At 44.4% G+C, this 1114709-nt stretch overlaps 100 protein-coding genes, 7 long non-coding RNA genes, 5 other non-coding genes and 1 pseudogene across 190 annotated transcripts; 64 read left to right on the top strand and 49 right to left on the bottom strand.

Moving 5' to 3' along the window:
• Positions 1–3257: 3257 nt before the first annotated feature.
• cacna1ha (calcium channel, voltage-dependent, T type, alpha 1H subunit a) lies at positions 3258–81741 on the bottom strand. 4 transcript variants are annotated; one of them, XM_078797195.1, is made up of 39 exons: positions 81663–81741; positions 60744–61101; positions 59643–60087; positions 33410–33522; positions 33189–33322; positions 32327–32424; positions 29564–29723; positions 29051–29375; positions 28210–28302; positions 26817–27055; positions 26084–26727; positions 25158–25324; positions 24377–24571; positions 23477–23628; positions 22501–22686; positions 22286–22403; positions 20868–21023; positions 20367–20454; positions 20028–20305; positions 19077–19448; positions 18254–18357; positions 18037–18160; positions 16653–16721; positions 16389–16573; positions 16041–16167; positions 15696–15821; positions 15477–15566; positions 13990–14203; positions 11808–11959; positions 11578–11687; positions 11374–11507; positions 10632–10702; positions 9897–9975; positions 9583–9704; positions 8473–8631; positions 8196–8336; positions 7097–7265; positions 5382–5527; positions 3258–5322 (listed from the first exon to the last, which is right to left on the bottom strand). In XM_078797195.1, the coding sequence occupies exons 3-39, from the start codon at positions 60061–60063 to the stop codon at positions 4027–4029; spliced, it is 7557 nt and encodes a 2518-aa protein (XP_078653321.1). In that variant the 5' UTR covers positions 60064–60087; positions 60744–61101; positions 81663–81741; the 3' UTR covers positions 3258–4026. The 4 variants fall into 4 exon arrangements, with proteins under 4 accessions (XP_078653321.1, XP_078653323.1, XP_078653320.1 ...); XM_078797197.1 differs by lacking the exon at positions 81663–81741 and having other exon boundaries at positions 26084–26341; positions 26414–26727; positions 60744–61168; XM_078797194.1 differs by lacking the exon at positions 81663–81741 and having other exon boundaries at positions 60744–61168.
• Positions 81742–83142: 1401 nt separating this feature from the next.
• Positions 83143–86784, top strand: b9d1 (B9 protein domain 1). The gene is made up of 7 exons (XM_058050108.2): positions 83143–83351; positions 83515–83583; positions 83803–83914; positions 84018–84114; positions 84194–84256; positions 84346–84413; positions 84490–86784. The coding sequence occupies exons 1-7, from the start codon at positions 83289–83291 to the stop codon at positions 84639–84641; spliced, it is 624 nt and encodes a 207-aa protein (XP_057906091.1). The 5' UTR covers positions 83143–83288; the 3' UTR covers positions 84642–86784.
• epn2 (epsin 2) lies at positions 84911–97459 on the bottom strand. Of its 5 annotated transcripts, none has more exons than XM_058050037.2 (10): positions 97019–97459; positions 93031–93736; positions 92108–92262; positions 91048–91160; positions 90604–90708; positions 90174–90279; positions 89582–89734; positions 89281–89373; positions 87759–87986; positions 84911–87541 (listed from the first exon to the last, which is right to left on the bottom strand). In XM_058050037.2, exons 2-10 carry the CDS (start codon positions 93459–93461, stop codon positions 87192–87194), a joined length of 1734 nt encoding a protein of 577 aa, XP_057906020.2. In that variant the 5' UTR covers positions 93462–93736; positions 97019–97459; the 3' UTR covers positions 84911–87191. The 5 variants fall into 5 exon arrangements, with proteins under 5 accessions (XP_057906020.2, XP_057906024.2, XP_057906021.2 ...); XM_058050041.2 differs by having other exon boundaries at positions 89344–89373; XM_058050038.2 differs by lacking the exon at positions 97019–97459 and adding an exon at positions 95905–96076.
• Positions 97460–100698: 3239 nt separating this feature from the next.
• Positions 100699–116130, top strand: grapa (GRB2 related adaptor protein a). Its single transcript, XM_058050092.2, has 5 exons — positions 100699–100972; positions 104196–104293; positions 105636–105755; positions 109699–109867; positions 114236–116130. Exons 1-5 carry the CDS (start codon positions 100895–100897, stop codon positions 114419–114421), a joined length of 651 nt encoding a protein of 216 aa, XP_057906075.1. The 5' UTR covers positions 100699–100894; the 3' UTR covers positions 114422–116130.
• Positions 116131–119475: 3345 nt separating this feature from the next.
• Positions 119476–129980, top strand: LOC131103600 (uncharacterized). Its single transcript, XM_058049999.2, has 5 exons — positions 119476–120017; positions 121410–121577; positions 124363–124487; positions 124708–127111; positions 127603–129980. Exons 1-5 carry the CDS (start codon positions 119565–119567, stop codon positions 127738–127740), a joined length of 3288 nt encoding a protein of 1095 aa, XP_057905982.2. The 5' UTR covers positions 119476–119564; the 3' UTR covers positions 127741–129980.
• LOC144901879 (uncharacterized) lies at positions 124362–133488 on the bottom strand. Its single transcript, XR_013630018.1, has 3 exons — positions 133428–133488; positions 130724–130895; positions 124362–124496 (listed from the first exon to the last, which is right to left on the bottom strand). It is a non-coding gene; the product is annotated as an uncharacterized LOC144901879 (long non-coding RNA).
• Positions 133489–134394: 906 nt separating this feature from the next.
• sphk1 (sphingosine kinase 1) lies at positions 134395–148301 on the bottom strand. Of its 2 annotated transcripts, none has more exons than XM_058050043.2 (6): positions 148169–148301; positions 146687–147246; positions 142439–142588; positions 139836–139930; positions 139625–139740; positions 134395–137822 (listed from the first exon to the last, which is right to left on the bottom strand). In XM_058050043.2, exons 2-6 carry the CDS (start codon positions 147111–147113, stop codon positions 136949–136951), a joined length of 1662 nt encoding a protein of 553 aa, XP_057906026.2. In that variant the 5' UTR covers positions 147114–147246; positions 148169–148301; the 3' UTR covers positions 134395–136948. The 2 variants fall into 2 exon arrangements, with proteins under 2 accessions (XP_057906026.2, XP_078653270.1); XM_078797144.1 differs by having other exon boundaries at positions 146687–147227; positions 148169–148294.
• Positions 148302–148325: 24 nt separating this feature from the next.
• LOC131103868 (small nucleolar RNA SNORD49) lies at positions 148326–148400 on the top strand. Its single transcript, XR_009119704.1, has one exon. It is a non-coding gene; the product is annotated as a small nucleolar RNA SNORD49 (small nucleolar RNA).
• fbf1 (Fas binding factor 1) lies at positions 148393–156909 on the bottom strand. Its single transcript, XM_058049998.2, has 27 exons — positions 156870–156909; positions 156758–156803; positions 156504–156573; positions 156248–156338; positions 155959–156030; positions 154377–154538; positions 154161–154284; positions 153891–154024; positions 153712–153805; positions 153177–153632; positions 153041–153115; positions 152902–152972; positions 152587–152639; positions 152459–152506; positions 151951–152076; positions 151746–151846; positions 151475–151681; positions 151220–151327; positions 150932–151071; positions 150732–150850; positions 150225–150347; positions 149977–150153; positions 149714–149890; positions 149457–149594; positions 149301–149382; positions 149111–149235; positions 148393–148851 (listed from the first exon to the last, which is right to left on the bottom strand). The coding sequence occupies exons 3-27, from the start codon at positions 156543–156545 to the stop codon at positions 148756–148758; spliced, it is 3141 nt and encodes a 1046-aa protein (XP_057905981.2). The 5' UTR covers positions 156546–156573; positions 156758–156803; positions 156870–156909; the 3' UTR covers positions 148393–148755.
• LOC131103867 (small nucleolar RNA R38) lies at positions 148534–148603 on the top strand. The gene has a single exon (XR_009119703.1). It is a non-coding gene; the product is annotated as a small nucleolar RNA R38 (small nucleolar RNA).
• A 6725-nt stretch (positions 156910–163634) lies between the features above and the next one.
• Positions 163635–169070, bottom strand: LOC131103656 (cytoglobin-1-like). The gene is made up of 5 exons (XM_058050112.2): positions 169046–169070; positions 167782–167886; positions 167564–167706; positions 165099–165330; positions 163635–164304 (listed from the first exon to the last, which is right to left on the bottom strand). The coding sequence occupies exons 3-5, from the start codon at positions 167704–167706 to the stop codon at positions 164140–164142; spliced, it is 540 nt and encodes a 179-aa protein (XP_057906095.2). The 5' UTR covers positions 167782–167886; positions 169046–169070; the 3' UTR covers positions 163635–164139.
• Positions 169071–169354: 284 nt separating this feature from the next.
• Positions 169355–179217, top strand: LOC131103634 (phosphoribosyl pyrophosphate synthase-associated protein 1). Of its 3 annotated transcripts, none has more exons than XM_058050078.2 (11): positions 169355–169856; positions 170055–170107; positions 170191–170257; positions 170800–170972; positions 171223–171338; positions 171408–171463; positions 172108–172253; positions 173590–173628; positions 175949–176019; positions 177010–177156; positions 177349–179217. In XM_058050078.2, the coding sequence occupies exons 1-11, from the start codon at positions 169774–169776 to the stop codon at positions 177505–177507; spliced, it is 1110 nt and encodes a 369-aa protein (XP_057906061.1). In that variant the 5' UTR covers positions 169355–169773; the 3' UTR covers positions 177508–179217. The 3 variants fall into 3 exon arrangements, with proteins under 3 accessions (XP_057906061.1, XP_057906060.1, XP_057906062.1); XM_058050077.2 differs by having other exon boundaries at positions 169356–169856; positions 173587–173628; XM_058050079.2 differs by lacking the exon at positions 173590–173628 and having other exon boundaries at positions 169360–169856.
• A 1242-nt stretch (positions 179218–180459) lies between these two features.
• LOC131103651 (ras-related protein Rap-2a-like) lies at positions 180460–181539 on the bottom strand. Its single transcript, XM_058050105.2, has one exon. The coding sequence runs from the start codon at positions 181469–181471 to the stop codon at positions 180824–180826; it is 648 nt and encodes a 215-aa protein (XP_057906088.2). The 5' UTR covers positions 181472–181539; the 3' UTR covers positions 180460–180823.
• Positions 181540–188055: 6516 nt separating this feature from the next.
• On the bottom strand, positions 188056–189908 carry LOC144901855 (uncharacterized). The gene is made up of 3 exons (XM_078797174.1): positions 189736–189908; positions 188842–189147; positions 188056–188754 (listed from the first exon to the last, which is right to left on the bottom strand). Exons 1-3 carry the CDS (start codon positions 189764–189766, stop codon positions 188663–188665), a joined length of 429 nt encoding a protein of 142 aa, XP_078653300.1. The 5' UTR covers positions 189767–189908; the 3' UTR covers positions 188056–188662.
• A 1461-nt stretch (positions 189909–191369) lies between these two features.
• Positions 191370–233984, top strand: mgat5b (alpha-1,6-mannosylglycoprotein 6-beta-N-acetylglucosaminyltransferase B). Its single transcript, XM_078797175.1, has 18 exons — positions 191370–191932; positions 192208–192630; positions 193632–193744; positions 201117–201261; positions 206753–206862; positions 208764–208837; positions 209143–209310; positions 211292–211459; positions 213246–213415; positions 222906–223037; positions 223863–223996; positions 224206–224342; positions 227426–227581; positions 227666–227812; positions 227886–228002; positions 229891–229965; positions 232193–232464; positions 233315–233984. The coding sequence occupies exons 2-18, from the start codon at positions 192572–192574 to the stop codon at positions 233511–233513; spliced, it is 2376 nt and encodes a 791-aa protein (XP_078653301.1). The 5' UTR covers positions 191370–191932; positions 192208–192571; the 3' UTR covers positions 233514–233984.
• Positions 233985–243379: 9395 nt separating this feature from the next.
• LOC131103610 (SEC14-like protein 1) lies at positions 243380–250826 on the top strand (annotated as a pseudogene). The gene is made up of 17 exons (XR_013629965.1): positions 243380–243781; positions 244500–244675; positions 244766–244847; positions 245168–245317; positions 245396–245527; positions 245626–245754; positions 246045–246222; positions 246788–246954; positions 247102–247291; positions 247438–247526; positions 248077–248147; positions 248228–248399; positions 248510–248644; positions 248725–248859; positions 250032–250280; positions 250364–250503; positions 250631–250826. The product of XR_013629965.1 is annotated as an SEC14-like protein 1 (transcript).
• Positions 250827–272984: 22158 nt separating this feature from the next.
• Positions 272985–278092, bottom strand: nptx1l (neuronal pentraxin 1 like). Its single transcript, XM_058050060.2, has 5 exons — positions 277525–278092; positions 276824–277031; positions 275327–275571; positions 275067–275246; positions 272985–274255 (listed from the first exon to the last, which is right to left on the bottom strand). Exons 1-5 carry the CDS (start codon positions 277966–277968, stop codon positions 274034–274036), a joined length of 1299 nt encoding a protein of 432 aa, XP_057906043.1. The 5' UTR covers positions 277969–278092; the 3' UTR covers positions 272985–274033.
• Positions 276768–292831, top strand: LOC144901851 (uncharacterized). 2 transcript variants are annotated; one of them, XR_013629964.1, is made up of 4 exons: positions 276768–277058; positions 288726–288859; positions 289970–290014; positions 292624–292831. XR_013629964.1 is itself a non-coding variant. In XM_078797148.1 (4 exons), exons 1-4 carry the CDS (start codon positions 287447–287449, stop codon positions 292665–292667), a joined length of 306 nt encoding a protein of 101 aa, XP_078653274.1. In that variant the 5' UTR covers positions 287419–287446; the 3' UTR covers positions 292668–292831. The 2 variants fall into 2 exon arrangements, 1 of the variants encoding a protein (XP_078653274.1); XM_078797148.1 differs by lacking the exon at positions 276768–277058 and adding an exon at positions 287419–287529.
• A 7074-nt stretch (positions 292832–299905) lies between these two features.
• LOC144901874 (uncharacterized) lies at positions 299906–325800 on the top strand. Its single transcript, XR_013630015.1, has 4 exons — positions 299906–300079; positions 320802–320879; positions 321051–321137; positions 324371–325800. It is a non-coding gene; the product is annotated as an uncharacterized LOC144901874 (long non-coding RNA).
• A 3415-nt stretch (positions 325801–329215) lies between these two features.
• ppp1r27a (protein phosphatase 1, regulatory subunit 27a) lies at positions 329216–335602 on the top strand. Its single transcript, XM_058050099.2, has 3 exons — positions 329216–334400; positions 334492–334642; positions 334992–335602. Exons 1-3 carry the CDS (start codon positions 333995–333997, stop codon positions 335110–335112), a joined length of 678 nt encoding a protein of 225 aa, XP_057906082.2. The 5' UTR covers positions 329216–333994; the 3' UTR covers positions 335113–335602.
• A 287-nt stretch (positions 335603–335889) lies between these two features.
• On the top strand, positions 335890–338003 carry mcrip1 (MAPK regulated corepressor interacting protein 1). Of its 2 annotated transcripts, none has more exons than XM_058050117.2 (5): positions 335890–335945; positions 336530–336623; positions 336733–336851; positions 337086–337190; positions 337270–338003. In XM_058050117.2, exons 2-5 carry the CDS (start codon positions 336616–336618, stop codon positions 337332–337334), a joined length of 297 nt encoding a protein of 98 aa, XP_057906100.1. In that variant the 5' UTR covers positions 335890–335945; positions 336530–336615; the 3' UTR covers positions 337335–338003. The 2 variants fall into 2 exon arrangements, with proteins under 2 accessions (XP_057906100.1, XP_057906103.1); XM_058050120.2 differs by having other exon boundaries at positions 335891–335945; positions 336748–336851.
• Positions 338004–338603: 600 nt separating this feature from the next.
• alyref (Aly/REF export factor) lies at positions 338604–341398 on the top strand. Its single transcript, XM_058050094.2, has 6 exons — positions 338604–338990; positions 340247–340402; positions 340481–340628; positions 340702–340765; positions 340839–341025; positions 341113–341398. The coding sequence occupies exons 1-6, from the start codon at positions 338751–338753 to the stop codon at positions 341125–341127; spliced, it is 810 nt and encodes a 269-aa protein (XP_057906077.1). The 5' UTR covers positions 338604–338750; the 3' UTR covers positions 341128–341398.
• Positions 341399–341997: 599 nt separating this feature from the next.
• Positions 341998–355311, top strand: LOC131103654 (rho GDP-dissociation inhibitor 1). The gene is made up of 6 exons (XM_058050109.2): positions 341998–342164; positions 348576–348771; positions 348866–348949; positions 353878–353954; positions 354011–354074; positions 354145–355311. Exons 1-6 carry the CDS (start codon positions 342030–342032, stop codon positions 354345–354347), a joined length of 759 nt encoding a protein of 252 aa, XP_057906092.2. The 5' UTR covers positions 341998–342029; the 3' UTR covers positions 354348–355311.
• Positions 353780–359346, bottom strand: cdr2l (cerebellar degeneration-related protein 2-like). The gene is made up of 5 exons (XM_078796977.1): positions 359198–359346; positions 357725–357837; positions 357504–357652; positions 356810–356974; positions 353780–356442 (listed from the first exon to the last, which is right to left on the bottom strand). Exons 1-5 carry the CDS (start codon positions 359274–359276, stop codon positions 355560–355562), a joined length of 1389 nt encoding a protein of 462 aa, XP_078653103.1. The 5' UTR covers positions 359277–359346; the 3' UTR covers positions 353780–355559.
• Positions 359347–360892: 1546 nt separating this feature from the next.
• Positions 360893–371362, bottom strand: recql5 (RecQ helicase-like 5). The gene is made up of 19 exons (XM_058050002.2): positions 371224–371362; positions 370910–371031; positions 370307–370828; positions 369886–369982; positions 369697–369808; positions 369467–369629; positions 369319–369401; positions 364146–364364; positions 363985–364075; positions 363730–363766; positions 363595–363653; positions 363172–363242; positions 362996–363086; positions 362788–362916; positions 362115–362671; positions 361527–361572; positions 361248–361463; positions 361108–361180; positions 360893–361040 (listed from the first exon to the last, which is right to left on the bottom strand). Exons 1-19 carry the CDS (start codon positions 371333–371335, stop codon positions 360916–360918), a joined length of 2925 nt encoding a protein of 974 aa, XP_057905985.2. The 5' UTR covers positions 371336–371362; the 3' UTR covers positions 360893–360915.
• Positions 365192–369277, top strand: LOC131103662 (uncharacterized). The gene is made up of 3 exons (XR_009119639.2): positions 365192–365632; positions 368103–368221; positions 368296–369277. It is a non-coding gene; the product is annotated as an uncharacterized LOC131103662 (long non-coding RNA).
• A 383-nt stretch (positions 371363–371745) lies between the features above and the next one.
• Positions 371746–376480, bottom strand: LOC131103414 (E3 ubiquitin-protein ligase TRIM39). Of its 2 annotated transcripts, XM_058049692.2 has the most exons (10): positions 376338–376480; positions 375973–376102; positions 375406–375501; positions 374255–374356; positions 374047–374181; positions 373823–373960; positions 373701–373749; positions 373601–373627; positions 372790–372816; positions 371746–372696 (listed from the first exon to the last, which is right to left on the bottom strand). In XM_058049692.2, the coding sequence occupies exons 2-10, from the start codon at positions 376030–376032 to the stop codon at positions 372137–372139; spliced, it is 1194 nt and encodes a 397-aa protein (XP_057905675.2). In that variant the 5' UTR covers positions 376033–376102; positions 376338–376480; the 3' UTR covers positions 371746–372136. The 2 variants fall into 2 exon arrangements, with proteins under 2 accessions (XP_057905675.2, XP_078653523.1); XM_078797397.1 differs by lacking the exon at positions 372790–372816.
• Positions 376481–377902: 1422 nt separating this feature from the next.
• Positions 377903–384632, bottom strand: LOC131103650 (uncharacterized). Its single transcript, XM_058050104.2, has 5 exons — positions 384236–384632; positions 383778–383887; positions 381146–381238; positions 379842–380012; positions 377903–378082 (listed from the first exon to the last, which is right to left on the bottom strand). Exons 1-5 carry the CDS (start codon positions 384384–384386, stop codon positions 377915–377917), a joined length of 693 nt encoding a protein of 230 aa, XP_057906087.2. The 5' UTR covers positions 384387–384632; the 3' UTR covers positions 377903–377914.
• A 322-nt stretch (positions 384633–384954) lies between these two features.
• Positions 384955–394084, top strand: xylt2 (xylosyltransferase II). Its single transcript, XM_058050003.2, has 11 exons — positions 384955–385320; positions 388765–389299; positions 389409–389584; positions 390343–390545; positions 391191–391271; positions 391390–391606; positions 391949–392125; positions 392208–392464; positions 392557–392752; positions 393144–393477; positions 393762–394084. The coding sequence occupies exons 1-11, from the start codon at positions 385150–385152 to the stop codon at positions 394082–394084; spliced, it is 2670 nt and encodes an 889-aa protein (XP_057905986.2). The 5' UTR covers positions 384955–385149.
• Positions 394085–396027: 1943 nt separating this feature from the next.
• On the top strand, positions 396028–409283 carry LOC131103646 (ras-related protein Rab-37). 2 transcript variants are annotated; one of them, XM_078797134.1, is made up of 10 exons: positions 396028–396054; positions 397444–397544; positions 401542–401652; positions 404338–404379; positions 405394–405460; positions 405601–405653; positions 405771–405836; positions 406427–406483; positions 406706–406782; positions 408172–409282. In XM_078797134.1, the coding sequence occupies exons 3-10, from the start codon at positions 401545–401547 to the stop codon at positions 408275–408277; spliced, it is 576 nt and encodes a 191-aa protein (XP_078653260.1). In that variant the 5' UTR covers positions 396028–396054; positions 397444–397544; positions 401542–401544; the 3' UTR covers positions 408278–409282. The 2 variants fall into 2 exon arrangements, with proteins under 2 accessions (XP_078653260.1, XP_057906079.1); XM_058050096.2 differs by lacking the exons at positions 396028–396054; positions 397444–397544 and adding an exon at positions 399559–400054 and having other exon boundaries at positions 408172–409283.
• A 612-nt stretch (positions 409284–409895) lies between these two features.
• nherf1b (NHERF family PDZ scaffold protein 1b) lies at positions 409896–429566 on the top strand. The gene is made up of 6 exons (XM_058050070.2): positions 409896–410865; positions 423800–423970; positions 425746–425899; positions 427030–427073; positions 428433–428543; positions 428624–429566. Exons 1-6 carry the CDS (start codon positions 410290–410292, stop codon positions 428759–428761), a joined length of 1194 nt encoding a protein of 397 aa, XP_057906053.2. The 5' UTR covers positions 409896–410289; the 3' UTR covers positions 428762–429566.
• A 2510-nt stretch (positions 429567–432076) lies between these two features.
• Positions 432077–450075, top strand: atp2a1 (ATPase sarcoplasmic/endoplasmic reticulum Ca2+ transporting 1). 2 transcript variants are annotated; one of them, XM_078797409.1, is made up of 25 exons: positions 432077–432164; positions 438600–438736; positions 439503–439520; positions 439699–439781; positions 441605–441709; positions 442417–442555; positions 442765–442845; positions 442921–443006; positions 443600–443755; positions 443837–443978; positions 444563–444729; positions 444795–444883; positions 444957–445059; positions 445135–445266; positions 445342–445467; positions 445554–445772; positions 445885–445996; positions 446069–446292; positions 446368–446588; positions 446681–446883; positions 447064–447149; positions 447230–447363; positions 447754–447871; positions 447997–448114; positions 449796–450075. In XM_078797409.1, the coding sequence occupies exons 2-25, from the start codon at positions 438619–438621 to the stop codon at positions 449804–449806; spliced, it is 2991 nt and encodes a 996-aa protein (XP_078653535.1). In that variant the 5' UTR covers positions 432077–432164; positions 438600–438618; the 3' UTR covers positions 449807–450075. The 2 variants fall into 2 exon arrangements, with proteins under 2 accessions (XP_078653535.1, XP_057905983.2); XM_058050000.2 differs by lacking the exon at positions 432077–432164 and adding an exon at positions 438364–438523.
• A 619-nt stretch (positions 450076–450694) lies between these two features.
• rabep2 (rabaptin, RAB GTPase binding effector protein 2) lies at positions 450695–459290 on the top strand. 3 transcript variants are annotated; one of them, XR_013629996.1, is made up of 13 exons: positions 450695–450913; positions 452177–452332; positions 452774–452844; positions 452931–453263; positions 453370–453465; positions 453549–453647; positions 453728–453841; positions 453909–453987; positions 454102–454113; positions 454230–454384; positions 454855–454971; positions 455218–455374; positions 458597–459290. XR_013629996.1 is itself a non-coding variant. In XM_058050058.2 (12 exons), exons 1-12 carry the CDS (start codon positions 450868–450870, stop codon positions 455320–455322), a joined length of 1383 nt encoding a protein of 460 aa, XP_057906041.2. In that variant the 5' UTR covers positions 450695–450867; the 3' UTR covers positions 455323–455681. The 3 variants fall into 3 exon arrangements, 1 of the variants encoding a protein (XP_057906041.2); XR_013629997.1 differs by lacking the exon at positions 458597–459290 and adding an exon at positions 458276–458441; XM_058050058.2 differs by lacking the exon at positions 458597–459290 and having other exon boundaries at positions 455218–455681.
• LOC131103625 (uncharacterized) lies at positions 456319–461055 on the bottom strand. The gene is made up of 12 exons (XM_058050059.2): positions 460767–461055; positions 460037–460148; positions 459780–459873; positions 459628–459682; positions 459059–459199; positions 458741–458901; positions 458527–458625; positions 458315–458460; positions 458048–458219; positions 457863–457975; positions 457589–457673; positions 456319–457508 (listed from the first exon to the last, which is right to left on the bottom strand). The coding sequence occupies exons 1-12, from the start codon at positions 460882–460884 to the stop codon at positions 457452–457454; spliced, it is 1353 nt and encodes a 450-aa protein (XP_057906042.2). The 5' UTR covers positions 460885–461055; the 3' UTR covers positions 456319–457451.
• A 1144-nt stretch (positions 461056–462199) lies between these two features.
• Positions 462200–464354, bottom strand: nudt9 (nudix (nucleoside diphosphate linked moiety X)-type motif 9). Its single transcript, XM_058050082.2, has 8 exons — positions 464198–464354; positions 463833–464120; positions 463669–463758; positions 463343–463429; positions 462921–463032; positions 462699–462845; positions 462533–462617; positions 462200–462445 (listed from the first exon to the last, which is right to left on the bottom strand). Exons 1-8 carry the CDS (start codon positions 464281–464283, stop codon positions 462300–462302), a joined length of 1041 nt encoding a protein of 346 aa, XP_057906065.2. The 5' UTR covers positions 464284–464354; the 3' UTR covers positions 462200–462299.
• A 662-nt stretch (positions 464355–465016) lies between these two features.
• mapk3 (mitogen-activated protein kinase 3) lies at positions 465017–472357 on the top strand. Its single transcript, XM_058050071.2, has 9 exons — positions 465017–465462; positions 467396–467578; positions 468975–469164; positions 470326–470442; positions 470550–470664; positions 470807–470938; positions 471321–471430; positions 471637–471763; positions 472228–472357. Exons 1-8 carry the CDS (start codon positions 465254–465256, stop codon positions 471754–471756), a joined length of 1176 nt encoding a protein of 391 aa, XP_057906054.2. The 5' UTR covers positions 465017–465253; the 3' UTR covers positions 471757–471763; positions 472228–472357.
• Positions 472358–475685: 3328 nt separating this feature from the next.
• Positions 475686–481413, top strand: gdpd3a (glycerophosphodiester phosphodiesterase domain containing 3a). The gene is made up of 10 exons (XM_058050069.2): positions 475686–476097; positions 476197–476239; positions 477456–477591; positions 478311–478356; positions 478452–478570; positions 478846–478935; positions 479018–479151; positions 479242–479301; positions 479999–480050; positions 481158–481413. Exons 1-10 carry the CDS (start codon positions 475959–475961, stop codon positions 481284–481286), a joined length of 948 nt encoding a protein of 315 aa, XP_057906052.2. The 5' UTR covers positions 475686–475958; the 3' UTR covers positions 481287–481413.
• A 565-nt stretch (positions 481414–481978) lies between these two features.
• ypel3 (yippee-like 3) lies at positions 481979–486392 on the top strand. Its single transcript, XM_058050116.2, has 5 exons — positions 481979–482414; positions 483122–483240; positions 483812–483855; positions 484247–484355; positions 485283–486392. Exons 2-5 carry the CDS (start codon positions 483124–483126, stop codon positions 485370–485372), a joined length of 360 nt encoding a protein of 119 aa, XP_057906099.1. The 5' UTR covers positions 481979–482414; positions 483122–483123; the 3' UTR covers positions 485373–486392.
• Positions 486393–487012: 620 nt separating this feature from the next.
• Positions 487013–491360, top strand: atp6v0ca (ATPase H+ transporting V0 subunit ca). The gene is made up of 3 exons (XM_058050114.2): positions 487013–487246; positions 488595–488778; positions 490255–491360. The coding sequence occupies exons 1-3, from the start codon at positions 487171–487173 to the stop codon at positions 490457–490459; spliced, it is 465 nt and encodes a 154-aa protein (XP_057906097.1). The 5' UTR covers positions 487013–487170; the 3' UTR covers positions 490460–491360.
• Positions 491361–492017: 657 nt separating this feature from the next.
• Positions 492018–495604, top strand: spsb3a (splA/ryanodine receptor domain and SOCS box containing 3a). Its single transcript, XM_058050080.2, has 7 exons — positions 492018–492163; positions 492683–492884; positions 493001–493175; positions 493418–493605; positions 493676–493778; positions 493857–493982; positions 494114–495604. Exons 2-7 carry the CDS (start codon positions 492762–492764, stop codon positions 494503–494505), a joined length of 1107 nt encoding a protein of 368 aa, XP_057906063.2. The 5' UTR covers positions 492018–492163; positions 492683–492761; the 3' UTR covers positions 494506–495604.
• Positions 495605–495989: 385 nt separating this feature from the next.
• mrps34 (mitochondrial ribosomal protein S34) lies at positions 495990–497254 on the top strand. The gene is made up of 4 exons (XM_058049476.2): positions 495990–496129; positions 496280–496633; positions 496728–496770; positions 496847–497254. Exons 2-4 carry the CDS (start codon positions 496316–496318, stop codon positions 497143–497145), a joined length of 660 nt encoding a protein of 219 aa, XP_057905459.2. The 5' UTR covers positions 495990–496129; positions 496280–496315; the 3' UTR covers positions 497146–497254.
• Positions 497255–497963: 709 nt separating this feature from the next.
• nme3 (NME/NM23 nucleoside diphosphate kinase 3) lies at positions 497964–505714 on the top strand. The gene is made up of 5 exons (XM_058048347.2): positions 497964–498094; positions 498794–498924; positions 504280–504381; positions 504503–504615; positions 504975–505714. Exons 1-5 carry the CDS (start codon positions 498049–498051, stop codon positions 505087–505089), a joined length of 507 nt encoding a protein of 168 aa, XP_057904330.2. The 5' UTR covers positions 497964–498048; the 3' UTR covers positions 505090–505714.
• Positions 505715–505737: 23 nt separating this feature from the next.
• mapk8ip3 (mitogen-activated protein kinase 8 interacting protein 3) lies at positions 505738–524173 on the bottom strand. 18 transcript variants are annotated; one of them, XM_058048331.2, is made up of 34 exons: positions 523304–524173; positions 521127–521247; positions 520893–520963; positions 520338–520429; positions 518760–518783; positions 517589–517739; positions 516047–516281; positions 515858–515960; positions 515493–515611; positions 515156–515167; positions 514837–514854; positions 514243–514300; positions 513900–514052; positions 513298–513355; positions 513008–513159; positions 512875–512931; positions 512631–512801; positions 512261–512387; positions 511902–511952; positions 511455–511544; positions 510950–511105; positions 510725–510890; positions 510462–510659; positions 510171–510354; positions 509983–510102; positions 509442–509522; positions 509197–509264; positions 508904–509052; positions 508652–508823; positions 508471–508584; positions 508149–508187; positions 507534–507698; positions 507227–507373; positions 505738–506473 (listed from the first exon to the last, which is right to left on the bottom strand). In XM_058048331.2, exons 1-34 carry the CDS (start codon positions 523607–523609, stop codon positions 506349–506351), a joined length of 4053 nt encoding a protein of 1350 aa, XP_057904314.2. In that variant the 5' UTR covers positions 523610–524173; the 3' UTR covers positions 505738–506348. The 18 variants fall into 18 exon arrangements, with proteins under 18 accessions (XP_057904314.2, XP_057904319.2, XP_057904308.2 ...); XM_058048336.2 differs by having other exon boundaries at positions 510567–510659; positions 512261–512420; positions 523304–524170; XM_058048325.2 differs by having other exon boundaries at positions 512261–512420; positions 523304–524167.
• Positions 524174–525903: 1730 nt separating this feature from the next.
• Positions 525904–529809, bottom strand: jpt2 (Jupiter microtubule associated homolog 2). The gene is made up of 5 exons (XM_058048346.2): positions 529626–529809; positions 528791–528942; positions 528135–528286; positions 527772–527808; positions 525904–527039 (listed from the first exon to the last, which is right to left on the bottom strand). The coding sequence occupies exons 1-5, from the start codon at positions 529679–529681 to the stop codon at positions 526771–526773; spliced, it is 666 nt and encodes a 221-aa protein (XP_057904329.2). The 5' UTR covers positions 529682–529809; the 3' UTR covers positions 525904–526770.
• Positions 529810–530416: 607 nt separating this feature from the next.
• Positions 530417–541995, top strand: cramp1 (cramped chromatin regulator 1). Of its 3 annotated transcripts, XM_058048341.2 has the most exons (20): positions 531404–531759; positions 532141–532490; positions 533260–533459; positions 533540–533693; positions 534331–534414; positions 534545–534593; positions 535398–535483; positions 535971–536094; positions 536655–536736; positions 536851–537738; positions 537956–538133; positions 538260–538435; positions 538512–538586; positions 538667–538748; positions 538854–538964; positions 539234–539361; positions 539472–539658; positions 539734–539901; positions 540019–540164; positions 540688–541994. In XM_058048341.2, the coding sequence occupies exons 1-20, from the start codon at positions 531710–531712 to the stop codon at positions 540799–540801; spliced, it is 3432 nt and encodes a 1143-aa protein (XP_057904324.2). In that variant the 5' UTR covers positions 531404–531709; the 3' UTR covers positions 540802–541994. The 3 variants fall into 3 exon arrangements, with proteins under 3 accessions (XP_078653435.1, XP_078653434.1, XP_057904324.2); XM_078797309.1 differs by lacking the exon at positions 531404–531759 and adding an exon at positions 530417–530552 and having other exon boundaries at positions 539472–539901; positions 540688–541995; XM_078797308.1 differs by having other exon boundaries at positions 531386–531759; positions 539472–539901; positions 540688–541995.
• On the bottom strand, positions 536382–539381 carry LOC144901881 (uncharacterized). The gene is made up of 3 exons (XR_013630020.1): positions 539199–539381; positions 537925–539074; positions 536382–536700 (listed from the first exon to the last, which is right to left on the bottom strand). It is a non-coding gene; the product is annotated as an uncharacterized LOC144901881 (long non-coding RNA).
• dhrs7b (dehydrogenase/reductase (SDR family) member 7B) lies at positions 539989–545230 on the bottom strand. Of its 3 annotated transcripts, none has more exons than XM_078797310.1 (7): positions 545124–545230; positions 544618–544803; positions 544407–544525; positions 544087–544300; positions 543920–544012; positions 543691–543843; positions 539989–540150 (listed from the first exon to the last, which is right to left on the bottom strand). In XM_078797310.1, exons 2-7 carry the CDS (start codon positions 544772–544774, stop codon positions 540134–540136), a joined length of 753 nt encoding a protein of 250 aa, XP_078653436.1. In that variant the 5' UTR covers positions 544775–544803; positions 545124–545230; the 3' UTR covers positions 539989–540133. The 3 variants fall into 3 exon arrangements, with proteins under 3 accessions (XP_078653436.1, XP_057904326.2, XP_057904328.2); XM_058048343.2 differs by lacking the exon at positions 539989–540150 and adding an exon at positions 542143–542783; XM_058048345.2 differs by lacking the exon at positions 539989–540150 and adding an exon at positions 542143–542783 and having other exon boundaries at positions 544087–544297.
• Positions 545231–546174: 944 nt separating this feature from the next.
• tmem11 (transmembrane protein 11) lies at positions 546175–548230 on the bottom strand. The gene is made up of 2 exons (XM_058049447.2): positions 548104–548230; positions 546175–547114 (listed from the first exon to the last, which is right to left on the bottom strand). Exons 1-2 carry the CDS (start codon positions 548148–548150, stop codon positions 546598–546600), a joined length of 564 nt encoding a protein of 187 aa, XP_057905430.1. The 5' UTR covers positions 548151–548230; the 3' UTR covers positions 546175–546597.
• A 1023-nt stretch (positions 548231–549253) lies between these two features.
• natd1 (protein NATD1) lies at positions 549254–551448 on the bottom strand. Its single transcript, XM_058049274.2, has 3 exons — positions 551218–551448; positions 550163–550281; positions 549254–550084 (listed from the first exon to the last, which is right to left on the bottom strand). Exons 1-3 carry the CDS (start codon positions 551315–551317, stop codon positions 549968–549970), a joined length of 336 nt encoding a protein of 111 aa, XP_057905257.1. The 5' UTR covers positions 551318–551448; the 3' UTR covers positions 549254–549967.
• An 824-nt stretch (positions 551449–552272) lies between these two features.
• Positions 552273–561903, top strand: LOC131103200 (uncharacterized). Of its 4 annotated transcripts, none has more exons than XM_078797051.1 (18): positions 552273–552580; positions 552988–553036; positions 554088–554376; positions 554434–554518; positions 554591–554726; positions 555010–555095; positions 555180–555430; positions 555711–555817; positions 555886–555963; positions 556034–558751; positions 558815–558884; positions 558950–559055; positions 559126–559261; positions 559409–559468; positions 559662–559754; positions 559824–559965; positions 560609–560688; positions 560831–561903. In XM_078797051.1, exons 1-18 carry the CDS (start codon positions 552561–552563, stop codon positions 560879–560881), a joined length of 4557 nt encoding a protein of 1518 aa, XP_078653177.1. In that variant the 5' UTR covers positions 552273–552560; the 3' UTR covers positions 560882–561903. The 4 variants fall into 4 exon arrangements, with proteins under 4 accessions (XP_078653177.1, XP_078653176.1, XP_078653179.1 ...); XM_078797050.1 differs by having other exon boundaries at positions 552275–552580; positions 560804–561901; XM_078797053.1 differs by having other exon boundaries at positions 552276–552580; positions 554120–554376; positions 560804–561899.
• LOC131103203 (uncharacterized) lies at positions 559623–572849 on the bottom strand. Its single transcript, XR_013629937.1, has 5 exons — positions 572726–572849; positions 566827–566920; positions 562348–562481; positions 559857–559962; positions 559623–559774 (listed from the first exon to the last, which is right to left on the bottom strand). It is a non-coding gene; the product is annotated as an uncharacterized LOC131103203 (long non-coding RNA).
• kcnj12b (potassium inwardly rectifying channel subfamily J member 12b) lies at positions 566455–571567 on the top strand. Its single transcript, XM_058049273.2, has 2 exons — positions 566455–566974; positions 570023–571567. Exon 2 carries the CDS (start codon positions 570101–570103, stop codon positions 571382–571384), a length of 1284 nt encoding a protein of 427 aa, XP_057905256.2. The 5' UTR covers positions 566455–566974; positions 570023–570100; the 3' UTR covers positions 571385–571567.
• A 5169-nt stretch (positions 572850–578018) lies between the features above and the next one.
• Positions 578019–582177, bottom strand: tufm (Tu translation elongation factor, mitochondrial). The gene is made up of 10 exons (XM_058049975.2): positions 582065–582177; positions 581374–581420; positions 581156–581294; positions 580410–580576; positions 580068–580337; positions 579873–580005; positions 579571–579675; positions 579314–579465; positions 578693–578812; positions 578019–578432 (listed from the first exon to the last, which is right to left on the bottom strand). Exons 1-10 carry the CDS (start codon positions 582099–582101, stop codon positions 578268–578270), a joined length of 1335 nt encoding a protein of 444 aa, XP_057905958.2. The 5' UTR covers positions 582102–582177; the 3' UTR covers positions 578019–578267.
• Positions 582178–582569: 392 nt separating this feature from the next.
• On the top strand, positions 582570–585267 carry hspbp1 (HSPA (heat shock 70kDa) binding protein, cytoplasmic cochaperone 1). The gene is made up of 8 exons (XM_058049976.2): positions 582570–582737; positions 582844–582973; positions 583117–583318; positions 583388–583612; positions 583697–583852; positions 583964–584060; positions 584472–584583; positions 584742–585267. Exons 2-8 carry the CDS (start codon positions 582854–582856, stop codon positions 584820–584822), a joined length of 993 nt encoding a protein of 330 aa, XP_057905959.2. The 5' UTR covers positions 582570–582737; positions 582844–582853; the 3' UTR covers positions 584823–585267.
• A 460-nt stretch (positions 585268–585727) lies between these two features.
• Positions 585728–588028, bottom strand: tmem86b (transmembrane protein 86B). Its single transcript, XM_058049693.2, has 3 exons — positions 587696–588028; positions 587392–587629; positions 585728–586763 (listed from the first exon to the last, which is right to left on the bottom strand). Exons 1-3 carry the CDS (start codon positions 587744–587746, stop codon positions 586312–586314), a joined length of 741 nt encoding a protein of 246 aa, XP_057905676.2. The 5' UTR covers positions 587747–588028; the 3' UTR covers positions 585728–586311.
• Positions 588029–589484: 1456 nt separating this feature from the next.
• On the top strand, positions 589485–591526 carry aspdh (aspartate dehydrogenase domain containing). Its single transcript, XM_058050145.2, has 8 exons — positions 589485–589628; positions 589709–589771; positions 589849–589993; positions 590059–590143; positions 590615–590764; positions 590840–591063; positions 591135–591274; positions 591358–591526. Exons 2-8 carry the CDS (start codon positions 589717–589719, stop codon positions 591393–591395), a joined length of 837 nt encoding a protein of 278 aa, XP_057906128.2. The 5' UTR covers positions 589485–589628; positions 589709–589716; the 3' UTR covers positions 591396–591526.
• Positions 591441–600229, bottom strand: gys1 (glycogen synthase 1 (muscle)). The gene is made up of 16 exons (XM_058050144.2): positions 600110–600229; positions 597641–597759; positions 597358–597539; positions 596219–596410; positions 595957–596142; positions 595407–595551; positions 595180–595297; positions 594944–595064; positions 594744–594850; positions 594140–594199; positions 593773–593965; positions 593407–593533; positions 593239–593334; positions 593006–593169; positions 592661–592741; positions 591441–592550 (listed from the first exon to the last, which is right to left on the bottom strand). Exons 2-16 carry the CDS (start codon positions 597756–597758, stop codon positions 592293–592295), a joined length of 2148 nt encoding a protein of 715 aa, XP_057906127.2. The 5' UTR covers position 597759; positions 600110–600229; the 3' UTR covers positions 591441–592292.
• Positions 600230–601586: 1357 nt separating this feature from the next.
• pold1 (polymerase (DNA directed), delta 1, catalytic subunit) lies at positions 601587–610081 on the top strand. The gene is made up of 27 exons (XM_058050196.2): positions 601587–601741; positions 602189–602386; positions 602556–602669; positions 602757–602897; positions 603046–603171; positions 603245–603413; positions 603625–603739; positions 603821–603950; positions 604026–604192; positions 604262–604366; positions 604442–604582; positions 604658–604768; positions 604844–605035; positions 605123–605211; positions 605500–605616; positions 605690–605803; positions 605882–606029; positions 606372–606467; positions 606547–606684; positions 607459–607634; positions 607719–607871; positions 607943–608045; positions 608513–608645; positions 608760–608873; positions 608998–609050; positions 609453–609550; positions 609623–610081. The coding sequence occupies exons 2-27, from the start codon at positions 602197–602199 to the stop codon at positions 609708–609710; spliced, it is 3321 nt and encodes a 1106-aa protein (XP_057906179.2). The 5' UTR covers positions 601587–601741; positions 602189–602196; the 3' UTR covers positions 609711–610081.
• An 833-nt stretch (positions 610082–610914) lies between these two features.
• ep300b (EP300 lysine acetyltransferase b) lies at positions 610915–632879 on the bottom strand. 6 transcript variants are annotated; one of them, XM_058048857.2, is made up of 30 exons: positions 631089–632879; positions 628881–629479; positions 628031–628210; positions 626222–626540; positions 625974–626087; positions 625638–625880; positions 625455–625554; positions 625245–625370; positions 624487–624604; positions 624232–624418; positions 623883–623960; positions 623590–623675; positions 623252–623404; positions 622664–623128; positions 622327–622578; positions 622076–622259; positions 621773–621924; positions 620079–620318; positions 619900–619988; positions 618883–618993; positions 618642–618698; positions 618375–618452; positions 617438–617505; positions 617145–617295; positions 616724–616984; positions 616475–616640; positions 616162–616329; positions 615913–616074; positions 615521–615802; positions 610915–615439 (listed from the first exon to the last, which is right to left on the bottom strand). In XM_058048857.2, the coding sequence occupies exons 1-30, from the start codon at positions 631180–631182 to the stop codon at positions 612206–612208; spliced, it is 8517 nt and encodes a 2838-aa protein (XP_057904840.2). In that variant the 5' UTR covers positions 631183–632879; the 3' UTR covers positions 610915–612205. The 6 variants fall into 6 exon arrangements, with proteins under 6 accessions (XP_057904840.2, XP_057904842.2, XP_057904843.2 ...); XM_058048859.2 differs by having other exon boundaries at positions 618883–618963; XM_058048860.2 differs by having other exon boundaries at positions 621806–621924.
• Positions 632880–633044: 165 nt separating this feature from the next.
• On the bottom strand, positions 633045–638119 carry xpnpep3 (X-prolyl aminopeptidase 3, mitochondrial). 2 transcript variants are annotated; one of them, XM_058048864.2, is made up of 12 exons: positions 637965–638119; positions 637717–637837; positions 637060–637182; positions 636642–636829; positions 636345–636564; positions 635832–636016; positions 635654–635716; positions 635435–635548; positions 634987–635072; positions 634725–634908; positions 634467–634587; positions 633045–634173 (listed from the first exon to the last, which is right to left on the bottom strand). In XM_058048864.2, exons 2-12 carry the CDS (start codon positions 637787–637789, stop codon positions 634007–634009), a joined length of 1524 nt encoding a protein of 507 aa, XP_057904847.2. In that variant the 5' UTR covers positions 637790–637837; positions 637965–638119; the 3' UTR covers positions 633045–634006. The 2 variants fall into 2 exon arrangements, with proteins under 2 accessions (XP_057904847.2, XP_078653559.1); XM_078797433.1 differs by having other exon boundaries at positions 637717–638009.
• A 131-nt stretch (positions 638120–638250) lies between these two features.
• Positions 638251–643603, top strand: st13 (ST13 Hsp70 interacting protein). Its single transcript, XM_058048867.2, has 13 exons — positions 638251–638417; positions 638779–638911; positions 639489–639537; positions 640301–640394; positions 640465–640538; positions 640608–640674; positions 641131–641215; positions 641302–641412; positions 641579–641681; positions 642295–642411; positions 642542–642578; positions 642653–642762; positions 643046–643603. The coding sequence occupies exons 2-13, from the start codon at positions 638802–638804 to the stop codon at positions 643181–643183; spliced, it is 1095 nt and encodes a 364-aa protein (XP_057904850.2). The 5' UTR covers positions 638251–638417; positions 638779–638801; the 3' UTR covers positions 643184–643603.
• A 916-nt stretch (positions 643604–644519) lies between these two features.
• Positions 644520–646768, bottom strand: rbx1 (ring-box 1, E3 ubiquitin protein ligase). The gene is made up of 5 exons (XM_058049388.2): positions 646603–646768; positions 645605–645683; positions 645342–645412; positions 645134–645219; positions 644520–645034 (listed from the first exon to the last, which is right to left on the bottom strand). The coding sequence occupies exons 1-5, from the start codon at positions 646678–646680 to the stop codon at positions 645022–645024; spliced, it is 327 nt and encodes a 108-aa protein (XP_057905371.1). The 5' UTR covers positions 646681–646768; the 3' UTR covers positions 644520–645021.
• A 247-nt stretch (positions 646769–647015) lies between these two features.
• Positions 647016–647087, bottom strand: trnaq-cug (transfer RNA glutamine (anticodon CUG)). The gene has a single exon. It is a non-coding gene; the product is annotated as a tRNA-Gln (tRNA).
• Positions 647088–647270: 183 nt separating this feature from the next.
• Positions 647271–651250, bottom strand: chadla (chondroadherin-like a). The gene is made up of 10 exons (XM_058049694.2): positions 651092–651250; positions 650284–650478; positions 650060–650215; positions 649803–649948; positions 649371–649609; positions 649018–649295; positions 648379–648715; positions 647945–648297; positions 647672–647838; positions 647271–647577 (listed from the first exon to the last, which is right to left on the bottom strand). The coding sequence occupies exons 1-10, from the start codon at positions 651248–651250 to the stop codon at positions 647271–647273; spliced, it is 2337 nt and encodes a 778-aa protein (XP_057905677.2).
• An 857-nt stretch (positions 651251–652107) lies between these two features.
• On the bottom strand, positions 652108–658944 carry LOC131103015 (ran GTPase-activating protein 1). Of its 2 annotated transcripts, none has more exons than XM_058048838.2 (16): positions 658716–658944; positions 657635–657754; positions 657367–657494; positions 657220–657279; positions 656946–657125; positions 656495–656626; positions 656211–656369; positions 655965–656078; positions 655094–655193; positions 654905–654989; positions 654660–654819; positions 654454–654570; positions 653740–653845; positions 653498–653586; positions 653276–653397; positions 652108–652691 (listed from the first exon to the last, which is right to left on the bottom strand). In XM_058048838.2, the coding sequence occupies exons 2-16, from the start codon at positions 657744–657746 to the stop codon at positions 652610–652612; spliced, it is 1746 nt and encodes a 581-aa protein (XP_057904821.2). In that variant the 5' UTR covers positions 657747–657754; positions 658716–658944; the 3' UTR covers positions 652108–652609. The 2 variants fall into 2 exon arrangements, with proteins under 2 accessions (XP_057904821.2, XP_057904822.2); XM_058048839.2 differs by having other exon boundaries at positions 653233–653397; positions 658716–658942.
• A 196-nt stretch (positions 658945–659140) lies between these two features.
• Positions 659141–667952, top strand: LOC131103014 (zinc finger CCCH domain-containing protein 7B-like). 3 transcript variants are annotated; one of them, XM_078797557.1, is made up of 22 exons: positions 659141–659375; positions 659574–659633; positions 659705–659741; positions 660571–660768; positions 662029–662187; positions 662279–662347; positions 662432–662483; positions 662565–662734; positions 663026–663563; positions 663853–663914; positions 663993–664080; positions 664217–664378; positions 664691–664908; positions 665051–665151; positions 665222–665403; positions 665715–665800; positions 665996–666144; positions 666204–666312; positions 666492–666600; positions 666747–666883; positions 667023–667192; positions 667512–667952. In XM_078797557.1, exons 2-22 carry the CDS (start codon positions 659575–659577, stop codon positions 667696–667698), a joined length of 3042 nt encoding a protein of 1013 aa, XP_078653683.1. In that variant the 5' UTR covers positions 659141–659375; position 659574; the 3' UTR covers positions 667699–667952. The 3 variants fall into 3 exon arrangements, with proteins under 3 accessions (XP_078653683.1, XP_078653684.1, XP_078653682.1); XM_078797558.1 differs by having other exon boundaries at positions 659560–659633; positions 663996–664080; XM_078797556.1 differs by having other exon boundaries at positions 659560–659633; positions 667512–667951.
• Positions 667953–668486: 534 nt separating this feature from the next.
• Positions 668487–675840, top strand: tefb (TEF transcription factor, PAR bZIP family member b). 2 transcript variants are annotated; one of them, XM_058048842.2, is made up of 4 exons: positions 668487–668718; positions 671106–671636; positions 672623–672840; positions 672930–675840. In XM_058048842.2, the coding sequence occupies exons 1-4, from the start codon at positions 668616–668618 to the stop codon at positions 673143–673145; spliced, it is 1068 nt and encodes a 355-aa protein (XP_057904825.2). In that variant the 5' UTR covers positions 668487–668615; the 3' UTR covers positions 673146–675840. The 2 variants fall into 2 exon arrangements, with proteins under 2 accessions (XP_057904825.2, XP_057904824.2); XM_058048841.2 differs by lacking the exon at positions 668487–668718 and adding an exon at positions 670114–670754.
• Positions 675841–676587: 747 nt separating this feature from the next.
• tob2 (transducer of ERBB2, 2) lies at positions 676588–682817 on the bottom strand. The gene is made up of 2 exons (XM_058048840.2): positions 682645–682817; positions 676588–679996 (listed from the first exon to the last, which is right to left on the bottom strand). Exon 2 carries the CDS (start codon positions 679787–679789, stop codon positions 678590–678592), a length of 1200 nt encoding a protein of 399 aa, XP_057904823.2. The 5' UTR covers positions 679790–679996; positions 682645–682817; the 3' UTR covers positions 676588–678589.
• An 856-nt stretch (positions 682818–683673) lies between these two features.
• Positions 683674–691918, top strand: LOC131103692 (aconitate hydratase, mitochondrial-like). The gene is made up of 18 exons (XM_058050158.2): positions 683674–683753; positions 684713–684855; positions 684936–685194; positions 685960–686052; positions 686143–686301; positions 686377–686527; positions 686604–686708; positions 686791–686882; positions 687132–687237; positions 687506–687663; positions 687744–687817; positions 687902–688013; positions 688827–689009; positions 689119–689214; positions 689383–689574; positions 689663–689795; positions 689922–690043; positions 690322–691918. Exons 1-18 carry the CDS (start codon positions 683718–683720, stop codon positions 690451–690453), a joined length of 2346 nt encoding a protein of 781 aa, XP_057906141.2. The 5' UTR covers positions 683674–683717; the 3' UTR covers positions 690454–691918.
• Positions 691919–692435: 517 nt separating this feature from the next.
• On the top strand, positions 692436–694932 carry polr3h (polymerase (RNA) III (DNA directed) polypeptide H). Its single transcript, XM_058049323.2, has 6 exons — positions 692436–692734; positions 692855–692951; positions 693085–693171; positions 693343–693406; positions 693481–693718; positions 693852–694932. Exons 1-6 carry the CDS (start codon positions 692624–692626, stop codon positions 693900–693902), a joined length of 648 nt encoding a protein of 215 aa, XP_057905306.2. The 5' UTR covers positions 692436–692623; the 3' UTR covers positions 693903–694932.
• A 118-nt stretch (positions 694933–695050) lies between these two features.
• Positions 695051–699561, top strand: csdc2b (cold shock domain containing C2, RNA binding b). 2 transcript variants are annotated; one of them, XM_058049325.2, is made up of 4 exons: positions 695051–695366; positions 696396–696696; positions 697312–697434; positions 698014–699561. In XM_058049325.2, exons 2-4 carry the CDS (start codon positions 696515–696517, stop codon positions 698174–698176), a joined length of 468 nt encoding a protein of 155 aa, XP_057905308.1. In that variant the 5' UTR covers positions 695051–695366; positions 696396–696514; the 3' UTR covers positions 698177–699561. The 2 variants fall into 2 exon arrangements, with proteins under 2 accessions (XP_057905308.1, XP_057905307.1); XM_058049324.2 differs by having other exon boundaries at positions 695052–695366; positions 696379–696696.
• Positions 699562–699777: 216 nt separating this feature from the next.
• pmm1 (phosphomannomutase 1) lies at positions 699778–706473 on the bottom strand. Of its 2 annotated transcripts, none has more exons than XM_078797117.1 (8): positions 706093–706473; positions 704998–705115; positions 704725–704801; positions 703897–703988; positions 703562–703661; positions 703199–703274; positions 701689–701774; positions 699778–701180 (listed from the first exon to the last, which is right to left on the bottom strand). In XM_078797117.1, exons 1-8 carry the CDS (start codon positions 706168–706170, stop codon positions 701058–701060), a joined length of 750 nt encoding a protein of 249 aa, XP_078653243.1. In that variant the 5' UTR covers positions 706171–706473; the 3' UTR covers positions 699778–701057. The 2 variants fall into 2 exon arrangements, with proteins under 2 accessions (XP_078653243.1, XP_057905303.2); XM_058049320.2 differs by having other exon boundaries at positions 701689–701804; positions 706093–706470.
• gucy2ca (guanylate cyclase 2Ca) lies at positions 704190–720248 on the top strand. Of its 3 annotated transcripts, XM_058049316.2 has the most exons (28): positions 704190–704311; positions 710864–710979; positions 711498–711610; positions 712427–712494; positions 712566–712787; positions 712872–712990; positions 713954–714053; positions 714143–714254; positions 714328–714481; positions 714870–714955; positions 715109–715226; positions 715376–715457; positions 715538–715631; positions 715727–715789; positions 715855–715926; positions 716094–716198; positions 716598–716684; positions 717045–717177; positions 717255–717392; positions 717505–717593; positions 717667–717758; positions 717851–718009; positions 718075–718267; positions 718330–718504; positions 718627–718725; positions 718803–718897; positions 718989–719065; positions 719333–720248. In XM_058049316.2, the coding sequence occupies exons 1-28, from the start codon at positions 704205–704207 to the stop codon at positions 719538–719540; spliced, it is 3276 nt and encodes a 1091-aa protein (XP_057905299.2). In that variant the 5' UTR covers positions 704190–704204; the 3' UTR covers positions 719541–720248. The 3 variants fall into 3 exon arrangements, with proteins under 3 accessions (XP_057905299.2, XP_057905300.2, XP_057905302.2); XM_058049317.2 differs by lacking the exon at positions 704190–704311 and having other exon boundaries at positions 710510–710979; XM_058049319.2 differs by lacking the exons at positions 704190–704311; positions 710864–710979; positions 711498–711610 and adding an exon at positions 711827–711906.
• Positions 720249–720816: 568 nt separating this feature from the next.
• On the bottom strand, positions 720817–722944 carry LOC131103216 (uncharacterized). Its single transcript, XM_058049306.2, has 3 exons — positions 722757–722944; positions 722509–722685; positions 720817–721576 (listed from the first exon to the last, which is right to left on the bottom strand). Exons 1-3 carry the CDS (start codon positions 722911–722913, stop codon positions 721299–721301), a joined length of 612 nt encoding a protein of 203 aa, XP_057905289.2. The 5' UTR covers positions 722914–722944; the 3' UTR covers positions 720817–721298.
• Positions 722945–724394: 1450 nt separating this feature from the next.
• plbd1a (phospholipase B domain containing 1a) lies at positions 724395–730494 on the bottom strand. The gene is made up of 11 exons (XM_078796999.1): positions 730325–730494; positions 728733–728955; positions 728561–728644; positions 728340–728481; positions 726349–726489; positions 726028–726172; positions 725762–725962; positions 725114–725254; positions 724845–725030; positions 724668–724774; positions 724395–724597 (listed from the first exon to the last, which is right to left on the bottom strand). The coding sequence occupies exons 1-11, from the start codon at positions 730380–730382 to the stop codon at positions 724421–724423; spliced, it is 1605 nt and encodes a 534-aa protein (XP_078653125.1). The 5' UTR covers positions 730383–730494; the 3' UTR covers positions 724395–724420.
• Positions 730495–730644: 150 nt separating this feature from the next.
• trnar-ccu (transfer RNA arginine (anticodon CCU)) lies at positions 730645–730717 on the bottom strand. Its single transcript has one exon. It is a non-coding gene; the product is annotated as a tRNA-Arg (tRNA).
• Positions 730718–730769: 52 nt separating this feature from the next.
• Positions 730770–735080, bottom strand: pick1 (protein interacting with prkca 1). The gene is made up of 13 exons (XM_058049302.2): positions 734909–735080; positions 734497–734569; positions 734303–734414; positions 734102–734230; positions 733578–733644; positions 733405–733494; positions 733281–733334; positions 733119–733181; positions 732894–733027; positions 732658–732750; positions 732529–732579; positions 732309–732453; positions 730770–731949 (listed from the first exon to the last, which is right to left on the bottom strand). The coding sequence occupies exons 2-13, from the start codon at positions 734535–734537 to the stop codon at positions 731687–731689; spliced, it is 1242 nt and encodes a 413-aa protein (XP_057905285.2). The 5' UTR covers positions 734538–734569; positions 734909–735080; the 3' UTR covers positions 730770–731686.
• LOC131103217 (galectin-1-like) lies at positions 732396–736738 on the top strand. Of its 2 annotated transcripts, none has more exons than XM_078797001.1 (6): positions 732396–732511; positions 733829–733995; positions 735587–735617; positions 735700–735779; positions 735850–736021; positions 736099–736738. In XM_078797001.1, the coding sequence occupies exons 3-6, from the start codon at positions 735609–735611 to the stop codon at positions 736243–736245; spliced, it is 408 nt and encodes a 135-aa protein (XP_078653127.1). In that variant the 5' UTR covers positions 732396–732511; positions 733829–733995; positions 735587–735608; the 3' UTR covers positions 736246–736738. The 2 variants fall into 2 exon arrangements, with proteins under 2 accessions (XP_078653127.1, XP_057905291.2); XM_058049308.2 differs by having other exon boundaries at positions 732398–732511; positions 735561–735617; positions 736099–736734.
• On the bottom strand, positions 736327–748518 carry cdc42ep1b (CDC42 effector protein (Rho GTPase binding) 1b). Its single transcript, XM_078797000.1, has 6 exons — positions 748399–748518; positions 746192–746311; positions 745401–745519; positions 741723–741935; positions 740708–741255; positions 736327–738371 (listed from the first exon to the last, which is right to left on the bottom strand). Exons 5-6 carry the CDS (start codon positions 741159–741161, stop codon positions 737743–737745), a joined length of 1083 nt encoding a protein of 360 aa, XP_078653126.1. The 5' UTR covers positions 741162–741255; positions 741723–741935; positions 745401–745519; positions 746192–746311; positions 748399–748518; the 3' UTR covers positions 736327–737742.
• On the top strand, positions 739380–762297 carry LOC131103211 (caspase recruitment domain-containing protein 10). Of its 3 annotated transcripts, XM_058049296.2 has the most exons (25): positions 739380–739585; positions 751732–751914; positions 753489–753731; positions 753879–754016; positions 754096–754282; positions 754934–755072; positions 755350–755565; positions 755691–755810; positions 755886–756011; positions 756091–756261; positions 756466–756570; positions 756846–756882; positions 756982–757019; positions 757758–757846; positions 757913–757959; positions 758045–758183; positions 758815–758992; positions 759060–759183; positions 759256–759496; positions 759628–759694; positions 759774–759876; positions 759950–760108; positions 760601–760713; positions 760825–760940; positions 761257–762296. In XM_058049296.2, exons 2-25 carry the CDS (start codon positions 751908–751910, stop codon positions 761462–761464), a joined length of 3111 nt encoding a protein of 1036 aa, XP_057905279.2. In that variant the 5' UTR covers positions 739380–739585; positions 751732–751907; the 3' UTR covers positions 761465–762296. The 3 variants fall into 3 exon arrangements, with proteins under 3 accessions (XP_057905279.2, XP_057905283.2, XP_057905282.2); XM_058049300.2 differs by lacking the exons at positions 739380–739585; positions 751732–751914 and adding an exon at positions 752514–752586 and having other exon boundaries at positions 761257–762297; XM_058049299.2 differs by lacking the exons at positions 739380–739585; positions 751732–751914 and adding an exon at positions 752645–752787 and having other exon boundaries at positions 761257–762297.
• Positions 762298–762619: 322 nt separating this feature from the next.
• LOC131103473 (trinucleotide repeat-containing gene 6B protein-like) lies at positions 762620–775911 on the top strand. The gene is made up of 21 exons (XM_058049777.2): positions 762620–762957; positions 764355–764442; positions 764562–764583; positions 764705–765136; positions 765218–767881; positions 767968–768120; positions 768431–768615; positions 768776–768838; positions 769050–769208; positions 769345–769482; positions 769702–769881; positions 770186–770299; positions 770586–770778; positions 771149–771304; positions 771485–771559; positions 772136–772282; positions 772682–772774; positions 772981–773196; positions 773273–773343; positions 773534–773673; positions 774230–775911. The coding sequence occupies exons 2-21, from the start codon at positions 764386–764388 to the stop codon at positions 774783–774785; spliced, it is 5814 nt and encodes a 1937-aa protein (XP_057905760.2). The 5' UTR covers positions 762620–762957; positions 764355–764385; the 3' UTR covers positions 774786–775911.
• Positions 775912–777055: 1144 nt separating this feature from the next.
• LOC131103429 (casein kinase I) lies at positions 777056–788937 on the top strand. Its single transcript, XM_058049717.2, has 11 exons — positions 777056–777319; positions 782142–782232; positions 782319–782429; positions 782501–782649; positions 783549–783777; positions 785050–785220; positions 785314–785462; positions 785529–785724; positions 785802–785941; positions 787211–787278; positions 787359–788937. The coding sequence occupies exons 2-10, from the start codon at positions 782157–782159 to the stop codon at positions 787241–787243; spliced, it is 1254 nt and encodes a 417-aa protein (XP_057905700.1). The 5' UTR covers positions 777056–777319; positions 782142–782156; the 3' UTR covers positions 787244–787278; positions 787359–788937.
• A 143-nt stretch (positions 788938–789080) lies between these two features.
• Positions 789081–795735, top strand: LOC131103147 (transmembrane protein 184B-like). Of its 2 annotated transcripts, XM_058049159.2 has the most exons (10): positions 789081–789513; positions 790784–791014; positions 791862–792027; positions 793449–793539; positions 793602–793677; positions 793760–793851; positions 794056–794225; positions 794303–794497; positions 794660–794686; positions 795498–795735. In XM_058049159.2, exons 2-10 carry the CDS (start codon positions 790784–790786, stop codon positions 795725–795727), a joined length of 1278 nt encoding a protein of 425 aa, XP_057905142.2. In that variant the 5' UTR covers positions 789081–789513; the 3' UTR covers positions 795728–795735. The 2 variants fall into 2 exon arrangements, with proteins under 2 accessions (XP_057905142.2, XP_057905143.2); XM_058049160.2 differs by lacking the exon at positions 794660–794686 and having other exon boundaries at positions 789082–789513.
• Positions 795736–798069: 2334 nt separating this feature from the next.
• Positions 798070–805532, top strand: ddx17 (DEAD-box helicase 17). 2 transcript variants are annotated; one of them, XM_078797441.1, is made up of 13 exons: positions 798070–798442; positions 798528–798684; positions 798754–798850; positions 798918–799051; positions 799155–799220; positions 799735–799876; positions 799965–800125; positions 800195–800367; positions 800445–800555; positions 800632–800693; positions 800773–800832; positions 803981–804223; positions 804306–805532. In XM_078797441.1, the coding sequence occupies exons 1-13, from the start codon at positions 798393–798395 to the stop codon at positions 804776–804778; spliced, it is 1929 nt and encodes a 642-aa protein (XP_078653567.1). In that variant the 5' UTR covers positions 798070–798392; the 3' UTR covers positions 804779–805532. The 2 variants fall into 2 exon arrangements, with proteins under 2 accessions (XP_078653567.1, XP_057904815.2); XM_058048832.2 differs by having other exon boundaries at positions 798071–798442; positions 798525–798684; positions 804306–805531.
• Positions 805533–805918: 386 nt separating this feature from the next.
• LOC131103012 (leukocyte cell-derived chemotaxin-2-like) lies at positions 805919–806801 on the top strand. The gene is made up of 4 exons (XM_058048833.2): positions 805919–806010; positions 806100–806211; positions 806299–806450; positions 806527–806801. Exons 1-4 carry the CDS (start codon positions 805965–805967, stop codon positions 806691–806693), a joined length of 477 nt encoding a protein of 158 aa, XP_057904816.2. The 5' UTR covers positions 805919–805964; the 3' UTR covers positions 806694–806801.
• A 1871-nt stretch (positions 806802–808672) lies between these two features.
• LOC131103010 (ADP-ribosylation factor-binding protein GGA1-like) lies at positions 808673–815026 on the bottom strand. 2 transcript variants are annotated; one of them, XM_078797440.1, is made up of 17 exons: positions 814703–815026; positions 813976–814060; positions 813827–813902; positions 813198–813296; positions 812987–813110; positions 812606–812706; positions 812397–812477; positions 812142–812279; positions 811719–811800; positions 811526–811638; positions 811299–811455; positions 811068–811141; positions 810804–810985; positions 810223–810452; positions 809991–810160; positions 809771–809881; positions 808673–809582 (listed from the first exon to the last, which is right to left on the bottom strand). In XM_078797440.1, exons 1-17 carry the CDS (start codon positions 814743–814745, stop codon positions 809472–809474), a joined length of 1977 nt encoding a protein of 658 aa, XP_078653566.1. In that variant the 5' UTR covers positions 814746–815026; the 3' UTR covers positions 808673–809471. The 2 variants fall into 2 exon arrangements, with proteins under 2 accessions (XP_078653566.1, XP_057904812.2); XM_058048829.2 differs by having other exon boundaries at positions 811299–811451; positions 811525–811638; positions 814703–815025.
• Positions 814322–822606, top strand: LOC131103009 (MICAL-like protein 1). The gene is made up of 15 exons (XM_078797361.1): positions 814322–816178; positions 816408–816456; positions 816560–816701; positions 817707–817753; positions 817839–817981; positions 818077–818558; positions 819404–819449; positions 819574–819955; positions 820856–820978; positions 821052–821178; positions 821254–821344; positions 821681–821754; positions 821819–821933; positions 822011–822057; positions 822114–822606. The coding sequence occupies exons 1-15, from the start codon at positions 816009–816011 to the stop codon at positions 822236–822238; spliced, it is 2163 nt and encodes a 720-aa protein (XP_078653487.1). The 5' UTR covers positions 814322–816008; the 3' UTR covers positions 822239–822606.
• A 202-nt stretch (positions 822607–822808) lies between these two features.
• polr2f (RNA polymerase II, I and III subunit F) lies at positions 822809–824950 on the top strand. The gene is made up of 5 exons (XM_058049144.2): positions 822809–822964; positions 823140–823209; positions 823288–823418; positions 823568–823639; positions 824529–824950. The coding sequence occupies exons 1-5, from the start codon at positions 822945–822947 to the stop codon at positions 824617–824619; spliced, it is 384 nt and encodes a 127-aa protein (XP_057905127.1). The 5' UTR covers positions 822809–822944; the 3' UTR covers positions 824620–824950.
• Positions 824951–829536: 4586 nt separating this feature from the next.
• sox10 (SRY-box transcription factor 10) lies at positions 829537–836448 on the bottom strand. Of its 5 annotated transcripts, none has more exons than XM_078797056.1 (5): positions 836308–836448; positions 833003–833811; positions 832603–832871; positions 832339–832515; positions 829537–832251 (listed from the first exon to the last, which is right to left on the bottom strand). In XM_078797056.1, exons 2-5 carry the CDS (start codon positions 833428–833430, stop codon positions 831740–831742), a joined length of 1386 nt encoding a protein of 461 aa, XP_078653182.1. In that variant the 5' UTR covers positions 833431–833811; positions 836308–836448; the 3' UTR covers positions 829537–831739. The 5 variants fall into 5 exon arrangements, with proteins under 5 accessions (XP_078653182.1, XP_078653183.1, XP_057905123.2 ...); XM_078797057.1 differs by having other exon boundaries at positions 832378–832515; XM_058049140.2 differs by having other exon boundaries at positions 829537–832515; positions 836308–836434.
• Positions 836449–844166: 7718 nt separating this feature from the next.
• On the top strand, positions 844167–847738 carry LOC144901886 (uncharacterized). 2 transcript variants are annotated; one of them, XR_013630024.1, is made up of 4 exons: positions 844167–844879; positions 844994–845912; positions 845998–847450; positions 847518–847738. It is a non-coding gene; the product is annotated as an uncharacterized LOC144901886 (long non-coding RNA). The 2 variants fall into 2 exon arrangements; XR_013630023.1 differs by having other exon boundaries at positions 845998–847738.
• kcnj4 (potassium inwardly rectifying channel subfamily J member 4) lies at positions 845189–850952 on the bottom strand. 3 transcript variants are annotated; one of them, XM_058049901.2, is made up of 3 exons: positions 850651–850952; positions 848745–848875; positions 845189–847757 (listed from the first exon to the last, which is right to left on the bottom strand). In XM_058049901.2, exons 2-3 carry the CDS (start codon positions 848765–848767, stop codon positions 846149–846151), a joined length of 1632 nt encoding a protein of 543 aa, XP_057905884.2. In that variant the 5' UTR covers positions 848768–848875; positions 850651–850952; the 3' UTR covers positions 845189–846148. The 3 variants fall into 3 exon arrangements, with proteins under 3 accessions (XP_057905884.2, XP_057905883.2, XP_078653474.1); XM_058049900.2 differs by having other exon boundaries at positions 848758–848875; positions 850651–850951; XM_078797348.1 differs by lacking the exon at positions 850651–850952 and adding an exon at positions 848042–848220 and having other exon boundaries at positions 848745–848852.
• On the top strand, positions 848078–856789 carry kdelr3 (KDEL endoplasmic reticulum protein retention receptor 3). Of its 3 annotated transcripts, XM_078797353.1 has the most exons (6): positions 848078–848188; positions 850682–850765; positions 854040–854140; positions 854463–854621; positions 855214–855466; positions 855567–856789. In XM_078797353.1, the coding sequence occupies exons 2-6, from the start codon at positions 850747–850749 to the stop codon at positions 855608–855610; spliced, it is 576 nt and encodes a 191-aa protein (XP_078653479.1). In that variant the 5' UTR covers positions 848078–848188; positions 850682–850746; the 3' UTR covers positions 855611–856789. The 3 variants fall into 3 exon arrangements, with proteins under 3 accessions (XP_078653479.1, XP_057905902.2, XP_057905897.1); XM_058049919.2 differs by lacking the exon at positions 848078–848188 and having other exon boundaries at positions 850675–850765; XM_058049914.2 differs by lacking the exons at positions 848078–848188; positions 850682–850765 and adding an exon at positions 852683–853280.
• On the bottom strand, positions 855646–859121 carry LOC131103555 (GTPase IMAP family member 7). Its single transcript, XM_058049911.2, has 2 exons — positions 858879–859121; positions 855646–858373 (listed from the first exon to the last, which is right to left on the bottom strand). The coding sequence occupies exons 1-2, from the start codon at positions 858952–858954 to the stop codon at positions 857409–857411; spliced, it is 1041 nt and encodes a 346-aa protein (XP_057905894.2). The 5' UTR covers positions 858955–859121; the 3' UTR covers positions 855646–857408.
• Positions 859122–859132: 11 nt separating this feature from the next.
• LOC131103551 (ankyrin repeat and fibronectin type-III domain-containing protein 1) lies at positions 859133–875203 on the bottom strand. Its single transcript, XM_058049896.2, has 19 exons — positions 875057–875203; positions 872421–872752; positions 872019–872298; positions 871730–871930; positions 870502–870615; positions 869050–869147; positions 868772–868862; positions 868184–868291; positions 867052–867151; positions 866199–866328; positions 864825–864944; positions 864551–864657; positions 864027–864141; positions 863182–863348; positions 862920–863097; positions 861817–861979; positions 861415–861581; positions 860832–861036; positions 859133–860729 (listed from the first exon to the last, which is right to left on the bottom strand). Exons 2-19 carry the CDS (start codon positions 872580–872582, stop codon positions 860029–860031), a joined length of 3207 nt encoding a protein of 1068 aa, XP_057905879.2. The 5' UTR covers positions 872583–872752; positions 875057–875203; the 3' UTR covers positions 859133–860028.
• Positions 861778–907184, top strand: mei1 (meiotic double-stranded break formation protein 1). The gene is given in 36 exon segments (XM_078797360.1): positions 861778–861956; positions 864021–864165; positions 871884–872614; positions 876208–876719; positions 876900–877069; positions 877179–877302; positions 877796–877846; positions 878985–879058; positions 880268–880373; positions 885199–885408; positions 886004–886170; positions 886726–886840; positions 886945–887064; positions 887957–888056; positions 888780–888914; positions 889073–889187; positions 889693–889784; positions 889942–890089; positions 890327–890438; positions 891337–891397; positions 892264–892361; positions 893591–893771; positions 895231–895381; positions 895961–896214; positions 896216–896330; positions 896574–896757; positions 897125–897235; positions 898588–898698; positions 899215–899393; positions 899651–899735; positions 900485–900669; positions 901937–902018; positions 903154–903260; positions 903437–903568; positions 905397–905518; positions 905906–907184. Coding segments are annotated over 32 exon segments (4026 nt in total). The 5' UTR covers positions 861778–861956; positions 864021–864165; positions 871884–872614; positions 876208–876719; positions 876900–876925; the 3' UTR covers positions 905961–907184.
• An 85-nt stretch (positions 907185–907269) lies between these two features.
• ccdc134 (coiled-coil domain containing 134) lies at positions 907270–913394 on the top strand. 2 transcript variants are annotated; one of them, XM_078797352.1, is made up of 8 exons: positions 907270–907557; positions 908236–908308; positions 910746–910884; positions 910961–911082; positions 911892–911976; positions 912089–912270; positions 912376–912447; positions 913186–913394. In XM_078797352.1, exons 3-8 carry the CDS (start codon positions 910782–910784, stop codon positions 913309–913311), a joined length of 690 nt encoding a protein of 229 aa, XP_078653478.1. In that variant the 5' UTR covers positions 907270–907557; positions 908236–908308; positions 910746–910781; the 3' UTR covers positions 913312–913394. The 2 variants fall into 2 exon arrangements, with proteins under 2 accessions (XP_078653478.1, XP_078653477.1); XM_078797351.1 differs by having other exon boundaries at positions 912376–912451.
• A 1247-nt stretch (positions 913395–914641) lies between these two features.
• LOC144894391 (uncharacterized) lies at positions 914642–918791 on the top strand. Of its 3 annotated transcripts, none has more exons than XM_078797349.1 (2): positions 914642–914785; positions 916902–918791. In XM_078797349.1, the coding sequence occupies exons 1-2, from the start codon at positions 914676–914678 to the stop codon at positions 918289–918291; spliced, it is 1500 nt and encodes a 499-aa protein (XP_078653475.1). In that variant the 5' UTR covers positions 914642–914675; the 3' UTR covers positions 918292–918791. The 3 variants fall into 3 exon arrangements, with proteins under 3 accessions (XP_078653475.1, XP_057905886.2, XP_078653476.1); XM_058049903.2 differs by lacking the exon at positions 914642–914785 and adding an exon at positions 916296–916363 and having other exon boundaries at positions 916902–918790; XM_078797350.1 differs by lacking the exon at positions 914642–914785 and adding an exon at positions 916383–916564 and having other exon boundaries at positions 916902–918790.
• A 104-nt stretch (positions 918792–918895) lies between these two features.
• Positions 918896–933131, top strand: srebf2 (sterol regulatory element binding transcription factor 2). Of its 2 annotated transcripts, none has more exons than XM_078797362.1 (19): positions 918896–919336; positions 922301–922641; positions 923585–923759; positions 923837–923997; positions 924082–924501; positions 924580–924694; positions 924748–924911; positions 925086–925290; positions 925393–925568; positions 926035–926284; positions 927264–927433; positions 927514–927688; positions 927804–927909; positions 928001–928110; positions 929391–929523; positions 929774–929945; positions 930268–930444; positions 931410–931521; positions 931628–933131. In XM_078797362.1, the coding sequence occupies exons 1-19, from the start codon at positions 919243–919245 to the stop codon at positions 931828–931830; spliced, it is 3459 nt and encodes a 1152-aa protein (XP_078653488.1). In that variant the 5' UTR covers positions 918896–919242; the 3' UTR covers positions 931831–933131. The 2 variants fall into 2 exon arrangements, with proteins under 2 accessions (XP_078653488.1, XP_057905878.2); XM_058049895.2 differs by having other exon boundaries at positions 918899–919336; positions 924766–924911.
• A 384-nt stretch (positions 933132–933515) lies between these two features.
• nol12 (nucleolar protein 12) lies at positions 933516–936106 on the top strand. Its single transcript, XM_058049360.2, has 6 exons — positions 933516–933716; positions 934075–934180; positions 934252–934300; positions 934379–934524; positions 934648–934742; positions 935485–936106. Exons 1-6 carry the CDS (start codon positions 933607–933609, stop codon positions 935684–935686), a joined length of 708 nt encoding a protein of 235 aa, XP_057905343.2. The 5' UTR covers positions 933516–933606; the 3' UTR covers positions 935687–936106.
• Positions 936107–937301: 1195 nt separating this feature from the next.
• Positions 937302–943444, top strand: LOC131103252 (uncharacterized). Its single transcript, XM_078797321.1, has 6 exons — positions 937302–937646; positions 938461–938606; positions 940336–940499; positions 940803–942729; positions 942814–942934; positions 943136–943444. The coding sequence occupies exons 1-6, from the start codon at positions 937422–937424 to the stop codon at positions 943241–943243; spliced, it is 2691 nt and encodes an 896-aa protein (XP_078653447.1). The 5' UTR covers positions 937302–937421; the 3' UTR covers positions 943244–943444.
• A 1334-nt stretch (positions 943445–944778) lies between these two features.
• triobpb (TRIO and F-actin binding protein b) lies at positions 944779–952163 on the top strand. The gene is made up of 12 exons (XM_058049466.2): positions 944779–945170; positions 945971–946027; positions 947050–947118; positions 947225–947314; positions 947410–947519; positions 947893–948307; positions 948632–948869; positions 948970–949081; positions 949470–949629; positions 949737–949838; positions 951216–951302; positions 951683–952163. Exons 1-12 carry the CDS (start codon positions 945165–945167, stop codon positions 951842–951844), a joined length of 1608 nt encoding a protein of 535 aa, XP_057905449.2. The 5' UTR covers positions 944779–945164; the 3' UTR covers positions 951845–952163.
• Positions 952164–952953: 790 nt separating this feature from the next.
• Positions 952954–953806, top strand: ndufa6 (NADH:ubiquinone oxidoreductase subunit A6). Its single transcript, XM_058049469.2, has 3 exons — positions 952954–953139; positions 953451–953566; positions 953632–953806. Exons 1-3 carry the CDS (start codon positions 953001–953003, stop codon positions 953761–953763), a joined length of 387 nt encoding a protein of 128 aa, XP_057905452.2. The 5' UTR covers positions 952954–953000; the 3' UTR covers positions 953764–953806.
• smdt1a (single-pass membrane protein with aspartate-rich tail 1a) lies at positions 953427–955072 on the bottom strand. Its single transcript, XM_058049470.2, has 3 exons — positions 954885–955072; positions 954567–954727; positions 953427–954430 (listed from the first exon to the last, which is right to left on the bottom strand). Exons 1-2 carry the CDS (start codon positions 955026–955028, stop codon positions 954590–954592), a joined length of 282 nt encoding a protein of 93 aa, XP_057905453.2. The 5' UTR covers positions 955029–955072; the 3' UTR covers positions 953427–954430; positions 954567–954589.
• LOC144901865 (uncharacterized) lies at positions 954757–960635 on the top strand. The gene is made up of 3 exons (XR_013629989.1): positions 954757–955119; positions 959153–959249; positions 959338–960635. It is a non-coding gene; the product is annotated as an uncharacterized LOC144901865 (long non-coding RNA).
• fam234b (family with sequence similarity 234 member B) lies at positions 955275–960956 on the bottom strand. 2 transcript variants are annotated; one of them, XM_058049464.2, is made up of 13 exons: positions 960843–960956; positions 959761–960276; positions 959582–959695; positions 959347–959514; positions 959142–959257; positions 958555–958705; positions 958333–958474; positions 957957–958151; positions 957809–957887; positions 957569–957736; positions 956232–956352; positions 955942–956153; positions 955275–955836 (listed from the first exon to the last, which is right to left on the bottom strand). In XM_058049464.2, the coding sequence occupies exons 1-13, from the start codon at positions 960877–960879 to the stop codon at positions 955834–955836; spliced, it is 2022 nt and encodes a 673-aa protein (XP_057905447.2). In that variant the 5' UTR covers positions 960880–960956; the 3' UTR covers positions 955275–955833. The 2 variants fall into 2 exon arrangements, with proteins under 2 accessions (XP_057905447.2, XP_057905446.2); XM_058049463.2 differs by lacking the exon at positions 955275–955836 and having other exon boundaries at positions 955878–956153.
• Positions 960957–961187: 231 nt separating this feature from the next.
• LOC131103877 (U12 minor spliceosomal RNA) lies at positions 961188–961341 on the bottom strand. The gene has a single exon (XR_009119713.1). It is a non-coding gene; the product is annotated as a U12 minor spliceosomal RNA (small nuclear RNA).
• Positions 961342–961747: 406 nt separating this feature from the next.
• Positions 961748–965329, top strand: poldip3 (polymerase (DNA-directed), delta interacting protein 3). The gene is made up of 10 exons (XM_058049468.2): positions 961748–961876; positions 962547–962647; positions 962721–963142; positions 963240–963284; positions 963392–963469; positions 963749–963967; positions 964122–964199; positions 964281–964410; positions 964527–964593; positions 964666–965329. The coding sequence occupies exons 1-10, from the start codon at positions 961782–961784 to the stop codon at positions 964877–964879; spliced, it is 1449 nt and encodes a 482-aa protein (XP_057905451.2). The 5' UTR covers positions 961748–961781; the 3' UTR covers positions 964880–965329.
• Positions 965330–966113: 784 nt separating this feature from the next.
• rrp7a (ribosomal RNA processing 7 homolog A) lies at positions 966114–968767 on the top strand. Its single transcript, XM_058049390.2, has 7 exons — positions 966114–966242; positions 966438–966580; positions 966711–966833; positions 966919–967042; positions 967121–967218; positions 967302–967509; positions 968430–968767. The coding sequence occupies exons 1-7, from the start codon at positions 966179–966181 to the stop codon at positions 968513–968515; spliced, it is 846 nt and encodes a 281-aa protein (XP_057905373.2). The 5' UTR covers positions 966114–966178; the 3' UTR covers positions 968516–968767.
• On the bottom strand, positions 968250–973442 carry LOC131103270 (zona pellucida sperm-binding protein 4-like). The gene is made up of 12 exons (XM_078797118.1): positions 973091–973442; positions 972898–973022; positions 972673–972790; positions 972414–972548; positions 972176–972348; positions 971002–971084; positions 970800–970933; positions 970541–970724; positions 970336–970474; positions 970186–970255; positions 969114–969245; positions 968250–969047 (listed from the first exon to the last, which is right to left on the bottom strand). The coding sequence occupies exons 1-12, from the start codon at positions 973281–973283 to the stop codon at positions 968905–968907; spliced, it is 1629 nt and encodes a 542-aa protein (XP_078653244.1). The 5' UTR covers positions 973284–973442; the 3' UTR covers positions 968250–968904.
• A 279-nt stretch (positions 973443–973721) lies between these two features.
• On the top strand, positions 973722–977813 carry wbp2nl (WBP2 N-terminal like). Its single transcript, XM_058050311.2, has 8 exons — positions 973722–973878; positions 974983–975091; positions 975174–975312; positions 975391–975483; positions 975568–975765; positions 975838–975945; positions 976638–976720; positions 976833–977813. Exons 1-8 carry the CDS (start codon positions 973820–973822, stop codon positions 976887–976889), a joined length of 846 nt encoding a protein of 281 aa, XP_057906294.2. The 5' UTR covers positions 973722–973819; the 3' UTR covers positions 976890–977813.
• Positions 977814–978104: 291 nt separating this feature from the next.
• On the bottom strand, positions 978105–982972 carry LOC131103781 (heme-binding protein 1-like). The gene is made up of 4 exons (XM_058050312.2): positions 982682–982972; positions 979753–979891; positions 979390–979570; positions 978105–979073 (listed from the first exon to the last, which is right to left on the bottom strand). The coding sequence occupies exons 1-4, from the start codon at positions 982757–982759 to the stop codon at positions 978896–978898; spliced, it is 576 nt and encodes a 191-aa protein (XP_057906295.1). The 5' UTR covers positions 982760–982972; the 3' UTR covers positions 978105–978895.
• Positions 982973–985597: 2625 nt separating this feature from the next.
• On the bottom strand, positions 985598–987145 carry fmc1 (formation of mitochondrial complex V assembly factor 1). Its single transcript, XM_058050313.2, has 2 exons — positions 986973–987145; positions 985598–986063 (listed from the first exon to the last, which is right to left on the bottom strand). The coding sequence occupies exons 1-2, from the start codon at positions 987099–987101 to the stop codon at positions 985860–985862; spliced, it is 333 nt and encodes a 110-aa protein (XP_057906296.2). The 5' UTR covers positions 987102–987145; the 3' UTR covers positions 985598–985859.
• grin2ba (glutamate receptor, ionotropic, N-methyl D-aspartate 2B, genome duplicate a) lies at positions 987051–1114432 on the top strand. Of its 3 annotated transcripts, none has more exons than XM_058050306.2 (17): positions 987051–987292; positions 999252–999382; positions 1002345–1002452; positions 1032256–1032879; positions 1061193–1061336; positions 1061728–1061998; positions 1067619–1067811; positions 1080718–1080832; positions 1084245–1084453; positions 1084534–1084705; positions 1091030–1091183; positions 1092213–1092338; positions 1096076–1096305; positions 1096384–1096544; positions 1098200–1098387; positions 1103318–1103556; positions 1109788–1114432. In XM_058050306.2, the coding sequence occupies exons 3-17, from the start codon at positions 1002426–1002428 to the stop codon at positions 1112035–1112037; spliced, it is 5103 nt and encodes a 1700-aa protein (XP_057906289.2). In that variant the 5' UTR covers positions 987051–987292; positions 999252–999382; positions 1002345–1002425; the 3' UTR covers positions 1112038–1114432. The 3 variants fall into 3 exon arrangements, with proteins under 3 accessions (XP_057906289.2, XP_057906288.2, XP_057906290.2); XM_058050305.2 differs by lacking the exon at positions 987051–987292 and adding an exon at positions 989167–989863; XM_058050307.2 differs by lacking the exon at positions 987051–987292 and adding an exon at positions 990397–991094.
• The last annotated feature ends 277 nt before the right edge of the window (positions 1114433–1114709 follow it).

Here is a 1114709-nt window from a genome sequence, read left to right as displayed (position 1 = left end):
TTGCGTCGGACAATAAAGAACGGGTCTTTTTAATCAGTATCGCTGCACATACCAATTAATCAGAGCCCAGTGCAATTAGGTAGTCAATCTACAAATGGAAACAGTTGAAAATGCAAATATTAAAATCTCTAAAACATCCACATATTTCTTTCCCCAAAGTCATTTCCCCCTAAATGAGAACATGCAAGAGTCCAAAAGCGCTTCCTCCAAAACAGGAGTTGAAAGATCCAAAGATCCGTAAATGAACAACAATGATGAGTCGCTCTAAAAGGTCAACTAAAAGGTCGCTAATGACAAAAAATGTAGAGGGGGCTGCATTGCACCGAGCCCACAAAAACCGGACAGGCTTTAGCGGATCGACCCCCCCCCCCCCCCACAGCACAACCTGTGTAAGGAGAAGACATGGAAACCAAAGGAAAGACGGGTCCGTACAAAGAATCCATCAGAGGCAGCATCAGCATCTTTTCCAACTCCATTTCTGATCCGCTTTAGAAATAAGTGAGTGTTAGGAAAAAGAGCTGGGGGGGGGGGGTTCAAACATCATCATCTCCTCATAAATGCATGGAAAAACAAGCGAAACGGATTGTCGCTAAATGGTCTACCTTTGGAAAGCCCGTGTATTTCCACGTTGGTAAGGAAGGTCCATTTGTGCAACGAGCCACATGACAGATGATGAAAATCCAAATTGTTGTTGTCTCTGTCACGTGTTTTTATACCGACTCGCCCCCCTTTACCGGACCCGATTGTGTCTTGTGAATTTTCGCTAAGTAGGATTCCTAATTCACAAATGGGATATTTTTCATTCATTCATTTTCTACCGCTTTTTCCTCACGAGGGGCACAGGGGGTGCTGGAGCCTATCCCAGCTGTCTTTGGCCGAGAGGCGGGGTCCACCCTGGACTGGTGGCCAGCCAATCCCAGGGCACATATAGACAAACAACCATTCACACTCACATTCATACCTATGGACAATTTGGAGTGGCCAATTAACCTAGCATGTTTTTGGAATGTGGGAGGAAACCGGAGTACCCGGAGAAACCCCACGCATGCAAACTCCACACAGAGATGGCCGAGGGTGGAGTTCAACCTTGGTCTCCTAGCCGTGAGGTCTGCGCGCTAACCACTCCACCAACGTGCCGCCCGGGATATTTTTCAGTTAAAGCATAAAAAACATGACCATCTAATCACCGCTTTTTAACACAATTAGAGCCCTCTAGACATGAAGTAACACCCCTATAGTCCCCTATGCGTTACTCTGGCAGTACCCAGTATGGTAGAATTTTCCATTTTCTGAATCTTAGATTTGCATTTGAGCTCAGTTAGTCATGTTTATGCTTGGAATGCTTTATTCAGGCCACAAATACTCGTATAAAAAAAAAACTAATAATAGGCCGCAAAATTTGAATCACAACGTGGCGACTGTAAAGAGCAAACGCGCAACAAAACACTTTGAATGCGTACGCTGGAGGAAGTGAATGTGTTGGAAACTCCCTGCCTTGTTCCTATAAAAGGCAATCCCGATGCTGTGATATGGACAACATCCGCCCACAGCCGTGTGGATCAGACGATGACTTGAATGATGAATCGGGTGGCCCGCCAGCAGGCCTCACCCCCGACCCGCCTGTCATGCACCTTGTGGGGTGGGCAGCCTGACTGTTTGAGAAGCACTGCTCATGGCACAAATGAACCTTTCTTCCACTTGGGCTACGATGGAAAAGTCAAGCAAAAGGGCCAGAGATTACCATCGTTGTTACAATATTTCAACAATGGAAATGGCCAGAAACGGGAGCTCGGATGAAGGTCCAACGGAGTGGCTCTCTGCTGACAACAAACCAAGGAGCCACCAGCCATGCAGGAGTCGTCTATCAAAACAGGTCCATCCTTGTTTATGTTTCAGCTCCTACAGCATAGATGAACATAAGAGGATGCTTGTAGCGTGGAATACTATAATTTCCACATGTACATACTGTAGTAATATTATTGCACTCTGGCTACACATATGGAGTAAGTAAGCTAGTTGGCTTGTCTTTAGACGTACACAAACACTAAGAGGCGTCCCGGCCAACCCAGCAGAGGCTCAGTGATGCACACACCAAATGTTCTTACGCAGGACGGAAGATTGGACAAAATACTCACACAGGACTTCCCTGCCACAAAAACATAGTTCCTGCAGTACTACAGCCCACAAAGACATGTTATTATTCAGTAGTATCTGCATATGTTGCTTATGTTTTTAAAGGCTACTTTAAAATAGCCAGATAGGACCACGTTCACCATTTGTACATAGAACTCTACATAAGACGGTCAGAGTACTTGGAAAAATATACAGGACCCGTTTCTACAGGTTCTACAAAAATGTAGGATTATTATTTTGGTCTGAATCACAATCATTTGGGGGTGTTTATCTACTTTACTTATGATGGAGATTGATTTCTTATATGACACAATAAAATATTATAATATAATGGTCATTTGCCTTTTTTGACATCGGCTTTTCCAGTCTATGGAAGGACGGCAGTGACAAGCACCTTCCAGCTCACGCATGCCTTCACCCTTCAGGAAGAAGCTGGTACTGCAAGCAACTCTACGTATGCAGTTCTGAGTATTAGACTGGTCCATTAGCAAGAATAACGATGTCACATTTACAGTAAAGGTATGTATTGTAATATATTGTAATGGTAATTATATTATGTTGACAAACAGAAACTGGGGGTGGGGGGGGGGGGGCACGATCCATCGTGGGCTCATCTTTGGTTGCTGCCCTGTATTTGCTCAGGAAATGTGCAAATTCGGCGCGCAGAAAATACATTTATAATACAGTTAGATGAAGAAATATACACAATTATTTTATATTTTTAAAAACATCAGTACAATTTAAGGAGAGTATACGATTTTTGGTCTAACTTCTTTTTACACTTGTATGCTATTTAACAACGCCTGCACGCTTATGAACCTAAAGCTGATTATTTCTATTTTCGTTACTTCCTGTGGGGAAACGGACTCTAAATCCAAACACTGGACGAGCGTCCCAGAACGCATTGCTTTCCACCTTAGAGGTTCCACCGCATTAGTGGAGCATGTGGACCTCCACGTGGACGCGATCATCATCATCATCATCACGTACGATGATTGGGTTAGCATCACTGAGCCCCCTCCTGCCCAGAGGAACAAGACACCAAATACGTGAGACAACAGCACAGCGACACAACCATCACACACATCGCTTTCTTTCGTCTTCCCCATAAAAAAATAAAAGCACTCCTCCACTTGGTGTGTCGGAGAGCTGATCTCCTTCACTCCTCCGCCTGTCCGGGCTTGGAAGGGAAGTGGACATTCCCAGGAGGACAACCCAGGAGAAACAAGCTGAAATTGACATTTGTGTGCAAAAAACATTTTTTAGGTGTATAAAAATATGTGCATATGGATAGAGCTATTTTCATCTGAGCAAATAAAGTACTTCCTTTATTTACACGGCACAGACACACACAGAAACACAGACTACAGCCCCGCCCCCCCCTCGCCGTCACCGCAGGCGTAAGAAAACATGGCCGACAGACAACAACGGCAGACGTAGGAAAACGTAGAAACGCTCATTCGTTCACGCACGCAAACCTGCTGGGATCAATGTGATCGAGGAGCAGGAGGGGGGAGGGGGGAGGGGGACGGGGGGTTGGGGGGCGAGCGGAACTTCTGTAGAAAACCTGAAGTTGCATATCCCACGGTCCCGCCCCACGCTTGCACGCCATAAACCGCTTCCTGGGAAGGTCAGAGGTTGGCAGCCAGACGCTGCTTCCTGATTGGCTGGCGGGGGTGCAGACGTGTCAAAAAACCTTTGGCTACAGAGTTAGGTGGCTTTAGTCCTGGTGAGTCCCAAACCGGCGTGGGCACCCGGATCCACCGCCACGGGGGCTTGGACCGTACCGATGTCTGTCTGGGGTCAGCAGTCCTCCTCTACCAGACAGGTCAGCACTCCTGAGTCCAGTCTGGGAGACTTTGGGAGCCTAAATTCACTTCCTGGTCCTGATGCTCACTGGGCGGTTCTCCGGTTCTTGGCGCTGAATCCGGCCCCGCTTCCCAGTCTGCTGTCAAACGGAGAAGCGCACGTTGCCGGATCATTGTCTGATAGGAATCTGGACTGGGGCTGGTCGAAGGTGAACTGGGGGAGGGGGATGCATTCCCTCGGGAGGGGGGCGTGCCTTGCGGCTGGCGACAGGGGGCGTGTCTGCGAGAAGGGCGTGGGGAGGAGGGGCGCGTGTGGCTGGATGAAGATGTTCGGGCTGATCGGGACGGGCGGGTGCGTGGGTGTTGCCGGGTATGGGGGGGTGTACGTGCGTGTGGGGGGGGATGCCGGAGGGGGCGTCTGTAGCGGGACGAGCGCCCTGTGCGCCGGCGAGTGCGTGCGCGCGTCCGCGCCGCCCTCCTGTGTGTGCGCGCTCAAGTCATAAGATGGCGTCCTCCGCCTCAGCATCATGCTGCAGTTGGCCAGTTTGGGGGGGGAGGGCGGGCGCTCCCTCTCGGAAGGGGGGTGGATGGATATGCAGGGGGGGCTGGTCTTCTTCTTCCGGTGTCCGCCCCCCACTGACTGCACCCTCATGGGGAAACCGCCCTTCTCTTTAAAGTGTGTGTCGTCGCCGCTGCGGCCATCTTGGGGGAGGCACACCTCGATGGAGTGGCGCCGATGCTCGTCCGAGTAACCGGCAGACAGCAGGGACGGCTTGAGCTGGGGGTCCACGCTGAAGCCCTTCCTAAAGTCCCGGTCCTTCAGCTCGGCCCCGAGCAGGCTCCTCGAGGAGGACCTGAGCGATATTGGAGGAGGCGGCGAAGAGGCGGAGTCACCGTAAGGGGAAAGGGAGTGGCTACGGAGCGCCTGCCCTCTGGCGTCCTCTCTCTCTCCCGCTCGGCCACACTGGCGGTGGCGGGCCAAGCTGGTGATGTGACACACCTCCTCATCTGTGGGGTCAAAGAGGGAGGCGGAGGAGGGTGGTCTCGGCCTGTGGAGGCTGCCGGTGCGCAAGAGGTGGCGCGGGGAGCGAGGCGGCGGCAGAAGGAGCGAGGGTGAGGGTGAGGGTGAGGGTGAGGGAGGCGGGAGGGAAACAGGGGAGGAGTGTAAAGAAGGGAGAGGAGCGGGAGAGAGGGGAGGGAGTGGAAACGGACAAGGGGAGCAGGGCGGGAGGGAGCGGGCCGAGGGGGAGGCGGGGGAGGGAAGAGGCAGGGAGGAAGGGGAGGGGTTTAGAGCAGGAAGTGAGGAAGGGGATGGCGGAGGTAGATGAGCAGGCCTCTCCTGTTGCTCGCAACTTTGGACTTCCACGGAATCCGCTTTGGCCTGCAAGACGGAATTCAGACTCAGACGTGAAAACGCCAACGCATGTGGGCGTCGCTCACCTGTCGACGCGGGGCCCGAGGAGAGGGGCCGGGTGTGGGCGGGGCGATGCGGGGCAGGTTGACGGACGGATGAACGGGGGAAGCGTCGGGGACCCGCAGCAGAGCACGACTCTCGCACGGCTGGGAGCGGACGGACGTCAGCGAGCCTGGAGGAGCAGATGCGGCATGCTGGGATGTCACATGTCATAAACGCCAGAAACGCTAGCAGTAGCATCATGCGCATGCCGGAAAGCCTGTTAGCTTAGATCATCGGGAGGACGAAGCTATTTGAACAGATATCTGGATTGTAGCGATGATGTCATCAAATACTCCTTCAAAATAAAGTGTTCTCAATGCGGACAGGAAACGCTGAAGGAGCCTTCTTCCGTTTCAATGCGGCTCCAACTTGTGGCATCAGACAGGTACAATATGGCCTCCAATCAGTAGCGGCGTTACTGACCGTATCGCTGCTAGCGTTAGATCCTGGTTACACCGGCACTTTCATGTCAACAAAATGTGGGTCCGGTCAATAAAAGTGAAAGTAAAAGTAAAAGTCACAGGCCGCAACAGTAGGAACTCCACACGTTATGATAAAAAAGAGGAAAAAATAAAATGAAAATATTATATAATATAATAACAATATTATAATAAAATAAAATAATCGCCATTTGAGCTTTTATTGACACATTTTGACACATGACTTAGAAGCACTTTTTGATTGTTTTGACTGGGAGATGCAAATGCAAAAAGCCTCTTCTAACTTCAATCTACCACAATAAAGGTGACTATAGGGGTGTTATTTCATGCCTAGAGGGCTCTAATTATGTTAAAAACTTTATTCAGTCATAAACAGGTTTTCAATGCGCTAACTCAGAAAATATTCCATTTATAAATAAGGACTCTAACTTATCACAGTCGCGTCTGGAACCAATTAACCAGGAAAAACGAGACAATGAGACGCTGTGGGGGCGGGGTGATATTGTTAAAAAATACCAATAAAAATGATTTATTTACAGACTCGTTATCTTATTATCTGTAGCCAGCGGTCCAAACTTGGATACCAAGTAAACCGTACGGCACCACTTGGTTTTGTAACTAATAGCTTTAATTATGCCCTGTCCCTAATGTAGTGGCCTGTGAGCACATACGCAACCAGAGACCAGACGAAGGCTCTCGTGTAACCAGGGTCACCCTAGTAAGTCTCCAAGATCATACGCATGTCACGTTTTGGTCCAAGCTGTGAAGCCACTTGATCTCCAATCCAATAAGTTTGCATAGAAATGCAGATTTTTGGTCCATCATCATCAACGTGTGCGGTTTAGTGACTTTGCAGCTTGGCTACGAGTCCATCTAGTAGAGACGTTGGTCATTCCACAGCTGAGCAGATGAGCCTGCGTGAAGATTGCACACATTCACATGGAGCAGCTCATCTCCTGCAGCGAGTACCTTGGGGCAGAGCCGGGCCTGCCCTCAGCCCTCAGCCCGGCGCCCGGCCCAACAAGCCTTTAGAGTCTGACTGCAGATACATACGGTACGTGTCAGTGTCAAAGCCAGTGATGATGCAACTGGACTAAAAAACATTCATGTTACGTCCTAGAAATGTGGAACATCTAATGGCAGGAGATGCATGGATTCATTTTAATCAGGGCGGCATCAGGGAGACAGATGAGATGAAACCAGAACACCGGCATATATAAATATACGTATATATAAATATATATTAAATATTATATTACCTGAATGCTGGTCCTGAGTGCTAACGTCTTCCTCCAGGGGGTAAGGAGCGCTGGCGGGCCGCACAGGTCGGAACATGTAGCTGTCATTGGGCAGGGAGTGCATCCTGGATACGGACATCTTCTCAGATGCCTGCTGGGCGTCCTCCTCGCTGCACTGCACCATTTCCTCCTCCAGAGGGCGACAGAGACCACACGCTCACTAGGGTCAGGTTCGAGTTCAACTGCCTTCACTAGACTATTAGTTCCACTTGCTGGAGCCTAACCTGGCTTCTTTTAGACAACAATATGGCAGCAGATGTTTTAGCAGCACGGTGGATAAGTGGTGAACATGTAGCTTAAAAGTATGCACATTAGCCAAAGTAGTGGTTTTAAAATGACCGGAGGTTTAGGGTTTAAGTGTGTCCTGAATGGGCCTGGCGACCAGCCCGCCTCGAACAAAAGGAATACTGGGATAGGCTCCAGCACCGTCATGACGCTGAACAAGGGAAACTGATTTCTAAACCTCGAGGCCGCGTACTGGAGAATGGAAGGATGCAAGCATGGAGACATGGTAAGATGTTCCATGCCGAACATGAAAGAAAAAACACCTGCATCACAACTTTGTGATAGAGCTGGAAAAAGCGTGGTATTGCCCCCATTTTTGTTGTTAATATTTAATTTAACATTTTTTTTTCATTTTTTCAAAATATTATGACTTTATTCCCACAATATTTTGTCTTTATTATTTAGCATAATATTATAATATATAATACTTTAATGTATTTTTTCTTTAATTGTTCACAAAAAAATTACTGTTACTAACTGCGAAATAATTTTAAAATAACATACATAATAATATAACAATTAATTAATTAAATAGTAACTATTCATTAAAATAATTTTCCTCATAATTTAATATTTTGACTTTATTCTTGCTGTTTTTTCTACTTCTGCTATTGGTATTTTTGAAACTTTTTTGTCACTTTTCTTCTGCTAAGTACGCCTTTATTCCCATAACACAAACGCACATTTAATGACGTCTTCATGCGTCTTTTTGGAGACCAGATTCCGGTGATGCCAAATACCCGGCAGACAGTGATGGATAAGAAATGGACCCCACCTGGACAGGTGATTGTGGACATGGCCCAACAAAGGTCCCCGCCCCGGAGCTGTTACTGGAAGTGGTGCTCAATCTCCGTTGCTTCTCCATTGCCATCTCCATGGCAATTTCCGCATCCATTTCCGCATCCTCTTTGGCCTCCTGAAAAAGCAAAGATCTTCAGTGATGGATAACTTGGTGGGACCCAAAAAGCCCCACCCCGTCAATCCCAGGGGTGACAAAGTCACGGCGAAGGAGCATCCATGTGTCGGTGTAATGTGTTTGGGTCTTGGCGTACCTTGTTGCTCTCCTCCAGATGTTTCATCAGCACGGCCACCACCACGTTGACCAGAACAAACTGGGCCATGAGCACGAAGGTGACAAAGTAAATCGGAGAGACCCAAGGCAGGTAGGAGAGGCAGAGGCGGTCCTCTGGGCGACACTCTCGCAGGGTGTCCTGAGGAATTCCATGCAGACGAACGTGAAGGGATGCTCCTCTTGGAACAAAAAGGTTTTTTTTCACTTTTTGGTATCTCGGTGTCACCAAGCCTGCGAGTGATTTTAGATCCCAGCTGGGCTTTATTTGTTTATCCTATAAGCTAGACTTAAGACCTGGCAGGCGTGACGCGTCTTTGAAATGTCTCCTGATTGGCTGAAGTATTCCATTACCTTGGACCACAATTCTTCTGAGAGGTTTGGACAAAAAGCATTTGAATTTGTGGAAAAGCGACAGAAAGAGATGAAATTAATATTTTTCAACATTGCCTGTTTTTGGCAGATGTCTACCGTTTCTGGGCTTTGCTTTAGCAATACAGTCTTAGCACAGCCTCATTCTACCACCAAATTATTACTGTCACAAAGAATCCCGTTTGTGGTGGAATATGGCCCATTATTCGAAAAAATGTATATCTAAACATATTTGACCTTTTTTGTCTATATTGCAGTTTTAGGCCTACAAAAGGCTAAATGAAGAAAGAAACTACAAATATTCAGAAGACACTTTGAAAGATGCGATGACATGTAGTACTCGATGTGTGCGTGTGCATGGCTGCTGATGTTTGTTCATCTTGTGTGTATTCTTAAGAATGTTGATGTGAATGTGGATCTCCATGCACCAAAAGACTGTAGAATGTTCTTCTCCTATCGACTTCTTCTCCAGCTCATTTGAGGAAAAGGTTGACGTCGTTGTCCAGGTCGTCCTTGCCTTTACTAGCCTTGTTTTTATTCGCTTGGTCTGGGATGATAGCATCCTCAATGACTACTTTTCTAACCTAAAAGTCAAGATGTGAAAGTGCTCGTCTTGCTTGGTTCTTTATTGCTCCATAATTGCTTTTGGAGGTCATTTCTATCCTGCGCGTGTGTGTGTGTGTGTGTGTGTGCGTGTGTGTGCGTTTCTGTGTGTTCATACTTTCATAATCCCATTCCAGTTGTCTCCAGTGGACACTCGAAACAGTGTCAGGAAGGCCATCCCGAAATTCTCAAAGGTAGCGTGACGACTCAGGCCCTCACAGGGGTTGCTGTCATTGCACTCTAATCAACACACAAGGGACATTTGTTAATAGGAAACAAGGTGAAGGAAAGGAAACAAGGCGAGAAACAAGTGAAGAACATACGCCATACACACTACATAGACAGTAGCAGCATCTGGGTTCGAATCTCCACTAGTAAGCATGATTGGTATCGGAAAAGACAGAAGCGTTTCCTGTCGCGGGTTTGACATACCCAGCTTGCCAAAGAGCTCCACTCCCAGGGCGGCGTAGATGAAAAAGAGCAGCATGAAGAGGAGACCAAGATTTCCCACCTGGATGTTGAAGGAAACCAAAAGAGGTCTCGGGATGATTCATAATGATATTTACATTTACATACAGCATATCCATCATTACAGCTGTCAAAAGTGGAATATGAAGTACTACATTGAAGTACTTGACATTTTAGCCATTGTAGCAAGGCAGCAGGGCTGGAATAAATAAATAAATGTGCAAATCTTCTCTATGAATATAAAATAAAAGCAGACACAAGCCTTGGTTATTTCATGCAAATATTGACTGATTATTGTCATATTAACACCTTATCAATCTGTAACATCAACCTTTGATGGCAAATGGATAGTACTTTTCTACCTTCACGGTACTCAAAGCACTTCGACACTGTCTTGCCTATCTTGCCCGAGGATAAGGAGGATGGAATCAGCAACCTTGGGGTTGGGAGACAACCACTGGACCACCCGAGGCATCCCCCCCCAAGCCAAAGCTTGCAAGAGAAACTAAAGAAAACTTTGCAACCACTTTCAATCAGAAGATGATTAAAAGCATCGCCTGTATGTCGGACAGTGGAGATGATCTTCAGCTGCAGCTCATGGATTATTGATCACCTTTGAGCAGCTGTTTGAGATCCTCCTGGATGGTTACAAATATAACGATATATACATATCATAAAACATAACGAGTCCGTGTTTACCTGTGGCAGCGCCTGCATGACCGTGTCCAGCAGAGATCTCATGCCCGTGGCCATCTTCAGGAGCTTCAGTACTGCGGAGAGGAGGCAAGGACCGGCATTGGACAGTGCTCGTCATGCATCCAGGGCAGTGTTGCCTTTGGGCCAATTGGCTTGGTCGTCTTGTTGGTCCAATCATCCAAAATAATATTTGTGCTGTCATGGTCTCTTGTGTTGGACCCGAGAGTAACACATGGAAATGGCTATAGAGTGTTAAGTGGAACTTTGGTTAGTGTACGTCCTGGTTAGCATCTGTTTTGGTTAAGGTAAAAAATTTACGGCAAAATTATGCTTTGCTTTGGGGAACAATTTTTAGCACATATCTTAATTGTGTTCTTAGTACACGGTCTGAGTACAACTGTACTTAATGTTTTTTCATCACAAAACATCCAGCTTGCTACTACATGGAAACAGGAACAGGAAGTCAGCTTTCGATGCTCGTCTATGATGTCATCAGCGATCGACTCTTCGCTAACTAAGTCTCAAGAATTGTCACCAAAGCACAGACGTGAGTTGAGAGACAGGATTGTTGGTCTCGCTGCCGCATCCTGTATGGTTTCAATGTGTTTATATGAATTTTGAATACTTTTTGTATTTCAATTGTAAAACTAAAACATTTCCGGAACCAATTGATAGGAATAACGTTATTACTGACGGAGAAGCCGAGGGATGACTGACGCTAACCAAGGTTCCGCCGTGTGCCTACCTCGCGCAATCCTGAGGACTCTCATAATCCGGATGATGGTGGGATTTATGGGAAGAGCCGCACTCATTTTCAGCTCCTCCAGGATGATGCCCATGATGGACAACGCCACAATAGCGATATCCAGCTGGTTCCACCTGGGAAAAGGGAATAACAAGAACTTATCTCCAGAGGTGGTCAGAAGCGGTGGCTGCATTTCAACGTTACCTGTCTTTGAAGAAGCGCTGAATCCCGAACGCCACAAGTTTAAGCAGGGCCTCGATGACGAAGATGAAGGTAAACACGTAGTTACAGTACTTCAGAACCTCCTCCAAATACTGGACACACGCAAACACTCATGGTAGCGACACGTTATCAATACACCATGTATTTATTTATGAGGACCACGCAGGAAGCTATGGATTGAGATGATTCAGGCAGGAGCTGCAATGCCTCACCTGCGGCTGGTTGTAGTGTTCGATGCTCATGGTGAAGACGTTGATGCAGATGATGAAGGTGATGAAGAGGTCCAGGTAGTGGCTGGTGCACAGTGTGTGGATGGTCAGACGCGGGGCGGAGTAGTCGGCATAGTAGGGCCTCTGTTTGGCCTCTGGAGCGGAGACAGGTGAAAAGCCGCAGAGAAAGGCAGTGTCAGCGGTTTGAGTCCCAGTGGGGGCCGGCGGTGCGCGCAGACGGCTGCCAGGGGAAAGGATGGCAACCACCACGGACCCCCTCATCTACCGTTTGACCCCCAACTCCTACTTTTCTCATGAAGACTCCTATAGGTTGGCTCTGACTTATCCAACAGGGCCAGTTTTAAGCCACCACGGCTTTTCCAAGGCCTGAAAGTGGATTTAATAAACGCCCCCAAGGATAAGAGTTTCCAGTGACAGGCCATCGTACCCCCAAAGGCAACCCGTGCGCACCACTGCTTGTGTAGAATGCTAAGCAGGACAAGCTCCACTTGGTTTTGGCGTCATGGTCATGGCGTTTTATATGAAGATGTATGGGTTAGTTCCATGTATCCAAAACATCATTATCAGATATCAGATATCAGATATCAGATATCATATATCTGCTCCAGACCGTCTTCACTTTTCATCTACACTCCGAGGACACTTTAAACGGGGGTGTCAAACTCATTTTCATTGAGGGCCGGTTCAGAACTACCCTCAGAGGGCCGCTTGTCAATGTGCTGTATATGAATATGAATGTATAATCGCCTCTTGACATTATTATTATTATATTATATATAGTACAGTGGAACCTTGGTTAGCATCGCTCATCCGGCCCAGAAGGTTGGACTCTAACCAAACCAACCAAAGACATTGTACACTGTACACTCTACATCAGGGGTCCCCAACCGCCGGGCCGGGGACCGGAACCGGTCCGTGGCGCATTTGTTACCGGGCCGCACAGAAGTAATAAATAATTTTATTTATTAATAATTAATTTTTCTGCCACACATTGCCGGTCCGTGAAAAAAAAGCTAACACAAAACATTGCATAATATAGTTGCATAATATATTTTTGTAGGATTTAATGATATTACATTTGAAGTAGAAGTTTGACACCTGTGTATTATTAGGTCAACTTACACAATAAGTAGTACGAGCTGATTTACCAAGATACTAATGTCCAGTTCTGACTGTTTATTCCAAAATACGTGTAATATTGTGGTTGAGTTGGCAGGTTGTAGAACTGCACTGCGTCACATAAAGATGTACTTGTACTGTAAGTGTATGTAAGATACTGCGTTTCCATGCGCGTGTGTTCCTTTAAGAATCCCGACAGAAACAACAATAAACACTCCAAAATATTAAAACCTAGCTCAACCTGGAACTGCTTTGATGATCATTGGATGTCCCGTGAGTGCGTGCAGAATGCATGTGGGTATGAATGCCATGGCATGTGTGTCTTCATGCGTACATGCTTCATGTGTACTACCAAAGGCTACCATGCTAAGTGTGTGTTCCAATATTACTATGAAGACTAGATTAAGATTAGAAACCCCTGCAGCCACAGAACCGACACTGGATGGAAATCCCTAGCATGTACTGCTATAACATATAGATACGTATATATAGTATATAAATATACTACAGTGCGGCAGTGACTGAAACAGCGTAGCGTGGTCCTGCTTGTCAGCAGTAGGTGTTGTGTTGCTGTGCCAGCTTTTCCGCTAAGTTTCTGAGTCTGCCAGTCAAAGCGTGTTCAGAGGAAGCGTCGTCCACCCACAGGAGGAGATACGTCAGGACTTCCAACCAGAATGTCTAACCAGCAAAGCGGGTACCCAAATGGGTATACCAGGCAGGGAGAGGCCCTTTTATTGTGAAAGGAAGAAGGAAGCCAGGTACGTTTTATATGTGGTATGGCTTTTAGTCGTGTGTATGATCCAACTGCTGTCATTTAGCATGCGGCGTTCAGGGAAGGTTGGCAGCAGTCATGCAGTGGCATGCAACAGAGTGGCGCGGCCCACGCCTTCCGCCAGCGTCAATCACTGTCCGTGTGAGCTCGCCAGTCTGTAAAAGTCTCCCCGTTCCAATCAACGGACGTCTGCTATTTGCTTCTACGTTCTGTCATTCCGTCTGTTTTTCAGGCTCTGAAAGCAGGCAGTGCTCAGAAAGATAGACTACCGACCAGCCCCTCCGTTGGCCTTACTCCTGCGCTTTTTTTCGATGATTTTCAGCCTCTTCTCCTCCCGCAGACGAGCCTCCTCCTCCTCCTGGTCCTGTCGGCACTTGTGGAAGTTCTCCACCACCACGCCGACGAACATGTTGAGGACGAAGAAGCTGACGATGAGCAGAAAGGAGATGAAGTAGAGCAACATCCAAGGATTGTGGTTCCTCACGGGCTGGAAAAAGACAAGAAAGTTGCTGGTTCAAAACCAGACCCCTTCATCTGTCCTGCGGATTAAAGCTGCATTCCAGGAGATGTCAAAGGGAACCTCCGGAGGTGCCATCCAAAGTGACAATACACTTGTTCCATGTTTGGAATGTCGCAGCCTTCCTAGACCTGACTGTGATAAAAGAATAAGTAGGAGTCCTTACTTAGAAATGGAATATTTTAGTAGTTGGAGCATAAAAAAACCTGTTTATGACCATCTAAATACGGTTTTTAACATTATTAAAGCCTTCTGGACATGAAATTACAACCTTATAGCCACTTTAATACCCATGTAGAGCATAAAAACCTGTTTATGACCATCTAAATACGGTTTTTAACATTATTAGAGCCTTCTTGACATAAAATAACAACCTTATAGCCACTTCAGTACCCATAAAGAGCACATAAACCTGTTTACAGCCATCTAAATATGGTTTTTAACATTATTAGAGCCCTCTAGACATGATGTAACAACCTTATGGTCTGTTTACTACCATCTAAATATGGTTTTTAACATTATTAGAGCCCTCTAGACATGATATGACAACCTTATGGTCTGTTTACGACCATCTACATATGGTTTTTAACACTATTAGAGCCTTCTAAACATAAAATAACAACCTTATAGTCACTTTAGTACCCATAAAGAGCACATAAACCTGTTTACAGCCATCTAAATATGTTTTTTAACATTATTAGAGCCCTCTAGACATGATGTAACAACCTTATGGTCTGTTTACGACCATCTAAATATGGTTTTTAACATTATTAGAGCCCTCTAGACATGAAATAACAACCTCATAGTCACTTTAATACCCATATAGAGCATAAAAAAACCTGTTTATGACCATCTAAATATGGTTTCTAACATTATTAGAGCCCTCTAGACATGAAATAACAACCTTATAGTCACTTTAATACCCATATAGAGCATAAAAAAACCTGTTTATGACCATCTAAATATGGTTTTTAACATTATTAGAGCCCTCTAGACATGAAATAACAACCTTATAGTCACTTTAATACCCATATAGAGCATAAAAAACCTGTTTATGACCATCTAAATATGGTTTTTAACATTATTAGAGCCTTCTAGACATAAAATAACAACCTTATAGTCACTTTAATACCCATACAGAGCATAAAAAACCATCTAAATACGGTAGTAAAAGTGTCCCTCGTGTTAAAATCAGCATCATTTTGCCACAGAATAAAGGTTTACGGTTGCGGAGGTTTATTACCTGTTGGTCCACCCCCACGGCATCCAGGCCGTCGTACATGATATTGACCCACCCATCCTTGCAGGACAGCACAAACAAAGACATCAGTGCCTGAATGGGAAACAAGATGAAGGTCAACACGCAGAAGCCTGCCTTTCATCCACGTCTGAGTTCCATGACGTTCCCTTGGTAGTCTGGCTTTACGTTCGTCTTACTGCACCAATCTAGCTGGGCTCGTACCTGAATGAGGTTGTCAAAGTTGTACTTCCTTCGGATCCAACCGTAGTTGGCCTGCAGGCAGTCGGACCTATTGGTGATGTTTTTGGTGTCCAGGCCTTCACAGTGGTAGAATTTCCCTTTGAATAGCTAGGAAAGGCAAGAGAAATGGCTGGGTGGCGTTTAGCTCACATCTGATGGCGCAGACTGATTCCAAAAAGTTTAGTTTCTCCCTCCCCAGCTATTTATTCCAGGAAGGAAAGAATGTCGTTAGCAAGGTTTGCAGAGTCACGCTGTCCTACTTCTTACTGAACACATTTCCCGTCGCCATGGCGTCATGCAGACCGCAGAGCGTGCAGGGTGACCTACCTGCACCCCCAAGATCCCAAACACGATGAAGAAAGCGCAGCAGATGAGGACAATGTTGCCGATGGGTCGAAGGGACGTGATGAGAGTCTCCACTACCAACTTCAATCCCGGCGCTCGACTGATCACCCTGGAAGACACAAACATAGCAAAGTTCACGCTGGAGCTGGGACTTCGCTTTTGGACTTTTGGACCTTTGAACCTTCCATTGTCGCCAAAGGTGCACCAAGTCCATGGCCCACAGGAAGAGGCCAGTCAGCAAGACGCTGCATGTTGCGTAATCGCAGTGCGATGCTGACTTCCACTATGACTGACACACTATGTACCGATATACGATATGATATACGGTACCTGAGGGGGCGCAGCGTGCGCAGCAGTCGCAAGACCCTGAGGATGCCCAGGATCCGGTTGCCACCGGAATAAGCCAGCGAGACGAGGATGTCCACCAGGGACACAAACACCAACACACCATCCAGAACGTTCCAGCTGGACTGGAGATAGCTCTGCTTCCCGAAGCAGAACCCGAGTGCAACCACCTGGCGTGGGATCACACGGGAAAGACAGAAAGGACGTCAAGCGAGTGACAGCGAGGCCGACCGAAAACGTTCCAATCACCTTGATGGCCATCTCCGCCAGGAAGATCACAGTGAACACGTAGTTGGACACTCGGAGAAACACTCGCTCCTGGAGGTCAACGCAGATGAATGTTACTCCACCGTTAGCATAACAAGGTCAAGTCATGACAGTCCTTCACAGGGATGATGCACAAGGGGAATACAAAGGGGAATGCAAAGGGGAATACAAAGGGGAATACAAATGGGAATACAAAGGGGAATACAAAGGGGAATACAAAGGGGAATACTAAGGGGAATGTAATGAATGCATACAATGAAATCAAACAGGAAGGATTCCGGTCCTGGTCCTTGTATACATTCTATAGTTAGAAAAAGGCGAGAAAATAATACTATAATAATAATAATAATAATAAAACAATAAAATAATACTGCATAACAAGCATGCGCTTTTGGATTGGATTGTTTCTATTCTTCACTTAGGCCGCTTAGAAAAAGTGCCATAAAAATCCTAAAAAAGAAAATGCCATGTTCAAATCTTCAATATTTGAACATATATTTTAATTTAGCTCTAAATACTATATATATTTTTTCTATTAATTTTGCTATATATAGCAAAAACGCTAAATATAAATGATGCAGAGTGGAAGCTATTCCAGCCTTTTATATGTCAACATTGAATTTGATGTCGTGGTATTTTCACGCAGTACTACCGTGATATCAAAGACTCCCACATGGACCTTCAGGACCCAGAGAGGTCCCCCCAGGACACATAAATTACATAAATTCCTATTTTTTCCACTTTCAAAAGTTGTATCTTTAATTCAGCCCTAATCAATAAAGCTATCCATTATTTGTGGAATATTGATTTTCCTTTTCACACTTTTTGGTTGAATACCACCTTACTAGTAAACAAATATGCATACTTAAGTCAATTTGACATATTTATTTATGTTACATTTGAAAATGGATAAATGAATAAGAATACTAATTTGAGGCATTCAATGTTATCTCGTTAGTCAATATGATGATTATGTGTTAAAAGGCGTATTTGATGTCTACTACATTGAGTAATATTAGTATCAAGGGGACCACGGGGTGTGTTGTCATGTTTAGAGGGCTCTAATAATGTTAAACACCGGATTTAGAAGGCCATAAAGAGGTTTCCTAGGCTCTATTCCATCTCTAATTAAGGAATCCCGCTTCATTGAAGTGGACTTATCACAGATTTGGAACCAATTAACGGCTATAAAAGGGATTATGAATATGCAAAACATTGGCTTGGAAGTCCATGAATGTGACCTCATGGGGTCTAATGTGGGAGTGGGAACGTCCGCTTTAGGAAGATTCCCTGTTATTAGCATGTCGGAAGGTAAGGAATATTTGAGGAACAGATTGTATCCATGTGGAATCCGTGTGTGGATTACCGTGCTGTTGGGTTGGATATTGGGTCTTTCCAGAGCGATGGTGATGCAGTTGAGGAAGATGAAAACCAAGACCACGTGGTCGAACATTTTGTGGGAGCTGACACTTTGGCACCACACGCGGAATCTGCCAGCAAGCAAAGGCGATCCATGAACGACGTCTCCGCATCCTCACTTTTCCAATAAAGGAATGGCACGGAAAAAAAGGTGTCAAACTTACGGGTTGCCTGGAGAGAACAGGTACAAGGTCCAGTCTTCGTGCTCCTTGCACCAGCGAGGCTTCATGCTGCACAGCTCCTTCTTGATCACGTAGCAAACAGAACTCTGCAGGGGGTCAGACGCCGCAGGTCAGCATAGCAAAGGATCCTCTTCCTGTTTCCTGTTTCCTGTTTCCATAGCGATCTAGCACAGACTCCATCAACAGTCCACTCCACTTGGACTCATTTGCTGGTTTTCTATGCCGCTTGACCTCATGAGCGTATATGCTGGAGCCTATCCCAGCTTTGTTACTTGTTAGCTGCGTGAGCTAAAACCCAAGACGGTTTTGGAGCTGATTAGACCATGAAAAGCTGTAAACTAGAAACTTCCAGGAAGCTAATTCCGGTTTCAGATTTTCAAAATAAAACGGTACAGAGGTTCCGTGCCTTAGGATTCTAATTAAAAGGTCTTTTATTTTGGCAAAGCGCCACTCCGGCGTTGTACTCCAACTGGCTAAGTGACAGAACCTGCTGCTCAGATAGCCACAAACATTTAGCAAGGACATCCCTGGCTAATTGATGCATACGCTAGCAACGTGCACGCCGCCATGTGCATGAAGGGGGGGGGGGGGGGGGGTCAGTGCCAGCGGGAGGGATTTTACAGCTTATGCAAATCAATTGGAGGCGATAAAAAGATCCACCTGTCCACACAGAGGTCATCCACCACCACGGAGGAGTGTGACCTCTGACCTTTGCCCCCAGACGACCCTGCATGGGATGCATATAATGGAGCAAACAGGAAGTGACGGGAGTTCCACTTTAAAGTAGGAACTCCCGGTGACTTACGTCGTCATCCATGTCGTCTTCGGGTAGGGAATCATCCTTGGAGTCAGCGTTCACGTTGGCCTCGTAGGTCAAGCTCCGCCCATTGCAGTCACCGTGTTGAACCATGAGGGAGGGGCAGAGGGTGGATGCCTGCAGCAGCTCCAAGGATCCCGGTCGGAGTCTGTTGTCGTAACCTCCGCCGTCCCGTCTGTCGTCCTCGCCGTCCTCGTCCTCGCCTCGCTCCCCGGACAGCAGGCTCTCCCTTTCGCCGGTGGTGTCTCGTCTTTTCAGGCTCGGTGCTCGGCTCAGACTATTCCAGCTGGAGCGCCGGCTTCCCCACGAGCTGGATCCACGGGGAGGGAGGGGGGAACGGCGGCCGGGACTGGAATAGCTCTGGAGTAAAAAGCATATAAGGCGTGGCCGACCACCACGTTCATAATATTTCATCAACTTACAGGTTGACAAAAACGATATGAATCCTAGTCGTTCCTCGCCACGGCACCATTTTAATTTTACGGCTTCACTCCGCCATGGTTTTGAAAAATATATTAATAACGCCTGCTGTTTCGTGTTGGTCAAAACATATCAATAAAATAAAGTACAGGCTGACGAGCCACTAGGTGTCACTAATGTTATTGTAATATTTGGTGAGACACACAAGCACCAGACCTGGTCGCTGGAACAACAAACAATAGTCCCGCCCCCAAAACTCAACTCTGAACCCCCGATGTCACTTCCTGTCCGCCATTCACTCTGCTCCCCTCGAGAATAGATTCATAGCAACACACAAGCACGCGTATTTGCTGTCAATATGTCTGCCATGTTGGGTAAACTATAGGGCTGCTAGATTATGTCTAGAGGACTCTGATTTAGAAGGTCGTAAAGGTCGTTTCCTATGCTCTATCCATTTAGAAATAAGGAATCCTACTTTGCACACGTTCGATGCTAAGGAGTGGTCACTTTGGCGCTTACCAGAGATCGCTGGTCACACGCTAACGCATCCATGGAGGCGGAGCTCCCACGGCGAGAATCCACAAGAACGGTCCCTGCCTCGGAAAGTCCAACATCTCCATCATGCAGCGCCCCCTCCCTGGCCACGACCTCGTCCCCCAGGTAGGACTCCGGGCCCAGGGAGCTCTTGGGCGTGGGCATGGGTGTGGCTGCCGTCCGCATGATTATGGGAGGAGCCATGGAAGCACGAGGGTCGACGTGACCGTTGGCCGTCATCATCAGGGTGTACATCTTCAGCTCTGTGGGAGGGATGGCGGACGTCATATTCGATGCGCCGTCATCGGTCAAGCGTTCACCTACCGCTGTCTCGGAGCTGTTCCACCTTGTCGTCCTCCTCGAAGTTGTCCGACTTCTTCTCATCGTCTGACTCAGAACGATTTGCGTCACCCTAGCACACAATCCAAACTAATTAGCTAATTAGCATGTTTGCCCAGTACGAGTACATCACAGGTACTATTACTTTGGTATTACCCAACCATTAAGGAATAACAACAAATAGCAACATCGGGATTGGAGAAGGACAAATGGCGAAGAACTCTTGTAATAATTGGATTCATCTCCACCACGCTCCCCTTCTCTCTTCAACTACCACTGTTTGCTCGTGACAATCAAGCTTAAAATAGTTTAGCCTTTGGTTTTATCTTTTAAAAAGTCCAAAAATGGGAGTGGAAACCAAGTGCTGACTGCTGTAAACATCTTCTGTGCTGGACTTGATGAATACACGTTCTTGACGTTCTTAGTGTCCAATCAACAACAATGAACCTCGCTATTCCACGTATAAAAAGCATTTCCTGTTCTCACCTCAGCCTGGAAGCCCTCCACCAAGATGGCCACCAGCAAGTTGAAGAGCACGTAGTTTCCGAAGGTCATCAGGGCCACAAAGTAGAGCGCCGCCCACGGGGAGGTGGACGCCATGCCGTTGTACAAGACCACGTTCCAGTCCTCCTGGGTTAGAATCTGCACGTTGAACACAGCACAAATATTCCCACATGAAGTCGCAACTTTTCCGTGGTGCCTGTGGAGAACGCTAGCGGGCCACTTTGCTCGCCGTCATGCAGTACTTCCACTTCTTCCACAAGGGATTACTATAAGATGACAAGCAAGGTCTAAGTGTGTGTGTGTGTGTGTGTGTGTGTGTGTGTGTGTGTGTGAGTGTGTGTGTGTAATTGTGCGCTAGCTTGCAAAGCAATGGCAGAGATGAAAGCGTTCCAAAGTAGGACAGCGTTGGTGATGCGGCATGAAAGCTCCCTGCCCACTCAAAGCCCGTGGCAGGGAGGCATTTCACCGGGATGCTAGCTCGGACGCATCGGCTTGTGTGTTTATGTTAGCGTGTGTGCGTGTATCATCCGCCATCCGCCATCCGCCATCCGCCATCCGCCATCCGCCATCTTCAGCAAGTCTACTTTTTGCCGCAGCACGCCAGCTGCATCCCCACACAGGTTAGAAAATAGAATGGAAGCGGGCTGCAGGAGAAGCGTTTATTTGACATCGTTGGACTAATGAGCGCTGTTTGGCGGGGAAGCCTGGCACGGAAGGTCGGAGCTCCAACATGGAAGTTTGGCATTTGGATTTTGGATGGCCGTGGAGCACATCTTGGCTTCAGCGGGATGCAAAATGAGTTACGGCCTTTCTTTGTAACGAGCGCTTTAAAAATGTCACGGCGCTCAAAGCACCTTAAATGGTTCCAGATACAGAACCGGCATGGAGAATGTTTGGAAGCCGAGCTGTGGAGATGCTGTATCCAAACTCTGCGGCTCCAGCGTGAAGCACATCCAATCCAAGACAGATGTAGCAACCCGTCTGCCTTCCCAGGAAGATGATGCAACCCTTGAGTCACACTTTTATTTCATAGCTTGGCTGCTTCTGCCACTTCTAGTCCCATTGGTGGAGACCATGCGTCTGCAAGTAGCATGCTACTAGCATGATGTGATCTTGATATTGGGGTGCTATATTAGACAGCAGTCAACCGGCGTCTGCGGTGACGTCAGCCCCTGTGGTGAAGACGGAGCTGAGCCGAAAGGCAAAGCTCTTGATTTATCAGCCCATGTTCCTCAACTACGGTCATGAGCTTTGGATGGTGACTGGAAGGACAAGGTCGTGGTGTCCAGGAGGCATCGGGACCAGATGCCCGAGCCATCTTCATACAGGGTATATATCGTGTAATGTAGGGTATATTTCCTTATACCCTAAATTCACTTCTTGGTTATTCATCTACTCACCTGAAATACGGTGACGATGGCCCACAGAAGAGTGTCAAAGTTCTTGCGGTCAGAAATGGTGTCTCCATTATCCGTCTGAATACTGAACTTACACCCGAAGAGATGCATGCCCAGTATGCTGTGGCGATGGAGAGCAGAATAATACGTTAATTACGTTAAATACGTTACGTCGGCAAGTGGAGAAAGCTTTGGACTATCCTTCCATGAAGGCACACCTGAACGTGAAGATGAAAAGCATCAGAAGCATGCAGAAGGTGGCCACGTTGTCCATCGTCTTCATCAGTACCACAAGCTGTCTCCGCAGCGCGGGAAGGAAGCGCACCAACTTCAGAACCCGAAGAAGACGGAACGTACGCAGCACGGACAAGCCGCCATCAGCTTGACCGATGATCTCCCACACGCTGAGGAACGGACATTCAACCCAAACAAACATTAAAGTCTGGTTCCTGTCTGGAAACGATAGCTGGGTCTTGCTTCTGTTCCAGTCTCCTGGTGCACGAAGCAAGGTCCATCAAGTCAGGTTTGGTTGAATCTGGGGTGGAAGACCCTGACTGGGCCCCAGACCCTCTTGCTCCACCAGGACAGATGAATAATAAATATTAGCATCTTCTCAGTAGGATTTCTAATCTGGAAGGGTGTGAAAAGGGTCCAATGTGTCCCAATACTTTTGCCCATATGGTGTAAGTGGCTCATCATTCCGGTCTCAATCACTTCCCGGAAAGGAATTACAGTTGTTAACGTGATTAGCAGTTCTCTACATTTAGTCCACATCCATAAGCATTGCATTGAGCATTAGATTACATTAGATTACATTACATTACATTACATTAGATTACATTACATTAGATTACATTACATCAGATTACATTACATTAGATTACATTACATTACATTAGATTACATTACATTAGATTACATTACATTAGATTACATTACATTAGATTACATTAGATTACATTAGATTACATTACATTAGATTACATTAGATTACATTAGATTAGATTACATGAGCAACAACGATTTGTAGGTCCTTTTACGCATCATGGAACACTTCTGGACTGATGCATGATGAAGGTGTCTCCAAATAACGACGGACATGGCGGCTCAGGGGCGCTAATGGCCGACTAGCTTAAGAGAATTGTTGCAGCGGTGACCTTGGCGTCCAAAGTATTGGGTCAGGATGCTGATTACCTGATTATGACGATGATGCTGTCAAAGATGTTGTACGGGTTCCTGATGTACCCAAACAGGCCGAAAGCCAGCAGCATGAAGCCCATCTCCAAAACGAACATGCTGGTGAAGACGATGTTGCTGATCTCCAGCACATCGGTCAGCTCCTCCGGCTGCACGGATGAGAACATCCATTTCAGGTTAGGGACTGAGGCGGAACAAGTCAAATCCCAAATCCCAACAGAAGAAGTCGGCTGATGGTTCCACTCGATTGCTCCGAAGGTGGGAAGCCCTTTGGAGTGTGTAACCTAAATCCAGCTATTATCAATCACAGCGGGTCCAGGAATCTGGGTTCAGGTCCAGAGCGCCAAGTCGGGTCCAATCCATCAAACGGAGCCGAAAGCTGTGACCTATCAGCGCTGATCTGTTCCACTTAACTTAACTTAAGAGTAAGACGCCCAATTCAGATGTTTTGTGGAAAAAGGCATCCGGGAAGTGACGCACAAACACGGACTTCTGTGTACTTACTGAAGTACTCCCTTGTTAGTATTCTGTGTGGGTTATATTCCACATATAAACTCATCAATATGATCCTTTGCAAATGTTTTACTTTTATATTTCCAGCGAGCATCCGCCTGCCTCGCTCTTTGTTTAGGTCTCATGTCTCCGTCTTTGCACCCACAAACATCACGTCTGGTCTGCAACGTTTCCTTCACCTGTTCTCACCTCAGCACACGAGTGTACGCTCGTAAAAGGCCGGTGGGTAAATCCCCAACCGGGAGGAACTCTTACGCAACGCCTGCTTTCTATGACCAGAACGGGCGACTGGACACAGACTTTATTTCTTATTGGCAGATTGAATTTTGGTAAACTGACATAACAACAATCTCATGAAGTATGTATTTCTTCTGCCCATCTCACCTGCTCGTGGTACTCTATGCCCATGCTGAGAGTGTTGACCAGGATGGCGATCATGATGCCTCTGTTGAAGTATTTACTCTCCACTATCCTCTTCAGTTTTTCACGAAACTTCGTCCATGCCTGAAGTGCCCCGGTCTTGTACTCCACACCCCCTCGCCGCCTGCCACGGCCTCGCCCGCATCTCAGGTCCACCCCCTAAAAAGGACACGGGCAAATGGGGGCACCAAAGCACACAGGCGCTATGTTAGCTTAGCCACCCAAATGGAGGCCGGCTAACAATGGCTAACAATCACTGACATCTTTAAGACGCAATACAAAATATATCATATTTCTTAGATCAGGGTACGTTATTACTTGTTTTCTTTGTTTCTCATAATATTACTACTTTTTAAAAATAGTCTTTTCATTTTAATATTTCACCAAAATGATATGATTCCTCATAGTATGATGATAGCATGATACGTTATTCACATAAAGTTATGACACTTCTTCGTTAGATTGCAACTTTTGTCTCTGAATATTTTGACTTTATTCTAATAAAATGAATGCAAATTTTCTTGTTTTTGCTTTTGAGTTATATTTTAGTGCGATTTGGATTCTGCTTCATATAAACAATATAAACGTTTGAATCAAATCTAAGCCACTTTCTTCACGCTGCTGTTTACATTGGTCCATAGGGTCTAGAAGACCACCCGTTCTTTTTTCAACTGTGAATCTGGTCACTAAAATCCATATCTAAGTCACATTCGCCCCCCCCCTTGTGTTTGCCATCCACAGTGACCTGGGGGAAGTCATGCAGTCCATCTGCGTCTCCCTTGCCGCCCTCCAGATCGCCCAAGTCCAGCTCCAAGGTCTCCAGGCTGCGGGCACAGAGAGGGCAGCTCAGCAGTTCCAGGAGCAGAGGACTGGGCACCACGCCCGCCAGCTGGTACAGCACACTCTGGTGACCTGCCAGGGGCATGATGGGAAAGGGTCAGACCTTGTATGACGACGCCTCCTATTGCTCCTCTGGTACTCGGAACAGTTGTCTAATTATTATGTACTGTGTACTCTATGTACTGTATGTACTATGTACTGTACTGTACTGTACGTGTCTATGTTACATGAATATGAATGTCCCTTTGTATGGTCCACGTGATTGAAGCTGTGTTTGCAGCACGGTCAGATCATGATAGCATAATCACGGCTGCGTGCTTGTATCTGTCGTTCCCAGCTTCAGTACCACGGCCAGTGTCTCCAAACCATTCCTAGCACGTAGCATCCTGGATGAATACACGCAGCAGTCACAGTGCCAAAGTACAGCGCTAAGGTGGCCGCGGTGATGAATAAATACACTTCCAGCCAGCCGGGGTCTCACAGCCGGAGCGTGACAACCATCGCTGGACGCTTCGGGAAGGAAATTGCTGTCTGGAGCTGCAGACCACCGTCTGACGTCTGCTGATAACGATGTGTATGATTAGTTCTTTTACTTTTTAAACTGTCTTCATCGGGGAGTCGTTCATCTGATGCCCTTTGTTCCTTCATCCTTCAATTAGACTCCTTCATCATCACTTACGACGTGCGTTAGCAGTCTGGGGTGGGTTTTGGTCCTTTCATCAAGGTATACGTCACCGACGCGGAGCAAGGACGGGAAACGATGGAATTAAAGATGTCTGCCTCTGACTTGTGATAGAAATTGTAAAAGTACTACAAATTGTGTTTTCTTACTGTGCTGTCCTACGAGCTGGTACAGCTTGTTCAATTTGTCGCTGTGCTCCGACATCGGGTGGTGTGGCGGATGCTGATCTGGACTGCCGCCCCCCTGCTGAGAGTGAGGCGGCGGCGTCTTGCTGCTGTAGCTGCACACGAACGACGGCAGGATGGTGGGGTAGTTCATCCCCCCGTTCAGTCTCCGGAGCAGGGCCCCCATGCCTTGGGTGACCCCCATGCCTTGGGTGACCCCCATGCCTTGGGTGACCCCCATGCCTTGGGTGACCCCCATGCCTTGGGTGACCCCCATGCCTTGGGTGACCCCCATGCCTTGGGTGACCCCCATGCCTTGGGTGACAGCTGACTGGCCGCTACTCCCATTCGGACTTCTTTTGGCCACAGGAAGCGACTTCATCTCCAGTTCCACGCCTCCTCCTCCGCCGCCACCGCCGTCCAAGTGCTCCGTGCTGGTCACGGCGATGGCGTGCTGGCCCCCGTTGGTGAGCTTGCAGTGGTGGTGCTGATGATGTTGCAAGAGGTTGTGGATCGGTCTCAACCACAAAGCGCTACCCGGGCCTCTGCTGGAGCCGTGGCCGTGTCCGTTACCTCCGCCGTTACTTCCTGCACCGCCGCCGTTGGGGTTCACTTTTTTACGACGTTTACTGGGGAGAGAACAACACAGAAATGTTCCAAAATGGCGTCGCTGACGCACAGTTCACCGACTTTTATTGATGCTTAGAAAATTTGCCACCTGTGCCATCCGGAGTACATCCTCTGCAGCCTGCGGGAGAACTTGCGGTAAAGATGGCTGATGTAGCGTAGCATCTCCTCGTAGCACGAGCCCGGCTCGCTGTAGCTGGCCAGCGTGGAATCGTTGGACATGTAGCGGGCACGCTGCTCCCTCATGAGGGCGTTCTCACGTTGCTTGGTCTCTGAGAACTGGGTGGCGATGACCACCAGGCACAAGTTGATCATGAAGAAAGAGCCCACCTGGGGGGGGCGCAAGGGCAAGAAGAAGCAGGCCCTTAAGATGGGCCTTCAGATGTTGGCAACGTGCTGAGGAAATGATATTTACTCATCGTTCAAGTACTAAGTCAATGATTATATTATAATATCATTGTTATAAATATATTAGTATTACTACATGTTACGTATATCATTTGATTCATTTATTGTGTGTTAGGCCCGCCTCCCACTTGGACCACCCACTGACCTTCTGTGGAAGCTGTAAGACATCAGTCACCTTGTTAGCGTGTTGTTAGCATGATGTTAGCGTTACCATTACCAACCTTCAAGGTCATAAAGGTGTCATAAAGGTCTTATAAGAGCCCCGTTTAATTATGATACAAGCTATTTAGCTAGAGGATGATACCAATAAAACACATCTTGCTGTTGGAACCATCATGTCAGGACCGGGTTTGAATCCTTGGATACGTCGTCATCTGTTTTCTCTGATTCTCTTATTCCCTCTAATTCATCATAGCTCCACCCCCGTGTCCTTAAAACCGCCGCATTCCGCTCCCCAATTTCTGCCCCTCTATCCCCCAAATGCATAATAAGCACTTTTACATCAAACGACAGGAAGTCGGCTCGTGGAGCACGGCAAAATATAGCTTAAGCTGGGATTTTTGAGAACCTACACAAAAGCACGATAAGGGCTGAATTACACGGCGTGGCAGCCGACATGCTACAGCAGGAGCGGGCTGTGCTGGCAGCGCCGTCTAGAAAGGTTATTTGGGGTTTGCAACAGACGCACGCAAGTACACGAGCATCTCTTCTCATAGCAACATAATAATATATATGAATATATGCAAATTAGCGCAGAATTCATACCCAACACAGCACAGCTACACGGAGCCCAGAGGAATAGCATTAGCAACAGTGTTGACTTCAATGTTTGTTTACAGCACAAAAGACTAAAGGCTCTGTCACCAACCACCGGGTTGGGGGCCCCGGATGTCACGGCCTTTAACTGCAACTCAACGAATGAAATATTTAGGAACGGTTGGAAGAAATGGGTATAGGTGTCCAATAACATCATTTTTTCTGACCTCTCGCCTGTAACCTATGACCTCTAACCTACGACCTCTAACCTATAGCATTTGTGGGCACGTTGGTGAAAGGAAACAAGGGTAGTTACTTACAATGATGAGCAGTATAAAATATATAAAATTGTAGAATGAATGAGCATCCATGACATAGTACATGATATCCACCCATCCTTCCAGTGTGATGACCTGGTTGAGCGAGAGAGCGAGAGAGAGAGAGAGAGAGAGAGAGAGAGAGAGAGAGGTTTAAAAACTTTGGTTAAAAGTTGCACTGTCATACCTAAATTATGCAATTAGTATTAATTGGAAAGTCCTTCTGTCTGTTGCATTGGTGGTCCTGGAGAGAAACCGGCCCCCGTCTTCATGGTGGGATGTAACCCAAAATGAATGCCGGCCAAGTGGGTCATGATTGTAGAAATTGCTAAATATTAATTGTATGCACATTGCTAATAGCTAATAGCTGTTAGCAATGCTAATAGAGGACCGAAGGGTACACGGTTTACCAAAAAAAAGTAGCCTACCAGGACAGTAGCCAAGGTGGTACGTTTAACACGGCACCCCGAGGCAGACGTACAATTTTGATTTTGATTTTTTTAGTTTTATTCAGGTTTTTTATTTTACTGATTCTGACTGAATAAACGAGGAGACGTGGCGAACCAGCATCTCATTTCGGCACAAATCGGCCGCCTCTCTCCTCACTTTGGATCCATGTCAGTCAATTGTTCATCCCAAAATAGGATAGGCTCCAGCAGGCCCACGGCCCTCGTTAGGAGAAGCACTATAAACAATACATGATATAATTCCATGATTAGAAATAGTGAATGATAATCTAAGTTTTTGCTAAAAGCACGCTGACGAGGCGTTCGAACGAACCTCCTGGTTGCATCCTGACAGATCCTTTGATGTGAACGAATCCGTGCTCTTTGGTCTTGCTTACCTGGAAAATAGCAATCCACGCATATCCGATGTTGTCGAAATTGACAGCTCCTTTGTGAGGGTTGAGCTCCCCGGGGCGACACTCATTGTAGTACTGGTTCCAATTAACACATCCGTTACCGCCGGCCCCTCCCACCGCAGGGGCGGCTGCGGGGACGGGCCAACTTTGCTGAGGTGCTGGCAACGAGCACTCGGTCTTGGCCTCGGTGGAGGGCGGGACGTTGTGACATCGCAACATCCCGTTCTCACGAGCTGCCGAGCAGATGAAGGGGCTGTCCTCACCGTCCTCCGACATGTAGTACGGACTGATGGACAAGTTGTAGATCCTGGAGACAAATACAATGGACGGACACCCAATGGAGGTTTAATAATAGCCATCAATAGCCATTAATAAGCTATGTGATGCTAATAGTGATGCTAATACTAAATACTTCATCTGCTTAGCGATGGCCATTGGACCTTCACCCAATCTAAAGATCAAGTGTCTTTAGGACTTTAGGACTTTAGGACTTACTTTCTGATGTCCTCCCCTAGAAAGCAGCGGTTTCTCAGAAGCCCCGCCCACAGCTGGACTCCCACAATCCCGAAGATGAAAAAGACAAAGAAGCAGAGAAGGAGGACGTTTCCCAGCATAGGAAGGGTGTCCAGTAGGAGTGTCACCAAAATCCTCATACCTAAAAAGGGAAAAAAAACTAAACGTCAATACCCCACTCTAAGACGCGTGCTTAGCATGTGAACCTGAATGCACCACGGATAAAACTGCGGCTTATGTGCCCCAAATGACTGCAAGTACACAGCTTTACGACACGTATCGATCCAGCCAGCCTGACCCCCCGCTTGGTGCCTTCAGCCAAAACGATTCCCAGCGATGACAATCCTGGAAGTGACAGTTTGACATCATTCCGTCCTCAGGGCCTCGTACTCACACGCTCCCCGTGGCGGCTGTTACCTAACCGCATGTGCTCAACATCCATCTCCACTTGTCACATGTGCTTACCATCATCGCTGGTACCGAGACGTCCATGATGTTCTCACTACATCAGCCGCCCTCCTCGTGCATGATCAGGACTTGGTCAGGACTTGGGGGGGGGCAGAGTGGGGCAACCATTCATGTTGGGGGTGGGCAGATTGGGTGTCAGATCCCAACAATTGGAGATGAATCGGAAGTGTGTCGTTCCAATGCTAACCTCGGTGATGGGATTTAGTTTCTGGCTGCACGGTGGACAAGTGGTTAGTATATAAGACCTGGGTTTGATTCTCTGTGTGGAGTCTGCATGTTCTTTCTGTGCATGCGTGGCTTTTGGTTGTTATGGTTGTTTGTCTATATGTGCCCTGGGATTGGCTGGCCACCAGTCCAGGGTGGACCCCGCCTCTATCCCAAAGTCAGCTGGGATAGGCTCCAGCATACCCCCACCCTAGTGAGGATAAGCGGCATAGAAAATGGATGGATGGGTTTTAGTTTCTTTTTAATAGTTTAGATGGTCCTCCAGCTTTTATTCACTTTTAGTACAAATATGAATTACTACTATTTACTACTATTACTACTACACTACTTGGCAGAAAGGTACTTATGACGGACGCGTCTGGAAGCAATAAACGGCTGATGAAATGTAAATATTACAGTATAAATCACATTTGTGAATAATTATTTTTGTAAAGCAGGAAACCCGTCCAACAAAGAATACGTTCTGACATCGGGACGGGAATGTGTACGTGCACGTACATCCAGGGCGCATGCCAGGGAGGGAATCAGCGGAAGCCTGATAAACATTCCGAACACAGCGTGCCCTGCTGAGTGTAACCAAGCTCCAGAGGGAAACACATGAGCATCCGTCTAACAATAGGGAGTCGTTATCCACTTAGGCAAAGGCAACAGAGACAGAGTGGCAGCTCAATGCTTGCTGACAAACAGAGACGCTGCGTGCACGTGAGGGGCGGCCGAGGGGTTAAATACTTGTAGGAGGAACAACGACACGGACTGTGAAACGTACACGGCGAGGTGGTGAACATCTGCAGGGCGTCTCTGCTTGCATGCACCATGGAGGAAACAAGCCTTGGGTCTTTTTGGGGGGGTGGGGGGGTGCATCTCCAGCCCCTCTGACCTTGGCTATTCCCCCCAAGCAAAGATCCACAGCTAGCCTCCTCTTCCTTCAGGCGGCCACACCAAGCGCGCTCCAATCGTCTCCAGTAAATTGGACTTCGTATTGTCTGTGCCTGCTGGAAAGATTGGCCCCCCCAGGCCACTGTTGGCTTAGTGATAAGGCTGCAGGTAACACGTTGGTCCACGAGCGTGAGGCTGATAGATGATACTGATAGCTACAAACAAACACACCATCCGCCAAGCTTTATGGCGAGGTTTGGGTTATCAGCAGCTCTCAAAGGGCTCACCTAGCGAGTACGCACGTATACAGTAAATGAAACGCCACGTATCAACACATTCAACCCCTCCAGTAGCGTTTTAGAGGATTTATTTATGTATTCATTATCTTAATGTATTTGGATGACAACGTGTCCTTCATGCAGCCCGTGAGCTTGCTGAGGGAAACCAACCAGAAGTCAAGTCCATCGCTGTCTTTCCCAACATTTTAGTCTCAAAACATGTTTGGTGCTTCGACAATATGAAAGGGATAAATAAATAAATGAAAAACATTTCAAGTAACTTGACTGAAGATGGTGCCAAAGACAACATGGCAGCCAGATCAACACAGACATTTGTAGAATTCAACAGCGTTTCTCACCTTCTTTATCAAATGCTGGCACTTGCAGCTTTTTGGGCTCCGTTTTGGATTCTTTTTTTTTGCAGCCGCAATCAAAGAAAAGCAGAGAAACAGCAAAACACCAAGGTGGTGTGTGTTGCTCTCGCTACCACATTGCGTCTTTGGCAACAGTCTCCTCTTCCATCAAGGTAAAAGGAAACATTAAATGTTCATTTAACCTTTTCATCTGTCGTTTCTATCCGTCTATAGTCGTCCTTCACCATATGGCGGTTCGACCGTCACAAATTCATCTTTTAGAATTTACATTTCCTGGATGACTGTGGTGTATTATTAGTCCAAAATCTAAATCCATCCATCCATTTATTTACTTTACACAGTGCTACACATGGAGCAGTGGAGATACTAATTTCCCTGGGGGAAAATTAATCATTAATTATTAATGACTAATTAATATTCTGTTTGACAGTCACTGACTTCTCCTCCCATTCAGTGTGGAAGTGGTATGCTCTTTATGCTGCTAATGATGCAAATGAAGCCATGCAAAGTTCAAACATACTTACTTGGTACTCTGTTGATGGCCCGCAAAGGCCTGAGGACTCGAACAGTACGGATGGCCGAGAAACTGGCATTCTGTCCATCCAGAGAGTACTCCAACACCCTAAAGAGGGACAGGTTTTTTTTTTAATAGACACAAAGATACACCTTCAGAGTCTAATGAGATTTCATGAGAGTTGCTCTTGCTAAGATGCTAATCCTTTTATCCACGAGTAGTTTATGAAGATAATTACCGATATGACACAACATATGTCATCCTTAACACGTTGTGTTTTATGTCCTTGAGTTTTGCTTGTGTTGATCTTCCCCTGACAAGAGATGCATGTCTCAAGGCGCCCCAGGCCTGCAGTACTTGTTTATTCACTTGTGGTACTTGATAGAATGTCCTTAGCTCACTCTGTTGGCATCCATGGCACCAAAAGGAGTTCTGTACTTAGCAAGAAACCGCCGTTCTGTATGACTGTGCTGGCTGTTTATTTTATGATCAACTGGGTTGGATACAAGAAATTATCAGTGACTGACACGTAATTTACTCTTCGGACCGTTCGGCTGCAGCGTTTTTGTATCCTTGTTAAAACATATTGCTTATGCAGTCATATTTCCTGGTGAACTAGTTTGCTAGTGACCATTAACCACAACAGGAAATGGCATGAAGGAGATTGATTGACAATCTAAAGCAAATCAGGACGCAGGCCACAATGGCCTTCCTTCCTGAGGAAGGGCATCCAATGGCCCCCAGGCCGCATTTTGTACACGCCTGCCTACAGGATTTCCACGCCTGTGTGCACGTTTCGCCCGGCATGGAGACGAGGCCTGATCCGGTATTTACAGTGGACAGTTTAAAAACAGAGATTGTGGGATACAAACCCCGCCATGACGATGACAAAGTCCAGCTGGTTCCACTTGTCGCCAAGGTAACAGTTGCTGCCAAAAATCCCCAGGGCCACCATCTTGATGATCATTTCCACCGCAAAGAAGGCAAATATACAGTCATCCAAAACCTGAGCAGAAACCAGGAAGAACACGACATTTGATGAATGAATGGAATGGATTAGTGGAGCAGATGAGATGAATCGTCTTCCACTAACCTGGAGAATGCGACACCACTCCGACAGGCAGTTGACGTCCTCACACGGCTGGAACATCCCCAGGGTGACGCAGTTGAGGAGGATCACCAGCATGGACACGTGCTCGAACCACGTACAGGAAGCAGTTAAGGTTCAAAGCTGGGGAACAATGGTCTACCTTCTAGTCTCAACACCGTCACCGTAGTAAGCTGTGGAGATCCACCCTGGACTGGTCAGCCAGGACACATCTCAACTTCCTGTGGAAAGCCTCGGTACCCCGGGGGTGCAATACCACACTTCTCGCCCGACTTCTGAGCAAGGTGAGCCCTTCAATGGATGGAGTGACCTCAAACCCCCCCGCTTTCCTCCTCAGGGAAAAACTACACACAAGATGCAGAGCCTTCACGGAGATGTTTGATGGGGAAAGTAAAAGCAAACGGAACATGACCACAGCGACAACAACCAGGTCTAGGAGCTGGACTTCTCCGGACAGGACCAACGCCACAGATGGAACCTGCCCGGTTCAGCCCGCCCCGCACCGTCTGGGACTGGAATCAAGGCCCTCAAGTCGCCAACCCGACGTTCAGGGAGATCTTCTCCAACGTAGCGACGCCCAACCACAGCGGCTGGCATCCGACAGACCAAAGTCTCCCACCTTCAGCAACTGAGATAACACTTGCATTGGCTAAGTGTAAACACGTGCACGCACACATGCGCACCCTGCCGAGCCTTGTGGTACAATGAAACGTAATCAATACATTAGATGCTATACATTATGCTATACATTATGCTATACATTAGATGCTATACATTATGCTATACATTAGATGCTATACATTATGCTATACATTATGCTATACATTAGATGCTATACATTATGCTATACATTATGCTATACATTAGATGCTATACATTATGCTATACATTATGCTATACATTATGCTATACATTATGCTATACATTATGCTATACATTAGATGCTATACATTATGCTATACATTATGCTATACATTAGATGCTATACATTATGCTATACATTATGCTATACGTTAGATGCTATACATTATGCTATACATTATGCTATACATTATGCTATACATTATGCTATACATTATGCTATACATTAGATGCTATACATTATGCTATACATTATGCTATACATTATGCTATACATTATGCTATACATTAGATGCTATACATTAGATGCTATACATTATGCTATACATTATGCTATACATTAGATGCTATACATTATGCTATACATTATGCTATACATTAGATGCTATACATTATGCTATACATTATGCTATACATTAGATGCTATACATTAGATGCTATACATTATGCTATACATTATGCTATACATTATGCTATACATTATGCTATACATTATGCTATACATTAGATGCTATACATTAGATGCTATACATTAGATGCTATACATTATGCTATACATTATGCTATACATTAGATGCTATACATTAGATGCTATACATTATGCTATACATTATGCTATACATTATGCTATACATTAGATGCTATACATTATGCTATACATTATGCTATACATTATGCTATACATTATGCTATACATTAGATGCTATACATTATGCTATACATTATGCTATACATTAGATGCTATACATTATGCTATACATTATGCTATACATTAGATGCTATACATTATGCTATACATTATGCTATACATTAGATGCTATACATTATGCTATACATTATGCTATACATTAGCACAATCATAACGCAACGTTTTTATTACGGCTGGCAGAAATGTATTCACAGAACTCAATCATTTGGACAATATTTCATACATCATGGATTCAAAATCACAAATAATGCGATTGATTGTGATCTTAACAAGGTCAGGTCTTAACAAGTCCACAGGCCTTAACTAGTCCACAGGCCTTAACGAGTCCACAGGTCTTAACTAGTCCACAGGCCTTAACAAGTCAACAGGCCTTAACGAGTCAACAGGTCTTAACAAGTCCACAGGCCTTAACAAGTCAACAGGCCTTAACGAGTCAACAGGTCTTAACAAGTCCACAGGCCTTAACTAGTCAACAGGCCTTAACTAGTCCACAGGTCTTAACTAGTCAACAGGCCTTAACTAGTCAACAGGCCTTAACGAGTCAACAGGTCTTAACAAGTCCACAGGCCTTAACTAGTCAACAGGCCTTAACTAGTCCACAGGTCTTAACTAGTCCACAGGCCTTAACTAGTCAACAGGCCTTAACTAGTCCACAGGTCTTAATGAGTCCACAGGCCTTAACTAGTCAACAGGCCTTAACGAGTCCACAGGTTTTAACTAGTCCACAGGCCTTAACTAGTCAACAGGCCTTAACGAGTCCACAGGTCTTAATGAGTCCACAGGCCTTAACTAGTCAACAGGTCTTAACTAGTCCACAGGTCTTAACTAGTTAACAGGCCTTAACTAGTCCACAGGTCTTAACGAGTCCACAGGTCTTAACAAGAAAACAAGATGAACGAGATTCTCCCTCCTCTCTCCTTTACTCGACTTCCACCTTTAACCCTCGTCGCTCGTTCCGTTATCGACCTCTCCTCTCCATGGCGGCCTTTCACCTCTTGCCTTGGGTCAGCCTGCTCTGTAATCTATTTCAATGCACCCCCACACTGGCTGTGACCCCCCCCCCCCTTTCCATCAGCGGATAGCAGACTCAATGGCATTAGATGTAATAGCCTAGTTGACCTACTGGGATCCATCAGAGTGGAGTGCAATCGACTGGGAGGTGTGGCCACTCGTCCACTCTCTATGCCGCTTACCCTCACCAGGGTGGGGGATGCTGGAGCCTATCCCAGCTGTCTTGGGGGAGAGGCGGGGTCCACCCTGGACTGGTGGCCAGCCAATCCCAGGGCACATATAGACAAACAACCATTCACACTCACATTCATACCTATGGACAATTTGGAGTGACCAATGAAGCTAACATGCTAGCATGTTTTTGGAACGGGCGCAGAACTCGGAGAAAAGCCACGCATACACGAGGAGAACATGCAAACTCCACAAGCGGAGATTCCAACCCAGGTCTTCCCACCTCCTGGCTGTCTGGCCTAAATGCTACATGCTACATGCTAACCACCCTAGGTGTGTCTAATATTTCGGTTCTCTAGCTCCACAAAAAGGCCATCACACTATAAACACCTTTGAGTATGATGCATTGCCAACGAGAATTGTTATTACATATCATATTATTGTTCCATTATTGTTACGTAAATAAAAGCTTTTGGGCTTGAACTAGCGAAATAAATGAGCCGGGACGCGTATCAAAACACAAGCGTTTTCTGACAAGCTCCGTCTCAGAGGAATACGTTGGTGATTCATCCGACAAGCAGCAGCTGGCGTCGGACCGTGTGAGGTTGCTTGTCCTCCTTCTGGCGCTAATGAGCCTGGGATGTTCTCCCTCTGCCGTCCTTACTTCCCTTCCCTTCTTTTCCCTTCCCTTCCCTTCCCTTCCCTTTCACTTCCCTTCCCTTCCTTTCCCTTCCCTTCTCTTCCCTTCCCTTCCCTTCCCTTCTCTTCCCTTCCCTTCCCTTCTCTTCCCTTCCCTTCCCTTCCCTTCTTTTCCCTTCCCTTCCCTTCCTCGCCTGGTCTTTCTTCGGCACGTCAACAACTCTGCTCTTGTTCTCTGTGTGGTGATGTCTCACTCTGTCCGTGGAGTCTTTCCAGTCCACTGTGTGTGTGTGTGTGTGTGTGTGTGTGTGAGATGTGGACTGTGGTTGGTTGACATCAACCATCTGGAGGAGAGAAGACGTCAACACAAAAACAGAGACTCTACTTGCTGTGATCGTTGCTACTTCAGGATTTCACCAACAGAACCCCAGCATGCTTTGCTACAGGAGTCGTGTGTATTGTGTGTGTATTGTGTGTATATTGTGTGTTGTGTAATGTGTGTGTGTGTGTGCTCCAGATCGGCTCATCTCAGAGTAGAAATCTCCAAAGATGGCAAGAAACAGAACCTCATAAATCAGCCTGTCCCTGAACTCGCTCTTCTCTCCCTCGTCACCTCCCTGGCTCTTTTCATCTGCCCCCCCGCGCCTCCCCACCCCCGCTGCCGACACCCCCGAGAGGAGAGCAGAGGAGAGGAGAGGAGAGGAGAGGAGGCCGAGGCGGGCGTGACGCACTTACACCAGGATTCCCTTTCTTTCCCTCCTCTCTCTCTCTGCTGCAAACTCGTCCCTCTGGCGCGCTTTTGTTTCGCTCTCTTTGCGCTTTTAATCATTTATGGAAATAAAAATCTACGTTCTGGTGAACATCAGCAACCACAAATGGCTTTCTTTTCTTCACACTCAAAAGTGGCAAATATTGTGCAGCGTTTCCTCCCAGAACAAACTGAAAATGCTTTTTCTTGTTGCTAGGCAGAAGATGAAACCACAGAACACCTGGAAAAGACATCCCAAGGTGAGATGCGGCGTCCTGTGGCAAAAGTCCCATCACATGATCACATGTGTGCGTGTGCGTGTGTGCGTGTGTGTGTGTGCGTGTCGTAGGTGTCAAAGAGGATAAAAGGGAGGACAGAAAGAGTGAAGAAGCCCGAAATAGAGCAGCTGCATCTGGTGGGGCCTGGCCTTAAACTTCAACTGTCAAACACATGCACACACGCACACACACACACACGCACATACATGCACACGCACACGCACTGGAGAACATACCTGAGATACTACTCAGCTCGACCTTCAGCTGTTGGCTCAACACAAAGCAACACACAAGCACCAGAGTCCAACCAGCTCATTTGGATCCAGAAGGTTAGTTCAGGGAGCGCCGTGCAGTGACGTTCATGGCTGATACGGCACTCGGTCAGTCGGAGGTTTTTTTTTTAAATAAATCCAAGTTGCTAGACTCGTCACAAAAACACATTTTGATGGTCGATAACTGAGCTACAAATTATTTTTGTATTAATTGAATTGTCAAGAGAGGAGTAATTCCCTTTTGAACCACTAGATGGTACTGGAGTATATGTTGGGTCGACCTGTGACTGGGTGTCCAATGTGTGGCCCCAAGGCCAACTGTGGCCCCTGGCTGGTTTTTGATGGGCCTATGGGACACTCTAAAAACATAATGAAACACAAAAAAAAATCTGCAGATATTTTATAATTTTATAAGAATGAAGTCAAAATATTAAGAAAAAACTATTATAATCCAACAAGGAAAGTCATAAATTTATGAAAATAACATCATATACAAAATAACATCACCTGAGTTGAAATATGAAAAAAAAATTCAAAATGAGAATAATAACAATATAAGAAAAAGAGAAACAAAACAAAACAATAAAGTTGTAATAAAGTTGAAGATTAGACGGAGGGAATAGAGAATAATTTCAAATAAAGAATACATGACTAAACTCATAATATGCAGAAAACATAATTTTAGTGAAATATTAAATGCTATTTTCTTAAAGTCATAATTTTATAGGAAACATAATAAAATAATAATTTGCTGAGAAAAGTTATAATATTATGTAAATAAAGTCAAAATATTACAAAGCAAGTTTTAAAAAAATCATGACATATTTTAACATATAATTTATTATGTGTTGGTTTCCAAAATATCCATCCATCCTTCCATTGCTCAGCATGAGGCCCTCGGTGGGAAACGTTTGGACACCCCCGACGTAACCCCAAGACGTGCTGGTGACTTAAAGACGTCCCAGTAATTAGCACGAGCACGTGTGTAAATGAGGATGGATCGTCATGGTGACAACATGGCTGCCGAGGGAGACTGTCAGACGTAAACATGGTGACTGATTATAGCGATTAGGGGGGGCACTTTGATTGTGTTGTGTTCTCTCTCCGTCTGACACACTTTCCACAGGATTGTGGTTGCTAAGCAACCGGCCGCAGTCCGAAATGTCCACGCACAGCGAGAGAGGGAGAGAGAGGAGAGTTGAGGACAGGAAGGAAGAGTTTTTGAAGTGTTTTGCGGCATTTTTTTCCTTCTACAGTGCTTGAATTTTCCTGCCTTTTATTCTCTTGCCTTAATGTTCCTCCCCTGTTCCTCCCCTGTTCCTCCCCTGTTCCTCCCCTCCTCCGCTTCCAAAATCATTTTCTCTCCCACTATTGCCGAGGGATGGGGTGGGAAAAGATGCCACCCCTCCCCTTTCCCGTCTATTTGTCTCCTTCCCCTCCTTCTCTGTACACTAGCATCCTTACATTGTATCCTTGGTAGCCCGTTAGATCATGAATGTCAACTATGGATATGATGTCATGAATGTCAACTATGGATATGATGTCATGAATGTCAACTATGGATATGATGTCATGAATGTCAACTATGGATATGATGTCATGAATGCCAACTATGGATATGATGTCATGAATGTCAACTATGGATATGATGTCATGAATGCCAACTATGGATATGATGTCATGAATGTCAACTATGGATATGATGTCATGAATGCCAACTATGGATATGATGTCATGAATGTCAACTATGGATATGATGTCATGAATGTCAACTATGGATATGATGTCATGAATGTCAACTATGGATATGATGTCATGAATGTCAACTATGGATATGATGTCATGAATGTCAACTATGGATATGATGTCATGAATGCCAACTATGGATATGATGTCATGAATGTCAACTATGGATATGATGTCATGAATGCCAACTATGGATATGATGTCATGAATGTCAACTATGGATATGATGTCATGAATGTCAACTATGGATATGATGTCATGAATGTCAACTATGGATATGATGTCATGAATGTCAACTATGGATATGATGTCATGAATGTCAACTATGGATATGATGTCATGAATGTCAACTATGGATATGATGTCATGAATGTCAACTATGGATATGATGTCATGAATGTCAACTATGGATATGATGTCATGAATGCCAACTATGGATATGATGTCATGAATGTCAACTATGGATATGATGTCATGAATGCCAACTATGGATATGATGTCATGAATGTCAACTATGGATATGGTTATCATGCAGAGCATGCAGAAGGTCAACGTCTAATGCTCGTGTTTCTGGGCTGCGACCATATGCTCACATGTCCTGCACCGCCTGGCACCATATGGACGTTTGGACCCAGACCCGGCGACATACACTTAACAAGCGTAACCATCACACACAGCACCTTTCCACGCCACCGGGACCAGCTGTGGGAAATGTCTTTTTACCCGAGTCCCGTGTTGCAATCTGTCGGGATGGGATGGGATGGGGCACAACGCTGATGTCCATCCATGCAAAGCCGCCATTTGCATTACCGTGTGGATTTAACTGTGTGTATTTGGGGGGGGATTCATCCTGGTATAGGATCAACCTGGTATAGGATCATCCTGGTATAGGATCAACCTGGTATAGGATCATCCTGGTATAGGATCAACCTGGTATAGGATCAACCTGGTATAGGATCACCCTGGTATAGGATCACCCTGGTATAGGATCACCCTGGTATAGGATCATCCTGGTATAGGATCAACCTGGTATAGGATCAACCTGGTATAGGATCACCCTGGTATAGGATCACCCTGGTATAGGATCATCCTGGTATAGGATCATCCTGGTATAGGATCATCCTGGTCTATGATCATCCTGGTCTATGATCATCCTGGTATAGGATCACCCTGGTATAGGATCATCCTGGTCTATGATCATCCTGGTCTATGATCATCCTGGTATAGCATCATCCTGGTATAGGATCATCCTGGTATAGGATCATCCTGGTATAGCATCATCCTGGTATAGGATCATCCTGGTATAGGATCATCCTGGTATAGGATCATCCTGGTATAGGATCATCCTGGTATAGGATCATCCTGGTATAGCATCATCCTGGTATAGGATCATCCTGGTCTATGATCATCCTGGTCTAGGATCATCCTGGTATAGGATCATCCTGGTATAGGATCACCCTGGTATAGGATCATCCTGGTCTATGATCATCCTGGTCTATGATCATCCTGGTCTATGATCATCCTGGTCTAGGATCATCCTGGTATAGGATCATCCTGGTATAGGATCATCCTGGTATAGGATCATCCTGGTCTATGATCATCCTGGTCTATGATCATCCTGGTCTATGATCATCCTGGTATAGGATCATCCTGGTATAGGATCATCCTGGTATAGGATCATCCTGGTATACGACCATCCTGAGACTGAATGCTGATGCTACCCCCCCATGTGACCCCTCCCAAGGTCCCGGGTTTAACGAGCCAAGCATGGCGTCAGTCATGAAACGATGAAAGCTGCCCCGAGAAAAGACAAGCCAGATTGTAAGGAAGAAATCTGAGACGTTTGACGCCGGCAGGCTGTTGAAGGTTTGACTCCCACAAACACCTTCCTCTCCTAAAGTCTTATTGACTTATTTCCACCCCCCCCAACCCCCACTCACACAGGGGCAGCCCAAATCTGACATGTGCCAGATTAGCGCTAATGTGCTTCTGAGACTACTTCCTGTTCCTAATCACCTGGCCGCCACCGAGCTCGGCGTTGAACGCAGGAGGCGGGGCGTTTGAAATATGGGCCGGAGAAAAGCAGATATCCACAAACGGGGATGATTGAATTGTACATATTTTCAGCTTGTGTTACCATAGAAACCACATACTGGCAGCGCATACACACGGCGCCGCACATGGCGCCACACACGCAAACACTCCGTCCTCTGTGGGTTCCTCCCCAAACCAGCAGGGGTTGATTAGCATGGGCAGCCCGTGCTCTAATTGCTATTAATTACACGGAATTATCTGAATGGAATAAAGAGCATGCCGGCTCTGAAGGTGACATGTATGGACTGGGAAGGGATGACGGATGATTGCTATTCCGACAAAGACATCCGTGATCAAGCACGCAAGATAACGCAGACCGAGACGTCTTCGTTCCAGACGTGAGGATGACTTACGTACGTGAAGTCGTGCAAAGGCTCCATCCTGCCGATTATATCATCATATCATATCATATCATATCATATCATATCATATCAGGGATTATCTTGAATTAGCCACATACCCTATGCAGGTATGATAAGAGGTTTAGCCACATACAGTATGAATATACATACATGCTCAGAAATTATACATAATTCAAGACAAAAATACATCTCAGCCTCATGATATATTAGTAGAATATAATTGTAATATTTTTGTATATTTTAGCCTGTTTTAGTCTTTAATTTGCTTTTTTCAATATTATGACTACATTCTCCTAATATTTCCCTCATATCCACAGAATTACAACTTTTTCCCTGACATCATTTTAAAAAATGTGAACTTTATTTTGTTTGTTTCTTATGAAAATAGATATTTTCTTTAATTTTTAAAAATATTGTTTTAACTAAAATGCTTTGCTATTAAGCATTTAAAGAAATGATCAATTTATAGTTTATCCTCCTAAAATAAAATTCTCTCATTGTAAAAAAATAAATAAATAATAACAGATAAAAAATTATAAATTTAAATAAATAATAATTAATAAATTGTTTTTTTATTGTAAATTTATAGCTGTAATTTTCCAACTACTTAGCTTTCTTCCTGGAAATATGACTTGATTACCACACCCTCATTTTCCCAAAATGTATTCATGTATTCTACAATGTCGTTTTCCACTTTCATAATTCAACTTTTTTACTAAAATGCTCAGATTTTTCCTCATTTTTTTCTCTTCATACTTTGACTTTATGTTTATTATTTTTAATTTTCTTGTTAAATTCAATTTCCAGGCTATGCCGGGCCGTTGGGGGCTGCAAATGGCCCCCAGGCCGCACTGTGGACACCCTTGGATGAGAGGGACAGACTGCAGACTCAGTGAAGAAGTACGTAGTAAAGAATGACGCAATGATCTCTCATTGCTGGCCTGTCCACGGCGTTAAGTAAACAAAGGCGGACTGTACAGGAAGTAGAAAGGTTACCTGATACCAGACTGTACACTATAAAGTATATGTCTGAATATTTGTAGTTGAGTATGAAACCCTCTGTAACCAAGTATGGGATGCCATCATTGAGCTACGTAGAAGTCCAGGATGCTGCATCCCTTCTTCCTTCCCTCTCATCATCGGAGCCAAACGAGGAACGTTAGATTTCCTCCCAAGAGAGCAGACCGAGGTGAGGCTCTAAGGATGGCAAATAGGAAGTGACAATCCATTCATTAGTGATGGTCGCTCGGCGTCCCCACGCTCGCCAGCGTACACGGCCCGTGACCAAGGCATCGCCGTCCTCGCTCGTTCAAAATCAGCGGAATTTAACGTTGAATCACGGATAAAACAGCAACGCAAATAAGCGTCTCTCTAACACAAACACAGGAAAAGGAATGCACCAATGGACACACGCCTCCTTGGTGGGAAGAATGAAGGATCCATCAATGCTACATGTTTCATCTTTACAGAAGAGCTGTCATCTAAAGATTTACGAAGCGTGTCCCAGGTTGGGGTTTCCATAGAAACAGATTGTGTAGCCACTGGTGGTTGTCGGGACCAGACAGTCTCCGACGCGTCGCTGCGTGCTGCGAGCTGACGCACCAGGCCGGCAGTCCGATAGTCATCTGTAGTGACACCTTGTCATCACAGGAAGCCCACACTGCAAGAACCGTCTTCACGCCGCTTTCCAGGACAGGAACGCCGCCTCACGTCAGGGAATATTTGGAGGTGCGTGCAGGACGGCCGTGGAGATAAAAGCACACTGGAACTCGACAAGTGTAGTTTTGGAGACTGGGCACAATACTACTGCAATACTCTTGCAGTACTACTCCCAGCCATTACTACATGTGACTACCAAGTTGGAGCTGCGCTTCATTGAGGAAATGGATGCCATCATGTGCTGTGACATTGTGGAGCACAGCGGGAGCCCCCCAATACCCCCCCCCTTCCCACCCCACGGGAGCGGTTGCCGGATGGACGTTTTCCAACATGGTAGCAAGATCATAAACACGCTCGGATGATGAATGCTTTGCTGGGAGAGCTGAAGGTTTTGGGGCTGTGGACAGGTCTCAGACTTGAACCTGCATCAGCACACCTGCAGGGCATCCTGAAGTGGATTCGTGCAGCGCTGCTGAAGGACGAAGGCGGTGCTCGATAACATCAGCGATTCCAATAGAGAGTTGTCCTCACATCTGGAGATATACTCCACCGCTCCATCACCTTTCTCACGTTGGAAAGCCACCTTAGCGTGTCACACCACACGTTGGAATGAAGGTATTGATAAACCGTAGCTCACCAGTGCAGGCAGCACTCATGCAACCATAGACAATGACGCTACCACCACAGATTTTGCCTAAATGAAGTAAAATATAAAATCTAAGGCGTTCAAAAAACGCATTGATGAAGTGTAGTACCCTACACTGGCCACTAGATGTCAGCATTCTTACTGTCCAAGTTTGACCTTGTAACAGAATACAGAGCAGACCATGTTATTTACACATCTATCTCTTTCTGTATCAGGACGTCATACCATACACATTTCCCGTATGCCCATGAGCCACAGCTGTAATCGTAAAGCGAACAAACAGCCAAAGACGACCTTTTAACAGGAAATTCACTCAATGAAGTAAAGGTAATTTATGCTGAGACGCACGAAGAATAAAATCTCAGCTTTATTTTCTTGCTCAGTTCAATTCCTTTAGACAACGATGCTGAGAAGAAACCTTCCTGCTTCACTAGACTTCCACCAGGGCTTTTTTACGCTGGTGTCGCCATGGCGATTTATGCAGATCAAGATAGAGTTTAGCCCTCAGGGAAGCTAACTGACCATAAAAGCTCTCCTTGACTCAGGCTGTGACATCCTCGCTGGATGCGTATTTGTCCTCGCTGGATGGGATGGAATATCTCAACATCAACTCATCCTCATCCTCATCTTCATCCTCCACGTTCTGCTTCAAATGTCACCGCTTCACTTTATCACAGTTTTATTTATACATATATATATACATATGTATATAGCTTCCAATGCTAACATGCGTGAGTCTATATTATCCAGTGGCTTTTAGGGGCCAACTTGGAGGTCCACCAGCCCCCACCCTATCACTGAGAGTACAATATTATGCAAACCCCCACCATCGGGAAGGTCAATGAAACGGAGGAATTGACTGATGTTTTGGCTTATTTGGTTACTTTGCTTTCTGTCGGTGCTGCTGTTCTACATGTGACTGGTTTTTGGAATCCTGCAGTACCAAAATATTTTATTGTACTATGTTTAAAAATATTACACCTATGTTTAACTCTTTGTAATATTGCCTTACTAAATTATTTGATATAAGCGGACACAGGAATGATGGCCATAGAGTTACAGATACAAATTATGCCCCCCCCCCCCCCCCCCACACTCTATGGTATAAAAGGATAAGGCCGGGATTGGTACTGATGCTGCCCATTCAGGCTTCCAGACCCATTAGGCTGTTATCTCCACTCGCTGGTTCCTCCTTGTTGCTCCTAATGTAATCAACCTGCCTTCACCCCCCCCCCCCCCCCACTGCTTTTATAGCGGGGGGTGGAGCTCCTAACCTAACATTTCCAATATCATTGAGTATACAAATATTACTCTCCAATGAAAAACATCAGCCCTATTCCAAACAGCGTTATCAAAGTAGGACTCCTTATTTAAAAATGGAAGCCAAGAAAACCCGTTTGCAACCGTGAAAGTACAGTTTTAGCATGTTAGAGCCCTCTTCACAGGAACTAACACCCCTATAGTCCCTTTTGCACCCATACAAAGCCACACAGCAGACATCCTAAAAGAAAAGGCATACGAGGAATAACAGTGTTGGGGGAGCTGAGTCACGTGGGTGGACAGGAAGTGGCATGGGGGGGTTTAGGGGTTCAGGGTTCCATGGTAGGGATTATTGTGGCTGTTATGGTATCGTTATAATGTAATAATAATATCATAATATCAAGATAAACATAACTAGGGTTAGCATCACATTTTCCTCTTCTAAAGCAGGGGTCCCCAACCTGTCGATCGCGAGCCCCCAGTCCATCCTTGGGACTTTAAGACTAGAATAGAAAATGCCTTCTTACATTAGCGCCCCCCCCCCAGAGAGTGACGAACAGGCACCCCACAAAGTCCCTCTGCTGTAACCCAGGACCCAAGACCGCGTCCAAGCAGCAGCGTTGGGAATTGGTGATCAGGGACTCTTCCAGTCCGGCTGATATGAATCATTGAGAAAAGGACAAGATGCCATAAAGCAAACGCACACGTTCTCTTTCACACGTGAGCGGGAGCACAAGCAGCGCAGAGCTCAGGATGTCAGTTACCAAATTAGGAAATGACATGCCAGGGTTCCCAAACATCCACAATCCCCCGCACGCACCCACGCTCAACAGGCAAATACGGGAGCTGGGAGCTTCCAGGACGGTTGGAATATTTAGACAGTTTGATGCCTTGCTCCGTTTGGAAAAGAAAAATATCTTGGTGCTGCACAGGGAAGCGAGGAAGAAGACAAATGTCCAAAATGTCTGTGCTCCAACCGGAATGCTTCGATGAGGGTCAGCCATCTCAGCCCGGTTCAACTGGGTCTAACTGGGTTCAACTGGGTCCAACTGGGTTCAACTGGGTCTAACTGGGTTCAACTGGGTTCAAATGGGTTCAACTGGGTCTAACTGGGTCTAACTGGGTCTAACTGGGTCTAACTGGGTCTAACTGGGTCTAACTGGGTTCAACTGGGGTTCTACACCAGGGCAGGCAGCAGGTTTTCTAAGCTCAAACTATGAAAATATTCCATTTGTAAATAAGAATCCTACTTTGCTGAAGTTCACTTATCACAGTGGTGATTAACCGCAATAAAGGAGGGATTCCTGCTTCCTGAAGTCGACCATGGTTGACCATGACTTTATCACGGCCACCACCGGCCACCACCGGCCACCACCGGCCACCACCGGCCACCACCGGCCACCACCGGCCACCACCGGCCACCACCGGCCACCACCGGCCACCACCGGCCACCACCGGCCACCACCGCTCCAAAGTCTGGCAGTTGAAGATGAGGAAACCTGGTCCAGTGTACCAAGTTAGCATGGAACTAGAGACCTGAGGTTCTAAAACCGAGAGCTGCCTTTGAACTATCTGTGAGACGGTTTCTTTGCATCATCACGAGGCTGCAGGCATCGATGGCTGACTTCTCCATTTTGATTGGGTTACCACTGGTGGGTGTGTCACCGAGTTCCCCACAACAAATCAAAGTAACGCTAAGTATGATGGCCCGCTATTAAAGTCCCGGATGAAGATCAGACCCCTTTATAGGCCTCATGTCCTGATCTTGGACCTGACATATAGCCACCATGGGACACGTGACAAATACCAGCACACATCCTGCGGCTTTGACTCCAAAAATGAACCCAGAGAGTCCTGATGTGCTTCTGGAAGAGAATCCTATCCGACTGCAACTGGTCCAAAGGAGGGCCTGTGCAAAATCAAGCTAAAGGCACGTCTGTGAACCGGAGCGAACTGGATCAGAGCTCAGTGCGGGGGAGGTTCTGTCACTCACACTTATGTTAGCTGTGTTATGTTAGCGCTCCCCTGCTTGCGGAGGCTACTGTATGACACGTATATCACCAGGGCGTACTCGCATCTCAAGTACTGCACTTTTGGCAAGCGCGAGCGCAACGGCAAACTTTGCTACGGTGTGGCCGGGGGGGCGTGGCCAACCTAGCGGCCTTTTCTAGTCTGGGGGTCAATCTTGACAAACAGAACATTAGTTCAGCCTAAGCGTCATGTCCGCTTGGATGCGTTTCACTGCAGCACACAACTCTCCGCACCAGAGAGCTGCCTATTTTGTGGAGGAGGTGTCAATAAAAGCTTTTCCGCGGTAAATGCGGTCGCTGCCGGTCAGGTTTTCTCACTACGTAGACTTTGACATCAATTCCGAGGCGTGATTCAGCACATGAATGTTAATATTGGAAGCTTGTGTAGCGGCACGAGTGGGCGTGTAAACCAAGGAGTCCAGAGTTAAAACAGGATGGCCAATCGGCATCCGCTTCCTTATTATGCCCTGCGTGGGCTTGGCCGCCATGACGGTGAGCAGAATCCAGAAACGATGCACTGCAAACTGCTCAGCTATGAAATACTCGAATAGACGCTGGCTCTCGTCACTCTGGTCATCAAAACATCAACAAGGTAGACGTTCCACGCTGATGAGTTTCCCGAAAGATTCCCAAATAACAATTGCTAAAAATGACAACACAGTCGACAAACAGAATGAAAAGAAAATGTGACAAAAGGCCAAATTCTCAAAGCAATTCAAGTTCTAGGTTATTAATAATATGGATATATTTGCTGACTGCACACAATCCTATGAAAGTCATTGGAGTGTTCATTGTGACATCGCATGTCGGGCGGCACCAACGCCGTCTAGTGCGGCGTACCACCATGGCGCACACACGCCGTCAGGGAATGACAGGCGCTGCTGATTGCATCTTTACGTTTGAATCCTGCTGAGTTAAGCGCAGGTTGAAGCAATGAATGAATCGTGCAAACCATCCATTGAGCAGCTTCGCCGAAGCGCTGCGTTCTGCAATTCGGTTAGGATACATTACTTCTTTAGGAATTTTGGCATTTTCCATGTAGACTACGCCACCAGCAACAAGTACGTGTCGTTAATGTTAGAAGTAACGAATCAACACAACTGAAAACCCAAAGTTACTTTTTATGCACAGACAAAATCTGTCATGATGTCTTGAGCCTCGCTGGCGTTGTGTCAAGCACGAGACCGATGCGTGGCAAGGAATTTCAACCCGACGCGGCGGTTCCGCTGCTGTTTGATGGCTTCATTTCCCACAGGCTGAAATGAAACGCTGCTTTATTGCTGACGTTGTTGCACCTCTTGGTGCCACCGACTACTGACCGTCATCCTTTTTCACTAAAGAGTGAAGCAGCGCTCAACAAAAAGGTGATTGCACTTTCGCTGCTGTGATGGCGCCAAAAGGCCCACAGGAAGTCTTCAAGTCACGTGAGCACGAAGTTACTTAATATTACACTAAAATGTATTTTGGATTTTTACATTTTTATTTTATTTGTCACTGTTTTACTTGTGTGCCGACTCCTGCCACCTTTCTCCTCCGATTCAAACAAATCCCATGTCGAAATGTTGTGTGACTATTATAATTATATTTCATAATTATAATAAATTTATCAATTTGGTTACCTACTGGTGGAAAATACTTGAAGCGTCAACATGTTCAATATTCTACACATGGAGAAGATTTGGCTGCTTGCTGCTTCCATCTCTGCTTAGACGCTGTTTTTGTTCTGTGATGTGGACCTGACCTGCTACACACACACACACACGCATGCACACACACACACACACACACACACACACACACACATAACAAATGGCAATGCTGATCCACTTCAGCTAAAGTCAGGCTTTTTAAACACACCCTGCACCCAAAACACTCCAGCTGGGTCAGCTGCTTCAGGACACTCCTTAATCTCACTCAAGTGTGTATTTGTGTGTGTGTTTATGTGTGTGTGTTTATGTGTGTGTGTGTTCCAGCGCATGTGTGTGCTTAACTGTGATAATAGAGGTCCATTAGAAAACAGACGGGGGTCCACCGAGAGCAGCGTTTCTTCATTAAAAGCTAATTGACATTTAAAAGGACTTGGATACGCACACATACGCGTACGCGTTCGAGTACGCATGCTAGCATAACACAGCAGATTGGATGTAATTACCAGGCCTTAAACTAAACTAACGTTCATCACTCCTGTGACTATTAGAAGAATCCATCCAGGGAACGATGGGTCACTTGCAAGAGGAACACTATCGGTGTGTACTTTGGAGCAGGAGACCCCCCACTGTGGACGAGAGTGTCCCCAATGTCAGGGATCGGTACCCGGATGAGCATCAATGTGATGGAAAAACACAAACATCCCATCCTAACATCCGGAATGTCGGCAGCACCACCTTGCCGAGCGGTAAAACAGACCATCGTGTTTTTGTGGCTTCATCGTTACTTCGGTTCGGTGCGGGTTCCGCCCCCCAACGCATGTGAAGTCAGCCAGTCTTGGAGGATGAAGGAAGTGCTCCAGTTTTTTGCTCGATACTGGATGTTAGTTTTATACTACGTAGGTACGTCTGTATGGAAGATGTATCTTACATAGTCATCTCCGCTGGATTAGTATCACCTTCCAGCATCCAGCAAAAGCTACAAGCAAAGCCATCTTCACGTATTTCCTACACTCCAACGTCCATAGGCAGGATCTGGATGTCAGGGTCCCAGACTTGTATCTTGGCGTGGTTTACAGCCACAACAGTAACACGTGTTCGGGATTATTGTGTCTAATGTGAGATCACTCAAACCTGCAATAAAGGCCTGATGTTCTGGCAATCCGGTCTGGTGCTTGTGTGTCTCGCTGTGCTTTCACGACGAACATGATTTATTGATGATATTTTGGAAAAACTGTGCTAGCGTGACGTGGAGAGGGACTCGTGTATTGGAGTTCACGGGTGAAAAAGCTGGTCAGTCTACATAACCCTCCACCAGCACTTTGCAACCATGCGGAGCAGCGCTACTCTGTTGCCTAGTAACCAGGTAGAGTTTCTAGTAGAGCCGAGATAAACCCAACGTCCTAGACTTCTCTCTCTTGCTCTTTGCCCACACACACACACACACACACACACACACACACACGCACACACACACACGCCGTTTGAAGTAGTTTCAATGAATTGTGGGCTTGAATTCACCTGCCGCTCTTCTTCACCATCAATAGCTACGCTTTTGTCAAACTAGGTTGCGCTAAGTCGTTCTCTGTTGCTCTATTTTGCACAAGGCTACATAACCCAAGCTGCGTCTCTCGCCGCACACACACACACACACACACACACACACACACACACACTGTGCACTGCATACAGTCACTCCCGCGCACGTCGGCCCATTTTGTAGACAAAGCAGGGACACGTGCTGCGGGGAAGCTGCGGTTTCCAGAACTCCCAGGAGCTCCAGGTAAGGATGCAGCGGCGTGCATCCTTGGCGCATCGGAAAAGCCTCCTAACACTTTCAGTCATGCAGAAGCTTTTACAGCCACGTCAACAAAAATACATTGAACGTACATATAAATAAAGCTTCTTCAAGGGGGACGCGGGCGTATGCGTGACTGGCATCAGGTACCTTGGACAGCGCCAAGCATAATTGAAAGATCCATGATGGTCTTTGTTGGATGGTGAAGGTCCTGGGTGGAGTTCAAGGAGGAGACGCAAGTTGAAGCGTTGCAACGATACGATCTCAAGCTCTCCTTCTCTCCGACACGCACACACTAAGCTGTGCGGTCCGCATCGCCATGACAACATAGTGCTGGATGCTGATGGCTTTCCCAGATCTTTTATTTATTCATCCATCTCCGCATTACTTACTTTCAAGCCGACACACACACACACACACAGATGTAGCTCCTCACACACGTGTTCATCCTTCACCCACTCCCACACGTGGCCCCATCTAAGAGCTGGTTTGAACATCGGAGCTGACGCCACACCAGGAATCAGCAGAGGAGATAAGAAGACTTATGACCTCATATGTATTCTACATATTATGTACATGTTATTATTATTATGTATTATTATGTATTATTGCACCACCGATTGGGAGTGTACCGTATCACATGATTTATTTCTGTCTTCTATTTTCATCATTCCCGATACGGGATCCATACTTCCCATCACTGCAGCCATCTTTCAGACAGTCATGTGATGAGCGGCGTGGCCAGGGCTGTTGTGTTATTCATGACTGCAGGGAAACATCTGAGAACATCTGAGAACGCCAGGAAGACGCCGACGGATGCATCCGCACTTCCCAAAAAGGCTCATTAAGGCCGGCAAACACGACAAGGAAATGTGGCCTGAAAACATAACTGAATATTAAACAAGCGTCTTCACATCAAAGATGGGCGAGGAGAGGAAGGAGTTTGATGACCTCTGACCCTGATGTAGTCCGTGACCTTTTGAAGCCATATTCTAATATTGGCGGGAGAACGGATCCACTGAAATAGGAAAGAATCCACAAGTGCAGTCAAGACTGGCGCTGCAACCAAGAACAAAGACATGAGAGGAGCAAAAAGACCCAACAAAGCGAGCGCCTGTTAGTAACTTGCAGGGGGTGGGGGGGGGGTTGAGGGAGAAGGGATACTCTTCCTGAAGCAGGTAACAGAGATACCTTTCCGTGCCAGTGGCGTTCATATAAGAAGGAAAGGCTGAAATCAATCACAAAGGAAAAAGGCTGGACTTTGGAACTTGGCATTAAAATGTCCTACCCTGGAATCCTACCCTGAAGGCAACACAGCGAGTGTAGAGTGTGGCTGCTTGACTACGAGACGGCCAAGTCCAAAGTGCATCTCACATCTCACACAGTCGTCTGGCGTAGGAATAAAATGGCGAACCCGTGCTAGCAAGCAGCAAATATACCTGATGTTGGAATCACAAGCAAACCATGCAACGCGTCAACCTGACACTTGTCAACCAGCATCTTCAAGATGTGTCGCCATGACAACAACCGCAGCAAGTGCTGGCTTTCTTTTGTTCAGCTGTCATTTTTTATGTTTTTTTCCTGGGAATATGGGCGGAGTTCACCAGAGAATGAACTCAAAATGGTGACGCTGACATGGAGGGGCGGGGAGGGGCGGGGCGGCTCCGCAGGTGACACGCGTGTCTCGCAGGCGTCACGTCTGCTACGGCTGTCCTCACAGCCGCCGCTCATTCAGGGTAAAATAAATACAGGGTAAATACAAGAAATAGAGGATATATACAAGGTAAATATGGGGTAAATAGAGGGTAAATACGGGTAAATACAGGGTAAACACAGGGTAAATACGGGGTAAATACAGGGTAAATACGAGAAATAGAGAGTAAATACAGGGTAAATACGGGTAAATACAGGGTAAACACAGGGTAAATACGGGGTAAATACGAGGTAAATAGAGGGTAAATACAAAGTAAATATGGGGTAAATATAGGTAAATACAGGGTAAACACAGGGTAAATACAAGAAATAGAGAGTAAATAGAGGGTAAATACGGGTAAATAGAGGGTAAATACAAGGTAAATACGGGGTAAATACAGGGCAAATACGGGAAATAGAGGGTAAATACGGGTAAATACAAGGTAAATACAGGATAAATACAGGGGTAAATACAGGGTAAATACAGGATAAATACAGGGGTGAATACAAGATAAATAGAGGGTAAATACAGGGGTAAATACGGAGTAAATACAGGGATAAATACAGGGGTAAATACGGGATAACTATGGGGTAGAAACAGGGTAAATCCGAGGTAAATGCCAACCCCCCCCCCCCCAAGGTGTATTTCTCAGTGATGCTAATATTCCAGAGTGACTTCCAGTCCAAAAACGAGTTGTGAAAAGAGCAGAAGCACCAAAGGCTGACTGGCAGGCGGGCAGCCATTGTTTGTATGTGTCGTGGTTTAACGATGGCGCTTTTAGGCGGCACAAGGAGGGTCGGAGAACTCGATGGTGGCAGATTAACCCCTGACCCCGACGGCAGCGCCAACCTCCAATATCACTGACTCATGCGTCCTCTGATGAACTGCAGCCGGGCTAAGTGGCTTTGGAACGAGCTGACCGCACGCTTTCCTCCACGCCGCCTCGCCACGTCCGCCAGAATTTACAGCCTTCCCTCGCCGATGACGGTCGTAAGTCACGTTAACCTGACCTCACCTGATGGGGGGGGGGGGGGGCTTGCGCTGTTTCTGCTTGGTGCCATTTGCCAATTTCACAGGCGGTGGTTCCACGCTGAGATGTTTTGTGGACGGTTAGCAATTGATTTTCAAACTAATGAAACTTGGCCACTTTTATCTGGTGGGTCTGTGATATCCACTCAGGACCAATCAGAACATGACATCGTTAGAAAATGATGTCATCCACCCACTTCCCCGGCAACCCAACACCACAGATAGATTGCAGTCGCTAATCAGGCATGTGGCTACTAATGGAATTCAAAGTGAACTACACAACTGCTAACTGATGCCTTCATTAGGAAAACGATATAACGTTATCTCGATGTGACGCACGATGTCTGCGTGTATATTTAACGTCCTCAAAGAACAGAACCGATCACATGACGGCCCCCTAATTACAGCTTCTACATGAAGCGGTATTGCTCATTACAAGCATTACAAGACTCCAGCTCGGCCAAACTAGCCAGCGGCTAATCAGCTTCTCACAAAGACACAAGAAGCAAAACTCCTGAAAGGGAATAAGGGAGATGAAAGTTTCCTCAGATAGCAGACCAGCAGCTCAGGCGGCGTATTGGAGTTCGACAATCACACGTCCTGAGAAGCTTAGCGTGTGCCAGCACTTAATACGTCAGAGAGACGAGATCGCTTGGTCTCTGCTGCGATGCACACCTCATGACCTCCAATCTGCTGTTAGCACAAGCGCTAGCCAAATATCATGAGTCATCAAACACAAACACAGCTCGCTAGGCACAGATAAACGCTCCAAATACGGCCGAACCGGCGCCGATGCACGGGACTGTGCAAACACAGCCCAAACCAGAAGGTCAACCTGCTGGCTTCAAGGTCAACTCAATTCATCCCTCACAAATGTTGCTTTCAGGCGCACCCAAAATGGCACAAAAACGGCGACAAAATGCTTCAATGGCGGTCCGATGTGTCTCGTGCCGCCTCACACGGACGCCAGAGTCCCATCAGCGTTTTTTTTAACGTGACGGATAGCAAAGAGCCAAAAACACGATGAAAGTTGAACGTATCCTTTCATCAGTTATGGACTACGATTGTCTGGACCTTCCAATCGGAACAGCCTGAGTCATCCTGTGATTCCGGTTCAATGATTTCTCAGGTGGATTCAAATTTGCTGCTAAGAATTTGCTTGTAAACATCAAATGATGGCACAGCTAATTATTCACTGATAAGCGGGGTTGAAGGCGCCTCAAAACGGACATATTTCTATAGACGACTTCTATGGACTATTTCTATGGACTATTTCTATGGACTATTCTTATGGACTATTTCTATGGACTATTTCTATGGACTATTCCTATAGACTATTCCTATGGACTATTCCTATGGACTATTCCTATGGACTATTCCTATGGACTATTCCTATGGACTATTCCTATGGACTATTCCTATGGACTATTCCTATGGACTATTCCTATGGACTATTCCTATGGACTATTCCTATGGACTATTCCTATGGACTATTCCTATGGACTATTCCTATGGACTATTCCTATGGACTATTTGTATAGATTATTCCTATGGACTATTTCTATGGACTATTTGTATAGATTATTCCTATGGACTATTTCTATGGACTATTCCTATGGACTATTTCTATAGATTATTCCTATGGACTATTCCTATGGACTATTCCTATGGACTATTTCTATAGATTATTCCTATGGACTATTCCTATGGACTATTCCTATGGACTATTTCTATAGACTATTTCTATGGACTATTCCTATGGACTATTTGTATAGATTATTCCTATGGACTATTCCTATGGACTATTTCTATAGACTATTCCTATGGACTATTCCTATGGACTATTCCTATGGACTATTTGTATAGATTATCCTATGGACTATTTCTATGTGGTGTGCACGATCCTGCGAACTAACTAACTGACACAACAACTGTGATCCTGAGACATAAAAATGCAAATATGTCTCATTTGGTTGTTTTTCCCGTAGTTGAGAAATCAAAGCATCCGTTTCGGAGGCGAGAAAGTTGAAATAAACAAAATCTCCTGACTTGCTCTCCATGTAAGACTTTCTTCTGCAAATACTTGGAGATATTTTAATTTGACGGTTTGTAGTTTATTGAAAGAATGACCAAAAAAAAAAATCACCCCTGATGAAAGTCTCTTGACCGGTGGCGAGTCAAGAGTCCATCACGTGAATAACTTTAACGGGCCAGTGATTGCAGCTTGAACTGGGACCCGCATCACCTCCGATGTTGCGTAGGAGAGCACGGCCCTCCATCAGGGCTGCTGAGCATCATAAACATGATGAATGAGAAGAGGCTGCACGGGTTCTCCTAATGCCGCCTATAACTGGTTCTCCACACCTGGTCACCCGGCTTTGGAATACCAACCCATCACTGGATACACTAAGCTGGGCTCCATCTGGTTGTCGATTTTCAAGTTAAGTCTGGCGCCTTGACTAGTTCTCTCGTATGTCACCATGCACAGAAAGTATGTGGCAGATAGATTTGACAAAGTGTCACGACACCTGCTGCAAACAAAGAACAGGATGATGGAACCTGCCTTCCGTCTAAAACAACTCATCATGCAAGTCTCAGTGGTTAGCCATTCCATGCTAGCACAACAAAACAAACAAAACCACTGACTGCACATCCAGCATGTAGCCTGGATGCATGCGTCACGCCCGCTACTGTATTAGCTGACCCTTGCTCCGTGTTCATGATATCGAATTACTTCCAGGCTTTCTCCCTGATCCCCGCTGTATAGTCCACACACACGCACACGCACACACACACACACACGCACAAGCCGCATTGTGTCGAAAAGGGACTTGCAACTACGAAATAGAAGAAGTAGACTTGGGAAGGTGCCAATAGGATGGCAAGTATAAGCTTAAGTATGAGCTCCAAATGTCCTGGTGGGTCAGCCAAATGGCCCCACTCACCGTAAGACGCCGCTTTAGAATCCACTACAGGGCAGTGATGTATCAGTCACGCCCCGAACGGCTGTTCAGTAAGTGAGCTGGACATGTCTTCCTGTAATGGATGGCTCATTTGGCACCCAAAGTCCACATGAAACTCCAATATTCATCTCAGGAGGTCTGCAGTCTCTCCTGCCGGCAAGCCCCCGCTGACGCCACCCGATTATGTGGCCGTGTTGACCTGATGTGTCTCGGAAGAGCTGGCGGGGAGCCATTACATCCGTATAGCCGACTGGGGAGCGCACATTCAGATGGTTCATCTTTTCTGCTTCCTGCCACGACCGGACTACAAATCATTTCATGCAATACTTCAGTGGGGTTGGGATTGGGGTGCGTACGCCACACTGGGGGCACTGGAAGGTGTCTACTTAGGCCAGTAGAACCAGTAGGAACCTCAATTAGGCAGGTTAACGACATTTCGTACAGCGACCGTTGGCACATTGCTCCAAATGTTTTGAACCCCCAAAATACAAGAAGACACATCTAGCTAGCGTATGTTTAAAAAAACTGGGGTACAAAAAATGTCTCCGCCGATTATTTTTCCGAAATTAAAAAAAAACAAAAGTGATTATTTAATCAAAAAACTCTTTTTTTAAATTTAATTTAATTTTATTTTTTAATTAAAAAACTCTTTACGTTCCAATTACAATATTAAATTGTCTTGGGAAATATAAATGTATTGCATTTGACATGGTTTGCTCGCATTATAATGCCATATATTATCATTACATTCATGACAATATGGTCTCAAAATAATATCAATAATAATAATATCATTTCTCAGCAATAATTCGTACGACCAATATTGTGGCGTGCCCATTTATGACTTAAATGCCTTATTTGAACTTGTTATGTCTACTGTAGTCAGTAGTGAGTGTAAAAGTGGCAACTTTTATTTTTATTTCATGTTTAGAGGGCTCTTATCATGTTAAAAATCATATTTAGAAGGTTGTAAGCAGGTTATCTATGCTCTACTAAGAAATATAAATATTCCACTTATGAATAAGGACTCCCACTTTGTGGAAAATCACTTATCACAGTGGAGTCTGGAACCAGTTAACCAGGATAAACGAGGGAAGGCGAGTATTTGTCCCCCAGTTGCTCAACCTGCTGAATAAGATAAGCCAACATGTCCAACATCCAACCAACCACCAGCTAGCATCCACAACACAAAAACAAGCACAGGACGGCCATGATGGCATCCAACTGCCGTGGATCTACGAGGTCCAAGGACGTCACCGTCCAGTAGGTTAAATGTCATGTCAATGTCAGGACGGTTTCCCGTCCCACGGAAGGGCCAGCCAGCCGCCAACCGCTGGGCAAGGCCGGTCCCGCAAGCTGAAGGCACCGCCACACGGAGCCCAAAACAGTTACACAACGCAGCATCATGAATCATGCAGTCAAAGCGAGGATGCGGCGACCATCGTGGAGTGCTGCTCCGGCGTTCCCGCAACACGACAACGCAAACGGGAATACATCTGTCACATCAGATGAGCTTCCAGGTACAAATGAGCGCCACACGCATCCCGATTGTGTTTTTACTCCACCAAGATTGAATCCATGTGATTCCTCGTCAACTTCTTTTCCTGATGCTTGGATTTGGATGCACATCATGTTCTATTCTGTCTCCGATCCAGCCAGCTCAAACAACCCACGGATGGCGGATGTTCACTTGACGCTAATAAAAGATACCAAATTGGACACGAGCGGCTTCAAATGAGTTTTGCATTGCAACCAAATATGAAAATGAGTTTCAGTTTTAAGGCCAAAACTGCTTCCTGGCGCAGGTTTGCGGGGGGGGGGGGGGGGGGGGGCATGAAAGATAAATGAGGGATGAGTGCGTTTGGCCTGCGGTGAGAACGCAATCATGCTGTAAAACACATAGCGTCCGCTCGCTTTTGACATCGTGTGGAAGGATGTCAAATGTCAATCAAAGGATGTCAATCAGCACACGACAAAGTACGACAAAACAAGCAGCGATGTTTCGATGATGCAATCACGTGAAAGCCAGCCAGTGTTTGGCTTCCCTGGCGACCCGGCTCCGGCTCCGGCTCCGGCTTTAGCTTTTGCTTACATTTGCCCCACTCCGGCTTGTTCTTGGGAGATTCACTTCATGTACTGTAATTAGAGGGTGGCAGACATTCGGGGGGCCGGGGGGGCGGAAGATATGTTCAGCACAAGACGTCTGACATGAAGGGTTACAAGCCGCTAAGTCGAGTCTGGCTCTAGAAGTTTATACAGCAGAAGCTCGGTTAGCGTATGTCTTGGTTTAAGTACTTTTTTGGTTAACAACAGCAACATTTTGCCTCGGTTTGCGTACGTTTTCCAGTTGAAGGCAACTACGTTCCTTGTTAGCGGCCTATTAGCTCGCCATGACCCAGAAACAGGAGTTAGGGTTAGGCCAAACACAGTTGACGGGGGCCCTGGGGTGGGTGGTCCCACTGGACGACGCACAATCTGTCAAATTTCTAAACGAGGAGGATCTCAGAGAGAGAAGGCTTGGCAAAGCCAACAACGTCACAAGTAGGGACAAAGCGGGTCTTACCGGCGTCAGGCCCCCTCGGGTCCCCCGGTGAAAGGATATGGGTTGCACACGACGCGGAGACACCAGTTGCGAGGCCGTGTGGTCTGCTTCAAGCAGAAGAAGGCCACGGGGGCCAGGGCCGGGTACGGCTGCTGCTCCGACTCCTCAGAGACACAGTCCGGATCACGTATGGGAGCCACGATGCGAACCCCCAGAGTCGGTCCAATATCCACTTCCAGCTCGGCTTCCTGCACTTCCTGTTGAACTTCATCCTCCCCCAGTTCGCCGTCCCTCCTCCTCCTCCTTCTCCTACCCAGGCGCTCCTCATCACCGAGGGCTCCCGGGTCTCCATCCAGGCCCGGGGCGTCGTTCTGGTAGGACTTGAGTATAGCCAGCCTCACCTCCTCCAGGACCTCCTCCTGCTCCTGCCCCTCCAGGCTATCTGCATACTGAAGGTGCGCTCTCCCCTCGCCATCAGTCATGATAGAGCATCAGGCCGAGCCACTCTGGGGGGGGGGGGTCAAACGAGAGAGAGGTTAGGGGGAGGTGGAAAGTGGGCGGGGTTGCAAACAAGACTTCCTGTGCCCAAGGTTGATGCTCGTCGTGCCACCTACATCGGTAAACAAACACCACGGAATAAACGTAACGAGGAGGTCAGCCGGGAATGGCGGCCATTCCATGTCTTCCTGTCGGGATTACTGAGGGCGACGGGGGCCACAGATCCCAAAGTGACGGCCATGGTGTGATTTCTCTCTCCCTTCCTGTTGCTACGTGATGAACAGATGGACGGCGCCGTGTCTCGGTTTGGTGGAGCTTTTGGAGCCCACTCCATGGAATGGTGGCCAGGAAGTACGGATAAACGGGAGTGGGGAGGACCGCCACTCCAACCTGATTACTCCTATTATTTGACTAAATGCCACTAAGTGTCTTTGTAGGAGATTAAAGAAGAACACATCAACTGAAGAACCCTTCCAGGATTATTATCAGAGAGAAGCAACGTTCATGTTCATATATTCGTGTGGGAAACGCCAGTATTAAGGAAGATGGAGCGTCCATGTTCTTCTTTCATCTTGTTAAAAGTAGACTAATTGACTTAAGGCGTATTCGGATGCAGTAAAAGTACACCTGGATGGGAAATAAAGTTGATGAGTGAAAAATATACCTGAAGGAGACGGAAGAGGAAGTTCCCATGAGCATGATCCGCGACTTTGCTTCTTCCCAGCGCGCCCAGCCTTCCCCCAGCCCAGCAACGCGGTGCTGTGGCGGTTCTGCTGTGGTTCTGCTGTGGTTCTGCTGCCCACTCGGTCCACTAACGTCCTGCTTCTGCTGCCGGGAGATGGAAGCTCATCTCACAACGCGAGCACACAAAGAAGCGCTTGGAGCGGTCTTCCTGTGGTGGAACATCTACGCGCATCCCTCCATCCGTGCGTCCATCCTCTCTTGGGTGTGTTGGCGCAGCGTGGAGCGGAGACGCGCGCAGACTGCGTGGGCTGCTCTGCTGCTAGAGCGCCGTGGAGGATCTGAAATGGGGAGAGAGAGAGGGAGGGAGAGAGAGACAAAGAGAGAGAGAAAGAGAGAGAGAGAGAGAGAGAGAGGGAGGGAGGGAGGGAGGGAGGGAAGAAAACAACTCGGTCTGACCGGGAACCCTGACATGTGACGTGATGACCAGCTATGGAGATGCCGTGGAGGAGATGCCGTGGAGGAGATGCCGTGGAGGAGATGCCGTGGAGGAGACACGCACAACCGAAAACAACAACCAGCAGCAGCGTGAGGTGGCAGCGTGGGCGCGCAAATCAGGCACGGTTTCGTGCACCAGCATGCAGTCAAGTGTGCACCGGAATCAAGTGTATGTATTATTGCTGAGAGAACCTATATCTATATCTATATCTATATCTATATCTATATCTATATCTATATCTATATCTATACTGTAATGACGTTTTCATTAGCATCATTATGTCATTTAACACCATTTCTTGTTTATTATTATTGTTGACATTTGCGTTAGTTCCTCCTCGGCTCCACACTTTTCTTCCCAACAAACCAAGAGTGGCTGAAAAGACTGAAAGAATCACATTGACCGAGCGTCGGCAACCTGTGGCTCCGGGGCCGATCCTGGCTCTTCAGCCTCCTTGTTTGCGGCTCCCACGGCAAAAGCTCTGTGACTTTTTTCTGAACTAGCAAGTCACCTCTAGTCCGTGATTGCATCCACACTGCGTTCCGACTGCTGATTGGATGAGCAAGTGAAAGGGGGCGGGGCATCCATTTGGTCAGGGCAGTGCGCTAACCCCGCGGTAAGCTAGCTGAAATTGGTGAACTGAAAAGTAGAAGTATCCTAGAAAGGTGTTGAAATTCCTTGAGCGGCTGAGGATGGAACCAGCAACCACCAGGTTGGGAGATGACCTTGTGCACAGGGTAAGCAGACTGTTCAAGGTCATTCCCGATGGGAAAAATGTCACAGAAATGATTGAATTTCGGAAAACGTGCTGGTACACGGCGATCGAACCAGCAACCATCAGGTAGGGAGACCAATCTACCACCTGACCCACGTCAGCCTGTGGAAAAAGTGCAATGGAAATATCCAGTACTTCACCAGTAGGGGGCGCCGTTAATTTGTCCATTCTTTCTTCACAGACGACAAATGGTGGAATTTGAAATGTTGCTTTTCATAAGAACTGGGCCGGAATGTCTTCCATTAAAATCCTGGAACCGGGAAGTCCAACGCATGGTACGGATCATGCCCATTCAGCCCAAGAACACAAGGTTCTGTGTGCCTTGAAAAATCAGCCCAAATGATCCAAAATGTCTGGGATGGAATGACTTGAAGGACATGAGCGGTATTCCCAGAAGAACGCTGTTCCAAGAAAACGTGTCTACTTTGGTCAAATACTACATACAGATTCCACAATCGGCCATTCCACACTCCAGTCCAGCAGGGGGCAGTAATGCTGTTTGTGATTGCGCCACTTTGTCATTTTCCAGTGTTTGTGTGTTCCGGTTGACTCCTGCGTTTGGAGCGATGCCGCGTATTTTCCCCAGTGGGCCACCGTGGCATCGTCTCCGAATCCGCCGGCATGTGTAACTACAAGCTGACAAGCGATTATGATGGCGTTTTCCTCGGCGTACGGTCCCACTTCATTGATTGTTCAGTCGGGCAACTGCTTCTGTGATGACTCTCATTTCTTGGCAATTAAAAGTAGATCATTGACCCAAGGAAGGATCCCAAATAAATAGACCCCATTTAATGACGCTTGGGTGCTCTGGAGGCAACGGACTGAAGCATCAAGAGCAGAAGGAAAAGGACAGAAACAGTTGGGCTAGCTCGTGCGCCACATTTGCGTCCTTAAACAGGCCTGCTGTCGGAAGCCGGTCTGGCAGGCCACGCCTGAATCAACACGACGTAAAGAAGCCGCCAGACGCCGTAGTGTCACGACTGCAGCTGCCCACAGCATTCAAGTCTGACCCGCCATGAATGGGGTCCTTCCTGTCCTTCCATGTCCTTCCATGTCCTTCCTGTCCTTCCTGTCCTTCCTGTGCTCAGGTATGATTAGATATCAATTCCAACATACATAAAAGCGTACTTACAGTCTCGGAACAGAAACCGTTGATAACCCGAGGACAGCCTGTAATAGAAACCACAGCATATATAGTACGGGGGCCCTGCCCCCCATTAGTTCCAGGGTCCTGGGCCTGAAAATGTCAGCCCAAATCAGTGACCTCTGACCTCACAAATGGTCTTTTGGAGAAAAAACCATCAATAGGGTTCATCCTGAATCAGCCAGGCGCCATGGATGCATGGAAAAGGAAAAACAGCCAGGGTGTGTGACCCCCCCGCCCCCCCAATCATCCCGCTGGCGTAAAACAGGAGGATTAGCAGAAAGGTGGTGAAAAGGTCTGAGAGGAAAACGGTGTAAAAATGATTAAGCCAACGAAAGAGTTACCTTTGGTGACGGAGAAGCTGTGGAAGAAGATCACACGTCCATGGTGGTGGAAGTGGCCTCCTCAATGTGTGATTAGTCCACACGTCAGTCGCTGATTAAAATACATTTGAGGGGAGCCTGAAGCACCAATGAGTCACCCTTTTGCTGCCGCTGCCGAGTGGATGCTCCACGGGAATATCAATCAAAAGCCCTTTGGAGAGGAAAATGCTGGGGTGGGGGTGCAGGAGCTCATTCTCAGCTGTGAGCCCACGCAGACGGGCAGGGTGCTGACAGATGAAACCTCCATCCACACGCCCAGCCAACACCTGTCTCACTACCCACACCTGTCCGCCTCCCGTCTCCCGGGATTCAATGTACGTACACATGGCCGCAATTCCATACTTGCTCTCTTAGTCGCTCCAAATGTGGACCAACATCATATGGAAGTAGGGCCACTGCTAGGGTGGTAGGATGAATGGTAGGGTGCTAGGGTATTAGGGCGACTGGTAGGGTAGTAGGGTGACTGGTAGAGTAGTTGTGTAGTAGGGTGACTGTAGGGTAGTAGGGTAGTAGGGTGACTGGTAGGGTGGTAGGGTAGTAGGGTGACTGGTAGGGTGGTAGGGTAGTAGGGTGACTGTAGGATAGTAGGGTGACTGGTAGGGTGGTAGGGTAGTAGGGTGACTGGTAGGGTGGTAGGGTAGTAGGGTGACTGTAGGATAGTAGGGTGACTGGTAGGGTGGTAGGGTAGTAGGGTGACTGGTAGGGTGGTAGGGTAGTAGGGTGACTGTAGGATAGTAGGGTGACTGGTAGGGTGGTAGGGTAGTAGGGTGACTGTAGGATAGTAGGGTGACTGGTAGGGTAGTTGTGTAGTAAGGTGACTGTAGGGCAGTCGGGTGACTGGTAGGGTAGTAGAGTGACTGGTAGGGTAGTAGAGTGACTGGTAGAGTGACTGGTAGGGTGACTGGTAGGGATCTGGACCGTGTTTTTGGGTGTCTGTCCTGGTTCTTGCTTTATTGAGCCCAACTGATAGAAAAGGCAAGGTACTACTGTGGATGTGGCCATAGATATATGCACCATAGACCCGTACTACATAGACATGTACTACATAGACATGTACTACATAGACATGTACTACATAGACATGTAGTACACATGCAGCTCATTGAGTCATTATAGCAGACACGTAGTAGTCACCTTTAAGAGAAAATATCTCCTCACGTACCGTGTTTAATTCCTTGTACGTATGGCCACCCGTCTAAATCAAGTGGAATCCTACAGATGATCAATACTCTTCTGTCGGGCCTCCGTCTTGGACTGCCCGGCTGTCCCAACCACTTCCCGATCTCACGCCCCCTCCCCCAACATCCCGTCATCCAGTATCCTGCCTTCCACTCGGACTCCCACGCTTTCATCATCCAGCCTTTCTTCCTGCTTTTCTCATCTCCGGGTCTCATCTGTGGCCATCACGGCAGGCAATGGAGGGAGAAGGAATCGGACAAAAAGCTTTCTGCTTCAAACCATAAAACAGGAGAAGAAAAAACACCAAAGACACTTTTAAAGCGGTGGGACCACAACGTGTCCTCATTGTCCTGGTCTACGGACCAACCACTTTGGATGGGTCGCATGTTTAATGACGCAATCAAGTAAATACATCCCATAATAGTGGAAGGGAGGGTACAGCCAAAAGGGCTTCCATGGCATCAGAGCAAGGTCGTTGGTCATCTCTGGAGACGCCAACCATGTCTTTAACACCCTGACCAAAAACACCACTTAAGGAATAGTACCTCATAGTACCTTATAGTCCCTCATAGTGCTTCATAGTGCTTCATAGTACCTCATAGTACCTCATAGCGCATCCTTATCCTTCACCCTCAAACATCACCTTGATCTCCCAGCAACTCCTTGTGATGGAAATCCATCTTTTGCTCATAACTCCTCCGTTCTTCCTCCATCCTGGTCTCCGGGGACCCGAGGTTTCCCATTAGGACCTTTGACGTATGTGAGGAGGGGGAGACGGCACGCATCGGCTCTGAGGGCTTCCCCCCTGGCAGCAGCAGCAGTTTTAACGTACATACAGTACATACGCCCAAACGTGTGGTTTGTTTGCACAGAGGCTGAAATATGCATACGATGAATCCATTATTGAGAGCTAGCTATGAAAAGTACACGCACGCCGATGCCGATGCGAGAGAGGAGAAGGAGAAGAAAGGAGGGAGGCTTATTTTCTTTCCGTCCTTCTGACTGGCGACATAGCAATGTAATCATTCTAATTATGGAGGGGGGGGGAATATCTGAGCAATCATAAACACAACAGGAACAGAGGAAGCCGTTGCGTAATCCCACACGCTCACACAGCCTGCACGGCTTTAGGAGGCAATCTGGCATCCTACACAAGGAACTTTGGCCCACGTTGACCCGTGGAAGACACCTGTATGTACCTGTATGGACCCGTGGAAGACACCTGTATGTACCCGTGGAAGACACCTGTATGTACCTGTATGTACCCGTGGAAGACACCTGTATGTACCTGTATGTACCCGTGGAAGACACCTGTATGTACCTGTATGTACCCGTGGAAGACACCTGTATGTACCTGTATGTACCCGTGGAAGACACCTGTATGTACCTGTATGTACCCGTGGAAGACACCTGTATGTACCTGTATGTACCCGTGGAAGACACCTGTATGTACCTGTATGTACCCGTGGAAGACACCTGTATGTACCTGTATGTACCCGTGGAAGACACCCGTATGTACCTGTATGTACCCGTGGAAGACACCCGTATGTACCTGTATGTACCCGTGGAAGACACCTGTATGTACCTGTATGTACCCGTGGAAGACACCTGTATGTACCTGTATGTACCCGTGGAAGACACCTGTATGTACCTGTATGTACCCGTGGAAGACACCTGTATGTACCTGTATGTACCCGTGGAAGACACCTGTATGTACCTGTATGTACCCGTGGAAGACACCTGTATGTACCTGTATGTACCCGTGGAAGACACCCGTATGTACCTGTATGTACCCGTGGAAGACACCCGTATGTACCTGTATGTACCCGTGGAAGACACCCGTATGTACCTGTATGTACCCGTGGAAGACACCTGTATGTACCTGTATGTACCCGTGGAAGACACCTGTATGTACTTGTATGTACCCGTGGAAGACACCTGTATGTACCCGTGGAAGACACCTGTATGTACCTGTATGTACCCGTGGAAGACACCTGTATGTACCTGTATGTACCCGTGGAAGACACCTGTATGTACCTGTATGTACCCGTGGAAGACACCCGTATGTACCTGTATGTACCCGTGGAAGACACCTGTATGTACCTGTATGTACCCGTGGAAGACACCTGTATGTACCTGTATGTACCCGTGGAAGACACCTGTATGTACCTGTATGTACCCGTGGAAGACACCCGTATGTACCTGTATGTACCCGTGGAAGACACCTGTATGTACCTGTATGTACCCGTGGAAGACACCTGTATGTACCTGTATGTACCCGTGGAAGACACCTGTATGTACCTGTATGTACCCGTGGAAGACACCTGTATGTACCTGTATGTACCCGTGGAAGACACCTGTATGTACGGATGCACGCTTGGAGCACGGCTGGGCTCTGGTCTTCAACCCCTGGTCCCACCAACATGGGACAGCCTGTAAAAGGCGTCCTATTTCAAACCATACAGGAGTGGGTGTGGTCTGTTTGACAACGTGCTAGCCATCGTTGGCAAGTCTGTGCTCACCTTTTGGCGTCGCCATGATGAATGACTCCAATGCTAATGCGTTACGTCTGCCGCGAGCACCGTGTCCCTCCTATTGGTAGAAGTTGGAATTAAACTGCATACATAATTGGTGGGTGATTGAAAGTCAGCGGGGAACAAAATAAAACTTGATTAGCTCGGCAGATTTATCCTTTAGAAGACTTTTTTCCCCCGACAGCACAATGTGTTGCCTTTCCGCCCCGTCGGGGACCAATTACCTTGATACCGTCTGTCTCGTAGAGCAGAAACATATTGGAAAGGCTCGTTTAGATTGTCTACGCCGTCTTTAGCTATGGACGCCTCCTTGATGCCATCTTGGTAAAACACTTAGCTTGAAATGTCCACAAGGAGTTGACTTGACTGGTGGCGGTACCCCACCACACGCTCCGGGAATTGGATTTACAACTTTATTTTGGTTTTTGAACACATTCGGGAACTAGTTACGGCGGTACAGGTTGCCTCAGTATCCTTGAGTATGTTCAAGGATCTGCTCCCGTGAAAGCGAAAGTAATAACTAAGCAGTCTGGTGCTAAAATGATCATTTATTTGATTGTATTTTATGTTTTTATTACAGTATTTTATGACTTCTCGGAACCAGAGTGCCAACTGTATTTATCTCTCAGAGAGTTTAAAGTATTTTGCATTGATTTTATTTATCTGGAACATCCAGAATATATTTAAAAGTGCAAAAATACAACATGCAATCCAGTATATAATAAAATGTGGTATTACTAAGAGTATTACTGTCACGATGTGGACGTCACCCTCTCGTGACAGCTCCTTTAGTTTCCTTCTTTGCCTCTGTTCCGGTTTTCATGCCCTTATTTTGGTAACTACTTCCTTTCTTGTTCCCTTCCGTTTGCTCTCTGACTCATTTCACACACGTGTGTCTAATTTCCACACTCCCTATTTAGTTCAGGTGTGCTCTTTCATTGGTGGCTTCATGGCTCCCTGGTACTTTTACCACTACCATGGTAGTATTGCGACCACGTAGGAATGTCTGCTTGGGAATGTATTGCATGTATTTTATTGTGCGGCTGCATGGAATTGTGTCTGCTTCCAGGCCACTTTCATGTGCACGAATAAAAAGGCGTACACAAAGGGGGAGTTGGGGGGAGTGGAGGGGAGGGGGGGGCGGCCTGCTGGCCCCCTTGGAAAAACATCAAACTCATTTTCAGTACAAAGACCTGCAGGTTGCAGGGCAGCCTCTCCCCACATGACAACCCCCCCGACCCCCATCCCACTGGCAGACTTCAAACCAGCCCAGTCATAGGGACACAGGGAGGCTGGGTCCAGACATGCTGGGGGAGAAGGTCTGGCTGGATGGTTTGAGTACGCAGTATGCATATAGAATACAGTACATACAGTATCAGTATATATAGTATATATAGTATATATAGTATATATAGTATATATAGTATATATAGTATATATAGTATATATAGTATATATAGTATATATAGTATCATGGAGAAAGATGGCAACAGAAGGCTACTGGCATATTTGTAGGGAACATGATGTGTCCCAGCAGCATGAATGATAACCATGGACTACGTTGGATCTCCTCACATTGTTGCTGTTGAGGAGTACCTCCAAAATAAAAGTATCATAAAGTCAACTCAACCAAGGGTCCATCATTCCTATGGAACCTTAGTCTGGTTTGGCTCCAAAGGATACCGACGTAAGTCCAGCTCAATTGGAGGTGGTGAAGGGGGTGAGACCTCCAGCTCATCTCCACATGGTGATCAAACATCAACTTCCTGTTTACACATTCCAATCAGTCTCTCCGGGTTGAGCCCATTTTAGTTGGCTTCTCTACTTTCATTTTCCAAGTCTGATGTTGGAATATCAATTAGCCGTCATGGTGGGCCTCTACTGGGACGCACCCAAGTATTGGGTCACCTGGCTATCACACCTATAGAAAGTAAACGGGGGGTTCAAGTACACACGTCCAGGTATTTTACAGGAAGTTTAAAAGGTGTTTTCTCCAAGGTACTCTTGTAACTAAAAAAAAAAAGAAAAAGTAAAAAAATATATATTATTCTTATGATTATCATGATCTGGACCCAAATACTGGGGTACGGACCATATTGTGGGCTCCCAGTAGCGTTGCACCCACCCTTACTATTTACATGGACAGTATTGCTTATTTTGGGTTTCATTGTGTTACAGCATGCTAATAAATGCGAGGCTAAAGCAGACGGAAACCATAAACGATAAATAAAAACAATCGTACGATGAAGCGCCCACACGCTGCTGAGTCATGTCCCCTTTGAAGCCTTCCCAAGCTTCCTGAAAGACGTCTGTGGATTCCTGGCATACTCAGCTGTGCGACAACACGTGTGTGCAGGCGGGGTCGTGTGCACCGGTGCAGCTGTGCATTCCAATCAAAGAGCATTAACCCTGGTGGCCCCCCCCCAGGAGCCACCCAGGCCCCACCCGCCAGCACGGCCATCACATTATCCACTAATACCCGCTTGCTTTCCCACCATCTGGACCAGTCCGCACCAGCAGGCAAGACATGCGTCTGGCTGCTCAAAGCTGGACTCCACCAGGAAGTAGCTGCTCTGGGATCGTCTCCTCTCCTCGCCTCCTCCCATGGCCTCCTCCCATGGCCTCCTCCCATGGCCTCCTCCCATCTCGTTCACACGATCAGAAAACCATGGAACCTGGTCCATCATCGTGACGTCATGAAGCATGCATTGCCAAAATGAAGTATTAATTACCTTAGTTACCTTAGCTTCGGAATAGGTTATTAGAGTCCTCTAGACATGAAATAACACCCCTAGAGTCCTATTACCCAATCTAGTACACACAGAAATCTAATTCCTGCTTGTGTGTTGATGTAAAAGGGGGAGCTGAGTTGAGGGCGGACAGAAAGTGACGTTGCCGTGGGTTACCACCGCAGCAGTATCCTGTTTTCGGGATTATTGTGACTGTGACATCCTTCAAATCTGCAATAAAAGCTGTTGTTCTGGTGCTTGTGTGTCTGTAGAGGTGACTACTACACATCATGACAACATCTCCAACTACGATATTCCGGGTGTGAGAAAAGGCACACGCGAGCCCGCCCACTAAGGACCCATCCCTGACCTGCTAGGGTGCACGTCGGCCAAACGTGTCCAAGAAGTGTTGTGGTCTTCGTGTTAATCTCCTCCCCTGCGGTACAAAGATCCTAATCCCTTTCTTTCAGCGGCCATCTTGAAAAGAAGAAGTCTTGTTTTATGATGTTTGATCACGATGGAAGGTTTTGGACTCATGCAGCCTTTAACGTGTGGGATTAAAACATATGTTCATCAAAGAGGGATTACGACGCAGTAGCCGGTGCTGGTAATCTGAATGCGCCAACATGTTGGCTTACTTATACCAACACGTTGGCTTACTCGGACACGGAGTGACACGCCCACGCAGGGCTGACCTACACAGGGTGGAAGGGCGGCACCGCTGGGTCACCCACCCCGCCTCCAATAATCTATACGCCCCATCAGAGAGTCGCTTCTGGGAACAGCTGGAATGAAGTCGCTAATCCGGGGCCTTGACTTGGTCTTCGTACATACTACTACATAGTACTACTACATAGTACACACAGCATGACTTTCAACAGTAATCAAGTCACTCCTACGTTACCATGAACCGAGAGGGTGGCTCTAAGCTAGCAACGCCAAGGATGAGGGGTTAAATGGCTTCATGATGTGGAATGAGATCGGGAGCTTGGTGAACTTCCTTACGGGTAACTTGCTTATTGGACTTAATGAAACCATAAACCTGCAAATGGTTTAATGCTAATCTAAACCTAAATGGTCTAATGCTAATCTAAACCTAAGTGGTTTAATGCTAATCTAATCCTAAATGGTTTAATGCTAATCTAAACCTAAATGGTTTAATGCTAATCTAAACCTAAGTGGTTTAATGCTAATCTAAACCTCCATGGTTTAATGCTAATCTAAACCTAAATGGTTTAATGCTAATCTAAACCCAAATGGTTTAATGCTAATCTAAACCCAAATGGTTTAATGCTAATCTAAACCTAAATGGTCTAATGCTAATCTAAACCTAAATGGTTTAATGCTAATCTAAACCCAAATGGTTTAATGCTAATCTAAACCTAAATGGTCTAATGCTAATCTAAACCTAAATGGTTTAATGCTAATCTAAACCTAAATGGTGTAATGCTAATCTAAACTTAAATGGTTTAATGCTAATCTAAACCTAAATGGTGTAATGCTAATCTAAACCTAAATGGTGTAATGCTAATCTAAACCTAAATGATTTAATGCTAATCTAAACCTAAATGGTTTAATGCTAATCTAAACCTAAATGGTTTAATGCTAATCTAAACCTAAATGGTGTAATGCTAATCTAAACCTAAATGATTTAATGCTAATCTAAACCTCCATGGTTTAATGCTAATCTAAACCTCCATGGTTTAATGCTAATCTAAACCTCAGGGCATGCAAGCACATCGCCGGTTCGCAGTCTCACCATCTCGCCCAAGGAGAATGTGATAATGGCCCCCATCCCCCCCACCTGGGCCGTAGTGGACTTAAGTGGGGAAGGTTAAAATAATCCTGGTAACAAATCCGGCAGACAACGCTGTTTTTAAACCGGAGCCAGGCTGAAATTGTCCTTGACTTCTCGTGGCCTTAAAGGGTTATTTATACTGTCTTCACCTACAAAGCCAAGCCAAGTGGATACCCCCCCCCCCCCCCCCACAACGTGGTGCATTCCTAAGAGCTCTTTAACCAATGTTTGTGTGTGTGTGGCCGTGCAAATTGTGGCTGTCAGCCAATTTATGGGCTGGTGTGCAGCGACACGATGCAGCTGTCATATCCCACATCAAACCGGATCCCAAAAGGCCGCAACCAGGAAGGGAGGCGGCCAGGAGCTCACCGGGGGTCGGCGGGGCACTTAGGAGCACTTCATGAAGATGCATCCCTTCTGTCGGCCGCCGTCAATGGTTGAACTTTGGAGGACGTTTCAGCTCCATGAGATGGGATGAGATTAGATCTGATCAGTCCGCAACCCCAACACGCTCTCAGGAGCCACGAGTCCGAAGACCAGCACGGCTCAGCGTGGAAGCAACGAAGAAAGGATTAGCGCTTAAAGCAGGACAACACATGCAATCAATGAGGACAACAAACACGCGTGGCTTCCACTCCTTTGCAGGAGAAGTCATGGACTCCATTTCTGACTACAAAAAACATACATAACTTGCATTTTTTGCCCAGTTTTTGACCAAAACAGACATTACGTCATCTTGGAAGGCAAGTTCTATCATTAATAAAAGAATGGAGAACAGGCTGAATAGGCTATGCTAAGATATGCTAACAAAATAAACAAACAGAAAAGGTGTCCAGTGTTTATGTAACATAAACACTTTTTTCATTTATAAGTCGCTCTGGAGTATAAGTGGCAGGAACAGCCAACCTATGAAAAAAAGTCTTATAGTCCTGAAAATACGGTATATTCTTGAACAAATCGTTCAAAAAACATTTCCCTTAAAATTGTCCCTTCTTACCCCGCCGTCCCTTATTACCCCGTTTTAGGGCACTGCAGAAAAGCACGTTGAAGTTGCTAATAATGTGGTGTAATAAAGTTGTTTCAGCCTCCCAATCATTTGATCTCCACAAGGATGCTGCCGCTCACGCAGGCCTTGGGATCCAACTGGTGCGTCGGTCGCTAATTCTGCCAGAGAGCAGACGTCGATCCAGATGGCGTCAAAATCACTAGGGGGGGCACTGGGGGGTGCATTGTTCAAATGCGCCCATTTGTTGTTAAACGGCCCTTCATCATGAGGTGAAACAGCTGGCGCCGTGGACAATTAATAAACGTTTATGTAGCCAAATGGAAATCCGAGTTAGCGATATACACTAATCAGACCTTTCCAACGCAAGATTATGATATCATATAATTTGAGCAGCATAAATTGGCACACATGCAGATACTAAGTCACATTCATAACCGACGCTGAATCGACTTCATGACCACGTCAGGACGGGAATTTGAGGCCTAAATGTTGTCCGTTGGGATTGAAGAAGCTGTGCCGTTATTATCATTATTTATTATTTATTATTATTATTATTATTAGAGGATATTCCTAGTTGAGCCCGCCCTCTCACGCCGGCTCTCGCTGGCCGACTCCCTGGCTGCATTTCTATCCTCCTATAAAATGTCAAATAAAGTCAGACTTGACTTTCCTGGCTGAGTGGTCCTCCCTTTGGAGGCCACACGCTAATATAAAAGCACGCACGCACCAACAGTACGATGCCTTCAGGGCTTCCCGGCAACCCGGCACTGAAGCCTTCCGCCTCTGGTTAGGATATCAGTCTGGAAAGACGCGGTCACGCCGCTGTCAATAAGGAATGAGCAGTAAATAATGCTCTTTACAGGATGGGTCATTACATCACAGCTCCATTGTGTGTGGTGGTGGTGGGGGGGGGGGCAGGGGGGGGGCAGGGGGGGCGTGTGTAAAAAGTGTCCTCTGCACGGACGGACAATAAGATCTAGCAGAAACGAACTAACGAAACGGTGTCCAACTAAATCCTTGGTCCACTTGGTCCGGAACCAAATCCCACCAAACGAGAAGAGACCGGAATCTGGGAATGGCCTTTTATTATTTGTCCAAGTGATGTCATGGCAAGGTCAGAGGTGGAGGTCGGGTCCGTGCATGGATTATTGATGAAGTGATCGGCCTCCATCTTGGGAGAAGGTGGCGTTGCGGTGACGGTGATTTACACCATGTCAGTTTTTCAAGGAAAGGAGGTCTTTGATTGGACCCTTGATGAATGAATCGCTAATTGCTGTTGGTCAGAAGAGTATTTAAACCTTTTAGTGGTTAGGAAATTAGAACTTCCAGTAGGAGAAAGCGTGGGATATGGAAAAGATGCGTCAACAATCTCCGTGGTGCAGGTGCTGACCCATCGTGGATGATACTGCTGACTCGGGAACAGCGGCATGACAGAAAGCGAAGACGGCGTGGGGGGGGTGGGGGGTGGTTGTTATTATCTGCTTATTGTCATGTGACGCGTCGCTACGAGGAGCTTCTGACTTGCACATGAGCCAACTGACGAAGCACGCCGGAGAAGAATGGTATTCAGCATCCATAAGAACCAAGGTTTCCGTGTTGGTTGTACTCTCCTGGAGCCGCTAGTTCGTTTGTCAGCGGGTCAACCAACGGTCCACTTTTGATATTTCACTGTCAGGAGACCAGGAAATCTGTTCTTTGTTCTTCCTGCCGTCTGTGACACTTATGTAACCCGGCCTTTCCTTACGTAAGCATCATTAGTCAGCTGTAAAATTCTAACTGTGTACTCATGTACTGTAGCTACCAGTGGTCTACATATACACACTTTTACTGTATACATATACGTATATATACTTATACATACGTATATATACACATTCCGTCTTATAGGGACTTGGCTGCCCTATATGTCGTTAAGTCTTACAAAGGACTACTAGGGCCACACCGAAAACAAACAAACAAAAAAACCATATAAAACAAATAATTTTGTTAAAAGAAAAATGTATACATGTAATAATTTTGACGTCAGAATGAACAAAAATGTAAATACTTCTGAATTCTAAAAGGATTTACTTGTTTTGGTTGACATAAAATGAATAAGAATGTAAAAAGCCAATATTTATGTCATTTAAGGCCTTTTCAATACAAGTTTAACTTTATTAGAGCCCTCTAGACATGGAATAGCACCCCTATAGTCACCTTTACCCAATATAGTCCATATAATAATCGGGAAAATAAGCAATTTTAAACATAAGACTTGATGTAAATGTGTTCTGGTCCGATGGGAGCTGAGTGCAGGGCGGACAGGAAGTGACGTTGGGGGTTCAGAGTTGAGTTTTAGCTTGCAACAGTAGCCCGTTTCAAGGGTTGTTGTGCTTAGCTTTACTGTGAGATCATTCCAACCTACTTGTGCATACTCGGAATGCTTGGTGCCAGGAAGGAGCGTCTGACGTTGGAAATCATATCGTCCTTGCCTGCTCGCCAAGGTCACGGCGGAGTCTGTGCAGACGCTAGCCCACGGAAAGCACGGACAAATGTAGCTGGCTTTTTCCTCGAGATGTAATCACAGGAGTCCGGCAGGCCGGGATATTGCTCCCAGTATGAAGACTCGGTGATAATCATATTTCCAATGAGCGGAGACAAGATCTACCGTGTCTCTTCCTCGTTCATTTAAGCCCAATTGCATTTTTATTGACATGCTGGCAACTAAATATTTCTGTGAGGGAATCAAACGGTGCGGGTTGGCAGTTTTAACTTTTGATGTTGATTACAGTCCATAAGCACTTGGAATATACGAGGATGTGGATGCTTTATATCCCCGGTCAAAGCACATGGTATTCCAAAGCCATTATGGTTCCTTATGATTGGACTTAAACCAAGACGGCTTTAGACTGATGGAGGAATTAAAAAGGAGTGAAGGAAGTGTGGAATGGCAGTTCCAAAAGCTTAACACGTCCTTGCTAATTTCATTGGCCGCCGAATATCAATGACTTTAAGTGGTTAATTCCCATTACCCTGGCTAACACCCCGGCTAACACCCCGGCTAACACCCCAGCTAACGCTAGCCGCACATCAACGTTATGTTTCATTCATGAAGCGCCATCACGTCTCCGCATTAGGCGGCCTCTGATGAATATGGATCACATTGTGCACGCACAGACGCGACAGGAAGGAAGTCAGGAAGTCAGGAAGTGCAGGTATTGGGAAGTGAAGAGATGCTAACGGCGCCACCGAGCCGTCTCTTCAACCTGCTGGGTGTTTCCATTATGGCTACTGTATTAATACGGGCGTAACGGTGACTATAGGGGTGTTATTATATGTCCCGAGGGCTCTAATAACATTGAATGTTGTATTTAGAAGGTATTAAATATATCGTATATAAATATCGTCCTGGACCATCCTGGTTAAGTCTTCATGTCTAAGTTGATGAAGTGAAGCTAACGTCACTGCTAGGTCACTGCTAGCATCTCCAGACAATAAAAGTGGCCACTGTGGTTGTGTTTCACGGCAGCGCCTGAACGCGACAGGAAGCTAATCATGCTGTCCAGGTGCGCGACCCCTCCACCTCCTCTTTTTTACATCTTTCTCCTCCTTGGGTTCACCCCCGCCCACCCGGCCAAACCCCCCACAGGTTGGAGGTGTCATGTTGGAGTCACGGATGAAAGGAGGCGCTTGATGTGAGTCACGCTGCAAGAGCAAGACGTGAACGAGCGCATCAAGCGGGAGCAAACAGCCTTCCTGGTTGCCCCCCCCCACCCCACCCCGGAAAGGATGCACCCAACCCGGCGGCTGTGTCACGAGTCAGTAAACACCAACTAGCCCTTTTGAACAATTCCGGCTTTAACAATTCTGTCCCAAAAGAGACGAGGCGTCCAGGCTGCTCGTCACCGCCATCGATCATTGGCGGATTGAAGCGGCGGTGTGACGCGGCGGGAGGCCATCACAGCCCGTCAGATTGATGCCAAATGAGTTGTGCCTCATCTGTTAGCATTGCTAATTCCCTACGCCGTGACTGGAGCTGCAGGGGTGAAACAGGAAGTGGTGTGTGTTTCTCTAACTAGGCCGCAGGGGACCACGCACTGGCTTGGGTGAAAGCGTGATTGTGAGGATATCTAACCTGGTTTGGGAGATGGGGGTGGGGGTGGGGGTGGGGGGGGTATGCATAAAGGCATAGCTAACAGCGACTGCTGATGTTTGGGGAAAAAAGCATCAATACTCCAGCGCAGAACGAAGCTGATGTGGCGGCTTTTGGTGTCACATGACCGCCACAGACACGCGTGTCGTGATGTCATCCCACCAAGGTGGCGAGCTGGTTTGCAAGTCGGACTTGACTTGAGACGATGACACGGCGGAGAGGAAGGCAAGAGGAGGGATGTGAGAGAGGGGTGACTTTGTTGCTATGCGACCAGACGAGCAGAAGCGTGCTCTTTGCGAGGAGCGGATGCTTGGATTTCTTTCCTCGTGCGGACCCTGCGAGAACAGCAGCTACACGCCCGACTGTCTGTTTGGCGAGGACCCCTGCCATGTGACCCACACCGGCACCAAATATGGAAAAGCTTTGTTCTCGTCGTAGAAATCCATTTGACTGTGTCTATTTGCATCGCTCTCTCCCAGGAAGGGAGCATCTGAGCATCCTTCCTACATCTCCTCATAAATCCATAGCGGTCCCCTGCGTGCTGCGTACGAGAAGAAATACGTCACGAAGACGGCCATAGCTGGACGCATCACTCCTTCGCCGGCTCTGCCGCTTCTTTAATTTACACGGCTCATCAACGGACGGAACATCTAACAACAACATCATTAGAGCCCTCTAGACATGCAATAGCACCCCTATAGTCACTCCTACTACCTAATATCATTTCATAATAAATATAAAAATAAGAAAAGCCTGTCTGGTGCTGGTCATGATGTGTTGGACTGGAAGGGGGTTCCTAATCAAGTGGCTGTGCAGGCCCGTTATAATGGATCACTCATCCATCCGTCTTCTAGAAGCCTAGACTTTGGTCTCACGTCACCGTGAGGTACACGAAAATACCATAGCTACCGAGAAAGTACTGACGAGGGCACGCCCATTTAGAGTGGTTATTGAAGAACTACTCATGAGCTAATGAGTAGTGGTTAGTGTTAGCTAGCGTCGTTCCTCATTACTCTAATTTGGGTTATTAATTCAGTCCCTCCAGGCGGATCCTGAGGGGGTCCCAGGTCTGTGGACTAGGTCTCCTAAAGGTCAGCCGTGCCCTGAACGCCTCACCCAGGGAAGTTCCAATATGACAGTTATTGCATATTTAATACGTTGAAAAATGCTTTACAATGTTTACAATGATTGCCTTTGCTTGTGTGATCTTTCATAAACGTTATTATGTTATGCTATTATGTTACGTTCCCCAACAAGAGTCAGGGGAGTATTTGGGACAACGAGACCAAGTCATTGAAGCAAAGAGCAGATAAGGGAGTCCTAACTTCCATTTCATTTCTTCTCTCATTTCCACGGGTCTGATGCCAAGCTTCCCGTGGAGTCGCCTCAGTGGCCGTAAAACGTACGACTGCTGACTATTATTATTATTATAATAATCGTTACTTTGTCGTGCTGTTCATAAATGTGGCGATGGCCCTGGTAGTATTCCCCAACATCTTCCCTCCCCATCCGAGGCTTGCATTCACCCCCCCCCCCCCCAAACCCCCTCATCCACACGCTTCACCCTCGGTATCGGTCTTCAAAGCAGCAAGCCCAAGTCTGCAGCGGCTTCCAGTTCTTGAAATAAAGATTTTATTGCCCCTGAGACCTTCCTGCTGTTCCCGAACACAAACACGTAGGAGGAGCCATGCTGCTGCATCCACGCCGCCATCGCACGGATACGCACACACCTCCTCGACCGCGTGCTGAAAGACGTATGGTATGACTTAAGGAAGAGACATGAACTCGTGGTGTCATCTACTTCCTGTTGCCAAGCCTCGCCTCATTAGCATGTATGGTGCAAGCAGCCGGGCTAAGAAGCCAAATCATTCCCAGTCGATATTCCTCAACTTGTCAACAAACTAATTGGCGGTACGGGAATTTCATCCTGACAAAAACACACAAATCAATTGATGGGGGCGACGTGTTCATGAAGGCTGACAAAGACATCTCGACAAGAACGTGACGTAAGGTTGATATATTAGCACAAGGCTACAGTCTGTATTCCATAAGTATGTAAGGTGTATTCAGGACTTAAACCCGGACTGTGTCCGAGTCAACAGGAAAGAAAAACCAGGCTTCCGGAGATGAAGTTATCAAACATTTGGGTTTTAAAAGCCTAAAAGATGGCGGACTTGAACCATAATGACATTCATTGACAATGATTGTCCACCATATATCATATATTTATGGGTTCTCCACGATGATGCATCCCTCTCCTCCCCACTTTGCGTTCCACCACAAGCCATTTGAGTCAAGTTACAGTAAAGGCAAACAAGATCATCAAAACATCTTGCGTCGCTAATGGAGGAGAAAATCTCATCAAGCGGATGAAAACAGGCCAAATAACTCGAACGCTAACTGGAAGGAAGTCACAAGGGAAGACTCTCTCTCTCATTCGCAGCCACTTCCTTGCTGGCTCACCCACTCATTTGGGTTTTCTTTCATTCCCCACCACTCCTTACGTTATTGATCGCTCCAAAAACCTCGCCCTGCCCGAGCCGAGCATGTCTGCATTTGTGGAAGAGCCTCATCTTCAGCCAAGTGGGACTCGGGGACCTATTTTCTACTGTACATTGACATCTGCGGCCGCCGTCTTCAGAAATGGTGACCCCGTTGTCCGGGCGACCGCCATTATGTTGTCATGGAAGCACTCACGCTAATGGCGCTGGAGCCGTATTAATGATAATGCTCCGCACCCCGCCCCTATCTTTTGTCACACATACGTACGCACATATGCAAACATTACTAATGAGGCGCCATAACAAATTGCATCTGCCGACGCCAGCCAGAAATCCATATTTTTACCTGGCCTGCTTTGCCGTTTGCCGCCACAATCGGACAGATTTGTGCTGAGTCACCAGGACGGTGCTTACCTGAGTCATTTCATTGAATTAATTAATTAATTCCAGTTTTATGGAGGATATTTACTGTCTTTTACTGGACGCACACACACGCGCGATCATCAGTAGTCATGACACGCTTTCTCTCCAAGCGTCAAGGATGGATTCTAAAACGCTCACCACGGTTGTGGGATGTAATGGGAACGTCGTTATCCATTGTGGTCCAATAGTCGGAGGCCTAAGACATCCCGCTCTCAAGATGGAAATTGTGGCTTGAAGAAGTCTTTAGTCTTTAGTACTTTGGTACTTTAGTACAAGTACTTCACAAGGAACTGCATGTGGCGAAACACACCTATAGAAGCTATTCGCCGTGTCTGGATCCAAGATGGCGTCCACGGGCGCATGACACGTGGAAGATATGAGATGTCAGTTTCCCTTCCAGTGAGAAGAAGCCTGGAAAACATGTTGTCTTATATTCAGGGGCTACAGCAGAGGTGTCCAAAGTGCGGCTTGGGGACCATTTGCGGCACATTCGAAAAATATAACTTACAAAAATAAAACTACAAACAGCAGGAAAGGAAAAATACTAGTAAGTACTAGTAAAGAAAGAGGAAAAAAAATTAATTTCATGAAATTAATTTAATATTCAGAGGAAACCATTATTTTTTGTATTATTAGAAACAACAAAGAAAATCATGTAAGTTTTATTGCATATAATTATAATTTTAATCATATGAGAAGCAAGCAAAACATCTGTAGCATTCATTTGTGGTGCTGCAATGATGTCAGCCCCCCTTTGGACTCAAATGGCGCACTCTAGTGGACAGAGGTAGAATTGCAGCACCATCCATCCATTATTTGATGCCACTTGTCCACCAAAGAAATGCTTTTCTCAGATGCAAAGCATTGTGGGAAAACATTTTAAACTTGTATTGGTACTTGTTTGTATACTTATTAGGTATACATTTGTGTATACCAAATATATTATAATGCCTTCTTATTATATAATATATAATATAATTTCCAATGGGTTGACAAGCTTGGCGTTAGGTTTTCCTAGCGCATGATTGGCTCCTGTCAAGTCCTCATGGACTTGTTCTTGCTACGATAGGCCATTTTCTTATAGTCCAGTGTACTCATGTAGATACATATGTACACATAGTGTCCTCTAAATAAATCTCATGTAACTGCAACCTGATAGCCTGACAGTCTAAAAGGAAGATAGAGTATATTTCCCAATATCATATTAGTCCATCACCAGGGAGCTCGGTGGTCCAGGCTGACCTTAGAGATAGACTTTGGTGATGAATATATGAATAATATCACCTCTCCATCCATCTCTTCCCTCCAAAGTCCTCCTCCTTAATGACACTTACACCACATGCATTTTTAAACCAACGCTTCAATCCTTATTTGTGTCCCTAGAACTTCCCTTTGCAGGCCCGACCCCCTCGCCCCCTCTCTTGGCTGAAGGACGAGTGAGCCTGGGGAACAGCCAGATGACACCCTGTGGTCCCCCAAGGGTCCCCCAAGGGTCCCACGTGCTTGCCAGCACGTTGCAGAGTCTTTGCATGCTCCCGTGATTCTTATTCATCCGACTGGATTTGTTCTCTAGCTTGATGCTCACCTTCTAGCTTGATGTTCTAACGGCTTAACCTTCCCTTTCCAAGTGTGGGGACCCAGTTCCAAAAGATGGTTGCCCATAAAAGACATTCCGGGGGTACGCTCCTTTTTTAACCCCAAATCCCACAACCACTCGTTGAATTACGGCGCTTTATCTTTGTCACTGCAAACCTGCCGTGTGTTTGATTCCCTCCCAATTGTAGAGGAGTCTCACTCACCTGGAGGATCTGTGAAGGGCACTCGAGCGCGGTCATTTCTCCACAAGCAGCTTCAGGCGGCCTCGGGTCATGACATCACGTGTGCTCTGTGACATTCAAAAATACAGTGAGGAGAACGTAAGGAACGTGTACGGTCACGTACGAAAGGAACGTGTACGGTCACTTTCAGCGCTGCAGGGACGCATGAAGGCCACAGCTGAACCCTTCACATCGGGAGGGGGGGGGGGGTAGACAGGAATCATTTGGATGGTCTATGACTCCCTAGTACTGTATGTTCTGGGTCAATACTAAAAACAGGAGTACTTGCAGCCTCTGTCTGTCAGCTAGTTGCTGTACTGTACTGCTGTACTGTACTATATCTACATGTGTTTACACATACCATCGTATAGCTAGGAGGCTAATAGCAGCATTACAATTGGACCACAAGGGACACATTATGTTGGCGCCATGAACACAATGTTCTCCGGTCCAGCTGAAGGATCTCATCAGCAGCTGCTGGGTGTGTATGAAGGTGTGTATTAAGTGTACCTGCTCATACCTTACACCGGATCTAAAAAATACATCATATCATGGTACGGGAGGGGTTTTTGTGGTGAATACTGCATTTGGCACATCTGATGGAAGGCATTCTATTCCATGAGGGAAGGAAGGAAGTACTTTCCTCAAGTCTGAGATGACCTTTCATGTGCCCGCATGTTGCTTTGGGTTGCTCTTGATTGCCTGCAAATTTCATGTCAACAGTCATTTGGTTTGAACCAATATATACAGTATATATATATATATATATATATATATATTGTTTGTAGGCATTTGCGTGAGGCATGGCTGAAGTCCGTTTCTCGTAGACGGTCGGCGGTAAGGTGTTTGGGCAGCAGTAAAAGGTCAGAGACCCACAAGCAGGGGGGTGCACGCCGCTATCTGACAGTTGGGTGTAAGGAGACAAAGGGATGGAAAATGACAGCAGGCTAAGTCGGTGTATGAATTCCAAATGATACCTTATTACCTTTAGAAGGGAAGCTGATAGAGACATGGAGATGGAGTGGAAATGATCAAATGAGGATCATCATCATTATATCTTTTGTAGAACAGTAGAAAAGCAAGCTTAGGTAACTTGATGCATAGAATGGTTTAATCTAAAATGCATGTTTTGCTTAAAAAAACGACATTTCCTTCTTTCAAATACAGATCATGTAAGGAAGGTATAACTGCACAAATGCCAAAGGTGATAATGCTAATTCACAACGTGGTGCATTATCAAGTGCATTTCATCGTTGTTAGCAAGATTGCTATCTATTGTTTCTGAATCAAAAAACACGGTTTAAAGCTTGTGCTTATTGATTTTCGACAAGTACTCACCAATGTTTGCTGTTCATCGGAAGTCCTCCTGTTGGTCACTTTTCTGCTTTCTTCATTCGGCACGCTACCGCCATCTTGTGGATACTGTGAGCAATAACCGTTCACGCTGCTTGTAGTCCGTTTGTCCCTCGTGGGGACTCGTAACAAGCGTCTCCCTAGCAACAGCAGTCAGGCGTTTAGCTAGCTCAACAAGCAAGCTAAATGTATCTTCGAAAACGGGAGCCGCTTCAGACATCTTGTGACATTTAAATTGCAATAACTGAAACTGGAATGGCCACCGGTAACCCATCGGTGTTTCTTCTGTCGGTGAACGGACAGATTGAGGGAGCTAATGTGAGGAGTTTTATTTTTCCTCGTGTTTAGCCTAGCGGCTAACTAGCTAGCACGAGCAACGCTTGTAGTCCGTGTTTGGCTCTGTAGTGTTAAAGTTTGACATACAGCAGCTTCACTTCACTAGTTCCTCAAATTGACATTATGTGTTTTTTTTGTATTTTAGTTTCCATGTTATGACAACTTATACTGCAAATACTGCTACGTTTATGGCCAAGACTGGATTCCTACCACCGTGAGTACCTGACATCTAAATGATCCCCTCATACCTAACCTTTGTTAAGCTAGCGCATACAAATAAAGTTGTATATAATCTGTATTTAAAAAAAACAGCGTTGTATGATTGGACTGCTAAAGTACTGCATTTTTAAATCGATAATGGTATTAGTGAATATTACGTTTCTATGCTGTGTATGATGATGGTGTGTTCTTGTCTGTCGATGCCGCTTTATAGGGTTTGGAGGAGGGTATCACCCAAATAACATGTAAAGGCAGCCAGGCGTCACACAGATTGATATGGAACTTCCCATTGGACATCACCTTTAAGAGCACAAACCCCTCAGGATGTGAGTAGCACACACTTCCATGCAGTAGCCATGTTTTTTTCTCCACTTCTCGGATTCATGTAAAGAACTGTCATGAGTAATGTATATGTGCTTTCAACTGCAGGGCCTCAGCTGGTGCTGAGTGTGTATGGACCAGACGTGTTTGGGAATGATGTGGTCAGAGGCTACGGGGCAACGCACATCCCGCTTGCATCCGGACAGTCAGTACTGCCCTCACATTTTGGACTATTTGAGCACCAAATGTACGTTTTAGTGGATTGTTTCTCTGTGTGCATCCAGACATGCACGGACCATTCCCATGTTTGTTCCTGAACCCACATGGAGACTTCAGAAGTTCACCAGGTGAGGTGATTTACCTTTACACGCCCATCGAAAAGAGTCGTATGAACCTCACGTATCATCAGTCACTTGGGCCTCTGTCTCCTCTTTAGCTGGCTGATGGGACGTCGACCCGAGTACACCGACCCTAAAGTGGTAGCCCAAGGTGAAGGGAGAGAAGGTACGTGTGCATGAAGAGCAAGGTAGGTCACGCTAACATTGGGTTATGTTTACCCGTTGTGTCGTTTGTGTTGCAGTGACGCGGGTTTGCTCCCAAGGGTTTGTGACGGTGTGCTTTAACATCATGATGAAAGACTTGAGGAAACTTGGCTACGACTCCGGACCGTCAAACCCACAATCTCACAGCGCCACATCCAGCTGGTCCACAGAGAAGCCGCCAAATTCATGATCATATTTTCTAGAGCATGTTCACTGCAATGCCAGGGAAGAACATAGTTGATGTCTTATATTTTATGCCGCAGATGTTTTTTAAACCATTTTTTATATTTTTACATTAAGTTTGACCTTCTTTTGGGTGTCACACATTGTTCCGTTCATGATCGGTCATTTTTAATATATTTTGATTTAAGAAGTGATTTTAAGAGCATGAAACGCTGGTATTGATATTTCATCAAGCCGCACATCACTTTATTAAAAAAAAAAAGCCAGGGACAAGGGTTAGAGAGCTGAAGTGATATACATTTTATTTTGAACCAATGCAGCTACGCTCGTCCTCATCCAACATGGTGCGGCCTGCTGCCTCCTTTGTTTTAAATGCTGTTAAATTCCACGGTGACCTTTCCTACAAAAAGCCATGACACTGAAAAGTAAGGTCAACAGAAGAACGGTATGTTACAATAGTACACATGATAAATTATATTATACAGTTATAATGCCGACAGATTGAGCACGTATCCGACAAAAGCAGCCTGCCCCAGAACTACAGAAGGTAACTAGACGAGACACGAAGACAAAAAGGTGGCTATTAATGCATATAAAGACAAGAGCGTCTGCAGGGTGGGTTAGTCCTCTTGATAAAAAGCATAGTAAATACATAGTGAGGAGCTCGCCACACTCGGGCCACATTCTTCACTGCCCTGCTGCGAGCCTGTCAGAAAAAGTGGTCATTTGCAGTGTCATTCTTTAAATCCACCCCCGCCCCTCCCACACACACTTTCATATTTCCCAACTCAGGCGGCAGTGAAACCAAGGCGAGTCAGAAAGCATCACTAGTAGCAGTACGATAATGACTATCAGCAAATCTAACTTTGCCAAACACATCAGGCGTTATCTATTTTTTGTTTGCATATATTTTAGTTTTGTTTGTACGTATTGCATTCATCCATTCTCAACCAAGCGGTTTTAAAAAAGAAATCACCCAATCTGCCTCATCCGCTTCATATACTATTGAAGCTGCCCCTCCTTTGGCCTGAGCGAAATAAAGGTCTGCAATTAAATGAACGATGAAGGGTCCTCGCACAGCAAAACAGACTGGGGGGCAGGGGGGGCCGTAAAAACATTGGCAGTGATAGACAAGTAAAGAGACAAGACAAATTCATCTCTTACTAGACACTCAGCTTTTCTACAGACTGCAAGTAATCCTCCGATAGTAACACTTTCAAATAGCTGGGGACTACGTAGAAAAAAGTAACAATGGGGGTGCGCCTCGGCTAACACAAAACAAAACACATGAGCAGTGAAGATCCTCGGAGATGGCAATCGCTATGACTTTGGTAACAGTTGTGCTTCTAAGAGAGGGCTAATCCGTTAGTGTAACGCTAGACGGCTAGTACACGCCTCTACACGCCTCCATGGTGCAGAACCACCGCGCCTCTTCTTCCTCTCTGGCTTCTGCTGCAGGATCCTCCGTGCTATCAGAAGACCAGCACTAGCGTGTATTTGTGTTTGCATGGGTGTGCGCGCGCCAGTCACTGGGGACGGTTAAGTCACAGTAAATCCACTCTTCACGTTGCCGAGTGGACAACGGTGCAGCTCGACACCCACGGCGGAGCCAAACTACACCCAAATGGGAGCGCACGTGGCGGCTGATCATCTCTCGTGCACACACACACACACACACACACACACCCTCTTCCCTTTGACCCTAGAAAGAAATCAAAACAGTGCCTCAACACTGCTGAATACTGACGCTATCAGTTCATACATGTATGCCAAAACACACCAACATGGAGCAGGTCCTGTCAATCATTCCCACCACCCAGACGAGGAGTAGTTCTCCTTGGAGAAAGTCAGATGAGACCGGAGTGTGTACTGTACACAGTAAGTCAAAAGCGTGAGCAGTCTTGTTGTTTTTGCAGCTAGCCCCCCCCCCCCCCTTCCCTAAGCTAAGGTGTAATGGTGAGCCCAACAGTCGCCAAAATAAACTGTTAAAAAAAACTAAACAAAAATGTGCAAAATCCCTGCTTAGTAACACGCTCTCATCCACAGAGTATAAACACATCGCAGTGTCTCTAGCATTCTATCTCCAGTAAGTGACGGAAAAGCCCACTGGAAGATACACAGTGTAAAAGCACTAATATGTGCAACCACATATACACTCCCCCTCACACGCGCACACACACACACACACATCTGCTGACAGGGCTTATAAAAGATTAGCTCTGGAGACGAGATAAGATCCTGGCGTTAGTATAGTCAGGCTTCTGTCACTCCACAGAAGAAAGGAGCAGTCCTACAGGAAGGGAGGTGGGTGAGAGACAAGTGGACCCGCCCACCCGTAAACACCCCTGCTACTCTGGTCAGTGTCGGATGGAAATGGACCCCACGGGACTAGGCAGCTTGTAGCACAGATAAAAAAGAGGAAGTGTGGTAATGTTAAAAGGATGTCACATGTCATCTACGACCTCGCTGGAAGTTGCTTAGAAAAGGGCTAAATGGGACGAGACATCTTGTTCAGGAAGGGGGGAGAAGAAGACGGTGTGGGGGTTAGATGCCCCCCTCACAAGAGGAACGGGTTGGTGGCTCCGGTGGGCTGCGCCCCAGTCTGGGGCGGCATGCTTATCAGGGGTTGAGGCATGGACATGGAGGCGGGAATCCCTGCGCTTGTGCCCATGCCACCCATGGCGCCGATCCCCATTCCGGGCAACGGGTGGCCCACAGGGGCCATGCCCGCCAACGGGACCATGGTGACGGGTTGGGTGGGTAAGGAGGACATGGCCAAAGAATCGCCCATGCCGGCAGCGAACCCGGAAGGCATGGGGCTGACACGCATCTGGTTGAGGGTCGGGGGGGCGGGCTGGCTCACTTGGAAGGGATTGGCATGGGCAGCCGATGCCGGAGCGGCGCCACCTGGATACAGAGAACAAGAACATGAGTTATCATGCTTTATTATTAATGACCACCATTTGTATGAAAATACCAAAGACGTATTTATGGCTACAGGCGAAAAGGGGCGATGACCCAAGTACACAATACTGGTATGGCTCTTTCCATGTATTCATGTTCTCCACAGTACAGTACAGTACAGTACAGAGGCTTGCAATTGTTGTCCTTGTCCTCATCCTACCTGTTGAAGCCAGGAATGGGTTGAATGCTGGTGCGGGTTGGGTTGGCTTGGTCACCAGAGAATCCAAATTGACCAGGGCAGCGTTGGGTCCCAGGAAGGACTCCGGAGTCTTCCTGGTGGCATTTGTGGTGGTGGAAATAGAGGTGGGAAGGGGGTCGAAGATGTCCAGACTGCCGCTGCTAGCAAGGCTGGCTTGGGATGGAATAGAAGATGCTATTCCACCATCACCTAAGGAAGAGAAGTTGCATTTATAGGATTTTGCTGATGGCAATCTCATGATGGCACACTACATGAAGCATGATATCGGTTTGTCTAAGTGTGTCCAGAGCGTCCATCTGCACTCTGAAATAAAGTTGTGGGAGTGAATTGATCAGAAGATGCTACTACGGGAGGACATCAGAGGCAGACAGCCTTTTTTTGCAGCAGTGAACAAAGTCATGGAGACGCATCAAGCCCAGCGAGCCATCTGCTAGAAATGCACGTGACTGTCATGAGGGCAAACTCACCTCAGAATAGAAACTCACATAAGGGCAATAATTGCACAGGCCTAATGAGCACCGACTCCCCAAGGAATTTGTCAAATTTTGGGCAAAGTCACTTCAGACGTCTACTGCTTTAAAAGGGGAACTGCACTTTTTTTGGAATTTTACCAATCATTCCCAATCTTTATGCAATGCATGAACACATATTTCTTTCCCTTTTCTGTGCATTATAACAGAGTTAAAATGAGCTAGCTAACAATGTTTGTCATCGGGAGCCCTAACAAAAAACTTTGGGAAAAACACAACAATGTTTATATATCAGTGATATGGTTATTGTAGCAGCTAACACAAAATACCAGATTTCTGGCGGAATAACACACAACCTTGCTAAAGGTGTTGTGATGTCTCAGTGTCACTCACAATGTGCTATTCCATGCATTGTTAGCTAGCTCATTAACACACAGAAAATAATGCACAGAAGTATGTGCTCATGTTTCACATAAGGATTATTAAAATTCAAAACTTCTAAATTCCCCCAAAAGTGGAGTTCCCCTTTAACAGAGCCCAGCTATATTCCCCCCACACAGGCGTTTGTTTCTGGGAGAAAGCTTGTGTTTATGTGATGATTATGTGATGATTGTCCCAGATAGATCAGCAAAGAGTGCCACACAAAGAGTGCCCAAAGAGTAACTCACAAGAAAACACAAAGTTTTTTTGGAACCGTCCCACAGACCTGAATTGGAAACATTTGAGTTTTAAAAAAATTAAAATGGGGTTTACAAAAAATGGGATGGCTTAGGTCCAATGTTTACAAAAGTGATACAAGACCAGACCAGAGTAATCAGATGATTTGTCATGTTGTGGTGTCTTATTGCTCTAGTCTGGTGAGATATATATATAAATATATATATATATAAACACACATTCACACAAAGACAAGACGCGTGTCTGTGCCCTGCAGAAATGTCAGCCATCTGAGGACACAGAGGAAGAAGAACACAGAGTGTGTGTCAATAGAGAGACGAGGACAGGGTGAGTACCAGCAGGGACAGAGGAGGAGGAGCGCAGGCTGTCAAACTCTGAGAAGTCCTCTTTGGACGTACCATTGGATTCACTGAACAGGTCAAAGCTACCTGGAAGGGGACAACATACACGCATGAAGCAAACACGCACACATGGGCAGATGATAACAGACAAAAATAATATGAATGCGTATGGTTATCCTTGTGGATCACATGAGGCATGCATACAAAAAGGGAAGTGGTACAGGCAGGACAATGTTGCATAACTCCCCATCTCATTCATAATTCATAAAAGAGGTGGCGCTTCCATGAGTGTTACCTGTGTTGGAAGCCTTGGCCCGGGTCGGTGCTGATCCCCAGGGATCAGATGCAGGAGTGGAGTTTGGTGCCCAGGGATCACTGCTCTTCATGGGTGGAACGGAGGTAGGCGCCCCCCAAGGGTCCACCGAGGCTGCCACCTTAGGCGTAGAACCTTGGGAGAAAGAACAAACCATCAGTGTTCTATTTCATAGTAGCATCACATGTGAATGTACAACGATTTGCATAAGAAATGGGTCACAACAAAGTGAAAATCAGCAACCGCTGAGATTCTTCCTGTTGATGTTAAATGATTGATATTGTTTACACAGAGGTCCTGGGCAGATATGTTCCAGTTTTTCACAGAAATAGGCATTTATTTCCCCCCCCCAAAATGAAGAAATTTCTGCGGGGTGAACTTGTGCATTGGAAAACCTCCCCCTCTATTCTGTGCTGAATGTCACCGGGCCTGCAGAGCAGCATTCCAACTTGACAAAGAATTACAGGTGGAAGTAGAGGTAGAGGTGGTGTGCATTTTCACACGGAAAACATCCTCCGGCTTAATCCTCCCATAACAAAATCAAGCTGGTTAGCAAACATGGATGTGTGAATACCGTAAGGCTTCCAGGGGTCTCCTTTGGCTGTAGCTCCCGCCCCCCATGGGTCGGCAGTAGCACCTGGCTCGGGGACATCCATCAAATCCATCAGAGACGACTGTGGCTAAAAAAAAGCAACGATATTCATTTGAAAAATAGCGACAGTAAAGCACTGCACATTTTATATAAACCTGCTAAAGCATATTTGAAATCGTCATATCATATTCAAAAAATGACGGAAGTCATGCAAGTCCAACTCTGCACAGTCAAGCACTCGGGTCAGCCGCTTAAACGGTGAGCTAACTAGACAGTCTTCTGCTAGATTATATATTCACTGTTGCTGGGGGGGGGGGGTCTCAGTTCAGGCAGAATAAGTGGGAGAGGATGAGATTAAGATAATGGGAGGGCTGAGTCACGCCTGCCCACGCTCTCAGTCAGGGTAACTTACTTCTTTTTTCTTTCTGGCCAGTTTGCCCGAGCCTGGACCCTCTTTCTTGCTCTCCTCTAAGGCCATCTGTAGTCTCAAATCATCTCCCCTGCGTATGCGCTCCTCCTGGAAATAGGCCACAGCACCAGTGAGGACAAACTGCAGCCCCAAGCATTTAATAGTATGCTATATAAGTTAGCTCTGCAATTCAATATATAACGCAGGGAACTGAATATGTATACACATGTATATTCAATAAGTATATTTTTCATCAAGTTGAAGTAAAAGGAAAATTATGAGTAATATGGAAGCTTATGTTGGATCTCTACAAGTTCTGGTTGCCCCCCAGTCAGACATTCTGTCCAATCTTAATCTAGAAAGACCAACCCCAGCTTTTCATCCATCATGAGTAAAAACAGCAAGATGTATGCTCGTGTAGACTCATGGACTCCCGTGTTTAACTACCTGCTCTGCTGCCTCTCTGCTCATGGCCAGAGCGAGTTGCAACTGTAGCTCCTCCTCCCCGCTGGTCTGAGGCCGAGCCTGCTCCAATTCTGAGCCCGCATTGGGAGATGTGGCTAATGGACAAAAAGCGAGAAGGCATTCGTTGGCATCATATTTGTAGAGCATAGACAATGCAAGGCAAGGCTTTGTGTGCGTCTTCAGTGGTCCACTGATTCCTTCTTACTGACTGGATGATATCATATGGAAGGAAAGATGTATTTTTTACATACAGTACATACAGTACATTACGCAAACAGATTTCTGCCCTATTTTTGAGTGCAGCCTTTGCGAATAGGCGCTGATGACAGGTCACCTCTACGGTCGCATTGTGTTAAATTACACACTACCAATGCATAATACCCCGGAGCTCCAACTGGAATCTGAAAAATCCCTCCTAGCAACACCCACAGCAACGCGTCAGTCTTATTCCTATTGGCCAGACACCATTTCCCTGTTTTCATGTGATGACTCAGCTGTCGGACCTTCCGCCTGGGAGCCACATACTGCAGATTACTTGCATGAAGGAATGTGGGCCACACACAAAGCTTGATGGTACACTACATGCAACACGCATGATCTTTTGCGGGCCCGCGTGTTCTTCAGCTCTGCTGTGTACAAAAAGCTGCGTGTCAGAAGGTGAAAGGAAAACAGGCCAAGGTTCATGCTTTCATTGCAAATTCTCTTGTGTTTCCATCAGTTCCTCTGTGTGTTAGCCCATTTCCTGACACTGTATCCTTTTAACTGTCTTGGTTTCATTCATTCCTAACTGAGTAGCAGCGACACCAGAATTAAAAAGCAATCACCATCATGGAAGCATATGGTGTATTTTTCACTAACAGTGAAACTCATTGCCGAGCATCTTCACTCATGCAAGTTAAGTTAAAACGCTAGGGTAAGTAAGTGCGGGAGTACGTCTGGGTTGGAGAGTAAAGAGTTAAATAAGAGGGGCGCTCGCCTACAACAGACACTTTGGTAATAAATAACATATGGGGGGTGCACAGTGTGCTTTAATGGTACTCACAGCCATGGTAGGAGGCAGGCGAGCCCTCTGACCTGCCATACTCTTCGCTGTATGAAGTGGAGAGGTTGGGCTGGGACGAGCCTCGACCGAAGCCCATCTGACTACTCCCGGTGGACACCTGGGCCATGCGCTCTTTGGTCTTCAAAGCCTGAGACCTTATAGAACAAAACACAGGTCTTTATATACGGTACAGCATGATTAGAATGCTACCAATGTAGGAAGTGCACCTAGGCTACAGTCCTAGTACATTACAAAGGAAACTAGGATGGTTAAAACAGGTGTAAGAGTGTAAACAGATGTGATGCTGCTCTGTCCTCATTTTTACTGGATGATTTTTATAATCCTATAAGATAATTGACTGGTTTAGACGAACAACTTTAGCAACTAGCATGACCAGAGCAGACCATAGTTTCTGCAAATGTTTGGATCTTCCACTTCCATATCCTTCCTGTGACCGTGCGTGGCGATGTTGGTGTCACTGGATGGTGGTTTAGTAGCCTGAGATGATTCATCAGAACGTCTCACACTTCCTGATATCTTTTGCAGCCAGTCCTTGCTCGCTCGACGGTTAAGTCATTCATCCTTTTTCCCTGTTGCTCCATGATGGTGCACAACAGGATTAAGGTAGTTAACTCCAGTCTACAGAGTTGAACTGCCCCCCCCCCCATCTCTTCTAAAGAAGTCGATGTCAGCAAACTGCAGTAAGAGGGCGTAATTGCACCACAATTAATTTGGCTCTGCAGGAACGGATGCGGTCTGTACTTTAGGACATATCCTATTATGCACAATAAGCGGCTAAATTAGCAAGTACGTACATTGTACTACTCCTAATCAATTATTGATGACAGCTTAATTTATTTGTTCAAGTCATTACCTCTCCGACACACATCTGCTAGGATCACGTCCAAATGCGACTATCTTACCTCTCTCCTTTGAGACGGTCTTCATCCTTGAGGAGGACCACTAGCTGCTTGCTCTTCTCCCTCACATTGATGCCCTGGTCCTTACCATCTCGGTCAACGTACTGGAAGTCCTTCAGGGTCTGGATGGCAAAGATGTTCTCCTTGCATTGCAAGGCTACTCGCTCTGAGCCAGTCTTGATCAGGTAGTCGAGGAGAGTGAGTGCTTTGTAGACATGGCGCCAGTTCTTTCCATGGTCGTTGAGCCGTCTCCAGATCATGCTCATGATCTCGCTGAAGGCCACCACATTGTAGGTTAAGTCGGCAATTTCAGACATGAGCGAAGAGGAGGGGCCCCAGGGATCGTTGGAGGTGGCCTCTCGGACTTTCTTCTCGGCATCGGAGTAGTTGTTCACCATGTTCTTCATCTGCCGACGGATGGTGGAGCTTGGCATTGTGGCGGTCGAGATGGGACAGGCAGACGATAAAAAACGGAGGAGCTTTCACGCCAAAAATACTCTGTGTATTCAAGCTACAGGTGAAAAGTCTGTGTCCTTTCTCACAGCATGTAGGAGTAAGAGTCTCCTCGTCTTAAAAAAAGTGTGTGCTGGATAAAGAGTTTATGAGGCTTCTCCAGGCCAGTGCAGCGTTCCCGAGTCCTCCAGAACGATGTCTGTTAAAAGCATCTCCACACACCAAACGCTGGCAATACCTTTGACCATGCCATTTCCTAGGATGCACAAAAGAAAGGTTAATGACTGAACACACACGACAGACACATTAGAATTGTGACCAGAAAGATCAGAAAGCCTAAGAACAGGCTGGGTGCCAGGCATGGGGTTTAGAATATGTGCAAGTTTAGAAGGTTACAGTAACATGACTGACACCTACTGACCAAGGGATCATTCACAGCCTCTTTGAAGGAGTTTTCAGTTCATTTAGCCATTTTTATGCTTAGAAATGCTTCACTGACAGGATTGTGACACCCAAAGCCTGCTTTTTACTGCTTCCTAAGCCGTGTGGTGGACCAATTAGATGACAGGATCGACAGCCAGTCAAGAGTTTTACCACTTCTAACATTCAAGACGGCATATTATGACATGTCCTAGTCAGTAATAGCAACCCATACGATAAACGTGTGCCGGCATGCCCCGCACCCTACTGATGGCGCCAACAGTGTAGGTAGAGTGAGGTGTGAGGTGCAGTTTTAGACTTGGAAAAAAACACTACTTGGATGTTGGATTCAGGAGGGCTTCCGGCTTAGCCGTGCCATGGAGGGACAGCTGGAGAGGAAACCAGGAATGCTTTGGGAATACGAAAACAACTTGGCGCATCCCGTAAATTCACTTAATGCCAGTGAAATGTGATTCCTGTGGCGCAACCCCCCCCCCACCCCCACACCCCAAACTTTCCCTCATCACCCTGCATCCCCATGAATACCTAATTACACATCTGCTGCAATAATCACCTATTCACTGGCTGCAGACAGGAGGAAGAGAAGAGAGTCTGTCTTGTCCATCGCAACCCCCCCTCCCCTTTACGCCCCGGAACAACCCCCACCACAAAACACAGCCGGACCCGTTTCCTTCAGTCCTCCTTGTGCCGAGCTGACTCCGGCCACAAGCCCTGGAAGAGAGGTGCGTTGTGTCATTAGACGTGCATCAACCCTGAGCTCCCCAGCAGACGCCACAGCAGCCGTTTCAGCAGTTGACCACAAGACAAAAATGCACAAAAGTCCAATATATGTGGATATGGAGATCAATATATAGATACGGCCCTGCATCCATTCACACTCAGCAAGACTCCTTCTCTCTGGTGTTTTCCCATGCACGCTGATTTTATACAGGCTTTTCCGGCTACTTTTCTTGTGATGAGATTTGGGGTTTTATCAACAACGTAGTGGACGCTGGGAATAATTAGCAAGGTTCAAGATGCTCAATTAAGATTTTAAACCTGACGTTACTCACAACCAACAGAGGCTGGCTGTTTTCTGTTGGAGCTAATGACTTTAAAGGGGACCTTTTAAGCTTTTCCCACTTTTAAGTGAGCCCTGAAAGAAAAGTTGTGGTAAAACTGCCCCTTTATGATGACACAGAGGGGCGGCCTTTCTTATATGGTTCATAGTTAGGAAGCACAGAGGTGGGCCGTGGGTGGAATAAATTAAAACAGACAGAGGCACAAATCAAAGGAAATACAGCTGGAATAGGTGCAGATTATGGAAAATCTAAAAAGTTTTCTGTGCAGGTTATTGTGTGTGGCTGCTCTATAGGAGACCACAACGCAAATGAAGATGAAGCTGTGTTGACTTGGACAGAATGTACGTACAGTCACGTAAATAACAGATAACCATCCATCATCTTCCATTAAGGCCGAGGGGGGTATGCTGGAGCCTATCCCAGCTCACTTTGGGCGGGAGAGGCAGGGTACAGGCCTGGACTGGTGGCCAGCCAATCACAGGGTACATACAGACAAACACACAGGGTGAACATGCCAAATCCACAGAGATGCCCAAGCGGAGATACAAACCCAAGTCTTCCCAATCTCTTCCTGGTCTCCTGACTGTGTGGCCAACACGCTAACCACTTGGCCACCACGGCCATCAGAAATCTGACCTAAAGTTGTGGTACTTTCAACCAACCTGGGAAACTACCAGGGCTTCTCCTTGGCAGTACACTGAAAACAGGTCTACCTTGACAGAGAGCCACAGGGAAGCTGATAGGGGGCTAGATGGCTTGCAGAACCCTAGTCTGCTCTTTTCGGACTGAACCTGACAGGGAATATTTGTCTTTCCTGGGAGTGGGGAGCTCATACACACATACACCAACAGTTCCTTGAGCAACAACGTCTGGTTATATTCATAACTGGGCGTATCAATCCTCATGAATAATTCCAACATACCATGTTTGTTGATGGTGGTAAAGATCTAAAAAGAGAAAGGCCACCTCCTGATTGGTCCAGCCTTTGTCCCGTCCCCCGGTACGCAAGCCAGGCCGTGCAAGTGATGACAACAACGATGATGTTTCTGCCACCTCTCTCTATGACCACATATACAACACACACAAAAAGCCCACAGCCACAACAATATTACACATCCGATAGCAGCAACGTTGAGTCATGCCGTACGAGTGCCTGCCTACTAAACCAGCCAGGACAGACGGCGCCCAGGAAGCCTACGTGATTAAAATGATGCAAAATAGAAGAGCCGCAGGGACATCGAATGTTACTACAGGAAACTAAAAGGTTTCTAGTTCTAGGAAACGACATGAAATCGCATAGCATTAGAAAATAAACACACAAATCACAGCGTTTCCTTGAACCGTCGTGATTGCTAAGCCGCAGACGTTTGCTTTACTATGAACACACAGCTACCCCTCCCGTCACACGTCAACATATTTCCATTGCAGATTCAATAAAATAAAAAGACACAAACGCATAAAGTATACCGTGGGTTTAGTCACAGACATGATGGAAATCGCCTAAATGCTAGCTGGAGGTTAGCACTCATGTTAGCCAGCAAACTTGTGATCAAACTTGCTGCTGCTAACTTTATCCGTCGTGTACCCTCCCGCATCATCATCAATGATCTGGATTTTATTTGGTTTTTCTCATCTCAGATAAACATCCCTGTAGCCGAGTGACGTTTTATTCACGCCGAGTGTTGGGACACTTCGAGGGAAGAAAAAAAAAGTTGGGACAGAAGCTAGCCATCCGGAGCGTCTTTCTCTCCCGTCGGGGGTCGCTTTAACACAGCCAAATGTCACCAACTGGGCGTCTAAACCTACGCTTTATGTCACGTTTGGTGGATTCGTAGCGACCCCGGCGCTTGTATGTTTAGTTTTAGTCCTAAAGTGTGCTAAAATCATCAAACTGCCATGCTAACCCTGGATAGCAATTCTTCGACTGGGAGCTAAGACGGGTGCTCGGTGGAGACATCACCACCGAAAACAGGATTAATGGTCTGGGGGAAACATCTAAATCATTCTATCCGTATTTAAAGCAAATGATAACTCACCGTAAATCCCGACCTGGGTTTGATTTAAATAATAGTCCAGGGCCGTAGACCCACAAATCCCGTCCTGTAGTTCAGGGGGAATCAAGACAGTGTACTTATTGCGGCGTTCAAATAGCTTGTTGCGCCTCCGCCTTGCTAAAGTGGTGCTAATGCTAAGCTAGCGGCAGGCTAAAGGGATCCCCTCCTCCAGAACATGGCGGGCGGTGTGGGAGGGGGAGAGCCGGGGATGGGTGTGACCGAGGCGGCTTGACTCACACACGGGGCCCTTCCTACCGCACTCGCCCGGCATGATTGACGCAAAAGAGCGGCTTTTTAAAGTGGGCAAACACAGGATTAGCCCTGTTCGAAGGAACTACTTTATATTTGGTAAGGAGAGTAAGATAGTCCATTGGTAAATTATGGCAATTACAGTATTTAATTGGTAAATGACACTTCCTGGTTTGCTTTGTTTGACCTGTTTGACCGGGAAAACTCGGCGTCTTTCCGCTTTGGGAGATTTTCTTTGTTGTCATTTGGGTCAAGGGTTAGCTGGAGCCTATCCCAGCACCAGGGTGCATCCAATATGAAATTAGTGTTGGTATGGGATGGATATTTTTTATCTTGTTTTCACAAATATATATGTAAGTTTTAGATAAGAAGCAGAGTTATGACGCCATCTACTGTACCAAGTTGGAACGCCACGCTACATTCACAGACAGTCCCATCATAATGTGTTCCTGAGCAAGGACCACGGGGTTGCACCCAATCTATTTATAATAAACGAACGTACGGTGTTCCGGGCGCGTCACGGCAAGGCTGCTAAACACTGCAGGGCAGCATTCCATCCCTCCATCTTTTTTTTCCACTGGCTGTGTCTAATCATGTCTGAACATCAGGCCTGCATTCGTCACATGGTTGAGACGCGCACATAATAGTTGACTTAAATCAGGTTCTATGAATAAGCATGAGCTGGGCCTGCTATGAATCCACACCTTAAGGCTTAAGAATGTGGCAGGCGTGGAGTTGAGTTATTTGAGTTGTTTTGTCGTCACCGCCAACGTTTTGAATACTGTTGTGAATGTGTTACAGCTTTTTATAGAGTGTGACATATGTGGTTGTGTATGACTTAAATTGATATACATTTGATATCGTCATCTTAAAAATGCCACGTGATTCACATAAGCATTTAAAAAGCGGCCATAGCATGTTTCATCCAAGTATTTACTGATCACACGATAGCAAGGATATACAAAGTGCATACATTTTCATTTTTGAAAACTATTTTAAAGTTGTATATATATATTATTACTATATATGATATTTTTTGTTTTTGTTTCATTTAATTTCCACATATACACCCTTGTACTGTATTTTCTGTGTTGTACTTGAAGTAAACCTTTCAAATCACCTTCTGCGGATGGAGGTCTGTAATCCTGCAGGTCCGCTTTTCACCACTAGAGGTCAGGCGTGTTCTGCTTTTGATTTAAACCAGGTTGAGTGATGATATGACTGCTTCATGACGTGGAATAATCATACTTAGTGTACTAGTAACTAGAATAAGTCTTTATCTCTCAGGGGTGCAATCATTACTAATGATTATTATCATCATTAAAGCTAGCACTAGCGGTGTAATGGTACCTGCTGCTGCCATTCCTGCAGATGATGTGGGTTGGATTGGTGGCTACCAACCAACCATTCCCACCCGCATTCATACCTACGGACAATTTGGAGTGGCCAATGAAGCTAGCATGTTTTTGGAATGAAAACCACACACGCACGGGTAGAACATGCAAACCCCACACAGAGATGCCCAATTGGAGATTCAAACCCAGGTGGAGTCATGAAAAGTGACCTTCACTGAGGCAAGTGAGGCCTGCAGTTTTTTGGGTTGTTGGTTGTTGGTTGTTGTGGGTTCTTTTGCGACCTCTTGGATGAGTGCCAGCTGCGCTCCAGGGGTCATTTTGGTTCACCAGGTTACTAAAGGTTACTAAAAGCACTTTTAAATGGTGTCAATTCCAGCATCGAGTTGAGACTTTGGCAACACGCTTCTAATACACCATTGGAGCCTCTGAAGCGTCTTTAACGTTGACGTGTTTATTTGATTGAAATATAACATGGGGCCTTTGGTGACTGTTGCCACCTGAGAAGGGAAGCATGATGTGATGTTTGGTACTGAAACTATCATGATTGATTTGAATCAATTAAAAATATCAGTAAAATGTAGGAGAATTTAAAATGCAGGACCCACAATGACCAGTTCATTCCAACATAAAATGATGAAGTGTACAAGATGAGTGATGTGTTTTTGGACCTTGAATGCTTGCTTCACCCTTTCAGCGCCCCATGAAGGGCCTCTCATGGATGACTCAGGCAATCAGCTGCTGTGGGACTTCCTGGACACATCTTCTGTGTCTTACAATCCACAAACAAGATCACGCCAATTGTTGTGCTTTCCCAGACATGAAAAACAACAACAAAACTAGACCCCCTCCCCTTTAAGAACCGCCTGCTGTCATAAGAAGTAGAATAAATACAGTAAATATCAAAGGTGAAATGAATTGGACTGCCTAACATCGACGTAGACGCCCTTTATGTCTGCACCACGAGTCCAATAACGTTCCTATTGACGGATGAAGGACCCTTCCCGAACGCTTCCCGAACATTTGCTCTGACATCCTTTAAAAACGCCTGTGAGAATACTATGCATTGTTTGGCCGGGATCTTGAGAAACGTCCCTTCAAATATTTAAAGTGCACTTCCGTAACAACTCCCGGGGTCTTCGTGCACGAGTATATTTAGCCCTGAAAGCCAGGCGTGCTGCGATCGACCATCAGTACGACTCACACGTGCATGCAGTACATCTCACTTATTGACAGTACGCCACACGCGGCCTGTACATCGCTCGCTCTCTACCGCTATGAAATATTCAGGAGTATTCAATCGTTTTGGTGGAGCGGCCCATCGCGGGCTACGTTATCTCCGGGCACTTACTTAGGCAGCAAATGAAGTACCGTGCACCTTAAGGATGATGCATGAGCGGCACTTTAACCACATCGGCCAAGGAAACGGCCGACTTTGTCTTCCATCCAATTCATCTTCCTGGATGGCTTGTATTGTTTTCACTTTGTGGCGCATCCGACTGGAAAATGGCAACGCATTAAATTACGGTGTAAATATGATTATTACGTATTTTGGAACCCCTTCCACCCACCCCAGAATGCTAATGGCTGATGTCAAGAACCAGGAAGTAACCCTCACTAGGCTGGAGCCTATCCCAGCTGTCTTTTGGTGAGAGGCGGGGTCTGGTCGGGGGACTGGTGGCCAGCCAATCACAGGACGCATATACACAAACAACCATTCCCACTCCCATTGAACGCCACACAGGGCGTGGAACCCAGGTCTCCCCGTCTCCAGACTGGGTGGCCACCATGCTAACCATTCGGCCACCCCTTGTTTCTTTTCGTCACAGCGGAATCGATCCCCTGACCTAGAATCTAAAGTGCTAGGACATACGTAAGGCGCTGATTCAGGACTCATCATCAAACTATTAATTATTCAATTACTTGCACCCCCCCTAAAAGTTTGCTTTCCACCACGATGAGACTAACGCTCGCACACAGGAAGTGCCTCCCACTCTCTCGCTCTCTCGCTCTCTCGCTCTCTCGCTCTCTCGCTCTCTCGGTTACTCATGGCAGTGTGTTGCCGAGCAGCAGCCAGTTGTGGTTTTCCTCTCTGAGCTCACACTCCTCTCTCATCATCTTCTTTCCATCTTCCACATCATCCTCTTCAACTTTCTCTTTTCAAGTCCTCAACATTAGTGGACGTACCTGAGTGTGTGTGTGCGTGTGTGTATGTGTGTGTGTGTGAGTGTGTAAGTGTGCTTGGGGGGGTTTCAGCATGGAAGCGGTGGCACTGTACACGTTTCGTGCCACTGAGGGTGATGAACTGAGCTTCAACAAAGGAGACTTACTGAAGGTAAGGCACAAGCGGCCCCTTTCATACAGTACTTGCTTGCATGGGGACTGGATGCTTGACCGGGGCAAGTCCGGCATTTCTGTTGTAAAAGAGGACAAACGTCAGCGCGTTTCCTGCACAGCTGGGGGTTATTGTGGCAGAAAATTGCTCCTCAAAGTCATGAGCTGTAAACATCCCAACGCCGAGCGCTTCTTTGGAGACGTCATGTTACTGACATGTTTCCAGCTGCTCGGGGTGCCCACGTTCTGGACTCGGTGGCAGGAGAGGGGACACGTGGCGACCCACGGAGGCCACACATTGTATCGTGTGTATTGGTGTCAGTAAACCACTCACACGCCGCTTCATTAGGTATCACCCGACATTGGAACGACCCCCCGTTCTCAAGCGCTGCCTGCCTGCCTCCATGAAGACAACGCAGGTGGTCCTCCGTTTAAGACGTTTGGATGGTCACCAATGCGGTCCGTCAATTATTAACGATACAGCACAGCAGGAAAGAGCCAGCAAGTTTTTAACTTTTGACCGATACATCCTGTCTCCGTGGTGGCGGTGCGTAAAAGAAAAGGAAAGTGAAAGGGACAAGAACGTAGACATCATCAACAAATCAAGTTCGGCTGCAAGACTCTAAACGACAAAGACCCGATCTTGGAACATGTGATAGGATCCATTCAATGACAAAACAGCATAACGTCTCCAAAGCCCGTCTCTCCCTCATTTGCAACACCCCTTTTAATGTGTGCATGACAAGCACAGGGAAAATGATGGTTTTAATGATTGTATTTCATCTTTTTATCACCGCACTTCAACGTCGTCTGGTGTGACTTGGAGTTCATTTCACTTACCGAAAAAACAGTCGCAGAGAAGAAGCAGCTGCCGTGCTCACTTCCTCATGCTGGCTTGTGGTTTGCAGTAAATATATTTTCAAAAGTACTTTCTACTGCTGATCACTGAACGGAAAAAGGTAGAAACAAAGGTTATTTCCTGATGAAAGGTGGGAGTCGAACCTTTCTTTTGGCATGGACCGTGTCTCCAGAGCTGAAGAACACAATGTCCAATGTCCAAATCATCCAAAATGGCGGCTACCGAGAGGGACGGCTTGTAAACAACAACTGGGATCGAACGAGGTCATAAGGAATCCTCGCTAACGAAAATTTGCTTCTAACGATCGGGTCCGGAACCAATTAACTGTGATGAACAGGGATGGGACCCCTATGTAGCGCTATGAAAACTATGATTAAATTATTATTTATATTATATATTATAATATGTGAAGAAAAAACTAAGCTTATATTATTGTTATATTGCATGTCATTAGTACTTCCTGAGTGGGCACCCTGGCGTGGTCCCGCCAACAAAATGCTAGCAGCATTATGATTATGCCATATCAATTCATATCTACACCGTTATTAGGGTATGCTGGAGTCTACCCCAGCTGGTGCACCCTGGACTGGTGTCCCACCGTGTAATAATAATAATAATAATAATAATAATAATAATAATAATAATAATAATAATAATAATAATAATAATAATAATAATAATAATAATACCTGTGTATTGCAGTTAAAGGGGAGATATAGTACTAACATTAGAGCGACTGTTATCCATCAAAAGCCATCCATCCATTTTTTGTCAGGGTAATTATTATGTAATCATATGATGAGAGCGCTATCACGCTCAGAAGTGGCCGTCTGAGGATGACCACAACTACGATGGTTCCCACGCCGCTGCCTTAGATGAACGCCAAATGATCCAAATGGTTATTCCACATTTATGTTCTATATTTGTTATTAATTTAGCTTTTATTTATGTCGCTAGGCTGCTGCACTTGCTGCCACTGTCCTTTGTTGTCCTTGTACTATGTCCAAGTGGGTTTTGCAGCCGAGTCCGAGTCCTGGTGAGCAGTGTGGCAATGCATTAGTCAGGTAGCCATGGAGTGGAGTCGGATTTAAAAATAGCTATCTTCAGGAGAAAACAGCCAAGTCGGACACAAAGGTCCACGTTGCTCCAAACGTGTGGTAGATGTCTGGCAGCAGGTCCAATAAAATCCCTGCTGGAGATGATCATTTGCTTCCATCAGTGTAAAAACAAATGCGGCTATTATTAACTGACCCAGTTTCCCGACACCTAAAATAATCTTATCTTTGAATCATTTCCATATGATCTTGGAAGACCGAGTCCGGGGTCGTTTATTTTGGGCTGAAACGATTGGCAAGTAGAGATGCTCAATACCGACGTGTATACTTCAGTCCAGTCACCCATATCAATAATAAAGTACTATATGATCAGTACACTGTCTTCCTAATGTATTTTTGTAATGGTAAAACATCCTTGCTAGCAGTCGTTAGCTTGCTAATACAAGGAAACAGGAACAGGATGTCAGCTCCGTCGCCTGTCTATGATGTCATCGACAGGGGACGCTGTAGTTCTTTGCTAACTAACACAGTTACGCCAAAAATGACATTTTGACGTGCATAAACGTATACTTTCACTGAAGACCTGATTGTTGCCAAAGACACAATATGGCAGTGAGATGAAGACGGATACCACCTTCTTGTTTTGCCATGAGTTATTTTGTGTGCTTTAAAGTGTTTTATCATCGGCTTGTTCACACAAAATTGTAGCTTCTGTCGAGGGGGGGGGGCTGCTGTTGGCTCCAAAGCAGACCAGAAACAAGGGGAATATTTGGGAATAAGGACCGCCGCCATTGCATCAAAATTTCATGCATGAAGACGAATCGATACGACCTGAGCGGACAGCTTCTAGAGGAAGTATCTGAATATTCATGCTGAAAGGGTGTGGGGGGGGGGTGATCTCCTGCGAGTTGCGAAACTGAGACGATGAAGGGAAGGTTCACATGCCCAGACACCCACACCAGGGTTTTTCAGTCAGGTGATAAGCAAGTGGAGGACATTGCGGATAATCAGTGGATGATTTTGGCCAATATTTGTCAATAATCATATTTTAACATGATAATGCAGGTACAAAGGAAGCCCCCGGCTGTGATATGTTTACATATGTAATCCATTCATTGAGGATATACGATAGCAAGGATCTTATCGCAAACATGACCCCCGTATTGTTGGATAGCAACATACCAGCTGATGCTGAAACCGATGTGAAGGCCAACGCCACTAATTTCCATGTGCTAACGAAGTGTACGAGAAGCCGGATCATCTCATAGATGCCACAAGGACGGGCCCGTACTTCATCTGTGTCTGTCTAGATCACCAACATGGAGGATGATCCCAACTGGTACACAGCTGAGCTCCACAACAGAAAAGGCTTTGTGCCCAAAAACTACATCAACCTGCGGCCACATGCGTGAGTACACACACACATGTACACACACACATGAACACACACACATGTACACACACATGCATCAGTAAAGCAGCTAAAGAGATTTCACACATCCAGCAGTAGTCCATCTCAACAGCTCATCATTGTGTGTGCGTGCGTGTGCAGCTCCAGGCATCTTCTGCTCTGGTTTGGACATCTGCACCCCAGCAGCCTCGTCCTACTCGTACGCTGCCTTACGTAAGCGCTAGCGGCCGTATTGCTGGTAGACGCTGCCGTTCCATCACTTGGTGGTGCAGCAGCTGGGCTCCCGTGTTTAGCACGGCCAGATGCTAATCTGGCAGATGTGACCACGCTACGGCCGCTCCGTCATGTTGAAGAACATCCCTGGGGGGGGTTGGGAGAAGGCCCGCCCGGTCGTGATGTCCGCTTTGCTTTGTCAAATGTAGTCGCAGGTAGGAAGCGGCAGCGCTCTGTGCTGTCGGGGAGGGCTTAGGTTAGGCAAAGGGTGTCCAAACTGGGGGGCACGTTGGTGTTTTGTAATGCAACACATTTTGTGATATCAATAAAAAGCATTTTGTTACTATGAATTTCAGCTTTATTGCTAAATAATCTTCATAAATGTTCTTTTCGTGATATGACTTCATCTCCATAATATTTGGACTTTATTCCCATAATATTTCAGCTTTCGCCCAACCTCTTATTTATTTTTCCTCATACTACGACGACATATTTTTTCTTTCATATTTCAGCTCTATGCTACTAAAATGACATTATTTTCTCCCATAATATTGGGAATTTATTCTGGTAAAATGCATTTCATTCTCAGTAGAGTACAACCTTTTTCTTGTAATATTTACTCTATTTTTATATTTAGACTCTAATTTTCTTCTTGGAAATTTTCTTCCCACAATTATGACTTTATCACCATATTATTTTGACTTTATTCTCATAAGATAACGTTTTCTGCTAACTTGATTTTTTCCAAAACTTACAAACGTAAATTTTTTTTTTTTCCAAATGTCTGATACTAAAATGTTATTTTTATTCTCACAAAATTACTGCTGATTTTTCAGTTGTTGCTGTTGTTATTTTAAATTATTATTCTTGTTAAATGATATTTTGAGAAGGTGCCACGGGCCAATTAAAAAACAAAACAAAACAGCTGTGTGCCAAAATGGCCCCCAGCCACCCTTTGGCCACCCTTTGGCCAACCTCGCCCGGTGCTAGGGTCGTTAAGGTCGGGTTTGAAACGAGCACAGCCTTCCTCGTCACGGCTCCAACAACCTCGCCAATAAGCATCCATTCTATGAATCTTCAATGATCTTCATCTTCTCCTCTATCTGCTCTCCTCCAAACCCTCCAGGTGGTTTGCTGGTCGTATTTCTCGCGGCGTGTCGGAGAGTCGACTGAGACACAGGGAATGTGGAGCGTTCCTGGTCCGAGAGAGTGAGAGCGCTCCTGGGGAGTTTTCCATGTCGGTCAGGTAAGGAGGAACTTCATATTACTTTGAGCTGAAGATGGACCAATTGTCTTCATTTTCCAACGTACGCTCACCAATCACCAGTAGAGATCTTTTTGGTTTGTGGGACCTCCAGAAGGCTCCCAGACGCCTTAGCGTCAGTCGGGACACGACTCGCTGAACGTGACCTCGCATATCGCTGACTGGGGGTCCTGCAGGCTGCTTGGCTTTGCGAGTCCCTGTCATCAGTCATCACGAGTGTCTGTTGGGGTTTCGAGGGGAACGGCCTCTTAAGGCGATGCTTATGTTGGAGCTACATAAGCTTGGCTGGGTTTCAAGTAGCGCATGATGGATGAAGCCTTCCATGAATGTCAGCAGCCGGGGGGGCCAATTTCACTGTCATTGACTCTTGATAACCCTCCAATAAAAGTGCTGTTGGACAATTACTTTTTATCGTTTCTACCGCCGAACCTTTTAATCGCAGTACTACTTGATACAGCGTGTACTATGGGGACTACAATGTGACATTTGTAGTGTGGGCTCATAAATACACTGAATAGGAGAGCCGTAAGCCGCTGCATCTGAGTGTGCCGCCATCTTGGAAAAAAAAAAAAATTACATAAAATAAATTAAAAATAATAAAATAAAATAAAGAAATAAATAAATTATTTTAAAAAATGAAAAAATAAATAAATTTAAAAAATAAAAATTTTCATTCTACTATATGTAAAATGACAAAGGGCATTCTGATTCTGATGGCTCATAAATAAAAGCCGTGCGAGACCCAAGTGCGATGAGCGGCAATCGCTACCAATTCGGAAGCAGAAGGTGAGATCGGAGGACACGCTCGGCTGAACGAGAAAGGAAGTGAGAGCAGATTGAGGGAGGAAGTGGAAGGAAAGACGAGCAGAGTGACCTTCATGCATCTTGAATTATGCTGGCGTCGGGTAAAAGTTGCAAAAATAACTTGGTTGTCCGTCTCGCCGTCTTCTATCTCCTCATCGCCCATCGACGGTGACGGCGACGTCGACGGCGACGGCGATGGCGATGGCGACTATCCTTCCTATCTTTCCTCTCTACAGCCAACAACGGCATCGTCTCCTCAGCGCTCTGGGCCTTAATTAGACTGGATCAAGAAAACAGATGAGTGCAAGTGTGTGTGTGTGTGTGTTGATAGGCCCGAGTGTGTCAGCTGACCTGCGGGCTGGTCGTAATGACGACTGATGCGTAATGACGGTTAACGCCTCTTAATACGATGGAAAGTGCTCGCAGGAAATGACTCTATTATACCGCGTAGGAAGAGTTCATGTCGTGATTCTTTGTTTGCCCCCCCCCCTCGCTGGTATGCAAAACACGCCACTTTGATTCTTTGATGCCGTGGAAGCGCTAGCCGTCTAGCAATATGTGTAGTATTGCATTTGGAGTTGGCATCACACAAGGAATGGTTTCCAATATTTCAGTGGCTTTCTGATAGCAGACATCCTCAGACAGGAAATAAAGGGGGGCCAAAGTGTGGCCCGGGGGCCATTTGTGGCCGTAGCACATATGGAATAATATTTCAGTTCTATTGGATGGGAGAATATGGAATAATATTTCAGTTCTACTGGATGATGGAATATGGAATAATATTTCAGTTCTACTGGATGGTGGAATATGGAATAATATTTCATTTCTATTGGATGATGGAATATGGAATAATATTTCAGTTCTATTGGATGATGGAATATGGAATAATATTCCTTTCCTGTCTACAGCATCGGTACATAAAAACTGCTTTTTCGCTACAACGCTTGATGGCCACGCCACTACCAAGCCCCGCCATTAGGGGGCAGCAGAGGGCGGAAGACGTCAGATGGGCCATAATGGTTTCTTCCATACTGGAGTTGCTCTTCTGGTTCTACCGTCTTCTTCTTCTAGAGTGATGCCGACTCTACACAAGCAGCATTTGGGCCGTTGTGTGTAGTAGTGGAGTGCGGTATTAAAGGAGGAAGGGGTGATGTTGAACGGGGGAGGGAGTTAAGCGGGGCCAAACGGGGCCAAGCGGGGCCAAGCGGAGGCCTGCTGTAGCTGAATGCCATCCCGTCACCAGGGAGTCGCTTCTGCTGGTTGACGAAGCTTCACGTCTGAGTAGAGAAGGAATTGAGCTTGAAACAAAGCGACCATCAGGACTTTGCGGTCCCGTCAGACCTGCGACCTCAGACTTCACACGCCAGCGTTTGCTCACGCGTGACAAATGTCTCTACTCTCCGAGGAAGCGTTATCTCTCCTCCAAAACAGATTTCTTTGAGGGGTTATCCAATGAACATCACGTTCTCCTTCTCTGCCAACAGTTGGAGAAATACGGGGGTGTCGTGTCGACTTCCGCTGTACGTTACATGCGCTTACATAACCATGATGATCCTGGTGAGATCTTCACATTTCTAAAGATAAACCGCCAAGTTACTTAGCAACTGCCACCCAGCCGGACAGGAAGCAGGTAGGAAGCCCTGCTGGGGGGGGGGGGGGGGACGCTGCTCATTGCAACAAGACGCGTCTCCACCACGAGGTTTCTTACTGGGATCTTTAAAGCAACCTGAAGAGGAAAGGATAGCCATGTTTCTTTTAACGGGACATATGTGATACAACATGCGGCTCTGGGGATTTACGCCACGTGTTGAAGAACGACCGGGACCGTGCACATGGAGAAAAACCATGATCCATAAAATAGCAGCGCCAAGTCAAGTCGCTATGGACTGGAGATGCCTGCTGGTTGTTGACGTACAGTCATCGCTACGCTAGACACCAGCTTTTAATGGCTGATGGAACCTCATCACGATGCCGTTACCAGTCCGTTATTCCATCATCCTTTGTTTCCGTACGGAATTACTTAGGAATTAGTTACGGTGTCAGTTGGTCAGACACACAAAGATACAAAATTACAAATGAAAACAATTAAAAAAACATCATCAATAATAATCCAAGCATGGTTATGTTTTATGAACAAACTAATGTACTAATAATGTTCTAATAATGTACCAATAATGTACCAATAATGTTGTAATAAGATACTAATAATGTACCAATAATGTTCTAATAACATACTAATAATGTACCAATAATGTTCTCATAATGTACAAATAATGTACCAATAATGTACCAATAATGTACCAATAATGTTCTAATAATGTACAAATAATATACCAATAATGTACCAATAATATACTAATAATGTTCTAATAATATACTAATAATGTACCAATAATGTACCAATAATGTTCTAATAATGTTCTAATAATGTTCTAATAATGTACCAATAATGTACCAATAATGTACAATAATGTACCAATAATGTACCAATAATGTACAATAATGTACTAATAATGTACCAATGTACCAATAATGTTCTAATAATGTACTAATAATGTACCAATAATGTACCAATAATGTACCAATAATGTACAAATAATGTACTAATAATGTTCTAATAATGTACCAATAATGTACCAATAATGTACCAATAATGTACAATAATGTACTAATAATGTACCAATAATGTACAATAATGTACAATAATGTACCAATAAGTACCAATAATGTACAATAATGTACCAATAATGTACCAATAATGTTCTAATAATGTACTAATAATGTACCAATAATGTACCAATAATGTACAATAATGTACTAATAATGTACCAATAATGTTCTAATAATGTACTAATAATGTACCAATAATGTACTAATAATGTACCAATAATGTACAAATAATGTACTAATAATGTACCAAGAATGTTCGAATAATGTACCAATAATGTACCAATAATGTACCAATAATGTACCAATAACGTACCGATAACGTACTAACCTTGCCCATCATCAGCGCCTGTCTGCGTTGACTAAAATGTCCTCCCCTGCCATTGGAGGACATGTGGTCCTGCAAGGAAGACCAGTCCCCAATCTGCCCAATCTGTGGTGTGTTGTGTTCCAGTTACGGGGACCACGTCCAGCACTTCAAGGTTCTCCAGGATCGCTGCAGTCAGTACTACGTGTGGGACGAGCTCTTCTCCTCCCTGAACGAGCTGGTGGAGTTCTACCATAGCAACAGCATCGCCAAGGAGAGGACCGTCTTTCTGCGAGACCCAGAACACTTTGCAAGAGTGAGCACATGACCCCCCCCCCCCCCCCATCGCCTCCCCTTTTTTATATTCATATAGAATAAACCAATCATGTTGGGTTTTAATCATTGTGTTACTATATGTTCTATATGTTCTATATGTTCTATATGTTCTATATGTTCTATATGTTCTATTCGTCCTATATGTTCCATATGTTCCATGTCCTTCTGTCCTTCCATGGAAGTTAGGGTTAGGGTTAGAATTAGGTGTCAGGTCAGACCACTAAAACTTTCTCCTATTCTCCGGTGAAGGCTGGCATCCAGCAGGTCCAAACCCATTTTTCAGCTTTCGGGTTTCAGGCTCTGCAACGTTTGATCAGCTGATGATCAGCCGATGATCAGCTCTACTTCTGACCTCCTAAAGATCCTCCCCATAAGTGGCCCCATTTCAAATAAAACATGTCTCCCTTTCATTTTCCCACGGCGATGCCCTCACGAGAGATGCTGCGGTCCAATCATCATTCAGACATGTCAGACGTTCCAGGGCGTGGCGGGGAAGCCACGCTAGCCATTCACCAGGAAGCGCTTCCTTCTGCGTAACCTCAGACATGACGGCATGTTGATTGAGGTTAATAAAGTTAATGGCCGTAATGGGAATGGTTATCACGCCACCCAAACGGAATGTTTGTGTCATTCATCTGGGAGCGCAACTGCTTCATTTAGCCGGGATTACAGTGCTAGAGTACTAAATATATAAGAATTTGTCTTTAAAAAAAAAAAAAATCATTCCTAAACATTCCAAAAATGACGTCTTATATTGTAAACAGTGGAACCTTGGTTAGCCCATTTGGCCTGTTTTTCGGGTAATGTTGAAATTTTACTCAAAATGTTCCCTCTGTGTTTATTTCCCTGTTAGCGTACAATATGGTGCATATCTGCTTATGCAGTTCATGGATTTTATCACAACGTGTCCGTGTATCCACTGTATAGTATTTTAGTATTTCATAAAAATATGTATTGTATTTTGTATTGTAGTATTGGCCTTTAACAAACTCATAATATCTGGACTGCAGAAAGTCTTTCACAGGTCAGCGGCTCCGTAGGTTCAATTCCTTGGAAACAGTATTGATTTCGGGTTTGGCGTAAAGGCATACTGCGTAGTCCGACTGCTGTCATGTAGAATCCTTTTTTAGAGCAGACGGCGCCATATTTGTTTAGATGGGAGCCGTACTCGGCTGGGCGGGGTGGCGTTTGAACGCCGCTCATACGTACAACTATCCGGACTGACGGGTTGGGTCGCTGTGGTTGTGTCTTGTCAATCATCCAGGCAAGGAAGCAGCCTTGTTGACCCAACTTCAGTGCTTCAAAAACACGATACTACTATGATACTACCAATTGAATCCATGCTAACTGCTCAAGTTGGAGGAAATCTGACCAGCGTCAAACATCTTCAATTTGCTCGTCTTTTTTTAGGATGTGGCTCATCGTGCCTCACTTGGTGGCGGGATGATATTTCAATATTCATGGAATCATATGGTACCCTCACAGTAGCCATAATATGGGCAAACAACGTATGTACAGTATATGTATCTGTCCTTCATGTCTGCAGTGGTTGACCATCGGACTTATTTAATATTCTGCTTTTTCGGCAACACAGTAATACAATGCGTTGAGCATAGCGGATGGTTTTTGCTATGGAATACTTACCGTAATACGCCTTTGCCTTGGAGACTATGTGTCTGTAAGTAATGTGCAACTGTAATTACACGATACCTGCGTGTATTAAGCGGTCGCGTTGTTTAATTAGGACACCAAAGATGTCCACTTTGGGGATGTAGCTGCTATGTTAGCCACTAGCTGACTTGGTGGCAAACGGCCCAACACGGCACATCTTGAAATAAGTATTCCCAAAGACTTCCCACTAAGACACCGGTCTATGAGGTGTGCCCATATTCCACACCACTTACAGGAAGTAGGTCCACGTGTATTTCCGTCTCCAATGACTGCGTGTTGTTGCTTTAGATCAGATGTTGACTTGAACTGTGACGACGTAGCCTCTTACATAATAACCAGTTGGGCGGCTTTCAATTAGACAATTTACTTCCCGGTGTCTGCGTGGCGTCTGCCCAACGTCCACGTGAGATTGAACCTTCAGGAACCCAAGTCCTCCAATGTTTGGTCTGTAGCGTATTGCACATCTTTCCTTCCTTTGTCTGCTAGTTGGGTTCAATGCCAACAAGAGTCATGCATCATTCAGTGGCGTAGTGAAAATGCCGTATGATGATGATGATGATGATGATGGTAGCGTGTGGCGGCAGCTTTGTCTCAAGTTATGGGTCAGCTTGGTAACCTAAGACTGGTCTGACAATACTTTTTGTCATGGTCTTTCCAAACCGATTCCACATCAGCTCAGTAGAAGTCCCAAGATCACGTCTTAGCTCCTGGTGCCAGGATGAGAACTCATTCTCACTTTTCGAACCGCTTTTACTCGAAGATCAGCAGAGAGAGAGAAAAAGTGGACTTTGTTCACTTGAAGGCAAAGCAGTAGCACAGCAAAGCCAGGAGGCGCTGCGGTATTTTTAGAGTACAGATGTGTGATCTTATCTCGGCATCACACGCTTCTTTTGTACGTCACTGTAAATTCTGTTTTGTGGTTTATTCCGCGCAGGCTGCTCAGCACCGATGAAAGCGATGTGCTGTCAAGTCAAGAACAAAGCCTTGGCACCTGATTTGAATCCTTTTAGACCAGCAAGACACATTCCCATCCAAAACTGCATAGAATCATACACATGGATCTATTCTGGATCTGCACGTGACCTGACGTCAAGATGAAACTGTCACTTTCTGCCATGACATCTGCTGCCAACCTCCTCGCCTCGCCGCGCCTCGCCGCGCCTCGCCTCCCATTTATTATTCAACACGGGATGCAGGACGAGGCATCAGCTCGCCAAATGTCCTGCAGAAATAGAAAACTCTCCTGTGTATATTTTGCTCCGTCTGATGTATTTTTAAGAGTGGAATCGCCGCGTATGTTAGTCAAACGGGAATGTCACCTGTCCCGTCAACAAACTTCATCGTGTGCAGCTTGTCCAAACGCGTTATGGCCGCCGTACGGACTGATGCTCAGCTAGAATACATCAGCAAGTCCGGAGACGACTTAGTCACCGTGAATGTTTACTTGAACGCATCACGTTTGTTCTGTGCTGCTCCGAGATGCTCACCGTTGTTCAATGGAGGACAAATAAAGAAGTTTCAAGGTCATTTGTAAGGAAATGTCACGGCCCCAGAGAAGCGCTGACATTTTATGCTTAGACTACATTGGATGCATGGACTGGCCCGCATCATCGCATTGTTCACAGTACATCTGCAGCACTTTCACGTTTGTCACGCCGCGCCACAAAGGTAGCGCTTTCCTTTGTGGCGATGACGTTCTTTCCTCACTGACTGAATGTCATCATGGCATGGCATGTCATTCAGGAGGCTGTCATCCAGTTTATTTCAGCTTATTATTAGTATTACAACCTGACAGGTCCATGTGGAGGATCTCACTAAAGTGATGACACTGGTGCCTTGGTTAACAGCCGCCCTGGTTAAAGCCTTTTTTGGTTAACATTCAAAATGTTTTTGAAAATGTTACCTTGGTTAGCGTTCGGCTGCTAGTTTAGCATCCAAAATATTGTCAGCCATCTTGGATGTGATGCCACAATGCATTGTGGGTCACGGGCACATTTTAGGTACTAGACAATACATACTGAGAACACTATTGGTGCCGAGGACGTCACTTTTCATTGCTTTTGTCAAGTGCCGTGGTTGTTATTATTTTTAAAATGGCCAATAATCATACTCCATATATATATATATATATATATAATTTGTACGTTGAGAGGTTCCTTTAAAAGTGACTCTTGTTAAAAATACTTAGCATGCCGATGTTTCAATCGTCTTATGACATCCACTAAGACTAAGCCCGGTAAAAACGTCTTATCCGGCATGTTTAACATGCATAAATATGGAAAATAGAATAAATTATATTTCAGTGTAAACAACCATAATTACAATGCATGATGGGTTCATCCAGAGGATTCAGCTAAATCTTTAAACGGGGAAATAGCATCCATCCAAACACATCTTCCTAGCAAAGGCTCTTGTCTGGTTTTTTTAGGGGTGAAAAAAAATATTTTATTATATATTTTATGGAGCAAAGAAAAGAGAAGAAAAGACATTTTTCACGGTAGCGACTATTTTGGGTGATTTTGACTGACTTTTCAAGATCCAAATCCATGCCTATAGGTGTGTGGAGATAAGAAACTGCAGTTTTCGGAGTGTATAATTACTGACGTCTGCTTCTTTCTCCTTCCCGCCCCCTCCCCTTGCTTACTTCCTGCTCCATCTTTCTCGTGTTGTTTGGCAGCGTCCTCACCACGCCCACGCTCTCTTCGACTTCAACCCTCACCACCCGTCTCAGCTACGCTTCCTGCGGGGTGACGTCATCGAGCTCATTGACTGCTCCGACTCGCTGCGCTGGAGGGGCCGTTGCCATGGACACGTGGGCTACTTCCCGCCGGAGTACGTCCAGCCCGCTTACCACTGCCAGTGAACCCACACCCATCAGCGGGGGCCCCGCCGCTCTTGGCTACCGACTCGTCTCTGGAACAGATGGCTGACATGCTGATTGGCTGATTGACGTGTGATGCAATCCTCGCAAACACGCTGTACTTCTTCTTCCTGTTTACCACTTCCTGAGAAAACCCCGACAGGCCCCTCCATCCCGCATATTTACACGTGTAGAATATTCCAGGTGGAACAATACTTCCATGCTTAAATCCCATCCACGGCAGACTAAGGAAAACGATGATGCAACACACCCAACCTACAGATGAATCAGCCCACCCCCTCGCAAATGTGCCGTGCCAAGTCGACGCGCACAAATGTCATTGTGTGAATATTTGGAGCGGGCGCTCTGAAAATAGGCTGACACGGCAGATTCATCCTCATGGACTCCAGTGTGGGCTTCTGCGTGTGTTTAGGTCCACTAATGACTATTTGGACGCTGCTGTGTGGAAGTGTGGAGTGTGATGGCAACCCTTTACTCTGGGGACCCGCCACGGGGGCCACGGCCTGTTCTCACACATATTTGGCAGGATTTTGTACAAAGACGGAGAATTTGCAGCACGGCTTATCCACCATGGGTCCGGTGGCGCTAAAATCGCTTTTAAAAAATAATATCATTCCTCGTATTTTCTATCTAAATACAGTGGAACCTTGGTTAGCGTACACCCCAACATTGAAAAGTTACACCAAAATGTTACACTCAACTTTGGTCTGTCATTTTATCACAGAATGTCCACATTAGCAGCCTATTAGCTTGCTAATGCACGACTATGGAGTTCTATGCTAGCTAATGCCAAGGTCACAATCACATTTTTGGCCGTACAATTTTTGGCGTTCCCCAAATCGCTGTTGTTTCTGTTCGTGGTGACCATGAAGAACTCGACACGTGCTAACGTGCGCTCGTGCATCGAGTTCCAAATGCAAAGCATGAACATTTAAAGTTAGTGTTACCTTCACTGATTGCTGACAAAGACGCAATATAGCAGCCAGATCCACACGGACGCCATCTTGGTGTTTTGCCATGAGCTATTTCTTGATGAAAACGCCGCCACTTGCCACTTTTTTGGCACCATGATGGGTTATTTTGCAGCTGGGATGAAAAGAAACACAAAACATACAATTCAGGAAATAACTAAATGATCTTGCTAACACATTGTGTCTTTGGCAACGTCTTCAGTGAAGGTGAAAGTAACCTTAAACATCAATTTATCATTTTCACTCATAATTTATAAGCATATATATTCATTTCAAATTGGGTTTCTGCATATTAATCTATAATTGTAGAAATACAAAATATATTTTGTGTGAAAATTTATGGGCTTTATATAATTTCTTATGGGAAAAATTTGGTTAGAGTACATAGAGAAGGGATTAATGATGCTAACCAAGGTTCCACTGTCCTTGCAAGAACAAACTGCATTGTCTTTCAGCTAAAACACGGATAAAAAAAATGTCCACTTTGCTGCACAAACACACAACAATTTTCAACTGTAAACCAGACATTAAAGTCAAGAATATTTAAATGTTTATTTGTATGTCAATTTCTATTTTCTATAAGACGTAGAAAGAGAATAGTGAAGGATACGATGGAGTGTATCAAGGTGTTTTGTTGCAGTAGTTAGAAGGCTGCAGTATTTAAAGACCTGTATTTAGGAGTCATTTCAATAAAGTCAGCAATCTTTCTCTTTTCATTTGGGGTTTGGACATTAGTGCGTGAACCGGAAAAGGGCTGAAAGCAACCAGAAAGCAAGGCAGCACCTTCAGGTTGTGTGTGTGTTACACCACACTATCGTCTTTAGGAATTATGCTAATTATAAATCATCTGCTGACTTTTACTGACTCACTCAAACCACGAGGCCAGACATCTCCTTAAAAAACCTGTTCAAGACCGACATGTGGTTTGTAGCATTATTAGAGCCCTCCAGACATAATATAACAGCCCTATAGTCACCTTTGCCACACCTGATATAGTAGAGCTGGACTTCCTGTTCAGTACACTACTTCCTGCAGTGGCTACCATTTCATCAATGTAATATTACTGACACCTAGTGACCAGTGTAGAATACTACATTTTTCAATGCATTTTCTGAATGCCTTATATTTGTATTGTAAATTAGGTATACAGATATATTTTTTACTAATGATATACTGTATTCAACCACAAACCAGCAAAGAGTTACTACTTAATACATGTTCTTGAAAACCGCGATAGAGCGACGCGGCGCCGTTATTGTCTAGAAAACCTAACCTTGAGGCATTCTGACATACAGCCGCTTGAATAAAGCTAGCATGCCCCGTTAGCTAACACGTCTACTCCTGAATGGCTGCACACCGGAGGGTGAACATTTGTCTAGACATGCACCGCTACTGTGTGTCTATCATTCTGACACCGGGTGGCACCGGTATTAACCCCCCCCCCAGTATGTACATAGGTAACCGAGAGTACGTAACCAACATGAAAACAATAAAACACAGTGACGACACACTGTATGTTTATGGAATAATAAGCAGGGGAAACAATCTAGAAGAACATGGGAGATCATCCACAGGAGACATTTGAAATGAAACCGGGGGGGGGGGGGGGGCAAACACTTCCCAGCCTCTCATGCACCCCAGATTACAGCGAGTCGATGAACGTTACGGATTATCGTAACAAACACCTACGGCACAAGGCGCACGTTATCATCCAAAATGTCTGGAATTCTTCAGGCCAACAAGCTGAACATGTTTTAGGATCACACTCTCTCTCACACACACACACACACACACACACGGCCGCATGCCATTACGGGTGATAGCACCGTTGTCAGTTGACTGGTGCAATGTGAAGAATGTGGCGGCGTTTCTCTCACCAGGATGCTGGTGTTGAACTGGAGGAGGAAATGAGGTCACAGCCTCGCTCAAATTCACATCAACTTCATGTTCTCTCTTTTCTTTCCTCTTCGCTTTTTAAAACAATCCTCCTGACAGTCACGAGGAGCGTGGTGGCGGTCAAAAGGGGGGGGCTAAAAATAGCTCTTATTCGAACAGCTATTGGGATTCTTTTTTCCATTCGCTGAGTCACTTCAAGGCCTGAGCGAGAAAAGCAGCACGCTGCCGTCTGTCATGTTTGTGTCCGACACAAATAAAGTTCTTTGCTGGGGGGGCGGGGGACAGGGGGGCAGGACACATGGCACAACGCCAGGCAGGGCCCAGTTTAATAGGGTCCAGCTAGACAGAGAATAAGGAGGAAGAGAATTGATAAAGGAGGGACTGTGGGGACAGGAAGCTGCAGATCGACGGCGGCAAAGCGAGAGAGGCGGGGGGAGAGGCGGGGCGAGTGGGAAAGTGAGAGCTGAGCAGACGCTGATATTCTTAGGAAGTGAAGCTGAATGCAACCAGAAGTGTTAAACCAGTTTGACTGACTGACAGCCTTGAGCTGTTTAGTGAAAGGAATAACGACAGACGCCCCCCCCACCCCCCACCCCCCACAGACTACAGACACGTCAAAGGTTCTGGCTTGGCGCCACTCAAAATGTCGTCCAAATCTTCATCAGCGAATCCCTGCTGAGACGGGCAGGTAATAAAAGTTATAAAGCAGTTTTAGGGTTGACTTTTTGGGGGGGCGGGCCTCTCGTTTGGCGTTTGGCGAGTCTTCCGTCCCAGTCTCAACCGGATACTCTCAGCGGGAAGGACCGGCGGCTCGACTTGATGACACAAAATCGGACTCAAATCCGACTCTTCCACCCCACCAAGGAACGTTGGAAAGGCGTAGGGTCAGCCCGTTTGTGGGCTAGTCCAGCTAGCCCCACATTCACTAAACATCCAGGAACCGATCCAGGAATCAGGAACTCCAAACACCGGCTGATGGGGATGTGGAACCAAATGGGGCTTTCGCCTCCTGGGGGACATCGCTAACAACGTGAACACAGAAGCAGAGCTTGGGGGAGGGCAGAGAGTGGATCTGGCCTACAGTCACGCCCATATAAGGAAGCCTGCCCATGTGTGACATCACACCGCTCCAGTTTTACCCCACCCTCTGAAAGCGAGTGTTTTCAGCCAGTCCAACTTCTTTCATTGCTCTTTTTTTCTCTCCAACGCTCTCCAGTGTTACATTTCATAGAAAGACGGATGAAGACAGACGTCGTGATGTGACGATCTAGCGAGCTGCACTGATCTTCGCTTTTACGAGCTGCTCCTTTTTACGATGAAGGAGCCGTCTAGTCTTGTGGAGGCTTGTTTTATTGTACTTCGCTTCTTATTGGGGCTTGAACTAAAGCACGGAAGACCTCTGCCAAAGCAAGAATAACATCGTTTGGATGAAAACGCCTCTGCATTGATCTATACTGCTCGTGCACGCTAAAGTCTGAAGATAAATCCAGAGTACCTGCAGCAGAGGGAGAACATGCACACTCCACATCAGTGGAAGAGTTCCAACTGTGACTGAAAGCTGTGAGGCAGACATGCTCACCACTAGGGTACCGTGCTGCCCAAATAATAACAAACATCTCAACATAAGCTGGATGGAGTTTTATGGTGCAAGCAAGTAAACTGCAACAAATTAAAAAAACACACATTGGCAGAGGTAATACTTCACTGTGACAACAACACCTTGTTCCTGTCAATCATAACCCGGCTCAACTATAAGTACTGCTGATTGTTGAATATGTGCTTCATATCAATCCTTTTCAAATCTGAGTCTACTGGCAACAAGAAGGCAAACATGACAGGACAGGTAAAACACGCTGCAGGCCCCCACTAATGGTTTCAGCACCCCCACTAATAGTTTGATGGTTTTTCAAAAGCATGTCTGTTCACTACTTGACATTACATCCGTGTTTTATAGTAGTACTGCAATATTTTAGCCATCTAAAGCACACCCAGAAGGCTGGGAAGTACCGCTAATGACAGGAGGTGGGTGTGTTTTGCTGGCAGGGTCACACCTGCCGGGCGGTGCCTCGACAGGGGGTGTCACCCAAGAGCAAGTCGGCATCATTAAGTCGGCATCTCCGGGCGATGGAGGCTGCTGCTGCAACATGGCTCCACTTTTACACTCCGGTCTTCTATCGTCCACTTGAGGACTTTTCACGGAGTTGACTCGCCCCCCCCCCCCCCCTGCCGGGAGTTTACTCTTTAAAGATTAACTCGTCATGGCTCTGTCCCAGATCCAGTGTCTGGACGACAACCACGTCAACCCGCGGACTAATGAATCCAAACCGGACTTCTTGTACAGCGAGGACCAGAGGCTGGCCCTGGAGGCTCTGCTCCGGGACGGTCGCCAGTCGTTCGTCAAGTTCCTGGAGGAGCGCCACATGCGGGGCTTCCTCTCGGACCTGGAGCAGGAGACCCTGACGGGGACGCTGGAGCCCTACGACCCCGGCTCGGAGCTTTTCCCGGAGGACGCCGAGGAGAACCAACCCCCGCTGTCGCTGCACTACTGGCCGGACTTATCGGACCTGTCCGTCCCGCAGATGGACCTGGGCTGGCCGCATACCGAAGCCTACCGCGGCGTGACGCGCACCTCCGTGTACACGCAGCCCCCCCTGGAGGGGCAGACCCACATCAAGGAGATTGTCAGGAAAATGATCGCGCAGGCGCAGAAGGTGTGGTAACACTTTCAAACATTTGCGTTGACTTTGCACCGTTTTCTCCGAGTAGCAGGATGCCTGTTGGACAGAACTTTAACCATGGAAATGTTATGTCAACAGACCCAACCAGTCAGCTCCGGAAGCGTCTTAACGGTTAGAAAAATCGGTTGGAAATGGATCCATTGGAAAGAAGTGCTAATACCTGAATTGTTAAGCTAGCAAAGCTAAATGACAGGTAGATAGTTCCTCAAATAAATAATACACACTTTGTCCTGTAAGTTCATTAGAAAGCTATTTTGGGCTGGAAAGGTAGTTACCCTGCGGAGCGCCACGACAAGGAGGTGCTCCAAAACAAAAGGTGTTGCTGTCAGCCAGGGCCGGCCCAAGCCGGCACGGGGCCCGAAGCAGAACTCTATTGTGGGGCCCTCACACTTGGAAAACGTAATGAATGACTAGTTCTTTTAGGGGCCCCCTACTGGTCGCGGGGTGCTTAGTTGGCTTATGGCGTGGGCCGGCGGTCTGTCAGCTGAACCACGCCAAAACAACATCAGCAAACTAAACAGGTCAGGACTCGTGTTGGTGTTTGTGTAGAAGGCGAGTGACTAGGAGTAGATATCAGATACAAGATAACGTGAAGATGGGGGCGGGGGGCGGAAAGGTTAGCAACTCTTTAACAGGCCACCGTGTCATGCAAGCGTATTGCTGAGGAAAAACACAATAATAAAGCATGGAGGCTGTGATTTAGGTTGTGTAGCGAAGCCTCTGTGGTTCATTGAGCATCCATAAACGTCCATAAAGTTTCCTATAAAGACATGATAGACTGTTCTCATGTTTGATGTCCAAAAAGAGGCTCAAGGACACGTTACCGGTTTAGCATGGTTAAAGGGGACCTCCACAGAACCAAACCAGAAGCCACAAGAAGAGGCAAGCAGTGTCTTCACTAGCTTTCATTTCCAATTCAACAGAAGCACATTGAGGTCAGAGTCCAGACTGAAGGGACCCGGCGAGACCGTGACGAGCAAAGTGCACCGAGTTTTACCATCAGGGATTGGAAGAAGCGTCTGGCACTTCCTGAGACGGCGCGCTATGCTGGTATTTGCATGTGCACTGTGAAAAGGTGACAAAGACGTTATATACGTCAGCGCCACGGGTGGCGTGTCTGGAACACCCTTTGGGCATTTCTGGCGCTATGCAAATACCAAATGATGTAGACAGCTAGCTGCGAGTGTGGATTCCTTAATTGCTATTTTTTTATTTGAACAGGAAGTGAAACCTGTGGAACGGCTTGAATGATGTTGGTTTTAACCTTGCAAACATGCGGTGCCGAATGCGGACTCCCTGCGTTTCCTGTGTTTCCCCGGGTGCTAACGGCGCATAACCTACTTTCTGGTGTGTTTGCATATTCAGGTCATTGCAGTGGTGATGGATGTCTTCACCGATGTTGACATCTTCAGAGATTTGATCGATGCTGGTTACAAGAGGAAGGTTTCCATTTATATCCTGGTGGAAAGCACGACGTTACCTCATTTCCTGTCCATGTGTCACAGGGCCAACATGCACGCCGGACACCTCAAGGTACGTATCGTTTCAAGATCCAAGCGTACATGAGACGCCCACAATCTGCACAAAAACGCCCATGAAAATAAGCATTTAAAAGTGACTCCAAAAACCTCCCTGTTTCTCTTTGATTGCCATTGTTCACCCGTGATGAAGGAAGGTAAGAAACTACAGGTTTAGCCCTAAAATTAAACACAAAGCACAAAATGGATAGGAAACGGAATACAATCAGAGCCATGGTCTAGCCCAGTGGTTTTCAACTGGTGGGGCGGAACCCAAAAGTGGGCTGTGGATTTATCCTGGGTGGGTCGCGGATGTCTGAATTCTTACATGCTGTACTTTGGGTGAATGAGATGTGTTTTCTATGGAAAAGGATAACTATTTTACAGAGAAAAGTACATTTTCTGGGATTAAAAATCAGCAAATCTGCAGGACTGCTATTGCTTAATATTGCAAATATGCGGAGCGCCACTGTACGTAGGAAAATAAACACAGCTTTAAACCACTTTGACCCACTTTTTCTAGTCAGCAGTTGTTTGGAACACATGCCCAGGCTTGACAAACAATACCGACATTGTAAGACTCCGCCATTCGTGTCATACTAATGATAAACAAAACAGTCAACAGACAGCAGCTCGATTTCTTTTGATCAAATGTAGAAACATCTTTGAGGTTTCAATCAAGTCGTATTATGCGTGAAAGACGCAATCATCCGTTTGCTGATGCACAACTCCGCCAGAACATCACAGGCAGTCCTCCATCCACAACGTGCCCCGCCCTGATACGCTGCCCTTGCTAAGAAATGCCAGACGGTACAGCACTTGGGCCAAACGCAATCTATGGTTGTTGGTCAACCTTCAATTTGGTCTCCAATATTTCTAATATGGAGCGGGCTGCGAATCATTTCCAGTCCAATAATCTGAAGCTGGTTGTTTCAAATAGTCGATAGTATGAAGAAACAGTTGTGAGAATATCTAGTTTGGCCTAAAAAACTAAGATAATAGGTCTGATTTAATGAATGAATGAAAACATATTCACATACGAGAGGCTGAAATCAGAGAAAGCTTACATATTTCAAACAGAAAACAATTAATCCAATACTAAAATAGTTGTCGATTAATTGGATTCAACAATGAATTATTGCATCCCAAAAGCTGTAGCATGTAACAATAACCCCATTATGTCGCTTTATTAAAAATTATAGTCCATTCCTTTTGTATCAATCCCGACCAAATGTCCCGATTCCAACCTTACTTGCTCGCAACGGTAGGAAAATCATCAGAATTGTGTTCCAGTTTGAACATGTGGGAGTGAGTTGTTTGTTGCTGTGGATTGTTTGATTGACAGAGGATACACAGGACCTCAAGCTAGCTGCCAAATCCACAAACGTTTATTGGAGTTGATTTTGACTGGAGGGAGAACACACACCTGGAGTGAAATGATTTCCAGTAGATTTACTAAGCATTTACTTAGAGTTTATTTCCATATGCTTTACTCCCCAAACCCTTCCAATGTGTGACGGAATCTGAAGTGCACATTCTAGCCCAGTTAGTCCAAAGTGTAGACTTGATAGAAATAGACTAGAATAAGGCCACAGGCTGGCGCTTCCAAAAACCGACAAACGACAAAAACAGGCGCGCACACGCTCGACTCCCCTGTGCCAGTTCGTGCCTTGGAGGAAGTGAAGGCAACACAACGGCAGCCCGACACTCTCGGTGCCATCTGCTTCTGGATTATCAGCAACACGGCAGAAAAGGCCACGGTCTCATGCGGCGCCCAGCGCGGCACGGGCAAGGGAGGTTGGCAAGTTGGCTGCGGTTCGGACAGATGTACTTTTGTGGCGTCTGCCTTCACCAACGCTCGGGGTCCTCTCCACACTACTTTAATATTTCAACTTTATGCCATTAAGATGATGTTATTATTCTCTTGAATTTGTTAGATGCCATCTTTTTTCTCTTCATTTTCTAATAAAGCTCGGGAATATGTTTGGATGAACGCATTTGTGTTTAATTGGCCATCACTACAGCTCATTAGCTCAGTCGGTTCTTAGTTGGAGCTGCACCGTGATCAAAGCTCGTAAAGTGCTTCCACTCTGCACCACATTCTTTCTCCAACAGCCAAAGGCTAAGAAAAATGAAATGTGCTGATCTTATCTAATCGCTCAAAAGAATGAAGAAAGGGGAAGAGAAACCTGTGACCATAAAGGGAGGAAGAGAGAACTTCCAACACATGACCCACTCAATCAAGCTCTGCGGACAAGGCCGAGCCTGAACTATGCTGCTCCTTAAATCCACATAGATCGCTTCCAAGATGATTAGGCCCACACTAATTCTCCAATTATTCCAGATCAACAAGTGTGAACAACCAATTCATTATGGAAGGTGGAGGTTTGCTAAGTGTTGAGTCCTCAAACTTGCAGCCAAAAGGCTACTTGTTGCATAACAGGCTGCAACGCAGATGTTCAATGCTCCACTTTGGTCAACATCACTTTCTTTTTCCTATGAGTATGTAAGTAAAATTAATCCACCGGTGTCTTATTTACGTCTTATTTACTCGTATCCTGTCTACTACACTGGGTAATATAAGGGTAAAGTTGACTGTAGGGGTGTTATTTCATGTTTGGGGGGCTCTAGTAATGTTACAAACTGCATTTATAAATCCTACTTCACGGAAATTCACTTATCGTGGCCGGGTCTGGACGCAATAAACCGTGATAAAGGAGGGATTATCGTATATGTGCCAGTATACACATAAATATTACTAACATAAAGCATGATGACCAACCAATGTGTGTGTATTACAGCACCTTCGGGTACGATGCACAGAGGGGTCGGAGTTCTACACGCGGTCCTGCACCAAGGTCAGAGGTCGCCTGGGCCACAGATTCATGTTCATCGATGGAGACAAAGCTGTATCCGGGTCATTCAGGTGATCATGCTGTATAAATGTAAACGGATTATTATCATAAGTCACTGAATACCACGTTCAAATGCTTTCATATGTATGGTAATATTTCTCGCCAGACTTAGTACTTGGTATCTGGCCATTTGGAAACCTGTGACTCAAACTGTCAGCATTTTACTCTCTAGACGTGTCACATTTTATTGTCAGCTAATATATACGTTTATATCTGCTCACGTTTTTATAGTTTCACCTGGATGTCCTCACGACTGGACAAAAATCTGGTCACCGTGGTTACAGGCCAGGCGGTGGAGGCCTTCGATCATCTGTTTCGCCACCTTTACACGACCTCCAGATTTGTAGATCTCCGACAAGTCAGCATAAACCCTGAACCGGAGCCCGAGCCGGTCCAGCAGCCGGTCCCCGTAGTCCTTCCTTCCACGACTCTTGCACGGAAATTGTACAACCCAAAGTACGCTTTACTGATTGGAGATAATGCAAGCACTCCACCCCCTGCAGCTGAAAATAGCCCCAAAGAGTCGCAGACGCCGGAGGTCCCAGATAGCAAAAAGAGGCGACGAGGAAGGGGGAGTCCAGAACCCGCAGAAGAGCTCATCCATCCGGGACTTGTTAATTTAGAGAAGGCTTGCTTGATCTCCTACCTGCCGACGTGGCCAGAGCCCGACCCCCCAAGCGATGTCATCGGGTTCATAAACATCATGGATACCAGCAAACCGACTCAAGTGCATCTGCAGCGCTCCGAGAGGTTTGAAACCAGTCAAGCCATCCGGTTCAGCAGTCCTTTCAGCATGCCGAAGGAAATCCTGCCTGAGGTCGCAAGGCCCAGGGAGTCCACTTTCAGGACAGAGAAGACAAATCCTCCAATCAAAGCTGAAGAACCTGTACATGATCCCCCCGGAACCAAAGCTGAGAACCTGCAAATAGGATCATTTCCATCTGGTGCATTAACTCGTCAAGGTGACGGTCAGCCCAGGAAAAACACAACCTCCCAATCTAGCAACCATGAACACACCAAACAGACTGCCAAGTACAGGACGTACGGAGTGGAATCAAACAAGACAGAAGTCAGTCAACCGGAAAACCGGGATGATTCAAACCCAGCAGCAGACCACAAACAAACTAAAACAGCTACGACGCTGAGGCAGGCTGATCATCCCGAACAAGGTAGCACCACTTCAACTAATAATCCTCACTCTGCATCAGTCAGTTCCACATCCTTCTCTGATAATAATCCCATTCCCACAACGACCAGTATGGCTGCCGATGCTCCTTTGTCAGTAAACAGCTCCTCCTTTGCGCGCCCTACTCTTACCTCCCGCTTTGAAACCGTCCAATCACACTTATCCTCGTCCTCAAGCTCAAATACCGAAAACCCGGCACCTCACACTGTCCATTCGGTTACCAAAAATGGCGACACCAGCAATGGCCCCAGCATGGTAAACACTAGTACTCCTAAGAGGCCTGAGAGCCTGACCACCAAGAAACCAGACGGCTCCAAGTCCACTGGAGAAAGCCAGCAACAGATAGCTGGAATGTGGGGAAAAAGCAACAGAGATATCGGAATACTAAAATATGACAGCAAGCCGGATAAAGAAGCAGTTGGACGACCTGATGGAAAGGCAGGAACCTCATGGGTTTCTGATGAGGTCAACACTACAGACCACGATGGAGATACAAAGCCACGGGCAGACCATGGAGCCACAGGAGAGACTAGCAGAGCTCCAGCAAAACCGATCCCTGGTTCCAAGTCTGCAAACATCCAGAATGAAAACCACTCTGAGAATAAAAGCTACCATGTAAAGGAGAACAAACCTCAAAGGATATCTTATTCTGAAAGACCTACGTTGAGTATGTGGGAGAGGATTCAGGCACAAACCCTTGAGCCATCCAGAACGGATGACACACCACCACAGCTTCCTGATGATGTTTCAAATCCAGAAAAGAACATCATCAGAAGAGCCTCCCAGGAACCATCACTCCCTGTTGCACCTGAGGAACCACCAAACTTGCATCTGCCAGACATCCCATCATTGGAAAGAGAACCGCGGTCAAGCCTGGAGTCACCTACAAAGACTCAAGACTTCCGAAACTCTACGTCGGATATGAGTGATGGCTATCTGTCATCCAATCGATCCACGACGTCTGAAGAGTATTACGAATGCAGTGGCTCTCCAAAGCAGGAAAGGGTGTTTGATCCCGATAACACGCATGCAAATACTCCTCAGGCCGCTAACACCAGTCCGTTGGTTGTGGACTATAGTCCTTATGCTGCTTTGTTTGGCACCAAAGACAAGCATACGACAAGTCATGAAACTCTTGATAAGAACGTGAAAATGAAGGACAAGGACATGACAAATAAAGACATCGCTATCAAAAAGATGGACGGAAAGGGTGAGAAACTGAGGTCAGAACGGGATTCCAAAGGAAAAGAGAAGAGGAATGGCGAAGAGTCGAAGACAGCAGGGGTACCGATGACTGTTGCCAAAGGGAAGGACACCCAAGCTCTAACTCCCGTGAGAAAGCGGGCGTTGAACCCGTCAACCACGGAGACACCAGTACACAAAGTATTGTCAAGAGCTCAGAGGGCGGGACCCAGCGACGGTTCAGGCCGACAGGTTGATGGTCCGAAGGTACGAGCATACAATGAGAACAACGGCAGTTCGAAACCATAGTCGACCATTAGGACACAAATCACATGACTTTTTAGAGTGATGTTTTTTCTTAGCTGTGATGTCACGCAGTGCAGGTATTGCCTGCGATGTACAGAATGCGGCAAGAGGCGCATCACTAATGCGCGACATGACACTTGGTCGTCATTCATTATGCAACAAGGAGACGAGTGTGCAAAAGTGATGTTTAATGAAGCATTCGAGCGCACCCTGATACAATAATAATGAATTTGTTAAAGTTTGATACTTTCACATTTGGCGACATTATGCATCATTTGAACTCGCCGTTGACCTGAGACGCCATACCGGCAGGAATAGCCTGTTCACGCCGAGCTGGTGAAAGCTTGGTATTTCATATGCCATTGGCAACGGTGCTCTTTGGTCTGTTTGCATTTGTATTTGTGGCGGCACGAGAGAAATATAAAGCACAACGTCTCCTCTGCTTTTTGCAGCAGCCGAAATCCACGTCCAAGCCTTCTCGTCCCGCCTCAGCGACCCAAGGAGAGAGGAAAGTGTTCCACAATACTTCACAGGTCTTGGAGTATTTAGCGTCTTTTCGCAAGGCATCGTTGGGACGACCGCCTTCATAGTTGCATCACATCACAAACATCTACCTGTAAAAGCCTGAACTTGCCTCAATTCACAGCGTGCTAAAAAAACAAAAAAAAAAAGCTAGTCAAAGCACGGCAAAAAACACGGACAAGACCAAAGTTCCATTTGTTGTCATCCTTGGCTGGTTGGACAACCGTCAAATGTTGACGTACAAGACAAGCTAGTTATGGAATCACTGGGAACAAGCTCTCAAGCTATCAAGTTGAGGGACCCTCCCTAAAGACCAACAGCTCCACCCCTGGTGACCACCGAGTAGGTTTAGGAGATTAGAGGAGATGAGTCTGTGGCCGTTCCCATGCTCGTACCGTCTCACGGGTTCATCAAGACAGGACAGTGAAGATGCCACGCCTAAGAGTCCCTTTCAATGATGCCAAAACCAAAGTTCATTGTACTGAGCACAATTAGCCAAGAAGGGGAGTTACCTAGCTGCTTCCATCTGGGCAACACCCTCTTGGGAGGTATGGGAACTCGAGTTGAACACGTGTCAGGTGAAAACTATATTTGGGTAGGGGTGATAGTATCCGTGGGCTTAGTTAGACACTTTAGTTGCTGTTGTATCCCAGGCCGTGTTCGCAATTGTGGTCTAGTACTCCGGTCCGGACCAAAGTAAGACAAAGCTACCTGTTGACTGAGAGATGCAGATTTATAAAAGTCGGCAAAAGGCCACAGTCCGACTGGAGCGTCTTTGTGGTCAACTGTCATGGTAAAGATGCTGAGTCATCTATACGGCTGGACGTTTGCATATGTGGCCGGTCCTGGTCCGCTTGCTTGTGTGCCACAGGGTTTGGATGATACAGCTGACCCTGGATGAAACAAACCGCATTACGGTCATCCCTTTGAATATGGCGGCTTCACTCTATCACGGTTTATGAAATAAATGAACTAATAATAATAATCAAATGAAGCATTCAAGCTTTAAAAGGGCTAAATGAAGACAAACAAATATACGGCATCATGTATGTAGTGTAGTAAACGGGGCGTGTGGCGTCAGCTAGCCTGAGTGGACTGTGTTAGCCGAGTGTTAGCGCTGTGGAGAGCCGCATTGTTGGTGGCGCGTACGAGTGACCGGCATGAGTTGCAGTTCCTGTGTGGATGTTACACGTTACATGCATACATGTTCTCCGCTTGTTAATAAAGCCATTGAAGCGCATCGTCAGACTCTCCTTATCCACCAACGGCGATTACGGTTGTACTCTACACTGGTCACTAGGTGGCAGTAATGTTACACTGATAGTAGCTGACAGTAACCATCGTGCTGTCAATGCTAACGTACGAGTCCATCATGTCTTATTTATGTCTTATGTCCACTGCTTTGGGTAATACAAGTAAATGTGGCTACAGGGGTGCTATGTCACATCTACAGGGCTCTAATAATGCTAAAAAACATTTAGAATTATTCCAGTTGGGTCTGGAATTCCAATTATCAGCAAACCCACCACGTTTGTTTTCTACAAACCAAAGATAAGTATGAACAAAGTCTTCATGGAGAGCAGCGGTAAACAAATCAGGTATTTTCTGTAATCTAACCACTAAATTGAAATTAACTTCAATTCAGATGAATTGAAATGAATCTGTGGCGTTCTTTTTGGAGATGATGGTTATGTGACAATGTAAATATGTGCTTATATTTGGTTTTTAAATGTTGGAATTTGCTTTGTGAAAGGTTTTAGTCGCACATGACAAAAGGATCATTCATTCACATTCCATTCAAAATATCACAATATGAATGGGAATTCTGGGAATGTTCTGCTATCATTTTTTTATTTGAATCGATAATATCAAATCGTACAATAATGGTTTTGTCACAATGTCTGACATTAAATCCATCTGCTATCAGACTGTAATATTATATTATTATTATTTTTATACCAAAACATTCATGGACTCAACCAAGACTTTTTTTTTTGTTGTTTTGTTTTTTTTTCTTCCAAGGATTTATTTATTGTCCACTCATACTGCATATATATCGCTCTTTTCCATTCAAAGTATGTTTTGGTAAAATATTGTTACTTTATTATTGTTAAAATATACTATTATTAGCATAATGTACAGGAAGTGACTTTACAATTGAAGTTACTGATTTTCCATGCTTTGTCCAAAATGTTATTATACGTATATCTAGAATGTTGTTGACATGACGATAAAGCATCAGGACGTTGGGCGGGCAAATAAACCCATTAAAGACACCAATGGAATGGCTGAACGGGGGTCCATTAATCAGGAAATGCATTCTCCCACTGAACCCGAAACTGACGCCGCGGTTTTTCCACTCGAGAAAATGAAGCATTTTGTTGTGTGTAATTACCTTGATTATAACATCTGATGATAACGATTACACACGCCACCCCCAGAGCAGACATGGCGTCTGTACAGTTTTTACTCAGATTCTGGAAACAGTCACGCATCCGAAGAGTATTCTCAAGAAGCCCATCCCAATGCGTGATTTGGGCCCATACCGGATCGCATTGCTATCGGCCCATACTGGCCGATATCGGAAGTGAAAAAGTTGCATCAGGACACCCCGAGCTTTTACAGTATCACATTCTTATGACGTATTCTCTGCCTGATTTCTCCACTGAGACAGAAAATATTTTTGACTCCACCAAAAAAAAAGTTGACCTCAATTCTTCGACATTGGCTATGGATCTTAAATCATGGATGGCTTCCTCTTAGCCGCTTTGAAAGAGTCGGAAGACACATGCGAGCCCCCAGGCAGAACAAGCTGGGACGGATTAAATATCTGAGAAGTTTATCTGAAAGTCTTTTTCACACTCAGCCTGTCAAGAAAGTCTTACAAAAAGCCTGCGGTGTTCATGTACAATCCTGTGATGCCATATTTCTATGAAAATATTACATGTACAAATAAGGAATCCTACTTCCGGAACCGTCCGGACTACTGTACACTAACAATATTTTAATTGGATACCAGCACTGCATGGCACAGGTGACCCAATGGCATACCTGACTTTAGGGACTTCCTCAAATATTCAGCGAAGGAGGTACTTCCCAGTAGTTGCACCTTAAAAGTACTGACGATTGTTTTCAGTGTCGCATGCAAGCAAGATTCTTGTCTGGGGTGGAGGATGGAGGCCGGTATGCACGCCAGGTATTTGTTGGGTTGACGATGGACGACCTGAAAGAAAAGAAAGCCGTCTGTCGCTGGCGTGATCGCTAGACAGATAAAAGGTTGGGTCCAACCTGAATGTGCAACACACCGCGAGGCCACGGTCTTGAATAGTGCAACACACACACACACACACACACACACACACACTTCATGGATGTGCTGTGATGTTGGGGTTTTATGCCTGATGGGACCGTATGATAGTGGACATGTCCAGAACAGGATGCAGTACATTTAAATACATCATCCCCTCTCCCTCAGGCCATTTATATGGAGATCAGAGACTTGCCCCCCCCCCCACCCCCCACCCCAGCAGTCTAATATAGGGAAAGTAGCTAACCCTAGCATATTGAATGCAGAGCAGCCAAAGTGTCCACGCAAGGAGACATAGCCACACAGGAAGAGGTGGAATGTTAAAGATTGGGCCACACAAAGATAGGAGGACAATAGTACCCCTTTTTTGGGGGCAGGGGGTGGGGGGTGACACACAGCCACATGCACTCACTGATGGAATACAGTGAACTTGTCTCAGATATAAGGACAGGAGTGGGCTGGAGTGACTGTCCGCCAACGAGAAAGTGGGACCATGACATCCACGTGATGCCGACCCCCTTCTGACACGTAGCATAGCATGAGTCACTCTTTAACGAGCGCGTCCTCCCTCACTCAGTCCCGTGGCTAATTAGCTTTCCAATTAGCCTGCTGATCATATAGTCACACGTGTCAGTTCAAATGTGTCCACAGCGAGGGGTGAGCGGAAAGACCAAGATGTTACAGAATGTTCGATGCCCACGGTCTTCGCTTGGGCACAAAGACCACGTCATTGTCTGGGGGGGGAGTCGGCGGGGTTCCTCCCCCTCAGTGATAAAGATCATGCCCTCTTTTGGAACAGGAAGAACATCCTTTATGTGACTGTCGCAGCCAAACTACAGGAAGCATCTTAGTCACACATTCTAAGATGATACACATACAGTTGGGTGGAAAACTATTATTTATTTCAATTTTTACTTTATTTGTCATATTTAATTGTTTCAGATTTTTAAAAATGCAACCTATTATTATGCCGGCCACCAGTCCTGACAGCAGGTCACCGTTTACAGCGAATATGAAGTGGTGATGCTGCTGGTGTGAATATTTGCCTCCTGGGCCCCCCCAACATGGGTGTCACATCCAGGAACGCCACAACCCAGAAGACTGACAGAATCGTCACGCAAAGAACAGCTTTTACTTGCAGATGGTGCGTTCCAACAGCTGCTTTGAAGACGTGACAGGCCCAAAGAAAGCAGCCAAGCAGCATTAACGCAGTAGAACTCCCCGACTATATTATAATCATATTTGCCACATATAGCTGCAGGGTGCCCTCGATTGTACACTTGTATGGATTTTCATCACTGAGCTTTTCGGTGCCGTTTCCACGGGGTCCTGTAGCGGCGCGGATGCTGCAGGATGCTGACTTCATCCAACACAAATCCCGTTTTTCCAGAGGCCAAACCTGTTTTAAGTTCATGTGGCAGGGTGTCCACTTGACTTATACGGGAAACTTGAACGCGGCATAGGATGACGCATGAGAAATTGATTTTTTTTTCTGGATTGGTCACAGGATGTTGAGTATCAGAGGCATTTGAGCAATTTAGCTGAATTTTAATTACTGCTAATTACATAAGACATATGGACAAGGAAGGAACTCATATATAATCAGGAAACTACTGGCTAAAACGAAAACATCCAAATCTAGTTTGGTTGAACTTCACCAACAGGAAGCGTTTTGCGCACCCCCTCACAAATGGGAGGAGCCATGTTTTGCCAAAATGCAAGACAATGACTTATTATAAAAGCAGCTAAATATCCATTATCCAATAAGTCATATCCAAGGATGACGGGAACGACAGCACCGAGTGTCCTGTGTGGAGTTGGGAGAAGACTTCCACTCACACGGCAGTTAGCTTGTCAACATGCTAATCTTACATCGCACCCCCGTACTAGCCGGTCCCCCTGTGACCTCTTCTGCGGGTCAGACACATTGACAGAGTGGTGTGGAATTTTGGAGACACAGTGCAAAAGGGGGTTTACGTGCACCAACTGCTGAGGTCTGCAGAGAAATAAATACCCGAGACCAAACCTCACCATGGTGGGAATTGCTCTCAGTGCCGCTGTGGCCATTACCACGACAGAAAGTGAAAATGCAAGCAAATACGGAGTTGACCCAGGAGTCCGTTCCATCCCTAAACCATTCATTAACCAAGACACTTCAATCTATGGAGTGTATTTCTATAGCAGAGAAACGGTACAGGACAAAGTGGATACGGTGGCGGGACAGAAAAACAGGTGTGGCCGCCACTTTCCGGAAGGACCCATCTGCACCCGTTCTAGCGACTGCTTGGGGACGCTAAATAAAATATGAGCTTCAGACTTCCCTTTCAAGCACGCCTCACTTCATTATTGCTACGACTTTAACCGTGTGAGAATCAATAGCGTGTCCTGTTTTGGGGTTGATTCCACTTAGGAGCGGAGGGGGAAGGATGTCAAATTCACATGACTGACCTCCCAGAGTCTCTTCCCGAATCCGCTTGGCTCCACGCTGACCCAGGAACAAGATGAACCTAGCAAGGCAAAAGACAAATAAACATCAGGCACACGATGCAAAAATAGAGACAATAACAGAGTTCGCTACACATCTTAAAGTAAAGCTAGGAGCTCTACACGTCCATCATTCAGCGACAGGCCCAAAGCCACTTTGTTTACTTCAGCTAACGCTAACCCAGCCTGGTAGCCTGTTAAAATGTGGCTTCAACGTTAGCTAGCACCCACATGGCTATGCTAGGCCCTCAGGCTTCCTGTGTTATTTCCTGTTAGCAGGTGTTGTTTTCTTTGCTAAATCAAATGTGCTTTCTTGTGTGATTTGGTGTGTTGTACCTTGTTTATTTGACGTAACATCACCTTCAACCGTCTTTTCTGGAACATTTGAAGCCAAAATGGCATCCAGGTGTTGAGAGTTGAAGGTGAATCTGGTTGAATTAACGCTATCTTACCTTTCAGTGAATACTTTACCGAACTTTGAATCGAGTCGCTTTGGCAAAATGTGACTATTTCAGGGCGAGCTTTTGTCGCCACCTAGAGGACAAGGCTGCACATTACAGTACGGCTTAAATGACGTCACTGCACAAGAAAACATCCCGATGAACCACTAGCGCCCTCTATTGGTGGAGGACCACTAGCGCTAGCATGCACTTTCGTACTATATTTGTGGGTTTTATTATTCAATTAAATATTATTTAATTCTATATTAAATTATTAAATTAAATAGTGTTTTATAGTGTGTCCGTCAGCTGAAGATTTTAACATGAGTTTTAAAAAGAATAAAAATAAATGAATGAAACATTTATCTGTGATCAAAACAAATGAAAATGAAAAGCAGATAGTACATATGTGCTTATTTACTATGTAAAAGTTTGCATTAAATATATCATAACTCATCTTAATTTCTCTCAATAAAATGTGCTTTATTGTGTATTAGCAAGGGTGATGTGTAAAAATGTCTAGCATAGGTAGCATAGCAGGTGCACAACATTTCCAGTTGTTTCAAAATTTATTATTTTAACCAACATAAAGCATCATACCAAACAACAGCATACACGCCTCCTGTTCATTTCCCGGTACGTTTGATGACAACGCCAAGCATTTGACCCCCGTGACCTCCTGCGGCGACCGGATGTCTGACTGACGACATGACACAGCAACACAGCATTACAGGCTAACAAACAAGTTCATTGAACTTAGCGTCTTTCTTCCAATCTGGCAGTAACGCTCACTGCATCACGAAGTTTGACCTGGTTTCCGTGCGTCCTCTGTGACAGGATCTCCTACATTATGTATCAAATCTCATGACAAAGACGCTACTCATTCTAATTGTGTTCAAACCAGTAAAATCATGTCAAGTCGTGCAAAAAGCCTGTGCGTTTCTACGAGAGGTTCTTGTAATTATGTAATTGACAATAACATGGTTGTCGGGGGGTGGGGGGGGGTCAAATCCTCATAGAAATATGCTTCATTTTCTAAAGACTTAAGTAAAATAGCCGGAAAGTGTCAGCCCGAGGACAGTGCATTATGTAAGCCCACCAGGCCTGACTTGTACAGCAGTCATCCAGTAGGGGGCGCCCTCGGTCCTCATGTGCCACCATGACCCAGCATTTGCATAGCTGACATCCACACCCTGTTGGAGATCTGCTTCAACACATTTGGTTACTAGCGTGGAGAACATAATGGTGTATTGGAAGCACCTTGCTAGCTTGTTATATTATATTATAGTATATATATATTATATATATATATATATATGATTCAAGTGAGAGCAGGAGAAAAATAATATTTCACTACACGACTGACCAGAGGCTGGGACATGAATGTTAATATTTGGCATTTCAGTTTTGGCATAATTATGTTTGCTTTTTTCATCTGCTGACTCGGGAAAGAAGGTCGGCCAAGACATACTATGTGTGTGTGTGTGTGTGTGTGGTAATCGTGACCTTACATAAACAGATGTGTGTGTGTGTCGATGAGCTGAATGATGATTCCGCTAACATTTACAGCCAAAAGGCTAAACAGCGCCCGGCTCCCCGCAGCACTCGTGCACCACACCAGGTATGTGTCTACAGCCTCACTTCCCGTCCCAATCAGAAGTAGAGCTCGTTAATAAGGACACATTAGGTGCTGATGGCTCGTCAGCGACAAGAGAGCTTCCATCTCCACCCGGTGAAGAAACGATGACGCTACGGAGAACGTTATATGGACGCAGGTGTTGACAGACACCTTTTAATCAATCCATTAATCAATGGAGTGCTGGGCTAGACCTTTTCCAGGGTGTACCCTTAAAAAGTCTTTATAAAAGTTTAAAAATTAGCCATTAAATCAACAATTTACCGGCTGAGTAGTGACTATTGATAGTTTTTAAAATATGCATACTTCAGCAAATTGTACTTAATTATTGCCTAAGTCAAGCAAAAAATAGCTCAATTGAACTAAAATACAAATATAAGGCATTTAGAAGATGTGTTCAAAGACCTAATGATACTGTGTGTAGTATTCTACACTGGTCACTAGGTGTCGGTAATGCTACAGTGATGAGACAATAGCCACCGCAGGAAGTACTGTCCAGAACAGGAAGTATGAGACAATAGCCACCGCAGGAAGTACTGTCCAGAACAGGAAGTAAGAGAATGCTAACGTGTGAGCCTACCTTACGTCTTGTTTGTGTCTTATGGTCTTCTATTATGTGTACCATATCGGGTAATGCAAGCATAAAGGTGACTGTAGGGGTGTTAGTTCATGTCTAGAGGGCTCTAATCATGTTTAAAACCAGGTTGAAGGTTTGCGGAAATTCACTCAAAGGTGGCGGGGATGCTGGAGCCTATCCCAGCTGATTCGGGCGAGAATCACTAACTTGGTGTCCCAATACTTTTGTCCATGTGTGTATGCAAACATGGGAAATTATGTTTAAGTTGGTTCGGTCTGATCGTGACTGTAGACAGGAAATGGAAGGGTTCAAGTCCTCTCCGCCTTAATCCTCCTACAGTATGTTTATGTTTGGTTGTTTCTCCACAAGCGACATCAAAATGAGTCAAATGATTTTCGGGGATGTCTGCCCGCTCCGCCGGAGGCTCGGGCTATTCCCTCCGGAATCTCCCCGGACCGGGAGATGTGCTTCTCTCCATGTGTGTGCGCTGATGAGGGCGGACAGCAGAGTGCACGACGCGCTCGTCTGCCGCTGCTCCTCCTGCGCGGTCGCACACATACATCATTCTAAACGTCCGCCAGGATCTGGCCGCCATGCACACCATCTCTGGAGCCTGGAAGCTGGGACCAGCCAGCAGCGAGGACGACCATCCGTGGCTTTGACCCTGAATCAGACGGGGGGATTCAAAAATAGAAGCATGTTTTCAGTAGAAAAATAGAGGAATTCCCGGAGGCTGATGAAATGTCTTTGGCACTTCTGAAAAAAACAGCAAGTCCAAAGGATCACCAGGGTGGAAAAGGCCAAACCAGAAGAAGATGAACGTAGTCTGCCGTCATCCGTGTATGAGTCTGGCCAGTCCGGGGTGGATTTGAGCCTGAACCGGCCCGTATTCCACCGTCTCTCCGTCCACTGCGATCACGCCCTCCCGAGAGATGGGCTCCAGCCGCAGCGCCCGCACCTTCTCGTAGACCAGGTGGGGGCAGCCGCACGCTAAATGGGCCCCTTTCTCCATGGCCAGGAAGAGGCGCAGGAGCGCCGGTCGGGAGATTCCGGCGGTCACGTAAAAGAGGTGGATGATGCCGTCGTCCGCCAGGGCGCCGGGAACTGCCCACAGGTCCTCGGCCAGGTGAGACTGGTAGATGGCCAGAACCAGGACAAAGTCCTCCTCCTTGACCACGGTCCAGCTCTCTGGGAGCGGTTGGTCCAGGCCCGGGAGCAGAGAATCCGGTGGCTCTCTGGTTCTGCTGCCGCTTGGCATGTCGGGTCTTTTGGTGGTGACGGCGTTGTTGGAGGAGATGCTGATGGTCTTTGGGTTGGACTTGTTGCAAACGTGGTGCGAGTTCTGAGTCGGGGAGGAGGTCGGGATGAGCTGGCAGGGCAGGGAGGAGCACAGGGAGGGGTGCTGGGGCGTGGTGGGGAGGTTGGGCTTCTCCTTCACCGGCAGGTACGCCAGCCTGCCCTGGTACACACGGAGAGTGGCCAAGCGCACCAGCGTGCCCATCAGGAAGCGGATGGCACCGACGTGCCGGTACTTCTCGCTCTCGATGTCCACGTCGGCCACAAAGCCCCACGCCAGGGACAGGAAGGAGAAGAGACGCTGCGTGGAGGCCAAGTGGATGGACACCAGGTCCAAGGAGCCAACCAGGCCCTTGCACAGCATGAAGCCACAACTCAGAAGCAGCTCCTCGTTCCAGGCGGGGGGCGACCTGGGGGACACAAAATGAAGTCAGGAAGGCCAGTCGTACCGTACCGCCGGATTTGGGTTGTTTGCTTGTGTCCTAAGTCTTAAGATATAATATAATATAATATAATATAATATAATATAATATAATATAATATAATATAATATAATATAATATAATATAATATAATATAATATAATATAATATAATATAATATAATATAATATAATATAATATAATATAATATAAAAGATATAAGCACAGTCCTAAGCACAGATATTAAAGTGCAATTCCCAGACTATGTGGATAATCTAGAATGGATGTATGGATGGGTGAATGGATGTATGGATGTATGGATGTATGGATGGATGGATGGATGTATGGATGGATGGATGGATGGATGGGTGGATGGATGGATGGATGGGTGGATGAATGGATGAATGGATGGATGGTTGGTTGGATGGATGGATGGATGGATGGATGGATGGATGGATGGATGGATGGATGTATGGATGGATGGATGGATGGATGGATGGATGGATGGGTGGATGGATGGATGGGTGGATGGATGGATGAGTAGATGGATGGATGAATGGATGAATGGATGAATGGATGGATGGTTGGTTAGATGGATGGATGGATGGATGGATGTATGGATGGATGGATGGATGGATGGATGGATGGATGGATGGATGGATGGATGGATGGGTGGATGGATGGGTGGATGGATGGATGAGTAGATGGATGGATGAATGGATGAATGGATGAATGGATGAATGGATGGATGGTTGGTTGGATGGATGGATAGATGGATGGATGAATGGATGAATGGATGAATGGATGGATGGATGTATGGATGGATGGATGGACGGATGGCTAGATGGATGGATGGATGGATGGATGGATGGATGGATGGATGGATGGATGGGTGAGTGGGTAGATGGATGGATGGATGGATAGTTGGATGGATGGATGAATGGGTGGATGGGTTTATGGATAGATGGAGGGATGGGTGGATGGATGGGTGGATGGATGGATGGATGGATGGATGGGTGGATGGATGGATGGATGGATGGATGGGTGGATGGATGAATGGATGTATGGGTAGATGGATGGATGAATGGATGGATGGATGGTTGGATGGATGGATAGATGGATGGATGGATGGATGGATGGATGGGTGGATGGATGAATGGATGAATGGGTAGATGGATGGATGAATGGATGGATGGATGGATGGTTGGATCGATGGATAGATGGATGGATGGATGGATGGATGGGTAGATGGATGGATGAATGGATGGGTGGGTGAGTGGGTAGATGGATGGATGGATAGTTGGATGGATGGATGAATGGGTGGATGGGTGTATGGATAGATGGAGGGATGGGTGGATGGATGAATGGATGGGTGGGTGGATGGGTGGGTGGATGGGTGTATGGATAGATGGAGGGATGGGTGGATGGATGGGTGGATGGATGAATGGATGGGTGGGTGGCTGGATGGGTGTCTGTGCGGCTCGTTAGAGTCGTTTAGGAGAACTTTGCTGCATATAATTTTAACGATGCATACACCGTCCCCTAAATTCTCCAAGGATTATGTTGACTAAAGACTCTTTGCACTTCCTGTCCCCAGAGGTTCTCCACTTATTACAGCGTTCCTTTGAGGTTATCAGCCACCTAAGACGACCTCCTGCCATTGTCTCCGTGCTCCGTGAGGAACGACGTGCCCAGTCAGCTCGGAGCGTAATTACACAAGAAGGAGATAAAGCACTTTAGCCCATAGTTGGAAATGACGGTGGTCAATGATGGTGAACGGACCGACTCACTGGGAGTAGTGGTGCACGGAGGCAGCCAGGGCGTTGCCGGAGCCACCCGGTAGAATCCCCAGAGGGGTCTGGATGGCCTCTTGCCAGTCGTCACGCTCCATCAGACCATTTATCACCTGATTAGGGAAAGACAGGCTTAGCGTAATATCCATATGACCAGTGCAACGATAAATAGACCGTTATGTCATCACGCCGTTTCTGGTCCAAGCACCTCAAAGAGCAGCCCATCCCCCGACATGATAACCAGAGCGTCCCACTGTGACAGGTCCGCCTTCTTCACCAGCTCCCGTGCGTGATTCTGGTGCTCTGCCGACATCGAAACATGGAAGAAACATGAGAGATGGAAGAGCAGTGAAAACGGCAGGAATAAAAAAGGAGGGCAAGGGCAAAGACGGACAGGCAGGCTTCCATCATGGCCGGGAGATTAACTATTCATCTTCCCCTCGTGAGGCCACACATGCGGCATTAGGCTGACCAGTTGTCCTTAGCGGCTCCGAGGCAGCTTAACTGCTCGGCAAACATCTGTGACCAAAACGTGTGTGTGTGCGTGTGCGTGTGTGTGCGTGTGCGTGTGTGTGTGCACGGTTCCCATTGTCACTGAAAAACAGCAAATATTGTTGATCCGCGGTTGAAAACCTAACCGTGATAAGTCAATTCCTCATTTTTAAATTCATATTTACAGATCTGTTTGTGACTTTTGAGCATTATTAGAGCCCCGTAGACATGAAATAACACCCCTACAGTCACCTTTACACTTGTATTACCCAAAATAGTCAACATAATAACTGTAAATACGCCATTTAAGACATGAATAGTGTCGGGCAAACAGGAAGTGAGGTCAGAGCGTTCAGAGTTTTAGCTTGGCCTGCGTTGGACCGGTAGCCCGTGTTAGAGATTATTGTGCCTGTTGTTCCGGCGATCAAGTCTGGTGCTTGTGTGCTTCACACAACATTACAGGAACATTACCGCCACCTTGTGACCAGTGTGGAATACTACATGCCGGACCATTGCAACGTCTTTCAATGCAATTTAGGAATACCATATATTTCTATTTTAATTCCTTTAGCCTTTTTATAATTGAAAATGACAAATTGGCTTGAATATTATAATATTTTGGACAAATTAGGTCATATTGAAGTACAAAACAGAATGTATTTTTGAAATAAATTTGAAATTGCAGCGTCACGTGGTGAGGGAGCTAAAGGACATCACGTGGTTCCGTTTGCATTTGTTCAAGATGTCGTAGGGGAAAAGGAGGACCAAGCTTCCGTATCTTTTGGAAGATGTAATAAATATGGACGAGCTCATCATCATGGCACAGCAATGTCATGCTGGCAGAATCGAGCTGATTGTTGTTTGCAAGCGTGTGTGTGTGTGTGTGTGTGTGTGTGTGTGTGTGTGTGTAAATGGAAGAGGAGTGCAGAGGACAAAATTGTCAACACAGCAAAAAAAAATCAAAAAGAGAAAGACAGGAGACAGCTAGATTGTCAGGTATGGAGGATGTGCTCCCGCTGTGAAAGTAACCTAGCTAGCTGCAGTATTGATTGAGGGAATAAACACAAATACCTACCCCCCCCCCCCCCTTGTGGGACCGGGGTACGTGTGGTGTGTGTGCACAGCATGCTGTGATGCTGTGTTGACAGACAGAGCGGCAGAAGGAGTAAACGGCACTCAGTAGCCGACTCAGCACTTTGAGGGCTGCCAGCACCCCCCCCCCACCCCCCTCCCCCCTCCCGGGCTGATGCATTACTGTACTTCCTTAGTCAGAGTCCCCGACTTAACACGCTAACCTCCACCTCACTTTCAGAGCTGGAGCCACAGTTGGAATTCCTGCGTAGATTTCTTGGAGGGATGTCTGATCATCGGAATTGGGTTAGGATTGATATTTTCCCGTTTATGTTTATGTTACACATAACGGTATCGGCTGATTTGGGGTGTGTATGTGTTCACATTGCAGGTCGATCCATATAAATAGATATCAGGTCTATGCGTAGATATCAGGTCCATCCATATGGGTCGTTATCAGGTCGATTTATATGGATAGATATCAGGTCTATGCGTAGATATCAGGTCCATCCATATGGGTTGTTATCAGGTCGGTCTACATGGATAGATATCAGGTGGATCCATGTGGATAGTTCCTGTATCAGGTGGATCCATGTGGATAGTTCCTGTATCAGGTGATCCATATGGATGGTTCCTGTATCAGGTGATCCATATGGATGGTTCCTGTATCAGGTGATCCATATGGATGGTTCCTGTATCAGGTGATCCATGTGGATGGTTCCTGTATCAGGTGATCCATGTGGATGGTTCCTGTATCAGGTGATCCATGTGGATGGTTCCTGTATCAGGTGATCCATGTGGATGGTTCCTGTATCAGGTGATCCATGTGGATGGTTCCTGTATCAGGTGATCCATGTGGATGGTTCCTGTATCAGGTGATCCATATGGATAGTTCCTGTATCAGGTGATCCATATGGATAGTTCCTGTATCAGGTGATCCATATGGATAGTTCCTGTATCAGGTGATCCATATGGATAGTTCCTGTATCAGGTGATCCATATGGATAGTTCCTGTATCAGGTGATCCATATGGATAGTTCCTGTATCAGGTCAAGCGACTGATGGATGGTGTTGGAGGCCAACATCCATCCATCCTTCATTTTGTGTCTCCTATCCCAAATCAAGGCAATATCCTGCTTCCCTCTCCTCTGCGTCCACACTCACGTTCCAGCTTTATTTGAAGCGCAGTAGCAATACGGCTGATGTGTTGCCAGACGGCGCGGCCAGCGTATGAGTGCGTGTTGTCACCTGTGATGACGAGCTTGTAGGGGACGCCGGCTTCGCTGAGCATGCCCTGCACGTGGCCGGTGAAGAGCTGCAGAGCCTGGCCCCGCCCACTGTGAGGGTTCACCAGTATCATGACTCTGCAAGGCCGTCGCACCGCCCAAGCCGTGACACCTGAGAGCCGGAGAGTCGGAGAGGGAGATGCTTCATGAATGGACGGACAGGCGGACCGCAACATGACATACGGTAGGAAGATGACGGGATCTTAGCGTGTGTCGTCATCATGCTGTGGGTGCGTGTGTGGACGAGTGTGTATGTGCATGGCGAATACAACATCTTCAAATGGAACAGAAGTACATCAACAACAATAACCAGAGGGGACATTTTACTTTGGGCTGACAAACCATTCAGAACTTAATTAATCACGATTAATCACCATTTGGAACTATAGCAAAATGAAGAGAATAAAGTTGGACATTTTTTGTGAGTTTATTCTTGTAAATGTACGACTTTTTTCCTCGTAAATTTCCAACTTTATTCTCTGAATATTACGACTTTGTTTTTATATAATCTAAAATAATAATAATAACTTTTCTCATAGAATGTCCTAATGATTATGATTGTTTTCAATGTGATGCTAATTCCGGGTGCTAGTGAGCCGATGATGTGTCTGCTATAAATGAACCTCCAAAAGACATATTTCATTTGTAAAGTGAAATAATAAGAAAGTCGCAAATTGACAAGAATAAAGTCATGAATTCACCCAAAAAAAATCGAATAAACATTCCGACTTGATGTGTGGCTGTAGTACGCCGCCAGAGTTGACATGGTCACCACACAGTAACAGGAAAAAGGTTAGCGCCAACATGGATAGCGCAGTCGGCGGGACAGAGGTGTGATTCCGGCAGGAAGAGGGTGGAGGGAGTGTAAAAACAAACAGGCACCAAACTGCGCCTCCATTCAGCCACACACTATGCCATTGTCCTGGACTTGTATCAAAGCACAATGTGGCTTTCAAAGACCGACGTGCGTCTGCACCTCCAGAATAAACCATCAGAGTGTCAGTGAAAACGCTATGGATCCGCTTTGGCACCGCGCAGCCTGGATAACCAAGCCCCCCTTCCATCATTGCCACTTGGAGGAGGAATCTAGTTCATGCCGTGTTATGCGTCTGGATCTCCCTCCTGTCCTGCTTTCCATGTCTATTTACTTTAGGATGCCGCCCCCCCACCCCCGTCTCACGTCACACCTTAAACGGCGGAAATGTCAGCCAGGTACGCCAACCGGACTTTAGCACGTCTGTTCAGGCGACTCGTATGCAGCCATCACTGGACGAACCAAAGAGAAAGATACTCAATGTTCATATTAATGAAATCAACATTTCCCTCTATGACGGCCTTCCACTAATATATGAATAACTCATGCTGCTTCATTCAATATGTGCATATAATATACTGAAAATGTGCATATTTAAGCAAATTCTGCATAATATTTTTTCGTCGCATTCAAAGAGGCTGAAAAAAAGTTATTTATAATATGACTTAGGTTTAATTGTAGCTTTTTATATCATTTTATGAGTTATTTATGATGATTTGATGTAGTTATTTCATATTTATGGTGAACTCCTCAACATCAGGCCGCACGGTGGACGAGTGGTTAGCATGTAGGCCGCACTGTCAGAAGATGGGGAATCTCCGTTGGGGAAATTTGTGCGGAGTTTGCATGTTCTACCCGTGCATGCCCCCCCCCCCCCATTCCAAGAACATGTTAGCATGTTAGCTTCATTGATGAGTCCATAGGTATGAATGTAGGTGATTGGTTGTCTGTGATTGGCTGTCCAGGGCAGAGAACCAGTTACTTGTGATCATGAGGGATTCTACTGGAGTTGGACCAGGATCATTTGGCGTTCCTCAAACAGCAAACACGGGAAGAGCTAAGGGGGGGGTGGGGGTGTACCCTGTTGACATCACCAGGCTGAATGAGAAAAGGGGCGCCATGGGGGAGCAGGTCGGGGGGGGTTGACAGGCCATCAGAGCAGCGTGTCACGGAGACGGAGACCCAAGAAGCCTCATGGGAGTTTGAGATGCTGGATGGGGTTAAAGGTCATCTGGTGACGCGTGTGTGTTTACCGTAGGGCGTGCACACACACACACGCACACACGCACACACTGAAACACACTCAGTCCGACTGACAGACCTTCCTGCTGTAGAAGGACCACCGATCCAGTGGAACAAATGCTTTCATTTAGTTTTTGGCGTCAACAGAAAATCCATATAAAATAATGTTAATCCAATTAACTCAAAATATGAACGTTTCTAGAGAACAATTATAGTTTTTATGCCAAAAACAATGTCAAATACGTTTAACATCAATCCTTTACCACTTCCTCACAAGTGCCACGGTGACTACATAGAGGTCCGAACCGCTGCTGTGTAGATTATTTCCTCAGTTGATTAATCTGAAGCTTGTTGTTTGGATCCATGAATTAATCGGTGAGGCCTTAGACGGCCAATCAACAGGAAGCCTTGGCAGTTGGGCCAAATATTGGCCACAGCTTCCAAGTGATTACAGACTAGCTGCCTCATTTGGGTTCCTCCAATGCAAAGATCATCGCTCGTGCAGAGCATGAATCCATTCTTCTGGAGTTTGCCGTTTTAGTTCTCATTTGGCAACGATCTGACAAAATATTTTCACTTTCAATCCTCCGGCAGCAAAGCAGATGAGGTGAGGTGTAATTAACTTTAGGAGAAATACTCTATAGGGATTAGGGACGCACGCGACTTTCATATGCCCTCTGTGAAGGAGACAGCATCTACTTGGCTTTGAGATGCCAAGCAAGCTTAGAAATGAAAGATCTGTGTGCGGGAAAAATCTGCTTGGTGATATTTAACCCTCTCCGCAGCCGAGATGGAGCTTTTTGGAGGGCGCCTGGAGGACAACGACGGGACGGAGTTAGCTCTCGGGTTCCCACCATCGGCCTTCCTGTGGTCGGCTGGATCTACAATATCTTATTCCATTTATTGGTCTTCCCGCCCCCCCACTGCCCTCTCCAGGAACATACCCAAAATTATAGACAGAAAATTATATATTTTTTTTTAAACTGTAAATATTCTCAGATTTCCTGAGTCATCCATGAAAGCAGACCTATCATCTGAGTGATGGACATTGTTTATCATAATAGAAACAACATCTTTTTCTTGAATATTTCAACTTTATGCTTATAAAAATTACACGCAAGTAAAATGACAACTTTTTTCTCGTAATGTTATGACTTTATTCAACAAAAATTCTACCTAATTTTCCCAAATTTTTTCTTTCTTGACTATTGCAACTTTGTGCTTGTAAAAATGTTATTTCTAATAATATTTTTTCCCCATAATGTGACATTTTATTTTCATAATATTATGACTTCATTGTCTTCATATTTGGACTGCACTTTGGTCACCTCTGTTCTCGACCCTAACCGATGAATCAAAACAAGCTTCAGATTAATGGACTAAGAACACAGTCGTCGTGTTAGCCCTAGCATGAGTCCAGGTCTCCACCCACGACCACAACAATAAACAATAAACAATAAACACTAAAAGCAAAGAATGCTTTCCATATTCCTGAGTCATCATCAGCCCAAACGGCTCTCGTACTCGTATTGTCTCCAGGTTAATTGGCATCCAGGATGAGACGCTAACGAGATTGGAAGACGGCAGCGGCGGTCCCGATGAGGAAGAGACCTCATTAGCGAAGCGGCAGCAAAGGATGATAATCACTTGCGTGTTTTCATGTGATTTTGCACACGTGGACAATAAAGCCGCGCTCTTGTTGACATGTGGAGGCGCTGGCGATGTAAACAGACGGCGTGGACTAAAGTATCGGGACACCCGATGAAGGTTGAACATGATATCAGCTACTGAAACGGGCAGTTTCATGGTTACCTAAATTAACCGCAGCTCACCGGTGATGGCGGCACTCGTGCAGCCCCAGACTAGGCATGACACAATTATCTTGGTGCTCAGTGTTGTCAGGTGTCAGAGACTCAAAGGGGCGTGGTCTACTGTCACCCATGGTTACCAGGTAGAGTCCCAAGCCTCCTATTGTTTTCTAGGTTGAATGGGCGGAACAAGTAGAGCAGGTTTTTGGTAGCCAAAGAATGCAAACTTGTTTTGCCAAAAGGGAGAAGCAAATGTAAGTCAGCTTAGCGATGATTCCTTTGTTGGAATAAAATAACTACTATGAAGGTTCAGTGAAGTTGCAACCGACCGAATAACCTCGCTCACCAGCTTTCCGGGGAGCCTGCTGCACCGAGGCGTCCCTGATGGATCGAGCCCACCTCTCAGCCTCCCGCAGGTTGGTCAGGGCGTCCTGGACCAGCGCCACCCGAAAGCACTGCTCCACTCGCTGGCGGGCCACGCCGGCGCTCATCCAGCGCCGCTTGAACGGGTAGAAATAGGCGGTAAAGTAGGCGCCGACGTCGGCGCCGTCCGCCGCTCGGTACGCCCGGCAGCCGACGCAGTCCGTCAAGTTGAGGACCACCTTAGTTCTACCGGGGGACGACGAGATCCTCTGGACGGTCAGAGCGCTCTCCGTCAAGCTCACGGAGTAGCGGACCTTGTCGTTGAGCGTGTCCGTGAACTCCCCGTAAAGCATGCCCACGAAGCCGTTCCGCTGGCGGGGGGGCTCCGCTTCGGGGCCGTCTTTCTCCATCCCGGCCGGGCCAGTGCGAGGATGGCGGCGCGGTGCCGACTCCCGAGTCCGACTCCGAGTACCCCGCTGCGGGACGCTGTGAGAGGCGGGACACTTCTGGTTCGGAGTCGCCCCCTAACGGTCAAAGGTGTAACTACACAACATGAGCATGAGGTTGAAATAAATAATAACTATTGAGTATTGTTGTTTTCCAACTAATCAAGAGTATCCTCGGATCCAATCGCTCAGTTAAGCAGTCGTCTCTTAAATTTGTTTGTGATGCTACATCGCAGCTTTGTATGCTTTTCATGTACATTTTAGCATTGTTGTGTTCTCCGTTTCAGTAAAATTGACTTAATTTATTTCAATAGACTGTCAATGAAGCTTTTGTTCCCAAACGTGTACAGTATATGCACCATTTTATGAAAAATTATGCCTTTAATGTTTGTTTAGGAATGTTTTACTGTGTTGTATGTTCGGCAAATCTTATGATGTATGTGTACAGAGCATAACTTGAAAAAAACAATAACATAAGATCAATATTATTACTATTTTCGGACATTATAAATAGCTTCTTTTAGAAAATCCCAATTTTTGACGCAGCAGTTTCTTATTCTTTGAGCACCATCTTTAGCCACGCCCACATTAGTACGTAGGTTGTGACGCATCCGCCAAATAAAACCAGATCGCGCGAGACTTCCTGTCTTTACTAACTCCTTGCTGTTGTAGAGTAAGAGTCGAGGTTGCATCGTCCACGTTAGTCTACAGCGGTTTTTATACGTCTATATGCTTTTCTGTTCTTCCATGGCGTTAAGTGAAGCATACGACCCGGCGTGAAAAGCTATGGTTTTGATTCGAACTTTAAATAAGAAACGACGTGGAGTTGTTGCATGGGCTAGCTTGTTAGCTCCAAGCTACAACGCGACCAGCACGTGGTCGGCATGACTTCCGGCCTGCAAGGCTAAAGTCCTGTTTAAAGGTGAGGTTGTCAGCATTGGCTCAATGTTGCTTTGTGGATGTGATGAGTCTTGTTATCCCTGTCTGAAGACAAAGTGTGGAAAACAATGACAACTGACCAGCAGTAGACTTGACCGGTAGAAGCTGGTTCCTGATGTTCCATCACTGACGACATGTCTGGTTTCAGGTTCCCGCTCCAGATGGTCCCATGTGTCCCTGAGGGGGGTGTTGCAGAGGTGTGTACCACAATATTTGCTGTGCCCTGCTTCTGCCCGGTTCTAGGATGATAACTGCTACATAGGAAGTGCCGTCTGATGCGATAACTGACGATGGCTAAAAGCTATTCTGAGAAACAGCCGTAGCGTGACGTTTATTGTGTACAAGGCGAACCCTGGATGACAATGGGATGTTCCTTTTTAACAGATGGAGGATGTGCCTGCATGGGAGGATGTGGCCAGGTAATTGTCGTTAAACTCGTATGTAATCAAGCCATTGATGATACAAGTTATCCCTGTCTGAACTTAAATGTGGAGTCATGGTAACCTGAGGCTTGATGATAAATTAAATGCCACTTGCTGGTTTTAGAAATGCTATTATGATTGTAAGGTTTCTGTTTTGTACCCTTTTTTTTAGGTGGCATTCCTAAGCTGGATAGCGCAACCTGAAGATCCAAGTTCAGATGGGAAACAAAATAAAGTTTGTTGATTCACACTGCCGGAGTCCAGTGTGATTTGTTCTGTCTGTAAGACTTTTTCTTCAAATTGTTGAGGAAGATCTGCTGCTCTTGCAGGTAGTCATGGTCCTGTGGGCGAAAGGAATGGTTGGGTTCAGCAGGGGTATCCCTGCTTTGAGGGCTGACATGGAAAAATGAATGGATGCAGGGGTCTTTTTATATTTTAGAAAATGCTATAGGCCTTTGGGCAGCATGCAGTAGAGCACTTGTAAGATTTCAAATGTTTTTAATGAAGAGATATATAACTTCTGTTAAGAAATCCACATCCACAAAGCAGTCATCGTGCAATACCTCATGTCCCCAAATGGTGCATGTGATTGACCCTTACCTTGCGTGCATTGTACTTCCATATAGCCAGGTGTGCCTGGAGTGCCACAGACTGGGAATTGGGCATTGTCGTAGTGGTGTTGAGGGTCGGTGCCAGCTTGGCGTCTGGTATCACTGAATCTGAGTCTTCGGATGAACAGCACAACTCGGGGTTAGCATGATGCTGTCATTCAAACTGAAGGCATTCTTACCTGGTAAAACGGTGGGATTGCTTTGAGAGCCGTGGGGTGGCGGCTTCTCGGTCGTCTCCTGCTGATTAGACCGTATTCGCTCCTACAATTGAGAATTGATTACAAAAGTTCCCAAAGTAGTTTTTTTTACATGACAAAAACATTTTCGATAAACACCTGAATTGTACGTTGTTCTAGCTGCCTCAACCTCTCTATCTGGGAATGGACGGTTCTTAGCCTTGCCTGGTGCTCGGCCTCCACACGTTTGGCCTCCTCCAAGGCTTGCTGGCCTTCCTCATACTTTTCTGCTGCCATCTGCAAACAATGTAAGGTATTGTTACCAAGGCTGTAAAAGGAGTCGTTTCCAAATGAATGAGTCATGATTATTGGCCATTTGCACTATGTCTGGAGGATATGAAACATGATTGATCTACCTTGCTGAAGGCATCAACCTCCTGTGCTCGGATCTTGAGCCTCAAAGCAGCACTGCTAATTCTTTCTTTTTCTCGATCCAGTTCTCCTCTGAGTTGTTCCAGAGCTTCTTTTTCCTGTGCCACGGTCGTCTCCCTTTGTTTCAGCTCTCCGCTGCGAAGCTTCAGATCAGCTTGCTCCTGCAGTGGCAGAAAGGAGGAGGTTCTATACGCAGCATTTGGGGTTTGGAACCCGGTGGATTTGCTGAGAACCTGTTTGAGATCACCTGTGCGAGACTCATAATGGAGCCCTCCCTCCTGTCCAGAAGAGTACTGACGTCCTGTTCAACTCTTTCCCGCCTCTGTTTCTCCTGGGCATGGAAGATGGTCCACTCCGCTGCCAGTTTCCTTCTCTCCTCTGCACACTGCTGCATCACCGACTTCTGCTCCTCCAGTAACGCACTCTGGCGGGCAGTGAGGAAGGAGTGTCGGGGAACGGAATCTAGAATTTGGGTCTTTGTCAAGACAGCCTCACCTTGGCTTTCTCCAGCTCCTCTCTCTCCATGTTCATCTGCATAGTCAGGGAGCGTCGCTCTTCTTCCAGGCTTTTCACAGAAGACTCCACCTTGGCTTGCTCTGCTGTCACCTTCCAACGCTCCTGAAACACACAGGAATTGTCAGTTTCTCAGCAGACAGAATGGGGGGATCCTTTGGAATATTTATAACAACAGATGACGGACACGAATACAAATACCAGTAATCCTGAACCACTCTCCCCACTTTTGGCATTTTGTGGTTGAATACAGCTTATTCATCTATCCATCCATTTTCTATACCGCTTATCCCCACTAGGGTCACAACGGGGTATGCTGGAGCCTATCCCAGCTTGGGCGAGAGGCGGGGTGCACCCTGGAGTGGTGGCCAGCCAATAGCAGGGCACATTCATATACTATTATCATTTTGTTTTTTGCTTCTGTTAAGACTCAAACATCTTCAGGCTAGTGCCTATTTACAGTATGTACCCTCGCTCATGATGACTAACCTTCTCAAGCTGCCGCTGCTGTTCATTGATCTGCGTGTCCATCCTAGAAATGATCTCCTTAAGGTAAGCCTTCTCCTCAGCCATTGCTTTCTGCTGTTGAGCCAAACGCTCCTGCATGACTGAAACAAACACTTGCCGGTGACCTGATCTGCTTGTGCATTTAGATGATTGTGTGTGTGTGTGTGTGTGCGTCTCCATACTTCGAAGCTGCTCATCTCTGTGCCGCGCCCCCTGCTCCAAGCCTTGGGTTGTGTGCTCATGTCTGCTCTCGACCAGCGTGGAGAGATCGCCCAGACGAGAAGAGAACTGCTCCATCTGCTCGATCACTAATGTCAGAGACCTGGACACAGAAGGCATACTCCTATAACAACACAAATTATTTTGTGCACTCTGTCGTCGTACAATATTGATGCTCTTGTTTCCCTTTCACATGAATTATAAAAAATACACAAACAAGCAAAAACTAGCTAAATAAATAAATAGAGAACCTGGTCTCAGATGTTGCACTTGTTACAGCATCAATCTCCTCCTCTTTTAGCCTCTTCAGTCTATGAACATGGTCTTCGTGGTCCTTCTTCATCTCCATAATGGATTTCCTGGATGGCAAATAGGAATGATGCTTGATGAGTGAACGTGATACAAGAAAGTATTGGCACTGCGCCCAATACAAGCTTCATTTTGGGCGCAGTGCTTCTCTTTGCAATCCAAATCATCATTTGGCATGGAAGCGATATCAGCTTTACCTCTGCAGATCCCGGAGTCGCTCCACATCTCGGTCTTGGTCTTGCTGGAACTGGGCCAGTTTGCGCTGGTAGTGAGCCTGCAGGTCTGAGCGCTCCTTCTCGGCCGCTTGCGTTACTGCGGCCAAGCGTTCAATGAGGTCTTCGCTCTCCTGACGCATCCGTGTCTCCCGCTGGGCTGTGGATTCTTCCAGAAGCTTCACCCGAGTTCTGGGAGAGAAGATGTTGAAAGGTCACACCATTAAACCCAAAGAGTCAAATTAAATTGACACACTTGTGTGCGTTTTCCATCAGTTCCATGTCTTGTTTATGTCGCTGCTGGGCACTCTCCAGCAACAACTGGCTGTGGTCTCGCTCCAGCTGCAGAGTCTTAATCTGGGGAAGGACACACAAGGTTTATGGGTTGTATTCCCATCCAATTACAAATAAATTAGCTCTACAGAAGCGTTCGCCGGTTGTGTCCTACTGTGTTCAAGCACCTGTCCCTCCAGCTGAAGGATGCGGGCCTGTAGATCCTGATCATCCCCAGGTTGCTGCTCACCGAGTCTCTGCAGGCCCCCGATGTCCAAAACACCTCGGAGCCCCAGTAACTGTGACTGCATCATCTTTCAGGCAGAGACAGATGAAACAACTCAGCAATAAGATGTACATATATACAATACAAGGCTTTGGCTGTATTACCACATCAACAATTATTTTCTTCATTTATTTCATAAACGTAATGTTGAATGTCAAACTGGATGTGTACATGAGGATGTGATGAATGCGACATGGTTTGATTGAAATACGACTGAATCCATGAATAGAACTATGTGTAATTATCTCTATTGCCATGTTCAATTCTATGATGAATTATTGACTTTAGGATGATTTTGACTAGGTGCTAACAAAAAACATGGCAGGCAATTTTAATTTCACAAGGCCTGAACATTTCTTTTCTGAAATGACAACATAGCAAACAGCAACACTGAAGTAGAAAGTATTTACCTGCTGTTGTAGTATCAATTGCTGCAGGTTATCAGCTGAAAGTGCCATCTGCTCAGAAGACAAGCAAGGAAATGAAATGCCGTCATCATCTTTCATGTTCGATGTTCCTTCTGGAGAAACAGTAATACCTGTTGATGGGCTGCAGGTGATGGATTGGGGATGGGGTTCTGCTGTGAAAGTACTGAAAAAGCAATATATACTGTATATACTAGTATATGCATACCTTCCAAGCACATCTGAATAAAGAATGGGTTGACTCGTTACATTATCAAGACATGTTGGACAAGTCCATGCTACTAAACCATTTTGTCATAAATATGGGATGACCTACTGTATCACAGAAACCGTGAGCCAGGTCTTCTTTTACCATATTTTGGATGAATGGACCAAATCTCGCCAGAAAGGGCTAAAGAGCAATACTTTCATCGATAAGAGGAAGATACCTTGTTTGGCTCTCTGGTCTTTATCAGGTCCAGACTGTGAAGCGGGGCTAGACTGTCCGCGTGATGAGCTGCTATGTTATGAAAACGAAAGATGAACAAGCACCGTCAGTAAAGCAAGAATTCTACAACCATAACTTACCCAGCATCCTTGGAGGATGATGATTGTTTCCCAATGTTTTCTCCGCCCCTGCGGGTTTGTGAAGTGGCCTCCTTGCTGAGAACAAGATCATAAAACAGTTGGGTCAGGAAAAACAAGATGAATATATCAACATTACCTCACAAGCAACTCCAGGTCCACCTCTTCTCCCAGGCCTAAAAACTGCTCCTGCTTGGAGACTTTGGCATCAGAGTTTGAACCCGAGAAAGACTTCTTCCTGCTAAGAGCCCCCGCTAGCCAGTCGTCATCATCATCCTTTATCTTCCGGCTTCTGGTAACATCAGGCTTTACTACTTTGGTGTCGGTCAAAGACGGGATGTCTCCTTCTGTTTTAGTCGCAGGGACTCTCTGGCTGCCCGTCACAGAGGACTTTCTCTCCAATAATGGTGAGAAGGGAGATTTTGGAGACTCCGGGGAAGTCTTCTTCTCTTTGAGGTCATCTTCAAGGTCGCTCTGGTCATCATTTGCCTTGAGACAGAGCCAGTCGGCCGGATTACGGGGTCGAGGTCGGGAGGTCGTGGCAACGGGCGGCTTCTTTTCTGGGGTGGCAGCACTCACGTCTTCTGCAGAGAATCTTTTTTTAAGGCAAACTAGTATGAAACTAGTACGAAATATTTGATGGTGAGGCTCAAACACGCTGGGGGCACACACACCTGATGGACTGTCTGCGCGACTGGGGCCCTGCAGGGGTGGCTCCCACGGTGGGCTGATAGGATCCAAATATCAGATCATCTTCTAAAAGGGCTTCTGAGCAAAGGATCGATAAATGAATGCTGAATCGTGGATGTGCGGGGATCCACTGTATTCGGACGTGACACATGGCACATCTTACCGTTTAAATTGTAGTTCTGCCGCGACGGGGGGTGGTCCTTCTTGGCACCCGGGGGTGTCCGCTCCACACTACGAGAATTTGAATTCTCTAGAATATCATCCAGCCTTGTTCGGTATCTCTGGGGATGCTCACCACTGAGGTAACACATGAGATACAAGACTAAATATACTTATGGGTATGATAGTAATCGGCCAAAGCAACCCAAGCAGTCATTTGTTTAGGACTTTAGAACTATAAATAAGAACGATCAACAAAAAACAAAGCAGTCACCTTTCCCGGTTGGACCAAAGCACACTGTCTTTTTTCTGTGGATTCTTGTTATCACTATCCAAGCCAAGGTCGTCAATTAAATCATCCTTGTCATCGTCAAATGTGAGTTCACTTAGTTTCTTTGCTGTTTTAAAAAACACAAAAAGAGGAGACTCCAGCATGTAGCTTTGACAAGGGGGGAAATATAGGATTCTGGAATGTAAATATGAGGCTTACTGGTTTCCTTCTTTTGGGAATGAGATGTTGTAGCCGGAGGTACGGCCTTTTCAGGTTTGGTGGCCTGTGAACCGGATATGGCTCGTGTCTTGCTTTTATTCGTGGGTAAGCCATCCAGCAGGTCAACAAAGTTATCCGCCTCATCCAGGTCATCATCAAGATCTGCAGGGGGAAAAAAAAGAGACTCTGCTACGTTCAGATCAGTCCGAAAATGTAAGTGGCCCCTATTCACCAGGTTGGTGTGCTTTAAACCCCCCAGCATGAAAGCTGGTGTTGCACAATAAGAAAACTAATGACTCTTCATGGGTTTTTTCAGTGTCTACATTTGTATATTAAGTCATGCAACATTGGAATATTAGTCATCTAAACATTGGAAATGTGGTGAATCATTGTAATGGTGGAAGAGTAAATTGATAAATATCTTACCGCCCCCCCCCCCCCAAATGCAGCCTCTTTAGTATGATATCTCTATTTATATGATGATACTGCTAAGTTTATACCTGAGAATGAAACACCAGCCCCACCCATTGGTGAGATGCGGGACTGCCCGATGTAGCCTACTTTGTGCTGAAGACAAATACACAAACATCATGTTTATTTGATGTGTTTCACCAAGTTCTGGGCATGAAATGAGCACAATTCCGTCACTTAGATTTACAGCCACGTCATTCATTAAAGCCACGACGTTTTACGGTGCCTGGACGCTAAGCTAGTTGACGGCGGTGCTTTCTTCCGGCAATTCCATGAAAGCATTTGGTTTGGGATCAACTGTATCAATAGCGACTGGGAATGTAGCCAAGTGTAAGTAAGTTGTTTAAGTCCTAGGTGGGTTCAATTCCACCCACATTTGACCTGATTTCCTTGTACCAATGCTAGGTATGTTGGACTATAAACTAGACATAATCAATGGAACTCCGATAAGATTCACCCCGGAAACTGCACAATGTTTGATCATTTAAAATGCTACAAAATTATAGATATTTCTTTGTAAATGTGACCTATACGAACCTAATTTCCTCTTTGCAACCAATAGATTAGACTAGGCTGGTCCTTGTAATGTAGAGTTCAAAACACTGTACTGTAGTCTGATCACTAGGACGATGTAATCTTGTATCATCAATATCATTACATTATTATTCATAATTGGTATTTATGGGTATGATTCCAGAATTCCAAAGTGTTCACCACTTTTGGCTCCACGTATGTATGAAAATGAATACATGCAGAAACGTTGCATTTAGATGCGGTGAAGGTCTAGAACTTTCTTTTGTTAAAGCGGACCTATGATGCTGATTTGTGGCCCTTTGCATTGAGTCAGCTACTCCTATAGAGCAGCTACACACCATAACCCGCACAGGAAGTATTTCCTTGGATTGCCAAAACTGTTGTTTTCTTTTATTCACTCTTTATTACACTCTGAACCCGAGCGTTCTGCGACATCTTAAACCTCTTTCAGGGCTCAAATACTTTGGCATGGTTTAACACCACAACACAACATTCTAACTACTTTTATAGGCCAGAAATGTGGCACAAGCATCATAGGTCCCCTTGAAGTTGCACAATGACCCCGGAGGAGACTCACCAGAAAAGCTGAACTTCTTGGTCCGTGCTGTAGCTGAGGTTATCTTCTTCCCTTCTATGGTAGCGTCATCTGCTTGCAGGAAAATTAGAAATGTAAAAAGTAGTTGTAACTAAAGGTCCAAAACGACGGTTTTTATCTGAGTTTTCCTTCATATACCACAATGGATTGCATTATGGATATTGGATTGGATTTAGGAATAGTTAAGGCATAATGTATTAAGTGTATTAAGGCAAAATCATAAAAAATACTGAACTTTATTGTAGTGTAGGGTCATTTAGTGTAAAAGTACCTGAGTCCCCAGGTTGGATATCATTTGTAACTATTTCTGGCATGAAGCCTTCATTATCAGGTGATGTCTCTGCAGGAGGTGAATTAGCTTCCTGGTCCCAGTCCAGGGATAAACAAATCCATAATCAGTCAGCATGGAGAAAGACAAGAAAAGAACAAATACTTAAATAAACATCAAAACAAGAGTGAAGTGAATATCAATAAACATAAAGCATAAATAATTGACAATAAATGTACATTGATACAGCTGCACGTACCTTAACATCACCTTCAACGGTCCTTACCTCCTCTGCTAGCATTCTGAAGAGGTTATCACCATCAGAGGAGCTGGAGGAAATGTTTTGTTTTGTTATTAGAGATGCTTCATATCCGCTTTCACACTAATAATGTCCAGAAATTCTTCCTCAATGCAGGGGTTGTCAATTATTTTCCGTCGTGAAATCTGGACCGTGCCATCTTCAAACACTATGGAGCTACAGACAGAAGATATGATTGATATCAATCAACTTACCCATGTGGTAATCCACCATGTCCTAATTGTCTTCTTGCCCTGAATTCTGTTGAATGCAAGTATAACAATATGACAATCATACTGTTTCCGTCCCATGATTGATGTCACTTACTGTTATCATCAAATGAGCTGTCAAGGATATCGTCATCTCCGAATGAACCTAACCAGAAGAAAACACTTTTGGTTGAAAAACAGCACTGGAGCATCACTATCTGCATTTATTCTAATTCTTATTTTCCCCATTTAAAAAAAAACAAGTAGCCCCTTGCGTACTATTACCCTCTTGGGAGCAACACAGCAAAACCAAGTCAATTTATATAAATATTAAAGCTCATGCATGCCAATGTATATATGTAAGCTCAACAAGAATAAATCATTCAATGACTAATCATGGTGGCTGGGAAAGAAACATTAAAACCTTTAAAAACATTCCCGAAACGGGAGAAACTTACTTTTAGACGGTCTTCCCTTCGTCTTAGCAGTCTGTATTAAAATATACAATAGTATCAAGTTAAATGATACGAATAACTCCAAATGCCTCATTTAGTTTGTTTACCATCACAGCAGCTAGCTAGCTAGCTAGCTACTTTAGCATCAATCTGATGAGGCGTCTCTCGTCTCCAATGGTGATGAGGCATGTAAAACATCCGTGTCGGGTTAAATCCTAATATCACACGCAGTGCTCACCGCGTCCTCCATTTCAAAAAATGATTAAAACAAGTTTGACAACTGTCGGACGTAAAACGGCGTTCTGAGGTAGTCTGGGCTTTATTTGAGATTTGAATTGGCAGAAGATGTGCATTTCCGGTTTTACGAACCGAGAGGCATTGTGGGTAGTATAGTTCTGTTTTGGTTTCGCTAACAACCGCGCAGACAAAATGCAATTCAAAGACGATTCTTGATACGAAATTATGTTTTGTTATTTGGAATGTTTTGTATGCACTGTAATGTACTGATTTTTATTTTTTAAATAATTTTATCAGTAATATGTTACTGGCGGCATACATGGACTAATCAGCAATATAATGTGTACAATCTGCTATTTATTTGCTAATGTATCACAATGAATATTTTAATTCGAATATATCTGTATGTTCAGTTTTCAATAGTTTTATTACAGTATAGATTTATGTCGACTAAACGCTATTGAACATGTTGGCCGCTAGATGGCGCCAGAACTTGAGAACAGTACCAGAAAAGTCCATGACGTGCATAATTGATACTTTTCCGGACTAATATTTAATTTAGCGAAGGCCTGGGCTTGAGGTCGCACCTCGGTCAGCAAAGTAACCCCTGCTGAGATCACTTCCGCTCTGCAGATCACACATTTAGAAACCCATTGCTCATGTGGCATATAACCCCACTGACCCCCATCTTGCAAGTCTTTCCATATGCAGCCATGACTGTGTCAATACATTTTAGCAGAGCTAAAACCAGCATATTTCACCTCAGCAGCCGACATGTTTCAGCCGTGCACCAAGTAGCAGCGATATAATTCAACATGTGCTCAATGTGATGCAAGAGGGGTTTTTAGTTCAGCCATAAATCCCCCAGACAGATTGCTATAATTTAGTGAGTATCAACGTTGATAGTATGACCTCCAGGAAAGGCCACCTGTGTCTCTGCCTGTCTTTATTTGCCCTAATGGCAAAGACACAAAAATAAGTGCCGTGATGTAATCAAAGAAAATGCAAAGAATGTCGACTACTGTACTTTTAGAGTTCACAATCGATAGTACAGATAACCCCCAACTTGAAATCTCCAAGCTGAGTTCCACTAACTTGATTTCTTCTGATCGAGTCATCAGAACGAATCCACTTTAAAGATTTGCCCATGAATTTAGGTTGCTGTGCAATTAAACAGGAGCATCAAAGCTACGCTGTCCCCACACAAAATTAAAAACAGCCCATCCTATGTACCGAGAGAAAACAAACCCGTAAATCAAAATGTTGTTTTTTACAAGGAGGTACAGTTCTTGTTTCAGGAGTCCTGCCATGAACACTTTTAATCTGTGATGCAACGCTAAATCAAACAACAATGAAAGGTGGTTTTATCAATCTGGCCTACAAACGTAGAACGTGTTATCTCCAAACTGGAGCTGATCCCAAATCGATGTTGCCTCAGTTTCTGGTTGTAGAATATGGAGAGCATCTGCAGTCTGCGGGAAAGACCAAAGTGCCGTGTTGTGTTTCTCCACCGTGTGGTTCTCCTTTACTCCTGGTTGGAATCTTGGCATGAGATGTCATGTGCAGACCAGTACGATCCAGTTCAGTGCCAGAATCAACAAAATATTTCAGGGACTGTCGCTACTGTACGTGATCTCATAATCCTGATGGCCGAAACTCCCAATAAGAGCCTGGGAAAACAGATTTGACACAAAAAAAAGTCAAACTGATTCTCTTGTGAATTTTTGGGGTTATATTTTCTGTACTCACCTGATGCTCACACCTTTGGTCCTCCTACAGCTGAACAAGAGCACAAAATTTGGCAGAATGTGTGAAAAGCGTAAACACAAAAAGAAGTCTACAAACATGCGGCACGACTAACTACGTGAAATGGAACATGGGAATTGAACCGCCTGCTCGAAGCAACTCATTCTGTTGTTGTGGCGTTTGATTGGTGGTCTTGGGTGGCGTGGATCATTGAAGGCTTATGCGCAACTAGGAAAGCGTTCAGACAGAGCAGACCTCCACCAAGAGCCATAGCCCCCTCCCACCCATTATTATCTACATACTTAGATTACGCGACCATGAAAACATACCCTGGAAGGGTTTGAAGAATGTTAACATGCTAACTTTAGCATGCTAACACCTACATAACATGTATAAGTGCCTACCTCTGACAATGCTAAAAATTTTAGTGTGATTATGTTAGCATGCTAACAACTAACATGATAGTATTAAGTGCCTATCATACTAACACGTTAATGTTAGCATGCTAACACCTACCATAACATGTATAAGTGCCTACCTCTGAAAACGCTAAAAGTTTTAGTGTGATTATGTTAGCATGCTAACAACTAACATGATAGTATTAAGTGCCTATCATACTAACACGTTAATGTTAGCATGCTAACACCTAGCATAACATGTATAAGTGCCTACCTCTGAAAACGCTAAAAGTTTTAGTGTGATTATGTTAGCATGCTAACAACTGACATGATAGTATTAAGTGCCTATCATACTAACATGTTAATGTTAGCATGCTAACACCTAGCATAATAATGCTAAATAAGAGTCAGCTAAGTGTTTGCTTTCATACTCGTGAAAATTGCAAAAAATGACACTACGCTAAGATTAGCATAGATGACTTTGGAGATGTTATTTTATGACTAGAGGTCTCTAATAAAGTCATGTATTTAGAAGGGTGTAAACAGGTTTTCTATGTCCTAACTACAAAAATATGAGTTTATAAATAAGTAACCCTACTTTTCACACATTTCTTCTTTCATGGTAATTTACGCAGTTGAATTGATCACTTTGTGTGTTACAGTATCATACTGCTACAGATGTAGGGAGGCTATGTATTTATAATAAGGCTCCAAAGTGATGATGGATTGTTGTTCAGCCTCTGAATCATTTAGCGTTAGTAGAGTTGCAGCCGGTGCTTAAAAGCTAAATGTGGGACAGGCGTCTTTGCAATCTTAGATTTTTATGCATCTGTGCCTCGGTAACATGCTCCACTGCTCCACTTTCCGCCCTGGTCTGGAGCCCCCCCGCAACCCCCACCAAACACACACACACACACACACACACACAACAACAAGCCAATTTCTCTTCCTCGTGTGTCTTCCTGTTTGTTTTACCTCGTCCAAATATTTTCTGTCTATGGATGATTGATTGTTATGATGCTGTCCCCATTGTAATATACAGTATGGTTGAATTCCAGTTCTAGCCCTTACCCAAGGTTTCGCGTGTTCATGAGAATCACGTGGGGTCCCAAGGCGTAGGGGGTGCACAGCCCTCGAAAGCAAGTGTTGTCGGGGACCGGACGTTGCCGTTTAATATGAGCTAGCCAATCGCTCATGTATGTAGCTCATGTCGTCTGTTTGCTGTGCATTCTAGCCACCCCGGTCCACCAATGATTCCCATATGTTTGTTTACTTTATGTACGGATGGTCAGGAAGCCGGCTCAATAAACGATGTAAACAACACGGCCATAGGTGGACGGCACACTGCATTATTCAGGTTGATGCTACTTTTGGAATCTATGGCTAGTACTATGCTACTCTTATTATTGTTATTGTACATACAATGCATACAATAAACATACAATATACATATTACATATAACACAACATTCAAAAGCCCAAATCCCAGTATTGAAAAGGCAAATTCAACAAAATGCTCCTCTGGACTTTCTCACAAAAGAATCTGAGAGAACCACAGGAGGAGACCAAGGTCCAAACGGGGGAGGTTTTGCAGCCTTGAATGAAGAAATGTCTGATAAGGTTTATACATTTGTTGTAGATGAAGTTCGTTATATTGTTATATTTTATTAATATACAATACTCTTGGTTGTTTTGCAGTAAATGTCAGTTTGTAAAACTATGTGCCTTGTGTTGTGATGATGTCTTAAGAATGAACTTTGTCCTATCCTTCTGTCAGCGTCATGCAGCCCAGTTGAACGTGACGCCAACAAAGACGCCATTACTGGTGTCCAAGTGTCACTCCAAAAGGCTGAATTCATGACAGTTATCCAACGTTGACGAGTAGTCCTAATATTGTGACTCGCTGCTTTTAACTGAAATGTAAGCCCCTATGTTCATGTCTATGAGTTATGAATGCTTATGAATACCATTTCCAGTAGTACAGGGTGTAGCCACTAGATCCACCACTCCCTTGGAGGGTAAGCCTTTAATAATAATAATACCTTTAATAATAATGCCTATTTAATAATATGGCCTCATCATCTTCATAAAGCCAGAATTACTCGGACTGCTCGTTGCATTGCTTCCTTACCCGGGAATGCTCACTGTCATTTTTCACTGTCTGCTGCTTGCTTGCTCTTCACGTATGGCACCTCTTCCTCCTTCTGCCTGCAACCATGATAAGGACATCCCGACTCAATGTTCACAGCAACACATCCTTCAACACATGGAATAGAACTGGACAGGTTTAGTGAAAAAGAAATCCACCATGGGCAGGAATTAAGGATGTGAGATTTACAATATGAACCATGAAGTATAAAGCATGTGAACATTCCTCCTTGTTTACTTCAAATACGACTTCCTCCACATGTTGGCAATCAAACAAAAACCAAAGAAAAGGTGAAATATGAATATCCCGTCTCTGAAGAAAGCCTTCTCTGTCCGACCTGTCACACTGCCCGTCTCGCTGCCTCCAGCATCCACTCTGCTTTCTATCCTGGAGCGACTGGGATGTAGTCCCTATGACTATCAGAATGACCCATACGAGACGTAGTCCCTATGACTATCGTAATGACCCATACGAGACGTAGTCCCTATGACTATCGTAATGACCCATACGAGACGTAGTCCCTATGACTATCGTAATGACCCATACGAGACGTAGTCCCTATGACTATCATAATGACCCATACGAGATGTAGTCCCTATGACTATCATAATGACCCATACGAGACGTAGTCCCTATGACTATCGTAATGACCCATACGAGACATAGTCCCTATGACTATCGTAATGACCCATACGAGACGTAGTCCCTATGACTATCGTAATGACCCATACGAGACGTAGTCCCTATGACTATCGTAATGACCCATACGAGACGTAGTCCCTATGACTATCGTAATGACCCATACGAGACGTAGTCCCTATGACTATCATAATGACCCATACGAGACGTAGTCCCTATGACTATAATAATGACCCATACGAGACGTAGTCCCTATGACTATCGTAATGACCCATACGAGACGTAGTCCCTATGACTATCGTAATGACCCATACGAGACGTAGTCCCTATGACTATCATAATGACCCATACGAGACGTAGTCCCTATGACTATCATAATGACCCATACGAGACGTAGTCCCTATGACTATCGTAATGACCCATACGAGACGTAGTCCCTATGACTATCGTAATGACCCATACGAGACGTAGTCCTTATGACTATCGTAATGACCCATACGAGACGTAGTCCCTATGACTATCATAATGACCCATACGAGCCCCGACAATGTCATAGCTGGTTAGCTACAATAACGCTACACACCGCATCCTACGAGCATCACCGGTGTTGGAGATCCAACACCATTTCTTCCTGACAAAGCTTGATGACCACGGATGACTCACGGATTGATTTTACTGGAGAATCTGTGCCGCAGGATGAGGCCGATGCTGGTAAGAACCATCACCGTGGTACACATGGTCCTTCCGATGGTCAGACGGCCGAGACCTCTGCTCCCATCGAAAGCCTCAAATGGGAAAGGCCAAAGTTTGTGGTGTAACGATCGCACTATTCCTGTCTTTCCATTTGGCTCGACTCTCCATTGTGGAGATTAGCTCGGAGGATTAGCTGGGATCAAGGAGGGGTTGGATCTGGCAGGCAGGACCAGGAGGCAAACAGAGCCTGCTGTGGCGTTTTAACCATCATGCCATGCCTACCACGGAAGTGCACACTCGCAGCAAGCTTTTATGAATATACAGTCCAGCTAGGGGAGGGTAAATATAGCCTTGCATGCCAAGTGCAATGGTCTTAGCGCAGGGTGTCTAATGAGAGCGTCGCGGGTTAAATAGGGACTTTGGGTATATTCTTAGTCACTGCTGACTCAAGCGGAGAAAAGGGAGCAGTAGGCCAGCGGGAGAAATGGAAAGGTCTAATTTGGGGCGTAAACGGGGAGAAAGATAAATACAGCAAATGGAATAAGGAATAAGACTCCGAGTCATACGCCTTTTTGTCCCCTTTTTTATTTCAAAATGTTAATATGGATACAAAGGTGAGCCATAATGAGAAAATTTACAATCGTTCCTGTTAAAAATGTAAAAATGTCCTGGTAGTCTTGGTCTATACGGCATGGTGTACACACAAGTGATGGCATAACATCACCAAGGTAAGAAAGATCCATATTTGCACGGCGGTTTGAGGATATACTGTACTGATGTACTCGGTAATCACAAGGCACACAATGTGTCCATTGCTTTCTTTGATTGGTTTGGATTTTTTTAGTGTTACAAGCAATTCCAGATTCCGGGATTCCAGTTTGGTCACATTCCATCTTTAGGTCTAATGCAGCTGCATAAAAGCAGTTTAGAGTAATGAGCGAGAAGAGTACTGTTTGGTATTGGCGTTTACATCACGTGTGACGTATTTCATCACCCTGCCAGGAGGCAGGACGCTCTTTGACCGTCGGAGGTCAAAGAGCGTGTACCCTTCCAGCGAACCCGTAAAAACCTTCACCCTGTTGAGGTTGAGAGCTTCGTCCATCCCAGTTCCTCGTAGACGGATGCGATCCTGGAGCAGATGGTGGCCAAGAGCTTAGTCCACGCCGCCGCCACCTCTGGTGTCACAACGCCTGGAAACACCTCCCCGAGAACCTCCAGGATGACACCGCTGAGGATCTGACGGACACACAAACGTCACGGTCAGGACGAATGTAAAAGAACTCAAGACCATCAAAAGCTGACGTTTGTATAACCAACGGGTCTTTCTGTATGAACATTGTTGTGATTGTAGTTTGTAGAACCGCATCATGCCTAGAGGTGTCCACCCTATTCCATCCATCCATTTTCTATGCCGCTTATCCCCGGTAGGCCCATGGGAGGGCATGCTGGAGCCTATCCCAGCTGACTGTGGGTGAGAAGTGGGGTAGTACACTGTGGCGACTCCGTTACCAGGAAAAAGACGAAAGAAACAAACAAAATCTTGAATATTATAAAATAAAATATTGAAAACGAATTAGTCAATGTTTGAACAACCGTGGTTGACATCGGGAACTCAGCTCTGAACCCTCAATGTCACTTCCTGTCCGGTCACCCGATTATTTCCCTTAGCACTGAAACACAGGAGCACATGTCTTATTTATGTCCTAAATGATTATTATGTCCGCTGTATTGGGTAATACAAGTGTAAAGGTGACTATAGGGGTGTTATTTTATGTCTAAAGCGCTCTAATAAGGTTAAAAAGCATATTTGCAGGCTTTCTAGGCTCTCATTACAAAAATAATCCAAAAATTCACTTATCACAGCCGGGTCTGGAACCAATAAACCGATAAACGATGGATTATGGTACTCACGTTATAGATCCTCTAAGTGGTAAACAGTATTCTGTCTTAAAAGATACTGAAATAAACAGTCTTTTGGCAGTAAGATATGTCTGTGTGTACAGTACGTTCTTTGTACCCGCTCACTTTACCTTAAAATACGCCGGGTCCACCTTGTGTATGCGGGCGTGGGCCTTGCCAACCACCATCAGCACGGAGGCTAACTTGTCCGGGTTGTGCAGGTTCTCCACCAGCGTATTGATGGCGTTCATGACTCTCCGTGCGTGATTCCTGAGCTGGGTGCTCCTCTCCAGCTCCTCTGGCTCCTCCATGTTTTTGAACTGTCTGAAGTATTGCTTGGAGGACGGGAAGTTCACAAATAGTCTGGCCAGAGATGAATGGCAGATATTAGTTCCAGGCTGCGTGGCGAGGCGTTCGTGGAAAATAAAACAAAAAGAGCGCATTGACCTGTATTATAAATTGATTTTCGGTAGCATTTTATTTGCTTTTTACATTTTCTCACGGCGTTTCCCTGATCAAATACGGGGCAGACACCTAAGCTGAAGTTGCCGTGAGCGTCTCCTCTCAGCCTAGTGAACAAGCCCTCGTTATTCTCGCTCATCAGACAGAAATATCATACAGGAGGCGCTTGTGGTACTGGCTTCATCCTGATGCATGCGCTATAAGGTGCTTAGCACTGCCGTCCTTCCATAGAGAGGAAAGGCCAGGGTTTTTGGTTTGTTGACAATGACAGCTGTAGAGCGGCAAATGTATTTCTGGTGAACGACGGGGAAAGTTTTTCTTGTTGTAATGTTAATGAGCAACCTGTATTAAAACAGGATGTTAATTAACATAAAAAAATACCTGGGAGGCTCCAAAAGAGTCGTGCCTCACCAGCCGTGACCCTCATCGCATGGCAGCGCTATTACGCGTCTTTCCACTGAAAAGGATGAAGCGTGAGATGTGCAGCTCCGGTTTGGCTCCCAACTAACCAACGCGCTCGCAACTGCCCACCTGTGATTGCATATAAATAGCCTCATTAGTATTTGCTATGGCCGACGGATGCTTAATCCGTCCTTATCCGTTCTTCAAGATGAACCCAAGAGCTGAACCCACGGAACGTTTTTAATTTCACAGGCAGCGTGGAAGTATGCTCCGTTCGATATGATCTGCGACTGGGGCGGTTTAAAGGCTTAAACGTTTACTGGGAGTTTTGATGGGAAGGGGCTCTCAGTGCCAAACAGGAAATTTTGCAGCAATTTACCGTCTTTGAAATCCGGTCAAAGTATACTGCCGTCATTTTTCATTCATTGTGGTGAATTGGTTCCAGACCTGATCAGGATACGTACATTTCCAAGAATCAGAGAATATTTTTGTACAGTAGAGCCCTCTAGACATGACATAACAACAATAAGAGTACGTAAGCCATTCAAGTTCATTCACTGTGTTTGGGTGTACGGGGAGCAGAGTGGCGGGTAGACAGGAAGTGACGTCGGTAGCCTGTGTTTTCACAAGGGATTATTGTGCTGTTGTGTGATAAATCAAACCTACCAAACCTGGTGCTTGTGTGTCTCACTGAACATTACAGTAACATTACTGACACCTAGTGACCAGTGTAGAGTACTACATGTCATCATAACATCTGTGAATGCGTCTTTTGGATGCCTTGTATTTGTATTTTGGTTCATTTAGTCGTGTTTATGCTTTAGGAAAAAATCTATCATCTTTGCTTAAATATGCATATGTATATTGTTGACTAATAATAGGCCGTATTCAACCATGGAACAGCCTATTCATTTAAAATGGTGATAGAGTGAAGCAGCAAAATCAGTATACAGTATAGACGTCATAAAGTCGCCCAGTGTTATATTTGAACAAATATTCATCAGTACTTGTGCTGAATCTGACCTCTGAGTGTTTTATCAAGGTTGCCCTTCTAAGCCCTAATATCCACTCATCTGTAAATAATTAAGTTGACAGGGAGGAGTTACGTACTTTACATTCCATCCAACGTCCCTCTCAACTTTGACCTCGATAGCAGATACGGCGTCAAGCCGTAAATGATGAACGGGCCAAAGATTCCAAAAAGCTGTAGTGTTTTTTTCCCGATGAAGAAACAACAGCGGCAGCTGTACAGCCTTGGAAAATAAACTCCAGCAGATTGCCTGGTCAACACACTTGGATGATGTTTACATGCCGGCTCAACAACATCCAGCGATGCAGATCGCTGAGAAAACAGTCTCATCCTCCTTCCATGCCAAAGCGACGTGATAAGAGCGCAGCGGCGGCGGGATGCCTGGCATTCAGAGCATAACCGACTCCAAGGGAGGGAGCCCTTTGAGAGCCAAGGGTGTCTGACTGATGGATTATTGTTGATCCCTCTGCCTCCACTGTTTGATGAATAGGATTATGTACACAGGAAAGTGAGAATATGACATAGAAAAATACGAGCGCTAGTGTTTCTCAACTTGAGCGCTCCGAAAGTTCATGTCGGGCTACATACGTTATTTGACCCGACGACCGGAGCGACACAAAAGAGACGCAAATGTGACGATCAAGGAACTGGTTGGTATGCATCTGTGCAGGGAAATACGAGGATGAGATGAAAAGTCAATACCTGATGAGGATGGCCACTCCGACGTCGTCACAGTTCAGGTAGACCTTTGCCCAGGAGTCCTGGATCATCACCCTGTCTTTGTCAGTCAGCGGGCTCGCTCGCTCCAGGTGGTCCACCTCTCCCTCTCCTTGCATCCTCTCCATCTAGGGACACGGCAAGCACATGCAGAAGGCAGGATAAACATGCCCCCTCCCCCAAAGTAAATACTCCATTTCTACCTTGTTTTGGGGCTCTTTCCTGGTGAAAGGGCGAGAGAGGAGGAGAATGCTGCTTCCCTTTGCGCCTTCGCCCAATCACAACGGTTGCTCTCCGCCACTGAGTCTCTGCTGAGCGGTAGTGTGAGTGAAAAACAGGCTGAAAAAACACAAGAAACACACGCAGAGAACAAGGAGGAGCTTCTGTACTCTCTCTTTCACGCTCTCCCTCTCCTCCCCTCCTGTCTACCCACCTCACTTTTTATAAGTGCTGCTTGATGAAAACATGATGAGATAGAAGTTGGAAAAAAAGGGATACAATGTGAGATTACACCTTTTGCTCCCGTGTCCATATTCCTGACAGCTCCAGAGAGGAACCCGGAATCACTGGTGATGCCACCTGAAGCCCCCCGACATAAATGTAAATGCACCCGACGGGTGGACATGACACAACATGACGTCAGTGACAAATGCTTTGTACATTCATTTTGCACAACACAAAAAAAGTGTTTTAAACTGGTGAAATGATGTGTCCTTGCAGCAAGTAAGTTGGTAGACTTACTTGGTAAAAAAATCCAAAATTAAGATTTTTATATATAGAAATAAGCAGGACCTCCAAGCTGAAATGGCTTATGTTCAGGATGAAATAAGCCATAAAAAGTGAGACATGATGAAAAGAAGTGAAAATAAAGTGAAAATGAAGAAGCTGCATCCTGTAACTGGCTGGTCTTAAAAATAAGCCCAAATTAATCTTACCTAAAAAACTCTACTTGCCCAATATTATATATATATGGTTGATATTGGTATCAGATTTTTTCCCTATCATGAAAACCGGTGTTAAAACTATATCGGTATCGGACATTGAAAGTTGGACAATATGGGCATATCGGTTTTCAGTAAAAAAAGCCAATATCTGATAACCCAATTTGATAACACCAACATGTATTTTCTTGACCCAGTATAGCAAGTTGCTCTACTAAATGTGTATTTCAGTCATTATTGATCTGAATTGGTCAAAGATTGTTTATAGCAGGTCATGACTCTTCTGTTGAATGAACTGGATGTTAAAGCAGTTCTTAAAATATTTAAACAATATTTAAATTGTTGGAAAAAACAAAATAACCTATATTGAGAGTTATTTGCTCAATTTTAAAAGCAAAAGGTAATTCCTTATTGCAAAATGTAGGTTTTACTATAAAGTCAATGATCCAATACACCTTAAAATGACCCAACATGTCCAGAAATATTCATTTGAATATTGGCAAGTGAGTAATAACATGCAGTGTACCTTTCATCCTTGATCCGGTTTAAGTTCTACAGCTTGTTTTTGCTGTCACATATGAAGTTGCTCTACAGGTTTCAGTGAGGGTTGGAGAGTCAAGCATTATTCCACACCCACCTGGCGGGAACAAATGTTCAGCATACATCACATTGATTGCGGGGATACAATGCGCGGGCCTGGGGTGGGAACAATGTACAGGTGCCGGTTAACCATTGACTGGGGCGCCATTAATGATGAAGCCGCTGCCGCAGCCAAAAGAACGTCTGAACGGGCGGCTTGACGTCTAAACATCGAGCGACTCTTCATTCCGCCTGGCATTATCTTACATTTTTCACATCCCTTGACGTTTAACGTCAATGGCAACTATATAGTCAACTAAGTTCACCCCTACAGCCAATTTACCCGAAGCGAAAGTGTGTGGATGTGACATCCGGGCTTCCGTAGTTGTATATGACGGCTGCTGTTTGTATCCAGCGCCACCCCACCTGATACCTGATAGTCAGATTCCAGTAGTGTGACCTTCCTAACACATTCTGGGAAATTCAAATCGACCTTCCTCGGTTCTGCAGATATGTCTTCCTAACGTTTGTGCCCACTTTGTTTGAAATCTGTCGTTTTTCGATTGTCGCAGTTTAGCTAGCAGGCCAGTGCACGGCAAGCTAGCACGGTCTGTGTGACCCAAAGTCCACCGTGGGCTTTCTTCCGTGGACACAAATCATCGACAGAACAGCAGAATGAACGTCGCGAAAAGTGGCTATCGTGTCTTCTCGGCGAACTCCTCCGTAGCTTGCACAGAACTGGCGAAGAAGATAACAGAGTAAGCGCTCTGTTTCCGATAAATTAGCATGCTCGTTAGCTAAGCGTCCACACAGCACATTTGGACCGGCTTCATGTTAGCTTAGTCCATGTAACGGAATTAATTACGACCCAGTTACACAATACTTGCATGTTGAATTGTCCTGTGTTGGTTTGTGCAACACTGCAGTTGATCATTTAATGTCCTTTTTCTCTCCAGGCGACTTGGAGTTGAGCTGGGAAAGTCTGTTGTCTTTCAAGAGTCAAATAGTGGTAATGGAAGCATGTTTATGTGCCAGTGCTGCATTTATTTACAGTGGAGTCCTTATGCATTAATTGTGCTTTCTTTTCCGCAGAGACAAGAGTGGATGTGAAAGAATCCGTACGTGGACAGACCATCTTCATAATTCAGACCATACCAAGGTGAGAGTGCAGGGACATCTGTAATCTGTATATGGATTACCATGTCATGGTGTTTCGTCGAAAAATTAAAATCTGTAAAACAAGACAACCCCTTCAGTAGTGGCTGGTTTTCCACGGTTTTGACTGATTGCTGAAGACACATCGATCATTGTGTTCTATGGAACCTACCAAAAGTCCAAAACCCAGTTGCGTCTTCACCTCTTTTTGCCTTTAGTGGCGCAAAAGTCAAGGTACTTATACTAATACTCAGTATCAGGCGCTTGGCATTATAGAAATGTCTAAATAAGTCTTACCGTATCGAAAGAGTGACGGATAAAGATCGTTTTGTCATGTCTGCCCAGATGTAAGGATGACAAGGATGTGATCCGTTTGTTACAAAAACAAGAGGCTACTGTCTGCCGCAATTATGTCAAAATAACATCAGCAAACGTAACTCTCCTGTCCTGTTAGTACCGAATCCTTGAGCATGTTAAAGGATCTGCTCCTATGAAAGCGACAGTAATAACTAAGTTGAAGTTAAATCCACATTTTACTCCACGCAGAGATGTCAACACGGCAATCATGGAGCTGCTGGTCATGGCCTACGCCCTCAAGACCTCCTGCGCTAAGAACATCATCGGGGTTATTCCCTACTTCCCCTACAGCAAGCAGTGCAAGATGAGGAAGAGGGGCTCCATAGTGTGCAAGTTGTTAGCGTCAATGTTGGCTAAAGCAGGTAAAGGGCTCTTCTTTCTCCTTCTTTCATATGGCCTATCTCTGTGTCTAACGTTGGGGTGGGCCAACTTCCACCCAGGACAGAGGTTTTTTAATTCTAATTTTTGTTTCATTTTATTTTTAGAATGTGCCCAGCGCCAATAAAAGGCAGTACTTTGGACACAGCTGCTCAAAGGATGTTAATTTCCAATTGGTGTAAAAAAAGATCTCATTAACGAATGAATCCTCTCCACGTGTCTTTCACCCTGCAGGCCTGACGCACATCATCACCATGGACTTGCATCAGAAGGAGATCCAGGGCTTCTTCTCTTTTCCTGTGGACAACCTGCGAGCCTCCCCGTTCCTCATCCAGTACATCCAAGAGGAGGTGATGATCCCACACAAGTGAAAGTGACGGCAGCCGCATAACGGGATATGTCTTTTCTCACGTCTCTAGATTCCGGATTACAGAAATGCCATTATTGTGGCCAAATCCCCATCGGCAGCAAAGAGGTAAAACATGGCCAAAACGCCACAACTCTTTACCAAAAGCAACATCTTGACAACTTGATTGCTTTACATCTTATGAATGTCAGCTATGAAATGTTGGTGTGTTGCCCTTAAAGAGAACTATAGGAACTACTTGTGCAATACTAGGCTGTCATCAGCATTAAGTATGCAAATACACAAGTGTCAAATTCCAGCCAGTAAGTAAGAAATCTAAGTAAGACCTCAAATTATTTCAGTAAAGTCAGTAAGTGTGTGGGTTGTTTTTTTTATTTCTTATTGCTTGGCGGCCTCTTTCGGTGCTCTAATTGACATATAGAGCAGGTTGTGAAGAATCAGGTCTAACTAATAAATGCAGATACATACGGTTAGCATCAGATTGCTATACACCGGGGTCACCCCGGACTCACATTGCTACCATGGAATGTCAACATTGTGGCCAAACCAAGCAAACTCGTTTACAAATTCCATCCATCTTTTGTCGCTTATTCGAGGTGGGGGTCGTGGGGGGCCGCTACCTAAGCGGATTGGATCTCCAAGCGTCCTGGTGACGCATACAATAGTCATATTAAAACATAACTGAAGTCGCCGACGATGACAATCCGAACACTGGGGATGATTTTGCCTTTTTTTTTCTTGGATCTCTCTAGAGCTCAGTCCTATGCAGAGCGCTTGCGTTTGGGCCTGGCTGTCATCCATGGCGAGGCTCAGTGTTCCGAATCCGACATGGCCGATGGAAGACACTCACCGCCGTGTGTGCGCAACACTACCGGACACACGGGATTGGAGCTGCCCTGTAAGAGAGCCTGTGTTCCGTTGTCTTTTTTTCAATGATTGACATTCGATGTTTGCGGCTTTTCTGCCCCGACTTTATAGGCTGGATGAACAATCTACTAATGGAAATAACATAACGACTGCCTGATGATTCTCACAGTTTTAACTAATTGGTTTACTACACTAGAAGCTAACAAAGATACATATTTGATAGATGTTTTTCCACTCATACCATCAACCATACATTGGAAAATAGACTTTGTGTTATGGCATGCTTTGATTCCTGGAATGGAATCTCCACTACTTATCACATTGCAACCTTCAACTTACTTACAATCACCAAAATACTCCATTGAATTCATTTAATTCAAGGTCCACATCCTCCACTACTTCCAAAAAAAAGTTTTATCAAAAAAGCAAAACAAATACGCCTGCACTTCCTGCTCGTTTCCTCTCAAAGTTACTAAAATGTCTAGTAGTAATGTTCCTTATTTCTAAGTGGAATAGATTTGCAGTTAGATCATAGAGTGCCCGTTTATGACCCTGAAAATAACGGTTTATATCATTATTAGAGCCCTCTAGACATGAAATAACACCCCTATAGTCACCTGTACGCTCGTCTTACCTAGTATAGTAGACATAATAATGTATAAGAATAATGTTCTTTTTTACTTCCTGTTCTGGACGGAACTTCCTGCAGTGGCTATTGTCTAACTAGTGTAGAGTACTACTTTATATTTGCATTTGGGTCCATGTAGCCAGTTGTTATGCTTGAACATCGTTAATTACTTTCCATTGGCTTATGTGCATCGAAGTAGCAAGGGTTTACTGTATAATCTGTCAATGAGGGGCGGCGAGCAGGTCGGGCCAAATTTCCATGTGCTGCCCCGTTTGGGGGAAACACTGACCTAGGTACAGTACATGTTTCACTGCCACACTGCAAACTTCCAAATGTCAAGGAATAATCCAGTAAGAATGACAACAATCTTTGCTCATCACTGCCGTCATGGCTCGACAATCCGTCGGCATCTGTGAGTGAGACATTCCATTTAGAATTGAGTTGGGAATGACGTTGGACGGGCAAAAATATCCAATTGTTGTGTCATTGGCAAATGACTCCCAAAAAGTTGCCATTCTCCCAATATTTCTATTTTGACACATGTTTTTATTCCTACCACCGACTTTAAAAATCCTCCCCTGGAACAATCAAACGTAAGAAGAAACGTGGACGCGATGAGTCCAAACTATTTGTGTGTGATTATCCCGCATAAGAGGATTTTCCAAGTCTTGGCATCATGTGTTTGTGATATATTTGTGCATTTATGTTTAACGTGGTGTTTATTTGTTGGCAATAGCAGGCAAACAACAAGCTCCGTTCCCTGGCATAGAGCTTCCAAGTACGAGCGTAAACCTAAGCTACATCTGACTATCAAATGGTTCCTCTTCAAATGGTTCCTCAGTTGTTGGTGCATGTGCCGACGAAGGGTTTGTGTCGCATTGTGTGAGAACGGGTGGTCTGGATGGAAGAAGGCGTTCCAAGTTCAAATTGGCAACAGAAATGACACGAGCGAGTCCCAATCGATCGCTGCGTCGCTCCTCCGATTCCAGACGGCCGCTTCCACAAGATGCAACCCAACCCTCTTGGTTTTGTTGTGTTCTGATTTTATTTGTCACAAATCAAACCAGAACCACGCCAGACATCTTTTGTTTTCTTTGATTCTTGACTTCAGTATCTGGACTCATCTTGCCAATCAGCACATGTTGCACCCCTGTTCGACCTGCTCTTTCCAAAAATCTGATTAACTTTTTGCTCTCCTCAACTGCATGAGATGTAACAATGGAGCATGCTTCTCTAACTTGTACATCTACTTGCAGGAATAGGGAATGTTACAAATGAATCTGTTTGGTGCATTCCATTTAATGTCCCTAAACTTAGCTTCAGTCGCCTTTTTTTTTTTAAGATCTCGGGTTTTAAAGTATCCCGGCAAGTCATGAGGAACTTGAGAGAAGCGTGATGGCTTCCATGGCTTTCATTGCTTGTGGGTAACAGGAATTCAACCACCGCTGATGCTGTGGGCCTCATGGTATTCAGCGAAGTGATGCACAAGGCATGCTCCTCCTCGCTCTTCTTCCTGATACTTTTCCTCCTGCAATTGGCTTTGCTAGCCGATTGTCTCCTTCAACCCCCTGGATTAACGACCACTTTCACATGCACAGCAATTCTCACAATGTAGCCGCATTTTATTTACTTCTTTTTTTTACGAAAGGCAAACCTGAAGACGATGAATCCATTTTTAACGCAAATATGGCGTCTGCTGAGCTGTGACGGGTGATCCACTAAATAGACAAAAGTATTAAATATTAAGACAATTTATTTAGACAGGAAAAAGTCAAAATAATGTTGTAGTATTGTGAGGAAAATTTAGTAGCATAAAGTTGGAATATTATGGCAAAGAAACAAAACAACAAATTAGGTTTTGGAAAATTTGTTTGCAGAAAAGGTTGTGTGTTATCCACATAAAGTCCAAATATTATGCAGCAGCAGAAATGTAAAAACGGCTTTCATTTTACAAGAATAAAGTGAAAATATAAAGGGGAAAAGAGTCACAATTTAAGAGAACAAACTCAGAATATTACAATGAAATATGTCATTTTAGTAGCATAAAGTTGAACTGTTATAGAACAAAATATGTATTTTTTATTTTGCCAAACACATCTAGCAATGACATGACAAATTTGAATAAAGAAAAAGAATAAAGTCAAATTATTATGGGAACAAAGTAAAAATTATGAGAAGAAAATTGAAAAAAGAAAGGATGAACATGACTTAAGAAGAAAGTTTAAAAAAAAAAAGAGCAAAAGTGTAGGAAAAAGCAAAGGGTAGGTTATTGAAATAAATCCGCTCTAAGATCTTAGCATAGCCACACGTACATATGAAAGTGGCGTTGCATCATTCATGTGTCAGCATGTGGCCCTCGCTGGGAAAAGGTTTGGACACCTCCGCCATGGACCCTTTGCCAAAGACCGGAATATAGTTGGTAACATCACGGCCCAATACTTTTGTCTATCAGTCTGTTGCTTGGTCATACTTAACCTGCACGTCGGCAGATCCAACCCCGTGTGCTTTGGTCGCAGCTCAGCCCTCCTGTGATTGACAGGCAAATGCATTGTGACTATTGTGTGCATGTGTGCAAACGTTGGCTGGGAGCAGCGCTGTCGGACTGACCCATGAGATTGGCAAGCGTGAATGAAGAAACCCTCAGCAGTGATGACCACACACCGTTGTCCTGTGTCGAGTCAGATTCTCCGCTGCATATTTGTTCATATGCACACTGCTGTCACACGCCTGCCACGGGCAGTTAAGACGCTGCCCCGCGATTGGGTATCCTGGGCAGAAAACCCTTTTAATTCCTTGCATGGCATGTGCTGTACGTTTTGGCATTTCAGATCAACTTCCCAGGGGGGTAGGTAGGGTACAATGGGGGGAAGATTTCTTAGCCATTTCACCGGTGGCATCCAATTGCCAATTTGAAGTTAACGCAACGTCGTGTTGTCGACAAAACGCTTCTATTGGTCCATAATGAGCAAGTCATTTGCAAATTGTCCTCAGATGCGAACCATTTTCTCGACCCATTTTACCCAATCTACTGAGACTGACTTGTGATTAGACCAAACGCAGTATTGGCGTTGCTGCTAACACGCTCATTGTCTTTTCAGTAATGATGGCCAAGGAGAAACCTCCCATTACCGTTGTTGGAGATGTGGGCGGACGAATTGCCATCATTGTGGTAAGAGGTTGCTCCGGCGTGTTGTTTCTATTCCACCAGGGGATATACGTATAGGAGTCGTAATACCGTCACAATGTTTTTTAACCACTGGAGATCACAAACTTTGCAATTGCGTTGAAGTTGTTACATGTTTGGTTCGCCCTTTCCAAATGCCATCATGCTGGTGTATTAGTTTGCGTTAGCAGGTACTACATAATGCTATAGCTCCTTGTGTAGCCTCTAAAACGACAAAGGGCGCAAGACAATGTTCTGCTGTGCTTTTGTTGTCCAATTGAAGAACGCATACAGTAAGACCTCGCCGTTTCGTGCGTCACTCTCACAGTTTTTCACAAATATATTCATCAATTGCCGTTTGGTGGTTGACTACAACCTACTATTAGCCCACAAATGTGCACAGAGAAACAAATTGTATGTATTTTTAGCCTATTCAGCATTTTTAAGCATAAACTGAAAAATAATTCAAATATACGGCGTTCAGAAGAGGCATTCAAAAACGTGATGGTATGTAGTATTCTACACCGGTCACTAGGTGTCAGTAATGTGACTGTAATCTTTGGTGAGACGCACGAGCAACAGACTTGATCGCTGTGGAACAGCAGACTTTTATGGCTGGGTTAAATTGGCAACCCTGAACCCAGACGTCACTTCCTGTCCGCTAGCACCGGAACACGTTTGCAGTAGCGCACACGAGCGTGAGTCTTACAGTTGTCTTAAATGTTTCATTTTCTCTTGTGTCTACTATATTGGGTAATACCATTGTAAGGGTGACTATAGGGGTGTTATTTCATGTCCAGAGGGCTCTAATAATGTTAAAAGCATATTTTAAAGGCCTGCTAACTTTCCGCTAACTTTCTATGCTCCCACTCCCAAAATTTTCCATTCATCCATCCATTTTTTGATACCGCTCGTCCTCGCTAGGGTCGTGGGTATGCTGGAGCCTATCCCAGCTGACAAACGAGGGACCAATTGTATGTGTCATTTCTTTTCCAGGACGACATCATAGATGATGTTGGGGACTTTGTCGCAGCCGCTGAGATCCTGAAGGAGAGAGGCGCTTATAAAATCTACATCATGGCCACACACGGATTGCTTTCTGCTGATGCTCCGCGTCTCATAGAGGAGTCTGCCATTGATGAGGTGAGACCACATGCATGTTTAAGTAGATTTCAGTTAGCTAAGTAACGACCCGAATGAAGCTGCAGGAAAGGTCCTATATATTCTGCAATGACCTATGCAGTGCGTCCCCGTCCTACGTGTACCCCAACTATTGATGCCCATTTGGTGGTCGACAATGCATTGGTCCTAATGGATTGTTGCTCTGTGCTCGAGGTGGTGGTGACCAACACGGTGCCCCATGAAGTACAGAAGCTCCAGTGTCCAAAAATCAAGACCGTGGACGTCAGCATGATCCTGGCCGAGGCCATCCGCCGCATCCACAACGGAGAGTCCATGGCTTACTTGTTCCGCAACATCGCAGTGGATGACTAGAAAGTACAGAACGGACCTGGGTTTGAACAAACAAACATCTTCCACGTGTCACGAATCGAAGACATTTTCCACCTCATACGCAGGTAGTTTTTTTTTTTTCCTAACGTCTACCCACACCAGTGATGGCTAAAAAGTACCAGTCCGTATAAAAGCGCATCTACAGTATGTGGATGCCAATGCAACAGAAGAAAGTCACTTCTGGAAAAGGCTACTCTATAGTTTATACTAGTTACACTAGTTTAGACTACTTTATAGACTGATGGAGTGAGACATGTGACATATAAAGTCCGGATAAATGTCAAAATGTGTTCCATTTACAAATACAGTGGTTCCTCTGTTTTTCTTGTTATTCTCTTCCAAACTGTCTGTTGAAAACGAATTGGACGAAATCATGCTACACTTTTTATATGTAGAAAACAATGAGAAATAATAACAGGGGGGGGGGCATTTAACTGCATGACATTGAAAACCGAGGTTCCACTGTATCCTGTACACTCCTTCCAGAATGACTATTTTTGTAGCGGGACCAAAAGAATATGTATTTGGGACTCCTGTACACCTGTAAAGGTACTTCATGCCTACGACTGAGGGGCAGGTAGGTGCAGGTAGTGGCAGGTAGGTGCAGGTAGGTGTCTCTCGATGTCCCATGTGGTCTGGGCTGCCTTGCACTGTGACTAGCCCGCATTTAACAGTGTGGCGTTTGCTCATTGATATGCAAACTTGCAACTTTTTTTTTATGATTAGAATTTTTGGCATGTCACGCAGGTTATCCTCAGTTACTGGGAGAAACTCCGCTGTTTACTTTCACGCCGCTAATGCAATCCCCAAACTCCAACACGTCCAATCCAATGCTCTAGTGACTGTGACATCATGTGTCACATGACCAACACGCATGGCGTGCGTTAGCGGTTAGCTTGGCGTTGCTTTCCGACGAGTATTTTCAGAAGCTTGTTGGGAAGCTCTTGTCAATGTTTTACTGTGGCTTTGACCCAAGTTTGAAGTTGGAGTCGATGCTGTGAAAGCGTGTTTTTAGTGTCTGTGTTTATGACTATTAGATTTAGTAAACAAGACAAAAGAAAATCATCGATACAAACACACATCATGAAGCTCTCATCCCCTTCATCAATCAGTTCGTATTCTCCGTACAAGAAAAAAAAAATTGTCATCAGCTCCACTTTGGACTGGATGAGCATTGCAACTGTTAGCATGCTAAGAGGCTAACAAGAAAATGGTGCATTTCAAGTAGCAAGTAGTAACTGGCTGAAGTTGACCCGGCATGCTTTGTAGACCTTTCTGTAATGAGGATAGACAACCACCAGGTGCCTAGAATTCAGATTAGTGGTTCTGATTTTAATGTTTAATGCTAACATGTCGTTTCCCTCCACCCGTGTATGTTGAGAACATGTGCATCGTCTCACGTCTGAGCAACGCATAAGCGGCGTATTAATGTATTTCTGTGCTTATTCAGCCCTTTGCTCAGGGAAATATACTTAACAAACCAATGCACATTTCCTGTGTTTATGTTCCTGATGGTTAGCATTTCCCATTTAGTCCGTTTCGTCTAAAGCCATGATTTGTCTATAATGTAAAAGCATAATGTAAAGCATGTGCTGATGATGCGCTTGCACAACGTTGATGTAATTTAATGAAGTCTTCCCTTTTTTCTTTGCCTCCTTTTCCCAAAATGAATTAAAAATGTCCTTTATTGTGCCAAGTGGTTATGTGCCTTTCTAGGCATGCACCGAGATCCAACGACAAACACACACGACAGTTGCAGGTTCAAGTACCACCTCATCTATACAGTAAATCCATGTGTATTCTTTGCACAAATTCCACTAATAGTTGGCCACCAGTCAGCATTCTCAGCAACCTGTTCTGTTCCAGTGTCTTTACTGTACACGCTGTAGTAGTGCTGCTGTGGAACCACATTTTAGTCATATCTTGCCCTCTGACCGTGAGCATGTACATCAAGTCGTCTGCCACCCGACCCCAATATATCGTAGTCTGTCCAGTCCTTGTGTTGCGTGCAAATCAGTTGCAAATCAGTTGAAACGGATTCAGCAGCGCCTCTGCTGGTTGCCGCTAAGTACTACATGACATTTTGCTGCTATGGCTATGCGATTGCTATCAAGAGATGAGGATGCCGGGGTTCTCCTTGGGAGTGACCAAGATGGATAGGATCAGGAAGGAGTACATCAGAGGGACATTACATGTTAAAGACCTTGGAGATAAAGTCCTTTAGGCCAGACTGAGATGATTGGGACATGTCTAGAGGAGAGAGAGTCAATATTGGTAGAAGGATGCTGCCAGGTAGGAGGCGTAGAGGAAGACCAGAGAGGAGGTTTATAGAGTTGGTGTGGGAGAGACCGATGCAGAAGACAGGGTTGGATGGAGGAGATTGGTTTGCTGTCGCGACCCCTGAAGGGAAAAGCCTACAGAGAAAGAAGAAGAAGAAGCAATGTGATTTCTTTCATAAACAATCAAGTCCACACAGTAACCAAATTCTTAAGGAACACTTCATTGAATTATGCCCTAAAATTCATTTGGATGTGATTGGACTCGCCAATGTGCTACTCTTACTAAAATCCTAAACGCTGTACTAACTTGCAGTACATATGAATATACAGTACGTGTAGTAGTAGTAGTAGTAGTAGTAGTAGTAGTAGCTATGATGAATTCCTCTGTCAAAAGTATTGTTTTTAAAAATGGGGGTGAAAAACAATGTGCATACCCACTTGCGGTCTGCTGCATTATTAGTATTGACCACTAGATGGCAATGTCGTACACAATTTAGATAAGACATGCGTCTGTACTTACTTACTTATGCATTATGGGATGTAAATAAACAAACCCCTTTACTCCAGCACTTTCAAATGTAGGAAGATGACTTAACTGTCATCCTGAAATATTTTATCATATGAAAAATCCACTCATACTCAAATTGTTTTTACTGTCTTTTTATTGGACAAAGTTATGTTTACAGTATGTAGAAATAAAAAAAGTTCAAGTGAAAAAGAAACATGAATGCATAACAGGTATGTTTTGAGCAAAAGACAAGTTGATAAATATTACACTAACGTCGTACAGACAAGAAGCTGACATTCAAATATGTCTTCTAGTCACATGACTTTATGTTCTGGCACTGTTGAAGTTCAAGCAGTTTTCTCCTGGTCTGGAAAGTTACTTTGGAATGTTTGTGCTTGGTGTCTTTTCCTTTGCACACGGAGGAAAGTCTTCCCTGATCAGGACTACATGGATCCAGTCAGCGAAGAAGCAGTTCATTCTTGAGTCCGCGTCCTCGTGCACCTTCACGTCATTAGGAGATCAGGCAACTGTTGGTCTTGTTCATCGGAGGTATGGTTTTCCTGTCTTTGGGAAAGGTTTCCCGCCTGCGGCACAGCGCCGGACTGAGCCAGCCGGGCAGCTTGGCCTGCTGGAGAAGCTCCCGGAAAGCCTCCAGCACGTTAACGTTGTCTTTGGCCGACGCCTCCACGAAGCTGTTCTTCCAGTCCAGCTCCACCGTGGAGAGCACATCTTCGCTGGACACCTTCCGCTCGTGGTGACAGTCGATCTTGTTACCGATCACCACGATTGGCGTGTACTTGTCCTCCTTGACCTCCAGGATCTCGTCCCTCAGGCTCTTCACCGCCTCCAGGGATGCTGGATCGTTGACGGCGTAGACCAGGGCAAAGGCGTCGCTCTTCTGGATGGAGAGCCTCCGCATGGCCGGGAAGGAGTAGCTGCCGCTGGTGTCCATGATGTTGATGGTCACTTTGACACCCCCTACCTCGTACTCCTCCCTGTGGAGCTCCTCTACCGTCCGCCGGTGCTTGGGCTCGAAGGTGTCCTTTAAGAAGCGTTGGATGAGGGCCGTCTTTCCCACGCCCGCCGCCCCCAAAAACACCAGCCGCACGTTTGTCCTCTGTTTTTCCTCAAGAGACTTGTTGGCTTGGCTGCTGTCCATGTCTCCTCGCCTTTGGCTGGAAGAAGCCCTCTTCTGGTTCTGCTTGATGCTTTGGTCGCGTTAAGCCAGGCGGGCGCTGGCGTCAGGCGCTGAGTGGATGAAGCCGGACAAGCTGCATGCTGCGTTTATGTTCACACGCGCTCCCTGCCCGCCCCTCCCCCTGTCCAATCGGAGGACGGCTGATCCTGTCACTGTCCTATCACGGCGACGGACAGAATTTTAAAGCTGCACTTGACATGGGCTGGTTTCTATCATCTCCATCATCTCTACCATTTCTATCATCTCTGTCATCTCTATCATCTCCATCATTTCTATCATCTCTATCATTTCATACTGCACGAGTGCAGTAGGAACGTTCAAAATGCCTCAAGAACGGCAAACATTGTTCATACCTGTTGGGTGGACATTTCATTAGATTTATTTTTTACATATATTTTAATTATTGGTACATTTTTATTTTATGTTGGGTTAGGTTGATGTTCTCCAATTTGGGAACAAAGTGACTTACAAAGTGAATTACAGTATTAGATTAGAGCCGTGGTGTCCAAAGTGCGGCCTGGGGGCCATTTGCAGCCCGCAGTAAGAAAACAACAAAACCTAAGACAAACAATTGCAGCAAAAATGCTTTACAATAACATCAAAATATTAAGAAAAAAAGTGGTAATTTTATGAGAATAAGTATATAAAGACAAACGTCTCTACTTTGGTTGCGGAAGCATTTTGCTTGTAGACCAGCGTGATGGAAGAACAGATGCAGTTTGGTTGTTTTATTATTACAGCTTTTATTCCAAGCAATAGTGTTTAGCTACGTTTCCTCTCTCCTTTCCAGCATCCTCAAAATAGAGTGGCGATACAATGGCATAAATTCACAGGCAAAGTACGGCCTCATTCTGACAGCAGTGTCAATCACGTGTTCATCATCATATTCATAATGTTGACAGAGGTAAATGAATAGCTGCAGGCAGCGCGGGGCGCTAATGGTAATTTAAATTCAGTATGGCAATCCAAGTGTAAAAATGTGTCACTTGTTGCTATGATACCGCCGTACCATCCACCTGAGCTGCGAGGGATCGGAGGTGTGCACATATGGTGCTGTCACTCATTCCTCACTTCTCACAGCTGTTCTTGCCTTCAATGTTTCACTTATCACGCATCTGTTTGCCTTGTTTTCCTCCTGCGGGGGGACATGGATTCATTTGCAGTACGGTGTGCTACCTTCCCACGTTTATCCTCCATTCAGTCGTCTTGCATGGGCGTTAGTGTTTTTTTGGCAGGATGGGAAATCCTAATTCCTGTGTGAAAGGCTGACCTTTGTACATTTGGATGGATAAACCCAAACTAGAAAGCTCAGAGCCCCTAAGCAATTCCGGCAGCAAGTATTGTAAAGCCCCCCCCCCTCCCCAGAACAACTACATATGCTTGGAGGTTTAATTTAATGGATATGTGAACATGGCGTGTCCAGGAACAAAAGGTTCCTATAGACTTTCTTCTTTGGTGGCCAGACCTCGATGAAATGTAGCCGGACCAGGATTACAACCGCCAACATCATTTTTTAGCCTAGCAACTCTTACTTGAACCGCTGTCTTGACAGACCGTCCTGAAAATAACGTTATCATTTTCCCACAATTGGCTTCCGAGACGTGATGCAACCTCATTGTCATTCCAACCCGGTTGGTGAAACGGCATCAAACATAGCACCTTGATGTGTGTCGTTTCCATGATTGGCTTGTCCTCGCTGAGTCTTGCTAACTGCGAGATGTTTGTGCGTCACGATGACGGAGGGACAGTTTGTACTCTTGGATGATGAGGACATTGGAAAACACACACACACATACGCCGCCGTGACCTTCTGCTCTGTTTGTTTATTTCTATTCATTTATATTCCACTGTCAAACCATAACCATAGCGAAAAATAAACGTACAAATCCAGAGGGAACCCTGGAGGGAGGACACCAACTCGTTGACCCCAAATTTGCTCGTTTTTGTTGAACCTTTTGGTGGAGAAATAGCATTAGGCAACTTTTTATAGCTAAATTGAGATTGTTGTCCGATATCGGCATATCAGACATCCACCTTTTGCTCTGCCAGACTGACAGCTCGGTCAGGATAAAGCTACAGCTAAAGAAGAGCTAAGCAGCAGCCCGCTGTTTGTGTTTACAGTATTAGCAATGAAAAGAGCAAAACTCCTGATGGGAGTTCATGGCATTGGACCATCAGCCATTGTGAGCTCACGTCTGGTCTGTCGTGTCTCCTGGTGTTGCTAGTTGTTTGCTTTTAAAAAGTGAAAGTGGGAAGAATGGTCCATCAGAGGACATTGGCTTCCTTAAGTAATATTCATCCTGTCCTTCCCTTGCTTATTTTCAACTTTCAGTGTCATTCTCTGTCAGTCCACATCAAGCAAATCCCATCAGCGTCTGCCCCTGAAATGTTCTGCTCTCTAATCCAGCCTTTCAAGTCTGTACCTTTGCGGATTCACACATGTAGGTTGCTTACACAAGGAGGGGTTAGACCTCCTGCCGGAGGTTGGCCTTTCTGGGGTAGGACATCCAGTCCTGGGTGTGACGGCTGTGGAACTGCAGACAGTGAGCGACTGGTGTTGCTGTATTTACATCAGGTGTGCTCCTGGTGGTGTGTTCGTGGACCTCGTTGGCCTGATTGTGTTGAGGTTCTTGCTGTGCTTGCATTTCTTTTGTCAGTCGTATGTTCAGATTACCAAAGCGCCTACTGGACATGCTGGAACTGTACTCATGAACATGCTTTTTGGGGGGCATTTATGACTACATGACCGTGGGGGAAACGGGCCTCTTTTCAAATATGCATATGGAATCGGAGTCACTTTAAGGATTGGCAAAGTCCAAAATCTCACATTATCAGTGAAGCATCCATCCATCCATTTTCTTCACTCGGGCAGTGGTATGCTGGAGCCTATCCCAGCTGGGACTTGAGCAAAGACCTTGTATGACTCCACTGGTGGTTCTGGTCATCCAGTGGCTGATGACGGTTTTCCGGACAAGTTAGCCTTAAAATGTGCACGTTTTCCAGTTTAGTTGCAGGATGTATTAGCATGAAGCTAAACGGGCATGCCAAATAGTCCTCATCGCAACCACCACCGGTCCCACAACATGTCTGTTTGGAGAACTATGATGTTGGATAGCCGTAAGTTGGAGACATCTACTATTTTCCCGTAGCTGCATTCCACACCAAACCCTGTTTAAGCCCTTTGACTTGGATTTCCTATGAACAGGAACACATTCCATCAGCATGGAATTAGCATAAAATAAGCCTGTGGGTAACACCATGGAAGCAGAAGAAGAAAAGACGTCTGATGATGTGACATTTAGATAACCTTCTCCCACTGCAGTACTTGGTGTTTGAGCTTTATCACGCCCAAGTATACAAAGCCAATGAAAACATGCAGTATGCGTTGGTGTGGAGATCCATTTGAATCCATTTTCCATCATTTCTAACTTGTGCAGCAAATGTTGAAGAAATCCCTGGAAGGGTTTGTTTTTATCTGTCAGCATCATCTCATGCATTGTTCTCAAAGAGTGGCTGGGCTCTTCAAGGTGACTTCATACAAAGTGGGTTGGAAGTAACCTGGGGCTTTCACCAACCTTCCAGAGATTTCCATCAGCACCAAATGCAGGCAAAGAGAAACAAGCGGCCTCCTTTGTTACCATAATTGTCTGATTGATTTCCAGAGTGACTTGTTTGATACCAGATGAAACCAGCGTCGGGCAGAGTCGGTGTTCCGTGTTTGTCTCCAACATGAGGCTCTTTGTTTGTTTGATTAGTTTGTAGGATTATTCCAAAAAACATATTAGTGACGAATATGACTGGAACATGGAACAGATCTTGATTTTTACCGTTGGGAGTTGGAGTTCTGATTAGTATGTAGTACACTCCATCATAGACTCCAAATGCTATCATCCTGAGTATACACTCCTGATCAAAATCCCAAGACCAGTTAACAAAATGGAAGAATTGACTTTTTGCACTGTTGGATCAGTGTAGCAATTAGTCCTTCCTCCACCAGTCAGGGAGTTCAAGTGTTCAACTTGTGCGTGATGGCGACTTTCCAGCTGCAGACTGCAAACACGGTCGGCACATTTGGCCGGGCAGGGAAATGCGGGAAGAGTCAGAAGCATCGGGAGAGTGCGTAGCGGCTTCTGTGTTTGGGTTCCTCGGCACATGACCCAAGGATTTGTTTGACTGTTCAATGCAGCGAGATAATGGCCGCCCATGAGCTGCTGTGTCCTGCACCGACTGGGAATGAAAGAAGGACCAGCGGAGCAAAGTGCTTGGTACCTGGATCGTGTCCACACACATTGGAAGCATGAAGATGGCGATCTGTTTTATTTTTGGATAGCAGGACTTGCTGGTCGACTTGCTAGTGTTGGGTTTCTTTGCTATTCCGTTCCAAGTACATTCCTGGTAGATTGGGAATTTGAGAGTATTTTATACCACAAATACCAATCTGGCAATCTGATTTGGGAATCCGGGTTTGGAGGTTGCCAGGAGAACGGTACATTTGGGGCTGCATTGTGCCGAGTGTGAAATTTGGTGGAGGAATTCTGGTGTGGGGTTGTTTTTCAGGAATTGGGCTTGCCCCCTTAGTTCCAGTGAAAGGAACTTTGAATGTTCCACGATACCAAAACATTTTGGACAATTCCATGCTCCCAACCTTGTGGGAACAGTTTGGAGCAGCCCCTTCCTCTTCCAACATGACCAGGGCACTAAGCCAGGTCCATAAAGACATGGATGACAGAATCTGGTGTGGATGAACTTGACCAGCTTGCACCGAGTCCTGACCTGAACCTGATAGAACACCTTTGGGATGAACTGGAGCAGAGACTTAGAGCCAGACCTTCTCCACAAACATTAGTGTGTGACCTCACCAATGTGCTTTTGGAAGAACACTCCTCAACCTTGTGGAAGCCTTCCATGAAGATGGACCGACATCATATTGAACCCTATGGGTTCCGAATAGGATGGTACTTAAGTTTCTATGTGGGTCACGGCAGGTGAGCAAATACTTTTGGTCTTATAGTGTACATACCGTTTGCATCAGAATACTGAATACTTGTCCCATAAGAAACCTGAGTGTCTTTCTGGTTTCAATCACCACTTTCAATTTGATACATATTCAATTGATCCCCAGTCATCTCCAGACACGCATTAGATTGTCCTCTCTGCTTGACGAGGATCCCGATTGATGCTTTCACGGAGAGTGCTTTTCAAAGCCAAACATACGCTGTGTCATTATTGCTCTTTTCAACGGCGTGTGCAGCAAAGATAGAAGCGCAACAAAACGAACCACTCGGGATCAATTCACCATGGCAATGGAGTCCTAGGAACATCAGCTTCTGGTGGTTCAGTCCAACCAGGCAACAGTTGATCTAAACTGTCATTGCCGTCACTTTGACACTTTGACGTACCGATTGCTGCCAGAGATGAGGTTTTTCGACAAGGCCCCGTCTCACCTCGACATGGCTTCTGCTCTCTTTTTGCATCGCATGTGCTGTTTTAGTACTTCACGTTTTGAAGTCCTCTTGAACCGGTAGTCAAATACGATGGGGTTGGCTTAGGCAACTTGACCACTTCTATTCTTCCAACTGTTGGAACATCAATTTGAGCCATACGTGTAGACCTCAACATTGCACCTGAACGCAACTCTTTGCTTTTTGGTTCACTTAAAGGATAGCTTAGCAGATGTAAATATAAATGTAAAGACGTTTCGGCTGTTTTTATTGCTATAAAATGTCAAGATGAGTCAAAGTTGACCCAACCAGCACGTAAGGGTTCATCACAGGATTGATGTGACTGTCATTCATCCCCGGCTTGTCGGATGTTGTTGTCGCTCTGCTGGAGCAAAGAAGATAGCTTTATCTGCTCTCAGCTGCGGGTCTCCCCGGGTCATGTTTCAGTAGTTTGATCCCCCAGCAGCGCGTCCACGGGGATGCAGCGGTGGCAGCAACAGGGCCCAAAAGAACATTTTATCCTCTTACAAAGGTTTATCCTTCTTCTCCTTTCTATGCTGTGGTGAAGACCACACGAGAGCCTCTTTTTCTTTGCTTGATGGGTTTATCGACTGCTGATAATGCTGATTTCTGCTGAAGGTCGTTTGGATGATGAAAAAAAACCACCCAAAAAACACAGCTCTCTAAAAAGGTAGCAGTAACCTTGGCTATTTCACAAACCAGAGCAGATGCTAATACATGAATGACAAATGTATCAAAGTATGAAAACTTTCCTCACACAGATTTAGCTTTTATTTTGTCATTTGAATACCCATTCCATAACCAAGATGACATGCGTCTGTAGACAAAGAAAAACTATTAATCTGGCACGTACGGAATATTTTACACCACGTACAACTAAAACACATTTTAACCTCTTATTTCTTTAGTTTTGTTCTAATGATATTGATATGAAATGAAATGAAGCTAACTGAGTGGTTAGCATGCAGGCCACACGGTCAGGAGATGGGAAGACCTGGGTTGGAATCTCCTCTTGGCATCCCTGTGTGGAGTTTGCATGTTCTCCCTGTGCATGCTTGACCCTCCCCCCCCATTCCAAAAACATGCTAGGTTGATTAGCCACTCCAAATTGGCTGACCACCAGTCCAGGGTGGACCCCGCCTCTCCCCCAAAGTCAGCTGGGATAGTAAAAGTGGTAGTAGAAGTAAAATTGAGCAACAAAAACTGTTGTAAGTAAAATATTTATATTTGCAATTTTGATATTTAATTTATATTTATGAATTATTTATGCATGAATTCCTCCAAGATCTACTTTGAGTCATCTTCATGAACTTAATGCAATAATGTCCAAATAAAAGTGGGACATGGCGTAGTGAGGAATGCAAGAAGTGGGTCCTGGGATTAGACCATTTGACCCCCCTCCCCTCCCCTGCTTAAACGTGTCATGCATCACACATGACGGACAAAAAGCTTGTGCAACCTGGATGGTGGGGATGAGAAGATAGGAAGTAAAATAAGTGTGACCAGACTGCCTCCTTGTGGCCATCTAGAGGAACTGCACATATATAACATAACAATAGAACATTGAATTATCTGCCCCCCATAATAAACATAATAAGGCTGTATATGAGCTGATGTGCCCCCCCCCCGTGGAGGCCCGCCTCACACTGACATAATCGCTGACCCCCTACCTAAAAAGGTGCTCGCTGTATCAGTAGATGACAAATGTCATCATCATGACCTGCACCATCACGTGGGTCCACCGCACTTTGTATTTGGAGGAGGTTTGATTCCCCAGGCAGCCTGGAATTAAAGACAAAGAGCATTTAGAAGGATGCAGGAAGGCGTGTGGTACTGTACACGGTACTGTACACAGTACATGTAGCTGACCTAGTACCGTCACAGTAGTGTTGTTGCTCCTCATTCCCTGTTTGGAGCGCAGTTTGCACAAGTACTTCCCTTGGTGGACGGACGTCACATTGGCCAGTTGCAGAGGGAGCTTATAGTTTGAGCTTCTGTTTCCATGAACAGCCTTCCAGTCGCTGCGGTTGGACGGACACGATGCGTTCAGTTCGCTCGGACAGCTCCAGGAAAACGATATCAGATCCAATTTGCTCGGGGAGGTGACCTCACACGTCAGCGTCACGTTATCGCCACAGCGGACCATGGTGTCGGGGGGGGTCTTCATCTCCATATCTGAGCATAATAGAGCATTAAAATCACATCACAGTAATCCCTCATTTATCACGGGTAATTGGTTCTCAGACATGACAGTGATAAGTGAATTTCCACTATGTAGTATTCCTTATACATTGAATATTTTTGTAATTACAGCATAGGACCTACTAAATATGTTTTTAAATATAATTAGAGCCCTCAAAACATTAAGTAGCACCCCTATAGTCACCTTTATTTATTTATATATATATATATATATATATATATATATATATATATACACACACACTAATATACGTTTAGGTCTGGCCATTGTGGGCGTGTGTACAAACTTAAGCCATTTGTGCCCCCCCACCAGTAAAATGAAGTTTCCGTCTTACTAAATAGACCTGTGGTGTTGTTTTCCTCACCAAACATCTAACACCAAATGCAGCCGCTGTTGCCTGCAGCGTCATAAGATAATTACTCCTATTATCTTTTGTTAGGGTGTCACAGTGAAACCCAAAGTGTTGCTTTTTTTCTTCTTCCAAATATAAGGACAACATTCCATAGTGTTTCTTCTTTCCATTCACTTCCAGGACTGTAGTATTTTACAAAACGCCTCACCCAAAGCGGAGACAGCCGTGATGAGGCACATGATGGAAAGGAAGTTGTAAACATGCGGCGCTCTCTTGGCGGGGGCCAAACGGCTCCTTTTCACCTGTGCAGTGGGAACACATGTCACATTCACATCTCTGACAATCCGTACGTTTCAGACGCGTTGCTGGGCCAGACTCACCATGCTGTCCGGGGGAGGCGTCCTGCAGGGTTAAGACGGTCTAGAGACTTGGTTCAGCTTTTCCCAGCAAAACTGGGAAGGAGGGACAAGAGAGGACATGCCCATGGAAGACTCTTGTTCTAGCGTGTTTACAGGAATACTACCTACCTGCATGATCAGGTGATGAGCTGTAATATGCTGCCAAATCATGTCTGAAAACTGATTTTAATATAAAAGCCAATATTGTACAGTGCTGCCAAAAAGGCTGTGTGACATCCCGTCTAAAACCCTTTCACCCTCTGCTTTTAACCAGCCCTGAGTGGCATCTGCATTATCCAATTTCACATAAACACCACAAATGATCAACAGGCTCTAATGGCTCACATGGAAACTGTTTTTATCACGTTGGAGCCATTTGGGGGATAAAAATACACACAAAAGCACACCCAGCCATTTTTATCAGAAAGCAAACACCAAACATTCGGGCAAAGGAGATCAATTCTGTACCTGTCTCTCTCAGGCTCAAAGGCGCTGTCCTCCTTCAGCTTCAAACTACCCTCTTTTACAAACTAAATATCTACATTTTGCTTAACTATGCTGAATTTATGACTAATAATAGGCCCAATGCAAGCACAAAACAGCCATGATTCCTATATTTGGGAAAAACCTCATGTGTTGCATGTGTTACATGGGGCGGAATCCCTGCGCCACCCCTTGCGGCACCCAACCAAGATAGGGCGGCACCTCTTACAGCACCCCTTACGGAACCTAACCAAAATAGGACGGCACCCCTTATTCCACCTAACCAAGACAGACGGCACCCCTTACAGCACTGAACCAAGATAGGACGGCACCCCTTACGGCACCCAAGGAAGATAGGACGGCACCCTTTATGCCACCTAACCAAGACAGACGGCACCCCTTACAGCACTGAACCAAGATAGGACGGCACCCCTTACGGCACCCAAGGAAGATAGGACGGCACCCCTTATGCCACCTAACCAAGACAGACGGCACCCAAGGAAGATAGGACAGCACCCCTTATGGCACCCAAGCAAGATAGGACAGCACCCCTTATGGCACCTAACCAAGACAGACGGCACCCCTTACAGCACCGAACCAAAATAGACGGCAACCCTTTACGGGACCCAACCAAGATAGGCCGGCACCCAAGTAAGATAGGGCAGCACCCCTTACGGCACCCAACCAAGATAGGACGGCACCCCTTATGGCGCCCAACCAAGTAGAAATCCATACGTATGATGTAATAAGCCAGCGGTAGAATGTGTACTGTAATGATAGAGGTGGCCGCCAGGTGTCAGTAAAGTTACATTGATGAGCCTACAGGTGATTCCATACAGGCTTGCCAAGTGTTCTTCATTGATTTCTGCTGACTGGTGCCCCCCCCCCCCCCCCCTGCACTGTTGGGTCAATGCTTTACTCACTGGTGTCGGCATAGGAGCTGGATCCATTAACCATAATGATGATGATGATGATAAGAATGAGACCTTGGCTGGGGTCTTCTGAGAAGGAAGGTTATGGTTATGAGAAGAAGTGTTTGGAGTGTTGGCCAGTGTTGTTTTGAAGTATTGAGGAGTGCATGCATTGATGTATCCCCAAGGATGATTGCCGTATTGACTGCCGTCCTCCATGCGGGTCAATATGTGCTTATTTCCAACTCTTCTCTGCCTGTGTTGTTGACATTGATTTGTTTGTGACAGACAAGCATCTTGTGCCTTCATTGCCTTCATTATCCATGCCCTACATCTGCCATCTTCTCCTCTTTGCTCCAGAGACATGATTACCTGCGCCGTGGCGGCCATCTGAAGTGGGCTTAAGCAAGGCTACTGTAACCTTGGTCCGGGAGTTACTTTACCTTTGGTTGGGGTCATGATGAGGTCACTGAAACAGGCAGTGGAATGGTACTCCAGTGGGGGGGGGGGGGGATTTGATCTCTTTTAGGGGAACCGGTTTCTTCCCTTACCCCGTTGCAGCCCTGGTCCTGATCCAGTCCGACTTGTGGCAAAAAGACCCTGACTGACACCGGTAGGCAATTCAAACTTTATTTGTTTGTTTCTCATATTACAACTGTAAAGTATTTTAAAAATACTTCTACTGCTACTACATTTTCCCTCCTAATATTACAGTTTTATTCTCATAAAATGACAACATTTTGTCATGAGATTACACGTTTCTCTCAATATTTTGACTTTATTCTGCTGATATTTTATATATATATAGATATTATAGTTTTTCTATTTCTATTCTAGTCCATTCTAGTCCATTCTAGTCCATTCTAGTGTATCCTGCCTTGTGTGCAGAGACAGAACTCCTGATCAACTGGAGCCTGTTCCCCTTCCCGTCGCTAGATGGCGCCATCATCAGCCTCCACAGACAGCCAACCTCTCCAGCGCTGTCTTCCCGCGTCCTGGAGGACCAGCACACGGAGTCAGGATGCGGCTCCAACATCCGCCAGCGTGTGTAGTCGCATGAGGCGGTTAAAGCGCCCCCACCCCGGCATCACCCGGCATCGTCCCGGCGTGGACGAGAGCGCGTAAAGGGCGGAAGTTCGGCGCTCGACGATGGCACGCTCCATCACCGGCCGCCACTCGGCTTTAAAGTTGCACGTTCGAGTCCGGAGCTCCCACACTCCCGCGTCACGGTGAATGGACCCGCGCGGCCGCGATGAGCTGCGACCTTTCCACGATGACGAGGAGATGCCTTCTCACTTTCAGGCCGTTCAGGTAAGAACATGCAAGAAGTCCGACATTGTGGACTTTTATTTGGCCTGTTTAGTCACTTATTTTGTTGGTGATGACGTCAGTACACCCAGTGGACGCTTCATTAGGAACACCTAATCAGCAAAATGTCTTCTCCATAGTAATAATATGACATGTTATGTAATATGTACTAATATACGGCATGTATTGGGGGTGTCTAATATTTGGACTCTAACGGTGGTCTGGTTTGCCAAGTTGACGTGTAAAAAGGAGTAGGAAGAAGCAGATCTGATTCAATCCCACACACCATCATCATAACTTTATATGTTGACACCTACAATAATATAATAATTATAATAATAATTCTCCAATGATGATCGACTTTGTACATTAAGAACAACAAAACATCAAATGACATAAAAAGTTGAAGAAATGATGAAATGGGAAAATATGAATAATATGTTGAAATGACTGTGATTGCGTTATGTATGCGTGCCTAACATTCTGGGCGGTGAGCCTGTATTAGCGTGGACAGTGATGGGGGGTTTGGGGGGGGGTCTCCTGTAGCGGAACACGATGATTGATAGAGTCGCCTGTCACATTCCTGATCGCATCTTCCGTTTCCAGTTTTCCCGTTCTGCTCATCGGAATTGCACGGCTGAGTGTCTGTCGGCGTCACTACGGCGAAAGCGCTTTACGGTTCGCCGATGGTCTTCGTGAAATGCTGGGCGCTCTTCATTGATCATCAATCGGACCCGCTTTCCTTCCAGATGGCTTTTTGGGTGTTTGTTGTTTAGCTTGTTGTAGCTTGGGCATACTGGTGTTGTTATGGCAACTGAAAAAGTTGGAATCCATGTGTTTGGAACGGCACACTCAAGGGGGCTCAGCTCGGGGTTATTAGGTAGCGCCTCGTCTCCCCAGTGGACCTCAACTTAAGCAACTTTGACAGGAAGTAATTCCCGGTTTTTCATTTGCATACAGTCTGTTAGTTCAGCTCTAAACTTCCTCTTCCTCTCTGCTTCCAGAATCTTTGTGGTCGGGATCGGCTTCTTCAGCCTGTGCTTTCTAATGACCTCTCTCGGGGGCCAGTTCTCAGCCAAGCGACCCGCCGAGTCCCCCTTCGCCACGCGGGCCGAAGGTAAGCCCCCCCGGCTCCCCAGCGTTGTGATCCGTGCTGGTAATGAACAAGCCGGCAGCGTGCTGAGAGCTGCGTGGCGCTTCCTTGATTGCTGGCGGACCCCCCCGCTCTGTTCATCAGAGTCCATCATGTCTACCTTCTGTCCCGAGACAGGCTTCTATCTGTACCTATGGTGCCTCTCTTTGCATGTAGACTTTGGATGCTTCTCTCTGGATTTGTTTGGACGATCCTTTGGAGCATATTCATCCCAGCCAGGATGACCGCCGTGCTTTCACCCCCCAGCACTGACCTACTGTTTTCCTGATTAGGGAAGTTTTTTCCCCAAGAGTTACTTTGAAAACAAGTTGGCAACTTTATTGACACAAATTCCATGGATGAATTCCATACAGGGGGTCTTTGGTGACGGATGAGTTCTGGACCGCCCTGACTGTCGAGTTTTAGTATGAGCCGGAAGCTATACCTTATATTCCTTATTACTTTGTTAAAGGATGGCTGCACGGTGGTCGAGTGGTTAGCGCACAAACCTCACAGCTAGGAGACCAGGGTTCAATCCCACCCATGTTCTCCCCGTGCATGCGTGGGTTTTCTCCAAGTACTCTGGTTTCCTCCCACATTCCAAAAACATGCTAGGTTAATTGTCGACTCCAAATTCAGTCCATAGGTATGAATGTGAGTGTGAATGGTTGTTTGTCTATATGTGCCCTGTGAATGGCTGGCCACCAGGGTGTAAGACGGCTGGGATAGGCTCCAGCATCCCCTGCGGTAATGAATGAACTTCGTTGAAATCCTTTCCCACTTTTCTTCCCAGGTAGAAGCCGTCATAGCGTCAAGGAGGGCCTTGTGTTTGCCCCCATTTTAACCCCCCACGGGTGCAATAACCATATAACTTAACTCCACATCCCGCCTGACTGCCGCATGTGTACGTTAGCGTACGTATGCGTTGCAATTGATAGCGATCACAAAGGGCGCCGTGTTCTTTATCGCAGTGACGGGTTCCGGCTGGAAGTGGACATTCGGAGTATTACCCGGAGAGAAAGCCGGTTATCTTTCTCAGCACGGTGTCAGTGTTTCCGCTTCGTGGCCGTGCATAGAAACGTCTACAGCAGGGGGGCGGGGGGGGGGGCAGTGTTAGCTTTTGGACCGCCGTTTCACCTTTTATCAGTGTCTGACATGCTGTTGACTCTGCATCTCCGTCTGTCCGTCACAGATCATTTGTTCGTACTTTGTTGATGAAATAATTGCCGGAGCTCCATTATCCGTACGCACTCCGAGCCTTGGGAGTAGTAGAGATAGCAGCCTTGTTGGATGGCTTTGCTTGCTAGGGTGAATAACGGGAGCCAGGGGCGCACGTTTAAGTGTAGTAAACAGGGGACGCTCCAGCGATGTGCGTTGGGTGCCATTACGGGAAACAATTGAAAGGTTGTTGCTCATTAACGAGGCTCTATATGCAGAGTCGGAGGCTCGTAGACGACAGGAGAGCTGTCTGATTCATTTAGCGCTCACACGCTATAGTCAAGGGAAGGCTTGCTCGGCCTTCAGCTCATTAAAATCAGTCTTACTGCGAGCCGCCGAGCATCAATCTATGTAAATCCCCACGCTTATTTGCTGTATATGTGTGGAGGGTACTGTACATAAACATGGCGGACGAAGCTCCTCGCTTGTACGCACGCCACACACCTCCGTGGCTACGTATCCCGCCTGAAGCTCCGGCTGTGCTGAGCCCATGTTATGACTCATGACACACACACACACACACACACACACACACGTAGTCGGGCAGAAAATCATACGGAATACAAATCAAATGAAACCCAGCAGGGAACGCCGTCCATGACAGCGAGTGCAAAAGGTGTTAAGAGAAATCTGTCGTTATTTTCTTCCCAAGCTGCTTCACCGCAGAAGACTTTCCCTGCCGACCCATTCCATTCCTTTCCCGTTTTTGCATAAGCAACATAAACACCAGATGCTGCCTTTTTGCCCTGGTGCAAGGCACTCTTTGCAACGCTGCCTTTCCAACGTGAGCAGTCGTCATTGTGGGCGGACTTCCCGCCCCCGACAGAACGTGAGCTACGGTGGAGCTACCTTAACCCGCACAGAAAACTTTCTAGAACTTCCAAGTTGTAGATGTAGATGTTGATGTAGTTGATGTAGATGTAGATGTAGATGTAGATGTAGATGTAGATGTAGATGTAGTTGATGTTGATGTTGATGTAGATGTTGATGTAGATGTTGATTGAGTGGTCTCCTGGGCGTACCACCGGGAAGGAACAACTTCATTGCAACGGTTCCTGTAAATTAGCTGGAGAACATCGTTATTTGATCGAGTGTTTAGTGCGCAGACCTCACAGCTCAGAGACCAGGGTTCAATTCCACCCTCGGCCATCTCTGTGTGGAGTTTGCATGTTCTCCCCGTGCATGCGTGGGTTTTCTCCGGGTACTCCGGTTTCCTCCCACATTCCAAAAACATGCTAGATTAATTAGCCGCTCCAAATTGTCCATAGGTATGAATGTGAGTGTGAATGGTTGTTTGTCTATATGTGCCCTGTGATTGGCTGGCCACCAGTCCAGGGTGTACCCCGCCTCACGCCCGAAGACAGCTGGGATAGGCTCCAGCACCCCCCACGACCGTCAGATGTTTTGAAGAGCTCAAAGTGGGTCAGGAAGTTCAGTCTCGGTTCAGGTAATGTTGATTTTTCATGCATGCAAGACAGGAAATATGTTTATGCAAATGATCATCATATCGTCCTGGTTTGCCACAATGGAAGCACGCAGCGCATGAAAGAGGATGCAACTCGTAATAAGTCATATCCTCATTGTTTGGCGCGACAGGCTGCGTGCTTTAATAGCCGGAAGCTTTATCAGCCGAGCTCCGTGTTTGGCCGAGCCCGACTTTGGCGTCTGAGGACAGCGATGCATCATCTTCCGAGCAGCCAGCGACAATGAGCTGTGACTGTGGCGTGGATGCTAATAAGACACAGCTAAACAAAGGCGGCGTCTCGCATCTGCGGACGGCGTCGGCTTCTAATTGAAGCCATTAAAATCGTGCGGCGTCTTTCCATTTCCGACATGTCAGCCGTAATAAGAGGCTGGAGTTGAGTGACAGTCGGTCTCTGCTCTGATAGCTTCTGGACCCCCCCCCCTCCACCCCCTCGGTGCTGCCAAAACTCCACCTCAATCAGCCCCCCCCGTAATGAATATTGGAATTAGGAGTGAAAGCGGAAGGAAGACGCTGACTGTGTGCGAGTTCAAATCTTGGTCACACGCGAGAATGAGAATGTGGACCCGAGTGTCTCCAAACAAATAAAATACTGAACGGGACTCCAAAGTAACAGGAAGTGGGCGGGGACAAAGAAAGGCTTTTACCGTGGACGTGGAAGTGGACATCAAGAAACATCATCAGAAGCTCCGAGAGAGGAGACCCACCTGCTGGTCTGACTGGTGACGTCTAATGGCCTTGGTGTATAACTCCTTAGGAGGCCCTTTTGTTTAACTCCTTAGGGGGCCCTGGTGTTTAACTCCTTAGGGGGCCCTGGTGTTTAACTCCTTAGGGGGCCCTGGTGTATAACTCCTTAGGGGGCCCTGGTGTATAACTCCTTAGGGGGCCCTGGTGTTTAACTCCTTAGGGGGCCCTGGTGTTTAACTCCTTAGGAGGCCCTGGTGTTTAACTCCTTAGGGGGCCCTGGTGTTTAACTCCTTAGGAGGCCCTGGTGGGGGGCCCTGGTGAATAATTCCTTAAGGGGCCCTGGTGGGGGGCCCTGGTGAATAATTCCTTAGGGGGCCCTGGTGTATAACTCCTTCGGGGGCCCTGGTGTATAACTCCTTCGGGGGCCCTGGTGTATAACTCCTTCGGGGGCCCTGGTGTATAACTCCTTCGGGGGCCCTGGTGTATAACTCCTTCGGGGGCCCTGGTGTATAACTCCTTCGGGGGCCCTGGTGTATAACTCCTTAGGGGCCCTGGTGTTTAACTCCTTCGGGGGCCCTGATGTTTAACTCCTTCCGGGGCCCTGATGTTTAACTCCTTCCGGGGCCCTGATGTTTAACTCCTTCCGGGGCCCTGGTGTATAACTCCTTCGGGGACCCTGGTGTATAACTCCTTCGGGGACCCTGGTGTATAACTCCTTCGGGGGCCCTGGTGTTTAACTCCTTAGGAGGGCCCTGGTGTTTAACTCCTTAGGAGGGCCCTGATGTTTAACTCCTTCGGGGCCCTGATGTTTAACTCCTTTGGGGCCCTGGTGTTTAACTCCTTAGGGGGGGGCCTGGTGTTTAACTCCTTAGGGGGCCCTGGTGTTTAACTCCTTAGGATGGCAAGGTTTAAGTGTTGAAACCCCACAACTCGCCACCGACAGCCGGTTGTCCTTTCTGCTATAACTCCCAACTTTTGTCGTCCTGTAGGAGTTTCCTGTGTGCCGCTGACGTTGTCTATAAATAGTGTGGAAGGGCTGCACCAACTCTGGTTGTGCTATGTGAGTGTATGTGTGCCAAGCAGGCCTGCCATGATTTGAACCTGTTAAATGTCTGCGTAAAATGCGGCTCTACGCTGTACAGATTTAGCGTTTGGCAGCACGGCCAGGGTTCAGTAACACGGAGATGGAATATAAGAAGAGGTTCGATATTAATGATGCTGTGGCATCACCGTAATGGAGTCGTTAAAGGAGATTAGCTGCAGCCTTTAAGCTCTTTATTAACCAGCAGATGAGGAATCACACAGCCGAGCCTCCACGCCGGCCAGGTATCACCTCAACTCTACTCGGTAACACAAGCGTTCCTACGAGCGAGTAATGGAGGGTTGATTGCACGCGTACGCTATATAAGGCCCGGTGCTAAAAATGTAGTGTGTAGGAAGAAAGGGTGTTTGGTGTCGGTAATGGTGATTTATGAGAAGCATTACTGTGAAGAATTGTGAGTTCTCCTTCCCACACTTAAGCCCAGAGGCTCCCAGATTTACTGCAGCACTGCAGCTCACAGACCAGCCAACTTAGAGCAAACATCGGGGGTCCTTTTCCGGTACCCACAGATTCTTATTAAAAGTACGAGCAGGCAAAGATAGCCTCAAAGTGAAACGTTACCGGCTGGGAAAAAACAGAGTCAAATGTGCCAGAGCAAAGGTGTTTGGTTTGGCTTGAATGTCGGATGTGCTATGCCGCCCTGCGTCCACGGAGGTCGGAGGTGTCAGGAAAGGTACCACAAGGATAACCGTCTTATGGCGGCTAAGCATTCGTAGGAAAGCCACTTTTGAACAGGAGGCTTGACCACGCCTTCATTCTGCTATAGAACCAACACGCCCGGGTGCCGAGACGGATGCCCACACCGAAACGTGTTGTCATCCAGCCTCTTTGGTAGAGAGAGAGTAGAGGATGTCGATATATTGAGCCCGGCAAAATGACCGAGTTTGTTTTAATTGTCATGTGGTTAATTGATTCATTGATTATGGTGACAGGCGTATTTATGAACCGCTGTATGAATAGCTTTCGTTCTTTCTGTTTTATTGTCCTGTTTGGCTTCAATCATTCTTAAGTCTTTGTCAGACTTCCACAACAACGCCGTCTGGAGAAGAATCCATTTTATCTCTTTCTTTCACAGAAGTGAAAAATGGTCCAACTGTTGAATTATTGAGCTTCCGTCGGCCTATTTGACTAGGAAGACATATTTATCTCCAATACGCCAGCCATACTTTTCACTCGTGTACGGAAATTCTCCTGCAACTTTTGGCTGAACCTTGAACTTTAAACCTCAGTGTCGCACAAGTATTCTTGTACACAGTACACAGTACACAGAGAGCAAAGCGCTTTATTTGGCTTCTTTTTCCGAGTACTGGAGATGTAATAAGATTTCCCCGAGGGGAGAGGTGGCTGCAGGAAGGAAGTCTAGCAGTTTGCAAACCAAGGAACGCCAGGCTGAACATTTACTTTCACCTCAGGCAGCCTCAAATCCACTTCAGGGCTACAGAAGCCTGATTACTGTTTTTATTCATTCAGATTATTTTCTCAAGGTCAAGGACGGGTTGGAACCTTTGGCAGCTGACCTTGGTCAAATTCGGTATTTTTGTTCTTAAATTCTTAGCTTTTGGGAAACTGTGACCAGGGTGAAGTCTTCCAAAAAGAAAACTTGATGTGTTTTTAATGGTGCAAATTTAGGGTGTTTAAATTGTACTAACGAATACAACCTTTTAGAAGGTATTGGTATTGGTGGTAAGGTATTGGTGTATTGTATGCAGTAGCAGTACATGGCCGTCCCGACTAGTTGTGTCCACTAATTTCCATCCTAACCTTAGGGCCTTAGGGCCTAAAGATGGGCTTATTTGGTCATATGGGGGTCCAAGGCAAACCCAGTCATTGGGGGCCTCGCTTCCTTGTCCTGACTGGTTTTATTCTCCCCTCAGAACAAGGTCTTTGGTGTGGGTGGTATAAAATGCTGGTTACATGACCATGTTTTTAACACCCTCTCCCAAAAACACTTTTACATATTACTGACTGGTGACGTGTGGGCCAGCACTGCTGATTCTGAAGGCCCTGGGTAGATTACATCAATGTGGCAACACGCAGAAGCTGAAATCTGATTAGACAAAAAAGCATCCACATGCACTCCCGGACGTAGTGCACTAGCACCCCTGGGTTTGGTGGACTGGTCTCAGGGCGGGGGCTAGCAGGGTGCGTGCCTGGAGACTTCTATAAGTCCTACTATTTTCATGACCAACTGGTAAAGTCCCAAAGATGGACTGGTTAATGATGTACGTAAAATGTGTGATTGTCCTCCCTGGTAGCATCGATGGTCCTCCTCCAACTTCCATGCCTGGTGGGATACGTTATGTAGCACCAGGACGCAGGCTTAAGAAAGACTTTAAACCTGAAAGTGTTTTCTTAGTAGCCAGGATTCCCTCCCTGTGCTGACTCTGATGCTACGGTGTGTTAATTAGCGTTCAGAGCTCAGTGCGATGAAAGAAAACACCGCAGGGTTAGGACCTGGACGTGTTGCCATGCAGTCCCTGACCCTGCGGCCCGGTGCTGTAGGCTTAATTGACGCGGTGTTTGCTAACGGCACTAGACCACCGGCCAGGTCATTAATTATTTGAGCCGAGCAAGAAAGCAAAACCAATACTGTCAGAATAAAATGCTGATTGTGCTCCCCCCACCCCCACCACCACCACCCCCGCCCCCTTCCAGCTTCCAGTGAGCTGTTGGTTTAGTAATGAAGGACAGGGAAAAAGTTCAATAAAGTAGCTTTAGCCTTGGTGTGTTTTTGCTGTGTGGAAAAAAGAATTCATATCAGAAGAATAGGATGCATTTTATGTTGCTGTTATTGTTTGTCAAATAAATAAAAATATGAGTTTTATATATGATTATCATGCTGCCTGTCTTATCCCTTTGCTTTTTAGTATTCGGGGGCCAGGAATCCCGCAGCGTGCTAAGGAAGATCAGTGACATGCTGGAGGTCATTCTGAAGAGGATGGACGCTCTGTCCAGGTTGGGTAACTCCACTGAAACCCACAAGCTGGACGAGCTGGCCTCGGTCCTGGACAGGTAAGCCAAGCACGTGTCCTTCGCTGGCTTCTTCTGTGTACTATGGACACGCCAAGTTAGCACAACACCTGATGACTGACCTCCAGCAAGCTCCTTCAACCTAAAAAATGTCCAATAATCGAGAAGCGCCGGCCTTAAGTAATGGTGGGGGCTATATTCATGAGGCGTGGTCAACGGGGTACCGTGTCTGGCCTAGGATCTGGGATCTAGGATCTACCACTCAGTGTCTGTGTCTGTAGAACTCCCAAGTTCTCCAAGCCCCCTCGGAGCATGCCAAGGTGTGGTCAGTTTCTACGTGGTAAACAACCCGATCGGTTAAAAAGACCCTCATCGTCTTTTAGGCTGTCGTTCTCCTTTCTGACTTGAGCTCCGTGTTGGAACCACATCTGCTGCAACTTGACGTTCTTTGTTCTTTGTTGGCTTTCACTTTGTCTTTTAGTCTGACTTTTCTAGTCTGTTCATATCAGCTTCTGCTGTCAGTGACTTTACTCGGCTGTCTGGTATCTGGCTTGCACAGCACATCTCAGTGGCTTTGTCTGGAGTTAGATCTTCCTCTTAGCTGCGTGCCTCGTTAGTAATGCCACACACTATAACGCTAACAGGTTGCTTTTCAGCTCTTGTGAAGAACAAGCGTGTTTTCTCTGGGCTCTCGATCCTGAAAATCCACAATCCATCCAGTCCTCAAACATGAATTATGTTCTTCTCAGTGTCCCTAAACGTGACATGTGATGTACTCTAATGGCTCCTCTCCATGATGGGATGAGGAGTTGGACACTGAATTTTGGATTTCTACAAAAAAGCTCAAAACGCTGAATCCAGCTTCTTCTGAGACCACGTTACATTCATGAGGCATGATGGCCCAGGGTCTTTATGAATGTACTTTAATGGGGTCCGTGCAATCTCGGGATCTAGCAACACAGTTTACGACACCCACGGCCTGTCCTAAACTCTCTTGGGCGTTCCAGACCTGCCTGTGGTCACGGTCCGTAGCGTCCGCCCACCACCTCCACCCTTGCATCCATAACAGCATAAGAGATGCTGAGACCGTTCATCCAATGCACGGCCCCATGGTACACGGATCCGGATCCAAGCCCTCCATGGAACCAATCTGGACATTCTTCCCGGCATCCGAGTTCCAATAGTAGCTTAACTTTTTTAGTATTGATTGTTGTATTGGTTCCAGACCAAGGAAGTGGACCAATGGAAGCGGACCAATGGAAGCGGACCAATGGAAGCGGACCAATGGAAGCGGACCAATGGAAGCGGACCAATGGAAGCGGACCAATGGAAGCGGACCAATGGAAGCGGACCAATGGAAGCGGACCAATGGAAGCGGACCAATGGAAGCGGACCAATGGAAGCGGACCAATGGAAACGGACCAATGGAAGCGGACCAATGGAAACGGACCAATGGAAGCGGACCAATGGAAGCGGACCAATGGAAGCGGACCAATGGAAGCAGACCAACGGAAGCAGACCAAGGAAACAATAAGAGCACTGGTCTTATATGACATGTCGGAGCCGCCAGCCCAGATGAGTGTGGTTACCATAGCAACAGACCTCTCATACTTGAATCTACTCAGAGTTGGAGTAAAGGCGGCCCCCGCCTCTTTATGCGCCGTCCATTCCCATCACTCCTCCACAGCGCTAAGAGGAAGTATCTCCTTTTCACATCACTTACGTGCTCGAACACACGGTAGCGTCATCGCCTGGCGAATACTCTCGGACGCCGCCATCGTACCGTCACGTGTAGTAGTACCAGGCGCTGCTTCAATGTACAATTTGGCCACAAAGTACTGATCACTACACTTTTTTATGTCAGACTACAACCTCAACGCAAAATGTTGCATGTCGTCCTGCGGGGTCGTCGTTCCGGACGTACCAAACGGTGTTTTTTGCCGCTAATGACATCGCCCGCATGAGTGAGACCTCGTCAAAATGCGCCGTGCTCCGCAGAGCAACAAGCTCGGTATGGAACCCTCACCTTCGGGTCGTAAATATACACACCTGCCAACCATGAAGAAATGTTATGTGATTGGTACACATAACACACATACCCCCCCCGCGACACATACCCCCACACTTCACCGCACTGCACTCAGACGAGACGGTCAAGCTCCATGGAAATACCTTAGAGATGGGACTCAAGTGGGAATATTGGAATGCTACAAACGTCCCAATGATGCATTGAATCTGGCACCAATGATTCATGACCTGTGACCCCAGAGACGTAGAGTGTGTGTATATATGTGTGTACGTGTGTGTATGTGTGTGTGTGTGTGTGGACTTCTTCTTCCTAAGTGGCCTTTCGTTTCAATTTCCTGGTCTAAATGATAAAAGAGAAGGGTTTGTCTTCCTGGAAGAATAAGGGAAAAAAAGTTGGAATTTAGGTATGCAAATGAGCTCTCTGGGTTTTGTGGTTTATTGGTGCACACACACACACACACACACACACACACACACACAGAACGCAGAAGCGTCATTCCATTACTTTGAAGAGCTTCTCAGAGAGGAGAAGCGAGCGAGCTCATTAAAAAGGAGGCTTTTTAAGGGTGGGGGGGGTGGAGGGGGGTGATGCTTGGACTGTTTAACGCTAGTTGCAAGTAGCAGGCCCGTGTTGGGAAGTTTGGGAGCTACAAAGGAAGCTGCGGGCCAATTTGATCAAAGCAGGCGTATTTAAGTAAATCCACCGTGGCGAGTTGCCGCCATTGTGACATCAACTCTTGCTCAACATGGCTGTCATTTATATGGCGTTAAAAACTAAACGTGGACAAAATAAATAATGTGACACGTTGACAAGTGAAAAGATAACTGATGTGAAGTTGACATAGAGATACTAGCTAGAGCATAGACAACCTGATTCTGACCTTGGAAATCCGCTTGTCATCATAAGTGCAGCCCTGTGGACGTGAAATAACATATATAACATCATATTGGCCAATATGGTAACGTGGACCAACAAGCCAACTGGACCTGAATGCCTCTGAATGCCTCTGAATGCCTCATACTCGTCTGTAGAGAATGACACATGAACTCATATTTACTTCCCTTTTCTGTGTATTCAAACCTGAGAAAATGCATTAATATGAGCTAGCTAACAACGGACGTCATGGGAAATATCTATTTAGATGCTAAAACAAACAAACAAAAAGACTCATAAGCTACAGCCATATGATTATTATTGTAGCAGCTAGCATGAAAAACTATATTTATCTGGCGGGGTACACCCTGGACTGGTCCAGCTCATCATAAGGATCATATAGATATGAAAATAATAATAATAATATTAAATTATCCACTGCAGAAATTCACTTATCGCGGCGGGGTCTCGAACCAATCGGCCGTGATAGATGAGGGATGGCGACCATGTTCAACTTCCATATGAGCGTGTGAACCGGATAACACCAATCCAAGCTGTTTGGGGACTCATTCCCATAAAACATATATTAGGATATATACATTCCCATAAGATATATGAATATATACACATTCCCATAAGATATACAGTGAAGAAAATAAGTATTTGAACACCCTGCTATTTTGCTATTTCTCCCACTTAGAAATCATGGAGGGGTCTGAAATTTTCATCGTAGGTGCATGTCCACTGTGAGAGAGATAAACTAAAAAGAAAAATCCAGAAATCACAATGCATGATTTTTTAACAATTTATTTGTGTGATACAGCTGCTAATAAGTATTTGAACACCTGAGAAAATGAATGTTAATATTTGGTACAGTAGCCTTTGTTTGCTATTACAGAGGTCAAACGTTTCCTGTAGTTTTTCACCAGGTTTGCACACACTGCAGGAGGGATCTTGGCCCACTCCTCCACACAGATCTTCTCTAGATCAGTCAGGTTTCTGGGCTGTCGCTGAGAAACACGGAGTTTGAGCTCCCTCCAAAGATTTTCGATTGGGTTCAGGTCTGGAGACTGGCTGGGCCATGCTAGAACCTTGATATGCTTCTTACGGAGCCACTCCTTGGTTTTCCTGGCTGTGTGCTTCGGGTCGTTGTCGTGTTGGAAGACCCAGCCACGACCCATCTTCAATGCTCTGACAGAGGGAAGGAGGTTGTTCCCCAAAATCTCACAATACACGGCCCCAGTCATCCTCTCTTTAATGCAGTGCACTCGTCCTGTCCCATGTGCAGAAAAACACCCCCAAAGCATGATGCTACCACCCCCATGCTTCACAGTAGGGATGGTGTTCTTCGGATTGTACTCTTCATTCTTCTTCCTCCAAACACGCTTATTGGAATTATGACCAAAAAGTTCTATTTTGGTCTCATCTGACCATAAAACTTTCTCCCATGACTCCTCTGTATCATCCAAATGGTCATATGCAAACTTAAGACGGGCCTTGACATGTGCTGGTTTAAGCAGGGGAACCTTTCGTGCCATGCATGATTTCACATCATGACGTCTTAGTGTATTACCTACAGTAACCTTGGAAACGGTGGTCCCAGCTCTTTTCAGGTCATTGACCAAGTCCTGTCGTGTAGTTCTGGGCTGATTCCTCACCTTTCTTAGAATCATTGAGACCCCACGAGGTGATATCTTGCATGGGGCTCCACTCCGACTGAGATTGACCGTCATGTTTAGCTTCTTCCATTTTCTAATGATAGCTCCAACAGTGGACCTTTTTTCACCAAGCTGCTTGGTAATTGCTCCGTAGCCCTTTCCAGCCTTGTGGAGGTGTACAATTTTGTCTCTGGTGTCTTTGGACAGCTCTTTGGTCTTCGCCATGTTACAAGTTAAAGTCTTACTGATTGTATGGGGTGGACAGGTGTCTTTATGCAGCTAACGACCTCAAACAGGTGCATCTGATTCAGGATGATACATGGAGTGCAGGTGGACTTCTAATGGGCAGACTAACAGGTCTTTCAGGGTCAGAATTCTAGATGATACACAGGTGTTCAAATACTTATTTGCAGCTGTATCACACAAATCAATTGTTAAAAAATCATGCATTGTGATTTCTGGATTTTTCTTTTTAGTTTATCTCTCTCACAGTGGACATGCAGCTACGATGAAAATTTCAGACCCCTCCATGATTTCTAAGTGGGAGAAATAGCAAAATAGCAGGGTGTTCAAATACTTATTTTCTTCACTGTATATAAAGGTATATACATTCCCATAAGTTACGTATATATGAAGATATATAGTACATTCCCATGAGATATATTAAGATATATACATTCCCATAAGATATATATATATGAAGATATATACATTCCCATAAGTTATATGAAAATATATACATTCCCATAAGATATAGTATATTAAGATACGTATATACATTCCCATAAGATATATATAAATATATACACATTCCCATAAGATATATATGCAGTCTATTTGCAGTACTATTGTAAGTCAGGGAATCTTTTACGTCATTCTTCCAGCTGATCAGTGATGTATGCAAATGAAGATATTCCATGCTAATATAGCGTGTGTGTGCGCGTGGGTGTGCGCGTGCACGTGTGTGTTCCAGGATTCAGCCGATGGGTCTGATGGAGCGGATCCAGGCCATAGCCCAGAACATGTCCGACATGGCAGGGAGGGTGGAGCAGATTCTGCAGCGCAGCGTTGCAAGCAAAAGAGGTGAGATTCGAACACACACACACACACGTGCATGTGAGCGTGCACGTGCACAGCGGGCCCACTCTCTCTGTCACGTTTAGAGTGTCAAATATAGTTGTAGCCTTTCAGGTGGATCTTACCTGTCCAATTGAAATCCATGCAATTTGGGAAAACACTTTGGTTTGTGGCCCACCAGCCCAGCCTGTCAGGTGTGAGCGTACTTGAAGACTCGGATGAACAATTTCGACGTGAATTGCACTTCCTGCTTGAGCTCACAGAACATGACGGACATTATTCACGACGCGTTGCCCATTCAAAGAGCGCAGCCTTCATTTATGTCAGGCTGGAAGCACTCAGGTGCGTCTCACAACACATTCTCGTGTCGGCGAGGATGTTTAAATCATGATGATGAGTGACCTTCTCCACGCTAATGTGATGTGATGGCCACGGCGGCTCTTTCATTAGCCGCCACTTTCAATTTGTGGCGTGGAAACGGAGCAAAAGCATGTTTGAATTCACTTTCCAGTTGTCCCCCCTTTGTCCGCTACACGGCCGGCTGTGACGTGGGGGCTCATTAACGTGTCATGACGTTCGATACCGTTTCATCGGGCCCCATCCACATGCAGCATCAAAGAAAGTGGCGCTATCATGCTAATGAGGCCCTGCCACTGACGAGGTGCTGCGTGGGGGAGGAGCCGCAACCCTGCTCCTCTAATTGGGCTCACTAGTGCTTTGAGGAGAAGGATGGATGGAGACGCGAGGGGGTGCAGATAGATGAGGACAGGGTCAGAACGAAGGGGGGGGGCAATGGATAGTACAAGCCGACGTGGTCATTAAGCATGTGAAGCTAGAAGGCCAATCATTTACTGAAACTGGTCCTCAGTCCAGACATAATGTTAGCTACACCTGCTGGAGGTAGGATGGAGGTAGGAGATCAATGGGAGACCTGGACCAGACCTGGACCAGCAGGAGCCTTATTACCTCCAAAGGATGACCTTGGATGCAGGTCCTCTATTGGCTCTCATTCAATGGGGTGTTAGCGTATGCTATCTCATTCAATGGGGTGTTAGCGTATGCTATCTCATTCAATGGGGTGTTAGCATATGCTATCTCATTCAATGGGGTGTTAGCGTATGCTATCTCATTCAATGGGGTGTTAGCATATGCTATCTCATTCAATGGGGTGTTAGCGTATGCTATCTCATTCAATGGGGTGTTAGCATATGCTATCTCATTCAATGGGGTGTTAGCATATGCTATCTCATTCAATGGGGTGTTAGCGTATGCTATCTCATTCAATGGGGTGTTAGCGTATGCTATCTCATTCAATGGGGTGTTAGCGTATGCTATCTCATTCAATGAGGTGTTAGCATATGCTATCTCATTCAATGGAGTGTTAGCATATGCTATCTCATTCAATGGAGTGTTAGCATATGCTATCTCATTCAATGGAGTGTTAGCGTATGCTAGCTCATTGAATGGGGTCTTAGCATATGTTACGTTAAGAATAGTGTGTTAGCATATGCTACGTCAAGAATGGTGTTAGCGTATGCTATGTCAAGAATGGGGTGTAAGCGGATGTTACGTCAAGAATAGTGTGTTAGCGTATGTTATCTCATTCAATGGGGTGTTAGCATATGTTATGACAAGAATGGTGTGTTAGCGTACATCATGTCAAGAATGGTGTGTTAGCAATTAGCTATTAGCTAGCTATGTGTGCTATGTTAGCAGTTAGCTATTTTCAACCACTGTGTCTTTTCCAGTGTTGTCCCACGAGAAGATCTAATTCATGTGAGGAACTGTACGTTGGCCAAACGGCACACGGTCCTACCCTCCTTTTGGGGTGCTGAAATGAACTCAGTTATCTTGGTCTTGTGTTCCATCTGTGATAACTACCCAGTGCCCATTCTTCTTGTCTGCAGCTAGAGAAGGAACATTCGGCCAGTGTGACATTCCCAAAGACCCTCGTTACCCAGACTGTCCCGGAAAGATGGATGTAAGTCCTCCTCCACTGTAGTCTAGTAGACAACGAAAGGTAAATCAATGACCTGAGACCCACAAATGTAGATATGGTAAGGAGTTAAATCTAGTCCAAGAAAAAAACAAATCTCCATGTTGATAAAGGTGGAAATGTTTAGTGATTAGGAGGAATTTTCAGGTTTTTTTCACCAAATATTGAAACTTTCTTCTTCAATGATTATTTATGTATGTATATAATATGTAAGTCACGCCAGGCCTGACAAACTATGTCAACATGTACATAAGTCAGTGTTAAGTTAGAATCCTGTGCGTGTGTTTCAGTGGATGCGTGCCCGTTGGACCTCGGACCCGTGCTATGCTTTTTACGGCGTCGACGGCTCGGACTGCTCCTTCCTCATCTACCTGAGCGAGGTGGAGTGGTTCTGCCCCGCATTGGCCTGGAGGAACCAAACTGCAACGCCCACCTTCAAGCCCCCACCCAGGAAACAGGTATGACACCCACAATGTAGAACCGCTGCTGAGGTCTTTGTCCTGGAAAGCGGAAGCAGTGAAAACCAGGATGAAGAACATTTCCCAAATGACGAGGAAGGTTTGAGTAGAACAGAACGCCAAACACGAAGCCGCTCCGCTTTGAAGCTCCTGAGGTCAAACGGAGCATTCATCACGTCTCTAATCAATCACGAGCTCCGCTTTACGATCGATGACATCTCGGCAGGCAGAATATACAGCACGCCGTTTTTCCACAGCGCGCTAGCCGTCATTCCCCGGTGAGTTTGCCCTCTTGAGTCATTTTAATCTTCATCCTTACCGGTTACAAATGATGCATTTCCTGTGCAATCATTCCGAAAGGTCTCCCTCCCTGCTTAGCCTCTCCCACCTCCTGCGTGTTTGTCCCGGGAGTACCGTGCAGCCGCCGTAATGAATTCTGATGCGGAGTCATTGTGCAGCCCAGCGTTTGTACACACACTACTGTGTTTTGTGGCTTGTATGCATCCCTCGGGTGCTCTGGATTCGGATGTGCTGTGCACCAGTTGCTCTTCTTACCTGCGTTGGGGGCGTACAGGACGGCTCTGCATACTGATGTGCTCATTGAGGGGATCTGAGGTAGGGGGGGTTCTCAGCGAGACAGTCAAATTGCACTATAACGCCGTCGGACTGAAGAGCTGAATGTAATGCTCAGTACTGAGACGGAAGTATTATACAGTAGCTACAGCGGAGCAGACAGTATTAATAAACACTTGGGAAGGATGGAAAATAGGATGAAAAATCCATTTTCTATATATCCATATAGAAAATGGATGGATGGACGTTTCACCAAAATGTCTGTACAATGATGCCACAACTTAATCAACACTAAAAATAACCATTTTTAAACAGCATGAAGCTGAACTGTGTGTGCGAACCTCCTCGGCACGACACGGCGAGGTGCCTTTCACTTCCTGGTTGTGGAGCATGGATTTCAAAGGGAAAGATGCAGGCTGACACATTTAGGATGTTTTTTTGGCTTAGATCTGCACCGTTCTTTCTTCTATGGTGGAGTTACATCATCATCTCTTTGTGTCTTTTTCGCAAAAAACGTAAAATCTCATCGACTATTCAGCTTCTTAGCTTTCTTTGTCAATGGACAAAAACCGATGTGCCGATATTGTCCAACTCTCAATTTCCAATAATCAGCCGATACCGATATGTGTAACATGACATCATGATGGAATGAACATATGTGTTGTATGCAGCGTTTTTTAATATCGGTTTTCATGATCAGGAAAACAAATCTGATACCGATGTCGACTGATATCACATTTTTACGCTGATATCAAGCCGATAATTATCGGCCATCCCTAGTATTTGGCTTAGATCCGCACCGATCTTTCTTCTATTGTGGAGTTCCATCATCACCTCTTTGTGTCTCTTCCGCAAAAAAACATAAAATCTCATCGACTATTCAGCTTCTTAGCTTTCTTTGTCGCTAACAAACAACGGTAATTAAAGAGAGTAGTGTGTGTGGAACAAATCCATGCCCTGCAACAGTCCTTTTATTGCAAATGTTGACCAGAAATCAAAGGTGAACACAGGAAATAATGTTGTACAAGCCGACCAATCACAGCCCAGTGAGGATGTTTTGTGGGGGGGTGTGAATAAGGCCAGACCTTAACAGGGTTTATGGGGTCTCCTGTTTCAGACGTCCGACCTTCAGCTGGCTGCAAGTAGACTTCACTCCACTTCTGCATTTTATGGCCTTAAAAACCTCTCCTCGCGTCAGGGACATCCGTATGAAAAGAATTTGATGTCCATTTAGTCGCTCGGTTTTGACTACAGCCTCTTTGCTTCCGGCCAAGCGCTAATTCCTGATGTGCAGAATTAATATCTGCTGACAAACTGGCTCAGCATTCGCCTGCAGAAAAGAAACGCTGGCGTGCGAAAGCAGCCCAATCTGAATGAGCAACGGTCCTAAAATGTCTTTGTCCTCCAGGCCGCCTTCCGCTTTGACACGGGGGCTCTGCTGGAGCAGGTGGGCACCGGGAAGGAGTCGCTCAGCTTCATGAGGAGACGCATACGGAGGCTGGCGGCACAGTGGGCTTCGGCCGCCCGACGGCTGGCTGACAAGCTGCGCGGCGGCCACTGGCGGGACGAGAAGCGGGTGAGCGTGGAGCATTTGCACACATAAATATGCATCCGCACACAAGCCGTCTGCGAGAACAGATGACGGGAGACGTCGAGTGCCTCATTTGCTTTCAGGACGTTTTCTTCATGCGGCGTCAACAACCAGTCGGGCAGGCATGGCCGCATGCTGGCTCGTCAATTGCTGTGGCGTTCTGTTGCAATAAAGTTGCACTTCTTTGATTGTGGCAGCTGCTGGGCTGTTGTGCTTTGAGTTCATAGACGAGTTCAGTGTGGCCCCTGGTTGGCGGGGGTGCGACTACCCATTTTCTGCCTGGAGAGCAGTTGAAAATGGTCGTTGTGTTGGGAATCATTGTTTGGAAGTACCCGAGTCACGTTCCAGGTAGAATGAGACTGATTCTGATTGCATTAAAAAACACAGCCAGATGAAACGTCACCTTACGTCATACGCCAAGGACAAAAGGAGCCAAAGTAACTCCTCCGGCGGCCGCTGGTGTGGACGGTGCAGAGGTTCTGAAAAAGCCTCCTGAAACGTCACTCACCAGTCATGCATCACCAGTTCACATCATGTCATGCCGCCAAGGAAAAAAGGAGCCAAGGCACTGTTGACAGTGAAGAGGTGTTGAAGAAGTCTCCTGAAACTTCACTCACCAGTCATGCATTGCCAGCTCACATGTCATGCCACCAAGGAAAAAAGGAGCCAAGGCGCTGTAGACAGTGCAGAGGTGCTGAAACCTAAGAAGTCTCCTGAAACTTCCCTCACAAGTCATGCATCAGCAGTTCACATCACTTCATGCCGCCAAGGAAAAAAGGAGTCAAGGTAACTCCACCGGCGGCCGCTGGCGTGGACAGTGCAGAGGTGCTGAAACCCAAGAAACCTCCTGAAACGTCACTCACCAGTCATCCAGTTCACATCACTTCATGCCACCAAGGAAAAAAGGAGCCAAGGCAGCCCCAGAAGCAACCAAGGCACTGTCTACAGTGCAGAGGTGCTGAAACCCAAGAAGCCTCCTGAAATGTTACTCACCAGTCATCCAGTTCACATCACTTCATGCCGCCAAGGAAAAAAGGAGCCAAGGTAGCTCCAGCGACAGCCACTAGCTTGGACAGTGCAGAGGTGCTGAAACCCAAGAAGTCTCCTGAAACTTCACTCATCTGTCATGCATCACCAGCTCACATCATGTCATGCCACCAAGGAAAAAAGGAGCCAAGGTAACCAAGCAACCAAGGCACTGTCTACAGTGCAGAGGTGCTGAAACCCAAAAAGCCTCCTGAAACGGCACTCACCAGTCATCCAGTTCACATCACTTCATGCCGCCAAGGAAAAAAGGAGCCAAGGTAGCTCCAGTGACAGCCACTAGCCTGGACAGTGCAGAGGTGCTGAAACCCAAGAAGCCTCCTGAAACGTCACCCAGCGGTCATCCATCATCCATCACTTTATGCCACCAAGGAAAAAAGGAGCCAAGTTTATGAATTTCTAATCCCCTCCTGAATGTGGCATGAATTGTGATACTTAGTGAGACGGGGACTCAAATAATAATTTTCCCAACACATTTTTTCCCAGAGAATCCGACAGTAAATAAATGCTGTTTGTGTACGTATGAATTATTCATCTCTTCTTTATCTTCATTTGGCAGTTAACTAGCATGAATTTGCTGCCGCTTGACTAAATGTCATTAGACACATCGTTACATTTCAAATCTGACATTAACGAACGTGAGCATCGGTTCCTCCCCATGGAGAAGTCGCATGTCTCCTAGACGTAAAAACCACTGAAATCCACTCTTTCTTTCCTCGGAACGCAGATTCTTGTCCACGTGGGCTTCCTGACAGAGGAGTCCGGTGACGTGTTCAGCCCCAAGGTCCTGAAAGGAGGCCCTCTGGGGGAGATGGTGCAGTGGGCCGACATCCTCACAGCTCTCTATGTGCTTGGACACGAGCTGAAGATCTCCGTTTCCGTCAAGGAGCTGCATGGGTATGTTGCCATTTCCTTTTCCTTTACACCATCCTGTCCACGCGTTGGGGCGCGCTGCCGCAGGACACCATTGCCCAAAATCAAAGTCGGATGAAGGATTAGCTGATTGACTGAATATGCTGAGTAAAACGCTTTATATATCCACCTGCACACAAAAGCAATGCAGCATGAAATACAGCCAGGTCAAGGTCAAGGTCAAGGTCATTTATTGATATGGTTTATCATTTCCAGCAGTTCAACTGCCCAAAGTGCCTAAAACAGCCAATAAGACACCAAACTACACAACAAAAAAACACAATGATACAACGTCCAGTCAGACATTTTTGCGAGTGTAACCACATCCACGATAAAACTCAACTCTGAACCCATGACATCACTTCCTGTCTGCCCACCGCTCCATGAAACACATTCATAGAAACACACAAGTCTTATTTACGTCCTAAATGGCGTATTTGCTCTGATTCTATCGACTATATTGGGTAATAGGAGTGTAACGGTGACTATAGGGGTGTTATTTCATGTCTACAGCGCTCTAATAATGTTAAAAAACGCATTTAGAAGGTTGCAAACAGGTTTTCTATGCTCTAACTGTAAACATATTTGGTTTATAAATGAGGAATCCTCATCACGGGGGAGTCTAGACTAGAGCCAACCAACCCTGATAATACTGTAGCCAGATGTCCTACATGCACATTACCCTTGAACTCAGCACCCAGGAAGCATCGGGATTGTGTTGTTTCATGGCCGTTGCGTGCTGTAAGGGGCACAAGGCACGAGATGAAACCGACCATTGCAAGTCAATAATGTCTGTCGTTAAATAAGGTTTGAATAGGAAACTTTTTTTTTTAACCATCAATGAGAACAACAAAATGCAAAGGAATAAAGCATTTTTGAAGGAAAGGTGGCTAATTATTGGCTGCCGTGGCAATGTCGGCATATGCCAGTTTACCATCTAAAAGGATTTGGAATGTTATATTCTATATATAATATATACACTATAATGTGTTTTTACCCTGTTGAAATGCGTGTGTCGCTATCCTTTTTAGGGGTGCTGATTCTTTACTTTCTCTTTCATGTATTCCGGCTTTGTTGTCATCACTCGAGGTGAACTGAAAGTAATGAAGCGCCGAATCACGGTGCTGTAGCTTTCATGATCACCTTTGTTGATACGTAGATCCGTAGATACCAGATACCAGATACCGTAGACGCCCTATTCCTGTGTGCGTACTTCCTCCTCCTCCCTGCAGAGAGCATTTTTGCCTGAGGGCTTGACAGCATCACCGCAGTTGGTGCACCTCCTCCCTGCTGCATCTCACTGACTCCAGGGTGATAACAGGCGTGTAGCTTGTCATCGGGCACACTCACGCACACACACTCACACACACACACACACACACACACACACACACGCCACGCTTCTCCCAGCCAGGTTGGCGTTTCATTGCTTTCATCTTAAAATCTAAGCCTATTGATTGTCACATGAGCGAGGTGCAATAAGAAGAACGGAGACAGCCGACAGGTCCGTGATCTTTCAGAAAGTCTCCAGCTCAGGAAAAACACCCGAGTGCGACATTTTGATTTGCAGGCAAGCTGATGATGATGATGATGTCTGCTTGTTAGTGAGCGAAGCATCCACTGGCGTGGAGAAGAGGAAGTGGCTTTAATGACTTAGCGCTGCCCTTTGAGCTTCAATATCAGGCTGGGAGGGAAAGGTGCTTTGATAAGGGCACACTCGGGGGAGGGGCGAGGTGGGAAATGGGCTGCGGCGGGAATGCTGCTCCTATTATTTACCCCGCTAATTGGTGTCACGGTGTATCGATTTAGTGCAGTGTAGCTCCATCAGGAACACCATCACAAGCCCTGAGGTAACCGCGCGGGTTCTGGCGCGTGACCAAAAACTGCAGTACTTCCTGCCCTGACAAATACACACACGGCCATATTTGGTTGTTTTTCACGTTTTCCTGGAGGAAAATGAAAGAATGGTGGGCGTCGACTATTCAAGTATTGACGCTACAATGACGCCGTTCCCTGTGGCTCCGCCTTTTTCATGAGCTTTCAGATATTCTATATTTATGTATTTACTAGGGAGGTCCGATATTGCCTTTTTGGACAAAAACCGATATTGGCCAACTCTCAATTTCCAATAATCAGCCGATACCGATATGTGTAACATGACATCATGATGGAATGAACATATGTAGCATATACTGATACCACCGATACCGATATCGACTGATATCACATTTTTACGCTGATATCAAGCTGATAATTATCAGCCATCCCTAGTATTTGGCTTAGATCCGCACCGATCTTTCTTCTATTGTGGAGTTACATCATCACCTCTTTGTGTCTCTTTCGCAAAAAAACTTTAAATCTCATCGACTATTCAGCTTCTTAGCTTTCTTTGTCGCTAACAAACAACGGTAATTAAAGAGAGTAGTGTGTGTGGAACAAATCCATGCCCTGCAACAGTCCTTTTATTGCAAATGTTGACCAGAAATCAAAGGTAAAGTGGTAAACACACGGGAAATAATGCTGTTCAAGCCGACCAATCACAGCCCTGATGGTCAAGGCTCTTAGCCCAGTGAGGATGTTTTGTGGGGGGGTGTGAATAAGGCCAGACCTTAACAGGGTTTATGGGGTCTCCTGTTTCAGACGTCTGACCTTCAGCTGGCTGCAAGTAGACTTCACTCCACTTCTGCATTTTATGGCCTTAAAAACCTCTCCTCGCGTCAGGGACATCCATCCGTATGAAAAGAATTTGATGTCCATTTAGTCGCTCGGTTTTGACTACAGCCTCTTTGCTTCGCTGATATCAAGCCGATAATTATCGGCCATCTTTAGTATTTACTGTTTTGCTCTATCAAAACTCCTGTCCGACCCGAATCTGATCTGATTTTTTTATGCGTGATCTCCATGATCCTGGAGGGGAGAGAGACCCCCCCCCCCCAAAATATATTTAGACACTTGAATGGTGGCCCATGACCGCCAAAGCAACACACGCCACGGTTTGGTTGCGTCATTCGTAGCTTCTGGATAAGCGCTAATGCTTAGCGATTGCGCATCTCCAGACGCGGCTCCAGAGACCCGCGGTTGCTAGCTTGTTAGTAAATGTACATTTATGGATGCAGGCAGCGTATGATTCCTCCGGAGCTCATATTGGACTCTATTCATCAGGAAATAAAATGTGCAGCCTGAGGGAAAATATAATGGAGGGCTGAAATGGAAGCCAAGTGGATTTATCTGCGTCTGACGCTGTTTTCTCTTTGGGTGGGGGGGGGGTAACAAAACAGAGCCCGTCGTATGCACGCGTATGTCCCGCTTGTATTTATGGCGTTACTAAATTGCCCGGTGATAGGCAACATCTGTAAATCCATTTTGCATGACTATCACTGGCTAAAAGCGTTGTACACGGCCCTCTATTGCGTCTTCTTGGTCGCCCACGTGTTATTAAATTGACTTATGGTTATGTGGGTTGTGCTCCCACAGATTCCCTCAGGCTGCCGTCTATTTACATCTCCCGTTCTTCGCACTCCAACCTTTAGGAAGAGGTTGGCGATGGCTCGGGAGTCTTCAGCACCTCGGAATTGTTGATGTGTACATTTTTCTCCGCGAGGCGGTTTAGCTGGCCTGTTAGCGGTACCGCCGGGGGAGACGAGCTGGTGTAGTCCAGCGTGTTGTTGACACTAATTGGCACCAGTCACGCTCACTGGTTTATGCTAGCAGCCGCCGGTAGCTTCCAGTTAGGATCCCGCACAGGCACATCTTGAACAGCATATGTCCTGCAAGTCCAGCTTTTTTCTACAAATGATGGTACTTTAAATTGGAAGGAATACTTCATCCAGTACCGCATGTATTTCACTCTGAAGACCAAAAGTACAGAATAACAATGGGGAACTTAACTTTGGGGTACGCTGACTTCAGGGGAGAGGCGGGGTCCACCCTGGACTGGTCAATCCCAGGGCACATATAGACAAACAACCATTCACACTCACATTCATACCAAATACAATTTGGAGTGGCTAATCAAGCTAGCATTTTTTTGGAATGGGGGAGGGAAGCGGAGTACTCGGAAAAAACCCCATGCACGGGGAGAACATGCAAACTCCACACAGAGTTGCCAAAGCAGGGAATCGAACCCAGGTCTCCCCATCTCCAGAATTTGTGGCCTACCTGCTAACCACTTCTCCAACGTGCGGCCGGGTGAGCTAACTAAAATACAAATGTAAGGCATTCAGAAGACGCATTCAGAGGCCTTGGGAGGATGGACCAGAGGCGTGGATCTGGGCCGTGGGTTTCTCCACTGCCCACTAGGTGTCAGTGATGTTACATTGATGTCACAGTAACCACTGCAGGAACCAGACGTAAAAAACCAAAACAAACAATTAACTCCCCCAATGCTAACATGTGAGTCTACATTATGTCTACTACATCGGCTAATACAAGCGTAGAGGTTACGTCATAGTTAGAGGGCTCCGATAATGTCGAATATTGTGGAACTTCACTTATCACTTCAATAAGTTCACTTATCACGGTGGAGTCTGGGACCAAAAACCGTGATAATCAAGACAACATTGTAGCAGAAGTGGAATAAAAGCTTCTTCTGTGGAGCCAAGCGTATGTTTCTCAGCTGTGGAAAGGGACTCAGACCGTGACTCAGCGTGGCGGTCGATAGATGGACTCCAATCGGTATTGGTAGGGGGTTAAACGCCTGAGCGGTGTCTACATCTAATGAATCCTCCAAATGTTCCTTTAAGTAGAAGTAGTACCCATAAATATACTGCTTGTGTGTTGATTGGATATTTAATCATCAGCAGAAGGAAGCAGCCAAGCTCTGCCAATAAACACGAATACGAGAGGAAGAGGTCTTTCCATCCACATCTCCCAGTTCTGCCATTAGATGCTGATGGTCTTTGGTCTACGTATTTGTGGTCTATGATCTAGTACACCGGTGGTTTAGCTCATCTTCAGGAGACTCCAAGTGGTTGTCCTGCTCGTGTCCTCGATGCTTGAATAACGTGAAGGATTTCATTGATGAAAACCTGCACCACACACACGGTACCCAACGGAGGACTTTTCTAGACGGGAAGCGAGGCGATGGTGTGCCGTATCACCCCAAGAAAAGGGAAAATGGAAATATGGGGAGAATACAAATAGGCTGCTGACTTTGCACTCCAGTTCTCCACCCGCCTCCTCTCAAAATATGCCCCGAGATGATTTAATATTGATAACTCCCATATACGGAACCTTTGCAGGCTTAACGCCATGACACCTTCATGTAGTCTTACCTGGACGTTCATGAGCACGGATGTTAGCAGAGGTTTGAGCCCGCTGGCTGCTGCGTTCGCTGACCTTTACGCAGGAGGCGTTTTTGTAAATAGTAGAACACGGAGTAGGATTTCACAGAAATACATCTTGTAGAGGTACTGCACCATTGCAGTATCGGCGTCATAGGAAGATTTATAGGGAGCCCGGCAAGGTTTATTTTTGCAGGAACCGACCGCAGCTTCTGATGTGATGTACAGTATATACAGTATATACAGCATGTACAGTATGTATAGTATGTATAGTCAGACAGCACCTATTGCTGACAACCCAATAGTACGTGTGACTTCACACCTCTGACTCAGCATTGCGGACTTTCTTGACACAAAGACGTCACCCTGCCTGTGATCCTTCCTTGGAAGTTGGACCATTGCTTAGTGTCGGTACCCTTTATACACGGCAGGTGTGGATATTACACCTACAGGTACAGTCTAATACATGGTAATGGTAATGGTAATGGTTTTATTTCATTTGAACATGCATCAGATTCCAATTGAATGCATCCCATAATCAGTTCCCAGTTCCACATGTCCAAAAGGAGTAGGAAGAAGCAAAGCTTATTAAATCCTACCCCTCCATCTGGTACTTTTACAATCACTAACTGTTATATTTGTTCACTTTCTGCTTTCCTAATATAATTTAAGTTTTAAAAAAATATTATTTAATGAATTTTTAAATTATTTTTATTTATTTATTTATTCGTGTATTTATTTATTTAAATTTAGCAGGACTTTGAGGTGAAGCAAAGCTTATTCTTAAATCCTACCCCTCCATCTGGTACTTTTACAATCAGTAACTGTTACATTTGTTCACTTCCTGCTTTCCTAACATAATTTAAGTAAAAAAAAAAATTTAATTAATTTTTTAATTATTTTTATTTATGTATTCGTGTATTTATTTATTTAAATTTTAGCGGGACTTTGAGGTGAAGCAAAGCTTATTAAATCCTACCCCTCCATCTGGTACTTTTACAATCACTAACTGTTACATTTGTTCACTTCCTGTTTTCCTAATATAATTTAAGTTTTTAAAAAATATATTTTTTAATTCAATTTTTAATTGTTTTTATATATTTATATATGTATTTATTTGTGTATTTATTTATTTAAATTTAGCGTAACTTTGAGGTGAAGCAAAGCTTATTAACCGCGGTATAGTCCGGCACTTTCTGCTTGAATAGCAATGACTGCGGACCTTCGGACTCAGACAGGAACAACCGTCACACAGAACATCGGCGGAAAACCGCCGGCCTCTGCATGCACACTAAGGAACGATCAACGACAGAGCTGTGATTTCTCCCGGGAGCCAAAGCGTCGGCGTGCAGTCGCGGTGCGCACCCCTGTCTCCAAACTATTTGATGCACTTTAATCCCTTTACTATTAGTTTCCTCACATTTGCATATTTCCAATTAAACCTCCGGCAGCATCTGAGGATCTCTGAGGAGCAATGTCACGTGACGCTTCGCCCTCGGTTGCTGTGATACTGGAGCAGCTTTTACAGCGAGTTAATGCACCACGCCACGAGTGGACACGCTGGGATCATTTCAACGGGTTGATGCTGAAGTCAATGGCTCAAATTGATGCGCTAATACCCACTTTAGAGGCTGCACGGCGGTCGAGTGGGTAGCACGCAGACCTCACAGCTAGGAGAGCAGAGTTCAATCCCACCCTCGGCTATCTCTGTGTGGAGTTTGCGTGTTCTCCGGGTACTCCGGTTTCCTCCCACATTCCAAAAACATGCTAGGTTAATTGGAAACTCCAAATTGTCCATAGGTATGAATGTGAGTGTGAATGGTTGTTTGTCTCTTCTCCAGCAGATGTCTACAGCTGTGTGTCGGTCCCAAGGTACCTTGAGTCCAACGTAAGCTTGACAAAGTCGCCCATAGACATGACCACCGGGCGGCGGTGTAGCAAGGTAGTATAGCTGCAAAGGACTGATTTATCGCCCAAAAACATCCCTATTTGTCCACCAGTATACGCTTTTAATTAATCCTGTTTTTCACAGAGGCCTTGCTTATATGATGTTTTATTGTCTCTCTCGTTCTTCTAGCGATGCTTTGGAAGTGCTTTCCTTTCATGCCGTCTTCATTGTGGAGCAAATCCTTTTGTTGTAAGACTCAAGTTATTTGGTGGAGTGTAGCTCCATGCTTGGAATGCGGCGCATGCTGCAGCGTGCACGTGTCTGATGAAGTACAATTCATGCTATATAAATCATACGCAACCCAAGTGGGTCACGGAGAAATCCAGGTGATGCATCTCTGTCTGGTTCCATATTTAGCATCACGCAGGTGAGTGTGCTAGTTCGCAAAACAGCATACAGGACTATTTTTGTTTTCTTCCTATCTTATGGAAATGATTTATACATTGCAGACTTGATTGGACTCAACCGGGGCCTTACCCTGGGGATGCACCGGAAACACCAACACAAAGTAATAGCACAAGTTTATTGATGTTCATGTCCCGATGGCATCAGTACTCTGTATGAAATATAAAATATGTACCAGAAAGACGGTAAAACAATCTGGTGGATCAGAAAGGTCAGTCTCAAACTCCAGTGTGGAATATTCAGTCCATAATCACATGTCAACCAAGTGACTCTATAATCATCACACTGCAACTTAACTTATAAGGGGATGATAATAAGTAAGAACTATATTGACATATGTTTACAAAGCAAGAACCGCAAAGCATGCTGGGAAGCCGGAAGTACAGAAGTGATGCCGCCTCGCATCATATTTTTTGCTGGGGAATTAATCGTAACAATCTGGCATTACGGCTCTGGGCTGTTGTTTATGAAGTCATTCATGCCGGGTTATTCATGCATTGTAAATGCAAAGTGCAGCTCTCTGGGAGGCAACATTTACGGAATGTGGCAAGCGCCATGAAGGCATCATGGCTAACAGATTCAGCTGCAATAACACTTGAGAGCAGCCATCCCGCTGTTGTGTCAAAGATGTGCGGTTAGCTGTTGCACAGTTGATGATGTGTGTGTGTGGGGGGGGGGGCGCCAAAACAAACCGTGGACAAATTGGGCGGCTCCACTATTGCTCGATGCCGGCCGCTCTTGTGTACGCTTGAACGACCTCGCCATCATCATCCTGAGAGCGCTGACACGCTTCACGACGGAATTGGGCTCTTTTCATTTGAACTGCGCACCTTCATCCCAGACAAAAGGATATGGCTTTGGATCAGCAGATCAACAGGTTTGGCTGAGGGACCCCCCAGCACCCCTTCATGACGAGCGGGAACCAAATTGTTTATTTTTCCACTCAAGTAGCTTTAATGATTGAATACAAAGTCTACATTTGGGGTATACAAAATCTAGGAATAGGAACAATACCACCCGAGTTCTTCAATTCTTTCAACTGGGAAGTAACTAAGTGACTGTAAAATAAAAATTATTATTATTATTTGGAGTGAAGCAAGGGCCGCACGATGGACAAGTGGTTAGCATGTCAGCTAACCCTGCCATTGGCTGGCGACCAGTCCAGGGTGGACCCCGCCTCTCCCCCAAAGACAGCTGGGATAGGCTCCAGCATACCCCCACCCTAGTGAGGATAAGCCATAAAATGTAACCCATCAATACAATAAATAGAAGATGGATGAATGGAATATTAGCAGTTGTAATGCCAGCGCTGGAGAGAACGGTCAGCCACCTCGCCGAGGTCCAGCGATCGGTGATCCGTGAAGTGAAACCGAGTTCTTTTTCCTCATAAGTCTTCATGGAGGCGGTCCCATGATCAGGAAACTGTTTGTTGGTGTATCGGTTTGATCTGGTCTCAACCAGTCTTGGCTGGGTGGCTAGTCACCTCAGCCAGGAGTCAGGAAGGTAACTCATCATGTACTGTAACTGTGTGTATTAATTCATTCCAGAAGGTCCAACTCAAACCAAAACATTAAACATGTTAACCCAATCAGTTTTTCCCGTAAATATGTAAATCCCCTTCCACTGTTTTCTCCTGGTCCGTTGAAGGCCTTCTTGCAATCCAACAACGTTGCGTTTGTCACATCGAAGTGCCGGCGCAGACATCGGCGCGCATCTAATGATGAGATTTCTGTAAGCCTTGCCGCCGTGTGACACTCACACGTACTCGGAAGGCACTGTCGGCAAAGGGCAGATTTGTGGCATCTCGATGTGGAAGAGGCTAATCATATGGTGTCTGCAGGTTTCTGGGCGTCCCTCCTGGGAGAGGAAGCTGCCCCCTGACCGGGCCTCTGCCTTTCGACCTGATCTACACGGACTACCACGGCCTGCAGCAGATGAAGCAGCACATGGGGTTGTCACTGAAGAAGCACAAGTCAGTATCTGTGGATCATCTTCGATCGGAGTCATGGCGTCTAAACGCTAGCTAGCTACCTTTGTGGTGGGATGTGGGTGTCCTTGCTTGGAATCGGTCCTGTGACTTTGCATGCGTCAGCAAGTCTCTCGCTGTGGGTGGGGGTGGGGGTGGGGGTGGGCTGCTTTTATGCTTCTTTACACATTATTGAACCAAATGCAGTTTTCTTGTTTGAGACCGCTCCTTTAGTGTTTTTTTTTTTGCATGTTTGGAAGTACGTTATCATACCAAATACATTTCATACGTCCATATAAATCTTCCATCCATTGATTTTAGGCTTGTCGGTGTGATAATTGCATGTTAAGTGCTGAAGTGCCGAGTCGGCCTGCCCATTTAACAGCAATGCATCGTGGTCCAGCATAAATCACCTACTGTATGTTTCATAACAACGCTAACAGAATAAGAACACGTTCTGTGTACTCCTTAAAAAGGTATGCATCACCTTTATCGGATGGTTGGACGACCATGCAGTACCGACACGACTCCTTTTAATGATCGACTGTACTACTGTATGTACATGTAAAGCCTTATGTACAGTACAGTACAGTACAGCAGCTGCCTGCTATAGAAAGAGGATGGACATGAGCACCGCATGCTTAATAATAATAATAATAATGAAATCCAATACCAAACTGTACTATAGAATAAGATATTCCGCTCAATTATTCATACACTAATTTCTGTCCCATAATTGAGGTATAAATAATTTTGGGCTTCACTGCGCCTATAGATATATATTGAGCTTTGTTGCTATGACGACCTCACTGGGGTCACGTGTCATCCCAGGTGCCGCGTCCGTGTGATCGACACTTTTGGCACGGAGCCGGCGTACAACCACGAGGAGTACGCCACTCTGCACGGCTACCGGACCAACTGGGGCTACTGGAACCTCAACAGCCAACAGTACATGACCATGTTCCGTATGTGGACCTTTTACTTCCTGTCACACCCATGTCTACTTAACAGGGAAAGGGAGTGTAGTATTTCATGTCTGGAGGCCTCTAATACTGTACTAACTATGAAAATATTCATATGTACCTCATGGAAATTTCAGTCAGCGCTACACACTTTTTCACGTTGTTTAACCAACCTAAAACCGGACTTGGATGGTCCGGTTTCTCCCCTGCAGCTCACACCCCGGACAACTCCTTCATGGGTTTTGTGGCCGAGGAGCTGAACGACACGGCCAGAATGAACATCCAAAGGAACAAAGTCCCCAACATGGCGGTCGTCTACGGCAAAGAGGCTAACATGTGGAAGGTTGGTGTTACGCAATACATGTCAACCCGGCACGTTTCAAACTATGTTGGAGTGTTCGTAACAATTATTCATCTGAATGAATAAGTCATTAACTAATTAATAAAAGGCCTTTGGAGCAAACATCCAATCACGGTAATCGATGCAGATGCTTCCTCGTCGGTGTTTGTTGTTGTCAAGTGTGTTTAAGTCTCCATGTCGTTAACTTCAAGTTAGCAGTTTCTTAATTCTTTGCTCCCATTTAACAAGTTTCCATCCCGAAAGTGACTTCCTTGTCCTGGAATGTGACCGGAATGCTAAAGCTGTAAGAACATGTTGTTTCTTTAGAAAGACTCTTTTTCCTGGTGAGGTTTCTCACCGGATCTTTGAAGCAAGCCCCATGATGTCCCCGATGGTTTCCTTTTCACTCTGCTTTGTTGCAACAAGCCTTGGCAGGATTTCACACTTTGGAAAGTTCACATTGTACAGAGTGAAGTAACGCATATTTGCAGAAAATGCACCGCCGCATGCTGCTTGCGAGGGCTGAGAAGGATTGTTGGACAATACTCTGAGAAGAAGCACAACCCTAGCTGTTCTTTTTTGATCGTTCCTTTCGGTCGTTCCTGGTGTCATGGCGGTTAATTGGTTCCACGCCCGACCACAAGTTTCCACAAAGCAGGATTCAATATGAATCCTTAGGTAGAGCATAGACATTGACCTCTTAAATGGGTTTTTGTTACCCTTATTACAGCTCTCTAAACATGAAATAACACCCCTACAGTCACCTTTACACTCATGTTTCCACAAAGCAGGATTCAATATGAATCCTTAGGTAGAGCATGGACATTGACCTTCTAAACATGTTTTTGTTACCCTTATTAGAGCCCTCTAAACATGAACTAACACCCCTATAGTCATGTTTTCATTCGTGTTTCCACAAAGCAGGATTCAATATGAATCCTTAGGTAGAGCATGGACATTGACCTTCTAAACGTGTTTTTGTTACCCTTATTAGAGCCCTCTCAACACAAAATAACACCCCTATAGTCACCTTTACACTCATGTTTCCACAAAGCAGGATTCAATATGAATCCTTACGTAGAGCATAGACATTGCCCTCCTAAACGTGTTTTTTTAGCCTTATTAGAGCTCTCTAAACATGAAATAACACCCCTATAATCACCTTAACACTCATGTTACCAAATATTGTGAACATGATAAGCGATAATAAAACACTCACCGTTAGCGTCGCTGTTGGAGCATCTCGATCGCATGGCATTAAAAAAAAATCCTACCAAGCTAACTGTTAGCCTCAAATTTATTGATTCTGAACTTCAGAATGGGGAAGAAGGACAAAGTAAGAAGTCAATAGTGTACCACTTCCACACTGAATGGGAGGAGGGCTTTCTCTTGTCATGTCAGTCATGCATCCATGGCTGGAAATGAAGGTAATGTGACGTAAGGTAATGTCTCATCAATACGACACATGGCTTATCTTCCAATATTTTGGGCTAATAATAGGCCATAAACGACCACAAAACTGCCATCATTGATTCATTAGTGTTTGCATAACAGCGATGAGTGAGGGAGCGATGTTTGAACCACCATCTAGCGAGGGACGGCTGTCTTACCTTGCTTCTCACCTGTGCTGTCTATCTTTTTTTCTTTCCTACTGACTGGCTCTTCATCCCGTCACGTACCACCGCCGGGTCCAGCTCCACGTAAGTACACCCCCAGCAGCAGTTCACTGCTGTGTGATGAATGTTTTCATCAAGCTCTGAGATCTCACACGTCCTTGAACGCATCGTCCTTCATCCTTGGATTTGAGTGGGTATTGGTACAGGAGCGTTTTTCCAGACCAACTTTCTTTGTAATCTAAGAAGCAGAAGAAGAAACGAATGAATTAGCAACATGCAACAATAGAGCGCTTGCATCACCCTGGGAAAAAGCTTGCTTTGTTGCCGGGAGACATTTCCACTCAAAGTGTGGCTAACAGTCACATGACATTTATAAAAGATTTATGCCTGGAAGACACAGCTTGGGTACATAATTCATAACTTCACTGGGAGTCGTTTTTCCAGGGAAGCCAATTCTGCTCCATATCAGAATGCATTTCAATCCACATTAAAATTCCTCACATCTTTGACGGGAGCCAGACAGCTGTCAGTCAGCCTTTGCCCCACGCTAGAGATCAATACTTTTGCTTTGGGTTTCCTTTTGCTGTGTTCCTTTAGCTTAACGGCTGCTTTATCATCCTTGATGAAAGTTTAACTTCGGAGGATTCGGTCACGATGTTGCAGGTTGAAATCCAGTCAGTATGATGTTTCTCGGTCTGGGAAGGTGTCATGTCATTTGTCAGTTTTCACCACAGCCGTGGGGACTAACACAAGCGTCCATCCATCAAGTGGAGACATTTGGACAATCGGCTACTTTCGGTCCTAACATGACTTTGTCCAGTAGGCGAGGCAAGGTCCCTAAAAGCAAGCTTGGGTGCTGCTGTGGAGTTGAACAAGTCGCACAGAACCCCGACCTCAACCTCGTCAAGCACCTTCAGGATGAACTAGACGTGTTCATTAGAGGCAGGGAGTGGCCTGGGAGGGGCATGATAGAACAGAATTGAGAACCACTGGCCTAACTCCTGGTTAAGTGGTTAGCACGCCGGCCTCACAGCTAGGAGACCCGAGTTCAATTCCACCCTCTGCCATCTTTGTGTGGAGTTTGCATGTTCTCCCCTTGCATCCCTTGACATGCTAGGTTAATTGGCCACTCCAAATTGTCCATAGGCATGAATGTGGGTGGGAATGTGGGCCGGCCTCTCACCTGACGATAGCTGGGATAGGCTCCAGCACCCCCTGTACCCTTGTGAGGATAAGCAGTAGAAAATAAATGAATGAATGAATAGCCTAACTCCATCACAAGCTCAACTTAAACAATCATTGTGGCCACTAGGTGTCGCCAAAACAAGCACTGCCCTACCGCATGTGTTGTTAAACCATAGATATTATTTTAATGTATAGTATAAGTTGGTCATATAGTCCATATAGTCGTGAAAACGCAGTATTCACACTGAGGTTGTAATTATCGCTTGCTGTGTTTTTCCTAAATATCAAAAGGGGAAGGAAACATTCCTATCCATCCTGCATCGCCACATGGAGATCCACGGGACGGTGTACTACGAAACCCAGCGCCCTCCGGAGGTCCCCGCCTTTGTGAAGAACCACGGCCTTCTCCCTCAGCAGGAACTGCAGCAGCTCCTCAGAAGGGCCAAGGTGGTGTCCTCCAGAGGATGCCGTAAATGTGTTCTTTATGGCTTATGGATGTATCATTTTGCTCTTTTTCCTTTCCCTTCCAAGCTGTTCATCGGATTTGGCTTCCCGTACGAAGGCCCCGCCCCTTTGGAGGCCATCGCCAATGGCTGCATATTTCTGCAGCCCAGGTTTAGCCCTCCTCACAGTTCTCTCAATCACGACTTCTTCAGAGGGAAGCCAACGTCCAGGGAGGTAAATTCAGAGGGAGCCCATGAGTACGTTTTGTCGCAGCCGCTAAAGTCTCCTGGTTGCGATCCCCTTCCAGGTGTCCTCTCAGCATCCTTACGCGGAGCAGTACATCGGCAGGCCGCATGTCATCACCATCGACTTCAATAACTCTGATGAGTTTGACGCGGCCGTCCGTGACATCATGAGGACCAACGTATGTTTTCTTGATGATCCTCCTCGGTTGATCCTCCACCCCACACTCCAGCCGGCATGCAGGGGAAGAAAGATTAGCCTTCCTTCATATTTGACCCACTTATGAAGCGTCAGCTCTTCATCACGGCATTAGACAGTACAGGAAAATGCTTTGCTGGCTGCTGCGCCATGCGGCGGTGCTGCAATTAGCAATGCAGAAAGGAGTGGGAACAAGCCCAGCTTATGTGTCTCAGCACTTGCAGGATGTATAGCCTCGTCTAGCATTGTCCTGGCCGGATCACCGGGAGACAAACACTTCCTCATCTTTAATAGATCTTAAGCGGCTTCTTGCAGCCGCAAGTGTTGACTTTGTAACGTCACCAATCGCAGCAAATACATCATGAAGCCTAAAATGGCCACATGTGCCAGGCAGTGTTTGCCTATTAATATAAACGTCTACTAAGATAAATCACACAAATATCATTTTACAGGAAAGTGTAAAGGCTTTTGCTTTAATCTGGTGTTAAATCCGATGCACTTTTCAAGTTAACATGGCTAACTTGTTGCCACAGCGGCCCGTAAACGTAAACTGTGGTGTCCCTGATCCCCCCCCTGGGAAATATGGAGCTCTTTAACAGCTAAATTGCTCCTCAGGCTCCATCCGCTAATTGCTGTGAATAAACATGGCGCTTTGGGACCCGGGAGGGAACCCAAACAACAAGTCCAATGCCCGGACAACCAAATAACATCCCGGACCTCATTAAAAAAGTCTGTAAAGCGGCATGGCGTGTGGGCGTGTCTGGAGGAGTCGTCACCACCGATGACGCTCCTAATCGCTTTGACCTCGATGACGGAGGGGCTTCTTCGGTTTGGAACATGTAAGATTGATTCCCCACCGTGGAATTACTGCTGCTACTAATACTAATAATGCTATTGCAGTAATACCTCATTTATCACTGTTAATTGGTTCCATGATGGCTGAATTCCCACCAAGTCATTTTAAATAGAATATAGTCATAGTTACAGCATAGAATACATTTTTTATTACTAAATATGTTTTTAACACGGCCGGTGCATCTCAAAAGGCCACCGGGCCGCACTTTGGACACCATGCATTTAGAGTATCGTATGCATCTATAGTATAGTATGCATCTATAATTTAGTATGCATATATTGTATAGTGTGCATTTGTAGTATGCATATATAGTATAGTGTGCATTTGTAGTATAGTATGCATTTGTAGTATAGAATGCATATATAGTATAGTTTGCACATATAGTGTGCATATATAGTATACTATGTATATATAGTATAGTGTGCATTTGTAGTATAGTATGCACATTTAGTATAGTGTGCATATATAGTATAGTGTGCATTTGTAGTATATTATACATATATAGTATAGTGTGCATATATAGTATAGCGTGCATTTGTCGTACAGTATTTATTTCCTCCGTCAACAAAGACAACAGTCGGGGGGGGGTGGCTGTCACATCTGAGAAAGCGTTAGCATAAAACCCAAAAGAATAGGACAAGCTATTGATCGGCGGCGTCTGGATGAATTTCAATACGCGGCGTGTCGTCAACAGTCATCCGATGATTGACAGGCTTTAACCGCAGTGTTAATAACAAGCCCCGAAGGACCCGGGACCCCGTCACTTTAATCCCCGTTTCTGACATATTGATGAAGTCGTCACTAAAAATAATGAAATCAATTTTCAAAGCTGTCCCCCGTGATGCATTAGGTCATTGATTTTAATGCGGAACGATATAAGCCTTTCACAATTACGCTAATGAATATGTCAGCCTTGATGAAGTATCGTGCTCGGTGGCAGTAATTACATTGGCTGGCTGGTGTGGAAACACGACGCCCACGGTTCTCTCAGCTGGGCCCACATCTGTCTGTGCAGGTGGAGCCCTTCCTCCCCTACGAGTACACGTGTGAGGGGATGCTGGAGAGGATCAATGCCTACATCCACAACCAGGTGGGTCGGGGTGGAGCGGGAGCTAAAGCATGTCGCTGAAGCTCGCTCCCTGACGTCCGGGTGACGGCTCGGGCTTTTAGCTCGATGGCTAGCGCTCTTGGCTTAGGCGTATCTTCACCTTCCTGTCGTGACGACCGTTTTTTTTCCCGGAGTGTGAGTCACATCAGTGAAAAAATGAATCGTGAAAAGGAAAGACAAATTGTAGCTGAGGGATTTGTAGGACTTCGGGAGGTTTACCACCAGCTGCTTATAATGATCTGCTTTGTGGTTTCCAAAAACTACAATTTCGGCTGCCGTTTGACTTTTCTCATTTCTCAACTTCCAAGGAGATTTCTGCAAATAAGAAAACCTTTTATGTCCAAAGTCTAGACATTCTAGTGGAACGTGCAGACCGGTTGCTAGTACACAGACTGGCCTTCAGGTAGGACTGGTTCCTTGTAGACAGACTGGCTTCCAGATAGAACTGGTTGCTAGTAGACAGGAACTCGTTGCTAGTAGATAGGAACTGGTTGCGAGTAGACAGGAACTGGTTGCGAGTAGACAGACTGGCCTTCAGATAGAACTGGTTGCTAGTAGACAGGAACTGGTTGCCAGTAGACAGACTGGCCTTCAGATAGAACTGGTTGCTAGGAGACAGATTGCGCTTCAGATAGAACTGGTTGCTAGTAGACAGGAACTGGTTGCCAGTAGACAGACTGGCCTTCAGATAGAACTGGTTGCTAGGAGACAGGAACTGGTTCCTTGTAGACAGACTGGCCTTCAGATAGAACTGGTTGCTAGTAGACAGGAACTCGTTGCTAGTAGATAGGAACTGGTTGCGAGTAGACAGACTGGCCTTCAGATAGAACTGGTTGCTAGTAGACAGGACCTGGTTGCCAGTAGACAGACTGGCCTTCAGATAGAACTGGTTGCTAGGAGACAGATTGCGCTTCAGATAGAACTGGTTGCTAGTAGACAGGACCTGGTTGCCAGTAGACAGACTGGCCTTCAGATAGAACTGGTTGCTAGTAGACAGGACCTGGTTGCCAGTAGACAGACTGCGCTTCAGATAGAACTGGTTGCTAGTAGACGGGAACTGGTTCCTTGTAGACAGACTGGCCTTCAGATAGAAGTGGTTGCTAGTAGACGGGAACTGGTTCCTTGTAGACAGACTGGCCTTCAGATAGAACTGGTTGCTAGTAGACAGGAACTGGTTCCTTGTAGACAGACTGGCCTTCAGATAGAAGTGGTTGCTAGTAGACAGGAACTGGTTCCTTGTAGACAGACTGGCCTTCAGATAGAACTGGTTGCTAGTAGACAGGAACTGGTTCCTTGTAGACAGACTGGCCTTCAGATAGAACTGGTTGCTAGTAGACAGGAACTGGTTCCTTGTAGACAGACTGCGCTTCAGATAGAAGTGGTTGCTAGTAGACGGGAACTGGTTCCTTGTAGACAGACTGGCCTTCAGATAGAAGTGGTTGCTTGTGTACCCTGAAAGAAGGGTACTGCTTTTGATCCGGAAGCCTTTTGCTTGTAGACCAGTGTAATCGGGTCTTTACGGTTTCAAGTCTCCGGTCGTGTATTTATTTGTCCTGACGTGTTTTTCTGTCCATCCTATTGATCAACGGCTGCCCCGCCTCTTCCACTTTGCTTTATTGTTTGTTTGCGTCTAACGAACGCAACGTGCAGGTGCTTGATTCCGGTGTTTGCCATGCAATAATAATTCCATTCATTAGCTCTTGAAGGAAGCTGTGCATTTGCATGAAAAGAGTAGCTCATCAAGCCAAACGAGCAGAGCAAACATTGGTTGTTAAAAATAGAAATGTCTGACTTTCAGTTTGAAAGAGGAGGACAGGATATGCAGGCAGACTGGAAGACTAGTTATTGCCTGTGGGCACTGGAGCCGCTTTAATAAACGGCTCTGGGGGCCATGGGGACATGTCGCAAAAATGTTATTACCTGAGTCTTATGAATAGCTCCTGCTGGAGGAGGGAATCTAATCCCAGCTCTCGCCGCCGCCTAATTCTGCTTTCAATTCTCATTGTTGTTGAGCGGAATAACCCAGTTGGTATTATTGCTTGCAAGTTTGACAGGCACCTTTGTGTTCTTTATATTCTGGTGGTTTTGGCTCATTCGGTCCGCACGGACAAGACTCAATTTGTCACCGCTTATTGGTGGACTTTTTACCTGCCGACAGGTCAGCCGTGTTCCTCGGTGACCACTGCTCCTTTCGTGTGTGCGCCCGCAGGACTTTTGTTCTCCCGAAGCTCCGTTTCCTCCAGTCAACTCCTCTCGGATCTGGCAGGGCAGCCCGCTGGCTCCTTTCACGCTCCTGCCCAACTCCAGCATCCTCACGTGGGCCTCCAACGCCACCTCCCACTCGTCCTGGCCGCCCCTCAGCGCCCTGCAGCTCCTGGCTTCGCTGCAGGGCCAGTCCTGTGTGAAGGCCTGCCAGGATGTCGGCTTAATCTGCGAACCCGCCTTGTACCGCTTCATCAACATAAAGGAGGCCTTCAATGCGTAAGATGGGCTTTCGTTTCATTTCTTTCTTTTGCAGGATAAATGCGGCTTGTGCACTTTGTGTCTAACGTCACCATTGTTGCAGCCTTCTAGCAAACATTAAGTCTTATTTCCGGCAACTTCAGCTTCAGTAAAGTTAGCAACAGTACATTCAAAAAAAATCCAAAAACCAAATAAGGAACAAAAACCGGGATATAACTATCCCAATTTTGGACAGATTTAGTAGAGATACTCAATTGTTTTAGGCCACCATTAAATGTACACAAGTACACACAATCTACACTGCAAAACCGCTGCTCAAGTTCTGCAACCATTCAATTGTGATCAATTATATAATTATCATTATTATATTATTAATTAGCCTATTAACCTATTCTTCTGATAATTACTACTACTAGTATTAGCCTGCTTATTGGCTTGCTTATTAGCCTGCTTTTGCTCTATTATATGAAATTTAATTTTAAAAAATGAGATTTTTTTTGTAAAAAAATTTTTTTTAATCAATAAAAAATCTGAAATTATTTAGGTGGGCTTAAAAACATTTTAGGGGGTCTAAAGCCCCCCTAAAATAGGCCTAATGATGTCACTGCTGTTTAGTAATGTTCTCAAACCCTGAAGGTGTCCCGGTGGGAGCAAATGCAACAATTATTAAGCCATATTTTATAACCCAGATGTCATTTTGTGTTCATAATGAATGAAAATAGACTGGAATCCTACATGTGTATTTGAAATGTGGTTGTGGTTAATTTAGGAGGTCCACTGTATCTACTGTATACACATAAACTGTATAAATGTTTATGAATGGAAATGTTTATTCATACTTACACACCCCGTCCTCTTTGCTTCCAAGGCTGGACTTCCAGTGTGCAGGGTTGGAGTCGGAGATGAACCACCTCTTTCCCGCCTTCTCAGCAGAACATGCGGAATGCGGCCTCCAGCAGGACCCGCTGCTGTTCAGCTGCGCGGGCGCCAGTGCCAAATACCAGCGGCTTTGCCCGTGTCGGGACTACCGAGACGGTCAGGTGGCGCTGTGCAGGGACTGCTTATGACCAGGACAGGCCAGGCCCACCCTGTTATCCCGGAAGATCTTCTTTGACGAGGTAGCTTGAAGTCAAACATTTAGTATTGACCTATCTTACCAAAGCAGGTAGGGTTAAAAAAAAAAAAAAAAAAAACATCTCAGGGATTTGCATGATTGTAATTTTCATCCGGTAGGCTTTGAGCCTCTGTCTAAAGGTTTACACGGTTGCTTTGGGACCATATGGGAAGTTACTGATAGATGCTGCGGAATGCTGGACCTGTAAGAATCGGAAGGAATTCCCAAGGAATTGCTTCAAACTCTTCAGTGTGTTGACTTAATATTGTGTGAATTGTTTCAGTTGACATAGTAATTATTTGTACCGGATGCACCCAAAGCAAATGACACCATGTTGAGATGTGCTATTTTCCATGTCTTGTATTTGTACATAAGCATTGGTTTAATAAAATACAGCCAAAAAGTCATCACTTGTGAGTGAAAATAATTAGGAGTCACACGTTTTGGAATCTGGATGAATACTTTGCTAGTTTCTGTCAAAAGCAGCCTTTCCACACTTTTTTCCGACGGTCCTTGAACGCAGCCCACTTTTCTTCTACGTCACAAAATTTACCTAACTTTCTCCGACTCTGCCACAGATGGATGTACATTTCCTTTTCTTTAATCGCCTCAGATTTGCTCCTGAATACAAAAAGGTGAGCTTTGACGTCGTGAAGTCTGCGTTATCTGTTTGTTTGGTACTGCCGTTTACTGTTAGCTAGCTAGCTAGCGCTAGCAGGTGGAATGTACCATTTAGCATTTTTGCAAGGTGGGAGTAGGAGGTCTCAAACCATTCTAATTTGATTACAACAGCCTTATTAAAGACCTTCACAGCGAAATATATTTTCAGACACGAATTTTATAAGTGACATATTCGAATAAAAAAAAAAACCTCTTTAAAACTTGACAAAAAACAAGAAGCCCCCTGTGCTTGGGGCTTTGGTACAACAGTCCTACAACCATAATATTAATAATAACAATAATAAACAGGGATGTATCACTGGATAGTTGTGCCCAGTTGCTGTATAATTTATATGAAATCTGAATTTGTGATGTATTCGCCCACAGTGCTTTGAGATGGTGGAAGGAGTGAACCTGCTGATGTTTGCTTTGCATCAAAAGATGCCTGTGTATCTGGCAACCTCCGTCTGACGCTCATTGTCTGAGGTGATGAAAAGTGCAAGCAGGCTGAATGTGAGCATGGAGCTTCTGGTGCTGCATAACATTGCAGATGTAAACACAGCGCTGGCTTTAAGCATCTGTTCTACACTTTCATCGACATGACCTTATGTCCCCGGTATTGCATTTGGACGTACCCTGAGAGGCAAACGGGCTACAAGTTGAAGAGCCAACCCCTTGCCATTGTTTAAACGGAAAGTGTTCACTGAAGTTTAATGTCCATGTGTTTGGATGAAAAGTGAATATTCAACGTTTGGCACGGTGGCTGCTGTGTCACTTATCCAATGAGCTGCTCATCCGTGGAAGCCTTCTCGCAAGATAAGACGATTTTAATGAGCCTTCCTCTAAAGGCGAGTCAGAGTTCTTCTACTTTCTTTTGATGATGGAGTCTCTTTGATTGATAGCGGCATCTCACAATACGCCAATTTCTTCTCTTCTTGGGTTTAAAGACTCTGGCCAGTATTGGATTTCATCTGGAGCCTCAGAAACCAGAGAGAAAATGATGTGCTGCATGTGTGATGCCGTGGCGGTTACGGAAGGCCTTCAGACTTTAAGCTCTGCCTCCATTTGGGGCGACACTTCTTAAAAAGCTCCCAAGCTCTGCCCCCCCAGTTAAGTACTTTTCTATTGTTAGCGTTCTTCTTCAGTCAGGTCAGGTTGGGTGACTGTCATCTGGGGAATATTGGTGTACTTGGATACCACAAAGCAACTAGTACCAGTATCCATTGACCACTGTGGCCAAGTCCTCAGTGAGGAAAGTGGCTATTGGCTGTCCAGGAATTGTCCTTTAAAATTGGCCACCACTTCATCAAAATAAAACTACTTAATTTAGAGTGTCGTTCCTGAATAATAGTCATCAGAGCAGCCAAATGATGGACTTATAGTCCAGAAAGTACTGCAATCAGACTTCCCGTACAGCCAATACTTGATCATAGTAGCGGCCGACAGAGCTGTGTATTTTACATCCTTCTAATCCTTTCATCCTTTTACTCAATTAGTCCCATGACTCATTAGTATGGGTGACAAATGGCCGACTACTGTCGCCGCCGCCGCTTTCCACAAAGCATGAAATGAATTCTTTCTGTTCTTTTTCTTGCTCTTTGTCATGCAAGCACAGCCACGTCTTTATTCCAATGGCCGCCAGGACACCGTTGGGTACTGTAGCGCTTTACCATGAAGAGCAAGGAGTTTGAGCGGCACGAGGAAGTCAAGCACATGTTTTTAAACAGCTTTGTTTGTAATGTATGTCTGCTGTACTTCCCAATGGACTTGCTCCTGTTTGATGGATCAACGTGCGGAACGCTGTCGTCTTTTCCTGCTAACCACCCTCAGCGACGTCCGACATCAGAGTCAAGACATGCACACAGCAGTCGGAGTGAGTACCCCCTGGCATATAGCAGTTGCCTCCCACAGTCCAGTTCTGGGACGGATGGGATGAGTCCAGGTGATTCAGCCGTCTCATAGACTGCCGTGAATGGACCCCCCCATGGGGGCATATTGTTGGGGTGAGCTTATGTGACCTTTTCAGGACCAGCAGGCCGTGCCTTGCTGTGTCTGCTGCTCTGCAGGGTTCTAATTATCATGTCCTACGTGGCTGAGGCTGGGCTATGTTTCCCTGTAAAACCAGGTATGAATATTTATGGCCATGTGGAACCTGATGAACTATGGCTGCTGATCAACTATCTATTCTGGTGATGATGATGATGATGATGATGATGACGTCTCTATTCAATTAACCAATTAATCACTGAGTGGTCTACAAATAGCAAATAACTGCAGGGGTCTGTGATTAGCACCAAATTAAAAATGTGGTTGTGGCTGTAGGCAACCTTCTGATGACACTAGAGTGACATGTAATTAATAAATCATTGTTTCATGTGTCGCACGGTGCTCGAAAGGTTAGCATGTTGGCCACACATCACGAAGACCCATGTTCGATTCTCTGTGTGGCGTTTGCATGTTCTCCTCGTGCATCCGTGACTTTTCTCCGGGTCCTCCGGTTTCCTCCCACATTCCAAAAACATGTTAGCTTCATTGGCTAGTCAGCTGGGATAGGCTCCAGCATAGAAAATGGATGGATGAATGTTGTTTCATGGTTGATTATGGCTTGTTAATAGTGAAAAATAAGCATTTTAATAATGTTGTATTATAATATTCCACTATTTGATGATTCAATACGGTGGAGTGTGAATATACATTCAATGTCAATGTGGAATTACGTGAAATGTGATGAAGAAGGTTATTATTCGTACTGAATATGTTGTTTATTGACCATTCATAGCAATTGTATGAAGTGTCATAATTGTCTTATTTTGTCTTATTGATGTCTATGCTCAGGTCCACAACATCGGCAAAGGTCACCTCCGTCGAGAAAAGGCGATGACCTGACACCACTTCCTCCCTCCCTTTGTGTCACACATGGTCGGCGCTCCACTGACAATCCTCAGATTCCGGTGGTCTAGTCCAGCATCCCGCATCCAGCATCCCGCATCCAGCATCCAGCATCCAGCGTCACCAGTTCGGATGAAGCCACATGCAAATTCAGCGTTGCATAAGAGACACCTGAGGTAACATGTCACGCTCCATTTGCAGAGCGCTCTGCTGGTGTGCGATAAGGTGAGCCTCATTGAAACACAAGCAAACAGAAGCAGGGGCCTCGCAGGTGGGCAGCGGGGACCCAGGCGCGGTCCAGGCCGAGTAAACGCTGAATCACAAGGGTTAATATTTCAGCTCATCTCGTTGGCACGCACATTCATTCACACACGATAACGCATCAGAACTCTGCTGTTGCTGCGGCGTATGTCAGCGCAGATGGTGTTAAAAGCTGTTTCACGGCTAACTTGCTGGAAATGGCGCCATTAATGCAAAGTCTGTCAGGATTAGCGTAGATAGCGAAGCGCTGCAGCGATGTTATCCATCTGTTTTACGTACATGGATTGCATTTAAAGGAGATGTGTGTCGCGTTGTTTCTTTTCCAGAGCGATGGCTTTTTACGTACAGTACGGTGTAACTATCGAGGCGGCCGATTCGCTCCCCCCTCAGAGGATAACACCATGGAAATGGAACCTGCATAGGCCTAAATTACCTAAATTAACTCCTAAATGACATCAAAGCTGCTCACACTGTGATTGGGGTAGTTTGCTCTTGGGGGGTGTCTGTTTTGGTCAAGTAGTTTATCAAATAATTTACCGGCAAAAAATGCAACTTATACTCCGGTGCGACTTATGTATGTTTATCTTTAACTAATTATGCATTTTTGGTTTTTTGCGACTTATAGTCCAGAAAATATGGTATTTTTTCTACAAAGTTCTCTTGAATCGCAATTCGGAAGCCATGTCAGATTTTTTGTAAACAATGTTGACCGTGTTTGAATGTTTTATGGTGGAATACAGTTTATTGTTAGTCGAAAAATTCTGCATTTTTAAGCAAATATGTTAAGCAAATATTCAGCATTTTTAAGCAAATATGTATTTATTCTAACAAGTTAAGCATCGGCATGCATAAAATGGCTAAATGAACTAAAATACAAATATAAACAGTAAGAAGACACATTCAAAGGTATGGTATGTATGTACTGTAATGTTCGATGAGATACACAAGCACCAGATGTGAACAGGGTATTAGAGAGTTATTACATATTTTCTATGCTCCAACTCTGAAAATATTCCTTTACAAATAAGGAATCCTACTTATCACTAAACCGGTATACAGTAGATACACCAGAAAACTTGTACTACGTGTACGTGGTGAAAGGATTCGTGTTTTCTCGCCTCCCGTTTGCTTTGGGGGGCTGACGCAGGCCGGGCCTTGAGGCAGTATCTTATTCAGCAGGATATCCAACCCTCTCATGTAACCTGTCAAATTTGACTTGAGAACCAACATCATGCTGCTTTTTCACTGCTGCTCGACAGTACCCCCCCTCCCCGAGGTTGGCATTGATTTCTTGGCACATGAAAGAAGTTCTTCATGGGGGGGTTCTGGCAGTCAAAACCAGCATGAAGGTCCAGAGAGCCCTAAATTGGTTGAGGCGTTCCTGCGGTGGAAAAGCACATGAACGGGACCACCGGAGGCGGCTTCGGTCCTTCCCAGTCGTTTAGTCATCTCGCCCACCCGCAGTGCTACATCTGTCACCGCGGTCCCAATGCCACTTTCACGGCGCCCCAAAAGGCCTCTCCGTGTGAGATGCAGTCAGTGGCCGCAGCCTCCCACGGCTTTGATTGACACTCTCTGAGAGGAATGATCTGATTTGAAATGCTGCGGCTGGTGAGTGTGGGAAGCGCATGGTGGAAAATGGAGGCAGGGGCAGCGGTTGGCTTGAAGACAGAGTGACTGGCTGCCCGTCTCTGGCTTCTGACTCTCGGAGCGATGCGGTGACTGCACGCTATCAGTCCTGACAAATCAGGAAGCCCGAGACCGGTGATGAGAGAGAAGCCTGATAGACGGTCCATCTGGCCCACTGACCCTTTTGTCTGAGTGGACTGCCAAGTTGTCATTGAATTGATGGAGTGGGATGTGGGAGAAAAAGAAGTCTGACGAGGAAATGAGTGAATTGAGCGAAAGCGGATGCAGACAAGCGAACGAATGGGACGCCAGAGGTTAGGTTTAGATGGAGCGCTAGCGTGGGAGAGAGATGACAGGGAGGAATTAGCAGCATGTGTGTGACGGCGTGCATCACGGCGATCTGGCTCGTCCAATACAAACATCCAACCGAGGGCGTGCATCCAGTGATAAAACATGTTTTTGCAGTTGTCAAAGTTGTTGCGGATATCGGAATATGCTTCCAGACGGCATGCTGCAACGTCTCATGAGTTATTCAGTGAACTATGGATTGATGCTTTAGGTGGAAAGGCTGCAGATGAGTCAGGCATAGACGCAGCCGACAGCGGCCATGAAATAACACCCCTATAGTCACCTTTACACTTGTTTTACACAAGATTGGACTCATAATAAGAGAATGGAAGCCTTTGAAGACAGAAATCAGACTTGCGCTCCTGTGTTGCCTTTAATGTCTTCTGGTGCTGAGGGAGCCACAAATGCAGGAGTTGACTTTTAGCTTGTGGTGGGTTCCGAACGCAATGGTAAGCAGTGTTCAGGATGATTGTATCTGTTGGGATCTGCAATAAAAGTCTGGTGCTTGTGTGTCTGACAGTAACCTTAACTTGTACAGTAACCTTACTGACCCCTAGTGACCAGTGTAGGATACTACATGTCACCACAACGGCTTTGAATGTGTCTTCTGAATGCCTTGTATTTGGATTTTAGTTCATTTGGTTTCATTTAGTTTAATTTAGTTTTTTTCGAACATAAAAAACATTCAAAATACAACAAATCAACCAAAAGCAAAAGGAAATACATATGTACAGTATATATACATACGCATGTTCAAAACATCGCCCAATCGCCCATTGACTAATCCTCGTCAACACAGAAAAGACAACAACAACATGTAGCCATGTTTGTGCTTAGGAATGATTAATTTAAGTAAGAAAAACCTCAAATGTGCTTAAATATGCATGTTTAAAAAACTAATGAATAGACCGTATTGAACCACACAACAGCATGATTTATTAATGTTTATATTCGATGAAAAACTGGTAGAGGGAAGCCTTGAAATTCAAAGCACGAAGTGGCGAGGCATTACTGTCACACTGACATTTATTTCATAAAATCCAAGACTAAAGCATTTCATCTGCAAAAGCACCCCCCCCCCCCCCCAAAAAAAAAAAAAAAAAACCATATCAGGGATTGGACTAACCTAACAAGCCAGCCAGTCCAACAGGAAGTTATCCGCAAGTTCACCAAGCTCCCGATCTCTTTCCACATCACTGAATCTATTTGATTCTTCATCCTTGGTGTCGCTAGCTTTGAGCGTCCATCTTTAGCCGTCGATGGTAATCTTTGGTATGACTTAATGTTTAAAAAGGCACTAATTCTAAAATGTGGATATACACTATATCCCACCTGACTAAGTCGCAGCCAAACTATGAAAAAAGTGTGACTTCCCGTCCGTAATTACGATAAGTTAAAACCAACAGCCTACTTTCATTCTGACGTACTCACATTTGAAAGGTGAGAAATATCCGACCTGCGTGTTTGCCGCCGTGCCTGAAGTGGCCTTGTGCCAAAACACACATCTGGGTGGTAAATCATTAAGATGCTTTGCTGTGATTAAAGATGCTCTTTATCCCTGAGATGTTTGAGACCAGCCCCAGCGTGTATTTCCAGCTCTCAAAAATCCATGTTTAATAAAAGATTTAACGCCTGACTAATCTAATCCCAAGACTTCCTGGATGCTTCTGCAGATTCCACGATTTGATGAAGGGTTAGCAACCGCCAAGCAACAAAGAAAATAGCAGATGTTAAAGTCGGGCTTTGATGAAACGTGTCAGTAGTAATTCATTACCGCTTTTCCTTCATCCACTAAGTGCCGCGTGCATTCGTCCTAACGCAATGGCATGCTAACACATTAGCAGGGTTTGTCGCCAAAACGGCCCATCCATCGAGGTGAGACGTGGCGTACTGTCACGGCTCCTATCTGTAATCTCCCGTGTAATTGCTCTAATTGGTCTCATTTGCGCTCGGCTGGAGTCTCCCATCTGCACTGATGGACGCAGCTGCCGTGTGACTTTGCCGAGTGTTTAAATGTCATGTCAGCGATTTCATTTGACACGGCGGTAGCACCAGCCAACGCGGCGGCGTCGCATGACAACAGCACGGACTAACGGGCCCCTTCGCGACCTGATCCTTCCTCACAAATGAGTGAAGGAGCTGCAAAAGGAAGCCAACTAACATTCAATAAGTCAATGATAAAGATTATCATTTGCATATGTCAACATGTCATGCGCAGTAATATTCCAATGAATATTTTTTGACTTTTTTATGCAATCCAAATAATGTTTGCATAAGCATAAGATAGCCAATTACACCAGACCCGAGATCCTCACTGACAGGAAGGAGATCCCTTTAGTAGCAACTAAAATACATTTCTAATGGATAATGTGTTAATCATGTAATATGCTTGGAATTGTCAATCAAAGCTAAGAATGAATACTTTTCATCCACAAGGCTCCATTCTTACAGATTAAAAAAAATATTATGTATACTATGGCGTGTAATATCCATCATATGTTAAGATAATAACATTATTATGAATATCTAAAATTACATTACTAATACCATGTATACTTATAAACAAATACGGTGATTTTAGTCATTTCTTCTCGCTGTCAAGCTACCTGCTGCATTCCTAAAATCATCCAGTATGCAAAGGTTAGCATCAAATCCCACCAAAATCATTCTCATCAAGAATAGCAGATTCTACAACCCCTCCCTTTTTGGAGGGGTGTACTTGCCTACTTTGGAGAAGGGTGTACTTCAAAGCAAGCATGCCTCCAGAGAGGGATGTTTTTGGCATAAAAAACAGGCAGTGATAAATGTTGCTGCAAATTCCGAGGTCGGAGGCGTGACATTAAATCTGATGCAAAATAGACTTGGAACGTTGTCTGGGTGTTGGCTCCAAGGCTCAGGTTGCTTCTCCCCGTCTGCAGTGCACATATTGTGGGGTGACGTAAAAAAAAAGAAGAGGGATTTATTTCTGCAAAAGTCCGCAAACTGTGGCTTGCATCAGCACCAGTGGCGGAAGCTCCAGCAGGGTGGAAGGGGGGTCTGGTTAGCGTTTCTCCGGTGATTCTCCAGCCCTCCATCATACAATTCCCAAGTTAAGGACTCACGGCCCACCAGACCCCCGCCCCAGTGGGGGCCACCCTACTGTTTGAGAAGCACTCGTAAGATCCCTTATCTATAAGCGGCATATTTTTGTAGAAAAGCCGACCTTCTAAAGACGAACTTTAAGATGATTAAATACAAATGTCATTATTTTAGCTTTCTGCCAGGCTGCAATATGATCTTTTATCCTAAGACTAAATTTAGGTTTTCCTGTCCTGATTGTTACGTCTTTGATCACGTATGCTCAGCAGTCTCTTTCTTCTGGAAATGGGAAGCCAGGGATTTCATAAATCACATCTCTGATTTGATTCCGTAGGGTGCCGCGCATGCTGCCACTGTTTGATGTCGAGCTTTACGAGGTACATAGGACGGGTTGCATTACCCTGACAGTAGACGTCTGTTCCTGTGCCAAAGTTCAAACAAAGTGTGAGAGAGAGAGAAATGTATGTATTCTATACGCTGCATGACAGACATCACAGGCAATATGATGCTAATAAGGCACATTTTGGTAGGATTAGCACAAAACCCCCACAGTATATCAAGTACATTTGATAAATAAAATGTTCATAAGCATCAAGGCTGTGCAGAAGTACTTTTAGAATGTTTTATGGCCATTTTCACATATTTCCACCAACATAAAAGAATAATGGCTACTTCCTGTCAACCTCCGTGAAACAGGAAGTAGCTACTAACTCCAAACACGCCATAATCAATTGACACAATGGCTGAAAAAAATCTAAAGAAAAGTAATCGTGTAGTGTAGTGTAATTGTGAATTTCTATTAGAGATAAATACAGTATATATAGCATCTCTAGCCAGTTAGTAGAACTTTCTCTGCAAATAAATCTCAATGCTGTTTTTAATTGACATCATCATAACCGACTGAGGACCTCAAGCGGCCATCCGGTGAACTACAGTCTTTAGTCCGGCGCCAAGTATTGTTGTTGTTATCGTAATTCAACCACATTTGTTTGCTGTAAGACATTAGTGTTGTCTGAAAAGATGACATTTGATTGTTTTTCTGTCTTTCTAAAAGACAGTTGGGTTGAACCACTGTGGCGACCGCTAACGAGAAAAAAATAACACTTAAATTAATTAATAGCTTTATTTGTATATTTTTTTATACACGGTTACAAGTAGTGATGACGTCAGACGCCGTTGACGTAAGTGGCTTTAAAAAATAGACTGACTAGACACTTGAAACGTTTGATTAGACGTTTGTTTCCGCACGATGACAGCCTCTGTTGAAAAAAAAACTGCATTAAAAACATGAATCATATCATCGAGGATTGGCAATATGCAAATAAGACGGTTCTACTTCCGGTTTCTTGCTATCAGGTAAGAAGTGTAGTCTCCTACACTTTCACCCTGACAGGGTATGTTTCTAAACTCTAACCTGGTAAAAACATTTGGATGGTGAATTGTGTGATTAGGGACAAAGATGGGATTAATGTGAAGTTAATTCGGTGGAGTCCATGACTGATTCATATCTTTATCATATCTGCTAACTCATGATGTCCACGTGTGTTGCCTTCATGGTAAAAAGTTTCATAGGAAGTTTGAGGAGATTTAAGGGTGCTACTAAAATTAATGTACATTATCTTCCTTTTCTATTTTAGCTGTATTCTTTACAGCTTTTTCCAGTCACCATTTCAACGTTGTGTGTGTCAACTTTGTGCTACTACCGCACGGTGGACGAGTGGTTAGCATGTAGGCCACACAGTCAGGAGATGGGAAGACCTGGGTTTGATTCCCTGCTTGGGCATCTCTGTGCGGAGTTTACATGTTCTTCCTGTTTTCTCCGGGGACTCAGGTTTCCTCCCCCATTTCAAAAACATGCTAGCATGTTAGCTTGATTGGCCACTCCAAATTGTCCATAAGTATGAATGTGGCTGGGAAGGGTTGTTTGTCTATATGTGCCCTGGGATTGGCTGGCCACCAGTCCTGGGTGGACCCCGCCTCTCAGCTGGGATAGGCTCCAGCATGGTAGAAAATGAATGAATGTTCTAAAAGTAAATGTTCCCTCCTACTTCACCCCCTGTCCTCTTCCTACCAGGGTTCCAAGGTAAGGACTTGCACGGCGTGGTTTTCTGAAGTTTCTGAAAGGGGCGGAGTTCACATTCCCCTTTACTATGGCAGCGTGGGGGTGTCATTTGGCAACACACAATGAGGACCGCCAATAACTGACAGTGTGGACACTCCAATGGATCACTAGCTTCTGACGCATCTGCTGTAAGTCACAGGCCACTTTTAGTCGCCACTCTTTCTCATGCGATGACAAATGGGGGGCTGTTGTCGTGACGTCGTCTGATTATTCCACAGGGGTGATTAAACTGCAGCCATGGTGCAGGAATACCACAGTCCTGTTCGAGTCTACAAGCATCCCTTTGAGTTAATCATGGCCGTGAGTAGTGATGTAGATCAATATCCATAACGTTCATCGTCAGTCCTTCTCCGTTGGCATCAGTGAACAGCACAGAAAGTGTTCCTGTTTTTGGGTGGCCTTATTAGCATTATTGTCGTTCACGTGACAGACACTTCCTGTATTTTGGTAGTCACCTCCCATCGTTGGCGCCATTTATTCAAAACATCCAGGAATTACACACCTCATGTACTGCATTTACTTCGCATTACTCCTCTAGCGAGGGCGGACTGTCATAGAGGCGGCTTTAGCGTGTGTCCAGGTCTTTGCTTAGGTGCTGCTATCATTTCTCCCGACGCTAGGCTTACGAGAGGAGGTTCCCAAAGTGTCCGTTGATCCCCGTGTTCATAGACAGCGTGATCGTCAATCAGAGCCAAAGTCAAGACGGAGCCACGCAGGTGATCGAGAGGCGCTGCACGATCGACATTGACGCACCTCGACTCCTCAAACGGGTATTCCTTTTCGACATTCGTCATCATTAAAATGTCCTTTTGTTGACGTGACGACGTGCATGTTGCTTTTCTGCCCAGATCGCTGGTGTAGACTACCTGTACTTCATCCAAAAGAACACTCTGAACCGCAGAGACCGGACACTCCTCATTGAAATCCAAAACGAGACCTTTTCCAACAGGGTCATTGCCCGCGAGTTCTGCAAATACACGGTGAGCTCCATCTGCAAATGAGACAAATCGGGCGGGACGGATCGTCTTATTTGGTTTATTTGGGATCCAGCGTAATCCATTCTGGTCTTGACCCTCAGGTGCATCCTGAGGAAGAAGACTGGACCTGCTATGAACAGACTGCTAGTCTAGATGTTACGTCCTTTTTTGGTTTTGAAGGCATGGCGGAGAAGATAGCAATGAGACAGTATTCCAACAGCATCGAGATGGTTTGTATGCTCATTGATTGGACTGTACGCTAATCCCTCGTTTAGCACGCGTCATAATAATTGTGCTAAAGTACCGAGAGCATAGACAACTGGTGTGGAGCGGCTGGGATGGGAATCGGCACTTCCAAAAAAATAACACTTTATTTCTAAAAACTGTAATCGATTGAAACCAAAGTGAAATTCAAAGTCCAAAATGGCGAGGGATTACTGTACCTGGTCAGCCATATGCTGGTCTCGGCTAATGTTCCGAGTCACATGGAATCATCGTAACGTGTCCTTCCTATGTGTAGGGGAAAGAAATCATCCAGTACCATCTGACCGAGCTGGAGAAAGAGGGGATCACGTATGTGCCTCGCTGGGCTTCACCCGCGCCCACGCAGACGGTCCTGGCAGACTCTGGCCAGGTCATGCTCCCTGGCAACGACCCGGACCATCCGACGCTGCCGCCCTGCCCTCCTGATGCTCAAGGTGATATAGTTCTTCTGAAAGCACGACTATAAAAAGATGGTGCCTTTCTGAAAATACTCTTATGATGTACCATGGTTCGAACAACTACAAAGTGTCACAGACTTTATGACCCACCCATACCACCACGAGGAACGTAGTTCCACTTTAAGCGAAGATGTCAAAACAATATGAGTTCAAAAGAGTAATTCATTTGCGTCATTAAATTGCTGCTTCCAAAAAAACCTCACAAATCGCTCGTTATATTTGTCTGCCGTGAAAGTAATCTAATCTAATGTCATGTAACATTACTGACACCTCGTGGACAGAATACTACATCGTGTATACTGTAGCTAGTTTTTCAATATTTTTGACCAATAATAGTCCATCGTCATATATTTATGGTTTTTGAAAAACCACGATGTAGCGAAGGACAAGTATACATTTTTATATGCATATTGAATTTTCTGCTTGTAGAACCATATTTGGTTAGCGTGCGGTTAGAGCCGGACCTTCTGGAACGGAATCATGACGCTAGCCAAGGTTCCACGGTATTATCATTTCCACTCAGGTTGCAAGGACCTGAGAGTTTGTCTCTGCGGTGTCCAGCGGACTGTGCTAAGCTGACGTGTGTTTTGGCCTGCAGACCAATTGGACGGCGAGTACATCAGACGTTACCTTGGTGATTTAACGCCTTTGCAGGAAAGCTGCCTTATTCGACTGAGGCAGAGTCTCCAGGAAACCCACAAGGGCAAGGTCACTTCCATTTTGTCTGACTCGATCAACTCGCTCTTCTGCACATCAATGTCTTGTGTTTAAGTCATCCCCTGACTCATCGCTTTGTGCTAACGCTTGTTTGCATTGATTGAAGATACATCCATTTATTTAGTCTTTGCTTTGCAGGTTCCCAATGATCAGCATCTGCTGCGCTTTCTGACAGCCAGTAATTTTAACTTTGACAAAGCTCGGGAGGTTCTGTACCGCTCACTCACCTGGAGGAAGCAGAACCAAGTGGACGTCCTGTTGGACTCCTGGCAGCGCCCTCGACTTCTCCAGGACTTCTTCGTCGGAACCTGGCACCACCATGACAGAGGTAGGGCTGCCAAATTAGCGTGCTAAATGCACCATGAGTCACCGCTTACAGTACCATGCCTTTTATACGTGCTAATTCGTATCATCCTAAACGGGATTATAATCATATTCAAAGCTTATCTTTATTCTGTCCGTGTGTTTGTTTAGATGGACGGCCGCTGTACGTCCTGCGTTTGGGTCACATGGACACAAAGGGGCTGATGCAAGCCCTGACGGAGGAGGTGCTGCTGAAACAGGTGAGGGGAGTTGGGTCGATTTTACTCCAGCGGTTCTCAACTGGTTTGGCAGCAGCACCAAATGTGCTAAGATGGATGCTAATTCGCGTGGAAAATGAATTGCTTCCGGATCCGACCGTGATAAGTCAGACTCCTGATTACCTGATCTGGTTGATTGTGTTCAAAATAACGTCAAACGGATTTGGATGACATTTTCAGGAATTATGGGAAATGGGATATGGAACAAGTGTTAACATGTTGTACACATAACACCACAAAAAATGGTCAGAGCAAAAAACATACATAAATACCCGTAGTACCTGGAGGAAAGCCGCGCCCGCACAGGGAGAACATGCAAACTCCTAGAGAAGATTCCACAAAAAGATGTTACAGTAACATTGCTGACACCTAGTGTCCAGTATAGAATACTACATATTATAGTACTACACAATATTTGCCACCCCCTCCATGAAAATCCCACGACATGCCAGCCGCCAGTTGAGAAGTCGTGTTTTGCTCATCTTCACGTCAAGTATTGGAAGACATTCATGCTTTGCGTTGATGGACCCAGATTGTTTCCGTCAACGAAGAGGGATTGAGGCGCTGTGAGGAAAACACCACCGTCTTCGGTCGTCCAATCAGGTGCCGGACTCGCCTTCTCCTGCAACAGTTGGTGTTTGGCTTCAATCTGGCCTCATGCAAACCGGTACTGTGTTCCTCAGTTGCTGGACCTGCCTGGTGGACCTGGAGGGTCTGAACATGCGTCACCTGTGGAGACCTGGACTCAAGTTTCTGCTGAGAATCATCGACATGGTGGAGGCCAACTACCCTGACACGCTGGCCCGCTTGCTCATGCTGAGGGCACCACGAGTGTTCCCTTTGCTCTGGACCATGGTGAGGATAAACGTCTTTACGTAACCAGATGACTTCAGGTGTTCAGAAGAGATCATGGATATGAATTTATTTACGGAGGTTTTTGCATGTTTTCTAACCCTGGCTTGCAGGTCAGCCCTCTGATCAATGAAAACACTCGTAAGAAGTTCATTGTTTATGCCGCAAACGACTTCTGGGGCCCCGAAGGCCTGCTGGACTACATCGACCGGGCTGTCATCCCAGACTTTTTGGGTGGGGACTGCAGGGTGAGCTTCACTGAAGCACCGACGATGTGATGTTTGTTGTTGGCCATTCAGTCATGTTCCTTCTGTTGTCTCCGTCCAAGTGCGCCATCCCTGAAGGGGGTGTAGTGCCCAAGTCCCTGTACAGGACGGGGGAGGAGCTGAGCCGTGAAAACAGCCAATCGTTGACAGACTCCGTGTATGAGAGTGCCAGCGTTTTCCGGGGAGCTCCACATGAGGTACTTTCTACTTTGTATGCCGACATCTTCATCTCGCTGCACAATGATGACTTGACATAATACAGTACGACCGGCGTCTATGATGTCATTCTGTTCAGCATCCAATTGGACGGAAGCACAATCACCAAATGACTTGGCAATACACGGTTAAGTGAACTTCCGCTAACTAGGATTCAATATTAATAAACTGAATATTTTTGTAGTTAGCGCATAGAAAACCTGTTTTATGACTGTCTAAATATCATTAGAGCCCTCTAGACAAGAACTAACACCCCTATAGTCACATTTACACTGATATTACCCGATATAGTGGCTATAATAAGACATAAATAAACTCGTGTTTGTGTGTGTTTCAATAAATGTCTTCCAGACGTGCGGAGAGGAAGTGACGGTGGGGATTCAGAGTTGAGGTTTAGCTGGAGTACGGCCACAAGAGTAGCTCATGTTATTATGACGATGATGATGAGGAGGATGACTACTATTATTATGTTATTTATTGTGCCTGCTGTGAGATAAATAATTCTAAAATAATAAAAGCCCATCTTGGCCATCAAGTCTGGTGTGTGTTACTAGTGACACCTAGTGGCCAGTGTAGTCATCAACGTCTTGTATTGCCTTCAAATTACTATTTTTACTCATTTAGAACTTTGTTTTTATGCTTAAAAGTGCTTAATTTAGACCAAGAATATGAAATGCTGACACATCAAACTATGTAAACACGTACTCTATGTATTTCTGTAGTCCAGACCAGCTTTATGTTGGTTTAAATTTGCCGTCATTACTCTCTAGGCTGAGTTAACACAAAGTGAAGCTAAAATTCAAGCTATCCAAATGGAAGGATCCCATCATCACTCATGTATGTGTAATGCCATTTTGACCAGTAATTACCCATCAAATCGATCAGCCAATTAATATTCAATATTTATGAAGATGAATGTTTCTAATTTTAATTAATTTAATTTTAATTTAGTAAATGACATCAGAAGCAGTCCAGAAAGGGGTCACTTTGGTCAGGGTGATACCATTACTGACGTAGGGGTGCCAATAAGTCCATACCTGACATGTCTTCACGGCCAGCCGTGAAAGGGCGCCGCCTGCTGGCATGAAATAACCACCGGCCTTGTGATTAATAGCATTCTATCTGTGGTCCCATTCTGTTCACATCACTTTAGATTTTAATCCAGATCAAAGAAGAATCCTCCGTCATTACCTGGGACTTTGCCGTGACTAAAGGAGACGTGCTCTTCAGCATCTACCATTCCAAAAGGGCACCGCGGCCCCCACAGAAAGAGGCGGCGGGACACGGTTTTACATCCTCGGGGACTGACACCTCCCAGCTGCTGGACAGGAGCTGGGTGTTGGACCAGGACTACAGCCTCGTGGAGGGTGCGCTCACCTGCAGCGAGGGTGCAAGTGTACAGGTGAGAGGAACCCATGAGGAACCCATCGGGAATATTCCCACGCATCAAAAGCGTCACCCCCCCCCCTTCCCCTTTGCACACAGGGCTCTCACATCACAAGCTGGCCCGGGTACTACATCCTCCAGTGGTCCTCAGTGGATGATATGCTGGCCTCCGTGCAGGTCCCGCCCCCCAGGTGTAAAATCCTGTACTACACCGAGGTCCTGGCATCTCCAAACATCAGGTCAGTTTGTTTGTTCCACCAAAAAAGCCTTCTAGATAGGATCAAACCTTCCTGCAGCCACCAGTGCTGGACTCCAGGACTATGGCTCGGTAAAGTTCTGCACTATACATGTTGTCTGTTTTTGTAGGGGATCATTGACCAGTCTGGCGTCCAATCATAGTGGTTTGTCCCAGCTCAGTTCTTGCACTACTTTTTCTTGCCAATCATCTCCGCAGTCTCAAGATAGCTTCAGATCAGCAGACGACGCTGAGCTCAAAGACACTGGATCGGACACGCCGTGCCGTCCGTAGTCGGATTAGCAAGTAGCCGAATGAAACATTGGACTGTCTGCTGTGATTTGCTGAGTCAGAAAATGATATTTAACATTGACATGGGCAGTCACTGGCATGCTGCAGTTTCCCTGACTGTCCACTAGATGTCAGTGTTCTCTTTGGCAGGAGATGCTCACCCTGGTCTGCTGACTAGTGTTGCTTTTGGCCTTTCTTTATTTACACACGTTACAGCAGCATTTGGGTAGGCTCCCACACACTGTACGGCAGCATTTGGGTAGGCTCCCACACACACTGTACAGCAGCATTTGGGTAGGCTCCCACACAACCTACAGCAGCATTTGGGTAGGCTCCCACACAACCTACAGCAGCATTTGGGTAGGCTCCCACACAATGTACAGCAGCATTTGGGTAGGCTCACACGCAACCTACAGCAACATTTGGGTAGGCTCCCATGCAACCTATGGCAGGATTTTGGTAGGCTCCCACACAACCTACGGCAGCATTTGCGTAGGCTCCCACACAACCTAGAGCAGCATTTGAGTGGGCTCCCTGCACAAAACAAATGTTTCCAAAAGTTGTACTAGTTATTTGTATTGAAATGATCATATGTTTATTATTGCATTACGGTGGTGACGTCCGCCTCATATGAAGATGCAGTAAACTCATTCACCTGCTGCATAATACACCTGGGCTAAATATGGAAATATAATATTCCTACTCTTTTGGACAAAAGCCCATGAAACAAACCCCAAATCAAGAACTATAAGGCATTCAGATGATATGCAGTACTCCACACTGGTCACTAGGTGTCAGTAATGTTACATTGATAAAACTCTACATTGATAACTAGTGCAGAAACAGGAAGTTGGTGATTATTACGGGGGTGTTCTTTCATATCTGCTCTAATATTCCATTTATCGGTAAGGACCATCACTTAGCCCGTGCACGAGCCTGAGTGTGTGCCTGCCATGAACTGCTAATTGTGAAGAATATAGACATTTCTATGTGCAACCTTGTCTCTAAGAGCATTATTGGCAACATGCTAGCTGGTTGTGCTGCTATTATTATATTATATTTAGTTAGCAATATAAAATGTGTCATTTGCAGGAGGGATAGCACCTTTTAAAAGTCAACCACTTGTGCATATCCCCTTAAGAAGTACTGGACAATGTAATATCCCACTCCAAGTGGGTTGCCGTAGGAACAGAGTCCTAAGAATTCATTACAAGGACATCTATTGCTGGGCGTCCGGAGAGCCTTCATACTGAATGTGAAAGGAGGTATGCCTGCAGTGGAGCTGTAATGATACACGCCAATGAATAGAGATGCTGGGAGAGAGCAAAAGGGGGACAAAATATCCGGATTGCTTGTTAACGCTTTATTGGGCAAGTTCTCCATGGACCCGTTGACTCCTGGTGATTTGTACATCATGACGTGATGAAGGATGCTAGAAAAATAGAAAGCTATTGTTGGATGGTTGGTGGGGCCACTTGAGTAGCTTGAGTGTCTGAGCTTGCCAAAACAATATGTCTTCAAAAAAGCCCAAAAATCAGACCTTGTGGTATCGTGTGTGTCACCCACGGAGTTAACGAGAGAGAGTCGTGTCACAGCGGTCTTCATCCGCACGTGTAAACCCTACAAGCTTACATGCAGAGTTAGTAAAAACCCGATTACATAAAAGTCTTATGTTTCCATTTGGACTTGAAAAGGTCTAAAAGCCCCTAAATTGTGTACTCCAAAGATTCCCTGACGTACGTCTGATGTGCTGATGCTATTCGGTTCTAAGCCACTAAGTCACTATTCCTATCTCTGTAAGGTTCTTTTTGGTTTTTGTAAAAGAACATTTTTAGAATGTGCCACAGACCACCAAAAAAGAAAAGCAGCAGGCCGCAAATGACGCTTCTGGTTTAACAGAAGATCTAAAAAAAGAGCGTGCCAAAGGAGTTGCTAAAAGGCACCCTGAGAAGATCCAGACTTTGCTTGTGTGGTGGTCTCAGCCCACGTACGCTGCATGGACACACGAGTGAAAATATGACAAATACCTGATTGGTCTTTCCACAAGATGCTGCGTGTCGTCTCCCACGTCAGATCCAGCCAGATGGAGCTTCATGGTCCTGAAGCTTCGACTGCTCCTGCAAAGATTGGCAATTAGTATGTGTGCATCACGACTTGAACTTCTGTGGCATCGAGGATTCTAAGGGCCACGTTGGAAAAAAACAATCAGGGGTTTCAAGAATAAAGGATGCAATAAATGTACAAGGATGTGCAAGGATGTAGAAGGATGTGCAAGGATGTAGAAGGATGTTCAAGGATGTATAAGGATGTGCAAGGATGTAGAAGGATGTGCAAGGATGTAGAAGGATGTGCAAGGATTTAGAAGGATGTACAAGGATGTAGAAGGATGTACAAGGATGTGCAAGGATGTAGAAGGATGTGCAAGGATGTATAAGGATGTAGAAGGATGTGCAAGGATGTAGAAGGATGTGCAAGGATGTAGAAGGATGTGCAAGGATGTGCAAGGATGTATAAGGATGTATAAGGATAAAGGCGTGGTACATGTCAGAGGGGAAACTTTCCTCCAAAACAAAACAGCAGTTGAGGACAAACATTAGCATGTCTAGCCCTTCTCACTTCCTCCTTCCTTACCCTGACCCCCCCTCCCATGCCCAAGTTCAAAGGTCACACCAGCCCCCCCTTTCATAGCTGCCTCAGGCAATGCCTGTAACATCAAGGTATGAGTGTTTTCTCATAAACTACTGGAAATCTTCATTGTAACAGGCATTGCCTGAGACAGCTATGAAAGGGGAGGAGCGTATGTGACCTTTGACCTCGGGCAAAAGGAATATGACGGCATTTTTTTCTTGTAAATGTAGGTTTTTTTCTCATAAATGTGCGACCTTACTCATGAATGTATGACTTTATTCCCCTAAATCTACGACTTTATTTGATTCCCCCAACATTGGCCCCAATACTCCGTGGTTGCTCCGTTCAAAGTAATTCCCAGGTTCCCCGAGAAGATCAGCCTAATGACAGATCTGTAAACATCCCTCCTCATTCTCCCTAAAACGAAGTTGACAGTAAATTAGCCAAGCAGGAACACTCCAAGTGTCTGGAGTGTTCTGCAAACGTTCATAAATGAAAGATCTCAATCCTGGCTGGAAATATGTTGGTGGTACGTACCGAGTTATCTTCTCTAAGAAGAAATAATAATGAAAGTCAGGCCAGCTTCCCTCGCAAGGCAAAAGAGAGAGAGCTGAAATGATCCCCATTCATCAAAGTTATTTTACACAATTTGATTTGTAGGAAAACAAATCTCATGAAGGTGGTAATACTGCGCAGAGGATCCTCATTAAACACTGCTGGCTTTCAACGTGCTTCTGTTGGACAATGGTGACCTTCTAGCTAATTAAGCTCTTGTGAAGCATTAAAGTCACTTAGGCGTCCGGGCGTACAAAAGCACTGGAAGCCTTTTCAGATAATTGTCTCTTTGCTGCTGTTGTTTGCGCAGACTAAACATATCTTGGGGTGAAACCCTGCGTTGAGCAGCTGAGTTGTTGAGGTGTCCGTTTGGCTAATCTCATATCGGCCTGGGTTGGAGCCTCTTCTCGACACGATGAACAGCAGGCCTGATTAAAACGTCTTGAGAGAAATGCTCATGTCTACTTAACTCTGACGCTTCACACTAAATCTCATATCTTCCACCATTGATTTTCCCCGCAATAAGAGAGCCCATCAATCCAGCCTCAATTGGGGCCGATGCCCGAGAACTGGCCTCATTTGCAACCAAGTCCCAGCATGCAGCTTGTTTTATTGCTTTTCCACCACCAGACCTAGTTTCTTCTTTTCTTAGCTCCTTATGCTGTTGGGTCACTGATATTTTATGCTAACGCGCTTATTTATAGTCTTCATCTTACACGTACTGTCGTCTCCTACTAAAATTGCTCCAATCCAAAAAATGCATGTTTAAGCACATTTTGGGTTTTTTTTTAAAAGCCATTTTCCAAAAAACAACCCCTTCAGTACCAGCCATTGTTGATGATCTGTCAAGGCATATACGTATATACTTTATAAACATATACTTTACCTTACATTACATTACATGAACACTGCATGAAGTCATGAAGCAAGCCGTGATGAGTTCCCTCCCATTCTGTGTGGAAGTGGTGAGTTTTTGGCTGCCCGTCATCCACAATCGTTATGTGAAACATAAGCACATATGTCTTACAGAGACAACAAGGAAATATGAACAATGCAGGCCATTGGGACGTTAAAGCTCAAACAAAAAAAAAGCTACAAAAAACGGCAACAGAGTTCCCTTTACGTAACAGACAGGATATTAACCAAGCTACAGCGCTACCGTTAGTGTAGCAGCTAACATGAGAAACAATATTTATGTGCCGGAGTAACTTGAGGCGTCTCAGCGATACTCACAAACGGAAGAGCAGTTTGGCGATGTGCATTGTTAGCTAGCTCATGCTAACCATGTAGTATATCTTCTTTGGTTATAATGCTCAGAAATATGTGTTCATGTTTCACATAATGATTGTGGAGGATGGGCAACATTTCAATAAGTACAGTTTTACTTTAAGTTTAGAAATGCAGTAACTTTGAGGCTAACTGCTTAGCTCGCTAACTTGCTAGCTAGCGGCCATTTTAAGTCCCTGCAGCATAATCGGAGTGAAAAGGGGATGTTATTTTATGTCTACGGGTTCTCATAATGTTAAAAATCGTAATTCCAAAGTCATAAACAGGTTGTTTATGCTCTAACAACACAAATATTCCCATTTATTGATCCATTTATTGATCCATTTATTGATCCATTTATGGTGGTCGGGTCTGACATGCATTCATCCATCCATTCATTTTCTGGGATAGGCATGCTGGAGCCTATCCCAGCTGTCTTGGGGCAAGAGGCGGGGTCCACCCTGGACTGGTGGCCAGCCAATCACAGGGCACATATAGACAAACAACCATTCACACTCACATTCATACCTATGGACAATTTGGAGTGGCCAATGAAGCTAGCATGTTTTTGGAATGGGGGAGGGAAGCGGAGTACTCGGATGCACGGGGAGAACATGCAAACTCCACACAGGATTGTGTTTTATCTCATGTATTTGGTCTCAATAGGAAGAAATGCAGCAGGATAAGAGCCATTATGTTTCATTGAGCTGTCAGCCTTGAGTTTGTCTCCCACAGGAAATCCTAATGCCGCTAAAGGTGTATTATTTAAAAACACCAGCAAGGCACTATTCAGATGGAAAAGTAAAATGTTGTTATGCTTCCATAAAGCATCAATGTCGCTCTCGGAGGACACAAATGAGATGTTTTTTCACTTAAAGCCAGGATGATTCAGTTTTAGGTCAGGCATGCGTGACGCGCTCACCCACTGGCAGCGGCGCAGTCCAAGGAGGGAAGCATCTTTGGCTGTTGTTCAGGCGGAAGTCGTGACCAACTCGCAGCACAGTCTGCAAGGACACGGACTCAAACGGGGGATAAAACTATCAAACCTATTTGATGACATCACACGGATTGATGTACGATCCCTCGCTTATCGCAGCTACAGGAGTCGGCCGTGATGAATGAATTTCCATGAAATAGGATTTCTTATTTATAAATTCCAAATTGACTCCCTTTTTAATTTTTTTGAACATGATTAGAGCCCTCTAGACAGGAAATAGCACCCCTATAGTCACTTTTACACACATATTACTGAATTTCACACCGGCAATAAAAGCCTGTTGTACTGGCGATCGAGGATGCTGCTTGTGTGCCACATCCAACCACGTGTAGAATACTACACGGCTTCATGTCTTTGAACGCATCTTCAGATTGACTTTTTTATGCTTGAAATGCCTAATTGAATATTTTTTGAGACTATTTCATATGTTTTGGAAAATTTGTGACGGCATCTTGAAACTACAGACTTGAAAAATAAATGCAATCATAGCAGCCCCCCCCCCCCCCCCCAGTGCTGGTAGCCTTCATGTCCCCGCATGAGTTCAAATGGGATGTAATTGCAGGTAGTGCATAGTCGGAAGTCTGCAGTGATTTAAATCTCGATCTGCTGCAGAATAAAAGATGAAGTTGAAGGCATCTGTCTTTTCTCTTACCTGCCAGCGCCCCCCCCTCGGCATCCATCCCTTTTGCTTTTGGCTGGCAGGTGGGAGAAGCCGTGTGGGTGTCTGCAGAATAACGAACAGAGATGTGCACGAGAGCAAAGGCGGCACATAAAGGTGCGAATGTGGGATTAGGGATGAAGAGAGCTCGGCGATCAAGGCGGGTTCAGATTTTGAAAGAGCTGCGGGGCGTCTCGTGGGACCGCATGCCATCTTTGTCTTGCAGTCACTTTTCATCTGTTCAAACTTTCTTGAGGAGTGCTTTACGTGCCCTGGTTGTCGGGCGTCGCCGCCCCCTGCGCCATTCTTACCACATCCTGTCCCAAAGCTCATCCACGTTGTCAATCCCCGGAGGTCTAGGCATTGTTCCTTTAATTGCCTCAAAGTCTGATTGGGGATCAGGAAGAGTCAAGAATGACTAAGCTGTTACATAACTGAATTAGTGTCACTTTACCATGGAAACATTAAGGCCGCCCTACCCGGATAGACTGGATCCCCAAATACTAGTACCATCAAGAGAGTTCGAGAACTATGAAGAGAATCCAAGGTTGAACTGGGTTCTGCTCGGAGCAGACGTGCAGTGACCGTGCAAGAGGTCTTTAGCTCCCCAGAAAACAAACACGTTGCTGCCTTACTTCAGACAATATTCACAATTTTTACATTAGAAAATCATTTCCTGCCAAAAATCAGCACCTCCAAGTCCAGGTCCGTGGGTCTATGAGATCCTGCCCTCGACTTGGCGATCTCGCAGTCCATGGGCGTGGCTTCTGGACCGATGCGGGCTCCGTATCGTTCCGTTGTGGTGGCAAAACTCTCAATTTACCGCTTGATTTACGTTCCTGCCCTCACCACGACCTACTCATGGGCGGTCCTGACCAAAGGGTCAAGGTCATGGGTACAAGCCACCCAAATGAGTTTCTCCCTTAGACACAGACTGAGAAGATCCGGGAGGAGCCAGATGAGGTGTCCTGAATCCTGAAGCAACTTGAGAGAAGGAAGACCGGACTTCTAGTCCTAAGCTGCTACCCCCGCTTTAGCATTGAATGCTTTAGTTGTATGAATGCCATAAGAATGAAGAGAACAGAAAGATGTCTCCAAAGTCGGAACATATTGCCATGAACCTTCATCATATCTGAAGTCTTCGATACTGCAAGTAGTCAATGGCCTTTTGTTGGAAACAGCCATAGGAACCATAGGAACCATACTGTAGCACTCTTTCAAAAAGATCCAAACGGAAACCTTGAACACAAAAGAATGTTCTGGATTGTATTGAAACCAATCATTGAAGCAATTTTTTCCCTCCTTTGGACGATAATTGTTAGTCGCTGTAGAAGAAGGCGATAGAAGATAGACAATATTGTCCCCAGAGATGGCCACAACATTCCTGGAGTGATGATAAAACATTTTCTTACTTCCATAGTTTGTCACTAATCAGTAAAGTCAAGCATGAGTGAAGATGTGTTATCTTCTCCTTAAAAACGTAATAAAGGAAAAACAGACTTTTCAATTGTTGGGATCTGGGAGTGGCTTTCAGAGAGCTGTTCAGAACAGTCCACACTGGACTTTCTACCACGGCGAGTCTTCTCCCGGGACCTTCTATCATGGTCTCACAGCCAAAAACCAAAGCAGAGATGCGGTGTTGTCGGATGCAAAGAGTTCACACGTCATTACGTCATCAGAGGGAATTGGACTGCAGTGGCGGCGGGATGGGAAAGACGGAAACAGGCTGCTCTCAACTGGCCTCTTTAGAGGGGGAGTCTGCATTTGGTGGGATAGTTTGACCCAAACGGGTTACTAAGACCACTAAGAACTGTTTCATCGGTGAAAGGATAATATACGTACAAAAATATAACGTTTGGTTCAGCAGTATGTATTTTGTATTTTTAGTATTTTTTGGAAAAGGCATTCTAATTTATCATGGATGGACACAGTCAGAACGTGAAGATAGTAACAAGTTGTGCAGCCCGTCAAACAAGAAGAGGATGTGAAAAGTGAGGATGACCCGAAGCCCGTCCATTCCCTTTGTCGGAATGACCGCCATTTACAGCCACTCCACATTCCAACGACATCCCATTAAAACGATAATAGCGTTAGGATCACGACCGCTAGTCTTTCTAATACTTCTCAGAACTGGAATGTGACTCATCAGTCTCATCAGAAGATGATGGATGCTTTCTTCTGCCCTCTGCATCCACCTGATGACATGCATCTTTGTCAGCTGCAATTAAGGGGTCGCTGTGTCCCGTCAAACATTGGGGGGGCCTTGAAAGGGTGAACACTGTGATAGATTTGTTCCCAGACCCCGGGGGTCCTTCATCGTGGGCATGATGCCACGTGCCTTGCAGCATCCCGTGACGTTTTTAGAACTTTAAACACCGAGGGTCAAAAGGGGTAGGATGGAACTTTGCCGTAAATATTCAGAAAATGACTTTAATGTGCAGACGCTAGTTAGACGCTAATTACAAGAAGCAATGAAGTCTGTAAAATTAAATAATTGAAAAAAAAATCCAAAAATGTTACACCTATAATGATGAAAATGGTAATATTAATGATGATTATAATGATAGAGATTATAACGATAATATAATAATATTACAATGATAATAATAACAGGGGAAAACAAGACAGGGACATGAACATGATTATATCTTGCAAAAAGGGGTAGGCATTTATAAGCTTTTGCTTCAGCCTACTCCTTTTGGGCTTGTGATCAGATAGCTGAATACAAATGTAAATAATGGAAAGTTATATTTTGATTGATGTGAGAAATGCACTGTAATGTTTCATATATTTGCCCCCCCAAAAAACAAAAAGCTTCAACACAGTCCACACGCATAACCTAGGCAGTCCTTATAGTGTATAGGGGTGTTATTTCAGGTCTGGAGGGCTCTAATACTGTTAAAAAACAGATTTAGGAGATCATAAACAATGTTTCTATGCCAAAATATTTGATTTATAAATGAGGACTTGTCACGAAATGGACTTTCTGGACTTTCCAGTGGTCACAGAGAATTTGGAGTGAGCGGAGTAGATCCTTAAGCACTTGGTCACAGCTCCCTAATGAACATGGAACGACGATATCATTCCATGTAAGGATTTAATGAATATCTATAAAGTCACATCACGAGGAGCAATACCGATGCTTCTTTAATGGTTTGAGGAGTTCCATGACTGGACAATGCTGCCCTAATGGCCGTCTTCATCCCGTAGACATTCACGTTTCGCCTCCTCTCACCTTTTGCACTCTCCATAACACATTAAGAAATATGATCTATCGGGCTTCTAACCGCTCATATCCTTTTGCCATTCTGCACTTATTGGATACGCTGTAATAACATTCAATACAGCGGGTGAGTGCTGATTTCAACCCCCACTCCCCCTCCCCCTCCAGTAGCTGCACCACTTAAGCATCATTTGTGTTTAAGTAGATGAGCCTGAGCCCGGCCCTCATTTGGATTTCTAATACGGCAGCACAGGCATGCTGTTTACCTGCCATACTTCATCATCCGGCGTACGTTTCTGGAGCTGGGAACCACGCTTCATCACGGAGCATGCTGCCTTTGCCGGCCTTTATTATGATATTAGGAAAGGGGAAATTAGCCGCGTGTGAGCGCAACAAAACACGCTCATGAATAATTCAGAAGTCATCTCTGTTTTCAAAACAGAAGTAAATTAGATTAGTGTCCATTATGGTCTATATGGCTGATATTTGCACAAATTGTAAAATGTTCCAACCCAAAGTAAGGCGTTAGATAAAATGGCTGTAAAGAGAAAATAAGAACCGTGTGGCTGTAAGGTGCTGATTACTTTTGTGTAGGGCAAATTAAAGAGAAATGAAATGGAAAGTTGGCATTGTATTGCAATGTACAAGGCCAGCAAAGCTTTCTCTGCTGGCCTATGAGACGCACCGAACCTAAACCACATCAATGAAATTGTATGAATTTATTCCCAAACGTGTATTTTCCCTGCATTGCTTCATGTTTTTGTCCTATCAGACTTCAATGTGTTGCCATGTCAATGTCATCTGCTCAGGGCCTTCACAATCGGTACTGCTGGCCCACCTCACTTTTTTATTCTTTTTTATTCTTTTTCAGCCAATCAGACACCTTTCCCACTGTGACGTCAGCATCTGTCTCTCCTCTGATTGGTTGACGTCTGAAAGCCAGCTGCCACACCACTCGGTTATCCTGGTCCAACACAAAGAAAGGAGGCAGACACGGAGCTGTTCATCGTTCTGTGTGAGTTTGAACAAATATTTTGTATTTGTTGTATATATTACTAAGACCAGACCGGTGAGTGGTGAGTTATGACTTATGGTATTTGATAAATATTGATTCTGATTATTGGCCCATAAAGGATTAACTGGGTTAATTACTTAGCGTTGATGTAGAATTGGGCCATGATAGTGATAGCATTAAGAGGCGGACTGGGTCCCCACTGGATGACCAGGTCATCACTCGCTTCACTCTCTTGCTGTGTTCACGGTCGGTGAATGGGTGCTGATGGTCGACCCTTGACCTTTGACCCCTACTGAGTGTACTTTTCCACGTCAATCCATTTCCAATCAATATCTGGTTCCCGCGTGTCCAAGCTGTGCTGTTTCTTTCTTTAGTCAATGAACCGCTGGACCCCCCCCCCCCTTTTGGTCTTTAGGTTACTGATTCCCAAAGTGTGACCCTCGGGCCCGATTAGGACGTAGATGATTCCACCCGACGTTAAAGTAATCACCACATTCCACTCCACCCACATGATAGTTGGCTGTGATAATAATAACATATATAATAATAATAACCATATTGGTGCGTGTTTTTGTCTAATATCGTACATTTCCTGGTCCTGATGAATTCTACGCACTTCAGCGTTGCAGCAGGTTGTGCTTGACGGCTTCTTTTCTCACACTCCGTGTTGCCGGTGCGCTTGTTACTGATCAATAGCAGGACTAACGAAGTTGGGAAAGAACTGGGACCATTCTCCTTCTTTCATCCATCTAACCGGGATAATTGGACTTGATACAATACCCCGGTATATTTCTTTACAAAGCAGGCATCATTAGCGGCGTGCCATGTGTGCCGTGCCGAGGCCTGCAGGGAGGAACATGAGACAAAGATAAAACGGATGGTTATTAGAAGAAGTCGGAATGCAGCCGAGGATGACAGCATTTGAGAAATGGATGCGGGTTTAAAGCCGAGCGAAGGATGGAGGAGGCTGTGCTCTCTTGCGGCCTGGGCTTTTCCCCGCGTGATCCCGTATAAGCTGGTGCTCTTAGGGCGGGATGTTGTGAGATCCGTGTCGTTAGGGATATTGGATCGTGGAAAACAGTGACGTGTGATTAAACGGAGTCAAGAAAGACAATAAAACGTGTCGTCTTCTTGCTCGTCCTGCTCAGAATGATCCATTGCAGGGGGGTCGGCAACCCGTCAAAGGCTCTGTTAACATGTCATTCCCATTTGTTTTGCTCATACGTGACCTGTATCCGATGTCAGTGTGGACAGTCCAAGTCCCCTCATTCATATGTATGTGTGGGTCCGATATGTGTCAGAACGACTGCAAGTCTGGACAGTCAGGTCCCATGTGACCTATACGTCATCCAAAGACCTGGTTTACCATGCAAGACTTAGCTCTACGCTCCAGACCGGAAAGAATCTACGCTGTACTCCTGCTCTTATGTCTCATTATTAGCGTGTTCTTTTCTGGCGACCAGTTCCAGAGCGTACCCCGAAGTTAGAAGTCTAAAGTTATTAATCATATTTGATGTTTCCTCCCCAACGCTGATGCCTTGGCTCCGGTAAGACGGAATCCACGTGAGCCACGTAGCGCTTTAAAGTTTGCCACTGTCACTCACGGAGAATAATATTGCATCAGACGAAAGAACAATGGCTTCGTGGGAATACGGGTGAATGGCGTGCTGGGCACAAAAGGAAAACGTCAACGTCACCTTGACAATAATTCAAGTTATTCATAGCAATGGCAGCCACTTTGAATGAAACAAGACAGGATGTGCTTCTGGAACCGGAGTTGAAATGGAAGCCTTTGTGACTGTAATTATTGGTATGGATTTTATCATAATCACGTTGATTAGCATGTGTTTGTTGGAAATAGGGAACGCTACATACGTACGACTTTCAGATGATTTATCAGGGGTCTTTTTTCAAGATAATAAAGAACCTTTCAGTCGTCCTCGTATAAATACTTACGTCAAAGAGTGTCATACGGCGGCAAATTGTTGTAAAAACATCATTTTTATCCTGTTGTTGTTGAGCTGCGGGTTGCTGACCCCGGGTCTAGAGGCGTCGGTAAACAATCTGAAAAACATATTTTTTTTAAAGTCCAAAAAGACTCTGAAAAGATCCTCATCTTGTCGGGATAAATAAATAACAAATAAAAAGCCTCATCCAAGACAATCCACCGCATACGGTTGTTAAAACGGTAGGATGGGTCTATGTCAATCAAACAACGACCGTGACCCTTGGACCCGTGACCCTTGGACCCATGACCCTTGGACCCTTGGACCCATGACCCTTCGACCCGTGACCCTTGGACCCATGACCCTTGGACCCATGACCCTTGGACCCATGATCCTTGGACCCATGACCCTTGGACCCATGACCCTTGGACTCAAGTGGAAAAGCTCAATCAGTCGCTAATTATTTCTTTGAGAGGAGATGGCTGTTATCTAGTTTCTGTTGAATGAGAGCAACGCCGCCCTTGCTCCATCCTTCCTCCATCCTTCCTCCATCCTCGCTCTTTACCCAAGGACCCCACGCTGCTCTTTGTGCTCTTTGTGCTCTTTGCCTGAGTGTCTTTCAGCGTGATTGATTGAGCGCCGACGCCCTCTTAACCATTCAGACATTTTGTAAATCTTAATGTCTCTTTGTTATTTGCTCAACAAATAGACTGAAGAGACGATTGAAGTGTTGGACCGTGCTGAAGTCAACATGTCGTTACGTGTGGTGCCGTGGAACATTGCAAGAGGATGTCATCATATTCCGGCTAAAAGACGGGATCTTACTGTCTGACTCCCACTGTGACACCAGCACAGTCCAACCAGATCTGTTGCCAGTATTACACCATTATAAGGATAAAAATATTCAGGTATGACAGGTAGTATTTATTTAACAAAACAGTGGAAAGATTATCATTTTTTCCCCTAAATAATCATGTAAATCCGATGAATCAGTTCCGGAAAGCCAAAGATGTCAACACAAAGCAGGAACAAAGTTACTTTTACCATCATTGGTAAGGACACAATCTGGCAGCGAGACCACCTTCCTGTTTTGCTATGAGTTAATTCTTGAATTCCATCATGTTTCTCACCTCTATAGCCCAAAACGAACCAAAGGAAGTTGCAAGTGCCCGCATTTTAATGAAGAAGGTTCTAGAAACATGACCGGATTCAAGAAGTAGTGGGAAAAAGACTCAATAGCAACTGGTGACACAGGACCTGTGTCGGGTTTCCTTTGGGGTCACTATCACTTTTACTTGCTGATTAGATTGGGATAAAGCTGGAGTGACCCGACGTGGGCTGGCCGAGGGTCATTTAAACCTCAAGTTCCCTTCCCAATAAAGGGTCCCAATCGGGATACTCGGAATGACCCCAATGAGTACCTTAGATTGATAGCTGCTACAACTTAGTCTCGCTTGTGACGTTTCTGACCTCACCAAAAGCTGCGAAGAGAGAGCAGACACTTTGCTTTCTGGTCCCGTTGTCATGGTTACGATAACAAAAGTATGAGTTGTGCTGGCTCCATCCACCTACACAGACACATTACCTTTTTAGATTTCTCGTATTCCTTATTCGCCGCTTTTGGGTGAACGTTGACGAGGATTTCTGGATGAAGTGACGGGTTAAATTACCAGCACCGGGCCAAAAAGTAAGCGTTACATAACACCACAACGGGCTTGATGAGGTGACCTTGGATTAGGACCTGCCTCCTCTGATGTGACCTGGGTGTAGAGCCAGTATCCCGGGATTACGCCTAAACCGTTGCTGTACCAATATCACACACCGGATTATTCACTCATCCCGCGTTTTGCTGGTTTTGCAGGCAGACCTCTAGAACGTCTGACACACTTTTAATATTCACATGAACGGACGCTTTTGCTTTTGTTTTTGGGGACATCACAAGATGATTTTACCATCGGCTAAACTGCTAGCTTGCGGTCGTCTGGAGTCCCTGCAGCTTAAGAGTTGGCCAATGTGATGTAAACAAGGAATAATAGGAGTCCAAAGGTGACCTTGGGGTTTTATTTCATGTCTACAGGCTCTAATTATGTAAAAAAAAACATATTTATAAAGTAACAAGTACAGAAATATTCCATTTATTTACATGGAATCCTTGACATCATTGATGGCGGTCATTGAATAACTGACATACTACGACTAAGCAGTGCGTCATCATTTTTGCTATAAGGACATGGAACATGTTAAACACAGGAAGTGAAGAAATGATCATATTTGTCGTTATAAATATTTGATCATGCAGTAATGCAAAGCAACCTCCGGATATTTCAAATCCACAAAAAGGGACCCGGCCACACCCACATTGGATAACTGGACATTGCATCATACTTTTACCATTCCAGGTGGACCGTTACCATATCGGTGTTAAATTATGTATACTCTATATGAATTGCCGGCCCCCCAGGGTTTCCCCCCATGAACGGCCATAATCTGTGGCTGTTATTTTTATTGCCTGAAATCCAGCAGGGAAATAAAAGTTCCACGGCAGCGCCACTGACAGTGTTACTTTTTGCTAAACTCTCCCACCTTGCACCGAGTGCGTGTAAACAATCCTGACCCCGTTTGACAGCTTGTTTTAGTTAAAGCCGAGAACCCCGAGCCGCTTCCAGTGCCTCTGAGCTCATGGATTATTCATGGCCGACGGAGCTGTCCCGCCGCGCGCCCATCGCCAGCCAGGAGGACAGGCCCAGTTGTGTCAGTTCGATGCCAGAAGTTGTCACGCAGCCTGGCTTTTTGACATTGAATGATCACAGGAGATCGACACTTGCCTGTCATGTCTAATAACCCCCCCCCACCCCCCATACCCCCTCCCGTGGAGCAATGAGCAAGCTTCTTTTGGCCTTGAATCATTTGGATCATCTGAGTTCCGTGCAACTAAATCTGATACCCCTGTGAGTGGCTGGCGACCCCATCTGGGATAGGCCCCAGCGCACCCCCACCCCCCCGACCCTAATGAGGCTAAGCGGCATAGAAAACAGATGGCTAAATTGGATAGCCATTCATGAAATTAATTTCTGATCTTACTTTGATATGACATAAATATGAATGAAGATGGTTTCTCCATGCTGGGTTGAAATGATGAAACAAGATTGTAATATTGGTCTGGGACTCGGCCGCCACCGCGTGAGACACACCGGGCTGGCGTCTTATGGTACGCCGCTCATTAATGGACTCATTATTCCTATTTTATTGAAATATTGATGACAACGGTACCCAATACAGTAGTGTGAAAAACTTCATCAAACTAATTGAAATATTTCTCAATGACAACACAGCTGAACACAAAATGGATTCTTTTTAATGAAACTTTATTCGTAAGGGAGAAACTGACATGGCCTTGTGTGAAAAGGTGATTGATTAGGATTCCTTATTTTCATAGCTGCAGCATAGAAAACTTTTTAAACTGTCTTTAACAGTATTAGAGCCTTTAGACATGAAATAGCACCCCTATAATAACATTTACACCTGTACTACCCAATATATTAGTCATGATAACAGACGTAGGTAAGACTGGTGAAGACGTGTGTTGCAGTAAATGTGTTCCAGTTGTGCGGACGTTGGGGGTTGAGATTTGAGTTTTAGCTTAGCATCGGTGACGGCTAAAAGAGTAGCTCTTATTAGGAATTTGTGTGTAAAAGCTTGTTTTTCTGGTGATCAAGTCTGGTGCTTGTGTGTCCAGTACCATGACCGACACCCGCTGGTCAGTGTAGAGTAGTACGTATCAACGGTGTTTTTGAATGCATCTTCTGAATGCCCTATATGTGTGAATCAGCCCATTTAGCCATTTTGACGTTTAAAAAAGCTAAAATATGGAAGAGTTGCTTAAATATGCATTTCTTTTTAAATAATTGTCGGCCATATTGAAGCACAAAACACTATGATTTATTAGTTTCTATATTTTTGAAGACTGTTTTGAACAAAGTTTTCTTCAGTTACAGGATTTCAACTCCAATGTGGTCGTTTATCAAGGCAAATATTTATGACCCTCGCCATCTCACCTATTTCATCCGAAGCCGGCGCTCCGTATATCCGGATGTATCCGTGATCTGCATGTGTGGAAGCATCCTAATAATAGAGCCTTACCCGCTCTGGCAGGTGAGGCAGCCGATGCCAGAGTTGCTCCTCTTGTTCTCAGCAATGACACACCGAGTGCAGGAGTCCACGCTTCGCTCTAATTGGGGTGCGGGGGGCACAGGAGGCACGGGGGCCTCGGTAACGGCTGTCTGTGACCGACCTGATTATGGAAAGCAGCTCCTCGGCGTCGCTCCCATGGTGGCGTCTTCGTAAAAATATGTAAAAATTGTTCCAGCTTGTGTCACAGGATGCCCGTAGATGAGCCGGCCCTCGGTGGGCGGCCAGGAGAGCACGAGGGAGGAAGACGGGGAGCGGCTATTTTCAGGGCGGGGAGGAGGCCAGAGAATTATGACACGTTTGAGTCACGCAGAGTTACAGTAAATATTATCAGCGCCGGCATCCTACTGCTACTGGTAATCAGAGGATGCGGAAGCATTTTTATTGCTGCAATAATTCTGCCTGCTGAAGGATCTTCAAACCGAGTACTTCCCTCATCGGAAGGCGATGGAAGACTCCCAGTTCACTCCCTATTTGAAGATAATAATAAGATGTTGGGTTTAGTTGGGGACACGGATTGTCTTAAAAGTGGACGTTGCTCTAATTAGGAGCGTATATCTGCTTGCTCAGAGGCACAGGATATCCCAGGATGCTGGATGTGGAAGGGAGCTGAGCTGTTAATGTTTAATCATCTCAGACGGGCGGCTGTAGAACCATATGTGCTTATCATTAGTTTGCCGCCATCACTTCTACTCTAATGGTGGACTTGCTCGTGTTTGCTTCGTCAATCAGTGGTTTTTCGGTAAAGCGACATGACCTTCTTTTTAATAGAAATGTAAATCTGTAGCCTGTTAGTAGGATTTCATAAGTATGGCAGAACACGGATAGACTTTTGGGATAAGTGGCTTTGTTTTAATAGAACTGTGAAAGTTATGCCTTAATAATCAGGTCACATAAATTCAGTTTCCTTCTTTTTTTTTTTTTTTTTACAAGAGTTTAACTTGCGTCTGATGTCGTTTGGGGAAACAGGAAGCGGTGCAGCCGGAATGAGTGTGTGAGATGCCGAGACAGACGCTCGGTTGGACAGCCTCCACAAAAGGATGCGATGACAGCAGACATAATGACTTGGACGTGCCATCACCAAGAGTCCGCCATCTTTGGTCTGTCTTCTGGATTAGTCGAACAGTCCATGTCCGTTAGCTCTCTCAGGAAACGCTTGTTTCTTCTCAAATTTTGTTTTGGATACCGGAATTTTAGTGTACAGCACCCATTACTTTTAGAGAGGAAACGGATTTGTACGAACCGGACGATGGGCCACACTTGTCAAGGTCGTAACATGGAATATTGTGGCACGCACAAGTCTGTTATTCATAATCATGAGATACTAAAAACACTCACAACAAGCGGATGTCAGCCTCTGCCACATTGCCACTACATCTTCACCAACTCTAACGCCTGTACTTGCCATGAAGGAACATGTAGTCACCCATGCCATTCCAACTATATTTATAAGAATATAGTATATAGTTAAATAATATAGTATATAGTATAATATTTATCACGCTCTTGTTTATGATGACATGGGGCAAACGGTGCTCTTATTTTGAAGGATTCGGTTTCTCCAAAAGATATTGAATACTGACTATCATCGGTCCATAAATGTGCACATTGAAATAAAATCTTGTGTATTTTTGCCTAAATTAAGCAATTTTAACGTCAAAATGAAGTAATACACAACATAGGCATCTAGAAGATGCATTCAAAGACGCTGTGATGATATGTAGTATTGTACATTGGCCAGTAGGTGTCAGCAATGTTAACTATATGTCGACTATACTAGTCTAAAGGTGATGTTTTATGTCTATGGGCTGTGATTATGTTAAAAATGTATTTAGAAGGTTGGAAACAGATTGTGTTTGCTCTAACTAGAAAAATAAGCAAAGTCCTGTATCATAGTTTGGGTTGGAAGCAGTTAACCAGGATAACTTGCATTTCCTGAGCAAATAGAAGTTATTCAATGCAGCATGTCCGTCATACTTTTGGAAGTCACTAGAAAAGCGGAGCAGCGTACTGTACTGTACTGTACTGTACTGGATGTACTGTCGGGGATAACGAGGGTAAAGGTCATCCATCCAACAATCCTCGCTAGCGCATCAATGATGTATCCCAAGTGTGCGTTGTGGAGCTGATGTATCGCATCAGTCGGAGTATCAGCAGTCTGTTTTTCTTAGCCAAGTCGTCCGTTAGCCACTGAATTAGCGCAGCGATTTATTGCACTGATTTCTTCCTGCTCTGTTGTGGTCCAACATTTTTGCATATGTTTGGACTGAGGCAGGGTATTGAACGGGTTGGGGAAATTCCCATGTCAAGACGGAATCAATTATTCATTCAGTGGCACAGAGGGCTGAGCGACACCGCTAACGGAGCCGGGAGATTAAGGACAACTTTGAAGGCGTCCCTAATGTATATTTTGTTTCACCCGTGCGAGCCAAATGAGCCTTCTTGTCTGTCTTCCAAGCACATTGAGGCCGTGATGTCACCCGCAGATTTTAAAACGCCATCCCAAAACAGATGCCGCTGCCGATTTATGGCAGGCGCGGATTGTTTGCAGAGCTTTTAGGTGCACGGCAGCGTCTGTCGGGGCTCCGCTGAATGAACAGCGAGATGAGGAAATGCATGGAAAGAAAGACATCATCACTTCTTGGACTTCTTCATCCATAAGAAGTAATCAGAGCGACTGGAAGAACAACAAATAGACGGGATTGAATCGTTTTCAGTTTGAGCCATCAAATCCAATAAAAGCCCGGCGTGGCCGACCCCAGAGATTTAGGATTTCTTCGACTGAGACGCCGTAGCCGCTGTGTCTGTGTCAACAACGTAGAGTATCTCCGCCAGTGGAAAGCTCTTTCTCAACCTCAGCGGGACACTTTCCATACCTCTGAAGCCCACGTGGAGCTCATGTTTGCTTTCCTTCTCCTCATCATGAATTTTTCATGGGGCTCACTGTGACATATTTCATGTGTTTCCGTTATACACGCCACATAAGGACGCTTCTGCGGGGGAATGTTTGCTTCTGCCCGACTGTGACATTTCATTATTATCTGTTTACTCCTGCCGTGTTGGAAAAGACCCATGTCGGATTGGATTATTTCTAATGTATCCATTTTGCCGCTATATTCCACATAGTTCATTTCATATTTATGATATTTTGTTATTTTCATCGCAAATCCATTCATTCGTCCACTTTTTAGCCTAACCCTTATCCATTGTTTGTTTAGCCAACCGTGTATACGTCTTAACAACGTAAACATCCATTTTCGAAAAATCTACTGTGGGGACAAAATATTGCCGGGCTGACACTGTCTGTCATCGTTGAAAAAATGATAATACACAGTGTCCACTTTCCACCCAAAAAAATAACTCTTAACTACCGTATTTTACGGATTATAAATTGCTCTTTTTTCATAGGTTGGCTTTTCCTGCGACTTGTACTCCAGAGCGACTTATAAATGAAAACACTGTAAAATACGGTAGAAAATACGGTATATATGTACCTGGTTTTCAGTTTTGCTCCTAACTTTGAGCATTAATAACGTCTACCGACGATGGCCGCTCCGCCCAACGTAACGACCGTAAGTAGAACGGGACGATGATGAACGGCCAAGACCGCTCCAAACCGCTACACTACAACATCATCGGAAGCAGTTCGGAGAACATGACAAAAACTTTTTTATGAAGTACATCTAGTCACCAGAAATGTCGTAGGTCCCGTGAGGCGAATATGAACTCTGAGAAACAAACAGGCCCCATTTCTAATAGTGTTTAAGTGACAAGGGCCTGCACTCAAGATTCTGAAGGCCCCGGGCAGATTAGATTAACATGGCAGCAAAATGAAGCTGAAATCTAGAGTACCTTTGGCTACACTTTGGATTTCCCCACAAAGAGTCCTTTCCCCCGTCCTTCTTGAAGTCCCAGTCCAATTAGGACCCTGGAAAGCAGAAGGAGGTCAGCAGATGTGACATTTCCAGCTATTGACTGAGCCCAAAATATACCCGACTTAGGTAAGACTTAGGTAGCGTGTCTGTGGCCTGTAGGTCGAGGGGGCCGGGTGGGGGCGGATTAGCAAGGTGTAGTGGAGTTTTAACTAAGCCTCCGGTGGCCACTCAGGACGTGACCCCCCCTGTTTGCGAGCGTACATCAATACCGTCTGTGTGGATGGATTGGGAGAGGTGTCTTCTAACTCTCCGTAGAACCAATCTGTGCTGAAATCCGAACCTGGTAGAGTCACACTAGCTGTTGGTAATGGCTCTGCACTTGGTAGCTTCTGAAAACGCCGCGCCGTCTTGGGAAAAGCCCGTCGATGGGGAGACAACCAAGCGGGGAGCGGAGACCAATTTGTGGGACATCTGACCTGACTGTGGTGGGTCCAGATGACCTCCATAACGCCGCAAGGAAGGCAACCCGAAGGCAAGACGTTCCGACTGTATCATCGACAACCTGTGGTTGGCGAGGAAAGACGACGGTGGTAGCTAACGGTGGTTAGCATTGCTAATCAGTTCCAGAAGGTCATACTCTAACGTCAATGTACTTCATACTTCATACTTCATACATTTGTTATTTCTGACTCAACACAAAACACGTTTTTATGGTTTTCCAATTATAGTTTTATTATAGATTTTTATTATAGTTTTAATGATAAAGGGGGGGTGAAAAAACGATTCCTACTTTACTGTGAGTTAGCGCCTCAATCCAATAGTATTTATCACCTTCTGGCACATGCAACTTTCTTTGCCCCCGCTGTGGGTTATTTTGAAGCCGTGATGAATAAGAAAGGCAATAATTTTCCTCCCCTGTGCATGCTAGGCTAGCCTAATTGGAGATTCTAAACAGTTCATCGGCGTGAATGTGAGTATGTGTGCACGTGCCAACTAGTCCAAGGTGACCCTTGATTCTCCAGCTGGGGTAGACTCCAGCCATCCAGGCCCTGAATGCGTACCGGTGGTATATGAAATGGATAGAATTAGTATCTAAATTAGAGCTGCAATAGTTAATCAATAATTAATCGCTGATACAATTAATCAACTTTTCTGGTCTTGTTTTTTTTATATACACATGTTAATATCTTGGGATTTCAGACTCTCTAATGTGAATATTTTAATATTTCCTTGGTCATCCACGACAGCAGACTGACTATCTTTGTGTTTTGGGCAAAGCAGGACTTTAACCCGCGTCACTTTGGATTGGGATGAACATTTTTGTCTTTTTTCTCACATGTTGCGGACCAAATCACTTATTGTTTGTATTCGTATTGATTAGTCTCGGGCCGCTTAGCCAATTACGAGATTAATCCAAACAACATGCTTCCGATTAATCGACTAAGAAAATAATTTTGAGTTGTCAGCTTGCTTTACTCTCATATTCATATATTCATGACAAATAATGATTACAAAGAATAGATCTTCTGCTTATTGACATGCAAACCCCAGTCCAGCGTATGTTTAAACCCGGCTTCCCCGCCAAAATAAATGTATGACAACTAAGGATTGACCGATACATCAGCCGGCCGATATATCGTGCTGATATTTGTGTTTTTTACTTGAATCGGTAACGGCCGATATGCGCGTGGATTCGCCGATATAACTTGAGACCTGTAATATTTCTTATCGTTGTCATTTTTTCATATAAATTGAGGAAGCAAAAGCAGTATCGGCCCAAGGAAAATCAGCCATCGACTCAGGGTGATGGAAAAAAAATCGGTATCGATATAAAAAAAAAACATCGGTTGATCCCTAATGACGACTAAAAATGTTTGATCGTTAAAAAGTTAGATTTTTATAATTTCTATCATCCGAAATTGACGCGTCTCGTAAGAATAAAAACGCGTCTCCACTTGTTTGAGTCAAGTATCACAATTTATTACAAAAACTAGAAGTTCTTCATCTGTCTGTGCCGCCATGCTTTAAGCATATACGTAACAATGCAGTATAAAATCTCCACCCCAAAGGTCCGATAGGAAAAGCAAAGATCAGAGATGCTGACGCAGCATTTACACACGTTAAGACATGCTGTTACTGTACAGAGAACATTCCCGCTAATGTACAAACATCTGCAAGTCATCATCATCATCATCATCATCTATGGATTGCATTTCAGGACACGTTCGCCTCATGGAAAGTGTCAGGATAAACACCTTTATGTCGCGTTAAATTACAAGAAAACCACCAGGAACGCACACACAGACGCACACACACACACACAGACACACACTCATGAATGTGCTGAGATTCTTTGCAACAGCCCAAGGCACTCAGGCTCGAACGTTGGCAATGGACGTGTCACCCTTCACACAAAGCAGTCAGCAGCAGAGAATGAAAAGAAGGGGAGGAGTAAAATGGCCCACGAGGAACCCATCGTCCAACTTGTCCACTTTGTCCACGTTGTTCAACTTGTCCACTTTATCCACTTTGTCCACCATGTCCATTGTCACAGTGAAAATCCCTGGCAATGAAGAACGGGAAAGGAGCGATGAGAGGAAGTTGTTTTGTTGAGTTGTATGACATCAAAGTTGTGTCGGCCAAGCCTGCGTGAGCTTCTGCATCTCGCCATCTTTCATTTTCATCTCTGAGGTGAGCCAAGTCAGACAAGTGAGACCGTACATAAAGACGTGCATTAAAGCACCACATTTTAATGAGATCTTTCATTGACATTTCTTTGGAGTATGGAGACCAACTCCCATTTCTACCCTCTCAAATATTTGCCTCCGATGCCTCCGATTCCTTTCATCCACTCTGGTGACCGGATTGACTCATCTCTTCTCTCCTGGTGCTTCAGTTGAGGTGGCGGCAGGCTTCGAATGTCCACTTCGAGGCACCTCCGTAAATCTCGAGGCTCGTTTCCAGCCATGCAAAAACATTGCCCACTTGTGCTTTGCTGCTGCACGTGGCCAGATTATAAATCTCTCCCACGGATAGTTTCCGATCCCAGATGTGAAAGTTGGCCAGATCTCCAACGAAAGCTTGCGTGGCGTCGAATCCTCCTCCGTACGTGTCCTGTTGGAAAGGCCGATGAAGTTAGTCCCATAAATGAGCTCAATTCTTCAGTAAAAGTGGCCAATTAAAAAATGATGTGGCCGTAAAATGAAATCAAATTCCAATTTGCTAGCCTGAATGTCATGCTGACGGAGTGCCTACGAGCTAAAGCATAATATTTGTCAAACGGTCATTCTTCAATGTGAGTGGTTTGGACTGCTGCCACATTGCAAGGGGGTCCCTTGTTTGAGTCCAGTTTGGGTCCTTTTGGTCCTAACCAAAGTATTCCACTTGGTCCTCAACCGTTGGTAGTGCAGCAGGTAGAACGCCAATAACTGAATGAACCTTTGCACATACTGCAAATGAAACTACCATAATTGTCGATGTATAAGACGCACTGGCGTTTAAGCCCCACCCACTAAATTTAAAGTGAAAAACAGATTTGTACATACATAAGCCACACCGGACTTTAACCCGCACATTACTCAATATAACAGTCTGACTCAAAGAGCGCTAAAATCATCACACAGCAACTTACCACTCAAAAGCTAGATAAGAAATATACAAGGCAACTAGCAATACAGGTTTAAAATAAAAAGCATTTCATTGGTTATTGCTGCAATGACGTCAGTCTCCCACTCTACTCTGGACTCCTCTGGCTCCCTCTGGTGGACCTAAATAGTATTTTCTCATATAACAACGTTCTGTCCATACAGAGGAGGAATACTTCAAATGTACAGTAATACTTCGTATTGCGGTGAATTGGTTCCAGACTCGACATTCCCAAATGTGTAAAGGCGCTACAGGTTGATGGGCATAAGACGGTATTTACCTGCTCTTGACCCAGGATCAGCAAGCCTTGGGGTTTGATAGGATGGTACGGCGCCAGATTCTCACCGCTCCCCCTTTTGACGCCATCTTGGAAAGCTTCCCAAACCCCATCCCGCGTGGTCCACGTCACGCAGATATGATGCCACTTGCCATCGTTGATCAGGAAGGGCAGTTTAGCGACCTTGAGGGCGGTGCAGACACAGTGTCAGCGCCGGAACGACAGTCGGAATACCATGGGAATAAAACATCTCCTGCAAACACCTTATCATTAATGAGTATCTCCATGGGGTTGTTGCCCCATTCAATGAGGACCAACTCGTTGGCCTGGCCGGGAACGGCGTAGGAGAAAGGCGTGCCCACTCCTGGCGAGGCGTTGGACTTGAGCCACATGCAGACGGTGAGGGCGTACATCTCGGGCAGACTCTTCTTCACCTTGGCGTACATGTAGTTGGTTCTCAGCGGGAAAGTCAGCTGGAATTTATCCAGAGGCCTGTTTTCTCGCTGACCTGGTAAGAGGAAGGAGAAATGTGTTTGCATGGCGTTTATTTTGCACCGCGCGGTATCATCTTGTGGGAGGCTGCATCAGTTTATCAACAGGACAAGCGCTCCCCGAAGCTCCCCAAAGCCATCCCTGTTCCCATTTTGGGAGCGAATGTTGACGGTTATTTTCTAATGTGCGGTGTGAGTGTATGAGTTTCACTTTCTTTTCGCTTTCCAGATCACCTAACCGTGTGAAACTGGCCTGCCTCGTAATGGGAGCCTTATTGTGGGTCCCTCTTGCTCTGTTACAGCCCTGCCTAGTTCCCCTGATCCACCCTTGGCTCAAACGAAGATGTGCAAAATGACGCCCAGACCGTCACCTCCACGTGCAGCCTGACTCCGAAGACGCTAGGAGTGAGCTTTCTGAGCCGTCTAGACCTGGTTCTCAACCAGGTCACGGTACCAACGTTACCCACCCAGTTCAGTCACCTTCACCCTGGGCTACAACTAAGATGTGCAGAGTTGACAGCGCTAGCCATTGAGCTAAAAGACACTAGGGAGTGGGCTATTCTCTTCACCATCGCCAACTGAAATACAAACAAATTGGCAACCAATACTTTGCTTCCAGAACCAACGTAATCGGTGAAATTTCCCTCAGTAGGATTTCTTATTCATAAATGGAATATTTTCAAAGTTCAAACCCATCTACAACATTATTAGAGCCCTCTCGACATGAACTAACACCCCTACAGTCACCTTTACCAATTCGTGGAGGAGCTGAGTGGGTGGGGTGGACAGGAAGTGATATGGTGGATTCAGATTTGAGTTATAGCTCAGCATAGGGATTATTGTGCTTATCATTCAATCCCACATTAATTTCCTGTTGTTTCGGCGTCTTGCTAAACCTTACAGTAAGACTACTGACACCTAGTGGCCATTGTGGAATATTACAGTCTTTGATGTGTCTTCTGAATGCCTTGTATTTGTATTTCCATTTCAATGCTTGAAAATACTTAATATAGGAAGGTAAAATTGGCCGCCCCCCCTTGGGGATTTACATTGGATTTCTACATTACACAACAAATCCACAACCGTGATGCTCCAGATTTGCTTTAATCTCGATTTGATAAATACATCAGAGCAGCGCTGACGTTTTTAACCTTTATCTCGTCATTCATCTCGGCTCTCGCCGCCGCACACAAAGTACTGGTGGCGTCTGCCACGTGGTCATGTGATCTATCCAAAGATATTCCCAATCCGGCTAACGGCCACCCCTACCTTTCTCCAGGTCTGTGATCCTCTGGTGCAGCGACGTGAGGGTGGACTCCACTCTCCCACGCTGCTCCGTCTCATTCCGGAGTCCAGGTTTTCCCTCCTCGATGCTGTTGACTCGGGACAACACCTGCTTCTCCAAGTCGTCGATTTTGCTTTGGAGCAGATCTTTCAGGCTGTTGGCCTGCACCGAGTTGTTACCTCGACTGAATTGCTGACCAAGGGAAGAAAGATCAGGAAGGTCAGGACTACACTCAGCAGCCATGCTAGCAAATAGTGCTAATATTGAATTTAGCTTGCTCTGATTGTCCCTCCCTTTTTTTTTGACGTTTTATTTTCCCACACGTCTACAAAGAGATGGCATTATTACATTCATAATATTTGGAATATCTATAACAGGGGTGGTCACAGTGTGACCAAATTGGATACTCCAGAGACATTGAAGGCAGACTCACATGCCCAGACACTTAAGGCTACTTGAGTACGTGGAGTCTCCATAAAGGACACACTGTAGCATTCTAAAAAACTAATTTACACAAAGCCTAAAAAATAAAAATAAAACAGTAGTAAAGGGGAAAAAAATGACAAAAATCAGCAGTAATTTTACAAGAATAAAGTCAAAATATTAAAAGGATGGATTAAGGATTAAGTGTAATAAGAAATGACCCCAGCTCCCTGACCGAGCATTAGCAAAGGCGTCATCCTACCTCCAGATTCTCCAGCCTCTGCTTGAGCGACTGCAAAGTCTGTGAGAGTTGCGCCAAAGTGTCGGCGGGGCCCCTGGAAACATCCCCCATGGTGTTTTTGGTCCCGGCCTCTTTCCTCCTGCCCCCGGGCCGCCCGTCCCCGGCCTCGGAGCCGCTCTGGCTCTCGCACCGCGCCAACTTTGAGGTCAATTCTCGAATAGTCTCTTTTTGGTTGATGATGGTCTCCTTCTGCTGCAGGACCGTCTCCCTCAGCTGCACCACCGTGCTTCTCAAGTCCTCGCCGGGGACGCTGTTCTGCAAAGTGGCCGCGCATATGTCCACGTCCTTTGGGACCGAGGTGCAAATGAATTGCGTCTGTCCTCCAAAGTCTTGGCATGAACTCTGCAAAAAGAGGCAAGAAAATAGACAAAATCTCCAAAAGCTGCCATTTTCCGTAGCCTGCATATTGCTTGGGAATTTCTGGGTTTGGGATTTGCTTTGTCGGGGAGAAAAGCGGCGCCGCAGTGACTTAGCGCGTGTAGTGTAATCCGTGTGAGGAAGAGGAGCCGTTTTATACGGAGAGCTCGCTTGTGCGCAGAGCAGCTTCACTGCATCACCACCGGAGGGGAGGGAATCTCAGTCCCTCATTAATAAGCACCGGAGGCGGCGTCATTTCCTAAAGAAGACCCCCCCCCCCCACCACCACCACCACCACCACCACCACCTCACCCCCACCCCGTTTTGTTCACGTGGTCTCACGTGTTCAATTTTTTATCACTTCCACTTTGCCTTGTTATTGTGTGTGTGCATGGCGGGAAAACCACCGCAGCCAACAGCTCCTTGCTCACTCGCTCAGCACCAGTTGGGCTTCAGCACCAAGGACAGCTCCATCCAAAGAATTGGCCTTTAATTGTGCTTTTTACTTTTTCTTTTACTTTTTGTTTCCGTTTAACACAAACAGTCGCAGTAGCAAGACGTCTTTACGATCCCAACAGTCAGTTCAGTCCTCCTCAGCAACCCCACAAAAAAGCAATTTATGGCATCCTTAATCCAGGAAGGACGAATTTATGACCCCCCTTTGTCTATTCAGCAGGCATCATTCAGTTAATGCCCAGAATAAAATCAAAACATTCAATCAGCAATAAAATTCTATTGGCGCTTGAAAGTGGATTTATTAGCAAAGACGAACAGGGAGACATAAACGGGACGAGTAACAAACGTCAGCGTGCGCGGCTGTAGGGGACCGCTTGGCTGAAGTTAGACGGTAGATGATTTCTATGCGGCGCACCTTGAAATCTAAACGTCTCATATGCTGGAGGGGTAGCATCTCTTCATCTCTATGCCAGCTTTATATGTCCTACATCATAGAGTAAAAAAAAAAAGACCTCTCCTCCCTTTGCATGTGGAAGTGGTACATTTTTAGCTTCTAACGTTTTCCTTTCATTTGAAACCCTTCAAGGTTACAATAAATAAATCGGATACCCGCGACCCTAGTGAGGATAAGTGGCCTAGAAAATGGATGGCTGGATAAAGTAGTTAGTTTCCTAGCATGCTTTCCTTAAAGAGGCAGACTTTACTTGTGACCATGCCAAGAGTTGCTCAGTGTGGTGTAAACAAGAATAATAGGAGTGTAAACATGGCTATAGGGGTGTTATTTCATGTCTACATGGCTCTAATAATGATATTTTTAAAAACAAACTACACAAATATTCAAAGTATTGATATTTAATCCTACTTCCCACTTAAATTCACTTATCGCAGTCGGGTCTTGAACCAATTAATCACAATGAACGAGGGATGAATTTATTAGCATTGACGACCACGTCATATTACACTTTATTCCTTGAAATTGTAATTATTCCCATATTCCCGTGTTTCCTTTTGGCTTCCGCTGTTGAATTCCGTAATGTTTCAGCTTCCGCTGGAGGTTCCAGTTGTGTCGCGTGGCAAAAGCGGCGGTGGTGCCGGGCCGTGAGTGTTTAGCAGAGGTGTTGCTCTTCCATTTGACGCGTGCGTCTAGATTTTAGCAGGCAATTCCAGCATGCTTGATTTGCTGACATGCCCCCTTTTATTGTGTCACCGGGGGTTAGACAGTCAAAATGGATGCCGCGCGCTTCGCTGAAAGAGCGCCGCAGAAGCAGGCGCCATAACGGTGGCGTAACGCCACCATCGGTCTTGAAATGTTGATTTAGTTTTATGGTTGCGGTGAGATGACGCAATGACCTTTAAGAGGAATGAAAAGATGCATTTGGTTCCTAAAGCCGCTGTTATCCAAATGGGAAGCACGGAAGTAGATGAGAAAAGTCTTTTAGGCTGTTTAGACGAGCAGGAATGTCATAAGAGAAAATGGATTGAGGGTGATGTAAGCGTCTGGGATGGACGTGTGAAGTGATGAAACAAATTGATATCAGCAAGTATTTGATGACATGCTTCGGGTCGAGGGGATAAAGTGTTCAATGGATTCAGTGATGTAGAAAGAGATTGGGAGCTTGGTGAACTTGCTTACTGGTAACATATACATGTTGGACCTGCTGGCTTGTTAAATTAATTTAGCCTTTAATTACGGGTGTACCAATTGGGGCTAGTAGGGGGGCATTTACTGATTTTTATTGGCCTTTGGCATTTTATAAAATTACTATTAAACAGGAAAATACAAAACAACAGCAAAAATGTTTAGATTTTTTAGAGAATTAGGTAGGGAAAAAATTACAATATTATTATTATTATTATTTTATCATTATTACAGCAGCAAAAATGGCTTTTTACACATAACAACAAGAAAATAATTAATTTTTTTACTGCTCAGCGTCGTACACCATCAGCTTGCAAGTTCTAAAGAACAGGAAAAAGTTTCTTTCAAAGCACCAACACCATCTGGAATTGAGTTTTGTAACCGGAGACCTGGAGGCGACATGATTCACGTCGTCCTGTAAAAATGTCTGCATGGGTGTTTTACACTTTTCTAATTATCAGAGAGCACAACAAACAAACACTTCATGCTAACACTTAATAATATGTGTAATATGTGGGAAAGCCAACGTCCAACAATGTCGACATGCCCCCCCCCCCCCCCCTTGTCAAGTCATTATTACGACTTCCCACACGTCAGCAAACGCCACAGCCAGATGCTTCAAGTGGGCACAACTTCACTTGCGTCACACAAAGTGTGTCTTTTCCCCGCAAAGTAATACTAAGAGGTTCCTACCAGCTGTTGAATACGCTCCGTTGGCCTCTGTGAATATGAAATATTCATGGACTTTGATAGAAGTTGTTTTTCAACCCATGACACAAGCCGATGCTAATCTGGTCCGCATTCTTTCCTCCCAATTATAAACACGGCGCCGCTTCTGCGGAGTTGCGCTGTGGGGTCAGCATCCACCGGCTGTGGCGAGCGCCATCTCCTTAATAATGCATTCAAACCGGTGGAAGCGTGTTATGCAACAATCGATAGTCGCAATCTCGCATGTTGCCCAGAGTGCTGTCCGTGGTGCTGAACGGGCAAACAGGTTTGACGGCACACATTCGTCTTGAGCGTCGAGGAGGAAATTGTTTGAGCTGAGTGGAAAATTGAGATCAAAAATAGGAAAGCTGTCCCTGTTTTTTTTTTCCTCTATCCCAGCTGACTTTTGGTGGGGGGGGGGGTACACCCTGGATTGGTGGCCAGCCAATCACAGGGCACATATAGACAAACAATCATTCCTACTCTCATTCATACAGACTCCAATTAACCAATTACTTCCTGTCACATAATTCATGCATAAAAATGCTTAACTTAACTTTTGCGCCTCTTAAAGGTGCGCCTCTAGGACTAATAATGGGCCGTATTCAACCGCCGAACAGCATGATTCATTCATTCATATATTTTTTCAATTGGTGACAGAGTGAGTGTAAGGTCCATACTGCACGTACTGCATTTGGAACAGTTATTATAACAAAAGTTTTATGACGCCGCCATTTCTGCAATCCCACAGGAGGCAAGCGGCCATTTTGGGGTGTAGTCAGCAGAAGATGCGTCGCGGTTGCCAACAATGCGTAAAAATAGCTAATAGAGTCTGATATATTTCATCCGTTGACAGTAATGAGTCATTTCCCTTAAGGTGCGTGATACTGTATGATTCCATTTTTCATGTTTTATTAAAGTTTTGTGATCTTATTAATTTTTCATCTGCATGAGCTGCGACGCCATCGGAAATGGATACAATGCATCACCTAACATCGGGGATCATCCTCCATCATTACGCGACAGCGTGCTGCTTCCACTGCAGATGATGAGCAAATAGATAAACAAGTGCATAGAACCCCCCCCGCCCCCCCCATTCCGAGAGTCAGGCGTGTGAGGAATTCTAAATATACCGTAGTGGGAATCTTTTATGCTCACTCATTCCTGATTGAATTCCTCCCATCTAATGTGCTGCCAAACGCAAGCCAACTGCCAAGCGCTCAACGTATTCATGGAAGCCAATCCCATGTTTGCGTGTGGCGAAGTGGGCCGGCTCTCGTCATCGCTCAGCACTTTCTTCCCCGAGGTGCATGTTTGGGTTTTATACACTTAGCTTTTATGCTCGCCTTCATCTACTTTACACGTGTTGTGTTCAAAAGGGTGTTTTCATTCGGTTACTTAGTAACTTAGAAGATGGAGAAGTACGGCTTCCACAGCAAACCTCATGGAATTGAGCTTTATCATGCAGGTACACAGTTGGTAGTACATGTGCACGTTTCTACGTGTTCACTAAATTAGAGCAGTTTTATGCGGCGAGTCTCTGGTGACTTGCTCTCTTTTATTAAGACTTGGGCTTCACGCTCAGACGGGTTCCTATCCAAACAAGACTTGCTGATTTGACCTCAACGTCACCTTGGTTTTCCTCAGTCGTGATGTCACTACGTTGTGGAGTTTGGAAATCTTCGGAGATTTTCTTATCACTACAGATCTCGACTCAGAGATGGCTAATTAAAGTGAAAGGGAAATATAAATAACATGTGATGTGGTGGTGGTGCTGCATTGGTGATGGCGTTGGTGGTGGTCAACGTTTCTGGTTCTGTAACACCGTGGGGGCGTGTGCACGGTATCACATTATGGGGGCGTGTGCACGGTATTACACTATGGGGGCGTGTGCACGGTATTACACTATGGGGGCATGTGCACGGTATTACACTATGGGGGCGTGTGCACGGTATCACATTATGGGGGCGTGTGCACGGTATTACACTATGGGGGCATGTGCACGGTATTACACTATGGGGGCGTGTGCACGGTATCACATGGGGGTGTGTGCACGGTATCACATGGGGGTGTGTGCACGGTATCACACGGTATCACACCACAGGGCGTGTGCACGATATCACATGGGGGCGTGTACACGATATCACATGGGGGCGTGTGCACGGTATCACACTATGGGGGCATGTGCACGGTATCACACCACAGGGCGTGTGCACGGTATCACATGGGGGTGTGTGCACGGTATCACATGGGGGTGTGTGCACGGTATCACACTATGGGGGCGTGTGCACAGTATCACATGGGGGCGTGTGCACGGTATCACACTATGGGGGCGTGTGCACGGTATCACATGGGGGCGTGTGCACGGTATCACATGGGGGTGTGTGCACGGTATCACACTATGGGGGCGTGTGCACAGTATCACATGGGGGCGTGTGCACGGTATCACACTATGGGGGCGTGTGCACGGTATCACATGGGGGCGTGTGCACGGTATCACATGGGGGCGTATGCACGGTATCACATGGGGGCATGTACACGGTATCACATGGGGGCGTTTGCACGGTATCACACTATGGGGGCGTGTGCACGGTATCACACTATGGGGGCATGTGCACGGTATCACATGGGGGCGTGTGCACGGTATCACATGGGGGTGTGTGCACGGTATCACATGGGGGCGTGTGCACGGTATCACATGGGGGTGTGTGCACGGTATCACACTATGGGGGCGTGTGCATGGTATCACATGGGGGTGTGTGCACGGTATCACACTATGGGGGCGTGTGCGCGGTATCACATGGGGGCGTGTGCACGGTATCACATGGGGGCGTGTGCGCGGTATCACATGGGGGCGTGTGCGCGGTATCACATGGGGGCGTGTGCGCGGTATCACACCACAGGGCGTGTGCACGGTATCACATGGGGGGGGTGCTGTGTGTTTTCCACTCCATTTCGTACGCCCACACGCTACAGTCAGTCGAGGTCTGCTCCTAGCTACTTTGTTAGCGTTGTTGTCGTGACCACATGGGGTCTGCGTGCTGGATCGCACTGAGGGGTGTTCTAATATTTTCTTTCCCTCTTATGGCTGCATGATAAGTGAAGATAACTAATGAATTAAGCTAACTATTGTGAGTATTATATGTGCTACTACGGAAGTGTTTCTTCCATATTTTTGGGAATTTTCCATTGCGCTTCGCTGGATGCTGAGCGCCGGCATCGGCAGGCATCGTGTAGGCGGGAATCTCAACATGTGCACCAACAGCGTGCTGTCAGGGAAGCTGCGGAAGCATGAACCGCTGTCAAGAGGTGCAGTCTAACGAAGGGATGAGCTCTTGCTTAGCAACACAAAGGAAAAAAGCGTCTGAGTCGCTCAAGGTCTGTCTGGCGTCTTCTCTGCAGGAGAGACGGAAGATCCAATCACGCTGGCTCAGGCCTGGCGCCAGAAAAAAAATGGAGGTGGGGAAAAAAGTTGTAGCCGGCCTAACTTGTTTGGATTCCAACTCACCCACACGCTTCTTTGCCGATGGAGGATCCCTGCATGCGTCCGTCCTCGCTCATTGACTAAGTCCAAAACATGATGATGCAATGACTCATTGATGTCGTGTTTTCTTGTTTGATCGTGTGTACAAATGATCAACAACAACCTCCATTATGTGGGTTTTGTTGGCTTCATATCCATAATTTAATACCCCTCCAATTCTATCCATAATAGCCAATTTGGTATGAAATCATATTTGCCATCTCCTTGCATGATATCTAATACACTGCAGCTAATTACCTAGCAAGCAGGCTAGCTAACATTTATAGCGTCATCTCTTACTGTGCATGTGTGTTCAATCCTTGTCATGTGTTACACAGATAGCAAATGTAGTATTTCCTCCAATATGTAGTATTATCTCCTATTTTAACCTCCCCTGCAAGAGCAGTATTTGCTATATCTAGTATTTTATATTAACTATTACTTTGTCATACGCCGGCATGTTTTTACGTCCAGCCAAAAGCTTTTTAAGCTTCGGGATGTCATTTTCATTTGCAACACCTCCGCCCTTGGTTTGGGAACAAAGTCTGACATGGAGCAGCCAGATTGAAAGTGGATGATGTACTTCATTTATCAAAGATGTACTTCATCCAAAGCTATCAGGTCCACTTTGTGTCCTTGCTGAGCTTGTATCGGACCACAGTCATCCTTGACTACGTCACGGTTCAAACATCGCTTTATTAGTCAATAAATGATTACCGTTCCGTGGTTGATTATGGCCTAGGCAAAAAGTCATGTGGCCAAAAATATGTAGAAATATATGTCATATGTAGTATTCTGCTGACTGGCCGTCGGTAATGTTACATTGATGAGACATTACCTCAAATGACATTAATTTCACACTGCATGTAGTCAAAAATGCCATGTCTGACTCCTCCTGTCCAGTGTGGAAGTGGTAACTTTTTGGCTTCTTACTTTGTCCTTATTTCTCACGCCGTTTAAGACACTTTCTTAAGTTTAGTCTACAGGGTAAAAAAGCATATTTAGAAAGTCATGAACAGGTTTGGTTTTCTATGCTCTGTTTATTAAAACTGAATCCTATTAATGGAAATTAGCTGAAAAAGCGGTCATGTCTGGAAATGAGACGACCATACACGGTACTCATCAGTCCGCATCCATGAGTAGTGAGAGTATTAAAAGTGTCTGGCGAGCACGCCGCCATCGAGCCTGCCTGGCCCTGACCTCAGTTAGAGGATCAGGACCAAAGGCATTACATTGATGATGTGTGGGAGACGTAAGCTGAGGTCATGGTCATGTGTCCGTCATACGCAGTGATGGAAGTCAGAAGAGATGAACGTGAGATGAATCGTACTTTTCCCTCAGGAAGTTGGTTCCGTCGGTTCTGTTGTGTAACCCTGCCCACTAAGAAACCAGTCCACCAGATCACTAATCTGTAAAATGGAGTGTTTGCTGCATCTGCTCCATGAGCCATATTGTCTTTGAACTAATTCCGCATGGGAAAGTGCCGAGAATGCTTCTGGAAGCTCGCCCTCTCCGTGGGGAAGGAGGTGAGAGAGTCTTCCCTGTTAGATGTCAACCTTCCTCCTGTTCTGCTGTTTTGTGGGCTCACTGGGAAAAAAAAGTGCTAGAGAAAGTCTTCTGCCGCTAAGGAGTGTCTCGTTCTCTTTTATTGCTCCATTTTGTCTTGTTAATGCGATGAGCGCTCCCCACTGAACGCCACAAGACTCGGCTCTGCTGTCCTCTCAGGCGAGAAACCAGAGCGTCCCCACTCGCACAGCAACATCAATAATAGAAGGGAACCACGCCCCCAGCCACCTCCACTCCACTCCAAAAATAGACCTTCTTTTCTCTTCAATATTTCATCCCTGCTTTCAATCTCTCTATCACTTTTTATCTGGATGTTGACTTCTTAGTCACTGGAAGAGAACTTTTCCACTTCCATGCCATCAAGTATTCGCTTCTGCTGTGGAACTTCAGCCTGGGGGCGGTCCTTGACAGCAACAGGTCCATCGTATTCCGGTTGTTGGGATGATGGAATGGATGAACGGAACAACCTCAAATCAAAGGGAAAAGTGGAGGCTAATCCACGGAAATTCCTTGCGTGGATGGACTCCATCTGCCTGTATGGACTCCATGACAGATGGCTTCCTGAAGGTCCATGATCAATGATGATGATCAATACAAGATTAGATTAAGGTCAGATTGGATTCTGATTGGTTTGAACGTTCGTTTTTTCTCGATCGACAAGCGGATTGGTGCGACATCTACAGTGATGCAGATGCTCCATCGGTTTGTTCTGAGCCGGAATTCAAAGGTCTCAGTTTCTTCTCCGACCATCTCTATGCTTTGGGTGGTGCTGAAGGACAAGACCGTGGCTACCAGCGTCTGAAATGAGGTTCCTGGGTTAGCGATAGGATGAGAACCGTTGATGCCAACGTCATCTGGTTGGGATGCCCCCCTTTGGAGCTGTTCCATCAGACCAGTAGGAGTCCTGGAGGAAAACCTGCAACATGTTGAAGAGACGATGTCTCAACTGACCTTGGAAGTCCTCAGAATCCCCCTGGGAACGGTTCCTGTATGGATGGATGAGTAGAGAGAAGTTCTTTTACTGGGTTGATGTCCTCCATTTATATCTGGCCTGTCTCCTGGTGTCTCCTCCACCCTCTTGACACTGCTAAGAGACACAATGAGCAGTCTGAGCAGGTATCTATGGAAGGATTTGTGGTTAGCATGTTGAGCTGATGTCCTCAAGATGATCTCAGCTCCAGTTATCAGTCTGAAAGCGTTCCTCAGTGGTTTTTTTCCACATGAATGAACTTGCCAAGGCGACTCGAGGAATGAACAAACGCTTCCCGGGAAGACATTTGTTCAGATCATGATCAGTTGTGGGCTCACCACCTCTGAGCAAATGTGATTTGCGTGGAAAGTGATTTCAGCGACAGTGGAGTGCACCTCCTGTGGGTTTCCCTGGGTGGCTTTTAGTTTGAGTTCTTCAGCTGATGTTGCACAAAATGAGTCTCCTGACCTTTCCTTCTGACCGTGAGGAAGGAAGAAGGAGACTCCACAGAGAGATCACTTACTGTTTATTATATAAGGTCTTCTTATGGGGCATGGACCTGCTGATGTTGGATTCCGCTTAACTTAGTTCTTCTCATCCCTGCAAGTTCACTTTTCTGTTGACAACAGGGGGGGGGCTCTGTGACTGATTCGGAAAGCGACGTATGCGTAGCTTCAGGGTGTCATCTTCACCATCACCACCATCACCACCAGCAGAGTTGGGGATTTGTCAGCCCGACCGTCGAAGGTTGGCATCCTGTGGCCCAGGCTAAAAGCTTCGCAGTTTTCCATGGTCCATCTGTCTAGGATCCGTGAATTTAATTTGGGTCCCTTGGGGGCCTTTGTCAAAATAAAACCCCTGATTTTGGTCCAAAACCAAAACATTCAACATGGTTTTGGTTTGTGAACATGGATTCTGGAGACCTTTTCGTAGTTCCGGTCGTGACAGACGCCTCCCCCAAATGCAGTGACGGTCCATGAAATGGTGGCACTAATGAAAGAGTTTTGGGATTTTGTGTTTGGGACCCTTAAATTACACAAATTATCCAACGGGCCCGACGTGCTTTCTAAGTTTTGGTGAATTTACCAATATGTAAGCACCCAAAAGCAGATGTCGTTGGAACGCTATCGTTCAGCGCTTGGGCTCTAATGTCCTCAGAATCCAAATATGCTCATACTGTACATGATCAAGGTCTCACGTTGTTGTTTTGGATATGGATATTGTTTTCATAACATTACATTACCTGCTGTGTACAATAGAGGTAGATCAAGTCAACGACTTCATTTCAAAGTTTTAGACCGCCGGACCGCTTTGTCGACGACTATAACGCTGCCGCTTCAAATGCTTAAACAAGCTCAGTCGTGGAAGCGTAAAGTGCCTGCGTACCCCTCAGACTGATTACCCTTCACGTGTTTTGCCTCAGTACTTTCTTGTAAATAACTGATGAATACACATTGAGGCATAACTCAAGTGTGAAGTCTGTTCAATGAGTCGATCAATGAATTGTATTGTTTTGTAGGCATCTACGTAGAGATGAACAAGAAGTACTTACATGCAACGGCAAGCACAAAACATGCAGACTCTTGAAGGATCCTGATGTTTTATAGCGCCCAACAAAGTCTCACAGATATTTGCTTGAATTCAAAGCCTTTTTAAATGGCATTCACAGCCATCATAAGAATAATAATACCGCTATATTGACAGCATTCATGATGAGCCAATGAAAGAATGATCTATCTGGACGTGTTTGGGAGATTTTTGGTCATAATTTTCTTCTTGGACTGCATCACATTTATATTATTCAAAAGCGTGGCATAACACAACAACATGCCTTTCTGCTCACTTTGTTGCTGTTGTCGCCATGGTAATGTTGTATTCATTTCACACATTCTGTGACAGAATTTTCAGAGTATCAGATCTTGTTCTTTTGCTCTTTGGTCTAGCTTTCCCCGGCATGAGCGAGAGAAAAGTGGACCTTTGACACCGAACAACATGTCAGACACCCGGGAGCGAGCCCACGTTCCACTGATCGATGGAGAAAAGTTTGAATGCGGCGATCAATGGGTGTATGTTAAAGGTAATGTGATACTGTGTGGTCAGCATCACACAACGCCAGGCAACAATCTCTCACTGTAACAACCCAGAGCCGTAATCAATATGATTACGTGTCTCTCCCAAGGACTGTTAGGCCCACACCGAGAAGGAAATCATCGTAAAATCATGTTGTTGTCTTTTCCGCAGACAATATATATTACTGTATTTTCCTCACTAAGTCGCACTTTTTTCAGTTTGGCTGATCCTACGACTTCCAGTCAGGTGCAGTATATATCATGTACATAATATGTACTGTATATCATTCCAGCAGTCACACTTTCCATCTATTGCTTAACATTAGCATGTTAGCATTTGAGCTATTTTATCATACATTGGCATATGCAATTAGCATGCTAACTACTCCCATTGTTTTCAACTGTATACACTTACATAGGCAGTGGGTTCATGTCAGGTATTGGCATGCTAACAGTTTGCATGTTAGCATTGCTAGTATGTTAACATTAGCATGTTAGCATTTGAGCTATTTTATCATATATTGGCACATGCAGTTAGCATGCTAACTACTCCCATTGTTTTCAACTGTATACACTTACATGGGCAGTGTGTTCGTGTCAGGTATTAGCATGCTAACAGTTTGCATGTTAGCATTGCTAGTATGTTAACATTAGCATGTTAGCATTTGAGCTATTTTATCATATATTGGCGCATGCAGTTAGCATGCTAACTACTCCCATTGTTTTCAACTGTATACACTTACATGGGCAGTGTGTTCGTGTCAGGTATTAGCATGCTAACAGTTTGCATGTTAGCATTGCTAGTATGTGAACATTAGCATGTGAGAATTTGAGCTGTTTTATCGTATATTGGCACATGCAGTTAGCATGCTAACTACTCCCACTGTTTTCAACTGTATACACTTACGTACATGGGCAGTGTGTTCGTGTCAGGTATTAGCATGCTAACAGTTATATACAATACATAGTACAGGGTGTCAACTAATTGGTTAGCCGGCTGTTATTGGAACGATCCATCGATGGCAAATATACCAAATTTACATTGGCCGTTGAATAACTTGAACAAGTACAAACTGTAAGTCTCATCCTAACTTTTTGTGCTTTTTCGATCATTTTAGGTGGAGCGCTGCGCCGGGCCTTGATGTTTCTGCGCTTGGACGGCGGTATGTTCAATTACTGCAGCGATGAAACCATGTAAACACATAGATGGCATCGCATTAGCATGCCGCCGACTTCGCCCATGTTGTTCCAGGCGTGCTTTGTACATTTGCTCAACACGAACCTCAATTACATCAGAAGATCAGAGGGAGCCAGGCTAGAAAGTTCCGGCCCGTATGTGTTCTGTCAAATGCTAAAAGCTGCGCCCTCCCAGTGGAGCGTACGTGCGTGGCCATATTCACCAGATGTACATCTTCAAACGCCCTGCGGGGACTTTGCATGCGCATCGCACTACGCCGCTATATTTACTCTTTAAAAGCCCCATTCCTTCTCCATTCAGGACGCTTCTGGAATAGCTCAAACCGTTACATCTTTAACAAAGTGTTTTTTTACAGGCGTGTACCACAAGTATTTGACGTCAAACGGTTTATTATGGTATACTCTGGGACTTCCAGCTCTAAAGGGCCCGTAAAAAGAGAGCTGCATCAATCCTTGTAGCACATTTGTCCACTTTCTTGATGGTTTGACTTCCTGTGGTCCAACATTGAAGGTTACGCTCCAAGTGCCTTGAATGTTACCGTGGAAACAAGCCTGATTAGGATTTGCGGATCGGAATCATACTGTGGTGAACCAGCCCGATGGTTCATGGGTCTGCGTCCTGTTGTAGCATGTTAGCTATTGTAAGCTCAATGGCCGAGTCTGGGGTGTCGTCTTGAAGTTTACGAGTATATAAAAACACCATTCTCTCATTTTGTAGTTGTGGGAGCGAACATTGGCCGGATTGTATGGTTAGCCGTTAGCCTTCTGCAAAAACGCAATTTATTCTATTTCTATATGCTTTCTTTGGCAAAGATCTGCGACTCACTGAAAAAGGGGGTCCACGACCCACCAGTTGAGAATCACCGATGCGAGTGCTGCAAGAATATGGCGTAGCGCCGGCTCCGTGCGAGGCCAGCCATCTATCTCAACATGGCGGGGGCGCTCTCTGAGGCTGGGCCACCTGCCTACGCTGGAGAAACACCTCAGAACTCAGCAACTGTCAATTGAAACTCAATGTGGCTGACGGGTGCCAGCTCCTCTTCGCTTCTTCTAAGCCTTTGCTGCATCGATCAAAGCAAACTGCCTGGCAGGGATTCAAAGTGCAAAACAGCACATTTCTGCAAAGTCAAACTGACCAGTCGCTCAACTTCCTGAAGGTTCAATATTGGGAGAAAGGGGGGAGCTGGCATGGGAAGCCCCCCCAGGAGTGTGCATGAATATAATGAAGGAAACATGTCAGTACACGGTATGTGAGAAATGCTACGTATCGACTGGTCAGAGTACTGCGTTGCAACCCGATGAGCGTGATTTGTGTAAGGTGAAGGTAAATGGTTTGAGAAGCGGCAGCCTTGGATTCCCCAAATCATCTGGGAATTTGATGTACATATTCGCACAGTATATATATTACACGCTAACGATGGATCTGCGCGATTCATCGATAGCGCTGCGCCCGAGATGGATCCATCGTTATCGCACAAATTGATCGATTTCTGCGCTCACGGTAGATATAACTGCCTTGCGCTGGAGACCGATGCTTTGACACTGCGCTGACGATATAATGACAATCGTTGATTTGCTAATTCACAGCCCTACAATGACGGGGTTAGGGGTTAGGGTTGGGGGTTAGGGTTCACACCCCCCCCCCGCCGAGAACGGTAACAAAGTGAACTGCTTGACAATTAATCAAAGATTTGAAATTTGCATCCATCGACTTCTTGTTGATTCTTGTAAGTAACAACGCTCAGCGCTGCCATCTGTTGGCATCTAAATAAACTACACACATCCATCCCCCATCGATCGTGAGATGGATCCATCGTTGGCGCACAAATCGATCGATTTGCGGTAGCCTCCAAGTTATTTCCTTTAAACTTAAAAAGCCAAAAACTTACCACTTCCACACGGATAGGGAGGTTAACTATTAACAGTTATTTAACCTTTAACATGAACATTAATCAAACGTAATATTTTTTTCTGGGTACATGATACCATACAGCATATGCAATGTTTAAATATTAAACTTTCATATCAAGGCGTGGGACTCAAACTAGTGTCGTGCGGGCCACGTGTTTGAGACCCCTGTTTGAGGCCCCTGTTCTAATGAGTACGGCCAAAGTGTAAAGCCTCCAAAGTCCCAGTAAAAAAAGCATCCCTGTTCTCCCTACGGGCGGCTGAGCAGTATTTAACTCCGTGGAAGTGACTCACTTGGATTCCGTGTGGACCTTCATCAGTGTGGACTATCTCAGGCGTTAGACTGGCAGGTCCGGGCCGATGGCGTCTGGCGAAGTGCAGAGGCAGAGGAAGCCCTTATAGACTTTTTCTAGTCTACACTTGCTCGCTCATCTAAATCGTTTTCTCGGTGGCGTCTCACAACTCGAGCTGGAACGGCCGCACAAAGCCAAAGGAAGGCGAAACGGACGCGTGTCGGTGCTGACCGACCCTGACTTCCTGTCTTCCAAGACACTTCTCGCCTCTGTCAACCTATCGATCTGTGTTGCCTTCCTGCTGCTTTGTTTCTTTTCTTTGACCCGGGTCGCGGTGGATGTTTTAAGTCCATCTCTTTCTTCTCTTCTTGCAGGAAATAAACGGAAAGCAGTGATAAATGGACGTTTGGCAGAATGAGATGAATAGAAGACTTTTATCTGTTGATGCCGTCTCATCCGTAAACACGATAGCGTCGGCTTCGTTGGCAACATCGGGAGGGCGGACACGTGTATGACATCTAGAGGTAGACCGCCGTGTTTTATCTTTTCTTTGGAAGTTTTGTGTCATTTCCATACTGAGCACCGAGCGAGATGTAAACATTCTGTCACGTTTTTCTCTGTTTGAAATATTTAGCTCACTTTCTTCAATTTGTAGCTTCTATGCTCGGGTCGAGGGTATGCTGGTGCCTATAGGCAGATAACTATTCATGACTTAATAATGTGAGTATGAAGGTGACTATAGGGGTGCTAGTTCATGTCTGGAGGGCTTAATAATGTAAAACAGTATTTAGAAGGTCGTAGACAGGTTTTCTATTCTTTAACCACGAAGAAGTTTTAAATATATATATATATATTATGAATAATATCCAACCCGTCTACTGAAACGTGTCCCCTCATCTGCTTTGACACTGAATTCCAAGAGTGGAGTCCATAAATATCCCGATTTGGAATGTTTCTTCGCCGGGATCACCGTCAGCTTTGCAAAGCTTCAAATAATGCAGAGGTTTTTACATCCAAGTACGGCACGGCCTCGGAGGCACGACGCGTCAATACGAGCCTGGGCCATGAATGGGGGGGGGCACGTGTGTGCCGAGCGAACTTTCATCCAATCAGGCCCATTAAAAATGTATTCCATTTCATCATTAAACCTACAGAGGATTCACATCTGACAGCCAACCTCCCACAGACAAAATGGTTTGGTCGAGTTCCCGGACAAAAGCCGAAGGAGTCCCCCATCAGCCTCTGGTACGTCCAAGTTAGTGGAGTTTAAATTTGGAAGGTTTCTAGGTTTGTTGAGCACAGTCGTGTGTGGGTGGGGGAGTGTTTATCCTCAGTCGGGCAGCAGCCTTTTAGAACAATGAAATATCATTTATTTTGCCATATACACCATATTGGCTTTTGTTAGCATTTCGGATGATGAATTCTAACGCAGTGGAATCCACCCACAACGCAACTAAAGAGCGCTATATTGTTTTCAGCACTGTTGGCTCCAAAAAAAACACGATTTCCATGAAGTGTGTTGAGCAACAACGTTATGGTGCACAGCAGAATAAACATATGGATACAAATATATATTCTATTCACCTATGTTGCAGCTTCTGCTGTGCATAGTGATCGGGTTTTCCCCCTGGAGGGGGGCAGAGCACCACGGGCCATTTCTTCATGAATAAATGTTTTATGATATGACTTTGTGTATGTTACAACGTTGGTCTTTTACCAGGATTCATTTGTTTCTTAACAATTTTCTCCCCCAAGTTATTATTATGTAGTATTTTTTTACCTTGTTAGTTTAGGATGTTGTCAGGGAGGATTTTGTTCCATTCAGGAGGTCCTGTGTCGATGCTGATGGTCGATGGTGACCCATGCTTCTTCACTCACATGTCCACATAATACGGCTTTCTTCCTGGCTACTACGTATTCTTACGTGTACATATTGTACAACATGAGCACGTAACTAGCGCTGGTGTACTTTTTTTACAGTATGAATAATTCTTGGGAGCGAGCTATAACCAGGATTGCCAGGATTTTTTACTGTTACTATTTTCCTCTGCTAACCTCAGCCCATTTGGCATCAAAGGCCGTTATTTCACCTGCCGCCGTACTTGTCTTGCTTCTCTATTGACATATTGATCACCCATGGTCACCTCCTGGGTTGGCGCATCTTAAGCATTCCCGCTTTGTGGCCATGGAAACCAAAGCCAACATGGATAGAAATGCCAGTTAGGAACGTCGGACACCCCCACATCATTAATAAACGCCGCTGACTTTATTGTAAGTCGTAGAGTTCAAGGTTCAAAGAACCGAAGTCCATTTCTAATCTTCATAATTAAAGCGCCGTTGAAGATAAATGTTAATTAGTTCTATTTCCAATAAGTGCTGCTGCTGTTGGTGTGTGCGTGTATCGCAAGGGAAAGACAGACAAGAGACCTTTGACCCTCATACAAGATGGCGGGGTCACGTAGTCGCATCAAGCTGGTCTACAAACAGCCGACCAGATGCGGCAGTAATGAACCACTCGTTGGACGTCGGTTGGATAGTCCATCCACCTGATATACAAGCTGCATAGCCAACCGCTTATTGAGGATCGTCCCTTGGGAAGAATGAAATGTAGTGACTTCAGCGAGGTGCCGTACTCGGACCAGAAGCTGTCTCTGGGTTTTATGGACTGTTTTTGTATCATTGAAGCTCCTTGCTAATGGGCTTTCCAAGCTAGTCCGGAAAGACTTTCCACTGGTCTAAAATGCCGTTGCATGAATCCCAGGAGAACTAATCAAGCACCGCTGCACTGGCTACTTATAAAAGTTTGCATTGCGCTAAGAATCGGTCTCCTCACATGAAAGCAGTACAAGGCCAGGCACTAGTCTGTCTTCAGGAGCTCCTATAGGACCTTCACAAACTAGCTGAACCCTTTACCCCAGAGCTTACATCTACTCGGCATTGCAGGAGTTACAAAAGTAGGTGGAGTCTTCAGGCTATGCTCCGGTGGAATCTTCTTCCAGGCTTGAAAACACAAAGCCAAGAATGCTAGGCATGGAGCTAAAGGCCCAGACTGGCAACTCCACATCTAGAACATCTGTGTAGGTTCAGGGAGGGAGGTTTCTACCAGCGTACATCTTCACAGCCACATTGGCTGCCGCCCGTTACCCTCACAGCACCAGGTACAACCACCCGGTTCAAGCCCCATGTTCTTGAACTGGGCTTGAACCAGGGTCGCTAAATGAGAGCCGAGGGTGCTAGCTAGCTCAGCCATCCATCCATCTTGTTGTGCTTATCCAAGGAAGCCCAGACATTCCTGTCCCTGGCTCCTTCTAGCAGATCCTGAGGCGTTCTCGGGCAATTTGAGAGACATAGACTCTCCAAGAGGTCCTGGGTCTCCCCCGAGACTGGTAGGAGGCATTTTGAGCAGCAGTTCTACTCCGATTTCCTCCTGGATGACACTACCTTCCAAAGCTCATGACCACAAGTGAGGGGAGGAATGTAGATCGGCTGGCAACTTGACAGCCTTGGCACTAGCCATTGAGCAAAAAACTCAACGTCCAGTGCGTTTTTTTGGTGTAGGTTTTAAAGTTTTTCCCAACATACCATCAGTATTTTAGTACTGCGGGTCCCACGTGAGCCACGTGGCCAATGTCTGACGTCCTGCATCACATATCATCATCATATCATCTCCGTACAAAGCCAGCATTCTTTGTTGCCTGGCACGCTTTCCAAACGCTCCCTGGCACAATCCCACAGCAAGCGTCTGGAGCCGGCGTGGACGATCGCTGACGCATACGCTGACAAAACTGCTGGCGTCACAGAGGACCAAATTGGCGGCAGACATCGTACGTAGATGGCGTCCTGCATCAGCTGAAACCAGTTTGTCGTGGAAAGTCTTCATCATCACAATGCCAGCGCTTTGTTATATAAGTCAACCTGGAAGACGAAGCGCTGACCAAAGGGTGCGCTCAGCTTGGATGCGCGTTAGATGGCTGAACCTGGCTGACCTATTCCGACTCTCCAAGGCCGCACGTCAGATGGGCCGCGTCTGCCGTAGCGAGCAGGCGGCCCACAGCAGGTCTTCGTGTTGACTGCGTGGGCGTCGCCGTGTAACACGCTCGCCTGCCGATGACGAATCTACTTGACTCATCCGTCACACCGCCCTCTTCGCTAGCTGCATTGTTCCGCTAGCGCTCGCTTGACTCCGAGCTTCTCTTACTTTACCAGCCACGTTCCTGTGTGTGTGTGCGTGTGTGTGCGTGTGTGTGTGTGTGTGTGTGTGTGTGTGTGTAGCATCTCAATGATCACAAGCAGCCCCCCCTTGTCTCTGCACGATGTTCATCCACACATGATCCATGCAACCCCCTGGTGTCTCCTCATTATGAAAACAGTTTACAGCTGAGAAGGTTGTTCTTATTACTGTTGACTTTGGTGGAGGAGGTGAGGAGGTGTGGAAATCATCACAAGAGAGAGCAGAGGAGAGAAAATAAAGACGGGATGACAAAAATGACAAGAGGAGGGGGGGGGGGCAGGTGACATTCACAGGCGCGTGGAAAAAAAATCAAATATAGAAATTGATGGGAGGGAGATCCGCCGCCGTGTCAGGTGGAGAGAAGGTCAATAGGATGAAGGTCCGCTACTCCACAAATTACCACTCAGCTCATCGTTGGCGTTTGGCGATAATTTGCAGCTGGAGGGGAGAGGCGGGTCGTTAGTGATTGTAGTGGATATATATGAGATATATATGAGATATATACGAGGTGGGAAATATATTGCCGCGGACGCCAGCCGTAGAGCCGTCAAGAGGGTGCTCATGGGAGAAGGGGCCAGGGTCGGAGCCATCGTCCGACCGTGGTTGGAGTCTGGGAGATGACGGGTCACCTGACACGTTGCGAAGTGGTAGTAAAGCCGTGGGGAATGGTCACGGTTAATGGGACTCGAACATCTCAGCTGAGAAGTCATTTGGAATGAAAGAATGAAATAATATTCCGTTATCATTTCATAGGTGGGAAGGTTACAACTTGTATTTATTTTATTTATTAATTTGCTCGTTTCGTTTACGTTTCCAGGTCATGTGATTGTTGTTAGCAACTGTTTACTAAAATGTTAATGCTAAAGTGTTTATCCCATCTTTTAATCTTGTGATTACTAAAAGACAGGCAAAATTCGTTCAGTGATCTGGAATATTCCAGTCCAAGTGACAGTTCCAATGTCAGTGATACTGGCCCTGTAGTTCCTGGGCATCGGTTCGATACCGCAATTGGTGGTATCACCCACTGCTTATGGGCATTCATTTGAAAACCTCCAGAACATTCCAGCAGCCTCTCAGTGGTATGGACACTTTGACCTCGGCATCTGGAATATTACGTTAAATATTCCATAAAGAAAATGTACTTGGTGGACACACGGACAGTAAGTGAGGTTACCGCCATTTTTAATGAAACATTAGCATCTGCAAACTGCAAAATTGTTATTAGCTGGGATGTTTGTGTAATTAGCATCAACATCAGCAACCATGGCGAAACGAAGTCAAATAGAAATATGAGGCATTCAAAGACGCATCCACACTCGGCATTGGGTATCAGTAATGTTACTCTAAGGCTGTTGTATTTTCTGTGGTACAGAAGTGTTTTTATAGCAAAAACACGTGTCTTATTTAGGTCTCAAATGTATTTTTTGGTCAATAGCAAATGTGACTATAGGGCTGTTAATCCATGTGTGGAGGGCTCTAATCATGTTAAAAGGCTGCATAAAGGCTATTTTATTTAAAACGAATCTCAATAAAGAAGGGATGTAAACGCACCAGAAGCTTTACTTTGAGTTTGCACGGTGTATGCTAGCTACACCGTACGCTGTCCGCCCCTCTCATGGCGAGGGCGTCATTGAGCGTCACATTGAGAGTGACGGGGGGGCCACAGAGAGATGGAGTGTCTATATGCCGAAGTCTATTGAACACACAGACAAGTAATTCATTTCTCTGCCGTCGACACGTTTGTTTGGAAAGGACGGTCGGATGCCTCCAGGCCTCCACAAAGAAATGGATGTCATGTGATATCTAATGTGATATCTAGGTCGACGCTGACGTCTCGCCATTGCGCCAGGTGACACAAATGGGTCAGAGCAAATGTGTTTTTGAGTGTGTTTTGACAGATTGGGTGTTTATGCGCCCGCAAGCCAAAAATCTAATGCACTTAGCAATGAGCTTGGATACGTCAGCTGTGTCATCAAATGGTTGAATGACAGTCGGAGGGATCCGCCTCCGTGGTCTTTGCACTAATTCAGAAGTGGAACGGCACTCATCATGCTGGAGATGCTTATTTTATTATTTTATTTTATTTTGGTCATTTTACCAAACAGAATCACATTATGATTATGATTATTATGATTATATTATATTTCAACTTTATGCTGCTAAGATGATGCTATTTTCCCTCATAGTATTCACGTAAAATTGCGAATTATTTCTCGTTAGAATACAACTTTTAGTACTTTGAAAAATGATGGCTGGCCCCCGGGCTGTACTTTGGCCACCCCTGTTCTACCCACGCTGCTGGACAGTCAAAAGGGCTGCCGCATGGGATACATGGCCACCCCGCCACATAGGATACACGGCCACCCCGCCACATGGGATACACAGCCACCCCACCACGTAGATTACACAGCCACCCCTCCGCATAGGCCACCCCGCCACATAGGATACCCAGCCACTCTGCGACATACAATACACGGCCACCCTGCCACGTAGGATACACAGCCACGTAAGATACGCAGCCACCCCGCGACATACGATACATGGCCACCCCGCCACGTAAGATACGCAGCCACCCCGCGACCTATGATACATGGCCACCCCGCCGCATAGATTACACAGCCACCCTGCCACATAGGCCACCCCGCCACATAGGATACACAACCACCCCGCGACATACAGTACACAGCCACCCCGCCACAAAGACACGTACGCCGTCATCCGCTCGGTCAGCACAGAAAAATTCCGTCTGCGAGCAGACGTCCATGAGGCTGACTGAAGCTCATGGCCACACATGGCCGCTTCCTCTCGGGTGCGCTCATGCTTGTCACCCCCGGCCTGGCTCAACCGCCAGCCGAGTGTTCTCTCTGCCACCCCTGCTTACTGCTCACTAAAGTATTGGGCTCTGATTTCTAGCTTCTTGATACAAATGCTAATGTTTAGCTTGATTGTGTTTACGTCGTTTATTTTCCAACAGACGAAGGATCGTTATCGCACAGCATCTCCGGTGTGTTCAAGTGTGTGGGATTTGTTAGCGCGAGGTTAAGTTTGTTGTGGTTGCGATGCTGTTGCAGCATGTCTTGGCGCAGGCTTGTTGTCGTCTCCCCTCGTTGGCAGGCCCACGTGCTCCTGCAGCAGATGGTGCCGACGGAGAACACGAACGCCGCTCTGGCCTTTTGGCTTGGAGGAGACGTACCGTTATCGCTTTAGTTCCTCTTTTCCTTGCATTTGCTGTCTTTTACTTTTACTACCCGTAGTTCTATACTATTCAATAAAAAATGAAGCGAGAAGCTTTGAAAAATAGCTTTATACCAATACCTTCTAGTTTTCTACTGGCGGGATGTGAACGATTCCTACTTGGTGGCTTCACATCCATGACATGGGTTGAAGTCCTGCATGTTTAATGTCTTTGTCTTGACTTGAACACAACATGTGAAACAAGCTATTTATTCATCTGCAGCAACAACACGGACTGACTGGCGTTTTGCGGACAAGCCATCATCAGACGCCAAGAGATGAAGATGAGGACGAGAACGTTCCACAAAACTTCAGCTGGATTGGCGACACGGATATTTCCCATTACTTCCAGACACGTCTCCAAGGTAGGACTGTTTTAGAAGATATTCCAGAAGTATTCAAACTTTAATCAACTATTACGGCCACTGCGTGTCACAAACCAACCACCCACAGCAGATGAATAAATTAATACAGCATATGTATTTGAATATCCAAGTGCAAATTAATTACCGTGCAATCAATTACCGTTAATTTACTTTTAAAATGCAAACAGCTTCATTAATTCAAATATTGCTGAATTTATTTGTTGGATTATTATATTTATGTTATGTATAAAGTTACTACATTGTGTAATGTGTGGGGGCGCCATTTTGTTGGTAACGCAACCTGATTGATGGAACAGTATTATGAAACATCCTTTCCATGTACAATAACCTGAATGCCAAATGTATTATTTGGTGGGAAGAGCCCGCCCCCCCCGAGAAGCTCCAAGTTTGGTTTAAGCCGCAGCTAAGCCCGTCGTCTGTGGCCAAGCCGATTAGGCCAGCTGGTGTTTAACCACAGCAGCACATGTGGCACAACAACATCCACGTTCCTTCAAGTTGTCGTCGTCGGATTTGTCGGGTTTGTCTTCCCGTACTTTGAAAGACAAACCTATGTCCATATTTTTGTCCAATTGCTCCGTTTTGCGATGCGTGTTCCGTTGATCCAAGGCGAGTGCAGCCATCAATCCCGAGTATCTCCTTATCTCTTTGGAGCCCGCCAATCCATTTAAGAGTATGAAAACTTCCCGGCGTCACTCCGCTCCTGTAAACGTTCCATGTGTGTGTTTACGTGAGGAATCCCAGGCACAAATAATAACAAAACCGTCGCTGAACTGGGACAGAAGGATGGGAATCACCGGGGAGCAAAGTGACGCATCCTAATTTTCCTGCAGAAATAAGATTAGACACGACACTTCACAGGATTGATTTAGTTTGATCAAATTCCACAGCAGCATTAATCTGCGCACCAATTAATCATAGTGCTTTACAACACAATCACTCACGCAGACGGGGAATGCCACGTGAGGTGCCAAAGTCCCCATCATTTGTGGTCCGTCTCAAGGACACCTGACGGGGTCTCTGTAGCTGCCGGGGGTCAAATTAGGACACGTGAAATTTATAGACTTCAAGTCCTCGGTATGGACGGTATTACATCATAAGGTACTGTGTTACACTCTAATGTACTGTAATGTAGCGTGGTCTTCTACAACACGTCTACTGTACTGTACTATACTGTATTGTAATATACATAATAATACACATATTTACTGCAGCCTACTGCCCTGTAATATAATAATACTGCATGGGTCTCAAACGCCTGTTTCCTGACCCCCTTCTGGACATCAAAACTGATTGTGTGGCCTGTGAAACCAAACAAGTAGCACAAATCATGCTAGTAGTCGGCATCAATCCTTTTATTGATCACGGTTAATTGGTTCCATTGACGACTGTGCTTGGTGCGGCCCACATCACCGGGTTCGACCTCCACAGCCCCCAGGTAAATAGAGTTTGAGCCCCCTGCTGTACGGCCATGTATTATGCTTCAGTGTATTTTACCACATGCATTGTAGTGTACTGTATTGGTATTGCGTTATGTGATGCATTTCAACTGTAATACTACTAGTTGTACAGTAGTATTGTAATATTTAGTGCAATACAGTAGAGTGTAGCAGTGGGTTGTACGTAGTGCATAACAGGCATAATGTAACGTTTGTGCTGCACACTGCATTGCATTGTAATCAGCAGTACTGCAGTACAGAACACCAGAGTGTATTTTTGTGGCAGTCAGTGTAAGGTTCTTATCATCCGCATGAATACAGTCCATCCTGAGAAAATGCACGTCAGGGTAAATACGCCCCATGACTGGCAGGGTTTCACCATGATTTATGCAGTTTATCCAAGATGGCCCCCGGCTGTTCACGGGGTGATCAAAAGAGTGGATTGGTGCAATTCGACAGCAGGGATTTCGCTTTTATCTCTGATTTTTGCTCGTGCGCGCGTCCCAAGGGAAGTATTTCACCTGCGAGATGTGGCCGTCCCACACGGAGAGGGAGCGTGTGCGCCTCTCCTGCATATCGATGTCTCGCTGCCCGCTTCGCTTTATTTGCCAACAGCCAGGGAAACGCAGGCGTTCCGGCGTAGCGACATGACAGGGAACCAATGAAACGGACTTTTCAGGATGAAACCAAAACCACATGACATATATATATATATATATATATATATATATATATATATATATATATATATATACTGTAAGTCGCACTTTTTTTCTGGACTATAAGTCACACAAGGCCAAAAATGCATAATTAGGTAGAAAAAAGCATAAGTCACACTTGAGTATAAGTCGCATTTTTTGCGGGTAATTTATTTTCCAAACTACTTGACCAAAACAGACATTACGTCATTGTGGAAGGCAAGTTCTAACAATAATAAAATAATATAGAACAGGCTGAATAGGAGTAAGATATGCTAACACAATGCTTATTCAGCTACACCAAAAATAAACATGAACAGAAAAGGTGTTCATTTATTTATAAGTCGCTCTGGAGTATAAGTCGCAGGAACAGCCAACCTATGAAAAAAGTGCAACTTATAGTCTGGAAAATACGGTAATAATTATGTCTCAATTTTGTGTAAATTTTTTTGTGTGAATTATGTCTGAATTTTAACATTTTCTTTCACAAAAATTGCTGAATTTGCGCCTTTCCTGACCAAATATAGACCAGAAACCTGCGATGAGGCGCCGCTTCTTGTCCTGGCGTCTGCCCGTTTGTCCCAATGATATTTATTCCAAACCACCGCTTTCTGCATCATTGGAGAATAGAATACACAAAGTGTCATACGTGGGGTGCTGAGGTACTCACCTCATTTTGAAGCTTTGTGCCTGGAAGGTGCTTGTCACTGCCGTCCTTCCATAGAGAGGTATTTACCCAAAGAGAATTACTGTCTAATTTATTGAACGAGATCCTATGTCGTTATAAAAAATACCTCGAGTAAAGGCTGGGTCCAGTAACTGTACGTTGCATCGCCGCCATTGCGACTAAACACTCAAGGTCAGCCATGTCCCATCGATGTCCAATCCCATCAATGCACTTTGAAGATAATGACTGTTCTCACACCCCCCCCCCTCCCGTGTTTGATATGAGGATAAAACGGCGTAAACCAGAGCTCCTTGCTATTGTCGGCACATTTTGTGCAACAAACGGGGCTAAAACTGTGCATGAGAGTTTATTTGGTGAAAGGTCGACATCTGCAGAGAGAACAAAGACAGCCGAGGTGGAAACGCAAAGTGCAAGCAGAGGTTGTCTCCTGCTTCCTTGTTACCCAACGCCTGCCTCCTGCCTCCTTCCTCCTGCCTCCTTCCCATTATACATAAGAGAGGAGAGATGTTTATACGGGATGCAGGCACTCCTGCAAGCCTTCACCCTCACTTAGGCTGCAACAACGCTGACAGCGTCGACCCAGTTCATCTGTGAAATGACTCTAAGTGGCTCCTCGGAGAGCTTTGCACTCAATTCCTGAAATGATTCCAAATCCCACCCAAGATAGCACTGGGAGATAATTAATGTTTGAAGGGACGTGAGCATATTACAACAGGATGGAGCACCAGACCCCGTCAAGGTGAGCCAGAGGCTTCGCCCGTTCATTTCATTCCTCCTCCAATCATTGAAGAAGTGATGAACCACCAAGATATGGAATACCAATACTAGCCTAAAATACTCATCAGAACTTTAAAACGTTTGGGGGCTTCTCTTCTGAACAAATAAACTCCCTTCTCGTCTTTACTCTCCGACATTTAAGCGTGCTAAACAAAGATTTCCTGTCTCTGACTTGAACACTCCAGACCCTAGACTTCCCTGCGAACTGATTAGAGAACCCACTGAGGACAGGGAAACGGGAAAACGAGGCGATAAAGGGTTGTTGTTGACAGTGACCGATCGTTTCACGTAATCAGGAGACTAGGGGAAACTTCCTGTCCTCGCCCACCCCTTCCATTCCACCGGGAGGACACCGAGGTCTTTCCTGGGGCATTCTCCAACTGGGCATGCCCAGAAAGCCGACACCAATACCTGCCGGCTCAGCTCAGGCTTCACCCCGTGCTGTAGATGCCGCCCTGATCAGCTTGTTGAGGCTCCAGCCTTCCCGGACTTGTGACCAAGACCCCCAGATACTTGCAGTCCTCCACCTGAGGTGCACTAAATGCTCTGCATACGTTCCCCGCCAGGTGGAAAAAAGGCCGAGCTTCAACAACCTTGCCGGCCTCGCCTCGCCACGGCCCGGGGCTTGTCCCTATTGCTGAAAAGTGCATCTTGACAGGCAAATTCATTCATTTAGCAGAACACAAAATATATTTAATGCATGTGGCTTGCTGCTAAACTGTAGCTGGTGCTGTAAAACCAACCTTGGCTTTTCCTCTCTATGGAAGGACGGCAACGGCAAGTACTTTCCAGTTCCACATATGACATTTCTCTAATTAGCACGAATAATGATGTCACCCTTGTATTCCTTACATTTCACAGGCTGTAGAAAGTCATGCTGGGTAATAAATGTTCCACCAAAATGATATCGGTGACAGAAACGGGCTCGCACCCGCGGCCGGGCAATGACCAGGAAATGGTATTTATTCTCATTTATCTGGACGTGACGCTCGCAAAGAGCAGGGCTGGACGGTAATTTTGAATGTATTATTGATAATATTAATATTATTGATACGTGTGTGATGCAGAGTGAAAGAGTGAAGAAATGCTTTGAAGCCATTGTAGGCAGCACCAGGACGGCCTTGCATGCGTCACAGTAAGACACACCGGGACCCCCGAAGTCAAAACCCAGCCTTTGTTCTCTAGGAAATAAGTGGCTTACCTTGTTCCAGGCCCACAATGTCAACATCATGAAACTTTTACCGACTGTACGGCCGCTCTTCATTAAAAATGTAAAGTCGCCAAGTGAATCATCCAGCTGCGCTTCTTCATATATCGGGACTTTTTTTCCCCCAGTCCGCTCATTAAAGTCAAGCAAAGAGAGTCGAGTTCCGGCCGTGTGGACCAGAAGATAAAATAGGTGGTCATCATGTTTTCTATCATCTCGACCAACTTGTGTGCAAATCCTTGGATCCATGCTTGGATACGGGATTGGGTCTTATGTAACGCTACTTGCTATGTAAATGTTCCACACGCCGAGTAAAGAGACTAATTAAGCAGATGATGGTGTAGTATGTTGTAATGTTGCATAATTTATGATAAGATGCAGCGGTTGTGAAATCCACCTTCATTACTTCATTACAGTAAGACAGTAAATATAATCTTGGACCATGTTCGGTTTTTCCATAATGCCGACATCGACATTCCATCAGTCCTGGTTTGGGTCAGCCATGTCTAAAGTCCTCTTAAAACACTCTTTTTCACCAATTTCCTGGGAGGGATCATCACACCACAGCAAAAGGTGTGATTCAACCCTGGTGACTAAATACTTTGCACTTTCAGTTTTGTTTTTCTGCCTCTTCTCGCTGCCGCCTGTAATGTATTCAGAGGAGAAAGCAAAACACAACATTCTGTTATAGCTCGTCTTCACTAGGTTTGACTTTTTGCTGATTGACATTTCAAAGACTCTTTCTTTAGTGCGACCTGTCAACGTTTGCATTTGGAAAAAAGGGCTTTTTTTTAATGAGGGAAATTCATTTTTTCACCAGAATTCCCAACAGTACCACCTGCAATTTGGTGTGAACCCACACTGCCTCATACTTACAGGCTGTCAAGTACACCAGTCTTAAAGTGACAGAGCAGCGGTTTTCTATTGGTTTGACTGCGGGGGCCCCCACCACACGGGGATGAGCAACAACCCAAATTGGGGAATATTTAGCTCAAACTTATCAAATATCGTATTTTTAAACGCAGTCTTTTCTTTCTGGTGTGCTGTTCTCCAGCTGATATCTGCAGCTGTGTGTCGGACAGACGACATGTTGGATCCCTACTCAATTTCCTTCCCCTCAAAGTCGCTCATAAATACGACACTGACCCTCTGGTGGCATAGCAAGCGAATAGCACAGACTGGAATGCACGGTGTGTTCACGGACATCGGGTTATTATATACAGGGTGACAAAAAACAATTAAAAATACTTGGAATTTGCCTGAAAACGTCCCTTAGAGCCCCAACCCAGCAGTGGATAGAGAAGCACTCGATAAGAAACACATCCAATGATCTGTCAGTGCAGGTCTGCAATCTACATCCACAATAAGAATGGTCAAATATCCTACATGGACGTTGTACAGTGAACGCATCCCTTGGATGTTGTGGCAGGTCTTTGTGCGTGTGCATACACAATGTGCATGCATCGGTATGGATTAAATAAGTAATAAAAAGTAAACATGGCTTTGGCATTTTAGTCAGTCTGTGTGAGCGTTACACAATTCCTTGCTGTTCTCTGGCAGCCAGTTTGAGGTTTACGTAATCTTTGCTTCCCCAGCCATGTTGTCACCGCGACATCTGCCATGGCAACCTGACTGACCGGCTCCTGCTGGGCCGCAAGCAGCTCAAACCTCCACGCCGCATGAGACCATGAGATACTCGCTGAGGAGCAGGTCCTAGCAGGTCCTAGTCCCGCCTGCTTGGGGGGACTTCCAACTGTCAACAAAGGGGGGGTGGGGGGGGGGGGGGGGGGAGGAAAAGATGAGAAATCTGTGATAAAAGATGAAGACCCAAAACATAAAAAGGAATTTTAAAAAGTACATGCGTGTCTTGTCTGTCAGGACTTGGTTGGGATGTTAGGGAGATGTTGGGGGGGTCGTTAGGGATGTTGGGGAGACGTTAGGGGGACATTAAGGGGGGCGTTAGGGGGGCTTTAGGTATGTTAGGGAGATGTTAGGGGGTGTTAGGGATGTTGGGGTGTCATTAGGGGGGCATTAGGGAGACGTTGGGGTGGATTAGGGAGATGTTGGGGTGCATTAGGGAGACGTTGGGGTGCATTAGGGAGACGTTGGGGTGCATTAGGGAGACGTTGGGGTGCATTAGGGAGACGTTGGGGTGCATTAGGGAGACGTTGGGGGACATTAGGGAGACGTTGGGGGACATTAGGAAGACTTTGGGAGGGGCGATAGGGAGAAGGGGCGTTAGGGAGAAGTTAGGGGGAGTTATGGAGACGTAAGGGGGTTGTTAGGGATGTTAGGGGGTAATTAGGGGGGTTGTTAGGGGGGTCGTTAGCGGCAAATTTCAGCAGTTGTTCAGGGACACTTAGTGGTGTTCTTTTGGGGGTTCAATAAAGACTGCCCCACTTCATCCTCCCCTGCATGGTCATTCACCAAGTTGACCTTAGTGGCTAACCCCTGTTAGCATGCAGACATGTAATCTGTTTTATTATCAGTCCGTGCGTGCATTGATATTCTAGTCCATTTTTTAGTCTGATTAGACGGTTGACTAGCGGACTGAAATACATATAAACATCTGGGGCCATTTTACCAATGCGGTGTAGCGTGAGACATGCACACACACACACATACACACACACACACACACACACAAATACACACACACAGTGAGTGATGCCTAAGACTCAGCGGAGATAAGCGGTGGATTAAAACAGCATGAAAATGTATCTGATGTTGGTGACAGACAGTTACGTAACAGTTGTATGTAATGTCCGTCATATGCGGTATTTATCTGATTTACATATTAGATCTATGCTGGCCTTTTTAAACGATACGCTCTTCCCTGGTTTATCGCTGCTAATTGGTTGCAGACCCGATGGTGAAAAATGAAGAAAGTGATTTGAGTGAAATAAGAAAAACAGACTGGAATGAGTCACGATGATGTGGAAGGTGATTTGTATGAAAATAAATGATTCATCCGTTCATATAGTGATATGGATTTGATGTAAATATATAATTTAAGTCTCCTCGCCTGCTTCCTCATGACTCCACCAGCCAGCAGTCACGCAAAGCATTGCTATTTCCATTCAAGGCTACATGAGGCAGCGACTCCTCCGTCTCTTCTCCTCAGTCAAAGGAGTTCCTGAGCGCTGTTGATGCTCCGCTGCAACGCCGCCGCCCACGCACTAGACTTCCTTCACGCTCTTTGCCGCTTTTGATATCGTTTTTATGTTTTACTTTTCCTGAAACCACTTTGGCAGGACAATCTGTGGTCTTGCTGGGGGCCTAAAAGGGGGCTAATCTGGGACATCCAATTAAAGATGAGAATGTACAGTCTATTGCAGGGGTCGGCAACCTTTACTATGAAAAGAGCCATTTTACCCAATGCCCACTGAAGAAAAATAGCCTGGAGCCGCAAAACATATAGTATGTTTAAAACAACATTGGAGGGAATTTGGGGGTATCAAAGTAGTTCAGATAAGAAAAGACGAGTTGGAGTACTCTTGCTAGTTTTGGAGATAAACTTACATAAATGTATGTGTAAACTACTGTAAACGTAAAAACAAGTTCCCATGCCGCTGTTTTTAAATTATCTCGAATTTATTTTTTAGATTTGTAGGTAAGTATTACTTGTTTTTCTTCATGTACTGAACTGGATAGCAGTCAGAACTCACTCAGGATGCATTCATGGTCTCAGACAAAGTTGGATTTTTTAAAACTCATTACAAAAGACGTGCATTTTCCCCACTCGGGTGTTAAAAATATTCAAGCATCGCAAAGGGAGCCACAATAAAGAGTCTGAAGAGCCACATGCGGCTCTGGAGCCGCAGGTTGCTGACCCCTGGTCTATTGGTAACAGAAGCAAAGACGTTGTCCAGCTGACCGATGAGCGAGACCATTGGATGGTCATGATGGACAAGATGGATAACAGCAGACCGATGGATAAGATGGATAAGAAGCATAAGAGACCAAAAAGCAGCAAATCCAACATAAACACATCAGACGTACACTCCTGACTTATGCAGATTATCCCCTCTTTTCCATTCTTAATTTGTTGACATGGAATTGTCCACCAGTCCATCCCGGGGGTTTGCAGGTCACCATCTGGACCAACACGGCCCTCCCTCTCAATCTGGGAGGCTTAAAAGCCATGCAGGAGCTAATAATTACTATGGGACACAGGCACACATGGACACAGGGACATAGGGACATATGGACACAGGGACATATGGACATAGGGACACATTGACATATGGACACAGGGACATATGGACGTAGGGACACATTGACATATGGACACAGGGCCACAGGGACATATGGACACATTGACATATAGATATAGGGACACAGGGACATATGGACATAGGGACACATTGACATATGGACACTGGGACATATGGACACATTGACATATAGACATATGGACACAGGGACATAGGGACATATGAACACAGGGACATATGGACGCAAGGACATAGGGACATATAGACACTTGGACACATGGACATATGGACATACAGACACATTGACATATGGACATAGGGACATATGGACACATTGACATATAGACACAGGGACATATGGACACAGGGACATATGGACACAAGGACATAGGGACACAGGGACATATGGACACGGACATAGGGACATATGGACACATGGACATAGGAACACAGGGACACAGGGACACAGGGACACATGGACACATGGGTTTAAGACCGGAATACAACATTGTAACTCCATGCATAGGTCAGGAAGGTGGAAAAAGCATCATCGGTCCCCTTTAATGCTTAGTTTCTGGTTTTGACGAGGAAAAGAGCATCCGAAGTAGATATGAATATGATATATGATATATGAATATGATATATGTCAGATGAAAGGACAGTGTTATAGTATGAGACGTATGCATCATTGAAAGGCGTATTTGCCGTATAAGAGTTGGCAAAAGGTAAACGTAGGCAAGACTTGTTTTTGTCCTCTGAAAGGCAGCAGCCTCCGAAAGGAAGCCCACATTTCCCACTCATTTCTCCAGCGTGTCCCAGGTCAACCCCGGGGGCTCCACCCTACCGGGCATGCCCCAAACACCCCACCGGGGAGGCGTCCAATAGGCATCTGGACTTGATGTCTGAACCGCCTCTACTGGCTTCTCTCCATGTGAGGAAGCAGCAGCTCTACCGACCTCCTACCGGTACGGGTCGGGTCCAGCCACCCTACGGAGAAGGTGAAGGCAGGAACATAGATTAGATGATGATGAATGGAGAGCTTTGACCTCTGAGTCACCTCCATCTTCCCCCTGATGGTCTGCTGCAGCGGCAGACTACCCAGATCCGCCTGTAAAAACTCATGCGCTTCAACTCCTCTACCTCACTCCCAAACCTGAAGGCAGACCCTGAACACAAGGACTCAGATTTTGGTTTCTGGATCTCTTCCTAGTTTGACGTCTGATGAGGTTTGGACATAGGGACATAGTTTGTTTTTGTTTATCAAGGATGGTTTATCATTGGGAGTCATGGTGGTGGTATCTAGCGGTAGATTGTCCTGCTTGGGTCCCACTGAAGGCTCAGGAACATTAGGCACCGTCCTCAAATTTCCATCTTTTTTTTTGTCATCACCTGTTCCCATTGCCCCGCTTAATCTTGTTGCCCCATTCCCTCACTGTCTCTCTCTCTCATTTCCATGTGCTCATTGTGCACGTTTCCAAGTGCACACATAATCCACTGCACTTTCGGTCTGCTGACCTTGTCCTGATTTCACGTAGCGGCCTCGTAGTCCGGCTGACGCCCCGAACCGGAATCACGTTTTTGCTATTTAACCTTGACTGTCCATATTTTTAGTAGCCACTTTTGGTGATGTCTGTCTTGTACTGATGCCATTGACGGAGAGTCATTCCATATCATATTTTGTCATGTGTCACCGTTTATTGCACCAAGAATCATCAATCAATCATCAATCCTGTGGGTCAAATGTCCTATTTTGAACTTTTACACGCGTCACCCCACCGAGAATTCCGTATCAACTCTAATCCAAATATTGCCAGGTTCAGATGAGTGTTCCATGAGTGGTCCACTAGCTGTTCTTCTCCCCGTGGGACTCCCTCAGCTCCCTCAAACCATCAGTCCAGCCGTGACAGTCATAAGTCTGACAGGAAGTGTGCGCTCTGCTGAGATTTTATTGATCCGACATCCCATTCGCTCGGTGCCATGCACGGAGTAAACCTTTTAATACACTCTGTGCTCAGTGTGCTTTACGGTAATGGTGGAGATCATGCAAGGGGGGGGGGGGGTAGTTCATCAGATTCACGAGGGCGCCATTTTTTTTCTTTACAACCTAAGCATACAGGCCGTGTCGTCGTTTAAAAAGTCAGCTTTTGGAACCTGCCTGATTCTTGACTTGTTATAAGAAAAGAAAGTCTGAGAAAGTCCAGTCATGCTGCAGCAGCACCCCGCTACCCCACCCCCCCCTCCCTCCAAGACTTGTCAAATGATCCCGTGACGCAAATACTGTCCGTCTCCGCTATGAAAAAGACCGCTCGTGTCCTTTGGTGGTTGACTACGGCTGCGTGTCAAGATGGCGGACATAAAACGTGATGGCTAAGCGATGATCACAGCGGCGATGGCCCTTCAGAAGCTGTCTTGACTGCCGCTCGCTTGTGAAACTTGTTCGCCGCCCCCGGGGACAGATGGGAACTATAGAATAAGAGAAAAGGAGACGTGATGCAATAAGATGGAACCTCATTCAACAAGTCGTCTCGGAGCCATTAGCGCCCGCGCACAGACGAGGACGCATGATGAAAAAGAGGGAAATTTAGATTTTTTAGTTTATCACGGTTCCAGACTGTCGCAATAATGTAATTTTAGAGCCCTGTAGACATGATATAGCACCCCTATAGTCGCCTTTACATGCCTATTAGTCTTTGTTTAACATTTGTTTTGGGATGAAAAAGACTAACATCTGTGTTGTGTCATACCTGTCAACATTTGGACAATTCTGGAGAAATTGAACTTTGGATTTTCCACTGGTGGTTTTCTTTTTTCCGCCATCGGTGTTCAGATGCTCCAGCTTCTATGTAGAAAGAATAGACTTGAACTCTGTTCCTCTGCTTTTTGGCCTTCACTGAGTATTTGTGAGAGATGAAGAGAAATTAATTTATACATGATTCAGTGGATGTTTTCACAAAGTATGAAAATAAAATTCCAATAAATCCAACCTTGAGAAGCAGAGGTCAAGCTCTTTTAAAAAACGGGTTAGATTGTTTCTGGCGCTTTGAAAGAAGATTCATAAAGCTGACTGACGATTCACGCCAGGGAAGCCTCGGAGCTGCTGACGTGTTCGACGGTTGCTGACTTTTTCTGGGGGGGGCTCCTGTCCTGTCTTGGTCCCCCTTTGGGGGCCCAATGGGTCCACCGTATCGCCCGTTCTTAAAATGAAAATGCAAAATGAATGGAGTGATTTCATATTTCCAGCCGCTCCTACAAATGTAATATTTGCTGTGGCGTTCAGGCACAATTGGAATAATCACAAGGACCATAAGGACCCCCCCCCCCTCATTAAAGCCTAATTAGTTTTATTCAACAAAGCCTTGTATATTACAAAAGGCGGGGGGTGCGGGTGGGGGGGCACATTGAGGCTGTCATTAAAGGAAGTTCAAATTCCACCAGTTTAATTACCAGAGAAATAATGTACTGTATGTGTACTCTATGTGTACTCTGTGTGTATTGTATTGTACTGTCTGTGTATTCTATGTGTACTGTATGTGTATTGTACTGTTTGTGTACTGTGTGTATTCTATGTGTACTGTATGTGTATTGTGTGTGTACTGTTTGTGTATTCTATGTGTACTGTATGTGTACTGTGTGTGTATTGTATTGTACTGTATGTGTATTCTATGTGTACTGTATGTGTACTGTATGTATACTGTATGGTCTCTGCTGTCTGTCCTTTCCTTCCTTCCTTCCTTCCTTCCTTCCTTTTTTCCTTCCTTCCTTCCTTCCTTTATATTTATTCTTCCTTCCTTCCTACCTTCCTTCCTTCCTACCTTCATTCCTCGTATATATTGTTCCCTCATCTGGCTCCCCAAGGCTTCCTTCCTTCCTTCCTTAGGCTCTTTAAATTGGTGTTCAGGTATGCCATTATCGTATTTCTTTCCTTCCTTCCTTCCTTCCTTCCTTCCTTCCTACCTTTATATTTATTCTTCCTTCCTTCCTACCTTCATTCCTCATATATATTGTACCCTCATCTGGCTCTCCAAAGCTTGCTTTCTTCCTTCCTTCCTTCCTTTCTTCCTTCCTTGTATATATTGTACCCTCATCTGGCCCTCCAGAGCTTGCTTCCTTCCTTCCTTCCTTAGGCTCTTAAATTGGTGTTCAGGTACTCCATTATCTTATTTCCTTCCTTCCTTCCTTCCTTCCTTCCCACGGAGTAAGGATCTTCCACTGTAGCTGTTTAGGCTCCAGCAGTTTGATGACTATGTTTTTATGAAGAGATGGATTGCTAATTAGCAACAGGATGCTAGTTGGCAAGCAGGACCTGCCATGATGAACGCGTTGACAGTCTGACTGGGACGGGGATTGTTTTCTTCCGTGTTCAGATGACGTCTTTCATCCGCCGTCCATTTTGACAGCGTTCAATGAAAGGTACCACGCTACCACGGAGACTCTGAGAGGAATGATGACTTCCACGCTTTTCTGAGACGGCAGGTTGAAATCTGCTCATATTTGCTGTCTCCATCAAAGAGTAGAATGCTTATGTATTATTTTGAAGTTAAAGTACCAAAAACTGTAAAAACTACCAACGCCATGAGAACGAAGGTTGTGTTTTTACTGTCCCAACGCTGTATGAAGCCCCCCCCAGTTGGAGAATGGAATGCGTTATGATGTATTGTATGGTATGGTATGACTTTGTGAATATGGGATTCAACTAGAAATCAACATTTGGCAGCTGTTGCAGGCCAATAATATCATACATTTTTAATCACATATATAACAAGAACGCTAAAAAAAATCAAGACCAGTTTTATGCTGCATAGTCAAAGGAACGCTGTAAAAAATAGTCATCTATAATATAACATTGTCGAGTAACACTAGCATATGATTGATAGGCGTCACTTACACTTTTGCGCAGAACAATTTCCAGTACATGAATTCTTTCTCTCCTCTTTTCATCTCTCGCTGGCCTCGCTTTTCTAGCCCCCCCTACCCCCCCCTTCCCCAGCATCCTGCGAATCATTAATGCAGTGTTTTTCTCTAGGATCCAGCCTGCGTGAGTATTTATTAGGAGCTGTCACATATTGGGGCCATCAATAATTACTCACTGTAAAGCCATTTGGGTCCTAATTACAGGCGGGGTTCACCTCTGGGGTGATCCATCAACGAGTCACATGGATATCGCACATGCAAATCAAGGCGTAGTGTGCGACACCTAGCATTTTTCCTTCTGTGTCTAATGAGACCGTGAGACGATGACGCCGTGAAAAGGTACATGCTAACGGACGCGCCTTGCGAATAAAACCCCGGCATTAGATTCTGAAAGAACCCCCAATTAGAGCAGATTAATTATGAATAATAAATGAGCATAAATGTCTGGAGTTACAGAAATACACAATCTGTTTTTACCCGGATTCAAAGTTTGGATCAGGGTCCACCATCAGATGATGCCAGTTTCTCCAATCATGGATATGGAGAATAAATGGATAAAAAACATGGAAAGATTTTTTAAACTTTTGATTGAAATGTCGTTTTCCAAACCGCGCCGGTAATATGACTAATTAAACAATAGCTTATGAGGAAGGTCATTCCTCTTCAGCATCACAATTGAACAGCCATCATTGTTTCATCACACACTTTGTCAGTCTCGCTCCATTTTTTAATTGTTGCTTTTGGAGTCACTTTTGTCTCCATTTAACGTGACGTATCCTTTTCCATCAAGCTAGTCCAGCTTTTAGAAACCTGTTGGCGGTCCGAGCAGTCCAACCAGGAACTGTAGTAATTATACGCTTGATTAAACTTACTTAAGTAACTAATTTTGGGAGTATAAAACAAGAAAATAGCTGGAGAATGACACTCAACGTATTCTCATATCTGTTGGATTGTCATCAAAGCCCACTTCTGGTCACGTGACGGCGGCAGTTCTGTTGTCCGAGTCCACATGGAAACAGGAAAAAAAAAAAAAGGCCCTCTCCGGGAACTCATCCACCTCACCCACCATGGGGCGAATACTGAACAATGAACGCATCTCAGGGCCACTTGGATGTTTTGTAACCCAAACCTTGGAGATATGCTAAGAAGTAAACGTGGATATATTTCCAGAAAAAACACCGGGACACATTTTATTACCCGGGGGCGCAAGTGGCCCCCATTCAGTAGAAAGGCCCTCATTATCAGCATTGCCAAAATAACGTTTCGCTTTTGACTCGTTTGTCTTTGTCGGGGATTGACATAGTCTGACCCAGATTGATTGCAGACCCATTAAATATTTTGTCTCTTTTTTTGTCAGGCTAATTCCGGCTCAATTGAGTGCAGTTGCAGCAGCTTAAAACGATGATGCGTTTTATTATTATTATTTTTATGAACTCCTGATGCTTCGTTCCATTTTCCCCCCAAAAGCTTAGTTAGTTCACGTTCCCGTCGTCGTGTCACCATTTGAGGGATTACGGGATCAGCGGAAATTAGAACGCTTCAGTCTGGACGTTTAGCTTGCGTTAGGAGGTAAGTGTGTCAGGGCAACCTGAACACCGATGTCATCATTATGGAAATATCGTATCATCTTTCTCACATTTATCACAGAATATGGAAAACAATGTGTCATTGACGAGAGATGGAATGCTTTAAAACAAATCCCAGACATCTTTCATCCTGAAAGAGCCGAGACGTTGCAGGTTTTTGAGCGTGAACATCTCAGTCCGTGTCCTCCATCAAAAGCTCCCGTGTCAATTGGAATCAGAGCCGTGTCATTTGGAGCGGTAACCTTTATCTGAGTGGCCACGGCGCTGGCGGAGCCGAGTCATAAATCACACATGATGCCTGTCACATGGCGTAGAGGTCAGGTGACACCAGCGCAGGGATTTCTGCTGCGGCAGGTCCAGTTCTCATCAAAAACCATTCAGGATGATAATCCCATCAAGGGAATAGAGGAATCTGTTCTCGGACGTGTGCGTGTCACACCCGGGGTCACCATGGGGTCTACACGTTATACGTGCATCTGTAGACCTGCGGTGGGACTGCCTGGCGTTGTAGTCACGCGTCTACTCCATCAACTAATACAGCAGCTAAAACCAAAGCGCTGATGAAGCTTCCGTGCCCCCACTGGGAATACCGTACGTTTCTGTCGGTAGCTCCTGACTAAACTAACAGAAGTTGAAGAAGCCTCTCCAGTTTGGGTGAAAGTGAAAGTGTGAATAAAATCCCCAGGGATTGAGATTTGAGTGGCACGTGTGCAGCAGGATGACAATCTATAATCCATTGAGAAAAGGATCTAGGGATTGAAAAGGAACAAATCCCGATGCAGGCGGAGGAGCACGTGATCGCGGAGCTGTGACTTCCTGTCGTAACATCGGAGAGGGGGTGGGGGTGGGGGGGGTGGACGCAATCTATTTAAAGTGATCAATGGAACCAAGGCGGAGTGGGGCCACGTGCCCCACAGAGCAACAAGATCTGCATTTACAGTATTTGAGTAATACAGATATGGTAATATGAAATAAATGTAAAACGTTTCTTCATGCCTCTTCTCATCCAATACTATTGAGAACTTGGAGTATTTATTTATGTGTACAAACCACTGTATGAGTTGCTGGTACCTGCATGAAGAAATGTAAGTATAATATACTGCAGTATATAGTATACAGTATACTAGGGCTGTCTTGGACTAAGGATTTTCATATCCGGATCTCAGTAGACTTGGTAATGGTAATGGTAATGGTAATGGTAATGGTTTTATTTCGTTTGAACATGCATCAGATTCCAATTGAATGCATCACATAATCAGTTCCCAGTTCCACATCTCCAAAAAGAGTAGGAAGAAGCAAAACTTATTAAATCCTACCCCTCCATCTGGTACTTAATCAGTAACTGTCACATTTGTTCACTTCCTGCTTTCCTAATATAGTTTTTTTTTGTTAATTTTTTTAAAATTTTTATCACGTACCGAAGTACAAGGTGGTATGACCATGCATAATGGGATTTTGACTCCGCATATGACTGATAAAAATACTGGAAAAGGCACACATTCTTGTCACTTTCTCACACAAGCTTAATTTTCACTTTCACACAAACTTTACTTTCACTTTCTAGAGGGGTGAAACAGCTGCTAAGTCGACTTTTCCTCGATCGATTTCTTCCTCATTGACGATAGAGTCCAGCTCTGAAACCAAATATACTGCTGCTGGTTTTCATTTGCAGACCTTCTGTAATCATGGACTACGTCGCCGTTGTCCAAAGAAGACAAGAAGGAATAGCCTTTACAGTGTTCAAACTCAAAGTAGTAGAAACAAGCAAGCAATGACCCCATCTGCCCCCCCCCCCCCCAACCTGGTGGGAGGCCAGAGCGGCGTCCCATCCTCAGCTAAGACGGTGAACACGCTGAGCCTGCAGACACTTCCTTAGCGTGTTTGCTAAATGTCAACCCCTGAGAGAAGTGCTGAGAGGGCTCCCGTGCAGGTAGATCGTTAGTATCTGTAGGTTCTAATTAAAAAGGGACGTCGTATATCACGTGGCGTGCAGGCCGCTTAACAAGGCCCTTAAATCAGTCATTAGTGAAGACGTGCACGGCCATCTTGGTAAGTCACTGCAGGGATCATCATGGTCTTGCCTGCCCTGACTTGGACTCTGAGGAGAAACTCCGGCAGCGTTCTGATGCACTTTTCTCCTCACAAGTAGGAGATACTTCTTCTTCTTGGGGAGATCCATTTAAGGGAGGCTAACCTGATGTGGAATCTTCTTTTGGGGGGGTTGAGTTGTAGTAATAGACAAAAACCTGCTGTAATCATGGTTGGTAGATGGAGGCATTTACTGTTTCTATGCCACTTTACTTTTTGTGGAGACCACTCTGTGGAAAACGGAAGAAATGCCTTAAGTCAAAAGTATGTAAATATGCAAATGTCATATTTCCTCATTGTACATGTTTCGCCGCATAAAAGATGGCCAAGTACGGCACACGCTACACGCAGATATGACCTCTTGTTTCCGTGGAAACCATTCAGAAATCTGTCTATCCTTGAGCAGCTGACGGGGCTTTCAACTTCCCTCTCCGGGGGCCTCCATGATGCATACAAAACCCCCAGGCCCAATCCTCGCTGGCTGAATTCATGAATAATCACAAATTGAAGAAATGGAATCAGATCAGCTCTCTGTCCTTGACCTTCCACGCCAGGCGAGGACAAGGAGCAGAGATGGAAAATCAGATATTATTTTCCGGAGCCTTCCCGTAACGGACCGTTCCACCACAAGTGTGGAGCTGGGTGGATACTTTCACGCAGCACATTGTCAATAAAAAGGGGTTGGGGGGCCCATGAAAGACTTTGGGCCGCCTGGGCCCCATTTGTGGTCACCAGAACCGTAGATAGATAGATAGACTTTCTTTATTGTCATTAACGAGTGATGATGGGAACACCCGAGGGAAGGTAGGATTGCAAGGTTTATAGCGTGTAGTGCGTCATTTACGGTAATAGAAATCAAATATGACAAAGTCGCTCCTCTCATTAGTAATTAATGACAGTTAGCACATTGCAACAAATAAATAACGATAACGTCTCTAAATAAGAGTGGAATATTCCATTGCAATGAGAAAAGGGGCCGAGCACGTGCCTGGCATGGCCTGCCTGGCATGGCCTGCCTGGCATGGCCTGCCCAGCTGACCAGCCTGGTGTGGATTGCAGGTTTGCTATGAAGTGCTTGTTGTTCAGTGTTGTTATTATTATTTATTAGTCATACCAGTTCTGTTTTCTTGAAGAACAAACTCCCATGACGCTCTTTTTTTCTTGACTGTACAGTCATACATGAGGCTCGGTATGAATATTTGTCAGAATTTTGCTGCAGGCGGTGGGGAGGATTTGCATAAAATGGCGATGGTATGCGGAAAGTCTGCTGCAGGCCCTCACACCCACATCCATCATCTCCCTTGAGTGTGTCAAATTAGCAGCAAGCTAAACAGGTGGCCTGCAGAGAGATGCCGGAGCATGAGAGATTGAGGCCATGTTTGTTTCATCGCCCCGCGGGGGGGGGGGCATGGTAAAGGGAATTCAGCTCTTCTTTCGATGCAGGGCAGTTTTTAGGAGTAGTGGTATGTTGTACTGTTAACGGGCTGTAAGGACGACCTGAGATACATTGGCAGGGCCACATCGGACTCATTGGACTCCACTGAGATATGCTAGGAAACCCTATGGAACCCGGCATTGGACTCCACTGAGATATGCTAGGAAACCTTATGGAACCCGGCATTGGACTCCACTGAGATATCAAGGTTGGCAGCAGAGCCTGACCGGGGCTTAATAAATGTGTTCTCTATTGTATAACTCATATTGCAACATGACAGGCAATTAATCTGAACATTGTGCCCAAGCGCTCCGTCACCTAACAAGAAAAACATCTAATAAATCTATTTAATCAACAACGTGATTTCTGTCCAAACAAATCCAAGTGCAAAAAAAGAGGATTCTTAATTGAGTTGTAATCACTTTCAGGTACTATTGATTTAGCTGCCGGGTACTGGAAGCATTAAAAGTACACCACAGAACCTGAACACAAAGCTTGGTGTGTTTTCATGGTTCTCAAACATTCTAAAAAGGAAAAAGGAAAAGACCCTCCAGTCTGCGTATTAATTATAATATAATGATATAATTATTATATAATTATAATTATACATAGAATTATCATTATATTATAATCAATATTATAATCAATCTCAATCTCTCATTCCTATATTATATATAATTATTTTATTATTATTATATTATATTATTAATACATTATAATTCATTAATAAAATATGAAAAATTATAAAAATAATAAATCATATTTAGTATAATTAATAGATTATTATTATTTATTATATATTATAGATTTATTATTATTTAATATATTATTATATAATTATAATCATAATTATATTATAATCAATCTCAATCTCTCACTATTATATGATATAATTATTTATTATTATTATTATTATATTATAATTATATAATAATATAATAATATATATTTTTCCGGCGAGAGGCGGGGGTCCACCCTGGACTGGTGGCCAGCCAAATCCCAGGACACATATAGACAAACAACCATTCACACTCACATTCATACCTATGGACAACTCCTAGCTGTGAGGTCTGCGCGCTAACCACTCGTCCACCGTGCAGCCTATTCCTACATATTGTTATGGTGAAATATGGTTTATAATGGCATTCTGGTGACTGAAAGGATTATTGCCCTTCCTTTTCCCAGCTTGTAAATTGGATTCAGTAATTGCCCGAGGAAGGAAATCATTGATAGTAAACCGAGTGCAAGACAACGCTGGGGTCAAGGTAGTCCACCCACTCATTTCCATCTCGTTGTGTTTTTCTGTGGGCTAGTATTTCCTCATAGTTACAAATACTTTCCTGTACCTTCCCATCTGCCACAAAGTCATAAGGAGGGAACGTTAAAGCTCTTCACGTTGACTTTTATGTGATGCTGTGATTTCCCTTCTAAAGGTACAGCGGGTGGGGGGGGGTTGTCCTTCTCCAGTATTATCTTCTAGAACCTTTTCCAACGCAGGCCACAGTCCAGTGGATCGTATCTGCAGAGACCATCCATGCGTGGGCGTAACGGACATATATTACATATAGTTGGAGTTGGACGGTTCCCATTATGAAACTTTCCAAAATACGTTTCATCCACCTCTTGAAACGCTTTTCCTCTTTTCCACTTCCTTTTAGAATTCACATCAGTTCCTCGGATCCCTCAATTCTATACAGTATCCGCCGGCTCCGGAATGTCATCCTCCCGGAGACACGGTAAGCCCCGCTGCTTTTAAGACCAAGTTTAGGAACTTCTAATCCAACTTTTTGAACTTTGCACCCAAAAAACAAAGAAAAGCAGAAGATGTCATTATAACGCCGTATAAACACACTAAATCAATACGGGAGAAGATGATAACAGTATGCTTTTGGGTGCATGATTGACAGGCGCAGCAAGGCAGGGAAGTGGATGATCTGGCAACATCGTCTTCAGTGGCGCTCGTCTGGATGCAGGTCGTCCTCCACTTATGTTAGGTAGGTTTCGTGAGTTTGGTGACATCTTCCAGAAAATTGAAAATACTGTATCCGACTGATGTCTTCTTGGGATAAACAAATTCAAACTTTTCAGATAGCTAGTACTCTTTACTTTTTGTACACCAATAATAATAAAAAAAGGGATAAATAATAATAAACATGGATTGAAATACAAATATAAGGCATTCAGAAGATGCATTTAAAGACGCTGGGAGGAATTGTAGTATTCCACACTGGTCAGTAGGTGTCACCAGAGTCGATTGTCGTAACAACAGGCTTTTATTGCAGGTTTGGATTACTCCACAACAGGCACAACAACCCTTAGAGAGCGAGATAATAAACATTTAAAGATACAGTATACAGTATTGCACTTTAAAATATCATCCCTGCATGGTGACTGGTGAAGGATGAAGAAAGCTGTGATTATGATTTTGCACGAGTGCGGCAACACGGAGGACCTCCTGATGGGCGCTGATCCTCGTTCTTTAGGAGAAGAGCACTTATTATAAATAATTCAGGACTTGATGCTATCCTTGACTTGCTTTAAACATCACCTTACTCTGACTTCCCCTCCTTTATACTTCCAATAATGGCCATGCATCATGTACATAAACATATGGGGGTTTATTTTCATAGACCAGGCGCAGCGCACCCGCGCCACGCCGTGCCTACGCCTCGCCAGCAGGGTGTAGCCAGAACACTTTCAGAGCAATTTCTGTGAGCGTTTCCTTGGTGACGTGTGTGGGCTATGTGCGCCTGTCAGATAATTTAGCACTTCGCAGGGTGCGCCGGGGTGCGCCACCACGAGAATAAAGCCCGTAGACTCAATTCTCCCGACCGGGTGCGAATGTAATCCCCACAACTATGATATCGCTTCCTTGTTCGGTAATATTAAGGTTTTTGGAATGGTACCTTCACTTCCAACACAACGTTTCCACCCTATTAAGCAATGTGTCATCACAATATGACTGACTTCTGTGAAATAGGGAGAGCATATGAGTTGACAGCAGCTTTTATCCGTCTTACCGTGTTCCTACATCAATCCACAACAATTTTCAATCTCCCAAAGCGCCTTTTCACCCTTGTCATCAAAGCCGCCTTTGCGTCTCGCAGGTGTGTTGTGACGACACGGATACACAATTCCACAATTCCACACACGCTTTCATGTGCAGATGTGGGGTCAGGAAATAAGGGGTCATGAATAAGGGGTCACGTGGAGGCCGTGAAAGCAAAACTAAGTTGCATCCGGTGCCGGTCTGTTCACACTACAGCTTTTTATCCGGAATTACAACCTTGGGTCTCCTGAGTCAGTCAGAATAAATCATAAATTCATTTTCATAAAATGGAGCTTCAGCATTCAGCATTCAAATTTGTAGATGTTTTGGTCCAGAATTTTCCCCGTCCCCTTAAAATAGGGCCCTTGTTTGCCACCCAAAAAACACCATTGACCCCAAGTTAATAATTCATGAGGGAAATGTACAGCTATACTACACTAATACTGCATTTTTGACATATTTATGTTTTTATGTTTCACTGATACCCTTTTTTCTTTGATGGACTTCTTTTACTCTGCAATTTAGCTGCGTGCTGTTTGTATGGCAATAACTACTGGCTACGTATAGTACTAGTAGTATGACAATAACTAGTAGCAAGTATCTAGTAGTTAGTAGTATATCAATAACTAGTGGCTAATATATCTAGTACTAGTAGTATGACAATAACTAGTGGCAAGTATCTAGTAGTTACTAGTAGTATATCAATAACTAGTGGCTAATATATCTAGTACTAGTAGTATGACAATAACTAGTGGCAAGTATCTAGTAGTTACTAGTAGTATATCAATAACTAGTGGCTAATATATCTAGTACTAGTAGTATGACAATAACTAGTGGCAAGTATCTAGTAGTTACTAGTAGTATATCAATAACTAGTGGCTAATATATCTAGTACTAGTAGTATGACAATAACTAGTGGCAAGTATCTAGTAGTTACTAGTAGTATATCAATAACTAGTGGCTAATATATCTAGTACTAGTAGTATGACAATAACTAGTGGCAAGTATCTAGTAGTTACTAGTAGTATATCAATAACTAGTGGCTAGTATCTGGTAGTTAGTAGTAATATATCAATAACTAGTGGCTAGTATCTAGTAGTTACTAGCAGTATGTCAATAACTAGTGGCTAGTATATATAGTAGTATGTCAATAACTACTGGCTAGTATATCTAGTAGTATGTCAATAACTAGTGGCTAGTATCTAGTACTAGTAGTATGTCAATAACTAGTGGCTAGTATATCTAGTACTAGTAGTATGTCAATAACTAGTGGCTAGTATATGTAGTACTAGTAGTATGTCAATAACCAGTGGCTAGTATATCTAGTACTAGTAGTATGTCAATAACTAGTGGCTAGTATATCTAGTACTAGTAGTATGTCAATAACCATTGGTTAGTATATCTAGTAGTTTACTAGTAGTATGTCAATAACCATTGGCTAGTATGTCTAGTAGTTTACTAGTAGTATGTCAATACCCATTGGCTAGTATATCTAGTAGTTTACTAGTAGTATGTCAATAACCATTGGCTAGTATATCTAGTAGTTTACTAGTAGTATGTCAATAACCATTGGCTAGTATATCTAGTAGTTTACTAGTAGTATGTCAATAACCATTGGCTAGTATATCTAGTAGTTTACTAGTAGTATGTCAATAACCAGTGGCTAGTATATCTAGTAGTTTACTAGTAGTATGTCAATAACCAGTGGCTAGTATATCTAGTAGTTTACTAGTAGTATGTCAATAACCAGTGGCTAGTATATCTAGTAGTTTACTAGTAGTATGTCAATAACCATTGGCTAGTATATCTAGTAGTTTACTAGTAGTATGTCAATAACCATTGGCTAGTATATCTAGTAGTTTACTAGTAGTATGTCAATAACCATTGGCTAGTATATCTAGTAGTTTACTAGTAGTATGTCAATAACCATTGGCTAGTATATCTAGTAGTTTACTAGTAGTATGTCAATAACCATTGGCTAGTATATCTAGTAGTTTACTAGTAGTATGTCAATAACCATTGGCTAGTATATCTAGTAGTTTACTAGTAGTATGTCAATAACCATTGGCTAGTATATCTAGTAGTTTACTAGTAGTATGTCAATAACCATTGGCTAGTATATCTAGTAGTTTAATGAGCACGGTGCATGTGTTTTTGTCCGACCATAAACCGCTGCAGCATCAAACCCGGAGCTCGGTCCCGATGCCCAGCAGTAACCCAGAGTCTGGTCCGCAGAGAGATGGCCACGCCTCTCCACTCATCCATCATTGATGCTCCTGAGCGTGTGCCGAGGCGAGGGGCGAAAGACGGAAAGCGAAGGACCAACTTAGCGAGACAAAAGCACGGCGGCGATAAAGTAAGTGAAGTGTGCTTTCAGCGTTTTCCGCCGTCACTCAGGAGGCCAGAGAGGACGGACGGATGAGCGGGAGGAGGCTCTTGGGGGCCGGCCGTCGCTTAGCAACATGCTACCTGCTTCCTGAGAGCTGTTGTGTCATCATGTCACCTCCCAGCAGACTTGTTCCTTACTCCCGTTTATTGAGTCCGCTGAGAAGCTGCGCCACTTTGGGATGACGCAGCAGGCTTTTCCGGGAGCCCAGGCCAGAAAGTGGCTCCTTTACTGCATTACTTTACTACTCTACTACTACTACTGTATTACTCAGGATACAGTACTTTTATTCATTATTCATCATTATATTTATTACTAGAAAACTTACTGTTTTAATTCATTACTATTTATTTTGCTTTTAAAAGTATTAATTAGTAGTAGTAATCATTATTAATAACATCAATGACTGTATTAATCCAGCAGGCATTCATCTATCATTTAATGCAGTTGTTTTTTGGGGCAAATATTGAAGGGAAAGTGGGAGACTGAGATGGTTTATTCTGCAAACCAAAGTTTAAATGTGTCTGCAAGTCAGCTGTGTCTGGTATGTCTGGGTAATCTACTTATTTGGAGGTTATTTAGTACCGTAAGTAACATTACTGTAAGTAATATATGATTGGTGTCTACCATTAATACACCAGATTAGGTCAAAGTTAGGCTTTTTATTTCTTCATCTTTAGCACCCCTCAGTGGAAATTCATGTGTACTACAATATACAGCTAGAAAAGTGATAAGGGATAAAATAAATGAGTTATGGTAATTCTGGCTCTTTTATGGCACAGCTTTATGGCACAGAGCAGGCCTTAGAAAGGGGGGCCGTCTCTTCAGTGTTAAACCAAAGCTCAGACCTGACATTTTGGGACATTTTGTCTCCAAAAATAGTTCTAAAACACATCTCATACAGTCCAAGTTGGTAATAATTGATAAGTACACTTCATTTTGTGGTTAGAGCATATGTTATGACCTTATAAATACATTTTATAACATTAGTAGAGCTCCGTAGACATGAAATAACACCCCTATAGTCACCTTTACACTGGTATTATTTGTTGTTTACAACACATTGCGCAACACTTATGCCACAGGGACTCAAGATGGCCGCTAGCTAGCAAATTAGTGCACTAATTAGTGCACTAACTAACCAAAAATGTACCAATTCCACACGCTTAATCATCTTCAAGGGGGGGCGTGTTTCAATTACTGACGTATTTTGGCCATTCGCTGGGACGGACCCCCCCCCCGTAAAGTTGGGATCTACTGTGTTTGAATCAAAAATGCTGTGTTCTTTTTTTGGTCTTTTCTTTATATTAAGGCCAGTTGGACGCTGGCCTGGGGGGGCCTGGGGGGGCCTGGGGGGGGGGTGTAATCCTGTCTTCATAGCAGCAGTAGTGATGTAATCAGGATGGATACTGCTTATGTGAATATCAGAAGAGCTTAAAAATAGCCTGCTGGGTTATTAATAAACAGTAGCGAGGAATGCATCTAGGGTATACCCGATCTCCACATCAGTGCTTTTATTTTGGAAAGCAGATAAAACACCGATTTTACTTTGAATAAATAAAAAAGGAAGTGATGGCTCTACAGTCTAGATTAGCTGATATCCACTAAGCTACTGTTTTTAAAGGCAAAAGGCTGGCAAAGTTCATGATGGTGTCGTAAGAGGTCATGTCCCTCAGACCTTTAAAGGGCTCCTATTACCAGGAGGAGCCCCCATCGGCCCCCCGTCAGGTGATGCCGTCACCTGATCAGTGCGTCCGGAGCTAAACAAGGAGCGAACGCGGACTATACTCGAACGTCGGGAAGAAAAATAGATATTTTTCCTGCCCCTTTATGTCTGCTGCTTACGTATGCTGCTCATGTCTTGGCCATGAAACCTTAGCCAGATGCCTCCTGTTTCTGGAGCAGCCCTCCTGAAGGACCATTGGATGCTGGGATAAAATTAGCATATGGGCCCCTGTCAAATGCATTCTGCAGATATCTTCTTTTGACTTGGCCTTATGGGGCCGACGCTCCTTCCTGTCTGCAGGCAGCCATGAGGTCACCAAGTAGACACCCCAAATCACCGAGCATCCACCAGTATCCTCATGGGGGGCGGGGCGGGGGGCGGGGGTCCGCCGCTCTTTATTGACCTGTGGCACATTCTAAAAATAGAATCTAGAGGAAAGTTGTACTCTCACAATATAACGAGGGAAAAATAATAGCATTAAGTAGAAACAGGAAATAGTTGGACAATTGAAAAATAATCAGAAATGGAAAAAAAACAGGTGTAATTTTGCAAGAATAAAGCCAAAATATTATGGAAATAAAGTTATAATACAATAAAAAGAAAATTTTATTTTATGAGAATAATTTAAAAATATTATAAGGAAAAATTATCTCATCATATTATGGGAATAAAGCCATAATTACGATAGGAATATTTACAAGGAAATATGAAACCAGCAAAAATGGAAGAAAAAAAGACCAAAGTTAATTCAAATAATACGCTTTTTCTGGTTGGTGTGCAAAATATAAAAATGGCCCTCGCATGCCTCCATTTTTCTTGACATGGCCCCCTGTGCAACACGTTTGGCCCCGCCTGCTGTGGGCGCCACTCGGCCTGTCACGGTACCTTCAAAGACCTTTGTGCTATTGACACTTGGCATTTATAGCTGGGTACATACCTGTACTTTTTTAGTCGTGAAAAAGGTACGCCCATTTACCTTGGAGTCCAGTAGCCCATGGCTGCGGTTGGAATGATGTGTTGATGATGTTGATGATCGATGCCACCCTTTTCCAGGGAGGCTAAAAGCGCTCGTGTGCTAGTTACAGCCCACAAATGGCGGACATAAACAATTGCATCACAGAATAGGAATCGGGCTGCAGCGACTTGCTGCTGCATCTTTAATTAGTTCCCCGTCCGGTCCTGACCATGTGCTTCAAGAACTCCATCATCACCCCAGTTGCCAAGTCCTGTCTTGTCCTGTCTCTATTGTACGTCTTGTCTTCTGAGTATGTTAACGCTGTGTAATGGAATGTACAGCATCATTGCATCATCAGTGCAACGCTAATGTGTAATCTCGCCATCCGCCCACCTCAGGCTGCTGCCATGTTATCGTTCGTGGTTATCGCTCCGAGTGTTTACTGTATGGAGGAGGAAAGGTGGAGTGTGCTTGGGATCAGCTTGGGATCAGCTTGAGATCATCTTGGGATCAGCTTGAGATCAGCTTGGGATCATCTTGGGATCAGCTTGGATCCCCGTACTGCAAACTGACAACCCGAGCAAAGCAAATTGAGCTGAAGGTTCATTTTTCCATCCCCAATTGTTAAAAAATGTCCCCCCAAAGTTGCAGCACATGTTTTTTAATTTAATTTAATTTAATTTTTTAATCACATTGATTATCCAATTAATCAGCAGTTAATTTGTGTTTTAGGTCAACCAAGATATTCGCACAACAAAACACATTTTTACCCCTTGGTGATGGCTACTAAAACTAAAACAATTACTCGATGAATAAAAACAACACGATTCAGATTAATCAACTTTAAGAATAATTAAGTTAATTGCAGCCCTACTCCTGATATTATTTGTGAGTCGATATGATGTCTTATGTATGGCTTATGTGTTAGTTTTTCTTATTTTGTCTATCATGTTGGGTAATGTGAGTGTAAAGGTGACATAGGGGTGTTATTTCATGTGCAGAGGGCTCTAATAATGTTAAAAAAAAGATCTTTATGAGGTCATAAACAGGTTTCTATGCTCTAACTGCAAACGTCTTGTATTTATAAATAAGGAATCCTACTTCGTGGAAACGTACGGTCGGTCTGGAACCAATTAAGCTCGATAAAGGAGGGATTAGTGTACTGTGGTATCACTGACATCCACGCTTGCGTCATATTCCAGTCCTTCATTTGCAAAGGTAAAGCAAAGGTTTGATTTTGGGTGCCACCTGTTTAACGTCATCCGTATTTAATTGTATAAGCTCTCATAGATCCAGCATGGAGTACATGACGACCTTGAGCATCCTGGTCACGGCGGTGTTAGCGCTGATTGATGCTGAGTGAAGCATGTAGGTGGAGTGGAACCCGCGCCCTATTGTGCAACACGCATCAACAGACATTAGACGTATGGGCAAGGTTTCACCCTGGCCTTGTTTTGCAAGGCTGCAAGCTCCGGGCTTTGGTAACCTTATCCCGGGCCGGCCTGGATGCGACTCCCATTCACCACCCTGCTAATTCTCAGCCTTCCCTTTCTGGACAGCTGCTGTATCCGTTTACCGCCGTTAGCGCTTCGCAGGGAGGCTCTCTTCAAACTGGACGGTAACAATGGAGCCCCTCTATCGGGGACCGTCTTACAAAAGTTCCAAAAGAGCGTCGGGCCTTTCCAATGTAGCCGTTGCACCGTTTGTCCTTTTATCGTTGGGTTACATGGGATCACTGGAAGATATGCGAGCGTTTACGAGGAGATGCAGAACATGCTGGGTTCAAAGCCTGCGTCCTATTGTTTGCCAAAAGTCGGTATGGCATTAGCAGCTTTATGTCCCTTGGAACGGAGCACACATTTACACCTGCGTTGTTGCGCATCCAGTCGGCCGTGCTGCGCTGCACCTGTTTCTATTTATTACCGCATTCATCTGCGATATAGCATTTCTGGTGTGGAGGCTTTTTGTTTCCGCGGGCATGCAGGCAGGACATATGACGTCCTTAAAAAGTCAGCTGCTATTATTGCTGTAGCTATGCATTGGAATATGCTGCAATACAAATTTAAGTTGTAATAATTCTTATTGATGTGATTCACAGTATCATGAATTGAATGAATAGCAAATTGGTCTTAGGAAAAGGCTTCACCGTCATTTAACCTGCATAACACAAGTAGATTGATTTAGCCCCCGTTGGTAATTTGGGTCCGATTCTCATGGAAACTATGTGTGCAGGACCAGACCGGGTCAGCGACTTAAGTATCTCCAGGCACGGGAACTACGGCGACTATGAGGACCCTGGTATGTCAAGACCACATGGCAGTCGGGCATATGTTCAACAGCAACCTGCTCAAGTGCTTTGCACCTACACATTATTATTATTATAAACCTGTGAAGACTAAGCCATCCTTGGTCATCTTCATCTTCATGTACATGCCAGGCCAGGATTTGGCGATCCTTCAGAGTACACGATTAATCCATTCCCTCAATGAATTTCCGGTTTCCTGATTCATAAATAGAATATTTTCATAGTAAGAGCATTAAATTCAGCCTTCTAAATACCGGTTTTAACATTATTAGAGCTCTCCAGACCTGAAATAACACCCCTATAGTCCCCGTTATGCAGCTCTATTACTTCATGTTTCTGCACAGTACTTCCTGCCAATGTTCTGCCCCGAGGCAGAATGTTTCCACCTCCTGTCTGACAGCAGAGATGGTGTTGTTGGGGTCATATCCAGGATTTCAGAGTACCCTCATTTTGTTAATCACGATTAATCCGTTCCCTCAGTGAATTTCAGGATTCCTGATTTATAAATTGAATATTTTCATACTTGGAGCATTAAAATCCCATTTTCAGACTTCTAAATATCAGTTTTAACATTATTAGAGCTCTCCAGACCTGAAATAACACCCCTATAGTCCCTGTTATGCTCGTGTTACCCAATGTAGTAGACATAATAACAGAAAACAAGGCCCACACATGGTAGCGTTGGGAGAGTTGCTCGTTGTCTGTGCTTTTTTACTTCCTGTTTCTGCACAGTACTTCCTGCCAATGTCAGAGGTCAGAGGTCAAGACTCGAGTTACAATTTGAATGGCTTTGGAACCGACTTGACAATATCATCAACGACTTGGACTTTGACGTCAGTGAGTCAGGATCTGACTTGGACTGCAGTCTGATCCGTCATTCCCAGCAAGACGGCAAAGTTTCCCACGGAATCCGCCTCATTGAATGCATCTAATAAAGTCCAATCAGGAACAAACAACAAGGATGTGACCTCCATTTCCCCCCCCCCCCAGTCCTGGAGAGTGGCGGTGATTAACACCTTGATGTGTCAACATACTACCCAGGAGAATTTGATTTGCATTCTCAAATTACGAGGTCACGCCATTTTATTTAGTAGCCTTAACGGTGCTTATGACTTGTAAGGATTCGAACGTTTCCAGCCTATGACATCAGACTTGAACTAACCTGCCTTGTCTTGACTTGAGACGCCACTCCAGACTTGGAAGACTTGAGACTTAGGGGAGACTTGTGAGTGTTTTGGGTCCGAGATCCAGACAGGATGTGCTTGTTAGGACACATAGCGGCGGTCCAATCGGTATCCATGTCACTCCATACGTCCACGGGAGCCGACATGTCTACACGCTATACCTGGTTTCAATCTGGCAGGGGTTCCACATTCTTTTTATACTTTGCACCCCCATCGCCTTTAAAAATTGCCCCTAAAACTGAACGTCTTTCTTTATTTTCTTCATCTGTGAATTAGGAATGGGAATTGTCGCTTAAAAAAAACTGTGGAATACTGAGAACATGTTGCTTTCAATGTGTGGGGGCACAGTCGAAAGCAGGGGCGACATGAAGGTGGCATCACCGAGTTGATGACCGCCCACACAAACCTAAAAACCATCCGGTTTCCATCAAGCCGACCTGCCACCACCGTTGTATTTGGCGGCGTTCCGTGCATCCGAATGTCAACTGCAACTTCTTGGTAATTTGCACCCGAAAGAGCAGGTGTGGGGGAGGGCACCCTGAGCCTATGTATAGAAAGCCAATGGAACGTGTGAGACCCCCCCCCCCTCCACTGGCATTCGTCCAAGAGGGGGGCCTATGTGCGGGCCGCAGCAAACAAACATTTTCCAGCAGTCGAGCTTTCTTCTTGAGGCCAAGGTGCTGTTTTAAGGAGCGAGCGAGGCATAGCTCAGGGACGCCCTGGCGCTCCCGCGCTTCCATATAAGACGTGATGCAACCTGAGAGGGGCTCCTCCTCCACATGTGAAAAGTCCAACCTGTATTTGTTGTCGCCATTAGCTTCTGTGTGCTGTTGTGTAAACCCTTTAGCGGGCAATCATTTATTTACTGTATGGCCTCAAATACAACATTTCATATTTTGACAAATTGCAGCTTCATCAGTTTTTCCGAAATATATGAATAAGTTGGGCTGTTTTGTTGTTGAATGCAGTTGACTATAGGACAAATAAAATGCACCTTTAATCACATTTTATGTATTTGATTTCCCGTGTTAAGCATTTTCAAGCATGAAAATGGCTGAATGAAGTGAAATCGAAGGCATTCAGAAGACGTATTTAACGACACTGTGATGATATGTAGTATTCTACACTGGTCACTAGTTCTCAGTAATGTTACTGTAATGTTTGTTGAGACTCACAATCATATATTGGATAATAAATGTGACTATAGGGGTGCTATTTCATGTCTGGAGGACTCTAATGATGTTAAAACCCCATACAGAAGGTTGTAAAGGTTGTTTTCTATGCTAAAACCATGAAAATATTGCATGTGGTATAACTTAAAAACGGTGGAGGAGAGAACCAGTTAACCGTGATAAACGAGGGATTAGTGTACTATTAAAAAAAACCCGACCAATCACAGCTTTGCAGTCCATGCCGAAGTGGACCCAAGGTTACATTTTCTCTGAGGTTCGTGTCCAGCTTTGCGGGAGAATCCGGCAGCGGTGGCGTGTGTGAGGGTGTAGCATGATGAAGACGAGACCACTGATGAACATTTGGAGACCAGTCATGGCCTTCAGCCCCCTGCAACATCTACACATGGCCGATTTTGCCCTTACCTGCTCTCAGAGCTAATCCCCCACAGTTCCATCCAATCTTGTCTTTTCGCCTGACGGAGGTAGCCGTCCCAGCCGGTGTGGCCATGCTAGGGGTGTGTCTGGGGACAGCTGGTGGGACGGCCACCACGTTACTGCATTATTCACACCCAAAGCTTGGGAACATGCTGTTATTCCAAACACACACCGTATACTTCCTGCAGTTTAAGCTGCATTTGGCTAGCTGGGCCGTACGTGCAGCATGCTGTGTTTGCCCTGCACGTCTTGCAGAGCGTGGCAAAAGTTCAGCGTCGCAAATAGCTGCAATTCTGGAAGCCATGTGACTTCTGAGTGACATTTATGGGGAGCCCACCCCCACCCTCACCCCCACCCCGCCATCAGTCATGACCACTCGGATAACCTCCACAGGGGGTGAATTTTACTGTCTGGTTGTGATGCAAAGGTCAAGCACGAGGAGCACGAGAAGAGCATGCGTGAACGCAGCGTAAATATTTGGGTGCACCTGATCGGCTGGAATAGTTTGAGCCCCAATTTCAATGGCGCAGTATTATATTTTATGTACTTTCAATTTCGTCACTGCTTGTCGCTTTCAAAATAAAATACTTAAATCGAACTTAGGAAGCAAAAATTTTTATACAGAGGGTATAATATTGAATATTGACTATATATTCAATATATATATTGGCCACAGGTGTGTGCAGCTTGGTTAGGCCCCATAGAGCAGGGTTGGCAAATTGCGGCCCGCGGGCCATATCACGTTCGCTAAACGTGTTTATGCATTTCCATATTCCTTTTTTTAAACCTTTAGCATGGAAAGTGTAGCTAGCACATGGCTTGCAGTGCTATTGTGGTACGCCAGAGCAGTCAGATGCAATCTGTAAACAACCCAACATGTCAACACTTATGACGCACAAAGTAACCTACAACATCCATGGCACAAAACACCCGTGTATTCCCGCGAGGCGAGTCAAAGAGGTCCCTAGAGGGGCCGAGTGAATATGTTAGAAACACAAACGGGTAGTGGTGCGATCCAAAAAGGCCTAAATGTTGATAACAGGTGGATGGATGACTAAGGAAACTGAAAAGAATATTCACATTTACCATAAAATACCAAATACCCATGTGGAGCCTAACGATACGGCATGTTCTCCATACCTTCAGCATTCATCATGGTGGGTGCGTCTTTTTTCCCGACTCAAAGGAACCATTTTGGCTGTCAACATTTTTACGAGCTCGTATTGGGTGCAGTTTCTTTGGGCACGCAGCTTCACAGTGGGTGGGGTTGGACAAGTGCTTCTCATTTGCACGCTGGAGTCACTGAACGTTAGGCCTGAAAATAGCCCTCCCGAAGCTATATAGGGGTCCTCGTGTGGCTTGCTCCGTTAGACCGCAGTTCTTTTCTGGCTGGAGACCTCCTGCGCCAAACGAAAAGTTAAAATCGAGAGAAAAAGAAGACAACACAAGCTCAAAGACGGGGGACTAAGTAAGGCAACGATTTGAAAGAACTTGACGTCACATGAAAGGATAAAAGCCAAGAAGGAGCAGAAAAGAGACAAAAAGGATATTTTTGGAATTTTCTTGTCCCGTTTGATTTCTCATGTCCCCCCTGCTGGGCTGACGGCATCGGGGGAGGCAGATCCTGACCACTGCAGGGATGAAGTACAACTACCACATACCAGTGTCAACGTACACACGCCATACTCAGTACACGCCAAGCTACCACACGCCTACGCAGTACGTGTCCAGTCAGTACACACCTTCATACTCGTCGGTATCAAAGTACACCCCCAGCCAGTATGGCGGCGCACATCACACCCCGTCGTACTACACGTCCTCCTACAAGTCTGCATCGGCGTACATCCCTTCGCGGTACAGCTCGGCGCGGCACACGCAAGCACGGGACAACCCGGCCCCCGTGGTCCCCGTCCCACCTGCGAAGAGAACTGTGCACTTTCCCAACGACATCATCTTCCAGGATATCGTCAGGCGTGGAGAGCTGGAGCAAATCGGTCGCTTCATCCGAACCAGGAAAGTCCGTGTGGATACGCTCTTCCACTCAGGTGAGTGGCTTGATGATGCATGGATCATATTGATCATGACGCGTTATATTTGGAGCTGAGTGTGAGGGACTCATGGGTGGGGCGATTGCAGGCATGGCGGCGCTACACGAGGCCGTGCTGACGGGAAACCTGGAGGTGGTGAAGCTGTTGGTCAAGCACGGCGCCGACGTCCATCAGAGGGACGAGGACGGCTGGACGCCGCTTCACATGGCCTGCAGTGACAGCTTCCCCGAAATAGCCAGGTATCACAAACGCTGTTTTATGCGTGGATTTGTTTATTATTATGTTTATTATTGCTTTGTTTATTAGTCACTGGAGAACTGGATGGTGTCTTTCCTGTCAATCAAACATGAAAAGCAATGAAGGAAACATCCTTTAGATTATATAATATGAATTTCCGGGTCATTTAGACTATATTATATTATATATATATATATATTATACAAATATATCCACATATATAATACATTTAAATGACTGTTTTCAAGGGCGAGAATTCAAACACAGCCAAAGCATGCCAGCAATTGCAGTAGAAAACTACATTATGTCAAAAGTCCAAATAAATATTGTGCACCTTTTTCCCCGACTCAGCTATCTCCTCTCTATTGGAGCCAGCACGGAAGCCGAAAATGAGAGCGGAGAGAAACCGGCAGACCTCATTGACCCCGACTGCTCGGAGTTGTCCAAACTGTTTGAGGCTGGTTGCATATGATGGGTTACGGCATGGGCCCAGAATGGAGAGAAAGGGGTCAAAGGGCAAGCAAAAGGAAGAAAAAAATACTGCAACATGTTTTCTAAACACTACTGGTGAAGTTGGGATTCTCTTTTCATGTACATGTTATTCTATTTTTGTGCATTTGTGAAGCTGTGGTGAAATCCTTATTTCCTCACTGAATTTATTTTGTTAATTCAATTGCTCTTGAAATTAATTTAAAACACAAAATTTGAGATGCTAGCTCTTGGTAATCCTAACTGCTGGGCAGAAAAGGGATCACTTGAATTCTAAAGTAATACTTCATTGGTCAGGACAAGCTTCATGCTGTTCATCAAGTACATTGCCTAATATTGCAGTATTTTCCCCGACACATTGGTGTTATTTTCTTATTTACGTATGGACTGCGCTGAAGGAAATTATGTCAGCAATGAAAGTCTTATCATTTTCTCCTCAGTAATTATTTTTGTACATTTTCTTAAATAAAACATTTTTTATGTAATACAGCAGACTGTCATTCATATTGATACCAAATTGCCTTATATATTGACGTATCATACTAAATTATGATCATGCAAGAATATAATTTAATTGAATCCGTGAAAAGTAACAGTAAATGTGTGTTAAATTACATTTTGTCACCGTAAGTGGCAATATGTAGCTGATTGGCTTCATAAAATGCAAATAGACGCCGCCGAAGAAGAAAAGGAAGCCGAAGAAGAACACTTCCGTGTCTCTTACCGGAAATGATTGGTTGGCATTGGCAACCCTTTAGCTAAATCTAGCGTCGTGTACGGCATAAAGAAATCAAAAGGAAATATTTAAAATAAAAGGTTTGTAGTCTGTTTCTACTTCATTTCATACATCCGCCCCTTTAATCGCTATTTACGTGGCCTTGCAGTAACATTACGTTGAGTTCTTGTTGATAAACAATTAGCCTTTCTATGCTAACGTTACGTCTACACAATTAACAGCTAGCTAGCGGCTAATGTTAGCTGAATTTATTGTGTCAGCAAATCTCTAGTAAAGTGGCGACTGCCTGTGTTTGGCGCCCATCTTATTTTTGCAAATATTTAGCAAGTGGAAGATGAGAAGATGTGTAGTTTTGGCAGCTCTGCGAGTCAAAGCAACTTAACGGAGGCGAAGCGAGTCCGGACGTAAACAAAGCGCCTGTGTCAGCGAACATACTGTTTTCTTGGTTTTGCTGACGAATGGCGTGCCTTTGCTGCGGGGCTCGGATCAGCAACTCTTGACTCTCTAATGTTGTATTCAGTCGTCATCAATTCAACGATATTGCAGTTTCTGTCGTGCGACGCCCATCTGTTTGTCCCACAAACGCACTTGGTTGCCTACATTTTTTACCACTGGTGTGATTTTCTGAATTTTAGATCAAACTGCCGCTGTTCTTTATTGCTAGACTTCAACCGAGGACTTTGAAAGTGTTGTATTAATCCAAGGCACTCACCAAAGAGGAGTGAGAAGAGAGCAAGACCACGAAACAGAATGACAAGGTCTGAAAAGTTGTTCATAGTTCATGGCATAAATGTTATGTAACAATATTCGTGTGCCTCAGGCTAGTCCTTGTATGCTACTGATGTGGTTGTTTGCACATTTCTCAAGCTCATCTGCTCCCAGGATGGTGAATAGTTACAAACGGACTTCCAGCCCCAGATCACCCACCAACTGGGGCGAGCTCTTCACCCCAGCCCATGAGGAAAACGTGCGCTTTATCCATGATAGTAAGTATTTTATCACAGTATGCATTTTTCTTGATTTCTATAATCAACACTGTACATGGCTCAGAATAAAGAAGTGCCTTCCACCTACCAGATGTTTAGATGGTAAATATTGCAAATATTGCTGTGGAAAAGAGTTTCAGTCACAACTAGGAGCACTGTAAAATGAAAATGAATTTCCCAGGATGGAATAGAAAGCTTAAATTGACCAAGATACTTGTTTTCCTTGTTGTACAGCCTGGCAGTGTGTGCTCAGAGACATCAGATCAACACAAAACAGTGAACGAAATGACCGTGGACCACAGGAATATGTGGAAAAGAATCCAAATCCCAACCTACATTGTATGTTTAACTTGAATCAAATGATCTTTATTGGTTTGAAATGCAACACTGACTCTTTTTTTCTTTTCTGATCTTCCAGCTTTCACACCGGTGGACCTGACCGACCTCAAGAAGCGCAACACACAGGACTCCAAGAAGTCCTAGTCCTCCTTGAGACGGTGTTAAGCACTTTTTATCCACCCACCCTTGAGAACATTTCCTCTGACATCCAAAGTCAGCCCTGTTTTGCCAGTATGAGGCAGAATGCCAAGCGATTTCCTGTGAACGTTGAACCACAGCAAGCCCGTCTGTCTTTACACTCTACAGCTGATGAGGAGGATAGGCTGGATTTCCATAAATTTAAATTAACTCTCACTGTCTGGGTTCATTTCCAAGGCCACGCAATCTTCATATTATGTATGAACGGGACGGATAAACTTCCATCAGTTGTTGCTGGCACCTGATGCTGATTTGCAAACTGTTGACACGCTCCACTTCCTCTTCCAGGACATGGAAGACTCCAGTCTTGACTAGTAATACGACGGCTACTTTGACCTTGGAGAAAAACGAGAAAGGGCTGACTTTATTTTCTGTTGTTTGTTTTGTAGAAAGATAGTGAGATAGCTTGTAGAAGTAAGGAAATTGTCCCATAAAATGCAGACTTCATCAGCGTATTCTGAAAGCCAAATGCAATGCCAGGATTTTGAAACAAATTTGTGTGTTCAGACTAAACCAATACAAAGAATCTTCTCAAAGTACCCTCCCGACCCCCCCAGATTAACACCTCTTCCCAAAGCCTTGAAACAAAATGCTGAATAAAAGACTTTTACACAACTCTGTGTATTGATCCACCATGCATTGACCTGTTTGATGCCCCTCCGGGTCAGAATGCAACCATTTGAATTGGTTTTGTTTTAACATGAAATTGCACTACTTTTTGAAATGGTGAGTGGATGTGTAACTAAAATGAAGACTGTTTTATACCATCTGCTAGTTATGGCACCACCCTGGCAGTCACTGATCCAAATTTTAGCAAGCATAGTTAACTTTGGATGATGGCATTTGCCTTTACAAAACAAACCCCCGTCGTGTTCTGTTCTACGTTACAAAGCGTATTAGTGTTAACATTTCAATGTTTCTCCCAATTTTCCGAGAATATTCCGCTGCGGGCCATTACTACTATGCTCTTTGAACACTCCTGTATTAATGGCGTCGAAGGCATATCATTTGACAAGTTATGAAACGATAAGGATGCGTGTAAATTACACAGCCTGGTTGATCAATTCCGTTTTGTCTATCCAGCAACAAATACAGATGTTATCTCTAGGAATATGAGGAGAGAAGGTAAATACTGGAGAGGCTGATCCCGGTGTTGTATTGGATCAGGGTACTGCGTGTGTGACGTAATGACGTATGTTGCGTGATGACGTAACGTCGGCGAACCTCCTTAAGTCCTTTGTGTTTAAGCGAGAACCAGTTGGCTGCAGTTGTGTGAGGGTAGAACAGCAAGACAAGCGAGTATAGGCCGTGCTTTTTTTAAAGAAATTATTTTGTCAGCAGTTTAATTTTTGGGACAGCATTATGACCGACAAAATGGATATGTCTTTAGACGACATTATCAAACAGAATAGGCAGCAGAGAGGTGGCGGCAGGGGTGGAAGAGGCCGAGGCCGCGGAGGCCTTGGCGGCGGCCGAGGAGGAGGCGCTGGGCGCCTTGGCGTAAGCGGCGGAGGATTTGGAGGCCGAGGCGGAGGATCCGGCCCCATGAGGAGCCGTCAAAACCTGAACCGCGCTCGAGGCAGACCGACGCCATACAGCAGGGTATGAGAATGGGCAGAAAAGGGAAACATCTTCGGCAACTTCAGAATGCCTGGGTATTCTCCAGGCGGCTTGCTAGCTCAACGCCTAGCCAGCTTGCTAATCAACGAGTTGAATGATTGCTTACCGCCACACTGCTCTCGGTGGAGAGCTGTTAACACGAGCGGTTGAGCATTAATGGAAAGTGTTTGCATAATATGTCTGTCCCTCCCTGAAGCAACTTTAAGTTACCTTTTTTGCAAGAAGACGGCCCATTTTTAAGAGCTAATGTGCTAGCCATTTGGCCTGTTAGCTAAAGTTGGATCGTGGAAGGTTCTGTCGTCGCCATTTTGAATCAACGACGACCGATTCAGTTTTTCGCCCACTGCCAATATCTGTGCTTTTGATGCAAAGTTTCTTTATGGCGGCGACTGGAAACGTCCAACACATCAAGAGAGCATCCAGTAATGATTTTTGTCGTCGCAAAAGGAGCAGCGTTTTGTGAGTGACCAGGATGTCCTTTGTCCGGGAGTGGCTGGCGGGCTCCACTCCAAGGCCCCTTTTCGTCTTTTGGCTTTCCAACCGGTGTGGTGGATGGATCCGAGGACTTCAACCCCCCATCGTAGTGTCCCGATAAAGCTAATCCCCACCCCTCGTTTTGTGTGTGTTACTAAACATTGCAGACGAAGCCCCAGTCAAAATGGCGTGTTCTCAAAATGGACGCTCGGCTAAATCGACGCTCTCGTAGACGCCATAGTTGCTCTGGTTGTTTTCTGATCCATCCACATCCATCCACATGCATCATGGACATGTCCCCATCCGATAAAAGCTGCCCCCGGCTTTTAAAGAACTTTTGATCGGGCCTGGAAGCATTGGTCATCGCAGGAGGCAGCTGCTTCAGGAGGAGACTACCCAGAAGACTCATTTCTGTAGAGCATCTGGTGGAGGAAAGAGCGGGCCGCTTAAGTGTAGCATAGAAATGGTGTGTGGCTTTGGGAAGATGTGTATAAAACGCACTTTACCACAAATAGCTAATGCATGTGCTAAAAGTAATGCAGCCCACATGTGTATTGTGTACATCCTCCTGAGTGCACTGACATGCCTGTAGTGATGGGGTGGGCAAGGGGATAATGGCAGGACCCTCTTGGGGGAGCTGAGCACCCTGGCCCTGTTGGAAGTGGAGCCTCTGCTTGCCCCAACACCCAGCGTGTGGACTCAGTGATTGACAGAGACAAGCGGGATTCCTGAAGTCAGCAGGTGCGTTCTCTCATCTGTTGCAGCCCAAACAGCTCCCAGATAAGTGGCAACACGACATGTTTGACAACGGCTTCAGCGGCTTCAACGGCACAGCTGGCAGCGGCGGAGCTGGCGTGGAAACCGGAGGGAAGCTCCTTGTCTCCAACCTTGATTTTGGGGTTTCAGACGCCGATATTCAGGTACACCTGCGTCGAGTTTGTTTTTTGTGTCAAAGAAAAAGAGGCTGGAGGACAGCTGCTGAGGTTGCTTTTCTCCAGGAACTTTTTGCTGAGTTTGGAACGTTGAAAAAGGCAGCGGTCCATTATGATCGTTCGGGAAGAAGCCTCGGAACGGCAGATGTCCACTTTGAAAGAAGGGCAGATGCGCTCAAGGCCATGAAACAGTACAATGGCATCCCGCTGGATGGTAAGGGCTTTCCGCTTTCTCTACACATTTTGTTTCCCTGCGCTGTCATAGTAAATCCTTTTTTATCCCCCAGGGAGGCCCATGAACATACAGCTAGTCACATCACAGATTGATACACAGAGGCGGCCAATGCAGGGGTGAGGTTTTGTTTGTTTTTTGGGATTTATTGTCAAGAAGCCCTGCAGTGTATTAATTTCTTTTCTTCCCCAGCATGAACAGAGGCGGCGGAATGAACAGAACCCGTGGCGGCAACTTTGGCGGCATGCAGAGGGGACGTGCCGGAGGACGGGGCGCCGGCGGATTCAGGGGACGGGGTCGAGGTGGCAGAGGCGCTGGCAGCAAACAGCAGCTCTCCGCAGAAGAACTCGACGCTCAGTTAGATGCCTACAATGCAAGAGTGAGTCCGGCTGTTTGTGCGGCGCATGACGGAACGATTCCGGCGTCTGCAGCTGTCTTAACATTCACTCTGCTTCTTTGTTCTCAGATGGACACGAGCTAAGAAGTCTTGCTGTTGGCCGTCCTTCCCTGTCTGCACAGAAGGATGTCTGTTACAATAGTGCAGATTGTTTTACATACACATGGTTCTCCTGATGTGATTGATCATTGCTCCAGCCTCTTTTAACTGCTCTGAAGTGTTTTATACATTTTTTTTTCTCCTTTTCTGATGAAAATGGTTTTGTCTGTAGGTTGAAAGTTGAAATTTCCAAGTCCATTCCTCAAAACTTGTAGTAAATGACACTTGTAATAAAACCTGCAGTGTATATTAACCATATCCCACTCATTTTGTCTTATTCTTCACATATATCTGTAGTTATGACTTGCATATTCAAGTTGAATACATATTTTAAGTCTTCATTTCACTTTATAAAAAGTGTTAAATGGATTTAATATAGTTGGGTTTGTAAAAATGACACAAGTTATCCCTCGGTAAGAATACCAGTAGTATTCAATGACCAAGCTGTGTATTTGTGCTGTTATGCCACTAGATGTCTCCACACACTAGTGCGCGGAAGTGGAATTCGTCATGTAATTACCCTATGTAATACTTGTATCGTGAAGCTAAAAACTGCTACACACTGATAAGTTCCATGTAGTATTGTTGACTTTAGATTATTGATAACGAGGGAAAGATTGTGCAAAATTGGGCGTATCCTACGACGTACACAAACATGAATCCAATTTATCTTGAATTTGCTTTTCATTGTTCTGCGAACAATGCAATGGTCATGGGTCAGCCCATGACTATGGAAATATAATATATATAAGACTTACGTCATTTTTATGTTCTACCTGCGACTAATAAAACGAACCATATGAAAAAATAAAATATAAAGATTAGTCAGCGTGATATTTCGGCGTGAAGCGTGGCAACTGCAACCTTTAATTTCTCGTCCAAGCAGCATGACTTTTATTGTGAAGCCGATCCGCCGGACGTTGTTGGCCTGTTCACGGGAACGCTCACATTTTCCTGTGTCACTTCACTTCACCCCCTCGCCAGCGTCCACAAGAGCCTTCTTGTCCTTCAGCGGTAAAACGGTAAGATTCAATGAAACATTCGACAAACTCGTGGAAGTCGCTTTGTACTACGACTTTCGGTACACTTAGCGAGGTTTGGACGGAAGCGTTTGCTTTACCCGAGAATCCGAATTAATGACCTGTTTAGTTGGGCAAAGAGCAACTTCCTGCTACGAGTGAATTTGAAAATATTCATTAACATCAAGCTAGATATGTTTAATGTGTTTTCTCGTGGGGTCATTCGCCAAACTTGATGCTATGGCTTCTTGAAGTCATGCTTCGGCAACGTGCATTAAAAAAAACCTTAACTTCGTTTCATTTCCGGGTGTTAGAGACCACTCCAACCATGACCACGGCCTTTTTAGCATGAATGCTCACGGCTATTTGTTACAACAAGTAATTAGTTCACTAAACTTCAACTAAAAAGTTGGCCTTTTTGTGTGATGTGTAATATGGCGGAAGTGGAAGATTCCGTGTAACTTCCTGGATTCGACCTTTTTTTGTTCAACCCACCCAAATCTGAACTTGTGCGAAGGGCCCATTTATTCCTTAGATCAAAACGGTGATTAACCGCCGTTACCACTTAATGGTTACCCTGTTTAAGTGTGCGTATATCACACCTCCTTGGATCAAATGTGCTCCAAGTGATTATGGCTAATGGGTGATTATTCCAAGAGATCAGCCGCCATCACCACAAATCCTCTCACCCCTTCCCGCCTCGCTTTGGCTATAAAAGGCCAACCATCAGCGACACCTGGAATGTAGGTGTGTGGCATGTTGGCTTCTCTTTGTGGATCCTGAATTCAATGGCGTTTCTCAGCATCTTAAACCAGAAAAATACACTAACTGGGGTTCCGCTGTATTTTTAAACATAACCAAAGTTAACCGAGAAAAAGACAGCATTTTCTGTATTTTTCTCAAGCTGCTACACCGTCCCCGGTGGGAAAGGCCTGTGGGAGGCCCGCCTCACATTTTTCAAAGCCCCGATCTATTTAAAAGATTGACAGGGGACCTTTTTGGTCAAAATGTATCCTAAAATATCAAGTGATGAGTGCGGTTGGCATGACATTTTAGAAAGGGTATTTTCAGTTGTCACGGTTAACTGATGATTAATCACTTCTACAGTTAATTGACAACAAATTTGATATTCAATTCATGTTTATTTGTATTTTATTTTACAGCTTTGATGGAATTTTTGCTCACATGGGGCAGACCAAACCATGTTTTTGGTCCTTGAGATATTATGGTACCGTGACAGAGTATTGTTTCCGGGGAGTGGGGTTAAATATTAGATGGTGGGATGACCGGTTGACCAGTCATTTTTCAACAGGTGTGTATCATCTGGCAATGCTTTCTCAACCTATTTGGGGCTCCAAATGTAGTTTTTCTTTTGAATTCTGACATTTATTGATGCAATATGCCATTGGGAAATTCTGCCCAGTATTTCGGAAACAGATGTAGTTTGGTTCATTTGGGATGTCAGCCTCTGCACGCACACAATCCTCAACAAAGCGCAATGCCCGTGCTTGTGGTTATAAGGAAGATGGAGTGTGATACATTTCTTCTGGTCTTGATGGTTAAGACCAGCCGGGTGTCTCTCCTCTTTATTTTACTCGCAACTTGCACAACTTCAGCGGGCATCGTTAAAGGCTCGTTTGCACGAACAAGCGGTAACGCACAACACGCTGTCAACACACTCATACAGCCTGAGAGTCAACATGTTCGGTTGAGGGAGGGGGGCGGGCTAGTGTTTTTGAGCGGTCCGCCAGGGGAAATACTTCCCCACACCAACGTTCCTTCTCCTCACGGTGACTGCATTTCATTCAATTTCGTAAATTCCTGCCAAATTCCACGTTTAACATTAGATTCCGTTTCTACTAGTCAATTCCTTTAACGGGGAATCATGGGGTCCTACAAAGTAGCACGTCACGTCCCTCGTGGAGTGCGTGGATGTCCCCTTCGACACACACAGCCTAGTGTCTGCAGGAAATGATTTGTGTGGTCTTGTTTGTGTCGGAACGCAACCTTCTTTAAGTTCAATTGAATCCTTGGATCCAATCCAAGTGTTGAGCCAACATTGCTGCTTGTAATCCAAGCAGGAATGTACGACGTTCCACCTTGTCAGTGGTTTTAGGCACGGACATGCGGTATATAATACTGGATTGAGTGGAGAACTTTCAGTGGGTACCTTCCCAGCCGCCGGTACCTTCCTATCTCATTCTGTCACCGCTTCCTGCCCCTGCACACAGGGATTTCACCCCAGCTATTTTTAAAGCTTCCTATTTGTTCTGCTTCTTCCTGCTAAAGTCGTCTTTTGTTTCTTTCTGGTTTGCCTCTGCCGATACAGTATGACTATTTCCTTTTGAAAATTGGACTAACTTTTTATGTAATCGGTTCAGACGGGTTCATCACAGCCACTCAAACCTGCTCCCCCCTCTCCTTTGATTGCATTGTGTCTTTTGGACTTCCTCTGCATTGCATTAGTTCTTGAGGAGTTCTTGCTGCACCACTTCCTCATTGCGCCACTATCAGCACTTCGCTCTGAGCTATTTTTGTACGTAGAACAATTTGCTGCTGCCTTCCTTGCTGGCAACCACGAGGAAAGAATCCTGACGGTAAACGAAGGTTACGTGGGATCACAGGTGGAATAGTTGAAATTGTACTTTGACTCTGCTGCCTTTTGCTTTAGCAGTCAAGAGGAAGTGAATCATCAAGCTCTCGCCAGCTCAAGGAAGTTTGCGTAACGTTGAAAAACAAAATGTCCACCTGCATTGTGACATGTTTGTAGTCCCGTTTTTGGTCTCTGACAGAAGTAGAGAAGCAACGATTCAGCGCTACAGAGGATCAAAACGGGTGCAGATGTGTGCGGGGGGGGTTCAGCGGGGGGGGGGTCAGCCGCCATCTAAATGTCACCTGAAAAAGCCTCAAATGTTGGGTGACTGCAGCGTCCCTATAAATGTCAGCTTAGCGTGTAGCCAAGGTATCAATACCCGATGCCTCTGATGTGTTGGCATAGGCTGGCTGTCAAACATTCCCAAATAATCCAACATCATCACACTTTGGGATGACTTGGATCCACGTAACCACCAAGCAAATCATTTAAACCCCTGCGGATTTCGTAAGCGTCCTCCCTTTCGAAGAGGCGGTCCATCATTTTTATGAAATGGGGTCATCACGTGTATCATCTTGCAAGGGAATAGAACCTCCTGGCCTCAGCCAGAACACTGACGTTGGGTCGTAGATAGGTCTTCCAGCATGACAACCATCCAAAACATCCGTGGTGCTTTCAGGTACTTCCCAAGCATGTCGCTCAATGCCTGGTTGGGCATAATCCCATTTACTGTAATCTCACCACAGCGGTGTTGTTGTTTAACCTTTCACTATCGGCCACAGATTGTCTTCTTATGACTTCTTGGCAAAAAAATTCACACTCTGAATCTCAGAATTGGTCAATAAAGACAGAATCTACTGTTAAACAGAGTTTTGCGACAATTGACATAATGTGAATGAAATGCCAACATCGTGAGGTAAAAGAACGTTTGTGTGGGGAAGTATTTTACCGCCGGACCGCTCAATCATTGCGGAATATCTCCCGGCTGTTAACATGTCAAAATGGCAACCTGAACCGCCGTAAAAGTTGTTGAAAAAATTTTGACTCTTCTCTTACGGAGCACGAACGCAAGCTAGTGGGTTAGCTTAGTTTAGCAGAGCATGCTAGTGCATCTGTGTGTGTCCTACTCAAGCTGTTTAACCGCTTATAAAAGCAAGGCACCATTTTATGACGTCATGCAAGTTGTGAGTGAAATGAGAACGAGGCACGTTTACGTCTTGGCTGTCACCACTCAACACGCACACTTCAAAATAAAAGCCACATACTTTCTGTGTAAACAAAATAAGAGTGTCATTAAAAAAAAACTTATATTCATAACACAGGCGTATAATCTTGTCTGAGGCGCGACCAATGACTGGAGCTGGCCGGTCGCCAGTTGAGACACCGTTGTGTTGTTTGTGCAGAGTCAGCCGACAAGAATGTGTGTCATCATGGCAACAATGTTAATGTGGTTAGCGCTAATCCGGTTTACTCCTGCGTTGGCCCTCATTTGCTGATTCACATATTTCATAGTCGGCGTAAAATAAGGTCGTCGCCGACATTCATGGAACGATTCTTCACAACTGTAGCAATTCCAGTACTAACATCTCCTAAATTGTACACGTTTGTACCTTCACTTATTCCTGACAGGATGTGCTTATCTCGGTTAAAAGGGATCTTTGAGGAAAAATCTGTTTTTCAAAGCTACTAAGCTTATTTGAGTTCTGTCTAAGGCAGAATAAACACATTTTGACTTCCTACATTTCAGTGAGTGAGTAAAGAATCTGGGCCAAGCGGCAAATTCCACATACTATGCTCCACAAAATCAGTTTTTCAAGGAGTCGGGGCGGCCCCCCATTCTATTGTATTCTCACAGGGGAGGCTCACCCACTGAAAATCCCTGCTGTAGATAAAGACATGGACTTGGGCTTTGTTGGTAGCCACAAGCCTACCTTTCTTTGGTGTGTATTCATTACTACATGAAGTACTTGGATATTATTCACGTCATTATTTGATGTGTTTGCCAAATCATATTATAAATTGGATCATGTTCTAATCCCAATCGGGGAAGTCAAACCAGAAATGACGTCTGACCCTGGGTGTCACTAGCTAGGTGATGTGGAAGTTTGGAATTAAAGGATGGAGCCACGTTTATTCGTCGGCACGGTCCGTCTCAGTCCATCAGCAAGTCAAGGGACCTTCTCAACCTTCTCACACTTCCAGCCTTCAAAGTCACAACCTGTTAGAAACTCTTAGTAGAGATCTCCATTAAAAAAAAAAAAACAATAAAATGAGCGTAAGTGTGATGAAAAGGTGGTCGCCGCGGTGCTGACCACTACAAAGCCAGTAGGCTTGAGTCTGGATACCAGCGGGTGGAAAACGACCATGTCACTGTTATGTGATGGCTTCTTCCTGTTAGCTCGCTGTAGAGCGGAGAAGAGGAAGTGAGAGAAGCCACCTGTGGGTCCATCAGTATTTTCCGGTCTCTTTGTGTCGCCCTGCTTCCACAAACATGCGCAGTGAAGCGGCCATTGCATGCAACTGGCAGAGAAGGAATGTGTGTGTTTTATGGAAGCACAGAGGCCCCATTAGGAACCGCAGGTCCAATTCCCAGCTGTGCACGGCCGACACGGAGCGACAGCCCGGCGGGTTCTGTTTGCAGTCGTGTGATTTACTGCCGTCAGCGCGATGTAAACACTCGGTGTTGTTTTGGCTGAGATGATCCAGGCCAGCTTTGCATTGTGGATGGTTTGTATGAAGTCAGCCTGAGGTGTTCTTCAGCAATGATCATGGACCAATAAGAGGGGCTGTGATGCTAATTGTCTCAGCATGTCGGCCAAGAGTGTCTTTTTTGGCCCGTGTGGCCCTTTTTAAGTTGAAAAACGTATCGTTTGACTTCTTTCAGCACCGTTTATCAGTCTCCCCTCTGGGCCTCGGAGCCTGTGTCAACATGGTTCATGTCTTGTGTTTCGTCCAAGCACGTCATCTTCTCCACTTCCACTAAGTGGCCTCATGACCGAGTGCTTTGAAATATGGGAAGCTGCAGTACGTTCTTGCCTCATCCAACGGCCGCAGAAGACCAGATATTAGTGGCCGTGGAGTTTAGCTTTTAGCTACCAGAGCCTGAAAGCAAACAACCCAGCAAGTTACACGTTTATCCTGGAGATAACCCGCAGCTTCACCCGTCCGCTGCTGAAGAATGGCACCAAACTGTTAGATGGACCGTGGTGCTATGGCGACGGAGCAAGACATGAACCAGACCGCGTGTAATGAGAAGCAGGCTTCCAGCTGCCTCGGGGTTGCTGCAGGTGTTGATGGTGGCTAATGGTTCCTCTGCACAGCATACGTACGCCTCGTGTCGGCGCTCGGTGACGCGCTTATTTCACTGCATGTTTGCTGGCCGTCTTAGCTTTGATTCTTTAAGGAAGGTCTTGAAGCAAACATGCCTGAATGGGGTACACACCCCCATGCAATTATTCTTGGTTCAACGATGATGATGATGATGAGCTGGTCATCTACGCCATCATTTCCATGATGAAATCACAGATCGCTGTGTTTGCAGCAATAGGAACAAGCCCCGGGTGCACAGCGTTTGGCCACGTGACTTTCCCAAACGTCCCACACGGTTGACGCCATGTTTGTTTAGTTCTGTGGTAAGGGGATGTTACAACAGGCCCTTTGAGGAGTGCTTGATTGGCTCAGGTTTAGATTTCCATCTCGATCATCGTCCAGATGTCTACTCCATGAGCTCAGCCGCCCCCCCCCCCCCCCCTCGCCATGTGCAGGTCAAATCTCATTAAAGACCAAACGAAACGCTCATTACTGCTCACTCTTCCGTTTAGCGAGCCATGGCAGAGCCAGAACCCACACCCGAGCAGCTCGCCGCGATCGCCGCAGCCAACGAGGAGACGGACTGCACGGTCAACTACAAAGCTCCGGCCCAGAAGAGCTTAATGGAGATCCAAGAGATGGACAAAGACGACGAAAGCCTGCGCAAGTACAAGGAGGCGTTACTGGGCAAGGTCCCGGCTTGTACAGGTGAGTCGCCAGGCTGATGTGCGACCAAATCATTCTATTGCGATGCTTTCAAGGAAGTGGTAAATGTCAACTGTGACTCTGACCCACGTTTTAGATCCAAGCACCCCAAACATCCAGGTGACACGGATGACTTTGCTTTGTGACTCGGCGCCCAACACTCTGGTACTTGACCTGCAGGGTGAGCAGCAAACACTGTCCTGTGTGCCAGCAGCATGATGGGAAACATGATTTGTATTATTGATTAGTGTGATTCTCCACACGCACACGATGTACAACGCTCCATGGACCGTGTTTACCGCGTTGCAGATTCCACCCTTATAAGCCAATTCCTGCCAAGTAGGGTTTGGTTTTTCACTGTCAGGGTCATTTTAATACCTCGTACAAGTGAAGGTGCAGTTGTTTGGACAAATATAACCATGGCAACAACAATAGCTCAGAGGAGGACAGAAAACCACGGTAGTTGCTAGATATCATCTCTTGAATTAAAGTCTTATGTCATCATCATTAGATCTGTCCAAAATCGTGTAGCTTTAGATGCATCGGGCATTAAAGGGACGAAACGGTCATTTTTTCCATGACTGTATCATCCCAGCGTCTTTGAATGTGTATTTTAGTTTTAGCAAAACAAGTGTGTAAACTTGGCTTATATGTCAAAATGTTTTGACTCATAATAGGCTGTATTTCATCATGAATGCGATGAGTTATTCATTCATGTATATTTGCAAACCCGTGATAGCGTGAAGCCACGCAATTCATAGATTCAAAGCGGTAATAAATATAGTGTGTCTTGAGGAAACAAAGACAAACATGATTTAGAGTAGAGAATACTGGGGTCATTGTGTCATGTAAACTCATATTTTATAATATCTCCAACTAAGTGTCATTTCCAAGATAAAAAAAATCACTAACACGGAATTGGCTATGAAGAAATGTATTTGCATCACTGCAATGTGGAGGAATAAATCTAGTCGGTCAGTTCCTGGGGCGGAGTGCCATCTGGTGGTCACAATATATACTACATGTCTCATCATAGGCTGCCGCTTCCAACTCATCCTTCCATTTTCTATACCGCTTATGTTTTTTTCACCATAAAAGTGCATTAGATGCAAGTTGAAAAAACTGACAAAAACGCCATACTAACCCCTTACGGTTTTTCAAAAATGACCAAATTCAAACATTGGCATTTTATGCAATTTTTGGGTGCTTCTGGGGCCCCCGATGAGTGTCTGTGAGGTTTCCCCTGTTTTTTTCACGAGAAGAGTGCATTAGCACCAAGTTGAAAAAACTGAAAAAAACGCCATACTAACCCCTTACGTTTTTTCAAAAATGACCAAATTCAAACATTGGCATTTTATGCAATTTTTGGGTGCTTCTGGGGCCCCTGATGCGTGTGTGTGAGGTTTCCCCTCTTTTTTTCATGAGAAAAGTGCATTAGCACCAAGTTGAAAAAACTGAAAAAAACGCCATACTAACCCCTTACGTTTTTTCAAAAATGACCAAATTCAAACATTGGCATTTTATGCAATTTTTGGGTGCTTCTGGGGCCCCTGGTGAGTGTGTGTGAGGTTTCCCCTGTTTTTTTCACCATAAAAGTGCATTAGCACCAAGTTGAAAAAACTGAAAAAAACGCCATACTAACCCCTTACGTTTTTTCAAAAATGACCAAATTCTAACATTGGCATTTTATGCCATTTTTGGGTGCTTCTGGGGCCCACGATGAGTGTGTGTGAGGTTTCCCCTCTTTTTTTCATGAGAAAAGTGCATTAGCACCAAGTTGAAAAAACTGAAAAAAACGCCATACTAACCCCTTACGTTTTTTCAAAAATGACCAAATTCTAACATTGGCATTTTATGCCATTTTTGGGTGCTTCTGGGGCCCCTGATGAGTGTGTGTGAGGTTTCCCCTGTTTTTTTCATGAGAAAAGTGCATTAGCACCAAGTTGAAAAAACTGAAAAAAACGCCATACTAACCCCTTACGTTTTTTCAAAAATGACCAAATTCAAACATTGGCATTTTATGCAATTTTTGGGTGCTTCTGGGGCCCCTGATGAGTGTGTGTGAGGTTTCCCCTGTTTTTTTCATGAGAAAAGTGCATTAGCACCAAGTTGAAAAAACTGAAAAAAACGCCATACTAACCCCTTACGTTTTTTCAAAAATGACCAAATTCTAACATTGGCATTTTATGCCATTTTTGGGTGCTTCTGGGGCCCCCGATGAGTGTGTGTGAGGTTTCCCCTGTTTTTTTTCATGAGAAAAGTGCATTAGCACCAAGTTGAAAAAACTGAAAAAAACGCCATACTAACCCCTTACGTTTTTTCAAAAATGACCAAATTCAAACATTGGCATTTTATGCAATTTTTGGGTGCTTCTGGGGCCCCTGATGAGTGTGTGTGAGGTTTCCCCTGTTTTTTTCATGAGAAAAGTGCATTAGCACCAAGTTGAAAAAACTGAAAAAAAACGCCATACTAACCCCTTACGTTTTTTCAAAAATGACCAAATTCAAACATTGGCATTTTATGCAATTTTTGGGTGCTTCTAGGGCCCCCGATGAGTGTGTGTGTGAGGTTTCCCCTGTTTTTTTCATGAGAACAGTGCATTAGCACCAAGTTGAAAAAACTGAAAAAAACGCCATACTAACCCCTTACGTTTTTTCAAAAATGACCAAATTCTAACATTGTCATTTTATGCAATTTTTGGGTGCTTCTGGGGCCCACGATGAGTGTGTGTGAGGTTTCCCCTCTTTTTTTCATGAGAAAAGTGCATTAGCACCAAGTTGAAAAAACTGAAAAAAACGCCATACTAACCCCTTACGTTTTTTCAAAAATGACCAAATTCTAACATTGGCATTTTATGCCATTTTTGGGTGCTTCTGGGGCCCCTGATGAGTGTGTGTGAGGTTTCCCCTGTTTTTTTCATGAGAAAAGTGCATTAGCACCAAGTTGAAAAAACTGAAAAAAACGCCATACTAACCCCTTACGTTTTTTCAAAAATGAACAAATTCAAACATTGGCATTTTATGCAATTTTTGGGTGCTTCTGGGGCCCCTGATGAGTGTGTGTGAGGTTTCCCCTGTTTTTTTCATGAGAAAAGTGCATTAGCACCAAGTTGAAAAAACTGAAAAAAACGCCATACTAACCCCTTACGTTTTTTCAAAAATGACCAAATTCTAACATTGGCATTTTATGCCATTTTTGGGTGCTTCTGGGGCCCCCGATGAGTGTGTGTGAGGTTTCCCTGTTTTTTTCATGAGAAAAGTGCATTAGCACCAAGTTGAAAAAACTGAAAAAAACGCCATACTAACCCCTTACGTTTTTTCAAAAATGACCAAATTCAAACTTTGGCATTTTATGCAATTTTTGGGTGCTTCTGGGGCCCCCGATGAGTGTGTGTGAGGTTTCCCCTCTTTTTTTCATGAGAAAAGTGCATTAGCACCAAGTTGAAAAAACTGAAAAAAAAACGCAATACTAACCCCTTACGTTTTTTCAAAAATGACCAAATTCAAACATTGGCATTTTATGCAATTTTTGGGTGCTTCTGGGGCCCCTGATGAGTGTGTGTGAGGTTTCCCCTGTTTTTTTCATGAGAAAAGTGCATTAGCACCAAGTTGAAAAAACTGAAAAAAACGCCATACTAACCCCTTACGTTTTTTCAAAAATGACCAAATTCAAACATTGGCATTTTATGCAATTTTTGGGTGCTTCTGGGGCCCCTGATGAGTGTGTGTGAGGTTTCCCCTGTTTTTTTCATGAGAAAAGTGCATTAGCACCAAGTTGAAAAAACTGAAAAAAACGCCATACTAACCCCTTACGTTTTTTCAAAAATGACCAAATTCTAACATTGGCATTTTATGCCATTTTTGGGTGCTTCTGGGGCCCCCGATGAGTGTGTGTGAGGTTTCCCCTGTTTTTTTTCATGAGAAAAGTGCATTAGCACCAAGTTGAAAAAACTGAAAAAAACGCCATACTAACCCCTTACGTTTTTTCAAAAATGACCAAATTCAAACATTGGCATTTTATGCAATTTTTGGGTGCTTCTGGGGCCCCTGATGAGTGTGTGTGAGGTTTCCCCTGTTTTTTTCATGAGAAAAGTGCATTAGCACCAAGTTGAAAAAACTGAAAAAAAACGCCATACTAACCCCTTACGTTTTTTCAAAAATGACCAAATTCAAACATTGGCATTTTATGCAATTTTTGGGTGCTTCTAGGGCCCCCGATGAGTGTGTGTGTGAGGTTTCCCCTGTTTTTTTCATGAGAACAGTGCATTAGCACCAAGTTGAAAAAACTGAAAAAAACGCCATACTAACCCCTTACGTTTTTTCAAAAATGACCAAATTCTAACATTGGCATTTTATGCAATTTTTGGGTGCTTCTGGGGCCCACGATGAGTGTGTGTGAGGTTTCCCCTCTTTTTTTCATGAGAAAAGTGCATTAGCACCAAGTTGAAAAAACTGAAAAAAACGCCATACTAACCCCTTACGTTTTTTCAAAAATGACCAAATTCTAACATTGGCATTTTATGCCATTTTTGGGTGCTTCTGGGGCCCCTGATGAGTGTGTGTGAGGTTTCCCCTGTTTTTTTCATGAGAAAAGTGCATTAGCACCAAGTTGAAAAAACTGAAAAAAACGCCATACTAACCCCTTACGTTTTTTCAAAAATGACCAAATTCTAACATTGGCATTTTATGCCATTTTTGGGTGCTTCTGGGGCCCCCGATGAGTGTGTGTGAGGTTTCCCTGTTTTTTTCATGAGAAAAGTGCATTAGCACCAAGTTGAAAAAACTGAAAAAAACGCCATACTAACCCCTTACGTTTTTTCAAAAATGACCAAATTCAAACTTTGGCATTTTATGCAATTTTTGGGTGCTGTATGTCGTGTGTGTGTGTGTGTGTGTGTGTGTGTGTATGTATATGTGTGTGTATGTATACCTCTGTCTGTATGCCTGTTTATGTATAGAATGTACCGTCATGGTAGTTTTTCCAGTAAGAAATAATGACAATCCAATCCGTTCCGGGGTCAAACTGTCCCATTCGTACGTCTTTATTAAATACAAAATGGCATTTTAAGTCTGTGGAAAGTTATCTTTTTGTATTCTTTGTTCCTTCCAGGAGATCTGGAGAGCTTCAAGAAGAATCCTTTTGTGCTGAAGGAGGGCGTGGAGTACAGAATCAAGATCAGCTTCAAGGTGAGTCCTTGTCACGCGTTCCCCGGGTTTCCCTGACGTCGTGGCGTCTTTGGCAGGTCAACAGGGAGATCGTGTCGGGATTGAAGTACATCCAGCAATCGTTCAGGAAAGGCGTGAAGGGTAAGACCGTCCTACGGATGCTAGCTTCTTCAACGGTAGCCCATCCTGACCTGTCGCGTCTCGCGTCCAGTTGACAAGTCGGACTACATGGTGGGCAGCTACGGGCCCAGACCCAACGAGGAGTACGAGTACACCACCACTGCCGAGGAGGCGCCCAAAGGCATGCTGGCTCGCGGGACCTACAACATCAAGTCCAAGTTCACCGACGACGACAAACACGACCATCTGTCCTGGGAGTGGAGCCTCACCATCAAGAAGGACTGGAAAGACTGACCTTCCCTCGTCGACTCCGCCGCCATTTCCTCCGCTTTCTTTCCTTCTCGGTCATTCCATTTTTTTAAATCTATTTCTGACCGTCCTTTCCGTCCAAGGACGCCCCCGCACTTCCACGTTCCTGTTTTCTTGAAAGTATTAAATCCTGGAAGTAGAATAAGATACACAATGGGAATGTCGTGGTCATTTAGTTCGGTAAGATTAGCCCAAAATGTTTCTCCGCTTTTTGTCCCTTTTTTCTTATCACCGCGTCTGCCTTGGAGTACCGTACGGTACGGTACAGTACAGTACAGCCGTCCCTCACGCGTCCAATTCCGCAGCGTCGCCAACTAAAATATTCATACGTTTGACACGGCTAACTATTAGCATTGAGCTAATGTTCCACCTCAGCATAAAAATGATTCCATGAAGTAAAACTCCAGGCATGTACGAGACCCAAATACTACGTAGTAATGTACAGTGGTCACTAGGTGTCAGTAATGTTACTTCCATGGGATGATACCGGAAGAAAAGCAGCTTTCCCGATGCTAACCAGTCTTATTTCCTCTTCTACCAGGAAGTGTAAAAGGTGCCACTGAGCTAAACGAGGGATTGCTGTACGTCTCTCTGCGGTCGCGCGTCTAAATCCTCCGAGCAGACGACTCGGAATGCAGGCTTTCCCAAATCATTCCCAAGTCACTGCATGCAGGATGTCTGGTCTCGGCCTCAGGGCGTTTTTGGCAGCTGCCACGTGGCCTTCTAACGCGAGCTCCATAAAACCCAGTAGAACCTGATCGGGTCTGGGCACCTTTTTAATCCTGGCCTCTGACGGTGCCTCCAGTTTGTAAACACCCCCGAAGTACGGAGCGTGTTTTCTTACCGCGACAGCTTTATTCCGATGTTTTTGTACGCGCGCCGGGGTCATGAACGCATCGTTTGCTCCGTGCTCCTCTCTTGACATTAAAGTGTTGAAGTTGGGCTTCAACGCGTCTTCATTCATTCCAGGAAACGTTCTCAATGCATTTCTTTTAATGTACACAAAAGCCACAGTACGATGCTTCTTCCTGCAAGACATGCTGGAGGGGAAAATGAGCGTCGGCGCTGTACAGTTTGGCAATTCATAAGGGGCGGGGCCTGACTAAGAAATAAACACCTCAGGCGGAGGAGGATTAAAAGCTTAATTCAATCCACCTGCCGTTCCCGGGAATGTTCAATATGTGACGTAATCAACGCTCACTTGTGGCCTTTTCTGCTCTTGCTGGAGTTCACGTCACTCTTGGTCTTCTGCAAGCGGGAGAAGATCTCCTTGAAGAGGGCTTTGTACTCGGGGGTGTTCTGGCTCAGCCGTCGGTCCACCTGCTCCACGTGCCTGCTGATGCCCTCCATGGCTTCTGGCGTGGAGGGGGCGTGAGGAGGCGTCTGTGGGGCCCGGACCTCCTCCGCCGCGGAGGCCCCCGCGGACGCCATGCTGTACTCCTTCATGGAGGGATCCCTGGACACGGGCCTGGAGGTCTGCACCTCGGCGTGGCACAGGCTCTCTTCGTGACGGCGGCACTTTCCCAGCAGCTCCTCGTACTTCTCCAGCAGGGCGTGGTACTGCTCGTCCACCTCGCTCAGGATGGACATGCCTCGTTTGTGGCCCGTCTGCCGCCGCCCTGGGGGGTCGCGGGTCTTGATGGCGTTCAGGGCCGTGTCGCTGCAGCTTTTCCTCACCGGTCCTCCCGCATCGCCTCCTTCGGCGCCGCCGTTGTCCAGCGCCGCGCCTTCATCGGGCGTGTCCGTCTCCGGGCCGTTGCCGAGCAGCGTATCCATGCCGTCCTCCGTCAGACACGCCCTGGACTTCCTCAGCTGCTGCATCTCCTGGAGCTCCGCCTCCAGCTCCTGAACCCGAAGCTGGCAGCCCTCGGCGCCGAGGAGACGCTGCTCCAGACGTAAGAACTCCTGCAGCACCGCCGCGCACTCCCGCTCGGCCCCCTCCCTTTTGGAGCGCTCGGCCGACATGGCGGCACGCAGCGACGTCACGATGTCTCTCAGGCGGTCGTTCTCCTCCTCGGCCGGCTGTCTCTCGGCGAGGTCCACGCTGCCCGGGTTGGCCAACAGGAACCCGTCCTCGTATCTGGGAAAAGGCAGCAGGTCTGAACGTTACAAGAAATCCATGAAAAAAGACCAACTTTTAGTTGGGAGCCGAGAAGAGCACGCTTTCATCTTAATCTCAAAGTGTCCAACAAGACCAGAAAATTGTCACTTTTTTGAGATTAGGGTGACCAAATGTCCTCTTTTCACACCCTGTCCTGGTTTTATGGGTTTTTCCTAAGAAAGTCCAAGTCTTCATTGGGCCATGAACCTGAGCAGCATCTAGGTTCGGGTTAGCGTCACATGACGTAGCCCCCGAGAGGCCGCTATGTGGATTAGCGTTACCTAGAGTCATCAGAAAGGCAAAGAAAAAGCAAAACGTGAGCGACAAAGTGGAACAGAAGCGTGACCTTGGGGCCGTGCACAGCTCTTTAAGGCACGGGAACGAGTGGACCGTCTTGCGGCGTTCCTTCTTCTCCCGGAGGACCCTCAGCTCCTCCAGAGTTCTTAACTCCTCCACTCGTGCCGTCAGTGAGTCCACCTGGTTCTGCAAGGTCTCCATGGTGCCCGTCAACCTGCACACACACACACACACACGCACACACACACACACGTACACACACGTCGTGGTGATCTGTAATCACAGCTTATTGGTAGCGACCCAAGAAGCAGCTTTACGAGGACAAAGGCTCCCTTCTCCGCTCGGTCGGAGCTTTACTCGTATCCTGGTCGTGACCAAGTCGCGTGAAAGCGCTCAGATTATAGTATTAATTAAGTAGTAATTAATAGTCTGAAAAAAACATCAATAGTATCTTTAGCTGAACAGGCTAACCTAGCATGATGCTGCTATTCAAACGTGATGGTGCATGCCATACAGCCAAAGCTCGCTTCTGGGGTCCAGTTTTTGGACACCATCTTGGTTATGGATACGTTGGTGATGGGCGTCTCCGTGCTTTGGGTGTTATTTTCGGACATTTTGGACCAAAAACGGAGGGTTCACCATAGATTGGATGAGTGCAAGGTTGGGCTAACCCCGCTAACGGCCATGAAAGCTACCACCTAGCAACAGCGCTTAGCAACCAGGGCATGATGCCAGAGGCCTACCTGTCGATCTTCTGATGCGAGGCCTTGCTCTCCAGCACCAGCTTCTCGTTGGTGATCTCCAGCTCCCTGGCAGTCACGTCCAGCTGCTCGTACACCTTAGCATGCTGCTCGTTCATCTCCCGTAACATCTCCAGCTGCTTGGACAGGTACTGCCCAAAGACGAGGAGGTCAGCAAGAGGTCACCTCGTTAAGTCCCAGGAGCTTTGGGGGTTTTGGTGTACCTCGATCTCGTGCACTTGCTCCTCGTTGTTGATGTACATCTGCTGAAGGGACTCCTCCAGCTCCTTGTTGCGCTCCAGGAGAGTTTTTCCCAGCTCGGCTGCCAAGTGTAAGTCTGACGGGACAAACATAAACGCTGAGAAACGGTTCCATCCAGGAGATCAAATACAGGAATGCTGCTTCATCCTGGGTGTAGGGTAGTGACGTAATAGCGATGATGTCATCCTCTGCCACTAGAGGGCGCAAGTCCTATTCTAGCAGCTAGCTCATGCCCCTGTATATAATCATATTTATAAGTCAATGATATATTTAAAGACAAAAAAGTATAGAAATGAATAAAGTGAGATGACATAACGTGATGGATACATCTCCACAGGAGGAGGACCAGGCCGGCCGAGGTGCTAAGGAGCTTGTGAGAAAGCGGGCCTCCACTGAGCTCCGTTCCTCGGGGCCGCCACGTGCCGTGTTATGTCATTTCACACCAAAGCGGGAGCACGTATTCCCTATTCCCTATTTCTGCACGGCTCCATGACGTTTCCTGTCCAGCTGCGTCATCTCGCACACGACGGATGAAAATGACCTCATCATCACCAGATAGCTGAGAAGGTTACATAACATCAAATTGGTGCACGCGGACAGCGTGAGCTGATGAAAGTTGGCGTTGGCGTTGGCGTGGAGCGGCAAAACGCTGAGGAGGTCTGGGCTGGTCTGGTCTGGGCTGGGGATCCCTAATCAGATCAAGCCGGGATGGCTTAAGGAGTTTTAGACTTGTGATGAGATGCAGCGTAAATATCAGCTCCCAACTACAAACGGGAGCATAACTTTCACTCTGACACGAATATTGTTGGCTTTTGTGAGAGCTCAAATATCTAAACAACGTTTATGTTAGAAGACGACATGACTAAAGTTTATACAGGAGTACTTCTTAGGTTGACCACGTGGACCTGGAGTACTAACTTATTGTAGTAGTAGTGTATCAACATAAAAATACATGAAGGATGTACAGGTGTACATGCCTTACATGTCCCAACAATGGGTCACCCGTAGCAACGGTAGAGTTGTGTTTTACTTAGAAAAAGGCTGATGTTGAAGCCATCAGGCCGAGCTTCGTTCTCAGATATTCTTCTAGCTACATTTGCTGATATTCTTTTGTCGCGGTTGCAGTATAACTAAAGTAAATCAGATCAGATGTGGAAAGTGTGGATGTTGCATCCACTGGTCCTCATCCTAAAGGCCAGATGAAGATGAAGATACTTTGAGTGTGAGGGTGGCTTTCAGGGAACACTCGGACAAAAGATGGATTGCACGGAAATGGAGGACAGTGGGGCTATTTTTGGAATGACTTGCACTGGCAGGATGGGAATAATAGGCAGGGAGCTCCATGCCGAAGAGGAAGCCAGCACATACACCACCCGACCCACAATGGCATCGCCAAACCAGACCAGACCAGACCAGAGAAGAAGAAGAAGCCTCACCTTGCTCCAGGTCACGCTGGTCGTACCAGGGCTCCTCTTCCTCCGTGACGAACTCCTCCATCCTGCCCGCACGGAGCATCGAGGCCGCCTAACTTCTTCCACCGGCGGTGTGATGGGCTAATTCGCCCGAGGCTCCCCCGGAAGTGACAAGCCACAAAACGTGGCGACGCTATACCCTCGCCGAGGGTGTAATTCTAAAACAACCTATGGGGAAATAAATTGTATTGGAACCATCCGCTGCTGTGAGGGTGGAAGGCGTCGTGGTCGTGGAGTCGACGTGGGGAGGGTCTTGCCTTGGTGCCACCAGGCTTTGATGAGCATCATGCACGTCCGCTCTGCTCGGTGCTTTTGAGGCGTTCAGGGAAGCTCGGAAATCATGGGACAAGTCTCCGATCTGCGAAGCCAAAGCAATATAGGAAGGAAAATATGATCAGTATTTCAAAATATTATACATAGGACAATTTCTGTGATTGTAGTATACTTACTTCTTTTGTACTCCTTGAGTTGTTACATCCTATGTTCCAAAAAAACAACATTCTGCCATTTTGCGTAATTACTGTGGTGCGTTAATGAAACCTCCAAATATACGGCAATATTAACAAAAACAATTTTTAAATTTTAAACATTCAATTTCAACGAATAGTCAAATTACTGTTACATAGTATTGTTACTCATCCAGAATCTGGTTATTTAATTACCGGTTTCAAAGTTAGCAACATTTCATATGTACACACTGAAACCCCCAATACGTCTCGTTTTGACCGTAATTCTTCACTAATCATGTTATTGAGAAATATTTGGGAAGGATGACTCCATTCCGTGTACCTCAAATAAATGAAAGCTAAATTGAAATATGACGAGCAGCCCATGAAGGCAGCACAACTGGAGGTGACGTCACCGCTAGCTAGGCAGCACCACCAGCACCCAAACACAAACACAAACACACCGAGGACGTTATTAATCAACACTAATCACATCACACGCCTAACTAGGCTGGGTTTGTTCCGTTTGTGTGCATTCTTTATTCCAAATATCGACGACTTCGGGGGGAAAAGGTTGCTATTTGGCTTTCATCCACAGGCCTCTTATGCCTCTAACACAAAATACCACTGAAGTATCAAATGAATTGCATCTGTGTTGTAGTCAGTCAAAGTGAACTATAGCAGCAATAAAAAGACACTATTAGAACACTAAATACAAACAATACAATATGAAAAACGTTATTCACGTTACTGCGTCTTTCATACTTACTGCGTTCATCAAGTGCAAACTTAAACTGATCACTGAGTTGGATGGGAAAGCTAAAAGTAAAACTACATTCTAGAGTTTTAGGGCGTACTCACACCAGGCCAACCATGCTTGAGCCCACTTTACACCCACAGCCAGCACGTCAACTTCGGCATCGTGTAATGTCACATTGCTCCGTGCAGGTTCTCAATGATAACCAGCACATTTACTACTAGAAATAAAATACAGACTCCAAATAATCCAAAAGTCCAATCCCACGCCAACGCTTGCACGGTAGAAACAGTGAGAATGACAGGAAGTCAGATGCGGCGCCCTGGTCCAGCTCGGTGTCAGTGTCCTAATGTGAGTGCGCCCGTATTGCTAGCGTATGCCAGGCTGCATCAGCGAGCGCGTGTGCTGAAACCTGAGCTCACAGGAATAAGATAGGCACTGACAAAGAGGAAGCCCTAAAATATTCATTTCCTCTCCCATCATTCCTGATTGGGTGCGGTTTTACAGTAACCCGGCCTTTTAAGGTGCTTCCAGTCGGCCTCCCTCTCGCAGCGTTTCACCTTCTGGAAGAACTGCTTAATCAGCGCCTTGGCCTCCGCTTTGACTGCGGGCGAGCAGAAACAAGCGTGAGGAATCAAATGTGTGCACAAGTTGGGTGGTACCCGTTTTACCTTGACCCTTTCCCAGGCTCCCTCCCTCGGTGAGAAGGTGAGACAAAAAGCGAGCGAAGGACTTGAACAGGTCCTGCAAACACAAGAGTGGGAAAGTCCATGTGGAATTTCAGCATCAAGAGACGCCGCTATGCTCGTACCTTGTTAGCAAATTTCCCCCGAGTGTAAAACGGATCCAGATAGCGGACCACCACGTCAGCGGCCTCCTTCAGCGTCACGGTCGGCGTCGGTTCCTGCAATACTCTCTGCTGCACGGTGGGGTCAAAGGTTACTTTCCGGCGACTCTCCTCTCGCCCATCCGGACGGCCTCGCTTCGCCGGAGGAGGCTGCTCTTTTTTGCCTTCCGAAACGCCCGCCTGCTCGGACAGCGGTCCTGGTTAGTCACCGAACGCTACACGCTTCCTCAATCAGAGACGTACCTCTTGTATCGCAGATGCACCGTGGTCTTCCTCGGTTGTTTCCTGTCTGCAAGGTAAACAGATTCAGCTGGGATTAGTACAAGAGCAGAGCCTAGACCTCCCTCAAGGCTTTTATCACCTGCAAAATCAAGCCAAGTGCCCACTTCCATAACAGGAATATACCCAGCATGCCTTGAGGGTTATAATTTCTATAAAATACTATTGTTCAACTCTCTGTAGGTTTGGATACTAGATTGCCTGTCAAAGCTAGTGCTTCCATACATGGGAATTTAGCACAAAACTATGGTGCGTTCGAGACCCACTGCATAAAATGCTAAATCTCAACCCTCGCAAGAAAAACTTGATTAGTGAAGCATAATAAAAAGCGGGCTTTTGCATGCTGTACATTTTACCTGTATTATCACATATGTAAATGACTACCAGCTTATGGTGAATTGTGGCTCTTTTATGGTACTTTTTGCTACTTGTGGTGAAAAAAATGCTCATATTTCTCAAAAATTGGAACATCCTCGTATGAGTTTATATCTCCCATTAAAAACACAGGTCAAAAATGGTATGTTTCAGAAGATGGTGCATTGTGTGTCTTACTCTGTGATGGACTGCAGGTTATTCAGTTCTGAAGTCTCTTCAACCGCCTCATCATCACCGCCATCATCGATCACAATGACTTCTGGTTTGGTTTCTGCTGGCCTCCCACCCGTGACTGGCTCCACAGCGCCATCTTCAGGCTCCAGAATAATAGCAGGCGACTCCTGCTCCTCTTTCTCCACACCCATGGCAGCAGTTTGGTTGTCCGGCTCCATCGTGGCTTGAGTCTTCTCAAAATATTGTGAGATGCTGCGGGAGCTTTTTGCAGCTTCTGCCAGCTTTTGCTGCTTCTTGCTCAGAGCTCTGCCTCGCTTCATTGGGCTACTCGAGGTGGGGAGGGAGGATGCTGTTGCTGTGGCTTGGCTCCATGATGTTAGAGGCACGACCTTATCTTTCCATTTTCTTACTAGCTCCTCGCGCACGCCACCTGAGCTGCCACCTGGCGTCGTCCCCTCATCAGACGTGCTGTCCGCCATGCAGGGCTTCAGCAGATCCTTGGCTGCCAGGTGGGGGTTGCACAAGCCGCTGTGGCCTGCTCCAACTCTCTTACGCTTCATCTGGAGGAATAATTAGGTAAGGTAGTATTAGATTACTTTGGTACGTGAGCCTACATGCAGGGGTGGGCTTACCGTGGCGCTTGACAGAATAAGAGGATTTTAGTACGGTGACTTACGGAGTAGACCTCGGATGCAGATTTGAACCCTTGCAGGTCCTCAGGCAAGGACGCAGAGGATGCCGCCTCCTCGCCTCCACTGCAGCTCTTCTCCTCCGTTACTGCGGGCGCTTTCTTCATCTCGGCCGCCTTGGGGGCAAAACAACAGTCCGTCCTGCATCAACACAATCTGGATGAACAACATCAACGACGCGCTGGCAGGCCGAACCTTCTTTAATATCGCCGCTTTGTACAAGTTGGAAGACTTGCTGCTCTTGAACACCTCATGTTCGATATCCACAGCTAGGGACAGATGAGAGCTGAGACGAAACAGAATAATTCAGTGTGGGAGTGTAAAATAATACTTGATTCACAAACAAATACTGCGTGTGTCTGTGTATTTACCTGAATGGGTCGTCTGCCCCCTGGTGGCCGTATAAGGCCTCCTGCAGGAGGCACAGGCAGTGCTCTCTGGTCTAAAATATAAAGTATAACTCCTTGTAACATTACCAATGTAAAGCAAAAATAAATTCTTTGGATTGTTAAGGTGAGGCATTGCCACACCAGATACAGTAGATGTCACTGTGGTGAAATCAAATAAACATATAAGCGTATTAATGCCCGTCCCTTTGTATTTTGTAGCAATCATCATGACTGTTTCATAATACACACCTTCCAGCCTGGTAATGTAATACAAGAAAGTGAATGTATGTTCATCTGACTGCATATTAAGTCATGTTTACAGTCAACAGCTCCACCGCGTCTCTGTGCTAATTAATAGCGCAGCTATGAGGAATGTGTTTACGTTGTTGAAATTCAGCGCCGTACCTTCACGGTGAGCCTGGGGATCCTCTGACTGCTGGCCTCTCTGAGGGGGCAGTCGTCATCTACACAGCAAGATCAAGCCCACAGCACAGATGAGCCCCCCAATCATGGATATATCTGCGGTATTTGAATTCATACCTGGAGGAATGAAGTTGTCCGTCTGAGTGACAGATCCCTAAAGAGAGAACAGAAAGACGAGAATAAATATAAAGATAACGTCTGAATCATATATCTACTAGAAATACATAGGAGGTCAATTACAAGGAGTTAGTACTCCTTAAGCTTAAGTTCCCTGGGGGAACATAAAACTCGGCTTGCACCTAGAACCTAGCATTGCTGACCTCATTGAACAAACGCTGCACAAACTGTAGATTTGATGTGAGGACAATCTACCTTCCTGAGCATCATCTGCTTCTTGAAGAACTCCGAGAACTCTTTTTTCCTCTTGGCGTCATCTTCAAGAAAGCCTTCACCTTCGTCAAACCTGAGGTCCAAGGTCACAAATGAGTCCACGCAAATGCGGCACATTTCCTCCAGTATAAACGTTAGCTTGCCTCTCAAAGCCATATCCATTACTCCCTCCCTCGTAGGCGTTCAGGTTGAAACCAAACGGGCCACTGGGCTCTTTGCTCTGAGCTTTGATGGCGGTGTTGAGGGCCGACACCCTCTCCAGCTGGGCTCGCACAACTTTGGGGTTAGAGCAGCAGTCGCAGGCACCCGAACAGTTTGGTGGCTTGTCACCGAAAAACTTGGAGATGGCGGCATGGCGGCAACTGACAGGATGGCAGACAGCATATGAGCGGTAAGAACTATCTCACAATGGCGATAGAGAAACACACAAAATAAAGTTGTTGGAATATTAAGCTAGGGGAAACGTTATGGGAGAGTGGCCCCCATCCTGTGGACACCCTGCCCTCCATGCATGAATACAACTCTGGACACTTTGGCAGAAACCTCAGTTTTCAAAGACTGAAAGCCTTTTTTGTGTGTGGACAAGAGGCCAAAACACATAAACACATGCAATAATACCATCATCGCCCACTACCCACCACAAGTAGATTGCAGTCCTGTGGGAAAAACTGCATTGAAGGATGGCCACATCCAATAAATAGTGACTGCTTGCGATATTAGTCATGTTAACTACTGAAAGTTTGAACTATGTTCTTGTTTTGTTGGTTTGTTGCAAACTTCATATGTTTGTACATTTTGCAACTGAAAGATAAGAAATCACAGATAAGAGTACCTCTTGGTGGAAATTGTGTATTATTGTGTAGTTGTGCTACCTAGTGAAAAAGTTGGTCAATTAGATTTTCATTACCCCAACAAACATATCTCAAACTCAAGGAGGGTTTTTCTTTGACACATCAAGGGCTGAGTTGTACACTGACTCCAAAGATACAATGGTCAAATGGTGGTACAATTATGTTATTATTTTTGGAGAGTAGAACTGCTATTTGTTTCTAGCGTTCACTCTGGTCCTCCGTGTTTCCTACCTAAAACCCTTGCTGTGGGTTTATTTATTTGTTCAAAAAAAGAACAACAACAACAGGCGTCACACGAGTGTTACATCCTGCGTTACATAACACGCACAAAAAAGGCAGCGTCTGGAGCCACTTTAACAACATGTGGACTACATTGCAGGAGCAGGGGAGACGTGCCTGTCTGCACCACGAAAAAAAAGAGAAATCACTGCACAAAGGAGGTGGGGAAAGACTCGACTGAAAAGTAGAAAACATCTTAGGAAGAAGGCACACAACAGTACAGAGTAGTACATTCCAACTAAAGCTGCAGACAAGAAGAAGAAAAGAACACACTGGATTTGTTTTGTGTGTATTTGAAGAAATGACCTGAAGAATGATGAGCCCTAATCTCAGGTAGCGTCTGAGGACCCCTGGATGACAACTCGCTCCAGCAACAAAAACAAGCCACATTCCTGCAAGGAACTCCTTCAGGGAGGAGGTGCCATGCTGTCAACTTGTCTGTTCACTCCGTCACGGTCTGGACTTTGCCGAGTGTGTGAGAACGCCGACGACTAACACAGGTGAGTGTTTCAGAGCCTGTTTGTGCACACGTGCAGTCAGGGACAAGGAAATAAAGTAGCCAGCCATTCCAATACAATGCTTGGTCTGATATACGGATCTTGGAAAACATTGCACACCTTAAATATCGCAGCTCTATTGAGTGTTTAAGAAGCACACAGGTGCGGCTACTGCTGCGCAACATTAAACCAACACCGCCTAAGTCATTCATTTTACCTTCTGGAGTTAAATAAGGTTTAAAAACATGACATAATCTCACACATTGCTGATCACCTATAGTAATCCCTCGTTAATCGCGATTAATTCTTGTATTGTGCTTTCAGACACCACTGTAATAAGTGAATTACATTAAGAGACCTAAATGCAGATTTTGCCATTATTGAAGCCCTCTAAAAATGAAACAACACCCCTATAGTCAGCGTTACACACATATTACCCAACATCGCAGACACAGTAAGAGAAGATAAGGCACATAAGTTGGAACATAAACTCACATTTCACATTTGTTGTTGTTTTACTTCCGATCGTGAACAGTACTTCCTGCGGTGGCCATCGTTTCATCGATGTAGCATGACTCGTCACCAGTGTAGAGTACTACATATCATCACTATATCTTTGAATGCATCTTCCGAATGCCTTATATTTGTATACATAGTATATATCAATGTTTTCACATATAATATGCTGTATTCAATCACAACACAGCACCAATATATTTATTAATAATTTCCAAAGCCGCGAAATTTGAGTCCCCAGCAACGATGGCAACCGGGACCAACTCATTCCGATTCGTAGTTTAGAAAAAGTCCACCAAAAACACCAACAAAGAAGTAGTGGTTTATCAAAGTAGAAGTAGTACTTGCTCAAAAACAGCTAGCAACAAATCTAGCAACTTTTCTAGCACTGTTGAGGAGATGTCTGGTATTTGGGGACTCAAAGGTGATTCTGAGCGACGATGGGTGCTGTTGGCATTTCCACCCCGCCCAAAGACAGTCACAAGCTGGCAGTGGAGGCAGTGACTGTGTTTATATTTTATTGTTAGTCTAAAATAAAGTGGATTATCTTAATATTTATTGGGAGTAAATGCAAGTAATTGCTAAACCACTTGCTATTACACATATTCACCAGAAGAGTGTGCTAATCATGAACCACACCGAGCCAAAGAAGAAACGTAACATAATCTCTGTTCTAATTGTGCTCATTTTTAAATGTTTTAATGAAGGTATTTCGTTCACTTTATCTCTTCAACGAGGTTAAGCGTTTTTCCAACAGCATTTCGCATGCAAATTATACGCAAATTAGACGATGACGTCACCCACCGACTTCCGGGACCGCCAATAGTCAATTCCCTTACTGAAAGTTAGCAACGGTGGTCTCGGCTCAGCGTGCTAACATCATGCAAAGATACGGTGTACGACCACCATCTCCACAGTCATGGTGTAGATATAACATAATGCCCCGTCTTTGATGCGCTACGTCGTTCCTCTAAGCAGTAGGAATCACGGAAGTCCATCAATAAATGACGTCTGTTTCGTGCCGATGTAGCCGATGTCAGAAGTCCGCTGATGTAAATAAAGCACAGGAGCTCCGGCTGAGGGATGCCAGTTTATTCTGTTTCTTCGCGTCTCTTTTGGCCAAAGTCCACCGACCTCCCAGCCACCCACTTGAAAATAAAGATATATCCTGTTTACTTGTGCTAATTCAAATAAGGGTGTCGTTAAACGTAGCTTACACGAACATTCCGGATGAAAACTATACGGTAGTTCCATGTTCGTAGACAAACTTCTCCTAAGTTGTTTGATATTCTGCACCCAGGTAAGTGCTTCTAAACGTCTTGTATTTTCCCAACAAACTAATTGACAGCACTGTTTAGTAAGATACTTGTTATATAGGCTGTTATGTTAAATATATACACAATCAATAGACACATTTTAGATATCTGGTTTGGATTCGGGTTGTGTTGATGGACCATATGGACAGTAACAGCTTTAGGCTGCTATCGGAAATCAGAATTCATTCCTAAATTAACACTTATGTCATTCCCATACAGAACACCCAAGGGAAATCAAATACAGTAAGAAAAACACTGAATACAATAAGGAAATGAAATGAACAAATGATCCTTTAACATGCTCAAGGATACTATAGCGAACTGACAGTTTTGTGTAGTGTTTTACCAGCGTTGTGATTTCTGACTGTGTGATCTGTTGATCCACCACCGATTTGTCATCCTTAGACAGTACAATACCATCTTTATCGTCTTTACGGGCCTAATGGGAGGGACCTTACGAGAGGGCGTAAACCGAGGACCACCTGTATAAACTAAACAGTATGTAATGCGACTGTACATATATATCTAAGAAAGCCACATAAACAGGTTGGTCAAGTCAGGGAAGCTCTTGCCTCAATATTGTGATGGTGAGGGAAAGTAAACAAACTGGATTCAGGCGGTTGTCATTGTTGCCTCATCAGGATGGACCCCAAAGAACAAGCAGTGAGCCTCCTGGACAAGATTTGGGCCAAGCTGCTGGCTCTGCCAAACGCCACCCCCATCGAGCTGGGAGCTTTCATCATCCTCTTAATATTCATGTGTGAGTCCCCGCTCTCGGCCATGACAAAGAATCTGCATTCCAATCACGGTGACTGTTGATTTGCTCTCCTTCAGTGGTGGTCGTCATCACAATGCTGGTGATCTGTGGCAGCTTCTGCTGCTGCCGCCGGAGCAGCTGCGGCAGCCGCAAAGCCAAGAGGAGGAAGCGGACATTTACAAGCATCTAATCTACATGCCAAAACTTAAAACAGGTTTTGGCCAAGGCTGCCAGCTTGCACAATGACAGCGTGTGCCAGGACTGGGACTATCGCTCACGAAACTGGGACGGGTGTGTCCACCCTCCCAAAACACAGCAACTCTCACTAACAAAGATGTCCTGACTTCTAAACACACCGGCTGAAGCTGCCAGACTTTCAGGAATATCGGCATTCCTTGGATTGCCCACGTACACGCTGGCAGAAGGACGACACACACCAACCATATTTAAACATACAGATACGTGTCACCAAAAAAAGCTTTTATATTGCAGGTCATCCAGGTATTACTTGATGAACCAAGTTCTGCTAGACATGCAACAAATCATTAAGAGTGATGTGTCGTATAAGCATCAAAAGTGCATTTCAGCTTTGTGATATAAAGTAGGTGTATCATTTGTAGTAGTATTAACTTCATTCTATGCTCATTTTTTCTCTTCTTGTGGGGAGGGGGGTTGTTTTGCATTTTAATGTTCTTTTTTTTAATTTTGTTATTGTAATTAAAAATATTAAGACTTGTTTCCCCAACTCTAACTTTGTTCTGTTTGTATCCTGCATATGGCTTTAGAAAAGGCTTTTTTTTCTTTAATATTTTAACTCTATTGTTTTATTTCCTTTGGCATTTTAACTACTATAATTGTTATTTTACTCATATTATTGCATTATTCTTGAAAAATCATTATTTCTCTGTGAATATTTTGACTTTATTCTTGTTCTAAATTTCTTAATAAAAAACAGCCACAGACCTCAAATGGCCCCCGGGCTGCACTCTGGATACCCCTGATGTAAACAGCTGAGTGATAACTAATTCCCAAAGGCAATGGTGTGACTATGTGATGATAGGCAATAAATAACATTTTATGTGTTTGTGGTCTTTACTTACCTTTCCTGCTCGCAAAATGACACCATGGCGCCAAGGTCCGTAATGGCTGCTTTGTCTGATTCTTTTACAGAGTTGCGTTTTTCCTGCAAGCAAAAGATAGTCAAATCTTTGAACTGATGCAGAGCCTTCAGATGCTGCATATACTAACCTGTTTACGTGCAACCTCCTTGTGGATGAGGAATTTAATTTGCTCCATATCTTTCCGGGAGTAGTAAATGCGACACAAGGATGGCAGTCCGTCTCTGCCTGCTCGGCCGGACTCCTGATAGTAGCTGGCCATGGACTTTGCAAGGTTCCAATGAGCGACAAACCTGTGGGATCGATGGAACCGACGATAAAGCAACAGCTTGACCGGCAAAAACAACAAACACACCTTACCTTACATTGGCCTTGTCTACACCCATCCCAAAGCTGATGGTAGCCACAATAACTATCACTTTCCCCTGCATCCAGTCGTTCTGGGCCTCTGTGCGATCTTCTGTCTTTAGACCTGCACACCAAACGCAATGAACACTTTAGCTAAACGCCAAGTGATTCCGATACAAGCCACTATGGAAGAAGACTTACCAGCGTGATATGGCTTTGCTAAGACGCCAAGTTTGGTAAGCTGGTAGGCTACGGTTTCACAGCCCTCCCTGGTCCGACAGTACACAATCCCACAGCCCTGTTCAAAGACATCACATGCTTTAAGGAAGTCAGGGTTCTTCAGGACCAAATGCTGTATGCTGGAGAATGGGATGTAATAGAGCTGTAATACATTCATTCATTCATTTTCTACCACTTGGTGCTAACCACTCAGCCGCCGTGCAGAATAATATATATTTATTGTTTGACATAACACATTGTTATATGATAGAACGTTCTACCACATAGTACCAATAAAGGCCTTTCCCGTAATACCACCAAAGAAAGTGCAGTGTTGTAACCCATGCAACATGTAAGTATAGAAAGGTATGATTAAAAGACTATAATATTATTTAATACCAACCTGTCCATTGGAGCCGCTGCCAAGAGCCAGCGCCTTCCGTATGAAGGCATGGAGATGAATGTAGGGGTTGGGAAGAATCTCGCTGAAGATGACATCATAGTGCAAATTTGAGCGGAAAACCGGCGTCGTGAAAGACAGCGGCAGACGCAGCTTCAGCGACTGAATAATATCCTCTTGAACATTTTTGGGCGCTGTCGCCGTGAGCGCTATGCAGGAAACCCCTGGAATGCGAGAACGCAGATCACCCAGTTTGAGATAATCGGGTCTGAAGTCATGACCCCACTGGGAGACACAGTGAGCCTCATCCACGGCCATGTAGGACAGGAGGCCTCGGGAGCACAAGTCAGTCAGGTAAGGCTGGAATGATGGAGAAGCTACCATCTCTGGAGTGATGTACAGTAGCTTCAGCTTTGGGCTCCTGCTCTGTAAGTCGGCGAGAATCGCACGGCGCTCCCCTACTGCCAGCTTGGAGTTGATGGAGTGAGCAGGGATGTTCAGAGACCTCAAGTGGAACACTTGGTCCTGTGGAAGCAGACACTGTGGTTAGTGACAATATTTACATCAGATTTAATAATAATAATAGATGGTACAAAGCAAACTGACCTGAATGAGAGCAATTAGTGGGGAGATGACTAAAGTGATGCCTTCAGCCAGGACAGCAGGCAGCTGATAACACAGAGACTTTCCTGCCCCAGTGGGCATGCATACAAACACATCCTTGTCACCTACAAGAAGCCCCAACATTAACCCTCCTAGCAACATTAACCCTCCTAGCAACAACACAACCTGCCCGACATATTTAAAAACCAAAAACAAACAGCGAGTATACATGAGCGAGCTTTACATATGCTAATGTCTAGCAGTTAGCAGAGCTCCATTCACAGTAGAAAGTTCGTTCATAATTCTGTTTGACTTACCTCGCACAACGGCTTTGACAACATTTTCCTGCACTTTGGATCTAAAGCCACTGAACCCGAAATGGGTTTTTAAAGCCTGTTTTAAAGTTGTTGTCGTTGACGGCTCGTCCATTAGCACAACTCGGCGGTGGTGTCGCACGACGATGACGTCACGACGACGCTTAATATTGGGTTTTATTTAAAAAACGCAAAAATATATAATTAAGACACTAAATAATGACTAATATGAATTGTTGAAAGATGATATGATACGAAACAGACAAATAATAAAGAATTGTATATGAATGCAATATTACTAAGTGGTTTCAATTAGCTTAGGTTTAATTAGCTAAATAAAAATGCAGGTGCTTGATTTTTTTTTCCTTTAACAAATATATTTTTTAATGTACAGTATGTAGTTTTCACTACTTGTAAAATGGATCCATATTGGTGGTCGATTGGAATGTCTATATATACTTATATATACTATTATATGTATTATATAACATTATATAGAAATATATGTGATATATTTTCGGGTACCGAGGAAAGAAAGAGTCCACCATTGATTGATTTTATTCACAGTTGATATTAGACGGCACATTATAGTTACTATGGCCTCCTTTCAAACACCTGAAAATACATGGCGTACACTGTACGAGCGGAGGGTTTGATTTTGGAAAGAGGAAAGTAGCAGCAGGGAGAGTAAATGCTTCTACCTACTCCTTTTCATTCATGTTCAGTTGTGCAAATATGACCACGTGATGTTCCTTAATGTAGCTAAGTACGTCTGAAACAAATAAACAATAGCATACCATACACTGTGAAGCTGTTTGAAAGCAGGGTGTGATTAATATATTTGCATAAGCGCATATTCATGACTTACACTATTATGCTATGTAATGGAGATTTTGAAGAAGAGTTGCCAAGTTCCTCAACCCCAAAGGCAGGATGTCGCACAGAGACACTGAGCGTTGACTTCAGGGGTCCTTATCACCAGATCATTGGTGAGCTCCACTGTGCCAAACAGCGGGAAGAGCTTCTCACGGAAGCGCTCGTTGTAGGTATAAATGTGGACATGCTTGTCCACGTCATAGAAGGACAGCTGGCCAGCGTCGTAATCAAGGTAGACCCCCACTTTGTGGGGGATGAGGCCCGATGGCAGGGCAGTGAAGGGCACCGTGAGCGCTTTAAGCTCAGTGCCCCTCTCCAAACGGAGGGTGAAGTAACCTGTACCGCTGTTGAGGGATTTGAACCCTTTCCTCAGGGCAGACTCTTTGGCCACGCCCAGCCGCCAATCTCGCTCACCTAACTCCACCTCCCAGTAGCGGCGACCTGCTTGGAAGCCCTCCACGGCAACGGCACACCACCAAGCGTCAAAGCGCTCGTGGTAGTTGGGAATATCTTGCCTCTCAAAGCCACAGCGCATCTTCTTGTCATCCCCGGAGATGAGAAGGTCGGGATTGGCTGTATCTTTGTTCAGAGTCACCTCCACTGGCACAAAACATACAATTATTGAATTAGCAGCGCAAAGACAGGCTGGGAGAGAAACATAGAGACGTCAATTCTGATGAAATGACACTCTACCTGCAGCCTTTGTGATCCAGTCCCACACTGGCAGAAAATATTTAACCACATGAATGAGTAAATACAATATTTACTGCAATACAATCACATACAGTACAGTAATCCCTCGTCCGTCACGGACGGTCGCGGCTTCCAGTCGCGACTGTGATATGAAATTGAATGTTTTCGGAGCACAGAAAACCTGTTTACCGTGAAAATACGGTTTCATTATTAGAGCCCTTTAGACACAAAATAACACCCCTATAGTCACCTTTACACCGCCGTTACCCAGAATAAGAGAAAGTAACATATAGAAAACCTGTTTACCACCTTCTAAATATGTGTTTAACATTACTAGAGCCCTCTAGACATGATATAACACCCCTATAGTCACCTATACGCTTGTATTATGTAATATAGTAGAAAGAAATAAGTCATTTAAGGCATAAATCAGACTTGTGGCCGGTAAATGTTGCGGTAAATGTGACTTTTAGCCTGGCGTGGCTTACAGCTACAACAGTAGTACGTGTTAGGGATTATAGTGCCTGTTGCGGGATCATTCAAGTCTGTAATTAAAGACTGTTGCGGCAGGTGCTTGTGTGTCTCTTCGAATCTCGTACTACATTTCATCACAGCGTATTTTCATGATGGGCCTTATATTTTATTGAGACGTTTTTACGCGTATAAAAGCTTAATTAAGAAAAAAACTTTAATAATATTCAACCACAAAACAGCATAATTTATTCTATTTATTATATTTGTCAAAGAGCAAAGCAGCAAGGGATTACTGTATTGTGGTGGCTGTTATGACAAACAACAGAAGGCCACTGACCTGGCTGAGGAATGTAGGATATAGCACCTGAAATATATATATATATGTATTTTTTAATTGTTTAAAAAACACAGTAATTTTTGTTTATTTTTGTTTTTACCAAAATCTGTCTTCTGCTTCCACACCAACCACTGCTGTGGTATGCTATTCTGCAGAAACAAAACAAAATATCACAGGTTTGATACTTGCCAAAGCACAAATGTGATGAATACGAACAAGAACCTGATCTGGATCCTCCAGCAGTAGAGCCCACAACACCAGCTCCATGGCATTCAGCAGATTTGGAACGTGGCCCCAACGCCAAGCAGACCTCAAGTCTTCCAGAACCTTTGCCACACATTTGCCAGGCCAAATGCTTTGCTGAATAACAGTCAACACCGATGTCATACATGTCATTTTTTTGTATAGAACAAGAAATCTTCAGGAGGAGCACTGCCAGTTCTCACATCAGGCTGAGTTTGCCAGTCTTTCATCCAATCAAGGAGGGCTAACTTGGCCTTCTGCACCTCCAGCCGGTCAGTCAGGTCACACTGCTTGTTGCCGGTCATTTCAGGCCAGCCGTCGGTCTGCATGGGCCTCTTCTGCAGACAAATGCAGTTTTGAAAATAAAGCGATAAGTCATAGGCAATCATCTCTAACAGGTACAGTGCGTACCTTGCTCTCCAACAAAGAAGCCCATTCCAGAATGAAGGCCCTGCAGAGAGAGGTTGACCAGACGTCATCCTGCTTCCAGATGTGCTCCAGGACAGATGAACCCTTCGGTAAGGACAACAGAGAAGAAAATTGGCTTCGGCTTGTGTATGATTGGAATTTTGCCAATCACCCAGAATCCTTATGTGACACAAACACATGTTTTTTTTGTTTTCTATTTGTTATAAAGATATAAAAACAGATAAAACAACAAAGCTAAGAATGCAGATCATTGGAAACACACATTCTGACTATAAAACCTTCTGAAAAAACTCCAAAAAACACCACCAACACCCCATTTGCATGTAATGTGATGGCCATGGTAACCAACTACAGCGACTTGGGTAGAATTATTATTATTATTGTTACACCAATTGAGCCATGTTCCTGGCGTTTTGACACCTTGCCACATAAACGGGCTAGCTACTTGCTGGCTAGCGACTAGCTAACATTACATTTTTGTGTGTGTATGGTGCCCCAACCCCCCAAACTCAAGCCACTTGTGTGTCCCGCCTTTGAAATCCAAATTTTATATATTTGAATAAGAATAATACGAACCACATCTCAAACATTCGTTACATGTTCCAATCCAGAGTCACCAGATCGGGTGCCAGTCAATCACACGGGACGAGACAACCTCCACTTAACCGGAAATGCCAGTTTGTAGCCTGTGGGAGGAGCCCGAGTACCCAGAGAACACACACAAATTCCACCCAGACAGGTACACCTGTAGCGTACTTTGTTGGATATATCTGAATGTAAAATATAGTTTTTCCTTTGAATTTGAAGTTTGATTAAAGGCTTCGACTTTAATAAACCCATATAAGTACCTGTGACTCTCTGAAGTTAAGTAAATAAACCTGGCCACAATATGAGGAACTACAATAGACTGGAGAGACAAAGTCATGGCCAACAGTGCCCTCCTACGGTAAAAGGTGGTAACTACAAGCAGCCGGTGCATCCAAACAGTATGGAAAGGGCATGCAAGGGCTTGCATTTCCACCCTCCAAGAAGGAAAACATGAACTATATTCTCAGGTGAGCGTGGTGTCGTGTTGTTGCGAAATATTTCAACACACTGTCAAGGCCGGTGAATAATTACAATGTGAATAGCACCTGGCACACACGACCCAGGTCTTTAGCCAGTTCCACAACAAATTGCTGCTCATCCTCCAAGGCTTCTGGCTTCTTCTTTGCTTTCACGTTCAATGCCTGGAAGGAAAATACACAAGTGAATTAGAAAGGAGGGAAATACAAAGTCAAATTGAAGTGATTTGTGGTGTTTTTTCTGCTCAAGTTTAAGTTATTTTAAGTTTAAGATGCATTGAAGAAAAAAGTTATGCACCACTAAGGTGGCAATCAGATGATTTTTATATGGCTGTTACATAATTACTGCCGAACAAACGCTTGCCAAGAAAAAAACAAGCAGGTCAAACTGGAAAGCAGCCTGTCACTTTAAAAAAATAAAGTTTAAAATGTGAATCAAACCCATCCCTTTTTGGTTTAGTGTCACATTTCTATCAATAACTCAGAATATGTAACCTGGAGATTGTCAATTGAATCGGTATTGTTGGATGAATTATTGCTAGATCATGAAGGTGACCCTTTACTGGGGTGGAAGAGGGCAAAAGCAAATCCAGTTGACATATTAAACACCAGGGACGTCCTGCAGGGGTGACTTACCTTTATTTTGCTGGCCATGTTCTTCACAGGCTCCACCATGAACTGGAAACAGTGAAGCATCTTGTCTACCTGTGATGAGGGTCCTCTTGGATAAATCTTACAGTAGATGTGATTGTCTTGTGTGATGACGCTGAAAGACAATTTATTTCCAGATCTTTGACGCAATTTCAGATGAAATATATATATGCGAATGTGCGAGCATGCAGCTTTTCATGCATGACCGAGTGACCCAGATTAATCCCATCCCATTTGGCATCAAAGACTGCAAGTAATAAAACGCGGTGAGTCGTTTCTGCGTCATAATACGGCATGAATAGCATGCATTAGCCTATTCGATATTTATAAAGTAAAGACACAAAACTTACATTTCTTCGCTGACGTCCAAAGGAGCGACTTCGATCCGTGCTCGGTTGGCGTTCTAAGGTGAGTTGCTCCTTGTGAAGTCTGATGATCTCTGCTGCAGTGAATGGCGTTGTTGACAAGCAACCTGCCGCTCGGCTCTTCGGAGATCCTCGGCTTTCCCCGTCGATCGCATACGCGAATGTGGGCCGAGCGGGCGGCCATGTTTGTAAGGTCACGAGGCAACTGAGGTCAAGACGGTGCTTTACAATTGCATGCTTTGATATGTGAATGTACAGTGTTCTTTTATAATTTAGGTCATTAATTAAGTCATATATAGTATATAATACGATGATGGAATATATGTAAATATTTCATAAATTGTAAAAAAAGATTTTGTACATTTCTGCATGCATATATATTACAATATATACAGTATTGTAATATATGTATACATTCAGAAAAAATACTGCATTACCAATGTAATAAAGGCTGTGTTTTACAATTTATGATTGAAGTAAAATCATGCAAACCAGCCTTAGCAATATTTTTTTTATTAAAAAGTACATAAAACCATTGTTTTTGAGCATGAAAAATAAATGTAAAACAAATATTCATTACATTTGCAGGTGCAGATGAATAATAATGAGTCATTTTTCTTCAATAAATACAAATGAGGACAAATGAGGTAAACCCAGGTTTAAATAAGGAACTTCTACAGGGTTTTATTCCAGATTCAGAAGGTCCAGAAGGTCCGGAGGCTGTGTTTGGGTTTGGTATATGTATAGATATTGTACGGTTTGAAGTCTAATTGTTAAGAATGGTCACATGGTAAACAAACACAGCACAAAACATCATCAGTGAAGACATAAACATGTATATGCTGTACATTTTACCCGTATTATTAACTGTTTCCAAGTATTACCAACTTACGGTGAATTAAAAAAATATCATTTTTTGTTGAAAAAAAAAATAATTTTACCATAATTTAGCAAATTGAACGCCAAATTCCAAATTTCATTCCCCAAGATCTGGAACATGCAAGTGAAGATGTAAGTTGATGTTAGCCTCAACCCCGTCTGGTGTTGAAGAATCTAAATGAATACTGCCATGCTTTTATTTTGGACCTTTACTGAACAGGATGTCCGTGTGGGTATGTTGCTGTTCCTCCAGGGAGAGGGAAAGTCAAAGATCTACTTACCGTCTGGTCACCTGCCCCCGTCATTATTTTCACCAAATAATAACTTGTATTATTATGTGTTCCATGCACCGGACTCATACGCTGGCTCCAGCCCCCCTAAAATCGACCTTGTGATGTCCACAGAGTAGAATAAAACGCCAAGTGAGTGGCTTTCAATTCCCAAAATCTTCATCAGGCAACGTGAAGATGAATTCTCTGTATGGCAATTTCAGTCCACAATGTTCATGCAGACTTTTCAAGTTGTACCAGCCTCATAAAGTCTCTTTCCGTCATGTGCGGCCTCCTCTTTGGTGGCCCAGCCCCCCAGGCCGGGCTGTAAAGTCAGTCTTGAGGTATTTCAATCAACATCCAACCATCGTATGCTTTCAGATTCCGCTCCATGTGTTTCACATTCATCACCCGTCACGCAGGAAAAACGCTGTGGCTGGTTTCCGGGTTGTCGAGGTGGGGTCTGTCATTTTGAAAATCGGCATGGCTGCTCAACGTGGGGGAAGTCTCCAAACTGGAGGAGAGGATGTCGTACGGCAGCTCCACAGACTGACGGATGGTGTCTTCATACGATGGCGGGGGCTGTGAGAAGGAGCGACAGTCAGAGAGATGAAATGTTTTAAAAAAGGTAAATAAAGGATGTGTTGATTTATGGAGTGCAGTTCAGCTGAATCAAACATTATGATTTATTTACATATTCTAGTGGTTCTCAATTCTCAATCATGCCCTCCCAGGGAACAAACTCTGACAAAGTGTGTCCGACAATTAGTGCTCCTCCTCGGGCAGGCATGATTACAGGCAAGCCCACAGGTCTGGCTTCTCCTGAGCTCCACCACACCAGCGTTCATACACGGTAAGTCAGCGGTCTCCAGCCAATAGTTTAGGACTTTATTCATTTATTATCAACTCCTATAGCCACTATATTAGAAAGTGGTGTTAATAGTTAGGAAGCACTTTGGACGTGTGACCAGTCCCAGCGGAGTGGGCGTGGCCCGAGGCTGGCCATGGATGGAATAAATCAAAACAGACCGTTTTGGCAGGAAGTACAAGGCGATCCAGCTGGAATAGGTGTAGATTCTGGAAGATGTAGAAAGTTTTCTGTGCTGGTTATTGTGTGTAGTTGCTCTACAGGAGTCCCCAACTCAACACAAAGTGTAATAGGTCCACCTTAATAGCATCCATATTATTTTTAGTCATAAATGTTGCTGTACTTTCTAAGAATAAAACAAAGAGTCAGTGAAAGCAACACTGAGAAGTTTGCTAGCAACTGGTGAACAAGCATGAGTTGTGTTGAAGACAAAGTGATCTTCTGATATCAGCAAAAGTTCTGTTAAGTCTGGGGTTTTATTTAGAAAAGAGCTCCATTGGCTCATAATTGATTATTGATTTGCTGTCTCGTTAAAACTGCTCATCTTTGCGTTATCTTTATCAGGGATTGGGTATTTCTGTGCAGCTGAGCGTGAAAACAAATGACACGCTTTCAGACTCAGGAAGCCGCAAAGCATGCAAATCAATATACTCAGGTTTTTTTTCTTTTTTAAGCGACAGAAAGTGGATGAGTTTGGTTTTTTTTTAGGCCCGCCGTCTAAAACACGTGGAAATTTCACTTCCATGACCAGTTTGCATTAAGCATGTGAAACGTGGTGCTTGATCACATCTGGGAAAGTCACTCTTCCAGACAGAGAGTTCCCTTATCTTTTAATTGCTCGGGGACTTGCAGGCGAAGGGAGCGACCCTGCAACCATGCCCTCTGTGGCATACACATAGTACACACACACACACACATATACACACATAAACACACATACAAGGCGGTGAAGTGGCCTCCAGCTACAGGACAGACTGGAAATTAAGGAAGCATCAAAGCCTGAAAAAGAGGTGCTATGTTGTAGTACGTAGTAATAGCGGTCATGCTAGGGAATGTTTCATTAGGGAAAAGGAGAAAAGGTCAAATCAAAAAAAAGGACATGAGCACAAAGCTTTCTTGGCCACTATTTGTGTTCATGGTGCTGGCTTTAATTATGTTTGATGTGACTTTTTCTCATTACCTTGTTTGCTCATGCGAGTCAAACGCTGGGCGAAAGATCAACACTGTAAAACCTTGAAACGTGGCCGCCAGCAGCACACATTCGATGACTTAATAGCATGTTTTGTGCACTGCGCCCTGAATGCAATCTATCTATCTATGAACGGGCACCCGTTGTGTCCGATGCCGTGTTTTATGATAGTAGGCATACTATGTTATTATCTGGAGAGTTTACACAAGTTTTATGATAAGTTTACTGCTAGCTTCACATACGCCACATGAAATGCCGCATTGTTGATTGTTAACGCATCCTACCTCCGTCTCAATAGGTCCATTGAGGCCGAAGCGGTCTGCAATCATCATGTGGATCTGCCTCTGGCGATCCTTTTTTCGGACACTCTCGTAGGAGGGCAGTCTAGGCAGGGGGGCCTCCAGAGAAGGCAAACTGTAGCTGGAGGGCAGGCCCACGTAGAACAGCTGACCCGCCTGCACATATATTCAGACATACGGCGCGTCACAGCGGGACCGTTACGAGGGAATGAGGACACGTGCCATCATGTGGCTTGTGGATGATTCTTCGAGTAACTTTTAAGCAGAAAGCTGCAGTCGTTGTGGGCTTAAGCAACAGTCAGAAGGCAACGTTAACCGGAAAACATGCTAACGGGGCGGATGCTAACTGAGGATCCAGCGTATATACTGTAGGATATTATTAATTAGCCTATTATTATTACTATCATCATTATTCTTTTTCTGATTTTTACTACTACTAGTATTAGTAAATTTTTTTTTTTTTTTAAATCAGTACATTTTTTTTTAATCAATAAAAAATATAAAATTATTTAGGGGGGCTTAACAACATTTCAGGGGGGGTTTCAGCCAACATGCTAACGGGGCGGATGCTAACTGAGGATCCAGCGTATATACTGTAGGATATTATTAATTAGCCTATTATTATTACTATCATCATTATTCTTTTTCTGATTTTTACTACTACTAGTAGCAGTAAATTGAAATGTTTTTTTTTTTAATCAGTACATTGTTTTTTAATCAATAAAAAATATCAAATTATTTAGGGGGGCTTAACAACATTATTATTTAGGGGGGCTTAACAACATTTCAGGGGGGTTTCAGCCAACATGCTAGTAGTAAATTGAAATGTATAAAAAAAACCAATACATTTTTTTTTAATCAATAAAAAAATATCAAATTATTTAGGGGGTTTTAGCAACATTTTAGGGGGGCTTCAGCCAACATGCTAACGGGGCGGATGCTAACTGAGGATCCAGGGTATATACTGTAGGATATTATTAATTAGCCTATTATTATTACTATCATCATTATCCTTCTTCTGATTATTACTACTAGTAGTAGTAGTAAGTTGAAATTTATAAAAAAAATTAAATCAATAAAAAATATCAAATTATTTAGGGGGGGCTGAAGCCCCCCTAAAATAGGCCTAATGACGCCACTGGGAACATCCCTAGTAAAATATTACCTTTAACTTGAATGGACCCGGAATGTAATCGTGGCCGCTTTTGGGTCCCGACCCACCAGTTGAGAATCTTTTCCTAAGCCTCTCATACAATTTGAACACCCCATGCACTGCTTCGCTGGCTCACCCCGGTGTTGTTGTCATGTGGGATGTTAGTCTGCTCGGAACACGGAGATCCCACCAGCGTCTGTCTGCTGCTGTAGTACTGAGGAGGAGCATCCTGTAAAACAAGCGCCAGTAAAAGTGAGTCTAAGGGAGACAAGCATCTACCGACCCATTTGTTTACTCAGCGCATCCTCACCAAACATCTCAATGAGTCAGACATCTTCCACTTTCAGCCCAATTGACCAATTTTCATGCCTTGTTTAATCACTGTGGGCACTGGCTGCTTTCGGGAATACCATAAATTATCTAATCAATAAGACGACCACCCTCGGATTTCCGTGCCTCCTCCCATTCCCACCCCTTTTTACAACATGACTTGTCAACGTCTCACTGTATGAGGTGTTGGCATCCTGGTAAAAAAAAAAAAAAAAAAAAAGCCCGCAAGGAAAACTAGGTAATGGTCTTGGGTCTAAATGAGTCTCCTTTGTTTGGAGAACAATATGGCGTCCTACTGTGTCATCAGCGTCCCTAGGCAACAAAGCACACAGTGTGGCCTTTTCAGCATCTCTAGATTCCCTTTTAACCACAGTCGGTACCGCTTAACGAGCACACTCCACTACACATTATGGCCTCGTATGTCATTTGGGGCGGCGTTACAACAAAGTCAATTTGTCGCCTGACTGGGATTTAAATTTAGCAGGAGGAGATGCTAGGACCATCGTCATGACTGCTTCTTTTCTTCCCGTCGTGAAATAACACAAGCGAAGGTTTCATGTGATGCCGCATCTTGTATTCCATTATTTTTTTAATGATTTTTCCCCAGGCTCTCAGCAACAATGACATCACTTATACTTCAAGTGACGCACGCAAACGACCTTTGCCATAAGCGTCACATTATTTCAGCGACACGGAGACGACGCTGAAAACATGATGTCAAAGGTCATTTTCCCCTCACTGGTTGCTAGTTTTAAGACGCAACAAAAAAGGGAAAGAGAAAAAAGGAGAGTTGTCCTTTTGTCTCGGCCATTGACTCGGCTTGTGTGAAAAAGCGCAACCGTGTAAAATCAGCGCTGAAGCCGGGGGAGGATCCCGGAGGCAGCGTGCCTTTTTCACCAGAGCAAACTAAAAAGGAGATCCATTGTCTCCATGTGTCCCCAACACCCACTGCGGGGTCTGCCTGCCATTCATGGGGCAAAGCCAAGCGGGGAAAGGTATGCGACGATGAAGTTGAAGACGTGGAAATGAACGGGAGCGTTAGCGTGCGTTCCTCTCGCCCGAAATAAAACATTACTCTTGGTTGGACAATTCAGACTCTTGGCTTGTATGTCTTGTCTTATCAACCACGTGTGTGTGTGTGTGTGTGTGTGTGTGTGTGTGTGTGTGTGTGTGTGTGTGAGAGAAGCTCGACTTCGGCACGACTTCGGCACGACCACTTTGTTCTAGTCAAACGCTCTGTTAGTTCCTCAAAAGCCGTTAACAGAGGTGTTCCGTTGAAACGGTAACTGGAGGGTTTCCTGTCTGTTAAGGGGGAGCCATGAGTCAGGTCCCTGCAAGAAGAAGATAACGCTCTAACTTCACCCTGTGGGACTCGCACGGGGGAGAAAGAAGTCAGGAAGAGGAAGTGGAGAGAATGAAAACGTTACCTCTCTGGCATGTTTACCCTTCCCCTGCTCTATCACCTGCAGCTTTACATGTGGGTTATCTTCTCGAGATACTCCTCACTTCCTTAAAAATATATATTACATTTGCATGTTGTGAACCGTTCACCTCGGTTTAATATTTTCGGTGACATTACAATCTTTTATTCTTGGCCATGCATGGAGCTGTGGCAAATCCATTTTCGGACAAAGATCATATCGGCTTCATTATCGGACTTTTTCCCAGCAGTCAGCAAATTAAAGTGACACTTCCTGAGGCTGATACGCCAAGACCACACGGTGTGCTTCAAACGTTTTTTTTTTCTGTGTCATCTCAAAACAGAACATCGAGGCCACTTTGGGAAGACTGCTCAACTAAAAAAAAGCATTTAAAGTGGAACCTTGGTTAGCGTTCGCCCCGGTTAACATGCTTTTCGGTTAATGTTGATAACTTTGCGTAGATTATCCAGTTAGCACGTCTTGTCTTGTTATTAATACACTATACGTGTCTCACAGCAACGGGATAGCATCCTTAGCTTGCTAACAAAATGGCAACCGGAACTATGTCGCCGGTCTATGATGTCATCAGCAGTTGACTCTTGAAAAATGTTAACACAAAACTTGTTTTTATAGTTTTACATCCTATTCTAAATGGGAAATGAAGTAGATATATCAACATTAACAATTATTGCTACCCTCATGGGAAACGTGACTGTTCCCAAAGACTTATTTCTTCAATTCAATCGTGTTTCTCGCCTACTTCATCAAAATACTGTCCGTGTGGTGTCTTGCTGCCACATCACGTCTTTGGGAATAAAAAGTAACGCTTATCCTCGCCTTACGTGTCTTTCTGCATGTAAAACTTTACTTTCTGACATTTTTTTTTTACAAATATACATGATTTCATATTCTGTTCTAGTGTCCATTACGGTTTGAGTGGGACCTTCCGGAAGAAATGAGTGATGTTAACCAAGGTTCAGCTGTGTTTTCCTAGTTCTTGTTTTTCCAAGGGCTTACCATATCTGCATGTGGCCCCTGATAGGAGCGGAATCTGCAGCACTGGGGATCCTTGCGGTAAATGATGGACAGGAGCAGCACAATAACAACAAAGAACACCAGGGAGGAAACTGTGTGAGAACATGATGAAGAGACTGAGTTAATCCCAGATAATCTGGCTTCACAAGGAGCAATTTGTGAAAAAAAAAAGTACCAATTTATGTTTGAAAAAAATGAGCCAATCTGACTGTGGAATTGATGTTACCCGCCAGTTAAGCACAATGACAGCTTAAAAATAAAGTATAGTACTAACTTGTTGTCAAAATGAGTGTTATTACTAATTAGCAAAGAAAAAAGCTACTCTGTGTCTTCTCTTGCCACAATGGAAAAAATCAAATAGTGCTTAGTAATGGCGTTTCTCGTGTTTTTCGTTTATATTAGCGAAAGTTTGCCATTTTTCAAGAGTTGTCAATACTCACAGCATGCAGCGACAACGGTGAGTTGATCCGACGTCAGCTGTGAGGAGGGAACGGTTGGACTAACACTTGTGGACATTTCTGCAGTGTGAACACTTAACGTTCCTTTCGTGGATGTCCCGGAAGTCATCAATGTGAACACAAAAGCTCTCATCTTCTTATAGGAGAAAGTCCGGCGAGCAACAAACCCCGTAGGTCTTCCTCATGGTGTAATCCAACAGGGTGACAGACAGCCCACATGCGCTCTGCAAGGCGGATCGCCAAAGTGTCCGGCGGTCAGTGAACACACCGCCGCGTTTATGAGCTGGTGATGGCGCACTGACGTCACCGGACCTGCGGCTGTAGGCTAAACTGTTGGAGAACTCTTAGAAAACTCTTTTCCAACCGAAAAACGGTGGATACTTGATCAGCATTACTAATTGGTTCCGGAAGGTTCAGAAACTGATATTAACCTAATATTTTCCCCCCATAAATAATTAATCCATTCCAAAAAGTCAAAGATGTTAAAACAAAACATGTTTTGTAGTTTTACAATTAGTTTTACATACAGAAAACAATTCAAGGTTAGCATATTCAACACGTATTTTGATCATAAATCAATATAAGCGACAAAAACCTGAAGAGCCATTGGTAGCTCAAACAACCGACTCTTATCCGGGAGTTGAGCCTAAAATAACGATTCACTTAAAAGAGCAGAAATTCCCATCACGAATATGGAACAACTTCACTGAGAAGCAGGATTCTTTCCCACATTATTTAGTCATTTTTTCATCTCTGTGACCTACCAATACAGGAATGTATGAATATGTATGTTTAGGAACAGGAACAGGAGCAGGAGCTGGACATTTTAAAGCAAACACTAGCTTATTAGTTTTCTTGAATGAAGAAGTGCTCACCACGCGAGCGCGCATCTCAGAATGTACCGTGCACGCGCTGTTACAACCGGGGTTGCAAAGATGGTGGCCAGCAAGAGAGTACAGAAGCTCCTCCGACGATACAAACTGGCAATCGCTGCCGCGTTGACCATCCTCCTTATCCAGGGTCTGGTCGTATGGAGCCTGAGAAGTCTGGAAGAGCGCGATGCCGAGGTGAGCGACGGATTCCCGGTATATTTTCGTTGCACGAGGCCGGTTGGCTGTGTCGTTACTTGTAGCGCTCATTAGCCGCTAGCCGCTAGCGCTGAGAGCTAGCCGATGCTAGCCGATGTTAGCAAAGAGGTACACAAACAAATCTTACCCACCACACGATATATGAGAGTCAACTGAGTGACACCCTTTGTTCTTGTAGATGAGTGTCAGAACAAATCTTATGAGCAAATAGAGAACCTGACTTCTAAGATGCAATATAGTACGATTAAGTTAAAGAGTTGTGTCTTAGGTATACATAATTATACAGTATTAACGTGGCAGCCGTTTTACATAAAACTTGTATAAGTGTTCAACACGCGTTTGTTTTGACTTGCAATCATAAATGTACTTACATTTTTAGTTGTTTTGTGTTTTTGTCACTTCCAATCATCCCCCGATCACTCATGACATGAACTTATTTTTTGTTTGTGTTCCTGTAAATATGTTCCCCAGGGGAGCTAAATGCGGTGGGGACAGGAAATGATGTCACAGATTCGCAGTTGAGATGTGTGTCACTGCTGCAGCAGTAGGCAGTGGTTTGGATTAAAGCCTGTTGTGAGATGATCCAAACCTGCAATAAAAGCCTGTATGGCGCTTTTGTGTCTCACTTAACATTACTGACACCTAGTGGCCAGTGTAGAATACTACATATATTTGTATTTTAGTTCTTAGATACTTACTGCACAATACAATTAGCTGAAATATGAATATTCTTTCACTCACAATAGGCTATATTCTAGCATGAAAGAGTGTATTCATATGTTTCTGAAACACCTTGAAAGAGTGAAGTTGTGAAATTTGAGGCGTGAAGTGGCACTGGATTACTCTATATTGTATAATGTTACAGCCAAGTATTTGATAAAGATTTTCACGGAACCGTCTTGTTCCGTGCAGCCGTTTTTGGGGGTTGTTGCTGCGCGTCTCACCCCGTCGGCTATCGTAGAGTCTAAACTCGCCGCCATGCAACACCTGGAGCTCACTCACTGGCTTGAAGGAGTGCCAGCAAGGCAGGTTGTTAACTGTCGAGGCCCCTGGAATTAGGACACAGGAAAGTGTCTCAGTGACACGTACACTGGAAAAGATTGCTGTTTTCTGATTGACTACTGCCTGTTATTAGTATAAAAAAAGCATATTTAAGCAATTTGTACATCTCTCACATTTCTGTCCAAATGATCAATTATACAGTATATCTACAATATAAATGATCTGACAACAGACACAATAATAAATTAATAGTTACAATGAACTATTATCTTACCTGGCCTATTTTTTCTGATTCTATCTGCTATATTGGCCGATATGAATGTACTAAAGGTGACTATTTGGGTGTTATTTCATGTTTAAATCATTGTAATAATGTTATATAATATGTATGGCATAGCTATGAAAACATTCCATTTATAAATAAGGAATTCTCCTTTGTGGAAGTTCACTTATGAGTCTGTGATGGAACGCTCGTCTCCAAGATCGAGAATGCTGGTTGCTTTCGTTGCTCGCTAAATCTGCTCACTGTTGTCTTAAAATGATACGACACAACAGACGTGACATTAATTCCAAGTCTGTTTACCTGCCAGCCGTTTTATTTAGCCCGAAGGCCGCTGCCACCTCATCAGCTGCACAGCGGTAAAGGGTAATGCAGTCAAAATATGTGTAATGAGAGTGCAGTGGATTAGATCACCTTAAAAAAATGGCAACACAGGTTGCACACGTTGCATGGTTTTACCTGCCGTGAGTTCACCAGCTCAAACAAGGTGACAAACGTCAGACTGCAGAGTGCATGATACAAGATCATGCTAGGCGGCGCATGTTGGAACACTCCTATTTCAGCCTGAAGAAATCATGTCTGAAAAGCTGTCAGGCAGCTGACCTCAACTGGAGCATCTGGAATCTGCGCCTTTTTTTTTTTTGGTTTTTGTTTGCATAAACTTGCTTGTACCATAATCTAATTAGGGTTTGACAAGACTGTTAATTTAAGCGCACACTAGTAACACAAAGGCGTCACAAGAATGTGTTATATTAAAGAAGTTTTACACAAGAGGGAAAAGGACGGAGACGTCGTTATCAGCCTGGGCTAGAACTTAATGCTCACTGCCGCTGCCCGCTTCAGAGAATGGCAATGCGGGTATGGTTTCACTCCTCATTAATTGGAAAGTAAAGAGCTTTTTTTTTTTTTTTTTTTTACATGATGGTGTTAATTAAAAGCTGTGCAAATGCCTGATAAGGAAAATTGAAACGTTAGCTACATTTGGATGCTTGTCTTCAGCGTGAGAACATTTGCTCGGGAATCCTGAAAGTATGTCGTGTCCTTATCGGTGTTTGAAGACAAATGCAAATAAGGCTTTCACGCTGGTGTTTGCCGCTGTGGGCGACCGCAACACAAAATGAGGAATCAAATCCCTGTGCTGAAGAAACGTTTGTTTAGAATGACCCGTGGAATCTGCTTTATATTTTTCTCACAGCAGCAGGAAGTAACGTAGAAAGCAATGCTTCTAATTACATATAATAGATATCGTATAATTAACAGCGGAACCGGTTACCTGAGCTGCTAATGGTATGATCTATTCTATTTATTTCTCAACATTATTTAGTATGTTACTTCCTGTTGCCGTGAGATTCATGATTGGATGAAGACCGGCGTATTAGGCGTATTATTTGGCCCTCTGGTTCCACCGTGCTGCCGGCTCCTATCTTCTCCGGGCAGTCGGCCCACCAGCTGTGGGAGGCGAGAGCGCCGGAGTTCTGCCACATTAACTGACAGAAGCACAAACCTCTCAGCCCACTTGCTGATGAAGAATACGTACGGCGCATATTTTGAAGGGCCTTGTGTGCAGTACACTAAATACCAGATTAGACACACGATGCATGACTGTATTCAATCCGAGCAGATTTAAGAAGATTGTGCGTTTGACATTTAAGGTAATTAGGACAGCCTCTTGGGGATCCTACCAAGCAGCTGCCACACAAATCATTCATCAAGTCATAATTACTCGTGCAAACGGGAGCGGTAATTCACACACGATTTGGACGTAGGCGTAAAGTGTATGCATGCTGGATTTCGGAGCGCCCTGATTATTATTTTAAAACCTCACAATGTTTGAGTTTGGCACGTGTGTGCGGAATGTGTACGAAGACGTCACCGACGTGTTTTTCCCCCTGAAATATTTGCCACGGGGCTGGCTGAGCTTCTCCGCAGTGACTCATTGGGCTTGTGATGTCTTTCAGTGTTTGTGGTTATCTCCCAAAATGTTTGTGACGATTAGCGCCGCACAGGAAAAAGGCCACTCGACTCGGCTAAAAATAAGTTGTAGCGAAATGAAGAAAGGAACAAGCAAAATGTGATGTCTGTTGGGGCGTTGTTTTCTAGTTTTAGTTTTTTTTACTATTGCCCTCTTCTTCTCTCCTTAGAAAAAAACAAGGCGGTCTAAACTGCCTGACCAGAACAGCCAGGAGGCAGCCAACCTTTGGGAGAGACAAAACTCCTTGTCTGGGAGGAACGGGGGCAGATGGAGCGGCAGGCTGGAAAGGGTAGGGGGCACGGCAGCCAGCGCGCTAAGACGAGGGACCAGCCGAAAAGGAGGCAAGCCCAGCATCAGGCTGAAGACTCCCTTCCCGCAAGGCCAAGCAGACGCAGCAGCGGAGGGCGTAGCGCCCCACGACCCATCCAGCAGCCGAAACCTAAGCGACATGCGAGGCGGTGCTGAGGGCGCGGCCAAGATACATGCCGCCGTCTTACCAGGGGAGCCAGGCAGCGTGGACGGGGCCCACCAGGCCCCCAGCAATGACTTTGAGCCCAAATGCGACATCACGGGCAAGGATGCGTTGTCGGCTCTGCATCGTGCCGGGTCGCAGCAGTGTCGCCAGGAGATTGCCGATATCGTGTGCCTGCATCAGGCCGGGCAGCTCATGCCAGCTGCTCTTCCCCAGTTCTGCCCCCAGACCGGTGAGAGCCCCCACCACTCACAAAGTCACAAGCCTTCACATATCTAGCGCTCTCCGACAAATGTTGTGTTATTGTTGACCTTCTGATCCTTCATGTTCTCCTCCATCAGGTGTGTTAACTCCTGTGCAAGCAGTCGGCGAGCTGGACAACAGCCTGTCCAAAGTCGAGAACCCTGTCAGGGTGGTTTTCGTTCTGATGGTCCACGGCCGCTCTGTACGGCAGCTCAAGCGTCTCATCAAAGCCATCTACCACTGTGATCACTACTACTACATCCATGTAGACAAGGTAACACCACTAGACGGTTTTTTACCCAAAAAACTGTAATAAAGACAAGTATGCCTTTAGTGCTTGTTTACAGTATTGTTAGTTGTTGTTTATGCTCCTAAACGCGTTCACCTGTCCACCTGCGTCTTGTAGGTTAGGGGATTAGAATAAGGGTGTTATTCTTAGCGGATGGCTTTAGTGACCGCCACCGTCTGATACTGCTGGGATTCAAAAGGCCAGCGTGATTGTCAGGTAGAGGCCTCAGGTGTGCAGACATGGGGGCAACATTGGGGGCGCCATGTGGCTGTTTTGTGTCCTCAAGGCGGTAAATGAAGTATGTGAATTTAGAACACACTGTGGCATTGACAGGTCATTGACTTGGGCCTAATTCCTTTCAGTCTACAGTACTTGGAGATTGTTAATTCAGCAAATATGGCGTCCAGTGCTATTTATTTGCATGGTAGTGGTTACACATGCTCTGTTCCAGCTCTATTTTAAGCGTCATTCCTCCCTGATTATTGCACACTAGCATAAGTCTCGTTTCCTCTTGAGTGTAAGAAAAACCTAGCTCCAGTGAATTCTACTCATTTGACAAGGAAATACTATGTATTTATAGATGTTTTGCAATATGCCTTTTTCCTGTTTGTATGTACTGTATATCATATTGTCATGGAAACCGGCCCATTTTTAAACAAGTCAAACTGTAGCAACCGGCTCTGTGGGGTGGTCACAAAACTCCCTCATTTCACTTTTTGACCTCACGCTCTGATCCCGTCCAGCGATCCGGCTACATGCACCGGGAAGTCCTACAGATCGCCCAGCAGTACCCAAATATACGTGCGACGCCCTGGCGAATGGTGACCATTTGGGGTGGTGCCAGCCTGTTGAAAGCGTACCTCCACAGCATGCAGGACCTGCTATCCATGCTGGACTGGAAGTGGGATTATTTCATCAATCTCAGCGGCACCGACTTCCCCACCAGGTTGGTCAGCCATGCTCACAGAAGAACATTTTCAGTGCTGCATGGTGACTTCACTTCTCAGCAACTGCGTTTGGCAGAGAAAACCAAACGAGTGGCATGGGGAATAGATTGTTTTGGAAAGTGACTCAGCCCTGGCAGTAAATTCCCAACCGCCTTCCAGTAGCCAACAGGAAAGCTTCCAATACGTTTAGTTTGCTTTGAAGGTTTGAATCTTTGTATCTTCCAGTCATGACCAAAGTGGTTTTCTTTGTCAAAAGTGAACCTACAGACACCTTTTTGGTCCTTTTTAAAAGTGCTGTTGACCTTCAAATGTGTGTATTCCGAGCGCTTTCCAGCTCATTTTATCATCTATTATGACCTCTAACATTTTGTCATTATTTTTCAAACCACTTTTAAAATTGATGAATGTGCTCTGTGCTTGTTTTTAACCAAATGCTGTAGTGTCATCAGCTATTTTTACGAGATAGGTTAAACAGCTTTGGTCTGATCATTGACCCTTGAGGTACTCCGCATGCAGATGTGTGGCCTCTTAACATTAACATATGATGCCTGTCGGTTAAATAGCCTTTACAAAAGACGATTGGTAACATCTACTAGCAGGTTGTGGTGGTCTTATATCTTCTTGCGCTTTCTGTAACCACGCAGGACCAATGATGAGCTGGTGGCATTCCTGTCACAGCACAGAGACAAGAACTTCCTCAAGTCTCACGGCAGAGAGAATTTTCGGTGAGTCTTCTTGATGTTAAATAGAAAGTATGAGTACCAACAATAATATTTTCAAGATCATCCAAGATCATGTGGCAAACGTCTTCCACACATCAATGTCCCTTGTTTTGCCCTCAAGGTTTATTAAGAAGCAGGGCCTGGATCGGCTCTTCCACGAGTGTGACAACCACATGTGGCGCCTCGGAGAGCGCAACATCCCAGGCGGCCTGGAAGTCTCGGGTGGCTCGGATTGGTTTGCACTCACCCGCCGCTTTGTGGAGTATGTCATCAACTCCCAGGACGACCTGGTGCTGGGGCTGAAGCAGTTCTATTCCTACGCTCTGCTCCCCGCCGAGGTGAGTCAGCCTGAGGTGGACACTCATTGTCTGCCTCAGCTTGTCCTCGCTCGCCGTGTTCGCTGAGCTCAGCAGGAAGATAATGTGACGCTGCGTTGTCCTTTGAGTATCGGATGAGAGAACGCTTTGCTTGTGTGATCTGACTGTGGTTAAATTCCCAGAAGTGTTGTTTTGGTGCTATATTTAGACCTTATAAATCAGTGTCTTTGGCACCGAGTTTATCTTCATATGTGTGCTGTGTTTCTTCAACCTTACATAGAATTGAGTCAAAACGAGAAAAGTATGTTGTAATGGCTGTCCGTCACTCACTGTAATATTGCCTTTGGTCTTCGGCATGGTCAGTCCTTCTTCCACACGGTGCTCGGGAACAGTCACATGTGCGACAGCCTGGTGGACAACAACCTTCGTGTGACCAACTGGAATCGTAAACTGGGCTGTAAATGCCAGTACAAGCACATTGTGGACTGGTGCGGCTGCTCTCCCAACGACTTCAAACCCCAAGACCTCATCCGCATCCAGGTGACTGAGCCGTTAGCGCTAGCATGTTACATTATTGCATCACGCCGTGTATTCACTCATCTTTTTTTCATTTCACGCACAGCAATTGTCCCGGCCGACATTCTTTGCACGCAAATTTGAGTCCATCGTGAACCAGGAAGCCATCGACATCCTGGACACTCACCTGTACGGCCAGTATGCTCCAGGAACTCCGGCTATCAAGGCGTACTGGGAGAACCTGTTTGAGCAGATGGATGGCGTGGACTCTCTCAGTGACGTCGCACTCACTGCTCACTCTTCTCTGTTTCGCCTGGGCCTCGAAAGCCTCGCGACATCTCGGAGCACCAACGAGTCCTGCAGGTCTGGAGAATTTTCGGATCTTTTGTAGCAGCTGATTATGTGAATGTGTTTACATTACCCCCCCCCCCCACCCCCCACCCTCTTCACTGCAGGTTTGAACCAATAGGCTACCCTTTGTCAGTACACGTGTACTTCTATGACGACCGCTTTCAGGGATACTTGGTACGCCAGGAAGTCCGGGCTGCGGGGTCAAAAGCCAAGGAGGCGATTGAGACCTGGGCTGTCCCCCAGGCCACACTGGTGCTGGAGACTAATCTTAAAGAGTTTGAAAGGCTCAAAAACCTCGAGGTGAGTACACTTTGAGGTGAAACTTGACCTTTGTACTCGTCACTGCAAGTGTTGACTCATGCGGCGCTAACTCACGCAGCTGAAGTTTAGCAGAAGCATTTTCGTTGCTAACACATGAAGTTATTTGTAGCTGTCGATGCCGTTATCAGTGCAGTGATGCAACCACGCCTGACCTTGGTCTGATTCCTTTTAAAATACTTTTTCTGCAGACTGTATGAGTTAGATCAGCAAAAAACTGCATCACAAAGAGGAAAGAAACACATCATTCAGACTGGATGGACTATGACTAAAATACTTCTGAAATAAAAACCTTCTGGTGTGGGTAGCCCTTAGAAGAACGTAAACAATAAGACATGCGTCATCTGTAGCCTTCATCTTCTCCCTCCAACAGATCGGCACAGAATGGGACCCAAAAGAGAGAATCTTCCGGAACTTCGGTGGGATCGTCGGCCCCTTGGACGAACCGCTGGCAGTTCAGAAATGGGCTCGTGGGCGCAACCTCACAGCCACCGTCGTGTGGATTGACCCCGCCTTGGTGGTGGCCGCCTCTTATGACATCACCGTGGACACGGATGCAGAATATACCCAATACAAACCCCCGCTGCAGCGCCCCCTGCGGCCCGGCGTTTGGACGGTACGCGTGTTGAAGCAGTGGGAGCGCGTGGCAGAAGCTCGCTTTCTCGTCATGCCGTTGACCTTCAAAGATAAGGAGCCCCTGCGCAAAGGTGAGGCAGGAATTTCATTTGTCATGTGGTTATTGATTGGTTTCGACCGGGATTAATGAATACAGCTTCACTTCACTGGCATGGTTTTTCAAAAACAGAATAATGTCAGTCTAATCATGCTGTTTGGTGGCTGAATACGGCCTATTAGAATACAATATTTCTAATAGTTAAGCAGATGTCAGGCACTTTTGCCTAGATTAGGGTTTTCAAAATAGAATCAGTGTGGCGTGCTAAACATTTCTCATTGGGATTTCTTTGTGTCTGTCGGGAATCCCTACTTCCAGATGAGGACAGTTGGCTGCACGCAGGCCCACCGGGGAACTTGTACCTGGATCAGGGCTTCCAGCAGCTGAGCTCCGTGCTGAAGCTGCCTCTTCAGGGGCCCGCCATGCTCGCGGCGAAACAAAGCGCCCAGCTCGTGGGCCCACCCCTGGAAGCGTGGCTCGACCGCAGCGTGGCCAATTTCTGGGTCATCGGAGACCTGTGCGCCACGCAGACCTCATCCTGCACAGCCTTGACGCCGTGCTCCAAAACAACCTGGAGCTCCATGTCCCCGGACCCCAAGTCTGAACTGGGACCAGTTAAAAGTGATGGGAGAATCAGGTAGCCCCAGTGGAGGGTGGACTGTTGAGGAGGACCGGGCCTGTTTTTCCGAGGCTGGTAGCAGCAGTCAGAGCTCCAGGAGAATCCGTGTGAATGGCTGGTCTGGCTCTAAGCCGAAGGCCACATTAGCCACATTAGCCGCAATAGCATCTTGCACTGAAGAGTCAAAACGTTCTCAGTGATGTGGTTCCGCTACCTTGGTTGAGGTGAACACAGCTGCTGGAAATTTGCACATTGACAAATGCAAGCCAAAAGACTTTTGTTGGTGTGCAGGAATGGCGACATGGATGCCAGATTGTTTTTTTTTTTTAATCCCAGCTACGGTTTGGACTACAGTTTCTGTTTACTTTGAGTCAGGATGCAGTTTAAACCCAACCACCACAACCCAACCTTGAAGTGTTTTCCTCTCCTCAACACGGAAGAAAACCTCCAGCTCGTATCATATTGTGCTTATTTTCAAGCATTTAATCTCAGAAATATGGAATAGATGAAGTGCACTTTACTGTACTGCAGTTTTTCCACAGAACTTCAAAGTAGTTGTGTTTATTGCAACATTTTAATTGTACACGGGATCCCTGAACCACTTCTAAAATGTCTTTGCGGGACTCTTTGCGCTCCCAGAATGAGCTGTACATCGCTGTAGAATCCTCGAGCTCAACCAGTAATCTACTGCTAAGGGAACCACGATACGGCCAATAGCTCACAACAAGGGTCTGTGCCCAAGGTCAAGCCCGCACCGTATGTTACATGTTATGTACATGTTACATGTTACATACCTCCCGTGTATCGATGTAGGTGCAGTTTTTACCGGCTTTCACACGAAGGAGAAGCACTACAAGTCCAACCAGAAATGCTAGACACTGTACGACTTTATTATTGTTATTTTAGAATTTCAGGGGTGGGGAGAGGTGGGGTTGGGGGGTGTCAAAGCTGCCTTTACTTAGCTGAGAAAATGACTTGTTTACTGCAGGATTCAACCTTCCCAAGATGTGCAATGTCTGCCTGCCCCCGGTCTGCATCTTAGTTGAACATGTTTTAGGGTGTTGGGTTTTTGGAACGGCCAGGGTGGTTTTTTTAAAGTGTCCTTGTTTACCTTGCACAGTACAGTTGCTTCAGTGAAGCCTCGCGTCTGTTCAAAGCAGCAGAGAAATGCACATGTTATTTTTATACTGTTTTAAAAAAACAAGCGTGTCCATACGTGTCTTTGGGGTTTCAACTAGCCACAAAATGTTGATTTTTTTTTTTAGAGACTGATTTGTGATCAGTGGTGGAGCTGCTGGAGTTTGCATCCTTGCTGCTGTGCTAAGTTGGGTGGGGGGGAGGGGCTATATCCTACGCCTCTCCGCTCAATAAAGAGGACACAGAAATATTTTTTTGTGTTCCTTGTCACTTCCTTATGGGAATGTTCTACGTGTATGTTCTATGTCCTGTTGCATCCACAGGGTGTCTGAGCAAATCCAACTGCTGAAGGAGGGGGGGCGAAGATGCTTTCTCAGGACACTCCATGCAACTTCTCTGCAGGACACCTTCCCTAATGATTAAGGTACTTGTTTACTTGTTTTATTCAAACATTAGATCAGTGCTATGTGAATTAATTGCAGGACATAAGCGTTTGTCCAACACCAATACACAACAATGTCATTTTACCGAGTGCTTATTTAAACTTAGCTGAGGGATGCAACGTTCACCCCACCAGTTCTCTTCAAATAATTTCACTTTCATACGTCGGCGTTTTAACATCAATACTAAATGATAGTCTTAACAATTCCAAGTTTATCAGCAGCATGCACATGGTGACTATGTTATTACGGGCCTCATTATGTTCATCTTAAATGACCTGAACAATGCAGAATAGATGGCGTGCTCGGAGGAATATCACGTTGCCATGGAAACATCCAGCATCCTGAGCCCCTGGAAGGCAGAGTGAACCTCTTCCGATGATACAGCGCATCAATTCCCATGAGCACCCTGGAGGTAACTGCTCTCCTCCATACTCCGCTTTCTTCCAGCTTTTCTTTGGAGAACTTGAATGAATAGTCGAATAGAAACAGAAAGGTACTGTTTATACTGTTGTCTTTCATTTGTAAGATAGTATGTGAACCAGTTTACATGAGTAAAAAAAAATGGCCAATGACTGAACAAATAAGTTATACATATAACAATCTTTGCACACAATAACTACGTATAGTACACTATGCAATACTGATTGTATATACAAAAACGAAATTTAAGTATACAATTTAAATAATTTGGCATTGTTTAATATTTGAATCAATGTGAGCTTTTCAATTTTAAGAGTCAATAGTCATTTTCGTACGAATATACAACATTAAAGGTGCATTTGTTGCCGTTTTGGCGACCCCTGGAGGACAATCTCAGCATCCGCCTATCTTACGAACAGTCAACCATTTTTCCCACTTCGCGCTTCGAATTTCGCAGCTTCCCTGTATTTATATGTGTATTCATAAATCCAGCTGTTTTGTCAGTGAATACAGACTATTATTAGGCGAAAGCGAAAGTGTTTGTCCAAATGAACCATGTTCAAGAACCACTTCTTCCTACTTCCTGCTTAGCTGCTTTAGCGCGGGAACACGAGGCTTGTTTACGTCCCGTTTATTGGCTAATATGTGTAGAAGGGTATTATCTGGATATTGATTTTTTTCTCCAGATTTTTAGCCCATGTTTTCTAATTGTGAACAGCACAATAAGAAGGCATTTGCAGGGTGTAAAAAGTCTCCAAACCAATCATTTGAATTGAAGTCCCTCGCAAACTGCGGTTCAGTTGATATATTGTGGTTTTTAATAAATGATTTGGTGGCACAGTATGATCTAGTATTAGTCCCAAAATAATGGACTATGTGATATGTAGCATTCTGGTCACAAAACACTGCGACATGACCTTTTAACACGGCATGAAGTCAGCCATGGCTCTCCTGTCCCATGTGGAAGTGGTACATTTTGAAAATACATTTGACTTATGGAAACCTGTCGCGACGCTAAATAATTGTGAGTTGACCAACACGCCGAAGTCATCTATGTGAACCGCTACACTACCGATGGCGCCATCTGGGATCCTTGTTCTGTAACCAGATAGTTAGCATGACTGTCTTTTTGGGATGATAGCACATGCGTTTCAGCTTGCAGAGCCCTGCATGCTGCAGTTAAAATGCAGACAGGGTGGATGACCCGCCTTCTGGTGGGGGGGGGGGCTGATAAATGTCAGCAAAAGAAGCGAGCATCTGCTATAGCGATGAGCTCCGGGCCTAATGACAGCATAACCATGGCGACCATGCAGCCGGTTGCAATGTAGTGTCAACCAGCATGGACTGACCACCGACATCTTGTCCTATCTTGTTTCTGCAGGCCATGCTGGGCGCAAGACCCCCACCCCCACTCCCCAGTGGTGCACTACGCCCAGGGCAAGTTCCTCCCGGGGTCCTGGGCACCAGCTTCAGTGAGCTTCAGTGAGTCCACTTCCAGTTTGTTTTGCCAGATTCTCCCCTCCACTGCACCCCCCCACCCTCACCCCCACCTCATCATATGAGTGATGAGAGTGACACGGCATCACGGCAGGCTGTTTGCTCAAGTCCTGACATAACGGAGCGCCGTGTGTGTTTTCCATTTCCATTTGGAGTGTTTGCGTCCGTCCCTCAAGTGCAGAATGAAGCTGCATCTTCTCACTGGATTCATTAGCATCCCCGACATCCTTTGGGGTTTTCTTGATGGATGCCGGGTTATTAAAGATAATTACGCTACTGTCACGACTGCGTGAGTGTGACAAGGACTGTGGCGTTGAAGAGGGCGGGGGCAGTCTGTTTGCTTCTGGGTGTTGGTTCTAATGCTGTTTTAAACAAGGCTGAGATTATGCTCTGTGGCATGGAGGAGGAGGAGGACTGGGGGGGGCAGGCGAGAGGCTCGTATAGCGGATGATGTGGCACTTGGCTTTATGTCACTGCAGTTCTGGAGCAGCAGAGTGGAGTCCTTGAGGATGGAGGGAATTTAAATGAGCTTCCTTCTGGTTCTTCAGCCAGCTTGGTGACAGGAATTTAAGGTTAAAGGTCAACAGGTACACTTGCACAGTTTACAAATATAGAGGTGTTTATATAACAACGTATTTATTGTATTGTTGGGGAACTGCAGGTGTTTCTACTATGAAAGATAAATAAGCGTCTATCCAAGGAAAGCTGGGGCCTTCCATTTTCATGGTAGTATGCTGGAGCCTATCCCAATCAATGGCAGTTCACAGATAGACAAACAACCATTCCCACCCACATTCCTACCTATGGACAATTTGGAGTGGCCAATGAAATACATATTTTATTTTCCCCTGAAATTAAGCATCTTCCATCTTAAAAAATGTTGAAAAAAACCCAAAATACAAATAGAAGCCATTTAGAAGATGCCTTCAAACACATTGTGATATGTAGTATTCTCCACTGGCCACTAGATGTCGGTAATGTTCACAAAACACGAGCGCAACAGGCATGGTACTTCCTAAGGCAGGCTACTCTTGCAGCCGGAACCCACGCCAGGATAAAACTCAACTCTTAACCCCCCAACGTCACATCCTGTCCGCACCACAATCAACTCCCACTTACTGTACATCAACCCACACGAGCACATGAGTCTTATTTATATCTTGTATGGTTTGGTTTTTTTTTGTTATATCTACTATATTGATATATATGCGTGTAAAGGTGACTATAGGGGTGTTATTTCACATCTAGAGGGCTCTAATAATGTTAAAAACAGTATTTACAAAGTTGTAAAGGTTTTCGATGCTCTACTAATTCGCTAATGAACTGTGATTAATGCGTTATGTACAACCCGCAGGGCATGCTGAGTAACTGTAAACTGTACACAGACTACTCTTAAGTATGCTCACGTTTACATCCTAAGGTATTGTCCCTTAAGATGATATATTTTATTTAAATTACTTGCTTTTTTAAAGCTGCATTTTTTTTTCAAAAAAGGAAATTTCTCGGTTTTATTGTCACTGCCAGTTTCACCATGCCAACGCCACACACGAGGCGTCGTGTCTGCTGGTGACCGCAAGGGGGAGACAAACACCACTGTAAAGATGTGCAGTTTTAATTGGAAAATTGACTCTTGGGTGGAACAATTTGCCACGTATGATATGTTTATTTATAATTGATTTTGTTACACTTTACAATCACCTTTTCGTGACAAAAACAATTTGGAGGTTGACCTTGATGAAATAATAATAGATTTAATGCTAATCCGTTGACAGTTCGTGAACGAAAAGCGAACGCTGGCGTGTAAATATGTGCATTTCTATACAAAAACAACGTCCGTTTATGATTATTTTTTGTAATAATTTAATTAGAGTTTGTGCTGGAGCAACACCTGTAGCCCGAATGACTCAGCTAGCATCCCCTCTGACCCCCGCAGCTGTTGGGTGTACAATAAAAGCCGAAGGACTAGACGGAATGCGCACACGCACACGCACACGCACACACATTGCCAGTGGAAGCTGCCGCGGCGCTCACTCCGTCAATTCACCGTCTGCCCACGCCAGGATGCAAAGCACAGTAATGTTTCCGCTTGGGTGTCATTTTCTTCTCTCGTGATTCCTGGATTTGTTGGCGCCTCTTTTTTTTTTAAAAACTTTAACCTTTTTTACATCCGGAAATGCAACACTAAATCCTGATTTGTTTTTTTGTTTTTTTTGTGGTGATCATCATTTTTGAATCCACGCAGTATGCGATCAGAGGGGCTGGAAGCTGCCGGAGACTCGGACTGAGATCCCCCCCACCCCATATACACACAGTACACACAGCGTGTACGTTTTTATTGGACTAGAGTGCTTTTTGGCTCCCTGAACGCATCTTTTCCCATCGCGATGTCCACCAGGAAGGCATCGTTGACGCAAAAGCAGTCTAAAAACGGGACGTCCAAATATGTGTTGGAGCGATGCGCCTCTATTAACGAGTATTACGATATTGCCTTCAAGGTGTGTATGTTCTATCTTCTGCTTCCTTCTGCTTCCTTCTGCTTCCGTCTTGTCTGATGTTCCGGTAGAAGGTGGTCACGTGATTCTACAGCCTAAACGTGTTGTTCTTTGGGGCCACAAAGTTCTAAACGTCTTTTGTAGGAAGTCCATGAAGCCAGGCTGTAAATCTTCTTTGATGCAAATATTTGCCGAGGGTGTACTTGTTGCTGCCCCCCCCCCCCCCCTTCTCCAAACAGGAGCGAACAGTTTTACTTGAACGCAACACGCACAGGCAACAGACAAAGTTGGACTGCACCGACGGTCATTAGGCAGGTCAAGTCAAACCTGCAGGACACTTCATTAGGTACACCCGCCAATCACGTAGAAAGCTGCGTGGAAGATGTCCTTCCTATGCCAGGCAACCCAAATATTAGGAACCAATTTCTACCGAATGTTGTGGCGATCGAGTGAAAATGAGCTGATTTTTTTGGTCCAAAGAAGTCGATATCATTTTTTTCTCCAAAAATAGGCGTCCCGTTCACCTGTAGTCGGTAAATATTCATAAACATAACAACTTGGCTTACATGGGCTTAGGAAATGTACTTGAAAATGAATAGGTGATATATTTGGCTCCCCCTACTGGTTGAAAACAGTTTTACATTTTCCATGACTATAACGTTCCACGTATTCTACAGATATATATACACATCCAAAATATATCATGTTATTTTGTAGTTGAATGTGGCTTGTTATTAGTTAAAATATGCTTCATTGTATTTTTTCTGCCTAAATAAAGCATTTTCAGGCATAAAAATGGATCCATTTCAATAACAATTTTGACGATGCATTCAAAGAAACTATGTAGTATTCTACACTGGGCGTCGGTAACGTTACTGTAACATTCAGTGAGACACACAAGCACCAGACTTGACTGCCGGAACAACAGGCTTTTATTGCAGGGTTGAATTCTCATAAAAGGCATGATCATAATAACATGACATGATAATAATTATTATAACGCAGGCTAGTGTTGAATCCACGCTGAGTAAAACCCTGACGTCAAATCCTTTTCTCCACTTAATCTTATTTTTTAGTCTACTTATGAGTGTAAAGGTGACTATAGGGGTGTTATTTCATCTGTAGAGGGCTCTAATCTATTTCGGAGGTCAGAATCGGGTTTTCTATGTGCTAACTATGAAAATATTTGATTTATTAATAAGTCGGCGATAAACGAGATGACATTCCGGATTCAAATTCTGATTTTTCTGGAACGTTTTTCATAATTTCATATTTTCTGTGATTTTTTTTAAATTTAATTTATTTAATTGCGTGTCAATTGCTGGTGGGTTTTTTCCATTGGCTTTTGAACCAACCTTCGTGTGTCTGTGTCACATGTATTGTGTAACTATCATATTTCCGTTGAGTCATCATCTGTTAGGAAATATTAGTACGTGATTCCTTCAGTTTTCATGTCATGCCCCCCCCCCCCTTTTTGCTCTAATTAATAGGTGATGCTGCTGGGAGACTCCGCCGTAGGGAAGACGTGCATCTTGCTGCGATTTAAAGACGGGGCCTTCGTGGGCGGCAACTTTATCGCCACCGTGGGAATAGACTTCAGGGTGAGCGAGCGAGCGAGCGAGAGAGAGAGAGAGACGCTGCAGATTGTTCTTTCGTTTCTAATTTGTCTGTGAAGCAACTGTGCCAATTATCACCCCGTTTTCCACGGCCGTGTGGCGATGGCGCCCAATGTACAAATCCTGTCAGCCGTCAGCCAAGTTCACAGACCAGGAGGCTGCTAGGAGGCACCGGCTGCTTCCTGCCGAGACGCGTTCCCGCATCCTTGTCTCCTCACTCATCCTCTCATCACCTCCGTTGTCATGAACGCAACACGAGGCTTTCAGGAGTGATCCCGCTTAACCTTTTGTTCCGAGACTAATGGCGAGTCGTCTCGGAGCGGTTTCGGGAGGAAATTGTGTTGCATTAGTGGGAGTGATGTATTGTCTTCCTCGCTTGGCATTTTCCAGACGCTCCCGTTGACTTTTTCCGGCACTCAAGAAAAAGCAACAGGTGGCGTGGTCAGCGTCTCGGCGTCCATTCATAAACCGAGTCACCCAAGAAAAGGATGCATTCGCTGTCACGCCGTTCATTCATGGCTATGAATAGGCTCCGTAAGCTGCTTGTGGCTGTGTGGGGGTGTGGAGGTGTGGGGGGGGGGGGTCGAACTGGAAGGCGTAAGCTGAGAGACAAACGTTGGAGCTGAGGTTGTTGTCGTGCATGAAAAGGCAGCTTCCAACATGGCCGGTCTATTTTGAGCTTCCTTGTAGCGTCACTCAGCACGGCGCTCCTCTCGCGTCATAATTGGAGGGAAACGGAACGCCATGGCAACTAATGCAGGGGTTCAACCACGTCCTTCCTTTCCGCTCGGTTCGCCTCTGCTCTGGCTTCACGTGCTTCAGCCTGCGTGTGCGTATTCACACTTCCTGTTGTCTGTCAATTGCTCCCTGGCGTGAAACGTTGACATAACCTGGCTGGAGATGTCACATGACTTGTCTTACAAACCGGGGGCCACGGATGGGGGTTGAACAGCTTTGAATTGTCAGGGAGTTTGGTGTACTCGCCCAGCCATCGGTTCCACAAACGTAGCAGATAGCCAGGAAACGGAACGTAAAAGGAACGACAGCCGCCCCTCATTCTATCTATTCATGAATTATGGCGCTTTTATGGTGGAATACTACTATCAGTCAAATAATAATCATAACAACAACAAGGGCTACCGCTGGGGCCGGAACCCCATACCAGCTGAAACTCTACTCTCAACCTCGGACGTCACTTCCTGTCTTCCTACTTTGCAGAAATTGGGTTCTGGAACCAATTAACAGTGATAAACGAGGGACCGTACCACGTAATTTGTGGAAAAGTGTGCTGCTAACCATAGATCAGGAGCTACACACACAGGCGGTCCAGCGGGTCAGCAGTTCAAGTCCAAGAGTTCAAAGTCTGAGCTGTCAACTCGTCATCCAGTGTGGTTGATATAGCCATATTTTAGAAATATTAGTATTTCTTTTAAGCACGATATGAAAAACAAGCATATGGTTCATATGGACCCATATATGGACATATAGACCGGATTTGATGCGAACATGTCATGTTTCAAGATGGCGGCGCTCAAATTGCAAGCTAGTTACGGCAGCTCTGTTTAATTAATAGTTAATAATTTAGTGTTTAATATTTATTTATTTATTACTTTCTTATTGTTTTTGTTGCCATAGCGACCCCTTAAGTGTTCCGTAGCGTATCTCTTGCTCCACTGTTGCCCCCAACACTGGAGAGCAGCGTTAGCTTTGAGCACCCCCTCGGCCAAGCGGAGCCATCAGAGATCCCCGTGGAGATACGGAGGAGGAGAGGCTGCCTGGCGGGAATGAAGTGCGAGAAAGATGATATCCACCATGTTTACCGTGTGTCGTGGGGAACGTGAGACGGAAGCGCTAACGGCGCTAACCGTGTAAGAGACTAGCGTCAGTGTAGCATGATTCAACTGAAGATTGACATTTTTCTGCATTAATTTAATGATAAAGATATATTATTTTATTTCAGCGGTTATTGTTTTGTAAGATTGTTTACATTTTATGATATATATATCGTATTGAACCTAAATATATCAGGATATGAGTTTGGTCCATATGGCCCAGATCTAATATGAATGAACCTTTCAAAACCGTTTTGAGTTGTGAATATAACAGCATCTATAAGTCACACCTGACTATTAGTCTCAGGACCCGCCAAACTGGAAAATAGTTGTTGGACTTCCAAGACCGGTAAGAATGTTGGAGTCTAACGATGAAGCGGAGCCGCCTTTACGCTCTCCACTTCCTCCTCCGCCGCCCTGACGTCATCGCAGGGTGAGAACGTGTACCTCCGTCGGCTGGAGCCACGCTCATCATCTTTTATTACCTCCTCCTCCGATATTGGCGAGCAAATGTTAGTTTGTGGCTGGAACGGGTTAGGATAGGACGGCCTAACTATTTTAGGCCCAACTTGGCTCTGCAGGAAATCACACCGTGGGCTTGTGAGGGTTGCAGGAAATGAACAGTGGGAGTCGCTTGATATGCTGCCTGTTGTCTTTGCCACGTTGTTGTGTGCGTGTGCGTGTGCGTGTGTGTGTGTGTGCGTGTTGCTATTAACGTCCCTGGCAGCGTTTAAAGCCATCCTCTGTTGTCTCCTGCGTTGGGCCCCATGCTGAGCCTTGTTGTGCGTAATGCGCTTGGCGAGCGTCTCACGGCTCTTCTTCTCGCCCGTCTCTCCAGAACAAGGTGGTAGATGTGGACGACCTGAAAGTCAAGCTCCAGGTGAGCGTCTCCTCCCGCACGTCCGCCCGTACGTCGGATCAAACACTTGGGGAAGGATTTCCCGACTCCACGTAGCGACACGTGCTCTTCTAACCTCATGACATGTTTGTTTGACATGAGTGGGAGGGGCCAAAATCACATTTCTCCGCTGTAGCTCGTCTCTTATCCTGGCCTATCATGGAATCCCGATTCAGACACGGTGGTTTGGATGTAGATACCAACTCAAGCGTACAAACGCCATCAGATCTGATTTGCTATTTTAGCTCAATATAAACATCATAGTGAAAAATGAAACAATGCAAAGCACATTAATAATATTCACTTTTCTTCTTGGAATTATTATTATGATTTATTCCCATCATTTTGACTTTATTCTTGTTATTCCTGTCATATTTATTCCTGAATTTTTCCCCAGCCTATTTTTCAAAAAATGCTGACTTTAGTTTTTGTTTTCTTTCCCATACTATGCCCTTTAAAAAAAAAAAAGAAAGTAAAAAGAAATTCTTTAATATTTGACCTCTTTGCTACAAAATGACATTATTTTCCTCCATATTTATGCCTTTTTTCTTAATATTTTGACTTTATTCTTGTAAAATTACAGCTGTTTGTTCCATTTCTGCTTTAATTTAATTTTATTTTATTTTTTAACAACTCTAGTTGCACTTTCTTCTTGCACATTTTTTGTAACATTATTATTATTATTCCTATAATATTTTGACTTTATTCTCACAAAATTATTCAGCTATTTCAGCGTTTTTGTGTAATTTTCTTGCAGTAATAATGACTTTATTCCCTGTACAAGTTTAAAAAAACATTATTTCTGTCATATTTCAAATTTATGCTGCTGAAAATGGCCACTTTTTCCTCATTAGTGTACTCCGCACATTTGAGGCTTGTAATGCTGCCTTCCTGTTCTAGTCAGGTGGCGTTGGACTAGTTCGGGGGGGGGGGGGGGGGGTGAGGGGGGGGTGAGGGGGGAGGAGGCGCTTTGTAATTATGTGCTTTGTTGTGTAGATCTGGGATACAGCCGGCCAGGAGAGATTCCGAAGCGTGACACACGCCTACTATAGAGATGCTCAAGGTAACCTTTGCTTTTATATCTTTTACTTCCTCATACTGTGGGTGTGTGGGGGGGGGGCACCAGTCATAGATTGATGATGTAGGAAAGTATTTGTTCTTCATAATGTGCACCACTCCCCTTTCCATTCCCCTTTCCCACAGCATTGCTCCTGTTGTACGATATCACCAGCAAGCCATCATTTGACAACATCAGGGTGAGATTTCATTGGATACTTCCTGTCTCTCTCTTGGCTCCTCCCCCTTCCTGCACCTGAAGCGTTTCAGTGCAGTTTAGAGGTATTTGTTTTTAACCTCCGTGATTTCTTTGAAAGGCTTGGCTCAATGAAATACACGAATACGCCCAGAAGGATGTGGTCATCATGTTGCTCGGCAACAAGGTGAGCAAAGCTTTTTTTATTTTTATATTACATGAAAAGATCAGATTAACGACTCACATTCATGTTTTTCATAAACATAGCCTTTCATTATACTATATGTATATGCAGTATATATATGCACAGCCTCGTATTCCTTTTTATACGACGTCTTCATGGATGTGATTTAAAGGTACGCAATCAAGCCCAGACATTCCAAACAGCACCTCACTAATTCCTAATCCCTCGCTGGGAGCATTTCCTCCATCAAACCATTCCTCTCCCGACGCCCCTGCTCATGAAAAGTCTCCTTGCCGTCAGCAGCCGTCATCAGTAATCCGTCCAAAGGCTCCCTCTGGTGGCCGACAGAGGTACTCGCCTCACGTCCTGGATGTCAACGAGGCTTACTTGCAGCGAGCGTCTGTGACACCCCTTCACTCGGAGGGGGGCTTTGGCTCTGGAACATCCTCTTATCGGGCAGCCATGGCGGCGAGGCTGCCCGATAAGAGGATGAGCCGTACGTACGGGCTTACACGGTATCGGGCGTGCACTCGCGGGATCTGCGTCCCGGGATCCCCGAGGAAATTCATCGTTTTCTGTCTGCTGTCTTCCAGTCGGACATGGCCGCCGAGAGGGTCGTGAAGACGGAGGATGGGGAGAAGCTGGCCAAGGTAAGGTGTGCCAAACCGAATCTTCAGTGGTGTCCAATGTGAGGCACGGGGGCCATTTGTGGCCGGTGGTTGTTTTTTTTAAGGCCCGCAGCGCATTCCAACAATAAAGAAAACAGACAAACAAAAAAATATAAAAATGAGTATTTTCACCAGAATAAAATCACTATATAGGTACTATGTAGTATCAAGTACTTATCTGTAATTCCCGTGTCTTCATCCCAGGAATACGGAGTGCCATTCATGGAGACGAGCGCCAAGACGGGCATGAATGTGGAGCTGGCCTTTCTGGCTATCGCAAAGTAAGGCCCAACACGTCCAACTTCCAACACCCACACGCCGTAAGCAGCAGGTGCTATCTGGTAACCATGGTAACCACAGGAACTCCGACTGCGTCAATAAACAGCCAAGATGGCAGGTCGGGACGTTTAAGGACTTATCTGCTACCAGTTGGTCCAGTTGGTGATTGACTGGGAGCAGCGGAGGTCAGAAGGTCAGGAGGCTTCCAGACCTGCTGGGTTTTATCTTAGCTTAGCTTAGCTTAGCTTAGCTTATCTTATCTGGAAAATGGATGCAAAATAAGACCAAATTCTAGCCTAAATTTCCAACGTTAACGGAAAAAGAAGCTGTCTTTATATTGATATTATTTATTACTATTCTTTTTCTGTGATATCAAGAAATTCAAAGATTTTGCTCCTCTTGAAATGATGTGGTGATGTTGGATGCCAGATAGCGTCTTCCGTCCCTCTCTCACCGCATCCGCCCCCTCAGTATCTGACTTCCTGCATGGTCTCTCTCTCTCTCTCTCTCTCTCTCAGTACAGTAGGTGAAAGAGCACATTAATAATATTCACTTTTCTTCTTTGAATTATTATATTACTATTATTTATTCCCATCATTTTGACTTTATTCTTGTTATTCCTGTCATATTAATTTCTGACTTTTTTCCCAGCCCATTTTTCAAAAAATGCTGACTTTAGTTTTTGTTTTCTTTTCCCACACTAAGTTTTTTTTTCTTGAATACTTGACCTCTTTGCTACAAAATGACATTATTTTTCCCCATATTTATGCCTTTTTTCCTCTTAATATTTTGACTTTATTCTTTAAATTACAACTGTTTTTTTTCCATTTCTACTGTATTTTAATTTTATTTATTATTGTATTTATTATTATTTATTTTATTTAAATTTTTTAACAACTCTATTTTCTTGTGCATCTTTACCTGTAACATTATTATTATTATTCCCATAATATTTTGACTTTATTCTCACAAAATTATTCAGCTATTTCAGTTTTTTTCTGTAATTTTCTTGTAGTAATAATGACTTTATTCCCTGTACAACTTTAAAAAAACATATTTTTTTCTGTCATATTTCAACTTTATGCTGCTGAAAATGGCCACTTTTTCCTCATTAGTGTACTCGGCACATTTGAGGCTTGTAATGCTGCCTTCCTGTTCTAGTCAGGTGGCGTTGGACTAGTTCGAGGGGGGGGGGGTTATCAAGAAATTGAAATATTGGTAGTAGAAATTCAAAGATTTTGCTCCTCTTGAAATGATGTGGTGATGTTTGATCTTCCCTCCCTCTCTCCCCACATCCGCCAACTCAGTATCTGACTTCCTGCATGGTGTCTCTCTCTCTCTCTCTCTCTCTCTCTCTCTCTCTCTCTCTCTCTCTCTCTCTCTTCTCCCAGGGAGCTGAAGCACAGAAGCACCCAGCAGCCTCATGAGCCCAAGTTCCAGCTCCACGACTACATCGAGTCTCAAAAGCACAAGGGCGGCTGCTGCACCCTGGTCTAGCTAAACCTGACATTGGGCTGGGACACGCACACACCTGTACACACACACACACAAGGGGGATCAAGGGGTGGGGGTGGGGGTGGGGGGGGTAAGTAAAGCCAATCCCGACACTAATCCTAAGCAGCGAACGTCCTCCCCTTCTCTGCTGAACGCGGGGGAACGGGAACGCCATCCCTGATGTGAAACGTGAACGTCTCTCTGTAGAAACGTGTCGTGGTCTTTGTGGTGACGCTTGTGATCGACGAACAAGCCAGGGGTCAAACGGGGACACTCGCTTCGCGTCGCTTTTCTATCAACAATCCAACATGCCTGTTTGTTCCGTGTCACTTTCACCAGGCCGTGAACTCATCACTTCCGGCCTTACGTCCTCATCCTCACTCCGTGTGCACCCTCGGCCTCGCCCCCACGTTCCCGCGTCTTGCTGTTAGAGTAAAGCCAATGTTTATGTATCGTGTGTGTGTGCGTGCGTGTGTGTGTGTGTGTGTGTGTGTGCACTTCAGGGCCACACCGGAACGCCATTCAAATTCTTATTTTTCCACAGTGGCACCTGAGGTGATGAGTTCAATGTCCCGGTAGATGTTAGACTCTCAGAAGCTGTGTTTGTTCCACCCACGGGTGTCGTCATGGAGACCGTACCCATCCATCCATGCACCGTACCGTGTTGATTTGTACGACTTCCATTTTTAAATGTCCTCGCTCGTTTGCATCTGCCCCCCCCCACCCCCTCCCCTCCGGAGGCGTCGCGGTGATCACAAAGTGCCATGGAAAAGTGCTTTGTTATCATGTTCTATACATAAAGTATATTTTGTAATGTATGTCGTGCTGTGTGTTTTCAGGGAAAGCTGTAATGAGGTGAAAGAGCCACTGTGTGGCAGCAGTGAGCCGGTTTACATGATGCAACATAAAAGATGGTTCCTTCTCGGCCTCGCTGGTGATGATGGCTTATTTCTTTTTCTAAATATTTTTGTAAATATGGAACACATCTGTGGTTCACTGTTGCAGCCTTCACACCTCCTCCTCCTCCTCCTCCTCCTCCTGTACTGTATGAGTCAGTGTGCATGGGCTAGCATCTCAATCCCTTAGCTCTAATGAGCTGAGCCAGGAGCTCCACGGCTTTAAGTACACATGCTAACAGCCTTGGTTCTCCTGCTGCTTTGCATTACCACACTTTATTTATTTACTGGCTGGAAGGGCTCATATAGATTATATGTTTTTATTATTATTTTATTTACTCCATATATAATAAATATTATTATTTATATTATATTAAATTATTTATATATTATTATTAATTTTACTATTATTTTATTTTATTTTTTAATTATTATTATATTTTATTAGAACACTAAATAATCCAACAAAACAATATATTCAGATATGGTAAACTATAAAGTAACATCTCAGTTTTATTGTGAAATTCACATTTAAAAAGCGCCTGGTGTGCCACTAATGGTCCCTGGGCCAGATGTTGGACACCACTGCTCTCACGTCCTACACTTAACTATTCGTGGGTCTTATGGCAGTTTCATATCATAAATATTTGTAGTATTTCAATATATTTTTGGAGTTAATATTCACATGTCATACCATAATATATACAAATACCGCAGATACAGTATTTGCTGTGCTTCGGGTGTACCTAATGAAGTGACTTTCCCGTCAGGATGTACTAGTTGAGGCTTAGGCTACTTTGCATGAAGAGACCAGCTGGGCTGGTCCGTGAACGCACCTCCCTCTTCCTGAGTGGACTTTCTACCAGCGTCGAGGAGAGTCTGTTGACCGAGGACCGAGAACCGAGGACTGAGTTTTGGACCGGGACCTTCGCTCCGCTACGCATGCAGGTCACAGGCAGGACCACGACCCCGTTCAGACTTTGAACCCGTCACGAGTGGAAGTGAGCTCGGGTATTTGTTCGAAGGGCTCGCACTTCTCCGAAGCATCCCAGCGGGTCTCGTCTCGTCTCGTCTCGTCTCGTCTTTTCCACGGCTATCGAGCAACAGGTTGAGCCGACCATGCCGAGTCCAAGCCAGTACCCGCGGCCCCGGCTCTGCACGCTGGAGAAAGGCGACAACGGGTACGGCTTCCACCTCCACGGCGAGAAGGGGAAGACGGGCCAGTTCATTCGGCTGGTGGAGCCCGACAGCCCGGCCGAAGCCTCGGGGCTCCTGGCCGGGGACCGCCTGGTCTTCGTCAACGGGGAGGACGTGGAGAACGAGAGCCACCAGCAGGTCGTGAGCCGGATACGAGCCGCCTCGGGCCGCCTGGAGCTCATCGTGGTGGACCCGGACACGGAGCAGCTGCTCAAGAAACACGACATCAAGTGTTTGAAGGAGTACGTCGACGAAGGGCTCCCGTTCCCTTTCCGGGACGAGGTGGGCGCGCGGGAAGAGGAGCGGCAGGACGAGGGGGACGCCGACCGGGAGGACGAGGAGGTCGGGGGGACGGAAAACGGGGATGAGCGGCGCGGCGACGAGGTCCGGGCGGAGGAGGAGCGCGGTGGGACGTCCGGGGAGAGCACGCCGGTACCGGACAGTAACGGGGAGCTTGACGGGGACGTCGGGAGGAAGCTGAGCATCAGTTCGGACAAGGTGAGCTTGTTCGGGGTTCGGGGGCTTCATCTTTTGCTACTTCTACTAAAACGCCGTATTGTCATTTTCCACTTCCGGGGAGGTTTATACAGCCAAATATGAGTAAATATATAAATGTAACTATTGTCAACAAATGCGTCACTGCAAACTAGAGGTTGTGTTGATCCAGGTCGTGTTGCCTAAACACTGTACCTAATGTTGTGACCTTTGGGGCAGACCAACACTGAGTAGAGGTGGAAAAGTCTCAGGTGGCATTTAAGAACCAACCCTGCAAATTGGATTAAACGCTGAGAGAATAGCTTCTAACTATAGTGAGCTGCACCCCCACCCTGGCTGGACACCGGCTTGGGAGGGGGGGGACCAGAGGACAAACAACCCAGGGTTCAGGTCAGAGGAACAGAACCGTCCACTTCCTCCTTTCCAGGATTTCAAAGTCATGTAAGCGTTATCACAGTGGTAGGATTCATGTTGTTATGGCCGCCGTGTACAGAAAGAAATATTTTAAAACTTGTACTAGCTGTTTAGTTCCCTGAAATGAATCCTCAGTTTGGGCTATTGCTTTCTCCCTGCACAGTGGCCACTTGTTGCTGCCTCTGCTCTTGTTTGTCTTGTTCCCACGCTGTGTGTGTGTGTGTGTGTGTGAGGTTGTGAACTCGGCACCAGGGTTCATTAAAAAGCAGTAGAGGGAAGCATCTCGGCCCACGGTGGAACATCTGTCTCACTCCGCACGGTGGATGTTTACCCCCCAGGTTATGTCTGACCCTCTTGCTGGAGCTGCTGTGGGGGGCCGTCATCATCGGGGCGGGTGGACTCCAAACTAATAATAACCATTTTAAGATGTTTCTGGTAGGAAGCATCCATTTTGTGTAGTTCCATAACCGCCCTATTAATGAGCCTGGCTCGATAAGATAAGATAAAATATTTATTATTATTATTATAATAAGTTTTTATTCATCACTCAGTGGGGAAAGTTGCATCGCACAGCAGTAAGAGAACAGAATCAGTGAAGCAGTACAAAATACACAATATAAAAAATGAAGTATTAACACTTTTCCCAGAGGGTTAAATATGAGGCATTATAAAAATACTTAATATATTGCACTTATATCTTTAATATTGCACTAGCTGGATTTTAATAGTGAAAAAAACGTGACTGATATGTCAACAATGAGTCAGGCCATAGTAACAATACCTGATACTCACAGTATAAGTACCTGTTACCTCAACCAACTTATGGCTAGATTAATAATAATATTATGATAATACATAAAGCATGAATCCTGCATATGTAATTAGTTGCTAATCCAAATTAGGATTATTAAGCATTCTTGTTGTTGAACGTTTTCTTATCTAAGTATCGTTTTGGCCGCCATGACACCGTGCAGGTGTATCCGACGTTGGGGCCGATGCGTCATTCGTGAACCCTCCCACACAACAGCTTGGGGGTGATGGGCGCCGTTCGCCGAGCACACTTTCGCCACGCCGTCGTTGCAACGACAACCAAAAGACATTTTTAGAACATGCAAATGGATGATTCATGCAACAGGAAGTATGCCTGATATTGGTTATGCTTGCCATAAGTGTATTTTTAATAAAGTAGACCACTTAATTTGTCACTAAAGTGAATGTTGTGTTAATAATTATACACGCAATCAGCTCCGGAGACGTCTTCATAAATATATTGAAATTAGTTACGCAACTGCTAGAGTGCACTCGCCGGTAATAGTACTATAGTAATAGTAATACTAGTAATATCTTTACTACCTGGTAGACAAGCAAGTAAAGGATCTTTGCACCCAAAGTATTTTGTGATGACGACTAGAGCGGGTCTTTTCATTTCCATCACACACTGGCACCCTACCTGCGTGCCTCACTGCCGCCCACATACATCAGCGTTACCATGGCAACCATGCAGGATTCTCCTCGGCTTCCGGAGAGGGCGTTGCGTTGCTCTTTTGAACTTTTCCGTGTTGCTGTGAAGGCGGTGCAAGGATGTCGGCGTGACACCGGCCGGGCCGCGGGGTTGGGGGCGCAGGAATGCCGGGCAGGATGTTGGAAGAAAATTCCCAAAACATTGGTGTAGGAAGATCGGATGGTCTGTGTGGCGTGGAGATCAAGTGTTTTATCTGCAGCGTTCGGCCATCTGCACAGCGCCCGGAGAGTAAACACAGGAAGAAGCAAATAAGCTAGCCTGGTTGTGTTCAAGTGTAAGTGTGAATGTGGGAGAAAATAACGTCTTTTTAAATAGCCTATCAATATTATAATATATAATATTATATATATATATAATATCAATATTTGCTCTCGGTAAATTTTACTACAGTAGATCCCCGCTTCACGTTCCACGCCAAAGGCCAAAATACGGCCATAAAAACGACTATTTCGGAAGGCCCCGAATGCAACTCGCTAGTACGTACGTGTTACCAATGTCACATTTGTGTCTCCCAACATCTATGGTGCGTTCAGGGGGTCCATCTGATGGAGTTTGTAGTTGTGTAGTACTGCACTGCATCATGCTGGGAGGTGTTTCTAATATTCTGGCTTCAATGCGGTTCTGCGGCGGTTCTGTCGCATTCAAATCTGATTGATTTCAAATCTAAGATTTCATGACCTCTAAGAGGTCAAATCTAAGATTTCATGTTGATAAATGGCAATTTCCCGCCACCAGCGCTTTATTCACCACACATGCACTTAGTATTCGAAACAGCAATGGCGAGTGTTTGTGTGCCTGCTGCTGTGGCTTTGAGTTGAGTCTCGGCCTTCTATGGACTGCAGAACATTTCCTGCCATTGTTGGTGGACCGGTACCCCACCTTGTCTTCTTGGGCCTCCCTCTCCGACCTCGCTCCGAGTATTTGCTGCCGTGAAACTCTGATAAAAGGCTAAACTAGCCTTCCTAGATGCTAACTCCACTAGATGAAGTAGAAAGTGTGTGAATGCAGTACAACCTGTACAGTATCGGTGAATATATTTCGACAGTTTAAACGTCCTGACTTGTGATATTTGCAGTCGGCCGATAGCGGGCCGATTGTGCGCCGGAGATAAAGCAGCAAAGGCGGAGACTCCAGTACACATAAACCAATAAAACACCAGTGATACTGGTTAAATATTAGGCGCCTTCTCAATCAGGGTTCAAAGTAAACAGTCCAGCTGATGCTGTGTATCAACCGTAGCAGGTATTGTTCACAATCTGGCTCGTGTGTTCTTTGGGCGTGGCCGCACGTACCAGTTCGTACTACGTATGCGCCTTTCTATACGCTTTCAGGTGCGCGTTATAGCATTCATTGTCTCACCACTGAAAAGATTTCTCTACACCTCATTGTTTATGAGAAAGTATGCTAGGTAGTAGGAAGCCATGGTGTACTATTAGCTTATTTAGAGTACAGTAGTCCCTCGTATATTGCTGTGGGGACATAACAGACGGCCACCGCTAGTTGGCATCTCCATTTACTTCTTCTACAACATGCCACAAATGTACCACTACCACACTGGTCGGGAGGAGAACTTTTTGCCAGCTATTCGGACAACAATGATTCATTCCCAGAGACTAGTGAGTCTATTCTGGCAACTGGTTATTTAACTCTTGCAGCTATCGCCATCTCTCCTGCAGATACGCCATCTCCAGCAAGAAGGAAGCATATTTGAGCATGTTAGTGGATGTTAATTTCCACGTATTTCAATGAGTGCCATGTCGGTAGTTAAACATGCGCCATCCGATCGCCTTATGCACTGCGAAGGTACAGAAGGTACAGAAGGTACAGAAGGTACAACGACGCTCCTGGACCAAAGTCCCATTCATACAGGATGGGACTTGGGGGGGGGTGGGGGGTAACTGTTGGTTACAATTTATCACAAATGCAAATCATAACGCTCCGTGTGGCGAATACGTCTTTGTGACGCCATTCCCAACAACAGGCTCACTGTGCTGTCCGAGTCCAAGGTCGCCGTGAACCTGGGCCTCGTGTCCGTGTGTGTGTGTGTGTGTGTGTGTGTGTGTGTGTGTGTGTGTGTGAGCGAGGCGGGGCTGTTTCTGGTGATAGCGATTCGGTCTCTACTGGACTGAGAGTCCACAATGCCACATTCCATTCTGCTAAAGGTTCACCACCCCCGGCCGGACAATAAGCGGGAGGGCCGCGCCCTGCCGGGGTTGGGGGTGGGGGCGGACATGACACTCCGTTCACCCTGAAATAGACTCACCCCTAATTGTCCTCGTCTCTTCCCAGCGTCCATCACAATGGACACTAGAGTCCGCTCCAGTAATACTACAAATGGAGGACGGCCAGGTGGATTGTGGGAAAATATGTCCTGGCTTTTAGCTTGACGGCTAGCGCTTTGTATGCTGCATGTTGTGACCTTGCCAGCAGTTCTAAAGTCCTGGTTGGGGTTAATTAGTCTGATATCATTAATGATCACTTAGCCGCTCCTTTAGCGTTTCCACGTGTCTTTCTTACTTCATATCTTTCTTTATTGGTCATGCTATCGATAGCTTGTGTGCTACCAATCCATTTGGATATGTCTCAGATATATGTAATAACACACCAAAAAAATAAAGAGGTATTGATTATTGCGTAGTGTAGTTAGCAATAGTTACCTATTAGCAACACCTCACCGGTTTTACGTCCGTGAAAAGAAATACACTTGAGAATTAGTATTTTTGTTACATTTTTATGTTTGTTAAAGTCCAACTTTCCTCACAAATCCTGTATGGGGGGGGGGGGGGGGGTGATGTGTGAGGGGAATGCAGCCATCTGTGTAAGACGTGTCCTTGTTGACGTTTTCTCTCCAAGACTTTATTCTTGGAAGATGACGGCTGATTTTTGTTTTGTTTTTTTTTCTGAGGCGGGTCTGTGAGCCTGAAGGAGCCTGAAGGAGGAAGAGAGGAACTCTGAGGGAGTCGGGTCCGCAGGGGTGGGGGGTCGTGGACAGGAAGACTGGCTGAGGAGATAAAACTTGTTTGATTGCGTGGAGCTGTCAGTCAGCGTGGGGTCATCTGGATGAGTTTCAAAGAAGAACCATCTTCCAGGAATCAAGATTTGGTCTTATCACGGTCTTTGCCCCCAAACACCCCCCCGTCCCCGTCCCCGTCCCCTCCTTGCTGTGTTGATTGACATTGTTTGTCTATTTCAGGCCTTCTCCCCAAAGAATCTATTGTCATGGGAATCCTGCCTACAGTGTTGCTTTGCCGTCTTTTGTCCCGCTTGTCCCATCCTGGAATGGAAGCGGGGGACAGTAGGATGCTTTGTTTCCCTCCTCTGCCTGCTTCCCAGCTGGTTCAATGGACCCGCTTGAAATCCAACACCCCCGTCCCGCCCGGGAGAGTGGTGCGCTCCGTGCACTCAGGAGCACAAAACGTGCACTGTGGTGGTTAAAAAAGGGGAGCCACTTCACAATGGGGGGGGGGCATCAAACATTGATTAAGTTTGTCTGGGAGTTCGTTCGTCTGAGCCAAAAACGACACATGACAATCACAAGGCCCCGGAGGCCGCCTGATTGGTCCTGTCGCCCGGTAACCATGGTGCCGGGCCCGGTGGCACCGCGTGGTCCTTCTCTATGCTGATCAAAAGCCAAACTGGCGGGAGCGCCGCCCCCCATTCGAGGAGCGGGGGGGTGAAAGCGAGGAGGAAAAAGCGATATGGAGACTTGAAAGAGCGACCAGCTGAGTGTGACAGCTTCGCTATCAAGGCGGCTTACTGTAGCAGCTGCCGAGCTGCCGGCTCGGAGGGAGGCCGCATCCACTCCCACGTTTCAGCTCCTTTTACTTTTTTTGGTATTAGGAGCTGTGGGCCGGGCTGCCGTGAAAACGGACGGAGATGCTCTACATCAGGGGTCTCAAACTCAATTTACTTGGGGGCCACTGGAGCTAGGGTCTGGGTGAGATTGGGCCAATATCTTAATTTTTATTTTTCTGCATAAAATAAGACGAAAAATAAACAAATCAAGAATAAAGAAAATCAATCAATCAGTAATAAATAAATATATATTATTATATTATAATAAATATATAACATATTGCGCAACTGCAGGGTCTTGAGACACATGCTAACTCGCAAACTAGAGAGCTAGCGACCTAAACGGTAGCCTTCAAGTTATTCCCTTTAAACTTAAATAGCCAAAAACTTACCACTTCCACACGGATAGGGAGGATAACTATTAACAGTTATTTAACCTTTAACATGAACATTAATCAAACGTAATAATTTATTTTTGAGCCGGGGGCCTCAAACTAGTGTCCTGCGGGCCACACTTGGCCCGCGGGCCGCATGTTTGAGACCCCTGCTCTACATGGTGGGCACACACACACACACACACACACACTCCTTCACGCTAACACAGACCACAGACCGCCTCCTCAGCCTCACAGTTGAGCTCCACGTGCAGAGCAGATGATTATTATGCAGCTCTTTGGGTGTCAGCATGCATCCCATAATACTCCAATAATACTGTATGATCATTGCACTGGATACATAGTACCTTTACCGTTATTAAGCCTTCCCCTAATTAGGACCCAAATAGGGAAAACTAATTGCTATGTCAGATTCTCACCATAATTAAGCCTGTGCATCTGTCCTAATACAGGATCTTTTCAAAAATGGTGGCATCTATATAAGCTCAGCATAATGTCTGATTGCCTGATGGCGTGAAGCTGTAGATGCCAGCTTCTAGCAGCAGCATCAGATCCACGGCGGTGGTCTGCTGGTGTGTTTGGAGAATATTCAATGAGGCCTGCCATTGTTTTGGAATGATTGCTATTCAAAGCAACTTCTCAGTTTTTGCTGCCAAAGAGTCCACGGGGGCCATTTCATTAGGTACGCTTGCTGCACGGCTAAATACTAAGCCTTATTACTGTGTAGGGCTGCACGGTGGTGGAATGGTTAGCGTGCAGACCTCACAGCTAGGAGACCCGAGTTCAATCCCACCCTCGCCCATCTCTGTGTGGAGTTTGCACGTTCTCCTTGTGCATGGTGGGTTTTCTCCGGGTAGGCTGACGTCATCGCAGCACCCCTGCTAGCACCAATGTGGCAATTTATCCTTTTAATTCATCATATATATGCATTTGTCATGCAATTGTCATTGTGAAACTATAAAAAAGTTTTGTGTGTCTTCAAGAGATTATAAAGATTTTCAATATTTCTTTTGGGGCTGCACGGTGGATGAGTGTTTAGGAGGCATGCATGCGTGGGTTTTCTCCGGGGACTCCGGTTTCCTCCCACATTCCAAAAACATGCTAGGTTAATTAGCCACTCCAAATTGTCCATAGGTATGAATGTGAGTGTGAATGGTTGTTTGTCTATATGTGCCCTGTGATTGGCTGGCCACCAGTCCAGGGCGGACCCCGCCTCTTTCCTGAAGACAGCTGGGATAGGCTCCAGCGCGCCTGCAACCCTTGTGATAATAAGCGGTAGAAAATGAATGAATATTTTTGTGTATCAAAGTGAAAGCTACAGTGCTTATATGACATTTTATTATTAATTTCATATTATTAATTTTCCCTGATGTTCAGCCAGTAGAAAATGACAAATGAATGACTCAGCTGGAAAATGCGCTCAGTGGTGAGCTATAAACGGGGCAATATTCGAAGATATCACATTTACCTCAGTCTGCCAAGCACACGGTCATATTATTTTACATACGACAAAGCCAGCATATTCCGATGATGGCGTTCATATTCAGTATACGTTTCTTCTCACGTGTACTGGATGTGTACACGTAATGAGTACTATAGTGCACGGCGGGGGCCCTCGCGTCATACGTTCCTTTCAACTGTCAATCTTCCTTAAAAGCAAGAGGATTACTAGCATTCCCCTTCTATAGACCACAACTATGTGTTGTTGGTTTTTGGTCGTATGACCTTGAAGATTTCGTGTTCCCGTGTTAAATCAGAAAAAAAACAGTAGCAGAAGGGACGTATGGATGACTGCTAGCACTATTAGCTCAAAACAATAAAGGGCTAACCCAGAATCAGAATCAGAATCAGAAATGGTTTATTGCCAGGTATAATCAAACATACTAGGAATTTGTTTTGGTGAAGTAGTTGCAGACGCATCTATTAAAAAAAATGGAAATACAAAATATACAGAATAAAGAGTATAAATATATGTACACAGTCTGTTTTTGTTTGTTATTGCGGAAGTGCAGTCTGATTGTTTTTCCTAAGAGTCCAAAATGAAGTTAATTTGCGTCATTCTCATCTGTCACTCAGGTTAGCCGCTGCTAAGCAAACAACCAACAATAAAAGAGTCGTTTGGAATGCACGGTACGGCATCAGTCACATGGGAATGTGTTATTGGTCATAAATACTAGTCGCCAGTCAGCTGGTGCATCGTTTATGAAGGTCACATATTAAGAGTGGTAATATGGTGTCCCAACGCCAACGTTGCATGTTGTTTTTTGCCTCCTGCTGACAAAACAAACGGGCAGCGGCCTGTGACAACTTGCCCTCTACGACAGCGAGCCGCAGATTAGAAGCAGATTAAGCAAATACGTGGCCGTTGCAGCCTTAATTGGATTACTCGTCCCGTCCAGAGGTTGTCTGATCTCAGTCAGGACGTGACCACGGCTTGTTTACCATATGCTTCAGGTTTGTTGCGTCCTCTGTAAATTGGCCGTAAATTGTACATGTGTGCAAGACGCTCGCTAAACAACGGCGTCCTTAGCGGCGCTTAGACGCCGTTTTTGGCTTTGATGTCAGGAAGTGGGTCCGAGCAGAGGAAGCATATTGAGAGAAGATGTGTCGACAGTTCCTGTGTAACACTTCCCTCCTCCATCTTCGGAGGGATTTTACACACAGTAGAGAAGTCAGTGGCATTGAACTAAAAGTACTGCTGAGGGTACATGTACTAGTATATTTTCAATGTACACTGAGCAAGTTAACTGATGCCTGCCATCTAGTGGAAGACAATGGAGGCATTCTGCCTTCCATTAGAAGTCCATTGGGTTGGATTAGATCAGGGGTCTCAAACATGCGGCCCATGGGCCAAATGTGGCCCGCGGGACACAATTTCAAGGCCCCCGCCTTGATATGAAAGTTTAATGTTAGTATGGATATGGATGCTGTATGGTATCATGTACCCATAAAAAAATATTACGTTTGATTAATGTTCATGTTAAAGGTTAAATAACTGTTAATAGTTATCCTCCCTATCCGTGTGGAAGTGGTAAGTTTTTGGCTATTTAAGTTGAAAGGAAATAACTTGAAGGCTACCGTTTAGGTCGCTAGCTCTCTAGTTTGCGAGTTAGCATGTGTCTCAAGACCCTGCAGTTGCGCAATATGTTGTAAATAAAAAGAGTATAAATGTGACTATAGTCGTGTTTTGTCATGTCTACAGGGCTCTAATAATGCTTTGTTACTTTTAATCTGAAAAAACTAATTTGTCTACCCACCAACTATATGTGCTTTCTTAAGTTTATTATTATTATTATATTTATTTATTTATTACTGATTGATTGATTTTCTTTATTCTTGATTTGTTTATTTATTTTTCATCTTATTTTGTGTAGAAAAATAAAAAGTAAGATATTTGAGAACAGTGGAATGTTTTATCAGAGCTTTTATTGTAGAAAATTGAAACCAAAGCAAAGTTTATTAATTTTTCTGTTTTTAATAAATGCGGGTTTTTTTTTGTTTTTTTGTGGCCCCCAACTAAATTGAGTTTGAGACCCCTGGATTAGATTTTGCTGTGGGGTATTGTGGGTAATACCTGTGCCATGTTTGTGCTGTAGAGTTGCCAGTAAAGGTAGCTGAAAGAATATCATCAAACCGAGCCCGCTAGGTGTCGATCTCTTGTGGTTTTGATTGACAGTTAGAGAGTTATTATTTGCCCAATAGTCTGCAGTGAAGTAACTGAACCCAACCCGTCAAGGTCTCCCTTCACACATGCTTGGGGCCCCGGGGACGTGCGAGCTCAAGCAAACATTCACAGAAGACGACGTGTCCCAGGCCATCTCAAACAGACGTTACATTGTCCTTGCAGTGAGGGAAGACTTCACCGACCGTTCCCGTGTCCTCTCTTTGAGTCATTTGTCCTCTGTTTGAGTCCATCTGAACAAGCCGTGAGATGACACGGGCATGTTGTCACCACGAGGCACACGGCGCACACGCCGTCATCACCTCGATAAAGATAACGAGGATAACGAGCAGGCAGGCAGGGCCGAGTCAGCGTGTCCTCCTGGGACGCCTTCTTGTCTTGTGTGCTCAGCGAGTTCCACACACACTCCTGGTTGATGCCAACCCGAAGTTGTCACCACTGTCGGAATCTTCCACAACCCTTATTGCTCTCCGTAGCTGTCAATCAAAGTAATGATGACAGATGTTGACTACGCTACCAATTCAAACCAAAATGTACTTTAACCAAATCTATTTTTACCAAAAGAAATATTCATTCATTCATTAATTTTCTACCGCTTATCCTCATGCTGGAGCCTATCCCAGCTGTCCTCGGGCAAGAGGCGGGGTCCACCCTGGACTGGTGGCCAGCCAATCACAGGACACATATAGACAAACAACCATTCACACTCACATTCATACCTATGGACAATTTGGAGTCGCTAATTAACCTAGCATGTTTTTGGAATGTGGGAGGAAACCGGAGTCCCCAAAGAAAACTCGACCGCCGTGCAGCCCCCAAAAGCATTCAAGACACACAAAACTTTTTTTTATAGTTTTACGATGACAGTTTTACACGCAAAGAATACTAAATGCATATAAATGATGAATGAAAATGATAAATTGCCACGATAACGCTGCGATAACGTCAGCCTCCCTCTGGGCTCCTTTGTCTCCCTCTGGTGGACAGTGTAAGCATTGCAGCGCCATCCATTCATTTTCTATGCCGCTTGCCCTCCAATGAAACGCTTTGCTTAGATGAAATGCATTATGGGAAAATGCTAAGTTGCTGTGTGATGACTTTTGCGTTGTGTAAGATGAGTAATGACCTTCAATTTCCAATTGTTGGACAAACTTGTGAGTTAGGGTGGGGCTGCGGCTGGTCCTCACGGACTTGTCATGTTGTTTTCCAGCTATGGCAGAGTAGTCCAGGGAATGTCGTTCCCGCTACCTGCTTTAGCTCATGTAGCGGAGACGATTCCGGAGGTGTCGATGTCATCAGAAACTGCGATTCAGGCACGTTAAAGTGAACATTAACTGCAAGGAGATAGCAAAAGGCTGAACTTCATCACTTTTTCCGTGGGCGTTGCGTAAAAGCGTTTGTAGCCGTGCTCGAGGTGAAGGACGTGAAGTCATAAGACGATGACTCTTGTGTAATGATTGACTTGCCTGTTGAAAGTCCGCCTCTCTTATCAGCTGAACATCTCAGCACAAAACATGCTGAGCGCACGCCGGGATTCAACGGCTGGCGTGAAGATGAACATGTCATTCAACCATGATGGCGGACGTGGGGTACGAAAGAGGACGAGAGAGAAAGTGAATGACTCGTATGAGATCATGGTCTCCATCTGGACGCCATTTTTATTTCACTCGCGTGTGCCTGCGCCTCCTCCTCATTCCCGGTGATCACGTTTAATGCTCCTCATGCTTTAGCCATCTTGCTCTCTCATTCTCCTCCACGACTTCATTCATTCATTTTCTACCGCTTAGGGTTGCTGGAGCCTATCCCAGATGTCTTCGGGTCAGAGGGTACACCCTGGACTGGTGGCTAGCCAATCACAGGGCACATATAGACAAACAACCATTCACACTCAACCAAGCATGTTTTTGGAATGGGGGAGGAAACCGGAGTACCCGGAGAAAACCCACTGGGGAGAACATGCAAACTCCACACAAAGATGGCAGAGGGTGGAATTGAACTCGGGTCTCCTAGCTGTGAGGTCCGCGCGCTAACCACTTGACCACCGAACAGACCCTAAAGTTCCCATGCTTGGATACACATTGTTCCCAACCGGAGAGGGATCCCGATTTTACCTCTTTTTTTTTTTTTTGGATGATTTAAAAATTGAGAAAAACGAAAATGAGGTGCAGTCCAATTCGTTTTTGTTGCCGTATGGTTCCTACCAGGAAAAGTAAAGTTCACGGTAAACGAGATTTGGTCTATGAGAACGAGACTCGGTGAGATTTTAAATTAAACGACGTTACACTCTGTGTGTACGCTAACAGCCCCGCCTCCGCCCCCCCGAGATACAAGAACTGTATGACTAGAATGGAATCATTTGGTGAATTATTGCGCAACGGTACCGATCAATTTGATTAAGATGAATAAAGCTACGAGTTCTACAATTTCTGTCGAACGCTTCCTCATGATGAAGAGGTTGGATTAGACTGGGTCAGCGTGACTAAGATCACCCTGACCTCCGCCTGCTGGGCTCTGACACGCGTAGAACTTGTCCAACGTTCTGACCACTTCCATGCACAAGCTAGCAGCCTTCTCGGCTAAATAAAGAAACGGCATCAGCCACCCAACGGAAGGGAGGTTGTGGGATTCAGGAGTTTTTTCCTGGATGACAATAACTCTTCCTGCCATCCCGGAGAGGGACGAGGCGGTCAGAGGTCGGAGGTCAACGCCCAGATTCCATTGTCCTTGTTAGCTCCTGGAACAAGCAGGACAGGAGACGATGCCGGAAGCGGTCCCTTCCTCAAGTGCCCCCGGCTTAAAGCTTCCTCCAATCACACGCTTCCATTCTCTGACACCAAGACCCCCTTCCTTCCTGGGGAGCAGCTGAAGTCACGCCGGCTCAAAAGTGCGGCTTTCTTTTTACGGAGGACTTTTAGAAGCACCGCCGAGCGCATCAGCATGCGGCGACCTCCTTCATGTTCAACCTGGGCGCCATTTTCATGCTTAACGAGTCCATGGAGCTCTCCGTCATCTTTGTGCCTCTGGTTCTCCCCCAGCGGACTCCCGCGGTTGGGGACCTCACACAAAAGAGCGAGACGTTCTTGCATGCCAAGTGTATTGAAATGTGCTTTCTCTGCTCCTGGGTTGCAGGAGGCCATCCCTGAGCGGCGACCACGCCTCTGCGTGATCCAGCGCGAGGCCAACGGATACGGCTTCAACCTGCACAGCGAGCGGGCGCGGCCTGGCCAGTACATCAGAGCCGTGGATGAGGACTCCCCGGCGGAGCGGGCAGGCCTGCAGCCCAAGGACAGGATAGTCCAGGTACTTTTTGCTGTTGCTGCTCCATGCTGGTGTGTTTACGGGGAACTCCTCGTCCGCACGCTTTCGTTCAACACATAAATAATCCAGCTCGCAGTCGCGCCGTCGAGCTTACATAACCGCACGGCAACTTGGCTCATAAATACTCATGAGAGTAATAACCGGGTGTGAGGGACCGCCAGAAAAAGGAACTTTAGAGAAAGTACCCGTTTGAACATTGAATGGGTTTTTTATGTCATCCCAACTCCAGTTTGGGATTATTGGGCATGTTGTGACATCATTCACCCGTAATAAAAGCCTGATCGAGGCTGGTGCTTGTGTGTCTCACAAAACATTACAGTAACATTACTGACATCTAGTGGCCAGCGTCTTTGAATGCATCATCTGATTATTGTAGTATTGTCGTTAGTTTCGTTATGTATACGCTTTAATGATATGTGCTTCAGTATGCATATGTTGGGATAGTAATAATAGGCTGTAGTCAACCGTGTTTGGCAGAGCGACAAGCTTGAATTTAAAACGTGTAGTGAAGCCTGCTTCTTTCTTTAATACCAATCTGTCCTCCGTGAAGTCTTGTTTCCTTCCTGATGTCCTGAAAACCCCTAAACATAAAAACCGGCCTCTTCTCTCAAACATGGATCCAAGTAAGGAAACTGACGATTCATCAGGGGTGGTCAAACTACAGCCCATGGGCCACATCAGGCCCGCCAAGCGTCTTCATCCGGCCCACCAGGCATTTTCATATTCCTTTTGCAATCTGTGCAAACAGCACATAAACACAACAGAACCTGCCCACTGCACCAAATAAATATCTATGCATACCCATATATCCCTGCCGCAAGGCATGCAGGGTAACTTGTGGTACTCTCCACAAGGTTGTCAGAGAAGTAAACAAATAGGAGTGAACATACTATTGATATCCAATGTTTTTATTGTTCATAGTTCATATTGTGTTTGCAGCTGGACTACCCAGCATGTCTTGCGGTAATTTGGGAACAACGGTTTAATGTTATGTTATGTTTAGCGCTTAGTTGTTGTGAATCACCCACGTAGTCGTACTCGTTGATTTATACGATACGGTAACTCACTGTGGATATGTTGTGTTTTTGTTTTGTTGCACCGTGAGCAAGTATGTTGTTCTGTTTGATGACCGCTTGTGTATGGAATGTATTTGATGAAGCCAATGCGGCCCGTGCGTCAAAAGGTTTGCCCAAAGGTTTGATTTAAGACGTGGTTAAAGTGTCGGCTGCGTCGGGGCCCCAGGTTGTAGCCTGCTAGCATCCTTTCAGGCCCGTAGTGTCACAGACAGAGGCATTGACAGAGAATTCAATCAAATATGGATGAAGACAGAGACGTTGCGCTGATTAAACGTGGGTCGGTGAGGGGGCTCCCGGTCCTCCCCCCCCCCCGAGGGCCCCCAGACAGCCGCACCACCCACTGAGGAGCGGGGCTTTGTGGGGAGCGGAGCGCCATTGTCGCTGCTATTACTGGCCGAGCCGCTATTGTCCAGCTTCCTCTGTGGGACCGGCTTAGACAAGCAGGCCCACCCTATGACGCAATCCCACATTTCTCATGTTTTCCCATGGTGATTTCATCCCACGACACCCAGCAGGGCCTGAAGGGGGGGCACCTCCTGGCACCGCACACTAGAAAGACAGTCCAGTCGGTAAACAGGTCTGATTTGAACATTTGGGAGGAATTTATGCTCCGGATTTCCTGACAAAGATAATATTGGTAAAAACGTCTTCTGTGGGAATCTAATTTTGCGTCCTCCTCAGGTGAACGGCGTGTCGGTGGAGGGCAAAACACACTCCGAGGTGGTGGCGAGCATCAAAGCCGGCGGGGACGAGACCCGTCTGCTGGTGGTGGACCCGGAAGCCGACGCCTTCTTCAAGAGGTGCCGAGTGGCCCCCACTGCTGACCACCTGACCGGTGAGAGGACACGCCCACGTTGGAGAATGATTCCACTGAGTCACTCATCTCGTAATGTTTGACTGCCGCTTTATGGTCTCGCTTGCTGTTGGCCCGAAAACAGGACTTTTGGACTCTTGGTGGCTCCTAAAAGTCTTTCTGCAGGACTTCCTCTCTTTTCATCCGCCTCATATTTCTGTCCTGTCTCATTCTGCCAACAATCATAGACAGACTGCAGTCATTTCCTGCCCCCCCAATCTAGCCTCTAGGGGGAGCCCTAGCACAGTCATGACACGAGTAGGTGGTGGTACTCTGCTCATGCCCTGTTGGCATAGCAACCCATGAGCAAAAGAAAGAAATGCATTCACTAGGGAAGACGCTGCGTCGTAAATAGATTGCACCGTCATCATTTCAGCATATTCATGTCAATAAATACGCGGCCTTTTCGTGTGCGGGACCGTTAAACCAGAGCGGGGCAAATGTTTCATAAACTTCTGGAGCGTTTCCATGACGGTCGCTCGACAGTCTTTCATTAAAACGGCAGGGAAGGCATTCTCGCCTGGCGTTTCCCAGGTGACCAGATGCATTTCGCACGCTGCCCACTCGGTGGGCACCTGCCTGCTGACTCTTAACTGCGCTGCCCTCTCTCACACACACACACACACACACACACACACACACACACTGGCCGGTTAGCACCTTTGTTTGGTTTCCATGGAGCTCACTCTGAGTGGCCTCTCAGCCTTGGGCTGCACAGAGAAATGGAGAGGCTCCTTTCTGAGCCAAGACACACACACACACACAATACACACAATACACAAACACACACACACACACACACAGACCAGCAGAGGACTCCAACCACAGATCAACACTGAAGGACCAGCTATTATCTCCTCTAATAGGCCATCATCAGCCGTGCCTGAGGGATGGAAGGTAAGGGGTGGATGAGCCGTCTGTGATGATGGGACAGAACATTCAACATCTCATAGAAGATGAACCACGTGAGAACCGTGGATGGCGTGCTCATATGTGTACAGTACAATAAAGTAGTAGTAGTACTAGTAATGGTAAAATAAGCGATAGCATCACTATACATACAGTCAAGACCACTGATGCCCATTGATAATGATGTGTTGTGTTCTCTCCAGGTCCGCTACCTGAGCCTGACGTCAATGGAGGAATGGAGGAGAAGGTAAGACCTGCTAATAAGACGGAAAATATGGCGGAGTAGCTGAGTTCCTCCTACTACAAGGAAGTCACGTTCAGTTATTAATGGCCAAAAACCTGGCGTCTTCCTGTCATTGTCTTACTTTGCACAGCACGCCACACAAGCCTCCACCCTATGCTCTCCGTTGCGAGTGTACGTGTGGACGTGTTTGAAAACCTTTAAAAATCATTTCACATTTACATTACATTACATTTATATTGGTTATATATTATAGCTAAAATTTTAAATACATTTAAAATATTTTTTAATGAATTTTTAAATATTTTTTAATTTTTTAATGACTTAATCATAAGAATGCTGTACCAAACAACATGTAGTCTAGAATTTTTAAAGTTATCTAAATGTGGAGAAAATACTAATAACTATCATTTCCATTTTACTTACATTTTTGTTATTTTTTAAAACCTGTTTCACGCAATAACATTTTGTTAGCTACACTGTAATGTAAATATAAATATATATATTTATATATTCTAATAATATATAACACAATAAGGACGACATTAGTGTTAAATCCTGCTCAAACATGCACACACTGAGTGAATAGTTTAAAATATGCCTGAAGTATGCAACTGCTAGTTAATGTGCAGCAGCGAAGGCCCACCCGGTTGCGTAACACTTGCTGATTCAAAAGCTCAGCAGGTCAGCTCTCAGGTGGACTGTGTAGACTTTAGATAGGTGGTGGGGGTGGTTGGAGTTAAAGATTCTTGGAGTTGGAGGTGAGTTTTACATGAGCTGCCGTTGTCATATCAGCTCATTCTGGAAGACGACTGTGGTCAAAGAGCATAAAAAGCATGGTTTCATCCATCGTGGTGATTTTTTCCTCTAATAAATCCCAAATTGAAGCTCACAGATGGTTTAAATTACACCCCCACACTAATTAAAGTAGGAAATACCACATTCCATGCTAGCTAAACACAGTAATTTTCACACTTTGATGTGTTTATGTACTTTTTTTCCTTTCGCATCATTGTATTTTTAATAGAGGCCTCATATGTAAAAAATAAAACAGCCAATTCATAATAGCGTCACAAGTACAAGGCTGCCCTCGTGTGGTTGTGCCTGGTACTCCACCGATGCTTTTAAATGCTATGTACGTAAAACCTTTAAAATATTCATTTATTTTTTCCGCTTATCCTCACGAGGGTCGCGGGTACTTTAAATATTGCTTTTAAAAATATTTTTTAAAAGAATATGAAGTATCCTTCATTGGTGACAGCTTTTTAACAGCATCTCCTATAGAAAAAATGTAAAATATGATTTTTTGTGTGTATATTTTTCCAACAAATCCAGTAAAGTGAAATTGCTGCTTTGTGTTGCTAGGTAAACGGAAGGGGGGCCGAGAGGGACTCCAAGCTGTCCGTCAGCCCTTCTCCATCCAACACCTCATCCAACGCCTCACTCACCACTCCGACCACAAGCACCCCTCCTGAGGTACGTGACAGGAAACGGCCATCTTCCCGTGTACCGTATGGAAAACCTTGTAGAGAACCCGGTGTCGCTCTCTCCTCCAGGGTGTCGTGCCGGAGGCCATCCCAGCTCTGAACATGAGCCTGCAGCAGGTCAAAGAGCTGGCCCACCAGAAACGCTCCAATAAGAGAGCCCCGCCCATGGACTGGACCAAGAAAAATGAACTCTTCAGCAACCTATAGGGCCTTCAGGTCATGTGACACGAGACAGCATTTTTACAACCACCAGAAAAAGACACTTTTTAAGAGAAATCCTGTGTTATGAAAGTCGTATTCTATATTCCACATCGTTGTAATGTGCTACTAACCATCAAGGACAACTGGACTGTGTTGAATGCCTGTGTGTGTGTGTGTGTGTGTGTGTGTGTGTGTGTGTGTATGTTTATGTGTGTTCTTCAACACCCACTCACCTGACAATCAGCTTATCATGTATCATTTAGTTTTAGAAGATAATCAGTAAGAGTGGATCAAAAGTCTTAAATTCATTTCTGTACTCTCGTTAACAATTTGTGTCGAACTTAGAACTAATTACGGCAAATTGGTGATATATTTGCCCCAAAAAGCGAGTCTCTAATAGGGTAAATGTCATTGCTGTCCTCCCGGGGTGGGTTTTTAACTGGTGAAAACACGCACTGATAGCTTTAAACAGAATCATTTTAAGCGGGGCTTCACTTATCATGTATGTATATATCTTATATCATGTATATTTTTACATTTTTGATCGAATCGACTCGGAAGTGATCAGCTCAAGCCTCTCATCGTTTAGTCTGTGAACGACATGACTCAAAGTGAAACGACACTTTTGTGGGTGAATTGCCAGACTAAGCGTTCCTTTCTCGAAATGTCATTCCCAGATCATGTCTGTCGAAAAGAATGTTTGCGCTTCTCCGATATTGAGATTATTTTCCAAATGAATGGCTGTGTAAGCAGTGAGCAAAGATTCTCTATTGTAATAAAGCATTATTCTGTCATGGTGTCGTCTCTTTACTCAAACTCAAATCCACCGGGGGCCGCTGGAGGTGGAGTCTGGGTGGGAAGTCAAGTATTCCGCCCGGAGTCACGTTTCAACAGCCTGACTCAGGGTGTCATAAAAGACATAATGCGATAAGCATCACAGCAACAGGTAGATAACACAATCACAGGGCAACTACTCATAGGAGAGGAGGATAAAACAGTCATCCCTCATTTATGGCGGTTAATTGCTAACATAGACCATAAAAACCTGCTTACGACCAACTAAATGTGGTTTATTAGAGCCCTCTAAACATGAAATAATACCCCTATAGTCAACTTTACACTCTTATTACATTACCCAATGTAGTAGACATTTGTTTCTTTTGCTTTTTCCTGATTAGAGTCGCCACAACAGATCTTTTTGATCCGCATAGTGATTTTTGGCTTGAGCCCTTCATATTCCGGATGCCCTTCCTGACAAACAGAAAATACACCATTTAATACTTGAGACTATACAGGTGGAGTTTTGTTGTTGTGAAACCCCATTAAATATGAATTATACAGTTATACAATTGTAAATAACGCTATGTCGCGGTTCAAATATCACTCCCTCACTACATGCTGTTTCACAAATAATAATTAATCAATGATCACTGTTTAGTGGTTGACTATGGCCTATTGTTAGTCAAACAAATGTGAAAGTTTTAAATATATAGTATTCTGCTAACGACACATGAGTAATTTTGACGTTGACATGACCTTCGAGCACATTAGGGTTCACACTGCAAAGGCTAGCTATTGAGGTAACTACTAGCTATTGAGGTAACTACTAGCTATTGAGGTAACTACTAGCTATTGAGGTAACTACTAGCTATCGAGCTAGCAGCCGACGTGCCATGGCTGAGATGGGAAAAAAACGTTTTCCTCTCATTCCGTCTGAAATGGTAAGTTTTTGTCTCAACTGTCCTCATTCTCCACTCCGTTTGAATCATCGAGAATAAGTCAATTGGAGATTAAGAGGTTAAATAGTTAGCTCGCTAGCTTGCTATGCTAGCGCCGGCCGCCCGTTATGTCCCTACAGTGACCTAAACAAAGAATAACAAGAGTATAAAAGTGACTTTAGGGGGTGTTTGAGCTCTAATATTGTTAAAACTCGCATTTAGAACGTCATAAAGAAGGGTTTCTATGCCCGAAAATATTCCTTTTATTTGACTCATATAGCAACATAATTAGCCAATGTAAGTGTTACGTTGTCACCAGTAGGGGGCGCCATTTAATTTGTGTATTTGTTTTTTTTAAGCAGATGAAAAACGGTGGCATTTTTAAACGTTGTAAAGTAAAAATGCTGAGTTCATGTTAAAATGTATAAATAATCCAGAATCAAACCAGCAACCAGTAAACATCCTGAGTCATGCCACATAGTAGAAAAGTCATGGAAAATGTTTGTCACCAATAGGGGGCGCCAAATAAATTGCCCAGTGACTTTTAATGGTTTGAATGGTCGAATGGGAGTTGCCAGACAATAAATGAGGCAGAATATAAAGCAGTAGAGGAATAAACCAATGAAAACAAACATCTAACTTTAGAAACTTTACAAAACAAGTGCCGCAAATCATGCCGGGAAGATAAAAGCGATCCCACTGATGGGTGTTCCCAGCATGCCTTTGCAGAACTTGTTTTAAATATATTGTCCCTGGAGTATCACAGGATTTACTGTTAATTTCCTTTTGAAGCAACAGTAAGGAATAAACAAACAAAGTCCATCATGTGAGATGTTACCGCCTGCTAGGGTGACAGCTTCAGGGCCATACTTAGACCGCCTCTCACTCACCACTAACAAAGTGCGTCAGATTTGATGGTTTCCTGTCATCCTACGTCTTTGTAGACCGGCGGGTCCATCTGAGCCCCTCTCGTGTCCCTCGGCGTGTCTGCTGTGTCTCCGGCAGCTGTCTCACACTAATCGCCGTGACCTTCCTGCTCCTCAGTTCCCCCCTTAGCTGCCGTCGTTACCACAGCTCACGCTACAGCACTCAGTAGCCCTCGCTGTTGATAATTGCTCTTCAAGGAGGTGAGGGTTGGTAAATTGAGGTCACTCTGGGATGTTTTTCTTATGTTGTTACAGCGATAAGAGCTGTAATGGTGAATCGGCTCATATGGGAATAAATATAAATGTGATTTCATTAACATATTATAACACTGGTGTTGTCATTAGTACCGCACTCATGAAATTAATGAATCAGATCCAATACAAGCACTGAAAAATGTGGTTTACATGTTGATGTTTTCATGCATTTTGTCAGTGGAGGTTTTTATCACGCCAAATATGGAATTACAAGTAGGAATTCCTAAATAATGAACTAGACAAGCCAAACCTTTGTATATTTGAATGGTTTGAATAGTGAAATGTGGAAAAAGGAGTGCAAATAATCATCAATCAATCATTTTAAAAAGTCTAAATGCTCCTCCTTTGCACAAGTATGATGCTCATTTCCTCTTCCAGGTGCCAATCAGCGTACCGACGATTCACTCACGACGCTTGACAACAAAACAGTCCAGCGACTTCCACACATGATATGAGGATGATGATGACACAGAGGAGGAAGGCCGATGAGGATGATTAAGATGATGAAGGGTAAGTGCGGGTCATGTGCTGGACATCCAAAGCTGAGTTGCAAACACGGCTGGTTGCCAGGCAACCGTGTCCACCCTGGGGGTCCTTGTAAGGGCTGGAGCTGGGGTGAGACAAGGGGTCAGCCCCCATCTACCTTCAAACCCCACAGCACGCTATAAATAGACCCGTGTGTGTGTGTGCGCGCTTTTCTCAGTGGTGTGAAACAACCCTTGACATCCCACTTTTAGTGTGTGGGCATTTCTTGGCTTCGGCAGAACAATGGAGGAAAAGAAGTGAAGGCGGAAAAGAGACGTAAGCGTGACGTATGACTTGCGTGCTGTGTGAGGCTGCTGTAACACAAGTCCGACGCCTCCTAGAAAGCCTCATCCCTTTCTGTCTTACTCGGCAGCACAGCACCCCCCCCCCAACATACACACAACATCTCCTTTTATAAAAATACCCAAGGACAATCCTCACTATTAATAGGAAGTGTTGTCAACTGGCGCTGGAGAAACCGGACCTTGTGTTCCGCTAACTATTTTCTGCGTCGCATTGAGGCCGTGACCCCCTCTCCGCTATCAATTACATTCATTTTTCCATCTGGTGAAGGTGATGTGACTTTCAGCACCTAACGACTTTTTCATCTTGATCAATCATTGTTTCGTGCCGTGAGTGGCCATCATAATCCCCCGCTGAGGATTGTTCCCGAGCGCCACTGATGGACTAAGTGTTATAATATTTACTTGGCTCCTCTTTCACCGCGTTGGCTCCCGCTCCGGAGCTCCACGAATACTGCAGTTGATTTATACCGCCGGCCTCGTCCTCTCGCAATCAGCTAAATGTCTGACAATTCACCGCTAGCAAGTTTATGCTCCATTTGTGGGTCAATGCGAGGGATTATACGGTTATTGTTAAACTAGAATGTATTTGTGAATGACTCAAAATAAACTGAAAATCCTGTGTGGATTTAGTTAGTCTGGGGCTGACACAGCAGCTACCATCTCCAACACATAGTCACATACGACACATAGTCTTCAAGGTTTGCTTTGTATCATTCCATCTGCATGCCTGACTGCTTCACAAGCTCAACTCAAGGAATTATTGCGGCCACTAGGTGTCGCCAAAAACCCAACCACCCACTTTAACTTTAAGACAGAATATTTGATTATATACTGTATATATTTTCATGTATTAGTCACACACTCGCAGGACTGGCCAAAAGTTTAAATGTGACCAATATTTAAAATCAAAACATTATGCTGCAAAACAATTTGCCGCAATTTAGTGCTTGTAATCGTCATAATTAGGTCGAAACCTTGTCTCATTTGTATCACTTTGGACAAAATCATATAAAAGATACTGTTTTTAAAACTATTTAAAATATGTAAGATAATAAAACCATGAAAAGAAATCATGAATTATTAAGAAGAATGAATATTAAGTGGCAATTCACTGATCAGCCAGCATTTCAACAGACTGACTGAGCAGTGTGTCTCCATACTTTTGTCCAAAAAGTGGATAATGAATACATCTCATACTGAGGTCATCATTAGTGTAATTGTTATGCAATTCACGTGAAAACAATGGCTTAACTTTCATAAAGGGATTATAAAAGCATCACCATTGTGTGTGTGTGTGTGTGTGTGTGTGTGTGTGTGCGTCCCAGGAATAGGGCTCGCTAGGCCAGTACTTAAAGATTAACACCATTCCAGCAAAACACCTGTCGCACACAAACACCCTTACATGTGCACACACACACCTGTCTGATGCATGCCATACACTCCGTCTGTCTGATAAACAGTCTGAAAGACTGCCTGTCTGTCTCACATGTGGACACGAGGTCCGCAAGGTCACTCTTGCTTTGTATCATTTCATATATCATCTATTTATCTGAAGCCGAACTCCTTCAGATGCACGACGGCATCAAGCAATATGTCACCCGTCAGGAAGTGTCCTCCGCAACCGCCGCGTCTCTTTCCACGTCTTCGCAGTGGAGTCCTTCCATCCGACTCCCATCCATCATCCTGTCATCCCCTCATTTCATCCATATATGGGTGGGGCCACCCAGCGTGGTTAAATATACAGTACATGGAAGAAATACAGACTTCAGCAAGTCAGCTGGGATAGGCTCCAGCATACCTGCGACCCTAATGAGGATAAGCGGTATGGGAAGTGGATGGATGTAGAGTCGGTCCACAGTCACCACTGCATTGCCTCAAACTACGGGGAGAACATGCAAACTCCACTAGTAGATTATTAGTGGAAATTCACTTATCACTGTCGGATCTGGAACCAATGAAGCAAGTACAGGAACGGTGAGGCCAATTAGGCCAATCACCTGCTGATGTTTTCCTTGGTGTACATTTGTTAACGAGTAATGTCAGCGGTGTACACCAGTATGACGAAGTAAGGTCAGCAGGCATCCCCCGTCCACAGCGAGGCTTCGGTGGCCATTGCGTCATGGTAACCACTCTTCCTATTTGTTAGAGAAGGTGTGCAGACACGCCAGGTCTCACCCTGAATATGCGACCCCAGCTCCGCGCCACCGGCTGCAGCTGTCAGACTTAAGTTCCATTGTGACGTAAAAAGTATGACAGCCATGACATTGGGCTGTTGAACATCAAAAACAACAGCAACAACACATGTCCAGACGTTGTAAATAACAATGTCGACACAATGTAAATGTAAAAGATGGTTGACAAAAGACATCAAGAGCAACTTTGGAACATGGAATGAACATCTGCTGACCGGCCCAAAGTCTGCTCCATGTCTTGAGTGTAAGCAGGGAATGAAGTGTATCCACATTCGTAGAGGAAAGCATAGCCGTGGAAGTGAAAGAAACAAACGAACTGCTAATGAGACATTCACTGATGTCAGAAGCTCATAAAAGACTGGACAGGCTCCTGTAAACAAAACCACAACACACAGAAGACACCCTGCACCCGGCGTACATCAGAGTGTATATTTAGCAGTCTTGTGTGAGCGGGTGTTTTTACTCGGCTCCTTCTGGATCTCGGTTTCATCGCAAAGCCCAGACACATCTTCTGTGAAGGAATTGGCACTTTATCAGTTTCCAATTTACCCCGCGCATGAAAGGAAGGGAGCTCAGCGACACGAGAGCCCCAGTGTGACCTTGCTTCAAGTTCTCAGGGACGCACGCCTCGACGGGCGCATCCACACCGGGGCCACATTCCCGGGGGCACTTCATGGCCCTGATGCCACGGGGGGCAGGAGAGGACATGGAAGCAATATCCTGGAATATTGACTCTCACTCTTCTCTATCTATTTTCCTCTCTGCTTATTTTATGAAACTTATTTTGTACTTATTCTTATTTTCTTTGTGTTGCTAGAACAGTTTTTACCAAAGTCAGAACTGCATGCAGACAGCAAAGCCTGCATTTCTTTTCAGCCTGTCTCATGTTGCCCCTATTTGTTGTCCCACCAAAAACACACACAAATAATAAGTTAGTTTTTAATTACATTTTTAATAGCATTTTTTAATTTATTAAAAATATATTTTTTAGCTTTTATAGTAATTTTATTAAAGTTTTTAAATGATTTTTTCTTTCAGAATAATTTCATTTTTTTAATTCAGATCATTAAAAACGTTAAAATAATTTTTTTTCATTGAAAAAAGTGAAATGAATAAATTTATACAGATTTAAATAGGTTAGACGCTGAAATCCCACCCCCTTCCGTCAAACAGCCAATCATCTGCCACCCCCATCATGTATTTGCACGGATGTGGGCACTCTTGGCAGTTTCAGCTGCTGTGCACGCGAGAAGGACAGCCTGCCGCTCGCTGACATTCAGCCATAAAAAAAGGACAAAAAGACACCCGCACACGATCAAAGCTGCTGTCGCTGTCAAACTGACAACTTGTTGAGTATAAACAAATTCCTGACGAGACGCTCACAGAGACCCGGCACGGCACGCTGCACTGACCAAAAAAACTCCAACATTTCAGGATGGTAAATGGTGGATGTATGAGACCACGTATAAACAATACAATGGTGATATTGGACAGCTGATTGTATACATGCATGTTTTATGTCCATTCAAAGTACAGCTAACTCATTTAGGAAGAAGCACGGCCTGAAATAACCGCCTTAAGGTGTTACCAAGATGGCTGCCCGGTGGACTGACTTCCCTACAAGGACTTTGTTATGACCTTTTGCCGGCTTGTTCAACATTTAATACAGTCAAAGAGGTTTTGATAGCGTATGTTTGCATTCTAACAACAAAATCCACACATATCAGGAAGGGATTACATCAAATACAAATGAATGACATTAACTACATTATATCATCTTATTACATCACTCGTGAATGCCCACCTTGATGCAACCTTCAAGCCTCAGTGTAGCATCTGGGCTGGGGGTGGGGGGGGGTCCTCGCCTGCAAGGTGTCACATTCTCGAAGCTCCCTGAAAGAACAGTGAAATTCTGCCATTGTGTCATTGCTGCCTGCACACATGCCCACGCCACTATTTATACCGAACACAACTGCTGCTATAGGTACAGTTACAGTGGCGCACTTCAAACCCCGGCTGCCCTGCCTCTCTTAATCACACACACATACACACACACATCTTGCTACTTTTGGCCTGCGCTTCCCGCATCCATCGCGTTTTCATTTCAAACCAACAGTAACAAAAAATATATATTTTTTTTGCACTACAACAAAAAATGAATAGCATTTTTTTTATTTGACATGAAATATGAAGAGCACGGATTGGCTGTGTACCCCACCTCTCGCCATAGTCAGCTGGGATAGGCTCCAGCATACCCTCATGACCCTAGTCAGGACAAGCTGTATAGAAAATGGATGGATGGATTGGCTGCATGGCGGCCAGTCCAGGGTGTACCCCAACTCTCACTGGGATAGGCTCCAGCATACCCTCATGACCCTAGTGAGGATAAGCGGCATAGAAAATGGATGGATGGATTGGCTGCATGGCGGCCACTCCGGGGTGTACCCCACCTCTCACTGGGATAGGCTCCAGCATACCCCCACGGTCCTAGTGAGGATAAGCAGCATAGAAAATTGACGGATGGATTGGCTGCATGGCTTCCTGCAAGAACGCCAATATCGAGCATCTCCAGCCACATTGCTTTGCTGCACATTATATATGTTCAACCGGACAAGACACCCAATGCTCGAGCACGGTGAGAAGTCCCAAGTAAAACTGTTGACATGTCCCACAGTATCGTACGTGTGTGCGCCGTATTATCAGCGTCATCAGAGCGCCGTGCTTAGAATGAGCTGCAGCAACACAATCCCAAAGGGACATTGAGCTCATGTCAAGAGAGCCACCTTAAGCTCTGGGCTTCTCCGGCCCCCTGCCGCCACCCCAGGTCAGAGGGAGGAGACAGGGACACTAACCTGGGGGGCACTCAGAGAAAGTGGTTGTGAGATGAAGTGAACTTGCGTTGCTTGATGTAATTGAACGTCGGTACAAAGCGATGTAAGGGATGGGTGAATTTACTTTATTTCTTTTGGGAAAAGCGTTTTGGTTTCCATAGAAATAGTCCCATACAAACAATACAGGAGAGTATTTGCTTATTGAAACTGTCATCATAGCTAAATATGGTCACCAAACTACAGTGTAACCTCGGTTAGTGTAGTCCAAAATTCTTTGTCTTTCTGGTTAGTGTACATTATGGTGCATGTCTTGAAAACTTCATTTCAATTGTCGCTAACGGCAACTTTTTCATCTCCTTCCTTCCTTCCTTCCTTCCCTATATGTACATATGTGCTAATAGCTTACAACCCACCCCCCCAAGAAGAGACATACAGTACACATGCTTCCTCTCTCCTGTCACCACTACATCCTAATAATTGTTTTCCCTGAACCGTCCAGATTGCTGTGTCCATTTCAGCTGTCAAAGGTGACAATCATGCATATGCATTTCCTTTAACACCCCCCCCCCCCCCCCACACACACACACACACAAAGTCAGTCCACGTGTCCGTCAGTGTCCCCTAGCTCTCATTCAAAAAGTGTCACCGTTAAGTCGCCCCTCCTCGTTGTCTCTCTTTTACACATCTTATTTCCAGCTTGCCAGCCCGGCGGACCCCCTCTGCAGTTGTTCCCCTCTCACACCTCGCGCCCCATGCCCACCTATTTGTGACGCCTCCAGCCAATGAGGGCCGGGCGCATGGCGAGCAGGCACCAATCAGGGCGCTTTTTCACGCGTATAAAACTTTTGAGAAGAGTTTGCCAAGTTGCACTTTCTGTCAGTCCGGGGCTCCTGGAGGAGAGCAACATCCCAACGAGAGCGTGAGAGAGCGAGCGAGCGAGAGAGAGAGAGAGGGGGTAGAGAGAGAGACAGTGTGACCGCAGGGGGGGTTGCAACTTTTCACACTTCAACAAAGTGGTGGGTGAACTTGGCTACACTCTGATGTGAGTATCTCCCCTACGTGTGTTCCCAACTGATCCTTCTTTCCCTGAAGCCTCTCCGCTTCTGCTGGGATGGACAACGCACACACCAAAGAATCAGAGGATGTTCTGTCCTACTTCGGCGTCACTGAGGACACGGGCCTCTCGCCCGAGCAGTTTAAGAAGAACCTGGACAAGTACGGCTACAACGGTGAGGGATGGAGAATGAAAACCATCAGGATTGGAACGTGCACATGCATGGGGGCTTTATACACATTATCAATAATGATACCTTTGTGCTTGTGGGACATTTGTGTATTTTAAGCACCATTTGGTGGAAATGTATTAATAACAATAAAGCTTTAATTTCCTTATAGCAGCTAAATAGGTCAGTGGTAGGCCGTGTTCACTTAAATTCATAAATCTAAATCGATTTGACTTATTACGGCATCTTGCTGTGTTACCTGCAGTGCTTACCAGGCATTGTTACATTTGAAATAGTAATTAAATAGATGACCAGTAACGGCGTTAGCAAGTGGCGTATCTATTGTTGTATGGATCAGTGTGGGGATGAAACGACAGATGGATGGATAGCTTCTGTAGCAGTTACAATTAGACAGATAGACTTTGTTGGGTGGTGAGCATCTTGTGGAACAAGAGGGTACAAGAGGTCACAGTTGAATATATCCGTGCAAATACAGTCAATGCCACAATGGAATTTCGATTTCAATCTATCATGATTTTTCAAATATATGAAGACAGCTGGGATAGGCTCCAGCACCCCCCGTGACCCTCGTGAGGAAAAAGCGGTAGAAAATGAATGAATGAATGAATATAAATCAAGGAATCATGCTTTTTGGGGTTGGTGGAATATGGCCTGTGCGTTCTTAGGCTCCAGCATATTCCGCAAACCTACTAAGCGGCATAGAAAACGGATGGATGGCTAATCTTTCTAATCTCTCGTTCCTCTCCCACAGAGCTGCCGGCAGAGGAAGGTGAGTCTGCCTTTCCATCATCCACCTTTAACAGCGAGAGCCATATGCTGGCTACCTATAGACACGCCACAATGGCCAACATTACAAAGAGGACTCGTGGATCACTGGCAAACCATGCATGATGCTGTGCCCCGTATGCACGTATGCACCATGATGTGACTCTGTGTATGTCTTCCAGGAAAGAGTATCTGGGAGTTGGTGGTAGAACAGTTTGAGGACCTGTTGGTTCGAATCCTACTGCTGGCCGCCTGCATCTCTTTTGTGAGTTTGAGCACTTTCCTTTTCTGAATTATATAAGTAATAAGATGGCAGTGTGACAACCTAATCCTAACCTTTATTGAGCCAAAGCACACCTTTTACATCAGAAATATATCAGGGTACAGCACCAAAAAGTCAACAGGTCATCTAGTGGAAGACCATTGGCCTGGACCGTAAGCCTCACATCGCTGGTACTGATAGATGAGCAAAGATACATACGGTGATGCCTCATTTAGCGCAGTTAATTGATTAATTGAGACCAGTGTAGAATACTACATATCATCACAGCATCTTCCAATGCATCTTCTGAATTTCTTGAATTTGGGTTTGATGTAAAAAATGACCAAATCAGTGTTAGTAGGCATTTCTTGGAGTGTCCTTTTATTGTGGCCAGACACACCTGTGCAGTAATAAATGGGGAAGTGCTCACTTCTTTGTGGAGCTAATCCCTCCACCTCACAGATGTGGCGTACCAAGATGCTGATTAGACAACACAATTATTGCACAGGTGTGCCTTAGGCTGGCTGCAATAAAAGGCCACCCCGAGAAGTGCTGACGAATGCAGATTTCTGAGCAATATTTGAGAGAAACAGGTCTTTTGACTGTCAAAGAAACACAATTGGCCAATCATAACCTCAGTAAACCCAGCATGTCATTCAGCCAGTTATTCATTCTATCTCATTTATCCGAGGAAACCCTCGGCGACCCTCCTCCCGTCCCTGTTCTCTCCAAAACAGTTTAGCGGAGGGAGGCTGCACACATTGTCTTAATCCTCCATCTCTGCCCTCTGGCCTCCCCACACAGCTGTCATGATGACCTTAGAAGGCCCGATGGTGCTGGTGTGTATGCATGCGTGTGAGAAAGAGAAAGGCAAGCTGCTAGCGAGCATGTGTGCGCACGTACACATGGCCGTGGCTTTATTTTAAGAAAGTCTCAAGCCAGGAAGAGAAACTGTATCCTTGGACAAAGGTCAGGGATGGAAGGAACGAGAGCGGCGGCTTGCAGCAGCAGGAGATTGAGACACAGAAGGGAGGCGGGGGATCGGGTTGCACAACACCATTGTTTGTTACGATGACAAACGGGAGCGATAGATTCAGAGTCGTGTGTGGTTTCTAAAAGAGAGAACAGTAAATACTGGGAATACACGACCCCCCTATTCATACACACCGGAATGTGGTGCCGCTTCAACGTGCTGACAGGATCACACTCTTCCTGGAGATCCGTTGTGTCTTTGGAGGGAGGCAAGGTGAAGGGAGTCAACCTTTACAAAAGGCTTTGAAAAGACTACAGGATTCTACCAAAAAGAGGAGTCTTTCTGGGTAGATATTTGCTCCACTGGCTCGCAGCTAATCTGTATCAATGTCAACATGAAAGTATTCCAAAACAGACCCGCGTGTAGTAACATGGGGCTGTCATGCACGGGAGCGCACACACGTTGAGACCATCAGTTCCTGGGAACAAGTGAACCTACACAGTAGATGTCGGCTTTTGGTGGTGTTTACCTTCCAGGGCCAACAGTAAATAGTGAGAAGAGGTCATTGATGCACACGTGAAAATGTCTATTTAGGTTGCGGTTTGATGATATTGTTGATGTAAAATCCCAGTTCAGCTGCAAATAGTGATTATTGCTTGACACAAAGTGCAGAGAAGCAACCAGCGTGTCGGCTTATTATATGCATCTCTGTTTGTTGGGGTGTAAAAAGTGTTTACTGGGTTTACTGGGCAACTTCTAAAGTTATTAAACGGGATGTTGGGATGAACTGCCTGTATGAAGGACAGTGACATCACGCCAGCATGTTCAGCCTTGACCTTGAGCTCTCCTGCAGGTTCTGGCTTGGTTCGAGGAAGGCGAAGAAACCGTCACAGCTTTCGTCGAGCCGTTTGTCATCCTCCTCATCCTCATCGCCAATGCTGTCGTTGGAGTGTGGCAGGTCAGTGACTCTGTCACACACACATACACACACACACACACACACACACACACAGAAACAATTGCAGTCTCAAGGACACATACCTGCCCCCTAAGGCCGTCTTTTACACTCACCTAAATAGACTACTTGGAAACAGTCGCACATAATAAATTATAAGAGCGGCGTGTTCGGGTCACCGTCCCTTTGTGTCCTTTGTGGCGTGCTCCTTCCAGAGCTGGCAGCTTAAAGTTCAAGAGAAGCCGGAATGAGCGGCATGACATCGGCAAAGGGGGCAGGAGGGTTTGGGTGAAAGGTTAAAGCCGAGCTTGTGGAGATGCAGAAGGGTGCAAGGGGATGAAGAGCACACCTCCCTTGAAGACTCGATACTTCACACGTAAAAATAATACCTTCAGAAGGGGGGGAGGGGCATCAATGCTTTCGTGGTCATTTGGAAACTATGCACAAGGATTCATACATGGGACGTACTACGAGTTCGGGGGTGAGGTCAGTTGATGTATTATTACTTTTTTACTTCATAGCGTACTCACCGATACAGAATATTTGAAACATGTCTCTGTGTGAATGGGAGCAGACATCATCATATTATTACTAAAATAAAATATAAATATAAAATATTATTCAAACATAATTCATAATCATAATTAAAAAATAATTAGCATGACATTGTAGTGTCCCCCAAGAATAATGACATCTCCATGTGTTCATAGGAGCGCAATGCCGAGAGCGCCATTGAGGCTCTGAAGGAATATGAGCCTGAAATGGGGAAAGTCTACCGGGCGGACAGGAAGAGCGTGCAGAGAATCAAGGCCAGGGAGATTGTTCCTGGAGACGTGGTGGAGGTCTCTGGTAAGGTCCTCACTCACAATCTGCTTCTCAAATAGAAGCCTGGGGGTGGGGGTGAGATGCAGGGAAGTACAGATAAATAATTAAAGAGGGCATGACTGAAAATGCCTGAGAACCAAGGATCTAGGATCTAGTATGATGAAACCAGGCACTTCCATAATCCCGCTCAGATGTTCTTATAATGTTGTTTGTTTGTGTATCTCTGTCTGTAGTTGGTGACAAAGTACCAGCAGATATCAGGATTATCTCCATCAAATCAACCACTCTGCGCGTGGACCAGTCCATTCTCACTGGTAGGTGTTTGTGTCTCACGTGGACGTGTTTTTTTTTTTTTACAAGAGAGCTTGACTGATGCCGGTGTCTCCCAGGTGAGTCTGTCAGTGTCATCAAGCACACTGACGCCGTGCCGGACCCCCGGGCTGTCAACCAGGACAAGAAGAACATGCTGTTCTCTGTAAGTCTTTGATCCATTAGAGGCCAAAGAAATGAACAGTAGAAGGGGAATTGGATAGAAACATCCTTGCCCAACAGTTGCTTTGGTCCAATCCATTCTAAACTCTACAAGAGCAGCCATTGCCTACAAGCTTAGTTTTCGGTTAAAGTCCAAAATTGACACATTTTGCCTTGGTTTGCATAAATCTCCCAGTTATCGTACAATATGTCATGCATCTTGTTGTGTTAGTAAAATTCAGCTCCGTCATCCGCCATCAGCGGTAGTTCTTTGCTAACTAACACAGTTACGCCACAAGTCTCTCTTTTGCTTGTTGATCAGGGTTGCAAAATAATTGAAAAAACTGATTGGGTTGGTGTACTTTTCGGTTTGAGTCGGACCTTCTTGAACATATTGATTATTAGTATTAATGATGGTAATTGGGGTTCCACTCCACACCTAATATCCCGTATTTACATCTTCATACACATTAGTGCCAGAACATGGAAGTAAGGAAGGAAGGAAGCACCAAGCCAAGGAAGCAAGGAAACACAAGGATATAAAGGAAGACTTTAGGGCATAGATCTGTTTTTATATGCCAAATGTATATGACTCAGGGCACCAACATTGCTGCCGGAAAAGCCATCGGCATCGCAGTGGCAACCGGTGTCTCCACCGAGATCGGCAAGATCCGTGACCAGATGGCTGCCACCGAGCAGGAAAAGACGCCTCTGCAGCAGAAACTGGACGAGTTTGGGGAGCAGCTCTCCAAGGTGGAAGCCACAAGTAACATTAAATTGGAAATCTATGAAAACAACACAATGGCTGACCCATTGTACTGCACATGTGTCCAGGTTATCTCCCTCATCTGTGTGGCCGTTTGGATCATCAACATTGGCCACTTCAACGACCCCGTTCACGGAGGATCCTGGTTCCGCGGTGCTATCTATTATTTCAAGATAGCAGTGGCTCTGGCTGTGGCCGCCATCCCTGAAGGTAAGCCCGTGGAATTCCGTTTGGTTGCCCGTGAGGATTATCATATCTAAAATTCATCTGGAGCAGCTTGTACATATGATACCTTAACTGCTGACCTATTAAATACTAAACCTAGGCCCCGCTTATATGGAACACTTTACTATACAAGGTTATAGTACGATCTGCCGCTTTCTTCAACCTTTATTTGTATGTGGGAAAAGACGAGCAAGTAAAGCTGCTGTAATATCATTTCTATCATTTCCAGAGGGGAGATCCTGTTAAAGCTAATCTGCCAAGTGTGTTCTTCCCTTTCATGAGTGCTTGCAGCAGGGATGTTTTCCCTGAGGGAGTCTGCGTCTACCAGGCATTAACATAGCACCAGTTTACTCATGGTTCCTTCAAATGTTTCCCAGCTGCACAGTCCTGAATTATGATGTCTGCCTTGTTTGGCTTTTCATAAATCATCCCATAAACGCTCACCTTTAAATTGAACATGTCACTCAAACATCCTGATCAGAAACCCCTTTGGGCCCCACTTGGGCCCCACTAACACACTTCTACAGTCTTTCTGGGTAGGAGAACAATTTGTTTCGGTTTCCGCTCAGGTCTGCCCGCCGTCATCACCACCTGCCTGGCTCTGGGAACACGCCGCATGGCCAAGAAGAACGCCATCGTCAGAAGCCTTCCCTCCGTGGAGACCCTGGGGTGCACCTCGGTCATCTGCTCTGACAAGACTGGTACCCTCACCACCAATCAGATGTGTGTGACCAAGGTAGGACCCAGCACACACGCAGCTGATTCGTGATGATGACATCATTTTGCCGTCTTTTCTCCTAGATGTTCATTATCGATAAAGTGGATGATGACAATGTGACTCTTGGTCAGTTTGACATCTCCGGCTCCAAGTACACACCCGAGGGAGAAGTGTAAGCCGTATGAACACAGGAAGTAAGTCCTGAACAACAACAATGCACAGCTAACTGTGGCTCATCTTCCCAGTACAAGGAGGGGTATGACTGTAAAGTGTGGCCAGTATGACGGACTGGTTGAACTGGCCACCATCTGCGCTCTTTGCAACGACTCCTCTCTGGACTACAATGAGGTGTGTAGAGCTATAAAGAAAGCGGTTTATACTTAGAATCACCCTAAATTGGGGCATCTGCTGTCTTCTGGCCAGTCAAAGGGCATTTACGAGAAGGTGGGGGAAGCCACTGAAACGGCGCTGAGCTGTTTGGTGGAGAAGATGAACGTGTTCAACACGGAAGTGCGTGGCCTGTCCAAGGTGGAACGAGCCAATGCCTGCTGCAGTGTGAGTTGCCACAGCATCAGACGTTATTGATCGGTCGCGTCTCATTAACGTTCCACTGCCACTTTCTTCCAACAGGTGATCAAGCAGCTGATGAGGAAGGAGTTCACACTGGAGTTTTCCCGGGACAGGAAGTCTATGTCGGTCTACTGCTCTCCTGCCAAGTCCGGCAAAGCCCCGGTGGGAAACAAGATGTTTGTCAAGGTGAGTTATGCTGTCCTGCTTTAAGTAGAAACTGATTAAGCCCGATTTAAAATGAGGCTATTTCCATTATTATTATGTCTTCCCAGGGTGCGCCAGAGGGTGTGATTGAGCGTTGCACATACGTTCGCGTGGGCACCACTCGTCTTCCCCTGACCGGGCCAGTCAAAGACCACATCATGGCCGTCATCAAAGAGTGGGGCACAGGGCGAGACACCCTCCGCTGCTTGGCACTGGCCACTTGCGACTCTCCTCTACGAAAGGAAGAGATGAATCTTGAGGACTCCAGTCGGTTTGCCGAGTATGAGGTGGGTGAAGAAGATAACGTAATACAATTGCACAATAAAAGTCCCCAAATTGTCACTTGACCATCACAACCTTCTCTGGCCCTGGGAATTAGTTTTGTCTTTTTGTCACCAGACTGACTTGACTTTTGTGGGCTGCGTCGGTATGCTCGACCCTCCTCGCAAGGAAGTCATGAGCTCCATCGAGCTGTGCAGAGCTGCTGGCATCCGTGTCATTATGATCACTGGTCAGTAATCCACAGCTTTTCCCTCAGAGAAGGGACATTTCAAATGACGCCTTCATCTGTGCGTCTCCACAGGGGACAACAAGGGCACCGCGGTGGCCATCTGCCGCCGCATCGGTATCTTCTCCGAGGATGAGGACGTCACTGGCAAGGCCTTCACCGGTCGTGAGTTTGATGACCTCTCCTCGTATGACCAGAAGAATGCCGTCCGAAAGGCTTGTTGCTTTGCCAGAGTGGAACCGTCCCACAAGTCCAAAATCGTTGAGTTCCTCCAAGGCTTCGATGAGATCACTGCCATGGTGAGGGGACCGACATTTCCAGTCCACCAATGATGTAGACCATTTCCCATAACAGCCTCCTCTTTCACCTCTAAGACCGGTGACGGAGTGAACGATGCCCCCGCCTTGAAGAAGGCGGAGATTGGCATCGCCATGGGCTCTGGCACTGCCGTTGCCAAGTCTGCCTCTGAGATGGTCCTGGCTGACGACAACTTTTCTTCCATTGTGTCTGCTGTTGAGGAGGGCAGAGCCATTTACAACAACATGAAGCAGTTCATCCGCTACCTCATCTCCTCCAATGTAGGCGAGGTTGTTTGGTGAGTTCTTGGTGGTTTAGGGTCAAATACCTGGTCCGTTTTGATGAAACAATAAAGAATTCCATCAGTAAAGAGTTCTATTATTTCCCCAGTATCTTCCTGACTGCAGCCCTGGGCCTGCCCGAGGCCCTGATCCCAGTCCAGCTGCTGTGGGTCAACCTTGTGACTGATGGGCTTCCTGCCACCGCTTTGGGTTTCAACCCCCCAGACCTGGACATCATGGGCAAAGCCCCTCGATCCCCCAAAGAGCCTCTGATCTCTGGTTGGCTCTTCTTCAGATATCTAGCCATCGGAGGTACAGCATTGTGTATTTGCTTCCTCTGTCAATATATGCAAGAATGTATGGGGAATCTATCCTATTGCCATCAGCATGCCGGGCAGCTTTGGTCCCATAATGATGTTGTTGATTCCAAATGATCTCGTATGGACAATTATTACTGTGACCGAATTAAGGACACAGCAACTTTGTTTGCAGGTTACGTTGGGGCGGCAACAGTTGCCGCCGCTGCCTGGTGGTTCCTGTACAGCGACGACGGCCCATTGGTCACTTTCCATCAGCTGGTCAGTGTTAGCTGGTTAGAGCGTGTAGCTCCAGCTGCCAGCCACTAGTTATAATATGAGATGTTCTTCTTCCTCGTCAGTCACACTTCATGCAGTGCAGTGACGACAATGAGGACTTCAATGGGATCCGCTGTGAGGTGTTTGAGTCTGCTCCACCGATGACCATGGCTCTGTCCGTGCTGGTCACGATCGAGATGTGCAACGCTCTCAACAGGTCTGACTGAGAAAAGTACAGAATATGTACAGCATCCATATACTACAATATCATCACTGCGTGTCATTCATGCACACAAAGAGGCACTTTCAGGAGGTTGTCCCGAAACCAGACGGTTGACAGTTGGATCCTCGCTCCCTCCACCCACTCACTGTCGTTGTGTCCTTGGGCAAGACACTTCACCCTGGTGTATGAATGTTTGATGGTGATCGGAGACGTCGTAGTTTCCGTCAGACTACTCCAGGGCAGCTGTGTCTACAAATATAGTTTACCACCAGCGTGTGACTGAGGAGTGAATGAATAATGGCTTCACTTCATTCTTGAAAAGTGCAATATAAAATCTAATCCATTATTAGGATTATTCCAATTATTCCATGTTTCTGCCTCAAGCTTGTCTGAGAACCAGTCCCTGATGCGTATGCCACCTTGGAGCAACGGTTGGTTGGTCGCTGCCATGACACTGTCCATGTCCCTCCACTTCATGATCATCTACGTAGACCCCCTGCCGGTGAGTCCCACCTCCTGCTGGGTACAGCTCTGGCATCCGAATAAAGCGTGCAGTACAAGCGTGTAGCTTCTATACTGCAAATGAGAGCATCTCATCCTACATTCTTCATCGGCTGCTCTCTGCAGATGATCTTCAAGCTTACTCACTTGACTGTGGAGCAGTGGGTTGTGGTGCTGAAGCTCTCCTTCCCAGTCATCCTCATCGATGAGGTCCTCAAGTTTGTAGCTCGCACATATCTGGAGGGTAGGTCCATACTTCTATTTGTTACATTTAACATTTGTGTCTTTATTTTTTTTGCTTCAATCGTCCTTTTCCTCTAAAGTAGAATGCATACAATAATTACATCCAATAATTACTTCCCACTTCACGTATTTTAACCTCTTTCTGTCCTCTGTGTTTTTCCTATGATAATATTGAACTCATTTTCCTCTCCTTGGATGCTGTTTTTAACTATTGCCTCCTTCTGACGATGCAGCATAAACCTGCCCCCCCCCCCTTCATACCTCTGTAACAAGGCAAGGTGGAGTTCTAGCATTATGCATGTCTTGAGTCATTCCCGGTTCTTATGAAAGTCAGCGTTGCTGAATCCAAGTGACGCTCTTGGATCGTCAGAGCCGCTCCGCTCTGCTGCCGGAAGAAATGGGAACGGCTTGGTGCTTAGTAGTGCACTTTGAACAATGTCGCTGAAGGTTATTGTTTATCTGGTTAACTTCATTTTAGTTTGTGCTTTCTGCATGGACTGTGTCGTTAGGAGTACCGTATTTCCCGGACTATAAGTCACACTTGTTTCATAGTTTGGCTGGTCCTGCATCTTTTGGTCAGGTGCGCTTATATTTCAAAGATGTATATAAAAATATATAGCAGTTGCATGTTTTTAAATGTTAATTCATAATGACATTACCATTGAGAGCCAGGAGAGGGCGCTCTTGGTTTGTGACAACAACTATATGCTGCTCCTACCATTAAGTAATATGGAATGAGATCAGGAGCTTGGTGAACTTGCTTAACGGTACCTTGGACTCACGGGCTTGTTATGTTAATTTGGCCTATTCAGCTTTTCAGGTATGTTCTTCAATCTTTCCGCATTAAATGTCTGGTCTTGGTCTTGAATGTTGTGTCATACATTTCTAAATAAATGCGACTTATAGTCCAGAGCGACTTACATATGTTTTTTCCCTTTTCGTTGCATTTTTTGAGTAACCCAGAGTGGATCATAGTCCGGAAAATACGGTACATCTAAATTAGGTTGTTTTTTTTTACTCATTTGCTTTCATTTATATCGGTAATTAAATCTTGGTGATGTTCCTTTGCTCTGGAACACGAATGGCTGCCATTGCTGCACAGCAAATGTACTAATTATTAAACACTCCATTTGAGTGTTTGATTAAAGCTTCTAATCAACTGTGTGTGGAATGCACATCAATATAAACTAATATACCTTGCAATGTTAGTTTTCAGGACTTTGGTGAGACCATAACTGTTTGTCTAAGTACAAATCCTGAGGTCATGGTTTCAATGTGCGTGAACGGGACTGCAACATTAATGCACTTGCTAAAAGTAATTCCCAATACTAAAAGGTGAGACGTATACACTCAAAATACGCATGTTAGCATTCGCCTTAGCATCCTGGGCACTGACGTGCACCTTCACAGGGCTGCTGTCCTGGCAGTGGCATCGTGTTCACTAGGGATGGACATAACGGTGGGTCAGTGGTGTGTAATTGTCGATTAATCACACCTTGCGTTACCTGATTAATCATTTATAGCAATACTGAGGTGCAAATGTCCATCCCTATTTCCTCACCTTTCCTCACCTTTGATTTTTTTTTTTGCTTCGCAGAATGTGCACAGGAAAAGTGAATGGCCCGATTTTATAGTTGAGTTTTTATTTGGAATTAACGAGATTCCGTGTTTTCCCCATGCAGGAAAAGTCTAAAGACAAAGTGCAACCACGCTGAGCTGATGTTGGAGGGAGAGAGACCGACAGAGAGCGGACAAAGGGAGTTGTGTGCGTCCATCGAAAGAGAGCGCCAACAGCCACATGACATGATCAAATTCAACAGAACATGCATAAGTCTTCTGAAAAAATACACAAAGAAAGCTGCAAAATATTTTTGTGGATGTATTGAAATTAATATATAGGTCAGAGTTAATTATTGAAATGATACAGTGTTCTATTCTTAAAGAATAAAGATATTTAAAGAATACTTGATAGCGGTGTTCATTTGTTGTATGTTTCCAGTAATAGTTATTACTATTATTATTATATTTCCAGTAATATTTTGTTAATGATTGGTTAATTGATTGCAAAACCCCACCCCACCCGCAAAGTAGGATTCCTTATTTAATGAATTTAAATCAAATATGTTTGTAGTTGAGCATAGAAAACCTGTTTCCAACCTTCTAAGTATATCTTATGACATTATTAGAGCCCTGTAGACATGAGATAACACCCCTATAGTCACACTCATATTATCCAATATACACTATGGTTAGTTTTTTTATTATAATGTCTACTATAATACAGGGTAACACCTTCTCATTCAATGCATTTTAGACATATTTTTTATGTCTTATGTCTTTTGTTTGTTCAATAAGTTTTATGAGGAAGTCATTGTATTGAACTTGGTTTTTAATCCACACTACCTAGTGGAATGTGTGTGTTTGTACTGTAAACAAAACCTTGAACAATATCAGACTCATTTGCGCCATAACCTTTTTTTGTCTTTCATTTTAGTCAAACAAATCCTATTCGTGGTTTTGTTCAACATCGTGAACGTTGAAAGCAAAGAGGGAAAGGGCTGTAAGAACAGGAAGACACATGACGTCATTTCCGCAGGCTTAGACCGGGGAAAGTTGTTTCCTGAAGCTGCCACTGTCCCAGTGAGCATTTCCACGCCAAAGTATCGTGGTGTTTGCTTTAAAAATGGCTTTGCGAGTTTATCGTCCGTTTGGGTTTAGTCGTGACTCGGTTGTGGTCGGTGAGATGTCCTTCTGATGGAGTTATCTGACGAAAGGATGAGCTCAAGCAAAGAAGATCCAGGTACAACCAAAAATAAAACCGTGTGCGGTATCGAGTGTATCTATGGAAGTGATGGATGATGACGTACACACATTGAATGCTAGTAAACAGGAAGTTGTAAAGTGAAACCTGTTGAATTGGCTAATCTGAGTTAGCATGTAGCATCTAGCTCGCTGGTTGTCACATGACACTTTTGTTGGGGTCAAAACACGGCCACTAATTATTTTAGTTGGCAGATTTGATAATAATAAGAGAACATCTTTGCGAATACGTCATTCCGTACAGCTATCCCTGGCCGTTAAATTGACGTCACAGTTAGCAAGGCTAGCACAGTTAGCTTGACAAGTTACTAACTTGCTGTTCAGTGCTGTGGGCGATACTGGCAATGTAGATGTCGATCAGATACCAAGTAGTATTTGCATTACCACTGCCGATACTTTTTTCAGGCTAATTGAATTATTTTTAATTACATTTAATTTGTTGGTCAACAAACTTATTTGTGCACAATTCAACAATATGAAAATACATAAAGGTAAGAGGGTGTAATATCAACAACATAATACGATTTTATTACATACAAATTCATGCAAAATAACTAAACAAAAGGATGTATTCCCCAAACAATATTGTATTTTTATACTGATACTAACTAATATGAGAATTGAATAAATGAAGAATATTATTTAGAAAAAATGCCCTCTTATATTTGGGTCTATGCGGTACTGCTAAAGACATGTGACAAAATGTGTTCACATCTAGTATTACAGTATTAATAGTAATAATACAAATGAATTCAAGGTTGGTATATAGATGGCAAACCTAATCAGCTACATTATTACAGAATTGACAGGCAAGGGAATGACTATACTCGAGAGTACTGAAGTAGAGAGTAGTAGTAGCTGTGGTAGAAGCAGCAATAGTAGGAATACTGCACCTCCCAGGGATATCTGCATGAGAGGAACAACATGGCAGCTTCCAAGGACAGGAAAATATTGAATGAACTTGAGTAGGATGAAAGAGCTGACATTCTTTTTAACTTTTTTTAATATCAACACAGCCCAAAATCAAACAAGGCTTCTGTAAGCGGCGCAGAGAAGAAAGAATACCGTCAGTTTATGATGATAAATGGACCAGCAGGAAAACAAAGCTTTGTTTCTGCTCTCTTTTGTTTCCTGCAGGTGCTAGATCCCCTCCCCTTTTTTTCCCAAAGTATTCCTGTTTATGGCACGCGATACCGTATCACTTGAACACCAACCAAACGTCAACATGTGTGTCATTTTACAGAAGTGAGCCTTCAGGCCCAACTCGCCGAGTCCCAAGCTCAGGTTGAACACTGGCAGGGCGTGGCCACAATCTGCGAACTGAGCAAACGGGAGGAACTGGCAGAGCTGCAGAAACAATGTGATCAAGAGATCCAGTCCCTCCAGGAGGCTCTCAGAGGTCAGTGCATGGCTGCTTGCGATAAGCCAGGTCCAAGTATTTGACAAAGACCAGCATTCCTCGTACGTCGTCGCAGAGAAGCGGCATAGAAGATGGATGGATGGATGGATGGATGGATGAATGGATGGATGGATGGGCGTCACCTTTGCTGTAATTGGAGTCTGAATTGTAACAAATTTTAGGAGCGCGTCTGTGAACTGTCCCTCAGACTAAATACAGGCGTCCCTCACACTTTGTGGTTTGAATTTGGTGCCTTCACTTTATCACGTTTTTTCAAAATACCAGTAAATAAATAAATGAATGAGCTTAATTTGTGTTTGCGGGAGACTATGTCCTTAGAGTAAAAGTATATCATGGGAAGTTGTACTAAACAGTTATAAAAAATGAGATTTAAATGATTTATTTCCTGTATCATGGAATAGAACGTTCTTGTATTGACAGAGACGGCGTCACAGTATGAGGCCAGGATAGCCGTTCTACTCGAGGGGAGGCGAGCTAGTGGCCCCAATCAGGTTGGTGTCTTTCTTTTTTTCTTATTTACTATTTTTTATCATTTCCAACTTTCTAACACTCAATTTTGTTCTTCTTTTCCCATTAGGGAATTGCAAGGAAGTGCAAAATGGATGCGGAGGTTCCAAGTAACGACCCCCAGACCTCACCAGACCGACCTCAACCAGCAGACCCCGAAGCTGTGGCGGACGGAGAAGCAGCGCAGCATAATACAGAAGGCTATTTCTCACTGCGGCACTGCGACTCAGCCTCGTTGTCCTCCTTCTCCATCGACACACCGTCCCTACCGAGAAAGGTCCACGCTCAGGAAGACACGGACTCTCTGGTCTCGACGGGAACTCTGGTGCCGGAAGCCATCTACCTGCCGCCAGCCGGCCACAGGCTGGTCACTCACAATGACTGGGATGCTCTCAACGCTCAGGTTTGATATCGTTCACCGCCCCGTGTACGCTCCAGCTTCAATTCATGGATTAAAAGTGGACTTGTATGGAAAAAACACCGCATTGAATGTTTTCTTCGCTGGACAGGTGTCTGAGTTGAGAGGTGAAGTGAGCCGGCTCGAGGCCGAGAAGGAGGAGCTGGAGAAGGAATTGGACACACAGACCAACCACACGCACAAACAGGTGGAGATGAGGAGAGAGCTGTGCACCAGCAGTAGAAGTGTGTGTTCTCATTCAGGTGTGTGTGTGTGTGTGTGTGTGTTCAGGTATCAGTGCTTCAGTCTCAGGTCCAATCTTCAGAGGCCCTTCTTCAGGACTTGCAGAGGTCTCTGAGCCAATCACAGACGGCAGTCCAGAGTCGACTGGTGAGTGAGGATATCTTCCAGCTAGTCTCTTATCCATCATTTCTGATGCGTGTGTGCATGATGTGTGTGTGCGTGTCCAGTCGGAGCTGTCGCTGTCCCAGAGAAAGGTCTGCAGCGAGCTGTCCAGGCTTAAAGGAGACAACACGGAGGATGACGGGCCGGAGTCCAGCTCGTTACCTCCAGCATCCTTGCAGGTGGGCTCTACTGTGTGAAGAGGTTTTATAGGGTACCTTTTTTTTATTGTTGTACCAAAACCTGCAGGCGGCACACTGTGAGGAACGTCTCCGCATTGAGATCGTCAACCTGAGGGAGCACCTCGATATGCGAGCAGAGGAGAACGGTTTGTAATGGCGTCATTGCTAACTTTGTGTTTTATTTTCTACTTGAATGACACATTTGGAATGTTTTTGTCTTCTATAACCTGCTCACATACGTATGGAACCTCTATCTTCAGAAATTCTAGAAGGTGAGTGTTCACATTGCTTATATATTCATTATTTGGAATAGTATTATATTGTATTATAAATACACACGTATGATTTTCATTCATATAGTTTGCATTATTTGTGCTTGCACGAACAGTGCAGTTATCCAGTTTGAAAACGGAGACCGAGAGGATCCAAGCCCAGAAGGACCAGTTTCAGGCCGAGCTGTCGGCCTGCCGCACTGAAGTCGAGGCCCTGCGGTTGGCGCTGTCACACGTGCAGGGGAACAACAAAGTCCTTAACAATGATAAAGTCAGTCAAATAATAATCCCATATTTTATCTACATGCAAAGTTAGCATGCTAGCAGTGCTAACATGGCAAAGTCGGCATGCTAGCAGCGCTAACATGGCAAAGTCGGCATGCTAGCAGCGCTAACATGGCAAAGTCGGCATGCTTGCCGCGCTGGCATAGCAAAGTCGGCATGCTAGCCGTGCTAGCATGGCAAAGTCGACTTAGCACTATCATGCTAGGTGTTAGCATGCTAACATTTTAGTGTCTACCTATGAACATGGTTAAAAATGCTACTATTCAAATGTGAACATAATAGCAGTGCTAGCATGCTAACACCAGTGATTGTGCTTAATGTGTCCACCAATGAAAATAGCTGCAAATGCTTGTATGCTAACATGACCATGAAGTCAAACAGTAGTAACAGTATTAACAGTAAAAAGGGCGGACAGGTGAAATGGACTTTAACACGAAGGTCGTCTGTGTCTGCCAGGCGGCCTTACAGCAAAAGTGTCTGGAGCTGCGCAGCCAGGTGATCAGCCTGCGCTCTCAGGTGGACACCAGCCAAACCGTCCAGAGAGACTTCGTCCAGCTCTCTCAGTCCCTGCAGGTAAGAAGCTTTGAGGGTGCAAATAAAGTTTCATCAAAATTCAATTCAGTTGATTTCCATAGCGCCACATCACAACAGCAGTTACCTCATGGCACTTTACACAGAAGCCAGGCTCTGCGGGGCAGCCGTCTGTCTCGACCGGTATAGCTCCTTAAGCGATACTGGTGCCTGACCCGTGTCGTGATTAACCAGTATGATGATGACCAGTATGCCTTCATACAGTCACTCCCCTCTTTTGCTCCCCAGGTAAAACTGGAGTTAATTAGGCAGGCAGGATCTCTGGAGCAAGTCAGGGAAATCCTGGAGGAGGGGATCAGTGAAGACGATTCCCCGCCCGCAGACGCCTCCTGAGTCAAGCGCAGACCAAGACAACGCCTCGCCAGTTTGGACCAATAACGCTCAAGTAAGCACGGCCGTGTGGAACACACTCATGCACTGTTTTAAAACGACCAAGAGAATGATGACAGCTGTCACTGTCGCCTGCGTACAATTTTTTTTTTTTTTTAAATCCTAGAGGTGATGGGTTCTATGTAATAATGGCTTCTTTTGTGACCATGCGTCTCACACTAAACTGCGTTCTCCCAAGCTTTGTAAGAAACTACATGAAGGTAACTGCACAAGTTCAGTGTGCAAAAAAAAAGACACTTTGTGACCCAAGCAATAATTCACGCTAAGGTTTGACAGGAGTCACCCTAAACAGGTGACCTTTGAACATGTCTGGGAAAATGGGCATTGTTTTAGCTAACATTCAAGACATCCACATAAGAGGAAAAACACTACCCAGCATGTGTCATTCATGCCGCCATGGCTAAGTGGAACGCTATTTATGCTGACACTGAACTTCCGTCGTCTTTCACCGTCAGATATTGAAGAACCAAGGTCAATATTATGAACAGGAAACAGCGTAAAACATCCGCGTGTGATGGCACTGGCTTTTTTATGCTCTGGGTAAAGCATTTGCACTGACAAACGTTTCCTGTGTAAGCCTTTGTAAGGAAGTGGACACCAGCCAATAACATTCATGAAGTGATGCAACAAAGAGTAACTTTAATTCACGCGTTACGTCTTACAACCAAAAAACTGTGTGGATTTGGGATTTAACTCCCATTTAATACCGAAAATGTGTAACACCACCCTGCTGTTTTCTTTTGTTTGTGCGGAAAAGTCCGGTTACAGTGCATACTAACCTTTTGAAGAAACTAGCAACCTACATGGACATCTACTGTAATATCCAAATAAGATGTCGTATCTTTCTTTTTTACTCATTTGAAAGCTCTTGAAATGTGAATTATATTACTGAAATATATGAATATTTTATTGAACGTTTCAACTTTAACTTGAAATATAGACCAAACAGTAACAAGAATAAACTTTATTCATGAACAGAATGTCGTTTTTAAATTTCATCATGCCTGTGTTCGTCTTTTACTGTCTAATCGTGAGAAAATGATGATACACTAATCCTTTCCCACTTCATGCTTGGAATTTTTGCTTTTCTATACATAATTATAAATTCTTATTAAATAAGCATTTACTTCATATAAATCCCAAATGTATATTATTGTATATTCAACTGCACTAGTATTGCTTAGTTGAAGAAAATGCTTGCATTCGTCGGAACTGTGGTGGCCTCTAGTGGTTAACATCGGTACTCGGGTACTTGGACCACAACTTATATTGCTGGGTGGGGAAAAAGGACAAACTTTTGCGAGAGCTCGCTAAACTGTTTGCACCAAGAGCATTGCACTTCCGTGTTCAGAGCGGATGTTTGCTGTGAAATTTCAAATTAAGAGCAGCACCTTTGTTGTGTTTCTGATATGGCTGTTTACTTTATCCAATAGGCAGTGCACACAATGGAAAGAATTCGATGTATGTCTAATTAATGTGTTTCATTTTGCATGCCACTAAAAGAATGCATAATTTGAAGTTTCACCGCAAAACATCAGAATTGAACACGGAATAAATAGAAAAGGTTTTTACAAATTCTGCATCATTTTATTAATTTCAGTTAGAATTAAAAATGTTGAACATGAACAAATGTGGAAACAATGGAAAATGACGGTAAGACGCCTAGAAAAACCTTGCTTATGATATAGGAGATATTGTAATATGTCTAAACTGTATAAAATGCTGGTGAAGGTACAAAAAAAAAAGGACCAGTAACACAAAGTAAAGCAGTGCCATTTGCTGACTGACCAAAATATATTGATCTGATGAAGAAATATTATAAATAGCAAATATTTAAATATGTAGAGTGGTATAAGCATGACATGATAATCGAGTGGAGCAGACGCAATGACGTCAGGTCCAAGTTTGCGGGTAAGAATCTACTATAAAGAGCATGGGGGGGCGGAAGGGGTTAACATGAGTTCACATGAAATCAATACAGTATGAAATATGATAGTATGAAAAGTATTGCAGTGTAACGCTGGCAGTGCTTCCTTTCCTATTTGGTCCGTGTTGTGTGTCTTTTTGGTCTTTCAATTCATGTCGTGATCGCTGACGCTCTGCCGCAGATAGTCTTCATACAGCTTCTTCTGCAAGGTAAAAGCGTCCATCATTTAAGATGCATCAATCCCGTTTATTCCAGCATTAAGAACATAACTTCAAACGCTACCTTTTTGGTCTTTACCACCTCCTGAACAAACTCCAACTTGGCCTGCAGCTGCCTTTTCTGTTTGCCCGATAGAGTCGGTTGAGTCCTGCAAAAAAACCCCACCAAGAATCCCATCAACACGTAAGAGTGGTGGCAATTAGAATGAAGTGTTAATTGCCACCCTGAAGACGTCTTCATTTGGATCTCATTAAATGACTCCGGTGTACCCAACGGCTACCCTTCCCTCGTTAAGCATACGGAATACTGGGATGATCCAGAGCTTTCATTCTGGTACCTGAAGGAGAAGCGCGCGATGATGAGCAGCAGGAAAGAAGCGAGGACCATCCCGCCACAGCTGTAGAGCTGCTGCTCTCGTGACATGGAGTCAAATATCCGGACCACAGGAATCTGGGAATGACAAACCAGACAGTTGATAGCTTTGAAATACTCAAAAACTGTGAAAATATTTGGACTACCAACCAGATAAAGTGACAGCGCCTCAATGCCTTGGCGGCCCAAAGCCATCTGCAGAACTTCCTGTGACAGCGTGCCCAGCAGCAGTACGGCCAAAAGAGCTAGCGGGACGCTAAAGCCCAGTAGAGTCAGGAAGCAGCTCTTGCAGCGTGCCCGTCGGTTCTCAAGACTCGTTTGCCTGCAAGATTAACCAAAGTTAATTAGTTTTTATCCGCTATTTATTTCGTTTTGCAGTTAATTCCCAAAATAAGCAGAATAGTTTGTGCGTGCTACCTGTCATTGGTGAGCTTCTCAGTGATGGCTTCGCTGATGACCTCGCAGTCCTTCTCCAGAGAGTTGAGCGTGTTCTGGACGGTCTGGTTGATGGTTTTCTCAATGGTGCGGCACACCTCCTCAATTTGGTTGACACAGCGACTCGGCTAAAGGTAAACACAAATATTTTGGAATAGTAACTCGGAAGTGGCTGGCCAGGGAAGTAACTGTACCTTGTTGGGATTAGGGATGTAGATGGTGGGCATGTCAAAACCACATTTATTGAGTCCAGGACGTTTGCAGAGCTCCTGGACAATCTGCATCATCACTCTCTGGAAGAAGAAATACGGAACTTGTCAGATGGATGGAGATGGAGCGCAATGATCATGTCACTTGATGACGCCTTTTCAAATATAGGACGGATATAGACAACCAACCACAACCTACCTGTCTGTCAGACTCGCCCCCGGCCTCGTCCGCCTTGCTCAGGTAAAAACGCAGCCGATCCCCGTGTTTGTCATTCAGGGCCTCCACGATATTGAGGGTACGTTTGCACAGAGCCTGACCCATTGGGTCGAAGAAGACCAGAATCAGGTCGCAAAGATCACCTAAGGAGGAAAGTGAAAAGGGAGGCAACCTGAATCACGTATTATTATTGTGCCACTGATGAGCTAATGTCATTTTATCGCAAATGTTGATCAAAAATTGAAGGAAAACATCAAAGATTTGGAATCTGTAGGAGCTTGCGGTATCATTTTGACCCACCTAGCCACATGACGACTTCATCCACATCAAAGGGATACTTCATATCTCCATCCACCAGGCCCGGCGAATCCACAAACGTCACCAGGCTGAAACGTTTCTGTCGTGACGTACAGATCTCTGTGCTCAGATATTCCGATACACCTAGAAACCAGATCACCCCCCCAAACAAATCCACTGTTAAAAAGTGTTATGTCATGTCTTCGGGGCTCTAATGGTAAAAATAACGTATTTAGAAAGTCAAAAACTGGTTTTCTATGCTCTAACGATTAAAATATTACATTGTATTGAATCCTACTTTGTGAAAAAGACTGTGTATACAGCTTGTCATTACAACTCTGTCCACAAGATGGCATTGAAACCCTTGTTTCTTAAACACACCTCATGCTGTTGTACATTATCTTTAAATAATGTACAGGCGAGGAAACCTAATGAATGACAACTGCAACAGGAACAGAATGTGTGCTCACTAAAGCCCTTAGTTCTCATTTCAGTGTGAAAGTGTATATGTACACTTATATACAGAGGAATACTACATTTCTAGAATATGGAAAGATCATGTTGGGATTCACCTCGAAATTCTTGCAGAGGCTTGAAGTGCGGATACAAATGAAGGGTGGCATTTCCCTGAAGGAAAAAACACACACAATGGCATAAAGTATTTAGATTTTTATATACATTTGTAGGAATTAGTGGTGATTTGTGACCTCTATGTCTGTCTTACTGTGAGAGATTCTCTCTTGCGGCCACTCGTAACGAAACTGAATCCCTGGGTCTCAATAGCGACGCCGGTGCGTTGGATGTGCTCTTCAACATACCTGAGAAGTGAAACGGAAAGCATTTTTACATGTATTGACTAAACTACAAACAATGCAAACAAAGCATTTAGAAAAATTACTTTAAAAAAATGACAGAATTAGACTACAGTTTCAATAACTTGACCAAGACAAGCGTAGCCGATGTTGCTTATCCTGTACTTACCAGTTGATGAAGGAGCTTTTCCCAGCAGAGTGGTTGCCCATCAGCATCACGGTGATCTTTTTTCTGGGGGCCAGCAACTTCACATCCACAGATTCGGCCACTGCGATCAAGCCTGGAAACAACCATGACCACTTTATAAGCTAAGGACTACTGGCAAATTAACTTTAAAGTCATGCAAACAACAACTACGTTACCACTAAACGTGGCACTTTTTACAAAACAAGTACCGCAAAGCATGCTGGGAAGCCTGGGATGGTGGCGGCTCCTAGCATGCCTAATCAGTTGCTAGGTTGTGTAGCCTATCATGACCACACAATGACTGCAAACTGTCGGCAGCTTCTCTGGGACTTATTCTGTGAATGGGCATCTTCTCTAAACATTTGTAAGCACACGACCAACTGTTTCATCTTTCGTTGCTTTTTGAACAACTCTGCAAAATACATTTCCTGGTTCGTTAAGAGTCTATATTTCAGCAACCCTGAATTTTAGCTCCGGCTATCAAGCTAGGACAAACTAGCCGGAATGTGACCTAAAAGTTAAGTAACACACAATAGCAAACAGGTGCTTTGATCCTAACTTTAGTTAAGATCAAAAGTGACAACACGAGTGTATTTTAGTAGCTAGCTAGCTAGCTAGCTAGCAGTTAACCTCCGACATTTATCCAATAGCCGGTTAGCTAGCTAGCACGTCCACCGTCTCCCTTCTTAAGCGGGACGCTCGGCCAACTCACCGCTGTCGGCTTCCGTGTACAGTTGATGACAATCCCGCAAAATTCGCTCATCGCAGGAGACGCCGCCGGATATGGAGTCCGCGTTTGCTGCACTTCTGCTTTTGATTTTTCCTGACATCGTTGCTCGCAGATGTAAATGTTCCTAATATGTTATTCACAGCATGTGTTATTCGGAGGTTACTTATCTCGTTTGAATCACCCCGGCTCGATGAAACGCAGGAATAAGACGTAGCTTGGCCACGTCGTCAACTGGATGGCGGTGGGTCGTACGAGAACGATCCTGCTCTTTGAGTAAACAGCCAGCCCAATCAGGAGCCGTCTTTATAGGAGTGATTGGTCAAAATGTGTTGCGCTGTATTTTTATTTAATTTAGATTTTGCTGTGTAACATTTTGTTGATGTTGTATTGTTTCACTTTAAGTAGTTCACTAATAATACACACAATCACAGATTGGACCTCTTTGACTAATCAATTACTTTCTGACGCAGTTTGTTCCGTAATGAGCATATAAATGAAGTCGTAACATCTTTAAAATCGCAATTTATGTTACACATATTGGAGTTCAACTTAACCAAGGTATTTAGGAAACGAGCAAAAAGAACGACTCCCTTAAAGAGCCGAATTTCCCATCGCTCCAACTTGAGCAGCTTTGTCGCAATGGCTCTTGGGTAACGTAGTTCATGGTTCAATTCACAATATAAACCACAAAATACTTAACGAAAATATGAATTAATTTGTAAAAAAATATATATATATCCTGTTAATCTAAATGTCAAATGTAATTCTATTTGCTTGCTAGCATTCACACAATAAATGGATGAAAAAGTGGTGCAGAATCCTATATGTTATAGTTGTGTGGATGCTAACAAGCACACATAAAGCCATTGGTATGAGAATTCCCATAATGACTCGGTTGCAAGTAGGTAATGTAAGATTTTAGGACACTGTCAAAGGAGAACGTTATACTGTATTAAGCTTCAAAGCAGTTACCCCAAGTTGATATATTCATATTTGCATTGCCCTTCATGAACTACAGCCACGCCCCCCTGCAGCACCATGTGTATATCCTGTTTAGTTTGAAGCATTAAGAACACCTCTCTATTAATTATTTAACACGGCGGAAGGACAACGTGTTTTCATGCAAATGATTGTATTGGGAATCAGACACAAGCTGGGGAAAGCTCAGTCGGCAAAAGTTGACTGTTTTCCCCCATAACACTGAAATGAATATGAATATATTCACAAGCTCACTGTATTGCTTCTTACACGACCACGTTGGCTTAATGTGATGGTTTGTACACAATGAATATATTTGCATAATTTGCAGCAACAGAAATAACGCTGGCCTTGTCTGCTGTCGCATGTTAAAGCTTCCCCCGGATCAGATGTCGCTGCGCAGCGTGTAACGCACACAGGAAGAAGTGAGACAAACGCGGTGCTGCTTGTTATTAATCAAAGTCGAGATACAGTCCAGCAAGTGGGCTCTTGCGTTGCGAATATACACGTTAATGCTTCTTCGTTGTTGTAGCAGCGCTACCAGTGGGCTTTCCTCTCTTTGGCAACCATCTCCAGCAAATGGGAATGGCTCGCGTAGAGTGGGAAGGACGAGTCCACATCAACCCACTGGACTTGGCCTGCGTCATCGCCAGCTTGCAAAGGCAGCTCGCTCACACTGTTGCCTGCGTAAAAACAAAGAAACGTCAAAGTCCTGCACAAAATCTGGCATTTGGGTGATTTTTTAAAGGAAGTAAATAGCTCATTGCTACCATTTTCATCATGGAAGTTGACAGCAACTGTCTCCATCCAAGCATTGTCAGTGTTTCTTGGGTCGTCCACGTATCCTTTAAAGACCTGGAGAAGGAAATGATTACTGAACGTGTGTAACCGTATGACAACACTACATATTACACATAACATTATTCAGCCACAGACCTGAAAACCTGCTGATTTGAACAGTTGGGTAATACGCTCATGAATGTTCTCCCTCTCTGACGGCGCCACTGCCAGCGAATTCAGCGCCTCTTCTGAAAACTCACGCTGAAGTGTGAGAGAAACCTGCTCCCCGGGATCCACCATCCCCTGCAAAACAGGCACACGGCTCTCATCCGCAAGCAGAAGCGGAGAGGAAAAAATGTGGGGGAAAAAGCCACCCACCCCTGGAATGGCCCACTCCCCGCAATCTTTTCTCTTGATGGACACAAATTGCAGGATAGGCTTTTTGGAGACGGGGTGAAGAATCTTTTCACCTTTAGCATCTACTTTCCATCTGTTAGACGATAACATGAGTTATACAGGACTTCCTTGGTTCCCTAAGTGGGGTACGCAAATAAAAAATAATAACAGCACGACCACATTGTTATCAGAAAGCCAAACACTCAAAGTTACACGATCAGCTTAAGAAAGGTGAGACAGGAATTAGTTCCTTTTACTGTGTGCAATATATGAACAAATAAGTAAGTATGTGACAAATCTTAAATTAATAATAAATTGATTTAATTCATATTTAATATAATATTAATGTAAAAGGTGTATGCTTAAGTGTGCAGGACTTGTGAAAAAAAAAATACATAAAGTACCTTGTGACAATAGGATCTGCAGCATGGTTGGGCCCCCATCGCCCCAGCAGACCTCTACCAGTCAGACCTGTGCGTCCGTGAGGATTTCTAAAGAAATACATATATCCATTCATAAGATGCCTCAAAGAATCCAACATAAAAATGGCCAGAAAAAACACAAAACCTTCTAAAACAAAAAGAAAATGTGTACACATTCTGGAAAAAAGGACACCATCATATCATGTTAGATCAAATAATAATAATAAACAACAATATAGTATTAAAATACACAATACAATATCTTATCTGTAGTTATGCCATACCACTGCATGCATCATCCCACTTACAGTGGCTTTCCATCTTCCACTTTGTAGCTCCCCTCAAAGCTTCTTCTGTCCACAGCACCATCCACGGTATTGAACTGTGGAGAGAAAGTGCTGCAATAGAAGCAAATATAATAAGACTATAAATAGTAAGATTCTATCAAAACATTCTTGAAAATACCGCCCACCCAATTTCAGGATCTGCCCACGGTGGCTTGTTTGCCACCGTGGGATGGGTGTAGTTGACTGGATCATAACCCTGGACGCTCTGACTCCAGTCCACCTGAGCGTCATTCACTGGGAAGCGTTTGATTTGGGAACCGGGGTACTCCGGGCATCTGGACTTCCGGTGTGGCGATACTGAAGTTGTCATTGTGGGGGCAAAAGTCTTTGACAAGTGACGACAGCCGGAACTGATGAGTGTAATCGATGGATTCCCTCGGAAAGACTGGCCAGCTGAGCGAGAGAGGACAGATCTGTGGGTACGAAGAGAGATATTGAAGAAAATGGACGTATTTCACGCCGTTCGGAGTCAACACACTGGACTACATACCTGAGTCCGGAAGTGTAGACTTGGACACGGAAGAGTGTGAGCGCTAAACGAATCCGGGCTGAACAGTTTCGCCGCAACATATACATGTATACACTTCCGGGAGCCGTCAATCAATACTGCACCTTCAACAACGCCCACGGCAACGTGACCAGGAAGTGCACCATTTGCGTGATGACGTAAAAAGGGGCGTGGAAGTTATTGTATTCGAGGTGACTGTGTCCAAGCTTATCTAGCTATGTTTATGTCTATTAATAATGTTTCTTTTATTTGTTGAAAATGTACTCAGACACAAATACAAATGTTTTAGAGTTTAGACACTGACACATTGCATAAATGATACAATGTTTGGCCATTTTTACCCCTGTATCTATTTATTCTAGTAGTATCTAAAAACACAATTAATTTTACTATTACACACAATGTATCATTTCATTTGCTTATTAAACCCCACATAGTTTTGCACTGTACTTTATTCTGCTCAAACAATTGATGTTACAATTGTGTTTGTTATTGTCCTATAGTATTGTTAAAAGTCACATAATATTATAGTAAATATTTTGGCGATACTGGCCATGTATTCACTCGGTACCAAAATTTGTAGTATCGCCCACCTCAAATAAACAATATTGTCTCAAGTTTGATAAACATGTATTTTTTTTGCAAGTGGATTTCGCCACGCCCACCAGAGGTTGCTTCATCCAATGCTGTCTATTTTGCTTGTTTTGCTCACACGATAAAATTGGGTAGGCGGCGCCTGCTTAAAGAAGCGAAAAATGACGTAACTCCGCTCGGCTATGTTGACCCGATAATCCTTTCGAACGCCCCTGCATTACGGTATCTCAGCACGCGCATTTACGCTGTGTGCTGAGACCAAATCCGGGCTCTCGCACAAAATCCGTTTCCACTCGGGGTGGCGTAGAGCGGGCCCCACTTGGCTTTGCTCCGTAAATCAAACACTCGGGTCGGTCAGAGCCTCGACGGAGACGCGAAAGCTTTGACGCGAGAGCGGCGGTGAAAAGTCACTGATCGAGCAGGCGCGCCTTGGCGAGGAAAAGAATGGCGGATTCGAGCAGCACCGCAGCGGTCGGGGCCGCAGCCTCCAACAGCGCTACTGCTGCCGGGGCTGGCACTGTTGCGCATGATGGAGCGCCCGGGGCTGCGGGACAGAAACCTGCGTCCGAGTCTGTGAAGGGTCAGATTTTTGACGTGGGCCCCCGCTACACCAACCTGTCTTACATCGGGGAGGGGGCTTATGGAATGGTGTGGTGAGTACTTGTTTTCCCTTTCGGACTAGCGTACTGTCTCTAGACGGGTAGTTGTTGTTTTACTCAGTAAAAACATTCAGTTAATTTGTGGCTATATCCAAAATGCTAGCGCATTCACGTATTGATTATTTTAGTGTTGGCTAATGATATTAAATGAGCCTGTTTTGTAGTTAGCAGGTTAGCAAAGTAGCTACAGGCGTGGCTACGAGCTTTACAGGAAACGCTATAGAGGCGATTTGCGCAGGACGCCCTTCGCTGTTTTTGCACATTTTTAAGTTGCTCGCCAAACCTCTACAACTGACGCCATAATCCTACTGGTTGCTAGCTTACAAAGGAAAACAATAACAATGACGGTAATAAAATGTCGCCGAGGATGAAAAGGGGATTTGGGTGTTGCAGCGAGCGAGGCCTCCCCTCCTGTTATCGCCGCTGCTGATCTGCAGCCTTGTGTGGGCATGTTGAGCAAACCTGTTGCACTCGACGTGACTGCCAACTCACTGCTGAGATATCGGTGGCAGGGCTTTGCTGAGCCGCGAACGCGACCGCAAGTGACGTGGGAGAAAGGGGGGGGGGGTGCATTTGGTGGCTCCGTTCCACCCCACGATGCCATCATCTGTGGTTGTGACGACATTTGTTGTTTTGGTTTGTGTCATCCTGGCCATGTGATGTGATTGTGCTGCTTTGCTTGGATATTTTGGGCACCCTGACATCAGCACTGATGGATGACTAAGTGCTTGGGTGTTTATGTTGCTGTATCATCTTTTACTGCTGTGCTGGCCTTAGTATTAAAGCCATCTTGTGTCTTCATAATGTTAGGCGGGGAAATGAAGCTACTGTATGCCCATTTATTAATAATAAATATGATATGTGATCACTTTTAATACAGTATGGCTGCACAGAATGAGTGACAAAATAGCACACAATGATTTTCCATCTGTTTTTAATGTTACTTAAGGAGCCAGGAAGCCTCATTGGCCCCAGTGCCCTGGTTTGACCCACTCACGGCTGCCTGTCATTCATCACCTCATGTGAGGAGCGATTGCATTAATTAATGGACTATTTTTTTAAAATTGTTTTTAATACATTCATGCACGGAAGTACAGTCGGGTGAGCTAGCGTGCTCACCCGATTTTATTGTATTTATTTCTATCAAGGAAGTACCCTGTCCGCTGTTTTTGCGGGAGCGGCCATTAAGAACAACAGAAAGACCATTCCAAGTGTTTCAAAAAATCATAATGCTGATAGTAATAAAAAGTAGTATTTCTTTCAACTGTAAGCAAATGGCCTTTTAATAATTTAATAATTTCCCTTTTTAATTTCTTGCAACCACTCAAATTAGTCCTTCCCTTGCGCAACTCAGCCAAGATGGCACCGATTGAAGATGGTTTGGCTCCACTGCGGCGCACATTCAACCGGGTATTGACTGGTGTACTTTTCAGAAGAACGTGTACTCTGTGTACTCTCTTCTGTGTCAATATTACATCCTCACCTGAGGCATACCTTCAACCGATGTAGGATCATTTTCACCGTGTTTTATAAACATTAGAACTGCAGAGCGCTTGGTATGTGTCCGTATGCGTGGATTTCAGCTCCACGGAACACGACCACGGAGTCGGGTCAGGCTTGAGGTGATGTTTTGTAAAAGCAGTGGAAGATGACTGTAAGGAAAAATGAATTTAATGCGGCATCCACCGCTTTCACGAGCGTCACCTGGTCACGTCTTCACTCCCACACCTACTCCAAACAGACGGAGTGTACCTACACTCCTGTAGGTGTACTCGTACACACCTCCATGCTCATCTCCGCAGCGCAGACTCCTCCAACGCCCTTTCCCACTCGGCTCCCGTCAGCCCCGTTCCCGGTAATGGTAATGGTGTACGATTCCTGCGGTGTGTAACTTGAGCTCTGCTTTGTGCCTCTCCGAAACATGCAGCTCTGCCCTGGACCACCTGACAAACCAGCGCGTCGCCATCAAGAAAATCAGCCCCTTCGAGCACCAGACGTACTGCCAGCGCACGCTGAGAGAAATCAAGATCCTGCTGCGCTTCAGCCATGAGAACATCATCGGCATCAACGACATTCTAAGGGCTCGGCACATCGACAACATGAGAGATGTGTATCCTTTCGAACACTTCCTGTTCACGTCCGCACAAACAGTCGCCGCACGTCCTGTACATTCTGGTTCTGCTCTTCTAATTCTAGCAGCACCTGAGTGGGGCAGATTGCCGCACTGCCCCGCTGTCCTACAAAAGCAGCACAGTACGGCTCTTTTTTTTGTGTCAAATTTTGAAATTTCGAAATGATCAAGGCACGCCGTGTACCTTGGTTGCCTTTTAGCCTCGTCTCTATTTGAGTCAGAAAGATCTGGCAGGCTGAACTTTTAGCGTAGAAGCAAAGCCAATGTGACGCTTTTGTTGCTGCTTCAGTGAGTAATTACATAAAATGACATCGGTCGTTAGAGTTTACAATTTTGTGTCCATATTTGATTTAACGCTTCATTATTACGTTCAAGTTGGCGTCGCCGTGTCTTTAATCTGCCCCCGTCCAAATACTTACGACAGATGGTGGCAAAGTCCATTTTTTGAGTAACGTCGTCATTGAGTCCGTCTTACGGGTAATATCTGCGTGACGATGAGCGACGAAATAATTTAGAAGTCACTCTTTGACAGCCAAAAACTCCTGACCTTGACTCTTTTGTCGTTTTTTTCTTGACGTCTTTATTGCTTTTGACTCTCCAGACATGACTAATCAACTTGCGCTCAATCACAATTGACTCGTTTTGGAAGTAGATTAGATGTATGAGTATCAGTTGCATCAAACAAATACGTCATGAAGTGGGTATAAAAACAAAAAACAACAACATAAGTTGCATATACCGGTATTTATGATTGATCTCCTAACATAACATTTAAGAAGACAAGGAAAAGGGCAATGTTTACATCAACAAGGAGACAAAGTAAAGCTACAGAAGTTGAGTTTTTAAGTCAAATGGAAACAATAAAAATGTACCTAAATTCTCAAAGAATACACGACAGGACGCCCGGTTGCATCCCGATGTGTAGAAAGGCATCAGACAGCCATATTTGAACGCCCCTAACTTCATTTTTGTATTCACAAATGAATGAAAAGATCATACGTGTGTTTTTCAATGAGTCAGTTGCTGACACAGCAGCTCCAGTCTCCAAGCGAGACGTAATTAGTATCCCAGTTAAACAACACCGCTCTTTAAAATACCACACGGATGTCATATAATGATAGTGGCACATGATTTAGAGTATTAGAAAGTATTATTACACTCTAACGTTTTTAGTGCATACCAAGTTTTGTGTAAAATGGTATGGTACGTCCAAAAAGAAAACTATCAAATGGTCCACTGATTCAGGTAAACAAAGACCATCCAAAGGGTTCGAAATTAGATTCCCGAAAGGCAATCCATTCATCCTAGTGACTTTTCGAGATGTTCCACTGTTAGCTCCTCCTTGACCCGCGCCCCCCCCCCCCCCCCCCCCCAGTTACATCGTGCAGACACTGATGGAGACGGACCTGTACAAGCTGCTCAAGAGCCAGAGGCTGAGCAACGACCACGTCTGCTATTTCCTCTACCAGATCCTGCGCGGACTCAAGTACATCCACTCTGCCAACGTGTTGCACCGGGACCTCAAGCCCTCCAACTTGCTCATCAACACCACTTGTGACCTCAAGGTAAACCCCTATTGGCCGAAACCTCCTACAGCGGTCATACATGAAGGTGCTACATCCAGTTAGCTTTCATCACTTTATTGGACACGTACTGGTTCGACTCTCTTGACCTTGATCACACCAAGATGTGGCGTTGGCACACATCAGAGGGGGCGACATTATGAAACGTCACCTCCTCTCCTCCACGATGAAGAAACGGGCCGTGCAGCCTCCCAGCACGCTTGTGAGCTCTCATTAGCCAAACTTCCAGCGCCGGATTAGCCGATCATGTGGGAGGAGGAGGAGGAGAACAAAAGCGGCGCATGTTGCCGTTCCTCGTGGACAAAAATACATCCAGTCCTCCGGCGTAAATCTCTATAATCACAGTTGCACGCCGCCGTGGTAGTAATCCCACACATGCGATGTAGCATGATATTTCATATTGAAATAATGCTTTCACAACATTTAAACATGTAACAGTAGATCTTCCACTAGGAGACTCTAAGCAGTTGACTAAACAACAAATCTAAGAACAAAGTCATGGAAAATAAATGTCTTCATTTTAAAACCTGCGACAATTTATTTAAGGTACATTTACTGGGACAAATATAACCACTACAACAAAATGGCGGTCAAAAGCAGCGGCTCAGGACCCCAAAGTGTGTCGGAGCCTTTATTGGATTGTGGGTCTTTGCCCGGAGGAATGACCCGATGTCTGTGAATGCACCTCAAGTTCTTGTCCGTGCTGTTCTGTTGCCACGCCCCCCTCCGACATGAGGTGCATTGTACATCTTAACATGTCGTCCACTCAACACACAGTTGCAGATATCTGCTGGAGAAGAACACGTGTCTTTTTGACGCAAGTTTGAGTTGAATTCCCGCTAGTTTTAATCTCTATAGTATTTTAAAAAAAAAATAGTCAAATTTATGAGATTATTATGAGATACAATTCGAAATTATGAGATAACAAGTCAGAATTATGAGATAAAAAGTGGAAATTATGAGATAAAAGGTCATAATTATGAGATTAAAAGTTGAAATGATGAGATAAAAAGTCTTCACTTCATCTTCACAATCATGGTGGTTGGTCCAAGTGTACCATACGTATGTGCTACAATTTTATTTTAGACTGTAAAAATTGTCAATTGGACACAAATATTCACGTGGCTTCATTTTGTCCTCCAGATTTGCGACTTTGGCTTGGCGAGGATCGCCGACCCCGAGCACGATCACACAGGATTCCTGACCGAGTATGTCGCCACGCGTTGGTACAGGGCTCCGGAAATCATGCTCAACTCAAAGGTTGGTGTGTGTTTGTGTCGCACGTGTGTGTGTGTGTGTGTGTGTGTGTGTGTCTCCCTGCATTGATTGTCAACTCGTTGACCGGCTGGGATGTGCTTGTGCGTCAGGGCTACTCCAAGTCTATCGACATCTGGTCGGTGGGCTGCATCCTGGCTGAGATGCTCTCCAACAAGCCCATCTTCCCTGGGAAGCATTACCTGGACCAGCTCAACCACATTCTGGGTGAGCGTTTCGTCTTTCCCACGCTACCGCAATCTATTTGTGGCGGCGGGACCGGGCCTCAATGTCATCAAGCGAGTTACCCGGCATGCCTTGCGGTGTCAAATAGGGCTGTAACGTTGATTCCAATTCCTCCTCTACGCAGGTGTCCTCGGATCCCCATCCCAAGAGGATCTCAACTGCATCATCAACATGAAAGCCAGAAACTATCTGCAGTCCCTTCCCGAGAAACCCAAGATCCCGTGGGAGAAGCTTTTCTACAAGGCGGATTCCAAAGGTAACGTAAGATGGGAGCGGATCAGGCGGGAGTGGTCAGCAGGTCTGGATCTCAATCGCACTCGTACGCTAGAGGGGCCCTCAACTGAGCCTCGACTCCAAACTTTGCGTTACTAATTTCGGTTGTCTGAAACGGATCCATGGGATTTCCACGATTTCTTCTGAGGGAAAAATAGATTTGGTTGTCAGCTGACCTTTTGGAACGGCTTCACGATGAAAACCAAGGTTCCCCAGTATCATAAAGATAACAGTGAAGTGTTTTTGGTATCCAAAGTGCGCTACACACGTAGCTGTGCTAGCGTTACATAACCTGCACTTGCTAGTTGTGCTGCACCGTATATTTCTAATAGTCATCTAACGTGAGCTATTGACTTGTCTCGCAGCGCTGGACCTGCTGGGCCGCATGTTGACTTTCAACCCCAACAAGCGTATCAGCGTCGAGGAGGCGCTGGCTCATCCTTATCTGGAGCAGTACTACGACCCCACAGATGAGGTACGCTTACACGGCCGGCGGGTTGATTAATGAGTACCGACCGATTAGCTTCTCGGCTGCTTGGTATTGCAGTAATGCATAATTGTCATGAACCCATAGAAATATTAGAGCCTCAAAAGGTCTCGTGTCATTTGAGTGCTTTGGTGGGACATTCCAAACCTGAAGATGGGGGTTGAAGGAAGCTGTTTTCATGTGTGTGCTTGTAGCCCGTGACGGAAGAGCCCTTCACGTTCTCTATGGAGCTAGATGATCTTCCCAAGGAGAAGCTGAAGGAACTCATCTTTGAAGAGACGTCTCGTTTCCAGGAAAACTACCAGGGCTCCTGAGACACAGGTACGTTCTAGTACTCAACAGAACCGGGGGGCGGGGTCGCTGGAGGCAGGGGTCTGGGTGAGCCTGGGCCACAGTCCCGAATCGCATCCTCGAGTCGCCCAAGAGACGGTCGTAGGTGCTTCAGCTTGCTTAAAAGAAGTTGAGCTCCATTTTGGGCGAGCAGTGGCCAAAAAAAACGTAACACGCAATGAGATCTATCAGTCTGGAAAATGTGAAGCCATTTCTAAAGCTTTGGGACCCCAGCAAACCACAGCGAGAGCCAAAACATGGAGCAGTGGTGATTATGGACTATGCCAACTACAATTACCCCCCATTCCATGCCATCCTAAATTACTATATAATAATTTGGGCTAACATCTGCTTATTAATTTAGCTTGGCGTCAAGCTAACAGGTTAAACTTAGCATGCTTGAATTTGTCCCCAAAAAGGAACATAAACCCTCTTTGTTTGTTATTCCCTTTTAGCTTTAACAAGTGTCGAAGCCAACCACAGGCTTGGAATCCGAAGACCCCCCCCCCCCCTCCCTCGACGACTCGCTTGAACACAAGAAAACGCATCCCTCTCCAATCCAACAAGAAAAAAAAAAAAACGAAATCTGAACATTGGCTGCTTTTCTTTCCATTCCCGCCGCAAGAAAAGTCTTCACTTTTGATTTGTGTGCTTAGGTGGGGGGGGGGGGGGGGGGGTGGCGTCTGTTGACTCCTCGCTCCTGCCAAAACATTCTTCTGTTTCCTGTTGAGTGCCCCCCCCCTTTCATAATCCAATCTCTTGTCATATAAACGACTCCTGCTTATTAACCGCCACCATTACTCTACTGTCTTGCTCCGTGTGCATCACCACCCGCCATCCACAACTAAAAGAACGGGGGGTTGCTTATCGGGGGGGTTTATGTACGGTCCATAGAAAATCTTTAAAAAAAAAAAAAAAAAAAAAGCTTTTGCAGTGGTTCGTTTGTATGAAGTCGTTTGCTTTAAAATCAGCTTAGTTGTGTTTATGTTCTCTGATTTACGTTGGAACGCGTTTTCAACGTTTGATTTCCTGGCATGTTTGCCTTTCCTTCCTAAATGACCTTCTGACCTTCTGACCTTCATACCAATGCATGCATTCCTCTAATCGACCAAAGTGGATGAGACGCCAGGAACTCGTTCGGGAACGCGACTGTGTATTCCGTTTTTTCTTGGCCGCGCCGGCCGCCATCAAAGGGCAGACGAAAGAACGCAACGCTCCTTCTATGTCGCCATGCTCCAGAATAGGCCGGTTTTGTGCGCGTCCGTCGCCCCCACCTGGCTAATATCCCGTATCGGGGGTTGTATGACCATTAAAAGCACAAGTACCGCCGCTACACGGACTGGAGACAGGAAGCCGCACGTACGACGTACCGTTGACGCTTTAGCCGTCCTCTCAGTATAAACATTAAGGCGCCGCTATGCCATTGCTAAGTCGACCCAGGACGACCGTACGGCGTTTACACGGGCGAATGGTCGGTGATGAAAAGAAATAGTCATCTAGTGTGTGTAAAGTAGCCGCAGTGGCCCCCCCTAGTGTCTACTGAGGGCACTGCACCCAGGCAAGCAAATGACCATTTGTGCTTGTTTGTGTGTTTTTTTTTTTGTTATCCTGTGTTTGCCTGTTTGTTTATCCGGTTGCCGTAGCGACCATGCCCACTGCTGACAGTGGCATTGTTTCCCATGGATGGCCGCTCTGGTGCGTGTGTGTCGTATCTGTGCATTCTTTGTTGTCACGACTTTGAGATCGCTTAGCGGAGCACCACCTGTGGGTCCGGCTCGGTGTGTGCACCGGGGGTCCGTGTTAAAGGATTGACGCAGGCGGGGTCCATGATGCTTAACAGTTACGGGGACCCCGCCCCGCCCCGCGTCGCCCCGCGTCGCCCCGCCCGTTAGCTTCAGCCTGCTGCAGTAAAATAATGTTGTACAAAGTGTCGCTGTTCTCTAGAAGCCATAGCCAGCACTATGACTGTCCCCCCACAAAAGGTGGGAGGATTTTTTTTTTTTTTTTTTGTGCACATGCGGTGAAATGCACGGATTTATTCACCCCTCCCCAACACTTGCCACGCTTTACTCAAAGGGCTGCGTCCACCCCCTCCCTCCCCACCTGTGTGCACTTCCTCTTTCTGCCACGACTTCACTTTTTTTCATCCGCCGCCACCGTTTCCTCCTCTTCCTCCTCTTCCTCCTCTTCCTCCTCTTCCTCCTCTTCCTCTCCCACCCACACGGCTAAATCAGCACGCCTGCACTTTGTTGTCCATGTTGGTCCTCCGTGTGTCCAATCCTGCCCACTCAGCTTTAAGGATCTCTTGCTTTGTCTCTCAAGTGTTTCTATATTAAGACGGCTTTTTTTCCCTCCTTACCGTCAGTGTGTGTGTGTGTGTGTGTGTGTGTGTTACTTCCTCTCAACTCTCTCGTTATTCCGCTTTTTCAGTGTGTGTGTGTGTGTGTGTGTGTGTGTGTGTGTGAGACCGTTTCCTTTCCATCCAGTGCAAAAACGAGACCCCCATTTGAATACCCGGCCGCCAGTCCACCAACCCTGCTTGCTTTTTCTCCGACCCGACCAAACATCCGACTGGGTTGCCATGGTTCCCAAACCAAGAAGACTGTTTTGCACTCACACACACACACACACACACACACACACATAAACACTTTTGACGGAGTGCGTTTGTGTGTGTGTGTGTGTGTGTGAGAAATGTTGCACTGGACGATGCCATGCACATTCCCACCGTACGGAGGAGTCTCGTGGCCTGTCAGTCATACGGCCTGTTCCCAGATATCCTTTTAAATGGTCGTTCTTATTATTACTGTTGTTATATTGGTGAGTTGTTGTATTATTTTTTTTTTACTTAAAAGGGAGTTCAAGTTGTATTGTTTTTTTTTTTTTTAATCATTAGGATGTTTTTATTTTTTTCTTGCTTATTTCTCTTATGGACGTGATTATTCTTGACAGTGTTTTCAGTCTTTCTGACACTTTTTTTTTTGTTCCAACTTGGATTTTCCCATTTTCCAAGTTCTTTATAAGGAATTATTTTAAAAGGAATTATGTGTCGATTGTCAAAGAGATATGAGTTATTGAGGGTTATTGTCTGTATATTGTATGGATATTACTGAAATGATTAACAAAGAAACAAAATTATATTACATAATTGAATAAAATTTCCTGATACCGTTGCAGTTATGGCTCTTTATTTTTTTTCCCAGTCTATCCTAGGAATTACATTACAGTAATCCCTCGTTCATTGTGATTAATTGGTTCCAGAAAGTGTAAAAAAGTGCTCATATGACATTTTTAATATAACAAAAATATTATGTTTTGTTTTTTTACATATTTACTGCAGCCCACCCCAAATGAAAGTCCTCTTGGAAACACTTGATGAATGATACTTTAAGGGCCAAATGATTCCGATTTGTTCCGTGTATTTCCAAACAGAACAATGGACCATGAGGTTCCTCCATAAAGTCGTCTTAAGCAAACTTGCTTTTCCTGCCGCACGGCTTTGACGTCCTCCCTTTTTACGACACGTCTCAGCATGCCGCCGTCCTGCATCCCGGACATTCCCTGGCCCGGGAATGACGTGTTATCCCATTGTGGGAATATGCTGGAAGTCTTACATTATTCTGCAGTGAATAGGGTGCTGTGTTGTGGTGAAAAGCGGCCGTGTTCCACGTCCCAGTGGCTTAGTGTTGGTTACATTCCAGCTCGGCGATGGAGTCATCCGTACGTTACTGCGCCGTGCTGCGCTCTGCCGGCACGGCGCCGCCTTGCATACAACGATGAGTGAAGCTGCTGCAAGTGTTGACTTGACTCGAAAGCAGCGTTTAAGTAATTGTTCGCTTATTATGTATATTAATGAGTTAATGTAGAGGCATGATGGCAAGAATAATAATAATCCAGGAATACACAAAGGTGTGATACGCAAACACAATCCAAAAGGAACATTGTTGTTTGGGGTTGGGCGGGGGCCAGCAAGGTACAGGTGAGCTGGGGGTCAGCTGGTACTTCATTAACTGGTTTTTACTGCTCGGCTGGCTGCTTGCAGAGGGAGCCAAGCGCAGACATGGAGTAGGGACACCGTCAGTCCTACCTGTCTTTCAAGATTTTTGGATGTAGATGAGGAGCAGGTTAGCCTTAAAGCTCACTAATTCCTAAGCGGGTTACGAGTCCTAGTGGGTTCTAAAGGGCCATGAGCGGTTTTTGGTACCTTATCGTCCCGGCTTTGGGAGGGTACGCAGTCGCCTCGCTGTACCTGCTGAAGAAGCCACAGGTTCTCCACAGGAGGAAACGCACGGCCTTCCACTGCACACACATCTCCCACAGAGGAGGTAAGAGGGTGAAGACTTGGGTTTTTTTGGTGGGGGGGGGTTATATTATTTGAAATGTGTTGATGTATCTGCTAAGATGACGGCTTTCTCTCTCACCAGGATGTGGCGAGAGGATAGAAAGCACGATGGAGGCGTTCACTCAGTGAGTATTGCTGATGCTAATATGGATTACTACTGATAGTACTGTATAAGTACTGATAAGGTACTTAATTTAATTTAGTTGAATTTGTCTGTCAGACTAGATAGGACAGCTCTTGTTTAGTTCATGCTCAAAGACCAGTTAAGACAGCTCTGGTCTTTTTCATGCTCAAAGACTAGCTAGGACAGCTCTAGTCTAGTTCATGCTCAAAGACTAGATAGGACAGCTCCAGTCAAGTTCATGCTCAAGGACTAGATAGGACAGCTCCAGTCTAGTCCATGCTCAAAGACTAGGCGGGACACACTAGTCAGACTAGATAGGACAGCTCTAGTCTAGTTCATGCTCAAAGACTAGGTAGGACAGCTCTAGTCTAGTTCATGCTCAAAGACTAGATAGGACAGCTCCAGTCAAGTTCATGCTCAAGGACTAGATAGGACAGCTCCAGTCTAGTCCATGCTCAAAGACTAGGCGGGACACACTAGTCAGACTAGATAGGACAGCTCTAGTCTAGTTCATGCTCAAAGACTAGGTAGGACAGCTCTAGTCTAGTTCATGCTCAAGGACTAGGTGGGACAGCTCTAGTCCATGCTCAAAGACTCGGTGGGATCGTTCTAGTCTAGTTAATGCTCAAAGACTAGGTAGGACAGCTCTAGTCTAGTTCATGCTCAAAGACTAGGTAGGACGGCTCTAGTCTAGTTCATGTCAAAGACTAGTTAGGACGGTTCCAGTCTAGTTCATGTCAAAGACTAGTTAGGATGGCTCTCGTCTAGTTCATGCTCAAAGACTAGGTAGGACAGCTCTAGTCTAGTCCATGCTCAAAGACTAGGTAGGACAGCTCGACTCGAGTTCATGCTCAAAGACTATGTAGGACAGCTCTAGTCTAGTTCATGCTCAAGGAAAGGACTAGGTAGGACAGCTCTAGTCTAGTTCATGCTCAAAGACTAGGTAGGACAGCTCGACTGGAGTTCATGCTCAAGGAAAGGACTAGGTAGGACAGCTCTAGTCTAGTTCATGCTCAAGGAAAGGACTAGGTAGGACAGCTCTAGTCTAGTTCATGCTCAAAGACTAGGTAGGACAGCTCGACTCGAGTTCATGCTCAAAGACTATGTAGGACAGCTCTAGTCTAGTTCATGCTCAAGGACTAGCTAGGACACCCCCCAGCCTATAGAGCCTAGCGTGCATGTAAAGTCATGTGACCACTTCCACGGTTTTCCCGCAGCGCGGTCAAGCAGGGAACGGAGATGCTGGAACTGGACTGTCACATGACACACGACGGGCATGTGGTGGTGTCACATGATGAGAATCTCCTGAGGCAGACGGGACATGACGTCACCATCTCCTCACTCAGACTACAGGTGGGAGGGGGCAAAGAACACAGGAACCTTGGTTAGCGTTTGTTAGCGGTTAGCGGTTGTCAAGCTAGGGATGCTAACGTAGACATTTATGATGCAGATGATTAGGAAAACAGCTGGACTCATGCAGCGTGCTAATAACACAACAAGATGGCCGCCTTGAGGAAAATGTACACAAACCGAGACTGTATTTTTTTCCACATTAACCGAAAAAGAAGCTAACATGGTCAAACGCTAACCAAGGTTCCACTGTACGTACAACGCTACAAGGAAATGTGCTCCAGTCTAATTGTCATGTAGTTCTAATCCAAACGTACACTCAGCTGTGGTCGACTCCGCGTGGCCTTAAAAAAGACGATAATGCTGACATTTGGTCATCACCACCAAATATGGCGTAGACGTCACACCGCACGTCGGTCATTCTGGTTTGGAGTGGCCATGATGGCCAAAAACCAAAAAAAATGCTCCTCTGGACTTTGACCAAATGAGGCCAAAATCAAAGCATGGCTCCTTGGCAGATGGTGGATGATGAATTTAGAAGGATTGGGGGCTGTCCCTTGGGATGTGGGAGGAGCCTTTGCTGAACCTGAACTGGGCTCCCTAATGTCAGACTTGATAATAATTGGAGTGTTTGATATGCGAGCCATAAGGCGGTGGACGTAAACCTTGCAGTACGCGGCAACGTGAGCGTTCCTCACATTCGATGTTCTCTATTTTTACAGGATTTACCTTTGTACAAGGACAGGCTGGAGGTGACGTTTAACGCAGGTGAGACGTGCCTTCCTCGTTTATCATTCACAAACGGTAACGTGTGTGTGTGTGTGTGTGTGTGTGTGTGTGTGTGTGTGTGTGATGTCCACCAGGTCACTACAGCAGCGGTGCAGACAGGAAGTTTGCTTTGCTGGAGGATTTGTTCAGAAAATTCCCAGAGATTCCGATCAGCATTGAAATTAAAGAGAACAACAACCAGCTGATCGAAAAGGCAACACACACAAACACACACAAACACACACATATACACACACAGTATCTATCTTCATGTACATTAGTTTGTATGGTCAGGATCTCCTGCAAAGCCGAGCACACATGCTTCATTGTAAGGCGGCTTGAACCTTCATAGACCTCAAGAACTACCAAGTCCGTTCTTCATCTGGGCTGGACCATCATTTACTTTCTACACTTCTATGCTGTTTTCATAAGCAATATAATATAATAATGTTATTATAACATGTAATCTTGTCTTGTGTGTTTTTGTAGGTATCTGCGCTGGTCAAACGCTACCACCGGGAGGAGATCACCGTGTGGGCGTCAGCCAACTCTGCAATCCTGACCAAGTGCCGCCAAACGGTGACTAGACGACTAACTCGGCTCCCATCGTCCTGTGAGCCGCGACGGAGCGTCCATCTTGACGTCTTCTTTGCGCTTCCAGAATGGAGCCATGCCGTACAGCTTCTCCATATACCGAGGCGTGCTGCTTCTTCTCTTCTTCTACAGCGGCCTGCTGCCCTTTGTGCCGCTGGGAGAGAGCTTACTGCAGTTCTACCTGCCCCGCATATTCAACAGGTGTGCTGGGCTCGCTGTGGAACTCCACGTTCATGTACTTTTGGTGGAATATTGCATTCATTTGAAGTGTTTTTCTCTTTGTGCGAGCAGGACGTTTATTCCCGAGAACACGTTTCTGAGGAACAGAATGGTCGTCTTTTTAATAGAAAAGTGAGACTGCTCTTTTTTTGGAATCAAAACAAGACATCAATCATCATGCACTTGGCAAAGAAAGCTAATTATAATACCATATATGTCATATAAGCATACAGAATTCATGAAGTAAATGAAACTTATCTAATATTACTTCAATAACACAATTTGATATTTCCAAATGCAGTGAAACCTCATTTTTTCTTTTGACCAAAACAGAAATATATGTAAACAAAGCAATTTATGTGATAATAAATGTGAACAAAAAACACATTTTCCAGGATACAGTTTTAATTTTACATACCAAAAACAATGTGAAATAATTATAAATGACTAATGAAATTCATAAATCAATATTTAACGTCGTTTTTATATTTATTGGAGGCTTTTGCTGTCTAAAAATCCACGTTCACGCTAGCAGTTAGCATTAGCAATCTTACATGGCGATTTCAAACAACTCCAAATATTCCAATTAAGGAGGTAACTAAGCTGCGTATACGTTCCACTTAAAGAACATAAAATACTTAAAGTCAAGCACCTTCAATATCTCAATAGCAGTAGACTACTAGCAAATGTTGTGATTGATATAAAAAATTGTTTTGATAAACTCCCCCCCGAAGTAGCAACACACATAGATTGCTACAAAATGAAGTAATGCGTCTGTACTTTATGAATGCCATTTTTGCAATACTTATCAGAATATATTTCATTCTAGAGTAACTATGAGGAAAAGTCTCTTCAAGCATCTTGCAGCTCGTGGAATCCAGGTATGATTCTATTTCTTTTTATTATTATTCATTCATTCATTTTTTACTGCTTATCCTCATGAGGGTCGCGGGGGTGCTGGAGCCTATCCCAGCTGTCTTCGGGGCGAGAGGCTGGGTCCCCTCTGGACTGGTGGCCAGCCAATCACAGGGCACATATAGACAAACAACCATTCACACTCACATTCATACCTGTGGACAATTCACCTAGCATGTTTTTGGAATGTGGGAGGAAACCGGAGTACCCGGGGAAAACATGCAAACTCCATACAGAAATGATCGAGGGTGGGGAAAGACAAAATTAGAAGCCAAAAAGTTACCACTTCCACACAAAATAGGAGGAGAACTCATTAATTTATTCATTTTCAACCGCTTATCCTCACGAGGGTTGCGGGGGTGCTGGAGCCTATCCCAGCTGTCTTTGAGGCGAGAAGCTGGGTCCACCCTGGACTGGTGGCCAGCCAATCACAGGGCACATATAGACAAACAACCATTCACACTCACATTCATACCTATGGACAATTTGGAGTCGCTAATTAACCTAGCATGTTTTTGGAATGGGGGAGGAAACCGGAGTACCCGGAGAAAAAACACGCATGCGCGGGGAGAACACACAGAGATGGTGGGATTGAACCTAGGTCACCTAGCTGTGAGGTCTGCGCGCTAACCACTCGACCACCGTGCGGCCCTATTATTATTATTCTGTTGTTTTTCTTCTGCACAGACACACACTAAAAACCAGCCTTCGAAGGAAACTACATTCAAAATGCAAAGCGCACACACACACACACACACACACAGCGAGAGTTTTGACATCTCTGATGTGAGTAATCTCTGCAGGGATGAGCTCACCCCCGCCATGAGGCCACGAGTGGCCACCTCATCACTTTAGTGTGAAAACATTTGCAGCAAATGCCATCATCTCATTAGCCGCACGCAGGATTGAGATTCCTTTGGGAGAATAACATCATTCTTAGCTGAATACGGGTACCTGCACCAAATCCGTCAGTGCTTCCATGAAGGATGCAGTTATAACGACTATACGTGTATGAATCCATCAGATAGATAGAAGACGTCACATGGCTCAGTTTCTGATCCATGTGATTGCAGGTGCATTTGTTTGTGTGCAATAAAGAGGAAGACATAAGAGCGGCGTTAGAAGTGGGGGCCACGGGGGTGATGAGTGACTACCCCTCTCTTCTGTCAAGCGTCCTCTGCAGAAACAAACGTCAGGAGTGACAAAGTAACAAATCCTGCTGTATGTCCATTTCCACGCTGACCACTTCTAATCTTTCAATCTTGCTGGATGATATCACCTGACAGAATGAGCATTTATGGAATAATATAACAAATAATGACATGTCAATAAAAGGGAACAAAATGAATGTGTAGTTTTTTCATGCCACGGGCAAAGTCCGCCCACACTGCTGTGGTACTAATCAAACTGTCTCGGGAGAGAACAAAGGCTGTATTTTTCTGACCCGATTAGCTACGCCTTGCAATGTGGCAAGTGGGTTAATGGATTATGACTGGGACCATTGCAGGGCCGCGTCATTGGGCCTGTGGTTTCAAATTATAGAATGATGCTTTACAAATTGTAATAAGTTAGTCAGGAAATTGATTTGCGGTGTGTGTCACTGGAAATGAAGCCTGCAAAGAATGACAAGTAAATAATAATAAGTGACATAAAAGCAAAGTTTGTGTGCACTTTACATTTAACCCTGCTCACACATGACCTTGATGACAACAGAAAAAGTTCATTACAATTTTAAAGTATTTTAAAGCAATACTCAGCATGACGTATAAAAGTATGTCATAAAGTAAATACTCCATACGAATTCACCCGAATCCCCAAACGATAAGCCATAACCGAAGAGGTACTCGCTGTTTTGGGAACACTACTAAACCGTCCCACCGCAACAAGCTCACGTGAAGTAAAATTGGATTGGTTGACCCATATTCTAAACGTCCTTCCGCGGCTCCTATTGGTCGAGGCTTTTGTTTTGCCCTCCCACGCGGTTCAGACTTCCCCCCTCTGTTGTGTTTTCATAAACAAACCACATTTTTCCTCCCGCCGTGAGGCCGCTGTTCACAAACCTGACAAGCTGCCAGCTTCGTCGAATTAATCGGTCTTTTTTTAAAAAAACGAAGAACTATATATTTGGGAAGATCTACAACGTTAAACTCAGCGACGTGTGGCAGAAAGAGAGGCTGTCTGGAGTCTTCATTGTCCGAGACGTTAACGCGTGGTCGACCGCTTCATCGACCCTTTCTGACCGCCGCCTCGTCCCGATTTATCGGCTCTTTCTTTGACACTTTTTAATTTGCCCACCGTGTGGAGGCTGGGAAGAGTCCTGCCGTCGGGAGGTAAGTGGCTAGAAGCTGCAGTGCGCATTAGAGCTGCTGCATTGTTGTGACAGGGCACAGCTAGCCGACTTGCTAGCACACAAGCTAGGTGGAAATCCGATCAGGTTACCGGAGACCCGGTGGGCCGATATCGTTTTACCAAATTTATCTGGGTTATTGTTTGCATTAGGAATCGAGTAGGCTGGTTGTAGTTTAGAAAATATATTTTGTGTGTACTGAAGGCATGACGAACATGTCCGAACATATCTCTTGTGTTTGGCCATACTTTATGGGTGTTCAAAGTGTGGCCCGCGGGTCCTATATAATTATCATATGGCAGTAATGTGATTACTGAGGGTAGTTTGATGTAAATAAATTCCCCACATTAGATTTCATCATTTAATTGGGATAATTATATTTTGGCCCTCAGCTCGGTTTTTGTTGCCCCCTGCACATTTTAAAAATATGATTAATTCATTATTAGATTACCTGTGACCCTTATGATGACAAGTGTTATAGAACATTAGGTTATAGGACAGATAGATTTGTTTTTAGCATCTTTACGGGGGCCAACGCTCCAAATAATCAAATGTAAAACACCATAAAACATGTGAAAAATGCTAAAAACACACATAACCACCCAAAACAAATGTCATGAGAGAAATGCTGACAACTTTTCAGCATCCAGCATAGAACAGGACTAAAGGAGCATCTCTTTCCCTCCTCAGCTATGGTGAAGCTGACGAAAGCCAAGACGTTCCAGGCTTACCTGGACTCCTGCCATCGCCGTTACAGCTGTGTTCACTGCCGCGCCCATCTGGCCAACCATGATGATCTTATCTCCAAGGTCAGCTGCCACCCTTTTGTTGTATTTATCTCTTCACGTGGCTCACAGGGATTCGGGGCAGTGCGGCGCTCTCCTATTGGTTGTTTTGATTGTTATAGAAGGATGGGAAAAGGCACACAATACTGTAATATAGTATTAATATTATTTTCACAGCAAACATCTAACTGTAGGCCTATAGTAGCAGGATTAAAGAGAAATTTGATGCATGGACTGAGAAAGAAGCACATTTTTGTTGTTTTTATTTCAGACAGCGCCTATTAAAATGCAGGGATGATAAAAAAAACAATATTAAGTTGCTGTATGTGCGTATGAGGTGTGTGAAGAAGCATTATTTCACAGACAGTCCCATTATAGCGTGTGAGCGGGTGCAAACCGGTTAGCTCCAAATGTGGTTGAGTTTCCTATATAAAAGCATCGCATATGAACATTGTCACACATCCACGCTCACCAAGATTAGTAGAAAGGGGAAACTGGTAGAACAAGGCCGACACAAAACATGTCAAGGTTGAAAGATAGTCTGTAAATATGTTCATAATGATATTATTCATTTTGTATGCTTTGTGTCTCTCAGTCTTTCCAAGGAAGCCAAGGCCGAGCTTACCTCTTTAATTCTGTGTGAGTAATTTTGATTTCCATTTGACTTTGTGTTAAATCCTCACATGAACATCCATTTTGGTTCAAAGTTATCTGTCGTTAGGAGGTAACCTTTCATTTATCCAGCATGTTACTTTTGAATGAGTCCTGTTTCAGCTTCCACAATTTCCCAGTATCAGACATGTTGACTCAAAGCTGATAGTCGACTGATAATTAGATTTGCTCTCGAGTGAACCTTGAAGTCAGGAGTTAGCCAAGCTCCTGCTGGGTTAGTAGGTCAGGACTAACGCTGGCTGTGACCTGGAGTTGCAGTATGATATCAACTGCACATAAATGTAGTTTCAGTATTTCATTTGTCTCTCAAGCATGAGTGCATCATAAATTCTCCTCCCTTCTTGGGGTTTGTCTTCAGGGTGAACATCGGCTGTGGTCCTGCGGAGGAGAGGCTGCTGCTCACAGGACTTCATGCAGTGGCCGACATCTACTGTGAAAACTGTCATACCACTCTGGGCTGGAAATATGTAAGCATATCCGCAGAAAATGGTCAAAGTAGTACATTAGAATATGTCTGTTCTTCACTTCCTTGATAATTGTTTATAAACAGTAATATTTATTACTGTTTATTGCGGTTAATTGGTTCCTTACACAACTATGATCAGTGAATTCCTTATTTATAAATCAAATATTTCATGATTAGAGCATAGAAAACCTGTTTACACCCAGCTAACATTATTAGAGCCCTCTAGACATGCAATAGCAGCCCTATAGTCATCTTTACACCCATGCTACCCAATATAGTAGATACAATAAGAGTAAATAAGCCATTTAAGATATAAATAATACTTGCTTGTGTGTGTTGGGACCTATTAGAGCCCTCTAGACATGCAATAACAGCCCTATAGTCATCTTTGCACCTATATTACCCAATATAGTAGACACAATAAGAGTAAATAAGCCATTTAGGTTATAAATAATATTTGCTTGTGTGTGTTATGACCTATTAGAGCCCTCTAGACATGCAATAGCAGCCCTATAGTCATCTTTACACCCATACTACCCAATATAGTAGACACAATAAGAATAAATAAGCCATTTAAGATATAAATACTTGTTTGTGTGTGTTATAAATGACCTATTAGAGCCCTGAAGACATGCAATAACAGCCCTATAGTCATCTATGGTGATGTTCGGTTTCATCTTTGTGTGGGTAATGGCCACAACCGTAGCTTGTGTGTATTATTATGATTACTATGCCTTTTGTGCGATAATTTAAAGCTGCATATTGAGCTAGCAAGCGTCTTGCTGTGTAGTTTGATCAGGTGTCACATGAGCACCAAAACCAACGCAGCACAGCAACATTGCTCAGCTTTCCGTAATTATTGGTCACAATAAAAAGCACAGCATGCATTGGAAATGACGTAAGAGTGCAATTTTCTCGCTTTTTTCAGGAACAAGCCTTCGAACTGAGTCAGAAGTACAAGGAAGGGAAGTACATCATCGAGCTGTCCCACATGATAAAAGACAACGGCTGGGACTGAGGGACACATCCACAGCGTTCTCCATGACTTTCTTTTCAAAGTTGCATCCCCTCATCCTAGCAGGGTTCCAGTGTAGCTTCCTCATCCCGCATTCGAGCCGTCGCTGTGCCACACTTTCACTCTCTATACGGCTTTGCCACGAATAGCATGTGATGCCTTATCTTACTCATTTCTCCGTGTGTTTTCCAGCAGCCGCAACACATTTTCGGATAATGCGATCCCGGTGGCGAGTTGTGCTCGGGGCTTGGCGTGAATGAAGTGTTGGGTTTGTGTGCGGAAGAACTCCCAGGCACGTGTGTGCATATTGGAATTTTATGCGTGTGTTTTGAGAGATGAACCTCTTACCGGTGATCAATAAACAACAGTTGCTAGTTGGGAGAGGGGGGGGGGTAATGGTGACCTTCTTGCAGTGGCATTCGGGTTTCTTTCGACGTAAATCTGGCCAAGATGCGTAGATAACACAAGCAAACCGAAATCATGACGAGCAGGGAGAGAGCTTATTTTTTTAAAGAATTCTGGACATTTCAGGTTTTATATAAAGCTTGCTGATAGTTTGCCACAAGCATAAAGGATGTTGAATTAGTAATGGTTATGACCATACAACTCATTTTAAAGCAGAACTACATTTTAGTGTGTGTGTGCGTGCATTCCGATCTGTGGGAAACTCGTAGATTATAAGACTTGGATTGTCAGTATTAGATACTTTTGTTGATATTTGATGATTCGGTTTTGTGTCCTACCAAGACCTGAAGTTCAACTTTGTGTTTGCAGAGATGGTTTTCACCGCGCAATTAGGATATCCACTACTTGCTGTCATCCTGGAGATCTATCCTCTACGTGTTTGTGTATAGCGTAACAATGGGACGCCCTTACAGCTACATGTACTCAATCATATTGGAGCAATGTGTGATAGAATTATGTAGCATATTTATGGTGATTTTTATTATTATTATTGTGTGCTTCTTTTCATTAAAGTATAATTTTTACTTTTACTATTTCATTAAAATGCAGTGTCTGTAATGTGTGGTACAGCTTTTTCCTGAGATCCCACTCATCTGTATTTAAATTAATTAGACTGTGTGGTGTACATAAAAGTTATTTTACATAGAATGCATTGATCTGTTACACTCTTGTGGGTAATTAATTCATAGATTATCCTCAAAAAATTTCACATACGACATTCTGGGACAAATATAATATGAATTATTTCTTCATAGTGATAATTTACGGTGTGTAATTCAATCACAAAGCTCTGCCAGGATGGACATGCAGCTTTTAATCTGTTTTATGGCACTTTATGATTTATTTACAGTATTTTACTAATGTCACTAATGATATGATATGGAAAATATAACGAAAAATAAGTAATTAAAACACTTAATGTGAATTGCTGACTGAACTGCAGGTAATGCACTTGCAGCAGAATATACCACTGTCTAAATAGGGGAGAAAGACTTGAAATAGCCCACAACACGGCTGTGATATGGGATGTCCATCAACATTACACCAGTGGTTTATTATTTTATACAATTGTTTTACATCGCACGAAATTGTCGTTAAAATGCGGTGTTTTCACAAGTCAAGCACCCCCGGATCCGCGAGAAATGGTTCCTTCCGAGGTGGCTGATCATGTGACTTTTTCCGTTTCGCCATTTTCCCCTTCTGCACCGGTCCTCTAGCCTGCCGTAGCCTGTAGCCGCTCTCCGCGTTGAAACCTAGCCGAGGCTGACGGTGGTATAAAGGACAAGGACAAGATAACCTTCTCCCGTCGCTGCTTGGGCCTGTGAATAACACGAAAATGTCGTCCGAGGAAAGCCCCGAGTACTCGCCTTTCTTCGCTGTGATGGGAGCCTCCGCGGCCATGGTGTTCAGCGGTAACTACAGCTGCCTCTTCATTTGACATTCGCTGCGCTGGTTAGCTTAGCCTCTCGGAAATAGCGAGTCGGGGTAGATTGTAGCAAAAACCGACCGTACGTGATGAGATAAGAACGGCCGAATGAGAGGCGGTTACGGGGGTCACTGGGCGTGCTGTAACCGGCCTCGTCGAGCAGGCGAACGACCACCAGCTGATGCTAGCTGGGCTGTCATCCGTCGTAACGATCTTTGATGATGGCTGCCGCCTGGTGACGCAGAGGCCATGTTATAAATGTATATAGATGGACGAATCCCATTTTAACACGTCTGTCTGTTGCTTGCAGCATCCCCAGTTGAAAACAAATGCCAGGCATTATAAACTAGTCTGTTTGTGTTTTGATATTAACATGTCACAAAGAGGGAGAACACCATCATCCATCCATCCACCCATACGGTACACCCAGTGTCACATTACAAGTGCACCCCATCATATCTTTTTATTACTTCTGATTTAATTCAACTCCTTCTGGTGCTTTGCGGGAGTACTGGCAGGTGGTCTTCAGTGGAGTACTGCCATGTTTTGTTCTGGATTGGAGTAAATATACTTAATGCCACAGCATTAGGTACACCTGCCCATATGCTGGAATGCAAGAACTCTTATCGGTCATTCATTTTCTATATCGCTTGTCTTTATTAGGGTCACTGGTGAGCTGGAGCTTATCCCAGCTGATATTAGGCCAACCCGGACAACCACTCACACTCACATTCACACCCATTGACAAATTAAGCATCTCCACTCAATTTAACATGTATGTTTGAAACCACTCATCCAACGTACGGCCAGGAGTTTAACAAATAAAAACTATTGTGCGGCAGTAAGTGATATCTTGGTAGATAATTCAGCACTTAGTCAATATTACCACCACAATTCTCATTCAATATATTAAGTTTCCAGTAAGCAGAATAAACTGTCAAACAATTTAATAAAGTGTTTGGCCTTCATCCGACATGAAAACCAACCTGGCATAAATGTCTTTTACAAGCACTAAGAGAAAGAGCGCATTAGTGGTGCTGCACGGTGCACCCACAAGACTTGGCTCCGTGTTTATTATTCTTGTTATGTGTGATTTTTTTTTGTCACACATCTTTCCGGAAAGTATACAAATCATCCTATAATGTGGATGTCTTGTCCATGGCATGTTTTAAATCCAGTAAATATGTTTACAAAATGATAAACAAAGCTGATAAACATTGACGTGATAAACATTTATGACACCACATGTGTGTTTGCGAACCATATTCATGTGATAGCTAATTCATAAGAAGAGTATTGTAAGCTAACAGGTACCCTGCCTCTTTCTTCCACAGCTCTAGGAGCGGCGTATGGAACGGCGAAGAGTGGCACGGGGATCGCCGCCATGTCTGTGATGCGGCCAGAGCTCATCATGAAGTCCATCATCCCTGTGGTCATGGCGGGTATCATTGCCATTTACGGGCTGGTGGTGGCCGTGCTCATAGCAAACAACATCTCAGAGAGGGTGACTCTTTACAAGTAAGATCAAACTCGGACATCTGCCGTCGCATGTGTTTGACACAGGAATGTTGCATACGGGCTGCACGGCGGTGGTAAATAGAGTGGTTAGTGCGCAGGTCACACAGCTAGTAGACCCCGAGTTTGATTCCAGCCAGTTTGCATGTTCTGTTGCATACGTAGTAGCGTCCGTGCTCCCATGGTGTGGTAAAAACGTAAGACATTAACAACCTAACACAAATTGAATGAATGTAAGATGTGTTTGGGCTTTCTTTCTTCATTTGATAGTGACAGTTGAGACAGACAGGCAGGCAAACAAGGTTTTGACATGGCCACACACTTTACTGTTACATGGTGAGTCTAACTGCTTGGCCCCTTGGCTGCTGAATGAAATACACACGCGGCTTCATGCGGTCTGGAGTCCTTGCTGATAGCTTGGCAGTTTACAAGCGCACCCTTGATAATAGCCGAGAACGCACATTATCCTGATAAAATTGCAGCATCCTGCCCCGTGACGTTTTTTTGTTGTAAGTCATCAAATGACGCACAGGGCATGTCAGTCGGGGTAAATTATTTACACCGCAAGCAAGTCATCTATGCTCTATTGTATTTGGACAAAAGTATTACTTTGCCCTCAGCAATATTTCTTGGGATGACACGTATATTAAATTGCTTTTTAGATGCATATTTCCAAAATGATGCTGCACTGCAAAACGTACACTGACTGGCCGCAAGATTGCTCACACGTGTCCAATCTGATGAGATCCACTACAAGGCCGTATCATAACATCTGGATTTACCGAGATAGTAATGCTCACTTTTCATGTATTCGCTTAATAATATTTATTTAAACTTTTAATATCTGTTCATTTTCTGTAGTGTAGTGTAAGGGGCAGAGTTTTGATGTCATCTCCACAAATAGACGATTATGGAAAACGCTGACATGCTTTTATTTCTAGGCTATCTTTGCACTGGCAATAATATACAATACGTTGACATAACGGGACCAATTTTTATAGAAGTCTCATATTTTATGTATGGCACTTTTTAATAAAAATACTGACACGGTGGAGCAGGACTTGATGAGTTGGTCGGCATAGACGGCTCGTCAACAATATACACAGGTTTGATTCTATTGTGGTAAAGTGGAGTTTTGGTGTGAAAACTACAGGCCCCGTAATTAAACATATTAACATAATGCCCCCAAACTGAGCATTATTGTCTTTGTAAAGGCAGAATTGATGATTGAGCTCTGGCATCTCGTAGGTTTGTGCAGCTGCGCCTAATGTTTTGGCCGGCGTGTGTCTGTCAACTGTCAGCCTCGCTTGCTCGCTTGCTCGCTTGTTCCAAACACTCGAGCAGCATAGCCTCCGCTTTGCCACCCTGCTGCCGGTCTGCTCTCTTTGTCACCTTTTAGCCGACACTGAAGGCGCTACGTGATTGGCTAGCTACGTTTTGCTTAATTTGTCACCTTGTGTTATTTCTTCCCTTCACCAGGAGCTTCCTGCATCTAGGAGCCGGTCTGAGCGTGGGCCTCAGCGGTCTGGCGGCCGGCTTCGCCATCGGCATTGTAGGAGACGCCGGCGTGAGAGGCACCGCCCAGCAGCCCCGCCTCTTCGTGGGCATGATCTTGATCCTGATCTTCGCCGAGGTGCTGGGGCTTTACGGCCTGATCGTGGCTCTCATCCTATCTACAAAATAAGCGTGTGCATCGGCACCATTTCATCCATTCCACGTCGAAGCAGCGAGAACAAATAGATTTTCACCAACTTCCATGACACCAAGAGGGCCTGACAGGATGGGATGGCAAGCAGAAGCGTGTTGCCCTTGGACCTGGCAGTTTAGTCATCAATAGTCGTGATCTGTCCAAATTGTTTAAAGCCATCCAGTTGTGTCAGGTGCGGTGTACAGAGCGGGCATGAAGATGTATTGGTTGTTGTGGGATGATGTGTGGACAGTCTGCCTGATTTTGTTGTCTGATCTTATCCTGTACAGTGGTCCAAGCGTCCCTCCACCCCTTGTATATGTCGTAAATCGGTCTGTGATGTGAGTATCAACGTTCTTTGATTTGTCTCTTTTTCAATGGTGGTTTTGTCACTCTTATCCGACACTGCCGCGGAATCGTGCACATCAGTATTTTTATTTGACTTTCATGTTCTTTTTGGGGACCATTTTTGGAATCGCAGCAGCGAAGAGCTGTCGACATTTTTTTTTTTTGCTATTTATGGAAAGCTTTGAAGATTTTGACTTAATGAAACATGTCTAAATGGAATAATGTTTATGGAATACCCTATATACATGAAAATATATAAATTATCTGTGTATAGTTAGAGTAATTGCACTGTTGGTAATTGTTCTAAGTGCTTGAAATTCCTCTGGATGTAGTGTGATTTATTAATGGGGGATGTCCACATGTAGATATGCCGTTGAAAGTGTGTGCGTGACCCGAGTGCATCATGTGTGCAAGTGAATTTATGTTGACTATGGCATCCTCAGACACTTATCGTTAACCTGTAGTGCTGCTGTCTTGCTTTCGTTTGTTTTAAGATCACTGTTCAACTGTGCTTGTCGGATTTCCAAATAAAACTCATCATCCTCCAGAATATTAGGCTCAAGCTATTTCTCTTAAACAAAACAAAATTATATCATTTTAATGCCAGTGCATTTCATTGGTTAGTTGAGTTAAGAGAAAGAGAAATTGTATTTAGCGTCTTGTTAACCACTTGCCAAAGCAGAGCCGATTTTAATAATTAATTTGTGTAAAATTAATTTACAAATTAATGCATTTTGTTTTAGTGTTCCTGTTGAATTATATTTTTAGATTATATTATATTTTTAATGTACAATGGGCCTCTGGGCTGCACTTTGGACACCGATGCTGTAGGTGGTCAAGTTAGCCCTTCAAATTAAAATTATTTGTGTTCAGGGTCTAAACACTGTCGTGCTTATTTTACAAATAAGTAGTGATAAAACACTACTTCCTTATAAATATAATGAATGCACATCACTGGGAATTCATAACATGTGTACTTTGAATAATATGTTGCAAAAAATTACTATTTTCTACGTCGTCACTTACAATACGCAAGAAATGGCCCACATTTTAAAACAACAACTAACGTAATGATTGAGGTTTAAATATTTAGATATAACACGGGTAGTTTAATTTGAAAGGGATGGGTACTTATATAGATACTTGTATTTTTACTGCCTATGAAAACTTCCGGAAAGTGGTGACCTTCATCCGCCTGCGTGTTATTGTTTACCCTCACATTGATGAAAGTAGGTCACAGAAAAATAGACACTTACAGTCACGCATTCTTTCGTCGTGTATGGACTGTCCGGGGATATGTGCCTTTATTAACATTTTTATTAATTTACGTGAGGATTTATTACCGACAGGCAGGTGGGGATGGTGCTACATTTTCCTAGCAGCATTGAATAGCAGCTCGTGAAAGCTAACTAGCTAGTTTATGCTAGGTCTGCATCACAGACCCATTTTTACGCAGTTTCTCGCATATCGTGCATTCAATAAATTGACAGGGAGTAGAAAGAGAACTTGAAAAATGTGATAATTTCATTTAAAATGTTCTAAAGCTAATATATTCATATGTTATCACTGGTTAGCTGGCGTTAGCTAGGCTAGCATGATTTATGGGAAGTCGTCACATGTCATCGAGTGTCACGATGTCTAAAAACTTAATTGTACGGAATGTGGACGTATTTAACTGGGGATATTGATTTGAAGATAAATGTATATGATAGATAAACTATAGGTCGATTAATTTTTATAGTGAATATGAAGGAAATTCACTACAGGGTCATTTTCACACCTTTTGAGTTAATTAGCCGAAAGAAATAAACAAAAGTGGGTTTTATTGTTCATCATTTGTCGTTTTTAACTAATTTTGTGTTCATCCGGCAGGTGGACAGATGCAGTTTGATGCCTTAGGATCCGGATTAAAGAAGAGTAAGAAGTGAGTGCCAAGATCCTTGTTGTGGACATGTCCAGGCGAGGTAGGAACAGCCGAGCTTGGCGGTACGTTTGGGGTGGAATACGGGATGCTGATGCAAGAGCGCTGGTCTTGGCCTCTGAAAGTGACGAATGGGGCTACGAGCGCCTGGAGGTTTGTGCATAGCTTATTTGTTGTTGTTGTTTTATTTATTGTTTGACATTTATCAGTGCAGCTCCCAATTTATTTTCTGACTTGTGAAATCTCTCCTACTGTGCTTCACTCTCAAGTACAGTGATTCAGATTCAGAGGCGGACTATTCAGCTGTGATGGTCCCGCCAGTCCCGAGTGCCGTGCCCGTGACGGGAGAGTCCTACTGCGGCTGCGACTACCAGGCCGAGACCATCCATCATCGGCGAGGTTTTTACCAAGTCAAAGGATGTCACTGTGGAGAGGATGATCAGGGTAAAAGTCATCTGCATCATCACTGTACTCCTACAGGCAGAGGCAACACTAGAATTATACTTAATCGAACTTTTAAACCTCATTTATTACTGAGTATTATCCAGAAAAATAAGATTTACCAATAACTATAGATGCCTGGTACTTTTCCAGTTTACTACTAGCAAGTGGGTGTGAAAGTGAAAGTGAAAACTTGGACGTTGGAGGAAAAATAGCCTCAAATTGAATGTTTGGACAATTTTCAGAATTCGACTGGGTTTGGGACGACAGCAGCCGATCGACAGCGACTTTATTAAGCTGCGACGATCGTGAAGTCAACTTCCACTCGGAGTACAGCTGTGGGACAGCTGCTATCCGTGGCTCCAAGGAGCTGGCGGAAGGGCAACACTTCTGGGAGATCAAGATGACGTCGCCGGTGTATGGGACAGACATGGTGAATAAGCAGTTGTGACCATTTTACCAAGTTTTCATCCAGCGTAACACCGAGTTATGACAATGTACAGATGGTCGGGATCGGGACTTCCGACGTCAACCTTGACAAATACAGGCATACGTTCTGCAGCCTTCTGGGAAAAGACGTGGACAGCTGGGGGCTTTCTTACACTGGTATGACCCTATTTTCTCAGTCAACAATCGTTATATTTCAAGTTAACTGATAACTACTGTAAATCTTCTTTTTCACAGGATTGTTGCATCATAAAGGCGACAAGATGAACTTTTCTTCTCGGTTTGGACAGGGCTCCATTATTGGGGTTCATCTGGACACGTGGCACGGCACACTCAGGTTCTTTAAGAACCGCAAGTGTATAGGTTGGTATATTTATCTTGACATCACTGCAAACAACATAGTTAAATACATCTATGACGGTATTATATGTAATGTAATTACAGTTTTTGGTCCGCATACAAATGAGTCATTTTCTTTCATTTTGTCATCCCAGGTATTGCTGCCACAGATCTCCAAAATAAAAGGTTTTACCCGATGGCATGCTCCACGGCAGCCAAAAGCAGCATGAAGGTGATCCGCTCCTGCTCTGCACCCACTTCCCTTTTGTACCTGTGCTGTGCTCGCCTTCGCCAGCTGCTGCCAGACCGTATAGACACCCTGGATGTCCTGCCCCTGCCCCCGGGGCTCCGCCACCTGCTATACAACAAACTGGGTTGGGTGCTCAATCTCCACAGTGTCACCACAGAGGAAGCAGCGGACGTGCCGGAGCGCTCCCCGTGCACGCCTGTCCCTCCCTCGGCCGGGCCGTCTTCCTCCGAGAGCGACTCTGAGGGTTGCACGTCGGACCCCGAGGCCTGCCAGAGGAAGAGATGTCGCTGGACTTGAGTTCCTCCACCGAAACAAGGCAGATGATGCCGCCCGGTGTAACGTTATGTATTTTCAACGACCTGCCTCAAAGCGTCCCGGCGTGTCGAAGGAAGCAACCGATGGCGCGGATGAAGCGGCACATGGCTGCTGCATCTCTGCCGTCGTCTTCTCTCATGCCATGAAAAGGTCTTCATTCCGCTCAGCTTCCATACCAGATTTGGGATCAACTGTAGCAAAAAGATGTTTACAATACATGTCTGTTGCCATTTTGGAGCAGGGATCAGTAACATGAAGTACCGTACGGCGGGACACTGGATTGTGGTCATATTTTGGTGGCCGTTTCTGCAAAATGGGTCACGAGAAAGGTGAAATGCAGCTATGTTCTTTCTTATCGTCTGGTATGCAAATACTGTTAAGTCATTCTCAAACCCACTTCTGTCACCGCTTCAGGAAGTGGGGTACGACTCTTTTTAGTGCACTCGATGAAAATGTTCCAGAATAGCCTCTTTGTATTTGTGCTCATAAGTGTTCAATTCCACTGCCTTTATTTACTCTTCAATCATTCTCAGAACTTTTTTTCAAACAATCACTTTGATTGCATTATGTTACTTTTTCTAAAGGCTTTACTCTCTCATGACTTCCCTTTTGAAGGTCACATTTATTCAAAGTACTTACAGTGCCACAGATATGTAAATTATTCCTCTTGGCTTGTTTAAGAATCACTTGTAACCAGACTTAGTGCACGCCTCAATGTTCATCAAGAACACATGTACCATGACTTAAGTTACAATGCAATATTTGTATTTTATGTGTTTGTTACGTTTTAACAAGACTGCAGAATTGTTTGTTGCAGTGTTAACAGGTAGAATCTTTCCCTGTAGGTCCAGTAGTGTAACTGCTGAGGTCATTTTGGTTGTCTTATTATTATTATTATTTGTCTATATATTGACGCATCCAAGCACTTTTTGTACTGCCATTCTATAAATAGGACAAATGTAACCTTATCCCTTTACTATATACTGTACTATTAATGTATTATTTAAAGGACTTTACTGGCTTTTTTTTCAACCCGGCATGATTTCCGGATGAAAAATTAATAAAGAGCAATTTCACCCTTGGCATTGATTTGATTAAGGATAACCTCATGTCACCTACACAGTTTGGGGGCATCTATTGTGATTACATCACTATATGTCTTTTTAGGGTCAAACCAACCAATCAGAATAGAAAAGCAAACTGCTTCTGATAGTATTTTGGACATAGTGCAATTAAATAATTTTTAAAATACAGTATAATGTAACTGAGACCAAAAGTAAACTGATATAAATACTATATTATCTATAGCTATATAAAATGTTTTCAATAAAATGATTTTCTCTAATTGAGGATTTCCAATGTAAACACATAAACGTGTATAGTGGATTCATTGTTGCTGTAGACCTCCTTTAGGACGCAATGACACTTCATCGCCGATAGGGGCGGCAGTGCACAACATCCTGCCTACTATGTCGAAGAAGAATCCGTAGAAGTCCTACTCGAAGCCACATCACACGAGTTTCCACACGGAACTTTTAACGTTCGGACCAACATTGCGGAAGTTGTATTCCATGTTTGTGGAGGTCAATTGATATCGCTTTTTCAGGTAATTTGTTTTTATTGTGTATGTACCAGAGTAAAAAGCGCAGTATGTCTTTACAGGGTACATCCCACTTAATATCTAGTTGTCTGGCGGATTACCATTAGCATTATTCAAGTTCGAATACAGTGTGATGTCATCTTTCCACATTTGCAGGTAAAGTGTGTTGGACCTGCTGGTCGTCACGGAGCCATGGTGAAGAAAAAGAGGCTTCGTCTTATAGCGGAGATGGCTCGTAAGATCCGAGCCTATCGAGAGCTGAAAAGCCGACCGCGGGAGTCCCAGAAGTACGCCCTCGACTATGAGACTATGAAGCGGCCCCATACTGGGAAGATGCTGCCCGTGCTGGCTTGGCAGGATGTCCGCCGAGAGAGCCGCCTCTTCTCCTTGCTGGCCGGTATGAGGATGTTCGGTGTGGGCCGAATGTTCACCCGCAAGTCGTGGCTGGAGGACCACGCAGAGCCCAGCTACTGGAAGATCACCAAAGTTAAGGTGGACTACACAGCTGAGGTAAGAGCAGGTGCACCAACGTTTTGGTACCTCAGTGAAAGGAGGCTGCATGTACAGTACTGCATATAATACACCTGCTTATTGTGTGGTCTAGAACATGGATCATGGCAAGGCCTGGGGTATCCTCACCTATAAAGGTAAGTCACCATCTTAACTTCAGACTGGGGTTAGTTTTTATACTTTAAAAATATTGTAAAATTTTACATTCATCAGGAAAAGCAGAGAGTGAGGTCAAAGAAGTGGACAAGGTGATGTACCATGACTGGCGCCTCATTCCGAAACACGTTGAGCATCAATTCAAGGATTTTGTTCCTGGACTGGAGCCGCCTGTGCGTCACGTCCCTTACCCTCCGCTGCTACGTGCCATGAAGCTGACGCGACACAAGAAAACAGAAGACGGTGTCCTGGCGGAGGAGCCTCTGCTGCCTTTAGAGAGAGATGTTGTGCTCACCAAAGACTATTTCCAAAGTCAAGACCAAGGGAAGAAGGTGAGAGAGGAGACGGCGGTGTGACATCCTCGGCTGTCTATTGGAAGGACTCCAATCGTAACTTTCATAACTTCAACCAATTTCTGTGATTAAAGTGTGTCTTGTCAAATGTTATTAAAGTTAGGTGAAAGCACTGTTTGTTTGTTTTTTGCCACTGCTCTTGTGTGGATGACTTTTTATGATGTGCACCAATCATACACCAAAAAGATTTAAACTGATGAAATATGGTTAATGATTTGTCCAGTTGTAGGCCTGGAGATGTCACTTTCTATAAAAAAATTTAATTTTGGAACTATCCAAATTTGGATTATTAGGAAAAACTTATGTAGGATAATTTATACTAACCGCATTGTAAAAAAACTAATTAACATTTTTCTTTTGCATGCGTGTATATAACAGTCAAGTTCTTTCAGTGAACCAAAATAATGCTGAATTCACATAAATTGTTGTCTAGCAATCTTGGCAACTATCTAGTTTATTTCTGCAAAATTTGGCAACTCTATTCATTTTTATACGCTTAATTTCACTTTTTTATCAAACATGGTGAAATATATATTGATAGTGTATGAATTCAATTAAATGGAACACATTTTAAGAAGAATGTTAAACGTAAAAACATCTTAACGTAAATGACGTCAGAAGAGGGGTCGGCTAATAAACCTGGAAGGTCCTGGAAGATGAAACAAATAAAACAGTTGAGTTGAGGCCTGTTACCATATAACACTGATATATTTTTATATATTGTACTGATCTGATTTAAATATTTATTTATAATTAATTACCGCGTTAGATATGAAAGTGATGTCAGTTTTCGTGGAACTTGCCTATTTGCTTTTATCTTGCTGTGAGGACTCTTCACGTGTCCGCGATTGAGGAAAGTCAGCGCGTGTCTACCTCAAGTCAGGGAACGACGTCCTGCTAGCCGCCATGATTTGCTTCTTTCTCTCACTATTTGCTCAAGTTTTCCAGTCAGGTGGGTTTTACATTCGTTTATACATTTCATTATGTTCCCGTTTGCTCGCTTACTATGGGTGATATGCTCGCCGTCGACGCCAATAAAAGTAAGAGGTGTATAGCACCGGTGAAGTGAGCATCTTTGGGAGATACCAATGCTAAGCACTAGACGCTGATGTTTTTCTTTTTCTAGAAAGAATTTTGCGTTTAAAATCTTTTCGCACGCCATTATTATGGCTAAATTATATACTTGCATGTTTCCCCTGGTTATGCTAAGTGTTTGTGTTTTACTTTGTCTTAAAAAAAAGCCACGACTCTTTATTTTGAATGGACTCTTCCGACCAATGGGAACGTCTCTGCTGTATTATGGCAGAGCACAGTGCCATCTAGTGGTAGGCTGAGGCATAAACGCTGCAATGGGCCCTAGAAAAAGGTCACCTCCAGATCTTAATGAACGTCAAGGCTTGGTGGTTAAACATCCACGAATTCAAGAGTCCGGAGAGACAAACATACAAGAAGTTCAGCCTATTGGTGACTATTTTTGTGATCATTTTCACAAGTAACAGTTTGCATGGATTTATTATGATGTCAGCATGAATCGCATGACTGACTGCATCACTCACATTTGTCCATCCACCCATTCTCTATAGAGTGACCTCATTAGGGTCACAGATGAGCAAAAGCAATGTATCAACAAGAACAACTTCTCTTCCTTCAGGCTGGACAGGTGTGAACGAGCGCACCTTGATTGCCATAAAACCTGACGGCGTGCAGCGGAAACTGGTGGGTGAAATCGTGCAGCGCTTTGAGAAGAAGGGATTCAAACTGGTGGCACTCAAACTTGTGAAGGTACGTCAAGAGAGAACACTTCAGGGCTGTACAGTGCGAGCATTTCACAACGCTTTTCAACCCCTTCATTTGCATTTTGCTCCTAAAATTTCCATGGACCTGAATAGAAATCTACAAAAAATGAAAATCTACAAAAATAAACCACCAATCAAAAACCAGAGCAATGTTGTGTGGAGGTAATGGGCAACAGCTGCATCCGCAGTGCAACGTTTCCGTTGGTTGGTTCCCTCAACGTTTAGGGAACGTTACACCTGGTTGGTTGGAAAATTTGCGAAGGGGTGAGCCTTTTGTTTTTGTTTTTTGTTGCTGTTTTCTGCTCTGGAATGAAGCAGAAACCTTCCAAACCCTCATCGGGAGTCCCAGAAGGACTCAGAAATGCAGACAAAGACTACTTTTTTTGAGGTGTCAATTTTTGGGAAAAATGGCAAGGGGTTAGCTTTTGTTTTTTTTCAACTTTTTTTTCAACTCTTTGAAATTGCAGTTTTCTGATGTGGAATGAAGTGGAAACCTCCCACACCCTCATCGGGGGTCCCGGAAGGACCCAGAAATGCAAAAAAAGACACATTTTTTTCAGGTGTCGATTTTTGGAAAAAACGTAAGGGGTAAGGGCCTTGGTTTTTTTTTCACAACTTTTTTTTCAAATCCTTTAAATTGCAGTTTTCTGATGTGGAATGAAGTGGAAACCTCCCACACCCTCATCGGGGGTCCCGGAAGGACCCATAAATGCAAAAAAAGACACATTTTTTTCAGGTATCGATTTTTGGAAAAAACGTAAGGGGTTAGCCTTGGTTTTTTTTTTCACAACTTTTTTTTCAAATCCTTTAAATTGCAGTTTTCTGCAGTGGAATGAAGTGGAAACCTCCCACACCCTCATCGGGGGTCCCGGAAGGACCCAGAAATGCAAAAAAAATAAATAAATTTTGTAGGTGTCGATTTTTGGAAAAAAACGTAAGGGGTTAGCCTTTGTTTTTTTTTTTAAGACTTTTTTTTCAACTCTTTGAAGTTGCAGTTTTCTGATGTGTAATGAAGTGGAAACCTCTCACACCCTCATCGGGGGTCCCTCAAGGACCCATAAATGCAAAAAAAGACAAATTTTTTCAGGTCTCGATTTTTGGAAAAAACGTAAGGGGTTAGCCTTGGTTTTTTTTCACAACTTTTTTTTCAAATCCTTTAAATTGCAGTTTTCTGATGTGGAATGAAGTGGAAACCTCCCACACGCTCATCGGGGGTCCCGGAAGGACCGATAAATGCAAAAAAAGACAAATTTTTTTCAGGTGTCGATTTTTGGAAAAAACGTAAGGGGTTAGCCTTGGTTTTTTTCCCAACTTTTTTTTCAACTCTTTGAAATTGCAGTTTTCTGCAGTGGAATGAAGTGGAAACCTCCCACACCCTCATCGGGGGTCCCGGAAGGACCCAGAAATGCAAAAAAAAAAAAAATTTTAGAGGTGTCGATTTTTGGAAAAAACGTAAGGGGTTAGCCTTTGTTTTTTTTTTTTTACAACTTTTTTTTCAACTCTTTGAAATTGCAGTTTTCTGATGTGGAATGAAGTGGAAACCTCCCACACGCTCATCGGGGGTCCCGGAAGGACCCATAAATGCAAAAAAAGACAAATTTTTTCAGGTCTCGATTTTTGGAAAAAACGTAAGGGGTTAGCCTTTGTTTTTTTTTCCCAACTTTTTTTTCAAATCCTTTAAATTGCAGTTTTCTGATGTGGAATGAAGTGGAAACCTCCCACACGCTCATCGGGGGTCCCGGAAGGACCCATAAATGCAAAAAAAGACAAATTTTTTTCAGGTGTCGATTTTTGGAAAAAACGTAAGGGGTTAGCCTTGTTTTTTTTTTCCACTTTTTTTTTCAACTCCTTTAAATTGTAGTTTTCTGATGTGGAATGAAGTGGAAATCTCCCACACCGTCATCCGGGGTCCCGGAAGGACCCAGAAATGCAAAAAAAAAAATAATTTTGTAGGTGTCGATTTTTGGAAAAAACGTAAGGGGTTAGCCTTTGTTTTTTTTTTTACAACTTTTTTTTCAACTCTTTGAAATTGCAGTTTTCTGCAGTGGAATGAAGTGGAAACCTCCCACACCCTCATCGGGGGTCCCGGAAGGACCCAGAAATGCAAAAAAAAAAAAATTTTAGAGGTGTCGATTTTTGGAAAAAACGTAAGGGGTTAGCCTTTGTTTTTTTTTTTTACAACTTTTTTTTCAACTCTTTGAAATTGCAGTTTTCTGATGTGGAATGAAGTGGAAACCTCCCACACGCTCATCGGGGGTCCTGGAAGGACCCATAAATGCAAAAAAAGACAAATTTTTTCAGGTCTCGATTTTTGGAAAAAACGTAAGGGGTTAGCCTTGTTTTTTTTTTCACAACTTTTTTTTCAAATCCTTTAAATTGCAGTTTTCTGATGTGGAATGAAGTGGAAACCTCCCACACGCTCATCGGGGGTCCCGGAAGGACCCATAAATGCAAAAAAAGACAAATTTTTTTCAGGTGTCGATTTTTGGAAAAAACGTAAGGGGTTAGCCTTGGTTTTTTTTTCCACTATTTTTTTCAACTCCTTTAAATTGCAGTTTTCTGATGTGGAATGAAGTGGAAATCCCCCACACCGTCATCCGGGGTCCCGGAAGGACCCAGAAATGCAAAAAAAATAAAAATTTTGTAGGTGTCGATTTTTGGAAAAAACGTAAGGGGTTAGCCTTTGTTTTTTTTTTTTACAACTTTTTTTTCAACTCTTTGAAATTGCAGTTTTCTGCAGTGGAATGAAGTGGAAACCTCCCACACCCTCATCAGGGGTCCCGGAAGGACCCAGAAATGCAAAAAAAAAAAAAATTTTAGAGGTGTCGATTTTTGGAAAAAACGTAAGGGGTTAGCCTTGGTTTTTTTTTCACAACTTTTTTTTCAAATCCTTTAAATTGCAGTTTTCTGATGTGGAATGAAGTGGAAACCTCCCACATGCTCATCGGGGGTCCCGGAAGGACCCATAAATGCAAAAAAAGACAAATTTTTTTCAGGTGTCGATTTTTGGAAAAAACGTAAGGGGTTAGCCTTTGTTTTTTTTTAAGACTTTTTTTCAACTCTTTGAAATTGCAGTTTTCTGATGTGGAATGAAGTGGAAACCTCCCACACCCTCATTGGGGGTCCCGGAAGGACCCATAAATGCAAAAAAAACAGAATTTTAGAGGTGTCGATTTTTGGAAAAAAACGTAAGGGGTTAGCCTTTGTTTTTTTTTTTAAGACTTTTTTTCAACTCTTTGAAATTGCAGTTTTCTGCAGTGGAATGAAGTGGAAACCTCCCACACCCTCATCGGGGGTCCCGGAAGGACCCAGAAATGCAAAAAAAATAAAAATTTTAGAGGTGTCGATTTTTGGAAAAAAACGTAAGGGGTTAGCCTTTGTTTTTTTTTTAAGACTTTTTTTCAACTCTTTGAAATTGCAGTTTTCTGATGTGGAATGAAGTGGAAACCTCCCACACGCTCATCGGGGGTCCCGGAAGGACCCATAAATGCAAAAAAAGACACATTTTTTCAGGTCTTGATTTTTGGAAAAAACGTAAGGGGTTAGCCTTTGTTTTTTTTTCACAACTTTTTTTTCAAATCCTTTAAATTGCAGTTTTCTGATGTGGAATGAAGTGGAAACCTCCCACACGCTCATCGGGGGTCCCGGAAGGACCCATAAATGCAAAAAAAGACAATTTTTTTTCAGGTGTCGATTTTTGGAAAAAACGTAAGGGGTTAGCCTTGGTTTTTTTTTCCACTTTTTTTTCAACTCCTTTAAATTGCAGTTTTCTGATGTGGAATGAAGTGGAAATCCCCCACACTGTCATCCGGGGTCCCGGAAGGACCCAGAAATGCAAAAAAATAAAAATTTTGTAGGTGTCGATTTTTGGAAAAAACGTAAGGGGTTAGCCTTTGTTTTTTTTTCACAACTTTTTTTTCAACTCTTTGAAATTGCAGTTTTCTGCAGTGGAATGAAGTGGAAACCTCCCACACGCTCATCGGGGGTCCCGGAAGGACCCAGAAATGCAAAAAAAAAAAAAATCTTGTAGGTGTCGATTTTTGGAAAAAACGTAAGGGGTTAGCCTTTGTTTTTTTTTCCCAACTTTTTTTCAACTCTTTGAAATTGCAGTTTTCTGATGTGGAATGAAGTGGAAACCTCCCACACGCTCATCGGGGGTCCCGGAAGGACCCATAAATGCAAAAAAAGACACATTTTTTCAGGTCTTGATTTTTGGAAAAAACGTAAGGGGTTAGCCTTTGTTTTTTTTTCACAACTTTTTTTTCAAATCCTTTAAATTGCAGTTTTCTGATGTGGAATGAAGTGGAAACCTCCCACACGCTCATCGGGGGTCCCGGAAGGACCCAGAAATGCAAAAAAAAAAAAAATCTTGTAGGTGTCGATTTTTGGAAAAAACGTAAGGGGTTAGCCTTTGTTTTTTTTTCCCAACTTTTTTTTCAACTCTTTGAAATTGCAGTTTTCTGCAGTGGAATGAAGTGGAAACCTCCCACACCCTCATCAGGGGTCCCGGAAGGACCCAGAAATGCAAAAAAAAAAAAAAATTTTAGAGGTGTTGATTTTTGGAAAAAAACGTAAGGGGTTAGCCTTGTTTTTTTTTTCCCAACTTTTTTTTCAACTCTTTGAAATTGCAGTTTTCTGCAGTGGAATGAAGTGGAAACCTCCCACACGCTCATCGGGGGTCCCGGAAGGACCCAGAAATGCAAAAAAAAAAAAAATCTTGTAGGTGTCGATTTTTGGAAAAAACGTAAGGGGTTAGCCTTTGTTTTTTTTTCCCAACTTTTTTTTCAAATCCTTTAAATTGCAGTTTTCTGATGTGGAATGAAGTGGAAACCTCCCACACCCTCATCGGGGGTTCCGGAAGGACCCATAAATGCAAAAAAAACAGAATTTTAGAGGTTTTTTACGATTTACGATTTTTGGAAAAAACGTAAGGGGGTTTTGTTTTTGTATGTGTATTGTAATTTTTTTTGTTGTATTTTTTGTATTTTTGGGTCTTTCCAGGACTCCCGATGAGGGTGTGGGAGGTTTCCACTTCATTCCACATCAGAAAACTGCAATTCAAAAGAGTTGAAAAAAAAAGTAGAATAAAAAATGAAAGGCTAACCCCTTACCTTTTTTTCCAAAAATCCACACCTCCAAGAAGTGGTCTTTGTCTGCATTTCTAGGTCCTGTCGGACCATAAAAAGAGGGTGTGGGAGTTTTCCGCTTTTTTCCCAAGCAGAAAAGTGCAGTTGAAAAACGTTGGAAAAAAAGTTGAAAAAAACCTCGAAGGGCTTAACCCCCTTACCTTTTTCAGAGCAGAGCTCCGTCCTTCCAAGACTAACCTATGTGTGATTCTCAGGCATCGGAGGACCTTCTCCAGGACCACTACTGGGACCTGAGGAGCAAGTCGTTCTTCCGTGGACTCATCGGCTACATGAGCTCCGGTCCAGTTGTTGCCATGGTGACAAGCTTTTGTTATTGTCTCCTCGAACCACAAAATAGAAATTGCAACTTCAACCATTCATTTAATAATTATATGAAATATTATACGTAATGAATTGTAGTTTTGTGTCTTTGTTCAGGTGTGGCAGGGTCTCGATGTGGTCAAGACGGCACGCAAGATGCTGGGTGAGACCAACCCCACTGAGTCGCTACCTGGGACCATTCGAGGAGATTACTGCGTGGAAGTGGGAAGGTAAGACCGCCTGACTCTCTGCTCTGGACACCAGTCACTCAAGTTCCATATCATCCTACTGTTGCACTATTTGCAGCCTCAGAGGTCCCACAGCGAAACACGCAGTTGTTTCCATCTTTAATGGTAATGGAAGATGTTGGTTTCCAACAGTGTAGCATAGCTGAAAGATACAGTGCTAACATTACGCTCACATTTTCACAGCATGCCAACCTGCCAACCTCATGCCAACCTGTTGAAGGAAAAACATGTTAAACCTCCCATGTGCATGGCTCGTAGCTGACTGACAGGAGAGCCCCAGCTTTATTTGAAGATGCGTAGCGAAGCCTGCTTTTTTTAACAACAACCTTGTGTGGGCGCAGGAACGTGATCCACGGCAGCGACTCTGTGGCGAGCGCCCAGAAGGAAATCTCTCTGTGGTTCAGGCAGAAGGAGCTCCAGCAGTGGGACAGCAACAGCAATCCCTGGATCTACTGACCACGTCGGACTTGTGATGACACCAACATGACGCTTGTAACCTCAGCCCAGGTCCAGCTTAGAGGTCCAGCTTATTTTCACATTATTGAGGTGAGTGCATGAAGCCATGGCTCCACCCACCTCCAGCTCATTTTAAAGGCAAATCAAAGTTAGATTCCTATTTAAGTGTATTTCTCCTTCCTGGTTTACCAAGAAATGTTTTGGATAGTTCTTTAAAAAAAAACTAAACAGAGTATATTTGACAATGGATTTTGCACAGTTTACTTCAATAATATTCTTACTGCATTTGCACAACAGCTTTTTGGTGTGAAAAGAGCTAACGCTAAAAGCTTTTACCCCTTAAGTGGAATTAACCACAACAAAGGAAGCTGTAAGCCAATGTTTGCCTTCCGTGCAGCCATAAGTTATGCTTCAACGTAGAATGTCCATGGCTGCATTCATGTAGAATTGCATGTAGTGTACATGTCAACTACTTAGCAGGCAACACGCTGACCCTTTAAAGTCCCAATTGGCGTTGAAATTACATCTGGTTTATGTTAGCATCTTCAAATTAAAATATTTCACTTTTGATGCTGTTGTTACCGTGCAGTGAGATGTGTACACACACACACACACACACACACACACACACACACACACACATTGTCGTTTATCAGCACACATCTGTTTAATATTCAATCCACACAGAGATCAATGCATGAATGAACATGTTGGGCAAAGAGCGTTAGTGGACATCTCCAGTGATCTGTACACACAGCGACAACACGCCACTTATGTCATCTCAAGCACCGCCATGACCTTCTCCTTCACATCCGTTCTTCTTAAGGGGTTCATTATAGGACTTTTTCATATTACATGAGATTCCTTATGGATGAAATATCAGGGATTGGCTGCTGATGGCGACGATCTAATGAACATACAATACATTTTTGGGCTTTGAGCTGCTTTAAGAAGTCCGGGTTCGTCAGAAGGAACTTGGGATGATGCAGGGCATTTGAGGTAAATATAGGAGATAGGGGGGATATACCACAGATAAAGAGGGGGGGGGTACAAGGCTCACAATGATATTTAGAATGCTCTGGAGGGGTCAGCATGGCAGGCGGTTAGGAATTTACAAGGCATTAAAGTTAGTGGGGGGGGGGGGGACGATGCACAGCTTGTATTGTTTTTTTCCTTCATTTTTGGAGTCGAGAGAACTTTTACATGACCAGGGATTAATTACAAGGAGGGGTGGGGGGGGCACCAAAAGAAGGAAGGCGTCACTCGGGTACGTAAGACACCTGCCAGACGATGATGTGACTTCGCTCTGCTTTGCACAAAGTAGGTTTGACCTGCGAGGCGCCGTTACTCTCACCTTCCTCCGTCTCTTCATCCTCGCCGTCCCCTGAAGGCAGCACACATTTTAAAAGGTAATTCTTATTCCTACATATGATGAAATATGCATTTTCACATCGATTTTAGCTCACTGCAGAAAAAATATTTAAAATTAATAGTAAAAACTAATAAAAATCAGAGCTGAATCTTATCCTGACACTCCACTGCCCCTCATGGTCAAAGGATGAACTGCAACACTCCATGCTCGCATTAAATCCCCGCATAATCAGCTGATTGTCTGATTGTACTCAGTTGAAGACAGAAACGCTGATTTGAAGTTAACCTTTCATGTAACAGCCTGCAGTCAGGCTCTATGCCGCTAGGGGGCGCTAAACGCTCACATTTAATCACGGCCGCTGAGCAGTCAATTGTATTGCAGTACTGCCCAGTGACCACTGGAGGGCAGTGAGCAGTCTCGTTCTACATCGCCCTGCACTTCCACAGTGGTTGGGAAGGAACACATGCTTTTTTTTAAAATATATAGTCTTAAATCTTAAAATGTACACATTACAAGTGTAATGGTAAATCAATTAAATATATAAATATAATTATAAATACTTTAATAGAACAGTATGTGCAATTTGGCCAGTTAACTGCGTGTTTTGTAAGTTCAAATACTGAATGATGTAAACATTATTTTAAAATGTATTACATTAGAGTTTAACAGATCAAAAATAGGCATTTTTAGGGTGCATGGATTATTTCCTGGGTGTCTTGGTTACAAACCCCTCCGAATAGCAGGAATAACAACAAGGATGCTCACCTATACGGAAGTCAATGTACCCCTCTCCTCCGCTCAGCACCAACACGTTTTGAACACTCTGGGCCTCCGTCTCCTGGGGGGCCGTGGAGCTTTGACCCTCTGATGGGCTGTCCAGCACGCTGCCATTCAGTGTGGCCAGTACGTTGCCTTTCACAAAGACAAGGAAGCACAGCTTGAGGAAAATAAATATGTCAAAATATGCCTTTGTGGGTGACGGGAGACATGGGTCATACCATGTTCTCTAAACGAAGGTAAACTGGTATACTTGGCAAATCCCCTAAAATAGGCAGTTTGTATCGGGACCTACCGGGCACGGAGACAAAGAACTTGACGGCATCGCGGTGTCCGTGGAAACAAAGCTGTGCCTGTGCCATGGAGCAATATGGGATGAAGCTGCCGTTGCTTTTCTCCGAGCCGTCGTCGCCGTACACGTGGATCACCCCGCCGGAGGACGTCGGAGACACTTTATTGGCTGAAAACACGCACGTCAACATTTGTCAGAATTTGTCATCACATTCCATCCAAGGTTTTTATTTTTATTTTTAAGTATACGGTATAAAAACCCCAGCACCCCAAATCGATACGGTCACATCCTCCGCATGCAAGGGATGTGATCTGCACCAACGTCATCGAGGTGATTGCAAACATGAACATGCAAAGCAACCACTTGACCAAAGGAATGAAGGTTAGCTCCTCTATCAGCGTTAGCATAGTAGCACCAGGACCCCAATGCTAACACATGTCTTCCTTTTTTGCAGATGTTTACTTGCACGCGGCCAAATAATAAAACACTTCAACAAAAATGTGTCACATCATAAATTGGGTGGGGGGGCAGAGATTATCATTTGTAAAAAAGGGCTGCAAAGGCAGGTGAAGAGGAGGGCGATGGCAGCAGCGGGAGGAAGGAAACACTCCCACTTACCCCTCAAACCCAGGAGCTGTCCCCGGTGTAGGACCACCGCTACAGGAGGAGGAGGAGGAGGAGGAGGAGGAGGAGAGCAGAGGAGAAAGTAGAGCACCGATAGCGCTATAATTAGACACCACTGAGGCGACAGAGATACTATGTCCTTTATGTAAAGAAGGAGTAAACGCCATCTCGTGATACTACTAACAAATACTAGGGTGCGTCTGCCTGCCTCAATGATCGATTCCGTCACTAAGACTTTTGCCACGTCTGAGCATGAAGTATTAAAAAACGCGTCCTAATGTGATGTTGAACAAAGAACACACGACATGAAACTCACTCTCGGTTAGCGGGATGGAGATGATGACGCCATTTCCGGTCCCCACCCACAGGCGATTGCCGCCAATCAGGAGAGCGGTGATTCGCACAAAGGAGAAGCCCAGCTTGCCGGTGCCTGTCAAAGAGAACTTGTGAGTCCCGCTACACTTTGGTGGATCAACCAGGAAGTGGCGTCCTCTCACCGAGCATCTTGCTGACGTAGGGCTCGATGTCCACGTCCTGCAGGTGCTGGTGGGTGTGGGCGTGGTAGAGCCGCAGCGTGGAGTCCAGCCGGATGGAGACCCACACGCCGTCGCCGATCCAAGCCAGCTGGCGTACCTGGCTCTCCCGGCGAGGGTGGGCGTCAAAGGACTTCTGTTGGAGCAGGAAGTCAGCACGTGACGACGGTTTAGTTTTGACCCAACGACGACACGACACAAGAGAGGAAGACTCGCCTCGATCTGCATGCTTTTAGGCTGAATGACGTGGATCTTGTTCTTGTAGCCGCACCAGACTTTATCGTGGACCACGGCCATGCAGCGGATGGAGTGATGAGGCCGGCCCAGGTCCATCAGGTGGTAGTTGGACAAATCCCATTGGCCGTCTAATCACAATGGTCAATATGAGTAACATTCAGTGTGGTGGAGCCTATCCCAGAGGGGGGGTGGAGCCTATCCCAGAGGGATACTATACTATACTGTCCTATACTGTGCTGCCCAATGTGTGATTGCGTGGTTAGTGTGTTTACCCTCTGATCTGTGGAATATGGCCAAGGTCCCATCAGCGAGGGCCACCAGCACCCGACCTTTGACATGCCTGCAACAGGAGAGCAACACTTAAATTCTCTCCCAAGGTGGCCATAATTCCACCAGTGATGTCGTCTGGGATACTTTGGATTGTTCCGTTAAGAGTTAAGACGGCTGTAGTTTTTCCACTGCCGCCAGATCTATAAATAAACTCTTTGATAAGGAAGTCGGGTCATGTGATTCTTACACAAGGCTGAGCACCGAGTCTTTGAGTTTGATGGAGTGCAGACACTTCTTCCAGTTGCCGACGGCCGAGTGGACGTAAAGCCTGGAGGGAGACAGGAAGAGGTCACACAAACGTACAAACGCTTCCTGGTTCCGCTCCCTGTTTTGTGCTGTACGGGAACATGCAAAACATGGAACGAGGGAAGGATATGTGGGACCACTTTGACGTGAAGATGCTAAAGCTAATCCCACGTACGTTAAAATACTCAATTATGAGACATACAGGGTAAGATTTGGCAAATGACAGTAGAACCTTGGTTAGCATGATTTTCACCTTGATGCTAACCAAGGTTCCACTGTAGTGGTTATTTTTAGAATATGAAAATGGCAGCAGGGCTACACTTTGGATGGTGTTGGTGTTTTGTTTCTAATAAGTGCAAATGAAACGAATGTTGCTTATTTCCAGCCAATAGTAGTCCTCCATCTCTACTGACCAATGGCGGCGCACCGCCTTCATCTTTTGCTGCAGCACCAACTAATATGCACTCATGTGATCCACCTACCAGCCATTCTGTGCCCCGAGCCACATGGTGGGGGCCATGCTGGTGGAGTTCTTGGCCTCTTCGCCCCCGTCCTCCGTCTCCTGAGGTGCTGACGTCTCCTCTTTGGACTGCCCAGTACCCCTGTGAGGACAGAAAGCATGCCGAATTCTGTGGTCTCGCGGCCGTCGGTGCACACACGTTCGTTCCACCTGTCAGCGCCATCTGCCGGCCGAGGCGGGGGGTCGGTAAAGACATGCTCCATAAACGGTCCCGGAGGTCCGGCTCCAAGTTCCGCATGGCTGGCGGTAGACTCGGAAACCTCGGTGGCCTCCGTGGCTTCCTCGGCGGACTGGGCCGGGTGAATCTTGCCATTGGCAGGGGGGGCGGCGGGGGCTAAAGCACAGCACGACTACAAATTAACGCGGCGCCCGACAGCGCTGACACTCTCTGGCCTCTCTGCGGTGACTACAAAGATGGAGGAACATTCGGGATGTGCCCACCTTGTCCTTTGTCCATTATGGGAGTGTCAGTGCGTGAGGAGCAGTTGCTACGGGCAACACTGCAGTTAGTGGCGCAACCCACTAGCGTGATACCAGCCAACATACCCTCCACGCTGCCGGAGTCCTCGCCTCCCCCTGCGCCACCATCACCCGGATCCAACACAATCTCGCCCGCCGGGTAGTCGCTGTCGCTGGCAGCTGTCGACGCGCGCAGAGTGAAAACACGCCTTCGGGATGTGGCGGGAAAGGAGGAGGAGCCTCACCTGGCACGCTGGAGATGCAGAGCACGTGCGCGTTGCAGACGTTGAACTGGTCCACCAGCGAGCCCGGCTGGTTGGCGTCGATGATCACCACCTTGCTGGCGGAGTGCGTGCTGGTGAGAATCCACACGCGGCTGCTCATGGTGTCCGTTTCCTGGAGCTCCTTGGACTGGAGGGACAAGCCGACAGGTGAGGGGGCGCCGGGCGTTGGAGAACCTACCCACTCACCTTCCTCTTCTCCGGGGAGTTGTGGTTGCTCTTCCTGCCTGATTCCGTCTCATCTGCATGCAGCGGGTCGCCGCCGTTGGTGGCCGTTTTGACTGGACCCGACTCCTGGCTGCCGGCCCTCCACCCGGTCAGGTCCACCCCGGCCGCGCACCATAACTGGGGCAGAGGAAATACCAACGTAACAACGTATCCCAGAGCGTTGGCGTGACATGAATACTTTTCCTGCATTCGTTTTTATCATGAAACATATTTTCATACAAATCTAGGCAACTTTATGCTTTGTTCACTTTTGTTTTGCTATTTTTGAATAGGCTAAATGAACGCAAGTTCACCAAGCTCCCAATCTCATTCCACATCACTGAATGGGAGATGGGATCAGCATATAATTGTTACAGGCCGACTCTTTGGTTCACGTCAGTCAGCATAAATTCATATTTAAAACATGTCAGTTTATACCAAACGTCACCAGGCCAGCCAGACTATGATAAAAACCCCAAATCCTCACCTTTCGATTCGGGTCCTTCTCCACCAGGGGTCGGCAGTAGACCGGCACGGGAACGTTCTTCATGCGGTTGTCCTCTTTCTCACTGGTGGTCTGGAAGGCAAAAGCAAAAAGGGGTCAAGTAAAGTCTTATATTCTGGGTGGTTCCTTCTCATCCTGGTTTGGGGTTTTGCTGGCTATGATCACCAAAGAACAAGGACTTTGTGTAGGTTCTGTGTACAAGTACCAAGTACCAAACACGGCATGCAGGGAAGGAATTCATCACCAATTTTAGTCGTAGTAGTCATTGTTTCTCTACTGTGATTTAAAAGGCATATGCTGCAGTATAATATATAATATATACTGTATATACTAATATACTGTATAGAAAGCCCCCATCCTGCCGTCTGAGTTGACACTTGCGAGGGAGGGGGCGGGGCTAGAAGGTGGCGCTCCGTGGCTCTCACTTGCCTGTTGTCTCTTCAGCGGGCTGTCCTGAGCGCTGTCCGTCTGACCAGCAGCCTGTGGGAGACCAGAGTTAGAGCCGCCCGCCTACCAACACACCCGACCCCTGGGCCCCCACCTGGGCCCCCATCTGGGCCCCCACTTCATTGCCACACCATGACAGTCGCATATGAAACACTATTTGAATATTTCCAGATTGCTCTAACAAATGAATATATTGTTGCATCCTAAAAACTGAAATTAAAAAGACCCAAAAAGAGGCGACAAAATGTCCTCCTAAAAGACTTCATCTAGCAGCCCCATCCATCCCAGTCCCGTGGGAAACGGGACCTAAAAGGTCATTTCAGGGTCAGACCCAGGTGTACCTGTTTGAAGCGGGACGGCACGCTCCAGCCGCAGGCCTGCATGATGCCGTCATCGCGCCGCATGTGCTCGCGGACCTGCCGGTACTGTTCCCGCCGCTGCTCTCGGCGGGCCAACAGTGCCGAGTCACTGAGGAGAGACGCAACACCGTTACTGGCCAGTCTGGATGCAACGGCCAGGCGGCGGAGGAGGCGGAGGAGGAGGAGGAGGAGGAGAGAGAGAGCCAAGCGTTAGCGGCCGGCCAGCAGCAAAGCCACACAAACAGGAAGTCCTTTTTTTTCTCTTAACGCTACACGAGGAGATTTGAAGTAGCCAAAAGCGAGCCAAGCAGCGAGGCATCAAGTCGGAGGTGCGGTGGAGGTGCATGCTCACTCTTCGGGGAAGAACTCCAGGGTGCGGTTGGAGGTGGAGATCTGACACATGGTGTGGCTGCGCCTCTGGGAGAAGCCCGCCGGCGAGGGCGACTTGTAGTGGATGTTGACGCTGTAGTATGGCCGCTTGACGGGTGGCGGGCTGGCCGATGAGCTGAAGAGACGTGCAAAGCTGCACGGGCGCAGAGACGTCTTTTCAGGTTCGTTGTTTGTTTTTGGTTAAGTTTGTTCAAATGGAATCTTACAACTGCCAGATGGTCGACTTCTTTTTCTCTTGAATCGGAGGACTCTCACGGGACGCCCTGAGGGCGGGATTGAACCAAAATGTTACAAGAATAAAAAAACACAGTGGAACCTGGAGGTCCCCTCTCTGCCTACCTGATCATCTCCGTCCACCGCACGGCCTCCTGAAGCTCCATCAGCCTCTCTTTGTACTGGTTCCTCTCCATCAGCACCCGCGCCATCTCCACGCGGGTGAACCGCCGCCGCTGTGTCATGGTCATGTCGCCATCTTGGATAGGTGACGAGAACTAGGAAAAGGGTTTGGATAGTTGGGCTCGTGGCAGCAAAAGCCAGGTACGATACTCTAAAAGCTAAATACGCTCAAGCCCAGTTGGACTCCCCGTTCCCTGTTACGGAAGCAAGAACATTCACGTGGTTTTACTCACATCATCGCTTCCTTCATCCTTGGAGTCCCGGGAAGCTCCGAGAGCCTCCGCTCTCAGCCTGCAGTCCAAAACACAGAAGGACATGGAAATTCTACGTCTTCCACTGGGGGCCACATACTGAAAAATATTTTGTCTTAAATAATATGATGACCTTTTACCCAAAAGTTAGTGTTTTGTTTTCCATATTATGACTAAAGGAAACTGACACTAATTTTCCCTCATATTACAAATATATTGTCTTAAAAAGTTTGATTTTTTCCCTTTATTCTCATTAAAATGTTTTTTTTTTTACCATGTCTGCTGTTTTTTCCCCAAAACTTCTAATGACTTTACCCCATAATAGTTAGACTTTTTTCTTGTACATTTTCCTCAACCTAATATTGTAAAAATTCCAAAGTTTATTTTGGTTTGTCCCTCATAGCATTACTTCTTTAAAAAGAATGTATTTTTTTATTAAATATTTTAACATTATGTTACTACTATATTTTCTCTCATCTTATGTTAGTCTTGTAAAAAAAAAAAAATTTTTTTTATTTTCCTGTTTTTTCACACTCGCATTCCCGCCTGTGGACAATTTACAGCCAATGGAATGTCATTTTCACCTCCTGAGTTCTTCTTCCAGCTCTTTGACTCGGGCGTCCACCTTGTTCTTGGACTGCCTCACGGCCTCCAGTTCCTCCCGCAACACTTCATGCTCACTGGACAGCTCGTCCACTTTGGCAATGAGGTCGTTTTTCACGATGTTGAGTGCGTTTCTGTCCAGGAGAAGAGAAGAGAAAGAACAACATCCGCACATGTAGAGGTCCGATACAAGAAGATCTTATTTGATGATTATGTGCAGCATGAGGACCACGGCTAGCACCAGTGGTGTTTTTAGGGGTGCTGGTGGGTGATGCCGCCCTTGGGCAAGCATGAGAGCACAACAAACATCTCCTTGTTTCTTACTTGGTCTCCAGGAGCTGTTTGTTCTCCGTCAGCAGATTCTCCACCTCCTTCCCCATCCCTGAAACACACGTAACTCCATAACTCATCCAATTTGATGACATTAGCCTTTGCCAGTCAATAAATCATGTAGTGGCATGAACACAAATAGTAAAGAACATAGTAAGAACATGCTATCCTTTGAAACGTGACGTCATGTATTGAATATACTAAGGACGTTACGGTATTGAATATTGGCCAAAGGCTTGGTAAACCCTGGAAAAACAAAGTGTCTTTAGCTTGACTTAAAGGGAAGGTGATACAATCCATACTTTAGGACATCAGGGTTTAACAAGCAAGCTGCAAGCAAAAAGCAACACAAGCAAGACTTTAGAAGCAGCCAGTATGAGTTACAGTACAACATACTGCATATATTAACATTTATTATATGTATCATTCAATATCATATCAATGAGAAAGTAATGTATATATAGAAAAGAATGAGATGCAAAGGTGTGAAAAACAAAGCCACACAAGGTGCTGTGGGCCAAGTACAGCATGAATGACAGAAGCCAAGGTGAGCAAAGAAGTACAATTCTTAAGGCAAAGGTGCCTTACCGAAGAAATCGTCTCGGACTGGTGGCAAAGCAAGAACAGAAGGGAGGGAAGGAAAGACAGCAGAGAAGAAGAAGAAGAAGGGAAGTCAAGGATGGAGAGAGAATACGCGAGTGAGACTTGATCAAATTTAGCAAAAGGATGGAACCAGAATGTCAAATATTTGATGATATCTGTATTATAAAAGTAGTATAAACAAATATTAAACTGTATTTTGTATCATTGTTTTCATTTTTAAAACATAATTATTTAAAAAATAATTTATTCTAGAGATGTCTGAGCATTTGCAGAGATGAGAAAGAAGAATAAAACCAAAACCCACCTGAGAACTCGCCTATGGGTGGCACCACCAAAGCACATAGAGGGTGGGGGGGGGGAAAGGGCAGATTAGCAGAAGATGAGCATTTCCATCCAGGTTGTCATTTAAATGAGAAAATAAATTCAATAAAGTTGCTTTGAGTCTCCTGTGTGAAATATCGAATAAAATTACCCAGCATACTTTGCTGCAAAAGAAACCAGGAAGAAATGAATGAAGCGGCATGGACTGAGGATGCTAGGAAGACTGCAGCCATATTCCTGCTTCAGCCATGATGCTGTTATTTCTTTCTACAGCTCCTCTGACAACACACATACAATGACTAGATGGAAAGACAGTTTACCAAGCAGCTCTGCACCAGCATCCACATCTCCAATGATGTCAGACTTGGCATCTTTGATCTCGTGGTAGAGGGAGTCTGTGTTAATGCCGAAGGCCTCGTTCACTATGCCTTGGGAGGGGCTGCAAAACAAAAATATTTATATGTCAATGACGGTACTTTGTTGTTGGGCAAACAATCCAACTTCATAGCAGGTCAACGTCAAGGGAGCATTTTTGTAGGTAGTGATTTTCACCACTAGCTGGTGGAAGCCTACTAACGGTGGTCGACTACTGCCGCATGAATGTGCCTTGATGGAACTAAAGATTAGGGAAGCAAAGCAACCGATTGCTGCGAGTACAGAAGTAATGCATCCAAGGGAGTTGAACCTGTTTCCTCCTCCGTACACACGCGGGTCCACGCACATGTCCAACTCAGGAGTGGAATCGATAATCTCCTGAAACTCGGACCACTCGTCGCTGCTTCCCATGCCTGGAAAAGGGTTAGAAAAACATTTGCAGCCAAAAGCAGAACCGGAGCAGAGGTGCAGGGTACCGGTAGCAGCGACCTGGTCTTACCGATGCTGACGTTCCTGGTTTCCTGGGACACCTGGACTTCCATATTCCGGCTGAGTCGCTTGCCGCTTTTCCTGCCGCGGTTCCCGGCCCGCATCACGTCAAACTCGGAGGGAGGGAGGAAGCCTTCGTTGATGGGGGTGACGGTGGCCGAGGGGACGGAGGAGGTGGGCGTGTTGGACTTGCTTCCGGTGCTGCTGGGAGTCGCCGCCACAGAGTCGGACTCCGAGCCGTCCTCCTTGGTTTCGGTGGTGAAAAGCGGGAGAGACACAGCATGTATGTTAGCATCACACGGACATGGATTTCAACCGTAGGGCTGGAGTTCTAACACCTACGACACGCACATACATGACTGCATGTGTTTTGTTACATACATGACTGAGCACAGCAGGAAAGCAATAGCTCACAGAAAGTTTCAAATTAAAGGTCCCAGTATGCTAAATGATGTTAATAAGTGTTGATGACCAACAAACGTGAGTTTGATCACTTGTTTCCTCCAATTTTGGGCTTTTCATGATATCACTGACATGATAGGCCGACCACTTCATGGAGGACAGCTTTGTATAAAAACACAAATCAGGCTTTGTTTATCTTAAAATAAAACCTGCGTCTCTAACAACTGTCAGCCAGCTATAAATAGTAAGCAGTACGTTTATCATTTTGTTTTTCCCTCAGCAATTAAGCTAACCTAGCATGATGTTGCTTCAATGTTTAAGTGTAGCACTGTGGCTATGCTAGCTTTGCTAATGCTTGCGTCCTCCCCACTTCATAATGTTACGTTGTTTTATGTGATAAACTATAAATATATATTTCACCTATAGTCTAGTCGAGTCTTTTGACAAGCCCGAGAGCCAGAAAGAAGTATGCTAGCTCTAGAGCCTTTTCTAGTCGGGCTCCATTGCTGTGGAAGGCCCTACCTGTTAATATTAGAGCTGCTACCTCAGCAGAAATGTTGAAGTCCCGACTCAAGACTTATTTCTACACTTAAAAATAGTAAAAATATTAAAAATATTTCTTGCGCTTCTTTGATCCACACGCCGTCTGAGCCAGCTGTGGACAAACGCAGCTAATTAGCATGAAAGCTAGACACAAAATGGCGCATTCCTGTACATTAGGCCAACACTATTTAGACTTGTGTGGGATTTTGGCCACCAAAATTGTTGAAAAATGCTATACTATGGGACCTTTAATGTGTCCTATTTTACCTGGAGTATGACAATCTATATTTATATCTGATTAAACAAATAAAGAGCCTCAATATGAGCCAGCCAACCAAAACACAAGGACACAGCAGAAGCTCCATGATCACAAATAAATGATCACAAAGTATAAAAAAAAGCCATCAAAATGGACCCCTGCTTGCTTGAGTCAGAACGTGAAGATGTCAAATCTCACTTTAGGTTGGAATAAGAATTAGTTCATCAAAAGTGACACAAGCAGGCACAGTGGGCGGTCCTTGGAGGCGAGGCCGGCCCCCGCCCCGCAACCGTATCCTGGGGAGTGGTTGCGGTTGTGGAGGAAAGACACGGCCGATGTCTGTCCCACCTGATAGGCGGAGCTGAAGGTGGACTGGCCCAGCTCGCCGACCTGCCAGATGTCTTTCCCGGGCATCATCCTAGCCCCCCCGAGACCCCCACGTACCATGCCCTCGCCGCTGGGGTACAGGCTCAACGATGGCGGGCGCTCCGCTTTGCTGCTGGCACGGAACACAAAGAGGGGGCGATTAAAACCTTATTTAAAGTTAAGGCTTTTTACAAATTAGCATGAAAAAGACCGCTTAAGCCGAGCCGGGCATGCAAACCAACGCATACGGAAAATACGGCCTAATCGGAATCACAGACTGGAGCAAATTCCTATTTTGTGCAGCAATCCACTTTGCATGAAGGAGCTTTCCTCCGCACTTGATCATCTTTTCAACACATTTATGTAATTAGAGAAAAATGTCCATTTATGTCAAGCAAATATATGAAACCTCACTGTAAATGTGCAAATTGTATAAAATTGACAATTTAATAAAAAAAAAACATTTTAAATTGCACTACATGTAATATTATCCATGTTTCCCATACATTCATTTCTTCATGGCCGCTGTTCATCATGTAGTGATATATTAGCCCGACAATGACATATACAGTATATTTTAATATAAGCACATTTATTTGTATTTGTGTAATTGTGTAACGTCATAAGTCTCACATGTACATAAACCAACGGCCATAAGCCAGCTTCATACTTTATCAAAATAAGGATTAAGGTTTCAAAACATGATTATGTCACACGGGACATCAACCAAATCGGCCAGTTTATATATATATTTTTTTATTTTTATACTAAAAAGTGAAGTGATGATTGACCAAGATAATGTCAAAATGGCGAAAAATCATCTCCACGCATATCTATTGTATGTTCCCTGAAAGTGATAAGTAGATGATGCACACAAATGGACACACAATGAGGCAGGTAAATGGAGGAAATGGATAAACCTGAGATCATGTTCTAATTTGTTGTTATCATGATTGAGTCTTGTCACAAGCAACATTACAGTACAAACAATTTCATTATCGGAGCTCAATTGCTTAGACATGCTGAGCATATGACAAAGGGGGGGGGGGCAGGCCGGAAATGTAACAAAAAGCAGGCTGCTTTGGTTTGGCGCTAGCGGGGAAAGAGATAGTGGGGAGGAGGGGGGGCAGTTGCGTGACCATGTTGGATTTACCTTTTCCTCCATGTGTGACGTTGACTGTGCACGGCCAGCAAGACACACAGGACAGACGGTCTCAGATTAGCCAGAGACAGCAGACACGTATGACAGGACACATGAAAAGCACACGCTTATGTCATTGAACAATGATTCTCCACACGTGTGCAATCGCTTCTTGGGACGCGGCATCACAAAACAAGGTCGAGTTCCGATATTGTCAAGCTCTGTGTCTTTGTGATGTAACTCTCCCCGAAAACACACCACCATCATCATCATCACAGGTCGGTGCTCAATTTCTTTCCGTTGCTGCATGTTGGTAGGATTACGAAGCGATTGACATCTGTGCTGGGAGAATTGAGGGATGCTGTGTATGTAGCGGACAGGAGGTGATTAATCTTCTGTTCTGCTGGAAAAGATGCAGCAGATGTCCCCCTTTTGTCTCATCCTCAAAAAGTGTTCATGCACCACGGCCGGTTGCTTGGCAAATCCACTTGTGATGCAATGAAACTTTATTTTGAAAAAAAGTTAAAAAGGAGAATCCCAATTCCAGTTTGTGCAGGTAAAGATGCAGCCATGCGGTGATCATGTTGACAAATGAGGCCTGCTACATTTAAGATGAAACAGAAACAGCGGCAGCAGGACGGTGGATGAACAATTCAAAAGCTCAGATGACACAAACAAATGCCCATTTGTTACGATTTAATATTAATAAGTGGAATGTTTTCAGTGCATAAAAAACCTCACCTAAAAGCAGCTTATTAGAGCTCTGTAGATGTGAAATAACACCCCTATAGTCACCTTTATACTCGTATTATGCAATATAGTAGACATGCTAAACTATAATAAGACAAAAGCTCACAATAGTAGCATCTTAAATGTAATATGGCATTTAAAAAAAATCTACATCAACTTATCATCCATCCTCACTGACATTTGTCACTTGATTGATATACAGCGTAGCCAGTCTGACGTCAATCTGGCATACCTACGAAGATGTAAATTCCCACACTACTGCTGGCTGTGCATCTTTTCTGTGATCTCTGAAGCGCCGCTTTAAGCATAGCAATCCACCAAGCTAACTAGCCTCCAATTTATTTATGCTAACCTTAACAACGGTGTGGAAAGGAGTGGCGCAAGAGGACAAAGAAGCCAAAAATGTACCACTTCCACATGGAATGAGAGAAGAACTTGTTTTGTCAGACTCCATGGCTGCAGGTTAAGGTAATGTATTGCAAGGCAATGTCTCAATGCAACATTACTAATGCCGAGTGACCAGAATACTACATTTGACTCATCTTTCAATATTTAGGCCGCAATGTAGATTTAGGAGCGATGTAGTAGAGGACGACTGTAGACTCATTTGTGGCCCGGCACAAATTAATTTTGCGCTCCTGCTCGCCCTCACACTCAAACATATAACACACCTGGTCTGCCAGACCATAATAAGGTGCAGCAGAAGGTATTACTGTGGGCCCCTCCCCCATCTAAAAGCACTCACATGTGGGTACACCAACGCTTCGCTGTCAATCAAGCATATTGGACAATGACATCATTGCAGCCGTAACCGTGGGAAACACTGTACACACAACTCACGTTCGTCCGCTGCCGGGGCCATCTGATTGGCTGTTGCTTCCCGTCTGCTGCATTTTGGAGCGCTCGATATGCTCAACGTATGTCTGGATCATCTTTAATCCGAGAAGGGAAGAGCAGGAAAAGGAAAAAGACAAAATTAAAAATGATGAAAACAACATGATTCAGTGTGTTTTCTTTGCGTTTAAAAAGAACAAGTTTAAAAAATGAAATAACTTTCTTTTGGTCTCATGAAGATCTTGCAGGGAAATGGTTTTGGAGCCATTGATAGAACAAGGAACCATATTTGGTAACCAATGTGTCCGCTAATCAGCAGAGAAAGGTAATTATTACACTGTATAATAATGAATACAATGGAGGAAAAGTATATACAATATATACCGTATATACAGGTCTGTGTATATACACGGTATATACAGACGTGTCAGTATTATAAATAGAGAAATCCTACTAAAATAATACTAACTTGCACCGATAAACTTGAAGCTTCATCCCAATGTCTACTAAGGCTGTTCTGTCACCTCCAGGATGAACGTATGTATTATGTCGGGAACTGACCTCAGTGTGGCGCTGGTGCAGAGCGTTGTACTCTTTCTTCATGTCGGACTCCCTTTCCTCCAACCGCGTAACTGGAAAAAAACAAATCATTTCCACCCGGTAATGCTGCACGATATTAGCAGGCAAACACGACAGCAGATCAAATAAAAATCCCATTTCGAAATGAGAAGGAAACAAACGTCCATGTGTTATCTGCTAGCATGAGTGTTCCTACTGATCTGTAATCCAACTCACTTTGGTCAGCGTAGTTCTTTGACTTGAGCTCCAGCTGTTTCCCTTGCAGCTCCAGAAACTCCACCTGGACCTGAAGGTCCTTCTTCTCTGCTTCCAATGCATCTTCAAACTCGATGAATTTCTGGCGGACGCACACATCAATATGTTAAGAATTTTCATATCTTCATTTTTAAAAATGGTTTGTATGCAGGAATGACAGTTATTCAACTTTTCATGGTTGCTTGTGGCTGTGGTCAACTCAACAGGGTGCATGTCTAAGGATCAGTTGAGTCAAATTGAAAGCAAAGATAACAGGTGCTGCATCGTTAAAGGAAGTGGGTGTGGCTCGTCTCGTGCCCTTATTAAGGCATTGGAGGGCGTTTACTTATTCTAAATGGGACCGGCTGGTCACGCCTACAAAACCCTGACATGGATGTAAGAACACAGCTGTCAACTAATCAACAGTTGAACAACTTTTCCTGAACCCCACATGGACATTTCTGGAAAAAACACTTGGAACAGTTGGTTAATGCAACATCATGTCAAACTGGGAGATAGTTCTCGTGCGTTGTCTCGTCTTTTGACTTGGGTTTCTGGTGGTAGACACTAAATAAGTGAATAGCAAAATGTACATAAACTTTGTAGCTGAGAAGTAAATTTGCCATCTAACTTTTGACAACAAAGCTGCTCCTAATGACGTGTTTTTCCTGGCCTAATACGCTAATCCTGTGACTGCAGGGAGACCGTTCAATTGGGAATGTGTAGCACCATGTTTTCCCATACATTCAATCATTTTACATCGTGATTTTACAATTTACAGGTGACTTTTTGGTTTGTTTGCTGACAACATTAAAGCACGGCTAATGGATCAGAAATCTCTGCTGGCGGTATCCAAAATTTCTGAATGCTATTCGAAGCCAATTTGCCTCCTCCCTAGCATTAACTTGATTGTTACTGTATGTTTTTTAAAATAATGATACTATCTGGCTATAATTATCTATGAAAAGGTCAATGAAAAGGTAAAATTAGTCACCCTAACATGAAGAAGGATGGTTCATATCTTGGGAGACAGTGATTCGTTGGCTTTGTTTACCATTAGCTTGAGCCTAATAACCGTGTCATCTGAGCCGCTTTTTTTTTTTCCTTGCTGCTTTCACTCCCAGCACAAACCATTGTTTTCCTCAGCCACCATCTTCCTGCGACTAGCATGCCCCGTCTACTTCCTTCTGGCTGCTATTGTTGCTGTGTCTCTGCTCCTTGTAGCATAAATCAGGTTACACTGCCAGCCCCCCCCCTTTGTACTATTGATTTCCTATGATTATGTCCTCCCATCCCCCCCCCCCAATTCTAGCCCGGTGATCAACACAGTGTGTTTTCCTGTCTTGTTTTCCTAGTTGTCCGCTACAAAGTGGTGATGGATCATGGGAAATTGTTGTTCTGCGGATTAATCTGATGTAGCAACAGCAGGAGTCGTGTTAAAGAACTGTAATGTCAAATTACATTTACACTGGATTTTTTATCCCATGTGCCCTGTTTTGCATTTGCATTTACACTAGATGGCGATGTAAGTCTGCTTCTTAACACAACTCATACATAGAATAAGAAGATGTAGCAGGAGGGATCAATGTTGACAAGTATGCAGACCCCTGTATATCCCCATACAGATGAGGATGAGGGTGACATTTATATATTCTACAGCAGTAACAAAGTGCAGACTAGCTAAGTATAGATGTATTACAAGCTTTACTATTACGTCTTGTTCCTGCCCATTTTGCATGCATGTGTTTGATATAATATCTTCACCTCCCTGAAATACAACTAAGTCAGGGGCGTAACATTTTTGGGGCGGTGAAAAGTCAAGTTTGGTCATTTTTAAATACAGTATCAATGTAAATATATGGTCAAATGTATTACAAAACTATCTTAGTCTTCACCTTCAAATGAGGTATTACTTGTGTAGTGTGCAAGGACCTCAAATTCAACTTTTGGGGCATGAAAAGGTTGGGAACATGCAACTATTAATAGGGCTGACTGCTTTTTCTTGCTTACATTTCCTTTAAAAATGTAGGAACTCGAATATACTGCATATAATCCAGTCAGTATATAATAACCACCATGTCAGATGTAACCACACTTGAGACCTAAGCCGGAGGTTGTGATGGGTCCGGAGGCCCATCTACAGCCGGGTGGTGACTCACCTCCTCCGCCTGCTTGCGCAGCGCTTTCTCCCTCTCGTACTGGGTGATGAGCTGCTCGTTGTCCTCCTTCAGGAGCTCCAGTTCCACTTCGTGCTCCTGGTTCTCCGTCAGCACCGCGTCCAGGTTCTCCAGGACGTTGACCACAAGCGGCATCAGCTCCTTCACCACCTCCTCGTCGTAGCTGCGTATCAGCCTCTCGAACTCCCTGTAGATGCTGTTGGCCAGGCCCGACACCCGCTCCGACATCACGGTGCCGGAGCCGTAGTCGTCCTGGTAGACCACCTCGTCTATCTGCAGCTCCATCATCTTGGCGGCGGGATCCAGATGAGGGCTGGCGAGGCCTTGTGGGCTGTGGAGGTGTTTCGGATCGGGTCAACGGAGGGGAGACGTGGAATTCCGCATTCCTTGTGATAGAAAGACTAATGTATACTAATATGGGATAAAGATGGCTCCTCCTTCTTCTCCTTCTTCTCCAGCTCGTTGTGTCACTGCCCAACTAGGAGTGCGGTCCGTTCGAGCAGCTCGTCTGTGGCTGGGCCCTCTCCGGGGCCATGCCGAGGAGGAAGATGCCTTCGTCGATAACACTGCACCTGCTCAGCGGCCGTGACCACGGAACCCCGCCATTGCTGGCTGGATGAATAAATAAGTGAATAAATACAACAATAAATAGAAACGTTCACTAGCAACAGTTTTCATCCATGATCGAAGCTTCCGGGTGGGCCGCCGAGGAGGCTCGTGATGGTGATGTCTCCCAATGGGAGAGGTTCTCTCTGCTGTTCAGATGCACGAGCCAGCTGACCGACTGTGGATGACGTCACGCCGCCTGTATGGACTAGGCACAACGCACCGGAAATGGAGTTCACGATTTCAAATTAAAAGTCGTTGTCAGCGTTTGACACTAGAGAAGCACGGTACGTCGATAATTTTTAAGTGTTGTAAAATATATAGAAGACTAGGGCACTATGTTATTAGCATCAATATTTCAATTGTTTTTCTTTACATTGTACTTTCATGCTCTCTTTTTCCCTTTTTTGTTTAATTTCATTTCTACGGTGTGCTGTGGGCCAATAACACACGCAGACTGCAATTGCCTCCTGCCCCCCCCCCCTTTGGATGCCTGTTTGTTATTCAGCAGTATGTGTGTAATTCTGGGTATCCACAGCTTGAAAAACTCAGCTACATTTTTGGTATATTCCGAAAATAACCAAATATGGAGGTTGAATGGATATTTTTAAAGTAAGAGATGAACTTTGTTGGTGTTGTAATTGCTGTCAATTACTGTCACGTATTTCTGTGCTGTGGTAATTTTAGGCACCCTATACTGTACATCACTACCCAATAAGGAAAGTTATATTTTATCTCTAAAGGCCAAAACCGGAAGTTGACCAGTTTCCTCTGTGCTTGACCTAAAAAGTGTGTGGTGATAGATATAATAATAATGACGATGCACTCTGAAACTGGTGCTTCACTGCTTTAGACAAAGAAAGACTAAATACAACTGAAAGAGGCATAACAATAACCAATACTGATCAGAATCGCATAGCGTTGTCAAAAGCACTCATTCATCAATTCTGCCACCAAAAAGCTACTCTCAAGACCATCCACAGTCCACAGAGTAACTTAACAATTGAAGTATTGTGGTATAAACTGTGCTGAAATGAAAAAGCACTCTACAGCAATAGTGATCCCGGACAAAAGGCCTGTTTGAAAAGATACAGGGTTATGTTAGTGTCATGTTTCAACTTCATACATGGTGGTTTGAAATTGATGTGAGTCACAAGGCCTCTCTGAAGAGCAGTGAGTGGACCTCGTCTGCTGTGTCGTGTGGGAGGATGCAACCATGTGCATAATACAGCATAATGGGGGGAAAAAAACAACATATGACACATGAAACAAAGCACTATGGACACGTTGAAGTGTCCACAGTGCTTTGTTTTCTGTTCCTGAGTGGCTGACACTGCAAGTGATAAAAAAGGCAAGCATCATTGACTGCAGTTTAACATGTGTACACAAGATAAAGTAGTGCTAATAAGATTATACTCAAGAGTGCAAGCTCTTATCTAGAGATGAGCGATGTAACATTCAGTCTCAAGACTAAAACCTCAGCTAATGACGACATGCATGCACATAGCCACTGTAAAACTCGTGTCGTTGGAAAGAGGTTTTAAACGTATATACTTATATGTATATTATAAATATATTTGCTGTTTAGCATATTTCTGAACTGAGGGAAAAGGGAGCTGCAAATACTTATTAAAACAAGGATGTAAATAAAGTCTCATTGTTATTAAAATAACAAGATACATACCTTGAATGACATCGGTAGTTTTACACTGGTATTTTTGTACAATTCCGCAAACACGTGACCTCAAGATGGCAGTAGCATCCATTAGGAAAATCAATCTACTTTCCGGTGTACAAGCTCAGAGGAAGCGAGCGGGCACTGTAAGGACAGGAAGTGGTGAAACCAGACTGGGTTGGTATACTGACATTACACCAGCCCAAACATTCAGGTGGGCATGCATGGATCTTATGTTTTGCACGTGTTACCTTTCATCAGCCAATCAACTACCGGCGCTAGAATGACGCTCAAACAGCCATCCAACTGCAAAAACATTTTATTGCGATACACAGGATTGAATTCCGCTGCACTCATTGCTGCCAGGCACATCAATACAGAAGGGGACAGGCTGGTGCCAGAAAACCTTGAATGTGCATCAAGTGGGGAGATGGAGAAGTGATACCTAAATAGCTCACCTGGACTCAGGTGGGCCACAAGCTTGGCCAGAGTTCCCTGTCTCCAACTGTTTTAATTTAAAACATAAAGAGAGGCCAACCCCGAGGGGGGAAGCGAACAAAAAGGCAGATCAAGCCAGCAATGAGGGCAAAGCAGAAAAAACATTCACGTAAAAGATTTGTCAGGGGAAGCAGAAACATTTGAGTCGGCAGCTCAATTGAGTCGCTCAATGTTAAGTTTTTTGGTTCCGTGAAGAGAGTTAGTTCTGACAAAGTGTTTGTGACAGGCACATGTTGGGATGACAGGGACAGTGAGGCAAAAGAGAACATGGATGACAAGTTCTCTTACTGATGTTTGGAGAAAGCCAAGAAGAAAAACAAGGTGAAAACTTGAGGCCTAAAGATGTCTTTTTGGAACAACAGTATTGAGATGGAACCGTTCCACAGCGGGACTGATTGCGTGATTGTATGATGCATTTTTAAGGAGGACTGGGGAAAGAGCTGAGGGGCTGGAAGTTGGCTTGAAAGTGCAACAAGTTGAGGACCACTGATCAGTCTGTATTGGGCTTCAGAAACAAAACCTCCTGATCATTTCATGTACGTGCGAGACAACCATGTGACAGTGCAGGGAGGGGGGAGGGGAGGGGGGTCGGAATGAGAGAAGATGCATGGGGAAGCAGACAAAAAGTGTACAGACACACACTGGGACGGGAGGGGGGGTGTTCCGTGGATCAGTAGAATACCACACTAGACTTTCCTCCGGGGGGGTTAAGGACCCTGTTGTGAGAGCGAGGCTTAGGTCCCAGGTGAGGCTCGTGGTTCTTCAGCAAAGTCTCATCATGAGGAGATGGGGAAGAGGAGGAGGAGGAGGAGGTGGGCTCTGGGGGGGCTGGAGGAGGAGCAGCAGCGGCAACAGCAGCAGGCTCCTCCCTAGCAGGCACAACGGCTGGTGAGACCGATAGCTCTTTGACCTCGGGCTGGCTGACCTCGACCACAGGTGCTTCGAGATGAAATAAATTCATTATGAAAATGTCAGAAGGTGAAGACAAGTCCGTGCTTGCGGAAGTCCAGAAAGTCAAACGTCTGTGGAACTGTATTACTGTAGCAAATGTTTTTTTCCAATTCCATTTGTGATGCACTAGCGTTTCTCAAAACAAATAAAACTAGAATTTGACTTTTTCATGTTACATATAATGCGTATGCTGTTTACTTTAAAAAAATACCCTGTCGTGTCTATATGAAACACACCGTGCACACGTTTAGGGCTAATAGTTTCAAAGACATGCACCGTATTTGCCTTCCATTCCGGTCAGGCTGGGCCTTGCTTCCCTCTCATAGTTTTTCAAAATTAGTCAACAAATGATCCTTGTTTTGTGGTCGACTACAAAAATATATCCCAAAAATATGCATATATAATCAAACTTTACATAATTTTTGCTTAAATCTAGCATAAAATAGTTAAATGAACAAAAACGCAAATATAAAGGCACTCGGAAGATGCAATATGAAGTGTGGGCCTTTAAAAGGCGGGGCCTGGGAAGTGACCTGTCTTTGACTAAACTGATCTGCTCAACATTTTTAGCAGGAATGTTTTGATAAAGTGAGATGACTCAATAATTCAAACATAGACATTTCCCTTCCACTGCCCATAAAAATGACATTTGGCTTAATAAATGAAAATTACCTGGACATTTGTCGCAAGACTATTTTTATACTAATGATACCAACTCACCTGGTGATTCAGGTTCAGGTCCTACAGTTAGATTGTCCTGCAAATAAAAACGTAGAATTGTATTGAACACTGCAGCATTAATAACTATGTCTTCTTTTCATACGGTACTGACACAGACATGATCACCACGCGATAACATTTGTCTAGATGGATAAAAGTGTGAGACACGGCGACACCGATTGTTTAAAAGATCAACCTTTGTGGGAGCGTGCAGCCCTACAGTAGAACACTCAGCAGATTTTACATTGACTTTCAGTCACTTATCAGTTCTGAACATCCCTTTACAAGACGGTGTGTTGAGTCAGCAAAAAAAACAAACAAACATAAATATATTGACATCATGCATTGTGTGGCGGACTTTACCTTTGGCTTATTTGGGTGACTTCTGCTTGGGCTTTGGAGAACAGCATTGCCCCCGGACCCAAATATGTTGCTGGTCGGTCCACCTGGAGGTGCGGGTCGCTGCGGTTGGACTGGAGATTCAGGTTCCCCAAATATTCCACTGCTCTTCCCACCTACGGGTCACCATGGAGTGGCATAAGACCGACATTTCTTCTTCTGACGGCCAAATATGTAAATATGTATTTTGCATTGTCACATTTTGATAGAGGTTTCAAGTGAGCATTGACAATAGGTCAATTTTTATCTGCATATTAATATAATAGCAAATTGAAGAGGAAAGTAGAACAATCGTGACACTTGATTACTTCTGAGGAACTACAGTAGTAGTAATTATTATCTCAACAATACAATTAAGAAAAACAATAAATATGAACAACTGAAATCATAGCACTTCAAAAGATGTGCATTTCACACAGACGCCAGCTAAGCAGGACGACGACCACAACATACTATCACGAATTTGTATGGTAAATTGCCCATTTTAAAATCGAGCAGTGTCTTGAGTTCCAGAGGAGAACAGTGGAGCCGTCTATGTGGGGATTTATCACATGAAAGTAAGACTTTTCACACACTGCTTCTTCCCACATCCATTAAGACGACAGACAAGCGTATCTCACCGGGAGGGTTGGAGCGTTTGGGAATAGCCTGGGATTCCTCTGGTGAAGCAAACACATTAGAAGACATCTTATTTGGTCTTCTAGGTTGTGGGGATTCTTCTTCATAACCTCCAAACAGGTTACTGGAGCCACCACCAGGAGGCCGAAGCACCCTGCAGAGAACACACGAATTTAGGATTATAATCCAATTATATGAATCCTAATCTTTTTAAGGCCGATTACAAAAGACGATGACAAATGCCCAAACCAAACAACAATGTGGTGTGTTATAAACATTTGCTTGACATGTGTGGGGATTATGTTGTATTTAGTGATTGACAGCAGTATAAAGGCCAGTTATCGTAGATATAATAATTATATGGGCGGAAAGGGCACCGTATATCAACAAACTCTTGAGTTTTTCAGGTTACGAGACGCCAGTTCGTGTTTTAAGACAGACTATTCCATAGTAATAAACTTAACTGTAACAGTCGACTATATGTTGAGAAAATGAAAGCTTTAACGAGAACAATGTGGCCGCATAGCATATGAGCTAGCACAAAGCAGACAGTGGTAGATTCCCACTTCCGCAGGAGACAACGCCTGTTGTTAGCATGAAAGCTAATTCTCAACATTTGCCAACGTGAGTCAACTCGCAACACGCTAGCTTAAACTAAATCAAGTAATGGTCGTATTTTGTTACGAATATAGTGGTAAATGGTTTGAATGTTCTTCAAAAAAACATTAAAGTTACGACGTATAATTGACACATATGACAAGGGGTAGTCAAGCGGTTGCCTTCGCTTAAAATAAGCAATTGTTTGATATTTCATCTACACCGCTAGTTATTATTTACCTTGAGCTCGGTTTTGAGCCAGTATCCAACCCTTGGAACATGTTCGTCGAAGTCATTGTGGTTTTGTTTTGAGGCTTCAAGTTTCCGAAGACAACTTGGTCAGCTTGCCAACTGGACGACTTGTAAAGTTCCTCCTTGCCTCCGCAGGCGAGCGCCCACCCTCCTCCTGCAAAGAATGGCAGTCCTTCCCACACAATGACACCGCACAATATAACTGGTCAGTTGCGGAGCTGGAGAGGATAGGATGCGTTTGTTTTGTATCACACGACAGTTCGCTTGCAACGCCGGCTCAGCCTTATCTGCATTTAATACAGTACGGCTAAGTATTTGAAAACCATACAAACTCTATAACTATATCTGATAAATTTTCTCTGTTAATTAGTTGTTGGTACATTAATTACAAACCTATTATTCCATTTAGCTGATTGATAGTCGGTCTACGCCGGTATCAAATCCCAGCGCGATTGATGAGTTCACGTTCGTTAATTTGTTCATGGATATGTCACTCATTTCAAGGCGGGACGCTTCGACGTTGCTGCAAATATATCCGTTAGCGTTACACAACGTGGTGTGTCCTGGTAAATTGACAAGTAACTGTATTTTTAAAACCTGCAACTGTTAGCCAGCGTACTTTGAGAAACATATATAGCCTTTTAAATACCCATCAGGAAAACAAATACGATTGGTTCTTTGCTTGTTTTTGCTCATTACCAATTGGCATGATATTCTGTCAATCAAATATTAACCCCCACCCTTCTGTATTTCCACCCAATCACGGGATTTGTTTTTGAGTTGTAGTGGGCGTGCCAAGGCGCGTGGAGGGAGTTGAGCCACATGAACTGTCATATGTACCAGTCGGAGGGCCGCTGATAGCTTGTAATGCTAGCTTGGATATTGACTGAAAACGCCGAAACTGGGCTTTCTAAGGTAATTCCCCCGTTGTTACTATTGTTTTGAACGACTAAATGTTTTTTCTTCAAGACATCCGTATACACAAGCTGAGAAAGTGGTGCCGTGACTGGAAATACTCAATGATAGCGCCAGTTAGCAATGTTAGCCAGTATGCTAGGACTCGCGTTATGAATGGACTCTTATGTGCTTCTTCTAAGGTTAATTATTACAACGATCAGTAAAAGTGTGTATTAATTATTAAGACTTTGCATACGTTAAAGTGAGAGTGCCGGATTTAACACAGAATAAAGTTGCAAAAGCACCGCATTTGGACATAAAGTTGATATACAGTGATGATAATTTCACTTGCAAGAGTTGTAAAGTTGTTGTATGAGTTGTAAAATGGAGGCTGCATAGTCAACTTTCATTCATCTGTCTTTCGTAGTAGGTTCTTACGAGCTTGACAACAATGCCAATGATAATTCAGTTACCCTTAAAAAGACAGAAGAGGAGTTTAAAGGCTGTAATACTAAAAGGATGCTAGTTTGTGTCCTCTTCAGACCTAATCTCACCTCAAGCCATTTTCCTTAGTTACATTTTAATGGCCTTGCCAAGCCTCCACTTAACATCATTAAAAGACATAAAAATAATAAGTGAATGACAACTGTGGTTTAAAAATGCACCATGATTACATTGTAACACATTGCTTTGAAGTTGTTAGTACATCAGGCATTGCTGTTTACACAAAACGTGATTTGTTTGATATTGGCATGGTATTATTAAAACATGTATGTCAACAGTACACGTTTGTAACGGTATTACCAACAAGTCCAGAATGTATATGAAATAAATGTGATTTGCAGTCTTCAAGGAGCTGGTGACGTAGTGACAGTGCACTAAAAGGTTTATTGTCATCTTTCGTATATTATCCCCGAATAGCCCAAGTGACGCTGCAAGTGCGGATATTATTGATGTCATGGGGGCGAATACGATGTCGTGGTGGTTAGTTTGAAAAGTTCGACGAGTTGTATGGTAAAAAACATGGAGCAAATGTTGCCGATAGACAACAGTTGAACTGCGCAGAGTTCGCCTCAGTCGAAGCTGGAAGAAGGACGGGGCAGAAAGCGAAGGGATCGTGGTGGATTTATTATGCCCCAGTTGAACAGTTATTGCCAACAGAACCGGTCGGACCCATGGTGAAGAGAAAGAAGACGTCGTCCACTTCCGAAGAGCACGAAAATGGGTAAAATTGCGTGGGAAAGAAACACTTTAATTAGAGCTTGAATCCACCGACGGGTTCTCGTTGTCGTTTCTGCAGGGCGCTAAACTAAAAAGCGCTCGCATTTGAATTTTGTTGATATTCGAGCTCAAAATTGGCGAATTGGAAGGCTTGGACAGCTAGTAAACACCACAGGCAAGCCCTGGAATATCTGGCTGCTTGAGTTTAATTGATTTGAAGCCGGTAAATGGGTATTTTTGGTGTTGTTTTGTCGGGACTGGAGAGGGGATTTGAAACAAACAGCGGCGGCCATGTTGAGAGACCAGCGAACGTCGTGTTTAGAAGTTAATTTTGCTCATCTCTTTGCTCCCCTTGTCTCTTTTCGGACTCCATGTGTTCCGGCAGCATGACACCGGGCTCCAGGGAGGGGATCGGTGTCGATGGGAGGAGGAATCCGTCCAGAAAAGCCGACGGTTGCGACGAGGAGGAGAGCGGAGAGCAGGCGAGCGAGGAGCGCAGTACAAAGGGAGACGACCGAGTGGAGGTTCTTAATCCGGCAGCCTCGGCTCTCAGCCCCGGTTCGGCTCGACCCGGACCGGGTTCGACCCAGCGACCCCAGACGTTAGCGGAGCCCGGCGCCCCTTGTCACGACCAGCACCATTTTCTCCGATCCAGCGTTCGACCTCCGAGCAAAAGGATCCGGAAGGATTCCATCGGCTCGGCCGTCAACGGCCATGGCGGGGCCAAATCAAAAGGTACCGTCAAGTGGGAGTGAGGCTAAAGTGGGATCAAGTGTTTATCGCTCGTCGATTCCGTCCACTTTCGCTGGTTGTGGACGTGGAGCACCGTGTTTGGAAAGTCATTGACACAAAAGTTGCATTGTCACCTCACTAGTTTCAGCATGCTGCTTGGTTGGTGGTTGGGGGGAATGAATATTGTCACTAAATGATGCCTTTGCAGGATTGCAGTCAGCAATTGTATATTATACATCCCATATTAATGGTGTTTCAATCTCTTCATAATGTTTACAAAAACAGCAGCGTTGTGAAAAATGTACATCTGACCCGGGATTATCGATGCTATCCTAAAGGCTGTCATGTAGCTATATGTTTATTTTTGTGGTCGCAGTATGCACGCTAATATTTTGATCATGCACCCAAGTTAAGCAAGCTAAATATTATAATAAAAAAAGACCAGCCAGTGTGATGCAAGTGCTGCTATATCGGGGGTTCATCTATTTGGAGAGATGATCTAGGTTAGTGTCCGAGGCCCCCGCGCATGCGGCCACATAGCGAGCAACTCCCTCTGTGTTTGTTTTGATGCCTTCTGGCGCCATTGTGCTCTGTGCTCGGGTAAATTTGGCCATTCAAGCCCACTCGGTGTTGGTTTTGGACCTGTGCGCCGGGGCCGCTTTGCTTTTCTTGTTTCCCTGCCAGAACTAAAACTAAACTCCAGTTGGAGAAGCTCTGCAGGTTGCATGGGTTTAACTGCAAAAATTCACTTTTTTGTGTGTGTGCATCACAGGAACAGAGAACGGTTCCTCCTCCCAGGGGGCGGTGGGACAGCCTGGAACCGTGGCCGGCTCTACGGGCGTCTCCAAGACTGCCAAGGGCCAAGGGGCTGTGGAGAAGGAGGAGCAAGCCGGTAACCAGAAGAGGGCCCGTCGACAGTGGGAGTCTTGGAGCGCAGAGGACAAAAACAGCTTCTTTGAGGGGCTCTACGAGGTGGCGGCTGGAACCGAAAGCGACGGCACGTAACGGTCTAACATTTGTACGGTCCTCATTCTTCTATTCTACTCCCCTAGCATGGCAAGGACTTTGAGGCTATCCAGAACAACATTGCAATGAAGTACAAGAAAAGAGGAAAGCCGGCTAACATGGTGAAGAACAAGGAACAAGTCCGCCACTTCTACTACCGCACCTGGCACAAGATCTCCAAGCACATCGACTTTGCCAATGGTAAGTTGGCGGACCAAACCGGCGGAGTATGAATTGAACGTCTCATTCAGCGTTTTCTTTAGTCAACATTTACACGTTTTGTATGCTGAATACGCTCGTTGCTGATGTCCAGTTATGCACCTTGTCTCCACTTTCAGTTTGGAGTTCAGTCTCTATAGGTGGAGTGGTGTGCACCTCCAGAAAAAAAATCCAGGGGTGTCCAAAATGACGCCACATTGGATTCAAAATGCATCAAAAAACAGCAAAAAGGCATAATGTCGTTTGAAAAGGCTAAATTTAGAGACAAAGCTTGGTGTTTAAATCTGAATCAATGTTTTCTTAGCCTTTTTCCAAAATAAAAAGGAATATATTTTTCACATTTAAACAACTTTTTTTTACCCATAGCATGGCGAAAATACTCAATTTCACGAGTACCTGTGCGTATGTGGACACAGCATTCGTGTGTGATTATTTGCTTGATGTTTTGATGTCGATGCGGTCTTCAACAATTGGTGTTTACAAAGTGTTATGTTCATGAATATTTCAAGACAACACTCCTTAGCTGCTCTTGCAAAAAAAAAAAAAAGAGCCTTGACACGTACCTCGTGCGTCATTCGTAGCAGCTGTTTGGTGACGCTTGTCATCCTCTCGCCCTCAGTGTACACCCGAGTGCTGAAAAAATCCTCCCAGGAGCTGTACGGCCTCATCTGCTATGCGGAGCTACGCAAAAAAGTTGGAGGGCGTAAGTTTTGCACATTTCCTTAAACGCTCAGTTGCATGAGTGATGCAACTGAGCACGGCACGTACGGGACAAGGTCTTCTTCAGGACACTGTTGTAAACAATGCTTTTGGCTCGGCTTTTTGTCTTCCAGTCATGGACGACAAGAATGTGACAAAGCTGAACGAACTCATTCAGCAAGGGTAAGTTTTTGGGAAGTAACTCACAACAAAATACAACACAAATGTTATTGTTAAATGTTATACGTTATTTGGGTCGCATTCAAAGTGTTGGTATTTGTAACCAACAAGATCAAAAAAGTTGCCCGTTGAGTTTTTGAAAGACAATCCAGAGGGGTCTCAGTAATCTGTGACAAGTGTATTTCCGCAAAGTAGTATTACTTAATTATAAGCAGAATATTTTTGTAGTTCGCATAGAAAACCTGTTTTCCCGCCTTCCAAATACAGGTTTTAAAATGATTAGAGCCCTCTAGACATGAAATAACACCATTTTACACTCATATTCCCCAATATAGTAGATACAATAAGTGCTTGTGTGTCTAATTGAACATCACAGTAACATTACTGACACCTAGTGGCCAGTGTAGAATACTGCATATCATCGCAACTGAATGCCTTATTTGTATTTTAGTTCATTTATGTCTTTATGCTTGGAAATGCTAATGCTAATGACAAAAGCTACATAAAGTTTGCTTTAAAATGCTAATTTTCTGACTAATAATAAGCCGTATTCAACCGTGAAAAGCATGCTACATTTATGACAGTATATTTTACAAAAACAGTAAAAAACTGTACTCGCTACAACTCGCTACGCTAGAACAACAAGCCACGGTCAGAGTGAGGGCGAACTAGTAGCGCCCAATCTATTTGTGGCGGTCCATCTATATTCGTATGAATAAATCGATACACGGATGTATGGGAATGCGGGATGCAGGTCAGTGAGGATCACCAAACTGTAAATTGACTGTGTTCTGTGTCTCGTACCAGGGCCACCACCGTGCGCTCCAAAGGGAGGAACCTGCGAATTAAAGCACCCATGTGCCGTGCGCTGAAGAAACTTTGTGACCCAGATGGTGAGAGCACAGACGTCCACGCACGGCTGAAAAAGCAAAACATAGGATTTAGTTTGGCCAGATTTTTTAAAGCAAAAACAATGGCATTGAGGGGGCCATTTGGTGTTACCATGGTAACGCAGCATAAAGAGGAGGCGGCGCAGGAGGGAGATGATGGAGGGGATTGTTCTGATGAACGGTCACGTGATCGACGGCACCGATGGAGGTGAAAGGATGCCAGAAGGTTTCACATCCATCATTTCTCACCGAGTCAGTGTAGGAGTTGGTTGGTGGTTCAAATCCTTTGCTGTCTATTCATCTGGACATATTTGGTAGGTGTGCTCCAAAAAGCGCCAATCCAACGCTTCATCACACGTCATTTTATGTGCCATCACTGTCATGAAATCCCTTGAACTCGCTTCTAAAAATTGCCTTGTCTTTGCCTTCCAAGTGAACCTTGGCAGAGCCTCTCTCTGAACTCTTGGGCTTTGTTTTTTCCTCCATGCAGGAGTGAGTGACGAGGAGGACCAGAAGCCGGTGCGTTTACCACTGAAGGTGGCGGTCGAGCTTCAGCCGCGCAGCAACTATTCCTGGGCCCGTGTTCAGAGTCTAGCACACAACCCTCGCCTCAGGTCAGGAACCCCAGCTAACTAATGGCGTACCCACACGAGGAAACCGTGCTCCATACTCCGTTGTGCAATCTGTGTTTGGACAAGACAGAGCGCGGAGGATAATTAGTAATTTTGTATAGAAAATGGAGGGTGAGCCGCCATGATACCGAAACTTTTTTCTGCCTGTTTGGAGGCAAGAGATGAAGAAAACATGGCGATAAATTGAGGCTGGCAAAATTATCAAGTTCATTTTCAATTCACGTATGATTAATGAATTTAGCATGGTCCTAGGCCTAGTCCACACGAGATCCGGCAAAATCTGGTGGCACCCATAATTAACATTCTATACGCTGGTCTTTCCGTCTCAATGGTGGGGGCTGGATTTGGAGGAAAACATGCAGCCATTAAGATTAGAAAAATAATGATGTTATTTACTTTCCATTCATTCAGTCGTTGAGAACTACCTCATGCAATTGATACAAAAAGGTTGTATTTTTGTACAGGTATTGTATTATTATCGATACATCATGAGACATTAAGTATATTTTGAACTAATCCGATATGCTGCCCGTCTATTCTAGGATGGTGGTGGAACTTCACAGGAAGGTTTCCAGCCTCATCGAGTACCTGAAACAGAAGTGGGCCTACAATGACCAGAGAATCGTATCCTTCCACACGTGACTTTGTTGTGGAACGCCTGTACTGCTCTAGCATTTGCATTCATTCATTCATTCATCTCCAGCAGCCGTGGACGTTTCCTTAACTCTGCTGTTCCAGATGAAGAGTCTGATTGAAAGGGAGGCCTTGGAGGAGGCCCAGGCCGCCTCTCCCAACAAATCCCCTCCAGAGGAGCTCTTTCTGTTCCCGGCCGAGAGCAGCACCCTGACCACCCTCCCCGGGGTCGCCCGTGTGGTTCACTCCAAGGCCTCTTGCACGGTACACTGGCAAGAAAGCGGCAAGACGCGGCCCAACGCCAAGGAGCTGCCCGCCGCTCAGATCCTGGGCATTCACACAGGTCCGCCACTACGGACCGGCACCAAATCTGCACGCGGAAACACGGCTTCCACTGCCTCGGTGACCCCGCAGAGTGACTCCCGTCAAACTGAGCCCCCCGGCTTTGAGACGTTACCCGAGGACAAAAAGCCTTCATCTCTTTCACCTCCCCAGCAAGCGGCGATTCCCAGAGAGGAGGCAACTGAGTCTGGACTTGTAGAGGGGAACAAGACCTGCACTGCTGGGGTGGAGGCCAGCGCTGGCCCAGCAGGCACCAAAACCACTGACGGGTTTTGTGGCGTCGCAGAGAGCTCAGTGGAGCAATGCAGGGAAGAGCAGAGCATCGCTTCCTCCTCCCCGGACACCAGCCAGACCCCACCAGCCAAGCTTCCCATGAGCGGCCCAGAGGACGGCGCCCCACAGGGCTCGGCTCACGCAGCCAAAGAGCGAACTGTCGAGCAGATCAGGGAGGATGGCTGGAACGCCCGTGACGCCGAGAACGTCACGCTGGCAGAGCTGTACCTGATGTTCGGGAAGCCCGGCAAGCTGCAGCTGGAGTACGAGTGGCAGTCCGTCGCGCAGGCGCCCTCGCCGTCGACGCGGCATAGAAAACAACGGGTTTTACGCTGTCTGCTGAGACTGGTCACCACCGAGATCAACCCCAAACCTCTGGTAGGCATTACATCGTTATGACATCACAATCTAATGAGCACCAATGCTAGAAGGTGGGGGTGGCTTGATGCAATGTTTTGATGCCATTTAATCATGTGGCCATATTTAATATTGTGGCCAGTGAGTCCATACCTCATATCTATATCTCTGATTAATAATTAGTTTGTTGATTGTGTAAAAGCCTACCTCAAATGTCTTCTTGCTGTATCTCCTCCAGGCTCCAGAGCTTTGCTCCACAGCCACATCTCCGCTCAAGACTCCTCAGGAGGAGCAAAACCAGGCCCTCACACCTCCGTCAAAAGGTCCCGCAGCGGGCGTCCGCAGCCCCGGCTGTGGCCGGCAGCAGGCGTCTGTCCGAGGGGGCCGGCTACACCAGACCAATGCTGGTGCCTCAGGTACCTGCAAACGTTGTGATGACCGCTCGCACCATCTTAATACAATGCCGCAGAAGACGTTTGGGGTGCACTATAGCAATGACTGACAATGAAATGGCTGATGAGATGGTCCACCTTCTTCTGCAGGTGCACGTAACCTTCCTCGCTCCCTGCTGGGCTCGTCGGCAGCAGCCAGCGACGCCGAAGGCAACGTCTTTGCAGTACCCACCACACTCCCTCCCAATAGTTCCCGCCACAGCCGAATGTTCTCGCCCAACAAGGAGGCTGAGCTGGCCTTGAGGCAGCAGCTCGACTCCATCAGCGTAAGAAGCGTACGTGTTAGAAAGCCTCATGCCGTCTTACTGACCGGGATTCTGCTTTTTTTTTTTATCTTCGTAGATGCAGTCAGATCTTTTCCTTTCAAGACCAAGAAAACCTCGAAACAGACAACTCCGGAAGCCGCTTGTTGTCCAGGTGAGTTTCTGAGCACTCTCTCTCCACGTCGCTACCGCTCAGCACCTCCAATAACAACGTTCTGCACTTTTGGCCTACAGCGAACTCTTCTACCGAGAACCACAGGAGACACTCCTCAGCACGTCTGCTCCTTCTCCATCCTCTCCAACTCCTCTGCCACAGGTACGAACTCCAGGAGGTCACGGGACATCATGGCTGGTTGTATCCTTACACGGACTGGGTCACGGTTGACCAGGATGCTAATTCTCCTCATGTCTCTTGCCTCAGGAACCGGGTCTTTCCGGCCAATCCAGACGCGGCTGACTCCTACGTCCCGCCCTCTGCCATCTAAAGCTTCTCCAGCAGCTTCCTGCTCTGCCGTGACCAACCAACTCTCCAGTATGTTCAGTCTTCTCAGCTGATGTGTTGTGGGGGGGAAGGCGTGGGGGGGTAGACAAACACTGGTGCCAGTCCAGTTCAGTCCACTTTATTTGGGAAGCACAACAGATCTAAAACATGTCCAATGACAGCCAAACGGGATAAAATGTAGTTTCCGTGTACCGTGTTTAGGTACTGAACCAATATTTTGGTAATACTGAAAACCGTAGTAATAATTACATGAAATATTCATACCGTTATCATATGTAGCGTGATCCATGTGATTCCAGGCGCTATCGACCTTGCAGCTAAGACGGCAGGCATCATCCCTGGAAGTCCTTGCCGGGAGCCAGCACCTCCCGGACCCATGCTCCCCTCCGCACCCGACCCCCCGCTCCTCCAGCACAACCTGTCAGAGGTGAGGGACGCCGCCACGGGACGTTGTTGTCATTTAGTGGGTGTTAAATATGAAGCGTGGCAACGAGATAGGTCACCTCAGTGAAAGGCGGTGTGATGCTGCTTCCACAGAACGGTCTGCCGCCGCCGTCTCCTGGCATGGCGGAGGGCGGAGACTCTCTCCTGGCTCCGCCCAGCGTCGCATCGCTCCTGGACATCTCTCTCCCCGGCCCCCCTGAGGAGACTCTGACCCCTGGAGAGAACCAGACGCACATCAGCGACTCCATCATCGAGCTCGCCATCAATTCTGCTCATTACGGTACGCCAGCAAGAAGACGCCCAATAAAACTAAGGAGTCGACGGTGTCAGTCATCTGATGGCGGTTGCGTTGCAGGCGAGGACGCGGCGCTCTCTCCGGCCAAACTGAGCAACAGCGACGGCTCCAAACTGTTGGCCTCGTCCCCGTCAGTCAGCCCGTCCCGAGGCTGGATCCCTTCGCCCAGCCACGACCCCCAGTGGTACCCCAGTGACTCCACTGACTCCACGCTGGGATGCCTTCTCTGTGAGCACCTTCTCTTCTAAAGAGCAGATAAAAACAAACAGAAGAAGCAGCCGTCTATCATCATTGTTCATGAACACGGACCCAGTGGTGACGTCTCCTGGTGTCGTTTCTTTCCAGCCAGCATGGTGTCTCCTGATAAGGGCAGGCGGAGCACCCTGACGCCCTCCGGCCCCTCCAGTGGCACAGCCTTGCTCGGTCCCAGCCTCTTGGACTGCAACTCCCACGATTCCTTTCAGTCCCGCGGGCTTCCTGATGTGGCAGAGGTACGTTTAGCCTGTTGATTTGTCCGGCTGTCACAGGGAGAACACACAAATGAAATCCTTTCAAACGTCTTACAGTGCAGTCGCACACTTTCCATTTCTATTTAATGACATTTTCTACAGTAGATAACACCCCTATAGTCACCTTTACACTCCATTACCCAACACGACACCTTCAAATCACAACTCAAAACCTTCGTTTTACTTGTATTTTACATTGTATTGTATTATGTTCTATTTGTGTGTGAAAGGTGCCAACAGATAAAATGTATTAATGTTATTATAATAAGAGAAAATAAGACAGTGGTTTCTGTACAGTACTTCCTGTGGTGACAATTGTCTCAGCAATGTAAAATTACTGACACCTAGCGACCAGTGGAGAAATTCCAAGCGCAGAGTGGTGAGGGATTATTGCTACATACAAAATAATGATGGCTAATTATCAGTACAGTATTATTATTATTTGTGCATTGTTTGTCGTCAGGCTGCATTGTGCTCTGTCAAAGCGGTTGTGTTGCCCCTGCAGATGGACTCTCAGCTTGCCTGCATGATGAGCGAGAGCAGCGTGGACTACATCGCTCGCTTCAATGACCTGGCTCAGGAGCTGGCCGTGGCCGAGCCCTCCATTCCGCCGCCCTGAGGAGACGGAGCGACCCCACTGACCCAAAGCCATCTGGAGGAAAGAAGTGAGCGGAGGCTCCGTGCTACCTAAGAGGAAAGAGGACTGGTGGGAACCGGACCAGTACCTAAAGCCATCTCTGCCCTTTTTCTTTAAGTGCAATAATTTTTTTTTTGATTGGAGCCGCATTGTTCAAAGACAAAAACATCTCGCTGAGGTGAAATGCCCTTTAAGAACTTTCTAAATGCAACCTCGTGTACAGGAAAATGCTTTTGCCATATCTGAACAGTCTTTTCCTGCTTTTGAAGTGTGTCTGTCGTCTACATTTGTCCCCTGAAAATGTGCAAATCCACCAAGATGTGCAGTCGAGATTCCATCTGGTGAGAAAAGGTGGCACCGCGTTGATAAAGAGATGCTTATCCCTAAAATCTCATCAGACGTCACTTTGCATTTCACACACATTTCATCTCCAGCAATTCTGCTTTTATCGGTTGCACGGACATTTGCTGCCTGCATTCGTTTTGTTTATCGCAAAGAGAAGCTTTCAGTGGAAGCTTTCAGAAGATTTCAGTGAGTACATTTCAATTTGGTGCTGAAATCGGCGTGAATCTGTGAAAATATTCTGGTTAGCTTCATGCTTGCATTGAAGCAAGGACATGAAGTCTTAGGTGCTTCCGGTCTCTCGACACTTGATTGAATCTCCACTAAAGTCAGCCTTTCAACGCCACATTAACTTTCAAGCGTTTGTGTTCAGTGGACTGATTATGGAAGTTAACGCTTGTGCCAAAGTCACTAGAGTTATAGGGCGGTGATGTCAATGCTCTGTCATTCCCTGCACGTCCACGGTCACAGCAAGACGTCCATCTCAAAGCAACATCCCTCCTTTTGTGGACAGGATTTTTAAAGGGGGGTTTGGGGGGGGGGGAAATTGGGCTTCTGAAACGGTTCCATGCTATGTTTAAAAATCTAACTGAAGGTCTTTTTTTAGGGGGGTATTTGTACAAATGTATAAACCGTAATTCCACTATTGGCTGTGCTTTTGTAAAATAATGTAAAAATTGTTATTTGGAATATTTATTGCGAAACATTAAAGCAAAGTGGTTCTTTAACTTAAAACAATATGTAAAAATGGATCAACCTGTTTCAAATTTGAGTTGGTAAAAAAAGGTGTTTTTATTGTGTGCATAAAGTTGACTATAAAAAGCTCATTTGGTATTGGGTTTATTTTGATTTCACCAAAGCACTTTCGTTAACTGAGTTAGAAACCGGTTACAGCCGGTTTTCGGTCAAAGAATATTAGTTTTGTCCATAGAAAACATGTCATTCGCCCCCAAGTCAGTAATAAGTGGTAAATACGTACCATTCCGAAACCATACTTGTATCTCCTAACAAAGGCGTCTCTAATCCGTCCAACAATTACTCATTATTACTACGCGACAGGGAGGTGCATTCAAGGATGCTCCGAACATGACAGCATCTTTATTACGCTTGATTGATATTCATATCAATCCGTAACTCTAAACGCGGAAGTACACTTTGCTGCATTTAAGTGTCCTCCGAAATCCTAGAATATACACACACACATCGTCCATTCAACTTAAAATTACGTGGTGTCTTTGAACGCAACAAATAACTGGTCATAACAGCAACAGTTCTATTGAAATGTTCTTCTATTAAAAAGACTAGTTTTAAAGTGTCAAGTGTTGCTATTACACATTTTGTTTGGCGGTCCTTGAATGTAGCATAGCGGCTGTCAGACTTTCCATGTCAGCATTGAAAAATGCATTGAAAAATGCCTTAAGTACTTTTGGGCTTTTGCTCCTTGCGAGCACGAGAGGACATGAGTTTAAAGAAGAGGGCGGGCCACAGCGTGCGGAGGTAGACGGCCAAGGTGGGCAAAGGTCCTGCCAAAACAACGTCTTTACTCTTCCGACGCACCGCTTTCAGAACTGCGTGAGCCACGTCCCTGGGATCCCGACCCGTTGCCGTGGTCGTGTCCACAACTGAAAGCAGCCACAAGAAAGGACCGTCAGACATCCTCTCGCGTCATTCGGATGGAATTCTACGTGGGAAACGAGTCATCGTAGCTTCTGGTGGCTTCCGTGGCCAATTATCCTTAATTTGTGATCAACATTTGCGATAAAAGCAACTGTTGTGATTATTAGAGTGGCTTCAGCACCAAAACATTCCCCTTCTCACTTCAGTTGCCATTGTTCACTCACAATGATAATGTGAGTTGGTGGACAAACAGATGGAATGTGAGTCACGGTGTGACCTTTCGCCTTGTTGTCAAGCTAGCGCTAGGCTAGCACCGGAGGCTAGCAGGTTCAACAAAGCCTCTCTGCTTGACTTACAATCAGTTATGAACTTGCGTTCATCTCTATGCAGGTTGTGAGACCGGACTGACGGTCAAAACCGGCGCTTCCGTAACCAAGCATAACTACGGTGTGTTCAAGGACCGCCAATACGCCAAAGTGATAAAGCATAAGGAACATAAAACATGAGTGGTACGTGTCTGCTGTACATTTTACTTGCACGAACACACATAAATATAAATATATAAACATTATCCACCTACGTTGAATGAAGTGTTTTATTTGTGTGTGTGTGTGTGTGTGTTGGGGGGGGGGGGGGGCACAGACATCCTATTCCTATTTTCAGATATTTTTTTAAACAAAAATCCACAAATTGGCCGGGCCTGTGAATGCTCAATTGCTGTACTTCCATGTATTGTTGGCTTTTTCAGTGAATATTAAATCTACACTGATATACAAGCTGTACACTGACTCATCTAAAGCATTAGTTTCATTTTGAGAAAATATACTAGTAAGTAAAACGGTGCTCATATTTGTGACTCTTTTTTTATAATGCGATTGGTATCAAGATGTTTGTAATATTCTGCAGTCTTACCGCCGTACTTGGAGCCGTCTCCTGTGACGGCGTTGACGGACAGATTGGTCCTGATGTATCCCGGACTAATGACGGTCACCGGAATCCCGTAGCGCTCCACCTCAGCCCGTAAGCAATCAAAGTAGGCCTGGGTGGCGTGTTTGGAGGCGGCGTCTGACAGCGGAGGATATAAAGACGAGCGACGTGTTACTTGACTTCCAAAGACATAACAGAATAAAAGAAAGCTTACAGGCTGATCGGTAAGGAATGGCGATCTTGCCCTGAACGCTGCTGATGACCACAATATGGCCGCAGCGCCTGCGAACCATGGAGGGCAGGAGAGCTGGAGAAAGACACGTTTATTTACATCTGGAGCACAGGTCACATGACTCCACGCAAAGCTCCACAGTCACTGACCTTGAGTAAGAGCCACAGGCCCGAAGTAATTTGTTTGCATCACGTCCCTTTGAACTGACAGGTGAGTGTCCAGTATGTTGCCACGGTAACTGATTCCGGCATTATTGATGAGAACATCCACTTGTCCGTAACAATTCAAGATGTCCTCAGCAGCTCTGTCCAGGGACTCCGTGTCGGACAGGTCGAAGATAACGGTCCTGGGAGTGTACGTCTGCTGGTTCAGCACAAACCGGAATCTCTCAGGAATCTCTTCCTCCATTTTGAGGGAATACGCTAAAATGGTTTCTGAAATGTGAGCGGGATACTCTGTGTATAAATACCTGCTGCTTCCTGTCCGTTGTACTCGCGGTCAGCTCCTCAACCACCCGCTGCAGTCGAGCGGCATCTCGACCACACAGCACCAGCCGCGCCCCCGCACCGTGGAAGACGCGTGCACATTCTACCAAAACAACACGACGATTGTCAACAATCGCCAACAAGAGCATCTCGTGTCGGCCAAAGGGGAGAAGAGACGATGAGCAGGAAGCTGACCTTTGCCCAATCCAGAGCTGGCGCCCGTGATGACCACCACGGCGTCCTGTAGGGAAGCTCCCGCTCCGAGTCGGCCGAGTATGCGATACAGAAGTAAGACCCCCACGCTGGCTAAGATGAGTGCTGGGAAGGTTCCTCCTCCTGTCAAACGCTCCATGGCTTTGTGTGTTTGGAGCCTGAGGCCTACTAACACAAATGGTCCATCACATTGGTCTGTTGTTATGGTGTCCAGGATTGATATGATATACTGTGATGTACTAAAGTGTTGTAGCCATCTATCAATTTTCCGTATTAGCAATAATAAATGAAAGGTTGACATAGTAGTTTATGAAGCCTATATTTCTCTATAGAGAACATTTTCAACCCGGACGTAAAACTGTACAGAGACAGCAGCACGGTTAGCATGGTCTTTGCTAGCGACTACAAGTCATGAGTAATGTTAACGTTAGCCACCTCCGCCAGAGAAAAATACAACTTAAAACTTTATTATAAATGTATATACCAACCTTTTTTGTACCGTGACTCACTTGAAACGACACAGTTTAGTTTTATACACAACGGTAAGCGACAGCCACCTTCTTCTTGACACCCAGAGAAGACGGAATATACTTCCGGGTTGCTTCCCGCAAAGCCTGATGGGTGTCGTAGTTCTAATATGCCACTGTCGGTTTACATTGTATCTACGTGCAGTACTTCTTTTGTATAAACGCGAGTCGTTTGTTTTATTTCCCGAAAAAATAAGATAAGGTTTTACAAGAGGGGAGCTGCTGTGAGAAACGGATGCGGAAGACAGGGTCGGATGGAGGCGGTTGGTTTGATGTGGCGACCCCGAAGGGAAAAGCCTAAAGAGAAAGAAGAAGAAACACATACATCTACGTTTTGGGAGTTAATTGTTCCAGACCTCCAAGCCATTATTTTTCATAATATAATAATAATAATATAATTAGGTGAGGATCAACATATAAACAGCATCATATAAAATGAATATACTATATAAAATGAATATTCATCAGATCAGGCTGTAATTTGTGCTAATGGAATATTTGATTACATTGACCTTTTTGTTTGTTTCTTTTGGCTTTTTCCTGATTTGTGAGTCGCCACAACGGGTCTTTTGATCTGCACACTAGAATAAAAACTGTGCAAAGTGTCACATTTAACAAGAGTTCATTTGTCACTGTTGCCCAAGCAAGTGGTTGAATACTACCCTTGTACTATTGTGCCAACATTGTGCGCTTCATCTGTAGTAGTTTCTTACAAGAAGTTGAAAAGACACCTTGATCATGCACAGACTTTGCAGCGTAATCATTATTTGCAGGATTACACAGCAGTGTTTATGTATGTCAGGGTTTTATATGTTAATGCAACATACATATATATATATAATATTTGGCGTGTTCATGTGAGACTTCAGCCACACGGCCATGGTCACACAAGGTGTTAACCGCAATCTTGTGTAAAGTAACAGCGACACAAGCGGGGCAAAAGCTAAAATAAGACGCTGGCTTGGCATGATTGTGTTTGCTGGGGGCGAAAAAAGTAAAGTATAGAGAAAAGTGAGTTTCAAATATCCTAATGTTTAATGAAAGGGTGAATATTGATCAGCAAGTCAGGGATTACAGTAAAACGACGAGGGAAAAGGTAAAGCTCAAATCACATCTGTCCATCTGAACCAGTGCTGGACCCTGTACACTAACTTCTCATGTGCCAAGAATGCAAGTGGAGTCTGTAGGGAAGGAGGCGCGGGGAGGCGCAGGGGTACTACGAAGATAACGTGTGCTGTGGTCGTCACTGAAACGTAAAGGAAACATGGTAACGGGGAGAAAGAAAATTTCCTTCTAGTTTTAAACTATATCCCTCTGATCAAAGTTCAAGATGGGAGCACCCACCACAAGCGTGGAGCCTGATTGTGACCTTCCACTTTTCTTACACGAGGGTGTGGATAGGCGTTGTTGTTTTTAAATCGTCTTCAGAGTGCACTCATACGGCGTAGAGTTCGTAGATCTTCTTGGCGCAGTATACCAGCGCGGCCAGTGCTATCGTGTTATGAAGTCTCTTTCTGTGGACATCATCCCTGCGTACCAAGACCACAGGCGTGGAGGAGGTGAGCGTGTGCAGAGGCAGCCGCGAGAGTTTTTGGCTGTCGTATTCCACCTGGTACTTGCAGCAGGGGTCAAACTGCCACGAAATCCCATAGAGGGCGGCGCAGGCCACGCTGAGGGCGCCGGCGGGCAGTGCCACGTAACGCGAGTATTCTGGAGGCAGTGAAAGCGGCGTCAGGAGGCAAGCGGCTCCCGACAACACGGCCGTCTTGTGCAGGCAGTTGCCCACCGTAATCCACCGGGCCGTCTCGTCGCCGATGCGCGTGGGCTCGATGACAATGTATTTATACTGGGCCTCCAGTGCTTGCTCCAGCTCGTACTCAAACTGGTCCTGAGCGTTCTCCCCGTTGTAGATCTCATGAACAATGTAGCAGTCTGTCGCCGCCATCACTCCCCTGTGGAGACGGAGCGGCAGGCAGGGGAACAGTGAGAGCAAGGAAAGGGAGCAACACACCGCCATTCAATATTTTCAAACCTTTGGATTGTTGGTTACAAGACGCTCTCTGATGAGCCTAGATTGATAAAACAGGCTGTCTGATGAAATAAAGATTACTTTATTATTTTTGAACGTATGTTTTGCTAAATTAAAAGTATGTAGATTGAACACAATATTCCTTGTTATGTATAATTTTCAAGTTACATTTTTTTGCTATCAACAAAAGTTCAAGGTATTTTGTAACAACAGTGTGCCCACATACTGTGAGCAAGAACATGAATGAATTAGTCTCAAATTACTGACTAACTGAGTAATTTAGTCTATACTAAGGGGGGCATCAAGGCAGCTGCTTAGCGTAAAATATGTTAATATAAATACAGTGATTGTAAAATAACACCTACATTATACAGTGTTGCACATGAAGCACAATTTGCCCTGCTAATTGTGTGAGGCAACATAGAAACATCAATTGAGGTTGTGTTACGAGTAAATAGAGAGCCAAAGCGAGGCTAACTGGCTTGCATGGGAGGAAGTTATGTGACCAGTCAGCTAAGTTAGGATCCATTTCACTTTTAGGGGAAGACCGTAGGGTATTTAAGAAAAAACACACAATTTTGTATAAAAACTATAGTAAGTACATAGTCATTCCCGCCACAACACACATACACTTTTCTTAACTTTTCGGTTGTTAATTTTTATGAGAATTCAACAAAACATCACATAAATCCATAGGTTGTTTCCTCGCTAACACAAGCTAGCTAGACACGTTAGCAACTTAGCATGCTAATGTTAGCAAAGCATTTGATTAAAATCTCATTGGCCCGGCGAGCGTTCCGCGTTTTACTTGAAAGACGAGCATTTTCCAGAACTGGTCAGATGTGACACCGACAAACGGTTTGATTTCACTTTAATATTTGCGTTTTACGGCCAAGATGAAGAGTAACTGACCTCTCCCTGCTTACTGGGACACCGCGCCTCCTTCCCAGCGACGCCATGTTGGAGATACAACCGTGATGGCAACTGACGCACGGCGGGACACGGCTTTCTGGGTAATGTAGTTCATGAGGGAGACTTGGCGAGTGTAAATGCGAATGTAAACTACAATTCCCATAATGAATCACACCGCGTCTACGTTACGTATTTTGCATTGACGTTCTGAGAGGTCAGAAGAAATACATACAGTATATGACGCATTCAATGTCCTCTATGTGCGGGAAAATAACAATTAAACCAACATGTAATAATTCACCACCAAAACAGCAATATACATAAACAGCGAGACGCGTAAAAATAGGTATCGTATTACATTTTTTGACAGAATATACAGTATATACTGCAAGATACTTACCGAGGTTTCAGCCTCGCGTCCTGTCTGTGTTGCTGTGTTGTAATGTGACTCCAACATGGAACAACTCTTCACGTTTAGGATGTGACAACAGCTGCCAGAAAGTGCCATTTGTATATGTGGTTGACAAAAACTGTAACATCTATTTAATATAATTTACATTTTTCCCCAAATAATGTATATTGCACAGCCTATTATATTTTGTACACTATGTAATAAAAACCAACATATCATGCATAATACTCTGACAGTATTCCCATTAATGTATTTGGTTACTTTATTCAGACAATAAAAGTGTCAAGCACAAAACAACACACTTTTCACCGATATACTGTAGTTAAGAAAAACGTTTGAATGTTAGGTAATTTAGCTTTCATGTGCACACACAAACGCATACAATGGAATGAAATATTGCCTTGCTATTAATAGGTGTTTGCCACCTAGTCACTAGTAGTTTTCTGCATTTGGAGCAGTCTATTGGTCCTGCCAGAGTGTGTGTGTGTGTGCGGAGTTTCCTGAGGTTGGTTTCTCCTTAACATCTTAGATTGTCAACAGCAAAAGGCTCCTGGCTTCACAGGAACAAAAAAAAACAAAAAACAAAAATTTAATTAGGGAATCCATGTGCATGAGTCCTTGTGGTGTACAAAAAAAAACACAGTAAGATTTGCTCAGTTTCAAGTCAGGAATCAACAAAGGATGTGGTTTAACTGAAATAAAATGCCCTGAATGCAGCAGTGCAGTATTCAATGCTGGTTTGAGTTGAGACACAGGATTAGTCCACCCTTACGATGAAGTGACAGGAAAGGACAGAAGGGGACTCTAAAATTGAAATAGTGAGGATCCAAGTCAGCACAAATATTTCTGGAATGACTGGGTCACTACAAACTAACATTAGAAGTTGAGGGAAATACATCAATTCAATCAAATCTTGAATATTCTAAGTAAACTTAATTTTTAACTCAAGAAAACTATTTGAAGATGTGACCAATTGTCATAAGGCCAAAATTCACCTTTAGCTGGAATTGCTTCATCTGTGCATCCCACTACTACCGGCATTTGTATTTATAAATCACACGGGAAAAAGAAAATGAACAAACCCCAAAATGAACAAAAAAATGGACAGACATGCCTGCTACCTTTTCGCCTTAAGGACAGAAATATGCAAATAAACGCCACTCCCATTTCTTTTAATACATGCAGGTGATGAATTTACATCCTGAAGCTTTCCATCCCACAGATGCTGGACTCAACTTGGTCCAGTTTGTTGGCTCAAGTCGACTGATTGCCGTTTCGCTTCTGTTGAGGAAGCGATGCCCCGTTTGTGGACAGGCATGACCGGTCGACTCGGCATATTAAAGTCATCTGGCATCGTCTAACAATGCCTGGAAGGTCCTTTGTTGGATGTACATCCTTTCCATATTTCTCTCCCGAGAGTCTCTCTCTTCCGTCTTTTGGCACCGTGTGAGGTCATTGATAAATGTGTTCAAAGTACTGAGGTTGAGGATTCTCTTTGACGTATTTCTGAATGTACCAACAGGTCAGGTGAGCTTTCAGATCTTCTTCCACCACAAAGTCCATGGCCGCCTGTCGCGGACAGAAGCGTACCATCACATATATCACCGTTAGATGAACAGTCTCGGAATTGTGTTTGGGAAATCCTACCTTTGCCAGGTGTTTGGCAATTCCTCTCCCTCTGTAGGCATCGGGAACTTCGGTGTGTTGCAAGTCCACGGTCTTCTTCCCGACGTACTCATACAGGAGAACTGCACGATCGTGAGACCCTGAGGGAAGTTCAAGTCAGGATGGATTTGGAACTTTGGGGTGTTCGCCCTCGTTCACGATCACAATTCGGACGTTGTGAGCTGCACACACTATTTTGTGTACTTTTGCACAAAATAGAACATGAAACATTTGATGTTGCACATTTCTTATCACACAAACCCAAAAAAGCTCCCACAAACACGCACATTATACAATGATGCCATCTAGCCGACCCCCAATGGGACACCACACATAGATTGTAGTCCTGTGGGGAAAACTGGTTTGAAGATTATTTCAACACATTCTGTTATTTATAAAATGATGGAGAGTAGCTTTAGTTTTGTTTTCTATTTTGTCATTTCATAATGATGTAATGCTGCAGACAATGGATGACCTCAGTTGACCTCAGTCCATTTCATTGGGTACGCCTGTCTGCTTTTATAAATATAATCATTTTGGCATTATTCTGAGAGGTGTTTCTAATATTTTGAGTTTCCTCACATGTCGGCATGTATGATATATAAAACATGTAACTCTGTGGTACTTTTAATCAAAGCATTTTGATCCACATCTTAGTCAAGGATCTTACTTTATTGTTGTTGCAAATTGGTGTCAAAATGGCTCCTGCCTAAAGGTCACTGAGCCAGAATCTGAGTGTTTAGGGAGAGGAACAAGGCTGTTTTGTGGCACAATTTGAGAAATACATTGGTTTATTATCGAATATTAATTGAAAAAAGCCTACATTGGACAAGCTAAAAGTTCAGGTAGCAGCTTCCGACTTAGCACTTTTGTGTTCGGTGGCTGTCATCATGTCAGAATAAAGACTTGATATAGTACATTATATTTAAAGCCCCAGTGACTTAGACCATCGCCAAGAGAGCAAATAAAGCGAATTTAACAGCAAGCTGTGAGCTAATATTAGCCACAAGCTACTACTAAGAACACGTTGAACGTACCGTTGAGTCTTATGACAAACTGTCGACGCTTTTTATCGTGTTCCACCTGGATGTGAGGGTTGTTGGCGTCCAAGACATTTGCCTGTGCCGTCTGAGCCATAGCAGCGGTGGGGGGGGAATAAAGAAAGAACACGACGGGGATCGTTTACTCGACTGTGCGGCGGTCCCACGGCAGAAATGGCTACATGGAATGATGAGAAGCAAAACACTTCATGCAACCAAATCAGCTGGAGGGTCACGTGACAGCCGGCCAATCATCACAGCGGTTGTGCGAGGTGGGCGGGAGTAAGGAATGTATCATGTATCACGGAACTGGCCTGTACGTGGTGACGTACTGATGACGTCATGATGACGTAGGGTTAGTTTTAATGTTGATTTTACATCACTGCGATTATAGTGTGTAAACGCCTTGGATGATGACGCTTCGTAAATGTGCGTGACGTCATTTATCACTACCATAACTACCATAAATATCACGTTAAAAAAAGCTACATGAATATCTTTATTTTAAAGGGACAGTGCAATAATTTAGTCATGTATATAAACTGTGTATTAACGAATGAATGTTGTATTTTAATGTATCTTTTACTCAGTTTACTTGCTTTATTCAACTCCATTCTTCTGTAAAGTGTCTGAGTATTTTGAAAAGCGCTATACAAATAAAATGTATTATTATTGTTATAAAGTACCAAATAACATTGAAGCAAAGTGTGTAAAATGTCATTGGGCCTGCCATTGGATAAAAAAAAAAAAGTCTGGTGCTTGTGTGTCTCACTGAAAAATGACAGTAGCATTACTGGCACGTAGTGACAAGTGTAGAATACTACATATCATCACAAGGTTGTGTTTGAATTAATTTAGCAATTTTTACACATTTAGGCAATAAATATGAATATTTGTATGTGTGTATTATATCTTCCCTGCATGATGTAGATTGTTTGGTGATACTGGTGTGCAGACGTTACACAACTAAGGGATGCTTTAGTAGGTCAGGTCAGGTTACAGATCTTTGCTTCATGTCTCACACACACACACACACACACACACACACATCATCCAGAATTTGGCCACACTTCACCACTGATTATGACAACTATTATCTCATATGTTAAACCTAGTTAGAAACATTTGTAGCATTTCAAAGAGGGTGTGTCAAGTTCACTGGGTAGTAATCCTGGTAATCTTTTCAAGTAATCCCTCAAAACTAATAGAGTTTGTCAACTCTGTCACGGATTAAGTATGTGTAACACTTCACCACAAACCTGTTGGTGATCTCCTCTCGTTTGGTCGGACAAGGAACACTTCTTCTTTTTGGGGACAATTTTGGATTTGATTTGGAGAAAATGATGTCCAAAGCGCCAAGGTAAGGTTAATCACATGGGAAAATAGGTGGATAAAAGATGGTTTGTGACCCCAACTGAATAGAAATGTAGCGAAATCTACTTTGTAAATTGGCTACAAGTACAGAAAAAGTACTTTATCATACAGGTGCACGCATGATTGTAATTATTTCTTTATGTATTAATTCAATAGATGTCCATTTGGTGAAAAAAACCAATTTGACTGTTACTTAATATTAAATGTGTTGACCTATTCACATTTCCGTTGCAAACTAAGTTTTTATCTGATATGTGTAGTGAAGAACATTTTACATTGCGATCAATTGCCAAGCAACTATGATTTTTTTCGCTTTTTCTTCTACCCCAAATTTCTCCTGCAAATGAGACTTTGGCCTGAATTGTTCCATTTTCCACTATGTTTGATTGACAGGTGGCCTGAGGCTAAGATCAACAAAGCTCCACATATGAAGTCAGTAAAGGTACGTCCTTTTTTCCATGACAAATTAAAAAAAATGATGCTTGTGTGTTCTTCTACTGGCGTGATACTGGACACAAACATGATTGCATGCATAGTTCTACATTTACTTTTGCCTTTCCTCACTTATTTCAGTCATACTGTACATATAATTACATAGTGTATGTGAGTCATTTGTTGATAATGGTTGAAAGAAACAGTTAAAATTGCACACACACACACACACACACACACGCTCAAGGATGGTTTGCCCCTGCAGTCTCCAGTCCGGGATAGGTGAGGCTGTGTCTCCAAGGCCTGGCGGCAGAGCGTCTGTATGCAAGCGCTTTCCCGAGCCTGTTAGTGTGATGAAGTGACCGCTATCGTATTGTGTTTGTGCGAGTCCGTGATCACCGAGTTAGTCAGATGGCACTTAAGCAAATTAAAAGATCTTGCAGGGATTTAAAGGTTTGCACCAATGGTGATTGGATTGAACAAGTTAAAGAGTGCAAGTTGGTTTGGACATTGTCTGATATTTCTACATTCTAGTGATTGATTATGCTAGTTTCTGTAATATATAACTATTAGTATCTATATAAAATTGGGATGTCCGATATTGGCTTTTTTGCCAAAAACTGATATTGTCCAAATCTCAATTGTGATACTGATATCAGCCGATACTGATACCACTATGGCATATCTCATGTGGTGGAATGAACATATATGTGTTGTATGCAGCATTTTGGAAATAGCGGTTTTCAAGATCGGGAAAAAATCACTTACCAATATCAACCGATATCACATTTTTATGCGATGGTTATCGGACATCCCCATTATAAATATATCAATATTTTAAAAAGTTAAAATGTTCATTTATTTTAGTTTTGGAATATGCCGAGGGACAATCAAAAAGGAGCTACTGGCCAAAAATGGCCCCTGTGCCACACTTGAGACACCCCGTCCTAGACTGTTCCACTCAAGCAAGCCTCAGCAGAGTATAAATATTTTTGTAAGCGTCATGAAAAGTAAAGTGTGACTAAAAGTGAAAGGTATATATCAGTTTCTCTCTCCCAAAGGAGGCGCCGTTGCTAACCGTGGCTGTGTCCAGTAGAGGCAAACAGGCCGGCAACACCGCAACCAAAGCCACTTTTCATGGCGGAAGGAGCAACGGCCTCGGCAGCAAGACCGGCGTCACTTGGAAAAGAGGCAACCAGCAAGGTTCAGCATCTCGTCCATCCAAGCCGGCCCTGCAGCTCTGCAGCAGTCGGAGCTTTTCTTCCCTCCACACGTCCGCACTCAGTGCTGCTCCGTTCATGAGGAGCAGTCGCTCCCTCAGCAGATTGGACCAGAGATCCACTGGAGATGGTATGGTTATTTTTAACGTATGGAATCCAAAAAATGATAGCTATATTTCTTAAACAGAATCTGACGTTGTGGGTGCAAATACTCCGGGAAAGAAACGACCGTTCTCAGAAAACAAAATCCTGGATTGTGGGAAGCCAATCAGGTTCATTTTGATGTTCTACATCTCTGATAATTGAAGTGTTGTTCAATCATGATGGCTTTTCATCACATGAAGGAAAAAGAAAGAACAGTGTCATGGCGATCGGGACCAAAGGAAGCAAGTGAGCAGTTCTTCAGAGACGCTAAACACCGCTTCTTCTGAGCTCCCCGTTACTGCACGCCTTCGACACGGCGACAAAGTCGAGAACGAGGTCATCTGCTCTTGGAAAACTCTGCTGCTGTTTGATCACAGCGGGCAATATTAAACACTAAACATAATTTAGCGGTATCGGTAGAGAAGGATGGGAATGGAAGCAAATGAAATCGGAACAACCGAGTATGAGTACGCCCCAAATTCACCTAAATCCCTGCATCCCTGAAAAGTAAATAAACACATAAATGTTTGAAAAGCACCCAGATACTGCTTACTATTTCATACAACATAAACTACACATGTGGAAGATCTGTACTTCAATATTTGCTCTCATGAACTAGGACGTGTGTACTGAGGAGAACATAGATGCTCTTTGTGGAGCCACTGCTGGGATTAAAACCAACCTGGTCCAAAGCGACCCTGCAAGGTAAACATGTGCCGCCCACTTTTGACTGCTAGTCTGCTAGTTTCCTGTTTAACAGGAAGGGTTTTTTGCACTTCCTTCTCGCAGCTCCCGACTGGAAGAAAACACTGAGGTGGATTCCAAAGTAGAGCACCAAGACAGCTGCTTGCAAGAGAACCACGTCTGTGGAGGTGCTGGAGAGGCACACAAACAAGAAGGAGGAGAAGGAGAGCTCACAATGGAGCAAGCGATGCAGGAAACGTCTACTGAAGGCTGGGTGTCATCCTCCAGACTGTCGCTCGCCTCCTCAGCCTCTGGCGCTCCATCTCCTGCCAATGCCACACAGCAGGAGCAAGAAGGTAAAGGTGCTGTGTGAATACATTAAGATAATATTTGATATGTCGTTTCTTTCAATTACTAGTCTCGTATTTAGTCGTTTAAGAGTTAGAAAACTCGACTTGGATCACAGTCTACTCAGGCCTAACCTGAGGACTACCTGTAGCATCCATCCATCTATCCTCATTAGGGTCGCAGGGGTATGCTGGAGCCTACCCCAGCTGACTTCAGGTGAGAAGCGGCGTACAAGTGGAAGAGTGCATGCAGGGATCTTGTTCACGGGTGCATGTTTTTCCCGTGCAGGGGTCCCTAATCATTCGCCATGTGCTGATGCAACGCGGTCCAATGAGGAGCGTTGGGATCAACAGGAGCGCCTTTGTGAGGCGCAGACAGGGCGCCTTGTCAAAGAGGTGAGACGGAGGTGAGACACCACTAAATAAATGCACATTCCAAGCCGTTCTTTCCTCACATCTTCCAGCTGGAGCAAACACAGAGAGAAGTGTCTCGACTGCAACACGAGCTCCAACAAGAGCGAGAGAGCCACTTAAGAGAAAAGGTTGTTCAAGTAACGTACGCATGGTGCTGCATATGGAGGAAGCGGTGACTTAACCATTCGTGTACTGTAGAAGGATCTTCTGTCCAACTCCACGTCCTCATCGGAACAAACGATGACGGTGCAGCGACTGCTGAAGATGAACCATGAGCTCCGGGCTGAGCTGGAAGTCCAAAAGAGAATCCAGGAGGAAGCAAGGGAAGCTGAACTGCGTCGTAGAGTTGACCTATTAGCTCAGCAGGCGCAGCTACTTGTGACGGGGGACGCCACAGCGCTGGCACAGGCCCACCTGGAGCAGGAGCGCCAATGGTTCATGGAGCAACGGATGGAGTGGGAGCGTACTGTCGCCTCCTTGAAGAGCCAGCTGAGCGTCAGCGAAGGGAAGCGGGAGGAGTCGGAGCTGCGTGCGACGCAGCTGCAGGGGCAGTCGCAGAGTCATGGCGCTCTCCAAGAGGAGGCCGAGGAACTGAGGAAGGCTCTCCAGGAGGCGACATCACAGCTACGCGCCAACGAGGATGCACAGGCCCAAAAGGAAGCTCTCCTGCAGAAGCACCTCATGCTCCTTCAAGCCAGCCAGGACAGAGAACGACGGAGCTTGTCGGCCAGCTTGGCGCGAGCAGAGGAACGCTCCCAAGAACTGCAGGAGAGATTGGTCAGCGCCGAGCAGCAGGTGGAGAGCCTGGATAAGAACCAAATGTGGAGCAGGGAGAGCGAGGACGCTCGACATCAACTCCAGGAGGAGTTAGCTTCTTCTGTGGCTGCCGTGCAAAAATATCAAGATGACAAAGAGGTGCTGGAGCAACAATGTCGGGAGCTGCAGAACCTGCTGTCTGAGGCAGAAGAAGAAGTGGGCAGGCTGCAGAGGTGCTCGAAAAGAGAAGAATCACACCGCCACGATCTGAAGCGCTCGTACGAGGCTGCCTCGGAGGAGCTGCAGGAGGCTCTGCGGAAGGTGCGGCAAAAGGAGGCGGAAACTCAGGACTTGCGTGAAGGATTTGAGAAGCTCCTCGACAGGAAGGAACAGGAGCTGAATGAGGTTCTGCTGAAGATGGAGGTCTTAGGTAATAGCCTGGAGGAGACTGAAGCAAAACTCAATGAGGTTCTCGGAGTTCGTACCTGTGCCACATCACACCTGGAGGATGAGTGTATGGACACTGGCAAGGACAAAGAAGAGTTGGGGAAACACCATTTAGTAAGTGACAGCGGGTCAGAAGAAAGAGAGAAGTTAAATAGCAGCTCCAAAGATCACAATCATCACTATCAGCACGCTCGAGTCCGGTCCCATTCACTTGGTCCGTCACACCAGTACATCATCACCTCAGGAGATGATCCGGAACGGTTTACAACTGTGATCCAGTTACTGGAAACCAAGCTTTTTGTAACAGAGGAGAAGCTCAGGGAGATCACCCGTCAACTGGAGGAACACCAGGATCACGTGACCTGCCAGGACCCCCACCTCCACTCCCAGCTCACTCAGAGCCGAGCCTCGGCGCAGCACCTCGGCCTGCTGCTTCACAGCCGAGCCGAGCGGAGCCGACGCTTCGCTGAGGAGACGGAGCGCCTCTGCGGGCTCTTGTCCGGCCGCCTTCAGGCTGCGCTGCACGTCATACAAAGCTGCAGGGAGACGCTTGAACGCAGCAGCACCATCGAGCTGACCGACTTTGAGAGGAAACTGGCGGCTGTGGAGGCGTGTCTCCAGCAAGGACGGGAAGATGCGGACAAACAGCAACGTGCATCCTTGCATGCCTGCAGAGGAGAAGACGACGTCCTCGGTGAGGCTGAGAGAAGCGTTGAAGACGCGTCAAGCGCGGCTGAGCGCTTGATGAGAGAATTGGTCCTAGTAGAAAAAATGGTGGCGGCCCTTCAGGGCCCAAATAATCATCTTAAGTCTTTAGCGCCAGAACAAGAAGACATGAGCGTGGCAGACAGGTACAAACTCATCCTGGCTCAGCTGGTCAGCTTAAAGAAGACTGGGGGGGCCAGCGTCCATAAATGCATCATTAGAGCATGCACTGACGCTGAGCTCATTTATGCTGCCTTTAAAGCCCAGCAGCAATATCAGGAAGAAAGTCAGGACCTCAATGGTGAGAGGGAAGGTCTGACGCACATTAGCACTCGGGAGTTAGCCTCCTACGGGGAGGACGTGTGTTTAGATGGAACAGCTAAATCTAGTCAACGTGATGAGAAAAGGGCTGATACAAGACCGGCCTGGTTAGAGAGACTTATATCCAGACTGCAAAGAAGAGCTAAAGTCCTGTGGCAGCTCAGCCAGGAGGTCCCTGGTACGGAGGAAGGCTTGGATGGAGACCCGTGGCCAAACATGAACTGGATGCAGGAGCAAGCCAAGCTGGTTTATTTGTCCGAGAGGCTGCACTTGGATTTGGAGCAGGAGCAGCAGAGATGCAGGATGCTGCAGGTCAAACTGCAGGCCTGGTGCCAACAGTGGGATTCATCATTAACAGGCGGGCGGGGGGCCTTTGATTGCACCTTACGTGAACTTCAGGAGGACAACAAAGCAATGGGAGAGGAACTGGAGCATGGTCGGGGAGAGGTAATATCCATGGAGACCGGAAGACAGAGAGGCAAAGAAAACAATCGGGAGAGGATGGACAAACTGGAAGCAGAGTTTCAGATGAAGATAAGGGAACAGCAGCAGATCCACAAAGAGGAGATGGAACACTTGCATGAAAACCACATCAAATATTTAGCTTCTAAAGTCAAAGATGATGCTAAGTGTGAAGAGACACCTCCATTCCACGGAGGCTCAGCCTCCCCAACTGAAAGTCAGGAGGTAATAAGCTTTTTACGGTTTACAGCATTAGTCACTTCCATTAATTTGTCCCACTGATCTCAGGTCTTCTGTGATGAAGAGTTGCAGCATGAGAAACACGTGGAAGAACATATGACGGACAAGGAGACAGCAGGTAAAGAAAGGAACCTATTCAGAAAAAGGGACATGAATCCAATACGATGAGATGTTGTTTTCCAGCCATTTCCGCAGTGAGAAGATCCCATAAAGAAGAGCTGCAGAGAAATGAACAACCTCCACGGAACTTGGAGAGCGCAGACGTCACTCATGTGCACAATGAATATCAGTGAGTGATGGACGACCTCATCAGATGCATGGGCAGATACAGGAAATGCTAAGAATCTGTGTCATCACAGGAAGGTGATCCGGTTGCTGAACGAGGAGCTGGAGGTGTTGTCGCTTCAGCACACCCAGAAATGTTTCGAGAACTCCCAACTGCGAGGAGAGTTGCAACTACGGAGAAAATCCATCACGAGGCAGGGAGAGAAGCAGGTCGGTCCTGATGAATGCGGCCCTGACAGCTTTTTGTGTGCCGCGATTGTGTAAAAAATAGGACGTTTAGCTTAGCAAAGCTAAAACTGGGGAAAAATGGACACTAAAATAAACATATTCTACATTTGTAACTTGTTGTCTCTACAGCAAGAAAATGGAAGGAATCCACAGTCAACGTTGCAAACCAATGACTTCTATGAGGAGGAGGTGATATCAGATAAAAATATTAAAATATTGTGATGTGCTGCTTGTTCTACTGTGCTTTTGTGTTACTATTTGTCGTACTGCAGTATTGCATTTTAGATTATCGTTACCGTCCGCTCCACGGTGTTTTTGGTATCTTACCACATGTTGTCACCCGTTATCGATGTGTCACTACATGCTCTCTGTTGTCTCACAGAAGATTCTGCGGCCGAGGGAGGCTGAGATGCAGTTCCTAAGACAGGAAGCTGTGGTAGGAAGAGTCAGGGAAGAGTTGAAGGCCGCTGAGATGGTACATATGCCTTGTCAAATCTACGGAGATGAGAATATAAAGCAGTCACGGTATGTTTTTGAACCCCAGGATAGAATGTACAGCCAGACCAAGAAGAAGAACCTTTCTGGAAGCAACCACCATGAACACCGTCAGGACGTTATCGCTGCCAGTGAAGACGTCAGGTTTGATGCCTGGTCTTCCAACAGAGTCGCAGCAGGACAGAACCCTGGTGAGACATTGTGGACTATGACATCAAATCATCCACCTACATAAGAACAGTATTGGGACCAGTACCCGTGAGTCCCGATTCAGTTTAAAAATTTGGCACTTTGAATGACTCGTTCATGACTTCTTTTGGGAATTTGGGAACATGAATGAGGTGATAGACGTGTATTTTCCCCTTTTATTTCTTCTGTGGCAGCCTCTGAGAAAGTAGTACGTTTCTCTTTTTCCATCTCATTGCACATTAATGTGGTGCGTTCAAGGTCAGATGAATAAAGCGCAGGTTTCAACCAAATTCATGCAATAATTTGTTTGTTTTAAGTGCATGCTTTTCATGCAGATCATCAAGTTCAATGATCCGGTTTCACATAAAGGGTCAGAAAAATAGGATGTATTTACTGCAAATATTCTACCCCAGCTCCATATTGTGACAGGCAGAAGACATGTTCTTCCACTAGATGGCACAAGGTACATAATAAACCTGTGGCTCCACCAGTTGCCAGTCTTTCATTGGTTTGGTGTTGTGACGGGGATAACTGGAAATAATCCAATTTAAGGATCTAATCAATCAATGAGTAGTGTGTCTCATTACTTGTATCCATCTAATGAACTCTACGTGTACTGATTGTATTTACTGGTCTTGTTTTCAGCCAACATAAGCAACGCTTCGCTCCCGAAGAGAACGGACAAACCCTCTCTCCTTCGTCGAATCAGAGCTGTGAGGTCAAAGGTACATGACTAAGAAGTAGTCCTATTTTGTTGATTTCCCTGAAATAGAACAAAATGTGATTCATGTAAATACAGTATTTGCTACAAAGGCAATATTCTGTGTGTTTGGCTTCCAGAGTTTGAAAGAGGGTCTTTCTGTCCAGGAAAGGAGGAAGCAGTTTGATTCATTCCAAGGTGGCGGACACTTCACATGAAACCGGGATATACTGTATTTAAACTCATTTTGCAGTATAGGAAACTACTTTGCCTCTACTGTGATTATGCTATTTTACCACTAGATGTAGCGTCAACAACATTATATGAACTAAGCGAAGGAATGTTGCTGCAGCAGGTCACCCTCATGCGTCAATGTGATCGGATACAGGTGGCCTCGGATAACCCACAAATGCATGACATGGAATGTCTGCGACTATAACAATAATAGTTTTAGCTGACTGATTATGTAAAGTCATATCATCGGATCATATCGAGGACTAGTGGCGGTTGTAGCTATGGGTTACAGGGGTCATAAGACATGTGTGTCGGATGGACCCCCTCTATAGGGGCACCCTCGTAGGATGAACACCCTCTACAGTGTGAATACGGCACCCCCACTGTGCTCACTTACCACAAATCATTGCTGGGCCTCAGCCCTCAGGTTAATTAGCAGGAAAAAAGATATTCATCATATATGGAATCATATGGATCATATGGAATATATCACAAGCCAAGAGTGTCAAACATGTTATTTTATGACAAAAATACCAAAAAGGCAGCATGAGTTAGCTTAGCCTTGCCTGCCCACTCATGACAGGAAGGAGGAAATGAAAGAGCATGGAGCGGTGTGGCGTGCAGAAGGTTTCTAGGGAAATTGTAAGGCATGCACGCACACGTGTACGCACACACACACACGTGTCCACGCACATAGTTCAGTTCCAAATGTGAAAATTGTAAATAGTTCATGGTGTTACATTTGTAAATAAATTGTTATTTTGATGTAAAACACCCCCTTTTTGTGTGGTTTAGTGGTATAGTTGTTTAGATATTTGAGATTGAATGAGTTAATTTTAAAAGAAAACATGAGTCGAAGCCATCAGGTGCCCAATTTATGAAAAAGAGAGAGGAGGAATGAGCCACAGAAGAAGGTAGAGTCATGTGATCAAGTTATGCATACCATATAGGGTAGGGGGCCACTGCCAATAAATATTTCTACTACCAACCACGTCAGAGAATGTCTATTTTCTATATTGAAGCAGCTAAAGGGCCGTAAGGGACACAGTAGACCTGCTTTGAGACCTGAACTGGGCTGTTCCAACGAACTCCGCTTTACGAGAACGCATACTGACAAGCGCAGAGGTCTGATGGATGTGTACGTTATAATCAGCGCGTCCTTGCAAAGGTCCTGTTTTTGAATGTTGCTCGGGTCCGCGGAGTCACATTTCTCGAGGGGGAACATCGCACCTCATTAAACCCTGCGCTCCTTTCCTGTGACTCCAGTGTGAGAAGATCCAGTCATGTGAGGCGACGAGCAAAGAGCAACGCCAACGCAATCCATCACAGAGGAATCTGCACGCTCAAACTTTTCTTGCTTAAATAACAATGTGCAACCTAAACCTCCAGGACCGTAAGCCATAACGGAATAAAAGGGCTGAGTCAGCATATTTATGTGTACTATACGTACCTTTTAATGTATTTCTCATTTTGATGTGCGATTCTGAGCTGCAGGCCACTGCCATTGGCTGCCCACCAGTCCAGGGTGTACCCCGCCTTTTGCCTGAAGTCAGCTGGGATAGGCTCCAGCATACCTCCGCAACCCTGGTGAGGATAAGCGGATAAATTATCAATACCATCTAAGCCGTTCAGCTTCTTATTTGTCTTCCATTACCAGGCAGCGTAAGTGTGTTTATTTGACTGACAGCTCTTTGTTCGGGCAAAAAGAAAGAATAAGCAATGTGTTGGATATCCTGCAAGGTAATGTGACTTCAGCAGACATGGAGGAGGAAGTTTAAATAAAGAGCTGAAGGAGGCATCTCTACCTACACAAGATAGGAAAGAAGAACTTGATGTTTTGTTTTTTTTTTGGTATGTCCCAGATAAAAGAAGAATATGTGAAATTCTAAGAAATTCACTTAAATATGAGATGTGAGCTTCATGAACAACAAACCGCAGTCCTTGTGCCTTTAGGGATTTTTTTTTTGACGTAGTGTATTTGTGCGTGTGCACCCAGAAACCCCCCCGGGGCCTCATGACTGATCATTGGCTGATACAAAGCCACCAGCACACGGGTGCACCTGCACAGGCTACAAAAATAAGTGTCCTATTTAGTCATGCAAAGATCAATGACTGCACCCGGCGGAGGAGCAAGACTTTCCAGTTGTGTTCGCGCGACCACGGAAGGCACCACGAGTCTTCTGACGCTTTACATATGGCGTGTGAACCGCATCCTCTTTGCTTTGTTTGGTCAGCGTTGCCATGGCAATGAGCGGATATCCTACAATGTCCACCAGAGGCAAAGAATATAAATCGGCAGCCTCCAACATCAGCTTAGCATCTCACGGCTCAGCGTGGAGGATGATGAGGCTGATTGATGTTTGGGAAGGTGGGGGGCGTAACGCAGCCAACTCACTTTTGGCTCCAAAAGGGACGACAAACAGGTTTGTTTGGTGCAAAAATAGCAATGAAACACGCATTTGAATAGTTCTCACAAAGGCGAACCAACATAGTAATATTGTTGGTTGAATCATCATTAGTTGCCTTGAAAATGTGGAGGCGTCAGCACTGAAAATCTATTTGCTTGTCATCATTTGACAAGTGTACCTGCCTGATTTATTAGACAAAACACCATCTTTAATACAGGATATGATTTAAATGCAACAATGCAGTCAGCAAGAACCGCATCTGCTGATGACGTCATGGGCTAATCTAAAACGAGGATAGACTTGTATGTGGTTTACTTACTGAAAACAGCCCGACCTGTTGTCATATTATATGATATATGATATGATATTATTATTTTTTTAATCAGAAAATGAAATAATAATCTTCTATGCATTCATTTTCTATGCCGCTTATCCTCACAAGAGTAATGGGTATGCTGGAGTCTATCCCAGCTGTGTTTGTAGGGGGCGGGGTACACCCTGAACCGGTGCCAGCCAATCACAGTGCACATATAGACAATATTAATATATTATAGTGTTCTGATGACACCGGCCAATTAAAATATAAAAAGAGTTAGGAAAGCGTGCAGCTCTACACCACTGCAAACCGACACCTCAATACCTCAAATGTCGCCAATTTAAAACTGCCTTTGTGCATCTCTTCTGATCAAAAGAAGCAACCGTGTCGCTAATGAAGCGCCTAGAGAGAGTGTATAAAACACAACAATAGCAAACAGGAAGTGCAGGGACACCCAAGCAACAAAACATGACCAGCATGAGTGCTGCTCTGAGCGGGAGAAACAGATGGTTACTGTCTTATATAACAGTTTTATACCTGCCATGCTCATCTTGCCAAAAAAAATCCTCTGACATTTACATTTTTTTATTCTTCTTTGTATAATTGTACAGTAATTTGTACAGTAAGTGAATGATATCCCTGCAAAGGATCAATAAAGCACATACATATACTATATATAGCATGAAATAAACATGCCTGGTGCCTCCTGGGCAGCACCGTAGTCGGCCAGGAGAGGCGAGTAAGGGGGTAGAGCATTCCTAGAAAATGAATGACTGAATGGTGTCTCCTCCTTATAGGTGGAGGCGCAACATGACATAACGCTGCGGACGGATGAGGGCCGAGCGTGCTATTGGGTGGATCGCAGTGTGATCAAATGCAGCAGCCCGAGTCCCAAGTGGGGGTCCAGCCTGGCCCACTTTTCAGACTTTAAATAACTTGAAGGGTTACGTTATATTAGCTGTAACCCCCACATCCGATCTGCCATGTACTGACAGGATTTATAACCCCTTTACAAGATGAGGACAGTAAGCTAGTTCGGCTGGCACACAAGTTACACCACCCAAGAAGCCATTACGTTTTCGTGTACAATGGAATAAATATGGAGATGGAATCAGTTTAATGGCAAACCTGCTAAATAACCCATCATGGGGCCAAATAAAGTGCCAGCAATTTGATGAAGAAAGTGAAAAACACTGTTGAATTAAACAAAGAACGAAAGGTAGGAGGTGGCGTGCGTGTTGCCAATCTTAGAAGGCAACATTGAGAAAGATCACAAACTATCAAAAGTGTTGAAAAGTCCTTATGGGGTGGGGTTCCATCTTTAGTTTTCTCAAAGTTATCTGGCCGCCTGATTATTGTTGCCGGTGAACAGAGCAGCGAGCATACATAGACTGTACGGCACATACAGTACATACCGCACATACGTACTGTATGGAACGGATGGAGGTGCACGTCGGTGAACCTCTGAAGCGTGTCGCCGAGTTTGTGTTGTATGCCAACAATTTCTGATAGTATGCAGACCACGGTCTTTCCGCCTTGGCAGAGTGTGAGAAGAAATCCAAAGTTAACGCCCCAAAGGTCAAACATGAGTTCCCCTATTATGATCTGAAAACTGACACTCAGACATCCTCAGCTTGACTTCCATGGATGTCGTATTGCTGTGTGTTATCAACACACAGTGGTGTGAAAAGGTGCCCCTTTTCCTGATTCCTGATTCCTGTGTTAAATGGAATACGTACCAAACAATACTAAAGGAGAATGTCCGGCCATTTGTTTGCGACCTGCTTGGGTTGTGCAGTAGGACAATGAGTCCACATCTTAATGGCTGAAGAAAAACAAAATGAAGACAATGTGACTGAATGACAACAATTCAGCAAAGAGGAGTGGGCCAAATTCCCTCCACAGCGTTGTAAGGGACTCATTGCAAGTTATCGCAAACGCTTGACTGCAGTTGTTGCTGCTAAGGGTGGCCCAACCACTAGTCATGTAGTGTTTAGAGTTTTTTCCTCCCTTAATAACTTTGATTTAAAAACTCCATCTTGTGTTCAGTTGTGTTGTGTTGTCATATTTAAATTTGTTTGACGATCTGAAACATTGAAGTGTGAAAAAATACTGTAAGAAAGGGGCAAGGGGCAAACCCTGTAGCTGTGTAACAGCCTCTGCTGTATGTGGGTCAGACCAGCACAGGACAAACTCATCCCCGCCTATCTTGTGAAATTAGCAAAATGCTAACCACTGTGCTTTAGTCAGTTTAGTAAGATTCATCAAATAAATGAATTATTACAAAAACTTTATTTCAACAGGCAAACATTACCTCCAACAAAAAACAATGACTACCGTTTATTCCCTCAATCTGCTGGTATCGATACAAATGCTACCCGGGTTGCTAACCTGGTAGCCTTAATGTCAATATTTGAGGGATCCGCCCACCTCTAATTTGTGATATCGCTTTGTCATCGGTTGCCATGGCTGATTCACACAATACTACTCTTCACAAAAGCACACAATACTATTTGCCTCTGCCTTGGTCCACCACATGACTGCAGACCACACTGTCACCTTTGTCGTTTGCTACATAGTTTACGTGTGCTGTGGTCAGTAACGTGCATAACGTGTTGGAACGAGTCATTTCATCATGGGCCAATCCCCCAGTATCATATCCCCATATATAGCCCATATATAAAAAAAAATATTCCAATGAATTTCAATGCACTGAAATAATTTCAGTGCATATTGGCCTTGGAAGAGGTAGCAGCAAGTATTTCTGACTGGTGCCACACTTGGTAAGGGAAGAGCGCTCCGTCTCCAAATGCCAAGTATGTACCGTGACACGGTTGAAGACAGGGAGGGGGAGGACGAGGGCTGAGCAGTGAGCAATAGTTGTGTGGATGTAGGATACGGAGTGGGTTCTGCAGCAGAACCAGCTCGCATGCAAACTGAGGAAGTGTGGGGACACATGGACGAGGATGACCGATTACTTCCAAATCATCCGTGAGGAATTGATGGCCGGTTTTATTCCGGAGGCCGGTCAGACACATCTCATTTGGGACGACTGAGAGGCTTTGTTTACCTGACTAATTCGAGCCTGGACAATTACAAAGTCACAGTGGAGAACTTGACGCCAGCAATGGTTGTAATGCTGTCCTCGCTGACCAGAGGAACAGGTGCAGTCAAACTCGGGGAGATGAATGTGTTTCTTTCCTACCTCACAAGGATAGACTGGTTCTACCCGTAACAGACGTCCAGCTGAAGGGACCGGCGAGGAAACATGCAGCAGTTCGGCTAAAAGGCTGAAAGTTCTGAAAGTGAAAAAAAAAAAAAGTGTGAAATCGACATTGATACCTGCATACAAGGTAAGCGGATCAAACGGAAAAAAATATCAAATTACTGGTTATTAATGTTGTTTTATTTATGGCGGTCATTCATTTCTGCTCATGCGTTACAATCACAGCAGCGGGCGGACAGTTATTATAGAAAATATTAGATAATAGTGCGCCTCGGACACTCATCATCATCATCAACATCATCACCATCATCCTGCCGCCTAGCAACTAGAGCATTGCGAGGCAAAGAGTGTGAAGTAACGCACACACACACACACACACATAAGCACATACACAACACTCAACTTGGTGATGCAATTCAAATAAACTAGAAACCCCACATGGACAAAAGTATTGGGACAGGAGGAAGTAAATAAATTTGGGATAATAAACTTTGGGATGGTGACTGCTTCCGCCCTTCTGAACATTCGCGTGTCATATGTATCAAGTCTGTCATGTTGGACCCGAGAGAGGCAGGATTTGGTGTTTGCTGGTTTGGGGTCACGAGTTAGTCAGGTGCCTCCCCAACAGACTGTGCCTTAGGGTTAGGCACAGTGCGTTCAACAAGGGTGCTGTACAACGTGTTCCCACAAAGTTGGAAGCACACAATTGTCCAAAAATCAGTTGGTAAGACAAAGACTTGGTTTACGGACTACCAAAAAGAACTTAACAGCTCTATCTAATTCATTTAAGAAATCCATTATTAGGAGTCTTATAACTTTATTCTTATCTGAACACATAAACAGCGGTGGAATTCCTACATGTACTGTATCGCCAACTCACAAATACTTTCTGGGAACATTTTTAGAGGTGCATTCGGGGACACTCTGAACACCGAAAACCATAACATCTTCATCATCATAATGCGTGTATCTGTGGTGAAAATAAACAAAAAGACTAAGAGGAACATAGAGTGGGTGTGCTTGGAAATCCCAGAAAATACACTCAAAAATTCCACTTAAATCACGTGGTGTCATTGAACGCAGCCCGTCGCTTCATTTGCTGGTAGGCAAATGAATTTTGGCATCATTTAGCTTTTTTTTTTTACTTCTCAGCTAATTTGAGTTTGTTTATACCTAGAAATATTAATAATTGTCATTCATCTTTAAAACATGGGCATATTCAGACAGAGTTGCAAATGGTGATTAATCATGAAAACTGCAATTAATCGGATTAAAGAGGACAATCGTGCTTAATCGAACTAAAATAAAGTGTTGAAATAGATTATGACCAGCGTCCATGCAGCCAGCTGCTTAGCATCCCGTCATTTTTCTGTGACCCAGTTAAAGTCCCGTCCATCGGGAACACACGTTTTATGACGTCAAATCAAATGCAACTCGTAAGTGAATTAATCTCGAGACAGCAGTAAATGAAATGACTTTTGTATCTGTCTCACAAACGTTCAATTTCACGCCTCGCTGCCCTTTCCTTGTGTGACTGCCCCAACAGCCGATAAGCAACAACATTATACTTAACCCGTAACGAGGCAAGGGGCCAGATTTGCCCTTTCCTCTCAGTCGGTCAGGTCGGCAACACACCTGACACGTACTGAACAATCTTTCATTCATCACTGGCATGAAATTAAAGTCTCAGAGTGTGTTTAAAGTTATATTATCCTACTTTTTATGTGTGCCACTGTTCCAGCACAGCCTCTCCGGGGACTCGCACGGCCTCATCAGTGGCCTAATAGTTATGCCAGCTGTGAGAAAGCGATGATACGTCACATAAAGTGGCAGCACATTAGATTAGCCGGCTATTTCTGTACCTTGTTGATCAGAAAAAGACATATTTTGCAGCAGCGCTAAAGAGGGATGACGCTATAACTTTATTTTCTCTTTGTATCGCACTTCCCCATCTGTAGCCGTGCTCCGGTATGCATCTATCTTCTGAAGGCTTCATCAATTGCTGCCAAACGCAAATGTTGTTAGTGAGGAAACTCATTGCGCCATTAATCAGGCTGAAGCGTTAAATGCGATTATCGCCATCATCGTGGTTTGCCGAGAAATATGTCGACGTCGACTTAAGCAGACACTTTTTAGTAAGAAGAAGAGTTGGTCGACATAAAGTAGATGGGTTGCCGGCGTAAACGGGACCAACTTTAGTGGTTCTACTGGAGGCTACTTCCTGGAATCGGATGATAAAGCAGATGGACGGTGCCATTATGACACTTTCACTTTATCTGGGTTCTCGCTAAGGTTTAATGGGCTCCTGATTGGTCGAACCCGTTATAAAGAAAGTCTTATGCTAGAGATGCTCAATACAGTTCTGGCTTTCTTACCCATACTGATATCAACTGATAGCAATATTTTTAAAAATCCAATAATCCATAATTCTGGCAGACAATTAGAGAAGCTGCACATTTTGATGTGGCACAAACTTCCATATAAGTGCAAAGTATGAAACTCTGGACTAAGTCGCTTATTATTTTGCTGCAGGTACGCCAGCTGTGTGTGAATCAGAGGTGTGATATCAGATTAGAAGTATTACAGAAGTAGTCTTACTCCCGTCTCGCAGTGCTTTACAATCATTGCAAATTGCATATTTACAATTGGACGGCTTAGTTATGGCATAGAAAACCTGTTTGCAACCGTTTAAATCTGTTTTTTAACATCATTAGAGTCTTCTAGGCATGAACTAACACCCACACAGTCACCTTTATGTTCATATTAGTTATTAAAGTAGCTCTAATTTGAAAAAATAAGCCAATGAAGGACTAAATAAAGCACGTGTGTCGCAGTAAATGTGTTGTGTGGAGGACAGGAAGTGACGTCAGGGGTTAAGTTTTGCTTAAATATGCAAATATTAAGCTTCGTGAAACAACATGATTGATTAAATTATATGTTTAAAAAATGGTGATACACTGAAGCGGCCAGATTCAAACCCCACTATGGTGAGGGGTGGGAATATGCCAATATCGGCATTTTCCTGCTATGAAAAAAGACAACCAAGACGTTTAGTATCCATTCTAAAACGTCCTAAATGTACTCTCGTCCTGTAAATGTTAAGGCTTACTTTTTATTGTGAATTCCGGCGTATCATGACGAGTTTCCCTTAAAGAGTTGAAAACTGTGTTCGCAGGGAAATAGCAGTCTGCGTTGGACGTCTTGCGTGAGTCGGCCTGATCCTGTGAAGCCACGTGGCCGCCCTGGCTGAGGCATGAACGTGGGAAGAAGCCAGCAGCACAGCTTCCTGTCCTGTGAAGAAGAAGGCCTGAGACTGACGAGCATGCCCGCCGTGGGCACCTTCGGCAATGGAAAGATCCACACCAGACGTCAAAGACACAGCCGCTTCGTCAGCAAGACGGGCCAGTGCAACATCCACTTCTCCAACATGGACGACAAGTCCCAGCGCTACATATCCGACATTTTCACCACGTGCGTGGACATACGCTGGCGCTACATGTTCCTGCTCTTCAGCCTGGTGTTTGTGGTGTCCTGGCTGATGTTCGGCCTGGCCTTCTGGGTCATCGGCCTCCTGCATGGCGACATGGACCATCTCGCTGGGGACGACAGCTTCGTACCGTGCGTGACGCAGGTCAACACCTTTGTGGCTGCTTTCCTCTTCTCCATCGAGACCCAGACCACCATCGGCTACGGCGCACGATGCGTGACGGAGGAATGTCCCGCCGCCGTCTTCATGGTGGTGTTCCAGTCCATCGTGGGCTGCGTCATCGACGCCTTCATGATCGGCGCCATCATGGCAAAGATGGCGAGGCCCAAAAAACGAGCGCAGACTCTGCTGTTCAGCCACAACGCCGTCATCGCCATGCGCGACGGCAAGCTGTGCCTGATGTTCAGGGTAGCTAACCTTAGAAAAAGCCACATCGTGGAGGCTCACGTCAGGGCTCAGATGGTCAAGCCCCGTTACACGGAGGAGGGCGAGTACATCCCTCTGGATCAGATCGACATGAACGTGGGTTATGACAGAGGCACCGACCGCCTCTTCCTGGTGGCGCCGCTCACCGTCATCCACGAGATCGATGAAGAAAGCCCTCTGTTTGGCATCAGCAAGCAAGACCTGGAGACGTGTGACTTTGAGATCGTGATCATACTGGAAGGCCTGGTGGAAGCCACCGCCATGACCACGCAGGCGCGCAGCTCCTACCTGTCGTCAGAGATCCTCTGGGGTCAGCGTTTTGAGCCGCTCATCTTCGAGGAGAAGAGCCAGTACAGGATAGACTACGCCTATTTCCACAAGACCTTCGAGGTGCCGTCCACGCCGAGGTGCAGCGCCAGAGACATGGAGGAGAGGAAGTTCCCCACGTCGGGCGCCAACTCCTTCTGCTATGAGAACGAGCTGGCCTTCATCAGCAGGGACGAAGAGGATGAGGAGGAGGCGGACTTTGACAAAGGTGAAGAGAGACAGTGTTCGTCTGAGCGGCTGAACGAGCACGGCGCCAGTGCACGCGATCAAAAGTCCGGTAAAGAATCCGAGATTTAAAACGTGCTGAACCACAAAAACCAGACTCGTAGGATCCTGGTAATTTGGTGCATGACTGCTAGTTGCTTCGTTTGTTTGCTTGTTTTGTCACTTTTGTCAACCACGCGGCTTATTGTTGGATCGTTTGCAGTCTAACCACAACATTAGGTACACCAAATACTCCTCTCAGACCATTACAGCAAGCCCTCGTCAGGCTATGATTAGTCGGATTATATGCAAATCTGAATTTAAGCTAATCTTGCGTATCTTTTGCCTAAATTAATTTCAATTTTCAAGCACAAAATATCAACATGAAGTAAAATACAAATGTAAGACAAGTATTGTAGTATTCTACACTGGTCACTAGGTGTCAGTAATGTAATGCAATGTTCGCTGAGACACACAAGCACCAGACTTGATTGCCTGTTTGAATTATCTCACAGCAGGCTCAATAATAATCCCTAACAGGGATTTAACCTATTATTATTTATGTATTAAATGGCATATTTTCTCTTGTTATGTCTACTATATTGAGTAATACAAATGTAACGGTGACTATAGGGGTGTTATTTTATGTCTAGAGGTCTCTAATAATGTTTAAAAAATTGCATTTAGAAGTTTGTAAACAGGTTTTCTATGCTCCATTTGAAAATACTGCATTTATATACTGTACAGGGAATCCTACTTAGTGGAAATTCACTCATCTCAGTCGGCTTTGGAACCAATTAACCGTGATAAATGAGGGATTACTGTCCATTGGGTTGTGCAGGTGTACCTAATGTTGTGGCCAGTTTGTATATCAATGGCCGATGCATGACAAGGTAGTGCATTTTAATAAGCGGAGGAGCACTTTATAGTTCTACCTGTCGTTAAGGCATACGTGTACCGAGAACTGCTTCCTCACGACAGTCAACACGTTTCATCAGACACGGGAGATACACGTCTGCTTGGCGTCTTGTGGCAAATGTCTCGTGTTCATAATCTGTTAGTCAATGACAGAAACACGGTAGCAGTATGTTTGACGCATTTCAGTCCCTGGAGGTCTCCGTGAATTAGACACAAAAAAAGACTTTGGCTGCATGAAATGCACCTTTTCCCACACAGTGCACCCAGCTCGTCTGGAGCCCTCACATAGCAACAAGACGGAAACGTCCAATATGCTGCAAGCAGAGCCCAAAAGGACACCGCATGAGCAATGACAGTGAACTAGCAATTTGCAAGCGGAAGGATCCCTTTGGGAGTTGCAATTGACCTTTTCATGGAATATGTTCGCTCCAAAAACACTGCTAGGATTTATCTCAAGCAGGACATGAAGTTGGATGGAATGCTTATCAGCAGTGTGGTGCATCAACGCTGACTTACCTGCCCACTTTGTCCTGGGAGCCCAGTTCTGGTTGGATGTCGGTGATGAGGCAGGTAGTTCTGGTTAGTTGGTAGGGTCACTAAAGTTGAGCAGATGAAGCCTTCACCCGGCCCAGTCAGCACTGTGGAACACATACACAACAATGGTAACATGCGGTGATACCAACAGGGGAGAAAATAGCACTGAGCTAACTGATTTATGATGAGGAGCCATTTTTCCTCTTTTGAATGCATATTGTTTTGAGAAGTGGCCGCACCAAGTCACCGCGACCTTATTTAAAAAGTCATACATCAACAGGTTTTCTATGTTCCAAGTATGAAAATATTCTATTTATTGACATTAAATATCGAAATTAACACAATTGGGTCTAGAACTAGTTCTAAATGCATATTTCTTATGGGAAAAATTTATGAAGTTAAAGCAGTGGTGTCCAAACTACAGCCCGGGGGCCATTTGCGGCTTGTTTTTATTGGCTAACATTCTAGAAATTACATTCAATTATAAAAACAACAAAAGCAAATATGAAAAAAAACAGCAAAGAGGTGTAAAAATAGGTAATTAATAATATGCTTTGTGGGTCGCACGGTGGACAAATGGTTAGTATGTTGGCCACACAGGCAGGAGATCGGGAAGATGATTCGATTCCCTGCTTGGCATTTCCCCGTTTCCTCCCATAGAAAAAAAATGTCCTTTTTAGGCGTTTTACAAACCAAAAAGTGTCAAAATGGCCCCCATTATGCGGTCTATAGTTGGACACCCCAGGGTTAGAGCATGTCTGGGTTTGAGTCGGACCTTCTGGAACCAATATATGACGCTGACCGAGGTTCCACTGTATATCAAAATGTACGCTGGAGTCTCGACTTTAAATAAAATGTAGATTTATTTCACAGATGCCACTACAATAATGTGACTGTAAAGAAATATATGCCCCCCCAACTCCCCACCCTTCCATGTGGGTTTTTGTTGTGGTTTCCCGCATACGTGTACGGATGCCCTTTCAGCACAACCGTGCATTTTGTATCTTGCTGACTGCTGTTGGAAATATCGCAGGTTTTCTCTGGGGAATGAATGGTTTTGCCATTTTCACCACAAGCAGAATCCGGGACGAGAAGGAGACGACGTGAACATTAGTCAGGCCTGGACTGTAAATAAACATGCTTCTGTTTTTTTGTGCTTGTCCTTTCATTGAAAGCCACTTCATTCTCAATGAGAATATATGTTAGGATATGCAATCATTGAACGCATCTGATGATGACAACGCAGCCAGAAATAGGCAGACAGAGTTTGTCAGGGGTGGCGGCATCTGATTGGGTCAAAGGGTTCTTCTTCCACTCTTATGCAACCGGTCACAGGCGTCTTTGCTATGGATACGCTACACTCTGCCGAGTTCACTGACCTGTGACCTTTAATGTAACACTTCATGTACGTGCTATCACCGACGACTGTAATATTACATGCCGAAAAACGTCCATCTTGCCGTTGTGGCGCTATATACAGGTATTGATATTTTAGCGCCTCACTTGAGAATGAAGGAAAGACTATCACTTTTTTTTTTTTTTGCATGACGCTCACACTGTGGACTTTTGAAAGCATTTGGTCCAAGCTGAGATGTTACATAATGTTATCACCCTGCAGATGATGAGAGCACAATTCTCCATTGTTGCTGCTACTGTAGTACAATTTGCACCAAACAGCCTGACAAAATCTCCTACAGCAGGGGTGTCCAAACTATTTACACAAATCAATGGATGTGGGCGGACGGAGGGCAAATTAAGGTGGCCTGTAAAGGTTATAGTGCATTATGGTTCATCCTGAAATTCCATCCCCGTAGCCCTCATTTTTTATGTATATTTAAAGCAATGCTTTTCCCTTTATACTGTGCATTACCGTTTTTATTTGTGTTTTCTTTTTGTTTAATTTGATTCCTACAGTGAGCCGCAGTCCGCTACTGGTCCCCGGGCCGCACTTTGGACACCTCAGTCTTTCAGGTGGAACACTGGAAAATAAAAGACACATGAAATGCTGTTAAAAATTGACATCATTTTGAGCGATTTTTGACATGTTAGTAATACATCGAGTACGTTCAACTGTATTCTGAATGTATGTTTTATCCAAAACGTCCTTGTTAGCATCATATTAACTACAGTGAAACCGTGGTTAGCGTGTGCCCCGATTAGCAAGTTTTTTGCGTTCGCGCCGAAAATCTATGACAACATTTATACAATATGCCGTGTCTTGTGGCGTTATTAATATACTGCGTGTGTCCAAGTGTGGTTTTAGTGTATTTTTTACGACAAAACAACCTTGCTAGCAGCCATTAGCTCGCTACTGCAGTAGAACCTCCGCTAGCAAAACCGTTAGCAAACATTAGCATGTTTTTCAGTTTACGTCAGAAATGTATGACAACATTTTGTGTCTTGTTGTGTTATTAATACACTAGAGGAGTGCAACTGTGTTTTTGATTAATTTTTTATCCTAAAACGTCCATGTTAGTAGCCTATTAGCTAGCTAATACAGTGGTTATACAGTGCTTACCATATGCCCCCGCTTGAACACTGAACTATAAAAGGTGAAAAAGCTGTCAATAAAAATGACAGATTGTGTTAGAAACTTTGATATACTTACAGTGGAATCTTGGTTAGCATACGTTGGTCATTGTATGGTTTTATTAGCGAGCCTGTTAGCTCGCTACTACAGTGGAACCTCGGTTAGCTTGCGCCTCGGTTAACGTAAATTGATTTGGCTTTGAGTTGGCTGAAGCTTTCCAATGTATAGTACGCTACTATGCAAAAGGGCTCTAATGTGAATAAAGTGACAAGATGTTTTGGGGAATGAATGCCCTTGTTGGAAATGTCAGGGGAAAGTCATCTTTGGCCTGTGGATGTGAGACCTCCAGGAATCAATCTTCACATCTTTTCCCTCAGGAGACATTTCTTGATTTAATACGGCGCTTTTCTTTTTTTCCTTCTGTGACTTCTGAGGGTAACGTTTAGAAAAATGGGAATGGGTACCACGGGAATGGAAGAACTCTTCAAGCCATCGGCAGCCCAGAGTGGGAGAGGCTTGGGAGATACTTTAGGTTTGGGGAAGTTCAGATAAAACTGCTGGATGGCCAAAGTAAATCCGGTCAGAGGAGATGATGTACATTCCCGTGCCATCACTCGATGTGTTGTTTTCATATTTTCCCCTGTATTTATTTAGACATGATGAAATAGGTCTCATTTAAATGAACCAAAGGAGGTGACATTTTGTTTGCTCATATTAAATTACAACTTTTTTCTCTTTGTATTTTGACTTTATTTTTGACATTTTGGGGGATTTTTTTCATGTTTGCATTATTTTTTAAAACAATATTTTAAGAATGTCCTACAGGTCAATTAAAAAAAACAAAACAGCTGTGGGTCTCAAATGGCCCCCAAACCACACTTTGGACACCCATATCCTATAGTGTCCGTGAATGTAATGCAAAGTAATGCCCTGCAAAGGATCAATACAATCAACAAATACAAACATGAGGAATATATGATAATAAACAACTACAATTACAATTAAATCTGACAATTACATCTTCTAGCATCGCCTGAACGCACCACCACGAGTAGATGGCAAGCCTGTGGGAGACACTGTATAATAAGAATGATATAAATAGCCATCATGTTTTGCACTTTGGCACAGTTGCGTACCAGCTAAGTAAATAGCTTCCTGCCGATTGGAGGAAGAAAACACGGACGGAAGATGGAAATACTCCGATTCAGCAAACATGACACACCAGCAGGGAGCGGCAGAGGAATCAAGGTCAGTGAAACATGCTAGTGGTGTCTCTTTACGTTGTTGTGCTTATGGCGCATGTTGCCGTGCAGCTGGGCACATCACTCACAGGTACTGGCTGCATCCGGTCCACCCATGCGGTGGGTTATTACGGCAACAGGCTCATTGGATTACAGGAGCGGGCGCTCGCCCAAATACCGCCAGTAAACACAGCCCGAGAACTTCCTGATGGCGCAGCAGCACCTCCAATGCGTTAACACCAGCACGCTCTAAATGCCTTCAACGTGCATTAGTCATTCACTAATGTTATTCGGCGATAAACGCCATAACATTTCCTCTTACCGCCATGTCCTATTTACAGTATTAGCACGGTCAAGCACAGAAAGCAGTTTTTAATATTATTAGAGTTCTCTATTCATAAAATAAACCCATATAGTCACACTTGTATAGGCTCCAGCATATCCCCCGACCCAAGTGAGGATAAGCAGCAGAGAAGATAGAAGGATGAATGGATTCTTATGTCTAATATAGCGTAATATGAGTGTAAATGTGACTATAGGGGTGTTATATCAAGACTAGAGGGCTCCAATAATGTTAAAAAAATCATATTTAGAAGGTCACAAACAGGTTTTCAACGCTCTAACTTATCATAATCAGGTCTGGAATCATTCATTCATTTTCTACCGCTTATCCTCACGAGGGTCACAGGCGTGCTGGAGCCTATCCCAGCTGTCTTCAGGTGCACCCTGCAAACAGGGCACATATCGACAAAATCACACTCACTTTCATATCTATGGACAATTTGGAGTCGCTAATTAACCTAGCATGTTTTTGGAGTGTGGGAGGAAACCCACGTATTCACGGGGAGAACATGCTTGGAATCAAACTCCCGTCTCCGAGCTGTGTGGCCTGCACACTAACCGCTCGGTCACCATGCAGCCAGTCTGGAATCAATTAAGCATAATAAGGAGTGATTATTGCACATCATTAAATTGTACTATTTTTAGTCTTGGACTCCATTTTTACATGCAACGTGTTATGTATGATATTAAATGGGTGTCAAACCACATCAGAGGTATGATAAGGCCGCCCTCAAAGGGCCGCTTGTAACTGTGAAATGGAAATGTAAAATGCTGTATGTATTATCATATAATTACTTGTGCATTAGATTAGCACTTTTTTACCACCACATTGATGGACAACTTGTTTAGCAATCAGAAGCCACTAAAGACATATTTAGGTCCAGCTTAGTTCCGTTAAAAGGACACGCTAGGCCACATTTGACAGTAATTGTTTGCGGTTTATGATGTTGTCTTGAATGTAGTGTGTGCAGATGGTTTTTAAAAAAAGTAGCATATATTTTCACCGAGCAAACTTTTGGGCTTATAGTGAAAAGATAAATCCATCATCTTTCAGCAAATCTCAAGGAAAGGCTCTTAAAGCGTCTTTGCCGCCCTCTTGTGGTAAGTTAGTGCAGTCAAGCCTGCAGTTGTGTTTTATATTTTGGCAAAAACCAAATTGCAGTTGTTTTCTTAAATACATTTTATTACATAATGACATGTAGCAGTCTGGCCCGTTATTACAAATACAGCGTTTTACTTTACAGATATTTTGGTTTGATGGAACATAGCCAACCTCCTTTCTGATCCTGCGCGCACGCTATCCTGTGTCTTTGTAGTTTTGTACAATTATTTCATTCGCAGACAAAAAGACAACCGTCCCCGTTTAACTGTCCACCCCGCCCCTCCCCTCCCGCGTCTATACACTTGCCGATCAGCCCCATTGATCTTCATCTGTCGTCGTCAGGATGTCTGTGACCAGGCCGGTGCCGATGGTTTTGTTGCCGTCCCTCAGAGTGAACCTCTGGCCCTTCTCCAGCACCATGGGTTGTCGGAGGGTGAGGGTCAAAGCGGTGTCCTCCCCAGGCATCACCATGTCCTGAACGGGATAGGAACATTTTTTTGAATTTCTAAATGGATATGCTTTTTGCTCACAGCTGTAAAAATGATAGACGCTTGCGTCGTAGCCAATTATGCAAAGTACACTGTGATGTCATCGAGCCCTGAATAGACTGCAGTCCTGTGGGAAACACTGTGTGCTCCATATCAAAGAGTGCTGCACAACGTATAAAAGGTCATGACTACGGATGACGTTAAAGTGTTTGCTTTGAGTGCTAAAGTCAGCGGACACGCACGCACCTTGTCGGCGGGCAGAGTGACTTTGCAGGCCATGTCCCACGTCAGCGAGAACATTACGGGTGCGAAGTTGGTCATAAAGGGTTTGTGTCGGCCTCCTTCCTCTTTACTCAGAATATACACCTGCAATGAAGCAAGCACAGGTTCGCCATCCACTTCACACACTCTGGAAACCTGCCCTTTATCCACTAACAATGGGACACTCCATTGTAGCAATGGATGTGTTGATTAGTCCCATGCATGCACAATTTATTATATTTCATCTATGAAAATATATTCCAATATAAGCTCATTATTGTGTCAAGTGTAAACTGTCATACGGATAAAAGCAGCATTGATGAGGACTTTGAACCAGTGGAGATGTTTAGAAGCAAATACAATGTGAATGTATGTGTTGTTGCGCCCTCTGCTGGTGAAAATCAAAACGTGTTCATTTAACATCTACATGTAAAGTTCACACAAAAGCCACATTGACATTTTCTAAAGCAACATGTGTACCTGTAGATACATTAAGAAGTTAATATAGCGCATATTTCAGAAAAAAACTGAAAAAACTGTGAGGGCTGTCTACGTGTCATAGTGAAGTATCAATAAATATGAATACATATCAATAATCATACTAACCTGGGCCTTGACTTTCTGGTGAGGGCTGATGGAACCCGGCTTGCACATCACCATCCCTCTCTTCACATCCTCCCTCTTCAGGCCTCGGACCAGAGCACCCGTGTTGTCTCCCGCCTCGGCCCGGTCCAGGGACTTATGGAACATCTCGATGCCTGAGCCCAGCAGCGCCGCATGGACACCACAGTTTAAAACTCCTTATTGTTTCTTACGGGGGGAGCACTGGCGGGGTGGCGTTCCGTTGCGGGTGTTGAGCTCACCTGTCACCACGGATTTGATGCTGCGATTGAGGCCCACAAACTCGCAGTCGTCCCCTTTCTTCATGATACCCCTCTCCACGGTGCCGGCCACGACCGTCCCCCTGCCTGAACACAGATACATTTATTTTGGGTGGGTTCCTTTAATTGTTGTTCATAGCAACCTGCAACCACAATATTAATAATAATAATAATAACTTACTGTTGCAATGAATAGCACATCTGACATTTCCAAGCAAAACTGAGGAGCTCTGAGTTTACCACACAGACGACACTTGCTGACTGGAGTCAAGCTTCTGCCATACCTGGGATGGAGTAGACACTTTCGATGGGCAGAAGAAACGGCTTGTCCAGTTCCCTTTTGGGCAACGGAACGTAGGAATCCACAATCTCCAGCAGTTTCATCACCGCATTCACGCCGAGCTCCGGCTCACGGTTCTGCCATGAAGCATCACAAACGTTCAGTCAGCTTCCAGACCGACAAAGCGTGCGTCACTCACCTCCAGGGCGCACAGGGCAGAGCCGATGACGACAGGCGTGTTCTCGCCGTCGTAGCCGAACTCCGTGAGGAGCTCACGGATCTCGATCTCCACCAGCTCCAGCATCTCCTTGTCCTCCACCGCGTCGGCTTTGTTGATGAACACCACCACGTGCTCCACGCCGATCTGCCTCGCCAACAGGAGGTGTTCGCGGGTTTGAGGCATCTGGCCATCAGTGGCCGCCACCACCAGGATGCAGCCGTCCATCTGAGCCGTGCCGGTGATCATGTTCTGCAAAGAAGGTACGTTCGGTGACAACAAAGCCGAGGCATATTTGTGACCGGTCGCTGATGGGCGCCGTACCTTGACGTAATCGGCATGTCCGGGGCAGTCTGTGTGGGCGTAGTGTCTGTTTGCCGTGGTGTACTCTACATGGGAAGCGTTGATGGTAATTCCCCTGGCCTTCTCCTCGGGGGCGTTGTCAATCTCCTCATATTTTTTAAAGTTAGCACCGCCTGCGTCGGCGAGCACTGAGCATTCAGAAAAAAACAAAAAAAAACAAACTCAAGTCAGCATCATCATTATAATGGGACTCTGTTAACGTAGCTTGTCGCTATAACTCCGTATGGCAGATAGCATCATAGCTCTGCTCCTTAATACGAATAAGAACATGTAGCAGGAGGGCTCAGTGCTGCCAACATCATCACTATATTTAGTAAGTAATCAGACCACTCTCGATAGTGTTTTTTTTTTTCAAAACAACAACTAGCGACGAAAATAGCGACTTCTTGTGGTCTTACTGAAGGCTAACATCTAAGCATGTATCGCTCTTTTCCAAAAGGAGCAGGTCCTGCTGCGCCTCCTCCCATTAAGGAGGCTCCTTCTTGCTTGTGACATTTAAAAAACAAAAAGAAGGATTCACAGAACGTTTGTTTTTATTTCTAAGCCTGCATCATAGCCAATTATGCAAATCAGATGATGTAGACCCCACCCTCCACAAACCAACTGCCGCAGATTGATTTCGGTCCTGTGGGAAAACTGATTAATGTCAGCTAAAACACTGTCTGCACAGGCACACCCATTCAGATGATGACGCAACACATCCCTACCTTTTGTGATGGCTGCTGTTAAGGTGGTCTTGCCGTGGTCGACATGGCCGATGGTTCCAACGTTCACGTGCGGCTTGTCTCTGCTGTAAGTCTTCTTCGCCTCTGCGGCAAAGGTCCGTCGACTCAGAGGAACAGCACACTGCAATACCAAACGTGCTCCGTTAGAAATACTGATGAATTAGGCGCTGCAAATGCAAATGCTCGGTGTGGACACTCGCCAGTTTAAAGGAGCTCTGCAGGAGGCTTGGGGAGGACAGCTGAAGGGCTGAAGACAAGACAAAACACTTCTAGGATGATTCTAATACACCAATCACTGTGCAATGTCATTAGTCATAGTTGACAACTGCTTTCAAGGTTGACTTTCTATTGTTTTGTTTTTTTTTTGGATTGGATGGATGTAGCCTAATAAGCAGTACTATTCAACACACTATGTATTTTTAATAAAGGCGTGTTTACTATAATCATTGTTAAATTAAACACTGATGGCTAAATATAAGCAGCTGTTTCAACATCTAATAATAGGTAGTCAATTCAAAGTTTTCACATCAGTATTTAAAAGCTAAGCAGTTCTGGGCCAAGATATCAAGACTACTAAATACATTAAAACGCATAGGTGTACTCTGTGACTATTAGTTGACCAAGGTGTTATAGACCACTATCTGCCTGATAGATGAACATAAATACAATAATTCAAATAATCTTCTACATCAATGCTAGCCGTAATGTTAGCTAATGCTCATTGGTAACGTGACCTTGCTGGCAGCATCAGTCCCTTTTAACATGTGTACGCCCACCAACAAAAAGCAATCAAATAAGTACACCGACTCGGGCTGCCGTGAATGAATAAGCAGTTTGAATCGCAAAGGCAGCATGATACGAGCAAATAAACTGTACATTTAGACAATTTACCGGAGACACAAGCACGCAGTCCTAATAGCGCCGCCATCTTGGACAGTCAGACCCTCCCAAGACGACCGAGTTGCCAAGAGAGTTAACGTCAAGTGCTGGCGCAATGCAGGAAAACACTACCTTATTTCCTTTTTTACATTCGAGATAGTTACCATTTCGTCAATTTCTATCCTAAAATCTATATCTAAATGTCACATATTTAATTAAGACTTTTCTGTAGATATTAGTTGTGAAACCTTAGGTAATGTTGCGCATTGGTATTGCTCTCATTTCCATTAGTACTCTCTGAAAGCGGCTGTCTAATACGTCATTGATTTACCTTACTTACGCTAATAAAGTGTAGCCTGAATAAAATATTGAATAAAATTAAATATCACCTTATTTGCTGTATCTGATAACATTCAAAATTCTAATGCTGTAAATGCATTTATTGTACTATATTCAAATTGGAAGGACCACGTTTTGTCAGGGTTTACTTCAACATTTTGATTGCCGCGTTAGTCTTACCATTACGGTAAAACATGGCAGCCTACTTGCCACTCATGCGCTTATGTTAGCCAGAATGTTCTAGCGCCTTCGTGAGTTTGTGCCTATAAGAAGAGTCATCCTCTTGGACTGTCACAAGGATTCTGTGCTCGCATTCATCAAGTATCGTGTTTATAGCCTTTTAACGGTAAGTTTAAAAGTAATCGAATGTAGAATTGTAAAGACAGGAGCTGTTGGCTTTATCGTGATGTGATTAATTCGGAACGAGCTGATTTGTTTGTTGTTTTCTTAAGTTTGATCAACATGGCAGACGGCAGACAAAATAGGAGATATCCTCAGAATCTTCAGGGGGTACTACAGTTGGCAATCGATGCTGGCTCCGGTGCAGACGGACCCACTCCCGTCGAACCCATTTCACAGGAGGTAAAACTTCAGACTAGCTGATATAATACATACAATTCAGCGTGCATATGGCCTCTTTGATTATTCTAAAAAGTACTGTTGAAGTGCTTTAAAGTTACTAGCGAACATGGTGAAAAGAAATACCTTGTCTTTTTGTCTTTCAGAGGAGTTTGTGGTTGAGAGAGGCTCTTGCAGATGTCTGCAAAGGTCAGATGGATGAAGTGGAGCAGATGAAGCGGTGTTTGACAGCCCTGAACAAAGAGGATGTGAACGAAGAGGAGGACAGGGATGAGGATGAGGAAGATGAGCGCGAGTCGGCCTTTGAGCTGCTGTCAGATTTGTCTGAAAACCTTGACAACGCCAGAGGTCAGTAGTGCTTTGTATGAGTATGATATGAATGATGCCATCCTGATTGTGTCTCCACTTGTCTTACAGATCTGATGGTCCTGGGTGGACTGGACGTGTGCGTCTCCAAATATTTGTGTCACGCCCAAAGTGGGTTGAGGTGGCGTGCTGCTCAGCTCATTGCTTCCTGCGCTCAGAACATGCCACAAGTGCAGGTCCACTTGCTAAAGATTGGCGCTCTGCCTAAACTTCTACAGCTGACGGATTCGGACCCTCACCCCACAGTGAGGGTGAAAGCCCTTTATGCGGTGTCATGTATGTCAACAGAAACACCAGCGCTCATTATGAAATACGTAAACCAGGTTATGTTGGCGTCACCAGCTGTGTTGTGAATGGCAGGTCTGGTCCGAGAGCAGGAGGCGGGACTGGAGGCGTTTCTGTCTCATGATGGCTTCTCGGTGCTGATGAGAGGCATGCAGTCTGAAGACGAGAAGCTCCAGACCAAATCGGCATTCCTTCTTCTTAACCTCCTCACATCGAATCCTGAACAAAAAGGTAGAAAGAAACATAACTGGGATGTATTCCTAAGCAAATTCAATCCACGGTAGAAGTGTGTGTTCAGTTTAACGTACCTTTCTCTTTAAAACATGTCCGTTCTTCCTGCAGACACGGTGATCTCGATGGGGATGGTGCAGCAGCTGGTCTCCGTGCTCCGCACTCCGCATTCCCGGTTTCATGAGCACGTGCTTGGCGCCCTTTGTTGGTAGGAAGCATCATCAGCGTTCTTCTGTCTGCAGCATACAGTCATCCCTCGCTACATCACCGTTCCAACATCGCTCCCACTTGGTGTTAGCAATGTTACATTGATGAGACAATAGCCAGGCTATGCTAACGTGTGAGCCTATGTCATGTCGTTCATATTTAAGACGTCTTATTTTCTATTATGTTGAATAATACAAGAGTGAAATAGACTACAAGAGTGTTCTTTCATAGCTACAGCAAAAACAATTGTTTTTTCCATGCAAATATTACATTTATGAATAAGTACCCAGTTAACCGTGATAAATGAGGGACAAGTGTACATGAATTGACATTGGTTATGGGGCCACTGGACATAGAGGTGGATATTAACGCTGCACGTTTTTGTCATGTGCCCCCCCCCTCCTTACCTCAGCCTGGTGGAAGACTGTGAGAAGGGGCTTAAAGACTGCAGGGATCCATCTCTCGGTCTGGAGGATTTACTGCGACTGCGAGCCAGGGAGCTCCAAGGGAAAGATGAAAATCAGGTATGTCAGAAGAATTTGCATCAGGACCAAATGATGCGGCATCAAACTCATCTGAATTCATTTGCCTGTTATCATTAAGACTAACGTGTTCTGCGTTGCAAAGCTGTTATCTGGTCTACATTTAAAGGTTCCTGTCTCTCTTTCCCACCCACAAACAGGAAGAACTGGAATTCTGCGAGCGTCTGAGGATGGCTTGTTCTCGTAGACACCAGTCAGATGACCACGGAATGGACCGCTGACCTGTAATGATGACCTCAGGCGCTCTGACGTGGAGCATGGACATTTGAAATCAGGATGATGCCATGAAAGCGTTTGTTAGTTTGGACAGTCAAACCATTTATGCATGTACTGTATCTTTGTTTTTAAGATTAATAGTTAAATCAAATGCGATATATTTGTATTTTTTATTTCTCAAGGGACTGTCATCTTGGTTGTCTGTAAAACAAGACTTACATTTTTTTCTGTTATTTATTCATAAGAAAACGCATACGAGTGGCTTTATACACATGATCGGTTCACATAGGCAACTCATGAAGAAATCTATATTCATGTTCATCAGTGAAATATTGTAAATATTGGAGTCATTTGGTACAGCTGCAGAATCAAATAAAATCTCATACGAGAGCAAATACATTTGTCTATCATGATTAGAATGAGAATAAAACAAGACATTAAGATCTAAAGCATTACCGCATTTTGCTACTAAAGTTGAAAGTGTTGACTCCATCTCTTTGTCAATAAAACAACTTTATAAAATGGCTAAATATATCGGAAATGCTAATATACATGCTAATATACAGACCTTGTCCAAAATGGCTGCCGTTAGCGGCTAACATTAGCCGTGTATGCTAACACCAGCTAAGTACAGTATTACTGTCAATATTCGATGTATAACTGAAATGTAATCAGATACGTAAATAACAAGTAATACGTGCGTTGTTGATACGCAAACTCACCTGAAACATCAATTATTGATACGAAAAATGTTAGCATCGTGTCTGATTGCGATACCAAGCGCCCTCTCCAGTGCCCACTCTCACCGAGGCTGCCACCCGGTGGCGAAAGCAAGTATTGCAAGTGTGCGTCTACAGATGGGTCTTTGCTCAGGTTGAATGAACATTAATATGAATTTAAAAATGGAACAGTTTTAATTCTTTTAACGGGTGCCACAAATCAAATTTGTATATTTGTATTTTTTTCAATGATACAAATGAAGGGTGTAAATATTGTGTTATTTATTGAGAAAACATTGAGTATTTTATGCATGTGATGATCACATGGTAAACTCACACATAAATATGGATCAGTCACATTAAGTCACTGACAGAATGCAACTGTTTCACAACAATCTCTCATCTGTCATATTTTCTTCTCGGCGATAGTAAATATTAAAATACAATATTTTTTTTTACATTTCAAGCTGTCATGGAGTTAGGCAGTAATATGGTATATTCATGGTAAGGCTGAATTATGCTAAAGCGTCATGGCTTGTGTCAAATGATGGGGACCACTTTTTTAGTACATCATTAGAGCATTTTCCTCACGCCATAGCGCCAAAAGTGTGTCCAAGCGAGCACAGGAAACTAAATAGCTAGTCATAGAGAGTTATGGTTGTGCACTCTGAGGGAAACGCTGCCCCTGGCGTTTTGTCAGTGAATGGCAGGTCACCTGCTCAGCCTAAGAAGACCAAGCTGTAGAATAATTCAGCCCACGCGGTCGGGTCACCGCTTAGGTCCTCTTCCGTTTTCCAAATCCATTCTTCCTTTCCACTGTCCTCACATCCCCCACACTAATCAGTAGCTGTGCTAAATAATACGTCACCATGACAACCGTCTGCCCGTGCGCCACAGGTGCTACCACCTTAAACACTTGCAGAGCCAAAGCGATGTCAGACGCCATGAAGAACAGACCCCCCAAGAGTGGAAACGCACGGCGTGTTCTCATGGCTAATATTCCCATCAGCGTGATTAGGACAATGTAGAACCCCACGGCGGGAATTAGGACATCTGAATTTGGTTCCTTCTGCAGGAATGGATGGAGGTACATGAAAAAAGCTCCTCCGCTGAGGACCAGGATGAGGTAGAGCAGGGAAGCGCAGGAGGAAGAGGAGTATGTCTGATAACGGGCTGAGAGAAAGGTCAGCGAGTAGAGCAGATGAGCCACGGCGAATGCCGCCATTCCTAAAAGAAATGACATAGTACATACGTTACATTAGTATATACATTACATAGTACTTACATTAAGGTGGTACAAAAGTTTAACTAAAATGTACGCCACAACTTTTGCATTTTCACTCTTCATTCTTCATTTATATGTAGTAATTCTGCATGTAAAACTATTAAAAGTCATGTTTTCCATATATTTCTATATTTTTTGGGGCTTCCTGGAACAGATTAATTGCATTTACATGATTTGATTTGACTAGAGGCTGCACGGTGGACGAGTGGTTAGCACGCAGACCTCACAGCTGGGAGACCAGAGTTCAATCCCACCCTCGGCCACACCAAATTGTCCATAGGTATGAATGTGAGTGTGAATGGTTGTTTGTCTATATGTGCCCTGTGATTGGCTGGCCACCAGTCCAGGGTGGACCCCGCCTCTCGCCCCAAGACAGCTGGGATAGGCTCCAGCACCCCTCGCGACCCTCGTGAAGAAAAGCGGTAGAAAATGAATGAATTAATGATTAGAGCCCTCTAGACATGGAATAGCACCCCTATAGTCACTTTAACATTCAATTATCCAATATAGTAGATATAATGAGAGGAATTGACTCCACCCCCGGCCCTCCAGCCCCAATTTGGGTCTTACCGTGCAGGAAAAATTCATGCCACACCAGGCAGAAGTCGCCCACAGCCGAGAAGAAGAGTCCCACCGCCACTAAACTTTGACCTCCTTTCCAGCTCAGCACTGCCGCCGCCAGCAGGAGCGTCGGTGCCGACTTGACACCTGCCAGCAGGATGGACGGGGGGGAGGCGGGGGTCCACGTATAGAAGTACACGGCGGAGGTCAAAAAGAACGGCGAGAGCGAGAGCAGCAGAGCACATGACTGAAAGAGAGGGAAAAAGATGACAAACAATAAGTACGCTAACGTGTCCTTTTCATGTAACGTTACCATGTTTCTTCTCCGACGCCTGTCGTAGGCGTCCGTCTCAAGGATGTCCATCTTCTCCGCTCACCGGGAATTTAGCGTCTGCGCTCCAGCGGCGCCGACTTCAATGACCTTTAATAAAAAAACTAAACTTAAAACGCCTCCTCTTGTCCAGAATGGAAGCTCCGGCGTGTCTGCGTGAACTTTAGACCGATCCTCGTTGTCTGATTGCACTCTGATCATCAGCGCCTCCCTGGTTTGAGTCATCGTGGACGGAAAGATGACCTTTCACCTCTCCAGAGGGAACATATCAACTTGTGGGATAAAGTTGACAAAACTAATAAACACATTTGTTATCTTGGGTTTTTGCTGCCATAACAAGACGGACTGAGAACACAAGCGAGAACATGAACACAAAATCCAAGAGGAGAAGAAAGATGATCTCCAGGTTTTGGTCTACAAACCTCCAAAGTGGAACCCCTCACTTTGCTCTTCAGCTTCTAACTTCTTCCTGAAAGCCGAGCAGCTTGGACCATCTTTGAGGGTGACATCATAAAAGGATAGCATAGGAGTCATGTGACTTTTATGACTGTGATGCAAAGGGAAAGTGTGTGATAATCACAGAAGTGGAAACGAAGCACCTTGAAGTACCTCGAATACAAATAATTACACAAACAAAGTATTTATACCAAACGGGTGCCTTGTTGAATACTTTACGGTTCTTCTCAATGTTTTTTTTTTATGGTGGAAGCTGAGAGATAAGTCTGACTTGCCGTTCTGACCATCAAGTCTGGTGCTTGTGTGTCTCGGCCAACATTACAGTGACATTACTGACACCTAGTGACCTGTGGAGAATACCACAATGCCGTTTTTATGCTGAATTTAAACAGAAAGTGTACACAATATTCGGCAATATGCATATTTATTGGATTTATAATAGGCCATATTCAATCATTTGTTTATTAATTCATATCTTTTTTAAAACCTGTGATAGGCTGAAGCAGCAAGATACTATATATTCCCTTTGTATATAAGTATGTATAGTATCAGTGGCGTCATTAGGCCTACTTTAGGCCTAAATAAGCCCCCCCTAAATATTTTATTTTTTTATTGATTTTATGAAAAAAAGTTTTACAAAAAAAATCTGACAAATTTCATATAATAAGGCAAAAGCAGGCTAATAAGCAAGCCAATAAGCAGGCTAATACTAGCCTACTACTACTACTACTACTAGTAGTAATAATAGAGAATAATGATAATTAATAATGATTATGATATAATTGATGACTGTCCACTGGACAGAATGGTTGCAGAACTTGAGCAGCAGTTTTGCAGTGTAGATTGTGTGTACTTTTGTTTTTGAGTATGTACTTGTGTAATTGAGTATCTCTAAATCTGTCCAAAAGTGGGAAAGTTATATACCCCCCCCCCCCCCCCCCCCCCGTCCCCAGAACCTAGTGACGCCCCTGTATAGTACAGTAGCATATAGGATAAAGGAGAAGTCATTATAAGGCCTACTGACACTTATTAATTCCGCCACTAGATGTCAGTATTGCTCTTCGAGAACCTTCCTGTTCTCCCTCCACAATGCCTGCCTTCAGTCTTCCACGGGTGAGTAGTTGGACTTTGAGTCCAGCATCTTTTGAATAGCTAGTGGGCCCTCTTTCTGTGACCTCTGACCCCCCCAACCTGAAAGAACATTAACATTGCTTGCTAGAGGTCAAGCATATATAGTACATATATTTGGGTGTGAAAGTGAACTAGCTGACATGCAAGGCCAAGATAGAGCCGAATGAAGCGCTAACAATGATTAACTTCGGCCTCAGCGGGTCAAACTTTGTACCGTGCACTCCCCTCATTGGTCAGTCTGCGTTCAGATTGTGAGACGGTGGAGAAGTGCGGGATTATCGTGAGTGGAGCAATAAGACCGACGCTGATTGAGGGGTTGTGATACCAAGTAAGCTCGGACACGATATCCTGTGTTGACAAGTCACAAGGGAATGTTGGGCGCTTTTATGAGCTTGTTTACCTTCTCAGCACAGGAAATGGCAACGAGGTCATCTTCCCTGCGTATTGGCGTTGTAGGTTTCGGACATCTAGGTGGGGACCCGGTCCATGGCATGTTACGTTCACGTGCTTCCACCTTCAGCATGTATTCAGCGTGTTCTGCTGTGCAGGGCAATTCCTGGTGGGAAGAATCCGTACGGATGGAGCCACGCTGGGCTTGACCCTGGCCTTCGTTTGGAACCGGGACCCTGCTAAGCTGAAAGGTCTGGTCCCGGATGAGCTGCTGCTGAGTGAACTGTCATCATTCCCAGACAGGTGCCGACTTGAACATTCCCGCCCGCCAATCCAGGGATAGATCTCTAATATCCAGCGTTTTGTAGGCAATGTGACGTGATTGTAGAAGTGTGCCATCCTCAGGTGGTCAAAGAATTTGGAGTCCACTTCCTGTCTTGCTGTCATTTTATGGTGAGATTCCGCTTTTCTTATCGGCACTGCTTACAGGAATGTCTTGAAGACGCTCTACGGTTGCTTGATAAATTCAAACGGCGCTCATCACATCAGGGATTCAGAATTAAAGGATTCAAAGATCCTCTATATGACAGGAGCGCCCTGCTGTTTTTAGGAGCTACTGCAAAACCACCAAAGATCCTCTATATGACAGAACTACTGTTCATACATACGGTTCATACAGCAGAAAAGAAACCCCTTCTGGTCAGAGATCCTCTATATGACAGGAGCGCCCACTATGTGATGAGTTCTTTTGAAGGATGCATGATGGGAACATTTGCTAGTCAAAGATATGACAGGAGTCCCCTGATGTTTTTCGGACTCTTGGTTGTTGCTGTTCAAGTAACAAATCAGCGAGCCCGTGCGGTGTGCGATACGGCCAGCATGGCTCCATGACAGGTTAGAAACCCTCATCATCCCCGCCTGCAGGTGGGCTCCCCCTCTGCCCTCGCCGATCATGACCTGAATGAGAAACTCCGCCAGGCGGCTCGGCTGTACGGAAAAACGCTGTATGTACCCAGTGGTGCATTATGGGGCGGTCAGGACATCCAGAGGTTGAACGACAGCGGGGCCTTAAAGGTAAAAGAGGACTGGCACCTGAATCCGACGTGTCATGGTGTCTAAATGAGCGTGATGATGTGTCCGTGTGTCCAGGATTTGTTCATAAGAATGTCCAAACATCCGTCCTGCTTCCGGCTGACGGGAGACGTCCTCACTGAGTGGACGGAAGGCGAGGGTCGGCGGGTTTTACTCAGGGGTTCCGTAGCGGAGCTGTGCCCCCTCGCTCCCAACAACGTCAACACCATGGCGGCGGCAGCGGTGGCTGCCGGGAATCTGGGCTTCAACGGCGTCCGCGGAGAGATTGTGTCGGACACGGCGTGAGTCTCACTGCGGAATTTGCGAGCTTCCATGTGGGAATCCTCTCATCCCGTTGCGGTTCTTGTCCCAGGTTGAGGGACTATCATGTCGTGGAGGTGGAGGCCACGGGGCCTGATGGTTTCTCGGTGCGCACTGTGAGGAGGAACCCGGCCCGACTCGGCGCTGTGACCGGAAGTGCGACATACGACTCCTTTTGGAATAGTTTGCTGGGTACGTTTCCCACGGTGTCAATCAGAATGCTAACTCCGGCATGGAACCATCAGCACCGTTTCTCTTCTTATTTTGTCTTGCAGTTTGCAAAGGTCATGGCGGTCGAGTTTACTTGTGCTGAACTCGGGAAAAAAAGTGGAAAATCAGGAATAAAAAAGCACATGCAAACAAGAGCTATCATTTGTAAAACCTTGCTAGGTCGTTTATATCGAATCTTTATTATAAGTTCATCTGCTGCAAGATTGTAAGAAATGATAAAACTCTAACAGGAAGTACACATCCGGCAAAACGCGTTTCCTTACTTCCGGGCATCCTTATTTCCCTCATTCCTCCCCCCAATAAATACACGTCAAAGGCAAGCAGATAGACGGGAGTGTGAGGTCACAGCGGAAATATAAGGCTTGGAAACCACATGAAAACACACACGGCCAAGCTAGCTAGCTAGCTTAGCTTTTGGGTGCGATTGTTGTTTTGCACGCGTGTGTGACATGTTACTTCCACTCTGGTTCGGTTCATCAGAAACAAGGCATTTGGAAGTGCTGGAATTGAGAGTGAAAGCGTGTCATGGGGACACTTTAAAAGGTGACACATACAGGTAGAGCTTTTACTGGCTGCTGTTTGTTGATTCGGTCACAAGAGGGCGCTCTACCGGGAAAAGGGATGTTCTCTATGGAAAATAGCTACAGATTCATAATAATGCTGTTGTTATTTGTCATTATTCCTCGGTAGTCCAGTGTTGTGACTTTATTCACGGTTGATTGGCTACTTCCTGTCCCCTCGAGGAACAAACAGGCCTGTTGCAGTGCTGGTGTGGCTGATACCAAAAGGATACCAAAAGGATACCAAAAGGTGTCCAAGTGGCAGCGAGGTTTTTAAAAGTGAGGTACAAACTGGCTGGGAAGACACGGATACACATCAAGCTTTTTTTTTTTTTAACATTAGCGCTTCCCTTCGAGTGATGCTAATACCCGCCACAATAAGTGTGTGTTTGTGTGTGTGTGTGTACTTGAGGTGCTCGTCAGTTTTTCTCCCTCGCCAGGCCGTTGGCGTTCCCGTTGGCGTTCCCGTTGGCTCTGGAGACGACAGCCGCCTTGTTCTTGAACGGCAGCGTGAAAGGCTGCCGAATGTTCACTCGGTCCTTCTCCGCCTCCAGGTCTTCGTCGTAGCGTTCGTCTTCGTCGTTGTCCTCGGCGTCGCTGTGGTGGGGGGAGGAGTGGCGGGAGAGGGCGGGGGATGGCGGCACGGAGGCCGGACGAGGGTAACGGAAACCTGACGTCTGAGGAGGAGGAAACGGAGAAGTTCAGTCAAAAAGGGGAAAAGGAAAAAAGGAAAAATTGCCCCAAATATTGCCCCCCCGCCCCCGTGAAAGCCTGCTGGTGGACTTACCGAGGTGGGGTCATGAGGTTCGTACACGTAGGCGTCAGGGAAGGCTTTGGCCAGGGCCATGTGACGTGCAGACACATAATACTGACGCAAGACGGGAGAAACAAATGACACAAATCATCTGGTTGCCCCTCATGCATGTCAGAGCCTTTCTTCCTGTCACTCACTCTGTCAAGCCCTTGGAAACTGTCAAAGGTCATTACTCAATATAAGAGTCTGACTCATGCTTTCATCTTCAAAAACAACATTAAATTCATCACACAGCAACCGAACACTAAACCATTATACCTGAGAATTGTACAAACATATACTAATATGAGTTGAGTATGAAAACATTGAAAAGTTTACCCTGCCGAGGTATCGCCAGTCCAGGAGGTCACTCAGACGCTCCGTGCGGTTCCTCTGGATGATCCGCTGGCGTCGGCTTTGCTTGCAGAACTGGAAGAGGAAGGAAGTGAGCTGGTTACACGACTCGTCCACGCCTCGAAACCGCCGGTCCAGGATGTAGATGCCTGCAAAGGTAAAAGTGTGAGAAGGAGCATCATTTTTTTTCATCATTCTGATCATAAAAAATAACTGACCGTATGCCGAGGGGTCTGCTATGTGTTCCTCCATGAAGCAACCAAAGCCTGATAGGTTTGTGGAGATGGACGGGATCCCCATCACCGTGCACTCGGCTACCAATAAGATGAGATATGAAGGTTTTTATTGAAAAAGACAAAGCGGTGGTCGGCAAGCTGGAGTCAAACCTGGTGTGTAGCCCCAAGGCTCGTAATAAGAGGGGAAAACGCCCAGGTGGCATCCCCTTACGAACTCCTCGTAATCCATGGGAAGCAGAGGAGAGGTGGAGGACAGGAACTCCGGATGAAATATAATCTGGATGATGGATGGAAAACTTGATGAATATGCATTTGAAATAAATAACATATGCAGCGGCTGGTGTTGATCATACATGAATGCTAACATTTAGCCACACTTTTCATTTAGACTAGTTCTATATGTGGTGTTGTTTTTATACATAAAACACGGGGGAAATATATATTAAAAATATAGAAATTATTTAAACAGGTCTGGGGGGGAATCCTGGCGGGATGTGGTATTAAACATAACCATACCTTGACACGGTCAGAGGAGCTGTTGAAAAGGCCGATGCGGCGTACGCAGTTGAGGATGGGGTCGCTGCTGTCCTCCAGCATGTTATGCGTGCAGACTGGCGGCTGGCTCTGCCTCTGCGTGGCGAATATGGCGCGCTTCATGATGGTGAAGTCTTCCTTGTCCAGCATCTTGGACACGTCTGGCAGCTGTCCACTAAAGAATAATAGGAATAATACTTCTTATTCAACCATCACTGCACATTTTATTTGAAAACTTTCTCAATCGCTTGCATAAAAAAAAAAAGGGAGTGAATGATTGACAGGTAATGGAATAGCTATACAGCGTTCATTAGGAAGATGGAAGAGGATGTAAAAGAGTTCAACGTACACCAGCAGTGATTCATAAAGTTTCTTTCCAAAGCGTTCCTTCACAGTTTGAGCAGTATCCCTGTCAGGAAAAGACGGCCAACAACAGTAATTATTATTTCAAAACCATAATAACAGATGCAATTATGACATGTCTCATCTAAAGCATTGAAATCTAACAAAAAAAACATCACAATTACCTCTCACTTTTCCGTCCATCCATTTTCTATGTATATTCTTCCTCCAACCAATAACTACACCTATACTGCATTATACATTATACTTCAATAATAAATACTTTTGTTATTATTATAGTATGCTGTAATATTATTGTATTAGTATTAGTAGTAGTTATAGTAGTAGTAGTATTGCTGCTCGGCTGCTGCTATTACTGTAATTATTATTATGACATTAGTATTAAGATTAAGATATGCCTTTATTCCTCAGTGGGGAAATTTGCAATTATCAAATCAAATTATTATCAAATTATTATTATTTATAATAAATATATTATAAATAAGTAAATAATATTGTATATTTATTATTAATAATAATATTTTTTTATTATTTATTTATTTATTATTATTATTATTAAATTATAATACATGTTAAAAGTGCACCCTCACCAAAGTTGCTTCCTGACAGCTTGGCCTTTTAAGGTCTCCACATTGAAGTTGTTTGTCCGTGCCGGCATGATGAAGAAGGTAATGACGGTCACGTCGCTGTGATTGACCTGCAGCCAGGTACCGAGAAATGAATGCGTATGATTTATTATTTGGAACATGTAGCGGTGAATAATCGTGTACATTGTGTACACCAGACTTACTCTCAGTAGATAGTTGAGCCTGGCTAGAGACTCCAAGAAGATGTCTGCTCCTTTGTTGGAGAACTCATACCTTCCAGCAATGAAGAGGAACAAGCACTTGTCCAGGTTGAAGTCAAGGTGCCTGGAGGGGGGGGGGGGGGGTCAAAGCAAAGCAGAATAAGCGTGGAGATGCAGGAATAAACATCACTGTGGTTGAAAAGGTCCAACTCTGATGAGCCACTTGTATCATCACTGACCCGTAAAAGTGTCCCCTGACAAACTCCTGAATCCGATTCTTGCTCTGGGCGTGAAGGTTCTGGAACTCGTGGACCGCTGAGAACTTCTTCACGTTTAACCCGTTGGGGGTGACGATGTCTGTGAGTGTGGCAGAGGAAATAAAACACAAACCATGGTCGACAACCCACCTTTCCTAGTGGAAGGTCCTAATTTGTGTAGATGCCCCCCACGAAGTGATCCCCCATACCTGGCTTCCTCTTGAGCAGGTGCTCCGCCTCGATGGCGGTGATCTGGGACACGGTGGTGAAGACGTGGGCACAATGAGCGGCCGCCCTCTCCAGACAGTAGCGGTGGTAGATCTGTCTGTCGCCGGCCTCCTTATCCACATTAAACTGAGGAACGAACAACGATACAGGATGTAGTCGTCACAAGCCTAGAGCGCCCTCTCCCTGCCGTCGACGGTAATGTCAGTCAGTATGAATTAACAATTTATATTTATATCATATTATAGTTGCAGGACAAGCCAAACTATGCAAAAAGTGTGACTTATTCTGGAAAATATGGTATTAAAGCCCTGTAGACATAAAATAGCACCCCTATAGTTACCTAAATAAGACTCACACTTGTCTGTGTTGCTGTAAATGTGTTCAGGTGATAGCAGAGTTGGGTGGGGGGCAGACAGGAAGTGATGATGGGGGTTTCAGAGTTGAGTTTTAGCTTGGGGGGGGTTACTGCATGTGGAAAATGTGTTTGATGAACTGAACCTTTGCCGTGTGTCAACGGGTTCAAACACCAACCTCTGAAAGCTTGTTGTAGAAGTCAACATTCCCAGCACAAAGGTAGCGTCCCAGGAGTGTGGCATGCGTGGTAAAAATGGTTGCTATGGGCAACTGTCTCTGCCTGCACAACACCAGGCCCAGGCCGGCCAGCCACTCGTGGAAATGGGCCACGATGTGCGGCGTGCCGTCACTCTGGGCCGCGTACTGCAAACGGATACACAAATGTGATTTCAGGTGGAGGACCCCTTTTCAGGGTCAAGTCAGGAACTCCATCTCTGACCTCTCCCAGGAGCCACGCTGTCAGGAAGCCAAACAGCACGGCGTCGTTGGCCTCGCGGTCGAACCACGGCACACCGACGGCGCACAGCTCCCACAGCTCGCTCTTCCAAGTGTCCAGAGACCAGGCGGTGAAGCCCACATCGATCAGGATCACATAGGGGCTGCCCTCGATGAGCCAGCGACCAAAGTAGACCTGCCCAACAAGTGCAGTCATTCTTAGGAACAACATTTTCTTATGCATATTTAACCAGAATGGACGCTAAAAACCCCAAAAGTCCATATTTGGCTGGGCACCAAATTGTACATACAGTAGACACCCGCTTCCTGGAAACATGCTCGATATCAATATAGGCAGCAGTCAGGTCTACGCTATCTCATCATTATGCTTCTTTTACTGTAACTAAAATCATGAAAAACATCAGTAAAAAAGCCAACACTAAAAAAAAGCAAAATGGCCTCCTAATGTTAACAAGAAAGATTCACAAATTATACAAATTCATTCATTTTCTACCGTTTTTCCTCACGAGGGTCGCAGGGGTGCTGGAGCCTATCCCAGCTGTCTTCGGGCAAGAGGCGGGGTCCACCCTGGACTGGTGGCTGAGCCAATCCCAGGGCACATATAGACAAACAACCATTCACACTCACATTCATACCTATGGACAATTTGGAGTCGCTAATTAACCTAGCATGTTAGCATGAGGAAACCGGAGTACCCGGAGAAAACCCACGCATGCACGGGGAGAACATGCACACTCCACACAGAGATGGCCGAGGGTGGAATTGAACCCTGGTCTCCTAGCTGTGAGGTCTGCACGCTAACCACTCGACCACCGTGCAGCCCATTATACAAATTTAGATAAATTAAATAGTGATAAGTTAAATGGTGATAACAGGACTTATTTGAATAAAGACATCTTCAAAATAGAACCAGTGCTACTTGGGGCCAAAACACACACACTCAGATCTATTTATGGCGTGTGTGTGTGTGTGTGTGTGTGTGTGTGAGGGGACATTAATACAACCTCTAACCTTTGTGGGGAAATGTCACAAGGTTGGAAAGAAGGTCGGTCCACTCTATAATAAGTCCAGCCTATTCCGAATGTGTGTGTGTGTTGGCGGCGAACGTGTGGCGATCCCCACCTTACACCCACTGGAGTTCATCTTGTCAATGGTTCTCTTGAGCACCGGGTTGGTGGGCTCGATGAGCTCCACCTGAGTGCGCACGTTGCTCTCCACGTAGGGGCCCACCAGGAAATAGTTCTCCCCCCATTCCTCTGCCGTCAGACGGGCTTTGGTCTGGATGACGGTGTAGATGCCTCCGACTGGAACGCGGTTGGAACAACAACATGAGGTCATCAGCTGGCGTTTGCGCGCAGGAAGTCATGCGATCCGATCATGCCAAAAAAAAAACAAAAAAACGTGCCTTTGTTTGCCACCTCCCAGGCTATTTCAAAGAGAACGGCGTCCTCCAAATCAAACTCCTCGTCCCATTCCTCCAGCCCTGACAGGGACGTGACAGACAGGCTGCGAGCCAGCGGCATACTGGAGAAACACAACACACTACAAATGAAGAGCTTGCAACCAAAAGGCGCTAAATCCAATTTTCACTAAGTTGCATGTTTTTCAAAAATATTTTTTAAAAATATGAAAAAAAGTGATATGAAATTTATGCTTTCAACCAAAAGGCGCTATTTCCATTTCAGATTTCAACCAAAAGGAGCTAAATCCCTTTCTTTATTCTTTATTCTGATTGACCCAAGTTTCCCATCTATTTCTTAATCTGACCAATCAGATAGAAGAATACAATTGGCACTGCACATACAGAATGTGTGAAGGTGAACGAGAGCATGTGTGTGTGTGTGTGTGTGTGTGTGTGTGTGTGGGTGGGTGGGGGGGGTGTATTGTATGTTGAGAATGGCTTCTGTGTTGTAATTATTTTATTAGCATAGCACATTAAAGCACCTTACATTCTTTTACAACAATGCCATGGAAGAAGTTAAAGGTGACTTCAAATTTATTTCAGCCAAAAGGCGCTAAATCCATCATTTCAGCCAAAAGGCGCTAAATCCGAAAAAAATAAATAATTTAAAAATATATATAAAATACATGGTGTGTGCAGGATTTTTATAACATGCATTTTTATGACCTATATTGATAGCTCTTTCATTTGCAATATAGACTTGATGACCAAATAGATTGATATGTGTGTAATTAAAAATCATTGATTTCCTCGAAATCAGTCAAAATGGATTTAGCGCCTTTTGGTTGCAAGCTCTTCAAATGTATCTGTGGCGCGTAATGGAATGTATCGTTATTAGTTATTAGCATCCATGCAGTCCAGTCGGTCCATTTTTGTTCCATTTGTGTGTCCATAATGTGCTGTGGGCCAATGCATAAGAAACTGCCCCGCACTTTGGACACTCCCTCCTCGAGCGAGAACACGCATTACCCAAAGTAAAGATTGAGAAAGCTGCTGTAGAAATGACATTTGTGGTTCGTTGACGTCTGCTTCAGGTGGAAGAGGAAATGGCAGTTGACAGGAAGATTAAAGTAACTCTTTTTAATCCTTCGCCTTAAGTGTTTACCTTAACTGCACAAAAGAGCACTTTCAGTCAACACCTGGGACAAGTGATGACAATAATTCGGCCAAGTGTAGCCATTCACATAGCTGCCGGCAGGGGATGGGTACCCGTTGATTGACAGCGAACGGTGAGCTAGGATAGTGAATCATTGGTAGCCGGAGTACTACATCGTGTACCCAAAAGACTATCACGCCTTGTTACATTTGTCTATAGCGCCGTCTATCTAATCAGCGGCCAGGATCAAATACAGCAGATAAAGAGTGATGTTCTAGTGATATCTACAATATATCGCTGGAGAATTAACGGAACAGCAAATCCAATGGTGGCCTAAGACGAGGACAGGACATAAACATCCTAGTAAGTACTCTCTTTTCCCATAAAGACTACATTACGTAATGCAGGCCCACCATATTCATTGTGTCTTTTATATGGCTGCTTGGGAAGAAGCCCTTTGACCGGCTGAGATTATAATCCTGTCAACACACCGTTCCTTCTGGTTCTTCCATATCATGAGAGCCAAAACATTTAACCCTTACAATGTTCCACAGCTACAAATATAAAAAAGTAGAATAATCCGTCTTGTCTTTGTTATACTTTACTTGCGGTTCACTTCCTGCTTGCATAAACAGTAACAAATAATAAAACCAATATGGGAGGCCCACAAATACTGGGTCAGGTATGAACTTGAACCCGACACGCCAAATGTGGGAAGCTTAGGCGTGTTTCATACACACTTTGATGGGAAACTAATGAGCCGGATGGGAATATTTTCCGCTGCCTACCATGTGTTGAGCTGACAGCAGTAAACAAGAGTAAATAAAACACGGTGGGATACTTTCTACTTGTCGGATACACCATGGAGTACTCAGTTCCTTTGAAATGGATGCTGTCCATGTCCAAGCTGGGTTTTGTGTGTAGTATTTATCAGAGATAGAAGTACAGGCAGGGTTCTGTTGGACAATTGACACTAATGACATTTTAGCTATGTCCCATCACACCATGCCCTTGACTAGATTGACTGCTGTGAACTCAAGGCCTTGCAGGTCTTGTGGTTTGCAATAAGATAAAAATGGAGGAGGGAATACGTCCACGGAGGACGCAACAGGAGCACAGAAGTCAACAAAATCCGACTTGGACGTGCACGTATGCATCGTTATGATGAATCCACGATACGTGACTACTGTCGCCTACTGCAAAGCAGCCCCGGGAAAACCAGCAAAGGACACGGCGCCTTTCACACGCAAACGCGGTCGGAAGTACGGAAGTAATTGCAGTTAATTTGCAAAATAAGAACACGGATGTCTACTCACCCTGAGGTTTGAACTTTAACTGCTCAGGCCACACATTGCCAGCTGTCGCCGTCAATCTAAGGGGGGGGGGCTGTGGAGAGAAGGGAGAAAAGTGGGCGGTGGCTTGAGTTAAATGTTATCCACTCACATTTGTGAGGTGCCTTTGCGGCCAGACCTGAGTGACAGGACCGGCGTAGCCTATGATTCAACAGAAGGGCGGGGCTCGTGAACGCACCGCCTCTTATACTTTATATTATTCACCAGCTTTACCCCCATTGGCTGCGGCCTCCCTATGTGCCCGCCTCTATCTGCAACGTGACCAGAAGTAGGTGGTAACCTTAGCTAGGAGACTCAATAGGCTGCTTAAAGGGACCTGATTTGCCAGGCGACACTTTAGGGAGGAGACGTTTAGGCCACTGAGGGAGGAGGATATTTCTAATAGCGTACATTCCAAATTGTGTGAGGACGTGACCAGTGACACGAAATAATTCAATGTTTTCATTTCTGTCCCTACGGTGCCCACTGTCTAACATAATGTATCCCATGGGGCTAATGGGGCTAATTACAGGACCGCCATCCGATAGTAGGATGCTGTAAAATTATCAGTATTCTAATGTATATACCCTTTGCATTAAACCCATCATAGTAGTAAAGATATGCACATGTAACTTTATGGGGAGTAATGAGCTGGGTGCCTTGCTCAAGGGCACCTCTGTCATGAATGTATGGAGATAGAACCTTGGGGCCTTTCTTATGACCTTTCAAGGGTATACACACGGCTACTTTATTGATCCTGTGAGGGAAGTTAAGTTGTTATATCACCATGTTGATACAACATAACTATACATAAAAAAGCCATAAGCAGTATCAACAAGAATCTAAAAAATAAAGCAATGGATGATAGAAAGCACTGGCAACTGCCACAGAAAAGTCCAACAATAATTATAATGCACTGTAGGTGAACTCTAGTAAATGCAACTACTACTACCTGTGTTACTGTACTCGTTATACTAGAGGAGATGGATGGATGGAGTCTTACTACAGTTGAATAGTTTTGGTTTCTTTATTTTGTATTTTCTTGTATTTGTATACTCATCTAAACTTGCACTTTTAAATCTAGTTTGTGCTTAAATAACCCTTAAATAAATAAATCCAAATCAATTAAGTTATTTCTGCACTTAAGGATAAGAATGATGGATTAGTACACAATAAATACAGTTCAGTAGTATCGGCTAACTCACCAGTGTTGTTAATGCATAAATACAACTGTTAAAACGGGAAAACCATGACCCCTGGTGGGCACTTTGTTAGAGATTTTTTCCTCAAAATAAATTGTCACATATTTATAAACACATCAAGGGCACTGTCAAATGTTAAACACGATCATTTTGAAATGACCGGTTATTCAAGTAACACATTTCCGGGTTTTAGCCTGGATTCCCCCTTGTCAGCGACGTCACGTGCAGTTCCTTGCGGAATGGGCGGAGCTAGTAACCGGAAGCCAGTTTCCGCGCTCTCAGCGCGGAATTAAAGAGTGGCGGGAGTTGTTGTGGACTCGGTACTGTTGTAAAGAAGTAAGCATACTTTCACTAAAATCGGAAAACTTGTCAAAAACGCAGCTGGAATTTGCACGGAGCGATCTGTTACACTTTGGTAAGATCGGCGAGACTGTTGTTGTTGATGCTAGCTTGTAGCCCGTAGCATGCTGGTTTGACGTTTGTTTGGTGTAATACTGTATATGTAAGCTGCATGCTCACGTACAGTGAAACCTTATATGAGAATGCAGCACGACTGATGTAGCACAACATAGCTAACCTAGCAGCTGTCATGCTAACCGCAGAAGAAGTTAACAGCACGTTTTTCCTGTTTCCCGTTCGTTTCGTTTTACAGTTTGTACTGTGATCTCACAAGTGAGACTATCAAAGTGTCGTTATTGTTTGTTTTCCGTTCCTTTTTACACAACATGCCTTGAAATCAGACACACAAAGTAGAATGCATGACTGCGTTTTTTAAAATAGTTTAGTCGTTTCTGTTTGTACCGTATCTCTTTATGCCCATTGACCTACCCCATGTTCTAATAAGCATGTATACTTTTTCTAGTTCTAGTCATGGATTATCACAAAAGGCGCAATGGCGGCCCCTTTCCGAGCGGTGGGACCCAGGTGAAACGCAGCAAGACGGCTGGTGAATGGGAGGACAGTCCCTCACACTTTGAGGAGGAACTGTCCATGTTTGATGAAGCAGAGATGGATTTAGAGGAGATGGAGGGGCAGGCCGGACATGATGTCATCCCTGTTGGTATGTCAGAAATGTTGACCGCTGATCAATCAATATTTGTGAGGTGTTTCTGGAGCAATCATGAACATACAGTGTTATCTAATGTCTGTTTTCTTTTACCAAGTGAGAATTTGATGACGATAAGGAGTGCACATGAAAATAAGCCGTTTCGTAAAATGTCTTTCGCCAGGTGAACTCTTTTCAGCAGATCTTAACCCTCGCTGGCGGAGGCCTAATGCGCCCCCACTGGAACCATCCTCTGATGCTTTAGTGTTTCAACAAATAGATCTGGACTATTATTTAGGTAATTCTAACAGTGTTGATATTATTTCTACAAATGTTTTCCATACTGTTCGAAACCTTCATCCAATTTCTGTGCTGTTGTGTTCAGGAGCGGCGGTGGCCGGCATGCCTGGCCAGCGCCATGGAAAAGTCCCCATCATTCGAATGTTTGGGGTGACGGACAGTGGAAACAGTGTGTGTTGTCACATTCACGGTTTTGCACCTTACTTCTACGTCCTGGCCCCAAACTGTGAGTACGGTCTTTAAATTTGTTAAATTGGAATATACACAACACACAATGTTATTCCGTCCTCCAAGGCCACCCAGGCAAATTAGTCGATTAGACGTCATTAAGCCTCAAAACATTAATTTTCTTTCTTTTTGTTTCCGGTGAAAAGGGTTCACACCGTGTCACTTGAGTGACTTTAAAAGAGAGCTGAACTCTGCGGTGTTGAAGGACATGCGCTCCAACAAAGACAACATCTCCGTCACTGTGCTGGCTGTGGACATCACGTGCAAAGAGAGTGAGTGCACGTGACCAATGGACTGATTCTCGTCAGCCTGATAATGCTAACTATGTGATCCAACGTTCCCCAGGTATGTACGGTTACCACGGGCAAAAGAGTTCGGATTTCTTACGGGTCACCATGGCGATGCCTCGACTCATCGCCCCCGCAAAGCGACTGCTGGAGCAAGGCTTGAAGTTCGGGTCTTTTCCCGTCCATTTTTACCAATCATACGAGGCCAACATTGATTTTGAAATCAGGTGAGATTTTGTCCAGGTTTTTCAGATTTTTGTTCAGATTTTTTTCGATATCAACACACAACTCTTAACGCTGCACCAAACTCCCGGGACGCTACGTTATTGTTATTGTTATTGATATTGTTGAGTCTGAATGAGCCGACAACTGCTTTTGTCAGCCAGTCCAAAGGGCTTGGAGATAAGCAGGTTCTACAGGATTGCGTGTATTTTTCAGATTCATGGTGGACTGTGACGTGGTCGGATGCTGCTGGATTGAGCTACCTAAAGGAAAGTACAGAGTCCGTGAGGAGAGGAGTCCCGGAGAGATGGATACTAATCATCCAGGCAAGGTTAGGCCTTCAGTCTTCTCTATGGGATTTATTTCTTCTTCCCGTTTGCCTCACGTCGACTTCCTTCCTCCATCCTTTTAGGTGTCCCTGTGCCAGTACGAGGTGGATGTGGCATGGACCAACTTGATAAGTCATCCTGCAGAAGGAGACTGGCAGAAGATCGCTCCTCTGCGAGTCCTCAGCTTTGACATTGAATGTGCAGGAAGAAAAGGTGCCTTGAATTGTTTTGCGGAGAAAAACGGTTAACTCGCGAGTTAATTTTTCCTTTTTTTTTCTTTCTTCCTAGGGATCTTTCCAGAAGCAGACAAGGATCCAGTGATCCAGATAGCGTCGATGGTGCAGCGCCAGGGTGAGACGGAGCCCTTCATCCGCACAGTGTTCACGCTCCAGTCCTGTGCCAGTATTGTGGGCTCGCAGATTTTGTGCTTCACTCAGGAAAAGCAGCTACTGCAGGTAAAAACGCTGATGTACTGCAATGCGTTTATTACTATATCTTTTATAATTGTGTGTATTTCCGAGCAGAGCTGGGCTGAGTTCTTAAGGACAGTGGACGCAGACATCATCACCGGATACAACATCCAAAACTTTGACTTCCCCTACTTGCTCAACAGGGCGGCTGCTTTGAAGGTTGGACGCCTGCTTTTGCTGCACGGTGCCTGTCCGCCCCGCGTTGTGCCGATATTCCTGTTTGTTTCCATGCAGGTTAATCTGTTTCCATATTTGGGCCGAGTGAGAGGGATCAAGTCGGTGTTGCGAGACCTCAACTTCCAGAGCAAGCAGATGGGCCGCAGAGAGAACAAGGTCATCAACATGGAGGGCCGCGTTCAGTTCGATCTGCTGCAGGTCGGCTACATTTAACCCCACGGTCTATTTTTCCTCACACTGTTCTAAACCTCGGACTGCAACCCCACATGTCAGGTTCTCCTCAGGGACTACAAACTGCGCTCATACACGCTGAACGCTGTGAGTTTCCACTTCCTGCAAGAACAGAAAGAGGACGTGCAGCACTCCATTATCACTGACCTGCAGGTGACGCCTCGAGATGATGACAGGTGATGATGACCTCCGGCTGCTCAAATTCACACGCATTCCCGCCCGTCACAGAACGGCAATGAACAGACGCGGCGCCGCTTGGCCGTGTACTGCCTGAAAGACGCCTATCTGCCGCTGCGGCTGCTTCAGAAGCTGATGTGCGTCATCAACTACATGGAGATGGCCAGAGTGACGGGCGTGCCCCTCACCTACCTGCTGTCCAGAGGTCAGCAGATCAAAGTCGTATCACAGCTGCTGCGACAGGTAACGGGCGCGCGGACTCTTTCTTGTCTTGCTGGATGCATCGTCACCATGGAGGCTGACCGATGAAGCGATGTGGTGAACTTGCAGGCCGCCAAGCAGGACCTGGTGATGCCTGTTGTCAAGTCGCAGGGAGGAGAAGATTACACTGGAGCGACTGTCATTGAGCCGGAGAAAGGGTGAGCCTGTGAAGGTTACATCATCTGGATTATGGCGGGCTATGGTTAGCACATCAACATTAAATTGTCCATAATTTGAGTGTGACTAGTTAAGTGTCCTGTGATTGGCTGGCGACCTCCAGGGTGTACCCCGCCTCTTGCCTAATGTTTGCTGGGATAGGCTCCAGCTTACCTGTGACCCCAATGAGGACAAGCAAGCTAAAAACTGAATGGAATCCAATACTAACAATGTTAAGAAACATATAAACAAGGCATTTATACACCCCCCCCCCCCCCTCCCTGTATCAGCTATTACAGCGTTCCCATTGCCACCTTGGATTTTTCGTCCCTGTATCCGTCCATCATGATGGCTCACAATCTGTGCTACACCACCTTGCTGCAGAAAGGGGCAGTGGAAAAACTGGGGTGAGGTTCTTGAATGTACTTTCAGCTAACTAGCTTAGCTTAGCGTAGCTAACTGCTAGATTTGTATGTTCAGGCTGTCACCGGAGGACTTCATCAAGACCCCCACCGGTGACCAGTTTGTGAAGAGCTCCGTGAGGAAAGGCCTCCTTCCTGAGATCCTGGAGAACCTTCTATCAGCCAGGAAGAGGTTTGAATAATAATTATGACAAAAACAACAAAAGCGCGTCATGGACAGTGACGTCATGGGGGTCCCGTCCGTCCGCAGGGCGAAGGCTGAGTTGAAGAAGGAAACGGACCCTTTTAAGAAGCAGGTGTTGGATGGCCGACAGCTGGCCCTGAAGATCAGTGCCAACTCCGTCTACGGCTTCACGGGGGCTCAGGTGGGCAAGCTGCCGTGCCTGGAGATCTCTCAGGTAAATCACACAGCAGTGATGTCCAGGAGGAAGTTGACAAATGGAGCGCCAAGACTTGTGGCCACCTCGTTGCGACTATTCCAGCACAACGCTGAGACCTGATGATAAACGTGTGCCAACTATTTGATGAAAATGTTGTCTTGGAAAAACGTCACTGTAAGAAATAAACAGATGTCCAAAAAATGTGTTAGCTCGTCCTCAAGTAAAGTAATATCCTGTTGGGATAGAAATCCTGACTAAATGTCTGCTTCCAAAGAGGAAATGAAAGGCGGGTCTGAGGAAGTGTTGATCTCAACCCTGAATTGTCGCATCTCATGTGTTTTTTTTTCCTTCATGGTCCAGAGTGTGACTGGTTTTGGAAGACAGATGATAGAGGAAACCAAAAAGTGTGTGGAATCCAAGTACACCATCTCCAACGGTTACCAAGGTGACGCCAAGGTATGGCCGACATCCTGTTTTCCCTTTTACACGCTCAAGACTCGCATGATGCTGATTGGCTGATTTGTGCGCTTTGAAGGTGATCTACGGAGACACGGATTCCGTCATGGTAAAGCTGGGCGTGGCCACGGTGCAAGAGGCCATGAATGTGGGAAAAGAGGCGGCGGAGTGGGTGTCGTCCCATTTCATAGCGCCCATCAAACTGGAGTTTGAGAAGGTACGGCGTCACACGGTTTTGTCATTCTTTTAAAGCTGAGATGTCCACATTGAGACCATGGGGGGTCAACAGTCACTTCATTGATCGTTTACATCGAAATACATAGTTGTTGATTAGGACCATTACCACACCAATACGGTTACAGTAACCTCATTTCCACGAGGTAGTATTCCTTATTTATAATTGAATATTTGAGTCTAGAAAACCTGTTTTCAACCTTCTAAATACAGTTCTTAACGTCATTGGAGTCCTCTAGACATGAAATAACACCCCTATAGTCACCTTTACTTTATAATATTACCCAAGATAGCAGATATAATCAGAGAAAATATTTCAGACACAAGACTCGTGCTCTTGTGTGTTGCCGTAACTGTTTTGTTGATAGGTGAGCTGAGTTGTGTGGCGGACAGGAAGCGACGTGAAGGGTTCAGAGTTGAGTTTCAGCTTGGTGTCAGCTACAGCCGCAATAGTAGCCCCTTTTTAGGGATTATTGTGGTGCCTGTTGTCAAACCTGATATAAAATCTGGTGCTTGTGTGTCTCATTGAACATTACAACATTGCTGACACCTATTGACCAACGTCTAAATGTGTCTTCTGAATGCTTTATAATAAAAATACCTCAATTTGCTTAACTATGCATCATTTTGTTAAAGCATTAAATGTTTAGTTGTTGGATAAATTGTTTGATGCTTTAATTATTTTTAATTTGTGTCAAGTGTTGGCTTGATTTGCAGTGATGTTCAAGATAGTCTTGTCATTGTCAACCTTTTATAGGTGTACTACCCGTACCTGCTGATCAACAAGAAGCGCTACGCCGGCCTCTACTTCTCCTCCAGTGCAGATGTGCATGACAAGATGGACTGTAAAGGCATTGAAACGGTCCGCAGAGACAACTGCCCCCTGGTGGCTAACCTGATAAACACCTGCCTCCAGAAAATCCTCATTGACAGGTGGCGCTCCCACATCTTCTCATATCAAGCAGCGAGGAAAGACAAAAACAGGAAGTGGTTAACAGTGCCGTTGTGTGTCCTTAGGGATCCCCAGGGTGCCGTCGCTCATGCCAAAGAGGTCATCTCTGACCTGCTGTGCAACCGCATCGACATCAGCCAGCTGGTCATCACCAAGGAGCTGACGCGCACCGCCCAGGAGTACGCCGGCAAGCAGGCGCATGTGGAGCTGGCCGAGAGGTGCGTGAAGAACACCTTTCATTGCCAACGATCCTGACATGTCAATCATTTATTTGATGCAACTTTAACAGGATGAAGAAGAGAGACGCTGGCAGTGCCCCTAACCTCGGAGACAGAGTACCGTACGTCATCGTGAAGGCCGCCAAAGGAGCGGCGGCGTACATGAAGTCAGAGGTGTGTGTCTCTACTCATGGTTTCATTCCCCAAACTGAATAATATTCATCTATTTGTACAAACCACTGTATGAGTTGCTGGCACAAAATGCAGTAATCCCTTGCCACCATGTTTTTTCAAAAGTATAATCATTAATACGACCTATTATTAGTCTAAAAATATTCATATTTAAGAAAATGTTACATATTTTTCTGCCTAAATTGAGCATTTTCAAGCACAGGCCACTAGGTGGCAGTAATGTTCCATGAGACACACAGGACAACAGGCTTATAGTATATTAGTTAGAATGATCCCACACAGGCAAATGAATCCTTAATTAATCCTTATAACGGGCTTCTGTTGTGGCCGTATCCCAAGCCGAGCTAAAACTCAACCCTGGACCCCCAGCATCACTTCCTGTCCGTGCCCCACTTTCCCTTCTGTGAGCGCAATATCAACTGAAACGACTTTGTTTTTACGACATGCAGGACCCCATCTATGTGCTGGAAAACAACATCCCCATCGACACGCAGTACTACCTGGACCAGCAGCTAGCCAAGCCCCTGCTGAGAATATTTGAGCCAATTCTTGGCGAGAGCAAGGCAGAGAGCATCCTCCTCAGTGAGTTCCACAGTCTTCTCTCCCCCCCCCCCCCCCCCCCCCCCCCCCCCCCCCCCGTGACACACGTGGTTACTTTCCTGGAATAAAACTCATCGCCACCAACGTCGCTTTCAGAGGGCGACCACACGCGCTGCAAGACGGTGTTGACGTCCAAGGTGGGAGGCCTCATGGCGTTTGCTCAGAAGAGGAGCACCTGCATTGGCTGCAAAGCTGTGCTCAAGACAGACGGTGCGTGTGTGACGGGAAGAAAAGCTCGGTTGGAAATATGCCATCTTTTTTTTTTTTCATATTCGTGTGAATAGGTTGTATGTGGCAGCATTGTTGCTTTAACACGCGTGTCGTCTCGTTTCAGCTGCTGTGTGCGATTTCTGTAAGAAGAAGGAGTCGGAGCTGTACCAAAAAGAGGTGGGCATCTTAAAATGATTCATAGCGTGGCTAGCTTTTATGTGTTGAATGGCTGGAAGTGACACAAGAAAGAGGACGAACCTGTAAGATGTGTTATATCAGGATATTGGTAAAACACATCAGTGTTTCCCACAGGACTGCTATCTATTTGTGGCTGGAGGGGGAGCTTTTTTTATGTCCAAAACAAAACAGATTGGATTTGTCGCTTTTTTTGTCTTTTAATTTAACTTTCCAATTTATATTATTCAATTTCAAGCATTTAACCAGACTTTACTAAATATCTTAAAAGATGCCAATTCAACAAATACAACTTAATTTTAACCCAGAATGTTGCCGGGGTATGAATCATTTACATCACAGCACAGCGTGGAGTTTACCGATTGTTTAAATCCAAATGTGTAGATTTTCCATCTAAACACTCTGGAGGAGCGTTTCTCTCGCCTGTGGACTCAATGTCAGCGCTGTCAAGGCTCCCTCCACGAGGACGTGCTCTGCACCAGGTACGTCAATCTACAAGCGGGGAAAACCTTCACAAAGTCCACTAATGTCCTCCTCCACTGCTGTCCTCTCAGCCGGGACTGCCCTATCTTCTACATGAGGAAGAAGGTTCAGAAAGACCTGGAGGATCAGAGCAAGCTGGTGGCTCGTTTCGGATGGTGAGAGAACGGAACGGGCTGTATTTTTGTTAGTCTTTGTAAAAATGAATATTTCTTTGTATTTTTTCATATGAATTAAAATCAAATACAACTGTCTTTTCATGTATGATTTTTCATTGAATATTGTAGTGCTTCTCTATGACTGTTGCCTATTACCTGCCATTGCATTGCAGCATCATACTTGAACAATGCAGACTGAGCCACAGTGTAATGTCCCAACACAATCTGATGCTCTTTTGTAATCGTAATCTTACCTGAACACAACAGCAGTGCAATTCCAACACCAGACATGCATCTCCAACTCACAAACACGTCTCTGGTTCCTTCGTCATCACAACAGCTTCATGTATGTCTGGTCGAAATAAACCGGAATACAAAAAAAAACAATAAGTGGATATTCTTATCACTCACAATGTAGCTCTTAATGTGCAAATACAGTTTGCTGCTTTTAAGTATGCGCTGATTATATTTTGAATACAACTCATCATTGCTCATAATAACAGAATTAGCTAAGTCAAATTTTCTGCTATTCACGACGTCACCTAAATAGCTGGTTCGTAGTTAGAGCATAGAAACCTGTTTAGGACTTTCTAAACACGATTTTTAACATTGTTAGACCCTTGTACAGATAAAATAACACGTCTAAAGTCACATTTATACTCCTAACATTAATTGTTTACGCCACATTATAACACAGGGACTTGACACATCCGCAAGCTAGCATGCTGGCGCGCTAACAAGCTAGCGAGCTAACAGTTAGATTCTTCCGAACTTAGGAAGCTAAAAACTCACCACTTCTCACTTTTTCTACACACTTTTTCTCATGTCCGACATCCCGTGGCAGACTTCATGCGTGTAATGTAATATAGTCCCAATGTTTTGTGTTATAACGCCGCCTAGTGACAATTAATATCACCTGCATAATATTATGTATATTTGCATACTATTAGACTAACGAGCACGTGTGGTGCGTTCAAGGGCTGCTGGACAAATCTCATAACCCTTGACGAAAAACATCAGTAACGCATAGTGATATAAATATGTAAAAACTGGGAGCTTGTTGCAGTGCACTTTACCTATATTGTCACATATTTATACATTATTACAAATTTATGGCAAATAAAATGTTTTCTTTAAGAAAAAATGCCTATTTTCAGAAGAAAAAATTGGATCAAATTGTAAATAACCATAAACAAGCTGCCACATCATTATTGTTCATTTTGATTTTATTATAAAAAACAGTATTTGAGTCCACAGTTTCCATTGTACAGTAAAAAATATTAAATAAACTCCCAAAGTTCTTAGCAGAAAGATAGAGAATGGACTTTGGGGGGAGAACCATTCCCCCTGGCGGAGGCTGGGGTGGGGTGGAGTCCTAGGGAAGCAGCAAAGGGGACGAGGCAGAAAGAAATGGAGACTGACTGACTCATATCTCCTCCATTCTCCTCATTTCTGTGCAACACAGTTCATTTGGATCGATGTTCTCCTTTGAATCCCAATAGGAGAATTGTGAAAAAAAATCAAATAAAATACAAGGAGCCCATCACGCTCATGTTTCACATCCCAGCCGATGTACTCAAAGGTTTACAGGCACACAGGTATGCAGCCCACCTCCCCAAGTCTCCCATGCTCCTTATCGAGTGTCTTTTAAGGAAGGAGTGCACACACATTCGAGGGAGAGGGTCTGCATGTTTGCAAGGGAAGCGTCCCTTCCAGCATGGTGGATGTCCATGACAGAGGCTGGCTGGGACGTCACAAAGTGTCCTCTCATGTCAAACTCACAGCAGACTGCAAGAAAACACTGACATCTGGATTATACCCCACCCAACCCCACCCCGGACACACCCAACTAAAGTCATGTCAAGTGAAAGAAAAACTACCCCGGTCTGAACAATCAATAACAAAAATATATTTCTATAGGAAGTGTAGCGCAGTGTCGAGGTACGGACACCCCACCCCAAAAACAATAAATAAAGCAAAAGATATGCATCATGTTTGGGTTCACATGAATAATAATCCCGTCCCACTCTGCAAAAACAAACTCAGACTGAATGGTGGGACACAATTTAAAAAAAAAAAGTTATTTGCATTATTTCACTTCCTCTTCAATTCGACACTTAAAAACATTTTTTTAAAAAGGCAAGTCCCCCCACGTACTCGCATACCTCCAAAAATATTACCTTTCATGTATTCTGTAAGCTGTGGGGGCGCGAGACAAACCACCTCCGCCTTTGTCCACAATTGGCAAAAAATATATTAAAACAGCAATAACTTATAATTCATTTATTCTAATTTATTTAATGACTGCTTGATTTTATTGTTCATCTCCCATAGGAAGTTCAGTTCAATGCATCTTTATTGAAAACATTTTAAATAACATTTAATAATAGTATCAAAAAGAAAGGCTAAGTAATGATAGATAACACTGTCCTGGATGAGTGCAGTTTGTGCGAAGAATCCGAGCGTTTCCAGCTCAACATGACACACGAAGTAGAATTCCTACATGATGTCTAAAGGGTTGTGATTCATACTCTGCCCCAGTGGGTCCTGACTGCCGCCCCCCTGCCCGTGCAGACCCGCCAGACCGCTCAGCTGAGATAACATGGCACTCTGGTCCGAGCCGAACTGCTCCATAGAGTTCTGTTGCTGCTGCTGGGACGAAGGCTGTTGCTGTGGGGGGACCACCATGCCCGGGTGGTGCTGGTTCAGGTGGGCCGGGTGCGGGGAGCCCGTCTGCATCTGGGGGGATATGTGATGCGGGGAAGGTTGGGGCTGCATGCGCGGGGACGGGCTGGAGTGTGGAGGCTGGGACTGGGGTCTGGGCGAGGGCTGGGGGGAGCGCACCTGGTTAGCCAGGGATGTGGGCAGCGCCTGGCCCTGCAGGTGCGGGTGGGGCGACTGGGCCATCTGCGGGGGCTGCTGAGGGCTCATGGGATTGCTGTGCTGCGCTGGTGAGCCTCCGGTGGCGAGATGTTGCTGCTGTTGAAGCAGCCTCTGGTGGAGGGCCTGCTGAAGAAGGGCCTGCGAAGGTGGCGGGCCGCTTTGACCCGTCTGAGGACCTTGGGGTGACTGCTGGGGGGCCACTACACCCCCGCCGACACTGGACCCGGCGTCGCCCCCGGGCAGGCCCACCATGGCATTCTGTTGCTGCATCTGGAGGTGGTGTTGGTGCTGGAGCCTTTGCTGCAGTGCGGCTGTGGCCTGCTGCTGCTGGACCGAGCCTGGGTAGCCTTGGCCCTGCTGGCCGGGGGGTCCCCCGGGTTGCTGAGGGCCGAGGGGTGGGCCTCCTGGGGGCCCCTGGCCCACTGGGAGAGGCTGCATCCCAGGTTGTCCCAGGTAGCATTGCCCCTGTGGGGGTTGTGGCTGCTGAAATTGCCCGTGATTAACTCCCATTTGTTGTTGCTGCTGTTGTTGTTGCTGTTGTTGTTGCTGCTGCAGATGTCTCCTCATGAGCAGTTCTCTGTTAAGATTTGCCATCTGGGGTCCTTGGCCTTGCAGACCTCTTCCTCCTGCTTGCTGCTGTTGTTGTTGTAGAGCTGCAACTTGTTGCTGCTGTAAAGTACCAAGAAGTGGTCTCTGCTGCTGCATCTGCTGTTGTTGCATCTGCTGCTGCTGTTGTTGTTGTTGTTGTTGCATTTGCTGCTGTTGTTGTTGTTGTTGTTGCTGCTGCATGTGTTGCTGTTGCATCTGTTGCTGTTGCACCTGCTGTAGCTGAGCCATAGCGGCCATGTTGACATTCGCCCCTCCCTGCCCCCCCATGTGCATGCCTGGCTGGTTTGCAGCAGCGGCATTTATGTTCATCTGCGGGCCCCCTCCCGCCATGACATTAGCGACAGCACCTCCTGTGGGTCCAGGAGCTCCTGGCATACCGCCGGGGCCCCCCTGTCCGCCCTTGTATTTTGAGGCCCTCTGCTTAATAAAAGCAGCCATGAGTTGAGGGTTAGAGCGCAGTATGTTGAGGACTTGCTGCTGCTGGAGAGGCGAGCTGGGTGAGCGAAGAGTGCGTAGAAGATCGTGTAAGGCCGCCTGGGTGATGTTCCCAGCCGCACCTGCTCCTGGGACAGCTCCAGGCACAGCTCCACCTGGAACCCCACCACTCGCACCTTGCGACTGCTGTTGTGCCATATTCATCATGGCGGTATGGCTCTGAGCTTGTTGCTGCGGTTGTTGTTGTTGTTGTTGCTGCGGTTGTTGTTGCTGCTGCTGCTGCTGCATCTGCTGCGCTGACATCAGCACTTGATGGCCCATTTGGTTCATCATGGCCTGCCTCTGCTGGGGCGGCATCCCCTGGCCTGTCCACTGCTGCTGGTTTTGCAGCGGGGCGCTCATCCTCTGCTGCTGAAGCTGCGCCTGAGACGGGATCTGGCCCTGGGGCAGGGTGCCTTGCTGCGGTTGCTGCTGCATGGGCCCGCCGGCTGCAACCATCATCCCGGCCGGAGCACTTTGTTGCTGATCCATATGAGCCCGAGCAGACTGCATTGCAGCTTGTGTTTGGGGCGGCATCCCCTGTGGCCCGACCGTTGCTCCAGTTCCTGGGTGTCCCATGGCTATCTGTTGACCTTGGCCCTGTTGATGGTGGGGATGAGACGGCATTAAACCTGCGGCTGCTTGTCTCTGCAGAGCCATTTTCCTCTGAGCATCAGCGACCCTCTGGATCTTCATTGCGATCTCCACTGCAGCGGGCGGAGGACCAGAGGTTGGCTGCTGTTGCTGCTGTGCAAGAGCAGGCTGGCCTTGGGGCTGATTGGGGGGTTGGCCCCCCACGCTTCCCGCCATGACGGGGCAACCGGGTTGCTGCCGAGGGGGTGTGGCAGACCCGAGAACCGGTTTTCCTTGGGAATGGTGGATAGGAGAGGAGCCCGGGGGTCTGCTAGCATATCCAGGAACGTTGTTGGGGTGCTGGTGGAGCTGCTGATGGTTGGTTCCTGCTCCGCTTTGCTGCTGGACCTGTGGGAGCATCTGGTGCGGATGCTGAGGGGAGCCCATCATGCCCCCCGTGCCAACCCCTCCACCCGGCATCTGCTGAAACTGGTGGTGAAGCTGCTGCTGTGGAGGCATGCCACTTTGTGGAGGCATCCCACCCTGCTGAGGTGGTTGCTGAGCTCCAGGTCCTGGGCCCAATGCTTGCTGCGGGACCGGGGGCATGGTCTGAGTTGGTGTCTGAGGAGTTGGAGGTTGAGTTCCAACGGATGTTGGAGTACTGGGTGCGGTGATGCCATTGGTACCAGGTGATGGAAGTCCCATAACAGGTCCACCGGGTTGACCCCCGGCTGGCTGCCCCACCCTCTGCATGCTGGCCATCCTCCTCCTCAACATCTGGGCCTGTTGGAGTCGGTGCTGCAGTTGTTGCTGTCGGAGCTTTTGCTTGATGTTCAGGCAGAACGGGACGGGACATTTGTTCTCCTGACAGTGTTTGGCATGGTAGCAGCACAGAGCAATGAGCTGCTTGCAGATGGGACAGCCGCCATTGGTCTTGCGCTTGCAGCTTTTGGTGTGCTGGACAACCCGCTTCATCTTCTGGCAGGACGGCAGCGAGCAGTTGGCGTTGCGGCACTGGCACGCGTGGACCAGCGACTGGATGCATCGCTGGATGCTGAGGCGGCGAGAGTCTCCCGGACTCTGAGTAGCCGCCGCCGCTTGGTTGTTGCTGTCGTCGTCCAGACCGAGTCCCAGCTTGTCCATTTTGTGCTCGTGACCTTTAGTGTTATAGCAGGTGATGCACAGGTCGTAGTCCTGGATGGAGGAAAACCAAACAGTTGAATTGCTAGACAAGCTCAAAGCATGAAAAAAAAAATAAAAAATCGAGATCCTCACCTCGCAAACGGTGCAGTGGAAGCGCGTCTCCACGTGGTGCTTGCATTCATTGCAAGTGTAAACAAAACGGTCCTGGCTCTGGTTGTGGAGCTCCACCAGCATGCACATGGAGCTCCACATGGACCGTCGGAGAGAGCTGAACTCCAAGTGCTTGTCCCTCGCTAAGGTCAGGAAGGCGTCACGGCCGTCCATCAGGTCACACGCCATCAGGGGGTCAGTGTCTGTGATGGGGGGCAGTGAGTTGGCGGTGGGGCCGGCGATGAGTCGAATGACGAAGAAGACCTGGTAATTAAGATGGTACAGTGAAAATTATCAAACAACATAAAACACCTACATGTATCATAATTGTGCTCGTTAAGGACGGTAGGAGAAATGAAATTGAAAGCGCACACCTCCTTATGTTTCTCCATGGTGGCATAGAGTTTCTGGGAGAGGTCATTGGAAACATTGGGCATCCCTGGCTTCTTCTTGTTGGCTCGGCTCAAGCTGCTCTTGTTCTTGCTCGTCTTTTTATTGTTCTTCTTTTTGGCATTCTTGCTGTCGCCTTTCGTGGCCTGGGAGAACATTTACAAGTCAATGTCATGCCGTGGTGGAAAGTGTAAAATGAGCACCACGATCAAGATCACGTGAGCCAGGCTTACGTCTGTACTCTCGTTGCAGGTGCTGTTCTCCTCCCTCTTCCTCTCCTCTTCCTCCTGCTCCAGCTCCTTGATGCTCTCCTCCAACACGTTGGGCCAGAAGTCTCCCTCAAAGTATGGCAGCTCCTTTGCACTCGTGAGACGGTCCTCTGTTGCCTGTTTGAAGATGTCCTGAAGAAGACGTACAGCACAGAGCTTGTAAGAACCGGGCCACTTTTTTGTAAACACGTGTAGATAGGCCAGGAACTTTCTTCTTAAATAATCTGCAATAAATGTGAAGTACTGGGGCTCCAAGAACCAAAACCAGGAGCGGTACCTTGTAGTCATGGACTATGCGCTCAGAGACAGCCTTGTCCAGCATCCTCTTGTACCACTCCTGCAGCCTTTTGGGCTTGGGGATCTTCTGGTCCGCTGGGTGACAATGGAAAATGTAATCATCACCTTCACTAGGAGGACAGGCCCAGATATGACCCGTTGTGTACCTGAAGCAGGAGATGAGAACATGAATAACGATGGTGTATATTGTTAGATCTCCATCATTTCAAATCCTGGTCTGGACTCTTACCCCTGCCTCTTGGCATACTCCAGGTAGCCAAGCAAGATCTCGTGGTAGACAGCGGTCCTGAGGTGTCGGGGTTTAAAGAAGTGAACACTGTCCAGGTAAGAGATGTACACTCGTCTCTGATTGGGAGGCGGGCAGTCTGAGCCGTACTCTTGAACGTGCATGCCGAAAAAACACACATCTGCGCCGTCAATGTCCTCAAACGCGAATAAGGCCTTCGTCCTGTACGGGAAGGACTCGGCCATCTCGCCACTGTCCACAAACCTGGTAAAGCAAGGTGAGCAAAGCGTGTCCATGTTAGGATTACAAACATTCAATTAGGTCATGAAACCTTGCATCCAGTAGATACTTTGGGGTTACTTTTGGACACACTGAGCAGAGTCGTCCCCCCCCCCCCCAAAAAATGTGATGTGTAGCCTCCTACCTGGACTTCATGCCTGGTTTGACCTCAACCACCTTGTCGGAGACGTGGACCACACGGATGGTGACCTCGCCAGCTTCAGGGTGGTTCTGCCGTTTGATGTAGTCGTTCACTCGCGTCTCCAAAAAGTTCCCCAGCTTGGTCTGAGGAAGCCCTGCGTACGGGAAGGAAAAAAAAACAAAACACCATCACAAAATCAGTTTGAGTGATAAAAATAATTGTACACACAATGATGGCGGGTCAGGTTATTTTCCATTCTCTAATAAAGTCCTGTTGAATACAAACATCAAACTTACTTTTAGCTGCATATTTGTTCTCTTTCCGTGTCTTATTGGCCATCTTGAGACAGTTGTCACATACAAAGCTGTGATGGGGAGGGGGGGGGGGGGGGGACAATACAATTGGTTAACTTTGTGTTCTATTCAGACAGACTTAGGAAAAAATAATAGGGCTGTCATATGATCACTCATTTTTTATAAATTTTCATATTAATCACCATTTGCAACTATGTCTGAAATATGCTCATTTTTAATGTATTTTATTAACTGAAATATAAAATGACAGGACAAGATTAGGCTTAAACAATGGCTGACTTATGGCAAAAAGATCTACCATTCCCATGATGCTTACAGTGCATATTCAGGAAGTAGTCGAGTTGATTGCTGAAATAAGCAGCAATCGTCTTTTGATCGGACAAATCTTAAGTAAGTTTGATCAAAGTTTGGGGATGAGTGCCGCCTCGGTATGGACTGCATTTTTAGTGCAGGAAGAACTTTCATTGTGTGCGGGACTGCGTCGGGCTACAGATGACGTGCGATGCGCGTGCCCCCCGCAACCACTTCTGGTGCCAAGCTGACGGACGAGTGCCAGGAGTTTGTCTCCTCTCCGGGCACATAAGAGGGAGTCGGCTGCATCTGTGGTTCACAAGGCGGCAGATGCGGATGGATGGGCCCAGCAAAGGCGGGCGAGCTTGCTTTTCATTTAAGTTTTCAGTTAATAAATGTGAGAAGATTAGAAATTAATGCATTATGAAAATTGTGTGCCTCCGTTTGCCGACCTAACAGATAGGTGTGGCCTGCTATGATGCACATGCGTTAAATCCGCTAAAAAATGTAACATAATTTGACAGCACTAGAAAAAAAAACCTGTTTTTATGTAGTACTTTAGATGAGCCTAAAAATGCCCATGGATTAAGTATTATTACAATCTCACACATAAATAACGTTTGCTCACCCTGAAGGCCAAATGGTTTCATTATGCAGAACACAGATCTGGTGCATTTTACGACCGCAGTCGGCACATTCCACAAGCCTGAGCAGAGAGAAGAAGCAGATAGCAGGTTTCATTAGCAGGGCCACTTCTAATGTTATAAAGCTGCTGAATAATAGAAGCTAACCAAAGACTGCTGAGCTTCATTTTGACAACCTTAAACTCCTTAAGTCTATAACTTAAATGATTATTATACTATCGATGCAGCTCAAAATAATCAAAAAGACTTACAACTCTGGGTCTAGAGTGTCGTTCTTCTTTCGCTGGAATTGGTCTTTGTTGATGGACCTATCGAAGAGAGCATGGGACTAAATGTTAAACACCATCATGTGCAGATTCCAAATGAAAACATATACATTTGGGGTGTTAGGAGACGAGACAATACGATCAAATGATCTGCCGCTTCTAAATGCACAAGCGCCTTGACCAACAATTAGTACAAAACTTTTTTTTGTAAAGGAAAGAAACTCACGTCTGAGGCTGGGAGGGGTCGTCACCCAGGGAGACACTCTCGCCCTGGATTTCGTTGAAACACTTCTCACAGAAGTGGTACCTGTCAGCAAGAAGCCCATATTTTGGTGAACTACACCGTTCGCCATCAGCACAGCCAATCACAGAGAGGGCACGGAGAAGCAGCCGCCAATCAGGGCAGGGCAGGGCAGGGCAGGCCAGGGGGCGCACACAGGAGGAGGCAGAGGGCAAGGAAGGTCGTCGCCAGCAGCCAATCGTGATGCAGGAGTGTTGTGTGGGCAGGTGTTTTGATTTTGAGCGGTAAATTTCGTAGTGGATGATTGGTCACACCAAAGCAGGCCAATGCAGACATCACAAGCGTTAAAAAAGGGGGAGGGAGAGAAGGGAGGGGGAGGGAGATGGGGAAGGAGGTCAAAATGAATATTAGCGGTCACACAGAGACAATGGAGGGATGGGGGGGGATGAAGGAACAGAATGTGAATAACAACCAACAGAGGACAGAGAGCCAAGGCAAAGCAAAGATTAGCGTCAGACGTTCAGTGGTAAACAACAACATTACAGCAACATGAGAGACCACTAGGAGCTGCGGAGGAGGAAAGGGGCTCAGTCTCCAACACGTGAAAGGGGAAGTATTATGGTCGAGCAACAAAGACCCATCATCCTTTCACTTCATTTATAAAGTGGGAAGCGGTCATCTGATGGTGTCAAAGGTCACGGAAGACCACAAATACGGAATTAGAGCCCACTTTATGAATGAAAACACAATGACAATCAAAGATGGCGGGCTATGTGGATGGGAATGGTGCCGGGGTGATATTTCAAGCCGAATTAACTCATTTGTGACTGAACCACTTCACTGACTAGAAACTGCAGAAATTGTCTTAGTGATCAAAATACAAAAAAAAAACAAAAAAACAAAGCAGGCGGACTTTACTAGATGGATTATTGCAGTATAATATCACTAGTGTTTTTTTATGTGTTGTGTGCGCTTGTGCTCCAATGAGTGGACAGCCCTTACCTGTTCTGGTAGCTAAAATAAGCAGCATCACGCTGGATGGTGCATAATTGTTTTCCATAGCAGCATAGAGTTTGGGGAGAAAACTCAAACTGGAAAAGCAACAAAAAGAAAAAAAAAATGGTTATACTTATCGCCGACTATGGATGACAGGAGTAATCAGTCTTTTACCACCGCCTCACCTTCCTCCCACAGCAGTATCCCAAGCCCTGCATGACGGGATCGATCTCCGTCTCAAACACCTCCGCCAGCTTGGAGCAGTACTTGTAGACGCGTGACGTCTTGCGGTTGTACAACCAGGCGTTGTTGAACATCAGCCAGATATCCTCAACGTACTGCCACGGCTCTTGGTACTGCCCCGTGTCCAGTTTCCGCTTGATGGTTGACAGGTCCATGGGGTTCTTCACGATGTCAAAGTAGTCCTGGTTTGGAGAAGGCGCCGTCCAAAACGAAACCAAAAAAAGGAAGTGAAGGGGTTGAAAGGAGGGTGGGATGAGAGAAGCAGCAGGGTTCGGTCGTCCGAGGAGCCAAGATGAGAGGGAGGCGGAACAGGAGCGTCATCCGTGGCGTCAGGCATTGCAGTTGGACCAGAGTAGGGAGAGAAGAGGGTGCAGGGGGACAATGTTGTTGAGCGCTGCAGAAAAGAGGGTTTGTGCGCAAACAGAGAGACATGACAATTTCGGCCCTCAAGCTCTTTGCTTTGCACCCTGATGGTTAAATTGCTAGAACCGAGTAATAGCTGCAAGTCTGACCTGCTCATGTTCTTCTTTTGTCAAACTTGGCTGCAGAGGATACGTATTTTTCATTTGAAATAATTTTCAAACATTTTCTAAACATCCTGAGAGCAGAGTTACACGCAGCTTTCAGGGATGCAATGTGACCGGGGTGCAAAACGTAGAACCGAACACGGCCAACAGCAAGAAGCGTAACTTTTTTTTGGCAACACGATCGACCTTAACAGCGCTAGCAGCATGGCGGCAGCATGGCGGCAGCATGGCGGCAGCATGGCGGCATAGGTCACACCAACTGTGCCGAGGTGAGGCAAATACAGAGATGGGATTGCAAGCCATGTCAGGAATTTTTGTGCGAAATTCTACCAAATCAATAAAGGGATAGACTTTTCAAAGTGTAAAAATGAACAATTTCCATATCAGCCTATGGGCCATAATAGCAATTATGTCACAGATATGAAGCCATGCAACTTGAGCTGCAATTTGTAAAGGGTGCCCGAGTTGGTAGTAATTATTCATGACTTTATCAATTTAATAATTGTATGGCAGGTCAGTCAATAATAACGTCATTATTGCCCCGCCCCGCCCCGCCCCGCCCCGCCTCGACACGCTGCCTACTAACACGCTGCTACTGGTGAGGAACTGAACTAGAAAGCAAGCGATGGAACACAAGGATGAACCACACAAATTCAGATTCAAACTAAAACCTTAAAAAAATAAAATAAATGATACGAACAATGTCCGATGAATCAATGTGATAAACAAAAGCAATTCGCTTATGAACTTTAGCAAAATCTTCAAAAGACTCCAAGAGGGCCTTTAATTCATTGATTAATGGATGATTTGGTCATGTGACATGTTGGGTGAATCAATGTTTCAAAGTAACAGTGGTCGCCACAGAAGATGAAGTCTGTACTGTCATCTGTCAATCAAAAGTTCATAAGAGTAATTGCTTTGCTCTGAACCTGACATGCAATGACAACTACAACAATGAAGACACCGTATGGAGACCACGTAACAAACATTATGAATATTCAATAGCGAGGACAAATGAGTGCTTTAGAGATGAAAAATTAAAACAAATAAAAAAATATCTACAGTTTTAGAGGAGTTGAAGCAAAATGGCAGCCAGTGCAGTCCCTTACCAGGTTAGTTTTGTTACTAGTTCGAATACGTACGGGTATTCCCAGTAACTGGGGGTCCACCGGTTGACGAAAGGGGAGGGACTCGGGGTCCTGCCGGTACAAAGCCTCCAAGGTGGGCATCAGAGCCTGACGCAACTCCTCCGGCTTAAAGGCTGGAAGGACGACAGCGGGAGCAACAGGGAGGACGGAAGAGGAAAAATAAGAACAGCGTTAAGCGTGAAGTTACGGGATAAACGCCTCTGCTGACACGCGTTCACGTTATGTAATTGATGGTTGCAGTCAACAGCGTGAAGAATAACGTACTTTTCTTCTTGCTCTGGGTGCTGGCTGGGGAGGTTGTGGACTCGGATGCCTCATCTTGTTCTTTGGGCTCTTTTTTCACCTCCGGCTTCTTGTCTTCACCCGTTTCCACAGACGAGGCCGTGGATGAAGATGTATCCATGGCCTCTGCTTTACACCCGTCTCCAGATATGTGCTCCTTCTTTACCTGAAGGAGAGACTAGATTTATATAGAAGCCAGCCACGGGGACTTTTGAGGAAAGGGACATTCTTACCTCAACCTTCTCCTCCGTTTTAATGTCAGGCTCAACTTTGCCCGTCTTTCCAAGAGACTTGCCCTCCCCTTGGCTTTCACCGCTTTCCTCCTCCTCCTCGTCTTCCTGCTTTTTCACTTCCATTTTGACATCCTCTTGGCTGGGAGCAGGACCTTCCGGCGGGGCGAGCTGGGAGCTGGGATTAGCGCCGCTGCTGACTGAGGCCGGAGAAGATACCTGGCCGTCTGCCGCCGTAGGGGGCTTCGGAGACCCCTGAATGAGGTTAACAGAGAAGAAGAAGATCAGGGAAGAAAGCCAGCGGGTGTAGCGTGAGAAGCTAAAGTCTTACTAAACTTACTGGAGTCTGCGGCAGCTGCATCGGCACCAAAGACGCCGGACCTGCCTGGGACCCAGAGGTAGTCACGCCCCCAAGTGTCTGCTGCGGAGGCTGATTAGCCTTCTCGGGGTTCTGCGTCTGCGCTGACAGTTGCTGCGACTGCGGCTGAGATGCTTGCTGTTGGTGCGGAGGAGGCAACTGGGGCGTGCTGGGGGTTTGCGGCTGCGGCGTCTGAGAACGAGGTAAGGTGGGAGCGGTCTGATGAGGTTGAGGCGTTAAGCTGCGTGCTGGTGAGGGAGAGTTTGTTCGCATGGGTGGGCAGTGAGGAAACGTGTTGGGCTGGTTTGGGGTGGAGGACGGAGGCAAGCTGGGCGGAGGCCCCGCACCGCCGACACCGCCGGAGGCCGCCGAGCCTGGCACAGGGGTGGCAGACTGCGCTGAAGGGCTGCCGGCCGGTAGAGATGGCGGCGTTGACATCTGGTTCTGCTGCAGGAGACGTGAAGATTAACAAAAGGAAAACCAAAAGCTGGAACAATATGAGGAATATTCTTGAACGTGTTTTCAAGTGATATTTATGCAGCACAATGAGCTCTGCTGCTGAATCTTTACCAGTGGAACAGCAGCCTGTGATCCTGGCTGGTTCACGCCAACAGGGCCCGAGCCAAGCCCAGGGCTAGACCCAGGAAACTGGCCTGGTGGGAGGTACTGGTTCTGGAGCTGTGTGGCATTTGGCTGGCCCATCCTTGCTGATCCCATAGCCATCTGCAGAGGAGACAACAAAAAAAAACAATGTTGGATAATTACGCTACTCAGCTGGGATAGGCTCCAGCACCCTCCGCGACCCTTGTGAGGATAAGCGGTGGAAAATGAATGAATGAATGAATGAATTGTTTAATCAATCACAGCAAATACAGCAATTGATCAGATGAGATGAGATGGATGCAAACCTGGTTCATCGGAGCATTGAGGGGGAGAGGCGGTGTTGACCTTTGACCCATTGACTGCATCCCCATCTGACCAAACTGGTTGACTCCTGGACACGAGGTGGGGGTAAAATGGGGGTATAGACAACACAAAGGAGTCCTCGTTAACACATCTGGAAAAACTCAAGTCTATTGGAGAAGATCTTAGGTGGTTTTGCTATTAAGCGTGAAGAAAGCCTTCAATCATTAGAATCCGTCTTTTCATTAGACCTTGGATTAAGCTGACGTTTCCTTGTAATTAAACGTTGAAGAGTCACCTGCTGGGTTCTGCATCCTGTTGGCCATCTGATTTGGTCCCGGGGGTCGGATCATGGATGGATCAGCATGAGGACCATCTGATAGTGATACGGTGTCACATGAACCCAATATTACACCTTTATACAGAACCACCGAGTACCAGTAAACCAGAAGCAATATGGCATTCCAACCCAGGTCTTTCCGATCACCTGACAGTGTGGCCAACATGCTAACCACTTGTCCACCGTGCACTGCCATCATCATTAAAAGCAAATGAATATTTTTTCCCCCTCTTTAGATTTGGTCGGTACATCTCAACACCAACAAGCAGAGGAGTGTTTGAAAAGTAAAAACTAAATGTTTGCTTACTTGGAGGTTGCCCCGGGGCCATGGGAGGCTGACCCAGGCTGGGAGGGGGTCCCTGTGGGAAGCCTGGCGAAGTCATGCCGGGTTGCCCTGGCATCATTCCCTGCTTTTGGAGACGTGTCCTCCTCTTCTCCTCAAGCTCCTTTTGAATCTTGTAAATCTTCTCTGCCAGGAGATGGTAGTACTCCGCCTTGATGGGGGGGGGGTTTATTTTAGCGGATCCTCTCTTGGACACAAATACACGTGTCAATGTCTTACCCGACTGTTGGCCGACTCGTACATGTCCCCCTCTACTTTTCGAGCATACGCCACCAAATTTTCCATCCGCCGGTCCTTGAGTGCAGCGGGGTCAGGAGTGGGAAAGATGGCCTGCACCCTGCTCACACAAACATGGCCATTTTGACTTGTCTCACATTGTAAAACACAACAGAAATACTAATAATAAACAATGACTACCGGTAATATAAGACCCCACCCTGAGAATGGAGCCAATATTTTGGTTATCAATGTTTAGCATAAAAAAGTAAACATAAAAAAGAAAACAGTTTAGCTTTTTTGGTGCAACCATCGCATATGACGAACTACTCACATCACCGTTTATATTTGGCAGAGTCATTATCAGGTTGTTTTTTTTTTCTTTTTTAAATGTAGCAATAAATCATGCCGTTTCACGGTTGAAGATGGCCTATTAGTAAAAATATCTATTAATATTTAAGAAACTACTTAATTTTTTTCTTCAGGTATAAAAAAATTTAGTCTAAAATTAACTAAAATACAAATCTAAGGCACTGAAAGATATGTAGTATTCTACACTGGTCACTAGGTGTCAGTAATGTTACCGTAATGTTCAGTGAGGTGGAACTACAGAAGGTTGTAAACAGTTTTTCTAAATGGGGAAATATTTGACTTATAAATAAGGATTCCTACTTTGCTGATATTCACTTATCACTGTCCGGTGTAGAACCAATTAACCACAATAACTGTATTATCATTTCAGAGGGAGAGAGCCGACTCACAGCTTGTGCACTAGGTGGTTGCGGAGGTCTTGTGTGATGTCTTCATGCCAAGACTTCCTCATGGCCGCGGAAGGAGGCGCTGCAGTCGGCATGGACCCCAGGTTCCCCACGCCATCATTCATCAAACTGTGGAGTAAAGCACAGCGGGATGGAGGAATTACTAACTTTGGAATGTCAAGCATTCATTCCGTGTATGTCAGATAGTCCCACCTCTGCGTGTTCATGCTGTTTTGCAGCATGGCGTCTGGTAGAAGGGACGTCTGATGGTTTGGGGCCTGCACTCCACCATTCACTCCCATAGAGTTTCCTCCTGGATGGAGATATGAGTTTTCAATTTATGGAACATTGTTTATACATTTAAAACAATACAATGTAGCGTCTAAGAAGACTGACCCATGGCATTGAGATTCCGCATCCCAGGTTGCCCCTGCAGTCCCTGGTTTGGCATGTTGGCCTGGGACGGCTGCTGTTGCATCTGGTTGCCCTGGTAGGTAAGGCCGAGGGCAGCGTAGGCCCTCTCTATGGAGCTGGGATCAATCTGATTTGGCGGGTTCAAGTTGGGAGTATTTGACTGTCCACCCGATACCCCGGAACCTAAAGAGTTGACCAAACCCAGCCCTGCACTGCTGACAAGAGCTGTGATGAAGGCCAGATTATTAGGTGATGTAGGAGGTGATCAATGCTTGCAGTCCTACACACAAATGGACATCAATACATGGCGACACTCACATTGCTGGTTCCTCTTGTCTCCAGCGTTTTTCAAAGGCAGGCATACGGGACAGTCATGTCGTGTGCAATTCTTCCAATGAGAGATGATCTGTCTTGATGAGGCACAATGCGCCACTGAAATGGAGAAGAACGTACACAAAGGAAATGACTAAGCGACGGTTTGGAAAAAAAAAAAATACCACAAGAAAACAAAGATGGTACTCCAACATGAGGACTCTGTTTGTTCATAAACGGTTTCCTGGACTCACCCTGGCAGGACTTGCCAGCCTGGCAGTGAGTCATGTGGTTGAGTACGTTCTTCATGGTGCGGCAGTGAGGCAAGTTGCACTGCCGCACTTCTCCGTTGGCCTGCTCCCTCCGTTGGCACTTGTGCGCGTGGAGCAAGAGGACCAGCTGCTGTTGAATCAGCTTACGCTTCTCCGGGTCCGCTGTAGGGGGCGCCGAGCAGGGACCCGCCCCTACAGCGCCTAGTCCGATTTGAGCTGCTCCCACCGCCGCCGCTCCGCCGACTGATACACCGCCGATGCCTGCAGGCTGCTGCTGCTGCTGCTGATGATGATGAGGGGCCTGGACACAGAGACAGAGATGGCAGCCATCTTTGAAAGGGGGAATGACAATTGCCTGAGAATGCTACCGCCATTTGCGCTTCGGAATTGCAGCGGAAGGGGAGAAGGCGGATTTTAAGATTGCATGCAACAACCTGGGATTTACAGGCACTGAAAAGGGGTTCAAATGTCTTTGGTGAAAGCAGTGGAGACAGTTAAAGCCAGCGAGGCCTTCTTGCAGGCCTAACCACCATTAGAGTAGCTGACATACATTTACATCTTAAATTGCAGTATTTGTTCTTTTTTCCAAGTATTTGTACAGTGAAATTCTGTTAATTTATTCTCAGCTAGTTTGTCTCTTGGCTGCACTGCTTCCAGTCCGTGTAGGATGATTTTTTTGTGTGTTTCCAAATCAATGTCATCTGTCCGGGGCCTTCAGAGTTCAGAGTGCTGGCCCGCTGGCACTCAAACTTTGAGCAATGGTGCTGCTTCTTTAAGCAATCACATTTTAGATTTGCCTCAGTGTACAGACGTACAGTCACATCATGGATGTAAAAAAAAACCTATTGATTGACGTGGTGCACTTGAACGCCTCACAAGAACGGCAGCACTTAATTGATCCTATTGTGACATGAAGAAGGGAGACTATTATTTTTCAGTGTTTACATGCGATTGCTGAGTGTGATGTATTTTATTACATTTTTGTCATGTTATTGTATTGTTTTATTATTATTATTTGTATCGTTATTTCTATTCATTCTGAACTTCTCCAGATGATGATGTAGTGTCGAGTTTAGAGGTGTTTCCAGAGAATGTATTCAAAGAAAGGGTTTGTTGTTTTGGCATGAATGATATTTATCCACAATAATCAGGAAAAAGCCGAAAGAAAACCAATTGTGTAAAGCCAGATATTGTTATATTACATTTCTTATATTATTGATGGTTTGTATGGTTGTGCTATGATAATGGGGGTATTAACAGACCGATTTTGTTGCTTAGGCCCTCACTGAAGGCCCAAGTACGGTACATATATGTGCATCTTGCTGGTGAAAAGATATCCTGATTGCACATACAGTATCGTACAACGGTGTCCACCAGGAGAAGACTAAATGCCGTCGTAAGAATGGCCAACTCTCAAATAGATTGTTTTGTGTGAGCTTGGAGGAGAGCGTGTCATGTCATTTACTCTCTTGATGAAAACGCCACCTCCTACAACTGCTGCTATTAAAATAAAGCATATCCTGCTGGGATGAAGACCTGCATATCATCCATCACCAGATCTTGACAGTGTAATCACAGAACATTCCAGCCTCCGCCCCTGGTCTCGATCGTGATGCATTTCAGGTAGAATGGAGTCGTCTGAGACTTGTGGCTAGCGTGGATCCCGTCTCAGCCGCGTGAGAGATGGAGTGCACTCTGGACTGATTGATTGATCAACAGTCAATCACAGGGCTGGCGCGTCGAGACGCACGGCTATGCACGCTCACGTTCACGCTCGGCTTCCAGACTCACCATTCCCGGCATGCCTTGACCCGCTGGAACCTTCTTGTCCATGTTGAACTGGCTGACCATGTTGTTGGGCATCGCCGCCTTGTTCTGGAGTTGTGGGTTCATCCCTGCTCCAGGATGCCCCTGACCAGCAGACTGGCCATACGGACCGCCATAGGGGCCCGCGTTGGCCATCATATTCATCTGTGGGAGGGGGAAGAAAAGGACATTGGAAAAGGTCAAAACAAATGTAAAATATGTTGCAACGTGTCATCAATGTAATTAACTTATTGACGGAGGCAAGCTAATAACACAATTAGAACAAGCAAAAGGAAGATAGCTTCTTTAGCATCCGGACAATGTAAATAAATCCATAGCTGAATGCAATAAGGGTGACCAAATGTGAAATAATATTTCATGTATTCCACTGAGCTTATTGAGCAGCAACACTCGTATTTATCTGACATGTTTGACAAATCCTATATTCTGCTGAAGACGCTTTTCGTCTTTTTTTATTTATTTATTTATTTATAGAATTACTCCCCTCATACAGGATATTCACAAGCAGCAACACCACAGAGTGAGTAGAGACACAGCAGTGGGTTCAAAACCACCGCAATTACCGCCGTACCTCAAACCAGCAACCACATCTTCACTTAGGCCAGGAAATAGATTTATTATTATTATAATTAGATTTATATTATTATCAGAAACCTTCCATCATTACGGCGCCGGAATGACACGCTACACATCCCATTAGAATATACAGTATTTGTGAGATTGATCTGTGGCAGTCCAAATTCATGTGTGGCGGGCCACCCCAAATTAATGCATGGGAAACACAGGCTGACCCATGAACATTAAGCACGCTTACCTTGTTCAGTGCTCCTGGTTGCTGCGCTCGTATCCCCGGCTGACCCCCGGGCCCCATTTGCTGCCCCTGCTGCTGCTGCTGTAGCGTCTCCGCTAAAAGATTACCATTGTTACCCATGCCCGCACTGCCAGGGTAGCCCATTCTCGATGAGCCATTCACTACATGACCCGCCATCATGCCTTGCTGGTGCTGTCCACCGTTGCCCTTCTGGGCGCCCATCATAGCAGTCGCCCGATTGAGCGACGCCACCCCTCCGACCATCCCAACCTGCTGCATTAGTCCCGGCGGGTGTTGCTGGCCCTGCGGGCCCATGCCTTGGGGTGCACCGGGGGAAATGCCGACACCTCCCATCATGCCCATGGAAGCCCCGGGTCCTGTACTGTTGGAGGTGGGCACCCCCTGCTGTGCTGGTGCACCAGTACGCAAAAGTTCAGACAACTGTTTGTGTTTTGCAGCAGCATCCTGGCCTCCCCCCACACCGATCCCTCCGAGACTGGTATGGAGTTGGTTGATGTCCCCTCCATTGGTCAGTCCCAGGTCGGAGGAACTGATGAGCTCGTCTGGGAGGTCGTGCTCGAGGTCGAAGAGTGAACCAAAATCTAGAAGAACAGCAAGTCACAATTTACCAAGCAGCAAAATAAAAACAAACAGTCTCCTGTTATTCCCAAAGCTTATTTGAGGTTTTTTTTTTTTGCATTATTCAGGTGAAATCTGGGTGGACTCAAAACTAATTCTGATCACCAGTTTGTGGACACTTCATAGCGAGAATGATGGCGACCCAACTGAACGAGTGTGATAGGCACACCGTCATTGTTGATGTGTAAGTATTGCAGCTACTGTTGTACAACATTACATCAATAAAAATATCTGGCATATGAATTCATGGTATATGATACAGGAAAAGTAAAGATGCTCAATGTACTACAAACAACAAACCTAGGAAATAAGCTTCAAATGTAAACTGAGTTGACTTGGATGAAAGTATATCAACACTAAATGTTGAATACAACTCAGCAAACCCTCAGTCATAAAGCATAATTCTTTTCATAGCGAGAGCATTAAAATGAAGTTCAGTTTTTAGCATGTTTGCATAATGAAATCATTGCATTGTGCTGATTATTCCAACTGCATCCAAAAAGAATGCTGTGTTTTTGTTACAATACGATGCATCAACATAGGAGAAAGTTTGCTTGTTTGTTTATCTGTCTGTGCTTAAATGTTACAAATGATTTAACTTTGCAAACGTCTAGGTGCACAACGATGGCGAGAGGCTACCAAGTGAGTCAAGAGGGGATTGATTATTTTGAAAAGTGAAGAGCAGCGGCGGCGCATTGTCATTGCGCACTCAAGACAATGGAAGGAGAAGCAGAATAGCATTGTCGCCAAAACAAAAGTGAAAACCACTTGGATTTAAGACCTAAAACGAGACGGTGTGAAGTGCTCGGAGATTCCTTTACAGCTCCAACATTAAAAGCAGTCGGTGTTTTACGTTGGATTGCGTTTGCACAACTTCAATCAAGTATCGAACAATAGCTAGCTGGTTTACGACAATTGCTGGCTAATCCCGAGTGCGTCTTCTCAATTAACACGTCGATCCCACAAGATGTGTGACGGCATATGATTTTTTAGCACGGTGGTGATTGTAGTGCAGAAAAAAAATTCTTTGTGATTATCAACATTGAGCAAACAAACGCTGGTTTGTTTAGCTAGCCGGCTAACGAGTGCAGTTGAGCCGGTTGCAGTACTTTTCAAGCTAGCAAGCTAGCCCCTTCTTGTAGCTTTCCTGCAAATGCTGTTTTTAAATAACCGTTTTGTTGACTTTGTGACGATATACCCGTACTATATAGTTTTTATTTGGCATGGGGGCATTTTTCTCACTTTTAAACGCAGAAAGCAAACTTTGACGACGAGTGGACCGACTCGACTCTCCCATTGTTTGGAGGTGAATCTTGTAGTCATTAGCTAGTTAGCGGTTCGATGCTAACTCTTCAAAACATCCCTCGTAGAAAAGTTGATCGCGTCAACTACACTTGTCTTTTCTCTCTTGCAACATACACTTTTTCACCAAGCACCGTTACAACATTGTTAAAAGTAAGACTGTGCGTGACCGTGTCGTGCAACTCTGCAGGGGTTGCAATATTCCCAAAATTCGTCTTTTTTTCTCCCTCCTAGTAAACAAGAAAACATGCAAAATAATCGTGTACATACCATTTCCATCACTTGCAGATACAGAGAGAGCTGGGGAGGACAGCTTGGGCCTCTTGGCTGAAGGCGGGCCGGACTCCAAGACATTATCGGCCATATTTTTTCCACAAATTAAAAATAAAAAGTTTTAGATCCACAGAGGCCTTCCGATCCGAATCGCTTGCGATCGTCCCCCCACCGCTTGGGGGACGGGAGGGGAGAAGACGGCGATGTTGGGAGTGTTCCACGGCTCTTCGCTTTATCCCCGTGTGCGGAGAGACCAGTCCCCCCTCCCCTGACGGAGAGTTTGTTTCCTCGCAGATTTGAAGAGAAGGAGGTGGGAAGGTGGAGTCGGCGTGCGGCCCGCTGACAACCTCATGGAGCCTCGGCTGCAACACAACAATTGTCCCGGAATGTGTCCTCCGCCGTGCGTTCAGTCCTATCCGCCATAGCCGGCGATGAAAATCCGGTATATCAAGTTTGGGAAATCACACCCCCTCCCAAAAAACAGTCAAAAAAGAAAAACTTTTCAAAGTATCATGCAGCGCTGGGGGGAACCCTCAGAACCCTGGACACACTTTGCTGCAGATTCCCAGCGCAAAAATGCAATCAACTGGTGCCTGCATGCTTGAAGCGGAACACCGAGAAGGAAACCGGGTGATTGTGCAAAAGCACGTATCGGAATTGAACTGCTCATCGGTGCACTTAAGTGTGTGGGGATCGTGCAAAAGGCACCGTGTCCGCGAGAACGGGCTCAAACGTTGCACGGTGCCGATCGCAGCATCCAAGCTGGGCATCAAACGAGCAGGGAAACTTGTCAAAAAATAAACAAATGCTGCAAGCGATGCTGAAGCAGACTTTATTCGTAGCCAACAATGTACTTGGGTGTAATGAGACGCTAATTGCCAATCGGATCGATCCAATTAGTCATGTTTTAACAAGCGACCACTTGATCTTGTGCACCGAATGAGGATGTCCGTCTAATTGAACTTGTAAGATTGGCGGAACACTCACTGATCGTGGAGATGTCTTGCTGCTCCGTCGGAAGAGGGGGGGGAGGAGATGCTTTGCTTTTAAATGAAGAAAATGTGACAATTATGGCTGTTTCATAAGATGAGCTCCACATCGGTACAACAATGACACCCCCCTCTCAAAATATTCCCTCATTGACTCTTTGTGATGGAGAATGCCCCCCTTCTCTTTAAAGCAGCCTTTCTTTCCACCTCTCCCTTCTGCCCGGCAGCAATTTATTTATATAATTGTCTATGTCGGCTCTTTCCTTCCTCCGCGACGCACACATTATTATTTTTCATCTTTATGTAGCGCCCCTTTTTTCCGCAATTTCCCCCCTCCCGGTTGTGTTATGTAGCTCTCTTCCGCGTCTCCGCTCCACGAAACACCCCCTTCCTTGGATTTTTCACACTATTTCCTCCTCATGCGTTCATTTCTATCACCGACTCCCGTTTCCTCTCCACAGCCGCCTTTTCTTTCCCGGTGGCGTCTTTTTTCTCTCTCGGTAACGCGGACGGGGATTTCGCTAGGTTCTCTTCCAGCCGGCGGTTTAGCGAGCGGCTGTCTTGGGTCGCCGGAGTCGCTCCTTCGCTCGGTTATCTCCTCCGCTCGGACGGTCAGTCCGCACAAACAAAATGGCGGCTTGTTGTTTCTACTCCTCTGATGCGGGGGGAGGGATGGAGGTACAGCAACATTAGGCGTGAAGGGGAGGATGGTGGGAGGAAGTGTTCGGGACTCTCCGGAAACGCTCGGTGTGCTCGGTCGACACGCTCGCCCGTGCAAGCCGGGCTGTTCGAACCTGGTCCGCAGGCGTCCGCGCATTGGAAAATCAAAGGATGCTGGGGCCACTTTGATTGTTTTTTTTAAAAAGAAAATACTGTTTTATATTTCTATATATACACTACTTACACACACACACACACACACAGTGTGTTTAAAGACAAAGCTTTGTGTTATTATTAGTTATTGTCAACAGATCAGCCTTTTGTCTTTTTGCTCCTCAATTTCCCTTTCAGCCCTTGGATTTAATTGTAAACCTTTACAAAATGCCACCAGCCAATAAAAGTCGCCAAAAGCATTCAAGGCTTTTTTAACCACAACATATCAAAAGAAGACTAGTGGTTTCAAAGAACAAATAAATGTCTACACATGAAGGTAAACTTTGTACGCTTTTGGTGTTCTTGGCTTTCACTCCACGGTCTTTTAGACACGTACGTGTCTGCAGCACATTCACACTCCCAGATAAGCAACTGGCAGTCATTGCCATGCTTGGTGTTTTTGGATTGGTTCGAATGAAAGTGTCGAAAAAAAACCTTTGCAATCAAGTCAACTCTCAAAACGCAAAAATGTGTAAACGCTTGAGTACTTTTTGGCTTGCATCTTTTAGTTTACTAGGTAACAAATACATAGTTAGATTTTGCTCAAAATGTAGTTTTCTGTTGGATTAAACTATAATTTATGAACATTTAGAAATATTTTAAAGATGCATACAATATATACAGATCATTTTCTTTAAAAAAAAAACAAAACAGGTCAACTCATTCTATTGGTACAGTATGTGGGTCTTATTAGTAAGGATTTGTGTGCACAAACAGGACAGAAGACCTGAAAACAATGCAATGTGTCCTTAAGGGCACCGTATTGTGGATGACAAATGATAAATATTTCTAGAGTGGGATTCAAAGTTCAGTGCTAGAACCATAAGAATATATGATGTCCCCATAGGTAGAAGCCAAGACCCCAAAATGACAGCTAGTGTTCAGACAGCGCCATTGTCCAGATAAATCATAGTAGTCATCAAGGTTTTGGTATTTTGTGTAAATGTGACGACTGCATGATGCAAACAAAAGTTGGGCTATTGTGCTGCCATCATCCATGTACCTGTATCAGCTGAGGGGTGTCCGCCATCACAGACATGTCCCAGCCCTGCCCTATCTTTGGGCACAGGCCAGCTCCACATCAGAGATGGTCTTTGGGGTGTCGGCGGATAGAATCAGCGGGCCCCCCTTGTCCCGAATCAGCACGTCATCCTCAATCCTGATGCCGATGCCGCGGAAACGCTCCGGGGCCTGCTCGCTGTCCTCACCAATATACAATCCTGCGGCGGCAGACACACATGCGGGATCACAAGCCGAGTGTTGCCTGTTAGCGTTCAAAAACAGGCCTGCCATACAACTAAAAGAGTTGTGTAAGCCACGCCAATAGGGGGCGATACCACAACCAGCATGTGGGGGGTACACTATAACAATATGTGGAGCTTCCTAAAAATTCCCCACTGGAGCGAGTCAGTATAAAGAATAAAATAGTCACCTGGATGACTTGGATTAAACCTTCGCATACAAATCCACACAAAGCAGACAAAAAAGTAGTCGTCATTTGTCCTGCATTTACCTGGTTCTATGGTGATGGTCATTCCAGGCTGTAAAGGCTGCGAGCGGGACAGTTCAGGAGTGTCATGGACATCCATGCCTAAGTAATGCCCGACATGATGGGGGCAGTACCGCCTTGCAGCCTGGGGGGAGGAGGAAAAGAAAGAGCGTAATATCCTTCTGTAAGAATTCAATCATCTGCTGTCCGGCCGTGCGACACAGCTGCCCCGAGCGCCATGTGACCGTACATTAAAAATGACATCTTTAAATGTCTGATTACCTTCAGTACATCAACATCACCGGTACCAGCCTTGACGATGCCCAGACGCTTGAGCTGTCTTCCCAACAGGGCCAGCATGGTACTGTAGATGTGATCTAGACTGACACCCGGGGAGCACAGAGATAAGCAGGAGAGCTGGACCTCCAGGACGGCTTCATAAAGTTCCGCCTGAGCGGCGCTGAACCTGTCAGGGTGGAAAAGGCGTTAGACGTACATGAGTCGAATATGCAGTACAATTGACAATGTGAGGTGATCGACTTACTTCCCGTTTACCGGCCACGTTCGGGTAACATCGCTGACATAACCGAAATATTCACAACCACCGTCGAGAAGCACCATTTCACCATCCTGAGGGACGAGAAAGATCATTCAGGCTTTAGTCATGAACATCATGACCATCTCCAACCTTTTTTTTTTTTTTTTTTTTTACTTCAAGCGATAATTTTACATGAACTTGCCCGCCCACCCACATGCATAATAAAACTTAATGAATACAACTGATTCAAAAGACTCGGTGGGTGTCTTGATCTTGCTCTTCATGTGGCTCAGTCGTTTTGAAGGCATCGGGGCCACACGCACTATTGGCTCGGAGCATGTGAATCACTCATGATGAACGTTAATTTAAGTAGGGCTTCTAGATATTTTCTTTTAAATCAGGCCTCTTATTGCCGACAGCAGGAATATCTAGCGCTCCATCAGCGTGCGCTTACCTTAATCATCTGGTTGTTGTTGATGTAGTGCAGGGTATTGGCACGATTCCCTCCAGCTACCACCGGTGGATATGCCAGGAAGTTAGCACCGTGGAGTCGATTCTCAAAATCAAACTGCAATTAAATGAAGAAATATTGAGTTGATGGGCTGCGCGGCGGAGGTTTTATTTGAAATGGGTACAATACAATGGGTGACAGTCATCACAAGTTCTTAGTTACCTTGGCAAAGAGCAAAGATTCATCCACATCTCCAAGAGACAGAGCCATTGTCCTCCTAAACGCCTGAAAGGGAAGTTGGATCGGAATGAGATCTGATTTTTGTTTTGCAGAAGCACCACAGCACTTGGATCTCTAACATTTCAGACGCAGCCTCCCCCAAAATATCTTCAACGCTCACCTGCGCTGTGATGCGACCTGCCTCATGCATGAGGGCTACCTCAGATGAGCTTTTAAGGGCCCTGAGAGAATGAATGAGGGGTCTGAGGGGGCGTGGCATGGGCCCCGCCTCCAGGAGGGGACTGACATGTGCTTGGTGGAGGCCAGGGTGGGATGGATTGGGGCTGTCGTACCACAGCGTTGAACCTGATGGAAGAGTGGAGGCGAGGAAATGCTGAAGAGGAGCTAATTCATGCTTGACAATATAATTAAAGCCAGTTGTTTAATCAGTTTGGCAAAAAATGATCACAAGATTTAATATATTTTTTTTAAATGTACAGTGAAAAAATATGACCCAACAACAGGCACAAAACAATGTTTATTGTCCCAGAAATTGACGCTCAAAGATATTGTCAACATTTTTTGAAACCAAATAAACAACTGACCAAGACAACTGTTCTATTTCACGTCAGTATTAAAGCTGTTAAGCTGTCAAATTAAACGCAATACTTTTGGATCGTTTCCATCAACCCACCTTTTATGCTTTTGAGGATAAGACCCAATTCTTCAGTGCTGTGAACCCTCTCTATGCCGGTCAAAGCAGCCGCTCCATCCTTCCCTGACCGCGGCCCGTCCCACAGCTCCCTGCCTGGGTCTCGACGTGGGACAAACAGGATGGTCTTGTCTGGTCGCCCTTTCCCATACAAAACCAAAGCACTGTCAGGCTCCAAGATGCCACACAGGTACAGGAAATCCTGGGAATTTTGTAATAATTGTTACATTGCTTTTTTAAAAACCAAAAAAAAGCACTTTAAAGTGAACGCATGCACACCTGGTTCTGGTGGAATGGATAGGGTATGTCGTTGGTCATGTAGCGGGTGGGATGGGACAAAACAATAAGCACATGAGTGCTGGAGGAGGCCGACGGTCCAAGCCTGTCCGACTGGGCCTCGATGAGCGAGGCCAGTCTGTGTCGGCGGAGTTCGTATTCTGTTTGGCTCAGGCCCGGTGTCACCTCACCTGAGAATCAAATGGCACAACTTAAGGAGATAATAATGCACCTTTTATATTTATAGAGTGGTGATTGGGGAACAATAAAATGTGAAACAAACTTTAAAGTAACTTCAAGTAAGCCTTGCAGGGTTGCTTTGGGACTAATAGTCTTAATGTTTGTGTCATTGCTGCTTACTCCAGTCTCTGTTCACTAGGCCCTAGGAGTCAATTGATATCAGAATGTCAACGATACTCACCGAATTTGAGGAGGTGCGGATGAGTGAAAGGGCTCGGCTGGCCCAGGTAGCGAGCGGGAACTGTCTTTGGTTTCAAACCTCCTGGTTTCACAGAAATGCTCCTGCATGGACACCACACACACACTACAAAAGACATGACACGACAATTGAATTCTTTACCATCTGTGGTGTATTTGTGTTTTTGAAGGCAGCTAGGCAGTTAGGAGACAGTTTTCTTTTTTTATTGAACTTGTTTACACAAAAGCTAAGTCTTGCATTAAGTATTCTGACTGTAAACCGAGGTATGCACCGAACTACGATCAAGTAAATATTATTCCCAATGTGTTTTCATTAAATTTATGTCTACAAGAACTACATGAGACTCAATTTTAACATTAATATCCAGAAAAGTGCAATGAAAAACTAAATGCAACTACTTTAATCTAAATCTGCTACTTTAATTTCTACATTCTTCTGCAATGTGTGTGAATGCTACTGGCCCCGTCTCCACCCAACAAGACAAAAAGACTATGACTGACAAAAGGGCTCACTCCGTTCATGCCGTTGTTCTATGGATGACACGTCCCACTCACGTCCAAACTACAGGTTGTTTTTCTTACGAATTCGGTGGATAAATGTAAAAGTGTAATGACAAAGTAGTCCAAACATGAAGCTCACCTCGACTCCAGCTTGGTCGAAACAGGAGTTTGGAAGCAGCCCTGAGGAGCACACGACCGCCGGAGGACACCATCGTCGATGCCTCTCGAGCACACAGGTCACAGGCACATGTCGTTTATTACTGGGGAACGGTCAAAAAAGTTGTCAGGCATACGATATTCATAAACATCCATGTGAGCAACTCATCGACGTTTCACACACGACTAGATTACAATTTCATTGTACAACTCTACCCAGCTGACAGTTACCTCACTAGCCGGTTGCTAACTGTCTTCTCAAAGTACTTGCGTAAATTGAGGTCCTGAGTTTTGTCTCCCAGGTGGTTTATCCGGCATACGTTATTATGATTGGTCCATGCAAAAACCTCTTTGAAGTCTATATTTCACGTCAGACATAAAAGTATTCTGTAAGTGGGCATTTTTCGTGTTCATATTTATACATGAATACAAATAACCTCAAATGCCACTACTAATTGTGTAATAAAGGTATATTACTGAACATTCGGCCAGCGCGAGAGTACACAGTCAAAAATCAGGAGTAAGTCCACCCATATAGGAAAGTCCACGGGGCTGTCCGATTTGGTGCCTGAATGAAAAGAGAGGAGCGACGCCTGCGCCAGGGAAGCAGATTTACGACGATAAATACGATTGCAGCCTTCTCTTTTCTCATCTACTGTGTGGAATCTTCGAGTCCTTGCATAGGTGCTTTCCTTTTTATTACAGTTTTAAATGCTTTTAACGTGCAGCGTTTTATTTATTTATTTGAATGTGGCAAATATTGTGGTAAGCTAACATTTCCAACGGGATCATGCGTCAAAAACATGGTCGTTGTATCTAGAAACTTCTGGAGATCTCACGACCATCATCGGGGACTCTTCAAACAGATGCATTCGTTTTGAGAGTTCGATTTGTGCTTGTCGTGTTATTGTTTAGCTACCATACATAAAATATAGAAGACACAAATGCACGCTAGCATACTATAGCTAAGCTATCTATAATCGTAAGGTGAGTATCGTGCTTTAACTTGATGAAGTTTTTAAATGCTCTCTTTGTTGTAATCCAGCGTGTGTGACGTGACAGAGAAGCATGGACTCTCGAAAAGTGGCAGAGTTGAAGGGATTCGTGCAATTGTGCGAGTCCAATCCCGCCATCCTGCACCTTCCAGAGATGGGCTTCTTCCGGACCTGGTTGCAGAGGTCAGTCGTGTATATTAAAACTGAAAGCTGCCTGTTGTGTCCGGTTATGCGTTACAGGCCCGCATACACGATGTGCTCATTTCTTCCTGGTGACATTACGTCAAGTATAATGAAAGTCAAATAGTATAAAGACAGCATAGAATTTGACCACGTGCCCCGTCACGCCTACAACCCCCTCCACGGTACGTGTCGTGTGTGTTTACACCTGCTACCTGGGATGTTGGTTTCAGACGTGCTTAGTTGCATTCGGGAACACTACTGATTACACTTTTACGCTTGCACAATCCAACATGTCCAAGACCCGGTCTCCGTGTCTATTGCTGATAATTCACACCACAACTATGGCAAAGTAAGTCCAAGAAGTGGCGTCATAGTGCACACGGCCACCTAGTGTTCGGAGTTGTAACTACATCTATGAGGAAAGGTGAACGGCCACCAGAAATAAATAAATAAATGAATGTATGGGAAACACTGCTGTGTATTTGAGTTCATATTTCATGGGTAGTATGTTTTGTTGATATGACAATACGCATTGATTTAGTGTTTCTGACAATATTGTCGTGTGTCCCCGCTGCAGCATGGGTGCAAAGATCCCGTCCACGTCTTCCCCCAAGGATGCATGCCAGGTAACACTTGAATAGTTTTCCTTTTATCATTGACCCAAAGTATTTTCATGCAAAGCAAAACTATGCCGTGCAGTTTGGTGGGTGTGGTTGGTTTTGTTCTATTTTCTGTCGTTTTCTTAAGAAGCATTAACATTTTACCAGACGTGGACATGTTTTCAAGTTGGACATGGTGAGGGTTCAGTTCAGGACTTTGCATGTGGAGTAAGTTCCGGACCATCGTCATAGAAATGCTTTGTACTACTACAATAGGAGAAAGCAAAATGTGTAATATTTTGACTTTATTCTCGTAATATTATAAATATTACTTGTAAGAAATATAATTTTCCTCAACCTATTTAAAAAAAAAATACAATGTTTTGTTTGTCATTGTGTCCTTTTTTAAGATTATTTCTTTTAATATTTAACGTTGTGCTACTAAAACCTTATTTTTCCTCAAAATATTATGAGTTTATTCTCATAAAATTGTGACTTTTTTCCTCTTTAGAATATCACTTTTTTTTCCTCAATTTTTTTTACTTTATTATTGTAAAATTTCTGTTGTAACGTTAAAAAAAATCTTCTTGGAAACTTTCTAACCATATAATGACTTTTTCCACAACCTAATTTTTTTTCTTCAACTTCATGCACTCGCATAACATTATTTTTCATCATTATTTTATTATTGTGAAAGTACAACTTATGTCCTGCTCTGTTTTCGGTTGACTTCCTGCTGTTTTCGTGTTAAATGATATATTTTGAATGTGCTATACTGTGTGCTTTGTAGGGTGAGTGTCCCTGTGGTCCTCCCCCGACATTTTCAGCTCCCCGAACTGAGCCCGAGCCCCCCGTACCATCTGAAAGCGAGGAAAGCGAACTAGGTAATTCCTGTCCCGCCCGTCCATCCTCTCATTCGGTTTCCCCGCTTCAACTCCTCTGTGGCGTTTACAGAAAACGACCTTGAGGGTGTCATTGAGCCAGACACAGACGAGCCACAAGAAATGGGAGAGGTTGAAAATGTTGAGGTGAGTGTTCATGTTTTAATATTTTCAGTGACGACGATGATGAAAATGTGTGTGCATGTGTTTGCTCAGGTGACTGAGGAGATGATGGACATGGCCAATGACAAGAAGATAGAAGCCATCAACGCCCTGGGAGACGGTTAGTAAATATTGAGTTATCTTTTTACCCGTGTTTGTATAACCTGTGTTTGACACCAACATAACTATACTAAGCTACTTTAGTGGCCGTAATCCACCCCGACGTCGCTTCCTGCCCTCCACACGTCCGAAACACGTTTATTTCAACACACACAAGTCTTACTTGGGCTTATTGTCTGTTATTATCTAGAGGACACTGATAATGTTAAAGTGTATTTAGAAGGTCATAAACAGGTTTTCTATGCTGTAATTACAAATTAAATGTACTTGGCACAGTCGGGTTCGGAACCAGTTAACAGTGATAAATGAGGGATTACTGAATATTTATTGTCCTGCATTATCACATATTTACAAATGATTCCAGACTAGCGGTGAATGAGATTGAGGGAGTTTGTGCGGCTGTGATTGTGCGGGGGATCCACTGTACGAGCCACTAAGCTAGGACCTTTTTTTGCAGGAGATCTGCAGAAAGCTGTGGGTCTTTTCACCGAAGCCATCAAGCTGAATCCCTGTGTGGCCATCATGTACGCAAAGAGGGCGAGGTGAGATACCTGGGCTGAAAACTGCTGCTCGAGTTTGATCCCTCAAAAGGAATAACAAGGTCATTGTTGCTCTGGTGTGTGGTCAGCGTTTACGTTCAGATGCAGAAACCCAACGCCGCCATCAGAGACTGTGACAGAGCCATCAAGATCAACCCGGACTCGGCCCAGCCTTACAAGTGGAGGGGGAAAGCTCACAGGTATGTTTCTGTTCCAAAGTCTGCCTTAACGAGGATAAGAATGCTCACATGAGAATACAGCGGAACCCCTTTTTGTCAACTTAAGCGGCCGTCGCCATAGCGGATATCGAAACTAGCCATTGCTTGCACAGCTACTGTTAACACTGCTTGCTGGCGTGTGTTGCAGGCTGCTGGGCCACTGGGAGGAGGCAGCCCGGGATCTGGCCACAGCCTGCAAACTGGATTACGATGATGATGTCAGTGCCATGCTGAAGGAGGTCCAACCAAAGGTGTGGAGTGAGCATATCAATGGGTCTTAAGGGGTGGGAATTTTTTTTTAATTTTTAATTATGACATCGCTATGCTTGGAACTTCTCTCGCAGTTTTTCAGAAATATATTCATATATCATTGCTGCTTTGTGGTTGAATACAGCCTATTATTATTAGTCAAACATTGCATATTATTGAAACTTTTCCAAAAATAAAAATAAAAAATTAACTGAAATACAAATAGGGCAAGGTGTGTGTGTGATTAGTTTTTACACCGGCCACTAGGTGTCAGTAATGTTACTGTAATGTTTGAGACACACAAGCACAGACTACTGTTGCTGCCGTAACCTACGCCAAGCTAGTTCTACACCCCCAACGTCACTTCATGTCTGCACCACGTTTACAGGAACACACATGTGTAATTTATTGGGTAATATGAGTGTGAAGGTGACTATAGGGGGTTAGTTCTTGCCTACAGGGCTCTAATATTGTTAAAAATGATATTTAGCCGGTTGCAAACAGGTTTTCTATGCTCCAACTATGAAAATATTCCATGTGGCGCCAAAACTGTTCATCCAGCATGGAAACGCTCATAGTAACCGACGGCGGTACGCCGTTTCTTTTTCATTCCAGGCTAAAAGAATCATTGAGCACAGGCGCAAATATGAACGAAAGAGGGAAGAAAAGGAGATCAAGGAGAAGCAGGAGCGCGTCAAGAAAGCAAAGGAAGAGCACGCTCGGGCTCAGAAGGTTGGTCAAATAGTTACTACTGAGGTTTCAACTCTATAAATGTTTGAATTAGATTGGGTTGGTGCACCTAATAATAAAAGTGTGTGCGTATATAATGATGTATAAAATACTATCTGTCACCTCCGTACAGGAAGAGGAAGCAAGAGGAGGTGGAGGATTCTTCCCAGGTGGGAGGATCACTCATGATTTAGCCTGTGTGAATTTCTAGCTGTTTTATTGAGTGGTATTTGTTACTCGACAGGAGGTGCAGGATTCCCCGGTGGATTCCCTGGTGGGTTTCCAGGGGGAGCGGCCGGCATGCCCGGTCTCAACGACTTGCTGCAGGATCCCGAGCTGCTGTCCGCCATGCAGGTAAGTGACGGCACAACTGGGCAGCTTTGTTTGGAACGCTACGGCTCTGGCTGCTTCGTATTCAAACATACCACCGTTGCATTTCAAACACTGAATTTACTTCACAGATTTCTGCATTTGAATTTTAGGAACTGATAATTCGGTTGCAAAAATTCAAAAAAAGTACAAAGCTACATAATGCATCTAATTGGACACCAATGAGGACATCTTAAACATGTAGCGCCGACATTTGCTGACACGGTACTGCTTTAGTGGCAGGAATACTCACTTATGACATTCCCAGGACCCCGAGGTGATGGTCGCCTTCCAGGACGTGGCACAGAACCCGGCCAACATTACCAAGTACCAGAACAACCCCAAGATCATGGCACTCATCACCAAGCTGAACTCCAAGTTCGGAGGGGCCGCACCCCAGCCGTAGATGGGACCTGACCAAAGAGAGAGAGGAGGATTTTGTGTGCTGCGACCATCTTTCGGGGGCTCTTCAGTAATTCTACGGCGTACAGATTAATCCTTCAGGAGTGGAGTGCTTGTTTAATAGAGGAAGTTCAAATCCAAACTCTTTAATCAGCACTGAAATCAACCAGCTAGGAGTCATGAGGGCTGTCGTTCCAAGACAAGACCACTGTGATTCCCCATTAGCTGGCACTTAACCACACGTTGTTACTTAAACTTAAATCTCCAACCCTCCCGCTCCTGCACTCGTTAGAGCATTTTTACAGCTACATTGAAAACAGCAAGCGTTTTAGCACCAAACCACCTTCTTCTGTTGTCATTTAAATAAAAACGATTTTTGATGTGACCCAAGTAGGGAAAATGGTTAATAAAGCTTCTCTTCTGAAAGGCATATGATGTTCTTGTGGAGTTATTTCATTTTGCAAAAGAAAAATCAAAGCATTCACTGCCATCCCTCGCCAATTTGCGCTTAACCATCTCTGATTTGTCATAGTTGATATGTATACTCGTTAGTCTAAATTTGCATAATTTAGCACATATTTCCAAGTAAGTACGGCTAAATAAACAGACGTATGTAGTAGTGTACCCTCGTTTATCGCGGGATAGCCAGAAAAAATAGCAATGAGTGGAATTCACGAGGTAGCTAACTGTGAGCAAAATAGCAATGAGTGAAATCCGCGAAGTGGCAAACTATTCGCTAACTATTGGCGGCAAATGTTTTCAGAACGTAAAATCACTCACCATACACTTTTTATACATTTTTCAGACAGGCATGAAATGTCCTCACATTTCTCTCTCGTTTAAACACGACAAAAACTTCAAACCATTTGAATTTTAATGATCAACCTACATGTTGGGAGACAAGTGACTCACGAGTTATTTCACTCCTGTAGCCATTCCTTTTCATCCTGGTTGGTTCCGTTGTACCGTTGAGTATGTACAGAAGTCCACCCTTTTGTACAATGTTTAGCATTCTCCTGAATTTCGGGCGGAGGACATTTTGTCGGGAAGAAAATCGCAAACAAAAAAACTACAAGCTAGCAAGACTAGGCAGTCAGGGCGGCACGAGGAAGATAAGACTAGGCAGTCAGGGCGGCACGAGGAAGATTGATGGTCTACAGCCAATCAGGACGCAGAAAATAGGCGGTGCAGGCTGACTGATGAGCGAGACAATTCGCACATCCTTAAAGGGCCAGTCTCGGGCTGTGACAGCTTCATATCTGTAGTAAAAAGCACTGCATTCATAGAGTGATGGAAGACTGTCACTAATGTTACTTTGTTGGGCGACACCAGACCGGATCCCTGGAACAACAAGCTTTTATTGCAGAATTATTAGAATTATTCACAACAGGCACAGTAACCCCTTTGGCCGGAACACAAGGCTCAACTCCCGACGCTACCATGATGTAATAAGTCTTATCCACACATCTGCTTGTCCTCAATTTAGAATGTCCAATGAACCTAATATGCACGTTTTGGGGGTCGGGGAGGATGCCAGAGTACCCAGAATAACCCACACATTTATAACGGTTCAGTGATGGCACTGACGCAGATCTTTTTACTAGTAGTAGTACTATAAGTAGTAGTTGTACTATAATTTCACAATTCAAAGTTTTAGCTTGCGAGTTAGCAGAATAATAAGAATCAGCTTTTGTCACAGTATTTTGTACAATTTATTTGAAACAAAAAAAGATGTGCATTAATAACCCTAGTAACAACAAGCTGGGAGGGAAATCGAGCTGCAGTGCGGGTAAAAGCTTAAGAAAAAAAAAAGTCAAGGAGGAAGTGGTGACGATATTCCAGCTAGTGTCCATACCTGTGGAAAAAAGGAAGGAAACATTGTCATTCAAATCCAGCTGGTGTAAAAAGGAAGAAATATGTCATGAAGCAATGGCACGATAGTGAAGACACTCACTTCTGGAACTCCCACTCTCTGTTGTCCAGAGGGCACACCTGTCTGGTTTTTAGCCAGCGGGAAATACAGTGGAAGTGGAAAGCGTGCTGTGGACCCAACAACAAGCAGAAATTTCTATACTCACATCACAGTCACCCAAAAAATATTCATGACTTTACAGAATCATTGTGTGACAACACAACTCTGATCAACTTGAGTGCAAACTCACATTGCAGACCCCCCAGGCGACGGTGCACTCCTCCGACGTTGCAGAAGCTTGGTTGGCCTGGCATTCTATACCTGATGACAGGAGGAGGAATGAAAATCTGGCACCTATACCACTTCATGCAAACTACGTTGCTACGTTTCCAGTATCTCCATTCACTGTGACACTAGATAGATAGCAAGGGTGTCCAAAATGTTTCCAAATGGACTGGCACAATTAGTCAAAATTTTCCACATTATATCACAATAAATTGTTTGCAAACTTACAAAGATCCATGATATGGTTTCGACATATAGCGCAATTATCCACAACAATGTCCCAGGCCCACAGTGCCACAGCATTCCACTAGTGGGGCGAAAACAATGAAAGAAAATAATAGTGAGCACAGTTCAACAAATAGACCCCATCAGCACCAGTATTTCATCAGTAAATAATACAGTTGAGGCCTCCCTTACTTCTCAAAAAACACATAATCTATCCAAAACTGAATTTAGCAGGTTTGAAAGGTCTCTTTCAAGCCCACCTTTTATCATGTCCTGTTATTATTCATTAAACTTTTAAGGTTTTAGCTTGTTAAACTGTGAGTGGATTTGATTTATTATTGAAAAATGAATTAATGAGATCAATAAAATCTATACAGTATTAATATTCAATGGGCCTCGGGCCACACTGCACTGAAAATATGGGGCCTCGACGTCAAAAAGGTTAAGAACCCCTGCTTTAAAGTACTTTCATATTTTTCAACAAGTATAATTAGTTATTCTCAGTAAAGTCATATATAGTGTCTAAGAATTGTTCATTAATGATTTTCAGACACATCACAATGTTATGTCTGTGAATGTGATTTGTAATTCATATTAATAAAAGAATACGGTTAGTTATTCGTGTCATGTATTTCTTATGGGTTTAGCTGGAGGGAACCTGCCATAGGGAATGTATGCTACACCAAGCTAACCTGTAAAATGCTGCGTTGTTATATCAGTTATCACAATGTACAATAACATACGCCGATAACATTTAAACGTTTAAATGTGAATGTATCAAAATAAAGTATCCAAAACAAAACTACTCGCGAGTTTAACGCGAACGAGAAGAGCAATTCAACCGTTTGATGCAAAGCTAACGCAAGCCGCGGTGATGTAGCGTTAGCAACTTAGCATGCTAGGTGGCTAACTAGCACTCGTAGTGACGCTAAAGCACTTCAAGGTCCAGGAACACTGTACGCCGTGGCAGTAATTCACCTAAATAACTCTTGAAAACATACCTTCTTTACTTCAAATCGCTTCTTGCTCGCTCCACTGCTGGAGCAGCTTGGTGCGTCTACATCCATTGCCGCTGCCATCTTGGATTGAGAAGTTTGCCGAAAATACGTCGCCGGCAAAGCAGGATTTCCACTAAGACACCACTTCCGGTGCGGGACGTCACATTTAATTACGTTTCTGTGACATAAATATACACTTTTATAAAAGAGACGTCGAATACAAATCCATAAGATGTAGGCCTTTATTTTTGAAAAGGGGGTGTACCGTGCTGTTAATGAACGACTATTAATTTTGAGCTCGAATTAGTAATCGTAAGTGCTTTGTCAAATAAGAAACGTATATTGACGCAAACACGACAAGAATTAAAAACTGCTAATTTAAAAAGTGAATGATTTATAAGTCAAAACGAAAAGTCAGGTTCCACCGAGATTTGAACTCGGATCGCTGGATTCAGAGTCCAGAGTGCTAACCATTACACCATGGAACCACATGACGACACGGGGTCCTTATTTTAGTCTAAATACTGTAATACTGATATAAAAATACTACCAATATCCCAAATTACTTTGTTCAAAATTTATTGAATTCAAATCGTAGACGACATACAGACACATGCGCGTGTTATTATATATTAAAATGCTCATCAGCAAATACTAATCAAAACAGTTTTTTATAACACTTTCTTCTTTTTTGTCACTGCTGCTGCAGGTTTCCATTGAGGTTTCTTTTTAGTTGGCTTGGTCTGCTTCACGCTGTTCTTTCCAGGTTTAGCTTTCACTCCAGGGACCTTCACAAAGTTCAGTTTGACTTTCTTGACTTTTACTTGAGCGGGAGCCACCAGACCCTCTCGGTCTGATATCGAGCTGCTTTCAGAACTGCAAGATTTAAAAAGATCTAAATCTCTGATTTTCTGACCTTTGAGGACTGGAGGGTGGCCACAGGTAGCACCCACCTCCAAGCTCACATTGTCCATCCACCTGGTACAGACCCCAAAAACAATGTCAGTCTTCACATTAAATACAAAATATGTGCAAAGGTGACTTACATATTGTGAGGTAAATGTGCACCAACCTGCGCAGTGGCAACAAGGTGCAGTCACACAGCAGAGGGTTGTCTTGCAAGTCGACCACCTCCAATCCTGTGAGCAAACTCAAGTCAGGAAGCTCCTTCAGCTGGTTTCCCTTTACGGTGAGAGCCTTCAGTCCCGGACCAAGCCCCGCTAAAGAGTCCTGGGACATCTGGACATGGTACCATAGCAAGAAATGATGACAGTCACTCCAAGTCTGATATAGTCATCTAAGTCCCTGTATGTAAACATCACGCAGGAATTTATTCATCACACACCTTCTCAATATTCATCTGGTCCATGTACAGCCACTTTAGACTCTGGGAAACCGGCTTGAACGCATTGGGTCCGATAGAAAGAATCCGGTTCTGAGACAGGTTGAGCTCCTCCAGATTGGGGGTGTTTGATATAGCGGCAGTTGGAAGACTGGTCAGCTGATTAGCATCCAGGTGGAGTTTACCAAGCAAGGCGGAGTCCAAAGCGCCTTTTGCGATTGTGCGAATGGTGTTATTGGTTAAATAAAGCTCCCGTAGTTTGGGGGTTACTGAGGACAGCAGACCAGCAGGCTCCAGTTTTGAGATGGCATTTCGTTCCAGGTGTAGTACAAACAGATTTGGTAAGAGCTTCATAGCTGTAGAGGAACACGTCACATTTTTATTCCATGTATGGTTTTGAAAGTCAAATGCCAAACGGTCGTAATTTGGCCACTGACCTGATCCAGGAAACTGTGCCAAACGATTCCCCTCCAGGTGCAGGTAGCTGAGCTCAGGGGCTCCGGAGAAGGCTTCAGGATCCAAGGATGTGAGGTCATTGTCAGAGAGATACAAGTAAAACAGGTTTTTCATACCCCGAAAGGCACCTCCTGATATTTCGTGGATTTTGCAGAATTCCAAATGTAGGGATATAACGTGACTGGTGCCGGGGAAACTGTTGGTGGGAAGGTAGTGGAAGTGGTTGCTGCGGAGGTCCAGGAGTTGCGTTTTGGCGGGGAAGCCTCGAGGTACTTTGGTGTGACCTCCATTCTCACATGTAGCATGCTGGGCTTCCACCTAGAAAGGACGGTTTGGTAGTTAATCCACGAAACAGGAGACCGACTTCAACTAAGATCAATTAATTGTTGATGAAATAATTAATGCCCCATTATTCTCTTGAATTATCCTCTATTAAAAAAAATTTAAAAGAAAATTGATGTTAGAAATTGGCTTTTTTTTTACTGAAAACCGATATGCCGATATTGTCAGGCTGTCAATATCCGATACCGATATCATCCGATACCGATGTATGTCACATGACATATCTCCTGAAAGCAACAGCAACAACTAAGCAGTGTAGTGGTCTGATATGAACTCACATGACAGTGGCAGTTAAGCGGACATTTGACCTTCTGTTGGGGCTTGGCCGTGGGGGCGCTGCTGACGGCGGGCGCCTTCTCCTCCTGCTCCTCTTCCTCAAAGTCGTCCTTCAGGTGGTCAGCCCTGCTGCGGCAGCGCATGTCCGCGGCGGCCACGGCTCGCAGCGGCTCATCGGACAGGTGAGGGGGTCCGGCGCAGGCTCCCAGCAGTTTGACGCCCCCACGGCTGGCCCAGTTCTTCAGGGGTCGCATGTAGCAGCTGCAGTAGATGGGGTTGGCTAGGGAGAATAAAAGCACAAGGACGATGTGGGACCATGGAAACACTTTCTGGGCTTTGAACGTGGAGACTGTACCAGTGAGGTTGAGGCTGACGAGGTTCTTGGGGCCCAACAGCGGGTCCAGGTAATGCAGCTGGTTGTGGCTCAGGTCCAGGTGGGCGAGCATGGGGGCTTGGGACAAGGCCTGCTCTGATAGGTCTTGGAGGGACATGTGATCCAGGTACAAGTGTGTGAGCTTCGCCATGGAGACGGACTCTTCGCCGAGGTAGATCATGGGATTGTGGCTCATTTCCAGGCGTGTCACCTCACGAGGTCTTTAAGTAGGAAAACAAAAGTGGGTACAAAATGTGTGATTTGCTAAATATCGACATTTCATTTTCCGCTATATGACCTTCACGGTGGCTGCAGGTACAGAATATATTTGTGACCATGATGCTCCTCATAGTTTCTGGCTGAGTTCCCACTGAAGGACCGGGTATCAAAAAGATGGCTGACAAACGGTCCTACCTGGTCATGGCCTGCGTGGGGAAGAACTGCAGTTCATTGTGGTCCAGACTGAGGCGAGTGAGGGTGAACAAGCTTGCAAACGCCTCAGGTGCTAAGTTGTTGATGGAGTTATGGCTGAGTCGAAGCCACTTGATGTTTTGCAGACCCTGGGAGGGACACGGCGGAGTATCGATGTGACACAAGTCACATGCAGCACGCCTTTTGTCATGTGACTTGTGTTGTGTTTCCGGTCTCATTGCAGGGTGTCTACCTCCTACCTGGAAGGCCATGTTGGGGATGTAGACCAGCTGGTTGTGGTTGAGAGCCAGCATGTTGAGCGAGCCCAGTTGCATGAAAGCTCCTGGTTGGATCTCCTCCACACGGTTGTGGTCCAGATGAAGCTCCTTCAAGGAGGAGAGTCCGTCTAAGGATTCCTTGAGGTCAGGATGGAAGGGAAAATGAGACGTGAATCAAAGTCGATCTTCCGGATTGGTCTTCTTACCTGGTAAAGGATGTCGATTTTGTTGTAGGCCAGGTTCAGGGAGACCACGCGGCCCAGCATGCGGAAAGCCCCCTCCTTCACCTTGACAATGTTGCACCGCTGCAGGTTGAGGTGGGTGAGGTACGGGGTGCGCGTGAAGGCGCCTCTGGGCAGCGCCCCCAGGTTGTTGTTCTTCAGGTCTAGCTTGACTGTGATCTGGGCGGAAGAAATGAAGGACTTATTGAGAAAAGGAATCAAACACTAAACACGGGAATGAATTGAAACAATACGTAGACATTTTTTGCAATATTGTGTTATTACTTCATAGATGATCGCAAAACAATTTAAAATACACATGTTATGTAGTATTCTGGTCACCAGGCGGCAGTACAGACACAAAACATTACATTACATTACCTTAACACTGCACATAGCCACAATAACTCACCAAAGGGCTCCTCCCATTCCATGTGGAGGTGGTAAATGTTTGTCTTTTATTTATTCAAGGCTAACTAGTTATCTCGCTAGCTAACTGCAGCATAAGATGTAACCAATGACTTATGGGAGTGTCAAGGTGACTATAGGGGTGTTATTTCATGTCTACAGGGCTCTAATAATGTAAAAAAACACTATAAATGAGGGATAACCGTACTGTCGTGTTAAAGAGGATTGTTTCTCATTTCTGACGCACCTCCTGGCGGCGTGCCGGGAGGACAGTTCACTTTGCTGATGTTGTTTTGGCGTGGTCGGCCAACAGGTAGACATTAAAATACAAACTACACACTCACGTATTGAAATTGTTAGCGTGAAGTGCACATGAATTCCTCACCTCGTCAAGAGCTGACGGAACTTGAGTCAGGTTCTTGCCGACGCAGGCTACCGTGAGCTTGGCGTTGTCACAGCTGCACGCTGGAGGACATTTCTTTGCTTCCACGTTCCATATCAGTGCAAAGGTCCCCAGGAAGACGGCAGCAGGCGGGAGATGCATCTGTGTCAGGAAGATTGAAGTTAGAAAAAGTTCCAAGGACATGGGCTCCGTGTTTTGCTTCCAGACCAGAATCCAGGCACCTTACATATTAAACATAAAGTCAGTAATAAAAGCACTCAGACATCATCAATGAAACCAAAAATCCTTACCGTCATGCAGAATGTCAGCTAAATGATCGGATGTCAATGGAAGTTCATCCGCACGCAACTTTTACAATTCCCCTTCTAGCGTGTGCCGGACAGAGTCTGGAGTCCGGTGGGCAAACAAGCCTTTGGTAAATTCTTCTTCTCGTGACCCCTGACCCCTGCACCCCCAACTGCAAATTAACACCTGGGTTTTACATTTTCTGCCCACTTCAGAGGTCTAGACGCACATCAACCATGACTGGTCAAAGTGGACATTACTTTGGGCATCAATACTTTCATCTTAAGTCGCCATACTCCAACAAAGAACATCCAAGAGGATTTAATAATATAAGAGGTAGATAATAAGAGGAAAAAAGTCATCATTTTAAGAGAATAAAGTTGTAATAAGAAGAAAATCATGCATAACATTGAAGAAAAAAAGTTACTTAAAATGTTCTTTTTCTAATATAAGAACAAACAAAACAAGTATGAATTAGCATTTTTGGGGATATTAAGTTGAAAGTTAGAATATCGTGAGACTAAAGTTACATTACCATTAAAGTTGAAGTATTTGTAAGGACCTTTGTAAGTTCACACAAATAATACACTTAATAATAACACAAAAAACTAGAAAAGCTGTCGACTCCCTTGCTGTACAAACTGAAACTGAGGGGAACGGGAAATGAGACAAATTAGGAATAACTACAAAAGAAAGCAGAATAAGAAAGCCACTCAGTTTATTTTCTCAAAGCGTAGGCATAAACAGTTTACGCCTCATTTAAGGCAGAAAATACATCCCTGTTCTACTCATATTTACCAGTTAACAGCACACGTTTCATGCCGTGGGAAAATATTCATCATTAACATGCAAAAGAAATACATTATTAAAGGCAGAAAATAAAAATGTACAAATAGCCAAGCCTGGCTTTATTCCGTTTGCATTCAAGTATATGGTACAATAGAGTGTCTAGTGTTGTGTTCTCGGCCGGTGATTGACACCTGATTCTCTTTTTTCCTAAATACACCAGAGGTACAAATAGCATGGTGGTTAGCATTACTATGATGCAACACAAAGCACTTCAATGACTGCAAGTCCATACAGCATCCTGGTCCATCGAGGCAGTACGCTACGTTCAACTCCAAATTTGAGCAAATGTGTGCTGGCTCCTAGAGGTCCATCAGTAAAAGATAAGTTGTGTGTGTGTGTGTGTGTGTGTTTGTGTGTCCACAGCCATCAGCTCTCAGAGTGGACTCTCTGCAAAGTGGACTGGAGCTGGTGTCGAGAGGTTCCACACGACTCCAAAGCCTTGTTGTTGCTGTGAAGGACAAACACACCGCCATGACGCCATGGACGTCACCAGCACGCACAAATTGTGGGCGAATGTTGACAACGGCTGCGGCGAAGGAGCGAGGCGAAGAAAGAAATTAAATTAGGCACCCGGTGAGAATGCAAAAGATGGAGTAGAAGATTTACCTGCACTTATTGTGTATTCGGTCATCTGTAGAAGATCTGAAGACTTATTCAGTTTGGCAGCCATCTTTATTTTCAACTGAAATTTACTCTTATGTCTACTATATTGGGTAATACGAGTGTAAAGGCGACTAGTACTGGTGCTCTGATGCCACCTAATTACATCTTTTTATAGCTTATTGCAGCTTTTCTCACTTTCCTATAGAAAATATATTGAGAAAAAAAAATTCCATTTAACATAACTACTGCACACCTTCACCATGTTTGCTTGGCATGCGTTGTTTTGCATGCAGAATAACCCCGGTGTTATTAATTGTGCATCAACACCACCGTTTCCCGTTGCGTTATCCCTCAAGACGAGATGGGAATTGTACAGTGTTTTATACCTGGAAGCTGCCTGCTGATTGGCTCATTCTGTCACGCCCTTACCGGGACATGAAGGCCTCCAGCACGGCCATGCTCTCCTTGGGGAAGTAGTCCTGTCGAACGGCATGCTCCAAGGCCTGCAGGTGACCGGACACCACCAGCACAGGCTTCACCTTCTCCTCACTCTGAGCCCGCCGAGGAGGAGGAGGAGGACAGCGGAGGAGAGAATGCAGGATGAAGATTGAAAAGATGACAAACGAGGATGAGGCGACAGTGTGAGCCCACCTTAATAAGTCCCAACAACACGAGCAAGGAGGAGACAAAGTTGTAGCTTTGTACGGAAGAAGAGGAAAAGGCTTTCTTCAGAAGGGCATCTGTGGATGAAGGGAAGGGGGGTCCATTAATTTAGAATATCTTTTTTTTTTTTTAAACTTTTAGAAAAAAATTCACTTATCACGGTCGGGCCTGAAACCAATGAACCGTGATAAACGAGGGATCACCAACCAAGTGACCGATCAAAGCCTCACCCACACTCTCCAAGACTGCGTTCTTAACGTCGTTATTGTCCTCCTTGTACACGGAAGCGATTTTGAGGAAGGCCTCGGCTGTTTTTGTAGCATCCGTCACGTCCACCTGATCACACAGGAAGGAAGGAAGGAAGGAAGAAAAGGTGATCCCGTTTGTGACCATCACCGCTCCCCAAAACAAGGAACACAAAGCCAAAGATGGCCGTAACATCACACATCCCCTAAGATGGCAGGTAGCCCCTTAAGACATATAGGGGCAAGAGGGGGGTGGGGGGGGGACAAAAACAGCAGTAACAAGAATTCCTCCCACATTCTTAAAACACGCATGTTTAGGCATTCATAGGGATGAATGTGAGTGGGAGTGGCATAGGCTCCAGCCTTCCCTCCCTGTGATGGATGGATGTATGGATGAACGGATGTCTCAGAATGTGCGACCAAATCAGCTGTAGTATGTGGTAGTGCCAAATGTTTTCTGTGGCGGTCCTAATTTATTAGTGGCAGGCCGCCACAAATAGTTATTAGTAACGTGCCGTTTTAAAGGCACCACCGCACATAAGGTGTCACATGATACACTTGCGGCCTGCACACACCGCAATGTAAATCCAAGTAAGGTTTTACTACAGTATTAGCATGCTGTGATAAGAGGACTTGAACCGGACAGGAAGCTATTAAACCACCACAAATGGCATTTCCTGTTACGGAGCAAGTGCTTACCTGCTGTTCAATCAGTGCTGCCCTTTTGGCCCCCAGCTTCAGCAGTTTGTCTGGGGACGGAAAGCTGAGGAAGGAGGAGACATCCGGCGGCCGCTGGGCCGATGGAGGCGTGGAGAACTACGGCACAAAGGGGGAGGGGTTAGTAAAAGCCAAAATGACTCTATGGCTTTAATATCAGGCCCCGTCGCCATTCTGAACCAGATGACCTTGGTGCCGGTGTTTTCCTCTTCTTCCTCCTCCTCCTCCTCCTCTTCCTCGTCGTCATCTTCCTCCTCTTCTTCCTCCTCCTCGACTTCTTCTTCATCCACGTCTTCTTCTTCCTCGTCGTCATCTTCATCCTCATCTTCCGGTTCACCCTCATCATCACTGAGAACGAAGGACCAGAGAATCGGTTGTTTCCTTTCACCTTCATATCCTCACCTGGGACTGTTATTCGGAATTTTCCTGCTACCTGAGCGACGCCAGGAGCTCGGCCATGTTCATGCCGTCCATTAAGTCTTTCAAAGCCTTGCAGCCGTCTTCTCCAAGGTAGTTACCTGCCAAACACAGCCAGCATGTTACGTGTGCATCGGCGAGGAGCAACCGAAGCTTTTTGAAGGACGCGTCTGGCATGGAAAAGCTGCCTATTCAACTTTTATACCGTTCAGATCCAGTTTTTCCAGCTGGTCCTTGTCCTTGACCGCGTGGGCCACCGCCAGAGCAGCTTCCTCTGTTATCTCGCCAAACGACAGATTGAGTTCCTGTGTAATGTGAAGGTGTATTTAATAAAAGGGCAAGAGGTGACTATATATTAGCCTCACATATATATGATAGTTTTCAGCGAATAAATAACGGTAACACCATTGGTTGTCCTATTTTTATCACATTATAATGATGTATTTGTTTGTGTAAGATCTTATTATCTAAATAAAATGAACCTCTGCTCACAAAATAGTGAAACTTTGCCAAAACAAGCATAAAAATGGCTAAAATGAAATATGTGGCGAACGCGACGGACTGGCCTGAGTCCTGGCCGACAGCACTTCCTGTGCGAATGTTCACGGTTTGTCACCAAAAACGGTATTCCACACTGGTCATTAGGCATCAGTGACGTTCATTACATTTATGAGACAGCCGCCATCGCAGGAAGTACGCTGTCAATACCGACGTGCGAGTCTGCATGGCATATTTAAGTCATATTTTCTATCATTATGTCTGCTATATTGCGTAATACCGATGTAAACATGACAAAAGGGGTGTTGTTTCATGCCTAGAGGGCTCTAATAATGCTAAAAAACATGTTTATAAAAAAGGAATCCTACTTTAGTGATAAATTGACTATCGAGGTGATAGTGATGGTGATGACTATCACTGCTTTGAGGACATCTGCACTACATGTATGATGGGGTGTCCTCATGTTTGTTGCTAAAATGTCGCTAAAGCTTGAGGTACATTTGATGACAACTTTTGGAGAAGAATTTCGTATATACGTAGACTAAAACAGTCAGATGATGTTAAAAACGATCACTCACCTTCAAGATTGGCAGTCCTTCTGAAACAGTTTCAGCGATGGCTGCTGCTCCGGCAGGACGCACTAAACAGTCGCCAAAGTTTATGACCTGGACGCTTCGCGAATGTTTCAACGCCTGTGGAGGGCGAAGGCACAGCAGCAACGATGTCAAATCAAAGTCGACCCATTCAGACATCATGGCAGATTTGTCCCTTGATGGGGATCACTATGTTCTGTATTTGCAGTATGACAAATTCTTGAAACATACCTTAGCCATAGCAATGGCGCCCTTCTCCGTGAAAGTGTTGTCATTCAGGTTGAGGGTTCGCAGGTTTGGATTGTGCTGCACGGCCATTGCCAGGGCGGTTACACCGGGGTGGTTGATGCCATTCTGGGGCATGTGGATCTCCTCCAGGCTGCCCATTAACTACAAACACAGACCAAGAAATGGACCAATAAAAGACAAGCTGCAAACGGCCCCTGGGCCGCACTTTAGTTATCCTTCAGTGAAAAATGCAGTGTACAAAAAGCATGTGTGGGTTTGATCTTTACCTGGAACGCTTGAGCGAGGGCGGTGGCGCCGTCATTCTCCAGTCGATTCCTCCCCGCGACAAACACCTTCAAGCTGAGGGGGGCGCTTTTTCCACTTGATTTGTGGCAATCCATGAGTGAAGCAGCCAGTATCTGAGGAGTCCGTGAACAGAGATGGGAAGACGCTCACTTAAACAGGTTCCACTTTACCTTTACGACTTTAAGGTCCACTCTACATCCCTGGAGCACAGCATTTGTTTGGGGCTATCCAGCACATATAGTGCAAATAAATTATAGCACTAAGGGACCTTATAGCTGGTGGTAGCCAAGACGGACATGGACAGCACTTCTCTCATGACACCCTTAGTGTCCATGGTATGCATGATATGAATGTAGCATGAGCATGTTTTACCCTGACAAAGACTAAAAAATAGATTTATTGGGATAGCCAAATGACTTCCACATGACTTACCTTCCCTCCTCCGACGCCCATGCCACAGTTGTTGAGCCGCAGTTCCTGCAGTGTGTAGCAGGCGGAGCTTTTCAGCAGCTTCTCGATGCCCTTCACCCCGTCTGGTCCAAAGGCATTGTCACTCAGATCGAGAACAGTCAGCTTGGCACCCGCCAGCATCAGGGCGTCGCCCAGTGAATTCTTTTGACAGAAAGAGAGAGAGAGAGAGAGAAATATAAAATCAGGGGCAATGTAGTCCTGTGAAAAATGCAGAGAACATTCATTCAGATGTTACCAGAGCAGGTGGGATCTCAGAGCGGAGGCGGCCAGTAAACATGTCACTCCAGTAACAGCGCTGAAAGTTTAAAAAAAAAAACAAACAAAAAAACAGCAATGTTGTAGTTAACGTTGTAAAATGTGAGTGAAAGTAGAAGCGCAGAACCTTGAACTGGCTCTTTGTTTCGAGGGCCTTGGCGATGGCTTTCGCTGCCTCCACACCGACAGTGTTCCCCTCCAGTCGCAGAGCCTGGAGACCCTCAAAGTCCTCAATGTCCTTCACAATCTCTTCAACTAAAGACGGGGAGGAGAAATGGTTGAACTTGAAAACAAGAATACAGTAACACACGCATCTTGAAACAGTTTGTCTATATTATAATTTCTTCCAGATTCAGGGTTGCAGCTAAAAGACGGGAAATGTTGTTGACTCCCACCTGATTGGGAATCATTGAGCTTTCTTCCCTGGCCTTTATAACTCAGCTCCCCCTCCTCAACTCCAGTTTTGGCCAAGGACTCGGCCAACTGCGAAACAATGTCTGTCGCCATCAGTATAGCTGAAAAAAATAATACAAAAATAATATTAATGTCATAAGACATCACTATTTATATCCCACAGCTGCAGTCTGTATCGTATACACAATAACCAGCATGCTAAATTTTATGGAATTCAATTCTGCAACAATACAATCAGCATGACACTGACACACTGACATGTATGAAGTATTAAACTAAATGATATAGGTAGCATAATTCCTGGATACACTGAACATAACAGTGTAATGCTTTAAGGCTTGTGCAAAAGGTGCTAGTGAGATGGCATTTACAGGAAACATATCACATGGCTAACAACTAGCATCCTGGCACAGGGAGGCAAAACAGCAAAAAACTATTATTAAAAACATACTTCCTGAATGGGGGATGTTGCTACAACATTATTAAAGCAGAACAACAGAAATCTACAGCCTATTCTCATGTATGTTTTTGAATATGTGGAAATGACGACAGTTGTTTATGAATGTGTCTACTATTTGCATGAATCAGTTATTGTGGACAACCAAAAGTTTGGACATTCCTGCATTTATTCCACCATCAGCCTTATTTATCGGTATTGAACTCCAACTTTTCCAACATTTAAATGTATAAGAAACATTTAATTTCTTATACTCGTAATATGCTTTGCCAGTGCGAAGTTGTTGTGACATTTCTAATGGTGGAGCTAAAGTTAGCATTAGCCACATCCTGCTAACTTTACAAAGCAAACAGCTCCGAAATAAAAGTGGAGCTGTCATAATTGTGGCTACCAGTAAAACAGTTCCTAAATAAGCATTGACATAAACACCTGCCGTTCAGATCACTCATTTCGGTGGCTGTGTAAGCATGGTCTGTGTATTACAACGTGGACTGTCTAGCACGGCTAAGTTAATGTTGACAGAAGCACGGTGCGCCATTAGAACGGCACATGTTCAGCCTGTCGTAAGCACTGCAACTCAACCCCTTTCTTAACAAAAAACTTACACACTGCGACGAGAGCTCCGTGACGAAATTAATCTCAAATTTGCTTGAACTTGCAGCCGAAGATGAATTTAGTCGACTGGTACGCTCCCGCCCGTTCCTGTCGTTCAAAGCGCAATTCGACACACCACACTGCTTTACGACTCGAGAGTTGGCGCCCCAGGGAAGTGTAGTCCAATTAGCATACATTAGTATGTTCGCGTACCTTAGTAGCGTTATTAACGTTTCAGTTCTCCTCCTATGTTTACTTTAACAAAAATTGTGTTTTTGTTTGTTCAAATATATATGAACAAAATTGTTAATAAAATATTAATTAAAGAAATAATAGGTATCAGTGATACTGGATCTGTACTGAGACGAAATGGTAGCTCATACCGGAAGTAACCTCGTGGGTGGTGCTTATTTGGCATAAGTGCTTCCTGATACAAATAGGTTTCCCTCCCGTGTCTTAAAGGGCTAATGCAGTAGAGATTCGGCACCGAGGCAAGGGGAGCAGTGCCCGGAGAAATCGAAACCTAACTGCTGTCGAGACATATTTTTTAATTTAAAAATTGTGCCACAGAGCTACCCATTCACTGCTGAAAGTCTTACTTTCAGTTCGACTCGCGCCAATTACACTAAAGTAAACTTAGCTCCTGATCAATAAACTTCCTCTCTTGGAAGGTAAGTGGCTTTAGAGTTGGGTCAGTCACGCCATTTTTTTCTTATCAAGCTTCCCATAATGCTAATTAATATCAAGACGAACGGCAAGAGAAACCTACACTGAATGACACAGAAATCGAAGTGTTATTAAAAAAAGGTTCATGCTAGCAGATTACTGTTCATTCGTCCTTTTCGTATTATTTAGTCTTTCTCTCCCAGAATGGACCCCATACGACAGCAACGTAGGAAAGAGATAGGTGATGCTCTGAGGTTCATACAGTGAGTAGGACTAAGTAAACCCCCTTTAACGCAGACTCTATGATTTGACAGTTTTCTGTTTCCTCTTTCAGGTCTTCTCTGCCTTTTCCGGACTCTGGAGGCTACCAGGTAACATGTTATGTCTGTTTCCTCACTTAAATCCTCCCCGAAAACTCTGTTGTCTTGTCTATGCACATTTTAGTGAACGTGAAGTAGATACAAAGTTAGACTACACAGGTTACTTGGATCTGTTTCAAACAGGGGTGTCCAAAGTGTGGCCCGAGGGCCTGTTGCCGCTCATGGCTTTTTTAAATTTGTGTGTATTCAAAATACAACTAAACAAGAAAAAAACTGCAGTAATTTTAAGAGATTGAAACCTAGCTGCAGCAATTAATCGACTAATCATTGATTATCAAATGAATAGGCAATACAATATATCCGCACACATCAGGCTTGACTTGGGTGTCAGTGGTTGACATTTTTGTTTTGCGTTTGGTTCATATTGAGTTGGTCCGTCAAGGTCCTAATAGACTACTCCATTAAAAAAAAAACACAAAGGAAATAATTGAGTTGCAGCCCTAAATGTAGGTTTAATATTAGAGTCATAATATTAAGGGGAAAAAATATGGGGGGAGGCAAATTTTTAGGGATATCTGATAATTATCGGCCTGATATCAGCATAAATTATGAAAAACGGTATTATAAAATACTGTATACAACACACATGTGTTCATTCCACCACAGGAGATACGTCGTGTTACACATATCGGTATCGGAAATTGAGAATTGGACAATATCTCTATCCATAGTAATTTTAGATGGATAATGTTGAATATTAAAGAATAAAAACATGTTTTATTAAGTCATGATATTATGAAAAACAAAGAAAACCAAGAATAAAGTTACCTTTATTAGAATAAATCTCTTCTCATCACTTTATACATGTTTCCATCCTTAGGACTTCCTGATCAAGTTGGTGTGCAACCTTCTCAACGAGGGCAATTGCTGGTACAGAGATGACTGCGGCAGTCAGGCAGTGAGGGAGTTCAGTGAAGCCTTAAATGTTTCCCACTACGCCTCAGCAGAGGGCATCCAGATTCCTCAGGTGTTACTGGAGAGCCTGTATGTCAACCGGGCGACTGCCTACCACAGCATGGTGAGATGAGTGTAACTGACTTAGTCCATCGGGGTCCTCCCTCAGGCAAACTCTGTGGGGTTAATTCTAAATAATGCAAACACAAACCAGGAATTAGATCTGATATGATAGTATGACACATTCAAGCCACACACATGAGCACAAGTCTTATTTTCTCATTGGGTAATGCAAGTGCAAAGGTGATTATAGGGGTGTTATTTTATGTCTAGAGGGCTCTAATACTGTTCAACTTATTTAGAAAGTCAAACAGATTTTCTATGCTCTCATATATTCAATATATTTTTAAAAAAACTGTGTGGAATTGACTTATAGTCTGGTGTGAAACCGATGAACCACAATAAACGAGGGATTACTGTAATAACAAGTTATTGAAATGCACCTCTATATTATAATTGAAGTGACAGGTTAGCCTTTTATTTGCTTCCACACTAAATGCCGTGTTGTCTGGTGATATTTCCACCCCCACCCAAAAAAAATCTCAAAAATATTTATGTATGCACATTTGCATACAGTGGAAATAGCAGAATATTAAAAAAAGCCACACGATTTTGCATTATTTTGCATGGCATCACTTAATTAAGTAGGCCAAGCGGCATGGAAAATGAATAAATGTATTCTTATTTTATCACTTTTATTACATGGTGGTCTTGCTTTATCCTTGTTTTTCATTTTTATTTCTCCCTTGTGCATCACGGCGGCCAATGTAACCACTCCATGACCTGCCTGAAACAAATAAACCGTAACATAAGTCATCATAATAGCACAATCATGTCCTTATAATCTGCACTCCTGTTATTTGTGTGCAGCCTTGACAAAGTGTACCCTACTGATATTTAAATATTTCTGATATTTAAAACATGAGTAAAATCACATGCCAGGTTGTGGGGAAAAACAGAGGGGTCGTCTTATATTTGAGTCAATACCGTAATTATGTGTAACAGATTTCCACTGGGAGCTTGAGTTCATAACGGACATTTATGATGTGCTGCAATCCAAAGACGTCGTCAAAAATAGAACCCTTTTGGATGCCAGTCAGGTCATGCTAAACCTAATCCAGAACTAAGATTTTAGTTCATGGTCACAACATATTGAACTAATATTGAACTCCCCCTTTCCTTTTAAAAGCATGAATTCTTCACTCATCCTGAAAGAACAGTCCAATGGTTAGTTTTGCCTGGAAAAATGTTTACTACTGGTAATTTCCTTCATCTCCAATCTCTCCATCTGCCCTCCTAAATGTTTCTTTGTTGTGTTACGCAGAAGGAATACGATGAGTGCGTGAAGGACTGTGACAAAGCTATGGAAGTGTGTAAAAAAAGCCACAGGCTGCTCTACTTGAAGGCCCTTTGCCTGAAGCAGCTCGGCAAGTACAAGGAGGCTTACGACTGCACCAGGGAGTGTATGCTCACCACGCATCAGGTAAAGCGGGTCGAAAAAATGACATTCCGAAAGGACAAATGTTGGTTGGCTGTTATAATTAGCTTATTTTGATGTGCTAAACTATTGACAGGACAAACAGGTGAACGACCTTGCAGAGGAACTTGCCAATCACCTGGGACTGAAAAAACGAAAGCCCTATGTGAGGAAAAATTGTCATGTTTTAGCTTCTTCTCTCATTGGACGTTCTCATTCCTTTTACGTGTTCATGTCTGGTCATGCTTAGGTGTCTGCCCATGTCGGAAACGACATGAACTCTTTGAGTCAAAATGCAGCAGGTGAGTATCAACATGGCAGCCCCCACTCGTGCTCATTCTCATGCGTAACTGTGAAGAAAACATTTCATTTTTTTTCTTCAGTCAGTTTATACGCCGTGCCTCAATCTGAGCTTCCTGCCAAAACAAATAACGGGCACCCGCCTGCCGTCGCCGACCTGCAAAGCCTGGAGTCGTTGGAGGACGGTCAGCTCATAGGCGATGACTTGGACAGCCTGCTGGACTCCATGCCTCACGAACGGGAGGCTGCCGAGGTAAATATACATTGTTTGGGCTATGAGAAGACTGATAAGAAATAAACCACGGCGTCTTGACGACAAGATATATTGAAGGTCTGGAAAAGCATGCAAGGCTGAATTTGAGAAAACATCACAGCTTCTGTCAAATGAAACAAACGAGTAATGTATCTGTTAATAATAAAATCATGGATAATTACAGGTTGTTATGCATCTATGCCGCAGTGAAGTACTGTGCCTAAACTGGAGTCGTCGTGTTGAAGCTCCAAACCACCCATTCCTCCTAATTCATCTTTCTGTGTGCTGTAGATCGCCGTCCTCGAGGTAGCTTCACTTCCCAGCAAAGAAAGCACTTTGACGCTTCCGGCTCCGACGCCTCGCCTCCCTCCAGCCTTCTTCAGCTCGACCATTAGCCATTTGAACTCCACTTCACTTGGTGGCCACAACTCACTGGATACCCTGGATGACCTCTCCCCTCCCCAGGGCGCCGACTCTTCGGACAACCTTTCTGGGGGTGCAGATGCTCCCAAGTTGAATTCCACACGGCTAGATTCTTTGGATGAGCTATCGAAGGCGCCGCCATGTGCCAAAGCCGCCGAGGCTGATCAGTGCAAAACGGAGCTGAAAGAGCAAGACAAGACGCTAGAAGATCTGCTTGTGGAGCTGCAACCCGTGGGGATCACCTGTGACCCTTCCGCCCCGGCCGGATGCCTTTCTGGTGTGGACAAGCTGGACTCCCTTGACTCACTGGATTCCTTTCCCTCGGTGGAAGGTGGGAGGGCGACTTTGCCGGTACTGCCAGAGGTGGGAACAGGCCTGGATCAACTCTGCAATTTCAGCTCCGCTGGTGATTATGACTTATCAGACCCATATGTTCTTTCATGTTGGTCTCCAAGGAGACCAGAACAATTCACTACAGGGGTCACAGTCAGGAGATCGGGAAGACCTGGGTTCGAAACTTTGTGTGGAGTTTGCATGTTCTCCCTGTGCATGGGTTCGGGTTATGGATGGTCTGAGGGATGGCAACACATTTGATATCACTCAAGTCTAAAGCTATGTTATGTAACAGAAATACAGGCTACATCATTTATTGTGATGGCAGGTCAAAACCTAACGTGTCATTCTCCACCCCTCAGCCGCCACAGCCTCCAACAGTGTGGTTTCTCCAATAAAGAGACCCCAACGGGGCAACAAGAAGGTAAGCCTTACTTATGAATTGGATGAATTTATTTGCGTCTTCGCTTTGTTAATATTGAGTCTTTTTGGGCCAATAAAGCAGAAAAGTACGTGCACGTCCAACTCAAACCCTCTGTCTGCCACCCATGAGTTCATGCAGGCCTGCTCCACATGCTTCCCTCGCCGAGGTGGGTCCAGCTCTAAACTCTAGTGTTGTAAGAAACCTTCATAATTATCATTTCTACTCCACGATATCATTTGCTAAAAAGCAATAATAATGATAATGAATCAGAAACCTCATCAAACACATTTGATTGCTTTCAGGTCAAGGGATATTCACCTTCGTTCACAAGCCTGACCTGGTCCACAGTTGTGAGCGAGACATCCTCCTATGCAGACAAAAGGCAGCTAGTCCTGCAGAGTGGACCAGAGTGCGACAACCACCTACGTGGACGTCCTTCACAGGGCCGTTTGTTCTCTGCAGAGGTAATGATGATCTACCGTGAACACAATGACGTCTGGGCACCCCGACTGACCCTTGCCCTACACACGCAAGTGAAGCCAATCATGAGAAAGGGTACTTAAGGGGGCCAATTGCAAGAAGAATTGCACCATTGGAGCCTCAAAACAACTGTCAAATGACCTGAGAGCAAATATTGTTCAACATCATGGTTTAGGGGCAGGATACAATATCAATGTCGATGCTGTCATTTTTCTGTCCATTTTATGAAATAGTTTTTCTAGTTAAGTTCGCCTTGACTTCTTTGCTTCCTTACTTGAATATTTTCTCCCATGCAGAGCTGCTGAAGTCCGGAGATGTGGGCCTGTGCAAGTTTGGCGAGAAATGCACGTTTGCCTTCAACCAACTGGAGATTGACGTTTGGACAGAGGAGAGGAAGGGAACTCTGGATAGGAATCTGCTGTTTGGACCAACCGTCGCCGTCAAGCTGGACCCCGCCAACAGCATCATCCGCCTCGTGCAGGAACACAAGGGCATGTTCATATTCCTTTGTCAGGTTAGGATGCTAATAACGTCACTCAGCTCAACTTTTTGTTTGTTGCCTGTAATGGTGGATGAGGTGTGGGGTGAAAGATACTGTATGGGTTCATGATGCTTTCCTTTAAATGCTATGCTCTGACCTTCTGCTGTGTTCATAGGAATGCTATGATGGCAAACCTCGCATCATCAGTAAGCGCTGCCAGGAAAACGACACCCTGTGCTCCAACGCGGATGCCCGCCACTCCTTCGACGCCAACAAGTGAGAGTACAACACGCCCGTCACTCATTACGTTGGTGATACATCAAGTATTTTTAATTGGGCCTTCCAGGTGTTTAGCCTTTGTAGTGAAGACCACCAACGTCAACTACAGAAAAGTACGTCCCCTCAGCGTGCTGGCGCTCTTTGAATTGTGTCCGCAAGTCTTTCGGTACGGCTGCCTGAGGGAGGAAAGCTGCCGTTACGCTCACTCCGTCATTGAGCTAAAGACGTGGAGGGTGCAGCAGGACACAGGTGACACGCACGCACACGCGCAGTCAGGTATCATGTCGTTATAATTGCACATTACTTACAGAGCGTTTGACAAACCAAAAGCGTCCGCTATGCTCCGGATCATTCAATTTGCATGTCAACTCAGTGAATTAATATGTCGCCAAAAAAACAGCCCCCACAACACTTTGACAGCCAGCACGAGTGCTCTGTCAAAAATGACGTGGTTTTTGTTCCACTGAATGAAACATTCATATAAATATGTGTATTCACTTGTTGGATGGATGGAAATGAGGTTGTATTGTTGAATTAGATGAATTGTGTGCTAATTTCAGGCATCAGCCCTGATGAGATTGTTAAAGTGTCAACCCAATATCATGAGAAGCAGAAGGAGACTTCAAGCAGCCAGCGATTCAACAGAGTAAGAAGCGGCTTCTGACTTTTTTGGTCTTCTGTGCGTCCTTTTAAAATACAGCATGATCGAAAAGCGGATGAAATGAGGTTCGATATGGGCACCAGTGTTTTGCTTTCCAGTCACTCTGTTACTTAAATATGCTGTAGATGAGAAATGCAAAGTGACCGCCACGCTCTTTATCCTCCACAATTGCTCCATCAGCCGCCTGCTGCTGCTAACGGCGACAGCAAAGCGAAAGGCGGTAATCTGAACATGAAGATGAACTTCGCCTGTGCTCAGTGCTGGCGAGGCGGCAACCTCAGCACGCCAGACAAAACCCTCAAGTACTGCAGCGCCAAGGCCAAGCACACGTAAGCGAGAAGAGCACTTTTACCGGTGGTTCCGTAAATAAAGACCATGTCACCCTCAGGTGGAATAAGGAGCAATGCACACTTCTGGTGAAGACCTTGGATAAGAGTAAATGGGTTCCTGTCAGACCGCTGCCGCATTCCGCCAAGAACTTCCCGACGCAGTATGAAGTGAGTCTCGGTCACTTAGGACTTCTAGACATCATTACTTGTGTTTTTTGTTATTAGTTGGTGGTACAAAAATGTAGGGATCTACTGTAATCCGATTTCAATTCGGATCTGTCTTGTTAGTCCTAATCTTTCGTACACACGGACTCTGTATTTAAAGCTTTTATATTGTCTTCTGGCAGATGTGCAACCAGGTATTGGAGAAAAAGAAATGCAACTACAGCGGGAAGTGCACCTTCGCCCACAGCGAAGAGGAAAAAAACATGTGGATGTACATGAAGAACCAAGACAGTAAGTCCACTCGGGTGGAAGTGACGACAGCACCAGTTCATAACAACATGATGCCGCTGTGCTTCCCATTGGGCATCGCTTCTGTAAACGCTAGGCCACTGGACGTCCTGATAGTGATAAAGGATTTATGCGTCTGTTCCCTCTAGTCCGGGACATGCAGCAAATGTACGACATGTGGTTGGCATTAAGCACCCACAGTCGTCAAGGAGACGGCGCCGTGCTCAGCCAGTCGGCCCCGGAAGAGAAATACATCGTCATGCCAACGGACAGCGCTGAGCAAATGGTGGGTCGTGCTATAGATGCGAGTGTGAGATGATCTGTATGTCCAACTCCGTACCGACACAATGACAACATCTTCTGCATCCGCCAGCAAGGTGATGGCTGCCGGGCTTGCGTTTGATTTTCCAAGTTTTCCGTTTCAGAGTGGCTTCTACTGCCGTCTTTGTGGGAAGCACAGCAACGGCGAGCGACAGTGGCAGCAGCACATCTCCACGCTGAAGCACAGGGAGCGCGTGTTCAGCTGCGAGGGAGAAGACGTGGCGTTGACGTGGAAGTACCGCTTCCCCGGCTCCTGCTTCCGGCTCTGCTCCAAGTAAGACTACGCCGTCACTTCACCTGCTCGGCACATTCAAATGATCGGTTATTTCCACCTTTTGGATGAATGCCTTTTAACTTATGGCAAGATTTTTACCTTTTTGAATAAAACATCCCTGCTTGATACAGTAATCCCTCGTTTGTCGCAGTTAATTAATGGCAAGCCCGACCATGGTAGGTGCACTTCAGCAAAGTAACATTACCTATTCATATATAATATTAATAAATAGAAAACCTGTTGATGACCTTCTAAATGCAATATTTAGCGTCATTAGACATGAAGTAACGCCCGCCTGTTTTCATCCATGCGTTGGCAGGTGGGAAGGGGGCTGCCCCGACGGCGTCAGTTGTGACTACGCCCACAGTCCCGAGGAGCTGCAGGAGTGGTTGGAGAGGCGGGATATCCTGCGTCAGAGGTTGGCCAAAGCCAGGGAAGACATGCTCATCATGCCTGATGAGTTTGACTTTGGGAAGTACAACTTTCTACTTCAAGAGTCCGACTAAGAACCACAAAAAAAGAACTGTGATAAGTCAAAGATTTTTATTGTTTACTTGCCGTTGGCAGACATTTTCTATGTCTGATTTCTTTGTGCCTTTTTAATTTCTGTGTTACTCATGTAATCAAAAGTTTACGGATGTTTATTCCATGCAGGCAATATCTGTTATATTATTAAAATGGACTTTTATCCAGGTTATATCAACATTCAGCACAAATGTCACATTAGTAGTCACTCTGAGAAGCGTTTTGATTGGCAGAACTCTAATTTTGGATAAATTCCCATTCAATGAAATGATTCTTTGCCCTTGCATTTTGTTTGAAAGATGCATCATTTGATTGAAAACCCCAGGGACAGACTAATTGTTTTATGTAGACTAGAATGTGTTTTATATATTTTATATGATTATATCTTATTGCGGTTTAGCTCCTCTGGAATTGTATTCTTTTCATAAACGCCTCATTTAAACACCTCGTGACATATCATGGTACATGAATATGTCCTTAACGAAGACAACTTTTTAAGTTGACGCTAGTCACGCTTTATTTCCCCCCCCACAACACTTCACATCGTGCAGTACCTACATGGCTCGCTAGGTGGCGCATGTGCACCTCCCTCCCACACAGCTATCTCGCACCACGTGCGGCCGTGCGTGGAGTCAAATGTGCTCGAGTGAGCCATGTGTCTGAGTAGGTGTGTTTTTCTTCTGTTTAGGTCCCGCCCTCTACTTTGTGATTGGCCAGGCTGCGACACTGACAGGGCGCTCCACAAGTCAAACACTTTGGGGGGCGTGGCTTTCCGCATGTCTGAGAATCCAAGTTGTTTGGGCACATGCAGGCGTCCCCGTGACGTGACTTGCTGCAAAGTTGTTTCAAAGTCTTCAAGCTGAGAGCAAACAAGCGCTCACACTGAAAGACAGGCAACATGTCGGCATATAATCACGTCTTTGGAGACAGGGGCGAAGTTCCTGATCTCATCAGATCCTTGGCTGACTATCCGTTCTCCTTTCCGGCTTTTGATGACGGTGGTAAGTAGGAATACTCTCTTATTTACGTAAAGGACAAGCTAACTGTGTTTGGGTGCTTTCTGAATGCTTAGTTAACTAATATGACAAAACATGTACACTGTCAACAATTGTAGAACATGTTCTGGCGTGGTTAATTTTCTCTGCGTATCACTTTCATGCTGTAAGATTGATATTGACCTAATGTTTCACTCAATTTCTCATTATTTTATAGTGCTGTATGGTATTACAACATGAAGAATGACCATTTACTGACGTGTTTAATCGTTTGTAGTCACTAGGCTGGTTTATAGTCATTTGTGTAGCCTCAACACGGTTATATTTAAGTCAGTCCGTGGCTGAATGTTAGAGGGAGTAAAGTGAAAACTGAAGTTTGCCCATAACAATCAATGCAACTCCCCCTGCTGGCTGAGAGAATGAATGCAGGCGTAGGAGGCACAACAAAACGTGCCTTTTCTGTCCTGCATTTGAGTTCTGTCAGGACTGCGTAGATTTATTTTTAAAATTAATATCATTTATCACAACTATCGCCAAGTTTCATTTCAGTTTTTGTCCTGTTAATAATATGTGGATTCACTTGCAGTACACATATTGTTGCATGACTATGTGTAACCGCTAGAGGGCAGTATTTGACATGTCTGGACAAGGCAAACGTGATCCAGTTCCCACTGGGAAGTGGGAGTCTGCTGTGTTCACAAACCGGTTGTAGTTTGTTGTATTGGTGGATTTTGTTAGTGGTGACGGTGATGTGCTTAATGTTTCTACACAAATACTTTGAGGTGTGTTCCACTGCAGTATAAATACGAGTTAAATTGCATACATTTCGTACTGCCGCCAAGTTGGATGGCACATTTAAGAGATTAAGCCTGCAACAATCATTTGTTTAAAGGGGGTGTTTAAATCAAGATGGCTTATCTAGACTTATCTAGACGAATCTCCAAGTGGACAAGAAACACACCCAAATCCACACAATGATTGTGTTGTTACGGCGTGACGGTGTGTATATCTAATATTCTGCCAGACAACACTGCAGTTGGCACTCTCGCTTTAAGGAGATCGTGTGCAGGGAAACGTGAGGAACCTCTAAGCTTTGTGAGATGGAAGTTTTCACTGCATGAAAAAAAAAGAAATGCGAGGTTTCTTCAGTTTTGTATTGTAAAATGTCCCTGGCGTTCATTTGAGATGAGAGGTCAGCTGTCGTTTGATAAAATCATGAATTGTTAACGAAGAAATGCTTTCTAAAATGCGCACAATACGTCGTTGTTTTGTGAGCAGTGACACCTTGCACAAAGTATGTCCGGATCGCCTATGGCCGCACGTGCCAAAGGAGGGACAAGGCCACGCCCCAACCAGCAAGAAATCACGCCCCCTGTGTTAGCTTGTACTTTCACGTGAGCGGGTAGGGGCGGGGGCACGTGTTCTGCCACGAGTGTCCTCGCGCCTCTGCTGAAGGCGAGCGCGTGCAGCACCAGGGTACATTTTCTTTATTTTTGTTTTGTAGACTTCGTGTGACTGCTTGTGACTTGAAAGCCCACGGCTCTGTTTGTGGCCATTACTTTTTTTTGTTGACATATGTAGACTGAACACTTCTTGAAAACGAAGAGGTCAAAACAGCCATACACAGTGGGGTATTCACATGACCGAATAAGCAGCCAATCAGCTTCTACTATGGCTACATGGGGCGGGGCTTTCTCTCATGAATATCCAATAAGCGATCTATACGGGCACGGGCAACACAAAGGAGAGCCATGTAGTTTCCGCAGCTTGGTACGATAGTATCTACACGGGGGTCCTAAAACGTAACAGAAGTGAAAAAACAGCTTAGTAAATTTTTTCTCCGAGGAGCAGGAAGAGGCTTACATTGTCTAATATTTCGTCCGGATCTGTGGTGCTAACAATGCCTGGTGAAACCGCGGTGGCTGTCGCGCCTCAACCCAACGCCAGCGTCGACCCAGCAGCGAAGCAAAAGGCTTTCCCGTTTGTGATTAAGAAGATTATGGACATCCCGCCTCCTAACATTCTGGAGGAAGGCGATGACGGTAAGGCGTTCACGTTGGGGATTTTTTTTATAAATATGGTGCGACAACGAAATGGAAAAAGAACAAAAAGTTCCAAGTGCAGAATTCATTGGTTCGTGTTTCTCCAATGTTCCCGTGTGAGTGTGTGTGTGTGTGTGCGTGTGCGTGTGTGCGCGCGCATTTGCAATGCAATATGCTGTCATGTGCCCCCACGTTGGTGTTGTATTAGTGAAACACGCCCACTGTCACTGTGACATTGACAGACTGGTTTACCCATTTTCAGTGTCTGTGCGCATGCTCACTAAATCCAATCTTAATCTTTATCCATCAAATTAACGCATATAACTCATATTTCCCCCGTCTTGAATCCAGAGATCGAGAAGGAGAAGCTGGGCTCGGCTGAAGATGTGGAAGGGGGCGGCGGCGGCGGCGCAGGCAGTGCTGGTGGAGCTTCAAGAGGAGGCAGCGGCGGCAGCGGTGGGGGCGTGTCGGCCTCCTTGACCCCAGCCATTTGGGAGAAGACCATCCCCTATGATGGAGAGACCTTCCACCTGGAGTACATGGACCTGGATGAGTTCCTCCTGGAGAACGGGATCCCCGTGAGCCTGGAGGAAGAGGAACTGCAGAAGACGCTGACCCCGGTGGTCGGGAAAGGCAAAAGCACCCCCAAGGTTACGGCCGCATCCGCCGCTACGACATCATCATCACCTTCTACGTCTCCTCCACCTGCTCCCGACGCCTCTACGGCCACCCCGGAGCCAGAAGAAGCGGTGACGGTCACCACGCTACAGCCTGCCAAGTTAGATGATGATGATGATGATGACGGCGAGGATGAAGAGGAGGAATCTTCGCCGGAAGAAGCCGTGGCAGCAGAAGCAGTCCAAGTCATCAAACCAACTCCTGGTGAGTGGAATTCCGTGGCCACGCGTCCTTAAGTGGATGTCAAAACACCGGCACAACTTTATCTAGAGATACACAGACTGATATACCCCCTGCCCTGACCTTTGAGCAACACTTTTTATAGCATCTACGTCTTATTGCCGCAGTCAAACTGAAGGTTGCATCATCAAGTTGACATCATTTTAGGAAAAAAGCTATCACACTGGATCCTAAATGGGAAAAACTATTTGTTCCGGGCAGGGGCGTCACTAAGTTCTGGGGACAGGGGGGGGGGCTTAGCCCCCTGGAGATACACAGGATAGGAATCAATGTAGTAGACATGTATGACATGACATATGAATGAATGTAGTAGGCTATTAATTAGCTTATTATTATTACTATCATCATTATTCTTCTGATTACTACTACTACTACTACTACTACTAGTAGTAGTAGTAGGCTACTATTAGTCTGCATATTGGCTTTCTTATTAGCCTGCTTTTGCCTTATTATATAAAATTTGTGAGTGAAAATTTGAGATTTTTTGTAAAAAAAAACCAAACAAAAATAAATAAAAAATATCAAATTTTTTGGGGGGGGGCTGAAGAACGTTTTAGGGGGACTTCAGCCCCTTAAAATAGGCCTAATGACGCCTCTGGTTCTGGGATCATCTTATTTGTTTTTTGTGACACTTTAACATTTGGAATGGCCTTGCAAGTGTAAAAAGAAGCTAAATATAGCAGGAGAGCAGGGATAATATCGCATGTCCAATCGGCATAATTGACCATGATTCAAAAAGCAACGGAAACAGTATTTTTTGTAATATCCAATTATAATAATTGTTTTTGTTGTTAAAATAATTTTATTTAACAATGTACCAGGGTCCAATAAATAACAAGCTGACCCCAGGGCCATGCTTTGGAGACCACTAACCAAAATGTGACGCATTCGTGCACCCTGTTATTTCACCTTCCATGATGTATTCAGGACCCATTTTTCATCACCGACAGGTAATAAGAGCGCCGAGCGCAACACGCCCTCTCCGATCGACCCGGACGCCATCGAGGTGGACGTCAACTTCCAGCCGGACCCGACAGACCTGGTGCTGTCCAGCGTGCCGGGCGGAGAGTTGTTCAACCCACGCAAGCACAAGTTCTCCGACGAGGAGCTGAAGCCCCAGCCCATGATCAAGAAGGCCAAGAAAGTCTTTGTTCCCAACGAGCAGAAGGTAACGGCGATAATCATGGCGTCATTTCGCAGCCGCTCACGTTGACCAGACAGACACCAGAAGTCACGATCACTCTGGTCTTTGTTCAGGACGACAAATACTGGTCCAGGAGGAAGAAGAACAACCTGGCCGCCAAACGTTCCCGCGATGCCCGCCGCCTGAAGGAGAACCAGATCACGGTGCGCGCCTCCTTCCTGGAGCGGGAGAACGCGGCGTTGCGGCAGCAAGTGGCCGAGCTGCGGAAAGACTGCGGCCGCTGCAAGAACATCCTGGCCCGCTACGAGGCCAAGTACGGGCCGCTGTAAGGAGCTGGTACCAGTACCAAGAGCCAAGTACCAATTCGACATAAACTTCCTCCCCCGCAGAATTCAACACAGACACAAAACACACAAGGGAAATCCAAATTTGCACTCTTGCTGGCCTCCAGTCGCCGTGGAGCTCCAGTCGCAGGTCCGACGACCCTGGCGCTGGAGCGGCGGATACACCCTGGCGGGGGCAGATTGGGGGCGGTGGTCACGGGAAGGTCTGTGGAGAGCGCCTGGCTCCTTCACTCGAGAGGAAGGCCACGACACTCCCGGGGGGGGGGCAGACGCGCATGACGGACAACGCGAGATGCTTTCAAGAAATTCAGGAAATATGGCAAGCTGATTACACATTTGTCCGTTTTTGTTTTTCAATCACCGCATAGCACTTCCTGTAGTGGACCAAAGCATGTGCGCCATTCGTCGTGTATCTAATATGGCGCCCGTTCGCTCCCGTCATCCTTTTCATTGTGTCTAATTCCTTTGAACTCTCTAGAAGGTTGTAGAGGCCGCGACAAGATGGAGTACAATCAGGTACTTGGGCCTGCAAAGAAGGGAAGCCATGACCTCAGGTGGTGAAGGAGCGGCGGAGGAGAGTCCGTTTAGTTCTTCCTTCAAGTAACACACACACACACACACACACTATATGTACAGTCATCTCCAGTGTGTGGTCCGTTGTTGCACTTTTTCTCGGAGGATTCCCGCGGTGGCTGGTACCTTTACATCACTGTGGCAGGGACGGTATAGCTTTTAGAAAACGTGCATGACGTCCTTGTGCTGACCTCGGATCAGCTTCCCGAGCTTCACTAAAGATTTAGAAAAAAAGATGGCTTCGGGGTATTTTTTGAAATGTCGGTTCCGGTTTGAAGATATCTAAGGCCCTCCCTTTTTTTTTTGCGGAGGGATACGTCTGTCAGGATGTTTATTTTACTACACTCTGCCAGTAGAGGGCGCCAAAGCCCCCACCTGTTCATTGGTAGTGTAATGATGGCGCCCATAGGCGGCGGCTTTTAAAGCCTGTAAATAAATAAATAAATAATTACATAAATCCATAATTAAATAAATGATGGTTTCAAGGTCCTGGCGTCCTAAGACGGGGGCTTTGATTGTGTAATTATAAATCCAATACTCTTTATTATATTTGCCAAATATAACTCCATGAGTGCTGTATTTATTCTGATGGTAATAACGCATCTGTCCATTGTCATGTACATATAAGAATACGTCAGATTTTTATGGAGGGGAAAACAACCTAAGCTAAGCAGGGACTCCAATGGGTAAACTGTGTTTTTAAAATCAGATTTATATCCATATAGTATATATTAGAGTTTTATTTGTCTCTGTTCAATATATAGACACACAAAGGGCAGGGTACTCTCATTACCTCATCCGACTCGTGTTGCTTTCAATGACTTAAGAGTTTAACCGGGTCGGGTTTAGTAAAAATCCAAATTTTGTCCCCCTAAGACTCTCCAAACTGGGTACCCGTTTGAATTAGTAACCAGTCGACTGTTACAGTCCTCCAGCGTCTTGATCAAGACGGAGCCTTTGTGCTCACCGTGAAAAGACGACCATGTGGCAATAATACTGGGTTATATATATATAAATATAAATATATATATGGCTTGTTTTACTTCAATGATATGAATATCGTGTGTAAAATGACAATGATGCTCTTTCTAACGCCCCAAAGTGGTTTGTGCTTCCAGTTTTGATCCTCTAATGCATGAGACCCACGGTGTACTTTTTGTCTTCTATGGATGTCTTGACTCCTCGACACCAAGTGTACTTACTGTACGTCTGTAACGCGTCACCCGAGAGCAGACGGGCTTCTGACGGGCGAGTTTGCGCCGAGCATTCCGTGTTGTGATGTTATGACTCGCATACTTGCGTGCGGCCTGTTGGGGGAAAAATAGCATCTTTTTGATCACTGTGTGGATTATTTTTATGGATCTATATCTAGATACACTGGATCAGTTGGTGCTTAAGTGTTCTCTTGATTGTTTGGGAGGGTTTAGTACGGACTATTTTTTTTTTTTTGCATCGACATTCAAACTAAAATATGCACTGCATTGGACTCTTTACACGTTTTATTATTAAATTTGACGACGAGCCAAGAGATCATTGATTTAGAGTCGGACAGGATGTAGCATTTTATTTTGACGCTCTCACTAATATCGAATCGAGAAGTAGACTTGCATGTGAGATGTTGTTGCGCAGCACCGGCCGGCGCCACCTGGAGGCAAGACGTGCAAGATCTCTTCTTGAATTGTTTATTCCAAAGCACATTTGTTTTGCATGTTCAACCAACAAGATGTCCGCTTCTTTACGTGTGGAACTTATTACGTCAAGCACAACCTCCGTATAGCTGCATATATATATCTACAGTGGACAGTGTGCTGGTTTTTTTTCTTCTTTCCTTTACCTGTCGGTGGCGCTAATGTGTACATTTTGAAGGTTGACCTGGGTCCGAGACGGGTTCTTCATTCGGTTTGGCGTCACGTTTAAAGTAGCTCCAAGAGAAAATATTTCAGTAGGTTTTTATTGCTTTTTTTTTTTCTCCTTTTCTAACTGATTTGACTTTGTCGGGTGTTTTGTATCGTCCTGATCACGTAAACGGATAACATGACACTGCAGTGCCATAGTTCTTACTGTATGGTGTATCATGCATATCCAATAAATCCAGATGTAAAGGCAAGCCTTTTTGACCTTGACTTGTCATTGAGCGGCTGCACGTGAGCGCATGCACGCAAGGTGTTTTTGTTTGGATGCTGCACACTCACCCCCCCCCCCCCCACCTCCCACCCCCCTCTCCTCCTCTCCTGGCATCAGCCCTGCTGCTCATCAGTATTCCAGAGGAGTAGGAGCTGTTGCGTAATGATCACATCCACACACAGGGGAGCAGTGTTGCGTAACAGTAGCAGCTTCAAAGTGTGTGTGTGTGTGTGTGTGTGTGTGTGAATCCAGAAATGAAAGTGAGGATGCAAGGGAGGGGTTCTGGGAATCTGAAGGGACGACAAGGACAAAGCACGGAGGCTCCTGAGAAGGAGGTGCTTGTGGGGGAGGGGGGGGGGATGGATGGGCAGGAAGTGCTAAGGCGGGGCAAAGACTGGGGATGGAGGAAGAGGAGGGCGGCCATGCATGTTAATGTCGCTCCACGTTACAATGGCCGAGCTAGCAGGCAGGCCCAAGCGCTCCACACCAGCTAGGGCGTGGTGCCGCATGATGAAACGTGAGGTAACATCATCTGAGGTGGGCGTTGAGCAATCTGGCGCCTCACCAGCCGGGAATTTGATCTCTGAATAATTGATCAAACATCACCGGAGTTTGTTTACCGCCATATTGGGGTGCATCAGCGTAGCGTTTCAGATACGGGATCTCCTTTTTAAAACGTGGAGGTCGGTGCCATGCGTTGCTCTGAAATAACCAGACCGAGACAATCAGCTCGTTTTCCATGCTTTACTGGTCTTTTTATTATAAACTTAAAAAAGAAATCGGATACAATAAGAAACTGCTGTAACGCCCCGTTCCGTGAACCTCGTTACATCTACAGGGTGTACGGATCAGATAGAAAATAGGAAACAATAAAAAATACAGGCAGAAAAGGAAAGAACTATATTTGTGTATCTCTGAAATGTTCCATTCCGCTTAGAAAATAAACTTCTTTTATAACAATGAAATATTCCAAAGTGCAAAATAAAACATGATAAGCAAAAAAAGGACATCGGAATACAAAATTGGGAGTTTCTCTTCAACCCCGATTGGAGGACGGCCTTCACGTACGCTTTTTGAAATCAGCCGTTTCGCCACTCAGGCGACCAACGGTACGACCTTCCAAAGCCGCCGTCAGCCATCCTCCCGTAGAGACGTGGATACCGGAGGGAGGGGGGGTCTGAATCAGGGACATGGGAGGTAGAAAACCCCGTAAGAACGTTTTATGGCTCCATCATAAAGACGTAATATGTCAACTTCTTAAATCCATCACTCCAATGACTGTCAGTGAAATGAACGAGGGGGGGTCGAGGGGGGGGGAATCTAGTGTTTTCCGATTGACCAAGCGACAGGATATCCACCGTTTGTAAACATTCAACATCTACCCGTCTCATCGGACTTCACGTGGTACGGTACAAGGTACGATACACATTCAATACGCGACTGCACATCTTTTAAGCTTTTTGTCTCGGTTTGCATATATTCATGTTCATATCTGGAAAAATAACTTTGGCGTGTAAGAAACTAAATCAAGAATCTCAACGTAAGAACTTTCTATTTACATTACTTTTTTTTTTTCAACATGGCTGGCAAAAACCAAAAAAATAGATTTTATCACAGAAGAAGAACAAGTCCTCGCTAGGCTAACATTTTACAAAGAGGTTGGGGGAGGGGGGGTTAGGGTGGGGGGGGGTAGTGTAAGCATAAGTGTCTCCAGGTAGAAAAACCGATGAATACATACGTAGAAAACATTCAATGGACATAAGAGTCAATAATTTTCCACGCCATCAACACGTTTGATAACAGTACGCTTGCACCTTAAATCCCAAAGCGATAAAGTGCTGACTGGACATTTGGGCGTGCCCTTATAAAGGAGGGGCCGATCATAAAGACGTTACACCTGAAAAAGACGGCAACAGAAGCCTGCCGCCAAGAACCGACATTCATCTACGTCCGCTTCGGTAGCATTTAAGCTCACCGCCAACGTGTTTGGGGGGGGTTTAAGAACGCCCGTCTCAAAGTCAATATGTCAGCCCCCTTTGCCGCCTTCCTCACCGAGGAGCACTCAAGACGTCCTCAAAGTCACACCGAGCCATTTGTCAACCCCCCCCCTCCCGCCCATCCCCATCCTCTTCCTGTGCCTGTTCACCTTCACACACACGCGATGGGAAATGTGTTTGTCAAACCCCCCCCTCCCCCCCCGCGTGCATATGACTGCAGGCGTCCGCACGTGAGCGCTGTCTACTTGAAATGCAAAGCTTCAGGTTTCCACGGATGAATCGCATTCCCCACGTTGTGTCCGAACGCATCCAGCCGCTTTTCCAAATCCGCTGCTGGTGATGTCACTTTTCCAGCTTGAGCCAACCACAAAATCCCAGCATCACAACACAACACAACGCACGCACACGAACGACACCCAGACGGCAGGCAGGGCCCACCCCCGGTCGGAACAGATTGCAAAGCAAAGTGCAGCACTCGCCCCCCCCCCAACACTACCCCCACAGTGCCGTGCAAACTGCATCTTGGCCACAGCCGGGGTCCATCATGACTTGTCGTCGGATGGTCGGATGGTCGGATGGTCGGATGAATAACAATGAGCTTGGCGATGATAAAAGCAGAAGAGGAAGTTGGCCCAGCGAATGCGGACAAAAACAAAAGCTATCATGAGCTAATGAGACTAAAGTGTTAGCTTGCGTTAGCAGTGCTATTAGTTTGTTGACAAAGGTAGCATACGCTCAGTTAGCCAACACAACCGGCTGGAAGGACTGGCTGGGATATTGCAGGCTGTAGCCCCCCAGACCTTCGACAAACGGGGGCTTCTCCATGTAGGAGATCTCGCCGTTGGCGCCCACGATGCCCACACTCTGGGGCGGAGGAGGGCTGGAGAAAGGGTCAAACGACGGGTGGGTGGGCTGGAACGGGCTGGCGTGAGCTTGCACGGGCTGGGGGTCGGTGTCAAAGTAGAGGGAACCCGGGGATCCTGGGTAGACAAACTCTTTGGCGTTGGGGGACAGCTGGCTGGGGAGGGGGCCCCCGAGCGAGTGCATGGAGAGAGACAGCGGCTTGTGCTTAAGCAGCTCCGGAGCCAAGATGGCGGTGGGGGAGTGGGAGAGAATCCTCTGTGCAGGGACCCCGACCCCGCCGTTGGAGGCCGCCGAGGAGCCGGTCACGCTGCTTTTCTTCATCTTGGTGGAACCGAATTTGGTGGCGGCGAAAGCGGCTGTCGTGAAGGTGATGGGTTGGGGCCGGGCCGCCGGGAGGGAGGGGGCGGGCTGCTGAGCAGCGACGTAGGGGAGCCCGCTGGTGGGAGGGGAAGGCGTGGACGTGTTGGAGGAGTGCGCGGCGGGGGCGGCGGGCGAGCTGGAGGTGGGATAGCCGAAGAGCCCGGGGCAGGGCTGGGCGGACGTCGGGGTGGGAGAACCGGAGAGGGACGGCATGAGGGAAGGAGAAGACTGGCTTCCGATTGGGATGAAGACCTGAGCGTCTGGATTGAAGCCCAGATTCTTGGCTTCGTCCAACTCCGTGTCTCCTTTAGCTTCCCTCGTTACCCCCTCGGGAATCTCGCCATCGCATCCGAGGCCCGACGGGCCCTCCAGGTACAGCACCTTCACCGCCCCCTTTTCTCCGATCTGATAGGACACCTCGTAGGGGTCGATCCACACACTCAGCTCCGCGGGGACGTTGGCCCGCACTTCATCCGTGTCCAGTCCGCTTCTCTTGGCGGCCAGCTCCACAACGGGGTCCCTGGGGGCTCCCAAGTGAAGGCAGCGAAACGCCGAACCTCGAAGAGGGTCCTCCGGGTACCAATGACCCTCAAAGCGAGACACCAGAATCCTCTCCAGTTCCTCTCCGAAAAGGTCAGCTCGACGGCGAGGTAGCTTATTGTACAAGTAGGACACGATGAAGTTGAGGGCAACCTTCACCTCCAGATGCATGGCGGCACCACGCTGGCGCTGCGCTGGGATGCTTTAAGATGAGGATGATGATGATGATGCTGATGCAACGTGTAACGTCCGTGACTCTCCTCTGGCTCACTGTGCAGCGTGTGCTTTTGGTGTCGCCATGTTGAAAGGCACCTTGATGGGACAGCGGGGACAGCGGGGAGCCGTGGACGTCTCGGGAACGGCGGCCAGGGATTTGAGCTGTGTGCACATGAAGGCGGAACAAATGTTGGTGTTTTGCAAAGATCAGATGATCATTTGAGGAGGGATCAAGCAAGATTCGGAACAAACGTATTGCTAGCAACTATTTCCATCAACGCCACGGATGCTGCACTGATGATCCGTGCTGGATTTATACTTAACGTAATCCCTTCAATTCATTCAATTCAAGGGAATTCCTGCTAATTAGAATACCTTATTTATAAATGGAATATTTTCATACATGGGGAATAGAAAGCTAAATATGTTAAAATCATTTTTAACACTATTGGAGCCCGCTACACATGAAATAACACCCCTATAGTCACCTTTTACACTCGTATTATAGTAGACACAGTTCATTTTATGCCTTAAAAGGCTTATCTTTTGGATAAAGCAAGTATAACGGTGACCATAGGGATGCTATTTCATGGCTGGAGGGCTCTAATAATGCTAGAAGCATCCTGTTGCCATTCATAAAGCAGAACAAGTCCTGCGTAATGTAAAAGTTGGGAAACGCTGCATTTTAACACTATTGGAGCCCTCTAGACATGAAATAACACCCCTATAGTCACCTTTTACACTTGTATTAAAGTAGACATGACGCTTAATACTGCTCAGTATCGGCTAAAAAAAAATGTTAGCTTAAACGTGCATATTTTGGACTAATAATAGACTGTAATCACAAAACCAAACAGAAATGTATTCATATATTTTGTAGGAATGTCTCAAACTTTTTTGACAACATTACACATTATAGTGGCTCATCCTATGCCGAGCTAAAACTCAACTCTGAACCCTCTACATCATTTCCTGTCCGCCCCCACTCTGCTCTCCTAGCACTAAACACAATTACAGCAACACACAGTCTAGTTTAGGACTTAAAAGGCTTATCTTTTGGATAAAGCAAGTGTAATGGTGACCATAGGGGTGTTATTTCATGGCTGGAGGGCTCTAATAATGCTGGAAGCATCCTGTTGCCATTCATAGAACAAAACAAGTCCTTGGCGCAATAAAAGTTGGCAAACGCTGCATTTTGTTATCCATCCCGAGCCGTTAACGTCACGTCACGATGCAAATAAAATGTAACTGGAGAGCCAATAAAATGGCGGAAAAAAAACACATTGGGAGACAAGATGAGGATGTGAAATGAAAGATCGGAATACACGTTTAGATTTTGCTCTTGTAAGAGCACAGGATGTACTGATGCATGGAACAGATGTGTTGTGGGCCTCATAAATCCTTTATAATCTGAATCTGATCCCACGGAGCCCCTCCGCCTTTAATGCGTCCGTCCGTTCATGACAACGATGAGTCGTGGTCAGATAAAAATAAAAAAAAATGACAAGGCGGCATCGCCATCACTGCAAAATGGAAGACGGCTTTTGTCAATAACACGGAAGACCGTTTCCCACCGTGCAGTGCACGCGATTTCCCTCTCCCCTCCCCCCCCCCCCCCCCTGTCCCCCTGGTCCCCCGCCCCCATGCACGAAAACAATTCCCTCACATTAACTTCCCTGCCAGATGGGGATTCTTCATCTTTGGACGACGCCTCTGATTAAAAGACGATTCCAGCGTTGCCAGATGAAGCTGCACGGGCCGGATGATGAGATGATTTACATTTGGAGTTTGACATGGAAAAGGTGACATTGAGAGGATATGGTGGGGAGGGGGGGGGGTGGAAGCAGGCTATAAATAGAAACATATTTTGCAGCCGTCTTCAGACTTAATTAGATAATCCTTAAAGCAGAGCAATTAGTGCACTTTTAAAATGGACGATATAGAGTCTGTATTCCTCCTTTGAAGGGTTTCACTGGGCTAATGGGCTAATGCCGCAAGGCCGAGCAGCAGCAGCAGCAGCCATGATGTGCTGGAGAACGCTATTTTTGTTTACATGGAGCTGTCAAATCTTTGAAACATGACGGCTAGTCTTTTTTTCCAAGGTGATTCCAAAGAGAGTGAAGCCAATCCAATGTTGTCATTGTTATTATGGTGGTAGCTTACAGTACTAAATACTACATAAACTTCTAATGATAGGGTTTTTTTAGCTTTAATTTAACAGAAATGAATACAAATAGTGCAAATTAAAGCCACATAAAAAGAAAAGTCAGTTAATGCAATCGCTCCTCCCAGGAGCCGATGAATGACAGCCAGGGCGAGTTGGCTTCTTGGAGCAGCGTGAGTCCTTTTTATTAAGTAAATAAAAATGTTTGGAAATTAAGATTGCGTGTATTAAGATCAAGATTTTGATTTTATTCCCTTCATTTTTACATACAGCTTATTCAGATTGCTGTTTGAATGAATGTGCTGCCATGCAATTATTTATAAATAAATCAAATCATCACCCTCATACAGTTATTCGTAGCATATGGCTGAAACGTGGTGGGACACATGGATTATAGAAATAATCACTATATATATGATTGACTTGAGACGATGTTATAGAGTATATGTGCATCAAGGAATAAAGCGTAAACAAGCCCGTTAGACATCACTACATATGACAGCTGCATCCGTTGAAAAAGGAAGCTAACATAAACAAAGACAAGACGTCCTACGCTGTTTTACAAGAAAATCATATTGTCAACAAGCAGATAGATATTAAGCTAAAATATTAGCTTAAAATGTGCCTGTAAAATGCAAACACGTACCTGATATGCTTGACTTCGGCCTGCTTTGAATCCCCCTGGGCTTCTTCGGATTTCAAACGGTCAAGTCCATGGAAAAAAAAGACTTGTAGGAATGCTTTACCTTGCCATTATTCTTTTTAATAGCGTGCTCGACCTCCGGCTAACAGTTGAGTGGAGGATCCAGGGAAACTTTACTGTGTGACAAGCCGGCGTATTTATACACTGTGACTCGCCCACACCCCCATGACGCTGGGCACTACTTTCTTTCAATTATCATGACACTTTATTTTCAGAATGTTTACTGTATATTTTTACTATATATTTATATCTTTTACAAAAAATACTTTAATACATTTCTCCAAATCAATAACACATAATCAACATTATACAATAGCAATAGATAATAGAATACAAAAACGATATGAAAATAGTGCAGTATTGTTTAACGATAATGTTTAAAAAGTAACCAATTCAATAAATAATATTTAACGTTTTCTTTGATACTAAAGTGTATTAGATGACCAAGTGGAGGTTAGCGTAAACGGCGGAGGGATATTAGTAGTTCCTAATGGCGCTGACAGCTTGCTAAAAATATAAACAGTGATAGCAACAGAACCTCTATTGGTTGAGAAGGGGGCGGATTCACAAATTATTGCGCTGTAGTATCCAATCACAGCAGCCAACACGACATGCCTATTAATAGAGGATTGTGGGAAATGGCGTTCTTAAAAAAAATAACGCTGTAGTCGTTGTAATAATTATTTTGTGACAGTTGTCGCATCTAATACCATATAAAAAGAAACTAAATAATGTATGCTTGGCAAAACTGCACGATTTGTTTTGACCACTTCCAATTGGTGGCAATTTGTTTTGAATTATTCATCCTGCATTATTGTATTGTATGTGTGTGTGTATATATATATATGTATATTTATATACAGCAACACTACTATGAATATCAGTAATTACAAATAATATAATGAAAAGTAAATAATATAACAACGTAAGTAATATAAAACTTAAATCAACAACACTACTAGTAGAAAACCAGTGACGTCATCTTATCGCGACACTCATCTTTGTCAGTGAACAAAATGGCGTCTTACTGTTTGACTGTCACCCGGTTACGGGTAAGAAACCGTTATTTTCTGTAAATAGAGTGTGGGCTGTCTTTCTAATGAGAATATATGTGACAATGGGTGTGTTCTACCGTGGGCTCCACTATTTGTAGCCCAAGGTTTAGTAATCGTGGATAAATACAGGCGAGAGTGTGCGCCGAGACGTTGTCGGGCAGGTCATAGTAGCGTCCCTGGGTGACTCGAAGCTGTGACGCACATAACCGTTACAAGCTGAATATGACGTGGATTTAACGTTAGATTATGTCATAGTTTGTTCGCTGTCAGATGAGATCGACATATGCATTACATTGCCTACAATCAGTATGTTTGATTTGCAAGGTGACAGCAAGGTTAAAGTGTGTTATAAGCAATGATGCACATTCTCCCACGACTTTTTGCGTCACATGACAATCCTCGGTCTTTGCCACGTCATGAAATTTCTTGTACGCGTGGAAATCTATCTGAGTGGAATATTTACCAAACACATGTTATCAGGAACTGAATTGCTCACTTTTAAAGTAATATTTCTCTGATATAAGAACAAATTGAGGTTCAATATGATCATCATATTAATATGTTTTTCAATTTTTAATTAAAGTCTACTGATATTTATAAAAAATCTATTCAATATGTCATGTTTCTTATATGTTAGTTCAAACGCAAAACTTGCTACCTTGTTTTGTATTGCAACATCAACAAAGGTGACCTTTTTTAAAGGGCAGAATTATTTAGTTATATACTCTCACTGCTTTCATAGAGTAGACATTTGACACACATACATGTTTAAAATATAAAATGTTAAACAATAAGACATATTTTACTGCTCCGTCACATGATTTGATTCTGTGCTCTCATTCATGTGTCATTTAACTGCCTTGCTTTCTTTTATTGCGTTACTGTGTAACTCCAAACTTTGCTCCCTTAAACTGAACAATAAAAGTCATGAAATCCTATTGTTTCTCTTTGCTTAGCTGGCCCTTGGTACTGGTGCCAGGCGAATTCATGTGTCTGCAGCCCTCAGTGCCAAGGCCAAAGTGGCAATGAGCCGCTTTGAGCCTGGCTCCAGCATTAACTATGAACAAATGCACAAGAACATCAACATTGTGCGCAAGAGGTCAGTAAAAAAAAAAAATCATATTTCATTGCACATGCTGTAAACTGCAACTTCCAAACATTTTGATCCCATCCCTTCAGGCTCAACAGACCACTCACTCTGTCTGAGAAGATTGTGTACGGCCATCTGGATGACCCGGCAGGGCAGGAGATTGAACGCGGTCGCACTTACCTGCGCCTGCGTCCAGACCGCGTGGCCATGCAGGATGCTACAGCTCAAATGGCCATGCTTCAGTTTATCAGCAGTGGTCTGCCCCAGGTCGCGGTGCCCTCCACCATCCACTGTGATCATCTGATTGAGGCCCAGATTGGAGGAGCTCAGGATCTGCAGAGGGCTAAGGTGAGGATAAATACAGGAACGTTTGACACTGAAAACAAGGTGGATGGCGGTAAGAAAAGCCAGAGAGAAACAGCATCATGTTTCTTTTTCATGGTTGGATTATTAAAAAATAAACAACATTTCCAGTGTAGTACCTTGTATGTTTCTGCGGCTGAGTTCACGTTAATGTACAGTAATACCACCTCCGTATACGCTCTATGGTTGTTTTGTTCCCTCAGAATTTCAGTGGGAACACAAGGCTCTTTTCTATTCCAGCATGACTGTGCGCAAAGTTAGGACCACAAAGGCATGCTTGTATTATTTTAGTGTGGATGAACGCTTATTTATGACACACCGTATTTTATCCCTTGCAAAATTGTGGTTTGAACACCCTATCCTGTTTAAAAAAATGAATTCATTAATAAATGATCACTATTTTGTGGTTCAATACAGCCTATTATTTGTCAAAACATATATGTTATGCATATGTTGAGTGCTAGTATGGCTAGCGGTCTGGAGAGCGTCAGTGACTGGTATGAGTTGTGGCTGACAGCAGCTCCTGTGTTAATGTTCACTGACCACTAGGTATCAGGAACGTTATATTGATGAGATAATAGCCGCCAAGTATGCTGCCATTGCTAACGTGCAAGTCCTATAATGTCATATTTATTGTTCGTCTAAGATGTTTTTTTTCTGTTATTACTAAATGTTAACTATATCAGATAATACAGGTGTCTTATTTCATGTCTAGAGGGCTCTAACAATGGTAACTCCTTACTATCACAGGAAGTGAACCAGGAAGTTTACAACTTTCTTGCAACCGCTGGAGCCAAATATGGAGTTGGCTTCTGGAAACCAGGCTCAGGGATCATCCATCAGGTAAAGTACACAGAAGCTGAATTAGGCCGGGAATGGCCTTTATTGTCACCTTCCTGTAACAGCACATGGATCGTTGCTATCCTTGGACAGATCATCCTGGAGAACTACGCCTATCCGGGGGTGATGCTAATTGGTACAGATTCACACACTCCTAATGGCGGTGGTCTGGGTAGCATCTGTATCGGCGTGGGTGGAGCCGATGCTGTAGATGTCATGGCCGGAATCCCTTGGGAACTCAAGTGTCCCAAAGTGAGTTTCTACCATAATTTTGACGAGATAGAGTGTGTCCTTTTTCACTTTTGTTTACTTGTGTTTTTCTTTCAGGTGATTGGAGTGAAGCTGACGGGAACTTTGTCAGGCTGGACATCTCCAAAGGATGTCATCTTGAAGGTGGCTGGAATCCTCACTGTCAAGGGCGGCACAGGCGCCATTGTGGAGTATCACGGGCCTGGAGTTGACTCTATCTCCTGTACGGGTAAGGACAACATTCCCACCTTGTCTGCAACATTTGAGCTCACGAGTGCGTATTAAGTGATGGTTAAATTGTACAGGAATGGCCACCATCTGCAACATGGGTGCTGAGATCGGAGCTACCACATCCATTTTCCCCTACAACCACCGTATGAAGACTTACCTTGACAAAACTGGTCGCGGTGGTGAGTTGCTAGACAGCGCTTTGCTATGTTTGGTATTCTTTCCAGTACATGTCCCAAGCTTGTCCAACCCCCCCCCCGATAGAGATTGCCGCTGTGGCTGATGAGTTCAAAGGTGACTTGGTCCCCGATGATGGCTGTGAATACGACCAGACCATTGAGATTAACCTGAGTGAGGTGGGATTTACCGTACACTATTATTTTGTTTAAATAAATAGTTCTGCTGTTTAGGGAACTTAAAAGAGAAAATGATCAAATTGGTTTCAGTTTATTTTTTTTCCAAAGTGTTTTACGTTTCCTAAATTCCACTCAGTAGATTCCGTTTTTATTGGCCATTTCCGTGATTCCGTGCGGAATGCGGAAACCTTGGGCCCTACAGACATTCCCATTCTTCCATGATGATCCATTGTTTCACTCTGCTAACAGTTGAAGCCACACATCAACGGGCCTTTCACCCCCGACTTGGCCCACCCAGTGTCTGAAATTGGTGCCGTAGCTGCAAAGAGCGGGTGGCCGCTGGAGGTTAAAGTTGGTAAGCCTTTACGTATTACCTTACTTAGTTTTTTTTTTGTTTGTTTATTTATAATGCTCTGCTCAGTGAAATGTGATATTTCTTTCTTTGTTGCCACTGGCCGTGTTATTGACCTGCTATGATCATATTACTGCTGAATCAGCGAGGCTCAAGCTTCTCTTTTCACCTCTGCAGAAAGAATATGGATGCAATAAAGGCTATTAATTCTCCATGACAGAATTAGTAATATTATAATGATGTAAACTTATCTTGAACATGAATCCTTTAGGACTGATTGGGAGCTGCACCAACTCCAGCTACGAGGACATGGGAAGAGCCGCCTCTCTTGCCAAGCAGGCCTTAGATAAAGGCTTGAAGTGCAAAGCCCAGTTCACAGTCACTCCTGGGTCCGAGCAGATCCGAGCCACCATCGAGAGGGACGGATACGTGAGTCACAGCCTCACGTGGCATATTATTTCAAGGTCCAATCGGCGGAGTGAAGCAAATGAATGTCGCCTCTCTTTCAGGCCAAGATCTTGAGTGACGTTGGGGGGGTCGTGCTCGCCAATGCTTGTGGCCCTTGTATTGGTCAGTGGGACAGGTATGCACCATGCCACCAAATTCAAAATCCAATCAAATCTTGTGTTCTCCATGCTAACATGCTGGGTTTGTTGACTGTCTGCAGGAGGGATGTGAAAAAAGGAGAGAAGAACACAATTGTCACTTCCTTTAACAGAAATTTCACCGCTAGAAACGATGCTAATCCAGCTACTCATGCTTTTGTCACCTCCCCTGAGGTAAGAATAACTTGGATAATTGATGTACCAAAGAAGATACCTTGTAGAAGAGTATGTATTATAAATGGGGATGGCAGATTTTTTTTTTCAAATCGATATCAATATCTTTTTAACACGTTTTTTGAATTTAGGTTTACTGTAGTTTGTGTACACCTGAAGGTAATAACGTCCTAAAGAGGGTTGTATTTGACTAACTACTTGTAGATTTTTCCTAACCAATTATAATGACATCACTACTATCAACAAAGCATTAAAACAGAAGCCCTTGGGTCATATCTGGCAAACTTTTTGCACTTTTCAAACTCAGCGGCGATAGGAACAAGCCCTAGGCATATTAGCAAGGTGGCGTGTGTTGAAACTCTGTGGATTTTTTTTTGTGGTGCATTTGGCCTAACTAGCACGGAAAATGTCATCCTCTGAAACAGTGAATGTTTGTTTACAAGTGAGCTCAAGGGGAGTTATGACAGGCCGTTAACGTCACAGGCAACAAAACAATCGTACTATTCACTCGTACTGCGTGACTGAGCCGCTGAACAGGACAGGTTAAAAAAAATAAAACAAACTAAATGTCACAGGCTGGGGAGCGCTTGGTTTGCTCATCAGCACAGTACGGGTAATCTCGCCTCCGGTTATCAGAACTATTTTTTAATGTCATTAGATTTGTCGGTAAGATGTCACAATTGCTCACATTGGCCAGATAATTATCATGCATGCCTAATTATAAACACATTTGTAGTTTATGCCTTTGCAAACAATACATACATTAGTTGTATTTTAGTGTTGTTTAAATGCTTCTTATGGAACTGAATGCAGATTGTCACAGCCTTGGCCCTCGCCGGGACTCTCGACTTCAACCCAGAAACGGACTACTTGACCGCCCCCAACGGAGAGAAGTTTAAGCTGAACCCCCCTTCGGGTGACGAGCTCCCCTCCAGAGACTTCGACCCGGGCCAGGACACCTACCAGCATCCCCCCGCTGAGAGCGGCTCCGTCAAGGTCAGAGCAGGATAGTAAAAGCAGGTTGTCACGGAGCCCTGGTAGGGAATGAGTGAGTGGAAAGTCGCTTTAAGTTTACTAACTTGTCAGACGATGTCATGTTGTTAAGGTGGACGTAAACCCAGCCAGCAACCGTCTGCAGCTACTGGAGCCCTTTGACAAGTGGCATGGAAAAGACCTGGAAGACATGAAGGTCCTTATCAAGGTGAGATGAAGATCGTGCAGTTTCCTTCATCTTAATCCATATAACGTGGAACCTGTTTATGTTGTTGGCCCCGGATTGGCTGACATAACAAAAATCACATTTACATGTGCTTTCGTATGTTCTGCTCTCCCCTAATCGTTCTTCCTTTGCTCCTGGTTGATGTTGTAGGTGAAGGGAAAGTGCACAACTGACCACATCAGTGCCGCTGGACCTTGGCTGAAGTTCCGTGGTCACCTCGACAACATCTCCAACAATCTGCTGATCGGGGCCGTGAACATTGAGAACGATGCCGTCAACAAGGTCAAAAACCAGCTGACCGGAGAGTATGGCGGGGTGCCTGATGTGGCTCGCCACTACAAGGTACGCTTGATGGCATTTGAAGTATTTCAAGTATTTCTCAGGTTCGCCGTGGCGCTTCATCTGTTCGCTATTTCATTGTCTGATCCAGGCCAATGGAGTAAACTGGGTTGTTGTGGGCGATGAGAATTATGGCGAAGGCTCCAGCAGAGAGCATGCTGCCCTGGAACCTCGACACCTGGGGGGGCGTGCTATCATTGTCAAAAGCTTTGCAAGAATCCACGGTAAGGGTACAAAATTATTTTATAGGAGTGTCCAAATAAGAACAGGACCATACCCGACCTCTAACTATGAAGTACAAAAAGAATAGTGAAATGTAGTTTGTGTGTTTTTATTTGTATGCTTTACAGAGACTAACCTGAAGAAACAGGGCCTGCTGCCGCTGACTTTTGCTAACGCTAGTGACTACGACAAAATCCGTCCTGATGACCATATTTCAATCACCGGGCTTAAATCTTTTGCGCCCGGCAAGGTGAGCATTAACTTAGACTCAGTATTGTGTCGTAAAACTATTTTTACATTCTGTCATTGTTAGCATTAGCTGATGTAACAGTGTGCTTAGCATGTGTTTGTTTACACTGAAACTGCTGCATCCGACTCATGCTAGTGTGCATTAGTAACCGCTCTGAAAGTAATGCAGTGCAGTTCTGTGTGATTGCAAACTACAGCCACAATAATAAACATCATTTAAATTCCCTGATCCATGTGACCGCAATCTGTGGTATTGATGCGATCCGTTTCCTCCTCCAGCCGCTGACAGCCGTGATCAAGCACAGTGATGGCAGCCAGGAGTCGGTCACCTTAAACCACACCTTCAACGACACACAGATCGGGTGGTTTAAAGCCGGCTCCGCCCTCAACAGAATGAAGGAGCTGCAGTAGTTGGTGGAAGGCAAGAAGGCGGCGGAGCTAGTAGTGGCCATCAAGGGACCTTGGCATGGGTGAAGAAGGGGGTGGCTGGGGGGGGGGGTATTTTGTGCAAGACGTGAGCAGATTTGGTTGAGGCTTACCTGTAGTCACGCTCCTTTTAGGGAGGAAAACGCATTCAAACACACCAGGTCGCTGGACAGATGAAAAGCGCACATAGCCACAGACGGAATGAAGCATTAAACAAGATAATCACAGCCATCTTTGTGTCAGAAGCTTAGCATAACATCCGTTTCTCGGCAGCACTCCCCTTAAAAGTCCATCATACTGTTTGCATGTCTTTCATCACCCTTCATTTCTTTTAAATCACAAATCATAAGTACGCTACTGTATTTCTGTGATATCACTCCGAGCTAAGCCGATTTAAAAGCAGGGTGTGATTCAGACTTATCTTAGATGGTTATTGATCATTTGTGGTGTAATTATTGACTTAATTCAGCCATAGTCGGTGTTAATACTGCATACAAAACACTTATTTCACTTGTTTATTTATTAATTACAAGAACATGGGCCTTCCGCTTTCTTGAATTCAGTCAGTTACATTTTACTGAGCACAATGAATATCTGTACTATGATCCATGTGGTCATCTCGCTTCCTGCAAACCAGATACATATTGCTGCTATTGTAAGCACGAGCCCTGCCGTTATGTCTGTTATGCTTGTGGACAAATGTATGAAGAAATGAGCGATGGTAAGGTATGGGCGTCTGCAGTGAGTTGTTTTTAGGTAAATAAGAGAAACATTTAACCCTTTCTTACACTGCATACTCGTAACCTGCTATCCTGTCTTTCACCCATTGTGAGCATTTTCTTGCAGTACCTAATGCATAGAACCAAGTGCAGGTGCCTGTGTGCTAGCATTTGTTTCTAAAAATACATTTATGTTGTGATTCTTTTGAAATGACATCAATCATGAATCAATATCGCATTCATTATTCATACATGCACACTTTGCCATCCCATGTGTGCAGAAGAGTACGTGTGCATCACGATGCGGGTTTTGAACACGACGTCATGACCTGCCATTCTATGTGCAGAATTAACACCACTTTTCATAATGATGAATGTCGAATAAATATGCTTTAAAAAGTCACAGTTTGGTGTATATTGTTTGCTAAATTTAGCTAAAATCCATTGATCCATGCTTCCCTTAGTGGTCTTTAGTTAAAAGTCTGATTCACCTCATTGTTGCACAATTCATTTGACTACTGCAGTATACCTTTTGCTGCCTTTAATAGTATACACAATTATATTTGGGGTAGCTGTCATATTTTTTATATTTCTTTATAATGTATCCATTCTGCTTTTGGACAAATGGTTACGCAATGTATGTTGGTTGTACTGTGAAGTAGGTGGGGTGTCACTTGACATACTTTACTGGTCTGTTACAGCAAATAAACACAAAAGTTACTTAAATGTAATTACTCTCCATCCATCTTAAAATTGGTGTCAAAAAGTGTTTGTCATCTTCCTGATTTTTTTGTCTCACTTAAATGTTTCAGCCTATCAAACATATTTAAATATTAGTCAATAACAACACAAAATGCAGTTTTTAAATCAAACTTTTTATTAATAAGAAGTGTGTGGTTCACTGGAGTCCCAAAGCTTTATAAATGGCTTGATGACCTTTTTCAGACTGATAAATGTCAATTAATCTCAGTTACGTAATGTTTTACCACTCATCTTACCATACATGCACAGTAAAACATAATATATCCAAGAATTTGGTCCACAAATCGCAACTTTTTTAACATTATGAAACCCATATCCGTTTATTGCAAATAAATATGATGCAGTAATAACTTATATGTCAAACCCAAAGTTGTACAGAACAATGTTTATGTGTCAAAATCTCTGTGGAGTGTGACACAAGGAGCAAAATACGACACTGTACCTTTAAGTTGTCGTAAACTGGTCGTTTCTGCCGTAAGAATCACATGGCCGCCGTCAACTGCATGCTATTCCAACGACAGCTACGTTTTGTAGCTTTTCTTTTGTACACCAATGCCGGTGTCGATGTTAAGTAGCCGAATAAAGAAGTATTCCTAAACTCCTTCATGTAGCTGACACACTGCCACTGCCTTGTGTCTTAGCCTTTGTGGCTAGCGAGTGATAGAATCCTCACCATGTTTGTGTTGGTGGAGATGGTCGACACTGTCAGGATTTCTCCGTGGGACTTTCACAGGCAACTCTACGAGGCTGTGTCCGATGAACTGAACAAAAAGTTGGCAAACAAGGTGAGTGTATACCTGTGAATGCTTAGTTTTGAGTTTGCAAATGTATTTAAAATGAAAAAAACAAAATAAAAAAATCACACGTATAACAGTATTCATGGTGACATTCTTTCATAATCTGAGGTGGTCTACAATGTCGGTCTCTGCATCTGCTTGTATGACATCACCAAACTGGAGGATTCCTACATATTCCCAGGGGATGGCGCCTCACACACCAAAGGTATGATGCTGCTCATTTCATACATATTATTATATTTATTGGTTTTTTTTGCCACAAAGCACTGTACAGACAAATACTTAAGCTGCTTCTGTAAATGTCTTAAAGTCACTTTATTGTTGGCCGTCTTCTTCAGTTCATTTCAGGTATGTGGTTTTTCACCCATTTCTGGAGGAGATCCTGGTTGGCAAGATCAAATACTGCAGTCAGGAAGGAGTTCACGGTAATCGCACGTTTGTGTTACTTCCAGGAAGTTATTTATTCAAGATGTACATAGTAACAAATAATGTGATATTGGGCTGATAAAATGTCTTCCGAAAAGCTTGCATGTCGCATCCAGCTCTCAACGTGACCTTGTTCAGTGAACGCTGACCGTGACCTTTCCATTTTGCAGTGACCATGGGCTTCTTTGATGACATTCTCATCCCGCCAGAGTCTCTTCAGCAACCCACTAAATTGTATCCTCCTCTCAAAGATGTCATTTTTAAAGCAGTAGATTTGTGTTTTGAGTCTTCCTTGACCGCCGTTCAAGTGATGAAGCAGAGCAAGTGTGGCTGTGGGAGTACGAGACTGATGAGGGAGCGCACGACCTCTACATGGACCAGGGGGAGGAGATCCGTTTTCGAGTGTCAGATGAAATATTTGTTGATACGTCGCCGACCGGGCCGACCAAGGATGCGACACCCGCACTACCCGGGCAGTCGACGGCACCGCCGCCACCACCTGCGCAAGATAGCGGGGAGAAGAAAGAGGCACCGTACACGCTCATAGTAAGGTCATCTTCATTGCAGCAGCTGTGAACATTTGGATCTCATGACCTTGTGCAGATGCGCGAGTCTTTACTTGCGAGTTCTTGTCAAATACACAAGCACAGTAAGTAACCCACTCCATGTCTTGTCTCAGGGGACCATTTGTGAGCCGGGCCTGGGGCTGCTGTCATGGTGGAACAATTAGCGGGAGGAAGAGGAGGTTATCTGGATGATGAGCAGTGAGAACTACTTGATGTCCTGTTTCTTCAGTACCGCGCAGGAGCAAAAACAATGGACATTTTTGGCATCAGAACAGACTGACGTGTCGTACTTATAGGAAGACTGAGGTGTACCAGATGTTTATTACATCATACAGAATTATTATTATTGTAAATTCCCTTTTTAGTTGGTACACTTTGCTTCCCTAATCACAGGAAAATATGATAAAATTCTGTATTTATCATAATAGCATCACTAAAATGCGATGGTGTCATGTAGACCTAAAATTCGATTTTTTTTTTTAAATATGAGGATGCGTAAAGGAAGTGAAACTGGGTGAGTGACCCTGATTGCAATAAGGTGAGCTTTGGTCACATTTTTAATTTGTGAGGTTCACACATTCAAGTTCATCTGTTTGTCTTCATCAGCATGAACATTGCAAGTTGTTATCCCTTTTGACTCCCTATAATTACACAAAATATGACATAAATGACATTCAGTTTGAATGACAGTCCTTGGCAATATAGCGGTTCCTTGCCTCATTACATTGCAGTATTTACTCTGGCCACTAGGCGGCAGTAATGACACATTTGAGACATGATTGAAGTCATCAAGTCCACCATGGCATGTTCGACATGATAAAGTGGGGAAAAAAGTTATTCCAAATAAGGATAAGCGCCATAGAAATGGATGGATGGAAGGTAATTCTATTATGGGTGGAAGTGGTAAGTTTTTGGCGTAAGTTAAGACGAACTAAATTCGAGGCTAACTAATTAGCTCGCTAGCTTGTTAGCTTGCTCACATAAGAGGTGAATTTAAAGGTGACTATAGGCGTGATATTTCATGTCTACAGAACTTCAACAATGTTAAAATACGTACTGAGAAAGTCATAATCGGTTTTCTGTGCTCTTAACTATGAAAACGTCCCATCCTTTATCGAAATTAATTCATCACAATTGGGTCTGGAACCAACTAAGCGCTATAAACGAGGGATTACCCAATGGCGTATATGTATAAGTCAAACCGTTTTTGGAACTTGTCAATGCAATGACAAAGTGCTATTTTTTTAATAAAAGTAAATCCTCGGATGTTAGTATGACTAAAAACACATCAAAGGTTGTCTCTGAGCCATTTTTATGGATTGTCGAGGAAAAACAACCACCAGCATGACGAATCCGTATTAAAATAGTGCAATCATGTCACGACATCCGCGTTTTCCGAGCCCACCTCGAACACATCACATCCGCGAGAAGGGTGGAGGACACGCGCACGCGCACACCCGCATCACGCCATCGGAACCTCCGCCAGCTGCGCACGCTCACACGCAGTCACATCAAGCTTCTTTTTTTTTTATCCCGCTCTCCACTTATTTATTTCATTCATCCTTATATAATGCTACGCGTCGACTTAAAGCGCACACAGTGAAGACGGCGTCCATACATCAGCTGCTGTAAGTAACATTTGGACACATAATGCGTGGTGGACGTAGACAGCATGGAGGGCTTTGTTTTGGGATCGGGACAGGAAGTGAAAATGTATTTAAGGATGTGGATTTTAATAGCAGTTGTTGCCCTAGATTTCTATATGGTGAATGGAAAAACGCTCATTTTTATCTTTATAAAGTGGCGTATTTGTATTCCTTACATACACAAACAGCTTTCACGCTCATGGCGAGTACTGTAATACCAGTGTTGGTGTAGTGTATATTTAATGTGTGGGGACGCTGTATAAATAACGTGTTTACTGTATAGCACGGCCACTTGACAATGCTGACGTCACACGGTGGTGGCCTCCTGCAGCTGTTTTGACGTCACTGGTGCGATGCCAGCAGGAGCATGACACACAGGAGTGGGCGTGACACACACACACACACACACACACACACTGCGGTATAGAGAATAACAATATTCTTTATATTTGTTTTCAATTCTATTGAGATTGTTCAGGTGTAGTGAATGCTTTGGCTGTTATTACTTACTCCAGTAAAATTTATTAATACAGTGGATGCCTTCAAATGATTATGGTTCACATAATCAATATACTAGAACATTAAACTAGAACTTTTTCCGCCGGGGGGCCGCATACATACCGTTTTTATTCATGCTATATGTATATTTGTATTTTTTGACTAATAATAATAGGCCGTATTCAGACACAAAGCTGCAAGGTTGTGGCAATGGATTACTGTAGTAAGATATTAGACCTTATGAGATGGCCAGTTATGCAAATGATTCCATCAAGATGTCTGACTCAATACCACAGATAGATGGCGGTCTTGTGGGAAACGCTGCAATGAATAAGCAATCAGGTGAACACTCCGGATTAATATTCCCAATAGAAGCACGTTTCACTCCATATGCTGCGGCAGTATCCGTCTAAAACAAGCTCCTCTCAGCTCTTTTCTCCATCATCAGGTCTAAAACCGTGCGACAAGTCTCATCCTCTCCCTGTGCTCCTCACAGCATGTCCTCCCTGACAGACTTGAAGTGACAGCGCTGACCTGGATAAGTGCTGAGCCTGCGTCCAACACAGAGGGAGGCCTCACAAGAGACGGCTGGGTTTCGCAGCTTCCCGGCATTCTGCAGCATCTCACCAAGCATGGCGGACCCCGGCCTCACGTCACCCCCAGAGACTCCTCTCCGATCCCCGGACGCCCCGCTCACCGTGTCCTTTCCCTTCCTGAGGGAGGGGAGTCGGGTGTGGGAGGGAAGAGGGGAGCAGGCGCTGCCCAGGGAGCTCCCCAGCCCGCTGCCGACCAAACGCACTCGCACCTATTCAGCGTAAGTCGGAATAAACTAAATGTATTCAATATAAAGTAAACAGTGGATACTTTAAGGAGTCTCTCAAAGCGTGGTTGCTTGGATTTTCCAACAAATTAACCACCTGAAATAATGAAATTACAATCCAAGTAACATGTAACATTCTTAAGTGTCATACAGCTAACTTGTTGTTCTCTTATCACCCATTTTTGAGGCTGATTCCTGATGACTCAATGAAGCTGACATTATGAAAGACACTATTTGGAAGTTGTGCACATTAAGAACATCTCATCTTCCTCCTGGAAAATGTTGAGTGAATTGACTTGTGAGACAGCGCCCTCTGCTGGATTCATAGCTGCAGTACGCTTTCCCCCCTGCAGTTTGCGCCAAACAATACTAGCTACTGTATGTGATGCGTGCTTTTCAGTTTGCTGACTATGTTGTGACTTTGTGAGTCATCGCTGACATTGAGGAAGAGCTGGTTAACTGAGATACTTTCATTTCCACTTTTCATCTTCTGTGGTTTGTTTCTGTGATGGCACCACCAACCAAGACTTACTGTCTTTGCACAAAAATATGAACGATAAATAACATTTCAATTGCCCCCCCTTCTCCTCTTTTTGTGTGTGAACGCAGCACGGTCCGAGCTCACTCAGGTCCGGTGTTCAAGGGCGTTTGTAAGAACTTCTCCAGGTCACAGGGACACGGGTTTATCCGGCCCAGCCACGGTGGCGAAGACATCTTTGTTCACATCTCAGAGTGAGTGGCGACACGGCACGAGGATGTTAGTCACACACACGTGACGCTTACACAACCTGATCTGATACAAAACTTTTACCAATAGCTTATAAACCAAGTAGGAACTTATGACCTTCAGAAACGTTTTGGCTTTTGTTTGACAGGGGTTCAAAATGTAACTTTTATATTCTAGCTTTGGGACATTTATTGTGTTACCAGGTGGGAAATGACACATTGTCTGACTAGAGGCTTAAAATGTGCGTATTTTGGGGAGGAAATGATCGTACATACCCAGTTGGATGTTGCTACCACCTGCTACAGTGAAATACCACAAACCGTGTATAGTATATATTATAATTTAGTTTTACCTTGAAATAAACTTAGCAGCACTATGCAGAACTACGCCACCATGTGGTTAATAAGAGGCACAACACCAGGCACAGTGCAGTAGTCCTGTATTGAATGGATCCAAATAATAATATGCATTTTGGGATTTTTGTAATTATACATTTACAATAATCATCCTCCGTCTGGATGATGATTTCTTGCACACTCTGGTGACACAACAATGCCAGACTTGCCATATTTCTTGTGTTTCAGCATCGACGGGGAGTATGTCCCAGTTGAAGGCGACGAGGTCACATACAAGGTGTGCAGAGTCCCTCCCAAGAACCTGAAGGTGCAAGCGGTGGAGGTGAAGATCATTCATCTGAACCCAGGCACAAAACACGAGACCTGGTCCGGCCAGATCATCAGTTCTTAGGTCGGAGCTCCGCCAGCGTGGACACGGGCCACAGGTGATGGGGATGCCGTGGGACTGAAAACGTACATCATGCGCATGTTGTGTTCTTTTACGTTACAGTTTTACCCAGCCAGCATTGACGTCGCCACTTGACTTTGATGATACTGAACATGAAAGTGTTAAGTGGCGAAGGAAGCAAGAGCAGTGCTTCCTTTCAGAAGATACTTAAGGTAGCAATTATGGCTGCAGGTGCCATTATGGTGGATTTCCTCATGTGCAAGGTACCACATGTTTTCTTTCCTGTTATTTGATGTACAGTGGAACCTCTAAAGTCCAATAGTTCAACATGTCATGCACTCCACAGAAGGGCATGAGTGATAACGATAACCATAGAACCAGAAATGGATGCTAACATGATATAGGAAATGGTTTAGCTGGACAGTACAACATTAGAAATGCAATTCAGTGAATGTTTTTCAGGTTGTTTGGTGGTTTTGGGTTTTCTCCAGGTACTCCGGCTTCATCCATGTTAGCTTCATTAGAGGCTCTAAATTGTCCATAGGTGTGTGTGGAAGTGGTTATATACACATACTGTACACAAACTACACCACCGTGGAAGTCAAGCAGAAAACATTCTGTTGGACTTTGGAGGTTCCACTGTATGATCTCTTTCTCATACCTAAAGTAGCAAATAAGGTACTTGCAGTTTTCCTTTGCACTACAGTTATACACCCCTCACATGGACTGTCCTTCTTATTCAAATTGTTGGTATTGAACTCTGTACTCATTTTATAAGTGTTGGTGCAAATTTGAATGCAAAAAAAGTCAAAGAATGTTGAACATTGAAAGGTAAAAAGTAGGTGACATAAAACGGACTGCCGAGTTAAAAATAGTCAGGGAAGGGAGAATCTTTTGTTTACAGAAGGAGGACGTACACCATGCACTCGTGGAAGGTTTTACTCTTTAATGATGAAGCACTGCTAGTATTTTCTGGTCTCGTACGTGTTTGTTCCTTTTGATTATTTCACTACTGACGTGTCGTCACATCAAAAGCGAGGCAGCGCAGATGAAAGCCGCCCATGAAATGTTTGATAACATACAGTACTGTATGTGGAGCCACTGATTCAAATACTCCTTGTGTGTGTTTTGTGTTTGTGTAATAGTAAAAAGGACACCACTTTATAGTTGCTTATTGTCACTGACCTGTTGTTAGTGCTGTAGGTTTCAGGTTTTAGATCATTGACATTGTCTTCTATCTAACTGTACCGCCGCCTCTTCTTAGCACTTCTGTTTCACTGCCTGAAATGTCAATATGTCGGATTTTATTTCCGTCACCTGAAGGTATTATTTCCTTTAATGGTGGCTTCTACTGAGCCTTTAAACCATTAAACCGTTTGATGACTCAAGGTTTGTGTCTCTTGGTTAAATTGTGAGACAGCTATATAATATTTATGCATGAAAATATAGTCACAGACACACAAAACAGATCTTTATGCCCCATGTATGTAGCAATATGACGCAATGAAATCCCACCGTCACAAATTGAAGGAAAAGATGTTTTTTTTGTCTTTTAAAAGACTTTAATGTACATCAATCGTAGATTTAAATCAATTCATTCTCTGTTCAACGTTTGAGTTAAAGTGATTTTTTTATTTGGTGACTGTGTTGCATATAAAGGGATACATAAATGAAACACAGCAAATTTGACATTCGTAGGAGCAGAAATAGGAAGACCGTCAAGCAAACCAAACTGACGTAAAATTCCCAAGACCAGGCAAGCCGAGACGCCACACTGCCCCCTAGTGACGACTGCTCATTAATACACCCCTTATGCTGAAATATGGTGGAAACGGCGATTATCGCCTACTGAAATATGATCAAACTTACATAAACATTTACAAAAAACACTTAAATAGCCATCACGACTGGAAATGTTTTAAGATATTCATTTCAAATACTATTTTCATATTTTTTTTCCTTTCTAAAATGCTTAATTCCCCTTAAACAGAGGAAAGTTTACTTAAGAATGACGTGTATTGCAATGAAACTTAGCAATAAAATCTAGGATACGAATCATTTGACATATGCAGAAGCAAATATATCTGTTATGGTGTTTTAATTAATTAATCACATGATGCTCAGTTTGTACAAACAATACATCTGAGCAATATGTGAAATATATACATTGATTTATGAGCTCATGCATTGTCAAAAATTCGTTTCAATCCATGATGGGTGAAAAACATTAATCATTAATTGTAAGTCATTAATCTTACAGTTAGCAGTGTAGGCTACACACGTCTTGTCGCTGACAAGTGAAATGTTCACAGTATTACACAGACACACAATAACATTTACTCTACGTCATTATTATAGCACATTATAGCATGCAGGACATGAAATGGCTTAATATACAAAGTTGTGAGTAAGTTTGCATAGTTCCATAGCTGAATGTGCTGCAAATTGAGATATAAATAAACCGGACAAATGCTGCTTTAGTCGTTGCTCCAATTTTGCCGTACAAGTAAGCAAATTCCAGCATCTTTATAATATAAACGTAAAGTAACACCAATAAATAACATCCAGTTCTGAGACACTGGAATGTCTTTACAATATTTGACTGTGGACTCACATAACTAAATATAATAACTTCATTATTGTTTCAATTACAGTGAATAAAAACATCAGTGCAAAAAAATGCGCTACTCTGGTGTACAGTAGTACTTGTACCTCATACTTTCATGTACCTTTCATTCAAATATGAGTCCCATATTTTCAATAATTCTATTAATAATATAAAGCGGAATCAGTAGTGGTGCATTTGAGGAGTTTGCAAACAACCAACCCCTTGTTATCTTTCAGCAGGCATCATGACACAGTTCTCGGGAAAACAAACGCACCATCAGGACTCATGTGACGCATCGCTGAGGAAAAGTTCTCGACAAAGCCTGGCGGTATCTTCTGGAGAGTAAACGGTGAAGCCGATGGTCCGCGGGTCGTTGAAGATTTCATAATCGTTTCCACCCTGCAGAGTACAAACAAAGGTTAGCTTGTTTTTTTTTTACTTTAGGAAGACATCTGATGTGACTAATGACCTAAAGACTGCATGAACAGCCATTCCCGTCCATGCATTCAATCCATTGATTTAAAAAAAAACATGCATATTTAAGCAAAATGTTCCATATTTGTGCCTAAATGAAGCATTTTAAAGCATGAAATTGGATAAATGAGCTAAAATACAAATACAAAGCATTCAGAAGAGGCTGTGATGTGGTGTAGTATTCGACACACAAGCACCAGACTTGATGGCCGGAACAACAGGCTTTTATTGCAGGTTTGAATGATCTCACAACCGGCATAATAATCCCTAAAACGGATACCTGTTGCGGTAGTAACGCATGCTGATCAAGTAAAACTCAACTTTGAAGCCCTGACGTCACTTCCTGTCTTTTTTTGTTGTGTAAATATAAGCTATCTAACTATTGCAACTGGACTTATTGGCTTATTGGTAGTTCCGGAACAAATAAACTTACATCAGACGTCTCATTGCCAAAGAAGTAAATGGCGTCCAGGCCTTCACTTTGGAGCAGATCTAGACATAGCCTCTTGTCCCAGCCTTCTGGAAACACATCAAAGCTGATGAGTCCACCTGAAGAGAACAGAAGGCGACGACGTTATGTCGGCATCGCACGCTCGCAAACACGGCCATGTTAAGACGACAAAAGCTCCTGTTTCAACGTGACAACGCATGACTATTAGCACCTTGCCATATGCTGCTAAATGCACTCTTCTTTCTGCAAACAGCCCCCAATACCCCATTCCCCCCCGCTGTGTTCACCTTGGCAGAACAAATGTTATTTACCCCCAAAGCGGCAGCTGGGACTGATGGGGGCTCTTAACTTTTCATTCAGTAAACAGACCTGTTTTGTTTTCACACTTCAGCGAGTCTGTTGGCAGACCATCAAATCCTGCACCCTAACGACCGCGGGGGCCAAACACAACCACGGTCCTCTTTTGGAACCGCACACAGTGGTTGGTGGGAAAAGGGTTCGGCCCACTTCCTGATTTCTTAGGTTTGTCACACTTAAATGTTTTAGAGCATAAAACGAATTGAAATATTAGTTAATGATACAAAATGCAGTTTTTAAATTAAACTTTAGTATTAAGGGAGTAAAAAATACACACACGTAGTACATGTAATGGTGTAAAAAAAGTCCTGGCCCCTGTTAAACATAGATTAACTGAGATTAACTGAGATCTACCAGGTGGAAAAGGTTATAAAGTCATTTCTAAAACTGGCCCAATTACGTAACTTGGGATTTTCTTCTCCCTTAATTACTAAAAACTTCATTAGTACTACACATACATCACTTCAGTTGTCATCCACTGATATTTAATTTTTTTGCTAGTTAGATATTAGTTAGATATATATTATTATAAGTATGACCTCTCTAACCTACATACTTTCTCCTTGCCTTGTTTCCCAGCTGGACGGTTTAAAGGTCCAGTGACAAAGGCACCGGCCAATCAGACGGCTGCTTTCCTCACACACCCCCCCCCCCCCATCAAAAACATCTTCAAGCTGTGTTTAGCAGCTGCGACCGTGTTTCCTTGAGCAAGTATGATCTATACTATCGACCTCAGGTTACTACAGTATATGCTACACTGGTGGACTCGAGCCAGACACCAAAGACTTGCAACCGGACTTGGGACTTTGGCGTCTTTGAATGAAACGTAAACAACACATCCACAGCAAGTTAACGCCTCACATAAATCAACAACTAAGCTCTAAACATAAGACGTCCAAATGCCCGCAAGGCATGCTGGGTAGTCCAGCTGCAACAACAACATGAACTATGAGCAATAAAAGACTGGACATCAAGAGTATGTTAACTCCTCCAACCTAATCAATATATTCTGCAATCAACCCAGCATGCCTTGCGGCAGGAATATATGGGTGTGGTGACATATTGCGTTGTTTGGATGGCTGCTAGATGTTATTATGTCATACACAGTGGCAACAAAATTAACATTTAGTCTCACCTTTAGTGAACCTCAGTCCCTTCCCAGCAAATTCCTCTTTCAAAGCTGCAACAAATTTCTCCCGGATTTTTTCTTTCTGTCCAAAAAAAAAACAAAAAAACAGTGAGATATGAACAGATTTAAAAGCATGACGCATTTCAGTGTGAAATGATCTTTAGAAGAAACCTTGACTTTTGCACAACAGCCACCGCAATGCAATGATTGCTACATTGTACCTTTGCACAAATACAATATTATCGCCTGTGCTATAATCCTACAAAAGGATCGCTCACAACCCGCAGAACATCTAATCTCATCAATGGCAAGTAGAACTCAACTGTTTTCCGTGACCTTTCTAATTAGATTTGAAACAGAGTACTCTACCTTATCAATCTCGGAGAATTCGATTCGCTCCTCCAAGGTGCAGCTCCGACCCACGGGGGAAATGTTGAGCATTCCATTCCTGAACTCAATAAAGGTCCCCCTGCAAGGATTCATTGGGAAAGAATGTTGCACAGGTGAAAAGTGCACACGGATACGGTATGACACACTCGCCATCTTATCCCAACCATTATTTCTGAGGCTTTATAAGAATGGAAGCATGTTCTTCAGTTGGTGCTTTAAGACATTTGTGGTGTTGTTTGCACACGAGGAATGCAGGTAAGTGTGTGTGTGTGTGTGTGTGTGTGTGTGTGTGTGTGTGTGTGTCAGTGTCTGACCTTTTCCTTGGCAGTTTGATGAGCCCCATGTACCTCAGGCAGAAGTTGATCAGGTCCTGCAGCAGCTCCTCCCCAATGTGGTTCTGGATAGCCTGCCATGACACAAAGTGCTTCCTGGTTGTCACACTTTAATGATTCGGATAATCAAACATACGGAAATATTAGTCACTGACAACAACAAAGTCCCCATAAAGCTAATAAGTGGTTTCGAACATGGAACGCCGATTTAAGCTCCTGCCACAGCATCTCAGTAGGACTTTGACTAAGTCTTCATTTTGTTTTTTTTTTTTTCAGGTGGACTTGCTGGCATGTTTTTGATCATTGTCGGTCTCCTTCAGGACAGCAGAATTCCCGGTTGCAGTTATCAAAGTCTGAAGCGGCCCAGACCATCACACTACCACCACCATATTTTACGGTATGGTAATCTTTTTCTAAAAAGTGTAATGGGACATACACTGTTTTTTCCCAAATGACCATCGAGATGTTTTCTGGGAAATTTGATACGAGCCTTAATGTTGTTTTTGTTCAGCGGTGGTTTTCTTATAGCAAGTCAGTTATTTGGTTGTCGTTGTGGGGTCTTTTGTGACCTCTTGAATGAGTAAATTTGGTAAGTGTATGGGGCATATTGTGTCAAAAACAGGCATTTTTATAGGTGCGGTTGGCCCCAAAATCATTTAAATTTTCATTCATAATTAATGATTAATTTAATTTTCATAATTTTGGCCACCACAGGGTGAGGTTAGAGACTGTGTGGGACATTGGGACATACTGTACGCTACAGCGCGTGCCAGCTGCCCTTCAGGCATAACATGTCAAACATTCACTTACATGTTTTGAAAGGAGTTTTCCATCTTTGTACTGCACCGTGCCGTTCTCTGCAAACACGTAGTCAAACTTGCGTACGACTGCAAGAAAAGAGAGCTGAAATGTGGTCCAACACGTTTCTCCACTGACAGAAATAACATGTGAAGGATGCAGCTTGTGCAGTGGACTGCATTTAATCATCCATTGCAAGTCATCATGAGTGAATGTTTCTGTTTGTTCAGTATGTTTGGAGGTTGTCAACTTTGACTTTAAACATTTAATGTCTGTCACACTCACCATCGTCTCCTTCCCCGAGCTGCTCCGCTATCTTGGAATAGTCGGACCCTCCAACGATACCAATCTTGACTTTGCGTCGTAGACTTTGGAAGAAGTCATCCAGCCGTGGGTCTATTTTCTATGCATTGTACAGAAAATGCATTGCAACGTCTAAATCGGTTGTGGAGCAATGCATGCGTGCACAATTTCTCTGTGACCTTCAACAAACAATGCATACGGTAGCTCAATGCTAATGCTAACAATTAGTGACTTAGCATTAGTGACTTTACACGGTGATTTCGACCACCTCCACATTTAATAATGAAACAGATAACTAAGACCAGCTGATATAATAAGCATAAAGGAGGCAGGACTGGCGCACTCTAGTACCAAACGGTAAATAAAAGGCCAATATTGACCCAAAACATGCCTGTGTTCCACAAGAAAGCCGACTGCGGGCCGCAAACGGGCCCTTGTGAAAAAGAAAAAAACAACGGCCACCAGATTGCTGTCAAAAAATCTCTATTTTTGGGGCCCTTGGAATTGTCCTAACTCCGCCCCCTCATAGTACCCCTGCATTCAACACAACAAAAAACACAAATATTTGCAATTGTAATCCCTCGTTTATCACGGTTGATTGGTTCCTTACCCGATAGTGATAAGTGAATTTTAGCAAAGTAGGATATAAATGGCATATTTTCATAGAAAATCTTCTGCATATGGTTTTCAACATTATTAGCACCCTCTAGATATTAAATAACACCCCTGTAAAATGCTACTGTGTGTTACCAGAAATGTGGTCCTGAAAGAGAGGTGGACAGGAAGTGATGCTGGGGGTTCAGAGTTGAGTTTCAGCTTTGCAGAGAAGTTTGTTTGTGTTTAAGAAAACAAATTCATAGCATGTGCTTAATATGCATATTTTTGACTAAAATAGGGCATATTCGACCACACAACAACATGATTTATTAAGTCATACATTTTTGAAAACGAGTGAAACCGCGAACCGTGTTATTAGCACATACATAGCATTATTACTGTTATTAGCATTCCAATATGTTATTACTGTAATTATTATACCACCGTTCCATGACAATAAAACGTCCACAAGCAGCTCACCTCTCGGGGTGCAGTCAGAGTACCGTCCACGTCAAACAGGCACAGGGTGTTTCGGTCCACAGAGACGACCTGCTCCATCTTCTTCTTTTCCTCTTCAGATGTCTTCTTCTTCTTCCAACTGCTGCACGTCCACCTTCATTCAATCTCACGTCGAAAAAAACCACACACATCCACGTAGGGATTCGTCCCCGTGTCTGCAGCTTGTTAAAATAAAGCCGCCAATCAGCGAAGGCGCGAAATGCTCCGTTTTGACGCCGTTCTTCATGAGAAGATAATCCAACTTTTTCCCATCTTCGCGTCTGGTGTTGAAATGTCGAGGTGGTGAAAAAAGCGCTCTCACCTTTAAAAACACTACGTGAAGAACGTGTTGGGTTGCTTTTGCAACCCTCCAGCTCAGGCGACAGCCAATCACAGGCGAGCTGGTGACGTCACGGAGTAGGCGGGGTTTAGGATAGAATACTTGTCAACCAACCTCACCTTTGACCTCCGTGTTTAAATCAGGCGTGGAGGCAATGAAATGCAAAATAGGATTACAAACTATGATATATATACTATATGTACTATAATATAATAAAGAATTAATGAGGAAAATGAGTAAAAATTGCTTATACTGTGCATATATTATACTATAACATGGATATACTGCATATACAACAGCTAATGTACAGGATATACTGTATATATCAGTGCAAGTCAGAAATATCTATATGGGTGAAGGTTGTATTAAATTACATTTATAGTAATAATGTAATTAAAATATATAGTGTATATAGGATGGTATAATAATCAAAAAAATGAAATCAAGTTATGATGGTACATGTGATTATAACGTGTAAAGAATAAATAGAAAGTGATTTGAATCTAAAATTTTAAGAATATATAACATGATTTATATAGTGCATTATAATAGTCTAATATACAAATATAGTTTATATAAATATCCTCACGTTTGACAAACTTAGGTTATTGAAATTTAAACAATATTGCAACCAGAATTTGGAATGATTGTTCATCACGTGATATATTTAAATAGGTAAGCGTTTAAGTCCAAAACGATCAAAGGAACAAAGCGGTTTTGTCTTCACTGCACCGTTTTGTCCACAAGAGGGCAGCATTACAGAGCGAACGTCATTCAAAAGGGCGGGCAACTTTCTAGCAAATCGGAAACTGGAGCAAATTGTGCGGAAGCTGAACGAACACACGCACGCGCATACGCTTTTCCACATCTTGTCTATTTTTTTCATTGCAAATGATGATGCAACATCATCTTGTCATCCACGCCACTGGCCACAATATTAGGTACACCAGCACATAAAAAAGAGCTGTACCAAAACAATGCATGACATTACATTTAGTGCATCCTGCATCGACGTGTTTTTAATACTTATCTTGCAAAATATGTAGATCAAAATATTAGAAACATTGTCCAACGCTCCTGCAAAATAAACACCTCGCCCCAATCAAAGCAGAGCCTTGCTATCTTTGTAAACATTGCTGTTTGTGAAACCGCTCTTGCGTCGGAACTCATTAGATTGTGCAAGTGGAACTATGCCAGCGTCTGCTGTGTATAAATCACTTGTGTGCTTTATCGGCCATCATAAATCACCACTGAGTAAACGTGTGATTGGAAGTAAGCGATGTGTGTGTGCGATGCGTGACCTTCTTGGTGCAGTCTCATAATGTAGCATCCTTTACATGTAACATCCCTGCCTGTATGTACAGTAATATAGTATTGTATATAGTATAAAGTCTATGTGTTTGATAAATACTCTCACATGCAAGGCCGATTTCACCTCAGACAAACATTTGGGTGTCACAAAGTTCAGTCAGTTACTTATTTGCCTGATTTACTAATAGGCTGCCAATTGATATATCAAATGGTATGAGGAGCCATAAAGGGTCTAATCATTAGCCTCTGAAATGATGATCGTGTTGGCTTATCTTTGTCTGACCCCAATATCGCCTCTTTCAGCTGCACAACTACAACCTTACCTTAAAAAGATAACAGGATTTTATCGTTGGCTATTCCTAATAAATTCAACGAATCAATCCTGTCTGCACGGAACTATTTCATGGATGGAAAATGTCTCGTTGTGTTATTGCGCTCTGACGATGATTGACAGCAGAGTCTCCAACTCCGTACAGCAGATGGCATCGTGACTCTGCTGCTTAACATACCTCATACACACACCTGTTCTGCCAAAGAATAAGAAGACGTAGCAGGAGGGATCAGTCTTCCCAATCTAGTGACAAATCAAGCAACTTTTTCTAGTCTTGCTGAACACATTTGGAGACTTTAACATGAAACAATGTACTTGAAGCAGGATTCTTCATTTATAAAAGGAATATTTTTGTAGTCAGAGACCTCCTAAATATCAAAGTGGTAAAAGATTGAACAAGCCTGATTTACTAAATAAATGATATTGTGTATTTAAAGTCGTGTGTGTCACCATGCCCTGATCGCATCTGGTTACCACGACACAGTAAACCCGTCCCGTTCCTTTTAGTGCGTCAGTGTTTCCTCTTCTTCTTGACAATGTGCCAGGAAGTGTTGGGATGGAAGACCTCTTCACAAAAAAAAGTAGCAATGGGTCTAAATGGCCGTTGGGGTCCTTGCCAACCCAAATATTCCCACGTCATGGGTGTTTGCTCAAGAGCTTTACGACACGTAAGGTGGCCGATAGACAGGAAGCTGAGGGGTTGATGTCGAAAAGCAGCAAAGCTTTCACTGGATATGTCGATGATTGACTGAACCGTGGTATGTGGACGATGTGATAATGTTGTTTTTGTGTTAATGGTGCAGTCTGATAAAGGAAGTTGGAAAGTCATTTAAGGGAACGTCAAAATGTGGCCTGGATTTGAATATCACTTCATGTAGACGCTTCTATCATGGGGTGATAAATGAGGGCTAGACATTTGACACAAAACAATAATATAGAAATTAGGGATGTCCGATATCAGCGTGAAAACAGTCACACAAGTCCCCCCGTTTTCATAGCTGTCCCAGACAATGCCCGTAATATTAAGTCACGACTTTACGACTTAAATTTACCACTCAAAATCTCAGATTATTTTAATACTCAATCACTGCGATGAAAAGGGGGGACTTACCTGACCCTCGACCTTGGGCAAAGGTGATATTCCGACTTTTACTTTTTATCTTGTAAATTCCTGCCTTTTTTTCCTTGAAATTTGAGATTGTTATTTTCTCAACATGTCCCTCATACTTTATCTGAATATTTAGACAACAATGGTGGCTGTACACTGACTACTCTAAAGTACACCCATTTCTACCGTAATATACATGTGTGCCAAATCATGCTAATGTCTCCCAAAGCCACGATTGATATTATTTATGGAATCATGGCCAAAAGAGGAAACGTACCATTTGGATTGTTTGTTTAAGTTATCACGGTATAGGTGTGTGTCTGTGTGCTCGGCCTAGGAAGACACTATCAAGGTGTATCATGTCTGCCGGAGAGAAGAGGAGAGCTGGAGTTGATACTTGGGTATTTTTCACATACAGTGGAACCTCAGATAGCATCATTCAAGGTGCTTTGTGGTATTATTATTGTTATTATTACGTTGTTTTGCTATATTTTACTCATTTTTTGTAATGTCTGTTAAATTGTATTTCTACAAAGTGCATCGGGCCAATAAAAACCTGCCACAAGCCGCACTTTGGCCAGGCCTGATGTAAGGATTGTTGGCCGTGACAGTTCTCTCATCATTCTACTAGTGTAATTGTGATACAATCCAGGATTAATTCAATGATAAAAAACTGAATACAATAATCCCCAAAAAATGACAACAAAAATCTACACCGAAATAAATGTTTTTATTGGTAGGTTGCGGATGTGTGATGGCTTTGCGGTTCGGGCATCTGCCTCACATACAAAAGACAAACGATATAGAAAATGAATGTTTATGCGTTACGTGTTTATGTGGTACTGTAAGTCTTTTTAAAGTGGTGACGATGGTCCACAAGCAAGACTTTTACAGGCTTAATCCACCCTACTTTTATAGCATACGCTGTTTATCAGCTCCACACAAGCCCTCTCTTTTATAGCCTTCTGTCACCTTTGCCCCTCTCACCACCCGAGCTTGGAGGAAAAAGTCAAAACTGAAAAAAATCAATTATATGTTCACATGTTAGTCAAATATTATTTTGTGTTGTCCAAAAATAATATAACAAGGACAAAGCTGGGATTGATTGCCTTTTTTTTTATTAATGATGTGAATATTTTCATGTTATTCAGGCTTTTTTTAGTCCAGAATAAATCAATCCTGATCCCAGTGAGGTGAAACGCTGGTCCCATGTTAGAGTGGGAGTCTTCCTGCCTGCCTGGGCCTGCCTGCCTGCCTGCCTGACTGCCTGCTGTTGTGACTGTCACTTCCAGTTGTTCATTAACACGCAAGGAGCACTGATAGAGCAGCTTCACACCAAGCTGGAGGATTATTGCTCTCAGGCTTTCACTGGAGAAACAGCCTTCCGCATTGTCTTTACTGTAACTGTCAAGGCTACAAATCTTGGGGAAGGTCCAGCCTTTTTCACATTTGGATGGTGAACGAAAAGACTAAAGGTGGATTTGGACGGAATAAATCGGTGGAGATAGCTGGCATCCATTTCTTGGGACATGTAGGAACGCTGGACAAGACGGTGACAAGGATCGAGGATGTGCGGCTGGAACAGTTTACCTTACCTCGGGGTGTTGGTGCTGGCAGTGTTGGGCAACAAGATGCTGGATGACTGTCTGTCCTCCAAACGCAGATACACCATGAATGTGGTGGTGCTGGAAGACAACACGTACGCGTGGAGTCGGCCCTTCGTGCAGACTGCGGTGGAGCAGGCCATAGAAGAGGACAGGAAGGAGAACATTAAGCATAGTATGGAATCGATCTTTATATGCTTTTCATTACACAAAAATATGACAACAGGTAGTTTTAGGAACTTGTAGTCATTTCCTTTGGCAATTGATATCTTATTTTGTCTTTGAAATGACAGATTGTGTGAGTTATAGAAAGCGTAACTCAGTCGGAGTCAGTAGTAGGTTCTGGAAAAGTCTCTAAAAGTAATTATAGTTTGTAAAAAATATATTGAAATACTAGGGGGCTGCAATTCAAATTATTTTCTTAGTCGATTAATCAGAAGTGTGTTGTTTTGATTATTTTTTTTTGATGAATGGTATTTGGTTTGCAAATGCATTATACCCACCCCATATGACCAAACTAATGAGTCAAATAATATTAATAATTCAATATGACCTTTACTGCCATCACGTTGTTTTCAGGTATTGGTTTATTTGAGGTGTTTGAAATTCTTTGAGACGGGAATAGGCTACCAAAAGACATAAATGCATGTCATCGCTTCACATAACAATAATTTTTATCTTCCTTGATTCTAGATCTAACATTCACTTTGACTGCCAATTTCCACGGCTTCAACACCACCGTCTACAACCGGCAGGGCTGCGGGAGCAGCACCTGTGAGGGCGTGGCCATACTTAAGATGCTGCATGTGAGTTTGGACGAAGAAATGTCTATGAAAGCTTGTTTTCTAGTTATTCTAGGTGCACTTTCTAGTTCCATTTTTAGGTAATACTGAAATATACGACAGACATCTCAAGTCAGACCAAGACATTTTGTGTGTGTATAATTGTTTCAGTCAAATGTCCCTTCAAGGCCACCGTACATAGCTAACCACCGTACCAAGCTAACCACCGTACCAAGCTAACCACCGTACCAAGCTAACCACCGTACCAAGCTAACCTAGCTTACATATTTGACAGGCGGTGTAGAGAACAAATATACACGGTAAGTTATGTTTCGAATATAAATTATTATTATTATTATGATTATGTGGACATATAATTACAACTTAAAGTGTGTTGAGACGAGCTACATGAGTGCTAGCTAAGTAATGACTCAACTTCGAGAAGTGTGGGACAGGCTGGGACTCGACATTACGCTAGCTATTGTATTAGCATTGTGTGATTTGTAGTATTAATGTGGATTATGTGGTGTTTAACTGGCCAGTCAAGAGATTAAAATATATTTTCAGTTGAATTATATTGTATGAATGCATTATTTTTGTAGTTGTTGATTATATTGTTAAAGTATAGTGCATATTGCCCATTGAATTAATGTGCTTTCTTGTCAAATACAATAATATGAATGAATGTTCTGTGCCAAAAGAGCACAAATTGGCGTTATTGAAGTTTTTTTTAATGTGTATTGGTTAGAAAAATGTCAAAGTCAATAACCCAGAAGAACTTTAAGGGGGTTTATTTGATAATCTGGTGTGCACCTTAATCCAACTCTGATCTTCCTGCAGACTAAAGATGAAGTAGGATGTGTCATGCTGGGGCCGTCCTGCACATACGCCACCTTCCAGTTAGTTGAGTGAGTATAACGCCGTGCCACTTTACTAGTGACTCTTTTCTGACTCCACCATCCTCGGCTGTGTGTTTCAGTGATGAAATCGGCCTGAGCCTGAGCATTCCCATCATCTCCGCCGGGAGCTTCGGTCTCTCTTGCGACTATAAGCCCAAACTCACTCGCATCTTGCCGCCGGCACGCAAGATCTCCGACATGTTTGCCAACTTTTCGATGGAAGTGTTGCCATTCAAGGATGAGTGGAAGCATGTGTATGTCTACAAGAAGTCTGTCTATAATGCAACGGAGGACTGCTTTTGGTCAGTGACCCCGGCCTGCAGATTCACCGGCTCGATGCCATGAGTGACATCACAGTTTTGTTGCTCTTGCCTTTCCTCTCACAGGTACACCAATGCGCTGGAAGCACCTTCAGCCAACTTTGCCTCAAAGATAAGGAGAGAGATGCTACGTACGGAGGAGGAACTGAGGAAAGCCCTCGTATCTGAGAAAAGACACAGTAACAGTGGGTGTCCTTTATCTCAATCTATTCATTCTTCTGCTGGGATTAGAAAAAAACAAAATCATTTTATCAACACGAAAGGATTCCTGGCATAGAACAGATTGATACATAATGTTCAATGTATAAAAGAGAAAGATAATGTATTCACGGGGATAACTTACCAGGACTAGCAGAGAATGCCCTTAAAAGTTAAAGATCTCCTCCAATTTCAGATCACCACTTGCAAGCACACAGCTATGATGCGTTCAGGGACCCCTGAACAAGTGTGAAATCTCAGTGCTCAACAAAAAAAACATTATCAATGGATATACCGCCCTGATATTAGCAAAAGAATGTCATATTGGTTGATATTGGTATAAGATTTTTTCCAGATCATGAAAACGATATTTAAAAATGCTGTATACAACACATATGTGGTCATTCCATTCGGTATCGGCTGATATTGATATCGTAAATTGAGAGTTGGACAATATCGCATATGGATTTTTGAACATCCCTAATTATCATAAATGTATAAATTGTTACTGACATAAGGTGACAAAAATGGCCTATTTTTGGAGCAGAAATGAACTGAATATGTGGGGATGTATGAAAGGCATCTATTAAAATAATGAGTGTTTCTATTTTGTATACAACAGTTTTTCCCATGAGGAATGAATTGTTATCACGGGACAATATATACTAATATAATATAATATACTCACAAGCTGGGAAGTGGCGTAAGCGTGTCAAGAGGGGTTATAAAATAAGCAAACACTAATTACAGCAAAAGGTGCCACAAACATCGGGTAACTGATAACAGGTACGTTACACTTGACGAGAGAAAAGAAAAATAAGCTTTGTTCATGTTTTTCACTGAAATGCCATTGTTTCTTGCTGTGTATTGTTTGTAGTTCCTTCAAAAACTGTAGTTTCCTGTGAAAAATGTTCCTTGCTATGACGGTGAAACTGTTGTTTTCATTCCAGTTTTCATCATTTGTGGCCGTCCTGACGACATTGTTTCAGTGAAGGCCAAAGTGGGTCTGATACACAGGGACATCATGTTCATACTTATTGACATTTACAAGTAAGATGGACAAAATTGGATATATTTTTTTCCACCGTGGAGCTCATCCGCAAATAGAATGAAGAAGAAAAGCCCTTTCTCTCCTCCAGCCCCGAGTATTACGTGAATGCCACGTCCAGTCAGGGCATGCAGAACGTCCTGGTGGTCACGCTCCCACAGAGGAACTACAGCTACGGATCCGGACCCCAGTATAACAACACGGTGAGCTTCCACTTCAGTGGATGTCGGCAAAGTGCTGTCATTTATGCCTTCTCTCCTCCGATGTCATGAACAGATCAACGATTATGTGGCTGGCTATCATGACGGCGCTCTGCTGTTTGGTAAGGTGCTCAGGGAAAGGATGCTCAGTCAGCAAAATAAGCATCATCACAGAGGCTCTAACGACGTCCCGCTCAGCGACAACCCGTTTGGAAATGTCTCTTTCCACGGTAAGTCACCGACGTACACAGCCCCCTCGTGCAAGACCATAAACAGGGAGCAAAGTTACAGATCTGAGATCAGATATAGTTACTGTACGTTTGTACATAAGCCAAATATGCTCTGCTTTGGTCAAAATAACTGCTGCTTACTTCAGCATGTCTTCATTTAACAACTTTTTTTCTTACACATGTTGCAATTCATTTGTATGTAATGTATTATTCATTGCCTCAGCAAGAGCCTTTCCATTGAGTTAAATTTCTATGGTTATCATCACACGTCACCAGTCAAGTTTTGCTGTTTGACTTTTAAGCTATTTTTTCCCAAAATGTTGGGTGGAACACCACGATGTACTCATCCGCTGTGATGTCATCGACTAAGCGTGTTTGCGGCCTGCAGGTATGGCAGGACACTACGTGCTGGACGAGTATGGCGACCGAGACGTTAACTTCTCCATCATTTATACCTCCACGATAACCGGCAAGGTAAGATCAAATAAAAATAGGCATTATGCGTCTGTTCCTTATTTATTCATTTATTCTTTTGTATGTCTATCTTGCCTTGTTTAAGCGATTGAAGTGATCTTGGAGATGAAGAAAGTATCTATGGTCAACTTATGTGTATTTGATGTCCTGCAGTATGAAACTCTGTTAGTGTTTGACACGTCAAAGAATAAAACCGTAGCGATGGCCCACAATCCTGCTCTGCCTTGGCAAGGAAACCGCCTTCCCAAAGATGTCCCGGAAGAGTTAGACGGTAATTTGACTACATTTTATTCAAATTTTAACCCAACAATGAAGGAATCAGTTTGTGACAATTGTGACAGCTCATTTTTTATCCTTTAACTTGCATAACAAATCATAGAATTTAGCAAGATGACTCTCATCGAGCGTTTGTGCTTGCAGGCTTGAACATGCAGGACGTGATCGTGATCGTTCTGAGCCTCAGCGTGGTGGTGGTGACCGCCATCGCTCTCATCTTCTACAGGTAGGAAGCGGCGCGTGTATGCGGGAGCTGTCGCCCCCTAACGACTTCTGAGCTCGTTTTGTCGATCCGACTCATGCTAGGCAGAACAGAAAAGAACGTCAAATGCAGAAAAAATGGTCTCACATCAATCCTCACCTGATTTGTCCGCTGGACGAGAAGGAGGTTTCCCTTAAGGTAAAAGTCCACTTCATCTGAGATCAGAAGAGCAACGCTCATAACCATCGTGTCACCGAGCGATGTTGACGTTGTTTCTTCGTTGCATGGAATAGATTGATGAGGACAAGAGGAAGGACAGCACCTACTTCAGTCATCGAGGCCGCTATGACAAGAAGGTGCTGACTAAGCAAACATAACATATGCAGCATAACAATATAATAATATTTATTTGTGTCTTTAGCCTGTCATCTTAAAGGAGCTGAGACTCACTGATGGCGACTTCACAGAAGACCAGAAGATCGAGCTGAACACTGTAAGACTGTGGATAATCTCTGCGATCAAACATATTTATTTGTGCAGTTATTATTGACAATACATTATACATTAAATTGTACAGGTTATTGTGTATATACTTACAGTAATATATGATATTACCGAGGAGTTAAAAGCCACTTTTCTACTTTCTACTGTTTGTTTCAGCTGCTCCGTATCGATTACTACAACCTGACCAAGTTCTACGGCACAGTAAAGTTTGAGTACGGCGTGTTTGGCGTGTTCGAGCTGTGCCAGCGAGGCTCGCTCAGGGTGAGCGCATCGTTCGATACTTCCTGTATCAAACCGTCCATCTCCATCATCTGGCTTTTTCACCTCCAGACCCAAACTGATCACGATTGGGTTTCTTTTCAATGTGGTGGCGACTTGTTGCATGATTTCATTATTTATGACCGTCGGGCGGCCTCCTTTTTCATACCACATGATCACTTTACTGTTCCTTTGATAAGTTATGCCCCACACACAATAACACAGAAGGAGCGTTGTCGAGCTCTAACTGGGGGAAAATAATTCTAATCATTTCCTGGAGGCTAATGACGTCTGCTAGAATCATGCTAACCCAGTTGACCCAGTCACGCCTTTTGGAGAATATTATATCCTCACTTCAGTTTCACGCTGATAATGACCTGGCTGTGTTATGATTTATTGCAGTACATCCTGAATGACAGAATCTCCTACCCAGATGAGACCTTCATGGACATGGAGTTTAAGATTTCGGTCATGTATGACATAGCAAAGGTATTGTATTATTCATCTCAGCATTTTTTTTATTAATCTAAGTCACCAGATACAGTATTTTATATCTGTATCGTATTGATTTATTTTGCATTTAAAGCGTTTAAAGGAGACCTATTTTTGACCCTTTGCATTGATTGTGGTCTCCTATAGAGCAGCTACACACAATAACCTGATTTTGCTGAATCTGGACGTATCCCATCTGTATTTCCTTGGATTTGTGCTTCCTGCCAAAACGTTGTGTTTGCATTTATTCCACCCACTACGCTGTGATTGGCTACACACCCACAGTGCTTCGCACCATATAAGGAAGTCCGCCCCTTTTGCATACTTAGATGCATGCATCTCTTACCCCCCCCACAGGGCATGTCATATCTTCACTCCAGCAACATTGAAGTCCACGGTCGCCTCAAGTCCACCAACTGTGTGGTTGACAACCGCATGGTGGTCAAGATCACGGACTTTGGCTGCCACACCATCCTGAAGCCAGGCAGAGGTGAGCCCCCAATATCAGAGGACCATCATCGGATGCGGGCTGACAGCCCCCGTTTTTTTGTTTTTTTTTACCGTCAGACGTATGGACGGCTCCCGAGCACCTGCGTCGAGATGGCATATCTCAAAAAGGAGACGTCTACAGCTACGGCATCATCGCGCATGAAATAGTGCTGAGGCGGGTCCCGTTCTACACGCCATGTTGCTCCACCCGCGCAGGTACTCAGACGCACCACTCGTCAGGCTTTGTCTGTGCTGGGAGGGGCCCCCCAGGAAATGATGTCTTTATTTGTTAGATTTAGTCTGACCGTCACGTTGTCTAATCCGCCAGATAAGATCTACAGGGTGCAGTATCCCAACGGGATGGCCGTCTTTAGACCGGAACTGAACTTTGATGGCGTGTCCGAGAAAGACATGGAGGTAAGGGAAAGGGAAAAGATGAAGGCTGGCCAGAAAGGAGTCCCTTACGCTGTCCACGTGCGTGTTAATCCAGCTCTACATGCTGATAAAGAACTGTTGGGATGAAGATCCGGAACGAAGGCCAGACTTTAAGAAGATCGAGATGACTCTGGGTAAGCTTTTCAGGTACGTCACCGTTTGAATGTTCATAAGAAGTCAAATACTGTATATCTTCACATGTACTGTAATATGACACGCCGGTGTGTTCATGGACGCAGTAACTTGCATAATCAAGGCCCGGAGACATACATGGACAACCTGATCCGTCGTCTCCAGATGTACTCCAAGACTTTGGAGCACCTGGTGAAGGCTAGAACCGCCCTGTACAAGGCTGAGAGGGACAGAGCGGACCGCCTCAACTTCATGCTTCTTCCTGGGTGCGTTTCATTTATTCCCCGGGTGGGAACCAAGAGTATTTGTGAGCCTTCGTGTGCTTCCCCAGCCCAGTGGTGCGTTCACTGAAGGAGACGGGCAGAGTGGAGCCGGAGCTCTTCGAAGAGGTGACGGTGTATTTCAGTGACATTGTGGGGTTCACCACCCTGTGCCATTATAGCACCCCCATGGAGGTGGTGGACATGCTCAATGAGATCTACAAGAACTTTGACAGCATCCTGGACCACCATGATGTCTACAAGGTGCAGCCAGGATTTTTCTTTCTTTGGGAATCAGGACTGACCACTGACCACCTTCTTTTCAGGTGGAGACCATCGGGGACGCCTACATGGTGGCATCGGGTTTGCCCAAGCGCAACGGGGACAGGCACGCGGTGGACATCGCCCACATGGCCCTGGATATCTTGTCCTTTGTCGGGACATTTGAGTTGCAGCATTTGCCCGGCATTCCTCTCTGGATACGGATTGGTGTCCACTCAGGTGAGCGTGACCAGGGATGTTTATGGGATGAACTTGTGAGATGTAGGCCCGCCCATTGGAGATGTAGATGGCGCCATTTTCCGCACGCGTGGCACTAAGCACCAGGCTTGTGGTGTGTTCAGGGCCCTGTGCGGCGGGAGTGGTGGGGAACAAGATGCCCCGCTACTGTCTTTTTGGAGATACGGTCAACACCGCATCACGAATGGAGTCCACGGGCCTGCGTGAGGAACCGCACACACGCCGTCTTTGCCACGGATCAGATTGAAATGTTTTGATAGGTCATTGTGTCCCTGTTCAGCTTTGAGGATCCACGTCAGCCAGTCCACCATTAAAATCCTGCAGAGGACAAACTGTCCGTTTGAGTACGAGCAGAGAGGAGAGACGTACCTGAAGGTGAGCGTTCATTTTCCATCTGCTTCTTCTTCCTGACGGGAACACGCGGTATTCCCTCTTCTTTCACGGTGTCTTCTTGACTGGCCCGCAGGGCAAAGGCAAAGAGATGACATACTGGCTAACTGGGGTGACTGGAGGCAAATACAACCTTCCCACACCGCCAACAGCGTGAGTAGTACTAGTAGTAGTACTAGTAGTAGTAGTAGTCACCTCTCGCTTCAGTGCTGGAAGCTCCTTTCCTTCATAGGCCTGCGACATTACAATGATAATTCAACATTTTAACATTATTAGAGCCCTCTAGACATGAAATAACACCCCTATAGTCACCTTTACATTCATACTATCTGATATAGTAGACATAGCGACCAACGTGTATTTGAAACGAGTACTTCCTTTGTTCTTGGTTCGCCGTTCCACACGCATCCCCTCCATCAGGGAGAACTTCCAGAGGTTGCAGCAAGACCTGGCAGAGATGATCGTGTCCAGCTTGGAGAAGCGAGGAGAAGGGAGAGAGGCCTTCGAGAAGAGGAAAACCTTGTCCGCCAAAATGCGACGGAGAGAAACCAACAGCAGCCTACAAGTGGACGGCCCGCCAGAGTACTTCCACCTGGCTGTCGCCGATGACCCCAGCACTTATCTGTGAGGGCACGCTAGCCAGCAGCCGGAACACTGCTGGAATTCATTGGACGCAGCGGCAGCGACTCAGGCAGCCACTTGACACTTTGATGCGGCTAACGCAGTGAAAGACGAGCGCCCAGTAGAAACGGCATCGTTGAAAGAGTGCAAAACAGGCTTTGTAGAGGCTGGCTGCACTCGGGACTCTTAATGAGTGCGAAGAAAAGGAGGAAATTAAATGTCAACACAACACTAGCACTTGTTTTAACAATGTAGGCTTTTTTATTGTATTATTGTATTATATTATATACTATATTAGGTCTGAAATGCAGCAGCAGGTTTTCACTTTTTGTGGTACATTATTAACTACTTCATTTCAAGCAGTGCTGTTATTTGTTACCTGCTGTTGGTGTAATGTCATCCAAATACTGCTCATGGGTATCTGGAGATTGCTATCATATGCTATGATGTATTAACCTATAGTATATTCCTCAATTCATTCATTTCTTCTGCATTTTGGGTTCAGTGAAAGTATTCCTTTTCTGGCCACTGAGTGTATGTTGAAGTATATAAGGTGAGGAGTAAAATCAATATCAGAGTATATTAAAAGCAGCTGTACATATACTATAAGTATACAATACAAAGGGTGTAAACGATGGTGCAACTGTCACAGTCGGTCCACTCCTGGATTGACACTCAATAAGACCTCTTAACCCGCTTTTTATATTAAAGTATTTTGCCGCTTATTATCTAATGCTGTGTTTCCCAACATTTATTGCTCCAAGGCACATATTTTACAGCAGGGAATCTCAGGACACTCCGCCTAACAAATACATAAACACCACAGATGGATAATGCACCTGTTAATTCAGGTTAATGGATAATGAGGTACCTTCTGCCATCTAGTGGAAGAACATTTAATTGTTCTGCCTTCGCAAAACCAACAAATTATTATTCACGACTGCTACACACCGGAAGCTAATAGCTAGTTAGTGAGATTTGTGCTTCCGCACTGCCACCTAGCGTTTTGGTACAGAATTGCAAGTCACGAGCCCTCACTTGAAATCGTATAAAAAAATCGCTCAATGGAAAGCTCTTTGGAAAAAACACTGCCCCGAGCGGTTTGGCGAATAATTGCATGAAACATCTCAACCGCCCCTCGACCCCAGTGAGGATAAGCCGCATAGAAGCTGGATGAATGGATGGATCTCTCAACCGCACAGACGCCACACAGCTAAGTCACAAGTTTTTTTCCAATTTTTGTTGAAAAGTAACAAGTAACTAATTATTTGTATTTGTTATAAACAGTAAAACTATTGGGAAACCCTGCCCACTAGCGTTGTGGTCGAGAATTACAAGTCACGAGTCCTTTCTAATTTCGTGAAACATCTCATTTATTTATGTATTTATTTATTAAACAGTAACTTGCCCAACACTATCCGGGACTAACTGAGTCCAGCTGACCTTAATAGCAACGTTGATTAATAATCAGCCCCAGCTGAGCAGTAAAATGGCCACTATCGCTGCCAAAACAGGAAATGGAAAATAGTAAATAAGAGTCCAAGGCAGGAAATAGACATAAAAAAAGCGATACACACCCAAAAGTCCAAGATGTCATCAATTGCAATTATGATTCATTATAGTATAGCCATGTCTAATCAACAATCAACAGAAAACACATCGCCCAGCCACTTGTTGCTAGGCAGAATACAGTTAGATACGCTTTGTGTGTGTTTCACCTCGGGACATTTTAATTCAGTCCAAGAGGTTGATCATTTAATCCATTTTACACAGTTTTAGTTGTCACCAAGGCGGTGTCCCCCAGCTCGGTGGCCGGAAGTGGAAACCTGTGCTCCTCTACTTGTGTTCCCGTTACACTCGTTCCGCTTTGACATGTCAGGAGGCACGTGCAATGACTTAATCCATCCTCCCACTTTGAGATGGTGTGGGCCCCCTGGTGGTGATAGTGGGTACAGCCAGAAGGTGCTGATTCAGCTCCGGGCAGGAACGTTTCAGTAAGGGGCTCTGTTTTCCGGGGAGGCTCCGCATCAGGCACGTTTTCTTCTGTAATAAAAAAAAAAAACACACCTAAAAATGATGATATTCTTCCACCTCAATTCCAAATTCCATGCACCTTCTGAAAGAAAACCTATAGCTATACCTTCATCGTTTCATTTTCTATACCACTTGATCGCCATTTTCGTCATTTTTACAGTTTGGACTGTCAGTCTTTTTTGCCGTGATTTCCTGTTTGGTGCTTTTATTTTGTCAGTTTCCTGTTTGGATTGTATGCACTACCATTACGCTTAGAAAGAGCCGAGGAGCTCACCAGGGTTCTTTTATTTAATATACATGACTTTTCTTGCATGTTTACGTTTGCCAACTCCAACCTGAATTGTTCAATAATTAATTTTTAGCTTAAAATGACAAAATTAACAATATAAAATAAATACCCGTGGATCAAACCTGGTCCTTAATGGTCATCTATTAGCACAAAGTCACATTTTAGTCACATTATTGTTATTCTGGTGGCTTCTAACACCATGTGGAACATTGTAGTCAGTTATATATTGGATATGCATTTATTGAGAATGGGAAATTGAAAGTGAAATGCCAAAAGCGCCATTATGCTGTGTCTTGTGTGGAAAAACAATGAAGCGTTTCAGGCTAACTGCTAATCTAATTTGTACATTCCGTCTTGGAGTAGAGACGGCTTTCTCCTACTGATAGGCAAGTGTCATTTTTATTTTGGAGGCCTCTTTTGGAGCGTATTTTAAGGCGGTTTCTTTAAAAACAACAAAACTATAAATAAAATATGCAGAGACCTCATTTGACCTTCTGCCAAGACAGCCACAGCAGCAGCAGCAAAGAGGGGCGGGCCCATGGGATTCCCGAGAGAAGAACCGAAACTGTTCAGTTTCTAGCGTCACCAACCTTTTGCACCTGCACCCCAACAGCCTGCGTTCGATGCCACCCACCCAAAAACCCACACTCACCCGAGCTTCTACGGCGCCTGGTCTGCCGTCTGCACAGAAGACCCCAGACAGCCAAAGCCACCACTGACCCCGCTGTAGTCAACGCCACCACCGTCCACAGAACCGGACTCAGAGCCAATGCGGACTCAGAGCGGACGGCGGACGGCGTGCTTCTCTGGTAGAACACCGGGGTCAGCTCTATTGAGAAGGTACATAACCGTTTACTGAGAATACTACAGTAACTATGTATCGTTAGGTATAATACTGACCTGTTGGAGGGTTGGATTGAGGTCTGGGTTCCGCCCTGCTGAGGATGCAGGCGTTGACAAGGTTGTCCCATTTGCTTCCGATGGGACACTTCTTCTTGCTCATGTCTGCAAGCAGCAGCAGCAGCGACCAAATGTGACGCCTCCCGGATGGATGCATCCATTTATACGACTCCTCAGCCACACTCCGACAGACGTTTCACTTCCTCCGTTTCACAGGAAGTGCATTACATAGCAGCGTCCTCTGGGAGAAACGGCTCACTCTGCTTCCGCTTCAACGCATCGCAGTTCCTGACCTCACGTTGTGGACTAAGTACCGCGTCTGAGTCAGGTTGGGTTGCGGCGCACAGAGGATCTTCTTAGGATCTTCTCTCATTCATGACAGGACAGCACGAGTACCACCGTAAAAACTTTATTCGTAAAATGGAAGCCGGAAAGGAAATAAAATCTTGAGAGCCCTGAGAGTGATGGTCATGACAAACATGGCCGCTGCTTTCATCTTACATGCAATAGAAACACACACAAAACAGTTGACTCATTTGACCCTGAGACACATCAAATGCAAATGTTCGAACCCGCTAGCGTGTGAGACACCGTCATTAATACAATCAAGTGGACGGGGGGGGCACAAAAACTGAAATCACGACCAATTTGCTTATCTTGAAGTCACGTGGACTACAGATCTGAGATACGTTAAAATACGTGTTTTTTTTTTGCTAGCATACGTACAGCGGCATTGGTTAGCGTCATTCAGGCTGCAAGTCTCAAGTACAAACTCGTTTTTCTACAGCACATACTTGATCTACAAATACTAATACTTGTAGTATTTTGGTCAGTAGGCGGCAGTAAGGACGTTGATGACACATTACCTCACATGACATTGGAAAAAAACTGTTCCCCTCCCAGCCTGTGTGGAAGTGGTAAGCGGTAAGTAAGAGTTTAGAAGAAAACAGCCTGTGGTTGGCTGGTTACCAGTCCAGGGTGCACCCCGCCTCTCGGGACAGCTGGGATAGACTCCAGCACCTCCCGTGGTGACCCTCGTGAGGATAAGCGGTAGAAAATAAACGAATGAACGGTTAGCTTGCTAACATGTTGGCTCACAAGCTAGTGGCCGTTCTGGAGAGCTACCATGTGGTGTAAGCATGGGATAATAGGAGTGTAAAGGTGACTATAGGGGTGTTATTTCTTGTATCCAGGGCTCTAATTATGGTTTAAAAACATATTTAGAATGGAATAAACATATTGATGATTTATTAGCATTGGCCTTTTTGGAAGCATCAAAACGCTACAAACAAGGTATGACTGTATATTAATTTTCCCGAATGAACGTTCGATGCCTCCCAAACAGTCTGGCGCTAACTGAAATGTAAGCCACACCCCCTGGTTGTTTGTTCTCAAACCCGTTATTAATAATGTTAATAAACTGATGAAGATGATGTTGTCATAATAACGGTCATCTGAGTTGAATACTTGGTATGGGTACACGTTGTACTACACATACTCACTGCAAAGATCAAGTATTTTCAAGTCATCAGGCTAAAGTCCGAGTCAAGTCCATTCCAAAGTCATCAACATACATGCATATAGCATATATGTATTTGGTAAAATCAATTAGCTAGGCGCCATTTTGAACATCGTCCCCCCCCCCCCCTTGCCTGCAGGAAGTGTTAAGGCCGGAAGAGGAGGGGCTCCATCCTGACGAAGGTGAAGTTGTAGTAGGCCGGCAGACCCTGATGGCTGACGTTGCTGAATTTCTCCCACACGAACGGCGGGAGTCCGCCCTGCGTGGTCGGCCCGTTCACGGCCTCCGTGCGGAACTCGGCCGCCATTTGGAAATCGGTCACCTGCTCATAATAATAAGACATCAAGTCTAGCGGCGTATTCGCTCAGGCGGAACCTTCCTGTGATACGTGCCTTGGTGTCATAGCAACCGCCCGGAGATGGCTTTTCCGTCTTGAGGTCGTTACGGCAACAGATGGACTTGCAGGGGTCCCCTTTGGAGTATGGATCCTTCTTGTAGTCTGGGGGGGGGGCAATCATAAAACCATTCAAAGTTGCCCCCAAAATGCAAGAACATGAAGCTCAACTCACCATTGAACCTCATGATGTGCTTCAAGGAGTCCAGGTCCTTGACGCCCCCCTGGTCACGGCGGAAGATCTTGGCTCTGGGGCAAAGGTCGTAGGAGAAGTCCTCTCCTAGTTCCTGCCACATCATCTCGTATCCGCTCAGCTTGTAGATGTTCCGGTGGAAGGGGACGTTGTAGGACGGCCAGTAGCCTGCCGTGGGTCAAGTCAAAGCACCTTCTGGTCTTCCGGCGCCAGAATGAACAGATCTTCGTGTACGGGGGGGGGTTTCTTACCGAGACGCAGTGCTTGGGTCTGGTCCGAGTACTCCACCAGTCCGGGGATCTGCTCCACGACAGTCAGAGCGCCGTCGCTAACGCTGTGGCCCAGCTTCACTTTGCTCCTGTCCAATACCATGTACTGATTGTTGTAGGTTCCTGCAGCGCATTCAGCATGACTGGGATTGTTTTATACACGCTGGGTGTATCACGGCATCAAACACTTCACACTTGTACACTTGGACGCCACGTCCAACGCCTTTTCAGTTCAACTCAACTCATATGTTGGGGGAGACACACAAGCACCAGGCTTGATGGCCGGGACAACAGGATTTGATTACAAGTTGGAATGATCTCACGTGGGCTACTGTTGCAGCTACATGCTAAGCTAAAACTCAACTCTGAACCCCTGACATCACTTCCTGTCTGCTGCACCAGAACACATTTACGGGAGCATGAGTCTTGTTTATGTCTTAAATGGACGATTTTTATCTCTTTATATTGGGGAAAACCAGTGTCAATGTGACTATAGGGGTGTTACTTCATGCCTGGAGGGCTCTAATAATGTTAAAATGCATTTAAATGATTTCACTATGGAAATCATTTATAAACATGCCAATGATGCCATGATAAGCAAAGTATTACTGCATTCTCATATGTCCTCACCTGAGTTGTACTTTGAAAATATTTTGGCCCACTCCTCTCCGGTATGCGCCAGACTGTGAGCCAGTCGAACCCTCTGCCAGGCCAGCAGACTTTTGGGGGTGACGACGTCAAAAAGGGAGGAGTTGAAGACGTTGTTGGTGGTCTGGGTCATCATCAAACCGCTCCCTAAGAGGTAGAAGTCATCCAGGGACACCAGGAACCCTGAGAAAGGGAGGCATTCAGGACCCATCAGACCCGTACTGTACTAAAGGATTCCTGGTGCCTACCCGGGTAGCTGCTGAAGGAGAGTTTCCCGGTGGCCGTGTGAGGTTCAGTGACGTGGAAATCCCAGTGTTTGTAGATACGCATGGTGGCGGCGTACGTGTACCAGCTGGAGTGGGCAAAGAGGAGGTTCTCAAAGCCTGGGAGCATCTGGGAAACAGGAAACACAACTTAGTCAAGTCTGAGGGAATGACGCGTCATTTAAGGTACATCAAACAGTTGAGGAGATACGGTACGCTTTGGGATTTGCATATTATGGAATGCTAAATATCGTGGATCATAGATCAAATCTGTGGATGTGTTTCATTCCCCTTGTGCCCTCTGACCTTTATGAGAGCAGAGCAGTGTCCCATCCCTGGAAGTTTGGAGTGTTTAAGCGGCGTGGCAGAGCTTGGGACCAGGGCCGGGATGAGATCCAGCAGGTCTCCGACTGCGTTCAGGAACTGGACGGCAAACATGGACAGCGGCTGTGGGAGTGGCAGCACCGGTTAGCAACCAAAAGCGACCATCTGTTACCTTTTTGGTAGGACTACTAAGTTGCTCGTAGCTGTTAAAGCATGCCAAGCGTGTAGCTAAAACCGCGTTCTCCCCTTGGGCCGCGGCACATTTGGCAAAATAAATAAATACACCACACGGGGGCCTGTTATTATGATACCGTTATGCATTGTTTACTGGACATCACATTGACGTGACACGAGCTAACAAGCTAACCAGTTCGCCTCAAATTGATTTCTTCTAAACTTACCACTTCCACACTGAATGGGAGAATTTTTTTTTCACTCGATCGTGTGGGACGTGACACGGCCACTAGCTAGCAAGCTAACAAGCTAACCAGTTCGCCTCAAATTGATTTCTTCTAAACTTACCACTTCCACACTGAATAGGAGGAGACATTTTTTTTCCACTCAATCGTGTGGGACGTGACACGGCCACTAGCTAGCAAGCTAACAAGCTAACCAGTTGGCCTCAAATTGATTTCTTCTAAACTTACCACTTCCACACTGAATAGGAGGAGACATTTTTTTTCCACTCGATCGTGTGGGACGTGACACGGCCACAAGCTAGCAAGCTAACAAGCTAACCAGTTCGCCTCAAATTGATTTCTTCTAAACTTACCACTTCCACACTGAATAGGAGGAGACATTTTTTTTCCACTCGATCGTGTGGGACGTGACACGGCCACTAGCTAGCAAGCTAACAAGCTAACCAGTTCGCCTCAAATTGATTTCTTCTAAACTTACCACTTCCACACTGAATGGGAGGAGAATTTTTTTTCACTCGATCGTGTGGGACGTGACACGACCACTAGCTCGCAAGCTAACAAGCTAACCAGTTTATCTTGAATTGATTTCTTCTAAACTTACCACTTCCACACTGAATAGGAGGAGACATTTTTTTCCACTCAATCGTGTGGGACGTGACACGGCCACTAGCTAGCAAGCTAACAAGCTAACCAGTTCGCCTCAAATTGATTTCTTCTAAACTTACCACTTCCACACTGAATAGGAGGAGACTTTTTTTTCCACTCGATCGTGTGGGACGTGACACGGCCACTAGCTAGCAAGCTAACAAGCTAACCAGTTCGCCTCAAATTGATTTCTTCTAAACTTACCACTTCCATACTGAATGGGAGGAGAATTTTTTTTCACTCGATCGTGTGGGACGTGACACGACCACTAGCTCGCAAGCTAACAAGCTAACCAGTTTATCTTGAATTGATTTCTTCTAAACTTACCACTTCCACACTGAATGGGAGGGAAAAACATTTCACTCGATTGTGTGGGATATGCCATGGCTGACGTCATGTAAGGTAATGTCTCACCAATGTTTGATGTAATTACTGCCACCTAGTGACCAGAACACGTGTTGACTAATAATAGACTATAGTCTACCACAAAACTGAAACGTAATTTTTGAAAAAATGCGATATAGCGAAGGTGGTGACTTTTTCAATTTTTTATAAAAACAAAAGAACTTTTTTTTTTCTTTAATATTTCAGCCGCAGGCCACACTTTGGTCTCAAGGGTCTAAAATGGCAGACTAACACGTCTTCCAAAGCCTTTTCATCAGCGCCCACACGGGGTCACCTAGTCCTGATTTTTTAACGTGCAAAAGCAGTCGCTATACTTCCCACCTCCAACTGGAAGGCCACACTTTCACTTCAACAATTCTTGTTCCGGTAAACAATGGCTAAGGAGTCCTCCTTCCAGAGAAGATCTGCTCATGTAAAACCTAAATCAAGTTACATGCTTGCTACAAGGCGCTGCTTGCTAGACAACGCCATTGTTGTCTCCTGTAACAATATAATGGCTACCACCTTTTTCCCTTGTCTCTTGGCCCATTCTGCAACTCCTGCTTGCAGGCCGTCCATCTGGGCCACGATGAAGCCGGCGTGTTTCCACAGAGGATCAGAACTCTTGTTGTTTTTCACCTGCTCTCTGGTCCACGAGTCCTGCTGCCTTGGAGAGCGAGAGTGGAAAAAGGTAAACAAGCACTGACTTGCCGTGCATTTATACAGGATGTGTGGCGCAGACTGACTTCATGAAGGTCTGGAGCGGGCCCAGGATGGTGGGGTCACGGATGAGTTGAGGGTACATGTTGGTGTAGTGATCTATCATCTGGCTGCACAGGAACCACACTGATCTCGTCACGGTCGATTGCTTTGCCTGAACTCCACTGTGTGTCCAGGCTCCAGATAAGCAGAACTTACCGTGCAGTCAGAAAGCCTTCAAGGAAGCCCCCCAGGTAAAAAATGTCCTCATCCGACTCGGGTGTTTGTCCGTATCCGGCCCGGATCTCCAGGACACTCCAGCCTGTCGTGGACAGGCTGTCGTTCAGGAAGCCGTATGCATCTCCGCCGACCTCCATTTGACCCTCCTTCAGCAGGACAGTCTTGTGTTGGGCGTCCCAGTATACTGTGGCTGCTGTCAACTCTGGAAGGACATCCGTGTTTGGGACCGTTTATATCGGAATACGCATATCGGGAATACGCATAACGGGGTGCATGCTCTTTCATATTTTACATTTTGTACTCCACCTCGTAGATACCATATATAGATTTAAAAACACAGCCTGAACTCGGTTTTGTGCTGCACTGTGTCCGAGTGGTTAGGCCACACAGCTGGGAGACGCGGGTTCGATCCCCTGTTTTTACTCAACTCTATTTTTATTTCTTTTTTCTCTGAAAAAGCGCTATACAAATAAAATGTATTATTATTATTATGTATTATGTGCCCTGTGATTGGCTGGCCACCAGTCAAGGCTTTGGACCCCGCCTCTCGCCCGAAGACAGCTGGGATAGGCTCCAGCATGCCCCAACCCTGGTGAGGATAAAGGTATAGAAAATGGATGAATGTGCCGCAACGATTATTGGATAATTGGAAGAATTATGCTTACGTCACCAACGTGCTTACGTCACCCACGCGGAGGGCCGAAGAAGACGCGGGAAGATCGAAGCGGCTTGAAATGGTGGTGAATCAACGACAGACGAGGAGAAGTCAATGTGGCTAAACAGCAATTGGAACACTGTGACGTGGATCCGTTTTAACGCCGCCGCCGTTTGCTAGTGGATAAAGCAACTCTGCGGTAAGACATACCTTTTTGGATTGCCACTCGTCGTATTTGAAGCCGTGTTATGTGGAAAAGCGACGTGTTTGTTCATGTATTTCTCTCACTGACGTGTTTGTTCATGTATTAATGCGTGACTGAGTGACTAGCGGCGGTGTTGGCTTAACTTTTTGTAAAAACCTTCAGTTCGGCTATTTTCAAAATATTTCAACTTTATTGATATTTTTGGCATTTACAACATTTACATTTTCTTGAAGTTTGTGACTTTATTGCTATAATATTTGGACTTTATTCTCATAATATAACATGTTCCCAACCTAATTTTCCCCAGAATTGCAACGTTATTATTTTAGTGTGTTTTATTTCACATACTATGACGACTTTAGAAACATATTTTAAACTTCATGATATTTCAACTTAAAATGAATGCGATCCCATGCAAAATGTTCCATATGTTGAGTTTACCGTTTTTATTATTGTGGTCGTCACATTATACTGACAAATGGACTAAAATATATATCTTACTATGTATTTTTAGCTACCTAAAGTCACAATAACAATGTCAACAAACACTTTTCTGACAACATCAACCGAGTGTAATTAAGATGGACAACAGTACGTGTGGTCCCATGAATTGTGTATTTGTTTATGAGTATAAAGAAAACAACAGCTGCCTAAAGTAGCAACATGTCTTGACCCAACTGTCACAGAGTAGAGTTTGTATGACCTACTTACCGCCGGCTGTGGAGGCCGCATTGAATAACACAAAAACAAAGAAAGTTTTAAAAAGCATATTGTGACAAGACTTAGGAGGTGAGTCCAGTCACGCGCACACGGAAAATAAAAAAGCTAGGAAGTGAAGGGAAAGTCCAAGACCGCCGAGAGTGATTGTGGAGCAAGGTGAGCCGCCTAGTGGTAAAGGCGGGAACAACATGTCGTTGATCCCGTGACCGTAAGGATGAGTCATGTGTTCACGAGACAGCAATGGAGGACGTCAGTGGTCGGAAGACAACATAAAGGAATAAAATGTATGATAAAAACACAAAAATATATACCACCCCAGATGGGACTCGAACCCACAATCCCTGGCTTAGGAGGCCAGTGCCTTATCCATTAGGCCACTGGGGCTTGTGACATACCATCATACGACTTATAAAATTTAAACCTACAACAATTCTGACGTCGTCATGACGACATAACGAATGTCTCAAATAAAAAAAAAACATACACCAAATGCATCCCTTCGAATCCATTTATTTTTAAATAGTACACATGGACAAAATATACTTTCCTTTAAAAGACAAATGCCCAGTGAAGAACATGAAACCGCCTCAAAACAAAAACACAACAATGCATAAAATATTTCCAAAGAGATGGAACATGAATGACAAGACCTCAGCGACAGATAAATATATTTTAAGGAAGCAATTTTGGCAAGTGGAAATCAAGAATAAATAATAAAGTGGTACATTTTAAAATATTTAGCAGTATTTCCCTTTAGCTTTGTTATTTACAAGTAGTGTTTTCCTATATATTGTATTTCCTCACTCTAAATACTACCCGATGGCTGTATGCATAAAAAAACCGATAAAGTTAGCACGAGATAGCAACTGATGGAATGACCTGGATTAAAGACTTTGGTTGTGAAGCTTTACCAGAGCTTCTTTGTCGTGCAGCGGAAAATGTATCAAGAAGAAAAACATTCCAAACTGAAAAAAGGAGAGGTGTAACAGATATGGCACCGCCTCTCGTTGGCCCAACTATTAGTAGCAAACTAAAAGATGCAACAATGTACTGATCTGACAAAAACAATGATCTGCAGTATGCACACCGAACCACAGTCCCAACCCAACACGGCATAAAATGAGAAGAAGGCACAATGAATCACAAGAGCTTAGCCATACTTTCCAGCAGCAAAGGAGCTTTTTCCTATTCTTTCATAGCGACTCCTCGTCAACCTGACCCGTGGAGGAAAAAGCATGTTTAAAAAAAAAAAAGTACACAGAACACCAAAAGAGGTCTTAAAGCGCAACAGCAGCGTCTTTCAGTAGTCTTCACCTTCAAAGGTCCTTCTGAAAATCTAAACCCCAACGGTCATCATTCGTCGTCGATCAGTTTCTCGCCGCCGTTCTCTGCCTGTACGCTTTCTCTGCTTTCTCCTTCCTTGGCTCCTCCCTCGCCTTCCTCGCCCTCATCTTCATCAGTGTAGGTAAAGGACTGGCTGCTGTAGTTGATGGTGGTGCGGGAGAGGTCCACTTCGATGGGGAACACGTCCGCCTCCTTCAGCACGGCGTAGCACTCGTCGTAGTACCGGGACATGCCTGATACGAAGCGTTGGAGCTGGAAGACGATGTCCTGGACTACAGGTTGGGGAAAAAATAGACTATTTTACCGTAACTTCCAGATTATACTTTTATCACATGCATCTTGATACAATGCAGCTAATTTATGAATAAAGGTACTACACTTCCCATGATGCTTAAAGTGCCGAAACAAGAACTAGTGCAATAGAAGCTAATACTGTGACTAATATTTTGAAGTAGCAATCATGTTTTAATCTGACTTGGATTTCTTGGACCGCAGCAGCTACTCAACTGATGATAACGGAGGGAACGAGTGATGCTGGGAACACGTATTGCAGGTAGGATTGCAAGGTTTATAGTGTGTGTTAAAAAAAAATCAATTCGAAGCAATTGTGAATAAAAACACCCCAACAAACCATGTTTCTGATCCAGAAGCTCGATCTTCTCCAGAACGTCTTTCCTCATCTTAGCGAAGCGAGCACGAGCCTCCTGCCGACACCGCAGCACCAAGCGGTACTCGTAGTTCCCCGTGCACACCCGATACAGAGGTTCTCCCATGGCCTGTTGGAAGACATATTAGTCGCATTGCTTCACGTATTGGACGACTCAAAACTCAAAAGTGGGTCAATCACTCACAATGCTGCTGTATTCTTCATCATCCATTTCCTTCACCTTTAAGCAGTAGGACTTAGGACAAAAAGAGAAAAATATGAAATGTGGGTACACAATATTAAACATCATTTGCACAGAATGGTGCAAACCTACCAGATATTCAAACTTGACATCCAGGTACTTGCGGATAGTGAGCTTCGTGTCTGGTATGGCCTTGTGGAGGTAGGTGTTCAAATCGTGGAGCATCTGCACAGCACAAAACCACTGTTACATCGCTTAAGGCGGCTACTATTTTCACCGCTGACGGGTTTAAACGAAGCCATGTGTCAAATGTCATCAGACCTGACTAGTTCCAAGGATGATTAAAGCCCAGCTTGACGTGTACTCACAGGCTTGATGGTCTTCAGCAACTGAATTCCGTATTTCTCAATGCTGCGATGGGCATCAGCAAACTTCACAAAGGCTTCACTAGCAGCGGCCTGGGGCTCTCGAACTCCGATGACAGAAAAAACATCTCCAAATGCTGCGAGTTGAATCAACATGTGAATTAGAGGCTGGAGGTGTTTTAAGGAAAGGAAAAAGTAAACAAATGTCGGGTAACTCTGCTATTTCACCTCTGTGTGTTTGTGAGAGCTCAAAAAAGGCACGGAGCAGTCGTTTGGTGTGCTCCATCAGGCCTGGCAATATACGTTTATTCACGTGATCAGCATTTTTAGAATCATACCTTGCAGATTTGTTATGGACTATAACTATAATTTGTAATACAGATGTTCTACCTTTGTAAAGTTCTGCCGTTTTCTCCAACTCTTCCAGTCTTTTAACAAGTCCATCTGTACAATAAATGAACAATAAACTTCATTATATGTAGTTACAAGTAAATCAACCATATGACAATCTCACCATTGCATAAAATAGCTCGACTGAGTCCAAGTGCATCCGCGGTTCCCGAGCTCATATTCTCCACCAGGCGATGTTTGACTTTTTTCAGCACTGAAATGCAAACATTGAATAAAATATGTGGTCATAGTTAGAGACAGTGGGGTGGAGGAAAAAGCATCAGGTGGGGCTCAAACCTATGTCCAGGGACTTTCCCTGTTTTGGGTCTGCTTGCAATTTGTTGTATTGGATGACTGCTTCCGACTGAAAAATTAAATAATAATACAAAAATAGTTCAAATGGAAATGTCATTTGTTTACAAACAATGCTGTCATTCCATCATGCAAGGATTTAATTCAACAAATAATTATAATACGGAATGGACCGTAACATGAAAAGCTAATCCTTTAATTCACATACTAAACCTCGCTTTTGTCCTGCCGTACAGGAAGTCATGACATTCCCTGGGCAATAACAATGGACGGCAAAAACAACACAGCCGCGCTGTGACCAATGTAATGACCTCCTGTGCTGAGCTGGTTTGCACCAGTCGAGCTCTTCTTCTCTTCAAGTCATTTGGATTTGCTGGAACTGTTCTAATACTCCACGCAAACTGTAAGTTTTGCTCATTTCATCCATTTGTGTTGCTTTTTTCGATATTTTATTTATGTAAACATAAAAATATATAGGCACATTACTTCCCTTTACGGGAATATCGTACCTGTACAGCTTGAATCATCTTGGCCACTTCCACTTTTGTTTTTCCCTTGACCGGTTTGCCATTGACACCTGTGATTTCATCACCTGCAGCGAGCGTCCCATCCAAGGCTGCAGGCGTGTTGTCAAACACCTAAAAAGCAACAAGACATTTTTTAATAAGAATTTTCATTAAAAAATGTCGATTAAATTGAACTGCACCGACCTGAACAATGTAGAGACAGGGACAGTATTGAGCCCCTCCACCAATGCTGATCCCAATAAGGTTATTCGCATCTTTTTTCAGGCATACAGTCCCAGGTACTGTAGGTATCCCTCTGTAACGTAGTGTCACGTGTTGTGTCACATGTCATGTGATCCATTGTAATGTAGAAATAATAGGTAGACGGGATAACTCACAATTTATCCTCTTCCAATTCATACTCCATGTCTGTGAACATAGCAAGCAGCCTCACTCTGGTCCCCGGGAAACCTGTTAGTGATGATAACAATCAATAATTGTGTTTGGAAACGGTTAACCATTAATTGCCGCTGAAAGGATAATCATTTTAAGACGTACAGCAGTACATTGTCTGCTTGAGAGCAAAACAAAGCTGCTTCGCTTCTACTTATCAGAATAGAATACCCCAATTAATTAATTGCAACTACTTGCATTGCATATAAACTACCCGCGCTAGCCAAATATGTAAAAGTATACGTAGATTTCAGTCCAGTGACGTTGCCAAATTGCTAACCCTGCTAATTAGCTGCTAGCTAGGGCTCGTGCGGCAGGTGGAAACACACGTTTGTTCTGCTTTTTAAAACTACTTACTTTTATAGAAAATGACACCAGTTCCTCAAAAGCCAACAGATGTACCACCCCTGCTATACATACATCGCAAATAACGTCGTTTTCTATTGAGTTTAGGTGGAAATGGATAGAAATATGTTCCAATGACAGGAGTACTGTTTACTTATTGACGTCATTTCCGGTGTGGAGCGGAAGTCTGTGGGAAGCCAGCGACGGTAATGCTGGATTTTAATGTGAAACACATTAAACTTTCGCTATTGATGATTAAGATTAGATATCAGGTATTACTATCATGTTTAATAATAAAAAAAATCACAGAGTAAGTTAGTTGTTACTTTTACTATTGCAAGTACAGTAACTTTTTCATTGTAAACTTGTAACCGCTAGATGGCAGTATAGTGTGCAACACAGAACACCCAACAATTACCTGATATGTATATGATTAAATGCATTAAATAAAAAAAAACGAAACGTGTTGTCAGCTAGATAGTCTTTTTTATACCTTTTTTTTAAAAGTCCAAGATACAAGGAACAGACTCACAGCAAACGGATTAAACCAGATTAGCTCCTCTTCATTAGTGTGACTGTGAGTTGATGTGATCAATGATCTTCTGACCCCAAACAAAGATAGTTACTGATTGTGTTAATAATTACGGTGGTGTGTGCTTTTAAGTGCAACTTGACACATTTGTGCTGCAGAGGCGAAGAGACAACATCCAAAATGAACATGGTGAGTTTCACACAGATTGGGTGTGTAATCTTGTCCATGTTCCAAATATTGTATAACTTTATCACTTTATGTTTGCTGCCAGAAACTTGAAATGAGCAACGTCGGCCTAAAAGTTGGGGATCAGCTGAAGATAAAAGGAGAGATTCTGCCTGAAGCTGAGCGGTGAGCTGCTCCGTGGACGGGAGAAACACTCAGACTGTTTGTGTTCATTGTAGTACTTGAATCTTCCCAGATTCCAGATTGACCTTGGCTATGATGCAGAGGACCTGGCTCTGCACTTTAATCCCCGTTTCCATGATGACACGGACGGAGCCGTCGTGGTGTGCAACTCCAAGCTTGCCGGTGTGTGGGGGGATGAGAAAAGGGAAACGCACAACCCCCTGCAGAGAGGCACGCATGTTAGGGTGAGGCAACCACGGCAAAAACGTGCATTCTTTATAAAGGGAAGACCTAAAATGAATACCGAATGTTTTCCACTCAGATTGTGCTGAAGCTTGCCGGTGACATGTTCGAAGTGGAACTCCCTAATGGACATGAAATCCAGTTTCCCAACCGAGTCGACGTGGACGTCATCAACTACATCAGAATCACAGGAGACTTCAAACTTACCTGCTTAAAGATTTGCTAAGCTCCATACAACCATAATGGCTGCATGTTGGTCCCAATTTACTTCCTAAATCTCAATGCAACATTTAAATGCAATTCAAATATTCTGGCAATACCCCATTGACAATTATGTTTATTTCTCTGTAGTGCGCCTAAAACATGCAGTACAACTTAATACATTGGTCACCATATACTGTTTGATTGACTGTTCTGGAAATGCATTAAATGTGAGAAACAGCCCAAAGCAGCTGACTGCGATTGTACTAGCTACCTAAGTAAAATAATATAGCCTAGTTATGAAAGGATGCAAGATATGCTAAGAATTTATATATAGCTGTATAAATAGAAATAATTATCCACACAATATCAGTATCAAAAATCAAGATTAGTATCAGAATTTTTCCCGATCATCCCGAAAATCAATATTAAAAAAAAATGCTGTTTACCGATACACATATCGGTATCGAAAATGGAGATTTGGGCAATGTCGGTATATCGTTTTTCAGCATAAAAGCCAATATCGGACATCCCATATACTGTATTTTCCGGACTATAAGTCGCACTTTTTTTCATAGGTTGGCTGTTCCTGCGACTTATACTCCAGAGCGACTTATAAATGAAAAAAGTGTTATGTTTATTTTTTGTGTAGCTGAATAAGCATTGTGTTAGCGTATCTTAAACCTATTCAGCCTGTTCTATATTCTTTTATTATTGTTAGAATTTGCCTTCCAAGAGGACGTAATGTCGGTTTTGGTGAAGTAGTTGGTAAATAAATTTCCCGCAAAAAATGTGACTTATACTCCAGTGCGACTTATGTATGTTTTTTTATGCCTAATTATGCATTTTTGACCTTGTGCGACTTATAGTCCAGAAAATACGGTATATAACTTGGTGTTTTTGTCCTTCATTTTTGCTGTTTTTTCATTTACAATTTCGACTTTTTTCTTAAATGGGGACCTGTTATGTTATTTCCACTTTTCTAAGTGGAATGTTGTTGTATTATTTTGTTAAACGACATTTCGGAAGTGAGCCCTGAAAGACGTTTGGGATGAACGCTCTGTTTCAGAGACTTTTTTTCCTAATACAACTCGTATCTTACTTCCCGGGATAAATAATGGCCAAAACAATATTAGGGTGTGGATATTAAATAAAATCATGTACAATTATAAGAAAGTTTATTTAACCATCCAACATGTTTAAAAACGTTCATGAATATCCATGTTAATGTTATTTTTCTATCTTACAATAGTATACCTACAGAATAGTTTTCCCATTTCAAATGATGTGTTCAGGCTCCACTTAACTGCAGAAGAAATCTTCTGACTAACTCGTGTACTGCATACTAACTCTCTTCATGTATACTTTGCTGGATTATGAGTTCTGCACAATTCCAAGTGAGTATGTAGGATTAATGCCAAGTGATGTGCCTGCTTTAATTCCTTGACGATATTACATCATCACATGACAACATCTTAAATAAGGTGTACAAAATGGCGGCAGCAGATTTCCTTGGCCTCGTCTACACTTTGATTTCTTCCTCCTCTTCGGAGAACGTGTACGATGTTTTGGAAAAACTCCGTGTGACCGAGCCCCCACCGTAATGCCGGGACAGCACATCAGCCGCCCTCTGGAAGCGCTCCGACTCCATGACGGCTTCCACTCTGGGAGGAGACACGGGAGGAGATCGGGAAGGCGCAGCAGTCGACCTCCCATCCTCTTCTGTCCAGCTGGTGCTGCAGGAATGCTCCTCACTGTTTGTGTTCCTTCTCCATGACCCGCTGCGCACCGAGGAGTTTGTGGAACTCACACCAGGGCTCACATAAGTCTCGGTTAGAGACCTGTCATCCTCCTCCTCTACCACCTCCTCCTCATCATCATCGTCAGCATCCTCCTTCTCCTCTTCTTCCTGTTCCTCTTCCTTCGTGGTCTGGCTGGCCATCTGAAGGCCGTTGCTGCAGTTGTCAAACAAGCCCAGAACCTCAGTCATCAGAGAGGGGCCGAGGTCCAGGATGAAGGAGGTGAGGGAGTCGGAGCGGGTCCGAGGTTTGCTGTGGTTGTCTCGCATGGATCTTCTGTGGACGTCTTCATCTGGAAGCTGTCTGTCAAGGCGGGAGAAGCGCGGCAGAGTAACAAATCCAGACTGGAGACCTGCACGCACACAAAACACATTCGGGTTGAAGACCTGCAAATCATTAAGGCACGCCCAGAAAAACATTGCACGACACACGAATGGCTGATGTAGCTAGCGCTTCCATCGGCAAAAACATTTTTGCGTCACGCTCAATACTTTACGATATATATTATCGGATTAAATAGTCTTCTGGTGCTGGGGGAGCCGAGTAGGATGTCGGACAGGAAGTGATGTCTGGGGTTCAGAGTTGAGTTTCAGCTTTTAATGCGGGTTAGCAACAGTAGCCTGTTGTTCCGGTGGTCAATTCTGGTGCTTGTGTCTCACTGAATATTACAGTAACATTACTGACACCTAGTGATCAGTGTCGAGTACTACATACACAGAGTCTTTGAATGCGTCTTCTGAATGCCTTAGATTGTATTTTATTTATTTAAGTAGCATTTTCTATACTTGAAAATGCTTACTGTAGGCATAAATATGTTCAAATATTACAATTTTCATTCTTATATAGGCCACATTCAACAACAAAACAGCAATTTATGTATTTTTGATGGAGTGTCGATGCAAAATTGTGATGAGGGATTACTGTAATGCCATTACAGTAGGATTTAATGGATTTTTGAAGTATAATGTTTTTAATCACAATTATCTATGCACTGTAAACCAATAAATAAATAAATAAATAAAAAAAGTGGAGCTTAGACACTGTAAGTATTGTTGTCATAAAACCATATCATAACAAATGCATATAAAAAGAGAAAAGAAAAGAACTCCAAAGTCTCCATGCCACATTCGTTAGCTAGCAAATTCCTTTGGAGTGGACCATTCTTCTTGAAAAAAGGGGGGATTTCCATCGGTGTATCTGCTGCACGGAAATCTCTGAGATAAAACAAATGGTGCGTGGTGTTGTACACACACACACACACACACACACACACACACACATGAATAAAGAGTGTCCTCCCCCAGCTGTGTGTGTTTATAATTATCTGCAGGTGTTGCCCAGGTGATTTGAGACCCGTCACAAGAAGCTTGCCTGTTTGCCGGTTGTCCTGGAGGATTGTGGGAATGATGTTGAAAGAAGGCCAACAAAGTGCCCCACTGTGTGTGTGTGTGTGTGTGTACTGACATTTATTGTCCTGTTTTTTTTTTTTTTGTCTGCAACCCTTCAAGCTGCGTGCACGGCTGCAGAGTGGCGAGCAGCGACCCATCCATCATGGCGTACTGTACGGTTAGGTGTCTATTTATTCTCATTCATTCATTCATTTAACACCCGGAGCCTTAAGTGTGTCGGAGGTACTGATGAAAAAATATGTCTTTCCAAATATAGTCATGTCCAATATGATAACAACACTGCATGTTTGTTATTGTGGTTGCAGTTTGGACTGGTTAGAACTGCACAGTGCAAAGAATAATGTATAATATTTGAACAAAAAAAAAAAAACATTTAAAGTCAGTGTTGATGCACTACACTATGGGTCTCAAACATGCGGCCCGCCTTGATATGTTAGTTAATGTTAGTGCGGCCCCGCGCAAGTTTGATTTGGATGCTGTATGGTCATCATGTACCCATTTGATTCATGTTCATGTTAAAGGTTAAATAACTGTTAATAGTTATCCTCCCTATCCGTGTGGAAGTGGTAAGTTTTTAAGTTGAAAGGAAATCACTTGAAGGCTACCGTTTAGGTGGCTAGCTCTCTAGTTTGCGAGTTAGCATGTGTCTCAAGACCCTGCAGTTGCGCAATATGTTGTAAATAAAAAGAGTATAAATGTGACTATAGTCGTGTTTTGTCATGTCTACAGGGCTCTAATAATGCTTTGTTCATTTTAATCTGAAAAAAATCATTTGTGTATGTGGTTTCTTAAGTTTTTATTATTTGCTGTTTTATTGTTATTATATTTATTTATTTATTACTGATTGATTTTCTTTATTCTTGATTTGTTTATTTATTTTTCATCTTATTTTGTGTAGAAAAATAAAAAGTAAGATATTTGAGAACAGTGGAATGTTTTATCAGAGCTTTTATTGTAGAAAATCAAAACCAAAGCAAAGTTTATTCATTTTTCTGTTTTTAATAAATGCGTTTTTTTTGTAAAACCTGATGCGGCCCAGTCTCGCCCAGACCCTAACTCCAGTGGCCCCCAAGTAAATTGAGTTTGAGACCCCTGCACTACACTATGGGTGTAGATGTATGTCAAAAAAATCCCAACTATAATAATATAATAATCTATTGTGTTTATGACTTCCTTATGACTTATGAATATCGAGAAAAGCTTTAGCCACGCCTATGATACCAAAACAGTACGGTTAGCAACCCCCCCCCCCCCCCCCCATCCCTCCCCATGGTCTCACCATACGTGCAGATGGAGCCATCCGTGGAGCTGATGGAGTTTGGGAGCACGGCCCTTTGCAGGCACCCGTTTGGGGAATCGATGTTGAGTTGAGGCAGAGAAATGGCGTTCTTGATAATGGGCGAGATGTCCGGCGGCGGTGGCGAGGAAAAATCCCGGAGTTCACCCCGTGGTCCGGAATTCTTCCGTATGTGCCTGAAGGTGCGCGTGAAGAAGCCGGTTGACTTGGAGCTGTTGGCCGAGTCCGGGCTCCCAGGTTCCTTGGCTCCGCCTCCGTAGTTGCTGAGGAAGGAGGTGTCGCCAAACACGTCCCCGCCGCGCCCCACGTGCATGGTGTGGCGGAAGTCGCCCAGCGGCGGGCTGATCATGTCCACGGAGAGTTCACTCTTGAAGCGACGTCGGTCCTGAGAGCCGGACACGAGGCCTTTAATCCCGGGGAGTTTTCCTAGACTCATGGCTGTCGGAATGTCGGCAGTTTATCTGACGTTTGAGTGGAAAATGTCCCAAGTCCGATTCGAAGATCCGTTCAATTCCAGCACTGTGACCCCACTGTGGAATAAAGAGAGACCAAATATGACACCCAGTATATGCATATGTTGTGGTGGTTGCATAACAAAAGGTCTCGGAATGCTTGGAATGAGACACTTCCTGTGGAATGAGACAATCTTTGGGGGGGTATCAGGCTTTGGGGGGAGGAATGTCAGGACAATGACATACAAATTCTGAACATGGAAGAAAAAAGGGTTTGCATCCCTCCCCCAAAGACTGTCTCATTCCCTGGCAAGAAGTAAAGAAGCATTTTGGATTAAAGGTGAAACTCCAGTCCAGTCCAGTCCGAGTCAAGTCCAGTCGGCTCAAAGCCACCCTTTGGGATTACTGTGACGTGACCGTGAGTGAGAATCTCCACAGACATGTCTTAGCTTCTTTCCAATTCTTTAGTGTGGAACAGATTTTGGTCTGTTTACCTTCTACAAGTGGTTATGAAAGCTACAAAGATGGAAAGAAAGAATTCTCACTGTCGCCAAATGTCACATGGCTGCCCGGCCGAGGTTCCTTTTTTGTGTTGGAAGGATCTTGGCTTCCTGGGAGAATCTTGCGAGTCATTCAAAGTCCAGCAGGGTGGATCCGGCGTCACGCAACGTCTGCTACTGAAGAGGTTTATCCATGTGTGGCATCACATCCTGTCACCATCTTGTTTTCCTGGGATTCTTTCACCCGAGAAGGCCACACTTTGGAGAAGACGTGAAAAGAAAAAAAAAAATGGTGGTGATACCGGGAAAAGGACAAAGCGGAAAAGCGATGTAATCCAGTTCTGTCTGAGTCTCCCTGTCACAAAGATGAGGCTTCTTTGGGACTGTCCGTGCTCTGGATTAGCTCTTAATCTCTTCTGTCTAACCCCCCCCCCCCCCACCTGTGACTTCCTCACTTGCTCTGTGCCTTCTTCAATCCCTTGACTTCTCTAGTTTCCAGGTCGGGGGGGGGGGGGGGTCTGTTTTCATTCAGCTCATTTAGGGACAACCAATAGAAAACAGGCTCATATGTTATGCATGTGGACGGGATCAATGATGGGAAAGTTTTTGTCAGAGGATGCATCATGTCGGATCAAGTATTACTTTGTACTCCCCCCCCCCCGCCATGAGAAGTACTTTATTTTTGTCTCAATTTAAAACATACTGTATATATACACACACATTTTATGAAACAAGACTTTTATTTTGATAGGCACCTTCTTGCTTGATATACTCGATACACATATAAAAGTTTAGAACCCCACTTCCTGTCCACACCCCACTTAGCTCCCCTACCTCCGGAACACAAATTTTTTGCCTACATTAATAATTTTTAAGCATAAAAATGTCTGCATGTATTAAATATAACGTATTTAAAGGACATATTCAAAGGCAACGTGCTGATATGTAGTATTGTTATGTAATGTTCGGTGAGACACACAAGCACCAGACTTGATCGCCGCAACAACAGGCTTTAATTGCAGTTTAGAATGATCCCTCAACAGGCACAATAATCCTTAACAGGGGCTACTGTTCCGGCTGTATCCCACCCTAAGCCAAAACTCAACTCTGAACCTCTCACTCATGTCACTTCCTGCCCCCCCCCACCCCCCACCCCCCAAAAAAAATCTCGATCACCAATCACCGGAACACAAACGAGCATGAGTCTTATTTTCTCTTACTATGTCTTCTATATTGGGCAGTGCAAGTGTAAATGGGGGACTATAGGGGTGTTATGTCATGTCTAGAGGGCTCTAATGTAATAATGTTCTCTGCTCTCACTCCCAAAATATATATTAGTACTTAATAATAATAATAATAACAAACATATACTTATGTTTATTGATGATGGCATAGGTCAGTGGTGTCTAACAGCTTGTTTCTGATTGGCCTCAACACAAATTCTGGGTACGCTATAAGAGTTGTAAGCTCCTGTCACGTGACCCCCCCCCCCCACACACACACACACAGCAGGAGTATGGGATTAATGCCACATAGAACTGAAGTCAGTGGCGATAAAGCTGCGATTTAACACCTTGAGCAAGGTGCCACTCTTACTGGCCACTTGCTTGGCGCTTGGATTATCACCCTTAAATCTTTAAGTAATCCCAAATTCTGTAACAACTCCAAGCAAAAAGTGGAGTGATTATTAACTGTGACTGATATGAAGCAAGGGTAGGGATAATTTAGGAAAGAATTGATTACTAACAAGCTGCTTTACAATTGATAACTGCCATTATTCACGGATGGTCCCGGAAGGACAGTAGAAATGAATGAGGACAAAGTCGTCCCGCATGCTTCCTACACGAGTCATTCACACGGCAGAGTCGGCCATCATGCTAACAACAATGTAGCGTGAGTCCTTTTAGTAAAATGTCAAATTGCCCTTATTATAGAAAATAGTAGTAGTATGTCGGCTCTCAGTAGTGCTGGCCCCAATGCAAGTGGACTATAACACCAAAATCTGCAGTCTTTGTGACAGATTTATTTTCTTTTATTTAAAAGTGGCAACATCTGCCCAATAATGTCATTTCTTTTCATTTGTAACTGCAGTCTTCTATAAACAATCTTGTTTTGCTTAAACTGCACGAATGATTGCACAAACTGAGAGCAGCTGAAAATTGGGCAGGCAAGCCGGATGTCATCTATTACAGATAATAATCACATAAAGCATCCGGGGATGCTGATAAGAAACATGTTTTCTTCCTTGTCTTCTCTATCGGCTTACAAACGCGGCACCGATGCATGTTTTCTTTTGTGTGTTTAATGTTGGAGAACAACATCTGGTACGCTGGTGCTGCATAAGTGGAGAACGACACGACAATGGAGCTAAAGTTGACTTGAGAGTGGCTCAAACAGGCATCAACTATATCCGCTTGACCGGAAGCGCCGCCGGTCTTGTTACGGTGCGGCACCAGTGAAGTGTGGTTTGGGTCAGAACACCCTGATTATTATGCACGGATCCAAAATATAACAAGCACTCACTTTGTAAGGATCGGCTACGTGGCAATCCTTACCAGGTCCTTATGGGTATGAATAAGGCTATTAATATTTACCGTATTTTCTGAACTATAAGAGTATAAGTCGCAAAAATGCATAATTAGGTAGAAAAAAAACATACATAAGTTGCATTTTTTTCAAGTAATTAATTTTCCAAACTACTTGACCAAAACAGACGTTACGTCCTCTTGGAAGGAAAGTTCTAACAATAATAAAAGAATAGAGAACAGGCTGAATAGGTGTAAGATATGCTAACCTAGCTTATTCAGCTACGCAAAAAATAAACATAATAAACAACATAAACATAACACGGGAAAAAGGTGTCCAGTGTTTATGTAACATAAACAGTTTTTCCCATTTATAAGTCGCTCTGGAGTATAAGTCGCAGGAACAGCCAACCAATGAAAAAAAGTGTGACTTAAAGTCCGGAAAATCCAATAAAGTAGAAGACTGACCACTGCTTGGGGACACTTCAGTAACAAAATAAATGAAAATAAATCCTAGCCTTTATCTGGATCTGCTTCAAAACGTAATAGTAGTCATTGAAAACATCACCTGACATCAAAGTGACTAAAGAGTGACTAAAGAATAAATATACGCGACTAAGCACCCTATTCCGCCTTTATGGTCTGTTTAACCTTTGCCATCATTCACTCATTTTGCAAACTTTTCTTTTCTCTAACGCTGGACGTCTGTCAACAGAAGTGAGGAGAAGCGAGGCCAAGCCACGGCCAACTGTAAACATCTCACAGCTTTTGAATAGCGCGGCCCGACAAAGAGCGCCTGAGGAAATGCCTACCTAGCAAACATAAACAGAGAGCAGCAGTTCATGAACGCTCAGGGGCCGGGCACAGGAATGTGTCTGTTTGAAACGTCCATGCCCTCGCCGACCAACCTTTTGGATGCAAGGAAATCACTTTGGCTTAATTAGGGAGGAATCGTTTGAATCACTGCTAGGTTTGCAGTAACAGTGCCTCCAAAATGACTGTACTAGGATGTACTAGGATGTACTAGGATGTACTAGGCTGTACTAGGATGTGTCTTTTTTTGTTGCATCCTGCAGAATTCATTCCTAGATAGTTAAGCTCACATTTGCACATTTGTGAGTACATTGCAAACATAAATCTTAAAAAAAACATCCAGTTGAGTAGTATAACAGGAAGTAGTCTCGCATGCATTGCTTACCTTAAGATACTGTAAAGTATAAGCATCCTCCACCCAAAGCATACTTTTCTTCAGTTTGTGGTCTTTATTCCCGCGAGGACAGTAAGTTTGCATCAGTGCAGTGCAGCGGCACTCTGGCTCTGCTGGTGGCAAGTGGAATGGGGGAGATGGAAGTGGAAGAGTGGGAGGAGTAAGACAATGAGGGGAGGGATGAAAATGTTCAGCAATGATTAATTTTAAGATGAAAAAAAATCTGATACAGTTGGTAGAGGGCTAAGCTATACGGCGGATTTAGCTCAGGCTAATGCGTTTCTCGACAAAGATTCTTCTTGACAAGTCTGGTGTTAATGCGAGAGTGTACAGGGCCACCTTGACAGTTTGTTTACATATGCTAAAAGTTAGCAAGAAAAAAACAGCTTTTACAAATATATTTTCAATTCTAATCAATTGCATTTATTTTTTTAAGATATTTTTAGAATGAGATGTAGAGTCCTCAGTGGACCCTGGGCAGTACTTTGGATGCCCTAATAAAAATATTGTTAGACAAATTCTTCTCTCACAATAAGTTGTCCTCCCATTCTGTGTGGAAGTGGTAAATTAAATTAAATTAATTGGTCCGACCTGGCCCGACTCGAGTCCCTGCTGCATCAGAGTTGCGCAATGAGTTATAAAAAATGAATAATAGGCGTGTCAAGGTGACTATAGGTGTGTTATTCCATGTCTACAGGGCTCTAACTATATTAAAAACCAAATTTAGAAAGTCATAAACAGGTTTTGTATGCTCTAATTACAAAAATATTCCATTTACTAACCGTATTGATATTTGGAGGAATACTTGAGGAATACTTGACTTGACGACTGGAATAACATTTGTTGCGATTCAGGGAGGGCATTTAGCTCCTGCTGACAGCGGTTGCATCATCGGCCAGCATCTGCAAAGACCACCAGATGAGAGGAGTGATAGCGAGGAGGGAGAGAGGGGTGAAAAGCTGGCATCGACCTTGACAGCTGAGTGTTTCCTACATTTCTGACTCCCATTTGGAAGGCAGCGACCATCCAACACTGATAAAAATGCCAGAAAATGAAGCTCAAGGAGGACATTAAGGGAGGCGGATGAAGAAGATGAGAGCTTTTCTTTACAGGAAAAGCATGAACTCTTCAGGAGCGCCATGCACTAATGACTTTCCAGATGATTCCATTTCACCCAAAGCATCCCATCACTTCATCACTTCATTGGGGGAATCTGGTTCCTGCTTTGGAGGACTGATCAAGTTTACATTCATGTTCTCATGAACTCCAGATGTCAATCTTCGGGACCACTATTCACAAAATGAACCAGATCAGCGGTACGATGTGACCGCTTTTATTATGGCGGGGGGTTGCTCTTCATGGAAGCTGAGAGTTGGCCCGGAGACAATTGAGCATTGTGGTGTTGGACCACAACGCTTTCTGGGTCACAGCAAAGCAATTAGAAATACTCAAACGCTTCATGCTGATGCTTGTTTGTTTGGATGCACAAATGAGGTGGGAAGTCAGGGTTGTTTTCTAAACACACCACCGGTATTCACATGCCTGGCTCGTTTGGAGTATTCATAATGTAGTATTATATAATGTAGTATTCATTTCTCTTCATAGCAAACGTTTAAAAGAGTTTGGTTGAGTGCGTTGGTGATTACGCACACAGAGATTGTTTGCTGAACCGTAATGTAAACACGCTACGCTTGTTCTGCTTGTTCGTTACAGGACAACAGAAGGTTTGGTGAAGGAAATACTGCAAATAAATGTATTTCAACTGAGTGATATAGAAGGCTATTAGAGTTGCATGGAAGTGAAGGAGAAAGTGTATAATGGAGATTTTATTAGCATTTTATGATCACATATTTATATTACTGACTTACTAAGATGTATTGTTTACGGAAAAGAATGGACTGACATACAGAAATATAACAAATATATTATTTTTTTTGTTTTTCAATTTTGCTAACAGCCTTGGTGGAGGTCAACAACAAATATAAAAGTACAAAAGTACTGTATGTCTTTTTTTCATTGTTGTGTTATGTAATTTTTTTATGAATTTACATTTAAATTTCAAAATTTGTCCTGGTAAACAAGTACAAAAAAATTGAAATACATGTCAGAAAAAGAATGTAACAAAATGGTGGCCAGCAATGTTAGGTTAAATTGTAATAATCCCACATAACACGAGATTAAAGCAGTTGTTTATATTGTTTATTTTTTTTATATTGTACTGAGGGACTAATAAAGGCATATCTTATCTTATTTTATCTTATCTTATCAAGTATAGATTATCAATCCTCATTTGTTAACATTTATCCAGTGTGGCGTCCCACAGGGCTCATTCCTCTTGCCTGTTTTATTGTAAACTGTACATAATTCAAGACATTTTAAGCCATTTTTTCCACATAAAAATTTAGCATAATTAAAACACCATGAATCCTGCATGTAAATATTGTTTACAAATGCAGCGTTGCATTTATTTACTCTGCGTAGCTAGCTCTGTTTCTGTTTGGGACCACTTTAAGCACATGGTTTGCATTTTTAAACTGTTTTTGTGTCTGGAAATGTATCTGCAGCGGTTGGTCTGCTGTTCAAACGTGTGGTGGAGTTCACATTTAGACAGCTCCACCCTGTAATTCCAACTTCATTTCAAACCCGGCTGTTGGGGCAGACCGGGGGGGAAAGGAAAGGCAGCACGGCGACGGGAATTCATATGAATGTAGTTATGATTATACGTGCAAAACAAAAGAGATTATACACTGTTTGTGTTTGTTTGCATCGTATGTTGTTGAAATGACAATACATCTTTTTTTTATATTTTCCTGTCTGCCTGTCTCAATATTGTTCCATGCTTTCTTCCAGGAATAACAACTTTGCTCCATCCTGCAGTGCTGCTAACATTTTCATCACTGTAACACTGCACACAGTCAAGCCAAGGCAAGGCGTTCATCAGCATGACAACCCAAGCGGAGAATGCAAATATCACGTATTAATGTCTTACTTCAAATTGCACAAAGTTCCAATTCCACCAGTTGGGCCAACAATGGAAGCTCCTGTCTTCAAAAGAATCCTAAATCATGTGTCCATGTTTAAATCCGTCCCAATTACTCACGTCCCCATCCCTCTGCTGTCCAAAAGAAAGTCAAAAAAGACACTCATCGGGCGCACAAAGGGCCGATTATGTGCAGCCGGCGGGTTTGAGTCATAGATGGAACCGTGGGGGGTCAGCTGTGTGACGAGCTGCTTCGCAAGGCAGCGAATATAGAAATAAAACCAACAGATGCTTTTAATAACATAACATAATAACATGCAAGGATATATTGCAGTATATTAACATCATTCATCGTTCCGTCTTGTATTTGGTTGAAGAGTACATGCATGATGGTTGCTGGTTCCATCCCTTTTGTTAGTGAATGCATTTGGTCATAGGGTGGTCATCTCCCAGCCTGATGGTTGCTGGTTCCATCCTCTGTTAGTGAATATATTTAGTCATAGCAGGGTAATCTCCCAGCCTGATGGTTGCTGGTTCCATCCTTTGTTATTGAATATATTTGGTCATAGTTTGTTCAACTCCCAGCCTGATGGTTGCTGGTTCCATCCTCTGTTAGTGAATATATTTGGTCATAGCAGAGTCATCTCCCTACATGATGGTTGCTGGTTCCATCCCTTGTTAGTGAATATATTTGGTCATAGCAGAGTCATCTCCCAGCCTGATGGTTGCTGGTTCCATCCCTTGTTAGTGAATATATTTGGTCATAGTGTGATCCACTCCCAGCATGATGGTTGCTGGTTCCATCCTCTGTTAGTGAATATATTTGGTCATAGCAGAGTCATCTCCCAACACGATGGTTGCTGGTTCCATCCCTTGCTCGTGAATATATTTGGTCATAGCATGGTTGTATCCTAGCCTGATGGTTGCTGGTTCCATCCTTTGTTAGTGAATATATTTGGTCATAGGGTGGTCATCTCCCAGTTTGGTGATTGCTGGTTCGATCCTCTGTTAGTGAATATATTTGTTTAATGCAGGGTCAGCTCCCATCCTGGTGATTGCTGGTTCGATCCTCTGTTAGTGAATATATTTGTTTAATGCAGGGTCAGCTCCCATCCTGGTGATTGCTGGTTCGATCCTCCGTTAGTGAATATATTTGTTTAATGCAGGGTCAGCTCCCATCCTGGTGATTGCTGGTTCGATCCTCTGTTAGTGAATATATTTGTTTAATGCAGGGTCAGCTCCCTTCCTGGTGATTGCTGGTTCGATCCTCTGTTAGTGAATGTATTTCAACACATTTCTACAATATTTCTGCATTTTAACTTCAGCATTCCCAACTGAAATTGCTTCATCTGGTTTAATAAGTGATCTATTTGTTCGTTACACATACTTTATTCTTTTCTTTCCCTGCGATAAGATTAAATAACCTCCGCTTCACCTTTTCAGGCATGTTGACTTGCGCAAGTGTGACCACGTCATGTTGTATTATTATTTTGTCATTTTCTTAAGCATGTTCAAAATAAGCTAAACCATGACCATTACACTTATGTGTTTAGGCCGTTTGTTTAAACTTGAGCAAAGATCGATAAAAGCCATACACAAACTTGAGGAATTCTGCTGGATTTATTTCTGTGTGAGTGAGCTGTTCACATTCCAGCTTGAACGGACTGTGGGGTCCAGAGCCGCTGTCAATAGTGCCTCTGTGTGTCTGTCACCTCAGAGACAACAGGAATGCTCAACCAATGCGGCCCTCCCTCCTCGCATCCAGCCATCAAAGGATGGACGAGTCTGAGGAAAGCGCCAAAAGCAAATGACGATGGAAAATACTATAAAGTGGATTTAATCCAGATAAAGGAAGCATACATTTACATTGGATTTGAATCTCAAACACCATCTCCCGAGACTAGATTTGAACAACATGGCCTGAACACATCTGTAAACCTTTTACCACTTTGAAAATGCTACATCAGCTCTATTGAAGAGTTAATCCAACGCTGCTCTGATAATTATTATTATTATTATCATCTTGGATGCACAATAAAGAAACTGAGATCTGTTTTTGCAAATCAACTCCTCATTTATCCCCGCACAAACAACTCCCCGTGGATTCATCTTCAAGGGAGCTCAAGTGTCAATGTGGGTTTATAAGTACGGTGTCTCAGCGTCAGCACCAAAACCACAAACACTCACTGTTAAAAAAAATAAATAAATAAAGGGCAGCCTGACATTTTCTGTTCTTTTGCCAAGCATGAGAGAGACTCTTCACCCGGGAAGCCCCTTGGAGGCTTTTCCTCCACGCTTCTAACCACCCGTGCCATCCCACACTCCTAAATCACACCCGCTAGATATGAGCCTAACTGAATATGCTTTGTCATCGAATACCCAATGCAGAAAACGTTTGCACTATTTTGTGCAGGGGTGTCTAACGGAGCTTGTGGGGGTCAATTAGTATTCTTGAAAGTAGCATAGCTGCAGGTATAAAGTTCAGGTAACTTGTGTTCTTCTTCAAATTGGTGCTGTAGTCATCCCTCATTTATCGTTGTTCCATCAGTGAATTTCCTTAAAGTAGATTTTCATATTAATAAATTGAATATTTTCATAGTTAGAGCATAGAAAACATGTTAATGACTTTCTAAATACGAGTTTTAATATTATTAGAGCTCTGCAGACATGAAATAACATCCCTTTTAAACTCCTAGTACGCTTTGTTTACGTTTACGCAACCTACCAAGATAACTACCTCGTTAGTCTCTCCAATTAACTTATTCTAAACCAAGAGATTGTTTCAAACAGAGTGAAGAAGAAGGACCACTTCAACACTAAATGAGAGGAGAGCTTTTTCCACTTTATATCGGGCCATAGCATGTCGGCTAATATTTTTTAGACTAATAATAGGCCATAGCCAACCATGATTATTTTAATAAAACGCATTATATTGAAAGTGTACATAACTACAAGTGACAGTTGGTGTGTAGAAACAGTACCGATGAAACTGTGTGTCATTGTGTTGTGATGATTAAGAGGAAAGTGTATGGCGGCTCCTTGAGGAACATAAAACCCCGTCTCAGCTAAGGGTGTCACATTATGGGTCACCTCGTGGGTGAGTCACTGTGACTCACTCCTTAAAGTGATATACACTCGTTTCTATGGCAACCTTTCCTTACAGAATTCCGATTAGCAAGATACATGTTTTAATGACATTTGTGCTTGTGTACAGTTTTATTTATTGGCGGGAAGTTGATGGAAAGTGTTGTTCGGGTCAACGTTAACAAACAGCGTCATCTAGTGGGTCTGCATGCCAAAACAATCTTTCACATGAGTGGGTTTTTTTTTCTTTTCAACCAGAAGCTTTCCACGCGTGACTCATGAGGATTAATGACACACACACACACACACACACACACACACACACACAGACAGGCCGACATGTGTGTTGTTTCTCTCCTGACTCACCTCCAGACTTCATCTTGATGTTGAGGAACTGAACGCGATCCGGATTTCAAAACAAAGAGGTCGCAGACATGAGCGGTAAGTCCACTTTCAGGATTCTAGAGCTGTTGTTTCACTTTGAACTGCGTTGTTAGCATTTACTTGCTAGTAAGGGATGATATTTACAACAACATTGTGGACACTCGAATTAAAAGGACTTTGGAGAGTGTTTAAAGTATGCTGAGTGTCCTTGTTATGATTTGATTCATTTAGTTGATAGTTTTGGATTGGAAATGTGTGTACGCTATGGCGGCTTCTTTTTGACAAATGAAGAAGTGATACTTTAGCCATGTGAAATGATGATGATGATATGATGATCTTCATGTTCCACGGTAACCTGATTTACAATCAATGATTTGTCATATAACTTTATTCCATGTTGTATCTTCAGCAATAACAGACAACACTTCCGGTTTCAGTGTGTGTATTTTCAGTGGATTCCGTAAAATAAAATCCCCCAAAAATTCCAGCCATATAGATGCAGTCTAAATAAATATTTTGACTTTCTGTGGCGCCCATTACACCAGGACAGGTTCACGGTAGAGACAGGAGATTCCACAGAATGCAGACAAGCCTCAGCCGGCCCGAAGTGTTGTCTAGCACAGATCACCTGAACACAACATTTCACCCTCCTTTTCCCCCCAATGAGTCACGGCAGGCAGGCCCGCCAATGGACTTATTTTGATGGTTGAACTACCCCATAACCTGAGGGTCAGTCTGCATTCCGTTGGAGAGGCTGTTATATATATTATTTGGAAGGCAACACATAAGAAGTTACATAGAGTTAGGGCTGGGCGATATATCCATATTTCTTTGAAGCACAATATCAAAAACAAGGATATATTTCCTATCGATATAGACTGGATTCAATGAGGTTTCAAGATGGCGGCGCCCGAGTGCAAGCTAGTTAAGGCAGCTCAGTATCTTCTAAGGCGTTTTTAGTGTTTAATTGTGCTTTTTTTTAAAGTTTATTCTTGTTTTTGTTGCCATACCGACCCCTTAAGCAAGTGTTCAACTATGTTCTTCCGTTTATTGATCCATTTTTATGCCTGGTGCAAATAAAGGTACAATTGTTTGGACAGATATAACGATGATAGATAAGTAAAATATTCAACTCCTATGAGCTATTTTTGTTGTCATCGATGTATTTATCCAAAAAAAGGTACCTTTCGTTGTGCCAGGCATTAAAATGAGCAAGAAACTGAAGATGTTATCTAATTCTCTTAATATTTTGACATTATCCTTGTAAAATTACTGCAAATTAACAATAACAACACAGCTTTGGGCCACAAATGGCTCCCGGGCTGCACTTTGGACACTCCTGTTTCAACGTATACTACGTGCAATAATCTCATAACCCCAAAACAGTTAAATCCATATTTTATAGCTGAAATTATGACTAAATGAATACAGTAACTTTCACTGGTGCTCTGATACGAGTAATAAATAGGATGACTCTTACCTTATCAATGGGTCTTATTGATAACGCGTCTGTTTGTCTGTTTGGTTCGATTGAGCTCCATTCTAAGACTGCGAGAGGATCTTGTTTGATTGACAGCATCTTCAACTTCTGACCACAACGTATGTGAAATGTCGTTTTTGAACTGATGCAGGCATCACAGTTTGGGCAGAGGATGGTGGCATGCCTCAGGAAGAGAGTAGACCCACACCCTCCTGGTCAGAGGAACATTGTGAGGAGCTGTGGGATCGCGTGGAAGGAGTCCGACACAAACTCACCCGCATCCTCAACCCGGCCAAGCTCACCCCGTATTTGCGTCAGTGCAAGGTCATTGATGAACAGGATGAAGACGAGGTGCTCAACTCCACTCAGTACCCTCTACGCATCAGTAAAGCCGGTGAGAAGAAGCAGACATTTTCATGGTTTCATTCTGTAGCGGCACAGCAATGTGCGAGGGCAATGGTGCATCATATCGACAGCGGGCGGTCAGGTCAGCCCCCACATGATTGCTGTTTTTCAGACTTTGTTATGCAATTTTATACAGGCCGTTTGCTGGACATTCTGCGTTGTCAGGGCCAGCGAGGTCTTCAGGCCTTCATGGAGTCTCTGGAGTTTTACCATCCTGAGCAATACACACAGCTGACAGGAGAGCAGCCGACGCAGCGTTGCTCCCTCATACTGGGTAAAAAAAACAAAAAAAAACAACCACTGATGCACAGATTGCATTGCCTTCTCACAATGCTAACTACCTTTGATCACAGATGAGGAAGGCCCAGAGGGTCTGACTCAGTTTCTGCTGCTGGAGGTCCGAAAATTAAGAGCGCAGCTTCGAAACAGCCGGATGTGCGAACGTCGTTTGTCTCAGCGCTGCCGGGTGGCTGAAGAAGAACGTGGCCGTGCCGAACGTAAAGCTCAGGAGTTGCGTCATGACAGATTGCAGCTAGAAAGGTTTGTCTCACTTCTTCTGAGTGCTTAGTGGAAAATATGCTATAAGCCTATTTGAGGTGTAGACCACAGTCTACCACGAAACAGTGATCATTTATGAATTAACTAATCTCTATAACCGACCCGCAATATAAAATAAGATAAGATAAATTTGCATTGCACAGCAGCAAGAGTACAGAATCAGTTAAGCAGTACAAAATACACAATATAGAAAAATAAACAACCCAAGTATTAACAAAATCAACAGAGTTATACACAATACAGTATGTAGATAATATGAAACGAGATGAGATATATGACCAGTCTATACACTGAGATCTTGCTAGTGAGTTAATATGAGGCATTATGGAAATACTTCACATAGAACTTAGTATATTGCATTTAGAGCCCTTAATATTGCACATGGAGGTTGATCAGATATTGCACAGTGAATGGGGTCTGGAGTAACTATACTGACTATAAGTATTACACAGATGTACATAGTGGTGTAGAAGTATGTATATATATATATATATATATATATATATACCAAGGATGCCTGTAGTACATGTATATAGCGCTAAATACTGGCCATGCCACCACAGCATAGCATTAGGAAAGGCGCCTTTGTTTTTTTTTGTGGTTGCAATTTTTTGTCAAATTTCTGATTTCCAGGCTTCGTCAAGACTGGGAGTCGGCCAGCCGAGAGCTGGGCAAACTGAAAGACAGACACCTGGAGCAGTCCCTGAAGTACTCCAGGACACTGGAGGAGCAAAGCAAAGCCTCCATGCGAGAGAGAGAACTGCTCCAGCAGGTGAGTTGCCAACATGTACGAAATACTGCAGCTCAGCAGGACGGCCGACTGTGAGTCCATATTCTTTCCAAATGTACATTCTGTTAGTAAGTGTGTGTGGAAAATGTCTCCATGTTAGAGCCAGCAGAACATAACACCTGATGAGGTGGGAAAACACAACCACAATAATAAAACATTTATATTCTAATAGATCAATAATATATCACCAATACGTCACCACATTGCTCCAACCCAACAGCGTATGTTTCGATGACGGCTGTGCCGTGTCTCCATGCAGGTAGAAGAGCTGAAGTCCAGGTTGACGGAGGCAGAGACACACACCGTCAATGCTGAAGGAAGTCTGACTCCAAACAGAAAGAGCAGCTTGTTGTCCACTGGAGGCCATGGTTGTCCACCAGCTTTACCAGAAAAGCCGCCATATCGAATTCAGGATGCAAAAACGGAGAACACTGGAGCTCAGATGAAGGATCCAGTTCCCTCTTCTGGAGTTATAGTATGTTCACTGTGTTAGTTTTGTGACTATAATCAGTTTTCACTGAGCCTTTGTGACATTTAGGATATTTGGCAATGAACAGTTGGAGTTTTATGTAATAAAAATGTTGTTTATGTTTTGTGAAGGCACTGATGGATATCCTGCAGCAGGATCGCAGAGAGGCTACAGAGCAGAGACAGGAGCTGTGCAATATCATCACCAGACTGCAGGGGGAGATACAGAGCACCGAGGAGCACAGGGACAGGGTGACAATTGATTTGCTCTTTAATGCTGTGATTTAAACACAAAGGTGTTATATTATGAATGAACTATCCTCGTAGCTCCAATCACAGTGTGAGCAGCTCCAGCTGAAGGTGAGGACTCTCCAGCTGGACTGGGAGACAGAGCAGAAGAGGAGCATGTCCTACTTTAACCAGATGATGGAACTGGAAAAGGAGAGGGATCAGGTCAGTGATTCACGGTCCATGCGAGTCTTCAGATAGTGGTGGATAATGGTGGTCTTGTGCTCCGCCTGTCTTCTTTCAGGCTCTGCGAAGTCGCGACAGCATGCAGCTGGAGTACACCGACTGTCTGCTGGACAAGAATCGTCTGCGTAAACGCATCGCAGAGCTGCAAGCCAACCTGGAGCAGCAACAGAGGGAGCTGGAGCGAGAGAGGGAAAAGCAAATAGAGCAGAGGAGTCCTTGTCTGCACTGTGTAAGTCAACCACTCCATGACATACAGTACATGCAGCTCAGCCTGGGTAGTGTTAATCAGCAATTAAGAATTCCCTTATAGTGAAAAATTAAAGCAAATCCATTCCAAATTATTATTATTATTATTATTATTATTATTGCAGCAAGTCCAGTCACAATAAGCATCAACATATAACATGATTATATTTCTTTGTATCTGCTCCAGTCCCACTTGTCTCTGTGCAGCGAAGACCAATGCTACGGCCCCTGCTGCTCCCTCGGTCTGGACCTGGGCCTCCCGGCTAATGGTACCCATCTTCAGTTACGGAAGGTCCAATTTTTCATATTAATATTATTATTATTATAGGAACAGGTTTTTACCGTTAAAATGTTTGTGTTGTGTACCATAACAGACATCATGTTTTTTTGGAGGAGACATGTCGGGTTTGTAGATGATGCTATGTCTGGAATATAAATTTCAGTCTTCAGTGCCAACTCAGCCGAGAATCCTAGACATTGTATAATATTCTAATGCAACTCTTGGCATGCGAGTACATGAAGTCACTGTTTTGGTCGGAGCTCACACAGTTCTTCTCTGCGCCACAGGGGCCTCCTAGAAGCCAAGCCAATGACAACTCGGAGAGTAGGTTGTTTTCACTCACAAGCCTGAAGATGATGAGCAAGTTCGTGCAGGACAATTTGACTTAAATACTCCGTTTTCCATCTGCTTGTTCCTTCTCAGATTCTCATTCCAACTCTGAGGAGAACCTGCTGTCATCAGTGCGTATCAAACCAACACATGTATATATGCTAATAATCTATTTCAAGATAAAATTGCATCTCAGCTTGATATACTGGAGTTGAAAAAGTGTATAATAATAATAATAATAGTTATAAAAATAGTTATTATTATTATTATTATGAATGCGACTTATACTCCAGTGCGACTTATGTATGTTTTTTTCTACCTAATTATGCATCTTTGGCCTTGTGCAACTTATACTCCGGAGCGACTTATAGTCCAGAAAATACGGTATTTATTCTAAAAATTAATTTATTTCTTCTAAAATAAAGATACAAAAAATAATAAAAAATTATTATTATTATTATGAATGCGACTTATACTCCTGTGCGACTTATGTATGTTTTTTTTCTACCTCATTATGCATTTTTGGCCTTGAGCGACTTAGTCCAGAAAATATGATATTTCTTCTATAATAAAGAAACTAGAAAATAATAATTATTATTATTATTATTATGAATGCGACTTATACTCCAGTGCGACTTATGTATGTTTTTTTCTACCTAATTATGCATTTTTGGCCTTGTGCAACTTATACTCCGGAGCGACTTATAGTCCAGAAAATACGGTATTTCTTCTAAAAATTTATTTATTTCTTCTAAAATAAAGAAACTAAAAATATATATATATTATTATTATTATATATTTCTTGCCAATTTCCCCCCCAAATTTTCCAAATATTTCAACAGGAGTGTATATAATTTCTCTTTTACCAGACAGAGGACAATGAGAAGGAAATCAATCGCCTGTCAACCTTCCCATTCCCTCCTTGCATGAACTCCATCAACAGAAGATTCAACAACGAGTGAGTGTGATCAGCCTCAGTTAAGCCAACCATTGCAAGCCTTTTGTAACGTCCCCTTTTGTAAAGGTTCGACTTGGACTCTTGGGGTAGCGATGAGAACGACAACATTGCAAGTACGGTTGATTCCGGCATGATTTGGATGCAACAAGCAGTGGAAGAACCTTAGAGAGCTTTAAGGTGTTCTAAATTGTCTTTCAGGTGAACAAAGCGAACCTTCTCTCTGGGATTCCTGGAACTCCCTACACTCTCATCTCTTCCCGCCTGACCTGGTCAACCTGCCGGTGGTTCACTCACATGGACGCAGTCCCAGCAGTCCCGGCAGTCCCATCAGTCCCAGGTAGCTGCCACTGTCTAGGAAGCCAGTAAAGATCAAGCACTGCAGTCTCATAATGTAGGCGTGTTCAATGTTTGTCCCGGGTGCCATTTTCAGACCACAACCTGCCCTTTTTATTGGTCCTCGTATAGTACACAAAATTAACTATCTAGGTCCAAGTATCTCACAAGTGAGAGATAAGACTGACAGATAAGACAGATAAGCACAGCCTTTACTGTAATGTGGTCACTGTGGCGAACCATGATGGCGAAGAGGCAGCTGAGGCTGGAAGGATCTACGTTCCTACACTAACGTATGGTCACCAGCTTTGGGTCGTGAACAAAAGAGCAAGATCGCGGATACAAGTCGGCGCTCAGAGAAGGAAGGAACCAGTCGAGGTGGCCTCGATGCCCCCCTGGACCCCTCCTGAGTGAGATGTTCCGGCATGGCGAGCTGCAGACACTGGAGGCATTATTTCACGTAGCTGCCTCCGTGTCCCTCTGGTGGAACTGGGATCAGGAAACCAGATCCCGGACCCGGATAGACTGTTTGATCTTTAACACAGAAAATGTATGAAAGTGGCCCCCACAAGCATGAACACATGGCCTATCCGAGTGTACAAATTGAAATCATCCAAATGCATGATGTCTTTTAGGATGCCACTCGTCTCCCCAACCTCGAGTCCCCCCATCACGCCCAAGCACGGAAGAACCAGCCTGGCTGATGATATTACCATCATTGGTGGAAATCAAACCGGGATCTTTGTCAGCTATGTTAAAGCTGGCTCAGTAGCAGAACAATGTGGACTGAAGGAGGGGAGTGAGCTCCTGGAGGTATGGATCACCATTGTTGCCTTCCAGATACAGTAAATAGTACCTGATGTCATATTTCCACGTTTAGCTAGAGCGGGTTCTGTTTGGCGGTGGAAGCGTTGTATTCAGCCAGTGCACGGCCGAGGTGGCGCACTTTTCTCTCCAGTGGTGGACTGAACCCTCCACGCTCAAACACCACAGCAACCAAGCGGGTGAGTCCACACTGCGGTTCAAGCGGTATTCATGACTTTAGCTGAGGCTCTGCTGCCACTTCCTGTCGTCAGCGTACGCCAAGCTGTGCTCCCAGCTTTCCTTGCCGACTTTCACGGGCGCCGACTCCTTTTATGTTCGGGTCAATCTCAACATCGAGCCTCTCGGCGACCCGCCGTCTCTGGGTGTGTCTTGTGATGACATTATACTTGTCACGGACACGCGGTACAACGGGAAGTATCACTGGCGCTGCTCCCTGGTGGACCCTCGCACAGCCAACCCGCTCCAGGCAGGAAACATGCCCAACTATAACAGGTGAGCCATGCACGTTTCATTCGTCCACTGGATGGGGTACGGCTGTGGATGACCACTATGTATCCAACGGGGCACTCTCCCACTGTTTATGATATCAGCATTGTAATTTATTATATCATTACATTAATTAGGGCGCAGCAGCTCTTAATTGTCAAGTTACGGAAAATGTCCCTGAAGCAAAAGGACTTCAAAAAAAAGGTGAGCTTAGCATTTCTCATATTTCAAGAGTTTTAAGGATTGCTGTCCACTTATAATTTACTAATTTGTCTCTGTATAGTTCATGAAGAAATGCTCCGGTCGCGTTCGACTGGTAAAGGCCGTGGACCCCACCGGCCGTGGAATTGGGTCCACACAGCAGGTTCTTTACACACTAAACAAACGTAAGAACGCTAATTGTCTTTTTTTGTACATAATTTGGGCATTTTCTTCATTATGCTGCGTATGTTTTCCCAGGACATGAGGACCACTTGATCCCATACAGCTTAGTGCAGCCGGTGAAGGTTCACTCAAAGCGGCCTGTCATCTTCTCGCCTTCTCTCCTCTCCCGCGGCCTCATTGAGAGACTTCTGCAGCCTGTAGAGTCTGGTTTGCAATACAACACCTGTGCACCAGGTACGTGCCAAAGAGTCATACTGTACACAGTGGAACCTTGGTTGGCGTCATTGCTTTGTTCCAGAAGGTCCAGCTCCAACCAGAATGTACTCTACAGAGAAATAATGTCATACAAAACACGTTGTACATGCAGAGAACAATTCAAAATGTATTTTGATATGCATGCAATATTAAAGGGGTAAATAATTCACTTTGATTCATTACACACATGAAATTGGGTGATTTTGTATCATAATAGTCTATTTATACCAAAAACATAAGACTTTCTATGTGAAAATGTACACTCAACAGCACCCCCGTGTTATCAAATTGGTGCAATCTGGATAACAACGGCAAGGTTGATAGTCCAATCAACTGTCTGTTAATCCTCTGTTGGTTATTTTGCAAAATGTATGCAAAATTATCAATTAACTGCAAAACATGCCCCACTGCGCAGTACATTTTTACCTCGCATACTGCAGTATTCTCACTCCTCTCTAACACAAACTGTAGAGACGATACCTGCATCTGAGAAGAGAGACAAGAGAATATTTTTATTGGATTCCTACGCTCAAGAGCCAGCGCTGGGTATACGGCTTCAATCCATCCAGGATGTCATCAGCCAGGTGATACAAAACATGCTCCCTCCATTTAGCGACATTTGGCATTCAAATGTAATTATATTAAATGTCACTGCTCATATAAAATGTGCATATATATGTATATGTCTGCTACAGGACAAACACTGTTTGCTAGAGCTGGGGCTTCCCTGTGTCGAGGGTTTGCTGAGACAAGGGATTTACCCCATCGTCATCCACATCCTCCCGAAGAGTAAAAAACACAAGAAGCTGAGGTAGGTGCAGTGAAATGACAAATACTCCTACCACGAAATATACACAGAATGTATATGCTGCATAACTGTAGTTATGTTAGTAATGTACAGTAGTCGTTTATCATGTTTAATTGGTTCCAGATGAGAAATATAAACAGTGCCCATATAAATTGACTCGAGCGTGGTCAGAGCCTTTTTGATCATGTGCCCAACCCCCTAGTAGTTGTGGCCCGAAACATAGAGAACTTATCGGGCGAAGAAACTATTCCATTTATGTACACCACTCCTATAATCTCCTATTCAACAATTTTCTCTCCGCTTTCCACCATGAAAACAGAAAGTTTTTTCCACGGTGTGGAGACGAATGTGCGATGGAGGAGATGTGCCAGACAGAGGAGTTGCAGCTGGAGACTCTTCCGCTGCTCTACTCCACTTTGGAGCCCAGCACCTGGAGCTGCACAGAGGAGCTGTTGGCGGCCATCCGCAATGTCATCAGCGGCCAGCAGATGTCAGTAGCATGGGTTGAACCAGACCGGCTGCAGTAGAGAGAGCAGAAGGAAAGTGTTATTTAACACAATGTGTCACAAAACCACAGCCAGAGTTGTACAATGCATTCCTGTTAAATTGACTTTTAATCCGCCTGGGTGTGACCAGCAATGCCAACATTCTGAATGGTTATGCGGTGCCAGAAGAATTTTTGGCACAAACATGGCTGGACTTGTTCTCTTATTCAAACGTGGCGGTGCTCATATTCTCGGTGGATTCAAGATTCTTGTACTCAGTACCGATAGAAGTGTTACCAGTATTACAACCAGCAAGGTGCACATTTCTAGTGGCTTAAGTCACTGGTCATTAGGGCGTACTCACACTAGGCCTCACTGTGCTGGACTTGGACACGGATCCCTGTCCCTCTCCTGGCCCCTGCTGGCTCTTGTCCCATCACTTCAATTCTGCTGGATTACGCCATTTTCTATGACATTGTGGGCTATTTCTAGTCTTATGACAAGTCGTTGTGATTATTAATTTTGCGTAAAGGTGGCAGCTGTCAGTCATTTGTAGTGAGAGAAGCCACCACATGAATGAAATGACAGATTTGTATCGTAGAGTAGTCATGAGTGAGCGGGCGTGCTGAGGCTTTCCCTTTGGTTTCTAATGCCAGTGTTGACTGGTATGGCTTTGGGTGTGATGTCGGCTCAGGCGCGGTACAATTGGTCGAGTGTGAGTACGCCCTTATATTTGCTGTGGGAGCACAAAGAGAGCATAGATTTTGGTGATCTGGTGTGAAAATAATTGATATATGAATATGTAGTTTTGATTAAGACATTGTCAACTGAATGGGCTGTTCTTACTGAAGGTCAGCAGTGCTGCCTTTTTTAACTGTAATATTTTTATTAAAAAAAATAAAATAATTTGTGTATAAATTTGTCTGGCTAATATTTATGAGCTACATAAAAAAAGTAGAAAACATTCAGACATAAGTGCTGTTTGAATAATTATTGTCAGTGCATGATTTGAAAGAAAGACCATTTAGGTTAAATGTAAATAAAGTTGCACAAAATAGGCTTTATGAAACCTGTACATACTGTAAATACTGGCTGTACGCCGTAGCTACTTCCCCATGTTTTATTTAGACATCGCCCCTAGTGGACGGCGCCAGTACTGCAACGTGCTCCTCAACCCCTGTGTGATCAACAAGCAGCCTAGTGAAATGTTACGCTGGTTGGCTAAACCGCCACACAGAAGCAAAATGGCCGATAGTAAACTAACAGATCATACAGCGTCTGTCAGTCACCTAGGGGTTGCCTGTGTCTTGTTTACAGCCTGAAAACCACAGTCGAGTGCAAAAGGATAGCAGGCTTTCAGCAATTCTCTTTACATTAACGTTTCGGCGATGTCATTTCTTATCCAACTTAGCCTTGAAAGCCTCGAAGAACAAGCTCGCTAAGCTAGCTTACCTTGCTAGCCGAAGGTCTGCGAGCAGTTGTTTTTTTTTTTTTTTTTTGCACAGACGCACTTTAATTCCGATGTGATTCCCGAGGTAAGTCCATTTTTGCGTGAATATAATCGTAAGGTTTTAACGTTTTTGTGCTCTTTGTCGCGGGTACGCAAACAATTTGGCTCTGTCCGAATAGCTGCGACTGCGTTGCAACACCGGAGAGCGTCACATTAGTGTATGGTAAATATAGATAAGTTATGAACATATGTGCGCATATATATGGCTTACATTGTCTTTGTAGTCGGTGTGCGTTGTGTGTATTCCACGTATAAGTTCGGCAAAATGGGTGTACTGCTTGTGAGTAACGGGTTTATGGACATGACGTGCGGGCTGGATCTGTCGAGTGCTGAACGGCAGGCACCTTGCTGTCTGACGGTCATGACCCCCTCAACACCCCCGGCTCTTCCGGTCATTGCATCCGAGCTGCAGGCGCTCTTGGTCGGCTAGCCTCAGCTGTCCGGCTAGTGTCCTTAGCTTATTTTGATGTTGGAATGGAATATAACTATATGACTGGTATATGACTGTAAAACGCGTATGGAAAACCAGAAGGCATGACAGCTGTTTTGCTAACGTTAGATGAGATACAGGTGTGGAAGTGATAATGGCACGTGACAGGTTATGTAAATACAGTATTCAAAACGACCCTTTATGTTTATAAACATAAACATATACATTTCCCGAATACCTGTCACGTAACATTCTGAGGTATACATTAGATCCTCACTGCTACACATCACTCTGGCATTGTCCTTCGATTTCAGATCAACATTTGCAGTAAAACTGACTGTTACGCATTGATTGCGTCCGGACCTAATCTCTTTAATTGCTATTTCCACAAAGGAAGCTAAATACATAGATGTATAATCCCATTTTTTATTTTATTTTTTCTAATTAAAGGCATTTTAAATAATAAAATATATAAATATTCACCACTCATGAATGATGATAATCAATAGGAGAACAGATTTACATTGTGGCCTTACTATCCTTGATAGTAACCTTAGTTTTATTATTCGTTGTTAGTATCAACATTTCAGTTTCTTTGCTTTTTACAGTGTTTTTCATGTTTCTTTATTTAATTTCTACAATAAAAATGTCTGAGATGACATTTCTCCAAGGCTGCGACTACACAATCCACATTGCTCGCCTGTTGTTATTCCATTAACGACTCACCATCATATATTAACTTGTGTTCACCTCGCTGTTAATTTACGTCTTACACTTCTTACACTTGCGTCTACAAATGAAACAGAGAAAAAGCACAAATGTGCAGTTTTTTCCACATAAGAAAATCAAAATGCACTAATTGCTGGGATAGTCTCCAGCATACCCTAGTGAGGATAAGCGGCATACAAAACGGATGGATGGATGGCACTAATTTGCTGGGATGGACTGAACATTGAGTCATTCGATTTGTCTGTGGTGTGCTTCCTTCACAGACAGGAGAATCAGGGAAGGGAACAGCAGTTAATGGAAGACAAAAAAAAGAAGAAAGACGATAAAAAGAAAAAGGAAACCTCTCAGAAGGTCAGCACAGACGTGGTACCGTGAACAATAACACGTCTAATGCGCTAATTATTTACTGTTTGAGCCAAAAACAATCATTTTGACAGCTGACCCATTTGCTTGCTGTTTTTTTTTTTTAGGTGGCAGAGCAGAAAATCAACGGTAAATTTAACCTTTTCGGAATGTATTTATCATTTATCATTTTTCATTATTATTTTATTATTGTGGCGGATGCAAGTGTAAAAAAACGACCATAAATAATTGACTCCTGTTAATTTTCCAGTGCCAGAATCATCCAAGCCGTCTGGTTCACAGCAACTCTCCACCCCAGCCTCAGCCTCCCCCAACCCTGGCCCTAGCGCCCCGTCCTCCCCCAGTCCCGGTGCCACTGGGCTTTCTGCACCTGTTCCTCCTGGTGGCGGGAACAATGCAAAGCAGCGGACTGCTGTGGCCAACGGACAGCCCTCCTCCCCTTCTGGAAACCAGAGCGCCCAGCAGCCGCGATACATGTCCAGAGAGGTTCCACCCAGATTTCGCTGCCAGCAGGACCATAAAGTGCTACTGAAGAGGGGGCAGCCGCCACTGTCCTCCATGCTGCTTGGGGGAGGCGGGGGAGACGATGGCACTGGTGGGGCCGGGGTCGCGGGTGGCTGGGGAGCCGCACCACCCTTTTCCGGCCAAGACACAGAAAACTCCAATGCAATCGCAGACGCGGGTACGTTCAAGTGCAAACATTAGCTTTGCTGTACTGTAGCGCTAACGTCTGCTAATCCACGTTATATTTGTCTTCGTCTAGAGTCAAACCTGGGTTCATCCTCTCCTTCACCAACCGACACGTCATCCTCATGCGTGACCGGTCTCTTGTCGTCTTCATCTTCTACCACTTCAGCTTATGCAAATTCCACATGGGGGGCGGGATCTCTCAGCCTGTCCCCCTCTCAGGGTTGTGACAAGATCATTGTGGATGGGACTGATCTGGACAACTGGCCTAGCATCCGAGGCTCAGCCAAATTGAGTTCTGATGGATCCGAAGGCGGGACGCAGGAGCAAGACCACCCTGGTAACAAAAACAGTAGTGCCTCATGTAGTGAAAGAAACATCCAGCAGAGAGGAGGAGGAGCCGTCGGAGGGGCGGGAAAAGAGGACAGTCCCCCCCGACCGTGTTCTTCTCCTTCTTCCTCCTCTTCATCACAAAATGAATGTGTTCCGCCAGGAGGTGGCATATGGAGCTCTTCCACCACCTCTCAGGTGGAGGCAGGATTTGGGTCAGCAGCATTTTGTAATTCCAAAGTCTCCAGTCTGCTTCCCGGGCCTGAAGAGAGTCCCGCGGATAGCAGCAGCAGTCTCCCTGGTGCCATTTTAAACCCCAATGTGAACCCCTCCGCCTGGCCAGCGCTGGTGCAGGGGGAGGCATCGACTTCGACAACTTGCAGCCGTCCTCCGCACTTGTCCTCGTTTCCCGTCGGCACCGAGCTCACAGAGACCGCAAAAGTCGACGTGACCGGAGAACCGCAGGAGTCCTTGGAAAACCCAAGCCGGGAGCTCAGTTCAGGTGGAGGACCACAGGAAGCGGGACCAGGACCAAAAAAAGATGTCGACGAGAGGGATGCGGAGTCTATCATCAAAGGAGAAGGGAATGGGAATAACGCTGGCTCTTTGTCTTCCTCCGGTGCCTCTTCCTCATGGAGATCTTTACCTGCTGTGTCCTCTGCCCACAGAACAGGTGCCTCGGAGGAAGATCAGTGGGGAGGAGGAGAGACTCAAGCCCACGGGCAGGAAGGCAATCTGTGGGGCTTTGGTAACCAGGGTGACAATACAGGGTGTGGAAGAGGAAGAGGTGATGTTGGCTCCGACATCCAAACGGTATCTCAGGGAGTGTGGGAAGACAGGAGTTCGGAAACGGAGTGTGGCGACGTAGCCGAATGTGTAAGTTCAAGTAACTTAGCAATAGCAAGCGGACAAGGAGGAGGTGGCGGCAACAGTGGGGGTGGAGCCTGCGAAGGTGGCGGAGGCGGTGCCTTGCCGGACTCTGCTTCACCAAAGTTTGCAACTATGGAAAATGCTTGGGACAATCAGAAAGCGCTAGAAAGTGGCGATGGGGTAGAGCAACAAGAAGAAGGCCCTGGAGGCGAAGGACCTTCCTCCTCCAATGGAGATGGAGCTGAAAGTGGTGGCGAAGGGAGTGCTAGTGGGCGGGGCAAGACGGATGGAGTCCAGTCTGTGCTCCACCACTCGCAGCAGACCTCCAACGCTGAAGTGGCCTTACTCGGCATGCTCAATCGATCCGACCTGGATCCCAGGGTTCTGTCTAACACGGGATGGGGACAGACGCAGATTCGTCAGAATGTGGCCTGGGATCTGGCCACAGGAGCGGGAAACAGACATGAAAAAAGTTCCTCTTCCGCGTTCTCATCGGGAACAATGAACACCGATAGTCGCAGTTCCGGGTACATGTCCAATTCCAGGGCGGTTACTAATGATCAGTCTGCCAGCAGCCACACTGACAGCATGAACTCTGGTCCTGCTTCGGGGAGGGACTCATGGGATGGCGGTTCTTCACATGCCACTTGTAGTCCTCCCATGTCGGATGGCATGACACACAAGCCGGGAATGCCTGCTATGGATGAGAGTAAAGGAAAGGCAGGTCGCGGTTGGGGTGATCTTCCACCTGACAATCAGGGCAAAGGATGGACTGAAGAACGCTGCTGGGGGGACCACAGGGGAGGGAACTGGAGAGATAATGTGGAACATAGCAGCGGGTGGACAGTCGGTCCGGAAGACAAAGGGACAGGTGGATGGAAGGGAGCCGAAAGGGGGACGGTCGGTGGTTGGGAAGGAGACTGGGTCCAGAATGATTGCAAACCCGGTGGTGGGTGGGGAGACGGGCGAAGCAGATCTTCTTGGGGTAACCTGGATGAAGGCGGATCTCAACGGGGGGGTTGGGGAGGCGGAGACTCATCCAAGTCCCACCAGGACTGGGGGAGTTCCAAGCACACAGCAGCGCAGACACCAAACAGCCAAGTGGCAACAATAAAAAACCCAAATCAGCAGCACCAATCACAGGGCCATCACCCGCCCGGGGGAAACGCCCAAGGAGGCTGGGAGAGCCGGTCTAATGTTGTAGGGGGTGGTCCACCATCCAAGACTCAAAACCAAAGTCCAGGCTGGATCTCTGGCCCAATTCCACAGATTTCTGGGGATGACTCCATCGAGCCCAGCGGCTGGGATGAGCCCACGACTCAGCCAATCAGTCGCAAAATGGAAATTGATGATGGAACTTCAGCCTGGGGCGATCCTACCCTTTACAGTGGCAAAAATGTCAACTTGTGGGACAAAAACAGTGCTCCGCCCGGTGAAAGCCACAGTCCGCAGGCCCCGACGCTGTCTGTGCAGCAGCAGCCGCCCAGACGACAGCAGGCTTTTCAACACAGGGACGCCAACTCCGGAAGTGCAGCAGTTGGTAAGCGTTAGTTGTTAAATTCCATTAAATACGCTTATGTTGAGCCGAATGACACCCATGTACCTTGTTAATTATGAAACCCGCAGGTCCGGGCATGTGGGGTGGGGCAACACAATCTGTCGATAATGGCACAGCTACTTGGAACCAAGCATCAGATCCAGCTGCAGGATGGGGAGACGCAGAGGACCCTGGCAAAAGATCCGGCTGGGGGAACCTGTCCCCCAGCCCTGGTAATCCAGGTAACTTGTGTGGCTTCTGATTGTCGTTGCTGGGGTTACTTATCTTTCATCTTTACAAAAGATGTTTTATAGCTTTTGGAGGAGTAACATCCACAAAATGTATTCATGGTGATGAAAAAACAAAAAAACAATAACATTCCTTCATGAAGATTTGTAAAACAAGATGTCACTTGTGTCTGCAATGTTTGGTTTATGACAACTTTACACATCTACTGCTAATATGAGGCACGGTAGTCTGTCCTGTTAATTATGCTAGTAATCTGCCAAGCAACTTTTTTTTTTAACATTGTACCTGAACATTGTATCAAAGGCACCAAGTCGATGGAAACCTGGGGGGGAAAGGGAGAGGGCTCAATGGCAGCCTCCCGCCATCCCAGCTGGGAGGAGGAAGACGATAGTGGGCCCGGGGTCTGGAATAGCACCGGCTCCCAAGGAAGTAGTTCCTCCTTCAACTCCGTAGGCTGGAGTCATGGAGGCAGGAGAGGCAACATCAAGGTTAGTCAAACTCCGACTCGTACAAAATAATAACAAATAAATAAAACTGCCTGATATTTTGAATTTTAGTAGTTTGTGGCCCATCGCCTATTTTGTTTTGCAGGCATTGAAATGTTACTGACTATCACGCTGAAAGTAATGTTTACGTTTCTTCCCAAAGGGGGGAACTGGAGACAGCTGGATGAACCCGATGTCACGGCAGTTTTCAAACATGGGTCTTCTGGTAATGTTTTTATTGTTAAAAATCAGCAATTGATGCAATTTACGCTCATAGCGAAGCATATTTGATGTTCATCTGATCTAATTGATGGCATTAAAACTGACTATAAGTGATGCATGAACCACTATAGCAGTTTTATACGGTCCACTACCGTTCCAAATGTGTCCCAATCTCAAGTAAATTTCTCCTCATTCTTGCTTTGCTCCACTGTTAGGGTGACGACCCGAGCTTAGATAAGAAGATGGACGGCGACAAGAGGGGGATGGCTGACTACAATGGGGAGATGAGGAGAGGCGGAAGAGGCGGAGGAGGTTACCGAATGCCTAATTCCAAAGACTTGAGTCCCGTTGACATGGGCGCCTATGGTGAAAAGGTGTGTTCCCCGTCCAGCACCCGCTGCCGACCGCCAAATGGTCGCCATTCAGTGGAGACTTTACAACACAGAGATGCAAATCGGACCATAAAAGCATAGCTATTGATGCGTGGTCTCCATTCTGCCTTGCCCTCAGATGGGTAGCCATGGAATGTATGTTGGCAGTGGTGGAGGGATGCCTCAGCCGCGGGGGATTCACCAGCCTAGCGTGCATCCTATGAACCCCTCTCAGGGGCTACGTGCTCAAGTGCCTCATCCATTCCTGTCTGCTCAGGTTCTACATGTTTAGTACTATATGTAGAGTATACTGTGTGTATAAACCATCTTGTGGCCTGGCAGTTGACGGGTTTTTATATGAATTTCCTTTCTATTCTCTAGTTATGGCTTTTCAAATGAAGTCGGGAAGAGTACATGTGGCATAAATGTTTCCCCATATTCAAGAGAAGCCACGTGATTCCTCAAACGCTTTTGTCTCTCTTGTTGTCACCTACAGGTGCCGGGTCCAATGCTGAAGCAGATGCCGTCTCCTGGTGGCAGCATGGTTGGGGGAGTAGGAGGTCTCGCTTCTGTCGGGGGGGCCGGGGGTGTCGGTGGAGGAGTGTTCTCTCAGATTTCCCCGCAACAATTAGCGGTGCTCAGTAACCTCTACCCCCACGTGCAGCAGTTCCATCTGGTACGTGTCTAAATTTCAGATTTGGAAATGTTGTGACTCATTTATGAATCTAAATTTAGAAAAAAGGGTGCCTCCAATGAGTCAGTCGGTTCACAGACTAAATGCATAGACTCGCAAATACAGTATACTGGTGCGTTGATGGTCGATGTTGTCATGCACGCTGCTGACCAAATAAATCTTTCAATTACTTGGCACCTTCCCTCCTCTTAAGCCATCTTCAAATTCATTGCATCAATGTTTCCCGTACATAAAATATGTTTACCACAACCTAGTTTTTTTTTTTTTGCCCCGTTTGCAAACACAGGCTTGTCAGCTCTTGCTACAACAACAGCAGCAGCAGCAGCAGCAGCAGCTACTGCAAAACCAGCGGAAGTTCCCCCAGCCACAGCCGCTACGACAACAGCCAGACCCACAGCAGGTAAGCATACCTCACTCTTATGTTTATGAAATCATGAATCACCGCAGCAACACGGTCTCAGTCACAACACAGACAATTATGATTGGCAAGGTTTACACACGACACTGTATTTTGAAATTGAAGTGCGAGTGAGTTCCGTTCCTATGACCGCGGTGTAAGCTGGAACTGAGCACGGGAGTAACGGGAATAATAATTACAGTATTAATAATAACCATTCGTAACAGCAAGACTATTATTACTAAACATCCAATTCACTCTGATGGTGATTTCTCTGCTTGTTTCTTAGCTGGCAAGGATCGTGGCCATCCTGCAGCAGCAAAGACACCAACACGGTGGAGCAGCGGGAGGGACCTCAAAGTTGTCTCCCTCTCACCGTGGAGGAGGTCTGGCTAACCAGCCAATGGTTGACTCCTTTCCACATCCTGGAGTGGGTGGCCCCGTATCAGACCTCCATTCTAAAATGCAAGGGATGTACTCCGGTGAGTACAAAAATATTAGCTATTATATGTGTCATTTGTTTTTGTCTCTTTAATGTGGGCTCTCAAATGATTCAAGTCTTCAGTTTTCAAATTAATCTTGATTAGTCACCTTTTCCACTGTGTGAGAAATATGCACATTTATGATATTTATATATATTTTATGAAGAAAATGTATTTGCCTCACGCTAGTCTCTTTAATAGCAGCACAATCACAGCCAGGAAGTGTTGCGTTCAAAGACACCACATGACAAATTTTTTATGATTATTGAGATGGCTTTAACATCGTTCCCCATCCCCAATAATAGAAGTACTCCGATATGCCAGTCCTCGTTGACCTGAACATTGGTGTTTGAATGGTCCATCTTGTCAGGGTTAGCCCCAGGCGGTAACATGTCAGGGTTGGAACTCGGAGGTCCCATGATGGGGGGCATGAAGGACATGGGAGGACAGCAGTCCCGCTTCAAATGGATGATGGAGGGACATTCCCCGGCTCCATCTCCTCCTGACTCCAGCCTTCTCAAGAATGGTAGGTCAGCAGATGGTTTGTCACCGAATTTTGGTTTTTACCTCACCCTCGTGTTCAGTGTATCGTAATGAACCCGGTTTTGAATCACAGTCATATGAATGTACAGTATTTGCTATTATCTTTCGCTGACTGAAAGGTGAGTGGAGGCTCACTTTATTCCCGGTTTATTTCTCTTTTTAGGCTCCACAGAAAACTGGCAGCGCACCCCCGGGAGTAAATTGGGGAACAAACCGTCCACATCCAGCTGGCCACCAGGTGATTGTTTCACAACTTCTAATCTCCATACAGTACAGATCAGAACCAGTGAAGGAATGAAATGGGACCCATTTTAGCGTAGTTGCAATTAGAATGCGTGCATAGTCATTTCATTAACGAGATCTCTCCTGATACAAGTCAATCCTGACAGCCAGCACTCAAGATAAGAGTGTAAATGATCCACAGAGTCAGAGAAATTGCAGTAATACGACCCAGTACAAGGGATGGCACAATCAGGCCAGAGGAATCACGCTTGGAGTCCAACACAGCAGGAATACGCCCTGAGACACCGTTTCAAATGCTGAGGAAGCGTTTGCAGTTAACTTGCTGATTCCGGTGAACGCCAGTAGTTTACAATATTGAACTTTTTCACAAAAGTAGACACTTTCACTCATTGTAAATAAACTACTGCAATAAATTATTAGTATGCAAAATATATAGATTTTTTTTTTTTTATTGGACACGATGCAGACTAGTTTACAGCATCACCTCTGTGGAAGCCAGTAGTTGTACCTAAAGTGATGTTTCTATTGGTTTTTGTCAATGATATGTAATGTTTCTGTTCTTTGATGACAGAGTTCCAGCCGGGTGTGCCCTGGAACGGAATCCAGAATAGTGGCGATCCAGAATCTGACCCCTACATGACCCCCAGTGGTGTTCTCGGCTCCCCTGGACCTCCGACACTCGCTGATTCCGACCATCAGTTATTACGAGACAACATAGGTACCGTATGTGACCGAGTACCCAGTAATTCTAAGAGCTCAGTAGGTCTTTGTTGCCAGGCATGCTAGATATATTCATGTTTTAATTCTGTAAAAAAAAGTAGATTAAAATGTCTTACATTTTTAATGCCATCAGTCACTAAAGCGTGGATGAAAGTCTTCACCTTTAATGGATGCTTTACACTAGAATCAGCCCTTCCCTACGATTCAGTAAGATTAGAGTTTTGTAAGAACTTTATTTTCATCTTTCCCCTGCACACAATGGTGCCATTTATATCTTTGGAGACGAATCAAATCAATTTATGATTTCAGTCATGTTATGTTGTTGTATTTTAAACTTGCCATCATGGAACGCCTGTAGACATTATAATAACAATCCTCAAATCATTGCTTTAACCAGGGCCAAATCCTGCCCTCAACACCTCGCTGCCTTCACCCGGTGCCTGGCCCTACAGTGCCTCAGACAGCCCGCTCAGCAAAGCACACAGTACAGGTATCGCCTTCTGGCCTTCACAATATTAATATTGCTTCAGGGCCTTCATGTGCTTTTGGTCTGTAAAGTTATTATTTCTGTACAAGTTATGCGCTAAAAAGATGCCAAAGAATTGACTTTGGCTTTCTTTACTCGCACTTCTGTGGTTTGTTTATCAAAGCTTCATTTCCCCCCGCTTTCCCCCCACCGACCCGTTTCCTCTCCAGGAAAGTACTCCGAATACAAGCCCAGTTGGCCCCCAGAGCCCATCGGACAAAACAAGTCGTGGAAGGCCAATCGCAACAGTTCACAGCTGCCACGCCCCCCTCCCGGCCTAACCAATCAGAAACAGGGCACACCTTCTCCTTGGGGAAGCGTAGGCCCGCGGATAGCCCGGGGTTGGGGAGGGGGTGGAATGAATCAAGACTCCAGATTCGGGCCAGGTACTGTGTAATTTGACTCGGGGCCCGTTTTCGGTACCATGGAAGCCACTTGAACCGTGACATTCCGTCTTTGTAGGCACAGCTTGGAGCGATGGTATGGCATCAAGAGCCAGTTCCTGGTTGCTGCTAAGCAACCTGACACCTCAGGTAAGGAGAGAACACACATAGGGACCAAGTGACTGATAAGAGACGATGGAATGGAACTGATAGAGGACATGAACAGAACTGCTACCCAGACATATTAACCAGTACAAAGTCTTGTTTTTAGGTTCCAGATCATTTTTTGGATTCTAATAACCCTACTATGCGCTTGTGTTCATCCTTCTTCCCCCTGCAGATTGATGGCTCTACACTTAAGACTATCTGCATGCAGCATGGTCCCCTGCTCACCTTCCACCTTGGCCTTACCCAGGGCAGCGCTCTGATTCGCTACAGTAGTCGTCACGAGGCAGCCAAGGCCCAGGGTGCACTGCACATGTATGTCAATCTACAACACCGACACAATCCCTGATCCCCATTGCCGCTGCGCGCTTCCAATTTTAGTATGTATTTTAAAATATTGTGCTGTTTTGTGGTCGAATACGGACTATTATTAGTTTAAAAAATTAAGCATATTTTCGAAAATGTTACATATTTTTGCCTAAATGAAGCATTTTCAAGCATAACTGTCTAAATGAACTAAAATAGAAATATAAAGCTTTCCGAAGAATCATTCAAAAACCCTGTCAGGGGTCACTAGGTGTCATTATTGTTACTGTAATGTTCGGTGAGACACACAAGCACCAGACTTGATCGCAGGGTTTGAATTATCCCAAAACAAGCACAATAATCCCGAACACGGGTTACTGTTGCGACAATAACCACACCGAGTTAAAATTCAACTCTTTGTGTCCGCCCCCCACCTTTACCGTATTAAATTAAATCATCAGATGCTAAGATTAGGATTAGGATTAATGCCTTACCATTCACGAAGAACCATGGTCATTTATGGCGTAGCAACTGATTTGCCGTGTGGCTTCTCCTTTCCTTGAAGGTGCGTGCTGGGCAACACCACCATCTTGGCAGAGTTCCTGAGTGAGGAGGAAGTGGCTCACTATTTTGCACATTGCCAGGCCGCGGGTGCCGATGGGACGGGCACAGGAAAGGCGGCAGCCGCCGGCTCCTCCGGGACGGGCACCGCTATGACCCAAAGCGGGGCCAGCTCTCCAAGAGGCGAGGGGGCGGCAGTGAGCACAACCTCGGGTGGAGACGGCGTCGGCGGCGTCGGGGGGGAAAGCGGGACAGGGGGTCAGAGCGGCGTGATGCCCCCGGGCTCTGGCTGGCAGAGCCTCGACGGTACAGGTAGCTGTTCGGAAGCCTCCTCGGCCCAAGGACCCGGGCTGGGGATTTTTTCCCAGTGGAGCACTAATGGAGCAGGAGGAGTAGGGGGGGCAGAACCCGGGAGGTCTGGACTTTGGGGCGGCATGTCGGCGGGATACCACGGCAGCAGCCTGTGGGGGGCGCCGCAAATGGAGGAAAGGCAACAAATGGACAGCCCCGCTGCTTTGTTGCCGGGCGATTTGCTGGGCGGGGGGGCCGATTCCATCTAAAAGAGCCTTCTCCTTTTTGCAGGTGTGGACACACTGATACTGCATACACTGGGATTACACCTTGTACTCACTATAGCACACCGACACATTGACATGATATGCATATATTAATGTTCCACACACGTGCATACACACAGACATTGTTTGCATATCATTGTGCTCACGCGTAAAGAAGAAATGTGAGACGTGCTTACACACATTCTTGTGGCCAGACTTAAGCTATTATATAACTAAACGCAGGGACTGTTAGATGTATACAGCCTTTTTTTTTTTCCACAGATGAAGATTTCAACTGCTTAGACTTGAAACCTGAATGAGAATGAAAAAGTCGGGCGGGTCTGAAAGACTCGACTAGACCGCGATGTGCTTAGTAAAATAAGACTTTTGCACAGATTTACATTCACACACCAAAAGCGGACAAGCCTTTTGACAGACGGGCACTGTACACAGCATTACCTTCATTGTATAAGAATACCTAAAACTACTACATGTGACAAGTGCAGTTTGTATTCACGCACCCGGGACGAGTTTGGGGGGGGGGCGGTCTGAGGGCAGTGACATTAATCCAAACACATGCAATCAGCTCTGATTAACAGAACTGCATCTTACTTACTGTGTATGTCAAATTTTGGTTTTTTTTTCCAGTTTCTATGTAAGGCTTTAATTTTTGAAACAGTGAAAAATAATGAAAATGTAATTTTTTTTGTTTTCAAAATGCTGACCTCCTACTGTTTTATCTCGCGCACTCTTTGTTATTATCTCTTAAATATGTTTGTTACTGTTGCAGTGCTAAATGTTCAATTGAGGCGTTGTTGCATTTCTCCATGTGTGGGTACTGTGTCCAGTATCATTCACACTATATGGACATGTGTATGAGTGGGACTGAGACCAAGTACGTGGATTCAACCACCACTGTGTGCGTGTGCATGTTACTACCTGTCAGAAATGCAGGCCAGGCTGCTTACTATACAGAAGGTCTATACAAATTGTTTTGTGTGTTCATTATACCTGCTGAATATGTTAAGAATATGGCACTAATGCTTTTTTCTCTTACTAGAAGTTGTTTGTTTTTGTAGTGGAGTTATCTTTTTATTGTCCAACTTGCAATAATTAAAAAAAAAAACAAGAACATTTTAATGACACAAGCGGATAAAGGCATAAGCGTTGGAAAACCTGGAAATGCCAAAATCTTATCAAACTGTGTTGGAGCGGGTGGGAGGGGTGGGCTGGGTTGTTTACAACTGCAGAAAAAGAGTTACCATATGTTTTTAATGTTCTGGTGTTGTGTATTGTTTTAAATTAAGACAGGCTTTCACACTCCTGTTCAGTGTTTTTGTTTTGAAAATTTTACAAAGGAAAATTTTATTTAAATGAGAACAAGATTAATAAAGATGAAAGTATTGGCTTGTAAATGTGCGTTGTAGTCATTTTTTTTTGCCTCTTCCTGACCTTTTGTCCAAACTTTTTCCAGTGATACATGAATAATGCTAAAACCGGTCCAATTCAAAGATGTATGACTAAAACATCCATATCACAGGTAGCAGAAAATGTATTTTTAGCATGTCCACAGGGCCACTAAAAAACAAACTGTGGGCCATTTTGGCCCTTGGGCCGCACTTTGGTCACCCGTGTTGAAATGATGTGCGCTACATAAAGCATGTCATAAACCTGTGTGTTTATCATGCCGGCGACATCACAGTGCGGGGAAAGCCTTTATGAGATGTTCATGGATGAAGCAATCTCGCTCCATCTGTCGCTAGCTGGTCGCTATCTGTCACTAGCTAGCCAAACCAATCCTATTTAGCGCCTGCGTCATCCGAGTGTAAGCCACTGCTTACTTTATGAAAAGTATTCACCCCTCTAATCAGGACATGGGAAATGTTGGATATTGGATTTTCCTAAACTTTGTAGCTAAGAGCCACATACTTTAGAATGTAATGTTGCTATACTGAAGCTAACTAATAATAAATCAAATACTTCTTACCACATAATCCACCCGCTTTATGAATGGGTTAAAATGCATAAAAAAGTTTTATATTTTGAACGTTATTTTAAATACTGTGACTTTTTTCATGTTTGACTTTAAAATATCAGTGAAAAAACAAACACGTTTTATCATGTTTAGAAATGTCTGAGAGCCACCTCTGGCTCCGGAGCCGCAGTTTCCCTACCCCCTGTCCTAAGGGATGGAATTTATTGATTACAGATAGAAATAATTTTTTCGTGTATAAAGGAGTAAAATGTGCGCGTTGTTCCTTAAATACCAGTGCATTGACATCCGGAGAATGACATCATCGACGCTTAAGTAACGAGAGGGGGAGACAGACTCGTGGAGGACGGCCGTCAGTGCCACCGGAGCTTCTCAGGGACTATCAACACGGAGCGCAGCCGACGACAGAGCTAAGAGCTGGGGGAATGAGCGCCGCTAGAATCCGCTCCCATCCTCCTCTACCAAGGTTCCTATCCGCCTGACAACCATCGGAACAGAATCTTCACAGAACCAGCTCTCATACGAGTCCAATATCGGCTGTGAGGTGGGTTTTGGAACCGGGGAAACCAGGGGGGAAAGGGACCCGATTTGGCCGATACAGAGTGTACCATTCACGGCTTAGCAACATAGGGGGAGGGGACGAGCAGATAGCCAGGTCTATCAACATGGAATAGTCGAGCATAAGAATGGGTGCGGTTTTATGTAGAAAAACACGCCATGTGGATTTATAACTGAATGTTTCAAACCTAAATATTGTTTTTAATGTGGGAAATCGTACAATAGTTGGTGTTCGGGTTTCGGCTAATCCACTTCTAGTAACGTTAGCTCAGTGTTCATAGCTAACAATGTAACACCGAGACTTGTTTTTTTTTAACACGAATTAGCATCTAAATGTGTTATTTCCACTTTGTGGCCACGCCAAGGAAGTGGAAGATTTGACAAAACGTCAGCTTTTACGCTTGGTTGTTTCACCCTTGACGAGCACAGCCGAGTTGCTCCTCCTAAAATCGCAAACGCTGCAAAGTACGGAAGAAAATCGTGGCTCCGGTTTTGGAACGTCGATATGTTTGACCATTAATCGGCTGTTGTTGAAGTGCTCCGGGCTGTTGTCGAGTTGGGAAGCAAGTTGACGGAATGACAGCTGTGTGAGAGGCGTTGCGGTGCTGTTTTTCATTGGTGATTGTGAAATCCGCTGGCTTTGGGGCTGTGACACTTGCTTTTTTTTAAATAAATTGTGCCTGCTTACTTAAGCATGTAGGAATGAACATGAAGAACTACAACGTGGTTTCACATTCAGAACTGATTTTCTTCTCAGGCTGGTTTGGAGCATCACCTGATCAGCAAGCCCACACTGAGTAGTAACCCTAGCCATTGTCCTGATGATGACTTCCATGATAGCACATGATGCAGTCAATGTTCCACCCTGTATGCCGTCTCGTAATGCCGTTCTACAAACCCCAGTCATGTTCAGCTTTTCTTAAGTGTTCTGTTTTTGGTAGTTTTCCTTGCCCATACCCTTCAACTACTACATGCAGTACTTAGTATTATGCAGTGCAATTCCACATCATTGCAAATGGTAATAATAAGAGGTACCATATACTTCACTACTAGTTTTCCTTATATTTCTGTCCCAAAAGTACCAAAAATGAGCGATTTTCTCCAAGCAAATCACATAAATCCAATTGCAGCAATCTGTAGTTTATCTTGGTTAATTGGTATAATATTTATTAGTATATTTTCCTACTTTGAGCATAGAAAACCTGTTAACAATCTTCTAAATCTGTTTTTTAACATTAGAGCTCTGTAGATATGAAATAACACCCCTATAGTCACCTTTACAAACCAGTTAACAACCTTCTAAATCTGTTTTTTTAACATTAGAGCTCTGTAGATATGAAATAACACCCCTATAGTCACCTTTACAAACCCGTTAACAACCTTCTAAATCTGTTTTTTTTAACATTAGAGCTCTGTAGATATGAAATAACACCCCTATAGTCACCTTTACAAACCCGTTAACAACCTTCTAAATCTGTTTTTTTTAACATTAGAGCTCTGTAGATATGAAATAACACCCCTATAGTCACCTTTACAAACCCGTTAACAACCTTCTAAATCTGTTTTTTTTAACATTAGAGCTCTGTAGATATGAAATAACACCCCTATAGTCACCTTTACAAACCTGTTAACAACTTTCTAAATCTGTTTTTTTTAACATTAGAGCTCTGTAGATATGAAATAACACCCCTATAGTCACCTTTACAAACCCGTTAACAACCTTCTAAATCTGTTTTTTTAACATTAGAGCTCTGTAGATATGAAATAACACCCCTATAGTCACCTTTACAAACCCGTTAACAACCTTCTAAATCTTTTTTTTTTTAAACATTAGAGCTCTGTAGATATGAAATAACACCCCTATAGTCACCTTTACAAACCCGTTAACAACCTTCTAAATCTTTTTTTTTTAAACATTAGAGCTCTGTAGATATGAAATAACACCCCTATAGTCACATTTACACTTGCATTACCCAGTATAGTGGACATAATAAGAAAAGGTAAGACATAATATAGATATATGTTAGCATTGGGTTCCTTTTTTACTTGCACTACTTAATGCGGTGGTTACTGTCTTCAGTGGAACTATACTGACCACTATAGAGTACTACGTATCATCTTTGAATGCATCTTCTGAATGCCTTATAGTTATGTTTTATATAATTTTGCCATTTTTATGCTTGACTACTTCATTTGGGCTTAAAAATATGGAAATTTTTCTTACACGGCTCTGGTTTATTAATATATTTGGGAAAAGCGGTGATGGAGTGAAGCGGAACGTGTTGAGGGGTTCATGTAATCCGTTCCAAGCACCAAAAAAATACATTTTATAAAGATTAATTGAAGTTAATTAACATTTATTATTGGCAAAGATCATGAGGGGGGAGGCAAGGGAAGTGATGGACGGCGTCCAAACCAGCAACAACTTCTCACCATCTTGAATCATTTCCCATTTTGCAATGTTAGCTTGCTAGCTTTGTCTTTTTTCCACCAGGACGAAGCTTGTTGTTGTTTGAGTTAGAAACATGAATGTGTTGTGTTGTGTAAGCTAAGTATGTGAAGTTTATGGATAGGTGTGATCTAAGATGGCTGAACAATATTTTAAAATGCAACAATTTACTATGTAATTTTGTACGAGGACCGAGGCAAAATTTCGGTGAGATTTGTTTGCTGAAAACCGAGGTTTAGCATCCTGCTGCTTGGTTATTATTGTTGTAGCATCATTACACAGGCGTCATTTAGACTATATTGCGCTTGGCCGAGTGAGAGCCAAATTCAAATGAAAACCAGATGGATTTGATCTCAACCAGGCTGTCACTGATCCTGTACCAAGTAATTGGATTACGCCACTTATTGTGTCACTTGGTGAAAAATGTTCTTGCTAAATCAGATCCGTCGCTGCAGACCACGAGACACCCTTTTGGTGTAATGAAACCTAACCTTTTACGAACCCAAATCTATCACCTCCACAAAGGCAGGTTGTTTTCCCTTTAGCAAGACAGGTGGGGGATGGGGGGGGCTGTGGCTTCACTTTTTAAACATGTTGGGTCATCTGGTGTTTTTTTGGACCCTTTGTAATGTCAGATTTGGGCTTGAATGGATTTAATAAGGCACACGTGATTATATGAGTGGGTGTCACCAGACGAGATTGGAGATTCTAGCTTTACTTTTAATTTAAAAAAATATGACAATATATTGCAGTCTAATATAATTTTCTACTATGTTACTCTTCTGCTCTCTGTGTGTATGGTACCGGCCCCGCCTCCACCCACCGAGACAAAGCGACTGTATGGCTGACAAAAAGACTCACTCTGTCTTAAGCGATAGATATATATATATATATATAGACTCCCGTTTTGCTTAACGATGACATATGTCCTTCCATAATCCATTAGCCAATTAAGACGGCTTGCATTCACGTGTAATGTGATATTATGACGTGTATTTAAATATCTAAAATCATACATCAATTGTACCGTTAGGGTTGTTACTGTACATGCATTACTCATGTGATCGTTTCGGTAGAGGCGTATCCTTTTCCCACACGGTACACATTAAAGTGAGGGACCGGGGAGTGTGCCTCGCCGGGCGTCTACTTGGTAAACAAATCCTGTTCAGTCCAGGTAATTAGCAGGAGTCATGGCCATTGATGGCGGCGAGGAGAAACCAGAGCCTTTGCCTTCCTGGTTTAATAGGTAACTGGACTATTAGAAGGGGATAAGAGAGGTTGGGCACACACTTGCGCCCATTTTTGTCCCTCTGTATGTTTTAAAATAATTTTTAATGAGATCTATTACATATGACCTGTAACACAGTTTACAAAGATCACGTGACAGTCTCTCCTAAATCTCTGATTCAGACTTTTGCAGTCAATACTGAATATTCGGCGTATGTGGAATAAGAGGATGCTGCATAATGCATCACAGGGAAGGGGGTGAAGATTTCCAACAGTCAATTTGACATAAAACGGCCTTGCGCAGTTGTCCCAAAGTGGTCCAAAAGCCCCCGTGCCTGACTGGAAGTGTATTTTTGAAGGTGCAGCAGTGCCACATTTGGACCAAGTCAACACACCCTCCCGTTTCTATATAAGGCACAGTTAGTTTCAGTCATGCAAAGTGTGGGGGCGCGAGGAAGCAAATCTCCTCGATAAAGTCACGCTGTGTGCAGATAGACGCTTCCCCAGCAGGGCTCTGGAGTTCATTGCACAGAATCGTGTAAAGGCCTTGACACTGATTAAGCCACAGTGGCTGCTGCCGCCCCTCTCTCGTTGGTACGGCGCTTAGTCTTGCTTTCACAGTGGCTGAGAAATGTGGCGTGGTGGAGCGCTGTGAATAAATGATGATCCCACTCCAGCATCGCATGCAGTTAACGGAACCCACCACATTTCTTCTTGCGCCAAGTCTCCACAGTTTTTTTTTTTTTTTTTTCTTCCCCTCCCTCTCAACGTCTCTTCCAAATGGCAATGCTGAATTCTGCCGAGCCCACATTTCTTTCCCTTTCCCCTCCCCTCCGTGTTTTTGCTGATCTCACTGCAACTAGCTACCCCCGCCTAGCGACCCTACAAATCTATTTGTGCATGACTGGAGGCCAGACAGCTGTTTGCCGATCAGCTAGCCCGGCTCCTTTTCCCACGCTAACCAACTCCGCTCTGATCAATGCGTCTGTCGTTGAACGGGATGGCGAGCATCTGACTGACGCATCCGTCCGCTTCGCTCCGCCGCTTAATTATAGGGGAGCCTCGCGGTACTGACAACAGAAAGTTGGCCCGTTTGTTATGCTAATGTGTGTGTTGTGTCTGTAAACGATAGTGACTGCTTGCGATCATGGAGCTGAGAGTGGGGAACAAGTATCGGCTCGGGCGGAAGATAGGAAGTGGTTCCTTCGGAGACATTTACCTTGGTAAGTTGAATATTCTCCTAATATTTCATTTCAAACTGTTTTTTAAGCCTCCCATGGATTTTAATATTTTTTAAAATTCTCTCCAGGTGCTAACATTGCCACTGGTGAAGAGGTAGCCATCAAGCTTGAATGCGTGAAGACCAAACACCCACAGTTACACATTGAGAGCAAGTTCTACAAGATGATGCAAGGAGGAGGTACTAACGACATATTTTAACAATAACACCCAAGCATAATATCATACAAAATGTGTATTTCTTCCCTCCAGTGGGCATTCCATCGATAAAGTGGTGCGGTGCAGAAGGAGACTACAACGTCATGGTGATGGAGCTCCTCGGCCCCAGTCTGGAGGATCTTTTCAACTTCTGCTCACGCAAGTTCAGCCTCAAGACCGTGCTGCTCCTGGCCGACCAAATGGTACACCTTTCAAAAGAATACGCAGTATTTATGATTTATGATGTCACTGAGTCGTGTGCATGACTAGGCAGGCTACTTTTTGGTGCTGGTTTGCACGTGGTGGTCCATGAAAGAAAGTCAATCAATCAGTAATAAATAAATATAATAATAATAATAAAACAGCAAATAATAAAAACTTAAGAAACCACATATAGTTGGTGGGTAGACAAATTATTTTTTCAGATTAAAATGAACAAAGCATTATTAGAGCCCTGTAGACATGACAAAACACGACTATAGTCACATTTATACTCTTTTTATTTACAACATATTGCGCAACTGCAGGGTCTTGAGACACATGCTAACTCGCAAACTAGAGAGCTAGCGACCTAAACGGTAGCCTTCAAGTTATTTCCTTGAAACTTAAATAGCCAAAAACTTACCACTTCCACACGGATAGGGAGGATAACTATTAACAGTTATTTAACCTTTAACATGAACATTAATCAAACTTGCGCGGGGCCACACTAACATTAAACTTTCATATCAAGGCGAGAGCCTCAAACTAGTATCCTGTGTGCCACATTTGGCCCACGGGCCGCGTGTTTGAGACCCCTGCTTTTAGATTGTGTTGCCAAATGTCCTGTTGACCTCCATTGATTACCTTCTTTATCTGATCGGTCAAGAGGATCTGGTATTGTTCAGTTGTCACAAATTAATCACTGATTTAAAGCCACAAAAGGCCAAAGAAAAAGCAAAATGCAGATACTGCTGTCTAATGAGGTACACTGTGGTTTTGAGCAATGCGCTGAGATCTGCTACTGTATTTTGGTATAAAGTGAAGGATTTTTGTGATCATATACTCGAGTCACTGCTTAAATGTATTCGATTACATAATTCGATTCCTTGTCTTTTCGTAGATAAGTCGTATTGAGTACATCCACTCCAAGAATTTCATCCACCGCGATGTGAAGCCAGACAACTTCTTGATGGGGCTCGGCAAGAAGGGCAACCTCGTCTACATCATCGACTTTGGGCTGGCCAAAAAGTACCGTGACGCCCGCACACACCAGCACATCCCATACAGGGAGAACAAGAACCTGACGGGCACGGCGCGATATGCGTCCATCAACACGCATCTCGGAATTGGTAAGGAAGGAGCACACGGTGCTTAGGCCCTAACCTGATTTGGGGGTAATTTGCCGAGGACATTGTTTACTGAGGCCGAGCAGCATGTGCTGCATAACTGGTAAAATGGTGGACGCCTGTTCGCTCATTTTTACTTGGCTAGCATACAAGTAGATTGTCTGTCAGTCATGCAGGCTGGTGTGTACTAGTATATCCTCGGCGTGTACAATTACTACAATAGATGTGCTGTAATGAAACAGGCTGCAAGTGTGTGGTCTTTTTCATTTAGCAGCATCGTCCCCTGCCTTCAGAATTCCACTCTGTAATAATTATTTAGTAAAACGCACTCGAAGGTATGGATGCGTTGCCGCGCAACCTTGATTTATGGCTTTAATCGCCAAGTCGGTCATATTGGCATGCAAAGGGTTAATAAGACTTTTTATGCCTCTAACCTTCAAACAAGAACTTCAGGAATTTCTAGCTGCTGCTACATTTTCCTGGTTTGGTGTCCATGTGGTGATGAAGTGGTGCAGTTTGTCTGGCCAACACAAGAATCAAACCGTGCCGATCAAGTCAACGTGGAAGGGGGGGGGTCTCATTATGGTTCCTGGTTATGAATTAACCATAGCAGCCACCTTGCATCAATGGGGGGAAAAATAGAAAGACTTTAAATAAATCCGCAAAGTCAAAGCGTAAGGTCAACGCATTTTCTCACTGGCACATGCTATAATTAATATAACCCCCCCCCCCCGACCACGCCCCTGCAAGTTGCACAATAAAACAAACAAATAAGCCACAGTCAGGTCGAAGCAGTCCAGTGTGGGTGTGTTCTTAGTTTACACCTTTTAGGTCAAACGTAACTCAAAAGTTCAACAACCACAACACAACTGTGGCTCTGTGAGGGCATCCCAGCCCCCCCCTTAAAAGGAACCTTAAAAGGAATTACCCATGCCACTGGTCTGCTGATGCTGTTGCCGTTGTTACATCATTTCCTTAAAAGTATTTATTTTTTTTAACCTCTTGTGGCACAGTTCCAACTGTACTTGAGTTGTCCATCCTTTGTGAAAATGCTACTTCCTGCTAGAATTGTACACGACTACCTTTGATGTCCCCAGTCAAATCAGCTTACCACCTGCTACAGAAAACGAATAGCAGTCATAAAACGTGACTTGGGCCCCGTCATTTATGAAGGGATGATGTATATGGACATGCTTTTTTTTTTTTTTTTCAAAGTGGCCGTCACGTAAAGAGTCCCTTTCTATTGCAGCGCTAACCAGTTCTAACTGTTTACAGAACAGTCCAGACGTGATGACCTGGAGTCCCTTGGCTACGTCCTCATGTACTTCAACCTCGGGTCCTTACCCTGGCAAGGCCTCAAGGCTGCTACTAAAAGACAGAAGTACGAACGAATCAGTGAGAAGAAAATGTCCACACCGATTGAAGTTCTTTGCAAAGGATACCCTTGTGAGTGATGCTATTTTGGGGCATTATATTGTTTTTTTTTTTAAGCTGCCCACATGACCTTCTTGGGGTTTTTTTTTCTTGAATCTTTTTCAGCCGAGTTCTCCACATACCTGAACTTCTGCCGATCACTGAGATTTGATGACAAGCCAGATTACTCCTACCTGCGACAGCTTTTCAGAAATCTTTTCCACCGGCAGGGCTTCTCCTACGATTATGTCTTTGACTGGAATATGCTCAAGTTTGTAAGTTGATCAAGTCTTTCTAATTGAAATAGAATACTATTACAACATGCTAATGTTGTGCCACAGGGGGCCACTCGGACAACTGAAGATGGGGACCGGGAAAGGAGGACTGGAGATGAGAGGGAAGATCGGATCGGTGTTGCGCCCAGGGGTTCTGCAGCACGGGGCCTCCCCCCTGGTCCCAACCCCGGCCCTGCCAGCAGAGTCCGAAATGGACCAGAACAGGCGGTCTCTAACCCTGCCTCACGGGTCCAGCAATCTGGTAAGTTGGTCATCGAATGACAAATCATATCTAAGGTTTTTACATGCTGATATATCCATCTTAATACGTGATTTCAGGAAACACATCACCTCGTGCCATCTCTCGTGCAGAGAGGGAGAGGAAGGTGAGCATGCGGCTCCACCGCGGGGCTCCCGCTAACGTCTCGTCCTCTGATCTCACAGCCCGCCACGACCAATCCAGGATTTCTACGTCACAGGTGGGAAAACACTCACTATCACTTTGGCTTGCCAGGTCCCTTGCACCATGTACTTAGAGGGAAATATAGTACTGTAACATAAGTACACCGCTGCTAGGTTTACTGTGCCCTAAAAATAACTCTTTACGCACCAGTTGAAGTCAAATAGCTGGCAACACCAGTGCCAACACTTGACAGTAAACTTGTCCAAATTGCAGCCGTAGTGTCAATATTTAGTGTGAGCACCGTTAGTACATCACAGCACTAGGTCATGGAATTCATAGGAATTGACTTCCACTCCCCCATCGTATCACTCAGCTGCTGAAAGTACCGCAACCTTTCACTTGACGATCTCCCCACTGGGGCTTAATTGGGTTGGGTTCTGGAGATAAACCTGCTTGGCGACCCAATCACCTTCAGCTGTACTACAATACACGTTGGACATCGATAGCGCTGTGTTAAGTCATTTTTAGTGGAGAGTGAACTGATACTTCTATACAAGTGGTACACTGACTACTCTAAAGGAGTGGGTACAGGGATAATAATGCAAATACCCAAACTCAATTAAGGTACATGAAAAACTGCATGTAATATATTCCAAAATCACCTGTCAAAGATCCTCTATGACATGAGCACTGTGCTGTTTTTAAGAACCATTCTGCAAAAACACTAGTCAAAGATCCTCTTTATGACAGGAGTGCTTGGCTGATTTTTAGAATTGTACTAAAAAAAAAATGCTATACATAGATTGTCTATAGACAAGAATGCTCTGCTATTTTTAAGTCCGACTGCAGAAAGGCTAGTCAAAGATCCTCTATATGACAGGAGTGCCCTGCTGTTTTTATGGGCCATACTGTAAAGAAAATGTTTCTCAAAGATCCTCTATACAACAAGAGCACCCTGTAGTCAGAGATCCTCTATATGACAGGAGTGCTTGTGAATGCACCTTGCCTTTTTGCCTGTGCTATTGGTTTGTTTCTTGTTAAGCTGGAGCAGGAAGGGAAGGAACGCCGTCCGTCTGACACAGATTCAGATATCTGCTGGAGATGAGCGAGACGTTGTGTTGCAAACAATCCCTTTTTAAATAGAAAATTTGAAAAAAGTTTGATTTTAAAGATTTCTGAAATGTGGGTCATCGCCTTGTTGTTGTTTTAGAACATGTACTGTACTGCAAATGACACCATTGTAAGGTGTATGCTGACTTTAGCACAGTACTATTTATAGAAGTAGACATAGTAAACAGATGGCTCATTTAAAGTAAGAGTAAATATCTACACTCTTGTCTTTCAGGTCAGCGTGCCATTCGAGCACATGGGGAAGTAGAGGTCTTTGGCTCTGCATGCACATGAAATTGACAGGTGAGTTTCCCCGCTTAATTGACATACTAATTACAGAAGCACACCACCTATTACTTACTCGTGATACCTTCTTTTTGCAGGGCTTCAAGGTGTTTTTGTCGCTCCGGGTTTCATTTTTACTTTTGCTTATGAAAAGATTGATGCCAACGGACACATGGGAAGAAGTACAGCAAATCCCAAACGCATCCAGAGATTTTTATCGTACCCAGCATCCAGTCTTTTTAGGGACCCTCTCTGTGAATCCCTGGATCATCACCACATCGATGCAAAAAGCAAACCTCGCCCCCTCCTCATAAAATATTCCCCCGACAAGCTTCTGTCTGAGGAATTAGGGGAACTGCTGGGTCAAAGGATGTGAACGTTCAAGCATCAACTCCCTTTTTAAGTGTCGTCTTAGTAGAAATGTAGCCTCTCATTTAAACACAAACCTTTTGGTAAATAACGGGAGAGGGTAGTGATTTGAAAGACGGATAAAATGTTTTATTTTTGATTTTTTTTTTTTCCCTGGTGATTTGCATCCAGCCCTTCATCCACCGTGTGATTTACTGTCCCTTAAATTCCAGCCACCAAAAGCAACCAGTACACACACATAGCTTTGCCTGTTCTGACTTGTTTGTTTATGTATGTGTGTGCTCTATTTTCTGTAATACAAGTTAAGGTAGTTGTGTCAACAACACACTCCCAGGTCCTAAGGTCCTAAGGCGAGGTCCTCAGGAAAAACCACCATTGTACTGGACCAGACACCATGACACCCCAGTTGGACTATCAAAGAATGGCGGCAGTTTTGCTTTTTTTTAAATCTTAATGTTAAATGTTACTTTCTAAAAAAAAAAATAATGGGGGGGTTGGCTGACTCCATTAGGGATTACTTTTATGGGGGGGTCCTTTGTTTCTTTTTTTAAACGTTTACATCACTGTAAATATTTTTTTATTTTTTGATGTAAAGCCAAAATGTGTGTTTTTGTTTTGAAGATGTAAAGTAGGAAAACACAAACTAATGACTTAAATTTGGGAGGGGTTCTGAATTTTAAATAAATGAAAGTACTACATTTTGGACATCAATGTTGCTCTGCCAACTGGGTCATAAAAGAGTGTATGTGTGTGTGTGTGTGCAAGGATTTGGAGTGTGAGTGTAATCCCTGATAAGAGTGCAAGGTTCATTTTGTGTGTTTGGAGACTTCTCTCTCTCTCTCAGCTATTTAAGTGAAACTACTTTGATCCTATTTGTTATTTACCTCCCTGTTAGTCACGAGATGTAACTTCACTTTCCTTCAAATCCTCTCAACACAGGGCTTTGTACACCCCCCCCCTGCAGAAATATGTCTACCCTTGGTGTCCCTTTTTTAATTTAGTTTTTAACCTCCTGTGACCTTAATGATGTCATTCAGATCAACCTAACCGACTCAATTGCAGGGATGTGTAAATAGCTTGGTACTGCGTGTAATTACCTTTGTACAGGCCACCATGACCCAGTGGCATTGTAACTGTTGTATATGTGCGAGTGTGTTTTGGGGGGCAGGGGTGGGGGGTATTATATAGGTTAAGGTGACAGAATTTCACTTCATGTATTGTGTACTGATATCTTGTACAGTTCTTTAACACTTTATTTACAACAGTATTTGTGTATATTTTATGAAGTAATAAAACCGGATCTCACAATCTTGCTTTATTTTTATTTTTTTTTACCTGATCACATGTGGTTTACTGCACAATACATGATAAAATATATATATATTTCCAGTATGAAGACAACAGCATCACCTGCTGTAGTGTAATACGTGGCCTGAGTAAAGGCCAATGCGCATGCGCCAACATCAGCACTGCTTGCAGCGACTGGTGGTCCAGTCAACTGGGATGTGGACGAATAACGGCATCTGGCGTGTCCTCTTTCGAAAGGAAATCGCAAGATATTCTTCGTTTTATTTGTGATTTTACGCTTATTTTCAGTACAGGGCCTGTCGTAACCTAGCTTCTTTAAACGATTCTGACTTAAATCTGTAAAAGCATCAAGCTAGCACAACAGGACTGAAAAGGCAAGCTAACGCTAGCTAGCCGTAGTTAGCCTCCAGCTACCTTCACCAAGGAGGGAAATGTGTTTTTATTAAAGTGGCAATGCAGAGATTGGACTATGTCATATTAGCTGCTTCTCTTCAAAACAAGTGTAACCGCCTGGAGATGACCTAATTTAATGTTTGGAACCAAAACTGTGCCGCAGACCAGACAACTGCAGAGGAGGTGAGTACAATTTGACAATATTTGTGATATTTGCTATATTCGAGCCAATGCCCGCGAAGCCGTGTTTGTCGTCGTTCCCATATGATTGACATGATTGACAGGTCAACATATGCCTGCAGGCGAGGGGGGCGGGCATTACAGTGTATGTCATAAAGGCTACCGATGGCAGCCAAACATCAATAAATGAGTCCTTTCTGGTCAGTGCACAGTAGGAGGAACCATTGTATGAGGCAGGGACATAATGGGCCTTACACTATGTACATTTTCATTCATATAGAACTCTACTCTTTACATACAAAAGATTGCTTTGCAATTACCCTCAAATAATCATTCAAATATTGCCCAGGGTTCACTTCACAGTTTTTTTTGTTGTTGATTCTAAAAATGACAAATTTCCCAACACTCTATTTGCTGTTTAACCTTAAAGTTGTTTGCAATGTTCTTAATATAGAATAGTGACTATTGCAATATGTGCCATATGCAGCGTGAGTCATCCTCAAAAACATGAGGACAGGAAGGAGAAAGGAGATTTCTCAGTCAGCGATGATATCATTTAAATCCCGGAATTCACACAGCTTTTACACACAGCTGGTACTTCATTCATACTGTGTAATGTTTGATTTTATATTCATTATAAAAAGTCATCGCAATACTATGTTTTTTTACTAGAAATTGTAGTGCTGCATAGAATTCTTATAATATAATTTCCAAGAAATCATGTAAATCCTATTAATTTGTTCCACACGCCTGAAATATTAAGAAAGATAATATTTGTACAGAATAATTGTAGTTTTACATGACAGAAACCAATGTGAAATCATCATAAACGATGAATTGAATGTATAATTGGATTATTGGAGCTTGTTGAACTTGACAGTGAACACTCATTGAGACGTTTGGTCGGCAAACAGCAACAAAATTGTGTGTTCACAGAAAGTCACGGCAAATGAAATGCTGCTCTTTAATAGCCAAGCCTTTCAAGGAATGCTGCAAATGTTTGACAGACAGTACGATTCCACAATTTTACGTAATGAAAGATGACCTATGAAAGGAAGTGCTGTATTGTTGATAATAATATTGTTTTGGGACAGTTTGTCATATTTTTTTTCATTGTACTTTTTCTTCAAATGAATGTTAAAATCTTATCTCATGACAACACCGATTTGTCCTTTCAGACGGCAGAGGTTTTCCGGCGTATTCTCACGCCACGAGTGCCATAAATGTTTTTAATTCAAAGGTATCTTCCCTTCTGTTCCGTGTCCCCATCTAGATGAGTCAGCTTTGGCGGGACGTTCCCCTGTCAAAGAGGCTGGTTAATGATTCTCCAGCAGGCCTTGCACCCAGGGGCCCTGCCACCATGGCCCCCCGGGGGTCCAACTCCTCCTGGATACCGGAAGCCCCTGTGGTCACGCCGGATCAGCCTATTTTCCTCATGACCTCTACTGCCCAAACCATATCAGGGTTTTTTGTTTGGACGGCGCTGCTCATCACCTGTCACCAGGTAATAGGCGTCCATCTTGTCTTGTAAGAGTGCTCACGCACTGATTGTGTCATGGTGGATAAGCGGGCCGCTCTCATGGAACCAAAACCACGCCGGTTTGAACATTAATCTTGGGTGTGTGAATGAACAAAGAATCGTCTCATGTTGCATGTCAGCCATATTAGCTACACATTTGGTGGCACGTCGGTTCAGTGACAGCGACGCCGTGCGGGATCTCGTGTTACACAAATGTTAAGTAACATTAACTTGGCGGTTGTTTGCTGCTTCAGCTCACGTAGAGAGGATCTTCTTTCACTCGGGCAGCAGCTGGTGACCATATTGACCAAGTGTGCATCTCAGCTCCTCTATCGGTCTCGCGAGGGGGGTTGAGGCGCCATCTTTTTTTTTTTTTTTTTTTTAAACCAAAGGTGTGTGTCTGTTTACAATCCCGGAAAGGTGATAGGTGGAACATTGTACCCTTTTGAAAGGAGCCGGACGGCACAGACAGAGCGGGCCCACCCTGCTGTCTGCTACTTTTCAATAGAAGTGATGAAAGCCAAGTATCAGTTACCCAAAACACGCCCCCACCGCACACACGCACACACGCACATCCCTCGCAGAGAGGCAACTACTCTCATTGATCATTATGGAGGTGCTAATTTTGTCATTTGTACCCTTGAATTGCTTGTGCAAATGAGTGTTCTTTATTACGCTTGTAATGTGAGCGTGTGTGTTGCCACAAATTTGTATTGCAAACAGAGAAAACTACAAATAGTATCCTTAGCCTGTCAAGTCAAATCTCGAAGGTAAATTTGCCCGCGTTGCTTTCAGCTGATATCATAACTTGCATAATTGCCATCAATTTCAGATCTACATGCACCTACGTTACTACAGCTCTCCAAATGAGCAGCGCCACATAGTGAGGATTCTCTTCATAGTCCCCATCTACGCCTTCGACTCCTGGCTCAGCCTTCTCTTCTTCACCAATGAGGAGTACTACGTGTACTTTGACACAGTTCGAGACTGTTATGAAGGTGAGTGGCTCGAGAAGCGGCGTGCCTTCACATGATAAACGACTTTATTTTGCTTCCGGGCGAGATTATATGATGCCAATGCTCCCCGTAGACAAACGGTGTGAGAAAGAAAGCATGGCAGCGCCAAATGGCCTTTCACTGCGTACAGTTCCTACGCAAAGGTTTCAGCCTTATTATGATTTCTTTGCAACGTTTTGCAGATTGCAGGAGAGGGCTAACTTGTTTCCTAGCAACCGCATGAAACTCAGCAAATCCACAGGAAGACTGAAGGGGCTTCAAATTGTAAGCCTGCCGGTCAATAGCGCGGCTACGTCCTCAGGATTTGCTTTGCATACTTAGAATTTGAGAATGACGTTACGTAACACGCCGGTTATGTCATTGTCCGTCCTTTTCAACGTTCTATCATCAGTTTGGATGCGTTTGCATCGGAACTCAACAAACGGATGGACGATCACTGCCCCATAAAGAGGAAGTCACCAAAACGCCAACTGCGGGGTCATGATAGTTAAGCTGCACCTCCCACTACGTCATAACTCTCCTGCCCGTGGGATTTATTTGTGCATGCGTGGATTTCATAACGCCGTCTGCATTCATGCTTCAGTGGGCTTATACATTAAAGACGGTCCGATGATAAGAGTTTGATTATTTGAATCATTTAAATACATTTTAGTGGGGTGTTTTGACTTATATATATACTCTAGGTCAGCATTACACTGCAAATGTTGAAGAACCTTACTAGTACTACTAGTACTACTACTACTGTTTCCCACAGGACTGCAATCTATCTGTGGGGGATGATGGTGTTTAAAAGCACACATTTGGGCCAGTCATCCCTACGTAAACATGGGTTTTTGTTCTTAAAAAGTGAGCTTTTGGAAAACTGTATGGAAATTTTCATTGATATTCTTGGTTTGTGTCGTAGGATATGTGCGGCATGTCAACGTGTGTGTTTTTTGTGCAGTGGGAGACGATTTTTACGACCTTCTTAATATACTTTTAACATTATTAGAGCCCTCGAGACATGAAATAACACCCCTATAGTCACAGTCACACATGACCCAGTATAGTAGACACAGTACCAGGACATCGGACATTTAAGGTATAAATATTTTTGAAAAATCGTGATAACATGAAGCCGCAAAATTCGTCGGAGGATTACTGTACATTGATAAACGGATACATTGGACAGAATCCACATGACAGCCAATGAATGTTTGTATGTGGCAAACAGGTAGCGCCAAAGCTAATGCAGTCCAAATGTATGTATGGCCGGGTGCCACGTATACATTAGATAATAAATGTATAAGAGACGCTGGTACTCGTGTGGTGCTACCAGATGAAACATTTTGGGCTGACGTTTTTCTTGCTGTTTGAAGTACACACGCCAATAGTACATATGAATACTTATTTGTTCTCCACAGCCTTCGTCATCTACAACTTCCTCAGCCTGTGTTATGAATATCTGGGAGGCGAGAGCGCCATCATGGCTGAAATCAGGGGCAAACCCATCGAGTAAGTCCTCGTGTCAACAAGAGCCGCCGGCCGCTCGTGTGTAACGCTGCACTTCCCTTCAGGTCCAGCTGTGTGTACGGGACATGCTGTCTGTGGGGGAAGACCTACTCCATTGGCTTCCTCAGGTTCTGCAAACAGGTACGCGTGTCTTTACGTCTCCTCTAATGTATACATTTGATCGGAATGCACAAATCTAATCGCCGTTTTGCGTTTTCCTCAGGCCACTCTGCAGTTCTGTGTGGTCAAACCGCTGATGGCCGTCATCACCGTCATTCTTCAAGCCTTTGGGAAATACAAAGACGGAGATTTCAAGTATGTTTACACCACAACTAAGTCAAAGTCCGTCAGAGCAGACTAAAGCAACAGAGTGGAGGTTTTATCATGATGGAACCGATGAAACGTCTTCTAGGACAAACTGAGCAGTCCAGATGTAATCCATGAAATGCTCCTGTATCAATGAGGCGAGCCACAGTTTAGCAACCTTATCTGCTTCCTGTACGTGTGCTTCTCTTCCAGTGTGGCCAGTGGCTACCTGTACGTGACCATCATCTACAACATCTCCGTCAGCCTGTCGCTCTACGCCCTTTTCCTCTTCTACTTTGCCACAAGAGAGCTCCTCGTGCCCTACAGTCCCGTGCTCAAGTTCTTCATGGTCAAGTCTGTCATCTTCTTGTCGTTCTGGCAAGGTATGAAGGCCACGCTGGTAGACATTCAGCACTTCCTGTTACCGTCCTTCAATCTCCACTCGGCTTCTTCGATGCAGGGATGCTCTTGGCCATCCTGGAGATGTGCGGCGCCATTCCGCAGATAAACTCTGCCGACATTTCAGTGGGCGAGGGCACCGTTGCCGCTGGTTACCAGAACTTCATCATCTGCATCGAGATGTTCTTTGCTGCTGTGGCTCTACGCCACGCCTTCACCTACAAGGTCTACATGGACAAAAGACTGGATTCCTACGGTTGGTGCCGTGTGCATGCAAAGCTTGACCAGTCCTCCTGTCGTCCGTCTGCTTTCCTCCTTTTTTAGTATTTTTCTGTTTTCCTCTTTGGCCTGTCCTTCGCTTTTTCAATTCAATATTCCGCTTTTGTCTTTTCTCTTCCTTGCTGTGCTGCATTGAAAGGCTCGTTTCCAATCTATGGACAGTACGGTAGGTCCAACCTCAGCTTTGTTTTGTGTCTGTGTATGCTCACCTCCTGTTGAAGGTCCCCTATTGTGGAAACATGGCTTTTAATGATCATTAAAATCATTTTAATGTACCATTTTATTTGGACAGGAATTTAATCATTCATTTAAAAACATGTTTAAGTCTGAAAATATGAAAATCTATTACACTCACTTCATTCTGGCACGGTTTTTCAAAATATATTAATATGTCTTAATATGCTGTTTTGTGGTTGAATATGGACAATTATTAGTCTAAAAAATATGATTATTTAAGCTAATTTTGGCCTATTTGCCTAAATTAAGCATTATCAAGCATCCAAATGGCTGTGATGATATGTAGTATTCTACACTGGTCACTAGATGTCAGTAATGTTACTGTAATGTTCGGTGAGACACACAAGCACCAGACCTGATTGCTGCATCAACAAGCCTTTATTGCATCTTTGCATAATCTTACCTCGTAATCCCTAATACTCAACATCACTTTCTGCCCCCCCCCCACTCAGCATTGATTATTATATTGGGAAACATGAATGTAAACGCGACTGTAGGGGTATTAGCTCATGTACAGAGGGCTCTAATAATGTAAACAAAACATATTTTGAAGACTGTAAACTGTTTTTTTCATGGCCAAACTATGAAAATATTCCATTTATAAATAAGGAAGCCTACTTAGCGGAAATTCATTTATCACGGTCCAGAACCAATTTCGATAGATGAGGGGTTCATCCGTTTGTAGCGTTCACAAACGCTGTCCGTCACATTGAACTTGTTCCCTCCCACTTTGCATCCAGGCCGCTGTGCGCCAATGAAAAGCATCTCCAGCAGCCTGAAGGAGACCATGAATCCAGGCGACATGGTCCAGGACGCCATCCATAACTTCTCCCCCGCGTACCAGCAGTACACCCAGCAGTCCACCCTGGAGAGAGGCGGGGGGCCAGCCCTCTCCCGCAGCCACAGTAACCTCAGCACCAGGGGGGACAACGAGAAGACGCTGCTGCTCAGCTCTGACGACGAGTTCTGAAACATGAACACATCCTCGGAGCCGCCGTTCACTCCGGTAGCCCTTATTTGATCAGCCATGGCAGACAAGTCAGACGCTAACGTTGTTCAGCTGAGGTTCTTATGTGATGGTGAGAGGTCAAATATACGGCATCTCACAAAAGTGAGTACACTGACATTTCAGCAGCCATTTTTATTACAATATATCATCTCAAGGGATGATACCACAATAAAGTATATATGATTTGTGCTGAAATCAAGTATATCAAGTATATCCTTATTCCATTGCTTTAGTCTCGTACCTTGAGAAGATATAATAAAATGGTTGCTGAATGGTGAGGGCTTCACTGGCTTTTTAGAGGGTAGTGTAGTTCAGGGACGAGCTGAAATGTTTATATAATACGTTCATTAGGCGGTACAGTTGTGACTTGTATTAACGTCCTAGAGGCCTATCCGTATTGACATATTGTGTCCGATCCGCTATACGGCCGGCGTATAGCTCCGCAATGCTGCACTTTAAACCTTCTGAGATAAAGCTAGATGACTGATAAGTAAGTATACGTAGAGCCGGAGCGTCAGTGCCATCATCTTCTGACTTTTGGTGGCTTTGTCTATTCTATATTTGAACTTGTGCCGAAAACCTCGCCAAATAGTTTAGACCAGATTCCGATTCTGAAGTGAGTCGCGGCTTTATTTTAATACAAAATATATGGGAATTGTTAGAAGCTATTGGAATGACGTGGGAATGCCGTTGTTCTACAAACGCAGATGGTATTCTCGGCCATGTTTTGCAGTTGCTTTGTATGCAATATCCAGACAAATAATAGCGTGACTCAATGATGTCTGCGGAGCGCCAAAGGGAACCGATTTGGGAGAGATTTTAGTGTGCCAGTAAGATTGATAGAAGGACAACGCCCACACGGCTTACCGAAGCTGCACGGCTGCCCAGCTGTGGTGCGCTCCCAACTGTAATCCCACAATTAAGGTCATTGCATGCAACCCACATCCAGCCTGCCTTGGCCCCCCGTTTGCTAAGGTAGCGCCGCCACGGTCAGAAAAAGACAAGAGGTGGGTTCAGACAGACAAGTCAGCTCATGCGAGGCATGGCAGAAAGTAAAGATGAAAACACATTCTTATTTTAACAAGGTGATGTTCAATTTGTGTTTTCCAGCAGCCGGTGTAGATGTCGCTTGTGGTTGTAATCTTACATGTTGGATGGTGGGAACGCTGCAGTCTACGCACCCGACGTTGTCGCCTCCTAATGAGCGTTATGTGTTGTGGGGAATGCAAGCTGTAATGCAAGTGTAAAGCAAAGTCCAGTCCATGTACAGCAAGTATTGAATGTAGACCAAAAAAGAAATACAGATACAGATTCAGAACCGATGTGGACTCCGTGGGTGCAAACGTTTATTCCAATTCTGACCACAAATCCAAAAAAACATTTTCAAACCACCACCTGCCCATAATTTGTTATTCAAGCTTTTATAGCCTCTTAGTGCTCTTTAACCGTCTTTAAAAACTTAAGAAGAATTGGATTTTTTTTTTATTGAAGAGATTGTTGTAAATACAGTTTAAGCACTGAAAAATATTCAAGATGACTTCAAATGGCATTGCTGCATATCGTGCTTTGTTTTAATATTTTCATTTTTATATATCCCTGCTGTTGTATACATTCTTATTTGGATATTTCTCATGTTATGTAATATGTTTATGCAGTTGGGTTCTGTTAGTGTTGAAAATGAAATAAAAGTCAATGGACAAAGTATGTTTTTCCATATATTTTGACATGTAAACTACACCATGAAGACATGTAGGGAACAAATGTAAACTCTTTTTAATGCTGTAAATGTTATTTGTGGTATTATAGTTTTATTTTCCCTGCGTGTTGTTTGCCATGTGGCAGAGACAGTCTATATCCAGCAGGTGGTGCTGTAGTGCCCTGCAGTGGTTTTGGATTGGTGCTGTTAGTGCGTCATGACTGATGCGATACTTCTTCGACAATTAAATATGAAAACCGGCAACATTTACAATGGTAATCGACCTCCAAATAATACAGTCAATATCTGTACCGTAGTCGTGTGTAATATAGCAGTGGTGGGGAGTTATGATGAACACCAGACGTGCGCGCAGATTATTATATTTATGACATACACCAAAACATGTATTTTAAAAAATCAAATATAATATATTGTAAGGTGCTGTTACAAAGTGTAAAGTGCCAGCCTGTCAATAAAGCATTTAAAAGGTTTTATATTGGCCACTTATACTGCCAGTTTGAAGCAACGGAAATGATCTGCACTTCATTTCAATCCCAAAGGTGTCAATCTTATTCGAAGGCGGGGCCAATCGGCGCCCAGCCAACCAAAGTGGCTTCCGCTCCCAGCCCTCTCGCTAAGCTAACAACATAGCTAGCTACATTGATTGATGTCAGGTAAACAGGATCATATACTTGTATCATATATATAAACACACACATATATATTAGACACATGACAGTTAGAGGCTTCGTCGATAATCTGCAATGAAGTTTACACAACTAGCATTGCACATTTTAACCGAACTGTAAGGCGAATCGGATAATTATCTACTATTAACTAGTCACCAGTGTAGCTTTTAAAAGGCCCGAAACAGAAAGCGAAAGTAAGCTCCAACATCTTCGTCCTCCATAAAAAGCGTGAGTCTTCAAAATGAGAGGCTCTTACGGAGACCGAGACAGAGACCGTGGTCGCGACAGGGGGTAAGAAAACAAAACATGGCCGCCTCCATGTTTTTTTGAGTAGTAGCGATGTTATTATAATAGTATTGCCATTGTTTTATAGCAGCCCTCGGTTTGGATCCAGCAGAGGCGGCCCTCCACCGGTTAAAAGGTTCGGAAACCCTGGGGACCGTTTACGAAAGAAGAGGTGGGATCTGAATGAACTTCCCAAATTCGAGAAGAACTTTTACACTGAGCACCCGGAAGTGCAACGAATGAGTCAGGTATGCACGTTCGTTAACCAGAGGATCATTTTTTTGTACTTTTCACACACCAATGTTTATTTTTTTCAGTATGACATTGAGGAGTACAGAAGGAGGAGAGAAATAACGGTTCGGGGTTCGGGCTCCCCGAAGCCCATCATCAGCTTCCATCAGGCACAGTTTCCTCGTAAGCACCTGGAAAGCGACACCAAGAAATACTTCTTCATCCTCATTCAGTTGTCTTTTCCATTTAGAGTACGTGATGGATGTGCTGATGCAGCAACATTTCAAGGAACCGACAGCCATTCAGGCGCAAGGATTCCCGCTAGCCCTCAGTGGGAGAGACATGGTGGGCATCGCTCAGACCGGCTCAGGAAAGACTCTGTCGGTGAGACCTAGTCTTTCTTTACCTTGGTTCTAAAAAATACCGGTGTTATGATGCTGCTCACAGGAGTTCAATTGGCGCCATTTTCCTTTTTGTCTTGGCACAGTATCTCCTGCCCGCCATTGTGCACATTAATCATCAGCCCTACTTGGAGCGTGGAGACGGACCCATTGTATGTATAAAAATACCGAATACAGTCATCCCTCGCCACATCATATTTCATTCAAAAATAGTGCAGATTTGTTGCCTAGATTATGATTTTTCTATTATAATGAAGCCAAATGAGGCATTCAGAGGATGCATTGTAGGATGTGATGCTATGTAGTATTCTACATTGGCCACTAGGTGTCAGCATTGTTCCTGTAATGGATCACAATCAGGCACACCAGCATCAGATTTGATTATCAGGCTTTTATTACAGGTTTGAATTATCTCACCACAATCCACATGTAATCCACATTCATTGCAAAAGAGGCCATCTTTATTCCTTATTTTCTTTCATTATGTCTACCATATTTGGTAATATGAGTGTAAAGGTGGATGGGATGTAGTAATATGAACATTTCATATCACGGTTATTGTATCCTGCTTTGTAGAAATTCACTTATCAGCGTCGGGAACCGTATAACCACGATAAACGAGGGATTGTTGTAGATTGAAATGTATTTTTTATTGATTTTTTATAGTGCTTGGTCCTGGCGCCCACAAGAGAACTGGCACAGCAGGTCCAGCAGGTGGCGTGTGATTATGGAAAATCATCTCGCATTAAAAGCACATGCGTGTATGGGGGTGCTCCCAAAGGACCCCAGATTCGAGATCTGGAGAGAGGTGTGCACCACTAGCCATTGAGCATTTATTTAGTTCCAAGGATGAAAAGGGAATGGAAAAGAAAGCGTTCTTGTTTGTTCTTTTTCAGGTGTTGAAATCTGCATCGCCACGCCGGGCCGTCTGATCGACTTCCTGGAGGCGGGAAAGACCAACCTGCAGCGCTGCACATATTTAGTTCTGGATGAAGCCGACCGCATGCTGGACATGGGATTCGAACCCCAGATTCGCAAAATTGTGGACCAGATCAGGGTGGGATCTTTAATGTCGTCACAAATTGAGAAGGTTGGAGTTCATTAATCCGTACCGGTGCGTATCCAGCCGGACAGACAGACGCTGATGTGGAGCGCCACGTGGCCCAAGGAGGTGCGGCAGCTGGCGGAGGACTTCCTGAAGGACTACGTGCAGATCAACGTCGGAGCCCTGGAGCTCAGCGCCAACCACAACATCCTTCAGATAGTCGACGTGTGCACGGATAGCGAAAAGGACAACAAGTAAGAAAGCGAACACGTCGCCGATGAGCGCTCGTTTGCACGCGTTCGCCATGACATCTTCTCTTTTAAACCCTCAGGTTGATCCAGCTGATGGAGGAGATCATGGCTGAAAAAGAAAACAAGACCATCATCTTTGTGGAGACCAAGAAGCGATGTGACGACCTCACACGTCGGATGAGACGAGACGGGTCAGCCGGGGGAAGATGATGAACCAGGAAGTAACCTGAGCAGATCGCTGACCTGCGTTGCTGTTTTGACTCGTAGGTGGCCGGCGATGTGCATTCACGGGGACAAAAGCCAGCCGGAGAGAGACTGGGTGTTGTCAGGTACAAGAAAAAAATACTCACCAGGATATGCAGTGCAGTACCACAATTGGCCACTATACCACAATTTTTTGTGTTTTAGAGTTCCGCAGCGGCAAAGCTCCAATCCTTATCGCTACGGATGTGGCGTCCCGGGGTTTGGGTATGTGCTCAAATGTCACCCGCACTCCGCACAAAACATTTCGATAGCAAGAATACGCCAGGCTGAGCCGCTGCTGCTTTTATTGTGGAAGCTGTTAGCTGTTAGCCGTTAGCTGTTAGCTGTTAGCTACTCTGGCACGGAGGTCTCCTCCCTCACCAACGTGTGATGCTTTGCTTCTCAGATCATTGTGTATCTCCGAAGCAAATCATGTTGATAGCGAAGCTAATGAAGAGCTTGAAAGATGAATTTAAGGTGAGGCTGGTGATGCAGATCAACCTTTGACCTAATTCTGTCTTCATTTGTTTTCTTTTCATTTTCTTTTGTTTGTTTCAAAGTCTCTCTCCTGCCAACTAGAAGTACACAGGCCCTCGGGAGCCTGCAGCCGGACCTAGGCATGACTAATCGAAAGCCGACTTTGGGGAGAGAGAGAGAGAGACGGCTTGATTTATCAGTCCCACACAGCCATCTCCGCCGCAGAGCCCACAGTGCCCGCCAAGCCCTCTCCCCCTTGCCGGGACCCCGACTGCCTGGCTGATTGGGGACAGGGGACGGGGGACGGAAAGAGGGGCAAAAAAATTTGATCCGAAAGTCGGGCTGTCAGGGGGGGCTCACCTCCGCCCTGCCGTCATCACCCAAGCAGTAGGACCTCAATTGGCGTTAGAGACGCTGTGGGGCGTCACCAGAAGAGCGACGCGTCCACCTGGAGCTGGGGGGGGCGGATTGCGGCCAAAGCCCCGCCGCCGTGGACGGCGGTGCTGCAGCCTGCCCTCTGACACCCCGCCATCACTGGCTGTGGCGGCTGGCCTCTCCCTCCGCGGACGTCATGTCTGGTCCTGGCTGGCAGGAGTCCTGGCCTGGAGGAGTCACCACTCTCTAAATGTTCCTCCTCCTCCTCCTCCTCCTTGACTTCCTGTTGCACACGTCATCACTTTTCCGTCATCCTAAGTCCAACTCCTCGACCCGTCATTGTCTTTCTATGTCCCTTTGGCTTTCTTTAAACCGTCTCCTGACAGCTACCCGTAGTCCCGCCCCCTCCGCTGCAGCCCCGTAGACTCCCAAAGCCGTTGTCCTCCATGCCCATCAAACCAGACCACTGCCAACAAGTCCTGCTTGCCAACAAGTCGCCTGCACCTGCAGGACTCCACTGACCGGGCCCGTTCCCGGCTCCGCCCACCAGGCTTCCCCTTAGCGTCTGTTTCTTGTTACTCGGGCTCTACCATTATACGCTGGGGCGGGGGGGCATGGGAGGAGTCGGGACATACAAATCAACCTCTCTGCAGAGGGAGGTGGGACTGCTTTTGTCCTCCTACGCCTGCAGATCCCCCCCCCCGTGAGTGGCGAAAGGGTCGGGGGGGGACAGGGGGGTAACTTTTAGAGGTCGTCACTAGATCTCTGATACAGGGTAAGTACCGTCACCCCTCTTCCCCTTTTTCTCCTCCTCCAGCCTTCATCGTGACGCTCCCTCCAATCGGTCTTCTCGGCCCCTCCCCAACGGTAATGAGAAACAGACCTCAAAACAGCAACCCCCCCCACAATGAATTATTCCGAGGAAGTAGCCCTTTTATGACTTTAGGAAGGAGGCATCCAAATGACAAAATTCATGTACAGAATCTCACAAAAGGGGGTCCGCCCCCCAACTATTCAGCACGTATTGTTTTACATGTTGGGGGGGCTCAACAGTCCAATTCATCTCCACTAGTTCAGTAATGATTTATATTTAGTAGCTTTTATATCCTCTGGTTTTAGCCTCTCAAAAATATATTTCTACCGCTTATCCTCACGAGGGTCACTGGAGCCTATCCCGGGGTACACCCTGGACTGGTGGCCAGCCAATCACAGGGCACATATAGACAAACAACCATTCACACTCACATTCATACCTATGGACAATTTGGAGTCGCTAATTAACCTAGCATGTTTTTGGAATGTGGGAGGAAACCGGAGAAAACCCACGTGCGCACGGGGAGAACATGCAAACTCCACACAGAAATGGCCGAGAGTGGAATTGAACTCCGGTCTCCGAGCTGTGAGACCTGTGTGCTAACCACTAAAACACTGTGCACCCCTTAAAACTATATAATATTTACTGTATTTTCTGGACGATAAGTCGCTCCGGAGTATAAGTCGCAAAAATGCATAATTAGGTAGAAAAAAAACATCCATAATTCGCATTTTTTGCGGGTAATTTTCCAAACTACTTGACCAAAACAGACATTACATCCTCTTGGAAGGCAAATTCTAACAATAATAAAAGAATAGCGAACATGCTAATAAGTGTAAGATATGCTATCATATTATTATTCAGCTACACCAAAAATAAACATGAACACAAAAGGTGTTTATGTAACATAAAGAGTTTTTTCATTTATAAGTCGCTCTGGAGTATAAGTTGCAGGAACAGCCAACCTATGAAAAAAAGTGGCACTTAAAGTCCGGAAAATATATCTATAAATATATAATATAAAATCATATATGGCTTGGCCGGTGTAGACTGCATTTAGAGCAGATGGCGACGGAAACAAGACTAAGTGAATCAGCAACAACGTGCAGAGGACAGGTTCGATCTCCTAACTTATCTCCTAAAAAATAGCGTGGCTACACCAGAGGATGCTAACCACTCATTAGTAAGAAGAATAGGGTGGAATTTCCAGATGGAGATGAGCCTCAAAAATCAATCAATATATACATACAATGTCTGGAGGACATATTGTTGTACAAGCTGTACACTGACTACTCTTAAGTACATAAAGAATGAATGAAGAATTGAGCCTTGAGAGTAACGTGGGAGGGGACTTTTGTGAGATGCTGTATCTCGGTTTATGGCGATCCAGATGATATCAGCGTGACTCCAATGAAAAGTATTGATGAAATATTTATATGTGTATATATATATGTATATGTATATAACGTGCTAAGTGTAGTGGCGTCCTATAGTACTATGTTGTATTAAAGGTTGCCAGGTAAGTGATGGTTTCAGATTGTCTTTGCCAAAAGCACACTTTCAATATTTAATGCAATTATGACTTTGTTCTGACTATTATTTCCGTTTTTCATCCTTCTCCAACTTCTCCCACCACACCGACCCCCTCCCCTTTACTCCCCCCCCCATTCCACCCATTTGCACCGCTCCCAATGTCTGTCCAAAAAGACGTGGAGGATGTAAAGTTTGTGATCAACTACGACTATCCCAACTCCTCCGAGGACTACATCCATCGTATCGGCCGCACGGCAAGGAGCACCAACAAAGGCACGGCGTACACCTTCTTCACCCCGGGGAACCTCCGCCAGGCCCGGGAGCTGATCCGGGTTCTGGAGGAGGCCAGGCAGGCCATCAATCCCAAACTGCTGCAGCTGGTGGACACCGGACGTGGAGGCGGAGGAGGGGGAGGCGGTGAGGGGGCGTCCATGATGATCAGGTTCTGTAAGATCTCCTGATGCCGTAACTGAACACCGATATCTGGTCCTCGCTCCAGGTGGACGTCCACGTTTCCGAGGCGGCTCCACCTCCAACAATCCCAACTTGATGTACCAAGACGAGTGTGACCGGCGAATGCGCTCCGTTGGGGGCGGCGGTGCCAAGGACAGCCGCGGCAGCAGCAGCAGCTACGCCCGCGATAATCGAGGCGGGGGCAGCCGAGACGGGGACCGCCTCACCTCCTCCTCATCCTCTTCCTCCTCTTACAGGGATCGCAGCAGCCAGGATCGAGGACGCAGCTACAGCTCCAGCTCCTACCAGAACAGCCGCAACAGCAGCGGCCAGTACAGCGGCCCCAGGGGGGGCGGCTCTGCACCGGCGGCGGGGGCGGCGGGGGCGGTCCCGCCCCCCTCGTCAGGCCCCCAGCCTCTAATGGCCCAGCAGTTCAACCCCACCCAGCCCATGATGGGCCTGATGGTTCACTCTGCGTTCCAGTTTGCCGCACCGCCGCCCCCACCGGGACGAAAGTAAATGGCACCCCATGCTTTCTCTCCACGTAGCGGCCGCTTTATTAGGTACACTTACACACTTTACACTTTTTTAGATGTTTCTTTTTGTACCTGGTAGATGGTAACATGGTGGTAACTATTTGTAGAGCAAATATGGCGTTCTTACTACTTCTCTTCCAGTAGTCGTAATGATTTTGAACTGATCTTTCCAATGTACATATGTTTTTCTCTGACATCGCAGCCAAGGTAGGTGGAACCCCAAAAGTAGGTTGGATTTGAAGATAGAATACAAAGATAGAAAAAGCAGCGGAACACAAATTTACTGGCTAAATAAGATGACCTTTTTTTTAAACTACCAAGGGCAAAAGTGCTGAATAGACCCGTTAAGAAGTTCTTTCCTAAGCTGATGTTTACTAATCTCCAAAGAGCAAAATGAATTGTTAGTACGGTGAAAGCGTGACGTTGTACTGTACTCATTCATTTTCATACTCAATAAAAGCTCTTTGTTGTGACACCGTGGATTCTAAATGGATGGATGGATGGATTACATGTATCCCATGTGCAAATTAGAATTGGCGCTCGGTTCCGGGTGACCTCGTTTCCCAGGAAAACCAGGAACTCCCTTGTAGTGCGGAATATTTGAACTGCATGAACTCTGCAGTGATGACGATTGACTGCAGATGATCGTTTTTATTTGTCTGAATATAATGAAAACGAGGAAAAAGAACAGCTCATTTTGTTAAGTTTTTTGTTGTTTGATGACGGAAGCGTATCAGATGAGGTCCAGTACACCTTTGTCGGTTTTTGGTGGTGACCAAAAGACACTTCAAAGACACGTTCCTTGACAAACACACAAAGGTCATAGTGTGGTCCAGAGAGGTTCCGGGTACACGACTGATAAATGGACATATTTGTGTGATAAGACTTTCCAGTCTTGCTCAACAAGACGACACGGACACACACACACACACACACACACATCAGTCGGGCCGAGCGACGGTACAAACGTGTTCAGCCAAAGTCAGAAACCGAAGCCACGTTCACTTGTCTGTTGTTTACCGTGTGTTTGACATCAGTTGGGGACTTTACAAACTCCTGCCAAGGGGACTTCAGCGGTGTTGCAAAAAGGGGGCCGGCTGTTGACATAACTGTTGCCGTGTTGTGTATAAAAGCAGACTGGAAGCCGAGGAGGACGACGAGACAGACTGATGAAGATGACGTGCAAGAACATTGCTCTGCTCGCGGCTTTGCTGGGTGAGAACTTCGACCTCTGCTTCACTGGACTTGAGTGCTTCAGTCTTGAGTGCTGCTAAGTGTGTGTTTGTGTTCCCGTGTGTGTGTAGCTGTGGCGTGTGTGTGTGAAGGTGTGACGTTTGGCCAGCTCTGCCAGGGGAACCCCAACAACATGCGTAGGACGTCAGACATTTGGGGTCAAGGTCACTACGGGGCTCCAAGGTGAGATGGTACTGCCTGACCGCTGGAAGCAGACAAAACAGCTAATGTGTGTGTGTGTGTGTGTGTGTGTGTGTGTGTGTCTTTCAGGGGGTCCAGGCAGCACAAAGGTCTGGACATTGAATGTGAGGACGGCTCCGTTGTCTACGCTCCGTTTGACGTCACTCTCAACGGGAAGGTCATCGTCTACACCGACCCCGCCAAGGCCGCCATCAACGACGGCATCAACCTGCAGACCGACGGTCGGCTAGCACGCCTGCACCTCCTCTCCTCTTCTCTCCTCTCCTTGACGCTGACATCGTTCCTTCTGTCCTGCAGATCTGTGCTTCAAGCTCTTCTACGTCAGGCCGGATCAGACTTCCGGAACTGTGAGCAAGGGCCAGCGTCTCGGCGTCATGCTGCCCATGCAGCAAGTCTACCCAGGGATCAAATCTCACGTTCACGTGCAGATGTGCGACAAGAGCGACCCCACCGTGTACTTCTGATGCGTTCCACTTTGCCACCTTAAGACATTTGGTATGAAACCATTTCATTTAATCCAGGTTATTGTTGTACACACACAGGTGTCAATCATAAAGAAATGCATCAACTTGTGTGGTGCGGTCTTTGTTGTCATTATCACACAGTATTTAGTACGGGGAATCAGCAGAGCCGGCCCATGGATGGGACCTTGGAGAGGTTTTTATATGCCCCCCCCCCATCTGTGATTTCCAGTCACTTCCAAAACAAATCGAATGGCATTGTTTTTATTGTTGTCTTTAATTTGTCAGCCAATTTACACGGTGAAAAAATTACAAAAACTACAAACAAATCGGAAATACAATATAAATACCCCCCAAAATAGTGACTAAATAATAATAATAAATAACCAATAGGTTGAACACATAATAAATAAGGTGTATGATGTATAAGCTCAAAATCAATACAATTTAGTGTAGAGTCTAGCCACGTGACTCCTTCAATGGGGACAACGTAAGTTTCCCTGTGATACGCATGCGCAGTGTCGCCGGGTATCCCAGGTGCCAGGACATTAATAATATGCTGTTTTAGTTAACTTATTTTATACTTACGAATTAAATCAAATGTGAAGATGAATAATAAAGGGTACGGCACTATTTTTTTATGATTTAGTTTAGTCCGCAAAGTTTACCCGGAAGTAATTTTAAGTGGCCCTGCACGTGCAGGTAAACATATGTAGAAAAAAACAGGAGGAGGACCGGGAAAAGACGACACAAAATGGAAAAAGGTTGGAGACTTTTGTTGACCTAAATATATATTGTATATTTATACTATATAAATATATGCAGTAGCGTCAGCCGGCACCAACTTAGAACATCGAGGTGGGCGTCTCTCGTTTGGACTTTTCGTCTTTAGCATTAGCATCTCGTTTCCACGCAACAGGAAGATTAGTGTAGTCGACAAAGGTTTGAAGCTCGCTACTGCCATCTGCAGCATTAAAGTGGAAACGCAACGAGGATTCAAATAACGTGATTTTGTTACCCCACATCGAATTAAGCTCCTCGTCAGCTCCTGTCAGTTACATCCAACATTACCAATAAGTATATCACACTTTACTCCTACTGCAGATCTTCTTATTTCTTCTTATTATTTTTCTTATTTATTATTTCTCTTTGGGTTTTTCCCTTCAGGGGTTGCCACGGCAAACCGATCTCCTCCATCCAACCCTGTCTTCTGCATCTGTCCTCCTTCACTACAACCATAATCCTCCTCTTTGGTCTTCCTCTACGCCTCCTACCTGGCAGCATCCTTCTACCAATATATTCACTATATCTCTCCTCTGGACATGTCCCAAACATCTCAGTCTGGCCTAAAGGACTTAGTCTCCGAGGCCTCTAACATGTAATGTCCCTCTGATGTACTCCTTCCTGATCCTATCCATCCTGGTCACTCCCAAGGAGGACCTCAGCATCCTCATCTCCGCTACCTCCAGTTCTGCTTCCTGTCTCTAGACCAAACAACATGGCTGGTCTCACCAAAGTTTTGTTTACCTTTCCTTTCATTTTAGCCTGTAACCTCACTCTTCCACTTGGGTCCCTCTCATTCTCTGTACTTCTCTGTTGACATTCTTAAAGCAAATACTGCATCTGTAGTATGTTTTTGGCATGAAACCATACTTCTAGCTTCAACTACTCTTTCCCATGACTTCCTGGTATGGCTTATTAGCTTTAACTTTTGTTCTTAAAAATGGGCACCAACACACTTCTCCTCCGTTCCTGGGGCATCTTCTCCCCACCTAAGATCCTCTTGAACCACCCAGTCAGGAACTCTTCTACCTCTCCCAGACACCTCCATCCCTCCGTCAGGACCAAGTGCCCATTTCCTCTTTACCAATCTTTGCTACTTCCTGGTCCACAGCAGATATTTATTCTACATGCTAGATGTTGGTGTGAATAACACAAACTTGCAACACAGTACCTTCAAATTCATCCCCTACCCCCCCCCCAGAAAAACCTTTATTGTCACTTCTGCATATTTAATCGTCGTTATGCTCTTGCACAAGTCAAATGTACATTGGTATTTACAAAGAATTGGTTAGTAGAGCGAGAGAAGGAAGTGAGGATGGAGTGCTCAGCATGATGACAAACTAAATGCAGTTCATGAGATTTTTTTATACTTAAACTTAGAAATGGCGTGAATGTAACAATGAAACTAATATGAAGCAGGTTTAATGAATGAAATGACAGAAATCAATTCAAACGTGTTATTGGGAAAAGAAATGACAAGAGGCACATATGGCAGAAAATACACAATGTCACAGTACTTTTTTTTTCTCTCCGTTACACAAAAAAGGAAACTCCCAGATTGACGAAAGACAAAAAAAAGATGATTCAGCAGTTTTGGTTTGATAAACTATGACCAGGTCATGTGTGTGTTTTGTTTTGGCGTGTTGACTTTCACGGGCAGGCGGGATGTCGGAGCATGCAGAGGGTGAAGGTAAAATTGTACACAATCGAGACGTGTGCTCAAGACCCGAGAACTTGAAGCACACCAAGTGAGCAGATATGCACATACAGTAGTTGTCAGTTCTTCGTTGGTAGCACGGTCTTTAAAAGAACCTGGGGGGGGGGGAAAGCAGCCACATAGCAGAGACCGGGCAAAGCAAAGTCAGTAAAAGCATGTACGCACACAGCATGAAGCAGGAAGCAGGAAGTCCTAGCAGGTACAGAGCAATCAAGAAGCAAAAAGGAGGAGACCACGTTTAATAATCCGGGGATGGTAGAGTTCTGTGGGTTGTTTTAACGCTATAGATGCCCCCACGTGTCTGGAGCAGGAAACTGTTGGAGACTTCCATTCTCACTGTGCTCCTGCTCTCCTATTGTGAAGCTTAATCTGTACTGCAGCTCAACTTTCTCCTAAAATGGAAACACAAACGGAAACAATGTAGATGATCCAGACAGGCAACCACTTCAATATGTGTATATATGTAAGATGTCCCTCGTCTATCACAGTTAATTGGCTGCAGACCCAACCGCAATAAGTGAAATGTTGCAATGTTATGATACAACAGCATTCACCAAATGTGTTTCTAAAATGGCCGCACCTTGTTTGGGTTTGCCAGGAGCATGATCTGTGTGACGGCAGCAGGAGGAAGAATGGGATTGAACGCAGGAAGGTCCGTTCCTGAAGGTGCCTGCAGCTTCACCGCCACTGACTGCAAGCGGTAAATGAAAAAAACCAATTCACCGCTCACATCGGCAAATGAAAGATGTCATCTTATGTACATATCGGAGGGCAAAACGAGACAAGACGCCCACTCAGACCTTCTGTGTCGAAATTAGGAAGCTGATGTTTGTGACGGGCACGGGAGCGGAGGACAGCATGGAGATGATCACCACCAGCACGTCGGGGCGAGATGGAGGTGAATCACGTGCAACGTGGAGGAGAACGCGTAGATTGTGTCCGTCAAAGACCGTGACAGGTAACAGACTACCTGAAAGAGTGATCATGTGACACAATACAGGTAGATTCTAAAAACAAAACATGTGGACTTACTGGGCTTAATGGATTCCAGAGGTACAAAAACATCGGCCAGGGAGACCTCGGCAGACGGAGTCTCCGTGTGAGCGGGGGTCATGTCCAACAACGTGGGGCCAAGGCTGGGTTCTGAGTGGAGGAGTAGTGAGGGATGGTCTGAGACAAAGGCTGGGATGGGGTTGGGGGTAATGTTGGACCCCAACTTGCTCTGTAAATCTCGCAGAGTTGGTTTGGACTGCTGTTTGTCCCTACAAGCAGACACAATTACTACTTATCTCATGCACGTGTCCAAAAGGGTCACTAGCAAAAGTGCATCTTCATGACGGAAATGGGAAGAACAGTCACATGACCGCAGTCCATGCTGCTGCTTCGTCCCTTCTTTAAAAGCCTGTTCCACGTTGGACCGTTTTGCAGTCTTTCAAGATGTCATATGAACATTCCTTTAGTGACTGCTCACGGAACATGCAACATGGCAAACGGAAGTGCCTTGTAAAGAAAAGGGAAGTTTATTCCCATTTATAGATGGGGAAAACCAGGACCGCACATGTAAACGTGGAAGAGGCTTTAGTAGAAGAATATCAAGCAGAGGAGTTTTCTACCATTTAACCTGCAGGCCCTCAGGAGGGAGGGACTGCTGCAACAGCGTCTTTCCCAACAAGTCCAGCTCATCAAGGGCCGAACCTCTGGGGGCCGAGCCCGGGGAGATGGGATGGGAGGGTGCTTCTGGACTCAGGAGGAGACTGGGTGCTGCTGGGATGTCTGCATCGATGCTGTCTGACGACTGGAAGTGGAAATTTTCGATTAAAAATAATGAGGATAATGGAAAAATGTGATAGATTGTTGCGGCAACGCCTGCTTCCCACCTGGAAAGAATCCCAGGCTGTGGAGTCCTCCGGCTGTGAGGTCGGATTAGAGGTGTGTGTTCCTTCACTTAGACCTGGAGGGGACAACACAATATAAAATACATTTTAATAGACGCTCTAAGACGCTTCTGCCTGCCATTTTTTTCCTGATGCGACTTATACTCGGGAAATATTGTAATTGTAGTTTTAAAATGCGCTTATTCTAATGAGTTGTAAAAGCGATGTGGTTACCGAGCGACATGAGCTCGTCGTCAAGTAAAGAGATGCCAGTCTCCTGTGAGGTTGCATTGAGGCTGTCAGTTGGAGTCGGGAATTCCGGGAAGGAGGGAGGCGACTGGGGTGATGTGTCCAAGCCAGACAGATCCAGCAGTGCTGTTCCCCCTGCTGGGTTGAACATGGAAATTAAAAGATTTGGCCAATCCGTTCACGAGTCACGGCTGATCGGCGTCTCCCCCACCTGGTTGTTTCTGGGCGTTTAACGCATTGTTGCCGTTGACGACCTCCCCCTTCACCTGCTGTTTGTACAGGTTGATGACATGAGTCAGGCTGTCGTTGGCCTGCAGGATCTCCGCTGTGGAATGTTTAGAACAAAGTAAAAGCAGGCATTGGTCCAATGGTTCAAGATGGCGGAGATGCTTTGGGGAAACTCACCGAGAGCTTCGTCGTTATCTTCCGTATCACTTGCCAGTCTGAACAGCGTGGGTCTCATTTTTTCACAGCGCTGGTAAAGGTCCTTTTAAAAGAAGCAAACAATCAGTTCTAATGAACTTAGTCTGAGTGACCTTTACTTGGCCAAACCCTGGTGGTAATTCAAACGTGAACGCTGCTGACCAGACCAAAAATGCCTCTCTGCTGACCCTGGCATTGCCCCTACCCGTGGAAGTCATTTTGTAACGGGGGCAAGCAATTTGGCCGAGGGCGTCCCTGACTTCATGCAGTCTACTGTGCAGCCTTTGGTGCAATGATGGAAATACTCGTGTGGATGCTCGGCGAACCGTACCCAAGTACTCTCTGTCCAGGCCCGAGTCCCGACCTAATCTGACGTTGCAACGAAAAGAGATTGTAAAGGCTCACCTGTATGAGCTCCAAGTTGCTCTGACTCGTGGCCGTGCTGTCGTAATCCTGCAGGAGCTGGGTCAGCAGGCTGACGCTCTCATTCACCTCCTGAATGGCGCTGACCCGCTTGGACACCTTCTCTGCTCGCTTCTGATCCTACCATTACAAAAAAATGGGGGTTATAATTTAGTGCACATTACAAGTAAAGATGACGGCCAAATTACCCAAAAAAATGCTGTTTATATTTTTTTTAAAGCGAAAAAGAAGAGTTACCTCTTGGACCATGTCCTTGATGAGTTTGTTGGCAGCTTTCAAGTCCTCAGGATGCGAGCTGTTCAGCAGGCGTGACAACATCTGGTAAAGCCAAAAGCAGGATTAAAAAGAAGGCAAAAAAAAACAAGCGCTCATGACTAAAAGCAGCCCCGCACTGCATATGACAGAATTCAAACCAATTCAAGTGTTATACACGCCATGGTTCTTACTTTGGACTTCTCTTCATCCTCAAAGATAGCATTTTTGGGTCTGGGAGGAGGAGGAGTAGGTTGTAAATCAGGGGGCAACTGGGGGTCTTGTTTGAGAATACCTGCAAACGATAAGACTACACTTTAGGTGGCTTTTAAAGAATTTCATACATACATAATATGTGTGTAAAACTAAAAAAAAGTGTTTTCTGTTAATATTTTGGGCTTTCTGGAACAGATGAATCTGATTTACATAACTTATTATAGTAAAAATGCATTCAGTTAGAGTACGTTTCAGTTACAGACCAGATTAATGATGCTAACCAAGGTTCCACCGTATGTGTAAAATACAACCATGTCTGGAAATCGACTGTACATTGCATCCAACTGAAAGACCCCTACCTTGCTTCTTTAGCATCTGATAGGCATCCAAGATCTTGGCCTCATCAGGCAGACCTAAAGTCCAGCTGTAGATCAACTCCAAGACCTTCTTCTTCACTGGCTCCGGTGACCGGGAACCCAGGTACTGTGTGTAAGGAATCGATGTCAGCGACAAAGAGTTAAACGTGTCAGAGAAAGCCAAGCCATGCAGACCCACTCATGATAACTTTACCTTTGGAGAAACTACTTTGATAAGTTCATTGAGAAAGCGGAACTTGCCCACTTCATTGTGAAACCTTTTCCCGCAGTTTTTCATACAGGTCTCCAAAACCTGGCAAAGAAAAGGACACATGCCTGGATAGCAGGAAATGTTTGGGACATATTATGAATTTGTGCCAGCTACCCCTTCTACTCCTCTACTGCAACACAAAAAGAAGAGAAAATTTGGCAACAAAAAAAAAAAACTACCAGTCTTGCCTGTGCTATTATTTTCTTGACAAATACATACGACCCCAAAGTTTGATCCCCATTAAGTTGACTTACTGACTTGAACTCGAAATTCGGCACACACCTTTAGGGGATTGACATGTACATGTCTGTAAAATTTGAGCAACGCTGGTTGAAAGACGTATTAGCTGCCAGCAACCAATGCATCTTTGAGTCTTAGCAACTAACTGCCCATGTGTATTATGTAGTACGCTAACATGTCTTCCAAAGCAATTTCAACACATTTGACAAAAAAAACGTTGACTGAACACCTAAGTGCACTTTAGCGACACTAGACATACCTGCACGATCTAAACAAGCAATACAATAAGGGTTCTTGTCCAGGTGTACATAATGTGCCGAGTGCATGTTTACCAGTAGAGCCTGCATGGCCTCCCACTCCTGTGGAGATTGTATCTTGTGGGCCAACAGCCTGGTGGCCAGCTGAGGTCTGCAAAAGGATACAAAAACAAGACTCTAGTACTAACGGTAGCGAATATTATCTTTACGTGCACCAAGCTTACCCCTCCAAATCATTGTTGAGCTGTTCACAGAAAGCGTTGATGCTGCTCCAGTCTGTATCTCTATTCAGAGGGTTGGTTGCTCTGTCTGAAATGTTAAACAGTCAGGCAACAGCTAGCAACACTTCTCACATTACACCATTGAGGAGCCAATGTAAACAAACAGCCTGCATCTCTTCTTTGTGATAAAGTAGATTTTAGTATTCACAATATTTAAATTTCATCTCTTTTTGGCTACATTTACGCATTTCCACTCTTATTTTAGTGGTGTTTTCTTCTATTGTGAGAATATAGCAACCATACCAGCTCAAATGTACACACCTGCCTTAGTGTTAACGTTAGCTAGCTTGGCGGTGAACTCGTGACTGTCTCTTTGTAATCTACAACTTTGTTATCGGTTCACGGCTTAAAAACAATCAAAGCAAAAAGCTTGGTTGATTACACCAAAAGTCCCATATGGGTGCCATGGCATACCAAAAAAAAGATAGGAACCATCGAGCCCCGAAGCTAAAAGGACGCCCATTGTTGCCGTGTTGACAGCTGCCAGGTACAGGTAGCTCCGGAGCTACGTTAGCATCCTGGATGTCACGGAACCATCTTCAGCCTTCGTTGCCCTCTCGAGGGGCGTTTCGGTCAATTGACACCACGCACATGTGATTCAGAAATCATATTTTGGAACTTATGCAGCCTCATGGCAACATGGCGACTCGATTTATGATGAAATACTCACTGATACGTGACTCCAAACTCTCCGTTTCTGGCGGAGCAGCCATCACTGCGAGATTTATGTCGCTCTTGCGTCCGCCTCCCCGAGAGCCACGCAAGAGCACGTAGAAGCCGTGTCAACGTAGAACTACAGTGAATAGATATAGTATTTCCGCTAAAATACCTGTCTGTTGTAGCAGTCACTTCAGAAACAATATATTAATTGAGTCAGAGGAAAAATTAAAGCTACAAATATATTGTAGTTGTCATTAAATCGTACTTTTGGACTCAAATTAAATGCAACAGGGATTCTAATGTAGTACTTCTACGAGCGTGGAACATACGCCCTAATACCGGAAGTCAGTCACATTTCAAATTAAAAGCCAGGGTGAGTTTTGCTACACTACAATATAAACATTGGACACACCTGTCTTATTGTTAACGTTAGCTAGCTTGTGTCCTAAATGTTTGATCCGATCATTTAGCCCCTAAGATGTGTCATAATAGTGTTATTAGATATATATACCAAAACCAAACGTGTGTTTTAATGATGACTGATTGGATTACAAATCCTCATGTGATTCCTATTATGTGTTGTTCTGTACAGCAGTCACGTTGCAACTTCAGCATTGAGTAGTATTGAAAATTACACATGTTTCTTTTGGTAGTTTTTCTCAACTTCTATATTTTGCCACGAATCAAACTAAGACGTTTTAAACAACACATTTCCTGCATCGTGGATGGTGTAAAATTACACAAATGTTTTCTTTTAAGACATTACAAGCGAACAGTAGGTTTGGGGATATTGCAAATTTGGTATCGATCTCATATCTAGTAAATATAAGCACAGTATTGCCAGTACATTTTACTTGAAAGTGTACCACTGAATCGATTATTCGGCATTTGCTTCGATCCGCCCAGCACGAGTAAACAGTGCATTGTCTCCCTCTAGCGGCAGCTATTATACGGTGCAGCGATTGCGGGAACACAGCATGACGGACGACAGCCACGAACGGGATTGTTTAATTTTGATAAACACTTTGTGGGCCTTCAAGAAGTGCAGATGTTTGGATATTCTGCAGCATTTCCGCCACATTTACGAGCAGCGCTGTGATATGTCGTGAAAAATGACTACTGTGAGTGGATTTCTGACGAGCGATAGAAACTCGGGGCTAATGTGAGTCTTTTTCTTTTTTTTGTGAAAACCATTGACGACTTCGGAAAGTCAAGGCCTGTCCCGTCACAGCGTTTGCAGATGTAACCGCTTCCCGTTGCCTCCACTTAGGGAAACATAGTTGTGCGTGGATGTCAACTGAGTCCTGCCTCATGTGATGAAGGCTGCAATCACACATGACATGATGGCATCATCGCACACTTTGCTGCAATGGTGCAGACAAACATGCGGCACTTACCCAAATGTGGAAATAAAGAATTTATCAAGCTCATTCAGAGACGGACTTGCATTCTGTGCCATCATCAGCAAGCACCGCCCAGACCTGATGTGAGTATTCTTTCCTGTGTTTACCTCCATTGGTTTCTACTGGCTAATCTGGACCTGACAGTGTGGTGGGACTAATCTCTTAGTAGTCCCTAATCGTCCCCAATCTCTCTAGACACCTTTTTACGCTTAAATTGGATTACTTGTGGCTTGCTTTGACATAAATGCACACATTTATAAATACTTTCTGTGTTCAATTATTAAGTCTTGTCATTATGCTGCCTTCCCTCAGAGATTTCAGCTCCCTCTCCAGGGCAAACATTTATGAAAATAACCAACTGGTGAGTCACGCCCACACACGTCACAGGAGAAGCATGCATGCTCACAAAAGAATACCGGTCATATTCAATATATAATCATATTAGGATAACGCTCTGTTTTTAGGCCTTCGGGGTTGCAGAGACAAAACTCGGCATCCCTGCTTTTCTCATCCCAAAAGACATGGTGGCCACCCAGGTGCCGGACTACTTGAGCGTCATCACTTACCTCTCCCAGTACTACCACTACTTCGGCAGAGTATCCAACGGTCGGTGATGTATAATCATGTCTTTTTCGACCTTTAGTAGAAATTCTAAAAACTTACTTGGTTTGCACGTTCAACAAGCAAACACAATATTGACATTTTCTTTCATTCTATTTTCACGGTACTGTGACTTTCACGTTTTGGTATTATATAGTAATACAGTAATACCTCACCACTTTGTGGCTTCACAATCGCCAAAAAGATAATTGATAAATCATGTAGTTTATTATGGCAGTATTAGTCATTGAATTATTACATTTAAGCATGTTACATATCTTTTGCCAAATGTAAGCACATTCAAGCATAAAAATAGCTTAAAAAAAACTAAAATACAAATATAAGGCATTGGAAGACACATTCAAAGATGTTGTATTATTCTACACTGGTCACTAGGTGTCAGTAATGTCACTGTAATGTTTGTTGAGATGCACGAGCACCAGACTTGACTGCCTATGTATTATTATTATTATTATGTATTATTGCAGATGTAAATAGTCTCACGACAGACACAATAATCCCTGACATGGGCTACGTCCAAGCTAAAACTCAACTCTGAAACTCCGACATTTACATTATTATATATCTTATTTCTGTCTTAAATGGCTTATTGTCTCTTATTTTGTCTTATTTAGTGTGTGAGTGGTGACCGGTCATTCTAAATTTAATGTTAAAAATTGTATTTAGAAGGTTTTCCATGCTCCGACAGTATTCCGTTTCTAAATAAGGAATCCTACTTTGCGGAAATTCACTTATGACCACACGGTCTGGAACTAAATAACTGTGATAAACGAGGGATTGCTGAATAACAATTACCGTATTGACCCCAAAATATAAGGCTGTATTTTTTTCTTTAAGATAAATTTGTATAGACGGCCCCCTTAAGTGAAAAAGGTGTAAAATTACACAAATAATAATAATTTTTCGGCGTGCGCCTGAAGACGCAGTCAAAGCAAAACAACATGTTATCTTCAGAAGTGATGATTTGCATTTCCTCTCTTGACTTTGCAGCAGGTTCTTCCACTTTGAGGTCGTCACTCATCATCTCATCAAACAAGGTGATAAACAGGAAATCTCCTAAATGCTTTTTTTTTTCTTTTAGTTTTTTCTGTCATCTTCTGGTGTTGTTTTGTGCGTTTTCAGAGCTCCTCTGCTCTGCCATCCGGTAGAGATGAACACCGTCCTGGTAGAAGAGCACACACTATGTGCCATTTTTGTACCAAACCTGTCCACCTTGTTGAGAGACATGTGATCCAAGGAAAGATCTACCACCGTAGCTGTTTCAGGTAAGTCAACAATGACGCAATGTATCATCTGTGCATTGATCATATTGGTGTTACGGTGACAAGAACCGAACTGGAGATGTTTCCACCTCTTCCAGATGCAAAGTGTGCCGCGGCACCCTAGTGGCGGGCTTTTACACGCCGGGAGAAGATACCTGCTCTGTTATTTGTTCCGATCATCCAGAAAATGACGCAAAGACTCGACGTGACGAGACGCTGGAGCTGTGGCAAGGGTGCTTGTCTCTCGGCGGCTCGACTCTCATCAGCGCCCCTCGCTGCGCTGAGGAAACGCAGTCACATGACGGACTGGTTTATAAACCGGTGGAGCAAACAGCGCAGCGCGAGTCGTCTGGCTCATCCGGCAGCATGTCTTCTCCACAACTTCTCCCGCCAGAGGTTGACGACACAAAGAAAGTTGACGAAGAAAGCGGACAAAATGAATCTCCAGACGTTCTTGCGGAAAATTCCGACGAAGAGCCGCAAAGCGAGGCAGACTCCGAGCTTTTTTTACCTTGTTTACCAGAAACTAACCAAAGTAACAATCTGGCATCCAAGCAGACGACTCAACCTTCCTGCACAGGTACTATTACTCTTATTCTTACTATTGCATATGTTTAAGGAATCTCTTACCGTTTTATAGATACTCAGTAATACTCAATAAATACTGCAAAGATGGACCCGGGTAGACATGCAAATTCACTATCGGTACCCAAATAGATCCCAGGTTCCCAAAGTGGCTTCCATACATTTTCATGGGGGTATGTGTAAAATAAAATTAAATTTAAAAAAATTAATATCACCTCGTACTTCGTTACGAGGTACATTATTAAAAAAAAACAAAAAAAAAACTGTATTATGAAAGCAGGAAGTGAACAAATGTAACAGTTACTGATTGTAAAAGTACCAGATAGAGGGGTAGGATTTAATAAGCTTTGCTTCTTCCTACTCCTTTTGGACATGTGGAACTGGGAACTGATTATGGGATGCATTCAATTGGAATCTGTAATAAAATGAAATAAAACCATTACCATTACCAAAAGCAGCGCCGCTACAACGCTCAGAATTATGCAGTGCGCTTGAACGCCTCATCACGTGAACAGCGCCTTAGGTGTTATTTTGTGTGCTTTTTTTTTTTTAAGCGTGTAGGAGTAGCATGTAGAAGTACATGGCTTCAAGTCAAATGTCCCGCGGTGGACGGGACTGGGAACAGTTTGGGAACTACTCAAATAGATACAGAGGTCCCTCGTTTATTGCGGTTCATCGTTTCAGGCGGGACGGTGATGAGTGAGTTTCTTATAAGTAGGATTCCTTATTCATAAATGGAATATTTTCATAGTTAATTAGATATTTAGGAAGAACGACTGTACTTACTTGATGTTGTAGTTAGTAAGGTCATTTTTTTGTTCTCTTTGTTTTCCTGTGCAGGCACTTCCTCTGTTCTAAGTCAGTCGCCAGCCATTCCATCTCACAAGTAAGTTAAAAATAAACCAAAAATGTCCATCATTACAGCATAAACCCTCCATAGCAATGCAATATCATGTTGTTCTGTCTGTGGTAGAACATTTAAAGATTTCCATCTCATGGACCGATTAATTTCCCTCCTCCAGACCCAAAAATCCAGTAAAAACCAACCATCCATGGTTGGGAATCATCCATCCTGGACCTTGGACACAACTGCCCCCTGTTGAAAGCCCAGGACCCTTCAGACATTGCAAGGGGGGGTTGACTTGGTACAGACCAAGAGTCCCTCCTCCCAATCCTTTCGGTGAAGACCTGCATGAAGATCCCGAAGAGAAGCACGGTCTCAAAGACGTCAATCCGCTTCCTTCCTCAAATTTGGAGGGAATGGGGAACGTTATGAGCGGTGATCACAATCCCGTTTTGCCAAGAAGTATTTCCGTCCCGGCTGTCAAATCGACATCTGGGCCCAATGACATGACCCACGATGATGATCCGGACTCTTCCTCACAAAGCCAGGTGGGGAAGACGATAGATCTCGGAATATGACCATTTTCTTCTCCTTAAAGGCGCAGACTCACAGAGCTGCTGGAGTAAAGATCCTTTAGGAATGCTAATGCTTTGTAAACACGCGGAATGAAGCAGGTTTTTAAGTCTACATCTGTGGGTAAATGGATCCCAGTGGGCGGCACAGGCTAGCTAGCTAGCTGATGCTGGGTTCAAATCTCCGCTTGGAGTTTGCAAGGTCTCCCCCGTGACTGGACGAATCCCTCGTTTATTGCTTTTAATTCCAGATAATTCCGTGATAAATGAATTTCCTTCCTTATTTTTAATTAAAGCGGCTGGCGACCAGTCCAGGGTGGACCCCGCCTCTCGCCAAAAGACAGCTGGTATAGGCTCCAGCACCCCCGCGACCCTCGTGAGGAAAAGCGGTAGAAAATGAATGAATTAATGATTTTTTTATTAAAGCATTTTCCTAGTTAAGATGATTAGAGCCCTCCAGACATGAAATAACACCCCTATAGTCACCTTTACACACTATAGTAGACATAAGAATAATATTTTTATTCTTTTTTACTTTACTACGTATCATTGTAACATTACTGACGCCTACTGTACAGTGTACTATGTGACCAGTGTAGAGTACTACACATCATTACATCTTTGAATGTGTCGTCTGAATGCCTTACATTCCTATTTTAGCTCATTTAGCCATTTTTAAGTTGAAAATACTTAATTTTGCCAAAAATATGTAGTTTTTTTTCATATTCCACCATGAAACAGTGATGATATATTAATGAATACATTTTTGGAAAACCATGACGGGGTGGGGCACAAACCATTGGAGGGTGCCCAATGGGATACATTTTTGGGGAGATTTTTGTAGTATAAACCCTGACTGTTTTTTTTTTTTTGCAGGTTTGCAAAGGGAAACATAATTTCGATACAAACACGGAGATGCCAAAATCGAAGACATGTCAGGCCCTGACATCCGGACGGTGTCCTGCTCCTGGACACGGCTTCCCGCTCATTAAAAGAAAGGTGTTCTGATTTAAAGCTTTGTGTTTGTTTTTCTACATTTCTGAGAAATGCTTACATATTTGTTGATTGACAGGTGCAGGCGCACCAGGATGCTTCTGCTGCAGACCTGCAGGTGGAGACAAGACAACTGAATAAGCAGCTGGAGGCACTGGAAGAACGAGGCATCGACATGGAGAGGAATCTCAGACAGTGCAAGAATGGTCATCATAACGTGTTTATTATTTTAATGTGGTGAACATTAATATGGCAATTCCTATATTTTTTTTTCATTTCAGATAAAGAGGAAGAAGAACTGCTGATGAAGTGGCTTTCTCTTATCCAGGAGAGGGACTCTCTGATGCGACGAGATACTGAGCTGGTTTATCTGTAAGTACTGCAAGGGTGGGACAGTATATAATAATATACAATATATTCATTAAGCCATATTATTATGCTTACTATATTGGGTAACGCTTGTGTCAAGGTGACAATAGGGGTGCTATTTCATGTCTAGAGGGCTCTAATAATGCTAAAAACTGCATTTAGAAGGTTTTAAGCAGGTTTCTTTTCATATTTGCTTTTCATAAAGACTGTGAAATAACCATGCAGTTAACCGTGCAATAAACCCTTATTTACCCTTGTGGGACTCATGTTTTTTTTTTTGTGGGAGTTTTCTTTTTCCTGTGTCACAGAAAATGTGACTTTTTGTGCATTTTGTGGCAGGATAAAGCAACAGAAGCTGGAAGAGAGGCAGGCCGACGTGGAGTACGAGCTGAGGCGTCTCCTCAATAAGCCAGGTGAGTGTGTTTCTGGCGCCGTTGTTAGCGATTTCCTTCATGATGTTCTGTTCCTTCCATTCAGAGAACGTCTGGAGCGAAGACGATAAGAGTCGAGAGCAAAGCCTGATGGCTGAGCTTGTTGTCGTCATCGAGCAAAGGAACCAGATCGTCGGCATTTTAGACCAAGACAGACAGAGGTGCGTTTAAAATGTACAATCCCGACATCCTAGATTACGTGGTGCAAAGTAGTAATGCAATTCCGTGTTCCCATTAGGGAGCGGAAAGAGGATGTGCTTTGGGAAGTGATGACGAAGAACGAAGGTGAGGGAAAAACATGATGTTTTTGTGTTCATCTTCTGTTCATCATCTCTTCTCAGAATTCGAGAAAGAAGGACTTAGAGAGCTCAAGAAGTCAAAAGGAAAGTTCAAGCCCTCAAAGGTTTTTAAAAAGCTGAACCAGAAAGTAGAACATTCCAAGGAATCCGCTGACAAAAAGCCCTGAAGACCTGTCAAGACCGCAGAAGATTAAAAGCAAAGAATCTCACACCACAAACGGATCTATTCTTGTAAGTGATAACATGCGATGGTCCTGCTTCACTTTTTACTCTTTGTAACTGACAGCAAGTTCATGGTGAGGAGAGATCTGTATCACAGATGGGAGAAAATGTCTACATTTGTATGTGTAATTAATGCATGTTTTATTACAGATGTATTTCTGTTGGTAAATAAAAGATATGTGTACATACACGATGTAAAAGTGCCGGGAAATTGGAATACTCTACCCTCATTTAAACATGCACCACTTGCTTGAACAGGAAACTTGCAGGTATTGTCGCAAGATGGCGCCAGAGCTTTTTAAACTGTCGGAACGCGTAATTATTTATGCTAAATTGAACACTTGCTTCTTTTCAGTGCGTTTCTCTGAAGCTCAATTTTAACCCACAACCATACACCATGTAAATGTTCAACATAAAAATCACATTTTATAACACTTCATTCTCGGATTAACTTCCTGTTTAGAAGTTAACGACGACAAAAGCGGAACCAACATTTTCGTCTTTGTCAACCCGGAATGTTTTCTAAAGCACACAAACCGGACGTGGGGCTCACGCGTCCATCGTCTCCGTGTATGTTTACAACAAAACGAACTAAAAAGACATAAATATAATAATATTTCGCTGGAGGTATTTCCAAACCCGTGGTAGAGAATGTCGGACAACGAAGACAAGTGAGTAGTATACAAAAGTAACTTTGAAGCGTTGTAATGTGATAGTTTCGCAGATATTTGCAGTCGCCATCTTGCTAGCGGTATAATCGATTGTAAATGGGGTATTGGCGGGAATGCTGTATTCTTTATTCCTTTTTTTTAATTTTGTGTGCTAATTTTGCTGTCATAATTTTAGCTTCGACGACGGTGATTTTGATGATGCCGAAGAGGACGAGGGATTAGATGATCTGGAAAACCCGGAAGACGTAAGTTCTCGAATAAGGCTAGTCATGATTGAGAACGGCGTATGTGTGTTGCTATAATATATATTTGCTGTTGAACAGGAGGATCAGGAGAATGTACAAATCCTACCAGCAGGGGAGGGCCAGCAAGCCAACCAGAAGAGGATAACAACACAATATATGACAAAATACGAGAGAGCCAGAGTTCTGGGAACTAGAGCTCTCCAGATAGCGTAAGTGTTGTATTGTGTGTGTGTGATTGACCCCATCACTCACTAGTCTTGTCTTAATGTTTTCTTTCATAAGTTGTGATAGTCATGTACAGAAAATGACCAAAATGGCTGACAAAGATGCCTGATTATGTTGTGTTTCTTTCCATCAGGATGTGTGCGCCTGTCATGGTGGAGCTGGAAGGAGAAACGGATCCCTTACAAATCGCTATGAAGGAACTCAAGTAAGTCATACTGTGCATTCCATACGCCGCTTTCCAATTTAGTCCCCCACACCTCACAAATAATCATGTTCATGTGTGGAATAATAGTACGCCGAACACGAGATCTAAAATATCAACAACCAAACATGAAAGCGTATTTGCACATTCTCCATGCTTTGGCCCGTTTGCTTGTCTCATCACTTCCTTTCTGTGGTATTACTGCAATTTCCCTGACTTGTACGTTGTTTCCAACCGATTATGCAATTTTTTCGACCCTTTGTATTGAGTTGTGGTCTCCTATAGAGCAGCTACACACAATAACGCGCACAGAAAACTTTTTAGATTTTGCAGAATCTGCACCTCTTCTTTTGATTCCATTTCCTTTTATTTGTGTTTCCTGCCAAAAACGGTCTGTTTTAATTGATTCCACCCATGGCCCGCCTCCGGGCATGCCCACTTTGCTGTGATAGGTCACATCCCCAAAGCGCTTCCTGACTATGAACCTCTGTGCCCCTCTGTGAGGTCACAAAGGAGCAGTTTTACCGCTCCTTTTGAAGCCGAGCATTTCAACTTCCAAATGCGCAAACCTCGTCGTCTGAAACTTTGGCAGGGTTTAACACCATAATACAACATTCGAACCGTATTTATAGGTTAGAAACGTGGAAAAATCATAATAGGGCCCCTTTTTAAATATTCAATATCAACCCCCTTTTTATGTAAATTGGAATAAAGCATTTATACCGGGAACCATCACCAAGACCACAAGCTGGTTTTGTGACGTTGAGACAACGTAGGAGTTCCTACGTTCCTGTGACTTGTGGACCTTCTCCAACAAACGGACGTGGCGCAACAAATGTTTGGACCACGGCTGAGCGCTTTCACAAGCCTGGTTGCTTGTCTCCTCCACCAGGTGTGGGAAGATCCCCATCATCATCCGCAGGTACCTTCCGGACGGAAGCTATGAAGACTGGGGCTGCGACGAGCTCATCATAAGCGATTAAGTAAGACGTAAAGCCGCTGTTGCGTGGCCATCGTTGTACCGACACACACACACACACACACACACACACACACACACACTGCGAAGAATGGTGTAGTCTTCATTCCTCAAAATCTGTCCTGAACATTGAATCCAAAACCGACTTCACCCTTCTGTTGAGATGTTGCGCAACAGCCGCATTACTAGACAACGCCACAAGAGGGCGATCTAACGTTAAATGACCCTTTAACAAAAGCAGCCTGTGTTTTTCCATTTGTTGTTTTGCTGTAGACATGTGATTATTGTAAAAGAAATGTTTTATTGTTTTGAATAAACTTTTGGATTAAATACCACTTTTTTTGTAGCGTACTAACACTGGGGCTGTTTGTAAGGAAGTCATTTGGTTTATTAAGTATGTAAAATGAATTTAAATTTCATTAAGTTCATTCTGATCGTGAAAGATGTTCACTGTTTTTGGACGACAGAACTAAAAAGGTGTCAGCTGGTTTCCCCAAACCATCAATAGGGCTTAGAATTTATAGTCATCACAGCGTAAAATCCTGTTTATAAGTTCACATTCAAAAAACAAGGCTAGCTTGCATTGCACAATTTGGGACTTTACTCCAGTACAGGCGGGCCTCAGGTTACCCTCAAGTTCCGTTCACACTATATATGTCCAGTTTTGGTGTGAGGCGGCTATTACACCGCAATTAACTCCTGAAATGCAATAATTGAATGAACCTTAATTCCATAACTCTTTGCAGTCTCTTGTCGAGTATTAGGGAGCTGGCCGTTGTGATTCCCGAGCGTCTTTGAACGTGTCATGTTTGTTTGACTGCGTGAGGAGGAGGAATGTTGAGTTTCCTGTCAGTTGCCATTTTATTTTTGCTTTAGGTCCTTGTCATCTCCACATCAACCTCGCAATGGTCGAGCAGACGTTAAAATATGATCTTTATCCTTCATAATTATGGCCGCTACAGTCCAACTAGCAGTTTGACTGTGCAGTGTGACACATAGTGTATTCTTCCGCGGAGCCTGTAAAGAGTTTTTGAGTTCTCTTGTGTTTACAGCCAAAATCAAGTCATTAATGAATTGAAAGGATTGCTTATGTAACCACGAAACTTGGAACAACATCAACAACATCATATTTTGGAGTGACCTTTTATTATAGCACACCTGTAGTCGTCATGCTCTCCATGATGCTCGTGATTTAGCAAAGACCAAAATGTCTCCTTTGTATTTAAAGCGGAAAGAAGGGCAAAATACGGGAGTTTCCCAGGGAAAAAGGGAGGGTTGACAAGCATGGTAACAACACTTGTAGTCCAAATGAACCCACTTTGTTATAAAACCACTTTGAAGCATTTTAACATCATGTAAACAATAAGCCAGTATATTGAATTCAGATTTTCACAGCCTTTTTATCCCTGGATGAAATGGCTGAATTGAAATTTTAGCCCGGTGTGATGAAAACTTACACTTGTTGATCACATTTGTTTCTGCAGTATGTCTATAGTTCTGGTTTACTCAGGCGGCCATTGAAGTCTTGATGCTTTCCTCTCCGTGCAAACACATGCACAAGCTAGCGCAAGCGAGCACAAAGCAGGCAAACACTGTTTGTGTTGTTGGCAGAAAATATGTTGATGGCCGGACACTAACGAGGCCAGTGCATGTTGGGAATTACCGTCGATGATGATTGGCTGCTTTGTTGTTGCTGCTTGGCGAGTTGGAATTGGAGATATGGTGTGTATGGAAGCCGCACGTCGGCAATGCTAAGAGATGCTAGGAAACGTTTTCCCAAACGTCTTCCAAAGAATCCAGTTTCTGCTGGTTGTGATGATTTCATATGGAAGTCTTTTCATAAGAGAAGACGCTGCCTGGGGGCGCCCGCTGTCATGGGGCGGGGTGGTGTGTGTGTGTGTGTACGGTCCATGTGACAATCAGCTGCAACAACCGCAGTGAGGACACCACCAGGTTGCCTGCAGCTGAAGACTCTGCTATCTTTCTTTTTGTCTCCCCACTGAACGCCATTCGATTTCTTTCTGGCCAAATTAGTTATTAGTCATTTTTCCGTGAGTCATTCAGTCACACATTTTTCCTTTATCTCCAAAACAGTGATCTTTAGAACAGCCATGACACTGCCCTTCTCTGTTTGATCCCTTTTAATTGAAAAAACACAGTCACATGCGTTTTTGCTTAGTACACTCAAAACTGATTGAAATATACTATGTGTACTTATGTATAAGGTACACAAAATGACAGTAGTTAATGAGGAACGAACCCACCTAACCCTACTCGTTAGTTCTTCATTAGTTGTACAATAAGCACTTGTTAATTCTCAGTTCCTCAGTAACCACTCTAAATGCATGTGCCTTCGTTCCTCAGTAACTACTCTACTCCTTAGTTCCTCTGTAACTATTCTACTCGTTAGTTCATCACTTGTTCATTAGTTGTACAATAAGTACTTGTTAATTCTCAGTTCCTCAGTAACCACTCTAAATGTATGTGCCTTCGTTCCTCAGTAACTACTCTACTCATTAGTTCCTCTGTAACTATTCTACTCGTTAGTTCCTCACTTGTTCTTCACTAGTTGTACAATAAGTACTTGTTAATTCTTCATTAGTTCATCAGTTCACCACTCTAAATGTATGTGCCTTAGTTCCTCAGTAACTACTCATCAGTTCCTCACCAACCAATAATTAGTTCCTCAGTAACCACTCTAAGTGAATGTCTTAGTTCCTCAGTAACTGCTCTAAATGCACGTCTTAGTTCCTCAGTAACTGCTCTAAATGCATGTCTTAGTTTCTCAGTAACTGCTCTAAATGCATGTCTTAGTTCCTCAGTAACTGCTCTAAATGCACGTCTTAGTTCCTCAGTAACTGCTCTAAATGCATGTCTTAGTTCCTCAGTAACTGCTCTAAATGCATGTCTTAGTTTCTCAGTAACTGCTCTAAATGCATGTCTTAGTTCCTCAGTAACTGCTCTAAATGCATGTCTTAGTTTCTCAGTAACTGCTCTAAATGCACGTCTTAGTTTCTCAGTAACTGCTCCACTCAGTAGTTCCTCATTAGTTCCCCAGTAACTACTCTAAATATATGTGCCGTAGTTCCCCCAGTAACTACTCCACTCGTTACTTCCTCAGTAACTACTCTCCTCTTTAGTTCCTCATTAGTTCTTCATTAGTTCCTCAGTAACTGCGCCACTCATTAGTTCCTCAGTAACTACTCTAAAGGTATGGGCCTTACTTCCTCAGTAACTACTCTACTCGTTAGTTGCTCAGTAACTACTCTACTCGTTAGTTCCTCATTAGTTCTTCATTAGTTCCTCAGTAACTGCTCCACTCATGAGTTCCTCTGTAACTACTCTAAATATATGTGCCTTACTTAGTAACTACTCTACTCATGAGTTCCTCATTAACTCCTCATTAGTTCCAGGGGTGGGCGACCGCCGAATGAGTGGAGTCTGTCAGAAGTATAAAAGTCCATTTGGGAGAGCACTGCATCGTCCAAACTAGTTTGGACATAGTATACGTAGTATACATTTTGAGCATAGCATAGCATCAGCAAAGCGGGTGAACAGAGCTCACGATGGCTGGATGTCAATCTGCTGTATGTGGGGGGGGGGGTCCATGTGCAGGTTCGGGTCCAGTAAAACCACTCTGTTGTTGCTTTCATACAAGGAGCGTGACGGAGCCCATGAGCACAGACCCGTTTTCCAGATCATGTATCTTTGATTGCTCATGTCTCCCAGCAAAGTTCCTCAGCAGATGTTATCAGATGACTGTTGCACTTGGCAGAACTTAAAACTACTGTACAGATCTTTGTCTTGTGGACTGGACTGGCTAGGGTTAGGGACTGGATTGGCTCTTCCACCCCTAATTTGTCAGATTGACACTTTTAGCCCAAAGACGTGTATTTATGTCTGATATCTGTAAACACGTTACATGCGGGAATGGTATTCATCTCGTTAGGGTGGCAGAATTTCTTCAATGGATGGGGCCGAACGTGGCGGATGAGATGAGGGCACCAGCGTGTTCTGGGTGGGGGGGTGGTGGGGGGGTATCAGTATGAGAGTCTCTTTGTATCCAGATGAAGCTGCAGGCCTGGCAGCTTTGGGCAAGGCCCCCTCTCATTGCCTTGTTTCCCTCCTGCCCCCCCCCCCCCCCCCCCCCCCTTCAATGGCCCTCTTTGTCTTTACCCAGCCCCATTAAACACTTACACAAATAAGCATATAGGATGAAAATCCAACCTGTTGCTGGGTTAGTTGTCATAATGTACAGTGGAACCATGGTCAGCGTCGACAATTCATTCTCAAAGGTCCGACTCTTAAGTCAATCAAATATAAATCTAAGAAATCTGTTTGAGAAAGACAAAACATGATTTAATAGTTTTCCAATTACAGTCTTACATGCTAAAAGGAAAAAAAAAACATTTAAGGTTACTAAAGACGTGATTGACCGACACAGACACCACCTTCGTGTTTTGCCATGAGTTATTTCTTGAATTCAGTATTGTTTTCCACATAAAGGGTATTCTTCCCGTTTGATCACAGCTTCAAAATAAGCCAAAATGGAGCCATAGAAAGTTGCAACTGCCAGCATTTTGATAAAGAAGGTCCCAAATATTATTGAATTCAAGAAATAACTCATGGCAAAACATGAAGGTGCTGTCCGGGGTGTCTTGCCGCCAGATTGTGTCTTCAGTGAAATGTTCATTCATCATTTATATGCAATTAGAAGTGTTTTATGGATGGAAAAAATCTAAGTTGTGATAAAACTCCAGTCAACCCCTCGATGACATCATAGACGGGCAATGGGGCTAACTTCCAGTCTCCTTGTATTAGCAAGATGCTAACAAGTTTTCTGAGATGAAAAATACTTTGGCCCAAGAAGTTGGATCCACTGTATTGCAAAAAGGAAGCAGAAAAGAAGTAGAGTCTTGGTAAAGAAAAGCTTTATTTCAAGTGAGCACAAGTCATCATCAATCACCTTCACAAAAAAACGTTTAAAACAGTGCTTCGCCGACAACCATCACACGTGTGAAACAGTCCCATGCAAAGAAAAAGTCGCCAGCATTACCAGTATAAATAGAATACCAGTGATTTCAACAGATTCCAATTTAAATAGCGGGGGCTGCATGCAAGGGAATGTAAAATATGATTATATTATATGTATATAACGTATGTGGAACAAAGCAATACAATGTTTTTTTCCAGCATTTTTAATGTAGAATAAGCTAAAGTAAATATATGTTTGGTATCGTTTTTTGTTTAACAAGCCAATATCGGACATCCCTAAATATAATGCTATATATTTAACTGTACATGATAGCCGTTCTGTTTCAGTATATGGAAAAACCTTGGCACAATCTTAAAGGAAAACTGCACTTTTTGGGATTTTTTTGCCCGTTATCCGCGATCCTTATGTGAAACATGAGCACACGTCTTTCTGTTGTCTATGCTTTCTAAGGAGAGAAAAACAGTTAGCATAAGGATGCTAACAATGCGGTGACCATTCATGATTATATGTAATACTTACATTATTTTTTGCCATTTCACATAGATAGGAGCACACAACACATGATATCACAATCCAGTTCATCCAGCAGAGTATGAACAAAACAAGATTGTGGGATAATATTTTACTGATTGTTTATTCATGGTTGTTCATATGCGTGTTTTTGTTTCCTAGCCGGTACAGATTGGTGTCCTATCACATTATTATTGGGGGGTGTTAGTGGCGTGAGGCACTGCGTCACTACGCCAGAAAAACAGTCCTTTGTGTTAGCTGCTACAGTAACAATGTCGCTGTAGTCGTTATGTAAATAGAACATTTTTGATGTTTTTTAGGGCTTTATAATCCAAATTAGGTGCGTCCTTTACGTGCATTGTTAGCTTCAGAACATACAGAAAAGACAAAGCGTGGCCTTGTTTCACATCCGGATTGCAAATGATGGGCAGAATTCCAAATAAAGATGAGACATTTCACAGTAAATGCTGCGCTAGACATCAGTGGAGATAACAAAAGCAGAACATAGTGAAGAATACACAAAACAATTATTATGTGTTGATATTATAAATAGTCTTCTCTTGCCCGTGAAGGTTCATCACAAGTGTGAAAATGCAACTAAAATCATTCAGTCTCCTCAGTGCCAGTGTAAAATAAGACATGTAAAATAAGAGTCTTTTTGCCATGAGCACATTGGAAGTCGTTACAAAAAGCTAGGCTAAGCTAAGCTAAGTCTAATTCAGCTAATAATCTAAGGTAGCTTGGAATGTCACATTGGGAGAAACTGCCATGGTAGCGGTTTCTTAGTTACATATTTATATATTTTGGTGTCAAGTAAGTTTTGGTCATTCAACGGAATTTCAAGTACATGACATCAACTAATCTATCAGTCGTTGTGGATTATTAGGATATTTATTTAGCTTCTCTGTCCAAACTGACAAAACAGTCCCATTCAACACGTTAAGTAGACGAAGGGGAGGGACTAACTGGAGTGGTTGTGATTCACAATGAAATATATCCGGTAAGTGCGCAGTGACCAGTGCTCGCGTGATGATTTCCTGAAAGCATTCCAAGAGTAACATCTGCTCCATCCTGAGATGTGGATGGACCAGCAAGACTTTGGCGCTCCATTCTTGTTGTAAATCCAACAAAATCAACTTTAATATCATGAATTCTAGATTTAACATGTGATTATTTGTAGTGTGAACCATGACAGCCTGATTCTGCTTCTTTCTTCAAGGGGGGGTTGGACTTTATTGTTCTTCTTCTATGTCTGGAATCGCCAACCGGAGAGGAACGTGATCCTTTTGGGTTGTTCGGAGCGTTCGGTAGACATTTGCTGCAAATCTAACCAGGACTGTTACTGTTACTTGGCGCCACCGAAGTATTGAACGGACTCCGAGACGGCGGGCATCAACGTGCTTCCGAAGCACCATTCTCCAAACTCTTCCTTCACCCGTGACAGCGTTTCTGCATCTGGGCGAGAGTAGAGCAGGGTCTCTTCCCAGCCGACTCCCCCTTTGCCGGCCCAATCCCCTCGGCCCAGACCATTTTCACCCCCAACGCTGCTGCAGGTGCTGCTTCTCGGGTCGGGCGTGGGGGCGGGACCCGCACCAGTGCCCTCTGGTTTCGTTATCTGTCATGGCCGCGACAGCGTAGTGTAGACAGGCTGCTCCCAGTGTGTGGGGCTGTGCGACTGAGGCACACCGGGTGGGTCGGCGATGGCGGTGTACAGGGGCCTCTGAGTGGGCCCCATGTATGAGAAGGCAGAGTATAACCCCGTTGCCTGGCTGGAGTGAGCGTAGTAGGACCCTGATGCTTGTTGGTCGGCGTAGTCGGCAAACTGAGCCCGTGCGGCCAGCGAGGGGAAGGCCGAGCTGTAGTGAGGAAGACTCAGTGGGGTGTAGGTGACATGGGAACCGGCCGAAGTCGCCTCTGAAAAGTGAGCGCCCGCCCCTCCGGCCTCGCTCTTGATCTGGGCCTTGGAGGAGTCTGAGCTCGGAGGGGAGCCGTGATGTTGCGCCTGTTGCTTGGACATCCAGGCTGCAGAGTGTCCGCTGGCCGCTGCCAGAGCTGACGAGATTCCGTACGTGTATTGGGATGCGGTGGTCGCAGGCGTGGCCGCTCCCGACCCTGCAATCTGTCCGACTCCTGGGTGGCCATTGGGGGGAAGGTACTGGTCAAACTCGTTGACATCAAAAGGCTCCATTGTGGCCATCACATCGCTGCTCATCTCACCTATGTCCACATTGCCAAAGTCAATATGAGGCTTCCCACCTGAGCTACCTTCTGCTCCTACTGGGCCACGGGATATCACCCCATTGCCAAAGGCCTCCCTCTTTCCGTCCGCGGCCTTCCCAGGCTGGGGCTCTGTCTTGGGGGTGGTTGGCGGTGTAGGAGGACTGTGGCTCTGACCTGAAGAACCAAAAGAAGAGGCTATGATTAGATGTTGTGATGAAAACAGCACACAAGTCGGGTGGGGTGAGGGAGCCGGTAGCCCACCTGCAGCATGCGTGCGGTGCCTATCTGCCGGAGGGGACCCGGCTCCCCCAGTGTGGGCCACATCCACATGGTGGCCATCATAGATGGATTGGATGTGCTTGATCTCACCCTCCGAATGGCCGTCGGCATCACTTCCTGACCCGGAACCAAGCTTTCCGTTCTTGCGGCGTCGTGGCTGATATTTGTAGTCGGGATAGTCCTTCTTGTGCTGTTTTCTTAGCCTCTCCGCTTCCTCGATGAAGGGTCGTTTGTCGCTCTCATTGAGAAGCCTTGAATGACAAAGAAACGATTGTGGGAGTGGGCTCGGTCACTCGTACTGTATGTGCAATTATTGATATTATTTTCCTAGAGTGGGTTAGGTAATCTGCCCTTGCGCCCTTCAACGACCAGGACACCTTACCTCCAAAGCTTCCCCAGGGTCTTGCTGAGCTCCGCGTTGTGCAAGTGCGGGTGTTGGTCAGCCAGTTTTCTGCGCGCCGCCTGCGCCCACACCATGAAGGCGTTCATGGGTCTCTTCACGTGCGGCTTGCTCTTGCTCCCGCTGTTGACACGCACGGGCATGGGCACCAGTGTCCAGTCGTAGCAGTTGAGCACCTGACTCACGGCCTCGCGGATACCCGCCGGGAATCGCTCGTCCTCGTCGTCGGATTTACCGCCGCAATTCCCCGCTGCTCCGTCATCCAGACCCACCAGCAGCTGCTGCCTGTGCAGAGGCGACTCGTCCCCGCCGGTCGCTCCGGAAGAACGACCAGGTGATCGGGAACGGCTGTCGTCCGACACTCCTGGGCTGAGCTCAACATCTGACAAGCTGTGCTCCTCTCTGGACATCTTGACGCTCCCACAAGTGGTGCTAGACCTGTTCCTCCTGAAACCCTACTCTCGGATGCCTGCTGTTTGTGCCGACTGTGATGCGGTGTTGGGCTGACGGCTGTCGGTGTGTCTGATCTGTACGCTGGACCTCTGGTCAATTATAATATAAACTGCCAATCTGTCTCTACTCTCAGCCTCCTTTGCAAAACTCTATGAGGGTTGAACATCAAAGTTCTTTCCATCCGTGTGGTTGGTATCATAGGCGGCTCAGTGCGCACCTTGGACCCCAGTTTACCTGCTAAAGCACCGCTATGTGCACCAAACACACCCGCTTGTCTGAAGCCCGCCCCGTGTCTCTTTCCTCTGAGGGTCCCGCGATGGAAAATCGACACGTCAGACCTGAAACAACAAGAGAGGCCTCTTAAATGTCTCGCTCTGCTTTGAACAGCACTGCCTTTACAGCTCGTCGGTAGTAATTAATGGCTAATTAATCAATCAGACACTTTCCTTAGTGGATTTAGTCATTCTGGTTCATGGTGCCACCCCTAGTTTGCTATTCAAATAGTCATGTGGGTGTGGCTAGCATGTACTAGTTTTTATTCTGCCTAGCGACATGACGTGGCTATGATTAGCCATATTGCTATCATTAGCTACCATGCAGTTCCTAACCATAACAGACAGCACCTAATCACTTTGTACAAGCCACTCAATTAAGTTGGGTCCATTTCCCTGCATTAGTTTACGGGGCAGATCTGCCACATCCAATATGGCAGCAGCGAGCCAACCCGCTCATGAGGCGCCCATGTATGCACGTCTCAGACCAGCATTATGTGATCCTTTGAAAGAATACACACACTCTGACTTGTTGGACTCTCAATTGAGAGGGATGGGGGGCCACTAGGAGTCAAAAGGTCTGGAAAGTTGGCCCCCGACTCTCCAGGTCTGGTGGATTAGAGGGCACCAGTATTTGACCAAGTACCTCAAATAATAACGGGTAGGAATGTAATGGTTACCGTGTCCAGTAATTCCGCCAGAATGTACTCTCACTGTATCCCAGTTTTGTATTTCAAGGGGGGGGGGGGCAGTTTAGTGGTCTGACCACCATTCCCAGCCACCCTGAGCTTATCCGGGTGCGACAAATAGTTTTTTAGTTGCAATGGACACTCGGTGACCAAACGTCCAGTTGTCCCAGATGTTCAGTTTTAGGAAGTTCATTCCTTTTCAAACTAATGATGTAGTTTGTTAAAATAATGTCATGATGTTTAGATTCCGGGCCGCACGGTGGGGTAGTGGTCCGCATGGTGGCCCCATAGTTGGCCTTCTGGAAGTTCTCTATTTGCTTTTGAGTGTGAATGCTTGTTGATGGACTCCATCGTACCCAACTAAGAACAGGCGGCAATGAATGAATGAGTCTTTACATCATTACTTGGAACGTTTGTGAGGAAAATAGCTCATATTATTTCATAATTTTTTGTCCAGTAAGACTATTTCTCACATTTTTGGAATACATAAAAGACATAATTTCTGTCAGTATTACATGCCAGGGATTAAAAGTTAGTTTTGCACCATTGAAACTCACCAACGAGGCAATAAAAGGTGTTGAGTTACCTCTGAGAAGCCCATAGAATACTAGAATATGGGGTAATATTTTGTAATACAACAATTGTATATCCATGTAAAGTGGAATCTGTCATATGGTCATCACAATATTAGCCTACAAGTAGCGTACTGTGTACAATTAGTGTAGAAGTTACTTCCTGCATACAGACCCTCGCATCCCCACCCCACCCCAAGTCAATAAGCTAGTGCTGTTAAAGATTTGCCAGTTATTCCAAGCTCCCAGGAGAGAAGGTGTCGGAATGATGCGAGACCGCAGGAGCACAGACCTGGGATTTACACTCTCACTTCTTGGATAAACACGGCCGGGCTGTGGAAATATAAACCTCTCAATTCCACACAGTGCGCTTGTTGCACAGGCCCGCGTCTATTAGCGCCCGCAAAATGCGTCCTTGTTTTTGTCCGTTGAGTCAACACCCTGCCCCGACTTTACACACGTTAATGTGCCGTGAATCGGCAACACACAACCCAACGGTTTGTTTGCCAACCTCGGCCGGCTAAACGTTTTCGCTCTCGCCCAAGTCTGCTGACATTATGAAAGAGATTGTCAATTTGGTTCTTGGTTTGAACGCATTCGCCCCACCCTTGACTACTCAATTTCTACCTTACTAACCTTTCCGCGTTGTGGTAATTGGTCACCAATTTTTGGTACCTAAGTACCTAACCTCGATCCACTGGTGGTATTGGGAACGTGCAAAGTATGGCCACCCCTCCCAAATCCATCAAGAGTGACTTGTAATCGTAATCGTAAATGCTTTCTTACACCTCTATTGTTGTTTGTTTACATTGTTATGAACTTCGGTAATGGGAACTCATTCATTCCGCTTGATGTGCCGATCATTTGCCCTTATTTTCCCCCTCACCCCCATTTACAAGAATTTATATTTAATTGGATGCCACTCTCAGGCAGTCACAAGGTCAAATAACTTTAAGGGGGAAACTATTCAATTCATGTTCAAGTCACTTCCAAGAGTCTTGGGATTTCATAAAAGTTGTGAATTCAGCAGGCGTCACATTAAAAATCAAAGAAATCTTACAATTTTTAGATAAGTCCTAAATCGAAACCGAGCACCTTAAAGTTGTAATATTTCTGAAAAACGACATGTCAAGAATCTACTGCAGTTCAGAAAGCAATCATTTAGCATTGATAAGCTAAAATAAATACGGGCTACAAGTTCCGTTCAAGGTGGTGGCTTCCCCTAAATTCCACGATCAATCAACCAAAGCACAAGCAGGTACAGTATCGGCATTAGAGACAGGAAATTCAGAGCGTCTTACTTCAGCAGGGAGGACACGTTTGGTGGTGGCTTGAGCAGGAGAAATCCTCCAGTTCCTTTCCACAGTGACACTGCAGGCTTCCCCAGCCCCCTCGCTCGCTGTGCCAGGCTATGAATGCACGCTCTGTGTGGATGCAGCGGGCCTTAAAGGGCTCCTTGTATGAGGCCCACTCGGGAAAAAAACAGAAAAGTCATACAGGGAGGTCAAATCTTAAAGGAACAGCAAACTCGAAGATGATTGGCTGCAGCAAAATAAGTTAGTGAAAAGTACTCCAACCAGGTACATTTTCCCCATAAGCAATAATGCATATCTTCTGTACCAATGTGTAAAAACACATTTTTATAAACAAGCTGGCTTCTTTCAGAAAACGACGACATCACCGACCCGTGACCAGAAGTCAGCTTTTACGAGGAACCAACATAATATCGGAATATTTTGACTAGCATGACTCACCATTCGACATTCTCCTGATATTTTCTTGTCTCAAACTCCCAACGTGACTCCCTGAAGTAATTCCACTTCGTCTGAAGTCTTGACGGGCCTTAGAAAGCGAAAGACGACGGACTTGTACGCATGCATTCTGTATTTTGGTCCGTCACTTGGGTCCGTTTGTGTCTGTTCCCAGCCGTGTGGATCCCATTGTCTTCACCCAGTGATCTGTTCCCATCCAAACTGTGATTGGAAAACTTTTGGCGTAACCGTGTTAGTTAGCAAAGATCTACATAGTCGACCACCGATTACATCATATACGTCAGATAACTGATTTCCGGTTCTTGTTTCCGTGCAAGCTCATAGGACGCAAACACGGACATTGTGTGATAAGAACACAGTTGGACTCAAACAGTGTTATATCATAGCACAACAATTTGTGCACCGTATTGCATGCTAACTGGAAAATGTACTAACCGGGGCGTACATTAACCAAGGTTCCACTGCATTAGCTTAGTGTTACAGGTGACAAAGTAAAGCCATGACTTTATTCATAATAAAGTCATGAATTAATGTTACACTATGCCAAAAGTAAATAAAATTATATAAATAACGATGCCACTAATAATGATTTATCACAATTTTTATAATTCATCGCGTTTTGAGGACAATCAGGAGGATGTTTGCTTCCACGTTCGCCAATACAACACGACCAATCAACACTGTCATCTGTACTATTATTGTACATTTAATTATGTGATATCGTCTCTGATGCATTGTTAGCGTCTTTGGGCACGCGTGTTTAAGTAAACAGTGAGAGTGGAGAAAGGGAGAGGCGACATTTGGACACAAACACAAGCCCTGTTCTTGCCAACAATGCCCCCCCGTGTCCCCATGCCATTCCCTGAACTCCAAGACTCAAACGTTTTATAAAAATCCTGGATTGTTGACTTTGATAATGAAATCCAAACCATAAATCATGGCCTTGCTTTTTTTTAATTGTACCTGATGGCATGTGAATTGTGGTCATGCGGTGCTTTAGATAACTTTTCTAACTTTCTACTTTTATAAAGTGATGCTAATTTCAAACATCACCATACTCCTAACATTTAAACAGGACTGTATATGTAAGAGCGATATAGCATTTTTATGGTGCGGCGTGAAGCTCAGTCGAGCCTTGACCAAATGCACGTTGACCCAAGACAATTCTAACATAATATCACACATTTGAAGGAAAACACTCGGCTCTTCCTTCCTGCAGAGTCACGGCCAATGATGGTTTATTGCGGTATATGTCTTACATTGCTGTGTATATGTCTTACATTGCTGTGTATATGTCTTACATTGCTGTGTATATGTCTTACATTGCTGTGTATATGTCTTACATTGCTGTGTATATGTCTTACATTGCTGTGTATATGCATGCGGGATGTTACGAAAAAGTGACCGCTATTGTGTATTGTGGCCCGTTCGTTCATGAATCAACCTTTTTGTCACTTTTCTAGGTCAGACAAAACACTCTCAGGGTAATTCACGATGACTCACCAGAAGCGGAATTATCCTCTGATGTGGGAGTTTGGATTCGTCAAGGGTCTGAACAGACATGAAAACACAGGCGCACGAGATTTGACAAGCACCCCCCCCCCCCCCCCCCACAAACCCCTCACCGCATTTTTATTTTTATACTGTTTTCCAACAGTCTCTCTGCAAGTGTTGTTCTTCTGTGGAAGGACACAAAGTCGGGAGTTAGGTTTTCAAGTCTGGTGCTTGTGTGTCTCAGTAACATCGCTGACACCAAGTGGCCAGAGGAGCATACTACATATCATAGCAGCATCTTTGGATGCGCCTACTGCAGGGGTGGGAAAATATTTTAAACTGCATTGAGTCAACAAAATTGTCCGGGGGGGGCAGAACATATATTTAACACACACACACACACACATTATTTTATGATTATAATTTTCCTTGAATTATTTGTCTATTTTCATCTGTCAAAGTGTTATATTATCAGCTGTATGTTCTGTATGTGTCAAACATCAGACCACAGTTTTTTTTTTTTTTGACTAAATAAGACATCCGGCTTGAAAAGTTGAAATACTTAATAAGCAACTGGCGGGCCAGATTCAAACACTTGGTGTACCGCATTTGGCCCCCGGGTCGTAGTTTGCCCACCCCTGGTCTACTGAATTTACATTTTAATTCATTTATTTTCCCCAAAAAGTTTGGTTGAATTCCAATTTGTAGCACTTTTGGGGGGTGACCAATCTTTTTGGGTGGGGGTGCTTTATAGGAGCCAGTGATGCCAGTGAGGCTGAGGGTGTGTGTGTGTGTGTGTGTGTGTGTGTGTGTGTGTGTGTGTGTGTCGGTGCATCAATGAATAGCTCATTGTGCGTCCCGCTTCACATCTCCTCCGGCCCGCCGAAGGACAGAATCTAGTTACTTCAATTGTGCGAGGCGTAACATCTAAAGGAAATTGATACATGGGGGTCGAGATTGGGGCGTGGGGGGGGGGGGGGGGTGTGTGGCGTTGCTCGGCGATGGAGCTTATTGGGCAATCTTAAATTGTAGTCTGCGATCAGCCAGCCTCATGTTTCCTGTTGTTCACTCCGAGAGGGCAATGGAGTGGAGACAAATAGGTGCAATGTTGCTTTGCAGTGCATCTATTGAGGTTACGTACGTATAAGTGGGAGTGGATTCCAGGTACAGTAGAAGCATGTCCACAGTTTGGCGGGAATCCACACTGCTGCCTGCTAGCTAGCAGTGACATTTCTGCTGCCGACTCATGCAACCTCGTGCTTTTCTTCCAACAAACACGGTGACAATAAGACTGAGCTCATCCTTTTTGTGTACGTGCGTCCTCGGCTGGAGTTGTCGCTCTTTGTTTTCCACTCGAGATATATTTGTCATATACACAGTCAGGACTCATGTCACGTTCACAGACACTTGGAAATCACAAAACTCTTTACAAAAGCTTTATTGTCAAATTCCGGCAGCAGCTCTGTTACATCAGAATCCAAGTATTGGAATGAGGAGGATAACGAAACACAAAGCGGTCGCTTATTGGCCAATTTGCATGTTTCATTAAATGTTACGGATTTATTGCCAAAATAATCATGAAAATGGCTGCATGAACTCAAAAACATATTCAGATGATGCATTCTATGCTGCCATGACATGTAGTATTCTACACTGGTCACTAGGTGTCACTAATTATAGCATAGCCATGCTAGGAAGTACTGTCCATATTCATTCATTCATTCATTTTCTACCGCTTATCCTCACGAGGGGTGCTGGAGCCTATCCCAGCTATCACTTTTCACATATCAGAAGTAAAAAGGAACTCTCCTAATGCTGATTATATGTTTACTTCAGCACGGTGGAGAAGTGGTTAGCACGTAGGCCCCACAGCTAGGAAACCCGAGTTCAAATCCACCCTCTGCCATCTCTGTGTGGAGTTTGCATGTTCTCCCCGGGTTTTCTCCGGGTACTCCGGTTTCCTCCCACATTCCAAAAACATGCTAGGTTAATTAGCGACTCCAATGAATGTGAGTGTGAATGGTTGTTTGTCTATATGTGCCCTGTGATTGGCTGGGACAGCTGGGATAGGCTCCAGCACCCCCTTCGACCCTCGTGAGTATAAGCGGTAGAAAATGAATGAATGTTTGCTTCAAGTACTACAAGTATAAAGGTGACTATAGGGGTGTTATTTCATGTATGGAGGGCTCTAATGTAAAAAAAAAAGGTTTTCGATGCTCGAATGTCAAAAATACTCAATTTCAAGTACAGAGAAATTCATTTGGTCTCTAGCCAATCAACAACGCCTAACCAGGGGTTCCTGTATGCACAAAAGGAGGACAAGAACATTGTCAAGGTGCCGCAGGTTGAAAACTCCTTTCCCATCCTCTACTATTGTATATTCCCTGATTCGGTCAGCGGATGTGACATGAATGAGTCCATGCCGCGGTTTATCATAGTTGATACAAAGATGAGGACAGATGACCATTCAGCACGGCTTGCTTTCAGTGGCAATCATCTGGCGTTGATTACGTTTTGATGAATGCTTCATTAGCATGAAGACCGAGAAAAGCCTCAAACTATTTGGCATCACAGTTGCTGCTGTTCTGCAGCTGCAACAAGAAGCTGAGGAAGCGCGGGATGAATAAAAGATGCGTTCAATGGCGCCTTGTCTATCGCTGACAACGCCCCCCCCCCCCCCAACGCCAGTCTTGCACTTGGTGCAAAGCGCTCCCATAATTCTTATACATCTGCCGCTTTGCATGTATGTGTATGTATACCCGTTTAAATGTGCACACGTGTGCGTCCAGAGCGGGCTCTTTTAAGGGTCCCGCCCACAATGGGTCATTGGGCGGAAGGACGCGGGGATTGAGTCGTTTGCAGGGACATGCAGAAAATGATGTGCAAGAATTTAGCTGGAAACAAGGACGTCCTTTGTCGGGACGTTTCTGCATCGTGTCTGGACATCAGCATCACACACACACACACACACACACACGTTACATGATCATGATGTTATGAAATTGCCCGTGGAAACTGAATTTTGCATCCGGCTGCACGTCTTTGTGTCTGAGTGTGATGTGCGGTTCGGTTGGTTTAAGAGGAAAAAGACTTGAATTAGAAGAACCAATCCTGTTTTTACTATGTTTGGGGGGGGGGTGATGCTTTCAAGGTGAAACATTTTAGCCAGAACAGGAAGACAACCATCCATGTTGGGACAAGTGATGGAAAAAAAAAGAATTCATATTAAAAAAAAAAGTCACTTTCTAATCATGAGTTTTTCACAGAACATTGAATTAACCAGCCATGAAAGGGTGGGGGCCTCGGGGGGTCTGGGGGCGGCTGGCCGCAAAGATGCCTGAATGAAAGAGTTTGTTGTTGGATACTGGGAGAGGGAGATGAAAGCAGAGAAGGAGATGGCGAATTTGTCGGGCGATGCTCCCCTCTCCCATCGCCTTCTCAGCCTGCGGGCCATACCCCCCCGCCCCCCCACCCCCCCTTTGCCCATGTGAGCCAGAGTTCAAATGCAGGGCCCACAGCTGCTTGCCCAGACTGACATCAGCACACACACACACACACACACACATGCTGGTATTGTGAAGAAACCCCCTCACCTTAATCCCAAACTCCTATTCTTACCTGGAATTAATCATAATAATGATGATGATTATTATTTAATAGTAATAAATTAAAATAATAATAATGATGGCATAAAGTAATTAAGGGCCACTGGGGCTGGGTTAAACTTTACTTGATAAGAGCAGTTTGGGGTTTAACACTTTGTTTTCATTTTTTTATTATTATTAAATAATAATAATAATTCAATTAATAATATTAGTATTATAAATAATATTATTATAATTTTTTTAATTATTAAATAATAATAATAATAATATAATAATAAACTGAAAGCAAAGTGTTAATCCCCAAACTGCTCTCATCAAGTCCAGTTTAACCCAACCCCAGTGGCGCTCGATTATTTTATGCCAGCCCCCCCGGGGGACAAACATTCACACCCCCTCCCCCGTTTGAAATAGTATTGATTTATTAATCTGTACTAACCACCATATGAGTTGTTGACCCCGGCATTGTTCAAACATGAAGAAGAGACCTTCTGCATCCGATATGGTGGAAATATTAGACCATACCTCCTCTCCTCTTAAACGTATTGGTTTCGGGCCTGGAATATTTTGGGAATCTGTAACGGGACACCCGTAATCCAGGTGAACAAGAAGCCCTGCTCCCAATGCAGAGGAGCGCTATTTCCTATCTAAAGACCTCTGATTGTGAATTTCCCTTCTCTGTGGATCAATGAGGAATTGATCTTGCGGTGAAAGCAAAACGGATCCAATCATGGAAGAACAGGAAGCAGCTGATAATGAAACGTGACAGATGAAAAAGCACATAGATTGTGAATTAAGACAAGGGGGGGGGGGTAGTTAAATGGAAACCACAAGCCTGGAAGTACTTTGTCTTCCGACATAAACAAAGATGATTCCGCTTCACAATTGGCTGATGACAAAGAAGCGATAGAGGAAGAGGAATTGGAGGAGCGGAGGTCCCAGAGGAGAGATGGGGGCATCTTGGAACACCTCCTCCTGTTTTACACACACACACACATCCCATAATTAGCATGCTAACAGGCAGTTAAATGTCCCACACAAAGACTCACTCTGTTGCTCGCTTCAGACAATGCACAATGGGGGGGGGGGCCTAATTCACCCTAACTGTCATGACCCAGTATGGCTTCCCCTGTTTGACCATTCCACCCAGTGCTCCCATTCACTCGTGACCCGCTAATGGACGTACGCCCGTAGCCTGCAGGCCGCTTCCTGCACGGCTCGCCTTCTCCTTTCCTTGCTCGCTCCTTTCGTTTGTCACCGGCAGACGTGCACTTCCTGTCCTCCTGACGCTCAAGCGTCCATCTTGGCGATGGAACAGCATCATTACTTTGACATGCAGTCAGAAATACATTTGTTTTTGGTTGAATGCCGGCTATTATTATTAAAAAATTCATATTCAACCAAATAGTACGTCTTATTGCCTTATACAAATATAAGTCATTCAGGAGATGCGTTCAAAGACACTGATGACATGCAGTATTCTCCACTGATCACAAGGCGTCGGTGAGAAAATAAGACATTTAAGACGTAAGATTTTCCCCCTTATTTTGTCTTCTGTAGGCTGCACGGTGGAGAAGTGGTTAACATGTTGGCCACACACATTCAGTGGATCTAAAATGTTCCAATCTCTGTGCGGAGCTTGCATGTTGTCCCTGCTGGCACGTGTACTCCGGTTTCCTCCCATGTTGGGTTCATTGGCGGCTCTAACTGGTCTAACTGGTCCATATCAGGCCTTCCCAGCATACCCCCGCGTCCCTCGTTAAGATAAGTGGCATAGAAAAAGAGTGGATGTTGACGGTATTGGGTAATACGAGTGTAAATGTGACTATAGGGGTGCTATTTCATGTCTAGAGGGCTTTATTCATGTTTTTTATAAGCTTGTAAACAGTCTTTTAGTGTTTTATATTGTTTGCGATACCAACCCCGTATTTATTTGGCATGGCACATCCATCCTACCGTATTCCGACATAGTATCGGCATTCAGTCTGCCGGAGTACGATGCTGAAGTTGGCCCTGGAGCCGTTAAGCTGGTGGGCGGGTCACGAGAAAAGAGCCCAGCTGCACCCGTCAGCTCCCCTTGGGGAAAAGGATCTCAGCGATCTGTTGTGCGTGTGCGTGTGTGTTTGTGTGTGTGCGTGTGTATCTCCATGGCGTCCATCATTTCCATGTTTGTTAGCACCGTGTTGTTACCATGTATCGGTCCTGATCGTGAATGTACACTTCCCACCCGAAGGAATACAGCAGCATCCACCACTCTCATCCAACTCTGAAATCCATCACTCTCCACGCCTTCCGGATAGACGATGAGGGGATGCAGTCAGTTGACTGAAGGCCGTGATGGTACGCTTATGCACATTTATGTTTATTTGTTGAGGCCATCACAAGACTGTGGGCAGATCCATCCACGTATAGTATCAATATATAATATTGTCAATATATAATATCAGACCCCCAAATAGACAGTATATTCCCACTCCAGTCATTCACCCCACCCCCCACTTAATGTTCCTTACTGTGCTCTTTGACATATATTTGTAGTCACCATTATTCCCATTATATTTGGCGCTCCTCCATTGAAGCTCCTGCGTTGGCAATGGATGCAGCGACATCTAATGGCGAAAAATGGAACAGCAAACATAATCATCACTATTGATATCGGATGAATACAAATGTTTATTGATAACACCAAAAGGTAAACATGGTACATTAAAGTGCTTTTGTCAACTTAGTTGATTGATAGAAGATAATGCCAGTGTGCAGTTGGAAAACAAAGCAGGAAGACTTAAATACTTTCTTACATCAAATATCATTGGCCTTCACCACTAAAATAAAATAAAAATACAAATCCAGAGTACTTGAGGGCTTTGCAAATACAATAGCGTGTACAGTAGATCCGTGGGGAAATGCCCATAAAAATATCTATTTTATTCCCATGTGTGTTGTACATTTGACCTGTATTACCATGTCCTGTATTACCAGTATTTCTAACAGTATACCAACTTAGGGTGAATGGCAACTGTGCAGGGGGGGGGGCTGTATACTGCAGTCCTTTTGCCTTTTTGCTTGCAAAGCTGCATTTTACTACAAGACTACAAAAATAGATGGTTGTAGTTTTAAAGCCTACAAAATGTTTGGTGTACACAAACTGACAAATGAAAGAATGCAAGGGCCACGTTGATAGTTGATGATATGCTAATAAGTTCTCGATCCAGGTGAAAAAGCGAGGATGGACGAGATTTAGCACTTTTTATTTTTTTTTTTACATTTTCTTGTAAAATTCTATTTGAACAATGTGCCATGGCCCATTTAAAAAGAAAAAAAAAAAGCCGTGGACTGCAATTGGTCCCGTCGCCGCACTTTGGACACCCCTGTTTCAGCATCTCTCAACACACATCCACAGCGACATCACAGACCCAAACAAGTTCAACAAAAATAAAAGAACTAAAGATATACCGTATTTTCGAGTATAAGTCGCACAAGGCCAAAAATGCATAATTATATGCATAATTAATGCGGGTAATTTATTTTACTACTTGACCAAAACAGACATTACGTCCTTTTGGAAGGCAAGTTCTAACCATAATAAACGAATATAGAACAAGCTGAATAGGTGTAAGCTATGCTAACACAATGCTTATTCAGCTACACAAAAAATAAACATGAACACAAAAGTTGTCCAGTGTTTATGAAACATAAACATTTTTTTCATTTATAAGTCGCTCTGGAGTATAAGTCACAGGAACAGCCAACCTATGAAAAAAAAGTGCGACTTATAGTCCGGAAAATACGGTAGTTTCACTCACACAAGTGAAATAATTCAACGAGACACCAAAACCGTTTTAAATAACAAAATCCACAATAAATATGATGACTTTATGACTTAATGACTTGACTTTATCCTCCTCAAGCAGAACCTTATTGCACTTCTCCAGAGACTTTACTCCAGCATCTTCCCTTTGATTCCTGTAACCTGGATCTCCACAGCTGGATGCTGCGATCCAATGGAGTTCAACCATAATTATATAATGGAAAAATATGGTAAGTAATAAGTAGTCAAACCACCCAGAACATTGAAGGAAGCATTTTTTTTTTGCATTTTTCGTAATAATTTCCTCTGACAAAGGTACTTGAGAATGGATTAGTCAACTTTGGAAGCTAGTACACGACTCCCAGGACCGCCACAGACTCAACACCGACAAGGCAGAAGGGATTTCCGATATTAAAGCCAAAACCGCACAGCATACGGAAAATCTTCCTCTTCCTCCCTCAGCTCCTTACATCTCCGGCTCGCTCTTGTAGGTGACCGGATCGAGAGGTATGGCGGTCTGCAGGATGTCAAACTCCATCTGGTTGTTGTCCATGTCCAGAACGCACATGACGTTGTGACTCCCAGACGTCATGGTGGAGGTGTCCTTCAACATATTGTGGAAGTCCACAGAAGTCCGTCTCTCCTCGGCTCTCTCCTTCCCGGCCAGCTGAGAGGAGTCAAAGATGTCCTCCTCCTCCTCCCCGCAGCTCAGCGCTACCTCGTTCTCGTAGCAGAAGGTGCTGACGGAGCGAGGGATCAGGCTTTTCGAGGACACGCACGGCGAAGCGGGAGAAACCACACAGGAGTTCCTTCCCGCCGCCTCGTCCAGATCTTTGGCGCTGAGTTCGGGCGTTGACGGCACCTCGTACGTCTTGTGGAAGCGGGCGTAATCCACCTTGTAGCAGTTGCGGTCCTCATAAATGACGGGCTCGAACCTGTGGCCCCAGAAGATCTCCCTGGAAAGATAGGAGCTCCGGAATTGCGTGGTCATGGCCGTGGCCTCCACCATTCCTTCCAGGATGACAACAATCTCAAATTCATCGGTCTCCAGGTCAGCTCGGCTTAAAGCGTACAAGGGGCTGTCTTTGTCGATCTCGTGGACGATGACCAGCGGGGACACCAGGAACAACCGGTCCGTGCCCTCGTCGTAGCCCACGTTGAGGTCCATCTGCTCCAAGGGGATGAATTCACCTTCCACCGTCACGTAGGACCGGATGAGCTGCGCCCGGACGTGAGCTTCCACGATGTGGCTCCTCCGCAGGTTCCCCACCCTCCACATCAGGCACAGTTTGCCGTCGCGAAGCGAAACCACCGCGTTCTTGGAGAACACCAGGGTCTGGTTCCTCTTCTTCGGTCTCGCCATCTTGGCCATTATGGTGCCGATCATGAACGAGTCGATGATGCAGCCCACGATGGATTGAGCCACGACGGTGATGACGGCCACGGGACACTCCTCGGTCACGCAGCGCCAGCCGTAACCGATGGTGGTTTGGGTCTCCATGGAGAACAGGAGGGCACCGACAAAGCCCTGGACGTGGAGGATGCAGGGCATCCGTTTGGTCTGGTGTCCGGACGGGGGTGCATACAGCCCCCCTGCTGCTAGTCCGCCGTTCTTCACCAGGACGGGCTCCTGGAAGTCCCCATGTGACAGGGACACGCCGTAGAAGATGATGCCGAAGAAAAGCCAGGAGATGATGAAGCTGGTGCAGAACATGAAGAGCAGGTATCTCCAGCGGATGTCCACGCAGGTGGTAAAAATGTCTGCCAGGTAGCGCCGCCTCTTCTCCTCCATGTTGGTGAAGACCACATTGCATTGTCCGTTTTTCTTCACAAAGCGGCTCCGGACCTGGCTGGAGCCCCTCGTCAGAACCCTCCCGTTGGAGTTGGTCATACCTCCTCGTCCCCTCGTGGCGGGCGCAGCAGCGGAGGCGCCCGACCTCCTCCTCCTCTTCCTGTTCTCCGGTTCTGTGGCGCAGTGTAAGGGGACGACGGAGGACCTGCGACCGTTGTGGAGATCCAAGCTGCAGATCTTCAGGCGCTCCTCCTCCGGTAAGTTGTTTGACACGATGCTGTACCTGGAAGCAAAACGAGGATCAAGGCATCGGGATGGTTCAGATCGTCAGTTCATGCTAGGCACTGGAATATGACTAGATAGGACAGCTCTAGTCTAGACTTGATGCAGGAACCAAAGTACGGTGGAATGGGGGCATGTGTCTTCTGGTTGTCAACAGAACAGGGGGGGGGGTCTATGACAATAACCCCCCCTTACAATGCTGTCCTTGGTTTCAGGCGTCCATGACCATCCTCAGACCAAGGCTGTCCTATCTAGTAACATTGGTGCACTTTGTATTATTCCAACCTGGGAAAATGAATAAATTCATCATTCTCACTCCCCAGGGGGTATGCCGGAGCCTATCCCAGCCGACTTCAGCCGAGAGCCGGGGAACACCGTCATCGAGCATTCCGATTTCTCCAAACCAGTTTAAGTGGATTACCATTTGGGAAGGTGAGTTGAGTTTATCTTGATGAGAAGGACAGCTGTCATGGCAGATTAGCAGATTATTATTCTGAGTCAGTGACTCAGCCCATTTTGAGCTGGACCAGTATATCATACACAATAAATATTGTATATGTAATATACCATAAACAGTAACTATGCTGGATTTTGGTGGCTTCCTTTGTGGGAACAGCTAGGGAATGCCCTTTTCCGTGTCAGGCAGGCGTGGATGAGTTTGGGAATTTTGGGACTCTGACCTTTCGGTGTAGCGATGAAGCGTCCGTATGGTGCTAAGTAGTGTTATTCATCCATGAATCAGGAATGGCCATATCTTCCAAGGAATGACCCCACTTTGGTGGTCATAAGAAGTGCTGTGTGGCAGGAGAAGTCTGTGTAGGCCGGTACAGGATGGCCTTGGCCTTTGTCAGGATCTGCTTGCTGCAAATATCCCTGAGCTGGGCCTGACCCCCCCTGGCCCCGCCCCCCCCCCCCCGGCTGAGGTGCCAGAGATGCCGTTTGTCGGTGTCAACCCGTTCGTACTTTGTATCAATAGTCCCACCCTCACCTGTTGGACTTACTTGTTCCCATGGCAACAGTAATCCCTCATTTGAGGCTAGGGTGGGAGGCCAGACTCCGATCGCTGCCAGGAATCAGGCGTCCAACTTGCGGGCAATATTTGGGCCTTTGAGAGCAGCGCTGCAAGGAAACACAAGCAAATGTTTGTGGTTTGTCCCGTTTGTGGTACTTTTTCTTGGTTTCTTTCGACTTTTCCTGCAAAGTCGATTCCAACTAAACACGCTTGGGTCACCAGGAAGAATCACATCAGTCAAGATTTTTTAATTTCCTCATTAATCCTAATCTGATTTTGCACACGGAGCATCTTCCACGTTGTTTCGGTGCGCTAAAAAAATGTGGACTTGGACTTAATCCTGATTTGATTGTGTCATGTCTTACGACCAGCTGAGACGGGATTATCTCGTCACAGGGAGCGCTACCCCCTCAAACAGATTGTGGAATTCTACCGTCTTCTTTAAAAGGGACAGAAATCCCATAATTAAAATCATCCATCGGCCACATATGCTGGAGTAGTCCTTATTCATAAACCAAATCATTTCATAGTTAGCATCTCTGAAGGGGTTCTCCCATTTTTTCCCACATTTCCATCCAAAAATATGCATGTTGGGATAATTAGGGACTCTTAAATTGATCATAGGTATGAATGGGGTGCTGGAGCCTATCCCAGCTGTTTTAGGTTCAAGAGGCGGGGTCCACTCTGGGGGTCCCATAACTATGGACAATTTGGAGTTGCTAATTAACCTAGCATGTTTTTGGAATGTGGGAGGAAACCGGAGTATCCGGAGAAAACCCACAAAAGCACGGGGAGAACATGCAAACTCCACACGGAGATGGCCGAAGGTGGAATCGAACTCGGGTCTCCTAGCTGTGTGGCCTGTGTGATAACCACTCGACCATAGTGCAGCAATTTTGATTATAATCTATATAATGACTATAATATTATAATTGTAATGGTGGCGTGGCTCATATAGTCAAATATTATTTGTGTTTGTTTTATTACTGAGCTTATGAAAAAAGGCCTGTTATGACACATGACAGTCATTTGCCAATTGTGTATATGTTGTCTGAATCACGGGCCACCTCATTAGGCACACCTACACGCTCCAATGAGTCCAACTGGTACGAGTGCTCTTGTTGTTGCACACACACACACACACACACACACACACACACAACATCACACACACCTACACCTACACCTCTCAGCTACAACCACAATAATAAACATATTGTTTCATCATTATGATTTTCAGATTTAGGTGGCTATATTCATTCAGGCGTGGCAGTGCAAAAATAAGCCATTTGATAAGAATTATTTCAAAATACTCCAAAAAAATTATTTAATTGATTGAGAAAAGGATGTCATTTTAGGAGAATTATGTTGTGATTTTATGAGGAGAAATAATGTATAAAGTTGAAAATATTTAAGAAAAAATGTAGTCGTAATATTAAGAAAAGAAAAATGGGTTAGGTCAAAAATATAGAATAAAGTTGGAATAGTTGGGAAATTCCAAAAACAGAATAAAGTCAAAATATTAAGACAAAAAAAGTTGGAAAACAATGAAACTAATGAAATAAAGTAATGTTATTTTAGAAGCATGGAGTTGAAATATTTGAAAAAATATATATATTTAATATTTCATTTTATAAAATAAAAATATAAAAAATAAATTAAAATAATATGTATGTATATATATTTTCTAAATTAAGCGAAACAAACAAAACAAGTTAAATTTAATTTTTTTTGAATAGTTGGTTGGGGAAAAAGCTATAATATTATGACAATAAAATCTAAATATTATTGGAATAAAGTCATAATTTTCTCAAATTGTAAAATAATTGTTAAACCTTATGACACCCCTGTATTAATTAGTATTAATTAATGGGGTACTCACCCTTGTGTGCTTTTCTCTGTTTCAATTTCAGTTCCTTGTGACTCAGAACTTCACTTCTGAAAATCCCTCCGCCGGCGTCCGCAGCAGCATTCCGCCATGTTTCTAGACCTCCGCGGTGTGTGAGCTCGCCTTCCCTTCTTTCTCTGTTTTACTTTCATTTAGTGCTTTGCTCCTCATCACTCTTTCATCGTTCCTTCCTTTTAATCCTTCATTGTCCTCCTTTGCCGATAATGTAATCCCGGCCCGTGGTGTGCGCTCTCCTGTGCGCATGCAGCCCAGGCTGAAACTGCTGTGTCAATATCCGCCTTGTGTGCGGCACGGGATGGGGATGGGGGGGGGTGTGTAGGTGTTGAAAATGACCTGATTCATGTGAATAGAATCAGGCTCTTGCTGCTACAGGTGGGTGACGGGCCAAATATGAGGGCGCTTTTTTTTTTTTTTTTTTTTAAACAAAGTGTGCATGTGCATTAGAAAAATGTTTTTTTTTCTTCCCTTTTTTTGAAGTTTTCAAGCGGTGCGGCGTGAGTTTTTCTGCGGCTTTGTGCTGCTTTGGGCTCCCACTCACATTCGTGATTAGTCCACAATGGATGTCATGAAGGGGCCACATAATAGCACTTTGGCGTGAACATCATTAGCGGACTGTGAAGAGGTGATGTAATGGTTACACACAATACAGCACATTGGGGGGGGGGAATAACATTACGGGTGCTCTTACAAATGTAATCAACATGCAATACGTTATTTAGTGTAGTAATACTACTGGCTGGTTTAGCAACGGTAGCTTCACTCTATCAGGGTTTTTCAAAAATATACTAATAAATCATGCCAGTTTGGGGTTGAATATGGCTTATTGTTAGTCAAAACATACATACAATTTGCTTAAATGTGTATTTCTTCTTCTTCTTCTTCCATAATTAAGCATTTTCGAGCATAAAGATGGCTAAATGTGGTCAAATCCAAATATAAGGCATTCAGAAGACTGATTCAATATGTAGTATTCGACTACAGGTGTCAGTCATGCTAATGTTCAGCGAGACACACAAGCACCAGACCTGATCGCCAAAACAACAAGCTTTTATTGCGGGTTTGAATGATATCAAACAGGCACAATAATCAATTTATAGCAAAACACAAGCTTATTTTCTCTTATTATGTCTACTATATTGGATAATTAAAATGTAAAGGTGACTATAGGGGTGTTATTTCAGGTCTAGAGCGCTCTAATAATGTTAGAAAGTAAACAATTTATCTGTGCTCTAACTGCAAAAATGTGTTATTAGTTATTTGCATCAATATTTCACCTTCTTCTCTTTACATAAAAAAACATACAAAAAAACATATGCGGATTTCAAATGGTACACGGGCCACACTTTGGCCACCCCTAGTATCGCTACCCAAAGCTCCTCCTCAGCTTCCCTCTGCCATTCCGTGTAGATTAGAATATTTATTCTTTTTTTTTACAAAACGCCTCCTCTGAGTGGAGATGGAGGTGGAAATCTGCCTCTTTGCCAAATTCTAAGAGGCGGAAGAAGAAGGGGGGGGGGCAGGAGATGCAGGCCGCAAATAGCATCAACAGCGTGGTGAACAGTAAATAAACACGGCGATACAACACAACATGATAGCCGTTTACATGACACTCGTACATCATGTGAAGAATAGAAGCAGGGGGGGCACCCACCAGGTCTGGGTGTATATTAATAGAAGTTAATCAGGTCTGGGTGTCAGATTAATTCCCATAACCTTTAGCTTAGTCTTTGGGTCAGCTCGGTCCACACAAGTCCTGTACAGTCAGTACATTTGTGTATTTATTTTTAGATCAATGAACCACAATAGCATGGCTAACATTTTACACTATGGTACACAAAATGACCTCCCGATGGAGCTGGAGGAGGGGGCCGGGGACCCCGGGGGGAGTCTGGGTTTCCCCACCCATACTCCTGCAAAAACGGAAGACAGTTGAGTGGAACCATAAACCAACACACTAGCATAAATTAATAAACTGTAAATTCAATAACAATTTTTTTTTTCAAATGATAGTTGAGAAAACTATATAAAACTTTACCGGCTTTCTTCTCGATTGATATAACAGAACATCATCAGTACACAACAAAGTTCCTGTGTTGAGATGTACCTTCAAAATAAAACCACCAGTCACTTTAAACAGAGCTGAAATGAACCCCGCGGCCTTTTACGTTGACATCCGAACCGGAAACGCTATGTTTGCTAGCACGTGATAACACTCGATCGCGTGGCTGTGTTGTTGGCGCTGTCAGCCACGTCACCTCTTTTTTGACAACTTTCTTTTTTTTTTTAAACATTCAACTCCGCTTTGTGAGTAGTCTATTATTGTTTTTTAAACATTTAAATGCATAAAGTTGTCTCCGTAGCATCCATTTTTCAATCACCCCCCCCACGTCAGCACTGCCAAAGAAGAAAGTGAAGAAGTGCGTTTCCTGTTCTTGTCGCCTGCATTAATTGAATTAACCGTGTCACCCATTGACCCGTCCAAGCGTCTGCTTTGAACGGAAACACAAACAACATGAACGCGTTTCGTCTGGGGGGCGACATGTCGCATCTGGTGGCTCTCCTCATCCTGCTATCAAAGATATGGAGGTCCAAGTCCTGTGCAGGTAGGCTTTCTATTGTGTTTGCACTTTGTTAGTTGTTAAGAGTTGTTAAGCTGGGTGACAGCCACAAAGTTTTGGACCCTAAGAAAAAATAGTTTATTTAACAAAAGGTGTCCAACATGTGGAAAAAGGCTAAAAACAAAAGACAAGTCCAAAAGAGGAAACCTTGGACCCAGGTCGGCATCAGGAAGTGAGCCCTTTAAGAAGTTTGGGTTGACTCAAAATGCTCAGTTTCTGACGGCCTTGTAAAATCTTTCTTTTGTGACATCACAGAGGGTGGTCTTCCTTATATGGGCGCATAAGGAAGCCCGTCCTTCTGTGACATCACAAATGTACAGTGTGCCAAGGCCCTCTGAAACCGAGCGTTTTGAACCATCCCAAACTTCTTAAAGGGCTCATTTCCAAATACTTAAAAACTCATTATCTGAACTTTTAACTCCATTTATAGGTCAGAAAAGTGGAAAAAGCATCATTTATTTTTTGTAATTACACTAATTGTGTTGAAATACTTGAAATGTTAAATCCCACACTAATTTAAATGACGTTGTGTTAAAAATCTGTTAGATCTAAAACCGTATTATGCTAACTCTATTGGTACAGTAAAAGCATTTTTAATGGTACAGGACTTAGGAGTGGAAGCTGCAATGGTTGAACATCTCATGAATGACAGACACGTCAACTTTGAATACAAACTTGGCTCTTAAAAAAAACGTCTGCTTCCACTTGACCTTGAAACAATTGTTTGTTTATTTTTTTTTGTAGGCATTTCCGGAAAGTCTCAGCTGCTGTTTGCACTTGTCTTCACCACCAGATATCTGGACTTATTCATCGTATTTATTTCTTATTACAACACAATCATGAAGGTAAGACACTAATATTTGCATTTTCCTGGTTTCGGATGAATGAATAAATATCAGTTTCTGTAGTATTTCAAATTGGGTGGGGCGCTTAAACATTTTGTCATCATATAAAGAAGCTATCATATTTATTTATGTCTTAAACTACTTTTAACTGATGTTTCCATCAACAAAAAGCAAGCCGCCCCCAGAATTCTTCCATATTTGGGCGTTTGTATCTGACCCTAAAATAAACATAAACTTGTCATGTTCCATGCGTTTCTTTTAAGTTTTATGTATATGTATTAATAAAACATGAGCTGTCTGTAACTTCCACTCTTTTGCTCAGGTAGTGTTTTTGGGTCTGTCATACGCCACCGTGTACCTGATCTACATTCGCTTCAGGAACTCTTACGACTCTGAGAACGACTCCTTCCGTGTGGACTTCCTGTTGGTGCCCGTCACCGCTCTGACCTTTTTGGAGAGTTATGAAATCACCCCAACGGAGGTAAACCGTCTTCAGCGTTTACTCCAATCAGTATAGATGTAGATATAGATGTAGTAAAAAAAGTGGATTTACTTACTGAAAGTACAAAATATATTAGAAAGACGAGTGAAGACGATTGTTTTTTGGCAAGATCAGTAGTGACGCTGCGATCAAAAACCCCCCTTTAGCCACCTAGCTGACGCTTCAGGCCAAGCCAAATAGGAATTAGCACTGCATTAGCGGTCAGCAACATGGCATATCAGCAGAAGAAACGCACACTGACTTCCTTCCACCGTGCCACGGTCCAAACTTGTGGTTTTTGACATTTTATTGTGTGGGGCATTTGTCTTCTGAAGTTTGCCGACAAAGGAGCATGTTTACTTCCTTGTCCTTGGGCGTTCCAGCAAAGGCCTCCAACACAACAAGCGGGCATTACATAAACAAAATAAGGGAAGGAGGAGCATCAGAGAACGCATTGTTGTGATGCAGAAGGTCCGGGTTGCACGGTTCAGATCTTCAGATCTGTTCAGAAAAAGCCACACATTTCACATATATGCGTGTTATTTAACACGGCAAATAAAAAGATGAAATATGTGCACTTTGTCCTCCCCAGGTCCTTTGGACTTTCTCCATTTTCCTGGAGGCGGTGGCCATCATGCCGCAGCTCTTCATGATCACCAAGACGGGCAAGGCCGAGTCCATCACCACCCACTACTTGTTCTTCCTTGGCTTATACCGAGCCCTCTACATCGGGAACTGGGTGTGGCGCTACTACACGGAGTACACCTTGGACAAGGTGGCTGTGGTGTCTGGCGTGGTGCAGACCATTTTCTACTGTGACTTCTTCTACCTTTACGTAACAAACGGTGAGCTACTGGAAGGGTCACAGTAGGGGAAAAAAAAAACATAACACTGTGTATGTGGTGCATTTGAACTTGTCTCCACATTTTTCCTGTCTCTCTGCAGTGCTGCAAGGAAACGAGAAGATGAGCCTGCCGATACCCGTCTAGCAGCCGACATCTCCCACGTTTATTTGGCCTTACCCCGGGAGGTACATTACATTTAATCCGCCAAATGTAATTTCCTGTTGGTTGGTACGTCATATATTAATAGATCATAATAATGCGCTGTTTTAACAACTTGAAGGCTTTCTTCCATGAACCAATATTGTACGTTTGCACTCTGGAATCTGCCACAAAGTGCCTCCTTCGGTGGTGGTTGTTCGTTTTATCGCGGTTAATTGGTTCCAGACCCGACGGTGACAAGTCAATTCCCGGGAAAGAGGATTCAAAATTAATAAATTTAATATTTTTATACTTGGAGCATAGATAGATAGATAGATAGACTTTCTTTATTGTCATTGCACAATAACACAGCAGTGAAATTGCCAACAAAATGTCGTTGCCTGGCTCCTGTATAATAATAAATAATAATGTGGAGAATAAATAGATGACATCAAATATGAACAATGTACAGCGTAAACAGTAATTTGTACAAATAATTTAGAATAAATAATAATAATTTAAAGTAACATATTAATAGATCATAATAAAAAACTATTATTATTATTATTAGAGCTCTACAGACATGAAATAACACCCCTACAGTCACCTTTACACTCCTATTATTCTTTGCTTCACCACATTGCCCAACTCTTATGCACAGGCTACGGTCACTGCTTTAGCATAGCGTTCTAAGGAGCTAACTAGTTAGCCTCCAATGTATTTATTCTTAACCTACGAAAGGGTTTTAAAAGGATTGGGGAAGAACAACATGACCTCTTCCACTCGGAGTGGGAAACTAACACTACATGCAGTGTTAAGGTAAAGTAAGGTAATGTCTCATCTATGTATATACTACATATGAAATGTTTTTATGTATATTGTTTTGATTAATAGGCCGTAGTCAACCGGGAAACAACAATCATTTTTAAATATTTGCCAAAGCGATGTTGAAACTGAAACGTAGCAAAAGTCTGTTATTGCTTTTGTATATTTACCTTTTCTTTTTGGGTGTAAAAGGGATAAATATTTTTCCATGAGCAGAAATAAAGCCAAAAATGAAACATACTGTATATCGACTTCCATCAAGTTGCTGTATCGGGAACAGAAAAAGGTTTTTTTCCACTTTAATAGCATACAAGTGATATGAGTGCATCAGATAGATTCCACTAAAGGAATCCCTCGTTTATCACGGTTAATTGGTTCCAGACCCGAACAGGATGAGTGAATTTATATTCCTTATTTAGAAATGGAATGTTCTCGTAATTAAATGTTTCCAAACTTTATTACAGCCGTCGAGACATTAAAAGAACACTCCTCGCCACCTTTATACTCTAGACATTGTAAACGTAAATCGTAAACGTAAATCGTAAACGTGTTGCCGCGGCGTGGACGGAGGCCAAGGTTCAGGATTATTATGCCTGAAATCCGAAACTGCAATAAAAAAAAAAAATGTTGTTCCGGAGGTCAAATCTGGTGCTTGTGTTTCACCAAACATTAGAGTCGCATCACTGACACCTATTGACCAGCGTAGAGTATTACGTACATATCACCTAGTCCTTGAATGAGTCTTCAGAATGCCTTATAGTTGACTTCCTTTAGCCATGTTCATGCATGGAATGTGACTATGTAAAAATTCTTAGAATTGATTATGCATCACGGCTAGACCGGCGCGGTGAAATAGATGACTAAAATAGCAATAGCATTGTACGAGCGCACAAACTGTTGATTTGGCTTTTCTCTTCTCTTCTGTGGAAGTACACTTCTCATCCTAACCACTTCAAGCACTCGGCAGTCCGGCCGTCTCCTAGTGTAGGAATGTTTTCCGGTGTTTGTAGAGCACCTTACTTCCTTCTCTCACAGCTCCTCCCACCGCTTTTGCCGCCGAGCTGATGGAGAAAGGTGAGGTGACGAGAGCCGCCGCCGCCTTCTCCACCACCTTCACCTTCTTGACGGCTTTCCCTTTTCCCTTGTCCGTGCCAGTGATCCCCGCCCCTTCCGCTGCCCCCTTTCCCAGCGCCGTCACCAGCTCACACCAGAAGAGCCTCTCCGCCATCCTCCTGGCGTCCTCCTCCTCCCTCCTCGTTAACTCCCCCTCGTGGCGCTCCATATGGAACCATCTATGTGCCCCACCTTCTAAGATCCTCTCTTGAGCATCTCTGATGGCATCCACGGCCTCCTGGAGCATGTCGCCGCTATAGCAACCGCCTCCGTTGTCTGCCACGATCTTGTCTATCTTCGCCAGGAGATGCTCCACCTGTGGCGAGCGTGCTGTGGTCGTGCTGTTGTCCAAAACGTGAAATCCTCCACGGCAGCTGCCGACGTACGCCGACAGCTCGTCATTCTCGGCCAGACAGTCTTCCACACGTTTACCTCGTAGCTGATCTCCCCAAGTGAACAGCACCATCGTGAACGTCGCGGATCCGGGTCCAAATGTTGCCTTGATCCACTCCAGACCGTCCTTCTCCTCCTGGGTGAACCTGCCAGGCTGCAGCGTCACCAAGATTACATGGGGGCCCGGCGGGGACAGGGCGACGCAGCGCCCCACCTCTGTTACCACCTCCTGGGCGGACAGGTGCGTGTGGAAGAACCCTGGAGTGTCAATCACTGAGACGCGCCTCCCGGACACTGTCCCGGTCTGCTCCACGCACCGTGTGGTGACCGAGCAGGGGGAGACCTCCACTCTGAAGGCTGACCTACCCAGGATGGTGTTGCCTGAGGAGCTTCTCCCTGATCCTGTCCTTCCGACCATGACAATCCTCAGCTCGGCTTCTGAAGTGGGAAGAGATGCATTGGAAAAACACGGTAATGTTATGGATGTACGCAATGAGCTAGCCACTTAGGTTATAATGCAATTGAGCTGTATCAAACATTATGAATATAAAATGCTACCTAGAAATATGGTACTAGATAACCACAACGTATTATATGTAAGTTATTAAGCACTGCCACTCCAAAATATCAGTACTTTAGCCATTTGAGGTGATGTTTGAAACGTTTACACATGAAACCAAATAGCAAGTCTTCCTGACGCCGGAAAACACTGCCCCCTAGCGTTCAAATTTACAACTGAAAGTCGGGAGCTCTCGGCTATCTTTTACATGGTTGAAGGTTTTTCCCTGGTAAAGGAATAGTTACGTTACACAAGTTGAAGTATCACATTATTTTGTGCATATTTCAAGATCGTTTTCCAGCGTATAGTGTGACTTGTCCGTACAATGATGGAATATGCCACTCTAAACCGTCTAGAGACATAGAACATTCATGGATACTGTACCTTCTGGTGACGCAGCATTTTCGGATGATGACACGGTGACAGTGGCAGACATACTGCTTCCTGGATCATCCGTCATATTGACTAAAATGTTCTTTAAAATGAGGACGTCCTTCACTCTGCAGCGGTTAAATGTGAAATGTGGCCTTTCTTCCCCGGCACGCCTGCAGTGACTTACTAAGGCCACAAGGTGGGAGTATACAAATACCGTACAGCTTATATGGGGTTTATTGTTATGAAATTAATGAGTTTATAAAGTGGAAAATGGAAGAAAATTATATCGAGCTGGTCGTCTTATGCTATTATTATGTGTTCTAGTTGTTTGACAAGACTTTCTACAACATGTTTTTCAGGTTTTGTGAATTTACAATTGTTGGTCTTGGTTTCTGTTTTATTCTGGTGTTCGGATTTTCTGTTTCCGTTTTCCGGTAAAGGCAAATCCACCTGAGCCAGCTCTTTCTACAATTTAATTTGTAGCATCCAGCACGACGGCGTCCGAGTATTTTCAGTATTTCCTGATGTATTCATTTTTTAATTCTTCTTTTTATTCTTTTTTTATTCTTCTCTATTCGTCTTTGCAGTGACAGTGTACCATTAGCTCCCCAGTTGCTAGCTTGTTGCCGTTTGTCTCCGGTAAGCTTTTTTCATTTATTAGCTTTGTAAACGGTTATTGCAATTACCCGACCGTGATAAATGAATCTAAATAATTTTTATAACATTAATAGAGCCATCTAGACTTGAAACAACACCCATATTCTCACCTTTACATCCTTATTAGCAAATATCGCTGTGTCATCAGAGAGGGGAGCAGGACAAATGGCGGACAGGAAGTGACGTTGGGAGGTTCAGATTTGCGTTTTAGCTGTAGCCACGATGTACTTGCGGAGTCCTGGTGGTCCTATTTTTATTCTTACATTGATTTATTTTTGTTTGTTTTTGGATATTTTTACTTTTATTAAACATTTGCTTCTTCCTGAGACTTCCACGTCTGCCTCTGCTATTGGGGTTCAACCATTAACCAACCGTAATAATATGAAAACTAGTCTGTGAAGTACAATATATGCAACATAGCACAAGTTTTATTGACTACAAACCCATTTTAATTCATAGTTTCTACATTGAAGTCGTTATGAGCTGTCCTGCAGCTGAACCATCAGGATGAGCTGTTGAGTGATCTGTCCCACTCGGCCTGGTTCCTCACTGGAAGACACTGTCCCCCGTTGAGAACCTGCGGAGATGCATCCTTCGGAGCGTGTTCCATCTTGGAGTGTGAAGCAGACATGTCTTGTTCTACTGGAACTCTAATGTCCGTGTCTTTGACGTTGTAGTTTGTCTGGATGGTGCTGGCAGTTCCATGCACCGAGTGCGTTTGCTCCGAGTCAAAGAAGCTGTCCTTTTCACCGATACCAAGTCCAAAGCTTTGGAGCATATCCATCACCGACGGTGCTGAAGGATCATTGGGGGTCTCCTCTTCAATAAGACTGAGTGTGGGCAAAATATGCACCAACTCTGCCATCTCCATTGGCCGGATGACCTCGGTGATGCTTGAGGGGAAGTCCTGCGGCCCACCGTCAGACTCCGGTGCAGCCAAAGCTGGGAAGCCCGCTTCCAACTGTGCAACAGCAGCAGGTTCGAGTCCAGACTCTATTAATAAAGTGCTTGCACATCCTAGTTCTGATTGGGCAATGCTTGTCAAATCCATAGTTGATTGGGTGCTGATGTCTACAGGGTACCCGCCCTTTGCAACGCCTTCCATTAATACCAGTGTGGCTTCCTCTGCAACGGCTACGCTTCCTGCTGGAGAGGACACCTCCGCTGTGACGACATTAGCCGGAGCAATTCCAACTGAGCTGTCTGAAAATGAAGAAATATGAATGAAGCTTGGGGCGTCCACCCAAGACTCTAAATTGTCCACAGGTCGCCACCAGTGACCCTGATCAGAGTGACGGTATTTACCCGTGGTGGTCCTCAGCGACTGCAGTCGATGGGGCCATGTCAATCTGGCTGTCAAACTTTCTTCCTCTTCCTCCCCCTCGGGACGGGGCGGCGGGTCTCCACCCATCACCAAGCCCAGAGGCACTGCCCCGACCCATTGCCTGGACCTCACGCACTGCAGACAGTCCATAATCCAGCGGGCATCCCTCCACACCACATCCAGACGCTGATGGAAAAAATGCAAGTATTGTTAATTACTGAGTGAGGAACCTTTCGGGAGGGGGGGGGGTCTCAAATGGTCTCAACCCTTATTAACTTGTGACCCATTTTTATTTGTCTTTTTTTTTTTCAGCCTGGCATGCCATACCCGACATGAGAGTGAAAAAAATTCTCCTCCATCCTGTGTGGAAGTGGTAAGTTTTGGCTTTTTAAGTTTACAAGAAATAAACTAGAGGTTGACTGGTTAGCTCGCTACCCTCAGTTGCAATGTGGTGTAAACAATAATAGGAGTGTAAAGGTTGCTAGGGGTGCCATTCATGTCTACAGAAACATTTGTGTATAAATGCTAGGCCCAAATACATTTAGCTTAAAAACCAAATCTTACATGAGAAAGATCAGTGACACGGTTCAGACGCTCGCGGGCCGCTTGCACTTCCTTTGCGTCCAGCGCCTCCCGCAGAGCCTGCTGGGCCAGGTGAGTATCCAGCTCCAGCCTCACCCAGGCCTGGCAGTACTGGGACAGGAAGTCCCGCTCGTACGTCCAGAGATGAACTAAACACGATGAGAGTTGAAAGGAAATTGAAATGACCACATTAAAGGAGCCTCAGAAGTCATTAGCAGACTTAGGAGCGTAATCAAGAGAAGTTAAAAGGAGGATTCACTTTATGTTCAAATGAAGGTCAGAAGAAAAAGTGAGCTTTTGTGCTAATTGCACCATATTTCATCACTTTTCATTTGTTATATTCTGCATGGAATAAAGAGAGACAACTGCAACTTTCAAACCCACCCAGCTCGAAGATCTGCAGGGGCATGGTGAGGCCAGGCTCCTTGGTTCCAACCAGAGGCCAGTAGCTGGAGCTGAAGTCTTCACTGGGAGGAAGCAGCAGCAGCATGGACACTTTCTCTCCTAACTGCAGAAGCTCCCTGGTATACACCCCGTACTGATAGGCCTGTCAGGAAGACGTCACGGGACGGCTTATTAGGAACAGTCGTCATGACAACATTCATCAGTTCATGATTGACCAGCTGCTGCCTTTAGTAGAGCCCTCTAGACATGAACTAACACCCCTATATTCACCTTTATTATTATATTATTTATTTATATTACTTATATTAATATATTATAAGAAATTAATATTATTATATTATTATTATATTATTATTTATAATGTTATATATTGTTTATTATATTTATTTATTATTAATAATTTATTATTTAAACTAGTAGACATAAGAATTTACTTTTTACCTTTATTAGAGTATTTAATTTACCTACTATTTTACTAGAGCCCTCTAGACATGAACTAACACCCCTATATTCACCTTTATTATTATATTATTTATTTATATTATAATAAAATTATTTATATTATATATTATTGTAAAATTATATTATTAATAATTATTATCTAAACTGTAGTAGACAGAAGATAAGAAATAATATAGACTCGTGTTAGCATTGGGCAAGTTCATTATTTTTTTTAACTTTCTGTTCTTTACAGTACTTTATCTCATGAATGGAACATTACTGACATGTAGTGACCAGTATAGAATACTACATGTCATCACGACGACTTTGAATGGATCTGCTGAATGCCTTATATTTGTATTTTAGTACATTTAGCCATTTTATGCTTGAAAATTCTTAATTGAGGTCAAAAATATTAAATATAAAAAATATTTAAAAAATATATAAAAACTATTTCAACCACAAAACTGCAATAATTTGTTGTAGTACTCGAAAACATGCATTTAACTCAACTCAGGATCAAGACGGCCCAATGTGGGGTTTTTTTCATAGTTTCGCCCCTGTTTGTTGTTATTTTTATCTTTATCACTGAGATGAAACCTGGTGAGACGTCTGCTTTCAAGGTGTCAAACTGTGTTTACCCTGTAGAGGGGGATGTTGAGCTTTGTCAGGAGATGTGAGACCGCCGCTCTGAGAGACCTGATAAACTCCACCAAGCTGCTATTTTCCATCAAGTTGTCATCCTTGCTGCTCACGAAGTTCGGAACAGTGTCTCCGGATGTGGCATAGACGTTACTCTGGAGCCACGCCCACTCTTCTCTAGCACAAAATGACAACGCAATAAAACACCAAAAGAGCAGCGATTAAAAAGGAATATGTCAGCCGTGCTTTCACCCGTGTTACCTGCTGACGTGGGAATTATGTCTGACCCGTGTGTGGCAGAGTAGATTGGGCAGCCGTTGAGGCACCAGAACCCTTATCTGTTCCACCGAGCTCCATAACTTCAGGATGCCCACGTACAGACCCGGCTGGGCCCACTGATTGCTGTGTCTGTGGTAGGCCAGCTTCTCCTGCGGAGGAACGGGAGATTACATTCAAGGGGGTGTCTCTCTTACGGTGCTCATTTGGGTTGGACCTTCTATCACTTCAAGACTTCCAATCAGCTCTATGGGTCAGAACAGTCTGTATAGCAGTAAAATGGGATGACATTCTATTTAAAATGTATACAGTCGTCGCTACATCGCGCTCTATTGCAGTTTTTCAAAATATATTCATCTATTATGGCCGCCTTGTGGTTGATTACGGCATACTATAAGTCCAAAAAGGCGTATTTAGGCATATTTTACATGTTTTTGGCATTAACAGAAAATGTTCAAATGGCTAAATGATGTAAAAAAACAAATGTAAGGCATCCAGAAAACACTGATATGTAGTATTCCACACTAGTCACTAGGTGTCAGTAATGTTACATTATTTACATTGATGAGGACCTGGAAAAACAAGACATTTTCCCCATGTTATACAAGTGTAAATGTGACTATAGGGGTGCTATTTCATGTCTAGAGGGCTCTTATGATAAACCTGTTTATAGAAGGCTTTCTATGCTAAACTACAAAAATAATACATTCATAAATAAGGACTTCTACTTTGTGAACATTTTACTTATGGTTGGGTCTGGAAGCAATTAACTGTGATTACTGTACAAGAATATCATTTAATATTTTTATTTCAATCCAAATTAGGCTGACCCTGAGCTGTTCGTAGAGCATGTCCATGGCGGTGGGTTCAGGCAGCAGAGGAATTCTACTGCGGTTCTTCTCCAGGCGGGCCAAAGGCATCCACTGTAGAGGAGGCTCCGGGTGGCTTTGGGGCACAAAGGATGAAAACGTAAGCACACGGGAACAGACACTAATTCGCACGATGCAAGAAAGTTAGCATCTTCCATGCATACTGTTGACCTTCTCATAGGTTTGCGTGTTTTTCGGTTAAAAACTTATTTCATGCCAAATTTTGCCTCGTTTTGCCTAAATTTTCCGGTTAGCATACAATGTGTCTCCCAAGTGGCGGCGCACTAAAGAAAAAGAAAGCAATCGCCATGGAAACCGTAGACTGTCACCACCATCATTATGGATAAAGATGGTTGAATGCCATTGACTTCTAGAGGGGTCATGGAGTCTTAGCACTGTTACAAGGAGATTATCCTTCCAGATATTTTAAGGCGGTACAAATGCCTGCCAGACCAACAGAAAGTAACAATGGAGTTTTTCCTCACTTGGGAAGGTCTGGGAACTCCTTCAGCGTCACGAGTAAAATGTTCCCCTGTCGGTCTTTGAGCGGCTCATAGTGAACCTGGCCGAGGTCCATTGTCCCCAACGATGACTGTAAACAAGAGGATGGATAAATATGGCTACCAGGGGTCCTGGGTGTGCATTTGCGTATCCTGATGCAGGTGGCAGTTGGAGGTAACGTATTAATAAGCAATTAAAATAGCAATTAACCTCGGTTATTGCTTCCTGTGATGCAGCGTTCGCCGCTTAACGTCCTACCTGCAGCTGGGAGACGGCTCTTAAAATATTGTGTCTGTTCTGGAGGAGCGACGAGGGAGATGAATGAGCAGAGGCAAGCGCTTGCTGGAGCCGGGGCACTTCCTGCCACGCACAGGACAACTGTTGGGAAGTAGATAAAGCGCATTTGACACAGGGAATTACGTGCTGAATCATTGATGTACATCCCGTGGAGGTTCTTAATGGCCGCCTTCCAGTGGACGCACGCTAAATTGTGGCCACTTATGCAATCTAATGAGATCCGGTACAAGAAAGCTCACTTTTTTTTTTAATTGACGGTCAGCGTTCCGTTAATATGGAGGCGCATTTATGAGTTCAATCTATGCAGTATAGTTCTACAGCACTGCATACGACTACCACAATAAGAAGCATATTGTTTGACAGCGTCTTATAAATGCAATTTTTTGCCAGTTTTATCAAACAAAAATGTGTATATAGTCCCTAATTAATAACGGTTAATTGCTTCCTTTTTTTTTTTAAGTCAGAATGCTATGAGAACCAAAACGCCATTTTTGACATATGAATAAAGGTTCCACAATGTCGAGCTTTGGGACCCGAGAACACTAAAGGCGTAGTACAACAATCAGTGTTAACTTGCTCATTGACACGGTCAGCAATTTTCTGCCAGCTACCCCCCCCCCCCCCCCCCCCGCCCCCACACACACACCTCGCTCCCCCTCCCTGGCTCTATTGGCAGCGACCGGTGTTGTTTTTGGCAATGCTAATCTTTTAGAAGTCCTCATAACGCTCTATAATAATGCCTTGCTCCTATTGTGGGATTTAAACCAGCGTCACGGTACCGTTTTACTCGGTTTGGGGAGCTGCATCTCGAGCACAGAGCTCGAGTATGTAGAGCCACTTTCGCAGTACTTGGCTCTTGACGGTGCTACTCTCTTTTTTTGGTAAATCTAAGTCTTGTCCTTCCCTTTTTTATGAGTTTTTCTTGTCACCTCCGGTCAAGAGACGAGATCGATATGAATTGATTGCAAGAACTTGTTTAGCATAGCATCTCGTCAAGTGAATACCATCAACACAAAATGGCTGTTTTTTTTCAAGGTGGAATATTTAAGAGGGCAGCAGCGTAGAACTCATTCATAATGAATTGATTTTATTGGCTGAGGGGCCGAAAACGGCCCCAGGCCACACTTGCGCCGTCTTGACATCCAGTATCGTTGTATAGCGGGGCGGGGGGGGCAAATGTGTTTTATTGATGTTTCTCCACCTTGGCGAAGGTCTGTGCTCTACTGCCTGCCAGCCTCGCTATCTCCATCATGGCGGCTGTTGTTGTACTCGTTCTCATTAGATCGTGCCATCGGTATATCAAAATGTTGCGGACATTTGATGTACGAGATTCACCTTTGCAAACCAAACAAAGTTGTGGATGAGAAAGGTTGAGCAGCACTGGATCTCCACCAGTGGGAGTTGATCTTCAGCCGTCACCAGGATGATTTCCTTGTGGTAGAAGACAGTTGCCAAGTACACGCCCCTGATGGCATTCATAGGAGAGCGAAAGGAAGATCAACTGGAGTTAAATCTAACTTTGCTGTTCCAAAAATAGCCTTTCATCACAAACAAAAAACATCCCACGGTTCCATCCAGAAAGAATTCTCTCGTTTATCTCCAGTGGATACGGGAATGTCCGCAAAGCAGGATTCCTTATGTACAAATTGAAAATGTTTGTATTTAGAGCATATAAAAGATGTTTACAACCTTCTAAATACAGTCGTAGAGCCCTCTAGACATGAAATAGCACCCCTATAGTCACCTTTACACTCATTATCCGATATAGTAGACATAATAAGCCACATAAATAAGACTTGTTTGTGTTGCTCTAAGTCTGTTCTTGTGCCAGGGGAGGGAACTGAATGAGGGACGGACAGGAAGTGATGTCGTGGGGTTCAGAGTTGAGTTTCAGCTCGCCGTGGGTTACAGCTGCAACATTAGCCATCCCATGTTTGGGATTATTGTCGTGTTGTAAGATCATTTAAACCTGAAACAAAAGCCTGTTGTTTTGGCGATTAAATACGACGCTCGTATATTATTATAATCCCAGTCCACAGTCAATGACTTCCAGCAGTAAATGTTGCTGAAAGGAACTCCTCCCTCATCGCCGCCACCACCACGACCGCTTCTTCCAACAAAACAGCTAAGCCGCGCTTTACCGCCGTAATCACGTCACATGAAAAAGTGCCATCAGACGGAGGCGTACCTCTGTAGGAGACGAACAAACTTGGTAGCAGACTGGAACAGATGTTTGATGCCCCGAGACACAGACAGACGCTTGCTGGGGGTCTGGGCTTTGGGGCTCTCTGCGGAGCAACAGAGGGGCGATATCAGGCACAAGTCACCACATGCTAAAAAGGGACTGGCTTCTCCTCGTGCCGACAGATAAATAAATGGCTTTAATTGTCATTCTAAACTATTTCCACGGGGGCCGCATGACTGGAAAATGAAAGGATGCAAGGGCCGCTAGACCAGTAAGAGGCTTTAAGACGTTTCCGGAAATACCAGCATCCCGACTTTGTGATGTACAGTCGGTGTCAAATCGTGTTATTAGTATGAACTTCCCACTTCTCCCATTTTTGTACTTTTTATTGAAAGTTTCCTCCTTAAGTAATCTTTGTAAACACACTTCTTATATTTCAACTTTATTCCCGTGATATAACACATTTGTACCAAAAAAACAACAACAGCGCGCTGCAAATGGCCCCCGGGCCGCACTTTGGACACCCCTGTTCTACAGCGTCGAGGCCCACCCTTACTGTACCAGAACAGACGTGTTACTACTAGACTACTGTCTACTACTAGCAATGTAGTTCCCATGTTGCAGTAACATTTAAAGTACTCTCATATTAGTACTTTTTCCACAACCTCATTTTCCATTTGTTGTTTTTATTTATATATAAATATTCATTAGAAATAATTTTCCTCATAATATTATGAGTTTATTCTTGTAAAATTGCGGGTTTTATTCCATTTCTGATGTTTTTTCTTGATTTTTCAGACTATTTCAACATCTTTGTTTCTCATAATCATTACTTTATTATCTTAATATTTTGACTTTATTTTCATAATATTATATTTTCCGCAACCACATTTTCCACAAATGACAACTATATTTGTTATTTTTAATGTATTTTTAATTATTTATTTTATTTTATATTTGGTAGTGCCAAAAGCATTTGTGGTGGCTCAAACTGAATAATTCATGATTAATAAACCATTATTATTATTATTAGCAGCTAATTTCTAGAATCTTTCCACATTTAGTGGACCCTTTAGTGGACCCCTTTTCTACAGCATGGAGGCCCACCCTTACTGTACCAGAATAGATGCGTTACCTCGACAGTATCCCCCTCGATGTGGCTCTCCGCCGTCCTCCAGGAGCTTCCTGACTAAAGCCTCGTGATTTCTGTATTGCGACTTGACGCCGCTGCACTCCCTCCAGCCTGGGGATGGGAATCATTGAGTAAAGGTCATTGGCGCTCAAATCAATTCAATGTTCCACATCCATGACGGTATCAAACCAATTGGTCCCATTTAACTCATACGGCAACAAAGAGAAGGTGAATTTTTGGCGTAATAATTGAATTCTTTCGGCCATCTTGCACGTCTTCAATGGTTTTGCCCCAGGGAGGAGGAGCGGGGGGGCGTTACGTGAAGGAATGAGCGGAGATGGAAGCGCATGCATGAACGATTTCATCTTAATTCAAGCTCACAGCATCACTGGCACAAAGCCGGCTGAGTCACGGCGACATCTTTAAACCTCCATATTTGAATCATTCGCCACTCATGTACCCGCTATGAGTGGATCCTGACACTTCCACATCCGGGCAGGAGCAGGTGTGAAAAACAAACATAACAAAAAAAAAAGAGGACATTAGAACCCTTTGAGAAAAGCGTCCCCGAGGGTTTATGGTTGTACTTACTGGAGGGGGCGGCGCTGGCGGGAGTCGAGCATTGCGGCGGGCCCCATCCTTTCACGTTGTAGGCGCTCACCCTGACGTAGTGATGCTCTCCCTGCGTTCAAAGACGCCACAAATGATCATATAGTTGAGACGTGACGTACGTCTTATATTATATTACAGTCCTTGGTGATGGCAGAGGGATCTGCCATCACAATTGGGTGTGTGTCACCCATGTGTAGGTGTGTGTAGGTGTGTGTCACCCATGTGTAGGTGTGTGTAGGTGCTAGTACGTGTCTTACAGCTGTGAGTCCCTTGATGCTATAGGAAGGATTCTTGGTCTCTGTGACTTGAGCTGAGCCAAGGATGCGCTTGAAGCTAGCTGAGGTGCTCCATTCCACTGTGAAGGCACAACAATCTCACTGATGGATTATTCTCTTTCTCAGCTGCGACTTTCAAAGCCCCGGGTACATGCGCTATACTCCGCTTGCATGTGGCGGCGTGGGGGGTGGGGGGTTGGGGGTGGGGGGGTAGTCAGGCAACACCAGAGACAAGTTGCATAAGACGCATTCACTCGTAGCGGAGGAATGCTACTAGATGGCCGACCCGATCATCATCATCAAAAATTAATTCAGTGGTTCTTAATCATTTTCCCGCATGCCCCCCCTCGCCCCCTTTACAGGCATATTTAAAAGCCAAATCACGTGTTGACTACTCGTATTATTAGTATAATCTTCCCACTTCTCCCATTTTTGTACTTTTTATTGAAAGTTTCCTCCTCTTAAGTAATATTTGTAAATACACTTCTTATATTTCAACTTCATTCCTGTAATATAACACATTTGCAGCAAAAAAAATACAAAAAAAGCGCGCTGCAAATGGCCCCCGGGCCACATTTTGGACACCCCCGTTCTACAGCGTTGAGGCCCACCCTTGCTGTGCCAGAATAGACGTGTTACTACTGTCTACTACTAGCAATGTTCCCATGTTGCAGTAACATTGAAAGTACTCTCATATTAGTACTTGTTTTTATTTATTTATAAATATTCATTAGAAATCATTTTCCTCGTATTATTATGAGTTTATTCTCGTAAAATTGCGAGTTTTATTCCATTTCTGATGTTTTTTTTAAATTTTTCACACTATTTCAACATCTTGTTGTAAACTTTCTTCTCATAATTATGACTTTATTGTCATAATATTTTGACTTTATTCTCGTAATGGTATAACATTTTCCACAAATGACAACTATATTTGTTATTTTTTTAATGTATTTCTAACCAATGAAATGACTTTATTGTCATAATATTTTGACTTTATTTTTGTAATATAACATTTTTTGCAACCAAATTTTCCACAAGTGACAACTATATTTGTTATTTTTTCATATATTTTAAATTATTTTATTTTGTATTTGGTTGTGCCAAAAGCATTTGTGGTGGCTCAAAATGAATAATTCATGATTAATAAAACATTATTATTATTATTATTAGCTAATTTCCATAATCTTTCCACATTTAGTGGAGAACTTGTTGAAGTCAGCTGTAGTGTAAAAAATAATAACCATATTGGCCAGGATCCTGCAAGCAGGGCGCCTGACCTCAACTTCCTTTTCAGTTAGTACGAAGCCGTGTTCAGAATTAGCATCAAACCTGATTGTTATTGTTGCAACCATGACAGCTCCGCTCCTAGACGTGCTAACCACACCGCCGTGCTGCAAAGCGTCAGGGTCGGGGTCGGTTAGCGTTACGTACCTTTGTAGCAGGTGATGAGTCCTCCGCAGTCGCTGTCTGGCTCTTTGATTGCCACCAGGAGGGAAGACGTGCTGGTCACCAGTATGGATACGTGGCAGGGACATCCTGGCAGTTCTGGATTAAACGTACACAAAAGTCAATCAGGAAAGTTAGAACTTGTTTTTCGTGAGGCTTTTGACCTACAGTCAAATTCCATTATTATTATGGCAACCTCAACCCCGCCGTAGAAAAGACTCCATTCTTGCCTTTCTTGCCTTTTCCACACCTTGTTTGACCCACAGTGGGGCGATTAAAAACGAGCTTTCAGACAAAGAAACCCGGTGACTTTTTCAATTTGTTCCTCAGGCTCGGGAATCTCCTATCAGGGCTGAGCTTCGTTTTACTGCATTCAAAAGGCTGAGCTGACATTTTCACCCTGACAATAACGACACCGTAAAGTGTCAGCTAATTGCTTGTAAGAGGAAAGAAAGGAGGGCCGCATGCAGTAAAAGGTGTTCGTACAGAGCAGGGGTGTCCAAGGTGCGGCCCGGGGGCTGTTTGTGGCTATTTTTCATGATCCACAGTACATTTTTAAATCCAAACTTTCATAAGAAAAATCAAAAAAGAAAAAAGTTAAAATATTAAGAGAAAAAAATTGTCATTTAAGGAGAAAAAGTCATAATTTTATTAGAATAATGTTGTAATATTATGAGGAAAAATACTGTCATTTTAGTAGCATAAAGTTTAAATATTACAGAAAAAAGACTTAAGTCATAATATGATTTTTTTTTATTTGGTTGCGGAGAAAGTCATGACAATAAAGTCAAAATATTACGATGAGTAAAATTGATAAGAAATAATTATATACTGTAGAAATGCAAATACTATAATTGGAAAATTGTAGTTGAAAAAGTCAAAAATAGAAAAAAGTAGATGGAGTGTTACCAGAATAAAAATGAGAATAATAGATAATAATAACATAATAATAATATAATAAAAATAATAATAATAAATAATAATAAATAATGTATTTTTTATATATTAATATATTTTTTTTCTGTATATAATATGGTAATAAGGTACAAAAATATTATGGAAATGAAGTGATAATATTACAAGAAAAGATTTTTGAAAATTATTTCTGAAGACCCGCGTTTATACCAATAAAAGGTTTGGACACTGACACCGAGCAAGAACCTCCTTCTTGAAGGACAAGATCATAAAAGTGTTCAATATTCTTGCCCCTGACCTGTTTTGTGGAAGTTCTCCTTCATCCGGCAGTACAGTTGCAGCCTGAGACTCCAAAGCCGGATCTGCCTGTGAACGTCAGCCTGCGCGTGAGACCCAGCCCCGGCCTTCCTCGGTAACTCCTGTTTCCTCTCCTCCACCCTTTTCTTCGCCAGCGCCACCAGATCGTCGAGCTTCAGCGCCCAGTCTGCCGGTCTGCACACTAACAGGAAGTCCACTCCATCAACCGCCACAGCCAATCACTGGTCAGCTGATATCTTGTCATGATATGCGTTCTTCCCAAGACTTACAAACGGGGTTATGTCTGGCTCCCGCCTTTGTCAACACGTGGAGCAGAGGGGAATTGTGGGTGAGTGCAGCCACATCCAGCGGGACCAGACCCTGCTCGCTCACCCTGTTAACCCCCTTCTCCCTTTCTTTCTCCCAGTCTCTGTCCTTCTTTTCTCCTCTCTCCCACAGGCTTCCACCACCTCCTCCTCCTCCTCCTCTGCAGTTGTTGTGGTCTCTGGACAGCAGAGTTTGAACAGCCAGCGTGTCTTCATTCTCCACCGCGTCCCACAAGGTCTTGTACTAATAGGGTCACAAGAAGGTTGTCAGGTTGGGTCAGGGAAGTCCAAGGCAGGAGTTACATCATCGTGGAAAGATGTGAGCATCAGCGTGACAGAGATGTAGCGTCATGTGAAATATCTTACAGCATCTGCAGACTTGCCGAGGTGTTTGGGTGCGCCTGCTCCCCTGCCCACAGACGACTCCCCTCCCCTTAGCCGGCAGGACAGATTTCTATAGATCCGCTTGGGCGAGACGGGACCCAAGGAGCGCCGCCGATGGGGTGGGTTCCTCGTGGATACGGACATGACAAAGCAGGACAGGAGAGAATGAGCAGAAGGTGAGCAGAAGGAGCACAAAGAGTGAAGAGGGAGGTCTTAGCTGTCGTTTTTAGCCCATAGGTGGAGTGATTAGGAGCCTGGCTTAAGAACCAGGAAGGGTGCGTGAGAAAGCGGAGAAAGAGAAGTCATCAGAAGGTCTAGTGTAAAAGGAAAAGTAGAAATTGAAAGACAAATAATAGAATTAAAGTCAGACTTGTATTGAACATTTTAAACCAACTTATTTCCGTGATTCCTTAATCAATTTCACTTCAATAGTTCCCAAAATGATTACAGTGGAACGCCAGTTAGACACCATACACTGCATGAGTGCAAATGTAGTTTTTATGACAAAACGTCCTTGTTAGCCGCTTGCTAACACAATCAAACAGGAAAAAAAAAACTTGTATAAAACAATTATCATTGAAAACGTCTTCACCTGCAGCTTATGCAGAAATGCGGCAAATTTATGGCCGTGGTATCATGACTTCAGAACTACTACTAATCATTAAATGCTGTGAGTCGTGGGAAAACGGGAGCTCTTTAACGTTTTCCCATAATCTCATAATTTGTCCAAGCAAACCATTTCATTGGTTACGCTTGCCAGGGTGCTGCAATGACGTCAGCCTCTCAGAGGCAGCATTGCAGCGGCAGTCATAACCAATGAAACGCTTTGCTGGGACAAAATGCATTCGGGGAAAATGTTAAAACCGTTTTTTTTTTTTTTTACTCGTATTGGTACTTGTGTATTTCTTAGCTACCGATTGAGTGTTAGATTGCTGTGTGATGATCTTGGCCTTCTTTGTAAGATGACGCCGTGAGTCAGGCTGTTATATTGGGTAAGTAATTGTATAATTGGCCTTAAAGGGTGTTCTGTATTTTTTTTCTATGACAAATATTCTTTAAACGTAGTGAGCATACGTGATTTGTAATCGTGTTGGTGATGTTTAACCGTCTTTCATTATTTCCTCCATTATTTCAACCCAATTTGCCAAGCAGCCAGTCATCCAGCAAGTCATACGTTATATTTGTCACCAGTTTCCGGCTTTCTAGCCTCCCTTTTCACAGACTTTAATTTGGAGTGATTTTCACATCGGTTCATCTTACCCTAATTTTCTCACAGAAAAAGAGGTCTTTTGTTTACTCCTAAGTAGTCTACTGTCCTTGTGTAAAAGGATATATCCCCCGTTGGACGTAATATGAAGGTTTTAGCCCCCGTGACGCCAACGCTGTCATTGATACACAACACTTCTGACCTCCCTGGCTTGGAGACTAGACCCGCACCTGCCAGGATGCGGGCGTTTGGTACCGCATAGGGGTGATAACAACCCCTGTTATTGGTTCAATTCTCTTCCGTTTGTTTATTATGTATTACGGCAGCTTTAAAGTGCTGAAGAGACAAGTGGGAGCGGGGATTAGCTCTGAGGCATGGCAAAATAAGCACAGGCATAACATCTGGGAGAAGGACAAAAACAATATGCAAATGGCGCTTGTGTAATGATATATTAAAAGGGCCTACACACTCAAGACGAGGACAAGTCCTGAGGTTTTTGTGGGTTTACATGAGAAATTCCGCTACGTGTCTGCTTCAGTTCTCGGCTGCATGCGGTCGATTGCTGATGAAGCTGCACGGCCTGTCAAAATTGCACTTTGCTTTTAGCAATGACATGATAATGAAATGTCCTCAAAGCTCCTCTAGATTAGCGCTTCATTAACTGGTTTCAACGAAGAGTGGCAACATCGAAATGTGGAAATGTTTCAACTCACACTTATACTATAATATCTATAAATATCTCGTTATTTCAACGTTAGCTGCCGCGGTGAGACGCTATCTTTCTCTTTACGGCGTGCTCTTCTCCAGCAGATATCCGCAGCTGTGTCGCGATGTCCTTCCTCTCCCGCTCAAGTTTGAGAATATCAGCCATAAACACGCCACGCACCTTGTGGCGGCGTAGCTAACAAATAGCAATGGCAAAAATGCGAGGTGCATTCACAGACATGGGGTCACTACATTCTTTTTTGTTGCCCTGGCAAAAAAAAAAAAAAGCCCACTTTTGAGTCGCAACCCTCAAGTTGAGAACCACTGCTTTAGACACAGTCCCGTAACTATATTAGTATTAGCTATACTGTATAATTTTTTACTTTTTTTTTTCTTGGTTGCGTGTTATTTCTACTGTGTGTCCAGGCCAATTAAAAACAAGCAGCGGGCCGTAGTACGTTCGACCCCCTTGACCTCCAGTTAATACACGTTCAGTCCTTTTAACAGGCACCATCACAACATAAGACCACATATTATCCTACTACAAGGAGTAGTGTTACATCATAATGTAAGGTAACAGGAATTACAGTACTACTGTACTTTTTGGTCACTGGACTGTTAGACTGCAGGGATGTCAATTAGAAATGATTAGATTTTGTCCGAATACAGTTGAGTATATAATGAGATATTTTGCTGATATTCTTACCTTTGGATGACGATTTCTAGATTCTGAATCTTTGTTTCAGTAGGGTCCGTTTTTGTGAAATAATCTTCATTCCATTAGATGTAATCCATTGGAACGACTTCAGAACTTTTCCCCTCTGTGGGTGAGTTGCACCTGAACACATTTTCAGTGAGGAGAGCACACCCTTATTCATCCTCCTCCTCCTCCTCCTCCTCCTCCTCTATGGGCCCTCCTCCCGTGTAGTGAGGTCAACACAGCATCTCTAACAAGACGGCTTGAATTGTGTCGTCACATCCAACTTCCAAAAGATTAGTGTACAACAGAAAGTGTTAAAACTCTTAACCAAGTAGTGAAAACACACAACTTATTGACTTGCCATCAATAAGTATCAGTTTGCTAACGGGACTACCTGAGATGACTGGAAACTCACATGAATGCTGTTTTGTTTGCACACAGGAAGTGGCTCACACCAGGCAAACAAAGCCATAGAAAAGCAAAGCCATTTGTTTGCATGCGTCCCCGTTTTATGTTTGGCCTCCAGCACAATCCATATGTCTCCATGCTTTGTCTCTTTCAGCATGGCCGGTCCTGCACAAGCACTAATAATATCGTTTTTACAAATACGTTCACCTTTTTTTTTTTTTTTAAATCTCTTGCTCGTCTTAGTCATCTAAATCAGCCTGTGGCCACGTACTTCCTGCACAGTAGCGTCTATTTGCTTGCATTTCTTCCACTGGAGGAGGGAGGTCACATATATTGTCAGATTAGATTTGCACTCTCCAGTCCTCTGCACACAAGACTACTGTATGTGTTGATGTGCTTTTTTTAAAACAAATATTGGGTTTGTTGTCAAGGAAATGGCACAATTGGGACCCTTAGAATAAACACACATGCAGGTTTCTACTGTACGTCTTTGGAGTATAACATCGGATATCGTTTTTAGTCTAAACTGTGATAACTTTCTTTACTTTAGCAATTTCCAAATTGTAAAAAAAGTGCTAATAAATATTGTGTGTGTTAAAGACAATGTGACACGGTTGAAGCAATCTGGCCATTTTGGAATGATAAAGTACGTTCTTATAGTATTGCTTCTGGTACAGAAGTAATTTGTTATACTTAATGAGTGTCTGGGGGAGAAAGACTTGTAATTTGTTTCTTTTGTATCCCTTTAGGCTGCACACTTCATGTTATTGATCCGGCAAACAACATCCAAACCACTTGTTTTTATTTTTTTTCCTCCCCTAAACTATTCATTAAATGTACGGCTAAAGACAGAAAATCATTATTTTGCTGGGTATTTTTTGTGATATTTTCCCCTCATACAGTATATGACATCGGATACTCATCCATTTGTTTTTTTTAAATGTTGATATCAATAAAGTTTTCAGCTTCTAAATTGAGTTTGTTAGCCGTGGTGAGCGATAGTGCAAATTGGTATCAAAATGATACACTCCACACTATAATCAGAGTAATTCAGGACACTTATTTTAATAGCACTCGTATAGCGTTAGTATCATCCTATACCGATGCTACCCTCGGTATCAATGCTGTGGATATTTGGATCGTTCCTTTCGTCTCTAAAGTTGTAGCTGTTAGCTAGTTAGCTAGCAATTGAAAAAAAAAGTTTGCTAGCAATTGTTTCCAGACGTAGCTGATCTTTAAAGGCCACCTAACTGCTGAAACGGTAATTTCATTTTGAAGGAAAAATGTTGTAACGTATATTAAGAACCAATGAACACCTTTTTCCAGAGAAGATACTTCGCTAGTTATCTATCCTAGCTCTCTCGGCGCCATTGCAGCTAATTGATGTAGCACTATCCAATTTATTTAGATAATGGCCTCCTGAATTTAATGTTTTTTGTAGTTTAGAATGTAACTTCACCAAAAAAAATGACAAGCGAGGAGATTATATACGACAAGATTCACTTCAGACACGACCCACGATGGAGTGGGCGTCTGGGCCCCGCAGAGGGAGGGGGCCTTCAGCTCTGCGTGGCTTGTGTGATTGAAATGTTGGAGAGTGATGACGTTTCGGTGAGTAACATTTGACCCTTTTACTGTCATTGAGCCTCAGGTACTGTAAATTTATTAGGTAAAAGCTTTCTGGTAATTGTCTTGTGCATTTATCTCTTGTGTTCCACAGTCGGTCAGGAAGGCTTATGCCTTGTCGGCTGTCAGCGGGGTCCTGAAGTGTTCTCCAGGGGCCCTGCGGGACCTGCTCCAACAGGACCACCAAGTCTCCATGCAGTTTATAACTTCTCTACTGGGTATGAAACGTCACAGTTTTGACATGGAGTCTTAAATTGTTTGTTTTGATATTAATAAGAAATGTTGAATGTTTTCTTATATGGACATAAACAATAATACCTGTAGCAGTTGAAAGTGGAGGGTAGTAAAAAAAAAAACAAAAAAAAACCATAGAAGCCCGGCCGCAGGAAATGGCAGCAGAAGGTGCAGTGGAGTGCACAGAAAGCTCAGCAATCCTCACGACACAAGCACAGTACAAACAATAATACCCCTGCAGCACCGTAAATAGCACCATAATTACAGATAACCACCAGGTGCGCCCCCCCAGCTCCCTCTAACAGGAGTGGAGGGGTGGAACTAGATGCAACAGGATTGGAGCTAACAAAATAAAAGCACAAAACAGGAAAAAAAATAAAAAATCAACTGAACTAAAGACATACTCTGTCATGTTGGGTTATAAAGGACGCCATTTTTGTTCCCTTTTTAAATCCAGCCTGTTATTATCGTTTGCAGGGATGCTTCATCCTGCAGTGGATTCAGCCACTTTGGAAAAGGTGGACCAAGGTAAGGACATCGTCCAGCTCCCTCCATCCCAGTCGCTACTATTTTGTCCTTGTGCACATTATCACTAAAAGCTTTCTTATTTTCAAAATAATAATTAACACATCAGCGATGCTACCAGTGGTCAGGTTAGCGGAGTTTCAGGCGCCCTGCCCCAGCTTTTGATGCCCTCGCTACTGAATTAAAGATATTCTTCAGGGCTTTCTCGCTGTGCAGCCCAAGCTTCTTTAAGGGCCTGCAAGTGACGAGTGGGAAAATCCTTGACAGCAAACCTCACTGGGATAGCATCCAGCCTCCGAGCCATTGCTATTGCCTTCACCTGCAAACTCCTCGCACTTGGTCCATTACGTTTGCAGAAACATAAACAGAGCTTCTTGACCTGTAACACTAATTGAAACATTGTAGATGATTCGTGATTCCATTTTGCAGCCTTAATATTCCCCCGGTGTGCTCTGAGGCTTATATCTCTTTGTCTCTTAATGATTAAATTAGGCTGCTGTGTGCAGCTTTATCTTTATCCTTCCTAAATGCTGACCCCTTGGTGAACTGGCAATTTTTAATGCTGAGCCAGAAGTTTGAATGCAAATGACAGAAAGATATTATGGCTGCTGTCTTGGAAGCCTTAGGGGACCACTTTGCTGTAATACGCGGTGTACCGCATGCACTTAAAAGTCTGGCTCCTCGCCTCGGACTAAGAACGCACTGAGCTTTTGACACTCACCTGATTGTGGACCAGAAAATAGCTACTTCATCTTTGTGTATTTTGCAAGATAAAGAAGAATGTATCCAGTTGTGCCTTTTAACTGCATCAGTCATGCACAGCTATTCTTCAAAGTTGATTAAATACATGGTTGTCAATCAATCAGGAAGTTCTAAAAACAAAGTACAGTGCAAAAACACTGCATCTAGCAAGACATAATTGGCATTTTATGGCATATTTTCTTGTCCTGTTGACAGGTTATTTTGCTTTGTAAATAATATAGCTCTTTAGTACTTAATTTGCATTAAAATAAGTAAAATGGTCCAATATAGTGACCGATTAAAAACAACTTTGATTCATATAATTTAGTCTGATGATTTTTCATTCAGTGTATCACATGTTTGATGACAGCCTCTCTTTTGTGTGTCAATGTCTTGTCAGTCCTGGTTCTACTGCTTTTAGAGCTTCAGAGCGAGCTGCCGTTACACTTTGTGTTGGACCAAATTGACAAAAAGGTAAGAAACCCCATGATGGGATAATGTGTTCATCTCCGTACGGATCACATGCTCGGCACTCTGAAGCCCAACTCTCCAACTGGCAGCCCACCGGCCAAATTAAATTCAACATAAACGCAAATCTTTGTAGCAACTCACATTTTTTGCTGCAGATTCCTAAAACCAACAGAGAACTCCCGTCATGGAGAGGATCTTTGCTCCAGTGGTTTTGCTTCATGGCGTTACACAAAGCACAACAAAGCATAACAAAGACTTGCGTATTACAGGAAGTTCTTAAAAGACAACATAGCGCTCCTGGACAGTGGAGCATCTGGGACTTGAATAAGCAATACTTATGCAATATCTGGTCAAAGACCCTCTGTTGTTTTTATTTATGACTTTATGACTGTAGTGGCCATTTTGGTGAGGTATAGTAAAGCTTTGCGTTGACATCATATACAATATAAGCTAGTCGTAGATGAAGGGAAGAAGTCAAGCTTGTCGAGGGGTGGTCGAACTTGCCTACGGACTTCTTTCTGGGGTTTCGCCTGGGGGGCCCGATGTCCGTAGCTCTTTGTGAATGATTTATATTAAGCGCAGGAAGTGAACAAGCAAAGATGAAATAAGCTCTGCTTCTCCCTGCTCCTTTTCAGACATGTTGAATCGTGGAACTGTAAATAAAATATTTACTCCCACGCAACCTTGAAATAAACTAGACGAGAAAGGTAACCCCCCTCCCCCCACCCAGACCCCAGATGAAACGAGTTGAATCGTCCCGCTGCAAAGCATGCAGCAGCACTTTCACCACCAACAACACATCCTCATCCTCATCCTAGTTGTTTAGTAAACACGTGTGCATGTCTCCCCCCCCTTGCTGCTGTTGTGTAACCTATGGGGGAGGCGATGGCGGTAAAAACGGCAACAGCCGAGACTGCAGGTGGAAAATAGTAAAGCTGATGACAGCCATAGAACAGCAGGTAGAGGTGCAGACAGATTACATTTACTGCATCAGCAAAGAGCATGAAAAGAAGCGTGCAGAATGCATGGCCCCGGGAAAGGAGACACGGGTGTTTTCTGTTCTGTACAAATTCTTATTATTAGAATTTTAAAAAAGCCCCTCAGAATCATTTTGATGAACCTGCCTTTGTATTAGTTTTGTTGCTCATTGCTGCTTATGGTCGATTTGTGACGTGAAATCCCCTTGGTCCTGGTTGTTCATGTGTCCTCCAGGTGATTGACCAGCTCAATGTGAAGGATTTCTTGCCAACATTCAACTTCCTAGGGAGTCTGGTGGAAGCCGTGCCCAGTGTGGCCCTTAGCCTGGTGACCCAGTATGGTAAGACCCTGCCAGTAGATACTTTATGACACGAGACCACAAGGGCTGGTTTCCATGATTCTACTACTTCAGAGTTACTGGTTTTTATTATTTGTTGTGTTGTTTAGGGATGTTTATTTTTCCCTTGCCTCTTCTCTCATATAGAAACATTGACATAGTCTCGAGAAACTCCAGATGTGTTGATGGTAAAGATATTTTACCATCAACACATCTGGAGCTACTGGAGCTACGAGTTGCATTCTTTTATTTTGAAACGCTCGTGTTCGGCAAGGTAGTCGCTGACACTGGGCTTGTTGTCGAGCACTCATGAGTCATTGAAACTCAGGTCTTTCCCGAACAACCGTGGGTCAGTGAAAAAGTCAAGTATTTGAGTGACCCCCGTGTCTTCATGAAGCAAACTCGCATCTTCATCGAGCACCCATGAGTCAGGACAATTCAAGTCTTTTTAAAACACCTGAGAGTCATGGCTTCTTTGAGTCCTCGTGAGTCACTGAAACTCGAGTGCTTGTCGAGTGAAAGCCGAATCGTTGTCGAGCACCCGTGAGTCAGTGAAACTTGTCTCCGTAAAGTACCCATGAGTCAGTGAAACTTGCGGCCTCGTTGAACATTTGTGAATCACTAAAAAACTCGAGTCTTGGTGGAGTACCCGCGAGTCAGTGAACTTGAGTTGTGTCGAGTACCCGTGAATCTGTGAAACTCGTGAAATGCATGCGAGTCTGCGAAACTCAAGTCTTTGTCTCATACCCGTGAGTCAGTGAAGGTCGTGTCGGTGCTGAGTAACCGTGAGTCAGTGAAACTCAAGTCTTTGTCTCATACCCGTGAGTCAGTGAAAGTCGTGTCGGTGTTGAGTAACCGTGAGTCAGTGAAACTCGTGTTTTCGTCACATACTCTGCAGACAGTGAAGGTCAAGTCTTTGCCGAGAACCTGTTTGTCTTTGAAACGTGAGTCTCCGTTGAGCACCCGAAAGTCACTGAAACTCGAGTCTTTGTCGAGTACCCATGAGTCAGTCAACCTTGAGTCTTCGCCGTGAACCATTGAATCAGTGAAACGGCTCCATCAGGACGGGGAATGGAAAGGTGATCCGAGGCAATGAACCAGATCTGTTGCCTTTTTCCAGCAGAGGAGAGGGAGTGAAGGAGATAAGTGAGACTGAGGCGAGCTTTTCACTGACATTGCTTCAAATGCAAGTGAAAAAGGAGTTGCTGAGGTTTGATCTCGGGCTGCTCATCATGCTGCATTGCTCACAAAAACCGTGCAGTTCACTTTTTGGAACATGGAAGAAATATTTGTAAGGATATTTCTCCCCACATGAAATGTCTCCTCACTCTGATGCCCCGGCCCCCATTTTTATGTTTTTATTTATCTTTTCAAAGTAACTCCCATTGCTTTGTCTCTGCACCTCAGCAATATGGGCAAAATATATTTCTCACGTCTTTTTCTTCCTGTGACTTCTATCAGTTCAATCTCCTCAACTGACCTTTTCAATTATGCTCCAGCTGCTCTGAGACAACCTTGTTGTGTCCACACTCCAAAACCTGCATTGTCAAACGCATGGCTGCGCTCGCCAAGACCGCAGAAGACCAGTCAAATTAAGTTATAAATAAAACCCGTTGTCTTGATGACATTCTGGGAATATTGAATCCCAAAACACTTAAAAAAAAAAACAAATGAAACGTGGGAAAAAACAAAAAACGTTCTTTGTTTGCCACCTTGATGGGCATGTACACGAGCTTCGCAAGCTCCACCGGGCAGCAGGTGGTAGTGATGCAATATGCAGGCTACCATTATTGACTGTGTGTATCTGTCTGCAGCCTGTCAATCAACACGTCTCTGTTGTGACTAACAACAACCCCGCACTGACAGCACGAACGCCGAGTATACGCCACATACGCCGTCACTCGCTCACTTGCTGTCTGCCTTTCCTTGTCGCACATCTTTGCTCTTACATGCCTGAATAATCCTTAATACCGCCATGAAGACGGGGGAAGGAGCGTACAGGCACCGGTGCCGACATAAAAGGTAGAACCCAGACCAAAGTGCCACTAAGGGCTTGAAGGTGATGATATGCAAGTCTCGACATAACTTTAACCGTAGCGTTCAGTTCCAACACTGCACACACATTTCGCCGTAGCGCTGTCCACAACAACAAAACACTTCCTCGTTGATCACCAATGCATTCGCCAACAGCCGGATGTGATATTATGACATATTATTGGTGAATTTGTGACTTAGTTATTTTATAAAAACGTTGCCTTTGGTGATGCAACTTGTTTAACGAAGACGTATTTCTAATAGACTTTTTTTGTGTCTAAAACAAACAACAAACCGAAAGAGTTGAGAATTGGTACGCAAGTGTCCTTGAGTCTTCCCCATCCCTGACCTTTGCTCATCCAATCACCAGCCAGAATTCAGACTGGAGTCCTTCACAGACTTACACTTTCATTCAGATATTTTTCATTCATTTGAAAAATGTTCTCCTCCTGGGTATTTGTGGTCTGCGAAGGGAACCATAACAAGGAGGCTAAGAACTACAAGCCAGAACTGGGCCCTTTTTATGAACCCTCCAAAAAGCCATATGGGGCATAATACTAAAGACAGTTCTCATAATTTAGCCTGCACTTTGGGACAATAATTCCATATAATTCCATTTCCTTCTCTGTTCCATATGCATCTTGCAAGCAAGTTCTATGTTGCAGTCATCATTCTGCTTTCTTACTCCGACTACCTTAGTCTCTTTTGTCCTATTTTGTGTGCTCCACGCATTTCCAACTCCTGTCTGTCTCTTATGTCTTATCAGCCTCCTCCCTTCGCTCCTCTTTCCCCCCTCTTACTCTGCCTCGTCTTGGCCGCCTCGTATACTTTGGCTTAATCAGCTGCGTCTGGAAGCCTTGCGTGGCTTTTGATGTGCTTCACAGAGCAGCTGGGCTGAAGCTTGACTCGCCGACATTGTCAACGCTTCCTGTCTCTCTCTCTCTCTCTCTCCATCCAATCTCTGCTCCTGAATCTCTCTTCAGCACCTGCAGCACTGCCCTGGACTTTAAACACCGTTTAGCCTCCTGTGCTCAGAATAAGTCCTTCAGATGTTTCCTTCCTTCACTCTCACTCACCACCGCCGAAGCAGCCGATGGCTGTTGATGGTTGAAATGGTCAGACTTGACCTTTAAGGCTGGACAAGCTGCTTTTATCTGCTTAATTCTGCCTCCAACACAACTTGCATGTAATGTCTGTTGGTTTTGTTTTAACTCAACTACCATCTTATGATTAATCTGAGTTTAGTGTTAAGTGTACTCTCCACTGAAGCCTTAATGAACGCAATAAAACTTCAATCGTTGGTATCTTAAAAAAGAAAAGCAGCCCTAAACGCAGCACTAAAGAAAGGGAAAAATTTTGTATCTTTTGGATTAAATGGGTTGGTTGGGGGGGGTTATGTAATAGCCCAAAAACTTTAAAAAACTCTCAAAAAAAGAAAGCCGCACAAAGATTAATTTTAACTGCACAAAACAGCACAAACACAGCACCTAAAGAATGAGACTATTTTGGTTTCATTTGGAGCAAATGGGTGGGGGGGGGGGCGCTGGGTGAACTTTGGTTGACTGCTAAAAGAAACTGTAATAACTCAAAAACGAACGCAGCGCAAACATTCATTTTAACTGCACGATCCGGCGCAAATGCAGCACAAACAAATAAGTTGGGGGGGGGGGGGGCAACTTCACTCAGGTAAATGTGTGCTATGACTCTTTGTTAAACAGCCTGATTTCCACATGGACTCCAAGCCAAACCTAAATCTCATTATTCTAGAGATTTCCAAGAAGATGCTTCTTCATATGTTTCTATTTTCTTTTTCTATTCATGTCTTTCTCCAGCCGTCTCTCTCCTTCCAGCCAAGCGATGTGACAATCTACACAACCCCCCCCACCTCCCCTGCATCTGTCTTATTCAGCCTGTGGCGATGTGCCTTTTTGCATTTTTCTCTTGAGCGCCACCCCTTTGCAATTCAGACTGACACAATTTCTTGTCACACAGCTTCCCCGAGAAACTTAATCCTCAACTTCTATCCTCCTCCAATGTATGTATTCTTCCTTCCGTCTGCTATTTTGTTGCCCTCTCCACCAGTAAGCACAGCTGCTGCTGTTGTCTTAATGGCGGAAACAACCTGCTTTGTCCCTCATCTGTCGTGGGTCACAGCCGGAGGGCTCGTTCAAGTGGACCTGAACAGCAGTTCTCTGCCACTGACACAGTCATAGCCTTTATTTGAGTGTTATGGGTGGGAACACTTGGTTAAATCCAACACTTAAGGTGCTGTGACCCTTTGGCTGCACCTTTTCCACCCCAAAAAATATAAGAAATTCAATAGTGGATTCAGAGAATAGATTGTACAAAAGAAAATATGTAATTTGGGTGGACCCCGCCTCTCACCCGAAGACAGCTGGGATAGGCTCCAGCACCCCCGCGACCCTCATGAGGATAAGCGGTAGAAAATGAAAGAATGAATTAATGATTTATCAGACTCAACTTCCTGCCGTTGTTCAGTTGACTGCAGCTGTTTTTTATAGAAATGAATAAAAAAAAATCAAATCAAATCAAAAAATGAAAAAAATCAAAATGAATGAATGCCATCCCCGATGAGTGATAACCAGCGAGCCCTGCTTGCCAGGGCAGCGGAGTCAGCGCTTCCTGGCCGGCGAAGCTTGCTGGAGGAGAAGTAAGTGTCTGACGTCAACAACAAGAGTTTTGATTTTTGTGCAGCCTTACTATTTTGATGTACATAATGCATCCTCCTTATGCCTCCTTTCATAACGTCCTTACGCCCGTCCTTGTCCTCCAGTTCCCTTGCTCGACCGTCTGTGCTCGGTCTTGTTGTACCCGGATGAAGGGCTGAAGGCATCGGTGGTCTACGTGTGGCTCAAGATGTTGGGGGGTGCCGGGGGCTCTGCAGCCCGCTCCCTGCCCATCACCCTCAGGGACAGGGTGTGCGTCCTGTTGGTACAGACCTTTGCCAATGCCAGCTCTCCCCAGCTTATCAACAATTGCATTGGTGAGAAAATGTGGAATGTTCAAACTTGACATGAAAGCATGTTTTATGTACATATATATATATATATATATATATATATATATATATATAAAATATGACTACCATAATACCAATGAAAAGAGCTCCCATGCTATTCTGCTTAGGTTGTTAAAAATAGAGGCCTTTGAAGCAAGTTTTCTTTTCTTTTGTTATTAAAAATGTAGAATCAGGTTGGCATTTTTCTCTTGAGATGAGAGCATGTTTTTTATATTTAGGCTAGCCAAGTTGTAAGTCTTTTATGCGTCTTTTATACGTCCCGAAAAAATTGGGAAAAGTATGAAATTGGTCATTAAACTGAAGTTTACTGGGTTTTCATTTGGGGTATCGGAGTCATTTTCAAGGTTGATACACTCAACTTTGGAAGAGTTGGCTGACCCAAAAAAATTGCATTCAACATTTTTTTTTATATTGTTGTCCTCTGTAAATATTGCTGTGATGCCAAAACCGGAATATGATTCCAATAAAATTCAGCCTTACAGGGTCAATGTACTACTTTTAATGTCCTGTATAATGTGTGTCATTGTCCTTTATTAACACCGTATCTTCCCTCTCCCAGCTCTGTTGTGGCTCCTGGTGCAGTGGGGAGAGGCGGTGTCAGTTCTTATGAGTAACACCGATGTTCACTTCATGAGCAGCCAGAAAGAGAACAGCCACATCAACAACAGCCAGCACCAAGAGCAACAGACTCCTGACCACTGCCATCTGCCTCTCATCCTCAAAAAGGTCTCTGTCCAAACATCCTGAGTTTGGCTACGGACAAGCTCTGATCCGGGATTAATGCGTCTTTACAACTCTGGAAAAATATTTTTGCTTCATGTCTGGGAAATCAATGAGTGGATGACGTCTGGTTAGATTAGCTCAGTGATGGGTCGCATGGCGGAACAGCCCATGACATTAGTATCCTTTTGGAGACCGCAATTGTGTATTCACACAAGCAGATCTGAACATCCGCCATCCGTCTCATCTAATAGACCAAAAAAGACGAAGCAACAGAGAAAGAAGTTGGAAGATTGAAAATGAAACTATTTTCGATTGGCAGTATTGAACCTCATCTGGTGCTGAGATGAGAAAGGTAGCCCAGTAAACATTCCTAATAAAGTCTTAATAAAGATAGCGGGCAAAATAAATGTCAGACAGAAGAAATTCTCTCCTTTCAGTTTTAACCCCAATGTTAAAAATGTTCAAATAAAGCTACCGTATAGTTATGGACTATTCATGGCTTAGCAAGGGTGTCAGATGATGGACGACTTCTACCAACGCCATCCTTTGTCTTCCCAGTTGCTGCTGAGCGGCGATGAGGCCTTGCATGTGACCAGCGCAAAGTGCATCGCATGTATTCTGGTTCATTCTCCCAGTCTCTACAGCGCTCCTTTCATCAAAGCTGACGTACCAGGTGACATACACGTATAGTACAAGCCAACGTTACTATCACTCTGGATCTTTATACTTCGTCCCGTACGGACGCCTCCTTTTGTCTCAATCTCTCTCCCCTTTTAGAGTTTCTATTTGATCGTCTGGCGAGTACAAGCAGTGAGGTGCTGCTGTGGGCCATCTACAGCTGCTTGGTGTTACTGGTTGAAGACCAACTGTTTTTCTCCCAGTGTCACTCAGTGTACGGTAAAGAAGCACTGCCTCAGCAGGTTTGCTTTTTGTCCGTTTGCAGTTTTGGTAAATGCATTGACGCTAAACGAATATGTATCAATCACGCCGTCTCGTGGTTGTACACCATCTATTATTAGACATAAATGTGCACATTTAAGCAAATGTTAGATTTTTTGGCTTAAATTGAGCATTTTTTAGTGTAAAAATGGAAAAATGAACTAAAATATAAAGAAATATAAGGCATTCAGCCATGTGATAATATGGTCAGTATAGGTGTCAGTATTGTTACTATAATGTTCATTGAGACACACAAGCACCAGACTTGATCGCCGGAACAGCAGGCCCTCGCCCTGGAGCACATTTAAAGCAAGATACATACGGCCAAGTCATATTTCTGCGTTATTTTCTGTAATTATGCCTACGATATTTGCTAGGTTACTGTAGGTGTGTTATTTTATGTGTAGAGGGCTCTAATAATTCAAAAAGATGATTAATTAATAATGTCCTAAACAGGTTTTCTGTGCTCTAACTACAGAAACGATTAATTAGCAAATACGGAATCCTACTTTGTGCAAATTCACTTATAGCGGTCGTGCCTGGAACCAATTAACCACGTTGAACGAGGGATTAGTGTTGATGTCCGTGGCGTGGGCACATGCAAAAGCAGTCGCAAAGAAGCCATCGAAATAGCTAACAACAAACATAACTAGTGAGCGGTGTGTGTTACGTACGAGCTTACGTACCCACAGCAGGAAGAGGCGGGATTTAATGTTTGCATTACGTTGGCATGTCGGCGCCCTCCCTTCAAATTGGAAGCAGTCGGTGTGTCCTATCAAATTGATGTTGGAGGGAGGGCTACTGTCGTGCATAGTCGTTGTGTGACACAGAATCTGCACATGTGTGTTAGGTATAGAATCCCTGGTGCGCAGTCTGAAACAGGCCCTGCAGCTGGCCAACGTGGACGTGCTGAAACAAGGGCTTTTGCTCCTTACCGAGATCTTGGAAAGGTGAGACTGCGACCTACGACTGCTGTTCTACACAAGTGCACTGCCTGGGTTTTCTTAAATGATGTATTATACCTAAAAGCACCACATCCAACACAGTTACGGATGTCATCTCTCGATGTCGGTACATGTACTGAGCATCATGTTTAGCTTCAGCCCAAGCCAGCGAGATGAAGAACAGCCCTCTTGTAAAACGCTGATATACGGTGTGCTGGGAAGTTTAATTAGATTTGAATGAACTCGCCGCTGGCTCACGGGTGGTTGCATATCAGCAGCCAGTAAAACACTGTCAAGACTTTGGAACGTTGACATCATTTTAATTGGATGTTCCTCCCCACCACAAATAGACAGATGTATCGGGAAGCTTTGTCCTTTACACTGTGTGGCACGGTACAACGCAGCTTCCAAAATGCTGAACAAGCAAAATATGTAAGTGGAATAGGATCAAAGGACCTGCAGTCAGTGTGTGCTCGCACATAAATTGTCGCATAGGGAAGGAGTTATCACAGTTTTGGGGCTGTGTAACTAACGCCTGTGTATGCACTTCCATGTAGTAAAAGGTAGCCAGTCTGGAGATTTATGGCTACATCTTGGACCAGTGACAAAACACCTACCATATTTGTAATGTCAGGACTTATTTGTTGTGTGTGTCTGCACTCAAAGACAAATTACAGATGCTGTAGATGAACCAGTTTTGCCACTATTACCCTTTTTCTTCCCCCCCAGGCAGCCCCCAAATGTGCGTTTATTCCTCAGTCCACAGGCGTTTATGGCTGCATCACAGACCGTGGTCGCTGGACTCTCCTGCTCCTGCCTGCGAGTGGCCACACAAGCTGCAAACGCCGCCTCCGCCCTCTTTAGGTACAAACAAGTATGACAGATCCACACTGGATCGTGTGTGTACAGTCCCGTCTATCCACGGCACAGAATCTGAGACACACAACACAAGCCAACTTTATTATATTTCCACCTGTAAATATTTAGTCCATATGTTTCTGTCCATGTTAAAACCTGACCAGACTTCACCACCAATCCAGACCTGTCCAGTACCAGGAGTTACAAGAACTGGTAGGAGCCATCACTAACAGGTTCAACGAGCTTCCCTTGTACTCCTCTGGTCAACATCGATGTATTGTGAGTTTCCTTTTTTTTCCGTTTTATTCCCAGGTAAATGATATAAGCAGTATGATGCCGTTAATGTTTATGTAGCTCAACTAGCTGTGACATAGGCTACATGGAGGCCACGGTCGGGATACAGAACATGGACAATAAAATAAAACACAGTAACGACATGGATGGAGATCTTGTTCCTCTGAAGCCATTGTTCCAGACGCCTTCTGAAGGCTGAATGGCCGATATGCGGGGAGCCACTCTATGTTAAAATGTCTTACCATATGATTTTAATAGGACAGTTTTAAATTCAAGGAAATTCAGAGTATGTTTTTAATACTGTATAGCAGTTATTTATCACTGATGACCATCCTGATATGATTTAAATGGACAACCTCGGTGCTTTTTAAATAACAGGTGATCGTTGAAGAGACAAACCTGATGATTTTTTCCCTTCTTACCTCACCTCCAGTCTGCCTCACTCATCCTGCTTGAAGTATTTATTTTCCATCTTGTTCGATGTCTTCAGGGCAGTCAGAGGAAGTCAGACCACAGCAGCCTGGCCTCCAGGTCAGAAGGATTTCATCTGCAGTCCCTGCTCTGTTTTCAGACTGCTTGCAGGTCAGCCCGGCAAGTCGCATCTTTGAGGAGTCAAATGATTGCTCAGGCTTTGTGGTCTGTGCTTTTATTTATAGTCAGCACCCACAATCTCGAACATTGGGAATCATTTTCTTTCTTTTTTTTAAGATCCAGTCTATACTAAGTGTGTCTGTGTTAGATTGGCTGAGGACTGTGCATCAGATCCTGTTCTGAAGGAGAACACGTTCACGGCTCCATCAACGCACAGCCGTGACCAGGACTCGCTGGAGTCTCTGTGCCAATGCCTGCTGCGCTGCTGTGACTCCGTCTGGATACCCGGCGTTGTTGTGAGTGCCGGCGTACTCGCATAATGCACACATCTGTTTAATCACACTTTCATCGAAACCTCGCTGTCACAAACGCTTAGAGCAAAACACTTGTGAAAATAATACTTTCCCGCATCGCAACTCGGCTCACTGGGTCTTGATAGGAAATTAATGACCACAGCCGCACATCTTTCCTGTCAACTTAATTATATTCCAGTGTTTACCGTTTTCATTTGGGGTATTTTCCTGTTTATACAGAGGATGTGTGAATGTGCACCAAATCCTCAGATATTGCAGACCTTCTACTCAATCCTGTGCTCCCAGTTCACTCTCCTGCCATCTCTCATGCCGGTCTTTGCTACCAAGATGGGTAAGTGGTATTTTTCACACAATATTCTTAAAGGGGAGAGGGCCCATCATTCACAATCCTAAACGTGAAAAGGGAAAGAAATATGTGTTCATGGTTCACATAAAGATTGGGAATGATGGGCAAAATTCCAAATAATGTGTATTTAGGTCTATTTGTGAATACAAAAATTAAAATACAGCTGTTTGCTATGTTTCTACACACCGAGATGCGCCAGGCGTCACGTCACAAATTAAAAGTGGACTTTTTGGGAACATTGTAACAAGCTTCATGGTATTTTATTTTAAAAATGACTATTTCAGCCGCCGTGGCTTTCATTTTTCTCCTTGTTGGTTGAAACATTGCCTCCTCCTTCTGGCTTACTCGTCTTTGCTTGTGTTTAGGAGCAGCACCATGACTCTCCTTTAAAATAAAAAAAATGATGATAGCTTGATCATAAATACCAGTAAATGCGACGCATGCTCCTTGGAGTCTAGATGTTGTCAAATGACAATACAGGAAGGAACACACAACATATGTTCCGTGAAAAACACAAAGATTGTTTGGAGGCAGATTCATCTGGTTTCAGCCGGCATATGCGTTCCTGCTTCTGTTCTCCAACTTTCTTCATTTTACAAAGTACTTTTCTAAACAAACGACTTGTTCAACAGCGGCGACAGCTTTTATGCGCTCTTTTATTATTCATCAGATGTTAGCTGATTTAACATTCAAGACTGAAAAGACGCCGCTATTTTGTCTTTAGCGCGCCCCTCCACGTCTGTGACAGCAATTTGTTTTCTCATTCTGCAATTGGCTTGGGAAAGTATAATATAAATAGCAATGCCTTGCTCATCGTCACCCGTTCATTACTTGCTGCCTCAGGCCTTTTTAATTCTGTTCTTCATTTTTTTTCCCCCTGCAGCCTCTTCTGGTTTCTACAGGCTGGCTTTGGAACACAAAGGGGTTTTCTGCATCGGAAGCAGGTACACAGTAACCGGATAACCTGAGGACATGAACATTTACGGAACAGTGGGCTGTCAAAATCTGTGTGTGTGTGATTGTGCTTTCTTTGCCCGTGTGTTATATCGTGATGTCCTCAGAAAGTCGAGTCGTCCCTTTCCCTCTCTACACGGTGAACATTAAGACATAACGCGTCTGTGGCTGTGTCTGTTAGCATCGTTCTTCTCAGCAGTGTGTTTGGGGCTGCCGGTTTAGAGCCGTGTGGGTCTGTATTGCAGGGTTTCTACGGTCCTAAATGCAGTTGGGTCTCAACCAGGGGTCTCAAACTCAATTTACTTGGGGGCCACTGGAGCTCGGGTCTGGGTGAGACTGGGCCGCATTAGGTTTTCCAAAAAAAAAACGCATTTATTATAAACACAAAAATGTAAAAAACTTTGCTTTGGTTCCACTTTTCTACAAGAAAAGCTTTGATAAAACATTCCACTGTTCTCAAATATCTTATACTCTTTTTATTTACAACATATTGCGCAACTGCAGGGTCTTGAGACACATGCTAACTCGCAAACTAGAGAGCTAGCGACCTAAACGGTAGCCTTCAAGTTATTTCCTTTAAACTTAAATAGCCAAAAACTTACCACTTCCACACGGATAGGGAGGATAACAGTTATTTAACCTTTAACATGAACATTAATTAAACATAATAATTTTTTCTGGGTACATGATACCATACAGCATCCATATCAAACTTGCACGGGCTGCACTAACATTAAACTTTCATATCAAGGCGGGGCCCCCTGAGACCCCAAATGATACCGTCCCTCTGTGTTTCATTGTTTTCTATTTATATAACCCTGCAGTTTTCCTGGCTTTCTTTCCCAAATGTTTCCAGGAACGCACATTTGAATGCAGCTTGCTGTGATTTCCTCCTCAAAGTCAGCACGTGTCTGCTCTCCCAGTCAAGTCCCGTTTCTGATGCCTACCAGGAGGGTATGCAGATACGAGTACACGATCGCAGCACACACGATGCTAAACGCGCCTCGCCAGCGATGTTATGATCAGTTGGGAGAATCTGTTCTTTTTAGAGCTGTAGCTATAAATCAGAGACTGGAGTTGTTCTTTATTTTGAAGGCCAAAATATATTCTTCAATGTCTTAGCTCGTTGACAGTTATTTGATGAAAAGTTGCATCATAACTCCTTGGTTGTTTGCTCTGGCCGTGTTTACAATTCAGTACTGCAAGCGTTACATCCCGCCCTCTTCCTGCATTTTTTAATTTGCCTTTATTAGTCTTGCTTTAAAAACGGTTGGCTCGTGGCCTGGGCTTTTAAAGATTATTTCCCTTACCGCTTGTCTGTTGATTTTATTTGCGTCTTTATTTCTCAAGATCTTATCTTCGTTGAAATATGTATCAACGTGATGTTACTGTCATCGCAGCCTAACATTTGTTGTTTACCCTCATTTGCATAGTAGGTGTCTTTATTGTGATGCTCGCATCGTCCTCCCACCGAGTCGCTATTCTATTTTTACTACACGCCTCTTCCTGACTCTCACCTTAATGCATTTGGGCGATGGGTGAAAACGCTCAATCATCCGCAGTGAGCTGGTCATCAGACCGTCGCCGGTATGCTTCTGCCGCGCCACAAGCGGAAGCTAAGGGAGGGGATGAGGTGACGGAAGGTCAGCGGCAGCCATATTACCCAATTACTCATTATTTATTACTCCTGATCCACTAAGAACCCATTTCATTTTTAATAATCATAATTAATTGGATTCATGTCACGCCTTTCAAGATCCCCACAGCGCTTTACAGTTGTGGTTTTCAGTTCTCTATTCTTCCGGCTGCTTTGAAGATCCTGTAGCAATGAATAATGTACCTTATCATTGTTTGTAATCCTCTGGTGTATTAATGAGGGGTTTAATTACATTATTGAATTTCCCTTATTGTGTGCTATTTTTTACGTTTCTCCTCTTTTGCTGTCATGTCGCACATCATGTGGCTTTCTCACTACCCAAAAACCGAGGCAGCATCCGTCGAGGTTTCGGACATTACGGTTTTACATCAATTTTACATTCCCTGCTAATTTCACAAAGATACGGGTGGGTCTCTCCCCCGGGTGCCGTTGAACAAAATCATTCAGTCTTTGATTTATTTGCCTTCATCAGGAGCAGCATGTTGATTGGTCGCGTTCTTTGCGTCTGTTGTAATTCAACCCCCAGATGCGGAGGAAGCGGAGAATCTCCTGCAGTGCAATCTCCCATCTCTGTGCTGCGGCATCTCGGACTGGCCCGCTCTGCTGTGCCAGTCTCCCGGGCCCCTACTGTGTGATTATAGAGGACCAAGAGCCACCCAGTACTGCCTAGTCATAATACTGCACCTCGCCCTGCAGCAAGGAGACAGGTACATCTACTATATGGAGGGGAAAAGTACAAATTATGAAGAATGATAAATGCTAATAGTTCAGTACGCTATGATGTACATATTTATTGAAATAAGCAATTTTTATAACCTTGTCTATCAAAGTGGCAAATCAGCAAGAAAGTCTATAAGCAGTTGAATAATTTCTTGGCTTTGAACTTGAAATTCCCTCGCAGAATAGCCTGAAGCAACGCGAGTGTAAATACAGAATGAATAGAACATGTTGTCCAGGCTTGGTATTTTTATAGGGAAAGAATTTATTATTGCATATTTCAGCAAGGTCTGAAATGTGGTTGGCACCCCCCCTCCCCCCGCCTCACAGAGTTTTGGAGTGCGAATCTCAGCCGAGACCTCTCTGGTGTTTGAATGTTTTTCTCCTCCTTGCCAGTTTCCTCCCACCAGTGACCGGCGGTGAGGTGCATGGCTGATTTTACACGTACGCCCCCTTCAGGTGTGGCAGGAGTATCACCTTATGACTGAGTTTGGACTAACGACACACACTTACAATAAATACATTACCAAGCCTCTGAAACTGGTTCTCAACTGGTTTGGCACTTGCCTGCTGGCCACAACGTAGAGGTGCGGTGCACCTGGTTTTGAACATTTCCAAAGTGCGGCTTAGGGTCCGTTTTCCACCGGCAGCTTGTTATTTGTTGTTTGTAATGAGATTATTATTATTATTTGTCACCTATAAAGCGACGCTTATGTAGCGTATAGTATAATATACTGACCTGCATTGGTATGGTTTTTGCATCTTTAATGTACACACGTTTTATTCCAGAATTGTATTCATTGGAGGATCACCTGCCAGTAGATTGGAATTTGATTTTTATGCTTCATTTGAAATATCATAATAATCAATGATCAATAATAATAAAAAATAAAGACATTATTTGCGGAGAAAAATACCAAGGTACAGATCGGACCATACTGTAGGTGACCTGAACCGTTGCCCGCCAGTACTGTTAAGTACTGCAGAATTATTTTTCCGTCAAGGACAAGAGGTTGATCTGTACATACTCTTCATGTCACCCATAGCAACATGCAGTTGTCCTTGTAGAATGTCTTCTAAATGTACTGCAACCACGTTTAGTTGTACACAACACTTGACCCCAAGATACCTGGACTCCGCTACCAGGGACAGCCATTCACTCCCAACTTGAAGGGACTGAACGTCAGTTGTCTGTCTTAAAAGCTTAGCTACTGGCTGCAAAACACCCCGATGCCCCGATGCTTATTTTATCACAACCTCAGCCAAGAACGGAGAAAAATCTGTTGTACCAATGATGCACGGAGTTTGTATTGTATGAAGGGATTTCACATAGCCAAGGCTTTACTGTGGCACACAGTACAGCATTTCTCTTACTTTAGAAGTACAATCCAAGAATTACATTCATTCAGATGTTTCTGTGTGTGTGTATTGTGTGTGTGTGTGAACCAGGCTCCTGCCAGACCAGACGGTGTTTTCCAGTGTGGTGTGGCTTTTGCGTTCCGTGCAGGAGGAAGGCAGCTCCACCATCCCGACCTGTGTTCTGCGGTCTGCCCTTTACCTGCTGTCGGTGACTCAGGACAAGAGCGTCGCACTTGACGGGGTAACTCGTTTGGCGTAACACACTAAAAACGTATCAAGTTATGGTCACGGTGCTTTAAAAAGCGAGCCTTCTAAATTCAGCTTTACATGTTTGACTGAGTGCAGGGATTTTCAAACTGGGGTCCGTAAGATCGGTTCGGAGTTCTTGCACTAAATTAAGTTATCAAGCCCTAATTGTGCAACCCACTTCATCAATGGATGCAAAGACCACAGCGGCTAAGTTATGCAATATGAGGACCACTACAGTATATGGAGTTTGGCCAAAATGTGTTCTCGGGTTCTTTCAGGTGCTTGACCGTCATTTTAACATTTGTAACATTGTTGTTGTGTTAAAGTTGAGCCAATGAAGTACGCTTTAAACTGCCGGTTCCGGTCCTTGGTCCCAAGAAGTTTGAAAACCCCTGCTTTTGCTAGCATCCGCCATTTTTTTTGTATATAACAGTTTCTTAGACTACAAATGTCATTTCCCCTGAGGAATATAATGACTATACTACAAGAATGTCTTATGTTGGGAAGATTTCGAACCAGAAAGGTTTTAATGAAAGTTTTTTTATTTTTTTTTTGTGTCGACCTGTTCAAGGCTCCTTTGAAGTGCATCAGCACAGCACTCTCCTGTCAAAGCTTCTCATCCCTCTACATTCACCATCCCGCCTTCCTCCACTTCATTTCTTGCCATCCGCTGCTTGAAAAGAAATTTGGAGCCCCGACCTTGGAACTTTGGTTGACCAAACAGGCGCAGTCGACGGATCCGACCGTGGTGACAAATGTTTTGTTTCGCTATAAAAACATTGACTGTTTTGATTTACTGTCATGTTCTTACGTCACAGACAGGCAGACACGCTAAGGACAAAAGACAAAGATGTGACGGGCAAGAGCAAGAGCCAGACACAGAAATTGCGGAGCTCCTGTCTGTGGTGGAGAAGTACCCAGCTGTCATCCTGACCCTCCTGGTGAGATAAAATACACTGGAACTCCTGAAATATGCAAAGCCATGCGTTGAACACAGAAATACGGCGGGTGATATTTCAAAGCAACAAAGAGCGTTTGCTTCACATCTCGGCAAACATGATGCGGTCAGGCTCGCCGCACCGCAGCGTCTAAGCACGGTCTGGAGACGGATGGAATTTTCACCGTTATTAGCTCCGACTGATCAAAGTCAGGACATGTCAACGTGATGAAGTTGTGTTCCGCAGGACGTGGTTTGCACCGGGGAGGCTGCCCTCGCGGAGCGAGCTCTGTCAGTTCTGACGCTTCTCTTGGATGGTCACAGTGAATTTGAGGCGGACTTGTGTACCAGTTTGAAACCCGCCCTACTTCAGGCCCTGCAGAGACTCAGTGTGGAGAGGATGGGCCGTGGACTGAATCGCACTGAAGAAGGTAAAGAAGCAGAGGGTCATAACTTGGTGTTTGCTCTCATCAAATCCTTATGGCTGACCAACTAAAATTGTTAATTATTAATTATTGATACTATTAAATACGTAACACCAATAAATACATTTACTTAGACCCATTTGCAAATGATATTGCTGGGATGTTTTTATGGGCTTCACTCCCTCTTATGTTATTGTATTTGTGATACATTTTTAAGAAGAAAATGACAGATGTGGATCTTTTGAAGTACAAATGACTGGCAATGAACATGAATGAGAACATTACAGTGTAATATTCATACAGTAATTATGCTGCACATTTACTGGTAGCGACCATGAACAGTGTCTGTTTTTTTGACCGCTTGCTTTTGCAGTGCATTCGCTCCCTCTGGTGCTGAGGCTGCTTTGCGTAACTCAGACCAGCAACCCGCCTTCCCCCCGCTGCAGCAAGATGGACGGAGTACACTTCAAGCTGCTCTACCACGGTAAGGTGGAAACGGCTCTGCTCCACTCCTCTCCTCCCCTCAGCTCATCACTCAGTGTACACAATAACGATGACAAACACAACTTCTTTAACACCGAACAAAGTCATTTTATCTGAATAAGCACACGCTGCATTCACCTGTATTCCCACCGGAGTGGAAATCTTGCTTCTCTTCAGTCATGAACATAGAAGCTCCCACTGCTGATGATGAAATATACTAAACCTTTACCTTTAGCGTCTTGATGTTGAAATCCCATCATCCCTCTGTGACTCATTATTGCCGTACTTGGATCTGGACCGTGTGCATGCATTAGTGGAGCCTTATCCCTTTTCCAGCTTGTCAATTCTTGACATTAATTAATTCAGTCTTTACCAACCAGAGTACGACATGAGTTAGGTACATCACGCCATATACGTATAGACTGCAAATTGTGGATTGAGCCACAAAAACAATATTGTACTTTGAAATACTTGGAAAATATTTGTGTAGTGACTCTTTTTTTCACGGTGATGGGTGGCCCAGTAGGGCGCCATGTTGGCCACATGTTGTAACATGGTATATTTAAACAATCTTATAGAAAAATAGCCACTAACATAAAATACTATATTCTCTTTTTTAAAATAAATATATAAAAAGTTGAATACAATGTTGAATGCTACACTCACGCTAGTCTCTGCAGCCGGGTTAGCGCCGTTAGCGCTTCTGTCTCACGTTACTCATGACGACAGACGGTAAACATGGTTGATGCCGTCTTTATCCAGCAACCTTTATACCATCTTTTTCACAGTTCACTCTCATTATGCAGCCTCTCCATCTCCTGAATGTAAACAGTGGAGCAAGCGGCACGCTACAAACGTAACAAGATGAACATCGCATTGCTTAAGGGGTCGGTAAATAAGGAAGTAATAAATAAAGCACGATTAAACACTAAAAACATCGCAGGACAGTCGGAGCTGCTAGCTTGTGATGAGATTGCTGCATGAAATCCAGTCGAAATCGATATTCTTATTTTTGATATCGTGCTTAAAAGAAATATCGCCCAGCCCTAAATGATGCAGTCATCTAAATTTGCATAATCGTTTCTATGGCGACCAGTCAAGGGTGTACCCCGACACTCCCCTGAAGACAGCTGGGGCAGTGGAAAACATGGACGGCTTCTTTTTGTCATTTTGTGTTGTTTTTTTAATGTCATAAACAAGATGGAGTCTGCGAATGTTTAGAGATGCGGTGAAGGACCACTTTCATTTTTACATGCTAATGTCTTAAGTTTGGCACCACAAATGAAATCAGTGTACTCAAAATGTCGTAGATCAGAACCGCCATGCCTGATTTCCAATGTATGTGTGTGTGAGTGAGTAATATTACAGGCAGGCTGAGCCCATCCAACACGGAGAGTCTGCTGCCTGCCCTCGGCTACCTGTACTGCTGCCTGAGCCTCTCTCCTCCAGACTGCAACGACAGAGGTTTGACGCGCTCTCGCCCTCGGTGTGTGTGAGTGTGTACTTTCCAGCACCGTTCAATATCTCATTGTGTGCCTCTCCATTTCAACCTCTTAACTGCGCTCTGTTTGCATTGCTTTGACTTTGACACGGTGGGTCTGACCAAGGAAGAACGTGGATTATTGAGACTGAAAGGAAATAGTAATCATACTATTTGACACTTCAATATTTAAACAGTGTGGACATCACTTGATATGTTGACTCTTGGGGCTACTTAGTCGGTTCTGTCAAACTACCAATGTCTATTCTAGGGCGTGCCTGGAATACAAAGCCAAAGAATTCGGATCACAACATATTCATTCATTTTTTGGTGAGAAATTTCCAAGTCAGTGGCTTGTTGGGTTTTAGCACCCCCGCACAGGCCAACATGGAGGTGTGTTTTTTGGTGACGCTCTATGAAGTCACACACAAAGTGATAAGACTGTGTTTGATCCACGCTCTTACTTGCTGACACGTGATCCAGCGCCTTCTCCTCCCCAGCTGTCTCCATGCTGCTCTCTAACTGTGGACTGATGGAGCAGCTTCAGACGGTTCTGTCCCCCCCACCCCACGCCGGGCCGCGTGTCTCCTCTTCAGCTGGTCCTTCCTCCTCCTTGCTGTGTGTCAGTCATCTTCTCTCGTCCTCGCTCATCACTTTGCAGCATTTGCACGGCACACAGGTAGACTCTTCACTCGTCGCCATTTTCTAGCCTTCAACTGTGAAGGCCACGACACAAAGACAAGGAAGTGCGACAATTGTAAAGGAAAAAAAACATAATGTGAGGCTGCAGTCTTTAAAAATACACCTTCGTCTTAGCTCTCAGCTTCCACTGCCGGGGATAATACAATATTACCAACAATAAGCATTTGGTCCAAAGCTCCTCTGATTCACCCCGCATTCTATTGTTTCCTTTCCGCCGTCTCTCCATTCTTTAAGGTTCACAAAAGCCTCAGCTGGAGCCTGGACGCAACTGTGCAGCGAATCCTTCTTCAGAAAAGGAACACAGACAATCTCTTGCTCGGTAACAAAGCCGATATTATGTATGACATTTACTGTTCAGAGGCAGACATAAATAATTAACATAGCAAGTGCCGGTCTAGTAAGTCGATGCAATCATGACCCAAATTATTATTGTTATTACGCCAACTGTCCTGCTTTCATTTCTATTGCGCTCGTTTCATTTGCAGGAAGAAAGTCAAAATTAAGTTTGTACTTTATTGATTGATTGTGGATTTTTAGAGTAGATTTTTACTTCTGATCGTTAGTGTTGATGGGTTCACTTTATTCATTAATATTCCCACACAGGGGCTGTGGCATTTGGCTCTTTTTCCCTCCTAATTTCTACGTTAGCTTATTGGAATTGTGTATGCTAGCTGCCCAACGACCCCCCGCAGAAGCAAAGCAACTGTAGTTCTGACAAGAGGTCTCACTCTGTTTGCTGTCTGCTTGTGAAATGATCAAGTTGGTTTTCATTTATCGTGTAAATATTGTCATATTTTAATCTCACATATTTTAATCTCCTGACACATCTATGCACCCTACATCAGCTTAGCGTGTCCCGGGCTGAAATGGGGATATTTTCATGACATGAAGTGTTCCTGCTGGTTATGTGTGCGGTATGTCAAGTTCACTGCGATCTGTCACTTCCCTCCTGCTGTCACGCCATCTCTCTCTGTTCTCGCCGTCTCCATTTTCACTCAATTTCCATCTTCCTTTTAGCCCAATTCATCCCATTCCTATGAACTTTGTTGCCTTTTTGCCTCTTCCCAGTCAGTTACCTGAGATTGCTGGAGGCCTTGCTCAACGTTGACCTGACCTCGGCAGTGATGAGCGTGACCAGCGGTCCTGGCTTGGTTGGACCAGCACCCTTGGAGGTTGAAGACGGGGAATTGTTCCCGCTCGGCTCCAGAGGGGCTCAGTGCCTCTCCATCGCTCTCAGTGGACTTATTTTACAGGTTGTTTGACCTTGGTGGAGAATCCAATATAAAAAAAACCCGTATACATTACCGTTTAACAATTTTAGCCCATAGTCTCATTGCGAATCTCTCTAGGACACACACACTCGTTTCCAGGTTGCGGTGAGGCTGTGATCATTTTACCGGGCGAGGAGAAGGCTACACTCTGCAGTCGTAACGCTTCTTACCACAGTAGTGAAAAAATCCAGTAGTGGAAAATAAATATCTTGCTGGAGACACAGACACGACACCCCACTATGTGTTTGGCCACAGGCTCATTTCGAAGTAAATTGAATGCAAAGGTGGTGTTGTGGTGAATAAACCATGAATTCCCCTCATGTCCGCGCTTAGCACGGGCGCTAAAAACACATCTTTTCTTGTAATCTGTCGTTTTGTCCAGAGCGTCGTAAAGAGTAGTGATAAACTGAATGCACGACCGACCAGAGATGTATTATTTGTTTTTATATTTGATAACACAGTATTTAGAACATACTGTACTAATTTATCAGTCATTAATCCTCACATACAAAACCACATTGAACCGACCTAACAAAACGATGTCCGTTATCCTTCAATAAAGTCAGATTTAGCCGGTAGGTATAGCGTACAGCTTATAGTGTTCCAGTCAACAGTCAATTTCATAATGTCATCTGTTAATTAGCATATAATCCCATTGGGAAAATGTCCATAAGTAAAAATTATGTTTTCTAGTGACATCTTATTCTCCATAGACGCTTAACATTCTTACTTCAACTAAATAGAATTAGCTTTTGGAGATACCGAAATAGAACGTCGACATCATCTGTCCAGACCTTGGCACCACACTCGTAGGTCATCCCTTACAAATTCCCTTTTTTGTCTTTGTGTCTGTCTTCATGCATCATCTCCACTTTCATTCGTCCTATGTTCTACCTTTACCCTCTTCACCTCACCAATGCGCTTCCCCTCCCACTCTTGCTCCCGACTACTTTCTTGTCTTCTCCGCTTGAAGATTAGAGTAGAAGTCATCTGTCTTTGATATATGCGCCTGGCCTACTTCAGGATTTGGGCTGAGAACCGCTACAACAAGAACGACATGCACGATTAGATCCTCATTACGGTCTGGTTGCATCCTTGCCCTGCCCGTCACAGTCATGCTTTCTGACGCTTTAGTATCGTGTGTACTTTTTGACCGAGTCACGTCACCTGACATTTCAACTAATCTACAGTAGTTTGGTTATTTTTTACTTTGTATTATACTGACTTAGGCTCTTGCATTTCTTTTTAGAAGCATGAACTACTACTGCGAGCCTCAGTCAACTGCCTGAGTGCCTTGCTTGGCTTCCTGCATAGGAGGAGTCCCAAGACAGGTAACATTTTTAGTCACAATATATGTCATGTCACTTCTGCCCTTGTCGTGTTTTAAACCAGCCTGTTGGGTTTAAAAAGTAGCATTGTTATTTATGTCATTCATTACTTTTTCACCGATATTTAACACCGATTATCCGTTGGCCGGCGCTCACGGGACTGCAGCTGATGTCCTATTTTGGTGGTTGGGGGGGGTGACCTAAACGTTGAGTACAACGCCAGTACAGTAACGCAATCCCTGATAACTAATTACTAAGGGTAACTAATTACTAACGGTACAGGAAAATTACCAATACTTTGGTGTCAGAGTATTTATTAATTAATTCATTCATTCATTTTCTACCGCTTTTTCCTCGCGTGGGTTGCGGGGGTGCTGGAGCCTATCCCAGCTGTCTTTGGGCGAGAGGCGGGGTACACCCTGGACTGGTCACCAGCCAATCACAGGGCACATATTTATTTAGTTTTTTTTATTTATTTATTCAATACAAAAAATGCATGCCTTTTATGAATTCTATTTTATTGAACTCATCAACAAACTTGTATAAAAATGTATCTGGCGCCACGATACCTTCCTCATTTTCTGCTGTGCCATTTTCCTCCCAGCCGTTGGGAATTCCTAGACATCCCAAGTGTATGCCACCAAGGTGAAGGGGGTCACTGTACGCAGTCTTCCGCCTGTTGTAGGTCTAAAGAGAAACTAAGCTGACAACAGCAACAAGGGACAAAAAAAAAGGCCGAAAACGCTAAAAGCTACAGCATCAAAACTGACAAGACTTTGACAAAGAGTGAAAGCAATTTCCGAGCCTGACAACGTTGACCGGTCGGTCCCATTAACCAGGAAGCGCCAGCAGAGAATGTATTTCCGCCTTTGGAAACCCCGCTGTCAGCGACTTTCATCACAAGCGATAGCTCCAGATGTTCACGTCAAGATCATGTGTCTCGAGCCGCTTCCTCCAGGCCACCCGTGTGATTTACCTGTCACGGGGAAGCTTGCTCCCGTGTGGGGGGGGCTGTCAGTCAGACCGCCCTGATGCCCTGACCGCCATTTTTTGTGTAGCATGTTACTGATTATTATCAACTTAGGTTGCAAATACATTAACTTGATCTCATTTGTCTTTGCTTGTGTGTCTTTCTCAGCCACGTATGTAGTTTGTCAACCGTGGAGTCGATTCCTCCTCTTCTGCCTGCACAGCTCAGGAGAGAACTGCCTGCTGCACCCCGCCATTCTCAGAGTTATCACACTTGTGAGACGTGACGCGTTGCACACTTTCAAATGAAGCATCATTCATAGAGCCGCATTCTAAGCAGCATAGAAATCATGTGTGATTAAAAGCACGGAAGGACTTGGATTATGTTGCGTAAGAAGAAGGGGATTTGGGAGTACCGGTGTGTGTGTGTGTGTGTGTGTGTTCTTTCCCAGCTGGTGCGGCACGGCAACATGGCGGTGCTGCGGGAGCCTGACCTGCTCCAGGTGATGGATGCGGTAGAGAGGAAAGGGGTAAAGACTCTCAGCCAGGAAGCATCACAAGCCCTCAGGCTACTTCTCATACAGGTACACAAGCCGTGCGGTGAGCGTGTATTTTTGTCTCGGTAGGAATAAAGACTCGCAACCACAGGTGACATTGAATGCTTCCTTGAGAGCTTTCCTTCTCATGTCTGTCGAGGCAGGTGTTAGCAAAAAAAAGTCAAAGAAAAAGCAAAATGTCGGAGAAAGCTTGACATGAAACATTCATCAAGACGATAAAAAAAGAAAGCTGTGGAATGTTTCAGGAAAGCAGCCTTGACTTTGGGGGGCACCTTTACCGCCCCCACCTTTTGTTACCTTTGCAAGCCACACAGCATACGAACATTATCATTGGCGTTCTTTCCCCCGTTATGAATTATTGAATATCACTAAGGATGGCTGCGGAGATTACACATACCAGTACTCTTTTATCAAAAATGCGAGAAATATTTTTCCATTTGTGCTGAATAATTGATGAAAGCCAGTGTTTAACTGTGATGTTAGCTCCGCTCAGTAGTGATTTACGGACCAAAACAGTCTAAGCTTCTCATTGTTTGGTTCCCAATGATTCACTCCGTTGCCGTGTTGTTTATTTACATCTCTTATCTGTCGTCAAAATGGGTTTGCTTCCTGTCAAAGACAGATTCCTAGTGAACTCTTAATGATCATTGTCATTTGCTGCAGTGGTCGGCATCACATTCACCATGTCCGATACACCAATGCGTACTTGGTATGCGGAGAGTAGCTCAGAACCAGAGGAGCGGCAGAATGATGGCCCTGCCGGTGGAGTTGATGTCGGGGAATCATGAACTACGCCAACACGAGCGTCTGCCTGTGTTTGCATGAGAAAGCGAGACGAGACGAGACGGGCTTCGGTGTGACACGCACACTTGATACGTCATCTCGTTGGTTCCCATTCACACACGCAGACACGCGCACAAATGTTGTTATGACTGTGTTTGAAAGCCACATCTCATTTTGTGAGGAATTCAGTACACTCGTCAGTGAACTGGTGTCAAATAGAAATGTTTGGAGAGCGAACTTGATTTATTTTATTGTTTGTTTATTTATAATTTATAATATTGATAATATTTATATTTATAATATAATTATAATATTTATATTTAGAATATTATTTATTATATTATATTATTATATATGAGTGAGGATAAGCGGTAGAAAATGAATGACAAATGTTTTGCCTCATGTCCTTGGAGAGCGAACTTGATTTATTATATTATTTGTTTATTTATAATTTATAATATTATTTATAATATTTATATTTAGAATATTATTTATTATATTATTAATTATTATATTTATATTATATATGAGTGAGGATAAGCGGTAGAAAATGAATGAGAAATGTTTTGCCTCATGTCCTTGGAGAGCGAACTTGACTTATTATATTATTTGTTTATTTATAATTTATAATATTTATATTATTTATTATATTATTATATTCATTATTATATTAATATATGAGTGAGTATAAGTGGTAGAAAATGAATGAATATATTTACAATATTATTTATTATATTATTATATTATTATATCATTATTATATATGAGTGAGGATAAGCGGTAGAAAATGAACGAATGTCGTAATTTTTTTTTTTGTGCTTATGTACAAAAGTACATTTTCATCATGTTCTTGTGGACCCCATCTTGCACATCGTCTCGTCTCGTGAACTGATTAATCGGCTAATCAATTCGATCATTGCAGCTCAACGCCTGTCCATCATAATTCAAATACCTGCCTTTTCATCTTTGCTTCCTTTCTCTAATTGTATTTTTGCCTTGTTGACTCCATCAGCTCTTTTGGTTTTCTGTTCAATGAAACAACTGAAGTGCCACTTTTCTTTCTCTCACTCAGATCCAGAGTGCCGTCTTGCAGCCTCCGCCCACAGAGGAACACAAGCAGCGACTGAGGCGTGTGATGGAGTCCCTGGTCTCGGCGCCCCCCACGGAGAGCCTCGCTTTGCCCAGCAACATCCTGTATCCCAAACCTTGAATGAAACTCGACTCCAATCCAAAGAAAAACCAAGTAAATACACAAACTATGGGTCGCATCCCGCAACAGTACGGAATATATATCGGTCAGGGTCTCGCTTGTGTTGCTGCCCACACTCGTACTCCACTTCAAACAGCAGCGGTCCACTCCTATTGATTTCCTCTGACTGTTACTGATGTAGTTTTTACTCCAGTGCTTGTTACCATTTTCTAGTCAGGGTCAGTGATGTACTGTACTTAACAGGCCCTTTTATTACACACACACCTACAAACGGGAAATGGTAGAGTGGATTAGTCAGTACAATATGCTTGCTAAAAGCAGCAACATTTGACGTTTTATTTTTGGCTTTGTTCCTTAAATCTTTTCTTCAGACGTGTTCCTGGGGTGTCCATATGTCTGTCTGACTTTGCCGTGATCGTAGACTGATTCTTTGAATATGAGGCGGACTAATACGGAAAGTATTCAGTCATCCATCTTATTATTCTAGACTTTTCTATCCGGATGTTCTTTGTTGTGTTCCACAAAGCAGTGTTTACCAAGAGGTGGAAACAACAACACTTTTGTTCACAGAAAGCATCGTTTCGACACTTCGTTCCATCCATCACTTTGTATCAACAGTAGTTTTATTACTTCGAACATTTAAAAAATTTTTTTTTTACTAAACTAAACTATTACTTCCATTTGTAAGACAGCCAAGACCTTCTACGTCCTATCAGGCTTCAAGGATGTTCAATGTTTTGTGTGGTTTAGATATTTGGATTCTACCTCAGATAATAACTGTTTTACATTTCGGAGTTTCCAAGGTCAAATCCATTACTTGTGCATGCATTTATTACATTATAGTCATTTTTTCATATTCTGCTAAATTAAATGGATGCTTTCTTACCGTCACAAGGAATGTGACTTTACAAAAGAACACATCGCTTAAATGGATGCATCATGGCTGAGGTCACTGCACACGACCTTCACTTTGTAACCTGGCAGCGGTTCGCCACACGATGCAGGCCTGTTTAATTATGTTGACACGTGCGATGAATGTCGGGGGAGCCAATGAGCATCTAAGTCATCGTACTCTCATGTGGGAAAACAAAATAGCCATTTAAATGTATCTTGAGCCTGACTTCTGCTTCTCATGCAGCTCTGATTGTGCTATGTGAGCGTGTGTCCTGGGATGCTTCGACTTACAATGCAATGAGCTAGTATAATATTAATATCTAACATATGATATTGTAGAAAAGTAATAAGCTTGTTCGTCACTTCAGAGTGCAAGTTGGAATTCATAGAACCACATCTCCCCCATGCCGGCAGCACTCATGCACACACAGACATTGGCACTACCACCAACATGCTTGACTCATTACTGTATATATTTAACAAATGACAATAGTTTCAGTGGACAATAAATCTATACTGCAATACAAGCTGTACAACTACTACTCTAAAGTATATTCAAGTATCAATGTCATAGTAATGTATTTTAAGATAATACAATAGTTTGGGGCATGAATGTTAAAAACATTGGGCGACATCTTGATTTTAAATTGGACATTCCAACGTATTAAGTTACTGCTACAATTATTGTTACAAACGTATCCACCCTCTGCTTGTCGAGTTGACTTGACACATTAGCAAATTACAACCGATAAACTTCTGTAACTTAACATAAAAAAAACTGTATCTTAACATAAAAAAATAATTACTTCCTCAAATAGCTGCGCATCTTTTTTTTCATTAGCGGAAACGGAACGTACCCCCGGTTAGTGTCTCCCTCTAAACGCTCCGTGTGGAAACCATCCCCCCTCGAGCCGAGCGGCCGCTCGCTGTCATTCGTCGGAGGGAAGGGAAGCCTACCGGTGCGATCGTGGTCGTGGCGCTGGAGGAGTGGAGCAGCGAGAGCCGCATGTCAGCGAACCACTGAGGATTTCCACCAGGATAAAAAAAAAAAAACTCGTCGGCGTGCCGAGATCGAAGATCCCCGTGCTGGAAGTGAGAGGTTAAACAAGACTACTTTGACTTCAACACGGTGAGTAGTTTCATTTCATGACGATATCGCCGATTTTGTCGCCTTTGAAATATTCCTCCCTGCGATTCCACGTGTTCAAACGCATTACATGAAATATGGCGTGTTTATTGCGTGGAATAAGTCAAGAAACTGACGACGGAGCTGGATGAAGGTCAGTATTGAATCCGTCTACACTTGGTGGTCCCCCCCTTTGCTAGCCTCTCTGTGATCAGCCTTGGAACGGTGACAGTGTTGCACATCCACGCGGGGAAAGAAGTGATTTTTCAGTTCCCGGAGATGAAACTTTTCCTCAGAAGGCTTCCAGAATCCCCGGGGACTGTCTTCACTCCTTGTCCGGTTGTCTGATGAGCATTGGCGCTTGTCCCACGATGAGATGCTCACACCTCCAGGCTTAGTTGTGTCTCTTTAAATGGATGTGGAGTGTTTGGCTTCTCCAAGCTGCATCCCACTCTTCTGCTTTTTTTTATACCAAAGGGATTGGAGCGGTTGCAGATAGTGAGTGGTAGGCATCTTTGTATACTCTGCATGTTTTCATATCACAAGGATTTCAAACAGAATCGGAAACAAGTGTTAATTTCACTCTACGCTGTTTGGACACGGAAGTTTTATTTTTATAACAAGACTGGAAATCCTAAATCCTTGGCACATGACATCAAACTTTAATCTTCTGCACCACAGGAGATTGTCATCGCCTGTCAAGACTTGGAGCTAAACACGTCGGATTGGAGAAGCTGAGGACAAATCCATCTAGGTAAGGATTTAGGTCTGGGCTCTGGTCTGGTGATTTGTTGTTACAGAAATTTTCTTGGCTTTTGTGGAGGAATTTTATGAAGCAGACCTAGAACAATTAAATCCTGCAGCAATTAGCACAGCAGCCAAATAATATGATTTTAGAAGGCGGTATGTTTCCAATTAGGAAGAATCCCTTTCATCCTTCTTTTGGACCGTCCCGAAGCGCACCTACGTAAGCGCGGAGGACATGTAAATTGCCACGGAAAGGCTCGAGTCATGACAGATGCGAAATGGCGTGTACGTGCGAACGCGAGTATTGACACATTTTCCAGGTTCAAACGTATAATCCCACACGTCTAAACCTCGTGGCTTCACACCTGGGCTCTTAAACGTAAGCATCTTTTTTACAGATGCAATGATTGCCTTAAATGGTGCCGGTGGCGCTAACCCTCGTGCCCATAACCATCTGTCGTATTGCTGCATGATCCTTCTGCTTGGAGTTACCCAGGAACATCAAATAATGCGGCCAGCTGCTGTATCCTGGATAGAGATAGCCCCCCTCCACCCCCCACGGCCACCCACCCCGGCAGTTATATGGTAATACTCATGCTCTGAAGCACCACTTGGGGATATTTAGAGCAGTATGTGTCAGAAAGCTGAGGACGGGAGCCAACTGATGAAGTCATGTTGTCGAATGTCGTTAGGTCTGCTTCGCCGTCGCTGATGCGTTTTCACTTCGGTACAGAACCCTGAAAAGAACCGACACTGGAGTCTACACAAATATTAACGGCAACACTGAAACCGTACAAGTACAATGCAAAAACTACTCGCTGACAGCACGGGGATCACTCAAACCTGCAATAAAAGCCTGTTTTGGCAACCAAGTCTGGTGCTTGTGTGTCATAATGGCACATTACTGACACCCACTGACCAGTGTAGAATACTAGATATTGCAGTTTTGTTTATTTTGCCATTTTTCATGTTATTGTAGGCAAAAAAAACACCTTTAGAATTTGCACTATTGAATCCTACTTGGTGGGAATTCACTTATCAGGTTCGAGTCCGGTAACCACTTGACCACAATAAGCGAGGGACTCTGGTCTAGCTGCCTTAATAATAATAATAATAATAATAATAATAAATTTTATTTGTATCGCGCTTTTCAGAGTACTCAAAGACGCTTTACAGTGAAGAAAAAAGAAATAAAAAAAATATTTGTGTAAAAAAACGTAAAAGATGTATTAAAATACAACATCCATACATTCATTCAGAGCTAAAAACAAGGCTAAAAGCGCGACGGGGCGTTAAAGTGTTTCTCAGCAAGGACAAACAGATATCTCCAAATTTATCTGTAGCGGTCCAATTTTATTTGTGGCGGTCCACCACAAATGTGGGATACTCTCAACAGAGTTGTAACGGTGCTGCAACAAGACAACGTTTCAGTGTAAACTGCGCACAGGTGAGCAGTGTTTTCCGCGGCGACTTGAGTCGACTTGAGTCACCATCAATATTCAAGATGAGACGCACTTCCTGGAATATCCCGATGCTGTTTTCCATGCGCTTCGGCATGTTACGTCTCATCTGGTTGGCTCATCTTGCTTAGTTTTCATGGAATAAGTGTGATCCCTTTTCCTCAAGGCCCGATCCACGTTACCTTAATCCTCTCCTCCGCGCTCACCCTGGCGCACCTCCCTCTCACCTCCTCATAGACGGCGCCCTCGTTACATAATGCATGTTTTAGGTGAATTATTGTCCCGCCTCCTCCTCCACGTTGTTCTCTATTCTGCTCTTGTTTTCTTCTGGATTTGGCCTTCATAAAATCTTGATTTGATGAGGCTCTATTTTTAGTTATTTATCTCCATGCCCCCCCTTGCAGAAAGCCTTTGAGGGAGAGAAGGTAGCAGCCGAACATAAAAATCAACTGCTGAGGAAGGCGAGACAATGGGACGAGGAGAGAGAGAGAGAAGCGAGGGAAGGAGTGCGGTACTTAAAAAATCTTCTCTGGGGATGAGGCAAGTGCCAGGCATCAGATGTTGCCATTAAGAGCGACATAAGGAGCCCTCCTTGTAATGCAGGCTCCCCTCTAGTGTTCCACAGACGGACCACCTTTTCCACTGCACGTCTCTCTGCTTCTCACGTTCCGGGAGTGCCACATATGGAGGGAACTCATTTGAAAACGATGAAAAAGCCGTCATTGATAGCTGCTTGTTTGTTACTGAGCAGTATTACACAGAATTTACATTCACACTTTGCTTTATGGTGCAGATTCAAGTGTTTTTCCTGACTTTTTCCAAGTATTTTCCCACTAATTTATTCCTCAATACATAATGCATGAGGCTTAACATATGCAGGTCTGCGGAGGTGTCCAATTTGGTTAATTGATACAAATTAGGATACTTTGACTGCCATTCTACAGTACAAAAACGGGTGGCTGTGCTTTCTGTTGTTTCATTTAGTTCGGCTGAGCAGATCTCTGCCACCCCCTAGCGGCCATGTGGAGTGTGTGCATGGTGGTGCTGGCGCTTGCACCAGCCGTCCTCGGCTCGGGAGACGGCGACACCCTGCGGCCGAGACAAGACTCAAACCTGGAGATATGTATCCTTTCCTTTCTTGGTGTGTGTGTGTGTGTGTGTGTGTGTGTGTTGTTGTCGTCCTGATGTCCCGGCGCCAGATAAGCGTCTGTTTGAGACCAAGAGGAAAGACCAGCTCAATGCGCTCAAAAACCTGGTGGAACTCAACGACATCAACCAGCAGTATAAGATAATAGACATCATGCTCAAAGGCCTCTTCAAGGTAGTGTGTGTGTGTGTGTGTGTGTGTGTATTTGAGTATAATAATTATACAATTGACACATTTCCATAAAAAACGAGTTATGAGGACACTCCTAGAAATTATAAACTTAATTTTTTTCTGTAAATCTGAAGAACTAGTTACAGCGACGAATACGAACCACGTGTTATGTCTCTCAAGTGGCTGTGCGCCATAGAAAAGGAAAGCCATCACCGTGGAAGTGAAAATGAGCTTCATTAAAAGTTCATAGAGGAGACAAGCCCACCGTTGGCTGCTATTTTGGTCTCTGCTGGACTGTCCCGACCATAATGAAGGATATTTAGAGTGGTCATGGAACCTCTTTTTTCACCGTATTAGAGCCCTCTGGGTATGAAATAGCACCCCTATAGTCACCTTTACACTTGCATCACCCAACACAGTTGGCATAATAAGAGAATATATGAATTTAAGACATAAATAAGGCTATTTCCGGTTTTCCGGTGCTTGGCGTGGTGGGGTTAGGGGTGTGGACAGCCAGTGACATTGAAGGCTCAGGGTTGAGCTCCAGCTTGTGGCTTACAGCAGCAACAGTAGCCCAAGTTAATGAGAAAAACGACATGTAAAATAAATAAATTGAGATAATTCAAACCTGCAATAAAAGCCTGGTGCTTGTCTGTCTCACTGGAGACTGACACCTGGTGGCCAGTGTGTAAAACTGCAGATCCTCACAACGTCTTGGATGCGACTTTTGTTGTCAGATCTGTAGCTTTAATGTGTAATGTGTAGCCTTGTGTTGAATTAGCCGTCACAGTAATATGATGTTCCTTCTCAAGGTCTTGGAGGACTCCAGACAAATCCTGGTTTCAGCCAACATGCAGCCCAACGACCCATTCCCTCTGGACGATAAAATCAAAGAAGGTCCAACCTGCTTTTGTCTGACTTACTGTGTGGAATGTCACATTCCGAGACCGTGTCGGTATTTCAGAGACCGGTGTCATTTCTTCCGTTTGATCCCAATAAATCTCCACAGCTTATTCCCACGTGGTGGAAAACACCGCCTTTTTTGGCGATGTGGCGTTGCGCTTCCCACGGATTGTCCACCACTACTACGACAGGAACGCCGACTGGGGAGGTCTGCTGCGATGGGGGCTGAATTTTTGCAACCAGACCGGAGTGTTCACGGGAGGAGCCCACCAACATGTCCTCACACTGGTAAGACCCCCGCATCACAACAATTGGTGTCCATTGGTGTCCATCATATTCTTGCCACTAATGCACCCATTCCTCCTTTCATCGTCTGATCCCGTCATGGTGAAGATGTCACAAGAGCTGGGAATCACGGCCAAATCTGCAGACTTCATCAACCCTTACCGGACAGAACGGGATGATGTAAGTACGTTCAAATACGCTTGATGCGTGTTTCCCAGCATCATTCGTCAAATGAGTTCAATGGCCGACAAGCAGAAAATGCAGTAACTCTGCACTTGATCAAACCTACTTAAGATTTGTCAGATCAAAATCTCCTCATCAGCTTTCAAGTATTCGATATTAGCGTCTATTAATGAAATGCACAACTTTTGTTACCAGGGTAATGAATTAGCCACATTAGCTTTAGGATGCAGGGTGGAAAAAAAGTGGCGTCTTAAGTCCAGACATTGTGGAGAATCCATTCCAAACACCTAAAAAAAAAAAACCGTACCTATATACCGTAACCCCTCGTTTATCACTGTTAATTGTTTCCGGACCCAACCGCAATAATTGAATTCCCACAAAATAGGACCCAATATTAAAAAAAATTATATTTTTGTAGTTATGGCACAGAAAAATATCTTCTAGATATGCTGTTTTACATTATTAAAACCCTGAAGACATGAAATAACACCCATATAGACACAATATAGTAGGCATACTCATATAGACACAATATGGTAGATATATAAATATTTAAAATAATAGGCAATTTTTTTTATTATTTAAATTTATTAATAAATTATTTATTTTGATAATTATTTATTTAATTTAAATTATTAAAATTTAAAAAAGGCTGCATTCAACCACGAAACGGCGATAATTTATGAATTGATGAAAAAGCGCTTCATCACAGCCGTCTCTTTCCTTCTCCCTCAGGTGCTCCACACAGCCGAGGCCTTCCAGAAGATCCTGAGGGAGGAGGAGAAGAGGAGGAGGAAGGAGGAGAAGCGGAAAGAAATCAGGAAAGGCCCTCGCATCTCTCGCTCCCGCAGCGAGCTATAGCAGCACACCTCCACGACGCCGTCGGAATGGGAAGGAAAAGGAGGAAGCAGATCCGTGAAGGTTTGCCTTGTAGACTCTGATGACAAAGCGGGAAATGAAGGCGGTCGTGTCCTCGCAAACACTGGTGCTTTGTGGGAAATCCAAACGGAACATCTTTAAGATGCTTAAAAAAAACCTAAAAAAGTAGTGAAATGTTTGTGTTTGTGACAAAAGGTCAGACTTGCTGTTCTTCCGGCAATCATTAGTGGAAAATAAAGGGAAACGGCAAGTTGAAATAACTATATTTTGGAATTAGGTTTATTTATGTACAAAAATATAACGTTACCTTCCAAAGGACTTTGGTCGGGTGCGGCCTGCAGCTCATTTTTATTGGCTTTGGCAAATTCTAAAAATAGAATCAATTGATCTCATTTTTGCTTTGTCATCCGTAACACGAAGCTAGGATGTTTTCTTCTAGCTTTGCATATCCTGTTTTGGCCTACGTTGGATTGGGTGGAGCTTATTTCATGTCCAAAATGGAGTTTGGACTCGCCTGGTCTTGGAAGACAGGCTACGGTTTGCACCAAGTACTGTTGAGGTGAGCTCAAAGTGCGTTTGAACTTTCACTTTGGTTTCTGGTCCACCTTGAGTGTTTTCCAAGAAATACTTCAGCTGTACCCTTGTCTCTTTGTTCTGCGTGTGTTGTTGGTTGAATTCTTCTTTCAAATGGACTTTGCAGCGTCTGACTTATGCTGCCTTGGCAGGAATTTGGCTCTGCAACGCCCCCTGTCTGTGGGAACCAAAACTACAGAACGACCTTCCTGTGTGAAGCAATGCAGGTTTTTATCACCGCTGTTATTCTCACAGGAACGTCTTTTGGCAGTGTTTATTTTCTCTACTTATTGTTGACCTCCATCACAATATGACAGTGAAGCTCATGCTGAGGTCACAAAATTCATTCATTCACATTTGGTAAGAAACGAGATAAAATAAAGGGACCTGATGGGGAGAAAGACAAAAACTTGTGTGTGTGTAAATATATCTTCTGGACATGTCCCAAACATCTCAGTCTGGCCTAAAGGACTTAATCTCCAAGGCCTCTAACATGTAATGTCACTCTGATGTACTCCTTCCTGATCCTATCCATCCTGGTCACTCCCAAGGAGAACCTCAGCATCCTCATCTCCGCTACCTCCAGTTCTGCTTCCTGTCTGTAGACCAAACAACATGGCTGGTGTCACCACAGTTTTGTTTACCTTTCCTTTCATTGTAGCTGAAACTCTTCTACCACGCCTGACGCTTTTCTCCACCCGTTCCATCCTGCCTGCACACGCTTCTTCACCTCCTTTTCACAATCTTCTACCTCCACTCTTATAGGTCAGCCTATGTTCCTCTCAGATCTGGAAGAAAGTATTCACTCCAGCCATCTCCATCCCTTCGGCAAAGTCAACCAGCATTTATTGACACGTGCTCACGTCACGTCAGAAGGCAGGAAGTAAGTTCATAAGAACCTTGTTGAGGCTGTGGCTACATCTCCTGGTCACATTTGGTATTGCAGTGTAACTCTTTACTGTGTATCAAGACGGGGTTCCGCCCGGCTGCCCTCAGAGCCCCCAAAATATTCACGTCAACCTGGAAATGAAGTACGGTGTGTTAAATGTCTTGCTTACCAGGGTTTGGCGTAGTGGTCCATTTTTTATTCGCTTTGATGATAGCTATGAATATTGTACTGCAATACTAAAACCAAGAAATGATGTGTATACTGGTTGGCATGGGTACATAATGGAGAGAGGGGTGTTAACTTTTACTTTCATTTTACCGAAAACAATCATTCAAATGAAACAAAGAAATGATATTTAGACTGGTTGGCATGGGTACATAATGGAGAGAGGGGTGTTAACTTTTACTTTCATTTTACCGAAAACAATCATTCAAATGAAACAAAGAAATGATATTTATAATGGTTGGCATGGGTACATAATGGAGAGATATGTTAACTTTTACTTTCGTTTTACCGAAAACAATCATTCAAATGAAACAAAGAAATGATATTTATAATGGTTGCCTTGGGTACATAATGGAGAGAGGGGTGTTAACTTTTACTTTCGTTTCATGGAAAACGATCATTAACACATGGTATCGACAATATCGATAACCGAGTCATCCAGCCTGGCAGCGGTACAGGTATGTGGACCAGCCAGGTCCTGGATAAAGTTGATTTTTTTAAGCATTTCAAACACTGATCCTGACTTCCTGGTGGGATTTTGACCCGTTAGCATCACAATTCCCATGCTAGTAATGGAGTTATTGCTAAAGGACCCAAATATGGACCCAAACGACCAACTAAAGAGAATACTATAGTTTTGAGTTTGTCAAGTTCTTTTGGACTTGATCCTCCCTGAATTGGAAAAGGCTGAGAAGACAAATGACTTGAATGAAAAAGGCAAAACGAGCCACTTTGTTATCTTGAATAAATGTCTCCTTCACTACTTTAATTGCGTCCAGCAGTCACTGTCAAACTGAAAGTGAAACTACTCTCAAACAAGACAAGAAAAACAAGTTTGAACGAGGCCTGTCATGATAACACATTTTTCTGCATGACAATTGATATTGTTGTCAACATTGTTTAAAACTATTAGCAAGCTAGCATCTAACTAGTTAGCCTCCTATTATATATTGACTGGATTCTAAACTTCAGAAAACGTTTAAAGCGGAGTGGGGAAGCACCAAAAAATGACCACTTCCACATGGAATGTGAGTACATGATATCGTCATGCTAATATATGACCAAGTTTAGTTTGCATCAAACACATGGGAATGTGCCAGTGAAGCTCATGTTGTAGAATAAAGTTATTTTGTTTGGAAATGGAAGACAAATTATTGTGTTTGAGTGTAAATATCAATATAAAAGCGATATACAGTAAACAAATAAGATGATTAAAAAATTATCATTGTGATACTGTTGTGATATCGATAAAAATCGACGGTTGAATCCCCCCTCCCGCTTGTTTTGACTCGCTAAGAGCGAAGACACGCAAGGAGCTGGAACACAAGCAACTCGGTGGCGGTACAGGTAAGTGGACCACCCCGGACGTGGGCACCGTGGGTTTAAAACCCTCGAAGGGACATTCGTTAATGGCGCTGCCCAGCAGCAGCAGCAACATCGACGAAGATGCTTTGACTTCCTTTCAGTTGTTGTTGTTCCGGTTTAATATGCGTTAGAGAAAAGGACTCCATCGTCCACCGTCCTCGACACAATATGCGGTTTTTGAAGGTAATGCTCGGTTTTTATCGATAACCGGGAGTTTAGTTAGGGTCAGGCAGGATAAAAGCAAATAAAGTATGTATTATTTATTGTAGTATTTGCATGTCTTAAGGTGCCAAAGGAAGTAGTATATAGTACTGTAAGTGTTTGTTGGATGGACTCCAGAGGTGTTTTATGATCTTTAATCATGTAACCTTTGACCCATGGTGTCCAAAGTGGTAAATAAACGACTGATATTGAGGAAGTCTTAAAATAAAAAACCGCAAACCCTGCCTTGTACCCCTACTTCCATCTACCATGTTTGTGTTTAGTCGCTGTAATCCCAACCAGCAATTGTGTGTTGCAGACGTGGTCCATCCATCACCGAGTCCGAGTACAACATGACCAAGAGGAACAAAGACACCACCATGCTGGAAGAACTCAGACTGGTCCTGGTGGGAAATACTGGATCGGGCAAGAGTGCGTCCGGCAACACCATCCTGGGCGGCAAGCACTTCCTGTCAAGGACCAGCTGCTCCTCGGTGACGCGCACGTGTGAGCAGCAAAGCACTGAGCTGGTACTGGATGGTGGGCGGAGACGACTGAGAGTGGGCGTGTCTGACCTACCAGGCTTTGGGGACACTCGCCTCCCTGAGAAGATGATTCTTACAGAGATAGCGAAATGTGTGGCGTCGTCTGCTCCGGGACCCCACGCGTTCCTTTTAGTGGTGCCCATCGGGGCCCGTTACACAGACGAGCAGCACCGGGCTGGGTGCCATTTGGCCAGGATATTCGGAGAGAAAGCAGTGAAACATCACACAATAATTCTCTTCACCAGAGGGGATGACCTTGAGGGAGCGAGCGTCCAAGAGTACCTGAGGGACGCTCCAGCTAAGCTTAAAGCTCTGATCACCGAGTGCGGCAACAGATACCATGTGTTCAACAACAGAGACCGCGGCAATGTGGCGCAGGTTGAAGACCTCCTGATGAAAGTGATGGAGATGGTGAAGCAGACTGAAAGCGGCTTTTATAACAATGCTATGTTTGAAGAGGCGGAGGCAATCCTTCGTGAGGAGGAGAAGAAGATGAAGCGGAAGCAGAAGGAGGGCGACGTGACCAATGGCAGATCTCCGTCTCCATCTCCGTCCTCGGCCAGGAAAAGAGCTCTGGTGTCTCCTGAATTGATGGAAAGGATTAAAAAATGTGTGATTTCCGGCGCTGTGGGCGCGGCATTGGGCGTGGCGTTTGGCTTGGCTGTTCCCTTAGCAGCCGCAGGCACGGCGTACCTTATGGGGTCAGCCGCCATCGCCGCGGCTGCAACAGGAGCAACTGCGCTAACCGCCGGGGGGGTGATAGGCGGATTTGTGGGCGGTGCTATGGGAGGCGTTTGCGGCTGTGATGCCGCCAGCCCGATGGAGGGCGCTAAGGAGGCCGCGCAACAGGTTAGCAAAGTGGGATGTGTGGCTGTAGCAGCTGGCGCGTATGTGGGGGCTGCCTTGGGGGTGGGGGCGGCAATACATGGCGCTCTTCAGGTTCCGGCAGCTCCCACCGCCGCAGCAGTTGCGTCGGGAGGTGTGTCCTGTGCTCCCGTCGCTCAAACGGGTGTGGTACCTGTAGCCCAGCGTGTGGCGGGGCTAGCTGCGGCGGGGGCGGTGGGGGCGGCCTTGAGTTGTAAACTGGTGGTGAAAGTGAAAAAAGAAAAAACAAAAGACTCGGAAAAAAATGATTTTGAGATGCATTGGGAAAAAAACAAATAATGACATGCAGAGCCAATCACGCCTTAAATTACATATTTTACATATTACATATTTTACCTACAGATAATCAATTGTTTGATGATTCATACGTGATTATTTTCAATGTAAACTGTCACATGCAGATCATGTGAAAATGTTTAATTGATGTTTGAATACCTTTCAATATTATTTTGAGAGAGAACATTATTACATTTTCATTTGTAAATTGACTATGTTGCACAAAATTATATTGTTTATATCTTGCACAACCTTTTTTTATCAAATGGAAAATAAGCACCAAATAAATCATTCTTAAGACTTCTGGTTTTGTGTTCAGTATCGTAACCGTGAAGGCACCACTTCATGTTTACTACAAAATACCGGAAACCACAATGGGCAGCACCGTGATGATGACCACTTCAGGGGCAAACTGATTTTCCAGTTTTCAGGAAAAAAAGTGAAGAAAAGCAACGAAATGAACAAATGTTTATATTAGTTAGCATTGATACATTCCAATAAACCACAGAAGTTGTGTGAGATGAAGATGAATCATATTTTCAGTCATCGGCTGCTGCGTTTTACAGTACACTTCTTGTCACCGACACTGGGGGCGCGGTTTATTCAAATGACTGGAGCTTCTGATGGATGACGTACTATCAGGCCACGAAGAATACGGCTTTTTCATTGGTCAGTCACAACTGGTCTGCTGACAACAACACATCGCTTTGGACCAATCAGACGCCGCTTTACACCACCGAATCTGTTTGGCAATGACGTAACTACCGTGAAACAATATGGCGTCCTCAGAATGAAACATGATTGCAAATGAGTTTAACTGGATGGACCGCTGCCTCTTTTGAGGCACTGGTGTTGTCCGACGCAACGTTTTCAGTCGAAAAGGTAAATGTTGTAGGCGTTGCCGAGCAAGGACGTTTGGTTTAGCCCAGCGGCGAGTCGGCGACGGCGGTCAAGATGGACAGCGGCGAGTACATCTCCCCGATGGAGAACGTGGAGCCGACTTTAGCCGAGTTAGTAGGAGATGAATTCACCATAGGGGACATCGATGGTGAGTTCACTGTCACTGCCGTCTGTGGCAAGTTTATTTATACAACTAAATTCGTACAAAGGCTAATTCAAAGTGCTTTGTTGAAAAGAAGGGTACAATCACGTCATAGGATCATTCTATAAAACATAAAAGCATTCTAAAACTATTGCAGAACTGTGCTAAAATTTGTCATAGCTGTTAGAGAAAGAGACACTTTGACTTCTGTTGTGCCTGACTTTGACAAATAAACATTTGCATCCACACACTGACCTGTCAATCAGCAGTCAGTGACACATTGATCTGATCTGAGTGTCTTCACATTTGGAGTAGGACACATGACAGGTTGTTAAGATGGCTTTAAGGACGCATGTACAGATTGAACAATAAGGGTCCCAGGATTGACCCCTGGGGATCCTCAAAACGAATAAAGTTGGAATTTTCAGCAATTACATTGCGGGAAAAGTTTAAATATTACGAGAATAAAGTCACAATATACAAGAAGCAACTTGAAAGGCTTTTGGGGAAAAAATGTCAAGAAATTGAAAATATAGCTGGAATTTAGCGAGAATATTTTTAAGTATTTGCCGCAGTTGTGCTTTCATGAGGGAGTCCATCCACCCATCCCATCCTGGGGCCACACCGAGTCGTCTAATCCCACTTAATCATCTTGTCAAAGAGAGGAATGTACAGACTGTGAGACAGACTTGTGATGGATCATTGGGTTGCGGGAAAAAAAAATCCACACTAACAATCACATTTCGGAAAAAAATAGAGAATTGCAATATGAATTCCAAGCAACAGAAGCATGATTGACTGCTTGCATGGACAACCATTACATACTTCATACTTCATAATGAGTGTTTGCTTGGCCGGCGACTCATGGAATATATCATTTTCCAGTTACCGGTGGAAAAATGTATCCCGTATAGAGACCGTGAGGTCAACATACTGTACTCCTTTCAGCGGGGTATGGAATGTTGACACTTCCTGTTAAATAAATCACATTTAAACATTTATTATATTCATGCAAGCTTTAAATCACTCTTTTTGTGACTGTACAGTAGTTACATCATCATTTGTTTTTTCTTTGAGAATGCTCCATTGTGTCAAAGGTTCGGGACAAAGAGGGGGGGGGGGTTCTGGCTGCTTTGTCCGGTCTGTTTGTTTAACAGTCTGAGACATTCCATGTGAATAATTTCCAGGAATGGCGGAACGTGTTGAAGAGCAGCTCTGTGAACTGGCATCGACATGCCTTAATACTTTTAATACGCCCTCCACCGTTGCTTTATTTGTTCATAAAAACTTAATTTAAACTCTTTCTACATGGAATTGCTGTTTTATTAAACTTTGGAATATAAATATCCATAAAATATGGAATATGGAATTTGAGCGTTTGTACTGCTGTTGACGTTTTGTTTAAAAAAATATAAAAAAAAAAAAAAGAAAATGCCTTTGAGGTCATCTACACAATTACAGTACATAATTTTCTTAAAAAGTGGTTGAATCCATCGGCAGGTTTTTTTGTGCATTAAATAAATGCCTACAGTCACAGCTGGACTACCCAGCATGACTTGTGGGCACTTTTGTAAATGTGTTAGACGAGTCGTCGTTTGAATGCTAGTTCATCGCTGTTGTGTGTTAACTAAATAACTAAATAACTAGTCAACTATACTGAAAAATATTCTCGCTAAATTCCAGCTATATTTTCAATTTCTTGACATTTTTTCCCCCAAAAGCCTCTCAACTTGCTTCTTGTAAATTGTGACTTTATTCTCGTAATATTTAAACTTTTCCCGTAATGTAATTTCTGAAAATTCCAACTTGATTAGTTTTGGCTATAACCAGTTGGGGATCCCCAGGGGTCAATCCTGGGACCCTTATTGTTCAATCTGTACATGCGTCCTTAAAGGCACTTTAAAAACCTGTCATGTGTCCTACTCCAAATGTTGCAGATGTTCAGATCAGATCTATGTGTCATTGACGGCTGATTGACAGGTCAGTGTGTGGATGCAAATGTTTATTTAGGTTATTGCTGTTGTGTATTTTGTGTGTACTGAAGTCGAGCAATGTGAAAGTAAAATTTGCCTTTTCTATTTTGGCAGCCGGTAGTGTGTATTGTGTTGTTATGTTGTGAGTCACTCACGTTCAAGTCCATGAGTTGCAACAACGTCAAGCTCCTCAGATGTCATCTATTTTATTATTTATGAAACATGTTTATTCAACAGTCCTTTAATTCCCCCCCCATTACCGCAAAAATATACATAAGTCCGTCATCATAAAGATTCCACTTGCCATTGTTGCTATTTTGTTTGTGATGAACGATGCAGGTTGCTTTGGTTCTTTCAAGTCCAAGCTACAAAATATCCAAAAATATCTGGTTTCCCGCAGCGCTGCAACAAAGTTACCAACGGTTGAATTACAGTTTTATAACCCTTCTTGTCAGTCGGTAAAAAAATGAGCACATGGATTTTTCAAGGCCACAAACCCAGACGCAGTCTTAAGTTTATGTTCTACTTCAAGGCCAGTATGCAAAACTTGCTGGGGTTTCTTGGCTTATCTTCGGTCGTAAAAGAGCCTCCGCGCTCCTCGGCTATATCGAAAGGGACACACTTACTTCCTCCTGATTGGTCAGAGATTTTCCCGTTTATTCAAGGACGTTTTTGAGCGTCATTGTGGGCGTTTGCCAGGTTTTAGCGTCAACTATTAAACATGTAAACAGCTAAAATGGAGCAGCAAAAATATTTTTTGTTGTGTTGTTGCCATATTATTTTAATTGTTCGGTGTTGGAGTGTGATTGGTGGGCAAAGTTAGAACCCACAGGGCAAACGGAGATATGATCCCAAACCAAAAACACCAGACAACACATGGAAATCTTTATTCAAGTTATCCCTCCTCCCATGAAAAAAGTCCTCATATTCACATTTGAATGAATATTACATTTTTATTACGATACAAAAACTCCTTTCCGTCTCCCCGTTTCCTCAGAGATGCTCCAGTACGTCACCAACCAAGCGGGAGACTTCCCAGACCTGTTCGAGGAGCAGATGACCTCCACGGGCTCGCTCATCAACACCCCTCGACCCGCCAATCAAACCCCCCACACCCTCCAAACATCAACCCCCGTTGCCCCCCATTACCCCAATGTAGACCTCTCTGGGAGACGGTCTGCGCCCCTCCCACCTTCTCTCTCTCCTGCTCAGACCCCCTCCCCGACCGCGGCATCCACGGGGCAGCAACAGGTGACCCGCAGCCCCCCGCCGCTCCAGCCGCGACCTCAAGTGGTCCAACCCATCCAACCACAACCGATGGCCCAGCCCACCATTCAGGTTTGACTATTTTTTTTAATATATAGTCATTAATAAATGACACAGTTTAGTCTATTATTAGTAACATTTTATGTATTTTTTGTTTAATTGGAAAAATGAACTAAAATGTAAGGCAGTCCTGTCATCTTCAGTGAAGACACACAAGCACCAGACTTTATTGCGGGAACAACAGGCTTTTATTGCAGTGTTTGAATGATCACAACACAACAGGCACAATAATGCCTAGCATGAGCTAAAGCTAACACTTTGCATGCGTGGGTTTTCTACCGGGTACTCCGGTTTCCTCCCACATTCCAAAAACATGCTAGGTTAATTAGCGACTCCAAAGTGTCCATAGGTATGAATGTGAGTGTGAATGGTTGTTTGTCTATATGTGCCCTGTGATTGGCTGGCCACCAGTCCAGGGTGGACCCCGGCCTATCGCCCGAAGAAGACAGCTGGGATAGGCTCCAGCACCCCCGCGACCCTCGTGAGGATAAGCGGTAGAAAATGAATGAATGAATGAATGAGTTCTCCTCCTATTTTGTGTGGAAGTGGTAACTTTCTGGCTTCTCATTTTGTCTTTCCCCACCCTCGATCATTTCTGTGTGGAGTTTGCATGTTCTACCCGTGCATGCGTGGGTTTTCCCCGGGTACTCCGGTTTCCTCCCACATTCCAAAAACATGCTAGGTTAATTAGCGACTCCAAAGTGTCCATAGGTATGAATGTGAGTGTGAATGGTTGTTTGTCTATATGTGCCCTGCGATTGGCTGGCCACCTCTCGCCTGAAGAAGACAGCTGGGATAGGCTCCAGCACCCCTGCGACCCTCGTGAGGAAAAAGCGGTAGAACATGTCATGTCATGTGAACAAGGAATCCTACTTTGCGCAACTTCACTTATCACAGTCGCGTCTGGAAGCAATTAACCGCGATAAATTAGGGATTATTGTTCCTGTTCATGCAGATGCAGACCCAGGGCATCCCAATGCAGACCCAGCGATTCCCAGTTCACACGCTGGTTCCGACACCCATCCCGACACAGGGGACCCAAACTGTGATGATTGCGTCCAACAGCGGGCAGTCCCGTTTTATCCAAAACCCGGTCATCTGCCACCAGAGTCCGGCTCCCGGTTTCCCAGGTCTCAAAAGAAGTGGAATTTTCTTTTGTTCAGATCTTCACTCCTCGTTTGTCTTTCCTCATTCTCCTCCTTCCCAGTGCTGCAACCGCAGGTCCCGAGCATCATGACGTCATCGCAGCTCCAACCGGTGACAATTCAGCACCAGCGCCTTCTGACGCCGAGCGGTCAAACCATCCAGACGTTCTCCACGGCGCCCACGACGGTCCACGCTGTGCCTCAGCAGGTGCAGCAAGTCCCCGTGAGTCTCCAACGGTCCTGTTGGTGTTTGGGTTTTCTTGGCACAGCAGATCATCAAGCCCCGTTTGGGTGCTTCTTTTGCCAGGTTTTGGTTCCGCAGCCTCAGATCCTGAAGACCGATTCCCTGGTTGTGACCACACTTAAACCAGAATGTACCCAGGTTCTCACAACCATGCAGAACGCGGCGGGGATCACCACCTTGACCACGCCCCTCCAGAACACCACCCTGCAAGTCCCGTTGTACGGCTATCAGTACCCTCAAAAGACCGCCATTCCTTTCGTGGTGGGCGGTGGAGATAAGCTCACCATCAAGCAGCTTCAGTCGGGCTCTCCCCAAAACGCAAATGCCAACAGATCCGGCGGCGAGCAGAGCCCGGGGACCGGCGGCGTGGTGAAAGAGGGCGAGAGGAGAACCACGCACAACATAGTTGAAAAGCGGTACCGCTCATCCATCAACGACAAGATCGTGGAGCTCAAGGACTTGGTTATGGGCAGCGACGTCAAGGTCGGTGCTTTTGGGTTTAGCGAACGATAGCGAGCGCCGGTTCGCCTGCTTTTTCACGTAGCGTCCGTTTACGTTCAGATGCACAAGTCGGGAGTGTTGAGCAAAGCCATCGACTGCATCAAGTACCTGAAGCAGGTCAACCACAAACTTCGACAGGAGAACCTGACCCTCAGGATGGCCAACCAGAGGAACAGTAAGTGTGACGCACCGACGGACGTGTTTATTAAAGCTAATTGGTTCCATCAGTAACCGTCGTTATATCAGAACCTGAGATCCTGTCTGAGGACATGGAACCCAAAGAGGACATGGGAATGATATCGCCGCCCGCCTCCGACTCGGGTTCCCCTCGCCAATACTCTCCATACAGTCTGGACTCGGAGCCTGGCAGCCCCTTGCTCGACCACGATCTGGTTAGTTATCTTCTCCATGTAGCATCTGTACTTGAACGTTAAATCATCATAATGACTCCTAATAATGTATATAATTAACAAATCGTACGTTGATGAGACAATAGCTGCAGGAAGTACTGTCCCTAACAGGAAGTGCCATTGTATTATTCCTAACAACGTCATGTGTGCTTTCAGATGAAGTGCGAACCGGACTCTCCTTCCTCTGTCGGCGTGATGGATCGTTCTCGTCTGCTCCTCTGCGCGCTGACCTTCTTCTGTCTGTCTCTGAATCCGCTCCCCTCCCTGCTGGGCGCCGAGTCTTCATCGAGCCAAAGTGTCCCCACAGGCCACGGTCCTTCGAGAACGCTCGTCTGGCTCCCGAGTCCCACGCAGGATTTTGGTGAGTAAAGTTAGCGATCGTGAAGCTGCTTTGGAATTCTGATTGGCCGCTGCGAAAGAGTCTTAAGTTATTATTATTATTGTTTTTAATCCGTAACTGCAGCGACGTGGCTGCGCTGTCTGTTGCCGTGGGTGATGGTTTGGGTCATCAGTGGCCTGGGGGCGGTGTGGGGTTGTGTTCGGGTGCTCTACCTTTGGGAACCCGTCACGCCCCTTCACTCGCCGAAGTCGGTGTCCTTCTGGAGGCACCGCAAGCAAGCTGATGTGCACCTGAAGAGCGTGAGTACACTTCAATATCCTGTTGATATTTACAAATAACAATAAAAATGAGTTTTCTGATTAGTCATTTTTGAATATAATTGTTAATGATATGTTTTTATATATTTATTTTCCGGACTGTTAAGACTTAACTCATAAAATGAACATATATGAGATGCTAAATAGGCTAAATTACTACAGCAAGACTGCAAGTCCAACAATTAATTAAGTGTACAGTAAGTAAGTTCACCGAGCTCCCGATCTCTCAATTCCTCATCCTTTGTGATGCTGGCCTAGAACGCCCACCCTCGGTTGTCAACAGCAGTTTTCTCTCCTCGGTTCATGTCAGTCAGTATGAATTAACATTTTAAAGCCATGCTAAATTATATCGATTCTGAAATATGAGTGGCAGGACCTGCCAAACGATGAAAAAGGTGTCAGTTGCTGGGCCAGTCATGCTGGACTCTTTTCCTTCCTTCTCTCACAGGGGGATTATGCAGCCGCCTTGACCCGTTTAGAGACCTGCCTGTCCATCTTGACCAGAGCGCTGCCCTCCACCAAACTGGATCTGGTCTGCTCCTTGTCCTGGAATGTGATTCGCTATTGTTTGCATCGGCCGACCCCGCTCGGATGGCTGGTTCACCAAGTCAGGGGACAACACGAGGGGGACGAGGCTAGGACAAGCGCGAAGGACGCGGCTCTGGTTTACCATCGTCTGAGTCAGCTGCAACTCACCGGTACGCCGTGGGAGATGATGCGGGAATTGCGGTTGAAACGGCCGAGGGCCGGGGTGGGGAAAGACAAAATAAGAAGCCAAAAAGTTACCACTTCCACACAAAATAGGAGGAGAACTCATTCATTCATTCATTTTCTACCGCTTATCCTCACGAGGGTCGCGGGGGTGCTGGAGCCTATCCCAGCTGTCTTCTTCAGGCGAGAAGCAAGGTACACCCTGGACTGGTGGCCAGCCAATCACAGGGCACATATAGACAAACAACCATTCACACTCACATTCATACCTATGGACAATTTGGAGTCGCTAATTAAATTAACCTAGCATGTTTTTGGAATGTGGGAGGAAACCGGAGTACCCGGAGAAAACCCACGCGTGCACGGGTAGAACATGCAAACTCCACACAGAGATGACCGAGGGTGGGGAAAGACAAAATAAGAAGCCAAAAAGTTACCACTTCCACACAAAATAGGAGGAGAAGTCATTCATTCATTCATTTTCTACCGCTTATCCTCACGAGGGTCGCGGGGGTGCTGGAGCCTATCCCAGCTGTCTTCTTCAGGCGAGAAGCAAGGTCCACCCTGGACCGGTGGCTGAGCCAATCACAGGGCACATATAGACAAACAACCATTCACACTCACATTCATACCTATGGACAATTTGGAGTCGCTAATTAACCTAGCATGTTTTTGGAATGTGGGAGGAAACCGGAGTACCCGGTAGAAAAGAAGATGCAAACTCCACACAGAGATGGCCGAGGGTGGAATTGAACCCTGGTCTCCTAGCTGTGAGGTCTGCGCGCTAACCACTCGTCCACCGTACCGCCCGAAAAAACTAATAAAAAAAAAAAAACACTGCAAAAATGGGATCAAAAGTGGAGATGCATTTTTGTCTTCTCTTGAAATATATCTAACTTTCTTAGCATGTGTTGGTTGACAAGTGACCCTAAAATAAAGGCCATATTTTGTGTATTTTCCCTTCAGGAAAGCTTCCCGAGCGTAGTGGCTTGTGGGCCCTGTCTCTGTCTCTGAGCGCCGTGAACCTCAGCGAGAGCGCCCAAGGAAAGATGGCTCCTGCCCAGCTCACCCAGATCTACGTGACTGCCGCCGCCGCCCTGCGTACTGTACTGGGGCTGCACGTCTCCTTCCTGCCCGTACGTGTCCTACATCCTTACGTTATCCACGGAATAAGGACACGTGGGAGTGCGCCACCATTTGTCTTTGTGTCCCTCAGGGTTACCTACTGAGCCGTGCTGAGAGCATCGCCGGTCAATCGGAAGCCAAGCAGATCCCACAATGCCTGCGATGGCTTTTCACGCCATTGGGAAGGCAGTTCTTCCTGAGCTGTGATTGGTCGTTGAAGTCAGGAAGCGGTGATGTGGTGTTTACGTCGCAGAGAGAAGACCCAGGTGACCCAAATTACAAATTTTAAAAAAACACAGTGATGGCTTCTTGCCAGAAAAAGTACTACAGTATCTATGTACATTGTGTAACCGCTACTTTGTTTACTGTGGATTTCTCCAGCGGACCCAATCGCCCAGTTGCACCGCTGTTTCTGCAGAAAGCTTCTGGAGAGAGCCGTACACGCCCTCATCCAGCCGCAGGGCGACTCCGAAGCAGGCAAACGCGGGTGCGGCGCCGGGACTGCTTCATCGGAGGGTTCGGCGTCTTTCAATCAATGTCACCGAACTTGTACATTTCCTGTTTCCTTCTTCTTCTAGGGAGTTTTCCAGCGCCCTGGACTTCCTGGAGCAGCTGAATAGCTGTACGGATGACTCCGCCTCTGCTTTCCCTCCCTTCTCTGCTCCTCCCAGTCACACCATCACGCCAGGTATGACGGAACAGGAACTCAAACCTTCAACAGATCTTAGTCATGTAGTCAAACACTTGTTGCCACGCGTAACGAAGACCTGCATAATAAGTACACGGCATTTCCTGGTTGCATTTTTTTTCCCCTTTTCGGAACTTCACAGAGAGGCTGCACGGCGGTCGTGTGGTTAGCGTGCAGACCTCACAGCTAGGAGACTTGGGTTCAATTCCACTCTCGGCCATCTCTGTGTGGAGTTCCTCCCACATTCCAAAAACAGAAGGAAAGACCTGTAATGGGACAAATAATAGTTATTAAGTTAGTCATTCATTGAGGAATATGTTTATTGTTGTAGTTTACAGTGGTGTAGAACTGCACATTAATACTACGGAAATTAAATTAAATAATTTTTAAAAAATCCAAAAATTGTTACCACTATAATGATGGAAATGGTAATATTAATGATGATTATAATACTGGTGATAATAATAACAATAATAATGATAAAGATTATAACCTATCTCCTCCTATTTTGTGTGGAAGTGGTAACTTTTTGGCTTCTTATTTTGTCTTTCCCCACCCTGGATCATTTCTGTGTGGAGTTTGCACATTCTCCCCGTACATGCGTGGGTTTTCTCCGGGTACTCCGGTTTCCTCCCACATTCCAAAAACATGCTAGGTTAATTAGCCACTCCAAATTGTCCATAGGTATGAATGTGAGTGTGAATGGTTGTTTGTCTATATGTGCCCTGTGATTGGCTGGCCACCGGTCCAGGGTGTACCCCGCCTCTCGCCTGAAGAAGACAGCTGGGATAGGCTCCAGCACCCCCGTGACCCTCGTGAGGATAAGCGGTAGAAAATGAATGAATGAATGACTTCTCCTCCTATTTTGTGTGGAAGTGGTAACTTTTTGGCTTCTTATTTTGTCTTTCCCCACCCTCGACCATCTCTGTGTGGAGTTTGCATGTTCTCCCCGTGCATGCGTGGGTTTTCTCCGGGTACTCCGGTTTCCTCCCACATTCCAAAAACATGCTAGGTTAATTAGCGACTCCAAATTGTCCATAGGTATGAATGTGAGTGTGAATGGTTGTTTGTCTATATGTGTCCTGTGATTGGCTGGCCACCAGTCCAGGGTGGACCCCGCCTCTCGCCTGAAGAAGACAGCTGGGATAGGCTCCAGCACCCCCCCCTTCGACCCTCATGAGGATAAGCAGTAGAAAATGAATGAATGAATGAACTTGAGAGACAAACGTGATGAGAAAACCACCACCGAAGTGTCTTATTTCCACATCTTTGTTTACCAGTGAGAGATCCGGTGAGCCGTTGGTGGGCGTTGGTGCTAAAGGCCGCGGTCAACCTGCTCCAGGGAGAGGACGCCACTGTGAGGTCACTGCTGGCAGATGCCGAGAGAATGCCCAGGGCTCTGCAGACGCAGGAGTAAGTGCCATGTCTGCTCATCATCGAGTCATAAAATGGCCCCCCATGCAGTGTGTCGCAAATGTGACCTTTCACCTTTCAGCAAACATTTGCATCTTTTAATGCAGAGAGGTTTTATCCGTTTATCTTAGATATCATCAATATCGATATGCAACCACGCTGCACCTCACTACGTGGTTCACTCCAATCACGGTGCCAAGCACGGCCATAATCGCTTTTACATCCTATAATATCCTCTTTTCTGTTCCAGACACCCTCTGCCCAACGCCGTGCTGCTGTTGTGCAAGGCAGTTCAGAAGAGCCTATCGCCTCTGAAGGGAGACAACACGCTAGCCTGCCTGTCCCGGTGCGACCAAGCCAGCAACTTCCTGCGCTCCAGCATCTCTCTGCACCTCGGCCAGTCTGGGAATTGCCTACACAAGGTAGAAGGCAAAAATTTGTCCTTAAACCCGAGCTTTTGTTGGGTTTGTAGTCGGGTTGTACTAAGATACATGATGGCCCACACTTCCTTGTCACTCCGTACGCAGTACTCTGTACGCAGTTTGATGGCAGGAGGCGGCTGTGGTGCATTGTAGTTGCATTGCATGATCTTCAAGCTGACTGCAATGTTTCTGCAGTGCATTACAGAGGTCTCCCAGAGCTGCTCCAGAGAAGAAAAAAATCCTAACTACGTTTAAATTATCTCTGTAATGTTCTGCAAATCTTATTTTGTAAATTGCGAACTTTTTTCTTTTATTTCCCAAGGCGATGGAGCTGCTGGTTTGTGACCTGCTCCTGACCTTGAGGACCAGCTTATGGCAGCGGGGAAGCAGCACCAATGGAGTACCTGGTCCGGCACTCGCGTCCCAATTGGCCGGTTTTCAGAAGGACCTGAGTGCACTGAGAAAGCTCACACAGTGCTCCAGACAGACGCAACATAAGGTAAACGCGGGACGAGACCTCAGCTTGTTGACATATATAGCAGGGGTCAGCAACCTGCGGCTCCACAAGGGCCGCATGTGGCTCTTCAGCCTATTTTGTTTTGGCTTCCTTTGCAATGCTTGAATACTTTTAACACCCGAGTGGGGAAAATGCACGTCTTTGTAATGAGTTTTAAAAAATCCAACTTTTTTGTGAGATCATGAATGCATTCTGACTGAGTTCTGACTGGTGATTGGATGAGCAGACAGGATGGTAAACATGAAGGAAAATAAGTCATACTTTCCCAAAACTATTTGACAATTCTAAAAAATTCATTAGAGATCATTAAAAACAGCGCGCAGACCTCACAGCTAGAAGACCAGCGTTCAATTCCCCCCTCGGCCATCTCTGTGTGGAGTTTGCATGTTCTCCCCGTGCATGCGTGGGTTTTCTCCGGGTACTCCGGTTTCCTCCCACATTCCAAAAACATGCTAGGTTAATTAGCGACTCCAAATTGTCCATAGGTATAAATGTGAGTGTGAATGGTTGTTTGTCCATATGTGGCCTGTGATTGGCTGGCCACCGGTCCAGGGTGTACCCCGCCTCTCGCCCACTCCAGCACCCCCCCCCCCCCCCCCCATGACCCTCGTGAGGATAAGCGGTAGAAAATGAATGAATGAATGAGTTCTCCTCCTATTTTGTGTGGAAGTGGTAACTTTTTGGCTTCTTATTTTGTCTTTCCCCACCCTCGGCCATCTCTGTGTGGAGTTTGCATGTTCTACCCGTGCATACTCCGGTTTCCTCCCACATTCCAAAAACATGCTAGGTTAATTAGCGACTCCAAATTGTCCATAGGTATGAATGTGAGTGTGAATGGTTGTTTGTCTATATGTGCCCTGTGATTACCCCTGACCTATAGTCTCAATGTTATATGTATATACTCCATCATATTGAGCTGAGGCTCACTTCCATGTGTTCCTCTGTAGGTGTTCCTCCACGAGACCACAGTGAGGCTGATGGCAGGAGCCTGTCCCACCAGGACACATCAGCTGCTGGACCACAACCTGCGACGTCGGACCCACGGCTCCTACACCGCAGGTAAAGAATACAATAGACCCCCGCCTCACTTTTCACATGGCGGCCACGCAGCCGTAAAAATGATCCAGTCAACACTTTTCCTGTTTCCCCTCCGCTTTGTTGTCAGAGGGCGAGAGGGAGCGGGCGCACGCCATCCTGCTGGCCTGCCGCCACCTGCCCATGCCCCTGCTAACCACGCCCGGGCACCGTGCCCACCTGGTGGCTGAAGCCAAACGCATCCTGGAGCGCGTGGGCGATCGGCGATCCCTGCAGGATTGTCAGCAGATCCTGTTGCGGCTGAGCGGGGGCACGGCCATCGCTGCGTCTTGAACACACACACATACACATACACAAACACACACATGCACACACACAGGCTGCTGTTGATGAAACTCATTAACTTGCAGTATGCAAATGACAAATCATGTGCACCCATCTCCGTTTGCGCCTCTTATTACTCTGCTCTACCACAATTTCACCACCTTTTGGCCATTCATGGTACAGAATCAGCTGACCGCATCATTTTTAATAATATATAATAAAGAATATGAGGTAAAATAGATGATTTCCTAAGGAAAAAAGGGATACGATTCGCTATTGATAGGAAGCTGCACAGTAATCAGTTAGCAAGCTTTCCTTTTAAGGGCTGCACAGCGCTCGGACACAAAAACACACTGTTTTACCTAAGCAGTGTCGCCTCCTATCTACCTCACATGCAGTACAAAAATACTCGATATACTGTGGGGCAAAAATGTTAAAAGCGCAGCTTCCTATGAATCACACTTAAAAGATGGCTGGATTGTTACTAATGCCTACTTAACACATACACACGCATACAGGACATGTACAATTTACTGAATGTTTATAGTCCAACTGTATATAGCTTGTAAATGGCGCCATGCTATCTTTTCACGTAGGGAGACCCGCGTTAAGCACCCAAGTTGACCAGCGTCCCAAAAATTCTCATTCAAACGCCCAACAAAAATAAAAACGTGTCAAAAAAAGGTCTATGATCGCTTATAAATAATAATAACAAATATTTCTTACCCCCATTAAACCTCAAACTGGTTAATAATTGAAAGATTTTTTATTGTAATATAAAATGTTTCATATTGGATGTAAGTTTTTGAAGCAAAATACCCAGAATTTGAAACAAAAAATATTTTATGCTGTTTTTATTTGTTGTTTTTCTTCCCTCACCCATCACATGGCACTTGTATCATTCCTGTTTTGGTGTTCTTATTGAATGTGTTTTATGGATAAAGTATAGTGACAAGAAGGAGAAGACGTCTTATATGTTGAAGGCTTTTCGCACACATTTTAAAACAATTATAATGGTAGGTTAGGGTTGCCTTTTCTTTTGGAGACTGCACATTATTACATCTTTTTTTTTTTTAGAATACGTAGAAAACAGGTCAAACCATGTCGAGCGTTCGATTTCTTGACAAAGAAATAAGCAAGCAATGCTCTTGTTAGCCACAGATAGGCCGGTTTGTTGTCATTCTTCTGTTGTAACAACTTTTTAAATGTTTGTCCTTTCTACTTTTAAGTGGTTTACTTTCTGTGTTTATTTTGATGGTGTTTTTTAATGTGTATATACAGTATAATAAAAAAAAAACGTGCTGGTGGGAGATCTTGGTCTTTCTACTATGAAATATGTTTGCTGAATATAGTGTCATTTTCCACAACAAAGTTTAGGTGCCTTAATGACTAATGAATGTCTTCTGGGATCATAAAACACATTTAATCCTGTCTAAACAGCCCTGTTCAGAACAGCTACACTATTATGTCATACATATATCACCTTTAAATAATTTAAATAATTTTAATAATAATATTTTTTTATTGAACAACGGGGCTTAGCTAATTGACGGCAAAACTGTGAAATGTAAGACGAATGGGCTGTATTATCTTTTTAAACTTTAAATGTTTCGTTAAATAATTAAAAACCATTAGTCATCGTCAGTGTTCTTCATACCGCTACTTTGAAGTTTGGATAAGCGGAACCATACACACTGTCCGTTGTCCGTTCCCAGTCGAGCCCATTTAGCCAACGTGCATTCCGGAAGTAGAGCGACAACTCACGTGTAGCCGTAGCACAGAGCAATGAAAAACAGAAAAAAGAACAATAATGTCTCCAACAATGCTAAATTTAAACCTGGATCCAAAAAGAGGGAAAACAAATGCGTCGTCATGTTTGACGACAAAGAGAGACAGTAAGTGTACCTTTTTATTGTATTATATTATAGTTTTTATTACTAGTTTGTAATTAGGGACGCCGGCTGAACATTAGCCCATGATTCGTTTCAAACATTTGTCTGTGTATTATAAGTTTAGACACATTTACTCATGTTGTTGAATGAGAACGTTTATCCAAACTCCTGATCCTCCCAGCTGGGTGATCTTATTTCTCTGGCAGGCCAGGTGTCAACAAGCAGGGTTACACACACGGTCCCATTATAATGTGTTTATGAATGAGGGAAACCAGATAGTGCCATATCTATTTGTGGGGGCCCTAATGAATGTAATAATAGTCACTTGTAACCAAACTGGTCATTTTGTACTTGTCATCAGGGAGTATCTCACTGGCTTTCATAAGAGGAAAGTTGAACGGAGGAAAGTCGCAATAGCCGAAATCCGCAAAAAGATCAAGGATGAGCAGAACAGAGTTCGGGAAGAGGTACGTCAGTGCTTGGAAAATGGATGCAAACACAAAACTACGCAAACTTGGTTTGTATTTTTGTTTTTCAGAGGCATAAAGAATACATGAAAATGCTAAAGGAGCGCCAAGAAGCGCTCGGTGAGTGTCGGCTTAAGGCTTTAGTTTTTTCCTGAACTCACGCTGGCAACGTGATGCTAATTTGACCTTCTCCCCTAGATGAAAGTGAGGACGATCTGGAGGACGTCATCACCAGTACGACGGAGTCCGTTCAGGTGGATCACCCAAATCACACGGTCACCGTGACGACCATCAGCGATCTGGACCTCACCTCCAATCATCTACTTGAACGAGTAACGAATAAGGTGAAGACGTGAACTTTTCATCAGTTATCTTCATCCTGCTTTCCTTGACCACAACAGTAAAGTAATCCAAGACCTGCTGTTTATTGTATTACATAACACTTTGCCCATGTCTCTGCCTTCCAGGTCAGCAGGGAGACTGAAGAGGAGGAAAACAGCGAGGATAAGGAGACGACGACGACAATGCCCAGAAAAGCTGGAGATCCGATCATAAACAAAAAGTAAGCTTTTACGAAGCAGATTGCTATTTATTGTGTACTATTAGTACTATTAAGTTATTGGACGTGTTTTTTAAGCAGCTGCAAATTTAAACTTTGAATAAGACATCTTAAAGCTGGTACCGCAGAACTTTTATAGCCCAAAAATAATAATTCTGATGTGCTGGCAGACTTTTTGAAACCAATTTCCCCTAAGAAATACACACGGACGGTCCATGTGTTTATCGCTATTATTTGGTTCAAGACCCGACTGTGATAAATGAATTTGCACCAGGTAGTATCCCTTATTTATCAATGGAATATTTTTGTGGTTAGATAATAGAAAACCTGTTTACGACATTCTAAACATTATTAGAGCCCTCTAGACATGAAATAACACCCCTATAGTCGCATTTACATTTGTATGACCTAATATAATGTACATAAGAAGATTAAATAAGACTTGTGCTTGAGTGTGTGTTGATGTGAATTCAAACCTGCAATAAAATCCTGTTGTTCTGCGATCAAATCTGACATCTAGTGACCAGTGTAGAATACTGCATATCATCACAGTGTTTTTCAATGCATCTTCTGAATGCCTTATATTTGTATTTTAGTTCATTTAATTAATTTTGATGCTTGAAAATGATACATTTTAGCATTCTTAGCACTGCAGCAATTATGTTTGTGTTATGACAGCCTGACTTCAGATCCGGGTTCGACACCCGCCCGACTTCACATTTGTTCACATCCCTTTACTGTGCAGGATCCGCTCGCTAACGGCATCGCTCGGCGCTTACACCAGCAAAGGGAAGAAGAAGAGGAAAGGGAAGCAGGAAGGCCGAGGAGGACGAGGCCGGCAGACGGACAAGAAGGCCGTAGTCGGCGAGAGTAAAATCAACGCCAGGAAGACCAGCAAGTCGCAGAGACGGCGAATGACGGGGAAGAAGCAGCATCAGGAAGACTGAAGGATGGCCTTTTGTGGAACGTTTAAGCTATTTGGGGGGTGAACACGGCAACTGGAACGGACCACATTCGGACCATCCAGTACGGAATCTGGACTGCGGTTCCGCACCGTCGGGGACGTAGTGATTGGACACTGAGGTGTTTGTATAGGGTCCGCCCCCGTATGACTCCACCGCTTCAATAATTGTGATTATGTAGTGTTTTTCTATAGTAAATGTATACATTAAACTTTATTCTTACCCTAAGTCACATGATGCTGCCCGATGTGCTAACGGTGTTGCCAGCTTTACCGTACCGAGACATCAACATGAAAACAGGTACATGAGTTGTTTTAATGTACACGGAGCCCCCTCCTCACTTGTGTTTATTTATTTACGCTAACCCGAGCCAGCGTGTGCCATCTGCCTCCACAGCAAGCGTTTGATTTCGCTTTCTAAAGCCGTGATATACAATACAAGGGGCTTGCAGGCTAGCGCCGCCATGTTGCTTCAGGCTTACGCGGTTGACCCCCGAGTGTTTGCAGTGGATGCTTCTGTTTCACTCATTGTCTTCTCAGCCAATAGGATGCAAGGGTGGAGTGGAGGTACGGCCGGGGAGGAGGACGCCGCCGCATGAGGAAGGTCCATGCTCCTGCTTGGGGGGTCGATGGGCAGGGAGAAGCTTTTTTTTGTAAGGTAATACGCTTCATCGTTTTAAAGATATTATCTGCTATTTCTACTTCCTGGATTGTGTTTGATTTGCGTGACGTGAGGGACTTGTGCTTGCATCTAATCCTACTTTGTGTGGTCTTCTGACTGGATTGTGTTTCACTTTTGCTCGTGTGCAGTCGTCAACTTACAGGCCGGTTTGGAACAATTTATCGACTTTTAGGGGGGCAGATACGCCCGGAAAAATGTTTGTTTACAGCACACGTCTCGCTACTACCCTTACATACCCCTTTGATTTCTGATCAACATTTGCAATAAGTGTGACTTATTCTAAAAACATTCAGTTCCAGAACCTTCTTCCCCTTGTCTCGTCAATTGCCATCGTTCACCATCAATAATATGCTAAATTCTAAAGACACAATTTAGGATTAAATGTGTTTGAATCCATTGGTACTCATCAATAATGACTCACAGCATCCGTGGTGTGTTCAAGGACCGCCAAAGTACGAGATGTCAAGAAAAAACGTGTTCATTCATTCATTTTTTACCGCTTTTTCCTCATGAGGGTCGCGGGGGTTGCTGGAGCCTATCCCAGCTGTCTTTGGACAAGAGGCGGGGGAAACCCTGTACTGGTGGCCAGCCAATCACAGGGCACATATAGACAAACAACCATTCACACTCACATTCATACCTATGGACAATTTGGAGTCGCTATTTGGGAGAAAACCCACGCATGCACGGGGAGAACATGCAAACTCCACACAGAGATGGCTGAGGGTGGAATTGAACCCTGGTCTCCTAACTGTGAGGTCTGTGCGCTAACCACTTGACCACCGTGCCGCCAAAATGTGATCAATGACACATAATATAATCATAAAAACTGTGTATTATGTACATTTTATGTGTATTATCGCATAGTTTTACCCACTTATAGTGAAAAAGATGTTTATTATTATTATTTTTTATTTATGATTTTGTCTTTGTCTCATCCTTAAATGTTTTTAACTCCCCTCCTCACCAGCCTGCTCTTCTGTTTGCCAGCGTTCTTTGAGTGTATGATGCCACCGCCCGTCGGCCCTTCACAGTCGTCATGCCGCTCCCTGACGATGAGCCCGCGTGCCCCCAGTTCCAGCCCAACATCTTTGACCCCTCCCGCTGCCACGACTGCCTCCGCCAGAGACGCCTCCATGACGGGGCAGGGGACAGCGCGGAGGCGAAAGCCACCCCAAAGGCCATCGGCGGGGCTAAAATGGGGACGGGAATGCTGACGCCGATCCCCTCCCAGGCAGAGGACAGAGACACCAGCAGCAGCAAGGTGAGGAGGATGGGAAGGGCGGACAGGAAGTAGATGAAGAACAGGTGATGAGTGATGGGATTAGGTGGATTGGTGAGGTGAACTATGAGGTTAGTGTATAATATGTACTACATGCGCAAAGTACAGATTGTACAGCAACTCATCAACATGTTATGCAATTGTGCAAAATAGCACAAATAGTAGATTCAGTCTTAATAGCTTCTATTAGAAGGCCTTCCTGACACTCACATAGCACAATAAAAGTTGTTTAACACGTATGTACATACGACAGGTAAAGACCAGCACACACGTATACAAACTTAACCTCTGACTGGGGGCGGGGGGCACGGCAATTGCTGTATATACATGAGTAATTTTATTTTTTTTTAGTTTTATTTACTTTTTTTTCCTTACTGGTGATAATGAGTCAATTTTCCCATCAGCTAAGTCACATCAAAGTATCTCGCTGGGCCAGGACTATTAAAGAAGAGCAGTTTATGGTAAGAAAAATGTAAATAATTCACGCCGTAGGCCGTCCCCCCCGGCTCAGGTAACCCTCGCTGTAACCCTAATCGAACGGCAGACTGCACATGTGAGTGTCGGAGGTGAGAGACCGTTGACGGATATGTCGCGTGGCGCGTTTTATTTTATTATGCGCGTGCATTCCATTATCAAATAACGCTGTCATTTAATCCAGGCTACACCTACACCTTGAATGCCCCCCTCCTCATTTGGGGACACATTTGAATTTCCTGTTCGAGCTCTTTGCCGCCATCTCTGCGGCGCGCCCGTGGCTGCGAGGTCCTGACTGGTGCTTGTGGATCATCCCCCATAGGAGGATTGGGAGCGTCTGTCTGTGGGGAGCAGCTACTGTGATGTCAGCGGGGGCTGGCCGGGTCATGAGGAGAGGGCTCTGTGCATCCTCAGCCCAGACTGTGAGCTCTATGTTTGTGACGGCGACGACGACAACAGCACTGACAGGTAGGGAAGCTGACGGGATGACCAAAAACTGGAACCATGCCTCTTAATAATTAGTATTATCATAGTTACAAGTAATAGTAATAATCATCATCAAAATCAGTAGTGTTTTTTATGTTACCAATGAATTAACAGTAAATAATTAATCTACTGATTAGGATGCTAGACTTGGTAATGGTTTAATTTCATTTGAACATGCATCAGATTACAATTGAATGCATCACATAATCAGTTCCCAGTTCCACATGTCCAAAAGGAGTAGGAAGAAGCAAAGCATATTAAATTCTACCCCTCCATCTGGTACTTTTACAGTCAGTAAATGTTACATTTGTTCACTTCCTGCTTTCCTAATATAATTTTATTTTTTTTTTTAATTATTTTTTTTTATTAAAAAAAATATTTTTTTAAATGGTTTTATTTAATTTGAACATGCATCAGATTACAATTGAATGCATCCCATAATCAGTTCCCGGTTCCACATGTCCAAAAGGAGTAGGAAGAAGCAAAGCTAATTAAATCCTACCCCTCCATCTGGTGCTTTTACAGTCAGTAACTGTTACATTTGTTCACTTCCTGCCTTTATAATATAATTTAATTAAATGTTTTTAATTAAAAAAAATGTTTTTAATTTTTTAAATGGTTTTATTTCATTTTGAACGTGCATCAGATTACAATTGAGTACATCCCATAATCAGTTCCCAGTTCCACATGTCCAAAAGGAGTAGGAAGAAGCAAAGCTTATTAAATCCTACCCCTCCATTTGGTACTTTTACAGTCAGTAACTGTTACATTTGTTCACTTCCTGCTTTCCTAATATAATTTTATTTTATTTTTTTAATTAATTTTTTTTTATTTAAAAAAATAATTTTTTAAATGGTTTTATTTAATTTGAACATGCATCAGATTACAATTGAATGCATCACATAATCAGTTCCCAGTTCCACATGTCCAAAAGGAGTAGGAAGAAGCAAAGCTAATTAAATCCTACCCCTCCATCTGGTGCTTTTACAGTCAGTAACTGTTACATTTGTTCACTTCCTGCCTTTATAATATAATTTAATTAAATGTTTTTAATTAAAAAAAAATTTTTTTAATTTTTTAAATGGTTTTATTTCATTTTGAACATGCATCAGATTACAATTGAGTACATCCCATAATCAGTTCCCAGTTCCACATGTCCAAAAGGAGTAGGAAGAAGCAAAGCTAATTAAATCCTACCCCTCCATCTGGTACTTTTACAGTCAGTAACTGTTACATTTGTTCACTTCCTGCTTTCCTAATATAATTTTATTTTATTTTTGTAATTAATTTTTTTTATTTAAAAAACTAATTTTTTTAAATGGTTTTATTTCATTTGAACATGCATCAGATTACAATTGAATGCATCACATAATCAGTTCCCAGTTCCACATGTCCAAAAGGAGTAGGAAGAAGCAAAGCTTATTAAATCCTACCCCTCCAACTGTTACATTTGTTCACTTCCTGCTTTCCTAACATGGTTTAAGTTTTTTTTTTAATTTATTTTTTTGTCACGTACCGAAGTACGAGGTGATATACAATAACATAATGGGTAGACTTACATTGAAGTAGTTTTGGGATGAATTTAATTAAGTCAGTGAATCTCCCATTCATTTAATTCTTGTCAATCTTCATAATTCCCACGGAATGATGCTGAATTTCCTACAAGTGAGTCCTCCTTTTCTGCGTCTTTCATCGTTATTGTTGCAAGTAGCTGTCTGGACCAGAGTGACTACCGAGATCCAAGCGGCTCCGGGAGTGCAGAGGATGAATCCCTACCACTGAGAATGACTCGACTAGACCCGGCCCCTCGCCGACCCACCCGTCACGCCTGGATGGACGAGCCGCCGAGCAGAAACGACTTGGGCAGACGCTCAGGTGCTTGTTTTGTTGATTTTGTTGATACTGTCAAGTACTGGGAGGTTCAGAGTACGAGTCCCTATCATCCGAGCCTTCTGTGAAGCCGTGACTTAGTGCTCTTTGCCTTTCTACGGTGGCTCCAGTTACAGCCAAGGGTGTTCTTTACCTGGCAATACTTGCGATGCTAGCACCTGAGGCGTCCCCTAGCAATCACGAGTAACATAATATACCGTCGCTCGGTTCGTGTGTGGAAACATTTTTTTTGTCTTCGTGTTACTCGTTGATTCTATTTTGGTCGTTTTGACTCCTCTTTTCTTCCAGGTTTGAAAGAAGACAAAGAGAAGCGTGAAAGTGGCTACTTCTCCCTGGGGAGGGCGGCTGGCAGCCATTCTCTCCGTGATAACAACCCGCCCGAACCGTTCCGCCATTTTGAGAGAGGGCACCCGGTGTTTAGCAGCAAAACCATCGAGCCCAAAGATACCATCCCTTTCAGAAATCCGAATCTCGGTGTGGCCTCCGAGAGGCAAGTACCGGAGGTTTTGGATAAGGATCTATCCCTGGAGATCCCTCCTCCTGACCCCTACGACATCGCTGTTGAGGTGGAAGCACAGGTCGGTCCTCGTTCGCCGAGCCCGACTCCTTTTAAGATAGCCGAGTCGCTAGCCTCGACCGGTCGGAAGAGTTTTATCAGTTCTTACGACAGAGGAAACTCTTCCTATCAACAGCTCGGGCGCTTTGGTTCGCTACCGTCTCGCTCCTCTTCGCCCGCCCGTGGAAACTCTCTACTGAGGGGTGGTGACGTTTTTTCCCGTACCTTTGATGGTACAGATTCAGGATCACGAGGCTCCTTACAACGGATACAATCTGGGACTTTACCCAGAAACTTTCAATCATTGGCTGGTTCGGTCAAATCCCAATCCAGGACAGTCGCTGATTTTAGGAGTGCCTTACGGAAAACAGACGTAAATGTTTCGTTGAGCGGTCGGGGTCGAGAAAGCCGAAGCTCTTCTCCTGGCAGAACGTCGCTCCGCAAAACTGAAAACGCCAGCGGTTCTTTACTAAGACTCGACAGTCGTGCGAGCTCCCCGTCTCGGAGAACTTGTGAAAGTCGCTATGACTCTCGTGGTTCTTCGCCGCCAAGAAGAGCCTATAGTTCATTCAGCCAATCTGTCCTTCGGAAATCGGAATCGGTGACGTCACTGGATGGACGAAGTCATCATGGACGCTGCGGGTCCCCGATAAGAGAAGGTTACGATATTGAGAGTCAGGCTGTACTTCGAAACCTCGCAGCAGGAAATGCACTTCACGGTCAAGACGACGAAAACTCGACTTGTTCTCCAACCAGACGGGGTCATGACCCGTCAAGTCAATCGAGATTTCAGAAGACTGAATTCAATACAGTCGGTCGCTGTCAAGAAGGTCCTGAACGAAGGTCCTTCAAAACTACTTCCGAGTATCCGCTCAGAAAAAACGATAGCAGCGCTTCGTTTAACGGTCGTCAAAGTCGAAACGCATCTCCGTCAAGGAGAAGTTATGAACCTCCCTCTCAGTCTATACTGCGCAGATCCGAAGCGAGCGTTCGTGGCGGCCATGACTCCTTATCGAGCAAGCAACGCTACAGCGCTCCTCGCCAAACCGTATTCGGTAAAAGCGAACTTAGCGACTCTCCAAAGAGAAGAAACGCTTCCCCGTCTGGAAATGCCACCAGCGACCCCCCAGGGTACTCCATCCTCAGAAGTGCCACCAATGGAGAGGCCAGTCGTTTAATGCACAGAAACAACTTTGACTCAAAATCGGACCTCAACCAGTCGCCACGGTCATGGCGCCAATCGGCATCTTCCCCGCGTAGCTCATCCTTATCCCGTGCTGCTTCTCCTGTCGGCAAGAACAACCCGACAGGCACCAACTTCCAACCTCTGAGAAGCCCTGGGAGTGCTCGATCCCGCGTCAGAAGACGCAGTCTTGAAAACCGATTCCTCGTTGACGCAGGACTTTGTCATCGTGCTCGAAGCCCTTCGCCTACACGCCAATTCAAAGTGCAAAGTCATACCTTCTCACAGAGCTCCATGGATTCCTCGGAGTCAGGCCGGCTGTCGGCGGGGTCCACGGGTAGAAACAAGGAAGAATACGCCACCATTGCTGACCTGCCGAAAGTAAAAATGATCCATCAGAGGGAGGACCATCACCGTATGGAGACGCCTCACAATCGCCAGCGTTCCCGGAGACAGGAACTCTTCAAACCAGCCAGGTTAGACTTGATAGGACTGAAGTAGCACAGTGATGGAGAACATGCTAGCGGATGGTGGCTACATTTCACTTCATCTATCTCCAGCCACTCCCTGAGCAAGCATCCCTTTAGAGCGTGGGAGGACAATGGGGAGACCGACAAGGACCGCTGGCACGATGGCGGCAGCGGGTATCTGTCGCGGGCTCAATCCTCGACCTCATTGCAGGTATGAAGGGATTATTATTATTATTATTATTAGCTTATTGATTATTTTATTCAATGGTTGAGAAAATTGATTTTTTTGTCATGTAAAAACCTGCTTTTCTCCGAATCTTTCACATGCTCAACAATTTACATCACCACAAATTCAACATCTAAAAGATCTCGAGAAAATTCTGCCGTTCAGATGAAGTTTGGTCTGTTTCAGAGGTCTTGCAGTCCCACCGCGGATGAGGGCGGTTTTTGGAAAGACCAGCATCATCACAAATCGGCACCAATGCAGGTAAAGCCGCTTTGCTTCCATGACGCGTGTTGATGCACAACACAACAACTCATCCTCCTTCTGGTGCCGCGACGTTAATATTGATTAATTAAATCAACAGCGGGTAAGCTAATTTAAGCTAATTTTGCATATTTGTACTTACATTGAGCGTTCTCAAGCATTAAAATGGCTAAATGAACTAAAAATACAAATATAAGGCGTTGAGAAGACGCATTCGAGGTTGTTGTGATGATACGATGGGATGACATATCCACACCGGTCACTAGGGGTCAGTATTGTTACATTCATAAGAAAATAACCACAGTATGAGTCAAGATTGAGTCTTATTTTCAATTATTATTTATACTATATTGGGTAATATGAGTGTAAAAGGTAACTATAGGGGTGTTATTTCATGTCTAGAGGGCTCTAATATTCTTAATCCTATTTAGAAGCTTTTAAAAAATGTTTTCTAACCATGAAATTATTCTATTTCTAAGTAAGGAATCTTACTTTGCTGAAATGCATGTATCACAGTTGGGCCTGAAATCAAAGAACTGTGATAAAAGAGGTATTACTGTACTGTACTGTACTATACTGTACTGTGAGTATTTAGTTATTCAAGGGAGACAGAAAAGGTAAGGAACCTGAAATGACCTTTAAACTCCAAAACATTTCAGCACCGGCGGGCTAGTGGTTAGCGCACAGGCGACACAGCTTGGAGACCCGAGTTCGATTCCCGCAGTGTTTTCTCCGAGGACTCCGGTTTCCTCCCACATTCCAAAAACATGCTAGGTTAATTAGCGACTCCAAATTGTCCATAGGTATGAATGTGAGTGTGAATGGTTGTTTGTCTATATGTGCCCTGTGATTGGCTGGCCAGGGTGGACCCCGCCTCTCGCCCTGAAGACAGCTGGGATAGGCTCCAGCACCCTGTGCGACCCTCTTGAGGATAAGCAGTAGAAAATGAATAATGAATAAAATGTAGTGTCATACATTGACGCCATCGTATGTATGAGTGCTCCGTAGCAAGAAAGTGTACTCGTGTACAGTAATAAACATTATCTTTCTGTAATACATTTGCCAGGCGTAATGACAGTGTGCAGTGTCGGGTGTTTATTATCCAACTTTTATGGACGCTGCACCTCAACCCGCTGGCAAGGCCGCTTTTTGTGTGAAACTCTTTCCCTGCAGGCATTTGTTCAGACTGAGCTTTGTCACTCGTGGTGTGCTTGGGCATGTGTGGAAATTCCTGGGCCGCACCAAGTGAAACCAACAGTTACTAAGCCGAGTGACCCGGATGTAGGTGGCGGGAGACGGGAGAGGTGGGCGATACTATAAATCTTGATATCGGTCCGAAAGATACACAGTTGGTAGTCGTATGATTTTGACATTAACGATCTTTGAATGATTTTGTGACTCCTGACTAAATCATGAGTTTAATTAAAATAATAATACAGTTTATGAATGTTTTAAAAATTATTTGCAAAACACTTTAGTGGAAATACACTACAAAACATTTCAAAATATCGATCTCACCGCACCTGCATCGATCCGATACCGATATTTCCCTGGTATCGCTATCGAATCGACCCGCCCACCTCCAGCAGACAGAGCAGCTCTCCAGCCCGGGTTGTGTTTTGTTTAAGATCTGAGCGGAGCCGCCCAGGAAGTGGAGCACAAGACGAGACAGGATAGATGCGATGCCCCCCACCTAAGACACCATTTACGTAGAAAACAGCCTTCAGCGGAGACCATTCACTTCCTGTTGCGAATGTTGACGCTTCGCCTGATGGGAGTGTGAATGGCGGGGTTTTATCGCATGTCGCCTCGCTTCGGTGTCGTACAGGAAAGTGGTATTGACGGATAAAATTGAATAATTAATCCCGGTAGAGATAGACTTGTTGTTTTTCATGAGGTGACGGTACTTTTCGCCTTCTTTTTTTTCCTTTAAACCTAACCGGATCCTGTTATCATGACGGTAAGTAGTTCTCAAAGCTTTGGCTTCTTCCTGTATCAAAGATACAAATATGTTTTAATATGTATTTGTGGCACAATTAATCAATCAACTAATCTCGGTAATGGTAAGTATTTGTGTATTTTATGTTAGCATTTACATGACGACGGGACGTATGCTACACTTCAACTTGATAGCTTCATGCTATTCGAGCTTTGAACATTCAAAACTGACCAAACTTGTTGTTTTCTTCCTCCAAAACTGCGATATTCCGTATTTTTGTATTCTTATAATCAAAACTTTTATGTCTTTTGTGGTTTGTTTACTGCACAAGAAGATTAGCCGAGCTGGTTTTGTGTGCGTCAGTTATGAGTTCGGTGACATAAGCTCGCTGTTAGCAAGCATACATAATCATAACCATAATCCAAAATAATCATCACCCACATACGTTGGCTAGTTTCCACCTGTAAGGACAGAAATAACTGAATAATCAATAGAAAATGACATTTACCAAACTATTTATTGTTCAACTATACGATATATAAGCATGCTTTTTGAAACTCTGGTAAAATAATACAGCGTTTTCCCTCTTAGTTTTTTTATCCATACTACTTTGCTAGAGTACTTCATATATATCTGAACTGAATATGGATTACCGTGATGCAAAGACACAACCCTCTCCATTAGCAATGAATGACAAAATACAGAGACAGAGAGACCAAAAGCATCCTTCCTCTCCTCCCTTCTTTGTATTTGTATCATTTGTCTTTTCTGCACAATATCATCATCGATATTAAGATTGTGGTCCATTCTCTGCCCCACAGCCTGACCTCCTAAACTTCAAGAAGGGATGGATGTCAAAACTCGACGAAAGTGGAGAGGTAACGTACCACAGAAAGTGAATTCAATCAAAAAAAAAGAGGAAGCTAACGCGGTACAGTGCTATGTTGACATCTGTAAACATGAGACGGGCGGCTTTTGGTGCCTGACTATTGTGTAACATTCTCTCAACACCACAACGTCTTAACCAGGATGTTGTATTCTATTTTGAAATGGTTACTCGGAGGTCAAATGGAAAAATTCTTGATTGTAATTGTCAAATTATTACAGTATACTGTTTATAAAAAGAATCTAGGTCTTTTCCTGATTACGGAAGGGACACAGATTATAATAACTGTACTGTAATGGCATCCTGGATATGTATTTGTAGTGGATATGATTATTTGAAGTGTTGTTTGCAAAGTACACACACATTTTCTACCGCTTTTCTACCGCACAGATAACATTGACCAGGTACAGGAAGTCTGGAAATCCAATAACAGTCATTACTTTTCATATCTGCCGCCATTGTGTTTATCAATTAGCTTGGGAAGCGCCTTGAAGGCCTTCTGTGTCGCTTCTAATACACACCAGCTGCAAAGCAAGAAGCTAGGCTATAGTTTTGTATTGATATCTAAAAATCATGTGGCGTCCAATCATCATGAATGTTATTATTTTGTGCAGTGCAACGTTTGAGTACACTTATCACTGCCTTATCAGGTATTTAGTCAGCAGATGGGGAGAACGTGTTGTGTAATATTTTTTTTAATGGTTTGTTTTAGAGCTGCGAAAATTAATCGACTAATCAACGATCTATTAGGTAGTTAATCGACTATTAATATTGGTATTTGATTTGTTTATTTATGTAAAAATGTAAATACCCTAATGTCAGTCTCTTAGTCATCCATGAAAGCAGACCTATCTTTGTGTTTATGATTACTCGATTAATCCAAACTATTAATCGACTAAGAAAATAATATTTCTGCTGCATTTTTCAACCAATCAGGCTTCATTGTCAGATGATGTTGCTGTTTCCAATGTTAATTGCATTGTTTGACATTTCCTATCTTCATCACAAATTCAGTGGAAGAAGCACTGGTTTGTTCTGACCGACGCAGGACTGAAGTACTACAGAGACTCCAGCGCAGAAGAGGTATGTTTTGTTTTTGTCGTATTTTGTATGTGTTCTGAACAAATACGCTTCTCCCAAAAAACTAAGTGTGATATTAACTAAAAATATGTTTTGATTTTCTGGACAGAAAGATGACCTGGATGGTGAAATTGATTTAAAATCTTGCGTGAAGGTGTCAGAGTATGATGTGGAGAAGAACTATGGGTTTCAGATACAGGCCAGTATTTCTGTCATATTGTTTTACATCTTTGTAATACTTTTCCTAAAGGTGTATAATTAAAGATTTGTCTGATTCTCCTCTTACTTATCCAGACGAGGGATTCCTCGTTTACGCTTTCTGCCATGACAGCAGGAATCAGGAGGAACTGGATTGAAGTTTTAAAGAAGTGCATCCGGCCCAGCAGCACGCCAGACCTCACACAGTAATTACACACGCAGATTTATCAACCAATATTGGGAATAGATGAGGGAATCTGGCTTTTATCGGGTCTTGTCAGGTGACACTGACCTTGGTCCTGATCAGCGTCCTCCATGAGAACATTTCTTGCTACAGTTGTCATGCAAGGATGTGGCATCATATTGAAAGACTGCATAAGCTACATGAGTATTAATCAATGGCTGTGAATGCTAATGCACATGTGATTTATTGGTATTTTTTTAACTACATTGTCAAACTTTAAAATATGTGTTTCATATTTTTATGCAGTATCGTGTGTAGAGGTTAGCTTGTGTTTATGACACGGCTCTGCTTTCGCTTACTTTATAAAACCACAAATGTTTTCCTTTAATCCTCAGGCTGCCCGATAGCGGAAGTGACAAAGAAAACTCCCACACGCACATTCAGCTGACTTCCCGGCGCCTGCCATTGCATCACGCCGATGTTCCGTCGGAAGCTCCTCCTACCCAGCGCCGGTTTGACTACGTTGAGCTGTCGCCCGTTCCATCCTCCTCCGGCCTTCTGTCAGCCAATCAGAGACAGACTGGGGAGGGCCAGCGCAGGGAGGCGAGGACCCCGGACGCCACAAGTAGCCAGTGGGAAGCCGTGCTGTCTCGGAAGGGCACCGGCGGAGGAGGGAATCAGAGGCTACGCATGGAGGACGAGATAGAGAAGAAGTGGGCGGAGTTTGAACGCATGCCTTTGAAGGAGAACCCGACGACGGTGGCGTCACGGCATTCCGGCCAGTCGGCCAATGAGGCGCTGCAGAGGGAGGTAGTGCGTGGAGTTGATTTTCTAATTTGCAAACAAAGTGAAGATGCAAATGAATCCTTCATCTCTTTTAGATGAAGTTTTCACTTTCTGCTTTTTAACGCAACGTACCGTCATCCTCCTGCCGGCCTGCTTTTGCTTTTGCTTTAGCGGTCTTCCCCAAGACCTTAAATTCTCCATCAGGCAATTGGGAAACATCAGGAATAGGAATTGGGGAAGACTGTTACACTTCCAGTTTGTTGAGGTTTCTGAAGTGCTTCTCTGGATGCTCCGCTTCCGCACGGCTTGGCTTACAGCGGGGCTTTACCTCCGACTGTCTCCCCTCAGGTGGCGTCACTGAGGCAGCAGCTCGAGCAACTGCGACAGGGGGGAGGAGGGGGAGGGGGGAAAGGGATGCGGGGCGGCTGCGGCCCAGACGGCCCCTGCAGCCGCAGCCTAGCCGCCATGGACCGCGCTCATCGGCAAGCCATGGAGGAGCTGCAGAGGCAGCACGACCGCCGGGTGGCAGACTTGGAGGCGGAGAAGAAGATGCTGTTGCTGGAGGAAATTCAGGATACCGCACGAGGTAAGCCTGATCCAGTGTTTTAAGTAATGAAACACAAGGTCGTCGTAAACGGTCACAGACAGCACTAAAACAAGAATATCATATGGTTGTTTTGTTTTAGTGATGGAGGCACTGAAGAAGAAACACAAAGAGGAGCTGGAGAGTGAGGCGGAAAAGGTCAAGAGACTAAGCAGCGGAGCCGTCGACCCACAGATTTTACGAGACCAACAACAGTAAGATACATTTGTCATTTCTGCTAAAATGTTGCCCCGGTCATACAATGTTGTTTACAAACATCTGTTTTGATTGTGTTGTATTGCGGGATCGAGCTCCCAAACAAAGCATCCCACATGTGAGTGCATTTTTGATTGCGTGCAACTGCTAAATAACCTGCCATGGGGCCAAATAAAGTTACGAGTGTCAGGAATTTGATACCGACGGGGAGGAACAGGAGGTTTTGAATCACATGGGATGACCACAGTTACCAGCAGGAATTTGGCTGCGGTTCCTTCGGGAGGCGTCATTTTCTTCCGTTGGTTCTCTTGGACTTCATCTGAAGCTTAGTTTGCAAAAACAAACCACAAGATGGCGAACACGGTGCCATGTGCTTTGTCTCCGCAGGGCAGAGAGTGCGGCCTTGCAGAGGGAGCTGGCGGGACTGTCGGAGCGCTACTCTCAGAAGTGTCTGGAGCTAAACCGGGCAGAGGAGTGTCACGCTGAAAGAGAGCGGGAACGCGGCCAGAAGGAGCGAGAGCTGGAGCAACTCAGGAAAGAGAACCAAGTGAGTTTTTTTTTTACCCCAAGAGAGTCATTCCTGAATAAACCAACGTCTGATCTATAAACGGTTAGTGCCGTATTTATCTCCTTGACGTGAAATATTCCCTTCAGAACTTAAAGGAGCGTTTGGCAGAGGAGATCTGCCGCATGCGATACAGCAACGCAGATCTGGGGTCAAAGGACAACAGAGATGTGACATCCTGTGAATTGGAGGTAAGGATGCCGTGGTCTGGTACACCGGTACCCGGTCCTACCTCAACCACACCGGATACTACATCACTTTACATTACAGAAATCTCAAAAGTGCTACAAAGAAAGCATAAAACCTACAGTGAAGCAATAAAACAACACAACAAAAGGTATATATATATCTCAAACTCAATTTACCTGGGGGCCACTGGAGCTAGGGTCTGGGCAAGGCTGGGCCGCATCAGGTTTTCAAAAAAAACAAAACGCATTTAATAAAAACAGAAAAATATACAAACTTTTTCAGTGCTTTGGTTCCGATTTTCTACAAGAAAAGCTCTGATAAAACATTCCACTGTTCTCAAATATCTTAATTTTTATTTTTCTGCACAAAATAAGATGAAAAATAAATAAACAAATCAAGAATAAAGAAAATCAATCAATCAGTAATAAATAAATAAATATAATAATAAAACGGCAAATAATAAAAACTTAATAAACCACATATAGTTGGTGGGTAGACAAATTATTTTTTCAGATTAAAATGAACAAAGCATTATTAGAGCCCTGTAGACATGACAAAACACGACTATAGTCACATTTATACTCTTTTTATTTACAACATATTGCGCAACTGCAGGGTCTTGAGACACATGCTAACTCGCAAACTAGACAGCTAGCGACCTAAACGGTAGCCTTCAGGTTATTTCCTGTAAACTTAAATAGCCAAAAACTTACCACTTCCACACGGATAGGGAGGATAACTATTAACAATTATTTAACCTTTAACATGAACATTAATCAAACGTAATAATCTTTTCTGGGTACATGACGTGTTTGAGACCCCTGGTTTAAAGGAATCCACAGTCTGTGGCGCTCTCAGATGGTCGGGAAGAGCATTCCACAGACTGGGAGCAGCCGAGCAGAAGGCTGGAGGAGGTCTGGGGGAGGAGGAGTTCCTTTAGGTAGGCTGGAGCGTCACCGTGTACACACTGGTGGGTGAGGAAGGACGATCTTATATTGAATCCTCAGTTCCACAGGGAGCCAGTTCAGTGATTCCGGGATGGGGGTGATATGATCGTATTTCCGCACCCTCATCAGGATCTTAGCAGCGCTGTTCTGGATGTATCGGAGCTTGTGAATGCTCTTGCTAGAGATCCCGATGAGGAGCGCATTACAGTAATCCAGCCTGGAGGAGACAAAGGCGTGTACCAGTTTTTCAGTGTAATGGAAAAAGTCGTTATTGTCGATGACCTCAAAGCTGCTGCACCTCCTTCTCACCCTGACCCGCCCGCTGCTGCAATATCCCTCGCACTTCTGCAAAATATGCGCACCGTGTGTGTGTGTGTGTGTGTCACGACTTTCTGGCAGGAAATGAAAACCACACTGTCGTTTGTCTTGCAGGTACTTGTCAGGGTGAAAGAGAACGAGATCGAGTACTTGTACAAGGAGATCAGCTGTCTACGGAATGAACTGCAGTTCCTGAACACGGTACTGCGTGCGTCATGATGTGGGAATCCTCTTACCATTTTGACACTCTTAACACGAACCAACTGGAGGTCATCAAAACAAAATGTCTCCCTCGCTCACTGTGCATTTATAAAGCAACATAAGTGGGACATATGATGTAAATACTCCACATATAAACACCCACACTCTACTATACATGCAAAACAATACTACTTTATACTAATATATAACCCACAAGGCATGCTAGGTAACCTGTTGTGGAAGTGTTTCGGCTTCCCAGCATGCCTTGCAGGTTACAAATGAATCTAAAACTTTGTGTGTTGTTGTATAGTGAGGCTGCAAACGTCAAGCGGCTTCACTCAAGTTCATTTCCGTAAATAAACGTCCGTGCTTGATTCCAGGAGAAGCGTCTGGCCAGCGTGCGATACGCAGAAGTCAACGAGGAACTGAGCGGGATAAAAGGTCGGAGCGAGAGGGAGATCCAGAGTCTAAAGGAGCACTTGAGGCTGGCCATGGCCGCCCTGCAGGAGGGCCAGAGGCTTGGGAACAGCATGGACCACTGAGAGAGGTCTACTGATGCTTCTGAGGTTTGTGTTTACTCCGTCAAAGGTTAGGACTGATGCTTGGGAGACACGCAAGTCAACAGCAAGATGGTTAGGAATTGAACCGTGCACATGTAAATGTGCGTCCGCTCTCAAGTGACTGAAAGAAAGAAAGCGATACAGGAAAAGTACGGTCATACTTGCATTCTTCAGGACCGTACGCGTGAAAGTGCCTTTCGTTTCAACGCTCGTGCCAATCATCAGCGTGGACAAGCTGTAAAGCGGCTTTATTACACTGGACAACATGTGATGCATCAACTCAACTTTCCCTTCCTTATTCATGCTTTTTACTGGAATATTTGTCAAATGTGTTGTTGTAGTTTAAAGCATTTCAGGTTATTTTCAAACGACTTTTACCAGTCAGCCGAGATTCTTCTGTGTCTTTTAGCACCTTTTAGGCTTCAGAATGACACACAGCTGATGTCACTCCAGTTTTTGTTGTTTTTTTGGTTCTTTGAAAATGACATTCTTACCATTTTTCTTTTAACCCGGATGGTTAGCATAGTTGCACCACAGCCAAGCAGCTCAGCTCTGTGTAGTTTTACGGTAATAGCTTTTCTCTGGGTACTCCGGTTACCTCCTTAAAGAACATGCACGTCTGTATTAATGCTTATTTGTCCGTATGTGCTCTGTGGTTGGAGACCAGTCCAGCATGTACCGCACCTCAGTTAAAAATGAATGTTTTTTTTAACCAGGACTTTTTCCCCCCCTTCTTATTGCTGGCATAATTGTGCTGTCAGTTCAACATTTGACAGGTGTTGCATAAATGAGCCAATTTGTTATTGATAAAGTGGTAACATCACTTACTTACCTGCCTTTTGAAAAAGAATTAATATACTGTATTTTCCTGTATAATGTAAATTATACACATTTTTGCTATCAATAAAGTTTTAACTGAAGCACCTATATTTAACTTTGCGTTTATCTAAATGAATGATATAAATTAATACTTTATCTAAATACATACACATGAAGAAATTTGCTATAAATAATAGCCTTGAAGCGGAAGTGGGTGACCTAAAGGCTTCTGTCCTCCAGATGGCGTCACGCGGTTTGTCAACATAAAAATAAATTTCGAAGAAGAAACACCGGAAACGGCGGGATAACAGCAGCAGTCATGGCGTCCACAGCGGCGGCTCGAGCTGCGACTGGAGCATCGAAAGTCGTCAAGCCCATTTTTAGCCGGGATTTTGACGAAGCTAAACGGAGGGTCCGTGAGCTCTACCGGGCCTGGTACCGAGAAGTCCCGAACGCAGGTACAGCGGTCCAACCTTGTCTGGTTTTAAGGCAGAAGCTGTCAAGGTCGTATCTTTTTAGCTTATCGACAAGCTAGCAGTTGGCAATACTGTACTATCCAAATACGCTACAGCCTTTCTTAAAGCAGTTAAATGTGTTTTAATTATGTATGTAAACAGTTTTGAGTCATTGTGTGGTCATTTTAGGCAAGATATTCAATAATAGCTAGTAGCTAAACTTTACCAAATCGGCATCATTTGCTGACAGCAAACATAATGTGCCTGTGTATGACGTCACATGGTTTTGTGATTGTTCATCTTCATCTCCACAGTGGCAATGTTTCAGCTGGATATCACAGTGCAACAAGGACGAGACAAAGTGAGGGAAATGTTCAACAAAAACAAGCATGTCACTGACCCCCGTCTCATGGACATGTTGGTCATCAAGGTACCTTTTTTAATATGCGCCGTGCATTTGGCGGGTTGCACATTTAAACATTTTCTGTCCTGCAGGGGAAACTGGAGCTCCAGGAGACAATCCACGTGTGGAAGCAAAAGACGCACATTATGCGCTATTTCTCCGAGTCCGAGGAACCGCGTGCTGCTGATTTCCTGTCTAAATTCTACCGAGGTCATGAACCCTGAACCCTGATGTTCCCTTTGACTGTAAATACACATATAACATTTACACACTGGTTTTTGCCTTTGTTATTAACAATCAAACAGGCTTTATTGGGTTATTATTATTATTATTATTACTTGAAATTGAGTTAGAAATGAATTGAAGATAGTACTGTAATTGAAGTCAATCAGGTCACACTTCCATAAATGACATAGTGACGACCTAATTAACCAAACTAAAAGTTAGTTTTGGTATGTAAAAGTACATAAATAAGTAATCCTAAGTACTTTAAGGAAGGACGTCCTTGCTCCTCCTGCTCTCCCGATGGTGGTGTGGCAAAGAAAAGGAAAGCTACTCAACACTCGCTCCAACTCTGCAACCACCCTTGATGGTATCCTTGAACGTGTTAAAGGATCTGCTCAGTGACAGCTTGCAATTTTTTTTTATGACAGTTTAATTTATTTCTATTGTGTGTCCGTCATGTGATCTGTTTACAGTGTGAGTGACTTCGGTGTTCATTCCACGCAAGGTGTGGTTGGACCTCCTATGTTTGGACCGCTTGCTTTTAGTACCGCATGCAAATTCATAATAATACAAGTTGCATCGACGACAGTGAAAATCCTTAATCTTGTCCAGACGGTCGCAAAGGAAGTCCGGCGAAGAATTCACCAGATTTGTCAGCAAAACAATCTGTGAAGGAAACCATGAAGATATAATATATACACATATATGGCATTACTAATGTAAACTTATTTGGTTAGCCTTGAATGTGAAGACATGGATATTTCCCAGCTACCATTGAACGCAGCGTCGGCATATACTGTACCTGTTGTCACGGGCGATGGTCCCTCAGTCGTCGTCGTCGTCGTCCTCAGGGACGAAGATGTCGTGTTCCTCCAGGAGAGCAGCAAAGTTCTTGCTGATCTGAGTCCCCACATACAAGAAGGGCACCACTACCACCGCAATCCGCAAAAGGCCGAAGGTGGTCTGCTCCCCGGCGTCCCACGCCCCGGTTAGTTCATGTCGGGAAAATAGGAAACTAAGTGGAAAAACTGGTTTCTTCCTGTCATGTCGTCTTTGGGGGAAATCTTCGGTACGGCAGTTGGGGGGGCGGCTTCCGCAGCTGCCGTAAATGATCACTCACCTTCTTGGGTTTGGGCAGAATAGCCCCGGAGGAGGAGCACACAGCTGTCCTGCACGCTGTCACGGTCTTGGAGGGGGTCAGCCGAGAGGAGAGGACCTTTGTGAACGCCGAAACCCGGTGAAGACGACCGACCGCCGACGCCATGACGGCAGCCTTTGATGCGGCGTGACAGCAATGCGGAACAACCAGGAATAGACCGGGAAACAGCGACACCCAGCGGCGACAAAGCTATAAGGTCGGTACTTGCTTCAACAGCTTTGGGGCGTGGGCGGAAGTTAAGGCACCTAATTATGTACACATTTACAGTTTTATGAAAAATAGTCATTTATATTTATTTATTTTTGTTTTTTAATTTTTATTTTTTACATTTACAGTATATATTATAAAAAAGAAAAACAATACTTTTGAGTTATTGTCTGCCTTGTCTGCCTAGTTTATTCATTTATATTAACTTAGTCCCCGGGCCTCTGCAAAATGTGATTATTTACAAGAAAAACAATCCATACTGTAGAAATAATATAGTGTGATGTCTGTGGCAGAGGAAGTTGCCCTATACTGTACTTGAGTGCGGCCATGTGAGGAAAAAAATAAGATATGACGTACATCCAATCAATAAATACTGTACAACAACGGATATTTACAGATGACACTCGTCAGTGGCTCCTAATCATGTGACCTGACCACACGGGCCACGGAAGCATTCTATGAGCCAAGTAAACTCATTTCTAACAAAGTGCTGCCAGCATGTCCAGGCTGTCGTTAAACATTCAATAACATCTTAAAACGTCACTTAAATAAATACAAATATTGGTCAAATTAATATAAATAACTTCACAATATAAAAAAATCCCAGATAAGCGGTGTTAAATACTGATTCATTCCACTAATGAGATGTAAACATCTTCAGTGCAGCGCGGTCCGTCGTAGCTCCTGTGCTTGGGAGAGCATCTTACTAAAAAAAAAAAAAAGGAATTAATGAACGACCTTAGTTTTTTCTACACACTGTAGACCCGGAATCCGTGTCCAGCTTCTTCGGACCGCTTTATGTGCCCCCCACCTGATGCTTGAAGAACAAGCGTCTGAAGAACGTGTTGATGTCAAGCGCCGTCTCGCTCCTGCTCTCCTCCCCGAGTGTGACCGTTTGTCCTTTAGCGATGGCGGCGCGCAGGCTCATGCTCTTCACCATCCGAGCGGCGGGCTCAGAGTCGGGCGTCGGCCGTGAGGATACGCTGATGTAGGACGCGTCTTTCAGACGGCCCTCGTAACTCACTGTGAGGAGAGGTTATGCAGCATTTAGATATTTCTATTCCTGCCTCATGCGGCGCCGTGTAGATTCAGACGCGTTACCTGCTGCGGCGACCACGGTGTCGGTGGTGCTGGAGAGCTCCAGCAGGATTCTGGGATATGTCGGGTGCAGCAGGAAGAGCTTTCTGATCACGGGCTCCGCCGCGGTAACACCAGGAGCCATCTACAGTATGTGATTGATGTTGACAGTTAAAAACAATTACACAAAAATATGCTCCGAAAGTTAGCACAGACAGTCAGAGAGCCCTCTAGATAAAAACTAACAGCCCTATAGTCACCTTTTAGGTGACATTGTTGTTGATGTAACAGCCATGATATTGTTGCATGATATTGTTACATGATGTAACAGGCATAATATTGTTACATGCTATTGTTACATGCTATTGTTACATGCTATTGTTACATGCTATTGTTACATGATGTAACAGACATGATCGTTTTACATGATGTAACAGACATGATATTGTTACATGATGTAACAGACATATTGTTACGTGATGTAACAGACATGATATTGTTACATGATATTGTTACATGATGTAACAGACATGATATTGTTACATGATGTAACAGACATGATATTGTTACATGATGTGACAGACATGATATTGTTACATGATGTAACAGACATGATATTGTTACATGATGTAACAGACATCATATTGTTACGTGATGTAACAGACATATTGTTATGTGATGTAACAGACATGATATTGTTACGCGATATTGTTACATGATGTAACAGACATGATATTGCTATGTGATATTGTTACATGATGTAACAGACATGATATTGTTACATGATGTAACAGACATGATAGTTTTACATGATGTAACAGACATCATATTGTTACGTGATGTAACAGACATGATATTGTTACGTGATGTAACAGACATGATATTGTTACGCGATATTGTTACATGATGTAACAGACATGATATTGCTACGTGATATTGTTACATGATGTAACAGACATGATATTGTTACATGATGTAACAGACATGATAGTTTTACATGATATTGTTACGTGATGTAACAGACATGATATTGTTACGTGATGTAACAGACATGATATTGTTACGTGATATTGTTACATGATGTAACAGACATGATATTGCTATGTGATATTGTTACATGATGTAACAGACATGATATAGTTACATGATGCAACAGACATGATATTGTTACATGACATTGTCACATGATGTAACAGACATGATATTGTTACGTGCTATTGTTACATGATGTAACAGAGATGATATTGTTACATGATGTAACGGACATGATATTGTTACATGATGTAACAGAGATGATATTGTTACATGATGTAAAGGCTCCTGAGATGGTGTAGGTGTGCGAGTAGAGTCGGCACACTCACAGTTGCCTTGGTGATATTCTTCTGTGCTCCGATTGGCTCGCTGGCCCAGAAGACAAAAGCGGACAGGCCGGTCGTCGTGGAGACCGCTGCCGCTTCCAGAACGAGACGAGGGCACACAAACTGCGCCGTCCAGAGAGGGCGCCCGTTTGCGCCGTCAATAACCAGCGCCTAAGCGAGTAGATAAGATGACGTGGAGTCCACCATGAAGACGCACGAGGGAGGAGATGGCGTTTGCATTACCGTCATGGTTCCATTTGCCGAGTGCTGAATGAAAACATCAAGGATTCCGTCCTCGTTAAAGTGTCCCGGTGTTGGTTGGCTGTCAGACATTAAAAGAAGACATCTTAAACGTCAGACTCTAAATTTGTCAATTTTGACAGCTCGCTACCTGTGGATGGGGGCGGAGTTAAAGGTCCACTGTTTTCGAACATCCCTCTGTCTGAGCATGGAGATTTTGCTGAAGCCGTACACCAACAGCCAGTCACTCTTGCTGGCGTTCCGGTTGGAAACCGTGTCCAGGTTGTTGGAGCAGGTGCCGAAACCGGCCACAAGGGGGAGCATGAAGTCCACCCGCTCGGATCCCCTATGATTGACAAAGACAGCAGGTTTGGGCTGGCTTTGTTTTTCATTTGATAGCATTGTGACATTAAATATGTTACATTTTTCCTTTATCATAGAATTGATCATGATCAATGCTATTCAATTCTTACCCCAATATAACGACGCTATCAACAAAACTACACGTGTTTATTTGCGTGACCTACCTGAAAATGTGTACGAAGGAAGAGGAATTTGTTTTCTTGAGCCCCTCCCACCCCGGATCCTTCCGTCTAAGTGTCTGAGCCATTGGTAACTTGCTGGTTGCACGGATGTAGAGATCCCGCAGCGAGATGGCCACAACATTCCCTAAGGAAGCAGACATAGCGTTCCTGTTCAACCAGTGGAATTCATCGTCAGGAGCGGCTTGAACATCTCCATCTCTTTACCCAGGCCGAACAGGACGTACGCCGCCCTTTGTTGTGTCTCGTGCAGAAGTGGTCCGATCAGTTTTCCTTGTCCGGTGAGGTTAAAAGACACGGATTGTCCCAGCGTCGCTCCGGTCAACCCCGAGATTAAAGTCAGGGAGAGATCCAGAGTCTGGAAGGAGAACACCAGGAGAGATTGTTGATGCAATAGATCATCGCTTCAATAAGGAAGTCATCTGTTTGGTTTAGTAAACAGGGAATTAGACCATCCAAAGGAACACTCACCTCACTCATGGTGCAATAATAAACAATAATAATAAACAATAAGGAGAAGATTATCACATATGGAAGACGCTGTCCAACCTGATCTGTGCACCACAACCAAATCAAAATAGACAGTGACGCACTAAAATGCATGCAAAATGACACCTTCTGCAGACCGCAATGCATGCTGGGTAACCTGCTGTACACGCTCCCAACACGATGCACAATATTTAGCAAGTAATCACAAACTAGCATGAAATTTAGCAATGTAATAATGGTGGGTGAAGGCTTTTTATGATATTATGATATAATTATGATTATGATACCGATGGAATACAGTGCACCTCATCTGCAGGCAGGGTGGCTATGAGCAGGTCCGGGATCGAGTCTCCTTGGAGGTCTGGGAGTAACACCGCCTGGGATTCGATGTTCTTCAGGAGGGCAGACCACAGGTTCTTCCCTATCAAGGGAATTTTTTGTACATAAGCGTGGAACAAATATGAAGTTCTTATAGAATGTTTTTTTTTTTTTTTTTTTTAGTCTTTGAACCTGTGGTGCCGTTTACGGCCATGACGATGGACTTCCCAATGAGGAGACACACAGGAGACGGCTGGGCGCTGAGCTGCAGGCCGCACTGGATGTACATGACCGACTCCCAGGTGATTTTCCTCCACAGCACCTGGCCGGTGGCGCCGGACAGGACCACGGCACTGTGAACTGGTACGATGACACCACGGGTCATTGAGAAGAAGACGCGGGTCAAAAGTATCAGGATTCAGCCTACTTTTGTTTCCTTGAGTGACATGCGTGTCATTGGTCCACTCGGTGACACTGAGCAACACGTCGTCCACTGAGTCACCATCGACATCCCATAATGCCAGAGCAGGTGGAGTCACGCCTGGATGGAAACATGACCGACATAGCAGCATATGCAGTAGAAATACTCGCTAAGTATTTTCTTACCCGCCGCATCTCCTGTTGCTCTCTCCCATTGCGGCCTCTTCGCTAGCGCCCCCTTCTGACAGGGAATGAGGAAAGCACAGAGCAGCACCAGCATCATGGCGCACACCAGAGGCACCAGGAAAAAGGAAGCACGCACCGCATTCTTCCTCCTCCTCCTCTTCACTTCCTCGTCCGTGCCATGTACTCTCAGTCCGGATCCTCCCGGTTGGCCTCTGTCCTCCCTGGACGGGCTCCAGTACTGCCCGCCCTTCACGTCGCCTCTGTCCTGCTGGGATTTGCTGGGCAGCCGCTCTCTCCATTCGTCCTCTTCCTCCTGCGCCTCATCTTCGGCCGCCACCAGTCGCCCGGAGCGTCCTCCGCGCAGCTTCGTGGAGCCGCCGCCGCCGCCGCCGAGGTGTGTGTCCCGGCCCAGACCGTTACGGGGGTAATTGAGGACGAGGTCGTCTTCTTCGCTGTCGTCCTCGCTGTCGGCTTGGGTGAGCGGGTCATACTCGCCCAGCTCGGAGCCTTTCTTCCCTGCACACACACATGTAGCATGAAGTAGCGTGAATTACCGGTCTGTCATCATCAGCTCTCCGACACATTTTCACAATTTCCCGATTTTACATTTTTTGTATGTTTTTAAATGTATTTCTATTCAAAAATATTGAAGAATTCTTCACTTTGTAAATAAATCCCCCCTAGATTCAATGTTTACATAAGTCAGTCACAGCGATTGCTTTATTCCAGATTGACACTGCTAGGTCTGTCAGAGATGCTATATTTAAGATGATGCTCACTCCTGCTAGTAAGGGGGGATGCATTAGCTAGCAGCCTGCTAGCAGGCAGCAGACACGTTTGCAATGAGACACATTAGCGAGCGTTTCCACGCAGATATAAAATACGTTTCTCCGTCTTTAATACGTCGCCTCGTTTCTGACAAACAATGCTAACACATCCACAAGGCGCATCCACGAACGATCCATCAAAAAGGCTTCATAAGCATGTAATAATGTGAGATGCGACAGTTTGACCACATTGTCCAGAATAATTATCATCATCTTTTTCACTTAATCGCTGAATTATTTCGTGTGGAATTTTACCTGGTAGTTTGAGGGCGCGGGACAAGGCTGCTGCCATTTCTCTTGTAAACGACGATGCGAGGCAGCGGTGATGTGCTTGCTCTAGTCCGGTACCGACCCTGCTGGGCTCTGAGTATGACGTGGTGCATTATGGGAGTTGTAGTTTGTTGCGTATATGCGTGTGGTAGCCATTCTCCGACAGATTTTGTGTGAAGAGATGCTGCTGCCCTCTGCTGGTGGGATATCATAATACATCCTCGGTGGTAATTCACTGCACGAGCCAGCGACAATGTTCTTTGAACCGGTTTTCATGGCCATTAGACCTTAGGAGGACATTTTGAATTGATTTGAACAACTTAGGGGGCCAGGGAAGATCCTATTCCTGCGAAGCATCTCGCAAAGTAGGCGAGTCACTCCAGCGGGCGGACCTATCCCCTTTCAAAAATTCATCTCGTAATTTGAACGAGGACACGGGCGTCACCCCGAGTCGTTATTTTCCTTACTCATCAGTTTAAGGCATACCTTGCTGAGCGTCGAGCGCGGATATCACAATAGCGAGTGTACCACCTCGGTCAGGGGTGGAAAATGTGACAATCACGGCACATCGCAACAAACTATTGAGAGAATTTATTTTAAACAAAACAGAGTTTAATCACCCATAATACTTTATAAATTGTGTTTTATCACCACGTGAATGACGTGAATTATTCGTGCATTAGTTATAGTACGCGCAAAGGCTCATGGGTAGCAGGGCATCGAAACGATTCAAGAACAACAGATTATAATTTGCTAATGTACTAACCTTGTTTGTTTTGAGCTAATTTGAACAACGTTTAATATGTAGACGATTAATATTTATTAACCGGGACACAATTATTAATATCATAGAAAGCTACCAGAACATCGTAATCGACGTTCTTATTTGACCTAACAGGGCGTCCGTAGTGTAGTCAAACACGCATGCGCAGTGCGGGAGAGACAGAGAAAATGGCAGACGTCTCTTTGGATGAAGTGATACGGCAACGCGGAATTAACGTTAAGGTGCCTGCGAAACGGTAATAAGATGGCTACATTACGATACGAGTAATTGTTCCACAATTGTAGACATACATATTGTAGTAAAATATTAATGGAATAATGAGGCCATGTTGAGCGCTTACTGGTTAATATGAGCTTTTTGGAGCCTGCGCTACAAACTTACTAGCATTAGCTTAATGTTAGGCCTTCACGTTCGTATGTTGTTCAGTTTAGTTCCGAATATAATTCGTTTATTCTTCCAGAAAAACACGATATACCTTAGAAGTTGCAACTATTTTAACTACGACAAATATACATTGTTTGGAAGTGTTAACCTGTAGGTTGCAAGTTTTGTCGTGCGTCTTATTGGCTAATATTAGCATCTAGCTCTCACAGAACTTCGCCTTGTTTTATGTGCGCAGTCGGATTCGAATTGAATGAAATGATGCCGCAATTTACTTAAGATATTACCAAAGTAGCCGACACAATAAGATGAATTCGAGAACGTCGACAAAGTTTGTACAGTTAGCTCGGCACATACCCGGCTAACTTTTTCTTTATTAATTCATGTTTATGCTGCTAGAATGTGAACACCACTGCCGCCATTTGTTAACATTTAACCGTCTGTATGCATTTGTTGTATTTTGGATATTACTTTATTTACTTATTCCTTTCGCCTTCCTTGTAACTATTCTGACTTAACCTCAGAACCATGTTTGGACGGGGTGCTGGGGGAATTGGCAAGACTTTCGATGCTCGTCAAAGGATTGGCAACAATGATGTCCGACAGCGACTTGGTGGAGGAACAGGTGAGAATATCCAGGTTATTGTAGCCATACGACGTTTTCATTCATTCAGGCTGACATTACTGTCTTCTTTCAGGTTTTCCAGTGAAAGATGCCAGAGAAATGCTGGCTCAGAAAGACGCTCGCTTTAAAATCCGCGGCAGGGGTGGCGCCGGAGGCGTCCAGGACGCCCGTCAGATGATCAACTCGCGTAAACAAGGCCAGAGCGTGTTTACGGTCCCTTTACAGACGGCTCAAAAGACAGCAGTGACCCACCAACTCCAGAGCCACACGCTTGTGCCGCAGATCAAGATTCAAGCCAACAACAACTTTGCAGGTGTGAACGCAAGGCTGTTTGCGTCGAACATACAAGGACTGAGCGGGAGAAATGGCGCAATGGGCCATCTTAACAACAGAGTGACAGACGCTCGCGATAGGCTGAGTCTGAAGAGGAGCATTGGTGGGACGCAAGCCCCGGCGACGGCTATGTTGCCTCTTAAAATAACCAAGACTATCCAGGTGAGAAGAAAATACGGCAAACACCACATTAATATGATTTTTTTTAAGTAACCGTGTTAAATGAAAGAACTAAAAATATATATATATATTTTTGCAGCAAACTCCGGGTGGAGTTCTCGGTAGAATGCGTCTCCCCTCACAGGTTGATGGATTTTCCTCTGTTCTAATTTTTACATTTTATTTACTGATGCAATTTTCCATATTTCATTGGGTGTATTGTATTCAAAAGTTCTTTTTTGTCTCTCACAGCCTGTCCCAAATGATCAGGATTGCCCCCCCAGTAAACAACTCAAACTGACTACTTCTAACAATATGCTACAATCACGGGTAAGGCTTGCAGAGTGAGTTCAGAAACTCACCTTGTCGTTCAATAGCGGTGCATTTTTTTCACTAATTAACTTGCAGTTAATTAGTTCCAGACCTGACCATAAGTGATTTTCTGTGAAGTAGGATTTCTTATTTATAAATGGAATATTTTTGTAGTTAAAGCTTAGAAAACATGTCTAGGATGTTCTCGGTGCAATTTTCTTTTTACATTATTAGAGCCCTCTGAACATGATATAGCACCCCTATATTCACTTTTACACTCTTGTTACCTACCTACAGGATGGTACAACAGTTCCACCGTTTTCCATGTCGGGCCCGATAACCAAGGTGGTTAAAAACGATGCCTACTCAGCCCCTCGCCCTCCCGTCCCGGTTGCTCCCACCCGGCCTACCACAGGCGCAGCCGCCCCTCGGCCCTCCGCCGGAGCCTTGAGGCCCGTCTCTCGGGCTCTCCAGCAAAGCTCAGCCGAGCCCAGCGCCGCACCTGCAGCCCCTCAGGTAAATCGTTGCTGTCCCGGCATCACACGTGGGAGAATTTGGCTAATATTGACATAAAAATGATATTGGTATCACATTTTTTTGCCCAAAGCTACACATGTTCTACTGCTGTTTTAATTATTGGCCTTACTAATTACACATTGTATACTTCTAGCCTGTTTTCAGCCCTTTGGAGGGAACAAAAATAACCGTGAACAACCTGCATCCCCGCGTGACCGAGGAAGACATCGTGGTGAGTAGCCCACGCTAATCCCTGTGTTTGCTATCCGGGCGGTCTTCTGTTGGACATGCGCTGACTCACTTGTCGTCTCAGGAGCTGTTCTGTGTGTGCGGTGCCTTGAAGCGAGCGCGCCTGGTGAAGGTGGGCGTCGCCGAAGTGGTGTTTGTCCGCAAAGAGGACGCCGTGAGCGCGTACAGGAAGTATAACAACCGCTGCTTGGATGGTGAGTGTTTGTGACAAGCGTGTGGTTTTATTAAGGGGAACCATTTTGGGGGTTGGGGGGGCTTTCTCAGGCTACCATCCCATTGTTGCGTTTGTGTGTCTCGTCCACACACGCAGGTCAGCCCATGAAGTGTAACCTCCATATTCAGGGAAACGTCATCACTTCGGATCAGCCCATTCTCTTGTAAGTCAGCACAGTGAACGTCATTCTTTAAATTGCTGATAATACTTACGTGATATGGCCTCGTGCTTCCAGGCGGCTCAGTGACACCCCGGGCGCAGGCAGCGGGGCGAAGAAGGACGGCCTCCCGCCCTCCTTGTCCCGCTCCGCCAGTCAGCGAACGTCTCAGCCAACTCCTGAAGTCGATCCTCAGACCATCCTCAAAGCTCTGTTCAAGTCCACGGCGCAGTCCACCTCCACCACCGAGCCCGCCAGCTCGCAGGCCACCGCCTTCCGCATCAAAATCTAAGCGGCGTCTCGTCCCAGTCAGTTGTGCTTAACCGTAATACTGCATCCTCCGTGGTTTTCATCTCAGTGCTTGCGGCATACGCTCATAGTAAAATGATTTGACATATTCATCGTTTATACTCTGAGAGTGCGAATGCGTGGATATGCCATATCCTGTTTTGGTTGTCGTGCTGTCATTCATTCAACGTTAGTTTGCAAACTGGACCAGTAGAAACCAACTCAAATGTTTTTTGCCGCAATTTTTCCGCAAGCCGTCTAATTTGGTTGTATTGAGTGTTTTTAATACGATAGATCGGCAGGCGTGTCTCTACCGTCTGTGACTCGATAAAAGCGACGCGGAGGTCATAGAGTGTACACAATAATCCAAACTATTTCATTATTACAAGAAATGTAGGATTCGCCTTCCTAACTCTAAACCCGACAGGGATTCTTTCAAGATAAATGAAGTCAGCCCTGAATCCTACACGTACTGTTGACGTGATGCAGTTACCAGGCAGTCATGATGTTATTTTAATCGTTGATTGTGTGGCATTCATTATCTTGATTGTGGCTTCAATTAGTTCTCCCCTTTGTCATACGTTACTCAACTTTTGTTTTATACTGTAAATTACTTTTTGTTCCTTTGATTAGTCGGAACAGACTAGAGGTCAGATCTGTCCTTCAAATGTCATCATTAAAATGGAGCTTTGTAGAAGTTGTCTAAAGCTTATTTTTCCCTGGAAATTACAGTATTTACAACCTATTAAAGAGTACATCGGCTGATGGAAACCATAACCGCTCTGATTAAACAAGCCAGCGTTATGAGTAAAAATAGCAGGGCTGTCAAATCATTGCATTTTTACAATGAATTAATTGTGATTAATCACAACATTAAATTTTTACTGTATCTTATGAAGAGAAATATCCATGACAGGACATGAAGATATATATATGAACACCTCCAAATAAACTGAACATTTAAATCTGAAAGACCTTTGGTTATGAGCAATATGGAGTTGCATTCAAAGACACCACGTAATTTAAGTCAACCTTCCCGGCCGTTTTCATAAAGTGGAATGAATGAATGAATGAGTCCCGTAAGTCTTATATCAATGTACCAATATCGGAGCTCTTAAGTAAACAATGCAGATACAGTATATTTAATGTAAACTGCTGGAAAAAATATATTATTTGATATGATGTTCATGTTACATTTATAATGGAAAAATAATTGTATTTTACTACTGTAAAAAAGACGGTAGAATTTTACTTCCGCACTCGGTATTTGAGTTTACTTCCGGTGTGAAAGGTCACAAGCAAGATGGCGCCGACCAAGTCTCGCCGTGCTAACAGCAAGGCGTGTGTTATTCCAGAAGGTTTCACAGGTATTTTCACACTGAAATTCGTCATTATCTTATGATTTATGTACATTGTCAACTTAAATTGATCTCAATGTTCTGTATGGCCTACATTTGTAAATATTTAATCTTTTACCGAGCGAGTCCACCAGGACTCGGAACCTACGCCACTAATGCTTTGACTGTGGATTTTAAATGTGTCTCCAATTGTTATTGTTGCAGTGTTGCCCTTGAAATTTTACTCTGACACGAAAGCCCAACACAGCTTGTACGTGAAAGAGCACAAAGTTCGGGTAGAGAAGAGTTCCCACAGACCGCTGGACAAGACGTTGTTTGTCCTCAACATCCCCCCGTACTGCTCCGAGGTACATTTTATACCCATTGTGTGTTTTCATCTTTAAATTGCTTCAACCACGTCGCTTACCGAGATTTTATTTCATGTGAATATATTTTGCATAAATAATAAAGTAATCAATAGTTCATTATGTCTTCCAGGATGTGGTCAAGCAGCTCTTCTCCCAGTTTGGCCCTGTGAAGTCTGTGGAGTTGGGCGAGCACCCAGGCGCGTTCCACTCTGGTCCCAAACCGTCCAAACACTTCACCCCAGCCCAGAAGCAGGTAGACCGGCATTCTACTGTGTATTGTCAACTTTACTTGTAAACAACTTCTCATCCTTGCTTTCCTTTTTTTTTTGTCTTTTCAGTGTTTCAAAGTTGGTTACATCGTGTTCCTTAACAGCTCCAGCATCGCTGCAGCTAAATCTCACCCCAGTAACGTGCCTTTGGTTGTCTGCTCCACACAACACACCGTGAAGACCGGAGTCCAGAGTGAGTCGACTGATTACTACCTCGTATTTTGGCTACCTCGTATTTTCTTATTAAATTGACATTTTTCTGACACGGCAGAATGGATTCAGCAGTACAAGGACTCCTTCGTTCAGCCAGACAAGCTACAACAAATAGTCGACGACTTCATGAAGAGCTTTGACAAAAGCAAAGCAAGAGTAAGTCCAATTCCTTTGTTATTTTAAAGCCTTTATTAGCGCTCCACTGCTTGGCCTCATTGTGTTCTCTTCATCTCTACCAGGAAGAGGAGCGACAGAGAAAAGAGTTGGAGCAACAAAAAGAGGACGAGGACGGCTGGGTGAAAGTCACCAGGGGTCCCAAGGGCAACAAGGCCCGCCCCCATAGCGAGGCCGCTAACAGTCGGACGCTACGGAAGGAGATGAGGAAGAAGAAGAGGAAGGAGCTCCTGAACTTTTATTCTTGGCAGCATAAGAACACCCAGAAAGAACGTAAGTTGGCTTTTCGGAATATTGTTTACAGTAGATCCCTGGTATGAATACCATAAATGGGTACACTAACATACATATACAAACATACGACAATACGAGACGGTATGTGTAAGCCATTATTCATTGTATAGGAACAGATTAATTCGTAGTAACAGTCCAGTCTTAGGCCTGGTCATCAGGTCTCCTGTGGCGCCATCGCCCAGTTGGTCCTCCATGCTAGCAGTCCCAGATGGCGCCACGTCTAGATAATCCACACTGCTCGCCTCTTGTAATTCCATTCAGGATGGATTATTGTTTTTACATTATTTACTGTGCTGCAAGTTTTGTTGAAGGCTAGTGCTGCTAACCTCACGGGGCTCCGCCCTCTTAAGGCTTTATGCTTCAGCGTTGCTAGCGGCCAGCTCCTCCCCCGTCAAAAACTTCTGGCATAGCTTGATGTGCACTCCAAAAAATGTCTAACCTTATTTTAACAGCAATTAAGAAAAAAAAACAATTTCCAGCTTCTCCCTCCAGCAGAAGCACAATTTTAATCTGCCAAAATAAATAACGGAGCAAATTGAGGAGCATTTTAACTAAGAAATTCACAAATAAGAGCACTTGCATAATTCCTCACCCAATGACAAGGGTTGCCAGATGTGGGAAATAGCCAAAAATATAGGACTACAGGTGAAAACTTGGGACTAACCTGTGGATAAATGTTTGCTGCCCCTAGTGGCTGTAGCAGTGAATTGCAAGTCACGTGCTCACCCCCCTCTGAATGATTGTACAACAGAGTTAAAGATGCAGCCAAGATGGCCGCCCTAGTGACTAACGCTGGAGCGTAAAGCCTTTACACCTACATCTAGTTGTTGGTTATACATTCTTTAATATCATAATTATGTATCCGTCTTTTGACTTACTGTTCAATCTTCTTATTTCAGATATTGCGGAGCTGAGGAAAAAGTTTGAGGAGGACAAACAGAGAATAGCGCTCCTGAGGGCCCAAAGAAAATTCAGACCTTATTAAGATCATCTGGATTCTCGTGCTCATTCTGGTCACATGACAGGACAGAATCTTGCAATGAGTTTGTCATCAATCTGCTCTGCAAGGCTCCATGGTGCATTCAGGACTGCTGGGAAGTAGGAAATATGCCACTTGGAATTCCAAGTTCTTGTCTCTAAAGCATTCCAGTGGAAAGTACGCCATCATAGCATCATATGTACTTTATCAGTTGATGTTACAGAGAAAAATACAAAAGTGTGGATTTTTACTTTGGTACTGGTGTATTTGTGTATTGTTCTGGTATTGTTGTGCTTATTCAAGGTTGATTCCGAACGCTTTCAATCCCTTAGCCCGTAGCTCAGCGTGCTAAGACTTAATCCCTAAACCAAAACCTGCATGAAGTGAAATATTTATTAGGATATTGCATCTTCATCTCGTGCATTACAATGACGTGCTGCGTCTGGCTTGTGGCACTTCCTGTTCCTCAGACACATCAGCATCATCACCATCATCAGAGCAGCCCCGGTGCCAGTCAGGATAAATGTCACCTGAAACACTTAAAAAAAAAAAAATCCCACAGCACGACTACAGTGGACTGAATTATGGCCTCAGGGAGACTTACCGTTCTTCTGAATCCATGGATTCTCCTCAGGTGCTGTGTTATTCTGACCCAGCAGCAGAGGGCCTACGGAGGTCAGCTGGGAGGCGTGTGCTTTAAATAAAGCCTCTCTTCTTCGTCTCCCCCCTTCCTGTGCTGGGGGGTACATTCTGTTAGTACGGACGACCGCAACTTGCAGTTTTACCGTCCAAAAACATGTTATACAGTATTTAAAAACAGTAGTCAAGGACTACTACCACCCTCAAGCTCGTCGATTGGCTGAAGTGTCTTGCTAACGTGATTGACAGCGGCGACAACCAATCAGTGAGCGCCTATAGTATTGAGTTTGCCTGAGATGGACTTAGTTCGGCTTTTTCAATAATTGTCAATATTTTCACAGGCTATCGATCGTAATAACTGTGTGTAATTATAATTGGCATTAATATTACTCAATAGGCCTGTACTAAGCATTAATTTATTCATTTTCTACCGCTTTTTCCTCACGAGGGTCGCATGTCAAACTTAAAAAGGTAAGCTAGTAATATGTAGTATTATACACCGGTCGCTAGGTGGCGGTAATGTTCCATTGATAACTTAGTTCGACTTTTTCAATAATCAATCTTCAATAATTGTCAATATTTTCACAGGCTATCGATCGTAAGAACTGTGTGTAATTATAATTAGCATTAATATTTCTCAATAGGCCTGTACTAAGCATTAATTTATTCATTTTCTACCGCTTTTTCCTCAGGAGGGTCGCATGTCAAACTTAAAAAGGCAAGCTAGTAATATGTAGTATTATACACCGGTCGCTAGGTGGCGGTAATGTTCCATTAGTGAGCTAATAGGCACCACTGCTAATGCGATTCTCCCAATGATAATAAATCTCCCCACAAATTTCCCCACTGAGGGACGAATAAAGGCATATCTTAAATCTCAGTCGTTTTCTATAAATATGCGTTTTACATATTGGGCAATGCAAGTGTCAAAGGTGACAATAGGTGTCATTTTCATGATTTAGAAGGTTAAGTTTTAAAGTATTTGAATTACAAAGAAATTGACAGCAATAAACGAGGGCTTGATGTACAGTACTCACAAGTGATGGCACACGGTTGTGCACAGTCAACCTCTTCTGTGCAGATTTCCACCCAGCAATAGAAGTACACCTGAGAAGATACACCATGAAAGCGTCAGAGATATCAAAAAGACATTTTTAATCGTGTCACCTCCCCCCCCCCCGCCTTACTTCCTCCACACTTGGCTCCCCTTGCTCCAAGAAGGCGAAGGTCTTGACATCAAATCTCCTGACTTGGGAGCGGGATTGTGTTTTTCCTTGCTTGTCCACAGGAACAGAACTTCTGGAGTCATCCAACGGGTTGGGGCATCTATCCAGGAAGAAGTCAAGATGCCGGCTCCGGTGCACCAATCATCCCCAAACCTCACGGCCTTACCCGTTGTAGAGAAGCGTCCACACGGAATGTCGGGATGCTGGGTAAGCGAAGCAGTCGCGTACGTGCAGGGAAAGCGTGGGGTCCGGGGACGGCTGGGCGATGGAGACCTCCACATATGCGGCCTTACGCAGTGGCATCATCAGTGGCAGCTGGTCCTCAGGAAAGAAAAACTTAAAAGACGCATCTAGGAGGAGCAAATCATCCCAAATATTGTCTCAAGGTTTTTAACTGACCAGCAGATCTCACTACGTTTTATTACCTGTGGCCATTCTCATCTGCACTTTGATGGATCCCAGAGCAACCACGGGCGGCGGGTTGGTCACCGTGTGCCGGGAGGGGAAATTGACTCCACGTCTGACGTTGGAAGCTTTGGATTCACACTCGATCCGCAGACTAGAAAATGAATCCAATTGGTCACGAGCTCGGATTCGGCAGAAAGCGAAGAATGCAACGTCAATTACCGAAATGGAGAGCGGTTGTTGTCTGCACGGTGCTCATGCAACTCCTCCACCTCCAACTCGTAGATGACGACATCTCCGTCCACCTAAGAGGCAAAATGGGAGTCATGTGATATCAAACACAAGCATTCATTCCTGTGGGAATTATGCTACGACAAGGAATATCTGACCCTGCAGAGGTGTTCCCGTTTCACTGGGATTAGCTTCCGAGATCATTAATACACCCATGAAAATGTCTGTACAATTTTTTTTATGTGTATGTGTGGACGTAAACACACAATGTTTACTATTATGTCAATAATAAAATATATATTACAGTATATGATCTAGGGCTGCACGGTGGTTGAGTGGGTAGCGCGTATACCTCACAGCTAAGAGACCTGAGTGAATGAGAGTCAAGATTATGTCTTATTTTCAATTATTATGTATATTACGTATATCGGATAATGCGAGTGTAAAAGATAACTATAGGGGTGTTATATCATGTCTAGAGGGCTCTAATAATGCTAATCCTATTTAGAAGTTTAGTACTGTTTGTCAATAAACGCTGAGTATTTAGACTTTTAAACTTCAAAACGTTTCAGCACCGGCAGGCTAGTGGTTAGCGCACAGGTGACACAGCTAGGAGACCCGAGTTTGATTCCGCCCTCGGCCATATCTGTGTGGAGTTTGCGTGCGTTTTCTCCGGGTACTCCGGTTTCCTCCCACATTCCAAAAACATGCTAGGTTAATTAGCGACTCCAAATTGTCCATAGGTATGAATGAGAGTGTGAATGGTTGTTTGTCTATATGTGCCCTGTGATTGGCTGGCCACCAGCCCAGAGTGGAGCCCGCCTCTCGCCCTGAAGACAGCTGGGATAGGCTCCAGCACCCCCTGCGACACTAGAAAATGAATGAGTACATGATCTATGATAGACATAGCGGAGCTTCAAATCCTCCTTGCTAGCTTGAATTTCAGATCAGCATTTGCAATAATACAGACCGTTTTAGTTATTGTAATTCAGCTCCCGTCTCGGTATTAAAAACATTATGGAATTGGGGTCTTACTGCTGTTTCCTTTTCATGGCAACATATCAGCGACTGTGCATGGGCGTCCACCATAATGGACGTTCCGACTCTTAACGTAATTGAACGCCATGACAGATTTACGGAATGGGAGTCAGCATGTGTGCACGACCTTTGCTGTAACCCCGCAGTCCGTGACGGGAATCTTAAAGACGGCGGTGTCCGCGGTGGCCATGGCAGGGATGCACCGCGGATGATCCTTGACGACGAGGCTTCTCGGGTCCGTGGGGGGGTCTGCGTCTGTTGCCTTCACCGAGAACACCAAGTGTCCATCCAGGGAGCAGGCTGGACACAGAACTCAATGAAGGTGGCGTTCAAATTTGACATAAATTTCGACTTAAGAATCTTACCGTGGAGTTTGTAGAAGCAGGTTGAGTCGGTTGGATCGAAACAGCAACCCAGATTGCCGCAAGAATCCCTCAACGTTCTGCGTTGGCCACATTTCACCCGAAGTTCTTGGTGCACCGCGCAGTTTCCAGGAGATGCTAGAAGAAGATGGTTTTAGTTCAGCAAAGTTTCCACCACGGCTTCTCCAGTCCACATGCGACTGTCAATCAAAGGAACGGCTTTATGCCAAACTGATTCATGACCCAAATCGCCCGCACTCACGTGGAGGTGCGAGGCGTGTCCTCTCCCGGGATGACCTTAGAGGACAGCTGATATTTACCCAGAACCATCCATCTTTTCCTGTCAGCTGCACTTGCAGAGGGACGACCACTTTGCTTCCCTGGAGGTTTAAAAAAAAAAAAAAAAAAAAGCACACAACTGATGGTGTAATGCTACAGCTGCTACCTTTAAGAAATTCAATTCCGGTGCATAATGATAGTGCTTTACCTTGACTTGAGCGTAGCAGCTGTCATATCGGCTGAAGAACACCAGGCTCTGGTTGTTCCGTCGACCCGCCTGGACTCCGCAGGAGCCCTCAGACCGAGGAACCGCGAATGTGGACCCGGCCGCGTCTGCCGTGACAGCAACAGGCACATCATTTCCGTGTACAGAAATCGAACCTGTTGACCTGTAGTCGCACCTTTGACTCTGGGATTACTTTTGACCTTGGACCTGAACACGGCTTTCATTCCCCGGTGAGAGCAGGTGACTCTCGGCAGGACCAGTTTTTGCCTCCGGGACGGTGTCGAGCTCTTCTTCGAACACGGACAGTGTGGAACGTTCAGTATCAAAATAAAAGAAATTAAAGAAAATTGAGCAAAATTGCAATTCATCTCCTTGTAGGTGGGATGTTTTTACTCTGTCGACTCACGGTGGGGCCTTCAAGTTGAAGCAGGCGGGTGTCACGTGACAGATTAATTAGCGTTAATTGGTTAGAAGCCTGCTGCAGACCACTTCGGATTAACACTGGCGCTCAGAGAAGTTAGCCTAAAAGTGTCTTAGTGTGAGTACGCCTTTAATTGGGTGGCTGAAATGAGTCAAAGGATACACATTTAGAACTTACTTACGTACACACTAGCAAACAATACACTTTTAAATTTCCACAAATGATTCATAGCAGTCATTTCATTTGTTTTCAGCCTTGCGGCTCATATATAAAAAACACTAAATCATACGTGGCATTTTCACTTCTTGGAATAATGGAAATGTCAATCAAAACGACGTTTTATGTAAGTTGTTTACAGCTTTTATTTTGTACAGGAAGTGACGAGGCAGCCCAGCTGCTGCCGTGACGTCACGCCTGTGACGCCTCGGAGCGTTCCTGTCAGTTGCGCACGAGCAGAGCCCAACGCAGGACGCTTCCGGAGCCATGGCGTTTAACAGAAATCACTCTCACAACGGCCGGGTTTTGATTAACAACGGAGAAAGGTAGGTGGCTGGTACTTGTAGCGGAATCAAACAAATCGGCGGACCGTGGCCTCGCCCGTCGGCTGTGTGTACTTTCCAGTGCCATGTCAACAGGCTTGCTAGCTTAGTGGCCTACTTTAGCGTTAGCTTGGCAAACGCCACTGTGCCCGCGGGCAGTGTTCATGTGATTCCTTTCTAAATGCTTCTTACCGAACTGGTGACCAAATTGAGCCGATTACAATGACCGACTCTGTTCCTTCTCCTGTAAATGCCCTTTTACAGGTTGGTGGCTGCTAAGCTAACTTTCCAAACAGGAAGTAACTCGCTTGGCTGGATGTTGACATCGTCATCGACATGTCAACATGCTACGTCGTATACTTGTTAGAAGCTCATTAAAGTAACTAGTAGGCTTAATAACGTAAAGCTTGCAAATAATAAGTGTAATAAATGATTACTAACACTAACCCTAAAATTAAATGACGTAATGAAAGGATGCAAGGGCCACTTTGATATTTTCTCATCGATGGTAGCAGTTTAAACCGCTATTATTAATATGAAGTCTTTGCATGTGTTTTATAGTTGTCATTTTTGGATAGTTAAGTTGGGAAAATTAAATTTTTTTGTGAATAAAGTCATAATATACTTTATTCATAAAATATGTAAAAAAAAATTAATTATCCAAAAATGACAGTTTGCTTTTGTTGTGCTTGTTGCTCATAATGTTCAGACTCCTCATAATATTATTTTTGTAAAATTGCAACTGCGTGTAAGAATAAGCCCTTTCCTCTTAATATTTTGACTTTATTATTATAAACTACAGCTATTTTTTCCATTCCAGTACAGAATATTTATTCCCAGGATATTATGACTTTATTCTCATATTAAACTTTACAGTAACTTTTTCAAAAATGACAACTTTATTTATTCTTTTGTTTGTGTCATAAAAAACTTTCAAATTTCAACTTTATGCAACTAAAATTATTATGATTTGATATCATTCTAGTCGGACTGACAGCTGTGTTTATTATATATAAATAGCAAATGACTGCTAAGCTGTGCTAAGCTTGGAAGAAGAGTAGAAGTGAGGCGTGATGTGAATAATTCCCATTTGTTTTTCCTTCTCAGTGTTTTAAGGGAATGTAAGAACGTGGAGCTGTCATTCAGTGATGTCACCTGTAAGACGGACCTACTGAAGGGGACCAAGAAGGGCACCGTGTACCTGACGGCATACAGGGTACGGCCCACCATGTATCCTACAAATGTAACAATTGTACCTGGTTTCATGTCCTCTTTTTTTTTTTTTGGTGCCGGTTTAGATGGTGTTTGTGTCCAGTAGTACAAAGGATTGCCTGGGTTCTGCCATGTTCCCCTATTATCTGATGAAGGGCTGCAGCATTGAGCAGCCGGTCTTTGCTGCCAACTACATTAAAGGGACGGTGTCAGCCGAGCCGGGCGGTAGGTGGCTTGATTTCACGTTCACGACATAACGCAGCGAGCGATACGTTGGACCAACTTTCTGTCTTCTGTTATCAGGTGGCTGGGAGGGTCAGGCACACTTCAAGTTGTCGTTCCTGAACGGAGGAGCCATCGAGCTGGGCCAGCATCTCTTCAAACTGGCAACCAACGGTTTCGTATTTAGCTTCCGGTATTGCAGTGTTGGGTTTTGGCACAATTGATTGCAAAACGCGTCTTGCCTCACTTGGGTTGCAGCTTCTCGTGCGACGCCCACCCACAACGGCGCTTCTTCACATCACGGCTACCCTTCACCCGGAATGATGAACGGCTATGCTCCGCCTGCTCCGCAAGGCTATCCGTATGCGCCCCTTCCTCAGCAAAATGGGTACTACCCGCCCCCTCCGCCCCCTGCCGCCGGCAACATGGGCTACCCTTATCCAACAGCCGCCACAGGTGCACAAGGCAGTACTTTGGCTTCTTCCTGTCAATCATAACAAACTCAATACATTTTTTTTTATTTTCCAGGAATGTACCCGTTAGGATATGACTACATGGCTCCCCCTCCCCCGTATCCCGGACCGCCCCAAAACTGGGCTCCACCCCCTCAGAACTGGACAGCTCCAGCACCTCCAGGTCTGCCCCCTCTGCCTCTCGTTAGTTTTTCCTCATCCGTGTCTGCGTCACTGCACCCGTCAGATGTGATCCGTCTGTCCCAAAGTGAATCACTTTAAATCACGCCACCTAAAAAAAGAAGGAAAAAAAAAAGAGTGATGCTTATGATTTCTCATATGCTGTAATAATTTGACTGTGCTGTATCAGTCGCTAGGCGTCTCTATTTTAGTGTTCGTCCTAGGGCTGTGACAGATGGTGTTTACTTGGGGGGTTGGAAGCGTTTGCCACAGGACTGTTATCTATTTGTGGCAATGGTGGGTGGGTGGAGAGACATCATAGCCTAATTAGCATAACCATTCCACGTGAAGTGGTATGTTTTTGCCTTTTTTGTGAGTGGCGGCCGTCTCTTATGCACTTGAAGTGATCCCGTAGCCTTCATGTTAGTGTTGCGCAATGTTAATGTTAGCAGAGAATAATAGGAGTCTGAAGGTTACTGTAGGGGTGTTATTTCATGTCTACAGGGCTCTAATATTGGTAAAAACTGCTCTAAATTAAACCTTACTCTGAAAATGGAAAGGAAAGGAATCCTTCACCTACTAAGCTCTTCACCGTGATGAACAACAGTCAGACCTGTTTATAAACATAATGTCATGTGTCATGTGATGGATGGCTGCGGACTGTTAATGGCTGCTCTGTATTCTATTTGACCGCAGGGCCGGGTAACGCCAAAGCAGCCGAGGCAGCAAACAGCGCATACTACAATCCCAGCAACCCGCACAATGTGTACATGCCCACGGTAAGCCCACGGTACCTCCTTATTTGTTCCAAGCGTGTGGAAGTGTCATGTGACTTTGTCCCTTATTGCTGCCTAAATCACACATTGTATGGTTTGTTTCATTCCCTCAAAGGAGCGGCCTCCTCCGTACGCACCTTATCCAAATTCTCCTGACAAGAAAGACAACTAAGGCTCAAAACACCGTGACACTTCCCCTCTGATCTTCTAAAGATGGTTACCTGATAGCAAAGTATTATATATGCCGTATATATATATGATAAGGATTTCTTACCAAGCAGTCATATTGCTTCAGAAAATTTCCATTTTATGAAATGGCGTTTTGCAACTACATCCTGGAAGAAGAAGAAAAAAAAAAAAGTCCTCGGTGGCATAATTTGCTGGTCAGGGGCGCTGTTTGGAACCGAAAGACGGGGGGTGGGTGGGGAGGAATGTATTTTTTATGGCAGATATTTATCACTAAACACTTTAATGATTGAAGTTACAGTAGCTATTAATAACCCCAAATATGACCAATGTATTTTTGCAGTGTCATTTAAAGGACTGTACTGTTTCCTATACCGTTTCTGGGTTGTGTGTGTGTGTGTGTGAGAGTGTGTGTATGAAAACTAGAGTGGGTTGAATAGCGGGATTCCCAATTCTTTGGCGATTTAAAGCATTTAAAGCAACATTTGTGTGACCAAGACGATCCTGCTCTCATCACATTTTCCATTGCATCCATTACAATCGTCGTCAAGTGTGCAATATTCCCATTTCATATTGGTTGTAGTGGAACAGCAGGGACGATCCCAGTGACCCCCGTGCTCTTAACCTTCTATTGTATTCATGTATGCAAAGGCAAGCTGAAACCAGAACACTCCTCTCCCTGTAATTAGGCCAGTGTGCAGTTACCAGGCTTTGTCATTTAGAAAACGGCCTCCTGTAAAAAAAAGCTGAGCATTTATTTCCAATTAGCACCTATTTACACTTCTTTGCACACTTTTAGTTGGGAGTTATCTTTTGCTTCCATCGTCGAACGTCTGTGGATTCATAATACTTGGATGAATTTTGTTTCTTTACTGAAATCTAATAAATTTGACATTTATTGAATATAGTACTTCCTGAGTTTTTGCAGTGATTTATTTAATTTTTGCATGCAACAAAGGGTGGAGTGTTTTTGTTTTACGTGCTTTTCTGCGGTGCTCATCTGGTGAGATGATGTCATTGTCTAACTTGCATCATTGGCTGTGATTCAGCTGGAATTTTTATAGATGCCGGGAGACAAAAAGTGAGCAAAAAACATGAAAAGCAAAACAATACTACAGTCATGGGTATTTAGTTATTTGGGGCCCTCCACATCCTTGTACTGGACTGACACGAGTTGGAGCGACAAGCTACATTTGCAGACAGTCCCGTTATTATGTGTTTATTTACGAGGGTGAAGATGTAGCGTCAAATTTTGAATGTTTAGGAACCATAAAGACATCATTCCATCACACATTTGGTACAAAGAAGTGAACACATTTAATGTTACTGTCCTATTTGACAACACGAGCAATACATTTATTCTTTTATTTTGTGAAAGACGAGCCATTAAAGTACTCGGTCTTAGCACACAGTCACACTGTACACACGTATCACATACGAAGAAATAAAACTAGATATGCACAAAAACAGACTTCACCACATGAAACGGTTACACTTTAACGTAGAATCACTAAGTGACATTTTTCAAATTCACGATACAAAGCGCTTGCCAGCAAACTTCCTGTTGCAGCCATTCCATTCTACTTTATGGCTTTTATTTGCAGTTCTTATTAGAACAAGAGCAGCTGTGCTATTTTTAGTACTTTTAGTACTTTTAGTCAAGTTGTCTACCTGTGTGTTGCTGAAACCTGAAATATATGCAAAACACTAATTAATCTAAATTAATTAATCTAACTCTAAGGGGAGTTAGTGTCTTTTCTACTCCACACCACGTTATATTTTTCACCCATCGCTGGTCCCTTGGCCTAAGCCTACCACAGTGATCCGTAATATTTTTATTAGACTCACAAACATATTTAATACTACACTTGCCTTGTGCTTCAGCAATATGAGGAATTATGTTCCATGACCAAGAAAAGCATGAAGTGGCAGTACGGTCCCTTCTCTCCAATCAAATCAAGCTGCGGGGAGTCAGAAGGAGCAAAACGGGTGCTACGGCTCATCCTGTATAAACCACACCTCGTTGCGGCGTCCGTAAGGCTTGATTGGCGAGTCGTAGCTGCAGCAGAAGTACTGCTTGCGCTGGAAGGGGGCCGTCTCGCCGAGGGTGCGCGTCAAACGCAAGGCCTCTGCTCGGTACTCGCTCTCGCCCGCAAAGCCTCCGAACTGCCTAAAAAAGTAGAAGAATACGGTCAGTCAAGCATGGATACTAATATTTCAGACCGTGTAATAACTATACATATCTATTTCATCGCACGGATTACGACAGGAGACAAGAGGCTTGTTTGGAACCCTCGTTAAAAAGTATTTCGTTAGCCCCCCCGCAGTGACTGGGAGTGATGGTGAGAAAGCTGTACATCAGGCATCCCAAACTCGCACAATTAAACACAAACTACTACTATAGCAGGCTTCCCAGCATGCTTTGTGGCACTTTTTGCCGACTAAATACTTGACTACATCCAACGGTGTGAGACGCTGACACCTACAGGGTGTAGACGGTCATGCCGGGCCGGTCGTCGATCTTGATGGCACTGTCTGTGGGCGTCGGGGGGCTTTGCTGGTAGACTGACGGGATACGGATGGCGACCACCAGACGGCGGGATAGAACGCCGTCGTTGCGAGGGTACACGGTGATGATGATGGGTGCCGCCGTGCCCATGGCTTCGCCTTGTTGACAGATGGGAATGGTGGTGTCAGAAGGTCAGGGATTGAATATCGCACAGGAGAATTAGCTTAAGAATAATGATAAATGTTAAATATCTCTAATACGTATGATCAATAGACATAAACTTCATAAAGCAGGTCCAAAACCCAAATAAATAGCACGATTGTGATCCACTATTCCTTACCTTGTTCATTGCTTCCGCCAATGTACATGAGCAGCTTCCTCACCAGCTCCCCCGTCGCCTGGTCAAACGTGCGTCCCTCAGAGGACACGACGGCGTATTTGGCAGCGTCATAGCGCCGTACCTCAAAGCCTACTCCATCCTGGGTGGGGGTGGGGGGGGCAGCAGCAAAACAGTCACATTTTGGGCATCGGTGAGCGGTTAACTGGCTTGTTGCGGGGTCGTGCGTGCGCTTCAAGGTCTTCAGAGAGAATGTGTTTGTCGGATATTTCGGTCTTCCGCACAATTGCGCACACATGGGTGTGTGTGAAAGGAGCGCGGCCCGGATCAAAAGGTTGAGATGAAAACATTTTTTTTTTTTTTTTTTTTTAGCACTAATGTGATTTCATGTCTCCTCCTCCTGAGTTCAGTCAGGCTAACACATTATAATAGGCCGCAGATACACAACCTTACGTAACGCAAGCTAACGCAACGTGCGACCCCCGGCTCACCATGTTGTCGTGATGCAACACGTGATGAAGTGTGGAGTCGCAGCTACGCTACTGTGTGAGATGACCTTAATAGGTTTTGAGAGAATCTGGTCAGAAATGGTTAAGGCGTGTCTTCACTGTGTTTACACGCTTACGGTACATAGTGACTCAATCTGGCTTTCTACAAGGTCGCCGGCGTCACATTTAAAGGTCAATCATTCTACTCCAGTGTCATCTCTACGTTGTCTTAGTATAAGGGAACCTTGGTTAGTGTCCAGCAGGACAGAAATCATGTAAATCCAATTAGTCTGTTCCAGAATGTTAACACAAAAAACATTTATTTAGTTTTACATGAAATAAACTATTCAAAATACATATAAATAAATGATAAATGAACATTTACCTTCATCAAAGACGTAATTGTTGCTATAGACACGATGTGGCAGCGACATCGACACGGACACCACCTTCCTGTTTTGCCATGAGTTATTTCTTGAATTCAGTCGTGTTTCTCACCTCAAGTCTCTGCTTTTCTTTTGATCACGCCTGCTAAACGACCCAAAACTGAGCCGAAGAAAGCTGATATTTTGATAAAGACGCCCGAGAAACACGACGGAATCCAAGAAATAACTCATGGAAAAACCGGAATGTTGACCTATCTGCCACATTGTGTCTTTGGCAAAATGCTGAAACTTTCAACTTTCTTTGGCTCCATTTGGGGTTATGTTGAGACTCAGAGACTTAATGTGAGAAAACTATTGAATTCAAGTTATAACTCATGGCAAAACAAGAAGGTGGTGTCCTGTATTCTTGTATTCTCTCTTGATATCGGTATCAGATTTTTCCCGATCATCTGAAAACATTGAATTACATTTGACATTTGCCCGTGTGTGTGTGTGTGTGTGTGTGCGCACCGCCAGGTCGCTCCTCTGTATTCCGTGTCAGTTTTAATTAAGAGTGTACCGTGTCAAGAGTCAGGTGGGGGCCCAAAGCATCGGGTGACAATCTCTGATTTCAGTGGCCAGTGTAAGTCCGCTTTAGAGATTTGACGATCCCCCCCGCCTCCAGCTTTTGACTTTTCAACAGTCTTTAATGAGGATCACCCTAACGGACATGGCGCTGGCCTTGGAAACGTCTGGCGGCTCGTCCCCGACCAGCGTCCGTGCTGACAGAGTGAAGTTATCACATATTGTACGTCCGTTTCAGCACAGACGCTCACGGTCTAATTAAAGATTCAACACGCGTGCTGTGTTGTTGTGGCTGCGTCCCGCATGGAACAAAATCATGTAAAAAAAAAAAAAAAACGGTCAGTATGGTACAGTGCAGCTGTACATCTGTTTATCGGTTTTGTATATGGAATTGCAATGAGTGCTTCCCAGCATGCTTTGCCGCACTTGTTTTGATGTAGTTAGTTTAGTAGTAGTAGTATTTTACCTGCGTGTGGTTACTTGCTGTCATTTTTGTGTGGACAGCGTGGGATTTCCTTCCTGCAGCTGTCAGACTCCATAACAAAAACGGATAAAAAAAAAAAAATCCTGTGCAATAAACCGTGCAATAAACTGTGGCTTGACCAACATGTACATAGCTGTAAATAGTCTATAGAACCACTTGATTGGTATTACCTTGATTTGACACTTTTGCTACCGTAAACCTGGCCACAAAATATGGTGCTGCAATTTTGTGGACCCCCCCCCACTGGATCACCGCCAATGGAAATGGTGTTTATTCCATCGTGTCTATCGATTTTCAATGGACGCTGCGCTACAGGGTGGTTACCACCAGTCACCGGCCAGCCAAACGACAAGCGAAATGATTAATTAAGTGGATTAATTATGTGGATTAATTACATAATTTACGTGGATATTCCAGTACTAGCCAGTACTAGCAAGAATACTAACCAACACGGGCCAATTAAAACCGTATGTGACTAGTAGTTGGCTCTGGTTGTGAGCGCGTTGTTCATCGGGTTGCCGATGCGTTGGTGATGAATTTCGCCAATCACGTTTTTTTGTTTGTTTATCGCTTCCTATTATTCCTGGTCTTATTGGACACTTTTGGAGCCTGTGTGTAAATGTGACAGCCTGTGTAGTCGTAGATGATGTCCACCAATAAACACAACCCCCCCCCACATGCCTCCAATGCGTATTAGCAGCAATGCATTGTGGGTCAAAGGGGCACATGTTGAGAAGCACATAGCTGGGGGGCATAGCTCGGCTGGCTTCACTGCACTCTCTACAACGTATAAGACAGGAAACATAATAAGGAGTGGAGGAAAGGTCGTGCCCCCCACCCCCACCCCCCCAAGTGACGTCACTGCCCTCATCGGCATAAGGGTTGACCACAAGCACGTCTGACCCTAAGATCAGGTAGCTCTCAGGGAACAAAATACAGCCAAAGCGTTTTTTATGCTAGCGTCATTTGCGTATTAAAGTTAATTAAACACGTCCACATGATTGACGTACCTTGGTCTCCGTGCTCAGCAACTTATATTCCGTCTCCTCGGTGTTCCCGAAGAGCGAATTCTTGATCATGCCAAACATGTCGCTCTCTCTCTCTCTTCGCTTCTTTCCCCTTTTTGGAGTCTTATCGCCTCGGTCGCTACTCGCTCGGTCCTTCGGCTCTTCGGCTCTTCGGTCCTTCGGCTCTCACCCAAGAGTGGATGTGATGGCTGCTCCTCATCAACATATTGTACGGGCACAACTTGGAGATGCTCACCACTCTCCTCCTCCTCCTCCTCCAAGGGAGGGAGGGAGGGAGGGAGGGAGGGAGGGACACGATGGATGCTGTGTCTCCGCCTTCCTCTTCTTCCTTCGCCCTTGAACGGCACATAGTAGCGGTACTTGTAAAAGTACTACTTCAGAGCTTTGGGCTGGGCGATATCGATCTTTTTTTTTTTTTTTAAGGAAGCCCGTTCCCGCCATTGAAAGAACAAAAATTAGAAGATAAAAGGTCGAAACTATGACAGACAATTATGAGATAAGAAAGTCGTAATTATGAGGCTAAAAGGGCGAAATTACGAGATAAAAAAGTCATAATTACGAGATAAAGTCCAAATGATGAGATACGAACTGCGCATGTGCAGCCAACCTCGCTGTCGCCTTCAGTCACATAGCAGTGGGCACATGCGCAGTTTGTATCTCACATTTCGACTTTAGCTCATAACTACGACAATTATGAAGTATATTTTGCTAATGCCGACACTGACAGCAATTCTTTTGTACTCATTGAAAGATTTTGTGATTAATTAAACACAGAACATTTTTTTGCCATAAAATATTAAAAAATCTTATTTGCCTCTTAGTTCAAGTTAAAGTTACTGTTCAGCATCTTTGAATAACCTGAAATACTCTTACTACTAGTATATAGTATAGTAGTATAGTATAGTTAACATGTTTATATGGTCATCACATGACAATAATAATGAAAATTGTATTTAATTATTATTAATACAGTTCCAATTAAATGTAGACAATTTAAAACAAAAACAAAATTTCCAATTAAAAGTTCCAATTAAATGTAGACAATTTAAAACAAAAACAAAAAATAAAATAAATGTACACAATTTTATACTTACTATATTATACATTTTGTATATTAATATGTATGAAATTAATTATTATATCATTATTTACATCAAATGTATGTTCTAATTGTATTGCTAAAAACTCCTAACTCCAAACTTCCTAATGAATGAGGCAATATTTGGGAGGACAGATGTCAGGACATCGTTGGAAGCCATCACTCCCCCAAATATTACCTCATTCACGGCGAAGAGTGGCTCCCAACAAGATTTTGAGGACGGTCGTTCACCAGCCGTGCATTTGAATCCAAATCTATGGAGGTAAACTCTTGCATAACCTGTTATATGATCATACGCCCGTGGTCCTGTTAGCCCCGTCGTCATGTTGGGAGTCTGCGCCTCCTTTAGTGTGCTATGACCGTGCTCCAGGAGGCGCACGCAACGTGGATGCTCGTGAATGGCGTTCTACCCTCCGCTTATTGTGCATTATTAATTGTGACACAAGCCTTTGGTTTGTCAGAATGCACTGGAAGGTTCCGTGTGTGTGTGTGTGTGTGTGTGTGTGTGTGTGTGTGTGTGTGTGTGTGTGTGTGTGTGTGTAGAATGGGGCGACGCATGGGTGCTTGCTTGCCTTACTCCCGGTGTCACTGTGAGTTGCTTGGCTTTGGGGTTATTCTATTTAAATTCACACTGAGAGCAATGTTAGTCATCAGTGGGATGCAGGAGGCGGAGGAGGACGTGGAGGGAAAAAGGGAGAGGAAAGGGAGGGGAGATTTATGGAAAACATTGGGCTCCAAGACTGATGTAACTGTGGGCAAAGTGAGAAAGCAATGAATGCAGGAGAAATAAAAGGCGGTGCTGTTTTTCTTTTCCACAAGTCGTTCTGCTGTGGCTTGCAGGGACATCTTGACTGATTCATTTTTTTTTTTTAAAGTACTGATGACTTGTGACTTCTTATAAAAATGTGTCTGAAATGTGATTTTCTCACACGTAGCATATCTTGCAGCTGTCCTTCACAGCTTTAGTTACATTTCAGTGGAACACACACGAGCACGAACTGAACTAACCATTTGGTGTTTACTTGTGATTTGCATTTGACTACATTTCTTCATCTATGGCCATAAAATGACTGCTGTGATAAGCTAAGTAAGATTAAATATCTTTGTAGTGATTATAGAAAAAACAGTTTTGGCCTTCCAAATATCGTATTTAACTATACTCACCTCTATAGTCTAGTTTACAACTTTCTAAATAAAGTTTTAACATTATTAGAGCCCTCTAGACATGAAATAGCACCCCTATAGTCACCGTCACACTCATATTACTTCCACATAGTAGGATTCCTTATTTATAAATGAAATACTTTCATAGTTAGAGCATACAAAACATAATTTACAACTTTCTAAATACAGTTTTAACATTATTAGAGCCCTCTAGACATGAAATAACACCCCTATAGTCACCTTTGCACTCATATTACTCAATATAGTAGACCAGTAAATAAACCATTTAAGGCATAATGTAAATGTGTTCGCAAGGGCAGCAGGGTGAGTGGCAAACAGGAAGTGGTTCTGGTTCTTGTGTCTCACCAAACACATCACTGACACCTCGTGACCAGCGTAGAATACCAAATGTCACAGCATCCTTGAATGCATCTTCTGAATGCCTTATAAAAGGTATTCAGTTTATTTAGCCATTTTAGCCACTTAAAATGCTTAATTAGCCCCAAAAATATGTAAAATGTGCTTATGTTTTATTAATAAGTGACTTATTTCAAGTTAGGTGAATTCATAAAGATGAATTAAATCAGCATTTCTATGTTTTTCATTGAACTTTAAGAATGAAAACCATACACGATTCATTGTTTAATAGAGAATCGAATCAAACCCAAACAGTTCTTGTGAATGTCTGCTCCTGCTTTTCAACATATTCCAACATTTGCAGGACAAGAACAAAATGAGACGTTTATAAACTGACGTAAATATATTTATCATGTATTTCTCCGTACATATGTCTTCCGTGGGGGATAGCAGGTACAGCCCACAGCCGTTACTCTTTCACTCATCCCTTTGCTCAAAGTTCCCGATGCATCCTTACTCCATCGTCACGCCCCACAGAGGTCACTTCTCCCAGCCTTTGCCTCCAGGCTGAGTGGGCAACCTGAGCCCTACCAGGCCGGCCACCTCCTCGGGGCTGCGCTCTCCCTTCCCGTGGTAAAGGTCGTGCAAGGCCTGGTGGTTCCTTGTGGATGTCAGCAGACACAGGTACGTTTGGGAAGCATGGAGCGCCTCCTGCTGGGCACGGCAGTACCTCTCTCCCGTCACCTGTGCAGGAGGACAATTTATTATTAGGATTCTTTTGGGACAAAAAATTATAAATGTGTAATCATTCCAAGGTTTTCTGAGTCAACATGATTATTTTTCCATCCGATGTTGTCATTAAGAGACGGCCTATAGAGGCTCACATTTACATTATAATGTCCTTGGGTCTTTTCTGAGCTCGGACAAATCCACACTGACAGGCAAGAGTCCTCCGCTAGCTGTTTTGCATCAGTGCACATTCATCCAGCCAGCGTGGGGAACCTTGCTCTCTCAAGCGTTAACAATGGAGGCTTTAAGCATTATATGCTTAACAGTACAAATGCTGCTTTTCAACAGGCAGGAGGAAATAATGTCAAATCAATCATGCTTTGTCATACTTGTTATGCTAAATACTCCAATCCTTTTTAGAAGGACTGTACAGCTGCCTAGAGGGCGCTAACTTTGGAAGCATTACACCCCGCCCTCTTCCTGTTTTGAGTAAGTAAGCCACGCCCACAGTTGCACGCGCATTACTTGCATGGAATATTTTTCAGTGCCAAAGAACGGTTGTTATTAATTGGTCAAGGTTTAATTGTTAAAGGTTATTAATATTTGACAAAAATATAGCAACATTAAGCCGGTGTGCCTCATAAAGTGTCCAGTAAAGTGTCCATGCTGCATGCTGTTAGCATGCCTGTGCGATTCCAAAGTCAAATGGCGTTGAGCAGGGTTTATAAATAACATCACATATCCACGTCATCGTGGACGCTTCCACGCACCTCTTTTCAAATATTATTGAGCTAGAAAACATTTGTACACATCTAGCAATGCCCCGTAAGAATAGCAAAGTATGTCCGCACTTGTATCGATACAGTCAGTGTTTAGCTAATTTAGCTAGCGGAAGCAGAAAGGCGAAAAATAGGACATTATTACCTTATTTTTACGAAACTGGTCCTTGACATAAGTGTACGCCAGCGACTGCTTGTAATTGTGTCCTTGCATGGATCGCAGTTCTTTAAGTATTGCGCTGTAAACACGCAATGAAGACGACGACGCTGCCATCTTCGACAACAAGTGATTCACCAAACCAGACCGACTCAATCGGTCTGCGCATCATCGATCAATCATCTCCGCCACATGGTGGCAATGTGTCACCTGTGTTAAATCAACTTCCAGACGCTGGGCGACGTTTCTTCTTTGTAAAAATGTTTAAACATTCACACGGTCAAAGAAGCTTCATTTCTTCCTCTCTTGTGAGTATTATCGATACGTTTCACTCTTTTATAACAACAAACAGTTGATATTTGAACACTTTAGGAAGTTCATTTACGTTCATGTGACTTTTCGATGGCGTTTTGTGGCCTAAAATGCTTGACAAAAGCTGCAATGTTTCGAGGCGTTATTAATACACCAGCTTGCGATTTTATTTATTTATTTTTATAGTCGAAAACTATATAATGAAGCCCCAAAACTTGCAGGATTTCAACAAAACCAAATATGCTTTGTTTGCGGGACAAAGTGAAAGTTGTAACGCGTCGTTGTGAGTAAACTACGTCAGTGTTCCTATGAGAAAAAGACTACAATCATGTCGGCCTTCAGATAAGGACATTCAAAATCTGTATTGTAATAGAAATGCATGTATTCCTATTAACGTTGCGTTCAATACATTCACTATATAGTAAATATTTGCTTCAGTATATTCATTATATCCTAAATGAACTAAAATACAAATATAAGACATCCAGAAGATGCATTCAAAGACTGATTCTATGGAGTATTCGGTGAGACACACATTTACAGTAACACACACACTCGCTAAAGTCTTATTTATGTCTTAAATTGCTTATTTTCTTCTTAGGTCTACGATATTGTTTAATACGAGTGTGACGATGACTATAGGGGTGTTATTTCATGTCTAGAGGGCTCTAATAATGTTAAAACTTTATTTAGAAAGTTGTAAACTACGTTTTGTATGCTTTAACTATGAAAGTATTTGATTTATAAATAAGGAATCCTTCTATGTGGAAGTAATACGAGTGTGACAGTGACTATAGGGGTGTTATTTCATGTCTAGAGGGCTCTAATAATGTTAAAACTGTATTTAGAAAGTTGTAAATTAAGTTTTGTATGCTCTTACTATGAAAATATTTGATTTATATATAAGGAATCCTACTATGTGGAAGTAATACGAGTGTGACGGTGACTATAGGGGTGTTATTTCATGTCTAGAGGGCTCTAATAATGTTAAAACTGTATTTAGAAAGTTGTAAATTACGTTTTGTAGGCTCTAACTATGAAAGTATTTGATTTATAAATAAGGAATCCTTCTATGTGGAAGTAATACGAGTGTGACGGTGACTATAGGGGTGTTATTTCATGTCTAGAGGGCTCTAATAATGTTAAAACTGTATTTAGAAAGTTGTAAATTAAGTTTTGTATGCTCTTACTATGAAAATATTTGATTTATAAATAAGGAATCCTACTATGTGGAAGTAATACGAGTGTGACGGTGACTATAGGGGTGTTATTTCATGTCTAGAGGGCTCTAATAATGTTAACACTGTATTTAGAAAGTTGTAAATTAAGTTTTGTATGCTCTTACTATGAAAATATTTGATTTATAAATAAGGAATCCTATGTGGAAGTAATACGAGTGTGACGGTGACTATAGGGGTGTTATTTCATGTCTAGAGGGCTCTAATAATGTTAACTGTATTTAGAAAGTAGTAAACTACGTTTTGCCGGAGTACCCAGCATGCCTTGCGGGCACCTTTAAAAGACCAGTTATGAATGGTATAGTCCGTTGTTGTCCCCTATTTGACTATTTGTTTGGTTGCTAGTTATTTCCGCTAGAGGGCGCCATTCCCTCATTTAGAAACAGCGCTGAGGTTCCTAGACATTTGTAGTGGCCCCCCTCCTCTCCTCTCCTCCCCATCTCCGGCGTTCTCTCACACTCTTTCAATGAATACTAATGCAGCGAGTGGGCCCACCTCCCTTCCTCCCTTCCTCCCTTCCATCCGGGCGGGAGGGGGGGGGGGAGAGAGACGGAGCAATTCCAGCTTCATATCTTTCCCACACGAGGCAGGCAGTGCTTCAACAGCGGCGGCCACCCCCTTCCCTGCCCACCCCCGCCGCAACAATGTCTTACCTGTGCGAGTGGCGCCACGCGTCCGAGCGGAGTTGAGAGCCGAGGGGAGCGGAGGACGCGTGTTCCTGTTCCTGCTTCCGCTTCTTCTGGATGGGAAGGTTCTTTCGGGGCGCGAGAGAGCAGAGAGCAGCAGCAGCAGCAGCAGAAGGCAGCCGGGGAAGGGGAACAACTGGCGCCAGCCGACCCCCCCTCCTGCATATAAACTGGAGACGACGGAGGCCACTGGAGTATTTGCTTTTATCTTTCGTTTTCTCTTCTTTTTTTTTCTCATCGCGCTGCTGGGAGGTGCGTTTTCCTTTCATTTGCTGGCGCTGTCCGTCCTCTGTCTGCTCATCTATTTTGCCATTTACCTGCTCAACAATTTTTTCTATTTATGAGCCACGCCGGGAGGGAGAGTGCGGCGGGGAGACGCAGGAAGCCACACGGAGGAAGTGGATTTTTTGGCCTTTTTTAGGAAGAAAAAATTCATTCATTGCTTTCCTTCCTTGTGCGGCCCACGCTGCCCCCCTCCCTTCACCGCCTCCCGCCACTCGCCACCCAACTTTTTGACTCCACCGTTACGTTCCCAATCATGGAGACATTTTAATCGACTCCTTTCACTTTTGCATCTTTCCCTGTTTTCCTCCTCCGCCCATCCTATGCATCGTTTTTGGGCCCTTCTTAAATCTAAGCATAGGTAGGTCTATTTCCTGTTTGGCGTCTCGTTTCCTTTTGTGTGCCACGCGCACACCTTTTGACTCCCGTGGACATGCCTCCCGTGATGATTCGTTTTTTTGTCGATGGCGGCGTGTCACGGAGCGACGACCTCCTCCTCATTCTGGCGTCGCCGTCAAACCGCATTTGACGGCTTTGTTGCGTTTCTGTGTTGCATCACATCACTTCAAAAAAAAAAAAAAGTCATCTTGTTCTTCATTAAAAATGTGTCCCACCGTCCGCCTCCCGTGTTCTGCCATGACCAACCACCCCCCCCCTCTCACACCACCCCCACCACATATCAGTTGAGTAGAGCCATCGAAATCGGTTTCATGTGAGTTCACGGTGTTGAAGGTCATAAAATTTGCATGTATGGTCGGAGTCGAGCACGTGTGTGTGTGATTTCACTTTGGTTGCAGTCTGTGTTTCTTCAGCCAACCCCCCCCCCCCCACTCCACCCCCCCCCCCCAATTCATCCCATATCTCAACCGTCGCCTGTTCTCGCAGACAGACTGACACAAGCTTTGAAGGGGAACGGATTAGAGACGGGGGGAAAAAAGAGGATTGATCACTTTTACTCTTTTTGGTCACTTTACGATATCGTTTCCATCACGTCACCATCTTGCATTAATCTTAATTCAGCCATATTTGCATTCATTTCATTTTTTTGCATAACTTTATCATACTGGATGTTCATGAACTTAATGATTGTTTGAATAATAAGGCTGCATTTCCTAATATGCAGTGTGTATGAGTGTGTGTGTGTGTGTGTGTGTGTGTGTGTGTCAGAGTAAAGGATAGATGCATAGAAAAGTGAAGCAAGTCACTCATTTTGTCGTCCACATTAAGTCCCCCCCCTCGGAAAAATGGCGCTTTAATGGCTCCTGAGTTGAGTACATGAAGATAATGACAAGTGGGACAGCCGTCACCCTCGGGATGGCACTCTGGATCTAGCAGTTTTCCTGTGGAATTATCCTTTTTAAAAAAAAAAAAAAAAAAAATCCCGGATATTTGATTCTGAATGAAAAAAAAAAAAAAATAACACCAACGCCAACTTTTTTTTTTTTTTGGTAAGGAACTTGAAGCGGCTTCCGAGTGTTTGTTTTTTCTCTGTGGGATTTTACGAACGATCGACCGGATGGAGGACTGAAGCAGTTGTCTAGTCGCTAACGTTTGTTTTTTGCAATTGAATTGTACATGTTACGGTTTCATAGGTGAGTACGCTGCTGGGATTCCACACATGCCCCATTTTATTGCATGTTTTGGAAGATTAATTAATCTTCAAGCAGATTTGTGTGTGTGTGTGGAGGGGGGGGGTACTTACTTACTTCTTGCATTTTTAGATACATTTTCTCCATTGTTTTAGTCACAAAGCTGACTAAAATCCACTGTAGAGCTGAAACATAATGGATTAATCGATTGTCCGATTAATCAACAACTATTTTTGGTAGTCAATTGACTTCACAAAGCAATGATTCCACAGCCCACTTTATCTGTTTGGTTCGTATTGATTTGGTCAGCCAAGGGCAGATCATTAACCCATCACTTAAACAGCAAACGAAGCAACAAACTTCGGATTAATCGACTAAGGAAATAATCACAAGCTGGAGTCCTAATCCATTTTAGCGGTTCATACGAGATGTAAAACCACATGTTTTTCTCTCCACGTTCACATTTAAAGTAGTTTGTGAGACCTTGAATAAAATAAGAGCCAAATACACAGCAGTGATTCTCAACTGGTGGGTGGTGACCCACTTTTGCCAACGCGGTCTCGGTGAGTCCTGGGTCTTAGTCTTGGGCTTTTGTAACGGGATGTCCTGTTATGCCATTTGAAGACCGACGTTGGTTAGTGGTCTACTGCCATGAAGATGTTGGTTAGTGGTCTACTGCCATGAAGATGTTGGTTAGTGGTCTACTGCCATGAAGATGTTGGTACGCCAGTCCTGTCTCTTGTTGACTTGTTGAGCCCTAGGAAGTTTTTTTTTTTTCGATTATTACTGTATTCCGGACAATGTAAATATGCGATATCAGCTTTTCTACCGCTAATGATATTGTTGTGATGATGACACAGCAACAGGTTTGCTATCTCAGTTAGCTTGAGCTCAGTTGATGTGGAATTATGTTTCACGTTAGGATGGTAGCCACGAGGTTACTAGCGTCAAAAACATCGAAAAATTGATGAAATTCCCAATGAAATTGCTGGTTACACGAAAAGGAGTTAAATTAGTCCTGATTTTTTTAATGGCCGACTGAACAGATAATCTATTTAATTGAAATCATCTTGTTAAATGATAACACAGCAATAAGTTTGCTATCTCAGTTAGCACGTCCGTGATGTGGAATTATTTGTTTCACGTTAGGATGGTAGCCACGAGGTTACTAGTTTCAAAAACATCGAAAAATCGATGAAATGCCCAATGATTTTTTTTCAATGGCCGACTGAACAGACTGAATCTGTTTAACTGAAATCATCATGTTAAATGATAACACAGCAACAAGTTTGCTATCTCAGTTAGCATGTCCATGATGTGGAATTATTTGTTTCAAGTTAGTATGGTAGCCACGAGGTTACTAGCCTTAAAAACATAAAAAAATCGATGAAATTCCCAATGATTTTTTTTTTAATGGCCGACTGAACAGACTGAATCTGTTTAACTGAAATCATCATGTTAAATCGCGAGCGCGTCTATGGGATTTTCCATGTAAATTAGCATCGAGCTAGCTCATTTGTTTCAATGCATTCCCTTTCTGTGACGCATCAGAGACAAATGCTAATTTGTAATCAGAGAAGGCAACAAAACGTACATTTAAAAAAAAAAATGTTCCTACCTTTTATCGTTATTTAGAAATCAAATCCGTTGTCGGGATCGTTTTATAAAAACGTAGAAATTCGTCTTTGCTATGGAATGACGGTCGCCACAGCAGTGGAGAACTACTGCTCTAACGTGGAGGAGGACTCCATGAAATAGTTTGTCAGTTTCACGCACCCACATCACAGACATCCATCAGATTCGGGTTCAGCGGCGATTGACCCCGTTTCTTTGATCCCGTTTCCTGCTGCCGACATCGGCGTGTGTGTTTTGGCGTGCGAGGACATAGTGCAGCGTCAAGGTGAGGACTCTACCTGTGAAACCCACCTGGGATCTGCTCTCATAACACAGGATCATTACAGATGGCGCACATGTGACCCCCCCGTAGCCCCCGTCTGCAGATGGGCACTTCCAAGCCGAGAGCCTGTCAGCGCCTGTGCTTCAAAATGGACGTCTGGAGTGCAAACGGCCGCGTGGCTCCGACACATGGCTCGCCGCGCTTTCAAGTGTAATAACCAAGGTTCGAGTCCCACTTTGGCAAGGAGATGCGGGATGGAACATTTGGAGGTGTGGAGTTCCTGGATTGGTGTTGTGTGCTCCGGATGGTACAGTCCAAGGCCGGTTGAGCGGCCTTGGGAATGATGGATTTACAACGGATGAGCATCACTTTGGTGCAAATGGAGCGGAGATTGGTTTGTCGGAACGGGGCGGGATGGATGGCTTTTTGTCCGGGATTGGGATTGAGTACTGTGGTCCCACAACAGAAATACAAGCATTTCATTAGCTCGGTCTTTTATTGTTTAAATCCTGTTGGAATGGTGGAAGACGCCATTTTGGAATCTGGTACTGGTTTTTAAATGAGCCCTAGTAGATTAGCTTGGTTCTACTTCCTGATCCCGAGTTACCCAGGAGGTGCAAGACCCTTTCTCTGACTACTGCATCAAAACGGTTACGGAAGGGGGACCTCTAAGTCCGGGATGAGAGGAACCCACCCAGGTATTAACAGCCCCGCTGCATCCGGACCACAGGCCACTAGAGTGACCGCTGGTTGGACCCCCTCTTCCTCTCTGAATGGGATAGTTGCTCTTGGTGAGGACCTCGGCTACTTTAGGAACCGTGCTATCAAAAGTTAGCGGAACAACCTCAACCTCGACGTTCTTCAATAAGTGGTCCCGGTCTCATTTGGTCTGAGGTCAGCCATTCAGAGATCCCGACACTGTTCTGTGCTAGAAGGCTAGGCCTAGAGAGACGTCATGGACTTGATGTTGGTAGCTCAGAAACGGCAAGAGAATGATCTTGCTTCCTGGTGCTCCTCATGCTCCTGGTGCTCCTGGTGCTCCTGGTGCTCCTCCTTCCTACGGGAAGCCTGAAGTGTCCATGTCTGGGCGCTGACAAACGTCTCCAGCTCACGTCTGTTTTGGCTATCAGGTGATGGAAGCAACGACCTCGGATGAACTTATCAGCTGAAATGAATGATGACATGGAACGCTTGTGTGTACATTGTGTGTGTACATTGTGTGTGTACATTGTGTGTGTGAATCTTGTCCAGCAATCGTAGCTTATGTGGGACACGGGCACAACTTAAAAAGTAAACGAGGGATTTATTGGCAGGCGGAATATAGGCCATGATCTCGTATAAAATGGCTGCTCAATAATTCATCCCAGCTGATTAAAAGACTCGTATCCATGCGGACGCCGGCCGGGACAATAGACCAGGAGACCAGGAGTCCAGGAGACCAGGAGACCAGGAGAAATGCAACGTTTTGGATTTTACTCAAGTGTTGTGTTCATGTGATGAGTGTGTACCCGTGATGAGTGTGTACGTGTGACGAGTGTGTACCTGTGAATTGTGTACCCCTGACAAGTGTGTACAAGTCATTTGTGTGTACCTGTGATGAGTGTACAAGTGATTTGTGTACCCCTCACGAGTGTGTACCCCTCACGAGTGTGTACATGTGATGAGTGTGTACCCCTCACGAGTGTGTACATGTGATGAGCGTGTACCCCTGACAAGTGTGTGTCTATGATTTGTGTACATGTGATGTGTGTACCCCTGATGTGTGTACCTGTGACAATTGTGTACCCCTGATGTGTGTACCCCTCACGAGTGTGTACATGTGGAGTGTGTACCCCTGACGAGTGTGTATCTATGATTTGTGTACATGTGATGAGTGTGTACCCCTGACAAGTGTGTATCTATGATTTGTGTACATGTGATGAGTGTGTACCCCTGACGAGTGTGTATCTATGATTTGTGTACATGTGATGAGTGTGTACCCCTGACGAGTGTGTATCTATGATTTGTGTACATGTGATGAGTGTGTACCCCTGACGAGTGTGTATCTATGATTTGTGTACATGTGATGTGTGTACCCCTGACGAGTGTGTATCTATGATTTGTGCACATGTGATGTGTGTACCTGTGACAATTGTGTACCCCTGATGTGTGTACCCCTCACGAGTGTGTACATGTGGAGTGTGTACCCCTGACGAGTGTGTATCTATGATTTGTGTACATGTGATGTGTGTACCTGTGACGATTGTGTACCCCTGACGAGTGTGTACCTGTGACGATTGTGTACCCCTCACGAGTGTGTACATGTGATGAGTGTGTATCTATGATTTGTGTACCTGTGACGAGTGTGTACCTGTGACGATTGTGTACCCCTGATGTGTGTGTACGTGTGACGAGTGTGTACCTGTGAAGTGTGTACAAGTGATTTGTGTGTACCTGTGATGAGTGTACAAGTGATTTGTGTACCCCTGATGAGTGTGTACCCCTCACGAGTGTGTACATGTGATGAGTGTGTACCCCTGACAAGTGTGTGTCTATGATTTGTGTACATCTGATGTGTGTACCTGTGACGATTGTGTACCCCTCACGAGTGTGTACATGTGGAGTGTGTACCCCTGACGAGTGTGTATCTGTGATTTGTGTACATGTGATGTGTGTACCTGTGACGATTGTGTACCCCTGATGTGTGTACCCCTCACGAGTGTGTACATGCGGAGTGTGTACCCCTGACGAGTGTGTATCTATGATTTGTGTACATGTGATGTGTGTACCTGTGACGATTGTGTACCCCTGACGAGTGTGTACCTGTGACGATTGTGTACCCCTCACGAGTGTGTACATGTGATGAGTGTGTACCCCTGACGAGTGTGTATCTATGATTTGTGTACCTGTGACGATTGTGTACCCCTGATGTGTGTGTACGTGTGACGAGTGTGTACCTGTGAATTGTGTACCCCTGACAAGTGTGTACAAGTGATTTGTGTGTACCTGACGAGTGTGTACCCCTCACGAGTGTGTACATGTGATGAGTGTGTACCCCTGACAAGTGTGTGTCTATGATTTGTGTACATGTGATGTGTGTACCCCTGATGTGTGTACCTGTGACGATTGTGTACCCCTCACGAGTGTGTACATGTGGAGTGTGTACCCCTGACGAGTGTGTATCTATGATTTGTGTACATGTGATGTGTGTACCCCTGACAAGTGTGTATCTATGATTTGTGTACATGTGATGAGTGTGTACCCCTGACGAGTGTGTATCTATGATTTGTGTACATGTGATGTGTGTACCTGTGACGATTGTGTACCCCTGACGAGTGTGTACCTGTGACGATTGTGTACCCCTCACGAGTGTGTACATGTGATGAGTGTGTACCCCTGACGAGTGTGTATCTATGATTTGTGTACATGTGATGTGTGTACCTGTGACGAGTGTGTACCTGTGACGATTGTGTACCCCTGATGTGTGTACCCCTCACGAGTGTGTACATGTGACGAGTGTGTACCCCTCACGAGTGTGTACATGTGATGTGTGTACCCCTCATGAGTGTGTACATGTGACGAGTGTGTACCCCTCACGAGTGTGTACATGTGATGAGTGTGTACCCCTGACGAGTGTGTATCTATGATTTGTGTACATGTGATGTGTGTACATGTGACGATTGTGTACCCCTGATGAGCGTGTACCCGTTATGTGTGTGTGTGTGTGTGTACCCGTGATGTGTGTACTTGTGACGCTTGTGTACCCGTTTGTGTGCGGGCCATGGATGTATGAAATATGAAGAGAACAATCTGTTACCCTGCAGACACGTGTTTATTATTCATTGACTTATGTAAATTCATCATTTCCTCACCTAAAAAGTGTCCTGAACTCTCCAACGATGTTTTGGAGTGTGTCCGCTTTTAACACTTATTTTTTTATTCCATATGCCGCAACCAAATATTGCATTTATTTTCATGATGTGAAGTTTAAAAAGGAGTTATCAATCAATTTATTGCGTTGTTCATCCTACCTAAGAAAAAGGCGGTGACCATAATAATAATAATAATATCTTCTCCTACTGTCTTTCTACTTGTGTGATTTTTAGCAAATCATTTTTAATTTGCTGCCGCGTTGTGGAGGATCAAAGAGAAAGGAAAAGATAAGAAAAGCAAGAAAAACGCTGACTGCCGAGCACGGCGAGGCAAGATAACCGATAGGGAGAAGCCGCCAACTTTGAGCCAAATAATAAGGAAGCCGCACACGATGGAGGCTCCGGCGGCCTTTGGTCAGAACCCGACTTTTAAAAAGTTGGCCATGAGGGAGGTTTAAGGGACAAAAGGAATCCATCCAATGATGTCAACCATTGTTGGGATTGGCTGTTTGGTATATCACCGTTTTTGATATTGAATGAGTTCATTAGATATTGCACTCATTTGGTAATGGTTTTATTTCATTTCAACATGCATCAGATTACAATTGAGTACATCCCATAATTAGTTCCCAGTTCCACATGTCCAAAAGGAGTAGGAAGAAGCAAAGCTTATTAAATCCTACCCCTCCATCTGGTACTTTTACAATCAGTAACTGTTGCATTTGTTCACTTCCTGCTTTCATAATATAGTTTAAGTTTTTTTTAGTTATTAATTTTATTTTTGTCACGTACCGAAGTACAAGGTAATTTGTTTTGTCACCTGTAACACAAAGCTAAGATATTAATATTTTGATCCGTTAGCTTGGCAGATATTGTTGGGTTTAGCATCTTTAATGCACAAACTGTATCAGTGTTTTTCTCGTATGAAACGTTCGGACACTAATTACTCGATTAATCCAAACAACGAGCTTCAGATTAATTGACTAAGAAAATAATAGTACGCTATAACACATACGTTGGTTCCTTCTCTGTTTAAGTAGCATTGTTAGCGAAGAAGCTAACAAGTTAATAGCATTTACAGTTGACGCTTAAAATGCTGAAATGTTGATTTAACTCATAATAACACAAAGATTTGTCTTTAAGTACAGTATGAATCACATATTTTAGCCTTTTTCCAAAATAAACATAAACAACCCAACGGCATCCATTTTCAAGGTTAGCATATCTTTGTTAGCCACGCAACGGTAGCAAATTCTGCATCATCACGCATCGGTACCCGCATGATTTTTACATTTGGACTTCACACCTGCTCCCGACAACAAATACTATGATGGAGGTCCAATGGGGTCTGGGGGGTCTGGGGGGGCGGTAGTAGAAGTAGACGTGCTGCGTTCAGGGCAACTCAGACTGTCGACAATCACTCAGGGATTGGTGAACTCATTAAAATTCCACGGCAATGATCTACACCAGGGATTCAGACGGCTTACGCCCCCAGCAGGCGGCCATGGAGGTGTTGTCATTGAAGGGGGGCGGCGGCGATCCACTGATCCGCACATACAGTATCATTTCAATATTGCCGTCAATATTTGGTTTTGAGACAATACAAAGTTCCTTAAAGTGTTCTCCGTAGTCCATTTCCTGAAATCCCTTTTCCGGGGCGGGTCACGCTTCCGTGTTGTCGGCGCACGCTTGCACGGCTAAGAAAAGGAACTTGAATAATATCCCCCAGCCTTCGCAGTCGCCGGCGTTTAGTCACAAGCTGTTAGAAAGCGCTCCCCTCCGCATGGAAATGAGGAACCGTCCCCCTGGTGGACTTCCACAGACTCGTGGAATGGATGTCAAAGGGAGTTCAAGCTTTCCTGGCAGCTCTTCATAAGATATACGATGTTGTCCTTTCATTTGTCAGCCATGCGTATGAACTATGCATAAGCACATTTGATAGAAGCCATTTATTAGCGTGGGGGGGGGGGCACGGGGGGGTTGTCGGGCGATGGAAGCTCACACAATTTAATGCTACTGTACATCTGGAGCAAATGTATTATTTACCCGATTGGGCTGATTTCAACTCCTTGAGTCGGCTCAGCACTTTTATCCGCTGCAAATCTGCATACACACACACACACACACACACACACGCACACACACACGGTTTACTACAGGGAGTTATGAGATGCAGTTAAGCAGATTAAGGATGGAGATTGTCTTTTTTTTTCCTTATTGAATAGATGCGGCCTTCACTCCAGATTGGTTTTCAAGCAATAAAGTGTGAAGCTCCACCCCCCCCCAAAAAAAAAAAACATATTGACTTCCGTACTCCAAAGTCTTCCTATCACTAAAAGCTCTCTTAAGCGCCTGTGACCCCCTTCTGACCCCCTGTCCCCCCCCCGCCCCCCTTGTTGCCCTTTAAAACAGCCGCCTGGCAGACGTCGGCGATCCAAGCGACGGCAAGCGTCTCTTCTACGGAGTCGAGAGGAGAACAGAAAAGCTGCCGCTCCCGTGGAGTACGATTCCCTCCAAATTGCTGCTTTTCCAAGAAAACTGCTGTGAGTCCTCCGAGCTTTGCAAGTAAACACTGAAAAAAGTGTACCCCTGATGCGTGTGTACCCCTGATGCGTGTGTACCCCTGATGCGTGTGTACCCATGAGTGTACAAGGGATTTGTGTACCCGTGATGTGTGTGTGTGTGTACCCGTGACGTGTGTGTGTGTACAAGTGACGATTGTGTACCCATAACGATTGTGTACCCGTGATGTGTGTGTGTGTGTGTGTACCCGTGACGAGTGTGTGTACCCCTGACGAGTGTACAAGGGATTTGTGTGTACCCGTGATGATTTTGGACCCTTAATGAGTGTGTACCCGTGACGATTGTGTACCCCTGATGCGTATGTACCCCTGATGCGTGTGTACCCATGATGAGTGTACAAGGGATTTGTGTACCTGTGATGTGTGTGTACCCCTGATGCGTGTGTACCGATGAGTGTACAAGGGATTTGTGTACTCGTGATGTGTGTGTGTGTACCCGTGACGTGTGTGTGTGTACCCCTGACGAGTGTACAAGGGATTTGTGAGTACCCGTGACGATTGTGGACCCTTAATGAGTGTGTATCCGTGACGATTGTGGACCCTTAATGAGTGTGTACCCGTGACGATTGTGGACCCTTAATGAGTGTGTACCCGTGACGATTGTGGACCCTTAATGAGTGTGTACCCATGACGATTGTGGACCCTTAATGAGTGTGTACCCGTGACGATTGTGTACCCCTGATGAGTGTGTGTACCCCTGATGAGTGTACAAGGGATTTGTGTACCCGTGATGTGTGTGTACCCGTGACGATTCTGTACCTGTAATGTGTGTACCCATGACGATTGTGGACCCTTAATGAGTGTGTACCCGTGACGATTGTGTACCCCTGATGAGTGTGTGTACCCCTGATGAGTGTACAAGGGATTTGTGTACCCGTGATGTGTGTGTACCCGTGACGATTCTGTACCTGTAATGTGTGTACCCATGACGATTGTGGACCCTTAATGAGTGTGTACCCGTGACGATTGTGTACCCGTGATGAGTGTGTGTACCCCTGATGAGTGTACAGGGGATTTGTGTACCCGTGATGTGTGTGTACCCGTGACGATTCTGTACCCGTAATGTGTGTACCAGTGATGAGTGTGTACCCGTGACGAGTGTGTGCATCTTCGTCACCTTTCCGTTGACTTGAACGTTAAAGCCTGCCTAGCTAACGAGGTAAGGAGGCGTGGCTTAATGACTGGTGAAATCACGTTGATGTGATGAAGTGCTGCTGCTTGCGTCTCCTGAACTGGAATATGCTTGGAAAACATGGAATGCTTGTTTTCCTTCCCCAAACTCCGTCATTAAAGTCCTCGTCTATTTTCCATTCATTGACTGATGATGTTGACAGACGGAATCTGTCAAGTTTATGGGACGCGTCTCTCCATTCCATCTCCAGTCCATCTTCATTCCATCTTCATTCCATCTCCATTCCATCTCTATTCCATCTCTATTCCATCTCCATTCCATCTTCATTCCATCTCTATTCCATCTCCATTCCATCTCTATTCCATCTCTATTCCATCTCCATTCCATCTCCATTCCATCTCCATTCCACGTGTCTCTCCATTGAAACAATCCCATCACATATTCATTCATTACCGTTATTATCATCATAGCGCTTTTTTTTTTTTTTTTACTGATTAATTAGCAGTTCTAGTAATGACCTCCTCTAGTGTAATTACTCTTGAGTGGTTGTTATTTCATATACGGGAACAAAAAAACTGAAAACTGTCATTTGTCAATAAATACATCTTCTGGTCATGTGACGCCTGGCTGCATCCTGGTGGGTAGAAGCCTACTTTAATACCGAAAGTCGTATTTGTTAACAAAGTATAATCACGTCTTTAGGCGCTCATATGTGACCACAAAAGGAGTCGTTCATTGTCTTCTGCTGCCTCATTCTCGTCGGAGCGCACGCTACGTATTGTGGAAATGCCAGGGATGCCGCCAGGAATTCCGGGACCCCATAGAAGAAAAACCACTTTGGGCCGCCTTAGCGATTAGCGATTTTCTGGGCGGGCTGCACGGTGGTCTAGTGGTTAGCGCGCAGACCTCACAGCTGACACACCTGAGTTCAATTCCACCCTCGGTGGAATGTCCCCGTGCATGTGTGGGTTTTCTCCGGGTACTCCGGTTTCCTCCCACATTCCAAAAACATGCTAGATTAATTGGCGACTCCAAATTGTCCATAGGTATGAATGTGAGTGTGAATGGTTGTTTGTCTATATGTGCCCTGTGATTGGCTGGCCACCAGTCCAGGGTGTACCAGCTGGGATACGCTCCAGCACCCCCCCCCGCAACCCTCGTGAGGAAAAGCGGTAGAAAATGAATGAATGAATGTCTACTATATAGGGTAATAGGAATGTAAATGTTACTATAGGGGTGTTATATCATGTGTAGAGAGCTCTAATAATAATAAAGATTATTTAGAACACGTGTGGACAGGTTTTTTTGAGGGTTTAACCCACATTGGGTTAAAAAAAAAATTTGGTGGATGTGCTGTCTTATGTCGAAGTGGTCGTCCAACAGAGCGACACAGTTGCTCACGGTGCAACGAGACGAACGCACAACACACCCACAGCAAGTTGACGCACCACTACAAAGTGGGGGGATAAACGACAACTAAGCACAACTTAAAACGGTTATTTGGAAATGTCCGCAAGGCATGCTGGATAGTCCAGCTGCAACAAAAAATACGAACTATGAAGAATAAAATAAACAAGACAGCTGGGAAAAGCGGGAGAAAATGAATGAATGAATGTCTACTATATAGGATAATAGGAATATAAATGTGACCATAGGGGTGTTATATTATGTGTAGAGAGCTCTGTCCAGGGTGTCTTTGTAAATTGCTGATTTTGTATCATACAGATGTTTTAAAAATCTTTGTGTATTGTACGCGTGTACCTCCATGATGGTCTCCTCTTGTGTTTGCAGTGCAGCCTCCCTCAGTCTGAGGCTATGAGAGGAAGAGAGGAGGTCCAGGCTGCACCATCATGCTACTTCTGAGACGCGGGGATGAGAGTTTGGCCGACAGAACACAAGGTAAGACCAAAGTCACGCATGCGTCTTATCTCCTTTTAAAGCGCTTGATGGAGGCTTTCAAACATCCCGCATCCTGCTCTCGTCGTCGGCGTTGTACCGTTTCCTCGCGGGTGAGGATCAGGGTTCAAGGTGGAGCCTCCAGACCGGCGGTTTAATCCCGGCTTTTTAGTTGGATCAATGCCGACGTGGGCGTTCACCTGATAGAGCACCTATCGACCATCACCCCCTCATTTGCATGGCGTTGAAAGGATTTGTTGCGTGTGCGTTTGCCAGCCATTTGTCGCCCGTGTTTGCGGCGTGATTCGTTGGCGTGTGGAAAAAAAGGAAACATGTTTTGTGTGAAAAGATAAAAGAGGACATAATTCTTTTGTGTCCGGGACCAAATTGTGCAGATTGTATTTGCCACGGGAGCTAAAAAAGGGCCATTATCGCATCAGCACTTTGCTTTTCTCACACATTAATCTCCTCGCTCTTTGTCGCTACAGGTTTCGGAAAAATTGCTTTATTTTTTTTAAGCCGCAGCTTCCACCCATTCTCTCTTAATCAGCTCTAACGCACAAGAGATCGAGTCTTTGCGGGGTTGCAAGAGTCACCTTTTGGTGTGCCATTACATATACGTCCTTTAGCTTAGCTGGTCTGCTCGGTCGGGCACCCCGGAACTCCGGGCCCCCCCTGGGCTGCAGGACTACGGCACGGCGTAGTAACGAAGTGCCCCCGCCTTCCGTCATTAGCTGAAAGTCACGCATCTCCATCGGCTGACGCTGCACCTCCCCTCCTAGCGCCTTACGTCATGAAACATTAGCATACAGTCCAATTCTCTTATCTCATCAGCAGCTCCTCTGAGGGGGAAAAAAAACGTCATCACTAATTGTAGGATTTTTTTCGACGCAGGTTTGTTGGATTTGGTCCGCTAATTGGGAAACAAAGATCATTATTAGTGGGAATCTGCGGGCTGCCTTTGCACCTTTTGACAGGAAATTGGGAACATGCATGTTGCTGCACTTGAATAAATCTGGACGGGGGGGCAGACTTTCCACCGACACGTGTATGTATGCCAAGAACCAAGTCCTTATTTATAAATGGAATATTTTCATATTTGGAGCAACACGTTTAATAAATCATAAATGGAACTTAAACAGAAGAGAGAATTTCAGACGATTAAGACCAGCCCGGACCGGATTCTGTTTGGAGGTCTCCAAAAGTGGATGCGTCCTCATAAATCCCCGTGTCTGGTCACCTCTCGGCTGGACCCTTTTTAGTTAATGAAACGTGCAGCAGTGACTCAAAAGGAAGCCAACGTTCCACATAGTTACTCACCACCCACTGCTGACCATGGAGGTCCATGCAGGTGGAGCACTTTGCCCAATAAAGCACCTAACCTTTTGACCCCTGAAGGTCACGAAACCGTGCCGACATGCAAGCTATAAAGATCTCACCCGCCTGCCTGTTGTATATACTATCTTGGGGATACTACTCATATTTCACGCTGTATTAGTAGTACACTAATCCCTGGTTCATCATGGTTAATTACCTCCAGACTCGACCGTGATGAGTTGAAGTAGGATTGATTATTTTTTATGGAATATTTTTGTAGTTGGATCATAGAAACATGTTTACTACTTTCTAAATATATTTTTTTCCACTAGAGCTCTCCAAACATGAAATAACAACCCTATAGTCACCTTTACACTCATATTACTCAATGTAGCAGACATAATAAGTGGAAGTAAGCCATTGAAGACATAAATAAGACTCACATATGCTTCAACATGCATTTGTGATAAATAATAGGCCACTGTTAATCACGAAACAGAATGATTTTTAAAATTAATATATATTTTGATAGTGAAGCCTCAATATTTGACGCACAAAGTGGCGGGGGGTTACTGTAATATGACTTTTCATATTATATATTCCTACTGAAAGGGCATTTTCTGCCGGAAAATTAAATTTAGTGTCATCATTCATGCCTTATATAGCTAAAAATGTCATATTTTTGTCAAAAATGTCACAATGTTTATAGGTTTTTTTAACATAGAGCCCTCCAGACATGAAATAACAACCCTATAGTCACCTTTACACAATATAGCAGACATAAGTGGAAGTAAGCCATTGAAGACAATTCATGTGATTAATAATAGGCCACTAACTATGAAACAGCAGTATTTTTTTTAATTAATATATGTTTTCATATAATAATAATAGTAATGTGATTTTTCATATTATATATTCATATTGAAAGGGCATTTTCTCCTGGAAAATTAAATTTAGTGTCATCATTCATGCTCTATATAGCTAAAAATGTCATATTTTTGTCAAAAATGTCACAATGTTTATAGGTTTTTTTTTAACATAGAGCCCTCCAGACATGAAATAACAACCCTATAGTCACAGTTACACTCGTATTAGTCAATGTAGCAGACATAATAAGTGGAAGTAAGCCATTGAAGACAATTCATGTGATTAATAATAGGCCACTATTAACTATGAAACTAGTATTTTTAAAAATTAATATTATTTTCATATAATAGTAATATGATTTTTCATATTATATATTCATATTGGAAGGGCATTTTCTGCCTGAAAATTAAATTTAGTGTGTGCCATATTTTTTGTCAAAAATTTCATGTTTATAGGTTTTTTTTTTTACCACTAGAGCCCTTTAGACATGAAATAACAACCCTATAGTGACTTTTACACTCCTATTACTCAATGTAGCAGACATAATAAGTGGAAGTAAGCCATTGAAGACATAAATAAGATTTAAAAATAAATGAATTCAGTGTCATCATTCATGCCCTATATAGATAATAAAGTAAAAAAGTCATATTTTTGTATCCTTTTCCATGTGTAATTTTGTATATTAATGCTGAATGTGCATGTTTTGTAGTTTTGTAGATGTACGAGGATGCGGCGGCGGGAGGGGGGATGGGGACGAGAACGTCCCGTGTGCATGTCCCGCCGCAGCTGTTTTGTGTCCATGCGGCGCTTGGCATATCTCCTGAAATCAATATCTCTATTGGAAGAAAGTTTGAGTCCCAGCCACCCGAGCCTGGCACACGGCTCCGTAATGCACTCCAATCATATTGTTCAATCTGGGCTCCGCTGATGTTCAATTATCTTCTAATTGAATGAGCGTGTAAGACGCGACGGCGCAATCACAGGCTGACTAAATCTCCGCCGCTTGTTTATCGCCGAGTGACGTTATCACTCCGTATGAATTGAATTTGGACAGTAGCATGACGCGTTTGATCGGGGGGGGGGGGGGGGATCTTTTGTGTGCGTCATTGATTGTGCAGCAAAGCGGCCGATCGATACTTTCGCTCATCCTTGTCGCCAGCGGATGAGCAGCGAACGTCACCGGCATGGAAAACAGCATGCAGATCCAATCTCCAACGTGCGCTTCGGTGGCATCTGGTGGTCTCTGCACGTGCTCGGATGCGGTGCATTCGGGTGCGCCTCAGTTCGTCACTTGGTTCATCAATGGTTTGACGAGATCTGTCGGTTATGTCAGCCATTTTTTTAGGATTCCAAGACTACTTTGTAGGCCGCGAGAGGACTTATGGAGTCGGGCCATTTTTAAGTACGGCATACAAAGTTGAGTTTTTATTTTATTATTTATTTTTATTTTTATCATCAATTTGTGTCATCACACGACAACATTTAGTTTGAACAATAAAGAATATTCTAGCCCAATAAAATGGTAATTATCGCAGAATAAAATGACAAATTTGTTGATTTTTTGATTAATTTTCAAATAAGAATATTTGTGTTTTTTTTTTAAATATACAAAGTATAATGGACATATTTATTTTTTTATTATTTTTAAAATCAAGCTTGTAATTTTTAAATGTACATAGAATGCATATATATTTTGATATATTTGCATAACATTTTCAATATTTTAAAAATATACACAAAATATAAAATGTTTTTTGCAATGATGATAATATTATAAAGATATAAAAAATAAAATTATAATGGGGAACATTTATTTATTTTTTATTTTTAGATTTTTATTTATTTAATTTCAAAATAAATTTTTAATACAATGTTAATATTATAAAAAATAAAATAAAATTATGATGGGGAACATTTATTTATTTTTTATTTTTAGATTTTTATTTATTTAATTTCAAAATAAATTTTTAATACAATGTTAATATAATAAAAAATAAAATAAAATTATGATGGGGAACATTTATTTATTTTTAATTTGTAGCTATTTATTTATTTAATTTAATTTCAAAATATATTTTTTGTAATATTTCTAAATACAAAGTATAAATATATTATTTCTATACTGTTTTAATAATTAACATTTACTTTTAACTCTAAAGAAAAAACAATATAGATATTAAGGATGCACTTTGATTAATTCGTAAACATTTTTCTATTTGCATTTTGCAATTCAAAATTTATTTTTAAGAATAATTAATATTATAGTTGTGGCTAGTTCAACATAAAAAGTGTAAATCCTGGCGGAATGGAAAACATATCCTGGATGAGGAAGTGACATTTTATGAATCATTCTAGTACAAATAAATACATAGAAAGATATGTTATTGTCTATAACATATGATGAAATATAATGACTATTATTAGCGTAATTGGCGGTGGTGTTACCCGTCATAAAAATGTAAATCTCCCGTGCTGAGATTTACTGCGTGATTGTGAACGGCCAAACAAGAACATATCGGATCCAAACCCGAACGAAGGCGGTAGAAGTGCAGCCATTGTGCTCCTTGACAGCAGACCTTGTTTCCTTCCCTCCCCCTCCTACCTCGGAGATTGTGTTGTTCAAGTCAGGGGGGGGATGATTTGTTTGGGGTGCATATGCCACAGGTCAGCATCTTCACTCGGCCTCTATCGACAGGGGGAAAAAAAAACAAGGCTGTTTTAGCGCTTCGAGGGCTAAGCATGCAGAAAAGCTGAGAGCTTTGCCGTGTAGGAGAGAGACAGGAAGGATGATTGTTGTGCTTTTATTCTCTTAATGTGCAGCGAGGAGATGTCAGGGCTTTATAAAGGTAGTCATTATAAACCCGGGGATCATGATGATCACACACTCCGGCAGTCAAATGCACGCAATACCAGGATACTTCCAGTAGTTGAAAACCCAGCATGAAACAGGAAATGGGTATTATCGGCCATGCTATTCAGATGTGGCAGCTAATGTTTACCCGCGATACTGTCCAAAATACGCTTTTCCAAGTGGCGGTGCATGTTGGAATTCATGTTTCCGGACCACCACGGCTTGACTGTCGGCACGAAACCTTATCTTGGTTCTACTCATCTCAGTATGTTGCTGGTACTTTATGTCTACACAAAGTTATTAGAATGGAATCACAATAATCGGAAAAAAAAATATGATTTAATTCACTGAAAGTCGGTTTCAATTTAGAAATCCATGATAATAGAAGTCAAACGTTAGAAAACCCACAATTTTTGTTTACGTCTTTATGCTTTACTGATACACTTTGAGCTCTCACACTTAGTTTGGCAGTCCTTGAACGCACCATAGTTGTTTTTGGCAGTCAATGGGCCCACAAAACCTGCAGCAACGTGATGAATATACCATAAAGTATGAATAAAAACAAAAATACTACAAGCTGTACATCTTGTAATCTGGAATATACAGTATTTACGTATATTGTGTTATGAATCAACAAGGGCAATTGAAGAGAGAAGAGATTAATGTAATAACTTTTATATTGATTTTTAATAACATCATGTATCTGCACGGTGGTCGAGCGGTTAGCATATGTTAGCTTATTCAACAATGATGTTTTCATCTGACAAATCTTAAGTACGTTTGATCGAGTTGAACCGTGGCAGCTCTAGATGTCGGCAACGTCCCCCTCCGACGTCTCTGTCATCGGATGCCGATATTTGACGCACAAAGTGGCAGGGGGTTTACTGTAATATGATTTTTCATATTATATATTCATATTGAGAGCGCATTTTCTGCCGGAAAATTTAATTTATTGTCATCATTCATGCCCAATAATAGTAATAATAATAAGCTAAAAATGTCATATTTTTGTCAAAAATGTCATAATGTTTATAGGTTTTTAACACTAGAGCCCTCCAGACATGAAATAACAACCCTATAGTCACCTTTACACTCGTATTACTCAATATAGCAGACTTTTAATATCATGCCTCTGCACAGTGGATGAGCGGTTAGCATGTTGGCTTATTCAACAATGATGTTTTGATCTGACAAATCTTAAGTACGTTTCATCGAGTTATTATTATGCTATTATATTATGCTTGTGCATCATAAGCTGCCCCCCAGAGAAGAAGAGAAGGCCGTTCATGACGTGGCGGAGGTGAACCGGTCAGGCACGGCCAACTGAGCGCTCGCTCTTGCGTAAGTCGATCTCGAGACAGAGCCGGACGTCATGCCGGAATTGTCACGGCTAATGCTCACTTCGCTCGGGTGGGAACGCCGCGGCCTCGGCGGCCTCCTCTACGCCCGCACGCAGGCTCTCAGCCGAAGACGTCGCTGGGACTCGGCTAGTACGTAATCCAAAAGTTATTGATTGGATTGCGTTGAGGAAAAAATGTCCGCCGGGAGTTTAAGTGAAGAACTCCCAGTGGGATGCTAATGCCTCCCTGAGGGTCTTCATCCATAAACTGTCAAAACCTGTAATATGCGGTCTCCGTGCTGCAGAGGGAGACACGATTAAACGGCAGGAAACGGAAAGTCAGGTCCTTATTTTTGTCACATGCATCTAAAACGCTACGGTGCTGTTGCGTACTCGCCGGGAGGAACACAACACATTTCTCAAGCGCAATTGAGGATGATGGCGCTCTGATTTGACCGTTCCGCCGTCTCCGTGCGCCCAATCCATTGTTCCTCTTTGCATCCCGTATTGATTCCTGCAAACCACAAGTCTCACAAGTTAGGAAAATGCCTTAAATGCCCGACGGTTCGATTTAGGAAAACTCATGACCAGCATTACTTTGAAGCAAAATGGATGTCCCGCGTCAATTTCAACACACGGTTGTTTGTGCCGCGGTTCGCAGTTACATCGATTGCGTGAACGCATTTGTCGTTCCTAACCTACCAGCAAACGGCCAAAAACCTACCTAGTTAATATACTCTTGATATCCAATATTTTATTCTTCATAGTTCATATTTTTGTTGCAGCTGGGCTACCCAGCATGCCTTGCGGACATTTCCAAATAACAGTTTTAAGTTGTGCATAGTTGTCGTTTATGCCCCACTTTGTAGTGGTGCGTTAACTTGCTGTGGATGTGTTGTGCGTTCGTCTCGTTGCACCGTGAGCAAATGTGCCGCTCTGTTGGACGACCACCTCGATATAGACGCCACATCCACGAAATTTTTTTTAACCCAATGTGGGTTAAACCCTCAAAAAAAACTGTCCACCCGCGTTCTAAATACAGTCTTTAATCTTATTAGAGCTCTCTACACATGATATAACACCCCTATAGTCACATTTACATTCCTATTACTCTATATAGTAGACATTCATTCATTCATGTTCTACCGCTTTTCCTCACGAGGGTCGCGTGGAGGGTGCTGGAGCCTATCCCAGCTGGTACACCCTGGACTGGTGGCCAGCCAATCACAGGGCACATATAGACAAACAACCATTCACACTCACATTCATACCTATGGACAATTTGGAGTCGCTAATTAACCTAGCATGTTTTTGGAATGTGGGAGGAAACCGGAGTACCCGGAGAAAACCCACGCATGCACGGGGAGAGGGTGAGGGCCGAGGGTGGAATTGAACCCTGGTCTCCTAGCTGTGAGGTCTGCACGCTCACCACTCGACCGCCGTGCCGCCCCTATAGTGGACACAATAAGATAAAATATGCTACTTCGACACACCCCTTCTCTCTTCGATTGCCATTGCTCAGTTGCGACACAATGCAGGTTTAAGACATACAGTAAATATGCTTCACACACTTATTAAAGTATGAAATAATAATGTAATGGTTGATGAATGAATTGGAGTCACGGTGTAACTTAGCTTAGCTTAGCTTAGCTTAGTTTAGCTTGTATTATAATTTTATAATAATAAATATCAGTACTTCACAGGAAAAAATCACCTATTTTCATGGAGAAAAAAAATCAAAGCAGACTTTTTGGTGGATCCCGAATGTGGATCAGCGTCCCCATTTGACCTCCAGATGACTTCGCTTTCTTCTGGCGTAGCGGCGCGTTCAAATCCTGCCGCTGTAACATGATGAACAATCCGACTCCCCGAGCTTTGCCTGTGTTGGAACGTTGATTGAGGCAAAACAAGGAGCGCTAATTATGCTTTTTATCGTTATACATAATGTATAACGATACATACATTGTTAAAACAGGAGTATTTTCTAATTGGACCGCGAGATAACAAACACGGCATCGAGCGGGCCGGGATGCTCCATTAAACACGTTTTAATACAATCATAATAGTCAATGGAGGGAAGAGAGGCGCTCGGCAGGGCTAGTTGCTCTGTTACGTGTCATCTGCGACGCGGGTTAATGCGCCTCGAGGAGCGCCAACATCAATTTGTGGCGCAGTTATTGATATTATTGATAGTGATTGACGGTGGACGAACACTAATTGTCCAAGGCGGTCTGAAGAAACCAATGAAGATTGAGGTATGCCCTAATCCCTTGTTGCTTTATTGCACGTTTGAATGACACACTGTCACCATGGTCTCGAACACGGGGTATTGTGGTACTCCAAACCCCTACCACCCACTCAGCTCCCCTATCACCGTAACACATTTATTATTATTATTATTATGGCTACGATATTGCGTAATACAAATGTACGGGTGACTATAGGGTTGCTGTTTCAAGTCTGGAGGGCTCTAATAATATAAAAAAACAGGTGTTTTACACAACATATTTGTTGAGGAAAAAATGTTCAATTTTGATGAATTTTTAGATAATTGTGTTTTTTTTAAATATACAAAGTATAATCGACATTTATTTTATTTAAAAAAATATATAAATAAATTAAATTAAAAATATACACAAAATATAAAATGTTTTTTACAATGTTAATAATCTTACAAATATATAATTTAAAATGTAAGAATATAATTTAAATTAAATATAATTTAAAAATATAAAAAAATAAAAGAAAATTATGATGGGGGAACATATTTATTTTTTATTTTTAGCTTTTTATTTATTTAATTTAATTTCAAAATACATTTCTAAATAATGCAACACGTGTTTTAAGCTCAGAAAATATTTTGTTTATAAATAAGGAACCCTACTTGGCAGAGGCGCTGTCCGCTACGCTACTCCAAGGCTGAGCGGTCTGTGATGTCGTGACCTCAGGTCCGATCCCCTTCTATCCATCCGGTGTAAAAAAAAAAAAACAAAAAAAACCTCAGGTTGTAGTTTTCTGGGTGAAACTTTTATTTCAACATGCCCTTAAAGGACTCACGTTGCAAGACCAGGACAGCTTTTATATTTCATTTGAAGCGCACTTGAATTCTAATAGGCGTCGCCATGATGACCTCTGCCGATATCAGAGTGCCTGATATCGTTTGGGAATAGGAGAAGCTTCAACAGGACGTTAAGATACGGTGTCCTTCCATTCCTACAGGCAGTGTTAGTTCTTTTTTACGTGTGTGTGTGTGTGTGTGTGTGTGGTGAGTTCGTGTGCTCGCCAGTTTTTTTGTTTTTTTTTCCCCTCCATACTCCTGTTTTCACACGGCGGACTGAGTCATGTGTTAACTTCACGCTGTTGACAGTGTGGCGAGGAAAACGCTACGGCCGTCTGGGAAGCTTTTTAAATTCCGGCAATTGAACATTTACTATAAAAAGTGGCATTCATAAAGCTTCCTGTTCAATGGGATGTTGGCAGACGGTCTTACCAGACGCTCTTTTTTTTTGGGTTTGATTAATGCTTTTGTTCGTTAGCCATTACACTATTAGAGAGAAACAGACCGTTTCTGAATGGATTAAAGTGGAACCTTGGTTAGCGTATGTTTGGTTAGTGTACATTTTGTACACTACCTGCGTTCGACTGTTTGTAATCAATATCAGCCGATTTCTGCGGGAAAATCATGTAATTGGCATACGCGAAAGTCGATCACTGTCGCGACCCCTATTTGTAACATCTGTAACATCTGTCCTTCACCGTGCAGGCGTGCCAAAACCAAAACAAACATGTCTGCCATCTGGACGCTACCTATCATTTATGATATTTGAAATTGTCCTAACTTTTATGACTTACTTTCCCATTTTATAAAACACCCCTGGCCAATAGCTTTTCACCATACGTACATTTCCTGCTTGTTGTGTTATTTGTACACTACCTGCGTTCGACTGTGTTTGTAACTAGGCATGCTCTTATCCATCATCTGCCGATCAATATCGGTCGATTTCTGCGGAAAAGCATGTAATTGGCATACTCGAAAGTCGATCACTTTTGGCGGGTACTGTCGCGATCCCTATGTGTAACATCTGTAACATTAACTGTAACATCTGTCCTTCACCGTGCAGGTGTGCCCTGAAGCCAAAACAAACATGTCTGCCATCTGGAAGCTACCTGCCATTTGTGATATTCGGAATTGTCCTAACTTTTATGACTTCATTTCCCATTTTATAAAACACCCCTGGTCAATAGCTTTTCACCATACGTACATTTCCTGCTTGTTGTGTTATTTGTACACTACCTGCGTTCGACTGTGTTTGTAACTAGGCATGCTCTTATCCATTGTCCGCCGATCAATATCGGCCGATTTCTGCGGAAAAGCATGTAATTGGCATACGCGAAATTGGATCACTTCTGGCGGGTACTGTCGCGATTCACCACAAATTAACTCAAATATTTACAGTTAATCCATGAGATCGGTATCTGTATCAACCGATTTCTCCCATGGATGACAGCTATCGGAATCGGCAGTATAAAACCTGAACGGAGCGTCCCTGTTTGTGACATGTTTTTATGCATGTTGGCATGGAAACCGAAACCGGAGGTCGTTATTCCCCCACCCCCCCCCCTCCCGCGCTGCATCGTGCGTCTATGACGCCATCAGGGCTTGACTCCGTAGTTCTTTACAAAATAACAAGAAAACATCGTCAAGAAGGTGAGAAACACGATTGATTTCACATATGTACGTATAACTCATGGCAAAACAGGAAGGTGGCGGCCATCAGTCATTCCCCTTTTCATGCATCCTTAAATATAATTGTTGTGTTTTCTATTGGGATGATGGGTGAAATCAATCAGTGAGCGTGATGGAGAACGGCAGAACACACACACACACACACACACACACACACACACACACACACACACACACTGAAGCAGGACAAAGAAGTGGAACGCCGCAGTGAGCCGTTTAGAGTAAATGCAGACATTAGCAAAGTACACAATTCTTTACTTGCTCTTTTCGTTTGCAGCCCCTTGCTGCCATTTTCTTTTCCATTTCCTGTACTCTGCCTCACACACACACACACACACACACACACACACACACACACACACACACCTTAAGCGTTGTCCATGTTTTAATTATGTGAGGATTCCGTAATGGGAGGAGCAGACATGAAGGTAACATTACAGCAAATTCCATCAGCTTAAGATAAATGTGCAGCGTTGGCCGTTTTTTTAAAAGGTGTAATATTCTAAAGTCAATATCTATACAGTACCCCCCCCCCCCCCATCCCCCGCATCCCCCGCCAGCTTTTTCCCAGTGTCACAGGTCAAAGCCAGGCATCATAAAATGTTACTGCCCATGAAGATGAAGCTTTCTGAGCTTTCCAACGTTCCGGATTCCTCCCTATTTTAGTCAGCTCTTGCAGAACGTGGAGGCTATCGGGAATTTTTTAACCATTCCCGCATTTCCCATCATGCCGTATTTTCTGTTGATCATTTTTTCCCATTGATAATGAATGGAGAACTTCAATGTTGCTCCCTATTAGTGGGAATCCACAATACATTGAACCTGACATGTAAGATTGGTCCTCTCCTGACCTGATGGTTGCTAGTTCAATTCTCAGTTGGTGAATTTTGTTCAGTTTCAGCATTTTAGTGTACGTATAAAAGTATGCACATGAATGGAGAACCGAGAGACGCCAAATGGTCGAATGAGTATATGCATGTAGTATCCGTGCTAAATCCATACCATAATATCGGCCATGATGGTTTTAGCCAGCATCGAACGCAGACGGACCCCCCCCCGCACGTGCTCGCGTGCACACTCTGACACGCTCACGCTGAGTTAGCCGCCCACATTAGCGGCCACCTCGCTGCGAAAAAGACGAGAGACACTTCCCTTCCCAGTGAACGCCGGGGCGCCTCCTGCTCACGCCCACCTGCCCCCCCGCCCCTTCTTACCCTTCCCAATCTCTGTGGCGGATGAGAGCCCGCGGTCGGGTCTTCATAAATCAAGATGTTACCACTGGAACTATAAGGCTACTTTTTAATTAAAACTGTGAATCAGGAGGCGTTGATTATGAATTGTCCTCCGCTGCCACTGAATAAAATATACAGTCCTCCTTTCTTACACCCCCACGCCCCCCCCCTGCCCTCCTCGCTTCTTCTGCTTCTTGTTCACCTTCGCTCTTCAATTTTCCAGCAGAAATGGAGAATGTCCGCAGCAGGCCTCGGCCCTGCACAGCTGCCGATGCTTGGCAGCGGGGTTGCGGACTAGCGGAGGAGCTTAGCGGTTGCATAAATATAATAACTCAATATGCAGAGTGCGGCGCCACTGGGGTCAACACCATTATATCACATAAAACAGCCGGGAGGAACCCAACGCTTCACCACGCGCTACCACTCCTTTAATTACCGCCGCTGATGCTCATGTGATGTTGGTAGCGCAGACTTTTTACACACTGAAATATGAAAGTATATATTCTATTTTGTAACGCAACACTGGACGATATGCTGAGGATAAATATTTCCGGAAAAAAGAGCATCTCAGCTTTGTTGGGCACTGCCCATTTTTCCCATTTTTGCTGTGTTTTTTTAATTTTCCAAATATTTCCACTAATAATTTTTGTACATTTTCTTCTCGGAATATTCTGACTTAATTTCCGAGATATTTTGACTTTATTCCCACAATATTAGAAACTTACATTAGTTTTTTATTTTTATCTTTTTTAAATTAATATTTTGATATTGATATTTTGTTGTAAAAATGATTTAATTTAAATATATTTAATAATGTATAATATTTAAATATAATTTTTTTTAATTTATTTTTAATTTCTTAAAAAAAATCAAATATTTAAACTTTTTTCATGTTCTCATAAGGAATTTCTGCAACCCAATTTCCCAAAATTATAATTATTTGTTTTTTGTTTGTTCTGAATATTATGACTTAATTCCCAAGATATTTTGACTTTATTCCCACAATATTAGAACCTTACATTAGTTTTCTTTTTATCTTTTTTTAATTAATATTTTGATAGATATTTTCTTGTAAAAAATTATGTAATTTAAATACATTAAATTAAATTTAATATAATTAATTTAAATTTAATAATGTTTTATTTATATAATATTTAAATATTAAATTTTTTAATGTATTTTTAATTTCTTAAAAAATTCTTAAACTTTCTTCCTGTTCTCCTCATGATTAGGAATTTCTGCAACCCAATTTCCCAAAGTTATAATTATTTGTTTTTTGTTTGTTTTATACTAACACAGCTGCGTGCCGCAAATGGCCCCCGGGCCGCACCTTGGACACCCCCGGCGTCATCAAGTCTAAACTGAGTGGGCACAGCGATGATGTGTTTTTTTTTTTGTCAATGCAAACATTTTCTTATCCATTTAATCCAAGATGGCGGCAAGGTCAGCTGAGGTAAAAGAAGCGGCAGCTTTGCTTTTTCACTTTTTTTTTTCCCCTGACTGGAGGCAGAAACTCCGGCAGCGCTACGCTGTCACATGCCATGAATAAAAGCACAATCTATGAATATATTTATGTGACAAACGGTGCGTCTTAAAAGCTTGTCTCGGGAGTCGGGACGCACATCTCCTTCCGTTATTCCTAATTGATGGCCTTTGTATGTCTGGCTAGTACAGCTAGCGGCGTCCTGGTTCGCTCCTCTAAAAGGGCAGGAATGGGCCAATCCGAGGTGTACTTAGACATCCTGTTAGCTAGCATATGTGTGTACATACGTAAGTATATGTTTAGGGGGCGGGGCTACCTAGAATTCCGCTGCTAATTGAAGGAACCGAAGTGGTTGACTACGCCGGCTGTGCTGCTGCAAATGGAGTCCTCGGTGTTGTCATAGCGACAGGCATATAGAGCGCGCTCCGGAGGAGTTCTGACCTGAGTTGGAGTCAGACATCTTCTCCCCATGCCCGCCCCTCCCCCCTCCCCTCCCCCATAATTTGCATGTATGACTATTCATAAGGATTTTTTTTTCCCACTTGTGTTGCTGATGAGTTGGTTCAAAAGCAGGTTTTTTTTTCATTTCAAACTTCAAATACGAATGATGAGGATCTGATCACAGATCAGATTATCATTCAGCACAGCCGCACCACTGTGGCGCCGGCTGAATTGAGACGCTAATTGCGTACAAAACGGTAATTATTTCCCCAATAATAGGTCATGGATGTGAAAAGACATCTGAAGGTATTGTGTGTGGGGGGGGGCTTGGGGGTGTGTGTGTGGTGATAATGAGAGCACCTCAATCAAAACACTTTTTTTTCACAATTTTATATTTTCTGGGACAAATGATTTGGCTCCCAACTAAAATAATTTGCCGTTTAACATTCAACCCACCCATCCGCTTTTGGATCCAGACCCCCCCCCTCAGCTGAGAACCAGTGGTTCAAGCCACATTGGGTCAGCAGTCGTAACTCTGAAGGCCCTGGGTAGATTACACCTACATGGCAACACAAAGAAGCTGAAAGCTGATTGGATGGTGTTGATTCAATGAAACGTTGACGACGTTGTGGACTAATTTTGGGATTTAGCTTCTTTTTTTCTGTGGAGGATGTTGCCTTAGCTGTCGCCCGAGAGGAAACACAAACTTTTGGGAAGTTTATTGGTATTCTTGTGCCGCCCACTTTGGTATTTGAGGCCGTTTATCGGCCGAGGCGTCTACTCTCCACTCCTGCCTGACTAACCGGAAAACTTTGCCGTCGGTTCTCGTCTGGATATAACCGTTTTTTTTTTTTTCTTGGAGGTGTACATGCCTCTCGGGGCTGAGCGTCGGCTGGGATTAAATGCGGGGGACATCCAGTTGAGACCCGCTTAGATGTCATTATCCCTTCGGGGAGTCTCATCATCATCCAACCGCTGAGAGACTCTTGATGGCGCCCGGGAGGACGGCCGGCAAAGACAGCTGTGGCATCCTGACGTCAGCGAGAAAATTGTGATGATTATGCTCAAAAAAAGAGCGTCAGGGAAAAAAGAATGGCGGTGGGCGGAGCTCAAAGCCCTGACAGTGAAGTCCGACCCCCTGCAGCTTCTAATCATAGCCTCGCTCAAGAATACCTGGGATTAATTGAAATGTGTAAAATTAGCAGCAGAATTGATAGCCCAAAATGAAAGTCATCAGTCAACATTCAGCCGCGGGGCGAACCAGCAGATAGATTTCCTCCCATTCGCCCCCCCACCCCCCCGCTTGCTGTGAATATATGAGTGGTTATACATCAAAACGGCGCTGATGTACATAACTTTGTATTTTTTTTTTGTTTTTTTTCAGGTTTACTGCAAACTGTTTAGCATAATATTGCAAGCGTACCCAATCGTAGTTCATCCAGTAAACCCGTTATTTATGGCCGTTAATTGGTTCCAGACCGACCAGGAAATAGGATTCCTTATTTAGGAATGGAATATTTTTGAAGTTCGAACATAAAAAAACATGTTTAGGACCTTCTCAATACATTTTTTTTAATGTTAGAGCCCTGTAGACATGGAATAACACCCCTATAGTCAGCTTTACATTCATATTACCCAATGTAGTAGACATCATAACAGTACATAAGACATTTAAGTAACATTTTAACCGTATTATGTATTATTACGTGATAATTCAAAGCTGCAATAAAAGCCTGTTGTTCCGGTGATCAAGTCTGGTTCCAGATCGACCAGGAAGTAGGATTCCTTATTTAGGAATGGAATATTTTTGAAGTTCGAACATAAAAAACATGTTTAGGACCTTCTCAATACATTTTTTTTAATGTTAGAGCCCTGTAGACATGGAATAACACCCCTATAGTCAGCTTTACATTCATATTACCCAATGAAGTAGACATCATAACAGTACATAAGACATTTAAGTAACATTTTAACCGTATTAGGGATTATTGCGTGATAATTCAAAGCTGCAATAAAAGCCTGTTGTTCCGGGTGATCAAGTCTGGTGCTTGTGTGTCTCACCAAACATTACAGTGACCTGGTTTATGGCCCTTAATTGGTTCCAGACTGACCAGGAAGTAGGATTCCTTACTTAGGAATGGAATATTTTTGAAGTTAGAACATACAAAACCTGCTTAGGACCTTCTCAATACAGTTTTGTATGTTAAAGCCCCGTAGACATGGAATAACACCCCTATAGTCACCTTTACATTCGTATTACCCAATGTAGTAGACATCAGACGGTAGAGATTGTGTGATAATTCAAAGCTGCAATAAAAGCCTGTTGTTCCGGTGATCAAATCTGGTGCTTGTGCGTCTCACCAAACATTACAGTGACCTCGTTTATGGCCGTTAATTGGTTCCAGACCGACCAGGAAGTAGGATTCCTTATTTCGGAATGGAATATTTTTGAATAGGGATTATTGCGTGATAATTCAAAGCTGCAATAAAAGCCTGTTGTTCCGGTGATCAAGTCTGGTGCTTGTGTGTCTCAGCAAACATGACAGTGCCATGACTGACAGCTTAAATGCGTCTTCTGAATGCCTTATATTTGACCTCTTTTAAATATTTCTATGCCTGAAAATACTTCATTTAGATATAAATGAGCGGTATATCAAATATGCTTAAATATGTATATTTTTGGACCAATTATAATTTATTAATGAATATATTTTTGAAGTCGCAAAATTCAAAGCGCAAAGTGGTGATGAGTTAGTTTTTGTGTGAGGGGGGGGTACAGTATCGGCCCATAAAAAGCCATTTCCTGTCTTTGTGCGGCGCGTATTGTGCCGTCAGACGTGTAGACAGCATCGTAGCGGATTAGGCCGTGTTCCGGCCCCGGCTTGTGTCGTATCCAATCATTCCCAAAGAGATGCTGACTCGGACTCGGAAGAGCTCCCATTCCGCTCTTGTTCTTAAAGAAAACCCGCTTGAGCAGAACATCGGGCGGCTGCGTGTCGTCGCGACAAACAAAACAAAACCCCGCAACATAATGGAATAAATACCTCGCTGCACGGCGAAAACACTTACAACCCTACTAATCCAAAAAGACGGGATGGGAGTGCCAAAAATACCAAGTGGGAATGAGATGGATGGATGGAGGATAGATTATTGTGGTTCTAATCTGTGAAAAGCTGACAATAAAACACATTTAAAGTGATTACAGCGCTTTTATTGTCACGGGGGTCACTCCATGCGCCGCTCTCGCTCTCTTTCTCTCTCGCTGTCCCGAGCGTTACCTGCTAACACGCTGCACGACTCCACGTGTGCGAGGCTCTTACACAACCATGCACGGGATGGTAGACAAAAGTAGACGAAGGTGAGCAGGGGTGAGAAGACGAGCGCCGAGAGAGGGATTTGGGTGCTAAAACCACAAATCATCGACAAGATTAAGCGCCTCTTCGGGAGGAGGTGTAAATAGAAACACGTCCCACAACTTATCTTCCTCGGTGGTGTCAAAACATTCCTCCGTCGGAAAACCGGAATATATTTCCACTTGCCAGAGACTTGATATGCAGAAAGGAACGTTCTCCGGTACATGGTAGATGCTACACGCCTCCTGAGACCACAACAATCTGTTTTGATTCTGTTATGACCCCCCGGGCTGGAGTGAGGTGTGCGGACCAGGAAGTTGATCACACATTACGCTCTCGTCGGAATCCCTCAGATGCGGAGCCAGCGTGTCGCCAAACAGCTGCGGGGCGCTTTCATCTGTTCAGCAGATGCCGCGTCGGAAGAAGGAATGAGAAATTGCTCCACGTCACGACGCCGTTCGCTCGCTAAACGAGCCGCGGGACTGCCCCCCCCCCCCCCCCCCCCCCGCGCGTCCTTTGGGTACGATGTTGGACAGCGGGGCTCAAACAATCCTTCGCCTGGTTGTTGCTCAGCTGGTGGTACATTCCACATCAGACGTCTGGTCTTGTATCAGTTGTATGGTGCGGTCTTCAAACAAACAACCTCGCCGCGGCGGTTTGTGATGGCGGATTGGCGCGCACCCGCTACTTAATTTGGAATCGCCGATGTCGCTAGCGTGCATGATTTTGGAATGTGGGAGGAAACCGGAGTAACCGGAGAAAAACCCCCCCGCACGCAGATTATTGGAAATGTTGATCCAAAATGGTAATGGTTTTATTTCATTTGAACATGCATCAGATTACAATTGAGTGCATCCCATAATCAGTTCCCAGTTCCACATGTCGAAAAGGAGTAGGAAGAAGCAAAGCTTATTAAATCCTACCCCTAAATCCTACATTTGTTCACTTCCTGCTTTCTTACTATAATTTTGATTTATTTTAATTTTATTTAATTTTCATTTTTTTCCCCTAATTTAAATTTAAATAGCATATAAGTGTTTCAAATGTACTTCTTCCCTGAGATCATATTTCTCAAGTATTTTTCAAGTATTGGATGACATTTTTAGCTAATTGCTTATTTTTTTAGCCTTATGCATTATTTTAGCTGTTTGAAGATGAACTATATCAGCAAGTTGAAGTATTTGTGATTTTAGAAATAAGGAGTTAGTATGCTCTCTGTAGGCGGCATTATGAATTATCCTTACTGGCCTTTTTTTGCAGTACATTTAGCCAGTGAAGATTGCTTTTATAGTTCAAAATCTGAGGAGAACCTGCAGCAGTGAGATGTTTTTTTTAAACGGGGATCTACTCTAATACCGAAGTTATCTTAACAATCTTTAAAAATGTCAAAAACAAAGCTATGAGTATTGAATTAAACCAAAAAAAATCCAAATCCATCCATTAAAAGAGATACTTTTTGTAGGACAGTAATCTTGGAATATGGATTTGAAGAAGCGCTGTCCTTGGTACTGAAGAGTACGTTAAAGCCGAGTCGTGTAAAGTATTATCAGGGCGTCGGATAGTTTAAGAAGTGCTGCTTTATCTCGGGAAGGTCACAGCGGCGTGGAGCGGAGGGCAGTTTGATAAAGAAAATAGATTTAGCCGAGTGAATTAGCGGAGCCACGGAGGGAATTGTGCAGGTGACCTGCCGCTTAAGCTGGCCGCTTTGAACAGCTGTGGGAGGAAGTGGGAGCCCATTAGTCTCTTGTTAAATGGCGGCTTTGAAATACTTGGGTGTACACCATGAATCCCTGCGTCGCTTGGGGACCCGGAAGTGACTTCATGGTCCGGAAGCCACAGGAAGCAGATTTTCCAAGACGGTTTCTTTGAGTGATCTTTCAAGACACGCGGAATATTGTGTACTGTGGCTTTAAGAGCAAAGAAAGATTAGACTCCTGTCTTTCTTCAGGAAAAAAAAGCTGGTTTCTACCCTTTTTAGTTCCTTACTAATCAGCAGTAGAACATGGGGAAGTTTCAGGAAAATATCAGTTGCCAACTAAAAGGGGAAGAAATTAGATTTTTGTGAGGATACAAATATTTTGCTTTTGTGACAGCTCAAATGTCGACTCAAGTACACCACAATGTAAACAACCTCATAATAATTTATTGACAAATATAAAACCTTTCCGATTATAATAACTACAAAGGTTTGTTGATGCTCATAAGTGATATCGAGGGGTTTCTCTGACAAAAGAGTCAAGGTTTTTATCACCGATCTCCAGAGTACTGGAGTCTACAGACCCCCCCAGCCGGGTGGGGTGCCCTCAGGAGTGGAGGAATAGTTTTTGGGAATCAAATGTACGAATTCCGACTCCACGTCGCCCACAGGAAGACACTTTCGGAAGACGACTTCATGACATTTGACGATTCGTCACTTCTGGACTGACTGGACTACGACCATTGTTAGCGGACGACATCCTAGCTCATATCCATTCATTCTTTGCAACATCATATTTAATTTGGTAGCTGAATATACGACTTCCTGTTCCACCAACAACGCTTCAGCGTATTAAGTCTGACACGAGTGCGGAGGCGTAATTCTAGACCCCATCCAGCCCCCCCTCTGCTGATATAAGTATATACCAGCGATGTATAGCCTATATATTGACGTTAAGTAATAATACACCTTTATGGAACAAATACTAGACTACTGTATACAGCCCACCTGAAATAGCCAGTGTTTTAGTACTCACCGCTGCCATGTGTCATGGAGGTCGTCCAGGTAACGCTGGAAGGCCGTTCCTGTCAGTGTTTGCTCTGGGTCGCGGTGCGGTGCTTTTGGGTTTGACCTTTCACGGGAATCTGGCGGTACACAGTCTGGATAAACATATCGGCACATGTAGGCATTATTAATGACGTGTGGATCCATACTGGAATATCGACACAAATCAAAATATCTGTACTCTGATATTTGGGTTATTTGAGGGGATTGAATATAATTAACAGGAACAAAGTGGAAATTAACTAAACGTGGAATATTTATGCCAGAAATGTGTGTACATTTTATTGGTTATCATAGACTACGGCCCGCGTCCTGTCATCTTATGACCCAGAAGTCGATTCCCGCCATTCTGGACCTTCTGGAACGGATTAACGATGCAAACCGAGGTTCCGCTCTTCTAGAAAAAAAGTTCCATATCCCTCGCCGCTTTTGCTGCTTCGACTATATATTTTACACGTATCTTCAGGAGCACTTTGTAAACAGCAGACCACATCAAATTACCCAAATTGACAAAATGGCGTCTTAAACCATCAAAAGGTTTGATGGTTCTATGCTAAGTTTAAATTAAATACTTTTGAAAGAACCGGTGGGCCGTATTCAAACATTTGGCGGGCCGGATGTGGCCCCCAGGCCGTAGTTTGCCCACACCTGGCCTACTTAGTCTGTGTGAGTTCATAACATGTCATTTTTATTAGTTAATACGAGTGCAAATGTGACCATAGGGGTGTTATTTTATGTGTGGAGGGCTCTAAGGATTACTGTATTTATTTATTATTAAGTGTTTCTATTAAAATTCAGAAACTGGACCTCATTCTACAGGTTTTATCGTGACGCTAGGTACGCTAGTCATTCTTTATTTCCTTTAAAGGTCCTTTTGTTGCCACGTCTCAACACAAACATCCACATGGCGGCCATTGATATCGCGCATACAACTTAAAATTAATTTATGAAATATTGAACTGTAAATGGATGTAGTGACTCTTTTTCAGGTAGGATGGAGCCTTATTGCTGCGTGGAACACGATGTCATCACCCATGCGGTGATATCGTTATCGGCATCGAAACGATACCTCATTTTATTCTAATAACATCAATTGGTGGATATTAATGGGCATGCCTGGGTGGAAGCAAAGACTGATCAATTCGATTCGTCCTTCCATTTCTACAAAGTGACCAAGTCGCCCTAAGAAGGGAATCAAAACGTGTTTGACAGGAACATATTTCTTCCCTCAGCGCTCCCGATGCGCGTCTGCTTTTTAGCGTGACATTCTCCCGCGAATAAAAGGAGACACGAAGGCCGCTTAAGATAATGTACATGCGGCGTGGAAGCTTTGAGGTCCTCCTCGGAGATGTACGCCGAGATAGCAACGCCGTCCTCCGGAATATCAAACATGGCCGTAAATGTGAAAAAGCTGCGTCCTTCAGTTTTTTATGCAAATACCACCACGGACAAACCCGCCACTTAGCACGTAATGAGGAGAGGGTGATGAAAGCGTGCGAGTGCAGGGGGGAGATAAGTGGGAGAATTGAGAGGAAGCATTGTTGAAGAAGACAAAATGATAAAATAGAGAGAGAGAGAGAGAGAGAGAGAACGGACTAAATGGAATTAAAAGGAGCCAATTGGAAAAAAAGGAAGCGCGCCACGGTCGCTCCGGTGTAGCCTCTTTTCGCTAGCAGGCGCCGTAATGGCAGCAGATTGGCGCTGGAGACTCGGAGAAGGCTGGCTGGCTGGTCTGCTTCCGTGTGGGGGCTGCTTGAGTGGCTCCTTCAGAACACCGTGCACACTTTCCACCCCCACAGACCGGCTGCGTGAATATTTAGCAGAATGCTTGATGATGACTTGACAGACGACAGCAGCGTTTCCTTCATATTTCCTGACTTCCGTGCAGGTCCAATAAACCCGTTCTTGATGATAATCCCTTCTTTACGGCCGTTAATTGGTTCCACACCGACCAGGAAGTAGGATTCCTTATTTAGGAATGGAATATTTTTGAAGTTAGAACATAGAAAACATGTTTAGGTCCTTCTCAATACATTTTTTTTCATGTTAGAGCCCCGTAGACATGGAATAACACCCCTATAGTCAGCTTTACATTCGGATTACCCAATGTAGTAAACATCATAACTGTACATGTAACATTTTAACCGTATTAGGGATTATTGCGTGATAATTCAAAGCTGCAATAAAAGCCTGTTGTTCCGGTGATCAAGTCTGGTGCTTGTGTGTCTCACCAAACATTACAGTGAACTTGTTCATGGCTGTTAATTGGTTCCAGACCGACCAGGAAGTAGGATTCCTTATTTAGGAATGGAATATTTTTGAAGTTAGAACATAGAAAACCTGGACCTTCTCAATACAGTTTTTTTATGTTAGAGCCCCGTAGACATGGAATAACACCCCTATAGTCAGCCACCTTTACATTCGTATTACCCAATGTAGTAGATTGGTTCCAGACCGACCAGGAAGTAGGATTCCTTATTTAGGAATGGAATATTTTAACCGTATTAGGGATTATTGTGTGATAATTCAAAGCTGCAATAAAAACCTGTTGTTTTGGTGATCAAGTTCGATGCTTGTGTGTCTCGCCAAACATTACAGTGAACTCGTTTATGGCCGTTAATTGGTTCCAGACTGACCAGGAAGTAGGATTCCTTATTTAGGAATGGAATATATTAACCGTATTAGGGATTATTGTGTGATAATTCAAAACTGCAATTAAAAACCTGTTGTTTTGGTGATCAAGTTTGGTGCTTGTGTGTCTCACCAAACATTACAGTGACCTGGTTTATGGCCGTTAATTGGCTCCAGACCAACCAGGAAGTAGGATTCCTTATTTAGGAATGGAATATTTTAACCGTATTAGGGATTATTGCGTGATAATTCAAAGCTGCAATAAAAACCTGTTGTTTTGGTGGATCAAGTCTGGTGCTTGTGTGTCTCACGAAACATTACAGTGACCTGGTTTATGGCCGTTAATTGGTTCCAGACCGACCAGGAAGTAGGATTCCTTATTTAGGAATGGAATATTTTAACCGTATTAGGGATTATTGCGTGATAATTCAAAGCTGCAATAAAAACCTGTTGTTTTGGTGGATCAAGTCTGGTGCTTGTGTGTCTCACCAAACATTACAGTGACCTGGTTTATGGCCGTTAATTGGTTCCAGACCGACCAGGAAGTAGGATTCCTTATTTTGGAACGGAATAGTTTAACCGTATTAGGGATTATTGCGTCATAATTCAAAGCCACAATAAAAGCCTGTTGTTCCGGTGATCAAGTCTGGTGCTTGTGTGTCTCACGAAACATTACAGTGACCTGGTTTATGGCCGTTAATTGGTTCCAGACCGACCAGGAAGTAGGATTCCTTATTTAGGAATGGAATATTTTAACCGCATTAGGGATTATTGCGTGATAATTCAAAGCTGCAATAAAAACCTGTTGTTTTGGTGGATCAAGTCTGGTGCTTGTGTGTCTCACGAAACATTACAGTGACCTGGTTTATGGCCGTTAATTGGTTCCAGACCAACCAGGAAGTAGGATTCCTTATTTAGGAATGGAATATTTTAACCGTATTAGGTATTATTGCGTGATAATTCAAAGCTGCAATAAAAACCTATTGTTTTGGTGGATCAAGTCTGGTGCTTGTGTGTCTCACCAAACATTACAGTGACCTGGTTTATGGCCGTTAATTGGTTCCAGACCGACCAGGAAGTAGGATTCCTTATTTTGGAACGGAATAGTTTAACCGTATTAGGGATTATTGCGTCATAATTCAAAGCCGCAATAAAAGCCTGTTGTTCCGGTGATCAAGTCTGGTGCTTGTGTGTCTCACCAAACATTACAGTGACCTGGTTTATGGCCGTTAATTGGTTCCAGACCGACCAGGAAGTAGGATTCCTTATTTAGGAATGGAATATTTTAACCGTATTAGGGATTATTGCGTGATAATTCAAAGCTGCAATAAAAACCTGTTGTTTTGGTGATCAAGTTTGATGCTTGTGTGTCTCACCAAACCTTACGTCATATTCCCGTAATTCCGTGCAGGTCCGGCAGCATCCTTCCTCATCACTATGCGGTGCGCTGACCCGCTCTGTGGCCCCCGGTCGCACCCCCGGGGCAAGCACAGGTTCTTCTCGTGTGCTCCCGGCCCGTTTAATCAATTCTGCATCCGAAGTGTCTCATCGTGGGGTTCGGATAAAAGCTTGCATTCTTTTTCCGGCTTCCATCGGAACAACAAGAATAAATGTCAATTCTCCAAATGCATTAGGGAGCCGCTGCTGCACGACGCCGCTCGCAACCTTTCAAAGCAAATTCATCAAGCGCACACTAACGCACACTAACGCACATTCATGCAGTCCGCGAGTGAACGCGCTTTTCCGCAGCTTGTCCTGCGTTGGATTTATTGCGGCGAGAGCGGCGCATGTTGCTATAGGAACAGAGTGCCGGCGACTTCCATAGATTACATTACACGCCGTCACCTGCTTCTTCACCTGAGAGAACCCGCTCACATATGGTGGCGTCTTCTCGTGGAGTGCGGCGTCGTCGTCGTGTGATTTATGACTGACAGGAATCAGAGTCTTAGAGGCGGAGCCTATCACCTTTCCCCTGTCGCCTCCCCGCCGCCCAAATATGAGCCATGTTAGCTTTGACATTCATTAATGACTTGCTTCATTGTTCATCGGGGGCCCACTTAGGGGGCCGGGTTTTGTCTGAGTAACGACCCGAGACTTTGTGTTCCCGCCTAATTGGCCGATGCCTTGTTGCGTCTGTACGGTTATAAAAATGGTGGATGGACTTTTTCTACTTTTTTCTACCTTCAAGGCACACAAAGAGCTGTTACCGCATTTACGTTGTGACGATGCAGCATCGGGACCAACTCCAGCGTCTTGCCCAAGGGTACTTCCTCATTGGTCACGGGGTATACGGAGGATCGAACCAGCAACTTTCAGTTTGGGAGAGGATCGCTCTACCACCTTAGACGTCCTGCTAAGGCGACGGGACCGCAGTAATTCTCTATGGTTAAACCAAATATTTCCACTTTGGGATAGGCTCCAGCATACCCCCACTACCCCAGTTAGGATAAGCGGCATAGAAAATGGATGGATGGTACACAAGCTGTACACTGGCTACTTTACATAGTATCAAAGTTATTCCTATTTATTATTATGATGTGTTTCTGGGATGTACTCACTTTTGTGAGGTACTGCATGTACAGTACTTCAGTACTTTTTGTACAGTACCTTTTGAGGACTAACTTAGTGGAAAATACTGCAATAATTCTACCACCCCACAAAAAAAACACAATGTAATGATTTTTAAACTATTTGGAGATATTAGTTTGTGGTGCATAAATGTGCACAAAATACTCAAAATAATCAAAATAAATATATCAAAATATTATAATAATATATTACAAAAATAAATAATAAAATAACATATTATAATATAATATTATATAACAATAATAATGATTATTATTATAAATATCAAAATAATTTGATAAGATATGTATGTTAAAATTCCAATATGAGTGTGTTATAATAATAATAATAATAATAATAATAATATTAATTATGATGATGATGATTATTATTATTATTAAAACATATTATTAAAACTATCAAAATAATTTACTAAGATATGTATGTTAAGATTCCAATATGAGTGTGTGTTTGTGTTGGGCCCCGTGGGGGCTATGTCGTCCACCCGCGTGTAAGCGACTGGCTGCCGTGTGCGCTGGTGTGGCTAATGGAGCAAATGGTGGGTGAGATGGGGGTGGGGGTGGGGTGGGGGGGGGCGGCTGACGGGGAAATGGGGTCATTTAGTGTCGTAACCTCGCCACACGTTCCTTCACGAGACACGCTTTGACCGACTGAAGGGCCCCATCGTTGTGATTGAGTCGTAGATTTGCGTCTAATCCCGTGTGAACACGTCGGGGGCCCGTGTGGGGTGGGCGCCCACAGGCTGCTCAAAGTGTGTGTGTGTGTGTGGAGGGAAAGTGAGCTGCTGATTTTGGGTTGTGGGTAAATATGCGTGAAGTGGAGTGTGTGTCCCGCGTGTGTGTGCATAGGTAATTCTTTGCTAGTCTGCATCAAGTACTGCAGCGGGGGTGGGGGGGGGGGGGTCATTGGAACTTGTTTTTGGAACCCTTTTAGTAGATGAGCTAGACAAGGTGCATCCTGTAGTTTCATAGAAGAGTTAGCAGTGCTAAGGATTGGATGTATTCATAAAAAGACTAATAATATTAAATATGACAAATAAATAACAATACTAAAAAAATTGAATTAAATTAATGTAAAAAATAAAATAAATTTAAATACATTAAATATTAATATTAAATTGGTTTTGGATATTTGTAATTGAAACAAATTTTATCTTTTATATTAAAAAAAACAATAATATAAGGAAAAAAAGTAATTTTTAAATGAATTGTCATACAATGACAAATAAAAATCCATGCAATACAAAAATGTAAATAAATGTAATTAATTTCAATAATCCAATTTAAATAAATAAAATACAACATATATAATAACAAATACAATTTAATAAATAAAATACTATAACATATATAATAAAATAAATCCATTTCAAATAAATAAAATACTTCAACGTATATAATAACATAAATCCAATTTAAATAAATAAAATACTATAACATATATCATAACATAAATCCAATTTAAATAAATAAAATACTATAACATATATAATAACATAAATCCAATTTAAATAAATAAAATACTACAACATATATAATAACATAAATACAATTTAATAAATAAAATACTACAACGTATATAATAACATAAATCCAATTTAAATAAATAAAAGACTGTAACATATATAATAACATAAATCCAATTTAAATAAATAAAATACTATAACATATATAATAACATAAATCCAATTTAAATAAAATACTACAACATATTTAATGTATGTTCATGTCTGATATCATTCAACCACTCCAAACTCCTGGTGAGAGTACATTGGCGTGTACCGTGTACTGTGTACCGTGTACCGTGTACTGTATGTACCCCTGCGGTGAGTGTGTACTGTATGCGCGTTGTGTATCTTGTTGTCCATCAACTGTTCCCGTCTGCGAGCGCACGTAGGCCTCTTTTAATGGTTGCCATGGAAACAGAGTGCTGCCAGAGAAGTCCAGATTCAAAGGGGGGGGGGCATCTCTAGCGCCTTTGCTCCCTCTCTCTCTCTTTTCTAGTCTGTCTTGAGTCCTTCTCTTTCTTTCTTTCTTTCTTTCTTCTCCTCGTGGCGTCTTCTCCTGCTTACTTTCATCTTTCCCGTGTCTCACCAAGGTCCTCCTCGCTTTACGCCGCCCGTCTTTCCTCCCACTGCGACCCCCCCCTCCCTCTCCTGTCTCTTATCATCCCTCCATAATTCCTTCCCTCCCACCTCTCCGTCCTTCCCGGGGAGGCGTGCGCAGTCGACGATTAACGCAGGGACCTGTAATTAGAGCTGACGAACCCTCAGTAATTAGTTTTCCCTAAAGAAGTTGTTCTGTCATTTGTGTGTACGTCCCTTTATCTCCGTCACCATCTCCGCCTTGTTTTTTCATCCTTTCTGTCAATTCCCGTCTCATTAGCTGTCACACTTTTTTGCTTGATGATTGTTGTTTTTTTTTTTTGCTTCTTTGTTGCGACCATCTGCCTTGCTTAGCGCACGTACAAAAAACACAAAGGGTTCACAATGCACCGCGTTTATCAGAGGCGGCTACACTACCACCACCACCACCACCACCACAACTGGCCTGGATGATGACTTTGGCGTGGAGGAACTTGGACCTCCCTGGACCGCCCCCCCCTACCTCAATGGAAACCAGCCAGGGAGCGTTCAGGGCCCTCTGATATACCCATGTTGCAAAAATCCCGACCGATAGTAAAGTACTCATTCAAAGATGAAGGCAGGTTGGACTAAATACATTCCCAAATTAAACCCAATGCTGGCAATAACGCAATTTGGGAAGCTAGCACTGGACCCGGGATGTCGGAACGTTTTCCATGGGGGGCCGCATATGAAGATAAAACGTTAGGATGCAAGAACCACTTTGATATTTTGGAAGGCAACACAGGTAGATGTGCTTAAAAGTGAAATATTATTATTAATAGTAGGAACTTAGTAGTAGTTTTCTACTTTATTCCTGTAAATAATATTAATAAATACATAGTAAATTAATATAAATATTTGCATTTTATTTGTATTAGTAATAATTAATTATTTATTATTAATTAATTTATATATAAACATAAATATAATTTTATATTTTGTAAGGCAACACAGGTAGATGTGCTTAAAAGTGAAATATTATTATTAGTAGTAGGAACTTAGTAGTAGTTTTCTACTACTTTATTCCTGTAAATAATATTAATAAATTAATATTAATAAATAAATTGTAAATTAATATTTGCATTTTATTTGTATTAGTAATAATTATCTATATTCATTAATTTTTAATATAAATATAAACATAAATATAATATATATTTGATATTTTGTTCCTGTAAATAATATTAATAAATATTTATAAATACATTGTAAAGTAATATTAATATTAATATTTGCTTTTTATTTATTAGTAATAATTAATTATCTATTTATTATTAATTATTTTTTAATATAAATGTAAACAAATTTAAACATAAATATAAATTAAATATAAATTAAATATAATTATAAATATTTGTGTTTGTATCCAAAAGTTGAGTTATGAATACTCGCGTTTTGTAAGTACTGTGGTGAAATAATGTTATTAATAATAATCATAATAAATATTCCAAAACTCAGTAACTCTCTCAGGAAAAAGCCTGTGTGACCCCGGAGTCGTACATTTAAACATTTAGACGTCATCTATGTGATCGTTATGATATGATATCAGATGATCTGACTCACAGAGGATGGTATCGGGAGCATAAAACCATCGTTTGAAACCCAGCGATTCCGACGTGAACACGTTTTAATCAGACTGGCATCCTTTTTTTTTATTTATTTTTTTTTTGCCAGCTGTGTTGCTTCTATAGTTTTCCTTTTTCACTTTTCCTTCTCCGCCATCTGTGCCGGCTTTGCGTCTCTCCGAGTCCCCGTTGGATGAGACGGAGATGAACCGGCGTATGGGAAGGAGTCGGAATGATGGACAGCCAAGAACTGCGTGATAAACTAGGCCACAAGGTTGATGGCGGTACGGGTGGGAGGCGCGGGGCGGCGTGGGGCGGCGGGCGTGTGTGTATGGGGGGGGCTGCTATGCTGTCAATCACTTCATGTCAATTTTAGCATCAGTCACTTTGTCTGCGTCTCAGCTCGTCACTGATCTCTTCCCCGGCAGTTCGTCACTCGGATTTGGCAATCTTTTATTCCCGCCCCCCCAAATGTACCGATTCACACCTCTTATTCTCTCCTCAGGTATTCCCCCCCCCCTCCTCCACCATGCCTGTCAGCGGCTGCCCCTCGCCCCTTCTCATCCACGCCGGGGTCTGCTCCTACGCCCCCTCCGTCGTCCAGGAGCAAGGGAGGCGTGTCCGGCACCTCCACCCTCCCCCGCCTCCATCGCCCCATCACCGCCACACCACCGTCTCCCTGGGCGCCCTTCTCTTGTTTCTCTGCCTCCTTCACCTGCCCCCCGCCTGCCACTCCCGGAGAGAGAAAGGAGGAGGCGGCGTCCACTACATGCCCATCCCGCCGCCCCCGCCCCACCACTTGGCGCTCCCCAACATCCTGCGCGGCCTTAGCATCGCCGTTGTCCTGGTGGGCAACTCCAGCGAGATGGCGCTGGGGGGGGCTCGGGAGAAGGAGGATTTCCTGCACATGGCGCCCAACGTGGAGATCCTGACCATGAACGAGACGGACCCCAAAAGCATCATCAAGAGCATCTGTGATCTCATGACGGAGCACTGGCTGCAGGGCGTGGTCTTTGGGGACGACACCGACCAGGAGGCCATCGCCCAGATCCTGGACTTCATTTCCGCCCAGACCCACATCCCCATCCTCGGCGTCCGGGGGGGTTCGTCCATGATCATGGCTGCCAAGGTAGGACTGTGTTGATGTTTGTCGAAGTACTTGGTTTACGTCTGCGTGGGTTCCAAATCATCCTGGACCGCTTCTTGTACGCTTGCCTCCATTCGCACTGAAAGTCAGCTGGGATAGGCTCCAGCATACATCAGCCACTCTAATAATAAGGAGGAATTGCATACAACATGGATGGATCTTTTTTTCACATTTTTTCGTTAATTTTTTCCCCCAAATATTTCTAAATAATGAATAATCTTTGGAAATAATTTTCTCGTAATATTGTCTTCTTCCCATTTTTTCGTACATTTTTTTTTTCAAATAATTCTAAATAATCAACAATCTTTGGATATAATTTTCTCGTAATATTATGTCTTTTTTCCCATTTTTGTTAATTTTTTTTCAAACATTTCTAAATAATCAATAATCTTTGGAAATAATTTTCTCGTAATATTATGTCTTTTTTCCCATTTTTTCGTTAATTTTTTTTTCCAAATATTTCTAAATAATCAATAATCTTTGGAAATAATTTTCTCTTAATATTGTCTTTTTTCCCATTTTTTCATTAACATTTTTTTTCAAATATTTCTAAATAATCAATAATCTTTGGAAATAATTTTCTCGTAATATTTTGACTTTATTGTCATAATATTTTGACTTTCTACCCATAGTATAACTCTCCCCTCAAGCACACTTTACAGACATTACTAGTCCATTTCCCACAGTATGACTTTAAAATAATGACATATTTTATATTATTTAATATTATTCTATATTGTTCGATAGTATGTGACGTTTATGCCTTTTTACTTTATTATGCTTTTTCCACTTTTCTGAGCTATAAATGTATTTAGAATGTTGTATTCTGGTGTTAAAACCATGCCAAAGTGTCAGATAAGGAAGTTTGGGAGTGAGCCCCGGAAGAAGTTCGGGATGGCTCGGTTTGAAAAGGCGTGGTAAAACCGTTCCTTTGTGATGTCACAGAGGGACGGACTTCCTTATATGGTTCGTAGTTTGATCACACGCTTTTCAGAGATCATTCCGGTTCGTTCAGTAAAAAGATCCGTTCATTTTGGTCAGACCTGGTCAGCTGTGTCGAGTCAGTCCGTTCACTCATGTTTACGTTTCTTCCGACTCAACTGTCGATCATGAATGAACGGCCGACGAGTGTCGGTCAATCTCTCGGTCTTACAGTCAGCTAACCACACCCACCCACCCACAGAACGAGGTGCGACGATAGGATAAGACGCTGATAAAAAAAAAAAAAAAAAAAAGCTTTTGCAACTGAACGGACTGAACGGGTATTTTAGGGGCGGTGACCTCATTCAATCTGTTCACTAGTTTTTTTTGACCCGTTCGTTCATGACTGACACACAACTATCACACACCCAAAGTGCTTCCTATCACAGCGGAGTGTGTGTAGCAGGTTATTGTGTGTAGCTGCTCTATAGGAGACCACAACTCAATACAAAGGGTTGAAAAATTAGCATAATAGGTCCCCTTTAAAATGTAACTATTATGACATAATTCTTGTAAAATTGTTCCATTTTTGACTTCATCTTTGCGTGAAATGTTAAGTTAAATGTTTAGAATCCACAAGAAACGGAATCGAACAATGTGCTAGACACTCTTGGATTTGTACTTCCCGTTCATTCATCTTTCCTCCCGTTGGTCTGCTGACCCTCGTGGTGCCACGGGGTCATTGTACCAGCACGGATGTGAGCTGTGGTGACAACGGCGGGTTAGAGGCTGCCGCCGAAGCTCTTCTTTCTGCTCCTTTTCATTAGCAAGTTATGACCGGAAATGGCACGGCGCAGTCCGCTTTCATTCATCCCGGCTCGCACCGCGCAGCAGGAAGGAATGAAGGAAAGAAGGAGCAAAGGTTGGAAAGAGATTTCCCCGACGAGCATCAGACTCCGCCCCTCATGAGGGCTTTTCTCCTTGTGTTACCAAGACTCAGCAGAGTGAGGACATTAAGACTCCATCTCCAAACGGATTTGTGTCCGACTATCTAATGGCCCGAGACACAATGCTGTGGGGTAATTACGATAAAAGAAGATTGACAGAAGGGGGGGGGGGCGTGGAATGCTGGAATTTAGAGAGTAAGGATGAGAAATAATGGAAGTGGTCATGCGGGGGCTTGAATGGAGACACAAGAAGACACCGACACTGGTTAGACTGGGATGCTCGGAATTGGATTGGAAGTGCAATGCTATCAAAGGAATACTTCAAAATGAAACTTTATTATTAAGGAAGGGAAAAATCCAAACTTCCATGGTCCTGTGTTAAAAAGTTCAAACTTAGCAGCAACAACTGCAATCAAACGTTTGCAGTAACTTGCAATGAGTCTCTTGGAGGAAGTGCTGATCTCATCTTTGCACAATTGTTGTCATTCAGACAATATTCCACAAGCGTTCCGGATTCAGTCAGGACTTGGACTAGTTCACTCCAAAGAGTTTTTTCTTCAGCCATCCAGAGGTGGACTTGCTGGTGGATCGTAGTCCTGCTGCAGAACCCAAGTTGGTCTCAGCACGAGGTCTCCTTCGGGACTTTTTGGTAGACAGCAGAATTTATGGTTCCATTGATCACAGCAAGTCTTCCAGGTCCTGAAGCAGTAAAAGAGCCCCAGACCATCACACTACCACCACCGTATTTTACCGTTGGTACTGTTTACTTTACTGTTTACACACACCTTCCAAAAGTTGAACTTTTATCTCATCAGACCACAGAGTATTTTCCCCAAAGGTCTTGGGGGTCATCAAGATGTTTTGTGGCAAAGTCGAGACCAGCCGTCATGTTCATGTTGTTCAGTAAGTGGTCTTGGACTTGGGACTCTACCATGCAGGCCGTTTTCGCCCTTTTGTCTTTCTTATGGTGGAGTCATGAACACTGACCTTAACTGAGGCAAGTCCGGACAGCAGTTCTTTGGATTGGATTGGATTTGGTTGTTGTGGGGTCTTTTGTGACCTCTTGCATGAGTCGCCGCTACGCCCTTGGGGTCATGTTAGTTGGCCGGGCCACTCCTTGGAAGGTTAAATACAGTTCTATGTTTTTGCTGTTTAGGGGTAATGGCTCTCTCTGTGGTTTGCTGGGGTCCCAAAGCTTTAGAAATGCCTTTGTAACTTTTTCCAGACTGACGAATCTCAATTAATTCTATTTCTATTATGTTTTAATCACTTTTTCACACATGGTTATGCTTAAAAACTGTATTTTGTGTTCAGTTGTGTTGTCATGGACAAATATTTAAATTTGTTTGATGATCGGAAACAAAAAAAAGAGAATGAGAGTGCGCTGCATTCTCCGAGGGAGAAACAAAATGAAGGGCAGGTTCAGGGAAATACTTTTGGCTTACATTTGGTTTTGATGTCAAGCGAAGGCGAACTCGAGGAGGAATGATGGCTAGGAATGATCATCAGATCCTACACCGTAAAGGAGGAGTTTGAGAGCGGGAACCGATCCAACATTTGAAGCGCTTGTGTGTCCTTGTGCAGGAGTGCGTTTATTCGTAATTGTGCGTTACCTTGCCAACATGGCTCCAGCTGCCAGTCTTTTTCCAGCAACGCCTTCGGCGTGTTGTTTCTCCGAACAGCGCCGGTGCAGATGCAGATATGGCGTCAATAATCAAAAGCTTCTGGCGAATGATCGTATCATCCAGACATTTCCCGAGCGAGCTTGTTGTACAACGTATGGCTTTGTAGCGGTACAAACGGCCGTAGTTGTCGCTGATCACCCCCAGGGCCGCCACATCATATGAAGAGCCGGCTCGTTGCTGGAGGAGAGCGATAACATCCGCCCCTTCGTACGCTTTCAACGCTAGATTGTCAGCAATTAAGGAAAAAGAGATAACGCAGCCAACCTTGATGACCTGGAGGAAATTGTAATGTAATATGAATAATAACAAACGTAGGCATGCAAATATATGCAAGCAGACATGAGATCACTGGCACGCACACACACACACACACACACACACACACACCCACACGCATCCCATGAATATACAGTAAAGCATGTGTTAGGAGGCTAATTAATGTCTGAATTTGAATTGACTGGCTTGATAATGGAAGGCAGGCAACACCAATTACACTCGCCTTTTTTTTTTTTTTTTACTCCAGGCCTCATCGCAAATCAAACACGCACATTTGCATCTTTTGTGCATCTTTTGTGCATCTTTTGTGCATCTTTTGTGCATCTGAGGGAACAACACGGCAGGATGGGATCAATTAACTTTTGCCCGAATATCGTTTGTTTTTCTGTAAGTGCGGCATTTGGGAAGTTTGTCAATGAATGAATGGAGAGTTTAAACCCGCAATTAATATTCAATAATACTTCTTTTATTGCGGGGATTTTCCACAAAGTATGATTCCTGATTGATAAATTTGATATTTTTATGTATTTGAATATAATTTGAATTGAATATTTAAATATTTAAAGCATTCAAAACCTGTTTTGAACCTTCCAAATATGTTTTTCAACACTATTAGAGCCCACTAGACACGGAATAGCACCCCTATAATCACTTCTCCATGCGTATTACACAATATCGTGGACATAAGAGAAAATAATTATATATATTTATATATATTATAAATATATTTTAAATAAATATAATATATATAAAATAAATATATATTAAATATAAATTTATATATATATATATTATAAATATATATTATGAATATTTAATACATAAAAAGACTAAAAAAGCCAAAAAAGCGCAAAAGAGCAAAAAAAGCCTGTTGTTCTGGTGATCGGGTCTGGTGCTTGTGTGTCACCGAACATTCCAGAAACATTGCTGACATCTAGTGCTGATACTAGAATACTACATACCGTCCTAATGTCTTTGAATATGTCTTCTGAATGCCTTATATTTGTATTTTAGTCAATGTAGCCCTGTTGTTATGCTTCATTTATACAAAAAATATGTAAAATTTGGTTCAATATGCATATCTTTTTTTTTTTACTAATAATAGGCCGTATTAAATTTTTTTTAAATCAGGTGAGAAAGTGGCCATAGTGATAAATCACTGCTTTTACTTTGAAAAGAAGAGCTAATCAACTGGCAACATATCCTGCTTGACACCGCCGTTTGGACTGGTCTCGTCCCGGTGACGTCACGTCACGTCGTGTTGCATCCTGGGTAATTTGAGTGTGAGTAGTAAGCTGATGATACATACTGGCGAATGCAGTATGCGTCCTGGAACTTCTCGTATACTCAAAAATGGCGTACTGCCAGTGTACGAACACGGCCACACTCACCTGGGCTGCCACCTCTTTTCAAAGCTACAGTAGTCTCTCAAAATGAGTACTGATTTACTGCCCACAGGCCACACTTTGGACACCCCTGCTGTAACCATATTTGTTTGTTTACTCTCTCCAACGGCGTCCATTACAGTTGCATGCTCGTCCATCACGGCCATCATCACGGCCATCATCACGGCCATCACGTCACGGAGTGAGTTGTGGTGACTTTGAGGCCAGAGTAATGTCCCCTTGAAGAACAAACGTCCCTCCGTCTTATCGTCCTGGTTTAGAAAACACGCCAGCCCCACTCGGTGTGTTCCCCTTTCCTGGGAGAGAAAGAGTGAGCAAGTCAGAGTCCTAAATATACGTGGCCTATTTTCTAACCCCGTTGGTCTCAATTTACTCCGCTCCTTTCCAACGTGGCCATTTTGCAACTCGCCCCGTAACTTTTTTTTTTTTTTTTTTATCCCCGCTTTTCACTCAACGCCACCGCTTTCATCTTTTGTTCCTCTCTTATCTCTTTTATGTTGGAGAGAGGGATTGCGTCCGTTTGCGGTTGGACGCCGGCTGATGTGTTCTTTGGGAGATTAAAGCATGGGACAAAAAGGGACTAATGTACGGACATTTCTCCTTGGAACAAACGAGTCGCTTTACCCAATACCGGATCGTTGCGTGTTGGTAGCTCGCTGTCCTAAATAACTCTTACATACATAACCCTCCATGGGGCCAAGAAGGTACCAGCAACGTGATAATGAAGAACCGTGATAAGTGAATTTCCCTTCATTATGGATTGAATATTTTTATAGTTCATTATTAGAGCCCTCCATACATGAAATAGCACCCCTAAAGTAACCTTTAAACTGTTATCACCCAATATAGTAGCCAGTTTTCATACTTATGTGCCTGACTATAAATGTGTCCAGAGTTGGTGTGGGCTACAAATGCAACAGGATTACTGTGCCTACGACATTTCACACGGTCTTTGAATGCATCTTCTGAACGCCTTATATTTGTGTTTAAAGTTCATGTAGCTGTTTCATGCTAGGAAATGCTTAATTCATGCATCAGTACGTAGAATTAGCTTCAATATGCATTTTTGTAGTTAAACACCTTCATTATTAGAGCCCTCCATACATGAAATAACACCCCTAGAGTCACCTTTAGACTGTTATCACCCAATATAGTCGCCAGTTAAGACATAAATAAGTCTCATACTTGTGCGTGACTATACGCACACGGCTACGGCTGCATTTCACATGGTCTTTGAATGCATCTTCTGAACGCCTTATATTTGTGTTTAAAGTTCATGTAGCTATTTTATGCTAGGAAATGCTCAATTCATGCATCAGTACGTGGAATTAGCTTCAATATGCATATTTTCTCGGAATGGTAGGCCGTAATTGAAGCATGAAACAGCTTGGTTTATTAATGAATATATTTTTGAGAAACCGAAAGAGCGAAGCCGCAAAAGTCAAAGTGGGTAATTGCAAGGGCGGCCCGTGTATTAATAAAATAAAGCCTTAAATTATTGGTACTGGCGTCATTTTGTTCAGCTGTAGTGTATTTTGTGGGTGTGTACTTTTCCTTTTTTCAGGTAGTTTCTTTTTTCATCTGTCATATTTTCATCGCAATTTCCAAACCTTTCCTCTGGGGAAAAAAGGTCAACTTCCTGTCTTGGCAGCTCACAGAAGGCAGACAGGACAAGTTAAGATGTGTTAATTTGCTGTATTGCATTGCCATGGACAATAAAGTATAGTAGTAGTATTAAATAGATTTAGTTGGGAGTCCATTTTTCCCCCCAAACAACAAACAAATCCCACCCATCATTTTGCATCGCCTCCCTCGTCTTTTCCTTCCATCATTCTTTCCCTCCATTCCCCTGGTAGCGGAGCACCTGCACCCCCCCCCTTTCCACTCGTGTCTGCTCCGTCCCTTCAGACATGCACTTCCACCCCCCCCCACACATAGCCCCCTTTTTTTACCACATGAAAAGGTCACTCTGCTCACTCCTCCACCTCCACTTATCCCTCAAGAGGCCAATATATCTGTCGCTGCCTTTCCCACCTCCGTCTGCATCTGCTGCACTGCCCCCCCCCCCCCCCCCCCCCCGAACCCCCCCCCCCCCCCCCACTCACACACACACAAAACCAACAGCGGCGATATCTACAAGCAGATTCTCTCCACTTTTTTCCTCCTTGAGGACCTGACACCACCAGCCTTTGCCAGGACCCTTATTAGCCTTATCGCTACCTGGTGTGCCCTGAGGCGGGGAGGGGGGAAGGGGGGGGGGGGGGGCTGTATCTGGAGGAGGCGGAGTCTGTGCTGTACGATACACGGACAAGAAGCACGGGCTCACCGCTGCAACTTTTTATATCGTGCTTCATCGGGAGTCGCTATTAAATGAGTCAAATTATTAATTATGAAATGATTAATTAGTAAACCCCTATTTATTGCGATTAATTATTTCCGCAAAGTAGAATTCTTTATTTATAATTCCAATATTTTGTAGTTAGAACATAAATGAAAATGTTTACAACCTTCTAAATATGTTTTTAATATTATTAGAGCCCTCCAGACATAAAATAACACCCCTATAATTATCTTTACACTCCTATTACCCAATAGAATTGATAGAATTAGAGAAAATATGCCAATTTAAGGCATTAATAAGACTCATGGTCATGTGTCATACAATAAATATGTTTCCGGGCGTGTGGACAGGAAGTGACAGTGATGTTCTGGCAATCAAGGCTGGTGCTTGTGTCTCACCAAATATTTTTGTAACATTACTGACAACTAGTGGCCAGTGTAGAATACTACATTATATCTCCATTTATACTACAGTAGTAGTATAATGACACGCCTACTGTCCTGGTTTGGCGGTAAGACTCAATAGAGGATGGTAGAACCTCATCATGTGTGCAGTAAAAACTTATTTTCTTCCCTCCAAATGGACCTAACTCTCATTTATCTGCAAGTCGGGTGACAAAATGAGGAATGTTTTACTTTATGAACCCAGTTTATGTTTTTATAAAGTCATCACCACAAAAAGTATTCCTGGTGAAAAACCAGCCCAAAACAAACAACACAGAAAATAACTTTTGGCTCAACCCCATTCTGTCTCTCTACATCTCCTTTTTTTTTCTCTTTCCCCCTTTTTCCTCACATCATGTGAGTTGAGGCGAGGTGAGCTCCTGTGATGAATCTAAATGTTGTCCCTCCCATCACTTGTTCTCCTAATAAGCACAAACACCTCCTCCTCCTCCTCCTTTTCCTCACTCGTCACTCCCTCTGTCTGTCTGCATTTGCCCACCACTCTGCACTCGACTAGTCGGCCTGCAGCTTCCGTGCAAAGCCATTTAGAGAAACACTCCACGTACGTATGAGTATGAATATGACTCAGACATAATGAAGAGGCTATTACAGTATGTGAGACCACAACCAGACCCCCGGCATGTTTGACGCCGCTGTCGTTGCCACAAAGGCCAGGACTGCTAAAAAACAAACATTATGATAGTTTCATATCCATACGCAGAAATCCCTCCTTTATTGTGATGAATTGTTTCCATAACCGACTGTGATAAATGAATTTCAGCCACAAATGGAATATGCATAGAAAACCATTATTAGAGCCCTCTAGACATGAGCTAACACCCCTATAGTCACATTTACACGCATATTACCCAATGAAGTAGACGTAAGGCATATCATGCCAAGCTATTTTAACTTCACCTAATAATACATTTTGTCCCCTCCGTCCACCAGAGGGACCCAGGGGGAGGCTGACATCATTGCAGCACCCCGGCAGCAGTAACCAATGAAATTATTTATGGAATTAAGTTAAAATTTCCAATATTGCCTTAAATATTTGTCACCTAGCGTTTGAGTATTAAGCTCCTGTGTGATGATTTTAGCGTTCTTTGTAAGAGTAATCACCTTACAAACCCTAATAGTCACATTTACACGCATATTACCCAATGAAGTAGACGTAAGCCATTTAATGCCAAGCTATTTTAACTTCACCTAATAAATTTTTTCCCCTCCGTCTACCAGAGGGAGCCAGGGGGAGGCTGACGTCATTGCAGCACCCCAGCAGCAGTAACCAATGAAATTATTTATGGAATGAAGTTAAAATTTCTAATATTGCCTTAAATATTTGTCACCTAGCGTTTGAGTATTAAGCTCCTGTGTGATGATTTTAGCGTTCTTTGTAAGAGTAATCACCTTACAAACCCTAATAGTCACATTTACACGCATATTACCCAATGAAGTAGACGTAAGTCATTTAATGCCAAGCTATTTTAACTTCACCTAATAATAAATTTTTTCCCCTCCGTCTACCAGAGGGAGCCAGGGGGAGGCTGACGTCATTGCAGCACCCCAGCAGCAGTAACCAATGAAATTATTTATGGAATGAAGTTAAAATTTCTAATATTGCCTTAAATATTTGTCACCTAGCGTTTGAGTATTAAGCTCCTGCGTGATGATTTTAGCGTTCTTTGTAAGAGTAATCACCTTACAAACCCTAATAGTCACATTTACAGTGGTGTGTGTTGCTATAAATGTGTTCCCCAGGTGAGTTGAGTGGCGGGCTGACAGACAGGAAGTGATGTCGAGGGTTCAGAGTTGAGTTTACGGCCGCAACAGAAGCTCAGGTTTTGATCGGGGAATATTGTGTGATGTAATTCCAACCTGCAATAGAGGCCTGTTTTTGTGGCGATCAAGGCTGGTGCTTGTGTGTCTCACTAAACGTTACAATAACTTTACTGACACCTAGTGGCCAGTGTAGAATACTACATTTCATTCAGTGTCTTTGAATGTGTCTTTTGAAGGCCTTATATTAGTATTTGACTTAATTGTGCTGTTTTTATGCTTGAAAACTTGTGTGTGTGTTGTATAGGAATACATTGTATCTATGCTTTTATTCATCCCTGATTTATTATTATTATTATTATTATTATTATTGTAGTGTAACCTTGTGGAACAACTGCATGTTGGGCTAGAAAGTAATCACTTGCTTTGGATTCAGTGAGAGTCCAAGGTTATGAACAAAGTCTGTTTGGCTATCGGGCCCGCAGTGGAAAACTGGGTTATTGTCGCTGATGCCCTCGAGCAAAGCAGCGAGCAAGCAACATGCCTGCTGCCTACAGTAATACCAACATGCTGTCGAGTATTCGGCCTTAGAAAGAATACGCCTGCACATTAAACAGATCATATTACAGTACTGCAAGTACTTCTTTCCAAAGAAGGTTTCCAAACAGTAACTTACTTTTAAGCTCCTACTACCCAATATATAGAAGCTGTGCATTTGAATGCGTCTTCCGTATGCCTCATATTTTGTTTATTTTGACATTTTTATGCTATAAATATATTTTTATTACTTCGATTTATAGAAAATTGCTTTGGTTTTTGTCCATTTCTGACATTTTGGAACAAATCAAGCCTGCGTTGGCACGCAGACAATCATTTATTTTCTACCGCTTATCCTCACAGGGGTCACGGGGGGCGGTGCTGGAGCCTATCCCAGCAGCTAAGAAGCGTCAACACATGACTTAAACATGATGTCATGTTGTTTTTTGGGGCATGACATTGTTGAACAGTGTACACCAACTGGTGGGTGTGGACCCAATAGTGAGTCACGGGTGGGATTTTTGGAGAGGAAAGGTAAATACTAGCAAGTTTATTTCAATTTCTATGTAAAGGCAGCTGCCCCTTAATACACCCTCTAGGGTGGGGGCGTGCTGGAGCCTATCCCAGCTGTTTTCGGGCAAGAGGCGCGGGGTTCACCCTGGACTGGTGGCCAGCCGATTGTGATCGGCACATATAGACAAACAACCATTCAAACTCACATTCATAATTATGGACAATTTGGAGTCGCTAATTAACCTAGCATGTTTTTGGAATGTGGGAGGAAACCGGAGTACCCGGAGAAAACCCACGCATGCACGGGGTGAACATGCAAACTCCCCACAGAGATGGCCGAGGGTGGGGAAAGACAAAATAAGAAGCCAAAAAGTTACCACTTCCACACAAAATAGGAGGAGAACTCATTCATTCATTAATGTTCTACCACTTATCCTCACGAGGGTCATGCTGGAGCCTATCCCAGCTGTCTTCGGGCGAGAGGCGCGGGGTACACCCTGGACTGGTGGCCAGCCAATCCCAGGGCACATATAGACAAACAACCATTCACACTCACATTCATACCTATGGACAATTTGGAGTCGCTAATTAACCTAGCATGTTTTTGGAATGTGGGAGGAAACCGGAATACCCGGAGAAAACCCACACATGCAAACAACATGCAAACTCCACATAGAGATAGCCGAGGGTGGAATTGAACTCGGGTCTCCTAGCTGTGAGGCCTGCGTGCTAACCACTTATCCACTGTGCAGACATAATGTTGACAAATAAAGACTAGTTAGGCTCCTCATGTTGTGGTTCCCGCTCCCCTTACAGATGATGCAATATGATTTTTTCCCCTCTTGTACCCGTACATGATCTTGCGCCATTGACGGTATCAACATGGAGACTCCTGCTTGTGCGAGGTCAGCAGAGACGTGCATCAAAGTGTCAAGCGTGTTGCCCGCTAGCACCTCCAGTCGCCGCTCCGTACGTGAAAGCAGTGAAAGCAGCAGCAGGAGAACATTGAGGTTCTCCATACTTGTGTTGTATTCTACATTGCTGCTGATGTTTTGTGTCTCTATGAGCCGCGCGTTGTGGAAGTGGAGCATCCTGTGCGCCGAGTGCAATTTGATCACGCTGGAAATGTAGCAAATGCAAATGCGGGTGGCGGTTGTGTTTGTTTTCCATCTGCGTGCGTGCTTCATCCAAATGGCGAGTGGCGTTCTCTTTTTGTTCCCCACTAATGGCATCCTCAGCAGGGCTATTACCATTGAAACCACGTTGCCACGGAAACACAGCTTGTCCCTGTGAATTAGAAGTATTTCACTCCCTCTCTTATCCGCGTTCACCCTCGCTGCCGCTTTCTGTCACTCTCCGAGCGTTCTCCGCTATCTCCGTATTCGCAATTCCTCTCTCGTTCTCCTTTTCCCTCTCTGTTTCAGCGCTCCACCTGTCCACAGCGGAACATGACAGGCTGGCAGCCGAGGACACCAAACAGCAGGAGCAACAGTAGAACATTTTGTGACGGGCGTCTAAAAGAGGGATGGATACAGTTGTCGAGGGGAATGCGGAGAATTTAAGGAGCTCATCGTGAGCTATGAAAAAACAAGATTGACAACCCATTGGAGATCACAACTGATTACTCTTACAAAGAACGCTAAAATCACCTCACAGCAGCTTGATACTCAAACGCTAAGTGACAAATATTCAAGGCAATATTTAAAAACAACAGCTGTTGCAACTTCGTTCCATAGGTCCAGGTTGGAATTACATCACACAATATTCCCTGAGCTTCTGTTGCGGTCGTAAACTCAACTCTGAACCCTTGACATCACTTCCTGTCAGCCCGCCACTCAACTCTCCTGGGGAACACATTTATAGCGACACACACACACCCATGTAAATGTGACTATTAGGGTTTGTAAGGTGATTACTCTTACAAATAACGCTAAAATCATCACGCAGGAGCTTAACACTCAAACGCTACGTGACAAATACTCAAGGCAATATTCAAAAACAACAGCTATTTTAACTTCATTCCATAAATAATTTCATTGGTTACTGCTGCCGGGGTGCTGCAGTGATGTCAGCCTCCCTCTGGCTCCCTCTGGTGGACAGAGGTGACAAAATTCATTATTAGGTGAAGTTAAAATAGCTTGGCATTAAAATGGCTGACGTCTTCTTCATTGGGTAATATACGCGTAAATGTGACTATAGGGGTGTTAGCTCATGTCTAGAGGGCTCTAATAATGGTTTTCTATGCATATTCCATTTGTCGCTGAAATTCACTTATCACAGTCGGTTATGGAAACAATTCATCACGATAAAGGAGGGATTTCTGCGTATGGATATGAAACTAACATAATGTTGTAATTATGCAGAATATTTTAGCAGTTCTGGCACCGTCAACCATGCCTATAACTGATGGAATCAAGGAAGGGGGGGGGGTTGGCAAGTTTTTCTTGCATCGTCACAAATGTCTTCCAGTGAAGTCTCAAGAATCCGATACTACTTGCCCCCCCCCCCCCCCCCCTCCAAACAAACCCCTGATTGTGCACATTATTGTCGTCCAATCAACACAAACCGCCATCAGACCGGAGCGCCGAGACGTTACCAAGTGAAGAGCGAGGATAACGTATTCGCACGAGAAAGGGCTTGATTAGAGCAGAGTGACGAGATGGGGAATTAAAAGCAGCGAGAGTTCGAGTCCTGCTCCTCCATATTGATGGAATATAAAATAGGGTGAGAAAACAGAGAGAACGGCGAGGAGCTGAGAAAGGGAGAGAAGGCGAGGGGAAGATTGATTATGTTCTCCTAAGTGCTTTCGGCATTATTGGAACCGTACTGTCCTCCCAAGCAGGCAATTTGAATTAACATTGCAGGGAGACTGATTGGGGGGGGGGGGGCACGGAGAAGCAGGACAGGAGAGGGGGGTTAAGAGTGTGAAGGCTAGAGGGAAGGAGGCTGGGATTCGGCCACGGAGGGGCGGGTTGGCAGGCAGACAGAGAAGGAGAGTGAGGGTCTGGGGGGAGGACAGAGATAGAATAACCGGGTTCAAAAGTAGGACAGGGCGAGCGATAGCGAGAGACAAAGGCGGAGCGCCGGAGAAAGACTATTAAATGTTTTGAGAAAAAGGCCGAGACGAGCCAAATTGAAAAGATCAGCACGCTAAACTCCACTCCACTTTTATGAATCGGAGCCGGGAGCCGTGCATAATAATCCATTCCAAACATATTAAGTTTGAAAATTCCACTTTCCGTATTCGCTCCGAATGCTGAGTCTTTAGAAGACAAATCCATCCGGGGGGGGGGTTGGCGCTAATCCAATCAGGAACAGGAAGCCGGTGAGACGCACGGTTGGGAGTCAAAGACAATTGACAGATGGATTTGGATCGGGTTCTGGTGAAGTCGGTGCGCCACAAACAAATGAGACGGGACAGAAGAACCCTGAGGTTCTCGTCCATTGTGGTCATCGTGTATCATCGTCAAAACCTGTCCAACCAATAACGGACCAGGGATTGTACACTCCTGGTCAAATGTTCAAGACCAGTTGAAGAATTTGCAAGAATTTGGATCTTAAGTTGGATCATAAGGCGCTTCCAAAACCCGGAACCCCTTGCTCCATTCTTGTTAATCACCTCCAAATGATTTTGGGCATGCTTGATTCCAGGAGGATCCTGGAAATGTTGCTCCAAGTAGCAAAGATGGCTTCACGGAAGGCATCCACCGTCTGGAACTGAGGTCCATTTTTATACGTTTTTATCATCCATCCCCAAATGTCAATTGGATTTAGATCAGGGGAACCGGCATGATGGTCCAAAAGAGCGAGGTTGTTCCTCTGGAAGAAATCCTTCATCGAGATGGATGCCCCCCTGCAACATGTCCACATAGCCGGATGCCGTTTGACGCCCATGCACACAACCTGAAGACCCTTGAAGAACCTGAAGATCATGATGGCGCATGGAAGGAAACCATCCAGGAACGTTGGAAGCTTCTTCTACCTTTCAATGTCCCATTCTTGGTGCAAATTCCGTACAAACCGAAAATCGAATAATTTTTTTTTCTTTCTTCCAGATCCTCTGACCACTCGACCGCCGTGTAGCCCACCAAAAGACAAACAATAGGAAAATATATTTCATAAAAAGCAACAAAAAACTACCTGTGGGCTGAAAATGGCCCCTGTGCCACACTTTGGACACCCCCGGTTAAGGAAGGTCCAAGTGCAGAGTAAGCCTCTGAACAGGGTGACGATTATTTTATTTGTAGTCAAGTTGTGGAACCTTGTGGCACGGCGGTCGAGTGGTTAGCGCGCAGACCTCACAGCTAGGAGACCAGGGTTCAATTCCACTTTCGGCCATCTCTGTGTGGAGTTTGCATGTTCTCCTCGTGCATGCGTGGGTTTTCTCCGGGTACTCCGGTTTCCTCCGAAACATTCCAAAAACATGCTAGGCTAATTAGCGACTCCAAATTGTCCATAGGTATGAATGTGAGTGTGAATGGTTGTTTGTCTATATGTGCCCTGTGATTGGCTGGCCACCAGTCCAGGGTGGACCCCGCCTCTCGCCCGAAGAAGACAGCTGGGATAGGCTCCAGCACCCCCGCGACCCTCATGAGGATAAGCGGTAGAAAATGAATGAATGAATGAGTTCTCCTCCTATTTTGTGTGGAAGTGGTAACTTTTTGGCTTCTTATTTGTCTTTCCCCACCCTCGGCCTTCTCCAGGTACTCCGGTTTCCTCCCACATTCCAAAAACATGCTAGGTTAATTAGCGACTCCAAATTGTCCATAGGTATGAATGTGAGTGTGAATGGTTGTTTGTCTATATGTGCCCTGTGATTGGCTGGCCACCAGTCCAGGGTGGACCCCGCCTCTCGCCCGAAGAAGACAGCTGGGATAGGCTCCAGCACCCCCGCGACCCTTGTGAGGATAAGCGGTACAAAATGAATGAATGAATACGTTCTCCTCCTATTTTTTGTGGAAGTGGTAACTTTTTGGCTTCTTATTTTGTCTTTCCCCACCCTCGGCCTTCTCTGTGTGGAGTTTGCATGTTCTCCCCGTGCATGCGTGGGTTTTCTCCGGGTACTCCGGTTTCCTCCAAAACATTCCAAAAACATGCTAGGTTAATTAGCGACTCCAAATTGTCCATAGGTATGAATGTGAGTGTGAATGGTTGTTTGTCTATATGTGCCCTGTGATTGGCTGGCCACCAGTCCAGGGTGTACCCCGCCTCTCGCCCGAAGAAGACAGCTGGGATAGGCTCCAGCACCCCCCGCGACCCTCATGAGGATAAGCGGTAGAAAATGAATGAATGAATGAGTTCTCCTCCTATTTTGTGTGGAAGTGGTAACTTTTTGGCTTCTTATTTGTCTTTCCCCACCCTCGGCCTTCTCCAGGTACTCCGGTTTCCTCCCACATTCCAAAAACATGCTAGGCTAATTAGCGACTCCAAATTGTCCATAGGTATGAATGTGAGTGTGAATGGTTGTTTGTCTATATGTGCCCTGTGATTGGCTGGCCACCAGTCCAGGGTGGACCCCGCCTCTCGCCCGAAGAAGACAGCTGGGATAGGCTCCAGCACCCCCCTGCGAATGAAGTTGTGTAACCGTTGTATGGAAAACAGGCGCACCAGGAGGCGTTTGGGGGGTAGATGAGGATATCCGCCGGGTCCGAGTCTCTGTCCTACTTTGTCGACTTTCAGGCAGACCGAAAAAAAACAAAAAAAAGAAGAAAAGATGAGAAGAAATGAGAAGAAAGTGTCACATGACCCGGCCTCCTCACCCGCTTCGACTCGCTTCTCACGCCTTTCTTCTCGTCTCCCACCTTGCGCCTGATTGAGGAGGAAGGTCCCTGGCCCCGCACGGGCCCACACAAAGCAAACATGGAGTCATGCTTCATGACGCATGTGGAGCACATTAGTCTGGAGAGGACGGCTTTGGAAATGAAATGGCGGTGATGGAGGACTCGCCTCTTTAGTCTAATGAGAATCCTGAGCAGGTGATCATTTATCGTTGAAGGAGAGCGTGTCAAGATGTTTCACATCAGGACCGCTTTTACCGTGATTTTCACCCGAGAGTCCCGGTGATTGCTAGATAATAGTCCTTAACGCAAATGACATTTATTTATCATTTATTGATCAATGAAACCTTTACAAATAAATAGTATTTACAATGAATACTATGTTTACATTAAAACCGTGTTCAATGCCGGCTTTGTGGTGCGTGCGTCCATCAGGTCCCATCTGGTTTATTTCATTGAAAGCTGTAAATAGCGTGTGGTTTTTTCCACCATTGCACCTGCAGCGTGGACACAGATGTGTTAGGCTCTTTGGAGCGCCGTGGTGCGCTTTGAAAAAAATCACAAATCAAAGCTTATATATAGTCCTTAAAAAAAAAATAAAAAATTGGCCTCAGATGCTAAATGAATTTACGTTTTTATTACTGTTGTGGGTTTTGTTATGCTAGCTATTGTTTGTTTTTATTAATATTGTGTATTAGGCCATAGTTTTCTGCAATATAATTTGTAGATATGCAACATAAAGGTCATGATGTAATAGGAATCTACAATGGTGATGTTTGCTGAGATACACAAGCACCAGATTTGATTGCCAGGCTCTTATTGCCGTTTTATTGCAGATCGTGATCGTGATCTCACAACAGGACCCCGATGATCCCTAACACGGGGGACTTTAGCTAAAACGCAACTCTGAACCCTCACTTCCTGTCTGCGGCACCGGAACAAACTCACAACAATTCACATGAGCCTCATTCCTGTCTTCAGTGTCTTATTTTCCTCTTATTATGTCTACAATATTGGGTAATAGGAGTGCAAAGGTGACTATAGGGGTGTTAGTTTCTGTCTGGAGGACTCTAATAATGTGACATACTTATTCAGAAGATCATCAGAAATGAGTTTAAATCCAAATATTTAACTTATGAATAAAGAATCCTACCTTGTGGAACGGTCAGGTCTGGAACCAATTAACCGTAATAAACGAGGGATTACTGTAGAGCTCATTTTAGTGCCACCAAATAGTACTATGAGTAGTACTATTCCATGATACATTTTTTTTATCTTCAATGGCTTATTTTCTCTTATTATGTCTACTATATTGGGTAATAGGAGTGCAAAGGTGACTATAGGGGTGTTAGTTTTTGTCTGGAGGACTCTAATAATGTGACAGACTTATTTAGGCAATCATAAACGGGTTTAAGTCCAAATATTTGACTTATAAATAAGGAATCCGACCTTGTGGAATGGTCAGGTCTGTAACCAATTAACCGTAATAAACGAGGGATTACTGTAGAGCTCATTTTAGTGCCACCAAATATATAGTACTATGAGTAGTACTATTCCATGATACGTCCTATCTTTAATGGCTTATTCTCTCTTATTATGTCTACTATATTGGGTAATAGGAGTGTAAAGGTGACTATAGGGGTGTTAGTTTCTGTCTGGAGGACTCTAATAATGTGACAGAAGAACATAAACGGGTTTAAGTCCAAATATTTGACTTATAAATAAGGAATCTTACCTTGTGGAACGGTCAAGTTTGAAACCAATTAACCGTAATAAACGAGGGATTACTGTAGAGCTCATTTTAGTGCCACCAAATAGTACTATGAGTAGTACTATTCCATGATACATTTTTTTTTATCTTCAATTGCTTATTTTCTCTTATTATGTGTACTATAGTGGGTAATAGGAGTGTAAAGGGGACTATAGGGATGTTAGTTTCTGTCTGGAGGACTCTAATAATGTGATCCTGCATTGTGGAACGGTCAAGTCTGGATCCAATTAACCGTAGTAAACGAGGGATTACTGTAGAGCTCATTTTAGTGCCACCAAATAGCACTATGAGTAGTACTATTCCATGATACCCATCTTTTATCTTGTTCTTCCTATATCAAGAAAGTCCATTATCAATATTTCTTAAAGAAACACACACATTATGTTTGTGTAACTATGTCTTGTACGTATGAAATCGTACGTCGGTGCGACCCGATTTGCTGACGTGAGGGCTAGCGCACCAGCTCAGTGAATACGTCTGCTCCACCAGGCCCCGGCTATCGATTGTGGCTGCTGCCAGAGCTCATATCCTCAAATCGCTCTCAGAGGCGAAGTAACTCATCACGCAAAGGCGCTGTAATTCAACGCACGCACGCCTTCCAATGCAGCAGCAGCAGCGTACCGCCATTACCTGCTGTAGCCGCCTGCCGGCTCCCATCTAAATCATGTGCTCGGGAAGCGCCGCCGGGGTTTACACTTTACATGTGTCCTTACTCCGGTGGAGGTTTGCGTTAAGTCGACGGGTTCACGCTTAAGTTGAGAAACAATGCGCCACTTATCGCCGTAACTCAACTTTTTTTTTTTTTTTTTTTTTTTCGCCCGCAAAGAATGCATTTTTTATACTTTTATATTTGCTTGCGTTTCAAAAGCAGTTAGCACTTTTTTTTTTGTAGTTATTTTTAGAATCCTTTCAAAACGAAGCCATTTTAATTAAGAATTCAGAGTCTTTGCCGTGATGAGACGTGAGAGAGATCAGAGCTATCGCATCTTCGCTAACGGGAGGAGGAGGAGGAGGTGAAGTCGGGAACCAGGGATGGCGACTTAAAAGGGAGACCACGAACCCAGAAGGGTAGCAAAGGGAATACGGTCGACATGCTTGGGACGGCTTTATCGGGAAAACTGCCCGTTAACGGGGCCGATAATAATTGGAAATGACATTCAGGTTGCACGTGTGTGTGTGTGTGTGTGTGTGTGTGTGTGTGTGTGTGTGTGTGTGTGTGGCCGCTTAGGATGCAGGATTTGGCTTCTGTTGGTTGACACGTTGTGCAGGGAGGTGAAGGGAGTGTGGATATGACTGCCAAAAGCTGGCATTAGTGTGACAGCTGTTGTTTTGTGTGTGTGTGTGTGTGTGTGTGTGTGTGTGTGTGTGTGTGTACACCCGCAACCGTTGTATGCTTGTGTAGTCCTGAACCCTTCATTAATGCGTGTTTGCTCATGCAGGTGCATCGAGGGGACGATAAAGGGGAAGCAAAGCAGGCTGACAAGGTGTGAAGCCGTCAGCGCTTTTTTAGCTAATCATTATTATTAATACAAAGTTAATTACACTCAAAGGGTTAACGGCCAGACAGGAGAAACTGGGAAGGACTTTCGATATTTACTGTCATTTTGGAGTTTCTGTGCCAAAATGGATGGAGCTTTTATTTGGCGCCCCCTACTGACATGAAACTTACTGTAACACTGCGTATTTCCCAACTGCTGGTTGCTGGTTCCATCATCAATCCAATGTAATTGGTCAACTTATTTCGTTTAGTCGGCATTTTTACTTTCCGACATCTCAAATCCCGACATTTTTATTCTGCGAAACAACCGATGGACAACTTAACAGTTGCTGGTTCTATCCCCTTGAAGACAAAACTCACATTGTTTGATTGGTACTGTCAAGCTACATGAATGATGTTTTGTTCTGCATTTTTACTTTCTTACTTTCCGACATTTTTATTCTGCGAAAGAACCGATGGATAACTTAACGGTTGCTGGTTCGATCCGCATGAAGACAAAACTCAACCCCTGCAACGGTAGGGGTAAGCGGAGCAACAAGGTACGAGTTTGTCCACATGACCGCGTGCACGTGCTGAAGAAGAGACGAGCGGTCGCAACGGAAGGGATGAAACGGCGGCAATATAATAATGGATGTGTGGGCGTGTTGTTGTCAAGCGCATGACTGAAGGTTGCTTGTTGCCTGATGACTCGGATGGGCCGTTGTGTGCCATTTTCATATTGTTGGCTTTGAAAAGCTCAGGCAGCCACAGAGGCTGTCTGTCACGGCAGCACGCCACGTGGGGGTGGGGGGGGGGGTAGATGCATACTCGTCTCACTCCATGTGGAAGTGTAGCAGATAGAATAAGCTGGATGAGAGGAAGTGAGGTGAAAGAGGAAGACGGTTGTTTTTGTTCATCTTTCAACATTTCTATTGTTTTTGTATTTGTATTGCTAAGTACAAGGATGAACCAGTCATAATGTGCTATATATATACATCACTATATTGACACTTACTATGGTACCCATTATGGCATTGGATGCTCATATCACCTCGTACTTCAGTAAGTGAAAAAAAATGAATAAAATAAAGTTAAAACTAATATAAGAAAACTAAAATGTTATTAGGAAAGCAGGAAGACTCAGCTTTAACGTACTCTTCAGGACCAAGGACAGCACTTCTTCAAATCCACATTCTAAGATTACTGTCCTGCAAAAAGTATCTTAGTATTTTAATGGATGGATTTGGATTTTTTTTTGGTTTAATTCAATACTCGTAGCTTTTGACATTTTTAAAGATATTACTATTACTAGTACTATTACTTAGTTAACTTAGTTAACTTACTTAGTTACTATTACTTACTATGGTACACATTATGGCATTGGATGCTTGGATGCTCATATCACCTCGTACTTTGGTACGGGACAAAAAACAAAAAAAATTGTAAAAAAATTTTAAAAACAAAAATTTTTTTTTTAATAAAAATTAAATAAATAAATAAATAAAATAAATTTGCTAAATACAAGGATGAAGAGTCTTGAACCAGTCATAATGTGCTATATATATCACTATATTGACACTTACTATGGTACACATTATGGCATTGGATGCTCATATCACCTCCTACTTCGGTACGGGACAAAAAATTAAAAAAAATTTAAATAAAAAAAAAAACCTTAAACTGTATTATGGAAAGCAGGAAGTGAACAAATGTAACAGTTACCGATTATAAAAGTACCAGATGGAGGGGTAGGATTTAATAAGCTTTGCTTCTTCCTACTCCTTTTGGACATGTGGAACTGGGAACTGATTATGGGATGCATTCAATTGTAATCTGATGCATGTTCAAATGAAATTAAACCATTACCATTACCATTACCATTACCATTACCATTTCTTCCCAGTGAATGGAAGGAGGCCCCAGCGGGAAGGGATGGTACATGTATACAAGGTGGTCTGCACTTAGTACTTAAGCCCTCTTTGGTTTTCTCCCCTCCGTATAAAATACACGGTAATTTATTTTCCGCATAATTCCTGTGAAAACATTAGTTTTATCTGTGGCGGTCCCGCTAGAGCCGTACGCCAGGTGTTGGGGATCAGAGGCTTTTTCCGCGCTTCCACTCGTCACCCAAGCAGCAAAATGCATAACATTTGAAATGTAGATGCGAAGAGCATAGATATGGAGAGGCTCATCCGTGCCGTGGATGGGATGGAACGGGAGCGGCGAGGAGGAAGCCGGATAGGGTGGTCTGTCCGCTGACAGTGACGGAGAGCCTTTTATGGCGCTGGCGGGAAAAAGCTCACACAAAGCGAGCTCTTCACTCCATTTCCCTTTTCCTCTCTCGCGGGATCGTTTGGGTCCACGCTTTGCCTTTTTCCAGGGCCTGCCGACTGTTGGGAGGTTAAACGTGGGCTTTGTGGATGGGATGCATCCTGGTGTCGCTTTCATCCACTGCACTTCCTGATTGTTCCATGAATGTCAGAGTTAGCGTGTGGAGTGCAGAGAATAAATAAAGTGGTGGGTAAATACCTTGGAAGATTGTGGCTTCGGTACGGGACAAAAAATTACAAAATTTTAAAATGTATAAAAAAAAAAAAAACAAACCTTAAACTGTATTATGGAAAGCAGGAAGTGAACAAACAGTTACTGATTGTAAAAGTACCAGATGGAGGGGACTGTCCAATACCAGGACTGTCCAATAATTACCATTTTTAGTCAGATTAATTTATGTGATTGGCAGATTAATTAATTAATCACCGTATTCAAATTAATCAATCATGATTCATTGTAGTAGTATAGCAAATATTTCTCTGTAATTGAAAAAAAATAGTTCTCCTCACATTGCGTGTGGAAGTGGTAACTCTGTGACTTCTTGCTGTGTCCTTCTTCCCCAGTCAGTTGCAAACCCTTTCTTAAGTTTAGAATAAATACTGTAAATTGGAGGCTAACTCCTTAGCTTGCTAGCTTGCTAGCTAGTTACCGACTCACATTGTGTTTGAGGTACAACAACAAGGAACTCGCCCAATGCTAACATGTGAGTTATTATGTCTATGTTGGGTAATACATGTGTAACGGTGACTATAGGGTTGTTATATCATGGCTACAGGGCTCTTATAATGTTAAAAGGTCATGAACTGTTTTTTTTGTGCTACAAAAACTTTTAAAAAAAGTACAAAAATATTGCATTTATTAATATTGAATCCTACTTGATGGAAATTGGACTTATCACGGTCGGTTCTGGAACCAATTAATCACGATAAATATTACATTTAATAATATAAATCATCAATAATGAATTTGTTGTATTTTTACAGTAATAAAAAACAAAAAAAAACAAGTACTTTGTACTTTGCCGGGACACTTAAACGATGGAGGAGGGTCTCTTATCGGAACTCGGACTCGGGTCTTTCACCCTGAATGAACGCCTTGGCTTTTAGGCACACTCCCCGTTCTTGTGGACGTCAGATGTGCACTTCCTGTCCCTGCAAAACCCTCTCTAATCGACAAATGCATACACATGTACCGTTACACAACGAAACAAAGCGGGGGTCCACCTGGAGCGTAATTAGAACCCCCTGCTACTCTTTTTGCGGAAACATGTAAGAAGTTACGAAATGAGACGTAGTGTAAAAAGTAGGCGAGGATGGAGGTTTTTATCTTGGGGGAGCGGAGGACACGTCTCGGCCCCGTCACTTCACTTCGCCGAGCAATACATTTCCTGAAAAAGCCTCTCTCTGTGTGGCGTAACTGTACGACACACACACACACAATACACACACACACACACAACTATTAGCATTCAACAAGAAGCAGGGGACAAACAGAAGGAAAAGCATCAGACTGCAGAGGCCCCTCGGTGGCTCATCTGCTAAACTTAGAGCAGAAATGGGCCATAGAGAAATAACTGTGTGTGTGTGTGTGTGTGTGTGTGTGTGTGTGTGTGTGTGTGTGCACGTGCGGCGCCATACATCCCATTTAGACCCGACATATTTCCTTCTTCACGCCGCAATCTTGTCCCGTTACAATAGAAACCCCGAGCAGGCCATCATTTAAATACCAGCCTGTGAGTCTGAAATGAGGGTTAAAAAAGTGCGTAAAATAGGGTCAGTGTTAATTAGGAGACGGCGTGATAAATGTGGCAGCTAATTAAGGCTGTGTGTGTTTGATTAAAGATAGGGAGGTTTTCTATGATAAGAAGGAGGCGCCGATGAGGTGCAAGGAGCGGGAAAAACGGCGAAGAACGAGGTGATGCGGTACAAAGGCGAGCCCCCTCCCCCTCCGTCCGTCGGTCATCAATACGTAATTTCAGCGCCGCGGCTGAAATGAAAGCGCTTGAGAACACGTACACTTGAAATCCAACGCCGAATCTGTGAGTTCATATGCGAGTACGAGCGCGCCATAGCCCTTGGCAAGTCTCTATCTCCTGCTTACTGTCTTTTAAATTGACTATATTCAAGCCAAGGCCAGATGCCCCCCCCCCCCCTCCCCTACCCGCTTCTCCCACTTTTTTGCCTCCCACTCGGCTCGCTTTTTTTTTTCCAAGCCCTCCAACCAACCTCTCTTCACTCTGTCTTCCTTCTCTCCCACTCGCCTTCCCTGACTGGCTTCTCTTCCTCCATCAGACGGCGTCAATACCGACGCCACGAGCTCGCCACCCCCCCCCCCACTCCAGTTCAAAGGAGCCTTTATGGGTAGCACAGAAATATGCATCGCCAAAAAGCTCCCAGCAACAGACGCCATCATCTCGCCGACTTTGCCTCCACCCTTTTCCAGCTCACGTTCTTCGCTTTCGCTTGCACGCCATCTTTCTGCACTTCCTTTTTTCATCAAGGGAAGAGAAAAGCGACTACGAGAATTTATTCATTTATTTTGTTGTTCGTTGGGATTTTTATAAATTATGTAATTGAGAAATTGTGCACTAAGTAGGATTCCTTATTTATAAACTGAATATTTTGGGAGTTAGAACCTTCTAAATTTGTGTTTTTTAACATTATTAGAACCCTCTAGACGTGATATAACACCCGTGTAGTCACTTTTACAGTAGTTGGGAACACTCTTGGTAGCGTCAACCACTGATGACATCATAAACGGACGATGGCGCTGACTTCCTGTTTCCCGTTTCCATGTATTAGCGTCCTAAACTGTGATTAAAAAATCACCATTGGACTCATATGGTGCATTAATAACGTGATAAATGTATGCTATATTGTATGCTAACGTGAACGCCTGGCTGAGACACACACACAGACACACACAAATATACACACACAAATACACACACAGACCGACTACTGGCCGCCGCCCCCCCAGCGCTCCATCCCTGCATGCTGGATCACAGCCGAGTGCCTGCTTGGCCTCCTCCATTGTCACATTGTCCTCCGCCTCCGTCCCTCCGGGGGGGCGTCACACCTCATCTACCTCGGACCACCCTCCCGGTTTTTGCTACAACTCCATCATCTTTCCTTGGCGCTTGTTTTAATTCCTTTCCTTTTATCTCTTTTATCTCCTCTCGCATCTGTTTCCTCTTTTCTACGCCGGCGTCTCCAGCGGCCATTCATCCCGCCATTGTGGCCGCCATTGTTTCCTTGCGTACGGTAGCCAGCGCCCGACGTCACACGTTGGACGGCGAGCGGCTCGGGAAGCCAATTGGAGGCCTCGCTGGCCCGTTTCCCGAATCCGGCTGAGTGACTTGCTGGCCCCCGCTCCCCCCCTCCGGGAATTTTAATACTCGCTAATCGATCACGTTGTGCCAAGTCGAGGTGCTAATGTGGCCCAGACCCTAATTATTGTTGCCGTAAATGAAGAGCGAGGTGTTTTGCGCCACTTCATTTTCCTCAAGGTTCCTTATCGCCGCAACATTCCGACATCAGCAATTTTTTTTCCTGTTTTTCTTTGCCGCTTTTCTCACCCTCCGACTTTCTTGGGCTGAAGTATCTTTCTTAATTATGTATTTTTCTTAAAGGCTAATGGAAACTTGGCGTTGGACAGTACATTAATACTGCTCTTAAGAATAGTCCGATGGCAAAGGAAGCCAGAAAACGGGAGGAATCCGGAGTGTGTATGTCTGGAAATTCAATTAAAACTGCGGCCTGGCAGCTATTCCGCTGGTATGAATGGGAGAGGCCGGGAAAGCCACGGATTTATAAATGGACGCTAAAGAACGAGGTGGCTAGAAAGTTGAGGAGTTAAATGGATTCCGGTTAGCAGCGACGCTCGAATGCAACGTGTGATTATTATTTCACGATGGCGCCGCTTTGGCGATTGACACGACACAAAGATAATGACGCGTTTTGCTAGCACGTGTGCGGCACACGGCATTGTTTGGCAACCGCGCCGCACTCCAGCGCCTCCCGCCTCGGCCCCGTCGTCCTGATCTCATTAATGCAGAAACAAGGTAGCGGATCAAGCCCAAGAGCGTCCCCGGGGAAAGGGGGGGGGGGGCAGGTTAGCGTTTGATGTTGACTGAAGCGCTAAGACAGTCTTGAGAAGCCGCGGAGATCTCTAAAGCCCGTCTGCCTGCTTGTTACTCGCACCAAAGCGGCGCTTCGGTGCGGTGACCAGATTAGCGCTCCCCCCCCTCCGACATGGACGCTTTTTCTTTCAAATGTTTGATCACATGACTCCAGGTGCACAAAAATTATATTATTTTTAATTTAATCCCTAACCCGAATCAAAATGAGATGTCTTATGCAGTGATGAAAGAAAACGAGAATAAATAAAAATAAATAAGATGTACAAAAAAATAACACAAATCAATTAAAAACAAAAATAGGTCAATGAATAAATTCACAGAATAAAAATAAATATGTATACAAAATCGAAAAAAAAAAATTAAAAAATTATTTATATTTAAAAGTGAATATGTCGATACCTACGGGAGAAATAAAACTGAATTCATAATAGATAGAAATTGAGCGTCATTCCAGGGAGCATAACATGCATATACCGTATTTTCCGGACTATAAGTCGCACTTTTTTTCATAGGTTGGCCGTTCCTGCGACTTATACTCCAGAGCGACTTATAAATGAAATAAACTGTTTATATTACATAAACACTGCACACCTTTTCTGTTTGTTTATTTTTTGTGTACCTGAATAAGCATTGTGTTAGCATATCTTACACCTATTAGCCTGTTTCCTATTCTTTTATTATTGTTACAACTTGCCTTCCAAGAGGACGTAATGTCTGTTTTGGTCAAGAAGTTTGGAAAATAAATTACATTAAAAGTAAAAAATGCGACTTATATTCCAGTGTGACTTATGTATGTTTTTTTTTTTTTTTTTTACCTAATTATGCATTTTTGGCCTTGTGCGACTTTTACTCTGGAGCGACTTATAGTCCAGAAAATACGGTATATATAAGTATATAATATAGATATAGAAGATATGTGCCTTACTTATTAATTTTTTTAGTTTTTTCAAAAACATTTAATTCAACACATTTATTCCTTTTATTTCCCATTTTTATATATATATAATATAGTATTTATAAATAAATATAATAAATAATAATAAATACATAATAAAAAATAATGTAATTTAATAATAATAAAATATTGAAAAATATAATTATATATATAATATATTATTTTAAATATATAATTATATTTTTCAATATTTTATTATTAAATTACATAATTTTTTTCGATTTCCTTACTCTGCATCCCTTCCTTCATTGTACACAGCAAGTGACCAAAATAGAAATGCAAAAATGTTATCAAACATGTCAACATGTAAGCGATATGAATGAATTATTAGACATATACTGCATAGATATATATGTATATATATATATATATACAGGTTACTATATGTCTATATGGTACATTGAATGTAAGACGGTGATGTTCCTTGGTGTACTTTGTACTAAATCCAACCATGTTGTACTAGAATCCTAGAGACCGTACTCTAATGTACTGTACCCCCCCCCCCCCCCCGCCTTCTGTAAACAAACATGTGGTTGTCATTGCCTTGTTGTGCCTGAGACGCGTTACCTTGTCCGGCGTCTGCGTTTATCCTCGCCGATTCTACGGCTACTCTACTCCCTCCAGGAGATGATTCCAAATACAGCGGCGATATCCAAACAGCGTTCCCCCCCACAGAGGTGTCATGGCATAAACTGTTGAGAATGATTGATGGGATCAGGTGCAGCCGATGAAAGCGGTCAGAATAAGGTTCAGACAGGCCGTGTACAAACTCATTAAAGGAGTCATAAAGGCAGCTAATGAAACTCACGAGCGCTATCGCTACAAGCCAGCAGGAGAAGAAAGGCGGCGCTTTTACTGTTGGCGCCGGCAACGCTACAAAAGCGCCGCCGTCCTTTTCAGCGGCCTGATATGTTCCGTGTAAAGTCAAGTCAATTAAAGCCCAGGTCGGGTATCGTACCGTCACCTCTTACAGCGATCCTTTTTGTCATTTGCAGGACGACAACTCCATGTTCTTTCAGTTTGGCCCCTCCATCGAGCAGCAGGCGTCCGTCATGCTCAACATCATGGAGGAATACGACTGGTACATCTTCTCCATCGTCACCACATACTACCCGGGGTACCAGGACTTTGTCACCAAGGTAACGATGCAAAAGAGAGCTGCGTTCGTTTATCCCGCAATCAGCAGCCTGGCTCCGACGAGAATAAGGCGGTATGTTTGGGCGGCTAACCACACGACCGCCGTGCCACCACATTTCCTGTCATTTTATATCGGGAGATGATGCAGGAGGCACATGAGGGTTGCTGGTTCGATCCTCATTTTGAAATGAATCGACGGTTTCGATGGCGCCCCCTATTGAACATTCCATTTAAGGTTCTGCTGAGTTTGTGCACGATGGCATGGCTCGGATTGTAGAGTTGCTTGTTCGATGCTCTCTCCGTGAATTGATTGATTGACAGTTCATTCAACGGTTGGTAGTTGAATCCCGATGCTCCATAACAAGCTTCTTCTTATTTTTCTGTCCCGTCCAGATCCGCAGCACGATCGAGAACAGCTTCGTGGGCTGGGAACTGGAGGAAGTCTTACTTCTGGACATGTCGGTCGACGACGGAGATTCCAAGATTCAGAACCAGCTGAAGAAGCTTCAGAGTCCTGTCATTCTTCTGTACTGCACCAAAGAGGAGGCCAACACCATCTTTGAGGTGGCCCATTCTGTCGGCATTACCGGGTATGGCTACACGTGGATCGTGCCCTCGCTCATCGCCGGAGACACCGACGTCGTACCTGCAGAGTTCCCCACAGGTAGGCGCTATACAGCCTAATTCTACCCCTCCATCTGGTACTTTTACAATCAGTAACTGTTACATTTGTTCACTTCCTGCTTTCCTAATATAATCTAAAATAATTCATTCTAAAACTGTAAATAAATATTTTAAAAAGTTGCAAAAAAGTTAATATCGGAAACCACATATGCAAAAGGGAGGAGTGACAGAGACAATGAAGGTCAGACTCTCATGCCCAGACACCCATGGATTTGAATGGAGGACTCCAAGAAGGGCCTCCAGCTGATAATCAGCTAGTTAGTGCGACTTTGTGTATTTTAGCAGTAGTACGTATGTGTACATTATGTTATCTATTGACCCTCTGGGCTGCTTTGCCCCCCCACCACCCCCCACCCCCCCGACCCCCCTCCGACTCCCATACACAGGTCCTTGCTTGCCTGTTAAGCCTCGTTTCCACCTCACTTTAGACCTTCTGATGTGCCAGATATGGTCACATCCGTACAAGTGAAATTTTGAAAAGCACTCAAACACTCCCGCTAGCTTGACATCCTGCTCCGATTTTGGATCAACATTTGCAATAAAAGTGTAAAGTATTAGGTTAGATTCACCTTCTGAACCCTGCCCCTTCTTTCTTCAATTGCCATAGTTCACTGGCGGCACAATCCACGGCAGGTTTTTTGGTCGTGCTCCCTTCGCCAGACACACTCGGCACAAAAATATGGTGCGTTCAGGACCTCAGAAAAAAGTGTGACACCTCAACGCTTGAGGAAATGACGTGATGAGGGAAGCATGACGTCATCGATATGTCAAAACCCGGGTACATGTATGCTGTATGATCACGACTTGTGGTGAATCTGATGCGTTTTTCTGCGGCAAAAAAACGGCTGGTTTGTTTTCGGGAAAAATAAGGATTGTAGAAATACATAAAATATCAAAATAATAATAATAAAAAAGGACTTTATGACCACAAATCCGCACATTGGCAGAGCATTGAATGCTGAATCCACTCTAGTTGGACGCTAACTTGACCTGCAGTTGACCAGTCCAGGGCTTAGTCCGCCCTAGTTATCTGGGGTAGGCTCCAGCTCCATGTGGATAGATGGACTTTCACTGTGGGACTCCACATTAGACGTTTAGCTGATTGTATGTTGGTGTTTGGATACTAGATGTACGTACATCCATCTTTGGCAGGTATGCTGGAGCCTACCCCAGCTGTCTTTGTGCGAGGGCGGGGTACACCCTGGACCGGTCGCCAGCCAATCGTAGGGCACATATAGACAAACAAGCATTCACACCAATGAAGCTAACCTGTTTTGGACTGGAAGGAAACCGGAATACCCGGAGAGAACCCACACAGGCACGGGAAGACCGCTGTTCTCATGCTATCATAGGTTCCTTTGGACATTGATAGGCGGTGTAGTGTAAATGGGATTTCAGGGCTGGGGGGGTTGCACCTTGTTTTGTGTCTTAATGTGTATTGATGTGGGGAGACAAGTAGCATGACATTTGGTGGAGGGGGGGGGGGGGCTGAAATGGGTCATGCCTTTGCGATTTTTTGAAGTGTACACAGCAAGGCCAAATAATGCGTGTGTGTGTGTGTGTGAGTTTGTCTCCCTATCAGGTTTGATATACGACCCTATCAGTTATGCAAATCACCCCACCAGGTCCTTTTTGATTGATGCCCCCCCCGGGGAAAATCACAGCTCGCTCATGTGCTGATTTTTTTTGTTGTAGTTAACTTTGAAAGATGGTAAGATGAATCATATGGGACGGAATGAACCATTGAGTGCTAAATGTTATTTTCTCATGTAATGTACGATCAATCGGGTATACACTCCGCTTAGAAAACCTGTGTAAGACTTTCTAAATGAGTTTTTTTTTTTCAATTATTAGAGCTCTCTAGACATGAAATAACACCCCTATAGTCACCTTTTATACTCCTATTACCAAATGTAGTTGACATTATAAGAGAAAATAAGCCATTTAAATCCAAATGATTACTACCATTATTATTCTTCTTCTGATTATTACTACTACTACTACTTGTAGTAGTGGTACTAGTAGGCTAGTATTAGCCTGCTTATTGGCTTGCTTATTAGCCTGCTTTTGCCCTATTATATGAAATTTGGCAGATTTTTTTTTTGTTTGTAAAAAAACAAAGTATTATTATTACTATCATTCTTTTTCTGATTATTACTACTACTTGTAGTAGTGGTAGTAGTAGGCTAGTATTAGCCTTCTTATTGCCTTGCTTATTAGCCTGTTTTTGCCCTATTATATGAAATTTGGCAGATTTTTTTTTGTAAAAAAAAAACAAAAATTATTATTATTATGACTATCATTATTCTTCTTCTTCTGATTATTACTGCTACTACTCATAGTAGTAGTAGTAGGCTAGTATTACTCTGCTTATTGGCTTGCTTTTTGCCTCCTTTTGCCCTATTATATGAAATTTGGCAGATTTTTTTTGTTTGTAAAAAAACAAAAGTGTTATTATTATTACTGTTATTATTATTCTTCTTCTGATTATTACTACTACTACTCATAGTAGTAGTAGTAGGCTAGTATTAGCCTGCTTATTGGCTTGCTTATTAGCCTCCTTTTGCCCTATTATATTAAATTTGTTAAAAAAAACTAAAAAAAATTTTTAAGATCACTAAAAATATCAAATTATTTAGGGGTTGCTTAAGAACATTTAAAAAATAGTCCTAATGACGCCACTGGTGGTGATGTGTTTTTTGTTGTAATGTTTGTTCCAGTAGCCAATAAGAGGCCAAAGCAAAGCTAGCACAGTGCTGCTCGTGCTGGGCTTAACGGTAACACTTGACACGCGTGTGTTATGACATATAAACACGCCCCGAGAGATGTATAAATGATACGCACAGATGCAGACACGGAATACACCACACGGAACATGCATCAAACACTCAAACATGCTCACTTTTCATTTCATGAAAAATACACAGGAAGTCGGTTGGAGCCACATACGCCGTGGAGAGCGAGCGGGAGCGGATGTGTCAACGTCCTGGAAGGGGGGCGGGGGGGTGGAGCTGTCAGTGCGGAGGTCCCACGAGGCAGGCGGTGTGCCGGGACGCCTGTCTTATTTCTGACCGCTGACATGCTAGTGAACTGGCTGACATGTTGGTCATACACTGTCACATGGATGCAGACTATCTGATGGAGACGGACACGGATAGCCTGCTAAATTGTTTTGAAGGCGATGTGGTCATGTGACCCTGATCCAAAGGTGACTGGACAGGGACCCCGAGTAAAATGATCACTTAGGTTGCTGTTGGCTCCAAAACGGATATTCTTTGAGAATAATAACACAACGCCAACACAAAATAGGTAGCTCTCGTATGCTTCCGCACGTAAAATTGTGTGCTGCGGTGAAACGCAATCGCTCTTCTCAATGAGCAGGCGAGCAGCTCTGTATTGATTTTCCTGCTTTTCGCTGTCTTGTTACAAACGTGTTATAGCCAGTTATGCAAATTTGAGGATTGCGTCATCACACCGCTGTGACAGACCAATTGGAAGTCTCGCTAAACTTCAAGGTGGAAGGTGGCGTTCAACTTTTACATGCCGATAAATAAAGTTTTCTCATAAAAGAGTTGTCATTCGGACATGATAAATACTGAAGTGAAGCCATTGTGTGTCGTCAATTAATGGCGACTATTTGTCATGAGTTAATCATCACGAGGTCAATAACGGCAGATTTCATCAATGGAGCTCATTATCAAAATGTCAAGTCCGTTCTAATTGATGGGGCTCATTTTCAAAGCTAAATCAACTCGACACTTTGTGTTATTTTCGCTTGTCGCCGATGACTGAACCAACACAAATAAACCACATCAAGCATATTTGGGTGGGAAGTGCTCGTTAATGCTAAAACAGAAATATCAAATTAATATTGAAATCTGTTCACCGCCCAGGGATCGAATCAGGAACCATCCGATTTGGAGACGACACTCATATTTTCCATTGTTACGAACATAACGTATTTGATAAGCTGGGATAGGCTCCAGCACCCCCCACGACCCTCGTGAGGATAAGCGGTAGAAAATGAATGAGTACTCCTCCTATTTTGTGTGGAAGTGGTAACTTTCTGGCTTCTTATTTTGTCTTTCCCCACCCTCGGTCATCTCTGTGTGGAGTTTGCATGTTCTCCCCGTGCATGTGTGGGTTTTCTCCGGGTACTCCGGTTTCCTCCCACATTCCAAAAAAAACATGCTAGGTTAATTAGCGACTCCAAATTGTCCATAGATATGAATGTGAGTGTGAATGGTTGTTTGTCTATATGTGCCCTGTGATTGGCTGGCCACCAGTCCGGGGTGTACCCCGCCTCTCTTTTGCCCGAAGACAGCTGGGATAGGCTCCAGCACCCCCCGCGACCCTCATGAGGATAAGCGGTAGAAAATGAATGAATGAATGAGTACTCCTCCTATTTTGTGTGGAAGTGGTAACTTTTTGGCTTCTTATTTTGTCTTTCCCCACCCTCGGCCATCTCTGTGTGGAGTTTGCATGTTCTCCCCGTGCATGCGTGGGTTTTCTCCGGGTACTCCGGTTTCCTCCCACATTCCAAAAAAAACATGCTAGGTTAATTAGCGACTCCAAATTGTCCATAGGTATGAATGTGAGTGTGAATGGTTGTTTGTCTATATGTGCCCTGTGATTGGCTGGCCACCAGTCCGGGGTGTACCCCGCCTCTCTCTCGCCCGAAGACAGCTGGGATAGGCTCCAGCACCCCCCGCGACCCTCATGAGGATAAGCGGTAGAAAATGAATGAATGAATGAATGAGTACTCCTCCTATTTTGTGTGGAAGTGGTAACTTTTTGGGAATGGTAGTTTGTCTATATGTGGACCCCGCCTCTTGCCCCAATACAGCTGGGATAGGCTCCAGCACCCCGCGACCCTTGTAAGGAAAAAGCAGTAGAAAATGAATGAATGATTGAGGATCGAACCAGCAAACTTCGGGTTGCGGAACTACCTCCTGAATCACGTTGGAACAAGCAGAATATCCCAGTCATGGAAAATGGCGGATTTTCCAACAATAGGGGCCAAATTAACTCGCCATTTAATTTGTCTTTAACGTTGTTTTTGCATAAGAGGTGATGATGCAACTCCACAATAAGTAGCAACATAAAATATAAAATGACAATAAATTTGCGTTCCAATGGAAACACCTTTAATGTATGATTTGTCGGCCATTTTAAGCAAAGGTCTGCAAATGAGTGTTTCCAAAGCAACAGCTTGTGCGGAGAGAACAGCATTCGGGATCAACGGGATAAACAGGCGCACAGACAACACAAACGCTAACAAACGCTTCAGACTGACAGATGGACAAACAGAGCAAGGTGATTGGACGCTCTGCACGCCGTCTCTTGGATGGTGCTCAAATCATGTCCTTTCCGATGATCAACAATCGTCTTCCCGCTCTGACTTCCTCCATCTGCGTCTCTTCCCTCTCCTTCCCTGGATGATCCGTGTCACCTCTCGCTATCATCTGGCTCTGTTTACCTTCCAGATTCCGACTTTTCCCTTAACTTTGTCTTGTTTATACAAATCCTTCTGCCGCCGTCTGGATCTCTCCAGACGTCTCACACGTTGGTGTCCTCTGATTGGTCCGTCCTCCGTCCAGGGCTGCTGTCGGTGTCGTACGACGAGTGGGACTACGGCCTGGAGGCCCGTGTTCGTGATGGTGTGGCTATCATCACCATGGCGACCTCCACCATGATGATGGACAGAGGACCTCACACCTTGCTCAAGTCTGAGTGCCACGGAGCCCCGGACAAGAAGACCCCCGTCTCAGGCAACCCTAATGAAGTACTCAGGTGAGTGATGGTGGGAAAACCAATAGCAATACTATGTGTACTAAGTATGGGTATGTTATCTTATATATCATATAGTACATGTACTATATATGTTATGCTATATGGATAGTGACATGCTATCAAATGCTATATGGATAGTGAGGTGCTATCAAATGCTATATGGATAGTGAGGTGCTATCAAATGCTATATGGATAGTGAGGCGCTATCAAATGCCATATGGACAGTGACGCGCTATCAAATGCTATATGGATAGTGAGGCGCTATCAAATGCTGTATGGATAGTGAGGCGCTATCAAATGCTGTATGGATAGTGAGGCGCTATCAAATGCCGTATGGATAGTGACACGCTATCAAATACTATATGGATAGTGAGGCGCTATCAAATGCTATATGGATAGTGAGGCGCTATCAAATGCTATATGGATAGTGAGGCGCTATCAAATGCCATATGGATAGTGACACGCTATCAAATGCTATATGGACAGTGACGCGCTATCAAATGCTATATGGACAGTGACGCGCTATCAAATGCTATATGGATAGTGAGGCGCGATCAAATGCTGTATGGATAGTGAGGCGCTATCAAATGCTATATGGACAGTGAGGCGCTATCAAATGCTATATGGATAGTGACACGCTATCAAATGCTATATGGATAGTGAGGTGCTATCAAATGCTATATGGACAGTGACACGCTATCAAATGCTATATGGATAGTGACACGCTATCAAATGCTATATGGATAGTGAGGTGCTATCAAATGCTATATGGACAGTGACACGCTATCAAATGCCATATGGATGATGATGCGCTATCAAACGCTGTATGGACGCTATCAAATACCATATGGATGATGATGCGCTATCAAACGCTGTATGGACGCTATCAAATACCATATGGATGGTGACGCGCTATCAAACGCTGTTGGATGGTACCAAGACCGCCAAGAACAAAGTGTTATTCTGCAACAGATGCCGGTGCACACACCTTCGCCCTGCCATGTAATAATGCCCCGCCCACACACAAAAACACGCCTTCATACGCTCCTTGCTGAGAAAATCCGCCCCCACCCTTTCACCCGTCCGTCTCAGCGGCAGGCCTTTTGAACTGGCGGCGAAGCGCAGCACACGGCGCCACTTTACCCTGCACGCATCCTAATTGGTCCCAATGGCGTTTCAGTGGGCAGACGCCAACCCCTGTCATGCTGCGCCGCTCCAGAGCTCGGCACGGAATTATATTCAGCTGGGCAGGATCACCCCCCCACCCCCGATCCCCCACCCAGACCCTCGGTGTGTCTGCTCCAGTCATGTGTGTGTTTTCATACTTGAAGGTCAGATGTGTATTTGTTGACAGTAGCGCTACGCTATGTGCGGCTACATGGGGGCAGATACCACATTACAGTCAATAAACACAACAGATACTTGCTCACGGTGCAACAAAGCGAAAACACGATACCTCCACAGCCAGTTAGGGCTACAATCACTACACATTGAACCCGCAAGGCATGCTGGGTAGTCCAGCAGCTACAGCAATATAAACTATGAACAATTCAACATTGGGTATGAAGAGTCCCCCTTGATGACCTCCTAAATCAAGGACAAACGCGGCAAAATGTTGTATCGCAAGCTACCCAGCATGCCTTGCGGCAGGAATATTTGGGTGTTTTTTGGCATGGGTGTCTATTTGTATGGCGTGTGAGTTGACGTGTTGTGTGGTTTGCAAGGCTTTTGGCATCAGCTACAGATTATATCGGACTATTTTGGTGACTCAGCTGCACGGCGGTCGAGTGGTTAGCACGCAGGCCACACAGCCAGGAGACCCGAGTCCACCCTCGACCATCTCTGTGTGGAGTTTGCATACGGGTACTCCGGTTTCCTCCCACATTCCAAAAACATGCTAGGTTAATTTGCGACTCCAAATTGTCCATAGGTATGAATGTGAGTGTGAATGGTTGTTTGTCTATATGTGCCCTGTGATTGGCTGGCCACCAGTCCAGGGTATACCCCGCCTCTTGACCAAAGACAGCTGGGATAGGCTCCAGCACCCCCACTACCCTTGTGAGGATAAGCAGTAAAAAATGAATGAATGAATGAGTTTCCCCATTGCAAATGAATGGGCAGTTAATTTGGCACCCCCTACTGGTGGTAAATATATACGCACCCAGTCATTATTGAGCCACCAGAAGCAGGCTCGGGTTAATGGGCGCTGTCCATGGTGCTGAAATGACTACTCTTGTTCTTTTGTCTCACTGTTTCTAGCTCATCTATATAATGTGTGAGTGTGAATGGTTGTTTGTCTATATGTGCCCTGTTGTGATTGGCTGGCCACCAGTCCAGGGTGGACCCCGCCTCTCGCCCAAAGACAGCTGGGATAGGCTCCAGCACCCCTGCCACCCTTGTGAGGAGAAGTGGTAGAAAATGAATGAATGGTGCCTTCAAGCCTTCCTTCTACAGTTTCCATGTTAAAGATTTAAAGAAATAATTTGGAGATGCGGTTGCCCACCTTGGTGGACTAAAATCTACGTACATGAAGTGTACATAAAGCCAAAAAACAAAAAGCGAACCTTTCTAACAAGGTGAGCATAAAAAATCACAATAATAAACGTATTGCTCGTAATGAAGTGTCCAGAGAAGAGCTCTTCCCCCGTCTCCTTCTCCATCCTCTCCACGGCTCCGCACCGCCACCCCAGCCACCGTCTACGCTTTTCTAATCAACTTAGCCGTGTTGCTGATTAGATCAGCCGCGAGCACCGCCGAGATCTCTCGCCCCTCGCCGCCTTAACTAAATTTGTGCAGCGATAACCTTTGTCTTGGAGTGTTCAATCAAGACATCATCAATCGGATAGAGTCTATGAAGTCCAAACGGAATGGCCGCTTTTCCTGCGCGGATGCCACGACGCCCCGGATGACGCTTCGGCGTGAAGTGATTGAAAGGGTGACTTGATGGATAAAGGCTGCATGAGACGAGGAACAAGTCGGTGAAAGGCGGCGTCGCCGTCCGCTGAACCTGAATGCCACAGAGAGGAAATAAATGAGTGCAGACGCATAAAAATTGCTTGAGTGCAGCACGGGAGGGTCGCTGAATGGCTTGATGAGCTACAAGAAGATGTGAGTCATATGCTGGCCTTTTCAATCACCCCCTTTCAGCATAATTGAACGCTTCTGCAGGTTCTTGTATCGCTACCGACATCTTTACGCCACCGAATGGAGAGCCGTGGGGATCCGGATGACTGCTGTTTTTAGGTCAGGGCTCCGAAGTATTTTTCACTAAAAAAATGAAAGGATGCAAGGTCCATATTTGGTAAAGCAACGTATGTACTGTAGATATGCTAAGAAGGCTTTTTTCCCACACTACAGTAACTTTCATCTAGTAACTTCTCATAATATTATGACTTTATTCCCATAATAGTGTGAATTTATTCACATAATATTTTGACTTTATGGCTCTAATATTCTAACTTTTTCTTGACTTAATTTTTCCAAAAAATACAACTCTAGTTTTGTTTGTTTGTCATGAAATTGCCCCTTTTTTTAGATAGACTTTTTTCTCAATATTTTGACTTTATTCTCATTAAATTACCGCTGTTTTTTATAAATTTTTTCTGACTTTTTTCCAACTACACTTACTTTTTTTGAGTAAATTTACTTCTCATAATATTATGACTTTATTCACATAATAGTTTGAATTTATTCACATAATATTTTGACTTTATGGCTCTAATATTCTAACTTTTTCTTGACTTAATTTTTCCAAAAAATACAACTCTAGTTTTGTTTGTTTGTCATGAAATTGCCCCTTTTTTTAGATAGACTTCTCAATATTTTGACTTTATTCTCATTAAATTACCGCTGTTTTTTATACATTTCTGCTGACTTTTTTCCAACTACACTTACTTTTTTCTAGTAAATTTACTTCTCATACTATTATGACTTTATTCACATAATAGTTTGAATTTATTCACATAATATTTTGACTTTATCTCTGTAATATTGTCACTTTTTCTTGACCTAATTTTCAAAAAATTACAAATTTAGTTTGTTTCACGTACATTTTTTTCTCTGTAAAATATGACTTTTATTAATATTTCATATTTTATACTCATAAATTACCACCACTTTAAATATTAATCTTGTAATATTATGACTTTATTCCCATAATAGTTTGAATTTATTCCCATAATATTTTGACTTTATTCCTATAATATTATCACTTTTTCTTGACCTAATTTTCCAAAAAAATTACACATTTATTTAGTGAATTTGTTTCTTATCATTTACATTTTCTCTGTAAAATATGACTCTTTCATTAATATTTCATATTTTATTCTCATAAATTACCACCACTGTAAATTTTTGTAATATTATGACTTTATTCCCATAAGTTTGACTTTATGTTCAGAATATTACATAATTTTAAAAAATGACACTTTTATATTGTTTATTTCTCATGCCAACGTTTTGATCAGATTTTTTCCACCTCATATTATTATGTAATTCTTATGAAACATACAACTTTTTTTTTCTTAATATTTTGACTTTTGTCATGTGATTATTCATTTTTTCTTGTTAAATGATATTACAGAATCTGGCAATTAAAAAAAAAAAACACAGCCCTGTGCTGCGAATAGCCCCCGGGCCACCCTTTGGGCTCCCCCGGTTTAGGTCCTCCTCTGTACTTTGTCTGGTCTTTTCCATGCGTATCTCCAGCAGACCACATGTATTAATACATCAGATAGTCATGACTAATTCTTCATTCTCCCAAACTCTGCAAGAAATAAGTCTTGAAAGCGGGCGGGGAGAATTGATTGAGCCCAGCAGCTGAAAGGAAGACTAATCGTCAAACTATGGGAATTGGATTAGAAATTGTTCTGACTCTCAAAAACTAATTAGGAGTAGTTATTAATCTGTACGAATGGAATGAGCCTGATTCAAAAAAAAAAAAAAAAAAAAAAAACGCCCCGTCTTTTTCCTGTTTTCTGTTTATTCCGAGCAGCCTGGTCTCATCCAAATTACCGTCCCCGTGCGATAAAAGCGCCTGTTCCGTCTACAGCTGAGCCAGGAAATGACATCACGTGGCGTTCTCTCATCACAAGGGAGCGTTGTGCAGGTCAACAAAATCTGTTCAATCGAGTTTTCAAGCTGGGACTCGGGTCTTTGAAGCGGCTTCTTTCACAATTGCAATTAAAGCTCTGCTGTTGGGACTCGCTTGTAATCACCGGGAATTCAGATTTGGCTTTTTGGGTCCCGTTTAGCTTCGTTTGGAAGGAAGTACAGTTAAAATCATCAAAAATAGGCGTTAAAGGTTAGCTAAGAAGCGTCAACACATGACTTAAAAATGATGTCATGTTATTTGGGGGCGTTGGATTGTCGGACAGTGTACACCAACTGGTGGGTGGCGACCCAAAAGTGGGTCACAGGTGGGTTCAATTCCACCCCGTTCCATTTGCATGTTCTCCCCGTGCATGCGTGGGTTTTCTCCGGGTACTCCGGTTTCCCCCCACGTTCTAAAAACATGCTAGGTTAATTAGCGACTCCAAATTGTCCATAGGTATGAATGTGAGTGTGAATGGTTGTTTGTCTATATGTGCCCTGTGATTGGCTGGCCACCAGTCCAGGGTGTACCCCGCCTCTCGCCTGAAGACAGCTGGGATAGGCTCCAGCACCCCCGTGACCCTCATGAGGATAAGCGGTGGAAAATGAATGAATGAATGAGTAGGCCTCCTATTTTGTGTGGAAGTGGTAACTTTTTGGCTTCTTCTTCTTATGTATATATATTATATTATATTTTGGTGACTCAAGCCTTCCTTCTACAGTGCCGTAAATAATGAAGGTCACAGTACAGAACACGGGGGCAAACTGGTAAGTGAAGATACCAGAAAGGATGGTAGGGGGGTTTGGGTTTGACTTTAGGGCCTTTGACCTTGCTCGCCGTGGACAGGATCCAAAGGAACTTGACCTTGGGAAGGTGTCAAGTGCTTTTGAAGCTAACTTTTGTGGCCTGGTGGGATTTGCAAACGATTGTTTACCTTTGAAAACTGCCGACGGAGCTGACCAATGAGTGAGCTCGATACTACCTCGGTGGCCGCGTTGACCTGGACTGGATCAGGATGCTCCTGATTTATTTTTTACTCTTTTGATTTGGTTTCTCTATTTTTATTGCAGCTTCCTATTTCCCCCCTTTATCTTTTTCATCCTCTGCCTGGTTTATTCCACTTTCATTTTTTCTGTAGTCTAATTTTAACTCTGCCTTTGTTTGTTTTATGAGTTGTTGTTGCTGTGAGTTGTTATTACACGTGTTCCCAATCCTCATCCACTAACTGTTGTATTTATTTGGGATTCTAATGAGTCTATTTCGATGTTTTTACAAGTACATCCTTAAAAAAAAAAAATAAAAATCCTCACCGGAGATGGTGGCTCTGACAAAATGTTCTTGACTGACAACGGGGAAAGCTGTTCGGCTTGCATACAGCCAGCGTGGGATCAATACCCCCTGATTTGATGCTGCTGCCATATTCAACCCGATCATATTGCTGCCCATAAAGTACCGTTTTTAACCGACTATGAATCGCATCAGTCAAAAAATGGCTCTTAAAGCGTGAAAAAAAAAAAAACATATAGCTCAGCTACAGAGCTGACTGAACTGCAAGGTATGCTGGGTATGCTCCCGATCTCATTCCACATCACCGACTCCATCCTAGAGCGGGAAAATCTGCTGCTGGCTCCGAAATGGACAGTATGAAGTAGATAAAACCTTCATGTGAGGGACAGAGACAATAAAGGGCAGACTCGCATGCCCAGACACCACCGTTTGAGTCAGGTGATGAGCACGTTGCGGAGGTCAAGTCACTGCGGCATCAGCTTCTCAAGCCGCCTGGGAACAACCGATATTTTCATAAAGTCACCCCTTTTCGAAATATATTTAACATTAGAGCCCTGTGGACATGAAATAACACCCCTATAGTCCACTTTACACTCCTGTTGTTTGTTGTTTAAACTGCAATGCAACTCTTACACGACAGTTAGCCTGGAATGTATTGTATTGTACCACTTCCACATCGAGTCACCCCTTTTCGAAATATATTTAACATTAGAGCCCTGTGGACATGAAATAACACCCCTATAGTCCACTTTAGACTCCTGTTGTTCATTGTTTACACCGCAATGCAACTCTTATGCGGCAGGGACTCGAAGCGAACGTCATCTGGCGAGCTAGTGCCCTCACCAGTTAGCCTTGAATGTATTGTATTGTACCACTTCCACACAAAATGGCATAACGTTAGACATGGCTGACTTCGTGTGTTAAGGTAATGTCATGTAAGGTCATGTTTCATCAATGTTTTGTGTCGTTACTAGGGATGGCCGATATTGGCTTTTTGGCCGATATTGTCCAATTTCCGATACCGATATCAGCCGATACCGACAGAATGAACACATATGTGTTGTATACAGAATTTTAAAAATATCGTTTTTTATAATGGGGGGGGGGGAAATCCGATACCAATATCAACCGATTATTGGTACCGATTATCGGACATTACTGCCGCCTACATATTAATGTAATAGTCTAATAGCAATAGTAATAGTCTATTTATTGATTTCTCAAATATGCGATATAGCGAGGGAGCGCGCATGGAACCGCCATACTGGGAGGGACGACGCCATCTTGGGTTAAAGCCTCGAATGTATTGTATTGTACCACTTCCACACAAAAGGGGATAACGTTAGACATGGCTGACTTCATGCGTTAAGGTAATGTCATGTAAGGTCATGTCTCATCAATTTTTTGTGTCGTTACTAGGGATGTCCGATATTTTGGCCGATATTGTACAATTTCCGATACCGATATCGTCCAATTTCCGATACCGATATCAGCCGATACCGACGGAATGAACACATATGTGTTGTATACAGAATTTTAAAAATATCGTTTTTTATAATCGGGGGGAAAAAATCAGATACCGATATCAACCGATTATTGGTACCGATTATCAGACATTACTGCCGCCTACATATTAATGTAATAGTCTAATAGTAATAGTCTATTTATTGATTTCTCAAATATGCGATATAGCGAGGGAGCGCGCATGGAACCGCCATACTGGGAGGGACGACACCATCTTGGGTTAAAGCCTCGAATGTATTGTATTGTACCACTTCCACACAAAAGGGGATAACGTTAGACATGGCTGACTTCATGCGTTAAGGTAATGTCATGCAAGGTCATGTCTCATCAATTTTTTGTGTCGTTACTAGGGATGTCCGATATTTTGGCCGATATTGTACAATTTCCGATACCGATATCGTCCAATTTCCGATACCGATATCAGCCGATACCGACGGAATGAACACATATGTGTATACAGCATTTTTTAAATATCGGTTTTTATAATCGGGGGGGAAAAATCAGATACTGATATCAACCGATAATTGGTATCGATTATCAGACATTAATGCTGTTTAGTGACTAGAATACTACATATTATTTGTATTTTAATATGTTTTAGCTAATAATTGACAATAGTCTACCGCAAAACAGCAGGCATTTATTGATTTCTGAAATATGCGATATAGCGAGGGAGCGCTAATGGAACCGCCATACTGGGAGGGACGACTCCATCTTGGGTTAATGGCTCCACGATGAAAGCTTCAATACGTTACCTATTCTCTCCAAAGAGCGTTTAGTCACGTGCTAACATTTCCAACTAATCCTATTAAAGGCTTGTTTTAATTAGGTCATGTCTAGCTTTTGTGACAAATTCAAGCGAAGCCACGTCGCGTATTTAGGGATGATTTCGATGTCATCTCTCCTCTCCCGGTCTGCCTCGTCGCCGCCGCCAACGCAATATATTCCACCGTTGGCACATTCGGCAGCCGGTGTCCAAATACACGCTCACGTACCACAAATTGACACCTTTCCACAGTCACGCTGCATAGCGTAAGTGTGCCTGCACCAAAGGTACAGTATGTTAGTGTTTTGACATTTGGGCCACATTATGATTTGGCGTATAGATTCCAACTCTGCCAATGGAAGAAGTACTTTGCGCCACAGTAATTGCCAAGGAGTGTAATGCATGACTAATTCATGTCGGGGTTAATTTATTAAAACAGACTTATCAATATTTCACACGCCTCCTCTATTATTCACATGAGAACATGCGCTGAAACGTATCTGTGTCAGGCCATGACGCTAGCGTGTTGAGAGGGTGTTTGTGTGTTTGTGTGTGTGCCAATGTGTTGTTGTTGTTGTTTACCATTGGAAGTACAAATGTGTTGTTTTCCGCCTGTCGTCCACAGGTGACGCTGTTATGTTTGTTGTTATTATTATTATTATTTTAGTATTATTATTATTATTAGTAGTAGTAGTAGTAATATTAGTATTATTATGATTATTATTATTAGTAGTAGTGTTATTATTATTGTTAGTGTTATTAGTATTGCTATTATTTTATTATATTATTAGTAGTATTATTATTGTTAGTATTTGTATTGCTGTTATTATTATTATTATATTATTTTTATAGTTATTATTGTTATTATTATTAGTAGTATTGTTATTATTGTTGTTGTTATTATTGTTAGTATTAATTGTATTGCTATTATTATTTTTATAGTTATTATTATTGTTATTATTAGTAGCCATGTTATTATTGTTGTTGTTATTATTATTGTTAGTATTATTTGTATTGCTATTATTATGATATTTTTATAATTATTATTATTATTATTAGTAGTAGTAGTAATAGTTATTAATATTATGTTCTTTTTAGTTATTATTATTATTATTATTAGTAGTAGTAGTAGTAATAGTTATTATTATTTTTATGTTATTTTTATAGTTATTATGATTGTTATTATTAGCAGTATTATTATTGTTGTTGTTATTATTATTGTTAGTATTATTTGTATTGCTATTGTTTTTATATTATATTATTTTTATAGTTATTATTATTAGTTGTAGTAGTAGTATTGTTATTATTATTATTTTATTTTTATAGTTAGTATTATTGTTTTTATTAGTAGTGTTATTATTGTTGTTATTATTGGCGTTTTATCATGACAGGACGCACCAAAAGGTGTTCCAAAAATGTTCCAAAAATAACAGGATGTCGGACATTTTGGTTTCCGGCAGCAATTTTTAGCGACACAACCAGGGATCGCTCTTCGATCAACACATTTACAGCATCAGTCACTAGCATAAGTCTTATTTATAAGTCTTAAATTACTTATTTGTCTCCTATACTGGGGTAGTACAAGTGTAAAGGTGACTATAGGGGTGCTGTTTCATGCCTAGAGGGCTCTAATAATGATAAAAAACTGGTTTCTATGATATTACTAAGAAAATATTTAGTTTATAAATAAGGAATGCTAATGTGATATGCACTCACCGGCCACAACAATTGGTACAAATACACATTCTCATTGCTTAATGGCGTCAGTCACAAACGAGCATCTGGAAAAGCGGCGAAAGAAGGACGCTGCCGACGTGGCGACGCCATGCAAGAGCAACGACCGACGGAAGAAGACAATTGACTCGTAGCAACCCCCGTCCCCCGTTCCTCCTCTTCTGTCTTTGAATCCCATCACACTCCCTCTGTCTCGTTCCCGCCCACCCTCCGAGAGATTACCGTTGCCATAGTGACGCAGCAGATTGGCTCGGAAGTCACAGTGGTTGTGGCTGCCATGGCAACGCTCGTATACTTATGTCTCACTCCCTTACCGCTGTCAGGGAGGTGTCGGGGTGGCAGGCACGTATAAGAGCGCACAATGGCCCCCGCATCACGCCGTGTGCGTGTGTGTGTATGTGTATGTGCGGCGATGGCCGGATCCGCCAAGATTAAAGGTTGCCACGGCGTCAAGTCATTTTGTAAATGGCTTATGATTTATGCAGCACATTCTGCGCACTTTGCGTCGGTGCCAAAATCGCCGTGGGACAGGGGGGGGGCCGTTTGTGGGACGCGTGGAGCCTGCTCCAGAGGGCCCAGTCGTCGCCGATGTCGCCTGCCCGTCGCAGTCTGCTGAAAATCCCGATATTTAAATACAGGAAATCGAATAAAGACGCTGGCGTTGGCGTGACTGGAGGGAGATATGTTCTCCCTTTTGTACATATGTTTCATCTCCATATCGATACAGTGTATATCTACTGTATATATATATATTTATATGGTAGCCATGGTTATGAAGTAGAATGTTGCCATGGAAACAGTCACAGAGAGGAGGGGATGGCTGGTTGAGAGATGGAGAGTAAAGAGTGAGGAGTGAAAGAATCAAGAAAGAGCTTCTGTGTGTGTGTGGTACATGTTTATAACTCTCTATGGACCACTTAGCGTTTGCGACCCGGCACTTGAGGACATTTTTGGTCATTTCTCATGTAAAGACTTGCCTTCAAATGACGTTTAGGAATTGAACTTTAGTGTAGGTGAGGCCAAGGGAAGGAACCCGATTGGGTCGGACACCAAGGTTGAAGTCACCGAGCGCCCTGGTGAGGATGGAGAGAGAGAGAGTGTGTGTGTGTGTGTGTGTGTGTGAGCAAGCGAGAGTGTGTGTGTGTGTGTGGGGGATGTGAAGTGATTTGAGTTCACCTGACATAAATATTCCCATGCACACACTCTTACACACTCCCACGCATGTTCACTATAATCGGCGTATGAGAGAAGTGTTTAAAGTGTGTGTGTGTGTGTGTGGTGGGGGGGGGGGTGTGGGGGGGCTGAAAAGAGGTGAAATGATTCCACCTGACAGCAACAATGCTGCTTTTTTTTTTTTTGCTTTGTGTTGAGAAGCAGACACGAAGAAGCAATCACTGTAATTCATTCAGCATAAAGACCATATTACTGTATGAAGAATGCCTAAATCAGGGGTCCCAAACACGCGGCCCGCGGGCCATTTGGCAAGTTTGATATGGATGCTGTATGGTATCATGTACCCAGAAAAAATTATTACGTTTGATTAATGTTCATGTTAAATGTTAAATAACTGCTAATAGTTATCCTCCCTATCCGTGTGGAAGTGGTAAGTTTTTGGCCTATTTAAGTTTAAAGGAAATAACTTGAAGGCTACCGTTTAGGTCGCTAGCTCTCTAAGTTTGCGAGTTAGCATGTGCCTCAAGACCCTGCAGTTGCGCAATATGTTGTAAATAAAAAAAAAGTATAAATGTGTATAAATGAGTCGTGTTTTGTCATGTCTACAGGGCTCTAATAATGCTTTGTTCATTTTAATCTGAAAAAAAAATAATTTGTCTACCCACCAACTATATGTGGTTTTTATTATTTGCCGTTTTATTATTATTATTATTATTATATATAGTCACATTTATACTTTTTTATTTACAACATATTGCGCAACTGCAGGGTCTTGAGACACATGCTAACTCACAAACTCGAGAGCTAGCGACCTAAACGGTAGCCTTCAAGTTATTTCCTTTAAACTTAAATAGACAAAAACTTACCACTTCCACACGGATAGGGAGGATAACTATTAACAGTTATTTAACCTTTAACATGAACATTAATCAAACGTAATAATTTTTTATTACTAACATAATGTTATTACTAACATTAAACTTTCATATCAAGGCGGGGGCCTCAAACTAGTGTCCTGCGGGCCACATTTGGCCCGCGGGCCTCGTGTTTGAGACCACTGTTTTCGTCCTATTTTATGCTCTTAGTCTTTAGCTTTTAACTCCAGTGTTTCCTCGGGGGGGGTCCTCCACACTGGGGGCTGTGTCGGGTCTGCTGAGGGGGTGCCATCCTTGGGTCCCTTCGACCCGGCCGGCTGGGGGATCCTCCCTTTGATGTGGGGGTCTGTCGGAGTGGTTGGTGGTTAATTGTGGTTAATTGTTTTTAATTCTGTAAAGCACTTTGTGTTGCATGTCCATGCGGTACAAATAAAGTTTGATTTGATTTGATTCAGGTACCTGATGAATGTGACGTTCGAGGGCCGTAATCTGTCGTTCAGCGAGGACGGCTACCAGATGCACCCCAAGCTGGTCATCATCCTGCTCAACAAAGACCGCCAGTGGGACAGGGTGAGTGTCAAACTTCCCGATTTCACCAAACGCCTCTTCTTAAGTCGCCGTCGCTTGTCGTCTTTGAAGGTTGTCACCGTATTCGGCGAGTTTGTTGATTTGAGCCGCCCGATGGGGACGGCGATATGGTTTTGATATTTTCAGTTTTTAAGCCTTTTAAAGCCAACACTTTACAGACGCAGCTCTGGTGAGATATGATCAGATTGGGGAAGGTGCCTTTGAGCAGCGTGCTGCGGCACGGGCTCTGTAGTCGTGCTTCTGAGGGAACGTTTGCCAAAGCTGCTAATTATCACAAAGCAGCCATCAAAATGTTGGCAAGCTTATCAGGGTTTTTTTTTTAATTATTAAATCAGGACATTTTTTTATTAAACATAAATAAGCATGCTTAAGCAAAAATTGTCATAATGTCTAAATGAAGTCAAATAGAAGAAGATGCATTCAAAGATGACGTGTAGTATTCTCCACTGGTCAGTAGGTGTCACTAATGTGACTGGAATGTTCCATGAGACACACAAGCACCAGATTTGATCACCAAAACAACAGCTTTTTATTGCTTTTTATTAATCTCACACCAAGCATAATCATCTCTAACACAAGCTACTGTTAACGGCCGTATCCCACGCTAACGTTAATTAGCCTTCAGTCCGCCTTCCCAATCGGCTCCTTTAGCACCGGAACTCATTCACAGCGACACATGGGTTTATTTATGTCTTATTTTATTTTACTAAGTCGAAAATATTGGGTAATATGACTGTAAAGGTGACTATAGGGGTGCTATTTCATGTCTAGAGATCTCTAATAACATGAAAACCAGTGTTTTGAAGGTTGTAAGCAGGTTTTAGGTCTATGCTCTAACTATGAAATGGCTGGCCACAATATTAAGCACAATCTGAGTTAGGTGTCACTAATGTTACTGGAATGTTCCATGAGACACACAAGCACCAGATTTGATCACCAAAAACAACAGCTTTTTATTGCAGGTTTGAATAATCTCACAACAAGCATAATCAGCTATAACACGGGCTACTGTTGCGGCCGTATCCCATGCTAACGTTAATTCCCACGCTAACGTTAATCGGCTCCTTTAGCACCGGAACTCATTCACAGCGACACATGGGTTTATTTATGTCTTATTTTCTTTTATTAAGTGGACAATATTGGGTAATATGACTGTAAGTGTGACTATAGGGGTGCTATTTGATGCCTAGAGATCTCTAATAACATGAAAAACATTGTTTTGAAGGTTGTAAGCAGGTTTTAGGTCTATGCTCTAACTATGAAATGGCTGGCCACAATATTAAGCACAATCTGATGGTGGGGGGGGTCGTTGGGGGGGGGGGTCTACATTGCCATGATGGCACGTTTTAGCAAAACCTCCAGTAGGAGAAGTTTCAAGGAGGACGGTGCCCCCTTTTTTTTTTTTTCAAATTGAAGGCCCCCCCCCCCAACGTGGAACTTTTCCATTCCTGGTTTTCCCGAGTCAACACGTCCTGATCAGAGGGAGTCGTACAAACAACCCCACAAAGTCCAGATGTGAGAGGTCGGAGGTTAATAATCCTGAGCCACGTTGTCACGTCCCAAAATGAACGCCAAAAACACGCCGCCACCTGTAAAGCCACCTGCATGCACCCGTGCCCCCCCCCCCACCCCCACCCCCCTTGCTGACTTCCGTGACTGCCTCTTTGCTCTTCTTTGTATTTCTCCTTCTTCTCCCTCTCTAATCTATATTCTGTCCTCTGATCAGAGAACAAGGTGAGCGTCTCCCCTTCTGTCTCTCTGCCCCCCCTCCCCCTTCTCCTTCTCACCCCCCCCCCCCCCCACCCCCCTGCTCCCGCTTTCACACTCATGTTTAATTCTCAGCTTGACTTCCATCTGAACCACTTTCCCTGGATCCTAATGAGGTCCGTCTCTTCCAAGCGTCCTTCCCGGCACCTTTTCAAGGAGTGTGAAGACTCTGGAGTGGAGTCCAGCCGTGTCGGTCTCGCCTTCGAGCCCCTCCCCTCCCCTTCCCTTCCCTCCCCGCCCCCGTGCCCCCATTCCTCCTTTCTCGCCAGCGGTGTCTCTATTACACCAGCTCGTGCGTGCTCAGAGAAGCGGACTGCGTGGTGCCCCCCCAGGGATACACGGCCTGAACTTGTCTACTCCGGGCAGCCTTGCCAAGATCCCTGCAGTGTGTGTGTTTGTGTGTGTGTGTGTGTGTGTGTGTGTGTGTGTGTGTGTACACATGCATATTTAACCACCTTGACTCGACACACTCAAGCCACCGCTCTGTCTCCGATTCCTTCGTGCGTCCTCTCATCTGAGGATCCATCCCCATCCCACCCCCGTAAGTGTCCTGAGTGGGCCGGCCACTTGAAGGAAAGGGCGGTCTCCGCCGGTCTCCAAACGATGTCATGTGACCGGCGACCGGGGAAAATGGACTAATTGATGACTCTCGGTTGGAGGAGAGCCACAAGGGCCGGCGAGTCCTCCAGACGTACGGCCGGACCCTCCTCCGACGAGGAGGAGGAGGAGGAGGCGGCACTCTGCATCTGAATGAGCCCCGCAATCGCCAGCTGGTCATGTGACTCTTCCTCCGCATCCACCGCCCGCTTCTCGTCTCGTCTCAACGGCGTTTATGCAATCCGTCTCTTTCCTCCTTATCGGCATTCTCCTCCTTTCTCTTTGTCAGACTCGTCCTCTAAGTTAACCTTCCTCTCATGTGGCGTTCAGGGTCATTGAGTTTCTACCAACTCTTACTGGTTGTACTTGCATGAGAGACCAAGATGGATTCCGAAAGTACTACCTTGGCGGCCGACAAAGTAATGTCTGATATTTGTTGTTTAGCAACGCTACAAGTACAAATAAATCGGTTGTTGTCGTCCGTGCATTCCAAAAGAACAATGCCCCAACTTGAAGAAACCCACAAAACATTATTCTTATAGCCCCCGATGATTGGGTGGACGATTTTTGGGGGACTCGAACAGATTGTTCGGTGGATTCTTTAGCCGTACAATAACCAAGACATATTTTTGGCAACAATTTCCCGCATCCTACGAAACGAATGCCTCACAGTTCAGTACAGACCTCGACCAAAAATATTAGTTGGTCCATCCGTCCGTGGGCTTTCATGGAGGCCTTCATCCGGATGTTCCCCAAACGCCGCCCCTTTCTACAGATTTCATGGAAAAGCCTGTTTGGATTTGTGTGTCATCCTGCTAACCGGATCTTTCCGGTTAGAAAACCGTTACATGAACAAGACAAAGAGGGTCTTACGTTCTTTTCTGTTGACTCGTACAAAACGGATCCTGTTCGTTCTGGACTGGAAGACTAAATTAAACTAAAATAAAATAAAACTTCAATGCAACTGATTGTTTCGGAACGGGGCTTTAGCTTTTCGGTTTTAACTCCATCTCTCTTCATCGTTCTCCAGGTGGGCAAATGGGAGAACGGGTCCCTCTCCATGAAGTACCACGTGTGGCCTCGGGACGAGCTTTACGGCGGGGCGGCCTCCAGGGAGGACGACCACCTGTCCATCGTGACGCTGGAGGAGGCTCCTTTCGTCATCGTGGAAGACGTGGACCCCCTCAGCGGGACCTGCATGAGGAACACCGTGCCCTGTCGCAAACAGATCAAAACCCTGTGAGACTCAAAGCTTGAGGTTGGCTGCCTAGCTGGGTTCAAGAGACCGTACTCTGAACTTCCTGTGTCCGTATACGCAGGAACCAGACCAAGGAGCCTGGGATCTACATCAAGCGTTGCTGTAAAGGCTTCTGCATCGACATCCTCAAGAAGATCGCCAAGTCGGTCAAGTTCACGTACGACTTGTACCTGGTTACCAATGGCAAACATGGCAAGAAGATCAATGGGACCTGGAATGGCATGGTGGGGGAGGTGAGGACCTTCTTCTTTCTTGGGGTTCCTACAAGCTAAAGCAGGCGTTTTTATGGTTTTATGGTTTTTATGTTAGCCGGTGGCCTGGGGTGCTGGAGCCTATCCCAGCTGACTTCATACCTATGGACAATTTGGAGTCGCCAATTAACCTAGCATGTTTTTTTAATGGGGGAATAGGCGTTAAAGGTTAGCTAAGAAGCGTCAACACTTGACATGTTGTTTTGGGGGCATGAGATTGTTGAACAGTGTGCACCAACTGGTGGGTGGGGACCCAAAAGTGGGTCACGGGTGGAATTTTTGCAGATTAGAGGTAAATACTAGCAAGTTTATTTCAAATGTAAATGTACTTGTAGTGATGCGGCTGCCCTTTAGCCACCCTCTGGGGTGGGGGCATGCTGGAGCCTATCCCAGTTGTCCTCAGGCGAGAGGCAGGGTACACCCTACAGCCTACAGCCCAGTGAAAATCATCAAAAATAGGCATTAAAGGTTAGCTAAGAAGCGTCAACACTTGACTTAAACATGTCATGTTGTTTTGGGGGCATGAGATTGTTACACCAACTGGTGGGTGGGGACCCAAAAGTGGGTCACGGGTGGGATTTTTGGAGAAGAGAGGTAAATACCAGCAAGTTTATTTCAATTTCAATGTAAATGTCCTTATAGTGATGCAGTGATGGAGCCTATCCCAGCTGTCTTCTAGCACGAGGCGGGGCACACCGTGGACTGGTAGCCAGCCAATCACAGGGCACATATAGACAAACAACCATTCACACTCATATTCATATCTATGGACAATTTGGAGTGGCTAATTAACCTAGCATGTTTTTGGAATGTGGGAGGAAACCCACTCATGCATGGGGCGAAACTCCACACAGAGATGGCCGAGGGTGGAATTGAACCCGGGTCTCCTATCTGTGAGCCCTGCGTGCTAACCACTCAACCACCGTGCAGCTGATGTTTTTTTTTTGTATGAGAATTTTTTTTTAAATTTATTATTTTTAATAAATAATGCGATGCTCACTTTGGCTAGCTTAAAGTTTGCCAAATTCATCCGAACCAAATTGTACACGGTTGGTATTTGGACAAATAAATGGCACACTTGGGATCTCGCCTGATTTAAAAATAAATAAATATCTCAATAAAGTTTTGTATTTAAAAAGTTTAGAAAGTGAAATCAGCTTCAGCCTGTTGATTTCGGCTTGGTAGGAGCGCAATGCATTGTGGGTCATCATGTAGTACACTGTAAACGCTTTGCATACTGTCTGAGTGTGGGTAGTATGGTCATGGAAGTATGTAGTAGTTAGTATGCGGTTTCGAACACTGCGGTTTTGAGAAATCAGTCCAAATCAAACTCCAAAATGGCCGCTACTGAGACTAGGTTAATTTAACACGGCTAAACTATACAAGTGACGAACTAAAGGATGCTGGAGTTTGAAAGCCCGTGGTGTGAAGATGCTATATGGGTACCGCCAAGGTGCGGTTGAAGGTGAAAAAATATTTTAGCCCGTCCGTCCGCCCCCCCCTTCCCCGGGCCGTATGAACAGAGCTATATTTAGCCTCAGCGGAGGTGGCCCAAGGGTACATTTCCACGTTGAAATTTGCTTTCATGGCCTCATGATGAGCTTTTGTAGCCTTCCACGGCTCGGCCAGTGGACATTCTCTAATAGACGCAAGCATGTTGTCACTTTTCATACGTCAGCCTGCTTGCTGCCTGCTTGCTGCCTGCCTGCTGCTTTGCTAATGGAGTCAAAGGTAAGCCGATCGATAGCGGCTCAAAGGGCACGGCTTGGAAACACGGCTCCGTCCATCTCTGGGAAGAGTCTGAATAACCTTCACCGGTTCGTCGTGGGCGCCATGACGACATGCCCCCCCCTCCCCTCTTTACTATTGGCTATTCATATTAAACGAAGCAATTTAATCTATTATATAAAGCAGTCGAAGTCACTCTACAGGGCCAGCCGGGGCGCTGGAAGTGTGGTCACCTGTAATAAAGTCCATCACCGCCATTATGAGGACGGATTGGCGTTTTTTTTTTTTTTTTTTTCTCAAACTCGATCTTTTTCCACATACATATATGCATATGAACCGAAGAAAGAATTATTATTAAAGATTTTTTTTTTTTTTTGCACCAAAGTCAATCTCACACACACACACACACACACACACTCAGTTGTGTTATAGCCATCCTCGTGTGATGGAGACGAGCCGTGTCCTTCTCCGCTTGGACAACATCCAAAATGGCAGTATATCTCAAACTCTTAATGGACTCAAATCTGGACTGATGCTGAGACACACACACACACACACACACACACACATACATACACACATATGCACTCACAGTGGGGACGTGCCTCTGCACACTTTGGAACACTTTCCCAGATGACTTAAGGCCGTTTTACACAATTCGAAAGATAGCGGCGACGGTTTGTTAAGTGTTTTCAACGATTCGATTGCCATTCATATTGTAATAATAACATTTACAGTTATGGTGCAGTCCCGCAAAGACACACCGGATGAGATACACACACACACACACACACACACACTCTCAGATCCTTGCCCAGTCATTCTCAATAACACCCACACGGGTCACTTTCATAACACGCAGAGAACATGTCGTAGGAGGGAGATGGATACAGCAAATGGAGAGAGAGAGAGAGAGAGAGGGGAAGTGAGTACACTGCTGCATGGTCTCACCCCCCCCCCCAAAAAAAACCCGTCCCCCAGAGGGTGGGGGGATGTTCACACATTTAGGCACTAACATGCACAGGTGGACATGCGAAACAAATAAGACGAATCCACTCCGGCGTAGTTTCAGGACGCATGAGCGATGCCTGAAAACGTCCAACTTCACGGGTAGAGAACAAAGGTTCCGCAACTTCTTTTTATGACTCACTCGTCCCGACACACACACACACACACACACACACACACACACACACACACACATGATGGAGCGTTGACTCATGCACACTTTATTAACTCAACACTCTTAGCCTACTTTGCCCCAAAATTGGGGGCTAAATATACACCCAGTGCAGGGGTGCTGAGGATTGGAAGCGGAGCAGGTATTCGAACACTTATTCGGAGCAGCCGTGACCCACCGCGGTAACCTATTTTCCTCTCTCCGGTGTCCAGTCAATGAATGTATAATGCCCTAAGAGCCGTGTCTCGGATCTAAACATAAATCATTATTCATCCAACGACAGCGAATGCATCCGTGTGGTACCGTTTGGTACGATCCACAGTGGAGGAGAATTTTCCTTTTTATTTCAAACCGGCCTGTTATTGGTTACAGAGTGTTCCGCTGCTCGCTTTGACCTCTCGGCAATGCGAGCGGTGGCGGAATATCGCCGCAAAGTGATGTCTAGACACTTTATTACGCTGCCATGGCGATGCTCCACGCTGAAGACCAATATTTACACATGATATACACAAAATATTGCAGTACGTTTATTTTTTTTCAGTATGGACTATTCACTACGATGCGGCAGCCTACCGAGTTCCCACAAGGTACACATTAAGTGATGGACAGGAAGTAGAATTGCCTTCCATTAACAAAAACAGTCTACTGTGAGGCTCACCTAGCATTAGCGCCAAGGAGAAACCAGAGCTTGAAAACCCTCTTCCATAATTAAAGGACCTATTATGCTAATTTTGGAGCCTTTGTATTGAGTTGTGGTCTCCTGTAGAGCAGCTACACACAATAACCCGAAAATATAACTTTTAGATTTTCCAGAATCTGCACCTAATCTGCGCATTGTCGGTAAATGTGCAAAGACCTTTAATGATGGAAGAGCGGCCTACCGAGTTCCCACATTAAGTGAGGGACAGGAAGTAGAATTGCCCTTCACTGTGCGTCTGCGTCATTAACAAAAACAGTCTAGCATCCGGCTAGGCTCACCTAGCATTAGCGCCAAGGAGAAGCCAGAGCTTGAAAACCCTCTTCCATCATTAAAGGACCTATTATGCTCATTTTCGAGCCTTTGTATTGAGTTGTGGTCTCCTGTAGAGCCGCTACACACAATAACCCGAAATATAACTTTTAGATTTTCCAGAATCTGCACCTAATCTGCGCATTGTCGGTAAATGTGCAAATGTGCAAAGACCTTTAATGGTGGAAGAGCGGCCTACCGAGTTCCCACATTAAGTACACATTAAGTGAAGGACAGGAAGTAGAATTGCTCTTAGCCGTGCGTCTGCCATTAACAAAAGCAGTCTACTGTGAGGCTCACCTAGCATTAGCGCCAAGGAGAAACCAGAGCTTGAAAACCCTCTTCCATAATTAAAGGACCTATTATGCTAATTTTGGAGCCTTTGTATTGAGTTGTGGTCTCCTGTAGAGCAGCTACACACAATAACCCTGAAAAAATAACTTTTAGATTTTCCAGAATCTGCACCTAATCTGCGCATTGTCGGTAAATGTGCAAAGACCTTTAATGATGGACAGGAAGTAGAATTACCCTTAGCCGTGCATCTGCGTCATTAACAAAAACAGTCTAGCATCCGGCTACTGGAGGCTCACCTAGCACTTAGCACTTAGCGCCAAGGAGAAGCCAGAGCTTGAAAACCCTCTATTATGGACCTATTGTACTCATTTTGGAGCCTTTGTATTGAGTTGCGGTCTCCTGTAGAGCAGCTACACACAATAACCCGCTCATATATACAACAAATATTAACATATTAACAAAAACAGTGTAGCATCCGGCTACTTGGGAGGCTCACCTAGCATTAGCGCCAAGGAGAAACCAGAGCTTGAAAACCCTCTTCCATAATTAAAGGACCTATTATGCTCATTTTGGAGCCTTTGTATTGAGTTGTGGTCTCCTGTAGAGCAGCTACACACAATAACCCGAAAATATAACTTTTAGATTTTCCAGAATCTGCACCTAATCTGCGTATTGTCGGTAAATGTGCAAAGACCTTTAATGGTGGAAGAGCGGCCTACCGAGTTCCCACATTAAGTGAGGGACAGGAAGTAGAATTGCCCTTCACTGTGCGTCTGCGTCATTAACAAAAACAGTCTAGCATCCGGCTAGGCTCACCTAGCATTAGCGCCAAGGAGAAGCCAGAGCTTGAAAACCCTCTTCCATCATTAAAGGACCTATTATGCTTATTTTTGAGCCTTTGTATTGAGTTGTGGTCTCCTGTAGAGCAGCTACACACAATAACCCAAAAATATAACTCTTGGATTTTCCAGAATCTGTACCTAATCTGCGCATTGTCGGTAAATGTGCAAAGACCTTTAATGATGGACAGGAAGTAGAATTACCCTGAGCCGTGCGTCTGCGTCATTAACAAAAACAGTCTAGCATCCGGCTACTGGAGGCTCACCTAGCACTTAGCACTTAGCGCCAAGGAGAAGCCAGAGCTTGAAAACCCTCTATTATGGACCTATTATACTCATTTTGGAGCCTTTGTATTGAGTTGCGGTCTCCTGTAGAGCAGCTACACACAATAACCCGCTCATATATACAACAAATATTAACATATTAACAAAAACAGTCTAGCATCCGGCTACTTGGGAGGCTCAACTAGCATTAGCGCCAAGGAGAAACCAGAGCTTGAAAACCCTCTTCCATAATTAAAGGACCTATTATGCTCATTTTGGAGCCTTTGTATTGAGTTGTGGTCTCCTGTAGAGCAGCTACACACAATAACCTGAAAAAATAACTTTTAGATTTTCCAGAATCTGCACCTAATCTGTGCATTGTCGGTAAATGTGCAAAGACCTTTAATGATGGACAGGAAGTAGAATTACCCTTAGCCGTGCGTCTGCGTCATTAACAAAAACAGTCTAGCATCCGGCTACTGGAGGCTCACCTAGCACTTAGCACTTAGCGCCAAGGAGAAGCCAGAGCTTGAAAACCCTCTATTATGGACCTATTATACTCATTTTGGAGCCTTTGTATTGAGTTGCGGTCTCCTGTAGAGCAGCTACACACAATAACCCGCTCATAATATACAACAAATATTAACATATTAACAAAAACAGTCTAGCATCCGGCTACTTGGGAGGCTCACCTAGCATTAGCGCCAAGGAGAAACCAGAGCTTGAAAACCCTCTTCCATAATTAAAGGACCTATTATGCTCATTTTGGAGCCTTTGTATTGAGTTGTGGTCTCCTGTAGAGCAGCTACACACAATAACCTGAAAAAATAACTTTTAGATTTTCCAGAATCTGCACCTAATCTGCACATTGTCGGTAAAGCAGCCTCGGTCAACGAACCCTCTGGACAAGGACACGCCTACTTCCTGGTTAATAAAATAGATATCGAGCTAATTGTATGCAAGTGGCTAACGTATTAGCGCTTCTCGTCCAGGTGGTGTTAAAAAAAGCCCACATGGCCGTCGGCTCCCTGACTATCAACGAGGAACGGTCAGAGGTCATCGACTTTTCCGTGCCCTTCATCGAGACCGGCATCAGCGTCATGGTGTCCCGCAGCAACGGCACCGTTTCTCCTTCAGCCTTCTTAGGTGAGCGACCCGGAATGATGTCAAAGGTGGGGGGGGCACTTTATACACTTAGATACTAAACGGGGGATGGATGTCCAAAGTGTGGCCCCGGGGACACTTTGTGGCACAAGGATGCTTTTTTTTTTATTGGCCCATGGCACTTTCCAAAATACAATTTAACAAGAAAATAAAAGTAAAATTAAAAAAAAATAGCAAAAATTGAACTTTCTACAAGAATAAAGTCAAAATATAAGGCCAAAAAAATTTGATGAATAAAATTTTATTACGGGTGAAAATTCTGTCTTTTTCTATCATAATACTATGACAAGTTATCATTTTTTGAAAATGGTGTTGCGGAAAAAGTTGCAATAATGAAGTAAAGTCATAATTATGAGAGGAAATTAAACAAAATTTAAAAAAAAAACCACAAATGGTAAAAAAACAGCTGTAATTTTACAAGAATAAAGGCAAAATATTACAAGAAGAAAGTCTGGGTTGAGAAAAAGTTATAATATTATGGAAATAAGGTCATAATATTACAAAAATAATATTTACAATATTATTTAATATTTGTTTGCTCGGATCAATCCAGTGTATGTGAAGCTATCGGAACACAACCTCCACATATTAGCTTTGGGTTATAACCAAAATCAATGTAATATCTAATAATAATCATTATAGTATCGAATAAATCCTAATAAACAGATGAGCTGCAGCCCCAAAATGGCCCCCAAGCCGCACTTTGGACAGACAAAATGAACAGTTTTCATTTGTTCACCACAAGTGAGAAGGAAAGATGATGGATTCCCGACAGAGCACTCCAGTCTTCTCCGTTCTATTCAAGAGTTTATTAATAGTTTGTCTATTTGCCCTTTGCTTCCCACTTAACTCCTTTCCTCTTCCTTTCTTTTTTGCGGCGCTCTCTTTATCACTCTATTCTTCACTTTTTCCCCTCCCTTTGTCGCTCTTCTCGATGTTCCGCTTCCCTGCTCCCAACCCCCCCACCCCCCTCGCTCCTCTCCCTCGTCTCTCTGCTGCCTTGCCCTCCAGAGCCCTTCAGTGCGGATGTGTGGGTGATGATGTTCGTGATGCTGCTGCTGGTGTCAGCAGTTGCCGTGTTCATTTTCGAGTACTTCAGCCCCGTGGGCTACAACCGCTGTCTGGCTGACGGCAAAGGTGAGGGGGGTTGAGGGGGTAGGGGGGGGGCTGAGCGACACACTACACAAATGTACAAACAGGTAACACGGGTGGGGGGCTGACGAGGCAGCTGACAACAGCTTCTTGAGACAATGTGTGAATACTCGGAGGCCATGAAGGGCAGACTCACATGCCCGTCACCCAAGGATACTTGCGACATTAAGGTGTATCTTATGTTAGTGCATAATCATAACTAATAAGAGTGAAATCAAAAGGAAGAATGGACACGGATATTTCCAAAGTGCAATAACAATCCATATTTTCAGTGATAGATGAAGATATAATTGGGATTTAGCAAGATATGAAGTGCTTTATATCAGCGATAGATGAAGATGTAATAGTGATAGAAGATATGAAGTGCTATATTTCAGTGATAGATGAAGATATAATAGCGATAGAAGATATGAAGTGCTATATATCAGTGATAGATGAAGATATAATAGCGATAGAAGTTATGAAGTGGTGTATATCAGTGATAGATGAAGATATAATAGTGACAGAAGCTATAAAGTGCAGTGATAGATGAAGATATAATAGCGATAGAAGATATGAAGTGCTATATATCAGTGATAGATGAAGATCTAATAGTGAAAGAAGATATAATGTGCAGTGATAGATGAATATATAATAGTGATAGAAGATATGAAGTGCCATATATCAGTGATAGATGAAGATATAATAGTGACTGAAGATATAAAGTGCAGTGATAGGTGAAGATATAATAGTGACAGAAGATATGAAGTGCTATATATCAGTGATAGATGAAGATATAATAGTGATAGAAGATATGAAGTGCTATATATATCAGTGATAGATGAAGATATAATCGCGATAGAAGATATGAAGTGCTATACATCAGTGATAGATGAAGATATAATAGTGAAAGAAGATATAAAGTGCAGTGATAGATGAATATATAATAGTGATAGACGATATGAAGTGCCATATATCAGTGATAGATGAAGCTATAACAGTGATAGAAGATATGCAGTGCTATATATCAGTGATAGATGAAGATATAAAGTGCAGTGATAGATGAAGGTATAATAGCGATAGAAGATATGACGTGCCATATATCAGTGATAGATGAAGCTATAACAGTGATAGAAGATATGCAGTGCTATATATCAGTGATAGATGAAGATATAATAGTGACAGAAGATATAAAGTGCAGTGATAGATGAAGGTATAACAGCGATAGAAGATATGAAGTGCTATATATCAGTGATAGATGAAGCTATAACAATGATAGAAGATATGAAGTGCTATATATCAGTGATAGATGAAGATATAATAGCGATAAAAGATATGAAGTGCTATATATATCAGTGATAGATGAAGATATAATAGCGATAAAAGATATGAAGTGCTATATATCAGTGATAGATGAAGCTATAACAGTGATATAAGATACGCAGTGCTATTCACAGCTCTATGCATTCTTATATTCCGTTACTAATGAACACACAGCATGAAAAAATGTCTCCAATGAGGCTAGTGGATTCTATGCTTTGCATGAAGCAGCCCAGCCGAGCGCGCACACTGTGGCCCGCCTCCACATATAGACCAGCCGTCCTGGCCGACTTCCTCCCCCATGCAATCCTTTTTCATGGTTTACAGGTGTACTGCTTTTACTTCCCCTCCAACTTATTAGCATACATTTCCATACTGCCTCAAATCAGGTTGGCTCTGACAGGGAGGGCAGAGTTGTGTTCGATTTCCCGAGCCACAAGTCCATCCCTAATGTGACTACTATATATAGACAATGTGTGACGTTCATGGTTTCCAGCATCAGGGTGTACTCTCCATTAAATGCCCCCGCCCTCTTTATTTTTTATTTTTAGGCTTTATGCTCATGTTGGAGGGTGGGAATTTGGTATCACAAGTGCAGACACGACACGGTACCGTATCAATGGTGCCGCAGAATTCCCTCGCTTCATTCATGGGCTCTTGTGCTAACTTCACAAAGGAGAAAATTTGGCTGGGTAATCACAATGCTAAGCCGCGTAGAGGCCACGGATACTGTCTGTCTCTCTGTCGCCTTCACACACTCACACACACACACACACTCACACACACACACACACACACACACTCACACGGACATCACTGTACAATCCAACTGCTACATCACAGGCACCAGGAAGAGAAGGAGCCGTGACTCAGATGGATGGAGTGGTTCATTAAATTGTTGATTACATAACATAACAGCATGTCATGCTAATCGACGTGTACTTCAGACCAAAGTTAGTCATGCCTCCTCCAAATATTTTGTGTTTTTGTGAGGGTGGATCTTTTAGGTGGAAAAATGACAGGAGAGAAAAAAATGGTTCTCAAAATGAATCATACCATCTTTCCATACAGGGGTTGTTCAAAATAAAGTTGTAAAGTTGATTCCAATAATAATAATCCCTCGTTTATTGTGGTTAATTGGCTCCAGACCGGACCATGATAAGCAATTTCATAATTAGAGCATAGAAAAATCACTAAATGCGATTTTTAACATTATTAGAGCCCTCTAGACATGAAATAGCACCCCTATAATCACCATTACACCCATATTCCCCGATATAGTTGGTATATTCCGAGAAAATAAGCCATTTAAGTCAAATATAAAGTTGATTCCAATAATAATAATAATAATAATAATAATAATAATCCCTTGTTTATGGTGGTTAATTGGCTCCAGACCCGACCACGATAAGCAAATTTCATAATTAGAGCATAGAAAAATCACTATGACTTTCTAAATGCGATTTTTAACATTATTAGAGCCCTCTAGACATAAAATAGCACCCCTATAATCACCATTACACCCATATTCCCCAATATAGTAGACATATTCCAAGAAAATAAGCCATGTAAGACAAATATAAAGTTGATTCTAATAATAATAATAATCCCTTATCGTGGTTAATTGGCTCCAGACCCAACCACGATAAGCGAATTTCATAATCAGAGAATAGAAAAATCATTATGACTTTCTAAATGCGATTTTTTACATTATTAGAGCCCTCTAGACATGAAATAGCACCCCTATAATCACCATTACACACATATTCCCCGATATAGTAGGCATATTCCGAGAAAATAAGCCATTTAAGACAAATATAAAGTTGATTCCAATAATAATAATAATAATAATAATAATAAATCATTGTTTATCGTGGTGAATTGGCTCCAGACCCGACCACATTAAGCGAATTTCATAAAAAGAGCATAGTAAAATCATTGACTTTCTAAATGCGATTTTTAACATTATTAGAGCCCTCAAGACATGAAATAGCACCCCTATAATCACCATTACACCCATATTCCTCGATATAGTTGGTATATTCCGAGAAAATAAGCCATTTAAGACAAATATAAAGTTAATTCGATTTTTTACATTATTAGAGCCCTCTAGACATGAAATAGCACCCCTATAATCACCATTACACCCATATTCCCCGACATAGTTGGTACATTCCAAGAAAATAAGCCATGTAACACAAAAAGTATCGTATTAGTTCATTTTTAATATTTGTATACTTAAAAATGTTGAATTTAGGCCAAGAATCAATCACATAAATGAATGAATGAATGGAAAAAAAATGACAAAATGACCAAAAAAATGTGTTCAGGTCATGTGATCCGTGCATCAGATGCCTCGGGCTAAAAATCTACAGTGGGTGTCTCCGTCAGATAATCCTAAATCTTGGCCGTCTTTCCTCCAGAGCCACATGGTCCATCCTTCACCATCGGCAAGGCCATCTGGTTATTGTGGGGTCTGGTCTTCAACAACTCTGTGCCGGTGCAGAACCCCAAAGGTACCACCAGCAAGATCATGGTGTCCGTGTGGGCCTTCTTTGCCGTCATCTTCCTGGCCTCCTACACCGCCAACTTGGCCGCCTTCATGATCCAGGAGGAGTATGTGGACCAGGTTTCTGGACTCTCTGACAAAAAGGTCAGTTGGACAACGTTTGTCACGCGCTCTCTTCAGGAGACAGCTTAGACCAACAAGACTTCTCGCTTCCTTCCTTAGTTCCAGAGCCCCAACGACTTCTCGCCTCCGTTTCGGTTCGGCACGGTCCCAAACGGGAGCACGGAGAGAAACATCAGGAACAACTATCCAGAGATGCACTCCTACATGACCAAGTTTCATCAGAGGAACGTCAACGAGGCCTTGCAAAGTCTTAAAGCCGGGTGAGGATCATGGCAGCGCTTCATTGCAACTTTTGTTATCCAGGTTTATCAAAATGTGACGTATTGCTGAGGTCTACCTCACAATAATAATAATAATAATAATAATAATAATAATCCCTCGTTTATGGTGGTTAATGGGCTCCAAACCCCGACCACGATAAGCAAATTTCATAATTAGAGCATAGAAAAATCATTATGACTTTCTAAATGCAATTTCTAACATTATTAGAGCCCTCTAGACATGAAATAGCACCCCTACAATCACCATTACACCCATATTCCTCAATATAGTAGCTATATTCCAAGAAAATAAGCCATTTAAGACAAATGTAAAGTTGATTCCAATAATAATAATCATAATAATCCCTCGTTTATGGTGGTTAATTGGCTCCAGACTCGACCACGATAAGTACATTTTCATAATTAGAGCATAAAAAAATCATTATGACTTTCTAAATGCAATTTGTAACATTATTAGAGCCCTCTAGGCATGAAATAGCACCCCTACAATCACCATTACACCCATATTCCCCAATATAGTAGGTATATTCCGAGAAAATAAGCCATTTTAGACAAATGTAAAGTTGATTCCAATAATAATAATAATAATAATCACTCGTTTATTGTGGTTAATTGGCTCCAGACCCGACCACGATAAGCAAATTTCATAATTAGAGCAAAAATTATTGACTTTCTAAATGCGATTTTTAACATTATTAGAGCCCTCTAGACATGAAATAGCACCCCTATAATCCCCATTACACCCATATTCCCCAATATAGTAGCTATATTCAGAGAAAATAAGCCATTTAAGACAAATGTAAAGTTGATTCCAATAATAATAATCATAATAATCACTCGTTTATCGTGGTTAATTGGCTCCAGACCCGACCGCGATAAGCGAATTTCATAATTAGAGCATAGAAAAATCATTATCACTTTCGAAATGCAATTTGTAACATTATTAGAGCCCTCTGGACATGAAATAGCACCCCTATAATCCCCATTACACCCATATTCCTCAATATAGTAGCTATATTCTGAGAAAATAAGCCATTTAAGACAAATGTAAAGTTGATTCCAATAATAATAATATTAATAATAATAATAATCATAATAATCACTCGTTTATCGTGGTTAATTGGCTCCAGATTCGACCACGATAAGCGAATTTCATAATTACAACATAAGAAAATCATTATGACTTTCTAAATGTGATTTCTAACATTATTAGAGCCCTCTAGACATGAAATAGCACCCCTATAATCACCATTTCACCCATATTCTCTAATATAGTCGGTATATTCCGAGAAAATAAGCCATTTAAGACATAAATAAGACATGTGCTGGTGTGTAAATGTTTTCCAGACGAGCGGACAGGAAGTGTCATATACCACGGTGCGCCCATATTAGTCTATTATTTGCCGTCATATGTTTGTACATGTAAACATATTGTTACCCAAGTCCCCCGTCTGTGTTTTTTCACCCCACCGTGTGCCAGCTCCAGCCTTGGCAAAGCGACTGCAAGTCTATTCCGCTTATGGGCGGCTTAGTGCTATTTAGCAGGTTAATTGGAATGTTGTAGCTGTGATGTGTTGCTCCTAAGTGCTAATTAAGTGTAACCTATCTCCCTCCCGCTCCTTCTTTTTCATTAGCAAACTAGACGCTTTCATTTACGACGCGGCCGTGCTCAATTACATGGCTGGCAGGGACGAGGGCTGTAAGCTGGTGACCATCGGCAGCGGCTACATCTTCGCCACCACCGGGTACGGCATCGCCATCCAGAAGGAGTCGCTCTGGAAGAGACACGTGGACTTGGCCATCCTGCAGCTCTTTGGAGACGGTGAGATGGCTTCCTGTTCTTCTTCCTGTTCTTCTTCCCGTTCTTCTTCCCGTTCTTCTTCCCGTTCTTCTTCCCGTTCTTCTTCCCGTTCTTCTTCCTATTCTTCACTTAAGTCAAAATGGATTCATTCCATGAAATAGAAGATGGATAGAGATAAAGAGGTGAGTGATTGATACATATAAAGAGGATAGCGAGATCAATGAAAGTTAGTGGTAAAGAAGATGGAAACCAGTTGTAGATCCAGATTGAGGACAGCGAGGCAAGTGAAGGTTATGGGTAAATAAGATAGAAACCAGTGATCTATAAGGATAAAGAGGACAGCGAGACAAGGAATAATGACGCATAAAAAGAATAGTGAGATGAATGAAAGTGAGAGGTAAAGAAGATAGAAACTAGTGATATATATGGATAAAGAGGACAGTGAGAAGAGGGATAAACACAAATAAAGAGGATAGGGAGACGAATGAAAGTTAGAGGGAAAGAAGCTAGAAACCAGTGATAGATATGGATAAAGAGGACAGCGAGATGAGGGATAAACACAAATAAAGAGGATAGCGAGACGAATGAAAGTTAGAGGGAAAGAAGCTAGAAACCAGTGATTTCTTTTACGGATAAAGAGGACAGCGAGATGATGGATAAACACAAATAAAGAGGATAGCGAGACGAGGGATAAACACAACTGATATATATGGATAAAGAGGACAGCGAGATGAGGGATAAACATAAATAAAAAGGATAGTGAGATGAATGAAAGTTAGAGGGAAAGAAGATGGAAACCAGTGATCGATGGACATTGAGGACAGCGAAGACAAGTGAAGATTATGGGTAAAGAAGATAGAAACCAGTGATATATATAAGGATAAAGAAGACAACGAGACAAGGGATAAACACAAATAAAGAGGATAGCGAGATGAATGAAAGTTAGAGGGAAAGAAGCTAGAAACAAGTGATATATATGGATAAAGAGGACAGCGAGATGAGGGATGAATACGGATAGAAAGGACAGTGAGATGAATGAAAGTTTAGAGCGAAAGAAAATGGAAACCAGTGATCGGTGGACATTGAGGACAGCGAGACAAGTGAAGATTATGGGTAAAGAAGATAGAAACCAGTGATAGATATGGATAAAGAAGACAGCGAGACGAGGGATAAACACAAATAAAAAGGATAGCGAGATGAATGAAAGTTAGTGGTAAAGAAGATGGAAACCAGTGAGAAATTCAGATTAAGGACAGCGAGACAAGTGAAAGTTATGGGTAAAGAAGATAGAAACCAGTGATAGATATGGATAAAGAAGACAGCGAGATGAGGGATAAACACAAATAAAAAGGATAGCAAGATGAAGGAAAGTTAGTGGTAAAGAAGATGGAAACCAGTGAGAAATTCAGATTAAGGACAGCGAGACAAGTGAAAGTTATGGGTAAAGAAGATAGAAACCAGTGATAGATATGGATAAAGAAGACAGCGAGATGAGGGATAAACACAAATAAAAAGGATAGCGAGATGAAGGAAAGTTAGTGGTAAAGAAGATGGAAACCAGTGAGAAATTCAGATTAAGGACAGCGAGACAAGTGAAAGTTATGGGTAAAGAAGATAGAAACCAGTGATAGATATGGATAAAGAAGACAGCGAGACGAGGGATAAACACAAATAAAAAGGATAGCAAGATGAAGGAAAGTTAGTGGTAAAGAAGATGGAAACCAGTTGTAGATCCAGATTGAGGACAGCGAGGCAAGTGAAGGTTATGGGTAAAGAAGATAGAAACAACTGATAAGTGCGGATAAAGAGGACAGCGAGACGAGTGAAAGTTACAGGGAAAGAAGAGATATGTGTTATTATTCTCCTCATGTTTTGGTCTGCATTTAAGCGATTAATGCAGAAATAACGCGTGTGTCGACACAGGTGTATGTTTGCATGGTGCCGCGTGTGCTTTGGCTAATTAATTTGGGCAAAGACCATCGTGTTCATGCTGGATCCCGAACCAACCACCCTCTGGGGTCCGCGATCGTGCGTCCCAGTTAGGGTTGCCAGCCTCGCTCCTGGTGTATTTTCATAGTGTGTGTGTGTGTGTGTGTGGTCTATATGGGTCATCCCTTTGAACATGAGGGGAGTTTTTAGATTCATCACCCCCCCCCAAAAAAGTGACACGATGGGGGGGGGTTAGGGGGTCTTGCAAGAATGTATTCAGATAGACGTGTTAGAAGCGCTATTTTTATCTGATTCACAATCATTATGTCTGACGCCTTGTTTTCAACTGCTTCATGTATTTATGCAACACACCATGCACACTCATACAAATCGCAAATGGAACAAATCATTTTCAACGCATAATTACTCGTATGAATATGGCTCTCGGTCACATAGTTGGCAAAAATTCATCTTTTGGCCTTTTTTGCCGCCTGCATGTGATGAGTAAAATAAATGATTGACATTATTTTATGTTTTTAAACTTTATTTAACAACAGAACACAACAAGTTATTGAATTACAGGTTAATGCATGTGTTATGTACATGAAATATCTCACTATTATATGTATGAACGCAGGATTTAAATTAGGGGATTTGGGGGATTTTCCAGGCTTCTGATTGGCCGAAATGGATGGACAGCCTAATTTTTATTTTTTTATTAAAAAAAAAAAAAAATTCCCAATCTCACATGGCCGTAGTTTATGTACGGGTATATTTTTTTGGGTCACAGGTGAGACAAAGAACTCAGAACTGTCTCACCCCGCCTTCTCGGGACTGCAATGTGACATTGACGCCCCCCCCCCCATCCTATCCCACCCCCCTCCGGTTGGCCTAGAAAGTGGTCAGACTCACGTGGAGTGGTCCTATTTTCATCCTGGCGGGTTAACATCAAAATGACATCATTGTTATGGATCGGGTTTTTGTTCGTGTTAGAATAGAAAAAATGCTAAAAATGTGTTTGTTGAAATAGCTTAGCATTTATTAGCAGTACTGTATAGTAATTCAGTGTTCTTTATTTATATTATTATAAAAGCTATCTATATCGTGTGTCAATCAAAATTAAAGCATTATTATCTTTGTGCTCTTTTGACACCCAACCCCAACCCGACCTAATGTAGTGTACCCGTACTGATATTTGAGATAGGAGCCCATACCCCCCCCCCCCCCCCCCCACCCATACATTGTGATCAGGCCCCGACCCTCATTGACCTGCTTAATGACTGTGACATATAAAACTATTAGCGTAGTGAAGCCGCGGCGCATTAAATGTCACTTTTTACAGCGTTGGTGCTTCCCCGGCAGCCTCGGAGCGTTAAGTCACTGCTCTTATTCTCGCTCTTTAATTGACATCAAAAGAATGTCACCAACCAAAACGCACGGCCGCGAGTGCCTTTTTCTCTCCCAAAACCGACAACCGGAAGCGCTCGTGCCTCTCGGCTCTTGTCGTGTAGACACAAGCGTGCAACAGCGCCGGGAAGTCAAAACGGATTACAAATTGCAGGCACTCAACACAGTCAACCTCCCAGCAGGGGGGAAAAAAAAAAAAAAATGGCCGCTACCTGATTGCGAGGCTTTTGTGCACGGACAATGAAGTGTGCTCGTGTGCAGCAGAGCGTCTCGTTACCGGCGAGTCGCCGTGACATGCGGCGAGGACGGCGGAATGTGTGATTAATTAAACGACACCGCCCCCTGCGGCTGTCAGGTTTGATGGAGAGCAACGCAGGAGGGGAATCGGACGTGGCCAAACAACTCCAAGACGCACAGTTTGAAATCCGTATTCCGAGACTGTCTCTACACCGTATGGGCAGCACTGAAAATTACATTTTTTTATCTCATATTTCTGTTTTCCTTTTTCCAAAATATGTTTATATTTATTTATATATTATTATATAAATATTCATCCAAAGAGACATTTGTGGACTTTGTGGAAGGGGCAGTAGTAATAAAAGTCCCTTCCCCTAACTGGGAAAATAAATAAAATAAATAAATAATAAATAAAAATAAAGAAATAAATTACAAAAAAAAAAAAATTCATAATAAATAATGAAAAATATGTTTTATGCATTCAGGTCAGTTTTTTAAATTCATCCAAAGAGACATTTGTGGACTTGTGGAAGGGAAAAAAAAAAATAAAAATAAAGAAAGAAATTACAAAAAAAATTAATAATAAATAATATTTCATTATAGTTAATTGTTTTCAAATACTGCTAAGTGTCTATAAAGTCTTTTATATTATATTTTATATTATTAATGTTTATAATATTGTCAATGCTACACTTAAGTCCAAAAAATGTTAAAATAAGTATTAATATGTATTAATACTGGTCAAATGTACTACCATTTTTACATATTTATGTCTTTATGCTTCACCGCTTATGCTTTTTCACCTAGCATTAAGATTTCCCACTTTCTCTGGCGGTCTTTGAACACACCGTAGTTGCTGTGAGACCCAAAAGTGAAACTTATATATAAAAATCCGGCTTGGAAACTTGATGAACTCAAGTATATGAGTAGAAATATGAATATATGAGTGTAAGTCGTTAATGCAGGACATGTAGTACACGTAGTACACGTAGTACACGTAGTACACGTAGTACTACATGTCGTTTTGGGCTTCACCGTACACGTTTGGCAGCGTTAAGATGAAGTGATTAGTGAGAGTTTGTACAAACAGACAATATTTCTGCCGTCTTCCTTCCTCTCTTCTTCTGTTGCATCATTCTTTCCATCGCTGATGTTCTCCAACACGCATCACGTTATTGCATCATATCCTTTTCTGCTTGCCGCTTGTTTTTTTTTTTTACCTTTTTTAATATACTTCCTTATGAATTATAAAAGACTTCACTTGTCATCACTGTGGCCCAAAATGGTTGTTTGGTCTTTTCCTCATCGGCCTCTCGTTCCTCCTCTGGTTTCTACATTTCCGTGAACATTTCTGTGTCATTCCTTCTCCAACATCCAGGTGAGATGGAGGAGCTGGAGTCGCTGTGGCTGACTGGAATCTGCCACCACGAGAAGAACGAGGTGATGTCCAGCCAGCTGGATGTGGACAACATGGCGGGGGTGTTCTACATGCTGGGAGCCGCCATGGCCTTGTCGCTCATCACGTTTATTTGCGAGCACTGGTTCTACTGGCAGCTCCGCTTCTGCTTCATGGGCGTCTGCTCGGGGCGCCCTGGCTTCGTTTTCAGCATCAGCAGGGTAAGACCCAAAAATCAAGGTTTTTGCTTTTCATTTCAAGTATTCAAGGATTGTAACCCACTGTGGAAAACCACATACTTTTAAGTCAAACATGTCCCTTCGCTGTTTTGTGGACAAAACACACATTTATGTCGGTGCCCCTCGGACTGGCTGACTGATAAAGACGAGTGAACGTTATGGGGACCGAAGGTGGAAGCGACCGAAAAATATAGATAAAGAGGACAGCGAGACAATTCAAAATTCCGGAAAGACAGGATAGAACTGAGTAACAGATATGGATAAAGAGGACAGCGAGACAAGTGAACGTTATGGGGAACAAAGCTAAAAACGAGTGAAAGATATGGATAATGAGGACAGCGAGACAATTCAAAATTCCGGAAAGACAGGATAGAACTCAGTAACAGATATGGATAAAGAGGACAGTGAGACAAGTGAACGTTATGGGGAACAAAGCTAAAAATGAGTGAAAGATATGGATAAAGAGGACAGTGAGACAAGTGAACGTTATGGGGAACAAAGCTAAAAACGAGTGAAAGATATGGATAATGAGGACAGCGAGACAATTCAAAATTCCGGAAAGACAGGATAGAACTGAGTAACAGATATGGATAAAGAGGACAGCGAGACAATTCAAAATTCCGGAAAGACAGGATAGAACTGAGTAACAGATATGGATGAAGAGGACAGCGAGACAAGTGAACGTTATGGGGAACAAAGCTAAAAATGAGTGAAAGATATGGATAAAGAGGACAGCGAGACAAGTGAACGTTATGGGGAACAAAGCTAAAAACAAGTGAAAGATATGGATAAAGAGGACAGCGAGACAATTCAAAATTCCGGAAAGACAGGATAGAACTGAGTAACAGATATGGATAAAGAGGACAGCGAGACAATTCAAAATTCCGGAAAGACAGGATAGAACTGAGTAACAGATATGGATAAAGAGGACAGCGAGACAAGTGAACGTTATGGGGAACAAAGCTAAAAATGAGTGAAAGATATGGATAAAGAGGACAGCGAGACAAGTGAACGTTATGGGGAACAAAGCTAAAAACGAGTGAAAGATATGGATAAAGAGGACAGCGAGACAATTCAAAATTCCGGAAAGACAGGATAGAACTGAGTAACAGATATGGATAAAGAGGACAGCGAGACAATTCAAAATTCCGCAAAGACAGGATAGAACTGAGTAACAGATATGGATAAAGAGGACAGCGAGACAAGTGAGCGTTATGGGGAACAAAGCTAAAAACGAGTGAAAGACATGGATAAAGAGGACAGCGAGACAAGTAAACGTTAGATGGAAACGAGAAGATGGAAATCTTTTTTTAGTATAAAATGGATGGATGGATTATTTGTTGCTTACTGTGGTGCCCACAATGTCATTTATTTTCCGATTACATTTATCTTTTAGGAGAAGGAACATAAAATATCATCTGCTAGCATGTTAGGCGACATCCCATTTCCAGAGTTCAATTATTATTATTATTTTTTTATTATTGCCTGGCTATCATTTCAGCGGGTGCAGACACGATCCGAGTGCCGTTATGTTTTCTATAACGTCCACCGATTGCTCTCGCTTGACACAAATGGCCGCCATGTCTGCAGCAACGAGGCAACATAAAGGATCATTGCTTGTCCACAAAACACAGCCGGATCATTTAAGCGTGTTAAAATATGCAAATATAAATTCACCTCATTTGCATATGTAGCGTACAATCCGAGTAGGAATGCGAGCTGGTTTTTCCGCGAGTCTCCTTTCCGTTGCGTTCGCTGTCCGTTTTCTCTCCTTCTGCTTTTTTTAATTTCACAGCATAATCCGATAAATTTTATTGTTATTGCCGCAATTAACATTTGAGCTCGGGAGCGTAAAAATGACTCATCTGTCACGGTTCGTTAGCGTTCCCTCTTTCGCTCGGGACTCAATAGCTTCTCACGACCGACCCGCTCCTGCGGCTCCCACCTGCGGCACGGCTGCAAATTAATTACAAATATCGATTTAAAGGTCCCTAATGAACAATAAATATATTAGGGGTATAATTGCTCTTTTTTTTTGCTCCCCATTGTGGTCGCCTTCATTTGCATATGTGGTATTACACAAGTCCGACCAAGTTATGATCTGTACTGCCACTTGTACACCGGGAGCAGCTACTTATTTGTTGATTTCCTGCCTCGCTGTAGCGCCGGAATCGCTTATGGATTTTAGAAGGAAACCTCCGAGGACGCAGTTATTGGGACTCCCGAATAAGCGGCTACTGTAACTCGACCCGCTGCTGCTTATCACGCCTGGGAATTGTACCGTTTGATTTCCACAGTATGAACTTTACAGTCGGCAGCCATGTTTAACGTGGCCAAGTGTGGTGTGTTATGGGGGCTTCAACAGGTTATTTCGTTTTTAGCTAGGCGGTGGTTATCATGGCGACCTGTAATCAATAACCGGTGAGGGGCGGAGGGGGGGGGGGGGTGATGGCACTAATCATGTGACGCCCAGGCCCACATTTTAGATAGATAGACTTTCTTTATTGTCGTTGCACAATAACACAGCAGTAAAATTGCCAACCAAATGTCGTTACCTGGCTCCCGTATAATAATAAATTATTATTATTTAAATAAATTACATAATTTATTTTAATAATTAATAATTTGAATAATTTATTTTAATTATTAATTTAAATAAATGAAATAAATTATTGTTTATAATAATAAATAATTCATAAATAATAGAATAAAAGAATAAATAGGTGACGTCAAATATGAACAACAATGTACAGCGTGAACAGAAAATTCCACAAATAATTTAAATAATTTTGCATAAATAATAATACTGCGGTGGTGCCAGGGGAAAGTACCGTGCTTTACACTTTATCACCTTGTACTTCGGTACGAGGTACATTATTTAAAAAAAACAAAAAAAAAAACTTAAACTGTATTATGGAAAGCAGGAAGTGAACAAATGCAACAGTTACTGATTGTTAAAAGTACCAGATGGAAGGGGTAGGTTTTAATAAGCTTTGCTTCTTCCTACTCCTTTTGGACATGTGGAACTGGGAACTGATTTGACAAAAATTAAAAAATAATAATTAAAAAACCCTTAAATTATATTAGGAAAGCAGGAAGTGAACAAATGTAACAGTTACTGATTGTAAAAGTACCAGATGGAAGGGGTAGGATTTAATAAGCTTTGCTTCTTCCTACTCCTTTTGGACATGTGGAACTGGGAACTGATTTGACAAAAATTAAAAAATAATAATTAAAAAACCCTTAAATTATATTAGGAAAGCAGGAAGTGAACAAATGTAACAGTTACTGGTTGTAAAAGTACCAGATGGAGGGATAGGATTTAATAAGCTTTGCTTCTTCCTACTCCTTTTGGACATGTGGAACTGGGAACTGATTTGACAAAAATTAAAAAATAATAATTAAAAAACCCTTAAATTATATTAGGAAAGCAGGAAGTGAACAAATGTAACAGTTACTGGTTGTAAAAGTACCAGATGGAGGGATAGGATTTAATAAGCTTTGCTTCTTCCTACTCCTTTTGGACATGTGGAACTGGGAACTGATTTGACAAAAATTAAAAAATAATAATTAAAAAACCCTTAAATTATATTAGGAAAGCAGGAAGTGAACAAATGTAACTGATTGTAAAAGTACCAGATGGAGGGGTAGGATTTAATAAGCTTTGCTTCTTCCTACTCCTTTTGGACATGTGGAACTGGGAACTGATTTGACAAAAATTAAAAAATAATAATTAAAAAACCCTTAAACTATATTAGGAAAGCAGGAAGTGAACAAATGTAACAGTTACTGGTTGTAAAAGTACCAGATGGAGGGATAGGATTTAATAAGCTTTGCTTCTTCCTACTCCTTTCGGACATGTGGAACTGGGAACTGATTATGGGATGCACTCAATTGTAATCTGTCAATGATAATATTTGCATATTATTTATATATTCCAGCCAAACTGCCATAAAAAGTGTGACTGTACTTTTCACACTGACGCCGGGAATTGCCGGGAATTGCCGGGAATTGCCGGGAATTGTCATCACACCACAGGACAACCCACATGTTTCATAATAATACCATAATATCATATCATAATGAGAGCGTGAAAGCTGCAGTAATTCAGCAAAGCAGAAGTGATGGAACCAGCAAACGATGGTAGCGACATACTGGTTTGCTGAGGACAGCAAATTGGGAGAATCTTTAAAACGGGAACGAGGATAGAAGTCCTTTTTTTTGCTGCATTGCAGCCCCTGTCCACATTGCTAATTAACCAATAGCTAGCGAAAGGAGCGCAATGAGGAGAGTCAATGAGTCATAGAAGTGGATGGAACGGGGGGGGTGGGGGGGGGGGGGTCGGTCTAGCGTAACAGCAGCAGAGGAGATGGAGCATACGACAACCCAGCTGACCTTTAACCTCTCGGTTGAGTTGCGACGGAAGGTCAGCCGATCTTTAATCTTTCCCAGAAGACGGAGCATCCCGTTATCCGTGGTTTTATTTACGGCCGTCCAAGAAAACTAAGTAAAATCATTGTCGCCCGATTGATCCGCGCTTTCACCGTCCCATCTGTCATGGCTGCTTTGCTCCGCTATACATTCACTTTTATCGGAATACTGTATCGTACATCACCCGATGCAAATGGAGCACTTTGTCTTTTTGTCACGGTAACGCTACACTAGCCGCGTTTACATGAGGAGGTTTTTTTCTCTTTCCGAATGGAATCTTTACAAATGACCTTTCCCAAAACAATGGTATACATGGGAAGGAATATTCCAATCTCTGGTCGACATCACAAATCACAAATACTTCAACTTGCTGATATAGTTAATCTTCAAACGGCTAAAATAATGCTAATAAGGCTAAAAATAACCAATTAGCTAAAAAGGGAAGAAGTACATTTGAAACACTTCTATGCTAGGACTACGTTAAAAAGCCATAGCATTTCAGTATGTGGAATCAAACTATGGGATGGATTGAGTAAGGACCTCAAACAATGTACCAGTCATGATATATATATATAAATATATATATAAATACCAGTCATGGTGTGATATATATATCACTATATTGACAGTTACCATGGTACCCATTATGGCATTGTATGGTTATATCACCTCGTACTTCGGTATGTGACAAAAATAAAAATTAATAAAAATTAATAAAATTAAGTTAAAAAAATTAATTAAATAAAAATAAAATAAATTAAAATTATATTAGGAAAGCAGGAAGTGAACAAATGTAACAGTTACAGATTGTAAAAGTACCAGATGGAGGGGTAGGATTTAATAAGCTTTGCTTCTTCCTACTCCTTTTCGACATGTGGAACTGGGAACTGATTTGACAAAAATAATAAAAAAAAGCACCTTAAACTATATTGGGAAAGCAGGAAGTGAACAAATGTAACAGTTACTGGTTGTAAAAGTACCAGATGGAGGGGTAGGATTTAATAAGTTTTGCTTCTTCCTACTACTTTTGGACATGTGGAACTGGGAACTGATTTGACAAAAATAATAAAAAAAAACACCTTAAACTATATTAGGAAAGCAGGAAGTGAACAAATGTAACAGTTACTGGTTGTAAAAGTACCAGATGGAGGGGTAGGATTTAATAAGTTTTGCTTCTTCTTACTACTTTTGGACATGTGGAACTGGGAACTCATTTGACAAAAAAAAATATTTAAAAACTCTTAAACTGTATTATGGAAAGCAGGAGGTGAACAAATGTAACAGTTACTGATTGTAAAAGTACCAGATGGAGGGGTAGGATTTAATAAGCTTTGCTTCTTCCTACTCCTTTTGGACATGTGGAACTGGGAACTGATTTGACAAAAATAAAAAAAAAATAAAAAAACCCTTGAACTATATTAGGAAAGCAGGAAGTGAACAAATGTAACAGTTACTGATTAGAAGAAGAAGAACGTCGGTAGAACGAAAAACGGGTGGAATATTCCACCCCCGTGAATCCGATTATATATTCATTCGGATTGGCACTTTTCTTTCGGAATGAGGCGTATACTAAGGTTCGATTCTTTCCGTTTGAGCAAATAAACCGAATGCAATTGGAATATTTGGGTCCATGTATACGTGGTTACCGTCTCCTTGGCTTGGCATTTCTCCGTTTGGAGCCCGCTGAAGTATTTAATAATTGGCGGATGGATCGGTGACCGAGTTTTCCGACGCGTCGTTTGAACGATTAACTGAAACGCCGCTTCTCTTGTCTCCGCACAGGGCATCTACAGCTGCATCCACGGCGTCCAGATTGAGGAGAAAAGCAGTTCGGCGTTGAACTCGCCGTCGGGTACCATGAACAACACTCATTCCAACATCTTGCGCCTGTTGCGCACCGCCAAGAACATGGCCTCGCTGTCCGGCGTGAACGGCTCCCCCCACAGCGCCCTGGACTTCATCCGACGCGAATCTTCGGTTTACGACATCTCGGAACACCGACGCAGCCTGGCGGGCCACTCGGACTGCAAGCCCCCGTACTTAGCGGAAGATAACATGTTCAGCGACTACATCAGCGAGGTGGAGAGGACGTTTGGCAACATGCACATGAAGGACAGTAACCTGTACCAGGACCACTACCTGCACCATCACGGTTCCACACTTGGGCTCAGTGGACCGCCCGCCAACAGGCCCCATAGTTTGGGCAGCGCCAGTTCTCTGGAGGGCGGCATGTTTGACTGCGACAGCCTCGGAGGCGGCGTGGCCCCCATTTTCACCACCCAGCCGTGCTCGGCGTTGACCCACAGGAACATGAGCAAGTTCGACCTGCTGTCCGGACAGACTCCGCCCTCGGGGCAGGGCTTTAAAGGCGGCCTGCCCGACTTGTACGGGAAGTTTTCTTTCAAGGGAGGTGCGTCCAGTTCCAACTACATCCCCGGTCACGGTTACTGCGGCGGGAGAGGGGACGACGATGGGAATATACGATCGGATGTCTCGGATATCTCCACACACACGGTCACCTACGGGAACCTGGAAGGGAACGCCAAGAAACGCAAACAGTATCGCGATAGCCTAAAAAAGAGGCCGGCCTCTGCCAAGTCCAGACGGGAGCTGGATGAAATCGAGCTGGGCTACCGAAGGAAACCGTACCACATCAGCCACCACCACTACCACAACCATCGCTCTGCCTCGCCGCCGCTTTTGCCCTCCGACCGTAAGCGAGGGGGCGGCGGGGGAAACAATGACCCAAACTATCTCTTCAGAGAAAAGGAGAGCGTGAGGGACTTTTATTTGGACCAGTTCCGCCCCAAAGAGGGTGTCCCTCAGTGGGAACATGTGGATCTGACTGAGGGCCCCGGGAGTCGAGACGGAGGGGTCCCGACCTGCACCTCGCTGGTTCCAGTGGAAGACTTTCTGAAGAGCAAACCCAAGAAGTCGGATTCAAAGAGCGGCGGAGGATCCGGGTTGGCAGGGGGAGAATGGGAGTGCAGGAACTGTCGGTCGGGTGCCGGCGTGAAGCAGATGTCCGTGCACGGAGGAAGTGGAGGCGGCTACGGCGGCATGAGCTGTGGGTCCTCGGTGGGCGGCGTGAGCAGCCGTCCCAGCTCTGCGAGCTGTTTGCGCTGCGAGAGCTGTAAAAAGACGGGGAACCTCTACGACATCAGCGAGGACAACAACCACCTTTTGGAACAGATTGGGGGAGGTAAAGGCGGGGGCGGCGGCGGAGGAGGAGGAGCCGTCCCCCAGTCGCAGTCTCAGGCCCAGCAGCGCAGGAAAGGGGGCGGATTTGGCAAGCCACTCAGGCGGCAGCATTCGTACGACGCGTTCGTGGACCTCCAGAAAGAGGAATCGGGCGGCATGGGGAGCTTGATGGGAGGGATGGGCGGCGTTGGAGGGATGAGCGGTGCGGGTATGGGCGGGATGCTGCCGCCCCCCAGAAGTGTTAGCTTGAAGGAGAAGGAGCGCTACATGGAGGGCACTAGCCCCTTTGCGCACATATTTGAGCGCCACGGGGGTTCCGAGAGGGAACGGGAACGAGACAGGGACCCTTCGTTTTATGGAGGCGAAGGCCGCTTTGGGGGCCTGTTCCGAGGGGGCGACGGCCTCCATCGGCGCTCCATCGGAGAGAGAGACATAAGAGACAGGGATCGCTCTTTAATGGAAGGCGGCGGCGGGGCGGCGTTCTCTTTATCCAAATCCCTTTACCCAGACCGGGTAAACCAGAACCCCTTTATACCCACGTTCGATGACGACCAGTGTCTGATGCACGGCGCCAAACAATATTACCTGAAAAAACAGCAGCAGCAGCAGGTTGCCAAAAACAGTCGAGGCGACTTCAGGAGTCAGATGAGCACCACGTCGTATCTACCGACGTCCGCCACGTCCAACGTGTCCCCGCGGTTCCCGAAAGAGCTCAGCTTGGGCGGTCTGAACCACCACGGCTCCATGCTCGGTGTCGGCCCCCCACGGCCCTTCAACGGAAGCAACGGCCATGTCTACGAGAAACTATCCAGTATCGAGTCGGACGTGTGAGCTGGAAGACCGACTCCGGAGTTGGATAGCGTTTAGCGTTAGGAGATCAGGGATGTTTTTAAAGACTCCAATCCAGTCCAATCACTGCAACCATGACTGAGGCCAAGAACCGGAGACGGCGTCGCAAGTTAGAATCCTGATCCTTTATTTTCCGAGCAAATCTTGGTTAAGCTAAAAAAAACAAAATCAGGACACCTTGCTGAGGTGGGGAAGTGACCCCCCTGTCTCTCACGGAACGGCCAAAGCTACTCTACTTTTATGTCCAGTCAGAGTGAATTAACGCCCCCCCTATCCACCGAGTCGAGGAAAGACTTGAACGATCGGAGTTAGCGGATCCATCTGGGTCGCCTTAGAACGAAGACATTGTCGCATTGACGCGGGACTTGTTTCTTCTGTTCCTACCCGAAAAACCCGCCCCCCCCCTTCCCGACTCACCGCCGGGCTGGATTTCATCTCACCACATCCTGAACTGTTCACCCCCCCCCCCCCCGTTTCCTTCCGCCAAAATATGTGATCTTGTTTGCTATGAGAAATACAATCATGATTGACATATAAGGTATTCTTCTAGAAAAAAAAACAGGGTATAAAAACAATAATATTTACCAATAATAACGTTGTGAATAACAAAGTACTGATTGTGATAAAACTGCTTAGGTTTTTATTATTGCTCTGTGTTCCAAGGTGTGATATTCCATATCGCCGGTTTTTTTCCTACGTTTTTTTTCTGCCCTCGTCGGCAACAGGAAAGGTTGTTCAACCTACAAAGCCAGAAAGACTGAACTCTTCTTCTTCTTCTGTAGAATATTTTGACGTCATACTCGTTTCTTTTCCTCTCCGTCTTTCGAAAAAAAATGGGCTACGGTCGACTGAATGCACGCTTTTTTTTTTTTTTTTTTTTTTGCGACATTTCAAGTCGCCGGCTGAGAGAAAAGGACGTGCCTTAAAAGGGTCTCCGGTGGAAGTGTCGCTCGGTGCGTTTGTGCGCCCCAAAGCGCAGTAAAAGAAATTTCTTGGGGGAGTTTTATAACTTGGTAAAAATTAAAAAAAAAAAAAAAAAAAAAAAAAAAACGATTTTATGAACAGTACGGCAGTTGTGGGCGTGGCCTACTTCGCAGCACGGCGGCCTTCTACTTAGCTTCTTTTCAAATTCAGGTGACACGATTTAAAGTCTCTCACTGGTTTTGCATATGACAACACGGTTTGGGTTCGGGGGGAGGGGGGGTGACGCCGACATTGTTGCCCCGCCCACAATGACGATAACAATGGCGGAGGATGTCTATTTGAGGACTCAGCTTTGACTTTGATGTAGATATTTTATTTTTTTGGTTTATTTTTAAAAAGCTGGCAACGCCTCATTTTATTTGCACAGGACCTTTACCTGGTGTAGGTTCAGGCGCTCAGTAGACATGCCTTATCATGCCATCACCATCACCCCCCCCACTTCTTCTTTCTTGCTAACGACTCATTATGTAAGTGTACATAATTTTATTTTATTTTTTTTAAAAGCGACGTAAAGGTTTGATCTCCAATTAGCGGGCGCTGTGAGACGTTCAAGGGCTGTAGGAGCAATTGGAGATGCCGGGGAAGCGCGCTGCGCCGACGTTTATCTTATACCCTCGTTATCGGTATGTGTGTGTGTGTGTGTGTGTGGATGCAAGTCACGATTTTAACGATTTAACTCGCCGATTTACGCTTCGTAAACGACAACGTGAGCTTGATAGAGTTAGCCTTAAACCGAAAACACCTCCCATCCAAACATGACTCCGGAAGCTCTGGAATTTTTTTTTTTTTATACGTGCATATTTTCCGATGCGGCGCTTAAACTCCGCCCCCCACGAACACCCCCTTCACCGCGGGGAGGAGCCCGCAAAAGAAAGACTTTGGTATTGGTTGGTGTTGTTGACTTGTAAATAGTACACCTAAAACCTCTTGTCATTTTGTACAGCGGACAGACAGACAGGATGTAACTTTACACACCTTTTACAGCGATTTAAGACATAAATAAAACCCATAAAAATGTGCAGAATATCATATTATAAGACTGAAATATTACTCATCTGAAGTGATGTGATTGATACTTTTCTTTGATAGATTACCGATCGGTATATGATTCCGTTAAGGATATTTTTTTTTTTTTGTGTTTTGGCGGAGTTGCTGCCTTGCCCGTAGGCGTTTAGATGTGTGCTCATATGAATTTAACAAAGCGAGCGTTTAGTTTTAGGGTTGTGTTAGATTCTCTCTTCATGCTTTTTTCCAGCTCGATTCAAGTATCTACACGTTTATGTCATACCGTATTTACATGTATGATAATTCGCATATCGTGAGCTTTGGTTTTTAGGCGGCAGAACGTGTACCGGATTGTTGTGTTTTTTGGGGTTTTTGGGTTCTTTTTGGTTTTTTTGGGTTTTTTCTCGCCCGCTTTTCTCGTTTTGGCTGGGCTTTAATGGTGATTGCACACAGAATAAAGAGCCATTCCCGCGCCCGGCCGATCCTGTTCCCGCTTTGTAGAATAGGATTGGGATAGACATCACTGTGGTAAAGAGAGACACGTGTGTGTGTGTGTGTGTGTGTGTGTGTGTGTGTGTGGGTGGATATGCACATAATCCGACGCTATACACACACGCTGTTAATCATAGCTGAGCGTTTCAGCACAATAATAATAATAATAATAA

This window comes from Doryrhamphus excisus, linkage group LG16 (assembly GCF_037039965.1).
Source record: "Doryrhamphus excisus strain RoL-2023G ecotype Guam linkage group LG16, RoL_Dexc_Guam_v1.1, whole genome shotgun sequence".
NCBI classification, from domain to species: Eukaryota; Metazoa; Chordata; class Actinopteri; order Syngnathiformes; family Syngnathidae; genus Doryrhamphus; species Doryrhamphus excisus.
Note: the sequence above shows the minus strand (reverse complement) of the source record. Positions and strands in the feature narration are given on the sequence as shown.

Bases quoted from the DNA above. Each gene is read 5' to 3' on its own strand.
- cacna1ha (XM_078797195.1), bottom strand. From the start codon at position 60,063: ATGACTGATGGCGAGGGGAGAGCGCACCTTCAGTATGCAGATAGCCTG. The intron at 29,376-29,563 runs GTAAGTCCTAAA...ATTTGTCTCCAG, and splicing joins CTAGGGGAGGACATCAGAAA to GATCTACAACTTGTCCATCA. The intron at 16,574-16,652 runs GTGATTGGAACG...ATCCCACGCCAG, and splicing joins TGGCGGAGATGGCCATCAAG to GTGGTTGCACTCGGGTTCTG.
- b9d1 (XM_058050108.2), top strand. From the start codon at position 83,289: ATGGCCACCGGTAACCCATCGGTGTTTCTTCTGTCGGTGAACGGACAG. The intron at 83,584-83,802 runs GTGAGTACCTGA...GCCGCTTTATAG, and splicing joins AAGACTGGATTCCTACCACC to GGTTTGGAGGAGGGTATCAC. The intron at 84,257-84,345 runs GTGAGGTGATTT...TCTCCTCTTTAG, and splicing joins AGACTTCAGAAGTTCACCAG to CTGGCTGATGGGACGTCGAC.
- epn2 (XM_058050037.2), bottom strand. From the start codon at position 93,461: ATGCCAAGCTCCACCATCCGTCGGCAGATGAAGAACATGGTGAACAAC. The intron at 91,161-92,107 runs GTGAGTACCATT...TTTGTCCATTAG, and splicing joins GCCTGCCTCCTACCATGGCT to CCACATCTCCCAATGCGGGC. The intron at 87,542-87,758 runs GTAGGATGAGGA...CTCTGTATCCAG, and splicing joins CCCATTCCTGGCTTCAACAG to GTGGCGCCGCTCCGGCATCG.
- grapa (XM_058050092.2), top strand. From the start codon at position 100,895: ATGGAAGCGGTGGCACTGTACACGTTTCGTGCCACTGAGGGTGATGAA. The intron at 105,756-109,698 runs GTAAGGAGGAAC...GTTGTGTTCCAG, and splicing joins GAGTTTTCCATGTCGGTCAG to TTACGGGGACCACGTCCAGC. The intron at 109,868-114,235 runs GTGAGCACATGA...GTTGTTTGGCAG, and splicing joins ACCCAGAACACTTTGCAAGA to CGTCCTCACCACGCCCACGC.
- LOC131103600 (XM_058049999.2), top strand. From the start codon at position 119,565: ATGGCTCTGTCCCAGATCCAGTGTCTGGACGACAACCACGTCAACCCG. The intron at 121,578-124,362 runs GTACGTATCGTT...TGTGTATTACAG, and splicing joins TGCACGCCGGACACCTCAAG to CACCTTCGGGTACGATGCAC. The intron at 127,112-127,602 runs GTACGAGCATAC...TGCTTTTTGCAG, and splicing joins GACAGGTTGATGGTCCGAAG to CAGCCGAAATCCACGTCCAA.
- sphk1 (XM_058050043.2), bottom strand. From the start codon at position 147,113: ATGGAGAAAGACGGCCCCGAAGCGGAGCCCCCCCGCCAGCGGAACGGC. The intron at 139,931-142,438 runs GTGACAACACGC...CGATGTCGGCAG, and splicing joins CTACAAGCTCGTCATCACAG to AGCACCAGAATCACGCACGG. The intron at 139,741-139,835 runs GTGCTTGGACCA...TTCCCTAATCAG, and splicing joins GGGATGGGCTGCTCTTTGAG to GTGATAAATGGTCTGATGGA.
- fbf1 (XM_058049998.2), bottom strand. From the start codon at position 156,545: ATGCTAGCAGAGGAGGTAAGGACCGTTGAAGGTGATGTTAAG. The intron at 154,539-155,958 runs GTGAGTCTCCTC...TTCCCCCTGCAG, and splicing joins CAAGAAGTTCAGCTTTTCTG to ATCTTGATGATGACCTGGAT. The intron at 151,328-151,474 runs GTAAAGCTGATA...TTTGCCATCCAG, and splicing joins CGACTCCGGGATCTGCAGAG to GAAATCCATTATGGAGATGA.
- LOC131103656 (XM_058050112.2), bottom strand. From the start codon at position 167,706: ATGGAGAGGATGCAAGGAGAGGGAGAGGTGGACCACCTGGAGCGAGCG. The intron at 165,331-167,563 runs GTATTGACTTTT...ATCTCTGGCCAG, and splicing joins GGAGTGGCCATCCTCATCAG to ACTATTTGTGAACTTCCCGT. The intron at 164,305-165,098 runs GTAAAGTGAGCG...TGTGTCCGTCAG, and splicing joins TGGACCCGGCGTATTTTAAG to ATCCTCAGCGGTGTCATCCT.
- LOC131103634 (XM_058050077.2), top strand. From the start codon at position 169,774: ATGAACGTCGCGAAAAGTGGCTATCGTGTCTTCTCGGCGAACTCCTCC. The intron at 170,973-171,222 runs GTAAAGGGCTCT...TTCACCCTGCAG, and splicing joins GTCAATGTTGGCTAAAGCAG to GCCTGACGCACATCATCACC. The intron at 171,464-172,107 runs GTAAAACATGGC...GGATCTCTCTAG, and splicing joins TCCCCATCGGCAGCAAAGAG to AGCTCAGTCCTATGCAGAGC.
- LOC131103651 (XM_058050105.2), bottom strand. From the start codon at position 181,471: ATGGACAGCAGCCAAGCCAACAAGTCTCTTGAGGAAAAACAGAGGACA.
- LOC144901855 (XM_078797174.1), bottom strand. From the start codon at position 189,766: ATGTGCCTCATCACGGCTGTCTCCGCTTTGG. The intron at 189,148-189,735 runs GTGAGGCGTTTT...TATTATGCTCAG, and splicing joins CACGGCTGTCTCCGCTTTGG to ATATGGAGATGAAGACCCCC. The intron at 188,755-188,841 runs GTCAGCTACATG...CTTTAATTCCAG, and splicing joins CACTACTGTGACGGTACTAG to GCTGCCTGGGGAATCAAACC.
- mgat5b (XM_078797175.1), top strand. From the start codon at position 192,572: ATGAGCTGCGACCTTTCCACGATGACGAGGAGATGCCTTCTCACTTTC. The intron at 206,863-208,763 runs GTGAGATTCGAA...TCTTGTCTGCAG, and splicing joins CAGCGTTGCAAGCAAAAGAG to CTAGAGAAGGAACATTCGGC. The intron at 208,838-209,142 runs GTAAGTCCTCCT...CGTGTGTTTCAG, and splicing joins ACTGTCCCGGAAAGATGGAT to TGGATGCGTGCCCGTTGGAC.
- nptx1l (XM_058050060.2), bottom strand. From the start codon at position 277,968: ATGCAGGCTACGGAAAATGGCAGCTTTTGGAGATTTTGTCTATTTTCT. The intron at 277,032-277,524 runs GTAGGATGACGC...TCCCTTGGTCAG, and splicing joins AGAGGCTGGAGAATCTGGAG to CAATTCAGTCGAGGTAACAA. The intron at 275,572-276,823 runs GTAGGGGTGGCC...TCCTCTTACCAG, and splicing joins GATCACAGACCTGGAGAAAG to GTCAGCGAGAAAACAGGCCT.
- LOC144901851 (XM_078797148.1), top strand. From the start codon at position 287,447: ATGCGTAGCTTCAGGGTGTCATCTTCACCATCACCACCATCACCACCA. The intron at 287,530-288,725 runs GTTGGCATCCTG...TCTTTGGTCTAG, and splicing joins TGTCAGCCCGACCGTCGAAG to CTTTCCCCGGCATGAGCGAG. The intron at 288,860-289,969 runs GTAATGTGATAC...CGATCATTTTAG, and splicing joins TCAATGGGTGTATGTTAAAG to GTGGAGCGCTGCGCCGGGCC.
- ppp1r27a (XM_058050099.2), top strand. From the start codon at position 333,995: ATGAAGTACAACTACCACATACCAGTGTCAACGTACACACGCCATACT. The intron at 334,401-334,491 runs GTGAGTGGCTTG...GGGCGATTGCAG, and splicing joins GGATACGCTCTTCCACTCAG to GCATGGCGGCGCTACACGAG. The intron at 334,643-334,991 runs GTATCACAAACG...TCCCCGACTCAG, and splicing joins AGCTTCCCCGAAATAGCCAG to CTATCTCCTCTCTATTGGAG.
- mcrip1 (XM_058050117.2), top strand. The intron at 336,852-337,085 runs GTAAGTATTTTA...CTTGTTGTACAG, and splicing joins CGTGCGCTTTATCCATGATA to CCTGGCAGTGTGTGCTCAGA. The intron at 337,191-337,269 runs GTATGTTTAACT...CTGATCTTCCAG, and splicing joins TCCAAATCCCAACCTACATT to CTTTCACACCGGTGGACCTG.
- alyref (XM_058050094.2), top strand. From the start codon at position 338,751: ATGACCGACAAAATGGATATGTCTTTAGACGACATTATCAAACAGAAT. The intron at 340,403-340,480 runs GTACACCTGCGT...GCTTTTCTCCAG, and splicing joins TTTCAGACGCCGATATTCAG to GAACTTTTTGCTGAGTTTGG. The intron at 340,629-340,701 runs GTAAGGGCTTTC...TTTATCCCCCAG, and splicing joins CAATGGCATCCCGCTGGATG to GGAGGCCCATGAACATACAG.
- LOC131103654 (XM_058050109.2), top strand. From the start codon at position 342,030: ATGACTTTTATTGTGAAGCCGATCCGCCGGACGTTGTTGGCCTGTTCA. The intron at 342,165-348,575 runs GTAAGATTCAAT...TCTTCCGTTTAG, and splicing joins TGTCCTTCAGCGGTAAAACG to CGAGCCATGGCAGAGCCAGA. The intron at 353,955-354,010 runs GTGAGTCCTTGT...CGTCTTTGGCAG, and splicing joins GAATCAAGATCAGCTTCAAG to GTCAACAGGGAGATCGTGTC.
- cdr2l (XM_078796977.1), bottom strand. From the start codon at position 359,276: ATGCTCCGTGCGGGCAGGATGGAGGAGTTCGTCACGGAGGAAGAGGAG. The intron at 357,653-357,724 runs GTACACCAAAAC...GTCTTTGGGCAG, and splicing joins AGCAAGTGCACGAGATCGAG to TACCTGTCCAAGCAGCTGGA. The intron at 356,975-357,503 runs GTAGGCCTCTGG...GTGTGTGTGCAG, and splicing joins TCGCATCAGAAGATCGACAG to GTTGACGGGCACCATGGAGA.
- recql5 (XM_058050002.2), bottom strand. From the start codon at position 371,335: ATGGACGAGCCGTCAACGACAACAACTTTAAAACAGGCTTTAAAAACC. The intron at 369,402-369,466 runs GTTAGTATATGC...TTTTGCTTGCAG, and splicing joins AGGAGGTTGCACGTAAACAG to GAAAAACGCAACTCTGTAAA. The intron at 364,365-369,318 runs GTAAGTAAAGAC...CCATCCTGTCAG, and splicing joins TCATTTTGCGAGCAGGAAAG to TTGCCGCCATGCCGCCATCT.
- LOC131103414 (XM_058049692.2), bottom strand. From the start codon at position 376,032: ATGCTTCACTGTTTCCAGTTCATGGTGGAGCCTGTGAAGAACATGGCC. The intron at 373,750-373,822 runs GTTCTTGTTCGT...TTGTTTCTGCAG, and splicing joins TGCTGGAGGATCCAGATCAG to AATAGCATACCACAGCAGTG. The intron at 372,817-373,600 runs GTCAGTGGCCTT...ATTTTCTGCCAG, and splicing joins ATCCTACATTCCTCAGCCAG to TGTGGGACTGGATCACAAAG.
- LOC131103650 (XM_058050104.2), bottom strand. From the start codon at position 384,386: ATGAGAGCTTTTGTGTTCACATTGATGACTTCCGGGACATCCACGAAA. The intron at 383,888-384,235 runs GTGAGTATTGAC...GTTCTCACACAG, and splicing joins CACCGTTGTCGCTGCATGCT to TTTCCTCCCTGGTGTTCTTT. The intron at 380,013-381,145 runs GTGAGCCAGCGA...ATATATGTGCAG, and splicing joins CACATGACAACAACACCGGG to GCGGGTCAGCTGTTCTACGT.
- xylt2 (XM_058050003.2), top strand. From the start codon at position 385,150: ATGTACCGTGCACGCGCTGTTACAACCGGGGTTGCAAAGATGGTGGCC. The intron at 391,607-391,948 runs GTGAGTCAGCCT...CGGCATGGTCAG, and splicing joins ACGCTCTGCTCCCCGCCGAG to TCCTTCTTCCACACGGTGCT. The intron at 392,465-392,556 runs GTCTGGAGAATT...TCTTCACTGCAG, and splicing joins AGCACCAACGAGTCCTGCAG to GTTTGAACCAATAGGCTACC.
- LOC131103646 (XM_058050096.2), top strand. From the start codon at position 399,944: ATGTCCACCAGGAAGGCATCGTTGACGCAAAAGCAGTCTAAAAACGGG. The intron at 401,653-404,337 runs GTGAGCGAGCGA...CCGTCTCTCCAG, and splicing joins CCGTGGGAATAGACTTCAGG to AACAAGGTGGTAGATGTGGA. The intron at 405,461-405,600 runs GTAACCTTTGCT...CCTTTCCCACAG, and splicing joins CTACTATAGAGATGCTCAAG to CATTGCTCCTGTTGTACGAT.
- nherf1b (XM_058050070.2), top strand. From the start codon at position 410,290: ATGCCGAGTCCAAGCCAGTACCCGCGGCCCCGGCTCTGCACGCTGGAG. The intron at 427,074-428,432 runs GTAAGACCTGCT...TTGTGTTGCTAG, and splicing joins ATGGAGGAATGGAGGAGAAG to GTAAACGGAAGGGGGGCCGA. The intron at 428,544-428,623 runs GTACGTGACAGG...TCTCTCCTCCAG, and splicing joins CCACAAGCACCCCTCCTGAG to GGTGTCGTGCCGGAGGCCAT.
- atp2a1 (XM_078797409.1), top strand. From the start codon at position 438,619: ATGGACAACGCACACACCAAAGAATCAGAGGATGTTCTGTCCTACTTC. The intron at 445,060-445,134 runs GTGTGTAGAGCT...TCTTCTGGCCAG, and splicing joins CCTCTCTGGACTACAATGAG to TCAAAGGGCATTTACGAGAA. The intron at 445,468-445,553 runs GTGAGTTATGCT...ATGTCTTCCCAG, and splicing joins GAAACAAGATGTTTGTCAAG to GGTGCGCCAGAGGGTGTGAT.
- rabep2 (XM_058050058.2), top strand. From the start codon at position 450,868: ATGGAGTTATCTGACGAAAGGATGAGCTCAAGCAAAGAAGATCCAG. The intron at 453,466-453,548 runs GTGGAGATGAGG...GTGTGTGTTCAG, and splicing joins CCAACCACACGCACAAACAG to GTATCAGTGCTTCAGTCTCA. The intron at 454,972-455,217 runs GTAAGAAGCTTT...TTTGCTCCCCAG, and splicing joins AGCTCTCTCAGTCCCTGCAG to GTAAAACTGGAGTTAATTAG.
- LOC131103625 (XM_058050059.2), bottom strand. From the start codon at position 460,884: ATGTCAGGAAAAATCAAAAGCAGAAGTGCAGCAAACGCGGACTCCATA. The intron at 459,200-459,627 runs GTGAATCCCAAC...TCTGGTTTCTAG, and splicing joins GCCTCTGCAAGAATTTCGAG to GTGTATCGGAATATCTGAGC. The intron at 458,461-458,526 runs GTACAGTTACTT...GTTTACCTTTAG, and splicing joins ACATCCCTAATCCCAACAAG to CCGAGTCGCTGTGTCAACCA.
- nudt9 (XM_058050082.2), bottom strand. From the start codon at position 464,283: ATGTATATGTTGCGGCGAAACTGTTCAGCCCGGATTCGTTTAGCGCTC. The intron at 463,759-463,832 runs GTGGGCGGTATT...CTTCTATTGCAG, and splicing joins TGGGCAGATCCTGAAATTGG to CACTTTCTCTCCACAGTTCA. The intron at 462,618-462,698 runs GTCTGTGGCTGA...TTCCTTCTCCAG, and splicing joins TCAAATCAGCAGGTTTTCAG to GTCTTTAAAGGATACGTGGA.
- mapk3 (XM_058050071.2), top strand. From the start codon at position 465,254: ATGGCGGATTCGAGCAGCACCGCAGCGGTCGGGGCCGCAGCCTCCAAC. The intron at 470,443-470,549 runs GTTGGTGTGTGT...CTTGTGCGTCAG, and splicing joins AAATCATGCTCAACTCAAAG to GGCTACTCCAAGTCTATCGA. The intron at 470,939-471,320 runs GTAACGTAAGAT...CTTGTCTCGCAG, and splicing joins CTACAAGGCGGATTCCAAAG to CGCTGGACCTGCTGGGCCGC.
- gdpd3a (XM_058050069.2), top strand. From the start codon at position 475,959: ATGAGCGGTTTTTGGTACCTTATCGTCCCGGCTTTGGGAGGGTACGCA. The intron at 479,302-479,998 runs GTGAGACTGCTC...ATTTCATTCTAG, and splicing joins GTCGTCTTTTTAATAGAAAA to AGTAACTATGAGGAAAAGTC. The intron at 480,051-481,157 runs GTATGATTCTAT...ATGTGATTGCAG, and splicing joins TTGCAGCTCGTGGAATCCAG to GTGCATTTGTTTGTGTGCAA.
- ypel3 (XM_058050116.2), top strand. From the start codon at position 483,124: ATGGTGAAGCTGACGAAAGCCAAGACGTTCCAGGCTTACCTGGACTCC. The intron at 483,856-484,246 runs GTGAGTAATTTT...GTTTGTCTTCAG, and splicing joins GCTTACCTCTTTAATTCTGT to GGTGAACATCGGCTGTGGTC. The intron at 484,356-485,282 runs GTAAGCATATCC...CGCTTTTTTCAG, and splicing joins CCACTCTGGGCTGGAAATAT to GAACAAGCCTTCGAACTGAG.
- atp6v0ca (XM_058050114.2), top strand. From the start codon at position 487,171: ATGTCGTCCGAGGAAAGCCCCGAGTACTCGCCTTTCTTCGCTGTGATG. The intron at 487,247-488,594 runs GTAACTACAGCT...TTTCTTCCACAG, and splicing joins CGCGGCCATGGTGTTCAGCG to CTCTAGGAGCGGCGTATGGA. The intron at 488,779-490,254 runs GTAAGATCAAAC...TCCCTTCACCAG, and splicing joins GAGAGGGTGACTCTTTACAA to GAGCTTCCTGCATCTAGGAG.
- spsb3a (XM_058050080.2), top strand. From the start codon at position 492,762: ATGTCCAGGCGAGGTAGGAACAGCCGAGCTTGGCGGTACGTTTGGGGT. The intron at 493,176-493,417 runs GTAAAAGTCATC...GACAATTTTCAG, and splicing joins CTGTGGAGAGGATGATCAGG to AATTCGACTGGGTTTGGGAC. The intron at 493,606-493,675 runs GTGAATAAGCAG...GACAATGTACAG, and splicing joins CGGTGTATGGGACAGACATG to ATGGTCGGGATCGGGACTTC.
- mrps34 (XM_058049476.2), top strand. From the start codon at position 496,316: ATGGTGAAGAAAAAGAGGCTTCGTCTTATAGCGGAGATGGCTCGTAAG. The intron at 496,634-496,727 runs GTAAGAGCAGGT...TGTGTGGTCTAG, and splicing joins AGGTGGACTACACAGCTGAG to AACATGGATCATGGCAAGGC. The intron at 496,771-496,846 runs GTAAGTCACCAT...TACATTCATCAG, and splicing joins GGGTATCCTCACCTATAAAG to GAAAAGCAGAGAGTGAGGTC.
- nme3 (XM_058048347.2), top strand. From the start codon at position 498,049: ATGATTTGCTTCTTTCTCTCACTATTTGCTCAAGTTTTCCAGTCAG. The intron at 498,925-504,279 runs GTACGTCAAGAG...TGTGATTCTCAG, and splicing joins TGGCACTCAAACTTGTGAAG to GCATCGGAGGACCTTCTCCA. The intron at 504,616-504,974 runs GTAAGACCGCCT...GTGTGGGCGCAG, and splicing joins TACTGCGTGGAAGTGGGAAG to GAACGTGATCCACGGCAGCG.
- mapk8ip3 (XM_058048325.2), bottom strand. From the start codon at position 523,609: ATGATGGAGCTGCAGATAGACGAGGTGGTCTACCAGGACGACTACGGC. The intron at 520,964-521,126 runs GTGAGTTGGATT...GTTTTTTTCCAG, and splicing joins AAAGAACTACGCTGACCAAA to TTACGCGGTTGGAGGAAAGG. The intron at 509,523-509,982 runs GTAGGTGGATCA...GTCTCCCTCCAG, and splicing joins CTCGGGGCACAGAATGGCTG to GCTTTACGTCCACTCGGCCG.
- jpt2 (XM_058048346.2), bottom strand. From the start codon at position 529,681: ATGACTTCGACGAACATGTTCCAAGGGTTGGATACTGGCTCAAAACCG. The intron at 528,287-528,790 runs GTGAGATACGCT...GGTGACCCGTAG, and splicing joins CAAACGCTCCAACCCTCCCG to GTGGGAAGAGCAGTGGAATA. The intron at 527,040-527,771 runs GTGAGTTGGTAT...TTCATCTCGAAG, and splicing joins ACCTGAACCTGAATCACCAG to CACCTGTGGTCGAGGTCAGC.
- cramp1 (XM_078797308.1), top strand. From the start codon at position 531,710: ATGGTGAAGAGAAAGAAGACGTCGTCCACTTCCGAAGAGCACGAAAAT. The intron at 536,737-536,850 runs GTATCCTTCCAC...CTGCTGTTCCAG, and splicing joins CCTACAATGACCAGAGAATC to ATGAAGAGTCTGATTGAAAG. The intron at 539,902-540,018 runs GTGAGCACCTTC...GTTTCTTTCCAG, and splicing joins CACGCTGGGATGCCTTCTCT to CCAGCATGGTGTCTCCTGAT.
- dhrs7b (XM_058048343.2), bottom strand. From the start codon at position 544,774: ATGGAGCGTTTGACAGGAGGAGGAACCTTCCCAGCACTCATCTTAGCC. The intron at 543,844-543,919 runs GTAAGCTTTCTT...CTCCGCTGTCAG, and splicing joins CATTCCTTACCGATCAGCCT to ACGCCGCCTCCAAACACGCC. The intron at 542,784-543,690 runs GTAAGACTGCAG...GGCTGCTTTCAG, and splicing joins AGACGGCTCCAAGTACGGCG to TTGTGGACACGACCACGGCA.
- tmem11 (XM_058049447.2), bottom strand. From the start codon at position 548,150: ATGGCGTCGCTGGGAAGGAGGCGCGGTGTCCCAGTAAGCAGGGAGAG. The intron at 547,115-548,103 runs GTCAGTTACTCT...CCGTCTCCACAG, and splicing joins GTCCCAGTAAGCAGGGAGAG to GGGAGTGATGGCGGCGACAG.
- natd1 (XM_058049274.2), bottom strand. From the start codon at position 551,317: ATGGCTCAGACGGCACAGGCAAATGTCTTGGACGCCAACAACCCTCAC. The intron at 550,282-551,217 runs GTACGTTCAACG...AACTTCCCTCAG, and splicing joins GTTTGTCATAAGACTCAACG to GGTCTCACGATCGTGCAGTT. The intron at 550,085-550,162 runs GTAGGATTTCCC...TGTCCGCGACAG, and splicing joins TTGCCAAACACCTGGCAAAG to GCGGCCATGGACTTTGTGGT.
- LOC131103200 (XM_078797050.1), top strand. From the start codon at position 552,561: ATGATGTCCAAAGCGCCAAG. The intron at 558,752-558,814 runs GTAATAAGCTTT...CACTGATCTCAG, and splicing joins CCCCAACTGAAAGTCAGGAG to GTCTTCTGTGATGAAGAGTT. The intron at 559,755-559,823 runs GTACATATGCCT...TTTGAACCCCAG, and splicing joins AGTTGAAGGCCGCTGAGATG to GATAGAATGTACAGCCAGAC.
- kcnj12b (XM_058049273.2), top strand. From the start codon at position 570,101: ATGAACGTGGGAAGAAGCCAGCAGCACAGCTTCCTGTCCTGTGAAGAA.
- tufm (XM_058049975.2), bottom strand. From the start codon at position 582,101: ATGGCGGCGCTATTAGGACTGCGTGCTTGTGTCTCCG. The intron at 580,577-581,155 runs GTAGGGATGTGT...CTGAATGCTCAG, and splicing joins AACAGCAGCCATCACAAAAG to TGCTCGCCGACGCAGGCGGT. The intron at 579,676-579,872 runs GTATGGCAGAAG...ATCTGTGTTCAG, and splicing joins AAGTGTCTACTCCATCCCAG to GCAGGGGGACGGTCGTGGCC.
- hspbp1 (XM_058049976.2), top strand. From the start codon at position 582,854: ATGGCAGACGGCAGACAAAATAGGAGATATCCTCAGAATCTTCAGGGG. The intron at 583,319-583,387 runs GTCAGTAGTGCT...CTTGTCTTACAG, and splicing joins AAACCTTGACAACGCCAGAG to ATCTGATGGTCCTGGGTGGA. The intron at 583,853-583,963 runs GTAGAAAGAAAC...TTCTTCCTGCAG, and splicing joins ATCGAATCCTGAACAAAAAG to ACACGGTGATCTCGATGGGG.
- tmem86b (XM_058049693.2), bottom strand. From the start codon at position 587,746: ATGGACATCCTTGAGACGGACGCCTACGACAGGCGTCGGAGAAGAAAC. The intron at 587,630-587,695 runs GTAACGTTACAT...CCTCTCTTTCAG, and splicing joins GGCGTCGGAGAAGAAACATG to TCATGTGCTCTGCTGCTCTC. The intron at 586,764-587,391 runs GTAAGACCCAAA...CATTTCTTTTAG, and splicing joins GCATGAATTTTTCCTGCACG to GAATGGCGGCATTCGCCGTG.
- aspdh (XM_058050145.2), top strand. From the start codon at position 589,717: ATGGCAACGAGGTCATCTTCCCTGCGTATTGGCGTTGTAGGTTTCGGA. The intron at 591,064-591,134 runs GTGAGTCTCACT...TTCTTGTCCCAG, and splicing joins GAGATTGTGTCGGACACGGC to GTTGAGGGACTATCATGTCG. The intron at 591,275-591,357 runs GTACGTTTCCCA...TTTGTCTTGCAG, and splicing joins CTTTTGGAATAGTTTGCTGG to TTTGCAAAGGTCATGGCGGT.
- gys1 (XM_058050144.2), bottom strand. From the start codon at position 597,758: ATGCCGCTGGCTCGCAGCCTGTCTGTCACGTCCCTGTCAGGGCTGGAG. The intron at 595,298-595,406 runs GTATGGGGGATC...CCACACTCACAG, and splicing joins CCTGCTCAAGAGGAAGCCAG to ACATCGTCACCCCCAACGGG. The intron at 593,170-593,238 runs GTCAGTTATTTT...TTACCTTTGCAG, and splicing joins AGCAGACCCCTCGGCATACG to GCATCTACATCCTGGACCGG.
- pold1 (XM_058050196.2), top strand. From the start codon at position 602,197: ATGGATTATCACAAAAGGCGCAATGGCGGCCCCTTTCCGAGCGGTGGG. The intron at 602,898-603,045 runs GTGAGTACGGTC...TCCGGTGAAAAG, and splicing joins CTACGTCCTGGCCCCAAACT to GGTTCACACCGTGTCACTTG. The intron at 605,036-605,122 runs GTAACGGGCGCG...GTGAACTTGCAG, and splicing joins TATCACAGCTGCTGCGACAG to GCCGCCAAGCAGGACCTGGT.
- ep300b (XM_058048857.2), bottom strand. From the start codon at position 631,182: ATGGCCGATAATGTCTTGGAGTCCGGCCCGCCTTCAGCCAAGAGGCCC. The intron at 629,480-631,088 runs GTATGTACACGA...CTGTTCTTCTAG, and splicing joins ATCTGCAAGTGATGGAAATG to ATTTTGGTTCACTCTTCGAC. The intron at 625,881-625,973 runs GTGAGTGTCGCC...CCTTCATCACAG, and splicing joins AGACAAGAGGAACCAGCAAT to CTCTTGTCAGCAGTGCAGGG.
- xpnpep3 (XM_058048864.2), bottom strand. From the start codon at position 637,789: ATGGTGTCCTCCGGCGGTCGTGTGCTCCTCAGGGCTGCTTCCAAACTC. The intron at 635,717-635,831 runs GTGAGCGTTGAA...CTTCCCTTTCAG, and splicing joins CAGGTCGCATCACAGCGCAG to GCGTTTAGGAGGACAATGGC. The intron at 635,549-635,653 runs GTAACTAAGAAC...ATTTAATTGCAG, and splicing joins AATCTTTGCTCTTTGCCAAG to TTTGATTTTGAGAATCGACT.
- st13 (XM_058048867.2), top strand. From the start codon at position 638,802: ATGGACTCTCGAAAAGTGGCAGAGTTGAAGGGATTCGTGCAATTGTGC. The intron at 641,413-641,578 runs GTATGTTTCTGT...CGTGTGTTGCAG, and splicing joins TGGAGGGGGAAAGCTCACAG to GCTGCTGGGCCACTGGGAGG. The intron at 642,579-642,652 runs GTGGGAGGATCA...GTTACTCGACAG, and splicing joins AGGTGGAGGATTCTTCCCAG to GAGGTGCAGGATTCCCCGGT.
- rbx1 (XM_058049388.2), bottom strand. From the start codon at position 646,680: ATGGCAGCGGCAATGGATGTAGACGCACCAAGCTGCTCCAGCAGTGGA. The intron at 645,684-646,602 runs GTATGTTTTCAA...TCGCCCCACTAG, and splicing joins AGCGATTTGAAGTAAAGAAG to TGGAATGCTGTGGCACTGTG. The intron at 645,413-645,604 runs GTAAGTTTGCAA...TCCTGTCATCAG, and splicing joins AAACCATATCATGGATCTTT to GTATAGAATGCCAGGCCAAC.
- chadla (XM_058049694.2), bottom strand. From the start codon at position 651,250: ATGCATCTCCCGCCTGCTGCCGTCTTCCTGGGGACCTTTGCACTGATA. The intron at 649,949-650,059 runs GTAGGAGGTAGA...TGTCCCTCCCAG, and splicing joins TCCCCAACATGGCCTTCCAG to GGTCTGCAAAACATCAAGTG. The intron at 647,839-647,944 runs GTGTGTGATGAA...TACCATGTCCAG, and splicing joins ACCAGATGAATATTGAGAAG to ATGTCCCAGGACTCTTTAGC.
- LOC131103015 (XM_058048838.2), bottom strand. From the start codon at position 657,746: ATGGCGACAGACATTGTTTCGCAGTTGGCCGAGTCCTTGGCCAAAACT. The intron at 657,495-657,634 runs GTGGGAGTCAAC...CCCCGTCTTTAG, and splicing joins GCTCAATGATTCCCAATCAG to TTGAAGAGATTGTGAAGGAC. The intron at 654,990-655,093 runs GTATAAAAGTTG...TGTGTTTGGCAG, and splicing joins GGAAAAACTGGATCTGAACG to GTAACTACCTTGGAGAAGAC.
- LOC131103014 (XM_078797557.1), top strand. From the start codon at position 659,575: ATGGACCCCATACGACAGCAACGTAGGAAAGAGATAGGTGATGCTCTG. The intron at 665,152-665,221 runs GTGAGAGTACAA...TGGGCCTTCCAG, and splicing joins CACTCCTTCGACGCCAACAA to GTGTTTAGCCTTTGTAGTGA. The intron at 665,404-665,714 runs GTGACACGCACG...TGCTAATTTCAG, and splicing joins GAGGGTGCAGCAGGACACAG to GCATCAGCCCTGATGAGATT.
- tefb (XM_058048841.2), top strand. From the start codon at position 670,613: ATGCCTGGTGAAACCGCGGTGGCTGTCGCGCCTCAACCCAACGCCAGC. The intron at 671,637-672,622 runs GTGAGTGGAATT...CATCACCGACAG, and splicing joins AGTCATCAAACCAACTCCTG to GTAATAAGAGCGCCGAGCGC. The intron at 672,841-672,929 runs GTAACGGCGATA...GTCTTTGTTCAG, and splicing joins TTGTTCCCAACGAGCAGAAG to GACGACAAATACTGGTCCAG.
- tob2 (XM_058048840.2), bottom strand. From the start codon at position 679,789: ATGCATCTGGAGGTGAAGGTTGCCCTCAACTTCATCGTGTCCTACTTG.
- LOC131103692 (XM_058050158.2), top strand. From the start codon at position 683,718: ATGGCGTCTTACTGTTTGACTGTCACCCGGTTACGG. The intron at 685,195-685,959 runs GTGAGGATAAAT...TTACTATCACAG, and splicing joins AGGATCTGCAGAGGGCTAAG to GAAGTGAACCAGGAAGTTTA. The intron at 689,796-689,921 runs GTAAGGGTACAA...TATGCTTTACAG, and splicing joins AAGCTTTGCAAGAATCCACG to AGACTAACCTGAAGAAACAG.
- polr3h (XM_058049323.2), top strand. From the start codon at position 692,624: ATGTTTGTGTTGGTGGAGATGGTCGACACTGTCAGGATTTCTCCGTGG. The intron at 692,735-692,854 runs GTGAGTGTATAC...TCATAATCTGAG, and splicing joins ACAAAAAGTTGGCAAACAAG to GTGGTCTACAATGTCGGTCT. The intron at 693,719-693,851 runs GTAAGGTCATCT...GTCTTGTCTCAG, and splicing joins AGGCACCGTACACGCTCATA to GGGACCATTTGTGAGCCGGG.
- csdc2b (XM_058049325.2), top strand. From the start codon at position 696,515: ATGGCGGACCCCGGCCTCACGTCACCCCCAGAGACTCCTCTCCGATCC. The intron at 696,697-697,311 runs GTAAGTCGGAAT...GTGTGAACGCAG, and splicing joins CGCACTCGCACCTATTCAGC to CACGGTCCGAGCTCACTCAG. The intron at 697,435-698,013 runs GTGAGTGGCGAC...CTTGTGTTTCAG, and splicing joins ATCTTTGTTCACATCTCAGA to CATCGACGGGGAGTATGTCC.
- gucy2ca (XM_058049316.2), top strand. From the start codon at position 704,205: ATGTTTTTGATCATTGTCGGTCTCCTTCAGGACAGCAGAATTCCCGGT. The intron at 711,611-712,426 runs GTGAGTTTGGAC...ATCTTCCTGCAG, and splicing joins CCATACTTAAGATGCTGCAT to ACTAAAGATGAAGTAGGATG. The intron at 719,066-719,332 runs GTGAGTAGTACT...CCCCTCCATCAG, and splicing joins CTTCCCACACCGCCAACAGC to GGAGAACTTCCAGAGGTTGC.
- pmm1 (XM_058049320.2), bottom strand. From the start codon at position 706,170: ATGGAGCAGGTCGTCTCTGTGGACCGAAACACCCTGTGCCTGTTTGAC. The intron at 703,662-703,896 runs GTCAGACACTGA...GAATCCTTGCAG, and splicing joins ATCAAACTGCCAAGGAAAAG to GGGGACCTTTATTGAGTTCA. The intron at 703,275-703,561 runs GTAGAGTACTCT...TTTTTTGGACAG, and splicing joins AATTCTCCGAGATTGATAAG to AAAGAAAAAATCCGGGAGAA.
- LOC131103216 (XM_058049306.2), bottom strand. From the start codon at position 722,913: ATGCATCCATCCGGGAGGCGTCACATTTGGTCGCTGCTGCTGCTGCTT. The intron at 722,686-722,756 runs GTCAGTATTATA...CCTTCTCAATAG, and splicing joins TCAATCCAACCCTCCAACAG to AGCTGACCCCGGTGTTCTAC. The intron at 721,577-722,508 runs GTGAGTGTGGGT...TTTTTATTACAG, and splicing joins CAGGCGCCGTAGAAGCTCGG to AAGAAAACGTGCCTGATGCG.
- plbd1a (XM_078796999.1), bottom strand. From the start codon at position 730,382: ATGCTTTTTAAAACTTTCTTTGTTTTTGTGTTATTCAATGCGGCCTCC. The intron at 724,775-724,844 runs GTGAGTTGAGCT...CCCCCCCCCCAG, and splicing joins GCACATCATGAGGTTCAATG to ACTACAAGAAGGATCCATAC. The intron at 724,598-724,667 runs GCACGTATCACA...TATTATGAGCAG, and splicing joins GCGGTTGCTATGACACCAAG to GTGACCGATTTCCAAATGGC.
- pick1 (XM_058049302.2), bottom strand. From the start codon at position 734,537: ATGTTCACAGACATGGAGTATGAATTGGAAGAGGATAAATT. The intron at 733,028-733,118 runs GTGAAATAGCAG...TTCAACTCGCAG, and splicing joins GCTCTCACAAACACACAGAG to CATTTGGAGATGTTTTTTCT. The intron at 732,580-732,657 runs GTAGGTTTGCAC...TTTTGTCCTAAG, and splicing joins ATGTCAAGTTTGAATATCTG to TCCTACTGCTTAAAGGTGAA.
- LOC131103217 (XM_078797001.1), top strand. The intron at 735,780-735,849 runs GTGAGCTGCTCC...GAATCTTCCCAG, and splicing joins ATTCTGCCTGAAGCTGAGCG to ATTCCAGATTGACCTTGGCT. The intron at 736,022-736,098 runs GTGAGGCAACCA...TTTTCCACTCAG, and splicing joins AGAGAGGCACGCATGTTAGG to ATTGTGCTGAAGCTTGCCGG.
- cdc42ep1b (XM_078797000.1), bottom strand. From the start codon at position 741,161: ATGAGTCTAGGAAAACTCCCCGGGATTAAAGGCCTCGTGTCCGGCTCT. The intron at 738,372-740,707 runs GTGAGACCATGG...GTGTGCGTGCAG, and splicing joins TGGCTCCATCTGCACGTATG to GTCTCCAGTCTGGATTTGTT.
- LOC131103211 (XM_058049296.2), top strand. The intron at 759,497-759,627 runs GTGAGCCATGCA...TACATTAATTAG, and splicing joins AACATGCCCAACTATAACAG to GGCGCAGCAGCTCTTAATTG. The intron at 760,714-760,824 runs GTGATACAAAAC...TGTCTGCTACAG, and splicing joins TCCAGGATGTCATCAGCCAG to GACAAACACTGTTTGCTAGA.
- LOC131103473 (XM_058049777.2), top strand. From the start codon at position 764,386: ATGGAAGACAAAAAAAAGAAGAAAGACGATAAAAAGAAAAAGGAAACC. The intron at 768,121-768,430 runs GTAACTTGTGTG...ATTGTATCAAAG, and splicing joins CCCCAGCCCTGGTAATCCAG to GCACCAAGTCGATGGAAACC. The intron at 773,197-773,272 runs GTACTGTGTAAT...CCGTCTTTGTAG, and splicing joins AGACTCCAGATTCGGGCCAG to GCACAGCTTGGAGCGATGGT.
- LOC131103429 (XM_058049717.2), top strand. From the start codon at position 782,157: ATGGAGCTGAGAGTGGGGAACAAGTATCGGCTCGGGCGGAAGATAGGA. The intron at 782,430-782,500 runs GTACTAACGACA...TCTTCCCTCCAG, and splicing joins CAAGATGATGCAAGGAGGAG to TGGGCATTCCATCGATAAAG. The intron at 785,463-785,528 runs GTAAGTTGATCA...GTTGTGCCACAG, and splicing joins ACTGGAATATGCTCAAGTTT to GGGGCCACTCGGACAACTGA.
- LOC131103147 (XM_058049159.2), top strand. From the start codon at position 790,784: ATGAGTCAGCTTTGGCGGGACGTTCCCCTGTCAAAGAGGCTGGTTAAT. The intron at 791,015-791,861 runs GTAATAGGCGTC...CATCAATTTCAG, and splicing joins TGCTCATCACCTGTCACCAG to ATCTACATGCACCTACGTTA. The intron at 793,540-793,601 runs GTAAGTCCTCGT...ACTTCCCTTCAG, and splicing joins ATCAGGGGCAAACCCATCGA to GTCCAGCTGTGTGTACGGGA.
- ddx17 (XM_058048832.2), top strand. From the start codon at position 798,393: ATGAGAGGCTCTTACGGAGACCGAGACAGAGACCGTGGTCGCGACAGG. The intron at 799,877-799,964 runs GTGTGCACCACT...GTTCTTTTTCAG, and splicing joins GATTCGAGATCTGGAGAGAG to GTGTTGAAATCTGCATCGCC. The intron at 800,556-800,631 runs GTCAGCCGGGGG...TTTGACTCGTAG, and splicing joins CGTCGGATGAGACGAGACGG to GTGGCCGGCGATGTGCATTC.
- LOC131103012 (XM_058048833.2), top strand. From the start codon at position 805,965: ATGAAGATGACGTGCAAGAACATTGCTCTGCTCGCGGCTTTGCTGG. The intron at 806,212-806,298 runs GTGAGATGGTAC...TGTGTCTTTCAG, and splicing joins GGTCACTACGGGGCTCCAAG to GGGGTCCAGGCAGCACAAAG. The intron at 806,451-806,526 runs GTCGGCTAGCAC...TCTGTCCTGCAG, and splicing joins CATCAACCTGCAGACCGACG to ATCTGTGCTTCAAGCTCTTC.
- LOC131103010 (XM_078797440.1), bottom strand. From the start codon at position 814,745: ATGGCTGCTCCGCCAGAAACGGAGAGTTTGGAGTCACGTATCA. The intron at 809,882-809,990 runs GTCTGAGTGGGC...TACCGCTTGCAG, and splicing joins TCCTAATTTCGACACAGAAG to TCAGTGGCGGTGAAGCTGCA. The intron at 809,583-809,770 runs GTGCGGCCATTT...TTTCCATTTTAG, and splicing joins TCCTGGCAAACCCAAACAAG to GAGAAAGTTGAGCTGCAGTA.
- LOC131103009 (XM_078797361.1), top strand. From the start codon at position 816,009: ATGAAGGCTGCAATCACACATGACATGATGGCATCATCGCACACTTTG. The intron at 819,450-819,573 runs GTAAGTTAAAAA...GACCGATTAATT, and splicing joins CCAGCCATTCCATCTCACAA to TCCCTCCTCCAGACCCAAAA. The intron at 821,179-821,253 runs GTCATCATAACG...TTTTCATTTCAG, and splicing joins TCTCAGACAGTGCAAGAATG to ATAAAGAGGAAGAAGAACTG.
- polr2f (XM_058049144.2), top strand. From the start codon at position 822,945: ATGTCGGACAACGAAGACAA. The intron at 823,210-823,287 runs GTAAGTTCTCGA...GCTGTTGAACAG, and splicing joins ATCTGGAAAACCCGGAAGAC to GAGGATCAGGAGAATGTACA. The intron at 823,419-823,567 runs GTAAGTGTTGTA...TCTTTCCATCAG, and splicing joins ACTAGAGCTCTCCAGATAGC to GATGTGTGCGCCTGTCATGG.
- sox10 (XM_058049139.2), bottom strand. From the start codon at position 833,430: ATGTCCAGAGAGGAGCACAGCTTGTCAGATGTTGAGCTCAGCCCAGGA. The intron at 832,872-833,002 runs GTAAGGTGTCCT...TTGTCATTCAAG, and splicing joins ACCCTGGGGAAGCTTTGGAG to GCTTCTCAATGAGAGCGACA.
- kcnj4 (XM_058049900.2), bottom strand. From the start codon at position 848,786: ATGAGGGATTACTGTTGCCATGGGAACAA. The intron at 847,758-848,757 runs GTAAGTCCAACA...TTTTGCTTCCAG, and splicing joins TACTGTTGCCATGGGAACAA to GTACAGCATCGTGTCAAACA.
- kdelr3 (XM_058049914.2), top strand. From the start codon at position 853,190: ATGAACGCGTTTCGTCTGGGGGGCGACATGTCGCATCTGGTGGCTCTC. The intron at 853,281-854,039 runs GTAGGCTTTCTA...TTTTTTTTGTAG, and splicing joins GAGGTCCAAGTCCTGTGCAG to GCATTTCCGGAAAGTCTCAG. The intron at 854,141-854,462 runs GTAAGACACTAA...TCTTTTGCTCAG, and splicing joins ATTACAACACAATCATGAAG to GTAGTGTTTTTGGGTCTGTC.
- LOC131103555 (XM_058049911.2), bottom strand. From the start codon at position 858,954: ATGACGGATGATCCAGGAAGCAGTATGTCTGCCACTGTCACCGTGTCA. The intron at 858,374-858,878 runs GTACAGTATCCA...TTCCCACTTCAG, and splicing joins AAATGCTGCGTCACCAGAAG to AAGCCGAGCTGAGGATTGTC.
- LOC131103551 (XM_058049896.2), bottom strand. From the start codon at position 872,582: ATGTCCGTATCCACGAGGAACCCACCCCATCGGCGGCGCTCCTTGGGT. The intron at 871,931-872,018 runs GTAAGTCTTGGG...ACTTCCTGTTAG, and splicing joins AGCCAGACATAACCCCGTTT to TGTGCAGACCGGCAGACTGG. The intron at 866,329-867,051 runs GTACGCCTCCGT...GAATGCCATCAG, and splicing joins TTTGTTCGTCTCCTACAGAG to GGGCGTGTACTTGGCAACTG.
- ccdc134 (XM_078797351.1), top strand. From the start codon at position 910,782: ATGTGGAGTGTGTGCATGGTGGTGCTGGCGCTTGCACCAGCCGTCCTC. The intron at 911,083-911,891 runs GTAGTGTGTGTG...TTCCTTCTCAAG, and splicing joins TGCTCAAAGGCCTCTTCAAG to GTCTTGGAGGACTCCAGACA. The intron at 912,271-912,375 runs GTAAGACCCCCG...GTCATGGTGAAG, and splicing joins ACCAACATGTCCTCACACTG to ATGTCACAAGAGCTGGGAAT.
- LOC144894391 (XM_078797349.1), top strand. From the start codon at position 914,676: ATGTTCCTCTCAGATCTGGAAGAAAGTATTCACTCCAGCCATCTCCAT. The intron at 914,786-916,901 runs GTAAGTTCATAA...TGTGTGTTGCAG, and splicing joins GTCACGTCAGAAGGCAGGAA to ACGTGGTCCATCCATCACCG.
- srebf2 (XM_078797362.1), top strand. From the start codon at position 919,243: ATGGACAGCGGCGAGTACATCTCCCCGATGGAGAACGTGGAGCCGACT. The intron at 924,695-924,747 runs GTAAGTGTGACG...TGGTTCCATCAG, and splicing joins GATGGCCAACCAGAGGAACA to TAACCGTCGTTATATCAGAA. The intron at 927,689-927,803 runs GTGACCCAAATT...GGATTTCTCCAG, and splicing joins GTCGCAGAGAGAAGACCCAG to CGGACCCAATCGCCCAGTTG.
- nol12 (XM_058049360.2), top strand. From the start codon at position 933,607: ATGAAAAACAGAAAAAAGAACAATAATGTCTCCAACAATGCTAAATTT. The intron at 933,717-934,074 runs GTAAGTGTACCT...ACTTGTCATCAG, and splicing joins TTTGACGACAAAGAGAGACA to GGAGTATCTCACTGGCTTTC. The intron at 934,743-935,484 runs GTAAGCTTTTAC...TTTACTGTGCAG, and splicing joins GATCCGATCATAAACAAAAA to GATCCGCTCGCTAACGGCAT.
- LOC131103252 (XM_078797321.1), top strand. From the start codon at position 937,422: ATGCCGCTCCCTGACGATGAGCCCGCGTGCCCCCAGTTCCAGCCCAAC. The intron at 937,647-938,460 runs GTGAGGAGGATG...CATCCCCCATAG, and splicing joins GAGACACCAGCAGCAGCAAG to GAGGATTGGGAGCGTCTGTC. The intron at 942,730-942,813 runs GTTAGACTTGAT...ATCTATCTCCAG, and splicing joins GAACTCTTCAAACCAGCCAG to CCACTCCCTGAGCAAGCATC.
- triobpb (XM_058049466.2), top strand. The intron at 947,119-947,224 runs GTATGTTTTGTT...TTTTCTGGACAG, and splicing joins GAGACTCCAGCGCAGAAGAG to AAAGATGACCTGGATGGTGA. The intron at 948,870-948,969 runs GTAAGCCTGATC...GTTTTGTTTTAG, and splicing joins AATTCAGGATACCGCACGAG to TGATGGAGGCACTGAAGAAG.
- ndufa6 (XM_058049469.2), top strand. From the start codon at position 953,001: ATGGCGTCCACAGCGGCGGCTCGAGCTGCGACTGGAGCATCGAAAGTC. The intron at 953,140-953,450 runs GTACAGCGGTCC...TCATCTCCACAG, and splicing joins CCGAGAAGTCCCGAACGCAG to TGGCAATGTTTCAGCTGGAT. The intron at 953,567-953,631 runs GTACCTTTTTTA...TCTGTCCTGCAG, and splicing joins TGGACATGTTGGTCATCAAG to GGGAAACTGGAGCTCCAGGA.
- smdt1a (XM_058049470.2), bottom strand. From the start codon at position 955,028: ATGGCGTCGGCGGTCGGTCGTCTTCACCGGGTTTCGGCGTTCACAAAG. The intron at 954,728-954,884 runs GTGAGTGATCAT...GCCGGGGAGCAG, and splicing joins TTCTGCCCAAACCCAAGAAG to ACCACCTTCGGCCTTTTGCG.
- fam234b (XM_058049463.2), bottom strand. From the start codon at position 960,879: ATGGCAGCAGCCTTGTCCCGCGCCCTCAAACTACCAG. The intron at 959,515-959,581 runs GTAGGCTGAATC...TCATCGTACCAG, and splicing joins TGTCACTCAAGGAAACAAAA to TTCACAGTGCCGTGGTCCTG. The intron at 958,475-958,554 runs GTAAAGAGATGG...CTGCTTCCTTAG, and splicing joins GTACGTCCTGTTCGGCCTGG to GGAATGTTGTGGCCATCTCG.
- poldip3 (XM_058049468.2), top strand. From the start codon at position 961,782: ATGCGCAGTGCGGGAGAGACAGAGAAAATGGCAGACGTCTCTTTGGAT. The intron at 962,648-962,720 runs GTGAGAATATCC...GTCTTCTTTCAG, and splicing joins GCGACTTGGTGGAGGAACAG to GTTTTCCAGTGAAAGATGCC. The intron at 963,143-963,239 runs GTGAGAAGAAAA...ATATTTTTGCAG, and splicing joins AAATAACCAAGACTATCCAG to CAAACTCCGGGTGGAGTTCT.
- rrp7a (XM_058049390.2), top strand. From the start codon at position 966,179: ATGGCGCCGACCAAGTCTCGCCGTGCTAACAGCAAGGCGTGTGTTATT. The intron at 966,243-966,437 runs GTATTTTCACAC...TTATTGTTGCAG, and splicing joins TATTCCAGAAGGTTTCACAG to TGTTGCCCTTGAAATTTTAC. The intron at 967,219-967,301 runs GTAAGTCCAATT...CATCTCTACCAG, and splicing joins TTGACAAAAGCAAAGCAAGA to GAAGAGGAGCGACAGAGAAA.
- LOC131103270 (XM_078797118.1), bottom strand. From the start codon at position 973,283: ATGAATTGCAATTTTGCTCAATTTTCTTTAATTTCTTTTATTTTGATA. The intron at 972,349-972,413 runs GTAAGATTCTTA...TTCTGTGTCCAG, and splicing joins CTGCTTCTACAAACTCCACG to CCTGCTCCCTGGATGGACAC. The intron at 970,256-970,335 runs GTAAGGCGGGGG...GTATCTTCTCAG, and splicing joins GGGAGCCAAGTGTGGAGGAA to GTGTACTTCTATTGCTGGGT.
- wbp2nl (XM_058050311.2), top strand. From the start codon at position 973,820: ATGGCGTTTAACAGAAATCACTCTCACAACGGCCGGGTTTTGATTAAC. The intron at 975,484-975,567 runs GTTTCGTATTTA...CTTGGGTTGCAG, and splicing joins CTTCAAACTGGCAACCAACG to CTTCTCGTGCGACGCCCACC. The intron at 975,766-975,837 runs GTGCACAAGGCA...TTTATTTTCCAG, and splicing joins TTATCCAACAGCCGCCACAG to GAATGTACCCGTTAGGATAT.
- LOC131103781 (XM_058050312.2), bottom strand. From the start codon at position 982,759: ATGTTTGGCATGATCAAGAATTCGCTCTTCGGGAACACCGAGGAGACG. The intron at 979,892-982,681 runs GTACGTCAATCA...ACCCCCACCCAG, and splicing joins TGCTGAGCACGGAGACCAAG to GATGGAGTAGGCTTTGAGGT. The intron at 979,074-979,389 runs GTAGGTGTCAGC...CTACTTTTTTAG, and splicing joins GGCATGACCGTCTACACCCT to GCAGTTCGGAGGCTTTGCGG.
- fmc1 (XM_058050313.2), bottom strand. From the start codon at position 987,101: ATGGCAGCGTCGTCGTCTTCATTGCGTGTTTACAGCGCAATACTTAAA. The intron at 986,064-986,972 runs GTAATAATGTCC...CCTCCTGCACAG, and splicing joins ACCAGTTTCGTAAAAATAAG to GTGACGGGAGAGAGGTACTG.
- grin2ba (XM_058050306.2), top strand. From the start codon at position 1,002,426: ATGAGAGTTTGGCCGACAGAACACAAG. The intron at 1,084,706-1,091,029 runs GTGAGGACCTTC...CTTCTCGTCCAG, and splicing joins GGAATGGCATGGTGGGGGAG to GTGGTGTTAAAAAAAGCCCA. The intron at 1,092,339-1,096,075 runs GTGAGGGGGGTT...TCTTTCCTCCAG, and splicing joins CTGTCTGGCTGACGGCAAAG to AGCCACATGGTCCATCCTTC.